Genomic DNA, 1,153,433 nt, shown 5'->3' on the forward strand with positions numbered 1-1,153,433 from the left:
TACATGGTCCTGAGTCTGTGGGTTCAGGAGACGCAGCTCCCGTGGATTTATGTGCTGGTGGCTTTATGAGCATGCACGCATCCAGTAACTTCATGAAAAAATTTGAATCACACCAAGTCAGCTAAGCTGCTACTGAATTCATGACCCACAGAAATAATGAAATAATTAATATTTGCTGTTTCAAGCTGGGTGGGGTGGGGGGGGAACCTCCTTGCAAACAAAAATCCAGGACTGGGGAATTCTACCAAACATACAAAACAAACAAACAAACATACTCTCAAACTCTCGAAAAAGGTTAAAGAGGAAGGAACACTCTCAAAGTCATTGTATGAAGCTACCAAAACCCTGATAACAAAACCAGACAAAGATACTACCAAAAAAGAAAATTACAGGTCCATATCACTAAGTATTTTTTTAAAAAGTAAGATTATAGCATCCAGCCCTATTATTTCATGGCAAATAGAAGAGGAAAATGTGTAACTAGTGACAGATTTCCTCTTTTTGGGCTCTAAAATCACCACAGATGGTGACTAGAGTCATGAAATCAGAAGACAATTACTTCTTGGCAGGAAAGCTATGACAAACCTAGACACTGTGTTGAAAAGCAGAAACATTACTCTGCCAACAAAGGTCATATAGTCAAGGCTATGGTCTTCCCAGTGGTCACATATGACTGTGAGAGCTGGAACATAAAGAAGGCAGAATGTCAAAGAATTGATGCCTTTGTACTGCGGTGCTGGAGAAGACTCCTGAAAGTCCCTTGGACAGCAAGAAGATTAAACCAGTCAATCTTAAGGGAAATCAACCCTGAATACTCATTGGAAGAACTGATGCTGAAGCTCCAGTATTGTGGTTATCTGATGCAAATAGCCAACTCATTGGAAAAGTCCCTGATGCTGGGAAAAACGGAGGGCAGAAGGAGAAGAGGATATCAGGGGATGAGATAGCTGGGTCGCACCACTGATGCAATGGACATGAACTTGGGCAAACTCTGGGAGATGCTGAGGGACAGGGAGGCTTAGGATGCTGCAGTCCATGGGGTCTCAAAGAGTCAGACGTGACTGGGCAACTGAACAACAACATCACTGATGAATATAGATGCAAAAATTCTCAACAAAATATTAGTAAACTGAATTTAACAACACATAAAAAGGATCATATGCCATGATGAAATTAGATTTACTCCAGGGTCACAGGATGGTTCAACATATGCAAATCTATGTGATATAGATCAGCAAAAGACAGATCAGCAAAAGACAAAAGCCATGTGATCATTTCAACAGAAGCAGAAAAAGCATTTGATAAAATTCAACATCCATTCATGATAAAAACTCTTACCAAAGTGAGAGTAGAGGAAACATATCTCAACATAATACAAGTCACTTAGGACAAACCGCAGCCAACATAATACTCAATGGTGAAAAGCTGAGAGCCTTTTCACTAAAAATCTAGAACAAGACAAAGATGGCATTTTACCACCTCTATTTAACAAAGTATGAGAAATCCAAGCCACAGTAATCAGACAAGAAAAAAAAAGTATCCAAACTGGGAGGGAAGAGGTAAAATTTTCATTATATGAGATGACCAGTACTCTATGTAGAAAACCCTAAAGACTCCACACACAGAAAATTATTAGAACTGATAAGTAAATTCAGCATGGTAGCAAGATACAAGGTTAATATACAGAAATTTGTAGAATTTCTCTATACTAACAATGAGATACAGAAAGAGAACATTAAAAAAAACCCTTTTAAAATCACATCAAAAAAAAATACTAGGAATAAACCTAACCAATGAGGTGAAAGACTTACATGCTGAGAACTATAAAACACTGATAAAGGAAACGGAAGGTTATTTAAGGAAATGGAAATATATCCCATGCTCTTGGTTTAGAAGACTTAATATAGTTAAAATTGACATACTACCCAAGGCAATCTATAGATTTAATGTGGTTTCTATCAAATTACCATGACATTTTCCACATAACTAGAATATATAATCCTAAAGTTTATACAGAACCGCAAAAGACCCAGAACTGTCAAAGCAATCCTGAGGAAAAAGAACAAAGCTAGAGGTATCACCCTTCCAGACTTCAAACAATACTATAAAGCTACAGTAATCAAAACAGCATGGTATTGGCACAAAAACAGACGTGCAGATCAATGGAACAGAATAGAGAGCTCAGAAATAAACCCACACATCTTCAGTTAAAGGAGGCAAGAATATATAATGGGGAAATGGCAATCTCTTGAGCAAGTGGTGTTGGAAAAGCTGGACAGCCAAATGTGTTAGAACACACCCTCACATCATACATAAAAATAAACTCAAAATGGCTTAAAGACTTAACTATAAGACACAACACCATAAAACTTCTAGAAGAGAACATAGGCAAAATATTCTCTGATATAAATTGTAGCAACGTTTTCTTATATCAGTCTCCCAAGGCAATAGAAATAAAAGAAAAAATAAACAAATGGGAATTAAAACTTACAAAACGTTTGCACAGCAAAGGAAACCATAAACAAAACGAAAGGACCACCAATGGATTTGTAGAAAATATGTGCAAATGATGTGACCAACGCAGGATTAATTTCCAAAATATACAAACAGCTCATACAACTAAATAACAAAAAATAAACAACCCAATCAAAAAATGGGCAGAAGACCTAAACAGACATTTCTCCAAGGAAGACATATAGATGGCCAATAGGCACATAAAGAGATGCTCAACACAGTAATTACTAAAGAAATGCAAATCAGTGCTACAATCATATACCAACTCACATCTGTCAGAACGGTCATCTCAAAATGTCCATAAATAATAAATGTTGGAGAGGGTGTGGAGAAAAGGAAAAGTGAGCTCTCCTACATTGTTGGTGGAAATGTAACTTGGTGCAATTGCTTTGGTGCAAACACTTTGGAAAACAGTATGGAAGTTCCTTAAAAAACTAAAAATGGAATTACTATATGACCCAACAATCTGACTTCTGGGCATATATCCAGAAAAGACAAAAGATCTAGTTTGAAAAGATAGAAGCACCCCCAGTGTTCATGAAGGTGTTATTTATAATAGCCAAGACATGAAAGTAACCTACGTATCTATCAGCAGAGGAATGGATAAAGAAAATGTGGTACATATATATAACAGAATTCTACTCAGCCAAAAAAAAGAATGAAATAATGCCATTTGTAGCAGCATGGATGGAACTAGAGATTATCATACTAAGTGAAGGACACAAAGACAAATACTATATGGTTTCACTTATACATGGAATCTAAAAAAATAGTACAAAGGAACTTATTTACAAGAGAGAAACAGGATCACAGGCACAGTACACAAATTAATAGCTAGGAATGCAACAGAAGGATAAATTAAGAGTGGAGAATTATTAAAGACAATCTCTTTAACAAGTGGTGCTGGGAAATCTGGTCAACCACTTGTAAAAGAATGAAACTAGAACACTTTCTAACACCATATACAAAAATAAACTCAAAATGGATTAAAGATCTCAACCTAAGACCAGAAACTATAAAACTCCTAGAGGAGAACATAGGCAAAACACTCTCTGACATACATCACAGCAAGATCCTCTATGACCCACCTCCCAGAATATTGGAAATAAAAGCAAAAATAAACAAATGGGACCTAATTAAACTTAAAAGCTTCTGCACATCAAAGGAAACTATTAGCAAGGTGAAAAGACAGCCTTCAGAATGGGAGAAAATAATAGCAAATGAAGCAACCGACAAACAACTAATCTCAAAAATATACAAGCAACACCTACAGCTCAACTCCAGAAAAATAAATGACCCAATCAAAAAATGGGCCAAAGATCTAAATAGACATTTCTCCAAAGAAGACATACAGATGGCTAACAAACACATGAAAAGATGCTCAACATCACTCATTATCAGAGAAATGCAAATCAAAACCACTATGAGGTACCATTTCACACCAGTCAGAATGGCTGCGATCCAAAAGTCTACAAATAATAAATGCTGGAGAGGGTGTGGAGAAAAGGGAACCCTCTTACACTGTTGGTGGGAATGCAAACTAGTACAGCCACTATGGAGAACAGTGTGGAGATTCCTTAAAAAACTGGAAATAGAACTGCCTTATGATCCAGCAATCCCACTGCTGGGCATACACACTGAGGAAACCAGAAGGGAAAGAGACACGTGTACCCCAATGTTCATCGCAGCACTGTTTATAATAGCCAGGACATGGAAGCAACCTAGATGTCCATCAGCAGATGAATGGATAAGAAAGCTGTGGTACATATACACAATGGAGTATTACTCAGCCATTAAAAAGAATACATTTGAATCAGTTCTAATGAGGTGGATGAAACTGGAGCCTATTATACAGAGTGAAGTAAGCCAGAAAGGAAAACACCAATACAGTATACTAACGCATATATATGGAATTTAGAAAGATGGTAATGATAACCCTGTATACGAGACAGCAAAAGAGACACTGATGTATAGAACAGTCTTATGGACTCTGTGGGAGAGGGAGAGAGTGGGAAGATTTGGGGGAAAAAAAAAAGAAAAAAAAAAAGAGTGGAGAATTAACAGATGCTCACTACAATATACAAAATAAACAACAAAAATTCATTGTAGAGAATTATGTACAAATATTCTGTAATAAACTATAAATGAAATAGAATTTTAAAATGAAGAAAATAGATATATACATAAATATGTATAACCAAATCACTTTCCTGTACACCTGAAACTAACATAGCGTTGTAAATTAACTATGCTACAATTTAAAAAATCATTATTAAGTTATTAGTTAACTTATGGAAAATTGATACCTTTATTTTTGATGTTGAATGTTCTATCCCAAAACAAGTTATATTTTCCTAGTAGTTAAAAAAATTTTACTTGCTCCTCTTAAAGGATTTTAAAGTTTTACTTATAAAGATTTTATATATTGTTAATTGCAGCATGAAATTAAAAGACGCTTACTCCTTAGAAGGAAAGTTATGACCAACCTAGATAGCATATTCAAAAGCAGAGACATTACTTTGCCAACAAAGGTCCGTCTAGTCAAGGCTATGGTTTTTCCAGTGGTCATATATGGATGCAAGAGTTGGACTGTGAAGAAAGCTGAGTGCCGAAGAATTAATGCTTTTGAACTGTGGTGATGGAGAAGACTCCTGAGAGTCCCTTGGACTGCAGGGAGATCCAACCAGTCCATTCGAAGGAGATCAGTCCTGGGTGTTCTTTGGAAGGAATGATGCTAAAGCTGAAACTCCAGTACTTTGGCCACCTCATGCGAAGAGTTGACTCATTGGAAAAGACTCTGATGCTGGGAGGGATTGGGGGCAAGAGGAAGAGGGGACGACAGAGGATGAGATGGCTGGATGGCATCACCGACTCGATGGATGTGAGTTTGAATGAACTCCGGGAGTTGGTGATGGACAGGGAGGCCTGGTGTGCTGCAATTCATGGGGTGGCAAAGAGTCAGACATGACTGAGTGACTGAACTAAACTGAACTGAATGTCCCTTCTAATTATTAACTTTACACCTATCATTTTTGTGTTTAATTTTAATGTTCAATTTTCAGTTTAAATTATAAAATGGGATCTTTACTTCCATTATATTTTCTACCTAGTTCTTGTTTATATTCTGAAGACTGTTAACTTCTGTATATTAATTTTATGGTCAGAAATCTTATTGAAATCCTCATTGTTTGTAGGCAATTTTAAGTTTATTCTCTTATATATGTCAGGTATAAATTATACCATGTATATTTAGTTTTATCCCTTACTGCCTAGTTTATATATATATATATATATATATATATGGTTTATTTTTCATCTCTAATTTTTTAATATATGCAAAAAATTTTAAATTATAGTGATGATAATGAAAATATTTGTTTTATCTCTAAATTTAATGGGGATGATTTTAGCATTTCTGATGGCCTAATGATAGACATATTTTAACTAGTGAAGGAAACAGCCATCTATTTCTAGTTGATTAAGATTCTTCAGCATCGCAAATGGACTTTGAAACTTAAAAAATGCATTTCCAGAAAGGCTAGAGGTGTTTATATGATTTAGCCACTCTTAGATCTATTACTATGGGGCTTCCCAGTAGCACTAGTGGTAAAGAACCCACCTTCCAATGCAAGAGACATAAGAGATACCAGTTCCATCCCTGGGCCAGGAAGATCCCCTGGCAACCCATTCCAGTATTCTTGCCTGGAGAATCCCATGGACAGAGGAGCCTGGTGGGCTACAGTCCACAGAGTTGCAAAGAGCTGGACACAACTGAAGTGACTTAGCATGCACACACGTGGATCTATTACTATAGCCAATTACTTAAATAGCTTTCCTAATATTGAAAATTCCTACATTACTGGAAAAATCTTAGTTGGTTAGTGTGTCATTTTCTTATAATATGGTGATTAGGTCTGCTATTATTTTATTTGAAAGTATTTTGCATTGATAATCATAGGAGACATTGCCCTATAGAAATTTTATCTTTGGAAATTTTTGTTAAATATTGGTATTAATTCCTGCATCATAAAAGAAACCACTAAAGTTTTTCTTTTCCTTTACTATAGAATTGTTTTGTCAAAATTTATTAGAAATCTATCACAAAATCATTTGATTTTGGTCTTTTGGGGAGTAAGATAGGGATGGCTCTTTGAAAATTTTTTCTATTTCTTCTATTTAATTGATATGTTTATATAGTTTATCTGTACTTGAATTTGTTTTGATATAAAACTTACATTTACTTAGCAGAGTATTTGCTTTATTTGGATTTTTTAATTTAGTTGACTATAATTAATACTGTTTTATGATGCCTGTAATTATTTCTGTAAATATAACTCCTTCCCACTTATTCCATACTGTCTGTATTTGTACTTCCTCCTACTTTTGATTACATTTGTTATGAGCATACCTACTTTATAGCTCCCAAAACTGGATTTTGTATTTGTATTATTGTTTGTTTAACTTACTACTTTCTATGTTTACCTTTATTGTTCTGTTCTGCTTTCCTTTGATTTATCTTGTTGCTCCTTTTTTAAACTCTTCTGTTGGATATTTAGTGGATTTGTTTTTATTCTACTTTTATTAATAACTACTGAAGTCCTTGTATTTTCTTCTGAGTGCTGCTTTATCCAATCACATGAAGTCTGACGTGTAGTATTTTTATTATTTTTTTTCCCAGATACCTTAGAAAGCATTACTATGAACAAAGCTAATGGAAGTGATGGAATTCCAGCTGAGCTATTTCAAATTCTAAAAGATGATGCTGTGAAAGTGCTACACTCAATATACCAGCAAATTTGGAAAACTCAGCAGGGTCACAGGACTGGAAAAGGTCAGTTTTCATTCCAATCTCAAAGAATGGCAATGCCAAAGAATGTTCAAACTACCACACAATTGCACTCATCTCACACGCTAGCAAAGTAATGCTCAAAATTCTTTAAGTTAGGCTTCAACAGTACGTGAACCGAGAACTTCAGATGTTTAAGCTGGATTTAGAAAAGGCAGAGGAACCAGAGATCAAATTGTCAACATCCTCTGGATCATTGAAAAAGCAAGAGAGTTCCAGAAAAACATTTACTTTTGCTTTATTGACTAAGCCAAAGCCTCTGACTGTCTCGATCACAACAAACTGTTGAAAATTCTTAAAGAGATGGGAATGCCAGACCACCTTCCCTATCTCCTGAGAAATCTGTATGCAGGTCAAGAAGCAAGTTAGAACTGGACATGGAACAACTGACTGGTTCCAAACTGGGAAAGGAATATGTCAAGGTTGTATATTGTCACCCTGCCTATTTAACTTATATGCACAGTACATCATGTGAAATGCTGGGCTGGACGAAACACAAACTGGAATAAAGATTGCAGGGAGAAATATCAATCACCTCAGATATGGCAGATGACACCACCCTTATGGCAGAAAGTGAAGAGGAGCTAAAGAGTCTCATGATGAAAGTGAAACTGGAGAGTGAAAAAGCTTGCCTAAAGCTCAACATTCAAGAAACTAAGATCATGGCATCCAGTCCCATCACTTCATGACAAAAAGATGGGGAAACAATAGAAAGTCATGTATGGGTGTGAGAGTTGGACGGTAAAGAAAGCTGAGTGCTGAAGAATTGATGCTTTTGAATTGTGGTGTTGGAGAAGACTCTTGAGAGTCCCCTGGACTACAAGGATATCTAACCAGTCCATCCTAAAGGAAATCAGTCCTGACTATTCATTGGAAGGACTGATGCTGAAGCTCCAAATACTTTGGCCACTTCATGTGAAGAACTGACTCCTGGAAAAGACACTGATACTGGGAAAGATTGAAGGCAGGAGAAGAAGGGGATGACAGAGGATGAGATGGTTGGATGGCATCACCAACTTGATGGACGTGAGTTTGAGCAAGCTCTGGGAGTTGGTGATGGACAGGGAAGCCTGGCATGCTGCAGTCCATGGGGTCACAAAGAATTGGACACAACTGAGTGACTAAACTGAACTATATATTAAAATCCTATTGAATAAAAATACTAAATGACTTAACAAAATGTTTAAAATATATTTTATATGCTTTATATTTTCTGACAAAACAAATTACCAAATAGATTGTATAGTCTGATCTTAACAAATATTAATTTCCATATTTCTTTAATCATTCTTATATATCTATACAATATAGTTATATGAAGACTGGACAATGTATATAAAATATTAAGTTATTGTATCTAGGTAGTAGTAGTAATGGGTTTAATTTTCTTCTTTATGCTTTTCTATATTTTCTGATTATTTACATTTTATTTTATAATCTCTAAATACATAATTATTTTTTCTAAAAATGAAAAAATTTAAAGTTCATTATCTAATAATTTGACACTAAATAGTTCAGTGTCAAGTTTTCTTCTTTAATTTTCCTCTTTATGCTTTTCTATATTTTATTATTTACATTATATTTTTTTAATCTCTAAATTTATTATTTTTTCTAAAAATGAAAAAAAATTTAAGTCCATTGTCTAGTAAATTGACACTAAAAACCTGGCAACAGTTAATGATAGGTCTCCTTATTACCTGTCTTATACCCCCAGCGTTCTGAGTAGAGTTCTAGAAAGTATTTGGTTTTATCCCCTGGAGAAGGAAATGGCAACCCACTCCAGTATTCTTGCCTGGAAAATCCCATGGACCGAGGAGCCTGGTAGGCTACAATCCATGGGGTCGCAAAGAGTCGGACACGGTTGAGGGACTTCACTTAAGACTTTGGAAAGGAAACTCAATCACTGTTCTCTCTTTGTCTCTCTCTCTCTCCCTCCAGGCTTCCCTCTGCCTGCCCGGAACAGGGAGGGCTGGCTTTTTCCTAGGGTTCCCTCTGGCCTCAAGGCCCAGTGCACGTAGATTTCTTTGACCTACGAATTTCTGTAGCTGCTAAGAATTCCTCACAGAATAGCTCCCCGAGGAACCGGGTGTTCTTTTTCTTCCTTTCATTCACTCCCTAGTCTTTGTTTACTTGGGAGACATGAACATTCCTTTGACTAAAAACCTGTCAATTTTGCTTTTCAGCTCCTTCAATAGGTAATTTAACTGTCTCATTAGTGTTTTTAGTGTGGATTTTACTAGAATCCCTTTTGAGTTTTTGTTGTCCTTTTACCAGTTGATGTGGAGACACAAGCTGTCATTATAAAGCCTCTTAAGAAATTAAAACCATTTCTCTGAAACAATCTCCATAACAAACTCCCAGGATTTGTGTTTTACATCTCAGGCAGAACTTCTCTATGATTAAATTCTTCATTTGTCAGCTTCTGAGGCTGAAATGAAGTTTCTTAAAGCTTCGGTTTTATCTCCAATTTGAAGAGGGGTGTCATGAAAGTACTTGCAGTGTGTGGTTTTTGTTTTTTAGATTGATTTTAGCTTCTTCTTTTTTTTTCTTTTTTTAAAGATGTGGCTATTTCCACAATGGTTTGGGCAATTACATAATCACTGAAGGAGAAGAATAGTCTAAAAACAAAACTAGGCAAAACAAAATGCAGTCTCTCAAACCATTAATTTCAACTTCTCGCAATATAATTTGAGGCTGAGGTGATATTCAGAGTAAAAAACTATAATTTTGTTGTAAGTGTATTATACTCCTTTCTCTTGTTAAATTTCTATATTCCATTTCTCAGTGAGTTCTTAAGGCAAGTACTATATTGATTAGGTTTTCGTATCAAATCTACTGCTACACTGAGATAAAGCTGACCTAGCTGATAAAACCAAAGACTTCCTTCTTTTTATCTCATAACCAGAGTCAATCCTAGGAGAAAATGTCAAGTAGGCACAGAATGCCACTGTCTCTCCTCCTATTTTGGTCCTTACCAGAGGTCTTCAGCAATAAACTCCAAGTGTCTGTGTTGACATGGATAACCCCTAAAGAAAACACTGCCCACAGGCTGCATTTGCCTGGCAGATACATATTTTATGAGGCCTACTCAGAGTTATTGAGTGCAGCACTTTTACCGCATCATCTTTCAGGATTTGAAATAGCTCAACTGGAATTCCATCACCTCCACTAGCTTTGTTCGTGTGATATTTTCTAAGGCCCACTTCACTTCACATTCCAGGATGTCTGGCTCTAGGACAGTGATCACACCATCATGATTATCTGGGTCGTGAAGATCTTTTTTGTACAGTTCTTCTGTGTATTCTTGCCACCACTTCTTAATCTCTTCTGCTTCTGTTAGGTCCATACCATTTCTGTCCTTTATCGAGCCCATCTTTGCATGAAATGTTCCTTTGGTATCTCTAATGTTCTTGAAGAGATCTCTAGTCTTTCCCATTCTGTTGCTTTCCTCTATTTCTTTGCATTCATCGCTGAGGAAGGCTTTCTTATCTCTTCTTGCTATTCTTTGGAACTCTGCATTCAGATGCTTATATCTTTCCTTTTCTCCTTTGCTTTTTGCTTCTCTTCTTTTCACAGCTATATGTAAGTCCTACGCAGACAGCCATTTTGCTTTTTTGCATTTCTTTTCCATGGGGATGGTCTTGATTCCTGTCTTCTGTACAATGTCACAAACCTCATTCCATAGTTCATCAGGCACTCTATCTATCAGATCTAGTCCCTTTAATCTATTTCTCACTTCCACTGTATAATCATAAGGGATTTGATTTAGGTCATACCTGAATGGCCTAGTGGTTTTCCCTACTTTCTTCAATTTCAGTCTGAATTTGGCAATAAGGAGTTCATGATCTGAGCCACAGTCAGCCCCTGGTCTTGTTTTTGCTGACTGTATAGAGCTTCTCCATCTTTGGCTGCAAAGAATATAATCAATCTGATTTTGGTGTTGACCATCTGGTGATGTCCATGTGTAGAGTCTTGTCTTGTGTTGTTGGAAGAGGGTGTTTGCTATGACCAGTGCATTTTCTTGGCAAAACTCTATAAGGCAATGCCAAAGAATGCTCAAACTACCACATAATTGCACTCATCTCACACGCTAGTAAAGGAATGCTCAAAATTCTCCAAGCCAGGTTTCAGCAATATGTGAACCATGAACTTCCAGATGTTCAAGCTGGTTTTAGAAAAGGCAGAGGAACCAGAGACCAAATTGCCAACATCTGCTGGATCATCGAAAAAGCAAGAAAGTGCCAGAAAAACATCTATTTCTGCTTTATTGACTATGCCAAAGCCTTTGACTGTGTGGATCACAATCAACCGTGGAAAATTCTGAAAGAGATGGGAATACCAGACCACCTGACCTGCTTCTTGAGAAATCTGTATGCAGGTCAGGAAGCAACAGTTAGAACTGGACATGGAACAACTGACTGGTTCCAAACAGGAAAAGGAGTACGTCAAGGCTGTATATTGTCACCCTGCTTATTTAACTTCTATGCAGAGTACATCATGAGAAACGCTGGGCTGCAAGAAGCACAAGCTGGAATCAAGATTGCCGGGAGAAATATCAATAACCTCAGATATGCAGATGACACCACCCTTATGGCAGAAAGTGAAGAGGAACTAAAAAGCCTCTTGTTGAAGGTGAAAGAGGAGAGTGAAAAAGTTGGCTTAAAACTCAACATTCAGAAAATGAAGATCATGGCAACTGGTCCCATCACTTCATGGGAAACAGATGGGGAAACAGTGGAAACAGTGTCAGACTTTATTTTTTGGGGCTCCAAAATCACTGCAGATGATGACCGCAGCCATGAAATTAAAAGACGCTTACTCCTTAGAAGGAAAGTTATGACCAACCTAGATAGCATATTGAAAAGCTGAGGCATTACTTTGCCAACAAAGGTCCATCTAGTCAAGGCTATGATTTTTCCTGTGGTCATGTATGGATGTGAGAGTTGGACTGTGAAGAACTGACTGACACAGAATTAACAATTGCAAAATGTCATATAAAAATTCAAGTATCAGAATCTCTTAGAAAACTAAAAAATGTGGTATACAGAACCTTGAGTCTTGCAAAATAGCAGCTCACTTCTTTTTCATTTTTAAAATTTTTATATATTTGGACAAACAAAAGTTTCATATATTTAGGCTATACAGTGTGATGTTTTCATAGAAGCATACATTGTAAAATGATTACCATAATGGAGCCTGTGCAGGGAGATCAGCCACCGCCGGCACTACCTTCCCAACGAGTAATGAAACGAACATATCCATCATCTCTTACATATATGTTTTGTGTGTTGTGTGTGTCTGGTAAGAACCTTTGAGATCTATTTTATTTTTTCTCAATATAAGCATTTATCTATACACTTTCCTCTTGGAACTGCATCTGTTGCATCTCATAAGTTTTGGTATGTTGTGTCATCATTGTTCTTTGTCCAGAGATATTTTTTGTCATTTTCAGCATCTTTGACTCACTCTTCAGAGGCATGTTGTTCAACCTACACATATTTGTGAACTTCCCGTGTTTTCTCCTGTTATTGATTTCCAGTTTCAGACCATCGTGATCCCTTGGACTGCAAGGATATCAAACCAGTCAGTCCTAAAGGAAATCAACCCTGAATATTCATTGGAAGGATTAATGTTGAAGCTGAAGTTTTAAAACTTTGGCTACCTGATATGAAGAGCTGACTCACTGGAACAGACCCAGATGCTGGGAAAGATCGAAGGCAAAAGGAGAAGGGGGCAGCAGAGGATGAGATGGCTAGATAGCATCACTGATTCAATGGACATTAATTTGAGCAAACTCCAGGAGACAGCAGAGGACAGAGGAGCCTGGTGTGCTATAGTCCATGGGGTTGCAAAGAGTTGGGCATGAAACAGTAACTGAACAACAGCAACTATTGTGATGGGAAAAGATACATAATATGATTTTAATCAATTTTCCTAAATGTGTTAACTTGTTTTGTGTCCTATTATTTACCTTGGAGAATGTTTCGTGTGCACTTGAGAAGAAAGTGTATTCTGCCACCAGTCTGTAAGGTGTGTGCTGAGAAACCTGCTGATACACTCATGGGGGGTTCTCTTGTATGTGATGAGCTTCTTTTCTCTTTCTGCTTTCAAGATTCCATCTTTATTTTTCGCAGTTTTATAATAAAGTGCCTCAGTGAAGTCTTCAGGCTGAACCTGATTAGAGACTTTTGAGCATCATACACCTGGATATCGATTTCATTTCCCAGATTTGGGAAGTTTTCAGCCATTATTTCCTTAAATAAGCTTGTAAACTGTTTCTCTCTGTGCACCATCTAGGACTTCCATATTGTGAACCTTGTTTTGCTTGATTTTGTCCCACACGTTCTATGGGCCTTCATTCTTTCTGCCTTTTACTCCTCTGGGTATTCTCAAATTACCTGTTTTCAAGCTCACTGATTCTGTCTTCTACTTGATGGAGTCTCCTATTGAAACTCTTGCATTTTTTAGCTCAATCATTGTATTCTTCAGTTCTAAAGCGTTTGGTGATTTTTTATGTTTTCTCTTTATTGAACTTCTGATTTGTTTTTGTATTTTGTTCCTAATTTTGTCAAATTGTTTATCTGTGTCTCTTGTAGCTCTGAGCTTCTTTAGGACAATTATTTTGTTCTTTGTTGGGAAATCTGTGGATATCTATTTTCTGTGGTCGGTTACTGAACATGCATCGTTTTCCTCTGGTGGTATCATGTTCCCCTGACTCTTTGTGGCCTTGTGTAGTTGTTTGCACATGGAAGAAGCACTCACCTCTTTTAGACTTTATGGGCTGACTCTGATCAGAAAAAACCTTCCCTGGTCGGTGGGGCCATGCTGGAGTGTGCTGTCACCCTGGGTCTGGTTGTGAAGGGTGCGAAGTGGATGAGTGAGTGGTGGCACAGGGTGCAGAGGACTGTGCTGTCTTGTCGGCTCAAGTCGCTGGGGTCTCCAACGTCAATAACTGCTTGATTCTTGTCAGCAAGAGCTGCACGGCTTCCTCCATGGCTGCAAGGACTGCTAGGATCCTAAATGGTGCCTCCAGGTTCTGTGTGGTGGGAATGGGGAGGCTGCAGGGGTGGCTGGAGCCCATGGTGTGCATGCATTCAGCTGCAGGGGTGGCTGTGGTGCCTGGACGGTGGCAGGGCTGACAGCAGACACACTCACAGTGGCAAGGGCAGACCACCGGCAGGGCCTGAGGTCAACCACAGACGCAACAGGGGCCGGGCTGTCGGTGTACACTTGTGGGGCTACAAAGGCCAGAGCATGCAGGCCAGTGACAGGGTCTGGGGCTGGAGGCATGCAGGTGTGGGTGGCTTCAGGTGTTACCTGTGGGCACTGGTAGTGCAGGCCAGTGACAGGTCTGGCTCTGAGCCCTGAAGCAAGTGCATAGTCATGGACTGGCACTGCACATGCCAAGAGCTGCAGAAACAGGCTGGCTGCGGGTGGAGAGGTTGTGCCAGATCCCAGGTCTCAGCTCTCATACAGTGGGTAGGGAGGAATTCCGGCAGCTGGAGTCTGTGAATGCTAAAATCTGGGGGTCCTTCAGCAGTGAAAGCTGCAGGGGCATCTGCATCGGCTGTGCTGGCTGTCAGCTTTCTCAGTGGCAGAGCTGTTGTGTTCCTCTGCAGAGCAGTTTCCTGAGCTCCATGTCAAGATCCTTGGTGGTAAAAGCTGTGGGGGTCCATAGCATCCACCAAGGTTGTTGAGATTCTCAGTGATGAAGGCTGATGGGGTCCTCCTCTGCACAGGCGGCCACTGGGAACTCCCAGCAAGCGGCTGATACTTACAGCCTGCCCTCTTTTGTTCATAGCTATCTCCAGATGTCTCAGTATGCTTGTCTCTGGGCGGCAGTGCCCCAGTAGTCTGAGGAAGCTGGCCACTGCCCCCACTTTTCTTTTTTCAGGGAGAGTTCTTTTTTCAGGGAGGGGCTGATGGGGGAGGGATACAGGCAGAATGAAACTCTTCTTCCTACCCATTCTGTGTAGTTATTCCCTGGTTGTTGCCCCACTGTGTTGTTGCCCCACTTAAGAAGTGAACCCTGTGCTCTCTTTATTTTTTTTTCTGTGCTCTCTTTATGAATGAACTATCTTCATTCATGGATGTGCTTATGTGCTCAGTCGTGGCTGACTCTTTGCAACCCCATGGACTTTGGAACCTGCCAGGTTCCTCTGACCATGGAATTTTCCAGGCAAGAATACTGGAGTGGGTTGCTGTTTCCTTCTCCATCCTTCCTGGATAGCTGACTGCTGTTCTTTGCGGGGGGACCAGAGTGGGGTCTCCTATTCTGCCATCTTGGTGATGTCACTCACAGACCTCTTCCTAGGCTGGCCATTTGTTCTCGCTGTCTATGTTGGTACAGTCCCCACCACTCTTTGTTGTTTTATACCTGTTCCCTCTGTCATCTGTTTACACAACTTTTCATTATTCCTGTATGCATTTGAGTCTGTGTCCCCTCCCCTGAAGCAGAAACTGATTAAAACTTAACTTTAAGGTTGTGGTTCTTAAACTGTAACACATATCAAAATCATCTGAAAGATTTGTTAAAGCATTGATGGCTGGGCTCATTTAGTAGGTCTGAGAATGTGCATTCTGACAAATTCTAGGATGATAGAGATAGTGCTCTTCCAGGGATAATACTTGGAGAACCACTGCTTCAAGGTATTACTTAGACTTTCATTCACTCACTCATTCATTCAGTTCAGTTCAGTCGCTCAGTCATGTCCAACTCTTTGCGACCCCATGAATCGCAGCACGCCAGGCCTCCCTGTCCATCACCAACTCCCAGAGTTCACTCAAACTCACATCCATTGAGTCGGTGATGCCATCCAGGAATCTCACCCTCTGTCGTCCCCTTCTCCTCCTGCCCCCAATCCCTCCCAGCATCAGAGTCTTTTCCAATGAGTCAACTCTTCGCATGAGGTGGCCAAAGTACTGGAGTTTCAGCTTTAGCATCATTCCTTCCAAAGAACACCCAGGACTGATCTCCTTTTGAATGGACTGGTTGGATCTCCCTGCAGTCCAAGGGACTCTCAAGAGTCTTCTCCAACACCACAGTTCAAAAGCATCAATTCTTCAGTGCTCAGCTTTCTTCACAGTCCAACTCTCACATCCATACATGACCACAGGAAAAACCATAGCCTTGACTAGACGGATCTTTGTTGGCAAAGTAATGTCTCTGCTTTTGAATATGCTATCCAGGTTGGTCATAACTTTCCTTCCAAGGAGTAAGAGTCTTTTAATTTCATGGCTGCAATCACCATCTGCTTTATATTTATTACAGAATACTTTGTATTGAAGATTCATTACTGATGAAATATATATGATTCTTGATAATCAGGCAAAATTTTAAACTTTATTATCTATATGTGCATGCTAAGTCACTTCAGTCATGTATGACTCTTTGAAACCCTATAGACTGTAGCCCACTAGGCTCCTCTGTCGGGATTCTCCAGGCAAGAATACTGGAGTGGGTTGACATAACCTCCTCCAGTGGATATTCTCACGCCAAGGATCAAACTTACGTCTCTTACATCTCCTGCATTAGCAGGCAGACAGGCTCTTTACCACTAGTGCTACCTCCACCTGGGAAGCCCCCTATTATGTATACATATATATATGTGTATGTATAATATATATATATATATATATATATATATATATATGTATGTATGTATGTATATTTCTAGCTGTGACAGTGCTGTGAAGAGTATATAGTGTGGTTTCTTTGAAGAATGACATTAAGCTAACTTATACCAGTCTTAAGGAGGCTTGGTCTTAAGGAGCCAGTCTTAAGGAGGGCTTGGTCAGGTTAGAGGGGACCTTCTTAAATCACAGGAAGAATATCTGTGAAGGAAGGCAAAGCAGTCTCTTGGATCTAAATGATGAATCTCTGATGGGGATTTGAGAGACTATGGGAGATATTTCAGGTTGGGATACTGCCCAATCATCATTCCAAGGAGCCAGGTGCCTATTCTGTTGACTTCTGAGGCTGAACGTTTCTAAAATTTCAGGGAACAGAGCCAGGAGAGAAGGAACCATCAGTCCTGGCAACCTGATCCATCAGTCCTAATGAAGTGGGTTACACAAGGAGCAGTGGCCAAATTATTTTGAGATCCTCCTGTTCTGTTGGAAATCCCAGTGGCATGTTAGTAACTCGACCCAATTTCTCTCTACTCCAGTTTCTGGAGCTCAGAGCATTTCCAGGGGGTGGGGGAGATAACTTGCAAGATCAGATCATTATAATTTCAGGCTCAGCTCACCTGAGCCTCTGCCCTGGCTCATCATGGAAGCCATTGATGCCAGTTTCTCCTCACATATCCAGTCTCATCCCCTTCCTCCCACCTGGGCTTGGTGGCCTCCCATGCCATCTGTAGATTCTCCTTCTGTGCCATCTGAAAGCTTTATTATTTTTTTTATCTTATAGCCCTTTTTTCTTATTCTCAGATGTCTAAAACTCTTTTTCTTTGCCTTCTGTCTTTCCTTTTCCCTTTTGCTAAATCTATAAACAAGAATACCTTCTACTTCAAAAACACTCTTCTATATTTCTTCTTGAATTTCTTCATCTATTTTTTTCTATTTATACATATAAAATTTATTCGCAAATAAGAATATCTAATTCTGATCTCTAAGCCTTTGTTTTTACTCTTTGAGAAGACAGAATGATTTTGACACTGTTGGCTCTTTTTGAGACTGATTTGTTTTCTGTCCTTTCATTATTCCTTATACATTATCTGATGCCTTTATTTTCTAATACGGCAGTCATATGAAATTTTTTAAGGTCATTTTTAGTTCTGAAATAGGAATATAATAAATTTGCTCCTCTTCTACATAAATTTTTATTGAATCCCCAGCTTTAATTGTGGTTGCTTTCATAGCATCATCACACTCACATAAAAAGACATGTCTTCGCTTTACATTTTACAAACTCTCTTTCTACCTTGCAAATCAACTGTATTGGTGCTACCAGTCAACTTCTTTTTGTGTGTGATTTTATTCTGGACTCTTAAAGTGAATTCCTAAAAATGAGTCCTCTCCTAAAAGTGTGTCTTACATGCTTTAAAAAAAAACATTTAACTTTAGAGGTTATTTTTATACCCATTCAGATTTTTTCTGAGGTGATAGAATCCTTATGCAATTTTTCTTGTATGAAGAAAACACAGCAGGGCCTTAAATAATTTTCTTCTTGCATTTCTTTTCTGGGTACATGCATTTCACAGGTCTGATCTTGTGTCCTTCCCAATTCGTATCCATGCATTCTCTTTCCAAGACAGATATCATGGATCTTCCTGTATCTGACTGATAATGTAAAACTTCACCCAGAAATAAGCTTCCGTGGTTCTTGAAGAGGTGCAAGTCCCAGTTCTTAGTCCTCTTGTATCTGGTAAAATTTTCTGTCTCTTTTCTCAAATATGATATTTGCCATTTTCTTTTCTCAAGGTCTAATAGCACTGACAGTTTTGAGTTTTGTTTCCTTATTTTTCCAATTTAGGTAATTTTTATTTGTTTGGTTAAGATTTCCATTAACTGCACTCTTTTAACTCCTTCAGTTGTAACTCTTTGCCTTACTGAAAGTACTGTGTCGTTTCCTGCTCCTGTGTTTGAATTTCTATTATAGCCTGTCCGATTAGCTCTATTTTCTTTTTTTTTGTTGTTGTTTTTTAATGATTTTATTTATGGTTGTGCACGGTCTTCATGCTGCGTGGGCTTTTCTCTAGCTGTGGCTCCTCTTGTTGCGGAGCATGGGCTCTGGTGCCCACAGACCTCAGTTCTGCGGCTCCTGGGCTCGAGAGCCCCAGCCCAGTGGCTGTGATGCATGGGCTCAGCTGCTCTGCCACGTGTGGTCTTCCCAGACCAGGGGTGGAACTCACGTCCCCTGCTTTGGCAGGGGGGCGATTCTTTACCACTGAGCCGCCAGGAAAGCCCTCAGGCGTATTTTAGACTAGTTTTCCACGCTCCTATCTGGTGAGAGAGGCCTGGGAGCCAGGAGTCCTCAGCCACAGTGCTGGCTCTGCCATCAAAAGCTCTGGGGCCTCTAGCGAGCGCCTGCCCCTCCCTCAGTGTCTGACTCTTTGCCCACCAGGTTCCTCTGTCCATGGGATTTCCCAGGCAAGATTACTGGAGTGGGTTGCCATTTCCTTCTCCTCTATTTTCTTTGATAATTTTCTCAGTGTTCTTAACTTTTCTTTCTCCTCCATAAATTTCGAGTGGAGATACATCATTATTCTCTGATAACTTGTAATGCATTCATATAATCTTAAATTATATTACTGCTAATCTTTATGTTGACATGTTTTCATTTACATTTCTTAAACTGTCAAAAACAAGAAAAACATAAGGACTTTTGACTCTTGTCTACATACACTAAGTAATTTAGCAAATTCTTAGTTCTCATCTTTTAAAAAATACACTCTTGTATTTGCTATAATATCTGAACTCTTTAATTCAGATTATTTTCAAATCACTATTTAGTATCATGTGTCTTAATTTCTATTTTTGAAATATGTGTTTAGTCCTGTAGTCATATTATAACAATTATTTTATTTAATATTTTTTAAACATATCCAGTGCTTACCATCAAGACTTTAAAATCATGAATTCAGTATTTTATTCATCTCTAGAACAACTAGAATATATCTTTATCAAGGAACTTTAGTCAAAATACCTGGGAATCTCTTACTGTTAATTTCTAAGAAAGATAACTTGCATATGAATAAATTTTTCACCTTGAAATCTCTACTAGGTGGAAAGAGTCTAGATGTTTATCAGCATGGAGTTAGTTAACTATACACTGGTCCATCAATACAACAAAATACTATGACTATGATACTATTTTTCTTTCTTTTTTTTTTTTCTGCAACAGAGTCCATAAGACTGTTCTATACATCAGTGTCTCTTTTGCTGTCTCGTACACAGGGTTATTGTTAGCATCTTTCTAAATTCCATATATATGCGTTAGTATACTGTATTGGTGTTTTTCTTTCTGGCTTACTTCACTCTGTATAATAGGCTCCAGTTTCATCCACCTCATTAGAACTGATTCAAATCTATTCTTTTTAATGGCTGAGTAATACTCCATTGTGTATATGTACCACAGCTTTCTTATCCATTCATCTGCTGATGGACATCTAGGTTGATTCCATGTCCTGGCTATTATAAACAGTGCTGCGATGAACATTGGGGTACACGTGTCTCTTTCCCTTCTGGTTTCCTCAGTGTGTATGCCCAGCAGTGGGATTGCTGGATCATAAGGCAGTTCTTATTTCCAGTTTTTTAAGGAATCTCTACACTGTTCTCCATAGTGGCTGTACTAGTTTGCATTCCCACCAACAGTGTAAGAGGGTTCCCTTTTCTCCACACCCTCTCCAGCATTTATTGCTTGTAGACTTTTGGATCGCAGCCATTCTGACTGGTGTGAAATGGTACCTCATAGTGGTTTTGATTTGCATTTCTCTGATAATGAGTGATGTTGAGCATCTTTTCATGTGTTTGTTAGCCATCTGTATGTCTTCTTTGGAGAAATGTCTATTTAGTTCTTTGGCCCATTTTTTGATTGGGTCATTTATTTTTCTGGAGTTGAGCTGTAGGAGTTGCATGTATATTTTTGAGATTAGTTGTTTGTCAGTTGCTTCATTTGCTATTATTTTCTCCCATTCTGAAGGCTGCCTTTTCACCTTGCTAATAGTTTCCTTTGATGTGCAGAAGCTTTTAAGTTTAATTAGGTCCCATTTGTTTATTTTTGCTTTTATTTCCGATATTCTGGGAGGTGGGTCATAGAGGATCCTGCTGTGATGTATGTCAGAGAGTGTTTTGCCTATGTTCTCCTCTAGGAGTTTTATAGTTTCTGGTCTTACATTTAGATCTTTAATCCATTTTGAGTTTATTTTTGTGTATGGTGTTAGAAAGTGTTCTAGTTTCATTCTTTTACAAGTGGTTGACCAGATTTCCCAGCACCACTTGTTAAATAGATTGTCTTTAATCCATTGTATATTCTTGCCTCCTTTGTCAAAGATAAGGTGTCCATATGTGTGTGGATTTATCTCTGGGCTTTCTATTTTGTTCCATTGATCTATATTTCTGTCTTTGTGCCAGTACCATACTGTCTTGATAACTGTGGCTTTGTAGTAGAGCCTGAAGGATACTATTTTTCAGAAAAAGAAAGAAAAGCTCTCTGCACATACTATGGAAAGATCTCAAAGTTCTAACAATGATGAAATGAAAACATTATGGCACACTGCATATCCGTGTTCATGGCAGCACAATTCACAATAGCTAAGAGGTGGAAGCAACCCCAAAATCCATCCATGGATGAATTAACAAAATGTAATAGAATATTATTCAGCCTTTAACGGAAGGAAATTCTTATACATGCAGCAACATGGAGGAATCTTGATGATATTAGGCTAAATGAAATAAGCTTGTCACAAAATGATGCTGTATGATTCCACTTATATGAGGTATCAAAAGTAGTGAAATTCATGGAAGTAGAGACTGAATGATAGTTGTCTGGTGCTTGAGGGTGGAGAGAGGAGGAAGTTGTTTAATAGCTATAGAGTTCAGCTTTGCAATGAAAAAATTCTGGGGATTGGCTCCATAATAATGTCAATTCAGTTTTCATTCCAAACTCAAAGGCAGGCAATGCCAAAAAAAGTTCAAGCTACCATACAACTGCACTCATTTCACATGCTAGCAAGGTAATGCTCAAACTCCTTCAAGCTAGGCTTCAGCAGTATGTGAACTGAGAACTTTCAGATGTACAAGCTGGTATTTAGAAAAGGCAGAGGAACCAGAGATCAAACTGCCAACAATCATTGAATCACAGGCAAAACAAGAGAATGCCAAGAAAACATTTACTTCTGCCTCATTGACTACACTAAAGCCTTTGACTGTGTGGATCACAACAAACTATGGAAAATTCTTCAAGAGATGGGAATATCAGACCACCTTACCTGTCTCCTAAGAAACCTGCATGTAGGTCAAGAAACACAGTTAGAACCAGACATGAACAACAGACTGGTTCAAAATTGGGAAAGGAATACATCAAGGCTGTATTCTGTCATCCTGCTTATTTATGTTTATATGCAGAGTACATACATCATGTGAAATGCTGGGCTGGATGACTCACAAGCCAGAGTCAAGATTGCCAGTAGAAATATCAACCATCTCAGGTATGCAGATGATATCACTCTAATGGCAGAAAGCAAAGAGGAACTGAAGAGCCCCTTGATGAGGGTGAAGAAGGAAAGTGAAAAATCTGCCCTAAAACTCAACATTCAAAAAACTATGATCATGGCTTCTGGTCCCATCACTTCATGGCAAATAGATTTCTTGGGTTCCAAAGTCACTGCAGATGGTGACTGCAGTTATGAAATTAAAAGACACTTGCTCCTTGGAAGAAAAGCTATGACAAACCTAGACAGCCTTATCAAAAAGCAGAGATATCACTTTGCTAACAAAGGTCCATATAGTCAAAGCTATGGTTTTTTCAGTAGTCATGTACAGATGTGAGAGCTGGACCATAAAGAAGGCTGAGAGCCAAAGAATTGATGCTTTTGAATCATGGTTCTGGAGAGACTCTTGAGAGCCCCTTGGATAGCAAGGAGATCAAATGAGTCAATCCTAAAGGACATCAACCCTAAATATTCATTGGAAAGACTGATACTGAAACTCTAACACTTTGGCCACCTGATGTGAAGAGCCAACTCACTGGAAAAGACCCTGATGCTGGGAAAGATTGAGGGCAGGAGGAGAAGGGGACGACAGAGGATGAAATGGCTGGATGGCATCACCGACTCAATGGACATGAGTTTGAGAAAGCTCAGGAGATAGTGGAGGACAGAGGACGCTGGTGTGCTGCAGTTTATGGGGTCACAAAGAGTTGGACGTGACTTAGCGACTGAACAGCAACAGCATTACTAAACTGTACACTAAAAATGGTTAAGATGGTAAATGTCATGTTGTGTTTTTTCCACAATAAAATCATCATAGTATAGAGTATGAAAACTTCAAGGTAAAAATGCTGCTGCTGCTTCTAAGTCACTTCAGTTGTGTCTGACTCTGCGCAACCCCATAGACGGCAGCCCATCAGGCTCCCTCATCCCTGGGATTCTCCAGGCAAGAACACTGGAGTGGGTTGCTATTTCCTTCTGCAATGAATGAAAGTGAAAAGTGAAATTGAAGTTGCTCAATCATGTCTGACTCTTAGCAACCCCATGGACTGCAGCCTACCAGGCTCCTCCATCCATGGGATTTTCCAGGCAAGAGTACTGGAGTGGGGTGCCATTGCTTTCTCCAAGGTAAAAATAAATGGGTTCAAAATATAGATGGATTTGTAGTTACTTGAATTTGCACAAATGGTATGATATACATAGGAATATATCAATAGTGTGCGTACTCAGTCACTCAGTCATGTCTGACTCTTTGCAATCCCATGGACTCCAGGCTCTGCTGTCCATAGAATTTTCCAGGCAAGAATACTGGAGTGGGTAGCCATTTCCTTCTCCAGGGGATCTTTCCAACCCAGGGATCAAATCTGTATCTCTCACATCTCTTGCATTGGCAGGTGGATTCTTTTACTACCAGCACCATCTGGGAAGCCCCATACCAATAGTAGTCCTAAGTGGGTGGAATTTGGAAACCGTAGATGTGGGAATCAGCACTGGGAGGGAGATTTTACACTGGAGAGTTGTTTTATATTCCATTTTTTAAACCATGAGGCTGTACTACTAATTCATTAAAAATAAAATGAAGAAACTCAAACAGTGAATAGATGGTGTTTATCCTCCCCAGAATCCATCTCACATTTCTCAGTAAGAGAGGTTATGTGTCTGATAGAGTCCAAAATATTTCTTTTTACCAATAGAACCTATTTACTGACTTATACGCAGAATAATGACTGCCTCCTCATCCTAGAACCTGTGACTATGTTTCTTTCCAAGACAAGCGGGAATTAATTGTGGATGGAATTAAGGTGACTTAAGATAAGGAGGTTATTCTGGATTATCCAGTGGGCTTAATATCATCACAAGTTCTCTTACAAGGGGAAGAGAGGCAGGAGAGGGAGACAGAGGGACATGATGGAAGACTCTACCTGCTGTTGCTGGCTTTGAAGATGGAGGAAGGGGCCACAATCCAAGGGATGGGGAGGCCTCCAGAAGCTGGAAAATGAGAAGGAATGGAGTCTTCTCTAGAATTTCTGGAAGGAACCCAGACCTGCCAACACCTTGATTTTAGACCAGTGAGACCTGGGTAGGACTTCTGACCTACAGGGGTACAAGATAAAAAACTTGCTTTTTGTTTTTGAAGTTTGAACTTCTAAAAATTTATTTATTTATTACTGAAGTATAATTGATTTACAGTGTTCTTTGAGTTTCAGTTGCACAGCAGTGATTCAGATATGGGTATGTGTGTGTACGTGTATACATACATATATATATATATGCTTTTTCAGATTCTTTTCCCATATAGGTTATTACAAAATATTGAGTATAGTTCCCTGTGCTATACAATAGGTCCTTTTGTGTATCCATTTTATATATACTTGTGTATCTGTTACTTTTAAGTCATGAAGTCTATAGTCTTTTGTTACAGCTCTCACAGGACACAGTGACTGTGGAGTGGTTTGATGGCACAAAATTACAACTCTGATTAGTCTCTCTAGAAATTTAAGTGTTTATTCATTTTATTCCAATTAAATTTGGACAAAGATGAATAGAAAAAAATTCCATGGATATTGGCACATCGTCATCTATTCTTGCCTGGAAAATCCCATGGATGGAGGAGCCTGGAAGGCTGCAGTCCATGGGGTCGCTAGGAGTCAGACACGACTGAGTGACTTCACTTTTACTTTTCACTTTCATGCATTGGAGAAGGAAATGGCAACCCACTCCAGTGTTCTTGCCTGGAGAATCCCAGGGACGGGGGAGCCTGGTGGGCTTCCGTCTATGGGGTCGCACAGAGTCAGACACGACTGAAGCGACTTAGCAGCAGCAGCAGCAGCAGCATCTATTCTTTAATTTAGGAAAGAAAACTGAAATCAGAGTGATTCTATCCCTTTGAAAATAACATCACATTTTCCTATTTTCCTAATTGTGTGATTTTACCTCTTTCTTAATCCTTGGGTGGGGGTGGGGGAAATGTGTCACTACTCAATCAACAAATAGAAAATACAAAGGAACAAGAATCACCTTGAAATTAAATACAAATCAGGACATGTCTAGGTTGGAACCTTTTTTCACAAATTGAGCTAATTTGTAGTTTTTCCTTGGTGTCAGACACAATGCTTTAATTCCGAAAACCTTATCAAATAGGAATGATAGTATCCCCACTTTATTGATGATAAACCCAAAGCTTAAAACAGCTGAATAATTTTTCTGAGATACTCAGGTTTAAACCCATGTCTGTTGACTCAGAGCCCATGTTCTTAAGCACCGAGGTTCCCTGCTCTTGCGCCCTACTTCCTTTCCTCCTGGCTGTCCCCAGAAGCTCTGCCATTCCCATCTTGCTTCTCTAACACCTGGCCTCTCCCTATGATGTATTTCTCACCATAAATTTTATCACGTTATCTTTTTCCATCACATTTAGTCTCTGAAATCGTTGATCCCTATTTTGCTAATATCACCTCTACTCTTTACTGCTTTCAACATAGATTTAATATACTATTGTACTTTCAGTGTTCGTGAGTGAGTGATCGTGCTTTGCTTTTTTTGTTTGTTTGCTTGTTTTTAAGTCTGATCATTTAAAATAATTCTATATTGAAGCTTATTTGCCCTTTCATCTCGATTCATAGAAACATAGGAAAACACAAAGTAAATACTTTCTAATTTTTTCCTGTTTTCTGTGTCAGATTCCCTCCCTCACTCAAATTCATGGCATCTTTTGAAGTCTCTTGGGTTCTACATTCCACAGAAGAGAAGATAGCTCTATTAGTACAAAATGTTAAGAACTAACAATTCCCCAACTTCCACATGGAGAGTGGAGGCATCTCCCCAGTGGATCCTGACTTACAAGGACCACCCAGGTCTGAGTCTAACCAGCATGATCTAATGAAGCTTTCCTGAACTAAAAAAAGGACTGTGTACTGCTTCCTGCTCTTCTGATTCAGTGCAAAGCAATTTGTCCTTTCATATTAGTTGTTTGCACTTTTTCCTCTTTAATTTTGTCAAAATTTTAGCAGAAGCATGAAAAATACAGTTGCCAGAGTGCATTAATTACTGAAGCTTTCTGTTTATATGCCTTCTTGAAGCCTACTTCACATACAGCAATTTCATTGACCGTCTGTCTGCTTTCAGCCGTTGCCTCATTGCCCAACAGGACATCTTTAAGGACATGGGGAAAGAAGGAGTGATGAAGTTTCTATAAATGGATGCACACTGTGTGTGTATGCTCTACTCTGTCTTAGCATTTACTAATATACCGTTGAGGTAAGGATCCACGTAGGACAAAGGGCCCGGGTAGGTGTCTCTTACTCCCCCTCCTCCCCTCCACTCCTCTCTCCTGCAGGGCCAGGCTCTTCTGACTCACAGGGTGCAGTCTTCACTTGCCACTGTTATTTTTACCACATGCTCTTGTCTGGGCTTGGTTTCTAGACAAATTCAGACTATCAAAACGTTGATAGTTCTTCTTGCTTTTTCGTGCTCTCATTACCTTTTAATTCACTGTAACCTTTCATTGTTCTTGCAATGAAAGTGAGAAGAGGGAATGAGGACCACTCACAAAAACCAGAAGTCAGCTCCAGGAAGATAATTTTGCTACATAAGTGTTTCTTGTTTGCATCCTTCTCATCTTCAGCAGGAGCTGCCATCTCTGAACACCACTTTTCCATCCCTAGCTACTTGCTCTATTTTCTCTTATCTTCCTCTTCACTTCTTTTTCCATTTCCATTTCTTCCTCTTCTTTACTCCTTGTCCATTTCTTTCTGAAGCCCACGTAGGCTCTGTCCTCACAGCAACAAAGATTTTCTGTGTTTAGGTGGCAATTCTGTTCTGTTCCCTATTGCTTGTCATCTTGAATTGCAGGCCTCTGAAACTGGCACTGGTTGCCTGTCTCCCATTCAGCACCGTGAGCACTCTGCTTATATGTAACCCCCTTTCATCCTAAAGGCTGCACATGGTGTTCCTTCCAGGAGGTCCTGCTGTACTCTTTTCTCCATCCTACTGGGCTTTTCCCGACTGTAGGTTATACTCAGATGATTTACTGAGCCTCATCTGTAACCTATGATTTCTATATACTCGCTGAGAACCTTCTGTACCCCTAAATGAAAAGCACTTGGCAAGGAGTTAACCTTATCTTTCCTTTGCCACATTTCTATTTCATGCCTGTGTCAATGAAACCAACTCCTCAACTGTCTGCTCCTTTTACTGAACCATCCCATATGTCACAATTTCTTCTTAAGATATCATAGAATCTCTGATCCTTAGGATTGAAAAGGATCTTAAACTAATTTAGTTATATATAATGACATGAGGATAAAATGACATAAAGGTAAACAATTATGATGTGAAATTAAATATACAATATGACCTTGTGAGTGTTTATATGTGTGTGTGTGTGTCCTGAAGGACGCAGACATCACAATGGTAACAGGGTTGTCTCCGGGTGGTACAGTTACTGTCGTTATTAATCTTCTTTCCTACACTCACTCACATTTTCTTTAATAAGTAATACAAGAAATAATAGGAAACACTGGAGAATCATTTTTAAAATTCCAAGGGGACATTTTTCCGCCTAGAATTCTATACCAATCAAATTAATTATCAATAGCACACTAGAATGCAGACGTGTCAGACATGAAACCACTGAAAAATTTATCTTCAATTTGTCCTTTTAGGAAGCTCGGTGAAAATGATTACAAAACAAGGGCGTAAGCCAATGAAACAGAAGACATAGGATGTAGGAAACAAACAAACAAACAAAAAAAACAAACTGAAAAAGTCTTTGAAAAAATAACTATTAATAGGAAAGGGGACATGAAAATAGTCATGGAAAGAAATCACCTTAGAAAGAAGGAAAGCCTGAAAGGGAGAGCTTTTGTTTTGCTTTTTCCTTTGGAAGAAATAATTAAGAAGAAATTAGTTCTGTGTCCCTAGATGTCATTTTCAATGGATAGAGTCAGTCACATGCTTAGTCATGCAGCATGTATTATGTGTCACAGCACTTGCTGCTCAGAACAGAGAACTAAAAAAAAATCTGTTTTTATGTAGCATAAGAAGATAATGGCTATTATCTCCTTTAACTGCCCCCACAGCCCATTTTACAAGTGAAATCTTTTCTAATTCAGAGGGTTTGCTCAAGGTTGCCAATCAACAAGTGCCAGGGGCTGACACTGAAGCATGGACTTAAAGCCTGTATTGTCTTTCCTCTGTTCAAAGTTTTTTGTTTCTTCTTTGGGTGGGGGTGGGAGAAAAGTCTTTGCTAGGAAATCTGCTTTCTTAGAATTGTATACTTAGCAAAAAGGGTGAGGAAAAGAATTTTTAAATCTCTCCTGGCTGGCCATTTTGCAGACGACGTGTCTGGATAAATCTGCACCTGATCGTCTATGACAACCCGCTCTTGTACAGATGGGACGCCCAGCAGATGATGCTGTGGCCCACAGCCTGAATTACTGCCCCACTTCCCAAAGTGTCTGCTCAGCACAACTGCAAGTGGGAAATAAACTTGTAAACCATTGTCAGTGATGTAGCTCAAAGACTTTATATACTGAAATATCTTTAAAGTTGTTTTTCATTGCAGTCTGCCCTTTTTCAATGGGCAGAATTCATTTTCTCTTTAAGTGTGCTCGGTGAGGGCAAGACAGAGGGTGAAAGGAAGATGAGGGTCTGATTTCCTGGTGTCCTGTGTGAAATATTCAATACACTCTCTTCTTCAAAGTAAGGATCACTCTTTTTTCCTTTCTTCACCTCACATGACCTCACCTCACCACACCACACAAAGCACCTTCTCCAATAGTCTGTCACTCTCAGGCAAGCCACTCCAAGGTACCAAAACTCTGTATCCAACTGGGAAAGATTTGCTGGGTGTGGACAGGTGTGTGGCCTCACTGGTGTTAAGTTTGGCACAAGCCCCCAGCCAACCTCAGGTTAGGTTAGCACAGGAGTTTCGGGTTTCAACTCTGCAAACCAGGAACTGCCTGGGTTCTAACCCCCAGCTGCATCTCCACGAAGCTCTGTGACTCTAAACAAGCTATGTAATTTCTCTGTGCCTTGACTTTCTCTAAAGTAGGAATGATAACAATAGCCCTTTCTTTGTAGGATTTTCAGTTCAGTCCAGTTCAGTGACTCAGTCGTGTCCGACTCTTTGTGGTCCCATGGACTGCATCCCGCCAGGCTTCCCTGTCCACCACCAACTCCCAGAGCTTACTCAAACTTGTGTGTCCATTGAGTTGGTGATGCCATCCAACCATCTCATCCTCTGTCATCCCCTTCTCCTCCTGCCTTCAGCCATTCCCAGCAGCAGGGTCTTTTCAAATGAGTTGGTTCTTTGCATCAGGTGGCCAAAGTATTGGAGTTTCAGCTTCAGCATCTATTGATTTCCTTTAGGATAGACTGGTTGGATCTCCTTGCTGTCCAAGGGACTCTCAAGAGTCTTCTGCAACACCACAGTTCAAAAGTATCAATTCTTCATCACTCAGCCTTCTTTAGAGTCCAACTCTAACATCCATACATGACTACTGGAAAACCACAGTTTTGACTATATGGACATTTGTTGGCAAAGTAATGTCTCTGCTTTTTAATATGCTGTCTAAATTGGTCATAACTTTTCTTCCAAGGAGCAAGGATCTTTTAATTTCATGGCTGCAGTCACCATCTGCAGTGATTCTGGAGCCCCCCCCCCCAAAAATAAAGTCTGTCACTGTTTCCACTGTTTCCTCATCTATTTGCCATGAAGTGATGGGACAGAGAGTGTAACAGGCAGGAAGGCCAGGGGGGTCTCCAAAGGGACGAAATAGGCTTCTAGACATTTTTCTCTCTCCCTTAAGTGGCAGGAGGAAACAAGTATTAGATTTTTCCCCCCTTTCTCTATACAAATTTAAAAAGAGGGTTCTCTTAAAATTCTATGTTGCCATGATGACACCTGGCTCCAGCTGAACTTAACTTTTCTCAAACCTTGAGCTAACCAATGCATTTTTTTAATGGAAACGTTTATCTTAAGCTTTGTTAATGAACTATGTATTTATCCTAGACTCTGTCTTTCTTCAAGTCAGTTCCACCTAAAACTCAGAACCCACTTGACAAATCTGTATGTTTTACTCACACATTGTTCTCCTAATCTATGTTAATGAAACTATATATTTACTTGGAAACCTGCCTTTCTTCAAGATTCATGTCAATCAATTCATGGCCCGGGATGACTCACCTGGTGCCAATGTTCTCTTAAAATGCATGTTGTAGGTGTTGGGCCTGGTGCCAGTCTCTGAGTTGTGAAACATTTCCTTTCTCTAATTAGCAGAATCCTATATAACATCTGGCTAAAGACTAGCAGTGGGGCACTCTTTATGCCCCCTTCTGATGTCTATGTCAGAAGTCTTCTCTATTTCTTTTATACTTTAATAAAACTTTATTACAAAAAAGCTCTGAGCAATCAAGGCTTGTCACTGGCCCCGGATTGAATTCTTCTCCTCCAGAGGCCAAGAATCCCAGCATATTTCGTGGTTGAGCAATAACCTTTCAGGACCAGATGCCATGATCTTAGTTTTCTGAATGTTGAGTTTTAATCCAACATTTTCACTCTCCTCTTTCACTTTCATCAGGTTCCCCAGGTGGCACAGTGGTAAAAAATCCACCTGCCAATGCAGGCGCTGCAGGAGACTTGGGCTCAATCCCTGGGTTGGGAAGATCCCCTGGAGGAGGGCATGGTAACCCACTCCAGTATTCTCATCCGGATAATCCCATGAACAGAGGAGCTTGGCTCAGCTACCGTCCATGAAGTCGCAAAGAGACACGACTGAGCCGCTAAGGACACGTGCACAGACGCAAAGTGAGGTCGTATATGTAGAGTACTACTGTTAAAGCATGTGGGTGATGGTGGGGGGGGGGGGGGTAGCAGTTAATCAACTTTCTTTTCTCCTGCCATCCTAGCCTCAAAATAACATGCCCTAGGATTTCAACAGATTCCCAGAGTATGATCTGTCTCCATGTAATTGACTCTGGATTTGATAAGCAATCAGTTTTCATTCTTAACTCTTCTCCCTGATCAGACACCATGTCCTCTTTAGAAACACACTCAGCTCTAAGGCCTCAGGTCAAGTCCCCTGACCCTGCTGGCACTAAACCAGCAGACTCCAAACACTTCTTTCCTGTCCAAGAATGAGCACCTTTTTCATTCTATAGCTGTTCCTCCCCTGGTACTTCACAAAACTGCTAACTTGGAAATCTGTGGCAGGATGCTGGCAAAAATTTGTTTGGTAACTTCCTCAAACTTATACATTATTAAGAGTTTTGAAATGGCCAAATGAGGTTTCCAAAAGGAAAATACTTTCTCTTCAAAGCCAGAAAATTGCAACTATTGTTCTATGTCAGCTGTCTGGGCTACTGTATCTTCAGCTTGAACACAATAGATGATTCCCCGATTTACAAACCTCCTCCGTGGGCCTCCAGGGCAGTCTGAATCCTCTGGGTTTGCTAATTGGGGATTAGGAGGTAAACCGGTGTCCAAACTGCTTTTAACCTACAAGGACTCCGAAAACCAAAACCAACAATACCTGTGAAGGAAAAGAAAACCTACCTTTTCTTTAAAGATTGGGGCTCTGCCAGAATCCAGCCTAGGCCTGTCTCTATCTTCCTCCGTTTCTCTTTCCTCTACTCTTCTCTCCTCACTTTACACACATTCACGGCTTAATAACCAACTCTAAACGCACAGACCTGTGGGAGAAAGGTAGCCCCCACCCTCTCCTTCCTTTCCAAGGAAGAGGAACGCTCACCTCAAGAATGGCGCCCCGCCGTGAGTAAGCAGAATAATGGCGTCTGCAAAGACCAGTTCCCTGGGAGACTCATGGTTTCTTTCTTTCTCTTGGCTTAACTGTTAAAGACCAATTGGCCGTCACTGGGGAGGAGAGGCTTGGAGCTTTGGCCCCTTGCTCTGCCTCTCCTCTCCGTGCAGCTGACCTGGTCCGTTGCTCCAAGGCCTGCCACTTTAAAGTAGCCCAGGCCTCGCCCTGCTGCTGCTGTTGACTTCCGTCTTCCGCCGGAATTCCACCTTTCTCTTCACTCTGATTGGCCCCAGGTGTAGATACTTAATGGCAACCCACTCCAGTACTCTTCCCTGGAAAATCCCATGGACAGAGGAGCCTGGTAGGCTACAGTTCATGGGGTTGAAAAGAGTTGGATACAACTGAGCGACTTCACTTTCACTTTCTCTCTGAGCTTCTCTCCTTTTCTCTTTCTGCCATAGGGCACCTGAGCTATGGCAGCTACTAAAGTTGGGTCCTTGTTTGGTTAAGCAAAAGGACTTGGGGACAAACACCATTTAAAATATTTTTCTTTAAAGTTTGATTTTCAAATGTCCTTTTTACTGCTCGTTCTTTCTCCCTCTGGATCTGATGGATGTTTTCTACTTGTATTTTGCATGAAACAAATGGAAAATTATTAGCTTAAAAGAATATGGTTGCAGTGGAAACCTCTGAGATTTTTACTTCCTAGCACCCATTCGCTTTTTTCCAGGAAAGAGTTATCTAGTTTATCTCTGGGAAGCTACCCTCTTTTCTACCCTCCTATTCTTGGGGTGGGGCTCCTGTTTGCTGGAGCAAATGGCTCAGTCCTAGGTGATGAGTATTGCCCAGCCCTGGCCTCAGTGTTTCAGGGAGCACAAACCAATGAGACTTTTTTCTGAAACTGTTAGAAAATGGCTCTTTTCCACTGGACTTGAGATGGGAAGATACGATGTTAGAACTTTGATAGCCATCATCAATCACAAGGAAACAGACCGCCTGAGAGTGGAGCCAGTACACAGGATTATGTTAAGATATGGATGGAAAGGTACCTTGAGATTGAGCTACAGGACAGAGCATCCCTGCAGACAGCTCCACCTTTGAGTTTTTCATTTACAACCCATTAAATTCTTTCTTCTTAGGCCAGTTTGGATGAGATCACCCATCACTTAGAGCTTCCCTGGTGGCTCAGATGATAAAGAATCTGCCTGCAATGTGGGAGACCTGGGTTCGCTCCCTGGGTTGGGAAGATCTCCTGGAGGAAGAAATGGCAATCCACTCCAGTATTCTTGCTTGGAGAATTTCATGTACAGAGGAGCCTGGCAGGCTACAGTCCATAGGGTCGAAAAGAGTTGGACAGGATTGAGTGACTAATACCTTTTCACTTTTACTTTCTTTTCACCCAAAACTTAACAAGGGAGACTGCCAATTAAATAAGAGGGGTTCAATTCTAGTGTCTCTTGTTCAGTTTCCCAGTCTTCATCATTTAGTTTTGGGGTCCATGTCCACTTTAATCACAAGGGGGGCTGTGATTTTCTTTGGCCACTGTTTCTTGGGCTTTCATCTTTCCCACGTACTGTGAATGAAGCAGGGTCTGAGTATTCCTGGATTGCCTGGTGACAGTATCTTCTGGATACAACCAAAACGCCATTCCAACTTGATAATTCTTAGATTCACTTTTTCAGACCAGTCTTTCAGCTCTTACATTAAGATCTGTGATCCATTTTGAACTAATTCTTGTGTGTGGTGTGAGATATCAAGTAAAACCTTTTTGTTGCTGAAGATATCTTAGTGTTGCAGATCATTTTTTTAAAAACAGGATTTTTCTTTCCCTATTCAATTGTCTTAGTGAAACCATTTACCACAGATTGGGACCTGAACCCATGTGCTGGGACTTGAATCCAGCCAAAACCCAGTTTGGGACTTGAACTCACATGGCTGGGACTTGAACACAGCCAAAACTCTGCCTGGGACTTGAACCCATGTGGCTGGAACTCAAACTCAGCCAAAACCTTATTTGGGACTCAAATCCACATAGCTGGAACTCAAATCCAGCCAAAACCCTGCTTGGGACATGAACCCACATGACTGGGACTCAAACCAGAACTCATGGTACCTGGTTTTAGGACCTAATGAAGCTCAGGTTCTTGATGTCTCATCACAGAAAGAGTTCAGTGAGAGACAAAGTGATAGGTAAGAAGTAGATTTATTCAGATTCAAAGAGAAGCACACTCCATAGAGTGTGGGCCATTGCAGAAGATGAATGCAGCTGTGAAATGTGGTGTGGTTAGTTTTAACAGGCCGGGTAATTTCATATGTTAATGAGTGGGAGGATTATTTCAACTATTTTGGGGAAGGGACTGAGATTTCCAGGATTTGGAGCACCGCCCACTCCTTGGTCTTTTAATAGTGCCTTGGAACTGTCATGGCACCTTTGGGTGTGTCATTTCACTTGCTGATTGAAGATCAAGGTCTACTCTTGTCTGGTCCCATTTGATTCTAATCAGTTTATGTTGTATCCTTGGGCTATGTCATTCTTTCAAAAGTTGTGCCCTGCCCCTCTTCCTCCTGTTACATTAGCACCTTTGTTGAACATCACTGAATCATAAGTGTGAGCCTTTATTTCTGAACCCTCAATTCTACACTACTGATCTATAGTTCTATCCTTAATGTCAGTGACAAATTGACACTTGCCAAGGGCATTTGCCAGGCTTCTCAGATGGTGCTAGTGGTAAAGAACCCACCTGCCAATGCAGGAGACATAAGAGATGTGGATTTAATCCCTGGGTTGGGAAGATCTCCTGGAGGAGATGGTTGCATGGCAACCCACTCCAGCATCCTTGCCTGAAGAATCTCAGAGGAGATTCTTCCTCTGAGGAATCTCAGAGGAGCCTGGTGGGCTACAGTCCATAGGGCCGGCCATGAAGAGTTGGACATAACTGAAGTGAGAGACTTTATTTTTGGGGGCTCTAAAATCACTGCAGATGGTGACTGCAGTCATGAAATTGAAAGATGCTTGCTCCTTGAAGAAAAGCTATGACCAACCTAGACAGCATATTAAAAAGCAGAGACATTAGTTTGCCAACAAAGGTCCATATAGTCAAAGCTATGGTTTTTTCCAGTAGTCATGTATGGATGTGAGAATTGGACTCTAAAGAAAGCTGAGTGCCAAAGAATTGATGCTTTTAAACTGTGGTGTTGGAGAAGACTCTTGAGAGTCCCTTGGACTGCATGGGAATCAAACCAGTCAATCCTAAAGGAAATCAGTCCTGAATATTCATTGGAAGGACTGATGCTGAAGCTGAAACTCCAATACTTTGGCCACCTGATGCAAAGAACTGACTCACTGGAAAAGACCCTGATGCTCAGAAAGACTGAAGGCAGCAGAAGTGGGCGTCAGAGGATGAGATGGTTGGATGGCATCACTGACTGGATGGATATGAGTTTGAGTAAGCTCTGGGAGTTGGTGATGGACAGGGAAGCCTGGCATGCTGCAGTCAATGGGGTCGCAAAGAGTCAGACATGACTGAGCAATTGAACTGAAGTGACTTAGCAGCAGCAACAAGAGCATTTGCCATCTGCCTCAGTAGGGATTGAATCCTGTGCTACTGCAGCTCTTGACCTTTGACACACCCTGTAGGGAGTCCAGGGTGGAGAATGAGGCACATTGTGCTCCAGGAAAACTGGTGGAATGAGTCTTTAGATAGTTAGATGCTTTCAGTAACTGATTTCATGATCCCAACCCTTGTATCTTTCCACTTCTAGAAAAACAGTAAATTCCTTTGTGGTGACATCAGCTTCTTGTGACTAGCAGAAAAGAAAACCTTTCATAAGATGAGAGCTTGATTGCATGAATTCCCCCTTCAACAAAATCACATATTGACCTTTCCCTCCTACCTCTTTGGAGCAGTTTCTCAGGGCTATCTGAGGTGTTGTCTCCTGGGCTGCAGTCCTCATTTTTCCCCAAATAAAACTTATCTTGCAACTCTCACGTTGTGAATCTTTTTTAAATTGACATGACACAAGTACCCCACCATATTGATTTACTTTGTATTAAGTTTTGGAATTGGGTGATGTAAACCTCATTGGAAGGATTGATATTGAAGCTGAAACTCCAATACCCTGGCCACCTGATGCAAAGAGTTGACTCATTTGAAAAGACCCTGATGCTGGGAAAGATTGAGGGCAGGAGAAGAAGGGGACAACAGAGGATGAGATGGTTGGATGGCATCACCGATTCAATCGACATGAGTTTGGGTGAACTCCGGGAGTTGGTGATAGACAGGGAGGCCTGGAGTGCTGTTGTTCATGGGGTCTCAGAGAGTTGGACACAATTGAGAGATTGAACTGAACTGACTGAAACCTTTCAGGTTTTTCCTTTTTTTTTCTCCTTCAAAATTGTCTTCGCTATTCTGGGTTCTTTGCATTTCTGTGTAAATCTTAGGGCCAGGTTGTCAAGTGAAAAAAAATGCCTGCTGGAATTTTTGAATATTGAATCTTCTAATTCATGTACATGAAATGTCTCTTTGTTTTTAAAGATCTTGATTTATTTCAGTAATTCATTGTAATTCTGTTTACAGATCTTGCACTACTTTTGTTAAATTTATTCCAAGTCTTTTTGATGCTATCATAAATGTTTTTCTTAATTCCAATTTTGAATTGTTCCAACTTTATATCTTTTAAAGTCATCAAGAGACAAACAAATACTTATATAGGCTGTTACTAGTTTCCATTTCTTTCTGTAGAACCTCCTCAACATCTGATGCCATTTTCTATCCTTGAGAAAGACTTTAGTATTCTTGGAAGAAAAGACTGCCAGAAAAGTATCTTGGTTTTCATTCATCTAGGCATGTTTTTATTTCATCTTTATTTCTGAAGGATAGTTTTGCTGAATATTGATATATTCACTGACTTTTTTTGTTTTTTTTTTTTAAGAATTTTGAATGTCATTGCATTGCCTTTTGGTCTCCACTGTTTCAGATGAGAAGTCAGCCATTCATAATACTGTTGTTCTGAGATCTCTCTATTAAAGTCCTGCATCGACTATTGTGACTATGGTCACTCTATTCTCACCAACTGGAACTGCAACTTCAGGCGAGCAGAGCAACTAACTTTACTTGCAGAAATGCCAGTTAACAATAATGTTACTTCTGAAATAGTCTGGTGAAACGTGGATTTTCACATTTTACTCCAAATAAAGCTAGCACCCTCCAGCAACAAAGCTCTCACTTTTCATGACTAGCCTTACCCTGCAAAATTACATTGACTGAGCCATCCCAGGAATGAAAGCCACAAATGCCCTCTGTTCTTATATACAGTTCTAGCAGATTTTTGTGAAGCAACTTTCCTCAATTTGTTGTTTGCCTTTAGTCAATTTCCAGAACCCTGAAATGGGTGTTTACAAGAATTAAGTTGACTTTTATAGTTGTTTTTTGAGAAAAGGATTTGCCAACCTCTCCACTCTACCATAAGCACTGGTTGTCTGATTTGAACTGCTATTATTTTATCCACTTATGAATATACTCATATCCTTAATTTTCTTTGAATCAATAGGAAATAACTGTTGGCCAAAATCATTCCTTTGAACTGTTGCTGCTGCTAAGTCACTTCAGTTGTGTCTGACTCTGTGAGACCCCATAGATGGCAGCCTACCAGGCTCCCCTGTCCCTGGGATTCTCCAGGCAAGAACACTGGAATGGGTTGCCATTTCCTTTTCCAATGCATGAAAGTGAAAATGAAAGTGAAGTCGCTCAGTCGTGTCTGACTCTTAGCAACTCCACATACTGCAGCCCACCAGGCTCCTCCATCCATGGGATTTTCCAGGCAAGAGTACTAGAATGGGGTGCCATTGCTTTCTCCATCGTAACTATATAAAGGCTTTAAAGATTTGGAAACTCCCAGACAATCTGCTTGTCATAACACCCACCATACTCAACAGCAAACTATCTGTTTAATTATCCTTAACCCTCACTAAACTGTAAGCTCTGTTACAATAGGGAGTATGTGTCTTTTGTTAATGAGCTATATGCCTAGCACAATCTGATGTATTAAGAGGTGCTTAGACTTAAAATATTTGTTAAATAAACAAGTAAATTTCCCCTACCCTGTTGAGGTAATAGGGAAGAGCCGAGGCAATGTAAAAAGCATTTTAACTACAATTCTATGCTTAAATAATTAGTCACTGGGGGTCTTCTTTGTTTATAGGAAAACAAAATGCTTTGTTCTCAAAATAAGTGATCTTTAGTTTTTTAGAACTTTATTCCATGAGCCCTCAGTTGGTATTTGAAAGTACTTAGCCCATAGTTGGGGCTTCCCTGGTGGCTCAGATGGTGAACAGTCTGCCTGCAATGCAGGAGACCTGGGTTCAATCCTTTGGTTGGGAGGGTCCAGACCCGGGTTTGATCCTTGGGTGGGGAAGATCCCCTAGAGAAGGGAATGGCTACCCACTCCAGTGTTCTTGCCTAGAAAATTCCATGGGCAGAGGAGCCTGGTGGGCTACAGTCCACGGGATCGCAAAGAGTTGGACACGACTGAGCGACTAGCGCGTTTACTTTTCACAGCCTGTAGTTACAGTTTTAGGAAGACAGTGTAACAGCATGTAAAAACTAGGATGGGGAATTTTGATTTGCCTTTGTCAATGGCTGCCTGACAAATAAGTGACTGAATGTTATTCTCTCTGGGCCTTCATTTTCTCATTTAAAAATGGGTTGCAAACATGACCAAATAGAAGTATCACTCATCAATATTGTTCCACTGTTAGAATCCCCAGAGTTGAGAGGTGATAACCTATACTATTAAAAGCTCCAGTGGTAAGATTTTTGTAGTCAGCTAGACTGGTAAATGGATGGCCTTTGAGAATTGCTGAACTAGATGCTCTCAAAGGCCCCTTTCAGTCCTGAACTTATTTGCTTCCATTCCTCTCAACACAAGTGAAACTCTCTTTGGGTTATACACCTGCATCACCCCAGACCTCTGAGTGAAAAGGTAAGTCTTTGAAGATGTAGTTTATTCAGGCCAAAGCAAAGACAGTCTCTGACTTGTTTCTGTGTAGTTACTCAAAATGTTGGTGCATATGAAACAGGAATTGGGGAAAGGAAACTTACACCTCCTTTGGCTGACGGACAATTGATACAGGAGGAGAACTGCTAATTGTCTAATAATGGAGGCTGGTAGGGTATTTTGCTCATTTCATTCTTTCTGAACCTGCAAGTGAGCAGCTGCTACTGTCTCTTGCATTTCACAACTTTTAGAAAAGCAGCCCTTCCCAGCATGAGCTTATTTCAAAATAAATTGAATAAGGCTTCACATGTAAAAAGGCTGTTCTGGGTACTGTGAATAGGACTCTTCTCAACCAACTCCACAGACTGTTTTCCTGGGAATAGAATAAAGTAAACTTTGAGGAAAGGGTGGCAAATAGCTGCCCAGACCATGAAAATGTTCCTGCTCAAACACAGGCATTTCATCTCTTTTGGTCTGTGAGAAATAAAGGCCCACCTAGGTCCCTAAGAAGGAAGTTGAGAACCCTGTGATGATCTGAAGAGGCTGGTGCTCTCTGTTTCTAGAGGAGTGCTTCCGCTAGACGCCAAAACCCAGTATTCCCCCTTTCATGGGGAAAGCTTAAGTGCATGGAAGAATGACTACTCCCAAAGCACCAGAGATGTGCTCTGATCTGCAAGAGAACCACAGCCTGCGCCTTCCTCACAGATCCCAGTGAACTTACTGCTTGCTCTGATAGATAACAATGCTAGGTAGCAATTCAATTTAGAAATTGAAAAAAATAATTTTCACATATCAATTTATAATACTAAGTCTGTGATTCTCAGTCTTCTTACAATGATGTCACTTTGTTTGACAGAAACGTCTGACAGTAGCAGACATTTTAACTAAATTATAATATGTTCCTCTGCAGAAATGCAATGTATCCACTGAAAATAGAGCAGAACAAGACAAATGTTTGTAACTTTAAGTAACAAAGATAAGATTCCAGATAGCATGGCAAATATTACTAACATGTAAAAATAAACACAGGAGAACTATTTGAAGGAAACATAGAATAATAATAATTGCATTAGAATGGTGTGATTAATAGCTGATTTTTTTCAAACTTTCAGATAATTTTTAAAAACTAAAATATCACGGTGATTAATGAAGAATAAATGCTGTTGAATGAAGATCATCCATTGATCTAAGCAGCCACCTACACTTCCCTGTTTTCCTCTTCCCCATAAAATCCTTTAGTCATAGTGACAAAGGAAGGGACATGAGTTCATATAGGGAAAAAGAGTGATGGTGTGAGTGATTGGTGGTGTGAGTCGATTGCAGGCTTAGAGTGAGCCTGCAATCCCAAGCTTAGGTGATTTAGGGATGCTGGACTACGGTCTAGCATCTGTAAACCTAGACTATGGTACTGAGTATAAGAGCGTCTGTTTCAAACAATATTGACAAACTGTATTGACAAGGAGGAACTCTGATAAATGAATGCTGAAAGTGTTACTCCACCTGCTCCCTCCATCTTACACTTAAGTGGTCATCTATACCTGTTCTATTTGAATCCAAACGTGGCTCTTCACTCTAATCCAATCCCCACTGCCTTGAATATTCCACTGCCACTAGCTATCTGCTTTAAAACCTTTTCAGCTATTCCCTATATTCCACAGAAGCCACCTTCTAACATGCTTCAGCTATACCTAGCACAATAATTTTTGATGTATGTTAAATAACAATAAATATTTGTTGAATGAAAAAGCATTCCTTTATCAGTAACTATGTGAGTGACAGAATGAATCTATGAACTGCCAGTAATCGTTTTCCAGAATAGTAGAATAAGGACCTCCGAAAATCTGCTCCTCCATGAAAAGAATGTAACTATTGGGGGGAAAAAAAAACTCTGTCAAACTTTATCAGAGCTCCATAAATAAAGTCTTGCAACAATCTGAGGAGTGTTTATTTAAGAAATATGGCTGGACCTTTACCAGAACAGCAAGTTCTGTGGGTTTTTAATTTTAATCTTATCCACCTCCCCCTAGCTTTGCAATAGTCTTGAAAACAGCTATGGAAAACTGGAAACCAGCAGCCCAAAAGCTGCTAGAAGAAGCATGATGGGTTTGGAACTCCTTAAATACCCTGCTAACTGGAGGGCTGTCACTATTTGATATTTGTCACTATCACTCCCTAGATAGCTCTAGGTTGTACCTGCCTTCTAAGGCAGAGAATGAGTATCTAACTATCTCTTTCTCCACTGAAAATGGTAGGTAGGTATTTCACTTATTAATTAATCCAGGCCCGTGGAAATCCCAGGGTCTAATCTTTGGGGTCCAGGCCGTAGTAATCCTATAAAACTTAATGCAAAAGAAAGTAGCATTTCCGGCGTGGGTATCAGAACCAACTGAGAATAATTTTAAAGCAAAAGTAAGCAAAGCAAAACAAACAAACAAGCAAAAATCAAGCTGATACACAAGAGAATGTGAATTGACAAACACATTACCTTAGAAAAAAGCACGACTGACAACTGCCTCTGGGGAGCCTCCCCGCTCTCTCCTTTTTCTGTACGCTCAGCTGCAAGAGAATTTGCTGGAAAATGGACTGAAATCCATAACACTTACTTTGCACAGTAGCAGCAAATGCAGACACATCGGTCAACATAAAATGAAAACAGGTGTGACCCTTCCCTCACCTTCCACCTGACCTGAGTGGCTGCTTTCTCTTCTCTTCCCTTTCTTCCTGCTCTTTGCTCCTCATTTCCTTTTAAAGTTTTCATCGTCTCTGTTTCTGACTCTTCTCTTTTGTCACCTTGGAGTCATTTTCTCCTCCCTCCGTTTGACTTGGAAATAAAAAAGCACATGCAAAGCCTTTGCAAAGTGTGCTGTGTGTTCCTATTGAAAAACATTTATTTGATTTGTGGCTACATCTGATCTAGGTTGCTTCCAGATGCAAAGTAGAGGTACAGCCCACCCTCCAAGCCAACCCAGGATATAGCAGTTAAAAATATTGCTGGATGAGAGTTTCTGCCTGAAAAATCTGGTTCTCTTTATTTTTTTGCCACTTAATATTAAGTAATTCTGATGGATGTTCTGAACCTATTTCTTTGACTCTGTCACAGATTCAAAGACTGATTCCCCAGGTATCTCCATACTCTTTGGGCTGCATGTTCTGGACTCTGGAATTTTTTTTTTCCCCTATGCTGACTTTTAAGCACTTTTAGCACTGACTACCCTTTTGGTCTTGGATATAACGTTACTTGTAACCTTTAAAACCAGCATTTTCCCCTCCTTTGTTTCCAAAATTCCAAATGGAATCGAGAAGACTATAATATAATGGAAAAAAACATTTGGACTCCAGTCAAAAGACATAGAGTTTGAATACTATATTTCTGGTTATCAATCTTTGACACTGGACAAGTCACTTACTTTGACTCTTGGATTCTTGGTCTCCAAAGTGGTACCCATAATAAATACCAGATTCCTCATTTAGGGGGGACCACCTAGTTTCTGATTTCATGCCAAAAAACTTCCTTTCTCCCACACTACACATTGTTCCTCCTCAGATTACTAATCTGAATGGCCATATTCCAAGTTTAGGCTACATTTATGCCGGTTTGGGGTCACTGGTGGCAAATGTTTCTCTGATGCTTTCCTTCTGCTCCTGTTGTCTCCATACTTCATAACAGGAGACCTGTAGCCTGGTTGTTCCAAGGACAAGCAGCATCAGCACTGAGAGCTTGCAAGAAAATAAGAACCTTGGGTTATACCCCGAGCTATTAGCCTGCACTTTAGCAAGACTCCCAGGTAATCACAGGCACGTCACAGCCTGAGAAGCACCGCTGTAGACCACGCACGTCCCCCATGCTGGTCTTGCTCCAGCCTGCTGTTTCTCTCCCACAGCTATGCTGCCTTTAGCTTGAATGGTGTCGCAGATGGAGGGGCACAGTGTTATCAATACCATGCTTTGCAAGTTAGCTCAGATATTTCTGTCGATAAAGTTTGAAGAGAAGCTTACAGTGGTGAAGTTACCTTTTCCTAAAGGAAATGTGAACTAACATACGTTGAAGAAAACCATAGAAAGGAATCACAGTCAGGTACTACTAGTAGTGGAGTTCATGAGGGTGGTTGGAGACAAGTCCCAGAGGGCAGAGAGGGCTTGCCTTTTTAATGAGCTTGCGAGTGATGGATGCCTCTCCAGAGGATCCTCTACTTCTAAAAGGGAAAAAGGATAATTGAACTTATAGATCGTTCTCTCCACTTCACAGAAATGTGTGTGAGCTCTGAAGGAGAGAAGCTCTATTAAAGTTCCCGGTGAGTTGGGCTAGATCAGAGTGAGTGGGGTTATAGATTTTTGACTTGCACTTCTTATTAATATTCATTAGATTTGGGTATTATCGAATCAATGGTGGTTTATTTCAAAAATTTCTGGATCTTTTACCTGTACTTTCATGTTGTTTAACTATTATCTTAAGATCTTTTTGTCTTTTTCTATTCTCTTCCTCTACAGATTTCTCCTTGTCTTTATACTAAGTTGTCATAATGGGTTACTCAAAGAACATTTTTCTAAAGCAAAAAAGTAAGCAAAGCAAAACAAACAAGAAAATCAAGTTGACACAGAAGAGAATGTGAACTGACAAGCATGTTACTTTGGAAAAAAGCGTGATTGGAAACAAACAGTAAACATATATATGGTGGCTACTGAATTAAATGCAAATCTCATGTAAAATGGAAGTTTGCAAACAGACCAGTGATAGACACAGGGTAGAGAAGGGTACTGATCACAAAGAGCTGTGAGAGAATTTAGGGGGCAAGTGGTGATTGCAGCCATGAAATTAAAAGACGCTTACTCCTTGGAAGGAAAGTTATGACTAATCTAGACTGCATATTTAAGAGCAGAGACATTACTCTGCCAACAAAGGTCCGTCTAGTCAAGGTTATGGTTTTTCCAGTGGTCATGTATGGATGTGAGGGTTGGACTGTGAAGAAAGCTGAGCGCCGAAGAATTGATGCTTTTGAACTGTGGTGTTGGAGAAGACTCTTGAGAGTCCCTTGGACTGCAAGGAGATCCAACCAGTCCATTCTAAAGGAGATCAGTCCTGGATGTTCTTTGGAAGGAATGATGCTAAAGCTGAAACTCCAATACTTTGGCCACCTCATGTAAAGAGTTGACTCATTAGAAAAGACTCTGATGCTGGGAGGGATTGGGGGCAGGAGGAGAAGGGGACGACAGAGGATGAGATGGCTGGATGGCATCACTGACTCGATGGACATGAGTCTGAGTGAACTCTGGGAGTTGGTGATGGACAGGAAAGCCTGGCGTGCTGCGATTCATGGGGTCACAAAGAGTCGGACATGACTGAGATACTGAACTGAACTGAATGAACAGTCCTGTATCTTGACTATGATAGTCGTTACTGGAATATGTGCAGTTATCAAAATTTATAGAACTGTATACTTTAAAAGGGTAAGTATGTAAATTATATACTTCCCTCACAATAAGAATGTGGGGGAAGTTACAATCTGAAAACAAATTTAAAAATTAAAATAATGACAGCGTGTCGCATAGGACGTGGGTGGGCGTGGTTGTATATGTTCTTACCTGCGAGGGGCAGCTGTATTGGTTAAGAACATGGCCTGAGAGCCAGAGGACCTGAGTTCACCCTGGAACTTTATAACCCTGGAAGTTATAAAATTCTCTGTTGTCTCAGTTTCCTAACCTGTCAGCTGAGCCAGCATCTACCTCATGGGGGTTACTGTTAGGAATAAACAACAACAAAGATAATGACAAAACAGGAATGGGAACTGAAAATTTAAGGCTTCGCAATGGGAGAAAGTCTCTAATGTTTTCTTTTTCCTCACCTCACGCTTGGTGGGGTCATCCTTGTCTCTGCTGAAAAATAGTCTTCATCACAAAACCCCCACACGTAAGTCTGCCCAGCCTGCCATATCAGGCAGCCACTGCTGAGGAAATGCTCTGGAATAAACCTCAGAGAGAGAATAAATCACCTCTCATGCCACGCTCCCTCCAGGTGAGGACTGAGGTCATTGCAAAAGGCATAACAAATAGTCAACATAATGTACCAAACTAATAGATTCTATAAGGAAAACTAAACGGAAAATTTTTCTTGAGCGCTAGGCACCTCTGGCTGAAGAGACAGTGGAGCCTGTGTTATTATAGATGTAGTTGAATCAATAATACTTTTTCATTCATTTCTTTTTCATTTCACAAAAAAGCCTCTTTTAACCAAAGAGGTAAGGAGATATTATCGAGGGCAATTTTTCATGCTCACCATGGATTATATTCCGAGATACCTCATTTTTCTAAAGAGCCTCATTTCTGGTTTTTCCTTTGTTTCAGAGATGTATTCAATTCTCTTCCAGCAGCATGAATTCATCTGGAAAGCTATGACAATCAATTAAGTAAATGAGAAAATAGAATGCTTGTAATTATGATAATCGAGCTATATGAAACCCATGCTCTTAGGCCTACTACCCACACATCTTTAAGCAATATATTAATTAAGCTTTGGATAATTGTTACAATTAGGATCAAGCTTTTATCAGTTTTAAAAATCACTTTGAGAAAAATGAAATATTTTAAAAATACATGCAGCTGTCGGTTTTTAATGCAATTCATTATTACGACTCCATTGTCATTTCCCTGGCTGCATGGAGACAATTCCAGGATGCTTTTCTGATGTGACTTTTCATTGACAAGTGGAGGAATTTCATATGTTGCACCTTTTTCAGATGTTTTTCTCTTTCTCTAAGCCAGAGGTTGGCAAACTTTTCCTGTAAAGAGCCAGATAATAAATATTTTAAGCTTTGCAAACCAAGAGGCAAAGTTGAAGATACAGGAAAGTACTTATATAACAAGCAACACATTTTTTTCAGTTTGTGTATTGATGGTTTGAAAACATAATAAAATAATGATTGAGTATATTTTTAATTTTTTTGTAATACACATCTACTAATGAGAAAAGTGGAAATCTTCCTGTTGAGATATTTTGCTTAGTTGGGGTTCAATGTTAGTTTCTCCTATTGATGAGTCATTGCAAATGTTTACTGTGAATCCATTCTTAGCCAGCTGTGGTTCACAGAGTGTAGCTTGCCAATCTCTACTCCTGATCAATGTTCTCAACTATAGGGTGCAAGAGAATCACCTAAAGGGCTTATTAAAACATAATGCTGAGACACAAGCCCGCTTTTCTGGGGGAGCCCAAGAACTGGCATTTCTAACAAATCGTTATTTGTCACTGATGCTCCCAATCTGAGTCCATACTTTCAGAGCACTGTTCTTGATGTTGGTCCTTGTAACAAGTCACATTGGTTCCACATATATTTGCTAACATACGGTATTTGTTTTTCTGACTTCACTCTGTGTGACAGATGCTAGGTCTGTCTACATCACCACACATGATCCAATTTCATTCCTTTTTATGGCTGAATAATAGTTCACTGTATATATGTGCCACTCTTTGCACGGCAGAACAGAGATGCAAATGTGGGGACATGGGGACACAGAGTGGGAAGAGGAGGGTGGGATGGATTGAGAGAGTAGCACGGACATATGTATAAATATATGTTACCATGTGTAAAACAGATAGCTGATGAGAAGCTCCTGTACAGCACAGGAAGCAGCTTGGTGCTCTGTGATGACCTGGAGGGGTGGGGGGGAGGTTCAAGAGGAAAGGGATATATGTACACATATAGCTGATTTACTTTGTTGTACAGCAGAAACGAACACAGCACTGTAAAGCAATTATACTCCAATTATAAAATTTTTTAAAAGTCACATTGAATACAAGTCTTATTTCATGTTTTTATGTTCTACTCACATTCCAACTCACCTGATAGACTTTCCCTTTTGAGCTATCAGTCTCTTGCTTGCAAAGTCAGGTATCAGCAATCAGCACCTACTTGTTAGCTGCAAAGAATGCCTGACTGATATTTGTCCAGTCTCATCAAACTTTTAAGAGTATGCAATATTCCAAAGGATACATGTGTGTGAAATGTAAGGATGACACTTTAGCCTTGGATTTGACATGTCCTGATTCACTGCACATTATCAACATAATGCTCTTTGGATTTGAATTTGTTGGCATGTTTAACCATTACATTTAACAGAGACTTATGTAAAGTTGCCAAAGGGCAAGGAAGATAGTAGTTTCCTAAATCCTGGAGTAGTCCATAGCCTACTAAACCAAGTCATCTCTGAGTTGACTATCAAGTTGCTATGGGCTCTTGTGCACAAGCTCCAAGTGATTTGAACTGTCACTGATATTGAGGTTGTGAGGAAGGTTAACGAGACAACAGGACATCAGCTAATCCCAATAATCACATCTCGCCAAAGAGATTCTTTCAGAAAAGAAGCCAAGTGGAAAGTCTGTTCTGCTTCTGTTTATTTGTCCCCATGGTTTAAAAAATCAGCTTTATGGAGCCATAATCTTCCTCATGACAGATGGGCTTATACATTAGCATCGTGCTTTCAATCAACACTTTACATTTCATAAGGAAGGTGAAGAAACTGAATGTAAAGACATTTTCAGCATCTATTTTTCAGTTTTATAACACTGATACAAAAAATAGTATTCTGATTAGCAGCTCGATTGGCAACCCATGTAACCCTAAGTTGTACTACAAAACTGGAGAGTGCACTTTTACAGACAATTACATTTGGTGAAACAGTATGTACAATTTTGACAAATAAATACATAAATACAATCATTCATATATAACGACATACCTAAATGTCAATTATCATCAACAAGCGTTTCTAGTAAATTGCTTCTTTCATTCACAAGTTACTTTGTTGCTTATAAAAACTATCTTCACCTTTACAGAAGAAATTACATAATCAATTCCCCCCTAAACCCACATATTAGGAAAGGTAGAAAATGAATCCCAGATGTTTTATGGAAATATTTCAGTCTTTTAATAGAAGAGATTTGATTGAAAAACTCCTTCCTTAGCTTCTCTGTAAAGAGTTTCTTTTCCCCATGTCATGTCACACAAAGGGGTTTTGTTCTTCTGAATTTATTTCAAATTGAAAACGATCTTCATTTTTTGATTTTGGTTTTTAAAAATACAATAATATATATTGAAACTGACATTTGCTCCAATATAAGAAGACACAAAGCCACACAAACTAGCCACCAAAGACAGATTCCCCCCCCAAAAAAATTTTTTAATGAAAATTTAAGAGTATAGACATGAAGTATTGATATCTTTTGTTATCTGATGCATAATGAACAAAACAAGTTGGGGGACAGTGAGAAGGTTTTCCTAAAATTGTCTGAATTGACTTCTGGTAAAATGCTGTCTGAAACACTATTTTATGTCAAAGAAATAATAATAAGTTTAAAAATGGCTTAACAAATCACTGATTTGTTAACTAATACTAATTTGGCCAGTGTCATAAAATTAGCAAAAGTAGAAAATTAGAGCTTTTTCCTGATCACTTGATTTAAACATTTTTGGAACATTCAAAAAACAAAGGGCAACCATGCTTTAGGCTATTGAAACTGGACAAATGACCTTGCCTCACCAAGTTCCATGCAGAAGGAAATGTACATAGCAAGCAGATTCTAGCAATACATACAGCTGGGAAGAAGAAAAAAGTGCCTTTAAAAATATATACATATGGTTTTTGATGAATATTTACATGTTTGTCACATGGGTACTACTTAGCATAAAAAAGTTAGGAAATAGTTCTTTAAGACATGATTCTCGATTTTTGCTCCTTTTCAAGACTAGGGCTCTATTCATAATGTACTCACACACACTTATAAGTGACCCACAGATGTATACATGTGATGTTTATAATGTGCAGTTCCTTAACACTGAAGGTGGCTCGACTGAGCACAAGGTAAACGCAAGACGTTGGCATAAGACTGGGCCTTGATTCGACTACATGATGGACAGGCAAACTAAGTTCAGAGTTGTGAGACTTTTCCAGTGATTGGAACTCACAGCAGTTGCGACTTGGGGGTTTGAGGGTGGCTCGCCTTGTGCTGATCCATCTTTCTCCAGGCTACCTAATGTTATTATCTAATCAAACTCAGTGGTCCTGCTGACTTGAGATGAAGATGTATTAAGGGACAGGAAGGTCTGTCTCCTATTAGGTTCTCTTGGGCTGGAGATGAGAGATTCAGTGTTTTCAAGAAATAAGCCTTGATTTCCATTTGTACATTTCATCTGCTTATTTGCTATGAACTCCCAGAGGGGCTTGCAAAGGGCAGGTTTAAAAAAAAGGTATACTCTTTCAGTTGTGGTGCTTTCTTTGAACAGAAGCAAACAGAAGTTTTCTAATGAGTGCTGGAAATGTGCAATGTGTGGGTTTGCTGAGTGTCTATTCTTCTGCCAGAGGTGGACTACCTCTGCCAGGCTTCAAAGTTCTTACTGAGAACCCAGACCAAATGTTTCCTGAGATCTAACTGGATGTGATACATTTTGCAAAGCGTGTGCTTCAGTGACTATAATGTACCTGCAGCCAGAGGCTCCTCCCTCAAGAAAGGCAGCTGCCTTTCCTGTCAGCATCTTGGGATATCAAGGCAATGCACTGAAGTAATAACTTATTCATTGAAACCAGAAGAACTGACAGAGAAATCGAAGCCTTCCCAAACACCTAACATATTCAAGGAAATGTCAGTCTTAGAAGAATCAGGTGCACTAATTGTTATATTTGATCTGTATTTTGGCAGATATTATACTACAATGATGTTACTACTACTGATGACCATCATGGCAATTATGTAGTTATTTTAACATTTAGCATAATGCATGATACACTGCTTTAAAGTAGCACCTTTAAAACTAAGGATCCCCAAATATTTAGCAAATGCAATTTGCTCTCACAGCACCTGTAAGGTAGGTGTTTTTTCCAGCTGTTTTATAAATGAGTGTATGGAAGCACAGCAAAGTGAGGCTGCAGGCTTACATGATTCACATGATGGCAGCCATAGAACCTGAACTCAAGCTTCCCCACCCTTCCTTCCCATAATCCTCAATCACAGAGCTTCCAGAATACCCCTGAACAGCATTGCTGTTAGAGATACTTGAATGTATCGGATGTTAAAGAGATTGCATCTATCAACAGTAGACCTAAATCCTTCAGTAACATTGCTCCCTCCTCAAATATTTTTTCATGAGCTTTGTAAATGTATGGAAGGGGCATTTGACACCAGTGCTAAGCTCATGCTAATTATAATGCACATGTAAATTTCTATTTTTTCTCCATGTCATTTATCATCCTTCTGGCCTCCTACCGACATTTCTACACATGTGCCTGTCTGAACCAGAAACTGTAAAAGGTATTTAGTGACATTGTACGGAAGGAAACAGGTGAAATTACATTTGGCAAAGTCTCCTTGGAGGCACCAGGTAATGTTTGTTCTGAAAGAGCAAAAACAAATCTCCTGTTTATTTTTTAAGAAGCATTTTATATACATTCCACCTGCTGACCAGGTTTAACCCTTGGATGAGCAAGCAGAGTTGTCTTCCAAACAGAGAGAATATTTGATGCTCAAGTATAAATTTCCATTTTACTTAACTGCAGCCTCCCTACCAGTACTAAGTTCATTTCTTGGTGGTACTGGAAATACTGTACACATTCCATGGCAATATATGTAAAAGTTCAATGTAACATCACATGCAGTATGAATCATCACATCCAGTGTGTCTCCCTGACTGTGCTGTTTCTGAATTGTTTTTGATAAAGTGTTATTTACTTTTGCAGAAAGAATATGAAGACATTACAATGAGTTCCAGTTTCCCAGAACCAGATTTTTTTTTTAATCTCAGATGCACAGTATGTAAATCCTAGCCTTCGTTAGGAAGTTGCTTTTTGAGATAAATGCAGTACCTTAGGACCTGAGAATGAAATCTGGCCTTGGAAACCCATGTATTATTTCTATGAGCATAGCTTAACGTGTGGAAATTGGCGATTCAAAAAAGGAACTAGGATTGGGAAGAAAAATACTTTTTATAAACCCCTTCACCAGTTCATTTCCCTTGGTGACACCTGTAAAATACCTACACCCTAAGCCTCATCTCTTAAAAAAGAAAAGAAACACATATTTACATTGGTAAAAATCCTAACATCTGAGATGTTTCTTGCTTGACATGTCATTCCAGATTCTGTGCATTTCTTCTGGAGAGATCTGATGCACGGTGATCACTCGGCGGTACCTACACAAACTATAGGCCATTTTCCAGTGATTGAAGCCACTGTTCTGGAAAGGATGGATGCCCAGCTTTCGAAGACACAGTCCCACATACACATCCTCCAGGTGAAGCAGCCTGGTGTGGAGTGAGGTCTTGTAAATGAGCTCAGCCACATCAGCTGAAAAGATATAGCCGGTCCCCGAGCAGAAGGGCGGGTAGTTGCTGTCAGGGTACAAATCCCTGGGCATATACCACTTACTGCGGACATCTCGGATGGGCCCTCCGTTGATGACATAGCCAGTAAAATACCTTCTTCGTGGCTTGGTGGAGGGTTTTAAGAGTTTGTAAATAAGGTTGTCCATGTTGACAAAAATGTCGCTGTCTGTTTTCATGACATACTTGGCTTTCGCACAAAAAGTGGCCACCCATCTCATCCCCATCAAGGTTTTGAGGGTAAGGTTATGGTAGGAATCAATGAAGTCCTCCACGATGATGTCGTGAAAGATTTGGCTCTCTTGCTCCACCATCTGGTTGAGAACGGGATCGGCGTTCTTGCCCAGGAGGAACAGGGTGGCTATCTTGATCCCTTTGAAGTTGTTCTCGTCGCCCCAGGTCTCTCGGATCGCCTGGCGGGCATCGAACTCTTTATGGGTGGTGCTGATGAGGATGACAAGGAAAGGAATGTTTTTCTCACATTTGGTGGGCTCGTTTATCAGAAATTCAAAAGAATGGGGGTTTATAGGTCGAGTTCTTATGTTGCCAAAGGTGAAGTTTTTCCTTGCAACCGTCAGATGGCTGAATGGCTTGGAGCCCGTGTAGGAGGAAGTGGGGCGAGTTACGCTCAAGTACCAGAGAGCGCTGGCCCAGCACACCACGGTCAACACGTACAAACAGGAGACCTTCGAAGCCATTGTCCCGAGAGCACGTCTATTCCCAGTATTGAAGAGTATGCCTTCTCGGCATCAGTTTCTTTTCGTTTGGCAAAGGTTGCATAGTACTAGGAACTTTTAAAGTTCGACAGATCAGCGTGAGTGCAGGACTGTCCATGGGCCTCAGTGGCTGTCTGGCATCTCTGTATTTAGTCTACTTTCCTCCAAACCTGAAGCAAGGGTCCATGCCTCATCAATCTTCCTCTAAACTCTGCAAAATCAATAAAGTACAGTTGTCGTTCAGATTTATTTAGTCATTTCACATCCTCAGATAAACATAATGAGCCTGTAAGAATGACCCATGCTGATTAAAATAAACATAGGCATGCATTTCCATCAGTATTGAAAACTCCCTGACACAAGCATTCTACCTTTCTTTCCTTGCTGGAAGGTGTTTATGGATATTCATACCTCCGTGGCATTAGCAAATATACTATAAAGATGAATGTGAAGGAAACAGAATATTCGTAATTGTCATAAAAGATTCCCTCTTCACAAGAGGCCTTCTTTGCAGTTAAATACTTTTTGATGATAAAGTCTTCTTCTAACCAGGGAAGTCTCACACACAGTCTCATATTTTCTCAAGTCTAAGTTATTGTTTGTTTGACTCTGATGAAGTAATCATTCTGATGAGGTTAATCTCAACATCTCCTGGCTCTCTCTAGCTCCATTCTTGAAAATGGATTGCCAGTAGAAAATCTCTGCTGATAGTATCTCCCTTGCCTTTTGCCTTTTAGAAGTCATTCCCAACTTCTCCTCACCTTCCCCTTTCTTTGGGTCTCACAAATATTACTTCCTCATTCTTTCCATGACACTTCATACGGAGAATATCCTTACTCCTCATGCACGGAGACCGTGGCTCTAGTGACCTCCAGACAGTGAGCAACATTCATTTTGGAGCTGATCTAAATGGTACCGCTTTTTGTGGTTTTTAACAATTCACCCTTACGTCTCCTTGGTGAAATTATACCGTCTCCTTTGTAATTCTTTTTACTTAGTTACACTTGCCTATAAACACAGTGGGAGTGTAGTAAGAGAGACCATGGAGCCTGGGGGCCAGAAATTCAGTGATGTGGCAGAACTCTTTAACTGGTGTTCAAATTAAAATGTTGCCCTTCAGAAGCCTAATCCCTTCTAGACCTTCAGCTGCTAGCACGTCAGTTATAAATATATGCCAGGTTACAACACCCATTCATGTAAATAATCATCTCTTCCTTCTTGGTTAGAGCAAAATGTGTCTTGGAAGACAGAGACAGCAAATAATGGAAATCAGTTTCACCAAAGTCTGCTTCAAAGCAAACTGTGCTCTTGGATGTATAGACTGTATTGAAAGAACTCAGGAGGAGGAGAAGGGGACAACAGAGGATGAGATGACTGGATGGCATCACCGACTTGATGGATGTGAGTTTGAGTGAACTCCAGGAGTTGGTGATGGACAGGGAGCCCTGGCATGCTGCAATTCATGGGGTCACAAAGAGTCGGACATGACTGAGCAACTGAACTGAACTGGGATTATAGACTGAAAATCATTTTTCCAAGCACAATAGTGATAATGAAATGAAAAGACCTGATGGGCAACAGTGGAGGCAACACACACCTTCTTGTCTATGCCAAGCACTGCTGTGAGTATATGATACATATGAGGCCAGCAATAACTCAGTGTAGTTATGGTTCTAACTAAATGAACATCAGAATGGCTTCAAGCAGCATGACTCCAGGCACAGTCAGGCCTCCATCCAACCCATATTAAACACTCTGTAAACATAGGCTCCAGTATCCCTGGCCTTCTGGAGGGAATTTCTGCTCTAAGTTGCACTGAAGGTGATTAAAAAAAAAAAAAGGTGAGAAGTACAACAAGCTTTGAAACTTTAAGCAGTAAGTCAAAGGAAGTGAGAGAAATCAGCAATAGAGAATTTAGTAAAGGACTTCTCACCTTGGGATATACAGACATCGCCTCCATTTGAATGCCACAGGGATGTGAGTGAGTCTCAAGATGGGACTAGAAACCAAACTTTCTCCACCACTGTCCTAGCCTAGGATCTGATTCTTAGGAGCTTGCCTTTATCATCATATATGATGATATAAGCCCTTGTCACCTTTCATACTTTTCTATTAAACTGTGAGCCACCTATCATTGAGCTGTTAAGGGACTACCCAAAAGCATCAACTGGAAGAGGCTTCTATCCAGTTCTCTTCTGGAGTCACTAATCAAGCTATCAATGGAGCGGTGGGTTAAGAATGGGGCGTGTGACATGCTGGAGAAACAGAAATAGAACCCAAATGCCTCCTCAAGGAACTCATAATCCAGGAGGAAAGACTTCAAGTAAATGATTAGAACAGTGGGATAAACATTTTCATCATAAGGCTAATGGAATACACAGGACAGCTGGGCTGACGGACAGGGCCTGGGAGACCTAGGGATGGTCCTGCAGAATGTGCAGAGTTCTGCTCCAAAGGGCACCATTCTCCTTACACTGCAAAATCAATCCCACTCCTCCATCTCCTCCCAGAGTTTAACAAAGAGGTTGCCTTGCGGACAATGGCAAGGAAAGCTCAGAAAAGCTATCCAGTCTGAATCTTCAAGGACATCTAGGAATTATCTGGATGAGGGTTGGCCATTTTAGGCAGAGGGAACAGCATATGCCAAGTCAAAAAGTGAGAGAGCCTGTCACATGCCAGGACTGGAAAGGAAGAGGAGACGGTGATGGAGGTGGTACTTACAGAGACAGGCAGGGGGCAGGTGGTGAGTGGCACTCAGAAACTGTTTGAGCTGAGGAGCTGGTTACCCATCTTTGCAGTCTAAAGGGTGTAAAGGAGGATTTTTACCTTCCCCAAATCCTGTGCACTGATCTTCAAGAGCAATTCATTCCTCCACATAAAGGATATCTATCTCCCATAGTTCTATGCCCCAGAAGAATTAGTGAAAATTCATTTTATCTGGTAACTTTCTGCTAAGATTTTCTAGCAGAAGAGACTCCATAAATATAGATACCTGAGCAGTTTAAAAAGAGCTAACAGAGGGAGAAACAGAAGAGGAATAGGCGAGAACATGAATTGAGTACATGTATTTACATACATTTTCATAGAAGAATGAGCATTCTTCCCTATTCAGCTAACGAACATGATGCTTCTTACCACTTATTGTAGGTCTCATTTAAAAATGTATAGAGTGCACCAGGGGCCTCTCTGGTGGCTTCTCAAGATGGTGAAGAATCTGCCCGCAATGTGGGAGACCTGGGTTTGATTTCCTGGGTCAGGAACATCCACTGGAGAAGGGAACAGCTACCCACTCTGGTATTCTTGCTTGAAGAATTCATTAGACGGAGGAGCCAGGGGGTTGCAAAGAGCCAGACTCGACCCAGCGACTAACAATTTCACTTACTTTGGTCTTCCCTGGTAGCTCAGCTGGTAAAGGATCTGCCTGCAATGTAGGAGACCCCAGTTTGATTCCCCGGTCAGGTAGATCCCCTGGAGAGGAGTTAGGCTACCCACTTCAGTATTCTTGGGCTTCCCCAGTGGCTCAGATGGTAAAGAATCCACCTGCCATGTGGGAGACCTGGGTTCAGTCTCTGGGTTGGGAAGATCCGCTGGAGGAGGGCATGACAACCCACTCCAGTATTCTTGCCTGGAGAATCCAATGGTCAGAGGAGCCTGGTGGGCTACAATCCATAGGGTTGCAAAGGGCTGGACACGACTGAGTGACTAAGCACAGCGCACAGTACACCAGGCACTGTGCTGTGTGCTGCATTTGATGTCATGGATTTCATAGAACTTTCTTGCTCACAGTGTTCCAAGAGAGGGATTTTCTCCATTTTATAGATGAGGGGATGGCAACTCAGAGATACTAAGTAGCTTGTTCAAGACCACACATCAGGTGAGTAACCAGGCAAGTAGTCTCCCCAAGCTTCCTGAGGCCTGTTAGGACAACAGGCAAAATCCTTGGCACAGGAAAGCCCAGGGTGGAAGGGAGCATCTTGGGCTGCTGTCCTCCCAGAGACACAGGTTTATTTTCTTAGATGTGTGTCCATCGCTTGAATTTTTTTTTCTTAATTCATTTTGGTTTGCTACACATCACACCATATCAGTTCTGTGGGGCTCCCCAATCAACAAAAAAATTCTGATTTGCAAAGAGCAGATTGAAGGTGAAGATGCTGGGGGTAGGGGTACCAGCTGTAGATGTTGAAGAGGTTCAGAAATACTGTAGTTTCTTTTCTCTGAAGTCCTGCAAAAACACACACACTGAAAGAATCACTCTTTCTATTGACTTTTTGTTTTTTTCAGACAAGAACAGAAGTAGGCACAGTGCTACATCTCGGTCCCCCATAAAAGAGAGGCTTTGAAATGGGAAAAGAAATCAGCCAGAATCTAAGGAGTAGCCAAGGATACTGTGGACCCACAGCAAGGGGTGCTCAAAAATGTCCTTTTTGCTCATAACCAAACAGATTTCCCAGGTGGTCAAGCAAGCACAGAGATATGCCTCTGGACCAGAAAGAGTAATATAAGTAAAGAGAGGAGAGAGTAGCCTGGTGCATTGAAGTCTAAAGGGTAATTTCCTGTATGTTGGATGAAGTTGCTGGTAACAGGCCAGATGCTCTTGTTTTACTCCTTGAGTAACTTGCTCTGTAGTTTACTGTGTCTCAGTGGCCTTGGGTGTAAAATAAGGGCAAAAATAGCATCTGCTTTGCTTCCAAATCCATTATAGGTATTGAATTGCTGGGGAGAGAATGCTAGGCAAGCAGATGATATTGGGATACAAACAGCATGTTCCAATGGGGCGAGGGGCTTCTGTCAGTCCATGGGTTCAGGATTTGGGATCCAAGCACATGTATTGATCGATTCTTCTAAATACGTAGGATTGCCTGTAAAGATTTTCCTGCTAGAGAACTCTATTTTCTTCCTGGAAAACTCAAGGCTGAAAGTCCACTGAAAAGTTAAGAAAATTCATCAGCTTAATAGTTCTGGGGAAGGAGTGAGTGGAATCCTCCAGACAGCAGAATCCTCCAGAGAGCTCCTTCAGTTTTACAAAATTGAAACAAAACAAAACAAAGCAAATCCCTGTTTAACAGACACCTTAATGGTATAAGTAAAATAGCAAGTGGCACAGATAATATTTGTTACTCCTTTTAAGCATCCTTCCTTCGTGGCTCCGATGGTACAGAATCTGCCTGCAATGCAAGAGACCTGGATTCAATCCCTGAGTCGGGAGGATCCTCTGGAGAAGAGAACGGCTACCCACTCCAGTACTCTTGCCTGGAAAATCCCATGGATAGAGGAGCCTGGTGGGCTACAGTCCCTGGGGTCACAGAGAGTTGGACATGACTGAGCAAAGAGTCGGACACGACTGAGCTACTAAACTGAACTGAACTGAACTGAGTGACTAACACAGACTATAAGGACTGACTACACATTAACTTGTCATCCATTAAATGCAAATCCCTCCATGTAGAAACATTCAAGTACAATATTTAAAAGATTCCCACCCACCCCCACCCCGGGGCCTTTCTGTATCACAGGTTACCTTCATTCACAGAACTTCTGTAACCATCCACCTTCACATTTCAGGAAGTTAATGGGGCAGAATTTTCAATTTGAGAGGCACATGTTTCTCCTAGAAATTGCATCTTGGATAGTCTGTTATTTTGAATAACTTATTGTTTTTAAGTCTCTGAATTTGTGAAAAGTTCTGTTGTATAGCTAGAGGTCAGTCCTAATAACAAGTGGGTAGTGTCCCTTGGGTGATGTATGCATGGTTTGGGTGCCACGTTCATGTCCTCCATCATAGTTCAAGCAGGCACAAGTCAACTCTGACTTCCTAAACCTCAGTTAGCACTGAGCTGGTTTCACAATTATTTTGGCTGCCCTGCACCCACGGGTAAGCTGCTAAGTCACTTCAGTCGTGTCTGACTCTGTGCGACCCCATGGACTGCAGCCTACCAGGCTCCTCCATCCATGGGATTTTCCAGGCAACAGTACTGGAGTGGGGTGCCATTGCCACAGGTAAGGGGTCCCAGCAAATGGCCTGCTTTCATGTCCTCTGTCTTAAGGAATATAACAGCTCCTTCACTGGCTCAGCAGAGATGTACTGAACACCTGCTGATGCCAGGCTCTGTTTTCTAAGATGGTAAGATGGATGGAGAGCTTACTTTCTAGGAGAGGTAGGCAGATATTAAACACATGATAAATGAAGGAAAAAATACGTTCAGATAGAGATACATGCTGTGATACAAATAAAGTGATGCGGCGGGGGATGGAGACTGAACAGCGCTGCAAGGGGACAGGGCTACTTTGGTTAAACTGGTCAGTCTCTAAGAGGGGGACAGTGGAGTTGAGAATAGAAGGTCTCAAGTATTTCTGATTTAGTTCTTGAGTCTTTTACTAAGTTTTTGTTTCTTTGCTTGGCTCTTTGGGAAATATGCTTTCTTAGGAATGTCTTTTTGGTTTTTGATCTCTGCCCTTCTCTTGTTTTTTTGGCTTCATGTTCCTCAGCTATGGCCTTTCCACACACTCTTGCAAATGTCCTACATGCCTAGAGATGTAGGTTAGCTACTGTATTCATTGGCTAGGGATTCTGTGACAAATAAACACAGAGTAGGAACTTAAATGAGGTACGTTTATTGCTTCACAGTCCTAAAGGCTGGAAGTCTGAACAGATGTTGGCTGGGTTCACTTCTTCCAAGGGCTCTGAGGGAAAATCTGTCCCATGGCTCTCTCCTAGCTTTGGGCATATTGTTGGCCATCTTTGGTGCCCCAGGGTTGTAAATGCATCACCCAGATCTTTGCCTTCATCTTTCCTTGGCGTTCTGCTTGTTTGTGTCTCTGTGTCCAAATTTCTCCTTTTTATAAGGATTGTCTGTGCTCATACTCAGTCGTGTCTTGGCAACCCTTTGGACTGTAGCCCACTAGGCTCCTCTATCCATGAGATTCTCCAGGCAAGGACACTGGAGTGGGTTGCCATTTCCTCAGGCAGGGGATCTTCCTGACCCAGGGATTGAACCTGTGTCTCCTGCATTGCTGGCGGATTCTTTACCCACTGAGCCATCAGGGAAGCCCCTTTATAAGGACACTAGTCGTATTAAATTAGGGTTCACCCTCATAACTTCATTTAAAAACTCTGTTAAAAACCTTAAAAACAAGGTCACCTTCTGAGGCCCTGGGCTAGGACTTCAGTGTGTCTATTTGGAGAGACATAATCCCATTCATAACTACTTTCCTGGGTAGCAAGAAAATGAAATATTTTGCTCCACAAGAATTCACTACTCCACACATTTTATTTTCTTGATTTAAGCACAGAAATTCTTGGGGTTTGGTAAATTAACTTTAAAAGGATGAACGATTTGTAACTGTTACAGCATTCAAAGGACGATGGAACATGCGTGTGTAACGGGACACAAACTTTGGTTTGCTTTTACATTAGAAACAAAGCTAGCTCAGATTATACGTTAAGAGCACGTGAAGAATATGACACAATTTGTTTATCTTACTTAAGCAGCCTTTTGTTCCTGCCACTTCTCTTTCCCTGGAACCTTCCTTAAAAACTAATTAGTTGAGAAAGCTAAGTCAGGGCTGTGGCGAATTTTCCAAAAGCTTGGGGGTCAACAGTTCTTGAAATACTGATCTGGCTTCTAGAAAATAAGGACAATTCTCCAGTGTCACCTCAAATTAACAGCATTTTTATTCTTCAGAACAAATTTTGAATATTTAGAGGCCATGGAGGAGTACAAAAATGGTCTTAATGTTAAAATCTACATAGTAACTTTAAATTCATGGTGCAGAAAGATAAACCAGTTGAAAAGAAAAAAAGCCCACTTGTAATTAGTTAAAATAGAGGAATGAAAACAAGACAAATTGAGAGAGAGAGAGAGAAGGCTAAATACTAGTGCTTATAAAATGCTCTTGAAATGAATGCGAAGCTGGCTGTACAATGCATCACGGTAGTGAGTAGGTAAGAGATTCGTTCTGAAAAGTGTTTTGATCTCAGATAACTTTGCTCACAGCCAGTGAATCAGTGAAATCAAAGAATCTTCGCTCTGTGGGGAAATTCAAGAATTCAGACCGCAACAGAACTAATTGATAAACGAGCCCCAAAAGCCAGAGAGTCGACTCAGCTGCATTAATTTAGCGAATGGTTATCTTGATGCCATGCTCCCTCCCTTCCTCTCGTTCTTATAATTATGCTCTAAATAAGCACAGGAGAGGAAGAAATAAAGCACTATTAACACCAGATAATGGTCCTTGAAGGCAGAATTTCATAAACCATTATGTTATACAGCTTGCTAACTTATTATCTTTCCAAATCACAGAGGGCTGGCTTTCTCTCCTGGCCTTTTCTCTCAAGTAAGCCTCCTTGGCCGTGGAAGGCAGCATAGCCACACAAGCTGAAATCCCTGAACACTCGTAGTAACTGTAACTGTTCTGACTCTTCTGCCTCAGGAAGACAAAGAGCTAATTTGTTCCTTAAAAAAAAAATTAATTATGAAGCCTTTCAAGGAGACCCCATAATTGAACTTAGCCAACAGATCATTTGCAACAAGGATGTGGCAGAAAGCAAAAGGTAATATTCATCATGACTTGGCAGTTGAAAATCATTTCTCTCTCAAATCTGGAAGAAATTATTTGAACCTTTCTTTCTTCAGTTCAATATACCTTGAAATTTATTGCAAAGGGCCTTTATAAATCCCTGCACTGAGAAGAATGGGGCCAGCTTGAAAGAGGAGTACTTGGGATGAGGGTGCCTTTGTGTGGGCTTAGGGCTCTTGCTATTCTGAAAGCTACACTCTATTTCACTGCAGAGAAAGTACACTTCAAATTAGAAGGGAAGATTATAGCTTTCTTCAAATCAATGTGTTGCCCTAGTTCTAGAATTCAGGAAAATTTTAAACATTGCTACAATCCTCTCAGGGAAAAATGAAAATGAGGATATCTCATTATTTTAAATAAATGCTTGGCTTTCCTTTGCAGTGATGGATATTCTGTCTCGGCTGCCTCATATGAGACACATTTTTAAAGATGGGCAGAGCGATCACTTATTTAATCACAGGAGCCTGGGAGGCCGGTAATGCGGTTGGGCCTCAGATAGGGCGTCTCTACTGGGAGAGGAAACGCTGGGATGTTTTATTACAGATTTGGAAGAGCACACGAGGAAAGACATCCTGCTAATATAAACAGCAGCTGGGAGAATTTAAAAATGATGAGCTATGTGATACCAAAAAGAGTTTTCACTTGGCCCATTATTTTGGGGGGAAGCTGACAAAAATGGGTATTTTTAGAAGCTAGAAAGATGTTAGTGTACTGCCATCTAAAATTTACAAAGTCTAAAGAGCAATATTTCTTAGATAGCTCATGACAGACAGACGATATTATTTTAGGTCATATTTCAAAGAAAGATATAAGTACCATAGCCACTGATAATATGTGGATGAGAATTTGCAATTTTTATTTTCCTTTCCCCCCTTTTCTAAACTGAATGCCCCTTTATGCCATATCACTTCACTGGAATACATAATAGCCCCACATAATCTCATGTAGACGCCGTCAATGGAGATTATTCTCCAGGCAGTCAGTCTTATGGCGCTAGAGGTGCTGGATTCGACTCCCAGGTTTTAGTCATTGCTTCTGAACTCAGTGCATCTCTCTGCCTTGTTTCCTCATCTGTTCAGTGAGAATGATAATATCTGGATATTCTTTTCAGGGTCAGTGTTAAGGATCAAATTTCAAAAATTATTTGAAAGTAATTTGTAAGCTGAAGACTGCTACATGAATTACAAGTATCATCACTGTTAATATAAACATGATAAAGACGAATCCTGAGAGGACTGTCTAGAAAAGGTTTCCTGAGCAATGATCGGTCAGTGCATCTTGAGTATGTGGTGCAAAACCAATTTTCTTACTTGGCTGTTGCCCTCAAAAGCTTGGTGTTTCCAGATGATTCTTTTCATAAGAAGTTTCAATGTCATTTTATAATACCTACATTAAAAAGGTCTTGCACTTTTGAAAAAAAAAGAGAGGGAGAGGAAGTTTGCAAGTTGGAGGGAATGTCATTATCGGTATTACTATTGGCACTAATGTGAGATAGAATTAAATGTTATCAAATAGGACTTGAGAATATGAAAAATCTACCAGATTTTACTAGCCCTTTGAGTAGCATTTACATAGCCATAATTAATATTCTATGTACATGAAGATAGGCTGAAATGACTATGTCGTGATTCTTTTCCAGATGCTTAAGCCAAAGTCAATACAAAATTCATGATTTTTTTCTTTATTGGGTTGTCAAGGTTTTTACTAGAACTTAATGGAAAGATGAAGAAGGTCTATACAGTCAGTCAAAACAAGACCCAGAGCTGACTGTGGCTCAGATCATGAGCTCCTTATTGCAAAACTCAGTCTTAAATAGGAAAAACCACTAGGCCATTCAGGTATGACCTAGATCAAATCCCTTATGATCATACAGTGGAGGTGATGAATAGATTCAAGGGATTAGAAACGGTAGAGAGTGCCTGAAGAACTATGGACAGAGGTTTGTAACATTGTATAGGAGGCGGTGACCAAATCATCCCCAAGAAAAAGAAAAATAAGACAGCAAAGTGGTTGTCTGGGAAGGCTTTACTAATAGCTGAGAAAAGCAGAGAAGTGAAAGGCAGGGGAGAAAGGGAAAGATATACCCAGCTAACTGCGGAGATACAGAGAATAGCAAGGAGAAAAGAACAATGCAAACAAATAGAGAAAAATAACAGAATGGAAAGACTAGAGATCTCCTCAAGAAAACTGCAGATATCAAGGGAATAATTCAGGCAAGGATGGGCACAATAAAGGACAGAAATGGTATGGACCTAACCGAAGCAGAAGAGATCAAGAAGAGGTGGCAAGAATACACAGAAGAACTATACAAAAAAGATCTTCATGATCCCGATAATCACGATGGTGTGGCTACTCACCTACAGCCAGACATCCTAGAGTGTGAAGTCAAATGGGCCTTAGGAAGCATTACAATGAACAAAGCTAGTGGAGGTGATAGAATTCCAGCTGAGCTATTAGAATTCTTAAAGATGATACTGTGAAAGTGCTGCAGTCAGTGTCAGCAAATTTGGAAAACTCAGCAGTGGCCACAGAACTGGAAAAGGTCAGTTTTCATTCCAATTCCAAAGAAGTTCAATGCCAAAGAATGCTTCAACTACTGCACGACTGTACTCATTTCACATGCTATCAAGGTAATCTCAAAATCCTTCAAATTGGGCTTCAGCAGTAGGTGAACTGAGAACTTCCAGATGTACAAGCTGGGTTTCGAAGAGGCAGAGAAAACGGAGATCAAATTGCCAATATCCGTTGGATCATGGAGAAAGTAAGGTAGAAAAATACCGAGCTCTGCTTCATTGATTACGTGAAAGCCTCTGTGTGGATCACAATAAACTTTGGACAGTTCTTAAAGAGATGAGTGTACTAGACCATCTTGCCTGTCTCCTGAGAAACCTCTATGGAGGTCAAGAAACAACAGTTAGAACCAGATATGGAGCAATGGACGGCTCCAAATTGGGAAAGGAGTACGTCAAGGCTGTATACTGTCACCCTGCTTATTTAACTTCTATGTAGAGTACATCATGCAGAATGCCAGGCTAGATGAGCCGGCCACAAACTGAAAATATCAACAACCTCAGATACGGGCTTCCCTGGTGTCTCAGATGGTAAAGAATCTGCAGCTGCATTGCCTGCATTGCAGGCAGCTGCAATGCAGGAGACCCAGGTTCAATCCCAGGGTCAGGTCGAGAAGATCCCCTGGAGAAGGGAATGGCAGCCCACTCCAGTATTCTTGCCTGGAGAATTCCATGGACAGAGGAGCCTGGCAGGCTACAGTCCATGCTTTCAGATATGTAGATGCTATCATTCTAATAGCAGAAAGTGAAGAGGAACTAAAGAGCCTTTTGATAAAGGTGAAAAAGGAGAGTGACAAAGCTGGTTTAAAACTCAACACTGAAAAAACTAAGATCATGGCTTGTGGTCCCATTACTTCATGGCAAATACAAGGAGGAAAAGTGGAAGCAGTGACAGATTTTATTTTCTTTGGCTCCAAAATCACTGCAAATGATGACTGCAGCCATGAAATTAACAGATGCTTGCTCCTTGGAAGGAAAGCTATGACAAATCTTGACAGCATATTAAGAAGCAGAGACATCACTTTGCTGACAAAGGTTTGTACGGTCAAAGCTATGGTTTTTCCAGTAGTCATGTGAGAACTGGATCATAAAGAAGGCTAAGTGCTGAAGAATTAACTGATGCTTTTGAACTGTGGTATTGGAGAAGACTCTTGAGAGTCCCTTGGACTGCAGGGAGATCAAACCAGTCAATCCTAAAGGAAATCAACCCTGAATATTCAGTGGAAGGGCTGATGCTGAATCTGAAGCTCCAATATTTTGACCATCTGATGTGAATAGCCAACTCATTGGAAAAGACCTTGATGCTAGGAGAGATGGAAGGTAAAAGGAGAAAGGGGTAGCAGAGGATGAAATGGTTAGATAGCATCACCAACTCAATGGACATTAATTTGAGCAAACTCCAGGAGATAGTGGAGGACAGAGGAGACTAGCGTGCTACAGTACATGCGGTTGCAAAGAGTTGGACACAACTTAGCAACTGAAAAACAACACTGGAAATGTACTATTACACAGTAAGTCATCACTGTGACACAACTAAGAGACAACCAGTTTTCATCATCAAAATCAGCTTTATGAATTGTTCCATCGTCACCCAAAGGAACCTCTGGGTGACAATGATGCTTTTTTTTGGCAGAGTAGCTTTTTAACTATGTGCTTCAGTCCCTGGGTTGGGAAGATTCCCTGGAGAAGGGAACAGCTACCCACTCCAGTATTCTGGCCTGGAGAATTCCATGGACTGTGTAGTCCATAGGGTTGCAGAGTGTTGGACATGATTGACTTTCACTTCTGTTTCTGAAATCCTGTTTTGTGTACAATATTCTTATTGTTTAATTTAGTTTTGTCTGCATTGGGTCTTCGATGCTGTGAGCTTGCTTTCTCTAGTCCCGGCAAGTGGGAGTTATTCTCTAGTTGCTTCTCATTACCGTGGTTTCCCTTGCGGAGAATGGGCTCTAGAGTGTGTGGGCTCAGGTTGAGGTGCGCAGGCCTCGTCGCTCTGCAGCCTGTGGGATCTTCCTGGGACAGGATCAAACCTGTGTCCCCTGCATTGGCAGGCAGACTCCCAACTACTGGACTACCAGGGAAGCCCTATAATATTCTTAATTTAGTACCGACTGGCCAATCAGATGGAAGTGCTGATGTTTCTTTCATTCTCCTTCTCAGTCAACTGCCTTGGTCCTTCACAGTCCTTGCCTCTGCCAATCCTCAGCCTTGCTTCTCACAGTTCGTTCACCAAACCCTTGCTCAGCTTCATCCTCACCAGACACTCTTTTATGCCTGAGATTTCCATTTCTACACATTTTCTTCTGTTTACAAGTTCCTTTTCGCTGAAGATTCTTATTTCCCCAACGGTTAGACACCCAGCCTGCTGATATTCATTCTACTGCCCTGTTGATCTCTTCACCACAATCAGCCTTACCTACATAGCTCTACAATCTGTTTGACTCCTCTAGTTTGGATTCCATAGGCAGGGTTTAGAATATTTATCTTCCCCATGGGCTTTTGGTTCAGTTCTCACTTGAGTATCATTTCTCTTTTCTCTCTCCCTATTGCATAAATCTCCCACTGTTGCCTGTCATCTTTCTTCTGACTCCTGTGCCTTTAAATATTGTGGGGTAAGGTCTGATTATCAAAGAGACTGAGACAGTTTGTCTCACAGTCGACATGAAAAGATTCTAACTGTAGCTCTGCCATGAAATCTCTTTGGAAACCTACCCCCATCCCCTGGACAACTCTCTCTTAATTTAAAAACTGCATTATCCTGGAACTTCCATGGTGGTCCAGTAGCTAAGACTTTGAGCTCCTAATGCTAGGGAACTGGGTTTGATCCCTGGGTGGGGAACTAGATCCCACATGTTGTAACACAGAAGGTCCTGTATGTCATGGGCAGCCAAATTTAAAAAAAAAAAAAAAAATAGTGTTTAAAAAAATTTGCATTAATCCTCAGTGATTGGAAATCCTGACACTAGTCCATGTTTTCTCAGCCCATTTGGTGAAGGACTCTTCCAGATTTGGTGTTTTCAGCCTCTCCATTCCCACTGGCTCCTCTTTTGTTTTCAGAAGTGCTTATCTGCCTTTGCTTAAAAAAATGACAAGAGTGAGAGCAAAACCTTCTCCGACATCACATTAAATTAGCAGTACATTTTTCTCCTTCATGTCATATCCAGAGCCCCTAAATGAGTGCTCTTGCCTGTTTTCCTCGATTTCCTCATCTGTTCAAGTCTTGCAATTTATCAGCATGCCCGGTGCCACCCTCCCCGCTCTCAGCTGCCTTTGACATTCTTGGTCCCTCTCTACTTTCAGCTTTTGTCTCGGCTTCCTTCTTATTCATTCCTTCCTTCTCGCTGCTCAGCTTTCTGGTGGTCCTCTGTGTTTTTTCCTCTGCACCTCTCCTCTGTCTGCTCTTTACACTCTGCAAACCAGTCCCTGGGCCTCCCTTTAGTCTCCTCAGCATGGGGAGCTCATTCGTTTGAGAAAAGGCTTCTGCTGTCAACCTTCCAGGAGTGCTCTCACCAGAAAGGTGAACCAACTTTATCTGTCTTCCCATTTTCAGAACTGTTTTATTTGTAGCAAAGCAGGGAGACATGTGCTTTCCATCTGCCTTTTGCTTCCCCCTACCCCCACTGAAGACAATTTATTTCAGAATGTAAGTGTCCGAGTCCAAGTTCTTAAACAGGGAAGTCTGTACCACAGACAAACTCAACAGGCTAGGATAGGTTTTGCTAATGACAACAAGAAGTAAAAAATGATTCTGTGCTTCCTGTCCACCTACATATATGAGAGGTTTTACTTTTCATTATATTTGAGATGTCAGGCTGTTTCTGAAACTGTTAAAATGTTGTAAAGTCCTATTCAAAGCGTGTTTTTACTTGGCCCATTAAAGATGACTTTTCATGAAATTCTGAGGCTATTTTTTGTTTAAGGACTGCATTTTAATAGTCATTTTTTCAGTAAGTCATAGACAGATGGCACCGGCGACTTTTCTAAGAGATTTCAAGCTATTTGCTTTCCTTTTCCTTTATTATATAATTTGAAAACCCATCAGACAGTTTGAAAGTTTTACAAAAGTAGGATTTAGGAAAGGTCTTTACGTATAATTGGAAACAGTCATTTGTGAGAGAAAATAGTCTTGGAAAAAAATTTCACTTGCCATTGAACATTATGTTTCTTCAGTCAAAACTAATACCATTTTCATGAGTGGGTAGATTCTCAGAGCACATCATTATTAAGATTTGTTAAATCAAAATTATCACTTTAAGTAATTATTTTGAAATAACATTTTAAACAGTAGTCATTGCTTAGCAGTTTCTAGGACTATACTAAGTGCTTTACAAATAACTATTTGTTCATCTAGTTGACGTATTTAGAAGACACACCATTGCTTCCCCACCTCTACTCACATCATGTTCTCTACAGTTTACATAAAACCTTCCTAACAATTTTCAGTAGCGAAGACTCCATGCTTCCCATGCAGGGAGCCTGGGTTCAATCGTAGGTCAGGAAGCTAGATTTCACTTGCTACAACAAAGACTTCACATGCTGCAACTAAGGATCCATGTGCCACGAGTAAGATCTGGCACACATAAATCAATGAATATTTTTTTAAAAAAAGAAATGGGTATTCTTGTTCCTATCTTATACAAGAGGAAAAATACCCAAAGAGATTAAGCTTGCTCCACCAGCATCTTATAGCTAGTGATTAAACCTGGATTTAAACACAAGTCTATTAAACTGTCATGTGGGGGTCCATACAGTGTATTCTGCATTTTACTTTTTACATGGTAGTCAGATTTTAAAAGTTTGTTTTCATATTTTCTGTAATATAAAAATTATCCATGGACTAATGTGAGAAATAGGGAAAACTGATTCAGAAGTGCTACAAATCTTAACATGGCTTTAAGGGTTTTTCTGGCCCTGAGATCCTTAATTTTATAATGTAGATGTGTAGTTATTATTTTTTTTAATGAGAACTGGAGAAAGGATGAAGGACTCATCCCCATTTACAAGGCTACTCCCTTTACAATATTTAGATATCTAGAAAACTAAACCAATAACGATGCTTAGAGCGCATGCAATTCAATGTCAAAAGGAAATAGTTGCTCTTAAGGGATATTTTAATTAAGCTCTGAAGGCCAGATGAGCTACTTACTCATCTCTACCATAACGAAGCAGTCATTTTTATCTCATGGAGAGTGTAAGATCTGGCATCTGAAGCTCTGTTACTTACTAGCTATATGACTATAATCAAGTCAAGTCTCCACTTACGGCAGATTTGGTAGATTAGCTAACTGATTTCCCATTCCAATCCCCCTTTAGCTTTTCTTCCAGGAAATAGGTCATCTGTAATAGAAGATGAAGTCCAGACTACATTTCCCAGGTCCCTTTACAACTAGGAAAAACGCATATGACTTAAACTCCACCAATCAGAAGCCTCTGGGCAAGACAAAGCTGCAGGAGTGAGCACCATAAGATGGCAACTGCTTTCTAGTTATTTGGATTGACTGGAAAGCACATGGAGTGACAAAGTTGTTTCTTCTGGATCACTGTGATGGAATTTCCTCCAAATGTGAACATCGTAGGAGTGGGCAGAGGCAGGGGCAGCCTTGCTGCATCCCCTAAAAGCGCTCCAAATAACTGTCAGGCACTGTATGGGCTGTGTTGTTCATGCCCTGCTGTCTGGCTGGTTAGGAGCCAAACCTGAGTCTTGCCCTCCCGGAGATTCCACGAACTACCTAATACTCTTTGACGAGTTCCCTTCTTTTTAACCTGGTTAGAGTGGACTCTGTTGTCCGTTACAAAGAACTCCAGACATCATTCAACTTCTTTAAGTATAAAATGAGATAATGATAATCTAATTTTGATTAGAGGTACATGGTTGTGAGATACGGTAAGCTTTAAAATGGCATATACATTTTAATTTCTGTTATTATTAATTGTTGGCCACTCACGTTTTGCTGGAGAGAACTACCAACCACCACAAAATAAATCAGTCCCTGCTGTATTCATCTGGAGAAATGCTACAGAGCTTTGCCCATGTGAGGTGCAGCCTTTTGAATTAAGGAATATATTTGAAAACTCTATTTTCCCTCTCTATGCTGTCTAAGAATGTATAGTATGTGTCTTTGTGGACTAGATGTCACCTGGCCCTCTTATTGTGATATTGCTTAGGAAAAAATATCCTGGATGACAACTGATTATTTCTTTATTTCTCTTGTGCCCCTTTCTCCAGGGTCAATTCACAAAACTACACAGCCTTCATTTAAAAACAGGACTCCAAAAATGTACTGTCAAAAATTGCTGAAAATTCATTTGGGTCTTTTTTTGTGATGTGTTAATTTTACTTATATAATTATACATGGCATCATACATGTGTCTACTTTCGAGTCTGGAGATGTGCTGACAACTTATTTTCTGTCCTTTTTTTTTTCTTTCTTTTTTTGGTACTAAAAAGGACCATTGTATTTTTGTTTGCACTTATTCATTATATGTGACAATTCCATGATTAAAATGTATAAATGTTACATTAAGTATACAAATTGAAATGAAAATCCCCTACCTTTAAGGAGCTTATAGCTATATTAATTATAATCTAGAAGAAATAAATAATTAGTTATGCTACCTTAACTGAAATAGTTAACTGTTGATGAGGCTGACTGGGTTAAATTAATGGAAGAGACAACATTTTACTTAGATTAAAATTTTTTTAAATGGACTCTCAATAGAAGAAACACTGGTTGTGGGGCAGAGGCATTCAATGATAAGACGAAAGCACTTGCAAAGAAACAAAGGTGTTAAATTGTTTGGTTTGTTTGGAGAACAGGGAGCTCTCCAGTATGGCACATTCTTGGATTCATGATAGAGTGTAGTTAAAATTAAGAATGCAGAGGAAGTCATTGCTCAGGAGTATATTTCTTCCCCACCATACCTTTTATCATTTCTTCCTCTTCAATATACTTTCCTAACTTCACTGTTGATTGTATTTTAGGTTGACTGTTTCATATGGCTGCTGCTGCTGCTAAGTCGCTTCAGTTGTGTCCAACTCTGTGCGACCCCATAGATGGCAGCCCACAAGGCTCCTCCGTCCCTGGGATTCTCCAGGCAAGAACACTGGAGTGGGTTGCCATCTCCCTCTCCAATGCATGAAAGTGAAAAGGGAAAGTGAGGTCACTCAGTCGTGCCTGACTCTTAGCGACCCCATGGACTGGAGCCCACCAGGCTCCTCTGTCCATGGGATTTTCCAGGCAAGAGTACTGGAGTGGGGTGCCATTGCCTTCTCCGCTGTTTCATATGGAAAACCCCCTTAATCCAAAGACCAGTTTCTTTGATTGTTTTTTAACTGCGTCTCTTTGATAAACTGTAACTTCTATGAGGGCAAAGATTTTATCTGGCTTTATCACTATTTTTATTACTCTCATTATTATCATACTCTCTATCACTATGCCTAAGCATAAAAGCACAGTGCAAGAAATACTATAGTTGATAAGTAAATAACTGCTGAGTAAATGGCTTCTAGACAGCCATAAACAGTAATCTATCAGCCAACAGGAGCATCAACAAGAGCCCTTTGCTGAGGTGTCATAGATAAGTGGACCATATTCAATAGCAAGTATTTATGTGATGTGTAAAGATACAGAAGAAGGTGTTTTGTAGTCTGAGTGTTAACTTTCCCATGGTAGACCTTTTCATTATGCCATTCAAGGCAAATTTTTGCTTCTGACTGAATTCTTGCACTCATGGCTTAGTTATAATGATTCTAGATTAAATTTCTGGATAAAAGATAAAGTTTCTGTAGGTGACAATAAAATATATACAGACAGTAATTCTGCATTAAGAGAAATTCAGGAAACAAAGAATTTGCAGCTTTTCTGGGTGAATATTTTGCAAAGTTTTCCACAAGTTGTCAACTGTCAAATCCTTGAATTATTCTTTCTGGAATGTCTTTCTGAACTGATTTTTTATAAATTATCTGGCTTGCTGTGGTGGTGGGTCATTTGTGATTACATCTATCTTGTTCAGTTACAGCAGTAACATGTGTAAATTGGATCTCTAAGGAGTGATAAAGTGATGCAAATAGTGCTTTTCACCTTGGGTTACCATAGCCACAGTCATTATTTGCAATCGCTACTGTGCTGTGTTCTTCTATGAAATCCCTTAACAAGATGCTTCACCTCATGTCACATCCAAGCTACTGATAAGAATATATTCATTGAAAAGTTTGGAGCTGACATCATTACACTGACAAAATTCCCCTTCCACAAAATTATTTTCAGAGCTATTGTTAGGTTGATTTTAATATGCTTGGAAATTCTTGATAGAGACCATATGTTGCCAGATTCAAGAGGATAAGTTTCACTCTGAGTAACAGGAGTGGGGTGAAGAATAACCCTCTAATGACTGGAAGGTTTTCAAGGCATGAAGCACAATAGCAGCAATGTGCTCCCCCGTTCCCTGGGCATATGTCAGTCTCAGAAAACTAGCAAAGAAGCGTTAGTCTCTGGGGAGCTCCAGGGCATGGTTATTGTGGCAGTTGTTAGAAATCAAGATGATTTATTTTCCATTTGGCTCAGAGAGCTAATCGAATAAGTAAATTTCTGCTATGAGTAATGCATTCTCCTAAACGGAGGAGGTTTTTCAAAGTACTGCCTTATAACGAGAGGTATTCCAATATATTACTGTTAGGGTTGTATGATGCTAAAGGGTGGGAAACACTGCGTTAGATGAGGTTATTCAGATTGATTCACTGCAGGACGGCTCACGGCCTTCACTACATTCTATTTCTTTGGGAATCTCAATACAGAGACATAACATGACTCACTGAATTCTGTTATTACTAGGAGCTTCTTGGCACAGTTAGGGATGCTATGGTCTACTGGACAGTTAAGATGCTCCATGACTTCCTTTTTGGCATGGTAAATGTCTATCACCATTTTTTGATACAGTATTTCTTGTTTCTTAGAAAAAAAGTTGTCTATAAAAAGGCAGACTGGTCACAGCCTTTTGGTTACTTTATGGGGTGAACATAATCCTATTAGAATTTCTATTTTTTTTTTTAAATCTTGTTAGCCTAATGCCTTATTACTCTTAATTTTCTTAGCTTTTCTCTTTCTAATAGTGTATTTTAAAGCTTTATTGCTTTGGAGAAAGCTTTTGTTTTCAGAAGCAAAAAAAAAAAAAAAAAAGATGCATACTCAAGACAGACAATTTAAAGGCTCAAACTAAACAAAAAGAAGAAAATGAAACTCACCCATAATACTATCAAGCAGATATGAGCACTGTTGACAAGCAGATGTAGATCTTTTCTTTATTTGCATTTTATGTATTTTCATTTATAAATATAGAAAGATGTTATGTGGACATTTTCATATGCTTTTCTCCACTTGGCAAGCAGCAGCAACACTTTTGCATGCTATTACCTGCTCTCACACCACTTCATTTTCAATGACTGCCATATTTCATTTATGAAATCACTTTTCTGCTGTTGGATGTTTAGTCTTAACAAGCTTCCTGTTCTTCCCTAGTTCACTCTGCTAGCATTCACAGAAATTGCAGTGATGTGAATATCAGAACAGATGACAGTGTTCTCAGTTCTTTAAAGCCTTGTCCTAGAAACTTCACATGTCTTAATTGCCATGTCAGAGGATAAGGCACCGACAATGATCTGCCACCTGGAGTCCCTGAAATCATACTCACGGTGCTATTGATGGTCATAACTTCCCAACCTGGCTCATCAATCTTCAATTACAGCTTATTCCCGGGCCACTAATATTTCAGAGGAACAATACAAGCAGTTTATGGGTCAAATCCACAGAAAAGCACTAAGTCAATTCCTGTGGCTCTTGGGATGAGAACTGTATGGATCTAAGGGTCCTTACGATGGTAGCATGAGACAGTTTCCCCTGTTTTGTTTGAAGTCTTCCAGGTTACTTATAACAGAGCTTGATCTGGAATGAATGCCCAAATCACTTATACCATAGATAATACCTTCAGTACCACAGAAACAATTATTCAAAGGCTAAAATCATCATATCCCAGTAGTCTGTTCAGTAAGCCAACTTCAATAGTGATTTGAATTAACTGTTAAGTGCGGGAGACCTGGGTTCAATCCCTAGGTTGGGACAATCCCCTGGAGAAGGGAAAGGCTACCCACCCCAGTATTCTGGTCTGGAGAATTTGATGGACTAACCCAAGTAAGACGGTAGGTGTTGCAAGAGGGCATCAGAGGGCAAACACATTGAAACCATACTCACAGAAAACTAGTCAATCTAATCACACTAGGACCACAGCCTTGTCTAACTCAACGAAACTAAGCCATGCCTGTGGGGCAACCCAAGATGGGCGGGGCATGGTGGAGAGATCTGACAGAATGTGGTCCACTGGAGAAGGGAATGGCAAACCACTTCAGTATTCTTGCCTTGAGAACCCCATGAACAGTATGAAAAGGCAAAATGATAGGATACTGAAAGAGGAACTCCCCAGGTCAGTAGGTGCCCAATATGCTACTGGAGATCAGTGGAGAAATAACTCCAGAAAGAATGAAGGGATGGAGCCAAAGCAAAAACAATACCCAGCTGTGGATGTGACTGGTGATAGAAGCAAGGTCTGATGCTGTAAAGAGCAATATTGCATAGGAACCTGGGATGTCAGGTCCATGAATCAAGGCAAATTGGAAGTGGTCAAACAAGAGATGGCAAGAGTGAATGTCAACATTCTAGGAATCAGCGAACTGAAATGGACTGGAATGGGTGAATTTAACTCAGATGACCATTATATCTACTACTGCAGGCAGGAATCCCTCAGAAGAAATGGAGTATCCATCATGGTCAACAAAAGAGTCCAAAATGCAGTACTTGGATGCAATATCAAAAATGACAGAATGATCTCTGTTCGTTTCCAAGGCAAACCATTCAATATCAGAGTAATCCAAGTCTATGCTCCAACCAGTAACGCTGACGAAGCTGAAGTTGAACAGTTCTATGAAGACCTACAAGACCTTTTAGAACTAACACCCAACAAAGATGTCCTTTTCATTATAGGGGACTGGAAAGCAAAAGTAGGAAGTCAAGAAACACCTGAAGTAACAGGCAAATTTGGCCTTGGAATACGGAATGAAGCAGGGCAAAGACTAATAGAGTTTTGCCAAGAAAATGCACTGGTCATAACAAACACCCTCTTCCAACAACACAAGAGAAGACTCTATACATGGTCAATACTGAAATCAGATTGATTATATTCTTTGCAGCCCAAGATGGAGAAGCTCTATACAGTCAGCAAAAACAAGACCAGGAGCTGACTGTGGCTCAGATGATGAACTACTTATTACCAAATTCAGACTTAAATTGAAGAAAGTAGGGAAAACCACTAGACCATTCAGGTATGACCTAAATCAAATCCTTTGTGATTATACAGTGGAAGTGAGAAATAGATTTAAGGGCCTAGATCTGATAGATAGAGTGCCTGATGAACTATGGAATGAGGTTCGGGACATTGTACAGGAGTCAGGGATCAAGACCATCCCCATGGAAAAGAAATGCAAAAAAGCAAAATGGCTGTCTGGGGAGGCCTTACAAATAGCTGTGAAAAGAAGAGAAGCGAAAAGCAAAGGAGAAAAGGAAAGATATAAACATCTAAATGCAGAGTTCCAAAGAATAGCAAGAAGAAATAAGAAAGCCTTCTTCAGCGACCAATACAAAGAAATAGAGGAAAGCAACAGAATGGAAAAGACTAGGGATCTCTTCAAGAAAATCAGAGATACCAAAGGAACATTTCATGCAAAGATGGGCTCAATAAAGGACAGAAATGGTATGGACCTAACAGAAGCAGAAGATATAAAGAAGAGATGGCAAGAATACACAGAAGAACTGTACAAAGAAGATCTTCACGACCCAGATAATCACAATGGTGTGATCACTGACCTAGAGCCAGACATCCTGGAATGTGATGTCAAGTGGGACTTAGAAAGCATCACTACGAACAAAGCTAGTGGAGGTGATGGAATTCCAGTTGAGCTATTCCAAGTCCTGAAAGATGATGCTATGAAAGTGCTGCACTCAATATGCCAGCAAATTTGGAAAACTCAGCAGTGGCCACAGGACTGGAAAAGGCCAGTTTTCATTCCAATCCCAAAGAAAGGCAATGCCAAACAATGCTCAAACTACCACACGATTGCACTCATCTCACACGCTAGTAAAGTAATGCTCAAAATTCTCCAAGCCAGGCTTCAGCAATATGTGAACTGTGAACTTCCTGATGTTTAAGCTGGTTTTAGAAAAGGCAGAGGAACCAGAGATCAAATTGCAAACATCCACTGGATCATGGAAAAAGCAAGAGAGTTCCAGAAAAGCATCTATTTCTGCTTTATTGACTATGCCAAAGCCTTTGACTGTGTGGATCACAATAAACTGTGGAAAATTCTGAAAGAGATGGAATACCAGACCACCTGATCTGCCTCTTGAGAAATCTGTATGCAGGTCAGGAGGCAACAGTTAGAACTGGACATGGAACAACAGACTGGTTCCAAATAGTGATAGGAGTTTGTCAAGGCTGTATATTGCCACCCTGTTTATTTAACTTATATGCAGAGTACATCATGAGAAACGCTGGACTGGAAGAAACACAAGCTGGAATCAAGATTGCCGGGAGAAATATCAATAACCTCAGATATGCAGATGACACCACCCTTTTGGCAGAAAGTGAAGAGGAACTAAAAAGCCTCTTGACAAAAGTGAAAGTGGAGAGTGAAAAAGTTGGCTTAAAGCTCAACATTCAGAAAACGAAGATCATGGCATCTGGTCCCATCACTTCATGGCAAATAGATGGGGAAACAGTGGAAACAGTGTCAGACTTTATTTTTCTGGGCTCCAAAATCACTACAGATGGTGACTGCAGCCATGAAATTAAAAGACGCTTACTCCTTGGAAGGAAAGTTATGACCAACCTAGATAGCATATTCAAAAGCAGAGACATTACTTTGCCAACAAAGGTTCGTCTAGTCAAGGCTATGGTTTTTCCTGTGGTCATGTATGAATGTGAGAGTTGGACTGTGAAGAAGGCTGAGGGCTGAAGAATTGATGCTTTTGAACCGTGGTGTTGGAGAAGACTCTTGAGAGTCCCTTGGACTGCAAGGAGATCCAACTGGTCCATTCTGAAGGAGATCAGCCCTGGGATTTCTTCGGAAGGAATGATGCTAAAGCTGAAACTGCAGTACTTTGGCCACCTCATGCGAAGAGTTGACTCATTGGAAAAGACTCTGATGCTGGGAGGGATTAGGGGCAGGAGGAGAAGGGGGCGACAAAGGATGAGATGGCTGGATGGCATCACCGACTCAATGGATGCGAGTCTGAGTGAACTCTGGGAGTTGGTGATGGACAGGGAGGCCTGGCGTGCTGCGATTCATGGTGTTGCAAAGAGTCAGACATGACTGAGCGACATTCACTGAGAATTCATATCTGTAGACTGACCATATAAGTTCTTGTCAGGAATGCCATGAGGGAGCCCGGTGATTGAATTTCACTGATCTAAATGGAACTCTTATACTATGCATGTTATTTTCGGAGGATAAGATCCTGACTGCCTTTCATCCTATTTTCTCTAAGAAGCACCTTGAAGTAATCTTTCACATAAAGGAGGTCAAATTGGACTAGGAAAAACCTTGGCTCTTTCTACAAGTCAAATGTTGATGAAAAAATGCAGCAACAAACTTTTAGTTTTTAATTCCCAGGATTTTGGAATTTGCCAGTAATTCTGAAAAACATTTGTTAAGGGATTTGTCTCAGGAGGCAGTATTGTGAAATGTTAAAACTACAGATCATATAGTCAGATAACTTGAGTTCAAATTCTGCCATTTACTAGCTGTATCACCATTCTGCAAACATTTCTTCAGCTGGAATATACGAAAAGTATATCGACACCAGATTCATGAAAATTAAATGAAATAAACATGAGGAAAACACTCAGTATCTGTCTTGGCACACAGAAATGCTTAACAGATACTATTACTAGTTATAATATTGAGAGAAAATTACAAATATATTTAAGTATTTTAATAGAATTTATTATCAGTAAGGATGTTATTATTGTCTCTTTTATGTGTGGGTGCTGCGCTAATTCTGGGGGATAAAGCACTAATAACATACTGTCCTCTAAGAAAATAAAGTCTAGAGAGTAGCCACCTGCAGTTTATTTCAATATAGTGTTGTAAGCAATGAAATGAATGGTGTAGAAGTAGGTATAAGATGTGGAGATGCATTGTTCAGTGTAGACAGATATAGGGAAGACCTAGTGGAGTCACAGGGGGCTTCCCAGGTGGCTCAGTGGTCAAGAACCCACCTGCCAATGCAGGAGATGTGGGTTCGATCCTTGGGTCGGGTAGATCCTCTGCGGAAGGAAATGGGAACCTATCTATGGACAGAGAGGAGCCTGGTGGTCTCCAGCCCATGGGGTGGCAAAAGAGTCAGACTTGACTTAGTGACTAAAACAACAATGATGACAAAGTGGAGTCACGTGGCATAAGCGGTGAAATTTTACTTGTGGGGCATCAGCATGAGTCACTGAAATATTTCGTTTGCTGCTTCCCGCTGGAGCTTTCAACCTGGGCTTAAATCACAGGAAATGAAGAGCGCTCAAATATTCTTGTTTTATTTGTTTTAACTCTGAGCTTTCATTGTCTGACAGAAGATGTGAGAAAACAATGCTATTCTCTGTACAAAACAACTTTTGAAATATTATATATCTTTAGATAGCCTAGTACAGGGAATACATCTTAATTCATTTTTTTTTTTTCCAGCTTCTTTAACATGTACCACAAACCACATTCTATTCAAGTGTTTAAAACCCTAGACCAAATCAAGTTAATAGTTTCTGGTGTTTAATTAAGCAAAAACAAGCAAAGAAAAAAAAAGTTATATTTTAAAGGAAACATATTAGGTTAAGGAAAATTACTTAAATACATTAGCTGTTCATCCTTATTTCCTGTGGCTTCCCATGTTTTTCTTTCTCCCTGAGATATTCTCTTGGCAGCAAATACAGAATTTCAAGATCTATACTCACTGTAGACATCTGGATTTCTTATACCTTTGTCAGGGGCATTTTACTCTCCTAATTAGGACTAGGGCTTCAGTGGCTGCGGGCTAAAAATCAAGCCCAGTATAGCTTCTCACACAGTGTGAGGAAAAGGGGGAGGGTGAAATGGGCCTCCAGTCCTCATTAGATGCCTGATGTATTTTATTTGTACATTTTGCAGAAACTGCTTGGCAAGTGTGGCAATGCCACTGTGGCCACATCTGCTACCTGGAGAATGTGAAAGGGTAGTCCTATAAATGCAGGGTCTCTGGGGGATTTGCCAAATTGGAGGTTTAATCCCATTGTCTTTCTAATCCGAAAGGCATAAAAAGACACTGTCTCAAACTGTGGTCTCCTGATACCACTGTGGCTTATAACGATTAAATGTCAGATGTGAATGAACCACAAAAGCCAACCTTGTCTTAAAGATGAAGACCTTGAGTGGATCCATATTGTGTTCTAACCCTGGACAGAGGAGATTGCTGCACAGTAACTTTTTTGAAATGCTTTAAAAAAAAGCTGTTCAAGAAGGTTCTGAGTATTACAAAGGTATAGAGTTGACCCTTGAAAAATTCAAGGGTGAGGGGTGCTAACCCTTGGGTAAAACCCAAAATCAATGTATTGCTATCTCTGCCTCAAAAACAAAGAAAATGTTAAAAACAGTTTGATTCGATGAATCAGGATTCAAACCCTAGTGCTTGTGATTTCAAATATAATGCTCTCTAATTGAATACAAACTTTTCTACACAGTTCAAGATCTATAAAATGAAAATATACTATATTTGCTGAAAAATACCCACATGTAAGTGAACCCATGCAGTTCAAACCCTTGTTGCTCAAGGCTCAAATGTATTGATATATCAAGTTGCCATTCTTGGTAAATAAATGACAGAATTCAGGTAGTGGCAGAGTTTCTTAACCTGCATAAAAAAGAGATTTCAATGTTGAGTCACTTCATCACTAGATTTTATAGGGAGAAAGTCTGTAGAGAGACGAACCACTGTGACTCAAGCAAAAGAACCAGTGATATCTACAACTAGAACTCAGGTTTCTGACTGTATCAAGAGCCTTCTCATTTTCTAGAAAAGAGACCACATTATGCCTTTCAAGGATGGACAAGTCAGGGTAAGTCAGTCTTCTTCTGTCTTCCTGCCTTACGCACTTCAAAGGATGTTCACTACGAAGATAACATCATTATTCAGACAGGGCTGACTCTCTCTAGAAAAAAAAAAATCTAGGCTTCACCTGAGTGGTATCTATTTGTTTTTAAGTTTTCCACTGTGGGCACAAATGTTTATATGAAAGATCATTACACTTACTAAGTCATTATACAAAATGGCGGCTTCTTGTAGTCTGAGAAGTTATAACGATTGATCCTATGGCCACAAGAACACCATTGCCCTGAAATGATTTCCGCCCTCTCTTTTTTTTTTTTTTTTTCAGTTCTGACCGGTATTAGAGGGTATTTTTGAAATGGTGACCAGCCCAGCACACCCTAATTTGTCTGGCAAAGTTCTCATTTTAGTTAATAATCCACTCTACAATCGAGTTCAGCTCTTCACTGATATAGAAGTCCAACATTGAACTTGTTTTGTTAAAAATTCTGATTTCATCCTTATAGTCTAAATTTCAATGTTGGAAGTAGTCTTAAAAGATGATTTAAGACAATCATCTACCCCAGGGATAAATCACATATTAGATATGAATATATCTTAGGAACTCCAGGAAGACCTTCCAGAATCCCTTGGGAATTTGTACTAAAATCTGATCATGTTCATTTAAAGATGTCATATTTCATGTACAGACTAGCTGTTTCTATAATTCCAGCACGTGTCTTCTAGTTTTACACCAGGACTTCTCTGGGGGAAGGCGGTGTTGTGGGAGAGTCAAATCAATTCTCTTTTAGAGTATTTATATGAGGGTAAATCAGTAACTGTCAGCTTTCCTTTCCCCAGATTAGACATGGTCTTTTCAGTGGTGGGGAGAAAGAAGAGCTTACATCACACATAGCTGTTCCATCATTGCCCAGAATTACTTTTCCATGAGCAAATCAGGAAATAGCTCCTTTTGGGTAGCAGTTTTCTTCTGACTCATTGGTATTGAAACATCTGCAGTATCTTTCTAAATGTAGTGTGTGTGTGTGTGTGTGTGTGTGTGTGTGTGTGTGTGCGCGTGCGCGCGCCCCCGCACGTGCCACTCTTAGTCACGTACAATTCTTTGCAACCCCATGGACTATAGCCCACCAGGTGCCTCTGTCCACAGGATTCTCCAGGCAGGAACACTGGAGTGGATTGCCCTTTCCTTCTCCAGGGGTTCTTCCTGACCCAGCGATCAACCCTGCATAATTTAAGGACCTGGATTTCCTTGGCAGCTTCTCTGTATGATCTACAACAGTCACTGGCACCTCTGTTCTTGCTTTTGTGAAATTAATTTCCAAGTATGGGAGTTTTGAGCTCACCACCTTGCAAGGAGAGATGGCCACTGCCATGCAGTTTAGGCTCTGAGCTGCAGGCTTGGAGAAAGCTGTACTTCACAAGGACAAAGAAGCCAAGGAGGGGAAGGGGGGCATGTTTATTTTCACTTTTCTCAGACAACAGTGGGAATGAATCTAGACTCTGGAAGGAGACCATTAGGTGCCAAACTGCCACTGTCATTTGCATAATGTGTAATCTAAGGTGTTGATTCATCTCAGATAGACAGGCATGTTCAATGAGGGGAGGTGCAATTACCCATCACTCCTCTGTCTGCCCTTTAAGAAACCAATCACATTGCTTCTCTCCATCAATTCCACAGAGGCAAGGACCTTTCTGCGCCACTGAACTTGCTTCCTGTCTCTACTGAGCACACTGACTAATGCTGCTAGCTATTTCCTGCGGCTGCCTCTGATGCCGTGAGTGCTCTGCTGCTCCCATGCAAACGAAAGGAACAAAACCGTCATTAGCACAACTGGGTGTTTGGTGTGCATTTTGGTTTTTTACTTTATTTTGTAAAATTGCATCCCATCTCTAAATGGGACTTACCTTTTGAAAACTGAAGTATACACATTTAGAAAGTGTTGTGCTGTTAAAATGGAACCACTTAATGTTAATATAATTACAGAATAACTGATTCTAATAGACTGTTGCAGTGGGCATTTGGCATAGAATTTGGTTTTAGAGATGAGATATACCCACTCCATATTCTTGCCTGGAGAATCCTATAGACAGAGGAGCCTGGCGGGCTATAGTCCATAGGGCCACAAAGAGTCGGACACGACTGAAGTGACTTAGCATATGTGTGTTTTTTCATGTTTATGTATTAGCAAATGCCTTTGTTTTAACAAATGAATCCTCTCATTTTTATAAAATTCCTTTCATTAACTATTTAGTGAGACTTGTATTTTTAAACATACAGTGGTCAAAAGGGAGACTTTTATAGCTCTGACTTTTGCAACACTGTCTTAACTTGTCTGTCCTATTTCCACTACACAGTAATGATGTTTAGTGCCCTTGGTGACCAAGGGTAAGATGCTTCTATATCCCTTCCACCATAAACAAGCTCTAAACATTTATACAAACATTATAAATATTTTATAAATACGTTTTATAATCCTCAAACTTTTAAGAGGCATTTCTAATTCCTTTTGGTTGAATCGTATAAAATTGCCAGGTACATAGCTTAAAAATGATTGAACATCAGCAGCTTCATATGGCTCAGTTCCACAGCTCATGATTCAAACTCAAGTCAGGAAGGATCTCAAGCTAGCCTTTCTTCCACTATGCCATGCTGCTGCCTTATTTATTTATATTCCAGGTTGCTTCAAGCATGTAGTCTAATACATATTTCATATTCCATATAACATGTGGATGATAAACATTTGTTGACTGACTTTTCAAAAACAGATTTAGAGGAAGCATAGATCTATGTTTTACAACCATTCAGCAAAGTCTTAAGTCTCAGTTTTTAGCCACTGTAAAGCTGGTAGTTATTAAGAACTATTAGATATGATCTCTTAAATCATTAATTCTCTACTTTCTACATATGGTACAGTTTCCCAGAGTCCAAATAGCTATCACTAGTAATGGGCTCTTCATGAAGCAGGAGAAATCCTGCATCACTGATCTCTCCTCTTGTGTTTTCTTCTGCCAGCAAGGCTTAGCAATTTCACAGGTTTTACGAAATAACTGAGAAAGACTTAGATACTCTTCAAAATATCCTTCCCCTTTCTTTCTCACTCTATTAACATCTCCTTTCCACACTTTCATTTTCTTCCTTCTCTAACACTCTCTTTCTTCTAGAGATAATCCTTTAATTTTTTGGCCACAGGTGTTCAGCTCACATCCTTATATTGACCATTTTAAGAACAGATCTGCACATCTTAGAAGAACCCAAGTGGCTGTCATAGTGAATATGTCCGAAAGATGAATTTTGAGAGCAAATCATTGACTGCACAATTTATACTGTAATTACATAGTAATTACTCAATTTGCTGTGAATACTGAATCCTCTCCATTGGTTTTAAACAGATGTCACAGCAGATGCACCACACTGAAAGGAGAATTTCTATTAACTGCAGCAGTAGTTGGGCAGATTATTTTCAATGGTGCTGCATTAAATTGGTAGCAGAGGGTACTGTTAGGAAGGAGGATTCAGACTTCAGACAGGAGAGGGACAAAAGCTGCCAAACATGAGAAAGTTTCTATGAGTAAGTGTGTCAAATATAGCAGCAGCATTTCAAAGGACTGATGGATACGTGGCTTTGGGATTAACAGTTATTGATAGTAGTGATGGAATTTTGGAGAGAACGTCTCAGTGTGCAAAATTATTTCTACCTATGTTACCTCATTTGATTATCACCAGAATCCAGGATGTAGGTAAGGTGTCCTGGGGCTCAGAGGTCACCCAGGTTCTTACAAGGGATGTGAAATGGAACCCAAACCGGAGCACAGACTGCCTGACTCCCAAGCTACTTCTCTTAGAATCACACCACTGCTTCTTCAAGCGTATAGTTCAGTCAGTCAATCAACTGGACTGTGCACGTGTTTATAACCAAACTGGCTGACTTTTTGATTTGTGAATTTAAAGTCAAAGTGATTAAATCAGTTGTTTGTGAAAATACAGATTAAGAAGCCCTTGTTTATTTTTATATCAGTCTCTTGGTTTTGGTAGTATTTATTTTCAAACAGCTAGTTTGAAATCAATTCTTTGTGCAATACAGGAGATTGCCAGGCATCCATTCTTCTTTTCAACTGATTCCATAGTCATCCAGGAGAATCACCACTGGTAGCATCATCTTCAAATACTGTATGGAGAACAGTGCACTATCCTGATACTGATGCTTTTAAATTGTGGGTGAGTTTGAAATAAAAGAACGTACAAACTCCTCAGTGATAACATTTCACTGACAGATAGGATAAACTTGAATATGTCCCTGAGTTTCCTCTCTGACCAACACTTTTATGTTTTTTAAGCATGAACTGATCCCTGTTCCATCTCATTCCAGCTGAATATCTTTCCTCATTCAAATCCGGACAACAGAATGTTTGCTCAACAGCCTGCCCACTACTGACCCCCGCTCCCTGGTGTGTGAAAAGGTCTCATTAAGTTTCTTAGTAAGGCTCAGCATTCAGGAGGCGGCTCAAGGGGGGAGGGCTCCAGAGCATTTACTTTTCTGAGTCCTTGAAGGCATCTCCCTGGGGCAAGACTTCCAGACACAGGTGGTGACGGGTGACAGTGACAGGGAAATGATCTGATTGTCTGTCAATAGGACTCCCACACACATGTCAGCTCTGGGCTGGGAAAAGCTGCTGCTTCTCTTTCTCCTTCATAAAAAAAAATTGTCAGTGCTCTCCAGAGATCTCTTTCCCTTTTTCTCGCCTCCCAAAGACTCTGTGGCGCTTGCAGCCCCTTCTTCTGCCTCCTCCATTTTCTCACCGGAATGATGGCTGCCCCACCCTCACTGTGCTGTCTCCCAGCTCACCTCTCTCCCCACTCTCCTCTCTTCTGCTGGGGATTTATACCCACCTTTGGAACACTTTCCCTCCTAGGGATCCTCTTGCCAACATTTTCTGTCCTGTTCTCTCACCTTCCTCCTGAAACGAAGTAGGACCCTGTGGGGCTCCTGGCCACAGAGGCTTTTCTGCCCTCCTCCCCTGCTGTTTCTTGTCTATAGGGAATAGACTCCAGCCTCCATGACCTTCCATGAATCCCAAAGGAAGATTTAAAGAACTGCTGTTAATCAGAGAAGGGACGGGATGCTGAGACAAGGGAGGAGCAGCCAAGAAACAATACTGCAGCCTTGGGACAAGGTCCTGGTTCCACCTCCAGTTCAGCTCAGTTCAGTCGCTCAGTCGTGTCTGACTCTTTGCGACCCCATGGACTGCAGCACGCCAGGCCTCCCTGTCCATCACCAACTCCACCTCAAGGGATACACATAAAATACCCAACAAATGGAAGATGTTAGCATTCCAGAGAAGATCGAAATTTGGTAATCTCAAGAAGCTCATCAGGAGATCACCTGAGGCAAGATTAAAGGAACCAGAGCAGCTCCTAAAGAAACCACCTGAAGCTACAGAAACAGAAGATATTAAGAAGAGGTGGCAACAATACACAGAAGAACTATATAAAAAAGACCTTCACGACCCAGACAACCACGATGGTGTGATCATTCACCTAGAGCCAGACATCCTGGAATTCGAAGTCAAGTAGGCCTTATGAAGCATCACTATGAACAAAGCTAGTGGAGGTGATGGAATTCCAGTTGAGCTATTTCAAATCCTAAAAGATGATGCTGTGAAAGTGCTGCACTCGATATGCCAGCAAATTTGGAAAACTCAGCAGTGGCCACAGAACTGAAAAGGTAAGTTTTCATTCCAATCCCAAAGAAAGGCAATGCCAAGGAATGCTCAAACTACTGCACAATTGCACTCATCTCACATGCTAGTAAAGTAATGCTTAAAATTCTCCAAGCCAGGTTTCAACAGTACGTGAACTGTGAAATTCCAGATATTCAAGCTGGTTTTAGAAAAGGCAGAGGAAACCAGAGATCAAATTGTCAACATTCACTGGATGACTGAAAAAGCAAGAGAGTTCCAGAAAAACATCTACTTCTGCTTTACTGACTACGCCAAAGCCTTTGACTGTGTGCATCACAACAAACTGTGGAAAATTCTTTAAGAGATGGGAATACCACACCACCTTACCTGCTTCCTGAGAAATCTATATGCAGGTCAAAAAGCAACAGTTAGAACCTGACATGAAACAACAGACTGGTTCCAAATTGGGAAAGGAGTACATCAAGGCTGTATATTGTCACCCTGCTTATTTAAGTTCTATGCAGAGTACATCATGAGAAATGCTGGGCTGCATGAAGCATGAACTGGAATCAAGATTGCCAGGAGAAATATCAATAACCTCTGATATGCAGATGATACCACCCTTATGGCAGAAAGCAAAGAGGAACTTAAGAGCCTCTTGATGAAAGTGAAAGAGGAGAGTGAAAAAGTTGACTTAAAACTCAATATTGAGAAGACAAAGATCATGGCATCTGCTCCCATCACTTCATGGCAAATAGATGGGGAAACAATGGGAACAGTGAGAAACTTTATTTTTGGGGGGCTCCAAAATCATTGCAGATGGTGACTGCAGCCATGAAATTAAAAGACGCTTGCTCCTTGGAAGAAAAGTTATGACAAATCTAGACAATATATTAAAAAGCAGAGACATTACTTTGCTGACCAAGGTCCATCTAATCAAAGCTATGGTTTTTCCAGTAGTCATGTATGCATGTGAGAGTTGGATTGTGAAGAAAGCTGAGTGCCAAAGAATTGATGCTTTTGAACTGTGGTGTTGGAGAAGACTTTTGAGAGTCCCTTGGACTGCAAGGAGATCCAACCAGTCCATCCTTAAGGAAGTTAGTCCTGAATATTCATAGGAGGGACTGATGCTGAAGCTGAAAGTCCAATACTTTGGCCACCTAATATGAAGAATTGAGTCATTGGAAAAGACCCTGATACTGAGAAAGATAGAGGCAGGAGGAAAAGGGGACGACAGAGGATGAGATGGTTGGATGGCATCACCAACTCTATGGATATGAGTTTCAGTAAGCTCCAGGAGTTGGTGATGGACAGGGAAGCCTGGTGTGCTGCAGTCCATGGGGTCACGAAGAGTCTGACATGAATGAATGAATGAACTGAACTGAACAAAATAAAAGAGACTCAATAAAAGATGGTTATTATCTTGCTGATTTTTAAGATACAAACTGACTCCAATAATTGAATTGAGTTCAACCCAGGGAGCAAAATCCAGTTTTGATAGAAGCAGCACTCTATTTTTGGTAAAAAAGGTTCTTCATGTCATCATATACAGATTGTGGCAGTCATTTGTGAGGGATGTCACAGGAAATTTATAATAATAGTCACCAGGTGCTGAAATTTGGGGATGATGATTTTGGACAGGCAAGTGTAAATGTAAAGACTTGGATTTCAGTCCTAGCCATGTATTAGTCTTAGAAACACTGTATAACCTCCATCAGTTCATTTTGTAATCTGCAAGATGAAGATGCTATAGAACCCACTGTGCAGGGTTGTTCCTAGCTCAATTAAGATCATGTATGCAAAGCTCATGGCACAGGATTTAGCATGCAGTAAGCACTCAATGAAGGCTGCCCATTACCGGGGTTCCACTTTTCAAATTAGAGCAGATTCAAATGCATTCTTACAAAAATATTGATTTCACTGCCTTGCCGTCTGATTTACTTTCCTGCAAGGGGTGTGGGTCTGGATGGGAGTGGAGTCTAAGGGAGAATGGATATGTGTATATGTATAGCTGAGTCCCTTTTCAGTTCACCTAAAATCATAACAACATTGTTAGTCAGCTACACCCCAATACAAAATAGAAAGTGTTTTTTTTTTCAAATGAAGAAAGAGGTGTGGCTGGACTACCTTGTTGGGAGTATGTGATGCATGAGAGGTTCATCTCCTATGTGGACTGTGATAGGAAGTATATCAGGAACCACTGTGGTGGCTTTCACATCAACTATATGACGACTGCCTATCATATTTCTGGCCATTGCCAATGCCTGTAGACCACCTGGTTTACAGGGTGGTGTTCATTAATTTATAAGGCAGTTCGTCTTGTGCTAGACTTATTTCACTAGGGTCCAATGGATATTTTGTGCTATTAGGAAAGACATGAAAAGCCATTTGTTGGATCTCAGGTAGCTTGTATTGGTGAAGGAGGATTTGTTGACCATTTCATGTTATAGGGTCTTTTTCAAATCCTGGAAGTAAATGGTTTATGCTAATTTATTTGTCTAACATCTATAGAGGAGTACTTTTTGGCTCTGGGCTGGGTGCCAGGGAGCCAGAGATATGCTGGACATGTCAGAGGCTGTGAGAAAGTAGGGGGCCTTGCACACAGCAAATCAATATTGAGGTGACTAGGAAAGAAGTTCTTCATCATAAATGTAGCAGAGAGTTAAGAGTAAGCTACCCTAGGAGGCAGGGGAAGGAGCATCCACTCTGGGCTGTGACACCTTTGCTGCCTGGAGAAGTCTTTTCTGTCCTCAGGGATCCCTTTGTGCTGTGTCTCCAGGGCTCAGTGAAATCCACCAGGAATACCTGTCACAAAGTCTCAGGATGGGGCAACTTTGTGATGTGGCCAGTCCTAAGCCAACTTCCACCCTTGGGGACTTCTTTTTTCTCCCTTATTTTTTAACCTAGGAATTGTGTAATTTCCTGATTTCCATTCCAGTGTGTTCAGTGGCTAAGGCACAGCTTGAGAAGGACTCTGGTTACAGCGCATCCAGAGCCATCAACAAACACAGCATCAGCAAAGCCAACTCCTGCACAGCAGCCCTGCAGAGAAGAGGAAGGGTCAGGTCTGTGGCCAGAGAGAGGGCAGGGCGAGTGTTATTTGCACCGCACAAGCCTGGCTCCCTGCTCCTTAGCCCCGCTCTGTGTATGGGTGGGTGGGTAGGCATTGCCTGCTTCCTGTTGTTCTTCACTCTCACTGAAGTATCTTCTAGGCCAATCCAGCTAGCAGGTCAGGGGGCACTGAGAGGGCCTGGTCCAGGAGCACAGTGGCTGAGGAGCTTGTCAGATTCTCCACAGACTCTGTGTCAGCCTTTAGGAGTGGAAGCACTGCATTGTGACTAAATGAACCATCTCAGTTCCTGCTTCCTCAAAGACTCATCTGTGCTAGTCCACGTACCTCACTCTGGCAGGTGAATGAGCAAACACCTACCTGCAGGGCCATCTTGAGCAATGAATGAGAACACCTGTGAGGCACCGGGCCTGGGGAAGGTGTACACACCGCGCTGGTGTCTGAGCCTTGGCCTCTGTGCAGTTTATCACATTGGTGTCCCTGGGGCCTGGGGTTGTGCCTCTGAAGGTGAAGTGTGATGGTTATGGTGGGGAGGACACTTGGTAGACCACGGTACAAAACTGTGTGCTTTACTGCCCAATATTCCTGTGCACTACTGGCATCCCTGACTCTCACCCTATCCCTGAACTTCATCCTTTCTCTGGGCTCATTTAGTACCAGACCAGCACCTCATTCCTCACCTTTACCTCACTCCTGACAGGGCATCTCCTAATCCGTTTCCTTAAGGTTCTGTGAGGGTTTGGGACTCAGAGACCTCCATAGGGGCAGAGAGAGGTGACAGCCACTCAGCTGAAGTGTAGGTACCCAGTGTCTCCTGGGTCTCCTCTCCTTCACCTCTGGCTCAGCTGCCTGCGGAGTTGTTCTGGAAGACATCCATCAGAAGCCAAAGGACACTGGCTCCTGCCCTTGCTATCAGTTCCTCTTCCTGGGGCTTGAGAGGCCTGAGGGGAAACCTTACTGGTTTTCAGGCATAAGCAGAGTGTGCCGTGAGCCCTGGAGGGCGGAGTGGTAGAGTGGAGAGAGTATGGGCCTGGGAGTTGAGGGACAACCCATTCCCAGCTGTGTGCCCAAGGCCATTCTACACAAGGCACGTAACTGAGACATGGAACCAGATGCAGATGGACCTGCAACTCTGCCCAGATTAAGAATGTTCAAAAAAGCCCATCTTGAGGGAAATTGCAGGGCCCCCATCTTTAAGTAAAAAGAAGCGCCTAAATTAATGCCTTAGCTTGCAGGACTGAAAGAGAAGGAATCATCGGGTAATAAACACTCGAGTTTAGCTCTGAGTTAGTCACGGTCCAAGATCTTTATCAGTATTTCATTTAAAAAGAAAAATAAAACAAACGCCAACCTCACAGTGAACACTGAATTGTTGTTTAGTTGCTCAGTCATGTCCAACTCTTTGCAACCCCATGGACGGTAGCCTACCAGGTACCTCTGTCCATGGGATTTTCCAGGCAAGAACATTGGAGTGGGTTATCGTTTCCTTCTCCAGTGGATCCTTCCTGACCCATGGACTGGACTGAATCTACTGCATTGGCAGGCAGATTCTTTACTGATAAGCCACTAAGGAAGCCCTGGATACTAAATTACAAGCTGGATAATACATCAAACAACTTAGCAATGTCTACAGAGGTTAGAGAGTGGATCCAAGTGCTACTGCACAGACCCTCTGCACAAGCCCAGGGCAAAGACAGAGGAGCAAATGCACAGTCAGCATTTCTCCAGTTGATATAGGTCAAGGGCACTGTACTTCCTGAACTACTGCCCTGAGTCAGGCAAAGAAAAGGGGTAGACTGTCATTCAGAAGCAGAAATGAAAAGGATGTCCCAAGGGAAAAATTATTATGGTGTACTCTGAATATGATGACATAGAATTAGCAAGAGATTTGTCTTCTACTGGCAGCCTGTCTCTAGAAAACTACTTTGACTCATAGAAGAGACAAAAAATAGAACACAAACCTTAAAATTAATACTTATTTATGAGCTTCCCTGGTGGCTCAGTGGTAAAGAATCTGCCTGCCAATGCAGGAGATACAGGTTCGATCCCTGATCTGGGAAGATCCTACATGATGTGGACAGACTAAGCCTGTGAGCCACAACTACTGAGCCTGTGCTCTAGAGCCCGGGAGCCACAACTCCCGAAGCCCATGCGCCCTAGAGCCCTTGCTCTGCAATAAGAGAAGCCACTGCAGTGAGAAGCCTGTGCACCGCAACCAGAGAGTAACCTGCACTTGCTGAAACAGAGGAAAGCCTGCGTAGCAACGAAGACCCAGAACAGCCAAAAACAATTAATTATTTAAAAAATTAATACTTATTTAAAGCAAGGAGATGAAGGATTTGGGACAATATTTTAAGGGTCCCAGGCATGAGTAGGCACAAGGTCTCGAGGAGAGTGAACACCAGGGGAACCCCAGGTGTGAGTAACAAGAAGGGCCCTGCTGTCCTTTCTCCTCCCCCTTGATCCTTCCCTCCCCTGGCCTTCCCATTTGCCATCTTTAATTTTCCCAACTCCTTCCTAGCTTCCAGGGGCCTCCTCAGTCCTGCCTCAATCAAATGAAGACAACCTCCCATTAGAACCTGAGTAGTTTATCTGAGAAGGAATCTACCTTAAGCTAATGGGGGCTGATACTGACAGTGCTTTTGGTAACATTTACATTTCAACAGGAAGTTCTTTAGGGTCTTATTTGAAAAGAGTGAGTTAGTTCAGTTCAGTTCAGTCCCTCAGTCCTGTCCGACTCTTTGTAACCCCATGAATCGCAGCATGCCAGGCCTCCCTGTCCATCACCAACTCCTGGAGTTCACTCAAACTCATGTCCATTGAGTCGGTGATGCCATCCAGCCATCTCATCCTCTGTCGTCCCCTTCTCCTCCTGCCCCCAATCCCTCCCAGCATCAGAGGCTTTTCCAATGAGTCAACTCTTCACATGAGGTGGCCAAAGTACTGGAGTTTCAGCTTCAGCATCATTCCTTCCAAAGAACACCCAGGACTGATCTCCTTCAGAATGGACTGGTTGGATCTCTTTGCAGTCCAAGGGACTCTCAAGAGTCTTCTCCAACACCACAGTTCAAAAGCATCAATTCTTCGGCACTCAGCCTTCTTCACAGTCCAACTCTCACATCCATACATGACCACTGGAAAAACCATAGCCTTGACGATACGGACCTTTGTTGGCAAAGTAATGTCTCTGCTTTTGAATATGCTATCTAGGTTGGTCATAACTTTCCTTCCAAGGACTAAGTGTCTTTTAATTTCATGGCTGCAATCACCACCTGCAGTGATTTTGGAGCCCAAAAAAAGTCTGACACTGTTTCCACTGTTTCCCCATCTATTTCCCATGAAGTGATGGGACCGGATGCCATGATCTTCGTTTTCTGAATGTTGAGCTTTAAGCCCACTTTTTCACTCTCCACTTTCACTTTCATCAAGAGGCTTTTTAATTCCTCTTCACTTTCTGCCATAAGGGTGGTGTCATCTGCATATCTGAGGTTATTGATATTTCTCCCAGCAATTTTGATTCCAGCTTGTGCTTCTTCCAGCACAGCGTTTCTCATGATGTGCTCTACATATAAGTTAAATAAGCAGGATGACAATATACAGCCTTGACATACTCCTTTTCCTGTTTGGAACCAGTCTGTTGTTCCATGTCCAGTTCTAACTACTGCTTCCTGACCTGCATATATGTTTCTCAAGAGGCAGGTCAGGTGGTCTGGTATTCCCATCTCTTTCAGAATTTTCCACAGTTTATAGTGATCCACACAGTCAAAGGCTTTGGCATAGTCAAGAAAGCAGAAATAGATATTTTTCTGGAACTCTCTTGCTTTTTCGATGACCCATTGGATGTTGGCAATTTGATCTCTGGTTCCTCTGCCTTTCCTAAAACCAGCTTGAACCTCTGGAAGTTCATGGTTCACGTATTGCTGAAGCCTGGCTTAGAGAATTTTGAGCATTACTTTACTAGCGTGTGAGATGACTGCAATTGTGCAGTAGTTTGAGCATTCTTTGGAATTGCCTTTCTTTGGGATTGGGATGAAAACTGACCTTTTCCAGTCCTGTGGCCACTGCTGAGTTTTCCAAATTTGCTGGCATATTGAGTGCAGCACTTTCACAGCATCATCTTTCAGGATTTGAAATAGCTCAACTGGAATTCCATCACCTCCACTAGCTCTGTTCATAGTGATGCTTTCTAAGGCCCACTTGACTTCACATTCCAGGATGTCTGGCTCTAGGTCAGTGATCACACCACTGTGATTATCTGGGTCGTGAAGATCTTTTTTGTATAGTTCTTCTGTGTATTCTTGCCACCTCTTCTTAATATCTTCTACTTCTGTTAGGTCCATACCATTTCTGTCCTTTATTAAGCCCATCTTTGCATAAAATGTTCCCTTGGTATCTCTAATTTTCTTGAAGAGATCTCTAGTGTTTCCCATTCTGTAGTTTTCCTCTATATCTTTGCATTCATCGCTGAGGAAGGCTTTCTTATCTCTCCTTGCTATACTTTGGAACTCTGCATTCAGATGCTTATATCTTTCTTTTTCTACTTTGCTTTTTGCTTCTCTTTTTTTCACAGCTATTTGTAAGGCTTCTTCAGACAGCCATTTTGCTTTTTTGCATTTCTTTTCCATGGGGATGGTCAACATTTTTTGCATTTCTTTTCCATGGGGATGGTCCAAAGAGTGAAGGGGATGCTTATTTCACAAGTTCACATGCCATTCAAATGCCTGGTATCTTCACAGGGAGGAGAAAGGATGGTTAAGTTCCAGATTTCCCAAAGCACTGCAGGGGGCCTGCTGCCTCTTCCCGCTGTAGATCAGGCCCTCATCTAAGATGAGGTCATGTATTTCTATCGCCTTCCTTGACACTGTTGTCTGCTCATGATGCTTTCTGTCACTTTGTGGGGAAAAGACCAGGTCTGCCTTAAACATAAGAGCAAATGTTTATCTAGCTCTCACCATGTTCAATCAGTTTTTTAATGCCTTTATGTTTATTACCTGATCTAGTTTTTACAATCAACACAGGTGGGTTATTCTGTGCCCATTTTAAAGATCAGGCATTGAGTGATTTGCCTAAGGTCTCAGGGTAAGTAAAAGGCAAAGTTAGGTTTCAAACTCAGCTGTCTGGCCCCTGGGCTCAGACTCTAAACCATGATGTAGATTGTATTCCCAGCAACTAGTATAAAGCCTGGAAATCAATCACTATTTCTGCTTGTCTTTGTATATCCCTATGATGATTAATTTTATGGTTCAACTTGGCTGGACTGTGGTGCCAGATACTTGGTGAAACATTATTCTGGATGTTCCCATGAGGGCATTTGGATGTGATTTACATTTAAATCAGTGGACTTTGAGTAAAACAGAATGTTGGCCATAACAGGGGTGTTGGTAGGTGGGGGTGGGGGAGAGGTTCATTCAATTTGATGGAAGTCCTGAACAGAATAAAAGGCTGATCTTCCTGAAGCCAGAGGGAATTCTCCAGCGCTGCTTTTGGACTTCATCTGCACTGTTGACTGATCCTGGTTTTCCTGATTTTTCAGACTCAAACTGCAAATCTTTCTTGAGTTTCTATCCTGCTGGCCTCCTCTATCAGATTTTTGGACTTAGAAAGCTTCCACAATCACTTAAGCCAATACCTAATAATGCTTTTCTAATACACACACATCTCTGCTTAATCTGATAACTAGTTCCTTCAGGCTAGGTCCCAGGCCCTCTTTTATTCTCAGTTTAAGTTTTGCCCATTCTTTAAGCAAGTTCTCTACTCCTTGGTCTCAGTTCAGTTCAGTTCAGTCACTCAGTCATGTCTGACTCTTTGTGACCCCATGAACCACAGCACACCAGGCCTCCCTGTCCATCACCAACTCCCAGAGTCCACCCAAACCCATGTCCATTGAGTTGGTGATGCCATCCAAACATCTCATCCTCTGTTATCCCCTCCTCCTCCTGCCCCCAATCCCTCCCCTCATCAGGGTCTTTTCAAATGAGTCAGCTCTTGGCATCAGGTGGCCAAAGTATTGGAGCTTCAGCGTGGTCTCAGTTGCTATCTATATTTATTCCAATAACTTTTATATTCACACTCTAGCTCAGATGTATCCATGGAGCTCCAGACCAATATACCCAACTGTGTTGCTGCTACTGCTGCTAAGTCACTTCAGTCGTGTCCGACTCTGTGCAACCCCATAGATGGCAGCCCACCAGGCTCCCCCGTCCCTGGAATTCTCCAGGCAAGAACACTGGAGTGGATTGCCATTTCCTTCTCCAATGCATGAAAGTGAAAAGTGAAGTCACTCAGTCGTGTCCGACTCTGTGCGATCCCATAGATGGCAGCCTACCAGGCTCTCCCATCCATGGGATTTTCCAGGCAAGAACACTGGAGTGGGGTGCCATTGCCTTCTCCATCCAACTGTGTATTTGACCTATTTTCTTGGCTATCTGGGCAGCACCTGAATGCAGCATGGACAAAGGTAAATTCATACCCTAGCAAGGCTCATTCTCTTTTAGGGTTCCCTATTTCTATGAAATGTGCTTGTAGATACCCAAAACAACAGGAGCCATTGTTAACAGCTCTCTTCCTTTCATTTCTGTATTTAATCATCACCGTGTCCTGCCAATGTCACTTCAGACATTTCTCATATTTTATGACTTCTCTCCATCTCCACTACCACCACCATATCCAAACTTACAGGTATTTCTTATCTTGACTCTCCTATGGTAACTTTTTAAGTGGTTTGCCTATGCATTCCAGCCATAGTGATTTTTCTAAAAAAAAAACAAAGATGATCATATTCGTTGCCACTACGTGTTTGAGACCATTCAGTGACTTTCTCTTGCACTAGGAAGAAGGCCAAATTCTTAGCATGGCTACATGGCGGTCCCAAGGCTCTGCATGGTCTCATCCTGCCGCATTTTCCTCCTTGATCTCTCTACTCCTCTATTCTTACTTTCTCAGTTCCCAAAAAATGCTTCCTCATATCACTGGTCCTTTGCATATACTGTTTGTTTGTTTGTTTTAATGTGGGACATTATTCCCAATCCCTCAACTCTCATATCAGAAGTCACTACAAAGGGGAAATTATATTCCACGTAGTCTCTTTCAGGCAGATTTTTTGTTGTTGTTGTACAATCTTATGAAATTAATTTAAATTAATAAGAATAATAATAGCTAGGATTTACTGAGTGCTGATCAAGTTCCAAGTGTGAAGCACAGTGCTAAAAATTTTATAATCATTATATTTAGATCATTATCTCATTAAAAATACAACACAATTGTGAAGTAGATAATATTATTCTTTACTTTTATAGATGAAGAACCTGAAAACCTGGGTGAGAAGCTGAATGTACCTTTGGTAGTCTGATGACTTGCTGGATAGGTGGAGTATATATTTGGAGTGAGCTGGGACTAGATCTGTGATTGATCAGTACTGTTATCGGACTGCCTGGCATGTAGAATATGTCCAATATCTACTTGCTGATTGAAAGAATGATGAATTTTTGAATGAGTAATGAACTAGGACACATTTTAATATGGAAACTAACTGGGTATCCCTTTCATTCTCTACCCTAAGTTAGTTGCCTATGAGATTATTTTCAAAATTCTAGTCGGTTGCTTGCCAATGAGAAAATGGCATTCCCAATACTAGATATGATTTAGAGACCCTCCATTCTTCATTTTGATGACCATCTGCTTCATTTCCAAATAAGACTCCCAGTAAGGGGTGATTTTTTGGTTGTTGTTGTTCCCATCATTTGGGGGCTTCTGAAATAGAGGGAGTCACAAAGATATGCACAAACGTGCACACACTGTATTAGGTATGTCCACACCAGCTGCTATAACAAACTCTAAATTTCCAGCCTTAACACAATAGGTGGTTATTTCTTGTTCAACCTAGTGACGCTATTTCTGTTTGGCCAGCTTTCTACCTAGTGATCTAGGAGCTCTTACTCGCTCCATCCTTGAGGGCATCAGACTTTTCTCATGCAGATGTAAACAGGGGAGGGCAGGCATGGAGCAACCTACCTCCTAAAAATTCTGGCCCCAAAAGGAAACATGTCACTTCATTTGTTTTCCATTGTGAGAAATTCATCATCTGATCACACCCAACTCTAAGGTAGGCAAGGACATACTGCTGAGTTATATGCCCAAGAAAAAGAGAGGAAATATATGTGAGTAAGTTACCAGCCATCTCTGCCCTATTTCTATCCCTATAATACAAAACAGAGAGATTCTATAGGATTAGTATCCTAGAGTATGGAAGACGAAGCTTAATTTTAATGATGGATATCTGGAAAGACCTGCAAAGAAGGGGATTTTGGGTAGATCTTGAAGAAGAGGTAACTTTTTAATAGAAGGAGATCCTAACAGGCATAACTGACTCTGGTACCAAAAATGATGAGGTTTGAAGTCAGGAGGGAGTAGGCAATGAGAAAAAATCTCAGAGTCAAGTAGAAATTATTTTAATAATCTCTTTTTCCTGAACTCCTCTATAACTAATTAAATAAGAAACAGAATTACCCCCTCCACCACAAGTATCTTAGTCCCTAATGTGAAGATATGAAATAATTAGAGGGTGTGCTGTGTAAGAATTTTAATGTCATGGAAAACTTCTATTTTCAAGACGGCACTAATTATACAGGATAAGGTGAAACAAAGGGAAGATGTACAATTAGCGGAGCACAGCTTATTACAACCAGCTCTGTTTAGATATGTAAACATAAGAAATAAACCAAGGCTCTTCCAGATATGTAATAAGTTGAGAGTGATCTGTATTTATCTTTTAGAGGACAACTCTGGAGATTACAGAAATGCAGGACATGGCCATTTTATATTTAACCATGGTGATGGTATAGGGAGACTTTTGCATTCTAGACTTTTCCTCTCTAGTGGCAGAGATAAATAGAAGGGCCTTGGGAGGGAGAAGACTGTCCCTTCTTTGGTCTGCCAGTCACTGGCTGGGTGATCACAACCTTTCTAGGTTACTTCCTCCACGGTATGGGGATAGTAATACTATATATGAAAGCAATCGGCACTGAGATTGGACTATATTAAGGACCCTGTTTTTATTCTAGATCCATTTCCCTTCCCTCCTCTGATTTTTTCTTAAGCAGGATTTCATTCACCTCAATAAAAAATCCTTAAGACTGTAAGGACTGTATAAGAATGACTGTAATATAAGATGGATGTACTTCCTCTAAATCGACCAAACTTCAATAAAGGCAGTTATAATGTCAGTGGCTCTATCTGAGCAGTGTCAAGGATAAAGAAATACCTTAGTTGTCAAACCCCAGGAGGGTTGACTCAGCTCGTCTTTTCTTCCAAGGAAGATAAACTGCATCTCATGCAATTTGCTTTTTGCTAAGGAGTTCTCGTTTTGGTTTCAAACAAGCTCTTCAGTGCAAAAGACAATCTCTCCTACATATACATTAAATGGGCTATGACGAGGCACCTGAAAATGTGGGCTTTTCCCTAGATTCTGTTGCTGGAATATTAGAAATGGATATGAAAACTGAGACCTTAAAAACTGTACGATATTACACATTATTCAAATGCAGAGTGCTGTGGGCTGCCCATCCCAAGTTACAGCTCAGTTTTGAATGGCCTACACACCCAAGTGCATCTCAGCACTGACTGAAAGGGTAGAGGCCCTCAGCTTCAGGGACTGCATTAGGACTGTACTATCATATCAATCACCCACATGCCAAGTTCTTGATAAAAATGATCATAATCCAGAAGTGAGAGATAAAGTATGAGAGTTTGATTTGTGTAAGCAAATCAAAAGCATTTAGACTCAAGCTACTTGATCTATCTTAAAGCCTTGCCAGGGATATAAATACAAGAACAGCCTTAGAACCAGAACAGGCAAGAGTTGAGAGAGTAGAAACTAAAGATTATTTGCTATTTTTTCCTATTTACTCTAATCCAGCCATACTGGCTTTCATTCAATTCTGTGAACCAGCCAAGTTCAAGGCCTTCTGTCTTAAAGCATCTGTAAATCATCCCTCTGGCTCTTCAGAGATGCCATTTGTAATAGGCAGGATTGTTTTCCTTAAGCTGTGCTAACAAACGGCTTCCACATCTCAGTGGCTTAAGACAATACAGTCAGTTGTTTCCTCACGCTACATGCTACACGGCCAGTGTGAGTTGGTTGAAGGACCTCTGTTCCTTGAAGTCACACAAGATCCAGGCTAAGGGAGCAACCACATCTTGGAACACAACACTTATTAGACTGCCTCAGGGAAAGGGGTCTACAGAAGCAACACTTAGATGCTCCGATATGGAAGTGACACATATTTCTGTGCACAACTGATGATCCAGACCAGATCCCATGGTCCACGGAACCGCGGGCAGACTAAGGCGATGCAGTCCTATCGTGTGCCTGGAGAGGGAGGGGAACCGCTCTCTTGACTTACACCCTCTGTGACTACTCCATGAAGCAGTTTCTCACTCTCCACTGCCTTAGCATCCCTTTTGTTGTCCATAATGCTTCCCCAATTTGTAACTGTATTATTTATTTACTTTCTGTTTTAGTTTTAGATGTTTTACCTCCATTGAACTATAAGATCTCTAAGAGGGGGACTTCCCTGGCGGCCCAGTGGTGGACTCCGTGCTCCCAATGCAGAGGGCCTGGGTTTGATCCCTGGTCAGGAAACTAGATCCCACATGCCACAAAAAAGAGTTTGAATGCTGCAACTAAAGATGTCACAATGCCATAACTAAGACTGGCACAGATGAGTAAATGAATGAATAAATACATCATACATCCCTACATCCCTAAGGGGAAGGACCATGTCAACAGGCTAATTCCATGAAACAGTTTCAAAAACAGTTAATCAACCTAATATATTTAAATACTGAATCTAACATTTGTCTTCAACTAGGAGAATCCTTGTGATACCGTCACGTCTCTGTTGCCATCCTTTGTGGCTGTGGACTATCACCTCTCCATCGCCCCTTATCACGGGATACTCCCTCTGTACAATGGTGGGGGCCAAGACAAAGACAAACGGGGTGTTCTTTCAAATGCTGTTAGCGATTGGAAAACTCTCAGCTAAATCCTTACAGGAATCTTCAAAAGTGGCGAAAACCAGCACATTCAGTACACACTGCTGTAAACTTTGTAAATACTGAAAAGAAGAAAGGAATGTGGTGAATGTGCACTGTGTTGAATTTACTTTCGGCAAATTATCTCGTAGAGAATTAGTTCAGAGCTGTCACCTTGCCCTCCGCTCACAGTTGTGCTTCGCTGTCAAACTCAATCAGTATTTAAAAGGCATTTCGAAATAACTCTTCACTTCAGGTGCCAGGAAACAGTTTGTTTAGAGAGATTAAGTTACCGGCCCACATCATAGAGGTGATGGTGGGAAAGGTAAAATTATGGTTCAAGTTACCTCTTGCCAGTGTGGTGCTGTGGTCCTTCTTTTTCTGAGTCATACTCCAGGAAGGCTGCAATCATTTTTATAAACTTAGCATGTTATTTACCACAAAAAGTTAGTGTATAAAGAAATATTCTGAGCATTTATCTTTGCTTTTTATCTTTTAAATAAAAACATTGTTATGATTACCTATTTTAGACACTTTTTATAACTATACCATCATTTTCTATATGAAATTCTATTATTGTCAAGCGAAATGAGAAATAATTGAAGTACAATTGCCTGTGGGACAAGGTTACCTCAGCAAAGAAAATTTAAGAATCAGTTAGCTATGACCTTGGAGAAATGGATTTTTAAATAGGCATTGTCTCAGGTCACCTAAGGCATCTCTTTATAGTTCCCTACAATTTCATCTTAAAAGAGGCCATCACTAAAATCAGTCAAAGGTTTCATAGACACTTGTGAATATGAACTTTTAAAAAAGGATACTTTTTTGAGCTATCAATTTTTTCCTCCTGCAGATATTTATGGCAAGGTTATTTTACAAACCATAATAGGTAAACATTAATAAAAAAATGAAATTTTTTCTGTACCCATTAGTTCTTAGATGTTGATTTCTGATTGTACAGAATTGCTATTATTTTTCCACAGTGATGGGCTACCTAACTGAGCAGTGTATCCTCCTACCTGTTGGACCAACCTTGCTGTGTTCTCCTTACTCCAAGTGCAGGGCACACAGGATAGTCTCAGCCCGTCTGATGAGAAGATCTGCAGTGGCTCATGCCAGGAGAAGCTGCTGCTTAGCAAACTGAAGTCACCTAGGTGGATAAGAAGAAGAAAGAACACTTTAGGAACACTGGAAATTAATCAGGCTCAGGGGAATGAAGGCAGAATGCTATCATATAAAAAGAAAACTTTATATTTAGGCTATAAATACAGTACATAGAAAGGCAAGTAAGTAAGCACTGAATAGATGTTGATCAAATAAAAAATAATAATAAACAAATGATCAAATAAACATCAGAGCTGGTCTTTGGATTGCAAACCTATATGCCTACAAGACCAGACTAGTAGGGTAAGTGAGGGAGCAGACTGGGTTTGAGACATCAGGGAGAGGTAGAGCCATGCTCAGCTGGTGAACACACATCCCATCTGAGGCCACAGCCATGGCTCAGGTCTGCCTGGTATCTTCCATTGATGCCATAAGGAAAACTAGGCTCAATAATGCCATGACTTCAGGTTCTCAAGGGAAGACAGAAACACAGAGTTTTATGTGAAACCTTTGGAATTTATATTTTAAAATTCAATTAAACAAAACAAAACTTTGTGCAGTTCAAAGAAGGCTAAAGCCAAAGCCCACAGGAAGCTTAGGATTAGCTCCTGAGTAGCCATGAGATCTAAGATGTAAGGCAACATCTTTAATTTCCAATGATGAAGAAGGATCCAGAGGGTTGAAGCCACTGTGCAATGACATTCAGCTAATTAGTGGCAGAGCTGGGCTTTCTAGGTATGAGTATTCTCCCTTTTATTTATGACTCATGACCACTCTAAGACTGGCTGAATCTGATCAGACTTTTTTACATAACAGACTAGGAGCCAACCAGAAGTTGCCTTTAGGGTATCTGACCCTTGGGTCTCAATCTGTATTTCTATAAACCTTCATAATGAGAGGTACAATTTTCTCTCCTCACCATTCACATTATGGAAGGATTTCTGGGTAAAGTCAAGTGACTAAAATACAGTGGTCCCTCAGTGTAGCCGGATGTGAAGAGTGGGAGAGAGTTATGGGCACAGGCACCACTGGGTCCCATTGGATCCATCTACTGGTTCCAGTTTCTGCTAAAAGCCACTGTTTATATGATACGTGGTATTGTGTGATGGTTAAGAGCAAGAGATGGGTTTAAATATGGACTTAGCTGCTTATTGTGATATAAGCTCTCAAAGTTCCATGTGTAAAAACAGTGATAACAACAGTACCTGAATCATAGAATTGTACTGAGGTTTAAATGAAGCAGTGCATAGAAAGTGCTTAGGATGGTACTGAGATAAGGTACATACTCAGTAAATGTTTGCTACGATTTGTATTTAATGTCAGTATTTACTGAATGCCTACTGTATGTTAATTTACTTCCGTTTATTATCTGTAATCATCACCCCAACTCTCTGTTTCATGTTGTCACCTTTTCAAAAAGGAAAATCAGGACTTAGGGAGAGTCAGCTTCTTGTGTAATGACACCCGGGTAGGAGTGGAGCCAAGTGTTTGAACGTAGGTCTACTGAGCCTAGCTACTTTTTAATGCACTACTCTAGTGCCTTCTCCGGAGAAGGCAATGGCACCCCACTCCAGTACTCTTGCCTGGAGAATCCCATGGATGGAGGAGCCTGGAAGGCTGCAGTCCATGGGGTCACTGAGGGTCAGACACGACTGAGCGACTTCACTTTCACTTTTCACTTTCATGCATTGGAGAAGGAAATGGCACCCCACTCCAGTGTTCTTGCCTGGAGAATCCCAGGGACGGGGGAGCCTGGTGGGCTGCCGTCTGTGGGGTCACACAGAGTCGGACACGACTGAAGTGACTTAGCAGCAGCAGTACCAGTAGTGCCTTCTCAGTGTTCCATTGAAGATACTATTCAGATCTTTAAAGAACAGATAACTAACTCTGCTCAAACATCAAATACTTATCAAGTCAGGTACCAAAGCAAAGGAGTCTCAAAGCAAACAATGAAAACACTGCAATGTGTAGTAACTTGCTGCCTTATGTGAAAATGTATAGTTCTAGATTAGAAGCGTTCCACATGACTATGAATAAGACATGAGACCATGTGGTCCATTTTCAGCCTGCACCAGCCCTCATTTTTATCCTTTAAAATGTTAGGGCTCTTAATAGATTATATGCTTATTATTGATAAATCTAGTTCCATGGAGGTAGCTTTTAGGAAACACATATTGAATGTCAACATAGGGAAAATAAGACCTGGAAGATTTCATTCTAGCCCATTAAAAAAAATCCTTGCTTCTACAGATTTTTTTTTTATACATAGTGCAATAAGATATAAACATTTATTAAAGTATATGGAGCATTAATATGAAGCATCTTATATAAAATATTGAGTGAAGAAAAGGAAGGAAGCAAGAAATATAGGGAACAAGCAGCTACCGACTGCTAACATGTGCCAGATCCTATACCAGGTTATTTATATATTAGTATTTAATGAACACAAATTAATAAAGGTAGGGCCAAAATACATGTGAAAAATGTATATACAGCCAATTCAACTTTTTAGGGTCAGATATTTCAATTTAAACCTTAAGTCTTACTTAGATATAACTCTTTCTAATTTTTTTTTAACAGAAAATGTTTTAAAAATAATTTTAGCCAAACAAGGACAGGAAAGGAGGGTATCTTTTAAATTAAAATCAGTTCTGGGAAAATAAAAGCTAGGAAACACACAGAGACAAATTTTCTCTGCTTTCAGAAAAAGTTAACATTATCCTAAGAGTTGACATCTATTCTCAGCAATAATACAGAAAATAGAAATGCATTACACAAAGTCAGATGAAAAATATAAGCCACTTTCTTTCTTTAGTCTGATTTCTAAAGTACAATTTCAGTATATAAGTTAGAGTCAACACAACTTTCCAGAATATAAAATGCATCCACATTCAAATGTTTTTAGAATACAAAACAATATTTCAAAGTCTGATAGAAATGTATTTGTTCATTATCTACTCTTTTGGATAACTGCCATTATTACTATTTCTCCTTGGGCAGATAATTGAAAATTACTATATAAATTGTTGTGTTTTTCTGGGAAAATAGCCTAGACTCAAAATTTGTCACCCACATTTTAATCTAAGTTATAATTTTACCAGGCCTAAAAATTATAGTTACTCTAGTACATTATTCTATTACACCTCATTAATATCTTTTCTTCCTTTTATATTCACATGGCAAAAAGGAATTTTGCCAATGCCATTTATTCCAAAGAGTCCATTCATTTTGTTTTGTCTCCACATCAAAGTTAGCTATGAAGTATTTTAGTGACAGAATAGTACAAATAAGATAATAAAATATTTGGACATGAGATTTAGTTCCTCCAGTTTTGCTACAGTCCTCTTTATGGCAGCAAAGTAATTTACAGTGTGAATTTCTAATGGCAGCATCTGGTCACAATTTGATCCTGGTTTGTATGAGGTCTGTCTGCAATCAAGGACTTAAAAAAAGACCCACAGAGCAAAAGAGAAAGCACCACTGAGCTGCCCATTTATTAGCTTATCAAGATATATTCTGTGATTCATGAGGAAACCAAGAAGAGGTAATAGTTGATGTACTTTGTTAATGAATTTAAAAGAAAGAACAGAGGGTTTTCGTTCTCTACTCTCAACAATAATGAGCCTAATTTTCCTTTTCTCTTGTCACAGGTAGAATCCTTGGGAAACAGACTTTGAGACACTCATGTGGGAAGCTGATCAGAACATGTTCTCAGAAGCCACACCTGTTTTGGGATAAGAGGAAAAGGAGGAAGGGGAGGGAGAGGTTTACTGTGATGTAGTCACAGCAGAAGCCTGAGACCAGCTCACAGGGAGCTCGGGAACCAGGGGGTTAGCCAGCACATGTCCACTGTCCTGGAGGTGGCTCCCCTGGGCTTGGGCAGAGCGGGCTCCACACAGCTTTTCCCAATTGCGTGGTAAATGACATCATATTGATACTTTGAAATTGGAGGTATGTGTGTGAACTATTTACAACACAGTACCTGGCTAATGCAAACAATCAGAGCTCTGTCACTTCCCATTCCCAAATCTTCAACCTCCGTTAAGAAAGACTGAGGTACACATTTCAGTACTCAAATCCATGTGATAAGTTCTTAATTGCACATGATGCTACATAGAGGGAATGACGGCTATATTTGGATGGCTAGGTTCTGGATGGCTATAACTTCTCTAGGCTAGGTCTCCTCTGTTCTACCCAGAGTATCATTCTAATCCCAGGATTTCAAGTCTCACTGCATTATCAGGGTCTTTACTGTTGCCTTCTGGAGAGAGGCAACTAGCTCCCATAGAAATGGAATCATTCCTATGAGATAGAACGTGGCGATATGACTGCCAAGGCCCAAGTGACAGACTTATCAGAGGAGTAAGTTCTGACAATGATCAAAGAACATCCTAAGTCTAATACTTAGAAAAAAGGTCAATGGAAATGACTTTATTTAAAAATACTTGGGAAATTCCCTGGCAGTCCACTGAGTAAGACACCACACTTTCACAGCAGGGGGCACATGTTCAATTCCTAGTCAGGGAACTAATCCTGCATGCCTTGCAGTGCAGTGAAAGAAATAAATAAAATAGACATAATTTTAAAGTACTGCCATTTCTTTACTTGCAATTATGTCAACCCTGCCAGTAGAGAGATAATCACTACACCATGTCTTTGTTTAATGCAGTCACAAAATTTTTCTAAACCCAGTTTAGCATGTATACCAATAAGGTGGGAGAATGTTTTTAAATATATGAGCCAAGCCACACAAAGATTTTGGGATAAAATCATTCCAGTTTTTTAAAAATGGAATTCCACACAAAATGAACTAAGACAATTTCTGTTTGCAAATAACAGTGTTTCTCAGAAATTCAGAGAATTGGTATGAGAGAATTCACCATTAGCTGGGGTAGCAGAAAAATGTAAAGGAACCATCCTGAACAAAGCTACACATCTATCAAAGTTCTTTCTTCTTTTGAGCCCTTTACTCAACAGAGAAAGACCATAACGGAAGATTCAGAATTTGACAGATTACAGAGAAACTCCTCTTCTCAGCTTTGCCCCTTACATTTTACACCCACACTAATTCTTAGCACTTTGGCAATTGCAAAAACACCCCTTAGGCATCCAATTCAGGGAAAAAACAAAACACTAGCCATCAAATGGAGAAGAACTTGTCATGATTTTAGTACATGAGGTTAGACTTAAGGAGACACAGTCAGAAAAGTGTGGATGATCCTGAAATTCAGTGATTAAAAAGTAACTCAGTATTGACTGTATCTATTTTCCAGCACTGATCACATTTCTGTAACAGGCATCAAAGCAGTCAGGATGTGAGGTTTCCAACAAATGCCCTGCTGCTACTGCTAAGTCGCTTCAGTCATGTCCGACTCTGTGCGACCCCATAGACAGCAGCCCACCAGGCTCCCCCGTCCCTGGGATTCTCCAGGCAAGAACACTGGAGTGGATTGCCATTTCCTTCTCCAATGCAGGAAAGTGAAAAGTGAAAGGGAAGTCGCTCAGTCGTGTCTGACTCTTCACGACCCCATAGACTGCAGCCCACCAGGCTTCTCCGTCCATGGGATTTTCCAGGCAAGAGTGCTGGAGTGGGGTGCCATTGCCTTCTCCGAACAAATGCCCTATGATGACATAGAATCACTGGTTGCAAACTCAGTCTTATACATCACAACTCAGTACAGGGCCTACCACAGGGTAGGAACTTAGCCTCTCTCAGCAACTTGGACAGGGGAGCCTGGTGGGCTGCAGTTCATGGGGTAGCCAAGAGTTGGACATGACTGAAGCGACTGAGTGCACACAACACCTTGCTCGAAGATGAAAGACAGCCTAGTCACGTTTGGATTCTCTAATCAGCTACTTAATTCCTCTCCTATAGTATCCATTGTTTCATTCAACAAAACTATGTTGAATGTTTTCTATATTGTGGTATTCTAGGAGAAGCTGAAAATATAGAGGAACTCATATTCTTCTTGAGACAGATAAAATTCAGACAGTAAAGTATAGTAATGGAGCTACTAAAGCACAGAGGAGAGACCTTGAACTGTAACTGCCTTTGTCTTTTGTGTGATCAAATGTCTTTTTCTCTCAATAGGTGTTCAGACTATTAATAAATAAGAACAATAACTTCTCTTGACTGAAGAATATGAATGCAACTAATGTTTCAGTGTTCAAAAAACTAAGATCATGGTATCAGGACTCATCACTTCATGGCAAATAGAGGGGGGGGGGGGAATGGAAACGGTGACAGATTTTCTTGGGCTCCAAAATCATGGCAGATGGTGACTACAGCCATGAAATTAAAAGACGCTTGCTCCTTGGAAGAAACGCTATGACAAACCTAGACAGTGTATTAAGAAGCAGAGACATCGCTTTGCTGACAAAGATCTGTATAGTCAGAGCTATGGTTTTCCCAGTAGTCATGTATAGATGTGAGATTTGGACCATAAAGAAGGCTGAGCACTGAAGAATTGATGCTGTAGAACTGCGGTGTTGGAGAAGACTATTGAGAGTCTCTTGAATAGCAAAAAGATTAAACCAGTCAATCCTAAGAGGAATCAACCCTGAATATCCATTGGAAGGACTTATGCTGAAGCTGAAGCACCAATACTTTGGCCACCTGATGCTGGAGAAGACTGAGGGCAAGAGGAGAAAAGAGTGACAGAGGATGAGATGGTTGGATGCTATCACCAACTCAACAGGCATGAGTTTGAGTAAAATCTGGGAGATAGCGAAGGACAGGGTAGCTTGGCATGCTACAGTCCATGGGGTCACAAAGATTCAGACATGACTTAGCGACTAAACAACATCGTTTCTGTTAAATAAACGGGAGACTGTGAGGCTGAAGGAATGTAGTATGGAGCCTTAAAAACAATCCAATCTTTCCCTGATTTTAAGCTGGAATGCATCTGAGTTAGTCTTTCAGTAGTTCAACAATATTTTCATTATCCTTTTATGTACAATTCACAGACTAGGTCCTGGGGATATGAAGAGCAATGAAGAAAATTCAAGTGGCTTTCCCAAAAATCTGATATGTTATGACCCTTTCAAAAGTTTGATATAATTTCATGATACTTTTCAAGAATATAAATGCTCTAATTTATGTCTATTTATGAAATGTTAGTCTATATAAATGAGTTACTTCACAAATGATTTCGGTAGAAAGTGAATTTGTAACAGGCAAAACAAAGCAATGGGATGGATCCCTGTTTGAATTTGGTGTCAAGCTTTTTAGCTACAATTTTAGGTCTTTAATTTATGGATAGAAAAAGCTGGTTCTGAAAATTAAGAACAGTCCAGGGCATATGTGCAAAGGAATTCAGCAAAGTTTGCATATTGACTGAACCAACTACTGCCTTAGCTGGACTTTTCCGGCCATGCACTGCATATCTTGCAAATACTGTTATAGTAAATCATTCCATATAAGCTCATGGAATTTGAACATGTCTTCTGGTTTTGACACAGACTGTCTACAGCCGGTTAACAACAATGCGCCTTGAATATGACCCATCTGTGGGCAATAGCTTTGCTTTTTTTTCCTTCTTCTTTTTCTATAGGCGTTTTATTCTAGATCAGTATTTTTAGCAATGGGTATGGCGTCTGCCACTAGAGACAATGGATGAGACAGTAGGCCAGCATCTGTACAAATATTTCACCACCATTAAAAACCAGCAAAACAGAGCCAACAGCTTAAAGTATATGCCCTGCAGACGGTTGAAGCAGCAACAGCATCCTTTAATTCAAAGGGTAGCATCTTGACCTGACATGCACCTGGAGAATGATCCTCCTCCTCACTTCAGTGGTTCTCCATCATCCCTGGGCACATGTGGGGCAGACACTCACAGCCATATGGACCAGGAAGAGGCATGATGGAGGTTCTGCAGCAGCACCTGCAGAGGGTGGGAGGTGGGAAGTTCCCTTTGCCCTGATTGAATCATACTCAGTGGGGGTTTCTATATTCCATGATCAATATGACTTAAAGTTGTGGCCTGGCAAGCAACAGGCCCAGTATGGAAAAGTGCATCTTTCCCTCGGAAGTATAAAGCTTCACCCTAGGTTTTCACACCAGGTTTTTATTGATGGATACTTAGATGTGAAAGGAAAATGCACATCTGTTACTTCCAAACTGGGCACATTTTCCTCACTAGACCTTTGAAAGGAATGGGGAGCTAGGCCTGACACTGTGAAAGTGTTTTCCACGCCTTGGCTAAGCTGTGAAAGAAATCCACTTAGAAATGTTTTGAATAAACAGGGTATCAGTTAGGACACTTGTTAAAAAAACCCACAAGTTCTTTTTGGAAAACAAAGATGGGGGAAGCCTATAGATTGATGATGTCATAGAAAGACTAAACACAAACATCAGACACTCAAGAAATAGGTTCATAAGAAGCGGCTTTGTAACTGGGCAGGGTCCTATGGGGGCATTCCTGGACAGACACCTCTTCCAGATCCTTTGCTTTAGTTACTCTCTGATGTACCTAGATAATAAGTGTCCACTGCACACTTCCTGAATTGTTTTATGGATGCTAAAACTTCCACCAAGGAGAAGAGATTAACTACTTGATCACCATAAGCATGTGGCCCCCAGACCTACTGGTACCTAAGTATTTATAATGTTAACTCCTATTACACTACCCTGTTACCTCATCATGAACCAATTAGAACTGTGTCTGAGCTGATCACATACCCTTGGGTACCCCTTGCCTAACCTGGCCTTTACAAATGCTTTAAAAAAATTTTTTTTTTAGATTACACATTTAAGCAACATCATATGATATCTGTCTTTCTCTGTCTGGCTTACTTCATTTAGTATGATAATCGCTAAGACCAACCATGTTGTTGCAACTGGCATTACTTCATTCTTTTTTATGGCTGAGTAATATTCTGTTTTAATCTTTTAAAATGATACAAATGAGCTTATATGCAAAACAGAAATAGACCCAGAGACATAGAAAACAAACTTATTTTATTCAAAATAGAAGAGAGAAATCAGAAGAAGGGGAAATAAATTTAGAGTTTGGGATTAACATATACATACTATTATATATAAAATAGGTAACCAAACAAAGACCTACTGTATAGTACAAAGAATTATACATAATACTTTTTAACCTAAAAGGGAGAAGAATCTGAAAAATGGTACGTATATATACAACTGAATCATTTTGTTGTACATCTGAAACTAACATGTTATAAATCAACTATATTTCAATGAGGGGGGAAAAAAGCTTTGCTAAAACTAATAGGGGAGTTTGGGTTTTTTGAGTCCTAGCTATCCCAGACTCCTTGTATGATGCCCTACAGTAAAAGCTGCGCTTGACTTCACCACACTTGGTGTCAGTAGACTGGATTTACTGTGTGCAGGCGAGAGGGCCCAAGTTTGGCTCAGCAACGGTTTCCAACCTGGTATTCTAATACTCTGATTAATGCTATTACTTTTCAAGTTAAAAAAAATACTTTATACAATAACAGCTTTTTATACTTCTTTTTAAAATTATTTTAAATTCTATCTATTTGTTTATTTTTGTCTGTGCTGGGTTTCTGTTGCTCTGCAGACTTTTCTCTAGCTGTGGTAGAACTAGGGAAACGCTCTAGGTGTGGTGCGGAGGCCTCTCTTTGAGGTGGCTCCTCTTGTCGTGGAGCTCCGGCAAGGGCTCTAAGCTGGGTGTGCCTCAGTAGCCGTGGCGCGTGGGCTCAGTGACCGGGGCTCACGGGCTCTAGAGCACTGGCTCAGTAGTTGTGGTACATGGGTTCAGCTGCTTTGTGGCATGTGGAATCTTTCTGGACTAGGGATTCAACCTGTGTCTCCTGTATTGGTAGGTGAATTCTTTACCACTGAGCTGCCAGGGAAGCCCTATTTTTCAAGTTTTGAGATCTCGACTCTCCCGCTCACCAAGGGTCCTGGAAGCCACTTAACGCCTCACTCCTTTAACAACAATATCACCTGGACTGCTTGCTGTTCTCTGTTGCTGGGACCTTGTCCAAGGTTTAGGTAGCCCACCCTAGCACTGAGAATAGGATGAGTGAGCTACATCCTCATGTTTTCTCCCTGTGTTGTTATTTTTTTGCCTGATTTCTTCCCAGGAGGAAGTTGCACATTTTAACCAGATAGATATGAGGAAAAGAAACTGTTTTTCTCCCAAGATAGCAATCAAGGACCTTGGGCAATATGTGCAGAATTTTCTGGAATTCTATTAAAAATTATCTGATAAACTGCCTTTGGGTCTCTGCATTGTTTCCTTTGTGTGGGGTGGGATGTGGGACCAACTAGGCTTAGCAAGCTTAGCTGGATGTTACTTAAACTTTAGGCAGTAAACAAAGACGTGCTCTGTAGTGCACAGATGGCTGGAATGATCAATTTGAGAGCTGAAACTTACCATAAGAATTACCTGGTTCTACCTACATTCATTAAACTCGGTGTAATAGTAGCCCCAAAGATATGGTACCTTAAGTAGTCCATCTGTTCCCTCTATTAAAACCTTCTTGGTCTAGCTTCTAAAAACCAATCAGTCTACTTTTCTCTTTGAGCGAAAAATAAAACAGATATTTTGAGAAAAGTCACAAATCATCACCACTGTATATATACTCTTTGTAATATTACATTTTTTTCCTGGGAAAAAAATGATAATAAATACAAAAGGGATCTGTGAAATATGCCTCCATTAAAGTAAAATACAACTCTTTTATCAGGCTAAATGCATACCTATAACGGCGTACTTCTCCATGGAACTGTGATACATGTGACGGAATGAGAGTGGAAATGGGTCACACAGAGTATACTTTATTATTATTATTTTTTTAAAGTGTATCCCTTGGGGGAGTTTTGGATAAATGGACTGAGTGTTATTTCATTTCCAAGGTCTTTGCTCAGGAAGCCAATGAAGCCAAGTATGCAGAGCAAAAGACATCTGCTCAAGGTCAAAGAGATGGGTGAGCTGCTGTGAGATCTCACTTCATTCCCCACCCCCAGACAAGGCCCTGCCAGGTCCACAGACTCCAGCTCATTTCCTCTTGTTTGTTACCTGGCAAACTGAAGATATCTGCAATCATGCAGAATCAAACAGCGTATTTTACCAATCAACAGAGCTCAGTACACTGTGAAATCTCTAGGATGAGAGAAGACACCACACATGCCCACACTATACCACCACCACAGCAACAGTTTTTATTTTTGTAAAGCAATTATCAACTTATGTATAAATGATTACAGTATCTGAGATCCAAGATCTCTGGAAAAAATCAGATGTTGCAATCAAAACATAATTGAGCTATTTTGGAACAGAAAGCCTACTTGCTCTTCAAAACATATAAATATCTAAAAATTAAACAATGACCCACTTAGAGCAGAACTGCTTCACTGAGATTTTTTAAGGATACATTTTATGTGAACTTCCCTCCTTGATGAAAAGTTTCTATAGTTTAATACTGGAATTTCCCAACCTGGGATGAATGTGTATCTCTGGGTGTATGTGTCTCTATGTGTATGCTGGGGGGTGGGTGGATGTGGTCAGCAACGATGAGTTAATTTCCTCAAGTGATCTGATCTGAAAATCCATCTGTGATCATTTACAGCCTAAAAGAATAATGTCCTGTACATGTAGGCACTATTATTTTTTCAAATGTGGACATATGCTTTCATAAGAAAAATGCTAATTCATTTTAAAGTGTTGTCAACTTCTTTGTAAATTTTTGTTATTACTATTTTTTAATTTCATGGAATAAAAACATAGCAATTACCTATAGGTAGCTGCAACATTTTAAATGTTAAGAAGGAGTTCTTCTGGAGTAGATGTGCTGAGATAATGTATTTCAAGAGTTACTGATAAAAATACTTACAATAAGGACTTACTAGAGATATAAAGTAATGGTGATATGATAGATACAATGGATTTTCAATTATGTATAAGTCACATTAGAAGAATCACTAAGCCATTTGGTTATATTAAGTCTAAATATTTAAATCTAGCCTCAAAATTAAACACTCAGAAAACAATTAACAGCCATTGCCACTGGGAAAAGGAATGAGCTTGTGAGCAGCTGGTGCAAAGGTCCCTCTTTTTATTCTCTACACATCTATACTGTTCAAATTGTTTACAACAACCATAAATTCAAGTCTTCCTTTTATATTTTGAAAAATAATTAAAAGGTATAATTGAATCACTCTGCTGTACAGCAGAAACTTAATACAACATTGTAAATCAACTATACTTCAATAAAAAATATAATAAATTTAAAACAAACACGAAAGCAATTAAAAGGAAAGCAACCACATAAAATGAGATCAACAGTCTCTTTGAAGACCAGTGAGGTGCTGGCTCCGTCCCCTAAACACCCATTCTCTTGCACCAGGCTTGCATTAGGAACAGAGAATTGCTTCTCATTCCCTGTAACTTTGGAGGCTGGTCCCAAGTTGACAAACATCTTTACCAGATGCTGCGCCCTGGGCTGCAGGCTTCACATGGAGTCTAAGAGCTCCCAGGGAAGACTGTGAGCAAGCTCCATAACACCATGTCCGTATGTTTGGGGGTCACAGGACTACAGTATATTCCCACCCAGCTGGATTTGATTGTGCAGCTGCCTATGGGTGCAGAGAGGAAGATTGAGTCTTGCCTCCTCCGACCAAACAAGTGCTGGCATACCCCAGGGAGCATGTGTGAAATCCTAGTCTGTCGTACACCAAGAGGAGATTATAGCTGCCTGATCCATGGTGACTTCTGCCCTTAATAACTCTACGAGAGCTGGTATTCAGTGTTAGGGATGCATGCAATCATGCAATACTTAATGCGTTTAGATTCAAAAAGCTGTAGCAAATTCCATGCAACACTTGCTAATATGGTAAGTTAATCTAAAATATTTTCAATTCTGTCCAAAAAAATACTGCCACGCTAAATTACCTCAAGTTAAGTAATGTCATGTTGTATTATGGCATGACATTCAGGTAGCTCACTGTAGCAAATAAAAACATTTATATCCTTTAGGGAGATTTCATGGAAAGCAGATGCACTCTATTTTTTCCCTAAGGAATTTAGTTCAATTTTAGTAATGCATATGTGAAGTGGATAAAACACTACAAATAAAATATTCTGGCTTTTATTTTATGTATAAATTAAACCTTGATATTTTAAGAATAGTACAGGGGAAGTGAATTATTTAAACCTAAAGCTCACATTTTCATTTCTATCTGTCATATCTACATAGATTTTCCTTATTCATTCAACGGGAGGAAAACAAAATGGGGTGATTTTGATTGATTTTTTTAAAAATTTAGGACCAATATATACTAACTGGCTTTGTTTTCACACACACACACATGCATATACATATATACACACAGACTATATATATATATACACATATACATATATAGGTATGAGAAATATATCTATATTGGAGAAGGAAATGGAAACCCATTCCAGTACTCCTTCCTGCATGGAAAACCCCATGGACAGAGGAGCCTCGTGGGCTACAGACCAGGGAGTCGCAGAGTCAGACCCGACATAGCGACTAAACCCCACCACCATGTATACACACACACATAGTTTTTATTACTTTACTCTTTCAATTCTTTCTCTCCCCCACAACACCCCCCAACTCATATATATATTCAGATCCGATTTTGACTATATAATCTAGCCAAGCATGTGTGGACCAAGAATGCCGCCTGTCACTTCAGTGAACAAAGAACATCGTGGCCATCAAACCTCCAGCTATTGCAGCCACCTCTGATGGTGCACCTTGGGGAGAACACAGGAGGGAGTGAAACTGGGTGTTGGTCCTAGATACTTAAGGTGCATATCAAAGGAACACTTTAATGAAGCCCAAGCTCTTAGATTTTTCCATACATAGAAAATCACTAAATTCATTGACTTGAGATATTTGTTTTTTCTTTAATTAGCAGTAATCTTTTGATCTTCAACTTCCCCCCACCCCCAGAAAGTTTCTGTATATCTTAGCTCCTCCCTAATCTCTTCAGAACAGTCCCTCAGAGCTATCTGAGAAGCTGGATCCCCGGCTACAGTCCTCAGTAAAGTCCTCAAATAAAACATAATTCTCAACTCTCAGGTTGTGCATTTTTTCCAGTCTTTGTCAAGTATCCAGTGCATAAACGCACTGTTCATATGGTTAAGTGGCTGTTTCACCTTTTTTCTCCTTTATGGATTTTTGTCACATAGAAACAACCCTCAATGAATATCAGTGAGTGGCTCTTCTGTGCTAGTTTTTCATGTATGGTTTCTAAATTCAGGTCCAGAACATGCCTCCTTTACACAAAGGCTTTCTCTAGACTCCATCTCTCGAAGCTAAATGAGCTGAGGGCCGCTAGCTAGTTTAGGGCATAAAAGCTGTGCATCTAAGCTCTTCCTGGTCTAGAAGGACTTGTCAAGATTAGGTCTCCTTCATAGAACTGCCCACTCTCAAGCACAAAGACAAGGATCAACAGACTCCTTCCTTTTGGTAACTCAACATAAACTTCTCTTTTTTGAGGGTGAAAAAATAAGCTTAAATGTTTCCAGAAAAAATTTCAATACTAAGGAATAATTTCAAAGTCTCAACGATCTATGTTAGGTAAGGAAGCTGAGTTGCTGATAATATTTTTAGTGTATTTACTACTTGCATTTTAGTTTGGAACTTGTAAATATACATCTTTATGTTTTGCTGTGTTGTGGAGGAGGATTTAGCAGGAGGCTTGTGAATAAGGTGTAGTGATAATGAGTCATGGGGAAGGAAGGTACAAGTGGCTTTTTTCCCTTCCTAAGCATCTGATGTAATGGTAAGAAAAGACTCCAGAGGTTGTTTGATCATGGGAATAGATAATCTTGAGGTTCCAAAGTTTAAAAGGCATCAAACAAGAATGCTTAGCACCAACCACCCTCGAAACTGCTTTAATGCCCAGTGCTTTACCTTCTGGACTTCCTGTCTCAATGATTTTATGTCCATGAAATAAAATAATGGGAAAAAATTCAACAGGATGGAAATAGAGTTAATCATGAAATGGTATCATTCCCTCAGCATGAACTTTTTCTCTTCATTCAACAAATGTCTAATGAGAAAAGATTTGTATTGGGCCTATGGGCTTCCCTGGTGGATTAGATGGTAAAGAATCCACCTGCAATGCAGGAGATGTGGGTTCAATCCCAGGGCTGGGAAAATCCCCTGGAGAAGGGAATGGCCACCTTCCAGTATTCTTGCCTGGAGAATTCCATGGTTAGAGGAACACGGCGGAATATAGTCCACGAGGTTGCAAAGAGCTGGATATGACTAACTAACACTATTCTAGGCACTTGGGAACACATTAGTGCACAAAACAGATGAAAATCTCTGCTCTGGTGAAACGTATGTTCTAGGGCAAGAAACTACACATGCACACCATGTGTATATACATAATGGGTTAATAGAACTTTCACTGAAGTCAAACAGAAATTGTATTGAAACTAAGAGCCACTGTCTGCGGGTCTCGTACACACTTTAGATTTCATAAGGTAATTAAATTGCCCTTTAACATTCGCTTTAAACTCCCCCCCCCCACCCAATTCTTAATGAGATTACAATCTCTTCATAGTTTGACAAGAGCAGGAACCAAGCACAAGGAATAGAGCCATAAAGAGTCATTTAGAGTGTTCTACAAAGCGAGACTTCTCCAAACTCAAAATTGGGTTTAATGATGTGGATGGAAACAATTGTTCAAACTCTCTCTTTACATTTGCTGGATAATCACTTTTAGCAAAAGTTAGTAAATTAAAAAGAAATCTTCCCAATATATTTGGCAATTTTCCTTTATTTCTGCAAATGATGGTCTGCTTTTGAGAGTTTTGATACATTTCATCATCAGTGAGACAAATGCTAGGATGTTTCATTCACAATGAAAATTATTACAGAATCAAGAGGCTGCATCAAGTGCCATATTAGGGAAAAGATGTCTATGGCAATGGAAATGAGAGTGCATTCATTGAAATCATAGAAATGGAAAGCCCTTTGAAATTTTTCTTTACATAAGAGTGCCTCTAAATAGATAAAAACTCATGTGGCATTAAAAAAATATTTGTTGAAGCCTGACTATGAGTTGGGCTTCCCTGGTTGTTCAGCTGGTTAGAATACACCTGTAATGTGGGAGACCTGGGTTTGATCCCTGGTTTGGGAAGATCCCCTGGAGAAGGGAAAGGCTGCCCACTCCAGTATTCTGGCCTGGAGAATTTCATGGACTGTATAGCCCAAGGGGTTGCAAAGAGCAGGACACGACTGAGCGACTTTCACTTCATTACTATGAGTCAGGTATCGTCTTACGTATTGGGAACAACTAAGTCATAGGTCATATTCTCAAGAAGCCAATTGCAAATAAGGGAGTCAGAAATATAGACAATCTAACCATAAATCAATTTTATAATGATGGCATATTTAAGGTGATGTAAAAAAATTGCCAAGATAATCCTATTCCATGGCCTCTTGAAAATGCTCCTTCAACTCCTTTATCAACCATGCTCACTAGAGAAAAAGCTTTATTTTTACTAATTTCTGCTTAATGTTTGGCACAATCCATAAGGTTCTTCTGTTTTACATATTCTCAAGAGACAAAGATAAAATATCTGGTTACCAAAAAAAAAAAAAAAAAGAGTCTGACAATAATTTCTTTATAAGACCCTTCATGTATTTTAGAATAAATTATTTTTTGAAAACTATTTTAATTGTTAAATTTACTTAAATACCATCACTTTCCAGCAAAGGTTTTAGGGGTATAAAGTAAAAGATATAATCATAAGACAAATAAAAAAGAAATAGAAAAATGGACCCATGTTATAAGAAATCAGATAAGTTAACCATAAGAGTTACTGTTATTAATAGTTGGAGGCTTATTTAGATTTGCATTTGAGCTTCCTGGCAGACAGTGCAAAGATGAGAAATGTGACAAATTAGTTACATAATTTAAATAATGGAAAGAATAATCACGCCAATTTTTCAGGGGAGATCAAGTTATTTTGACATTAAAATCTAGAATAGTTTTTACATGGAGAGAGAAGATTAAATTATAAAATGGCCACTATCCAAATACTGAAGCATATTTCATACAACCAGTCCAATAAAATCCAAGGACAAATATTAAAACAAATTTAGTGATGGCAGTTCCAGAAGGAAGCGGATCATTATGATATAAACACATGGCTCAGGATATGAATACATGGATAGATCAATTGCCCTCCATTTTCCCCCAGAGCACTCTTTCATCTGGCATTGGAAATATCTGCATCGCCAACAAGTCAAGGTTAATTCTTTGGAAAAAAACCTTGGAGAGCTGGCTTCCTATAATGCTGCTTCATGGTAGATGGATGGTCTATAAGCTTTGAAATTTAGTTAGGACTGTTAGTTTACTGTGAACGATGAGAGAACAAGCCAGCCTGGATCTTTGCTTGTACAGGATATAGAAGCCCTTCCATCTTAACACAGAAATGAGCTGACAGAAATCAGGATTCTCCGGAGACATAATGTGGACTGATTCTAAGATTTGAATAAAGATCCCAAATGTTAACATAGAGCACAGAAAAAAATGCTTTTATGGGGGAATTCTTTTTAAGATGGATATAAGAAATTATTTCAGTTAATTCAGGCAACTAAATGGGCAATGGAGCCTTAAAAAGCAAAATGACTCTAAGAAGGACAAAAAGAAAGCAATGCACACGCAAAATAGAGTTCTTCAAAGGCTCCCTCCCCACCCTAACTGAAATTTTCAAAAGGGAGCCTTGGTTTTTTCTTCTTATTTCTGTTCTATAGCACTATAGCATCAAACTCTTTCTTTCTTTCCTAATAATCTTAGATCTCTTTGGATAATCTTTTAATTCTCTTTACCATCTATCTGCTACACAGGTTCTTAGGAAAATGCAAATTACATTTTGTCAGTGGAATTTCAACCCCAATACTCAGAAAAACGAAGGAGAGCTGAGTTTGATGGTAGAAACCTGGCTCTGCTTATCCCAGTGCTCACTGAGGCTGCCTCTGAACCGGGTTACCCTTCCACTTCCCACGTTTATTTGTTCTTGTTCAGAACCCATTGTTTGCAATCAGAGAGCAAGCAAGTACTTGAGGCTCTGAAAGCTATTTTACATCAATCCATAGATAATTTTAAAGGTGGGAAAGGAAAGTCATCTCCTCTTTATCTTGATATTCGTAATTGGAGCTCTGTGAGACTGTTTACCTTCCATCTTCCCCGGAAGCCATGAGATGAAAGCAAGGTGCGAAACAGCAGAGTCTTTGATCATTTTGACTTTGTGGAACTGGGTGGCCAGGATGAAAGTCCACAGTTGATCACATTAGTGAATTCCCTCTTAAACTTTTTAAAAGAGAGAAATAAAAAGGATTTGTCCAACAAATAGCATGTTAGAAAAACAGTGGCAATGAAGTTGACCTTTCTGTTATATCAAAGGGGGCTTACTAAGTGCCTTATGGATAAACGTCAAGGTTGAGGAAAATAACTGCTACACAAGAAAGCTTTTTGCTTATTTATTTTTTCTGTTGGCTTATTTAGAGAAGCTCAAAATCTTAAACTACCAGTTAAATTGGGTGCCTGCTAATGAGAAAATTTGCAACATATAGTTTATTAAACGCTCTGGTTCATGTTACACAAGGTATAACAAAGGAGCTGGTACTCCTACTAGTTTTCTTTTTTTTTTTAATGCAATGGTAAATCAACAGAAAAAAAAAGTTTTCTTTAACTTTATTAACTGAGGCAATGTATTCTAGCATGTATGTTTGTTTATTAAAAACATCAAATTCAACCAGATTTATCTGAATAAGACACATTCATTAGGTTCACTGCAAAGTTTTAGTTTATTCAGTGATAATAGAGCTGAAAAAAGTCATTGAGATGGATGAGTAACAAACACAGGAGAACAAATTTCTGTTTCAAGAAGATTAGAAATATTTCTCAGCAGTTAGAGACAGACCTCCAGAATACGAGGAGGATGGGCATTTGACGCAGCAAAAATTGCATAACATGCCCACTGAGGCTCCATCTTCCTACTGAAATATCTATGGCGGAGAATTTTCAAATTTGGGGAAAATCTCACTTGAAAAACAGGCTGGTTTTGAAGTAAAAAGGGAAACAGCTAAGAGGTAAAGTCTAAGGCTGATTTCTTCATCTTTCCCCTAGTGGGATGAGAGTGAAGAAACCGTACTTAAAAGAGGAAAGAAGTTCAAGGAATTGAGAGAGACAGAGACAGTTTGTAGCCTATAAAGTACTAACATTAAAAAAAAAAGATGAATGAATATCCATCATTCAGATGTCTGTCAACTTGATGCCATGCAGGTCAAACATCAGGTTGGGAGTTAAATTCTTCATTTCTAAAAATAAATGATAGAGGATATCTGCTTTATCCTTGGAGTCTTCAAAACATTGATCATTTAGGTTATTTACACTGGAGAAATTTTACTTACCACCTTACTTTTATAGTTTGTCTTTTCCCTATACATCTTGCCTCTACAACTAGATTGGAAGAAAAGCCAAACTAATCATCTTCTTAGCAGCAATGTTAGTTCCACCTGGTCCCCATTCTTTCCGGACTTTTCCTTAGTAAAAGGATTTTGCTCCCTTCTGTACCCTTCACATACTAGAAGCTAGAAAGGCAGATTCTAGCTTCAAATGAGTCACTGAACTGAGCTGCTCCATGGTGGCCTCATTTCCTCTGTCAGTGATTAGGTTAGGCAGGCACACTTGATTTAATCCTGACTGTGAGACTTGAAAGAAGATCCGCTGAGGGTTTCTGGGAATGGGGTGTCTTCACCCTGAGAAGGAGGCATTCTGAGTATCAGTTCAGTTCAGTTCATTTCAGTCACTCAGTCGTGTCCGACTCTTTGCAACACCATGAATCGCAGCACACCAGGCCTCCCTGTCCATCACCAACTCCCAGAGTTCACTCAGACTCACACCATCGAGTCAGTGATGCCATCCAGCCATCTCATCCTCTGTCGTCCCTTTCTCCTCCTGCCCCCAATCCCTCCCAGCATCAGAGTCTTTTCCAATGAGTCAACTCTTCGCATTAGGTGGCCAAAGTACTGGAGTTTCAGCTTTAGCATCATTCCTTCCAAAGAAATCCCAGGGCTGATCTCCTTCAGAACAGACTGGTTGGATCTCCTTGCAGCCCAAGGGACTCTCAAGAGTCTTCTCCAACACCACAGTTCAAAAGCATCAATTCTTCGGCGCTCAGCCTTCTTCACAGTCCAACTCTCACATCCATACATGACCACAGGACGAACCTTTGTTGGCAAAGTAATGTCTCTGCTTTTGAATATGCTATCTAGGTTGGTCATAACTTTCCTTCCAAGGACTAAGCGTCTTTTAATTTCACGGCTGCAGTCACCATCTGCAGTGATTTTGGAGCCCAAAAAAAGAAAGTCTGACACTGTTCCACTGTTTCCCCATCTATTTCCCATGAAGTGATGGGACCGGATGCCATGATCTTCGTTTTCTGAATGTTGAGCTTTAAGCCAACTTTCTCACTCTCCTCTTTCACTTTCATCAAGAGGCTTTTTAGTTCTTCTTCACTTTCTGCCATAAGGTGGTGTCATCTGCATATCTGAGGTTATTGATATTTCTCCCGCAATCTTGATTCCAGCTTGTGCTTCCTCCAGCCCAGCATTTCTCATGATGTACTCTGCATAGAAGTTAAATAAGCAGGGTGACAATATACAGCCTTGATGAACTCCTTTTCCTATTTGGAACCAGTCAGTTGTTCCATGTCTGGTTCTAACTGTTGCTTCCTGACCTGCATACCGATTTCTCAAGAGGCAGGTCAGGTGGTCTGGTATTCCCATCTCTTTCAGAATTTTCCACAGTTTATGGTGATCCACATAGTGAAAGGCTTTGGCATAGTCAATACAGCAGAAATAGATGTTTTTCTGGAACTCTCTTGCTTTTTCCATGATCCAGCGGATGTTGGCAATTTGGTCTCTGGTTCCTCTGCCTTTTCTAAAACCAGCTTGAACATCTGGAAGTTCACGGTTCACGTATTGCTGAAGCCTGGCTTGGAGAATTTTGAGCATTCCTTTACTAGCATGTGAAATGAGTGCAATTGTGCAGTAGTTTGAGCATTCTTTGTCATTGCCTTTCTTTGGGATTGGAATGAAAACTGACCTTTTCTAGTCCTGTGGCCACTGCTGAGTTTTCCAAATTTGCTGGTATATTGAGCGCAGCACGTTCACAGCATCATCTTTAAGGATTTGAAATAGCTCCATTGGAATTCCATCACCTCCACTAGCTTTGTTCGTAGTGATGCTTTCTAACACCCATTTGATTTCACATTCCAGGATGTCTGACTCTAGGTCAGTGATCACACCATCGTGATTATCTGGATCGTGAAGATCTTTTTTGTACAGTTCTTCTGTGTATTCTTGCCACCTCTTCTTAATCTCTTCTGCTTCTGTTAGGTCCATACCATTTCTGTCCTTTATCGAGCCCATCTTTGCATGAAGTGTTCCCTTGGTATCTCTAATTTTCTTGAAGAGATCTCTAGTCTTTCCCATTCTGTTGTTTTCCTCTATTTCTTTGCATTGATCACTGAGGAAGGCTTTCTTATCTCTTCTTGCTATGCTTTGGAACTCTGCATTCAGATGCTTATATCTTTCCTTTTCTCCTTTGCTTTTCACTTCTCTTCTTTTCACAGCTATTTGTAAGACCTCCCCAGACAGCCATTGTGATTTTTTGCATTTCTTTTCCTTGGGAATGGTCTTGATCCCTGTCTCCTGTACAGTGTCATGAACCTCATTCCATAGTTCATCAGGCCCTTAAAGATCTAGGCCCCTAGATCTTATCTATCAGATCTAGGCCCTTAAATCTATTTCTCACTTCCACTGTATAATCATAAGGGATTTGATTTAGGTCATACCTGAATGGTCTAGTGGTTTACCCTACTTTATTCAATTTAAGTCTGAAGTTGGCAATAAGGAGTGCATGATCTGAGCCACAGTCAGCTCCTGGTCTTGTTTTTATTGACTGTATAGAGCTTCTCCATCTTTGGCTGCAAAGAACATAATCAATCTGATTTCAGTGTTGACCATCTGGTGATGTCCATGTGTAGAGTCTTCTCTTGTGTTGTTGGAAGAGGGTGTTTGCTATGACCAGTGCATTTTCTTGGCAAAACTCTATTAGTCTTTGCCCTACTTCATTCCATACTCCAAGGCCAAATTTGCCTGTTACTCCAGGTGTTTCTTGACTTCCTACTTTTGCATTCCAGTCCCCTATAATGAAAAGGACATCTTTGTTGGGTGTTAGTTCTAAAAGGTCTTGTAGGTCTTCATAGAACCATTCAACTTCAGCTTCTTCAGCGTTACTGTTGGGGCATAGACTTGGATTACTGTGATACTGAATGGTTTGCCTAGGAAAGAAACAGAGATCATTTTGTCATTTTTGAGATTGCATCCAAGTACTGCATTTTGGACTCTTTTGTTGACCATGATGGCCACTCCATCTCTTCTGAGGGATTCCTGCCCGCAGTAGTAGATATAATGGTCATCTGAGTTAAATTCACCCATTCCAGTCCATTTCAGTTCGCTGATTCCTAGAATGTCGACATTCACTCTTGCCATCTCTTGTTTGACCACTTCTGAGTACACATCCTCTCTTTTACGCTGTCACCTGTTGATGTGTCTGTAAGCAATGCCTGCAACCACGAGCAGGGAAAATGGAAAGATGCAACAAATAGGAATCACAGTTCCAATGGATGTGGATGAATTGACCAATCCTGGGCTTACTTAACTTCCACAGGTGTGGTTATCAGAGATAATAAATTCCCTGAAAGCACCTTAACTGATCAGTTTCTAGTCCCTTCAACTACACTAGTGAGTATGCAGCTTCCACTTCTTTTTCTTCCTCATCCTCCAACTCTACCTACCTATCATTTATTTATCATCAATCTATAATTCTGTTCTCCTGTCTTAGTTTCATTTCTGGAAGTCTTTCTTTTCAGCTCTTAAAATAATTTCTAATTAATCTCCCTGTCTGTAGCACTGGTCTCTGACTACATCCAGCAGACTGCAACCATCCTGCCTCTTCTAGAAGGGAAATTAAATCACATTATCCTTTCACTTAAATTCTCAAATAGTGTCTTATTATTGGGAGATAAGAAAGCCTTCCTCAGCAAGCAATGTAAAGAAATAGAGGAAAACAATAGAATGGGAAAGACTAGAGATCTCTTCAAGAAAATTAGAGATACTAGGGGAACAAACATATCATGAAAAAATGAGCACAATAAAGGACAGAAACGGTATGGACCTAACAGAAGCAGAAAATATTAAGAAGAGGTAGCAAGAATACACAGAAGAATTATACAAAAAAGACCTTCATGACCCAGATAACAACGGTGGTGTGATCACTCACCTAGAGCCAGACATCCTGGGATGCCAAGTCAAGTGGGCCTTAGGAAGCATCACTACGAACAGAGTTAGTGGAGGTGATGGAATTCCAGTTGAGCTATTTCAAATCCTGAAAGATGATGCTGTGAAAGTGTGGTACTCAACATGCCAGCAAATTTGAAAAACTCAGCAGTGGCCACAGGACTAGAAAAGGTCAGTTTTCATTCCAATCCCAAAGAAAGGCAATGACAAAGAATGCTCAAACTACTGCACAATTGTACCCATCTCACACACTAGCAACCTAATGATCAAAATTCTCCATGCCAGGCTTCAACAGTATGTGAACTGTGAACTTCCAGATGTTCAAGCTGGATTTAGAAAAGGCAGAGGAACCAGAGATCAAATGGCCAACATCCGTTGGATCATTGAAAAAGCAAGAGAGTTCCCGAAAAACATCTACTTTTGCTTTATCGACTATGCCAAAGCCTTTGACTGTGTGGATCACCATAAACTGTGTAAAATTTTTCAAGAGATGGGAATACCAGACTACCTGACCTGCCTCCTGAGAAATCTGTATGCAGGTCGAGAAGCAACAGTTAAAACTGGACGTGGAGCAACAGAGTGGTTCTAAATCAGGAAAGGAGTACGTCAAGGCTGTATACTGTCACCCTGCTTATTTAACTTCTATGCAGAGTACATCATGAGACATGCTGGGCTGGATGAAGCACAAGCTGGAATCGAGATTGCTGGGACAAATATCAATAACCTCAGATATGCAGATGACACCACCCTTATGGCAGAAAGGAAAGAACTAAAGAGCCTCTTGATGAAAGTGAAAAAGGAGAGTGAAAAAGTTGACTTAAAACTTAACATTCAAAAAACAAAATTCATGGCATCTGGTCCCATCACTTCATGGTAAATAGAGGGGTAAACAATGGAAACAGTGACAGACTTTATTTTTTGGGGCTCCAAAATCACTGTAGATGGTGATTGCAGCCATGAAATTAAAAGACGGTTACTCCTTGGAAGAAACATAGACAACCTAGATAGCATATTAAAAAGCAGAGACATTACTTTACCAACAAAGGTCCATCTAGTCGAGGCTATGGTTTTTCCAGTAGTCATGTATGGATGTGAGAGTTGGACTATAAAGAAAGCTGAGTGCTGAAGAACTGATGCTTTTGAACTGTGGTTTGGAGAAGACTCTTGACAGTCCCTTGGACTGCAAGGAGATCCAACCAGTCCCTTCTAAAGGAAATCAGGCCTGAATATTCGTTGGAAGGACTGATGTTGAAGCTGAAACTCCAATCCTTTGGCCACCTGATGCGAAGAACTGACTCACTGGAAAAGACCCTGATGCTGGGAAAGATTGAAGGCGGGAGGAGAAGGGGATGGCAGAGGATGAGATGGTTGGATGACATCACTGACGTGAAGGACATGAGTTTGAGTAAGCTCCAGGAGTTGGTGATGGACAGGGAAGCCTGGCATGCTGCAGTCCATGGGGTTGCAAAGAGTTGGACACAAATGAGCAACTGACTGAACTGATTACTGGGAATGGTGACTATAAGTCCAAACTATTTTCATGTTTACAGGGTATTCTATAATCTGGTTCTTCCCAAGTTTTCTATCCTGGAGTACTCTTTTTTAGGTATTGTTTAGCTGGCTCCTATTCATCCTTCAAGACCCAGTTTAAAAGCAAGAAGTCCACTCTGCAGTACAGCTGATCCATTATGGTCAGTGATCACTCCCTCTCTGTGCCACCTCAGTATCTTGTACATAATTTCATCAGAACTTTCATTACTATGATATTGTAATTGTTTATAAACCTAACTTCTTCAATAAACCACAAACTCTTGAAGCCAGAGACCATGCCTTATTTACTTCTGAATCTTTAGAGCTCAATCCAGTGATTTGCTCATAGTAGCTGTTTAAGAAATATATTGTGATTGATTCTAGAGGGAGGCCTTCAGTGCAAAGGTGGGACATTTTAACTCAAGAGAGCTTAACTATCAGCCTGAGAAATGTATATAGCATCTCTTCTATCTTTACCTTGAACTGATAATGCCTACGTCATAATATGGGGGAGATCAATGTCATAATCACCAGGATCCTGTCAATGAGATTAGAATAAATTATTTTTTTTTATTTGCATTTTTTGGGAAAATGATTCAGGAGTTCTTGATAAACACTCTCTCAGAAGTAAAAAAAAAATTGCTTTAAATAATGACCTAAGTATGACCTGTTCAACAGATCAATACATAAAGAAGTAGTTACTGCGTGTATAAGATCCAGTGATCCAAAGGGGAAAACAATGTGATTTTTATCCCCATTCACAAGGAAAAATACAAATTTGGCTTAGGGTATATCATATTGTTCATAGAAATAAGGCAGCCTGATCCATGCTCACTTCATGTGGAGGTAATTTATGGCTTTCTGCACAAAATGTATGAAATGGATTTATTACACGACCCTCTGGGCATATGTGCTTTATATTAAAGGACTGATCAAATGATCATATTGACAGCAAAGTGAACCAAGGAATAAAATTCTACAGCAAAAATTCCTCATAATCATTCTTCAGAGACTACTCAAGTAGTCCCAGTTCAAGCAGAAGTCAGTATATACTGAAACCAGATTTTAAATTTAGAAGACTTCTTTGATTTTAGAATCTGCCTAATTTTGACCTGGAAAAGCCTACAGGTTAAAGCATAGTCCCCCGAGGAAGGTCACCCAGGTAGGAATCCTACTACTCACTGGCTGTGTACCCTTGATAGAGTTCCCTGAGCTTTCATTTCCCCAAGTGTAAGAGGGGGTGATGGTAATGCCTATCTATAGAATTGTCAAGAGGATTTAAATGCATTAATGTGTGTAAAACACACTTAGAACACTGGCTGGCACATAGGAAGTGTTAGGCAAGTGTTTGATGGATAAACAAGAATTTGTATTCATCTCCTGACACAGCTCCAGCAAATAATCTAAAGTGGGGATCTTTGCATTTATGCTACATTTACACAAAAGGGCAACTAGAAAAAAAATAATGTAGCTAGGAAAAGGGGGAGGCACTTAAGAATTTAGTTAGGTCAATACCAATTGTAATCTCAAAGCTCTGGTTAGGCATTTCTGTAATTAAGGGAAAGGTAGAAAAACTGCTATTTAAAACATCTCCTTATAGAATAAGGATTTGCACAATCTGACAGAAAAAGGAAGAACACAGGGCTGATGGAAGGAGCTAACCAGGATTTGCTCAAGAATGTGGACACCAACCCTATTCGGGGAGGGGTTGAGAGAGATGGGGTCTTTCTACTGGAGATATACTTTTCCTCCTCTGTATCAGTTTTAAATCCTTGCCTCTGATGTTGTCCTTGAGAAGTGTGTGGTTGTATGGGTCAGGGAGCAATGGGAATGGGGGGTAGGAATGGGTGGTTCAACAACAGTCTGTTAGAGATTTAAGAATAGGAAAGCTTCAAGGAGGGAGAGGGGAGATGGGATGAATGGGGAGATTGGGATTGACATATAGATACTATTGATACTATATAAAATAGTATATAAATACTATATAAAATAGTATATAAATACTATATAAAATAGATAACTAATGAGAACCCACTGTATAGCTCAGGGAACTCAGTGCCCTGTGGTGACCTACATAAGAAGAACAATTCAAAAAGAGAGAGGATATATGTATATGGATAGTTTATTCATTTTGCTGCAGCAGTAGAAACTAACACAACATTGTAAAGCGACTATACTTCAATAACAATTAAAAAAAAAAAACATAAAAAAAGGAAAGCTTGCCCATAGCTTATCCAAGTGGTGACATCTTAGATGGAACCAGACTCACAGTGCTCATCCTGGCCTCGTAGTACCAGTGGGCAGAGGCATTCAAGTTCACTCCCATCGCCCTAGTTGACCCCAAGTGGGGTGTTAGTCTAGACTGAACATCTCAGCTTAGGAGAAATAGTTTTTCAGGAAAAAAAGGTGCTACAATCTCAGCTGAGACCAACTCACTGGGTGGAATTGGATTTCCCAATCGGTAGGTTAAAATGGTCTTATCAGATGTGCAAAAGGAGCAGGAGTCAAACCTGAGTGCCAGGGAGCAAGCCTGGGACTAAGCGTGCCTTCAAGGGGATACCCCTGAAAGGACTGACTTTCTTCTAGTGATTTATTGTACTAGGTGATGGTCTGATGAAGTACAGAGTTAAAAAGAAATCCCTACCTCTTTCGGAATTCTCTTTAGTTATTGCTAACTCCAGAGAAGTCTGAACCACTCGTCCATCCTTCCATGGTGGTGGTTGTACAGAAAACAGAGGAGGAATGCAAAGGGAAGTGGGCCCCACCTTCACCCTTCTGTTTGCATCTGTGTAGATTGTAGCTGTGTAGATTCGATACCATCTGTGTCTATAATTTCCACACTGTAACCACTTGGCACAGAGTGATTCTTGATTCATGGTGAAGCTGGGAATTACAGGAGCAACAGGGAATTTGGAGAAGCAGAGGTGGAAAGCTCTGAAGGGATTTACAATGACATTCACCTTCCTCAATGTATACTACAAGAAAGGGTCTTTTTGATGTTGTGGTAATAATATGTTTTATTACCCAATAATAAAATAGCTGTTTTCTTTGAAAAAACCTTTTCAATAGTATTGGTTATTATTACCATCACCATCATTATTATTTGGACTCTATCATTACTGAGCACTTATGTGGCAGGTACGGTGCCAAAGGCTTTATTTACACCCTTCCATTTTATCCTTAAAATATTATGCCCATTTTGTTGGTGAGAAAATCAAGGCCAGAGAGGTTAAGAAACACAATAGCATTGCAAAGTTAGTGACAGAGTCAGGATTAAAACCCAGATCAGTCTGACTTGAACAAGGGTAGTAAGAATGCAGCCAACATAGAAAATGAACACATTAACTACCAAACATCGTTTATTTAAAGAGAATCAAATAATGCTGTAGAGCTTCATTATCATTTCCCCATATTTATTTAATTTGACCTTATAACCTCCCTGTAAGGCAAGTGATGTATAACTCCTGTGTAGCAGACGAGGAGCCCAAGACATTGTGTGTGAACAACTAACCTAAGGTGAAACTGACAGGTAGGCTTCCTGGCTGAAAATCCTCCTCTTCCCACTCGTCTGCACTAATAGGAACGATCTAGATTCAACAGATCTTTTATGATGTCGAAGCCCATCCAAATTCAGAGTAAGAGGCAGACCTGCCATTGCATCTGTGTTGATTTAATAGCTATAGTGATTCAGAAAAGCTGACTAGTGGGAATGATTGGAAATGAGCAGGGGAAATTGCTTTCAATGTATCACTCATGAATCAATGGTTCTTGCTGATTTGAACAGTTGGAAAAAACTTTACTGATATGAAATTGGAAAAGCAGTTGTGGAGAAGCCCTGAGGCTGAACAGAGCTTTGTCAGCCTTCACAGAGGGCTTTTATCTTCTTATTTGACTTCATGAACAGTGAGCACAATGAAAACGGATGCTACCTTCTAAATGAGAACTCAGCAGCAAGAGGGAATCTGAAGTTTGGCCCCTGAATTCATAAGGAAATCTTTACATGATTCCTTTACATGGTAAGGAAATCTTTACATAAACAATTCTAGATCCAAGCACTTCTGTTAAATGCTCAGTGAAGCATGACATTCAAGGATTTTATACATTTGTTCCAATTAGCTAGTTGATTTACTCCAGCAATAGGAAATAAAATATTTCTAATAATATGATATAGAGCAGTGCACTGTGGTATCGATTAATGAAAATTATACTGCATTCTCATAGCTTCTTAACTACAACACAGTGAAGAACCTGACTGGAATGGCATGTGAACTCTTTCTAGATGACCAAAGAGAAGTTCTGTCCCGGCAGAGCTGTGTCACTATCAGCTGAAATCTGAAAACAAGGACTAAGGAAAATAAAAGCTGCTCGGGAATGATAACCTGGTACACAAAGCCCTTTTTGGAATCTGCTTCTTTGTTGATAATCACAGGCTGTGTGGCTAGTGGTTTTCACTCTGTTCGGCACTGCTGTGACCATGACCACTTCCCCCAGATCCTTCATTTCTGCTATTAACAGATTTGGTCCTCTGGCTCAGATTCTCCCTTTATTATTCAGCTATGGAAATTTTGACCTTGACGTATACCAAATGGCAATCATTACCTAAAACAAAGTACTTACTTTTGGGTGAAAGTGAAAGTGTTAGTCACTTAAGTCATGTCTAACTCTTTGTGATCCCACGGAGTGTAGCCCACCAGGCTCCTCTGTCCATGGAATTCTCCAGGCAAGAATACTGGAGTGGGTTGCCATTTCCATCTCCAGGGGATCTTCCCACCCAGGGACTGAATCCAGGGTTCCTGCATTGCAGACAGCTTCTTTTACTGTCTAAGCCACCAGGATAAGGCCAATTATATATTGTTTTAACACACGAACTTCCTCAGGGCCACAGATTATGTTGACCATGTGGTATAAGTCAGAAGTGCACAGGAAATGAATGGGCAGACTAATACATGTTGATGATTCAATGCTTCTTACACCACGGTAATAAATATTGTCTTTAAATACTGCATTTTAAAACAGCTTAAACAAAACAAAACAAAACCTTAAACTGCCATAAAAACACTAAGTCCTCATTCACTCAAAGCACTAGTTAGATACAAGAGGGTGACCACTTCTGTTATCACTATTCACATGTGGTTTTCACATTGTCATACTATCAATAACACTGTGTCCTACTGTGCTTGAAATGCTCTGTAGTCTCCTTTTTATACATCATTGTACATAGGCTTTCTAAATATTTACACAGTCCAGGGAGCCATAATTTTTATTGTCAGAGATTTATCACTGTATTAACTTTCCAAACTTTGTCTCACCACTCTTAATTGTTGAGCATTCGGGTTGTTTCCAGTTGTGTGCTTTTACAAATAAGGTAGTTATAAACATCTTTGAACAAGTAGGCTTAAAAGCTACTTTCTTTAGATAATTCCCCAGGGTGGGGATACCAGCTCAAAGGTCATGATCATCTCATTTAGCTCTTGCAGCTCCGAATGCTCTCTAAAAATAACGTGCTAATTAGCATGGCACCTGGGCAACAAAATCCTATTTTCACCTTCATGAATGTTTATACCGTCATGAAAAAAAGGATATAGCTTCAGAGCTCTCCAAAAGCAACAGGCTATGAACACTGTCTGAAGCTATGCATGCCCACAGGACTCCTCAGAGGCACATATTAATACGTCTCCTTGTGGTTGGCCATCAATCTGTGGGCCCAGCGACAGGGGCCACCCTGTATGACAATGGGCTCCATGCGTTTGAGCTGGGCTGCTGGAATTCAGTACTTGGGCATCCTGGGGAACAGAGTCAGGGAGCAACAGAGTTTAAGAAGGAAACTGGCTAGATAAGGTGGCTTGGATTACTCTCAGCTAGGAATTCCTCATGTCATCTTTTTCATGCCGATTTACATCTACCATTGCTGGTTACTCCTAAGACCGACCCTCTCCTGTTGCCACTGCTAATGGTCATGCTTATTTCTGCTCTATGCAGTCATCAGCCCCGGCTTCTGCCAGAGGTTATTAGCCTGGAAAAACTGCTTTTAAATCTAATGAGATGGGTGGTGTCCTTAAGTCAGAGGAAGTTAATGACCACAGAAACTTTGCTGAATTTCATTTCCTCTGACTGCAGGACTTGGCATTTGAAACCAAGATTAGCTAGAAGGGCATATTGTCTCTTTGACCTCTATTCCTGACCTCGCCAGAGTCTCTGTGCAGCCATCTGGGCGGGATCAGACAGTTTCTTCTCCATCCCCACCCCATGCTAAGCAGTCACCTCACCCTTAGTGATTATTTGCTCTTAAAGGCATCAGTTTTGTTGGGGATAAGAAGATGAATTCCCAACTAGCTTCACAGTAAGAAAATGTGTGGCAAATGATTAAACTTTCTTCTTTCAGATTCCAGAAAAATAACTCCCACTCTGCTGGTGGAGGCATCACATAATGACTCAGAGGCAGGCGTTAGCGGGAGGTGGGAAGGGAGTATAATGGATCTCACACCTCACTTGGCTCCAGCGAATAACAATTGCATGGACTCTCAGCTTTTACCATCTTCTCTCTCATCATCATCAGATGCAGTTGACACAAAGATAAATAGAGAAATGGCCCCTGGTGGACCACTAACGTTTGGGATTTTTTTCCTCTGTTGAGTTCAATGATTAAACCTCATTGAAAAAGGTATTACATTTTTTGGACCCTCTTTATTCTTTCTAATCACTTTTCTTTTTCTTTCAAACTTAACTTGTTTAGTATGAGATGGGGAGGAGGGTGGGTATAACTGAAGATAGAAATGGTAAACTGAAAACTCTACCATATTTCCCCATGAGTGCCAACCTACAACACACAGCCTGCTCCTGTTTCATGTTCTCTGCCATCCACTATAAATTACACGTCCCACCAGCCTCTGCCCATAGCTTAGGGGGAACTCTCCAGTAATCAGAGGAGTCACACAGTCAAAAGCTCTGTTATTTAACCTAAAATGTTTCTTTCTTTAATGTATTCTTATTATTCTCTCTTTATGGTTACTGTTAAGATAATTTCATGATCTTGTAAACAGAGCTTTTAAAGGGACTTGGAAAGGTACCATAATTAGATTCGCCTATTTAGGAAGGCTTCACAGACAATTTAAGTTTTTAGAAATATATTTAGAAAAATACTTGCATACTTTTCTACTGAAAATCTTTAAGTGCATGCTCTGTTAAAATAACTTTCCCTCCAGGAGTGGGGAAGGGTTTATAATTACTTATTTATGGAATAATTAAGATAACATACTACATTCATTTGGATGAGCAGATCCTTTCATAGTGCTGTTGTATCATCTAATATTGCAATTCTTTGATTCTGAACGTGTGTACATTTTTAATTTTTCTTAATTGTTCTGAAATTCACATGAGAGACTACTAACCATTTTTAATGGAACAATGCAGTGTCATTTAGTATATTTACCATGTTATACACCATGACCTCTACTGACTTTGGAAATCTTTTCATTATCCCAAAAGGAAACCTTTTACCCATTAAGCAGTCACTCTCTGTTCTCCTCTCTCTTCAGCCCTTGGAACCACCAAGGGCTTTCTGTTTCTCTGGATTTATCTATTCTAGAAATTACATATAAATGGAATCAAACAGTATGTGGCCATCTAAGTCAGGCTTCTTTCACTCAGCATAATGATGTCAAGGTTGGTCCACGTTGTAGCATGTATCACTACTTCATTCCCACGTATTTTCTTTTTTAATATTTATTTATTTATTTTTGGCTATGCTGGGTCTTTGCTGATGTGGGTTTTCCTCTAACTGTGGCCAGCAGGGACTATTCTCTAGCTGCGGCGTGTGGGCTTCTTCTGTTGCACAGCATAGGCTCTAGGGCATGCGGGCTTCAGTAGCTGCAGCTCCTGGGCACGAGCGCACAGGCTCAGTAGTTGCAGCACACGTGGTTAGTTGCTCTGTAGCATGTGGGATCCTCCCGGACCAGACATCAAACCCATGTTTCCTGCATTGGCAGGTGGACTCTTCACCACTGAGCCGCTAGGGAAGCCACCCTTGTGTGCTTTTCACAGCATCTGACTCGTACATTTCCAGACTCTAATGCTTTCAAGCTAATGTTGGCTTGAAAAATAAATGCAAAGGTAAGCAACCCATGGGGTCATACTTCATAATCAGGTTCTAGAAAACCAAAGTGTTATAGAACACACAGGTTTACCCAAGAGCTACAGGATGCCTCCCTCCATCACACGGCATCACATTTATCGAGCCACTCTGCTGTTACTAAAAGAAATGAAGAGCCTATACTCTTTTAGAGATCTTCAACTCTGAAATGCTTTTTTTTTAATTTGAAAGAAGTTTCTTCCATAGTCTTCAGTTGTGTCATTTACATACAAGAGCACAATTTTTTTAAAAATAATTTTTAATTGAAGAATAATTACAATGTTGTGTGTCTACTGAATATACATATGGGAAAAACCAACACAGCAGCTTTTGTGGTTGACTCTGAAAAGCGCTGGTGCATCCTGTCAATGACCATAAGGCTGACACGTCCATTCTAACCCAGGCTGCCTGTCAGGTCAATAACACCTGTAGAGCTAAAATAGAGTGTAAGCCCATCACTGAAACTTCAGCATGGATCACTTTTCTGGTTTCAGAAAAGTGGCATTTTGTAGTGGCAGGAAACAATTCCAGGGGACAACTAAGCTTCCAAACTACAGCAATTTAGTCAATAAGTCAGGCTTTATCAATGAAGTGTGCATCTGTAAGAAAATGTCAAGATGTACTAACAAAAAGATGTGAAAGAGTCCCTGGGAGCTTTATGGGCGTAGAATTGTTGTTGGAATTGACTATTTACTTGAAAGTGTTTGACAATGGAGAGCTGCATAGAGATGTCATCATGATAGATGTCTCCTCTTTGTTAGTGAGTTCTTACAATTTTAGTGAGCCTTGCAGAGTACAGAATACACTCTTTAGAACATGATTACTAAAGTTGATTGTTAAAAGCAGTGCTCTCAACTTTTTGTACACACAGGAAAAGATTTTAGCGCAGCACGTTAGGGTCAACGGTCAAAGCTCATCGTGACTGAAGGTGACTGGAACAGAGATTCTGGTCACTCTGGATCTCATGAGTCATCCCTTGGGCTCAGAGCTCAATATTTCAGCACACCAGCTTGGAGGCACTTGTATGTAATGTGATATTATCCATAAACATTTTTCATTCAAGATTCTTTTAGTCACAGGTAGTCTGTGTTAGGAAAAACTGTTTTGAAAACTAGCTTGCCTTTCTTGAGGTACTGTCTTAAATATAGTGGACGAAACATGGCAAAGATAACAAATGAACTCTTTCGTGATGTTTTCCTGAGTCACTTTGCAACTTGTCTGAGATCTGTGATCCACATAGTGAGACAGACCTTGGTAGTTAGCAAGCAAATACTTTTCCTAACATTTGCGTTGACATTTTGATATACATTTTAAAAAGCTGAATGTTTTAAGATGTGTGATATTAAGTGGAAGGGATTACATATGTGGTAAATTCTTTTAATAGCTTCCATAATTCTCTGAACAGATGGATCCAACTCTCTCATCCAGTGATTACTCTGAAATTAATAACAGTTATGAGTTTGAGTGGCACTGTGAGAACAATACAATATGTGATGCTCTGGTTCTTACTGTTCTTTTTGATGGTTGTTTTCATAAACAGACATTCATATTTGGCCCTGCCTGCTGGGCACTAAACCACAGAGTCCCTGGACACATGAAATGACCAGTACCTACAAATGAGGAGAGGTTCTAACAGCTTCTCTGAGCATGCAAACCAAGGGACTTGTATTTCAACAATGCTCCATGTAGTAGCTCTGATCAATAAATACTAAACAAAGAAAAAATGCACACTGATCAGGACTAACTGCATCAGAAAAACAGGAAATCACTGTGAATATATTCTGTGCAAGCTGAGGAGCCTTTCCACAATAGAAAGAAAATGGAACTCTCATAGCAGGTAACTTAAATAAATCTGTTGGTCTTAAAATATTTACCAGCCTGAAATAGTTCTACTACCTTCCTGAGTCTGCCATTCCCTTCTCATCATGCAGATCATTAAATTCAGATAATCTACATATGGCAAGCAATTCCAAATGGCTCCAAATGTCTTTCTTCTGCTATGTAGCTTGTTTAAAAAGATTGAAAAAAATGTGTGGAGAGAAAGAAAAAAAAACCTGAACATGATGGCCAAATACTTCACTTATGTCTGACATCTAGTAACATTCAATGAATGAATGAAGAAAAGATGCATTTCTGCTGGGTAAATCTCTCTTAATGTTCCTCTGGACTCTCAGGTGAGAGTATACCTGCACAGATCTAGCCGCCTCCCAATTCTGTGACCAAAATCCTTTCATTAGATGTCACTGTTAATTGGTAAGTGTCTCCTAAGGAGATAAACAAAGATGGGTATAAGAATCAGCCCAAGTACCCTCACTTTCCAAGGAGGTAGCACAGACTTGCTCTGGTAGGCCCACCCCTCAGTCTAGCAGAAAGGGATAAATTAGAGAAAATAGTTTAACATTTTAATCAATCCCTAGAGAATTTCACTCAAAAGGATTTGCCACCCCACTCATTTGACACTCCTTTATAAGCGTTCTTTTCCTTATGCGATCCATAAGAAACCATAAGATTCTGCTTATTAGAAGGACACAAATTACTTTAATGCCGAAGTTCTCTCCAAATCCTAAGACAAGGAGAGAAAAGACAAAATACTGAAGTAGCTGTTGGGTCTCTATTTTACCTGCTAATGGAAGAAGGATACAGACTCTTTCCCTTGTATCCAGTATAAATACAACTTAGTTCTGTTTTTCCACACAATTTATGTATTGATAAGGAAGAATGTTCAAACACTTCAATCTTAGAGCAAAAAAAAAAAGACAGGAAGGTGAAAAGTATAGTGTGGGTCATAGGGAAACAAGACAATGGACACAGAGGAGTTGATAGAAGGGAGAAGCAGGGAAAGGAAAAGGAGAAAAAATGCAGAGGAGAAAAGTAGAGAGAAGTAAAGTAGAACACAAGCAAGTAAAGCAAGTAAATGGTGAACTGATTTAAAGAGGAACACCTGTTTCATTTATCCTTCAACTACAAATATTCATCCACCAAATGCCTACGTTTTTCGGGGTCCCTAGCTTTGGTATTTAAAACATATGGATTGGATGAATGGACAGATTATCCCCACATTCATGCTTATTCTAGACCAGTGGTTCTCAGCCTCAGAACTACTGACAATTTGGGTCAGATGATTTTTCTGATGTGGAGCCTGACTTATGCATCACAGGACGCTTAGCAGCATCTCTGGTCTTCACCCACTACATGCATGCATGCATGCTAAGTTGCTTCAGTCGTGTCCAACTCTTTGCGACCGTATGGACTGCAGCCCAGCAGGCTCCTCTTTCCATGGGATACTCCAGGCAAGAATACTGGAGTGAACTGCCATGCCCTCCTCCAGGGGATCTTCCTGAACCAGGCATCTAACCTATGTCTCTTGCACTGCAGGCGGGTTCTTTACCACTGAGCCACCAGGGAAGCCCTCACCCACTACATGCTCCCAGTCAATTGTGACAAAAAAAGTATCTTTGTTTATTGCCAAATGTCTCCTAAGGCAAAACTGCCCCCGGTTAAGAACCACTGTTCTAGGCTTATGGACCCACTCAGTGCTGGAAATATACTTGGTAATTAATGACAATATACTGGATAGACATCACAATAAAATGTCTTTTTAAAAATTGTTCTTAGGAAATTATAAATGTCCTCTTTTGGAGGAATGCTATAACAGTTTCATACAAGGTTTTATTTTCTCTAAGGAAAATAGTTTTGTTGGTAGATACAATGATTCATAATGATCATCAGCATTAATAGATGATATACTACTGAATGTCATCAAGTTTCATGTTCATATTATATATGTAGTTTACCTGTTCATTTTAATTTCTGTTATTACAAAAACTATTATAAACTCTGTATTCCCCCAACTCAACTCTACTGTATTTTCCAAATTAGATCCGGTATGTGCCCGAAATTCAGAAAAATTCAATGTGATTTTAATTCTCTCTTACTCTTCTTCTCTCCAGCAGCTTCTGGGAAGTTACTATGATCAACTTTTATTCCATATAAGAAGACAAGTTGATGTATGGCAAAACCAATACAATATTGTAAAGTAATTAACCTCCAATTAAAATAAATTTTTATTAAAAAATTAAAAAAATAAAATAATAATAATAAAAAAAATAATTGTCTCAGCTGAGGCCCAAGGCTCAGAAGGCTTTATCTGAGTCTCTTTCTGTTTTTTTTTTTTTTTTTAAAGATCACTGCTGCTGCTACTGCTGCTAAGTCGCTTCAGTCATGTCCAACTGTGCGACCCCAGAGACAGCAGCCCCCCAGGCTCCCCTGTCCCTGGGATTCTCCAGGCAAGAACACTGGAGTGGGTTGCCATTTCCTTCTCCAGTGCATGAAATTGAAAAGTGAAAGTGAAGTTGCTCAGTTGTGTCCGACTCTTAGTGACCCCATAGACTGCAGCCTATCAGGCTCCTCCGTCCATGGGATTTTCCAGGCAAGAGTACTGGAGTGGGGTGCCATTGCCTTCTCAGTTTTCAAAGACAAAAACAAGCCAAACAATACCAGACTTAAGGTGCAGAGGCAGAAGATATTAAGAAGAGGTGGCAAGAATACACAGAAGAACTGTACAAAAAAGATCTTCATGACCGAGATAATCACAATGGTGTGATCACTCACCTAGAGCCAGCCATCTTGGAATATGAAGTCAAGTGGGCCTTAGGAAGCATCACTACAAAGAAAGCTAGTGGAGGTGATGAAATTCCAGTGGAGCTATTTCAAATCCTAAAAGATGATGCTGTTAAAGTGCTGCACTCATTATGCCAGCAAATCTGGAAAACTCAGCAGTGGCCACGGGACTGGAAAAGTTCTATTTTCATTCCAATCCCAAAGAAAGGCAATGCCAAAGAATGCTGAAACTACCGCACACCTGCACTCATCTCACATGCTAGTAAAGTAATGCTCAAAATTCTCCAAGCCAGGATTCAACAGTACGTGAACCATGAACTTTCAGATGTTCAAGCTGGATTTAGAAAAGGCAGAGGAACAAGAGATCAAATTGCCAACATCCATTGGATCATTGAAAAAGCAAGAGTTCCAGAAAAACATCTACTTCTGCTTGATTGACTATGCCAAAGCCTTTGACTGTGTGGATCACAATAAACCGTGGAAAATTCTTCAAGAGATGGGAATACCAGACCACTTGATCTGCCTCTTGAGAAACCTATATGCAGGTCAGGAGGCAACAGAATGGACATGGAACAACAGACTGGTTCCAAACAGAAAAAGGAGTACGTCAAGGCTGTATATTGTCACCCTGCTTATTTAACTTATATGCAGAGTACATCATGAGAAATGCTGGGCTGGATGAAGCACAAGCTGGAATCAAGATTTCCAGGAGAAATATCAATAACCTCAGAGATGCAGATGACACTACCCTTATGGCAGAAAGTGAAGAGGAACTAAAGAGCATCTTGATGAAAGTGAAAGAAGAGAGTGAGGAAGTTGGCTTAAAGCTCAACATTCAGAAAACTAAGATCATGGCATCCGGTCCCATCACTTCCTGGCAAATAGATGGCGAAACAGTGGAAACGGTGACAGACTTTATTTTTTAGGCTCCAAAATCACTGCAGATGGTGATTGCAGCCCTGAAATTAAAAGATGCTTACTCCTTGGAAGAAAAGTTATGACCAATGTAGACAGCATATTAAAAAGCAGAGACATTACTTTGCCAACAAAGGTCCGGAGAGTCAAAGCTATGGTTTTTCCAGTAGTCATGTATGTATGTGAGAGTTGGACTCTAAAGAAAGCTGAGCGCCGAAGAATTGATGCTTTTGAACTATGGTGTTGGAGAAGACTCCTGAGAGTCCCCTGGACTGCAAGGAGATCCAACCAGTCCATCCTAAAGGAAATCAGTCCTGAATATTCATTGGAAGGACTGATGCTGAAGCTGAAACTCCAATACTTTGGCCACCTGATGTGAAGAGCTGACTCATTTGAAAAGACCCTGATGCTGGGAAAGATTGAAGGAGTAAGGAGAAGGGGACAGCAGAGGAAGAGATGGTTGGATGGCATCACCAACTCAATGGGCAGGAGTTTGAGTAAGCTCTGGGAGTTGGTGATGGACAGGGAGGCCTGGCTTGCTGCAGTCCATGGGGTCGCAAAGAGTCGGACACGACTGAGTAACTGAACTGAACTGAATTAAGGTGCACAATGGCAAGAGGAATTCAAAAAATTCTCCTAAATATTACTCCTAATTGTCTTAAGATTTAAATCATGTTTGTCACTGTAGACTCTCAGATATTTAGAAAGGAGAAATTGAAGTTGCATAGTGTCCCATTTCACAGACCAGGAAACCAAGGAGGGAGTTGATGAAAAGTAATTCATGTGTTTGTCAAGGAGTATGTTGGATATAGAAAAGCACTGCTGCTTAATCCACACGCAGGCTCTGACCCAATTTCCACTGAGCTTATCCAGTGCCTCTGATGGGGTCAGTGATGCACTGGCTCATTCACCCGTGTTCTCTAATCTACTGCTCAGAAAGCTGTGTGTCATCAGTTCTGTCATTCACACTTCAGAGGAGAGAGGTTTCGTAAGGTAATGTAATTTTCACAGGTTCGAGAAAGTCAGTATCAGGATTGGGATGTGGACAGGGTCTTCTAATTCTAGGATTACGGCTTTTCCTCTATACTGTGTTAATTTCCATGAACGGATGGTTGGGGCAAAAAGGGGTGGAATTTTCCCCACAAAACACCCCCCAACATGCTTTTCATGTCCAGAATCCCCCATCATTCACATCTATGTTCTCATCATGTGAATGACATAAACTTGCAAAGATGGGAGAGATAACATCTGGGTCTGGAGGTTCTGAAGGTAACTACAGAGGTCAGAAACATCTCTCTGGAGGTGGGAAGCGTCTGAGATACCTGTAATTGTGTTTGTGTGTGTCCAGAGTTACATAGCCATCTCTTTGTACAGCTGCTTAATACATTTTCTGATGTTCTTTTTGTACTCTGGTTTCTTTCATTTGATTACAGACACCTAAAGGATAAGGACTCTGTTGATGGTTTCTCTTGAGTCTTTTAACAGTACCTAGAGCAAAGCTGCGGAGAAGGCAATGGCACCCCACTCCAGTACTCTTGCCCGGAAAATCCCAAGGATGGAGGAGCCTGGAAGGCTGTAGTCCATGGGGTCGCTGAAGGTCTGACACTACTGAGCAACTTCATTTTCACTTTTCACGTTCATGCATTGGAGAAGGAAATGCAAACCCACTCCAGTGTTCCTGCTTGGAGAATCCCAGGGATGGGGGAGCCTGGTGGGCTGCCGTCTATGGGGTCGCACAGAGTCAGACACGACTGAAGTGACTTAGCAGCAGCAGCAGCAGAGCAAAGCTGTTTTAAGTTTCCTAAGATTCCTGTGAATACTACTAAATTATAAAAAAATCCAACGTTGCATGATCTTACTTATAGTCTAAATAGCAGGGAACTTGGGGAATGCTCGAAATAGACTATTTAAAAACTCCTTTGGTAAAACAGTGCTTGAACCAGAGGAAAGGAGACCTTAAAAATTAGAATTCTGCTTAACACTGTACCTCACAGCCTTCCTTTGAATTGATTCTCCTCCTATTTTTGTGTTTTGGTAATCTTATATTCCATGTCATTCATTTATAGCATGCTGGAGTCTCATGCATACATGCACGCTCAGTCGTGTCCGACTCTTTGTGACCCCATGGACTGTAGCCCGCTAGGCTCCTGTGTCCATGGGATTCTCCAGGCAAGAATACTGGAATGGGTTGCCATTTCCTCCTCCAGGGGTGTCTCATGAGCTAATTAAAAATAAATGTTTTGCAAGTATGTATGTTATAAGTTGATGGTAGGAAATCTAGAAATTATAGAAAAGTATAAGAAAGAGAAGAATATCATCCATAGCTCAGGGATAACTACTATATCCCTGGTTTTGGGTACTCTAACTTTGAGTTTAGTTTCCATATGTATATGCATATATAATCCCTCTTTCTTCAACTGTGTGTGTGTCTCTTTCTCTCTTTATATGTGTTTACTTTAAAAAATTGCACTCATCTCACACGCTAGTAAAGTAATGCTCAAAATTCTCCAAGCCAGGCTTCAGGAATATGTGAACCGGGGACTTCCTGATGTTCAAGCTGGTTTTAGAAAAGGGAGAGGAACCAGAGATCAAATTGCCAACATCTGCTGGATCATGGAAAAAGCAAGAGAGTTCCAGAAAAACATCTATTTCCACTTTATGGACTATGCCAAAGCCTTTGACTGTGTGGATCACAATAAACTGTGGAAAATTCTGAAAGAAATGGGAATACCAGACCACCTGACCTGCCTCTTGAGAAATCTGTATGCAGGTCAGGAGGCAACAGTTAGAACTGGACATGGAACAACAGACTGGTTCCAAACAGAAAAAGGGGTATGTCAAGGCTGTATATTGTCACCCTGCTTATTTAACTGATATGCAGAGTACATCATGAGAAATGCTGGACTGGAAGAAACACAAGCTGGAATCAAGATTGCCGGGAGAAATATCAATAACCTCAGATATGCAGATGACACCACCCTTATGGCAGAAAGTGAAGAGGAACTAAAAAGCCTCTTGATGAAAGTGAAAGTGGAGAGTGAAAAAGTTGGCTTAAAGCTCAACATTCAGAAAACTAAGAACATGGCATCTGGTCCCATCACTTCATGGGAAATAGATGGGGAGACAGTGGAAACAGTGTCAGACTTTCTTTTTTTGGGCTCCAAAATCACTGCAGATGGTGACTGCAGCCGTGAAATTAAAAGATGCTTACTCCTTGGAAGGAAAGTTATGACCAACCTAGATAGCATATTGAAAAGCAGAGACATTACTTTGCCAACAAAGGTTCGTCTAGTCAAGGCTATGGTTTTTCCAGTGGTCATGTATGGATGTGAGAGTTGGACTGTGAAGAAAGCTGAGCACCAAAGAATTGATGCTTTTGAACTGTGGTGTTGGAGAAGACTCTTGAGAGTCCCTTGGACTGCAAGGAGATCCAACCAGTCCATTCTGAAGGATATCAGCCCTGGGATTTCTTTGGAAGGACTGATGCTAAAGCTGAAACTCCAGTACTTTGGCCACCTCATGCGAAGAGTTGACTCATTGGAAAAGACCCCGATGCTGGGAGGGATTGGGGGCAGGAGGAGAAGGGGATGACAGAGGATGAGATGGCTGGATGGCATCACTGACTCGATGGACGTGAGTCTGGGTGAACTCCGGGAGTTGGTGATGGACAGGGAGGCCTGGCATGCTGCGATTCATGGGGTCGCAAAGAGTCAGACATGACTGAGCGACTGAACTGAACTTTAAAAGATGAACTGGAATTATATTCTTTACAGTTTATACTTTTATGCAACATTATATCATGAACATTTGAGCATTTTTTTGTAAACATACCTTTTACTGGATAGAAAATATACCATCATTTGTACATAGTATAATTTAACTGATTTCATACTGCAAATATTTAACTGGTTTAAATTTTTTGTCTCAAGTAACAGCATAAAGAATTTCCTTATTTCCAAATCTTAATCTGTACCTATATTTATCTTCCTTCTTACAGAGTTCCAGAACTCACATTACTGGTTATAAAGGCAGAAACATTTTAGGTTTTCCGGGAAGGTTAAATTTCCTACTACAAATTACACATGGGAATGGTTATCTAAAGGAACCTCATCAGCATTAAACTGTATCATTTAAAAATTAGTGCTTCTGCTCTGAGAGGCAAATGATAATATCCTATTACTACTTTAATTTGCAATTTTGATTGTTAGTGAGTTTGGGTTTTAATAAATTTATTAATGTAATTAAGGAAACCTACTTCATTAGCTTCAGTTCAGTCTTAAGAATAAACAGAGAGCTACAGAAGCAAATATCCAAAGGCCAATGATTTCTTCAGTTTCATATAGAAAAATAAAATTCTGAGAATGACAACAGCAAGGAAAACTGTTCTTCATTTTTTCCGTAATATTCTTATTTTAATATGGGTTATAGGTGCTTGCTGGGATCAGGGTATAAAAAAGGTAGGGGACTTTGGCTCTTTAATCCATGTTTATTGTAATGCTAATATTCAAATGATGATTATAAGAATGATTGTTAGAAAGTCTGAACATACTAGCTCACATAGTTTACTGTAACATGGGATTCTTTTCTTCAATTTTTAAATTATTTTTTGTTTTACAGTGTTGTGTTGGTTTCTACCACACAACATGAATCAGCCATAATTATGCATATATCCCCTCCCTCCATCCTACCCCTCTAGGCCATCATACAGCACCAGACTGGGCTCCCTGTATTATACAGCAACTTCTCACCAACTATCCATTTTACACACAACAGTGTGTATATGTTATGCTACTCTCTCCATTGGTCCTGCTCGCTCCCTCTCCCACTGAGCCCACAAGTCCATTCTCTATGTCAGCAGCTCCATTCCTCCCCTGCAAATAGGTTCATCAACACTACTTTTCTAGATTCCATATATGTGTGTTAATGTATTTGTTTTTCTCTTTCTGACTTACTTTTCTCTGTATAACAGCTCTAGGTCCATCCACCTCACTAGAACTGACTCAAATTTGTTCTTTTTTGTGGCTGAGTAATATTCCATTGTATATATGCAACACATCTTCTTTATCCATTCATCTGTCGATGGACATCTACGTTGCTTCCATGTCCTGGCTATTGTAAATAATGCTGCAATGAACATTGGGTACAAGTGTCTTGGAATGTGGTTTTCTCAGGGTATATGCCCAGTAGTGGGGTTGCTTGGTCATTTGGTAGATTTATTCCTAGTTTTTAAAGGACTCTCCATGAGAAATTACTTTTTCAGTGATTTTATTATTACCCTGCTTAAACAGTCACATGGTGGTTCAACAAAAGAACAACTGAACACTGCTGCTGCTAAGTCGCTTCAGTCGTGTCTGACTCTGTGCGACCCCATAGACGGCAGCCCACCAGGCTCCCCCATCCCTGGGACTCTCCAGGCAAGAACACTGGAGTGGGTTGCCATTTCCTTCTCCAATGCATGAAAGTGAAAAGTGCACGTGAAGTCGCTCAGTCCTGTAAGTCTAGGCATAAGTAATAGTCTTTCAATAGTTCAAAAAATAGGACACTATTTCAATTTCAATCTGAAGCATGGATCTTTCAACTGAGTATTCGGAATAGCTAGCTATCAGTTTAAGGGGAAGGCAATGGTACCCCCCCTCCATGGACGGAGGAGCCTGGTAGGCTGCAGTCCTTGGAGTCGCTAGGAGTCGGACACAGCTGAGCGACTTCACTTTCACTTTTCACTTTCATGCACTGGAGAAGGAAATGGCAACCCACTCCAGTGTTCTTGCCTGGAGAATCCCAGGGATGGGGGAGCCTGGTGAGCTGCCGTCTCTGGGGTTACACAGAGTCGGACATGACTGAAGCGACTTAGCAGCAGCAGCAGCAGCTATCAGTTTAACCATACTTTCTGGTGTGGATTGGGACCTTTTTATGTCAGAAGAATAAATCTCCTCCAAGTTACTAGATTGATAAGAATAAATGACCACCTGGACTTGGGTATGGTTTCCCCAAGTTGTTTTACTTTGGAATCAGCTAACAAGTATGCAAAAGAGTGGTAAGAGATAAAAAAAATAAATAAATAAAACAAACACATGATTGGATATGGTTCCCACTGCTTTTGAAATTCTTTCTAGAAATACTGAAGTATAGTACTTTAGCAGCCTATGAGGAGTGATGAATCTGCTAAAGGAGCCTAGAATTTTGTGCTCACTGAATTTTGTAACCTTTGCTTAGGAAAGTTCATGCAGAATTGGAGAGTCTGACCACTACCATATAGGCAACACCTTGTTTTTCTGCAGTTAATTTCTTCTTCCTTCTATTTTTCACTTATCATTTGGCCTAAATAAGGATCCAAACCTAACATGCCTCTGCTGCATGTGACTTCCATTATTTCATGCATCTTCTTATGCAATTCTTTGTAGAGTTTATGGTAAATCATTTTAAAGTGCCAGTTATGGAAACATATCCATGAACTATAAATTTAATATCATGAAAATTCACAGTAAATTAGGGCAAGTAAACTTGATACTAATGTTTTCCTTATAAATAACACACACACACACATATATGTACCATACATATATATGTAAATATTATATGGTTGAATTATACCTTCAAATATAATGTTTTATATATATATAAACCACTTTAGTCATCTTTGCTACAAATTCATGCATACATGAAAAAATATATTCAAATGACAGCTAAGGAGTATATTTATTCACAGCATGTTGGAGATATCAGTTACTCAGAACCAGAGCTATTTGACTGTAAAAAACAGACATATTTAGGATTGTATGGAAAAAGGGAGAAAATAAGTCTTTATGGTATTTCCAGTATAGATAGGTACTACAAAGACACTTCCACGAGTTATCACATTTAGTTCTCACAAAGATCCTGGAATGTATTATTAGTCCATATTTTTAAGTCAGGAAACAAAGAACTGAAATAAAATGCTTTCCCAAGATTGTAAAGCCAACAAGGCGTGGAACTATAATTTGAACACAGAGCTAATTGCAAAACCTATTCTTATTGCACTACTCAATGCAGAAAACAGCTTGCTTCTCCAAAAGGACTTATCAGTTCTTAATAAATGTTTACTGGACCCCTCTAGCTGCTGTCAAGGATGGGGCTGGGGAGAGGCACAGTGAAGGCCCTGGGAGATCGAGCTTTTGACTTAAGGAACTAAACATCTAATTGGGCATTTATAAATTTCTCTGACATCCTAAATTTTCTATGTCCATTTACAATACTCAGAATTCACAGAGTACTTCATGGCCTAATTAAAAGGGGCCCTGATATAAAAAATGATACACTTTTAGCATAAAACTTAAGAGAAAATCTTTGTGACTCTGGCTTAGGTAAAGATTCTAGACTTAGTACTAATAGCGTGATCCTTGAAAGATGAAAGTTGGTAAATTGGATTTTATCAGGATAAAAACTTTGCTCTGAGAAAGACACTGAGAGAATGAAAAGACCAGCCACACATAGAAGGGGAATATTTTCAAACCACAATGCCAACAAAAAACTGATATCCAGACTATATAAAGAACTCTCAAAACTCAGCAAGGAAAAACCCAATTAGAAATGAAACAAAGATTTGAATGGACATTTGGCCAAAAAGGATAGGATATACAAGTGGAAAATAAGTACATGAAAAAATATATAATCTCATTAGTCTTTCAGTTCAGTTCAGTCGCTCAGTCGTGTCCGAGTCTTTGTGACACCATGAATTGCAGCACGCCAGGCCTCCCTGTCCATCACCAACTCCCGAAGTTCACCCAAACTCACGTCCATCGAGTCGGTGATGCCATCCAGCCATCTCATCCTCTGTCGTCCCCTTCTCCTCCTGCCCCCAATCCCTCCCAGCATCAGGGTCTTTTCCAATGAGTCAACTCTTCACATATTAGTCTTTAGAGAAATGCAAATTAAACCTACAATGAGATATTATTGTATCCCTATTAGAGTAGCTAAAACAAAAACTAAACAAGCAAGCAAAGAAAGAAAGAAACCCTGACAACAGCACTTGTAGAGGAAGATGTAGACCAACTGGAACATTCATGCACTGCTGGTGGAAATGTCAAATGGTAGTCATTCTGCAAAACAGTTTAGCAGTTTCCCACAAAGTTAAACTTATACTTATCATATGACCAGGAAATTCTACTTCTAGGTATTTCAGATGAAACGAAAATTCATGTTAACACAAAACTCTGAATGCATTGTTCGTATCTGCCCAAACCTGGTAACAAGCCAGGTTCCTCAAACAAGTCCCTCAACTGAGGAATAGATTAACTATGGTATATCCATATAGTAGAATACTACTCAGGAATAAAAATAAATAAACTATTGATATCTGCAAGAGTATTTACCTGCCTGCCTATCTATTTACCATATGTACTGCATTTGGATGAATCTCCAATGCATTATGCTAAGGCAAAGAAGGCAGACTCAAGGCTACTGTATGATTCCATTCATACCATATTATGGAAATAACAAAACTACAGAGATAGAAAATAGTTCTGTTCTCTGTTATGGATGGGGAAAGAGTTAAATTACAAAGGGGCAGCAATGGATTTTGGGGAGTATAATGATGGAACTACTTCGTATGTTAATTGTGGTGGTGCATTTGTCAAAACTCATAAGAAATACATGCCACAGAGTGAATCTTATTGTACACAACTTTTTAAAAGATGATAATTAAATTTCAAAATAGTGAAAAAAGAAGGCATTGAGATTTAGGAAACTCGGCAACAGGCTCTACTCTTCCCTAGTTAGCTTTGGAGGAAAGCAGAAAGCATCTGCAGGGACTGGGGTCTCACTGTAGGCTTATTTCTCGCGTCTGTCACATCTGTACTCTCCAGAGCTGTGCAGACCAAAGTGACAGTTTACAAGGTCTGGGAGTTCAGAGGCTTCTTTTGTGTCTAGTGGGGTTGGCCTGGGATCTCAGAGCTGCTAGATTGCCTGTCCATGGGCACCAGGTACCCTCAGGAGAACCCAAGTAATTCAATGCAATTCCAAATACAATCTTTTTTTTTTTTTTTTTTGCTGCCACTTAGCTCTTTAAAGATAGATTTAATAGAAAAAGTTCTTATAATAGCTAATCCTTTAAAGGTGAGAAAATTAGGCAATTTTGGAAGTATATTACCTTTCTAAGCTGACTAGGATCCTGTTAAGCAATAATTTTCTAAATGGAATAGCAAATGTAACAAGACTCTAATTTATGATTAAGACATTAGTAAAAGCAAACAGGATCCAAAGGCACCTTGGCTATTGTTAGAATCTCCCCACACTCACTACCAAGTGCTACCAAACTTTGCAATTTCCAAATGCCTTTCATGTACTCCAGGGAACTTTAAGTGCATTTTCAAGGTAGGGAGATTTGAGGGGTCTGAGAGAGTCGCTGGTGACACCACCAAGGAAAAGATGAATTTATGAACTTTTCGGAGGCAAATATCTACTATACACACTGGGAATAACCTTTATTTTTCCAAGTGTCAGTCTGAGTAGCTAACATTTTAATTTATGGCCTGATATCTTTGAGAATAAATGTGTTCCTGTCATCAAAATAACTGCCTCTCCTGTGAGTGGAATTTGCAATTGCACCGTCATTCCACATCCTCTAACCCAGAGAGGATATGTCTTACAAGTTAGCAGGCTTTCCTCAGAAGGCGATGTTGTAGACACTGAGAGCGGAAGTCTTTTTACCCACCAGTTTTCAGACCACGATGGCTAATTTCATTTAAGGAAAACAAAACACCACCAGTCAGAAGCAAAGGTTCGTAATCCTACCATTCAGGGTAAAGATTTTAGTTTCTGGGAACCACGGAGTGAATAAATTATTACAATGTTTAGAAACTTCTTCATATACTTAACAAATGCCTTTCTCATTAGAACTGTAAAGATTAATAAAACTTTCTCATATAATTCTCCTTTTGAAAAGATTCTAAATTTACCCCATTTAGCTGGAGAAGGGAATGGCTGCCCACTCCAGTATTCTTGCCTGGAGAATTCCATGGATAGAGGAGCCTGGCGGGCTACAGTCCACGGGGTTGCAAAGAGTTGGACAGGACTGAGTAACTAACACTTTCATTTTCACCTCATTAAGGCCAAGTGTAACTGAAATGCTCATTTTTCTCCTTAACCTGGCAAGCTGGCAAATACCCAAAGACAGTCATATGACTACATCCTTGTTTGCTTTCTCTGGTCTTTGTAAGGCTCAGACTACCCAGGCTTCCCTGGGGGACACCCAAGCAGCTGGTCTTCTGGTGTGGATCAAGATTCAGTGTAGAAAGCCATTACTTATTTTCACATCTTCATGTTCTAATAAATCTGGGGCTGAAGGAAAGCAATATGTGGAGTCTTTCCTTATTTGCATTCATTATTTGCTCTACTATGTTTTGGGGCCTTTAGCTAATTTGGAATGAATTGAGGAATAATTATTTTTCTTTTTTTTTCTTAAAAGTATGTTTATCTAGGAATAAAATTATAAAACTCATTAAACTCTCAAAGTGTGTTCACTTTACATATTTATAAAAGCATACTCAAGATGCATAAATAAAAATGAGTGTTTTTTGTATTTATGCCAACCTAATTTAGACCTTTATAAAACAATAACAGGGTAAGGTTATTTCTGAGACTAACCCAATCATGTCTTTGGGTTTCACTATGCATCTGCATGCCTACACCTGGGTATGCACTTCCTTCTCAGCTGTGTAGGCAACTGCTACATATTTAATGTAGATTACAGCACTATTTGGAGCTCTTACACCTGAAAAAAGAAAATGTTTATACTGTTAATAATTCTAGTGAAAAGTACAAACTATACTATAGAATTAAGAGGGAAAATGAGAAGTCAACTTTGGAATACTGTAATCTATTTAGGATTAATTTATAAATATGATAATGGGGATTAATGCTGGAACCCTAATGATTCTTTGGAATTCAGTGACGAAATAGAGCAGAGGAGTTTTGTGAAGGAAAGGAGCACTGGATATTTAATGTGGACTACAGTGCTACTTGGAGCTCTGACACCTGCAAAAAGGAAAGTTTTCTATTGAAACAAATCTTGCTATTGAAATGAGGTAACTGTATGCATGAATACAAGGTATCTCTTCCCATAACACTCAAAAATGGAGTGTTTTATATTCCGTAACTTTTAAGCTAGAGTGATTTCATTTTCAAAAGCATCTCCTCTACTTCCATGTAAATGACTCTTGGCTGCATTCTATCCCAAACCTTTGGCCTTCATGAAAACTCATCAGGACTAGGATCCTTTGTCTTCAAGGATGTGGGTGCAGCTTCTATTTTCCTTTGTTCCTCTTAAAACTATTTAGTACTTTTCTTTAGGGGCTAATAAGGAATCCAGTAATCAAAAGACTTTCTTTCTTTAAACATAGATACACTATGTTTCTATTTTCACACCTGAATAGTTTTCAAAATACTAGAGTTCTCAAAATGCCTCTGTTGGACACAGACTACTGAGAAGGAGGGGCATACCACAATTTATCTTCTCTCTTGTCTCAACAGATGCTGTCCACTTTGTTTAAAACATGCAGTTGTTATGTTCATTCCAAATGGTTTATTTACTCTTTTATTGATAAGCTTATTAAACCAAGTTGTTCCTTTTGCCCTTCCTATCACTAATAATAGAAAAAGGCAACTAAAAGTGGAAAGGAAATATTAGTTTCCCCCATCTTTACTTTCATGAATATTTTCAGCACTTATTTTATTTCAAGATAAGAGTCTGCTGACTTATCCACTTATGGCATTTTCGTAACAGCTAGTATCATTCTGTAAACCTAGGTACTTGGTAAACATTTGTTGTTTTTAATTATTTTAACCACAAATGCAGCTTAATTATTATGAAACCTAGAGGTGACTTTCCGAATATATAGTAGTAGTTTCTATGAAGAAAATAATGTATTTTATTAACAGATTTAATTTCACTACATGGCTGTTGAGTTTTTATTCACCCTGTGGGCAAGAATGATAGCAATTGTTTTAAAGTCACAACTCCAAGAGTTCTTTTTGGGCTCGAAAGCAAACATTTCTTGGCAAAAGATGAATTCTTACAGAAGAAAGAATTTTGCCTTTGGGATCTTATTGGTTTTCTCACTATTTCAACTTTAAGCTAGCTAAATTGAGCCACTTCTGAAATCCTTCACACAAAATGTTCAACCTAAATTCCTCTCTTGCCTCTCAGGTAAAATTTGGTGGAGTTCATTCTTCACAAAGGAGCCTGGATACATCTCAAACTCTGTACGCGAAGGCTCATCAGCCCAATTAGCACATAAATCATTAAGCAAGAAATAGGCACCCCACTCCAGTACTCTTGCCTGGAAAATCCCATGGATGGAGGAGCCTGGTAGGCTGCAGTCCATGGGGTCGCTAGGAGTCGGACACGACTGAGCGACTTCCCTTTCATTTTTCACTTTCATGCATTGGAGAAGGAAATGGCAACCCACTCCAGTGTTCTTGCCTGGAGAATCCCAGGAACGGGGGAGACTGGTGTGCTGCAGTCCATGGGGTCGCTAAGAGTCAGACACGACTGAGCAACTTTCCTTTCATTTTTCACTTTCATGCATTGGAGAAGGAAATGGCAACCCACTCCAGTGTTCTTGCCTGGAGAATCCCAGGGATGGGGGAGACTGGTGGGCTGCCATCTCTGGGGTCGCACAGAGTCGGACACGACTGGAGCGACTTAGCAGCAGCAGCTGTCTTAAATTTTACCTTTTCACTAGATAGTTTTTCAGTTCAGACTTCCTTTATAGTCACAAAGCCATTTCTTTCTTTAAAAATGTCTCAAGATTCCTAGGGCATTTGATTGACCCGAGAGGCAGGAGAAGTGGTCTGCCCCAGAGGAAAAAGATCCATTTCCATCTTTTTGAAAATTTTTGAAGTTACAATCTCAGCATTGTCACGAGGATGTACATTTTCTTTCAAAAGATAATTGCAACTACAAAGGAATGGAGTAGAAGAAGGAGTAGTTCTTTTTAGAAACGCCTATTCATGACATGCTGCTGCTAAGTTGCTTCAGTTGTGTCTGACTCTGTGCGACCCCATAGATGGCAGCCCACCAGGCCCCCCCGTCCCTGGGATTCTCCAGGCAAGAACACTGGAGTGGGGTGCCATTTCCTTCTCCAATGCATGAAAGTGAAAAGTGAAAGGGAAGTCGCTCAGTCGTGTCCGACTCTTAGTGACCCCATAGACTGCAGCCCACCAGGCTCCTGAATCCATGGGATTTTCCAGGCAAGAGTACTGGAGTGGGGTTCCATTGCCTTCTCCGATTCATGACCTAGTAATGTGAATTTCACTGATACTCTTTTAATGGATTTATATGAAAATATTTTAAGTCACAATTTTCACTTAAATATCAGTTGACACATTATTGTGCTAAGAACTATAGGGGGAAAAATGAAACATTTTGAATCCAGAACAAAGGGGGTGAAAACTACTGAGTGGGGATTACTGAGGTGTTTGCTTTTTAATTACCTGCTAACCTGTGCCTTTCTTTACTACATGTATATTTTTTAGACTATTAATAGTAAAAAGGAAAAGTTGAATCTGATAATTCCCCTCCATCTGGGCTTCTCCACGCCCTCAAAATTCCAAGTTGATTCACTAACTAACATGTATTGTGTACCTGCTGTGTGCTAGACATTGTGGTGGTGAGTCAACAATGGACAAGGGGCAGATTGATTAGAACTTGGTATTCAACAGACATGAGAGCCCATGAGATCTGACCCCATTCTTAAATCTGTGTAGAATAAATGTCTTGGTTGAACGCATTTGTAGGAATCAGAGACTTTTTAACCTGTGATGTTGGGTGTAGAGAGAATCAATTTCTTATCTTTATTTACAGATGTTGAACTTCCTTGTTTGGAAAAGACTTTAACCTCTGAACAAAGAGCCAAAAAGATGCTTGTGAAATGACAGAGGTTTGTTTCGCTTACCCTAGCTAGTTACAAAGCTATGAAGCACTTGTTCACGGCCTTGGGTTACCATACAAGATCTCTTTCAAGCATCTCTTCTTTCTGTTGCTTCTACTTCCCCTTGAACATCCAGTGGACAATGGAGAAAAACACTCTGATTTATAGTATTACCAAACAACACCATGAGAATGAATAAATTTAAATTAATACATACAAAGAGAAAAGGAAGATATAGTGAATCCACTGACTTGAAATGCATTCTTCCTAGCAACACACGTTCAACCTGTAACTGTATTTCTTTGATAAATGTGTCCTTTAAAACAAAAACAAAAACAAAAAACACATGCTGTTTCCCCAAGGCAGAAGGACCTGATAATGACAATAGTAACGCTGTTCTGATGGAAATGGTGCTTTGTATCAATCCAGCATCATATGAAAATCTATCTTTTGCTGCAGAAGAAAAAAAACTGCTTCTGAACTTTTAACTTGAACTTTTTTTTTTTTTTTTTAATTACAGAGAAGGTGCTGAAAACAGGCTAAACGACCACTAGATGACCACTGTTTCACTATTCTGTATTATTTTCTGTTACGTTTTCATCCGGAAAAGTTATCTAGAGCCCTGGAACAATGTCGCTGAGGAATGCACAAGCAACCAGAGGTTGTTCTCAGGGAACTCGGCCAAATCGGCACACATAACATCGAACTGTAAAGCTCTTGGCACTCCAGTTCAAATACACTGCATCCCAAACCCTTTCTTGAGTGCGTGGAGTGAACTCTTTATACAGCGTTCACACAGTTAAATTAAAGACAGTGTATTATGAAAGTCAAATGGTGACATCGTTCTCTCTTTTTTCCTTCTGTAGAACATTAAATGATCATATGAGACTTATTAAGCATCCTAATTTACAGATGGTAAGACATAAGACTAGAAATAAGGTAGCTTAAGAAACTACTGGAGATGTCAAAGGCTTAAGTGTCACCTGCTATTCTTTAGATTGGCTTACTTACAAGAGGCTTAATACATGTATAAGGCAAAATTAACCTGCCAATAGAAGATAATTTCCAAATGACTGAAAAGGAAGATGCCAAGAACTGAAAAAAATCCAGCAGTTCATTTTAATCTCAGAAAAAAGGGTGACTGTGGCATCATGGGCCTGATTTCTAGCAGGTCCTTCCTGGCCCTTTAATGCACAGCAATGTCCTGATTTCCTCTGTGTTCATCATGTTACAGGCAGTAGGCCGGCATGATGATTACTACCGTGAGACCCAGCTTCTGGCATTGGCGCCAACAATTCGCCTTCCTGTACCCGGGGTCCTTATCCTCTCAGAGACTCACAAAACTGCCACTGTCATCATAATTCTGGGCATGTTAATATTATAAATTGTGACCTCTAGACCAAAAATAGTTCTCTTCATTTATTATGAAAGAGGATCTTTTACTTTCATTAGAAGCTTAAATAAGTGTAAGTCTCCCCTCTCTAGTCTAGGACGAACACAGCAAAAACAAATCTTTGAGGCTATTAATTTTGTGTTTAATTTTTCATGTGACAAACTAAGGATGGCTATAGCCTTAAATGAATTCTCGAGTCCTTCTCAAATGACCTTCTTGGCTGTTAATCAGACTTTCAAACTAGTACCCTGGGTTCAGACTCAGTGATGAGAGAAAAAGTTGGGCAAAATAAATCCAAGAGCACAATCATGTATTTTTCATTCTGTGCTTTCCCAGGAGCAGTTCAACTTAAGTAAACAAACCCTCAAAATGGTGCCTCAGCTATAATAACATCCTAATAGCCCTAGATGGACACAAAATCAATGCAGATCTATAGACATTTTGAGTTCTCCCTTTATAATAGGATATGCACTTTGTAAGGTAAAGGAGTAGCTTATTACAGATGGGGCTGCGGATGTCCTGAGCACGTTAGCATGCTTCAGTGTTTCCCCATGTGGTTGCCTCTTGTTTCCTGTCAGGTTGGAAAGAAATGCCAGCAGCTCAGGACAGCACAGTGGAAAAAAGAAGCACTTTGGTCCTGGGATTCAGCCTTGACCCTGCCAACTACTGGCTTGCTCCAAACAACCAGCTCTCAGTAGGGGCTTCTTTGACCTCCATTTTCTCCTTTTTTCCTTTCTATGATACCTTATGGATGCTTCCATTTTAACATTTGCATGACATTAGAAAAACATGGACTTCCCTGGCAGCTCAGTGGTAAAGAATTCACTGGCCAAGCAGGAGACCCAGGTTTAGCCCTGGATCAGGAACCCACTCCAGTATTCTTGCCTGGGAAATCCCATGGACAGAGGGGCCCGGTGGGCTACAGTGACTTAACAACTACAAAACAAGAAAAATAGATGACTATCCTTCAGTAAGATTTCCCTGTGTTCCAAATGAAGTGATTTATGTACAAATTTATATATTAGAACTTCATGCAGGTAAGTAATACTATCCTCATATTCCAGTTTTTCACAAAGCACCAGGCTGTGTGCTGGGCATTCTTTCCTCCTTGTATAGTCACAGTACAAGGCTGTACATTATAAATGAGGAAACAGAGGAAACTGCAACCCAGGAAAGTTAAGGTCACTCAGCTAGTAGACAGACAACATGTGATCTGAACCGGTATCCAAAGCCCGTACTCTAGCCATGGTCATACTCTCCTGCTCCCAGAGACTTACATATCTGTCTTTTGCTACTAGTCTGTGGGCTCTTTGAAAATGGGGACAACATTTGAGTCACTCATTCTCTGTGTGCCTTACACAACGTTGGGATTGAGCAGTTATATACAGTTATATTGCGCTCATCTTTTCAAAAAAGCTTTTACTTTCTCTGCCTAAAGCAAAAAGCCCAGCCTCCAGCATCAGTTGGCCATTAAGGAAACATTTCAGGAGGGCATCTTTCCTGGAGGAAAAATGCTGCAAGGCTGAGAGCCTACCACACCTACCGCTTCTCTCTGTACAGAGTGGCCACCCACAGACGCCCTGGGCCCAGGTGGACATGTTTGTCTCAGGCAACACAATTTTCCTCCCACTCGGCTGACTAGGTCAGAGATCTAGGCCTGACCATCTCTAGACTGGCTTGTGGCACCAGAGATAACTTGCCTGAGAGCCTGTGTAGTAACTAATCAAATCCTCTCCCTGAGAGATTACATGTGAGGCACACAGAGAAGCAAGGGGCTGGAGTCACTGACTGGCCCGGCAGAGGTGCTGGTGCACCGCCCACGACAGGCCTACAAGGCAGCTGAGCCCACCTCCTCGGCTTCCTCCCTTCTTTTGCATCTCTACCACTGAGAGCATCTCAGAATATCTCAGAGCCAGTTGCTGAGGCAGGGTGGAGGAGGGGCCAAGGGTTAAAAAACTGATGAAAACACATGATCCCAAGCTTTAAGGAGCTATGATCTAATGAGGCAGACAGAGATGTTCATAGGTGATTATAATCCAAGAGTAGATAGCTTGGCTGGACTGGACTCTGCATCCAAGGGCTCTCTAAAAGGGGGTCCTGGGATATCACTACCCACCTTCATTACAGGTCTACTTGACAGCTGGGAGTGGAGGGAAAGAAGAGGAAGGGAAAAGGGTGGAATCTGGGAAGATGGAAAAGAGAAAACCCATTATAATTCTGCTCCCATTTGAATTCATATATTTCAGTAATTGCCTGCAGTGCTTATTAATGTCATGTTTAATAAAAACTCTGAGTATATTTTGAGTGAGTTTGGTGCTGAGGGACAATTAGTAGATGAGTTACAGGACTGCATCAGGAAGTGGGGACCGAGGATGACTTCTTCAAGCCTGAGCTGAGACATCTGCTCCTCTCCTTCCTCTGAGGGGGGTGAAATCACACCCTGAATTATGAGCTGGCTTTAACGCACCCTGGATGTCCCAGTGCTGGACCTGCCCCACAGTTAGAAAGTAAATAGGGAACCAAATCAAATCAACCAGACTGACCTTTGTACATGTACAAGGCCTGGGTAAGGGGACCCTTTTTTTCAGATTATGATGGAGAAGGCCATATCCTTCCAGAAACTTAACTGATCATTCTTTTCTAGTCTGTGACCAAGCTACCTAAACAAAAACTTGAGTTTGCTGAAGGGCAGCTTTGAGAAACAGTGGCTCTTGCTCCTCTAGTCTCCCAGGGTGATGGGGGTTGCTCAGCTGGGCCGTAGTATAATGGTTTTGACTGGATGGGTAGACTAGGGTTTTATTTCACACAGCTCATTATTATACTGAACTGAATGGCCACAAAGGCAAATTATGTCCTTCAGCCTAATAACAGCTGACTCTCTGTGAATGTTTATGGAGTAGCAGGCCCCTTAAAGCTATGCTTCTTCTTTATCATCTCCTCTGAGGTTGTGAACTATGCCTATTATTTAGTCTGATATTGCAGATGAGGAGGGAGATACTTAAGGAAATAACTAACTTGACCCAAACAACGTGGTGGTTAGTGGTGAAGACATGGGATTTGAACCCACTCCTTTGGACATAAGAAATCCTTCTATTTATTGCCCCAATATTCTGCTTCCCAACATTCAAATGAAGCATTTCATGTGCTTACAAAGAGAATGGGAGTGAAAACAATACATGTCGTGTTTCTGGAATAAATGCCAGTAAATTGGTCAGCCCTTCTGACTGATTTCTGTTCAAGCACCAAGATTTTCTTGGATATCTACATGGTTGCTTTCTCTTCCCACTTCTGGAATTCTCTTATAGTGATTTTTTTTTTTCATCTCTGCAGAAATTTTCTAGTTGAAACACAACAGTGGAGAGGAGTGATGTGAAATAATTTCTTACGCTGCCCCAGCTTAGCTATTCACTAGTTTAGTCCACAAGTAAAGCAATGCATATTTCAAATGCCATCCCCTGAGTAGCCACAGTCTTCAGCTTCAGCCTGCTGAGCCAAAATTAATTAAGAGATGAATATCATAATAGAACAGTATGGATCATAGCATATTACTAAGAAGTGTTGGTCTGTGTTAATTTACATGATTCACCATCAGCACTTGGTATGTTTACATACAGTTAGCACAGGTATTTTGTCTGCATAGACCGATATATTTTTGAGTGGTGGCAGAACTCACCTCAGAAATGATCCATATATTCAATTGCTTGTGCCTTTTGTCTCTACCCACACCCTGCCCACCACACACACACACACACACACACACACACACACACACACACAAATACACACACTGCTGGCCTCACCGCTTCCATATTGGCTACTTGAAAACATGTATAGCCTTTGAAAATATGAATATTTGGAAGAAACAGAAATGTTGGCATAAATGTAGGAAGCATCCTGGGGAACAGACTTAGGGTGGATGCCTGGGCAAATCCAACCTTCCTGTAAACTCCCTTTCTCCACAATGATCTGAGTATTTCTCTTTTATTTTCGTGCAGGCTAATATGCTACACTGCCTGCCATTTCAACAATCAGAAATTCATTAAAAAATAAACAGCCTCTTTTAAAAGACAAATTATCTCTTTGAAAGTTAGGGGGCTGTTGGTCATTTATCTACTTAATCATATTTTCTCAAATTTCTTTTTATACCATTTATTTCAGACAAATTGAGTTTAAGAATGTGAGTTTTGACTGAGCACTGGGGAGGGAGGAAGTATATTTTCTATCCCAGGCTCATCCTTGACTCCAGGAAAGGGAAAAAATTCTTTGTCTTCCGTCCTCCTTCAGAGGGCTTTATGGGGACATTCAACTTGCACAACTCAACTGGCTGATTTTTTCTATTCCATATCTTAGATATGTTAAGGATTAAAGAGCCTTCTGTGGACTGGCTTGGCAGTTAACCCCTGTGTGTGTGACACACGGTTTCCAGAGGGAACCATGCTCTGAAAATCGAACATCTAAGCTGCAAACCGATCTTTGGGACAGAACTGTTTGAAATTGGGGACTGTGTGTGCATGGCTTCAGGCTGTCTCTCCCCTCCACCCCACAGTACATTCATCAGACACTGACTGTTCAAGCATGGAAATGCTTATCAAAACAGACGGCTCGAATGCAGAGCATGGCTCTGTACACAAAGCTGAAACATCTGGATGAACTGTAGACTAAGCATGCTACTCCAGATGTCTTAAAATAATTAGTAGGGCAGGCTATACATTTCTATGATTGATTTTGTTTTCTTTTTGGTACTGAGCAGCCCTAGTCTTTGTAACTGCAATGTTCCTTACTAAAACCCACATTTATTCCAGAGAGGCAGGGTGCATTGAACTCAGTGGGTGCATTAGAGACTGGGGGGAGATTAGTTCTGGGTTCTCTTGTAAGATGCAGACTTGGTGTAGATCAGGAAAAGGGGAACGAGGTGAATGGCCCGTCTGTATAAATTCCTTTTTATCTTTTTCCTCCCTTTTGGCACTCTACTCTGAACCAGAGGCTTGATCTCAGTTCGATTCCAGCTATTTTAAGCCTCTTAACTTTCTGTCCTCTTTCTAATGTGTGTCCTGTGAAGCCTGATTCAAAAGCAGGATGTACTCTATTGCAGTTTTTCTCAAAATGAGATCAAGAGCCTCCAGCAGAGAAGCACATTGGCTGTTTAGTGTGAATGCTGATTTCTAGGTCCCACTTGATCTTCCAACTCAAAGTCTCTGGAAGACCTGTCCTGGGAATCTGTCTTTTAAATAAACTGTCCAGGTAAGTCTAGTGCAGGCTTAAGAGAACTACTGCATTATAGCCTTGTTCTGATTGCTTCAACTAATGAAACTTTCATTTCAATGGTATTAACCTAGAGAATTTAGATATCAAAGCAATGAAAGAAAAGTTATAAGTCAAAATATCAGGGTGCTTCTAAAAATGTAATGCAAGCAAGTTAGGAACTTGGTCATTTATCACAGATACTTGCTTTAGAATCTATTTTGAAGTATGTCGGGCATTCTTCTCTCTGAAATCTGATTTCCATCTAAGATCAATAAGGGAATATTTATATTGCCAATATGGTGACCATTTATTATTTGATTTTTAGAAAATCCTTGCCTCTAAGCAATTGACATTCAAAACAAATCATTCCTTCATTAGCCATAATAATGCTTTATTGCCTTTGTTCTGAAGTATTCATTTTATTTCCATTATCCCTATTGCATAAAGCAGGCACAAAACCAGCAGAGCCCAGTTTATCACAGGCAAATTGAACAGAGAGACTAAGTGAATATGATTTGCTGGGTTTCCCTTTCAGATTAGCAACCAGAAGAGTTCATCTTCTCTAAGAGCCCTCAGTTGGTCTGTGGGAAGCAGTTTGAATGAAGAAGGTCTGCAATATAGAGCTACAACTCTTCCAAAATCATTGTTCAGCTGATTTATTGCAGTCGAACCAATTACCAAGTGAGTTGTTTGGCGTCGAGGCAAACCACTTGGTGAGGAAGGAGCTTTTCCACGTTTTCAGGGGAAGGGCAAAGGGAGAATTACAGAAACAGTGAGGACAGAGTGCATTTCAAAACCTCCTCAAGAGAGCTGGCTCTGAGGAGGTTCTGAAATACAGACAGACACAGGTGTTCCTAGAGATGGGAAAAGCTTCACCAGGCCATTTCTGGCATCCAAACTCATCTGTCTACATGGAGAATGGGAGGTTAAATGAGTGGCTTACAAACCTGGAACCTCACAGCCAGAGCCGAGGTTTCACATCTCAGCAGCTTGTGTGGTCGGGTTTCCTCTGCTGGTGGTGACTCTCCTAGCCTCAGAGGGCTGTAGGTCAGTGGCTGGAACACACTGAGGGACAGGTTCAGGGTATTCCTCAACTCTGGACAACTGTGAGTGGCCTCTGCTATCACCGTAGTTTTCCTGTTTTTTTTTTTTTCCCTCCTGATTTAAAATGAGTGCTATTTTTTCTTATTGGAAATGTAAATTTCATAAAGAGCTGGCCATATCGTGGAAACTCAATATATCAATCAACTTCAAAATAAAATAAGTGCCACTCACATTCCTGTTTCAAATTCAAGTATTTAGTTGCATTTGGATTCCATGAAATGGCTCTTGTCTATAATGCAATAGGATCTCCACTGATGCTGATGGGCTGCCTGGCACAAGGTTCTTTTCCAGAATCAGCCTTGGGCCCACAGTTAGGTAGATTTCCTAATATTTACCCTGAGAGTCAGGAGTGCTGAGGACAGTCAGTCTGCTTGCCTTCAATGACCTCCTCTCTCCTGGCTCCCTCAGGAAGCATCTCAGTTCCGTTTATCTCAAATTAAGCTCCTCTGCTTCCGTTGGTCACAGCAGCTCCCCGAATGTGAGTGCCGAAGAGCCGCGTGACAGAGCCATCAGGCCCGCTGTTTCCAGCTCTTGTGGGGCTCTAAGATGAAGTCTGTTTGGTATTCAATTTAGAGCTTTGTTCACCTAGGCGATATTAATTTCTCTGAACTGGAATGCATTTATCCTTTCAGGCCAATCTTATCTTAGAGAGAAGCCACTAATTGTGAAATTAAAGGGTGGTTATTATTCTCCACCAGTGGCAAAACCCACACTTTATTAAAGAACAAACAGAATATTGCTTTATGGGAAATGTACAATAAACCTACCCAAATGGTATATATGGGTTGACGCATGGCTATAAAAGCAATGTGCTTTATATATTTACACTGCCTTTATATAATTAACACCAGGCATTCTTCTTCCGTTTGTAAGTACATCAAAATTTTTGTCACAAAAAGTAGAAATGTTTTATGAGTGTTTAAATATACACATAAAGGTTAAAAACATTGTTCTCTGTATTTTAAAAATGCCTGCAATAACTCATCTTAAAATGTCTACCGAACATAATACCTATTATGCTGTTCTTTGTTTCCACTCTTTATCTTGAAAATGCTTCCATTTTCAAGTTAAACTCTCACTGCATCTTTAAAAATCTTTTTTACAATGTAAAAGTTCTTTATGTGTCAGAAAAAAAAGGGTTAGACAATATGACTTTCAGTAGCTAAGACTCTCATGGAACAATGCAGTGTTAGGCATAAGTGTCTGATTTTTCTGCCGAGGTATAAATGAGACTTTATAAAGACAGAGTTCATTTTTGGCCTCGCAGTTTTTGTCCTATGGAAGCATAATACATGCAACCCTAATTCTGTCAGCTGCTGCCTGGTTCCTGGGTCTTGATTATCTCCTTCCCTAGTCTTTGCTGTGCTATCTGTAGACATCTACCCAACCTGTAGGTCAGAAACTCGTCACATGTTTCAGTGGTCCCTTAATTAAAACTTGTGATATTCCAGGAATTAGGTTGTTCGGGGGAAAACTTGAGTGTCTAAGTTAACTTCTGAAAACAGAAGTTTCCATTTTTTGAACATCTCATTAACTACTCTCTGCTTCCTCCCACGCCCTCGCTTCCATCAGCTCCCCCAAAACAGATAGCTTCTCATAGTCCAGAATGGTGCCTACCAAGCAGTCCAGTGTTCTTACGAGAATTTACTCTTGTTTCTGAATTGTCCACAAGGTTAGGGCCCCATTATATTATTATTATTTGGTCATACGGTGTAACATGTGGGATCTTAGTTCCCCGACCATGGATCAAACCCGTGCCCCCTGCATTGAAAGCACAGTCTTAACCACTGGACTGCCAGAGAAGTCCCAGGGCCCCAATATCTTGGTAATTCCTACTTCCTTAAGGTTTGGATGGATTCTGATTTGGAACAGACATACTAGCAAGTTCCTGGTCCAAACTTCTCCTACAACCAGACTCCTTCCTCTATTCTCACTTCAATGCACCCCACCCCACGTTACCAGCACCTGGGAAAACATACTGGGTGGATCTGACTCTCTGCTGCCTCTGCCTGGTCTCACCTGGTCCTTTTTTGGTCATTTACTCAAGCACTTGTTACCTTGCATCCTGCAAGCCTAGAGAAAGGGTTTGCTGGTATTAAGATACAATTTTAAATAACTCATCAGTGTCTAAAAGAACCCCAACACTTTTCCCACATGAATGTGTAAAGAAAGTTTCTGTGATCGCTATTTTTTAGTACTGTGCCAAAACATGATCCCAGGAAGCTGATTTACACTAGGGCAATCCTTGTTTTGAATGAAGTTTTATTTGAACACTACCATGATCTCTGCTCATTCAGTTATATGTGGTTTATATCTGTTTTTGTGCTACACTGGCAGACTTGAGTAGTCATGACAGAAACTGTACGGCTCACAAAGCCATAAATAATTACTACCTGACCCTATATGTAAAAAGCTTACCAAACTCCACCTTATACTCATCCATAACTTCATCTGTTTGTTTGTATCCTAAATAGACTCCTACCTGAAGGACTAGTACCTAGATACCAAGATGTCTACTTTGTTGAACTCCAAATTATTTTCACCAAAAGGGACAAAACCTATTTCAAATTTGTGACATCTAACTAAAGACACTGGCACACATGGGGAGAAAACCTCCAAAGCTAATCAGCTCAAAGACTCCTAGAGGAAATTTAAAAATGCAGACTAGGATGGAGGCAAACTTGAGATAAATTATTTACAATTATTGTAGTCCATAGGAATTCAGAAATACCAATTCCACTTCTCAGTTAGTGTTCTCTTTGCAGTTCATTTATTCTGACCACACCCTACTGCAAGAAAAATTCAGCCTCACTGGAGTGGAGAGAAAATTGACATTGATTTTCTCCCATTAAATAAAATATTACTTAGGCATACTTATAAATGGTTATATCACCAAGGCTTGCAAATAGAGAAGATATTTTTTTTTCTTAACCTCATTTGCTACACTGAACCTGATAGAAGGAAAGTAAAAATTTCTCATGTAAATCAAATGACTAGATATGCTGGCATTTTGTTGCACAAAGTTGTCCTACAAGGTTACACATAAAACTACTACATTGCAAATGGCAGAAGGAAGGGGTTTTACACCCCACTGTGCCAAGTTTTACTTTTTTTCTCTGCACTGATTAAAATAAAGGAGCCATCACTGTCAATAGGCAGACTCTGCTACCTTGCTTTTATCAAATGCAAGGAGGTGTAAATACAAATGTAAAGTACAAGTAAAGATCACGACTCACTGTCTGACAGCAAAACTATTAAACATAATCAAAGACTCAGATGAACTCACATTGCCTTTCAACACATTGCTAAAGAATCCTTTTCACTGTAAAATTAGCATAAAATGTCACAGTTCTGACACTGCTGTTGAAGAAACTTGGTTTAAGGCATTTAAAACAACTTTAAGACTTCAAATGAAGAGGAGTTACTCACCAGAGAATAAGTCACATGGCATTTGGCCTGGACACAAGGCTCCTCAAATTGTAATCAGTAACTGATTAAAAGTTGATCTCTCAGGGTGTTAAAATCCAAAATTTTAGGGCACTTGTTGATTAAAATATATAGTTTGTTGAATGAATGCAGGCTCATACATACTAACAACAAAATCAATGTTTGTTGCTGCTTATGAAATACAAAGACAATGATTTATTCTCAGGAAGTCAGTTGGACCATGAGGTAAGGTACATGGGTTCTATATTGAGAAGTGAAAATCCTGCCCATGGTGTAGGATTCCATCATCAGAAGTGAAAGGAACAGATGGGAAGGAGGATGGGACCTGCAGGTACAATGGAACAGATATGAAATCCCAAAGTTTCCTGAGTGTCAAGAGCTTTCCTATTTTCTGCTAATCAGTCCTTTAAAGGCATGTGTCTTCAAGGTCAGTGTTACAGTATATTAAGCTATGAAAAGGCTGTGATCCAAAGGATTTTTATGATTAATAATATGAGTTCTGTGAAAAGCTTCATCTTGACTATTTACATGTTGAAGCTAGACTTCTAAAACCAGCTCTTGGCCAGCCTCACAAAAATACAAGCAACTTAGTTCTGTCTGGCTTGGGGGTGTTTTATACATGCCCTCTGGACTCTACATTCTTTTTTTTTTTTTTAATGTTTCATCAGAGAAGATTTATTTTTGCCTCTGAGAGTACAGCTGGGTGTTTTAACATGTCAGGATAACCTTATTTTAATCAGAGATGAAGTTGATTTGAAGCTTGGTTTTACTTTATGAAGAACTTATCTCTCTAGGTTCTCTTTTAAAAAAAAAAAAACAAAAAACATTTTTAATTGAAGGATAGTGGCTTTACCCCTCTGGACTCTAGGTTCTGAAGCATCAGCTATGTTCACTCGCCTCTCCATGTATACTAGCATAGAACCTGGAACACAGCTGCTGCTTAATAAATGCTTGAGGCACACTGAAGACAGCAAGAGTGATTCTCATCACTTATTATTAAGTAGTGTGAGATCACAAGGATAGAGATGCTGATCTGTCCAAGGAAGACTGGCTTTGGCTGGCAATATTCACTCAGCCCCAGCCCAGTAAGTTTGACCTCAGGCTTTTCTCCCATGCACTTCAAAAAAGCAAGCCACAAAACGCTGTCACTTACTGTGGGATCCAGTGTGACTAACTGATAGAATTCTGGCCTCATATCCTGATTTCTGTATTTTCCTCCGGCTCCTTCAAATTTGTGGTCCATTAAGTTTCTCCTTCCGAAATTCCAGGCCATAGTTGTCCAACTTCCCCACAGTCGTCCACTTTTCACCTTCCCTTAGCTGTGGTGCTTTCTGCGACCTCAGCTTAAGAAGACCCTGTTCTAACCTCTAACACTTGGGCGTCTCCCAAACCCTAATCATACTCGACTATACCAAGGAGGAATTCTGATCTCAGAAAAAGCCTCAGGGAAACACTTTACTTTTTGTTTCCTTCCCTAAAATCCTTACGGATCTTTGAGAATTTCTAGCAAAGGTGGGAGTGGGCGCTCTTTTCCTCTATGATAAATTCCCAGGATTTCAACCCTCATCTCAGTGGATAACTGAAGGCTTGCCTTGGGTGATCTGCATGCAAGTACTTCTCACCCCCCAACTGCCAATCTTTAGAGCAAAGGCTGAACAGGTTATTTATAACTTAAAGGGGTACTGAGTATTATTTAACACCCTCTGTATACCACATTGTGCTTCCTCTGCTCTTCCTAAAGAAATCATATCATGGTACTATATTTATTGCTTAATTTTCTTTTTTGTAACACTTTGATAGCTACTTGGGAGCAGCTTTTTTGTTTTCCTTATTCATTGTATTCCCCAGAATATTAACAATAAAATATGTATACAAAAGGACACCAGGAATGCTTAGTAAATGTAGGAAGAGAAAAAGTACGCATTTGCAGCTATATCAAATCTAGTTTGGTAAAACAAATATTAAACTATTAGACTGAAATGAGACTTCTGACCAGTTTTTGTGTCTAGTTTTAATAGTCATTATCAGAATTACGTATGTATTCTAAAATCCTGTAAATGCAAAATAAATAACCTCTTTCTACCACTTTTTCATGCTTTGATCATCTACAATTTATTTTCTATTGATGCTTCCCAGTCTCCATGACTCTTGCCTCTTGTGATCCCAAATGAAATTACACAAGAAACTATGTCCCTTGCTCTAAGTTTCTAAGATGTTTGTGTGGATGTTTTTATTTCATTCATTTAAAAAATATTCACACTTAGGAGTAAGAATGGGTAAAATGGAAGTCAGAGGAGCCTCTCTTCAACCTCTTCAGCCTCTGGTTGTTCTTTCTCTCTGCTTGCAGTGGTCTACTGTTCTTTAGATGTTTGGTGACCTCATCTAGTTCTGACTCTCTCTCAGACTCTAGTTCTCCTTACAAAATCTGCTCTCAGCCTAGTTTTGTTGGAAATATCCCAATCTATGAATTAGTCATATGATGTTAATGGATCACAGCAGCTTATGGCATTTTCTGGCTCAGAGGGATTTGCATCTTGATAAGGGGCAGTGCCCTAACCCTGAGGATCAAATTGCTAATGGCAGAATTGAAGTCTTTGGGAACGGCATCAAGGGTCAGAAAGCCTTCCAACCCTTTCAGATTGGCTGCCGGCTCTAAAAGTGCAGAGAACTTCTACTCCCACAGCGCCATCTCCCTTTATTACCATAAATAATGAAGAAGTTATTTTCTATATAAGTCCAAATGCTGACACTGACCCTGCTGAACTCATTATAAAGGGGAAAAATGTCCACATAGTGACTCCAAATAATTTTGGATTTGGTGGAGGGGAAATGAGAAGCAAGGAAAGCAGGAAGGAAGAGGGAAAGACCGGAAAGGAGGACTGTCAACACAGGGAATGAAAGAAAAATCTCTTTAATTTGTATGCTGTTATATTATCAGATATGCAGTAGGCATGCATTTTAATGCCACTTCTGAAATCAATTGTGTGTGCTAATTTTTTCATACAATAAAAAAGGAGATTGATTTACGATCTGTGGGAAAGAAGACTTAAAAGACATAACAAATTTAGGGGCCACTAAATGTAATGTGTAAAAACTGAACAACAAATTTCATAATTGAAGCTCAGTATCTTAAATTAGTATGTAACAAGGAATACTAATTTTGGTACACCGAGGCCTCAGTGCTATCTACAAGTTATTATTAATCGAAGTGTATGACCAAGATGTTACTGCTAAGAATAGTGGGAAAGCAGTTCTATAGTCACATATTTTTGAAGAAAATCAATAGGAAATGGATTTGTTCAACTGCAGGAGAATTCAGCTGCATTCATTGAACTCATGACTCTTTTTGATCTTTTTGAAAAACAATAAATCACACACTCACAGAATACAGTGCTGGCCTTGCGTTAGGTCACGCATATCCTCTTAGAGACATGGTCAAAAGGCTTGAGAGGGCTTGGAAGATGATCCCATACCAAATAAATCAATACAGTGAGTTTGCAAATGCATGTTACTGCACTGACTCTTAAGTTTCTTAGTGAAACTTTGAAACTTAATAAGGTCTCATTTTATTTGTCTTTTAAAAAGAAAAATTAATGCAACAATTGGAAAGATGAGTTAAAATTTCTTTTAAAGTGAAAATTTCAGTTGATTGTATATCATGAGTTTTATAGATAGTCTAAATCAAACAGAACAATAATGTTCATTAATATGAACTACTTAGGAAAGGAATTAATCTGTCCCTTCTATCTTTGAAATGACTGCCACTTACTAAATCATCTTTTACTCTACTTCTCTATCTCTTCAAACAACTGATAAGATTTAGCAGATAAGATACAGATTAAGACTGTGATTAGATACAGTTAGGAAGACATAGTTAGATGTAAGTTATTAGAGAAAAAAAGACATAGAGGGTAATATGAGAACATATATATGCACAATTATTGTCCACTGTGAAAGACTAGAATAATAGAGGGGAAAAATATTTAAATCACTAATTAATAAACAGAAAACTCAAGAAAATAGTTGGGAATCCAGAACAGGAATTTCTCACACCCTACAGCCCAACAGTAAAAAGGAAAACCCTCTCTTCTTGCTGGGCAGGAGGTCAGCTAATGAGAGCGTCACAACTCAGCCAATGAAAAGCCACACTATACTTCACACTTTCAACTCCTCCAATGGACTCTTTGTTTACCACAGTCCTCCCAACTTCCTCTCCCCTCCTCTAAAAAAGTTCTCCTTTCCTTGCTGTGCGGAGACTCACACGTGGCTAGTCAAGGTTGCATACTTCAAACTGCAATATTCTGCTGATCCCAAATAAATCCATTTCTGCATTTCTGCGGGAGAAATAACTGGCAGTCTATCTGTTTTAGGTCAACACAGTGCAATCTGTACCCATTAGGTAGGAAATAGCCAAGCCCTAATGCTGAAGTCAACTGTCTTTCATACTACAGTGGATAAAGACTACTATTAAAGCTATTTTGGAGCAACCATTCATTGGACAGTGAGGTCCAGAGCACCGATCCAGTGAGCTCTTGATAGGAACTAGATCACAGCAAGAATGGGAGATGCACAGAACAGGACTGATGGATTAAATTACCTTAGTAGAAACTTCCAGAGTCCTTTCTGAGTCTGTTCTCTTTGCCTCACCTGGCTGAGAGATATCAATTTCTCAGTAAGGACAATTGGAAGTATATATCAGCTCTCCACTCTTTAGCATTAATATTTTGTGGGCATATAATTTTCCTTACCACATTATGGTACTCATATAGCTTCAATAAGTTCCTGAGTTGCCTTCACACAATACTGAAATACTCCCTGTTGCCAACCTTGTTATAGTTTGATACCTCTTCTCCATTATTGCAATCAAGATTTTTGGTTGCCATATAATCAAAGAACAGATTTCTTTAGAAGTCTTCTTTCTGAAAGAGTGAACTTTGAGCTACAAAGATGATTTAGTGTGATTTAAGAGGTAGTCATTTAACAATGATGCCCCAGGTCTGGAGGCCTGAGGCAGTGGGTATGGTCCATCCTGACAGGGAGAAATATTCTATCACTGTATCAGCATTATTTAAAATTGACCATGTGTGGTCATAATTAAAAAAAACACTTTTAGTCAATTTTATAGTTTTTAAAATTGTCTTTAAACTCTGAACCCCCCTATTGCCTGCATCTATGATGGACATTCTCAGTATATCACCACCGACCTGGGTATTCACTTTCTGTTTCTCTTACCAGATTGCAACTTCTTTGAGGGCACGAAAGAGATGTAAATTACCTTTGGATAATAGAGCCTAAAATTTAATGGATTCTTAGTATAGGTTTGTTGAAGAAAGGAATTTCACTTATTATGATGCGTTTGGTGACACACAACCAAACATCCAGTTTACACTGATATTAACAACACTGCAGATACACTGAATCACAAGAGAAATTTGGTTCACTGACCCAACAATGTTCTCAAATACCCACTCTCTTTTTCCTCTCCACTCTGCTTTCTGGGGTGTCACATCACCCACACAGACAAAAACTGGCTTCTGGTAACTCTAAAGATGACAAAAGTCTTCCTCCATGACTGGAGAAACCCAGGAGTAATTCTAGAAACATTTTCATAAAGGCAAGGAGGCTTGATTTCCAAATCTTGCTCTCCATTCTCATTGTTCTGGCCTGGGTCACATGCTTACCCCTGAATCAATGGCTCCTAGAGCCAGGGAAGAAGCGAGCTCCTCCCAGAAACTGGAAGGAAGGCTGGAGTGTGTACCAGGGGAAGTGGGCATGGAGGTTGAGAAGGCCTGACAGTGCCTACCCAAGGGATAAAGTATAATAGGTTGTATATTGGGGGATGAATGCAGGCTTTCACCTGGAACAGAGGTTATGATATTGGGCAAAATCTAAAAATAATCAGCTGCATATGAACCATTTCTAAACAAATTTTTATTATTTACATATTTGATTATTTGTATTGCTAGTATTTTATTTTCAGGGTATTTGCATGAAACTGATCTTATCTACTCCTTGTTATCATTCAGAGGGCTAGCCAGGTAAGATATTTCTACTCCGTACCCTTCTTATTCTAATTTATCATATGGGCTATTCTTGTAAAGTATTTGCAAAGTATTGAAAAAATAATAAAGCTATTTATTAGCATGCTATAGTAATATTGTTTTACCTGCCACATTTGACTCTGACTAAAAGGAAGTCCACCAGAGTTTTATTGACGATTATTTTGCATCCAAGTGACAAAAGTAATTTTCATATATTGAGGTGTGGGAAAGACATTCTGGCTCATATATGAGTTATCTTGAATTTTATGCTGACTAAAACAGCCTATTTGTGGACTTTCAAACATACACTGTACATCTGCCTTAATTATTAAAGAAAAGGACGCACTGACCAGAAGTAAAGAAAATCCATATTAAAAATAAAGAGTAAACACCTCCCTCCCTGGAACAGCCATGCGGGTTCTCCTCCAGTGATAAGACTCCCTTCCCAGGTGCCAAGACCACACTGACTCACTGGTAAGTGTTGGTCTGTTTTTGCTGAAACCTTGAAGAAATATATCCATGACTTGTTTAATGTTCTTTGTTCTGACAAGATATAAAACCATGTTGAAAACCATGCTTCCCTGGAGCAGTTTCTTAGAGTAACCTGGGAAGCTGTCTTCCAGACTATAATCCTCAGTTTGGCTCAAATAAAACTCTTCTCTACTTTTACTATCGATAGTTTAATATTTTTGTTGACAGAAGTTAAGAATGCCAAAGAAGCCAAAGACATCTCACTACAAGGTGTTTTCACTGCTGTTCAAGAGCAGTATGTACTAACATTTCGGGAAAAAAAATTAGGTCAAAGAACTCAGGAAATTCTACATTTATACATTAAAATACATATTCCACTGTCAAGCATGAAGTTAGGAAGACTGGACCTGACATCCATCTTTACTGTTGGCAAAAAGTGGATCCCTCAGAGAAGCTATTAAATGTGTTCCATTTACCCAATCTGACTAGCCCAAAATACATTGATTTACAAGGTTTCCCAATGGAATCACTTTTAATACAATGTGGACTATAATAAAAAGGCTGTTTCACTGTTCATTCATTCCTTCAGTTCACAAATATTTATTGAACTCTTACTAAAGGGTTAATCTTTGGAATGACAAGGCGCTTATAGTCTAGTTATATGGAGGCTGATAATAAACACAAATATATAATGTGAAGTGGAGAAAAGCACTTAACATATTCTATATATGAAGAAAATAAGGTAGGTTAGAACCAGAAGGGAGAAAATGCTAAATACCTGGAAAGGATGTAGTTGAAGGGAACACAAATCATGTCCCTACATTTTTCTTAACATGGGAAATAAAGCCATTTGGACCACAATCCTTTCAGCAGTAGCTTTCAGGAAGAATTCTTAGCTTTGGCACTATGGACAAATGTTTTCTAATTCCTATCTCTGCCATCTGACCCCATGCTTTCTTTATTTGGATTAAGGAAGCTACTACCTCTTATGGATGACTCTTTGATTTTTTATCTTAGGGAATTATTTAAATTTTCATCACTATATCAAGCTGTCCTGTAAGTTACATCACAACTATATGTGAATCATAAATTTAGAAATTACAGTTGTTTAGTAAAGTCGGGAACAACTTAATTTAAAAATCTCCCCATTTGCTAGGATCCAATTTAGAATCAGAGCTATTTTATCCTTCATTGCACACCCCTAATTGTTATAGCTTAGGCAGCTGAAAGAAAAAAAAAATCAATCCAACCTTGAGTAAGAGGGCAGGAGGAATAAAATCTGGACTGGAATTAACCATCAAGAAACTTAAAAATATAGAATAGGTTGAGCTTAGGGAGACACACTATTTCACATCTAAGCATAAAGGAAGGGCTACTTATAATACTGTCTTAATAGTTATACATTTCAATCCAAGAGCTATCACGGGAAACCTGGAAAGATAGTGAATGTCAGAAAATGGAAGATGTCAAGGATACACAGAGTTCAAAGGCAACTGTCTCTTCGTTTCAAATATGGATAAGAGTGGGTCCCACAATGGAAAATACACAGACAACAAGGCAATCAGAAGGGAGAGTTTGACTTTTCTCTGAAACTTCTAGCTATTCTGAAAGGCTAAGAAATCTTGAGGTGTTATATGAAATCTCTCTTTTCAGAGGTCTGAATTATAACCCTGTTTGTCTAGACAGGGATTCTTAAGTATTTTTTGGTGTATCCATATTACGCGTGTTTCACATAGAAGATATTAGGGGTATTTGAGGCTGAAAGAAAAAAAAAAAAGTGCATCACTGTAGTACCTTCTTTTCTAGGAAAATATCACTTGAGAAAAGCCAAACATGAAATTGACCCTAGCTTCAGGGATTTGCAGAGTAGGTCCAGTCATTCTCTTTGTGTCCATCATGATGTCTGAGTTTACTGCATTTTAAAAATGAATTTGATCTTACCACCTAATTTGAATTTTTCACTCATTAACCCATACCCATATATATTTAACCAAGGAATCACGCAATATTTGTGATTGGTTTATTTCTCTTAGCCTAATGTCCTCAAGGTTCATTCATGCTGTAGCATATGTTAAGATTCCATTCTTTTTTAATGCTGAATAATATACCATTATATATTCACCATGTTTTGTTTATCCATTCATCTGTTGATGGATATGAAGGTTGCTTTCACCCCTTGACTACTGTGAATAATTTCACAGATTTTCTTACCACCTGGTATATGTCATTTTAGAACTCAAGTGCAAGAGCTGAAAGCTGATGCTACTGTCATTATAAATTCTTCTCTGTAGTTTTCCCTTTCTACTGAAGGCTTCTTGAGGTGAGCACAGGAAACATGGGATCCCACACTCAGGAATCTTAGCTCAATGATTTAGGGGTTTGTAATCATGAAGCCTTTATGTGTTAATTCACGGCCTCTCTCGTCTAAGAAAGACAACTCATTTAATCAATCACCTTATGTTTAAATTGCCTTTCCAAAATTCCTGATGAGTATTTTTCTGACCCATACTGGTAACTGCAATGATGGATGAAGTCTGAAGCACAACTGCCATCTTTCGACTGCTCTAGCAGAGAATTCTTTTTCGAGCTAAACTGACATGCAACTTGGATTGGCTCTACTCTGCTATGTAATGAGTGTTTGTGTCTCCCCTCAATCCCAAATTCATATGCTGAAACTCTAATGAGATGGCATTCAGAGATGGGGCTTTTGGGAGGTGATTAGGTCTTGAGGGTAGAATTCTCATGGTGGGAAAAGAGAGCTGGCCCTCTCTGCTCTCTGCCATGTGAAGATACAGGGAGAAGATGACCAACAGTAAACCAAGAAGAGTGTCTTCACCAGACATCAGATCTGCTGGCATCTTGATCTTGGACTTCCCAGCCTCCAATACCATGAGAGATAAATTCTTGTTCTTTAAGCCCCTAGTCTATGGTGCTATGTTGTAACTGCCTGAATGAACACATACTCTTTGGATTCATGAAGAACGTATCATAGAATCACAGAATGTCAAACAACCTGGAAACAGTTTCTTCCAGGCACCTCTGAATTATAGGCTCATTTCACTTCCTTGAGGGAAACTCTTCAAATCTCTGAAGATTGGACAATATTATGTCTTCCCTTCTTCTGGCTAAACACTGCTGGCTCCTAAGATCCCTTTTCAACTGAAGGGGTTGTGGACCCTCTGCCCTTCAAGTTGTTCTTTTCTAAGCCTACTCCAAGTGACCTGTATTTCATTTAAACTGTAAGACCCAGAAATGGAACTTATATAGCTCTTTATGCTAACAATCATCTATTGATCTACACCTTTTGAATATGATCATTTGTCCAGCTATGAATTCAATGACTACTGATGAAGAGCTCAGGCTCTATGGTCAAGAAGATCTAGATTTAAAGCCAAGCTCTTTTCAGTTATGTGATACAGGGAAATTAATCTCATTAAGCCATTGCTTCCTCATCCATTTAACAGAGATTACCTAGTATGTATCTCACATAGAATGCAAGCTAAAGTACTTAGGACAATGCCTGGCACACAGTAAATTCTGAATTAATCTAAGTTTCTGTAAGCCCATACTTTCCCATCTATTCAAATTGCCATTATAAGAGGCAAGGAGATCTAAATAAAGGGGAAAATAATGATTGGAATAATAGATCTTTTCATTTGCATTACTTATAATGATACTTTTATCAAAGCAAAGAGTTGCTTATCATTAGTTGCTTCAGCCCTGTAAAAAAGATTTGTTAGAATGAGTTACTAGGTTTTGTTCAGTTTGGAATCCTAAAATCTGAAATTTATTCTAGCTGAATTCATGCACTCTTTGAATTTATTAATCCAGTTCAACAGCAATCTGGTAATTCTTTCTGAGCAGTACAGTTTAACTGAGTTTTAGACTGCTCTCTCCTCATACCATCAATACTACCTTGAACCTCCAATGCCTTTTGAAGGAGGAGTCCTACATGTATTGCAGTGACAACAAGGGTTGACAAATATTTTACAGACATGCTGAATTATCTTTTGAGATAATCCTTTTAGCACTTGGCTACACTGTCGTGCTAGTCACATTTTGAATGATACAGAATTTTATTTGTCTTAAACATGGCACTAAAATATATTTTGGGGGTTGAATTTTCATATCATGTGTCTCAAAAGACATGGTTGGATATGAAAAGCACGTGGATGATATGAAGGCAGTCAGTCGGCTACGGGTCAAGTTCTGGAGCTTTTACCCATGGATTCTGCGACTTGGACAAAGTATTCTCCTTATGCTACTCTTTGGTCTCTCATAACTAAATGGAAGTACTGATACTAGCTACTTCAGAGAGTTGCTGTAAATGAAAGAATATATATGAAATACTTAGGGCTTCTCTGGTCGTCCAGTGGGCAAGACTTTTCCTTGCAAATTAGGGAATGCTGGTTTGATCCCTGGTGAGGGAACTAAGATCCCACATGCCACAAAGCGACTAAACTCCTGTGCTGCAACCACTGAGCCTGAGCCACAACTAATGGGCCCACACTCTGGAGACTGACAGCTACTGAGCCCATGTGCCCCGACCACTGAGGCCCGCACACCCCGGAGCCTGTGCTTGCAACAGGAGAAGCCACTGCAGTGAGAGGCCCTGGAACTGCAACTAGAGGGTAGCCCCTACTTGCCACAACCAGAGAAAGCCTGCACACAGCAGCGAAGACCCAGCACAGCCAAAAAATAACCGTCTTATTCCTACATTTTCTTTTTCAAAAGGCATAGCTTGTAAATACTTCATAGGATAATTGTAAGATGAAATGGGATAATACAACCAAAGCACTTGGGACAGAGTAGAAGCTCAGTGAATGGTCATTACTTTTTTCCCCTTCTGTCCTCAACTCTTTTTTCATCCTTCACTAATACGTACCTTTATCTATCCATACCTGTAGGAATATATGTAGGAGAGATGTATTTATTTTTGCACAACTAGCTTTGAGCCAGTGAAAATGCTTCTGCAATATTATGCTGTGCTGCATGCTCAGTCGCTACAGTTACGTCTGACTCTTTTTGAGACCCAGTGGACCACAGCCCTCCAGTCGTCTGTCCATAGGACTCTCCAGGCAAGAATAGTGGAATGAGCTGCCATGCCCTCCTCCAGGAAATATTATGCTACATATTATGGAATATAAGCAGTCCCTGCTAAGACAGCAAGGGTAGAGACAGATCGAAACTCACACTCTCATTACTCTTGCTCTGTGGTTGGCCCTTTGATATGTTCAGCTGCTACTGGGCCAGAGGTCTCTAGACAGTCTATTGGAATTTCATTTGCTAAATCCTGGAGATAGCAGAGACCAAGGAAATATAATAAAAAAGGCATGGCTCCTAGAATTTATTGGCAAATCCAAAGAAACAAAAAAGCAAAATTTGATATAACCAGGGGCTCTTCATACTCCTGTTTTCCACCTTTGCCACATGCTGTCTAGCTAACCTAAGCTATTTTTCAGTGTAGTTTTGGAAATCAGAGGGGGGATTTAATGCCTTGCTTGAGCATGCTTTCGTTTGGCTCAGACTGATTTATATTTAAGACTGTATTCCTTTCTTCAAAGAACTTTGTTAGAATGAGTGTTTAAAAATATAAAACCTTGTGCAAACTCAGTCACTTGAAAAGAGAGTGAGAAGATGATGGCAGCATAAGCAGAAATGGAAGAGAAATAAAACACTTCACATATTAAAAATAGAAGAGGCAGAAGTGGCCACTGTTAATGAGGTATTTGAAAAAAATCAAGCAAAGAAAGATGGATGGAAAAACACACACACACACACACACACAAAATGGGAAGAATCAAAGATGCAGACACAACACAATAAAAAGAAGTCAACTCACTTTGAGTATATTGTCTGTTTTCTTCTTTTCTATTATCTGCTTGATTTAATAGCAAAGAGGTCCAGCAGTGAAACTGGAGGAACTGGCTTGTTAAAGAAGGAGATTTTAAAAGAGAGCCTTTCATAATTCATATTCCATTCTCTAAGATCCATATTTGAATGCTTCTAAAGAGGAATCACTGTGGTTGTTAGGGCAGCCTGTGTTACTTTCCATGACCTCAGGAATAAATGGATTGTGCCTTCCAGACCAAGGACTCACATGGTTCATGGAACTCTCACTCAAATAATTAGTTTTTTGCTGATGTCTGAGTAATCTCTGAAGTTTTCCCATACATACAGGCCATGATGACAGCAACTGAAAAGTTGCTTTGCCTCAGAGCAATAATGGCCTGGAAACTGGGTTAACTTGATGTTACAGTCACAGCCACAAGCAAATAAACTTGTAAATTGGTAGAAAATGAGATCAAAGACTACTGTTCCTTTTTTTTCCTTTCATCCCTGTTTGGGTAAATAATGACTGGGCCAACATATGTTTGCTTTTTTTACTGACTGGGCTCCAAAAAATATTTACAGGGGAGTTTATTCTGTAGAACAGTCCCTGGATTCATGTTTCTGAATCTCTGTAGTCAACAATAATTCTTGTAGACCCACGAATATGACTCTTGGATGTCAACAAACCAAAGTGTGAAATGTCCTGTCTGTGCACAAGAAGAAGTGATGTTGCTTAAGAACTGGCACAGCCTGGGCTCTTTTTTGATTCCCTCTATGACCTTGAACTTGCACTGCCTGCCTTTTACTTTCCTGGACTGGCGAGCTGGGTAATACGACTTACTTTAAACCAGGAAATGGCAATATGCCAGGTGCCCTCAGGTGAATTTAGTCCAATAACATCACCATGTCAGTGGCCTTTGCCCAGCACACGGGGAGAAGAGGGGAGGACAGAGTCTCCTGGATCCTTTCAATTACCACAGAAGCTCCCCTCACACCCATCAGAGAGATGATGTAGCACACCATTAGCTGCGTTTGTGGGAACCTGAGCCAAAGATTAATGGGTTCTAAAGATTGTTGAGCTCCAGAGTAGCATGCTGTTCCTTCGTTCTCATATTTTTTCACTAGCAACTAGCTTTGCAGTCTTGGCAAATCATTTGAAATCTCTCTGTGCCTCTGCTGTTAGTCTACAATGAAGCTAGTATGTCTTACAGGACTGTGGCAACCAAACTGTATTGGATTGAAAGTGTTTTTGAAACTTAGGAACTATTTAAGCAAATGAGACACTAAGAGGTAGGTTACTATGAAGGTTAAGAGCACACTGCAGCCAAAATTCCTGGATGAGAAACAGGCAGGGTGTCATCCATGTAAGTGAATGTGTAAGTGCCCCATTCACAGACTCTCCTAATAAGAATCTCAGGTTTTCTTCCCACTCTTGCCCAACAACTCTCTTAAAGCTGCCCTCATCGGGGTCACAGATAAGCCTCCTCATGGCTAGATTCAGCAGACCTTTTCCAATCATCTGGTATAAAATGGGAACGAATAGTTCCTAATAATAGTAGGTGCATATCTTTATACATTTGTCCAAACCCACAGAATGCACATCAGGAATGAACCCTAATGTAAACCATGGATTTTGGGTGATAACTCTGTATCGCTGTGAGTTCATCAACTGTAACAAATGTACCACTCTGGTGGCAATACTGATAGTGGGAGAGGCTGTGCATGTGCAGGGGCAGGGGATATGTGGGAAATCTCTGCACTTTCTGGTCAGTTTTGCCATGGATCTGACACTGCCTAAAAAATAAAGTCTACTAAAAAAGAAAAGAAAAACAGTATCTATCTCACAGGGTGTTATGAGGATTAAAAATCTATAAAAAAAGCATATATTATACCCAGACAGCTTATATTACTCAACCAGCTTGTATCCAACCAGTCCATCCTAAAGGAAATCAGTCTGAATATTCATTGGAAAGAATGATGCTGAAGCTGAAACTCCAATACTTTGGCCACCTGATGCGAAGAACTGACTCATTTGAAAAGACCCTGATGCTGGGAAAGGCTGAAGGGAGGAGGAGAAGGGGATGACAGAGGATGAGATGGTTGAATGGCATCACCGACTCGATGGACATGAGTTTGAATAAGCTCCAGGAGTTGGTAATGGACAGGGAAGCCTGGCGTGCTGTGGTCCATGGGGTCGCCAAGAGTCGGACACAACTGACCGCCTGAACTGAATATTATACCCAACATAAACATTCAAAAAAGGTCAGAAGAGTTTTCATGAATCTCTCAAAGAATATTCTTTTCTTCCTCTTTTTGCTTTCATTTAATTATCTTCAATGGAGGGCTATTAATTAATCATCTTCAATGATGACAGAGAGATCATTATGTTAACTGAGTTCCAATGCTACATGAACAACAGCAATATACTGTGTTGTGCTTAGTCGCTCAGTCGTGTCAGACTCTTTGTGACCCTATGAACTGTAGCCTGCCAGTCCATGGGATTCTCCAGGCAAGAATACTGGAGTGGGTTGTCACGCCCTCCTTCAGGGAATCTTCCCAACCCAGGGACTGAACCCAGGTCTCCCACACTGCAGGCAGATTCTTTACCATCTGAGCCAACAGGGAAGCCCGAGTAAGAGCAATACCTTCTATTAAAGAACATTAGGTTTTGCTCACATAAAGTAAATGATGAATGAACTGATTCATTTGCCTTCCCCCTTTTCTATCTGTTTCTCCCTACTTCATTCAATTATGGGTGTCCCACCAAACTGACCACATTTTAGTTCTACACAAAAACATTAGGGATTTATAAAGGAAGCAGCTGTTTTGCTAAAGTTACAGCCACACTATTATCAGATTCAGCAGTTTCCACACCGGCAGCTTATTTCCAGGTGAAGCTAAACCCTTGCCAATGGCAGATCTTCCTATGTGTCAGCTTCACTGCTGTGGGAAGGCTCTGCTGCTGCTGCTGCTGCTGCTGCTGCTAAGTCGCTTCAGTCGTGTCCGACTCTGTGCAACCCATAGACAGCAGCCTACCAGGCTTCCCGTCCCTGGGATTCTCCAGGCTTGCCAGGACTTAATTCAAGCCACCTGCTGAAGGTTGAACACCAAGTGTCTGGAGTAAGCGCTATGAATCCAAAGAGAGTCCGTGTCAATTATGTCAGTATTACTCACAACTCTCACTGTTTTATTATTATTATTTTAATATTGTGTGACAAAATGAGATTTGACAAAAAGTTTTACCATGACATTTTATAATATCAATAAACCTCATCCACATGAGCAATTTACAATTTTATGCCTCACTGTATTCTACTTTTGGCTACATGGGCTGTGTGGTCTGAATTTACATAAATATTCAGATAATAAAACATCTGTTCCAATTAAAGGCATTTTGCATTTGTCTTATCACAATCGTATCAGGTCTGACATTGAACTTAAAGAGTTTTTGTTCTTGGCCTTATAAGAAGAGCATTATGTAAGCTACAATTCTATGTATAAAAACACTGCCCTTCCTGCTGAGCACAGTGAGACTGAACAAGTGTTTTTACCAAATCCTTGCAGGTCAAAAGGAAAATGAAAGTTTGCTAAGTAAGTTTTAAGGGCTGAGGAAGGGGGAAAACAAAAATCTTAGGGAAAGACAATTGACAGTCAGGGCTAAGGGGCCTGGGAACAAATCCACTTAAGGGTAGAGAAGCAACCAACAATCACCCTTCTGACTCTGAGGCATTAATCAGCCCATGGTTTTCTATAAGCAGAAAAGAAAGAGAGAAGGGCCTCAAGATGGAAGCTTTTGGTTTTAAATCATGTTTTGTAAATGGGGGATGTCTGCAGTGAAACAGACTGATGTTCCTCAGAGAGGGTGTACTCAATTATCCCTGGAAAATAGTCATAGGAATTCCAATGATTTTAAGAAGGAGCATTAGGCAGAGATACAATGTTGCAAAACAAAAGATGATGGAGTTACCAACTCATTCTCAACAACAGCAATGACAGGAAGCTACAAGTGAGTAACCTGACTCCATATGGTGAGAGGATCCTTCAAACAGCAAGAAGGAAGGGAAAGCGCCTGGTTAACCTTGGGTGTGCTGATCTTGGGGGTACTGAGGAGATGGAACTTGTAAACAATGAATGTGCAAAGGAAGTCTGATACACACGGCAGGTGTTCAGTATGTAGTTCAGAAATAAAGGAAGCTGTGTGTAGCATCAGTAGAACAATACTAGCTCCCACTTATTGACTCCTAATTAGCCGTCAATTTTTGTTAACTTATTGAGTCATTTGACAGATGAAAAAAAAAAAACAAAAAACACACCAGCTTTCAGAGAGATTAAATATTCACCCAATTTAATACAGCCAGTTGCCTGTGCAGCTAAAACTCTAACCTAAGCTTGATTATAGAACCAGACATCTTAATCCTTATGGTTTAGTGAAGACTCTGCTCATAGGAGCCATTTTTTCATGGGTTCAAGTTCCCAGCCTACTACTTACTAGCTTGAGTGACTTACACAATCTCTTACAACTCATTTGCTTGTCTACAAAATGAGGATAATCCTGGTTGCTATGGTCTGTTCACATTCTTCTTTCAAATTCATATGCTGAAGCTGTAACCCTTAAATGTAATAGTATTTTTGAAATGTAAGGTTTGGGAGGTGGTTAGGTAATAGGGTCATTAAGGTGAAGCCCCAATGATGGGACTAATGTCCTCATAAGAAGAAGAAGGGACCTCTTTCTGCCATGTGAGAATACAGGGAGAAGGCAGCTTCTCTGCCAGGAAGAGGGTTTGCAACAAGAACTCAATCATTCTGGCACATCTGTGATCTTGGAATTCCTCCAGAATTGTGGGGATAAAATGTTTAAACTATCTCCTTGGTCTGTAGGATTCTGTTAGAGAAGCCTGAGCTAAGACCCTAGTGCTTCCTTTCATGGGTGTGTGTGAGTATTAACTGAAATAGTATTTGGAAAGTTCTGAGCGACTGAACTGAATTGAACTGAACTGAGTGTATGCTAAGTATGGTGTATGGTAACTACTCTGTAAATGTGAACTATTAATATCTTTAAAAGCATCAGCTACTGCTTATGTATGATTTTCATGTGAACAAGAGCAAAATGACCCATTTTTGACCGAAACTAATATTTGGAACATCTTTCTAGGTGCTGAGATTTATTCTCTTGTTGTTGTTTAGACACTCAATTGTATCCAACTCTTTGCGACTCTATGGACTGCGGCATGGAAGGCTTCCCTGTCTTTGACTGTCTCTCAGAGCTTGCTCAAATTCATGTCTACTGAGTTGGTGAAGTCATCTAACCACCTTGTCCTCTGTCATCCCCTTCTCCTCCTGCCTTCAATCTTTCTCAGCATCAGAGTCTTTTCTAATGAGTCTGCTCTTAATATCAGGTGCCCCAAGTACTGGAGCTTCAGCTTCAGCATCAGTCTTTCTAATGAATATCCAGGACTGATTTCCTTTAGATTGGACTGGTTGGATCTCCTTGCTGTCCAAGGGACTCTCAAGAGTCTTCTCCAACAACACAGTTCAAAAGCATCAATTCTTCGGTGCTCAGCCTTCTCTATGGTCCAACTCTCACATTCATACACGATTACTGGAAAAACCCATAGCTTTGACTATATGGACCTTTGTATTCTCTTACATGTTAAATAATAACACTTACATTTTCTATGTATGATGTCTCATGTGGAAACCCATGGACAGACACTAGGGAGGCAGTGCTATGTGATATGAAGGGCATGACATTTGGAGCCAGAAGACCTGCTTCAATCTCAGCTCTGAGTGGCTGTGTACCCTTCAACAAACCAGTTGTATCTTTAAGCCTCACTCTGCCTTGGTAAAAGAGTTCAGAATAATACTCCCTGTCAGACGATGATAGGTTTTAAAGTATTTCATAAACTGTAAAGCACTGTACAAATATTAGTTATTATGTTAACACCATGAGAATGTCTGAAAAAAAGAGAGAAAACAGCACGTTGCTAGTGAAATCTGAAGAGCTTTTTAATTTGGGAATTGTTGCCAACACCATTAAGAACTTAGACACACTGTACTAAATTTAGCTTAAAACAAACAAAAAAATGAAATGTGATTCAACCCCCAAAAAGATGTATCTCATTATACATGAAGAAAGGACTCTGAAATAGAGTCAGAGAAACCTAGAGAGGAACATTGTGGACACATAACCCAGAAGTTATAGTAAATTAGAAGACAAGAGTTGCGTTTTTCCAATGTCATGCAGCATTGAAAAGGGGAGTTCTATTTTAGGCTTTTATCAAGGGACAATGGACTCCTTTCTTCTTTTTGGAGCCTGAACAATGCGGGTCTAGCACCCTTCTGGGTACTGCAGGTCAGATACAAGAGCCAGAATGCCTCACATACACCATACATACACAGGAGTCTGTCTTTGAAGAAGAAATTGGTCTAATTAGAGGCCTCAGTGAGGGCACTCAGCCACCACCCACAGCTTCGTCAAACCAGTGGATGCCCCTCCGCTCTTCTCATGCTTTTTTTCCTCAAAGGGATTTTGCCTGCTTCACTTCTGTACGTGACTTTTTTGGATCAGCTTGAATCTGATCTGAATCTAAGTATACAGGAAGCAGACTGGACAAAGAGACCATTGAGAATACATTGGAAACGATGGAGGAACATGGTGACTGATCAAAATGAATCGTAGTATTTGGTAAAGCAACGTGTTGAAAAAATAAACCCGGACCTATAGTTCCCAAGGAGTGGGAGTAAAGGAGGGAAAGATTGGGAGTTTGGGATTAGCAGATGCAAACTACTATATATAGAATGGATAAACAACAAGATCCTACTATATAGCATAGGGAAAACTATATGCACTATCCTGTGATAAGCCATAATAGAAAAGAAAATGAAAAAGAAAATATACATGTAACTGAATCACTTTTCTGTATAGCAGAATTTAATACAACATTGTATATCAACTATTTCAATTAAAAAAAAAACCCTAAAAAAAAGCTTGAGATAATAGGGAGAGGGGAAAATATATGGATCAAATGATTGTTACTCTCAGAGGAAGTTTCCATGGCTGCCCCTGGTGAGGTGCGTCCCTACACACAATTCCAGGCTGTCACCCTCCTCTTCTACTAATGAATACAAACACTGAGCCTGTGACTCAGGGGCCCACACACCCCTACTTTCCAGAGCTCTTCCCTCTCTGGCATCATCCTTTTGTCCACTATTTGCACCTGCCATCTTACAGCAGAGAAAGGGTAGTGGTGAGGGTGTAAAATTACGTGTCTTAATCAGTTGAATCCCTGGTGTATATTAAGACAACATCCTCTATCATTCTTTTCAGCATGTGTCACCACCTGCCCATTCAACAGGTATATTCTCTACTGATTCTTATATGGCCCTCTAAGTGGGCAGGACTGGACTTCAGTGACCCTGTCTCATGGTCCAGGCCTTTCCCTTTAAGCTCTCTTTTCTCATAGCCACCAAGTCCAAGCCTCTTTCCTTGGGTCTTTCTAGTGCATGCAGCCATGAAATTAAAAGATGCTTGCTCCTTGGAAGAAAAGCTATGACCAACCTAGATAGCAGAGACATTACTTTGCAGACAGAGGTCCCTATAGCCAAAGCTATGGTTTTCCCAGTAGTCATGTATGGAGGTGAGAGTTGGACCATAAAGAAGGCTGAGCACTGAAGAATTGATTCTTTCTGACTGTGTTGTTGGAGAAGATTCTTGAGAGTCCATTGCACTGTAAGGAGATCAAACTAGTCAATGCTAAAGGAAATCAACCCTGAATACACTTTCGAAGGACTGATGCTAAAGCTGAAGCTCCAATACTTTGGCCACCTGATGCGAAGAGCTGACTCATTGGAAAAGACCCTGATGCTGGGAAAGATTGAAGGCAGGAGGAGAAGGGGTGACAGGATGAGGTGGTTGGATGGCATCATTGACTCAATGGACATGAGTTTGGGCAAACTCCAGGAGATAGTGAAGGACAGGGAAGCCTGGCATGCTGCAGCCCAAGGAGCTGAAGAGTTGGACACAACTGAGCAACTGAACAACAAGTATAAGGATAAGGTATGAGTAACTGATGAACTACCTAGTTAATTTCTCCAAAGAACACACTGGTAAGTTAAAATGAGAGTAATGAAGAAAAACAAATAAGGAATTGAGATAAAAATGGTATTTTTTTTTTAGCATACTAATCCAGAATACTTAATTCCCATTAAGATATTTTCTGGAATAAATGTTAAATATCTGAGCTCCATTTCAGTGCCAGGATAATTACTACAAACTTCAGTAATAGAAAGATTGAAAACAAACTACTTAATAAGAGATGAGTTGTATGCATCCAAACAGTAAAAGAATATGCAGCCATTAAAAATGATACTATAAAAATATTAAATTATATGGGAATACCATATCCTAAAGTCTAAGATACACATAGTTTGCTGTTTGACATTTCTGAAATTGGGAAGTATCTCACAGTCAATCTTGAGACAATTCAACAGGTACTAAGCAGATGAGTAAGTTGTCACTTATTTTCCCTGGGCATGCAAGTGTGTGTGCGTGCATATTCAATTGCTAAGTTGTACCCAACACTGTGACCTCATGGACTGTAGCCTGCCAGGCTCCTCTGTTTATAGGATTTCCTAGGCAAGAATACTGGAGTGGATTGCTATTCCCTTTTCCAGAGGATCCTCCCAACCCAGGGATCAAACCTGGGATCAAATCCACATTGGCAGGCGGATTCTTTACCACTGAGCTACCAGGGAAGCCTTAGCTGTATGTTATCTGTTTCTGTTATCTGTGTGCCACTTCAGTTGAGCTATTTGTAATAGTACCACCATATATGTTTCATTTTTAACATTTGCACTTCTAATTGTAATTTTAGTTGTCATTTTAATTGTCTACAAATACACTTTGATACTACTTTGACATGTAAAATATTGTGTGCACAGAAGATTGTGTCTGGCTGCATATCAGATGATACAATTAAAGGCACTAAAAATAGTCAAATCTTAGGAATACAGGACAGAATTTTCCAAGCCAGGAGAAGCTAGTCTGGCTGATTCATACAGCATGGAGGACCCTCACTCAAGCACTAATTTATCAAAAGCTTCTGACTGACTTTCAAGAGAAGCTGTTTAACTTTCATTTATTTATAATATAAGTAAGAAAACAACAAAACTAAATAGAGCAAAAAGAAAACCTATATGGCTTTTGGGGTCTTTTGATTTGCCTCAAAAATTTAATATCAACCCTAAGAGTGGGGAAACGTCAAGATAAAGATCCCATGTTATGAGAAGTGTCATGTCACTGGGAAAAAATGCAGAACTATTGATGGCCAGCAAAAATGTATGACTATGAATGATGGACACCACATTCTTTCATTTTTTCCCTTACGGAATGGAAATGTCCCTAAGGTTATTCTATGCCTGTCCCACCACTGTAATTTGGAAGTAAATAACTTTACTTATAGTTTAGTAGGTCCACAGATAGAAAAGAAGTCTGCCCCACAATGAAACATACCCAGCTCACATCTACTTGATTTAGGTGATTTACACAATGAGACTTAGGACTTCTGAGCCAATAATCCTTAGATGTAAGTTTTAGGCTTACACTGATGGTATGATAAGTTGAGACTTGGGAGGATATTGGGATAGGATATAGGCTGGATGTGAATTTTGGGGGGCAAGAAGATGGACTGTGGTAAGCTGAAAAAAGATGCCACTCCCCCCAAATGTGTATTTTCTTTCTAATCCTCAGAACCTGTGAATAATACCTCATGTGGCAAAACAGTGATTATTACCTTAGATGGCAAAAAATGTGATTAAATAAAGGATCTTGAGACTAGGTGTTTAGCTTGGGTTATTGTAGTGGGCCCTAAAATTTTCACAACTATGCTTATTCAGGAGGGGCAGAGGGAATTTTGAGACAGACACACACATACAGTGGAGAATGCACTGTGAAGATGAAGGCAGAGTTTTGCAAGTGACATAGCAAAAATCCAATGAACAGCTGCATCCTCCACAGGCTAGAGGAGGCAAGGAACAGTTTCTGCCTAGAATCTCAGGGGACAGTTCAGTCCTGTCAAAAGACTTGATTTTAGACTTCTGGCCTCCAGAACTGTGATGTAATAAATTTCTATTGTTTTAAATTATCAAGTTTGTGGTAATTTGTTTCAGTAGCCAGCCCCAGGAAATTAATGCAAAAGACAGGGACATATAATAGTATGGTATGGTATCATCAGGAGTTATGAAGGAGAAATTGTTAAAAAAAAAAAACCATGTAGCACAAATGTGATTTTAATTTTAAAGTAGAATGAATGAATAAATAAACAAAGAAATGCATATGGAAGATAATATGTGTTGGTTTGCTTGGGTTGCCCTAACAGAGTACTATAGAATAGGAAGCTTGAAAAACAGAATTTTTTTTCTCAGAGCTCTGGAGACTTGAAGTTCAAAATCAGAGTGCAGCATGGTTGGCTTCTGGTGAGGGCTCTTTTCTTGACCTGCAGTTTTCTTCCTGTGTCCTCACAAGGGGAAGAGACAGACAGCTCTGATTGCTTCCTCTTCTTACAGAGACACTAATCCTGATAGGAGGGCCCCACCCTCAAGACCCCATCTAAAACTAATTAACTCCCAAAGACCCTACTTCCCAACCTCATCACATTGAGGGTGGGGTGTGATTAGAGCTTCAATTCTGGGGAGATGTAAACATTCATTCTGCAACACCATATAACATGGTGTTCTAGGAAACTGAGAATTTAGGTGATATTTAATCACATTCTTTCATATGTATAAAGTGTGGTATAAACATTTAACCCTTTGCTGATATGAAAGGAGCCCTTAACCTTGAATTGATAATTAGACCTATTCAGGGTGGGGAATATAGTACTCTCTAGGAAAGAACACAGGCAATTCTCTTGCTTTATAGGGATTAAAGGGTGTGTTCTGAAAGAAAGAGTTCACTGCCATTCAGAAGTGAAACATTCTTTTTTCGTTGTTAATGGTGTCAACTTTGGATTTAAGAAAATTTTTTAAAATTTCCAGATAATCCAAGAATCACTAATGATAAGGAAATATGGCTTTGATGGGAAGGGATTAAAGGAATGAAAGAGAAACAGAAGGGGAGGCTGAGGAAGAAGGGTAAAGACAGGAGTCCCAGCGGGGCCAGTGGTATGATAAGGTCCACTGCCAGGGGACAAGGCTGAGCCAGCGTGCTAAAGGCATGACCACTACCTACAAAGAGGCACTTAGATCCCAGGAACACTTTGGAGCAGGTCTGGAGAGCAGGCTTAAAGGTCTCTGGGTGGGTACTCGACCATCATGCCTAGCAGTTACCAAAAGTCCTTGTCCCACCACCATGAAGTGACTTTGGGACATGCCTGGGTACTTTAAAACTAAAGAGGACCTTTGGGCCTTGCGGGAATGGTGAAGACAACCTTTGACTGCTGTACCGCACAGTTAAAATGAAGTCCTCAACTTGGAATAAAACAGGATGAATGTTCTTTTTCATGTTTTATTTTGACAGTAAATATGTAATACTGTAAACAGTACAAAAAAAGAAAAAGTAAAGTCCTATGAAATGACATAAAAGAGGAGTCTATATATCTACCAAAAGTCATCTGTCGAGTATCTTAAAAGAAGGATGAGGTAAACTCATCAATGGCATCACATCATAGGTAAAAGACTAGTTGGCTGGTCAACTAAGTGCTTAGCCCAGCGTTAGTTCTCTGAGCCCTGGGACTTTGAAATTAGGAGAGGCTGAAGATTAAGTGAAAACAGAAAATGAACTGGAAAAGTGTGAAAAGCTGATGGGGATAATCACCTCTACCTCCCAAAGAACAAAGCTTAACTCCATCACTTACAAAATTTCCCTTCACATTGGCTTTGGGGCTTTGTGTTGTTAATGATATCTCTTAAGCTCAAAAAAAGTATAGATGCCTTGTGATGGTCAGTGAGCTTCTGGCCTAGAGCAAATCACTGTGACTTAATTGTCTGTTACATGGTATAGAGAGACGGGTTAGATGTTTATGATGACACAGCTTTATACCTGCACTCAATCAGTTGGTTTGTAAAGAACATACATCTTCTCTAACCTTAGTTAGAGAAGGGTGAATGAACATGTGACACAGAAATGATGGAGTGACTAAATCAAAGAGATATTAAAGATCAAATGTCAATTACATGTAAATAACAATGAATTTAAAGATACCTGCAATTCTTGTAGACTGCATTCAGCCTTGCAGAATGCACTGGGTGCAGTCAGATAGAATGAAAGACAAAACTGCCTCTGCCACATACTAGTTCTGCTAAGTTACACATGTTATTAACCTCTTGGAGTCTTGGTTCTTTTGACCATAAATTGGGGGATAATGATATTTATCTCAAGGGGATGTTGTGAATGTTAATTAGATAAAGTATCCAAAGTGTTTAACCCAGTGCCTTTGTAAATCCAGTCCCTGTTGTTCTTTGATTCTGCATCGCCAAATATGAGCTTTGTCAAATTGCAAGTCTACAAGGGAAAAAGGCTCTGGGGCAAGGTGGTTTCTCCTGTCATCATTAAATCATGCTTACTGTTTACTCTTAAGATGAGTCTTGGCTGCTGCTTTGTCTCAGGCAGGGCAATGTGCCTGGACTAGTGGAGACCAAGCCAGGAGCAATAGCGGGGCTGAAAATTCATGAAAAGATAAAACTGCCACAAAGAAAGAGAGGAACAGGTAGGGAACAGGGATGACGTTATTAACTTGCAGCACAAGGCCTCTGGGTATGACAAACATAGGTGCTGCTTCAAGCAATAATCACAAGACTCACAAAGGAGCTTGAAATTCTAGAACTACTTGGAAGTAGTGGACCTAAGCTGGCAAAGCAGGCGGAAAAAATGATGTCCTGAGATGAGCACCATGGATAGCTCCCAGGGAAGTCATTTTTTTTCCTCCCTGAGGAGGAGGCAACTAAGAAGTACTCAAACCTGTTTCATGGAGAAGCCAACATCTCTGCCTTAAAGAATCAAGATCTATTAAGGCATATTTGATCCCTAATATTAGAAGAACTTTTTACCCATTCGATATTCCTAAATATAAGTCAATTCAGTTCAGTCGCTCAGTCGTGTCCAACTCTTTGCGAACCCATGGACTGCAGCACGCCAGGCCTCCCTGTCCATCACCAACCCCCGGAGTTCACCCAAACTCACGTCCATCGAGTCGGTGATGCCATCCAGCCATCTCATCTTCTGTCGACCCCTTCTCCTCCTGCCCCCAATCCCTCCCAGCATCAGGGTCTTTTCCAATGAGTCAACTCTTCACATGAGGTGGCCAAACAAAGTACTGGAGTTACAGCTTCAGCATCATTCCTTCCAAAGAACACCCAGGACTGATCTCCTTTAGGATGCACTGGTTAGATCTCCTTGCAGTCCAAGGGACTCACAAGAGTCTTCTCCAACACCACAGTTCAAAGCATCAATTCTTTGGCACTCAACTTTCTTCACAGTCCAACTCTCACATCCATACATGACCACTGGAAAAACCATAGCCTTGACTATATGGACCTTTGTTGGTAAAGTAACGTCTCTGCTTTTTAATATGCTATCTAGGTTGGTCATAACTTTCCTTCCAAGGAGTAAGCGTCTTTTAATTTCATGGCTGCAATCACCACCTGCAGTGATTTTGGAGCCCAAAAAGATGAAGTCTGACACTGTTTCAACTGTTTCCCCATCTATTTCCCATGAAGTGATGGGACCAGATGCCATGATCTTAATTTTCTGAATGTTGAGCTTTAAGCCAACTTTTTCACTCTCCTCTCTCTCTTTCATCAAGAGGCTTTTTAGTTCCTCTTCATTTTCTGCCATAAGGGTGGTATCATCTGCATATCTGAGGTGATTGATATTTCTCCCGGCAATCTTGATTCCAGCTTGTGCTTTTTCCAGCACAGCGTTTCTCATGATGTACTCTGCATATAAGTTAAATAAGCTGGGTGATAGTATATAGCCTTGACGTACTCCTTTTCCTATTTGGAACCAGTCTGTTGTTCCATGTCCAGTTCTAACTGTTGCTTCCTGACCTGCATATAGGTTTCTCAAGAGGCAGGTCAGGTGGTCTGGTATTCCCATCTCTTTCAGAATTTTCCACAGTTTATTGTGACCCACACAGTCAAAGGCTTTGGCATAGTCAATAAAGCAGAAATAGATGTTTTTCTGGAACTCTCTTGCTTTTTCCATGATCCAGTGGATGTTGGCAATTTGACCTCTGGTTCCTCTGCCTTTTCTAAAACCAGCTTGAACATCTGGAAATTCATGGTTCACGTATTGCTGAAGCCTGGCTTGGAGAATTTTGAGCATTACTTTACTAGCGTGTGAGATGAGTACAATTGTGCGGTAGTTTGAGCATTCTTTGGCATTGCCTTTCTTTGGGATTGGAATGAAAACTGACCTTTTCCAGTTCTGTGGCCACTGCTGAGTTTTCCAAATTTGCTGGCATATTGAGTGCAGTGCTTTCACAGCATCATCTTTCAGGATTTGAAATAGCTCAACTGGAATTCCATCACCTCCACTAGCTTTGTTCGTAGTGATGCTTTCTAAGGCCCACTTGACTTCACATTCCAGGATGTTTGGCTCTAGGTGAGTGATCATACCATCGTGATTATCTGGGTCATGAAGATCTTTTTTGTACAGTTCTTCTGTGTATTCTTGCCACTTCTTCTTAATATCTTTTGCTTCTCTTAGGTCCATACCATTTCTGTCCTTTTTCGAGCCCATCTTTGCATGAAATGTTCCCTTGGTATCTCTAATTTTCTTGAAGAGATCTCTAGTCTTTCCCATTTTGTTGTTTTCCTCTATTTCTTTGCATTGATCACTGAAGAAGGCTTTCTTATCTTTCCTTGCTATTCTTTGGAACTCTGCATTCAGCTGCTTATATCTTTCCTTTTTGCTTCTCTTCTTTTTACAGCTATTTGTAAGGCCTCCTCAGATAGCCATTTTGCTTTTTTGCATTTCTTTTCCATGGGGATGGTCTTGATCCCTGTCTCCTGTACAATGTCACAAAGGACGGCCAAGAGGAGCTACCCCACGCCCAAGGTGAGGGGCTGTGACCGAGAATGCCAGGCTGCAATGGTGCAGGAGCGGCCAAGAGGAGCTACCCCATGTCCTAGGACAGAGGTGGCGCCTGATAGGAGCTACCCCACATCTGAGGTCAGGGGTGGCGGTGGAGAGGAGCAAACCCACAACCAAGGAGTGGCGGCTGCTCAGGCGCAGGAGGGCCGAGAGGAGCTACACCACTTTCAAGGTCAGGAGGGGTGACTTGTCCAAGGTAAGGAGCAGCGGCTGCGCTTTGCTGGAGTGCCATGAAGAGATACCCCACGTCCAAGGTAAGAGGAACCCAAGTAAGACGGTAGGTGTTGCGAGATGGCATCAGAGGGCAGACACACTGAAATCATAATCACAGAAAACTAGCTAATCTGATCACACGGACCAGCCTGGTCTAACTCAATGAAACTAAGCCATGTTGTGAGGGGCCACCCAAGAGGGAAGGGTCATGGTGGAGAAGTCTGACAGAATGTGGTCCACTGGAGAAGGGAATGGCAAACCACTTTGATATTCTTGAGAACCCATGAATAGTATGAAAAGGCAAAATGAGAGGATACTGAAAGAGGAACTCCCCAGGTCAGTAGGTGCCCAATATGCTACTGGAGATCAGTGGAGAAATAACTCCAGAAAGAATGAAGGGAGGGAGCCAAAGCAAAAACAATACCCAGCTGTGGATGTGACTGGTGATAGAAGCAAGGTCCAATGCTGTAAAGAGCAATATTGCATAGGAACCTGGAACCTTAGGTCCATGAATCAAGACAAATTGGAAGTGGTCAAACAGGAGATGGCAAGAGTGAATGTCGACATTCTAGGAATAAGTGAACTAAAATGGACTGGAATGGGTGAATTTAACTCAGATGACCATTATATCTACTACTGCGGGCAGGAATCCCTCAGAAGAAATGGAGTGGCCATCATGGTCAACAAAAGAGTCTGAAATGCAGTACTTGGATGCAATCTCAAAAATGACAGAATGATCTCTGTTCGTTTCCAAGGCAAACCATTCAATATCACGGTAATCCAAGCCTATGCCCCAACCAGTAATGCTGAAGAAGCTGAAGTTGAATGGTTCTATGAAAACCTACAAGACCTTTTAGAACTAACACCCAAAAAAGATGTCCTTTTAATTCTAGGGGACTGGAATGCAAAAGTAGGAAGTCAAGAAACACCTGGAGTAACAGGCAAATTTGGCCTTGGAGTACGGAATGAAGCAGAGCAAAGGCTAATAGAGTTTTGCCAAAAAAATTCCCTGGTCATAGCAAACACCCTCTTCCAACAACACAAGAGAAGACTCTACACTTGGACATCACCAGATGGTCAACACCGAAATCAGATTGATTATATTCTTTGCAGCCAAAGATGGAGAAGCTCTATATAGTCAGCAAAAACAAGACTGGGAGCTGACTGTGGCTCAGATCATGAACTCCTTATTGTCAAATTCAGACTTAAATTGAAGAAAGTAGGGAAAACTACTAGACCATTCAGGTATGACCTAAATCAAATCCCTTATGATTATTAAATATAAGTCAGCAATATCATAATAACTGGACATAACTTTTCAGAACTGCTTCTTCCTTGGAGAGATCTACTCTGACCTTAATTGGTTTGACTCAGGGTTGCCCTTCATTCTTAGAGATCCTGAACAATTTATGGATCTAAAAGGAAGGTCCCCACCTCCCTTAACACTAATACAATGTTGGCCTTTAGGGTTAGTGGTGGGGCAATTATAGAATGTTTCAACTCTGGGAGGTCATGAGCGTGGCTCCCATTATAGGGCCATATTTAGTTTAGTCCACTAGAAAGTCTAGCCACGCTATTGTTAAGAGTTCATAAAGGGATAGATATAAATTCTGTTCTACTCTCTGTGTACCCTAGGGAAAGTCATTTGGTCCTTCTTAGTGTCATCTCAAAGATAAAGGAATTGAACTGTAACATCTTAAGGGAGATAAGAAGTTCCATTATGAAGAAGTAATTTGGTTTACAATGATTTGTTCAGAGACTCCAGAGATGCAAAATATATCCCCGAGGAAAAAGACAACAGCTGAAAAGGTATATATATATAGGATCAGGAGTCAACCAAGCACTTTCAGAACCACAAAAAATTAAGGTATTTATCATTGGCAAGGGAATGAAAGAACCATACCCATAATGTGTTTGGTTGCAAAGTACTATGGTGTCTCAGAACTGGGACACGTCTTCTCAGATATTTTATACCAGAAATTGGTAGAAATATCAAGGCTTTACATAAGAGGTTTGAACTGACTATTGTCCTTCAAGTTTCAAGGCATCTAGATGTCAGAATGTAGGGTTTTATGAACTTTAAAATGTCTGAAGGGCAGCGTATCAGAATATAGGAGACGGCTGTGGGCTAAAATGACTCTGCTGGGCCACACAAGCTTTGAATTACAAGAACACGTCTCACAAAGCAGTGTTTGCTGATGGACTTTTGTGATTCTTGGAACAAAGAGTCTCATTGTAATTTCTGAATGCTGAAACTGGGGCTCTTCAATTGTTAGTTTCTCCAACCACTGGATGAAATAAGACCTTGTATTTTCTGGAGCAGAGATTCTCTAAGTGAGGTCCTTGGATCCCTGTATGTCTCTGATATAATTTTAGGAGGTCAATAAGATCCTTTCCTTTCCAACTACTTGTTTCTGTGGGGCTTGATTTTCTTCTAAAACTTCAAACAAAATAATCGATCACAATAAATTGATTGCAAGAGCAGATATGAGAATCCAGTTCTTTTCTATTAGGCCAGACAGTATTGAGATTTGCTAAAATATAAAACTATGCCATCACCTCATTAACTTGTTTAGGAAAATGTAATTATTTTCTTTTAAAAGGAAACTATTTCTTTTTAATATATAATGACTTTATTCCTCCTAAAACTAAACAAAAATGTTATACATCTTTCAATTTTAATATCTAATATGAAAAAATTCATAAATACAATTCACACAATAAAAAGCCCTTTGGGAGGCTTCGATAATTTTTAAGAGGGTAAAGAGATAAAAATGTCTGACAGCCACTGTCTCAGAGGCATCAGAATTCAAGTGTTTCTGAATAAGTAATCAGTCTTTTAATAACAGAGTAAAAGTGATCAAAGATTCTTGGTTTCTAAGTTTCTATGAGATGTTGTCTGGGAGATATGGGGGTTTAGATATTTACTTGGTTTGATGTACAGTGACCCATCTGGCACGTGAGGGTCTCCCTTCAGGGTCTGGACTCTCCCCACCCTGGATTGGCTTTGAGCTTAGGAGTAAACCTTGAGAGAGAACACTAGTGAGGATCATACTGTTCACCTACATTTCCACCTCTAGAATAACCCAGTGATGAAAGTGCCCTATGCTAAAGTCTTTGACTGTGTGGATCACAACAAACTGTGGGAAATTCTTTAAGAGACGGGAGTAACAGATAATCTTACCTATCTCCTGAGAAATCTTTATATGGGTCAAGAAGCAACAGTTAGAACCGGACTTGGAACAACTAACTGGTTCAAAATTGGGAAAGGAATACATAAAGGCTATAAATTGTCACCCTGCTTATTTAACTTCTATGCAGAGTACATCATGTGAAATGCCAGGCTGGATGAAGCACAAGCTGGAATCAAGATTGCCGGGAGAAATATCAACAACTTCAGATATGCAGGTGATACCATCCTAATGGCAGAAAGAGAAGAGGAACTAAAGAGCCTCTTGATAAGGGTGAAAGAGGAGAATGTAAAGACTGGCTTGAAACTCAATATCAGAAAAGATCATGGCATCTAGCCCCATCACTTCCTGGCAAATACAAGGGGAAAAGTGGAAGCAGTGACAGATTTTATTTTCTTGGATTCCAAAATCACTGTGGATGGTGATTGCAGCCATGAAATTAAAAGATGCTTGCTCATTGGAAGAAAAGCTGTGACCAACATAGACAGCATATTATAAAGCAGAGATACACTTTGCCAATGAAGGTCCGTATAGTCAAGGCTAAGGTTTTTCCAGTAGTCATGTACAGATGTGAGAGTTGGACCATAAAGAAGGCTGAGCACCAAAGAATAGATGCTTTCGAACTGTGGTGTTGGAGAAGACTCCCGAACATCCCTTGGACTTCAAGGAGATCAAACTAGTCAATCCTAAAGGAAATCAACCCTGAATATTCATTGGAAGGACTGACATTGAAGTTAAAGCTTCAGTACTTTGGCCACCTGATGTGAAGAGCTGACTCACTGGAAAAGACCCTGATGCTGGAAAACATCGAAGGCAAAAGGAGAAGCGGGTGGCAGAGGATGAGCTGATTGGATGGCATCACTGACTCAATGGACATGAATTTAAGCAAATTCCTGGAGATAGTGGAGGACAGAGGAGGCTAGCATGCTGAAGTCCATGGGGTCGCAGAGAGTTGGACATGACTAAGCATCTGAACAACAAGAGCAACAACAGAAGTGCCCTGCAGCAGGCATGATCGGATTAAATGAAAAACTTAGGATAAATGCAAGGAAAATCTGTTGATATTAGTGAGAAATATTACATTTTAAAATATTATCTTTAGGTAACTGATTGAAGCTTTATCACTTAATGTATCAAATACAAACATTCTCTGTCAATATTTCACTGGTCTGCAGTTTACAGGAAACAATAAACAATACTGTTAAGCTTTATCTTTGGAGCAAAAAGATTTATGAGGATGGAAAATCTCAGTATAAGTTTGGCTAATTGCGATGAATTCCAACTAAATGTATGAAAATAAATTTAGAATGGAAATACTTTCAAATAAAATATTAAAAGATGAAATTTTAATGCTTTGGAATATACTTCATATTTCCAGCTAACCCATAATGGACTTTTATATATATATATATATATATATTACTGGACTTACTAAATGAAAGCAAAACTCTTGCTTTGCAATTTTGAACAAGTTGTTTAGTTTTCTAGTTAACACTACTATCAAATAAGGAGAGTACATCAATAATCATCAGTTTTAACATAAGTAGGTTTCTTAAGTATATTTTGTTCTCAGGTAATAAAACATGTCACCCGCTGCCTTATAATTCTTTTTGTTTACCCTTTAAACTATTTTTACTATAAGGTTCAAAGGCAAGATTCATCACAATCTTAGATCAATCATCACAAAATGGTGAATGGTGACATCAGTTCAGTGACATTTTATAGAAGACCTCAACAATATTATAGAAAACTACAGTATTTCAGGCAAGAGTAGAATTTTTACCTTTAAAGAATTTAGATTTTTTAGTAAAAAAATTTTTTGACTCACTAGCTCATTGAGTATGTTCTTCTCCACATTGTGCTGGGCTCTCTTGGGGGTGGTGGGGGTGGAGTAGAGATGGAGGTGAGGGATAGAGGTAATTCTTGGGCCAGTTCAATTTTTACTTATCTGGTTCACTAATATTTGTGTCACATGGTTTAAGAACTCGTTTTTTGCTACTTCTGGGTTTTATACAATTTTAAACAACTCTTTCTTAAATTTTCTGGTTCCCAAAGCAGTGGGATAAAAACTTTGTCAAAGAGCATGCTAATTCAAAGCCATAGACTTATAGCTTATCTACCATGGTACTATATTTTAAGTAACCAATTATTATTTAAAATTACGGTTTCAGTGGCATTAAGGAAGCATAGGAGTCACGAACTCTGTATGATTACAAAGAACTGGGATTCTCATTAAAGGACATAGAAAGTTAATTAAAAGCTAATTAAATGAAAAATTTCAAATATCTGATATTCTCTACTTATTCAGTACATCTGGAGAATTGTAAACTGTGATCAATGACAAGTAAAAGACACAAGTCTTTCTCTTGGAATAATCTCAGCCTCTTTGAGAAAAAGGGTCAAATGTTTATATAATATAATCCACTCACATCACATCAAAAAGAGGAAGAAATACTCAGTCTGTGATGTATTGTACAGATTCATTAACTTCAGAGAAGCTGTGCAGGGAATTCTCTAATACAAATGGAATTTATATTTACATTACAGTACATCAATACTGTAGCATACATCAAAGCTTGTGATTATTATGCAAAGATTCCAAGTAAATAAGTACTGGTAATACAATTAACATCTGAGAAGAGTAATTAGTAAACTTCTTTTTCTCTTTTACACAAAACAGATTTCTTATTTTCAATAAAAGCAACATAGAATACTGGGCTTCTCTGACAGCTCAGTTGGTAAAGAATCCGCCGGAATTGCAGGAGACCCTGGTTCGATTCCTGGGTTAGGAAGATCCCCTGGAGAAGGGATAGGCTACGCATTCTAGTATTCTTGGGCTTCCTCTGTGGCTCAGCTGCTAAAGAATCTGCCTGAAATGAGGGAGACCTGGGTTTGATCCCTGGGTTTGGAAGATCCCCTGGAGAAGGGAAAGGTTACCCACTCCAGTATTCTGGCCTGGGGAATTCCATGGACTATACAGTCCATGGGGTTGCAAAGAGTCAGACACGACTGAGCAACTTTCACTCACTCAGAATACTACATCCAACGGTAATATCCATGAAGAAGGCAATCAAAGTATCAAAAAAGAATTCACCATTATCAAAAGATGAGGCATAGAAGTCTACCCCCAAAGGGATGAGAAGTTGAAAATAATGTAACTCATATGACAAACCCACCCTGGCCTGCTCTCAGCTACGCTGCTGGCTCAGCTAGTAAAGAATGCACCTGTGATGCAGGAGACCCCAGTTGGATTCCTGAGTCAGGAAGATCCACTGGAGAAGAGATAGGCTACCCATTCCAGTATTCTTGGGCTTCCCCGGTGGCCCAGATGGTAAAGAATTTGCCTGCAATGTGGGAGACCTGGGTTTGATCCTTGTGTTGGGAAGATTGCCGGGAGAAGGGAACAGCTACCCACTCTAGTATTCTGGCCTGGAGAATTCCATGGACTATACAGTCCCTGGTGTCACAAAGAACCTCTATTTTACTATAGGACTGAATTTCATCTGTCTACAGGACCAGGGAAGGGTGTGTGTGTGTGTGGTTGTCTCTCCCTGGAAGCTGTCAGCCCTGAGATGTGTCAGTCACCAGTAGATCTCTGAGAATGTACTGATTCCCTCTTCTGTCCTGAGTAGGATCTTTCAAGTCTTGAAACCTTGGCTTGGGCCCTGGCACTATGCAAAGCTTTCCCCGATTTTCTCCTCCCTCCCCCATTTTGACTTCTGATTCTTGTCCTACCAATTCCCAGCTGCCTCCTAGATTCTAGTTCCCATAGGTTGTTGCTCAGGCAGAAAACACACACTGTTATACTTCCCTTAAGATACACCTGTCGCTTTCTGACAAGGGATGAATTCTAATTTATACTGTCGTTTTCTGCTTCTGCCTTTGTCTGTCCACAAAAATAATTTCTACAATGGAGAATGATCAAAGGCAGTACAGACAGTAAGAGACACAAACTCTCCCTTTTCTGCAACGCTTCAGCTGCTCACAAACTGTCTCCCTTTCTTTTGCTTTAACTGTACATAAACCTGCTGAATCCTTTTCTGTTGTCCTTAGCTCCTCCAAGTAGGAGCTATGATCCTATACGAAAACTTCCTGGTTGCATGAAATAAATTGTCTGTAACTCTGCATTTGCTCCAGCACATAAACTAAATTGTCTGTAACAAGAGTGTATTTTCAATGATGAATCACACCTGCAGAGCACTTTGTGATTGAAATGACAGTGAGAAGAGGGAGAAGGAGAGAGAGGGCAAGGTGTGGGGGGAGGGGGGAGGGGGGAGAGAGAGAGAGAGACAGAGAATGCTCAACAATAACAATGTATGCTCAGTTGCTCAGTCATGTCTGACTCTGCGACCCAATGGATTGCAGCTCACCAGGCTTGGACTGCAGCCCATCAGGCTTCTTTGTGCATGGAATTTTCTAGGCAGGAATACTGGAGCGGGTTGCCATTTCCTCTTCCAGTGGATCTTCCTCACCCAGGGATTGAACCAGAGTCTCTTGTGTCTCCTGCATTATCAGCAGGCAGATTCTTTACCACTGAGCCACGTGAGAAGCCCCAACAATAACAAGGCACAAACAGAAAGTTAATCTCACAGGATGGCTCCAGTGAGGATGGCTCTTCAACACATCCTCCAAGTGGATGGTGTATTCTTCACTCCCCCTCTCTAGGGTAACTTTTAGAATAATGTGCTCCCAGTACACAAAAGGCAGGGACTGCCATTTCAGAAAGCCCCATACAATACACTCGGTCAAAAATAGCCAAACCAAAAGTTTAAGAATGGCAATATGGAGGGTAAATGGGTAGCAGAGAAATTTTCTCTAGAAGGAAATTTAAATACTACTACTCCAGTGCATCATTTCCAAAACCAAAGTGTGTCTGTAACAGCACTGCATATACTTATTGGGTAAGTGAGAGAATGAGTAAGTGAGCAAGTGAATGGGCTGAGAGCCAAGAATTCCCAGGAATTCTGTGTACTGTCCTTGGAATTCTTCCTTAGTGACTATGCCACTGTGTATAACAGCCTTTTTATTTTTGTTGTTGAACTGCACAACAGGGATTCACTTCATGGATACCCTGCAAGTGGAATGACCTGAGTTGTTTTAATGCAAGTGGTGTCTGAGAGTGATTGAGTTTAGTATCACTTCAGTTCAGTTCAGTTGCTCAGTCATGTCCGACCCCATGAACCTCAGCACGCCAGGCCTCCCTGTCCATCACCAACTCCTGGAGTTCACCCAAACTCACGTCCATCGAGTCGGTGATGCCATCCAGCCATCCCATCCTCTCGTCCCCTTCTCCTCCTGCCCCCAATCCCTCCCTGCATCAGGGTCTTTTCCAATGAGTCACCTCTTCGCATGAGGTGGCCAAAGTATTGGAGTTTCAGGCTCAGCATCAGTCCTTCCAATGAACACCCAGGGTTGGTCTCCTTTAGGATGGACTGGTTGGATCTCCTTGCAGTCCAAGGGACTCTCAAGAATCTTCTCCAACACCACAGTTCAAAAGCATCAATTCTTCAGCACTCAGCTTTCTTCACAGTCCAACTCTCACATCCATACATGACTACTGGAAAAACCATACCCTTGACTAGACAGACCTTTGTTGGCAAAGTAATATCTCTGCTTTTTAATATGCTATCTAGGTTGGTCATAACTTTCCTATAGTATCACTTATAGTCATCCAAATAGAAATTGAGAATAATTTCCAGTATCCAGATGTCAGGCATGATGTAGGTGAACTATTCAGATAATTGCATTGTTTATTCAGATGTTTTAGCTAGTTATCTCCATAATGTACCCTCTACCAGCAAAAAACAAATAAGTGAGTAAATTAATAAGTAGCTCATATAAAACCACAAAAATAAACAAAAAGTAATTTTACCACTAAAAAGCTAATTCCTAAATAGCAAATGTTGAGATAAAACAAGTACTATTTTTATCAAAATGGCCTATCCTGATATATCATCAGAGTTGCATTCATAATTTAAAAAACTCATTAAAAAATCACATTTTAACCACAATGTCAGAATGGAAAAGGAAAATAGGTGCTAGAAGTTTAGGCTTGGAGAAATACTGTTGGTTTTCATTCATGAGTTTCAGTATGCAGTTGTATTGACAGTACAATTCATCTGGCAAAGCGAGAGCAGAAGTACAGCTCACTTTGGCCAAGCACTGTGGCTACTTCCCATTCACCAAGGAAACTGTCAAGCAGACACCTTACACGTTCTCATCACCTTTATCACTCACTATTCTGATAAGAACCAGGTCTCTCAAACAGAGCGGATTTGCACAGTGTTCCTTTATAGGTAAGAGGTAGGGAATAGGATTCTAACAAATAGTGATCACAGAAATGAATCTCATTCTTTTAGATTCAATAAGTTTATATTAAATTAATTATGTGACATGAACTTGAGTGCAAAAAACATATTTGTAATCACGTAGCATTTAAGGAAATGGCAACCCACTCCAGTGTTCTTGCCTGGAGAATCCCAGGGATGGGGGAGCCTGGTGGGCTGCCGTCTATAGGGTCGCACAGAGTCGTACATGACTGAAGTGACTTAGCAGCAGCAGCAGCGTTTAATATTACTCTTATAGTACACCAAGAAGAAATTCACTGGATCTGCCTGTATATCAAATGTTACATTATTTGATAAAATAACTAAAGTAGCAAAACATATGTCATTTAAAAAAATACCTCAAAATGGTGCAACTAGAGATTAATATACTAAGTGAAGTCATAAAGAGACAAATACCATATGATATTACTTATATGTGCAATCTAAAAATGAACCAATCTATGAAACAGAAACAGAGAACAGAGATTCACAGACACAGAGAACAGACTTCTAGTTGCTAAGAAGGAAAGGATTAGGGAAGGGATGCAGTGGAAGGCTGGGGTTAGCACGTGCAAACTACTATATACAGAATGGATAAACAATAGGTCCTACTATGTAGCACAAAGAACTATATTCAATATCCTGTGATAAACCATCATGGACAAGAATTTAAAAGTGTGTGTGTGTGTGTGTATATACATACATACATATATATATATATTTGAATTGCTTTGCTATACAGCATAAATTAACACAACACTGTAAAGCAACCATACTTCTATTTAAAAAAAAAATCCCCAAACCAACATATACACACACACACAGGATGTGGGTCACACACACACAAACACACACACAGATGAGGTCACTCCCAACAGGAAGTGATACTTTTTTCTAGAGTTTGAAATGGAGACCACCTTACCCTTCAACCAAAAAACATTAGTTAAAGCAAAGTTATGGAGCCTGGTATAATTTCAGACTTCCTCTGAGTAGGGATGCTTTGACAGTGAAAATCTATATATGTATACATGTGAAAACATGCTTGAAAGATGTATAACACAGATAACAGATTTGTTGGGATGATGAAATTGTGTTTTCTGATGTATTTTCCACACACTATACAATTTTTATGTCATAACAATAATTAATTATAAAATGAATTGGAATTCATTTTTAACTTCCCAGTTCAATTAGTCCTCTTTCCAAGAAAACTTTCATAATATCTTATTTATATCTTATTTTTGGAATTTGTGCATGTTCTAGAGTTACAGTTTCCAGTTTGCTTATAATAAGCTAATAAGCTGTGCATTAATTTGGTCCTAGATTTTGGGGATGGGTATAAGAATTTGTAAGTAAATTCTGGATGTTGTTAATAATAAGTCTTTTAACTAAAATTTGGGAATGCAAATACTTGTTTTACTATCCTGCTCAGAAAGGATAACAATTGCCATGTGCATACGTGCAAAAATCATGGAGCTTCCTTCTCCAATGACTAACTTTTATCTAATATTTTCACATGGGCATTCTTTATTCTAAATGGTCACTAATTTCACCCTTTGATGTGGTATTTTTTTTTTTGACAGAAAATTATCAATTTGTTATTTAAACAAATTTAACTCTGAATCTACTACTTTCTTAAATCTTTGTTACTAGAGATGGGTCATTCCCATCAGGAAGTACTACTTTCTTCTAGAGTTTGAAATGGAGACAACCTTACCCTTCAACCATGCAATCTTCATGGCTCAAAGAAACCCATCTGCAATAGAAACCACAACAGGATCTGGAAGAACAACAAAAGGGAAGGGACCTTGATGCAAGTCCAAGTTTTTCCAAGTAAGCACAGAGTAATCTAATTTGCTAGAGATTATTTTGATGTAGCTAGTGAGCTTGTACACAGCCACATTCAGGTTAAAAGTTATACACAACGACCACGTGCTTCAACATTTGAAAATCAGTTAATATAATTATCAACAGCCTAAAATAGAAAAATCATATCATCATATCAATAGATTTAGAAAAAATCATTTGATAAAATGCATGTTCCATTCATGATTAAAACTCTCAGGAAACAAGGATTAGAGGGGAATTTCCTTAACTTATAAACAATACCCACAAAAATCCTACATCTAAATATTATATTTAATGGTGAGAAACTTGAAGTTTTCTCACTAACATCAGGTACAAGACAGGGTGCCCGCTTTTACCTCTCCTCTTCAACACTGTATTAGAAGTTCTAGGGAGAAGGCAATGGCACTCCACTCCAGTACTCTTGCCTGGAAAATCCCATGGACGGAGGAGCCTGGTGGGCTGCAGTCCATGGGGTCGCTAAGAGTCGGACACGACTGAGTGACTTCCCTTTCACTTTTCACTTTCATGCATTGGAGAAGGAAATGGCAACCCACTCCAGTGTTCTTGCCTGGAGAATCCCAGGGACGGGGAGCCTGGTGGGCTGCCGTCTATAGGGTCGCACATTGCACAGAGTCGTACATGACTGAAGCGACTTAGTAGCAGTAGTAGTAGTAGCTAATGCAATAAGATAAGTAAAGGAAATAAAAGGTATACATATTTGAATAGAATAAAAATGTCTTTGTTGTCAGATGACATCAACTATACAGATAATTTAAAAGAACTGACAAAAAATCTCCCAGAACTAATAATGATTATAGCAAGTTTGTAGGATAGGATGTGATTACATAAAAAGTAATTTCATTCCTATATACCAACAGTGAACAAGTGGAATTTGAAAGAGGCCAGATGATACAAAAGGCTAAATACAATCTGATTGAATTTCTATAATATTCTGGAAAAGGTAAAACAATAGAGAGAGAAATTAAATCTGTGTTTGTCAGAGGCTGAGAATGGAAGAAGAAGATTGAGTACAAAGGGACAAGGAACCTACTGGCATGATGGACATATTCTGGGTCTTGATTTTGGTGGTGATTAGTTTGATACATCAGTATCAATCAAATTTAACATTTGAAAGGAGTGAATATATCATGTTTCAATAAACATTCCTTAAAAAACAGTACTGTTTACATTAGCACTACAAATATGAAATATTTAGGAATTTGTAACAAAATATATGCAAGATCTAAGTGAGGAAAACAATAATACTCTGATTAACAAAGTCAAAGAACTAAATTCATGGAGAGGTAATACATGTTCATACTTAATATCATCAAAATATCAGCCCTTCCCAAATTTATCTATAAATTCAATTGCAATCCCAATCAAAATTGCAGAAAATTATTCTATAGGTATTAACAAACTGATTCTTAACTTATATGAGATGCAAAAGACCCAGAATAGCTAACACAATATTCAAGGGAAGAACCAAGTCAGAAGGCTGATATTACTTGATTTCAAGACTTAAGACAAAGCTGCAATAATTAAGACAGTGTGGTGTTAGCAAAAGAATAGACAAATAGATACATGGAACAGAAGAGACAGCCCAGACCCCCATACAGATCTTTGACAAAGAAGCAAAGGAAATACAATGACGCTGCTGCTGCTGCTGCTGCTGCTAAGTCACTTCAGTCGTGTCTGACTCTGTGTGACCCCATATAGTCGGCAGACCACCAGGCTTCCCCATCCCTGGGATTCTCCAGGCAAGAACACTGGAGTGGGTTGCCATTTCCTTCTCCAATGCAAGAAAGTGAAAAGTGAAAGTGAAGTCAGTCAGTTGTGTCCGACCCTCAGCGACCCCATGGACTGCAGCTAGTTTTTTTCAACAAATGTTGATTGAACAACTGGACATCCACATGCAAAAACACAAATCTAGACACAGATATTATACCCTTCACAAAAGTTAATTCAAAATGGATCACAGACCTCAATGTAATACATAAAATTATCAAACTCCTAGAAGGTAACTCCTAACATATTTTAAGGTGAAAATCTAAATGACCTTGTGTATACTGATGACTTTTTAGATATATCACCAGAGGTATGATCCATGAAAGAAATAATTGATAAGCTGGGCTTCATAAAAATTAAAAACTTCTGCTCTGCAAAAAGACACTGCCAGGAGATTGAGAAGACAAGTCACAGACAGTGAGAAAATATTTGACAAAGTCTATCAGATAAAGGTCTATTATCCAAAATACATAAAGAAATCCTAAAACACTCTAAAATAAGAATAAACATCCTGACTTTAAAAAAAATAGTCCAAAGACCTTAACAGACACCTCACCAAAGAAGAAATATGGATGGAAACTAAACATATGAAAAGATGCTCTGCATCATATGTCATCTGGGAAATGTAAGTTAAAACAACAGTCAGGATTCACTAAGACGTATTAGAATGGCCAAAATCCAGAACACCAACATCACCGAATCCTGGTGAAGATGGGGAGCAATGGTAACTGTCATTAACTGCTGATGGAAATGTAAAATTTCCAGAGACTTTGGAAGACTCTTTGGTACAGAGACCTTGGAAGACAACTCAGCAGTTTCTAAACAAGTTCTTACCATATGGTTCAGCAATCACACTCCTTGTTATTTACCCAAAAGTAGTTGAAAAATTTGTGCATGAAAAACTTGCACAAAGATGTTTACAGCACCTTTATTCATAATTGCCCAAACTTGGAAGCAACCAAGACATCTGTCAGTTGGTGAATGGATCAATAAACTATGGTACATCCAGACAATGAAATACTATTTAGCATTAAAAAACAAATTAGCAACCAAGCAGTGAAAAGTCACAGAAAAGCATTACATGGATATTAATTAAGAGAAAGAAGCCAACCTGAAAAGGCTGCATGCTGTATAATTCAAACTATATGACATTCTAGAAAAGGCAAAACTATGGAGATAGTGTCAGACTTTATTTTTTTGGGCTCCAAAATCACTGCAGATGGTGACTGCAGCCAGGAAATTAAAAGATGCTTACTCCTTGGAAGGAGGGTTATGACCAACCTAGATAGCATATTAAAAAGCAGAGACATTACTTTGCCATGGTTTTTCCTGTGGTTATGTATGAATGTGACAGTTGGACTGTGAAGAAGGCTGAGTGCCAAAGAATTGATGCTTTTGAACTGTGGTGTTTGAGAAGACTCTTGAGAGTCCCTTGGACTGCAAGGAGATCCAACCAGTCCATTCTGAAGGAGATCAGCCCTGGGATTTCTTTGGAAGGCATGATGCTAAAGCTGCAACTCCAGTACTTTGGCCACCTCATGTGAAGAGTTGACTCATTGGAAAAGACTCTGATGCTGGGAGGGATTGAGGGCAGGAGGAGAAGGGGACGACAGAGGATGAGATGGCTGGATGGTATCACCGACTCAATGGACGTGAGTCTGAGTGAACTCTGGGAGTTGGTGATGGACAGGGAGGCCTGGCTGTGATTCATGGGGTCGCGAAGAGTCGGACACGACTGAGCGACTGAACTGAACTGATGGAGACAATAAAATCAGTGGTTGCCGGAAGTGGAGTTAGTAGCAGAGCAGAGAGTTTTTAGGGCAGTGAAACTAGGTCTGCATGATACTGTCATAGCATCATACTGTCACAAGCATTAACACACTTGTTTAAACCCATAGAAGGTACAACAACAGGAGCGAAGCATAGTTTAAACTACATACTTGATTATGAGGTATCAATCTAGGTTCATCAGTGGTAACAACTGTATCACTGATGGCAGATGCTGATGACGGAACACACTATGCACGTATTGGGGTGGGGAACATGTGGGAAATCTCTGTACGCTCCTCTCCATTTTCCTGTGAACCTAAAACTGCTCATAAAGTCTTTTTAAAATTTTGTTAAAATTTTTTTTTTTTTTTTATAAAATAGCAGAAAGAAAGCACAAAATGTAAGACTAAGGAAGGATTATTCAAGCTAAAGTTTAGGTTTCTAAGGGAACGTGCTTCCAAGGCTGTTGGTTGGCTGCGGTCTATGATAGGGCTGGTTGTTGTGCGATTCTGAACGTGAGGTGCTAGTTGCAGGCAGGTGGACTCACTGGATTCCACATTATTTTTATTCTCGTTTCTTCATCTCACTTCTTAATCACATGTGTTGGCTTTACTTTGAAACCATCTCTTAGATATCATTTCATTCTGCAGCATATTTGGAGGTTTAAAATACAAACAGTAGATCACCTCAAGTAGGTGAATCCAGGTTTGGGTTTCTATTTCCTTGATCTCTTTCTGTTTTCCCACTGACCCATTACCAAAATTTTGATTAAAAGTTGGAAATTGACCCACCATTAAAAGCCATAAATGTTCAGAAAGGAATGTTTATGAAAGGCTTAAAAGAAGTAAGAGATGAAAGCCAAAAAACATAAAGTGAACACTGCAAAAATGTTTGTATGGATGCAACTAATAAGCTTTACATTTCTGAGGGAATGTTGAATATTTTTAAAAATTATGATTTTTATTAGTAATGTTTAGGCTACTTCTCTAAAACTGGTGGTGAGGAAAATTCTTACCACTTGGAAATCTCTTACCACTTTCTAAGCCTAAACCTGCTACCAACTGTCAGCAGGATTAGGCTTAGGAAAAAACAAAACAAAACAGTAATTTTATTTTAACCCTTAAATCAACAAAATCCTTCGGTAACTAAGAATACTTACCTGTATCGCCCTTTTCTACCTGTACTGCCATTCATTCATTCACTCGCTCATTTTCTCATTACAACGTTTACTGAACATCTGCTACTGCCAGATACTGAAGTAGGTGCTGGGAGTATAAATGATAATCCAAACAAATAAAATATCAAGTTATCAAATGCTACCATGAAAATAAAAGAGGGATGTGACAGAGTGTGATTAGGGTTCTGTTGGACTGGATAGTTGGCATCTCTGCGGAGATGACGTGTAAATGGAGATGTGACTGACAAGTAATTAGTTATGGGACACTTGGATGGAACAGCACTCCAAGCAGGAGCAATACAGTGCTAGGGCTGTAAAGGTGGGAAGAAACTGGGGATGCTCAAGGAAGAGAATAAAGGCAAGCTTGGCTGAAGCACAGGACCAAGTAGAAGATGTGGAAGAGATGAGTTTGAGGGAGACAGGGCTACATCACATGGGGTCTCGTAGGCAGTGCGAGGCCTTTGGATATGATTCTAAAAGCTGTGGGAAACACAGAGGGCTCCACTCAGCAGGACCCCTACAATCTCATCTGCAGTTAGAAGACTGGAGACATCAGGTGGCTGGGAGGCGACTGTCTTAGTGCGGCTGAGAGATGATGGTGTCTGACGTGGGTGGCTGATGCCTGAGGAGATGGGTATGGAGTGGATGAGTTTGCTGTGTGTATTAAAGACAGATTCAGTGGGGACTGATGGTGGATTTGATGGGGTGAAGGATACTGGGAAGAGAGGAGGAAAGGGTAATCATGTTAAATAAACATTGAGTGTCAGCAAAGTATTCCCAACTTTCCAAAACTAATGGGCAACAGAGAGCTGCACCTGCTTGAACTCCAATGAAGTGATATCTGGATTGCATTAGGTACATGCATTTTATACTGGACATTAATGCCCAGGAGGTTGGTCTACCACCTGCTGAGAAGGACCCACAGACAAAGTTTTGCATAGTTCTAAGAAGCAGGCAGGGCCAGGTCCTGACAAACTCCCTCAGGGCCTTTGCCGCCCCGTGGGTTGCTCTGGGGCACACCTAGGGGTTTCACTGCTGAAGAGCCACAGTGTCTCTGCCAGCAAACAAGTTTTAAATTAGATGTTCTCTTTGGCCGCTTCCAATTTTAAAATTCTCTGTCTTAAAGCCCCACTGGGTCTATTCTAGGAATCTTGAATATATAAGTCCTAAGCAAGATATAGTCATAAAAATTCTTCAGGTGATTTTTACTGTTTCATTCCTACACTTAATTCTGGAATTAAAAAAAAAATGTGTTTTGGTTTAGTATTTACAGTTCTTTTGAAGTGAGAGCAAGTAAGTACTTTTGCTTGAATTTTAAGTCTACCATTTATACCTGGGACAAAACTATTTTCTTTAGAGGTACATAAGCACTAGTTGGAAAGCCCTAGTTCCCTTTATTCTAATAAGCAAAACGTTTTTTTCTTGCAGGATCACCCCTCCTGGGTGGAAAACACATTTTACCTACACTTACTTACATAGGCCATTACTGAACATGTGCTGTGGGTCACATACTGCATTATGATAAGTGATCTTCACATATAAATGTATTTAATTCTCAGAAGTAGAAGCAGTTGATATATTTGTCCCACTTCACAAATGAGGTAACTGAACCCTAGTGGGTGACAGAGCTTGGATTTCAGGTCACTTCAGGCCCCTCCTCAGCCCAGGCTCACCCCCAAGCCCCAGGTGGACTCCTCCAGCTGTTCCCAGCTGTGACCTCATGTGCAAGCTCACCACACTTTTTATACTATCGGAGGCTACAATCTAAAATTTTCAAATTATTCATAACTCTGCCTCATTAAAATTGGCTATCAAAGCTGGATATATCTTCCTAAATAAATATTAACACAATTTTCACATATGCCAACCCCCAGGGATTTTCTGAGCCCTCGGGCACCAGTTAGAAGAACAGTTCCTACTCTACCTGTGGCCTCTATGAAAGGCTGGTTTCTTTTCCTGGTCACCCTTCCTTCTCTCACTTTCTCACCGTATCCAAAATTCAGCAGAAGTCCACAGGGCACAGAGCTCAGAATGTATTATCTGGCTACCAGTTTTTAATTTTCCTTGGAAAGTCTGAAGAGCTCCTGCGACTCTGGGTTACATCTAGGCTTGTTAGCCTTCCTGCCGGTGGCACCATACAGCTCTGGGCTGAAGCCAGCTTCTGGCAAGAATGTCTCCTTTTGTTTCTCAAACACACATTACCATATACTTTGCTGTGTTGATGAGCAACCTCGTTACTTGCTCCTGCTTTTTGGTCTCCAGGTCACTGAAGGGTAGGAGATGATCAGGAGGAAAAAACCCAGAAAAACATTTATCCTGAGGTCCCTGGATCCCTGAATTCACAGAATTTACTAAACATCAGTGTTACATAAATATTTTCTTAAGGTTCATATTACTGAATGGAGAAGAGTTGATGCTTTTGAACTGTGGTGTTGGAAAAGACTCTTGAGGGTCCCTTGGACTGCAAGGAGATCCAATCAGTCCAGCCTAAAGGAAATCAGTCCTGAGTATTCATTGGAAGGACTGATGTTGAAGCTGAAATTCCAATACTTTGGCCACCTGATGCGAAGAGCTGACTCTGAGAAGAAGCTGAAAGACTAAAGGCAGGAGGAGAAGGGGACGACAGAGGATGAGATGGCTGGATGGGATCACCAACTCAATGGACACAAGTTTGAGTAAACTCTGGGAATTGGTGATGGACAGGGAGGCCTGGCATGCTGCAGTCCATGGGGTCACAAAGAGTCGGACATGACTGAGCGACTGAACTGAACTGCTGAACTGAATGGAGGAGAACATACATTTTAAGGCAAAACAGACAGTAACCTTTGCTGCCTTCTAAGAGGTTAGAGGGAAGTGGTGATATTGTTTCTATTACTTTGGATATAAATCCCTATTTCTCTCTCTCTTTCTCAAAGATATTGATGAGGGAAGGAGACATGAGAGTGGGGCACAGCAATGAATTTTGTGTTTATAATGCGAGTCTTGAACCTAGCTTGGGTCAGTGGCTGCAGGGAGTTGCCCTGTTCTGCATGAGTCAATTAAGATGACCCGGTGTTGTTTTGTTTTCCTCCAGAAGAGGGAGCTGTGCCACGGGGTAGGGGGAGGCTGATCTGACTTGGCAGAACTCGCATTTGACCAAATGTCTGAATTATCACTTTAAATTTCTCTTGTGATGGGCACCCTTTCCATCTCCTCACACTTTTATATTTAAAAAAAAAAACTTTTTATATTTTAAAATCTTTCTATGTGCTTTATTGTTTGTCATATTTAGTTTGATTTGATTTGCTCTTTTGTGGCAATCCAGGAAAGGAGGGATATTATATCTAAGATACAGTATAGACCAAGGACACTGCGTGTGGGATGGTGAGAAAATTCACAAACTTAACAAATTTAGGAGATGTGGGAGTATAAAAATAAAGGTGACTAAGAACAATGTAAGCCATCCTCTCTCCACCAGCGTTCCTGGCATGACTGGGAAGAATGCGAAGACTTCACTAAATATGATGTTTGAACCAAATGCACTTAAGTCTCAATAGATGGGGTGCTCAGCTGATACCTAGAAGTCATTTTAACCAAAGTAACTACTATCTTAAAACTATAATTCAGATTTCATTGATTCATGTTCATACTTGTTGTGGTAGCAGAGTAACAGCCTTCCAAAGATGCTCACACTCTAAACTCTGGAACCTGGGAAACGCTGGGTTAGAGGATGAGGGAGATTTCAGGTTGCAGTGGAATTAAGGGTGCTAATCAGCTGATTCAACTTGAAAATAGGGAGATTATTTTGGATTATCTGGGTGAGCCCATTGTAATCACAAGGGTCTTTAAAAGTGGGAGAGAGGGGCAGAAGCAAGGGTCAGGTGACGTTATGAGAGAAGGACTCCACAGCATTTCTGGTTTCCAAGGTGGAGAAAGGGAACATGAACCAAGGCATGCAGGTAGCCTCTAGAAGCTGGAAAAAGCAAGAGAATGGATTCTGCCCTAGAGATTCCAGAAAGGAACCCAATCCTGCCACCATCCTGATTTTAGCCCATGAGACTCATGTTGAATTTCTAACCTACAGAATAGTGTAAGATAACAGATTTGTGTTGTTGTAAGCCACTCATATGGCAGCAAAAGTATATCTGTATCAGTTATCTATTACCACATAATAAACTACCTGAAAATGTAGTGATCTAAATAACAATAATCATTTAGTTTGCTTCTGAACCTACAATTTGGCCAGGATGCAGGAGGGGCAGTTTTTGTCTCCGTTCTACACACCACAGGGCAGGAGTGTGCTCTCAAGATGGCTCACTCTCATGGGTGAGTAAGTGGTAGCTGTTAACTGGGAAGCTGGCTGGGAGCTCAGGTGAGGCTGCAGGCTTGGGGACTCATTCCCTTCTAGCATGCACCTCTCCACAGGCTGCCTGGGCTTCTTCACAGCACGATGCAAGATGATTGTGAGATCAAGCAAATTTAGAAAACAAGGGAGAAGAACAAGGCAGAAGAGCAGGATATCTTTACGACTGAGCTTGGGAAGTAACACAGTTTCACTATGTCATATACTACTGGCCTGTTCAAGCTCAAGGGGAGGGGACCCAGATTCACCTCTTGATAGGAAGTAGCACATTTCTAGTGGAGTATGAAGGCAGGAGATATTAATGAGGCCATCTTAGAAAGCTGCACTCTGCAAACCTCATGCGTGAAATCTCAACCTTGTGCAATACCTTCCAAAATTATTTCTGGAAGCCCACAGTATGTATCTCTGTGTGCCTGTGTGTCCACTTGTGTTTGACTCTTTGTGACCCCATGGACTGTAGCCTGCCAGGCTCCTCTGTTCATGGGATTTCTCAGGCAAGAATACTGGAGTGGGTTGCCATTTCATCCTCCAGGGAATCTTCCTGACCCAAACATCGAACCCACATCTCCTGTGTCTCCAGCATTGCAGGGGGATTCTTTACTGCTGAGCCATCAGGGAAAAAGTGTATATCTCATGAGTATTTAAAAATAAGCTACGTATTTACCACTGAATATATGCAGTTTTATTTCTTTTGCTCTGACGCTGATTTCTGAGTACAGCTATGTCTTCTGGATAATGGAAGGGCTGTTGTTCCTTTTTTCCCACTGCACCATCACTCTTAGGAACCCAATGCACAGGATGTGCACTGTGCTCAGTCACTCAGTTGTGTCTGACTCTTTGCGACCCCATGGACTGTAGCCTGCCAGGCTCCTCTGTTCATAGGGATTCTCCAGGCAAGAATACTGAAATGGGCTGCCATGCCCTCCTCCAGGGGATCTTCCCAACCCAGGGATCGAACCCAGGTCTCCCGCATTGCAGGTGGATTCTTTACCATCTGAACCACCGGGGAAGCCCAAGAACCAAATGCACAGGATAGGCTATACAAAAGAACGGCAGCTTTGGTCCCTCTGCTTTTGGTGTTACACTGTTAAGGAACACCCACGTGGACAGTATTTCTTTAAGAAGCTCTTCAGTCCCTTATGCAAATGAAATCTAGCAAATCAAGACCTAATTGAACGCCAAAGTAAATATATTAGCTTCAGAATAACAGAATTAAAATTGAGATAGCCTTTGCCAATTTTTATTACTGGAGGTACATAATCCCACATAGCCTTAGTTGATTGGCAATTATAGTAACTAAGGTCTCATCTGCCCTCTTTGCACAATATCTTAATTTCTATCTTTTTTATCTGTAAGAAAAAGATTGGTTGAACAACAGATATAATAGGTTAAATGGTATATCCCATGATTTATAATTGCCCCTTCTTTGGGGATTTTTCTTTTCAAAACAAGGGCCTACAACATTTTGGACCCAATACCAAATGGCTTCAGCCTTCAGACTATAGAAGATGACTAATGAATGGGTCCTCTTGCCTGAAGTCAATGCTGTCCAATAGAAATTGTCTTCAATGAGAATGTGCTGTATATCTGAGCTGTCCAGTATGGTGGCCATTAGCCACATATGGCTATTAATATCATATGTGGTATTTGAAATGTGGTTACTATAACTAAGGAATTGAATTTTTAATTTGATTTCATTTAATTTAAAGGTAAACAGCCAGATGTGGTTAGTAGCTACCATACTGGAAAAGTATAACTCTAAGTGATGGAATCTTAGTGTGGCTCTCAGGTCTTCAGTTTCTGAAAGCGCCTTCATAGCCAAGGAAGGTGCTCTGAAGCAATCAGAGCCCTATGAGATATGGGGGACTATAAGGCTTTTATATGTGGCTATAATTCTAGTTGTGCTGCTGGATTTAAAGGCATGAGAAGTTCGACAGGACTCTGGCTTTGTTTCTGAACAGTTTTATTTTGTAAGAAAACAAAGACATAGCTATGTCAATTATCTTGTATACATGGATCTCATAGACGCTTTTATTAGAAAGAGCATCTAAATTCCTCTCCCAAGGCTCCCCAAATCTTGCTTTGATATTGGCAAAGTCTGCCGCATGCCTATATCACCTTTCTCTCAATTTTTCAAACATGATAAATAGCTCAGCAGAGTCCAAAAGAAGAGTTCTTCAGGGCTTAAAGCTGAGACAAGTTCTTATTTTGGGTCAGTTATAGTTACCAATAAGTCAGCAATTGCAACAACAATGCTATGTAACAATCAACCTCCCAAACGCAGTGGCTTACAACAGAAACAAGTACAGGTTGGCTAGGTTCAGCTGATCTAGGCTGAGTATAGCTGAGTGTGCCTCCAGGCTACAGGATAGGTTCAGGTCCATGTACTCCAGACCTGTATTCATAAATATGGGAGAAGCTCAAGAGAGAAAACACATTCTTACACGCACATTTCAAGGTTTTCCTCAGATCACATAGACTGACATCCCATTGGCCAAAGCAAGTCAATAGCCAAGCAAAGCCTCAAAGGGTGGGAGGTACACTCTTCCCACGATGAGGGCCTGGAGAAGATTTTGATGTAGAATATTACTATGAGAGAGTGAAGAATTAGAGCCAGAAATTTAATTTATCACACGTACATCAGACTCAATCTTTCCATCTCCCTTCTCTATGTTTCTGTCTGTCTGTGTCTCCCTGTCTCTCAAACATGCACACACACACACATTTTTGGTAGAGATACCAACATCAACATTAAAAAAAAAACCCAAAAGCCCTTTCTATACCTGGAATGCTTTCACTCCTCTTTTTCACTTCCATCTTTGGGCAAGTTTTTTTCAATCATTTTTATAATGGTAAGTACCTCAACAAATTTAGTTATCTGGAAAACTATTAATAGCTTACTGTGATCTTTAATAACTTTTTGATGGTCTAACTGTGATGTGATAGAAGACGTCTTGATGCATCAGTGTTGTTACTTTTTACTTTTTCTTAAAGCCACTGATGTTTAGTTAAAAACAAACCAACTAATTTAGTCCCCAATCTCTCTGAAATTATTCCACTTAGAGCTCTATGGCATCTGTCTAGAATAATTCTGGTTTAGTATAAACCAGTAAAAAATTTTAGGGGCCAACTTTTTAATATGAAAATATATTGCTATTTTTAAAAGTAGATTAAAGAATAAGATAGAACATACTATTTATATAAGTAAATATGTGTGTTTATATGTCCTTAGAAGGGCTAAGGAAGGCAAGATTACCTCTAGGGATAGGTACTAATTTCTCATTTTCACTGTATCCTTCATATACTATCATATCATTAGATCATTATTAAGCAAGAATTATTTTTATGACAAAAATTGTTAAAAATAAAACCCATATCATTATATCTTGAATATTTTGACAGGCTGTCATAGCTGGCAGTATAGAAATAAACTTCATATTTCCATGATTTATGATCTTCTTAACAGAGGTGAGAAAAAAATGTGGGTGCTTTTGAGGGGTCAGGAGGTGTCTTCTGGGTTCAGTTGGGGTGTTCATTTGCTCTGCTCTAGTTTCAACTGTATTTATCTTTAGTCCTTGATTTCTAAATATCTCTTCCTCTAAAAGGATCTGCTCTGGTAACCATTTCTAACTGCTCCAGATTGAGTTCAGCTTCCCATACAGAAGTCACTTAGAGAAAAAATGACCAGGAGTTTCTGTTTTCTTATGAAAATGCATTGTAGTCTCTGTAGCATCATTTTGTGTCACTGTAAAATGAATTGTAGCCAGGAAACAGATGTTACCTATTCTAACAGCAAAAGCTTCTCTTTGCATCATTCATATAGTTCTCTTTTTACTTTAACATAATCTCAACCTTCAAAACCAACTCTCAAAGAGAAAATATTATAAGACACAAATAACCCAGGACCAGGCTCCTCCTGGGTCACTCTGGGACATGTCAAGGTTTCACAAATCAAGGTCAGAATGATTCACAGAAGGCAGTCCCCTCACTCTGGCCATTTGTATCCTTTCTGGGCATCTTATTTTAAGGACAGTGGTCCAGAAGTTAGAGCAGGTCCTTTGATTTCTGAGTTTGAAACTTGGCTCTCTCCATTACAATACTGTATAATCTCTCACAAGCAACTAAAGCCTTACTGAGCTTCATTTTGCCCTGTTGCAAAGTACAGATAAAAGTGACATTTCCTCACTGGGTCCTGTGAGTTTGCAATAAAGGGGCATGTGAAAGCACTTAGGACAGTACTTGGATGGTAGGGGGCCCGCAATAAAGCTTTATCTTCTAACGCTTCTCTCAAAGAATTAGTACAAATCTACCATGTGAATCTTTGCTCTCTAAAAATGAATAGGAACAAGTATAGCATTTTACTTTATGACAAAACCTATGAGTGTCTGGGATCTAAGCCAGATCCACTTCTGTAAGTTACATGAGTATCTCACAACCACAGGAGAGAAGCAAGAGCAAACTTCATGACACATCTGTTTTATAATGCTTATTTTGTAGATTTTTCAGATGTCATAGAATATATACATGATTGAGTAAAAAGGGGCTAGGATCCCTGTTTCTGACATGAAAATCACTTTTAAAGGTCAGATTTAAAACACTATAAATCATGTAACATCGTTTCAATTTTATTATAATGTACTTCAGGGAATTAATCTGATTTTCTGAAATATTTTGTCGGGAATAGCATCATTTTTCACCTTCCAGGGTTCTCGCTATATTGAATTACACATCATCACATAATGTTACCAAATTTTATTTTCATATTATATATTATACTTCTAAAATCAGTATCTGGAACATTTAATTCCTGTAAGTGGGAATTTGCTCATTAAAAATGCATAGAATGTAAAACAAACCGATGACTATTTCATCTATATTGCACAATACCTTCGTTTGCCCTTCAACATATATGCACATTATTTTAATCACTCTTTCCTGGAAATTGAAAATAGAATATTGCTTCACTGAGCAAAACATTTCTCAGAAAAGGTAATATACTGCAGAGATACAATACACAATATTTGATGGATACAGGAATGGATATGAATTAGACATTAAAAATGGAAATATTTTCTCTTTTGCTCTGGTTGCTTTTTCATGGAGTCTTTGGTGAGGGATAAAAGGAAGACTTTTGGCTTATGGCACATTGGGTTAGTAAGTAGCCTAAGGATTCTCAGGGAGCCACTAAAAGGGAACTTCCTATAGAGAGATGACTATATCACAGTGATTCCTACAAGTCACTGCTATGGAGTTTAGTTCAAAGAACTGCAGGTCCTAATTATGAATGCACAACTTTTATTCTGCACAAATTCTGAAAAGCCTCAACTCCTTTAAAAATAATAACTCAGGTTGGTAGTTGACAGGCCACATTTTAGTGGGCATAATTTGAAAAGGATGAGAAATTATCACAAGTGTTAACAGGTTCAAATGCAGTGCAACAGTAGAGCGCCAAAGCTCTAACAAAGGACCTGAAAGAGGTTTGATACAATGTGTTGATGTCTGCCAAATAGCATCTCTGCTCAAAATGTCTGGCCAGAAAACTTTTATGTGAAATAAAAAGCATAACTGAATGTGAGTCCAAGAAAAAGACAGCCTTGTACACTGCAAGTAATTTGTAATTACCAAAACCCACAGATTTTTATTGTAACTAATTAATCTTTGATCGAGGATAACTGCTTCAGAAAAAATAAAGGAACACAATGAAGTCAGAAGCTCTGAAAGCTTTTTTCAATTTAACAACTCCTAGGGGGAAAAAAAAAACAGATTCACAAACTAACTTATTTTTATGATTATGAAACCCAGCATTCATTACTATGTCAATACACTTAGAAAGGAAACTTTATGACTGTCATAGGTATCTTCAAGGGAACTCTTCATATTCTTACCATGCTGATGGCTTTGGCTACTACAAACATGATTATCTGTGGCCTCTTTCCCTACCGGATGCTACACCAGAGACCCTCAGTTAGTCACTCTACCACAGGGAGTGCAAAGCTATTCCTGATGAATTCCTTCCCATTCACAATCTCTGGTGGCCCAACTCCTCATCCTCTAGAGCAAGGGTAAGGAATCAGTGCTTTAGTATCTGCTACCTCCATGCCCCTCCCGCCCCAGACACTTAAGAATCTCCATCCACCCAGAGTCCTGGTAGGACTCACGGTACTCTGGGGGCCTTGCCGAACTGTGTGAGCTTTGCTTGTCCTTTTCCTAACAAGGCTTCCTTTTCTTTTTGGTTTGTTTTCTGTCATCTATAAGATGAAGACAAACATAGTGTTTATCTCATAAAGCTGTGAATATTAAAGTCGCTGGGCACAATCCATGATACAGGCTAAAATTTCAAGGAATTATGATGATGATAAAAGCAGATATAGAATCTTGATTCTGAGAAAGGATAACCTATTGAATCACGGTGCTCATGTTTTGGTTTTTTTAGGGTCATTTTTCAGAATACTTTTTACTACTGCAGTCACTATTTTTTTAATTTTACTTTTTTAACACCAAAAACATTTTGTTTTGAGTTGTAGCTAATTAACAATATTGTGATATTTTCAGGTGAACAGAGTCACTGTTACTTTTAACATTTACGATCATCTCAAAAAAGACTGCTGTAATGAGTAGACAACCTAATTTGAATCAATTATTTTGCATAATGTATGTAATCAAAAAGCTTTAAGGGTCTATTTACCAATAAATACTTTTTTTTACATTGAAGAAACAAAGCATTGCCTCTGTGACTACAAATGCCATGCTTTCTTGGAGATACTTTCTTTTGAACCCCTCTTTCTTTTCACCTCTACCCCTTGATAAACCTTTGGGATATCAGTGACAACTGGAAATCAGGCTGGTTCCTGATTTAGCCCATGGGTCCTTTTCCACACTCTACTGAGAATCCAAAATGCTTTTTGAATCTATGTGAGTTATGACAGTAAACAAAAGTTCCATTACTTTATTATTTCTTTTGTTTTGTTTTGATTACATTTTTGACTAAAATAAAGTTTAGAAATGCATCCATTGAGAGTTAAATGTTAAGTCTCAGAAAAATACACATTTTTCTAGGCATATCAGTTCTCAAAATTGTTATTTCAAAAGGGGATTATATTTTTTACATGAGCAACAATGAAGATAATACTTTTGAATGAAGAGAAATTATTTTTTCAGATTATTTCTTTAGCAATGACAAACTATGCAGAAAAAAATCAAGATGTTCCAGAAAAGCTGACATTTCCCCTACTGGTTTTTACACTAGCTAATGTGATATTTGATAAAACCTTCTGTGACAAAAGCCGTATTAAACTTTAATTAAAATTTTGTCTAAAATACAGTTTTATAACTTGCCTTTCTAAATTAAGTGTACTCAACGTTCCCTAATATTTTTTGATAGTCTAGATGCTACAGTGGTTACAAATAATTTTTTTGTGAATTTAATCTTACTTTTAAAGATTTGGGCAAAGAAATTACAGCAGATTACATATGTCCTTGTGATGGTATATTTGAGAGATTTACTTCAAGTTTTGTAAACATTGCCTATTCACCTTTTTAGGTCATTTACCTTTTCACTCAAAACCACTGTAGATCACATGCTGGTTAATTATAGTTTTAGCTTTAGTTAAAAGATGTTTTTAAAAATCAGGTATAGTGGCAAAAATAATCAACAACAAAACACAGGTTTTAAGTCCATCAGCAACTTTGCTGCGTGCTGTGCATAGCTGCTCAGTTATGTCTGACTCTTTGCGACCCCATGGACTGTAGCCCACCAAGCTGCTCTGTCCGTGGGGATTCTCCAGGCAAGAATACTGGAGTGGGTTGCCATGCCCTCCTCCAGGGGATCTTCCCAACTCAGGGATAGAACCCAGGTCTCCAGCATTGCAGGTGGATTCTTTACTGTCTGAGCCGCCCGGGAAGCCGAGCAGCAAATTTAGCAAGCTGATATTCTGTAAATGATGCTTTACAGATCTATCCTTATAAAGATCTACTTCTATTAAACAGTCATTATTTTTTAATTTTGTGAAAAATAAAAGTTATTACTATTATAAGCACAGTAAAGGCTTACATCTAAATGAGAAAAAAAAAATCCAGATCTTGGCACCATCATAGTAACTCTATGGTATATTATTTCCCCCATAACTACAAATGTTAGAAATACCATTTGGCTTCTGATAAATACCTAAATATAGAATAAAATAATTTCAAAGTTATTTTAAAGCTAAGAAGAATCTTTTTTAAAGATCTCTTTACTCTCTCTTCATTTTCATTCTTAATATTAAAGATGGATTCTCTCTGGGGTTTGAAATTCCACAAATAATATCCTTAGAAGATTCATTGTGTATTCAAAGATAAGCAGAGAAAAATACAGCTCTATTGAATAGACCCCAGTTCTTGTCTTTGACCATGTTATGGGCCTACAGAATCAAAAATACAAATGGTAAAGGCCAAAGACTTACTGACAAAAGCTTTGTTAGTTTGTTTTATGTGTGTGAATGATCATCCTCTAAAATTTATTTCAATAAGATTTTCTTAGAGTGGTTTACCCTGAATGAACTTATCAAAGTCCTACCCTTCATGTAACTTTCAGAAGCTCTAAAATAAAAGCCAATGAGTCCATTTTACTTTTCTTTCCTCCCTAATACAGGAAGGCAATGATCTTGGGGGCTCATCCCGTCTCTTCCTGCATTAACTTTGAATTTGTAAAATAAGGGACTTAGAGGAACATAATCTCTAATGCCCTATTTTTTCATATCTTTATGAAATCTAAATCCATTTACACACTAATGGATTGCAGAATAGAAAGCAGATGACCTGAAATAAGTGCTTTAAAAATCATTTTCTATTTTTTCCTAAGTTTATTTTTCAGAACTTTTTTGAACCCAAAAGTATGGCTTAATGAGCCATAAATAAAATTCAAACCACAAAACTTTGTGTTGCTTGTAAACAAATCCACAGTGACCAAGATGTTTCAAAGCACTTTCCTTATTTCCATAAAAACTACTAATTTGCAAAACCATATGACTAAATAACATCACTAAAGCCCTTTGAAACTGTAAAGCTTTCTAAGACCAGCCCAGGAAAAACAAAGCAGGAAGAAATAAACATGGTCTTTAAAAATTTCAGTAAAGAAATGTGATCATGATATCCAGGAAACAAACATATTTCAATGCTACATAATTTAGTAATTTTAAAGCTTTTACCTAGAAGATAAAGCAAGACTGAAATCACATAACTTAAATGTTTCTGAAGCAAAGTTAATGATATTTATAGGTGAAATATCAATTCAATTGGTAAAATGATGTCTTCCTATGTTCAATTTGATTTAATCCACAACAACTTGCCAGTATTTTGGAATCTCACACCTGAACCATCCTACTGAAGCAGTATCTCTTATGAGAGCAATGCATGAAGACTGCTACCAGCAGCAATGATTGCTCAATATTATTAAGACCTTAACTGTGTTCAAGGCACTATACAAAGTGATTTATGTGCACTGTCTCATTTAATCCTCCCAATAACCCAATATATTATGAAGCACTATGCCTGATTTCGGGGAAGGCAATGGCACCCCACTCCAGTACTCTTGCCTAGAAAATCCCATGTATGGAGGAGCCTGGTAGGCTGCAGTCCATGGGGTCCCTAGAGTCGGACACGACTAAGTGACTTCACTTTCACTTTCATGCATTGGAGAAGGAAATGGCAACCCACTCCAGTATTCTTGCCTGGAGAATCCCAGGGATGGGGGAGCCTGGTGGGCTGCCATCTATGGGGTCACACAGACTCGGACACGACTGAAGTGACTTAGCAGTGGCAGTATGCCTGATTTTATAGATTACAAAACAGAGGCCCAGAGATATTAATTCAATCCCTATTATTATACATACTAACTAAACTCAGATTAAGCAAATCAAAGATCACTGTTGTCAACATTTTTTAATCTCCTAGTAAAAGATATTAACACTTTCTCCTTCAAAGTGTTAATATTTATAAAACCCTGCTGTACAACACTGTTCATACTTATATTCCCATTTATATCAAGAGGTCAACATGTGTCTCAGTATACTATGGAAAACCTATAAATGTGGATGATATTCTTATCTTTTGATCCCAGCTTAAAGTTGCTCTACATTGACCTTGATTATGAATTCACTGGACCAATTATTTCAATGAGGGGTGGGCAATAGGGAGAACCTCTAGAACAAAAACATAACATGGTTTCTATTTTCAGAGACAAACACAACATAGGAAAGAAGGACGAATCTGATGGCATGGAGCTAATTGTTATATGTGTGAAACAGGATGTAAAGACAAGGGGTTGAGGCAGTCAGAGAGCTTTAATGAAGGAAGTAGAACAACATAATCAGCATGGGAACTATCATTTATTGAGCACCTTCTACATGTAAAACACAGTGGTAGGTGTCTTATATTCACATTCCTCCCACTAACCTTCAGAGAGATGTACTATTTTCTACACATGCCAGTGAGACTAGAAAGGTTAATAATTTGCCTAAGACCACATGATCAACAAGAGGTAAAGCTGGGATTTGAACATTGCTCTGTCCAATTCCAGAACATAGGTCAGGTTTTGAAATATGGAAATAAGAATGTGGCAGAGACAACTTTTTTTTGTTAATTAATTAATTTTTTATTGAAGGATAACTGCTTTACAGAATTTTGCTGTTTTCTGTCAAATCTCAACATGACTCAGCCATAGGTATCCCATTGTTCATTGCAGCTCTATTTACAATAGCTAGAACATGGAAGCAACCTAGATGTCTTCTGACAGATGAATGATAGAAAAGTTGTGGTATACATACACAATGGAATACTACTCAGCCATAAAAAAGGAACGCATTTGAGTCAGTTCTAATGAGATGGATGAACCTAGAACCTATCATACAGAGCGAAGTAAGTCAGAAAGAGAAAGATAAATACTGTATTCTAACACATATATATGGAATCTAGAAAAATGATACTGAAAAATTTATTTACAGGGCAACAATGGAGAGACAACTTTTTATTTGCAATGTCCATTCTCTCCTTCTTTAGAAACAGAATCCTCAAATTGTCGCTGGGGACATGGATGCCAGTTAACACCTACTTTCCTTCCTCTCTCTTTGTAGGCACGATGTGGTCATGTTCTGGTACTTCAATCAGTGGAACATCAGCTAAAAGATGGAGGCAACTTCCTAAAAGAGAATGTACACAAGCTTCACTTCCCCTGGCTCCTTTCCCTCTGGGTGGAATGTGGACTTAGTGGTGGGAGCCAGGAACCCATCTAAGGTCATGAGATGAAAGTTGCATGTGGAGAATGGGTTGGGGGGAGAGAGAGGTTTCTAACACCATGGGGTTGTGATATCAGCCCTGTAATCATTATATTTTGTTATTACATAAGAAAGAAATAGTTTTTGACTTAAGTCACTGTCATTTCATACTGGTATTCCTCAGGGCTTTGTATCTGAGATAATTCATTGTATACAGCTACACAGGATAAGAGGCAGAAGCAGTATAAACATAAATGTATTTGGTAAAAAAAATTAAGGCCAAGGGTATATTTGATAAATAGCAGGAAATATTCTTAGATTTATAGAAAGGTCAGGTTGTGAAGGGTTTCCTTGATCAGACTATGGATGTACCTTTCAGTAAACAAGAACAACTGAAGATTTTGAGCAAGGGTTTGTAGATTGATTCATTACCTCCTCCATTCAGCAAATATATGTTGATTTTCTATCCTGTGTGATATAGGAAGAACCGATTTTAAAGAGTAACCATTGATTAAAGATAACCAAGAATTAACCATTTGGATAATGACTGGTAAGAAATAGCCAGAAAATAGAAAAGAAGGTTAGGAGAACCTGAATACAAAGGATATCTGCTAGGGAATGCTGATCTACAAATTAGAAACTTTTACCACTGAGAATCGAATTCAGGAATAAGAGAGAAGATGGAAGGTTACTGGAGTGCATAGGACACAGCTTAACTCTGACTTGGATGATTAGAGAACACATTCTAGAAGTGAGGCTTAATTTAAGACCTACAGAGAGATTAGGGGTAAATCAGATGAGGAAAGAGAAGTGACAAGGTAGGAAATCTTCTGAGCAGAGGTCAGGTCAGACAGCACAGCTCATTCTGTCAAATGAACAAAAGCAATCAGTAGGGTCAAAACATAGAAAGTGTCAGGGGATAGTTGAAGGACTTCCAGATGAAGTTTTCTAAAAAAAGAAAATTTAAAAGACAGAAGCAGAGCGTTAAGGTCCAAATCTTCAGCAATAGAAACACTAATTGGCTGAAAAGAAAAAGAATAGATGGATGTGCTATATTAATGAGGGCTGCAAATTCTTTGTCATTCTTTTCATTAAATGATAGAGTCTATGGTCCCTTACCCGGCATCTTGGCTGCCCCTTGAACTGATAACTTGCTTTTACCAACTAAATGTAGTAGAAATGACGCTGGAGCATTTTCAGACCTAGACCTTGGCAAGTCTTGCAGTTTCTATTTTTGTCATCTTACAGGCTACACCACCATTCCTGATACTTTGATGGAAAGAAAGGCCCAGCAAATCTTAACCAGTTCCAGTCACCACAGATGAGACTCAAAGATGTAAATGAGGTCAACTTGAATATTTCAGTCCCAGTTCAAAGTGTAGTGGAGCAGTCGTGTCCGACTCTTTGCAACCCCATAGACTATACAGCCCGCCAGCTCCTCTGTTCATGGGATTCTCCACACAAGAATAAGGGAGGGGATTACCCTGCCATTCTCCAGGGGATCTTCCCAATCCAGGGACTGAACCCAGGTCTCCTGCATTGCAGGCAGATTCTTTACCATCTAAGCCACCATGTTAAAGCAGTCCCAGCTGAGCTCCTAGTAAATACAGCTACATAAGCAACCCCGGAGAAGGCAATGGCAAGCCACTCCAGTCCTCTTGCCTGGAAAATCCCATTGTCGGAGGAGCCTGGTAGGCTCCACACGACTGAGCAACTTCACTTTCACTTTTCACTTTCACGCATTGGAGAAGGAAATGGCAACCCACTCCAGTGTTCTTGCCTGGAGAATCCCAGGGATGGGGGAGCCTGGTGGGCTGCTGTCTATGGGTTCACAGAGTCGGACACAACTGAAGTGACTTAGCAGCAGCAGCAGCAGCAACTCCAGCCATTATCACATGGAAAAGAAGAATCACCCAGCTTAGACCCGCTGACCAAAAGTATTGTGAATAAATTGTTGTTTTAAGCCCCTGTGTTTCGGGGTAGTGTGCTGCACAGCAAGAGCTAACTAACGCAGTGGAGGAAACAGAAATCTAGGAAGGCTGGGAATAGACTGGTCATGCGGTGCTATGAAAGCAGAGGAAAGAGACATCTCAGTTAGGGGACAAGCTACATCACCAAACACTGTAAAGAAACCAGACAGCATCTTACGTTTAGAAAGTATAGGCATTATCCATACTGCCAATTGTTGCTGTTCAGTTGCTAAGTTGTGTCCAACTCTTTGGGACCCTATGGATTGCAGCACACTGAGCCTCCCTGTCCCTCACTATCTCCCAGAGTTTGCTCAAGTTCACGTACATTGAATGGGTGATGCTATCCAACCACTGCCAATTAGCAAGCTGGAATATCTGAACTTGTTATTAATGTATTCAGTCTATGGTGGTGATTTTGTCTCTCAGTTGGGTCTGACTTTTGCAATCCTGTGGACCGTAGCCCGCCAGGCTTCTCTGTCCATGGGATTTCTAATGCAAGAATCCTGGAGTGGGTTGCCATTTCCTTCTCCAGAAAATCTTCCTTACCCAGGGATTGAAACTGCATCTCCTGCATTGCAAGCAGTCTCCTGCATTGCAGGCAGACTCTACCACTGAGCCAACAGGGATTCCATCTATAAAACGGGCATTTCTTTTTGTTACCTACTGAATGAAGCATCACTGTGAGAATTCCTTTTCTCCAAATTACGCCACTGCTTTCAGAGGGGAATATATATAGATAGAGCACACTGAAGAACAGTCCTTTTCATTATTTGCCACTCTTTTTTAAAAAGAAATATTTTAGTATTGAAGTATAGTTGATATACAATGGTGTGTTAATTTCTTATGTAGAACAAAGTAATCCATTTAACATACATGAATTCATTTTCATATTCTTTTCCATTATGGTTTATCACAGGTTACTGAATATAGTTCCCTGTGCTATAGATTTGGACTTTGTCGTTTATTCATTCTATCAGTGTATATAATAGTTAGCATCTGCTAATCCCAAACTCCCAATCCATCCCTCCCTCTTTCTCCCTCAGTAACCACAGGTCTGTTCTCTATGTCTGTGAGTCTGCTTCTGTTTCATAGATAAGTTCATATGTGTCATATTTTACATTCATTTATAAATAATATCATATGGTACTTGTCCTTCTCTTTCTAACATTATTTGCCACTCTTCATAAAGCTGCTGCTGCTGCTAAGTCCTTTAGTTGTGTCCGAAAGCTGGATGAAGCCCAATGTTCTACTGATTTATCTTTTCAAGGTCACTCAAGTTCATTCATAATTTTTCACTAAGGGGATTAAAGAACAGATGAGCCCAAGGGTTTGGGTCTTTTAAATATTTGGTGGCTCAGACGGTAAAGCACCTGTCTACAATGCGGGAGACCCGGGTTCGATCCCTGGGTCGGGAAGATCCCCTGCAGAAGGAAATAGCAATCCACTCCAGTACTCTTGCCTGGAAAATCCCATGGACAGACGAGCCTGGTAGGCTACAGTCCATGGGGTCGCAAAGAGTTGGACACGACTGAGCGACTTCACTTTCACTTTCCCTTTCCCTTTCTTATGCTTAGAGAGACTACCATGCTCATTAGCATCTAGTACAACATCTATGAATATCTTTTTTGTCTGTCTCCCACTTATTTTCAAGTCAGTGTTCAATTGGGAGTCTGACTCTCTAAAAATAAAGCCTTTGGAAATGACTGGGATTAAATAACCATTTAGTCAAACTCTCTGCAGGGTTTTGCACCAGGACCTTGGACATTCTTGGGCTGTGAATTCTCATTTGGTTTACCAGTATCTCAGTGCTCCCAATGAGAGCCTCAGATAATTCAGCTGCAAGTTCAGCAACTCCTTATGGGACTCTTGCTTCCTTAAGAGCTGTAATTCCACTTATCAGGCTGTTAGTCTGCACTCCTGAAGACTTTCTTCTTTTTCTTGGCTCATCAAACTTCTTGAAAATTGGCCTGAATTGCATATCTTAGGGGACTTGAAAGAAGAGCCCATCTCATGAGTTTTCTCCTGGCTTACCCACAGGCTATGATGTCTTCACTGAGTTAAAATGATTTAAAAAAAATAAAGATATCTTATTTTAGAATCATTTATTTATAGTTATCAACCAGATGACACTTGGTATTCGATTTTATGATCTGGGATAATTTTAAAACTCTTGAAAATTTCTATTATTTTAAAATTATTATTAATTAGAAATACATCCAAATCCATTAAAGTGAAAATATCTGTTAAAGTGCAAAGAAAGACACACACTTTATACTATGGGGCACTTACAAAGCTTATACCACCTATATTAATAATAAGCAAACTTTGATTTTCAAACCAACTCAAAGAGGGAAAAAAGTGGGAATTGTGCTGAGTTCTAGATTTTTAAAAATGAGTATGCATGCCCTTTTTCTTATAAAGCAATATATTCACATATACTGATGTTACAAAAGTTATGCCATATGGATATGATGCAAGGTAGACTCTAAGTGCATGATTAAGCAAATTACCCCGAAGGCTAGGGAACAGAAAGGCTCACAGACCAAATTAAGATATTTGAATTACTTGGTTCATTAAATGAATTTAAATACATAGCAAGAAGAAAGAGGCAAAACATGTGACAAGAACAGTGCAAGCTGAGCAGGAATTTTGGGATATAGTTAAAGGGTTAGCCTGATGAGCAGCAATATGTTTTATCTGCCAGGGTGTATGTCATTAAACAATGGTCAACTTAATGACCTGCATATGGAGCATCCCATACACTTCACATGTACTTAGCATATGATACAGAAGAGGTGCTTAGTACATACATGCTTTACTTACTTTATTCATGACCAATTTGTCGGATTGGTAACTAACATCTACATCTATATCCATGTCTACAGGCCTTACAGTTCTGCCTATTTTACATGCTGTATGCTGTGCTTAGTCTCTCAGTTGTGTCCAGCTCTTTGTGACCCCATGGACTGTAGCCCTCCAGCCTCCTCTGTCTATGGGGATTCTCCAGGCAAGAATACTGGAGTGGGTTGCCATGCCTGGAGGGTTGTTCCCTCCAGGGGATCTTCCCAACCCAGTGATCGAAGCCAGGTCTCCTGCATTGCAGGTGGATTCTTTACCATCTGAGCCACCAGAGAAGCCCATGTTTCGTATACTACTATCTTATTCGTTATCTTTAGCTAACACAATTTATAAATTTTGCCTACACCTTATAAATACATTAAGTTACTCATATCCATCTCATTTTCTTGTATTCCATAACAGAATTAAATATTCTCAAATACATAGAACTCATATTACACATTTTTTAGTAAATATGTATTGAACATCAACTATGTACTAGGCAAAATTCAAGTGCTGATGATATAGCAGGGAATGAAAGAGCTTTTCTAAAGAAGACATACAGATAGCCAAAAGCACATGAGAAGATGCTCAATATCATTAATTGTGAGAGAAATGAAAATCAAAACTACAACGTGGTATCACCTCACACCAGTCAGAATGGCCATCATCAAAACTCTACAAATAATCACTGCTGCAGAGGGTGTGGACAACAGTGAACACTCCTACATTGTTGGTGGGAATGTAAACTAGAACAACCATTATGGAGAACAACATGGAATTTCCTTAAAAAAAACAGTATAGAATTATCACAGGATCCAGCAGTTTCATTCCTGGGCATATATCTGGAGAAAACCATATATCTGGAGAAAACAATAATTCGAAAAGATACACGCATCCCAGTGTTCACTGCAGCACTATTTATAATAGCCAAGACACGGAAGCAACCTAAATGTCTATCAACAGAAGAATGGATAAAGATGTGTTCAGTTCAGTTCAGTCGCTCAGTTGTGTCCGACTGTTTGCACCCCATGAATCGCAGCACGCCAGGCCTCCCTGTCCATCACCAACTCCCGGAGTTCACCCAAACTCATGTCCATCGAGTCGGTGATGCCATCCAGCCATCTCATCCTCTGTGGTTATATATATACAATAGAAGATTACTTAGCCATTAAAAACAGAATGAAATAATGCCATTTGCAGCAACATGGATGAACCTAGAGATTGTCATTCTGAGTGAAGCAGGCCAGGTATAGAAAGATAATAATCATATGATTTTACTTACATGTGTAATCTAAAAACAGGTACAAATTAACTTATTTACAAAACAGAAACAGAGATGTAGATAAAGCAAACTCATAGTTACCAGGGGGGAAAAGGCGAGAGGGAAAAATTGGAAAACTGGGATTGACATATATATGCATATATTAATATATACTCATATATTATACTCATATATTAATATAAAGTAGATAACTAATAAGGACATCCTGTATAGCAGAGGGGAATGTACTCAATACTCTGTAATGATCTATACGGGAAAAGACTCTAAAAAACAGTGGATATATGTATAACTGATTCTCTTTGCTGTACACTTGAAACTATTGGCAGGCAGATTCCTTACAGTGGAGCCACCAAGGAAACCCCAAATCAACTGTACTCCAATAAAAATTATTTTTAAAATTTACATTTCCCTAAACAAAAATATGTATTGAACAAAGAAAATCTTCTAATGTATTCTAAGTGGTCAAACCTTTTTATTTATGGCAATGCTAGGAGGAGGGCATGGCAACCCATTCTAGTATTCTTGCCTGGAGAATCCCCATGGACAGAGGGAGCCTGGTGGGCTACAGTCCATGTGGTTGCAAAGAGTCAGACATGACTGAAGTAACTTAGCACACAGCACATACAATCTATTAAAATTTTTTTTTCATAAAATGACCTTTATTTTATTCGTGTTAACTTTACTGAATGTGGAAAAATAAAAGTTAACCCATTTTGAGTAGGTTTTCATGGCAAAAACAAAGTGAATACACAGTTAAAAGAAAATATAACTTTTCAATTGGACCGGTAGGCAATATAGAGAAACATAACACTTGTAGATGGGATGTTTAGGAAAGAGCCCCCATTCCCTGTGGGAAGGATTAAGTGGGCCAAAGTCAATTTTGCATTCAGTGCACTTTGAAACAAAGTTATATTGATGCAAATATAAAGCTAAGTTCTAACTAGTTCTGAAGAGCAAAAAAAAAAAAAAAAAAAACCAACAACCGAATAAGACCTTAAACTACTTGTGAGAATTCTAGGCTTTTTAGAATGTAGCTATAATTACTTAAAAAGATACTAGAACAAAGTTATTTACTAGTGAATTTATATATAGATTTCTTTCTGTGTTCGGCTCTTCTGGCATTTTATGCCATTTAAAATAACTGAAATGGTGATATTTAGGTATTCTTATTGTTATTTCAGTTCTTTGAAAAAATCTGAAATTTGAATAGTTTTCATGTGACAATTTAGTTAGAAAGTGCTAAACTTTTATATAAACAAAGGTACATCTGCTGAGAAAGCTTTCTTCCATATGTAAATCATTCATTTCCAAAAGGAAGAAAACAATGGAAATCAACAGAGCACAGCTTCTAGTGCCCAAATAATTCTTACTTTAGTTCAAAGCCTTTCTGAAAAGTAAAATCTCCATCTGTAGATGATGAACCTAAACAAAGATAAGTTGGTAATATATTCTTTGAAACACAAATTGCAGCTTTCACTCAATAAAAACATTTCAGCTCTTGCAAATAACAAAAACTTGTTAAAACAATCTCTAAAGGTATCAAATAAGGCACACAGTTGTTTCAAAATGTGAGTGGAAGGAAAGTACTTGGGGTTGGTTTATAATTATGTTCTCACTCGTGCCTAAACCCTTTTAGATTCAAAGGGTTTTATGCAAGAACTAGAAATTGTGCACCAAAAATATACTTGAAACTCTAATCATTAATACTCCTTGCTTTTTAAAGATTTCACTTTGAAAAACATTATTTCATTTTCTTTAAACATCTTCAATGACATAAATCAAAGTAAGATCCTCTATGACCCACCTCCTAGAGTAATGGAAATGAAAACAAAAGTAAAAAAAAAAAGTGGGACTTGATTAAACTTAAAAGCTTTTGCACAGCAAAGGAAACTATAAGCAAGGTGAAAGAAAACCCTCAGAATGGGAGAAAACAATAGCAAATGAAAATAACTGACAAAGGATTAATTTCCTAAATATACAAGCAGCTCATACAACTCAACACCAGAAGAACAAACAACCCAATCAAAAAGTGGCAAAAAGACCTAAACAGACATTTCTCCAAAGAAGACGTACAGATGGCTAACAAACACATGAAAAGATGCTCAACATCGCTCATTATTAGAGAAATGTGAATCAAAACTACAATGAGATATCACCTCATACTGGCCAGAATGACCCTCATCAAAAAGTCTGCAAACAATAAATGCTGGAGAGGGTGTGGAAAAACAGGAACACTCTCGCACTGTTGGTGGGAATGTAAATTGATACAGCCACTATGGAAGACGGTATGCAGATTCCTTTAAAAACTAGGAATAAAACCACCATATGACCCAGCAATCCCACACCTAGGCATACATGCTGAGGAAACCAAAATTGAAAGAGACACATGTATTCCATTGTTCACTGCAGCATTATTCACAATAGCTGGAACATGGAAGTAACCTAGATATCCATCGACAGATGAATGGATAGAGAAGTTGTGGTATATACACATAATGGAATATTACTCAGCCATAAAAAGGAATGCATTTGAGTAAGTTTAATGAGGTGGATGAACCTAGAACTTATTATAAAGAGTGAAGTGAGTCAGAAAGAAAAGATAAACACCGTATTCTAACACATATATATGGAATCTAGAAAAATGGTCCTGTAGAATTTATTTATAGGGCAGCAATGGAGAAACAGACATAGAGAACAGACTTATGGACATGGAGAGAGGGGAGGAGAGGGTGAGATGTATGGAAAGAGTAACATGGAAACTTACATTACCATGTGTAAAATAGATAGCCAACAGGAATTTGCTCTATGGCTAAGGAAACTCAAACAGGGGCTCTGTATCAACCTAGAGGGGTGGAATGGGGAGGGAGATGAGAAGGAGTTTCAAAAGGGAGGGGATATATGTATACCTATGGCTGATTCATGTTGAAGTTTAACAGAAAACAACAAAATTCTGTAAAGCAATTATCCTTCAATAAAAAATAAATTAATTAAAAAACATCCTATTGGTTATTTTTTTTTTCATTTTTATACTATAAATAGTTTGTTAAATTTGAACATTATAATTAATTTTACCTAGTAATTATATTCATTGGAATATTAAGGTATGCTTATTCATATTTTATAGTTAATTTTTATTTGGCATTTTATAATGTTTACATATTTTCATGTTAAATATTTATTTTCACTTTTTTATATCATGGATTTTTAACATTCAGCTATAATTTTTGTCATTTTCCTCTTGTATTGCATCATTGGGTATATTTCACTCAAGTCATAGTTAATGGCTTTGAATATTTCCAAATCTCCAAATTTGAGAGTAGAATTAATATGCAAGTAGAGTAGTGTGGTTCTTTGGATGTTTGTGTGAGAAGATAATCAGGGAATTCAAATATTCTCAAATTTTAACTCTCATTGGCTTATTACTAAACTCATGATCTTCCCCCATTGTCTGTTCCACCAGCAGTCTTTTCCATTAGCTGCTAGCAATGCTTCCAGTGGTTGTAAACAAAAATCCTGGCATTGTCCTTCATGAACTTGCTCTTTTCTCTTGTTTTTCAATAATTGACAGCAAATCCTGTTTACACTAACTTCAAAATGTATCCAGAAATAGGTCACTTCTTATCACCTTTATTGCAAATACCCTGGTCCAGGTCTCCATCATTCACTCTGGATTACCACGTCCTGGACTCCCTGCTTTCACTCTGGCATCCCTACAGCAGCAGAATGTTCCTCTTAAATGTCAGAGCAGATCTCATCACTCCTCTGTACCAGGTCTCCAATGAATCTCCATGTCTTTTGGAGACTGGAAGTCCTTATAAGGAAATTAGCCTTCATCCCTTTCTGAAGACTCAGTAAGAAAAGTAAAGTTTACTATATTTACCCATATTTTCGCTTACCATGTTCTTTCTCCCTCCCTGCTGCTGCTGCTAAGTCGCTTCAGTCGTGTCTGACTCTGTACCACCCCATAGACGGCAGCCCACCAGGCCCCCCCATCCCTGGGATTCTCCAGTCAAGAATACTGGAGTGGGTTGCCATTTCCTTCTCCAATGCATGAAAGTGAAAAGTGAAAGTGAAGTCGCTCAGTCGGGTCTGACTCTTAGTGACCCCATGGACTGCAGCCTACCAGGCTCCTCCGTCCACGGGATTTTCTCCTTTTATTGTCTTCTTTCTGATTAGAGAAATTTCTGTAGCTATTCTTTTAATGTAGGTCTGTGGTCACAAGTTTTCTTGGTTTCCCTCATCTGAGAATGTCTTGATTTTCCCTTCATTTCTGAAGGATACGTTTTGCTTAATACAGGATTTGGGGTTGGTAGTTCTTTTTTTCCCCGAGCATTTAAAAATGCTGCACTATTTTTTTCTGGCCTCCATGGTTAAATAAGGTCATTTTCCTTGGTGCTTTCAAGATTTGGGCGGGGGGGTTGTGTGGGGAGGGTGTCTTTATATTTGAGAAGGTTTAATGTTCCTTGGTGTGGATTTCTTTAGACTTTGTTTGGGGGTTGATCTGCTTCTTGAATTTATAGGTTTACTTTTTTGAGGTCAAATTTGGGAACATTTCAGCCATTATTCTTTTGAATATTTTTTCAGTACTACCTACTTTCTCCTCTCCTTTTAGGAATCTAATGATATGGATATCAGATCTTTTACCTTAATTATAGGTCCCTAAGACCCTATTTTTTTTTTTTTTTTAGTCAATTTCTCTTCTATTGTTCAGATTGAGTAATTTCTGTTGTTCCATCTTTCATTTCACTGATATTTTTTTCTCCACTGCCCGCTTCGTTCTAGTCTTGGGCCTATCTTCTTAGTTTTAAAATTTTCAGTTATTGTATTTTTTCAGTTCTAAAATTTCCATCTGGTTTTTCTTTACATTTTCTATTTCTTCACTGAGATTCTGCCTTTTTTTTTTTTTTTTTCATTTAAGTGTGGTTCATAATTGTTTGTTGAAGTATTTTCATCATGGCTGCATTACAATTTTTGGCAGAAAATTCTAATATTCGGTCAATCTATTTTAGCATCTATTGATTGTCTTTTTTTAGATATCTCCTGGTCTGAAAATGGTCCTTTGCTAGAGGTGCTTTTATTCTGTTCTTTTTTCACTTAAGGGAGTGGAAGCTCAGACAGGCTTCAAAATACACCTTTGGAAATAGGACTGAGAGGGGAAACTAGAATCCAAGTGTGTCCGACATAAAAGCCAGGCTCTTAGGCTTTCAAATTGCAGACAAATAAGTACAATGCAGTTCTATTTTCACAAGACAAAATGTACAGCTAGATATTTCCAGCATAGAAAAAGTTTAAGAGTAGACCTCAAAATGCTGGCTTGTATTTTTTATGAATATAGTATTTGGGTGATTCACATTTTTGTCTTCTGTGTCTTTAATTATCTACAATAATCACAATTTAATCACCTGATTTTGAATGAAGCTCTGAATATCTCATGTTTGTTTAAACTTATTTAAAGTTGTATTTCTGAGGTTTTATTTCTCATATGAATAGTCACAAATTAGGTGCTCTAAAAGCAACTCACTTAAATCTTAAAAATATGAAATTACTTTTCCCTTCTAAAAGCTTACTTGCAGGAAGTAGATTTAATACATTTTTGTCAAGCAGCAGATTTGATATCTGTTTATTTTCTCATAGTCTTTATTTTTAATATCAACTTTGCAGCTAAATTTATTTAGAATTTAGATCACATTATTTTCAAGCTAGCATTCTTGTAACAAAAAAATTAAAATATTTCATGGCTCATCTATTCTTTCATCTTCTTTTCTTTTTTCTTCTACAGTCAGTATTTAAAGTAGCAACAAAAACCTTTGCAATGATAATGTTTTTTTCTAATAGACTTGAATGACATGGTATATTTTCATATCATGTTGCCATGACTACCAAACCCTTTAGCTCATCTTCATTTAAATATGTTCACTGTTAAATTAGAGATGGAGCTTAAGCAATTCAGGATACTCTGTAATTTTGTTTAAAACACTGGTTATATAATAAGTCTCAAGTTCACTCTTTCAAAAGAATAATGCAACAGAGTTGCTGACTATAGAACATCTATTCTGTTTCCTAATTCCTCCAGAGGCAGTTTGGAAAAAAGAAAAAAGGCCAACACTTATCTAAGAGAGCTTTTCAAGTTCTGTATAGGAATTTGACACTCAGATACAGAGCAAAATTTATGAATATCATTAAATAAATCTGAAGGCTTTTTCTAAATTCCAAGATGTCTGAGTTGACATCAAGACCTCTTAAGCACACCCACATCAGAATACTGAAAAATGCTCAAATGGTAACAAATGTGTCTTCCTGACTGATTTAAAAATGTCTGTCTAGACGAGGCACCCCTTCATCCTTTCTCTGTGTGAAGATGAGATTGCTGCACACTGCAGGAAGCCCAGGCTGACTTGCTTAGAGGTGAGCTTTGCAGAGAGACGACGCAGCAGCCCTAAATGAAGAATAGTCAGCATCCCAAAATTTATACTTGGTCACCACTTTTCTAGGAGCCCCATGTATTAGGGAATGAAGATAATTTACTTGTGTGTGTGTGTGTGTGTGCGCGCGCGCGTGTGTGTGTGCATGTCTTAATGTGTGCAGCCATGTTGGAATGAGCCATTACAGGACCAACATAAGAATTTGTACACTCTGGATTGCATAAATACTATTTTTTAAAGACATTAAGCTTTGAGGAGGAGCTTGATTTTATTCAAATATTGTTCTTTCCAATTAAAAATAAAAGCAAAATCTTTAAATAACAATATACCAAGGAGAAAGAATTGATTTGACCCTGATAACTTCGGTTTGACTTTAAAGTCATATTCATTAAAAATTTTATGGAATTAAAGCACAAAAATATAGATTCTTCTAATGGCTAATCAAATAGAAATACACATGAATTAATAAAGCTTTACTGAATTTTCTAATATCATGTTTCATTTATTATTATTAAAATTTTAAATGCAATTTTGCCTAGTGCTGTGGCAAACAGATGGGGAAATAATGGAAACAGTGACAGACTTTATTTTCTTGGGCTCCAAAATCACTTCAGATGGTGATGCAACCATGAAATTAAAAGACACTCCTTGGAAGAAAAGCTATGACCGACCTACACAGTGTATTAAAAAGCAGAGACATTACATTGCTGACAAAGGTCCATCTAGTCAAAGCTATGGTTTTTCCAGTAGTCACGCATGGATGTGTGAGTTGGACCATAAAGAAGTCTGAGTGCTGAAGAACTAATGCTTTTGAACTGTGATGTTGGAGAAGACTCTTGAGAGTCCCTTGTACTGCAAGATGATCCAACCAGTCCATCCTAAAGGAAATCAGTCCTGAATATTCATTTGGAAGGACTGATGCTGAATCTGAGACTCCAATACTTTGGCCACCTGTTGCGAAGAGCTGACTCATTTGAAAAGACCCTGATGCTGGGAAAGATTGAAGGCAGTAGGAAAAGGGGACGACAGAGGACGAGATAGTTGGATGGCATCATCGACTCAGTGGACATGAGTTTGAGCAAGCTCTGGAAGACGGTGAAGGACAGAGAAGCCTGGCGTGCTACAGTCCATGGGGTCACAAAGAGTGGTCATGACTGAGTGATTGAACAACAAAGTGTATAGCACAGGGAACTATATTCAATATCTTGGGATAAACCATAATGGAAAAGAATATAAAAATGTATATATGTGTATAACAGAGTCACTTTGCTGTACAGCAGAAATTAACACATTATAGATCAACTACACTTCAATAAAAAATTTTTAATTAAAATTTTAAATAGATGAGGTTTTTGCTTGAATTAAAACTGTAAGATGAGATTCTAAATAAAATATAGAATAGAAGGCACATGGCATGCAGAATATGTTTTTATTAGTAAACCTAATTTTGCATAAAGTCTTTAAATATTTTTATTAAAATGGGCTTTTCATAAATCCTAATGCACTGTTTAATCTTCCTGCCTCAGATTTCTCTCAAAACAGAATATTAAAAATAATTAACAAGTCAAAGCAGGGAAAGAATTCTAATAATCCTCCACTTTACATTCCAGGATCACAAACTGATGGTCACTACTTATTGCAAACGACTCCTGATCTTATTTTGATTTTCAGTAAAGCAAATCAATAATAAAATAATTAAAAGTGACTTTTTCATTTAAGTGAAGCAGGCAGAATAAAATATTTAACTGGTTTTAGAAAGCAAACAAAACAGTATGCATTCTTATTTGGTTTAATTTTGCTGGAGAGACTGCATAAAATAAAACCCAAACTCTTTTCCTTGGCCCCTTCCTCGCTCTGTGCATCTTCTCTAATTTTCTAGCTTCAGCAGCCTATTCCACTCTTTAAACATGACAAGCTCATTCCTGCCTCTGGGGCTTTGTACCTGCTGAGGGGGAACTTCCTCAGATCTGAACAGCTCTCACCTCAAATGATATCTTTTAGGTCTTTCCTTGAGAGTCTTGCTGCCCTCTCCAGATGCTCTAAAAATTATTTTAATAATTTTCTAATTTGTTTGTCTGCTTATTTATTTTTCTGTTTATTTTCTGTTTATACTACATAGAATAATGGATAAGTTTCTTTTAGCACCATGCCTAGCATTGTATCTGACACACATTATGTGCTCAATAAATATTTATAGACCGTCTGACTCTCAGGGTGTTACAAGGAAGGCTCTGTGACAGTCTGATTTTGGGTAAGAATATTTGCATAGTCATTTTACAACTTATCAAGATTTCCATGTACCTTATCTTGTGATGTTCTTAGACATGTACATAAATTGAGAGGAAATGAAGGTCAGGTGTTGTTATCCTAATTTCTACAGTTTAGAGAAGGAAGTGGCTCTGTTGTGACTCCTCTCCAGTGGTGTGGTTGATGGTGAGTTCATGCTTTTCATTGTCATTTGTCCACTGTTCACTTTTCATGAGCCCCAAATGGCTATGATGAAGCTGATGGGGCGGCAACACATGTACCACAGATGGCTTTGCGGACTCTGTTAACAGATCCACCCGCATCTGGCACCAGTGCTACCTGATCTGACCACCAAGCTGCTGCCGCCACCATCAGGCACACTCACCTTTTCCTTTTCACATTAATTCTGCTTAGAATAAGGAAAAAAAAGGCTATGGGCTTAAAGCCACTGGATCTTTGTTAGTATTACAAACTACTATTGAGAAAACTTCTCAAGCATGACTGGAAAACCATCAAGGCTTAGGCTGAAAATTGGGAGTAGGTATTTTGCCTGAAAAATGATTTACTTTATTGGACTAATGGAATCTTCAGGCTAGAAATCAGCTCTTCTAAGTGAGAAATCAGCTCTTCTAAGCTCTTTCTAAAATAAAAGAATAGAAAGACCCAGTGATCCAAAGAGATCACTTCACGAGTTGGTGGGAGACAGGGCTGAAGGCAGACTGTTGCCCTCTTAGACGCAGTCTATACAATTTATGCCTCTTTTGAAATTAAATCTGACACTGGCTAATTTTTAAGGGCCTGGAAGTATGAAAACAAGAACAAGATAAAAACCGAAATAAGTTTTTTAAGCCATGATGATACTAATAAATCTAACAAATATATATAAATCAATGATTCACTTGACAATTGTTTACTTCATGACTATTTTGTGGGGTTACAACAGAGAGTATAACAGCCTTTCTTTCTCATGGTCAAATGGTGAGGCCAAGCAAGTGTTTAATTTCAACGTATGTTACTAAATGCTATGATAAAGACCAGTACCAGGGAATGCAGAAAGATAGCATTCAGGAAGGGTTATCAACCCATGTGGTGGTGGCAAGGAAGGGTTCCTGGGAAATACTGCATCTGAGCTGATATCTAAAAGATGAGCAAGAAATAGTTGTGTAAAGATGCAAAATGTTCCAGGCAGAGAGAAGAACATGCATAACAATGTGGATGCATTAATGTATCTTCCCATTCACCATGGCCAAAACACAAAGTAAAATAGCAATTATTTTTATTCTTCTGTGATTTTTCAAATCACAGTTCCCTGTGTGGAATCACACATGGCACTTCAGTATGTGGATCACCTAAGATGTATTTCTATCAGCACCATCACTTTACAACAGATTCAACACCCTGGAAAAGTGGGTTACAGGGAGATTCCCCTGACTAGAACTATACAGGAGCAGGGCTTTATAAACGCCTTTGAAGAAGGCCAGGTTCACATTCATCTGGATCACCCCACACCTTCCTCAGAAAGTCTTTGGTGCCTACCACATCTATGTATGGGCTTCCCTGGTGGCTCAGCTGGTAAAGAGTCCGCCTACAATGAGGGAGACCTGGGTTCTATCTCTGGGTTGGGAAGATCCCCTGGAGAAGGGAAAGGCTACTCACTCCAATACTCTGGCCTGGACAATTCCATGGACTGTATAGTCGATGGGGTCGCAAAGAGTTGGACACGAGTGAGCGACTTTCACTTTCATCACTATGTAATTAAAAATAAGCACGTTAAGAAGATACTGTGCCTGATAACATGAATACACTGTCACAAATGAACAATACAATTTTATTCTCGCTCTAACTGCCTTAAAGCATTCAGGGCATCTTTGTAAATTACCCACCCTGAATATCAAAAGCAAGTAAATTGTTTTTCCCCAAATCTGCATGTTTATAAATCATCTTCACAATAATCACAATCGTCATAAATTAGAATTTTCCCCCAAGAACAATCAGGAATAGATGTTAATTAAAACCAATGTTGAATGCTCTGTAAGTTTTCTTTCAGTCTTTGATCAATTGATGCATTCATTTCAGATATTTGTCAAAATCTCACATTTCCAGCTTTATCAAATCAGGCAGAATAATTTTGAGTCTATATATTGCTTCTTTCTTTCATTTAAAAGTAATTATGGAAAGCCATCAATTTCCTGAGCCATCCATTTTCTGCTAGGTACAGGGACACACTAGGTTCCTATCCGCAAGGAATTTACAGGAAGGGGAGAGTAGAGGTGGAGGAGATGTCAGGGAAGAGGGCCCTTGTGCCACAGCGGAGGGGATCCTTTAGGCTCTGCATCCCAGAACTACTAAATTAGCACCTCAGGAGGGTTTAGCCTTGAGACTCAGTATAAAAAAAGCAAAACAAAACGACTCATTAGGTTAACTCCACACATGTTCAAGTTTGAAAACCTTTTCTTTGGCAGTATCAGATGTCATTGAGTTTCAAGCAAACAAGCAGGATGAGGGGGTTAAGTTTTTCAGGAGAAGTGCCCTGGTAGACATGTGGAGGGAGACAGGACATTTTAACTTTCCAACGCAAAGTGGATCATTTTGATCAATTAAGGGCTGAAGGATGGGCTGATTCACAGAGATGAAATTACATTTAGAACTCAGATGAAGAATTAGCTTCATATCTTATTTGATAATTTTAACTAGTTGAAAGTTCAACATTTTATCTTTTTGTGAAGGCTTGTTGATTGGGTCAAATAGTTAAAATATCAGGTAACAAAAGCGATAATGAATTGGAGCCAGGTAAGCACAGACAGGGAGGGCATAATAGTCAAAGCAAGAGATAAGGAGAACGAAATCTTGGGCAACAGGAACTGCATGGTAAGACGGGAGTATTAACAACAAGGGAAATGCTAAAGGACTTGGTCCTCAATCGGATGGAAAAGATAGGTAGCACAAGAGCTGTGACTTTTTTACATGAAAATTCATTATTCTGGAATTATTCAAATATAGGACCGATTCAAAATTATTTACCTTAATGAGATCACTTTACAGAATGCTTCAATGGAAAACAGAAAAAAGAAAGCACAGTTCAGTGTCATCCTTCACTGCTCTGAAAACCAGCTGTACCGATGACAGAGTTTCTGCATTGGCCGTGGATTCAGGGCTGGCTCCTCTTCTCTGGGCCCCTCCACGCTGTGTGGCAGTTGTATGCTGTGCACCTGCCTCTTACACAGTGCTGTGAGCGTATGACAGTAAGACCCACGCTCTTCCTCTGTGATGCGCAGAGAGTAGGCCCCCCAGTTTTGGTTTTAGAAAACACAAACTGATTAACTGTGGTGCTGACTGGAAGTAGCACTTTCCAGCCTAAAATAACTGCCAGAGAAGCCCTACTGCATGCCTTTGCTTTCCACGAGGGCATCCCTAAATACACTGTCCTCTGGCAGTATCCTTGTCCCCGGAAATCCGCGTGAAAGGTACTTGAGGCAGTCACACAGTTTCTTAGGATACTGAATGTCCTGTCAGGGAATACATTGGATGTGAGAGCCCCTGTGTGAACTGCACCAGATGGCTTTCCAGATGTTTTTCTTGGTCAACAGCCACCATCAGTTTGACTTTGGAGACATGACCTGGGTTTGCCCTTGGTCCTTCAGACTGCATTCTACAAAGCTTTTGCATAAGAGAGTGAAAGGACTGCAGGCTGGAAAGATTCCCGTTACATTTGCTTCATAGAATTTAAAGACAGAGGAATTTGGAAAGCTTTGTATTTGCTTTTAAGATGCAAGTTGCTAACATTCTCCAGTTTAAAACAGTTCTAGAATATTAGCCCTGAATGGGACCTGGAAGACAACTCAGTTCAGTCCTTATATTATAAATGAGGAAACTCGGTCCCACACAAGCTGAGTGAGGTGTCTAAGGTCTGTAGCTCAGGACTGGACTGCAGAGTTTGAGAATCAAGCTCTTGGAGTAATTTGTCTAACATGCAAGGATTCTCCTTTAGACTTATTTTGATGAAGTGCATAGTTTCCCTTCTCATTTATACCTATTGTACATTTCTTCTCAAATTCCTTCTATTTCTTTGCTGCTCACCTCTATTTTCTCAGTGATTTACGGTTAATAAAGCTCAGTAAATGGAATGACTCTACCATAAACCAGCCAAAATCATTATTGGTTATTTGGAGAACACCAAGTCCATTTCTATGTAAATCAATTATGTCCATAATGTGTACAGTGAAATTGAGAAAGACATTTCTATGGTCCATAATGTGTAAAGAGAAACTGAGAAACTTCCATGGTTCAATGAAAATGACTACTCAGTGGGACTGATCTTGAGTTGGTGGAGAACATTTGTAGCTACCACTTGTTTAAATGTCAGGACGGTGCTAAGCCTTTCACATGTTATCTTCATATTTAATCCTGATGGTGAGCATACGAGGTAAGATTATCCTGCATATGAGGTAAGATTATCCTCATTGTACAAGTTAATAAACTGAAGATCAGAAATTTAACTTGCCACGGTCATATCATTAAAAAGTCAGAGAGCTTGGATGATGATCTGGGACTCGAATCTTTGTGACTTTGTAGACCAGCCCCCTCCCCATAAGCATCATGGAAACTCCTGAGAAGCCCAGGAGTTTTCTCAATGGTTTCATGAAGAGTGCGAGGGTTCAGAAATATTTCACAATGGAAATGGTTTCAGACTCTTGGGGGTCATTAAAACAAAGAGGAAAGAATAATTTGACTCAAACTCTGCTTGATCCAGGAGAAAATACCTACTATTTAAAGCAGATTTGGGGGATGGATGGAAAAATACTGTATCCAGAGGTGGCAACTTCACTCCTTGAAAGCGAAACAGTGTGATCGGGTTACATCACGTGGCCCTCTCCCGAGCTGTGTGCTAACCACAGTGGAGTCCGCTGGATCTCTCCTCCTCACTCTCATTCCATCCCCTAACTTTCTGGTAATGTCTGGTAATGCCGCGCTCCTTGTCATAGCCTTTGTTGTCATGTTTTATGTCTTCAGGTTAGACAACAACAGCAAAAACCTTGCAATTATAAATTTTAAAAATAATTACTTAGCTTTAGGATTTTTAAATGGCTGAAAACATGCATAGAAAAATCATAAAAGTAGTTTATTTCCATGCATTATATCAGACTTCTGCAACTATGTGCAACTTTGTATTATATTCATTTGATTTTTTATATTTTATTTCATCAGAAATGTAATGAGATTTTCTTAATGCTCTCAGTTATTTGAAAAAAGTAAATTCTTCACCAGTAAACAGAGAAGATATGATAAAGTTCTCCAAGTCCAGATTCTAACTCTGCCCCTGACATTTTCTGTTTTGGCTCAGTCTTGGCTGAGACAAATCTGAACTTCTTAAGATACCTGTTTCACTCACTAAAACCTACATGAATCCTAAATATCTAGCTCTTTCAGAATCAGTGAACTAGAGGATACTGGAAAAACATTTAAACTACATAATAACACAGGACAAAAAAAAAGAGGAAAAAGGTTTAATTCCCACATCCCCTTTAAAAAGCCCTCATCCAGTGACCTGAATGCTTTGGAAACCTGGTCATTTACTTATTCAGTCATTAAAAAGGTTGCCTGCCCATCTGCCCCTGTGTACCATGCAAACCACTCACAGATGTTGATGTGTGCTTATGAGGGCAGGCAAAGCACTGAGTGTATGTGGGGGAATGGGGGGCGAGAGAGAGACATGAAGAGGGATCAGATCTTCATTCTTTTTCTGGATTTTAACAACAACAACAAAAACCATCTAAACAAATTGACTTGTGAATGTCTTTTTACATATCAGCCTTTTTACATACAAGGGCTTCCCTTGTGGCTCAGCTGGGAAAGGATCCGCCTGCAACGCAAGAGACCTGGGTTCGATCCCTAGGTTGGGAAGATCCCTGGAGAAGGCAAAGGCTACCCACTCCAGTATTCTGGCCTGGAAAATTCCATGGACTGTATAGTCCATGGGGTCGCCAAGAACTGGACACAACTGAATAGCTTTCACTTTACTCCTGAACTGTAGAAACAGAAACTCCCTCTTCTTGAGTTTTGAACAATATGGTGACTCTAAATCCGATGTGTATTTATAAATCTTCCCTACATCCAGAATAAAGGTTTAACTTTTTATGTGATATTTTTTCATTCACAAAGTATTTATACAGAACTAATCCTTCATCGAAAGTGTGTGCTGGGATGAATTACCAGAGTAAGGAAAGAAAGCAATTAGCATTTAGAAAATGCCAGGCTCCAAGGTTTCACCAAAGAACAATTAAAAAAAAAAACACTGTAATTTAGGCACTAACATGGTTTATGAAGTAGAAAGAGCTCATATGCTTATGAATTAGTAAGACCAACAGGAGATAACACATTCTATCCATAAAGGGGAACTAAGAAAGAAGTCTGTGCTAGTTGTCACAAGGAAATTAACAGGGGTACTTGGTCTAGAGAAAGTTGAAACACTTATTTTTAAAAGAACAGCCTCTCCCCCCAAGATAAACATGAAAGCTAAAAACAACTAACATTTATTGAACATATAGTATGAGTCATTCATTGAGGTAAGCGTTTTAGAGACAGAGACACTGAGCAGGAACAAGTATGATCCAGTTTTACAGATGAGAAAGCTGATGCTCAGAGATGATGAGTAATTTTGCTCAGTGTCATCCAGCTAGTAAAAGGCAGAGCCAAGAATGATAGATTCTGAGACCCACAGTCTTAACTACTAGAAGCTCTGAAATCTCAAGATCAGGAAAATTCTTAGTTCTATGAAGGCCTGAATTAAGACAATATGCTGGGGAAAAAGAAATATAATTGCATAAGCGAATGAATAAAAGAATAGGTATAAAAAGGTTGGAAATACTTGAAATTACATATAATTAATATAAATAAAAATAAAGATGAGTCTTTGGAAAAACAGAAATAGAAATACATGCATTCCTATGAATATATTCCTATGAATTATTATGGGCTAAGGTGATCAAAAGGCATAAGGTTCCAGTTCTAAAATAAGTCACAGGGGTGTGAGGCACAGCATGGTGACCATACTTCATACCATGTATTGCACATCTGGGAGCTGCTAAGAGAGTAAATCTTCAAAGTTCTCATCACAAGAAAAAAATTGTAACGATATGTGACGATGGATGTTAACTCGACTTACTGTGGTGATCATTTTGTAATATGCACATATTGAACATTATGCTGTACACCTGAGACTAATATAATGCTACATGTCATTTATATCTCAATTTAAAAACTAAAAAAAGATAGAAAGCTCACCTCTGTCAAAAGAAGTATATTTATTGCTTATTTTGCGACAGGAAACAAATCTATTTAATATAGCAACACAAAAACTATGTATTACATGAAATAGATTCCTGATTCAATAAGCATATTTAATATATTAGTGGAAAGTTTATTCAGAAAACAGTTATAAATCTATAAATTAAGGTTTCTTTTAAACATTTCCAGTTTCTATTACCATTTGAGCTACATGCTGCTTGGTGCACTGTGATTGAACACTGTTCGCTTTATCAGCTTATAAGAAGGTAATGAAAGCGAGAAAAGGAAAAGTCATTATAAGAAGCCCAGTAAACATTTTATGAATTTTTGAGTTAAAATATCTCACTGTGCTGAGTCTATGAAGAAAGCACTCATTTGATTCTCTGAAAGTAATTTTTTTTTTTTTTTTTGGAGGCTTATTGAGTGCTGAGTACCGGAAGATGAGTAAGATGTGGTTGATGTTTTAAGGAATTCCCAGTGTAGAAGATGAAAGTGGAAGTGTCAGTCGCTCAGTCATGTCTGACTCTTTACAATCCCTGTAGTCTGCCAGTCCCTGTAGTCTGCCAGGCTCCTCTGTCCATGGAACTTTCCAGGAAAGAATACAGGAATGAGTTGCCATTCCCTTCTCTAGAGGATCTTCCTGATCCAGAGATCAAACCCAGGTCTCCCACATTACAGGCAGATTCATTACCATCTGGCCACTAGTAGAAGAAGATAAGGGGTGAAAAATAAAGGGAGGTATGATAATCAGATCACATAGATAACCTAAATTCAGATTGTGGTTCCTCTACTTTCTAGTCATGCACAACCTTGGGAAACTTATTTAGCTTTTCTGGGTCTCAGTTTTCTCATCCATAAAATGGGGACAACTGTCAACCATTTCCAGCTGCTGTTATTAGACCCATGATGGATAGAGAACAGAGCAGGAAGGAAACACAAAAAATAAATAGCCTGATTATCTAGCTGTGTGAAGGAAAACATCCCAGAGAAATGAGAGCTGAGAGAATATGGACAAGCTTGGTGTTAAGATGAATTCAGGGGAGAAGGAGCAGTGAAAACAAAGGTAAAGGGCAGGAGACCATTTGGAGGCATTTAGCAAACAGCCCCAAGCAGGTATGTCTGGATGCTATAGTATGAAGAATGTCTGCAGTGACAGAGGGGTTCTGAGGCCAGAGCCTGGCAATCTTATAGAGCCACACTAATAGTCTGAATCCTGTAAGTCAGTGCCTTCCAAACAGTGCTCCCTAGAGCCTTAAGGTGAAAGGTTTTGTGAGACTGCCCCAGGCATTGTAAGGAGAGCCTCGGGTGGGTATGGTGTTGGGTTCCCTCCCAAGCAGAGCAAAACTGCTTTTATCTCTTTTATATGCCATGCTTTCATGTGCAACTTTTGTTTGAATACAAAGATCTGCTCCTTAAAAAGTATTTGAATTTAAAAAATGATCAAGGATGGATAAATAAGGTTCTACTGTACAGCATGGGAACTATATTCAATAACTGTGGATAAACTATAATGAAAAAGAATATGAAAAATAATGTAACTATGTATAATTTTACATCTTAAAGAGATGGGAATACCAGACCACCTGACCTGCCTCTTGAGAAATTGGTATGCAGGTCAGGAAGCAACAGTTAGAACTGGACATGGAACAACAGACTGGTTCCAAATCGGAAAAGGAGTACGTCAAGGCTGTATATTGTCACCCTGCTTATTTAACTTCTATGCAAAGTACATCATGAGAAACGCTGGGCTAGAAGAAGCACAAGCTGGAATCAAGATTGCCAGGAGAAATATCAATAACCTCAGATATGCAGATGACATCACCCTTATGGCAGAAAGAAAAAAAGAACTAAAGAGCCTCTTAATGAAAGTGAAAGAGGAGAGTGAAAAAGTTGGCTTAAAACTCAACATTCAGAAAACTAAGATCATGGCATCCAGTCCCATCACTTCATGGCAAATAGATGGGGAAACAGTTGCTGATTTTATTTTTTGGGGCTCCATAATCACTGCAGATGGTGATTGCAGCCATGAAATTAAAAGATGCTTACTCCTTGGAAAGAAAGTTATGACCAACCTATACAGCATATTAAAAAACAGAGACACTACTTTGCCAACAAAGGTCCATCTAGTCAAAGCTATGGTTTTTTCAGTAGTCATGTATGGATGGATATGAGAGTTGGACTATAAAGAAAGCTGAGCACCAAAGAATTCATGCTTTTGAACTGTGGTGTTGGAGAATCAGTTCTGAATATCCATTGGAAGGACTGATACTGAAGCTGAAACTCTAATAGTTTGGCCATCTGATGCAAAGAACTGACTCATTTGAAGAATCTGATGCTGGGAAAGACTGAAGGCAGGAGGAGAAGGGGATGACAGAAGATGAGATGATTGGATGGCATCACCGACTCAGTGGACATGAGTTTGAATAAACTCCGGGAGTTGGTGATGGCAGGGAAGCCAGGCGTGCTGCAGTCCATGGGGTTGCAAAGAGTCAGATACGACTGAGCGACTGAACTGAAGTGAACTGACTGACTGATATATAACTGAGTCACTTTGCTCTATGGCAGAAATTAACACAACATTCTAAATCAAATATAAAACAAACAAACAAACAAATAAATATCCACTGACAGTTTGACCAAGGAAGAAATATGATCAGGCGAAGAAACACAAACTGGAATCAAGATTGTGGGGAGAAATATCAATCACCTCAGATATGCAGATGACACCACCCTTATGGCAGAAAGTAAAGAGGAACTAAAAAGCCTCTTGATGAAAGTGAAAGTGGAGAGTGAAAAAGTTGGCTTAAAGCTCAACATTCAGAAAACGAAGATCATGGCATCCGGTCCCACCACTTCATGGGAAATAGATAGGGAAACACTGGAAACAGTGTCAGACTTTATTTTCCTGGGCTCCAAAATCACTACAGATGGTGACGGCAGCCATGAAATTAAAAGACACTTACTCCTTGGAAGGAAAGTTATGACCAACCTAGATAGCATATTCAAAAGCAGAGACATTACTTTGCCAACAAAGGTTTGTCTAGTCAAGGCTATGGTTTTTCCTGTGGTCATGTATGGATGTGAGAGTTGGACTGTGAGGAAGGCTGAGGGCCGAAGAATTGATGCTTTTGAACTGTGGCGTTGGAGAAGACTCTTGAGAGTCCCTTGGACTGCAAGGAGATCCAACCAGTCCATTCTGAAGGAGATCAGCCCTGGGATTTCTTTGGAAGGAATGATGCTAAAGCTGAAACTCCAGTACTTTGGCCACCTCATGCGAAGAGTTGACTCATTGGAAAAGACTCTGATGCTGGGAGGGATTGGGGGCAGGAGGAGAAGGGGACGACAGAGGATGAGATGGCTGGATGGCATCACTTCGATGGACGTGAGTCTGAGTGAAGTCTGGGAGTTGGTGATGGACAGGGAGGCCTGGCGTGCTGAGATTCATGGGGTCGCAAAGAGTCGGACACGACTGAGCGACTGATCTGATCTGATCTAATTTCTTTAGGAAAGAGTATAAAATCACTTGGTAAGGAAGTCAGTAGGGCTATGCTCTAGATTTTAACAGTACTGGGGTTGGTAGAAGTTATGAGTGATTACATGCCATGCTGAGAACCAGGCAAAGCTCTCAACAGCATAGGTACTGCCCTTTGGGGTTGCCCTATTAATCTCTGCAGATGGTTTTGGTTGTTTTGGAGAGGGTGCTACTGGCATACTGGCAACTAGTAGGTGGAGACCATGGATAATAGACACCCTGCAATGTATATAGTAGTCCCTATCTGACCTGGCTTTCACATATGCATGAAGGTAAAATATCTGGGTATAATTAACAGAAGCCTGTAACTTAACTCTTTTATACAAAGTAAAACACAAAGTATTTCTGGCATGGTTTTAGTATATGCTGAAATTTATCAAGAATGGATTTGCTGTGTGAATGGAGTAAATATTGTATTTTATTCAGTTTTTAAGAATTTGCCAGGAGCTGTTCATTATTTGAAAAATAACTTCACAAGGCATTTGAGTTCCCAAGATACTCACCCTTAATAGCCAGGCTTTGGAGCTCCAGACTCACTATGAGCTTCCACTGAGTCTAGTGCTGGATAGATGCAAGTGTCTGATTACTTCATCATGTCACCTATGCAGTTGTGCTCCAGGGTATTTATATATATTCCCCTTACACTACATGCAGGTTCCCCTGGTGGCTCAGACACTAAAGAATCTGCCTGCAATGCAGAACACCAGGGTTCTATTCTTGGATTGGGAAGATTCCCTGGAGAATGGAACAGCCACCCACTCCAGTATTCTGGCCTGGAGAAATCCATGGACTGTATAGTCCATGGGGTCACGAAGAGTCAGACATGACTGAGTGACTTTCAGGACACTAGATTCAGGGCATTATGTCTGTTCTTTAGTCTGTGCAGGTAGTTTATCTTGGGAGTTTCTTTGAGGCAAATCAAGACGTCTCATAAAATATTTGCAATAAAAATGGGGCTTGGAGTACGACACAGTTGAGAGTCAACGGGTCAAAGTAACACAAAAGCATTTTTCAAGCCACTCAGTCTCTTATACTATGGTAGATTGGGAATCAAGTTCATTTCTTGATTTGACTTTAACCTTTCCAAGCAGAGGAAAGGTTTATTCACATGCTGTAGAAAATAATGGTGGGTATAACACACTTCAAAGGCAAGAAGATCTTTGTGTGCATTAACACAAGGGCCGGACCAGAAAGGCGAATAGAGGCTCTTTTGGGCAAGATGCTTCAGGTCATTGCATGTCTACGGTCTGGGAAAATATACTTCTAGTATCAAGTCCCACCCCAGCGGCTTGTCTTGACAGCAGTCAAAAATAATTTCAGGAAGTGATGTATTAAACTTTTCTTTTTTGTTTTGGAGGCAAGTAACTTTCAATAATCTATTCACATATGTTGTAGACATTTAATCACAAAGATGCAACTATTCATTACAGGCCAAATTGCCCAGCATTTAAAAAGAGATAAAATATAAATTCTTTCAGAAAACTACATCTTAAAAACCAGACAAATCTTGATTTTCTTCTTCAGTCCTTCCTCTCTTTGAACTAACATTTTCATCAAGTTGTGCCAGTTCACCAATAATGTATCTGCCAGCATATTATTTATATATGTTCAATGGATGTTGTGGGCTTCTTTGCATCCACCTGGGCCTGTAAACAGCTGAACAAACTGAGATCAGGATGGACTAGTTGGTAATGTCATATGTTTGTTATTCTTTGACACAAGGTTCTCAGGCAGCTGCATCAAAATGCTTTTTAGTCCAGACACGGCCCCACACTTACTAACTGGGAATTTTTATATTACAAATGTATTTCTAAGTGTTAGTCTTTTGCTTACATAAAATAAACTGGAACACAATTTTTGTTTTTCCAAAGAAAATGAAGATGTGGATCTATAATGGGATAGGAGGCAGGAGAAGGAGAGATAGAGACCATGCTTTCTACTCATTAAGTTTCCATTAATAAACTAAAATAAATTCTTGCTTTATAGCTCTAATGGGTATTTCTGAACAGCTGGTTGGCAGGCACCATCTTAATAATAAGTAAAAAATATTTGATTCACAGTCCTAGAGGCCTTGAATACAAATGTAAATTTCTGTCCTCTTAATACCAATATTAGTTGTGTCTAATTTATATGCAATCCTGTTATTGGTAGATTATGTAGGTCCTGAGACCACTTACTACTGTTCACTGTGGTGGTGTCTTTAATTAAAACAATAATTTCCATGGATAAATAAAATAGCAAAGCTTAATTTAGAACTAGTTAATATCCTACTTCCAATTTATCTATTAGGATTAATTGTACAAAGTAAATGTTATAATAATCAGTCATTACTTTTTAATCTTTCTTCAGTAATGTAATGTAATGAGGGGAACAATTCTTCTGATTATTTAAAGGTCCTTAAAACTGGTTTACCCCAAAAGGCTTTTCTAGATAACTAACTATATCATAATATCTAACTATATTCTAATTACAATATAAATATCTAATGAAATAATTCTGAAGTAGACAACTCTTGGGACTTTTAAGAATTCAAATTAGGCAATTTGGTATTTTGAAAAAATGCATGTTAGACCTTTTTTGAGCTCTCAATATAAGGATTTTAGTCTTAACTTATAAATATGTATTTGAAAAACATTCATTCTGAGCAAGACATTGCACAAGGTGTTAATCTTGTACAAGTGTATCTCTCAGTGCTGGGTTTACTGGGAGTCCTTGGGAAGAACTACAGAATCTAACCTGATTAACAGCACTTACTCTTTTCAGAGGATCACAGATTCTAACAAGCATCACCTGAATCCTTTACAAGTGTCAGTTTCTCTTCTATCAAGGTGTAACTAATTTCTGCCTGGGAGAGCATTTTTTCTGTCTTTCAGCATTCTCCACACCTCATGTTAGTAAGCACAGTGCCTTAGTTTACCATTTATGGCTCACAATAAGATGATCCAAACGCTGCCTTTTCATTCATTTTCCCTCCTCTTCTCTCATATTCTGTGCCATCACCTTCGCCATGAAGCCTTCTCTGAGGTCTCTTAGTACAAAGGGATCTTTTCTCTCTTGATCCTCTGTAACATTCTCCTATGTCCCCTGTTCAGTTCAGTTCAGTCGCTCAGTTGTGTCCGACTCTTTGTGACCCCATGAATCTCAGCACGCCAGGCCTCCTTGTCCATCACCAACTCCCGGAGTTCACTGACTCACGTCCATTGAGTCTGTGATGCCATCCAGCCATCTCATCCTCTGTCATCCCCTTCTCCTCCTGCCCCCAATCCCTCCCAGCATCAGGGTCTTTTCCAATGAGTCAACTCTTTGCATGAGGTGGCCAAAGTACTGGAGTTTCAGCTTTAGCATCATTCCTTCCAAAGAAATCCCAGGGCTAATCTCCTTCAGAATGGACTGGTTGGATCTCCTTGCAGTCCAAGGGACTCTCAAGTCCCTTTCTCAGTCCCCTTCTTAGGAACCCCTATTTTTGATCTAGTTTTCTAATGCTTCATGTGTCCATATTTCCCAATTTCTATCTGTTTCTGGAGGGCTACACTTTTTCTGTGTGTACCCTTATTAGACATCCCCTCCAAGCATGCACACACACATACTTCCTCTTTCTTTCCTGGCCCATTCTCAATAAAAAACTGATGTTTTAAAGAAGTTCTCTAAGAAATTTAATTTTCAGATGCATTATTTAGTATCGAATATTTTCTTAAAATCTCAATTTCCATGATGACAGTGCCAGCATCATACTGAAACTATTACATCCTCATCAAGCTTTAGGGCCTTTAGAGTTTGAAATTAAAAAATGAGACAACATACCAAAGTGTAACAGATGTGTGAAAGTGAAGTCGCTCAGTCATGTCTGACTCTTTGTGACGCCATGGACTATATGCCAGAATACTGGAGTGGGTAGCCTTTCCCTTCTCCAGAGGATCTTCCCAACCCAGGGATCGAACCCAGGTCTCCCGCCTTGCGGGCAGATTCTTTACCAGCTGAGCCACAAGGGAAGCCCAACAGAGGTCTACTGCTGCTGCTGCTGCTGAGTCACTTCAGTCATGTCCGACTCTGTGCGACCTATAGACGGCAGCCCACCAGGCTTCCCGTCCCTGGGATTCTCAAGACAAGAACACTGGAGTGGGTTGCCATTTCCTTCTCCAATGCATGAAAGTGAACAGTGAAAGTGAAGTTGCTCAGTCGTGTCCGACTCTAGCAACCCCATGGACTGCAGCCTACCAGGCTCCTCCGTCCATGGGATTTTCTAGGCAAGAGTACTGGAGTAGGGTGCCATTGCCTTCTCCAACAGAGGTCTAGGTATGATTAAATTAGTAAACATTTTTAAATGTTACAATAGTTTCCAAAATTCCACTGACAACTTTAGGCATGTTCCATTTAGTGACATTTATAGCATGTGTTCTGACTGACTGCTACTCATGCCTCACCATTTGCTAAGTATTTGGAACACAGCCCCATACCGACCAACGTTTGCTTCAGTTTCAAGTCACAGGCTCACTTTTCCCCACTCTGATGTTTGCTTGAGCAGATTACTGGGCAATACAGAGAAGAAAATGAGCACCCAGTTGTCTCTGTAGGGTTAACGGAGCTTATAGTTGACTCTAAGATCAAGGCATTTTATGAAAAAAAACAAAACAAAACTGTATCAACTAAACAAACAGAACGAACACTGAAGATAATATGCTTATAGGTGAAGTTAAACTTTGTGTAATTCTGAAGTTGTGAGAATGTATTTGTCTTGGGGCCACTGAAATCATTCACATATTTCACTGTCACTACTTTAAAAAAGTAGTTCTAAAATTTGTTTCATTTTGTTTCTATCATTGTCTAAAACATGAAATAAAAGAGACACACCCCCCAAAAAGAAGTGTTACTTATACTGCTTTCACAGGGAAATAGAAATGTACTCTTGAAGTTGTTATAATCCTTCACCTCAGAATCTGCATTCTTCTTTAAAGGGAGGGTTTCAGTAGAAAATTCATAAGAGATTTTAAAAAATACAAGTTTTTGACATTATGTTGGATAGTTTTTGAAATATTCATTTCTCTCACATAACCAATTCTCTCACATATTAAACTACTACATATAAAATAAATGACAACGTATCACTGCATAGCACAGAGAACTATATTCAATATCCTGTAATAAATCATAATGGAAAAGAATATGAAAAAGTATATATCTCTAACTGAATCACTTTGCTGTACAGCAGAAACTAATACAACACTGTAAATCAAATATAATTTAATAAACCCCCCTCCCCTCAAACTGTATTGCCTTTATTTTTGAAGACAATGAAGATATATACTTTTATCCTAAAGTCATTTTGAGGAAAAATATTTAGTACTTAGGACATTCGGAACACAAGGCGATGTTATATTTTATGTGCCAAACTAAATGGATCACAGGGTGTTCAGATATTTAGTTAAACACTATGGGTGAGTCTGTTAGGTGTTTTTGGATGAGAATAACAAAATCTGCAGACTGAGTAAAGCAGATTGCCCTCTGTAATGTGGGTGGGCCTCATCCAATCAGCTGAAAGCTTAATGAAACAAAAAGTCTGGCTACCTCTCAAGTAGGAGGGAAGTCCTCCTGCCAGACTGTAGCTAATACATTGATCTTTATCTTTTCCTGCTTTTGGATTTGAACTGAAAATGATGTCTTTTCTTTTTTTTCACTTTTAGTCCTCTGGTTTGTTTTTCTTTTTTTTTTTTAAAGAATTTTTATTGGAGTTGATTTACAATGTTATGTCAATTTCCAGTGAACAGCAAAGTGAATCAATTATACATATACGTTTATCCACTCTTTTCTATTTTTAGATTCTTTTCCCACATAGGCCGTTACATATTAAGTAGAGTTCCCTGCGCTATATGGCAGGTTCTTATTAGTTATTTATTCTATATATACTAGCATGTGTGTGTGTGTATATATATATAATTTTATCAATCCCAACTTCCCAATTTATCCCTCCCTCCTTATGCTCTGGTAACCATAAGTTTGCTTTCTATATCCATAACTCTACTTCTGTTTTGTAAATAAGTTCATTTGTATCCTATTTTTAGATTCTACATATATCATATACTTGTCTTTCTGTCTGATATTTGACTTACTTCACTCAGTATGACAATCTCTGGGTCCATCTATGTTGCTGAAAATGGCATTATGTTGTTATTTTTTATGGTCAAGTAGGGCTTCCCAGTGGAGAAGGTGATGGCACCCCACTCCAGTACTTTTGCCTAGAAAATCCCATGGATGGAGGAGCTGGTAGGCTGCAGTCCATGGGGTCACTAGAGTCGGATATGACTGAATGACTTCACTTTCGCTTTTCACTTTCATGCATTGGAGGAGGAAATGGCAACCCACTCCAGTGCTCTTGCCTGGAGAATCCCAGGGACGGGGAAGCCTGGTGGGCAGCCGTCTATGGGGTTGCACAGAGTCGGACACGACTGAAGTGACTCAGCAGCAGCAGCAGCAGCAGGGTTTCCCAGGAGGAGCTAGTGGTAAAGAATCTGCCTGTCAAGGCAAGAGACACTAGAGATGCAGGTTAGATCCCTAGGTTGGGAAGATCCCCTGGAGTAGGGAATGGCAACTCACTCTAGTATTCTAGTCTGGAAAACTCTCTGGAAAAAGGAGCCTAGCAGGCTACAATCCACGGGGTTGCAAAGAGCTGGACACGACTGAGAACTGAGCACAATACTCCACTGTGTCAAACTGATTTTTCTTGAGCCTCCAGCCTGCTGGCTTTCTAACCAGAAGTTTGTTTGTTTTTTTTTTTTTTTGAAGTTTGAAGTATAATTTTATTTAATTTTTTTAAAAATTTTATTTTATTTTTAAACTTTACATAATTGTATTAGTTGGCTCTCCTGGGTTTCCAGTTTGCTGACTGTAGCTCTTGAGATTTCTCAGCCTCTGTAATTACATGAGCCAACTCCCTAAGATAAATCTTTTTATAATAGTAAATATAAATGTCACTGTGGGGGGACATATACATATGTGTACCTCCCGTTGGCTCTGTTTCTCTGGAGAACCTTAATATACACAATGAAAACTGAAACGTGGAAACACTGACAGAAGATCCCTTGTTACTATCTAACTTGATTTTTAAAAAGTCATTTGATTAAATACATATATATATATCCTGAAAAGTAGTGAAAGTGAGTCCCTCAGTCATGTCCAACTCTTTGCAACCCCATGGACTATACTGTCCATGGAATTCTCTAGGCCAGAACACTGGAGTAGGTAGCCTTTCCCTTCTCCAGGGGATCTTCCTAACCCAGGAGTCAAACCCAGGTCTCCCTCATTGCAGGCAGATTCTTTACCAGCTAAGCCACCAGGGAAGCCCTAGACAGAATCAACTGTTGATCATCCTCATAATGTGTTTTTCAAAACATAAAACAGTTAAATTATAGATCCATCCCCTTTTCCTTAACTTGACTCAAGGCAAATTACAATAATCTAGTCATTGACATTTCCCCACAAAATTTATACACACTTCAAAATCAAGACGTTTAAAAGTTAATAGATTTCATATTTCATAATGAGAAATTCTTTGACTTGTAGATTAAACTTCACAGGTAACTGCTTTGTATTTGCAGGGAATAGCGATTTTAAAGAGACCACATCCTATATATGTATACATACACACACATATACAATGGAATATTTCTTGTTTAGTCACTAAGCTGTGCCCCATTATTTTGCAATCCCATAGACTGTAGCCCTCCAGGTTCCCCTGTCCATGGGACTTCCCAGGCAAGAATACTGAAGTGGGTTGTCCTTTCCTTCTCCAGGGGATCTTCCCAATGGACTATTACTCAGACATAAAAAAGAACAAAATGCTGCCATTTTCAGTAATGTGGATGGACCCAGAGGATAGTATGCTTAGTGAAATAAGTCTGACAGCAAAAAACGAACACTCTACATAAATCACTTGTATGTGGAATCTAAAAAATAAAGGGATGTATACAACAAAACAGACTCACAGATACAGAGAACAAACTATTAGTTACTAGGGTGTAGAAGCAAGCAGGGGCATAAGATAGGAGTGTGGATTTAAGAAACACAAACTGCTATGTATAAAATAAGCAAAAAGACATGTTAACAGCAGAGGGAAATATAGCCATTATTTTGCAATAACTTTAAATGAAGTATAATCTATAAAAATATTGGATCACTATGTTGCACAGCTGAAACTAATTTGTAAATCAACTATACTTCATTTTTTTAAAAGTTAAAAGCTATATTCAATAACATCTGAAACTTCATTCTTCAAAAAAAATCAAGTATCAAGCTAATCTTGAAATGATCTTTCAATTTATACTTTGAAAATAAATTTTGCTTATAATACCTTTTACTTACTTTCATGATTATAGATCCTTTCAATAGACAGTTATATCACCAGCCCTTATTAGAATCTTGTGACAGAGGATTAAACAGTAAAAATTCCTTGTCTTCACTGAATTTTTGTTCTTTCAAGGAGTGGAGAATACAGACCAAAATGAAAAGGAATTAGTATATTAGAGAGAGAGATATCATGATAGTACACAAAAAGCAGCAGCAGGAGAAGGGCAGTGGCAGGGCAATGTGGGTGAGATAGCAAACTTAAACAGTTAGAGGAGGCCTCTTGGAAGAGTTGCCATGAAAGCAGACTTGAAGGAGATGAGGGAGTGATGCATGTATATATCCTTGGAGAGCATCTCAGGCAAAGGAACTGCAGGTACAAAATTTCTGAGCTAGAGCTGGTGAGTCCTCAGGCCATCGAGGAGGCTGATGAAGCTGTGGTGAGGTGCACAATGGAGAGAAAAAGAGATGAAACCAGAGGTAGGGCCTTGCAGACCATTTTTACAGTCTTTAGCTTTTACTCTAAGCAACATGGGGAGCCACTAAAGGGCTTTGAGTAAAGGATTTACACGATCTCAATGATGCTTACCAGGACTGCTCTATTTGCTACAGTAGAGAGAAGAAGACATTAAGTAGCAAGGCGGAAGCAAGGAGACTACTAAATGGGCTACTGCAATAAGCTACGTGAGACAGATGCCTTTCCATATTGGTGCCAAGTGAGCACTGATCTTTGCAGATGATGTACTTGGTTTTTCCCATTAAGGCACTGGGGAGAGAGCACTGCCTACTTTTCTGAAGCCAACTCTCAGAGACTTTTCCTGAATGTGTAAAATAACAGTGTACTTTTTGTTTTGACATACTTTTAAAATAATTGCTTTAAAAAGAAGCCACAACCACTCATGGCTCAATTACTAAAGAATACTAAAAAATAAGCCATTTATATACAAAAGGATGTACTTCTGGGCAAGCATGGAGGTGATAAATATTTTCAAGGGGATGAGCCATGCACTAATGAGGTGGGAGGAGTGATTATAATAACAGTTTCATTTGAACTGTACCACAGAGTTTGTTTTTCTTTGTTTTCATTATGATGTTTATAAAAAACTTAGAGGTTTTTTTTTTTCACTAGAAAAAATATAGGACCAAGTCTACACTGAACAGAGCTGATTTTGTGTGCTTTTGCAGTTTCCTTACACTTCCGAAAACTTGAAATTTTCCATTACAGACAATGTTTGAGAGGGAGAGAGGTATATGTCATCCTTTCTATCTTCAAACTCACCCTGACACTAAATTATCTCACAATGTAGCTTCATATTACAGTATTGAGCCCATACGTTGAAAGCTGCTGATTTCTTTCTTTTGTGGCTTTTATATAACCTGTGGCTAATTCATCCTTTGGTTTCACATTTGAACATCATAATAACATGGATGAGAACTAATTCTTGAAGCATCTGATCCCTGTCTTTCCAGAGTCTCTGTGGCTTGAAAGAGAATTCGAGAACAATAGTTCTCTACCAGGGTGGCTTTGTGCCCCAGGGGACACTGGGCAGTGTCTGGAAACATTTTAAATTATCAGTTTTGGGGAGAGGATGTTTTTGGCACCTGGTGACTAGGAATTCTGCCAAACATCCTACAGGGCACTGCACAGGTCCTTTGGACATAGAATTATCTAATCCCAAACATCCATAGTAGTGAAATTGAGAAACCCTCTTCTAGAAAAAAAAGCCAAGAAACACGTGAATGAGGTGGATGGCATTCTCAGTGGATAGAACTTCTTCATCAGTTTGAAGACATCAAACTGTACAGGCCAGTCCTCCTGGGGATAGAGTGAGTTAATGCTCCTCCACAAGGGGCTTTTCCATAGAATAACTCAAGCAGCACTTCAGCACCTGCCACAGTATATATTACAGAAACTGCTCTGTGCTTTAATGAAATACAATATCTAAATAGCATCTTAAATAAAATACTAATGAGATTTCACACACTGTAATTGAGGGATCAAGGGCGATGACATGGCTTCCCAGATTTAAAGGAATATTTCACCACTTACTCAATTAATTTCTTTTGTAGCCTGAGTGATGATGGTAAGCATGCATCCTGGCTGGAGGACTTAAGTACCAATACACAGTGAAGAAAATACAGAGATTATGACATATCCTTCTTTCTTTTCATTCTAGTTGATCACACACACACCTGAAAGCTACAAATTGCATTAACAATGACAAAATATCAGGAATAATTCTTCAAAGGTTATTTCAGTTCAGTCGCTCAATCGTGTCCAGCACTTCGCAATCCCGTGGACTGCAGCACGCCAGGCCTCCCTGTCCTCACAAACTCCAGGAGTTTACTCAAACTCATGTCCATTGAGATGGTGATGCCATCCAACCATCTCATCCTCTGTCGTCCCCTTCTCCTGCCTTCAATCTTTCCCAGCATCAGGGTCTTTTCAAATGAGTCAGCTCTTCACATCAGGTGGCCAAAGGATTGGAGTTTCAGCATCAACATCAGTCCTTCCAATGAACACTCAGGACTAATCTCCTTTAGGCTGGACTGGTTGGATCTCCTTGCAGTCCAAAGGACCCCCTAGAGTCTTCTCCAGCACCATAGTTTATTTTATTTTTTAATATAAATTTATTTATTATAATTGGAGGCTAATTACTTTACAATATTGTATTGGTTTTGCCATACATCGACATGAATCTGCCACAGGTATACACCTGTTCCCCATCCTGACCCCACCCCCCCACCTCCCTCCCCATACCATCCCTCTGGGTTATCCCAGTGTACCATCCCCAAGCATCCGGTATCATGCATGGAACCTAGACTGGCAATTCGTTTCACATATGATATTATACATGTTTCAGTGCCATTCTCCCATATCATCCCACCTTTGCCCTCTCCCACAGAGTCCAAAAGACTGTTCTATACATCTGTGTCTCTTTTGCTGTCTTGCATACAGGGTTATCGTTATCCTGTTTCTAAATTCCATATATATGTGCTAGTATACTGAATTGGTGTTTTCTTTCTGGCTTTCTTCACTCTGTAAAATAGGCTTCAGTTTCATCCACCTCATTAGAACTGATTCAAATGTATTCTTTTTAATGGCTGAGTAATATTCCATCGTGTATATATGTACCTTAGCTTTCTTATCCATTCATCTGCTGATGGACATCTACATTGCTTCCATGCCCTGGCTATTATAAACAGTGCTGCAATGAACATTGGGGTACATGAGTCTCTTTCAATTCTGGTTTCCTCGGTGTGTATGCCCAGCAGTGGGATTGCTGGGTCATAAGGCAGTTCTATTTCCAGTTTTTTAAGGAATCTCCACACTGTTCTCCATAGTGGCTGTACTAGTTTGCATTTCCACCAACAGTGTAAGAGGGTTCCCTTTTCTCCACACCCTCTCCAGCATTTATTGCTTGTAGACTTTTGGATCACAGCCATTCTGATAGGCGTGAAATGGTACCTCATTGTGGTTTTGATTTGCATTTCTCTGATAATGAGTGATGTTGAGCATCTTTTCATGTGTTTGTTAGCCATCCGTATGTCTTCTTTGGAGAAATGTCTGTTTATTCTTTGGCCCATTTTTTGACTGGGTTGTTTATTTTTCTGGAATTGAGCTGCAGGAGTTGCTTGCATATTTTTGAGATTAATCCTTTGTCAGTTGCTTCATTGGCTATTATTTTCTCCCATTCAGAAGGCTGTCTTTCACCTTGCTTATAATTTCCTTTGTTGTGCAGAAGCTTTTAATTTTAATTAGGTCCCATTTGTTTATTTTTGCTTTTATTTCCAATATTCTGGGAGGTGGGTCATAGAGGATCCTGCTGTAATATATGTCGGAGAGTGTTTTGCCTATGTTCTCCTCTAGGGGTTTTATAGTTTCTGGTCTTATGTTTAGATCTGTAATCCATTTTTAGTTTATTTTTGCAACACCATAGTTGAAAAGCATCAATTCTTCAGTACTCAGCTTTCTTTATAGTCCAACTCTCACATCCATACGTGACTACTAGAAAAACCATAGCTTTGACTAGACGGACATTTGTTGGCAAAGTAATGTCTCTGCTTTTTAATATGCTGTCTAGGTTGGTCATAACTTTTCTTCCAAGGAGCAAGTGTCTTTTAATTTCATGGCTGCAGCCATGGAGCCCAGGAAAATAAAAATCTCTCATTGTTTCCACTGTTTGCCCATCTATTTGCCATGAAGGGATGGGACCAGATGCCATGATCTTAGTTTTTTGAATGTTGACTCTTAAGCCAACTTTTTCACTCTCCTCCTTCACTTTCATCAAGAGGCTCTTTAGTTCTTCTTTTCTTTCTTCCATAAGGTGGTGTCATCTGCATATCTGAGGTTATTGATATTTCTCCCGGCAATCTTGATTCCAGCTTGTGCTTCCTCCAGCCCAGCATTTCTCATGATGAACTCTGCATATCAGTTAAATAAGCAGGGTGACAATATACAGCCTTGATGTACCCCTTTCCCTGTTTGGAACCAGTCTGTTGTTCCATGTCCAGTTTGCTGGATGGTTGCTCCCTGACCTGCATATAGGTTTCTCATGAGGCAGGTCAGATGGTCTGGTATTCCCATCTCTTGAAGAATTTTCCAGAGCTTGTTGTGGTCCTCACAGTCAAAGGCTTTGGCATAGTCAAGAAAGCAGAAATAGATATTTTTCTGGAACTCTTTTGCTTTTTTGATGACCCAACAGATGTTGGCAATTTGATCTCTGGTTCCTCTGCCTTTTCTAAAGCCAGCTTGAACATCTGGAAGTTCACGGTTCACGTATTGCTGAAGCCTGGCTTGGAGAATATTGAGCATTACTTGACTAGCATGTGAGATGAGTGCAACTGTGCAGTAGTTTGAGCATTCTTTGGCATTGCCTTTCTTTGAGATTGGAATGAAAACTGACCTTTTCCCGTCCTGTGGCCACTGCTGAGGTTATTTATCAAATTTGTAAATGGGATAAGGCAGTCCAGAAAATTCCCCCTCAACTACCTTATTTCATCAACTCTCAGGTACACTGTATTGTCACTTTTTAACCTTTCTGAAACAAGGTTTATCTTACAACGCAATGCATAATGCAGGCAGCCAGCCAGGGAGCAGTCATGCTGTAGCTATGTGAAAACCTTCTGACAAGATAAAGAAAATGTCATCATCCATGTATCATTCATTTGAGAAAACAAAGGTGGTTCCTTAGAAGTCAGTAAACAGAGGCATAGTCAATATTTTCTGGCCACAGTAAGACTTACATGAGTCCTGAAAGAAGGATCCAGACCCTCACAGATTGTGTTTTGCAAGATCCTTTATAGGTATTAATTCACATAGCCCCTTTATGAATTATTCTAGAAACAGTAGGCAAGTAATTAGAATATGGAAAGTAGTCAGGCCCCTGAGGCCTGAAAAGCCAAATCACAATAAGAGTCTTTTCTCAAGATACCTTGCCAACCTAGCAGAGAGAGCAAACTGTTCCTTCTACTAAATCTCCCTTTTACTGTTTGCATTAACATTCTTTTCTAACCTACTGGGCTGTTTCTGGCCCCTCAAAACATAGCTTCACACCACAGTACCCATCATTGTTCACATCCCCATAGAGCCACACAGTGGGAGGGAAGACAAAATAACAGCTAAATTTAATTTCTTCTAATAACTTCTAAGGTCTGCACCTTTGACTTAGGAACGGCTTAGAGGTAAAGAATCCTCCTGCATAGGAGACACAGGAGACATGGGTTCGATCCCTTGGTCCGGAAGATCCCCTGGAGAAGAAAATGGTAACCACTCCAGTATTCTTACCTGAACGAAGTCTCAGAGACAGAGGAACCTGGCAGGCTACAGTCCCAAGGGATGCAAAGAGTCGGATATGACTGGAGCGACTAAGCAAGCAAGCAAATGAGGAGTGCTCCAAATACTCAAGTGACAAAGCCCACTTCCCAAATATGCTGCATAAATTTAAAATTTCCCTGTCACAGAGTACTGCTATGTTTATGAAATCCCAGTTAGTTTACAAAATAAAAATACCATCTATCTGGAGCTGGGCCAATGATATGTGGGGCAGTAGTATGCCAAGGGCTTGTTGGAGCCCAGGGCAGACCTCCCTCCAAATATGCCTCAATGGCAAACTGATCATTTTGAAAGAAAGTTACTTAAACATCTGATGCAAGAGGGACACTCTGACTCTCCCATCTGTCTCCCTGAAGGCAGCAAATAAATCTCTCACGTGAAAGGTACACCTCCTGCATCTGGAGGTAGAAGGGACACTCTTCACCAGAGAGAGAAACTTTGGGGCCAAGTAGTCTGTATAAGCAAGCCTTGTTGATACTTAGTGCTCAGTCGTATCTGACTCTTTTGCAACCCCATGGTCTGTCCATGGAATTCCCTAGGCAAGCATACTGGAGTGGGGATCTTCCCGACCAAGGACTGAATCCTGGTCTCCCACATTGCGGCAGACTCCTTACTGTTTACGCTACTAGGGAAGCCCAAACAAACCTCATTACTTCTTTAGTTTACTACTCGAAGCCCAAATTCTAGATTCTTCACTCATTAAGCACCTGAAGCCTCTTTGTCTTGTTAATTCCTCACTTACTGTTTATTTGTCTTAAAAATATAAAATCTGTCTTCTCTGGTCACTTCTTAGGTCCCATTACCTTGCACATGAGTTAAAATGTATTTCTTTTTCTCTTGTTAATCTGTCTTGTGTCTATGTATTATGAGTCCAGCCACAAGAACTCAAGAGGGGTAGAAGGGGGAATTTCCCCCTCTCTGACAGGCTGTTTTCAGAAAATAACCTTCCTGGGGAAGACCAGACTCAGAGAAAGAAACAGGCTTCTGGGAACTGGGATAACAATTGGAATTAGGTACCACTCACTGCTGGAATTGGGGAACCATCATTACTGGTCATCATTCTCAAGCAGGAGCAGTTGAGGCTCTGGTTGCAGGGTAGAAGCGAAGCTGTTTTCCCTCCACTGTAGGAAGAAAGAAGGAGATTTTCTCTCTCTGAAATGCCCTAAGATTCAACTGTTGCTGATCTGACACATTTATCCACTCACTAGTGTCTCCCTGCAAAAGAGCATAAGTAATACACATCAGACTACAGAAATACTTTACAATAAAATGGTTGATACAATCTCTTCAGAAATGTCTCTCTGGCTTTATCATAGGCTGGTAATGGAGCAAGAAGAGAGAACCCAGCACAGGCAGACTTCCCTAAAATCCACCGAAAACAATATTTTCCTTTACATTTTTTCCTTCGGCATCTGTACAACTGATGCAAATGTCTGAGGAAACAAAGTCATCAAGAAAGTGACAGGGAAATAATAAGTAAAACAAATATTACACAACGTGGTAGGACAAACTTTGAATATGCATAGTGACAGTTTTTAAAGTTTCCCTTACTGTTTATTTTGATAAAATTTCAATGTTTTTATCTACTAAGAGTTCACAGTTGATGTTTTCATCTAACTGGTCAATGAAGAAATGGATAAATTTCTAGAAATATAATCTCCCAAGACTGAACCAGGAAGAAATAGAAAATATGAACAAACCAATTACCATCAATGAAACCAAATCAATTAAAAAAAACAACAAAATCTCCTAACAAAAGTTCAGGACCAGATGGCTTCCCAGGTGAACTCTATCAAACATTTGGAGAAGAGTTAACATCTATTCTTTTCAAAATTTCCAAAACATTTCAGAGGAAAAAATGCTTCCAAATTCACTTTATAAGGCCACCATCACCCTGATTCCAAAACTAGAAAAAGAAATAACAGATACAGAAAATCATAGGCCAATATCATTGATATTGATACAGATGCAAAAATTCTGAAAAATATTAGCAAACTAAATCCAACAGTACATTAAAAGGATCATACACTATGATGAAGTGGGATTTAATGCAGTGATATAAGGATATTTAATATCTGGAAATCAATGTGATACAGCATATTAACATATTAAAGAATGTAAATTATATGATCATTTCAATAGAAGCAGAAAATGCTTTTGTCAAACTTCAGCATCCATTTATGATAAAAATTTTCCAGAAACTGGGATTCAGGGAACATATCTCAACATAATAAAGGGCATATATGAAAGAAACAAACCTACAGAATGGGAAAAAATATTTGAAAATGACAGGGCAAAATAGGGTGTTAATATCCAAAATATATAAACAGCCCATACAAGTCAACATGAAACAAACAACTGGATTGAAAATGGGCAGAAGACCTGAATAGACATTTTTCCAAATGTCTGTTGAAAGATACATAGATGGTCAATAGGCACATGAAAACATGCTCAACATCATCAATCATCAGAGAAATGCAGATTAAAACCACAATCAGGTAACACCTTACATCTGTCAGAATGGCTGTGATCAAAAAGAATACAAAACAAATGTTGCCACACACCTACAGTCAATAACTCTTTGACAAAGCAGGCAAGAATACAACATGGAAAAAAAAAGACTCTTCTGCAAGTGGTGTTGGGAAGGCTGGAAAGTCACATGGAAATCAATGAAATTAGAACACTCCCTCACACAATACACAAAAATAAACTCTAAATGGCTTAAAGACTTAAATATAAGACATATGTATGTGTGTGTGCTAAGTCGCCTCAGTTGTATCTGACTCTTTGTGACCCTATGGACTATAACCTGACAGGCTTCTTTGTCCATAAGATTCTCCAGGCAAGAATACTGGAGTGGGTTTGCCCTCCTCTAAATATAAGGCATGACACGATAAAATTCTTAGAAAAGAACATAGGCAAAACATTCTCTGACATAAATCCTATCATTTTTTTCATAGGTCATTCTCCCAAGGCAATAGAAATGAAAACAAAAATAAACAAATAGGACCTAATCAAACTTATAAGATTCTGCATGGCAAGGAAAACTATAAACAAAATGAAAAGACCACCTAAAGACCTGGAGAAAATACTTCCAAATGATGTGACTGACAAGGGGTTAATTTCCAAAGCATACAAACAGCTTATAAACTCAATAACAGTAACAACAAAACACCCACCAATCATAAAATGGGCAGAAGATCTAAATAGATCTTTCTCCAAAGAAGACATGAAAAGGGCCAATAGGCATATAAAAAGATGTTCAACATCACTATTATTAGAGAAATGCAAATCAAAACTATAATGAAGTATGACCTCACACTTGTCAGAATGATCAGCAAAAAATCTACCAGCGATAAATGCTGGAGAGGGTGTGAAGAAAAGGGAACTCTCTTACCCTGTTGGTGGGAATGTAAATTGGTGCAGCCACTATGGAGAAAAGTATGAAGGCTCCCTAGAAATCTAAAAATAGAGTTACTGTATGGTCTAGCAATCTCACTCCTGAGCACATATCTGGAGAAAATTCTAATTTGAAAAGATACATGTAACACAATGTTCATAGTAGCACTATTCACAATATCCAAGACATGGAAGAAACCTAAAGGTCCACCAACAGATGAATTATTGAAGAAGATGAAGGATATACATACAGTGGAATATTACTCATCCATAAAAAATGAAATAATGCCACTTGCAGCAACATGAATGGACCTAGAGGCTACCATATTAAGTGAGGGAAGTCAGACAAAGATATATGATATCACACGCAGAATCTTAAGGAAACAATACAATGAACTTATCTACAGATTCACAGGCATAGAGAATAATGTATAGCTACCAAAGAGGAAAGTAGGGGAGGGGGATAAATTAGGAGTTTGGGATTAGCAGACACAAACTGCTATATATAAAATAGATAACAAGAAGGTCCTACTGTCAGTATCTTTTAATAAACCATAATGGAAAATAATAGGAAAAGAATATATGTATGTATAACTGAATCATTTTGCTATACATCAGAAACGAACACAACATTGTAAATCAGCTACAATTGAAAAAAATTAAGAAACAAATAACAAATGTTAGTGAGAATATAGAGAAAAGGGAATCCTAGAACACTGTTGGTCGGAATGTAAATTGGTTCAGCCACTGTGGAAAACAATATGCCAGTTTCTCAGGAAACTAAAACTAGAATTACCATACGATATAGCAATTCCATTTCTGGGGATATATATACCCCCCACATGAAAACACCAATTAAAAAAGATACATGCACCGGTGTCCACAGCAGCACTATTTATAATTGCCAAGATATGGAAGCATTCTAAGTGTTCATCAACAGATAAATGGATAAAGTAGATACGGTATACATAATGGAATACTGTTGCTGCTGCTGCTAAGTCGCTTCAGTCGTGTCTGACTCTGTGCGACCCCATAGACTGAGCCGCCCACCAGGCTCCCCCATCCCTGGGATTCTCCAGGCAAGAACACTGGAGTGGGTTGCTATTTCCTTCTCCAATGTGTGAAAGTGAAAAGTGAAAGTGAAGTCGCACAGTCGTGTCCGACTCTTAGCAGCCCCATGGACTGCAGCCTACCAGGCTCCTCCGTCCATGGGATTTTCCAGGCAAGCGTACTGGAGTGGGGTGTCATTGCCTTCTCCGAATGGAATACTACTCAGCTATAAATAAGAACAAAATTTTGTCATTTGCAATAACATGGATAGACTTCAAGGACATTATGCTAAGTGAAATAAGTCAGACAGGGACAATATTGTCTGATATCACTTGTACGTGGAATCTAAAAAATACAACTAGTAAATACAGCAACTTAGACTTACAGATTTAAAGGACAAACTAGTGGCTACCAGGGGGAGAGGGAAAGCAGAAGCAGCAAGATAGTGATAGGGGATCAAGAAGTACAAACTACTGTGTACAAACTAAGTAAGCTACAAGGATGTATCGTATAGCACAGAGAATGTCACCAATATTTTGTATTAACAATAAATGGAGTATCATTTTTAAAAATTTGTGAATCACTGTGTTGTCCATCTGAGACATACTGTTCAAATATACCCTCAATAAAAAATGTTTAAACAATTTTAGCCTTTCATGTAGTAAGATTTCAAAGTTGAAGTTTTCCTCTGACTGGTCACGTGTCAAAAGGCTTCTGTATAACCACACACACTGAACTACTCTATAGTACTTGTAGTACTTGCATTGCAACTCTGAGTCAAAGAAGCATAACAGAACAATGGTTGACAAGGCCAAAAATTAAAATATTATAAAATTATAAACAAATATTACATTAAATAGCCCACAATATTTTCTAATTAAAGCTCTTATACCAGCTCCACAATTTCATCCATTCAGATATACTTTTTGTCTCCATCTCTGATTTGGTTCTTTCATTTTTCCAAATTGCAATCAAATTCCAAACCACAGAACTCTGGACTTTTTAGAATGAAATAATGAACAGTAAATAGTACTGATAAAAATACCTCAAGAAGAAAAATGAAAAATGATTCCTATGTTCACAACTCTGGGCAAAAATCTGGAAAACTATCTTAAAAAGATAAAAGTAAATTAGAATTTGTTGCTTCTTAGCAACCAATTTTATAATATTATCATGTATTCTTAGGGTTGAGTGGGACTTTTGGGATTATCTAGATCAAACTCCAATCACTTAAATCCGTATAGCATCCAATGACAGCAGCCATTCAGATTTTCTTTAAACGCCTCAAATCTCCTATATACTATTCTGTTGATGAACAGGCTTCATACTTCATAGGAGTAAATAGCTATCATCAGGCAGGAAATGCCTTATCCTCCTATGATGAAATGCATCCACCTATTCATACACTTTGCCAGTGATGTGCTGGTAAAATGTTTCACAAACAGGAGGCATGAAAAATAAAAGCCTTGATTTGTATCATTTGCTGATTCCCATGGTGAAAATACCTATGTCAGGCTGTCTAGCAGTGTAGTTCAGAAGAGGTGCACATTATCTATTCTCATGAACAAATAGTCCTTCCCTTTTGTTACTTTGATAAAGATGTTCTGTCAAAGGCCACTCCCTCAACTTTAGCTCTGGATCCAATTCCCCCTTATTTTCTCAAAACTTCACGCACAGATAAACATCTCTCTTCTGAATCATCAATTTATTTATTAATATTCCTGGAGGAATTTTCCTCCCAGTGTCTATCATGATATGTACAGTACAGCATTCTCTTTTATTCTTTAAATAGCACTCATTGCAACTTGATAGTTCTTATATGTTTAAATTTTTAAATGTATTCATATTCTCCCTCAATTAGAGTATAAGTCTTACATGTTCTGGGACCTTTTCTGGTTTGCTCACAGCCGTATCTCCAGGACCTACAATAGTTCTAGGCACATAGTTCATATTCAACAAATAGTCACCAATTTATGGAAAGAATAGGAAACTTCATAGTACAGTTGTTGGGTTTTGTTAGAACTTACTGCTAGCAATGTCTTCTTTATGTTGATGGGGATGAGCCTTCGAATGTTACTGGCTTCAGATATGCTAATTAAGATAAATGAATAGAGTTCCCGTGTTGATTCTCTAAAGAGTAGGGAAAGGACAGTGTATGCATAAATCATCAAACACCTTCACCAGTTACTTGAGGGAATCATACAAGTTTGAAAGTAATGAAATACATGCTCATCTATCCTTATGTTATACATTCTTATAACATACACCATGTTAATTGAAATTGCTGTTTATTGATAAATGTCCTGAGCATTAATGTTAAGGAAGGGTAGAAAACCCTTATTACTTGTTCCTTGGTTATAACTCCTGGTAAATGAGTTATGAGATATCCAAATTTAATGTCATATATTTCACATTAGAAACTAAACTTAACTGATACGATTTTCTATGGATTCCAGGCAGATGGTCTGTCTTAAACATTTTGATAATGATTACAGAACTTACCAAAATGACCTCTACTCCCTTTTGCCCTGGACATATACATCTTTCAGCACTGATACTGCCCCTTACCAGACTGTTATGAAGGCTTCCCTGACCTATCCTTAGTATCCCTGGTGTTAAGTCCCTCATTGAGTCTGACTCTTTGTGACTCCATGAACTGTTGTGCACCAGGCTCCTCTCTCCATGGAATTCTCCAGGCAAGGATACTGGAGTGGATTGACATTCTCTTCTCCAGGAGGTCTTCCCAACCAAGGGACTGACCCTGGGTCCCGACCCCAGTCCAATCCTTAAATTTTGACCCTTAAGACTTCTTTCCTGGGCCCTCTGTTTTTTACTCTCTACACACCCTCTCCTGTAGATCTCAGCCAGTCCTGATGTTTCAATGAAAAAAAGTGGACAATTCCCCAGATCTCACTCTCCATTCCAAATCTTTCTTGAGATACAAAATTTGCAAAACCAAATGCCTATCAGATTTTGCCATTTGAATAAAACAGGTATCTCAAAGGAACAGGTTCCCAACTGAATATAACTTCTTTCAACTTCCCCTTCCAAGGTGGCCCTAGTGGTAAGGAACCCCCTTGCCAATGCAAGAGACATATGAGATGCTAGTTCCATCCATGGGGCAGGAAGATCCCCTGAAAGAGGGCACAGCAAACCACTCCAGTATTTTTGTCTAGAGGATTTCATGGATAGAGGAGCCTGGTGGGCTGCAGTCCATAAGGTTGCAAAGAGTCCGACACAACTGAAGCAATTTAGCACACCAACTCCCCCAAGTACTCTTCTAATCCTCCAACTCAGACTGTCTCAGAGAATGATACCATTCTCTACCCAGTTGTAAAGCCATTTTCTCCCCCATCGTAAACCTTTATCAACTCATTCTGAGTTGCCTCTTCTCTTCTTATCTACCTCACTAGAGGGTGAGCCCAATTTTCACTGAGGTGAAGCACCCAGCAGTATACTTAACAAACTTAAGTTCTCAGTAAGTATTTATTGAAACTTACTTTTCTCTAAGGTATTAGAGAAAAGACCCATGAATCCTTTGAGTATTTCATCCTTCTCTACAATCAAGACACTTATATCTATTTAGGCAAGTGCCAAATCGAGTATTTATTAAGTGAATGTGGTCAAGTTCTGTAGAGGTGATACACTATAATCAGTTTTCTCTTTGTGGCACCAACAATAAGCTTTAGGACGGCTAGTCCAGTGTAAGTCACAACTTTCAAATATGCCAGTTCAATGCCTGAATGCCTTGTCATTATTCTCATTTTTGATGCCTTTTTCTTTCCAATTACATGCTTGAAGCACAATACAATGAACTATAATTCTTATTCCTTAATATCATACTGGTTTAAATTTAGGTTCCTTAGAATTTTAAGGGAAATGCATACAGAAGACGATTGAAAGGTTATTAAAACTTCACAATAAAAGTCAACACTGCTAAGTGCAATTCTAAAAGAAAAAAGTCAGACCTTAGAGATTTCTCCATTCAGCAATGAGTTTTATAATTAAATTTGTTGTGGTTACTTCGCTTGTGTTTGCTCTTTGTTATAATTTCTCCTTGAATCCATCAAGTAATTAAACCCAAGTGTTGAACTTTAAGGAAAATTTTTGAATGATCAGCTTCTCAAACTGAAACTGGGCTCTATTCTAACCTGGACAGGGTGAGAGGATACCATTTGAGTGGGAAAATTGTGGCAGGAGGAAAAGTGTGAAGTGGTTTTCAGTCTGGAGATCTCTAGCACATTAGGAAGCCTAATGTTCTTCCCTTACATAAATCTGGAAGGTGTCTATGGAATGAGAATTGAAGACAACTGTAGTGTTATCTCGGAGAAGGCAATGGCACCCCACTCCAGCACTCTTGCCTGGAAAATCCCATGGATGGAGGAGCCTGGTGGGCTGCAGTCCATGTGGTCGCTGAGGGTTGGACACGACTGAGTGACTTCATTTTCACTTTTCACTTTCATGCATTGGAGAAGGAAATGGCAACCCACTCCAGTGTTCTTGCCTGGAGAATCCCAGGGATGGGGGAGCCTGGTGGGCTGCTGTCTATGGGGGTCACACAGAGTCGGACACGACTGAAGTGACTTAGCAGTAGTGTTATCTGAGTCCACTAGACTGTCTACATATACTAAGGTGAGACCACTGTCTGTGTTATCAAGGGAAGAGGAGCTCCAGGGTGGCTAGTCCAGTGGAGAAAATATTTTGACTCTTTCTAAACTAAGTACTGTATTTATGTGAAAGAAAATATTAATGGGTGAGCATGGATATTTATATATGCAGGCATTTGTATTAGTTCACTAGCATTTGATCAGGTATTTAAAAATCTTTTGTAGTGACTAACTCACAAACTACATTGTCAATTTTCATAAGTACTAGACAATATAAAATCAGTCCTAATAACAGCTTTGACAGGATTTAATAAAGCATACACAAGAGACTTGTAATTTGCACAGGCTAATTTACACATGTGTATAACTGAGAAATGAATTTGGAAGATGTTAGTTTCCCATCTGTACCACACAGAGAAAGATGGGAAAAAATGGTTTACCAACTATCAATAATCAGTTTTAAGTGTATTCTTATCCCAAAATAAAATTTCCAGTGTCCAAAATATATCTTCTAAACTCTCCTTGCAAAAGTGGTATTTTATTTCCATTTCTATATAAGTGTCACAATATATTGATTTTCAGGAGCTAAATTACTTTTTCTGGAGACTGCATAATCAAATTTAGTTAGTGCTGTTTGTGGTTAAGAAAGAAAAGACAGTGATTTGGTCAGGTCACAGGCATGGGGTATTTCTTTACTTTTATTTTTTACTGTGAATTCTTGAATACTCACCTTCTTCCACTGAGTTTCTAATTTCTACTCTCCTGAGTTATATTATGGATCGCAACATACACCACCTTGCCTTAGGCTTTAACAACTCTCAACACTGTTTAAGTTGAGAGTCTAGATTACACAGCTAAGTCATCTATTACTCTTCCTACTCTAACTTAAAATCATGTATGGTCAATCATTTCTGCCAGCATTCAAATGGGATTTGTGTAGCTCATTGGGTATGATCAAAATTGTTTAGAATTAAGTAGGCTTGAACAAGATATTAGTATAAATTTCTGGGTAATAAGTATAGTTCCAGATTTACATGATAGAATACTATTTTCAAGAATATTAATCAATTCCCTTGACTCCCTTTACTCATGGAATTTGTTCACTGATTCTGATACAGAGGCCCTCTCTACCTTGTTCCATTAGAGGCAATGATTGCTAATTTAGTAGGGAGTTACTTAGGGTAGGAAGAATATGAAAGGGGTCATTATAGAACCTGAGAGTCAAAATGACAAAACCTTAAGCTTAAAAAAAAGGGGGGAGTGGTGATCTAGGGATAGATAGAAGAGAGAAATTTTTGATGCAGATTTCCAGAGTTAAATTTTTAGCTTCCACTTCTAACTCATTCCTGAGCTGGGAGAAGCGGGAAGTAGAAAGGCTGGAAACATTTCACGGGGTCTGATGTCAGAGTTCAGCTTGACCAGCCAGCATCAGAACTGACCAATAGCAGAAATGGGTAATAAAGAGCTCTAATGTCTGTGCCTCTCAGTTCCAAGAGAAGGAGGTTGATAATATAGACAATACTCTTACTACGTATCCACTAAGTGCTATTCAGTCTAAGTGCATGATGAGTATCAATTCACTTAATCCTCACAGGAATCCTATAACAGGTACTATTATAATTATTTCAATTTTATAAAAGAGGAAATGGAGGGACAAAAAAATGACATGCCCACAATCACTCAACAAATAAGCACTGAAGCCACAATGTCAACTGGCCAACCTGACTCCGAAGGCCACACTCTTGACCACCACTCTACTGCCCTTTCAGAAGGGTCCATTAGTAACCAGCTCATGTGTCATCTGGCAGGAGTGGTACCCAAGACTGCTCACCAGCCCCACAGATGCACTGTGCCTTCAGAGCTCCCATTTCAGTGACCCAAGATAATCACTCATAAGCCCTCAAGAAAGCATTTTGGGACTCTGGATAACTGGGAGTGGTAATAAACTGGGTAAAGAGGGACTAGATGGAACCAACTGATGAACTGCCACCAGGGCAATGGCCTCAGTGACACACACAGCTTTTGCTTACTAAAATAGTTTTAGATCCCTTAATTCTCTGGGTTTTAAGGAGACTCGAACATAGATTCCTAACACTGGATGCAGGCACAGCTCAGCACATGGGAAAACCAATTAGGAGCCTGAGCCTGCAGCATCTCCTGTAAATTACCTGGCAGAGGATGTTGGAGCAGGGCAGGGAAGCTGAGCCTGCAGACTTCTAAAGCTCCTGCGTTTCAGAGGCCTGACGATTTCAGGGAGATACTGCTGCTCTTTCTGCAGTTTCTATCTTTTAATGTTGGCAGCTCAAACAGATTCTGGGATGCTGGAGTGAAGCTACTTATTAAAAAATAATTAACAGGGAGATCACACAGGCAAGGCTGAGTTTTAACAAAAGAGCTCACGAAATTTTCAGGGTTTCAAAACTGCTATATGTGAGCCTGAAGCCTAAAATTAACAATACATAGCAAATGAGGCAAAATGGTTAATGTCCACATTGGGCACAGATGGGTAACTGCCTGCTGTTTTGAATCCTAAAGTTTCTTAGACCTTCTTGTGTTAAATACTTTTTGAGAAATAAATATGCAAATAGTTACACAGATTAAATTGACTGGATTTTATTTTGGAAGTCTACCAGGGAGTCTTCTTCATATAATTTTACTATTGCTAACATTTATATATATACATTACATTTATTATATATATATATATAAACATTTTTTAAAGTCTCATTTGTAAGTTTTTCCCTCAATAAAAAGGAAAGACATTCTCCACAAATCCTTGGCAGGTGTAGACATCCAGCTATTAATGAAGGTGAGGTGGTTTCCCATTTTCTACACCCAGACATATATATACAAATATACATGCTCATACACATATACATGCTTATACACATATACATGCTCATACACATATACAATACTTCACTTTTCTTATGATCTGATTTTTGAAGCCAAAAATGAATGAAAATGTGGCACAAAGTGATGAAAGAGAGGCATACATAGGGTTAAATTTTCTTGTGCTGGGTGCTCAGTCTCTTCGGTCATGTCTGACTCTTTGTGACCCCAAGGACTATAGCCCGCCAGGCTCCTCTGTCCATGGGGATTCTCCAGGCAAGAATATTGGAGGCAAGAATACTTTGTTGCTGTACCCTCCTCCAGGGCATCTTCCCAACCCAGGGACTGAACCCACATCGTTTACATCTGCTGCATCGGCAGGGGGGTTCTTTACTACCAGCGCCATCTGGGAAGCCCCGATTTTATTGAGTACTTACCATATATAAAAACTATGACAGTCACTGAGGATTAATATGAACGAGGCATAGGTTTGACCCCAAAGAGCTTCTAGTATGGAGAGGACACAAGGCAAGTAATGCTAGGGAGACAGAGAAATAGATAAGGACTATGCGCTAAGGACAAAACCAGGTGTACCGCATTTAGGCACAGGTAAGCCATTTAAATGGGGAAGGCGATGGCATCCCACTCCAGTACTCTTGCCTGGAGAATCCCACGGATGGAGGAGCCTGGTGGGCTGCAGTCCACGGGGTCGTGAAGAGTCCGACACGACTGAGCGACTTCACTTTCACTTTTTACTTTCATGCATTGGAGAAGGCAATGGCAACCCACTCCAGTGTTCTTGCCTGGAGAATCCCAGGGACGCATCATCACCAAGGCAGGAACCTCATCTGACACCGGACTTTTAACAGCAAATGACATGCTGGAACTTTAAGAAGACTATCAAGGGATTCATTTTAATGACTGAATATACATTTCAAAACAAAAGTAGCTGCCATTTATTGAACGCCTACTTTACATTCAGTTTCTCTAATTCTCATAATCTTGGAAACTTGTTTTACAGGCAAAAAAAATCTAAGCTTCAGAGAGGTTCAGGGACTTACACAATGTCACAGCAGGATAGGGACAAGCTGGAATTGAATTCTAGGTCTAGCCACAATTCCACACTGCTAAAGTAAGAACGGGCCTGTCCGGCCTTGGCTATCCTGATCCTCTTTTCTGTAGCCAGGGCCACTTTTTTTCCCCAGGCTGTCTGTTTTGACATTGGCTGCTTTTTCATTTCTGAACTCTGAGCTGTTGGTAGATTATCTCACTCTTGGCTGTTGAAACGGTGCTGGATACAGCTTCGATCAATGGCTTCAAGGCTTTGCTTCCCCCCAATATGCTCAGCAAAGTGTTGGCTTCCTGCTTTCCTTGTTAACCCCTGGTGTGGCGCTTGTTGGGTTGGTCGACCCCACAGCCTTCTGTCTATTGTGAGCACTCAGCATTCTCTGCCGGATCAGTGGTGTGGGGGCGTGCTGGGGCAAAGGGAAGGGATTTATTCTACTCCCTTTGGCAAGAAGAATTGCTTCTTTGTCGAGGTTAGAGTTGCAAACAGATGCCCCTTTGTGCGGTGTCATGATACTTCCTGGGTAATGCCATTAAATGTGTCCCCGGGCAGCAGAAGCTTAGGGCTCCTTGCTGAATTACCATTTAGCTTCCACTGGTCTGTGAGCCTTCAACTGTTTTGTTCAACTGCACTATTGAACTCCGCACACGATAAAAGCAGGATTCTTATGAACTGGATCTTTGACAAAAAGAGTCAAAACTCGAATCCTTGACAAAAACATATCTGTTTTGTTCATACTGTGTACGTGAAGTCCAACATAACATATACCTGACACATAGTAGGTGCTCAATAAATACTTACGGAATAAACTCGGAGAAGCCATTGGTATGTGTTGGTCTGTGTTTGCAGATATCTCTTTTTTCCCCTCAATGAAAAAGCATAATTATTTATGCTGACAGCGTAGATTAAAAGATAATTTAAGTGATTCCAATTAAAAGAGGTATAAATGTATAGGGAAAGTAATGAAGATGTAGGTTCAATCAGAGGACATTTTGTGGTGTAGTTTACTATCCTGACTAATCTCTACTTCTTTTCAGAGAACTAATAATCATAAATAAAGTGGCCATTTTACCCTTTCTCTTAAACATATACACAGCCCTTTTTCGTTCTTCCAGGAATACATTTACTGCTACTACTGCTAAGTCATGTCAGTCGTGTCCAACTCTGTGCGACCCCATAGACGGCAGCCTACCAGGCTCCTCCGTCCCTTGGACATGCATATAAAGCTGATATGCAATTCCTAGAAGAAGCAACACAATAAGACAAAAACTAGAGAGCAACTTTATTGTGAGTTCCCTAGTAAAATTTCACTGCACAAAATACTAGAGTACTCTTTTCATTTAGAATCTCAGGACAAATCACCTTTTTGGAAAGAAAAAAATGGGTCTTACAAAGGCTTTGAGAAATCAAGCCTATCACTGGTTTTCCTTAGGAATTTTTTTCCAAAACACAGAAAAAATAGTAAGAGCCATTTATTACATGGAAGGTAGAGATATTTTTTTCTCTCGTTTAGTTAGTTTTGGTGAGGAAGCTGGCTTAACTCTAGTTAACGTATTTTCATTTAGACTTACTTTCAAAGGGAGAACGTCTTTCCACTGACTTCAGCTTGATTTAATCTCCAAAAATGGAAAGAAAAAGAAAATGTGCTTAAGGAAAGTAAGGGATCCAAGAAACATGGAAACTACCAACTTGGCTTAAGAAGAAATAAAAAATCTGAGCAGATATATCACAAGTAAACAAATTGAATCAGTTTTTGAAGGATTTCCAACAAATACAAGTCCAGGACCAGATGTCTTCACTGGTGAATAGAAGAGGGATGTATAGATCATTGTGGAATATGGACAGGTGAGATTATTTCATGTAATAATGAAATATACTTATTTCAGGTATATACTGAGGACTTATACTGTATCCTAAAAAGTGGGTAGAAATTGATCACAGATGGAAGGGGTAGAGATATTACTTGCAAGTAAGGATCAGAATGAGTGGACATGGAGAGAAGATAGATGAGACAGTGAGGACTTTATTAAGTGTAACACTTAAATTGTACATGGAAAGAAATTAAGATCATATATATATTTTAGAACCAAAGAAATGTAGTCCTTAAATGCTGATGTGGAAAGTTTGGACATTATCCCACATGCAGATGGGATCTATTAGAGGATTCAGAGTAAGGCTATACTATTATAAGAGCAGAATTTTAGAAGGTAAATTTAATTGTATTCAGGATAAACTGAAAATACAGGAGGTCACAAGAGGAAGATGATTGGTTAGGAGGTTTGACAGTAATCCAGGCAGGATTATCCTGAGGCTACAATGATTACACTGAGACTGAAAGGATTATATGGACATGAAATTTGGTGACTGATAACTATAAGGGATGAATGAGATTGAAAAAATCCTTAGATGATTTCAAGGTTTGTAAGATGGAAAGCTAGAAGGCCAGTGGAAACACTACAAACCATGGAGTAACTGGAAAGAAGAGTTAGATCTGCGGGCATGAATGTCCAATGGGACATTCAGAGTTTGAAATTCCAGAAACAAAGCAGCGTAGAGATTCCCTGCAGGGCAAACATTCTGGACAGAAAGTAAAAACAGAATCTGGGTCAGGATATGTAGATTTCTAAGCCATTGTATGGGACACTTGTAGTACTCTCTCAAGGCGTCTCAAGTTTTAGAGATACTCTGGATAAATGATTTAAAATAGTATATCACAGCACTATTTAATGAAGGGACTTTCTGCCTTGCCTGTTGATTTTGTGTATTCCATCTAAAATGATGAGGAAAAAGAGATGTATTATGAGATGAGAAGTGTGGTCACTGAGTACAGCCACATGGGTACACTGCTCCTCTTCTGAACGATTATTTTCACGGGCGTCCTTTCTTTACTTATCATGCCTGGCTCTGTTTGAAGACCTGGCAGAAGACGTAAGAAATACAAGCTAAGTAGGAAATATATATGCAAACGTGTGAAAATCTAGTTGGATTTTCAGGAAAACTTGAGAGTGTGTTTGGAGTCCCACTCAGCCCATCATGCCAGCTGCGTGGAGTGAATTCACAGGGAACATTGTCACTTCCTCTCTGAGGTGCACACTGTGGGTGGTTGAGACAGTTCACATCCAATTGCAACCTGGCTTACCTGGGAGTCTTCAGAACAATCTATTCTAATAAATGCAATTTTCTGGTTTAGAAAGTAAGTGAAGACACTGAGTATCAAAAGCAAATACAATAAGGCAAACTAAACTAGGATAAATAAACCTTACACTGATGCTTTCAAAGAAGAAATCTCTAGAATACGTTTGAGGATCCAATGACACAACGATGCCTATTGAGTGAATGAAGAGAAGACAAAACCTTAAACTTTTAGGTTAAGACCTTAGGGAGGATGCAAAACAAACCCACACAAATCTGTTAATAAAATCCCCTAGCTTTCAAAAGTCACTGCTGCAAAAATGTTACATACATTTAGCTAGCAAATTACCACTGACAACCCTACAGCTATTCCTTTCTTTCCTGGGCATTTTAACTTCTTTTTTCTTCTCACAAGGCTGAATGTGTCCTCACTCACTCTCAGTGAATGGATGGCTTCAGAACTGTGCCAACTCAGACTTGTTTGGTAAATGCATTTTTACAAGTATCTGATTTTTCATTGCTGCAGCTAGCGGTTTAAGTGGATCACGTAATGGTGGCTGAAGTCAAGGTGGAAAACAAAGCAAAAACAACAACCAGAAACTCACAGAAGGGTAGGTAGTCTCAGCTGTGTCAGCAGCTATACTGCAGGGTTAGACCAAGAGAATGCCAGGTAGGCAAGAGAAGGCAGGGGACAGGGAGGAATGGTGATAATAGTTCCCTTTTGCTCCCTGCACCCCAAGGAAGAGCCCCTTTCTGACTGACTTAGATTGAGGTAAGCCTGGCAGACACCACGGGTCATGCCCACGAGGAAGCGCAGGGTCTAAAACAAGAGTCTACAGCAAGGAGACTCTTCTGCTTCTTTACCCAACCTGTGTGGTCTACTTAGAACTGCTTTCAGATCATTATTAGGCCTAGGGTGACCCTCATTGGCTTTGCGGTAGCCTTTCACAATATATCTTTGAAAAATCTAATTCACTTTTTGCATCAAACCATTTCTTTTCACCAAGCCGCAGGTGCCTTTCTATAAAAATAAGGGATGAGAAGAGAGAATCTTTAAGCTTTCTTCCAACTGTAACCTTCCATGATTTCAGAAAAGCTACAGAAAACTGTTCATGAGGAAAGCCAGGTATAATTTACCTGTAAGTTACTTCTACAGCTTCATTCATGGTTTTTGAAGTCATTCTCCCAATGGTGAACTCACACAGATATTTCACAACTGTCGCAAGTCCCCAGTTATACATTTTTATTGGCAGTGGTCAAAGAGAGGACAAGTACAAACACTACTAAAACCCTGGAAGCATCGTGATACTTGTTGACAACTTAGTTTGCAGTGAAGCAGTGCTTCTTATTTCTGATAATGTCCACAGTTTTCTCCTGAGCTTATCATTGGGTATTTAAATTTTGTATCTTGCTTGCTTCACCCCGTTTCTCCAAAAAGCTATTAAGTGACTTTTTAGAGAAGAACTGCAAAATATTGTCAAGAATTTTCAACATGATGTTTCATTATAGCCATTCCTTTAAAGAAAAAAAAATTATTGGAAGATCTGGAAGAGCTTTGAAAAATAAATCAGGATGATAAGCATATGGTGGCCAGTTCAGCAGGCAGCTTTTCTTAAATAACTGTGGATGGCTGAGTTCAATTCAACTCAGCCCCTAAAGCCTTGCCTGCTTCAATAGGAGTTTTGCTTAAAGATAACAAGAGAAGAGAATTATGGTGAAAGATAAAGAAAGCTCTTGGCCTAGTACTCTCTGTAGGGCTGTACTCAGAATAAATGGGAAACATATTGGAAAATATTCTCAAAGTAAAGTTTCGAATATTCTCCATAAATATTCAGCTGCAATTAGGCACTTCAGGTAAACATGGCTCTGAGTCTGAATGGTGCTATAGCTTAGATAACAAAATCAATATGGTAAATTCAGGAAAGAAGACTCCTGTTTGGAAGGGCATAGAAAATCTATTAAGAATATATTAGTCAGAATAAAAGCCAGTAAAATATTTTTAAGATCAGTTCAATACCTTGAAAGAGATTTATTTTAGTTATCTTGTGTATAGCATCTATGGGGCTTTTTGTTGGAAACTGATGTAAGTCAAATCAATGACAGCACTCCTCTTAAGACCCCTAGAACTAGGATCCCCAACCCCCGGGTCACAGACTAGTCCTAGTCCATGGCCTGTTAGGAAGCAGGCTGCACATCAGGAGATGAGTAGCAGGCAAACAGCAAAGCTTCATCTGTATTTATAGCTGCTCCTCAAGGCTCACATTAGCACCTGAGCTCTGCCTCCTGTCAGATCAGTGATGGTGGCATCAGATTCTCATGGGCGTGAACCCTAAGTAATGTGCTTATTAAGTATTAGTCGCTCAGTTGCATCCGACTTTTTGCGACCCCGTGGACTGTAGCCCACCAGGTTCCTCTGCCCATGGGATAATGTGCTTGAATCATCCCAAATCATTCCCTCCCCCACCATCTGTGGAAAAATTGTCTTCCACGAAACCAGGCCCTGGTGCCAAAAAGATGGGGACAACTGCTCTTAGAAAATAGCCTTCTCCCCTTTTAAACCAGATAAGGATTTTTTTTGGTTCTTTTGGTTTGTTTAGGTTTGTATCCTACCAGTAAGAACCTGTTCTCCCTCATTTGAAACAGCTCGATTAAATTCATTTATAAACATTCTTACTTTAGGTTCAACTACTATCTGACTTTTGACCATTCACTCCAAAACTGGAATGCCAATGACTGTCCACTTCAGCCAGTATCAAAACAAATAGTGAAGATGATAGAAAATAATTATTGTAAACAGTTTTAAACCCAACCTGCACAACTGTGAACACTAGACTCCGGTGGTTATTTTGTGCTCTTTTATCTTCGGCTTTAATTTGTGTTTTGCTCCTTTCCTCTCTTTCTGCATAGATAATCCCACCCAGTTTAGAGACAATGACAATGTCTATACACAAAAGAGGGCTTCCCTGGTGGCTCAGCTGGTAAAGAATCCGCCTGTAATGCTGGAGACCTGCGTTTGATCCCTGGGCTGGGAAGATCCCCTGGAGAAGGGCACGGCTACCCACTCCAGTATTCTTGCCAGTATTCCATGGACTGTATAGTCCATGGGGTCGCAAAGAATCAGACACAACTGAGTGACTTTCACGCTATACATAAAAGAGCCGTGGAAGTGATGGCAAAACAGTTCCAAACAAGTGCTGCAGTTCTCGAATTCACTTTGCACAAAGAACTCTAACCATAAATAATTTCCACAATAATACAGAGCAGTGTGCATATGACACCTGAGATTCTCAATCTGTGTTGATCATACTGCCATACACCTGCATCTTACACATTTGTAAATAAAGTTCAGTTCAAATGAACCTCATGAGAGGGAGGCTGCATTACATTTGGAAGAATTAGGTATGTGTGGGAATCTCTTTCATTAGCATGACGACTGCAGGGAAAAGGATTATGGCATGTTTGTTTAAGTCTTGAGAAATCTGGCATTACTGCTTTTTTCTTTCCCTGTTTCTGTCATCAGGTTTCCTGGGTCACCATTCCAAATTTAGGTTTTGGTATGATCACCCCAATTTCTCCATAGACAACTTCAACATTTTTCTTTCTCTTGCCTCTATCATTCTCAGAGATAGAAGCATGAAGCTGCAAGTCATGCAGTGCATCTATACGGCCAGGAATGCCAATAAATGGACAATGATGTAACCATGGATGTCATGGATTTTGATTCAATCCCAATCTGTATGTCACTTACAAATGTAATTAGTGGCAGCAGAGATAAAAAGAATATATCAATAATATCTGGGTCATCAACAAGCAGTAAAAAGAACAACCTTTGAATTTCTCATTCTTAATGTAGACAAGTCACTTTCCCCTAAATTATCAAAGAGATTTAATGCATTCCCTGGTGGCTCAGATGGTAAAGAATCCACCTGCAATGCAGGAGACCCAGGTTCAACCCCTGGGTCAGGAAGATCCCCTGGGAAAGGAAATGGCAACCCATTTCAGTGTTCTTGCCTGGAGAATTCCATGGACAGAGGAGCCTGAAGGGCTACAGTCTACGGGGTCACAAAGAGTCGGATAGGGCTGAGTGAATAACACATGCTACATTAAACATTAGTTTTATATATGCTATTTATATATATATCTGAGAATTTTTGAAAAAGTATGTGCACAAAGCTCACTGCCTAAAGGTTCATTTTCTTGTAACTAACCCATTTCATGGTTATAAGATATGCCTTTAAAATACTATAAACTGAAGCTCCAACCACCTCTATAATGGGTAGATTCCTCATATCCTTACATATAACTATAACCTTAGATTCTTGTGTGGTGAAATGATACAGGATGAACCCTCTGAGAGCACTCCCTGGGTTATACATTTTACACATTAATAGTAATTATTCATTTGTACATTTTCACATTTGTCTATTGCATGCCTAATGTGAGCCAATATTTTAGGTATTAGAAATACAATAGGAGCACAAAATATGAAGCCCTTCTTCTTGTAGAGCTTCTATTCTTGAGGACTGAGTCAGATAAAACAACTGCCACAGCAACCACAATGACAACTCAACAAATAAAAATATATTGAAAGTCGCTTAGTCATGTCTGAATCTTTGCAACCCTCTGGACTGTAGCCTGCCAGGCTCCTCTGTCCATGGAATTCTCCAGGCAAGAATACTGGAGTGGGTGGCTGTTCCCTTCTCCAGGGGATATTCCCAACCCCAGGATCGAACCCAGGTCTCCTGTACAGCTGGTGAATTCTTTCCAACTGAGCCACCAGGGAAGTCCAAGAATACTGGAGTGGGTAGCCTATCCCTTATCCGGGGGATCTTCCTGATCCAGGAATTGAACCAGGGTCTCCTGCATTGCAGGCGGATTCTTTACCAGTTGAGCTACCAGGGACAAATAAAACAGAGAGAATGAGCATAGAGAGTGCCATTTGGTGCCATTTCCAATCAGGTGGATTGAGGGACAGCTTACCTAATAAGATGACATTTGAGTAGACAGTTGAATGAAGGGCTTAGAAAGAAGACCGATAATTAGGGAAAGAAGGTTTATCTTCTGATGGGCTGTATTTACACAACACTAATCCAACAACAAGGCCATCAAAAAATACGATTAAGTCAACTATCCGCCTAATACTGCTGTTGCTTAGTTACTCAGTTGTGTCCAATTCTTTGTGACCCCACAGTCGTCCAGGCTCCTCTGTCCATGGGATTTCCCAGGCAAGAATACTGGAGTGCACTGCCATTTCCTTCTCCAGGGGACTGAACCCGCATGTCTTGTGTCTCCTGCTTGGCAGGTGGATTCTTTACCACTGAGTCACCTGGGAAGCCCTAATAAACATGGACAAAACAAATAGTCTGTAGTCTGCGTATTTCACTCTATCAGTTATTTTTGTGGTACATAAATACAAAGTAAGATACAGCTTTAGATTCACTGGCTTTGAGCGCAAAATAAAATCCCTGGCTAGAGCTACTAATGGTAAATCATCTTTAATGATGATCATTCTTTTTTATTCTAGAATTCCAGCAGCAAGTGATAAGCCCAGGGGGTAGCTGGAAACAGTGACTGCTCTTGGATTCTGTCTCCCCAAGTGTGTAGTGAGAGTAAGCAGCTGTCACACACCAGGAGAGATGTCAGCAGACTAGGTGGGGCTCACAGCAGTCGCCAACTCACAGAGAATCATTGAGTGATGTGAAACTTAATAAATCATTCTGCTGCTTCATGGAGAATGGACCCTCCGGAAAAAGAGTTAAAATGGGAGGATCAGATGTGTGAAGGGAATCAGGAGTTCAAGTTGCAGATGCTTGATAAGTATGTTGAGAAGGCACTTGGATATCCATGCAAGACTAAAGTTTATGGAAAATGTCAGTTTGGAGATACAAATATTATAGCCATGAGAACATAAATGGCATCTAAAGCTACAGCTCAGATATGATTACCGTGAATAGAGAATAGATAGGAAAGAGAAGGAAGCCCACCACCACACTCTGGATGACTCTGATATCCGCAGATTTGACAAGAAGCAGCAGTCAGCAATGAAAACCAAGGCCAGTCACATTCCAGGGAAACCAGGAGAGTGTGACACAGGAAAGGCAAACCAAGGGAAGAAACTGTGACAAGAAGAAAGAAATGTCCATTTGTGTCGAGTACTGCTGCAAAAATGAGTAGTTATAATAGCAGGGTACTAATGATGGCAACGTAGTAATAGTTAGCATATATTACACCCTTATTATCTGTCAAACATTGCTTTGAGGGTTTATATAGATTATCCTGTATAATCCTCACAATACTCGTGTATAGTAGGTAGTTACTGTCATAATTTTACAGATGAGGAGACTATGGAATAGATTATTAATAACTTGCCCCTGATGCTGCAGTTTCACTAATGGATTTAGGAAGATGGAGACGGTTGATGACCTTAGAGCTGTTTCAGAAAAGCACCACAGAACCTGGAATGGTTTGCAGAACAACTGGGAAATGAGAAAGTAGAGGCTGTCGGTACAGACACGCACACAGTTACTACACTTGGCACCCAGAATATTCAACAACTGATGGCTATTATTAAAACAGTGCTGATAATATTATTTTTTTTTTTTTTGGCAATTATTCTTTCAGATAACTGTCTTTTCTGCTGAACTAAGCACTCTGAGGGCACACTCTATATTTTTTATCTCTGTTACTTAAGGCTTTACCATGGTTTCTCTCATCTGTTCGGTGTTCAATTAGTGTTAACCTGGGTTAGGATAAGGAAGAGGTTAATGGAGGAAATTAATTTGGGGATGGCTTTATAGATAGGTAGAGTCTGAAGAGATAGGAAGGTTAAGTATAATATCACCAAAGATGTTCAGACCACTACTGAGCTCAGTATGTAAAATTTTATGAAATGTTAAGTCAGTAATTTGTCCAAAATGTTCATTTATGGGATAGGTCTATCTGTCTGGATCAGAGATTCAAAGCTCAAAGGCCGACAGAGACCAGGCTGCAATGGAAATGAGTGAAATGAGCCAGTTGTAAGTTTTAGAAAAAGATGATGGGGGCATATTGGAGAGAAGCCAAAAATCAGGCTTTTTTTTCTTTTCCATAAAATCTCCCTTAGTTTCAAATGCTAGCATCTAATTTAACTTTTCAATAACTGTTCAGTGTAAACAGAACACACCTGTGGAGTGTACTGGCCCAAGGGGCACTCATTTATCATTTCTGGTCTGTACAATGTCAACCAGCTAATGAAAAGAATTGTTTTCAGAGGAAAAATCAGTCAAATTTTCAGTAAAACAAGTAAATTGAAAGACTTTTTGACATTTACCATAATTTTAAATAGCAGGACAGCTCAATGTTTAAAAATAAAATTCATAGGAGAAAATATATATTTCAAGGCCTTCAAAGAGATTAAAACAGAAGCATAGGTCTTAATTACTATCTAAAACAAATCTACCTGAAAAGTTGTATGATCCAAGGAAAACCCAATATATAGGCATGGTGCTGGGAATCACTGTATAGTGTATAATGTATTATACTCCTCCCCAGTTGAGGTGACAGCCTTAGGCACCATTCACAGAAATGGCAGGCATGAGGTCAACTTCTTACAAAAAAAAATCTACAGTCAGGTAAATATTTTATAACTGCTTGGCACTCCTCATAGTTCACTGTCTAGATCAAACGAATATATTTAGAGAGATTCATCTGGAATATCATTTTACACAAAGTTATGGTCTGTTGCAATGCTGACAAATAATAGTCTAATCTATATTTATTTTAAAAGATTTTTTTTTATCATCTTAAATTACAATGTATCCCAGGTAACCTCAAACAAAGTTTTCTTTCATCCACTTTCACATGTCACACAGTTTTCCTGATGGGGCTTTTGGCATTTGACATCAAGTAAGTGTGGAACTGAAGTGTTACATGCAGGAACCAGCTAATTTTTCTATGATTTGGATGTCAGCTAAATTATTTCTTTTGATCAGGTAGTAGAGTGCTTTGTTATCTGGAGCCATAGAATTATATATCATTTATATACAGACCAAAGAAAAAGATTATATATCCTAAAAAACCCAGCACTATTGAATTTTTCAAGTGTATTGGTGCTGCAAGGTTACTTCGTTTTCATGATAGGAAGCTAGTAAGAAGCTGATTAAACATACTATTGTCTGTTTATCCCTCTATCTAAGATTATAGTAACTGCTTAATACATAAGTCATGCATTAAATTGTCAATAATAGAACATAAACAAATAGAGAATTTCAACCTGCTTACAACTTTACTGTGAACAAGCAAGAAGTAGTTCCCAAAAGAATAGGCTTTCTTTCTTTAAGGTGTTTCTGTTTTGACTGAATAATGTTTATAGGTTTGTTACTTGATGTTTAAAAATAATTTCAATAAGACTCGAAATTCAAATTAAGGGTGCAAAATGACTACTAACATGCAGACTAAAAGTTCTCAAACCACAGATAAACGAAGTATCAGACATCTAGTACAGCACTGGGAAAACAGATGCAGGAAATGGTTTACAACGTGTAACTTTCTATCTTCTTCTCTCCCAGAGAGAATGTATGTCTTGGAAAGAGCTAATATATGTAGACTTCTTATTTGGGTTCCTTTTCACCTGAAATCATTTTTAACCACATGTAAAACGTGCCTTGTTTAGAAGTTCAGACTTGTGAAAATATTAACTAAGCACAGCTCCTTGCTCTCACCACAGGCAGGCCGATAGAATTAACAAAATATGATCAATGCCATAGAATGTTAGAACAGAATTATTAGACCAGGAAATTGAGAATTATATACCAAGGGAAATTTTTTAAACTACATTTTAACAGTGAAAATAATCATTCAAACAATCTGCATTTTTAATCCTAGAAAATAAAGAGCAAGTATGTGGCTATTTCTTCTATTCACATAAATGACAAGTATTTTGGCACCAATAGTTCCTTTTCTTCGGGTATTTGTGTCCTGATTAAATCTCCATATTTTTAATGATCAAATCAGTACCTTGGATGATACTTTCTACAAAAGCACTGGTTTCAGAATATGGTGCCCTGATATACTCTACAGAAGATCTAGTTCAGAGAAATACTAATAATTTTGGTTAAATAGTGAATGATAACACATATAAACTTTTGGCTATGAGTTTATTTTTCTGCAATATTTTAAAAAGTTAATACATAATAAAAATTCAAACAATTTTGAAAGAAAAATTCAAACTACTTTCCCTAATTTCAGTTGTCTTCTGAAAAAATATATTGTAATTTAAACTTTCTCGTTTATTCTTCTAGCATAAGGAAGGAAAAATAGAAAGAAGGAAGCAAAGAAGGAAGAAAAAAGATGCATAAAATTGAATTATTCTGTACAGTCCTTAGCATTTGGCTTTATTTGCTCTATAGTATATATTGGAACCCTTTCTCTATTTAGATCTTTTTTCTATAGTTTATTATGAGAATTCTTAAGTATGCAGAAAAGTATAAACTTTGATATACTAAGCAGCCATGTATTTCCATATTAACTACAACTCCTAATATTTTGCCCAATTCATTTCTTCCATCTTTCAATTATCTGTCTCACTTTTTTTTTTTTTTTTTTCTGAATCATTTCAAAATAAACTGCATGTATCATGACACTTCATTCCTGAATGCTTGCAGCTTAAGAACATTATCCGGTGCAGCCATTTTGGTATTTAACAAAATGAATAATTCCCAAGTATATTTTAATATCCACAACTACTAAAATGTCTGCAATTATTTTCTGAATATAATTAATAAATTCTTTGGTGGAAGGACTTGTATTTAATGAAGAATCCCACCTTGAATTTGATGTAAAATCTTTTAACTTGCTTATTGTCTAGAACAATGCTCCCCTACACCTTTTGTTCAAAATAAATTGCACTGGCTTCATGAAGAGATCAAACTGGTTGTTTCCTCAGAATGTTGCTCAATTTGTTTCACTACTCACCCGACTTCTTATGACTAACCAATGTGCCTGCATTCTGAAATTGAAAACCATGCATTTAATCTTGTTTGATTCTTAAAGCAGTCTTCAGTTTAGTTCAGTTCAGTAGCTCAGTTGTGTCCAACTCTTCTCAATCCCATGAATCACAGCACGCCAGGCCTCCCTGTCCATCACCAACTCCCGGAGTTCACCCAGACTCACGTCCATTGAGTCAGTGATGCCATCCAGCCATTTCATCCTCTGTCGTCCCCTTCTCCTCCTGACCCCAGTCCCTCCCAGCATCAGAGTCTTTTCCAATGACTCAACTCTTTCCATGAGGTGGCCAAAGTACTGGAGTTTCAGCTAGAGCATCATTCCTTCCAAAGAAATCCCAGAGCTGATCTCCTTCAGAATGGACTGGTTGGATCTCCTTGCAGTCCAAGGGACTCTCAAGAGTCTTCTGCAACACCACAGTTCAAAAGCATCAATTCTTCGGTGCTCAGCCTTCTTCACAGTCCAGCTCTCACATCCATACACGACCACTGGAAAAGCCATAGCCTTGACTAGACGGACCTTTGTTGGCAAAGTAATGTCTCTGCTTTTGAATATGCTATCTAGGTTGGTCATAACTTTCCTTCCAAGGAGTAAGCATCTTTTAATTTCATGGCTGCAGTCACCATCTGCAGTGATTTTGGAGCCCAGAAAAATAAAGTCTGACACTGTTTCCACTGTTTCCCCATCTATTTCCCATGAGTATAAAACAGTCTTAAGATATTAATAATACTAGTACATCTATTTTACTGATAAGAAAATGGAGGCAAAAGAAGTGAACTCAGTTCTCGATGGTCACATTTTGTCTTCCCTGTTCTTCATATGTGAATCACATATATGTCTCACATAATTTCATTGAGTATTATAACATTTAGGGTTGGAAAAGTCTTACTTTTACATAGAAGAAAAAGAGGTCCAGACAGACCAGTAGCATGATATGCCTTGCTGTTGTTGTTCCATTGCTAAGTCGTGTCTGACTCTTTGTGACCCATGGACTGCAGCACAGCAGGTTTCCCTATCCTCCACCATTTCCCAGAGTCTGCTCAAATTCACGTCCATTGAGTCAGTGATACCATCCAACCATCTCATCCTCTGTTGCCCCCTTCTTCTCCTGCCCTCAATCTTTCCCAGCATCAGGGTCTTTTCCAGTGAGTCTGCTCTTTGCATTAGGTGGCTAAAGTATTGCAGCTTCAGCTTCAGTCCTTCCAATGAATATTCAGGGTTGATTTCCTTAATGACTGACTAGTTTGATCTTGATGTCTAAGGGTCTCTCAAGAGTCTTCTCCAACATCACAATTTGAAAGCATCAATTTTCTTTGGCACGCAGCCTTTATGGTCCAACTCTCACATCCATACATGACTACAGCAAAAACCATAGCTTTGACTATACAGATCTTTGTTGGCAAAGTGATGTCTCCACTTCTTAATATGCTATGTAGGTTTATCATAGCTTTTGTACTCTTGTAATTATTTAGTACCTAATTTTCAAATGTAAAAAGCACTTAATGGGCTGGTGTCACTGGGGAAGGTCAGCTGGCTTTTCACAGGGTTGTACTCATATGTGTAAATCTGCCATGGTACAGAATACTTACAAAGTGTGATGTGCAAGGTCATTTTAGGTCACTGTACAAACAATTTTTTTGTAGTTATTTATTTTAATTCATGTTAGGGAAATAATATAACTAACCCCAGGTATTTTTCTTTAGCCAAAGGTTCAATTAAAAATAAAGATGAGTTATTTTAAAGTCAACTTAAAGAAAAATGTTAAGAAAATAATGGGGCAGAGGGTATATAGACCAAAAAAAAAAAAAAAAGAATCATGATGATGGAGGGGAATGACTCCATAAGTCATAGAGGAGTTCTGTCTTCTGGGGTGAGCTCATACTAACCTAATTCATGTACAAAACCAGAGTGCACATTTATTCATTTATGATGAGAAAAGAGTTGTATGCACAATAACTCTCTTATCTGTGTGACATGCAAATTATCTGCCTATAGGCAGACCTCAAAATAAAAACAAGAAAAGTTATTTAAATAATTCTTCAGTTTAATAACTTCAGGTCAAGTATGACTTGGGCTTCTTGGGTAGCTCAGCTGGTAAAGATTCTGCCTGCAATTCAGAAGACCCCAGTTTGATTCCTGGGTCAGGAAGATACCCTGGAGAAGGGAACGGCTACCCACACCAGTATTCTTGCCTGGAGAATTCCATGGACAGAGGAGTCTGGCAAGCTACAGTCCATTGGGGTCACAAAGAGTCAGACACAAATAAGTGACTTTCAATTTTACTGCACTTTCAAGTACGTCTAATTCATCCGTCTTCAGAACACTACTGGTCTTGGCAATGGGATCTTTACATCAAAGCTTCACTGTCCAAAATCTCCTATTGCTTACATAGCACAAAGACATGACAAGCTGACCAATTCTCTCTTCTGGTGGATTAGATATGTTCACATCTAATATGGTTACTGCAGAGTTGTGCCTGAGAAGATAGTTGTCTTTTTAAGGACTCATAACATATCTCTGTGCCAATCTACCATCTGTTGTATATACCATAAAACTCTGAGAAGTTATTTTTACTTCTTTTATGTCAATTCATGGTTGTCTCTAAACACAAACAATTGTTACTACTGATCTTGGTTTCAATTGTTGGCTTCCCATCTCCTTACTCTGTGCAATCTCTTCTATATCACTTAGCGCCATCCAAGTAATTTTCTCAGAATAAATTTTCCCACATTAAGGAATCTGATAGAAAAATACATAATAAGTAAAATATATTCCCTTACTGCTTAAGTAATACAGTGAAATTAAAACATAGTTAACTTCCTATCAAAGTTCCCCAAAGTTTGAATAATTCTCCCAGTTATCTTTGCTTCCTCTACTTTTTTCACTGTTGTTGCATTTACCTGGTTCAGTGGCATTAGAGATACAAGAGGATTTTGATTATTTATACTCATTCAATGGATTGAAAAGTGAGGACTGTCAAATCCATTAGCTAGTTTTTCTTTTATTTGCACCATTCTAGATATATCTTGCAGGTAGCTGTGGATCCGGGTTAAACCTGGGGGCCAGGTATGTCCACCTTCAAAGTTTCCGTCTTCAAAAGGTTGATCACATATTCAGTTATGTTTAGCGTACGGCTTACAGGTATAATCTGAGATTTGACTGAATGGCATTGCATGGCATTGCAAGCCAGATTTCCAAATTAAAAAGCAACTGTCTCAGCTGTCCTTCTAAAGTTTATTCTCACAGACTTAAAAGGTGCTAAAGTGGAATCAATTTGTGTAATGATGTACAAATGGCCACCTCCACTAAAATAGTTTTTGTTTATCATCTTCACTTTACAATAGGATACCATGTCAGGAAAATCATTTGGGGTCAAATACAATGCATACTGTTAGGAGAATGAAAAGATAATCCAGGACTGGAATAAAATATTTGGAAATCACATATATAATAAAAAAACTGTTCATCAGAATATGTAAAAGATTCTCAAATATCAATAATAAGAAAACAACCATTCCGATTTTTAAAAATGAGCCAATGAGATAAAATGAAACTTTACCAAAGAAAGAACAGATGCAGATGGAAAATAAGCACATGAAAAGTTACTCAAAATTACCAGTCACTAGAAGAATCTAAAATCAAATCACAACATACCACCACACACTTATTAGAAAGTCCCTCCCAAGTATTTGTGCAAGAGAAATGATACATAGATCCACAAAAACTAAAAATCTGACAATACCAAATGCTAACAAGGATGCAGAACAGCTAGAACTGTGCATTGCTAGTGGTAGGAAGACAAAGTGGTACAGCCACATTGGAAAATGGTTTGGTGGTTTATTTTTTAAAGTTCAGCATGCACTTATAAGACCCAGCCATTCCCTCCCAAGTATTTGTGCAAGAGAAATGAAGATACATACATCCACAAAAACTGGTATACAAATGTGAATACTAGCTGTATTCATAATTGCCTCAAACTAGAAACAATTCAAATGCCACAGCCGGTGAGGGTGTGGTGAAACCGTGGTATATTCATATGATGGTATACTACTCAGCACATGCTGATATATGCAGCCACACAGATCAATCTCAAGAGCATCATGCTAGAAGAAAGAAGTCAAACTCAAAAGGCTATATACTGCATGATTCCATTCACATGGCCATTCTGGAAAAGGTAAAACCACAGGTGCAGAAATCAGTTAGTGGTTGTTTGTCTGCAAGGGCAGGAAAAAACAATAAAAGAGCATGAGTGAACTTTGAGGGATGAAGGGAACAGTCTACATCTTGATTGGGGTGATAACTATACAACTTGATACGATTTGTCAAAACTCACACAACTATATATTATATAAAGGCAACTACAGTAGACCTTTGAACAATGGTGAAGTTGAGGGCATCAAACGTCCATGCTATCAAAAATACACATATAACTTTACAGGCAGACCTTCATATCTCCAGTTCCTCCATATCCAGGGATTCAACCAGATCTGGATTGTGTAGTACTGCCAGATGTATTTAGTGAAACAAACAAAAAAATCTGTGTATACATGGCCCCATGAAGTTCAAACCCATGTTGTTCAAGGGTCACATGTAGCATCTTAGATAAGTTATACCTGAAGACCATGACAAACACAAACAAACATAGAGATACACACACACATCACAGACAGATACACTTGTGTTATTGAGGCCTGAGCCTTACTGATCTGAAACTAGACCAAGAGCATTTACATCATTTTTGTCTGAGATTGGAATGTTTTCTGATCAATGGAAGAGCTACGACTTAGGAAAGGAACTGAGAGAATATTCCTAAATTTTAAGGTTCTTTTTCTTGCCAAATGAAAACTGAGGATATCTTTTTAATTAAACAAATATTTATTGAGGACCTAATATATGCCAGGTATGATTTAATGTTAGGTGGCAGAATGAACAAAACTTCTGTTCTCATGGGCACGGACTTTAGTTAGAGAAGATCAAAATAAATAATGACCTAGGTAATATGTATCTTATGTCAAATGGCCTTAACTACTATGGAAGACACACAAAAAGCAGAGGAGAAGGGTAGGGAGAGTCAGCAGGATGAAGGCAGGTGGGTATTGCAAAGCTGTATCAAGAAGCCATCAAAAGCCTATGTGCCTACAGTTGGTGGGAATGTAAACTCACACAGCCACTATGGAGAACACTTAATGTAAACTCATACAGCCACTATGGAGAACACTAGGGAGATTTCTTAAGAAACAAGAATAAAACTACCACATGACCCAGAAATCCCACTACTGTGCATATACACTGAGAAAAACCACAATTCTAAAAGACACATGTACCCCAATGTTCACTGCAGCACTATTTACAATGGTGAGAACATGGAAGCAACCTAGATGTTCATTGACAGATGAATAGATAAAAAGGTTGTGTTACATATATACAGGGATTCCCTGATAGCTCAGTTGCTAAAGAATCCACCTGCAATGCAGGAGACCCTGGTTCAATTACTGGGTCAGGAAGATCCCCTGGGGAAGGGATAGGCTACCCATTCCAGTATTCTTGGGCTTCTCTTATGGCTCAGCTGGCTCAGAATCCACCTGCAATGTGGGAGGACCTGGGTTCAGCCCCTGGATTGGGAAGATCCGCTGGAGAAGGGAAAGGCTACCCACTCCAGTATTCTGGCCTAGAGAATTCCAAGGACTGTATAGTCCATGGGGTCACAAAGAGTGGGACACAACTGAGTGACTTTCACTTTCACATACATACAATGGAATATTACTCAGCCATAAAAAGGAACAAATTTGAGTCAGTTCTAGTGAGGTGGATGAACCCAGAGACTGTTATACAGAGTGAAGTAGGTCAGAAAGAGAAAAACACATGTATGGATGTGAGAGTTGAACCGTAAAAAGGCTGAGTGCTGAAGAATTGATGCTTTCAAACTGTGGTGTTGGAGAACAATTTTGAGAGTCCCTTGGACAGGAAGGAGATCAAACCAGTCAATCCTAAAGGAAATCAGTCCTGAATATTTCTTGGAAGGATGCTGAAGCTGAAGCTCCAAGTCTTTGGCCACCTGATACAAAGAGCTGACTCACTGGAAATGACCCTGGGAAAGATTGAAGGCAGGAGAAGAGCGAGACAGAGGACAAGATGGTTGGATGGCATCACTGAATCAATAGACATGAGTTGGAGCAAACTCCAGGAGATGGTGAAGGACAGGGAAGCCTGGTGTGCTGCAGTCCATGGGGTCTCAAAGAGTTGGACATGACTGAGTGACTGAAAAACAACAACAAATATATGGAATCTAGAAAAATGGGACTGATGAACCTATTTTCAGGGCAGCAACAGAGATGCAGACATAGAGAACACACTTGTGGATGCAAAGGGGGAAGGAGAGAGTAGGACAAATTGACAGAGTAGCATCGAAGCATATACATTACCAGATGAAATAGACAGACAGTGGGAATTTGCTATATGACATAGGAAGCTCAACCCTGTGCTCTGTGACATCCTAGAGGTGGGGGGTGTGATGGGACGGAGGATCAAGAGGGAGGGAACATATGTATACCAGTGTACCTATGGTTGATTCATGTTGATGTATGCCAGAAACCAACACAGCATTGTAAAGCAATTATCCTCCAATTAATACATATATATATATACATATATACACACACACACATATTTAAAATACATGTGCTTAGCAATGGAAAGACAATGACAAGGAATAACAGATTTAGCTCTTGTCCTCCTGGAGCATTCACCCAGTAGAGGAGAGACATTAATTAAATAACTATATAAATGTGAAACCACACACTGTAACAACTGCTTTGTATTTTAAAGAAAATCATATGAGGAAACGGTTCTATGATCAGGTAAGTCTGGGAGACCTTGTACACTATATGCTCACCTTTCTGCTCCTCCTTATTAATATGTGAACACATTAAGAATCCCAAGAATCTCTACAGTGACTACAACAACATCTACTTGAATATTTACCAAACGTATTTGTCTGTGGAATAATTTGTCTATTAGCATTTCATAGAATACTAGATGTAAGGGACAAGCCTATATTTCCCCAGTTATTCTATTTTCTTTACTAAATTAATATTAATAGAAAGATAACAGGTAAGCTAAAACTACTGGGAAGGAAAAAATAAAGTTTCATTAAATATTTCTGTTTTTAGTCTTTGAATAAGCAAATGAATCAGGAATTAAAAAGAACTGTATGCTTTCTTTGGATCTGTTTCTGATGAAATCTGTTAAATGTCTGCCAATGTATTCAGACTCAAAATATAATATCCAGACACCAAACTTCTTGACATAGAACCATAAAGAAACCTTGACTTCTACCTAATAAGGTTGTCATGATATATTACAGGATGGACAAAATGATATCAAATACATTGATACGGTTGAATGAAAAGGTTCTTACTATAGGATAAAGAACATACAAATACTTAACAGAGGAGGCAAAGAAGATCCATGCAGGGGTGGGTTGAAATTGTAGTTATCATTATGAATTTTTTAAAATTTTATATTGAAGTATAGTTGATTAATTGGAGAAGGCAATGGCACCCCGCTCCAGTACTCTTGCCTGGAAAATCCCATGGACGGAGGGGCCTGGTGGGCTGCAGTCCATGGGGTCACACAGAGTCGGACACGACTGAAGCAACTTAGCAGCAGTAGCAGCATAGTCGATTAATAATGTTGTATTAACTTCATGTGTACAGCAAAGTGATTCAGTTTTATACACATATCTACTGTTTTTCAAATTATTTTCCCAGTCAGGCTATTATAGAATATTGAACAGACTTTTCTGCTCTACAGAGTAGGTCCTTGTCAGTTATTTATCATAAATATGGGAAGTCCAGATAATTCAGAGGTAAAGAGTCTGCCTACAATGCATGAGATGCGGGTTCGATCCCTAGGTCAGGAAGATCCCCTGGAGAAGGAAACAGCAACCCACTCCAGTATTTCTGCCTGGACAATCCCATGGAGAGAGAAGCCTGGCAGCCTACAGTCCATGGAGTCACAAAAGAGTCAGACACAACTAAATGACTAAACAGCAACATTAAATACAGCAGTGTGTAATGTCATTATCAATTTATAATTAAAAACAAATCCTGATATGGCTACAGAACACTCACTGTCACTTTAAAAAAAAGGGAACCCTCTTACACTCTTGGTGAGAATGCAAACTAGTACAGCCACTATGGAGAACAGTGTGGAGATTCCTTAAAAAACTGGAAATAGAACTGCCTTATGATTCAGCAATCCCACTGCTGGGCATACACACTGAGGAAACCAGAAGGGAAAGAGACACATGTACCCCAGTGTTCATCGAAGCACTGTTTACAATAGCCAGGACATGGAAGCAACCTAGATGTCCATCAGCAGATGAATGGATAAGAAAGCTGTGGTACATATACACAATGGAGTATTACTCAGCCATTAAAAAGAATACATTTGAATCAGTTCTAATGAGGTGGATGAAACTGAAGCCTATTATACAGAGTGAAGCAAGCCAGAAAGATAAACACCAATACATATACTAATGCATATATATGGAATTTAGAAAGATGGTAACAATAACCCTGTATACGAGACAGCAAAAGAGACACTGATGTATAGAACAGTCTTTTGGACTCTGTGGGAGAGGGAGAGGGTGGGATCATCTGGGAGAATGGCATTGAAATACGTATAATACCATATATGGAATGAGTCGCCAGTCCAGTTTCAATGCACAATACTGGATGCTTGGGGCTGGTGCACTGGGACGACCCAAAGGGATGGTATGGGGAGGGAGGAAGGAGGAGGGTTCAGGATGGGGAACACATGTATACCTGTGGTGGATTCATTTCGATATTTTACAAAACCAATACAATATTGTAAAGTTTAAAAATAAAATAAAATTAAAAAAAATAAAAAACTGCAAAATATATTTTCTAAAATATTTTTTATTCAACAATGAGCAACTTTGTGTCCTTTCTTTTTCCTAATCCCTCTGCTTCCATTTCACTTGAGCTGAAGATTGTTCCCTTCAAAGGGAAATTGCTTGGAGTTTACAGCAACCACTGCCATGGCTTAGATTTCTAAATTCCTGATGTGGAAAAAAAAAAAGGATCAAGGAGTCTAGAAGTTGATTTTTCTGTCATCCAGGTCATTTCTAATTTATATGATCTGGCTAAAAAGCAGGAAACAAACATTACAAATGTCTCTATACTTATTGATTTATACAGCCTCACGTTAATTTGTCACATTCAGAGATAATTTAGAAGTCAATAATTAGTTGTTACAGAAGATGGAGAAATTAAATGGGGGAAGGAAACAAAATCAGTTTCCAAAGATTAAAAAGACGAAAATTAATCACAAGCAAAGTACTATATTTTGGAATGAATCATGCCATACCATTATAACACTAAAGCTCTCTTTTGACATGGAAAATAAAGAGTCTTAGAGGATTTTCCTTCTGATGCGAAAATATAAATCAGCCTGTGGGTTGGGTTGGTCTGAAGTTTAATATCCAATTTCTTTCTCTGATATTTAGCCTTTTTATATTTTTATTTTATTGATCAAATAATCACAGTATATAAGCACAGATATCTGCTTTGTACTACCCTGTTAAATACTGATGTTTAGTTAAATGTTTTAGCCTATTATGTGATATTTAGAAAACACTTCAAACAAAGGAGTTACAAAGCTGTTATAAAAGGATCAAACTGGTGAAAGTCAGAATGACTGTGGCCAGGTTGGCATTGCCTCAAAGGTTAGCCATCCATTTTTATTTCTATGGCATTTTGTGGCCTTTCAACTTCCAGACTGGTCTGTACTTAAAAAAAATAAAAAGTACACGACTTGGATTTTAAGTTGTTTAAAAAGATGGACGGTTTTATACTTTTCTATTTTATTTGTACTTTAGTCTGCAGAACTCCAAAATTTTTCCAAAGTTCAAGGTACCTCCACGACAAGTTATTTATAGAAAAGAAAATAAAATCTATATTCCTCATGATGCATGTCTGAGATTTATTCTCCAATTAGGCTTGGCCCTCTGTTCCTTATGGAATGAAATTTGGCCCAAGGGAACGGTAAATACTTTATGCTGATAGAAAATCACTAGCTGGTTGATCAGTTGGGATTGACCAATCTTTAGATAGCTACTCAGTAATTTTTTAATGAAATAGGTAATTATAGGCTATTTCCTAGTAATAAATACTAAATGTTCCTCATCAACATTCTTCACACAGTTTACTGTAAATAGGACTTCACAAATGAAACAAACAGGACTCTGTAAGAACAAATAAACTAAAAGAAATAGAAAAATACCTCCAGACACTTAACTAAGAGAGAAAAATTCTTCCAAATCCCTTACCCAACATGGCAAACCAAAGAGTGAAGCATACCTATTTAAAGCCACACTTGAAAAAGAGACTGGAACACAATATAATATGTGGATATAAAATGTAAGTTTACATTTTAGAGTTAGACTGACTTGGAGTCAAATTCCAGCTCTTATTTAATCATTGTTTGACCTTTGCAAGGTACTGAGCCTCAATCTTCTCCCAATAAAATGAAGATCATATCTAAGTCACAAGGTTGTTTGGACATTAAAATTATATGCAGGGCTTTCCTGATGGTTCAGACAGTAAAGAATCTGCCTGCAATGCAGGAGACCCCAGTTCGGTGCCTGGGTTGGGAAGATCCCCTGGAGAAGAAAATGGCTAACCACTTTAAAATTCTTGCCTGGAGAATTCCATGGACAGAGGAGCCTGGTAGGCTACAGTCCCTGGGGTCTCACACAGTAGGACACGAATGCAAGACTTTCACTTTTCATAATTATATGTAAAATGTTAGCACAGAGCTGGCACGGAACACAAAAGAACTGGTGCTTTGTTTTCGTTTTACTTATAATTACGAGTGTTTACTTGCAATTTCTTTTTTAGTTCTGCACTGTCCTGTCTTGTTTCTTGAGAAAAATCATAAGGAAGTATATGATAAAAAGATGAAGATCCAGTTTTTGCTTTTGAAGGGAAGGTAGGAAAGGTCAGGGGTCAAAGGTTAGAATTTCATTACTCCACCTTTTTAGCAAATCTAGGAGAAAGAACTTGGTGGTGAGCAAACAATTATCCTCTGCCTATCTGTCAACTCTGTTGCCAATTATTCTAGTGTTATTATTTTAGTGTGAGGTTTCACTTTTCTTGGAAAAAAACTCTAGCAATTATAGGTTTTATAATTTTGTTTGGAGAGGTCTCTTTGTTTGAGGTATCCTTACCCCATTGCATCTTGACATGTCCAAATTACACACATACTTCAGAATAAAGCTCAAATGATTATTCTGCATGAATACTTCCCAATACCCTTGTAGAGTATCTATTTTTACGTCACTGGTGTTCTGACAGCAGTTAGTACTATCAGTGAAACACTGCTGTGTGTTATTGTTACTTGAGTGCATGTCTTATCTTCTCTAAAATGTTATGGGTGAGTAGACTTCATCCTCGTTGTTGTTGTTCAGATGCTAGGTCATGTCCAACTTTTTGCGACCCCATGAACAGCAGCATGCCAGGCTTTCCTGTCCTTTGCTATCTCCCATCATTAAATCAGTGATGCCATGCAACCATCTCATCCTCTGCTGCCACATTTTCCTCTTGTTCTCAATCTCTCCCAGCATCAGGGTCTTTTCTAATTAAGTCAGCTCTTCACCTCACATGGTCAAGGTATTGGAGCTTCAGCATCAGCTCTTCCAATGAATATTCAGAGTTGATTTCCCTTAGGATTGACTAGTTTGATCTCCTTGCTGTCCAAGGGATTCTCAAGAGTCTTCTCCAACATCACAGTTTGAAAGCATCAATTCTTTAATGCTCAGTCTTCTTTATGGTCCAACACTCACATCCATACATGACTACTGGAAAAAACATAGCTTTGATTATACGGACCTTTGTCAGCAAAGAGATGTCTCTTAATGTGCTGTCTAGGTTTGTCATAGCTATTCTTCCAAGGGGCAAGAGTCTTAATTTTGTGTCTGTAGTCACTATCTGCATTGATTTTGGAGCCCAAGAAAATGAAATCTGACACTGTTTCCACATTTCAATTTGCCATGAACTGATAGGATCAGATGCCATGATCTTTGTTTTTTGAATGTTGAGTTTTAAGCCAACTTTTTCACTCTCCTCTTTCACCTTCATCAAGAGGCTCTTTAGTTCCTCTTCTCTGTCATTAAAGTAGTATCATCTGCACATCTGAGATTGTTGTTATTTCCCCCAGCAATCTTGATTCCAGCTTGGGATTCTTCCAGCCTGGCACTTCACATGCCTAATATAAACTTACTGTTACATAACAGTCATAAATTGGTATTTATGAATTTATGATCTATTAATCGCAAATAGCAATGCCAAAAATGTTCAAATTACCACACAATTGCACTCATCTCACACGTTAGCAAAGTAATGCTCAAAATTCTCCAAGCTAGGCTTCAATGGTACGTGAACCGTGAACTTCTAGATGTTCAAGCTGGATTTAGAAAAGGCAGAGGAACCAGACATCAAACTGCCAACATCTGCTGAATCATTGAAAAAGCAAGAGAGTTTCAGAAAAACATCTACTTCTGCTTTACTGACTGCTCCAAAGCCTTTGACTGTGTAGATCACAACAAACTGGAAAATTCTTCAAAAGATGAGAATACCAGACCACCTTACCTGCCTCCTAAGAAATCTGTATGCATGTCAAGAACTAAGAGTTAGAACTAGACATAGAACAACAGACTGGTTCCAAATCAGGAAAGGAGTATGTCAGGCTATATATCGTCATCCTGCTTATCTAACTTATATGAAGATTACATCATGTGAAATGATGGGCTGGATGAAGCACAAGCTGGAATCAAGACTGCTGGGAGAAATATCAATAACCCCAGATATGCAGATGACACCACCCTTATGGCAGAAAGAAAAGAAGAACTTAAGAGCCTCTTGATGAAAGTGAAAGTGGAGAATGAAAAAGTTGGCTTAAAGCTTAACATTCAGAAAACTAAGATCTGGCCCCATCACTTCATGGCAAATAGATGGGGAAACAGTGCAAATAGTGTCAGACTTTATTTTTCTGGGCTCCAAAATCACTGCAGATGGTGCCTGCAACCATGAAATTGAAAGATGCTTGCTCCTTGGAAGAAAAGTTATGACTAACCTAGATAGCATATTAAAAAGTGGAGACATTAACTTTACCAACAAAGGCTCATCTAGTCAAAGCTATGATTTTTCCAGGAGTCATGTATGGATATGAGAGTTGGACTGTAAAGAAAGCTGAGCGCTGAAGATTTGATGCTTTTGAACTGTGGTGTTGGAGAAGATTCTTGAGAGTCCCTTGTACTGCAAGGAGATCTGACCAGTCTGTCCTAAAGGAAATTAGTCCTGAATATTCATTGGAAGGACTGATGCTGAAGATGAAACTCTAATACTCTGGCCACCTAATGCAAAGAACTGTCTCACTGGAAAAGACCCTGATGCTGGGAAAGATTGAGGGCAAGAGGAGACGGGGATGACAGAGGATGAGATGGTTGGATGGCATCACTGACTCAATGGACATGAATTTGAGTAAACTCCAGGAGTTGGTGATGGACAGGGAAGCCTGGTGTGCTGCAGTCCATGGGATTGCAAAGAGTCGGATGTGACTGAGCAACTGAACTGAACTGAACTGAATCAGAAATAACTTTGTATTTCCAAAACAAATAGCTACATATTTTTTCAATATAAGTAATGTTGTTTAAATATTAAAAATATATTTGGGAAGAATCAAAAGATATTATAGTCTTTGATTGCTTTATCTTGACTCCATTATTTTAGTTCATGCTCTACGGTCATATTATTTTTTAACTAATATAATGGATGGTGCATTATTTCATTTTGGATCAGAATAATATTGACTGCTTTAGATTCTATTAACACTAGATACCTTAAAATGTCACCAGAACACTATTCTTGAACACCATGCCTTTGTATATTTTAGTGTTGAATGTTTAATTTAGCAAAAAAAAAAAATCATTTAGTTCACTGAATCTGATACTGTCAATTTTAAAGATACATCTCTTTTCAGATATTAAAGTGTACAAATATGTGCATCTTACATCTATGAACTATAAAACAAAAAATGCTTAATAGTGGTCCATATTAGGATGCAAATTACAGAAGAGTCAAATCATGAAGCCCTAAACATAACAATAATAAATTATAGATAAAATTTCCTCTGTAGGTTTGGTTAATTAAATGTCTCAGCAGTGACATCACATACTCAGGCTTTTAGCATATTTCCCCAAGGCCTCAGCTTTTGTCCTCATGCTTGAGCTACTGTGGCTGTCAGATGGCCTGCCCAACTTCTGGCACCACTGGTTCATCTAGGCACACATTCAGAAACGTGTTGTCCATCCCTGTCTCTTTCTATCAGCAGAAAACCTTTCTCAGAAGTTACCCCCGCACACTCCTCCTCATAGTTCTTTGGACAGAATTGAATAAAGAAGGTTAAGTTTCAAACCTCCAGGGCTGAAGATAGCATCCTCTTTTTTGAGAACCTGGACATGCGGAGAAGATGGCATGCATAGTATTGAGACGGTTCTAACAAGAATGGAGGGGTATCTATCTGTGTAGATACCAATGTATTCACTATAGTTTATTTATATATCTGCTTATGTAGATATTTCTAAAGCCAATTGTTTGCTAAAGTAATATGTTTGCTTGAATTGTTTACCTTTATAACTTGAAGCTGTTGTATTTTATTTGAAATGAAAAGAGAGGTATCCTGGGGGAAGGATAAATTAGGAATATGGGATTAACAGATACAAAATACTACACGTAAAACAGATAAGGAACAAGAATTTACTGTATAGTATAGGAAATCAGATCTAATATCTTATAATTACCTATAATGGAATTTCATCAGAAAAAAGTAATTGACTATGTACCCCTAAAGTTAGTCCAATATTGTAAATCAACTAAACTTCAATTTTTTTAAAAAAAAGGAAGTCTCATGATTTGTAGGAGAAAGACTCATCACTGACTACTTTCATCTTAGAAACTGCTCTGGTCAAGTAAATTAAATTTAAAAGTAAAGTAAATTGATTTTTAATTTATAAAAATGTAAAAGACAGACACTATATAAATGTTACAACTGCAGCTAGCATTAACTAGTCTGCTTAATATGCCAATCCATTCACTATGGAAAGAAAATTCCCTTCAACTTGATGGTGAAAGGAGGTGAAACCTGGTTGAGGTTCTCTAGATGATGACAATGCAAAAATCTGTTTTTCTAGGCTGATTAATGTCAGTATTACAAGTTGATGAAGAAGACATTTCCTCAGAGAAATGAGTTGATAGCCCTTGAAAGCCTATTAAATATATGACAAAGAATAAATTAATTAAGATCACACTAATTAAAAAATAATATCAACCATAGTCTGGATGATATGGTGAATATCAGTATCATTCTTTGAAAAATTTTTAAAAGAATCATATTTAAATACTAACTTAAGTATTTAGCTAAGTTATAAGCATACATATCATTAGTTGAAAACATAACAAATACTAATATATAGTGGAGACCTTCTTTTAGACAGAAGGGGTTGATAGAATGATGTACCTTGGGTATCTGCAGCAGAGAAACTGCCCCAAAGAAACCTTACTCTGGGTCTTTACCCCGGTCAGTCCTAGTCTCTCAATGTCTCCTCATAAGCCATATTCTCCATATTCCCAGTACAGGCTGCTAGATCTCTCACATTTGCACTGAAATATTTCTATGGAACTTCCTACTTCTCCTTCTGTTCATTCTCCATATTCCATACTGCAGAACAGCAACCGTTTAAACTGATATAGTAGATTCATGATATTCATAGTAGTTAAGATCTATAAAGTTGCTGTACTGTGTGCTGTACTCACTCACTCAGTCACGTCTAACTCTTTGCAACCCCACGGACTATAACCCACCAGGCTTCTCTCTCCATGGAATTCTCCAGGCAATAACACTGGAGTGGGTTGCCATGCCCTCCTCCAGGGGATCTTCCCAACTCAGTGATCAAACCAGGTCTCCCGCATTGCTGGTGGATTCTTTACCGTCTGAGCCACCAGGCTACAAACAATGAATTAACAAATATGGAACAACTGCTCCTAGAGGACATATAGGGTTAGGTTCTTTCAATCCTCTGGTCAACTGATTGACACATGACCTTGTTTTGTGTGGGTTTCTGTTTCAGTTCAGTCACACAGTCATGTCCGACTCTTTGTGACCCCATGGACTGCAGCATGCCAGGCTTCCCTATTCAATACCAACTCCCGGAGCTCACTCAAATTCATGTCTATCGAGTTGGTGATGCCATCCAACCATATCATCTCTGGTGTCCCCTTCTCCTGCCTTCAATATTTCCCAGCATCGGGGTCTTTTCTAATGAGTCAGTTCTTCTGTTTTGAGTCAGTCAGTGCTTCTATTTAAAGATCCCTTATTTAATATGTGTTGTTGGTTCATTACTACCAAATTCATGGTTACAGCACGATCATTTATACCTGAATGAAGCTTATCTAATACATGGATTTTCTCCACAAGACATATCACAGCTTTCTTGCACTTGGAAAACCCAGACAGCACTTTAGTACCTTGATTTAGGGGTCATTTTAAGCAGCAAAATCACAAATAAAAAGCATAAAAATGAACAAAACGTGGTTCTAAATACACTGTGAAAAAGATACTTGTTTACATTATGAGAGCTACAACAGGAAAGCAGCATCACCTTGTTTGACCTCACCTGAGAACCTGTGTGTAGGGTAAATTGAATTTTTCACTATTCTGCACATTTCCGCTAATAACCATGAAGCTCCTCATATATTCATTTTGGGGTACAAATAAATGTTATTAGCAAGTAAGTGCAGAGAAGGCAGTGGCACCCCACTCCAGTACTCTTGCCTGGAAAATTCCATGGATAGAAGACCCTGGTAGGCTGCAGTCTATGGGGTCGCAAAGTGTCGGACACGACTGAGCGATTTCACTTTCACTTTTCACTTTCATGTATTGGAGAAGGAAATGGCAACCCACTCCAGTGTTCTCGCCTAGAAAATCCCAGGGACAGGGGAGCCTGGTGGGATGACGTCTATGGGGTCACACAGAGTCGGACACGACTGAAGCTACTTAGCAGCAGCAGCAAGTGAATCTGCAAATACAGAATCTGTGAATAATGAGTGACTATACTTTGAATCATGCAATGCCCTACTTCAAACTTTTAATGACTTCTCATTTGACTCAGAAAAAGAAAGAATCCCCAATCCTTACCACTATCTACAAGGACCTGACAGCTTGACCCCAGCCTCTGTCCAAGTCTTCTCCAGCCACTTCCTTCCTGCATACTGGAATTCAGCAACAGGGTTATTTAGCAGTCTTTGGACATCCCACTATTTCCCCAGCTGAGGCTCACACACACTTTTACATTTTACCTCCTCATTAGAAAGTTCTTCTTTTCTTCCTCTCCTCCTCATCCACACACACACATCCCTTTATCTCCTTCCACAATTTTTTCCTGTCCATCAGATCTCAGTTAACATCTCAAAAAGGATTTTTCTATCCATCCAATTTCAAGTAGGTCCCTCTGTTATTATCCCTTATAGCAGGGGTCACTAACCTCCAGGATCTAATGCCTAATGATCTGGGGTGGAGTGATGTAATAATAATAGAAATGAAATGTACAATGAATGTAATGTACTTGAATCATCCTGAAATCATTCCCCCACTTTTCGGTCTTCCAAGAAGATAAACTGTCTTCTACAAAACTGTTCCCTGGTGCCAAAAAGGTTGGAGACCACTACCTTATAACATTCTCCTTGATCTTTTCATTAGCTTAGTACAATTAGTAGCTAGCAATCTATTAGCTTAATGCCCATCACTCTTTTTGGATTGCAAGTTCCCTGAAGGCAGCCTATTTGATGACTGGTATTCTTAACATCTGTGTGATCACTGAAATCCCTGAATATTAATATTAGCTACCAACTGACTGACTTATTGAAATGAATAGTACTTTAAAGGATCAACTGTTTTTCACTACACACAAATTTGGCAATTGATGATGGTGGTGGGAAAAATTCACTTTTGTAAGACTTAAACCACTCACTGGGGCTTCCCTGGTACCTCAGCTGGCCAAGAATCCACCTGCAATGAAGGAGACTCCAGTTCAATTCCTGGGTTGGGAAGTTTCCCTGGAGAAGGGATAGGCTACCCACTCTAGTATTCCTGGGCTTCGCTAGTGGCACAGAGGGTAAAGAATCCACCTGCAATATGGGAGACCTGGGTTCGATCAATGGGGTGGGACGATCCCCTGGAGAAGGGAACGGCTACCCACTCCAGTATTCTTGCCTGGAGAATTCCATGGACCGAGGAGTCTGGTGGGCTATAGTTCATGGATCACAAAGAGTCAGACACGACTGAGAGACCAAGCACAGCACAGCACATACCATTCATCAAACCTAGACTTACTCCAGAATTTTGAGCTGGTGACATTTGTCTGCAATATATAACACTATGACACAACATATAACACGAAGCTAAATACTGTGGGCAGAAGCTTGCCATCACACAGGCAGCTAGCTCGCACTGCAACTGCACTGCTGTTATCAACAGTAAAGACCACGACTGCTATAGCTGGGGAATAGGGTGCACAGAACAGGATACAGTAAAAGTACCTGATATCAAATGCTTATTTTAAATGAAGACTTTCCTTCTCTACTTATCCAAAATGTTTTTCAGTCTCACACGCAAACTGAATCATTTAACAAATATTTACTGAGTATAATCCATCTCCAGACCCTGAGCCAAGCATTGAGGATAGAATACATTATCAATAATTCACTAATATCACCATGCAATATCACAAGAAACAATGTTATTTCTGTATATTGGGATCTCTGCACATAAGCGTACATAGGACAATATCCACAGAGTACCTGGAAGATTCTACATTATCACTTAGCTGGAACCAGTTAATTAATATTACCTCTTAATTCGTCTCTTTATCCTTCAGTCTATATGTTCTCAACAATAGTGTCAGTAATTCAAAAGCACAGTGCAATGTACATGTGGGTTTACCTTAAAATATTTTCAAGGACAGAAATGTTCTTCTAAAACACAACTGTCATGATTAGGCACTCCACCGGATGTTCAATGATTGAAATAGTTCTGGTCCCTGCCCTCATGCAACTTAGTATCTAGTGTAAGGATAGAGGCAGCTATTAGACAATGATTATACATAAATACATAACTGTAAACTCTGGTAAGTGCTAGAGAGTAAAGTCAAAATTCTATGGGGGCAGTCAGTGGGGAGGGGATAGAGGAAAACAAAAATATTTCTGAATCAGAGTGGTACTTATGTGTGCGCGCTAAGTTGCTTCAGTTGTGTCCAACTCTTTTCGACCCTATGGACCATAGTCCATCAGACTCCTCTCTCCATGGGATTCTCCAGGCAAGAATACTGGAGTGGATTGCCAGGCCCTCCTCCAGGGGATCTTGGTACCTGTGAGAATCATCAAAATCCAGGTGTGTTTTAAAGCCATGGGGGAGGGTACTTTCTCAGTAAATAAAGGTAGGACTCAACAGAACTAAGCCAAAAAATTCTCACCAGTACCCAAGGCATCCAAAACTGGACTGTAGTATTTCAACATCAATGGGTTTCTCTGGTGGCTCGGATGGTAAAGCATATGCCTGCAATACAGGAGACCCGGGTTTGATCCCTGGGTCAGGAAGATCTCTTGGAGAAGGGAATGGCAACCCACTCCAATAATCTTGCCTGGAGAATTACATGGATGAAGGAGCCTGATGGGCGATAGTCCATGAGGTCACACATTGACTTTCATTCCAGTATCATTTTGCTCTAAAACTCTGAAAACCTACAGCACCTGAAGAGGAAGAAAAAAATCAGCCTGCTCATCCTTAAGCTGATTTTTTTGTTAAGACCAGATCCATTTCTAGAAAAATATCCTTAGAAAATAGTAATAATGGAAATTGGTGAACATTTGCATTGAGCCAGGTTTAGCATCAACACTTTATACGTATTACCTCATGTGGCTGCACTATTTTGGTGAGATATTTTGACACACAGTGTTAGATTATACACCTTTGGGTCACTTTACCATTTGGAGAGGACTCTGAAGTTTAGAGACGTAAGTTACCCCCAGGTCATAGCCAGTAAAGGGTACAGTTGAGACAAGAATCCATCCCCTGCAGATTCCACAACCCAGAGTTTTCAGTAATTTCAATAAATCACCTGAAAGCTGAGATTTCCCTGCCATTTTCTTAAGGGGATATGTATACAGTATATATAGAATGTGTGTTTGTCTGTGTGTGTGTAAGAGAGACAGAAAGAGAAGGAGAGCATGCTGAATTACAGCTGTCAACATGTCATCAAGTGCTATGAAACTGAGGTTTCAATATAAAGCATTAAAAGGAATCACACTTAAAAAGCTACAGTTCAGTAGCTTGGGGTAAAGAATTTAAACAAAATTGCAATGCTGAGAACCCAAAAATTAGATCTAAAAGATATTATTCTAAAATTAATTCTAGAGAGGGGGTATCTATCTACATAAGGTTTTTTGACACAGATACAAGTGTCTCAAGTTTACATAAAATTTTTTTTTTCCTGACATTAAACAATAAATAATTAAAATATAAGTGTATTTCTACTAGCTTTGAAGTTAGAGCCTACTATATTTGAAATCATTACAGGATCATTTATTATAATGCAAAGCACAAAGAAATTTTTTATCTGAATCTCTGATGCATTTTAACACTAATGCCGTAAAAACAATTTTACTTATTCAATTTTTAGTAGTGAAAAGAAGCAATGAATTCTAAGCCAATACTGGGGAAGGAGGACAAAAGAAGGACATTAGGCTATTAGGGACATTATGAGTTTAATCCTCACATGCTGATGAAGGAAAGGGGAAGAAATGAAAAGTACCCTACTGGTTTAGAGCTTGAGAGTGGTAATAGAGTTTTAAAGCCAAATTCTATAAAACATTTATTGTCCCCCCTTTTGCCCTTCCATTCATTTGTCCTTCTACCTCTATCCCATGATTAGACTCTGTAAAATTTGTGGACTTCTAATTGTCATGTTATAAAAATTTGAATGCATAAAAGTTTTGTCATTTATTAAAGACTTTTTTCCCTGTGTACTTTAATTTAAATATATTAACTATTTTAAGAATCTCAGTTGGTTTTCCATCGGTGTATTATACTCTTAAGCTGTACATGAGTAATAATACCCAAGTAACACTGAATACATCTAGTGACTGGATACTGGTCTAAATACTACCATTCTCTCCTGAAAAGAACAAAGAACCTTGAAAAAAGGCTGATTTCAGAAAGGGGGTTGGAAGAGGAAGTGTTCAAAGAATGATTAGGACATATAGAAAGGACATAAAAGCCAACCTGAAAAAGATGATGCTGTGAAAGTGCTGCACTCAATATGTCAGCAAATTTGGAAAACTCAGCAGTGGCCACAGGACTGGAAAAGGTCAGTTTTCATTCCAATCCCAAAGAAAGGCAATGCCAAAGAATGCTCAAACTACCACACAATTGCACTCATCTCACACGCTAGTAAAGTAATGCTCAAAATTCTCCAAGCCAGGCTTCAGCAATATGTGAACCGTGGTTTTAGAAAAGGCAGAGGAACCAGAGATCAAATTGCCAACATCCGCTGGATCATAGAAAAAGCAAGAGAGTTCCAGAAAAACATCTATTTCTCCTTTATTGACTATGCCAAAGCCTTTGACTGTGTGGATCACAATAAACTGTGGGGAATTCTGAAAGAGATGGGAATACCAGACCACCTGATCTGCCTCTTGAGAAATTTGTATGCAGGTCAGGAAGCAACAGTTAGAACTGGACATGGAACAACAGACTGGTTCCAAATAGGAAAAGGAGTTCGTCAAGGCTGTATATTGTCACCCTGTTTATTTAACTTATATGCAGAGTACATCATGAGAAATGCTGGGCTGGAAGAAACACAAACTGGAATCAAGATTGCCGGGAGAAATATCAATAACCTCAGATATGCAGATGACACCACCCTTATGGCAGAAAGTGAAGAGGAACTCAAAAGCCTCTTGATGAAAGTGAAAGTGGAGAGTGAAAAGTTGGCTTAAAACTCAACATTCAGAAAACGAAGATCATGGCATCCGGTCCCATCACTTCATGGGAAATAGGTGGGGAAACAGTGGAAACAGTGTCAGACTTTATTTTTCTGGGCTCCAAAATCACTGCAGATGGTGACTGCAGCCATGAAATTAAAAGACGCTTACTCCTTGGAAGGAAAGTTATGACCAACCTAGATAGCATGTTCAAAAGCAGAGACATTACTTTGCTAACAAAGGTTCATCTAGTCAAGGCTATGGTTTTTCCTGTGGTCATGTATGGATGTGAGAGTTGGACTGTGAAGAAGGCTGAGCGCCGAAGAATTGATGCTTTTGAACTGTGGCGTTGGAGAAGACTCTTGAGAGTCCCTTGGACTGCAAGGAGATCCAACCAGTCCATTCTGAAGGAGATCAACCCTGGGATTTCTTTGGAAGGAATGATGCTAAAGCTGAAACTCCAGTACTTTGGCCACCTCATGCGAAGAGTTGACTCATTGGAAAAGACTCTGATGCTGGGAGGGATTGGGGGCAGGAGGAGAAGAGGATGACAGAGGATGAGATGGCTGGATGGCATCACTGACTCGACAGACGTGAGTCTGGGTGAACTCCGGGAGTTGGTGATGGACAGGGAGACCTGGCGTGCTGTGATTCATGGGGTCGCAAAGAGTCGGACACGACTGAGCGACTGATCTGATCTGATCTGATCTGATTATAGTAATAGCTTCAAGCAAAGGCAGAGGGTATTGCAATGAGAAACAGAATATTTACATAGTGTCAAAGCAGCTCCCCATAAGATGTTTATTAATTACAAAGGGGAAAGAAAGTAACTTTAGAGTCGAGAAATCTGGCATGACACCGCCTTCATTAAAGATCAACATTAACATCAACCATAAAGGAAAAAGTTGACACAATTTGCTTCCTGAAGCACCGAGAATGCTCACCTTGAATCTAATCATGAGTAACAAAGCAAACCAAATTGAGAGGGATTCTACAAAGGACCCATATGCTTCAAAAACACAAGCCATAAGGAAGCACTCTGGTGAAAAGAAGATTAAAAAGACATGACAACCAAATACATGTGATTCTGCAGTGCTTAGAACAGAAAATTTTCTTTTGTTATGAAGGAAAGTACAATACTGGTGAAATTTTAAAAAGATCTGTAGGTTAGAGAATGATGCTGTACCACTGTTATTTTTCTGATTTTGATAATTTTTTGTGTGTTTTACATTATGTAAGACAATGTCCATGTTTTAGGAAATACATGCCGGAGTATTTTGAAAATGGAGTATCATGCCTATAACTTACTTGCAAAAGGCTCAGGAAAGTTTATATATGCACACATATACATGCATAAAGCAAAGGGTAAGATAAAATGTTAATATTTTGGTATTATACATGAAAATTCCTTGTGCTACTTTGCAATCTTCCTACGAGTTTCAATTTTAAAAATTTATAAATATAGTGTAGTCCAATACACTTTTGGAAATTTTGTGTTAGAGAAAATTATGGAAGCATTAACTATGAGGAATCTGAAAAGGTGAAACAGAGGTTCAAAGAAGAGTTTTTCATGGTGGGACAGGTAATAGGAAGAAAAAACTTCCAAAGTATTTCAAACTAACAAACTAGCAAAGTATTTCATACCTTTGCTTCCATTTGTTTTTTTGTCATGGTAAAATGTGATGAGTTTTCACTTGGATTTAATAAAGAGTAAATAAGGGAAAGCCATGAACTAGTAAATTAAAAAAAAAATCTTAATTCAACAGCAAAAAAGCAGATAAAACACCATAAATGAAGAGAAATCCATTACAACACTGCTTTTAATTATGTAGGCTGAAGCATGCTAGAGGCCAACATGGGTGGTCCTGTCTTGAAGAGGAAATCAACAGGCTGGGCTGGCTCCCTAATCACAATGTGGTGAAGATTATGACCTGCTGGACTCCACTTACCTCATTAATTAAGTGAATTAGGCAGCACAATTCTTAACTTCTAGCTAAATTTCTATGATTTTGTATCTCCCAAATTACAAATGATAAATGAATGTGTTAATTCGAAATGTGGGCTACACTATTTCTCCAATAAAAGTCTGACAAAGGTTTTGCTGTGTTTCGCTTTACTGTATTAACAAGGATTCAGTTTTTAGTTTCAGTATATATGGCAGACACTCCTTTGGTCTACCTAACAGCCTGCACCCTTTTTTTCACTGCTAACGGAGCCCTAATTTTGTATAATTGAGGGAGGAGTAAAGGGATTCACCCTTTCATACAGTGAGAGTAGATTCTCTTCCAGCCCTAGAGGCTGAGGCATTTGTTCTAAGCAACCAAAGGGAACTCTGTGCCTCTTTGCCAATGATGGGTTTAAGGGCGGAAAGTGAAAGTCATTCAGTTGGACTCTTTGCAACCCTATGGACTATACAGTCCATGGAATTCTCCAGGCCAGAATACTGGAGTGGGTAGTCTTTCCCTTCTCCAGGGGATCTTCCCAACCTAGGAATCAAACCCCATGTCACTCCTGCCAAAACAATAAAGGTAAGTTTGCTGAGACAGAGAGACTCTTAAGTATTTTCTTTTCAGGTAAAAAGAGGGAAACACACAAGGTGAAAACATTCATGTCCCCTCCCCATTATTTTTCCTACTTTTAATGTGGTGGTGTGTGATGAATGTGATGGTTAGTGCCGAGTCAACCATCTTATGACCATGAGGCATTAAGTTTAAAATGGAAATGTCAGCATGTTGAGTGAGCAATAGAAAAACAGAAATAGAAAAATCCCTGATGTTATAGATTGAATGTTTGTGTCCTCTCAAGATTTATATGTTGAAATTCTACCACCCCCAATATGATGGTATTAAAGGGTGATTAGATTATGAGGGTGGGACCCTAGTCAATAGAACTAGTGTATTTATGAAAGGAACCTCAGAGAGCTCTCTTCCTCTTCTGCTGAGTAATGACTTAGCCAGAAGACAGTCACCTAAGAAGCAAGAAGAAAGCTCTCATCAGACACCAAATCTGCTAATGCCTTGGTCGTGGACTTCCCAGCCTCCAGCACTATGAGAAATGGATTTCTGATGTTTACAAACCACTCAGACTAGATATTTCCAATCATTTTATTGATGTACACTCACACACCCACAAGCAAACACTTGCTTAATAGATCCCTTAAGAACAGTTAGAACTGGACATGGAACAACAGACTGGTTCCAAATAGGAAAAGGAGTTCATCAAGGCTGTATATTGCCACCCTGTTTATTTAACTTATATGCAGAGTACATCATAAGATGCTAGACTGGAAGAAACACAAGCTGGAATCAAGATTGCCAGGATAAATAGCAATAACCTCAGATATGCAGATGATACCACCCTTATGGCAGAAAGTGAAGAGGAACTAAAAAGCCTCTTGATGAAAGTGAAAGTGGAGACTGAAAGTTGGCTTAAAGCTCAACATTCAGAAAACGAAGATCATGGCATCCAGTCCCACCACTTCATGGGAAATAGATGGGGAAACAGTGGAAACAGTGTCAGACTTTATTTTTCTGGGCTCCAAAATCACTGCAGATGGTGACTGTAGCCATGAAATTAAAAGACGCTTACTCCTTGGAAGGAAAGTTATGACCAACCTAGATAGCATATTCAAAAGCAGAGACATTACTTTGCTAACAAAGGTCCGTCTAGTCAAGGCTATGGTTTTTCCTGTGGTCATGTATGGATGTGAGAGTTGGACTGTGAAGAAGGCTGAGCGCCAAAGAATTGATGCTTTTGAACTGTGGTGTTGGAGAAGACTCTTGAGAGTCCCTTGGACTGCAAGGAGATCCAACCAGTCCATTCTGAAGGAGATCAGCCCTGGGATTTCTTTGGAAGGAATGATGCTAAAGCTGAAACTCCAGTACTTTGGCCACCTCATGTGAAGAGTTGACTCATTGGAAAAGACTCTGATGCTGGGAGGGATTGGGGGCAAGAGGAGAAGGGGACGACAGAGGATGAGATGGCTGGATGGCATCACTGACTTGATGGACATGAGTCTGGGTGAACTCCGGGAGCTGGTGATGGACAGGGAGGCCTAGCGTGCTGCGATTCATGGGGTGGCAAAGAGTCGGACATGACTGAGCGACTGATCTGATCTGATGTGATTAAAAAATTTTTGGATATAGTTTGCAAAATTGCCCTCTAGATCTGTCATCTTTCAACACATACAAGAGGTCTGTTTTTCCACACCTAATTCCTCAGCATATCCAATCAACATTGTAATCATTACTAGTAGGAAACACTAAATATTCAGTCCCCTTTTATTTTTCATTATCATTATCGTTTAACATTTTCAAGTGTTAACTATAGTATTTCTTTGGTAAATACCCGTTTGTCCATTATTCTATTTGAATGCTTAACTTTATCGTATTAATTGCAACTTTTAAGTGTTTAGTGCAAACAGAGCAGGAAGAGCACAACCTTCATATCCAGGAGACCTGGCTTCAAATTCTGGCTCTGCTATTTACTAACTGTTTAACTTTGTGACTAGTAAAAATTTTTCTAGATGTTAGTTTCATTGCTTATGAAATGAGGATAAAAAAATACCATTCTCGTGGATTTCTTAGAATTATTAGTTAATACATTTAAAGCACTTAGAATAGGGCCTAATATGCAATAAGCACATATGAGAGCTAAGAGTTATTATTACTAAAGATATTATTTTGTCCTAAATCTGACTAATATCTATTATTTGCTTTTTTAACTCTTTAAATTGTGTCATATGTGACACACAAAATTTTACATTTTGGGGTGAACAAATCAACAATCTCATTTATCATTTCTGGCTTTGGTACAATGCTTAGGAAGTTCATTCTCAGCCTGATACTTATTTTAAACTCTTATGTTTTCTTTCAGTATATGTATATTTTCATTTTCATATTCAAATTAATCTGGAACTTATTTAGGAGTAATCTGTGGGTACAACTATATGTCCATCCATCCATCATCTACCAACCTACCATTTGTTGGCCAATTATATCAGTTTAATATACTAAATATTTCATCCTTTTCTAATAGATTTAAAATATGTTTATGACATTCTCAATTTGCATTTGAACTTCATTCAGCTTTTGGATATTGCATTATGCCCCAATGAACTATATAAATTCCTTGAATACTTATTATTTCCACACCATTTTAATTATTAGAATTCTATAATATATTTTAACAAGCCCATATGCATCAATTTTGTTTTTAAAATTTTTAACTATTTTAATATTTATTTTGCTGCACAGATTTTTAGATTCACATTTTTCTCTAAGAATTCTGCAGTTCCCCACAATCCTTAGATGTCCATGAAGACTTTTTTACATTCACAAATAGATTCAGGGTAAACTGATAACTCTTAAATATTTGCATTTTCCATCCAGTTTTGCCTTTTAATGTCTGTCCTTGAGATTTTGTCATTTTCTTCACAGAGGCTGTGCCTTTCCTTTTAAGTATCTTGCTAGATTTTTCATGTGTATAATAGTTATTTTAAATGGGAGATCTTCTTTTTCCATTCTCTTTTACACTGATATTATGAATGATATATACAAAGAGGCACTGGATTTTCATGTAGTCAAGTATGGTCAACTTACTAAATCACTTTAGAAAGTGCTGGTTTTCTTAGGTTTTCCTCAGTGGATAATCATGTCATCTATAAATAACAATAATTATGACAATTTTGTCTCTTTATTTCCAACACTAATACATTTATCTATTCCTGTTTTATTTCATTTGCTAGAACTTCTAGAAAAATATAAAATGATAATAGAATTAGTGGGAGTTTGGTCTTATCCTTGCCTTTAGTGAACATGGTTTTTGACAGATTACAATTTCAAGAAAAGGCACATTTATTTTTAATTTACTAAGAAATTTCTTGGAAAAGAATGTTGATGTCCTCATAATTAATTAAAAATATCCTTAATGTTGAATTATTTTTTAAATTCTTAGATTTTTTGCATACAGTAAATACTTCTGAAAATAAAAACTGTATTGAAGCTCTGCAATATCTCAACCTATTTTGATTGCACCTCCCAAAAGATAAAAGTCCTGAGAGAAATAAGTTAATTGCCAATTACCAGTTCTGTCAAAACCTAGGCTACCCTCTAACATATCTGGACAGATATTCTCAGAGGAACACTGCTTAAGAATATTTTTTAAACATTTTTTCCACCTTTAGAGGTTTTATTTATTTTTATTTTTAAATTGGGGTATAGTTGTGTTACAATGTTGTGTTAGTTTCTGCTGGACAATGAAGTCAGTCAGTCATATGTATACATATATCCCCTCTTGGACTTTCCTCCCACCTGCCCCCATCTTTTTTCCTTGTGGAAGAAACACGTATCTATTATGTTTAAAAGTTAGAAATATAAACAAGACAAATAGAAGAACCAAAACTCTTATGGTAATAAATAGGAGACAGTTATCAGTCAATATGAGACAGGAAGGAAGGGGGGCAGGGCAGGAAGGAAGGGGGGCAGGGCACGAGCTCTAAGAACTGGACACAACAAAAACCAGTTAGAACCTACCAGGCTCAAGATGGTGGCAGATTTATTATACACTTATTATAACTCATTACCATGTTAAATTACACACCCACAGGTGCCATGACAGTTTTGCCTACCAGAAAGGCAAAAAGTTGGCAGTGGCCCACATCCTGGAAATCCCCAAAATAATTAGAACAATGAAATTACAAGCACATAAAAACTAACCATTACCACACCTTGGGACTGCTCTTGCCTTTGAGGCAGTTTGCATTCTGCCAATATATGTGAATAAAATACATTAAATAAAATTATGTATTTTATATCCTGCTTTCTAAATAGGATAAAAATAGCAGTTATTGTAGAAAGTATAAAAAGAGGGTTTAGAATTACTCAAGTTGGTAAATCATAAATTTTCCATGACGCTCTGTCAGAGTCTAACAATCAGTTCAGTCGCTCGGTCATGTCCGACTCTTTGCAACCCCAGCACACCAGGCTTCGCTGTTCATCACCAACTCCCAGAGCTTGCTCAAATTCATGTCCATTGAGTCAGTGATGTCATCCAACCATCTTACGCTTTGTCATCCCCTTTTCCTCCTGCCCTCAGTCTTTCCCAGCATCAGGGTCTTTTCCAATGAGTCAGTTCTTCACATCAGGTGGCCAAAATATTGGAGTTTCAGCTTCAGCATCAGTCCTTCCAATGACTATTCAGGATTGATTTCCCTTAGGATTGACTGGTTTGACCTCCTTGCAGTCCAAAAGACTCTCAAGAGTCTTCTCCAACACCACAGTGCCAAAGCATCAATTCTTCGGCGCTCAGCTTTCTTTATAGTCCAACTTTCACATCCATACATGACTACTGAAAAAACCATAGCTTTGACTAGACAGACCTTTGTCAGCAAAGTAATGTCTCTGCTTTTTAATATGCTTTCTAGGTTTGTCAGAGCTTTTCTTCCAAGGAGCAAGCATCTTTTAATTTCATGGCTGCAGTCACCATCTGCAGTGATTTTGGAGCCCCCCAAAATAAAGTCTGTCACTGTTTCCATTGTTTTCCATCTATTTGCCATGAAGTGACAAATACTGGACTGATATTTTTCTAGGGAAAAAGTATTTTTTTAATTTTCCCTTTATAAAATTCACATAAATACTACAGAATATCTGAAAGATAGCAAAAACATTCAATATTTTTGAAAAGCAAGTAGACAGGATGCAGGGTGCTTAAATATAAATATTAGACTTCAAGACACCTGCTCATTTACCCTATGTGAAACAAGTGTGGAGCCCAGTATATTCAAGGTTTTAATGGGAATTAGAGCATAGAGGATTATCAGAGAACAGGTTAGTTTGCAGTATGGAATTCTATGCTGATTCATAATGCAAAAGCACAGTGATCAAGCTCTAGGATAAAGTGTATTTTGTCACTACAAAAAAGGGCAGGGGGCAGTAATATCTATTAAAACCAGTTAACTCTAGGTTTCAAGCAAAGATTCTAAAAGGTTAATGTCTCATTAGGTCAACTATTCATAAATTAACTACCTAATGATAAAAGTTACAAGCTAGATCATTCACAGATTGGCAATTTTCTTAAGAGCCCTTTAACAATGAAAGATGGATTTGCATTTTGTTTTAGGATGAGGTGAGTTAATTCTTTTGTTTATCCACAGTCTATCAGCAACCACCTAGAAGAGTCTTATTGCTAATGATTATATAAGACATTTTTATCGGCCTTCTCCCAATAATGTCTGAAACTAAGGCAAAACGTCAACAGGCCACTTGTTCCCTTTTCTGAATTAAACAATCTGTTAGTCTTTTCCACCAGAGAAGAAATATGATGGATTCTACTTCTCAGACTGCAAATGATTTTTTTGAGTCTCCATGTCTGAAATGTTTCTGCTTAAATCTGACAAGGGGAAAAAAATAACTTTCATAAGGCAATGCCATGCTTAAGGTTAAAACAGATCTGCTGCAGGGGCACCAGCCCAATTTTCCCGCTGCAGCAGTGGAATATGAGAGCCAAGAGGCGGATATTAGATGCTCATTTTAGAAGTCATGGGTTTCAAACGTTAAAAGATTAGGCTTCACAAGGTAAAGAAAATTGCACTACGGGAAACTGCAGGCCTGTGAGCTTGTTTGGCGGAGGTGGAACTATGTAACCCCAGGGCACTCCTCTAAGTCAAATTTGCTTGATACGCTGAAATTCTCACAGATATTCCTCTTACTACAGGCCACCCCATTTCTTATCTACAACTCCCAGGCCATGTCTATGTACCACAAAAATAATCTTAACATATAAATATATAACAGATATATTTATATGTTAAGGTTATTATTATTTTTTTTTGATGAAAGTGAAAGAGGAAAGTGAAAAAATTGGCTTAAACTTTTGGTTTAAACATCTGGCCCCATCATTTCATGGGAAATAGATGGGGAAACAGTGGAAACAGTGGCTGACTTTATTTTTTGGGGCTCCAAAATCACTGCAGATGGTGATTGCAGCCATGAAATTAAGACACTTACTCCTTGGAAGGAAAAGTTATGACCAACCTAGATAGCATATTCAAAAGCAGAGACATTACTTTGCCCACAAAGGTCCATCTAGTCAAGGCTATGGTTTTTCCTGTGGTCATGTATGGATGTGAGAGTTGGACTGTGAAGAAAGCTGAGTGCCGAAGAATTGATGCTTTTGAACTGTGGTGTTGGAGAAGACTCTTGAGAGTCCCTTGGACTGCATGAGATCCAACCAGTCGATCCTAAAGGAGATCAGTCCTGAGTGTTCATTGGAAGGACTGATGCTGAAGTTGAAACTCCAATACTTTGGCCACCTAATGCGAAGAGCTGACTCATTTGAAAAGACCCTGATGCTGGGAAAGATTGAGGGCAGGAGAAGGGGATGACAGAGGATGAGATGGTTGGATGGCATCACCGACTCAATGGACATGAGTTTGAGTAAACTTCAGGAGGTGATGGACAGGGAGGCCTGGCGTGCTGCAGTCCATGGGGTCACAAAGAGTTGGACACAACTGAGCAACTGAACTGAACTGACCAGGTTTGGTTTTTATTTTCCACTTGAAATGCTATTAAAGGAAATCTTGTGGTTATAGATATTTAACCAGGCCTGCCTTAGTGACAGTTCCTCCTTGGAACAGGGGAACTTGTTAGTCCCCTAGGGCTATATATTGATACATTTGGATAGTGAACATTTCAGAGCTGGTACCTGCACGTAATTTTGATTATGAAACAGTAAATCTCTCTCTAGAAGCAGAAATCCAGGAAAGGATGTGGAGATAGGTTTTCTATAAAGAATATGCATGTTCCAGTGTACACCAGAGAAGTCACTACGACTTATCACAAAGACAAGCTCATTGACATTAAGTACAGTTGAATTTTTCATTATCTGTAGTCTTCCCACTTAAAACAAACCATCCAATATGTTGACATTTATATGGTTAAATCTCTCCATGCCAAAAAAAAAAAAAAAAAAATCCACAGAAATAGGATCAATAGGGTCTTTCTCATATACAACCCTTTCACAAGTTATGAGTTAACGTTAATTAAAAGAGCTATCTGTTGCCTTATTTTTCCTTTATATTTTTAAAATATATCATCATCTCAGAAAAATAAAGTACCTGTATGAATAATCATAAATTTTTGGAAAAAGTCTAGCACTCCATTTTTTCTTTCAAATGAAACAGTTCTTACTGATTTTTGATTTGAGCTTCTCTGGTGGCTCAGTGGTAAAGAACCTGCCTGCCAATGCAGGAGACACAGGTTCTCTCTTTGGGCCAGGAAGATCCCCTAGAGAAGGAAATGGCAACCCACTCTAGTATTCTTGCTTGGGAAATCCCAAGGACAGAGGAGCCTGGTGGGTTACAGTCCATGGGGTTGTAGAAGAGTCAGACACAACTTAGAGACTAAACAGCAACATTTTTGATTTGTCATTTCTCCTCTTTTATCTTCACTGTTTTGTTTGGCTTGTATTGTCTCTATTTCTGGCAAAAGAGTGGTCCTACTGGACCTCCAGTGCCTTCATTCCGCATCTATTTCTCTATCATCTCTCTCCTCATTTATCCCATTATTGTAAACATTGTGACTGGTCACTCAACATCCATTCCATTCCTTTCCTACAAGAGAAGAAGAAGTGCAATTGGGGAGATTAACATTATTGTGATTGGCCTTTGGGCATTCTATCCCCCTGGAAAGTAGTAAGTAAAAGAAAAGCATGTGATACAAAAACAGACAACGCACAAGCTTGTGACCTCTGAGAAAATCCTCTCTGACTCTTACTAAAGAACAGTTCAAGTTAATCTCTCTTTTGCCTTCTTGACTTGAACAAGGGAGTATGTAGCAGCCACTGAAAGTCATTCTAAATCCAAGAGAAATCAGCTTCAAGATGAAGACATTCTTGATGGAGAGGAGAGAGATACAAACTCTAGAATGTGAAAATATTACTGAGTTGTTATACCCATCCTATTTTATGCTCTGCTTTCTTATTGCTACAATCTGCTTGGATTGGTCTGTTATCGATAGTCCAAAGGATCCAAACTGCCACACTTCACCCTATATACTTCCAGTTAGACCAATAAAAGCTGTCACATTGATAAAGACTGTTGCCAGTGGGAGCTAAGTTTTTATTTCTTCAGTTTCCCTTTATGTCATGAAAACACAGATGAAAATAGATTCTTACTGGTTTCTATGTCTGCACAGCTATTTAGCTTGGATATAAATTTCCAAAAATATTTACACAATAACTGGTTGTATCAAAATAATCACACAGACAGTAGCCATGAGGTTATAAATATAGTATAGTAAGTCATGGGTCCTGTTTTCAATAAGCACATTTAGGATGGGAATGGGCAATAATATTTGTTCTCTAACCATAGATTACTCTAGGATTCTTAGAACTCAGTCCCATCACTAAGTCAATGAGGGTCATTCACCTGCCAGATATGACTGAATTCATCTAGAGGATATGTGTCACTTATATTAATGTGAGGGAGTGATTCTGGGATAATGATATTAGGAGGCAGTTATTAATCTCAAGATCATTATCCTTTAAATCTACTTCTATCATAGATAGGGGCTGTCTTCAGAATGGTTAACATTCTATCAGGGTTATTTCAATTCTAATATTCTGCCATTTCTCATCTATGGATCTGCACACATGTGTGCTCAGTCGTGTCCGACTCTTTGCCACTTCATAGACTGTAGCTCAGCCAGGCTCCTCTGTCCATGGAATTTTCCAGGCAAGAATACTCGAGTGGGTTGCCATTTCCTCCTCCAGGGAATCCTCCTGACTTAGGGGTGGAACCCAGATCTCTTGTGTCACCTGAATTGGTAGGCAGATTCTTTCCCAGCTGAGCCACTGGGGAAGCCAGCTGCCCTGTTCCTTGGGGAAGCTATGGATCTGAGCACTATCTAAAATTCTTAAGGGCCTGAAATTCAACGATAGTCATTTTTAGACCATTTGATTAAGATAAGCCTTCATTTAGCTAGTTATCTTTCCTATTTATCTACTTATATGTGTATATAATTACATTACAAATGCTAACTAAATAAATAATACAAAACTCTGAAGGCGATCAGAACATCCCCAAATCTGCCATCCCCAAATACTTTTTCATATGATTATTTTGAGCTCAAGGAGACTGAGATTCAGGAAGGGCTCCCTGACCTCCCCCTTTATATCAATAAGTAGGGCACACATTTCCCATGAGAAAGATGCCCTCTCTCTACAGGAAGAGGAGAAGATTCTTTTCACTGGGGACAGAAAGCTGACCCTAAGATGAATCTGTACAGATAAACCTACTAAAATAATCCTTATTTTCCATTAGTTTCCCTCATATATTTCCTGGTTGCTTTTCCACAATTTACTCCCCTTTTCCTTCACTTTGTCACATCTCTATAACTTATCATTCTTTATTAAAATGGTATATAAGTTCTCAAGCCTACCTGCTTATTTATTTCTTACATATGAAGGATTCTGTGTACATAAAATAATATTAACATTAAGTAAAATCTGTAAGTTTTTGTCTGTTTGTCTCTCTTTTGTCAGTTTAATTCCCAGGCCCAGTCATAGAACATAAGAGGACAGAGGAAAAAGCTTTTTCTCCCCAGACCTCTCAGCTTACCAAAAATATGACTCTACATGACTCTAACATTTTCTCTTGAAAACTCTGATTCAGATTTAAAATGGAAGCAACTAGAAATTTTACTTAAAATTAATTAAAAAGTCATTCTGATCATTTGAGGTCTAATGTGGCCCTTTAAATGTCTGATTTGATGATTTGTTTTCTATCACATATTTGCCATCATGTCAACAGGGTAAAGATGAGAAACAGAAGTGAACATGTACCTTAACAAATATTTAAGCATCACATCTTATACTTTTTCTTATCACTTAATAACAAATGAATGGTTTAATTGTAGAACTCAGTAAATTCAGGATGAGTGTTATACATACAACCACTTTGGAAAGGGATAGGTTATAGAATCACTGGCAGATTAAGCACATATACATAATAGTAAAATTCAGACCTTAATTTAAAAGATGAAGAATTCAACCTCAGATATAAGAATTTCAACTCTCTAAGGTAATCAAGGCATCTTATAACTCTAAAGACAAATTAATTTAAATCTCAACAAATATTAAGCTATGCTATAGGCCAGACGGATATACATTATGAAAAAAGCTTTAAATGCCTCCCATGGGGAAAAATAACTTCCTGGATCCCTATTAATGAAGCAACTTCTCCTATGAGTTATCCATTCATATTTGTTTAATTTTATTAATTTACAAGCCATGGTCGTTAATTTCTTTTTTTGTCTCAGGTACCAGGTAATCATAATATTAACAATTTATATATTTTGCTACACCTTATTTAATTTACATGGGCAGTTAGACATATCAGCATGTTGGAATGCCTTCTTTTCATAATTTTGTCTATGGGAACACTGTTGCATAAATCGTCTGCACTAGAAGTAGCCATGGGTGAAATGGCTTTTCTTATTAAATGTCACAAGATTTAATGTCACAGTATAATTGGGATGGAAGGATAACTGCACTAAGCTCAACATGTCTTTTTCTGCTAACACATTATTAACCCACAGGAGTGTTAAAATATGTTTAATAAAGGCTCCATTCACATGGAAATGGTTGGCACTTGCTAAAAGTTACACTATTTCACTGCTCAGCCCTAAGAATTTCTAATAGAATTCATAGCAAGTTTGATTTTTCAAGTGAAATTATATTAGAAGTCCACACTAAAAAATTCAACATTTTGTTCCTAAATTATAGTTTTAAATATAAAAATATTTATTTTGTGCTTGAAGCACTAGAGCATTCTAGTATTAATTGGCAGTTTCAAAGTTCATGCTTAAGAAGAACGCTGGTAGAACAAGTAACAAAGTAACAAAGCCAATAACAGTAACAAACAGTAACAAACTTTCTGATAGAAAGTCTTCTGGGTCTGTTATTGGCTTTGTTACTTGTTCGCTTGTCTGGACACACATACAAAAGTCCTGGGCACACAGCTAAGCTTACATGTACTAACCTCACTCTCAGTAAGATAGGGTCATATGACTGAGTTTGGACAAACGACTCATACAAACATGACCCATAACAACCTGCTCCACAAATCTGTATGTACTCTCTCCATTCTCTCTGCTTGAAACAGGAGAGGCCTCCAAACCCTGATGCTTGCTGAATATCCACACTGGACTATTAGTGAGCAAAAACAGGAAAATTATACCACCAAATTTCTGAGGATGTAAATGAAATGGCAACCCACTCCATTACTCCTGCCTGGAAAATCCTATGGACAGAGGAGCCTGGTGGGCTACAGTCCTTGATTGAGGTCACAGAAGAGTCGGACATGAATTAGCGACTAAACACCAAGAAGTGACTACATTTAATGCAGTTAGATCATTCTGATTTTCTCTTCTTTTTTCCTTCCTTCTTTCATTTTTTTTCCCTTCTATCATTCTACACAGGGTAGAATCTACCAACTGAAGAGAGAAGGAAGAAAACATCTAATAATGTTTTGTTATCATTGATACAGCCAATGACTTTGAGTAAGCTAGTTAATTTTGTTGGGCTTCTTATTCCCAATCATTAGCCTGAGGATACACACTCAAGCATTTCATAAAATCATAATCCACAGTGCCTTTTGCAAGAAAATTCCTCTGTCTCCATGTGTTCATGCAGAACCTGTTCCCTCAATGCTAGAGATTATAAGAGAACCTTTATTGTCTTTAAAGGTGCTAGTGCTAACCCACTCCAGTACTCTTGCCTGGAAAATCCCATGGATGGAGGAGCCTGGTGGGCTGCTGTCTATGGGGTCGCACAGAGTCGGACATGACTGAAGTGACTTAGCCGCAGCAGCAGCAGTGCTAACAGTCTACATCCTTATTTCAAAATCTAAGCCAGGAATTTACAATACTGTTCCTGGTGAAATTTACCTGTAAAGAAGTCTCACCACCCCACTGTAATTTCAGCACATTCACATCTGTCTTACTTTAAATAGAGTGCACAAGTTCTTATCACTGAGCCTACTTTTCCCAGTCTTTTCTTCTCAAGGCTAAACTACATCACACCAGTCTTTTAATCTTTCTTCACAAATGAGTTTCAAAACTTCAAACAGTTTCAACTTTTCTCTATCTCTTTTTCATAAGCCATAGTCGCATAATTGATCTATTTGGTGGAAAAGGAAACTGAAGCAGAAAAGAAATCCAACCAACCAACTGTTTACATAGACAAAACTACTTTTGATTGAAGGCTCCATTTTTCACACAGTTTTTATGGCCTTAAAAAGGATTCTGAAATATATAAAGGAAACTTGTAATGAGTGTGTTTAAGAGAATAATTTGTACAGGTTTAAAGTATTAGATATCTATGCATATTTTACAGTACAGTTAGTTTGGATTTAAATTAGTTATAATAGTAGATTTTTTCAATTCAACTAGGCACATGCCCCGCAGGTTTCTATCATTAAGTACACTTGATCAGACCACAACTGCACTTGATTGAAAAACTTAGAGGCATGAGATTTGCCCTAATTTCTCTTTGTAATTTTCTGCGTGGTGAGAACTCAACACACTCATTTATTTGGAAGAATCCCTGGTGACTCAGATGGTAAAGAATCTGCTTGCAATGCAGAAGGCCTGAGTTCAATCCCTGGGTCAGGAAGATCCCCTAGAGGAGGAAACGGCCACTCACTCAAGTATTCTTGCCTGGAGAATTAAATGGACAGAGGAGCCTGGTGGGCTAGTCCATGACGTTGCAAAGAGACAGATACAACTGAGTCACAACACTTTCACTTTCAGAAGAAGCAAAGTGAATTAGTATAGAAGATCGTATCTTGGAAATTTCTAGACAATTTAGTCTTATAGGCTTAAAAAAACAGTAAAACTTCATAATCTTAAAGGGAGTGGGGAAGGGGACTCAACCAGCAATTCAGGATCCACTAATAGAGCCATACAACTGACTTAACAAATGCACAAGCAGTTGTCACTCCTGTCCTCTTTCTCTATGGCTTACTGGGGCTGTGGAGACAAAGGCACTCGCATCCAGATCCCACTTCACTCATTTATTAACTCTATAATTGAATATCTCTGATCTCCAAATTTCCTCAATGACAAACTGAGGATAATGATGTTTAACCGGCTCTATGGTTCTGAGGTTTATATAATGTACAGTGGACAAAGCACTTACCAGAGTACTTGGCACATAGTAGGTAGTTGGAGTGAAATAAAGATGGTAGCACATTCTTTGCCACACCTCCCATCCAACAGTGGAGTCTACTTCTCCCCACCTGGAATCTGGGCCTCTCCTGAGACTTGCCCAGGTGAGAAGAATGCAGCAGCAATGCTGTGGTATAATCTCCAAGGCTGGGCCTTAAGAGATATGCAGCTTTCACGCACATGCTGGAAATTCAACTTCTTTGAGCCCAACCACTGAGCCACGACAAGCCAAGCCACATACAAAAGCCATGAGGGCGAAACGCAAAGAACTTGGTTTGACAGCCACATCTCCAGCACCAACCATGTAAGTGAGCCATTTGGATACTCCAGGTCACTCAAACTTCCAGAGAACTGCAGCCCTAATCAACCCTAAACACTAAAGGAGAATCACCCACTCACATATGCTTAGTCAATACGAGAGACAACAGTTTTGTTTTCCCAAGTCACAAAGTTTTAAATGGAGCCTTTAAGTTTGGGGTAGTTTCTTACACAGTAATAGCCAAAACAGGAGCAAAAATTGGAGCAATTATTATTTTTCTCCAATGATGACTGAAAATAGCATACACTGGAGCTTCTGTGCTCTACTTAGAGACCTTAGGGTCAATGTATCGTATACGGCAGCTCACTACCAAAATATTGGGGAAGTCATAAATAGGGGACTTGACCAAAAAAAAAGAAGAAAAAAAAAGAAAAAAATTTCACTTACATGAGACCTTTAAGAGAACTAGTGCTTTCTTTCCATTGCAATCTTGTTCTTGTTGTTCAGTCACTCAGTCATGTACGACTCTTTGTGACCCCATGGACTGCAGCACACCAGGTTTCCCTGTCCTTCACCATCTCCCGGAGCTTGCTCAAACTCATGTCCACTGAGTGAGTGATGTCATCCAGCCATCTTGTCCTCTGTCATCCCCTTCTCCTCCTGCCTTCAGTCTTTCCCAGCAATAGGGTCTTTTCTAATGAGTTGGCTCTTTGCATCAGGTGGCCAAAGTATTGGAACTTCTGCATCAGCCCTTTCAATGAGTATTCAGGGTTGACTTCCTTTAGGATTGACTGGTTTGATCTTGCAGTCCAAGGAACTCTCAAGAGTCTTCTCCAATACCACCGTTCAAAGCATCAATTCTTCAGCACTCAGTCTTCTGTACAGTCCAATTCCCACATCCATACATGACTACTGGAAAAATGATAGCTTTAACTAGACGGATCTTTGTCAGCAAAGTAATGTCTCTGATTTTTAATACACTGTCTAGGTTTGTCATAGCTTTTCTTCCAAGGAGCAAACGTCTTTTAATTTCATGGCTGCAGTCACCATCTGCAGTGATTTTGGAGCCCAAGAAAATAAAGTCTGTCACTGTTTCCATTGTTTACGCATCTATTTGCCATGAAGTGATGGGACCAGAGGCCATGATCTTTTTTGAATGTTTCTTGAATGTTGAGTTTTAAGCCAGCTTTTTCACTCTCCTCTTTCACTGTCATCAAGATGCTCTTTAGCTCTTTTCTTTCTGCCATAAGGGTGGTGTCATCTGCATATCTGAGATTATTGATATTTCTCTCTGCAATCTTCATTCCAATTTGTGCTTCATCCAGCCTGAAATTTTGCATGATTAACTCTGCATATAAATTAAATAAGCAGGGTGACAATATACAGCCTTGACGTACTCCTTTCCCAACTTGGAACCAGTCTATTGTTCCATGTCTGGTTCTAACTGTTGCTTCTTGACCCGCATACAGATTTCTCAGGAGGCAGGTAAGGTGGTCTGGTAATCCCATCTCTTGAAGAATTTTTCAGAGTTTGTTGCATCCACACAGTCAAAGGCTTTAGTGTAATCAGTGAAGCAGAAATAGATGTTTTTTCTGGAATTCCCTTGCTTTTTATATGAGCCAACAGATGCTGGTAATTTGATCTCTGAATGCTCTGCCTTTTCTAAATCCAATTCTAGATTGCAATCTTTACTGTACTGCATATCTGTTCATTATATCACATACCTGTGAGTTCTTATATGACTATAAATTGTAGGACCAAGGAATGTTTGCCCCCAAATCAGGTCTCATGGTCTCTGTAAAGGGTACAGTTCTTAAGACTCACTTGTTCTTCTTTGCTTACAGCCTTTGCAGATTTATACTCTCTTTTTGCCTCCCTGCTCCTTGTCCCATTTATTTTGGTGGCCATCATAGACCTAGCACCAAACTTATTTATCTGCCCTCATTTTCTTTGTAGGCTTCCTATGTCTTCCTTATGGTATTTTTTAAAACTTCTCCCCATGCTCACTGTCTCTCTCTCCCCCCCCATCCTTGACCTTGATTAGCTGTATCCCTAGAATCTATTAAATCTAATGAACATCACTTTTAGATTTTCAGTCTTGGCCCCACTGGGAATCATTGTTGCCATGCCCACTGTGGTAACAGATATGATATTATCTTAATTGCAGGTATATAAATGCAAAGTACCTTTTTTCCTTAGGGCACAAATGAAAGAAAATTATAGTAATTTACAAAAGAAAATGGTTATGTGTTTCTAGGTAAATTTCCTAATAGAGGTGACAATATAAAAATATATAACTGTATATTCAGTAACCAATCACACTCTTTGTTTTTGATATAAAGCCAAGCTCCTGAATCCTTTGAAAGTTCCTGCTTCCAGAGGAGCAAATTCTTGTCAGCCCTGGTGGAGTTTGTAATCAAATATAATAACATGGGAACTGCTAAGCAATTAATTACCACGGCATGCTTGGCATCAGTACATTCAAGTTGTTCTGCTATGGGGAGCTACCATTTCTTCACCAAAGAGGCCATACACAACCAATTTAGGAACAGAGCAGCTGCTGTGTATTTGTAATGTGAAGAAAATGATTACTGTATATTATATGATTTCAGATTTTTTGCATGAACAATATTCTCAATTTAGGAAATTTCCTCTTAAACATAGTAATTATTTTAATTATTTCTTCTCTGGCAATTTTTCTATTGAAATTTTCTCACTGTGTTTTTAATTGAGATAACTCAATTAAGCCATAGAAATGTTAAATTATTCAAAATTGTAGCAGTTTTTGTTCTACATGAGTTTGAAAAAAATTCTTTTCTTAAGTCTTCAGTTTGAAGAAATGTTTTTCATATTTATTCCTCAGCTGTTTCTCAGCTGTCTGGATCTACATGATGACACAGTGCAGTCTTTGCATTTCACCAGAGCACATTCTCAGTGAAGACAATTTAAACTGCAAAGAAAGGGGATTCAACCTGAGAAAACTAAGGAGGTAAGAATCACCTTTAGAGGCAACTGGCTGCAAATATAGATGTCAAGAAGGAGGCAAAGAAAGCAGTCCTAATAATTCATTAGTATCATGGGTAGACATATTTTGATAACTCGCCTGTGAGGATCAGAGGTATGAAGAAAGTGGCTGCCCAATGAAGTTCCTTTTATTTTTACATTAGTGCAGTTCAATTTATAAAGAATTTGCATACCTGTTATCGCATTCAGTTCCTACAACAACCCTGTGCTCATCGAGGCCAGTAATAATAATATTTTCCCTTTTCTACCTGTAAGAAAATTGAGATTCCAAAGTGATTTCTGACTTTCCTAATATTATTACTTTCACTAAGAGGAAACCTAATCCATGACTATTAAGACAGAGCTAGTAGTTATCTGGGTCTTCCATCTCTTGAGGGCTGATCCTTCTGCTACATTCTTCTGTGGCTTAAATTTTGAGACATATAAAGTTGTGAGTGTAGGTAAGTAAAGTTCAGAAATCACATGAAAGATTACATCTTTCCAATGCTAAAGAAGAACTAGAATTGGTTATCTTAATAGGTTGATTATGTAAATATTTCTTTATTAAAATCTTGATGACACATGCCCTGAAAACTACAGCTTATATGTAATCCCTATTTACTGTCAAGTGGAAAGTTGAGGAAGCTTTCCAAAGAGGAGATCTAGCAATAGTACCATTTTATATGACTGTGCTAATTATTGGTATAATAATAATTACTATAATTAATATAATATTACTATAACAATGTAAAGTATTATACTAATTATAATATAATTAATAACATTAATAATGTAGTGACTTTCCTCCCATGGATGTGAGGCGTAGCCAAACAAGAATAATTCTTGCTAAAGGAATATTATATCTGAGATGCTGCTTACCTTATCTGCCTACTTTGTGACAACCATTATTTGGGACCAACCCAACCAAAGAGTCATCCCTGAAAATATATTGATTTAAAAAAAAAAATTGTAAAGGCAACTATGGCAACTATGGGCTGAGAATTGCAGTGAAGAGTCAAAAATAATTGAGTCTATAACTAACTATAGGTAACATATATATGGTTAAAGTAATATTCTCCATAAAATTTATGGACATCTTTAAAAAATACCCAGTAGAAATATTTCTCAACAGATTAGTATCAGTATGATACTTTTATCCTTGATCATTGATCATTTCTGCTTGTTGTGACCCTAAACTGATATATATAGTTGAAGGTCATTTCCTAATAGCAAGGCCTATCCCATAAATTGCAGATTATCCAGCAATTCTTTAAGTCTGCAGTAGTTTACCATAAACTACATATTATTTTATAGTTCTTTGATTTTAAATTTGCACTTGTTTGAAAAGAAAGTCTTGGCCATATTTCTAAAGTGACTTTCTTTCCTTCAGTATGCTTTAGAAGTTGCTAATTATGTGCTGTTGATTACTCTGAAATTCTCCATTTGGGTACTATGGTCCTCTGTCTCTCTCTTCTCTTTGCTGGGTGCTCATTTATGCAAGCTGCAGCCTCTATAAACTACTGTGTCTCCAGTCGACCTGCCATCTTATGCTTGGCTGCTTCATGGCCCTATGGGAATGGGAAGGATTTTCATAGTTCCTGGCTATTTTCAAGAAAGAGGAGTAACTTTCAGATTAGTCTCTCATAAAAATTAGTCTGCCTCATTCCAGATAATCTATGCCAGTGTTTTTAAAATTGTGCTTGGAGACCTATGGGTCCTGAAACCTGTGAAGAATATGAATTCATGCTTGAAATTTTATATATAAGTGATAACTGGGTTTTGATATGAGACATGTTTCTTATTCTGTATCATGATAAAAAATTTTGAAACTACTCTTCAATATTGTTTAATGTATAATATATTAAGTTTAATGTATAATATATATATGTTAATGTATAATATATTAAATATTGGCAGATATTTGAGATTTTATTCATTTTTCATGCTGTTTACTGTGGGTATCTATGTTGAAGTGAATAGTTGAAACAACTTTATAAGAGCTGCAATAAAATTATTTTATTTGGTATTGTTGGTCAAAGACTTCTCAATATGGACAGCCTGTTATGTGAGAAGAACCCAGGCTTCTGGGCTGGATGGATGGCTTTTGGCTTCTAATATATTTCTATTACTTGCTTAACTGAAGGCCTTGGGTAAGTCACTTAATTTCTTTGAGTCTCAAGTTTCCTCAAATGTAATACTGTACATTTTCTCAAATGTAATACCGGAATAATAATATTTATCTCACATAGTTCATTTAAGAATTCCAGAAATGCACATACAGCAGTCAGCACAGTACCTGTACACAAAATGTAGTCAAAAAATCAAAACCTGTAGTTCTAAGCCTGGAAGCTATTTCAGTAATACTGGTTTATGAGAAGTATAAAACTGAGTAATGGAAATATTGGGGAATATTACATCAGTATCATGTTACAGTCAATGTGACTAACAGAACAGATTTTTAAAACACCTGAATTCAAATTGTCCTATATAGAATTGAGATAAAGCGTTAACTAATCTCTATAACTTAAGCATTAACCATAAAGGATCTAGTTTTCCTCCACAGAGGTCAAAACAACATAATCTGACAGTAAGATAATCTAGTTAGATAAGAAAATAAATGTTACTTTAAGTTACTAAATTCTTCCAATATATCTATCTATCTTGGAGAAGGAAATGGCAACCCAATCCAGTATTTGCCCCGAGAATCCCATGGACAGAGGAGCCTGGCGGGCTATAGTCCACGGAGTTGCAAGAGTTGGACATGACTTAGCCACTAAACCACCACCACCATCTATCTATCTAAACTCAATAGAAATGGAAATATAATTTCATGTAGAAATTTGTACATGAGTGTTCATAGCAGTGTTACTTATAAAAGGCAAAAGTTGGAAATAACACCTTTTGAATGGATGAACAATTGATTAGATAAACAAAATGTGGTATGGCCATAAAATAGAACATTGTCTAAAAAAAGGAATAAAACACTGATATACACTTATATGAATCCCCTTGAAAAAGTTATGCTAAGCAAAATAAGTAACTCACAAAAGATCATGTATTATATGATTCCATTGATATGAAATGCCCCAAATAGGCAAATCTCCAGAGATAAAAAGTAGAGTAGTGGTGGTTTAGGTATGGGAAAATTGGAGAAAGAGGGTATAATAATGAAAAAGTATAGGTGTATTTTTCAGGTGATGAAAAGGATTGAAAATTGTGGTGATTATTGTACCACTCTGCAACTATTATAAACCATTGAACTGTACACCTTAAAATGGTGAATTATCTGATTTGTGAATTATATCTCAATAAAGTTGCCACAAAAATAGGGGTTAAACATTGGGAAAGGCTACAAAAGCTATGAAACCATAATACTTTACAGCACTGGTCGCTCTCAGTATCACAGTGGCCTTGGACTCATAAAAAAGGGGTGATTGATTCTGAGATGTTGCCACATCGTGACTGTTTCTCAGGGTTTTGCGATATTTCATCCTACTTTGGTTTTGCAGATCATTTCACTCTGACCATACTTGTAGAATTTTTCTTAAGAATTCTTATTATCCTCATCTGGCTCTCTCCAAACAGAAAAGAAAGAAATAATGCATCAAGTAACACAAAACTAGATTGGTACCTTACAACATCAGATGCTTACAAGGACATACATCATGGAGACACATTTCTGCTATATACAGATACAAGTGAGATAAATGCTCCATTTTTGCCTATTGCTGTCTTTTCCATATCTATAATTAATGATCAAAAACCAAGTATTTAATATCCTGAATACAACTAACTTTTCCACAGGAGTAACCTGTCAGAAATGGGGAAAAAAAAAAAAAAAAAAAAACACGTGTGCAGTTATAGTGCATGAGAATTACTATCAATTTTGTGTAGCAATGATAATTTTAACAGTGAAGCAGGGTACATTGTGATAAAGAATATGATCTGACTTTGTTTAAGTTTTATGTAAGATGAAATGTTCTAATACAAACTGAAATATAGTTTGGTGTCATGTAACAAAAATATTTAATTTGGGGGTATTCTTATGCCATGTGGGAAAAAACACCCACAAAAATCACAGCTTTATCCAACACATCCATCAGGAAAAACTGCTCATCTTTGGCCACCTATGCAATATGAAGACTAATATATAACAAAACTTGTAATGGACTCTTAAATGTGTTGTACAGATGAAGATTTTGATAATATCATTGAAAACCAAAAGCAGAAATGTGATCTGCCTGTTTTTGATTTTGTTTTTTTTCATAAAATGGCATCTCATTATTTTTTACTTCTTTGATTATTCTATTTCTACTTATGGATGACTTATACTCTAGACCCTAAAAGTCACACAAATCATAATGAAAAAGCATGAAGTCTGTTCATCAAAAAATATTATTATAGTAATTTGCCTCCAATTAAAAAAAAGAAATAAAAAATTATTATAGTAATTTCTGAATCAGAAAGAATTGAGTATTTTTCAGCTAAGAACCAGTATCCAAAGCAAATGCAGAGGCAATTTCGGTTAAATTGAGACCTGGGAGCTGAGGAATCCTAATTCCACTTGCTGTTTGGCTCACTTTGAGCAAGTCATCACTCTCTGAGCCTCATTCTTCTCATTTGTTAAAAAAAAAAAAAAAAAAAAAAGAACAACTTTTGGAACAGATGGCCTCAATCCATATACAACAATTTTTAAAAGCTTTGGCAGTCTATGATTTTGTGATATGGCACTGGATAGTCCAATAGATTAACAGAATGTATGTCCTTTCTACCACATTTTAATTAAGTCATCTTTATAATAGTATCTTTTTACTCCTAACAATTTTAAACACTTATGATTTTAAGCCAACAAAAATGGAATAACTGAAGCCAGTTCAGGTATTGCTGCAATGAGGCCTATTATATATGTAATAAACACCCAAAGTTAATAAAGAAAACCGTATTATACAAAAGACTAATAGTGGACACATCACCTGAGAATGTGTTATAAAAACAACAGTTCACTACAGTTCTCCAGGATAGACTGAGTTAATGCTATGTGAGTCTATATGAGTCAATGACATTTTTTCAAATATTGCTTTTGAGGTGGGGTTTTGTTTTGCTATAATTTTCCTCTTCATTGTATGAGTACTGTTCTTTATTGGTGATGAAACAAAGTCTGTGTGACACCTAAATGAAGCAATTTACATTGAATCTACCTGCCAGTCACACTGGTTGTCTCTCCCTAACTTTGATGAGTTAATAATATGGACAGTTCCTTGGAATATTAAAATAAGTAAATATGTTCTATAATATATAGTATGATACACACACACACACATACATATATACTAGATACAGAGTATATATGAGGCTTCCTTGGTGGCTCAGCAGCAAAGAATCTGACTGCAATGTAGCAAACCACCTGCAATCCCAATCTGAGGGACGCGTGTTCAGTCCCTGTATCAGGAAGATCCCCTGGAGAAGCAAATGGCCTACCTATTACAATTTTCTTGCCTGAGAAATCCTAAGGACAGAGGAGCCTGGCAGGCTACAGTCTATGGTGTCACAAGGTCAGACACAATTTAGTGACTAAACCACCACCACCACAGATTATATGTATACAGTATATATGTACACACATATATACCTACATACATGTGTGTGTGTACATATGTGTGTGTGTGTGTGTGTGTATATATAGAGAGAGAGAGAGAGAGAGAGAGAGAGAGAAAGAACATATATGCAAAACTAGAACTGAGCATCTGAACATAAAGGTGGCTTACGTTGATTGATTTCATTTAGTTGGCCATCTATTTCAGCTTTGCTTCTGTTTTCCAATAACAGGATAAAAGTAATTCCATCTGTCATTCTACATCTAAATGCCATCTGTTAGAATTGTCTAGTTTGTATAGGCAGCTCTCAGTAAGCAGGCCTATCTGATATCCTAACTTCTTATCACTATTTACTCCTTCACATTAGTATCAAGAAATCCAGTGAGATTTAAGTTTCTGAGCACACCTCACAGATGCTAATTATTTAGGGAGACGAGAAGTTGTTCTTAATACTGAAAGAAGACACTACTGGACTTTCATTTTCATGCATTTTTGCCCTGGCAGCAGAGACAGTGATCTCGTGTATCGATCAAATAGCTGCTTCAATTTGGAATCAAATTTTTCTCCCAAATGAAACTGCAGAACCCTATGGCTTTAACTTCAGCAACACCTCATTCTGAAACAGTGCCAGATGACACATGGTAATGGCCTTGCAAACTGGAGTTGATTCAAGGAAGACAGGTGATGTGGCAAGATAGGGAAATCCCATAGCTCCCTCATTGTCTAAGACAGAACCAGATCTTCTTCGATGTCAGTTGGCAGTACTATATCATACTAATTTTACACATTTTACACATTCTGTACCTGAATGATAGCTATAACAATGGAGCATTAGAAAGCTGCTGCTGCTGCTGCTGCTGCTAAGTCGCTTCAGTCGTGTCCAACTCTATGCGACCCCATAGACGGCAGCCCACCAGGCTCCGGTTAGAAAACTAGAAGGATATTAAAGGCCCACTCAAACAGGACAATGAACACACATTATCAACATTAGTGGGTAATACTCTGGAACACTGGTCACTAAAGCTAGAGTTTTATTCTGCCACTCACTAATTATGTACCCTTGGATGAATCATACTTTCTCTAGTTCTCATTTTTATCATCCTTAAAACCAGGAGTTGGATGAACTCTAAAGTGCTTTTCAGGACCAGTGGACATTCACATAATTTTTTATAGCTTGCAGAATATTTCTACAAATCTTAGGCCATTTAATTCACACAACTCTGTTACTTATCAAATTACTATTTTATAAATAACAGCACTGAGGTCTACCCCAAGAGAACTTTGCAATAAATGTGTCACCCAAGTTTCCTTTAAAATTACTGATTGCTGTGGACAATAATGTGATCATTTTAACAAGTTACTAAAGTATATTATGTTCCTATAATATTTTCTGTTAAGTTTTAAATTATATATTAAAAGGGAAGAAAATGAAGGGGCAGAGAAATGAGGTAGATCTCGATAATATCAATCATAAAAATTCTATCATTTATTGAACATTTAAATGTGGAATACACTATACTAAGGATTATATACAGATTACTTCTAATTCAACTATCCTTCAAGGGTATAGTAATATTTTTCTTGTTTCGCAGATGAGAGGAATAAGAATCGGAACATTAAGTATGTCTTCAAAGGTTATGCAACTGCTAACAGGTAGTCATGCTTGGAACAGATACAAATAACTCCAAAGCTGGTGTTCTCTCAACTAGAACACACTGTCTCTCATTTTCAGTCAAATGAACACGTATGTAAAAATACAAGTATACGCACAGTCCACTGCTAAGTCCAACAGGTAAATCAGGCACCTAACACCTTAGGTACTTCTTGTTATAAATGGCGTACTCAGCAAATGGCTTGTCATTTTCTCTTGTTTCCATTCCATTCCCCTCAATAGATGCTTAAGGCAAGGCTGTAAAGTCTTAGTAAGATGAACACATTCACAGAATTCTATGCTCTTCTAGGTTAAAAGTAAGAAATGTAATTTCCCTCCTCAGGAGACCAAATTCCAAGTGCATACACTAATTAACCATTACCAAGTGATATATGTTACACGACTGAAGGAGACCAGGAGTTCTGCACAATTATCTCTTCTAGGAAGGCTCCTCAGAGCTTTTCCTTCTCTTACATAACAGCAGTATTAAAGTTAGAAAAATTGAAAAGCTTAAATCCCTCTCTAATGAATGAAAATAACCATTACAAGCATATGTAACACAGAAAGAGACAGATAGAAAGAGTTATCAGTCTCTCTGGAACAGGTCTTTGATATTTTCAAAAAGGTAAGCAAGTTTCGCTTTTATTTTGCCAAAATGCATAAGCTTATACGTATCTCAATTAACTAAGTACTGAATACTTTGGCCAGTGCTGATTCTTTGGAAAAGACCTTGATGCTGGGAAAGATTGAGGGCAAGAGGAGATGGGCACAGAGGATGGGATGATTGGATGGCATCACTGACTCAATGGACACGAGTATGAGCAGCTCCGGGAGATCATGATGGAAAGAGAAGCCTGGCGTGCTGCAGTTCATGGGGTTGCAAAGAGTCAGACACAACTTAGCGACTGAACAACAACAACATATTGGTGGGATTTATGTTGAAAATTATATTTCTAAATTGAACAATTTATTCTTTTTTCTTCTTCCCCATGGTGAAGTCATCAGTGAAAGACATTGACTATTGCTAGGAGTTTGCTAGGAGTTTTCACAATGTTTTAAGTTTGGGCTGCAGTGATTCTCCAGTTTACTTTTCTAAACATAAGAGAGAATAAAGAGTTGATGTACATACATGTGTGGATAAAGGTACAATATTTCAACATATTCTTGGGGAATCTGAAGGCTTTCCTTACCTATGAGTTAACAGGACCATCTTCACTGTGACTGGTTTTACTTCTAAGAAGAATTATTATGGCAAAACAGATAAATAAGATAAAACATGATACAGGTTTTATCTACAGTTTTAACTACAGCAGACAGCCATAATGACTAACTTTAGTATATTTTTGCCCTATAACCCTCAGAGACTTTTAAAATCAGCTTTGGCCCCCTGGTGTACCTTCCATTGTCATCTTTATCCACCCTGCTCCCCAACATGGGCACCTGCCCTATCTCCCTTGCTCTGCCTGGAACTCCCAGCCTGCTGCATCCTCCTTATGCATGACTTTCAGCCCCATCTTTAAAGTTCAGAGCAAGGAGCTGCCTACACCTATGTTCCTTATCCAAGTTTTAAATAACATTTGTAATGCAAGGCTGTGAAGGCATGAGATTAAATGACTATTTGATTTTTAGAAAGTTTAAGAACACCCCCCCAAAAAAATGTGTTTTGATGTGATAACAAATTGGGTTCAATCATACACATCAAATCATACTCTAGTCATGCCACATCAGGAAATATATGCATTATTTTACTCAGTCATGGAATTTTAGTCAATCAACTAATGCAGAATATTATTTACAACAATACTGTCTTGAATGAAAAGAGATGTATAGAAATTCACAATATACCCAGCAAAAGCAGACAACCTACAATTTATTGAGCACTATTCAGTAGCGACTTGTTTCACATCCAATCGTCTAATGCCACCCAAGCATGAAGTTGCAAAGTCTATCATTTTGATACCTATACTATATAGTGTCCTAAAGCAAAAGTTATCTTCACCCAAGTGAATCATGGGCTTCCCTGGTGGCTCAGAGGTTAAAGCGTCTGCCTGGAATGCGGGAGACCCGGGTTTGATCCCTGGGTCAGGAATATCCCCTGGAGAAGGAAATGGCACCCCACTCCAGTACTCTTGCCTGGAGAATCCCAAGGAGGAAGGACCCTGGTGGGCTACAGTCCATGGGGTCGCAAAGAGCGACCTCACTCACTTTAAGTTAATCATACTTAACTGAGTTCTTCTATCCTTCTACTCTTCTTCTGTTGTACATCTATAATTAGATGGATATTTTGGGGGCAGCTAGGTACATAATAAGTGCTCATTTTTATCTCAAATATGTGTAGATATAGTGCAAAATAGTAAGTGGAGAATTTCATTTGTTTGTTTCTTGCAATTTAATCCCTTGAGTGGTTCCTCCATTCTCATGGCTTCAGCCTATCTCCTCCTGGTAACTTCTCAATTTATATCTCTGATACTTTCTTCCCTCCGTTTCCTCAACTTCAGTTTTTCTCTATTGCTTTAAATTCATCATTCTTGTAAGCTTTCATGTCAAACTCCCATATCTGGCTTCTCCTCCTAAAGTCACTATGGTTGAACCACACCACCCATCATCCAGGCTGGGGACCCTGATGCTGCCCTTAGTGAATCCCCTGCTTCGTCCCTACCACCTCATGCTGCTGCATTTTATTTCAATTGCTTCTTCCACCTATTTATTCTTTTCTACTATCACCAATTCATGTTAATAGTTTTACTTCTGATTAATTTAAAAACACACAAGTGTACATATTTATTCCCTGATCTATTTAAAAATTTCAAATATATCAACAAAGTTGACCTATGGGTCAGATCAAGTGACTGCCCCACTTAATATCCTCCAGTGTTTCTCTAAAGGAAAAAGGGTTTATGATGGTGTTTGGTACCCCTCACTGTGTACTTATTAAGTCTTCCCTGGTGGCTCAGAGGTTAAAGCGTCTGCCTGCAATGAGGGAGACCTGGGTTCGATCCCTGGGTCAGGAAGATCCCTGGAGAAGGAAATGGCAACCCACTCCAGTATTCTTGCCTGGAGAATCCCACGGACGGAGGAGCCTGGTGGGCTATAGTCCGTGGGGTTGCAAAGAGTCGGACACGACTGAGTGACTTCGCTTTCACTTTCACTGTGTACTTAACCTCATCACCTAGTCCTCTGCCTCCTTACCTTATTTACTTCATCTAATTCACCTCCTCTGCATGTTACTGTGTTCCCAAATCAGAGCTTTTGGACAGCAAGTCTTAACTCAAAATACCACCCTCACAGTGAGACTTTCCAGTCTACTCTAATGTTTCTACCTTTTCATATATACTTCCTAGTAACTTCCTAATCTTCTATTGATATAGCAATATCTAACTTACTTATTCAATATCACGGTAATCCAGCCTATGCCCCAATCAGTAACACTGAAGAAGCTGAAGTGAATGGTTCTATGAAGATCTACAAGACCTTTTAGAACTAACACCCCAAAAAGATGTCCTTTTCATTATAGGGGCACCTGCTGCTGCTGCTAAGTTGCTTTAGTCGTGTCTGACTCTGTGCGACCCCAGAGATGGCAGCCCACCAGGCTCTGCCGTCCCTGGGATTCTCCAGGCAAGAACACTGGAGTGGGTTGCCATTTCCTTCTCCAATGCATGAAAGTGAAAAGTGAAAGGGAAGTCGCTCAGTCGTGTCCGACCCTTAGCGACTCCATGGACTGCAGCCCACCAGACTTCTCCATCCATGGGATTTTCCAGGCAAGAGTACTGGAGTGGGGTGCCATTGCCTTCTCCCATTATAGGGGACTGGAATACAAAAGTAGGAAGTCAAGAAACACCTGGGGTAACAGGCAAATTTGGCCTTGGAATACAGAATTAAGCAGGGCAAAGGTTAATAGAGTCTTGCCAAGAGAATGCACTGGTCATAGCAAATACTCTCTTCCAACAACATAAGAGAAGACTCTACACATAGACATCACCAGATGGTCAAAACCAAAAACAGATTGACTATATTCTTTGCAGCCAAAGATGAAGAAGGCCTATACAGTCAGCAAAAACAAGACCAGGAGCTGACTATGGCTCAGATCATGAACTCCTTATTGCCAAATTCAGACTTAAATTGAAGAAAGTAGAGAAAACCACTAGACCATTCAGGTATGACTTAAATCAAATCCCTTATGATTATATAGTGGAAGTCAGAAATAGATTTAAGGGACTAGATCTGATGACAGAGTGCCTGATGAACTATGGAATGAGGTGCATGACATTGTACAGGAGACAGGGATCAAGATTATCCCCACAGAAAAGAAATGCAAAAAAGCTAAATGGCTATCTGAGGAGGCCTTACAAATAGCTGTGAAAAGAAGAGAAGCAAAAAGCAAAGGAGAAGAGGAAAGATATAAGCATCTAAATGCAGAGTTCCAAAGAATAGCAAGAAGAGATAAGAAAGCCTTCCTCAGTGATCAATGCAAAGAAATAGAGGAAAACAACAGAATGGGAAACACTAGAGATCTCTTCAAGAAATTAGAGATACCAAGGGAACATTTCATGCAAAAATGGGCTCGATAAAGGACAGAAATGGTATGGACCTAACAGAAGCAGAAGATATTAAGAAGAGGTGGCAAGAATACACAGAACTGCACAAAAAAGATCTTCACGACCCAGAAAATCATGATGGTGTGATCACTGACCTAGAGCCAGACATCCTGGAATGTGAAGTCAAGTGGGCCTTAGAAAGCATCACTATGAACAAAGCTAGTGGAGGTGATGGCATTCCAGTTGAGCTATTTCAAATCCTGAAAGATGATGCTGTGAAAGTGCTGCACTCAATATGCCAGCAAATTTGGAAAACTCAGCAGTGGCCACAGGACTGGAAAAGGTCAGTTTTCATTCTAATCCCAAAAAAGGGGCAAGGCCAAAGAATGTTCAAACTACCACAAAATTGCACTCATTTCACTAGCAAAGTAATGCTCAAAATTCTCCAAGCCAGGCTTCAGCAATATGTGAACCATGAACTTCCAGACATTCAAGCTGGTTTTAGAAAAGGCAGAGGAACCAGAGATCAAATTGCCAACATCTGCTGGATCATGAAAAAAGCAAGAGAATTCCAGAAAAATATCCATTTCTGCTTTATTGACTATGCCAAAGCCTTTGACTGTGTGGATCACAATAAACTGTGGAAAATTCCTAAAGAGATGGGAATACCAGACTACCTGACCTGCCTCTTGAGAAATCTGTATGCAGGTCAGGAAGCAACAGTTAGAAGTGGACATGAAACAACAGACTGGTTCCAAATAGGAAAAGGAGTACGTCAAGGCTATATATTGTCACCCTACTTATTTAACTTATATGCAGAGTACATCATGAGAAACGCTGGGCTGGAATCAAGATTGCGGGAGAAATCTCAATAACCTCAGATATGCAGATGACACCACCCTTAAGGCAGAAAGTGAAGAGGAACTAAAAAAGCCTCTTGATGAAAGTGAAAGAGGAGAGTGAAAAAGTTGGCTTAAAGCTCAACATTCAGAAAACTAAGATCATGGCATCCGGTCCCATCACTTCATGGGAAATAGATGGGGAAACAGTGGAAACAGTGTCAGACTTTATTTTTTGGGGCTCCAAAATCACTGCAGATGGTGATTGCAGCCATGAAATTAAAAGACGCTTACTCCTTGGGAAGAAAGTTATGACCAACCTAGATACTTTGCCAACAAAGGCCCATCTAGTCAAGGCTATGGTCTTTCCAGTAGTCATGTATGGATGTGAGAGTTGGACTGTGAAGAAAGCTGAGCCCCGAAGAATTGATGCTTTTGAACTGTGGTGTTGGAAAAGACTCTTGAGAGTTCCTTGGACTGCAAGGAGATCCAACCAGTCCATCCTAAAGGAGATCAGTCCTGGGTGCTCATTGGAAGGACTGATGATGAGGCTGAAACTCCAGTACTTTGGCCACCTCATGGGAAGAGTTGACTCATTGGAAAAGACCCTGATGCTGGGAGGGATTGGAGGCAGGAGGAGAAGGGGACTAAAGAGGATGAGATGGCTGGATGGCATCACTGACTCGATGGACATGAGTTTGAGTGAACTCCGGGAGTTGGTAATGGAAAGGGAGGCCTGGCGTGCTGTGATTCATGGGGTCTCAAAGAGTCGGACATGACTGAGCGACTTCACTTTCAAAGTTTATGCAGGCACGAATGAATGAATAAATGAAGTCTGATCAACCAGATTATGGTATATATCTGGTATATACTAGATACCAATCTCTATTGTTTTACATTCTCTCTTTTTAAAGTTGAATAGTTTTTATTGCAGTTATCCTGAAACACAAGTGTTATGCTGTGGACTTTGTGGGTAGTACTTGATTTCAGCATCAGTCTTCTGGACATTAACAATTTAATTTCACATGTGCTTCTTCAAATAATGTCAGGATCATTTAGGTCAGGTTGATTTCATAAAATAGCATGGTATAAAGAAATTTGTAAAATTACATTCAATTTTGGCCATTAATGAGCCACTTTAAATGATCTAGAACTGTGGTTTTTAATGTTTATGGTCATGGATTTCTTTGATAATCTATTAAAAGCTTTTAGTTTTACTTCCAAATCACTTTAAAACTGGAGGAAGGTAGTTAGCAGTTGTAAACACAATGCAAAGATTTTACAAAAATAAATAATTAAATTAGTCAATGGAGACAGAATAGGAAAAAAAGATGGGGAAAAATTAAGCTCAGGATAGGGCTGATATACAAAATGTACACCTTCAAGCTCTGCAGAGTTGATTGGAGATGGATTCCAATTTTGTTGCTGAGCTTATCATTCAGAGGATTATGGTTTTCAATAATAAATGAAAGTAAAATTCTTTATCTTTTGCTATTAGAAAACTGTCAGTATTTTATATCTATAATAAAAATTTAAAGTAGGTTATGGCAACTTTTTCCAAAATAATATATTATTTTAATGCAATCCAATAAAAATCCCAATGAGTGGTACTAATGTCAGAATAGGAAGATAGATTAACGGAATGAAATAAAAGTTTAGAAATAGAACCAATTATATTAGAAGTGTTGTGATAAAATTGGGATATTAAATTTGTGGACAAAATGTAGATTATTTAAAAAATAATATTAAAATAATTACATCGTGTTTTTTTAAAGAATAACTTTTCAATCCCTACCTTACACCTTGTAACAAAATAAATTTTGATTAGGTTAATTTTGAAGTAAAATCACAAAACAGTTACAAGTAACGTGTACTTTTATTAACACTTGCGGTAGGGAAGGCTCTCTTAAACAAAACAATAAAGACCAAAACCATAAAAGAAAAGACTGAAAGGTCTAGTTACATTAAAGAAAATGACACCATATTTAGAAAATGGATATATATATATATTTATACATGTACCCATATATACACATAGATATAGATACATGTATAAATACATACATACACACACACAGGTGGAGGTGGGGAGAGTGAGAGTGAGCATGAAGTAAATGTGAGCTTACAAATTAATAAGAAAAGCTTGAATAGCAAAACAGGAAAAAAAATGACATAAACAATTCTAATTCTTCCCTGAAGAAATTCAAAGGCCAATAAATACACAGAAGCATTCAAGTTCCACAATTCTCAAGTGAAATAAACTACTGAGATGACATTTTATCTCATGAGATAATGATTAAAAAATAAGATGATGGTTAAAAAATAATAACCATTGTTGGTATAGCTATTGTTAACTGATGTTCTTATCAACTATTGTGGCCTCAGTGTCACCAGTTATTAGGAAATGCAGATCAAATCTACAATGAGATATCACCTCACACCAGTCAGAACGGTCGTTATCAAAAATCTATAAACATTAACTGCTAGAGAAGGTGTGGAGTACAGTTCTACACTGTTGGTGGGAATGTAAATTGGCACAACCACTATGAAGAACAGTATGGGAGTTCCTTAAAAAACTAAACACAGAACTACCATATGATCTAGCAATCCCACACTGCTGGGCATACATCTGGAGAAAACCATAATTTGAAAAGATACATGCACCCCAGTGTTCATAGCAGCACTATTTACAATAGCCAAGGCATGCAAACAAGCTAAATATCCATCAACAGAGGAATGGATAAAGAAGATGTGGTGTGTGTGTGTGTGTGTGTGTGTGTGTGTGTGTGTGTGTGTGTATAGATAGATAGATAGATATGCAATGGAATAATACTCAGCCATAAAAATGAAGCAAATAATGTTAATTTCAGCAACATGGATGGATCTAGGGATTATCATACTAAGTGAATTCACTCAGAGAAAGATAAATATATATCACTTATATGTGGAGTCTAATATAAAATGATATAAGTGAATTTATTTACAAAATAGAAACAGACTCACAATTCTTAAAATTAAACTTATCATTACCAAAGGGGAAACATATGGGGAAGTGATAAACTGGAAGACTAGGATTAACATATAGACACTAGTATACATAAAATACATAACTAATAAGGATCTGCTGTATAACATAGGGAACTTTACTCAATATTCTGTAATAACACATATGGGAAAAGAATCTGAAAAACAACGGACACACACATCCATATACACACACATACACATACATATATATATGGTTCACTTCTGCTGTTCACCTGAAACCTACACAGCATTGTAAATGATCTGTACTCCAATGTGTGTGCCAAGTTGTTTCAGTCGTGTCTGACTCTCTGGGACGCTACGGACTGTAGGCTGCCAGGCTCCTCTGTCCGTGGGATTACTCAGGAAAGAATACTGGAGTAGGTTGCCATGCCCTTCTCCAGGGGATCTTCCCAACCTAGGGATTAAATCCATGTCTCTTATGTGTCCTGCACTGGCAGGTGGGTTACCACTAGCACCACCTGGAAAGCCTATACTCCAATAAAAATTTTTTTAAAAAGGGAATGTAAACTGGTTCAAAATTTCAAGAAAGCAATTTATCAGTATGCATAAAAAGTCTAAAACTGCACTGGTTCTAGGGAGTTCTGCGGCATTTAATACATATAATTTGTCAGTTATGCAAATATAAGTGGATGATAGTATATAAGCAATGATAGTATTTTTTTTTCTTACAGTTTAATTAACATAAAGATTAACATTTATGTAGGAAAAGAAGACAGGAAGTATACTTCACAATGTTATCAATGCTAATTATGGGGTTTGGAGATCTCAGGTAATTTAGATTAGCTTTCTATTTGTGTGCCCATGTTTTGACTAGAAGCCCTACTTGGAAACAGTCATATCTTTGGATATAATCCTGGGAAGGGTATTTTCAGAAGCACAGTGGGTTTCCTAAGCACATTTAATATGTGGCAGTTAAGAAGAGCAAAGCATATTTAAAGAAGTGCAAGGACTTCATCGGTATCAGTGAGCACATACTCATTAGCGCCAGTCAATTTCTGGTCCTCCAAAGTTTAACAGTGAACCTAACTTTGATCTAATGAGCCTTTGTGATGTAACATGGCAGGTATTTCTCTCACTCCACAATGGGACTTGTTTACAAAGGACAGCAAAATAATTCATTAAGATTCTTTCTCCAATTATTCTCACAAGGCTGTGGAAATTTTGTTTTGAAGATAACATAAATACATTGAAATACTACAACAGAAAATCTGCAAATACAATAATTATTGGTGAACAGTTCAACATCAGCTGCAGAAATTCAGCCCTAAGTTTTAAGGATAGGATTCAAATAACTCTGTAAAGACCATACAAATTTAAAGACAATAGGTTTTATGTTAAGACAATTTTGCTTTAATTAAGAAAGTCAATACTCTGAAGAAAATGCTTTAGATTCTTGAAGCACCTTGGGAAGTTTCCTTCCCTACTCTACAATTACGAGGCCAAATCAGGTAGATTTAAGAATTTAGGCCCAGAGCTCCTACACTTACTGTGTGACATCCTGCAACCTACTCTGTGTGCCTCAGTTACCTGATTCATAAAATAAGGATACTAAGAATGGCAAGTTCATATCGGTTTTATGAGGACTAAAGAAGTGAATGGGAATTTGATATGTATCACCTAAGGAGAACAAACCATGTTTGAAAAAGTTGTGGCAAAAAATAAGCATTCAATAAATAACCAATAAAATGATAAATCTGATAAACTGCAAATTAAAATATATATCATATTTAATATTTAGTCAACATGACAAGCTTCCTTGGCATGCGGTAAAATATTTCAAAATAAAAATAACATGCATAAAGACATAACAACTCCGGCAGCCCAGCACATAATACAGTGAAGATCAATGAAGTGACAACAAATAATAATTGAGTAATTGGGAGTTTAGAGGCAAGAGTAGTAATTAAGACTCCTTAGAAAAGGTGTGGTTAAAATAAGCCCTACAAACAGAAATGGGATTCAATTTGCTCAAAAGAAAGTAGGAGTAAAAGATGTTTAAAATTTCTAGCTGAAGCAAATCCAATTTTGTATAGGATTTATTTTTCTGACTTCTCTTTTTCATCCTCTGTGGGATTCCATTTGTGACATTATTTTTTGCTATCAAAGAAGCAGCTCCTTGTGTTTTCTTTCTTTATAAAAAGTTATAAAAAATTTCAAACATATACACAAATGGAAAAATAATATCATGAACTCCCATCTTCCTTAACTCAGCTTCAAACTGGTTATCAACATTCTGTCATTTTTACTCCATGAAATGTATTGATTAGCATATAACTTCAAACACTGGACTCTTTGTTATGACCAACTTTCAATGTGTAGTTGAGAGGCATCCATAAAAATATGACTTTTTTTCATTACTGTGTTGCATGCCCCCAAGGGACTTCTGGACTTTGCTCACTGCTTCCTGAAATGAGGAAGGATTAAAGGAGTCTGTTCAAAAGACATAGTCTCCCATAAACTGGAAAAATATTTTCAAGCAAACATTTTAAAAATTGAAGTAGAATATGTACATACATACACACACACACTGAAAAATGCACAAGTCAAAAAGATACAGCTTCATTACTGAGGACTCCAAGACAATGTGCTATAAAAGTATCACCCACTTCAAGAAACAGTCCAAAACTGAGACCTTCCCTTGTGCTATGCTAGGTGTTACTCTTTGCCAAGTATAAAGTATCTTGGCCTCTCAACATAGACCAGCTTTGTCTGTTTTTGAGATCTTCATACATACATACACTACACATTCTTTTGGCTCTGAACAACAACTTCAGTTGGCTTAAAACTATGACCCTACTGGGTTGGGGGCACTGAGTATAGCAGTGCATGCCTGGGATCTTCTGAGGGAGGTCACCATTATCTTCATTACCTCCACCATAGTTTGGGCCCAGGTAAATAGCAGGGAGGGAACACAGCTCCACCCATCTACAGAAAATTGGATTAACAATTTACTGAACACGGCCCCATCAATCAGAACAAGACCCAGTTCCCCCCTCAGTCAGTCTCTCCCATCAGGAAGCTTCCATAAGCCTCTTATCCTTCTCCATCAGAGGGCAGACAGAATGAAAACCACAATCACAGAAAACTAACCAATCTAATCACATGGAACACAGACTTGTCTATCTCAGTGAAGCTATGAGCCATGCTGGGTGGGGCCACCCAAGACAGACGGGTCACGGTGGAGAGTTCTGATAGAATGTGGTCCACTGGAGAAGGGAATGGCAAACCACTTCAGTGTTCTTGCCTTGAGAGCCCCATGAACAGTATGAAAAGGCAGAAAGAGAAGACACTGAAGGATGAACTCTCTGGGTTGGTAGATGCCCAATATACTACTGGAGATCAGTGGGAAACTAACTCCAGAAAGAAGGAAGAGACAAAGCCAAAGCAAAAACAAAACCCAGTTGTGGATGTGACTGGTGATGGAAGCAAGGTCCAACAGCAATATCGCAAGGAACTTGGAATGCTAGGTCTATGAATCAAGGCAATTTGGAAGCGGTCAAACAGGAGATGGCAAGAGTGAACATTGACATTTTAGGAATCAGCAAATTAAAATGGACTGGAATGGGTGAATTTCACTCAGATGACCATTATATCTACTACTGTGGGCAAGAATCCCTTAGAAGAAATGGAGTAGCCATCACAGTAAACAAAAGAGTCCAAAATGCAGTTCTTGGATGCAGTCTCAACAATGACAGAAATCTGATATCTGTTCGTTTCCAAGACAAACCATTCAATATCATGGTAATCCAAGTCTATGCCCCGACCAGTAATGCTGAAGAAGTTGAAGTTAAATGGTTCTATGAAGACATACAAGACCTTCTAGAAATAACATCAAAAAAAGATGTCCTTTTCATTATAGGGGACTGTAATGCAAAAGTAGGAAGTCAAGAAATACCTGGAGTAACAGCCAAATTTGGCCTTGGAATACGGAATGAAGCAGGGCAAAGACTAATAGTTTTCCCAAGAGAATGTACTGGTCATAGCAAACACCCTCTTCCAAAAATATGAGAGAAGACTCTCTACATGGACATAACCAGATGGTAAACACTGAAAACAGACTGATTCTATTCTTTGCAGCCAAAGGTGGAGAAGGTCTATACAGTCAGCAAAAACAAGACTGGGAGCTGAATGTGGCTCAGATCATGAACTCCTTACTGCCAAATTCAGACTTAAACTGAAGAGAGTAGGAAAACCAATAGCCCAGTCAAGTATGACATAAATCAAATCCCTAACGACTATACAGTGAAAGTGAGACAGATTTAAGGGACTAGGTCTGATAGACAGAGCGCCTGATGAACTATGGACGGAGGTTTGTAACACAGAAAGACAGGGAGCAAGATCATCCTGAAGAAAAAGAGGTGCAAAAAAGGAAAATGGCTGTCTGAGGAGACCTTACAAATAGCTGTGAAAGAAGAGAAGTGAAAAGCAAAGGAGAAAAGGAAAGATATACCCATTTGAATGCAGAGTTCCAAAAAATAGCAAGGAGAGATAAGAAAGCCTTCCTCAGTCATCAGTGCAAAGAAATAGAAGAAAACAATACAATGGGAAAGACTAGAGATCTCTTCAAGAAAATTAGAGATACAAAGGGAACATTTCATGCAAAGATGGGTTCAATAAGACCTAACAAAAGCAGAAGATATTAGGAGGCGGCAAGAATACACAGAAGTGCACAAAAAAGATCATGATCTTCACGATGGTGTGACCACTCACCTAGAGCAAGACATCCTGGAATGAGAAGTCAGGTGGGCCTTAGGAAGCGTCACTACGAACAAAGCTAGAGGAGGTGATGGAATTCCAGTTGAGCTATTTCAAATCCTGAAAGATGATGCTGTGAAAGTGCTACACTCAACATGCCAGGAAATATGGAAAACTCAGCAGTGGCCACAGGACTGGAAAAGGACAGTTTTCATTCCAGTCCCTAAGAAACACAATGCCAAAGAATGCTGAGACCACCACACAATTGCACTCATCTCACATGCTAGTAAAGTAATGCTCAAAATTCTCCAAGCCAGGCTTCAGCAGTACATGAACCGTGAACTTCCTGATGTTCAAGCTGGTTTTAGAAAAGGCAGAGGTATCAGAGATCAAATTGCCAACATCTGCTGGATCATCAAAAAAGCAAGAGAGTTCCAGGTAAACATCGATTTCTGCTTTAGTGACTATGCCAAAGCTTTGACTGTGGGGATACCAAAAATTGTGGAAAATTCTGCAAGAGTTGGGAATGCCAGACCACCTGACCTGCCTCTTGAGAAATCTGTATGCAGATCAGGAAGCAAGAGTTAGAACTGGACATGGAACAACAGACTGGTTCCAAATAGGAAAGGAGTATGTCAAGGCTCTATATTGTCACCCTGCTTATTTAACTTATATGCAGAGTACATCATGAGAAATGCAGGGCCGGAAGAAGCACAAGCTGGAATCAAGATTGCTGGAAGAAATATCAATAATCTCATATATGCAGATGACACCACCCTTATGGCAGAAAGTGAAGAAGAACTAAAGAGCCTCTTCATGAAAGTGAAAAGAGGAGAGTGAAAAAGTTGGCTTAAAACTCAACATTCAGAAAACTAAGATCATGGCATCCAATCCCATCACTTTATGGCAAATAGATGGGGAAACAGTGGCAACAGTGGCTGATTTTATTTTCTTGGGCTCCAGTATCACTGCAGATGGTGACTGCAGCCATGCAATTAAAAGACGCTTACTACTTGGAAGGAAAGTTATGACCAACCTGCTGCTAAGTCACTTCAGTCGTGTCCGACTCTGTGTTACCCCATAGATGGCAGCCCACCAGGCTCCCCCATCCCTGGGATTCTCCAAGCAAGAATACTGGAATGGGTTGCCATTTCCTTCTCCAATGCATGAAAGTGGAAAGTGAAAGGGAAGTCGCTCAGTCGTGTCTGACTCTTTGCGACTCCATCAGCTGCAGCCCACCAGGCTCCTCCATCCATGGGATTTTACAGGCGAGAGTACTGGAGTGGGGTGCCATCACCTTCTCCAACCAACCTAGACAGCATATTAAAAAGCAGAGATGTTACTTTGCCAACAAAGGTCCATCTAGTCAAGGCTATGGTTTTTCCAGTAGTCATGTATGGATGTGAGAGTTGGACTATAAAGAAAGCTGAGCATGGAAGAATTGATGTTTTTGAACTGTGGTGTTGGAGAACCACTCTTGAGAGTCCCTTGGACTGCAAGCAGATCCAACCAGTCCATCCTGAAGGTAATCAGTCCTGAATATTCATTGGATGGATTGATGTTGATGCTGAAACTCCAATACTTTGGCCACCTGATGCGAAGAGCTGACTCATTTGAAAAGACTCTGATGCTGGGAAAGGTTGAAGGTGGGAGGAGAAGAGGATGACAGAGGATGAGATGGTTGGATGGTTCACTGAGTCAATGGACATGAGTTTAAGTAAACTCTGGGAGTTGGTGATGGACAGGGAGGCTCGTGTGTTGCAGTCCATGGGGTCGCAAAGAGTCAGACACAACTAAGTGACTGAACTGAAATGATGACACTACCAAGAGTTCTTTTAGCCTTTTACCTTCAATGGAAAAAGAGCTTGTGTTTCTGTGTTTACTTTTCCTAAGAAATCTTCATTCTATAAATTCCTGGAATCCTTGGTTCCATAAATTCTATTAGATTTCTTAGAAATCTTAATTCTAATTTTCATCTCCTTGGCCTCTTGAAACTTTTGAAAGCCCACATCACCACATTCTGCTCCACCCCTAAGCCTGTGGGACTTAAGAATCAGAAAGTATCTTGACCTGAAAAGTGGGGGGAAAAAACTCCAAGTTCACTTGAATGCATTTTCCATCTTCATAGGCTCTTAGTACCCCTGTCCCTGGATATCTTGGTTGCTCTGCAATGCCTTCAGACACTTGGCTATTTTTTTATTACATTATTTTGCTACTGCAGCTGTTCTTAGAGGGGAGGTTAGTTTAATAGAAACTATTATGTCATGGCTGGGAGCTGACTCTAGTCATAGAACTCACAATCTGGATTTATGTCTTAAATTTAAGCAGAATCATGTGAGTGTGAAAATATTTCAAGGGAGGAGCAGAAAAATCCATAATTTTTCATCAGTTTTAAAAACATATGATATAAAAAAATTAAGAATCACTGCTGTAATTTCTAGGAGCCCAAGAGAGTATAAAAAAATGTTGGCAGATTGGCAGGAGGTAAGGAAAAGAAATTACTGCTGTGGATACTTCAAGTGGCTCATTAAGGTCTCACAAATTGAATATATATGATCAATACTACAGATTTTCAGGGTATGCTATCCCAACATTTGCACTCTGACATCAGGATTATTTTGAGCTAAAGGCCACTGGAAAGAAGCAAATACACAAACTTTCTGTCCTCCTTCCTACCAGGAAGAACAGGATGATTCTTCATCATCTGAGGCAACTCTAGATTTTTATCAGCCCAGAGACAGTGATGAGAGGAATCTATGCAGCCAACATCACCAAAACAACCCTTATCTTCCACCTGCTTCCTATGTATTTATCTTTCCGCAGTTTGTCACCGTCCAAGAACCTAAACCCCTTTTCCTTTGTCTTGTCACTCCTCTAAAAATATTGTTCTTTGTCCATATACTATATAAACCCTAAGTTCTAACCACCTTTTGAGATTCTCAACATTAAAAGTTTTCCTGGGTGTATGTGTAATACGCATGTTAATAAACTGTGCTTGCTTATCTCTTGTTAAATTGTGTTCCATCAGCTTATTTTGAAGGCCCAGTCAGGGAACCTGAGGAAATAGAGGAATTTTTTTTCTCCCCTACTGTTTTGTTGACCCAGATAGGATGCTTGAGACATCCCACCTACCCCAGAGGTTACAACTAAATCTTAGAACTGACCAAACCAGCAAGAGGTAAGAATTCTTACCAAAATCAGCCTCTAAGATTTCAATCTGTAGAGTTTACCTGAAAACGGTAATAAAAACATCTGTTTTCCAAATTGAGATGAGCAGCAGAAAACTTTTCTGTGAACTACTTTGGTTGTATGTGGCTTTGGCCATTTGTTATTGACCCATTCTTGGGTAGCCACAATTTCCCTCTATCATTGTCTTTTGTCATAAGGTGGAGAATCATAGGCATAGGGTAAAATCTGAAAAGCTTGTTGTTTGAATCAGCCTCACAAACTGGCGAGTTCATAGTTCTCACCATAGGGGAGTCATTTTGGACAAAATTTTGTTGTGAGTCACCAATTACAAAAAGAAAAAAAAAAAAAAAAAACATGAGATCTTCCTTCTCTCTTGCTTTTTGTCTTGAGAGCTGGGCTAGTATCTAGGGCAAGTGCACTCTCCCTGACTTTTATGCTTGCTGGGCAGCAGAGGTTGTTGGGCATGCATCTGTAGGTGGCCATCTGTCAAGCTTGGGACCTAAGACATACCCCTACCATTAATGCCAGCTCTCAGAGGAATTTGTCTAAATAAGGGGGTCTCAATTCACAAGGGATATTTTCTGTCTTTTCCCTGCATTGCCTTGTCAGTACTAGGAAAATCTCATCTCTGTATATTCTACTAGCTACCATAGATTAATGGGTTGTGAGTGAAGTGTCCCATTTTTCTGGAAGCTCAGAGATTTCTAATTGCCTGTGGCAATGAAGTTTTTGCTTTTCTTTATCAATACTATCTTTGGGTGGGAGTGATGTTTTTGGATTATTGGATTATTGTATTTGGATTATTTGTATTCATTCTAGAGACAGCTCTATCCTCCATGGTGTTGACTTAAACAGTCACAATCAAGAAATTGAGTTACATTTCATTTGGCGGGAATGTTAAAGACTTCAAGCCTGGGAGACAGCTTCTCAGGCGACCCTGAGAAAAAGGATTCAAGGAGTCAGGTTATAAAGAAGTTTGTAACAAAGGGGTGAAACAAACCTTGTGTGCACCAGGACCCAGAGACCCCACAGAGACTGGCCAGAAGTATGTTTGAGTGTTTCTTGCGAAGGTATGTGTCAGCAGTGGCCTGGCGCAGGAGCAGGGGCTCTGGGTGCAGTAGACCTGGGTATGCCATAAGCCCTCTTGGAGAAGGTCACCATTAACCCCACCATAGAGCCACAAGAACTTACAGAGGACTGGGGAAACAGACTCTTGGAAGGCACAAATAGAACCTTGTATGCACCAGAACCCAGGAAAAAGGAGCAGTGACCCCATAAGAGACTGACCAGACTTGCACAGGAGTGTTCAGGAGTCTCCCACAGGGGCGTGGGTCAATGGTGGCCTGCTGCAAGGTCAGGGGCACTGGAGACAGCAGTGCTTGATCTTCATTACCTCTACCACAGTTTGGCCTCAGGTTGAACAACAGGGAGGGAACACAGCCCAGCCCAGCAACAGAAAATTGGATTAAAGATTTACTGAGAATGGTTCCACCTATCAGGACAAGATCCAGTTTGCCCCTCAGTCAGTCTCTCCCATCAGGAAGCTTCCATAAGCCTCTTATCCTTACCTATCAGACAGCAGACAGTCTGAAAACCACAATCACAGAAAACTAACCAAGCTTTTCACAAGGACCACAGCCTTGTCTAACTCAGTGAAACTGAGAGCTATGCCATATAGGGCCAACCAAGATGGATGTGTCGTGGTGAGGAGTTCTGACACAGCATGGTCCACTAGAGAAGGGAATGGCAAACCACTACAGTATTCTTGCCTTGAGAAACTCATAAACAGCATGAAAAGGCAAAAAGATAGGACACTGAAAGATGAACTCCCCAGGTCAGTAGGTGCCCAATATGCTATGGGAATTCAGGGGAGAAATAATACCAAAAAGAATAAAGAGATGGAGCCAAAGCAAAAACAATACCCAGTTGTGGATGTGACTGGTGATGGAAGGAATGTCTGATGCTGTAAAGAGCAATATTATATAGGAAACTGGAATGCTAGGTTCATGAATCAACACAAATTGGAAGTGGTCAAACAGGAGATGGCAAGATTGAACATCGACATTTTAGGAATCAGTGAAATAAAATGGACTGGAATGCGTGAATTTAACTCAGATGACCATTATATCTACTACTGTGGCAAGAATCCTTTAGAAGAAATGGAGTAGCCATCATAGTCAACAAAAGAGTTCAAAATGCAGCACTCGGGTGCAATCTCAAGAACGACAGAAAGATGTCTGTTCATTTCCAAGGCAAACCATTTAATATCATGGTAATCCAAGTCTATGCCCTGACCAGTAATGCTGAAGAAGCTGAAGTTGAACGGTTCGATGAACTAGAAATAACATGCAAAAAAGATGTCCTTTTCATTATAGGGGACTAGAATGCAAAAGTAGGAAGTCAAGAAACACCTGGAGTAAAGAAAGAGATGTTTATCTGGAACTCTCTTGCTTTTTCGATAATCCAGCAGACATTGGCAATTTGATCTCTGGTTCCTCTGCCTTTTCTAAAATCAGCTTGAACATCTGGAAGTTAACGGTTCACATATTGCTGGAGCCTGGCTTGGAGAATTTTGAGCATTACTTGACAAGCGTGTGAGATAACTGCAATTGTGCGGTGGTCTAAGCATTCTTTGGCATTGTGTTTCTTAGGGACTGGAATGAAAACTGTCCTTTTCCAGTCCTGTGGCCACTGCTGAGTTTTCCAAATTTACTGGCATATTGAGTGTAGCACTTTCACAGCATCATCTTTTAGGATTTGAAATAGCTCAACTGGAATTCCATCACCTCCAATAGCTTTGTTCATAGTGATGCTTCCTAAGGCCCACCTGACTTCTCATTCCAGGATGTCAGGCTCTAGGTGAGTGGTCATGAAGATCTTTTTTGTGCACTTCTTTTGTGTATTCTTGCTATCTCTTCTTAATATCTTCTGCTTTTGATAGGTCCATACCATTTCTGTCCTTTATTGAGCCCATTTTTGCATGAAATGTTCCCTTGGTATCTCTAATTCTCTTGAAGAGTTCTCTAGTGTTTCCCATTGTATTGTTTTCCTCTATTTCTTTGCTCTGATCATTGAGGAAGGCTTTCTTATCCCTCCTTGCTGTTCTTTGGAACTCTGCATTCAGATGTTTATATCATTCCTTTTCTCCTTTGCTTTTCTCTTCTCTTTTTTTCACAGCTATTTGTAAGTTCTCCTCAGACAGCCATTTTCCTTTTTTGCATTTCTTTTTCTTCAGGATGGTCTTGCTCCCTGTCTCCTGTACAATGTCACGAACCTCCATCCATAGTTCATCAGGCACTCTGTCTATCAGATCTAGTCCCTTAAATCTATTTCGCACTTTCACTGTATTATCGTTAGGGATTTGATTTAGGTCACACCTGAATGCTCCAGCACCGCACAGCCCCTAGACCATTCAGGTATGACCTAAATCAAATCCCTTATTATTACACAGTGGAAGTGAGGTGGCAAGAATGCACAGAACTCTACAGAAAGATCTTATGACCTAGATAACTACGATAGTGTGATCACTCACACAGTGTCAGACATCCTGGAATGCGAAGTCAAGTGGACCTTAGGAAGCATCACTATGAATAAAGGTACGTGAGGTGGTGGAGTTCCAGTTAAGCTATTTCAAATCCTAAAAGATAATGCTAGTCCTACACTCAATATGCCAGGAAATTTAGAAAACTCAGCAGTGGCCACAGGACTGGAAAAGGTCAGTTTTCATTCCAATTCCAAAGAAAGGCAATGCCAAATAATGTTCAAACTACCGTACAATTGCACTCATCTCACACACTAGTAAAGTAATGCTCAAAATTCTCCAAGGTAGGCTTCAACAGTAATTGAACCCTGAACTTCCAGATGTTCAAGCTGGATTTAGAAAAAGGCAGATGAACCAGAGATCCAATTGCCAACATCTGTTGGATCATCAAAAAAGCAATAGAGTTCCAGAAAAACATCTTCTTCTGCTTTAGTGACTACACCAAAGCCTTTGACTGTGTGGATCACAACGAAGTGTGGGAAATTCTTAAACAAATGGGAATACCAGACTACCTGGCCTGCCTCCTGAGAAATCTGTATGCAGGTCAAGAAGCAAGAGTTAGAACTGGGCGTGGAACAACAGATTGTTTACAAATTGGGAAAGGATTATGTCAAGCCTGTATACTGTCACCATGCTTATTTAACTTATATGCAGAGTACATCATGAGAAACGCTGGGCTGGATGAAGCACAAGCTGGAATCAAGATTGATGGGAGAAATATCAATAACCATACGAGATGACACCACCCTTATGCAGAGTACATCATGAGAAACGCTGGGCTGGATGAAGCACAAGCTGGAATCAAGATTGATGGGAGAAATATCAATAACCATACGCAGATGACATCACCCTTATGGCAGAAAGTGAAGAAGAATTAAAGAGTCTCTTGATGAAAGTGAAAAGAGGAGAGTGAAATTTGACTTTAAAGTCAATATTCAGAAAGCTAGGATCATGGCATCAATCCCATCATCTCATGGCAAACAGATGGGGAAACAACAGAAACAGTGACAGACTTTATTTTGGGGGGCTCCAGAATCACTGCAGATGGTGACTGTAGTCATGAAATTAAAAGACACTTGCTCCTTGGAAGAAAAGCTATGACCAATCTAGACAGAGAAGTAAAAAGCAGAGACATTACTTTGCCAACAAAGGTCCGTCTGGTCAAAGCTATGGTTTTTCCAGCAGTCATGTATGGATGTGAGAGTTGGACTACAAGGAAACCTGAGCACTGAAGAATTGATGCTTTTGAACTGGTCCTGGAGAACACTCTTAAGAGTCCCTTGGACTGCAAGGGGATCAAAGCAGTCCATCCTAAAGGAAATCATTCCTGAATATTCATTGCAAGGATTGATTCTGAAGCAAAAACTGATACTCTTTTCACCTGATGCAAAGAACTGGCTCATTGGAAAACACTCTGATGCTGGGAAAGGCTAAAGGCAGTAAGCTTAATGAGACAAGACTTAGTTGTAAGCAAATTAGTCCTACTTTGATTATTTTTGATAGAAAGGGGGAAGACTGATGGAAATTCAATGAAAAATTATAACCAATCTTTACAGATGTTCATTATCTTTGAGGTAATTTTATCTCTTTGTAAACTAATTTTGCATTTTGTGCATTTTGTCAATAATTGAGCTTTCAATTTTTCTCTCATCCCCTTGAAATGAAGTTCCCGAGAACTAAAACCTGACTCTCCAGATTTCTCCAATTGCTACTGCATGTTCTCACTCTACTATCTAAGTACATTTCAAGCCCAACATCTAGAAATCTTGACTGACTGCATTCTGGATTCAAAAACTGGGTTAATAGTTTGTTCCAACCATTAAACTCTGTTTTTCTTTCGTTTCCACAGAAATGAATCTCATAAAATGCCTGAATGCTCACACGATATAGAAACCTAACTTAGGCAGGTTTCCTATTTTCAGTTGCATCACTGCCTTCAGCAATGAGACATAACTGCTTATCTGGATGGACCTATTTCCTGAAATAAGAAACTGGTTTGGTAAGATATGGAATGGTGTGCCCCATTTGTTCTCTTCTGCTTTTTCCAATTCATGTTTTCTCACCCTTTGCAGATCCTTTATCTCACAGCTTCTTAATCAAACCTCTGATTTTTAATATACAAAACTTAAAATTTTGAATGGAGAGTGAAATCCACTGACCTAAGGATTGTTTTGGGCTCAGGGTACGTGAAACAGATACACACAAACAAACCCTTCCCTCTTCTCCCTCTCTACCAGGACGGGAAAGGTGATTCTTAATCATAAGAGAAAACTCTAGATTCTTACCAACCGAGAGACAGCATTGATAGGAATGTTCATATCAGTTCAGTTCAGTTGCTCAGTTGTGTCCGACTCTGCCACCCCGTGGACTGCAGCACACCAGGCCTCCACCAAACCTCACTAAAACAACTCTTACCTTCCATTGGCTTCTCTCTGAATTTATCCTTCCACAGTTTGTTGCCCATAAGAACCTAAACCCCTTTTGTCTTGTCATTTCTCTGAAACTTATTTTTTTTATTTTGTTCAGATGCTATATTAATCTCAAGTCCTAACTACCCCTTTGAGTTATTCATCACTGAGTTCTTCCACATGTATGCATATAACACACATTAATAAGCTCAGCTTTTCTCATATTAAGCTGTTTTTATCAGCCTAATTTCTTGAGCATTAGCTGAAGAACCTAGCTGGATAGAAAGAGAAATTTTTATTTCCTTATGATACCAAGTACATTTTTCCAAGTATACTGATATTATCCCAGATGATGTTCAAACTATCTGAAGAAATGCAGAATAGTTTGAGGAGTTAATATATTCAAATGGACCTTAAAAGTAAAGTAAGGTAAAAGTTATAATATTTCTAAAATTATACTAGGTGCATTGTAATCTACCCTTTAAAAAACATTTCCTCAGTCTTCTATTAACAACAGCCCAGAAAGGGGGGTACTTGATTGCTTTTAACAACAGAAAAATGACCTTGACAAGCAAGAGAGAGAGAGGAGAGAGGTGGGAAAAGGGAGCAGGCAGGTAGGGAGGAAGACAGAAGAGGAGAGAGAGAGAGAGAATTTCTTAAATTTCTTCTCAAGCATATCTAATCCTGAAAGTGATGGATAGATCATAGAATTTCCTCCTTAATGTAGAGAAGATTCTCCTTTTGCAACTATTACATGAAGCTTGCAGTCATATGGTAGAAAGAAGAAATGACATGGGAAAGCAAAGAAAAGCCTGCTTCTTGCCATGTTAGGGATAGTGGGGGCGGGGGTGGGAAGTAGGAAAAAACAATGATAAAGGCACTAGTGTCAGACTCCTGAGCCACTATCTTGCTCCTTTAGCCGATGATGCAGGCGTGTTACAGAAAATTAAGACAACACTAAGAGCAGTTATTTGGAGAAGGCGATGGCAATTGGAGAAGGCGATGACACCCCACTCCAGTACTCTTGCCTGGAAAATTCCATGGATGGAAGAGCCTGGTAGGCGAAGAGTCGGACACGACTGAGCGACTTTGCTTTCACTTTTCATTTTCATGCGTTGGAGAAGGAAATGGCAACCCACTCCAGCGTTCTTGCTTGGAGAATCCCAGGGACGGGGGAGCCTGGTGGGCTGCCGTCTATGGGGTCGCATAGAGTTGGACACGACTGAAGCAACTTAGCAGCAGCAGCAGCAAGAGCAGTTATTAGTCTTGACTCCCTGATGCAAAGAACATAGTGTGAGGGCTGCCTCAATCAAGTCATCAGGGTGAGATGGAATAGCCAAGAACAGAGTCCATTCTAGATTCCTGGCTCTTCCCACATGGCAGGGATGCTGACTGAGAGCCTCAAAGAACATGGTGAAACCACAACATGTATTTGAGAGCTGCCCAGGGATCATCCCCGGGCTTTGATACACACAGGAGAGATTAGAGAATGGACGTGCCATTCTCTAACTTCAGCACATGTCCCCGTAGAATGCCCAGAAAGGGCTTGGATGCATCATTCGTTTGTAGACTCCTGCCAGCACAAGCCTGAGGATCAGCAGGGGCCTGGAGGACCCCGGCTTGCCAAGGTACTAGATCACCTCCCATAGCTCACATACCATCTGAGGAAGAATCAGGAAAAAAGAAAATAGTGAAACTACACAAGTTTTCAAAAAACAGTTAAATTTAGAGAAACTAATTATTGGCTCAGGCTATGTTTCAGTTAATGTTACTATATCTCTACTTGCTACTCCTTGGAGGCTAGTGAAAAGAGATATGAGCCATTTTATAGAATAAAGGCACTGTATTTTTCTGGCACATCTGAGTACACTGTGAGTACATTTATGACCCCACTGCAGTATTAACCACAAAGTCAGTTGCATAATACTTATTACTACTGCTAAAACAATAGCATATCCAGTCTGAAGACCCATGGTAGGCAATGACACTCATTTTTCAGGACCATTTGAAAGGTTTTTTTTTGCTCTGGGGTGAGTTTGGAGAGAGTGAAATTCTCACGTTGGCTAAAAGAAGAGGATTTTAGCCAGGTTCCAAGATAATTACACTGGTCAACCAGCTCCAGGACATTAACAGCTGCTGTTTTAATCACCAATGAGATGGTTAGTTTCGACAATCTGGGAGGTGGACCAAAGGACGTGGCCTTGGTTCTCCTTTCACTTTTCATCAGTTCAGTGGAGAAAAGCTATCCTTCTGTCCTGATGCTCTCGCTCTGCAGGCTGCTGATAATCTGTGGCAGAGAGGGACCCCTGCACTGTCACCAGGAACACACTTGTCCAGGAGGAAGCACACAGGATTTAACGGTTATTAACAAACATTAACGTAACGTAGACCTAAGAAATTATTCCTGTCAATCTGATTCGTAGGGCCCACTTGACTCCCAAAGGACAAATTCTTCAATAGAAAGGGTAGCTACCTTCTTGATGGAACAGTAATTAAGAGGATATGACCTGTGCTTGACCCATGAGCTGGACCTGGGCAACTGGAGGCTCCCCAGCCCCTCCCCTGCCCTTGCAAGGTACACTTTGCCTAGTGTTCCCACAGGGGGAGCTGTTCCAAGGACACAGCCTTGAGAGTAAGGTGTGCTTGAGACCACCTGGTCTGAATGAATGCATCACTGAACCTAGTTAAGGTGTCTTTCAATCTTTTAAGATTCAGCTGGGCAAGTATGACAATTTACTCATTTTGCGACCACCCAGGAAAAACCTCACAATAAGTTTCTTTGCTTAATGAACCTGCCCCTACCCCTCTGAAGTGGCCTGCCTCTTTCTTCACTTTCTCTTTGCCCTCTGTGTACAGGGACCGGTTTGTAAACTAACACGCTTACGGAAATATTTGGAGTGTGGCTCCTCAAACAATTTGTAGCTCCCTTTATGGTTTTCCCAAAACCTCTGTGTTTCCGAAATTAATGTTCTGATTTAATAGATGTTACGTTGGTCCTGCAATATAGCTCAGTCATTACTTTGTTATTCATGATTTTCACTTGATATAATTGCATGAATGGCACAGGAGGCGTGGCAGGGCTGGAAGCAGAAAACACCCGGTTCACAAGAACTATGAGATTTAATGGTGTCCAAATGCATCTGCTTGAGAAATATTCTAAAGCAACAGAAAATCCAGCAGAGATATTTAGCCTCTTTCAGTGCATTCAAGGCAAATACATTTTCTGTGAGTTAAAAACCTCAGTGGAAGAATAAGAGAACGAGTATAAATTGCTGACTAAATTAATAACAGAGCAGTCAGTTGGGCAAGCATGATTCTAATGATTATTGGCAATTCATTCAAACATTTCGAAGGCATAATGAAATGCCCTTAAATATTTTGTATATACCTATACTACAGCACATAATATATTATATTTAAAGTATTTACTTATATAGTGGTTTCTATTGGTAAATGCAGGAAAGTTTTGGGCTGGACCTATTTTAAAATCCTATTACAGTGTTGGAATTCAATCAATATTATTAAAAGATAACAAATGATACTTTACTCTGTAGGAATGGAAAACCTTTAAGATGAATTAAATTGAAATACTATGGAATAAATTTAAATGTTTAGTAGGATGAAATGTTTTGTAATAAACATAATATATTTTCTATTGAGCCTAGAATGAGGTGAATGAGGAAGATGAGCATAATTTATAACAAGAGGTTTAAAAAGATCTTTCTGATGGTCTCCCCTCCCCCCCTTTTTAAATGTGAATATGTATCAGTGTCTCTACAGATCTCCCTCTTTAAACTTGAAGCCTCCTCTCATCACTGAAAGGCTGGAAGGCTCCTAGGTAAACCTCTTACTCTATCTTCATCTGGGACCATTAGTATATTCTTCAAACAAGATTACAGAGATTTGATGAACAAAATCCAATCTTTCCCTTCCCACCCAATAAGCTTTTAATCAGTTGAAATGAAACTAATATAATTGAAAAGCAATGACAATTGCAAAATCTTATTAATATAGTGATGTCTATTCAGGCCCAGTGAAGAGTAGTTTGCATTTCTATAGGTGGTTGGGTGGGGAGGGTGCTGGGGCTTCAGTCTCCTTGTAAAGGTAGATAATTTCTCACTAGGGTTAAAATGACCTTTTCCTCAGAGTCCCAAGGCTGGGGAATGACATCAGGAAGGATACCAATAGAGTTGGGCCTTCCCTTCTAAGATTAAGAGAAGGAAATAAGAAGGGGGCAGTTAAATGCTCATTAGACAAGAAAAGCCAGAGAAAGGAGACAGTGTTGGATGGATGGACTACTTTTAACGCCTTAGTTTTATTTGAAAGAAACTGAAACAAAGCATGATTCTAAAGGCGTATTTGTTTCAATTTCATCATCTAAAAAGATTACAGGGATTTCTCTGGTGGTCCAGTGGTTAAGAATCCACCTTGCAATGCAGGGGACACAAGTTCAATCCCTGGTGGGGGAACTAAGATCCCACATGCCATGGAGTAACTCAGCTCACATGCCGCCACTACCGAGCCCACACACCACAACCACAGAGTCCGTACACCACAGTGAGAGATTGTACATGATGCAACCAAGTTCCCACATGCCACAACTAAGACTGGAAGAAGCCAAATTAATAAATATTTAAAAAATGAAAAGATCACACATTTTACTGTCCTCTTACTGTTGTTCAGCCGCCCAGTCACGTCTGACTCTTTGCGACCGCATGAACTACAGCCCTCCAGGTCTCCCTGTCCCTTACCATCTTCTGGAGTTTGTCAGAGTTCACATCCCCTGCTTTGGAGATGCCATCCACCCATCCCATCCTCTGATGCTCTCTTCTCCTTCTGCCCTCAATCTTTCCAGCTATCAGGCTCTTTTCCAATGAGTTAGCTATTTGCATCAGGTGACCAAAACACTGGAGCTTCAGCATCAGCATCAGTCCTTCCAATGATTATTCAGGGTTGACTTCCCTTAAGATTGACAGGTTTAGCAATCCTACTGCTGGGCATACACACTGAGGAAACCAGAAGGGAAAGAGACACGTGTACCCCAATGTTCATCACAGCACTGTTTATAATAGCCAGGACATGGAAGCAACCTAGATGTCCATCAGCAGATGAATGGATAAGAAAGCTGTGGTTACATATACACAATGGAGTATTACTCAGCCATTAAAAAGAATACATTTGAATCAGTTCTAATGAGGTGGATGAAACTGGAGCCTATTATACACAGTGAAGTAAGCCAGAAAGAAAAACACCAATACTGTATACTAACACATATATATGGAATTTAGAAAGATGCTAACAATAATCCTGTGTACGAGACAGCAAAAGAGACACTGATGTATAGAACAGTCTTATGGACTATGTTGCAGAGGGAGAGGGTGGGAAGATTTGGGAGAATGGCATTGAAACATGTATAATATCATGTATGAAACGAGTTGCCAGTCCAGGTTCAATGCACGATACTGGATGCTTGGGGCTAGTGCACTGGGACGACCCAGAGGGATGGTATGGGGAGGGAGGAGGGTTCAGGATGGGGAACACATGTATACCTGTGGTGGATTCATTTTGATATTTGGCAAAACTAATACAATTTGTAAAGTTTAAAAATAAAAAAAAAATTAAAAAAAAAGAAAGAAAGAAAACTGCTTTAACACTAGTTGCACCTAAAAAAAAAAGATTGACAGGTTTGATCTTCCCATTGCCGTCCAAGGAACTCTCAGGAGTCTACTCCAGCACCATAGTTCAAAATCAGGTTGATTATATTCTTTGCAGCTGAAGATGGAGAAGCTCTATACAGTCAGCAAAAACAAGACCAGGAGCTGACTGTGGCTCAGATCATGACTCCTTACTGCCAAATTCAGACTTAAATTGAAGAAAGTAGGAAAAACCACTGAATGGTCATTCAGGTATGACCTAAATTAAATCCCTTACAATTATACAGTAGAAGTGAAAATATATTCAAGAGATTAGATCTGATAGACAGAGTGCCTGAAGAACTATGGATGGAGGTTCGTAACATAAATAGGAGGTGGTTATCAAAACCATCCCCAAGAAAAAGAAATGCAAAGAGGCAAAATGTTGTCTCAGAAGCGCTTACAAATAACTAAGAAAAGAAGAGATGTGAAAGGCAAATAAAAGGGAAGATATACCCATATGAATGCAGAGTTCCAAAGAAAACCAAGGAGAGATAAAGCCTTCCTCAGTGATCAGTGCAAAGAAATAGAGGAAAAGAAAAGAATGGGAAAAACTAGAGATCTCTTCAAGAAAATTAGAGATACCAAGGGAATATTTCATGCAAAGATGAGCCTAATAAGGACAGAAACAGTATAGACCTAACAGAAGCAGAAGGTTTTAACAGGTGGCAGGAATACATAGAACTAATATAAAAAAGATCTTAATGACCCAGATAACCACAATGGTGTGATCACTCACCTAGAGCTAGATATCCTGGAGTGAGATGTCAAGTGGGCCTTAGGAAGCATCACTACAAACAGAGCTAGTGGAGGTGATGGAATTACAGCTGAGCTATTTCAAATCCTAAAAGATGATGCTGTGAAAGTGCTGCATGCAATATGCCAGGAAATTTAGAAAACTCAATAGTGGCCACAGGACTGGAAAAGGTCAGTTTTCATTTGAGTTCCAATCCCAAAGAAAGGCAATGCCAAAGAATGTTCAAATTACTGCACAGTTGCACACATTTCACACGCTAGCAAAGCTAGGCTTCAGCAGTACATTAACTGAAGACTTCCAGATGTTCAAGGTGGATTTAGAAAAGGCAGAAGAACCAGAAATCAAATTGCTAACATCCATTGGGACGTAGAAAAAGGAAAAGAATTCCAGAAAAACATCTACTTTTGCTTCATTGACTATACTAAAGCCTTTGCCTGTGTGGATCACAAAAAAACTGTAGAAAATTCTTCAAGAGATGGGAATACCAGACCACCCTCACTGCCTCCTAAGAATTCTGTATGCAGGTCAGGAAGCAACAGTTAGAAGCAGACATGGAACAACGGACTGGTTCCAAATTGGGAAAGGAGTATGTCAAGGCTATTGTTACCTTGTTTATTTAACTTACATGCACAGTACACCATGTGAAATGTCGGGGTGAATGAAACACAAGCTGGAATCAAGATTGCAGAGAGAAATATCAATAACCTCAGATATGCAGATAACATCACCCTTATGAAAGAAAGTAAAGAGGAACTAAAGAGCCTCTTGATGAAAGTGAAAGAGGAGAGTGAAAAAGCTGTCTTAAAATTCAACATTCAAAAAATGAAGATCATGACATCCAGTCCCATCACTTCATGGCAATTAGATGTAGAAAGAATGGAAACAGTGACAGACTTTATTTTCTTGGGCTCCAAAATCACTGCTGATGGTGACCACTATCATGAAATTAAGCCATGAAATTAAAAGACACTTGCTCCTTGGAAGAAGAGCTATGACTAACCTAGATAGCATATTAAAAAGCAGAGACATTACTTTACCACCAAAGGTCCATATAGTGAAAGCTATGGTTTTTCCAGTGGTCATGTATGGATGTGAGAGTTGGACCATAAAGAAAGCTGAGCACCGAAGGATTGACGCTTTTGAACTGTGGTGTCAGAGAAGATTCTTGAAAGTCCCTTGGACTTCAAGGAGATCAAACCAGTCCATCCTAAATGAACTCAATCCTGAATATTCATTGGGAGGACTGATGCTGAAGTTGAAGTTCCAATATTTAGCCACCTGATGTGAAGAGCTGACTCAATGGAAAAGACCCTGATCCTGGGAAAGACTGAAGACAAGGGGAGAAGGTGATGACAGAGCATGAGGTGGTTGGATGGCCTCCCTGACTCAATGGACGTGAGTGTGACAAGCTTTGGGAGATGGTGAAGAATGGGGAAGCCTGGTGTGCTATGGTCTGTCAACACAACAACTGAACGACAGTTCATTGAACAACTGCTGAACAATATCAGCAGCAACTGAACAACAATAACAACAGTTTGAAGGCATCAATACTTTGGCACTCTGCCTTTTTTACGGTCCAGCTCTCATAACCACACGTGATCACTGGGAAGTCCATACCCTTGACTCTATGGACCTTTGTCGGCAGATTGATACCTCTGCTTTTCAACACACTGTCTAGGTTTGTCAGAGCTTTCCTCCTAAGAAGCAACTGTCTTCTGATTTCATGGCTGTAGTTACAACCTGCAGTGATTTTAGAGCCCAAGAAGAGAAAATCTATCATGCTTCCATCTTTTCCCCTTCTATTAGCCATGAAGTAATGAAGCCGGATACCATTATCTTAGTTTTTTTAATATTTAGTTTTATGTTTCTTAAGCCCATTTATGGCTTACCATAAGGCTTGACAGGCTGAGAAAGAATTTGCAATATAATACTGAGGAACTACATGAAAATATATTTCTTTTAGTCAACACCCTGTTTCCTCAAATTGTAAAGTTGACTCAAGAAGGTTTGAAAATTGTGAAGAACTGATCTAACTTGTTCCTTTTAACAATTTAAGTTCAGTTAAAACAATTCAGGTCCACTATTTTTCAATCATGTACTATCAGTCATTTATGTAAGGCTAGGAACTTGAAGGAAAAGAAACAATATATACAAAAAATTGCCTAGCCTTGCCCTTTAGGAGTTAGTTTTCAACAACATATTATGTAAAGGCTATAGGAACTTGAAAGATAGAGATATTAAATTCTAATCTCTGACCTCTATGAGTGGAAGAGACAAAGAAAGCAATCATTACGATAAAACAGGATAAGCACTATGATAAAAATAAGCCCAAGGTACTGTAGCACCAGGAAAAAAAGAATTTCCAATGCAAATAAATTCTTTCTTTTCTCAGCAGTACATCAAATGTCCAGCTACAACAGTTTGTATGAAAACCTCCCTATTTTTGAAGACTTTAACCCAGAGGTTATCAATTCTTACTGAGCAACAGCATCACTTGAGAACATTTTGAAAACATACCTATATATCTAGACTGTTCCAGCTAGAGAGATTTCTAGAGATTTAATTGCTTTTTAGGGTTAGAGACAGAACACCAATATTTAAAAGATAAGAACAAAATACAAGTCCCCAACTGATTCTGCTGCATGGTTAAGGCTGAGAACCACTTCTGTCCAGATTTCTCTGGTTATTATGCAAAATTTTAGAATAGTTCAGGGCAATGGTTGCTTTCTACAAAATTTCATTTTAAGACAAGAAAAGATTGAAAATAGGGTTCTGAAACCAAAATTGGGGTCACAGGGTTAAACAAATTCAGCATAGGCCATGTAACATTAGCAGAGGAAGGCAAAGTCGAGCTGCAAATTAAATTCATTCTTTGAAGACTTATTAGTAGGCAAAGAAAGTCAATGAGCAATGTAGAAAATGATTTAAGCCCGCCGCTGCCATTTTATCTAGGGGCAAGCTCTGTCAAAGACTATTTAGTGCTTCGCCCTATTACCACAAACTTATCACCATCTGTTCCTTTTGTACATCCCTCTCTTTTGGCTGAAAGGAAATGCTTCCCACTATATTATTAGGTTTCTTATTATACACATTCCATCCTGTGGCTTGAATATCATAGTTGTACAAGAAAAAAGCAGCATTTTTGCCCTCCAGATGTCCCCATAACTCTCAGTACTTGATTTTCAACTTCTGGGAATTCCTTGAAACATATTCAAATGAGAAAAAAGATTATGTTAAAGATTATGAGTATACCTACATGCTGACCTAGGCTATTTTGTTTCTCCACCTCCATCAGGATACCTGTTGTGATTTTAAGAGTAGTCTTATTAGAACATCTGATTTCAGTTGCTTTGTTTGCTGGAGAAAATATGTTTATTACCAAAGCTGAAGATATCTGTGCTTCATTTTCAAATATGAGCTTTTTTCTCCCTTGAAAAATGGCAAGGAAAATTTTGCTTGAATATACTGATACAAACAGGAAAAATCTTGACTTAATGCTTATTTAGACATCATTCTGGTGGCATTTTAAAATTCAATTTCTCATCAGAGAAATAATGGTAATGGAGAGAATGCAGATTCAGAGGACTCACATAGATATTACAACCTATTGCCACCATAGCATTTTAATTTGTCCTTGGATAAACTTAGAATTTTTCATTAACTAAGTTTTCACATCTGTAGTTGTATCAAATCTTCCTCTTATTTCATTGAGATAATTTGATTATGTTCTCTTTGCCAGGGAGGTAGGCCAAGTAATATCTGAATGGCCCCTTCCATAACTCAATGTTGTGCTTTATAAGCATACAGGACTGATTACTCACATGCTAATATAATGCTCAAAACTCATAAAAAGAGAAACAACTGATTCACTAGTATTTCTATTGCTTGAAATCTATAGCAGATAACATGACAAAATGGGCAGAAAGAGGAATATGTTTCAAACCAAAGAATAAGACAAATCTGGGAAAAATTTGTCGGGTTTGCTTAAAATTAAGATAAGCAACCTACCTAAAAAAGAGTTCAAAAGTTGTCCACTCAACAGGAAACAAATGGATAAACACAGTGAGAACTCTGAGATGGTCTTACTCATTTGAGATGTACCGAAGTACCACACAGAATTTATACTGAACTGAAAAATACACTTGCAGGATTCAACAGCAGAGTGGATGAAGTAGAAGAATGAATTAGTGAAGTGGAAGAAAAAGCAATGGAAATCACCTGGATAGAGCAAAACAGGTTTTTTTTTTTTAAAGTGATGATATCTTAAAGGAACTGTGGGACAACATGAAATGAAATAATTATTGCCTTATACTGGTCCCAGAAGGAAAAGAGAGAGAAGAGGCCAGAAAAATTATTTGAAGAAATAATGGTAGAAAACTTCCTTAATATGGGGAACGAAACAGATATCCAGATCCAGGAAGCACAGAAAACCCCAAACAAAATGAACTCCATGAGAACCAGATCAAAACACATTAAAAATTAAATGGCAAAAGTTAAGAAGATAGAATATTTTTTAAAATAGTACATCAGTATTTATTTATTTTTATTATAGTTTCTTTACAATACTGTGTTAGTTTCAGGTATACAATAAAGTGATTCAGTTATATAATATATAGAATACATTTGCATATATGTGTGTATGTGTGCATGCTCAGTCACGTCCAACTCTTTGTGACCCCATGGACTGTAGCCCACCAGGCTCCTCTGCCCATAGGATTTATCAGGCAGGAATACTGGAGTGGGTTACCATTTCCTTCTCCAGGGGATCTTCCTGACCCAGGGGTTGAACCCACATCTCCTGTGTCCCCTGTGTCTCCCATCATTAAACCAGCCTTAAAAAAAATGTTAAAGCAACTTCTCTAAACTGAAAAGAAGAGGCACTAATTAATAAGAAAATATACAAAAGTAAAACTCTTACTGGAAAAGGCAAATATACATTAAAAGTAGTGGATCAATCACTTATAAGCCAAGTATGAAGCTTGAAATTCAAAAATAGTAAATGAAACTAAAATTATATAGACTAGTTAAGAAAGCATAAAATAAAATATGTAAGAGCTGTTATCAAGAACATAAAATGTGGGTAGGGGAGTAAAAATGTAAATTTTAGTACATATTAAAAGTTAAGTTGTGATCAACTTGAAAGAGAACGCCATATACATAGGATGGTTATGTGAACCTCATGGTAACCACACACACACACAATCACACACACATACACACAAATTTATAGAAAATATATAGAAGAGAATGAAACAGAAATCTCAATATTACACTAAGGAAAGTCAGTAAACCACAAGAGAAGAGAGAAAGAGAAGGACTACAAAAACAGCTCCAAAAACAATGAACAAAATGGCAATAATTATATCCTTATTAATAATTACCTTAAATTTAAATGGAGTAAATTTACCAATCAAAAGATATACAGTGGCTGAATGTATGTTGCCTATATATTTAAGAGACAGAGGTCAGAAAAAGGACACACACAGACTAAATGGGAGAAGATGGGAAAATACATTCCATACCAATATAAATGAAAAGAAAGCTGGTACAGCTATGCTCATATTAGACAAAACAGACATTAAAACAAAGACTGTAATAAAGGACAAAAAAGGGTAGCATATAATGATAAAGCGGTCAATCCAGCAAGAAGCTTCATCATTTAAAAATGTATATGGAACCAACGTTTGAGCACCAAGATATATAAATCAAATATTAATGTACCTATTGGGAGAAATTAAAAGCAATACAATAATAGTAGGGGACTTCAAGCTCCCACTTAAAACAATACATAGATCATCCAGACAGAAAATCAATAAAGAAACATTGTCTTTACATGACACATTAAACTAGATGAACAAGAGACATATATATATATAGAACATTCTACGTAAAGGAGCAGGTTACACATTCTTCTCAACTTCACATGGAACATTCTGCAGGATGGATCACAAGTTAGACCCCAAAACATGTCTCAATAAATTCTAGTATCTTTTCCAATCACCATAGTGTAAAACTAGATATCAATTATAAAATGAAAACTGTAAAAACCATATAAACATGAAGATTAAACAACATGCTGCTGAACAACCAATAGGTCACCAAGGAAATCAAAGGAAGAGTCACAAAAAACCTACAGACGAATGAAAACCAAAAATACGACATTTCAAAATGTACAGAACGCAGTAAAAGCAATTCTAAGGGGAAAGTTCATAGTCATCAGGCCTACCTCAAGTAACAAGAAAAGTCTCATATAAGAAATCTAAATTTATGACTAAGAGAACTAGAAAAAGGAAAACAAAAGGAAATAATAAAGGTCAGAGTAGAAATAAGTAAAAGACTAAACAGACAGAAAATGAAAAATGAAACCAAGACCTGGTTCTTTGAGAATATAAATAAGACACAGCTACACTAACCAAGTTAAAGAAGATAGAGGGCTTAATAAACTTAAAAAACCTCAGAAATGAAAGAGGAGAAGTTACAACTCACACCACAGAAATGCAAAGGATCATAAGAGAATACTATGAACTAATATGTCAACGAATTAAGACAACCAAGAAGAAATTTCTAAAAACATGAAATCTGCCAAGACTGAATTCTGAAGAAATAGAAAACTCAAATAGCCTGATTACTAGTAAGGAGACTGAATCAGTGATCAGAAATCTTCCAACAAACAAAAGTCAAGGACCAAATGGCTTCACCAGTGAACTCTTGCACACATTCAAAGATGATTTGATATCTATTTCTCAAACTCTTCCAAAATAGAGAATAAAAATCATAAAACCATCTCAATAGATGCAGAAAAAGCACTTAACAAAATTCACCAACTATTTTTGCTAAAATGTCTCAACAATGGTGTACAGAAGGAATGTGCCTCAATGAAAAGCCATATATGACAACCCACAGCTAACATCATACTCAAGAGTGAAAAGCTTAAAGTTTTTTCTCTAAAATAGGAACACTACAAAGATGCTCACTCTTGCCACTTCTATTCAACATAGTACTGGAAGCCCTAGCCACAGCAATTAGCCGGGCACTCAAATTGGAAAGGAAGAAGTAAAACCATCACAATTAGCAAATGACATGATACTACATAAAGCAAACCTTACAGACTTTACCAAAAAAACTGTCAGAACTAGCAAATTCAGCAGAGTCATAGATACAAAATCAGTATGGCATTTTTATGCACTAATAATGAACTCTGAGAAAAGCATTTAAAAAAAATTTTCATTTACAACTTCATCAAAAAGAATAAAATACCTAGGAGTAAATTTAATCCAGGAAGTGAAAGATCTGTACATTAAAAACTATATGATGCTAATGAAAGAAACCGGACACACAAAAAAGTGGCAAGATATTCTGTGCTTGTGGATTTGAAGAATTAATATTAAAATGTCCATATTTTCTAAAGCAATCTACAGATTCAACATAATCCCTATAAATGCCAATGGCATATTTCACAAAAGCGGAATAAATAATTCTAAAATTTGTATAAAACCACAAAAGACTCCAAATAGCACCACCCCCAAAAAAAGTCTTAAGAAAGAACAAAGCTGGAGGTATCCTGCACTCTCATTTTAAACTATACTACAAGGATTTAGTAAACAATACAGTATGCTATGAACACATAGCCCAACATGGAATTAAGAGTCAGAAATAAACACACTCATATATAACAATTACTCTATGAAAAAGAAGTGAACAATGGAAAAATAACAGTCTCTCAATAAATAGTACTGGGAAAATTTGGACAGAAACATTAAAAAAAACAAAAAACAAAAAACTAGACCACTATCTTACATCACTTACAAAAACTAACCCAAAATGAATTAAAGACTTGAGTGTTAGACATGAAACAATAAAAAATTTCTAGATGAAGACATAGATGGTAACATTCATGACATCTGTGTTAGTTTTTATGGTTCTGACTCCAAAAGAAAGGGAAACAAAACCAAAAAATAACAGATGGGATTCCATCAAACTAAAAAGCTTCTGCACAGTAAACGAAACCATCATTAAAATGAAAAGGCAACTTACTGAATGGGAGAATATATTTGCCAACCCTATATCTGGTATGGAATTAATATCCAAAATATGTAAAGAACTTATACAACTCAACAACAACAAAACTAATCCAATTAAAAACCAGGCTGCTGCTGCTGCTAAGTCACTTCAGTCGTGTCCGACTCTGTGCGACCCCATAGATAGCAGCCCAGCAGGCTCCCCCGTACCTGGGATTCTCCAGTGAAGAATACTGGAGTGGGTTGCCATTTCCTTCTCCAATGCATGAAAGTGGAAAGTGAAAGTGAAGTCGCTCAGTCATGTCCGACTCTGTGCGACCCCATGGACTGCTGCCTACCAGGCTCCTCCGTCCATGGGATTTTCCAGGCAAGAGTACTGGAGAAAAACCAGGCAGAAAACCCAAATAGACAATTTTTAATAGGACATACACACAGCCAAGAGGCACATGAAAAGATGTTCAACATCTCAAATTACTAGGGAAATGTGAATCAAAATGAATGAGACATCACATTATACATATTAGAATGGCTGGTCAGGTCCATGAATCAAGGAAAATTGGAAGTGGTCAAACAAGAGATGGCAAGAGTGAATGTCGACATTCTAGGAATCAGCGAACTGAAATGGACTGGAATGGGTGAATTTAACTCAGATGACCATTATATCTACTACTGTCAGCAGGAATCCCTCAGAAGAAATGGAGTGGCCATCATGGTCAACAAAAGAGTCCGACATGCAGTACTTGGATGCAATCTCAAAAAAGACAGAATGATCTCTGTTCGTTTCCAAGGCAAACCATTCAATATCATAGTAATCCAAGTCTATGCCCCAACCAGTAACACTGAAGAAGCTGAAGTTGAACGGTTCTATGAAGACCTAACAAGACCTTTTAGAACTAACATCCCCAAAAGATGTCCTTTTCATTATAGGGGACTGGAATGCAAAAGTAGGAAGTCAAGAAACACCTGGAGTAACAGGCAAATTTGGCCTTGGAATACGGAATGAAGCAGGGCAAAGACTAATAGAGTTTTGCCAAGAAAATGCACTGGTCATAACAAACACCCTCTTCCAACAACACAAGAGAAGACTCTACACATGGACATCACCAGATGGTCAACACTGAAATCAGATTGATTATATTCTTTGCAGCCAAAGATGGAGAAGCTCTATACAGTCAATAAAAACAAGACCAGGAGCTGACTGTGGCTCAGATCATGAACTCCTTATTGCCAAATTCAGACTTAAATTGAAGAAAGTAGGGAAAACCACTAGACCATTCAGGTATGACCTAAATCAAATCCCTTATGATTATACAGTGGAAGTGAGAAATAGATTTAAGGGCCTAAATCTGATAGATAGAGTGCCTGATGAACTATGGAATGAGGTTCAGGACATTGTACAGGAGACAGGGATCAAGACCATCCCCATGGAAAAGAAATGCAAAAAAGCAAAATGGCTGTCTGGGGAGGCCGTACAAGTAGCTGTGAAAAGAAGAGAAGCGAAAAGCAAAGGAGAAAAGGAAAGATATAAACATCTGAATGCAGAGTTCCAAAGAATAGCAAAAAAAGATAAGAAAGCCTTCTTCAGCGACCAATGCAAAGAAATAGAGGAAAACAACAGAATGGGAAAGACTAGGGATGTCTTCAAGAAAATCAGAGATACCAAGGGAACATTTCATACAAAGATGAGCTCGATAAAGGACAGAAATGGTATGGACCTAAAAGAAGTAGAAGATATTAAGAAGAGATGGCAAGAATACACAGAAGAACTGTACAAAAAAGATCTTCATGACCCAGATAATCACGATGGTGTGATCACTGACCTAGAGCTAGACATCCTGGAATGTGAAGTCAAGTGGGCCTTAGAAAGCATCACTACGAACAAAGCTGGTGGAGGTGATGGAATTCCAGTTGAGCTATTCCAAATCCTGAAGGATGATGCTGTGAAAGTGCTGCACTCAATATGCCAGCAAATTTGGAAAACTCAGCAGTGGCCACAGGACTGGAAAAGGTCAGTTTTCATTCCAATCCCAAAGAAAGGCAATGCCAAAGAATGCTCAAACTACTGCACAATTGCACTCATCTCACACGCTAGTAAAGTAATGCTCAAAATTCTCCAAGCCAGGCTTCAGCAATACGTGAACCGTGAACTTCCTGATGTTTAAGCTGGTTTTAGAAAAGGCAGAGGAACCAGAGATCAAATTGCCAACATCCGCTGGATCATGGAAAAAGCAAGAGAGTTCCAGAAAAACATCAATTTCTGCTTTATTGACTATGCCAAAGCCTTTGACCGTGTGGATCACCATAAACTGTGGAAAATTCTGAAAGAGATGGGAATACCAGACCATCTGATCTGCCTCTTGAGAAATTTGTATGCAGGTCAGGAAGCAACCGTTAGAACTGGACATGGAACAACAGACTGGTTCCAAATAGGAAAGGGAGTTCGTCAAGGCTGTATATTGTCACCCTGTTTATTTAACTTATATGCAGAGTACATCATGAGAAACACTGGACTGGAAGAAACACAAACTGGAATCAAGATTGCCAGGAGAAATATCAATCACCTCAGATATGCAGATGACACCACCCTTATGACAGAAAGTGAAGAGGAACTCAAAAGCCTCCTGATGAAAGTGAAAGTGGAGAGTGAAAAAGTTGGCTAAGAGCTCAACATTCAGAAAACGAAGATCATGGCATCCGGTCCCACCACTTCATGGGAAATAGATGGGAAAAGAGTGGAAACAGTGTCAGACTTTATTTTTCTGGGCTCCAAAATCACTACAGATGGTGACTGCAGCCATGAAATTAAAAGACGCTTACTCCTTGGAAGGAAAGTTATGACCAACCTAGACAGCATATTCAAAAGCAGAGACATTACCTGGCCAACAAAGGTCCGTCTAGTGAAGGCTATGGTTTTTCCTGTGGTCATGTATGGCTGTGAGAGTTGGACTGTGAAGAAAGCTGAGCGCCGAAGAATTGATGCTTTTGAACTGTGGTGTTGGAGAAGACTCTTGAGAGTCCTTTGGACTACCAGGAGATCCAACCAGTTCATTCTGAAGGAGATCAGCCCTGGGATTTCTTTGGAAGGAATGATGCTAAAGCTGAAACTCCAGTACTTTGGCCACCTCATGCGAAGAGTTGACTCATTGGACAAGACTCTGATGCTGGGAGGGATTGGGGGCAGGAGGAGAAGGGGACAACAGAGGATGAGATGGCTGGATGGCATCACTGACTCGATGGACATGAGTCTCCATGAACTCCGGGAGTTGGTGATGGACAGGGCGGCCTGGCATGCTGCGATTCATTGGGTCGCAAAGAGTCGGACACAACTGAGCGACTGATCTGATCTGATTATCAAAAGACCAATAACAAGAGTTGGAAAGGATATGGAAGAGAATGCCCACACTGCTGGTGGGACTGTAATTCATGCAAAATATGTAGGACCTATAGGAAATTCATTTTAATGACTGCAATCCCTGAAGCCATATTCCATATGAAGAAATACTGCTATGCTATGTACAAATCAGATAAATGATTGAGCTTTTAAAGAAGTACAGGTGAGTAAGGAAAAGGAACATATTTCTTAGGAAAGATACCATGAAGCACAGTTAAGTGAATAACATATATGGATTGATTACTGAAAGCAATGCCTTATTGGTCCACCATTTTCAAGCTTCAGAACATGGTTCTGGCACTTTATACTGATGTTGATGGTGAAAATAAAAACAAGGGTGCTTGTTTTAATTAATATATCACTATTAATTTAGTCTGAGCTTTCCATTTTGTAAATAAGTATCCTGAGACACAAAGAAGGACCTTTTTCAATGTAACTGACATTCTTTTGCTATTGTATAGTCACTAAGTTGTATCCTTCTCTTTGCGACCTCATGGATGGTAGACCACAGGCTCCTCTGTCCATGGGATTTCCCAGGCAAGAATACTGGAGTGGGTTGTCATTTCCTCCTCCAGGGAATTTCTTGACTCAGGGATCAAACCCTCATCTCCTGTGTCTCCTGCATTGGCAGATGGATTTTCTTTTTACCACTGCATCACCTGGGAAGGATAGGTATCATCATACAAATTCAGGAAGAGGATTTTCATTTATGGTGTTTATTACAAGTACAAGATTATGTAGAGATAATTACAGAAGATTGCAGGGGTAACTGAAAGACAGAGATACACAAATATATATTTCATGTGTATCCTAGAAATTAAAAACATGAACTCCTGTTTTTGAAATATCTGGGAAGCCATGAAAGTTATAATAATGATAATAAAATTATTTATTACATTGGTTTACCCATCTTTGTTCTTTGTATGTGGCAGATATATATGAGTGAGATAATTGAGTAAGCCTAGAGATGAGCCCTGGGTGTTCTTTGGAAGGACTGATGCTAAAGCTGAAAGTCCAGTACTTTGGCCACCTCATGCGAAGAGTTGACTCATTGGAAAAGACTCTGATGCTGGGAGGGATTGGGGGCAGGAGGGGAAGGGGATGACAGAGGATGAGATGGCTGGATGGCATCATCAACTCGATGGATGTGAGTCTGAGTGAACTCCAGGAGTTGGTGATGGACAGGGAGGCCTGGCATGCTGCGATTCATGGGGTAGCAAAGAGTCAGACATGACTGAGCGACTAAACTGAACTGAACTGAACAGACTGTCTATTTAAAACTTCAATTAAGAGGTGATTTGGAGAAAGGCATTGTTAGTTTTGTGTTTCAGAAAGTCATTTCATAGTATCTGTCATGATATTCTCATATACAAGATAGAGATGTATGAGCAGAATAATAATCTGGTTAAGCAGATGTAAAGCTGGTTGAACCACTGTATGAAGAGTGTGAGATTAGTGGCTCAGTTTTACGTTGGCAAGAAGACCTCTGTTGGTGTGCCAAAGAGCTCTGTACTCGGCTATGTCTCACTGAACACTATTATGAATGACTTGTATGAAGACATAAAGGCAATACTGTCATATTTGCAGATCTCACATATCTAAAAACTGTAAAACAACCAAGATCTAAGTAAACTGACAGGCTGGCGTGATGGGCTGCCAATGACAGAAGTGCATCGGCTTCTCAGAGAGACCATATTCAAGCTTAAACCAAGAAAGCAGTCAGCTTTTAACAATCTAATCTGTGATGTAAAAAGAATAAAAGCAATGCTAACAATGCCAATTTTTATTTAAGCCCTTATTATGTACAGGTACACTTCTACATGTTTTCCTGTACGTTTAGTCCTTAAAAAAGGGCAGTGAGAGAGTTTCATTCCTACTTTACAGATGACAAAACCAAGGTCAAGGGAAGGAAAGTTACTTTCTGTAAGTCACAGAGCTTACAGAGTTCTACTCTAAGTAGATAAGAGGCAAGGATACAGCCTGGGGCATCTAATTCAAGAAGCACCATGTCACAAATCCTATACTTCGCTTTCAAAAAAAAAAAGAAAAAAGAAAACTTAGCACAGGTTGCTAAGGGTGACATTTTTAACAGCCCATAAGTGAAAATTTTCTTTGACAGAGAGTTCAACATGAGGCATCAGTATTGCCAGAATGGTTAATGGCATCTCCAGCAGCATATATCTAGAACAAGACAGATAACATTCTTGTTCTTCCATATGGTGTCATCCTGCTTCAAACTCACTCATGATCTAACTTTATGTGCCCTGAATTTCCTGCTTTTATATTGACACAGATAAAGAAACTTAACACATTAACAAACAATAATATAAAACAAAATATAGCATAATTTGAGCTCAAAATATATACTTTTAAAAATTGAGCAATATTTCAATAAATCACATTGATAATAAAGTGAAATCGAAACCTGTAAATAGTCCATTTATTTATTTTTTCAATCACATTAACGTACAAATACCACATAGTCTATTGAGCCAAAGTCATTTGGGTGAACTGGAACAATTTTCATGTTTCTCAAACAGCCAGACTTTCCTTTGACAATTATTTCATTTGATTATACAGTTTCTAATTTTCCTTTTTAATTGAATGCTACCAGTTCACTGATACTAAGAAAAAAGGAGTTGGACCTACATTTAGTGGATTTCAATCCACTCTGAATAGCTCTTAATAATTTTAATAGATTTTAGTTTTGAATTTAAATTTATGGTTAGATTGCTTAATTCTCCACCATCTACTTTTTGAAGCTTTATTTAAATGCTAAATACCGTATATATTGTTAATACAGTATTACTACATAAATTAAAAGCTTATATTTTATGGCACCAATATAGAAATTTATATGTTTTCTCTAATATTCTGAGGACTGATGAAATTCAAGTTTTTATTCTATAAGTAAAATAATGTTTGGAAGCAAATTCATAAAGATTCTAGAAGCAAAATAAAATTCAAGTAATCCTTTCAACTAGGAAGTTGTACTACATTCCACTTTGCTTCTCTTATATATGTCCATTTTTTTCTCACTTATAAACAACAGAAATATATTTTTAACAATTCTGTGGACTGAGAAGTCCAAGATAAAGGAAGTGACTCATTAGTGTAGGATATAATTACTTGAGATATATCCTTATTTTTATAAACTTGTAGGTCAAATAATTTATACAAATAGAAAATGAACTCTAGCAGAGAGTTCAGACTACACACAGGATGCACAGAAGCTTCAATTCTTGATATGTACCTTGTCAGCTTGTGTTTACCTTCAATTTTTTTTTTCCCCTCACTAATCAACCAATAGTCATGCTCCACAAACTTCCAAATTATTGGAATGGGTTATTTTTGAATCCCATTCCCTTATACGATGAACTTCAGAAACTATACATTAAGTGGAAAATTAAGTACAATTGTCTATTTTTAAACATGAAGACAATGCTAATTACAATTCTCCAGATAAACATACATAATTATAGTAATTACAATTCAACAATAACTCACTGGTACTTACTATTATAAACTCATAAACTATTATTCAGTACCCTATAAAATTCAAATTTAATTGAAAGTGCTAGTTTAGCATAATTCCCACAAGCCATCATCTTTAATATTCTGGAATGAATGAGGTTTTGGTTGAGCTATTAATTGATACTGACAAGCAATAACCACTGGAATGAAACTGCAATTATGAGTGGCAATTAATCACATTTGCTGTCATCTCTAGTGTCAAACAAAATTCAATAATATTCTAAATAGTTTTTAAAAGTTTATATCTTTTATGTTTCAATTCACTAACTGGAAACCAAAAGCAGTTTTCTGAGATAATCAAATAACATCCAAAATATGTCAAACATGTAAAATATGAACACTGTATTTCTTACCTCTAAAAGCTTTTCTTTTTTTCCCCCCAAATTATTTTCAGGATAAATCTTTGTCTTTGCAGACTAGTAAAAGCACCTCATTTCACCTTCCACTTGCCTTAATTCAGTACATCATTTTGACTCATAGATCACCCTCAGACACAGCAAAAATTGCACATGCAGAAGAAGTTCCTGAGAGCAGGAACTTCAGTAAGCATCGTTAAGGACTTGAGATAATTTGACAGCGAATTTTTAGAAGCTTCAATTGATCAATGTCTCTTTGAATCGGGGCAAGGAGGTAGCAGGATTTAATTTCTTTTCCCCTCATTATTTCTAATTAACAGGACAACCAGTGATGTTCTTTGCTGTAACCTAAGGCACGCATACCCCAGCATCCTTCACCAATTGACCAAGTCTGTTCAAAAGCCGCCGGAAGTTTCCTTTTGCTACCAAGGTTATGACCTCAAGAGTGAAACGAATGAATGTATTTGCTGTAAACTGAGCTAGGCCATCTACCAGATGATCACACAAACGGCAGTGTTAACAACACAAGATCTAATCCCAGACAAATGAAAACTTGATGCAAGGTGGAGGCTGTGACCTCACTAAGTGGATGTGTACCAAATATTCAAGCAAGCACAGAGCCACAACTTAAATATTCATAAATCCCAATCCTTGGTTGGTTGGTGAGATATAACTATAATGTCCTGTTTCCTTTTATATGCTTAGAGTTTATGGCAAGTTTATTGTACTGGGACAGTTAATCCTCAACAACGAAGAAAGGAAGTAAAGCATCTATTTGCTCTAAACTCTGAATCTGAAACATGTTTTCTGGAAGGGTTTTTCATAAAGCTGAAAATGTCAACAACTTAAAAATGGATATGCCCTATAATTAAAAATCTTGAATAGGTATAGCAAACTTACCTAATTAGAAATATTTCTAAATGCATAGCATTTGTATATTTTTCATAGAATATTATTAAAATGAAGAGACTTACTGCAAGCAGACACTTAAAGAAGGAAGGAACATTATACTAATTGCATATACTGATTAATAATGTTCATGGAATGACCTTCATTTTAATTATTCTCTTTTTACTTCTGTTTCAATGAATTGTATTTATGCTCATTATTGACTTACAATAACATAATGAGTGGTCAAGGCTAGATTTCATACTGTTTTCAAACTGCATCAATGTAATTTGACCTTTTCTGCTTCGTTATTTATGGTTCTGACACAGTAGGTTATGATATCTTTCTGTCTATGTCTTTCAAAAGTTAAGTTTACTCTGATTTTGGATTCATCTCTTTCTCTTTGTCTCCTATTGTGCTGCCAGGGAAGCCCATTCATAACTGCAGTTTTATAAGTCTCTGAGTTACTCTATTAGCAGGTCAATTATTTTCAGTTGTCTGGAGTTACAAGTTTTGCCTAACCCATGTTGGCCGGTATACTACAAAGAAAGCTTGCTTAAATTCAGAGTAGTGCCACAGGAGTAGTACTGAAAGTCTTATGGTTGGTTACAACTGCTAGTTACTACTGACCTTCAAAGAATCCAGGTGAAAAAGCCTGTTCCATAGCTTGGAAGTTGGGGACTTGGTAGTCTCTTAGTCATGTCCAACGCTTTGCAACTCCGTGGATCCGCCAGGCGCCTCTGTCCATGGAATTCTCCAGGTGAGAATACTGGAGTGGGTTTTCTTTGGGGACTTAACTGAATCCTAATCCATGCACCAGATCAGACCCCATGAGCTCCTAGAGGAAACTTTGCAGCACATCTCTGTGTGAGGTGCTCTGGGTAAGGTTCAACTGAGCTTTATCTTCTTTTCTAATTAGGTACCAATCCTGCCTTTGTTTTCCTATTGCCCTTCCATCAGAAATACAGAAGACTCACGGAATATGTCTTTACCATTCGCTAGTGGTAAAGACGGAGAAGGCAATGGCACCCCACTCCAGTACTCTTGCCTGGAAAATCTCATGGACAGAGGAGCCTGGAAGGCTGCAGTCCACGGAGTTGCTGAGGGTCGGACACAACTGAGTGACTTCACTTTCACTTTTCACTTTCATGCATTGGAGAAGGAAATGGCAACCCACTCCAGTGTTCTTGCCTGGAGAATCCCAGGGACGGGGAAGCCTGGTGGGCTGCCGTCTAGGGGGTCGCACAGAGTCGGACACGACTGAAGCGACTTAGCAGCAGCAGCAGCAGCAACAGCAGTGGTAAAGAACCCAGGTGGCGCTAGTGGTAAAGAACCGGTGTGCCCATGCAGGAGAAGTAAGAGATGCAGGTTTGATCCCTGAGTAGGGAAGATCCCCTGGAGGAGGGCATGGCAACCCATTCCAGAATTCTTGCATGGAGAATCTCATGGACAGAGGAGCCCGGTGGGCTATGGTTCACTGGGTCGCAAACAGTCAGACAAGACTGAAGTGACTTAGCACTCACACACATGCACAGAGTATAAATTTCTCTTTGCTGTCTCCAAGCCTATCAAACTCCAGGCTATCAGAAGTGATATTTAATAAAGAGACTTAAGGGAAGTCCTGTTCCTAGGTGGTCTAAGCTCCAGTCAAGTGTCAAGTTACATGTTTGGGAAGGTGCATGTCTAAATGATGTGAGATTCCTCCACCACAAAACCGTGGATATGGATTTATACATTCGTGTTCATGCAGAAACATTCACAGAGTGCAGATATAAGACATGATTACACAAAGAATTCTTCTGTGCTTTCTGCTTAAGTTCCTATTTGCTGTGTTAATGCCTCGCATAGAAATCTCCTTGCCTGCCATGGTGAATTTCTTTTACAGTGTCTTGGAGAAATATACCGCTTGAAGAGATAGAATACTTCCCTTCACCAGAATGAGAATTATGTAACTGAACAGATTCCAAAATAGTTTTAAAAGAAAATTATTGTGGAGGATGTTATTATGTGTGAAAAGAGAAAGTCTCTACCTGTGAAATTAAATTTAACAATTGAACCAAGATTCAAAAATTGAACAGGTTTCTTTGTAAGATTTTCTTAAGACTTTGACTTGCTAATGTGTACTGAGTGTCCAAGAAGGAGATTTAACAGCCACATTTCCCAAGCTCACTAGAAGACAGAATTCTTGTTTTCAAAACACTATTAAAATCTCTCTAAATAATTAAAGAAGCAAAGAAAAATATAAAGAACATAGTTTTGAATGCTAGGATGTAGTTTTTTGCATTCCTTTTTTGACTTAACTGCTAAGAAGCACAAAGCTAAATAAACCACTCAGAGTATCCAAAGTATCTCTTTAGTTAATATAATTATATTGCATTAAAGAGCATCATACTCTTATTGTTATCTACTATAATATCTTGGAAGCAAATAAAGCACAAATGCATGAAACTTTAAAAACACAGGTGTATTGAAAACACTAAAAAACATGCATTGTAAGAGAGTTTTTTTCCCAAAAATCAATTTACTCATCATTGTCACTATCATTTTACTTTATTTCAAATACAAAACTTCAAGAATGATCCCTTTGTGTTCAAATGATTCAGGCTGCTTAATACATCCTTGAGATGGCCTTGGATTTATCAAAATCAAATAAAAATTGCATGCATAATAAAAGGCAACTTCTATATTCAAATCAAGGGATTACATTCATTTGAACACTATTTGAAAAAATAATCAGGTCTTATTACCTACAGTCTTACAGATTAATTATATTTCTTATTTTTTAAGTTTTAAAATAAAGCTTCCTAATCGCCAAAGTCACTGTCCAAATATCAATTTTATATAACCACATTCTCTCCAGTATATATATATATATATATATATATATATATGTATTCAGATCCCATTCAGGGAAGGGAAAATCAATTCACTTTAATTCAGTTTCTTCACAAGTGCTTTCTCAAACCTGTGTCCATATAAATCACCTAAGAGTTTGTTTAAAATGTAGATTTGCTGGGCCAGTTCCCAGAGATCCTGACTCAGGAAGACTGCCTGAGGTCCTGGAATCTCCATCTCTGAGAAGTAACCCCAGGTGATTCAGACAGTGGCGCCTGGTCTAGTACTAAAAAACTGCTGTTGAAGAGCATGTGGCCAATGGAGATCAATTTTAGTTGTATTTAAACTCAATTGCCCTCCCACTCCAAGAGGGCATAGCCACTGGCAGTGTTCGGGAAAGGACTTAATGGGTCACTTAGAAATTCAGCATAGAAATGCCCACCTTTCCTTATTTCATAAACCTCTCTAGCTCCTATTTCATCTACACTTGAGCTTGCTTTGTTCAGCCACTACAAATGTGGCTTCTAGTCCCAGTAATGCTATTAAATTGTATGGCCAATTAGCAAATCTCATAACTTGTTATTCAAATAGTAGATGGTATTATATTATTTCAAAATTCACAATCCCCTTTATAAATTAGTGAATTAGGGGTAAACCTCAATTTTTCTTTTTATTTTCTAGGTTATTTTATCTAAGCCACAGGTTTTCAAAATGAGCTTCAATTCAATTTTTTGTGATAACCTAACACCTGTGTCTTTCACAGTAGACCACAAATTGCCTCCATTTCTTTCAGAAATAAGAAGAAACAATAAACATTAAAACAAAAAAGTGACTGAATGCACTGAGGGTATTTCACCCCTTTTCCTTGAATGGATAAAGTAACTGAAGGTAGGTGCAACTCTTAGTTTGCAAAAGATTTAGACTGAATAGTATACAGACTCTTGAGAGTCCTTTGGACTGCAAGGAGATCCAACCAGTCCATTCTGAAGGAGATCAGCCCTGGGATTTCTTTGGAGGGAATGATGCTGAAGCTGAACTCCAGTACTTTGGCCACCTCATGTGAAGAGTTGACTCACTGGAAAAGACTCTGATGCTGGGAGGGATTGAGGGCAGAAGGAGAAGGGGACGACAGAGGATGAGATGGTTGGATGGCATCACTGACTTGATGGATGTGAGTCTGAGTGAACTCCAGGAGTTGGTGATGGACAGGGAGGCCTGGTGTGCTGTGATTCATGGGGTTGCAAAGAGTTGGACACGACTGAGTGACTAAACTGAACTGTGAAAATGATGCCAGGAAATAGCTTTGATACTTTCTTTCCAAGGCTGAAATTTCAATACACTCTTCTTGGCTTCTAGTCAAGCCTGTGAGGTCTGTTTACATGGAATATAAGAGTAGTCAGCGTTGGTTTGTTTGGGGTAAGTTAAAGAAACCAACACGTGCCTTTTGTCTCCTACAGGAGCCACCAAGGAAAAATAAGAGGCATCTGTGAGTGGGGGATGGAGTATGGTCCCTGATCAGCTTCACTGTCAGAGTCACAGCAAGGGCTAAAACACAGGTTCTCAGCTCCTATATTCTGCCCTCTGAAAAGGAAGGAAAAAACCGGTTGCCCTGTGTTTGCCAAATATTTGTTTGTTCTTAAAATCCAAGATAAAGTGTTTCTCTGTTCTACTGGAACTTTTAGAGCTGAACAATTTAGATATTAAATAATAAAATAAACATAAATTTTCAACCAGGTAGAGTAAGTCTATTCTGTAGCCAAGAATTTTATTACTGTGCATTAAGATGATACAGTTTTAGTGGAGAAGGTAAAAAAATACCCATAACTTTTTATTAGGAAAGGTGAAGTCCTTGGCAATCAAGGCTACTTGGTTTGTATTTGCAATTAATAAAAATATACAGATAAAGTATTTAGATGAAAATGTCATCGATCACATAATCCATTTTTAATCTCACCTTAAAATTTACTTTGTGGTATATGAACAGAATTTTTAATTGTGTGTGTTATGTAGATAACTAGCTTATATCATCAGTAATTCTGGCAGTAGGTACATATTATTATTCTACAATGTAAAAGCAATCTACAATGTGTAGCCAAATGGCTTATTTTACAGGATAGACTCTAGAATTATAGTTCGGCTCTGGCCCGACCCCAGGGCACATTTCTTTATTTCTCCAGTCCTTTTCACCTCCCCAAGCATCAACTATAAAACAGGCATAAGATTACCCACAGGAATATTGTACTTAGTAAGAGATAAATCAGTTTTTCCACAAGAGAGTTATTATTCCTAAATGGCACCCTGAAGAGAGAAGCATACCTAGAATATTCACACTTTATTGAAGTTGCAGTGAAGGGAAATTTCACAACCAAGGGCACCACCGACTAGTGACAAGGAGAGACAAATAGTCTACTCACTACGTCTGTTTTGGTCATGCTTTGGTGAATATTCCCTCACTGTCTTAGCTCCAGACTTTAATAAAACAGATTCTTGAGTTTACATATTTTGGTCAAAGTAAAATCATTTTTTAAAAGAGTAGAATTTGAGAAAAACTCTGAAAAGACCTCGTTAGTTTACTTTAATCTCCCTGTAGTGTCCTTCAATAATTATATTTTTAATACTTCAGCTTGATGCTTGACAGTAATTGTTTCCAAGAAATTGTACATTCCCACTACATGCATTATTGATAAATACAGATAAACAGAGTGTTTTCACATTACAAAATTTTCAGTGCTTTGTTCGATTCCAACAAGAGCGTTTGGTCTCTTCTATTCCACTGCAGTTGGCGTAATGGTAAAGAATTTGCCTGCCAATGCAGGAGACACAGGAGATGCAGGTTTGATCCCTGAGTCAGAAAGATCCAATGGAGAAGCAAATGGCAACCTGCTCCAGTGTTCTTGCCTAGGAAATCCCATGGACAGTGGAACCTGGTGGGTTATAGTCCATGGGATTGCAGAGTCAGACACGACTGAACACACACACACACACACACACACACACACACTCCATTTCCTTCTCTGTACTAAATTTTACACATGATGATTAAATCAGTGTTCTTTCCATCTAACCTCTGAGTAGATGAATATCCCATAATTATGATTTTAATATATTCTTGACAATGTTGCTGATTCCTTTCATATGGAAAGAGATTTCTATTCATTACTTGTCCCTCTGACTATAGATAAAAATGTGAAGCTTTAGGAGTTATAATTATAAAAACAGCAATTCACAAACAAGTGGCATTTGACATTGGGCTCTTCCACATTGTCCCTGGGATCCATGGAATAATCCTTGGAAATTCCATCTTGTTGAAATAATTCATATATGAGTGATGTCAATAGCTGCAGAATGGTGCAACATGTATTTAAAGAGCCTGGTATTTCATTATCCTCATGGAGTCGTTGTGCATGGTGGTATCATCAAAATCCATTCAGACTCAGCTGATTATTCAATACACTTTCGAAGGATCTCTTTCTCCTTTCATCCTCAATGCACTCCCCAAGGAAACAGGATATATCAACACACCATATGGTAAGTGAAATCAATCACAGCATCATATTGTATTTTCTATCACATGCTATTTGACAATATGACATGCTCAAGTTCTTTGCTGACGAACACTGTAACTCTTAATATAGGTCTGTTAATATTGCTTCCTTCTCTTCCCCTCTCACAGTCATTGCTATTAGCCTATTTTTATGTCTGAATAAAATCCTGGGTTTCTTCCTGATGCAGCCTTTTTTTTTTTTTTTTTTTTATAACAGTGTATAAAAGTAAAATGTAAGCAAAAAGATGAAATAGCTCCAGATGTGGTAATTAAGTGACAAGCAGTTGAGCTATACACGGGTATGAAGTAAATGGCCATAAAATATTGAATTTTGCTGTATCCTAGACACATGGTGGAACAGAAACAACAGGGGCCCTGCCATTCTTTCTCAGCTTATGACTGTTAGTGAGACCAAGGGGGAAGTGATTTCTGCACTCAGAGAGATAAGCACCCTCACTTCATGATACTGTGGTGAGATTTACGTAAGGTAACATGCGTAAGGTTCCCAGAGCTGGTGCCATGACAAAACATTACACAATATCTGAGACCTGTCTGTTCCCACATTCTCCACCCCGCTAAAGCTCCCCTGAGATTTCCCAGACATCAGATAGAAATTGTAACTTTAAACATTGAACCGTACACATACTAGAAGCTTTTTATGCATCATATTGGCATAGTTCAGTTAACTGAAATGTAAGTCTATCATACAAACTTGTATTTGTATATCACTCAACACATAATGGCATTTCTGCATTATTTATTTTATGATGGAAAACTCAGAAAGGAGGCCTATGGTTGTTACTGTGTGTTTCACTGCCTTTTATCTTATATGCTATTAATTAATAAAAGTTATGTGATGAATTGCATGATCATTTTTATGATCACCAAATGGTAAGATATAAAGGAATATTATGAAAGAATACAAGAAATTAGCTCAGTTGGCTAAAGTTACTAAGTACCTTGCAAGCAGCAAAAGATAATTTTACTGGTAGTATAGTTTTATACTTTGGTAAGGGAAAATAAAGAATAGGTTTAAAATAATTTTTAGGCAAAAGGCAAAAAGTCTTTTATTGAAGATTTGCTCTGAGTTTTAGGGATTAGCAATGAAAATCAAGTATGAAATCTAAATTTATAAAATAGTATACATCCTCATTTCACATACTTATTTTTCTTCACACCAGCCCTGTAATAAGAGGCAAAGGAAAAGAAGAAAACCACAAGGCTCGATAAAGGACAGAAATGGTATGGACCTAACAGAAGCAGAAGATATTAAGAAGAGATGGCAAGAATACACAGAACTATACAAAAAAGATCTTCATGCCAGATAATCACGATGGTGTGATCACTCACCTAGAGCCAGACATCCTGGAATGTGAAGTCAAGTGGGCCTGAGAAAGCATCACTACGAACAAAGCTAGTGGAGGTGATGGCATTCCAGTTGAGCTATTTCAAATCCTGAAAGATGATGCTGTGAAAGTGCTGCACTCAATATGCCAGCAAATTTGGAAAACTCAGCAGTGGCCACAGGACTGGAAAAGGTCAGTTTTCATTCCAATCCCAAAGAAAGGCAATGCCAAAGAATGCTCAAACTACTGCACAATTGCACTCATCTCACACGCTAGTAAAGTAATGCTCAAAATTCTCCAAGCCAGGCTTCAGCAATACGTGAACCATGAACTTCCTGATGTTTAAGCTGGTTTTAGAAAAGGCAGAGGAACCAGAGATCAAATTGCCAACATCCGCTGGATCACGGAAAAAGCAAGAGAGTTCCAGAAAAACATCAATTTCTGCTTTATTGACTATGCCAAAGCCTTTGACTGTGTGGATCACAATAAACTGTGGGAAATTCTGAAAGAGATGGGAATACCAGACCACCTGATCTGCCTCTTGAGAAATTTGTATGCAGGTCAGGAAGCAACAGTCAGAACTGGACATGGAACAACAGACTGGTTCCAAATAGGAAAAGGAGTACGTCAAGGCTATATATTGTCACCCTGTTTATTTAACTTAAATGCAGAGTACATCATGAGAAACACTGGACTGGAAGAAACACAAGCTGGAATCAAGATTGCTGGGAGAAATCTCAATAACCTCAGATATGCAGATGACACCACCCTTATGGCAGAAAGTGAAGAGGAACTCAAAAGCCTCTTGATGAAGGTGAAAGTGGAGAGTGTAAAAGTTGGCTTAAAGCTCAACATTCAGAAAACGAAGATCATGGCATCCGGTCCCATCACTTCATGGGAAATAGATGGGGAAACAGTGGAAACAGTGTCAGACTTTATTTTTCTGGGCTCCAAAATCACTGCAGATGGTAACTGCAGCCATGAAATTAAAAGACGCTTACTCCTTGGAAGGAAAGTTATGACCAACCTAGATAGCATATTCAAAAGCAGAGACATTACTTTGCCAACAAAGGCCTGTCTAGTCAAGGCTATGGTTTTTCCTGTGGTCGTGTATGGATGGGAGAGTTGGACTGTGAAGAAGGCTGAGCGCCGAAGAATTGATGCTTTTGAACTGTGGTGTTGGAGAAGACTCTTGAGAGTCCCTTGGACTGCAAGGAGATGCAACCAGTCCATTCTGAAGGAGATCAGCCCTGGGATTTCTTTGGAGGGAATGATGTTAAAGCTGAAACTCCAGTACTTTGGCCACCTCGTGTGAAGAGTTGACTCATTGGACAAGACTCTGACGCTGGGAGGGATTGGGGGCAGGAGGAGAAGGGGATGACAGAGGATGAGATGGCTGGATGGCATCACTGACTCGATGGACGTGAGTCTGAGTGAACTCCGGGAGTTGGTGATGGACAGGGAGGCCTGGCGTGCTGTGATTCATGGGGTCGCAAAGAGTCAGACACGACTGAGCGACTGATCTGATCTGATCTGACAAGCATAAAGAAAACTACAAGTATATATATATTTTGTGTGTGTGTGTGTGTGTGTGTGTGTGTGTGTGTGTGTGTATGTATAAGGAGGAAGACAATAGGCAGATTATCTGTGTAACACTGGTTCCTAAAAGAGCACTGATTTTGAAACAATCCTTTAGGGTTACCTTGGTCTGTTTATCGGGCTATTGAACATGGGTTCATCCAGTCACTACCTACCAAGCACATCCTCAATGAGCTCGCACCAGACCAAGTACTTCTCTGCTTGGTAATGCTGTCTTTCTTCCCAGTCCCTCCTCATTACAGACTGGGAGCAATGTTTAAATTATTTAACAACTTGTACAGCATAGGAACTAACTATTCAGAAAGAATACGTTGTGTTTACTACCTTAAATATGTTGCCAAATTTCATATACATTATTGCCATTTATTTACTTAACCACTATGCAGGGAGTACCATTCTTATTCCCATTTCACAGCATGAGAAAATTGAGATTAAGAGACATCATTTCCTCAAAGTCTTATTATTTGTAGGTAGAAAGGCCAGGATTAGAATCTGGGCCAGTGATGGGAGGTCCTAATAAACAAAATTCAAAAAAAGAAAAAAATCCATAACATGGGGAGTCAGGGTACCATTAAAATGCCTGATAGAGGCCCTTACTTTTTGACATTTTATCTGCACAGTTGTTGACTAAATGTACCATGTAATTATGTCTCTCCTATCTGTCCTTTTGCCTTCTTTTCAATCATTGGGAAAACTGATTGCAAAATTTGTTTTCTGCATTTCTGAAAATTGCATCAGCTTAAGTGTTTAGAAAAAATGCCTTGATGATTAAGAGCTTCATATCCATAGTTATAGTTCTGAAATTGTAAGTTTAAATTGTGCCAGAGAAAACGATCTGGTTTATACTGAAAAATGAACCATGGCAGGAAAGCAGAGCAATCTGGGGCTAACAGGGATCTTATCTCTTGTCTGGTCCAACCTTGCCATTTTATAGATGAGGAAGGAAGGCCCAGAGGGTTCCTGACTTTCCAGGTCCCTCTGTCAGGCGCAGCTGGGAGTGGATCGTGGCCCTAGGATTCTGCATACTTTCTCGGAGGTACATAAAATAGAACGCCTGACAAGGTCAGGCTCAGGGGACAAGGGTCCCCTGAGTCCAGGTTTTGACACTAAACAGCTATGTTCTCTTTAGAAGGTCATTTATGCTCTCTGAGTCTCATTTTCCTGGTGTGAAAAGAAAAGTTTCTTACTATGTAATCTTTTTCTTTGCTTTTAGCTTGAATATTTTTTTACCCTGCATTTCATTACATCATAGCTCATCGGGTGATGTTAGCTAGACATCGTTACTCATCACCTATGCTTCACCCACCACCATTCTGATTCACAATGCAAATACTGCCCTCATTTGCTTTCCTGAGATGAGCAGTTTTTATGCTAAGATCTAAGTTTTGTTGTGGAGTTGGTTAGCCTTGAAACCTTTCAAAAAATCTATTAGGGTAGCTTAAAAATTCTCTGTATAGGGATTATATATCTTAATAATGATTATACAATAAATATTTGATGATATGTTTTGGTCATGTAATCAGGGATAAGACAGTAACCCCCTTAAAGATGTTTAACAACACAATCAATTATTGAAGGCTTGATTAGGACTGTTATTAAGGAATAAGAAATGAGAGATAGAGGTGACCAGTAAAGAGATTCAAGGACTTGAAGCACGTATCTGAAAACAGCAAATATATATGGTACGACTAAAACATAAACAGACTATCTTTCCTGGAAACCCATGCTGTTTTAATATTCTTTGTCATTCTAAATGGTTTTTCCAAAGGGAAGATTTCAGTAAGGGCTCACTAATGCTCTTGTAGAAGGTCAAATCCATATCTGGATGAAGAAATACATTCCAAACTCCACTAAGAGTCTTGACAAATTTTTTTTTATTACAGTTGGAGTGCTTATATTGTAATATTGGTCCCACTGAGGAAAGAGCATTAATAATAGTAGTAGTAATAATAACAATAGTGGTATATACGTATACTGTGCTTACTGTATGATAGGCACTGTTTTAATATATATTGTATATATACACACACATATATTCACAGACGAAACTTTATGTTGTATATTTATTTCATTTTATCTGCTTATAATCATGCTAAGTAGTTTACATAAGTTTTACAAAGGTATTTTATTTTTGTATTCTAAATAGGTTGTTTTATTTATTTTCATTAAAACTTACACATGCAAAGTTGTATGCTTATGGGTTTCCTAAGTTTTTATATGAAAATATCTTTGTCTAAACTGCTGTGCTTGCTATATCCCCAGAATCTAGAAATGTCAGAACTGAAGGGGACATTGGTAATCATATTCTCAAGGAACCGTCAGCACTAACAAAATGAGAGTCGAGGCAAAGCAGGGTCCAAGACGCGCAAAGACTCTCAAGGTCACCCGGGTAGGGACAAAGTTGGATCTGCCTCTTTATTTTTTGACTTGGAGGAAAATTGATTTACAACTTTGTGCTTGGTTCCTGCTGCACAGCAACATGAATCAGTCATAACTGTCCTGGCCCTCTTGAGTCTCCCTCTCTTCCCTCATCCCACTCCTCTAGGTCATCGCAGAGATCTACTTCTATTCACTTCCAGCACTAAAAATGTTCCATTACTAGCAAAATCCGTGTGGCTACGAGATCCTAGCAGTAACTAGCAATGAAGGCAAGGTTTTAAGAAAAACAAACAGCCTCCTCACAATAAGTCTATAAAACCTTGGAACATGACAGAATTGTTCCACAGTCTGACTATAATACTGGGAAAAGGAATAACTCAAATAAAATAGCAAAGCTATAATGTAAGGACCCAGATCTGACAACATGATGACCCTTCTCCAGTGTTCCTTCCAGAATGTTCCCAGACCCCCATACAGGGGAGGCATGCTTCCATAAATCTGTATAAGTCTGCATAGGTCACCCCTAATTTTGAATGGGGACACTGTTAACCCATATGGTACCTTTGTGTGAATTTAGGAAAAGGTGCCTTCTCTCCAGGTGAGTGGTAGCCCCTCAGGCAAAAGGAAATGGCAACCCACTCCAGTATTCTTGCCTAGAGAATTCAGTGGACAGAGGAACCTGGTGGGCTGCTGTCCATGGGGTCACACAGAGTCAGACACAACTGAAGAGACTTAGCATGCATGCATGCATCAGAGAAGGAAATGGCAACCCACTCCAGTGTTCTTGCCTGGAGAATCCCAGGGACGGCAGAGCCTGGTGGGCTGCCGTCTATGAGGTCGCACAGAGTTGGACACGACTGAAGCAACTTAGCAGCAGCAGCAACAGGCACAAGAAGAGTTTGTGCTGAGGAAAATGCACCCCTCTTCCAGGAGGATGCAGACACCCCCAGGGCACACAGTTTAGAGATCTGACCAATAGCTGACTCTCATCCCTTCCTGCATTCTTGACAGGATGCCTTTATGCAACACACAAACTCCACTCCATTTGGTGATCTTGCTTTTGGATCTGCTGTCTGTTTCATGACTTCCTCTGGAGATTAGAATAAAATGTTGTGGTTGTGGAGTCCTCCATAAAGTGCCCATTAAAACGTATATGACCTCTCTCTAGTCCCAGAGGATGTGATCCTTTCCTCTTTATTTAAAGGCAACACCTCCATCAATGCCTTCTTACCTTACCTCCTACTGTCTTACTGAGCCCATTTTTTGCTTATTTATTATACCTTTACCTTTTCCTCCTTTTCTGTATCCTGACTCCTTCCCTGCTCTTAAGTATCCTGGCAAGCTGTTCACCAAAACTCTTCTTTTCTTACCTCCTAGGCTCATAAGTAGAGCACATTTTCTATCCTTCCTTATAGTTAGGTGTGTGTTATGACTAAAGTCTGGCAAATGGGCAGGTGGACAGAACAGATAATCCATGTGTGTGTCTAGCCTACAAACTCCCTGTACAATCATCCATGTTCTCCATCTTTTCTTTTCTTGAAGCATTAGAAGAGCCCTATACACCATGGGCAATGGTAGGGTCAGTAGATCAAAGATACATGGGTTCCTGTTCAACTGTAGAGCTGAACCTCACTCCAGTCCTCACAGGACTATAACAGAGGTGAGAGAGTTTCAGGTGGTAAGTCACTAAGACGTTGCAATTGTTTGCCACAATAGGTCACCAGGGCCTGACTTGGTAGGGTTTGGTGAAGAGTCAATAACCCCTAAATTCAACAACATCATATCTTCTCACTCTATGACCAAAGACATCAAGACTTCAGGATAATGAAAAATAGCTTCAGCTTTTCAAACTTCAGGAGATAACCATGCAATCTCTACTCTTCCACACTGATAATATATAATTGACTCAGCTATTTGGGTTTGAAATACCATCCCGATTACTGTACAAGAATACTTGGAATTAGTTTTGTGTTCTTGGTCATACTGGTACTGTTTACTATTAAAAGAAAAGTAAGTTTCCAGAGATATACTGCATTTCAGATCACAAAATTCAGTATGCATGCTTTGAACTCCATGACACTTCCCTTTCCCTCAGGACTCAGACTTTCATCTAAGGATAATAAATGTATTTAATAATTTTTTTTCAGAAAGTGTATGCACTGCACAAAATTACTGCATTATCTGAGATTATCTTGCCTATTTCATCTGCTTTCTCCCACTTCCTCCATGATTAGAACCATCTTCTGTGATTAATTTTGAGTAGATGGTAAGATATGTAGATTCATAATAAAGAAGAAAACACTACTATAGATAATTCAAGACTCGAGTTGAAAATTGAGACTCAGAAACCCAAAACCTTAAAAACTATTGAAAACATATCCAATGGAAAGGAAGGTCTGATAGATCATTCATCAGCACAAAGATGAGGAGTATTGAAGAGTATTTTTCAGATATTTTTCTTTTGGAACCACTTCTGTTCTGAAATAGCTTAATATAAACACTAAAACAAAAAAATGAAATTATGAGCTTTAATGCTAGTAATATATGAGGATATAATTAGGTAGGGAGAAGAAGTACATTTCTATAAGGTTTTCAAATCACCTAGATTCACAATCTCTGACTATATAACATAGTCACTGCTTGGCATTAATGTCTACTGTGAGTGGACCCCAGACCACTTAAGTGTGAGAATGATGGTATCACAGGCAAGGAGAGAAGCTGGTCGTCACTTTCTAGTGATAGGTTCATGCTAGGGGTGGGGGAAGCGCGTGTGCTGTGTTTGGCTAACTCACTCCGCCACCATGTCTAGGAATGAAGCTGAGAGCGAAAGACAGTAAGGGGAGGGGATAATTATTTGCTAATATGAAGGAGTGATCACATCAGTGTTTTTAATGTTTAGATCCGACAGTAGGGACCACATCTGAGAATACATAAAACATTATTTGTAAATTTAAGGCAGCAGGGTGCCGTGGAAAAATCTGAGTGTCATAAATGCTGGGGTTTGCTTCTAGTTCTCTCTCTTTCAGAGCATCCTAGGAAAGCTATTTGCAGATTATGAACTTCTCTGATTCTGTTTCCTCCTATGTAAAATAGGGATATTTAATAACCTGCCTCGACTTCGTGAGCAGCACATACTTACACATACATGACTGGTTTTAACTACTATGAATAACTTACATTGATAACAAGCATTACTGATTCATTTAATACAACTCTCTGAAGGACAGGAAAGCCTGGCAAGCTGCAGTCCATGGGGTCACAAAGATTTGGACATGACTTAACTGAACAATACAATGCTCTAAATATTTACTGACAGGTTTATGCCGTAGTATTGAGTTAGAAACTATAAATAACTCTAAGAAGCAGCTGGATCTTGAAATCAAGGAGATTACAACTATTGGTGGATTTATACCTTTGGGAAACAAATACTAATATAAAAATCATAAATTATTCAGTGTGAACATGGGTTGTAGATGATGAATAACACAAAATGAGAGGTAGGACTGAACTGGATGAAATAGATTTCTGAACAGGAGATACTAAATGTTACTTAGGAAACAAAAGACAAATAACAATGATAATAATAATAAAGCCCATTTAAGTTTTAGATACACCTTGCCTTTTAGATTTACCTTAATCCTAGAAATTTAGTTGGATAGGTTTGGCTATGTGTAACAGAAAACCTAAATAAGAGTAAGTTAATTTCAGATTAGCTTCCCTGATGGCTCAGTTGGTAAAGAATCCGCCTGCAATGCGGGTGACCTTGATTTGATCCCTGGGTTGGGAAGATCCCCTGGAGAAGGGAAAGGCTTCCTACTCCAGTATTCTGGCCTGGAGGATTTCATGGACTTTACAGTCCGTGGGTCTCAAAGAGTCGGATACAACTGAGTGACTTCCAAAAATTCAATTTCAGATTTAAGATGAAAATTTCTCTCTCTCTCTCTCTCTCTCTCACACACACACACACACACACACACACACACACACAAGGTATGGCATCTTCTCAGTGTCAGACCCCAGCTTCTTCCTGTCTGATGCTATCTATTTCCCAGGACACTAATGGCTACTACAGCTTCAATCATACATCTACATTACAGGTAACAAAAAGGAGGAAAGGACCAAAAAGGGCCTGCTCCACTTAAAAAAACTGGAGCCTATTATACAGAGTGAAGTAAGCCAGAAGGAAAAACATAAATACAGTATACTAACGCATATATATGGAATTTAGAAAGATGGTAACAATAACCCGGTGTACGAGACAGCAAAAGAGACACTGATGTATAGAACAGTCTTATGGACTCTGTGGGAGAGGGAGAGGGTGGGAAGATTTGGGAGAATGGCAATGAAACATGTAAAGTATCATGTGGGAAACAAGTTGCCAGTCCAGGTTCGATGCATGATGCTGGATACTTGGGGCTGGTGCACTGGGACGGCCCAGAGGGATGGTATGGGGAGGGAGGAGGGAGGAGGGTTCGGGATGGGGAACACATGTATACCTGTGGCGGATTCATTTTGATATTTGGCAAAACTAATACAATTATGTAAAGTTTAAAAATAAAATAAAATTGGAGAAGAAAAAAAAAAAAAAGACATTCAAATTCTATTTAGTTCTCATTTTCAGAACTTAGTCATGTGGTCATAGGTTTCTTGGAACTGGAGTCTTTAAGCATTTGTTAGAGTGAAAAAAGAATGAATATTGGGTCGCTGGTGGGCATAGGAGGGATGAGGAGTCTCTGCTAAGCTTGATTTCTGTTTTCTTTCTCTTTCTCTAGGCAGAGGATTAAAAACATGCCCCTAGAACACAGTGGGCAGAGAGAAAGGGGATCTGGGCTCCCACTCCAGCTTTCTCACTAATTAGGTACAGTTGCTGTCTCTCTCTCCACTTCCTTTTCTCAGCTGTAAAATGAGAGCTAGCCCCTTTAACTGATCAAAAACTATAATTCTATCATGGGTAAAAGCAGACGGAGAGAGCCGGACCCAGTAACTTTATAAAATGGAAAGGGTTCAAGAGTTTAACACTTAAAAGATTAAATTAGATCACTGATCTAGAGAAAGGTTTACAGATCCAGAGTCATAAAGAGAGAGGTCTTCCTCTCTCTTCCTCAGGGATTTCTGACCTTGGTGCACACAGCCAGTGAAAACTGTCATTTAGAGGTTGTTGATTTGATGCTTCACGAGGCCCTGCCAGCAGAAAATTTCACCCAGCAAAGATGGCTGGATTCAACTTTTTGGCAGGCAGCCTAGGGAAAGCTGGCAAAGAAGTCATAGTACTTTGACTCCTCTTCTGGTATGGCCACTCACCCCTCTGGGGCTTTCACTCAATCACTTAATTCTTTGGGTCTCAGTTTTATTAAATGCAAACTTTTGTTTGTTTGTAGGAATCACAAGAAAATAACGTAGAGAAACAGAGGTCTCTCTTCTTCCTACTTAGGGATTTGACAAAGATTTCAATGTGTCGATGGACCAGACAAAATGACCACTGAATAATCTGGTAAGACATCTGGCAGCTCCCCAGGTGGAGGTTTTTGTAATAGCAAGAAAAGAGCATCAACAGCAGGATGACATCTGAGGCAGAGCAACGCTGTATGGCACTGACAAGAGCCAACACAGCTATAGCCCAGCTGTCCAGGTTAGTAAGAGATCATTGCCAGCAGCCTGTGTGCTCAGTTCACGGAGTCTTAGTCCCAGAGTCCAGGACTAATGCTGAATGCTGGGGCATGGCCAGATGAATGAGGATTCATCTTCACCTTTAGCAGGCATGGCCCAATGCAGAAATGCTCTGGAGAATTGACCGTTGTTTTCGGGTGCTAAGAATGCTTTACACTCCTCTACGCTGGTGATGTTGGAAGATGCTTGATTGCGCCACAGGGGAAGATGTGAGTGGTAGAAAAAGTTCAAGGTCAAAAAAAAAATTATAGCAGTGTCATGGAGAGGGCTGTTCTAAATTAAGCAGGAACCTAACACTATAAATTGGTGGAGTATCTGAATGCCAGAATTATATATGAGAGTTGCGTCAGACCTACATTTCAATCCCCTCTGTGTACTGAAGGATTTGGCTTCCCTGGTGGCTCAGCAGTAAAGAATCTGCCTGCCAATGCAGGAGACATGGGTTCGATCTCTGGGTCAGGAAGACCCCCTGGAGAAGGAAATGACAACCCACTCCAGTATTCTTGCCTGAGAAATCCCATGTACAGAGGAGCCTAGTGGGCTACAGTCCATGGAGTTGCAAGAGAGTCAGACATGACTTAGTGACTGAACAACAATCAGTTCAATTCAGTCACTCAGTCGTGTCCAACTCTTTGCGACCCCATGAATCACAGCACGCCAGGCCTCCCTGTCCATCACAACTCCCGGAGTTCACTCAGACTCACGTCCATCGAGTCAGTGATGCCATCCAGCCATCTCATCCTCTGTCATCCCCTTCTCTTCCTGCCCCCAATCCCTCCCAGCATCAGAGTCTTTTCCAACGCATCAACTCTTCACATGAGGTGGCCAAAGTACTAGAACAACAATAGTGAAGGATTAATTTAACCCAAGAGTGGTCCTTCCCTTACCCTTTGCTACTGGGAAGTTATCTCTGCCTGATAGGAGTATCTGTTTGCCTAGGAGCTTTGGTCACCAGATAGTCTAACAATGTGATACATTGGGCTTAGGAATCACAATCTCTCCCTCTGGAGGAATTAGAAACTAAAAGCATTATCCATAATCTCCAGGAGGGGTTAGAGACTAAAAGTTACCATGTGTGGCAGTATATGATTGAACCTTAACAAAAACTCCAGGCATCAAGTCCAAAGTAAGCTTTCCTGATTGGCAATACTATAAGTTGAGTTATGAAGTCTCACAGAGTAAGTAGGAGGAGGGAATAGCTTCCAATACTCCAGCGGGGAAGATGAGTGGAATCCTGGGTTTGGACCCCTCCCTGACTTTGCCTTATGTTTCTTCCTTAGACTGGTTCTAGTTTATATCCTTTTACTGTAATAAAATAGTAATTTTAGCTATAGCACTTATTTGAATTCTAAGTTATTCTAGTGAATTTCTGAACCCACGGGAATCTGTGGGGACTCTGAATTTGTAGCCAGCTGATCTGAAATGAGATGGTCCTAAAGACCTCTAAACTTGTGTCCAGTTTTGAAATGAGAGCAGTCTTGTGAAGCAATGTTCCCTTTGACTTGCTGTTTGGCCCCCTCATTTCAGTTGGTATCAGATGCCTATAGACTGGGAGGCCTGTGCCCGTGAGTGTGAATAACTCTGGCTGGGTACCTCTCATTTACAATCCCCAGGTCAGGGTCTACTGGACCAACTATAAGGATGGTTGGTCATCCATAAGGTCAACCAACCATAAGGATGGTTGACAATGTTAATTGGCCATTTAAAAGCCACTGTTCTTTTCTTGACATTTGTAAGGGCAGACAATGTACCCATCTGGCCAGGCGTTAGACCAAATCTGGTCAAAGTCAATCACAACAATTCTGTTTTCTGCTAGTGTACTACAGACACTTTTGAGGCACTGCATTAGCCTTGAGATATTTGAGGACGTTCTTTCTAGGTAAGAAAAACAAACTTGCATTTGCTTATAGCAAGCTCTCCATTGCTTGTATCCAAATACACTTATAATAAGTACAGTCCCTACAGAAAGAAGAAAGTGGTGAAGCACCATGTTCAAAGTCACAGGTTGGACTGATACTGTATGCTATTTTCCTGACTCCCAGTCAGCACCTTTTCTAGTACTCCTTTTTTTCCCTAGTCTGTCTCTTATCCTATGAATGATGATAAGTTAAATGGTCAGCTTCCCATTTTGTACAGAAAATGAAACAATCTTTCAGGTACAGGAACCCTCAAAAAAACATAAATGATCAATTTTCTTTTCCATAATTTTTATTTTCTTATTTTTTAAATATACATTTTTATCTTTTTCTCTCTTTGTTGTTGCTGTTCGGATGCCAAGTCGTGTCGGACTCTTTGAGACCCCCATGGACTGCATCATGCCAGGCTTCCCTATCCTTCACAATTTCCCTGAGTTTGCTCAAACTCACATCTATTGAGTCAGTGATGCCATCCAACCATCTCATCCTCTGTCACCTCCTCCTCCTTTGGCCCTCAATCTTTCCCAGCATCAGGCTCTTTTCTAACGAGTCAGCTCTTTGCATCAGGTAGCCAAATTATTGGAGCTTCAGCTTTAGCATCAGTCCTTCCAATGAGTATTCAGGATTGATTTCCTTTAAGATTGACTGGTTTGATCTCCTTGCCGTCCAAGGTACTCTCAAGAGTGCTCTCCAGCGCCACAGCTTGAAAGCATCAATTCTTTCACACTATGCCTTCTTTATGGAGCAACACTCACATCCGTACATGACTATTGGAAACACATAGCCTTGACTATATGAACTTTTATCACCAAAGTGATGTCTTTGCTTATTAACACACTGTCTAGGTTTGTCATAGCTTTCCTGCGAAGGAGCAACTGTCTTCTAATTTCATGGCTGCAGTCACTATCTGCAGTAATTTTAGAGCCCAAGAAGAGAAAATCTGGCACTACTTCCACCTTTTCTCCTTCTATTTGCCATGAAGTACTGGGGCTGTATGCCATGATCTCAGTTTTTTGAATACTGAGTTTTAAGCTGGCTTTTTCACTCTCTTCCTTCACCCTCATCAAGAGGCTCTTTAGTTCCTTTTTCTAAAAGTCTTTTTAGTTTCTTTTTCCTCTTTGCCCAATTTCCATCTCATCACAACCACATGTGTATTCATATGTGGTTCCTAAATAAGCCAATACCATTCATACTGAAATCACTTTATCTCACCCACCAAAACATTAACACTTTTAAAGAACTTCAAGTTTGTTAATCTGATCATACAGCTTTCGCTCAAAATGAATCTAGGTAGGCCTTGATACATGTCCATGTATCCCTTGCTCAAAATTAATTTTTCTTATTTGATTTAAATAGTAAATTTACTGCATTTATAAATAATTATTACACAGATTTCCTTGACCATGATCGCAGTTCAGTTCAGTTGCTCAGTCGTGTCCAACTCTTTGTGATGCCATGAATTGCAGCACGCCAGGCCTCCCTGTCCATCACCAACTCCCGAAGTTCACTCAAACTCATGTCCATAGAGTCGGTGATGCCATCCAACCATCCCATCCGCTGTCGTCCCCTTCTCCTCGTGCCCCCAATCCTTCCAGGCATCAGGGTCTTTTCCAATGAGTCAGTTCTTCAATGGAGGTGGCCAAAGTACTGGAGTTTCAGCTTTAGCATCAGTCCTTCCAATGAACACCCAGGACTGATCTCCTTTAGAATGGACTGGTTGGATCTTCTCGCAGTCCAAGGGACTCTCAAGAGTCTTCTCCAACACCTCAGTTCAAAAGCATCAATTCTTCAGCGCTCAGCTTTCTTCACAGTCCAACTCTCACATCCATACATGACCACAGGAAAAACCATAGCCTTGACTAGACGGACCTTTGTTGGCAAAGTAATGTCTCTGCTTTTCAATATGCTATCTAGGTTGGTCATAACTTTCCTTCCAAGGAGTAAGCGTCTTTTAATTTCATGGCTGCAGTCACCATCTGCAGTGATTTTGGAGCCCAAAAAAATAAAGTCTGACACTGTTTCCACTGTTTCCCCATCTATTTCCCATACAGTGATGGGACCAGATGCCATGATCTATTTATTTAGAAAAACAGACACCCCTATTCTAGAGGATAAATCCCACAAATTAAAACATCTCTTACTGACCTTGCTGAGAGCATAATTAGTATATAGTTTTCTTCCAAAAATGTCTGAATTAAATAACTAATAAATCAATTACTTTTCAGTCTAATTTTTTAATAGCAAAAGCTTAATTTAAAAATCTCCTATGGGATTTTTTATAGCTCTATTTCCACACCAAGAACTTTGAACTCTCACTTAAAATGTTCTGTTCTGCTGTATGTTTTAAATGTAGAGTGTAACATTAAGAGTCAGTATGCATGTAAAACATGTCACCGTCAGTATTAGAACCTATCTTTCTGTCGTTTCATGTTAAAAAAAAAGAAAAAGCCTAAAGACCAACTTATACACAGATCTCTAGGACGTTACAGTACTGAAAGGATTCCACCTACCCTATGTAAGCCATGCCTTTCAAAAACAAGATAGAAGAAGCAGAATTCTACTTTGTGGTTGTAATTTTCCATCAACATCCTGGTGACATCTTTGAGAATAAATTGCATTTACATAAGCAGACCAGTGATTACTAAAGTCATTCCAAATACTCTTCTTTTATAAAAGCATTCTGCTGAATTTACAACTCATTTTACTGGCATAAAAATAAGTAAAGCTTCTAAGTCACTATATATAGTTTTGTCCATAACAAGAAACTGTGCCAGTGCTTTTTCCTTCTTCCAAATACAGATATTTTCAGGTGGAAAAGACAGACTGACTTGCCCACATTTTAACAGAACACGCATACAGCCAAACCACCATCTGGGTTCCCCATCGCAGAGCTGCATACGTTCCCTAGGGTAACACCTAGCAGAATCACGTCTTAAGCCTTGTTTTAAATCTTGAAACTTGTGTTAGCAAAGGAAACTGAATACCATTGAAACTGTTGAAAATACCAATAGAATACAGATAAATTATGAAAGGGCCAATCCTTCCTTCCTCTTTTATCACAGCAGTCAGGAATAGCATCTTACAACAATTACACAAGACGGCAAGTGAAACATGTTTCTCTCACATTTCAAAAGGGTAGAAAGGAAAATGGGAAGCAATAAAAGCAGCAAAAACGGTTAATAGTCTGGATTAATTCAAACACTGATTCAGAAGAACTTATAAAAAAGCATTTGATGTCTTTTCAAAATATCTCTCAAAGTTTAGTATCAGTGTTAACATGGCCATAAAAATAATGGAGCTTGAGTGGTTCCTTCCAGGACATCAATCACTGAATTGCAGATTCAGGACCAAAAGCCTCGTGTTATGACCTCTGAACCCAATTCTATTTCCACAAGATCACTTGTATTTTAAGGGAATGAGTCATATTAAAGAGATTCACTACTATGGAAATTCAATCATAGGTTAATTAGAAATAATGAGTTAAAGAACTGCAGTCTTATTGTAGCCACAATAAGAATTTGGTGAACTGGGAAATATTCATGGAGGGTGATACAATCATTACATGGAAAAGTCTAAGAGGCCTTGTATAAATGTTCTGCAGGTCTACTGCAGTTATTATAGAAGAATCTGTCAGTAAGGATAAAAAGGGAGCCGGGGATTTGAGGTGATTTCTAAATATTTCAAACTTTTCCAGATGTCAAACTGAAATACTCATATTACTCTAGAAAAATCTAAATTACTTCAAATCTGCATCGATTTCAGTGTGTACAGATAGTTTAAGTCTTGTGTGAGACATATTCAAATACCTACAAAAAGACGTGGGACAGGGAAAAAGCCAACACACAACTTTCACAACTTCAAGTTACCCAGAAAAAAATTAAAATTTTCCTCTGATATTGTTTAAATATAAGTTGGTTGCTATAAAATAAACTAATACTTGGGGATGAGAAGGAGAATACAAACGAGAGAAGCATGGCTTGGACAGGCAGCAGTGCCTTCCATCAGAATGGGTCAGAAAGGCTAAAGCTGACAGTGCATCCTTCTGATCGTATAATCAAAGCAAAGGCACAAAGGGGAGTATGAATTTTTCTACCTTAAAGGAGGGATACAGGTTAAGAAAGCAAAATAAGTAGTATATTTGAAAACTGAGGCCTCAGAACACAAGCTTCAGTTTAAAAAAAAAAAAAGCACATATCTGAAGAAACTATTAAAAAATAAGAACTATTAACTATAAAAAATGGTAGTGCTCAGCAAAAATGAATAATCCTGTTTTAAAGTAAGTTCAGAATTTCACGCAAACAGAACATGACTAATGCTTTTATTTGGAGTTGTTTTAATAATTGATTTATAAGTGCCAAGACTGAAGACTGATCATTTCAATGACTTAATATTAACATCCATTGCTGCCATTTGGTTGGTAGTCTTGTTTGAATGAAGACACTTCCTATTGCCAGTATACCTGCTTCCTCTTTCTCAAGGTTTAATAGAGAAAATAAATTAATTCTTCAGAATTAGATTTAATGGGAAATGATAAAAAGTAAAACTAGGTTTATGCACTTTAGAAATAACAGACACATGTCAGGTAAAACACACTTGTCCACTGAATAGAGCTAATGACATAAAAACAAGAAAAAACCCACAAAAATCAGATAGTGATACCAACTGATATTAATCTAACCTAAGACATAACAGAATACAAAGAACTATACAAAAAAGATCTTCATGACCCAGATAACCACAATGATGTTATCACTCACCTAGAGCCAGACATCCTGGAATGTGAAGTCAAGTGGGGCTTATGAAGCATCACTATGAACAAAGCTAGTGGAGGTGATGGAATTCCAGTGGAGCTATTTCAAATCCTAAAAGATGATGCTGTTAAAGTGCTACACTCAGTACGCCAGCAAATTCGGAAAACTCAGCAGTGGCCACAGGACTGGAAAAGGTCAGTTTCCATTCCAATCCCAAAGAAAGGCAATGCAAAAGAAGATTCAAACTACCGCACAATTGCACTCATCTCACATGCTAGCAAAGTAATGCTCAAAATTCTCCAAGTCAGGCTTCAACAGTACATGAACTGTGAACTTACAGATGTTCAAGCTGGATTTAGAAAAGGCAGAGGAACCAGAGATCAAATTGCCAACATCTGTTGGATCATAGAAAAAGCAAGAGAATTCCAGAAAAACATCTACTTCTGCTTTATTGATTACTCCAAAGCCTTTGACTGTGTGGATCACCATAAACTGTGGAAAATTCTGAAAGAGATGGGAATACCAGACCACCTGACCTGCCTCCTGAGAAATCTGTATGCAGGTCAAGAAGCAACAGTTAGAAACAGACATGGAACAATGGACTGGTTCCAAATTAGGAAAGGAGTAGGTCAAGGCTATATATTGTCACCATGCTTATTTAACTTCTATGCAGAGTACATCATGTGAAATGCTGGGATGGATGAAGCACAAACTGTAATCAAGATTGCTGGGAGAAATATCAATAACGTCAGATATGCAGATGACACCACCCTCATGGCAGAAAGTGAAGAGGAACTAAAGAGCCTCTTGATGAAAGTGAAAGAGGACAGTGAAAAAGTTGGCTTAAAACTCAACGTTCAAAAAATTAAGATCATGGCATATGGCCCCATCACTTCATGGCAAATAGATGGGGAAACAATGGAAACAGTGACAGACTTTATTTCGGGGGGCTCCAAAATCACTGACGATGGTGACTGCAGCCAGGAAATTAAAAGATGCTTGCTCCTTGGAAGAAAAGCTATGACCAACCTAGACATGTAATAGAAAGCAGAGACATTACTTTATAAGAAATGTCTGTCTAGTCAAAGATATGGTTTTTCCAGTAGTCATGTATGGATGTGAGAGTTGGACTATAAAGAAAGCTTAGTGCTGAAAAAAAAAATTGATGCTTTTGAACTGTGGTGTTGGAGAAGACTCTTGAGAGTCTCTTGGATTGCAAAGAGATCAAACCAGTCAATCCTAAAGAAAATCAGTCCTGAATATTCACTGGAAGGACTGATGCTAAAGCTGAAACTCCAATACTTTGGCCACCTGATGCGAAGAACTGACTCATTGGTAAAGTCCCTGATGCTGGGAAAGATGAAGAAGGGGACGACAGAGAATGAGATGGTTGAATGGCATCACTGACCTGATGGACATGAGTTTGGGCAAGCTCTGGGAGCTGGTGATAGACAGGGAAGCCTGGCGTGCTGCGGTCCATGAGGTCACAAAGAGTTAGACACAACTGAACAACTGAACTGAAGACATAACAGAAAGTGAGGATGTGGATTTTGCATAATTGAGATTAGAAGAGCATGATCCATAGCTTTAATACTTAAAGCGAATAAACATGAGAGTTATTACAGGAAGAATGCTAAGGCACTACATAAATAGCCTCGAGCATGCCCATGTATGCTAAGTTGCTTCAGCCGTGTCTGACTCTTTGCTACCTAAGAGGAGCCACTAGGATCCTCCATCCATGGGATTCTCCAGGAAAGAACACTGGAGTGGGTTGCCTACTCCAGGGGATCTTCCCAACCCAGGGATTGAACCTGTGTCTCCTACACTGGCAGGCAGATTCTTTACCACTAGCACTAAATAGCTTCCAGCAGCACCTCTCAGACAATGTACACATGAATCAGTTCGGGATTTTTTGAAAATGCAGATTCACCTTCCATAGGTCTAGAGTGGGGTCTGAGATTTCTCTGTCTCCATCAAGCTTCCTCCAGGACAGAAGTCTGCTGCTAGTCTGGCATTCACTTTTAGCAGCAGGGCACTATTACATGGAGGAGGCACAGGTGGAAGTGCTTTTCTGGCCCGTGCGTTCAATGAGCTAACTCAGGATTGAGATAACCTCAGCAATTTCTGTTCTAAATGGTTCTCTTGTTTACTGATTTCACCCTAGGGTGCTCGTGCCCCCAGGAAAGAGAGTAAGGGGACTTTTAGGACATAGGAAAGCCGAGTAGGGTTCTACAAACACCAGACCGGAGAAATGACTGTTTTGTGACCTTTTTAATGTGTTCTAATAGATTCTACTTGTTCCTAATAAATGAAACCTGAATCATATTCAATACATCCTTTCTCCTTTAAGAGATACAGTTGATTTCTAACAGTTGGAGAAAGAGAAATTCCTTATTGATTTGATTATTAGACAAGGTTCAGAAAACAGAAAATAATGACTTTCCCCAAAGCTATTTGACTTAAATTTAGTTTGAAATTATATCAGATTACTTACCATTTTCATTTATATTTTATGTAAACCAAATGATGTTATCTGTGCTTCAACTCACCTTCTGATCATCTCAAAAATAAAGCTGTAAAAATAGAATGAAGGCTATTTTTTGCTTAACTACAAACAGCTATGCAAGAGGAGCATGGATATGGCTCTGCAAATCATTCAATTTCTGCATATTTAAATGATCTACAGTTTATGCTGTAATGTCAGGGAATAGCCAGCGCTATTCTGTCCTCTCACAGAGTATATTAGTACCATAAATCATATCAGGTTGAGGTTCAAAATACATCATTTTTTAAAAAGAGGGCAATCTGTTTATGAAAAGTAATGCATTGTTCTGGTTTACTTGAGATAATGAATAATTTTTGTTTAACCTTTACTTGAAGTGTATACCTGTACCACTCTGGGAAATTATAATATTTGCATATTTGGATTTTTGTTTTGTCCTTGGAGGTTTCATTTGGCTGCTCTGAATTGAATTATATAAAGTTTTTTTCACCGATAAAGCTAACTCGGATCTAGTCCAGATCTTTTTTAAACAGAAAAAGAAATGACTATATTCTATTTAAGCTCTTTTTGTGAATTCTAATCATGTTTATAGTATTGGGAAAAGACTAGAGACTGATTAATTCATATGAGCGTCAGGACATTAACCTACGTTTGTTACTCTTCTTGGACAGCTTTCATTTGTCATTGATTCTTAGCATGGTATCTTTAACAATTACCAAAAAAAAAAGCAGTATACTTATCTTTATGCCACTTTTAGATTAACTATTATTTTTTACTTTATTTATTTATTTTTGGCTGAGCTGTCTTTGTTGCTGGGCAGGCTCTCCTCCAGCTGCAGTGAGCCGGGGCTATTCTTCGCCGTGGTGCGCAGGCTTCTCATTGCCATGGCTTCTCTGGCTGTAGTGCACAGACTCTAGGGAGCATGGGCTTCAGCAGTTGCGGCACGTGGGCTCAGTATTTGTGGCTCCATGGCATGTGGAATCTTCTTGGACCAGGGATCGAACCTGTGTCCCCTGCATTGGCTGGCAGATTGTTTACCACTGAACCATAGGGAAAGCCCTATATATTAAGATAGAATATTTCTATACAGAAAGTATAATCAATGTTGCCTGTGGATTCCTTTTTTCCCAGTAATAATAGTTTGGAATACAAGAAATATTTGTCACATAGATTTTGAGGTACTGTTAGACCTGATGAATAAATTACACTTACATTCTTTCATCTAGCATCAACCATTTTACCTATCAGGGCTCTAAAAGCAGGGTGTAGAATTTTTGTGAAAGCTGAAAAGCCTCAGTTAAGTATTTTAAGAAGTTTCTGCTAGAAATCTCTTCAGTTTCATATTTAATTCAGCAGTTTCTATGATTAACATAATGTTCTAAAATACTATTTGAATTATACACGGATGAACTGAAGTTATTTTCTTTCTAAATTTTTCATACTGGTGAGCAAAGCAAACCCAGCCTGGAGAATGACCAAAGCTGCCTTCTGCAAACAATGTGATAAAATCAGGGCTCCACCTGATGGGGGTGGGGGTGTGGAACTCTGGGGATGTGCTCACTAATGAGTTAAAGTCTTAAGTAGTCAACTCAGTAACAGAACAAAGAGTGGAAGAGCATTGAGATAAGCCTACAATAACACCCTTCATGTATTTTCACCAGTACTACAGGTTTTATATACTCAAAAATGTTACAATTTGCAAGACTTAAATATATATATATGTACAAATATATATATGAGAATACATATATATGGATGCACACTTTAAAAACACATACGGACAGATACATGTGCTGTGCACTTAGTCGCTCAGTCATGTCTGACTCTTTGTGAACCCATGAATTGCAGCCTGACAGACTCCTCTGTCCATGGGGATTCTCCAGGCAAGAATACTGGAGTGGGTTGCCACACCCTTCTCCAGGATTCTTCCCAACTCAGGAATCAAGCCCAGGCCTCCTGCTTTGCAGGCAGATTCTTTACCATCTGAGCCCCCAGGGAAGCCCACAAATACTGGAGTGGGTAGCCTATCCCCTCTCCAGGGGATCTTCCCTGACCCAGGAATCAAACCAGGATCTCCTGCATTGTAAGGCAGATGCTTTACCAGCTAAGCTACCAGGGAAGCTCTAGCACAGATACATACATATGTATATATATGCACACATATGTAGTTTCCTCAGTTGTGTTTTTTTTTTTTTTTTAGTTCTAAAAATCTTTTCTTACTTCTCCAGTATCGAGACACAGCATTAAGTCTTGGCATATCTGCATTAATATGAAGTAGATAAGAGAAGCAAGAAGCTGGATACACAGGTAACTTCAGAACATGTATCCAGGAATTTAAAGAAAAGTTTGGAAAGGGTTTCTGATTCCTAGATATCACAGATTTGATTACTTTGGACCATCAATAGAAGTAGAAGGAGGGAAACAATTTAGACAGGTGACAAGTAAAGGTCGTTAAGGTTTTGAGGTAGAGTGGAAAGAATCTGTTGATGTTTGGTAATGGGGTAGGGGAGGGGCTTGGAGACAGGGAAGGAGAGGAATTAGAATGCTCCTATATTTTGGCTTGAGCGACTGGGTGGGCCATTGTTCCATTTATAGAAATAAGGGAAGAGAGAATTGATGGGAAAACATGTATAGGTAATTAGCCACTGTCTCATCTAATCCTGAAGCTCCAATACTTTGGCCACTTGATACAAAGAACTGACTCACTGGAAAAGACCCTGATGCTGAGAAGATTGAAGGCAGGAGGAGAAGGGGATGACAGAGGATGAGATGGTTGGATGGCATCACCAATTTGATGGACATGAGTTTGAGCAAGCCCCAGGAGTTGGTGATGGACAGGGATGCCTGGTGTGCTGCAGTCCATGGGGTCGCAGAGTCAGACACAACTGAGTGACTGAACTGAACATTTGATTTTAAGTTCTTTTCTTTATTATATCTCTTCCTGCTAACACTTCATTTGGTTCTCTCAGAGACACACTGCATATATAGATACTAATTTTTTTTTTTCCCCTCTATCTTCTGGTTGACCATGTCAGCCTTCAATTACTTCCATTAGTGATCTGAGATTCTTGGTAGGCTTTTAGAAACTCAGGTTCATCCAGAAGTAAGTAAATCAAAACTACCTTCCAAAATAGGGTGTTGACAGTACTGAAGGAAAAGGGCAGCTAAAATTTTCACGTTTTCTGCACCTTTGCTGGGTGGACTCCCAATTCTTTAGTCCCTGCAGTCAGGGCAGTAGGGAGCAAAAGCTTGGGTGTGGTGGGTCTCACAGGATTCTTAACACTCCTGGAGTCCTCCTCGTGCAAAAGGGACCAGAAATGTTTTATTTTTCTTGCATATTTTCCTTTCACATCTCCTTACTTTCAACACAGAAACAAATCCTTTTCTCTTAACACTAGAGCTGTTTTCTTTAAGGGCTGCAGGAAGGCAGGAAAGGAAGGGAAATGAGTGACCCTGAAGGATGATTCAAATGCAGTTCAGGAGATTTTATGGAGCAACATTAATGATGATGAGACTACCTATCTTTCTTTTTACACACTTACCACTTTAGGACAAATATACTCTTTTGCAGTCTACTTTACAAAAAATAAATTATGTCTTTTTTAATAACAAACATCTCAGTTGACTTGATACCACTTAAAAATTCTTTGATTATCATATTACTCTTCCTTTTTCTTTTATCCTCTTTCCTTCCCTAATTTCCTTCTTTCTTGTTCTCATTCTCCTTCCTTTTATCTTCTGTCTCCCCTCCTTCCTTCCTCTTTCTTTCTCCTTTTCTCTCTTCCTGGCATTTTAGAAACTGCATATATGGCATGAATTGCAGGATCTAATTGTACTGCTGCTACACTGAACAAGTTTTGTTGAGCAAGACATTTTCAAAATTGGACTTTTTGACCTTGCATCATACTTAAATGCAAAATACACTTTGACCCTTGCCCTTATTATTGTATTCTATAATAATAAGTATTATCTAACAGAAATGGTGTAGACATTATCCTTTTTTAAAATACAGACAAAAAATTCCCTAATCTAATTGTTTTGAAAACACACAGCGCTGGCTAAATTTGGGGGGATGAAAAGGTATGCCTCTCCTTCATATCTCTGCATTTTTGTGTTTTTTGTTTTCTTCCCAGACTGAACAATTTCAAAGCACTAAGCTGCTTCTATGACAAGAGCTGGCCAGTACAATGATGAAGCACCAAATTAACTTTGTCAGCTGACCAAACTTGATTTTCCCTGAGATTCAGTCTCCCAGCTCTAATGCATTTCTGAAATTACATTACAGGTTGCACCTCAGAGCCAGGAAGACCAGATGGCCATGGTTTTTCCATAATGGGATGCTGCACTGTTTAAGTTATAGACTGGAGAACTCAAGGGACAAGCAATTACATCACATCCCTATGGATGTACAAAGTTCACCCTTTGCTCCATGGCCTTACTGCCAATTTATGCCTCTCCTAAGTGGAAGTCTCCTCTCATACAAAAACCAAACCAAACCAAACCTGTAATTCTATGATTTACTTTGATTCTTTATACTCTTCAGCTGCTTACTTTAGGATAATAGGATAATCTCTCTTTTTTTTGCTTTCCTTTTTCCTCTGTTTCCTTGATGACTTGTATGATAGAATAGGACTTATGATAAAAACACCTCAGGTTTGTTAAGGACCATGATCCTTGGGGTCGGATCTGGGTATGAATCTGGATCCACCCATTGCTAGATTTGTAATCCTCTGTAAGGGGTTAAGTATTTGCAGTCCTTAATCGAGAACATCATAACTGATTCATAAAATTGATATCCTTCTTTCTTTATTTGCCAGTCTAGATTTGATTACTAAATCTGTAGGAAAGGAAATGCTAAGGTAAATATAAGATATCAATTTCTTCACACACATGTATTTTCTTTTTGCATTTGTGTTCATAGTTGACAGAGAAACTGGGGGTCCCACAGGTAGGTCATGAGTTGCTGTTATTCTCTAGGGGTTTCTCTTGATGATTCTCTATGGTACTCATTGTATCTGTACATTCCTAATTTAGAACAAGATTTTTAATTTTACCATAGTTCAAAGAGGATTTTCTATTAAAAATGCTTAGTCACAGAAATATTTGCAACTTATATATTTAACATATAGGAACAAGACAAAAACTCTCTATTCTCTAATTCTCCAAAATTTCAACATCCTCACCTTTATTCACTCTTCTTTCAAAATATCACATCCCTTCATTTAAAAGAGAGAAGCAAACACATAAATTTTATATTAAGCATAACATTTATATCATTATTATTTTAATTTTTATCCTTTTCCAAAAAGTACAATAAGTAAATAAATGGGAAATTTGTGTGTATGTGTGTGTGACCAAGGTGTGAATTAAGAAAATATATAAAGTATGAACTGAGAACCATGTTTCACTTGATTTCAAACAACAAATACAAAAAGATTTATCTTATAAAATAAATCTAGGTTATAAAGAATTGCCTATAAAAAGATTCTTAGTATTTTATAGAAAATGTTTGAATAGGGCTTAAAAAAAGAATATTTTTAAAGCCATTGTATGCTACATGGACTTGACCATTTCTTTACCATTCTGTAGTACTGAGTTAAACTGATAAACAAGAAAATAAATGGATGGTGAACCAGACAGTCTTATCTTGACTGGAAAAACTATTTATGGAGGAATATAAATACTAAAAGCCAAATAAACTGACATATTATATGAAAACGTCTCCAAAGAAGTAATACAAACGCTAGTAAACACGAGAAAATGTTCAACACTGGTAGTAAGCAAAGTTAAATGAATCACAAAAATAATAAGATTCAAATAGCAATTTATATATTCAAATTGGCAATCTAAAATAAAATTACAAAGACTGCATGAGACCAAAATATTCACTACTTTTAAGAAGACGGGTGTTCAGAACATTTGCTTTACATTCTTCCTTTTAAAAAAGAAACTTCTTCTCCCAAATAATTTAAAGGTTTTATGCAAAAAAGTTTAACATTAAACGTTAAAAGTAACCAAAATATTCACAATAAGTAAATGGCTAGGCAAATTAATATACCTTGATAAATTATAAGATATTATGTGATTATTAAAATTAGGCATTTTTAAGGACTGAGTGCATATAGTAATAGTAACCAAAAGTCATGATCCATAATTATAGAGGATAATACTACTTTCATTATTATGTTAAAATATGCATAGAAGAAAGACAGGAAGAAGTACAAAGACAGTAACAATTCTATCTAGATGGTGGCATCACGGTGTTTTAGTTTCTTTTTTACAAAACCCACATTTTTACTTTTTTACAACATGTATTATTTTTATTTTAGTGTATTTATTACTTATTAAAAGTAAGCCACACACCATTCAAAGAAAAATACTGGAGTAGACTTTCCTATCCTGGAAGTAGGCCTCTGTGACTGACTTTAGCAATGCAATCCCCAAACGGTAGCCCTACTCTCACCGTTATGGCTGATCATTTATTTGGGTTCATCTTAACACATTATAAAAAAATGAGTTATAGAGAGGTACCATCATCCCCTTAATCTTTTCCAAGGTGACAAACATACATAGAAATGACCATCAATTTCCAGACATGATTTTTCTCCTGTGTTCCTCTTCCATTTTCCCTGTCATCTTCATTCTAACCCATCCTCAAATAGATTTATGTTGAGGGTCTCCAGAGCCAACCAGAAAAGCTATTATCTAAAACTATAACATGACACTGAGAAGATCTATTACTTTGCCATGCAAAGCTTTGGATTATTATTTTAAAGTTAATGTTCATTTTCTATGTGAACATTTGATGTCTGTGTTTGGTAGGAAAAAGCACATAAAGCAAAAATAATTAAATGAACAGAAAGAAATGATAAAAACTTATGATAAAAAAATCTAAAATACATGAAATGGTTAAAAAATCCTTTCTTGTTTACATATGATTCAATCAACAACATTCAACAAGCATTAGTATTCCTACTATGTACCCCTGTACTGAATATTCAGGTTAATCTACCTAAGCATTTTGTACACAAAATTAATTTTCTATTTATCAGAAGATCTCCAAAAAGAATTAAGCTTAAAATGTAGTGATTAAATCTGATTTGCCTTTAAAAAAAAATAGATGCTCAATTGACAGAATAATTAAATATTGGAAAAGATGTCCTGTCAAGGTGGTGAAATGTTGAGAGTTGTAAAAATAAGACAAATCTTCAATAAAGATGGACGTTCCCTAAGTGCAGTGTAGGCTAGAAGGTGATAGCTGATGCAGATGAACTTTTATTTTCTCTTCCATCATTGATTCTCACATTTTTTAGTAGCTATTTCACAGCCTAACTTAAAACTAATATCAAATATCAAAGAAAACTAGTCATTCAGTCCAATCCAAAAAGAGTATTACAATTTTATTTTAGAAATGATTATAGCAGCATGTATTATAGTGCATTTGTACAAAGCCCCTTCATTCTTTCTTTCCTTTAGATGTTTAGTAATCACCTTTTGGATTCTAAGCATTGATCTAGGACTCAGGAAATTAGAGAAAAGCTATGTCCTCATGACATGTATGTTCTAGTTGGGAAAACAGACTAGAAAAGAGATAAAAATTCATAACAATCAGGCACTGTGAGTATAAGAAATAAAAATAAAGCCAGGTAAGAGATGGAGGGAGACAAGGTACTATTGCAATTGCACTATCAATAGTCAGCAGTGAGAGGTAGTATCTATTTGAGAAGGTGAAATTTGAGCAGAGGTCTAAACAAAATGAGTGAGCAAGGTACGCAAATATCTGAAGGAAGACAGTTCTAAGCAGAGACAATAGCACGATGGACATCAGAGATCAAATGGGCTTTCATGTTCAAGGAAGGAATGGACAAAGGAGAGGCTGGCAGGAACTAAGCTCATAGAAGAAAACAGGGGCTAAATCAAGGGAAGACTCACAGGCCATAGAGTAAAGATTCTGGATATTATATTATTTTAAGGACTCCACTAGAGAGGTAAGAGGAGAGTGACATGATATGATGGACAATTTAACAGAATTGCCTTAGCCACTATATGAAGAATAAACTTGACGGCAAGGGTGGAAAGAGGGAGACCCCATGAGAGGCTATGGAAATGATGCAGGTGGGGACTTATCTCAGTGGTTGCAACAAAATGTGACAGTAGGAGCAAAAAAGTGGATGAGAGGTACTTAGATTCTAGATATATTTTAAGATATACCCAAGAGAATTTATTTAATGACTGGATGAGAAAAAGAGAGGGGGCAAAGATTATTTCAAAATAATTTGGCTTGAGCTGCCAGACTAATGGAGTTGCTATCAACTGAGATGGGGATAACGATTGGTGTTCCCCATGCGGGAGGATATGGAATGAAGTTTTAGATATGCTGACTTTGAGACTTCTATTAGATGTCCTACTGGAGATGTCAAGAGATAAATGTCAAGAATGTGGCATCAACACTTCCCTGGTGGTCCAGTGGTTGAGAATCCAGCTGCCAAAGCAAGGGACATGCGTTTGATCCCTGGTCTGGAAATATTCCACATACCATTAGAAAATTAAGCCCATGTGTCACAACTAATGAGCCATTTCTCCCCAACCAGACAGTCACTGCAATTAGAAGTCTGTGTGCCTCAACAAGAGAGGTGCTCACAACAACTAAAGAAAGCCTGAGTCCAACAACGAAGACACAGCACAGCCAAAAACAAATCAATTAATTTAAACAAACCAACCAACAAACAAAAGAATGTCGCATTGGTGTAGAAGTTTGGTCTGGACACATTAATTTGGAGGCTGCCACTGCATAGACTTTTGTTTGTGCCCTCCAAGAGTCTGTTACCCCAGTCCTGTGTAAGGTCTGGCGGCTCTAGGGTGGGTTTAATGATGACCTCCTCCAAGAGGGCTTAAGCCATACCCAGGGCTATTACACCCAGAGTCCCTACCGCTGTAGCAGTCCATGGCTGACCCATACCTCCGGAGGAGACACTCAAACACAGTTCTGGTTCAGTCTATGGGGGTCTCTGGGTTCTGGTGAGCACAAGGTTTGTTTGAACCCTCCAAGTGTCTCTGGTGGGTACAGGGTTTGACTCTAAATGAAATTTAGCCCCTCCTTCCATCTTCCTGGGGCTTCTCCTTTGCCCTTGGATGTAGGGTATCTTTTTTTGGTGGCATTCAAGATTTTCCTGTCGATGGTTATTCAACAGTCAGTTGTAATTTTGGAGTTATCACAGGAGAAGATGAGGGCACATCCTTCTACTCTGCCATTCTGGAGTCAAACCAGTCAAACTTTTCCCTTAGGAAGGATGAATTCACTCACTGGCCCTAGAGATCACTTCTCAGCTCTCCTGGCAATTCACTCAATGTCACAGTAACCTCAGTCTATGCCCTAACCAGTAATGCTGAAGAAGCTGAACATGAACGATTTTTATGAAGACGTACAAGACCTTCTAGAACTAACACCCCAAGATGTCCTTTTCATTATAGGGGACTGGAATACAAAAGTAGGAAGTCAAGAAATACCTCGAGTAACAGGAAAATTTTGCCTTGGAGTACAAAACAAACCAGGTCAAAGGCTAACAAAATTTTGCCAAGAGAATGGACTGGTCACAGAAAACACCTCTTCAAATAACACAAGAGAAGACTACACATGGACATCACCAGATGGTCAATAGGAAAATCAGACTGATTAGACTGTTTGCAACCAAACATGGAGCTCCTCGATACAGTTAGCAAAACCAAGACTGGGAGCTGACTGTAGCACAGATCATGAACTACTTATTGTCAAATTCAAACTTAAATTGAAAACAGTAGGGAAAACCACTAGACCATTCAGCTCATTCAGTTCATTACAGTCGCTCAGTTGTGTCCAATCCTTTGCGACCCGAAGGACTGCAGCATGTCAGGCTTTCCAGTCAATTACCAACTCCCAGAGCTTACTCAAACTCTTGTCCATCGCATCAGTGATGCCATCCAACCATCTCATCCACTGTCGTCCCTTCTTCTCCTGTCTTCAATCTCTCCCAGCTTCAGGGTCTTTTCCAGTGAGTTGGTTATTCGCATCAGGTGGCCAAAGTATTGCAGTTTCAGTTTCAATATCAGTCCTTCCAATGAATATTCAGGACTGACTTCCTTTAGGATTTACTGGTTGGGTCTCCTTGAAGTCCAAGGGACTCTCAAGAGTCTTCTCCAACACCACAGTTCAAAAGCATTAATTCTTCAGTGCTCAGCTTTATAGTCCAGCTCTCACATCCATACATGACTACTGGAAAAACGATAGCTTTGACCAGATGGACCTTTGTTGGCAAAGTAATGTATCTGCTTTTTAATATACTATCTAGGTTGGTCATAACTTTTCTTCCAAGGAGCAAGTGTCTTTTAATTTCATGGCTGCAGTCACCATCTGCAATGATTTTGGAGCCCAAGGAAAGAAAGTCTCTCACTGTTTCCATTTTTTCCCCATCTATTTTCCATGAAGTGATGGGACCGGATGTCATGATCTTAAATTATCTGAATGTTGAGTTTTAAGCCAACTTTTTCACTCTCCTCTTTCACTTTCATCAAGAGGCTCTTTAGTTCTTCATTGTCTGCCATAAGGGTGGTGTCTTCTGTGTATCTGAGCTTACTGATATTTCTCCCAGCAGTCTTGATTCCAGCTTGCGTTTCCTCCAGCCCGTCATTTCACACAATCTACTCTGCATATAAGTTAAATAAGTAGGGTAACAATATACAGCCTGGACGTACTCCTTTATTGATCTGGAACCAGTTTGTTGTTCCATGTCCAGTTCTAAATGTTCCCTCTTGACCCGCATACAGATTTCTCAGGAGATAGGTCAGGTGGTCTGGTATACCCATCTCTTGAAGAATTTTGCATAGTTTTTTGTGAGCCACAGGGTCAAAGGCTTTGGCATAGTCAGTAAAGCAGAAGTAGATGTTTTTCTTCAACTCTCTTGCTTTTTCGAAGATCTAGCGGATGTTGGCAACATGATCTCTGGTTCCTCTGCCTTTCCTAAATCCGGCTTGAACTTCCAGAAGTTCATTGTTCATGTGATGTTGAAGCCTGGCCTGGAGGATTTTGAGCATTACTTTGATAGCATGTCAGATGAGTACAATTGTGCAGTAGTTTGAGCATTCTTTAGTATTGCCTTTCTTTGGGATTGGAATGAAAGCTGACCATTTCTAATAATGTGGCCACTGCTGAGTTTTCCAGATTTGCTGGCATATTGACTGCAGCACTTGCTTTTGGAAATAGAAAAATCATCTTTTCAGATTTGAAATAGCATCAGCTTTTCGGATTTGAAATAGCTTAACTGGAACTCCATCACCTCCACTAGCTTTGTTTGTAGTGATGCTTCCTAAGGCCCACTTGACTTAGCATTCCAGGATGTCTGGCTCTAGGTGAGTGACCATACCATCATGGTTTTCTGGGTCACGAAGATCTTTTTTGTATGGTTCTTTTGTGTATTCTTGCGACCTCTTCTTAATATCTTCCGCTTCTGTTAGGTCCATACCATTTCTGTCCTTTATCGAGCCCATCTTTGCATTAAATGTTCCCTTGGTATCTCTAATTTTCTTGAAGAGATCTCTAGTCTTTCCCATTCTATTGTTTTCCTCTATTTCTTTGCGTTGATCACTGAGGAAGGTTGTCTTATCTCTCCTTGGTTTTCTCTGGAACTCTGCATTCAAAAGACTATATCTTTCCTTTTCTCCTGTGCCTTTAGCTTCTCTTCTTTTCTCAGCTTTTTGTAAGGCCTCCTCAGACAACCACTGTGCCCTTTGCATTTCTTTTTATTGAGGATGGTCTTTATCACTGCCTCCTGTACAACGTCAGGAACCTCTGTCTATAGTTCTTCAGGCACTCTGTCTGTGAGATCTAATCCCATTAATCTATTCGTCACATTCATGTATAATCATAAGAGATTTGATTTAGGACATACCTGAATGATCTACTGGTTTTTCCTACTTTCTTCAACTTAAGTCTGAATTTGGCAATAAGGACTTCATGACCTGAGCCACAGTCAGCTCCTGGCCTTGTTTTTGCTGACTGTGTAGGGCTTCTCCATTTTAGGTTTCAAAGAATATAATGAATATGATTTCAGTATTGACCATTTGGTGATGTCCATGTGCTGACTCTTCTCTTGTGTTGTTGCAAGAGGGTGTTTCCTATGACCAGTGTGTTCCCTTGGCAAAGCTCTGTTAGCCTTTGTCCTGCTTCATTTTGTACTCCAAAGCCAAATTTGCCTGTTACTCAAGGTATCTCTTGACTTCCTACTTTTGCATTCCAGTCCCCTATAACAAAAAGGATATCCTTTTTGGGTGTTATTTCTGGAAGATCTTGTAGGTATTCATAGAACCGTTCAACTTCGGCTTTTTTCAGCATTACTGGTCAGAGCCGTAGACCTGGATTACTGTGATAATGAATGGTTTACCTTGGAAACGAACAGAGATCATTCTGTCATTTTTGAGATTGCATCCAAGTGCTGTATTTTGGACTCTTTGGTTGACTATGATGGCTACTCCATTTCTTCTAAGGGATTCCTGTCCACAGTAGTAGATATAATGGTCATCTGAGTTAAATTCCCCCAGTCCAGTCCATTTGAGTTCGCTGATTCCTCAAATGTCGATGTTCACTCTTGCCATCTCCCTTTTCACCATTTCCAATTTGCCTTGATTCATGGACCTAAAATTCCACGTTCCTATGCAATATTGCTCTTTACAGCATTATACTTTACTTCTACTGCCTTGTCACATCCACAACTGGGTGTTGTTTTTGCTTTGGCTCCAACTCTTCATTCCTTCTGGAGTTATCTCTCCACTCTTCTCCAGTAGCATATTGGGCACCTACTGACCTGCGAAGTTCATCTTTTAGCGTCATACCTTTTTGCCTTTTCATACTGTTCATGGGGATCTCAGTGCAAGAATACTGAAGTGGTTTGCCATTCAGGTATGACGTAAATCAAATCCGTTATACAGTGGAAGTGACAAACAGATCCAAGGGATTAGATCTGATAGAGTGCCTGAAGTACTATGGACAGAGGTTCGTGACACTGTACAAGAGGCAGTGATCAAGACCATCCCCAAGAAAAAGAAATGCAAAAGGGGAAAATAGGTGTCTGAGGAGGCCTTACAAATAGCTGAGAAAACAAAAGACGCAAAAGGCACAGGAGAAAAGAAAAGATATACCCATTTGAATGCAGAGTTCCAAAGAAGAGCAAGGAGAGATAAGAAAGCCTTCCTCAGTGATCAGTACAAATAAATAGAGGAAACGATACAATGGGAAAGACTAGAGATCTCTTCAAGAAAATTAGAGATATCAAGGGAACACTTCATGCAAAGATGGGCATAATAAAGGATAGAAATGGTATGGACCTAACAGAAGCAGAAGATATTAAGAAGAGGTGGCAAGAATATATGGAAGAACTATATGAAAAATATCTTCATGACCCAGAAAACCATGATGGTGTGATCACTCACCTAGAGCCAGACATCCTGGAATGCAAAGTTAAATGAGCCTTAGGAAACATCACTTATGAACAAAGCTAGTGGCGGTAAAGAAATTCCAGTTAAGCTATTTCAAATCCTAAAAAATGATGCTGTGAAAGAGCTACACTCAATATGCCAGATCTGGAAAACTCAGCAGTGGCCAAATTATTGGAAAAGGACAGTTTGCATTCCAATCCCAAAGAAAGGCAATACCAAAGAATGCTCAAACTACTGCACAATTGTACTCATCTGACATGCTAACAAAGTAATGCTCAAAATCCTCCAGGCCAGGCTTCAACATCACATGAACAATGAACTTCTGGAAGTTCAAGCCGGATTTAGGAAAGGCAGAGGAACCAGAGATCATGTTGCCAACATCCGCTAGATCTTCGAAAAAGCAAGAGAGTCGAAGAAAAACATCTACTTCTGCTTTACTGACTATGCTAAAACCTTTGACCCTGTGGCTCACAAAAAACTGTGCAAAGTTCTTCAAGAGATGGGTATACCAGACCACCTGACCTATCTCCTGAGAAAACTGTATGCGGGTCAAGAGGGAACATTTAGAACTGGACATGGAACAACAAACTGGTTCCAGATCAATAAAGGAGTACGTCCAGGCTGTATATTGTTACCCTACTTATTTAACTTATATGCAGAGTAGATTGTGTGAAATGACGGGCTGGAGGAAACGCAAGCTGGAATCAAGACTGCTGGGAGAAATATCAGTAAGCTCAGATACACAGAAGACATCACCCTTATGGCAGACAATGAAGAACTAAAGAGCCTCTTGATGAAAGTGAAAGAGGAGAGTGAAAAAGTTGGCTTAAAACTCAACATTCAGATAACTTAAGATCATGACATCCGGTCCCATCACTTCATGGAAAATAGATGGGGAAAAAATGGAAACAGTGAGAGACTTTCTTTCCTTGGGCTCCAAAATCATTGCAGATGGTGACTGCAGCCATGAAATTAAAAGACACTTGCTCCTTGGAAGAAAAGTTATGACCAACCTAGATAGTATATTAAAAAGTAGATACATTACTTTGCCAACAAAGGTCCATCTGGTCAAAGCTATCGTTTTTCCAGTAGTCATGTATAGATGTGAGAGCTGGACTATAAAATAAGCTGAGCACCGAAGAATTAATGCTTTTGAACTGTGGTGTTGGAGAAGACTCTTGAGAGTCCCTTGGACTTCAAGGAGACCCAACCAGTAAATCCTAAAGGAAGTCAGTCCTGAATATTCATTGGAAGGACTGATATTGAAACTGAAACTGCAATACTTTGGCCACCTGATGCGAAGAACCAACTCACTGGAAAAGACCCTGATGCTGGGAGAGATTGAAGACAGGAGAAGAAGGGACGACAGTGGATGAGATGGTTGGATGGCATCACTGATGCGATGGACAAGAGTTTGAGTAAGCTCTGGGAGTTGGTGATGGACAGGGAAGCCTGGCTTGCTACAGTTCATGGTTTGCAAAGAGTCAGACATATCTGAGCAACTGAATGGAACTGCATAGACAGTATTTTATGACATATGACAAAGAAATTACCCACCAATGAATGCAGATATAAATGGAATCAACGATCTACCCTTCAGGTATGACAGCATTTAGGGTTAGAGAGATGAGGAGAAACAAGCAATAAAAACTAAAAAGCCAACAAGCATTGAAATAGCAAGAAAACCAAGTAGTATACATAAGCATTGAAATAGCAAGAAAACCAAGTAGTATACATCCTGGGGGCTAGGTGAAGGATTTGTTCAATAAATACCATATAATCTATGTGCTAAATCCTCTCGACAGGTCAAGTACAATGAAAACTGGGAAGTGACATGGATTTCAATGAGGTGGAGACCACTGGAGACATGGACTAGAGCAGTTTCAGTGGAGTGGTAGCAAAGAAAATCCAGTCAAAATGGGATCAGGACACAAAAGCAGATGAACAGGGAGTATAGGCAATCCTTTGGAAGAGTTTATTGAGGAGAGAAGCAGATTGAGAATCAAGAGCACAAAGCTAGAAAACAAGATACCTAGGAATTCTATAACTTTTTATGCTTAGAAAACAAAACAAAAAGCTGATAGCAACAATTATTGGAATAACAATGGAATAAGGTTTCTCGTCTGTACTTTCCCATTCCACAGACCTGCAGTGACTGTAGAAGAATGAGCCAGAAAATCTGCATAGTTCATAGTTCTATTTCACAGGGGTTCATGCAAGAGTATTAGTTAAGGACATTCTATATGTTAGAAGATCCAGGCACAGAGACAGTAAGTGACTTGCCTAATGCCATACAAACACAAACAGCAAAGTAGGATTCAATCTGTGTTGTCTGGCAACAGGGTATACACTCTTGACATTAATCAATATCGCCTCACTCATGGAGTAACATGGTTCCTCCCCAACTGATCATGGCAAGTGCTGAGAAGGAAGTAAGCAGGGGAATAAGACAGTGAACTAATGGTGGATGGGCCACCTTGCATAGCCTGTTTTTTTCCTCCAGGCACCACATAAACATAAAGATAAAGAGGAGCCAGATTTACAGAGGCCTTAGGATTGAGTCTGTCTAGTGAAGGCTATGGTTTTTCCAGTAGTCATGTATGGATGTGAGAGTTGGACTGTGAAGAAAGCTGAGCACCAAAGAATTGATGCTTTTGAACTGTGGTGCTGGAGAAGACTCTTGAGAGTCCCTTGGACTGCAAGGAGATCCAACCAGTTCATCCTAAAGGAAACAAGTTCAATATTCATTGGAAGGACTGATGTTTAAGCTGAAACTCTAATACTTTGGCCACCTGATGTGAAGAATTGACTCATTTGAAAAGACCCTGAAGCTGTGAAAGATTGTAGGTGGGAGGAGAAGGGGACAACAGAGGATGAGATGGTTGGATGGCAACACCAACTCAATGGACATGAGTTTGAGTAAGCTCTGGGAGTTGGTGATGGACAGGGAGGCCTGGTGTGCCGCAGTCCATGGGGTTGCAAAAAGTCGGACATGACTGAGCAACTGAACTGACTGGCTGACTGAGGATAGAGTTCCCCAGATAAAAGAAATGCAAAGTTCCACCTGTAAAAAAAAAAAAAAAAAAAAAAGCAGAGCTTTGCTTGAAATAGAGCAGAGGCCAGCTCAGGCAGCTTGGAGAACAAAGAAAGTTCAAGGAGAGACTATAGCAAATGGGTTTGAGAGACAGGCAGGGGCTAGATCCTGACACCCTATGGATCACAGAAAGCAGTGTGGCTTATATTCTCAGTACAGGGTGAAAGATCATGTTTACTTCAAAGCTGAGAACAAATATATGGCCCATCTCTCTACTGCAGATGGTGTATTTTGCAGCATGCTATTTCTTTCCTAACCTTATAGCTGATTTAATCCTATCTTTCTTACTCAATTCTTCCTTAACCTAAAGTTTAAAAAGGACATCAATTTCTCAAATTGCTTTCTTTTTAAAAAACAATTCTGAGAATACCTTCATACAAACATATTTTTAAAACTGTTTTGTGTTTGTGTGGTGGGAGTCTGCAGATTCTAAATTCGAAATGCGCTGCAGGCAGTTAATCCTAAAAGCCACTTGACCATGGAATGCCTCAATTTCTTCAATTTTTAGAAATGAAAAGTACAAAGCTGTAGGGAACAGAATAGTATCATGAGTGAAAACTACTTTTTAAACTATATACAAATGTACACTATTATAATTACTATTGTGCTATAAAGTATCATCTAATATGGGGTCAGCACCAAAGAACTGATGTTTTGAACTGTGTTACTGGAGAAGACTCTTGAGAGTCCCTTGGACTGCAGGGAGATCAAACCAGTCAATATTAAAGGAAATAAACTCTGAATACTCTTTGGAAGGACTAATGCTGAAGCTGAAGCTCCAATAATTTGGCCTCCTGATGCAAACAGCTGACTCACTGAAAAGATCCTGATCCTGGGAAAGATTGAGGGCAGGAGGAGAAGGGGGCAAAAGAAGATGAGATACTTGGATGGCATCACTGATTCAACAAATATGAACTTGGGCAAACTCTGGGAGATGATGATGATTAAGAAAGCATGATGTGCTACTGTCCACGGGATCACAAAGAGTGAGACACAACTTGGCTACTGACAACAACAACAAATATAGGGTCAAATCAATATTTTTTAAGAACACACTTGTGTTTGAAAATAAAGGTCAATTATTTGTGGTTTTCTAAAAAGTAATTGACTAGTCAAAGTCATCGGAATAAATGAATCTTTTATAACTAAATGACAAAATATGATCTTCACTTTTAGTGTGGCAAAGTAACCATAAATTTATTACCCTTTTTACATTCCTGTAAAATAAAGGTATACATCATGAAATAAGGAAACTTATTTATAACAAATTCAGATGACCAATAATTCAGATGACCATTACATCTACTACTGTGGGCAAGAATCCCTTAGAAGAATTGGAGCAGCCATCATAATCAACAAGAGAGTCCAAAATGTACTACTTGGGTGCAATCTCAAAAACGACAGAATGATCTCTGTTCGTTTCCAAGGCAAACCATTCAATATCACAGTAATCCAAGTCTATACCCCAACCAGTAATGCTGAAGAAGCTGAAGTTGAATGGTTCTATAAGGACCTACAAGACCTTCTAGAACTAACACCCAGAAAAGATGTTCTTTTCATCATAGGGGACTGGAATGCAAAAGGAGGAAGTCAAGAGATACCTGGAGTATCAGGCAAGTTTGGCCTGGGAAACACATGAAGCAGGGCAAAAGCTAACAGAGTTTTGCCAAGAGAACGCACTGGTCATAGCAAACATCCTCTTCCAACAACACAGGAGATGAATCTACACATGTACGTCACCAGATGGTCAATACTGAAATCATATTCATTATATTCTTTGCAGACTAAGATGGAGAAGCTGTATACAGTCAGCAAAAACAAGACTATGAGCTGACTGTGGCTCAGGTCATGAACTTCTTATTGCCAAATTCAGACTTAAACTGAAGAAAGTAGGGAAAACCACTAGACCATTCAGGTATAACCTAAATAAAATCCTTTACTATTTTACAGTGGAAGTGAAAATAGATTCAAGGGATTAGATCTGACAGACAAAGTGCCTGAAGAACTATGGACAAAGGTACATAACATTGTACAGGAGCCAGTGATCAAGACCATCCCCAAGAAAAAGAAATGCAAAAAGGCAAAATGGTTGTCTGAGGAGGCCTTACAAATAGCTGAGAACAGAAGAGAAGCTAAAGGCACAGGAGAAAAGGAAAGATATACGCATTTAAATGCAGAATTCCAAAGAAAATCAAGGAGAGATAAGACAGTGTTCCTCAGTGATCAATGCAAAGAAAGAGAGGAAAACAATAGAATGGGAAAGACTAGAGATCTCTTCAAGAAAACCAGAGATACTAAGGGAACATTTCATGCAAAGATGGGCACAATAAAGGACAGAAATGGTATGGACCTACCAGAAGCAGAAGATATTGAGATGAGGTGGCAAGAATATATGGAAGAACTATACCAAAAAGATCTTCATGACCCAGACAACCATGATGGTGTGACTACTCACCTAGAACCAGGCATCCTGGAACTTGAAGTCAAGGGGGCCTTAGGAAGTATCACTACAAACAAAGCTAGTGGAGGTGATGGAATTCCAGTAGGGCTATTTCACTTCCTGCAAGATGATACTGTAAAAGTGCTACACTCAATATGCCAAATCTAGAACAAATCTGGAAAATTCAGCTGTGGCCACAAGACTGGAAAAGGTCAGTTTTCATTCCAATGCCAAAGAAAGGCAATGCAAAAGAATGTTCCAACTACTGCAAAACTGTAGTCATCTCACACACTAGCAAAGTAATGCTCAAAATTCTCCAAGCCAGATTTCAACAGTAAATAAACTGAGAACTTTCTGATTTTCAAGCTGAATTTAGAAAAGCAGAGGAACCAGAGATCAAATTGGATCCAACATCCATTGGATCACAGAAAAAGCAAGAGTTTCAGAAAAACATCTACTTCTCCTTCACTGACTATGCCAACAGCTTTGACTGTGTGGATCATAACAAACAATGGAAAATTCTGAAAGAAATGGGAATACCAGACCACCTGACCTGCCTCCTGAGAAATCTGTGTGCAGGTCAGGAAGCAACAGTTAAAACCAAACATGGAATAACAGACTAGTTCCAAACTGGGGAAGGAGTACATCAAGGCTGTATATTGTACCCTGCTTATTTAGCTTATATGCAGAGTACATCATGCGAAATGCCAGGATGGATGAAGCACAAACTCGAATCAAGATTGCTGAGAGAAATATTAATAACCTCAGATATGCAGATGACACCACCCTCCTGGCAAAAAGCAAAGAGGAACTGAGGAGCGTCTTCATGAAAATGAAAGAAGAGAGTGAAAAAGCTGGTTTAAAATTCAACATTTAAAAAATGGAAGATCATGGCCTCCTGTCCCGTCACTTCATGGCAAATAGTTGGGGAAACAATGGAACAGTGACAGACTTTATTTTCTTGGGTTCCAAAATCACTGCAGATGGTGACTGCAGCCATGAAATTAATAGACACTTGCTCCTTGGAAGAAAAGCTATCACAACCTAGACAGTATGTTAAAAAGCAAACACATTACTTTGCCAACAAAGGTCCATCCAGTCAAAGCTTTGGTTTTTCCAGTAGTCATGTACAGATGTGAGAGTTGGACTATAAAGAAAACTTAGCACCGAAGAACTGATGCCTCTGAACTGTGGTGTTGGAGAAGACTCTTTAGAGTCCCTTGGACTGCAAGGAGATCCTGTCCATCCTAAAGGAGATGAGTCCTGAATATTCACTGGAAGGACTGATGCTGAGGCTGAAACTCCAATACTTTGGCCACCTGATGCAAAGAGCTGGCTCATTTAAAAAGACCCTGATGCTGGGAAAGATTGAAGGCGGGAGGAGAAGGGGATGACAGAGGATGAGATGGTTGGATGGCATCATCTACACTTCGGACATGAGTTTGAGTACGTTCGGGATTTGGTCATGGACAGGGAGGCCTGGTGTACTGCAGTCCATGGGGTCGCAGAGAGTCAGACGTGACTGAGCGTCTGAACGGGACTGACAAATGAATAGCTGAATAGTAAATAATTAGTTTAGAGAATTAAATGACTCCATAGTAGTTAATTAACTGGCTTTATTCTTGAGCAGAAATAAAGAAATTTAAATTAAGTGTCTATATTGGAACCCTTTAAGGACTGTGTACTGCATAAGTTCGTGCTAACAAAAGAAGACAAGGTGGAAAAAAGATAAATCATAACTCACAATGAGCAATTAATTTTGTAATTATTTGCCTGATTCACAGTTCAGTATGAAGGTCATACATGAACACCTGACAGAAGCATAGCTTTGTTGTCTAAGGTAAAAAAGCCTATATATTTTGTGTGTAAGAATAGGGATTTTCTTATTTTATATAAACAAAATTTTAAAACCCATTATAGTGACAGGAATGCTAAACATAGAAGAGATATCCATAATCTTAACATACTTGACAAACAAGAAATCTCCCGCTGTTTCACCACAGCTTAGTCCCCCACTGTAATAAAATCAGCACCACAGCAGGGTAGCGCCTGAGCTCTAAAGTACAGTAACTGCAGTACTCATTGAGGAGCAACAGCTTACAGAAGATGCTGTGGCTGGCCCTGAGAATTCAGCAATTATGTGTAGAAGAAAACTTGCAAATAAAGACTGTCAGAAGTTCTCCCCCTAGAGACGGAAACTATCTCATTACATGCCTTAAGTCAATTATAACATTGGTTGAACATTTCCCTAAAACAATTTTGTAGTAATTTTTACTATTACTGGGACATATGCTAGGAACAAAGTCAAAAGAAACCAAAATACTGTACGTGAACACTGCTCCTCATTTACACAAGTGGGATTTTTTAACACACACGTGAAAACATGGAAAACATAGAAGCCACCTTGTGGCTCAGGCGGTAAAGAGTCTGCTTGCAATGCAGGAGACCCGGGTTCGATCCCTGGGTTGGGACAATCCCCTGAAGAAGGAAATGGCACCCCACTCCAGTAATCTTGCCTGGAAAATCCCATGGAGAGAGGAGTCTGGCAGGTACAGTCCATGGGGTCGCCAAGAGTCGGACACGACTGAGTGACTTCCCTTTCACTTTTGAAAATGTAAGATTTAGGCATAAACAAGAGGTAAAATTATTGTTTTATATTATTTGATTTTGAAATCAAATTATTATACACAGCAGTTTCATGCAACCATTCAGAGGATTGCTATTATTGATATTATTATTGTATATAATATCTTTCAAGTAGAAAAAAATGAGTTGAATTTTTAAAAAAATATAGAGATATATATAAACCATATATGTATATATATGTAAACCGTATATATATATATATAAGCTGTATATATATGCATATATAAACTATATATATATGAAAATATGGACAAATGACAAACTGAAAAAAGTTTGCAATTCACATTATGAATCAAAGGCTAATTTCCTTAATGTAAAAGATACTTACAAATGAATAAGAAAAGGCTAATAACTCAATTTTCAGTGCTTCAAGAATATAATAAACATTTCTTAGGAAAAAGTCAAATATTTCTTAAACATATGAAAATAAATTCAGTCTCATGGATAATACAAAAGGCAAATTAGAACTACAACCAAAAATTTAGTTGGCAAATTTGTTTCTCATATGGATACAGGTTACTAATTTTGAAACTGCTTCACATCAAACAAATAGCTAAATAGATGGTGGATGGTAGCAGCCTGGTTATTGGAGAGAGAAGTTACAGATAAATAAGAAAGGAAGACTAGAATAAACCCTTCACTATTTCATTTAAGTCTGAGACATGAACACAAACACACATTTACATTCATATATGTATGCTGCTGCTGCTAAGTCTCTTCAGTCGTGTCTGACTGTGCGACCCCATAGACGGCAGCCCACCAGGCTCGCCCATCCCTGGGATTCTCCAGGCAAGAACACTGGAGTGGGTTGCCATTTCCTTCTCCAATGCATGAAAGTGAAAAGTGAAAGTGAAGTCGCCCAGTCGTGTCCGACTCTTTGTGACCCCATGAACTGCAGCCTACCAGGCTCCTCTGTCCATGGGATTTTCCAGGCAAGAGTACTGGAGTGGGTTGCCATTGCCTTCTCCCATATATGTATGAGGGAGAGATAAATAATTATAGATACATTACTCAATTCTGTACACAGAAAGGGCACCATTAACCCTTGAAAAGCAACAAACTTACTCAATGCCTCAATCTTCATTTCTAAATCCTATTCTCCACTGAGGAAACCAAGAGTTCTTGGAGAAATGACTGATTCTAGGTCTAGGCAGGGAAAATATGAGATAAGCCTAAAGCATTTTATACTAAAACACAGGATATACTCAACTAACAAAAGCTTAGGGCTGTGTCTAAGGGACATGGGAGTCAACTTGAAAAAGCTCTCAATGACTAAGTCTGGAAGAATCTGAATAAGAAAATAAATAAACAACATACTGTTATGTTCTTGTTCAGTTAAGTCATATCTGAACTTGTGACTCACCAAGCTCCTCTGTAGGAGCTGTAATCCACCAGGCTCCTCTGTCCATGGGATTTCCCAGGCAAGAATACTGGAATGGGTTTGCCATTTCCTTCTCCAGGGGATCTTCCCCACTCAGGGATCAAACCCATGTTTCCTGCATCAGCAGGCAGATTCTTTATTACTGAGCCACCTGGGAAGCCCCATTATTAGATAACACCCCAAAGCATAAAATGTACATGAATCCATACTGATATGGATGTGACTGAAAAAATAAATGATGAATAAAAGAACAATATAGTATCTTTGCAATGTTCCTATAAATTTAAAATTATTTCACAATCTTAAATTTATAACAAATAATGTTTATAAAGATATTTCATAAATAGAAATGTTCTCAACATTTTGCTAAGTATGCTGAAAAACTGAATAAACAATATAATTCCTATTTAGAAAATGTAAAGGAAAATATATCAAATTAAACCCCTCAAATCTACAGCAAACATTTTTTTTTTCTCTAAGAATGACAAATGTTAAAATATTGGTAATCCTGAGTTGTTCAGATTACAAAGAGGCAGTTTCACAGAGACACATGGAGGTAGAGGTGCAATTGGCATGAAGTATCTCTTGGAGGGCAATTTGGCAACATATAACAACTGAAAATGCACTTATTATTTTACTTAGAGGGTTTCCTAATAATTTTTCCTACAGAAATCTTTGTACATATGGAGAATGCCCTATGCACATGAAAACTCACTACAGCAACTTTCTAATATCCAGTGTTTGCAAATAATCTAAATGTCCACCATGATGACTAGAGTATATCCACCCAATAGAGTACGACATCAGAGAAGGCAATGGCACCCCACTCCAGTACTCTTGCCTGGAAAATCCCATGGACAGAAGGGCCTGGTGGGCTATAGTCCATGGGGCTGCTAGGAGTCGGACACGACTGAGCAACTTCACTTTCATTTTTCACTTTTATGCATTAGCAGCAGCAGCAGAGTACTACATAGCTGTTAAAGAGGTTGATTGTTGTTGTTGACCGGATGCCATGATCTTAGTTTCTTAAAGGCTTTATATACACCGATATGAAAATTCCTCCAAAATACATTGTTTAGGGGAACAGCAGTAAGTTGCTAATGGTCTATTTGGCTTGATTACGATATATGTGTACGCACGCTCGCTCTCTCTCTCTCTCGCTCGCTCTCTCTCTCTCTCTCTCTCTCTCTCGCTCTCTCTCTCTCACATACAAAAACACAGACACTCGCACACATGTATAAGAAACTGGTTAAAAGTGTCTTCTGGAAGAATAACTGACTGATGGGGATTGAGAACTATAGGTGAGTTAATTTTACTGCACATAGTTTTGCACTTAAATTTTGTGCATAGAGTATCTACTTTCAGTTCAGTTCAGTCACTCAGTCGTGTCCAACTCTTTGCGACTCTATGAATTGCAGCACGCCAGGCCTCCCTGTCCATCACCAACTCCCGGAGTTCACTCAAACTCACATCTATCGAGTCGGTGATGCCACCCAGCCATCTCATCCTCTGTCGTCCCCTTCTCCTCCTGCCCCCAATCCCTCCCAGCAGCAGAGTCTTTTCCAATGAGTCAACTCTTTGCATGAGGTGGCCAAAGTACTGGAGTTTCAGCTTTAGCATCATTCCTTCCAAAGAACACCCAGGACTGATCTCCTTTAGAATGGACTGGTTGGATCTTCTTGCAGTCCAAGGGACTCTCAAGAGTCTTCTCCAACACCACACTTCAAAAGCATCAATTCTTTGGTGCTCAGCTTTCTTCACAGTCCAACTCTCTCATCCATACATGAATACCAGAAAAACCATAGCCTTGACTAGATGGACCTTTGTTGGCAAAGTAATGTCTCTGCTTTCGAATATGCTATCTAGGTTGGTCATAACTTTCCTTCCAAGGAGTAAGCGTCTTTTAATTTCATGGCTGCAGTCACCATTTGTGATTTTGGAGCCCCCCAAAATAAAGTCTGACACTTTTTGCACTGTTTCCCCATCTATTTGCCATGAAGTGATGGGACCAGATGCCACGATCTTAGTTTTCTAAATATTGAGCTTTAAGCCAACTTTTTCACTCTGCAGGTCAGGAAGCAACAGTTAGAACTGGACATGGAACAACAGACTGGTTCCAAATAGGAAAAGAAGTACGTCAAGGCTGTATATTGTCACTCTGTTTATTTAACTTATATGCAGAGTACATCATGAGAAACGCTGGGCCGGAAGAAGCACAAGCTGGAATCAAGATTGCTGGGAGAAATCTCAATAACCTCAGATATGCAGATGACACCACCCTTATGGCAGAAAGTGAAGAGGAACTCAAAGGCCTCTTGATGAAAGTGAAAGTGGAGAGTGAAAAAGTTGGCTTAAAGCTCAACATTCAGAAAACTAAAAACTGAAAAACTCAACATGATCTTTCCCAAAATGTAATTAAATTATTTCATAAAGTAAATAAAGTTTTAATTAGTACACTGCCAATAACTGAGGAGACATTTTTTACATGTTAGAGGTTTTAACAGCCTTAACTAATTAATTAGCTATAAACTGAATAAAGTTAGCAGTTTATAGTCATTGGGAAAGATATTACATCTATCCCGGATTAGAAAATGTTGACCCAGCATTTTCATGTTATACAGAAATCACTAAACAGTGGTTACCCTGCTATGCACAATAGATCTGCATCCTTTCTACGGTGGTTAATGGGTATGTGGATTGCAAAAAAGGTCATGGAATTTTCTCCTTAAGGGGGAAGGGAATAAGTTTAGTTTAGTGTTGTGATTTGAAGTGGAAAAATGATATAAATTTGTCCAACCTTTCCATCTATGTCAGAAGTTTTACACTTGGTCATCTACAGGGTACTACAAGCTGGACTAGCTTCAGGAAAGTCAGTGTATTCCACGAATTGGGTCAGGTTCTACACCACTGAGAGGGTGGGTGGTATAACATATAATTACATAATACAATATATATGATCTATAGTAAGCATATATATCACATTAGATATATTTAAATATATAAGATATATATATTTTATATAAACCTAGATAGCATATTGAAAAGCAGAGACATTACTTTGCCAACAAAGGTCCATCTAGTCAAGGCTATGGTTTTTCCTGTGGTCATGTATGGATGTGAGAGTTGGACTATGAAGAAAGCTGAGCGCCGAAGAACTGATGCTTTTGAACTGTGGTGTTGGAGAAGACTCTTGAGAGTCCCTTGGACTGCAAGAAGATCCAACCAGTCCATTCTAAAGGAGATCAGTCCTGGGTGTTCTTTGGAAGGAATGATGCTAAAGCTGAAACTCCAGTACTTTGGCCACCTCATGCGAAGAGTTGACTCATTGGAAAAGACTCTGCTGCTGGGAGGGATTGGGGGCAGGAGGAGAAGGGGACGACAGAGGATAAGATGGCTGGATGGCATCACCAACTCGATGGACGTGAGTTTGAGTGAATTCCGGGAGTTGGTGACAGGACAGGGAGGCCTGGCGTGCTGCAATTCATGGGTCACAAAGAGTCGGACACGACTGAGTCACTGAACTGAACTGAACTGAAAGATATAATTTTAGCTTGTCACTGGAAAAAATCACATTTGATATGCTGAGTTGGTGAGGGTAAAGACAAATGTTGGTGACCTACTGGTACAATCTCTATGGAGGGCAATTAACATTGCATAGTAAAAGTTTTTAAAATGTTCACATCCTATTATCCAGAAAATCCTACATATATATTAAGAGCGGTCATTGCAGTATTGTTCATAAAAGTCTGAAAATACCTTTAAAATTCTCTGTAATAGTGACTGACTAAATAAATGATGCTACACCCATCCAATGGACCATGGGGTCATGACAAAAAATGAGATAGCTCCAGAAGCAACAAAATAAAATATATTCATGATAGCTACATTTCTAAATAAGAAAGTATAGGTCATTTTGTATATAGGGCTAATTTATGTAAAAGTAAAAGGAATTCACATAAATGCTTACAGATGAGTGGATATTTCTGGAAGTACACAAGTGAAACTTCTAACAGTGGTTGTTCTTAGAGAAACTGAGTGACTGAAGACAAGAGTGAGAGAGAGAGTTACTTTTCACTCTTTGGTAACCGGAGTGATATGTCTTCAAGTATGAGATTATCATTCCCACCAAAGAAGTCATTCTTCTGGGGTTGGGACATTCTTTCTAAAAATCTAACACAATCTTAGTTTTAATAGTAGGAAGCAAATGAGATTAAATTGGGACTACATTTAAGCCTAGAGACAAACAGAAGAGGTTTGCTGTATAGATGTTCGTGGAACAGTAGGTGTTTTCTAGGGAGTCACAGTGACTTGATGGCATGTGAAGGGAGGAAGGGTTAAGGAATCACCAACACGAATATCCCTGGTTTACTGTGCTTTAGGTTAATTCTAGACTGAAAATGTCTCTAACGGGCATACAGAGTTTTTCCTACAGGAAAGTGCTATCTTGATTTATAGTATCTACCTACCATATGTCCTGTGGGATGCAAAGGCACACCTGAGGGACTCCAGAGAACTCTACTGTTGATAATTTGAAAAACAGTGAAAACCATTTAAAATCTCATGTCAATAACAACTGGTAAATACATTTTATTTTGAACTCAGGGAGATCAAATGAGACTTAATCTGTTCTTTTCCATATGCACTGTTTTTCTACTTCAAATTCTAAAACAAACAAACTGCTTAGGTTTCATCAGAAAGAAAATTTTAAAAACTGCTAATTGGTAATGTACTTTAATTTGTTAATTTAGTACACAAAAAACAGTGGAAAACATATTACTAGGTAATCTTTCTCCCTTCTAATCAAATATGTCTCTGGATAGCAACAAATTAGCTCAACATTGAAATTTGTATGAAAATCTTAGGGCCTGGCTATGGAAAATTCTAGAGAACAGAAAATTTGCCAGCCTGCTAATTAAGCATTTTTAATGAATAATGCTTTTAATTGCAAGTGAACACATCTGGGAAACAAGGCAAACCAGAGGAACATATGATTGATCAAATCTGGAGAAGAATTTATATATTTAGCTTTCCCCCTCAGACCTGTCCTCCAAGAGGCTAGGTACTGAATTACTCTTTAGAAAAAATGCCAAAACCTTATCTCATAAAAGTTAGATTGCCATTTCCTTTCTAGAATCTTATGGCAGAATTCAACTGTAATCTGTCATTATGGTGGTACAATGGTCATATTAATAACACTTATTTAATTTTGGCCAACATTTAAGTAACTTTACCATTCAAATCTCATGTATATGAGTTAGGAAACAAACAAAACTACTGATGATCTGTTTCTATTCATCAATTTACAAGACCTAACGTTGCTTGGTGGCTAGAATAGACCTAAATAACACGTTTGATTTTGTTGTAATAAAATAAACATACATGAGTTATATGTCTTTTAAGACATAAATTGGTCTAAAAATAAAGGGAGTTATGAAAAGCAAATTCTAGGAATTACATAAGATTGTAGCAATTAAGACTTCAATGTGATAACAGCAGATGTAGGGAAACTGAAGGATTGAGTGCCCTCGTAACCTGATGGTGGCAGCATAAATCGGGGCAATGTGCTAGGAGACGAGAAGATATTTGGCTATTTGTGGTAGCTGACTTAAAAATATTCAAATCTTTTTACTCAACAACCTCAGTTCTAAGACTATTTAAAGAACCAAGATAGACTATCCTGTCTTACAAACTGGCCAGAATGCAGACAAAGATGCTCACTGCAGCATTATTTCTAATAGTGAAAAAACAGAAATAACCATAAATTCTAAGATTTGGATAATAGTTAAATTATAGCATATATCTAAGAGGAAATCTATACAGTCATAAGAGTACTGCTTCTGAAGCACAACTGATGGGAAAGTTGAAAAAAATAGGCTACAATTTTGGATGTATTTGATTCCATTTTTCATATTAATTCTTTTTTTTAATAAAAGGAAAAGCATCATAAAAGGAAATATAATGACATGATTATGTTCATTGGCTGGAATTATGAATACTTCATGTGTTTATTTTACTTGAAATTTTATACATTTTCCAAATATTCTAAATGACCATTTCTATTAAAATAAAACTACTGAGTTTTCAAAGTAAAAAATTTCAATGACTAAAAAGTAACTTACTATATTCAACAAGCCTAAAATTAGGTTGGATTTTTCAATTTTACTTTTAATATACCAACATCTGGCTAATATGTGGAAAACATATGGTACATATAAAATACCCTTACAGTATCTATGTTGATTAGCTAAGATTTTCCATATCAGAAACAAGAGTAAAATGACAGTTAATATAATTGCGTATCTTAGTATATGTATCTAATGAAAATACAAATATTTTTCAAATTGGTATTATTCAGCTTGATAGAACAGTTACAGCAATTATAGAATAACTTTTAATAACTTTTCTAGCAGGGGGCTATGTCTCAATTTCTCTGTGCATTCTGCAACTCTGATCTATGCTCAGTCCCACTGTTTCTAACTGATTTTCAATGGTGTGGAGCTAAAGGAGAAATGAGCTGAGTCCATACTCCGTTTAAGTGCCCATTTACATGATGATTTGTAGCCTCATATAAAATGATGATGCTCTTGGCCACTTGACATGCTACATGCTCTAAATTATATTAAGTATTTGTATCTGTCATTTTTCACCCAAGGAGGAAAGCCTGCTTTGCCACAAGTCCTTTACAACTCATTACGTGGTCTTCCTTTCATAAGAACTCCACTGGGGATCAAAATTATGGCCTTTGAATAGCTTTCTTCCACATAAGACTAATTACCTTATACAGGAATCAAACCTGTAATTTTAATTTCATTAACACTATATTCTAGCTGATTTAGCTGACTCCTATTACTTATTAAAAAACCAGCAAATGGAAAATTATTTTCTTAAGCTAAATGTAAATTCACACCACTCATTTTATTATTTTCAGTAAAAGGTTTACAATAATGAAAGATATTGAAGTTATTAGACCCTCTCTCATGCAGTTTGGACTCTTACAAGGCATAAATGTAAAAATTGACTTTAGAAAACAACTGAATAAGAAAAAAAATCTTTAGGATGTTAGCGTAAAATGTGATAGAGGTAAAATAAGTACTGAATACTGAATATTCCTTCAATCTATATAGGTAATAGAGTGCAAATTATTGGTAAGAAATCAGCATTCTATAGCTGATATAAATGTATCAACTTGGGAACTAGTTTCATAGTGTTTTATCTCTATCCGAATAATGGGTGTCTGTGTTACACTAAGTGAAAATATAGAACAAAATCTCATGATTTGTAGTCAGTCAGCCAGTTCCTCACTTTTCATTTGTTAAGGTTTCCTCGGTGTGCGGAGAAGGCAATGGCACCCCAGTCCAGTACTCTTGCCTGGAAAATCCCATGGACGGAGGAGCCTGGTAGGCTGCAGTCCATGGGGTCGCTAAGAGTCGGGCAAGACTGAGTGCCTTCACTTTCACTTTTCACTTTCATGCATTGGAGAAGGAAATGGCAACCCACCCCAGTGTTCTTGCCTGGAGAATCCCAGGGACGGGGGAGCCTGGTGGGCTGCCGTCTATGGGGTCGCACAGAGTCGGACACGACTGAAGCCACTTAGCAGCAGTAGCAGCAGGGTGTGCTAACTTGCTATAATGTACTTGAAGGAAAACAGTTAATGCCTGATCTCTTCTGTTCTTACAGCCTTAACCTTTCTCCTTGCCCCAGGAACTTATCTTTTCCCAGAAAGCCACATATGATCAAAGTCCTATTGATAGAGGCACACTGCATCCTCTGACCAGGAAACCGCATGGCAAGGAGAATTCACAGATACTTGGATCAAATGGGATTATATTGGTACAATAAAATAGCTTTTATAGACTTGAGCGCCACACAATCAGAGGTATGGTTCACAAAATTGGAGAAAATGATTTTCTTCTAGGACTGCTTGGGACTGAGCAGTAGGCTAACATCTGGAAACACCTGCTTTGCTTATGTAAATCAAGCATTGGGATATCTGTGCAATTATTCATAAACTCCTGTCAAGGAACGTAAGAGTGCATAATGATAGTAAATGACAGAAGCTTATGTCCACTACAAAGCTATTTTAAAGTTTCATTTTTAGTTGTCTGGTGACTGTTGAATCTTTTGAGAAACTGCCAGTTCACCTTAATTACATTAGATAATGCAATTCATGGGTTGTTTCTAGGCTACTGGTCTCCTCACTATAATGGGAATCAATGCAAAAATAAAAAGCTTACTTATAAAATAGGAAATAAACAGTGCATAAAAATTTCAGAAAAGTAGTTCTTGATTACATGGGCAGCACACTAGCTGGCTAGAATTGGTTAACAGTAAAATTTACTTAAATAACATTTGCAATATTTTAACTCTTTCTAGACTGAAAAACGCTTTGAGAATATTTTCTTATCACTCTTATAAATGAACAGTGTCTCCATTAGAAAAGACAAAAGCTTGCTTTTTAGATGATCCAGCGTGGCTGCTATTGTTAACCCTGAAAGGATAAGGCAGCTTCTGCATATTGGGTTATTTCTCATAAAATGCACAGAATAAAGCCATCAATAATAACATCTTAATGAAGAAAATAATTTTCCTCATGTTTTAAAAAAAGAGAAGAAAATTCAAGGAGAACATTCCTCTTTGTCTCCATTTCACAAAAACAATTATTCAATTATTTATCACATAACTATTATATGCTGCTCTCTGTTCTGTCAGATACATAGATTTTTTAAAAAATATCAAAACAACGAATTCTTGTCTTTAGAGTGTTTACGGTCTTACAGTAAAGCTAGTCAAGAAAGCTAATGTGAAAAGGAATATTTGGATGACATACAGGATGAGTGGGTAACCTATATAGAGTTGTCACAGTATTGAAAAATGAAGTAGGTTATGAGAGCAAGTAGAAGCTAAGTTCTCAGTGTGTACTGTGGACAAAGAATGTTGACTTTCATATCAGTAAACAAAGGATACTGCAGTCATCAAGCTATCGGCCTGTGTGTGTGTGTGTGTGTGTGTGTGTATGTATGGGGGTGGGGGTGTCCCTACTGTGTACCTTGAAGGAATTCAGGATGGAGAAAAGCAAGATACTGACCCTAGATAGTTAAGGTGCATATCAAAGGAATGATTTCTATGAGCCAAGACCCTTGCATCTTTCCATACATTGAAAACCTTACTAAATACATTAATTTGAGATGCCTTGTTTTCTTTAATTAATGTTAATCTTTTAATGCTCCAACAACGTGTTTTGGTTTTTTGTTCCCCCAAAATTCCTATCTATCCTGGCTCATCCCTTATCTCTTGGGAATGGTCCCTCAGGGCTGAGAAGCTGTCTACCAGGCTTAAGTCCTCAGTGTAAGAAAGTGAAGTCGCTCAGTCATGTCTGACTCTTTGCGACCCCATGGACAGTAGCCTACCAGGCTCCAAGATCCATGGGATTTTCCAGGCAAGAATACTGGAGTGGGCTCCCATTTCCTTCTCCAGGGGATCTTCCCAACCCAGGGATCAAACCTGGGTCTTCTGCATTGCAGACAGACGATTTATCATCTGAGCCACGAAGTCCTCAGTAAGTTCCCCAAATAAAACGTACTTTTTAACTTTAAGGCTGTGCATTTTTTTCAGTCCACAGAACAATTAGATCATTATGGGTACAGCATAAGAGGTGTTTGTACATGAGTTTGACAGGGCTGTGATAGGGGAAAAAAAAAAAAACAAGCTACAATAGGTTAAAAGTAAGAGCTGAAGTGATATAATTATTACTTTGTGCTGTGAACATTCTTAACATTTCACATGTACGCAGTCATTAAATCTTTTCAAAAATAATACCTTCTCAGTAATAATATTATTTCAAACATTTTACAGTTGAGAAACTAAAGGCGCAGAGATGACATGACTTGTTAAAGGTGATGCAGCTAACCACTGAAACTCGAATTTAAGTTCCCTTTGACACTTTCTTCAGAGTTCAAGGTTAGAGTGGCAAACATGGCCTTCTCTATCACAATAAAGTTTGGAATTAATACTGAGGTTGATATGCCAACACTGAAAATATTTAAGCTAAAAATAATTTCAAATCTGTATTTTAGAGAACTTTCGTAGGCAGAAATAGTAATGATGTTTGGAAGGAGAGAAGACACTGGCAGGGCCATCATTAAAGAAGTTTTTGTATCAGTCCAAACAAGAAATAATAAGGGCCTGATAGAAGGGAGAAGGCAGCTGACAAATGTCCCTTGGCAGAAAAAAAATTCTCTTGAATTTTTCCGCATATTGAACAGATTCTTCTCATTATGTATAGTATTTCAAATATTTAAATGGGGGAGAATAGAAAGGATATAAACTTGGCAAAAGGGAAAAACCACAAATGGCAACTACTATTAAAATTAATTGTAAGTAGAAGGTCAAGGGCATTCAGCCAAATCTTTGCTTCAGGATAGGTATTGCTAGAACATGTTGAATACATAGGCACATCTGGAAAATGTATGTAGTTTGTTTTTTTGTTAAAAAGCTGGTTTTTAAAAGTCAGTTTTCTATTAGAATATCATTTAACCATATAATATAAAGGTCTACTGCTGCTGCTGCTAAGTCGCTTCAGTCGTGTCCGACTCTGTGCGACCCCACAGACGGCAGCCCACCAGGCTCCCCCGTCCCTGGGATTCTCCGGGCAAGAACACTGGAGTGGGTTGCCATTTCCTTCTCCAATGCATGAAAGTGAAAAGTGAAAGTGAAGTCGCTCAGTCATGTCCGACTCTTAGCGAGCCCATGGACTGCAGCCCACCAGGCTCCTCCATCCATGGGATTTTCCAGGCAAGAGTACTGGAGTGGGGTGCCATTGCCTTCTCTGATATAAAGGTCATTTAATATTAAATATTATTTAATTATTATTTTCTAATTTTAAATGTACTACTCTTAAAAGTGATAACTTAAAAAAAAAATGCTTGTTCAGGAAGGTTCAAGAGATTCAGTAGATAAATATACCTTGAGGAAAGTACAAAATTTAAGTCATCATGCATGTTATACTAAAATTTTTAGATGAACCTGCTTCGTGATAGATTTACTTTCTCTAGGGGAATAAAATCAGTGAAAGTAGTAAGACCAAAAACAAAACCAACATAAATATCCCATCCTAATAAAGAGTAATGGAGGTGGTCTTATATTCATTGTAATAAAAAACAGGGAGTACACATCATCCTTGAAGCAATCATCTGTTCACAGAGGCACTCCTCAGCACTTTGACTTACGCTTCACTGTACCTGTGTAGGTACAAGCTCAGCGGATGCTTGATCTCTGTGACTACACGGACCATCACTAATCAGTGGCCCATCATAAGAACTGCTTTGTAAGCTCCAACCTAAATTTGAGGACAATTTGAAGTGAGCACTTTCGGCATTTCTTCAAGGATGCTTGATTAGCGTTAAACATACTGAATGAAATAACATTTGCAGTGGATGTGTACCTCAAACCTAGAGCCATCTAGCTGAATCAATGGATCTCCTTACATCCAAAGGAAAATCGCTCATGCATTTCTGTATTATCAGAGCTATAATAGGTTAGCTGAGGCTGAAGACATTAATCACTTTTGCTCCTAAGTATTATTTTGAATATTAAATATAATGTCCTTGAAGGTGGTAATGTGTAAAATGAACATATGAATGACAATATTGAAAATACTCTAATTGGCTACTAAATTATCAAAATATTTATGTTCTTGTATTTTTCACTAAATTTTTAATGCATTTTTAAGTTAAAAAACAGAAATCCCAATGATGATAATGATTGAAAGATGATAATTATAAAAGAAATATAGCAGTTTATACTTATTAACCAGGTACTATGTGCCCAGGCTACTCATTTTACATTTTATCTTTTCTTCACAACAACTTTACGAAGTAGATTTCATTATTAGTCCCATATTAAGCTGAAACTCCAGTACTTTGGCCAACTCATGCGAAGAGTTGACTCACTGGAAAAAACTCTGATGCTGGGAGGGATTGGGGGCAGGAGGAGAGTGGGACAACAGAGGATGAGATGGCTGGATGGCATCACTGACTCGATGGACGTGAGTCTGAGTGAACTCTGGGTGTTGGTGATGGACAGGGAGGCCTGGCGTGCTGCGATTCATGGGGTCACAAAGAGTCAGACATGACTGAGCGACTGAACTGAACTGAACTGAACTGATGGGTGAAAAGACTATGGTGTGTAGAATTTCAGTACTTTATCCATATATATCCACAAGTAGGAATCAGGATTTATCTACTTAAAAAAAAACAAAGTCTACCTTGATCAGTCATCATTCTATGCAATTTACATTATTTGACTATAAACAAACAAACATAATACTAAACTTCAGTATTCAAAGCAACAGATATTCTGCTTGTCAGTTATTGGTGTTATGTCTTGGTCTTAAATGTACTCATTTATATTCAGCTCTGTGACTATGAACTTTATTTCTCCTTCCCACATGACTCCCAGTTATATTCTTTCAATAGAGGACATTAAAGAGAGATTCAAAAGCATCATGAAGAGAGAAAATACAATCCTTGTCCTGTTTCCTGCAGCAAACTGTCGCTGGTTGACTACCATGTTCATAAAAAACATATGTTTAAAAACTGCTGTGATTCTTCTCATTAAATTCCAAACTTTTACAAAACTGGGACAACTGATATCCTCTTTTATATATGATTAAAATATCTATAAAAGGTAGTCAGTAAAATACATATCAACATTGAAAATTTTCTCAAAGTTTAATAGAAACCATGTATGATAGGGAAGAACAAGGAGTATTAGTTTACAGCAACAGTAGAAATTAGACTGAAGCAGATGTGTACATTTATTAGCTAACAATATCTTTCTGTTTTTCTTTTATAAACAATTAACTCTTTACTATAGACATTTTCAATATGCACAAAAAGAAAAAAAAAACAGTGGTATAATTACCCTACACATTACACATAACCTAGTTTCAACAATGCTAATTTTGACTCATCTATTTCACTTTTACTTTTTTTTTCACTTTATTTAATTTTTTCTGAAGTTTTCCTTATCCCAGAAATCATATAAGTTAACTTGAAATCCTTCAATATGTGTCTCTAAAAGATAATCATTTAAAAAAATAATGGTCCCTTTAAAATAGGGCTTCCTAGGTGACATAGTGGTACAGAGCCTGCCTGCCAATGCAGGAGACACAAGTTTGATCCCTGTGTTGGCAAGATTCCTTGTAGTAGGAAACGGCAAAACACTCCAGTATTTTGCCTGGGATATCCCATGGACAGAGGAGCCTGGTGGGCTACAGGCATGGCATTGCAAAGAGTTGGACATGACTGAACAACTAAGCATGGACCTTTAGAATACCTAATAATATTAAACATAATTTATTCATGTCTTCTAATACTCAGTTGATGTTTAAGTGTCTACTTTGCTTCAGAATGGTTTCTGCTATTGATTTGTTCAAGTTAAAACCCACATACGGTCACACTTCCACTTGTAACTAACTATTCCTCCTTTCCTCTGCTTTATTGACTATGCCAAAGCCTTTGACTATGTGGATCACAATAAACTGTGGAAAATTCTGAAAGAGATGGGAATACCAGACCACCTGACCTGTATGCAGGTAAGGAAGCAACAGTTAGAACTGGACATGGAACAACAGACTGGTTCCAATAGGAAAAGGAGTACGTCAAGACTGTATATTGTCACCGTGCTTATTTAACTTATATGCAGAGTACATCATGAGAAACACAGGGCTGGAGGAAGCACAAGCTGGAATCAAGACTGCCAGGAGAAATATCAATAACCTCCAATATGCAGATGACACCACCCTTATGGCAGAAAGTAAAGAAAAACTGAAGAGCCTCGTGATGAAAGTGAAAGAGGAGAGTGAAAGTGTTGGCTTTAAGCTCAACATTTACAAAACTAAGATCATGGCATCCGGTCCCATCACTTCATGGGAAACAGATGGGGAAACAGTGCAAACAATAGCTGAATTTATTTTTGGGGGGCTCCAAAATCACTGTGGATGGTGACTGCAGCCATGAAATTAAAAGACACTTATTCCTTGGAAGGAACGTTATGACCAATCCAGGCAGCATATTAAAAAGCAGAGACATTACTTTGCCAACAAAAGTCCATCTAATCAAGGCTATGGTTTCTCCAGAAGTCATGTATGGATGTGAAAGTTGTACTGTAAAGAAAGCTGAGTGCCAAAGAATTGATGCTTTTGAACTCCAGTGTTGGAGAAGGCTCTTGGGAATCCCTTGGACTGCAAGGAGATCCAACCAGTCCATCCTAAAGGAGTTCAGTCCTGGGTGTTCACTGGAAGGACTGATATTGAATCTTAAACTCCAATCCTTTGGCCACCTGATGCAAAGAGCTGACTCATTTGAAAAGACCCTGATGCTGGGAAAGATTGAGGGCAGGCGGAGAAGGGGACGACAGAGGATGAGATGGTTGGATGGCATCACTGACTCAATGGACATGAATCTGGGTAGACTCCCAAGAGTTGGTGATGGACAGGGAGGACTGGCGTGCTGCAGTCCATGGGGTCGTAAAGAGTCAGACACGACTGAGCAACTAAACTGAAACCGATTCCTCCTTTCATGTTCCTTTTTGTACCAGGGGGCAGAAATTACAATTTGAAAAAAAAGCTGTGATACCAATATTTCTAGTGCTGCGATTCATGGGGTTGCAAAGAGTCAGACACAACTGAGCGACTGATCTGATCTGATCTGATCATTAAATATGATGAAGAAATCAGGTCATTTATCCTGTAAAATTGCTTTATTTTATACATGGTTAATTGCTTCTTCATGTGTCATTTAACTTGTCCTGTGCACTACTGCTGCTGCTAAGTCACGTCAGTTGTGTCCAACTCTGTGCGACCCCATAGACAGCAGCCTACAAGGCTCTGCTGTCTATGGGATTCTTCAGGCAAGAACACTTGAGTGGGTTGCCATTTCCTTCTCCAATGCATGAAAGTGAAAAGTGAAAGTGAAGTCACTCAGTCATGTCTAACTCAGCAACCCAATGGATTGTAGCCTACCAGGCTCCTCTGTCCATGGGATTTTCTAGGCAAGGGTACTGGAGTGGGTTGCCATTGCCTTCAGATTTTTTTTGAACTGGTCATTTTTTAATTTTTTTTTTATTTTGTTTTTTGTAAGAGAGTCGGACACGACTGAGCGACTTCACTTTCACACATTGGAGAAGGGAATGGCACCCCACTCCAGTGTTCTTGCCTGGAGAGTCCCAGGGAAGGGGGAGCCTGTGGGGCTGCAGTCCATGGGGTCTGGAAGAGTCAGACACGACTGAGCGACTTCACTTTTACTTTTCACTTTCATGCACTGGGGAAGGAAATGGCAACCCACTGCAGTGTTCTTGCCTGGAGAATCCCAGGGACGGGGGAGCCTGGTGGGCTGCCGTCTCTGGGGTCGCACAGAGTCGGACATGACTGATGCGACTTAGCAGCAGTAGCAGCAGCCATACACAGTACTGTGAAATCTTCCAAACAGTTAAGAAAGAACAATAGCAATTGTACTCAATTTTTTGCACTGAATATAAATATATTAATTAAAATATGAACATGTGTATTTGTATAGTTATTTATTTACAATATAAACATACACAAAACATTATATAAATTTATAAATACAACAAAGGCAGGTTTTTTCATAAATGTATTGTTGCTTTAATATTTATTAATTAATTAATTTATTTTTCCTTATGAACAACAGAAATTTATTTTTCACAGTTTTGGAGGCTAGAGGTACAAAATCAGGGTAGCAGCATGGCCAGATGAGGGCCCTTTTCTGAGTTGCAGACTTCTGTCCTCTAGAAAGTCTCCTTAATATATATTAAGGCCCTTAACTAACATTTTGGCCCTCTCTCTTTTATTGATTCTAATATTGCTATTTTAAGTTTTAGTTTTTCATCCACTCTCATTCTTCAGATGATCACATGTTATTTCAGGGCTTTAAATACTGTCAACATACTATTGATTCCAAAATTTGTATCTATATTCCTGATTTCTCCCTGAATGCCAGATTCATATAGCTAATTAACATTTCTACCTAAAATGCCAAATTCATACCTTAACCTTAGAAGGTGCAAAACTGAGCTATTACAGTTTTACTCCATAGGACTTCTCTTCTCACTGTCTTCCCAATCACAGTTAACAACTCAGTCCTTGGTGTTCAGGACAAATTCCTGTACACCATATTTGACTCTCTTTGCTCCTAGAAAGCAAAAGTTAGTAACAGACTTGCAATCTGTTTGTTACCTTAATCCATCTGAGAAAGAAATGGATGACCTGGTTGACCTTTCATATTATGTAATTAACAAGACCTAATAAGAAGATGCTTCACAAATGAAATGACTCCTGTGCAAGCACTGTATCACCTACAGTATTTAAACTTCTCCTGTTAAATCTGAACCAGAGTATTATGTCCTCAGGCATGAAAAGATCATTTTATGGAGAGCTGTACTCATGGCTTCATACCTTTCCAATGGAAAAATGCTTGGCTTATGTTTAGCTATGACCTGTAACCAAGAATTACTAGTAAACTTGATAGTGGATAAGATCTGTAACTCATCTTGAGTCTGCTTTGACAATCTGACCCTTAATTTTATCACACTGTCCACAACTGACAGTCAACACCTTCTACTGAATCTACTATCAAAATTTACCTTCTATTCTCCTACTTCTCTCTATTTCCCAGTGTATCTACATCTTCTGTCTCCTGGACTATTTCATTCATTTTCCCAGTAGCATCCTTACCTCTGCTCTTGAGTTCTTTCATGTAGTTTTATACGTAACAGTCAGAGTCATAATTCTTAAAAAATGCAAATGGATCATGTCAATCCTTTGTTCTAAACCTTCCAAGCCTTCAGTATTGGAACCAAGTTCCTTTCAAAGAACAAAGCCCTATGTGATTTACTTATTTCCTCCCCCTTTTCTGACCTCATTTTCTGTTGCTCTTTCCCAGACTCACTCTGCTCCAGCCATACTGGTTCATTGACCAAACCAGGTACTGACTCATATTAAGGTCTATGCAAATGCTAATGCTTTCTGCATGAATTGCTAACTGTCTCATTTCCTTAAGGACTTAAAAGAAACGTCTCCTACTCTAAAAGGCCTTCTCTGGTCATCTTAGTAAAACTGTAACTTCACCTTCAATATTTCCTATCCAATCTCCCTTTTGTTTTTTTAATCCTTAACAATCAGCATTGCATTATATATAAATGTATATATATATACACACAGACACACACACACATATGTAGAGTATATATATGTATACTTTATATATATGTATATATAAAGTATATCAGCATACGTTAATATAACATATATTCTCCTTAAATATAAATTATCTCTTTCCTATAACACTGTAAGCTTCTTGAAAGCAGGGATTTTTGTTATCTGTTGTACGCCATATTATTTGTTATTTTCAGATTCCTAAAAAGTGCCTAATACATAGAAGTGTTCAACACTCTTGACTCTAAAGCGCATTCTTGGGAGCGGGGAGTGGATGAGTTCAGGGTAGCTGTGGATCAAGCCTCGATTGTGTGCTCAAAGTCCAAGCTGACTGAACACCTCATGACCAAATACACTGGCTCTGTAACTGGTCCTTTCCATCTTAGGGAGTCCTACGATTTTACTCTATTTCCCTCTTGAAATTCCTAATCCTATTTCTTGAGTTTGACACTGGAGCATCTGTGAGTGTTAACAAAATCAAAAAGAGGAGTTTGGAAGGCGTTTTTCAGATGCTTACAGGCTTAATATAAGTCTATTGTTTTCAGATAACTTTCATTAGCTCTGTCATGTTTAAGAAAATTATTTTTCCTCTTGTGTTTCCATTCTAAAATTTAAAATATTTATTTTTAACAGTTAATACAGTCACATGGCTCCACATTTAAAAAATACAAAATGCATTCAGTGAAATGTTTCCCTCTCATTTCTTCATTTTAATCATCTCCTTTCTCTTCCAAAGTCACTGGCATAATCAGCACACTGTATAATCTTCTTGATATATCTTTTACACACACACATAGGTCCACCATATCCTTTTTTATTTATATTTATACAAATGATAGCATATCACACACACTGACCTGCACCTTGCTTTGTTCACTTCATGTATTTCGGAGATCTCTTTGTTTTAGTGCATAGAGAAACATACATTCTTTTTTTATGGCTGTATGCATTACATTGCATAGATGTACCTTCCTTTAGTTAATTAGCCAGCTATCAATGAAAACTGACTGGCTAGTGCTTATTTCCATGGTTAATGTATAATAGGATATAATATCTAGTTCTAAGCAACTTATAACATAGTAGGATATGGACTATAGGCTAGAATTGTATCCATTCCAATTCAGTGATCTGAACAGTCTCCAGGAAACAAGTATCACTAAATAAATAAGGCCAGCTAAATAACTGTAGATACTCCATCTACAGGCTTGGCACAAAATTAGGAAACTTCATTATGATTCTAGTACAGCTTCTAAATACAGAGAGTATTTTAACTTCTTCATGATGGGTAGCAATTAATCTGTTATGGAATTGTACCCACAGCATATTAATCCACGGAGCCAGAAAGTTCCTGGTGATGACACAGCACTTCTTCTGCTTGGTGGTATTGCTAAATCTGTTCTTTTTCATCAACCCACCAATGTGCATTTATTGAACATTGAATATAGGCAGAGTACCCTGACTTCAAGGCTTTAAAGATAAGCTAGAAAGATGAATTTAAACTATGAAAAGGATCCCTGGAATTTAGGACAATACATAGATCTGTTTCATAAATAGAAGCTATGAACAAAATAAACAAAGTGCACTAAACAATTTAACACAATTTTATAAGTGTTACCAAGCAAACAGGCACCCAGGAATATGGCAAGAGAGAGCTTATATGATTTTTAAAATTGGAATTCAGATTTAAAAAAGTACTCTGGAGCAATGATGACATTGATGAGTGATGATATTATGAAGATTGAATGGGCTTTTGAAGAAAATAAATGGTGGGGGGGGGGGTGTGTTTTGGTTGCCATGAATTTCTTCGAAGTGAAATAAGTTACATTAGGAGAAAAGTAAATGAACTGCTTTGGCCAAATCATACAATCTGTGTCAGGAAGCAGTAGGTGATGATGCTGGAAATGTAGGCTGGAGATCACGTTGACTTGAAAGAGTTTTTAGTGCCAAGCTACTATTTTTGACATTATCACATAAAATGCATCAGCTATTGGAAGTTTTAAAGAGTGTAATGCAATAAAGACTCAATAGTAAGCTTTTTCATTTTTTGCAAGTGTTGAGGAACCAATAGTAGCCTGGGTGATAGTCAAGTGAAGGGAAGCTTCAAGGCAGCCAGAAACTCTACAGACCTTGACTTGAAGAACATGTGCCCTTGAATTTTCTACAAATAATCACTTATGAATACCCATCAAATCTATTCACTATTTGCAAACACTTTTAATAGTGGAATCAAGCCATAAGACTGGAAAAATGAAAGATGATGCAGAGAATTTTTAATAAGAAGTTTAGTGGACAGTGTGGCTTCCTAGGTGGCTCATTGGTAAAGAATACACCTGTCAATGCAGGAGATGCTGGACATGTGGGGCCAATCTCTGGGTTGGGAAGACCCCCAAGAGTAGGGAATGGCAAACACTCCAGTATTCTCGACTGGAAAATGCCATGGACAGAGGACCCTGGCGGGATAAGACTGAGCTAGTGACTGAGCATGGATGTCAACAGCATCTTTCAAAGTATCCTGAGATAAACTACATGTTGTTGTTGTTTACTCGGTCACGTCTGACTCTTTGCAACCCCATGAACCGTAGCACACCAGCCTTCCTTGTCTTCACCATCTCCTGGAGCTTGCTCAAACTCATGTCTATTGAGTAGGTGATGCCATTCTACCATCTCATTCTCTGTCGTCCCCTTCTCCTCCTGCCTTCAATCTTTCCCAGGATCAGGGTCTTTTCTAATGAGTTAGTTCCTCGAATCAGGTGGCCAAAGTATTCACTTCAGCATCAGTCCTTCCAATGATTATTCAGGATTGATTTCTTTTACGACTGCCTGGCTTGATCTCCTTGTGTTCACTTAGCCTTCCTAAGTGAACAATGCAAAGAAACAGAGGAAAACAATACAATGGGAAACGCTAGAAATCTCTTCAAGAAATCTAGAGATACTGAGGGAACATTTCATGCAAAGATGGGCACAATAAAGGACAGAAATAGTATGGACCTAACAGAAGCAGAAGATCTTAAGAAGAGGTGGCAAGAATACACAGAACTATACAAAAAAGATCTTCATGACCTAGATAATCACAATGGTGTGATCACTCACCTAGAGCCCGACATCCTGGAATGTGAAGTCAAGTGGGCCATATGAAGCACCACTACAAACGACTAGTGGAGGTGATGGAATTCCAGCCAAGCTATTTCAAATCCTGAAAGATGATGCTGTGAAAGTGCTGCACTCAATATGCCAGCAAAGTTGGAAAATGCAGCAGTGGCCACAGGACTGGAAAAGGTCAGTCTTCATCCCAATCCCAAGGAAAGGCAATGCCAAAGAATGCTCAAACTACTGCACAATTGAACTCATCTCACATGCTAGCAAAGTAATGCTCAAAGTTCTCCAAGCCAGGTTTTAAGTGAACCGTGAACTTCCAGATTCAATCCAGTCCAAGCTGGATTTAGAAAAGGCAGAGAAACCAGAGATCAAATTGCCAACATCTGTTGGATCATAGAAAAAGCAAGAGAATTCCAAAAAAACAACTACTTCTGCTTCATTGACTATGCCAAAACATTTGACTGTGTGGATCACAACAAACTGGAAAATTCTTAAAGTAGACAGGGATACCAGAACACCTTACTTGCCTCCTGAGAAACCTGTATGCAAGTCAAGAAGCAACAGTTAGAACCAGACATGAACACCACACTGGCTCCAAATTGGGAAAGGAGAATGTCAAGGCTGTATATTGTCATCCTTAATATTTAACTTCTGTGCAGAGTACATCATGCAAAATGTCAGGCTGGATGAAACACAAGCTGAAATAAAGATTGCCTGGAGAAATAGCAATAAGCTCAGACGTGCAGATGACACCACCCTTATGGCAGAAGGTGAAGAGGAACTAAAGAGCCTGTTGATTAAAGTGAAAGAGAAGAGTGAAAAAGCTGGTGTAAAACTCAACATTCAAAAGACTAAGATCATGTCATCCGGCCCCATCACTTCATGGCAAATAGATGGGGAAACAGTGGAAAACAGTGTCAGACTTTATTTTCTTGGGCTTCAAAATCACTGCAGACGGTGACTGCAGCCATGAAATTAAAAGATGCTTGCTCCTTGGAAGAAAAGTTATGACAAACCTTGATAGCATATCAAAAACCAGAGACATTGCTTTGCCAACAAAGGTCCATATAGTCAAAGCTATGGTTTTTCCAGTAGCCATGTATGGATATGAGAATCTATATGTTATAAAGTACTAATTAAAATTCTAAGTCATTACATTTTTGTTGTTGTAGTTTTATCCAGGAAATATCCTGATCATTATAATATATCCCTAGAATACTCTGGTTGCTTTTCCTGAGATGTTCCCCTTCTCTTCACTTGTTTTTCCCCTGGAGATTCGTGATCCCTCTGACTACAATAAGGCATTGTAGTCATCCAGTTTTCTTTATGGCATTTCTCATAATTGTACCTATGGATATACTTGGCTTTTTAGGTGGCGCTAGTGGTAAAGAACTCTCCTGCCAATGCAGGAGATGCTGGAGATACAGGTTCAATCCATGTGTCAGGAAGATCCCCTGTAGAAGGGAATGGCTACCCACTCCAGTATTCTTGCCTGGCGAATTCCATGGACAGAGTAGCCTAGCAGGCTACAGTCCATGGGGTCACCAACAGTTGGACACAACTGATCGACCAACAGACACACATACTCAGAAATAGTTGTCAAATATTTTGTTTAGTGTATATCTCCCTCCAGCCATAAAATTCAAAGATGGTTGCTCCTTGGATGAAAAGCTATGGCAAACCTAGTTGGCATATTAAAAAGCTGAGACATCACTTTGCCAACAAAGGTCTGTATAGTCAAAACTATGGTTTTTCTAGTAGTCATATATAGATATGAGAGTTGGACCAAAAAGAAGGCTGAGCACCAAAAGAATTGATGCTTTTGAATTGTGGTGCTGGAGAAGATTCTTGAGAGCCCTTGGACAGCAAGAAGATCAAACCAATCAATCTTAAAGGAAATTAACCCTGAATAATCATTGGAAGGACTGATATTAAAGCTAAAGTTCTAATACAAAGGCATCTAATGTGAAAAGTCAACTCATTGGAAAGGCCATGATGCTAGGAAAGATTGAGGGCAAAAGGAGAAGGGGGTGAGAGAGTATGAGATGGTTGGATAGCATAACTGACTCAATGGACATGAGCTTGGGCAAACTCTGGGAGAGGGTGAAGGATAGGGAAGCCTGGTGTACACCAGTCCATGGGGTTGCAAAGAGTTGGACATGACTTAGCGACTGAAAACATCTCCACTACTAGAATGTAAGCCTTCACCACCTTATTCACTACCTAACACAAAGGAGACTTTTAGTAAATGCTCCTAAAATAAATGAATGAATGAATGAGTGAACCATCCAGAATCCTTTGTCTATTCCTTTTATTGTAAGAAAAATGAAATACAGAAGTGATATTAGACAAGTTTATTTCACTAGGATGCTTATAACTTCAAAGGGATCAACACTATAGAATTCAGAGTGGAAATGAGCCTCTAGAGTCTTGCTATAAATGTCACGTGTAATTCATTCATGTACTCATCTCAAACATAACACTACTTTGAAGGCTAAATGCCAAGAAATAAGCAGTCACTGCAAGGTAAAGTCCAAGGTATTTAATTACTCCAAAAGCAGTCCAGTGGTGGCCCAAACTCATTGACATTCTTTTGCTGTTGCGGATGAGTGAATTAACATTTCTGAGAGCTGCCTTTAGGGGCAAAATGGTTTCCAAATATTGAAAAGTTCTAATTGATTTTATATTTAAGAGGCAACTATAAACTATAATGTTTGAAACACTGGTTTGATCTTGAATATAAAATGTATTGCTATTTCTTATTTTGGTTCATTGTTGTCTTTTAAATTTTAACTTCAAGCTAAAATCAAGGGAAAAATTTTTAATAAACTCAAATGCTTAAGTAGAAAAAACTGAAAATTTCAGATTTGAAAACTAGAAATACTTATATTAGTTACCTAATGTATTCAGTTCAGTTCAGTCACTCAGTCATGTACGACTCTTTGCGACCCCATGAATCGCAGCACACCAGGCCTCCCTGTCCATCACCAACTCCCAGGATTCACCAAAACTCATGTCCATCGAGTCGGTGATGCCATCCAGCCATCTCATCCTCTGTCGTCCCCTTCTCCTCCTGCCCCCAATCCCTCCCAGCATCAGAGTCTTTTCAGTTTTACTAAAATATTACAATATAATTATAATGCTATATTAATATAAATGTTTTTATATTTAGTTAACATACATTTTTCTATTTGATTTCTTTTATTATTTAATAGATATGTTATCAGAAAGAAAAAACAAATTAGCTCAAAATATCCACTTTAAAAAGGTCTTTTCTAGTTTTGTAAATTCAAAGTCCTTTTCCATTTGCTATCACCATATAATATGTCATGAAGTTAGTTAAAAGGACAATAATTTTATAATTACTGTACTTTATTAAAATATATCATGTAATTAACATCACTGACTCCTTACATGTCAATTTTTAAAGGATATCCTATTATTCTATGTTAGGAATTCATCAGCAAACCAATGAAACAATCTTATTCAATTTAGAGTTGAAAGTTTCACTATCCCAGATAGCATGATAGACCAACCATCAATTAAGGGTTGCAGTTCAAACAATTATCAAAGAGGCTATAATCACCTTTTGGGGAAAATCTATTCCTACAAATCATTCTTCAAAAGATTCTTCTATTGCCGCCCCAGGAATAAGTTACAATCAACAAGTCAGTTGAAAGCTCCAAAAACATTAGCCAAGATGATGAGCCATATTCTTCTTTTAGATCTATGTATTAGCAATGTATTCAAGAATTACTATGCTCACACATAAAAAACGTAGCCATGGGTAAGCACTCTTACCTTTACAGGAAGCACAATATGGGCATTTTTTTCCCCTCCTATGTCAAGGTCTGTCTGGGATCCAAGTGTGGCATAGAATCTCTAGATGTTTGTAGCTACTCTAGAGATGTATATAGCCAGATAACCCAGTTAAGGTCAAATCAAGAGAAGATCCCAAAAAACAAAAACAGAAAAAGATAATTTTCTCCAAAGATCATATCAATGGCATTCCAAAGGAATTTTTCCTGATTACTTATCACTTAAAGTGATGAAATAAAACTAGGCATATTAAAGCCATGTTTTGGAAGTGCCACTGAAGAAGGTTAACTTGTCATTTTCTGGTCATTATTTAACTAGCATTTTAACAAGTCCTAAAATAAAAGTATTCTTGCTTTTTATTCTCTACAACTGATAGTTTGGTAAATAAACCCATCAAGTTCTCAATTTGTTAAGACTGACAGAGGCTGAGAACACCTTTGTAAAAAGGCATCTTCTATGCCAAGAGTTCTTAAAGGCTTTTAGCAGAAATTATTAAATTGTTCCTGTGAGGCTATTGTGACATTAAGTGGATGTTTTTCTTCAAAAAATTCAGATGCGAGACGGTGAAATGATGTTTCCAAAGCAACAAAAAGCCATTTTTCGAGTGTCAAATCAAAAACTTGAAAGATAGTCGAATATTTCCTTCAGCTGGGAGTTTAAACTCTTCCTTCTGAGCTTCTGCTCTAGGTCTATCTTGTGCTGCCTCTCTTTCACACACACACACACACACACACACACACACACACACACACTCTTGACCTCTCCTCACCATCTCGAAGCCAGCCATGTATTCTCATTTGCTTCACTCATCTCCTCCACCCAACTTGCTGCTTTTTCTTGGCTAAAAGTAAACATAATTTCTTTCATCCTTTAAGAGCTTTGAGATGTTTTGACAAAGGGTTATTTTCTATCTCTGTTTCTATAAAGTTTATGTCTTGTGCATTTTTGAATATTGAAGGATTAAAAAATGATGCATACTTCTGTGCTTATAACAACTAAGAATGGTTTTTGATGCAATTATAATGACTAATTCAAATAAAAAGCTTCAGAAAAGCTTTTATTTCTAAGCAATCACTTCCAGTGTTGTCAGATTCACAGTCAAATATAACAACTCAACTCTCTTCCTCTTAGCAAAATGTGCCAATTTTTTCTTCTGAAAAGATTTCCTTCTACTGCTAAATCCTTTAGTCTCATAATACTAAATATACCAAGATTACTATCTAATTATTCTGACTGACATATTTCTCCCTTCTGGGAAATGAGACAAATAGTACTACCTTTTAAAAACTCATTTCTGACACAATGCCTTCAAGGAACATGTGGTGATGTTTATCACAGAATATAAGATCTAGATTTCATTTAAGATTGTTCCCATTTGAAACATAATGATGGCAGTATCAAAGAATAAACGGTAAAAGCAACAGGCAGCTACAAATTTTTGTTTGCTAACAAATTTATCCAAATTGTGGAGTTGACAAAGAAAAAGGCAGGTAAATAAAAAGCCATGAGGATATCATCATGTTGCAATTATGAGAGCTACATAGTTCCTTTAATATAAAATGGAAGCAAAAATAAATACAAAAGTGCAATCACCAAGTCAAAATTCCCTTAAAATTCCCCACATCTTACATGCAGACTGAGTAGACTGATTTGTAATTTTTTTAAATGGAGACACAACCTTCCTTTCCTTTTTAAAATGTATACACACTTGCGAGAAGTAATACATTGATTTAAATTCACATGAAGTTATAGAAGACTGACAGTAGATCCCTTCCTGAGACCAGGTTTTAAAAGAGGCAAGATGATGGAAATCTGAAAAGAAAAGGGAGAAAGAGATCAAGGAGCAAGAGGCTGGCCTTAAATAGGAATCTGATCTCCTTCAGAAAGTTCTTTACAATCAATCCTGAAATTCCATGTAACTGCCACCATCTATCACATCAACTTTAACACTCTTTCCTTATTTGTCTCCCAGGATAACAACCCATCCCTTTTCTTAGATTAGGATGTTTTTCCATTCTTTGAATGTCTAACCTCCCATTGCTTTAAAAGCACTTTTTCTGATATGCTCACTACATAACCTAAAAAAGATACTTTAAAAAACAAATTCTAGGTCATAGCAGAGGGAGCAGGAACCAGAGCTGAAAGCACTGATTTTATAAATCCCTGACTTCCGTGTACCTTTTTATTAACATTTTAACAGACGTGTATTGAATCACTACTTATGCTACGTTTTAATTCTTGCAAACTTTAAAAAGAAAAAATCCATTAAGGGAGCTATTGAAGAGGCTATCAAATATTGACAGGCTCCACTCTTCACCCTAGGATAACCCTGCGTTTCTGCTGGCCTTTTGAGAGCCGAACGTCACTGTGCCCCAGAAAAAGGCTTGACGCATTAATAAAATACAAGCTTTGGTGATGTCCTGAAGAAAACTTGATTCTTCTACATGTCAAAGCTGGGCCTCGTTTTGAAATCAGAGCAGATGGAGGAGCAAAGAGGAAGGAGAAGTTGCGTACTCCTGAAGTGAAGCCACACACACTGAATCTGAGTCTTTGAAGCTTGTCAGCAGTTCTTAACAAAGACAGATTTCAAAACATTATTCAAGTACCTTTAATGCTGAGCTGAAAAACTCAACTTGTCTAGGATACTAATTCTTAACAGCACAGACGGTCACTGTACCTGGTGGAGGAAACAGAAATACCTGGATACACCATAATCCTATGCTTTCTTTCTCAGTCAATTGAAACTGTTTTCTGGAGTCATTAGTGGCCGTGGTAATCCAATGCCTCCTCTCCCAACCCCATCAGGGTTTTGTCCCTACAGTCTTTTAGTCTCCTTAATTTTTTTTTTTTTCCCTGCATGTGGCACCAGGGGGCCTCCTTTTCTTAGCCAAACCCTCTTTACAAAGCTTTTTTTTTTTTTTTTTTCTGTGTAACTATGTGTTTTATTTTATTTTTTTTGTGTGTGTGTTTTTTATTTTTTATTTTTTTTTTCTTCCAATTTTATTTTATTTTTAAACTTTACGTAATTGTATTAGTTTTGCCAAATATCAAAATGAATCCGCCACAGGTATACATGCGCTCCCCATCCCGAACCCTCCTCCCTCCTCCCTCCCCATACCATCCCTCTGGGCCGTCCCAGTGCACCAGCCCCAAGCATCCAGCATCGTGCATCGAACCTGGACTGGCAACTCGTTTCCTACATGATATTTTATATGTTTCATTGCCATTCTCCCAAATCTTCCCACCCTCTCCCTCTCCCACAGAGTCCATAAGACTGTTCTATACATCAGTGTCTCTTCAGCTGTCTCGTACCCCAGGTTATTGTTACCATCTTTCTAAATTCCATATATATGCGTTAGTATACTGTATTTATGTTTTTCCACAAAGCTTTAAGGATAGACTCCATCCGGGTTTTCCTCTGACTTCACTTTCTCTCATTTTAACTATAGGCATGGCCTGAGGCTGACTCCTCAATTCACACTGCTTCTTTCCTTCTCTTTTGTCCCTTAGAAATTAAATCCAATCTGGCCTGCAGCAGAACTACAAAGGAGGAAGACTGTTTCCAGCAGCCAAATCCTCCATCTCAGTAGTCAGTGATGGGTGCCTTTTAGCATCTTGCTTGAAACAGATTTTAAATTCAAAATGTAGCTTTTCTTGGAATACCATAGGCACCCTCAAACTGAGGGCCTTTGCTCTGTCTCTTTCTTTGGCCTGGAATGCTATTCCCTCTGGGGACTGGCTCACTCTTTGACCTCCCTCAAATCTTCAGCCTCCCCTGACCATCCTCTGTAATATCACGATCTGCTACCCTTCTCCCTCTTGGCTGTCCTTACTGTGCTCAAATTGGTGTTTTCCTATAACAGCTGCAACTTCTGACATGTATATACCTTACTGATTATATTTATTAGTTTTTTTAAAATTATTGTTTTATCCTTATAAAATATATGCTCTATTTTGTTCACTGATTGGTCCAGAACAGTGACCAGCACTTAGTAGGTGATTAATCAGTATTACTCTAATTGAGTTGAGAAACTTCCCTATGCTATCCACTTCTTTTTTTCTTTTTACTGCCAACAGCCTCATCCAGGTTTCCTCTCATGGTAATTAGCTAATTAGCATGCTAATTACATTTCCTATTCCCCTCTCTTTAATCCATCTCCTTTACTGTTGGCTGATTTTCTTCTTCAAAACTCACATTTATCTTCTCATTATCCTTCTCAGAAACCTTGACTGTATGACCAAGTCCACATTCTTCTGGGACTTGAGGCCCTGCCCACATGAGAACCAACCCCATCCAAACTCATCTATGCCCACACCTCAAATGACTCTAGTCAAGCTGGTATTGGTTTTGTTCATTAAAGAAACATTCGTGGACCTCCGACTCCTAGACCCTATGTTGCATAAAACAAAGTTCAGTCAGTTCAGGCAACTGAGCTAGAAGAATATAAGTTTAAACAAAAGCATTTATGCTGCAGGAAGCCAGTTCTGGCTCCAAGTTGAACTGTTTCTTTGACTTTCTTTTCTTTACTTTTATTATAATCATACAGAATGGCCTGCCTCGGAGAATCCTGCCCCTCGGCCTGACTGTTAAACTAAAGTGCCTTTGTTCAGAACCCTGTCCACCCCACCTGTGGATGGCAGGAAGGAAGAAATGAACACATTCCCTGCCTGAGGTATGCCATTCTCAGAGACATTTGCAAGATTAACGGCCTTTTTACTTGGCTTCCTTACCTCCCCTCATCTCTAATTTCTAAAAGAATCTGACATCCAGACTCCAAGAAGATGGTTATTTTCATGGGCTAAGCCTGCTTATCTTCTCGGTCTGCTGGCTCCCTGGTTAAAATCTCTTCCTTGCCTCAGCACCTCATCTCTCGGATTCACTGACCTGTCATAGGGCGAGCAGAGTGAGCTTGGACTCACTAACATTTGCGTTAAAGAAGAAACTGAGTCCTCAGAAGACACACATGTGGCCGACATCAGTACACGATGTCCCCATCACTGAAATGCCTCTCCTCTGCCTTTCCTGATTTGGGGAAACCAGTCATACCTATTCGTAAAGATTTAATTTCAATGTACTCTGTGATGGATGCCTTTTAAATGCCATCATATCTTTGACTAAACACACTCTATAAATGCTTTGTCCTTCCACAAATATTCTCAAGTTTCTTTCCTTGCCTTTCTTCTCATCTAAAGAAAACACTAATTTAGACTCACAGACTTCAAGAAATAGCTTTTATGGTTGCTGGGGGGAAGGATGAGGGGAAGGAATAGTTAGGGATGGGCATGTACACACTGCTCTATTTAAATGGATAACCAACCAACAAGGACCTACTGTATAGCACAGGAACTCTGCTCAATGTTATGTGATAGCCTGGATGGGAGAGGAGTCTGGGGGAGAATGGATACATGTATATGCACGGCTGAGTTCCTTTGTGGATCACCTGAAACTATCACAACCCTGACTGTTAATCAGCTCTGCTGCTGCTGCTGCTAAGTTGCTTCAGTCGTGTCCGACTCTGTGCGACCCCATAGACGGCAGCCCAGCAGGCTTCCCTGTCCCTGGGATTCTCCAGGCAAGAATACTGGAGTGGGTTGCCATTTCCTTCTCCAATACCTCAATACAAAATAAAAAGTCTAACAAAAAGAAACACTGATTTCTAGACTCCATAAGACTCTCCCATCCCAAAGTGCTTCTCCCATGAGTGCTTCTCTGTGCCTCAGAACCTGGATCCAAAATGGGAAGAGAAGCTTGGAAAGGGATCTGAACCTCTAGGGAAGGGGTGAAGGGCTTGCACTGTGGATTGCTGAGAAAGCTGCTGTCCCCAAATGGTGCAATCTTTTTACAGCCATCTCTAAGCACTTCAAGGTCTCACCACTTCTCCTCTTGACATGAAGGTTGTTAAGATGATGAAGTTTGTGGTTTCTGCAGCACTATGCTACCCCACTGTTAGGGGAAGCACACTGACTGAAACCGCCCACCCTGGTCAGGCACCATAGAAACCATCTGCATGAATTGTTTTACGACAGGAGGTCCTGGTAAGGAATACGGAACTAATAAGCCACCACCAACCAGAAGAGTTCAGGAAGAGTCAAAAGGAGACACCACATGCCCAACCACCTCCCAGAATCCTCCTCTCTGGCATCCATCTTGGCTGAACAAGGTGTGCACCACCAGGAAGGACTCTGAGTCAGAATGATTGGCTAAAGACAACCCAGAAACTAACCCCATCACCATAAAACCTGAGACTGTGAGCCATGTGGCAGAGCTGTTCTCCTGGCTTCCCTTACCCTACTGCTCTCCACCTGTGTGCCCTTTCCCAATAAAATCTCTTGCTTTGTCAGCACATGTGTCTCCTCGGACAATTCATTTCCGAGTGTTAAACAAGAGCCCATTTCGGGTTCTGGAAGGGGTCCCCCTTCCTGTCACACTGCCACTAATGCTTCTGAGGTTCTTGATCCAGAATGCTCTCCTAAATTATCCTCCTCATGTTACTCCTTCCTGCTTCTGAATGTCTACGCTATTTACTATGATATATATATACATTAAACAGTCTAGAATTTGACATTATTTGTCTAGAGTTTTGGGAGTTTTGGGGGGGAAGGGTGCCATATATTGATCATTGTGGAAATTCTTAAAGGCATAAATTATCTTTCCCACAATAGTAGTTGCCAAACTTTGCTAATCAGTAAGGCCATCAATAGCATATTCTTTTAAAAATCAGATTCCAAGACCCAGACTCCAATCTGCAAAAATTGCAGCACTTGTCTAGATTCTAAGGAATTCATATTTTCAGAAAGCTCCCCAAATAACTGTTATAATCAGCCAGCTATGGGTATCCCTGTTATATATATATATATAAATTTTCCTTGGGATAGATAGTAGCATAATCTCAAAGCACCTTGTGACCTGAAAATTATTTACTCTTTAACTATTAAAAATTCATGACCAAAGCCTCTGATTTCTACATAGTATTGTTTCACCTAGGTTTCAGATTCTAGTACTGATTTTGTGAGCACCATGTAATATTTTAAAAATTTTAGAATTCAAAACACCTAAAATTTCATCACATATACATACATATTTTATATGGGAACAGCCATTCCAAGCACATATTTGTAGATTCTAAGTTTTCTTTAACATAATATTATGTTAAATACTTTGTAAATGTCATCATTCTTCAAAGTAGTAAAAATAATATTCCACTGAGATAAAGGCACTAATTAACTTAATACCCCACTTTTGGTTTTCGTTATTTATCATTCCCCTATAATTTTAAATATTTTTTAATTGATACCTGTGAAATAAACAATTCATTGATATAATTGAATTATATTTTATCTATTTAGAAATACTTACTATATTAACAAAATATACATATCACTCTTTTTTAAAATGTTCTAATACTTGAAAAGTTTTTGTCCAGGTTGTTTTCTTATTTTTGAACTTTTAAGACAATCCTTCATAAATGACACTACTGAAAGTCAGTCTCTGTAAGAGACTGACTCTGTAAAGTCAGAATCCGTACATTCTTGGGGTTCCTATATTTTTGCCCTAATTTCCCTATTATCCTGTTTTCAGGGGGTACTTTCTAACATCAGCCACACTACAGGGAGGAAAACTGTAAATATTATAGTACAGATTCAGTGTTTTTAAAAACAGGGCTTATAGGTCCCTTATTGAAGAAGACTCTTGAGATTCCCTGGAAAGCAAGGAGATCAAACCAGTCAATCATAAAGAAAATCAATCCTGAATATTCACTGAAGGACTGATGCTGAAGCTCCAATACTTTGGTCACCTGATGAGAAGAGCAGACTCATTAGAAAAGACTCTGATGCTGGGAAAGATTGAAGGCAAGAGGAGAAGGGGATGACAGAGGACAAGATGCTTGGGTGGCATCACTGACTCAATGGACGTGAGTTTGAGCAAGCTCTGGAAGATGGTGAAGGACAGGGAAGCCTGGCCTGCCACAGTCCATGGGATCACAAAAAGTCGGACATGACTGAGCAACTGAATGACAATGATAATAGAGTATCCTGGAATACTTGTTAAAAGTGAGGAATCCTGGACGCATCAAATTACTCAGACATTTAGGTTTGGAGTCTGAGAGAAAGAAATTTAAATAAGAACTCCACGTTATTTTTATGCACACTAAAGTTTGAAAAAAGTCTTCTATACACCACTATATCAATGACTTTTCCATCTAGATTTAAGATATACCCAGTGCCAACAGACCTCTTATTCTACTTCTTTATGAAATTTGTGTGTGTGTATTATATATATATATATATATATAAATTCTGTGATCACTAACACAAAATAGTTCTCTTTCCTTCCCACCTGGAGCCTCCTGTAGTAGAGTGCGCCTTTTTATATCTTCACATTTCTGTCACTGTTCAGATTCTGTTTTGTACATAAAAGCTGCTCATACCTATTAGTTCTTTAACTTTTAAACCAGATCTATACTCCATTAAATAGGTTAGTCTTGAATATTACAGAAAACTATTTACATGATCTAAAGTAATTTCCTTATTTTTTTCCTTAAATTAGAATCCTCATTTAAGTGTCTTCAAGACTTTGTTAATAGATTCCTACAGTATTTAATATAGGGCTATCTACATAATAACAATATAGGGTCACTGAAATTCTGTAATATGTCAGATGACAAAGACTCTCTTCCTTGACCAAATCTGGGTGAGGATTCTCTGAATCCTCTTCTCAACTAGGCTCTGACCTTGGGGTCTCTCCTTGGTCTGCTTAGTTCAATTCTAGCAAGAATTCTGCTGAGTCAGTTTAGGGACTCTTCCTATGGTATCTTTCATATTAGATCAGCTTCCACACACACACACACACACAAACACACACATACACACACCCATATCTTCTCTCCCTGACCTGCCTTCAGCAAGAATCCTGTTGAGTCAGCCTAGCAAGAATTCTTCTGGCCTTGGTAATTTTCCATCCATCCACTGATCCCCACTTTGCTCCTAGGCTATAAATCTCCCACTGTCCATGTTGTATTTGAAGGTGAGCCATTTCTCTTTCTCTTGCAGCAAAACTTCATTGCTATAGTCCCTCCTGAATAAAGTCTTCCCTACTGTCTTTAACAAGTGTCATGCATTTCTGTCCTTCACCCAGGCACCGTGCCATATTTCAGACAGAAAAATGAAAGGAGTAGTATTTACACAGGAGAAAGTCACATCCTAGTATGGAAGTCCATCTCACCAGAAATGTTTACCAAGTAGTACAATCAAATCTAAAGCATGCACTTGGCATACAGAAAAAAAAAAAAAACAAACAAACTGTAACTTAAAAGGACTAAAAAGAATCTTTCTTGTGGCTATATCTGCATGGCTGAATTTAACAGGATAGAAAAATTAAGAGTGCCTAATTTGATGTGGCCTGTATAAACACTGTTATTCATGTCAAAAAACTAGCTATAAATAACATCAAGCATGGCCTATTTTCATGTTGGATCCATAGAATACTCATATTTCATTTTTTGAAACAAAAATCTCTTTGATATACTCTGTATATGTTCATTTTGATGGTGTATTTTTAGAAAAGTCTTTGCCCACTATGACCTCTTTCTATCATGGAGAATAAAAGGTATACACAGACACAGGTGCATAAACCCTTAGGTGTACACACACGCTTATCTCATAAAAATGCATGACCACAGTGGATATTGCCAGGGGGAAGTTCAGATTCTTAATCAATGTCATTACCAAGTAAATGCCAAAGAAATTTCTAGTGGCTAAATATCCAGAGTTTTCTGGGCAGTCACAATTTCCTTATAAATTAATTAAATTAAAAAAACCTAAGACAATGAGAAAACACTACATAATCACTTGAATGGCTAAAATTTTAACACTGACAACACCATATGCTGGTAAGGATGTGGAGCAACAGGAACCCTCCTGCATACTGAATGCAAAATTATACAGCCACTTTGGAAGGCAGTTTAGAGATTTCTTATAGAACAAAACATACTTAAACCATATGATGTAGGACTCACACGTCTTGGCATATACCCAAATCAACTGAAAACTTATGTCCACATAGAACTTTGCAGATAAATGTTCATAGGAGCTTTTTTTCATAACTGTCAAACTTGGAAATAACCAAGATGTCCTTTAGCAAGCTACGGAAAACCAAACTGTGGTACATCTGTACAATGAATATTACTCAGCAATATAGAGAAATGAGCTGTCCAGCTACAAATAGACATGGAGGGGCCATAAAGCATATTGCTAAGAGAAAGAAGCCAGTCTGAAAAGGCTGTCTGCTGTATGGCATTCCTGAAAAGGCAAAGCTGTGGAGGCAGTAAACCAAAGGCGGCCAGGATTTCAGTGAGGGGAGAGAAGGGCCAAGACGGGAAGCACATGGAATTTTCAGAGTAGTGAAGATATTCTATGTGATACACTAACAATGAAAATGTGTCATTATGCATTTTTCAAACCCACAGAATGCACAATACAGAGAGTGAGCCTTTATGCAACACGTTAAAAGAAAAATGTATCAATATTGGTTCATATCAATTGCAGAAATTGTACCATACCAATAAAAGATGTTAATAATGGAACAAATTATGTGTGCTTTTCAGGGAGGATATGTAGGAGGAGCTCATTGCAGTTTTCAATTAATTTTTCTGTAAAACTAAAACTGCTCTAATAAAAATCTGTTAATCACTTAAAAAAAGAGCAAACTCTAAGACACAGAGGTTATAAAACCAAAGCAAAGCAAACCAAAGGTCCTGCTTCTACTGACAGAATTGTGACCAAAGGGTATTTATGCCCATCATTCATGGAAATAACACTGGACATCTCAGCTGTTACCTCTTAACCTTGAGGTGGTAACTGTGGTGGTACATGCGACAACACTGGCATAAGGCATAAAAGCAGCACCAGAGTAGCCGAGTCCCATCAGCCTGTATCCTCTAATTCTGCAATATTCGGTCTGGGTTTGAGTCAGGCCCCAAATCCGTCAAATGCTTACTCAGTTTCTTTTGAATGAGATAACCTAATTTTACCCAGACCAGACCAAATACGGAAGGGAGGACTAAAACTGTACAGTTACCTCAGGCTGCAGGGGCTCCTTCTATCCCTGGAGGAATATTTTGTCTTCTGTAAACTTGCCCAGATCCCTAGGATAACAAGGAGTTCTGTGAAAACTGATGTGCCTATGTGGGTCCTCCAAAAGAGGACTTCTTTATCATTGTACAGATGGACATGGAAGGAAAACACTTGTTCAAGTGTCGTGATATAAAACACTGGGCAATCTTTAGGGAAAATGAACTTCATAGGAAAATTTAGAATGCAAAGTATCATTTTTTTTCCCTCTATGAAAAGCTTCTCTAAATCCACATTCTGATCACGGGGACATATAAAAAGCTGGGGATACACTTCAGAGTTTTCAAAAAAGCAGCATCTGTTGCTCCCCAGCAGAGCTCTTCTACACAGTGGTTTACAGATCTACTGAGATTCCATCCCTTCAGATGCTCCGGGGCTCAGCACCAGTTGTCTCTGGGAATGAGCAGCCTCTGCAGAGTACCACAGGGACATTACCATTTTCTGTGTGCCTGCAAGAAGGAAAAGGCCAAGAAGCACCACAAGAGAGAATCTTTGCTAACGATATTTTAATCCAAAGTGGCCAGATTGGTGCTTTGCAATTCCCACTGTGTCTACGTATCATCCAACTTCAAACATGAAGATAATATCTGCCAAGGAATTATTTCTGCACATACTCCACATGAAAGGTATAAAGCATGACCGACAACAAAGCTATAAATAAATTAGGAGCATCTTTAATACTTCTGATAATATAGCCGAATTTTACACCACGGTTTCATTAATTTTCGAAGGTTACAAAAACCAAAAGTAGAAATTAGTTATTACCTTATAATGGAAACTTCTGCACTCGCCTCAAGGTAAAGCGACGGTGTCCTCAGGCAATCCCTCCTCCCCAGGACTCAGCAGTTCTTGAAGTGTCTCTACCAGGTCTAAAGGGAAAGAAAAATAGATAAATAATCTTCTAGGTGCACTTCAGCTAACACTCATACTCTGTTTCAGGTTATTCAGATTCTCTTTTTGCCATTTCATGAAATTTCCACATATCTTGCATCAAACTCTCTTGTACAAAATCGCACCCTTTACAGAAGACATAATTTGACTGTGGGAATTTTCTTCCTTTGAATCAATAATCTCATCCATCTTTGAAAGGATGCCTTCTTTACCGAATGTAATACCGTATTAACTCTTTTTCAGCAACTACTAGACTTACTTTCCCTAGATCACAATTTTATACTTTTTGGTCTCCTTAGTAACAGCAAATGTTTCTACAAGAGAAGTTGAAAATTGTTAGACTTCTACAAGTCCTGTCTGTGGCTTTGCTAAGGCTGTTTTATTGCTTTACTCTGCTGTGAAATAAACTAACACATTTTGCTCCCTAATCTCCTACGTCTAATTTTTTTTTCTGACCTAAAAATCCTTACCAGAGCCTTAAGTATCCCATCAAGTCTATAATAATACTGACTTGAGCCAGTGAAAAAGTATGCTCTGCCAGCATGTTCTATAAGATAGCCTTCCATCACCACAAAGTTTCAGACATTCTTTTTTGGAACCAGCAAAGAAAATAAGCTGGCTTTGGCAGTCAATCATGGACTGCTCTAATTCGATGAATCCATTTTCTACAGGCTTTACTTGGCAAGCTCTTCCCACTGCCTGCAAAGTGACTAGTTCTTCGTAAACCTCCTTTGCAATTCTACATACCTTCTATATCCCCAAATGCTATATGTTATTGAAAATATATTTTAAAGAAGAACTTTTAGAGGAAATATCTACTTTTGGAGATTTTTTCCTTTTTTTCACTTAAAAGTTTATTGAAATATAGTTGATTTACAATATTGTGTTAATTTCTGCTGTACAGCAGAGTGAATCAGTTATACATACATACATATATATATATATATATATATTCTTTTTCATATTATTTTCCTTCTACAACCTGTCACACACATGTTGGTTACTCACAGAACTGTCTTGAAGATAAGGGAAACCAATGGTTACTGCTGTGTAGAGCGTAGAGGAGTCAGGAAGAAGGGCTATGTTCCTAGCTCTGAAAATTAGGATTATTTAGGTTATTTATTATAATATAATAAGTTCCATGTTATTTATTAGTATATTGTAATAGTTTATATTACATACATATATTATTTACATAATAGATTATTAACATTGGAGTTATTTAGATTATTACTGATGGGTTTCACTTTTCAAATGGAGGTTCATAGTACAAAGTTATAAATTGAGTGGTACTTCTGAACTCTACATGTAAGAATCTTGTTCTCTATATTTTTGGAATTCTTAAGAGCAAATGGTTAGAGACTGGGGAAGATAGGGCCAGTAAAACCTCCAAGAAGAGACACAGAATAGTTTTTTAAATAATATTGTCCTTCCTTATTACTCTTATTATCACAGACACAAAAAAAGCACATACTTCATGGTTACATTTAAATGAAGTTCTAGAAAGGACAGAAAAGAGGCTGTAGTAATAATAAGAACAGTGGTTATGAGAGATTAACTGGAAAGTAGCAGGAGGGAACTTTCTAGAATAATGTGAAATCTATATATTTGGTTGAGATAGTGATTATATGAGTAAATAGATGTGAAAAAAAAGAAAAACAACTATGAAGCCATGTCTATAAAATCTACATTTTATTATAAGTAAATTATACCTCCATTTAAAAATTGGACTCAAAGAGATCTCTAGATTTTGCAGTGATTTTGAATCAGAGAGTTTTTAAGAAGGAATCACTACCTCTTTCCTGGTCAGCAAAAAACATTACATCCTTTCTTTCACTCAAGTATCCACTCAACAAAGATTTATTAAGCACAAATATATCCAGAGCTAACACAATGGCAGTGAGTTAGAGAAAAGAATGGCTAGCAAAATAGACACTGCTCCTATTATGGAGTTTAAAAGTCTGTCACCAGAAAACAGAAAATTAAAATGCACAAAAACAAGCAGTTATGGCTGTGGCATTGAGGGAAAGCCCCATGTTTTAACAAAGGACTTGCATCAAAACAGAATGAAGTATTTTATGTTAAATCCCAAGCTAATCTGAGCTGAAAATATTGGTGTGCGCTGAGTCATTAAAAGCTGTTAGAGCAATCAGACCAAAGCAAACCAACTAACATTTTTTTCTATTAATCCAACTCTATATATTCTTAAAGCTACTGAATCAAAACATCAAAACACTTTTCACATCAAATTTCATTTTGACATTCAATGTTTTTTTTAACAAACAAAATTTAGGTCTTGCACACCCTAGGGCATCTTATATATACAGCTGTCCATGAGGATAACATGGTGTTAAATAACTCTCTTTCCCATGAGCAAATCCCAGCTGGGAAGACAGGTGCATCTACTTCTGGTGACTATTGCCAGTGAGGGATTTACAAGCTCTCCTAACAAGGAGTATTATGCATATTCACACGAAACCCAAGCTTGTGACCGGTGCGGTACTTGATATACAAAGTACAACCAAGAATAGATCAGCATTCCAATATAAAATGTTATCAGGTCAACACAGCTCCCTCCCCAAACAATTTTAAATGAAGTCCCTTTATGGGCAATCCAATTTTTGAATCATACAAAAATTTTCCTTAGCCTAACTGGTATAAAAAAATCTCCTCGTTCCTTTTTATTAAAGGTTTTCTAACCTGTTTGTCCCAAATTCTTTCCAAAATGGGAGGAGCTGTTTATAAGATGAAAAGATACAATTAAAAAGTGGGAAAAAAAAAAAAAAAAACCATGAACCATATAAGTTACTGAATTTCTAAGCTTCTAAGGAGGCTATACTACTTATTGTATGAAACCGTCTAGAAGAAAATCAACGTGATTTTTTTCCCAAAGACTGCTTTAAGAGAAAACAAAGCCTCCCAGGTGGCTCAGTGGTAAAGAATGCGCCTGCCAATTCAAGAAGACACAGGTTAGATCCCCGGGTCAGGAAGATACCCTGAAGAAAGTGACCATTAAAACCCTACGGTAACCGGGACACTGGATAACTATCTCAATCGTGATAGCCATGTCACGTATCTTCAGAAAATATTGCCAGATTGCTGTCGAAACTGTGGATAGACACTTTAATTACTTCCTTACTCTCATCGGTGATAAACTAAAAAGAAATGCTCTACTGCTGAAAAGGAACAACAGTTCCTGTTTCTGTAAGTTTAGCCTATTTAATATTTAAGAACTGTGTATATTTTGCCCAATAATACATTGTTTTTAAATCCTACATTTCATTTTTATTCCTCAAACAGTTGATAGCACAATGAAGCGTTTTCCTAGCATTTTAGTGTAGTTTTTTCCCTCCACTTTTCTAATTTTCAGTCTCCAATCTCCCTTGAGTTTTGGTTTCTATGCCTTGTTTTTGCCAGGGGGAATATCAGCTCTCTGTGTTCCCACTTTCTTAATAGTTCTTTGGTATTCACTCTTACTCTAAGAAACACTTTAGGGTAAAATGTGGTATGTGAGCATGGGAGGTTTGAAGGAAACAAAATTCTGGCATTTAAGACTTTCTTATTCTCCATTCATTGGATACATAACTGTGGTGCAAAATCCTAGATGATGTCTAATGGTTTTTGCATTGCCACAGCTTCCTTCACTCTCAAAGATGTCACATAATGACATTTAGTCTGCAAGCCTGTATCCAGTGATAAGACAAGGTTTTCCTGTGTCCCCAGAGCAAATTTTAACAGCTCCACATTTAACAAATCTATTAAACCCTAAAATCTATCTAGCAGTAGTGAAACATCTTGAGAGAGGAAGTAAAATCTTTAGAACTAGTGACTTAGGACAGAATTTTTCCAGAGGTTCAATTTTAGGCATTAGCTCTACTGTGTATGTGTACTTCAGATAAGCTCCAAAGTAAGTAATCAGCTCCCAGTATGTGCCTGTCACTGTGCAAGGAACCAAGGACACATGAATAAAACATGGCTCTTTTGCTAAAGAGGCTTGTAGCCTAGCCAAGGAAGGTAAGGGGGCATAAACACATTACAAGGTAAGTTAGTGCCATTTAGGCTTCCCCTGGTGGCTCAGATGGTAAAGAATCTGCCTGCAATGCATAGCCCGGGGTTCGATCCCAGGGTCGGGAAAATCCCCTGGAGAAGGGAATGGCAACCCACTCTACTATTTTTGCCTAGTTTTGTCCATGGAGAATTCCATGGACAGAGAAGCCTGGTAGACTACAGCCCATGGAGTTGCAGAGAGTTGGATACGACTAAGTGAATAACACACACACACATGTGCCAAATGGAAACACACGACTAGGGGAAAAAAAATGTAGGTTGGACACTCAATTTCCCAGATTAGGTGGGAAGTACTATGATGTGTAAATCTTTTTTTTAATATTTGTGCTGAGTATAATATTCAGGTTGAATTTTCTCAAAAATGCACATGCCAAGAGGCTTATTATGATATTTTATGAAATAACATATATAACATTCTCAGTGCAGTATCTGATATGGAACAATTGTGAAGGAAGGGAGGGAGGGAGGGAGGGAATATTAAACACTCCTACTGTGAATTTGACTTATCATTATAACTCTTTTGGGTAAATCTTTCATGTGTAAAACATCTGGGATTAGTTATCACAGTTCTCATTCCCCTAGAAGACATCTAACTCATTCAAACAGGTTGCTGGGTGTTATATCTGAGGGAAAGCTGTATATTCCGCTAAGACTAATGCTCACGTGGCTCACCTATCAGCCATTTGAGGGAGTGCTCAAGAGACAGATGAGCAGAGGAGAACTTCAGGCTTTTTAGCAAGGTCCATGAATAGGTCTGCATATCTGTCTTAGATATATGGGGTGGACGAATTGTGAAAGACTCAAATGAATCAAAAGAAGACCGGGTATCTTTAATGCAAAGGAGGCATTTACCAAGTATATCCTTTTTGGTTATCTGATTTTTTAAATGGCAATTTGAACTAGTTTACAACGATGTAAATTACAGATAACTCATAGAAGTTAAAGCAGCACTTATGCAAGGATATGCAAATTCCTTCTACTGGAGGGAAAATTCCTCTCCTCATACCAACTCTATGTAAAAATGCCAGTTTTGGATCTATCTGTAGATTCATTTCAACACTCCTGACCCAACTATGCACCTCTGGTGTTCTGAACTCTCTGCTGAATCAGTTGATAACATCTTATTAGTTTCCTCATTAATAATGGAGTCAAATAAAATTTTCAAGTTATTTTCATATTTGTATAAAAATCTTGAGTTTGCTTTTAAACATTACATTTTAATAATATATTTATAATATTTGTATTTTGATTTTCCATAATAATAAAAGAAATAATGCAAGTGCTTTCTGGGTCTTCTGGACCACACTACCTTATCACCATGTGCTCTCATATGAACCTAGTGTTCATGTCTGTAAACACAATCATTTGGGCATCAAGAAGTATTAATAGGAACACAGACAAAAAAGGACAATGATGACACTGCACGGAATTTCCACAAAATAGGGAGAATGGTCACTAAATAGGGAGAACTGTCACTATACTACACTGGATTGTACACGAGAATCTGTACATTAGCAAGCCCATGTCTTCTTCACATGGTGAACAGACATTTCATGTCCACAAAACGCCACCTCTACATTAAAAAACAATATTGTGACATTGAATTTCTCATATTTAGAAATTTGTTTGCATTCATTTGTAACTATGTTTTGTAAGAAGTATAAGCATAAGGTATTTATGCCTGGCTTTATGTTTGCATATTTTTAAGTAACACTGAAAAAAAAATGATTTAATGCCAGGGTTCACATAGAAGATTTTTGTGCTTCTTTTTGTTTTTCCTTAAAAAAGACTTTATAGGTTATATAAGTTTAAGAAACACTGGCCGACAACATTGTGGAAAATGTATATTTCAAATTTTGCATTTGTGGAAATTTAGTATAAAGCTTTGGTGTCCTGAAAGAGATTATTTCAATCTCATGATCAACTTTAATTCTTCCTGACTTTCCATCAGACCATATACTATAAGAATAAAGAACGCTCAAAATAAATGTCATTATTTTTTAAATCTAGTCCTAATGAAACTTTCAAAGTTCCCCTGTGTAGGTGTAAAATATCATTACCTCTTTGGATTTTGATGTATTATTAATTTGAGCTTAGTAATATTAGAATCAGACTATGATATTATTTTATTAGAAAAGACTGTAAGGAGCGGCAGATTTATGCTGTATCTATTTTAAACCCAAGAAGAAAGGAAATATACCAAATATGCATTGTGTAAACTATGGAATCATTTTCTACTCTTCTAAAAAACAGAAGAAATCTTGGGAAATTATAGCTAGGAAGGAAGTATTTTTTTTTTCTATTTAAATAAAAAAAAATTTTTATTTACAATATTGTGTTCATTTCTGCCATACAACAATGCAAATCAACCATAATTATACATACATCGCCTCCTTCCCTAGCTGCCCTCCACCCCACTCCCCATACCATCCCATCCCTACAGGCCATACCTATTTGCAGGGAAGGAGATGCAGATGTAGAGAATGGACTTGTGAACACAGCAGGGGAGGGACAGGGTGAGACAAATGGAGAGGGCAGCATCAAAACACACACACACACACACACACACACACACACACACTATCAGGTGTGAGCTGGACAGTTGGTGAGAAGTTGCTGCATGCATTCTGTGATGATCTGGAAGTATGCTTCAATTATTTTAAAAAACTTTTCTTTATGATATTATTCATTAACCGTTTATAGAACTCAGCCCCACCAGGGAAACCCTTAAAAGTCATGTATCCTGGGTTACTTCTGAGGATCTATCGGAGTGTTCTCTTGAGAGGTAGAGAAAGAAATGCCAAATACGCAGTTAACTCTTCCATGAGACAGCACAAGTGCAGATTTCTAGATGTGGCTTTAAACTTGGAAAGGTAGGGTTCCGGTCCCACTACATGGGGTGGGAGCTTGCGGATTTTTATAGTTACTTTAGTGACTAAGGAAAATTCTCAGCATTTAGTAGATTAGGGGCATGTCCATTGTTTGCTTACTTATCCCTAGTTCCCAGCATACAGTAGACATTCAATAAATGAACCAATGATGTTTGTAGGTAAGAGGATTCAACTGAAACAGCAAGTTCACATTAGATTTTCAAAAACAGACTCAATTATAGCATGTGTTGCTCTATTATAGCAAAAACATCTTAGTGTTAACTGTATTTTAACTGGAGAACATTACTTCAGTTCAGTTCAGTCACTCAGTGGTGTCCAACTCTTTGTGGCCCCATGAATCGCAGCATGCCAGGCCTCCCTGTCCATCACCAACTCCCAGAGTTCACCCAGACTCACGTGCATCACGTCGGTGATGCCATCCAGCCATCTCATCCTCTGTCGTTCCCTTCTCCTCCTGCCCCCAATCCCTCCCAGCAGCAGAGTCTTTTCCAATGAGTCAACTCTTCGCATGAGGTGGCCAAAGTATGGAGTTTCAGCTTTAGCATCATTCCCTCCAAAGAACACCCAGGGCTGATCTCCTTTAGAATGGACTTGTTAGATCTCCTTGCAGTCCAAGGGACTCTCAAGAGTCTTCTCCAACACCACAGTTCAAAAGCATCAATTCTTTGGTGCTCAGCTTTCTTCACAGTCCAACTCTCACATCCATACATGACCACTGGAAAAACCATAGCCTTGACTAGATGGGCCTTTGTTGGCAAAGTAATGTCTCTGCTTTTGAATATGCTATCTAGGTTGGTCATAACTTTCCTTCCAAGGAGTAAGCGTCTTTTAATTTCATGGCTGCAGTCACCATCTGCAGTGATTTTGGAGTCCAAAAAAACAAAGTCTGACCCTGTTTCCACTGTTTCCCCATCTATTTGCCATGAAGTGATGGGACCAGATGCCATGATCTTCGTTTTCTGAATGTTGAGCTTTAAGCCAACACTTTCACTCTCCTCTTTCATCAAGAGGCTTTTTAGTTCCTCTTCACTTTCTGCCATAAGGGTGGTATAATCTGCATATCTGAGGTTATTGATATTTCTCCCGGCAATCTTGATTCCAGCTTATGCTTCTTCCAGCCCACTGTTTCTCATGATGTACCCTGCATATAAGTTAAATAAGCAGGGTGACAATATACAGGCTTGACTGACGTACTTCTTTTCCTATTTGGAACCAGTCTGTTGGTCCATGTCCAGTTCTAACTGTTGCTTCCTGACCTGCATATAAGTTTCTCAAAAGGCAGGTCAGGTGGCCTGGTATCCCCATGTCTTTCAGAATTTTCCACAGTTTATTGTGATCCACACAGTCAAAGGCTTTGGCATAGTCAATAAAGCAGAAATAGATGTTTTTCTGGAACCCTCTTGCTTTTTCAATGATCCAGCAGGTGTTGGCAATTGGATCTCTGGTTCCTCTGCCTTTTCTAAAACCAGCTTGCACATCTGGAAGTTCACGGTTCACGTACTGCTGAAGCCTGGCTTGGAGAATTTTACTAGCGTGTGAGATGAGTGCAATTGTGCAGTAGTATGAGCATTCTTTGGCATTACCTTTGGGATTAAAATGAGAACTGACCTTTTCCAGCCCTGTGGCCACTGCTGAGTTTTCCAAATTTGCTGGTATATTGAGTGCAGCACTTTCACAGCATCATCTTTCAGGATTTGAAATAGCTCAGCTGGAATGCCATCACCTCCACTAGCTTTGCTCATAGTGATGCTTACTAAAGCCCACTTGACTTCACATTCCAGGATGTCTGGCTCTAGGTGAGTGATCACACCATCGTGATTATCTGGGTCATGAAGATCTTTTTTTGTATATTTCTTGTTGTATAGTGTATTTTTGCCATCTCTTCTTAATATCTTCTGCTTCTGTTAGGTCCATACATTTTTGTCCTTTATGGAGCCCATCTTTGCATGAAATGTTCCCTTGGTATCTCTAATTTTCTTGAAGAGATCTCTAGTCTTTCCCATTTAGAATAAATACAAAGACATGTAACTGGGACATTTATTATTCTTTGTTTTAGCTTGTGGAGATAAGTAAACATCAATAAATATACAGTACACCTATCATTATATTCCACTGTGGATTTCCTTCATAGTGGAGTATTTTGCTATTAAACTAAGTGCTGATTTTTTTCAATTTCCTTTAGTTACATTATTCCACCATATTTAGGTAGCGAAGAGGACTTTCTCCATGCTTCAGGGTATGGTGATTCAGAGAGAACAAAGAATCATTATTTTGACCTTTGAGCAATTAATTTGACCTTTGTAAGTCAACAGTGCAGACAGTAGTCATTAAAACCATGGCTTTGAATTACAAGTAGCAGCAGCCAGAGAGGAAAAAAATTCCAAAAGCTTGGATTTAAATATCAAGAAGCAAATCCTAGGGGACTTGGAGCAAGGGTTTACATCATAGAGCGGTGAAAAGCAAAAAAAACTGAGAGATGCCAGAAGAGCAGTTTTCCCTACAAAACAGAGAGGTGATAAAAATACAGATCATTTCTAGACTAGAAAAGGAGAAAGAAATAGAAAAAGGAGAACAAAGAGAGCACAGACAATATGGTGGCTCTATTTCCTGAACCTACTTTGGGGTTGAAATTCATGAGTGGGATGACATAAAATACCGCAGATATTTAGTAAATATCGTACTAGTGACTTACACCACATCTACTCTGGACCTTGAGAAGAAAATAACCTTGCGGGTTACCCTTCAACAAACTAGTCAGCTTCAGTAGATAGAAAAGTCAGCCAGGCAGATCTAGGTAACGTGTCTGAGATGGACACCTGTCCTATCCAAGTTTTATTCACCTCTCACAACATGTGGAAGAAATAGCAGAAATTCTCAAGATTATGACTACTGAACTAAGAAATAATAATAGCTAAGAATCAGAGAGCCTAAAGGGTTTGGCACAAGGTAATTCCACAACAGAACAAAATTTGCAAGATGGGCAGCTCCAGTTAGGGATCAGATGGAGGTTGCTGCTAAATCTCAGAGGACCAGGCAATCAGTAAAAGCCGAACCGAGTTAAAGCCAAACCCAGCTGTAGGGCTGCAGGGGCAGAACTTAATGTTTCAACAGAACAACTTCCATGTTGTCAATGCCTGCAATTGTTGTTTAGTTGCTAAGTCATGTCCGGTTCTTTTGTGACCCTAGGAACTGAAGCCCACCAGGCTCCTCTGTCCATGGGATTTCCCAGGCAAGCATACTGGAGTGGGTTGCCATTTCCTTCTCCAGGGGATCTTCCCAACCCAGGATTTGAACTGGTATCTCCTGCTTGGCAGGCAGATTATTTACCACTGAGCCACCTGGGAAGCACCACTGTCTATAGGGCAGGCATTAAATACAACCAAGAGCACAGATGACAGAGACACAATCATAGATGAGACAATTTTGACTCTGACACAATTTTGATTCTAGGACAATATCTCCAAGGTGTGCCTACAGTACTGTAAATAATATCTAAGGCTGTGCTTCTAAAGAGCTTGTTACATCTGCCCATTGTAAAGAAATTCTTTATAATGGCATGAAAACTACTATCCCAGACCTCTAATGTTTTATTGCAAAGCAGTTTTTTGCTATTTTAAAGTTCTGTTTTATATATGTTCTATTGTAATGTTCTGGGCCAACTTGCACAATACTCAAAATGTAACCAAACATCAATTCCGTTTGAAACAGTAAATAGACCTTCCAAATGCCATTCACAGTTATTAGTATCTTCTATCCTTTCACAATTTGTTTTTGTTGTTTACTTTTCCATCAGCTTACTGAAAAGGCATGGGTGGACAAATAGATGTACTCGAAACTGATGATTCAATGGAATGTGTATAAGGAGAAATAATAACTTTAAAATGTTGAATAGTTTTCACAATCACTCATTCTTGAAAACTACTATTAGACACCAAGGTACATTGACAAATGGTCTAATAGTTTCTCAGCAGTGGTCATCATAGAAGAATTGGTAATGCACTCTATTATTTTGTTAGACATTCACTTCTAGTGCCATTACAGTGCCCATAAAATGCTCTGATAACTTACAATCAGGATGCAACTAAAGTAATATATTACAGGCTTCATAAAAATGTTTCTTTGGAACTCGCTTCCACATTATTATAGCATCTCACTTATCAACCTGCTTCTTTTGTCTAATCGTCTCCTCTCGTTTATTCTTAAGACCCTTAAACAGTTTGGGCAGCTAGTTTTTATTTGAAGATTCTGGTTCTATCACTGTATATGGTTGATTATCACTTGGGCTGGAGCAACAGATGTGTGGCTGGGCCAAGGATGTGGGTGCAATGGGGAAAGACAGAGTGGGTCACATAATGTCAAGGACGTCATTTCATCCTACACCTCTACTCTACTTGCTGACTTTTTAAGCATCTTTATGTCCTTCTTCCTCTTTTTCCAAAGACTAAACTATCACCCTCCTCTCCACGAACAGGGTTTAAATCAGATCAACACTCAAAAGCACATGTGCTCATAAGTGGGCAAAATCTCAAACATAAAAAGAATTTGCCCATGTCTTCGCTTTTGCTCCTCCTATTGAGTTATGCATTAGGATTCTTTGATGACTCTTAAAACTTGAATAATTAACAAAAACATGGATGTGATCAAACAGTTTGAAGGTAATTGGCCAATCTGCTCCTTTTATCTTCTCTAGACAGAATTATTTACAAAATGACAGTACTTACTTAAGAAAGACTTTCTGAAAAGTTAGATGAAGGTCTTTTTTCTTCTTTTCTTCACATTCGGTCACCCGCTTTTCTCTCTTTTTCCCTCTTTGCCTCCTCTTAATTTCTTTTTGATGATTCCATTTTTCAATTAAAATTAAATATGAATCACAGGTGATAAAATCAATCGCTCAACTTTGCTCAAAAATTTAAGGAAGCCACTATTTCAGTGAGAGGTATAGAGGATAAAATTTCAAATTTTTATTTTGAATGCAGTACCTATATTTTTATATGAGGAAATACCCTTTAGAATAGAATGTTTTATTAAGATACTAAGACCCTAAATGGTCAAAAGAATTTCAAAAGTGTCAACGGTATTCCCCCTTAAAGGCAAACGCCAAAAGCTGTCAAGGTTTAGCAAGAAGGATCATTTTTTGTGTCTTCCAATACCAGTTGCTTTAAAGATGCAGGCCCCAGAACTGAATGTAACTTGAAGCCACAACCTAGGGGGCAAGATATGATGTTTTCTGAACTCCTGATCATAGCAATAATAAATACCTATAACTATTGTCCACTGACATTAGAAAAAAGCTCAATACATTTAGCTGTCCTGGCTGGCTGTGCTATTGCAGATAAATAACTTAGATCTGCTAACCTGAATTCTAAGCACTGTCCACAATAGAAGCAGGCCAACTGCATGAAGGTCATATACTGTTCTTTCTGATCATAATTTGCTATCACGTGTTGTTACTGGTCCCCCAGGATTCCTATGCTGAAGTCTTACCTCCCAGGACCTCAGAATGTGACCTTATTGGGAATACGGCTATTGTCCATGTAAGAAATTAAGATGAGGTCATACTGGAGTAGGATGGGTCCCTAATCCAATATGACTGCTGACTTTGTAAAATGGGGAAATTTGGACACAGGCACACACACAAGGAGAACACCAGGTGAAGAGGAAGGCAGAGATCAGGGTGATGCAGCAGAAGCCAAGGAACAACAGAGAATGCCAGCAAAAGCCTAGAAGTTAGGAGAGAGGCATCAAACAGACTCTTCCTCACAGCCTGCAGAAGAAACCGAACCTGCTAGAACCTTCTCACACTTCTAGACTCTCATATATGGTGAGACAATAAACTCCTGTTGTTCGAGCCACTCAAACTATGGTACTTTCTTACGGCAGCCTTACCAAACTCATACAGCTGTTTAGTAAGAAGACACATAAAATCTGATGTGATATTTACAATGCATAGCACGTATATTTATTTGTTACTATGGGGAGATAAAATCTTCAATCATCCAGTAATTATATCTGAATTGGCAATTCAAAATTTTTAGAATCACTCTAGAATCACATTTATGTACTCCCTTTGGAGAGCAAACCACATGATGCATAATTTACATTTTAACATCTAGGTCAAAACCACATCAAATTTTAGGAGTCTACCAAATACTGAGCATAAGAACTTACAATGTAGCTTCAAGAGCCAATTCAATTACTGTTGACTGCCATTTCAACCTGTGTCATGTCATTTGTATCTGAGATAACTATAAGAGTAGATCCAGGTTTTATGTGGCCTGAATCTTATACAAGTTTAGGATCCCTATTAAAAAGAAAAGGAGATAAGACTAAAAGTCCAAAATTAGATTTGTATGTAATAGACTCACAGAAGTGACAGGCCTTGAAGCTTAGCTTCGGTTAACCTCACTTTATATACACCTCTGGAGATAAGACATTGACAACACAGCCAAGAGACAATACAACCAGTTTCACAGGGATGAAGTGATGCTTATATCAACACAATTTTGTTAGATTATAACTGTGAAATAAACAGAAGTGAAACACAAGAGAAAAGAAAGACGACGATGACAAAAGATACTGCAAATGTTGTTAGACAGATAAATCCAGTGGAATCGCATGTCAGCATTTCTCAGAAAGCCACTGTGCTATACAAAGAATAAGACTGTGTCAAATGAGAAGGCAAACTGGGGGCCAGTTTGGCAACTTAATGCAAACAGTCAAAACAGCTATTGAAGTATGAACTAACTGACTGATGAGAAGTTTTTCATATTCCAGAGATATATCCCATATCCTCATTCTGTCACATTCCCATTTCCTTTGTAAAGTATTCAGTACCAAGCTTTTCAAGAGCCATCAACTTTTGCAATTTCATGTGTTTATGAAAGAAACAGAGACACATGCCTCTGTCCATTATAGTTGATCTGATCCAATGTCATCCCTCTCTGACTTCCTAGTAAATATCTACTTTCCATTCTGTGTCCCATATGGTTCAGTCCCAGACCTTACAATAATGAGTTGAGCATCCGTTAGTTTGCACTACCCTGCATTATGCCAGGATATTATACTCTTGAACCCATAAATATGTTACATAGTCTGAGAAAAGGAATGTCTCAAAGCATCCACTTTCCCCCGTTCCTTTTTTCTTTTTTTTTTTTTCGTTTCTTTTCCTTACGTACAATAGCCTCTACTTATTTTTCTTCTAAATGATCCCTAAACTCCTCCCTAAGTTCTGGTTCTCTCCCATAGTCCCTTCTTCCTTTGATTTGCATAACTGAAGAACTAATCAAACAGAGTGAAGAGAAGGAAACTAAGAAAACTACCTTTACCTCCAGGTAGAAAGGAAAGGCTGGGGATACTCTATGCTGGTAATGTGTTTCTTCCCTTTTCAAAACTCAGATACTCTCAGATATTCCAGGAAAACCTCCCTAGTGACCACTGCCACTTCTCTCATCACTGACTGACTACCCCATCTTCCTTTTCTTTTCTTTTACTACCACTATGCCTTTAACATGTTTATGTTACTATACTTATGATGGAATATACTGAATTCTTTTCAAAGTCTGCTTCTGTCAGTGTCCAAACATCTTGAAATCAGAGATTTTATATTCTCAGCACCAAGCACAATAATAGGTACAGAATACATTCTCATGCTTGCAGGAAAACGAACTATTTTTACTGGTTGTTCCCAAAGTGTCTATTGATTTGGTTCATGTTTCTTTACAATCTACATGATAACTGAACATGTGGTGTACTAACTTTTAGAGTGATTGGCATATAGTAGCTGCTCCATATTTATTGAAAAAATGAATTTATAAGATTTGAGTTTGTGGATAATTAACTTCTACAAAAACACTTTAAAGCCTTAAGTAAAAACCCTTTTGGCCTTCTAAATACAAAATGTGCCAATATACATTTCTTAATTAATTATATAATTAAGTTGCCAAATTCAGGCTAAATTATTTTCTGGTAATGTTAATGTTCCACATAGAAAAGGATTTAACATTCCTCCCCCTTTTTTTTTTCATGAAAACATATGAAGGACATTTAGATCATACGTATATGGCCATTTGTCATAAAGAATTCTGAAAATACTGAAATTTCAACATCACTGCAGGTTGTTGCCATTTTTCACCATTCCACTTAACAGCTGACAGATTTGCTCTTTTGATGCTGCCAAATAAAGACTATACTTCCATTACAAAAATGAAGAGTGAGGAAGAGCACAGCAAGCAACAGGAAGAACAAGGCAAAGCCTTTGACACAGGAGGAACTTGGATAGTTCAGAGCAAGGTTACCTGAGTGCTTCCTAGACAACAGTGAAGGCTTGGTGGACAGGGGAAAATCTGTGTAGGATCCTTTAGACTATGATTAGAGGTTTGCATTTTATTCTAACATCTCTTGGGATGTCACTGAATGTTCAGCAGGTGCAAATCACCGATCTGGATCCACTGGACCCAAGGGGTAGAGCCTACAGTGAGACTGGATTTTATGAGAAACACTGGATTAGACTCATGAGTTGGGAAGGTGCTGAGATGGTCTGGAAAGGCATGGTATACTTGGGAACTACAATATTTTGCAAAGAGATTCCTGCTTCTTCTTGTTAACACTTCTTATATCTACTTTTATTCCATACCCTTCCAAACACACATATTAAGAAAGTAGGACTCAATAACTGAAAAATGTGTATGGATGAATTCTGACTTGAAGTACCATGACAACATTTTATCAGCATCAACACATAAAGATTGCCTAATCTGTATATTCTGTAAAGCTACAACCAGGTGTGCCGGAATTGCATAGTCAAATAGGTACTAATTAAATTTGAAACATTGTAAACATACTGAAACATACCAAAATACACACTAAAACACTCAACACATGAAATTAGTTAGTTTGTATATAGCTCATCAGATCAAGAACCAGCAGGAGAACCCATTACAGAAAGAGTTCCCTATTACAGAGTACAAGAACTCTGAGCTTTCATGGTCAGCTAGCACTTTCTCCTACTATCCTTCTGGTTTTCTAACCTTTGGCTGAGGGCTCTGGGCCTCTCACTGAGAGTCCTTTAACTGGAGAGAATGCACAGGCTTGGCATAAATAGCCACCATGAAGGAAAGGCCATCCATAGTTTTATGGTGGCTAATGGACCATGTAAGGCATGCACCAAGAGTTTAAGGTATGCACAGTACACTTTTACTCCTGCTTCAAAAGAAGTGTGTGTGTGGTATATTTATTAAGAGGAATGTAAATTCTGAACATATTGAATGATACCACCTTAGGTAGCTTTTTGTGATAAAGAGCAATCCTATAAGGAATTTGGAAAGGCTACCTCTGGTCAGTTTCCATGTGCCACCTTGAAGCCAGTTCACTGTAGGCATTCAACAACCTATAGTTTTGACTGTAATCTACCCGAACTCCATTATCAGCTGGATTTTCCCAAAGCTCATTAGTTTCTGACTGAGCCTGCCAAAATCTCTGTTTCTACATCTGCTCTTTCAAATTTTCAACTGCAAAACCCATGTTTCATTTTCAATGGGAGTAATTTAGAAGATGGAGTTTGGTATATTGATTTTGTTTTGCATCTTAGCTAACTTTGAAGCGATGAAACTATCCCATCTATGAAAGGATAATTTGTATATAGGAACGTGTCTTCCCACAAAGTCTTAGTTCTATTTATGTGGCATAAATGAACCAAATGTCAATTTTTGTTTTCAAAATGCACATATATTTAATATGTGCTAATTAATTAGCAGGTCATGTTCAGAAAGAACATTTCCCACAGGCTTTTTCAAGAAAGGAACCTAAATAAGAAAGGGTCTCTTCATTTTGTTTACCCAGAATTCTGCTTATCTATTTTTAGCAGGTTCTTCTTTACTTTTTCTCATTGGACAGGATCAAGGAGCTGAAACTACATTATAATGAATCTCTTCAATCAGCCTGCTCTTTCCTACCCGTATAAAGGATAACAAAACAGCAGGCTGCCTAAAGTCATAAAGCCTATTTTCTATGTAGAAAAAAAATGAACCCTTAGGCCAGAGGCTCTGAATGCTTCTTTAACAATAGGTATATGAAACTGATCAAGCTACATGGAAAAGTAAATACATATTTTATTTCTAATTTTAGATTTACTCAATACTTTTCATAGTTCTTTAAATAGAAATTAGGTCCCAGAAACTGATGATTATCTCTCACAAAAGTAATATTTAAACAACTGGTGAATATAATCATAAGTAACTCTGTAAAATTTTCCACGTGAGTTGAATGGATTATGATAAGTAAGTCAGTAGACTAGGAGTGGGCTGTAGAGATTTTGAGGATGGTGGCAACTTCAACTCATAAAGATGATTTTCAATCCCTCTCCAGCTCCTTCTGGTACCAACTGCAATTTAGATAACATGTTTTTTACAGCAGAAGACTCAATAACTATTATAGTTTTTTAAATAACCTCACATCACTCTAGGAAGTATTATTTAAAATCCAAATCGCTAACAATATTTTGATGAATTGGTTTACAAATATAGCTATGTATCTATATTGAATTAAAAATCTATTAATCTATATACAACTAAAATTAAGATACCCAGATTAAAATCTATCTTTGAATAAAAGAAAAAGAACATGTTCAAACTACTACTTCTATTTATATTTGAGTGTCAGAACCCTGAAAAATAAGTTAACCAATTTTTAGTATTTTCTGAATTGATCTGACAGCAGAAAATGATTAATGGTCCCATTTTCAAGGATGATTATACCAGTGAACTCAGTGAATCTTCTCGGTATTGTGAAATTAATGGCATCAAATAAACTCGCTTTGGGATAGAGCAGGAATCAGGTAGATGGACACTGAGTTTGAGATGTATTGCCGAGCCCTTGGTCCTGGAACTCATGAATACACATCAGCATTATAGTTCGGAGGAAAGCTACTATGATGGGAGTTTATTTTTGAAAGTGGGCAAAATGAGTGTTCAGAAAAAAAATAACAACTCTACTCTTAAGACTCAACATTGTGGAAAGACAGTCTTTCATTGCAAATCCTACAGAAATAATTTTACACAATTTGCTATTAATAAGAAAATAGAGAATACTTGACAATTTGCAAAGGTGTTGGAGATTTAAAGGTTGCCATGTTGTGCTTAGTCGTTCAGTTGTATCCAACTCTTTGGGACTCCGTGGACTGTAGCCCGCCAGGTTCTTCTGTCCATGGGGATTCTCCAGGCAAGAATACTGGAGTGGGTTGCCATGCCTTCCTCCAGGGGATCTTCTCAACTCAGGGATGGAACTCTGGTTTCCCACATTGCAGGCGGATTCTTTACCTCCTGAGCCACCAGGGAAGCCCAAGAATACTGCAGTGAGTAGCCTATCCCTTTTCTAGGGGATCTTCCTGACCCATGAATGGAACCAGGCTCTCCTGCACTGCAGGCAGATTCTTTACCAGTTGAGCTACCATGGAAGCCTATCTAAAGGCTAACAGTTTTTAAATACTAGCAATAGTTCTTGCTTACCTGTTTTAAATTTTTAATAATTAGGTATATTAATTAAACTCATGCATTCATGTCTAAAAATGTGAATGATAATTAGAAACTGCTTTCAATACAGTTTCATCTTTTAAGGGAAATAACTATAGTTTAACAGTATGTTATCCAAGTCTCAACTCCATACAGATAATATTTTTAGCTGTTTTATTCTATAATGATTGCAAATGTCTCTTTAGATCACATTTTCAATACTATTAATAGTGATTTAAGATGCATTTAATTAAGATTTAGAATGTGCTCTTATCATGAACATATCTGCTCACATGTACTGCTTAATGCTTAAGTGTACTCACATACTGGGCTTCCCTGGTGGCTCAGATGGTAAAGAAGCTGCCTGAAGCGCAGGAAACACAGATTCGATCCCAGGTTGGGCAGATCCCCTGGAGAAGGGCATGGCAACCCACTCCAGTATTCCTGCCTGGAGAATTCCATGGACAGAGGAGACTGGTGGGCTACAGTCCACAGGGTCACAAAGAGTCGGATACGACTGAGTGACTAACACTTCACTAATGTACTACTTACTAGTTTGTACAGACTTAGCATAAATGGATAAAAACAATCTAATTCTAAACATGAGATTTCAAAATTACTTTGGCCACCTCATGAGAAGAGTTGACTCATTGGAAAAGACTCTGATGCTGGGAGGGATTGGGGGCAGGAGGAGAAGGGGACGACAGAGGATGAGATGGCTGGATGGCATCACCGACTCGATGGACATGAGTTTGAGTGAACTCCGGGAGTTGGTGATGGACAGGGAGGCCTGGCGTGCTGTGATTCATGGGGTTGCAAAGAGTCGGACACGACTGAGTGACTGAACTGAACTGAAATATGCAATAAAGATATAATACATACTAAATATAATAAATATATAAATTTAATTACATAAATTAAATATATAATATAAATACATTTAATAAATATATACTAAGAAATGCATATTAAATATTTAGGTATTATTCTAAATGTTTTAGAAGCTTTAATTTATTATATCCTTAAAACAATCTCCTAAAATAGATAACGTTGTTTCTATTTCATAGATAAGAAACTGAAACCTGAGAAGTAACTTACCTAGATTAACTTAGTAGCAAGTTGTGGGGCTGGCTTTTAAACTTCAGTAGGCTGGCTAGAGAGTTCACAATTTTTCTTAATGTATTTATTTTTAATTGGGGGATAACTGCTTTACAATATTGTGTTAGTTTCTGCTATGCATCAACATGAATCAGCCATAGGTATTCTTACGTCCCCTCCCTCTTGAACCTCCCACAATACTACGTGGTTCTCAGGATACCACGAAGTAGCTTATCTTACAATTTGGCTTCTGCAATTCTCTGGGTTGTAGAATGAGTGTTTCAGGTCATTTCAGCAACAGCAACACCAAGAGGACCTCTTTATGCCCAAACAAGTAATAATTATTCTGATCTAACACCAGGGAGTTGAACTAATTTTTACTTTATGCATGGACCTATCATAACTATCTACCTATCATCTACCTATCTGTATCTGTAGCAGTATTCTATTTATTTTTATTCTGACTCCAGTGCATGAATACATCTATTCCAGTATGTGAACATACCACCTTAAAAAAAAAAGTTCATGGTACTGTTGATGGATATTTGGGTTGTTTTCAAATATTTTAACACAACAAATAATGTTGATATGAACTGTATTAGTTTCCTAGGGCTACTGTAACAAAGTTACCAAAAACAGGGAGGTTTGAAACAGAAATTTATTATCTCACAGTTCTAAAGGCCATCAGTAGGTTCATACGCCTCTTGAAACCTTTAAGAAAATTCTTCCTTGACTCTTCCTGCTTCTGGTGGATTGCTGGCAATCTTTGACTTTCCATGGCGTGCAGCTGCATGACTCCTAACACACAGTCGTCTTCTTCCGTGTGTACTCATATTTTCCTTCTGTGAGTGTCATCAGTTATATCAGTTGGGTCCATGATAGTGACCTCCCTTTGACTCCCATGCAAATTTATTATTTATTTATTTCCAAATAAAATCACATTCTGAGGTACTAGAGATTAGGAGTCCAACATTTAATTGTTAAGTGATATAATTCAACCCATAACGAAATGTTTATACATGTCACATGTGTATCCATACATATATCTCCCCTCTCTCTCTCTCGCTCTCTCTCTCTATATATGTATGTATGTATATGGTGACCATCTTTTTAAACCCATTACCATGTTATATAAAATGGTGATATTAATCTAATAATATATAATTATTAATATTAGATACTAATCTAATAATTTTGTTATAGATATTTTATCCTCTCTTCATATACAACATAGTAATCTTTTATTCTAATCCCTTGACATTTGTTCCTTTTCATTTTATTCACTGGGTAGACCCTTCAGTGCAATGCTGGATAGAAGTGGCTATAGATGTATTCTTGCCTTGTTTCTGATCTTATAGAGTGAGTATTAAGAAACTGGAGCCTATTATACAGAGTGAAGTAAGCCAGAAAGAAAAACACCAATACAGTATACTAATGCATATATATGGAATTTAGAAAGATGGTAATGATAACCCTGTATGCGAGACAGCAAAAGAGACACAGATGTATAGAACAGTCTTTTGGACTCTGTGGGAGAGGGAGAGGGTGGGATGATTTGGGAGAATGGCATTGAAACATGTATAATATCATATATGAAATGAATCACCAGTCCAGGTTCGATGCATGATACTGGATGTTTGGGGCTGGTGCACTGGGATGACCCAAAGAGATGGTACGGGGAGGGAGGTGGGAGGGGGGTTCCGGATGGGGAACGCGTGTACACCCGTGGCAGATGCATGTTGATGTATGGCAAATCCAATACCATATTGTAACCAGCCTCCAATTAAAATAAATAAATTTATATTAAAAAAAAGAATTCTATCTTTAAGAATAATGTCAGAAATATTCTGTCAGATGGGAAAAATCATTCCTATTAGTAATATAACAGTTTTATTTTTTAATTCTGAAGAAATGTTAAATGTTATCAAGTTATTTTTCTGTATTTATTCAGAACATCTCATTTATTTTTTTAAATGTGATATAATATTGATTTAATTTTTGAATCTTTCATCATTGGAATAAGTCCAACTTGAGCAATATGTATTATAATTTTTATATATCATAGAATTTGGCCTGCTTATATTTGGATTAAGATTTTTGCATTTATGAGAAAGAGTAGTTTATAATCACCTCTTCGTATAATGCCCTTGTTAGATTTTGATTAGATTTGATTAGAAGACCATTTTGCAGTCTACTCTCAAAAGTAATCTATACAGAAAATTGCTTACCATAAACCTAAAGTCATGAAATATCTGTCTATAACATTATAGTCCTCAGACTGTGCAAATCAGTAGTCTACAGAATTTTCCCAAGATTGTCGTCCTTCTGGAAAGCTACACTCTTAAGAGTGCCACTGAGCAATAAACGGCATCGCTATCTTCCCTTTTTACCCCCTTTTGCTGTTGTTCAGTCGCTAAATTGTGTCTGACTCTTTGCAACCCCCTGGACCACAGCCTGACAGGCTCCTCTGTCCATGGGATTTCCCAGGCAAGAGTTCTGGAGTGAGTTGCCATTTCCTTCTCCAGGGGACCTTCCTGACCCAGCAATTGAACCTGCATCTCCTGCACTGGCAGGGGAATTCTTTACCCCTGAGACACCAGGGAAGCCCTTCTACCCCCTTACCACACTCTGTATATCTTCCCATTATCCCCAACTAACCATGTGTATTTGTTTGGGTGTTTATTATCTATTTTGTTCTACCAGAATGTAAACAGCATAAAACACGGTCTTTACCTTACAGCAGTACCGTAAACAATGTCTGTTATATACCACACATTAAATGTTGAATGAATGAATACATTAATCTCAGACTATACAGTCTAGATATTCTCTATGCATGTGTATTATATCAAGTTTAAAAGTATATGCTGAATTAATTTGCTTAATCGATTGCTTTTTTCGCGCTGTGAAAAACAATACTTTTGACTAACAAGATACAAGTGCCACACAAGATGGCATTGGGAGTTAGGAGTCAACGTATTTATCTGCTCATTATCTATACCACAGAATGGCCTTCTGCTCCCATCCTCTATAAGGAACACAGCCCTGCCAGTCATATGTCATCATGTCCAAACTCAGCTGACAGGACAAAACAAAGAAAAACTAGCCAACTGTTTATGATACAGGATTTACAAACGTGGGAATAATCACTCAAAGAAACAGGTAGTCATCTCTTGAGAAATCTTAATGGAACATTTTTGTTCTTTACTGTTTGTACTACTGAGTAATCCTATAGGGCTCAACATGGTTACTGAAGACTATGTATCTGTTATCAAAAGCAAGACCTGGGGGAGACTCTGCATCAGTAATAAGCCAAGGCAATACCTAGGTTACTGTATCTATTATTTTTTTTCCCCAAGAGAACAAAGACTAGTCATAGATTACTTCTGATAAAGATGTATGCTATTAATGTGAACCTGAGTGGGCCAATCAGCTTTATTCTTTTCCTTGCTAAGCATGCCTCCCTTCCATTCAGCTCTGCTTCCCCCCAACCCCCCCCCCGCCCCCAGAATGCGAAAGTCTCCTATCCCTCCCTGTTGGTCATTAGATGGACAAAAGGAAAGAGTAGCTGATTTTGCATCCATCAAAAAGTCTACAGCTACAGCATGATGGTATCATGTTTTAATATCAAGGAATATTATAGTAGGTAATAATTATACAAATAAGGTACACAGCTTACTGAGGTCAAGTTAATAGCCTTTTTTTCCAAGACATTCTGCTTAAAATATTCATAAATAACATGCAAATTTTTCTTAATATATGCTAATATATCTATATTTGATTTTCAAATTTATTGCTTCCTTTTTTTGATAACTGAGCATCTTCTTTTCTTAAAAAAGTACATATCATGAAACTGGGCCATAGGTAATACCTCCTTTGAGTATTTCATTGAAATATTTCTATCTGTCTGTAAGAGGTGGGGCTGCATTTAGAGGAGGGTGAAGCTTTCTGAAAATGGTGCACTTAGGTATGATTGGGAGCAATGTGTTTCTTGCCTTGAAGCAAAACCTGTGACTGACTTAGAAGCAGCAGATAATTTCTGCAGGCAATGTCATTGAGCTTCTCTTTCAGAGGTCATTGTGAGAAAAGCCCTTGGAGATGGAAAGAAATAACCTTACTGAAGGGAAGAGAAAAAAACTTCAGTCACATCTTCATTAAATTTGCCATTTCCCTTTAGGTGATACGAAGTAGGTTTTTTTTTTAAACCACTTAGCACTATTCCTTTTTACAGTTCAATCTCAATTACTGAACAAATAATTAAAAATAATTTATACTTGCTTTTTGGAATTCTTTTTGAAATACATTTGAATATATAGATCTTTGATCCTGTCATAAACAAATACTTTGTCATATTAAAAACATATACACGCAAACAAGTTCAGTGGAATTACTTTTTTCACTTAAGTATTTTACTCTTTATTAATATATAAGTACTTCTTAAATATTTTCCTTTTCATATTCCAAAACGGAAAGAAAATCTTATATTCATACAAGTGACTGAAATAGAGAAGTTAACAGGTATCTCCAATATAACTACTGGAATGTCTTGTCTTGAAAAAATGAGGTATTTATATATGTGTGTGTATGAATCTATTTGTTTATTTATATTGAAAAGACCCTCCCTCTCAAGAACCATTTGAATATTTTAAAGTAGTAACTTATTTATGTTAACACGTAAAGAACTGAGAAGAATAGACCATAATGCCAATACAAATTTGAAAAATGTTCCTGTGATCAATTATGCAGTGAGCAATACGTGAATGAAATGCAGTGTCGAGTTTACATCACAACACTGTAACTACCATTTATTGCACTTGACATGTCACATCTATTAGACCATCAATTTCCCAAATGATCCTTTAACTCAATATTTCCATTCATATCCATGTCTGAGATTTGGAAGTGGAATTTAGGGAAAATTATGGCAACCCACTTCAGTACTCTTGCCTGGAAAATCCCATGGATGGAGGAGCCTAGTAGGCTGCAGTCCATGGGGTGCTAGAGTCGGACACGACTGAGCGACTTCACTTTCACTTTTCACTTTCATGCATTGGAGAAGGCAATGGCAACCCACTCCAGTGTTCTTGCCTGGAGAATCCCAGGGACGAGGGAGCCTGGTGGGCTGCCGTCTATGGGGTCGCACAGAGTCGGACACGACTGAAGCGACTTAGCAGCAGCAGCAGGTAACTTAAAGTCACTCAACTAACACTCAGAAAAGCTACATTTCTAATTTAGTATTATCTGACTTCAACCCTGCCCTGCTCATAGCCACTATCCTAAGTGGCCTTACTCATGTTTCCATGGGATGGATTCTGATTCTGCTAAATGAATAAGGGCTGGCCACCATTAGCACTCTCAATTTTTTTTTTTTCTATAATGAGGTTAGATTATATTTTTCCTCTTAATTGGAATGCCTTGGAACTTTCTGATGGCCAAATAAAATCTGCTGCAGGAAAGAATATTTTTATCTTCTTACAAGGAAAAAAAAAAAAGCCCAGTCTAAATATTATGTTTTATCCTTGTCTGAAAAGAATGATTATTTCATTGAGGCCAAAAATTTGCATTTCAATTGTCTTTATTTTCAAGTTATCTCCTTTAAGAAACAGCTGAAGCAGTGCAATAAAGGCATAATATGATTGTCCTCCTGATAGTCTAGGTTTTTCAAATAATTATTTCAAATGAAAAGAGATCCTTTTAAAAAAATCACATAGGACTCAGCTTCTAGTAATGAATTCCTCATATAAATCTTTTAAGGTAACTATGTTTCAGAAAGCCCATTTTTTTTTCAGTTTGACTTTTTCTTAGAAATAAAGATTAAAGATGGAATAATTACATTTCTCAGACCAGAGTAAGGCAGAGCTTTGAAAGGATGGCCCAGTCCCAAGCTTAGTTCGTCTTTGCTCTTGCTCAAGGCCTCTTGGTTAGACCGAGCTTGCCAAAGACATGAACTATAGTTCTAAAGTGTCAGTCTTATCTTATAAATGCTGTCTTGATAGTATGCTTTCAGTGGATTACCATACCCATCTTGTTTCTCATTCAAATCAAATGTCTATATTACTGTCTATTTTTATGCCTTCTATTTGCCACTTCCACATCTTTCACTGCATTAGCCTTAGAGAACTTCCCAAAATCTTAAATCCACTTTTTTATATAATCTTAAAAGCACTGAAATTCATCAGTGCTGGACATTTGAAACAGGCTATTACTGCTTAATCATATCTGGATGTAAAGGATGTGATCGTGGAATTTTCTTTCCCCCTTTTACTTAGAGGTTGTGGTAAGAATTATATGAATAATTCATGAAAAATATTTGAATACTGTTAAGAATTGTTAAGTACTAATTATTACTATTAATTGTTGTTGCTGTTGTTCAGTCACTAAGTCGTGTCTGACTCTTTTGCGATCCCATGGACTGCAACTCATCAGGTTCCTCTGTCCATGGAATCTCCCAGATAAGAATACGGGAGTGGGTTGCCATTTCCTTCTCTAGAGGATCTATCCAACTCAGGGATTAAACCTGTGTCTCCTGAATTGGCAGGAAAATTCTTTAGCACTGAGTCATTATATATTAATAATAAACTATTAGGGAGACAAAACTGTATGGACTTAGGTGCAAAACTTCACAATTCTTTCTAATAAACTTTAAAAGGTATTGCCTACTACTATGTTTCTAATGCTAGTAAGGGGCAAAAATCACAAAATTTAGGGAAAGTCTACACCTACCTTTTGATATCAGATAGTTTTCAGCTCCTTTCTTCCCTTCAGTGCTCAAATCCAATTCATCAGTGTCTAAGGACAAAGATGGATTTAAAATCCTAAAAGATGATGCTGTTAAAGTGCTATACTCAATAGGCCAGCAAATTTTAAAAACTCAATAGTGGCCACAGGACTGGAAAAGGTCACTTTTCATTCCAATCCCAAAGAAGGGTAATGCTAAAGAATGTTCAGTTGCACAATTGTACTCATTTCCATGTTAGCAAGGCAATGTTCGAAATCCTTCAAGCTAGGCTTCAACAGTACATGAACTGAGAACTTCCAGATATACAGCTGGATTTAGAAAAGCCAGAGGAACCACATATCAATTGCCAACGTCTGCTGGATCATAGAAAAAGAGAATTCCAGAAAAACATCCACTTCCGCTTCACTGACTACGCTAAAGTCTTTGTATGTATTACAACAAATTGTGGAAAATTCATAGAGATGGGAATACCAGACCACCTTATCTGCCTCCTAAGAAATCTATATGCAGGTCAAGAAGCAACAGTTAGAACTGGACATGGAAGGATGGATTGGTTCTAAATTGGGAAAGGAGTACATCAAGGCTGTATATTGTCACCCTGCTTATTTAACTTATATGCAGAGTACATCATGCAAAATGCCAGGCTGAATGAATCACAAGCTGGAATCAAGATTGCAGGCTGAAAACTCAGTAACATGTGGCACCACCTTATGGCAGACAGTGAAGAGGAACTAAAGAGCCTCTTGATGAAGGTGAAAGAGGAGAGTGAAACAGCTGGCTTAAAACTCAACATTCAGAAAACTAAGATCATGACATCTGGTCCCATCACTTCATGCCAACCAGACAGCTTGTTGTTAAGGATGTTATGTTACAACCTAGTAGCACATACATATGTAAACATGTAGATATAAATTTGAATCACAATTTCACATTGCTACATTCTATTTTCTATTCTATTCTATACAGTAAATCTACACATTAAAAAAATCTGGTCACTACTAAATAAATTGTATAATCACCTAAATGCATCACAATCTAGAGTATGAAAAATCAACCAATCCAAATAAATGACAGTTTACCTCATTTAAAAGATTCCAAAATAGAACACTATACAACTTTAATTAACTAAACATAATAAAACATGCTTCGTATATTTTGTGTGTAGTTGGCTTTATGGCTATATCTATAATACATCTCACACCTTTCCAATTAATCAGTAGCTGTTTGAGTGTTTGGCTCCAGTTCTAGATGTGGTCTCTGATCAGTCAAAAAGTGGTATTCAAATGTAAGCATGTGAGCTTACATCTGTGGTGCTCCCAGAGATCTGGACAAAATACAGATGGCCAGAGCTCTCCCTCAGAGTTTCTAATTCAACTGATCTAGAATGAAGACCAGGGAACTATATTTAAAGCAAATTCTCAGATGCTACTGATGCTGTCATTCCAAAGTTCACACTTTAAGAAATGTTGGGGGGGGAGGAGCCAAGATGGCGGAGGAGTAGGACGGGGAGAACACTTTCTCCCCCACAAATTCATCAAAAGAGCATTTAAACGTCGAGTAAATTCCACAAAACAACTTCTGAATGCCGGCAGAGGACATCAGGCACCCAGAAAAGCAACCCAACTCTTCGAAAGGAGGTAGGAGAAAATATTAAAAACAAAAAAAAAGAGACAAAAGAGGGAGGGACGGAGTTCCGTCCCGGGAAGGGAATCTTAAAAAGAGAGAAGTTTCCAAACATCAGGAAACCTTCTCACTGCCGAATCTGTGCCGAGCTTTGTAAGCACAGAGGGCAACATAACAGGGAGAAAAAATAAATAAACAATTTAAAACTCGCACATTGCGAGCCCTACAGTAACTCCCCCAGCAGAGAAGCAGCGCAGACGCCTGCATCCGCCATTAGCAAACCGGGGCTGGGCAGGGAGGCGCGGCGTGGGCTGCATCGCTGAGAGTAAGAATCTGGCCTGAATACCCTGAGCGCTATCTGAGCGAAATAATTTGGGCTAGCAAACCAGACTGTGGGATACCTACCACGCGAAAAGCCAGCCCTAACCTAAGACCGCCAGGCCCGCGCACGGAACAAAGGACTGAACAGAGACAGCCGGCTGCAGACCTTCCCCCTCCGGTGACAGGCAGCCAGAGCCGGAAGGGGGCAATCGCAGCCCCAGAGAGACATTATCTATAAAATTGTAAGCAGGCTTCTTTACTAACTAAAACTTCTTGGGGGTCTGGACGGTCAACATCTGCCTGAGAAGGTGCGCCGGTTTTACATCCAGATAACCGAGTGGCGGGGAGGCGATAAGTCGCAGCATTGGCGCTCGCCTGGGAAGAGCAAATTGGCGCTCGGACCTGGGAAGAGCACAAAACGCAGGCCCAACTGAGTCTGTGCCTCTGAGGACTACCCGAGTGCCTGAACCTGAGCGGCTTGGACCTGGGAGGTGCATGCAGCCCAGGGCCAGCCTCGGATTGTTCCCGGCAGAACAACCTAGAGTCCGAGCAGTGTGGACAGGGAGGCTACACGCGCCGTGAGCAGGGGCAGACCCAGGGTGGCTGAGGCACTGCGAGCCCACGCCAGTGTTATTTGTTTGCAGCATCCCTCCCTCCCTCCCCACAGCGCGACTGAACAAGTAAGCCTAAAAAAAAAAAAAAAAAAGTGTCCTCCACCGTGCCCTTTGAGTCAGGGCGGAAACCAGATACTGAAGAGACTAGCAAACAGAAGAAGATATAACAGAGGGAAACGCCTTGGAAGCTACAGGCAATAGATCAAAACCCTGTGGTTACTACGGACTACATAGGAAGGGGCCTATAGATCTTGAGAAATATAAATCTGACCAAGGAACTAGCCAAAAATGAACTGAACCCACAACACCCAAAAAAAAAAAAAAAAAAAGTCCTAGATATATTTTTATTATTTTTACGATCATTCTTTCTTTTTTTTTTTAATTAAAAAAAAAAATTTTAAGTCCTCTATTGTTCCTTTAATTTTCACTTTTATAACCTATTACTTTGCAAAAAAAAAAAAAAAAAGACCCTATTTTTTTTCTTCTTCAGCAAACTTCATATATATATATTTTATAATTTTTTGACCTTGTTTTTTTTGTTTGTTTGTTTTTGTTTTTTTCTTCTTTTCTTTAACATTGTACTTTTGAAATCCCAAACTCTACTCTAGATTTTTAATTTTCGCTTTTTGGTATATGTTATCAATTTTGTACCTATAGTTTTTTTTTATATAATTTCTGTGACTTTTTTTTTTTTTTTCTTCTTCTCTGTTTCTTTCTCTTCTTCTTTTATATAACATTGTATATCTGAAATTCCAAACTTTACTCTAGATTTTTAATTTATGCTTTTTGGTATTTGATATCAATTTTGTACCTGTATTTTCTTTATAATTTTTGTGACATTGTTCGTATTTGTTTGTTTGTTTTCTCTCTTTATTTTTCTTCTTCTTCTTTTTTTTTTTTTTTAACATTGTATTTTTGAAATTCCAAACTCTACTCTAGATTTTTAATTTTTGCTTTCTGGTATTAGTTATCAATTTTGTACCTGTACTGTCTTTATAATTTTCGCGACCTTGTTTGTTTTCGTTTGTTCGTTCTTTCTCTCTTTCTTTTCCTTCTTCTTTTCTTTAACATCGTATTTTTGAAATTCCAAACTCTACTCTAGATTTTTAATTTTTGCTTTTATGTATTTGTTACCAATTTTGTACCTTTAAGGACCCAATCTTCAGGACCCATTTTTCACTAGGGAGTGAGATTACTGGCTTGACTGCTCTCTCTCCCTTTGGACCCTCCTTTTTCTCCACCAGGTCGCCTGTGTCTCCTCCCTAACCCCTCTCTACTCTACCCAACTCTGTGAATTTCTGTGTGTTCCAGACGGTGGAGAACACTTAGGGAACTGATTACTGGCTGGATCTGTCTCCCTCCTTTTCATTCCCCCCTTTTATCCTTCTGGCCACCTCTGTTACCTTCCTCCTTCTTCTCTTCTCTGTATAACCCCGTGAACATCTCTGAGTGGTCCAGTTGTGGAGTGCACATAAGGAAGTGACTACTGGCTAGCCCACTCTCTCCACTATTGATTCACCTCATCTCATTTGGGTCACCTCTAACTCCCTCCTCCCTCTTCTCTTCTCCATGTAACCCTGTGAACCTCTCTGAGTGACCCTCACTGTAGAGAAACTTATCATCTTTAATGTAGATGTTTTATCAATGGTGCTGTATAGAAGGAGAAGTTTTGAAACTACTGTAAAAATAAGACCGATAATCAGAAGCAGGAGACTTAAGTCCAAACCCTGACTCCAGGGAACTCCTGACTCCAAGGAACATTCATTCACAGGAGCTCATCAAATGCCTCCATACCGACACTGAAACCAAGCACCACACAAGGGCCAATAAGTTCCAGGGCAAGACATACCAAGCAAATTCTCCAGCAACAAAGGAACACAGCCCTGAGCTTCAAGATACAGGCTGCCCAAAGTCACCCCAAAACTATAGACATCTCATAACTCATTACTGGACATTTCATTGCACTCCAGAGAGAAGAAATACAGCTCCACCCACCAGAACACCGACACAAGCTTCCCTAACCAGGAAACCTTGACAAGCCACCTGTACAAACCCACACACAGCGAGGAAACACCACAATAAAGAGAACTCCACAAACTGCCAGAATACAGAAAGGACACCCCAAACTCAGCAATTTAAACAAGATGAAGAGACAGAGGAATACTCAGCAGATAAAGGAACAGGATAAATGCCCACCAAACCAAACAAAAGAGGAAGAGATAGGGAATCTACCTGATAAAGAATTCCGAATAATGATAGTGAAATTGATCCAAAATCTTGAAACTAAAATGGAATCACAGATAAATAGCCTGGAGACAAGGATTGAGAAGATGCAAGAAAGGTTTAACAAGGACCTAGAAGAAATAAAAAAGAGTCAATATATAATGAATAATGCAATAAGTGAAATTAAAAACACTCTGGAGGCAACAAATAGTAGAATAACAGAGGCAGAAGACAGGATTAGTGAATTAGAAGATAGAATGGTAGAAATAAATGAATCAGAGAGGATAAAAGAAAAACGAATTAAAAGAAATGAGGACAATCTCAGAGACCTCCAGGACAATATTAAACGCTACAACATTCGAATCATAGGGGTTCCAGAAGAAGAAGACAAAAAGAAAGACCATGAGAAAATACTTGAGGAGATAATAGTGGAAAACTTCCCTAAAATGGGGAAGGAAATAATCACCCAAGTCCAAGAAACCCAGAGAGTACCAAACAGGATAAACCCAAGGCGAAACACCCCAAGACACATATTAATCAAATTAACAAAGATCAAACACAAAGAACAAATATTAAAAGCAGCAAGGGAAAAACAACAAATAACACACAAGGGAATTCCCATAAGGATAACAGCTGATCTTTCAATAGAAACTCTTCAAGCCAGGAGGGAATGGCAAGACATACTTAAAATGATGAAAGAAAATAACCTACAGCCCAGATTATTGTACCCAGCAAGGATCTCATTCAAGTATGAAGGAGAAATCAAAAGCTTTTCAGACAAGCAAAAGCTGAGAGAATTCTGCACCACCAAACCAGCTCTCCAACAAATACTAAAGGATATTCTCTAGACAGGAAACACAAAAACGGTGTATAAACTCGAACCCAAAACAATAAAGTAAATGGCAACGGGAACATACTTATCAGTAATTACCTTAAACGTAAATGGGTTGAATGCCCCAACCAAAAGACAAAGACTGGCTGAATGGATACAAAAACAAGACCCCTACATATGTTGTCTACAAGAGACCCACCTCAAAACAGGGGACACATACAGACTGAAAGTGAAGGGCTGGAAAAAGATTTTCCATGCAAATAGGGACCAAAAGAAAGCAGGAGTAGCAATACTCATATCAGATAAAATAGACTTTAAAACAAAGGCTGTGAAAAGAGACAAAGAAGGTCACTACATAATGATCAAAGGATCAATCCAAGAAGAAGATATAACAATTATAAATATATATGCACCCAACACGGGAGCACCACAGTACGTAAGACAACTGCTAATAAGTATGAAAGGAGAAATTAACAATAACACAATAATAGTGGGAGACCTTAATACCCCACTTACACCTATGGATAGATCAACTAAACAGAAAATTAACAAGGAAACACAAACTTTAAATGATACAATAGACCAGTTAGACCTAATTGATATCTATAGGTCATTTCATCCCAAAACAATGAATTTCACCTTTTTCTCAAGCGCACATGGAACCTTCTCCAGGATAGATCACATCCTGGGCCATAAAGCTAGCCTTGGTAAATTCAAAAAGATAGAAATCATTCCAAGCATTTTTTCTGACCACAATGCAGTAAGATTAGATCTCAATTACAGGAGAAAAACTATTAAAAATTCCAACATATGGAGGATGAACAACACCCTGCTGAATAACCAACAAATCACAGAAGAAATCAAAAAAGAAATCAAAATTTGCATAGAAACGAATGAAAATGAAAACACAACAACCCAAAACCTGTGGGACACGGTAAAAGCAGTCCTAAGGGGAAAGTTCATAGCAATACAGGCACACCTCAAGAAACAAGAAAAAAGTCAAATAAATAACCTAACTCTACACCTAAAGCAACTAGAAAAGGAAGAAATGAAGAACCCCAGGGTTAGTAGAAGGAAAGAAATCTTAAAAATTAGAGCAGAAATAAATGCAAAAGAAACAAAAGAGACCATAGCAAAAATCAACAAAACCAAAAGCTGGTTCTTTGAAAGGATAAATAAAATTGACAAACCATTAGCCAGACTCATCAAGAAACAAAGGGAGAAAAATCAAATCAACAAAATTAGAAACGAAAATGGAGAGATCACAACAGACAACACAGAAATACAAAGGATCATAAGAGACTACTATCAACAATTATATGCCAATAAAATGGACAACGTGGAAGAAATGGACAAATTCTTAGAAAAGTACAACTTTCCAAAACTGGACCAGGAAGAAATAGAAAATCTTAACAGACCCATCACAAGCATGGAAATTGAAACTGTAATCAAAAATCTTCAGCAAACAAAAGCCCCGGTCCAGACGGCTTCACAGCTGAATTCTACCAAAAATTTAGAGAAGAGCTAACACCTATCCTGCTCAAACTCTTCCAGAAAATTGCAGAGGAAGGTAAACTTCCAAACTCATTCTATGAGGCCACCATCACCCTAATACCAAAACCTGACAAAGATCCCACAAAAAAAGAAAACTACAGGCCAATATCACTGATGAACATAGATGCAAAAATCCTTAACAAAATTCTAGCAATCAGAATCCAACAACACATTAAAAAGATCATACACCATGATCAAGTGGGCTTTATCCCAGGGATGCAAGGATTCTTCAACATCCGCAAATCAGTCAATGTAATACACCACATTAACAAATTGAAAAATAAAAACCATATGATTATCTCAATAGATGCAGAGAAAGCCTTTGACAAAATTCAACATCCATTTATGATAAAAACTCTCCAGAAAGCAGGAATAGAAGGAACATACCTCAACATAATAAAAGCTATATATGACAAACCCACTGCAAACATTATCCTCAATGGTGAAAAATTGAAAGCATTTCCTCTAAAGTCAGGAACAAGACAAGGGTGCCCACTTTCACCATTACTATTCAACATAGTTTTGGAAGTTTTGGCCACAGCAATCAGAACAGAAAAAGAAATCAAAGGAATCCAAATTGGAAAAGAAGAAGTAAAACTCTCACTATTTGCAGATGACATGATCCTCTACATAGAAAACCCTAAAGAGTCCACCAGAAAATTACTAGAAATAATCAATGACTACAGTAAAGTTGCAGGATATAAAATCAACACACAGAAATCCCTTGCATTCCTATACACTAATAATGAGAAAACAGAAAGAGAAATTAAGGAAACAATTCCATTCACCATTGCAACGGAAAGAATAAAATACTTAGGAATATATCTACCTAAAGAAACTAAAGACTTATATATAGAAAACTATAAAACACTGGTGAAAGAAATCAAAGAGGACACTAATAGATGGAGAAATATACCATGTTCATGGATTGGAAGAATCAATATAGTGAAAATGAGTATACTACCCAAAGCAATTTATAGATTCAACGCAATCCCTATCAAGCTACCAACAGTATTCTTCACAGAGCTAGAACAAATAATTTCACAATTTGTATGGAAATACAAAAAAACCTCGAATAGCCAAAGCGATCTTGAGAAAGAAGAATGGAACTGGAGGAATCAACCTACCTGACTTCAGGCTCTACTACAAAGCCACAGTTATCAAGACAGTATGGTACTGGCACAAAGACAGAAATATTGATCAATGGAATAAAATAGAAAGCCCAGAGATAAATCCACGCACATATGGACACCTTATCTTCGACAAAGGAGGCAAGAATATACAATGGATTAAAGACAATCTCTTTAACAAGTGGTGCTGGGAAATCTGGTCAACCACTTGTAAAAGAATGAAACTGGACCACTTTCTAACACCATACACAAAAATAAACTCAAAATGGATTAAAGATCTAAACGTAAGACCAGAAACTATAAAACTCCTAGAGGAGAACATAGGCAAAACACTCTCCGACATACATCACAGCAGGATCCTCTATGACCCACCTCCCAGAATATTGGAAATAAAAACAAAAATAAACAAATGGGACCTAATTAACCTTAAAAGCTTCTGCACATCAAAGGAAACTATTAGCAAGGTGAAAAGACAGCCTTCAGAATGGGAGAAAATAATAGCAAATGAAGCAACCGACAAACAACTAATCTCAAAAATATACAAGCAACTCCTACAGCTCAACTCCAGAAAAATAAACGACCCAATCAAAAAATGGGCCAAAGAACTAAATAGACATTTCTCCAAAAAAGACATACAGATGGCTAACAAACACATGAAAAGATGCTCAACATCACTCATTATCAGAGAAATGCAAATCAAAACCACTATGAGGTACCATTTCACACCAGTCAGAATGGCTGCGATCCAAAAGTCTACAAATAATAAATGCTGGAGAGGGTGTGGAGAAAAGGGAACCCTCTTACACTGTTGGTGGGAATGCAAACTAGTACAGCCACTATGGAGAACAGTGTGGAGATTCCTTAAAAAACTGGAAATAGAACTGCCTTATGATCCAGCAACCCCACTGCTGGGCATACACACTGAGGAAACCAGAAGGGAAAGAGACACGTGTACCCCAATGTTCATCGCAGCACTGTTTATAATAGCCAAGACATGGAAGCAACCTAGATGTCCATCAGCAGATGAATGGATAAGAAAGCTGTGGTACATATACACAATGGAGTATTACTCAGCCATTAAAAAGAATACATTTGAATCAGTTCTAATGAGGTGGATGAAACTGGAGCCTATTATACAGAGTGAAGTAAGCCAGAAGGAAAAACATAAATACAGTATTCTAACGCATATATATGGAATTTAGAAAGATGGTAACAATAACCCTGTGTACGAGACAGCAAAAGAGACACTGATGTATAGAACAGTCTTATGGACTCGGTGGGAGAGGGAGAGGGTGGGAAGATTTGGGAGAATGACATTGTAACATGTAAAATATCATGTAAGAAACGAGTTGCCAGTCCAGGTTCGATCCACGATACTGGATGCTTGGGGCTGGTGCACTGGGACGACCCAGAGGGATGGTATGGGGAGGGAGGAGGGAGGAGGGTTCAGGATGGGAAACACATGTATACCTGTGGTGGATTCATTTTGATATTTGTCAAAACTAATACAATTATGTAAAGTTTAAAAATAAAATAAAATTTAAAAAATAAAAAATTAAAAAATTAAAAAAAAAAAAGAAAGAAAAGAAAGAAAAAAAAAAAAAAGAAATGTTGGGCTAAGTTACTCAGGGTAACTCCAGGCCACGTGTCCCAGCGATTCATTCAAGATGGGCAGCTTAAGTTCAGGCCCATTCAGTAACAAACATTTGCTCAAGAAATGGGTGTGCAATAGATTTCAGACCAAAGACAGGTAAGGGCAGGGATGAGAATAGGTTCTGGAAAAGCAGCTCCAATCATGGGCCAAATGTGAGAGCCACTGTCCCTGCCTTTGATCTACTTACACATGGGGAACTAGGAGTAGAGTGACGATCTCGTAAAGCACCTGACGAGGACACTGACACACAGAGGAAGCAGAACCACGAAACAGAGAAATGGACTTGCTTTCTGAAGCACTTCTGAGTGTATTCAGTTAATAACACAGCCCCCTAGAACTCCCAACATTGTTTAAGCTAGTTCGAGTTGAATTTTCTTTTCCTTAGACCAAAAATGCATTGTAGCTAATATACCTATATCCTTGATGGAGCAAAGTATTTAAAATTCCTTGGAAGTATATTTTAAATCTTTATGCCTTTTACAATAATCTCTCTGAACTGAAATGTTGCTGTGGGAAATCATCACAAGTAGATCCAAAATTGATATTTTACCCTGCTGCCATTAAGGCGAAGGGTGCACATCACATTCCAATCAGGAGTCAGCACTTTGCATTCCAAGAAAAAAAAAAATCATGGTTGCCCTGAATAATTGAAATCTCCCAAATAAATAAAAACTTAAGCATTACATACTCTAATAACCTGTGACTTTTGCAAATATATTCTGCCAGTGTGCTTTGCCTTTTCATTCTCCTTATCAGTATATTTTGATGAACTGATGTTTTTAGTCTTAATATGGTCCTATTTATCTTTTTCTAAAATTCCTTTATTATTGGGATTTTTCTGTTTTCCTATTTAAGAAATCATTGCCTATTTCATGGTCAGGAAGACTTTTTGTATATTTTCTTCTCAGAGGTCTATTGTTTCTTTTATCACATACAGATCTGAAATTAACTTTCAGTTAATTTCAGTTGACTTGTATGTATGGTTTGAGTTAGGCATCAAATTTATTTCTCATATAGCCAACTAACAGTTTTTTGAAAAGATCATCTTCCTCCATTGCTCTGTATGGTCTCTTTGCTTTAAATTAGGTGATCATATATGTGTTGGCTGGACCTCATTTTCAAGAGAATGAGATGTGCTGTACTCCACAATTTTACAGATATTTATTAACAGTGTAGCATTTAGAGCGATCTATTACGAATTAAGAACTGAATTCTTCAAAATGAAGGAGCAATGGCATTTTTATTTTACTTCTCTATCTTGAAGTTCACCAAAATCAACTAAAAATCATATACATATATATATGAAATATATATCACATACTCATGTGAATATGAATAAGGAACTTGCTATTTCCCCCAAATGATATTAGGTATATTTTTCCAAATCTGGTGAAACTTGGGTTTAAGTCTGCATAAACACTAAAAAATAACCTTGATTCAGTTAGAATTTTCCCTAAAAGTAAATGTCAGCATTCTGACAAGTCTATTGCATGAACATATTTTTTAGAAGTTTTCAATCTAGGGCAATCATAGGACACAGGAAAGTATGGAATGTCCCATGCATGGAGACCCATGAGTGGATAAATTTTGATTTAGAAATGCTTAACTTAGGTACATGAAATTCTTGCAAATGGAATTAGTAAGTTGCAATAAGGCTTAGTATTTTAAAACTGGTTCTCTAGGGGGAGATTTCCCTGACTTATTCATGCTCTTTCTTTGATCTTAGGTACAGGAATGTATAACCTGCAGGCTCCTGTACATGCCTGTGGATCCTCAGGTGTGGATGAGGCCTGAACACTTCCTGGAAAGTGTAGGTATTCAATACATCTATGCTAACTTGATTGTTTTTAGCACAGTAAAAATTAACATTTATTGACTCTGATTTTATCATAGTAAAAACTGTCATCTCATTTCAGAGGGATGTTCTTAGTCGCAAATGAGATAACAGATGGGACTTTTGTTTATTACTGCAAAATCCTATTCAAAGGGGTTATCATTTCTAACATTGCTTTCCCCTCTTAACATATTCAGTTTTCCAACAAGGCTGACAATTAAATAAGCAGATGATATTTACAAGAGGCGTATGTCTAAGCATCTCTCCTACACTATCAATTGTATTTGAGAAATTGGCTTCTGAAATTTTAAAGCATTTTTCCTTCCACAGAGCTCCCCAGATTCCTCTTTGTTTTTAATGACAAGGTTGATTTTTTGTGTTTCAGTGTCACCAGGTAACCGAGTGCAAAGACACAGGGGAGGCTGGGATGGAAGTGGTGGCTATGATGGTTAATGTCATGCGTCAACTTGACCAGGTCATGGGGTACCCAGATATTTGGGTGAACATGATTTCTGGGTGTGTCTGTGAGGTTATTTCCAGATGAGACTGGCATTTGAGTCAGACTGAGTAAAGCTGACTGCCCTCCCTAACATGGGTGGGCAACATCCAATCCACTGGGGGCCTGCAGAACAAAAAGGTGAAGGAGGGGACAGTGTGGTCCCTCCAAGTGTTTGAGCTGTGTCATGAGTCTCTTCCTGACCTCTCACTGGGATCTTGTGCCATCTGTTCCCTGGTTCTCAAGTCTTCAGATTTGGACTGAACTATATACCACGGCTCTCCTGGATCTCCAGCTTGCAAACAACAGATCATGGAACTTTTCAGCCTCTGCAAACATCATGCGAGTCAACTCCTATACACACACACACACGTGTGTGTGTGTGTGTGTACAATGTTTACTGTGCTAAAATCAATTCAGCATACATATATTGAATGCCTACTACTATCTAGGCAATGTTCAAACCTCCCCCGCCCCCACGGAGCCATATATTTTAGCTTTGTTGATTGTGGTGGGCTTCAAGATAACAGAGCAAAACAACACTATTGCCCCATTATATGTATTTGTTACTGGTTGTGTTCTCTAGAGAAATCTGATTTCCGTCCCAGACTCTATGACTATTTGATATGGCTTTTCCAGAAGATTAGTCCTGATATTCCAAGCTAAGCTAACACTCCACTTGCAGGCTGTTGACTTGTTGGTGGTTTATACACACAAACACACACACAATATTACTGTCATTACTGTATACAATTACTGTGGCTCATCTGCAGTTGTAGGTTAAGAATATACAAATATAACTTAGACATGGTTATAACTTAATAAAAATTCAGTGCACATTTACAAAAATCTTAGATAATTTTGGATAAGCCTCTGGTGTAGATAAATAAAACTCTAACGTGCAAGATTCTAGTCTAGATTACTTTAAAAAATTGCAATTTGTATGCCAAAAAAGTAGACGCTGAAGCTCATTTAAAGTCAAGGTAAATTACATCTGTTACTTCAACTGATATATCAGTCCTATCATTCTGACAGAGAGGAAAATTCAATTAGTCTGACAGAAGTTCACAAAGAATTCCTGATTACTACCTCCTTCTTTTCACATGTTCTCAAAATGATCTGTTGTTAAAACTTCCACTGAGTTTAATAATAGCAAAAGTTTACCCCCTCACAAAAAATGGTTCCGAGGTCAACTGTTCTCCCACTTAAAAGAGAAAGTCAGTTAAACACTCAGTTGGCACTTCTCCAGTTTGCAGGCTGAAATGGTTTTGTATGAAAGTGACTTTGTATCATTTCAATTTTATACTGAACAGTTTTTCCTAAGTGACAAATGAAGTCTTGTTCTATGAACCGAAACTATGTGCTACTCATTTTCATTTCATCTTTGTCTTAAAATAATATAACTCTTGCATTAAAAAACTAGTGGAATATAAATGCAATAAAACACTGCATTTCATATATTCATCTAATTGATACTGAACAAATAATTTAGCAATTATAAAATTGGAGGGGCTGTCTAGAATTTGGAACTGAGGCTCACACTCAAAGAAAGAAGCTAAAAAGCAGGATATATATAATAGGAAATATCAGAACTATATAAAGAAAATCTACCCTAAGGCATGAATGATAAAGTGAACCACAGAGGCAATGTTGGGACAAACACTTTCAATCAAGGGGAGTAAGAATTTTGCTAGAAAGAGAGGATTAAAATAAACAGGAATAAATGAATACAGCAAAAATCTGTCTTACATAAAGCATTTGAAATATCTTTTAAAGAATGAAGGAAAAAAACAGAGGTAGGATAGTCTTAGTATAGACTCAGTACAGAAAATGAAAATTAGATGGAAATACAGTGTAAGATTGTATCAATGGGAGAAGGGCACTGAAGGGTTTACTGCACACCCTCAACCATGGCAAGCATACCCAATGATAAAGGTGCACCTATCAAGCTTGCTGAGGCTCACATCACTCTACTTCTTCCCTGTGAGTCTACATTCCCCAGGCAAGCAACCAACCTAATCCTGGCTCCCTATGTAGACTTTTCTTCAAGAAACAGGATGTGATGGTCAACTACCATTGGTTGATCTACTGGCATTATAAATCTCAATGTAAACAGGGATCCTCACTGTGGCTGCATATCAAAATCAGCTGGAAAGTTTTAACTATGTATTTCAGGACCATTCCAGACCAATTAAATCAGAATTGTGTCTAAGCATTGGCATTCTCTGCGTTATTCTCATGGCACTCAGGGCTAAGAAGCCATGCCATAATTAAACTGGTAATTTGGCTTGAACATCAGCCTCCTGTCTCTTTGGTTATTGTTGTGTTGTCTCTTCATGATCAAATTCAATATGAACTGGAAAAATTGAGACTTCTGTATTTGCAAAGTTGGAGACTGCTCTCAACTTGCTACGTGAAGCGTGGTTTCTCTGAATCAGCAGCATGGGCACTACCTACAAGTCTTTCAGAAATTCAGAATCTCAGGGCAGCCCCAAGACTTACTGAATCAGACTTTGTATTTTAACAAGATTTTTGGTTGATTCTTTTTCCTATTAAAGTTTGAGAAGTACTGTGCACTGATGTTTCTCAAAGTACAGTTCTTACACCTGTGTATCTGAATGATGCTAGAGACGCACATTACTAAACTTCACCCAGACTGAACACACTGTGAGCCCGACTCCTCTGTCACATCTTTCCATTTCATCATCATAATTTTTCCAAATACTCCTGAGAGACACAGATAATTATGATCATGAACTGTTTACAAAAGATGAACTTTTTTTATAATTAATCAAAATAGTAAAAAAAAAAAATACTAGAAGAGTGTTAATCTTTGATGAATCCATGCCACTTAGAAGTCAGAATGACAATAAAAGTCATTACTAAAAAGGAAGAGAAAAATATTTTTAAAATATATTTTCCATTAAAAATTTTGTCATGGAGTTACAGTTATGCATGCAGCTGGCAGAGGCTCTATTTAGAAGAAAATAAACCATCTAGTATTCATATGGAATTGGTCATTCTACCACAGCATTCTGAATAATGTATGAGGAATCCAGGGAAGATTAATTTGAATGAAGGAATATTCTGAATAACTTTCACTTTTTAACTCACATCAAAACTGAAAACAATATTACTGCTAACTCATTCATTCATTTTTGTTTATGTTCTGAAGGTTGCATGGTTGGGAGTCTTTCCCAGGAAAGGATGACAAGCCTTAGAAATTATCCAGTGCACATTCATTTTTCTTTCTTCTTTGATAGATAACAATTCCCTAAATACTCTTTTTTTTTTTTTTTTACAGCAAGGAAATAATAGATTCTCTCATTATTTAAGGGAGATGCTAAAGGCCAAAAAATATCTGGTCATTAATAAGAGCTCATGATCCTGACCCAGGAAGTGCTTCAGGAAAAGAGAGCTATCACTGTAGAATGATTTGATAACAAGCTTTGAAGGTATGATTCCCCCAAACATATTGTTTGATAGAATAACTGTGTTGAGGTTGCCATACCATGACCATTTTCCAGGAGAGTTCCTACTTTAAATCATATCTTTAATGTTTGTTTGCCTTAATGGATTACAAGATGCAGCTATGAGGAGGGGTCACTGCCATTATTTGCTAGAAGTATCAAAAGAAGCATGACTCTCTCCACCTTATACACTCGCAATCTCCCTTGTTTGAGCAGGATGAAAGCGTCTGACTGCTATTTTGATCTGAATTCAGGAAGCAAGGCAATGCAGCTCATGTTCTTCCTCAGTATCTCTGCTTCTGAATGTGTTTTCCTGGCAGATTTTCAATGTCTCTCTCCAATAAAAGTTAACAAATGTAAGAAAGAGAAGCCATAAATAGCAAAACATCCAATTTCAACAATATATAAGTAAAACAATTTATAGAGAACTAGATATCAGAATCAGAATTGTTCCAAATGGTCATTTTGTAAATATTACAAGACACCTTACAATAAAAAAAAAAACAAAACAGAAGTACTTTTTTTAAATAATCAGACATCTAAATCCAATAGTCTGGGCCATTAAAACTAGAAAAGCATCTGGCTATATTCATTCATAGATCCTAAACCACAATGAGACATTAAAATAAGTAAGAATAAATCCAGTATACTAAATAACTAATAAGAAAGGGTGCCATCAAATCAAATCTTGAAGATTTCTAGATGATAACATATGTATAAGATTGGTAGAAAAAAGCATGTAAAATGTAAGAATTCACAAAACTGCCAGTGACTTTTTCAGAAGACCTATTAACAAACCAGTACTTGGGGCAAGCAAGACTGAATGATGGGCAGTGTAAGTGGGCCCGTCAACAACAAAGGATGTACTAACAAGTCTAATTCACTTGCTTTCAGAATGGCTGGTTCCAGAGTTTGAGCTAAAAATGAAAGAACAGTCCTTTAAAGCCAACCTGCCACCAGAGATTCAGACTATGGGTGAAGACAAAAGCCAAAAGTGGGGTCATGGGCCAGGAAAGTTCTCAATCTCTTCATGAGGCTGGGAATTCAACTACTCACAGCATATAATGCAAGAGTCCACGTGACCAATCACATGCACAACCTACTCATACAGCTAGGGAGCCTACAGTTAGACTTCAGATTGCTGGTTCCTGAGAGCCAGTAGAGAGAAATTAATACAGTTTGGCAACTAGTACAGATCAATCCAGACTCTATCCTTTATATCAATGACCAACTTTGTTTAATTAGCATTCTCAAAAATTAATCATGATCATTATTTTTAAAGGCTCAATTAGAAGGTTAAATAAAACAATGGCTGTGACTGGAGGGAAAAAATAGAGAAAACAAATTTTTAAAAACAAACCGAAAAAGATCAAGGTTAAAGGTCTGAAAAGCTCAATCAGGAAAGTATCTCAGAATACAATGCAAAGGGAAAGAAAAAATACAAAAGAAACGCTGTAAGACACAGAGGATCAATTAAAAATAGCTAGCAACTAGCAAAATGGTAATTCCAGAACAGAGCTATGAAAAAGATAAAGGAAAAAAATAAAGGCCAATATTAAAAAAATAAAATAAATTACCAGGGCACAACTAAATTAAGAACCAAATAAAGAAAAAAAAAAGCCATATAGGAACAATAAAAAAGTTATTTCCATAGACAAAAGAATCTCATATCAAACTTTTAACCTGGAAAATGAAATTTTAGGGAAATCATAGTGCAAATTCATAAGGCACAGGAGTGATGAATGAAAACGTCAACTCTTGTGCCCAGTTAAATCAGTATTTTGAATTCATGTTCATAATGTATTAAAAAATCTCAAACTGTTACAATGTATTGGCCTTAAATTTTTTCTTAGTGATGTCTGAGAAAATAAAACAAAATCCAAGATTCTAGAATACAAAAGATAAAAGAAAGGTATGCCAAGAGCTCAGGAAAATGTGTATTTAATTTCAAATAATTGTTTATATTGTAGTTGTAAAATATACTGCTTTTATTACATAAGGATTCATGAAAGAGGTATAATGGAAAAACATAATATAACTATTTCAATTTGGGAACTAAAATTGTAAACAATTACCGCAAAATCTGAAAAGCAATTAGTAAGGGAGAAGAAATAGGTAAAATTTTTGCTAAGCATCTTTTCTCATTCACAAGTGAGGTTATAGATTTAGGTTAGATGTTTCCATTAATAGCAGAACGTATGTTTAAATATTATCTGTGGAAAATTAGGGGTAATTTTTACTAGTCAAAATAAAACTAGACTATGATGAAATCAATAAGATCAAAATATAGCTGTAACTTTAAATACTAATTCTAACATTACAGAGAGGGAAAAAGTTGGGCTTAAAGCTCAACATTCAGAAAACTAAGATCATGGCATTTGGTCCCATCACTTCATGGGAAATAGATGGGGAAACAGTGGAAACAGTGCCTAACTTTATTTTTGGGGGCTCCAAAATCACTGCAGATGGTGATTTCAGCCATGAAATTAAAAGATGCTTACTCCTTGGAAGGAAAGTTATGACCAACCTAGACAGCATATTAAAAAGCAGAGACAGCATCTTAAAAATGCCAACAAAGGTCCGTCTAGTCAAGGCTATGGTTTTTCCAGTGGTCATGTATGGATGTGAGAGTTGGACTATCAAGAAAACTGAGCATAGAAGAATTGGTGCTTTTCAACTGTGGTGTTGGAGAAGACACTTGAGAGTCCTTTGGCCTGTGAGGAGATCCAACTAGTCCATCCTAAAGGAGATCAGTCCTAGGTGTTCATTGGAAGGACTGATGCTGAAGCTGAAACTCCAATCCTTTGGCCACCTGATGTGAAGAGCTGACTCATTTGAAAAGACCCTGATGCTGGGAAAGATTGAAGGTGGGAGGAAAAGGGGATGACAGAGGATGAGATGGCTGGATGCTATCACCGACTCAATGGACAAGGGTTTGGGTGGACTCTGGGAGTTGGTGACGGACAGGGAGGCCGGGCGAGCTGCGGGTTCAGGGGTTGCAAAGATTAGGACACGACTGAGCGACTGAACTGAACTGAACATTACAGAAAGTATATACGTATAACCCAAATCCAACAACCTAAAACAAAGTAATATATAAACTTGAAAATAAGAAAATTTAAAATGATATATGAGGAAAATATCTGTAGAAAGCAAGCAGAGTTGATAATACTGGTATGAAAATTAGGATTCAAAGGAATTTAATCAGTGTGAGTGAAGTGCTAGTCAGTCATTCGTGTCAGACTCTTTGCAACACCGTGGACTGTAGTCCGCCAAGCTTCCCTGTCTATGGAATTCTCCAGACAAGAATGCTAGAGTGGGTTGCCATTTCCTTCTCCAGGGGATCTTCCCAACCCAGGGATCAAATAAACCAAACTCTCCTGCATGGCAGGCAGATCCTTTACTGTCTGAGCCACCAGGGAAGCCCTAAGGTTGTCTAAGAAGATATAACTACAAGACTTCATGCAATATAGCTTTCAAGTACAGAAGCAAAACCTGAGTACAAGAAAGATGACCAAAAAAATAATCATATTGAATACTACGAATGTTAATCATTAACACAACTATCTCAGGTATCCATATATGAAGGTAAAACCCTATTCAAAGTTTAAAGAATTTGAATAACAAAAATGAATGACATTGATACATACATCAACATTATATACATATACATTATATGTATATATACTATATGTATAATACATATGCTATGGAGTCCATAATGTATACATAGTATATAGTATGTATGTATATGAGATATGTGATATCATAATATCAAAGGGCAGAAGAAAGGGGCAAAACAAGGCAATTTTTTTTTTTTCCATGACTGCTTTTGAAAATTCACTCTGTGGGTCTTGGTCTTCCCTTGTCCTTAGATAAAATCTTAGGCAGATCTCCACCTTCTCTGGCCACTTTATGATAATATAAAGTCCTTCTGTTTCCTATAGATGGAAACACTGCAAGGGGAAAGGGTGACATAGTTAGTTTTTCTCTCTTGACCCCACCTGAAGATACTGTCTCTCTTCCCTATATTAACTCAGTAGACTCCCAAGGCTCTTTGAATGTGGTGGGCAGAAGAAAGAAGCAGAGACTAGCTTCCTAAAGTTATAAGCTAGAATCAATAATTCCTTAGCTTCAGTTCAGTCACTCAGCCATGTCCAACTCTTTGTGATACCATGGACTGCAGCACACCAGGCCTCCCTGTCCATCACCAACTCCCGGAGCTTGCTCAAACTCATGTCCATTGAGTCGGTGATGCCATCCAACCATCTCATCCTCTGTCATCCCCTTTTCCTCCCACCTTCAATCTTTCCCAGCATCAGGGTCTTTTCCAATGAGTCAATTCTTTGCATCAGGCAGCAAAAGTACTGGAGTTTCAGCTTCAGCATCAGTCTTCCCAATGAATATTCAGAACGAATTTCCTTTAGGATTGACTGGGTGGATCTCCTTGCAGTCCAATGGACTCTCAATGTCTTCTCCAACACCACAGTTCAAAAGCAGCAATTCTTCGGCACTCAGCTTTCCTTACAGTCCAACTCTCACATCCATATATGACTACTGGAAAAAACATAGGTTTGACTAGACAGACCATTGTCGGCAAAGTAATGACTCTGCTTTTTAATATGCTGTCTAGGTTGGTCATAGCTTTTCTTCAAAGGAGCAAGCGTGTTTTAATTTCATGGCTGCAGTCATCATCTGTAGTGATTTTGGAGCCCAAGGAAATAAAGTCTGTCACTGCTTCCATTGTTTCCCCATCTATTTGCCATGAATTGATGGGACCGGATCCCATGATCTTAGTTTGGTTAAGTGCTGAATTTCACTTCTGAGTGTGCTTTGTGGGTTTTGTGAAGAGTATTCACTGCTTAGAATCTTTCTCTGAAATCCTCTGGTGCACTTTCCGGCTGCACGCTTAGGATGACCTCTCCCCACTCCCAATTCGGATTTTAGTTCTCAACAGTCTAAGCCTAGCCAACCCCTCAGAATTCCACCAAATCTCCAGGTTTCACTCCTAGAAATAATCCCAATGAGACAACCCCAGGGAACTCTCTGTGTATATCCAAAGGAAACATGCATTTCTTAATCAATCTTTGAGAAAGCAGTTATTCTCCAAATTATAGTCTTCTACTGGGCTGCCACAAGCAACTTCCATTTCTTGCAATTTGGTTCTCTCAGGCATATCAGTCACTAATTGATATGCATTGTTTGAACCTCCAGAGAAAACACCACACTTTCTCAGGTTTCTTTGAAACCTCCATCAATCTACTGAAGATTGGAGGAAAAGCACCTCCCTTTCTTAGTCATGTTGTATGTGGGGGTATGCCACAGCACTGCAACAAGTTTTTACAAAGAAATTCTCTCTCCAATCTTCAATTCCTTACCTATCCTCTTTTATAGCTAGAGGTTGACAATCTGCTCTGTAAGGCATGTGTAGGTGGTCTAACACCTTACTTTAGAACATGACAGAAGTTGTAACCTACTGTTTTCTGTCATTTTGATTCACTAGAAACTAAACTCATATCCCATTTAACATCTTGTTACACAAGAGGTTGGCATTGGAGGTAACAGGTCTACCCATGCAGACTATACTTTTCCAGTGTCTATCACAGGTCAGACATCAGCATGAAGATGTGAATTTCTTCAGCTCAGGTCAAGGAAACTGTTTCCCATGAGAGTCAAAGAAATCTGGGACAACAGTGGCATATGATACTCTTAAAGAAGGAACAGCTGAGTATTTGAGATTTAACTGTGGTCAAGAAGGCTGACTGCCAAAGAACTGATGCTTTCAAATTGTGGTGCTAGAGAAGACTCTTGAGAGTACCTTGGACTGCAAGGAAATCAACTCTGAATATTCCTTGGAATAACTGATGCTGAAGCTGAAGCTCCAATACTTTGTTCACTTGATGTGAAGAACCAATTCATTGGGAAAGACCCTGATGCTGGCAAAGATTGAGGGCAGTAGGAGAAGAGGGCGACAGAGGATGAGCTGGTTGGATGGCAACACCAAATCAATGCACATGAGTTTGAGCAAACTCCAGGAGATAGTGAAGGACAGGGAAGCCTGGTGTGCTACAGTCCACGGGGTCACAAAGAGTCGAACACAACTTAGCGACTGAATAACAACCAAGATATATGTGACACTGGGAAAATCGCCATTGCCTCCATTACTTCAGGCAATAAAGAGAAAAGCAAAAATTCTTTCAGCACGTGGATCAAGACCACTTCCAAGGCTTAAAATACAAGCTGAGTAGTAAATTCATAAATAAGGTGTGATCTTTTCAGTTTAAGGTCAGAGGATACAATTAGCCTTACTCCATGAGTATCTCCTTGACAAATATCATTTTGAATATGTGATTAGGGACAGAAATTTAAAAACTAAACTAGGCAGTGATTCCTCTCCCCTCCCAAACTGGAGAAGTTATCAGATCCAAATGGAAAACGTGTGCCTGCTGCTTCCAGCAGAATGTTCAACCCATTAAGTCTTCTTAACATGAAGACTGTTCAGATAGGAAGCACTGGAATTAAGTGTTCAGAGCTCTTCATGTTTAACCAGAGAATATATCTGTAGTGGCTAAACACTTCACCCAACTTATCTCATTCAAGATTAGAAGGCACAAACAAATGCTCATTTATCCTAGCAGACTATAAGACAGCTTCAGACTCAGGGGAAGATTTCTAGAACCCTGTGTGTGGAATGTGCTCCACCTAGTGGGAGTTCAAAAATCTAGAACCTTCCATCCCTCAACAAGAGAGCCCTTCAAGCAGAGGAATTTAATGAAAATCTACTAAATATAACAGGGATACAATATAGACTGCTGTTTCATAATGCTATCAGGACAATCATACTGGTTTTCTTTTTTTCACACTGGGAAACGTATCTCAGTTGCATTATCTCTGTATTTAGTGTGAGTGATGGAGATTATATATCCAGAAGCCAGGATGCAGTTAACTGCAGGGACAAATTTCAGGTATAATACTTCTAAGTATCAAGATAAGAGTCAGGCTAATCATCAATGGTAACAAACTGGAGTGAATGTTCCCAAATCAGGGACTGCAGGATAAAAGCGAAATGGATGACTCTCAGAAGCCCACACCATGTCTAATACGGTGGTGCAGATTTTACCTGTATGTAAAGTGAGAGATGAAAATGGGTTGCATTCATTAACCAACTATTTATTGGGTAAAGGCGCTGTTCTAGGACCTTGGGACACAGCAATGCAGTTTATGATTCAGTGGAAGGAGACAGATATTGAGCAAATATATTAAATAAATAATACATATGAAAGAAAATGAAAGTTATAATCTATATACCAATACAAAAATGTAGATTATAAATAAATATGTGGTGTTCTGAGTGGTTTTTAAGAGAAATGAAGTAAATTAAATCCAAGTAAGGGAATGGTTAGGGGTTATTTTTATTTGGTTGGTCCAAGAAAGATCCCTGAATAAGGACACAGATTAACGGAGACCTGGAAGTAAAGAGAGAACAAGTCATATACACGTCTGAGGAAGAGCGTAGTAGAGAGGGGAAGCCACACGTAAAACATGTGCCTGAGGGAAGACTATTCTTGGTGGGTGGAAGGATGGGCAAGGAGGCTAACCTGAGTGTAAAAAGGAGAAAAAAGGAGAAAAGTAAGGAGGAGTGGCCAGAGGCCAGATGGTGTAAGGAATTTCAGGCTTTGGTTGAGCACTGTGAATTTTGAATGAGTTGAAGGTTTTGAGCAGTGAAGTCACAGGAGTCATCTTCTAAAGGACTGTTCTAACAATGTAGAATACAGAGGGGCAAGTGCTGGGTAGAGAGATTAGTTGAAGTATTATTGTAGTAGTCATAATGGGGCATAATGATACTTGAACTGAGTGTGAGTATGTGTGTGTGTATAGAGATGGAGAGAAACAGAGACCAAGGCAGAGAACAGAACTCACATCCATCAAACAGAGACTATAGAATATTTTTCAAGGAATTACAAAACATTTTTAAAAATGAATCATTTATTAGGATATCAATTAGAACTCAACCAATTCTAACAAGCAGAATAGAAACAGACAGCATCTTTCAATCACAATGAAACTATACTCAACAGACTAGAGTGATAGACTAGAACACAAAAGTAACGCACTGGAAAATCTTCAAAGTCCTTTATATAACATTTTGCTTATAGCCTGATAGTCCTTACTAAACCAGGGTCAATCTGTAGCCAGTCTTCTTGTTTGCCCAGGTATACAGGAAAACTGAGAGGCTTACATTTCTCAGATATACATCTCAGAATAATTTTTCTCCAAGTCCAGGGCTTCTTGTGATTTCTCCCCACACTCTATCTCTGACAATTTTTTAAATTATACATCTTTAATTGCAAGCATGTATTTTTTAAATGTATGTCTCTTGGTAAAGCCTCTCCTGCTTCTTTCCTATTGTGTCACTCCAAGTCTGACTTGCCCTGTGCATACAAGGGCTGGAGTTGCACTGAAGGCCCCTTCACTGTGACTACAGAACGGGCTGCTGTCCAGTGGGAGTCTGCTCACATTAATTTTTAAAGGATAAACTATCAACAAAGGCCTTTCCACAATGACTACAGACATAATTTTTCCATCATGTATTCTCCGTGTGAATACAGGTTAGCTCTCTCACTGACATCTTTCCCACATCCATTATATTCAGTTTTTCCTAGTGTGAATTCTCCGGTGTCTGATACACACTCTGGAAGAAGACACTTCCATATTCATTTATAGGGTTTCTCTCCAGTGTAGTTTGTGATATTGATAGGAGCAGAGTATGAGTCAAGGCTTTCCCACATAGAGACGTGTATGGTTTTCCTCAGTATGAATTCACTTTAGGTATTTGAAGGATGAAAAATTACTGAAAGCTCTATTGTGTTGCTCATAGACATCAACTTTCTCTCCCATGTGAGTTCTCTTTACCAGGAGAGGGAATTGTCTTGGGGAACACCCTGTAATTCATGCTGGGAAGCAACTGAGTGAAGTAAATGTTGAATATCTAGTATTCAGACAACAACTCTTGTAAAACATGTGAGGATTCATGTCATGAATGAAGGGTATAAAATAGTATGTCACAAATGAAGGGATGTCTTAAATGATCATTTGACCTCTGGAGGTTGGTGGTTAGTCACTCAGTTGTGTCCAGCTCTTGCAACCCCATGGACTGTGGCCTGCCAGGCTCCTCTGTCCATGGAATTTTCCAGGCAAGAAGAGTGGACTGGGTTGCCACTTCCTTCTCTAGGGGATCTTCCCAACCCAGGGATTGAACTCGGGTCTCTTTCATTGCAGATGGTCTCTTGTATTGCAGGTGGATTCTTTACCAACTGAGCCACTAGGGAAGACTCTAGTCCACATTAAAGATCTCACATTAGTGATATCAATTCTAAAGGAAAAGGAGAAAAGTGCAGCTGGACTTCATATCAGAATATTCATATTGGGAAGATACACAAGAAAAAACTCTTTAGCACCCAAATGAGCAAGAGCATTAGACTTTCGCTGGATGACCTATTATAGAAAATATGCACAGAAGATAAAGATTTAGTACTCTTAAAAAGGTTGAGCCCAGAATTTGGCAACAAGTAATAAAACAACTAGATAAATCTTCTTCAGTAAATTTGTATTTGCAATTAAAATTAAGAAAAAGTTGTTGAAAGAACTAAAAGGAAAGTATATCTCTCTACAAACTTGTTTTCAGTTTCTTAAATTTTGCTTTTCTAATTATACACTTAAAGCATTAAAAAAAAAAGTGTGTTGATCACCCACTATCAAAGTAAAAATTAATTTAAAATGGTTTTATTGAAATCATCGAAGAGGAAAGACTCATACATTATGTATCTTTGCTTTTGAGAATTAGTCACAATGTTTTCATTCTATTTTATAACGTAGACTTGTAATTTTAAGACCTACTCCTATTTTCATTACCAGTTCTATATCACAACATTTCCATTTGAAGAGTCCTTATTTTCACAGATTTTGTTGTTTGCTTACATTTAAGGAAAGGTACAAGGATGAAACATTTTTTAATCTCATAGACAAATAAGTGACTAGTTGAATAAATTTAGAACTTAATTAGAATTTAGAATCACAGTGCTTTCCCTCAGACTCTGTAGAACAGAAAAATAAATATCACTTCAATGAATTAAGTACAAGGAAAAAGAATGGGAGGAGATATTTACAGATTAAATTACATTTTAAAGATTTATTAACCAAACAATTTGTAAATGCAAATCCTATCCCAAATAGGATCCTGATTTGAATAAATCAAAAGTAAATGTATGAAGTTGGGATGACTGGTACACTGACTGGCTATTGAATGATATTACAGAAATACAGTTTTTTAGGTAGGGCAATGGACTGCAGTTAAGCTTTCAAAAAAGAGACTTTGTATTTTAGAGACATATATTGAAATATTTATGAAAGAAGTGATATGATATCTTAGAACTGCTTCTAAGCTCAGAGGGATGGTGGCTGGAGATACGAATGAAATCAGGTTGGCAATGAGTTGATAAATATTGAGCTGGGGAATGGGTACATATGGGTTTATTATACAACTTTTCTCTAGTTATATATGTATTTGAAAGTTTTCATAATAGAACAAGAATGGGGAAAAGGCTAATTATAATTTATTCTTTTCTATAGTTGTGGAATAAAGATCTAAAAATACAGTTTCTTTGTCAAGAAAGGTGTTTTTTATTCATGATTTTCAGCCAGAATGCTTGTTGAATAGCTTTTCCTTAAATTCCAATATCCTTACTATTTCCACATCTTTATCTTTTAAAATTAACTCTATGAATTTTGTTAAATATCAAATTATATCTTTACCTATGAAATGATATTTATGTGTTTTAACATCATTTTAATATGTTTTTATTTCTCTGCCAATTCTATGTTGCTTTCCACATCATTTATCTTTTTTTCTGCTCAGTTAAATGTTTGTTATTATTACATTCTGAGCTCTATAACATTTGCTCAGTTTCCTCTTGTATACTTTCTGCTCTTAATTGGTTTTAAAACATTTAAAATTTTTTCCATAACTTTACATTCATTTATTGCTGATCTCTCTTCAAACTTTGATTTGCCACTTGGATAGCTCCATTTTTTATAACCTCTTTTCTTTTATTTTTTATCTCTCTTCTTATACAGTCTATGATTTCCTCTTTTGTCAAAAAGGACAGAACAAATAGAATCTGAAATTTCTTGCTGCATATATAAAATATTTTTCAAGAAAATATATTTGTACTGATGGCCAATAGGCATTTGAAAAGATGCTCATCACTGCTAATTATTAGAGAAATGCAAATAAAAACCACAATGAAATACCACTTCACACCAGTCAGAAAGGCCATCATCAAAAAGTCGACGAATGATAAACTCTGGAGAGGATGTGGAGAAAAGAGATCCCTCTTACACCATTAGGAATGTAAACCGGTGCAGCCACTATGGAAAACAGTATGGAGGTTCCCCAAAGCACTACAAATAGTTACCATATGATCCAGCAATCTCACTCCTAGGCACATATCCAGACAAAACTATAATTCAAAAAGATATACACACTGCTGTGCTCATAACAGCACCATTTACAACAGCCAAGGCATAGAAGCAACCTAAGTGTCCATCAACAGATGGATAAAGATGATGTGGTATAGATTAATATACAATTAATCAAAGTACAGTGAATAAGTACTCAGTCTTAAAAATAAATGAAACAATGCTACTTTCAGCAACATGGACGGATGTAGAGATTATCATACTAAGTAAATGAGAGAAAGACAAATAACCATATGATATCACTTATATGTGGAATCCAAATAACAACACAAATGAACATATCTACTAAACTGAAGCAGACTCACAGACACGGCCAAGCGGGGAGTGAGGTGGGGGAGGGAAGGATTGGGAGTCGGCACTAGTAGATGCAAACTATTATATACAGGATGGATAAACCACAAGATCCTACTGTACAGCATAGGGAACCATATTTGATATCAATGTTCATAGTTAATGTGATTTAAGCCAAATAAATTGATACATATTTTAACTAAATCACTTTATCATATAGCAGAAATCAACACAACACTGTAAATCAACTATACCTCACCAAAAGTTAAAAGAAAAATTAAGTCAGCAGATTAACAATAACAGAAAGAATATGGTTTTAGATGCTTTGGGGATCTTTATTCATAACTGCCAGAACTTGGAAGCAATCAAGATGAACTTCAACAGGTGAATGGATTAATCTGTGGTACATCTAGACCATGAGTATTATTCAGCACTAAAAGAAAATGAGCTATCAAGTGTCAAAAAGACACGGAGAAAACTTAAACACATATTAGTAAGTGGAAAAGCCAATCTAAAAGGACTACAAACTATGTGATTCCAACTTGAAAAGGCAAAACTATGAAAATAATGAAAAAGATCAGTGATTGCCAGAGGTTGAAGAAGAGGCCGAGGATGAACAGGCAGGAAGTGGAGGATTTTTAGAGCAGTTAAAATCCTCTGGTGCACGTCATACATTTCTCCACACCCACAGAATGCACACCACCAAGAGTGAACTGGGATGGATTAATCAACTACATACTTTGGGTGATAATAATGTGTAAGTGTAGGGCTTCCCAGGTGGCTCCAGTGCTAAAGAATCCTTTTGTGTCACTGCAGGACACACAAGGGATCGCTGGTTTGATCCCTGGGTTGGGAAGATCCCCTGGGGAACGAATGGCAACCCGCTCCAGTATTCTTGCCTGAAAAGTTCCATGGACAGAGGAGCCTGATTGGAAACAGTCCATGAGGGTCGCAAAGAGTTGAACACGACTGAGCGCACACACACAATGTGTAAGTGTAGACTCCTGGGTTGGGACCAATGACTCTGGTGCAGGGTGTTGATGATGGGGGAGTCTATATATGTGGGAGGGCAGGACAACTATGGGAAATCTTCACCTTCTGCTCCATTTTGCTGCTCTAAAAATAAAAGTCTATTTCTTAAAAAATGATTTCCCTCTGCCCCTTGAATACTTCATTTTTTCATAAGCCCTCTTGAATTTTTTTTTTCATTCTTCAAAAGTGGCAAGGCTCTCTATGCCTGGTATTTCCCAACAAAGCCAAAGGCTTTCTCATTTTCTACTTGCATACTGTAAGAGAAATTCTTTTAAAGCTCAGTCCAGAGGGCTTACTGCTCATACGCAGACATCCATGTATAAGAGTAGTGGGGCCACTGAGGCTGTGAATGATCCCAGCAGACCAATTTTACCTCTGCCTGCTTCCTCTCTGTTTGCAGAAGCTTCTTTGTCAGGAGTTAGATCGGGTGATACCCAGCTTTCTTCCAGGTGCAGCAACAGTTGTCTTTCTTTGGACCAATCTCACTAACTTCCCAGTCAACAGAACCTCCCACTCAGTATCAAGATACTATGATTCCAGATCCATAGTTCCTGAAATTGAATTCCCCAATTCAATTTCATCATGGAAGTCACTAAAGTGCTAAGCCAAAATCACAGCTGTCGTCATTACCGCACATTTTCTGTTTCCTTTACTTTTCTTTTTTTTTCTGATTCTTTTTTTTTTTCTAATTTTATTTTATTTTTAAAACTTTACATAATTGTATTAGTTTTGCCAAATATCAAAATGAATCCGCCACAGGTATACATGTGTCTATTTCCCAGGTTTCGCACAACTACAACTTACAGGAATTCTGCTGATCCATGACAGTCCATAGGGTTGCAAAGAGTCTGACACAACTGAGCACACTTATACACAGTATGACTCATGAGGGCCCTCTGGGAGTTGCCAGATCAGTCTCTCAGGGCTTATATCTGCATACTTCCTATATGACAATCCATCTCTTCTGGGCCAGTGACTTATGAGTAATTCCTTCTTTATTCATGCCGCATCTACCGTCATTCTAGCAGAAAGTATTTCAAGTCAGTGGAAGACTTACAGCTTATTCTCTAGTTTCCACTGTTGTTGCAGATTCCCCCCTATTATTATATTTCCTGGAAATTTTTCTTAGTACATGAATTACTCCTTTCCTAAAAATTCTCTAGCCGTCATCTTTTCTGGAGAGATTGACCACATTTCAGATGATAATTCTGAATTGCCTGAAACAGCAGTGTGCTTTGTCTGTCTTTTCTCAACAGGTGTCCTAATGACTTTAAACTGCTTCTGGTTGATCTGGAGACCCTTACCTCCACCATGGGCTTCCCTAGTGGTTCAGCTGGTAAAGAATCCACCTGCAATGTGGGAGACCTGGGTTCTATTCCTGCTTTGGGAAGATCCCTTGGAGAAGGGCACGGCAACCCACTCCAGTATTCTTGCCTGGGAAACCCCATGAACAGAGGAGCCTGGTGGGCTGCAGTCTATGGGGTCGCAAAGAGTCAGACACAACTAAGTGACTTTTACTTTTACCTCTAACACAGTAAACAGACAGTTGTCAGTGATGTATTTTTATCACCTCAAATAAGAGAAGTCTCAATAAACAACAGAACGTGAGGTCCAACTACTGTCAAGACAAATGATTTAAGGACTGATATCCTACAAGCAAAAATCTCTATGAAGGAGATATTCTCAAACAATTGCTCTGCAATCATAACCTCTTACAGGCTAACCCACTTAGCTGCTCAGAGATGCATTTTTGCAACTTAATTAGTCCTGTTGAATTCATCAAAAAGTTATATTATTTTAAAATAAAAACTCTCAAGGGTCCATTAATGAAATTTTTCTATAGTAGGTGTTAGGTAATATTGTGATGAAATTTTACTAGGTTACAGTTATTAGAGAGATGCTCCATGGAAAAGAATCAAGGACTGGGAGCTTTATTTTCTAAGTGCTGTTCTCTGAGGAAAGTATTTATCCCTGACCATTTTCCCCCTCAACTTCTGCTATGTGAAGGGGAGATGATTCTCTCTTCAATTGTAACTCTTTCTGTCTCATCTTAGATAATTAATTATGCTAGCCACTCAGTTGACCATCAAAGCACATGGATTTTCTCCAGGCAGTAGCACAATGAACATGACAGTTTCATATGAAAGAATTCTCTGTTGTCCAAATATTACCAGCATTTCAGTTGTAAGAAATGACATGGCAGGATGTCTGAAGGATAAGCAATGCATTAAGTCCTCTAATACCCTAAATTTTATGCTTGCTTTAGTTAGATCCTCAAAAAGCTGCACGTTTACTCAACTTTCCTTCAGATCCCCACTTAAGTGCCTCCTCTGAATTATAATCTGGTGAAAGTCATCACTTTGCTCTGAGAAAGAGAGTAATACTATTAAAAGTAGCAATGATAATGTTGATACTGGCATTATTCTTCCTGAAGCTGGCTATTCCCATAACCTTCCCTCAATCCCTTTCTGACCTGAGCCAGTTAATGTCAATTCCATCCTTTCATCGGCTCAGACCAAAAGCTCTGCAGCCTTCACGGTCTCCTCTTTCCCTCTGATACGCCACCTGCAACCCTTCACATCTTGCTGCCTCTCACTTCAAAAGGTTATAGATGTCTCTACTTTTCACCACCTCCACTGCTTCCATCCTGACGCTAGCTTCTATTGCTACTCCCTCACCTGGCTAAGTCCAAAAGCCTCCCGACAGAGGAATCAGATGACTCTTTACAAATGTAGGTTAGATTATATCCATCTTCGACCTGGATTCTCCAGTAGCCTCATCACATTCAGAAGGCAACAGGGGTCGCAAAGTCCCAATGACACTGCTCCCTCATAAGCTCCCTGACTGTTGTTGTTGTTTTTCAGTTGCTCAGTTGTGTCCAACTCTTTGTGACCCCATGGACTGCAGCATGCCAGGCTTCCCTGGCCTTCACCATTTCCCGGAATGTATCTTCTCCTCATTACCTTGTTTCTCCCAACTGGTTTCCTTGTTCCTCAAACACTCATGAACAGCCATCTGCTTTCCCTGCCTGGCCTTCCCTCCTCCAGATACACTCACGCCTTCTCTCCAACTCTTCCAGGGAGGCCACTCCAACTATATTATTTAGAACTGAGACAACCCACACTCACTGTTGGCATTATTTAACCTCATTCCTATTTTATCCACAGATTCATGGTTTCATATCATACTATTCATTTTACTTAAATACTTTGATCATTGCCTGCCTCCTCCTAGTGTAATTCAAGCTCTCTGAAGGCAGGGATTTTGATCTGCATCTCCAGTGTTTAGAATGGTACCTTGCAAATAGCAAGCATTAAATAAAGACAATGCTTCAATACATATGATACATTATTATGAAAAAAGATTACAGGCTAATATCAATTGCCTTTTTGTATTGGCCAGGCATCATCTTTATAGGAATTACTTATGTTCACAATTTTATGAAGTCAGTGCTTTTCCCTCCATGGGAGGAAACTGAGGTTCTCCACAGGAAAAATTTAACTAAGGTTACATAGGTATCAATGGCAGAGCTGAAAGCCAAACCCAGTGTCTTTGTCCTTTAAGTCTCCACTTTCAAATCACAACATTGTACTTGCTTTCATCAGAAACTCATTTGATACGTGTGTGTGTGTTTTAAGCAGAGAATACTGTTCACTACTTTGAGAAAGTTTCTCCCTAATGTATATCAATAGAAGAAATTTCTCTCAGTTCTCAAGAACAGACAAGCTATGTTTCTCAAGATACTTGGCTCATTTTTATCTTTTGGACACTATTAATTATGTAAATGTTTGTGTTTCCATCTGGGTTGTTCATTAGGTAACTCAGAAAGAAAATGTAAGCTAAGTTTTACCATGTAACGTTGGGTGCTAATCTTAACCATGGCTTTATATTACCTTCCCAAAAGTCCCCATTCCCAAACACGTTTCAACTTCCCTTATTATGTATTTTATCTTTGTTGTATATGGTATTTATGTAAACATCCCATATACCTTTACAATGAAATGCCATGAAGATACATATATCTATTTAGAAATCAAATCAAAGAGTTGTGTTCTGGGCTGGGTAGATCCCCTGAAGAAGGAAACAGCAACCCACTCCAGTATTCTTGCCTAGCAAATCCCATGGACAGATGAGCCTCGTGGGTTACAGTTCATGAGGTCGCAAAAGAGTCAGACATGACTTAGCAACTAAACAACAAATAAACAACAACAAACATCTCCCTAAAAGAACATAAAGGTGTCTGTGGAAGACAGCAAAGAAAGAGAGGAGGCTTTTGTGGATGGAGAGGAGAGGATGGGGGAACCAGAGAGACCCAGGACAGCAGAGATGGACCCTACCTCTGTCAGCAACTCTGAAAAGTAACCCTTGTGAGGCTATGGGGAGCATCCATAGGCTAGATCTTAGGCAGCTGCAGAGAGAACACCAGGGTCCCCAGGTTTGCCCATAAGTGGTAAAGAACCGAGGGATTATGCAGCAGGGGAAATGGAGTTTCCCCAAAGCCATCTATTTAGACAATGATCTGGAAAAGAATGGCCACAGCACTCTGAAAGACAACAGAGCTGTGTAACCATCCTAGGGAAAGTAAGAATGCTGAAAGCAAAGAGGCTAAATTTTCCACCAGATCCTGAGGATCTGGGGTCAGAAACTGATTTAAATGAGAGAAAATAAATTTTTTTAAAGTGACATCCTTGCAAACCTTAGTTTGTGGACCTAAACATAATAAGCTACTTCAACTTCCTTTTGGAACGAAGCACAGTCAAACTAATCAATCAACCCAATGACAAATCAATACATAAACCAAGAAGAAAACATGCAAATACAGTGATATGAATTACAGATAAAAGAATTTGGAGTTCGAATGATATCATGTTCAAGGTTTGAAGTATAATCTCTAAATGATATTTAAATGATCTTGCTGTTGAGTACCCTGAAGGCTGAATTAAAAATCTGTTCTGTCAAATTTCTCTTTCCTACAAGATCTACAGTTTTGTTATATGTCTTAATGTAGGAACAACCAATAATTTTTCCAGCTTTATTGGGAAATAATTGATATGCATCGCTGTATAATTTTAAGGCATGCAGCATGACTGCTGATTTATACATGTAGTGAAATGAATGCAACAGGCTCAACTAACGATCATCTTCCTACAGATACAATGAAAAGAAAAGAAAGGGGGAAAAGAGGGGAAAAAACACAAATTTTTCTTGTGGTGAGAATTCCTCAGATTCACTCTCTTAAAACTTTTCCTATATATGAAATGGCAGCATTGGCTACAGTTGCAACCCAACTACTTATACCTTTTGACCACAGTTTTCCAGCTCTCCCTCACCCCATCCTCTAGTAACTGCAAGTCTGATCTTCTTTTCTACGAATTTGGTAGGTTTCCCTTTTTTTTTAGATTCCACATATAAGTCAGACAGTATGTGTCTTTCTCTGGTTTATTTTACTTCGCATAATGCCTTCAGGGTGCATCTATGTTGTTGCAAATGGAAGGATTTCCACATATTTTATACTGAATAATATTCTTGTGTGCATGTTGTGTGGGTACACATGTACGCCACATCTTTATCCATTTACCTATTGAGAGCTGGTTAAGCTGCTTCCATGTTTTGGCTATTCTAAACAATGCTGCTATAAACATGAGGGTACATGTTATCTTTTTTGAAAAGATATCTTTGAAGAGATCTCTCTTCAAGTTAATGTTTTCGCTTCCTTTGGATACATTCCCAGAAGTGGAATTACTGGATCATATGCTGGTTCTATTTTTAATTTTTGAGGATCCTCCACTGCTTTTCCATAACAGCTATACCAATCACAATTCCACCAACAATGTATAATGGTTCCCTTTTCCCCACATCCATGCCAACATTTGTTATCTCCTAACCTTGTGATGATGGACAATCCGAGAGGCCTGAGGTAATATATCATCGTAGGTTTAATTTGCATTTCCCCAATGACTAATATTCAGCATCTTTTCATACATCTATTGGCCTTCTGTATATCTCCTTTGGAGAAATGTCTATTCAGACCCTTTGCCCATTGCTACAATTATTTTGCTACTGAATTCTTTATATAGTCATCCCTTATCAAATACATGGCTTGTAATTTTTTTTTCTAATCCTATAGGCTTTCTTTTCACTTTGCTGATTATTTCTTTGCTGTGCAAAAGCTTTTTAGTTTGAAAAACTCCCATTTGCTTATTTTAAATTTTGTTGCCTATGCCTTGGGTGTCATATCCAAAAAATCATTAGATCCCAGACCCACGTCAAGGAGATTTATTTCTCATACCATTACTGTTATTGTTGACATTTTTATGTTTTTATGATGTTAATTAGTGTTCTTTCACTCCCACACTAAGAGCCCCCTTCAGCATTTCTCATTAGGCAGGTCTGGAGCTAATAAACTCCCTCAGTTTTTGTTTGTTCAAGCAAGCCTTTGTCCTCCTCCATTTCTGAAGGACAGCTTTACCATGTATAGAATTCTTGGCTTAAATTACCTTCTTTCAGTATTTTGAGTATGTCATCCTCATTCTCTCTTTGCCTGAAAAGTTTCTGTTGAGAAATCTGCCCATAGTCTTATGGGGACTCCTGTGTCCCATAGTCTTACAGGGACTCCCTTATGGGGACAACTCTTAAAATTGTCTCTGACTTCTGATGATTTAACCTTAAAGGGTCTCAGTGTAGCTGTATTCAGGTTCAAACTATCTGGGTTTTTTTTTTTTTTTTTTTTTTTGAGCCTTATGGATCTGGATGTCCATTTCTCTCTCTAGGTTTGGGATGTTTACAGCCATTGTTGCTTTAAATATACTTTCTGTTCCTTTCTATTCTCCTTCCAGAATTCCTACAATGTAAATATGCTTTTTTTCATTCTGTCTCACAACCCTCTTGGGCTGTTTTCACTCTTTTTCATTCTTTTTGTTTTTGCTCTTCTAACGAAATAGTTTCCAATGTTCTATTGTCCAGGTTTGATCTGCAAGGAGGTCAAACCAGTCAATCCTAAAGGAAATCAATCCTGAATACTCATTAGAAGGAATGATGCTGAAGCTACAATATTTTGGCCACCCTGTGCAAAGAGCCAATTCATTAGAAAAGACTTTGATGCTGGGAAAGATTGAAGGCAGGAGGAAAAGGGGATGACAGAGAATGAGATGGTTGGATGGCATCACCGACTCAATGGACATGAGTTTGAGCAAGCTCCAGGAAATGGTGAAGGACACGGAAGCCCGGCATGCTGCAGTCCATGGGTTCGCAGAGACGGACACGACTGAGCAACTGAACAATAACAATCTTCCAGGTGGCTAATTCTTCTGATAGTCTAGTCTATTTTTGAAACTATTAATTACTCAGTTCAGTTACTGTGTGTTCAAATCTTGAATCTTTTTTTTTATGGTTGCTATTTCCTTGTTGAACTTTTATTTTCATCTTTGTTTTCCTACTTCCTTTTAGTTGTCTCTGTGTTTTCTTGTAGTTTGCTAAACTTTTTAAAGAGGATTATTCTGAATTATTTGTCTAACAGCTCCTAGATCTCCATTTCTTTAGGGTCATGACTCCAGCTTTATCAGTTTTCTTTGGTGGTGTCATGTTTACCTGAATTTTCGTGATCCTTGGTTCCTTCCATCAATATCTGCACATTTGAATGATCAGTCTCTTCTTCCAAACTTTTCAGGTTTTCTTTGGCAGAAACAACTCTTAACCAGTCAGCTCAGTTTGGGTTTCTGGGTGAGTCTGTTGATCATGTCTTGGGTAGGGTGGGGGGGCAGCTGTTAACATTATGGCCTATTTTTTTGATGAGGCAACTGTTCAAGTTCTAAGGACAGGGAAAGGTGGGGGAGGGTGCCACTGGATGAGAACAGTTTGACAGGGCTGTTGGCATGGCTGCCTATCCAAGGCTGAGGATGGTTTCTCCATTTGTCTGGATTCTCTGGTCAGGCTTACTACATGGTTGGGACTGGGTACTACATTCAGTAGTAGGTGGAGTTTGGAATTAGCTTGCCTGTCCTGGCGGGGCAGCAAGACAGGACACAGTGCCTGAACAGCTCATCATTTGGGAACTTGTATCCAGCCAGAGTGTGCATGGAATCCCTGATCAGACACGGCCACTAATTTTGCTCTGCAGACAAGGGAAGTCACAAGCTGTGCTCTCTCCTCAAATGCCACTCTACAGAGGACTGCTGAATGGGCTGTGCAGCTTTGGGTAGTTTTCCTGCTTGGACACACTAAGGCTTATATTCTTTGGTGAGCAGGGCTATGAATTAGATTCCTTGCCCAGAGGGAGAAGTAGCCTAAAGCTGGTAAAGCTTTGCTGTCTTAACTCAAGCTGACCCACACCTCAAGTTTCCTGCTTAAACAGAGGCCCTGGTTTTACTCTGCAAACTGTCAGCTCTGCCTGCCCCTCTCTTGGCTTATCCACTGCTGGGCCAAACAGCTTCCAGGAGCTATTGTCTGCCTTTCTGGTCAGATGGAGCCAAAACTCACTCTTCACAGTAGATGAGGTTAAGTCACAGTTTCCTTAGCAAGGTGTGCGGGCAGAAGGGTGGGGACGGGCTCTCCAGGCTACTACCAATTTCTCAAGCTCCGCAGCTGGGAGTGGCCAAGGTCTATCCTCAGCCTTGGCCATGAATTAATGGCCAAGCATGGGACCATTCCTCACCCAGGACCTGCAGTACTGGCTCTACTCTGGGGCTGATCAGCTCTTCTCACTTGCTCACTCATCCTACTGCTCAAGCACTGGTGGGCTGCGAAGCTTCCAGGATTTGTTGTCAACCCTGCTGTTCAGATATGGAAACACTCTCCACAGTGCGTGGTTTTGTGAGGAGCTGGGGTAGGAGCGGAGGAGTGGTTCTAGTCGACTCTCAATTCCCCACACAGTCTCTTCACAACCAATAATTTAATGTGAAATATTTTATTAGTTTAAGTCTTTGGTAAATAGTGTTACTATTATTAATTATGTATTTTCATGTCTGTATTCTGAATTTTCAAACATGATCACAGGCACTATTTCCCTTCATTTGTTAATGCAAAAAACTTAAATCATGGTTATAGCACATGGGGAACTGAATGACGATCACATCATGTTCTAAGTTAAAGTACATTTTACCATTAAAATAATCACATAAATGGCCTCCTGTATGTACAGAATAAACATTTTGCAAACTCATGACAGACTCTAGGGCCCTTCCAACTCCACTTCCAGTGTAATTCTGAGATATTATGTCTAAAATCTGGAGCAATTCCATTATTAAGCAGGAAGAGAACATTCTCAGAATGGAGGGTCACAAATAATAACTGCTTTTCCCACTGTTTTTTTCTTTCCCCCCCGCTAAGGACAATCTGCCTTTGTTCCTTGTTTCTCTTAGGGACGTGGGATTGGAAAATGTAGCTATCATGGTACTGTCTTTTTTACCAGTGTTTCAAACTCTTTTTAAAGAAAATTGAGATCCATTGTCTTATATAGTACTTCTGAAATGCCCTATATTGATTTCCAGTTTACAAAAAGTATTGGCAAAAATAGTCTTTTAGGCAGAGTTCATTGTGACATTTCAAAGTTTAGTTTTAATTAAACAGCTGAACCAAAAATTATTAATGTTATAGAAAGGCTTTATAAAAATATCCCAAGTGATTAAAGTTTCAGGCCTAAAAACTTTTACTTATTCATTTATAGAAATTCTAAAGGAACTATGGCAGTGTAAAATGGCATTTTTGCTTTTAGTTTCTATGGTATGTGCCTTTTATAAATGTTAACATTTGTAATGTCATATTATAAATATTTCTGATATTCAAAAATAACTCAGAATTCATGTTAAAAAAGAAAAAGCTAAATTCTTCATTTTAAGGTCATTCTGTAACCTCATAAAAGTTTATGCTGAAATCTTCAATAATTCAGGGACAGACAAACTTTTTGTTCATGGTGGGTTCTTCAGCCCACTGTGTTTCATACCAGCTAAATCTAATCTGTTTCCTCTGGGCCAGAGCATCAGAATCCTACGGATATTTGTTCAGAAGCAAGGCTGCAGGATGGAATGTCAATGTACTCACTGCAACGTTTGGATTTTTGTCTAATGGACTTCTCAATGTTGAAGAACTCCTGCATCGATCTTAATCTTTCATAACAATCTCTATCTGAACCTCTTCTGTACAAAAACACTCACGATTATTTGGCACACAATTCAGCTCATCCTATCCATCCTACTGCAGCTAGACTACAAAGAGAAGCCAGTGAGGAAACAAAAATCAAAAGTTTAATGAAATGAATAGCCCACATGGCTTCAAAGAGAAGAAGCCTGGACTTAAACGGAAAAGGATGGATACATAATTTTTCCTTAACTTTATTGATAGGAGAGAAATTTCAGAATAACATGCCTTGGTATTGGAAAGAGTTAAGATTGGCACTTCTGGCCTTTAACAGTTGGATTTATCTAAACTTAGCCAATTCTTTTTGGCCTCAATGACATCATCTGAATCGTGACATAAAGGGTTGGACTACTGCTGACATTAATGGTTTATGATTCTAACAGTAAAAGTGATCATAATAACTTGGTGAGTATTAGTTATCATGAGAAAGTTATTAGTGATTTGTTGTTAGTGATCTACTATAGTTAACTATTCATGCTGTATTGTATATTTAGGCAAGTCCTTAAAAGTTCTCATCATAAAAAATATTGTAACTATGTGATGTGTTCACTAAACTTATTCTGGAAAACATATTATTTATACATATGGCTATACCTAATATATATGTATATAAAATCATGTTACATACCTGAAACATATCCACTGTTATATGTTGATTATATCTCAGCAAAGCTGGGGAAAAATGCTACTTTTTGCCAACAGTGCCTTGTGGGGAGAGCTCATAATCAATATACTGTCCCACTATTTTAAATAGACTCTGGTAATATAAGTTGAATTAAACTTTCTACCGGTTTTATCTTTTTTTACTGTGAGGTATACTTACAGAGAATACACGGAGCCTTCATAGAGTCTAATCAATAATTATTCAGTGACCACTAGTGTAATAATCAGGTTAGAAACAAAACATCACTGACACCCAGATCCCCACCCACATATCCTATTCCAATCACATCTCTTTCATCCTCATACAGGTAGTCATCACCCTGAACTTATAGTAGTAATTTTCATGTTATCTTAATCATATCTTAATCATATCTTAATCATATCCCTGCATACTTGATCTAAACAATACAGCTTAGTTTTACTTATTTTTGAAATTTGGATAAATGAAACTATTTTCTGTTCCTTTCTGCTATACAATTTGATAAAGTATAATACTTGGAAAACTGACCCACAGCGGATCTTTCATTTTAATTGCCATTTCATATTCTACAACATGACTATATCACACTTATTTATCCATTCTGCGACTGAGGAACATTCAGGTTGAATCCAATTTGGGGATATATGAAACAATGATGTTATGAACTTATTTTCCCTTACAGCCTGCAGCACACAGCCATACATTTCTCTGGAACATATATTTCACGGTGGAATGCGGGGTCATAGATTAGGCGTACCTTAGCTGGTAATACCGTACCATTTTGCAAGGTGGTTTTGCCAATTTCTACACTTATCAATGGTACATGCACATTCCTGAGAGCTCTGTCACTACCTAACTGTATATTACTTAGGCTATCATACTCATTTGCTCTTCCATCAGTCCACTCATTCATTTGATAACTTCTAAGATTATCTATGCCCCAGTTTGCTAGGAACAAGGAATAGAAAGATGAATACATGAGACACTCTTTCACCGTGTCCATTATAAAATGAAATAATGATAAACAAATCCTTCATGCACGTCAGGATTTAAATTTCTATCAGCACCCTGGCTGGCGATAAACTAGGAATATGATTTTTCAGGAAAGAATCTTATTGCAGAGGTAAAGAATCTAAGGCATCATCATGATCATGATTAACATCATACTCAGCCTGGAGACGGAGAAGGCGATGGCACCCCACTCCAGTACTCTTGCCTGGAAAATCCTATGGACGGAGGAACCTGGTAGGCTGCAGTCCATGGGGTTGCGAAGAGTCAGACACAACTGAGTGACTTCACTTTCACTTTTCACTTTCATGCATTGGAGAAGGAAATGGCAACCCACTCCAGTGTTCTTGCCTGAAGAATCCCAGGGACGGGGGAGCCTGGTGGGCTGCCGTCTATGGGGTCCCACAGAGTCAGACACTACTGAAGCAACTTAGCATCAGCATCAGCCTGGAGAAATATCAACAACCTCAGATATGCAGATGATACCACCTTAATGGCAGAAAGTGAAGAGGAACTAAAGAGCCTCTTGATGAAGCTGAAAGAGGTGAGTGAAAAGCTGGTTTAAAACTCAACATTCAAAAAATGATTCTGGCATCTGGTCCCATCACTTCATGGCAAATAGAAGGGGAAAAAAAGTAGAAACAGTGGGGATTTTACTTTCTTGAGCTCCAAAATCACTGTGGATGGTGACTGCAGCCATGAAATTAAAAGATGCTTGCTCCTTGGAAGGAAAGCTATGGCAAACCTAGACAGCATATTAAAAAACAGAGACATTACTTTGCCAACAAAGGTCCATATAGTCAAAGCTATGGCTATTTTCAGGAGTCATATATGGAGGTGAGAGTTGGGCCACAAAGAAGGCTAAGCACGGAAGAATTGATGCTTTAGAACTGTGGTGCTGAAGAAGATGCTTAAGAGTCCCTTGGACAGCAAGGATATCAAACCAGTCAATCCTAAAGGAAATCAACCCTAACTATTCATTCATTGGAAGGACTGATACTGAAGCTCCAATACTTTGGCCACCTGATGCAAAGAGCCGACTCATTGGAAAAGACCCCCATGCTGGGAAAGATTGAAGGCAAAAGGAGAAGAAGGCAGCAGAGGATGAGATGGTGAGATAACATCACCAACTGAATAGACATGAATTTGAGCAAACTCTAGGAAACAGTGAAAGACAGGGAAGCCTGGCGTGCTGCAGTCCACAGGGTCGTAAAGAGTCGGACACAGCTTAGCAACTGACAACAACAGCACCAGTTCAAGCTGCTTCACTTCTGTTATGTTGATTTGGGATGTACATATTATATGGGGAATAATATGCTTCTTCAATGTCACAGGAAACAACTCCTAGATAGTTGCTTTGCAGGGTGAAGGTGAAAGAGGAGAGTGAAAAGCTGGTTTAAAACTCAACATTCAAAAAACGAAGATTATGGCATCTGGTCCCATCTGGTCCCATCCCAGGTTGCATGTCTTACCCTGACAAATCACAAATCAAATGAATAAAAGGTACCTCAAAGAAGCAATAAATGGTATATTACACTTCATGTCAGAATAATATTTAATCGGTTCAGTTTTTAAGTAGTCTTTAATTCTGATTTCATTTAAATTCAATGGACACACTTTTCTGAGTGCTTCTGTTTTTACACATGCATCTAATTTGTGCACATAATTACAAAATTAGTGCATATAAGTCATGTACAAAAGCATTGAATCATTATAGCTTTGGTACTCAGATACAAATATACATTTGTGTGAATAAATGCAGAATGAAAAATGAAGAAGAACCAAAGAAAATCTGGTGCTGAATATCAAATAAAAGACCATGCAGCAGAGCAAATTCTCTTATTCCCACACTAATTTGCCAGAGGAGTTAATTCTGATAACCCACTTCTGGCAGTAGTCTGCACAGCATGCAACTGGAAAATTATATATCATCTTAAGATGTATGAGAAAGTGAATTTTTCTCAACCTTATTACTACATTGTTCTTAATCCTTTAAAACCCATATTATCTGAGATGAATGCTTCCTTTAAATAGGTGGCTTTTTTTCCCCTTTGGTGGGATTCATCCAATAGTCCATGGTGGGCCTTTGAACCTGGGCAGACTCTCTTGGTTATTCTGTGTAACTCATCACTGCATTACATCAAGAAAAAAATGAAAAAAGTCTGAATCACATACAAAATAACAACTAAAGCAGTTGCTGCCTTCAAATTTAGTTGAAAGTGGTAAATGGCAACTGCCAACGGAATGTATAAAGCTCCCAGTTTTGGATCTGCACTCAATACAGGGCACAAACAGCAGGGTTCTGTCTGCCAGGGACAAATAAAGACTCTGCAGGCTTTGTCAAGTGCCTATCATCCACAGAGGTTGCCAGCGCTGTTTACAGTCACAAATACAAATTATTTACTAAAGCATATTAAGTAATAGGGTAGATTTATTGTAGCAGGAAAGGCTGATAAAACCACTGGCAAGATGTAGCTTTCAGAAGTAAACAAATTAACCAGAAGGAGCAGCTGGGTAAAGAAGTGCAGGCATATGTGTGTGCATTTGGTGAAAACGCAATGCTGACTTCAAAATGATGGGCAAAGAATTCTCTTCCTTCTTCTCTGCTCACCCCAAGGCACAGATTCTTAACAGGATACGTTCAAATTTCATTGTCTCTCTGCTGTTGGAAACTAGGTGTAATATATGTAAGTCTTCTATTACCACTCGTAAGTCCACTATCCTTCACAAAGACCCTCTTGGCTATAAAGGAGACTGGCTGTTACAGAAGTGTATATTTTCATTGTCAGCTATAGAAAAATGAGCAGGGGATGAAAAGAGCCCTAGTACTTCCAGACTGGCTTGTCTCAATCTAAATATGGCTTGCAAAATATTTTTGCTTCATCATTTTGGAAATCACTACACACACAACACACATTCTGTAGACAACACTTTTGAAAGTTTTAGGTTGGAAAAAAAAGACTCTTCCTCGGATTACATAATTTTAATTATGTCTTCCTTCTGGCATTTTAGCAGGTGGCATTTCAGTGATCAATGAATCTCTGGCATCTGGGCTTCCCTGTATATTTTGCTAGTCTGCCAGTCCACTGTTCTAGAATTACATTATTGTCACCATCATTTTTAGATGCCTATAAAAACCAGGTCTTCTGGCACATTTATTCATTTTGTAGCATGAGCATTATCCCAAATTCTCTTATATCTTATTCTTAGGGAACAAAATAGGAAATTCTGTTCCAAAATTTTTTTCTTTTCCTATTTGATTCCACTTAAGACCCTCTCACTTACAGCATGTGTGGTACTCAAGACAGACTGGAATAGACACATCAAAGCAAAAAACTAAAGGTGTTAGACACCAATAAATTGTCACGGAATGATTAGAGATGCCAAATGTACCTGGGAAAAGGTGACACCTGGATATTTCAAACCATTCCCATCCTGCACACCGATACTTGGTGTATACCTTTGGCTTCTGTCTTGCTTGAAACATGTTGTCATGTCTACCACCTCATCTGATCTTCACAGTATTCTTGTGAGTTTGGCAGGAAAGCCACTCATTCGATGTTTATTATCTCTTATGTGCCAGGCACTGTTCTTGGCACTAGGAACACAGAGAGAAACAAATTAGATGCTCCTATTTTAAGGGAAGGGGTTTATATTCTAGACATTATCACTGCCAATCTGCAAATGTGGAAACAGCAGTGCCAAGAATGAAAGGTCCAAGGAAGCAGCTCTAGGGATATAACTAGTAATCAAGTTTTTTGGGTCTTGTTTGTGGTTCACAGGTTACTCATAATCCTCTTTGAATTAGTACTAATTGCTGCAAAGAATAACAGTCACAAGCCTTGGGCAGAAATATTCAGTTTGTTTATCTGAAAGGAAACCTTCAGACTTGCTTAACAATGTATCATGTACACTTTTAAAGGCTCTTTCAGTTCATTTCAGTCGCTCATTTGTGTCTGACTCTTTGCAACCCCATGAATCGCAGCATGCCAGGCCTCCCTGTCCATCACCAACTCCCGGAGTTCACTCAGACTCACGTCCATCGAGTCAGTGATGCCATCCAGCCATCTCATCCTCTGTCGTCCCCTTCTCCTCCTGCCCCCAATCCCTCCCAGCATCAGAGTCTTTTCCAATGAGTCAACTCTTCGCATGAGGTGGCCAAAGTACTGGAGTTTCAGCTTTAGCATCGTTCCTTCCAAAGAACACCCAGGGCTGATCTCCTTTAGAATGGACTGGTTGGATCTCCTTGCAGTCCAAGGGACTCTCAAGAGTCTTCTCCAACACCACAGTTCAAAAGTATCAATTCTTTGGCACTCAGCTTTCTTCACATCTTTACAAAGATTTTAAATGATTCATTTTACTGGAGAGAAATTTGTATTTGGTTTAATGCACAAACTAGTCTCAACTGGTTGAAAGCAGAAAGAAAATTATTTTGCACCAAGTCCCCTTCATAAATCTCTACATATCGTCCTTCCTTTCTGGTTGCTTTCTGGTATTGCAGAGATCAGTCTGGTTTAATGTAATCACTCAGCCAGTTAAAAATTTCTGTCCTTCGTTCAGCTGAAGCTTGGACTCAACGCCCCCTTGTGAACAGGGGTGCCATCAACTTCTTTACTCCCCACCCTTGGCTATTCTAGGCTTTTTACCCATTAACAGAGCTGCCTCTGGATTCCTCAGGTTGGACTAGAGAAACAAAGAAGCAAAAATCCAATAGATATCACTTGACTGATAGATGAATAGCCTAATATCTTTTGATTTTAGATTGGTCTATATCAAATCTATTGATATTTAGATTTTGATATCTGAATGCTGCTTTTCCTCTTCTAGAATGCTTTTGGGATTTTTAGATTGCTGTTGGTGGGGTTTTTCCAGCTATAATTCTCTGACATAAGTTGTCTCCTCTGGCTTATGCTTCTGTGCTTTTCCTCAGGCCCATCTTGCAATAATTTATCCCACATCACTTTCTCAGTATACCTCACCCCTAAACTCTTGGGTGGGGATCACTTCAAGATGACCTAAACCTGGCTCTCTTCTGTAGAGTCCACATCAGGCTCACGGGGGAAGCACATCTTTGCCCTGCCATTCAGTGGAAGGGGAGACCATCCCAGAAGCAGAGCTCCCGACTCTACCACACGTGCTTAGTACCCACATACCAGACAGTGCACTGCCACACCATTAGGAGCTCCATCTCTAATTTTTTCCTTTGTGCACCAGTACCCAGAATGATGCTCTACTTGTAGTCCATTATATCATTCTACTCAAGAAGTACTGAATGACTTATTTTCACATTATCAAAGATTAGCACTTAACTATGTCTAGTAGGTGATATTACTATAAGTCATTTTTGATAATATTCTAACACCAAATGACATCCCTTTCTATTTCCTACCATAACTCTGCCTATGCCCTTCTTCTACTTTATGTATAAAGTAGTTGTGGAAGCTAGGACTTAACCCAGTGTGCATCATTTGTCCTTCAAAGAAGGTTTAGAGCAATGACTACACGTATTCTGAGACTGAGTCTATGTGTAACTACTAAGATGGACCCAGCTAAGACAGTTCATGTGATTTGCAAAGCCAGTCATCATGGAAGATATGGACTGCAATGGCCATGCTGGGCATGAGGTAATTTATATGTATTTCAAAATACTTTAGAGATGCAAAGGACATATCTGAGTTAGGCAGCACTCACTAGTCTTCACTGGGGCTAACCCCAGAATATAGTGAATTTTTTCTAGTATTTGGATCTGTCCTTGTTTTTTAGAAACGCACTATGTCTTCATACAAACAACCTGTATCATCTCTGATAACTCTAGGTTGAACTAGACATTTCTGAACTTAACTATTAGCCCCGCATTACTTTCAGTTCATCTAGTAAATTTACACTATTTCTGCTTTTTTGTTAATTTTTGTGGTTACCATTCATTAGTTGGCCAAATCATCTATCCATTATTCACCAGTTTAAGTGGAAAATCATTGACACTGACCTTTAGTGAGTATGCTAAGGGCACATTCTAGGATTTCATCAGATACTAATTTTGTCATTTCAAACAATGGATAGCACACAAGAAATACTGATGCTGATTCATGGAACACTTACATGAATTTTGGATCAATTCTCAATCTGTTATATATATATTTATATATATGTATTTATACATATATAATATACGTATTTATATAAATATATATGTATTTATATAAATACATATATATATATATATATTTTTTTTTTTAAACACTGCTACAAAAACCTTCAGTTTGCTCTAGAGTTTCACTTGGAGTTATGTTCTAAGGGACAGATGAAACCCAGGTATCAGTTTGCTGGGAATAATCTTATAGGAAGTATTCTATTAGGGCTTCCCTGGTAGCTCAGACGGTAAAAGCGTCTGCCTGAAATGCTGGAGACCCAGGTTTGATCCCTGGGTAAGGAAGATCCCCTGGAGAAGTAAATGGCAAGCCACTCTGGTACTCTTGCCTGGAAATTCATTGGACTGGAGCCTGGTGGGCTTCAGTCCCTGGGGGCGCAGAGTCGGACACAACTGAGTGACTTCACTTTCACTTTAAATCCTCAGAACAAATCCCACAGGAAAACAAAAAACAATATGTTTTGTTTAACTACTATGGTTTTAGAATTGTTTTAGTTCACTCTGATAATCTCAGGTGATGTATGTAGCATTGTTGGAATCTGCTGGGAAATAACATTATTATCAGACTCATTGGTTTTGACACAGTCAGGCCCACGGGACTGTTTCTGATTAAAGGTGGTGAACAAGGTCAACAGTCAGTGAAAACAGGAAGTACAATCTTCATTGTGTGTTTCCAGAGCTGAAGAGACTACAACAGATTAACTCAGGTATGATTTAAAATTTTTCATTCTTTGAGTATGAATGATAATATGAATAAAGGTATTCTGTCCCAACATCCCCCTGCTGATCATCCCAGATGTTTCACCTCATATCAGTCCTCCACATTTTCTAAATTCCTATGGTACTTGCTTCTATTACACATTTTAGCAATTTAATGATATCTATTATTATCTTACACACAGACTCTGCTTATGGGCAGAGGAATATGTCTCATACATTTTCTGTATTTTTCATGGTGCCTAGTTTCATGCTAGACAACTAGAAGGCATCTAATAAATACTTGCTTATCAGTAGTATGTACAATACCAAACATTCTTAGGAAGAAGAAACTGGATTTAAATATTGTCTTTTGCAGGCAAAGACTAAGCACTAACATCAAGTAGGTGCTCCATGCTTTAAATAATTTTCCCAATTTTTCTGTGTGATCATATTTGAAAGCACAGTAGCTCCTAATACATTATATTCTAGGTCTTATTTAGTTCTTTATTTGATAAGATTATAGCTCTCCTTTTCATTTAGATACATTGCCCTGAACTGTGGTTAAGCTTTTTTTTTTTTCCTTCTAGAATTCTTAAACCAGAGTCCACTGAGTCACTTTCCTAATGATTTTTTTATCCTGGAAAGGTAAGAAAACTGTTAAACACATAGAATCATCTCATTCCTGCAGTAGGACACTGACAGCAACCACAGCACCCAGGGGCTGGGTGGTATCTGCCACTCACCAAAAGCAAACACATAATGTTCGCCAATGGAGTAACAGCCACCACGGCAACTGCACTTTTCAATCAAATAACCTGCATCTCCAAGCTCAGATGGGCAGAAAAGAGAGGAGGAGGAGGAAGAAAAAGTGGGAAAGTAGCCTCAGCTCTAGCCCTTGGTAAAGTCACAGCCTTGTTTATGAGAGAAAGTCAGGAACCACTACCAAGTAAAATTCCATTCTACAACTCACTTTGAGGTCACTGGGCTCTATGGAAGCTCTGCAGTATCACTTAAGGCAATGGAAAATTGGTTTTCTCTGGCTCTGAGGTGACTAGCTTCTCCCCTGCTAAGTTTTCTTTAACCACCATAGGAAAGACATTTGGTCTTCTTTCTTATCATTCTTTCCCTTCACTTCAGCCCTACATCTCTACGTCTTGTTGCCCTCAAGGTTTTAAAGACAACGTTAGACTTTGCATCAAGTTGTTTTCCTTTTAAGTCACGGCTTCCACACCTACACTGAAGGAGAGAAAGTAAAAGAAAGGAGGAGTAGTCAGACAGCTAATTCACACATTTCTAGAGATCTGAACTTTCCAGAAGCACTTGAAAAGCACAGGGCCTCAGAGCTGTGTGCCACTTACGGCATCAGTGGCATGATGGAGACAAATGTGATTCCTGAAAATGTCTTCAACCAAAAGAGCACAGTGGCCACAAGGTGGAGGTCCAAAATGGAAATAAATCATACGCAAATTCTAAGTGAATACGAAACTATGACCCAAATCTGCCATTTTCAGGAGCTAAAAACTCTTCTGCTGAACGGCAAAACACACGGACTTTTGTAACCACAATAAATAGTGTTTACCATCAAGAGAGTATCAGAAGCTGCTACTGCGATATACTGATCATGCCATGGAATTCATATCTTACACTTATTAGACCAAGGTCTACACAATGTTCATTAGAGCACTGAGTCACCACTGCAATAGGAAAACCGTCATTTTGCCAGAGAACTTAGTATTTGTTTGAGCAGTTAATACTTTGAATAATCATGACCATGAATTTTTGTGATTCACTGGGCCTAATGGGTTAACTAAAATCATGTAGCTATTCACCATGATTAGACTAACTAATAATGGTAAGACTAACCATTATTCTTAACGCCCTCCTTCAATGGTGGGCCAATGAGTCCTAGAAATTTCAAGGAAAACCCTAAATAATACTATTTTCCTCTAATTACTTCTTAAGAGATCACAGATGCTAACTTCACAGTTGATTGACTATGTAAGTCTGGCCACATGATGCAACCACTCTCAGATGCAGTTTCTAATCTGTAAAAGGAATGGGGGGGTGGGAGTGTAAAATATATCTATCTCATTGGGTTGATACAAAATTAAACAAGATAATTCATGTAAGACATGTAATGAACACTCAGGAAGTGTGGATTTCCTTCTCACTTGAAAAGCATTAAATGTATCAGTTCAGTTGCTCGGTAATGTCCGACTCTTTGCGACCCCATGAATCCCAGCACGCCAGGCCTCCCTGTCCATCACCAACTACCAGAGTTCACTCAGACTCACGTCCATTGAGTCAGTGATGCCATCCAGCCATCTCATCCTCTGTCATCACCTTCTCCTCCTGCCCCCAATCCCTCCCAGCATCAGAGTCTTTTCCAATGAGTCAACTCTTCGCATGAGGTGGGCAAAGTACAGCTTTAGCATCATTCCTTCCAAAGAAACCCCAGGGCTGATCTCTTTCAGAATGGACTGGTTGGATCTCCTTGCAGTCCAAGGAACTCTCAAGAGTCTTCTCCAACACCACAGTTCAAAAGCATCAATTCTTCGGCGCTCAGCCTTCTTCACAGTCCAACTCTCACATCCATACATGACCACTGGAAAAACCATAGCCTTGACTAGACGAACCTTTGTTGGCAAAGTAATATCTCTGCTTTTGAATAAGCTATCTAGGTTGGTCATAACTTTCCTTCAAAGGAGTAAGTGTCTTTTAATTTCATGGCTGCAGTCACCATCTGCAGTGATTTTGGAGCCCAGAAAAATAAAGTCTGACACTGTTTCCACAGTTTCCCCATCTATTTCCCATGAAGTGATAGGACCAGATGTCATGATCTTCGTTTTCTGAATGTTGAGCTTTAAGCCAACTTTTTCACTCTCCTCTTTCACTTTCATCAAGAGGCTTTTGAGTTCCTCTTCACTTTCTGCCATAAGGGTGGTGTCATCTGAATATCTGAGGTTATTGATATTTCTCTCGGCATACTTGATTCCAGCTTGTGCTTCTTCCAGCCCAGCATTTCTCATGATGTACTCTGCATATAAGTTAAATAAACAGGGTGACAATATACAGGCTTGACGTACTCCTTTTTCTATTTGGAACCAGTCTGTTGTTCCATGTCCAGTTCTAACTGTTGCTTCCTGACCTGCATACAAATTTCTCAAGAGGCAGGTCAGGTGGTCTGGTATTCCCATCTCTTTCAGAATTTTCCACAGTTTATTGTGATCCACATAGTCAAAGGCTTTGGCATAGTCAATAAAGCAGAAATAGATGTTTTTCTGGAACTCTCTTGCTGTTTCCATGATCCAGTGGATATTGGCAATTTGATCTCTGGTTCCTCTGCCTTTTCTAAAACCAGCTTGAACATCTGGAAGTTCACGGTTCACATATTGCTGAAGCCTGGCTTGGAGAATTTTGAGCATTACTTTACTAGCGTGTGAGATGAGTGCAATTGTGCGGTAGTTTGAGCATTCTTTGGCATTGCCCTTCTTTGGGATTGGAATGAAAACTGACCTTTTCCAGTCCTGTGGCCACTGCTGAGTTTTCCAAATTTGCTGGCATATTGAGTGCAGCACTTTCACAGCATCATCTTTCAGGATTTGAAACAGTTCAACTGGAATGCCATCACCTCCACTAGCTTTGTTCGTAGTGACGCTTTCTAAGGCCCACTTGACTTCACATTCCAGGATGTCTGGCTCTAGGTCAGTGATCACACCATCGTGATTATCTGGGTCATGAAGATCTTTTTTGTACAGTTCTTCTGTGTATTCTTTCCATCTCTTCTTAATATCTTCTGCTTCTGTTAGGTCCATACCATTTCTGTCCTTTATCAAGCCCATCTTTGCATGAAATGTTCCCTTGGTATCTCTAATTTTCTTGAAGAGATCCCTAGTCTTTCCCATTCTGTTGTTTTCCTCAATTTTTTGCATTGATCGCTGAAGAAGGCTTTCTTATCTCTTCTTGCTATTCTTTGGAACTCCGCATTCAGATGCTTATATCTTTCCTTTTCTCCCTTGCTTTTCGCTTCTCTTCTTTTCACAGCTATTTGTAAGGCCTCCCCAGACAGCCATTTTGCTTTTTTGCATTTCTTTTCCATGGGGATGGTCTTGATCCCTGTCTCCTGTACAACGTCACGAAGCTCATTCCATAGTTCACCAGGCACTCTATCTATCAGATCCAGGCCCTTAAATCTATTTCTCACTTCCACTGTATAATCATAAGGGATTTGTCATACCTGAATGGTCTAGTGGTTTTCCCTACTTTCTTCAATTTAAGTCTGAATTTGGCAATAAGGAGTTCATGATCTGAGCCACAGTCAGTTCCCAGTCTTGTTTTTGCTGACTGTATAGAGCTTCTCCATCTTTGGCTGCAAAGAATATAATCAATCTGATTTCGGTGTTGACCATCTGGTGATGTCCATGTATAGAGTCTTCTCTTGTGTTGTTGGAAGAGGGTGTTTGTTTTGACCAGTGCATTTTCTTGGCAAAACTCTATTAGTCTTTGCCCTGCTTCTTGAACAATGTCTGTTAAAAATTAAAACAGCAGTTTGGGCCATGCATTAAGGGAATATACCTCACACTCCTCACACCTGTGGCTGCCAAGATTGTTAATACAGTATTTGTGAAAGCCTGGTGAGAGATGAAAGCATATTTGAATGAACCCATAGCACCGTTAACTTCCTAGTGGCATTAAAGTGAGCTTCTGATTGATGGTTTCCAGCAGTGTTTACTGTGGGCATTACCCGAGGTTCCTAAGAGTGAGTATGTATTCATTCAAATGTAATAAATCTTTAACATAACTTATCTTTTTAAGATTCCACAGTTCATATAAATGGCTTTTACGGAGAACGCCCACTTTGCTTATCTGCACTGACATCTATGATTTGGCATCTTTAATTTACTGTGGTTCTTATAAAAAGCACTGAAACAAGAAGAGGACACATGGTTAATTATATGCCACTTGAAGAGAAATGTAACACACACGGAACAAAAATGACTTCCATAAAGGAAACATTATAATCTAATTGGTTCCTTGGACCTTATAAATTAGAGCTAATTAGCAAAAAGAAATTTTTGCATCTCAGAACTCTTATGTTGCCTGGCCAGAATTACATGGTCAGTCAATTGGCAAGTCAAGATTTAAGCTTAAGTCTTCTAGTTTAGAAGTTAATATTCAATATATCTGCTGTTCTCTCCAGATGCAATAAGAAGAAAACTAGAGGTGTTCTGGGTTTTCATGGAAATTGCCACAACTTAATGACCCAAGACTGGACAAAAAGAAATTGTCTTCACTGTTTGCATTATCTATAAGAAAAGCAAGGCTGTTCTTTGAAAACTTGAATCTTTCTCTTTTTCTTCAGTTCCTTTATTTAGTAAAAGAGTTTTATAATTTAACCTATATGAGGTGGTATTGTGAAATTAATCTGTAGAGCCAACTTGGAAACATTCATGTTAATAAAGATACCTTAAAACATGTACAACAGAAATATTCACATTTCAAAACAGATATTGGGAGTACATAATTAAGCACTAGAGTGAACAAGATTACCTTCAATAAAAACTTGTTCTAATTTTTAATTAATGCTACCAATTCCTAAAGTCAGTGAATTACATGTAGTGCAAAACCTGTTATGCAGATAAAGATAAGATTTTAAAATCATATTTCAAAATGAAAAAAATCAATGTAAGCATAATGCTCAGGCATCAAAAGTAAGTTTTTCTCATTCCTCTTTCATAGAAATTGTCCTCTAACCTGAATGGTGTCTTATTTCCATTAACAATTACTGATTAGACAGGAAGAGGTTGGCTATATCTTTCCTACTCTATCAGATCATTAATACAGAGAGACTCTTTTTTCTCAAAAGAAACATAAGAAGTAAAACCATTTTAATTTTTAATAACTCTTCCTTTTCTGTCTCTTTTGAAAACATTTCCCAAGATTAAAATAACTTGTCATATGCTTGGAATGTCTAGAGCACAGTTAAAGAAATACAACAGATTGATGATTGAGACATTCCTATTATAAGTTTTATACCTGAATGCTCTTTAATCATTCTGAGAACAACTCCCTGCTGGATGTGTGCTGCAGTAAATACCTGAATAAAAATGATTTTGGTAATGTGCTGGGGCAGAGAAATAAACTGAAGACCTAAAAAAATATGCTGACCTTTTTAAAAAAGGTCTACAGAAGAGACTCACAGCTTTCAATGTTTCTAAGTGTCAGCCACAAAAGAAATACATCTCACATTTAGATCCAATACACACATACGTCAATATTACATCATCAAAGAATACTTCCCTTAACTACTGAAGTGCTGTTCTTATTAGGGAGAGAAAGTACTATGTTAAATGCAACAAGGGTAAATAAACTGAATATGGTTCTTCAGTTTAATCAACTACAAAAATAAATGAAATTAGAAAGAATGAGTCATCAGGAAAAAAACCAACAACTTTAGCTGTTCTAAGAAAGCAAAAATATATTAAAACAAAACAGAATAATACTACAGAGAGTTGATGTGGACAAGAAGACAAAGCAAAGTCCTAGTAAAAGAGCAACTTACATATAAATGACATAAAACAAAAAGACATAAGAACTATAACATTAATAGACTCAAAAAGATATGTCAGACAAATACAAAACTCCCCCAAATCTCCAGTAATATTAATATTTGAAAATACAGAATTTAAGGCAAAAAATACAGTACAAACATGTTATGTATTTTAAAAATGAGCAACAGATAAATAAGATGCATTCATCACAAATACATATGCATCTAACAATACAACTTCAAAATACAAAAGACTAGTAAAACAAAAAAAAGCAGAGATAAATAAAAAAAATTTGGATTGAAAATTTTATCATGCTGCTCTCAGAAAATGTCATGCAAAAAAAAAAAAAAAAATTCAGTGATACAGACAACCTCAAATAGCTTTGCAGCCATTGCTAGTCTAGCCAGAAGACATATATGAAATTCTGTCAAATCAGAATGCACAATCTATTAAAACAAACATAAAATTTACAATATTGGCCATTTATTAGGTCAAAAAATGCCTTAGAAATTCCAAAGGATGAATATAAAGCTGATAGTATTCTCCATTTTTTTTTCCATTTTCATCTATTCCTTCTCTCTCTTTCTCTTTCTGTCCCTCCAGCCCTCTCACACTCATTCCATCTGTAAGTTTTATTGTGGCAAAATCTACATACAGAAAAGAAGACAAATCATAACTGTACACTCAATTAATGTCCAAAACATGAACAAATAGTGTAACCAGTCTTCCAAACAAGAAATAGGATATTACCAGAATCCAAGAAGCCCTTTTCTTGTCTGTTTCTAGATGTTAGCCTTCTATGAGGAATATTCTGATTTCTCATACAATAGATGAGTCATATAATACATACTTTTTTGTATGATGTGTTTTGCTCAATATTATGCTAGAAGACCCATCCAGCTTGTAGCGTTCTCATTTCTTTCATTTTCTTCTCATATTCGAAAAATACTTCAATATACCACAATATACTAATGAGCATTTGAGTTCTTTATAACAATTTTCAGATCCAATGTTACAGAAAATATACATGCCTTTTGGTGAGGAGATGTACACATGTTCTTTGGCTATATATTAGGAATGTTATTGCTGGGTTATGAGGGACGCCTCTAATGGTAGAAAGCAAAGAGGATCTAAAGAGTATCTTGATAAGGGTGAAAGAGGAGAGTGAAAAGAATGGCTTAAAACTCAACATTCAAAAGATTAAGATCATGGCATCCAGTCCCATCACTTCATGGAAAATAGATTGGGAAAAAGTCGAAGCAGTGAGATTTTATTTTCTTGGGCTCCAAAATTAGTGTGGATGGTGACTGCAACCATGAAATGAAAAGACTCTTGCTCCTTGGAAAAGCTTGAAATCTATGACAAACATATGGAGCATATTAAAAAGCACAGACATCACTTTGCTGACAAAGGTCTATATAGTCAAAGCTATGGTTTTTCCAGTAGTCACATACAGATGTGAGAGTTGGACTATAAAGAAGGTTGAGTGCCAAAGAATTGATGCTTTCGAACTATGGTATTGGAGAAGACTCTAGAGTTCCTTGGACAGCATGGAGATCAAACCAGTCAATCCTAAAGGAAATCAACCCTAAATATTCAGTGGAAGGACTGATGCTGAAGCTGCAACTCCAGTGCTGTGGCCACCTGATATGAAGAGCTGACTCACTGGAAAACATCCTGATGCTGGGGAAGATTGAGGGCAGGAGAAGGGGGTTGACAGAGGATGAGATGGTTGGATGGCATCATCAACTCAATAGACATGAGTTTGAGCAAACTCCAGGAGAGAGCGAGGGACAGGGAAGCTTAGCATGCTGCAGTCCATAAGGTCACAAAGAGCTGGACAAGATTGAGCAACTGATCAACAGCAGTAACAAGGGATGATAAAAGTATGGAGAAGAAAATGGCAACCCATTCCAGTACTCTTGCCTGGGAAATCACATGGACAGAGGAGCCTGGCAGAATATAGTCCACAGGTTAACAAAGAGTCAGACACAATTTAGCAACTAAACAACAAGAGATGGTAAACTTAAGTAAATAATTCTAAACAATTTTCCAAAGTGCTTACACCAGTTCATATACTCTTACTGATGTATGAGGGTTTCATTTGCTTCACAGCCTTGCCAACACTTAGTGTGGTTTTCTTTTTATAGGAATCATTTGGTAAGTATGCATGGTGTTCTGTTGCAAATTAAATTTTTGTTTTTGTTATCAATTTATTAGTTGAACATATATTTAAAATATTGCTTACTTGGATTGTTCTCCTTTTTTGCAAAGTGCTTATTTAAGACTTTTGCCCACTTCTATATTTGATTGTCTGTGTTTTGAGTATTAATTTGTAGAAATTCATCACATATTCTGGATATAAATCCCTAACTAATTAAGAGATATTGCAAATATGTTTTGCAATTCTATGAGTAGGTTTTTTTAACCACTTAGAAGCCATTTGATAAACAAAAACTTGTAGTTAAAATGTAATTTAGTTTATTTTACTTCTTTTTCATTTTTTCTAAACGGTTAGTGCTTTTTATATGCTATTTAAGTAACCTCTGCCAATAACATGTCATGAAAAGTTTCCTCTATGCTTTCTTTTTTAAAGCCTTATTCTTCTGCCTTTCATATTTATTTCTAAAATCCATCTGGAGTCAATTCACCTCTTTTTTGTAACTTAAATTTTCTGAAGTTGGAGTATAGTTTTAGGTATTACCTTCAGTTGCAAAGTAAATATTGCATGGTGCCACCAATATAAAATAAAAACATAGATGAAACCTAGAAATCGTTTTTTAAACTTCAGTATTCTTTGAACAATGACATGCTGTACTGTGTGGGACTGGAAATCAGGTGATCTGTAATCTACCACAGCTGTCAAATGGAAGCAACTCAATTTCTGGATATCATTCTCCTCAGCCAAAATGTATACTTTTTTTGATCCAAAGTCCCTGCTAGATCTTTTCTTCCAGTTCTCGTTCTTTCTTCCCTCTTGAATACTTTTATGCCATCCTGCTAAAGGAAAGAAATTGCCCTAGGTGCTCTCTGTGATTATTTTCAAATATTTAAATTATGCTCATGCTTAACAAAAACGATTTCCCCAAATACCATCATTTCTTACTCAACAGCTTTTTTATTTCCCAGTGTTTCCTTGTATTCTTTTTCTTCCTTTCTGTACAGTCATTCCCCTTGGTATTCACTGGGATTGGCGCCAGGTCCCCATCAGATCAGAAAATCAAAGTGTGCTCATGTGTCTGAAATAAACTGGTGTAGTATTGATATTTGCATATAATCTATGTACATCCTCGCATGTATTTAAATCATCTCTAGATTACTTACAATACTTAATACAGTGTAAATGGCATTCTAATTACAATATAAATGCTATGTAAATGATTGCCTCTGCACCAAACTCAAGTTTTACTTTTTCAAAGTTTTCACAATTTTTTCCCCAGATATATTTGACCTGAGCCTAGCTGAAACTGTGGATGTGAAATCTGCGAATACAATGGGCTGACCATACTTAACCAAACATGTTTATGTACTTCATTTATTCAACAATAATTTTTGAATACACGCCTAACTTGTTTTATTGTATTTTGTTCTGTGCATTTTACAAATTGAAGATCATTCACTTTATGTTGAATTTATAAAATTTGTATGACTCATTTTATTGTGATAGTCCCTTTACTGGGTGGTTTGGAAAGGAACCTGCAATATGTCTAAGGTATGCCTGTATGATACTACCCTTTGGGCATTAAAATGTTTAATTTACTATGGATTATTAGAGCTTTTCTGGAAAAGAGATTTAGTTCATGATTCTTCATGGGGAAGTTCCATTTAAATCACATTTAAAATAAAGTTTAAAATGAGACTGAATTGAACTATGTAATATATATATTATACATTTTACATAAAATGGGAAAGCACAAGTAATCCAATAATTAAGTATTCCTGTAACTGTATTTATGTGAAGTAAATCCTTTAATAATATAACAAATTCGGTAAAGATTATCTGGTAAGAGCTCATCTTGCCTTTCACATGAACTTTTAAATGATTTCCTTATAAGGAACAACAACACCTCAGCTTCTGACCCTTTCTGACCCAACAGTAACATCCCAAGAAATTGGGCTTATTATAATTTAAAAAATTATTGCTTAACAATAGAATTTGGAAAATAATTATTGCACTGTGATAGTTAACATTAATGACCCTCAGAAACTCAACATCCTCTAAGCATTCCTAATGTAATAAATTGGCTATATTTCAGAAAACTAAAGGAATCTGGTTCTATCACTTCATGGGAAATAGATGGGGAAACAGTGTCAGACTTTATTTTTTTTTGGCTCCAAAATCACTGCAGATGGTGACTGCAGCCATGAAATTAAAAGACGCTGACTCCTTGGAAGAAAAGTTATGACCAACCTAAATAGCATATTGAAAAGCAGAGACATTATTTTGCCAACAAAGGTCCATCTAGTCAAGGCTATGGTTTTTCCAGTGGTCATGTATGAATGTGAGAGTTGGACTGTGAAGAAAGCTGAGCATGGAAGAATTGATGCTTTTGAGCTGTGGTGCTGGAGAAGACTTTTGAGAGTCCCTTGGACTTCAAGGAGATCCAACCAGTCCACTCTGAAGGAGATCAGCCCTGGGATTTCTTTGGAAGGTATGATGCTAAAGCTGAAACTCCGGTGTTTTGGCCACGTCATGCAACGAGTTGACTCATTGGAAAAGACTCTGATGCTGGGAGGGATTGGGGGCAAGAGGAGAAGGGGACGACAGAGGATGAGATGGCTGGATGGCATCACTGACTCGATGGACGTGAGTCTGGGTGAACTCAGGTAGTTGGTGATGGACAGGGAGGCCTGGCGTGCTGCGATTCATGGGGTCACAAATAGTCGGACAGGACTGAGTGACTGAACTGAACTGAAAGGAATTATTAAAATATAATCCTTTTACTTGATAATAATTATTTAATAATACTGAATAGGATAAAATATCTGCCCCTGATGTAATTGAAAGCTACTTTATAACTTACAGATATTTTCATATTTGCATTTGAAAGCTGGTTGCACCCATAATACATCTCAAGAGTTATTACTGTATAAAAATTATTATAGTGGTAGAATGCTTACTTATCATGGTCAAAGGGACACAGGCATGAAATGCCGTCACTCAAAGGAATCCTTTCTAAGAAGAGGGCCAAATGTACCTTTAGTAACAGCTGGCACAAAATTAATAAAAGAGTGACTTACTGACATTCAGGATGATTTACATGTACTCGTAACAGCAAAAATGAGTTTATAAATTACCTGTGCATGGTTTGAAATCTGCTCTTTACCTGCCACAATCCAGTGGAAATAAAAGGACAGCAATTAAACAAGCATCCTAATTATCATAAACTCTGAGGAATACATGAACTGAGCGTCAGGAGGCATTCGTTTATTTTCAGGCCAGGATGTGCTTTCTTTAAGCACAGTACAAGTCACCGCAGCATTTTGGTAAGACATTCTTGGTTAATGGAGAGGTCTTTGAGCAAACTGCACTGAGTGAACAATGAGTATGCCACCCAACATCAATTCTCACTGCAAAAAGAGGACTTCCATCACAGCGAACATGTTGATAAAGAATGTAATGCATTTTCACAATTCAAAATCAGTCAAGATCGGCATATTGGCCAAAAGCATCCAGCCAGAAAAACAGCGCAAACAAGTTGTATTGAACAGAGAAGAAACAGAACGATAAAACCGAACAACCTGCTAATTACCAGAAATTTCTCCAGTTTAATACTTAAACAATCGCTAATCTCAAAGTTGGGTTTCCCAGGTGGTGCTAGTTGTCAAGAACACGTCTGCCAACGCAGGAGATAAGAGACGTGGGTTATATCCCTGGGTCAGGAAGAACCCCTGGAGGAGGGCATGGCAACCCACTCCAGTGTTCTGGCCTGGAGAATCCCATCGACAGAGAAGCCTAGCGGGTCACAGTCCATATGGTCGCAAAGAGGCAGACACGACTGAAGTGACTTAGCATAGCACAGCACAATCTCAAAGTAGTCTGTTCCACACCTTCTATTTCTATCCATCTCTCCTTACCTCTTGGGACGAAGCAGAAAATAAAAAAAAATTCTAATCACTTTTCATGAATAGAAGTTAACCTTTACATTAAAAAATAAATAAATAAAAACCTCATGTTCTCTCTTCTTCCCAAGGTAATAGTCAACTGTTCTTCACCAACCTGGTTTCTAATTCTCTTTATTATACACTGAGCTGTCTCCCTCATGAACATGTTCGGTTTGTCCATAACTGTGCAGTGTTCTAGCCTGGTCATTCCAGCATAGGTGTGGTGGGGTGTCTATTCCCTGATCCCAGTCACTCTTCTTACACTCATCTTCAGAAGTTCACTGGCCACATCATAATATTGATCACATAACTCTCTGGCCTGACTCAACCAAAGCCATATCTGTGCAAACCAGTATCTGAGTCTTCTAAATTTTTTTTTCTATTTAACCAAATCTCACTCATTATTTACAGGCAAATGCAATGGGTGGGAGGTCTTGCCATTATTCCATGTTGGGCTTTTCAGAAAAAAATTTAATTTAAATTATACCATGAGAGCTGCACTGCTAAGTGCTTCCTAATACCTTTCAATCATATTCCAAAATCTCATGCCATGGAAATGTGACTAACTCTGGGACTTCAGAAATCCATCTTAATGAACCCAATCAAATATCATGAAAATATCAAGAAATTGGGCTTATTTCTGCCCATTCTGTTTTTTCCCCCTGTCCCTGAATTGCCAACTCAAATATAATGAAAATTTTAACAGTTCACAAGGGTCCGGTCACTTCCACCAGCACAATGATTAAGAGTCCTGCCACTAGATGTCTTGATCCATAATTCAAGTTTTGTGTTCTTGAAGCCATATTGACACAATAGAAATGATAAAGTAACAACACTATCCCCTCACAGGTTTTACTTATGAGGTTTCATTTAATTAAAATATATTAGTTACTAAGAAAGCATCTAGTAGGTCCAGTTACACATTCCTTCAGATAGTGGATTTCAGAATATATAATGCTTATCAATGGCTTTGCTTAGACGCATATTTCCAGGCTCCACCTGATTTGTTTTTTGACATTTTATTTTGAAAGTAGGCTATTTATTGTTCAGTTGCCAGGTTGTGTCCGACTTTCTGCCACCCCATAAACTGCAACACACCATGCTTCCCTGTCCTTCACTATCTCCCAGAGTTTGCTCAAACTCTTGTCCATTGCATTGGTGATGCCATCCAACCATCTTATCCTCCAAAGCCCCCTTCTCCTCTTGCCCTCAATCTTTCCCAGTATCAGGGTCTTTTCCAATAAGTCAGCTCTTCGCATGAGGTAGCTAAAGTAATAGAGGTTCAGCTTCAGATTCAGTCCTTCCAATGAATATTAAGGGTTGACTTCCTTTAGGATTGCCTGGGTTGATTTCCTTGGTCTCCATGGGACTCTCAAGAGTCAGCTCCAGCACCACAATCAATAGAAATTTGTTGTAGTTACTAAATTCAGAATTATAAAGCTTCTGAATTATTTAGGCTAATATTTCATCATTCGTAAATGTGGTAATCAAGCATAGTTCATAATTTTTTCTAGAAATTACAATTATCATATTAGTGGAAAAATTAATTGTAGATATTTTAACAATTCCTTCCATTTAGCTCTCCTAATGAAATTGTTTATATTTTCATCATGTAATTAAACTTTGAGCCAATTCTTACTCAAATATATGCTGTCTGAATTTCTTAAAAGCCAGTCCAGTTTCAGCTTTGTCTGAGAACCTTTTATATCCGAATTAGTGACAATCTCAAATCATTTATTGGTAACAACTCATTGATTTCCACTCAATTTCTTGCTTTTTATGAGATTCTACTCCAGTTGCAGAATTCAAGCCTAAAGTTCATAGAGTTTTAAAGAATCATTCAAACTTTTTAGTCAATGCTGTGTTCAATTAACCTGTGCCTAACAGGGTTTTAAGACATGCCTTTTCCTGTCTCAGTTTTAGTTAAGGTGTGAAGGCCATAGATGATGTTGGCCAAGGAGAATTTTGAGAGTAGTAAGCGCCTCGTGTCTGCTAAAATTAGGGAGGAGGATTTTTTTTAAGAGAACAGGTCTGGGAGTCATTTCCCTGAGGCAGAAGGGGCAAGGAGGGGCCACACTCTAACTCCAAGCAAAAGTAACCAAGAATTCTAAGAGAGCACTCAGAGAAATTGATGTGTATTCCCTGCAGTTATGGACACAGTGAATTGGTGAAAAGATCCTTCTGAAAAGGATCTTGCCAAAGAAGATAGCCTGCCAAGACAAGAGGACCCCGATTGTAAAAGTTTGTGGATGACACAGTGGAGACTGAAGCTGGGAGCTCAGGAGAAGCTGGGCAAAGAAGGGGTGATGTCCACCTCAAGGGAGCTGCAGAGAGAAAACCCACTACAAAATTATTCACAGAATTCACAAAAGTCCCCATGAGAGAGCCAGTTTTAAACATTGGTTAAACTCAGAAAACACATAAACATCCTTCCCTTTGCTTTCTTTAAACTCCAGTTGTTGATTAATCAACTGAAATTATCAAACTGAAGATTAATAAAATTGATATCATCCTGCTGAGAACATAGGAGCAAGAAAGGATGGCAGACTAATCTTACATAAAGTTTAAAAATATTAAATACTATCTGGGACCAAGTAGTTATAATTATTTAATCAAGATTACTTTGGTAATTTAAAGTGACTTTTGGTTCAGCCAGGACTGTTCCAGTGGCAGGAACATAAAGTCACTCACCTAGCAGATTTAAAGAAAGAGTGGAAGACAAAAACAATGATGATATCTAAATATATCCTATGAGATCTGCCTACTCAAATTGATTACATATATGTCCATGAAAAAACGGAACTAAAAAAGTAGACAAGCAAAATAAAATTCTCACCCTGTATTAGTCACTAGCAAGTCTGCTAGAAGTTCCAGTTATTGAAATTCTTATTTAATTCAGTTCTGTGAAGTTTAGGTTGTAGTCACTATTTCCTATCTGTGACAGTGATCTTTTTGGATAGATTTCTTACCAAAAGCCAGGTATTCTAGTTGGCTCTTTGTCCAGTTAAGCTATTGAAAATGTGTATCCTGTTCGGTTCAAAATGGCCAAATTGCTACAGACTTTTTTCCCTCTAACCCTTTCCAAATCCCACTAAATTGACAGAAAAAGTGTACAAGAGTATAAATCTGCATTAGTGACGGAAACAGAACTGAGAGAGGAGATCTTCAGTGAATGAGCTTACAACAACTTTCTGAAAATTATGTATCTCTAGGGTGTATTCAGGGTGCAGGAACCCACAGCTGTCCCCCAACTTACGCCACTGAAAAATCCTAGAAACCTGTTGCATTTATTTATACCAACAGTGAAATATCAGAAAGGAAAAGTAAAAAAAAAAAAAAAAAAAAAAACCCTCTTAAAATCATATCAAAATAAGTTAAAAAAAATTTAGGAATAAACATGATCAAGGTGAAAGACTTATTTGCTGCTACTGCTACTGCTAAGTCACTTCAGTTGTGTCCGACTCTGCACAACCCCATAGACGGCAGCCCACCAGGCTTCCCCGTCCCTGGGATTCTCCAGGCAAGAACACTGGAGTGGGTTGCCATTTCCTTCTCCAATGCATGAAAGTGAAAAGTGAAAGTGAAGTTGCTCAGTCGCGTCCGACTCTTTGTGACCCCATGGACTGCAGCCTACCAGGCTCCTCCACCCATGGGATTTTCCAGGCAAGAGTACTGGAGTGGGGACTTATTTGCTAAGAACTATAAAACACTGATAAAAGAAATTAAAGAAAATTGAAAGAAATGGAAAGATATACCATTCTCTTGGACTGGAAGAATTAATTTTGTTCAATGGGCATACTACCCAAAGCAATCTACAGATTTAACATTATCCCTATCAAATTACCTATGACATTTTTTACAGAACTGGAACAAACAATCTTAAACTTTATATGGAACCATAAAAGACCCAGAATTGCCAAAGCGATCCTGAGGAAAGAGAACAAAGTAGGTGATATAACCCTCTCAGACTTCAGATAATACTACAAAGCTACAGTACTCAAAACATCAAACAGCATGATATTGGCACAGACAGACACATGGATCAACGGAACAGAATAGAGAGCCAGAATAAACTCCCACACTGCGGTCAATTAATCTTCAACAATGGAGACAAGAATATACAATGGAGAAAAGACAGTTTCTTCAGCAAGTGGTGCTGGCAAAGCTGGACAGCTGCATGTAAATCAATGAAGTTACAACACTCCCCTATACCACACAGGAAAGTAAATTCAAAAATGGTTTAAAGACTTAAATATAAGACATGAAACCACAAAACTCCTAGAAGAAAAACATAAGCAAAATATTTTGTGGTATAAACCATACCAAGGTTTTCTAAGGCTAGTGTCCCAAAAGCAAAAATAGACAAATGGGATCTAATCCAAATTAAAACTTTTGCACAGAAAAGGAAACCATAAACAAAATAAAAAGACCACCTACAGACTGGTAGAAAATATTTACAAACCATGAGACCAACAAGGGCTTAATTTCCAAAATACAGAAATATAGCTCATACATCTCGATAACAAAAAACTAAACAACCCAATAAAAAATAGGCAGAAGACCTAAACAAACATTTCTCCAAAGACATACAGATGGCCAATAGGTACAAGAAAAGACGCTCATCATTACTATTAGAGAAATGCAAATCAAAGGTATCACCTCACACTGGTAGGAATAACCATCATCAAAGAGTTCACAAGTAACAAACACTGGAGAAAATGTGGATAAAAGGGAACCCTCCTACACTGTTGGTGATAATGTAAATTGGGACAGCCACTATTGAAAACGGTATTCCTAAAAAACCTAAAAATAGAGTTGTTATATGATCCAACAATCTCACTCCCTAGCATAAATTCAGGGAAAACCATATTTTGAAAAGATACTGCACCACATGTGTGGTGAAGCACTATTTACAATAGCCAAGACACGGAAGCAACCTGATTGGCCAATGACAGATGAATGGATAAAGAAGATGTGGTACATATTTACACAAAGGAATAGTACTCGGCCATAAAAGAATGAACCACTGCCATTTGCAGCAACATAGATGGGCTTAGAGATTATCACATTAAGTAAGTCAGAAAAAGACAAAGACCATATGATATCACTTGCATGTGGAATCTAAAATAGGACTCAGATGAATTTATTTATAAAACAGAAGCAGCTTCACAGACATAGAAAGCAAACTTACATTTATGAAAGGAGAAAAGGGTGGGGGATGGATAATATTAGGGAAGTTAGATAATACTAAAATGAGGTGTTAATTTTTAAAGAAAATGCTTTTGTATTTGTAATTTTATGTCCAAGTTATTAATAAAGGTAACATAATAACACTTTCTGACATGAAACTATGTTTTACTTCTTTGCTCTTCACTTCATACTTCTAAGAAACTAACTAGAGGGTGTGTATGTGAGTATATGTTATATATATATTTTTTCCTAGCAAAGTGAGAGCTAAACAAGATAGAAGACGGTATAAAATTTCAGAAAGCAATGTCTGTAACCTAAAAGAAATCCCATAATGACAACTATGAAGTACGCCTAAAAAAATCAAACAACTCATTGTAAAGCAGTAGATCAAGGACTATGGGAGAGATCTCACTGGGAGGAAAGAGAATTACCTATATAATTGAAAAAATAAACAATTCTGAAGAATAAAGGAATACGCTTTTCCTATGAACCAGCAAACATATAATGGCAATAAAAAATGCAGGGAAAACTGAAAGCAGAACAATGAGTATTAGAATATGAAACAAGTATATCACGATTTTAAACAGTTAAAAGAAAACTAGAATGAGAGAAAGAGAATGAGGATGAGCCATCTGGCCTCAATACTAGAAATATGGCACAGGTGTTACTATATTATTTATACTTTAGAGAAAAAAGAGCTGCTTAAATTTTGTTTTATCTAATTTATTTCTATCCATGCTATAAATTAACACATATTCTGACCTCTAAGAAACAGAAGACATTTGATACATTCTAAGAGACCCTTGTTGCTTGTTTTGAAGATGACCCTTGATGGGGTGCAGGGTGGGGGAAGTGTTCAACTCAATTATTAATTTGTGCTACTACTGCTGGCCCCTGTGTTTCTAGAATTTCAGAGGGCTGTGGCTGACTGCACTCTGTAAAACTCAACTAACGAAGCCACCTGCATCATATTTACCTAATGCATCTCAATTAAATGAGAAGTCTGCCCTGTAACAACTATAAAAAAGTTTCTGCCAGACATGGTCATGGCAGTCTGCCACATTTACAGTAGCTCAAAATTATGGGGATCTGTGAATGTTGATGACTGGAGTCAATAATGTAGCATATGAACGTCTGTGTTGTCAGATGTCACCTTGGTTTTTAGATATACTGGTGTTAGAACAGAGATCTCTTGAGACAGAGTTCAGCAAGGAATTGCAAAACCCACTATAGGACATAGGTTGCGATGGATGAAAACTAAGTTTCCTTTGTTCTGTAGCTACACTCATTAGCATAAATCTTGATATACTAATAGTAAGCACCTAAGATACGTTTGCTGAATGAAGAGAGGACGGATAAATTAAATAAAACTAAGCAAATGATATTCTGACCACTTAGTTTCATCAGACATATAATCTTAGTGGACATTTCTCTCATGAATATCCTTAGTGGGTATTCCTCTCATAAAACAGTCTTTTGGACTCTGTGGGAGAAGAGAGGGTGGGATGATTTGGGAGAATGGCATTGAAACGTGTATAATATCATATATGAAACTAATCGCCAGTCCAGGCTCGATACATGATAATGGTTGCTTGAGGCTGGTGCACTGGGACGACCCAGAGGGATGGCACGGGGACAGAGGAAAGAGGGGGGTTCGGGATGGGGAACACATGTATACCTGTGGCGGATTCATGTTGATGTATGGCAAAACCAATACAATATTGTAAAGTAATTAACCTCCAATTAAAATAAATAAACTAAAAAAAATGAAATGCATAGTGAAGTTTATTTTTCATAACTTTTCAATGTAAAACAATTGCTTTGTTTTCCATTTTATCATCCCTTCAAATCTAAATAAAATTCATGTAGATTTATAACTGGAACATGTTAAATACTCATTAAAGATTAGCTATTATTTCTTAAGAGTTGGGCAATAATAGAGATAGAAACAGAGAAGGCAATGGCAACCCACTCCAGTAGTCTTGCCTGGAAAATCCCATGGACGGAGGAGCCTGGTAGGCTGCAGTCCATGGGATCGCGAAGAGTAGGACACGACTGAGCGACTTCACTTTCATTTTCACTTTCATGCATTGGAGAAGGAAATGGCAACCCACTCCAGTGTTCTTGCCAGGAAAATCCCAAGGACAGGGGAGACTGGTGGGCTGCCGTCTATGGGGTCGCACAGAGTCGGACACGACTGAAGCGACTTAGCAGCAGCAACAGCAGAGATAGAAAGCAACACAGAAGTAGAGATAGAGAGGCATAGCTCTAGCAATAGAGGAAAGAAGGGAGACAGAAGAGAGACGACGAGAAAGGCAAAATAAATGTTTCTCTCATTACCTAATGGAATTTGTAACTGCCAGGTCTGGACTAACAAGTGAGGATCTAAGACTTTTGGTCATTCCTTGGAACCTGATCCATTCAACCTAATCCATTGGACTGACTCTGATTATAACCTCAAAGACTGAACCATAAACTGTGTTCAAGTTACTAAATCAGTTCAGTTGCTCAGTTGTGTCCGACTCTTTGTGACCCCATGGACTGCAGCATGCCAGGCTTCCCTGTCCATCACGAACTCCCAGAGCTCAAGTCCATAGAGTCGGTGATGCCATCTAACCATCTTATCTTCTGTCATTTAGTAAATAAAACACACTATTTTTAGCTATTAACTAGTGAATTACATTTCAAATACAGGTGCATATCAAAAAGTTCCCTGTCATTATTTTGTGTGGGCAAAAAAGATTAACTGCTACATAACACTCGAGGTATAAGAAATGCCACACTATTTTGTGAGTCAAAGCTAATGCTGAAGCTGTTCAACCAACTGAATAAGAAGTACAATCTCAGAGTCTTTTGCCTTCTTTCTTAGATTGTAACAGAATGAGGACTACCCTCCCTTGAGAAAGAGGGAGAGAATATTTTGCTCACTGATACGCCTTCTTTAACTGATGAAGATGTTCTTGGATGGAATGAAGGTAAATTCCATTCACCCATGGGACAGCAAAATCCAGAAATGGAGAACCCAAACTGAAGAACATAAAGGCATACAGGGGAAAATAAATGTTCATGTTTTAGGTGACAAGTCTATAATATCAAGAAGACAAGACACCATTTCTGCATTATTCACTAGTTACTCGTGCAGTATGGAACATTTGAGTAGAAAACGATCACTCCCCCTTCATTCTCTTTCATTCCCTTTCTTAACTGTCCAAGAATCTGTATGCATTGAGGGATGGGTAGTGCAATCAGGGAGCCAGTGACAACAGGATGTTCTAAGATATTTTCAAAATATATAAATGACATTCCAATACACTGCCTTCTGAGTTAAGAGGAAAATGTTTTTCCCTCACGTCTTCAATAACTTGAGAGATATTTAAAAAGTTTGCTCCATATTTGTCCAGAAAACAGGCTCAGCATTTTAGATTCAACTTTGACCAGTTAGGTACAGTAAAAGGAAGGAGGGATGGAAGAAAGGAAAAAAAGGATGAAGCGAGGGAAGGAGAGAAGGGAAGAATGAAGTAAAAAGAGAAAGGGAAGATGGAAAAGGAAGATTTTTAAAAATGGAAAAAAGAAGGGAGGGAAGAAAGAGAAATGAGGCAGGGAATGAAAAATCTTCATTCTAAATAAAAGATGATGAATAAACCAAAAATCAGATTTCACCTAGTAAAGAAACAAATTCAAATCCTATTCTAAACATTATATTGCCTTTAAAGAGATCCAATTCCTTTTAGGAAGACTTGAATTTGAAGACCTGGCATATTCTCATTAATAAGACAATTTTATTCAAACTTTACTCTGACTTTCTGCCATTAACCAATAAAGCCAATATAAAGGCTATTTATTTAAACAAACCTTAGAAAATCATTGGAATAATAATCCTAAGGATGCTGTTGAGGCCTTTGCAGACTGCATTAAAACATGACATTTTAATGAAAACCTTCTAAGGGAATATAAGATAAGTCATATTTTTTATTCATACACACTAAATCATATCACCTTTGTTTCCACTACTTTTTAGAAAGATCACACTCATACTTGTGACCCTATGTGGGCATATTCTGGACCTCATATAGACTCATGTTTTGCACATCTCAACAAGCTTATTCTTGTGTTCTTGAGCTTTGGTCCAGAAAAATAGTCTTATGGCTAATACAGTATCACTCAGGAAAAGTTCATTTGTATTTCATGTTATCTAAAAATCACAAATATATATATATGATTTTATATATTGTAAGAGTTTCCTTATAAATTGTTAAAGTCAAAAAATAAGCATATATATATAAATATATATCCATGAAGTACACACAAATATATATGACTTTTTGCTTAAAAGGAAAAATTCCATCCAAAAAATGTTTCAGTCTGAAACAACTTATTTGCTTGAGAGTTCCAGGTAGTAAAAGCTTTCCAAAGGCTCACTCTACTTAGTAAGCATTCCAAAACAGTACATCAAAACAGGAAATGTTCTGCAGAATAAAATTAATAAGTGATATATTGGCTTTTAGCATGATTAATCTTCAGATGAAGAAACTTTTGGATTCATAATAATCAACTCTGTTACCATTCAACTGTTTTCCATGAGAAATTCAAATCAAATTATGCTAAATAGCAATTAGTTATAAAGTCTTCAGAGGAATTATTTGGTTTTATTTCCAGTAAAAAGTCAAGTCTTCATAAAAGCCATTAATTAGTGTATCTTTTGTCTCAGCAGGGAAACTAAGAATGGAAGCCCTTGAACTCCATTTAACCTTCAAAAGGGTCCCTGCAGGTCTAACTTGAAATACTCTGGAGGAGTGGGGGTGGGTGACACAGAAGAGAAAATATCCAGGAAAACCAAATGAAAAGGGGTTTCAATGCAGGTTTTTTGGATACTAGACAAAATAGTCCTGTCAACCTGTAAAACTCCTCTTCTAATTGTTAGCCAGTAAGACACACAGTGAATATTCATGACCTTTACTTCTCCAACTCCCACCACCTTTACACAGAGTTATCTTCTGTATTTGTTTTTTTCAAGAAGTATAAAATTAATTATTTGGCCCATTTTTTGATTGGGCTCCTTATTTTTTTGCAATTGAGCTGCAGGAGTTGCTTGTATGCTTTTGAGATTAGTTCTGTCAGTTGCTTCATTTGCCATTATTCTCTCCCATTCTGAAGGCTGTCTTTTCACCTTGCTTATAGTTTCCTTCATTGTGCAAAAGCTTTTAAGTTTAATTAGGTACCATTTGTTTATTTTTGCTTTTATTTCCATTACTCTGGGAGGTGGGTCATAGAGGATCCTGGGCCAAAGAACTAAACAGACATTTCTCCAAAGAAGACAGATGGCTAACAAACATATGAAAAGATGCTCAACATCACTCATTATCAGAGAAATGCAAATCCAAACCACAATGAGGTACCATCTCATGCAGGTCAGAATGGCTACTACCAAAAGTCTACAAACAATAAATGCTGGAGAGGGTGTGGAGAAAAAGGAACCCTTTTACACTGTTGGTGGGAATGCAAACTAGTACAGCCACTATGGAGAATAGTGTGGAGATTCCTTAAAAAACTGGAAATAGAACCACCATATGACCCAGCAACCCCACTGCTGGGCATACACACCAAGGAAACCAGAATTAAAAGAGACACGTGTACCCCAATGTTCATTGCAGCACTGTTTACAACAGCCAGGACATGGAAGCAACCTAGATGTCCATCAGCAGATGAATGGATAAGAAAGCTGTGGTACATATACATAATGGAGTATTACTCAGCTATTAAAAAGAATGGATTTGAATCAGTTCTAATGAGGTAGATGAAACTGGAGCCTATTATACAGAGTGAAGTAAGTCAGAAAGAAAAACACCAATAATGTATATTTATGGAATTTAGAAAGACGGTAACAATGACCCTATATGTGAGACAGCAAAAGAGACACCGACATAAAGAACAGTCTTTTGGACTCTGAAGGAGAAGGCGAGGGTGGGAAGATTTGAGAGAACAGCATTGAAACATCTATATTATCATATGTGAAATAGATCGCCAGTCCAGGTTCGATGCATGAGACAAGGCGCTCAGGTCTGGTGCACTGGGATGACCCTGAGGGATAGGATGGGGAAAGAGGTGGGAGGGAGGGTCAGGATGGGGAACACATGTACATCCATGGCTGATTAATGTGAACGTATGGCAAAAACCACCGCAATATTGTAAAGTAATTAGCCTTCAATTAAAATTAAACCCCCCCCCACACACACAAAAAGAAAAAGTGATATCTAAAAAAATAAAATTAAAATTAATAAAATTAATATCCAAGGAATATCACTTTTCTGCCAGAATCCATTATAAAGCAGTTTCATATGGACCCTCTGTCTTAGGTTCCTATTGCTGTTGTACCAAATCATTAAAAACTGAGAGGTGTTAAACAACATGAATTTATTATGTTTGAATTCTGGAAGTCAGAGGAAGTCTGCAATCAGTTTCACTGAGCTGAAGTTAAACTGTCAGCAGGGCCGCATTCTTTCTGGAAGTTCTAGGGGGTAACTGGTTTCCTTGCCTTTTCCAGCTTCTTGTTGCCACTTGCATCCCTTGGTTTGTAGCCTCTTCTTCCATCTTCAAAACGTATTATTCACATTTCTGCCACAATCACCACATCACGTTTCCCTCTAACTCTGACTCCTCTTCTGACCCTTTTATATGAACCCTTGTCATTATACCAGACCCATCTAGATAATCTAGGATAATCTCCCAATCTCTAAATCCTTAATTTGATTGCTTCCCAAAGTTCTGTTTGCCTTATAAACCAGCCTTCATAAGTTTTAGGGACTAGGACATGGAGGATACAGCCTACTACAGTCCCCTTCTGGCCCCCAGAGATTCAGATCCATCCCACATATAAGGAACTTTCATCCCATCCCAGTATTCCCCAACTCATTACAGCATCAACTCAAAGTGAAAGCTCATCTAAATATCATCAGCTCAGAAACCCCAAACCTCATCATCTAAACCAGATGTGGCTGAGACTCTGGGGATGAGCTATTCTGAGGCAAAATTCTGCTTTATCTGAAGACTTGTGAGATTAGAGGATAAATGATCTGCTCCCAAATACAACAGCGGAACAGCATAGGACAAAAGCCATAGACAAGTCCATTCCAACGAGAAGAAAATACAAAGAAGAAAGGATTTGCTGGTCCTCAACAATGTGCCAGGATTCCCTGGTGGCTCGGTCAGTAAAGAATCTGCCTGCAATGCAGGAGATACACGTTCAATCCCTGGGTCGGGAAGATCCCCTGGAGAAGGAAATGGCAACCCACTCCAATATTCTTGCCTGGGAAATCCCAAGGACAGAGAAGCCTGGCGGGCCACAATCCATGGGGTCACAAGAGTCGGACATGACTAAGCAACTAAACCACCACCACCAAACAATGTTCTATCCAACTAGGTAAACTCCATTAGGTTTCCATTCCTGGGAATAATTCTCTGCAGTTCAGCCCTGTAGGACATTTCTCTATCCCTAAACTACCTCATTTGCAATTTCCATGGTTGGGGAGTAGAACATATTTGGTGAAACGTGTATCAGAATGAAAGGAAAATATATTGCATTCTGTAATGAAATGCTGAAAATAATGTATATGTTTATATACATATATATAATATATATGTGTATATATATATATATATATATACACACACATATGCTGAAAATATGTATATATTAAATGTATAACATATAAAAAATGTCCTCATACCAAACTGCTTTTAGCTAAAAGACCACTTCAAAGCATACCCCTCCTTAAAAAATAAAAAAGGTTCTCTCCTCAGTAGGACTGCATCAAAGCTGCAGTATCAAAATATCATGCACGCATCTGGAGTAATATATTTTAAAGAACCTCTTTGCTACAATTACCTATTCAGTTCAGTTGCTCAGTCATGTCCGACTCTGCGACACCATGGACTGCAGTACATCAAGCTTCCCTGTCCATCACCAAGTCCTGGAACCTACTGAAACTCATGTCCATTGAGTCAGTGATGCCATCCAACCATCTCATCCTCTGTCATCCCCTTCTTATCCTGCCTTCAATCATTCCCAGCATAAGGGTCTTTTCAAATGAGTCTATAGTCTATTTCTATACTGCTCCAGAAATACAGCAGAGCACATCTTCGATTCAGTTCAGTCGCTAAGTCGTGTCCGACTCTTTGCGACACCATGAACCAGAGTGCACCAGGCCTCCCTGTCCATCACCAACTGCCAGAGTCCACCCAAACCCATGTCCATCGAGTCGGTGATGCCATCCAAGCATCTCATCCTCTGTTGTCCCCTTCTCCTCCTGCTCTCAATCTTTCCCAGCATCAGGGTCTTTTCAAATGAGTCAGCTCTTTGCATCAGGTGGCCAAAGTATTGGAGTTTCACCTTCAACATCAGTCCTTCCAGTGAACACCCAGGACTGATCTCCTTTAGGATGGACTGGTTGGATCTCCTTGCAGTACAAGGGACTCTCAAGAGTCTTCTCCAACACCACAGTTCAAAAGCATCAATTCTTCAGCCTTCAACTTTCATTGTAGTCCAACTCTCACACCCATATATTACCACTGGAAAAACCATAGCCTTGACTAGACGGACCTTTGTTGGCAAAGCAATGTCTCTGCTTTTGAATATGCTATCTAGGTTGGTCATAACTTTCCTTCCAAGGAGTAAGCATCCTTTATTTTTTTTTTCTAATTTTATTTTATTTTTAAACTTTACATAATTGTATTAGTTTTGCCAAATATCAAAATGAATCCGCCACAGGTATACATGTGTTCCCCATCCCGAACTGTCCTCCCTCCTCCCTCCCCATACCATCCCTCTGGGTCGTCCCAGTGCACCAGCCCCAAGCATCCAGTATCGTGCATCGAACCTGGACTGGCAACTCGTTTCTTACATGATATTTTACATGTTTCATTGCCATTCTCCCAAATCTTCCCACCCTCTCCCTCTCCCACAGAGTCCATAAGACTGTTCTATACATCAGTGTCTCTTTTGCTGTCTCGTACACAGGGTTATTGTTACCATCTTTCTAAATTCCATATATATGCGTTAGTATACTGTATTTATGTTTTTCCTTCTGGCTTACTTCACTCTGTATAATAGGCTCCAGTTTCATCCACCTCATTAGAACTGATTCAAATGTATTCTTTTTAATGGCTGAGTAATACTCCATTGTGAATATGTACCACTGCTTTCTTATCCATTCATCTGCTGATGGACATCTAGGTTGCTTCCATGTCTTGGCTATTATAAACAGTGATGCGATGAACATTGGGGTACACGTGTCTCTTTCCCTTCTGGTTTCCTCAGTGTGTATGCCCAGCAGTGGGATTGCTGGATCATAAGGCAGTTCTATTTCCAGTTTTTTAAGGAATCTCCACACTGTTCTCCATAGTGGCTGTACTAGTTTGCATTCCCACCAACAGTGTAAGAGGGTTCCCTTTTCTCCACACCCTCTCCAGCATTTATTATTTGTAGACTTTTGGATCGCAGCCATTCTGACTGGTGTGAAATGGTACCTCATAGTGGTTTTGATTTGCATTTCTCTGATAATGAGTGATGTTGAGCATCTTTTCATGTGTTTGTTAGCCATCTGTATGTCTTCTTTGGAGAAATGTCTTTTTAGTTCTTTGGCCCATTTTTTGATTGGGTCGTTTATTTTTCTGGAGTTGAACTGTAGGAGTTGCTTGTATATTTTTGAGATAGTTGTTTGTCGGTTGCTTCATTTGCTATTATTTTCTCCCATTCTGAAGGCTGTCTTTTCACCTTGCTAATAGTTTCCTTTGATGTGCAGAAGCTTTTAAGTTTAATTAGGTCCCATTTGTTTATTTTTGCTTTTATTTCCAATATTCTGGGAGGTGGATCATAGAGGATCCTGCTGTGATGTATGTCGGAGAGTGTTTTGCCTATGTTCTCCTCTAGGAGTTTTATAGTTTCTGGTCTTACGTTTAGATCTTTAATCCATTTTGAGTTTATTTTTGTGTATGGTGTTAAAAAGTGGTCTAGTTTCATTCTTTTACAAGTGGTTGACCAGATTTCCCAGCACCACTTATTAAAGAGATTGTCTTTAATCCATTGTATATTCTTGCCTCCAAGGAGTAAGCATCCTTTAATTTCATGGCTGCAATCGCCATCTGCAGTGATTTTGTAGCCCCCCAAAAATAGTCAGCCACTGTTTCCACTCTTTCCCCATCTATTTGCCATGAAGTGATGGGACCGGATGCCATGATCTTCGTTTTCTGAATGTTGAGCTTTAAGCCAACTTTTCCACTCTCCTCTTTCACTTTCATCAAGAGGCTTTTGAGTTCCTCTTCACTTTTGCCTAAGGGTGGTGTCATCTGCATGTCTGAGGTTATTGATATTTCTCCCTGCAATCTTGATTCTAGCTTGTGCTTCTTCCAGCCCAGCATTTCTCATGACGTACTCTGCCTTTAAGTTAAATAAGCAGGGTGACAATATACAGCCTTGATGTACTCCTTTTCCTATTTGGAACCAGTCTGTTGTTTCATGTCCAGTTCTAACTGTTGCTTCCTGACCTGCATACAGATTCCACAAGAGGCAGGTCAGGTGGTCTGCTATTCCCATCTCTTTCAGGATTTTCCACAGTTTATTGCGATCCACACATCTTGCATAATGAAAATCTGGCTATGGTACTTTTGTGTTGAAACTAAATGCGATGATTACTTCAGGATAATCTGGCTTTCGTAATGACAAATGAAATTTAGAAGAACTGCCAAATCTCTTCTGCATAGAGAAAACAATGCATGTCTGACCTGAAATCATGTGTGTTTAAATCAGCAGAAGGAATGGTTAGTTTTTAACTTTTTTCCTGACCCCAAACTTTTGTTGGATACAACAGCATTAGAAATTCAGAGCATTTATTGTTAACAGGTACATACAAAGGCTGCAATTTATTTTTATAATTGTGTTTAGTCGCTCAGTCATGTCCGACACTTTAGGACCTCAGGGACTATAGCCTTCCAGGCTCCTCTGTCCATGGGGATTCTCCAGGCAAGAATACTGGAGTCAGTTGCTGTGCCCTCCTCCAGGGGATCTTCCCAACCCAGGGATTGAACCCAGTTTTCATGTTTACTTTGGATTAATTTCACAACTAAATTGAATATGACGAATGGCATGTTTATTTTAGATAAGAATTCTAAGCAAAAAAAAGTTGTGATGTCTCTGTAATGTTAGCCATTTCTGCCTTTAACAAACTAGCTCCAATAAAGGAAGGGGACATTTGGTAGTACGATAGATGCAGATTAATAAGCTATAAAAAGTTCTTATATTTAAGTATAATGATAAAGGACAATATTGTTTACTCCATGTCCAATTTAGAATAATTTGGAGCAAAGACAAATAGATGGTCTCTAAAACATAAGGCATGTCTGTTCCATTTATGGCCTTAAAGTCCTGCCCTATGTAATGAGAATTCAGATCAGATCAGATCAGTCGCTCAGTCGTGTCCGACTCTTTGCAACCCCATGAATTGCAGCACGCCAGGCCTCCCTGTCCATCACCAACTCCCAGAGTTCACTCAGACTCACGTCCATCAGTCAGTGATGCCATCCAGCCATCTCATCCTCTGTCATCCCCTTCTCCTCCTGCCTCCAATCCCTCCCAGTAATGAGAATTAAGAGTGACATTTGGAGGCCTACCACTGAAAAAAATACCACATTATGTTGAAAATTTTTTCGAGATGATCTCCAAAATATTACACAATAGATTTGTGTCTCATTGAAAGCAGGGCATCTTTACTGACACAGATAGAATAATTCCTAATTTCAAAAAGAGAAATGTATGAAGTTAAATTGTTTTCACAATTGTTTACTTTTAAAAAATACTGTGCAGTTGCATTTATTTTTAAGAAAAGAAGGCAAATGGCTATGCAGACTGATGTTTGGTTGTTTTGTTTTCTATGTGCAGTTGTTTCATGCAGGGCTTCTGTTAGGAGAGAGACACAATGTGAAACAGATCCCTGTCACCTCCAACTACTCTTAGCATGAAACTCTCCCTCCCCTTGAACACCTTGATTTTGCCCAAATCTGTTAAAATGAATCTCAGTTCTTCCACCAGATCACAGATTATAAAACAAACAAAATTAAAAAATAAATAAATATTTTGTAATGGCTCATTTTCAGCCCAGAAAATGTATGGATTTTTTAGAAGTGTTTATTCTAAAGGAGAGCATGTTATGGTCTATCCATCAATATCATATGCATTATAAATTACTTTTGGCAAGGCTGATGAAATAGAATTTTGAAAATATACTGAGTTAAATGTATTAAAATAGTGTCTCTGTTATTATCTTAAGTTTTAATATTCTTTTATGCTGTTTCACGCCATCTTTCAAAAAACTACAGTTGTCTAAGACAGAGTAGCTACTTTAAAAGATTTACTGACCAAGTGATTTAAATTACATCTTTTAATCGTTGTTGTTTAGTTTAAGTCAGTTCAGGTCAGTCGCTCAGTCATGTCCGACTCTCTGTGACCACATGAACTGCAGCTCGCCAGGCCTCCCTGTCCATCACCAACTCCTGGAGTTTACCCAAACCCATGTCCATTGAGTCAGTGATGCCATCCAACCATCTCATCCTCTGCCATCCCCTTCTCCTCTTGCCCTCAATCTTTCCCAGCATCAGGGGCTTTTCAAATGAGTCAGCTCTTCACATCAGGTGGCCAAAGAATTGGAATTTCAGCCTCAATATCAGTCCTTCCAATGAACACCCAGAACTGATCTCCTTTAGGATGGACTGGTTGGATCTCCTTGCAGTCCAAGGGACTCTCAAGAGTCTTCTCCAACACCACAGTGCAAAAGCTTTAATTCTTCAGCACTCAGCTTTCTTTAGAGTCCAACTCTCACACCCATATATGACCACTGGAAAAACCATCGCCTTGACTAGACAGACCTTTGTTTACAAAGTAATATCTCTGCTTTTTAATATGCTGTCTAGGTTGGTCATAACTTTCCTTCCAAGGAGGAACTGTCTTTTAATTGCATGGCTGCAGTTGCCATCTACACTGATTTTGGAGCCCAAAAAGTAAAGTCAGCCACTGTTTCTGCTCTTTCCCCATCTATTTGCCATGAAGTGATGGGACCAGATGCCATGATCTTAGTTTTCTGAATGTTGAGCTTTAAGCCAACTTTTTCACTCTATTCTTTCACTGTCATCAAGAGGTTCTTTAGTTCTTCTTTTTCTGCCATAAGGGTGATATCATCTGCATTTCTGAGGTTATCCATATTTCTCCCGGCACTCTTGATTCCAGCTTGTACTTCTTCCAGCCCAGCATTTCTCACTAAGTCATATGCGACTCTTTTGCAAACCCATGGATTGCAGCCTGCCAGGCTCCTCTGTCCATGGGATTTCCTAGGTAAGAATACTGACATTTCCTTCTTCAGGGAATTTTCCCAACCCAGGCAGATTCTTTACCACTGAGCCATTAGAGAAGCCAAATTATATACTATTTGATTTTTAAAATAATTCATCTTTAAAACAGTGATGATACATCTCAAGATATAACTGATGAAGACTCTGGAGCTCCAGAGACTAAAAAGTCAAGTCTGAAAATGCTGCAGGAGAGGTCAACATTTAGTCACTTTAAAAATGTGTGCACTTTCTAATCAGATTCACCCTCACTTTATTCAAAGTGGGACAGTAGTTAAAGTTACATCATTCAATGGTATTTAATTCAACAGGTGTTTATTGCATGCTTTCCTTGTCTTACGCTCTGCTTTAGGTACCAGAGATCCAAAGTTGAGACACAATAGACATTCTACCTCCTTATAGAAATTATAGCCCACTTACAATGGGATGGAAAATAAATCACAAAAACTCAAATTAAAGGCAGAAATGAAAATTAAGTTTTCATCGACAAAGAACCAAAAAATATAATGGTAGTTGGGAAGACAATGCTCAGACATTATTGATTCTCTAAAAACAAGAAAATGGAAAACTCACGTTTGCCATAAAAATCTACTCACTCAGGTTAATCTAGATTGAGCTTTCGCAAAATTACACCTACTAATGAAAGTTACCATTAAAGCAACCAGCAGTGGGTGTAATAGCATTCATTATTCTTTCATCAGTTATTCCCATGATTCATCAAAGTGTTCTTCATCAACCAATTTATTAGGCTTAACATCCAGTATTATGAGGTAATTCTAAGTCTTATCAAAGCACGAAGCTGTTATATAAGAGTTTCTGAATAATAAGTGAGCTATAATAAAGGAGTGAAAAACAAGTTCCAGGGAGCTCACAGAATCAAAATATAATCATGATATAGTACCCATAGACTATAATTAAAATTGCCACATAAATATACTGTTATCCAGTGCATTCACTCATCTGTATAGTACTGCTTGTTTTGAGGAAACAGAATTTCTCTCATACAATAAAACTAGATGATAGTGGATCATAGAACCAAAGGAATCACCTCCATCTTTGGGAAGCCAATCCACCGGATTCTTTTCCATAGCATTCATGTTCTTCTCCCTTGAAGAATTCGAGGTGACAGCGATGAGAAATTTTGTCTCATAGCAAGTTTCATACTGTATTTCAGAATGAATATAGACCTGTCCCAACCTTCTATATCTATATCATCATCTCATCTAAAATAAGAAAGGAGGTTAAGAGGGAATATAACTTAAAAAAAAGAAAAAAAAAAACTGTAAATGTTCTCTATCTTGTGGTTCTTTAGCAGGTAGGACGATGAATGTGTTGAATTAAAATAGATAAGTAAGTGGATTCACTCACTCCCCCAATTTGAATATTGACCAAATGCTTTCTCTACTTCAGGCAGGGATTCTTCCCCTCATAGAAATCAGCAGCATGGCTCACATCCTCGCAGAAAATATGATAAACATCAATACATAGTCACAAATGTCATGAATGATGTGGAAGAGGACCTTAAGGAAGATTTCTGCCTTGTGTACAGAATCTGGGGGTGGAGGAGCAGAGGGATGGAGAGAGAGGATATAAACAGAATTTCCAGCAAAGTATGGAGATAAAGAGCAGGTTTAGTTTGGAAAAGATCCAGAGATAAGGCTACTATGTGTACTCCCAGGGACAGCCTCCACTTGGAGCCTAGGTCAAAGTCTAGGCAAAACTAATACAATTATGTAAAGTTTAAAAATAAAATAAAATTAAAAAAAAAAATAAATAAAGTGAATCTTCTCCCAATATACCCAGTGTTCCACCTCCATCAGCAGTGAGGAAAATAGGAGAGGAAAGAAGTAAGTTATTAATATTAAGAATGAGTTCATTTTCTTTAAAGAAATGTGGTGACCACTGTAGGCAATTTCTGGAAATGGCATGATCAGGATCCCGTACACTGGGAATAACTCTATCAGCTGCCTAATTTTTCCTACATCTCTGTAGTCCTTCTACCTCAAACTTGAATCAACTATTTTGCCCCACCAGCACACCAGTCTAGCTCTAGTTCCCAACATAAATTCTGGCTGGAACAGCAAATATTGGAACAACCTTAGTCTTCCCTTCTATTGAGGGTTGGAGGCCAGCAATGGAGTGTAGTAATGATTTGGTTCAGGGCCCTACATAGCTATTACTTTACCCTTTCTCCTCCACAATGGCCTGGTTTATAGGTCTGAGCTTCTGCCTTGATCCCTCCTCAATATGGCTGAGGTCTCTCACAGACTGGGGTCATTACCAGGATCTCTTCTCATGGTCTATTCTCTTGATAACTCATCTGGCCATTGCCTTTTTCTGTAGGTGACTAGCCTTTGCTTCTCATACCACTGGTTTCTGACTGGGGTCCTTTGGTAACTAAGCAAATTTCCTACAACCACCATGCAGCTCTAGCTCACTGTACAACCACCCAGACTTTCCCTTTTCAGTGCTCTATTCATGTACAACCCATTCATGCCGCACTCTGTTAGGCCTTGAAGTATTCGGTTGTCCTCAAGGTAGCCTCAGCAAGCTGATTTAATTCACACAGTCTAGAGCAAATGCTCTTGGTGGTGGCTCCTCCTCTCCTCTTTTTTTTTAATATTTATTTATGTGTTTTTGGCTGCTCTGCATCTTCATTGCTGTGTGTGGGCTTTTCCAGTTGTGGCGCACAGGCTTCTCATTGTGGTGGCTTCTCATGCTGTGGAGCACGGCTCTAGCTTTTGCTGGCTTTAGCAGTTGCAGCACGTGGGCTTCACTGCCCCGGGGCATGTGGAATCTTCCTGCACAGGGGTCGAACCCATGTCCCTGCATTGGCAGGCAGATTCCTAACCACTGGACCACCAGAAAAATCTCCTCTTATTCTTAATATAGTTGTTTCCTACAGACATGTCAGTTACTCCAGCTGACACTGGAGTAATAAAATGGCACCAAATCACTGAAAATCATCTCGGTCCCATGATTGGTTGGTTGGTTCATTGGATTTTTATTTTCTCTGCTTTCATCTAAATGAAACTACTAAGGTCTATACATCTGAATTTTCTCTCTGACTTGCAAACAAAAGAACCAGAATGCTTAACATAGACAAAACCTCAAATTCCTCGTATCCCATGCTTATATGCTGAGAACAAATAAGACTTGTCTTCCTCATCAGAAATATTCACGGGCACACCAGAATCACAGAATCAAGTCTATGACAAGATGTTCTTCTTATATAACATACTGGCTCTCTCTGTTACCAGATTGTGACTTCTTGCCAGCCAAAAGCTGATATATTCTTGGAAATGTCTCTGCCAGAATTTTTCAAAAAGATAATTTACACTCTAGGAAATTATTTTGTCCACAAAAGAAACAGATGCATTTGCCCTTAAGGGACAAGACTTCCCTGTCCTGCTGTTGTATTTACAAAAGTCAAATTTGCCAAATATCAGCATATGGTTTTATCAGGGAGATGACTCCTGGTTTCTACTGCTATTGTCTTCTTACTACACAGAAAGGAAGTTCTCAAGGCTGTCTGCATGTTAAATCACCTCCCCAGTTTTTAACAAATCCTTCTGATGTGCGTTTCATCCCCCAGGGGCCTTGATTTAACTGACCCAAGACGGGGCCCAGGCATTGGGATTTCTTTCTAAACTCTGCAGGCAATTTTGCTGTGCAGTCAGGGTGGAAAATCATAGCTGCAAGGTCAGTGTATGCATATTTCCTCGTTACTGTGCACCAAAATCCTGGATATCTGGGTAGAATATTAATCTCACGTGGTTTCACTTTTTAATTCCCAGGTAGCATCTCCTAGTCTGGTGAGGTTGGGATCAATAATGAACTTGAGTGAGGCTCAGAGGAGTATAAGCTCTGTGTGACTATTCCACTCCTAAATCCACAAGCCTTCTGGAGATTTCCCCAGCCTCTCTCTTTCTGCTGCTCTGGAACAGATGGTTTGTCTTAACAAAACATTTTGCTATTTTTAATTTGTTTGATGATTTAAGGCCAGATTCTTCCCTCAGACAGCACAGAAGCCTTCAGTGGTTGCAAGGCAATCTTAAATCCTACCCGGTAAAGGTTATTCTATCCTCCAGCGTGAGTTGCAAGGAAGCAAGTCCATTCTCCCTTGATTTTGTGATATCTACTTATTTCATCATCTTGCATCTCCCAATAAACAAAGGATTTAGTATTCTAATGCCTTAGTCTCCTCCATCTAGAAAGCTCCCTTACAAAATTATGTTTAATGCTGCTGAAAGGAAAGCTATCTTTCAGCCCAATGTCACCTGCTATTTAAAAATATTCAATATTTGTTTTACATTTTTATCCAAGTTTTGTTCTTTAGAAAATGCCACTAGTGATGTAATGGATGGCATTAAGTTACATATGTTCCTTTCAAACATGCTTCAATGCTACCATGAAATAAAGAAAATTGAATTCTGAAATGCAATATTCTGTATTCTGCCAGTACCAAAAAAATAAGGCATTATTAGCTTTTGGGGAGACATTAGGCAGCAGAGGTTTATGTTATCTTTTTTTCCTTTTCCAAATAAAATATCTACAGAATTATATAGAGTTATTCAACCTAAAGTAAATGCATGTATATCAACATATTCTATGATTTAACTAGTAAACAGGAGTACTGAAAAATGAAATGTGCAAGTTTAGTAACAAACTGAAGCAGCCTCTCTTTGGGAGCTTTCAAGGTAAGCCTGCTGCTGCTAAGTCACTTCAGTCGTGCCAACTCTTTGTGACCCATGGACTGTAGCCCGCCAGGCTCTTCGGTCCAAGGGATTATTCTCCAGACAAGAATACTGGAGTGGACCGCCATGCCCTCCTCGTAGGGGTCTTTCTGACCCAGGGACTGAACCCACATCTCTTACATTTCCTGCATCACCAGGCACCAAGGTAAGCCTGCTGCTGCTAAGTCACTTCAGTCGTGTCCGACTCTGTGTGACCCCATAGACGGCAGCCCACCAGGCTCCCATGTCCCTGGGATTCTCCAGGCAAGAACACTGGAGAGGGTTGCCATTTCCTTCTCCAATGCATGAAAGTGAAAAGTGAAAGTGAAGTCTCTCAGTCGTGTCCGACACTTTGCAACCCCATGGACTGCAGCCCACCAGGCTCCTCCATCCATGGGATTTTCCAGGCAAGAGTACTGGAGTGGGTTGCCATTGCCTTCTCCTAAGGTAAGCCTAGTAGTTGCTACAGTAAGGAGTTAACATTGAGTTAAATGATTTGCTTTTCTTTATCTTCATAATTTCCATTGGCAATGCCTATTAGTCTTTTTTTGACAGGAGTCAAAGGGATTCAACTAATTCCTACATTTTTCAGTTGAATGTATGCAAGAGGAAACCACCCCCCACCCCCCGCCCCAAGACTTCCTATAATGAGATAACATACCACCTCCACTACAGGGCCCTATCAGGATCCAATTTTACAATTTTGAAGCCTCATTATATTACGCTACTTAATTAATATCATGTTTGATTTTACAGTATTTTTCCCAACTGACAAAATCAAATGATTCCTTTAATGGGATAGTAAATCTAATTTAACTTTTGATATATTTTTCCATTTATTTTAGCAATCATAAATTTGAGTTTAGGAATGGCATATTGTCAGTAAAAATGTTAGTAATGCTAGTAAGGACAATGGCAGCCTACATCTTTTAATGCCCTCTCTTAGGCAGAGTGAAGAAAAGTAATAATGTAGTGTGTTAGACTGACAGCGAGGACCCCCACGTTCTAACACTGGTTTTCACATCAAGTTGTTTCCACTAAGCCTCAGTCTCCTTATCTGTGAAATGGGACAAGTAGACTACCAGTGGTTAAAACTGTGGATCCCTAAAGGAATCAAGAAGGTCACACCAGTTCTAAAGGAAAGAGGAGGCTGTTATGCAGCCCCTACTTCATTCAACTGGTCTTCTCATTCATCTATTATATAGTTAGGGCTGCTTTTGTTAGAGGGAAAAAAGATTTCATTTTTCTAAAACTAGTTTGAAACACTATTAAAATAAACATTGGCCAAGGTCTTGTCCAATTTAACGAATGGAAGAACACTTTGGGTAGGATTTAAGCTCCTCAGTCATGTGTCCTAAGCCTCTCACTAGAAATTTGAATTTGCATCTCAGTCATACTATACTGCTGCTGCTGCTGCTAAGTCACTTCAGTCGTGTCCGACTCTTAGCGACCCCATGGACTGCAGCCTACCAGGCTCCTCCATCCGTGGGATTTTCCCAGGCAAGACTACTGGAGTGGGGTGCCATTGCCTTCTCTGCATACTATACTAGACTTTGATATTAGAAGATGAAATCCAGTTGCTATGTAAGGCTATAACATGGTTTGAGACTAGCATTCCTGTTTATAGTTCAGTATATTACATCAAAATGATTAAAAAAGCTTTTGGGAAAAAATTCAACATGTGACAGTATCCCATGTTTACTGAGTCAAAATCTGGAGAAAAGGCGAGATGGTTGTGTTGGTATGCATTTTGAAAACACGTTCCCAAGTTCTTCTGCTGCTCACCTTATATTAAAAAATATTATTTATATGATTGTTTTGTGTGTTTTTATTCCTTAGTTTTCTCTTTGGCTCCCCATCATAAAATTAATACCCCCATGTGTACCAATTTAATCAACTAGGTTTGGGAAGCAGAATTTTCATTTTACACTAAAGGACTTTCTTAAGAGGGAGCAATGCCATCTTCAAATGGCCTACCAGGGCACCCAGAAAGCTCTCAAAACCAAACTGAACTTTATTAGCATCTTCTAAGGAACAACAGTGGTAGGGTTCTGCTCAAGAAGAGATAACGGGATGAAGATATAACAGGATTTCCCACTGTGCATCTATTTCAATTCTAGACTATGCCAATTAGCAAAATTCTCCAAAGATTTACAGTCTCATAGTAGGGAACCAATCTGCTTTGGCTTAACAGCTGTAGCCTGCAAAACAAATAAGAAAGGGAAGAAGAGACCCAAGAAACTGCAGATTATTTCCTTTACCTGGAATATGGTTCCCAAAAACATGAACAAAGGTTTATAAACAGTCTTCCTTTCAAACATTACTGTATTTGCAAGATGGAAAATCTGGGAAATGGTTTGACAGAACTCTTAATGCTCATCCTCCAAGGAGTGCGAGATTAGGCTACCAAGTGAAATACTATGGTAGTCAACAAGTTGTCTTGAGTAGATTTTCAAACCTGGGCTAGTGGTGTCCATCAAAGTAACTATTTTGATGAAAGGAAAGCTATAGTCATGTTGTCTCATAATCTCAGTCATGTTATTTCCTCTCAGTGTGGCCCCTGGAATCTTCCATGACCCCTCTGCCAAGAGGAAGGTAGAATTTGGGCAGCATCTCCCAGGATGAGTTCAAGGTTGACAGGTAAGGGAGAGGAAAGAACATTTGTGGCAGAAGGGACAACGTGGATGGACAGCATTGGGGGAGAGTGCCTGCTTCTGGGAGGCAAGGAAGTAGTGGTTTCAAAGCTCTGGCTTCATGCTGCTGATTGCTAAAAAAGTGTAAAAAGGATCAATCACCTTTTGGGGGGGAACTGCTGGTCTGGATAGAGAAGAATGGGCTTTTAGCCCATGGAAACTAGTAAGACGGAGTTTTATATCTGGAGGAGGGGTAAAGCACAGTTAATGGTTTAGATAATAGAAAGGAAAAGCCAGATCCTTAGAGAAATACTGAGCTGGGGCTATGGCAATAATGCAGGAAAGAGATGCAGGCGGCTGGCCAGAGGCAGAGGTGGTGAGCGTGACAAGGCTGAGATAGTATGACAGACATTTTGGAGAAACCAGGGGACTGGCAGTCTGTGGGGAGGGAGGAGACACAAGTCAGAGGTGTCTAGATAGGGCAGCTCACTGGATAACGATTCTGGCCAAGTGAATCAGGGAATACAGGAGTGTGTACGAGGAGATGAGTAGGTGGGGGCCTAGAGAGGGCTTTAAAATAAGAGTCTAGACTTTAAAGTGCCCAAGCCTGCCACAGGACCCCTGGAGCATCTCCTGGAGAACACACATGTTCACAACATATGCTAGTTTCTTGGAGGAAAACTGCAGCGTGTCCGTCGTCAAGCTCATCAAGCATGTATATGCACCATCCAAGGAGGGAGTTGCTTTCTAGTTCTGTTCCAAATCTCTGAGAATCTAAGAGAGATAATCAGCTGCATTTTACCAAGTGGTGTGACCTTCATGGTTTTCAAATTCTTCTAGATTCATTTCTCTCATTCAAGTTGCACAATCTCCCATCATTAAAGGGATAAGATTTTGTTGCTACTATTTCAAAACTGAAATGGAAAGATTTGCTAGAGTCCCAATAGCTGATTACCTAAGGAGCTGGTCCTCTTTACACTAACTCCTACTAACCATAGCTTTATATTTAACATGTAGGCAAGGATGTATATATAAACATTACACATTTTGAAAGTAAAATACCTATATTAAAAAGGGTTATAATGTTATACTATATTTCAAACAATAAAAGCTCTAGCCATAAAAGGCAGAACTTTAACCATTACACTTGAAACCTGAGAGAAGTCTGTATTAGAAAAATGTTAAGAAAAACTTTGCCATTGTCAATAACTGAAGGATTATACTGTAAAGGGCTATGAAGTGCTTGGTTCACCGTGCTGAAGTGAACTGTGAACTGTGAACTGTACAGAAGGGAACTGTGGACAGTTCTACCACCAGACAGAACATCTGCATACTCAGGCATTTGCTTTAAAAAAATTTATTTTACATTTACAGTACATATCATACCATACTATATTCTGGTGTTTCAGCACTGAAAAATAAGATCCCCGATCCCATTCCAGTGGAGCAGTCAGAAACGCACACAGAAATTATTACTGTAATACCATGTGTTACAGAGAAGCAGTTCCTAACCTGGGCTCTTCAGCGAAGGCAGGCACTGAATCAAAGGATGTGTAAGAGTTACTGTTGGTGGGAGTGTAAACTGGTGCAGCCACTATGGAGAAGAGTATGGTGGTTCATTAAAAAACTAAAAACAAAGCTACCATATGACCCTGAAATCCCTGAAAGCACATATGCAGAGATAGACAAAGTCCAAAAGGATATATGCACCCCAATGTTCATTGCAGAGCTGTTTACAACAGCCAAGACATGGAAACCACCTGAATGTCCATCAACAGAGCAGTGGATAAAGAAGATGTGGCCCATATCTACAATGGAATATTACCCAGCCGTTATAAAGAATGAAATCATGCCATTTGCAGCAGCGTGGATGCACCCAGAGATTGTCATACTGAGTGAAGTCAGAAAGAAGAAATATTTTATAACATCCCTTACATGCGGAACCTAAAAAGTAATGATACAAATGAACTCCTCTACAAAACAGAAACAGACTCACAGACTTAGAACAAACTTATGGTTGCCAGCGGGAAGGATGGGGTGAAGGGCATAGTTAGGGAGTCTGAGATTGACATGTATACACTGTTATAGTTAAAATGGATAACCAACAAGGTCCCGCTATATAGCACAGGGGACCCTGATCAACATCATGCGGCAGCCTGGATGGGAGGGGAGTTTGGAGAAGAATGGGTACATGTATATGCATGCCTGAGTCCCTCTGCTGTTCACCTGAAACGATCACAACACTGTCCATTGGCTGTACGCCAATATAAAATAATGTTAAAAAGATACCTAAGAGTGAACCAGGATAAAAGCTGGGCAAGTGCATTGTTCTGGGAACAGTCTGGCCTCCTTCCCATTCTTCAGAAACTTCCTGCTTCCCAGAAAGATCTCTGATTTAGACCCTGCATATTGAATGACTCTGGAGCTTCTTTTTTGAACAGTTGTTTCTCCTAAGACTAGAAATTACTCAGAGTTGAATCCTAGTTGCCCCTGGCCTTTGTAGTAAACACGCGTTGAGTCAAAATAAGGCACTGCACACTATAATATTACAAAATGCTAGAGCTGGGAGGGAATTGACTCCAACTCCTTCAGTGAATATATAAGGAACCAAGGAATGTAAGGGTGTTTATAAACAAGGTGTAGAATATAGCATCTAACTTAATGTAGATGCAATCCTCCCCGGTGGTTTTTAAAGCAACATTTGGAACTTAGGCAAATTCAGGTATGATTTGCGCCCCCGCCTCCACCTGCCACCCCTGTTCTTCCTTCATTTCACCTGCAAAGGGTGGCTAGGCTTCCATACACCCTATTCACCAAGTTTAATTTCTCGATGCAGATTACTGCAGTGTCTTCTGCCTATTGTATTTCTAACAAGTGATTGTTTTTAGAACTACTGGTTTCAATTTTAAGGTAAAACCCTTACCACTCCTTGAATAATTCTCATAGAGGAGTTCTTAATAAATACACACAGTGATGGAGAAAAGGAGGGAGGGAGAGGCAGGAACTCAGCTCAAAGACAAGTTTTAGCTGTAAGTGGCATCCTTAAGTAAAGAAAAAAGTAATGCAAAGGTAGTAAGGATGAGAGAGTTAATTAAAAATTTTTACGGAAATAAAAACTCAGAAGAGAGAAAGAAACTCATGCAGAAGGGCAGAATGAAAATATGAAAAAGCTTGCATTCCAAAATTATGTTTGGATCACCAAACCTAAATTACACCAATGAAGTGTTACAAATGAGCGAAAATTATTAAATGGTGGAATCACTGATGCTAAATAACTGGGACTTAAAGGTAACTTGATAATGGAGATATGGAAAAATGACATCCTGCAACTATAAAATGAATAGCCTCAATTTAAGCCCAATAACTTATTCCTGCTACTATTGTTGGAACTAGCCACCTTTGGTTCATACCCTCAACCTCCAACAAAACACATTTGGCAACACTGGTTACTGAAGTAATAGGCTATGCCCAATATATCTGATACACATTTAAAAGGATCCCGCTGTCTACATCATCAGAGTTAAGAAAGATAAATTGATCAAAACTGTAGGTAAATAAACCATTACATGAAATGCTGGCTGCCAGTTCTACAGCCTCAATACCACAAAGGCTTTTATATGATCCTTAAAACAACAGTCCCTGTCTGGTAAACAGTTGGTATTACTTGCTCCCCATCGGTTTCATTGAGTAATGCTCAATATATCTTCAACATGTTGGCAATGGTAAATCAGGTTTTCATGACACAAGTGCAACACAGTCTATGTAAACTTCTCTCAATCCTCCAGTCAGCAGCATACAAATATGTGTGCGTGTATATATTAGTTACAGAGAACTGGTTCTTTACTCTGACTACATATTACAATCACCAAAAGCTTGCAAATCATAACCAACATCCCCAGCAACTTAACCCCAATGGTTCTGGTCTGGGATGGAGCCTTGGCAGTGCTTTCAAAGGCTCCCAAGTGACTCTAACATACAGTCAGCATTGAAAATCACTGGCCTAGACATTTCTGATGTCAATACAATTAGGGGAAAAAATTACATTAAAACAAAAGCATTTACAAGGCAGCACTTGAATACTGATTTTATTATCACTTTTCTTTCTCAAATCATGATATTAAGCTTCTCTTATAATGTATCTTTCAAGTCCTTTACTCTTTTTTTTGGCCTGTTTGTTTTCCTAGTGATTTTATAGGAATTATTTGTTAATTATGGAAACTGGTCTTGTCTTTGTCATATATATTGAGTTCTTTCTCTCAGAATATTTTCTGCCAGCCTGTGACTTTTTTTTTCCTTTCATTTCTTCCTTAATGGTACCTTTTAAAATGCAGACATTTTAAGTTTAGATGAAGTTCATTTATAAATTATGTTCTTGTATGGCTTGGGCTTTGTGTCCTGTCTATCCCAAAGGTTTTAAATATAGTCTATATTTTCTAGTAGAAGCTTCAAATTAGCTTTTAAATTTAGGTTTATCATCTATCTTAAATTAGTTTTTGCATATGATGTGTAGCAGAGCTGAAGCCCAATATTTTTCCCCCATAAACTTATTGGATTGTTTCAAAACTATGTTTTGAAAAGCTATTCTTTCAAAATGGAATTATCTTGGACTCTTATTAACTGGTCATGTATGAGTAGGTAGCTATTTCTGGATTCGATATTCTACTCAGTTGATGTACTTTCCTACTGTTAATGCTAATGCCACTCTGACTTTATTATTGTACCTTTAAATAAATCTTGAAATCAGGTACTATGAGTCCTATAACTTCTTTTGCAAAATTGTTTTGGCTATTTTAGATCATATCATTTATATTTCATTTGCAGTTGTATAAATCTTACATATCTTATACATTTTTACAAACAAACCTGCTGGGATTATGGTTGGGATTGTGTTGAATCTACAAATCACTTTAGAAAGAACTGACATCTTAACAATATTGAGTGCTCTTGTTGCATCAGTCACTAATTCGTGTTTGACTCTTTGCAGCCCCATAGACTGTAGCCCACCAGGCTCCCCTGTCCATGATTCTCCAGGCGAGAACTCTGGAGTGGGTTGCCAATTTCCTTTTCCAGGGGATCTTCCCGACCCAGGGATCAAACATGGGGTCTCCTATACTGCAAGCAGATTCTTAACTGAGCCACCAAGGCAGCCCTAATCCCAAATATGATACAGCTCTCCATTTACTTAGGTTTTCCGTAATTTCTTTCAGCAATGTATTCTAGTTTTTAGTTTATAGGCTTATGTTTTTTGTTAAGTGTTTACTAGGTATGTTTTTACTTTGATATTATTGTAAAGGACTTCTAAATTTTTCATTCTCCTTTATTTGATTTTGATGTATAAAAATATAACTGATATTCATATATTTACTTGTTGAACTGTACTCTCACTAAATTAACTTTAGGAATTATTCTTTAGGTTCTTTAGAATATTCTAAATAAACAATCATGCTTTTCTTACTTTATTTCCAATCTATTGGCCTTTTATTATGATTTCTCCCCTTACTATAGTGGCTTGTGCCTCCACAAAAGTTAGGACAGCTCAATACGCTTGTTTGTTCTGGCCCCAGTGTTAGGAAAATCATTTAATATTTCACCATTTAGTATAATGTTAGTTATAGGCTTTTAATAGATTACATTTATAAGATTGAGGACACATTCATCCTCAGTTTTCTGACATCTTTTTAAAACAATAAATAGGTGTTAATTTGGTCAAATTCTTTTTCTGCATGTATCAAAATAATAATATTTTTTTCTTTTATTCTGTAAATATAGTAAACTATAAAAGTTATTTTTGAATGTTATTTTAGCCTCTCATTTCTAGGATAAACCCAATTTGGTCATGATGTTTTACCTTTTTATGCATTGTTGGATTCAATTTGCTAGCATTCTGTTATGGATTTTTTCCATCTATGTTCATGAGAAATACTGGTTTATAATTTTCCTTTCATTTAATGACTTGGTCATGGTTTGTTATGAAACTTATGTTGTCCTCATTAAAGAGTGATAGAGCTTATGCAAAAATAGTATTTCTTCTCTAAGTACATGAAGAATTACCAATGAAACTACCCAAACTATGTGGGAATAGTTTTTATTATAAAAGTAATTACTTCAGTTGATATAAATTTTATCAAAGTTTTCCTGAACTTTATAATTTTAATACCTTTAAACCATTTTAGTGGTAGACTACCAATTTTTTAAATATATTAGTATATATATAAAACTTAATGATCAAATTCACTTTATGTCAGCAAGTGCTTTAAAGCCTCTAATATTACAAAACTTTTCAACTGATTAAAAATTTTAGAATGGATATAGCAATAATATTGGTTAAATATTTCTCTTACTAGAGATTCAGAATTAACTCATAAGAAATTATAAAAAGCAATTAACTGATTTCTCTTAAGAATATATGTAATTTGGACAATTTATAATTTCTACCCTCATTCTTAGCTTCCTAATTTATGAAATGAAGGAACTGGATTTGATACTTTCTAAGAATTCATCCAGCTACAGCAGCCCATTACTTTCAATTTATGCTATTATATTCTTTAGATAAAGTATTAAGTGTTTTACTTAGAGTCTGAATAAATTTAGCCTGCCAATAATCTTAATTAAATCTATTTTTGAGAATTTCTAAAGTACGTCACAGGAACATTTTTGGACCTTATCGTTAAAAATGGGGTGGAGTATCTGTATTTTCTATTTAAACACATTGTTATTAAAAGGCAAACAAGAGCTTTAAGATCTAAACATTGCTCTTTTGTAAGTATGTATTCTTTGTTAGGAATATATGTGTTAAATTTTGAAAATGAGACAACAGGTTTGACTTATAAAGACTAAAGGATTTTGTGACATGCTGGGTAAACAGCTGAGAAAAATTTAAGTACATACTATGCGCAAAGCACCCAAGATATAGCAGTAAACAAAAATACACTAAAAAAACCCAGCCTTCATAGAGCAAATATTTTTGTAATGCAAATGAGAAGAATGACATCACTGAATTGGCTTGGATGTTTCAAACTCACAGCAGAAATTTTGCAGAGCTCTTGGCATTGTCTGCTGCTGTATCTTCTTTTTCCTTCTATCTCTGCTACATCACTGCTGCCCTACTTCCCGCTTAGGCTATTTGGTGCACAGAATGGAAATTTTGTAAATCATGGTTGATGATTTTAACCAATGCATCACTGTTTCATGCAATTAATCAATTAGGTATTTTAACAAATAATGAACACTATGGAAACAGAACCTAACCCCAACAGTTAGAATATTGCTGGTCTTAGCTACCTATGTGTCCCACTCCCTTTCCCCACATCAGTGCACCTCCACCAACAGCAGCCATCTTAAACTCTCTAATTCTTCTAGTAGACTAATCTTCCCATCTTAGAAGCACCAAAACCTGAGTGTGTGCGCTCTACTGCAGGGCTAGCTATATCTTTATTTCTTCTCCACAGGGCCTAGCACTAAGCCAGTCAAGAGTATTTGTTTAGTTAATGTTTGTGGAGAGAAAGTACTACAGGAACTCCTGGTTCTGTCATTCAGTGCCTGCAGACACTGCCATTAGGTACAATATATGCCTGTGTGGGACTTATGTTTAACAAAATGAACTATCATGTACACAGACTTATCAGTTAAAGGGATACAACTGTGGCCATTACTTTGGAAAACTAAGCAGTGGCTACAGGACTGGAAAAGGTCAGTTTTCAGTGCAGTCTCAAAAAAGGGCAATGCCAAAGAATGTTCAAACTACTGCACAATTGCACTCATTTCACATTCTAGCAAAGTAATGCTCAAAATCCTCCAAGCTAGGCTTCAACAGTACGTGAACCAAGAACTTCCAGATGTTCAAGCTTCATTTAAAAAAGGCAGAGGAACCAGAGATCAAATTGCAACATCCACTGAATCAAAAAAGCAAGAGAATTCCAGAAAAACATCTACTTCTGCTTCATTGAATATACCAAAGCCTTTGACAGTGTGGATCACAACAAACTGGAAAATCCTCAAGAGATGGGAATACCAGACCACCTGACCTGCCTCCTGAAAAATCTGTATGCAGGTCAAGAAGCAACAGTTCGAACCAGACATGGAACAATGGACTGGATCCAAATTGGGAAAGGAGTACATCAAGGCTGTTTACTGTCACTGTGCTTATTTAACTTAAATGCAGACATCGTGAGAAATGCCAGGCTGAATGAAGCACAAGATGGAATCTAGATTGCAGGGGAAATGTCAATAACCTTAAATTTGCAGATGACATTACCCTTATGGCAGAAAGTGAAGAGGAACTAAAGAATCCTTTGATGAAGTTGAAAGAGGAGAGTCAAAAAGCTGGCTTAAAACTCAACATCCAAAAAACTAAGGTCATGGCATCCGGTCCCATCATTTCAAGGCAAATAGATGGGGAAATCCTGGAAACAGTGACATACTTTATTTTCTTGGGCTCCAATATCACTGCAGATGATGACTGCAGCCATGAAATTAAAAGGCACTTGCTCCATGGAAGAAAAGCTATGGCCAACCTAAACAGCATATTAAAAAGCAGAGACATCATTTTGCCAACAAAGTCTGTATACTCAAAGCTATGATTTTTCCAGTAGTCACGTATAGATGTGACAGTTGGACCATAAAGAAGGCTGAGAGCCCAAGAACTGATGCTTTTGAACTGTGGTGTTGGAGAAGACTCTTGAGACACCCTTGGACTGCAAGGAGATCAAACCAGTCAATCCTAAAGAAATCAATCCTGAATATTGACTGGAAGGACTGATGCTGAAGCCGTAATTCCAATACTTTGGCCACCTGATGGGAAGAACTGGTTCGTTGGAAAAGACCCTGATGCTGGGAAAGATTGAAGGCGGGAGGAGAAAGGGGCAGCAGGGGATGATATGGTTGGATGGCACCACTTACTTAATGGTCATGAGTTTGAACAAGCTCCGGGAGATGGTGAAGGACAGGGAAGCCTGGTGTGCATAGAGTTGCAAAGAGTCGGACATGACTGAGTGACTGAACACCAAGAAACTGGGATCTAAACTAAACATCTATGTATATACACTAATGAGGTATTCACATAAGCATTCTAAAGCATATTAAAATCTCATAATACAAGCAATGGAAATTTGCTAACATTTGTACACAGATAAAAACTTTAAGAAAACAAATACTAACTTTCTTTGCACTTACAGTTAATTTCAACCATCACTGCTTCCATTATTAAAACAAACAAAAACCAATAGAGGATTACGAAGTATCGGTAATGGAACTAAAGCTTCTGTTTTGTTTTGTTTTGTTAATCGAACTGGTACAATAAAAAACATTCAATATCTTCCGAAAATAAATCAATAAAATTTAAAAACTGTTAAGAAGGACAATATTTTTTAACCTGCACTATGCTGAATTTCACTTTGTTCCTTGGTCCCCTGTTACCCTGCTAAGATACTCTATAAAACACAGCTTTTGTCTAATCACAACCACTTTTATCCTTCATATCATACATTCCTTTCCTTGCTGGCTCGGCAGACAAAGCTAAAAGCAATCCTGCTCCAGACCTATGAAATCACCCTAGCCTCATTTGCTCCACTTAATGTACTCCAATCTATGCTTCGATAGTTAAAATCAAATTAAGTATTACTATCACTACCTTTGTAAGGCATATACTTTTACTCAACTGTTTCACAGCTCAGTCAATTTGGTGGTGAGTTGATGTCAAATATTTTCCAATCCCTAGCTTACTCAAGTCAATACTTCAAACTTTAATCTTATCTGATATCACTCAAAACAAAACATCTTTATACAGCCCTTTCCTGAAAAACCTCTCCCATCTTTTACACAATTAGTAAATACAAAATACTGCAAACACTACCATTCTTAGCAATTTTTGATGTGATTCTCCCACACTGGGGTTCCAATTCATAGAATCCCATCCCTCACTCTTTCCCACTATTCTGAATATAGAGCTAGCAAAAGGCAAGAGCTTCAAAACAACTTCACTATATTGTGTCACACCCATATCAGCACAAAGGACCCACTGGGTGCAAAGCTAGGTCCATCTAAAAACAGACTAATCTCTCCCCTATTCAAAGATACTCAATACACACACACGTATACACACACACACACACACAAGATATGAATAGTATATATCCAATACAAAACATCTTACTACTTTGGATTTAAAAAGTAAATCTTTTAAGAAAAAACAGTGTAGCTGATTCCTTATAAATAATCGCTTCAATGATTTAATTCCTCATTTTAAACTGGCTGCTTTACATCCTCATATATTAACCTGGTAATACTGACATAATACTGTAAAATGTGTATATTACTAAAAAAAATGAAGACATTTACCCATAGCTTGAATAATCAAACAGTTGCAGCAAACTGTAACAGAAATAGTTTGGAAGACCACACAAATCATTTACTAATAATCAGCACAAAACTTATCAAATAGAAAATATGAATGAAAAGCTACAGAATTTAGAGAATCAATTAATAAATATAAACCTTTTCCATAGGAATTTAAGCAGAAAGAAAAGTAAATGTGAAAAGGTATGAACAATTCTAAGAAATGTTACTGGAAAATACTATGTAACTGAAGAAATATATATATATATACATAAAATTAAAGAGTCCACCAAGTGCCAAGCAAAACAGACCAAACAATCCCCATTGATGGCTTCTGGGAAGAAAAAAGAAACATGTGTGAATAAGAATCGCACAACTAATTATTAAATCATATGCTAAAAATCAGTAGAATATCTATGCTGAGGGAAAATAACCCTAAACTAAGATATGTCCACATAGCATAAGACTTACAGAAAGTTAAAGTGGTTAAAGATATTCTCAATCATTTTCAGACTCTCAAATTTCACAGAAATTTTACAAAATGAATTGTTTGCATACAGAGGACATCAGCAAGGAGAAAATAAACAGGATACTGATTAGATGGAGTGGGGAAGAGAAGCAGTAAATAACGAGCACACTAAAATAACATTTTGTCCTGGGGCAGAAGGAGACAGGTTCCCAAGATTCAAGAGCATTAATTCACAAGCAGTCCTCTCAACAGGAAGGCAAGACAGCAAGGGTAACATTTATTTAGACATACACGATGTTAAATTTAGAGACTTAATTGTGAATCACATAAAGCCTTAATTAACACTTCCTAATCAGATGTTTCAGGGGAACGTGATTCCTCTTTGTAAACTGCCTAAGTAACAAAAGTGCCAGACCTTTGCAGACACAGAAAATGAGAGTTGTCAGAGTCATGTGCAGCAAATGGTGGCTGAGAATTTTATTTTACTTATATGGTTTCTGCATAAACATGAAGTGGTCACAGCAGTTTTACCTACACCTGTCATCTAGGGAACCAGGTTTAAAGCAGAGGGGCAAAGTGCAATGGAAATCATGGGGTGGGGACAGTAAGATTTAACGCTCCTAAAAGGCAAATATAACCCTCAGGATTTCTGCATCAGCACAAATAACAACTCTTTTTTTTCCCCCTAATAGTGTCTGGAATTAAGCTACATGTCTCCTATATTGCTAGGTAAAACAATAAAAGTAAAAAGGACAAAACTTCAAGACACTCAAGGATGAAACATGTGAACATGAGCAGTCTGGTCACACACTCCCGAAGACAATTTTTCTCTCAAATTAGTTTCTTGGCTCCCATTTAACTGTTCTGAGAATCTTCACATTTCCTGGTCTACAGATTACTTGAGACGAAGGTGTCATACTTTTCTCATTCTTAGAGAAAAGTGTTCCTCATAGCTATTTGGTCCTCTTGCTTCTTAGCCTGGCTGCTAAAGGAAGGAGCATTTGCAGCAGAGAGTTTAGTTTAGTGTCAATTCTTTTCCTGCTCACAAGATTGGTAGAAGAATAAATGGGAAAATTCTTACTTTTCAAGTTCTGTTATATTTGATTTGCTCTGCCTTGAAACACTCCAGAGATTCTTATTTATGATTTAAAGAATGACTAGACCACTGTAAGGCGATGTTAGCAAGGGAGCCATAGCATTTGATAAATATCCCATGAAGGAGGCCAGTCTTACTCAGGGAGCAGTAGGGTATTTTTTTATTTAGTTGGCAAATAAGTATTCAAATTCTTGATCAAACTCCTTCAGGGCCAGCCTATGTATTTAACTGGAAAGAACTCCACTATCTTTCCCAGCTGCAAAGTTGGTGACAATAGTTGATTTTTCAATTCTTAATAGAACTGCAGGTTCCACTTGCTGAATAGAGTTAAATACATAACACACAAACCAACATCTCATCTTTGAGGTATCTTCTTGGCTCTTCTTCAAAAACGTGTTTATGAAATATAAGTGATTTCTTTAGGGTGACATAGAAATGTGAATGAGAGGCTGTACTCAGGACTCTATGTCCAGTAAGAATGCTAGAAAACATTGGACACTCACAAAGATCCAACACTAAGCAATGGGTGATCCATCACATCTTCACTGAAAAGCTCTATCCGAAATCAGATAACAAACTGCTAAAAGGAAAAAATAGTTAAGATAGATTATTTTAGAACCCTTTTCAAATTACAGTGGATTCTTTTACCTGGCTCGTTGGAGGAAGTAACAAATATTTTCCATTAACTAAAGTTTATTTTTGTAAATACCTGACTCTCTAGCAACCTTTCTAAACGGTCTACTACATCTGTCCTTCTTAATCTGAATACTCTAAACTGTATGTGATGTAACAGTCAGTTACATCAGTGGTCCTCAAGAGACTGCAACCCCCCACCCTCAATTTATTTGTGCACTTGTGGAGTCTCCTCCTCTTGAGTCTGGAAGTCTGGACTAGCTCTGTGATCGGCTTTAACCAGAAGAATGCCGCAAACGTGATATTCTGCTAGCTCTAGGCCTAACACTTAAGAAGGCCTAGCAGCTTCTGCTTTTGTGCTGCATAGGAAGCCAGGAACCCCCATGAGGCACCTTGCATCTCATGGGGAGCCAACAAGGAGGTCTGAGGTCCCTGACTGACAGGCCTAGATGACCTTCCAGTCAACAGCCAAAATCTACTTGTCACACCTAAGAGTGAAGCACCTTATGAATGGATTCTCCAGTCTCAATTTAGTGGAGCCAGCTGACATTCTGTGGATATTCCGGGATATTCACCGTGGATATTCCCCAGGGACATTGCGGGGCTCAGAGATGAGCCGCCTCCAGGGTCATGCCCAGATTGCAAAGTATCATATGAGCAAATGACTGCTTGCTGCTGTTCTAAGCCACTGTGTTTTGGGATAACGAACACCTGAAACACTGTACTTGATCTTTTCTTGATGGCTCATGGTCATCAAATTTTTTGAAGAACACAACAGAAGATATCAGAGGATCTGGATTCTTATTCCAGGTCCACCACTTATGGTCTGGTCATTTAGCTGTTCATATTTCCAATTTCCACATGTATAAATTCTGATTATTCCATAAGACTGTTTGTAAAATGTGACCAAAAAACACCCTGCAGTGCTTTCAAAACTATTCCATACTTCTGAATCTATTCCATGTTAATATATTACCTTTAACTCCCTATTCTAATTTTTATCTATTACTCCCAATACAAAAGTAAAGTTTTGGAGCCAAAGAGGTAATACGTATTTTGCAACAGAATACTTGATTTTGCACATGAGTTCCAGTTGGTGAACCCCAGCTGTCAGCAGGCTGAATACCTCATAAACAAGATGTTGCCATACTCGTACACATAGTGGGCCAACTTTCACTTTAGAGAAGAAATTACAGTGTTTCAAAATCATCATTAGTCTCTCAAATTCTTTTCTGCAAACTTTACAATGTGTCTTTGATAAGACATTTCCCAATAATGTTCTCTGCAAGCATTGCGCTCTTTCTTCTGATGTTTTCCAAATTGCTTCACAAAAGGAACACAGGAATCTCACATGTGTGAAGCCTTCAGCCAGTCACTTAATCATTTGGAGATGCAGTTTCGTTCTACATAAATTCAGGATAACTACTTCTGCCTTGCTGTTTTGCGTGAGTACTTATTGTTAGGGGCATTACAAAAGCATTCAATAAATTCTGGTCGATAATTATTGTCACTATTATCATCCTCGTTTCTTTCATGTGCCGCAGTAGTATACATGACTTCATTTTTATGGTTTAGAGATTTTAGGGCAATCTACTTTTATATCCTCACTCAGAAGAAATAAAATGAAAGAAAACAAAGATGCAAAAATAATAAAAATAAAGCAGTTTTTTTTCTTCTTGAGAATTTGGCAAAAGGCAATTTAGAGTGAGTGTGTGTTCATCTAATATTATGAATATGAGAGAAATATGATTTTCTTATATCTTTTGTTCAACATCCTGCAAACTAGGGGTGATTAAGAAAGATATTATCATGACAGCAGCAAAAGCAAGAAGAGATATGCAAGAGCCAGTATCTCTGATCCCTCCAAAGTAGAATAAGTTTTGGGGAATTTAGTAAGAATAATTGAAACATAACCTGAAGACTTCTGGCTAGCTTTGGAAGCCAAATTTCCAAATAGCTTTACCAACTGCTCCAGGCTGAAAGAGCAGGAAGAACGTAATTCTTTCTGATCCCACTCGGAGACTGTTCTTAGACTTCAGTTCCTTCTCTGCAAAGGGAGGTGAGCCAAGAAAGATCCTTGATGCAAGTCTCTCATTTTAATCCCTCAACTGTAATTCATTATCTGAAGCCCCAGAAACTACCTGTAGTCAAGAAATTCCACAACTGTTTTGGAGTCTGTTCTTGAGCTAATATAAAAAATAGTGTATAATGCCCATCAGGAAACCATTCCCATATAGCTCACATTTGATTGCTCCTGTTGTTACATTTCAGGCATTTCAAGTCCATCTAGATTGTTCATCAAATAATACCCAATGCTCCAAGAAATAGTGGGCTTTAAGAGGATCTCATGTATGTTTTGATTCTGCCTCGTCTAACGATACACATGGGATGCAAACTGGAAAGGACAAAGTAAAGAAAATGAAGATACAAGCTAACATCTTCCTGACCCAGGGGACGAACTGGGGTCTCCTGCACTGCAGGCAGATTCTATAGCAACTTGGCCACCAAGGAAACCCAACATCAACATTTATGCTAAATATAAAGCACAGTGATGTCCAAGTATATGTGTATATATGAGAACTGAAAGAGAACATTCAGCTATAAATGGATTCCAGTCTTCAGGCTGATGCAAACCACACCTCAGCTTCCCTCCCAGACCCCAGGGTGAAAATGTGCAGAATGGCAAAAGTGCCAGAGGTGGAGTTGGGTAGATATTCCTTCAGTTTTCATAGCAGGCAAAATAAGAGACTCACTCATTGGCTGTTATTTAGCAAAACTGTTTGAGAACTTCTGCTACATACTAGGTACTAAGATGTTAGGAGTCAGAGATGGAAAGCCTGCCCTCAAAAACCAAGGAAAAGAACAGCTGAGTACATGACAACTTGGCAATAATCGGTGCATGAGACATACAGGATGGGAGGAAATGCTACAGACAATATGGATGGGGAAAAGGTACTTTAATTTGGTTTCACAAACATTTTTTAAATTCCTCTTGTGACCCAGGCACTGGGCATTAAAAAAAAAAAAAAAAAACACACACAAGTATGATCCAGGAAAGCAGGTAGGTCACTCCTGGCAAAACAACAGAAAATGGAGTAGGAACGCAACCAGATTTCAGGGCACTTGAAGGTTTACCAGGTGAGGGAGAGTCGAAAAATTGAGAAAACGTTATGACCAGTGGTGTCTCTTTGTAAATCTGGAGGCAACGCTACCCTCCAACACTGGAAAACGCTGAGACAGGGCTTGAGGGAAGACAAGAAAATAAGACCAAGTGTGAAAATGCCACAAGTAAGAATGAGTAAAATCATTACCACCAAGTACTGAGGGCCGAGCTGACAACCGACAAGACACGTTTTAGAGGCCTGAGTCAAAGCCATTGTGAATATTGTCTTCTTTGTGAGCAAGAACCATGACTATTCATCTTCCTATGAAGAGTAGATATTTCAAGCTTTGCAGATGCTATGCATTTTTATCAGCGCATTAACTATTTTACTGAAAATGAGTGGAGAAGGGAGAGGGAAGAAAAAAACACACAGAAGGTTCTGCGAAGGGCGAGATCAAAAGACAGTTAAGTAAGACCCAGCTGAAAGAGCACAGACAACCAGCCAGGAGAAAGGCATGAAGATGAAGGAACAGGGACATGAAGAGATAATGAATATGTGAATGAGGGAATGAGACAATGCAGCAAAAAAGAACTGGGAAAAATGCTCATTTTAAAACAGAAAAGTTGAAAAAGGGGGAGAAACAAAGAACATGAGATAATGGTGTGAAAACTAAAGATAATATCCCCAGAGTTACAAGAAGTAAGCATGTGTGAACAAGAGAAAGGAAGAATGTGAGAAAAGAGAATAAAGGAAAGTACAGAAAAAGAGGGGAAAACAGTAACTTATTTTACAGTGCTAACTACATTCCATTCACACTCCCCTGTATCACTACATTTTTGTCAGTTTAAAAGTCTTTTAGATAATGCATAAATCAAAAGTGGAAAAACAATCCTTGATTCAGAGGATTTGCAATATATTATACAGCTTTGAATTGTGGAATATGTATTTATTTTTTAAAACATCTCTGCTATGGTGACAGGTAATTTTCTTAGAACCTGAAACTCTGATTTGGGATAAAGAAGGTTTTAGAATGAAAAACAAAAGAGAGAGAAAAAACAAGGAAACAGGAATAAGTGTTGATGGGTGCTGGTTGTCAACATGTTGACAAGAAGGAAACAGATGAATAGTTACCAAGAATGCTAAGCAGTAAGATGCTCTGAGAAAGGAAAAGCAGAGAGGATTTTTCTTTCAATTTGCCCTTTTGGATTTTTGCTCATGGATCACAACCTGCTGTGTTTACAGAGGCACTAAAACCCGTCCCCTGCTCACCACCTGACTTGAATTTCTGCTCCCTTTGACTTTGGTGGTTCACACACTGCCATGTGGAAGCCTTCGCCTTTCCAATCCCTTTCTTCAATTTTGGCTGGATCACTGGACTTTTTTTCCTGAATGAAGAATTTTCTCTGCATCATTTAGGAGAGATGAGCCACTGAGAATTTTCTTGCTTTCATTTTTTTTTATTCATTTATTTCACCATTTTGTGTATATATATATTTTTTTTATTTTACAATATTATATGGGTTTTGTCATACATCAACATGAATCCACCACGGGTGTACAAGTGTTCCCCCTCCTGAACCCCTCTCCCACCTCCCTCCCCGTACCATCCCTCTGGGTCATGCGAGTGCACCAGCCCCGAGCATCCTGTATCATGCTTCGAAACTGGACTGGCGATTCGTTTCACATATGATATTATACATGTTTCAATGTCATTCTCCCGAATCATCCCACAGAGCCCTCACAGAGTCCAAAAGACTGTTCTATACAGCTGTGTCTCTTTTGCTGTCTCGCATATAGGGTTATCGTTACCATCTTTCTAAATTCCATATATATGCGTTAGTATACTGTATTGGTGTTTTTCTTTCTGGCTTACTTCACTCTGTATAATAGGCTCCAGTTTCATCCACCTCATTAGAACTGATTCAAATCTATTCTTTTTAATGGCTGAGTAATACTCCATTGTGTATATGTACCACAGCTCTCTTATCCATTTGTCTGCTGATGGACATCTAGGTTGCTTCCATGTCCTGGCTATTATAAACAGTGCTGCAATGAACACTGGGGTACACGTGTCTCTTTCAGTTCTGGTTTCCTTGGTGTGTATGCCCAGCAGTGGGATTGCTGGGTCGTATGGCAGTTCTATTTCCAGTTTTTTAAGGAATCTCCACACTGTTCTCCATAGTGGCTGTACTAATTTGCATTCCCACCAACAGTGTAAGAGGGTTCCCTTTTCTCCACACCCTCTCCAGCATTTATTGCTTGTAGACTTTTGGATAGCAGCCATTCTGACTGGCGTGAAATGGTACCTCATTGTGGTTTTGATTTGCATTTCTCTGATAATGAGTGATGTTGAGCATCTTTTCATGTGTTTGTTAGCCATCTGTATGTCTTCTTTGGAGAAATGTCTGTTTTGTTCTTTGGCCCATTTTTTTGATTGGGTCGTTTATTTTTCTGGAATTGAGCTGCAGGAGTTGCTTGTATATTTTTGAGATTAGTTGTTTGTCACTTGCTTCATTGGCTATTATTTTCTCCCATTCCAAAGGCTGTCTTTTTACCTTGCTTCTAGTTTCCTTTGTTGTGCAGAAGCTTTTAATTTTAATTAGGTCCCATTTGTTTATTTTTGCTTTTATTTCCAATATTCTGGGAGGTGGGTCATAGAGGATCCTGCTGTGATTTATGTCAGAGAGTATTTTGCCTATGTTCTCCTCTAGGAGTTTTATAGTTTCTGGCCTTACGTTTAGATCTTTAATCCATCTTGAGTTTATTTTTGTGTATGGTATTAGAAAGTGTTCTAGTTTCATTCTTTTACAAGTGGTTGATCAGTTTTCCCAGAACCACTTGTTAAAGAGATTGTCTTTTCTCCTTTGTATATTCTTGCCTCCTTTGTCAAAGATAAGGTGTCCATAGGTGTGTGGATTTATCTCTGGGCTTTCTTATGTCATAATTGGTCCCACGCGCCCTTTCATAGATAAGGTCTCCATTTATGCAGATCAATGGTTCACAGACTTAAATATACATCAGAGTTACCAGGTCTCCACTGCAGTTACTGACCCAGTAGGTAGCAAGAGGGACCTAGGAATCTGCATTTCTAAGACATTCCAAGGTGATGCTGATGCTACTAGTCTAGGGACCCACACTGTGGGAATCATTGATAAAGATCCTTCCTACTACTAGATCGTCTCAGAAGACTTAGTCTTATATGGTAAATGACAGCAAGTGAAAACTTAAGGTCCCTTGATTAGCAACAATGTTCTTTATTCCTAACATTAATTGAACACAATGATTAGAATATTCCTCACCACTAATGTGGAGAAGGCAATGGCACCCCACTCCAGTACTCTTGCCTGGAAAATCCCATGGATGGAGGAGCCTGGTAGGCTGCAGTCCATGGGGTCGCTAAGAGTCGGACACGACTGAACGACTTCACTTTCACTTTCATGCATTGGAGAAGGAAATGGCAACCCACTCCGGTATTCTTGCCTGGAGAATCCCAGGGGCGGGGGAGCCTGGTGGGCTGCAGTCTATGGGGTCGCACGAGTCCCATAGAGTCGGACACGACTGAAGCGACTTAGCAGCAGCAGCAGCACCACTAATGACAGCAATATAGTTGCTTACATACCTATCTGTATCTGCCAGAATATGGCAGTTCCTAACCTAACTACAAATTCTATACATTAAAGTCTGTAAAACTCAACATGTATAGTTAAAATCTATGAAAATCCCATCTCATAATAGTGAACAGTGTTAATGATTCAGATATCACATCAAAATAAAGACTGTGAATGTATTAGTTAACGAATTTCAAGTTTGACAATTTCAAATTGAGCCTTTTGCAAAATTCTCAAGTTATTACTGAAAAGATGTTTACCAACATGCTCTACAAAATTGGATAGTTTTTCTTAGCTTTACTAATAATTAGAAATGAAAAAAATTTTATGTATATTGCCTGAACAAAACAAGATCTACCAAACAGAATAATGCCTGAGGTTTTACCATTATGATAACTTAATCCATCCACGCACCTCTAACCAGTAGCCCATAAAGATAAGTCCTAAACTTTGATGCCATTCTTTAACCCAGAATCTTTTTCCCGAATTCCTTTTAAAAATTGTGCCTGCTGCTCACACATGCTTTTATTTCTGACTTTGCATGTATGAACTTACCTTGGTTCCCCTGTCTTGACCTTGGCTCTTTGTAAAGTGATGGCTCAGACTCAATTTTTGACCATCTTGGCTCTGGTTCCCATCAATCATCCAAGTCATCAGCACATCTAAAGATTTTGTTTTATCTCTTGCAAAAAAAAAAAAAATAGCAGATAGTAATTTTGTTATCAAATAAGTGGGCTTTAAAAACAGGTGTCTACATGTTAAAACCTATTAAAAATAGCTAGAGTTTGATGATACAAGGAAACCAAACAAAAATTCACTTTATCATACATTAAAAATGTTTTTAGTTTGATATCCTATAATTTTGGCAAGTGTTAAAAGTGAATCTTGAATTTAAGTTAGTTAATGGTTTTACCTATCATTTATATTACAGTTTAAAAAGAGGAAGGTGCAATGTTTTATTAAAAAGCTATGAACTGTGTCCAAACAGATATAAAAAAAATGTTCAAATAGGTTCCATGTAGAAGAGTGTACGACTGTTATTATCCGAACAGCAACTTCAATAAATTAAAGCACTCAATATTGTACCAGCTGGCTGTCAGAAATGAATAGTGAACCTGCCAGCAGAAATGTTTCCAATTTCTTAACCACCATCCTGGTCCCTGACAAAACTAACTGGCATTTTGACACAAAGTTGTCGTGGCAGGGATTAAAAAAAAGAATAAAATTTCTCTTTAACTACTCAAATGATGAATTATAGCCAAATGTAACTCAATACACCAAACATTCTATTTTAGGGTGAAGCTAAAATAAATGCCAGCACTGTTAAATATTGGCATTCAAAATAATAATAACATTGAAGTGAATTTCCAAGAGAAAAATACATTTAAAAATTAATTAAATGTTTGGTTTTCTTTTTAAAATGAAAAGTTTTTCTCCTGAATTTGCAACAAGAATTCAGTAAATATTTTATACTTAGTCTATTTCAAAAATTTTTTTTAAATAAAGAAATGCAAGTTAACTGCAGAGAGCTGTGAAATACAAAGAACTCAAGATAAATATTAAAATACATATTTTCAGTTCAGTTCAGTTGCTCAGTCACGTCTGACTCTGCGATCCCATGAATCACAGCACGCCAGGCCTCCCTGTCCATCACCAACTCCCAGAGTTCACTCAGACTCACGTCCATCGAGTCAGTGATGCCATCCAGCCATCTCATCCTCTGTCGTCCCCTTCTCCTCTTGCCCCCAATCCCTCCCAGCATCAGAGTCTTTTCCAATGAGTCAACTCTTCGCATGAGGTGGCCAAAGTACTGGAGTTTCAGCTTTAGCATCATTCCCTCCAAAGAAATCCCAGGGCTGATCTCCTTCAGAATGGACTGGTTGGATCTCCTTGCAGTCCAAGGGACTCTCAAAAGTCTTCTCCAACACCACAGTGCAAAAGCATCAATTCTTCCGCGCTCAGCTTTCTTCACAGACCAACTCTCGCATCCATACATGACCACAGGAAAAACCATAGCCTTGACTAGACGGACCTTTGTTGGCAAAGTCATGTCTCTGCTTTTGAATATGCTATCTAGGTTGGTCATAACTTTCCTTCCAAGGAGTAAGCGTCTTTTAATTTCATGGCTGCAGTCACCATCTGCAGTGATTTTGGAGACCAAAAAAATAAAGTCTGACACTGTTTCCACTGTTTCCCCATCTATTTCCCATGAAGTGATGGGACCGGATGCCATGATCTTCGTTTTCTGAATGTTGAGCTTTAAGCCAACTTTTTCACTCTCCTCTTTCACTTTCATCAAGAGGCTTTTTAGTTCCTCTTCACTCTCTGCCACAAGGGTGGTATCACCTGCATATCTGAGGTTATTGAGATTTTTTCCAGCAATCTTGATTCCAGCTTGTGCTTCTCCCAGCCCAGAGTTTCTTATGATGTATTCTGCACATAAGTTATTTTAAATGGTGTTAAATATATATACAGTTGTGTATTCATTATCCACATTTTATATAATTTGCCTGTAATGCAAAGTTCCAGAAAGCACTAGAAAAGTAATTCTGTATACATGTATATTCACAAGTATATGTTTATGGTCATGCATCTGTGTATATATGCACACAACTTAAACTTGGGAAATTATCTGCAATAGTCATGTCAAGGTTAATGGTGTATCTATTTTCTGTTTAGTATTTTTATGATTTCTTCACTTAAATTTAAATTATGAACCCATTGAGAATTTGAGAGCATTATCAGTGTACTGAAATGCCACCCTAATGATGCTTGACTCATACAAGTTATTCTTTGGAAACTAGCAATATGTTATGTCATTATATATGTGACTATGTAAATTTTATTAAAATTAACCTTTAGCAATTACCTTAGAGCCAAGGTTTACACAAATCTATTAGAGAAGTCTGAAGTTCTAGGGTATATTAAATACAATATTTTTAGATTACCAAAAATTTCACTTTATAAAAGGATTCATAAGTAGCTTTCTTTAAATGTAGGACTCCCAACAGTATGTAGCATTTGTTTATACAGCACTATCTACTTAGTGTTGCAAACACAGAAATTTACCATTAGAATGATAGAAGCAAGAGATGCAATTTAGTACAATTATACAGTGTCTACCATGAAAAGTAGTACACCTTATATTACAGTTTTACGACAACAATGTGTGTGTGCTTAGCCACTCAGTCATGTCCAACTCTTTGTGACCCCATGCTAGTAGGCTCCTCTGTCCATGGGGATTGTCCAGGCAAGAATGCTGGAGTGACAACAGTACTTATTAACAAAAAAACCCAAATGCATCACTCTAGTCTACATACTCCTCCAACTTTCATTCTCCAAATTTTGGCCAAGGACACACGTGTGTGTTGAGGGTCTATTTCACTTTCCTTAGTTGATACAGTCTGTATTAAAGAAAAGCAGCAACAGGTACAGAAATACATGCTCAAAATCCCCCTTTCAAACGCCACCGTTTATAATGTATCATACATGAAGCAGCAACCTTACCACCAAGTGGACAGCAGTTTCTGCAGGGAGCAGGGGAGAGGAGTTAGGGTAGTAACTCTTGTTGGAGGAGATTTAACCCAGTTTGGTCTTCACACTCCATCAGTTGTGCTTAGTTTCCCTGGAAAACTTGATATACTCAGTTGCTGTAAATAAAACTAGGTCGCACTTGGCAACTCTGCTCTACATGAGTCATTCTTAGCACTAATCATTCTTAGACCTCTTTTTTCATATTGAAAACAAAAACATTTTCCTACCCTTATCACCCCAGCTGCATGTTTCAGTCTACTTACCATGAATTAGCCTTTTCGAAGAAAAGGAAGGCTATGAATATTCATCTTTCTACATCTTAGTACATCAAAAATGTACAGGGATTTCAGTACAATGTTCAAACTAACTGCACACAGTTTAAGCTTTGTCGTTAAGAAAAATCATTTGTTCTAAAAAACACAATAAAAAACTCAAAGAAAATATAGTCTGAATTTCAAAAATATTAAAACCAAGGACAGAAACTAATTTTAATAGAAATTTTTACAGAACACAAACTACTACTAGGCTAATACTGAACAACAAAACCAAGACTGTTATAATGACACCCTGTTCAGACATTATTGATAGCTCAGACTGCATGAAAGCAAAAGACTGATAATTCTAGCTAATACTCTATTTATTGACCTGTTAAAGTTTTTAAATATAATACACAAGAATGTATTTGGCATCAAATTCAACTTTAAAGGTTAGGATTACCCAGGATATCCCAAGAGAGCACTGAGTCCACTCAGCCCTCACTCACTTCCTCACCAGTGTAATGCAATTTTAATCAATTAGGTTTCCACTTTTAGACTAACTGTAATTGGTAAATTACTTCTAGGTCTCTAAGCCTTTAAAAGTCCTTGAGATAGTTACCTAGAAGGTTAAACGAGAAGTGCATTATCATTCTGGGACATATGTTGGAAAGAGAGGAGTGAAAAAATACATGTTTATTAGTCACTCTCCATGTAACAAATTCACCTAGTCTCCCATCCTATTGTATTAAAGCCTACTATGAACGAAACTTTTGTTGGGCCACTACTGATGGATTTTGCAAGACTTTATGGAAGAGATAAGACTTGAGGTTAGCCACTGAAAATGGGGGAAATTAAAATATATTTTAAAAGAGGAGCAGAAGGTATTGAATGACTAAAAGCATGGTGATAGTCCAGACTCCATATGGCATGTTTCAGCAAACCAATTTTGGGGGAATCAATGATTGATGTAATGATATTTTGAGAGAAAAAGATGGCAAAGTACATTAGACTGGGCAAGTAGGTAGTAAATGTGGTACAAGCGATATAAGACAATTGAAGGATGGTGAAGCAGGGAATAACTTGCATGGAATACTGTCATGGACTGAAGCATAAAGTCCTGTCAATGGGCTCTTAATAAACTGTGAATGACGTTGTAACAATCTTAGACCAAGCAGGGGCAAAGTAGAAAGAAAAGGACAGACACAAAAGATTTAAGGGAGAAACAACCATACTTGTGATGTACTACTATGAGAGGGAAGGAAATAAAAGTTGGCAATAACGTGAAGAGGCTTTGGCTGTTTTAGAGAGAGGATGGCACTATGGCATGGTGTAAGTCAGGAAATATATATACACACACACACACCCCCACACAATTGAGAGCTATGATACAACCTGGCAGCTGGGGAAGGGTACTGTTGTAGAACATGCCTATCAGACAAAGGAGCTGACATACCATAGGTGGTGGACGATTTCTCACAACTTACAGCATCCTCAGATGGTGTGTCAAAATGGTACTATATTTCCCAAAGAAGAAAAAAACTAAAACCTGTATTAGCATCCACATATCATGTTTTATGAATTGAATTAGCTCTGTAAGATTTCATTATTGTCACTGATGAATAGTTATATCATTTATTATCACAATAAATAAAAGGAGGCTTGAAATTTCATCCTTCAATACTGCAACACTAAATTCCTTCCCCAAACTTCTACGAGGTATCAGATAACCAACAAACACAGCACTTATTAGGCAGGTATTAGGTATTCCAAGTGACACACGTGGCCACAGTACAGTAAAAACACAAGCAATTGAAAAGTCATACGTCTTCTATACTGACATATTTCAATAAGGTTTTAGAATTTAATAAAGATTTTTATGTTATTAATTATTTATCTGATGTATTTGGATTTTGCAATGATACAAGGTATAGCAATAAAAAGTAAATCCTTCATGAAACTCTTATTTGCAGTTAGCTGCACTGCATACATACACTGATTGGATAAGATGCTCTAAGGCCTTGAATAATATCCTACCTAGCAACCTTTGAGCAGTGCTTATACAAAAATTGCTGAACATCACAAAACAGGGGTATTTGTCTACCTGAAAAACATCTCACTGGAAAAAATACCAGTAAGGTTCAACTTCAAGTAATCTTTGAGAGAGCTGTGAAGCAGCAAGTCACAGGTCACCTAAACCTGCAGAACAGCCTGAGTTTTAGTGAACACTACTGAACAAACTGTTGACTCTTCCAATAGTCGACAGTAATCCTGGCCAATAACCTTGCACCTAAAACACATCACCTCAAGACTTCAAATCACAGGTTCAAATTAAAATTCTAGGAAATAACTGTTTCCAAGTCATTTCATATGCAACCAGTTTTCATCCCCCAATTGAGAGAGGAAATAAAGGAGGAACTACTTTTACTTTAATACCATTGAGTGAAACCCTAGCCTCAAAAAGAAACCCTTTTATTGAACTAGCTCAATCAAGATAGATAAACCAATAGATAGATAAACCTGGCATACTTACAATATGGAGATCCAGTCTCTGTCATTTTGCTTTCTCATCCTTAATTTCTCCCCACAGGGCTTCTTTTTTCATCTCCATTATAAATAAACCCTTGGCACACAAAATCCCACTGGGTTTACTAGTTATGATATTATGCCTCATTATCAGAATATTATAATTATTCTTATTATCCTAACATTCACTCTCCCAGAAGAAGAGAGATGTCTGCTCAACAGCAAATTCTCCTCTTGAGACTGTTGGGTAATCCATCGCTTTTCTATTGAAACCTCTATGCCAGGTTATTAAATGTGACTCCTGATGTTTGTTATGCAATTAGTTCTTCCTCTTCTTGGTACAGTTTCTACAGTTCCTGAACTATCTTTAATACTCCCAATCTACTCACATAGACAAACTCTATAGATATGTCTATGCCAAACAGAGAGCAAGCAACTCATCCATCTCTTCATAAATCAATGGTGTAGAGAAGCAACTAGCAATGGGCTGTTAAAATAATTCACAAGGAGCCTTCTTGTTGGGAGATTCTGTCACTTACCCCCAGTCATAGCTATTATTCACAACCACATCAACTTATCACTATCTTGAAGTAAAAATCAAATAGAGCAGTGATTGTGTGTTTTTGTACCCATGTTACTCAACATAGATAATGTTTTTAAGCAACCCAGGGAGGTATGAAAATGAAGAAAGCAAAGTGGGTCATTTCATATTCCTCCAACTTTTCAGTCCCCTTGACCTTCATCTTGTTTTACTCATATGTCACTCATTACACAGGCAAAATTCAGAAATACAAAACTATTCCTGAACACCAAACAAACCTCATATCTCACCGTTCCTCCACACATATCCTTTGGTTTGGCAAACCAAACCTCTTTTCACTAAGCCAAGTCTGCTTTCAGAAGCAAAACTGCCATTTCTCTCTCTTGTCATCAGTAGGAATTAATGCAAAACTACAAAGGGTGGTTTTTATCAAAATGAGATAGGATTTATTTTTGCTCCCCCCAAAAATTACTTGAATATCTACTTTATCTGCAACAATACAGAGAAGTTGTAGCACAGACTGTACAAAAATACCTCCAGAATGATGATAAATAAAATGCTGTAGTTTCACAGAGTGGTCAGGTTGTGCCCCAGGACAGAACATAACAAGTGCAGCCCGGGTTGAAAGGCAGAGAAGTGCCATCTGGGGAAGAGACAAGTGTACGAAGGCCCCAGAGTCAAACAGCAGTGCACCAGGCCTCAGTAGATCAGCGTTTATTTGCAGAAAGAGGAGAGAGAACACACAGTATCTGGCCTCCAGCAACGCGCTGGTCCCCCAGGGGCACCAGCTCCACGGTGTAGCAGAGTGTGGCCAGTGAAGCTGCACGAGCCTTGCTTCCCGCCCCAGTGAAAGAACTCCAACCTTGACCCTTTGGGGCCTGAAAACCAGAAAGCTGGAGGTGTGACCAACGGCCACTGCTTAGCTAAACAGTTCCGAGAAAAGTTTGCCTGCACTGGATACAGATGGACCAGGAAAGTATACACAAGGTCAGTGCTGAGCTTTTTTCCTGAAATGCAATTTGTGAGCTTGACAGCACGTCACTTATTGAGTACAAGGTTTACAGAACTGGAGGAACACAGAAGACATGTCCAGTTGCACTGGGACCCTTCCCACACCGATATAAAGCTTTCTTTCAAAAGACTGAAATGTGAATTATAATCAATGATGCTATTTATATACACAAGCAATGCAAGATTTTACAAATTCCATTGCATATATAATCATGGTTGATCTTCTCAACAACCTACTGAGTAGGCAGGCTGTGTGCTATTATCCTCATTTTCAAATGAAAAATGAAAAAAAATGAAAAACTAACAACCAAAGAGATATAGGACTCTACCAAAAAGTCCACTCTAACAATGAGTGGTAGAATTACTTGAAGTTATGATTCTGGTCAGTTTACCTGCATTTAAAATCTTTTTTCAATTACCATGTTTTCCTTAAGGTTTAAAAGACTGGAAACAATAATGTTTTGCTGTCTCTGTGAAAATGCTGAGTAGTCATTATTGGCAATTACAAATGTGAAGCTGTAAGTTTAAGGTTTAACTTAAAGTTCTTTACATTGATATCAGATCTTTTATTAAAAAAAAAACTTTTAAAAATGGAGTTCTATTTTTGTATTCCATATATGAAATTCATTGATTGAAGTTATAGCTTAACTGCAAACTTTAAGTTCTTCAATATTATTTGTACAGGAAGTGAGGTGAATGAACCTAGAGACTGTTATACAGAGTGAAGTAAGTCAAAAAGAGAAAAATATCATATATTAAGACACATATGGGCTTCCCTGGTAGCTTGGCTGGTAAAGAATCCACCTGCAATGCAGGAGATCCCAGGTGGATACCTGGGTCGGGAAGATCCCCTGGAGGAGGGGCATGGCAACCCACTCCCGTATTCTTGCCTGGAAAATTCCATGGACAGAGGAGCCTGGCAGGCTAAAGGCCATAGGATTGCAAAGAGTCGGACACGACTGAACTGATGAAGCACAGCAACACATATGTATGGAATCTAGAAAAACGGTACTGAAGAACCTACTTCAGGGCAGGAGTAGAGACGCAAACATAGAGAACAGACTTGTGAACACAGTGGGGGAAGGAGAGGGTGGGATGGAATGAGAGAGGTAGCACTGAAACATATATATATATGATATATATATAAAGCATATATGTTATATAACATATATATTACCATATGTAAAACAGATAGCTAGTAGGAAGTTGCTGAAAAACACAGGGAGCTCAATCTGGTACTCTGTGACAACTTAGAAGGGAGGGATGGCGTGGGGGTGGGAGGGGGTTCAAGAGAGGGGGGGCATATGTACACTTATGGCTGATCCACATTTTTGTATGGCAAAAACCAACACAACATTGTAAAGCCATTATCCTCCAATTAAAAATAAATTAAAAAAAAACTGTAACAGATATAAGTAATGCTCCATTAAAAATGTACACAAGAAGTTACAGCCTGTGTCTTTAAGGAATACTGGACACTGATACCATGAAAGACTGAAAGCAACAGAAGAGGGTGGCAGAGGATGGGATAGTTACATAGCATGACCGACTCAAAGGACATTAATTTGAGCAAACTTCAGGGGATAGTGGAGGACAGAGGAGCCTGACATGCTGCAGTCCACAGTGTCACTAAGAGTCAGACACAACTTAGTTACTGAACAAGTATAAATAATTATCTATCTCATCACTTAACAATTAGTACAACATCTCAATACCTATATCCTGACCTGAAAAATGTGAATTATGACCAGTTCAGCAAATATGGATGGTTGGCTTACTAGGTATAACATCTCTGCTCACTATTGCAGGGACACAAAGATTAATTGAGCATGGATAGTACTTTCATGAGACTTTTAAAATAACAGGAAAGATAAGATATAGGGAATATGATTACATTACAATGCAGAAAGATAGATACTATAAAACCTCTGTAGAAAATAATAATAGGGGTTAGAGAAACAGCACATACTTTTAGTAAGTGAATCTGGAATAGAAAGACTTTGATAGAAGTCTTTTAGAACAAATGAAATGAGAACATAATGAGTTTGGTGGAAAGGCTTTACATTTTGAGTGAATAAAAAATCATTTATAATTCCAGAAAGTGAAATTCAGTGTATGTAATAAGAAGTGGATTCGTAGAAGGTAGGTTTGAAGATGAAAGGAGCAGTTTATAGTAGGCTTCGAATGACTAACCAAGAAGTTTGAATTTAGGTCATTTTATGTGATTAAGCATACCAAGTTCTATCAATTTCCTCAATTCTCTGGCAGATCTTAAGCCCTAAGACCTTCATCAAATAAAATTTGCTTTCTTGAGTTCTATTCATGAAGATATTCTATGCAATTAAAGGTAGTAGTGTCTATCAAGAGTATAAAGAAATGAATTTATTTCCAAATCACTGCAGTCTCATATTTCGTACAACATAGAATACTTTTAAATTTATTTAAAAAGCATCAGGAAAAATACTGGTTATGCTTATGAATGTATGCCAATATGACTTAAAACTTTCATTAAATTTACTGAACTTTTTGCCTTAAAAATCTATCACTGTTTCTAATAATGAGTCAACCTTTTCTAAATATATATTACATGCCAGTTGCTATGTAAAATTTAGATTTCACACACTATCTTGGATCATCACACCAGGTTTGTAATTTGAGGATTACTAATACTATTTTATAGAAGATAAAATTAAGGTTCAGAAATGCCCAAGATCACACAGTAAAATAAGTTTGGGAGATGGGATGATTATCCAGGTCAGCCAAGCTTCAAAACTAGTGTCACTTCTTTCTGCTATCTGAAACACCAAACCAATATCTCTAAAGGTAAACCCGATCTCTGAAGATATTAATACATGTGGTTTTCCATATACTAATACAACTTTTCCAGGATAAAAGAATAAATGATTTTATATTTTCTTCTTTTACCTAGTCACAGGGAAAAAAAAAGTTATCTTTAAAAAGAAAAAAAACAGCAAATTCATGGATTCTAAAGCAAAGACGAGACAGGATTATAGATTCTGTAAGAAACCATTCTATCCACACTTTTATATAAACTCCACTGGCACTGATACTGATGTTAAAAAATATCAAGCCATTTTCCAGTATAATCAGTTCTTGTGAATCTCATCTCACATGGAGCTTGAAGAGTGCTACAGTACACATAAATTAAAATTTCCTATATTAAAAAAGAAAACGATAAACCCTGCTGATGCAGAACTTCAAATACAATTCCTAGGACCCAGTTGGGAAGATGATCTGATAATCAGAGAGAGAACACTGGTGAGAAGGCCCCCATGGCAAAGGACATTTATTGCAGAACTTAATTTGTTTCAGGGATTCCTAATGGTCATTGGAAAAGGCCCTGATGCTGGGAAAGATTGAGGGCAAAAGTAGAAGAGGGCATCAGAGGATGAGATGGCTGGACAGCATCACCAATGTAATGAACATGAACTTGGGCAAACTCCAGGAGATGATGAGGGACAGGGAGGCCTGGCGTTCTGCAGTCCATGGGGTCACAAAGAGTCGGACATGACTGGGTGACTGAACAACAACGGTCATTAGGTAAAAGAGGTCTTATGTAATTTTACCAATCAGGCTCACCCTCTTCATCTCTAAGCTCTTAATCTATTAGTGATGGTATTTGGAAGCCTTTGGAAGCTACTTATGAGGGTGGACCCCTCATGAATGGAATTAGTGCTTTTACAAGAAGAGAGCCCCTTCATCCTCCCACCTCATGAGGACACAGCAACAGTCCGGCTGTCTAGGAACCAGGAAATAGGCTCTCATCAGACACTGAATCTGGCAGCTCCTTGATTTTGGACCTCTCAGCTTCCAGAGCTGTAAGAAATACATTTCTATTGTACTTAAGCCACTCAGTCTGTGGAATTTTGGTTTATAGCAGCCCAAATGAACTAAGACCCAGGACAAATCACAGTCAGGGTGGCCACATTATTGAAATGACAACTGGAGGGTCTCAAAGGACTCTGAGTTAACAACTTACTCCTGGCTGGGATTTAAATATGAAGACATCACCCAACTAGCATTTTTACTGCAAAAAATGCATAATTAATGATACTTATGTCTACAATGCATTTTTTTTACAATAGAAGAAAGTGACTTAGAATTTTATTTTAGATAACTTAGAAGGTTTATTTTAAATCATCTCAGTGTTTCAGCAAAGGTCTTTTGCTTAAATCCTGAAATATGATGGGAATTTGTTTATGTTATTTCACTCCTTCCTTATAAAAACTGACAAATACCTTACTAGTTAAATTGATGTAGATATTTCACTGAAGTTAAGCTTCAGATTATAGCTTAATCTTTTGAAGATCTTCCAAGTAAAACACTGAGGTTTTTATTCTTTTTCCACTCACATTTATCACATAATTTTCTAAAGAATCCTATAAAGTTCTTTAACAAATCTTCATCATGTGTTCTTTGTAATCAATTTTTATACAATATTTCTATGTCCTCTACTGAGGTTTCACTACAAAGATTATATAGTTAATCCAGCTCAAAAGGAAATAATAACTCCACCTAACGCAGTTGAAGAGTCAAGCATTTAACGTGACCCAAAAATCTTCTTTTATCTAATACTGGGGTCCATTCCTTTTTAAATTCGGTATAGTATCCAAAAGGATCAAAATATTTCTTTTTTTCTGTTTAGCTCATTGCTCTGCACCAAGATAGATTAATATCCCTAAGGAGACTCTGTCAATTGTCATTCATCTACCCAAAGCCCCAGGTTTATTTCAGAGTGTTTGATTAGTATGAGGAGAGCAAAAAAAAGATGCTGATTATAAGCACATGAGGAAAATTAAATATCAGCACAAGAAGATGTCAAATGGATTTAAATAACACAAAACAGTTTTTCAATTATGCTGCTTTTCTTGTCCATTCTCTTCACTTTTGGAAACGAGGTGAGTTTGTTTTGGGACTGAGTGGACAAAGTTCTTTTTTCCAGCTTTATTCAGAAATAATTGACACATAACTCTGTGTAAGTTTAAGGTATACAACATGCTGATTTGATACTGCAAAATGATTACCAGCCAAGGTTCTTTTTGATGACACAAGAGTAAATTGTGACTCTATAGCTCATCTTATTTTTCCATCTTTTTAAATTTATTTTTACATTCTTGCTTTATTACAATTATAGTCACAGATCACATCCTCTGTCATATTGTTATTTATTCATCATATTCATTAATTATAATTTTTATGTATAATGCTTGTAATGATTTTTAAAAATGAAGAGATGGAAATACACTATAAACTGACCACCCCAAAGCCATCCAATACTTTCTTCTCCCTCATATTTTTCTATTACAGAGACAGGATTTAGAAATGTGTTTCAGTTTTGGCTAATTTTACCCAGTAGAAATCTGGGGTATACGAGAAGACATAGAGAAGCACTTTTGAAAGCATACCCTATTTTATCCTCTGCTTTTTAGCTTCTTCCATCCCTCTCCCCTTCTAACAAAGTCTGAAAAAGAACTGAAACCTGAAAACAGAGAAGTCATCTTACAATCATTCTGAGAAGGCCAGAAGGTGGACCACATACTCATAATCCATGCCTCCTTTTCTCCTTCTTTCATTACTAATAAAGTGCACTGAATGGAAACTTGGGGTTCTGGGGAGATGACTGGAGTGTTAATTGACAAGTTTCCTTTTGTGTGATACCATACAGCAAGTCGGCTTTCCCTCCTTCTTTGGATACTGATTTTTCTTTTTCACTCAACCTGCTCCACACCTAGGGTGTTATGATTCAAACACTATCAGAGAAAAGGTGAAACAAAAATATGAAGCTACTTCTTACCACTATGAAAGTGAAAGTGAAGTCACTCAGTCGTGTCCAACTCTTTGCGACTCCGTGGACTGTAGCCCACCAGGCTCCTCTGTCCATGGGATTCTCCAGGCATTTTCTTCTCCAGGGGATCTTACTGACCCAGAGATTGAACCCAGGTCTCCCGCATTGCAGGCAGAGGCTTTAACCTCTGAGCCACCAGGGAAGCCTAGAATCTTCCAATTTATAATATTCACAGACACTTGACCCAGTGAGCAGGATAAGGAATTTCTTTCAAGAAGGAAAAGTGAATAAATTCTAAATGCCCCTTTGAGGTGACAGGTATGTGGACCACCTTAGGAGCTCATTTTGCTGTGGTTATTCTTTCTCCTTTGAGCAAATTCTTAGGACCCCAGAAGCATAATTAAAGATAATTTCAAGATAATGAAAAAGAAAGCAGTGAAAACATGTGTCAAACACTAACAACAGCCACCAAAAATGACGTCACCACGACCACTCAAACCCTTTATGTTCAGTACACATATCAGGCTATGTACTAGAATGGGAACTGTAGTTAAAAGAGCAGGAAACTCAAAAAATGGATTAAAGGGGAGGAAAAAAAATTTTTTAAGTACTAAATAGCCAGAGAAGCAATATAGACTCTTTTCCAGTATTTTACAATTTTTTTTCAAATTGAAAAACTCCATCTCTATTAAGAAATATCGATCCCAAGACCTTTTGTCTTTTCTTAGACATTTTCAAAATGTCTCTTTTTTATTGTTAATATTTATTTCATGTTGCATGTTTTATTTCTCCTTGGAGACTTATATCTTGGATAAGTGGTGATCTTATAAAGGTCACATTCAAGTAACAACAGGGTTGACTGACAACCTTCTAAAAATAGTGAGTTTGATGAAGGACATTTTCAGGGTTGAGTGAAGAATACATATTCAGAACCACAGCTCAACTGTTCACTACAAGAGAGAAAGGAGTGAGCAGTGATCCTCTTGTTTGCCTTTTCTTGAATATCAGCCTCTCTTCTAAATAAATGGTAAACTAACACTTGAAGTGAACCAGACTTTAAATCATAACTCTGATCAGAACTTCCTCACATCTCAGTGAAGCATTCAACCAAAACCAAACCAAAACCTCAACACTAAAACAAAACAAAAACCCCAAACAAAAACTACAGCCAAAAAAAAAACACTATTCCTTTGCCTTGGTTAAGTTGTTTTGGGGGTCTTTTAGTTGTCTCTGTGTTTCAGAATTGTTTCTGTTTATCCCTTTTATCTCTTTTATTCAGCTTGGACATCTTCTAATGTCCTGTCTTAAGTTCTGTGATCCTATGTTCTGTTATTTGTTGTTAAATACATCAGTTCTTAATGTCAGTTTTCAATTGCTGAGTTTCTATTTGATTTTACTGAGAGATTCCTGTTTTGCTATAGTTCTCCATATTTTTCTTATTTTCCTCTACTATCATAACATATTAAACATAGCTATTTTCAAGTGAATACCTGCCAACACAAGTAACTGACTTGTTATTGTGTTTCATGATCAATTTCACAGGTCTATCTTTTCTTTCCAAGCCCATAGTAATTTTTGTTTGAATACAAGATACTGCACATTTTCAAGAAAACAGTAGAGGGTCCAGATGATGATATCTTCAATTAGAGAAGATTTATTCTTTCTTCTGCTAGTCAGAAACAGTGGGGTGGGGTAGAGTGATGCTATTAACCTTAAACACAGTCATGCAGGGGAGGGCAGCTACTTTGCTAAGACTCAGGCTCCACTTTGGTTTCCTTTCTTCTTACAAGATAGTCCTTCATGATTCTCCTTGGAATTTCCTATGAATCTTTGTCTCCTCAGCACTAAAAGACAGCAAAAAATTCACCTTTAAAAAAAAAAAAAAGATCTTTAGGATCTAGTTTTTTGGCTCCTGACTGTGCAGCTTCATATTTTGACAAATGTCCTGAGGTGGAGACTGCATGATGATGTTTTCTATGCTACTTTAAGTCACTTCAGTCGTGTCTGACTCTTTGCGACCCTACGGACTGTAGCCCACCAGACGCCTCAGTCCATGGGATTCTCCAGGCAATACTGTTGTGGATTGCCATTCCCTTCTCCAGGGCATCTTCCCGACCCTGGGATCGAATCCACGTCTCTTACGTCTTCTGAATTGGCAGGCAGGCTATCACTACAACTACCTGGGAATCCCCTTGATGTTTTGAGACCTCTTAAGTCCTTGATTTTGTAACATCAGCCCTGCTCCACTGTCACTATTTTTGTTAGCTTTCTGTCCCACTTAAGTGGTTCTCCCTTTAGGTAGAACCTAGATTATTATGAACCTCTATGCAGGATTTTTAAAAGACTCTAGGCATTATGTGGTTGAAGAGATCATCAAAGTCCATCTGACACCCCTTCAAGTCCTTCCAGCTTTCACCTGTTGTTCTCATACACCTCTCCTTGCCTCCACCTACAGCAGGTCTTTATTTCCCAAACATGGATGCAAGGAACTCAGGTTGCTTTTATAAAAGTTCTGCTCAAAGCTTAAGCAGCTTCAGAACTCACTAAACGTCACAGTTGGAAACTACATGTGTTTGAGATGCCTCACGTTCCATTTCTGTTACTCTAGCCCAATGAGGATGTAAAAAGTTCTGCTAGATTCTTTGCTTCTAGGAGAGATCTTCTGTTTGGGTCTAGCTGATATCTACGATTTATAACTAGTGTGAAGGTTTAGTAACTGTCTCCAGAGGACTACTGCAGATCCTCGGCTCACTTCTGAAGGGTTCTCCATCTGTAATTTTACTTTTAAATTCTCACTGCTTTCATTGATCCCTAATGCCTTTACGTAGATCATTTTGTAATTCACTGGCTTGCTTGTTTTCAGTGAGAAGCTTGGCCCACTGTGAACCATTTCATTCTTTTTGAAAATGGAAGGCTCCCATTGTTTTGAATTTCTATTCTTCAACTGAAAACTTCATTTACTTGTAAAGTATTTTAAGACTAGCAAAAGGCATATAGAGAATAATGTATATCAAACACCAGTGTATCCTCTACTCAGCTTAAGAAGTAAATATTTGCAAATCAGCCCACTTTCCAACATCATAAACCACAGCAAGTACAATAGAAAAGCCCTATAAAATTCCCTCCCAAAAATGATCTTGAATTTAAACTTTATGATTCTGACAGACATCTTCATGCCCTTTATTTACACCCATTCATCACCATCACACATTTTCAAACCTCTACACATGTGCATTCAAATTCATAACGTACTACTTAGTAGTTTTTATGTATTTCTAAACTTTGTATTAAAGGTATCATGCATTCTATTTCCTTGTGCAACTTGCTTTTAAAAATTCAACTTACTTTTAAATTTGTGTTAATACTTGCAGTTCTTGTTATACACTCTCACTGAGCATTTCAATTTTTTCTTTCTTTTGCCATTGCAATCAAAACCACTATGAATATCCTTAAACAGTTTCTCCCTTCACAAGTATGAGAATTTCTATAGAATATATACCTAGAAGGAGAGTTGCTGGGTCATAGGTTATGCACATCTTTAAAGTGAGCAAGTTGCTCACCAATGAGACAATACTGATTTAAATGTATCCACATTTTATGGGAGTTTCTGCTCCTCTACATTCTCACTAGTACTTATTTAGCCTTTATAATTTTGACAATCTGATGGTATGAACTGGTATCTCCTTTTGTTATTTTTTTTGAGTTATGTTTTCTTATCTACTGAAGGAATTTTCATATATGCTAAATATTAATGTTTATTATACATTTTGCAAAACTTTTTCTTAGCCTGTGGTCTTTCTTTTTCACTTTGTTTTTTGGGTCTTTTAATGTACAGGCATTTACAACTTCAAAGTACTCATTTATAACACTTCTTTTTCTGTTCTTTTTTTCCATTTCTTAAAATTTTTATTTTAATTTGTTGATTCTTTAATTGAAGGGTAATTGCTTTACAGAATTTTGTTGTTTTCTGTCAAACCTCAACATGAATCAGCCATAGGTATACATATATCCCCCCACTTTTGAACCTCCCTCCCATCTCTCTCCCCACCCCACCCCTCTAGAGGTTGATACAGAGCCCTGTTTGGCTTCCTGAGACATACAGGAAATTCCCATTGGCTATCTAATTTACATATGGTAATGTGAGTTTCCATGTTACTCTCTCCATACTTCTCACCCTCTCCTCCCCTCTTCTGTCCATAAGTGTATTCTCTATGTCTGTTTCTCCATTGCTACCTATAACACTTCTTTTTCATTTTAGCTTATATATTTTTTCTTGACTAAGAAAGAAATTCTTTGTCTAAACTTTCTCCTAAATGTCTTAAATTCTTACTGTACACACTTTAGTTTTAAATCCATCTACAATTAATATTTGATTAAGGTATGAGGTAAGTATCAATTTTTTTTTTCACGTATGTAGCCAATGGACTCAGCATTCCTTCAGTGATTTACAATGCTACCTATATTATCTACTAAGTTTCAGGTATGCTTGTGTTGCTTTTTGAATCTCTGTTCAATGTCATTCATCTATCGGTTCTCTCACCTTATATTTATTGGTCTTCAAAATTAGCTACCTATTCCTGACATTTTTCTGCTTCATATAAATTTTCATTCATTCAGTCAGTTCAGTTGCTCAGTCGTGTCCGACTCTTTGCGACCCCATGAATCGCAGCACGCCAGGCCTCCCTGTCCATCACCAACTCCCGGAGTTCACTCAGACTCACGTCCATCAAGTCAGTGATGCCATCCAGCCATCTCATCCTCTGTCATTAGTAGCTGTATTAATCAAGATAGGTAAGGCCATGCTTTATAAGTAAAAAAAAAAAAAAAAAGTTCACACAAAATTTTAATGGCTTTAAAAAAAGTGCCTCTCCACCAAGTAATGAATGAGAGGTTTAGGTTACTTCATCTGTGACCTCATGGTCACTCTCAGTGACCTGAAGCTCACCCATGACGCCTATCATTTTCTATAATGTTCTACTGGCCAGTGCTAATCATTTAGTTAAAATAACTACATGGGAAGCTGGAAAATGTAGAGGTGTACAGCTTCTGCTATACATATAAACATTCATGTAAAACCCATTGCAACTTTAAATCTATTTCAATGAAGTCAGATAAAGTTTAAGAGAATTGATTTTTTTTAATGACAACTGTAATTATTTAGAGTGGTTTTAGGTGCACAGCAAAAATTGAGGGGAAGGTATACTTTCCCTAAACCTCCTGCCCCCGACATGTATTGCCTCACCTGTGACAGATCATCAACTGCTGCTGCTGCTAAGTCACTTCAGTCGTGTCTGACTCTGTGCGACCCCAGAGACGGCAGACCACCAGGCTCCCCCGTCCCTGGGATTCTCCAGGCAAGAACACTGGAGTGGGTTGCCATTTCCTTCTCCAATGCATGAAAGTGAAAAGTGAAAGTGAAGTCGCTCAGTCGTGTCCAATTCTTAGCGACCCCATGGACTGCAGCCTACCAGGCTCCTCCGTCCATGGGATTTTCCAGGCAAGAGTACTGGAGTGGGGTGCCATTGCCTTCTCCATAGATTATCAACATTTCCTACCAAAAGAGTATATTTGTTACAATTGATGAACCCACACTGACACATCATAATCATCTGAAGACCATAGTTTACCTTATAGTTCACTCTTGGTACTATACATTCTATGTATAACAGCATGTATTAATCACAGACTCTCTTCACTGTTCTAAAAATCCTCTGTGATCTGCCTGCTCACCATCTCAACAACCTAATCCCTACAAACTACTGATAGTTTTTATTGTCTCCGGGATGGCATATACTTGAATTCAAACTGTATGCAGCCTCTTTCAGACTGACTTCTTTCACGCAGTAATATGCATTTAAGGCTCTTCTGTGTCTTTTTATGGCTTTATAACTCATTTATTTTCGGTGCTGAATAATATTCCATCACTTACCCTCTGAAAAGCATCTTGGTTGCTTCCAAGTTTTGGCAGTTTATGAACCAACTTGCTATAAACATTGGTATGCAGGTTCTGGAGTGCATGTAAGTTTTCAACTCTTCTGAGTAAATACTAAGAAGCCTGACTGCTGGATTATATGCTTAGAGAATGTTTAATTCTGTTAAAAACCAACCAACCGTCTTCCAAAATGGTTTCCCCATTTTCATTACCACCAGCAATGAATGAGAGTTCCTGTTGCTCCACATTCTCATCAGCATTTAGTACTGTCAGTGTTTTCAATCTTGGTTATTCTAATAGATGTGTAGTGCTATCTCATTGTTACTTTAATTTGTACTTCCCTGATGACATACAGTGTGGAAAATCTTCTCACATGTTGATTTGCAACCTGTAAATTTGTTTTGGTGAGATATCTGTTAAGGTCTTTGGTACATTTTTAATCAAGTTGCTTGCTCCTTTATTGTTGAGTTTTAGGAGTTCTTTGTATAGTTTTGGATAACTGGGCTTTATCAGATGTATCCTTTGTAAACATTTTCTTCCAATCTATGGCTGGTCTACTCATTTTCCTGACATTTTCTTTCTTATAACAGATGTTTTTAATTTTAATGAAGTATATATACATTATTATTTCCTTCATGATCATGTCTTTGGTGCTAAAAAGTCATCACCAAACCCAACGTCATCTATGTTTGCTCCTATATTAACTTCTGGGAGTTTTGTGTTTTACATTTAGTTCTACAACCCATTCACAGTCCATTTTTGTGAAGAGTTTAAAGTCTGTGTCTAGATTGATTCTGACACCATCTGCATTGTCAAAGATCAGCTGGCCATTTTGACATGAGTCTACTTCTGGGCTTTCTATTTTGTCTGTTCTTTTGCTAATACCACACTGTCTCAACTACTATACTTTTATAGTAAGTCTTGAAGTCAGGTAGTGTCAGTCTTCCCACTTTGTTCTTCTCCTTCAATTTTAGGTGTTGTCTGTTCTGAGTTTTTTGCCTCTCTATATAAAGCTTAAAACCAGTCTGCTGATGACCGTAAAATAATTTGCTGGGATATTGATCGGAATTGCTTTGAATATACAGATCATGTTTGGCATAACTGAATACTGGTCTTCCTATCTTAGGACATGAATTACTCTCCATCTATTTAGGTCGTTGATTTCATTCATCAGTGTTTTATAGCTTTTACATATTTTGTTAGATTTATATCTAAGTACTAATATTTCATTTTGGGGGTTGTTAATATACATGATGTTATGTTTTTAATTTCAAGCTTCATTTGTTCATTGCTGGTATATAGGAAAGCAAGTGACCTTTGAACATCAACCTTGTATTTTGTGGCCTTAATATAATCCTTACTGGTTCCAGGTACTTTTGGTCAATTTTTTTGGATCTTCTACACAGATTATCAGGTGATCTGAGAACACAGAGAGTTTTATCTCTTCCTTACCAATCTGTACACATTTTATTTCTTTTTCTTATCTTACTGCACTAGCCAGAACTTCTAGTGTAACACTGAAAAAGAATGGTGAAAAGGGACTTAACTGATATCTTCCTAATATTGAATATTTATGCTTATAAATATAGTATATCTTTCTAACTTATTTAAACTTCTTTATAAAACCCCTCACTTCAGAGAAATGGAATTGATTACAGAGCTATAGAGCCATGTGAGGATGCAATGACTTAATTTTGCACACTGAGGCATTCCTTCTAAATACTTTGATAATCTATTTATTATCTGCCAAGCATGCCAAGACCAAGAACTAAGATTACTAACATTCTGTTTACTCTAGCTTAACATTTTGATAATCTCTGTACACTTTAACATATGATCTAAGAAATAATAGATTCTGTCCACTGTGTATAATCATTTTTACCTTATTCATTTTTCCTAAAATGAGAAAGTAGGTCACTTCCTCCAAAAATATATTGAAAATATGCAATCTTACCATCATTTCATCCAAAATGTTCAGTATTTACCTTACACAGGAGAATGCAACAAGAGTTGTTAGACCCATTGTGTCTTGGGCTTCAGAGTTTTTCCAATTTAGCAAAATAAGGCAAAATATACTTGAAAAGCCTTCTGTAATGGATTTATGGGAATACAGAGAATTGGTCCAATGAGAGAAAGAACACTGATATTTCTTGTTAGTAACTTGAGAAAAACAAATGCATATCAATAATTGTTTAATAGATTACGTTTCATGCTTTTTTTCATAGTAAGTGCTAAAAAGTCATCAAATACAAAGGCATATTAGTTTTCCATGGCTATTATTAGCTAAAGTTCAAATTTAAATACCGACATCCCATGCAGCAACTATGCACTGACAACATTGTCTCTAGTAATAACTTACTCAAAGTAGAGGACATTTGAAACTAAAGGAGGTACATTCTTTGTTATTTTTTAAATTGTTAGGATCACAGCTACCAAATGAATACTCAAGTCTATTGCGGCAGCCTGAAAGAATTAATTATATACCCCACATGCTAAAGTTATTACAAGAAAATAAATTATACAGGAAACCCAGCTGGTCAGATATTTCTTCACAAAAGGAAATGTATTTTGGGAAAGGTTTTTATTGCAGAGTGTGTGTGTGTGTGCATGTACGCATATGTGAGTGAGTGTGGTGTGCATGTGGGTGTATGTGTATACATGGGTGTTTAAAAAGTGTAGCAAAGGAATGGATGAGAGAGAGGGACTCTCTAGAAATGACTTTATAAACTCCAATCCTCACAGCATATTACCTATATCCCCTGGTAAGACCTGCATTATAGGAAGCCACAGAAATGATATCCTATGACTTTCCTGTATTGAAGGTATTTTTCAGTTAAAATTAAAGGACAAGTTCACCTTCAACTAGAGTTTTATACCAGCCCTCATGTAACGCTGCTGCTGTTCAACATGCTGATCCTGTTCTAACCAGCCCTGGCTTCTCTGCATCCTAATCCTACCTGTGGCAGAAGGACAGGGAGCCAAGGAGGGAAGAAAACCGAGAGAGCTGGAGGGGAACTGTGCCCACCTAGCCCTACTGGATGACGAAGGGATTTCCAGGCAGAATTCGACCCTCAATTGTGGCTACAAGCTGAGGTTACAATTGGCTATGGATCCTTGAGAGAAAAGGCTTAAATCCTTTAAAATTATTGTATATCACTAAGTGATTTAAGACAAATAAAATAAAAATTATTACAGAGCCTATATCTTCCAGGTTACAGACGTTATGGTAGACTGGTAAAGAGCTAACAACAACAACAACAACAAAAACGTTTTAAAAGAAATTACCAAAAAGCATCTGTATTTTAAAGGAGACAAAGAAAGGGCCCAGGAAATGGAGTCATCTAGCTTAACTTCCGCACCTGTAAAAAGAACTGGACAAAATAATCCACAATCAACTGTCAAGTACCTAACAAGGAACTGAATGGAGAAAAATCATCAGCTTGCCTTGCTAAACTAACCTACTTTTATGTAAGAATGCCCTAGTGGACTGAACACTGAGCTCAAATTACCACAGTAGCAACATCTTTCAGAGATTAATTTGAATGCCAAGTAATTATTTAGAATGATCAGTACCTTTGTTGATGAGTATTAGAGCAAGTGCCTTCTCAGTGGTAAACATGTTTTTTGGAAAAAATCCTAACCTCCTTACCAAGCATGAATCCCAATTTCCACCCTTTAAAAGGAGGAGGAAAATGTATGTAATGTTTAAGACTCTACTTCAAGATGCTTACTTGAATAGATCTTAGATGGTCTAAAACCGTGGATCCAAGTTGACATGCAGAAAACTACTTCAATCTGTAAGTCACTAGAGCCGTAAATTTGTGGAAGCAGAATAAACTCCATCAGGTTTTCCTCTGGGGTTCCTATCAACAAGATACAGTAGGCCCTCCATATCTGTGGGTTCAACTTCTATAGATTAAACCAAAGGCAGATAGAAAATATTTGAGAAAAAATAGTTCAGAAAGTTTCAAAATACAAAACTTGAATTTGCCACATGATGGTAACTATCTACACAGCATTTTTATTGTGTTAACTATTATAATCTAGAAATGATTTTAAAGTATATGGGGACACATGCATAGGTTATATGCAAATACTACTGCATTTATAAAAGGGACTTAAGGATCTTCAGGTTCTGGTATACCCTGGGAAGGTTGAGGCGGTGGCCCTGGAACCAATCCTTTTGCTGATACCAAGGGATGACTGATTAATAAACAGTCCATTACCTGGCAAACATAACTGAGATAAGGCGAGAATTAGCAATAAAGCAGGAAGAATATCTAGGTGTTTTTTTTTGTTTTTTTTTATTTAACCAAAGCATTTTTATTTTTCTCCCAACAATGTAATCACCAAAAAACTAACAAATAAATTAAAATTTGCAACCATCTAGCTGGGAAACTTGGATAAAATTCCAAGTACCCTAGGTCTTTTATTTTCTCATCTCTAAAATGAATGTGTTAAATCATTAGATGATTTCTAAAAATCAATGTAGCACTGAACTATACTTATTGAAAACAAACCAGAATTGTATGCTTTCTTTTATACCTATATTTTACAACATATAAATTACTGTAGGCAAAGTTGAAAATGTTTATCTATGGACACTTCTCAGATGTCAAGATGGGGAAGGTGGATAGTATATTAAGAAGTGGTTATCCTTAAACAAATCAGACTTCTTAATTAAGTGAATAGATGGTCAAAAATATACCTGTGGTCACTGGAAGAACAGATAAGCCAGTGTACTTTGTTAGAATAAAGTATGCTGCTATTTTTTCCTTTTGAGAACATTTTGAAGAAAGCAGGCCAAGAACTAAAACATAAAAGGAAGTATTTTAAGCTTCTAAAGAGAATGGAGCTTAACCTAGAGACCCAACCATGTAAGCAAAGCCAAAAATTACACCTCAAGTTGAAATATAAAGGAGGAGAGCTTCAGCAGAAAATCTGAGAAATGAAGCAAGACTATGAACAAAGGACAAATATTAAGAAAGAAAGGAAAAAATAAAATTACAGAATACAAGTACTTGGAAATTCAGGGAAAACTGACCTCAGAAAAGAACTTTGCCACCATCAAAGTACAGCAATCTTATGTCTATGACATAAATTCTTAAAACATGATTCCAGATGAATCTGTACAAATAAACTATTGGTTATGCTAAAGTATTCTCAATTGTTAAAATATCTCTGTAGTCACCTTATCCACCATATTTCATCTGTATTATAAAGTTTAAAATTCCTCATAAAGAATAGCACCCTAAAATACCATCCTTTTCCTTAAAGAAGAGAAGCTATACTATCATCTTTAACTGAAGGACTGCAAACTTCTTTTTATTGCTGTTTAACATCCTCTTCCTTCAATAAGTATCCAAATAATAGTAGAAAATATTTCTATGTTAGTGTGTATATGTGTGTGTGTGTGTATCTGTAGCTATAGAAATATATCTTCAAATATCTTTGGCTCAAAGATGGTTTCAGAGGGAATTACAAACCTGAATGAATCAGCTCGTGACCTCTTTTAAAACTACAGAAATGACTGCTTCATGCTTCATGAACTGTCTTTAATATAATGAATAATAAAGCATGGTGAAATCACCTTGCAGGGACTATTTAAAAGCGAATAGAGTCCCTTTACTTTCCACCATATTATTCCTCTTTGAGGAAGATTAGGAGGAGATACCAGATGGTTAGTTATCCATCCACACTAATCATAAAGACAGTCAATATCAAATGATCCACATTATCATTAAGTTCTTTAGTACATAGTGTATATGTCATTTTTGAGTATCACTAGTAGACTAATCATAGTAAGTAGGTATAATACTTGTTGAATTGCACTGTATTATGTTTATTATCCAATATAAATAGGGTCATGTTCTCAACTGTAGTCAATTATAATATAATAACTAATGCTAACTGATGTAGTAATAAAATAAAAATAAGCACCTGAATAAAAGTTTTAGTAAGCTGTTATCTGGAAACTAAGAAAATGATGAGACAAAAGTACAATGACCTTACACTATAAAGATAAAATAAAAAGCTCCTTAAACCTAAAGAGGAAGATTTCCCAATGCCATGAAACACAACCCTATGAAGGGAGGTCGTTTTTATATCTTTTCAATATGTCCTCAAACTTCCATTCCCAGTAACTTCACTACAGTTTGGGCCAGCCTAGTCCACTTCTTCCCTGAAATACTACAATAATGTAAGTGATTTCTCTTCTTGCCTTCTAAATCTAAACTAGTGCATTCTACAAACCACCAATACATTATTTCTCACATGGTCTGGTTCCATATCTTGAGTTGTATATCCTGTTAACCAGAGGATATACCTATTGATCCAAAGCATTCTCTTGCAGAATCATTTGGGGTTAGCAAGTAGTTTCAATGTAGATAGCAAGAAATTCAGAACCTAGTTCTAATAAAGCCACGGTTATTAACTAGCTATTTGAGATCGAGGAAGGCCCCTTGGGCTCATGATTCAAACTCCAATCTAACAGTGACTTTCAGATTATAAAATTCTAAATCTACAGCACTGTGGAAGACAGAAAGCAATAGGAGATCTGAAGATTGAACTTAAACAGAAATGCAATTAGTTCTCCTGGTTTTAGCTCTGCTTCACACTTCCCAGCCTATATATTATCTCGGCTTCCCTGGTGGCTCAGAGGTTAAAGCATCAGCCTCCAATGCGGGAGACCCGGGTTCAATCCCTGGGTCGGGAAGATCCCCTGGAGAAGGAAATGGCAACCCACTCCAGTGTTCTTACCTGGAGAATCCCATGGACGGAGGAGCCTGGTGGGCTACAGTCCACGGGGTCGCAAACAGTCAGACACGACTGAGAAACTTCACTTTTCACTTTCACACTTATTTCCAGGAGTACCTCTTAGCACCAATTGAAGCCTTTTGGAGATCTATAAAATTAGCTATGTAGTTTCTTGGCTTTCTGTGCAATTACTTTAGGACTGAATGTTTTTAGGACTGCTAGGTCAGCTACCACCTGCCCATCCACGTTTTTGGTTTCCAAAATTACATTACTGTTGTCTCTTTTTTTTTGGTCCTTGTGGGTTTATACCTTTAAAGAACAGTTACTATAATTTTAACAAGATTTCAGAAAGAGTGAAAGTCAGTGCACATGTTCAACCTGCCATCATTACTTAGAATTAGTTTTTCTTAAACTTGTTTCAAAAACGATATGCTGTGAGGACTAATTCCAACAGACCTGGAATGGGCCTCAGCTCTGCTACTAAAATTAGAGAAGACCCTACAGAACTGACACCTGGTGAAGGCATGACATGGACTGATTCACAGTGCTGCTTTATAACCACGGGTTCAAAGAGTTTGGGGAGGTTTGGTCTATTATGTCAAGATTGTTTCTTGGTAACAGTGAAATTGATGATCTGCATCTGGTCTCCATGAGACACTTCTTAGGACATTGATTATAGAGCAAAAAATCTGTCTCCATGACCAGCAGACTCATCTGGGCTCAGACTCCATTTGTGGCTTCCTGGCTCCAAGGAATTTTGTGCACTGTTTGTGGTTCCTTTTCTGAGAGAAGTGCATTTAGTATGGCCATTACTAAGGAAGGCAATCAGAGCTGGCACCTGCCCTCTCTTGAGCCAACAGTCTTTGGATGTGATGCATGTCCTTGATTAAATCCTGCTGCAGTATTTCACCACTTTTTCCTGCAATAAATTGCAGGTTTGCATGCATTGCCATTTTGGATCTTGTGACTCTTTCTAAGCAATTTAACACTATTTAACTGCCCCTATTAGTACAATAGGTAACCATATAATTTTAAATTTTTATAATACTGCTTCAGTAATTTCTGTACAACAAATTAGTGTATTATATTAACTAGGTTAAAAACCATTTTCCTTGGTTTAAGGTCCTCATAATATAAAACCCTCAGGAATGAGTAAATTAAAGTTTATCACAGGGAAATCTCAAAACAAACAGAAGCTTTATAAACAGTAACAAACAAGCCAGCACCAGGCAACAAATTTAGGCACATTTTTGGTGCCATGTGGACCAACTGATAATGATAAATAACTGATAACTCATGATTACCATCCTGACACTCCATCATTTATCATAAAGGAATGTGCCTCAAATTGTGAACTGAATGTCATGAACTGATGCAGTCAAAACAGAGAATCCCAGAACTACAGATTTTTCATCTATATACCTAGAAATCTTTACAGAACAGCTGCTGTTAATTTCATCTATTAGGTTCACATAAAGGAAAAAGAATCATAAGTAGGGTAATTCTGGCCCATATCCTCTAGGAACGTCAAAACCCAACAGTGATCACTTGAATTGCATTTTGAATCAACATTAGTACTCATTCTGAAGCAGGGCACTAGTGCATTTCCAGCCAAAAGAGTGTAGCCAAATTCTGCACCTGCTGAAACCCTACTCATCAATCAGAGTTACATGTGAGCCAAGAAGCAATAAGCCACCATGGGGATTGTTGGTGGCCTGGATTGTTTCTATCAAACTCCCACAAGCAAGACAATATCACTGGCTGTATTTCAAAAAGAAATCAGGAAACTGAGCCAATGTTAACTTTTGAACTTGCAGAGTAACTTTGGAGCACTAGGTCCTAGACGTCAGAAGCAAAAACAAGTACGAGTTCTCAAATGAAATTTTTCTTAAAAACTTGAATTTCTGAGCAGTTACCAAATGTGAAGCTCTGATCTAGGTTTATACACAAAACCTAGTGAGAAAAACAAAACTATTCCCATTTTACAAATGAGAAAACTAAGGTTCAGTTTGACAAATGAGAAAAGCATATACATAACTGACACTCTCAATGCTTCAAATGTCATAAAACAGGATCGAATACAGATGTGCATCGCTGCAACATGCTCTTTCTAATACACCCAATTCTCTCCTAAAAAACCTCTATTACCCGTCTATACTCCGTCTGTACATACTCAGTTATAATTCCCTTTGCATTTTCTAAATTTAACATGGCTGCCTATCTTACTAAGTTATTGAGTGTCCTAATAACCTGGCATTTCAGCAAAGTAGCCAACCATTCAGTCATTCATTCACTCATTCATTTAATAAGACATATGAAAATCAACACTAAATATTCATTGGAAGGACTGATGTTGAAGCTGAAGCTCCAGTAGTTTGGCCACCTAATGTGAAGAGGCAACTCATTGGAAAAAGACCCTGATGCCGGGAAAGACTGAAGACAGGAGGAGAAGGGGATGACAAAGCATGAGCTGTCTGGATGGCATCACTAATACAATGGACATGACTTTGAACAAACTCCAGGAGATAGTGAAGGACAGGGAAGCCTAGCGTGTTGCAGCCCATGGGGTCACAAAGAGTCAGACACGACTGAGCAACTGAACAATCACATCAAATAAACATTCTGAGCACCAATCTATTCAAAGTCATATGTACAGAAAAGAAGACAGAGGCCCTTAACCAAAGATCTTCTAAAACAGAAATCAATTTGCATCTATGATATATACTTTACCACCTAAAATGAACTTTTCACATATCCAACACGCATGCCACATACAACCTTACACATGCACACTCTTAAATTTTCTCTCCTTTGCTAAATTATGACCTATATATCACAGGCTGGCGAACAAATACTTCAAGCTATTGAACAATGGGGCTATCTGCCTCCTTGCTTTGCATGGCTGTAGTCTCACAAACAATATACCTTGTCTATGCTGCGATAATAGAGCAATCGTAATAATGTGTGATTGTGCTTTGCCTTTACTTCATAAAAAAATGACCAGAAAATAGAAAATGAAGGTATTGTTTTGGAGATAACTGAGACAAAAATGGAAATGGTGAGTCATGCCACAAGTGATGAATCCTAAGCTTGACTGGCTGTGTTTCCAATCGCGAGGAAAAATAACACAATCCAAAATCATGAAGAAGAACCACCCTATTTCTATCAGCGAGGATTCTGTCTGAAAGCTTCCATTCAGTGACAGATGAAATAAATAAGCATTTTAGTTTATAAGTTTAAAAATCAAGGTTCAAAAGCTTGCCAGTAATTTGGATTCAGAGAGGGTTTTACCACCCTCAGACGGTAGCTACACAGCTGGTACAGGCCCCTTCACCAAGACAGGAAAACCTGGGAGTTCATATTTCTTATGAGAAATTCTTCAAGGAAGTTGATAAGAAGCCATCAAAGTGAACAGCAGAATTTTTTATTCTTTTCCTTGCATAATCATCATAAAATGCTTCTCAACAGTCAAATCACTTATTTTAATTTTCCTAAAAGTCATGCAAGTAATGTGAACTTATCTAGCATGTTATAGGGAAAATATGGCACATTCAGGCATTCAGAGAGGTATATCAGGTAAATTTTTTTTTATATTTGGTGTTTAATTCAGTTTTTAATTTTTAAGAATATTAAAGCTATAAATCATAAAATTTCCCTATTTATAGACTAATTATCAATTTTATCACTTTTTAACTTCCTGGGAGTTGAATCTCATTAGTGAGATTCTACTGTTTTTCCTCAAGACATTCAACTATTAAATGCTTTAACTGGAAGGTAGGGGACAGCTTGCATCAGGATAATCACTGTAAAAATATACTGGGGAAGAACTTTTCATTAAAAATTAGGTAACAATTTGATAAGTTGTATTTCTATTCACAGAAATTAAATAATACATTTAGAAAGTAGAGAAAGAAAGCGTTAGTCGCTCAGTTGTGTCTGACTCTTTGCGACCCCATGGACTATAGCCCACCAGGTTCCTCTGTCCATGGAATTCTCCAGGCAGAGTACTGCAGTGCGTTGCCATGCCCTTCTCCAGGGGATCTTTCTGACCCAGGGATCGAACTCAGGCCTCCTGCATTGCAAGCAGATTCTTTACTGTCTGAGACACCAGGGAATTTGTATTTCTCTCCATAAAACTAAATAATACATTTAACCACCATATTAATTTGTTTGGATGTTCAAAATAAGCAGATTCTAACTTTCCTGAGAATGTGTGTCTTTATTTTATGTAAGTAGTACACGAGAGTCTCACCTTGAGAAAAGTGATCATTGGCTGGATTCTTGGAACCATTCAAAATTTTAATATTTTAAAAATTAGTCTCCTCTTATCTCAGATATAGCTCATTTCTCAAATGAAATATCCTTATATTTTTTCTCTCAATATTAGTTCTTTTTTGTTAAAAAGCTTATAACTATTAGATACCACACATTTTTTTAACTCATTAAATATATTAAGTTATCCCTGGGTAGCTCATTCTAGTGGAATTTATTATAAGTCTTTGTTATATTGAAGTCTTTGAAAGACATGCCTATGTCTTTATGGAGTGTTCTATGTAACCATCTCTGTTTTTAAGAGCAAACATCTCAAGATACTGAGTGTATTTCTGCTTATGGCGGGGGCATTGGTAGAGTTAATAAATAATTTTTAATACATTAAAAATTTTAATTTAAAATAGTTCACCTTAGTTTTTGAAAGATAGAAATAACCAATTCCTCAATATTTTATTCTAAAAGTGTGCTTCTTTTATTGTTTTTAAGACCATTAAAATAAAATAGCTTAATAGCTTTGCATATCAGTCCTTTTCTAGAAAATGCAGTCTTTTAAAATAGCATTTTATCATCTTTTAACAATGTAAATACCTGTCCTAAAACTATGGAAGAAGCAAAAATATATATATATCCTTAGAGGCACAAGGATATAACTTTAGTTTTTCCACTTTGGGGCTGCTATTTCTTCAAACATCTACCACCTTGCCAATGTTAATATGTATATAAAAGCTCTGAAATAATACATCACATTACAGGAAAAATATAGTACACTGAGGTACTTACATAATCCTGAATGTCAGATTTTAAGTCAGTTACTTTAGGCAGACTGTCAGGTGAGAGAGAAAAAAAATAATAATAATAAAGGAAGGAAGGAAGAGGGAAGGGAGAGAGGTGGGGAAGTGAGAAGAAAAGACAGAGGGAAGGAAGGTGGGAGAGAGGGATAAATTGTTCTGACACTTTAAGAATTTATATACCAGACAGCCTGGAAAATTGCTTACTAGGTAGATATTTAAATATTAGTAGAAAGAAAAAATAACTAAAGAATGCAAATATCACTTCATTCATTAAAGAGATTGAGATTGAACAACCATATCCTACAAAGAGTATTAAGAAATTGCAGTGTCTTAAACACCAAGGACGGAGAAGGAAATAGCAACCCACTCCAGTGTTCTTGCCTAGAGAATCCTGTGGATGGAGGAGCCTGGTGGGCTGCCGTCTATGGGGTCGCACAGAGTCAGACCCGAATGAAGCAACCTAGCATGCATGCATGCATTGGAGAAGGAAATAACAACCTACTCCAGGATTCTTGCCTGGAGAGTCCTGTGGACAGAGGAGCCTGATGGGCTGCTTATCCATGGGGTCGCACAGAGTCAGACACGACTGAAGCAACTTAGCATGCATGCATGCATTAGAGAAGGAAATAACAACCCACTCCAGTATTCTTGCCTGGAGAATCCCATGGACAGAGGAGCCTGATGGGGTGCTTGTCTATAGGGTCGCACAGAGTTGGACACGACTGAAGTGACTTAGCTGAAGCGACTTAGCAGCAGCAAACACCAAAGAAGAGTTTCTAGACTAAGGAAGGAGTGGCCAAAGGTACTGAATGACGTCAAGATTTTAAACAAGAAAGGAACCAACAACTTCCCTGTATATTTTGCCCTTGGATTTAATGGTTAAAAGCTTCCAAGTGACTGGTAACTTCAAAAATTGGCATAAAATTGGCTGAGGAGTAAATGGAAATTGGGAAAATGGATCCCAATTTAGATTACCACCTGCACAAATTTATAAGCTGAGGTAGCAGTTAAAATAGGATGTGGGATAGCTACTTTGTTTCTGTTATTGTTTTCAAGATAGAAAGTCTTTAAATGCACCTAGAGAAGTACCATTAGAGAGGGAGGTAAGATTTTTAAGAAAATGGGAAGAAAAATTATTGACAGCCAAACGGAGGGATGCTTTTTCCATCTTGACCTGGTTAAAGGATCAATGAATTGGTGAGAATGTAGGTGTTTCACTAAATGTGGTGTCTGAATATTGAGGGTTTAGATATCAGTCTGTTCCTGACCATGGTTTTCTTTGTGAACTGACATATGTTAGAAGCTGAGAAGGTGTGGGAAGGTGGAATTTAAAGCTGTGCTAAGTAGATGGTACAAGAGAAAAAATAAACATCATATATAGTAAGTATTCAGCTTAGTGGTTTAAGACAATCTTAAACCACTAGTTAATATGCTAAAACTAATCATTTTACATATACTAGAACAATTTTTTCTAAGACTACTCTGTCTGTAAAATGAAAATGCTCAGAGATGTATTTTCTTTAATAGGTTTGTAAGATTCATGCTGATATTTGGTAGAAACCAATGCAATACTGTAAAGCAATTATCCTTCAATTAAAAATAAATAAATTTTAAAAAGAATAGTGACACACTCCCAAAACAGAAGAAAATACTCAGATATATTTTCTTTAACAGGTTTGTAAGTATTGACATTCAGCATTTATTTATTTCACTGAATAAATACCCTTTTCAACTTTTTAAGTATACATTAATAGATTTTGTGGGTTACACTATATTAACAGAGAATCCACTATTTTAAAAGGATGCATCCAAAAACAATATTAAGGATAAATTTAACCAAGGAGGGGAAAGATTTGTACGCTGAAAATTACAAGACTCTGATAAAACAGTTAAAGAGAAACAAAAAAATGGAAAGATACCCAATACTCATAGCTCATAGAACATTATTAAAATAGCCATACCACCCAAACTGTTGGTTGCTCAGTCATGTCTGACTCTTTACAACCCCATTAACTATATCCCACCAGGCTCCTCTGTCCATAGGATACTACCCAAAGTCATCTATAAATTTAATGCAATCCTTAACAAAATTCCAATGGTATTTTTTACAGAAACAGAAAAAAATAATCCTAATACTTGTATGGTACCATACCCCTGAATAGCTAAAGCAATCCTGAGAAAGATGAACAAAGCTGGAGACATTACATTTCCTGATGCGAAAGCACACTATGAAGCTACAGTAACCAGAACTGTATGGCACTGGCATTAAAACAGAGATTAATGGAACAGAATTAAGAGCAAAGAAATAAATACTCACATATATGGTCAACCAATATTTTACAAGGGATTCTTTACCAGCTGAGCCACAAGAGAAGCCCTTGACAAGGGAACTCTTCAACAAATGCCATCTGTGATAGTCTCTTCATTAATGATGTTCAGTTCATTTCAGTTCTCAGTCATGTCCGACTTTTTGCAACCCCATGAACCGCAGCATGCCAGGCCTCCCTGTCCATCACCAACTGCCAGAGTCTACCCAAACACATGTCCATTGAGTCAGAGATGCCATCCAACCATCTCATCCTCTGTCGTCCTCTTCTCCTCCTGCCCTCAATCTTTCCCAGCATCAGGGTCTTTTTAAATGAGTCAGCTTTTCACATCAGGTGGCCAAAGGATTGGAGTTTCAGCTTCAACATCAGTCCTTCCAATGCACACCCAGGACTGATCTCCTTTAGGATGGACTGGTTGGATCTCCTTGCAATCCAAGGGACTCTCAACAGTCTTCTCCAAAACCACAGTTCAAAAGCATCAATTCTTCGGTGCTCAGCTTTCTTCACAGACCAACTCTCACATCCATACATGACTACAGGAAAAACCATAGCCTTGACTAGATGGACCTTTGTTGGCAAAGTAATGTCTCTGCTTTTTAATATGCTGTCTGCTGCTGCTGCTAAGTTGCTTCAGTCATGTCTGACTCTGTGCGACCCCATAGACAGCAGCCCACGAGGTTGCCCATAACTTCCCTTCCAAGGAGTAAGTGCCTTTTAATTTCATGGCTGCAAAATCACCATCTGCAGTGATTTTGGAGCTCCCAAAAATAAAGTCAGCCACTGTTTCCACTGTTTCCCCATCTATTTGCCATGAAGTGATGGGACTGGATGCCATGATCTTCATTTTCTTAATGTTGAGCTTTAAGCCAGCTTTTTCACTCTCCTCTTTCACCGTCATCAAGAGGCTCTTTAGTTCCTCTTCACTTTCTGCCATAAGGGTGGTGTCATCTGAATATCTGAGGTTATTGATATTTCTCCTGGCAATCTTGATTCCAGCTTGGGCTTCTTCCAGTCCAGAGTTTCTCATGATGTACTCTTTATATAAGTTAAATAATCAGGGTGACAATATGTAGCCTTGACGTACTCCTTTTCCTATTTGTAACCAGTCTGTTGTTCCATGTCCAGTTCTAACTGTTGCCTCCTGACCTGCATATAAGTTTCTCAAGAGGCAGGTCAGGTGGTCTGGTATTCCCATCTCCTGAAGAATTTTCCACAGTTTATTGTGATCCACACAGTCAAAGGCTCTAGCATAGTCAATAAAGCAGAAACAGATGTTTTTCTGGAACTTTCTCGGTTTTTCGATGATCCAGAGGATGTTGGCAATTTGATCTCTGGTTCCTCTGCCTTTTCTAAAACCGGCTTAAACATCTGGAAGTTCACAGTTCACATATTGCTGAAGACTGGCTTGGAGAATTTTGAGCATTACTTTACTAGCGTGTGAGATGAGTGCAATTGTGCAGTAGTTTGAGCATTCTTTGGCATTGCCTTTCTTAGGGACTGGAATGAAAACTGACCTTTTCTAGTCCTGTGGCCACTGCTGAGTTTTCCAAATTTGTTGACATATTGAATGCAGCACTTTCACAGCATCATCTTTTAGGATTTGAAATAGCTCAACTGGAATTCCATCACCTCCACTAGCTTTGTTCGTAGTGCTGCTTCCTAAGGCCCACTTGACTTCACATTCCAGGAGCTACCCCGCGTCCAAGGTCAGGGGTGGCAGCTGAGAGGAGCTACCCCAGGTCCAAGGTAAATGATGTCAGGAACCTGGGTAATCACATGTAGAAAAATGAAACTGGACTCTATTATATATTGCTCAGAATGAATTAAAGACATAAACAAGAGACCTGGAGAAGGCAATGGCAACCCACTCCAGTACTCTTGCCTGGAAAATCCCATGGACAGGGGAGGCTGGTAGGCTGCAGTCCATGGGGTCACTAGGAGTCAATCACGACAGAGCGACTTCACTTTCACTTTTCACTTTCATGAATTGGAGAAGGAAATGGCAACCCACTCCAGTGTTCTCGCCTGGAGAATCCCAGGGACAGGGGAGCCTGGTGGGCTGCCGTCTATGGGGTTGCATAGGGTCAGACACGACTGAAGTGCCTTAGCAGCAAGAGACCTGAAACCATAGAACTCCTAAAAGAAAACAGGGAAATATCTCATTGACACAGTTTTTGGCAATGACTGTTTAGGTATGACACCAAAAGCACAAGGAAAAAGGCAGCACGTGGGATTACATTAAGTTAGAAAACTTGTGTACAGCAAAAGAAACAGAGGAATTGCAAACCATATATCTGATAAGGGTCTAATATCTAAAATAAAAAGAACTAATAGAAACCAATAACAAAAAACAAACAATCTGATTTTTAAATAGGCAGAGGAACTGAATAGACATTTTAACTTAGGAGACATACAAATGACCAAAACATACATGATTAGATGTGCAACATCACTAATCACCAAGAAAATGCAAATGAAAACTAAAAGGAAATATCATTTCACACCTGTGTGGAGGTTCCTGAAACAATTAAAAATAGGACTATCATATTATTCAGCAATCCCACTTCTGGGTATGTATCCAAAGGAAGTGAAAATAGAATATCCAAGAGTTACCTGCACTCTCATGTTTATTGCAACATTACTCAAGATAGCTAAGATATGGATACAACTACCTACCAATGAGTGAATGGATAGAGAAAATGTGATATGATATCATATGTATCATATAACATAATAATGGAATATTATTCAGCCATGAGAAAGATGGGATTTGGGACAGTATGGGTAGTCTTAAGGCTGTTACAGTAAGTGAAATAAGTCAAAGATGAATACTGTTTGTAACACTTATATGTGGAATCTACAAAAAGCATAGCAACAAAAAGAATGGTGGTTAGCAGGGGCTGGAGTGGAAAAAATTAGGAGATGATGGTCAAAGGGTACAAACTTCCAGTGAAAAGATAAATAAATTTTGATGTACAACATTGTGATTAGAGATGACAATACTGTGCAATAAAATTTAGAGTTGCTACGAAACCAGATCTTGAGTGTTCTTACCACAAAAACAGAAGTGATAATTATGTGATATGATGGAGGTGTTAGCTAACACTCTGGCGGTGGTCATAATGAAATATATAAGTGTATCAAATTAACACGTGTACACCTTGTATGCTGTGTATGTGTTACTCACTCAGTTGCATCTGACTCTTTGCAACCCCATGGACTGTAGTCCACCAGGCTCCTCTGTCCATGGGATTCTCCAGGCAAAAAAACTGAAGTGGGTAGCCATTCCCTTCTCCAGGAAATCTTCCCAACCCAGGGATCAAACCTGGGTCCCTTCAAGGCAGGCAGATTCTTTATCATCTGAGCCACCAGGGAAGCCCATGTGTACACCTTAAAATTACACAATGTTGTATGTCAATTATATCTCAATAAAGTTGGAAGGAAAAAAATAATGATAAGGTAAATTAAAAGACAAGCTACAGACTGGAAGAAAATATTTGCAAAAGACACATCCAACAGAGTACAGTTACTCAAAATATACAAAGAACCCAGAACTCAACAACAAGAAAACAAACAACTCAAAAAAATGACCCAAAGAGCTTAACAGGTATCTCTCCAGAGAAGATACACACATCGCAAATAAGCCAAAAGATGCCCCACATCATATGACATCAGGGAAAACACAAATTAAAATATCATTAGGGAAATGCAAAAACAACAATGAGGTTCTACCACATACCTATCTGACTAGTCAAAATCCAGAACACTGACACCAAATGCTGGCAAGGATATGAAGCAACAGATCTCATTCATTGCTGGTGAGAATGTAAAAATGTACAGCCAACTGGGAAGAAAACTTAGCAGTTTTTTACAAAACTAAACATAATGCCTACCACATGATCATGCTCTGTATTATTTACCCAAAGAACCTGAAAACTTATGTTTAAAAAAAAAAAAAAAGCCTGCACATGGATGTTTACAGCATTTACTTCCTAAGTACCAAATCTTTGAAGCAAATTAAGATATCCTTTAGTAGGTGAACAGAGAAACTGTGGTCTATCCAGATAATGGAATATTATTCAGCCTGGAAAAGAAATGGCGTATTAAGCCATGGAAAAAACATAGAAGAATCTCAAATTCATATGGCTAAGTGAAAGAAGCCTATCTGAAAAAGCTGTTTGCTTTCAACTATATGTCATTTTGGAAAAGAAAACTATGGTGACATAAAAGAGATCCATGGGGAGTTGGGGGTAAGAGAGAAATAGGCAGAGCACAAGGATTCTCAGAGAAAATATTTTGCATGCTTTTATAATGCTGGATATATGTCTTTACAAGTAAACCATAATATATTCTGTGAACTGTGGATGGTCATGATGTGTTGATGTAGTTTCACTGTTGGTAAAAAAAAAAAAGGAATGGACCATTTTGGTGAATGATGTTGATAATGGAGGAGGGGTACATTTGTAGGGACAGGGGTACATGGGAAATCTCTTTACCATACTCTCAATTTTGTTGTAAACCTAAACTGCTCTAAAAAACTGAGTTCTTTCCCTGGAGGAAGAAATGGCAACCCACTCCAGTATTCTTGCCTGGGACATCCCATGGACAGAGGAGCCTGGCAGGTTATAGTCCATGCGGTCACAGAGTTGAACACAACTTAGAGCCTAAACAACAACAAACCGAGACTCAGAGATGTGCAGTCACTCAGCTCCTTCGACCCCAGATGGGTCGAATTCTGAGAAGTAGTTCAAAAAAGTAAAGTAAATCTTCTAAAACATGCTTCTAAAAAGAAACAGATATAAGACTTTCGGGAAAAAAAAAAGTGACACGAAGGCTTTGGCTTAACTTTATTCTTCTACTTTAGGTTTTTCTCTATTTTTAATATATACTAGATTTTCAGCCTAGGTTCATTTTTCTCTTCAATCACCTAATGATTTTCTTTCTGCCACAATTACCAAAACTCATTATAAAGATGTGACTCCATATTTTCCATTGTTTAGAATATTTGAGAGTAGGGGTTCTGTTTTATGGTGATTAATGTATTTCAACTTGGAAATCTTCCTTTCAACCTAAAAAGCAGACCTTAGGTGAACATTTTTCTTCAAGAGCTATTATACAATTACAATGCCCACTCCTGAATGGCTTGATTCCCATTTATCCACTTAAGTGTTTTCCATCGATTTTTAAAAAACATGTTGTTTTCTAAAAATACAGCTAAATGATATGCTTATAATCTATACAGGAAACACTAGTTAAACTGCTATGAAAAGGTTTTTATGCTCATATGTATATACTCAGAATGAGGATATTTTGAAGAGAGAGAAGAGGTGAAGAGTGGAAAGTGGATTTCACTGTTTTAACACAAACATGGCAATATCCAGCTGTGTGATGAACTTTGAAACCTAGATGTACAGGAGTCTTGAAATATAGTCCAGAATGTTGAATTGTAAAAATAGATAAACACTTAAAAGTTCTTAAAATCAAAACATTATTCAAACTAACCGGAAAAGGTAGGTTTTACAGCATTTCAAAAAGAATATAAGCCAAAATTTACCAATTTACAGTTATAATATGAGTAAGTTCCAGGCATCTAATTTACTGCATGGTAACAATAGTTAATAATATGGTATATGCATGAATATGCTGAGACTAGATCTTAAGTGTTCTCACCACAAACACAAAAATGGTATCAATATGACAGTGATAAATGTATTAATTAATTTGATTGTGGTAACCACTTCTTATCCTTATCCATCAGAGGGCAAATAGAATGAAAACCACAATCACAGAAAACTAATCAAACTGATCACATGGACCACAGCCCTGTCTAACTCAATGAAACTATGAGCCGATGCCATGGTTGCCCAAGACAGACAGGTCACGGTCGAGAGTTGTGACTAAACGTGGTCCACTGGAGAAGGGAATGGCAAACCACTTCAGTATCCTTGCCTTGAGAACCCCATGAACAGTATGAGGAGGCAAAAAGATATGACACAGAAGGATAAACTCCCCAGGTCAGTAGGTGCCCAATATGCTACTGGAGAAGACTGGAGAAGTAACTCCAGAAAGAATGAAGAGACAGAGCCAAAGCGAAAACCAACGCCCAGTTGTGGATGTGACTGGTGATGGAAGTAAAGTTTGATGCCATAAAAAACAATATTGGATAGGCCATAAATCAACTCATTGGAAAAGATCCTGATGCTGGGAAAGACTGAAGGTGGGAGGAGAAGGGGATGACAGAGGATGAGATGGTTGGATGGCATCACCGACTCAATGGACATGAGTTTGAGTAAACTCTGGGAATTGGTGATGGGCAGGGAGGCCTGGCGTGCAGCAGTCCATGGGGGTCACAAAGAGTCAGAAATGACTGACCGACTGAACTGAACTGAATCATTTCATAGTGTGAGTATATACACACACATACACATACTTATGTATAAAACCATCATATTGAAAATCTTAAAAAAATAGAAGGCAAGAAATGTAAGATAGTGAATGATTAATCAAGCCAACACATGATTCTAACAGATCTGGGCTCAAACCCTAACTTGATCAATCCTAAGTTGTAGAACTGAAGGTGTGTGAGTAACTACATCACTTAACTACTGGGCCACAGTGTTTTCATCTGAAAATGAAATTAATGCATTTTCATCCAAGCCTGTTGGGATCCAATTGGTACCTATAACAGAGGACTTAGCACAGGGCCTTGGCACACAGAAAATACTCAGTGATCCTGGTCATTATTATTCGTCGTTAATAGACATTTTCTGTATGATTAGGTACCCATGTCTGAGGAATTACAAAAATCACATGTGTTATGATTCTGCACACCCCTCTTCTAAAGAAGGAGATAAATTTCTTCATTTGAGTTCCAACAAAATAGAGTGTGTTCTTTTTTGTTCTTTGTGTCAAACAATAAGCAGGACAACGGGGTAATTCTTGAAAGAGAATTCTTAAAACATCCAAATGAGTGACATCCAGAGATTCTCCATGCTCTTCTACTTTTGAATTACAGTGACCTCAGTTTACAGAAATGCTATCACTTGCATCAATGCAGAGGTATTTGATAACTGAAAATCATTTCCAGTTTTTGCTGTATTTATGCATGAGTACCATCTTCAGTCCAACAGGTGATGGAATTCCAGTTGAGCTATTTCAAATATGAAAAAGATGATGCTGTTAAAGTGCTGCACTCAGTATGGCAGCAAATTTGGAAAACTCAGCAGTGGCCACAGGACTGGAAAAAGTCAGTTTTCATTCCAATCCCAAAGAAGGGCAATGCCAAAGAATGTTCAAACTACCGCACAATTGCACTCATCTCACTTGCTAGCAAAGTAATGCTCAAAATTCTCCAAGTCAGGGTTCAACAGTACATGTACCGTGAATTCCAGATATTCAAGCTGGATTTAGAAAAGGCAGAGGAACCAGAGATCATATTACCAGCATCCACTGGATCATGGAAAAAGCAAAAGAATTCCAGAAACACAACTACTTCTGCTTATTGATTATGCCAAAGCCTTTGACTGTGTAGATCACAACAAACTGTGGAAAATTATTCAGGAGATGGGAATACCAGACCACCTTGACCTGCCTTCTGAGAAATCTGTATGCAGGTCAAGAAGCAACAGTTAGAACTAGACATGGAACAACAGACTGATTCCAGATTGAGAAAGGAATACGTCAAGGCTGTATATTGTCACTCTGTCTATTTAACTTACATGCAGAGTACATCATGCGAAATGCCAGCCTGGATGAAGCACAAGCTGGGATCAAGATTACCGAGAGAAATGTCAATAACCTCAGATACACAGATGATACCACCTTTCACTTCACTGGCAGACAGTGAAGTGGAACTAAAGAGCCTCTTGATGAAACTGAAAGAGGAGAGTGAAAAAGCTGGCTTAAAACTCAACATTCAAAAATGAAGATCATAGCATCCAGTCCCATCACTTCATGGCAAATAGATGGGGAAACAATGGAAACAGTGGCAGAGTTTATTTTCTTGGGCTCCAAAATTACTATAGATGGTAACTGCAGCCATGAAATTAAAAGACGCTTGCTCCTTGAAAGAAAAGCTATGACCAACCTTGACAAAATATTAAAAAACAGAGACATTACTTTGCCAACAAAGGTCCATCTAGTCAAAGATAAGTTTTTTCCAGTGGTCATGTATGGATGTGAGAGTTGGACTATAAAGAAAGCTGAGCACTGAAGAATTGATGCTTTTGAACTGTGGTGTTGGAGAAGACTCTTTAGAGTCCCTTGGACTGCAAGGAGATCCAACCAGTCCATCCTAAAGGAGATCAGTCCTGAATCTTCACTGGAAGGACTGATGCTGAAGGTGAAACTCCAGTACTTTGGCCACTTGACACGAAGAACCAACTCATTGGAAAAAGCCCCTGATGCTGGGAAAGACTGAAAGCTGGAGGACAAGGGGATGACAGAGGATGAGCCAGTGGAGGGCATCACTGACTCGACGGACATGAGTTTGAGTGAGCTCCATGAGTTGGCAGTGGAAGCGAAGCCTGGCCTGCTGCAGTCCATGTGGCCGCAAAGTTGACCATGACTGAGCAACTGAACTGAACTGACCATGTTCAGACCAACAGGTCAGAAGCTACCATCTTAGGCTTCCTGAAAAGGAACTTTGCCTTCAGGGAAAAAATTACAAAAGGTAAACTAAAGTGAGGTAAAGATGAAAGGTTTAGAAGAGCCCTCTTAAAAGTTCAGGGATATTTGAACACACAGTTTCCTATTGCAGAAATGAGATCAAGGACATGGAGATTAACGGCAGCTTTGTTCCTAATGTGCTCCAGACATCATGAGCCTAAAGGGGTCAGTTTCCAGTTTGCCCTAAGCATTATTATTCCTCACAGAGAGTCCTAAAGTCCATCACAAGCAAGGAAATGGTGTCTCCTGCTGAATTCTCCAAGTCATCCTTCTTCACAGCTATAAATAGAAGCAGCTCAAACTCCTCTAAGAGCAAAGGTGATGAGAAAGGTGTTCTTGACAAAGAATGGCAGGCACCCTGCAGTCTCCAAAGGGCCAGATGTTTCCAAGGACCCCGCTATCCTGTTTGCAGCTGGCTCTCTGTGGCTGATTTTCATTTGGTCAGAAAGACTTTTTGCAGCCTCTGTGCAGACAGGGGTCTCCCCGCCACAGCAGTTGAATATGTCTCTCAGAGAGGCTGGGTGAAAGCCCAGGCACCTCAGGGAATCCAGGAGGTTGGAGAAGGTATTAATATTTTTCCCTCTCCTTAGCTTGCATTTCTGAACCCAAATTGGATAATTAAGATCAACAAGCGTTACACTTAAATATTTATGAAATCTTAATGAACTTTTAAAAAAATAAACTTTCTAACAGAAAATAATTACAGAAAACACAAGTTGGATTTTTTTGCTTATATCACAGTTCTTCACAGGATAAGGGCCTAGTTGGAAAGAGGAACTAAGGGTAGAAACCTAGGTCACTCATTTGTCTCATAAAAATAATCATTAGGACGAGCCTGGTGGGCTGCAGTCCATGGGGTCACTAAGAGTTGGACACAACTGAGCCACTTCACTTTTACTTTTCCCTTTCATGCATTGGAGAAGGAAATGGCAACCCACTCTGGTGTTCTTGCCTGGAGAATCCCAGGGATGGGGGAGCCTGGTGGGCTGCTGTCTATGGGGTCGCACAGAGTCGGACAGGACTGAAGCGACTTAGCAGCAGCAGCAAGCCCTATTTTATACCTAGACTTGCACAGGTAATGAAACTTGGGTAAATGTCTGCTACTAGGTTGGTGAAAAAGTAATTGCGATTTCGGACCATGAATTTTAAATCATCATAACTAGGCTCAAACACATCTTTATCAATCAAAATAGGTACTATTACAATTAACATATTTTTGCTAATGAGAAAGAAGTTTGTTTATCCATGTAGCATAAAAATCCATGCTTCAGGATTCAACTAACTCTTGGAAAGCATTTTCTGTCTCCTGGCAGTTGTGGAAGTGTGTTCCCTACAAAAAGTTGTTGAGATACTTGAAGAAGCGGTAGTTGACTGGCGCGAGGTCAGGTGAATATGGTGGATGAGGCAAAAGTTTGTGGCCCAGTTTGTTCAACTTGTGAAGCACTGGTGGTAAAACATGCAGTCAGGCATTGTCATGGAGAAGAACTGGGCCCTTTCTGTTGACCTATCCTAAGTGCAGACATTGCAGTTTTTGGTGTATCTCATCAATTTTCTGAGCATTTCTCAGATGTCATGGTTTCAACAGGATTCAGAAAGCTGTAGTGGATCAGAGCAGCAGCAGATCACCAAACAGTGACCATCACCTTTTTTTGGTGCAAGTTTGGCTTTGGGACATGCTTTGAAGCTGCTCCTCAGTCCAACCACCGAGCTGGTAGTCTCTGGTTGTCATATAAAATCCACTTTTTGTCACGTGTCACAATCTGATTGAGAAATGATTTGCTGTTGTGAAGAATAAAAGAAGATGACACTTCAAAATAATGATTTTTTTTGTTTTGATTTGCAGTCAGCTCATGGGGCAACCACTTATCCAGCTTCTTCACCTTTTCAATTTGCTTCAAATTCAGTATGACAGTAGAATGGTCAATGTTGAGTCTTTTGACAACTTCTCATGTAGTTTTAAGAGGCTCAGCTTTGATGATGGCTCTCAGTTAGTCACTGTCAACTTCCGATGGCCCACCATTTCTGCTGGCTCCTCATCATCAAGGCTCTCTGTCTCCCTGGCAAAACTTGAACCACCCCTGCACTGTACATTCATTAGAAGTTTCTGGGCCAAATGTGTTGTTGATGTTGTGAGTTGTGTCTGCTTTCTGACCCATTTTGAATTCAAATAATAAAATCACTTGAATTTGCTTTTTTTGTCTAACATCATTTCCCTAGTCTAAAATAAATGTAAAATACACAGCAAGTAATACGTTATTAGCAAAAAAACAAAGCACAAAATGTGCATTAAAATGATGTATAACATAACCACATTTATTTAGGGATGTATTTCAGTATTAAACAACAAAGTTCAATAATGCAAAACCACAATTACTTTTGCACCAACCTAATACTACTCGGCCCCTTCAGGGATCACTGCCTCTTCATGGTGAAGGGTCTTGTGTAACTCAGTGAAGCTATGAGCCATACTGTGTAAAGCCACCCAAGACGGATGGGTCACAGTGGAGAGTTCTGACAAAATGTGATTCATTGGAGGAGGGAATGGCAAACCACCCAAGTGTACTTGCCATGAGAACCTCATGAACTGTATAAAAGAACAAAAAGATATGACACCAAAAGATAAGTCCCCTGGGTCTGAAGGTGTCCAATATGCTACTGGGTAAGAGTGGAAGAGAACTAGTAATGTCCAAGTTGGATTTAGAAAAGGCAGAAGAACCAGAGATCAAACTTCCTAATTTGCTGGGTCACAGAGAAAGCAAGGGAATTCCAGAAAAAAATCTACTTCTGTTTCATCAGCTACCCTAAAGCCTTTGACTGTGTGGATCATAACAAGCTGTGGAAAGCTCTTAAAGAGATGGGAATATCAGACCACCTTACCTGTCTCCTATGAAACCTGTATGCAGGTCAAAAAGCAACTGTTAGAACCCTATATGGAACAACTGATTGGTTGAAGATTGAGAAAGGAATACGACAGGGCTGTCTGCTGTCACCATGTTTGTTTAATCAATATGCTGAGCACATCATGAGAAATGCCAGGCTGGATGAGTTACAACGTGGAATCAAGATAGGCAGAAGAAATATCAACAACCTTAGATATGCGGATGATACCACTCTAACGGCAGAAAGCGAAAAGGAACTAAAGAGTCTCTTGATGAGAGTGAAGAAGGAGTGTGAAAGAGCCAGCTTAAAACTAAATATTAAAAAAACTAAGATCATGGCATCTGGCCCCATCACTGCATAGCAAATAGAGTAGGCAAAGGTGGAAGTAGTGACAGATTTCCTCTTCTTGGGCTCTAAGATCACTGAAGATGGTGACTGCAAGCCATGAAATCAGAAGACAACTGCTTCTTGGTATGAAAGTTATGACAAACCTAGAGAGCGTTGGTGAAAAGCGGAAACATTACTTTGCCGACAAAGGTCCATATAGTCAAGGCTATGGTCTTCTCAGTGGTCATGTATGGTTGTGAGAACTAGACCGTAAAGAGGGCAGAACACCAAAGAATTGATGCCTTCAAACTGTGGTGCTGGAGAAGACTCCTGAAAGTCCCTCGGACAGCAAGATCAAACCAGTCAATCTTAAGGGAGATCAACCCTGAATACTCGTTGGAAGGACTGATGCTAAAGCTGAAGCTCCAGTATTTTGGTTATCTGATATGAACAGTCGACTCCTTGGTAAAGTCCCTGATGCTGGGAAAGACTGAGGGCAGGAGAAGAGGGCATCAGAGGATGAGATGGCTGGCTGGCATCACCAATGCAACGGACATGAACTTCGGTAAACTTCGGGAGATGGTGAGGGACAGGGAGCCCTGGTGTGCTGCAGTCCATGGGGTTGCAAAGAGTTGGACATGACTGGGTGACTGAACAACAAAAAGAAATACTATTTGGATTTCACAGAATTTCTTTTAAAATGTAAGCATCAGAATATTAAAGTTACAAAAAGGTCAAATAGAGTAATAATTTTGGTATTGGGTATAACCAACTGCTTTTGAATATATGTACTCACAAAACTCTTGTCAAGTTTGATTCGAGCTTTTAATAATGAATTTTAGATCTTCATGTTTGGATCTGGTCTATCTGCAATGTGAAAACTAACCTTTTAGAAATTCTGAAAAGAAATTTGCCATTTTTAGATAAAATAATCTCAGGATTTAAATTCTGCCATTTGTTTAGAAAACAAATTCTGTCATTCTCTTTATATACAAGCAGCAGCAAAGATTTTTGCATAAAAATCAAATGATACAGTGATTCCTTTTAATATAATTGCTGTAATGGAAGTTATCCTTAATTATTAGACTTTTGATTTTTTTAAAGAAATTGCAAATATGCTGGATTGCAAATATGAAATATATATCCAACCAAACATGTGATGTCATCACTCAAGGAGAATGTAAAAGTTTCTGTTTTGTGTTTTCACACACAAACATTTGAAAATTCAAAGAATAGGGTAGGCTTCTTACTTATAGCTCTAAGAAGTCTACTGGACCATCTTGGTCTGGGCATTCGTGAGGTTCGTAGTTCACATGCTTCTAAATGTGTCCTCAAGTCACTCCCAGGAAGAATGCGACTGTACTGTGTTGGCAGAGCTGAAGCAGTTTGGCTTTTCCTTATCCACACGTGGAAGGCTCTGGAGGTGGACTGAGTCCTATTAGCACAAGCTGGGATGTATTAAGAGAGTATCACTGACGTCTATACACTGCCATGTGTAAAACAGATAGCTAGTGCGAAGCTGCTGGTGGGAGCTGAGCTAGTGGGAGCTGAGCTGGTAGGAGCTGAGCTCAGCTCGGTGCTGTGATGACCTAGAGGAATGGAATGAGGGCAGGAGGCAGGCTCAAGAGGGAATGGTTATATGTATATATATAGCTGGTTCACTTTGTTGTACAACAGAAACCAACACAACATTGTAAAACGATTATACTCCAATTAAAAAAAAAAAAGCTTGTTTGTACACTCATTTCTCGTTCCACTGCCATCCCAGGTAGCTGAGCTGATTATCTGGATTCTCTAACATCGTCTGCAATATTCATTTATGTTTTGATCAATAGTGGAAACGCCTGCATATTTCAGTCTATCCTCTGACACAAACACATTATTTATGTAGCCTTCTAATGCCTCCAGTGCTTCACAGTGAAATAATTAGAGCTGTTCTCCTTGTTTCTTTATTCCTCTCATCCTAAAATATCCAACCCACTTAATCCTAGGAGCCTGGGAAAATGAAATAGTTACATTAAGTCTCAGAGGATCGACACAACTTGAAAATTAGTAAAAGAAACAAACAAAAAATTTAACTAGTGTATGTCTTTAGTATCTGTGCTGTATTTACCTTGCTAGCGTCCTCAGAATGTTTTGGAAGGTGCGTATGTTAGTTTGGATGTCCCCAGAATCAGATCTTATGAGGAAGATTTGAATGCAAGTAGTTTATTTGGGAGCTCATCTCAGGAAGTATCAATGAGGGAAGACAGGTGCCAGATAAAGAAGCCAATACAGGGTGTATGGTTCATATGTAGAAAACAAACCTATGGTTACCAGGGGAAACAGGGGGAGGGACAAGTTGGGAGATGAGGATAGATATATACACACCACTATACAGAAACTGGATAAGTAATAAGGACCTACTGTGTAGCATAGGGAACTCTACTCAGTACTCTGTAATAACCTATATGAGAATAGAATATAAAAGAGTGGATATACGTATAACTGATTCATTTTGTTGTACAAGTGAAACAAACACAACATTGTGAATCAACTACACACCAATAAAAGTTAATTTTATAAAAAAGGGTGTGTGGTTGAGTAGGTTCCTGCTTTATCCAATGGTCCTGCAGGGAATGCCAGGAGACAAGACAGAATATATCTCAGACTTAGCCCACATGGGGAGCGAAGAGGTGTGTACGTACCTCCAACTTCAAGATGCTATTAGTTAAGAATGTTCCTGGGAGCAGTAACCTGTGCTCTTGTCCAGCCTGCCTTGTCTGAGGTCTGAAAGCCCTCAGCTGGAGATTACCAAGATTGGCAGCAAATGTTGTCAGTATACTTAATGGTGAGCTTGCAGTATACTAATGCTGAGCTTGAAACAAGCAAGACCCTAAGGTCTCCCCAGCTCCATGTCTTCTGCCTACTTTTGTCTGCAGAAAAACTTTAGCCAAAGAATAAGTTTAATCAGAGAAGTAAGAAAATGCAGAAACAAAGGAAGTAGTCAAACTGGACAAAATAAACAGTTGTGTCCTTCAAAGTCAGTAATAAACAAAGTCAAGGACATTTAGTTCCTTCTCAAGGGCTACAGATAAAACTGAGCCATATCCGGCAAGCTGTCTTATAGAGACTAACACCCCCACCAGCTGTAAGAACTTAACTACATGATGACCAGACTGTATCCATGACATGCAACCATATTAAGTCACTTCAGCTGTGTCCGACTCTGTGCGACCCCATGGACTGTAGCCCACCATGCTCCTCTGTACATAGGGTCCTCCAGGCAAGACACGGGAGTGGGTTGCCATGCCCTCCTCCAGGGGATCTTCCTGACCCAGCGATCGAATCTGTCTCTCTTAGGTCTCCTGAACTGGCAGGCAGGTTCTTTACCACTAGGGCCACCCGGGAAGCCATGACACAAGCTGCCATAATTCCTAGAAATGGCCTCAAAGAAATGGGAACAGATCAAGCCTGGAACTGAAGATTAACTGTACTCAAAACAATCAAGATGATGGCTGATCACACCACTGATGACCAGTTTCAAGATGACTGTCAGAGCTGAAGGTGTTGTTTCTGCGTTTAACCCCTCCCTCCACATATATATACCCATGAAACTCCCCTTTAAAAGCTCTTGCCCACTGATCATCAGTGGGGAGTTGCCATTTGAACATGAGCCCACCATCTCCCCTAGTTGCCAGCCTCTGAAATAAACCAAACTTTCCTTTCTACCTGGCGCTTTCCAGGTGGCTCAGTGCTAAAGACCAACCTTGCCGCTTGAGTACTGGCTTCCCAGCAGTGAACAGCCGGATCCAAACTTTCAGTAATGAGCAGGTTATGAGCAGAAATAAAATAAAGGGTGGATGCAAATTTTCTTTACACAACAGGAGTGATGCTTGAAATATTCTGTCATACTGTAAAAGATAATTAGCAAAACTGAGAGTTACACAATAATTATTTTTCAACAGCTTACTACAGGGCAGGAAGTACTGTGCTATGCAAGAATCCCAAGGTAAAAGTTTTTGTGAATCAGATGCCCATCCCCATTTAGACTTTGTTGCTCTTGTTATACACGCATTTTTCATATCTTCACTGTGCATAAACCATTCCTTACCATTTCCTCCCAAGAAACTTTAAGAAAAAGTTCTTAAGAGGCTGGTGTGGTATCCTCTGCACCAAATACTCGAGCTTCCCCACTCTCCCATTTATGTCTGGTCAGATCAGATCAGATCAGTCGCTCAGTCGTGTCTGACTCTTTGCGACCCCATGAATCGCAGCACACCAGGCCTCCCTGTCCATCACCAACTCCCGGAGTTCACTGAGACTCACGTCCATCGAGTCAGTGATGCCATACAGCCATCTCATCTTCTGTCGTCCCCTTCTCCTCTTGCCCCCAATCCCTCCCAGCATCAGAGTCTTTTCCAATGAGTCAACTCTTTGCATGAGGTGGCCAAAGTACTGGAGTTTCAGCTTTAGCATCATTCCTTGCAAAGAAATCCCAGGGCTGATCTCCTTCAGAATGGACTGGTTGGATCTCCTTGCAGTTCAAGGGACTCTCAAGAGTCTTCTCCAACACCACAGTTCAAAAGCATCAATTCTTCGGCACTCAGCCTTCTTCACAGTCCAACTCTCACATCCATACATGACCAAAGGAAAAACCATAGCCTTGACTAGATGAACCTTTGTTAGCAAAGTAATGTCTCTGCTTTTGAATATGCTATTATGTCTGGTAGCTCTCACAATTGCAACAGAAGTACAACTATGCTAGAAATTCAGCAGGACTTTTTTTATTTCTATTTCCAAGGCCTGAATAAATGTGAAAAAAAAAATCTTGATCACTTGTTTAATATTTCTTCTCACATTATAAGGAATTATATAAATATGTAAAGGACCAGGTATGTAAACACTTGCACTTTATTAATAAGTAAAATATATAAAATATACTTATAAATTTGATAAAATGGACAGAAATGCTTCAAAACATATCCTATCAAATCAAGCCAAGTAGAACACTTTCTCTACCTCTGTGGCAACAAAACTCACTTCACTTTCAAAAGATCTCTCAGCATAAAACTGTTGCCTAAGAAACAGAAAGGCTGTGAAGTCAGGTCAGCAGAGAAGTTAATTCTGCTCAACTAAGCTAAAATGGGATTGTGTTTGGCAATGAAGGGCAAGACAGGGGAGAAAAGACATTTTGAATTTTATAGTAATTATAAAGTATTATGTCCATCTAAGCTTTCAAGGCACAAATACCTCATTTTATCCTCATATAACTTTTCTGAGATGGGTAAGGTGCTACTTCCCTCTGTTTTCCAGAAAATGATGAGCAGTGAAGATCTGTCTTCCTGACAGTCCTGAAAATAGGAAGCAGAAAGAAGCAGAAGGTAGGGGATGACGGAGGTGGTAGTAGCAGCTATTGCTCCTTTGTCACAAGAAAACACATATCATGCCAGAGTCCAGTGGGTAATGCACTCTGAAAAAATCCCATCCAAGACTGAAAAAAGTTCAGAACATAAGAAGTCTTTATGAAAAAATTCTCTCTTTATTTTGTATCTAGATTGGCAACTATTCTAGGAGCCTCTTCATAGTAGGTGGATTTATACTTAGTCACGATGATATTAAACTGGGATTTTAAATATGGATTGGCATGGAGCAAAAGACAAGGTGTATTATTCTCTGCCTTGTATTTTATTATGTAGAACATGCTCTTCGTTTTTAAAAGTTTCTACTAATACTTCAATTATGTTTCAAGAATCAATGGATGTATATCATTATCACCACTTTTATAGAGCTTTTACTAAATATGCATGATTTATTTTAATAATGCTTAAGCGATATAATTTATTAAGCATTCCTGTTCTGGAGCTATCTGGTAGTCTAATGGACACACTGAACTGAATCAGGAAACAGCTCTCTAATTAGAAATGGATAGTCAATATGTAACAATTCATTTATGTAAATTTGAGAATTTTCCTAGGATATAAGCTTATGTATCCATATAATTTATGCAAAATATCACTTATGATCTTTTTTGTGAGAAATGGGAGGTCCAGAATCTTGAAGGGCTTTAAAATACAAAATATAAATATTATTTTAGTCAATATAAATGTACCAAACCTTTCAGCAACCCATGTTAACAGCCTTATCACACTCAGAAAAATAAATGTGTTCATATAAAAATGTGTCCTGTTTGTATACCAGCCAAGATAAAGTACAGATTCATAATGAAAATGACAATTTAAAGTGATACACAAATCACTATTAGTAGTGTTGAATATTTTACATTTAAAAACAACAAAATAAACCTATGGTTTGATTCCACACAAACAACTAATTTGGTAAAACCACAAATGACACATCAACTCTTGGCACAAACTATATCTTTATTAGAAGAGCTGGTGAACACACACAATCAGAGGAACACTTGTTAGTGTTGGCAAAATGTCAAATAGCTTATAGCGTTCCTACAATTGAAGTAAAATTGTACATGCTAGTCAAGTGACAGACCAACTCTGGTGCCGATAAGTAGCCAGCTTACATTATTACAGGACAAAGACAATATTTGAGCAATTTACTCTCCCCTCCCAAGGGACTCAGATACCTCAGTATCTAGGCCGGTTTTCCCCAACATCCTTTTGAAAAAAATTTGATCCCTCCTCATTTTAAGTCTGGAAACCAATGCCAAGCAGCATGTAAACATACATGATTAGAAAATATTTTAAAAAGTTCACTAAGCTCAGTTCAAAAGCACATACGGCTAATATTGTTGACAACAATTTTTTGTGTGAAGGATCAAGACCCTCTCATCTCCCAGCAGTGATGTTAATACCATATGATCTTCATCAGGATATAACCTAATGGCAAAGCCGTTACTCCTAGTGATTGCAACATGAGAAGAGGTACTCTTAATATGCTTTAAGACTTCAGAAATGCAATTTAAAAATATAAAGGTCCTTTCCTTTCAAAGGGAAACAGTGGTAATGAAAACTAAGTGACTACAAGTGACATGGACTTTCAAAGTCTGAAAAGAAAGGATATTTTTATTAGGTATATTAAATTGCTGTGCATCCATCAGATGCAGAATTATCATGTGATATTTATCAATAAATCAATTATCTTCTCAATAACTGACTGGCAGAAATAGGACTGAAGACCACCTTTCAGAGTCCCAAATCAAGAAATTCCCTATGACAGCATCTGAATGCTGGACTAAAAAGAGAACCGTTTTCTCTCCTTGCCTTGAAAGTGAAAGTTAGTTGCACAGTCCTGTCCGACTCTTTGCAATCCCATGGACTGCAGCCCGCCCTGCTCCTCTGTCCATGGAATTCTCCAGGCAGGAGTACTGGACTGGGTTGCCATTTCCTTCTCCAGAGGATCTTCACAACCCAGGTCTCCTTCATTGCATGTAGATTCTTTACCAACTGAGCCACTAGGGAAGCCCCTCTTTGCCTTAACCATGTCAAAAAACAAACTGAATGCTTTGCATGAGAGAACTTTATCTGACCTCTGGTCACCAAAGGACCAGAGTACTTGTTTAAACTGCCCTGGATTGGGAGATCTGGCCTGGATTTAGATCCTAAAAATGCCCTTAAGTCTTCTATATACAGTTATCTATTTATGTTTAAATTAAAGTTGTTATATTCAGTCATTTAACACATTGATCACAGTTAAGAATAGTCTGTTGATTTTTTAGGTAAGGTAATTTAAATCACAGTGAATCACTTACTAAAAGATGATTTAGGAACTAGGATATGAACTTCAAAATATTCCCTATGCTTTTCTCTATCAAAAGCAGAGAAAAGGCAGGCAAAAATATACAGCAAGTTATCCTGATAGGAGGGGTTTCCCAGGTGGCGCTAGTGGTAAAGAATCCACCTGCCAAAGCAAGAGACATAATAGACATGGGGAAGAAAAGAGCGAGTGACATAACTGCATCAGGAAGATCCCTGAGAGGAGGGCATGGCAACCTGCTCCAGTATTCTTGCCTGGAGAATCCCATGGACAGAGGAGCCTGGCAGGCTACAGTCCATAGAGTCGCAGAGTCAGACACAACTGAAGTGACTTAGCACATATGCATACATCCTGAGAGAGAGTTAGTTTAGTAAGATCCTCGTAGAAAAAAGGCAAAAGTGACAGCACACTGGCTTTTCCAGGAATAAAGAAGAAAATCGGGACTTAATAAAGCCAAGATACTGTACATTTAGCAAGATAATTACTCTGTTAGGCCACTATATTGGGACACTTCTTGACTTAGTTCACTGTACTTTGAGGGGCTGAAGGAGAAAGAAAAGTCGTCTCAGGAAAATAGAATAAAACTAGAACAGAAATATAGTAATAATTTAATGGCACATATTTATGACTGCTCTTTATACTATTTTTAAACTAACCACTTTATATAAAGTGTTAGCCATGTCTGACTCTATGCAACCCCATGAACTGTAGCCCACCAGGCTCCTCTATCCATGGGATTTTCCAGGCAAGAATACTGGAGTGGGTAGCCATTCCCTTCTCCAGAAAATCTTCCAGACACAGGGATCTAACCCAGGTCTCCTTCAAGTGCAGGTGAATTCTTTACCATCTGAGCCACCACTAAAGCCCAGTTAATGTAAACACACACACGCATATATATGTCAGTGTGTGTATGCATGTGTGTGCACATACATGTATACATAGACGCTGTTGTTATTCAGTCGCTCGGCTGTGTACAACTCTGTGACCGCAGCACGTCAGGCTTCCCTGTCCTTCACCATCTCCTGGAATTTGCTCAGACTCATCTCCATTGAGTCAGTGATGCCATCCAACCATCTCATCCTCTGTCACCCTCTTCTTCTCCCGCCTTCAATCTTTCCCAGCCATCAGGGTCTTTTCCAATGAATCAATTCTTCTCATCAGATGGTCAAAGCTTGGAGCTTCAGCATCAGCCAGCCCTTCCAATGAGTATTCAGTGTTGATTTCCTTTAGGATTGACTGGTTTGATCTTCTTGCTGTCCAAGGGACTCTCAAGAGCGTTCTTCAACACCACAGTTTGAAAGCATCAATTCTTTGGTGCTCAGCTTTCTTTATGGTCCGATTCTCACATCCATATATGACTACTGAAAAAACCATAGCTTTGATTTATACAGACCTTTGTCAACAAAGTAACGTCTCTGCTTTTTAACATGCTGCCTAGGTTTGTCATAGCTTTTCTTCCAAAAGGTGTCTTTTAATTTCATGGCTGCAGTCACCATCCTCAGTGATTTTGGAGCCCAAGAAAATAAAGTCTCTCTCTTTTTTTTTTTTTCTCCTGTTTCTATTGTTTCCCCACCTATTTTCCATGAAGTGTTGGGACCAGATGCCAGGATCTTTGTTTTTCGAATGTTCAGTTTTAAGCGAGCTTCTTCTTTCACTTTCATCAAGAGGCTTTTTATTTAGTTCATCTTCGCTTTCTGCCATTAGGGTGGTTTCATCTGCATATCCGAGGCAATCTTGATTCTAGCTTGTGTTTCATCCAGCCTGGCACTTCGCATGATGTACTCTGCATAGAAGTTAAATAAGACATTTCTCCAAAGAAGACATATAGATGGCTAACAAACACATGAAAAGATGCTCAACATCACTCATTATCAGAGAAATGCAACTCAAAACCACTATGAGGTACCATTTCACACCAGTCAGAATGGCTGCTATCCAAAAGTCTACAAATAATAAATGCTGGAGAGGGTGTGGAGAAAAGGGAACTCTCTTACACTGTTGGTGGGAATGCAAACTAGTACAGCCACTATGGAGAACAGTGTGGAGATTCCTTAAAAAACTGGAAATAGAACTGCCTTATGATCCAGCAATCCCACTGCTGGGCATACACACTGAGGAAACCAGAAGGGAAAGAGACACGTGTACCCCAATGTTCATCGCAGCACTGTTTATAATAGCCAGGACATGGAAGCAACCTAGATGCCCATCAGCAGATGAATGGATAAGAAAGCTGTGGTACATATACACAATAGAGTATTACTCTGCCATTAAAAAGAATACATTTGAATCAGTTCTAATGAGATGGATGAAACTGGAACCTATTATACAGAGTGAAGTAAGCCAGAAGGAAAAACATCAATACAGTATACTAATGCATATATATGGAATTTAGAAAGATGGTAACAATAACCCTGTGTACGAGACAGCAAAAGAGACACTGATGTATAGAACAGTCTTATGGACTCTGTGAGAGAGGGAGAGGGTGGGAAGATTTGGGAGAATGACATTGAAACACGTAAAATATCATGTAAGAAACGAGATGCCAGTCCAGGTTCGATGCACGATACTGGATGCTTGGGGCTAGTGCACTGGGACGACCCAGAGGGATGGTATGGGGAGGGAGGAGGGAGGAGGGTCTAGGATGGGAAACACATGTATACCTGTGGTGGATTCATTTTGATATTTGGCAAAACTAATACAATTATATAAAGTTTAAAAATAAAATAAAATTTAAAAAAAGAAGAAGTTAAATAAGCAAAATGACAATATACAGCCTTGACGTACTCCCTTCCCAATTTTGAATCAATTCATGTTCCATATCCGGTTCTAAACGTTGCTTCTTCACCTGCATACAGGTTTCTCAGGAGTCAGGTAAGGTGGTCCGGCATTCCCATCTCCTGAAGAATTTTCCACAGTTTGTTGTGATCCACACAGTCAAAGGCTTTAGTGCAGTCAATGAGGCAGGTGTTTTACTGGAATTCCCTTGCTTTTTCCTATGATCCAATGCATGTTATCAATATGATTTCTGCTATCTCTGCCTTTTCTAAATCCAGCTTGTACATTTGTAAGCTCTCAGTTCACATACTGCTAAAGCCTACCTTGAAGCATTTTGAGCATTACCTTTCTACATGTGAAATGAGTGCAATTGTGTGGCAGTTTGAACATTGTTTGGCATTGCCCTTCTTTAAGATTGGAATGAAAACTGACCCTTTTCAGTCCTGTGGCATATATATATATATATATATATATATGTGTGTGTGTGTGTGTGTGTGTACATTTATATATATCACGTGAATGAAATCTTATGCTTTATAATATTTTTCTAGTTTTATTGAAGTTTTATTGTGTAAATCTATTGTGTATAAAGTGATGATCTGATACATGTATATACTGCAGAATGATTACAACAATAGGGTTAGTTAAAACCTCCATCACCTTACATAACTGCCTTTTTTGTGTGTGGTGAGAACATTTAAGTCTATTTTCTAAGCGACTTTCAAATATATAATACAGTATTGTTAACTACTATTATCATGCTGGACATTACATCCTAGAACTTAATCATCTTATAAATGGAAGTGTGTATGCTGTGACCACCATCTCCCCATTTTCCTGATCCCCAGTGCTTAGCAATCAGCATCCTACTTTGTTTGTATGAGTTCGGTTTTTTTAGATTCCACATGTAAATAAGATCATATATATTTTTCTCTGATTTATTTCGCTTAGCATAATGTCTTCAAGATCCATCCATGTTGTTGCAAATGGCAGAATTTCCTTTTTTACGGATGAATAATATCCATTATTATTCATATCCATCCATGTATATCCCACATTTCCTTTAGCCATTCATCCACTGATGACACTTCGGTTGTTTAATTATCTTGGCTACTGTCAATAATGACATAATGAATAGTGGGTATAGATACCTCTTCAACACCCTGTTTCATTTCCTTTGTGTATATATACAGAATTGCTGGATCATATGGTGGTTCTATTTTTAATTTTCTTGACAAGCCTCCATACCATTTTCCATAGTGACGATACCAATTTATGTTCCCACCAGTAGTGCACAAGGGTTCCCTTTTCTCCACATCCTCACCAATACTTGTTATCTCTTGTCTTTTTTATTACAGTCATTCTAGTAAGCTTGAGGTGGTATCTCATTGTAGTTTTGAAATGTATTTCCCTGATGATTATTTATAAAGCGATCACCACCAAAAAGAATTAATGAATAGTGATAGCTTTTCCAGTCCTGCGTAATTCAAATTCCACATCCTAAAGTTTCAAGTACTCCTTTGAAAATAGTTTTAATACAGTCTAATAACCTTGAGATTGAGATCATTTAATCAATTTACATTTTCTATCATTACAAAATATCCATTATGACTTCACCACCTATGTTTTTCTATTTTTCCTGGTTGTGTCATTACAGTTTCTTTCATTTTTTGGTATCTTTTCTACTGAATATTCCTTTAATTAGAATTTCACTTTTCTATTATATACATTTTTCAATTCTCCTAGATTTACTCTAGAATTTACAGCACATCATCAATTTATTAAAGTCTTATATCCCTCTTCAGACAATTAAAGGACCAAAATAACCAATTTATCTTCATTTAACTTTCCCTTGACTGATATGATACTGTTGTTGTTATCAGGTATTTTAATTCTCTCAGTTCAATTTATGCAATTTCATAATTATTTTATAAAATCAAATCTCATTTAGATTTATCTTCAGATTTATCATTCTCTTTGATCTTTTGGTTTCCTGTACCTGTGAGATCACTTTCCTTATACACAAAATAACTCTTTGAGTGCAGGTTTGCTGGTGATAAACTCAGTTTTTGTTTGGCTTACTTTATCTGAAAATCTAGTTTTATTCCACATTTTATTCACTTTAAGAATATTTCCATTAAGTACATTTTTAGAGCTAAGTAGCTATTTTTAGTCAATTTATTAAATATAACATCTTACTGTCCTGCCTTCCACTAGGGTTCTGGATGTTGTTCTAATCTAACTATGGAAAGATATGTTTTTCTTCTGTATTATTATTTTTGCAACTCCATTATGAAGTGTCTAAGTATGGTTTCCTTTTTTTTTTTAATTTCCTTTGGATTCCTTGGATTAAAATTCATGGTCACTTCTGGAAAAGGTTTAGGCATTGTCTCATCAAGAATGGCTTCTGTCTCCTCCTTTCCTTCCCTTCTAGAACTCCAACTAGATGCATGTAAAGACTACCCACTGTCTTTCTCATACCTTCATATCTTCATCTTATAATCATCATCGTTTCTTCTGCCCTTTCTTCTAGCTAGTTAAGTCTCTCTTCTTTATGTCTAATTTACTGTTAAACTTATTCCAGTAAATCCTTAGCTTCAGTTATTGTTATTTTCAAATCATGATTTCAAAATGATTCTTTTTCAAAGCTTCTATGTCATCCCTGTGTAAATTTTCAAGTTTGGTTTTTTCACATCAATAAAGATAATAAATACATATGATTTTTTTATTTAGTTAAGATATTATAGGTTATGTCTGATAATTTACATATTAGGTCTTGGTGGGCCTAATTTTTCTTTTACCTTTCGTTTGGAAATAACTTGAAAATTATATGGAATTTCTAAGAATAAAAGCAATACATAGCATACCCAAATAACCTTTTCTTGATTCAAATATTTTTAATATTTTGCCCCTTTGCTTTATCATTTTATCCATAAGTAAATATATATACAAGTCTATAATATATTTCTATAAGTTTTCTCTTAATCATTTGAGGATAAGTTGCATACATGACTGCTTACTGATATTTAATAAAACCTCTTAAGTTTAGTTTCTAAGATAAGGATATTACCTTACATAACTACAAGATAGTTATGAACTTCGGTTAATTTAACATTGTTATAACACTGCAGTGCACTGAATGCTTGTGTCCTTATGTCTGTATCCTTATAAAATTCCTATGTTGAAACCGTAATCCCAAGTGAAGGTATTTGTAGGGCCTTTGGGAAATAATTAGGTCATGAGGATAGAGCCCCCATGAAGGGGATTAGTGTCCTTAAGAGGCCTGAGAACTGGCTAGCTCTTCCTGCCACAGGAGAGAACACCAGGAGAAGGCAGCCATCAGCAATCCAGAAGGGGTCTCTCACCAGAATGTGACAATGTGGCACCCTGATCTCAGACTTCTGGTCATCAGAACTGTGAGAAAGAGATTTCTGTTCTCTATAAACCACTCAGACTATGATACTTTGTTGTAGCCGTGCAAACTAATACAAATATTTTTATCTAGCCTTTCATCCAATATCCTATTTTGTGAACTGAGTCAATAACATCATTTTTTAGCATATTTTCCCCTCCGGTACAGAGTTCAACATAGGACAATGTGTAGGATTTAGCTGTCATGTCCCTTTGATCTCTTTTAATTTAGAACATTACTACATCTTTTCTCCTGTTTTCCCTCTTTTAAATAAAATGACCTCATTAATGTGTTGTCTCCCAAAGATTAGATTCACATTATATAATCTCAATCATAATATTATATAAATGATACTGTCTCATTCTCAGGATATTATATCTAGAGGCACATGATTACCATCTGCCCTGCATTGAAAAGTGTTCATTTTGATTCCCTGGTGAATGTATGTTTGGTTTAAATGTATACTGGCTATTATACATGAAAAATTATATGTTAAAGCATTTCAAACTTAGAATGATGATATTTCTTCTAGACAGGCTTTTCATTTTCTTCTTCCAGGCACTTGAGATTCCAGCCAGTTTGAGCCAATTTAATCTGATTTCAAGGCTTGTGGTTTTCCAGGCCACCCATATAACACAGAGTTGGGTTGCAAGTTGTGCAAAGACTGGTTTGCTTTCCATAAACTTACTCCTAAGCAGCCCCAGGTGGAGGATGGTAAGACAGTGAATCCCCCTGGGAAAGTTCTAGGGATTCTACCCAGACCAAGAGCACCAAGAGTTCAACTCACCCCTCAGACACTTCTTCCTGATGATAAAAATATTCTTTTTTTATTTTATTTTATTTTTAAACTTTACAATATTGTATTAGTTTTGCCAAATATCGAAATGAATCCGCCACAGGTATACATGTGTTCCCCATGCTGAACCCTCCTCCCTCCCCATACCCTCCCTCTGGGTCGTCCCAGTGCACCAGCCCCAAGCATCCAGCATCGTGCATCGAACCTGGACTGGCGACTCGTTTCATACATGATATTATACATGTTTCAATGCCATTCTCCCAAATCTCCCCACCCTCTTCCTCTCCCACAGAGTTCATAAGACTGATCTATACATCAGTGTCTCTTTTGCTGTCTCGTACACAGGGTTATTGTTACCATCTTTCTAAATTCCATATATATGCATTAGTATACTGTATTGGTGTTTTTCTTTCTGGCTTACTTTACTCTGTATAATAGGTTCCAGTTTCATCCATCTCATTAGAACTGATTCAAATGTATTCTTTTTAATGGCTGAGTAATACTCCATTGTGTATATGTACCACAGCTTTCTTATCCATTCATCTGCTGATGGGCATCTAGGTTGCTTCCATGTCCTGGCTATTATAAACAGTGCTGCGATGAACATTGGGGTACACGTGTCTCTTTCCCTTCTGGTTTCCTCAGTGTGTATGCCCAGCAGTGGGATTGCTGGATCATAAGGCAGTTCTATTTCCAGTTTTTTAAGGAATCTCCACACTGTTCTCCATAGTGGCTGTACTAGTTTGCATTCCCACCAACAGTGTAAGAGAGAGAAAAATATTCTTAAAGGCTGAACTCACTTCTATTGGTTCTTCCTTCTCCATATTTCAGCACTATAATTCCTCACACACTTGGTTGCATTTAAGAAAGTTTTGCTTTTCTTTTACATTCCATCCAACAACTTTTCTTGCTGCTCTTGGTGGAAAGGGTGGTTCAAATGAATGTTTGTATCATAACTGGAAGCAATGTTTAACAGACAATGATCCAATCATTATCTCATGGCCATTGGGCAACTTTTGCATTCACCCAAATATCAACGAAGTTTGTTCTGTTACCTCAGACTATTAAAAAACCTTTTCTCACATAAATTAACCCAAAAAACGTAGATTCTGGATTTCTTGGAAGCTGTTAAACCCTGAAGTATATTTGAAGTCAATCAACCAAAGTCAATGTAATTACTCTTTGTCTCCCCATCAACTCTCCTTAGGGTCATGATTAGCCCTTATAAGAGGTTTCAGAAAAGCAAGGTGCAGACAAGTGCCGGCACTCACTCCTCCTGGTCACATGTGACTATCCTCAGCAAAGAAAATCAGTTCTTCCTTTCTGTCATCTTTCATTCAGAGATAACTAGTTTAGGTGGGACAGAAGGGAGGGTGATGTTGGAGAAAGAGAAAAAAAGACAGGAATCACTTGAGAATGAAGCCAAGCAGAAGTTAGCAGCACACAATGATGCTGGGTTAAAGAATGTCCCATATCATTGGCTGAAATCTCTGATTCTGATATATCTGAATTTTCCCCCTTGGACTGTTCAGTTATGGAAGCCAATAAATTATCCTGAGCTATTTTGAATTGGGTTTCTGTCTTGCAACTCAGAGTCCAGATAAGTTAAAAAGTTTTAGAAGCTATGCACACAATAAAATGATGTATGTAACTATAGAATATCTCTCCTCTCATCCAGGTCAGTGAGCAATAATCAATTGAGAAGGAGAAGGTGCGTTAAATGATAAATAGTGTAGTAGGAATTAAACCTAAAGAAGAGAGAAGATGGAAATGCTAATTAGCACATTTAATTTACATGTCATCAAATCTCTTAGGGTTTTTATTATTGAAAAGTTGCCTTAGAACAGATAAGATGCACAAAGATGGTAAGGGAAGAATACAGCTCCCAAATGAGTGTGCAGCACCTTGGTTTCCTCCATTATCCTTATATAATGTGTATAATCATAAGTGAGACATTAGCAAACAAAGATGAATCATTTTCAGAGGTTGGTGAATGCAGCTGGGGTGTTTCGATTCCATGCCTCCCGGGCCACCATTATTTCTCAACTACTACTCTAAAATAGCCTCTAACTCATTTCCTAGCAGGCTCTTTTTCTCCTGTTGGCAATTCTACACATGAGCAGCCAGAAAAGACATCATCTTACCTTTCCAATCAAAACCCTGCCATCACTGATATTTCAAACCTATTCTATGATCTTTCTTCAAGCCTCCAGGGGGCTCATTGGCAGGCTCTGGAACCTCTCCATCTTCACCTCCTGGCCTACTCCTCACTGACTTTTTGCAGTAGCACTGGGTTGCGTGAGGTGTCTCAGCACACCTGGTTCGTTCCTCCTGCAGCATCTCTGCCTGGAGAATTCATCCCCAGAGAGTGTCAAATGGCATGGTCCTTCTTTTTATTCAGGTCTTTACTCATATATCAAATATTGGAAAAGATCCTGATGCTGGCGAAAACTGAAAGCAGGAGGAGAAGGGGACGACGGGAGATGAGATTGTTGGATGGCATCACCGACTCGATGAACATGAGTTTGAGCAAGCTCAGGGAGCTTGTGATGGACAGGGAAGCCTGGTGTGCTGCAGTCCATGAGGTCGCAAAGAGTCGGACATGACTGAGCCACTGAACTGAACTCAAATATTGCAAGTTTTGAGAAACTGTTCTTAACAACCCAATCTAAAGCATGCCGTCCACTCTTCTTTCTGGCTTTACGCCCTCCTGTGCCTTGTTCTTATTCATAGCACTCACACTCCCTGACACGTTACCTTACATTATCTGGTTTTTTGCTGCTCTCCCCCTCCTATACTCTCATCCCTCTTCCTTTCCTACTGCCTATTAACTCTCTCTTTTACAAGTTATTTTTGTTATTTCACCCTTTAGTATCAATAAATACTATTGCACTCTTGGAATTATAATGTGATTTGACAGGCATAAGACATCCGGACGCTAAGTATTTTTTACATCACCAGAGGACAGATTAAAAAACAGCCAAGAACTTTTAAGAGGTAGGGCAATGTAGCAATAGAGTTCTACTAAAACAAGTAATCATGTGCACCACATACATTAATTCTGCCACACACAAATAGTGGTTCACAAATATGAAGCAACAGCCAAAAAGTGGGTATACCTAAGGGATCAGCAGATAAAGAACCTGCCCGCAATGCAGGAGACATAGGCGATGCAGATTGGATCCCTGGGTCGGGAAGATCCCTGGAGAAGGAAATGGCAACCCACTCCAGGATTCTTGCCTGGGAAATCCCATGGACAAAGGAGCCTTGTGGGTACAGTCCACAGGGTCACATAGAGTAGGACACCACTGAGTGACTAAGCACAGCATACATATAATTTTAAAGTATACAAACTCTAAGTTTCCATCTTTCCAACATTCATGCATTATCTATTTTCTCATTCTCAGAAATTTTGAATTCTGCTATTTGGGGTTTTATAGTACATTAGTTTTGAGATAGCATGAAATGTATAAAAAGTAACTGAAAAGAAAGCAAAGCAAAAGTAAGAAAAAGAAAAACTGAATAATGGGGATTAATGCCAGATCTAACCCTTCTGCTCTGGAGCATCTAGCATCAATACAGACCAAGGTACATTTATGAGTCTTCTTCAATCATAATCTATGAGAATTCAGTTTCTTGAAATATAATATTAATATATTTAATGAAAAAAAATTTCATGATTGTGATTCATGGCCTCTTGGCTATTAAGCCAAGTCCTGCTGGGAAAATTACTTTTGCAACTGGTAAATAGATATAAATATGATAATGAATATGACTTTAAAATAGCTAGGAAACAAGGCTTCAGGTGTAAGTCCCCAGTTCAAACAGGAGTTAATGATTGAGTTGCTGTGAATTGAAATCACTGCTTTAGCTATTTTGGGCTATTTTTCAGGATTTTACATAGATGAAAAAGATCATCCATCATAAGTATCTGTCAAGCCTCTAATGGCATAAAATAGTTCTCACATCCTATCTGAGTTATAAGGGAAAATTAAGTATAGGATCCTGTTTTCCCATTACCAACCAAGAAAGAGAAATAACTATCAACTTAAAATAAGCTTTAAAAAAAAGTGATACAAACGTATTCAACTCTCAGCTCCCATACCCATCTCACAAAAAAAGCTTTGGTTAGAAGCCAAATATCTTGATTTCATTTTTAAACTTGACTACACAAAGGGGATCTTACAAATTTGATTTTAAAATATCACTTACTGCATTTCACAACTTTTAAATTGAGATGTGAAGTAATAAAACAGCATTGTAAATACATGACAGAGGACATGAATAATATAGACAGAAATTATAGCCAATGTCTGAGGAAGACGGGATGGTTTTCCCAGTTACTAGACCACCTTGGGCCTGTTCCCTTTTACTAACAAATATAGATATAAACATGCATATGTATAAATGCATGTGTGTACATCTAGGCGTGAGAATTGCGGGCTCAGTCGTGTCTCTTTGCGATGCCATGCACTATAGCCCACCAGACTCTGTCCATGGGATTCTCCTTGCAAGAACACTGGAGTGGGTTGCCATTTCCTTCTCAAGGGACTTTCCTGACCCAGGGATTGAACCTGCATCTCCTGCATTGGTAGGCAAATTTTTTACCACTGAGCCACCTGGAAGCCCATGTACATGTATAGATATATGTATATTTGAAATTTCACCTCCGTTATTGACTTTCTTCAGGAAGGAAAAGTTGAAAATTCACTCTACAACAAAAGCCAGTAAACAAAAGTAGTTCACTTTTTGTTTGAGGTTCTGGAGTTAGATTCTTGACTCCATCAGAAAAAAATCATTTTTGAGTCTTGGAAATGTTATTTAACTCAATATCGTGTTCTTAATTTCAACATCTATAAAATATATTAATAACAACTACTTCCTCAGGTTTTGCTAAGTTATAAAAGATAAAATTCCTATAAAAGGATAAGCAATCCTATATCCAACACATGGTAACACTCTAAAAATTATATATTATTACTATTTCTATTATTCTCAATGAAAAGCTTAATGAGATAGGAACTATTGTACCATTTACTAAAATTATATTTTAACTTCATTTTCAAATTTCATCATATCATCCCTACTCCTAATCATGGGATAGACATTGAAATGGATATGTTTTTAGAGCTTGAGAAGTTGCTGAAGGACTTTTTTTGTTTTATATTGGAGTATAGTTGGTTAACAATGTTGTATTAGTCCCAGGTGTATAGCAAAGTAATTTGATTATACATGCATCTATTCTTTTTCAAATTCTTTTTCAATTTAGGTTATTAAAAATATTGAGCAGAGTTCCCTGTGCCATATGGTAGGTTCTTGTTGGATATCAATTTTAAATACAGTAGTGTGTATATTTGAAGGTCTTTTTAAGGAAGACACACACAATTTTTTTAAATTATCAACTGTGGATGGTGGTGAGTGGAGGGGACTTTGGAATAGGTAAGAGTAAAATATCTGAGTTTAACTAGGAAGATTTAAAAAAGGATGACCGTGGCAGTGATATCCCTAACAGGTCTAGAGAAGGAGGATTTTTAGTACTCCATGAGTGAAACAGCTGTGAAAAGAAGAGAAGCAAAAGACAAAAGAGAAAAGGAAAGATACACCCATTTGAATGCAGAGTTCCAAAGAATAACAAGGAGAGATAAGAAAGCCTTCCTCAGCGATCAATGCAAAGAAATAGAGGAAAACAATAGAATGGGAAAGACTAGAGATCTCTTCAAGAAAATGAGATACCAAGGGAACACTTTATGTAAAGATGGGCTCGATAAAGGACAGAAATGGTAGGGACCTAACAGAAGCAGAAGGGTGGCAAGAATACATAGAAGAACTGTACAAAAAAGATCTTCACAACCCAGATAATCACGATGGTATGATCACTCACCTAGACATTCTACAATGTGAAGTCAAGTGGGCCTTAGGAAGCAGCGCTACGAACAAAGCTAGTGGAGGTGATGGCATTCCAGTTGAGCTATTTCAAATCCTGAAAGATGATGCTGTGAAAGTGCTGCACTCAATATGCCAGCAAATTTGGAAAACTCAGCAGTGGCCGCAGGACTGGAAAAGGTCAGTTTTCATTTCAATCCCAAAGAAAGGCAACGCCGAAGAATGCTCAAACTACTGCATAATTGCACTCATCTCACACGCTAGTAAAGTAATACTCAAAATTCTCCAAGCCAGGCTTCAGCAATATGTGAACCGTGAACTTCCAGATGTTCAAGCTGGTTTTAGAAAAGGCAGAGGAACCAGAGATCAAATCGCCAACATCTGGTGGATCATCAAAAAAGCAAGAGTGTTCCAGAAAAACATCTATTTCTGGTTTATTGACTATGCCAAAGCCTTTGACTGTGTGGATGACAGCAAACTGGAAAATTCTGAAAGAGGTGGGAATACCAGACCACCTGACCTGCCTCTTGAGAAATCTGTATGGAGGTCAGGAAGCAACAGTTAGAACTGGACATGGAACAACAGACTGGTTCCAAATAAGAAAAGGAGTATGTCAAGGCTGTATACTGTCACCCTGCTTATTTAACTTATATGCAGAGTACATCATGAGAAACGCTGGGCTGGAGGAAGCATAAACTGAAATCAAAACTGCCCAGAGAAATATCAATAACCTTAGATATGCAAATGACACCACCCTTATGGCAGTAAGCGAAGAACTAAAGAACCTCTTGATGACAGTAAAAGAGGAGAGTGAAAAAGTTGGCTTAAAACTCAGCATTCAGAAAACTAAGATCATGGCATCTGGTCCCATCACTTCATGGCAAATAGATGGGGAAGCAGTGGAAAGAGTGACAGACATTATTTTGGGGGGCTCCAAAATAATTGCAGATGGTGACTGCAGCCATGAAATTAAGAGAGGCTTTGGAAGAAAAGTTATAACCAATCTAGGCATCATATTAAAAAGCAGAGACATTACTTTGCCAACAAAGGTCCATCTAGTTAAAGCTATGTTTTTTCCAGTAGTCATATATGGATGTGAGAGTTGGACTATAAAGAAAGCTGTGCGCCAAAGAATTGATGCTTTTGAACTGTGGTGTTGGAGAAGACTCTTGAGAGTCCCTTGTACTGCAAGGAGATCCAACCAGTCCATCCTAAAGGAAATCAGTCCTGAATATTCATTGGAAGGACTGAGGCTGAAGCTGAAACTCCAATACTTTGGCCACGTGATATGAAGAACTGACTCATTTGAAAAGACCCTGATGCTGGAAAAGATTGAAGGCGAATGAGAAGGGGACGACAGAGATGAGATGGTTGGAAGGCATCTTTGACTCAATGGACATGAATTTGAGTAAACTCTGGGAGTTGGTGATAGACAGGGAGGCCTGGCGTGCTGCAGTCCATGGAGTTGCAAAGAGTTGGGACACGACTGAGCGACTGAACTAAACTGAAGTGAAACAGACAGATTCTTTAAAATCCGACCCAATCTCAGATGACAGTCCTGGCAGACCACTGATGGGACTTGACCAAAACAAATTCTTTAGGCAGCAACACCACTGCCTTTCACTGTGGCTTCAAAATGATCCTGTCTAGTCACTGGTGCATTGTCTCAGAAATTAACATCTTTACTATTAAGATATTCAAAATCAGTTCTCTTGACAGGAGAGATAAGTAGATGGAATTGTAAAATATAGTGCTTCCAACATGAGATGACACTCTTCTCGTTGCTATCTCTTTGAAATTAACAGTGAGCTGAACACTTTGAAGATAACATGATAATCAACTGGGCAAAGATAACAAGATAGGCTATGATAAAACTCATTTCAATAAAGAGAGATAATGCCACTGCATCCATTTCCCAAGGAGTTAGTGGGGTAAAATGCATACCTCATGCTGTTTCCTAATTCACTGCAAGTTAACAAATTAACTCACATGTACAAATGTACTTACATGTACTCATATGTAACAAATTAACTCATACCATAAAAAGGGTATTTTTCTCACTATACTTTAGTTATTTGCTTTTTCATAAAAATATACAACTATCATGGGCAATCTTATCTAATGTCCATCTATTGCACAGGGTAAGTACATTGAAAGCATGATACCTGTGCTATGTTATTAGCCTTCCCTAAGTGTACTTTAATGAAATATTTAAAATTTAACAAAAATTAGGAAACAGTCTGATTTGGCCTAGAGTGTCGGAGACAGAAAAAGATCAACACGGTAAGAGCTTAGTGAGCACAGGAGAGGATCGTAGGAGGTTAAATCTAAAAAGAAGTAAAAAGCAAACTCAGTACTGCTTGAATTTTGGGTATTTGAATTTGTTGCCTAAGAAAAAAATTATCTAGCATGAGAATGAGTGAAAGAAAGTTGAGTAAAATGTCTTTTGATACACAGATGGGATTGAGCCAAGAATCTCTGAAGATGGTAAGCGCTACATTCACCTGTGCAAAAAACAGAGGATGAAAAGCTCCTGTCACTGAATGGTAGCAAAGAATCATCAAAAGCTGTAACTCACGTTCAATACAAAATATTAAAAAGAAAAGGGGAAATCTAGTGTGTTTTCATTTTAAATGTAAAATGTGGTAAAACATTCTAGGAAAATGGAGATTAAAAAGTTAACTAAGGAAAAAAAAATAAAAAGTTAACTAAGGGATCACCACTTTTCCCACCATTGTGTAATACATTTATAATTTTAATGTTCACAGGCATAGGTTTTTATCTAGCTATGGTTGAACCTGTACCTTGTTTTATCCAAGAAACATTATAGCATAGGCATTTCTATTATAATCCTCATATTTAGTTTTAATGGCTACATATTATCCTCAAATACATGCATCTAAGTGTATTATTGGGCATTTGAGTTGCTTCTGAGTTTTTTATTTCACAAAATATATCCATCAACATCTTCAAATATATGACCTTTTCCATATTTTATACTATTTTCTTAGGAGAGATTCCCAGAACTAATATTAGTGGGTAAGACTTGCCAACACGGGACATGATTATTTTTAATAGTATCATTTAGTAGATGAAGAACATGTCCTCCCATTGCTCATATAATTGGCTTAGTCTAGTAGACCAAAGGATAGGAGAGGAGACGATCTGAAATTAAGGAATAACTTGACAAAGTCTGCCTATTCTAGTGACTATTATTGTGGTCAAGATGGTAGAGCAGATGCAGGCAGATCACCCAGCAAGATAAGTTCACAGTAAATTGCATAAACACAAAGCACACTGGTAGACCGTGGCAAACCTGGGGGAGGGTCTCTAGGAAAATTTCATGAATCCTAGTTTTTGGTCCAGTTCAATTCCGCACTATTAATCACGGGATGAAAAATAAGGAAAGCAAGGTAATCAAACGTAATATAAACAAAGACCCATACATTTTCAAAGTAAATAAATACACATACATTTTAATCCAGAGACTCCACTTCTATGTCTTAAAGATTCTTGCACACATGAAATAATGCTTACAAGATTTTGCATGACAGTATTGGTTGCGTTGGCTAAAAGATATGAAAACCACAATCGTTCATCAGGAGGCGACTGTCTGATAATAAATTATGGTACTTTCAATAAATGTAATACCATGAAGTTTAAAAATGAATGAAGAAACGATCAACTTTGACAGTCCTTCCAACATTGCTGAGTTTAAAAAGCAGGAAGCAAAACACATATACATACACAAACAACAATGTTAGCATCTGTATAAAAATTGGAAGAAAAAAGAAAACGTTGGAAAGCTTACTGTTTGTTTGCATGCACTTGGCAAGCTCTGAAAAGACACCAAGAAACTAGTAAGAGTAATTACCTCTTTGGGAAAGATGAATACTGGGTGTAAGGAGAAGGGATATGAAATGGAGAATTTTTACCATGTGTTTTCTGCCATGTGCGTACTATCCATTCAAAAAGTACATACATTAACAAAGGAAAATGACAACGAAATGGTCCTAGCCTGTGCCCTGGAAGGCACTAGCTGCTAGACTGCCCATCCCCACGAGCTACAAGGCAGCAGTGATTATTAGAGGAAACCAAAGATCAACCAATTTTCTTTTTCTTCTGTTCTTTTCCAGTAATTGTATTATTTGTTCAAGTATAATTCACAAGATCATCCCATACAAAGCTCCACCAATACACCACAGTAAACTGCCAGAGGAAAAATCTATGACAATAGAAACACATTGCTTTTTTAGGAAAATTCCACCCATTATTATATCCAGACCCCTTTGTTCTTCTTTGGAAACTATAATTTCTGAGCTGCAGGTATGAACAAGAGGAAAATAATATTAAAAATAGTCAGCTATGCGTGCTTTCTGATTTATATAAGGAAGCATGGGTTTCTGCTTTATTACCATCAAATTGTATAGTATCTTTAATTTTATTTAATGAACAACCAAGCCAAACTATAGTTTATCTTAAGATATAATGTCTAAATTTAAGTATGAGCTTATGGGAATGAGCAAGGTAAACAATGAAATACACATATCAATATAAGTAATTATTTTTATCCTAACTTCCTATGCTAGTAAGAATTCTTCATTTGAACCATAAAATGAAAACACATTTTAAATTCTATTACATTCAGCTAAAGATTTAAAAAGCAAAGTCCATGATTGCTCCTGAAAAGTCACTCAGATGGGAATCTAGCCAAATTTCACTTGATATAGTGACTAACTTAATGTGGAAAAGGTAATGTTGTATTATACAAAGCTCCTTTCCTTCCAAAATTAAGAATATCCAATGTTTTGCATCCAATACAGCTGTTAAGAAGCTCAAAGCCACTGTCATTTCTCCAGTTATTTTTTGTCTTTTTGTTTTAGTATTGATTTTCATATGATTATTGAAGTAGTGCTTGTTCCTGCCAAAACTATTTTCATAGGCTTAAACACAAAATTCCCATAATCCTAATATCCCCCAAAACAAACATTAATATTTAAGCCTTTTTGTATATGTGAATGCAAGCTTCTCCTTCATATTAAATTTTGTATTCTTTTCCACTATGATTTCATCAGCATTTTTCAATGTTACTACCAAGCTTTCAAAACCATAATTTAATAATATATGCCATAATTTCATTACTCTGATGTTATTGGCCAAGTCGATTATATTTTACTACCAAACTACTACAAATGGCATTTTAATGAAATTGTGTGTTATTTCTAATTACATGGAATTAACTGCTAGAAGTGGTATTACTGAAACAAAGGCGATACCTTTAAGGCTTTTGATACACACACTATGGATACCTGTTGTTTTACACAACCAGCTCCTCAGTTAAGAGTCCCTTGATTTTCTTTTGAATGTGGTCTTGACAGCAGGGCAATCAAGGTGTCTGGTGATCTGCTGACCAAAGCCTAGGTATGAAACTGGAGCTAGGTCAGTCATGTTTCTCATTCCAGGAATTCGGGCTTGGAGCAAATTGACACAGGGACAGAAAAGGCCTGATGCTGAGTCATCCCAGTGACGGTTCCTGGCAAAGGCTTCAGCAGTTTCGCCCATCATCTCTGTAGCGATTGTATTTCCTCTCCTCTTCTTTTGATTCTGTGAGCTACAAAATACTTTCTTTTCGTTGTGGATCTTATTCCTTAAGTTAGTCATAATCAATTTCTGTAGCATGCAACAAAAGATTTCTGTAACATCAACGAAGAGCTTTACCAAAAATGTAGGGGAATCTGCAGTTTGCCCCATCTTCATCTCCATCAAAGTTGTAAATGAATCAACCTTCACTTATGGTCTTTGCTACTTTGATAAGTTAGAAAATGTATCTAATTTTTTTCCTTTACTTTTTATCATTAAGTTAAAATCTTGGATGCTTATTGGTCTTATATATGTCCAGCTTTTATAGATTATCAATTTATTTCTTAGTTCACTTTTCTACTGGTATACTTGGAGAACTTTCAGTAGTCAATGACAATGTCTACTGTCCCTGATTATGTTGAAAGTACTAGGGATAAAATGATGATAATCACTTTCTTTAAGAGGTTTTCAATCTAGTGAGTAAGATGGATATAAGCTGTGAATCCCAATATTTTGAGGTAAGTCCTCTAATAGAAAACATTGAAAGATTATTATTAGAGTAATATTAAACTGTTATTCATAATGTGCTAAAAATATTCTCTTGCTTTACGTATGGCACTTTAAGTCTGTTAAAATTTATGAGGTCAAATCTGTATATTTTCCCCATTATACTGTGTTTATGAAGTCTATTTTCTTCTAACTTGATTTAGGGTTTCTTCATCTGACATTTATTTCTAAATGCAATGTGAGATACAGAATGTACCTTTTTTGCAAATAATTACTCAATTTTCCCAGAACCACATATTGATCATTTTTTGTTTTCCCACAGATTCGTGCTTATTGCATGTTATGCTTTATTTTCTGTATTTTAGAGCTTGTATATTGAGGTTCTTTTCATTTCTTCTTCAGGTCTGTCTGCATGTTAATATACTGTGTTAATTACAGCCATTTTCAATATCATTAGTTGACAGTCCAACTTTGTCTCAATGTTGTGTTATTTTTTTTTTATTTAAACATTCTTTGGCAATTAAAACTTATTTGCTGAGACTTCCCTGGTGGTTCAGTGGCTAGGACTCTATGCTTCCAATGCAGGGGCCTGGGTTTGATCCCTGGTCCAGGAACTACATTCCACATGCCACATGTAGCTCTCCTGCCACAACTAAAGGCCCCCAGGTGCTGCAACTAAGACTTGTCACAGCCAAATAAATATTTGTTTAATATTCAAAAAACCTTATTTGCTATTCTGTGTGAACTTTCGAATCTCTAAATTTCCCAACAGTCTCCTTCTATTTTAATTTGGATTGTCTACATATGTATGTGTGTATATACACACACATACACATTCAACATTTCTATTTCAGAAAACCCTCTACCTTTTCTCAGTTCTTGTCAATATCCATTAGTAAAGGTTTGAGTTTTAATTTCTTCTGAGTCTTAACTTACTATAACAAAAAGTCAGTAGAAAATTTCAGGCAGCTCTGAAATAATTCCTTGCAACATTTAGAATATAAAATATCTATCTGTTGAGACAGACAAAGGGACAGAGAGACACAGAAGAAACCAATAAAGATGGAGGAAAAAAAAAGACTACTTCAGCTGCCTTCAAGACATTTCAGGATTGGCCTACTTTTTAAATTTTAATCAGCATGGTTAGAAACCAAAGATCATCTTTTTCTTTGAATAAAGAATTAAGTCAAAATCCCCACTTAAAATGACTTTATCAGTGTAATTCATTATTTTTTAGTCTTGCTTATCAAATATAGCACTTCTCCTGTCTGTAATTAGATGGCTGTGTTCACTCAGAGAAATCAATATGTATTACTCACATTCAATTCATCTAACTCCTCAAAAATCGCAATTCAAGTAATCAGCAATGCTATTGTCATTTAATAGACATAGAAATAAAGAAGTGATAGACTGTGGTGGGAACTCACCAGCAACGGAGGGAGTTTATATTAGTTCACGTGCCGTATCCATGCAGTCACAGTGCAAACGTGCACATTTAGTGCAATTTTTCTTGTCTGCTAAGTCACGTCAGTTGTGTCTGACTCTGTGAGACCCCATAGACGGCAGCCCACCAGGCTCCGTAATCCCTGGGATTCTCCAGGCAAGAACACTGGAGTGGGTTGCCATTTCCTTCTCCAATGCATGAAAGTGAAAAGTGAAAGTGAAGTCGCTCAGTCATGTCCGACTCTTAGCGACCCCATGGACTGCAGCCTACTAGGCTCCTCCGTCCATGGGATTTTCCAGGCAAGAGTACTGGAGTGGGGTGCCATTGCCTTCTCCGGATTTCTTGTCTAGTAGCACTTAAATTTATAGCCAACCCAACTATACCTCTGGCAATTGTCTTTGACTGAGTACTAAAGCCCTAGTGAAGTCACCCACAAATTTTGTTGTTCAGTGAGGAATTGATTCAGTTCTGATATCATCTATATAGGTCATGAAAACATTTCTTAGTCAAAGAAGAAACAATGCTAACTGCAAACTCAGAACCAAGTGCAGTATATCAGTAACAAGCCATCTGATCAGTTGCAAATCTGCATCTTAGAAATTTGCAACTCATTGTCTCTTCAAACCACTGCCCTGGTTGTTTTCTGATAAAATCTAGCAACAGCGTTTTGTTTTTTTTTTTTCTTTCCCTTTTCCTTGAGTAATAAGAGAGGCACTAGTCCTTTAAAGGGCTTCCCTGGTGGCTCAGAGGTTAAAGTGTCTGCCTGAAATATGAGATACCTGGGTTCCATCCCTGGGTCGGGAAGATCCCCTGGAGAAGGAAACCGCGACCCACTCCAGTACTCTTGCCTGGAGAATCCCATGGAGGGAGAAGCCTGGTAGGCTACAGTCCATGGGGTCGCAAAGAGTCAGACACGACTGAGCAACTTCACTTTTACTTTCAGTCCTTTAAAATCCTCTCCTTATCCACACATGTTCCCTCCCTCTGTTGTGTTGTTTTGGTTTATGCTAATTGTCCAAGGAGCAGTGGCTGCACAGGCACAGGAGGGCCGAGAGGAGCTATTCCATGTTCAAAGTCGCCACCAGGAGGGGTGGCGGTGAGGAGATACCCCTCGTCCAAGGTAAGGAGCAGCAGCTGTGCTTTGCTGGAGCAGCCATGAAGAGATACCCCACATCCAAGGTAAGAGAAACCCAAGTAAGACGGTAGCTGTTACGAGAGGGCATCAGAGGGCAGACACACTAAAACCATAATCACAGAAAACTAGCCAATCTAATCACATGGACAACAGCCTTGTCTAACTCAATGAAACTAAGCCACCCAAGTTTTGGGTGGGGCCACCCAAAATGGGCAGGTCATGGTGGACAGGTCTAACAGAATGTGGTCCACTGGAGAAGGGAATGGCAAACCGCTTCAGTATTCTTGCCTTGAGAACCTCATGAACAGTATGAAAAGGCAAAATGATAGGATACTGAAAGAGAAACTCCCCAGGTCAGTAGGTGCCCAATATGCTACTGGAGATCAGTGGAGAAATAACTCCAGAAAGAATGAAGGGATGGAGCCAAAGCAAAAACAATACCCAGCTGTGGATGTGACTGGTGATAGAAGCAAGGTCCGATGCTATAAAGAGCAATATTGCATAGGAACCTGGAACCTTAGGTCCATGAATCAAGGCAAATTGGAAGTGGTCAAGGAGATGGCAAGAGTGAACGTCGACATTCTAGGAATCAGCGAACTAAAATGGACTGGAATGGGTGAATTTAACTCAGATGACCATTATATCTACTACTGCGGGCACGAATCCCTCAGAAGAAATGGAGTAGCCATCATGGTCAACAAGAGAGTCCAAAATGCAGTACTTAGATGCAATCTCAAAAACGACAGAATGATCTCTGTTCGTTTCCAAGGCAAACCATTCAATATCACAGTAATCCAAGTCTATGCCCCAACCATTAACACTGAAGAAGCTGAACGGTTCTATGAATACCTAGAAGACCTTTTAAAACTAACCCCCACAAAAGATGTCCTTTTCATTATAGGGGACTGGAATGTCCCCTATATGTAGGAAGTCAAGAAACAACTGGAATAACAGGCAAATTTGGCCTTGGAATATGGAATGAAGCAGGGCGAAGACTAATCGAGTTTTGCCAAGAGAATGCACTGGTCATAGCAAACACCCTCTTCCAACAACACAAGAGAAGACTCTACACGTGGACATCACCAGATGGTCAACACCAAAATCAGATTGATTATATTCTTTGCAGCCAAAGATGGAGAAGCTCTATACAGTCAGCAAAAACAAGACCAGGAGCAGACTGTGACTCAGATCATGAACTGCTTATTGCCAAATTCAGACTTAATTTTTGAAGAAAGTAGAGAAAAACCACTAGACCATTCAGGTATGACCTAAATCAAATCCCTTATGACTTTACAGTGGAAGTGAGAAATAGATTTTAGGGACTAATCTGATAGACAGAGTGCCTGATGAACTATGGACAGAGATTTGTGACATTGTACAAGAGACAGGGTCAAGACCATCCCCAAGGAAAAGAAATTCAAAAAAGCAAAATGGCTGTCTGGGGAGGCCTTACAAATAGCTGTGAAAAAAAAAGAAGCAAAAAGCAAAGGAGAAAAGGAGAGATACAAGCATCTATATGCAGAGTTCCAAAGAATTGTAAGAAGAGACAAGAAAGCCTTCCTCAGTGATCAATGCAAAGAAATAGAGGAAAACAACAGAATGGGAAAGACTAGGGATCTCTTCAAGAAAATTAAAGATACCAAGGGAACATTTCATGCAAAGATGGGCTCAATAAAGGACAGAAATGGTATGGACCTAACAGAAGCAGAAGAGATTAAGAAGAGGTGGCAAGAATACACAGGAGAACTGTACAAAAAAGATCTTCACGACCCAGATAATCACAATAGTGTGATCACACACCTAGAGCCAGACATCCTGGAATGTGAAGTCAAGTGGGCCTTAGGAAGCATCACTACAAACAAAGCTAGTGGAGGTGATGGAATTCCAGTTGAGCTATTTCAAATCCTGAAAGATGATGCTGTGAAAGTGCTGCACTCAATATGTCAGCAAATTTGGAAAACTCAGCAGTGGCCACAGGACTGGAAAAGGTCAGTTTTCATTCCAATCCCAAAGAAAGGCAATGTCAAAGAATGCTCAAACTACCACACAATTGCACTCATCTCACATGCTAGTAAAGTAATGCTCAAAATTCTCCAAGCCAGACTTCAGCAATACGTGAACCATGAACTTCCAGATGTTCAAGCTGTTTTAGAAAAGGCAGAGGAACCAGAGATCAAATTGGCAACATCCTCTGGATCACTGAAAAGGCAAGAGAGTTCCAGAAAAATATCTATCTCTGATTTATTGACTATGCCAAAGCCTTTGACTGTGTGGATCACCACAAACTGTGGAAAATTCTGAAAGAGATGGGAATACCAGTCCACCTGACCTGCCTCTTGAGAAACTTATATGCAGGTCAGGAAGCAACAGTTAAAACTGGACATGGAACAACAGACTGGTTCCAAATCGGGAAAGGATTATGTCAAGGCTGTATACTGTCACCCTGCTTATTTAACTTATATGCAGAGTACATCATGAGAAACGCTGGGCTGGAAGAAGCACAAGCTGGAATCAAGATTGCCTGGAGAAATATCAATAACCTCAGATATGCAGATGACACCACCCTTATGGCAGAAAGTGAAGAGGAACTAAAAAGCCTCTTGATGACAGTGAAAGAGGAGAGTGAAAAAGTTGGCTTAAAGCTCAACATTCAGAAAACGAAGATCATGGCATCTGGTCCCATCACTTAATGGCAAATAGAGGGGGAAACAGTGTCAGACTTTATTTTTGGGGGCTTCAAAATCACTGCAGATGGTGACTGCAGCCATGAAATTAAAAGACGCTTACTCCTTGGAAGGAAAGTTATGACCAACCTAGACAGCATATTCAAAAGCAGAGACATGACTTTGCTAACAAAGGTCCATCTAGTCAAGGCTATGGTTTTTCCTGTGGTCATGTATGGATGTGAGAGTTGGACTGTGAAGAAAGCTGAGCGCTGAAGAATTGATGCTTTTGCACTGTGGTGTTGGAGAAGACTCTTGAGAGTCCCTTGGACTGCAAGGAGATCCAACCAGTCCATTCTGAAGGAGATCAGCCCTGGGATTTCTTTGGAGGGAATGATGCTAAAGCTGAAACTCCAGTACTTTGGCCACTTCATGCAAAGAGTTGACTCATTGGAAAAGACTCTGATGCTGGGAGGGACTGGGGGCAGGAGGAGAAGGGGATGACAGAGGATGAGATGGCTGGATGGCATCACCAACTCGATGGACATGAGTTTGAATGAACTCCGGGAATTGATGATGGACAGGGAGGCCTGGTGTGCTGCTATTCATGGGGTCACAAAGAGTAGGACACGACTGAGCGACTGAACTGAACTGAATGAATTTAGAGCAGTAGCTTTTAAGGTTTTCTTAACCATTTCCAACTAATTCGGAATATTCATGAATGGAAAGAACTTGCAAACCATGGTTATCTCCTGAAGTCCCTAATTCACCTATTGATCACTTTAAAGTCTATAGATTTCTGGAAGTAAGAAATCCTGTTTTAGAAATATTGGTAAATATTTTAAAGGAATCTTAGACAAAATGATTGTATTAAATACAAATATTTTACATGCAGACACATCTCTAGCCCTATAATCTTAGATGACATCTCTAAATGCCTCCCAATTTTTCATTTCCTTGATCCACCATAATATTAATGTGATATATTATTTCAGATATTACTAGAAAATATTCAGATGTACAAATTGGTAGATGTAGTCATTTCTGCTTACATTATTGTTAGGTAGGAAGTTAGGTATGAGCAAGGATGGGAGGCTAAGGAAAAGGTTGCAAGCTGATCTCTAAACCCCATTCAGACACACCCAGGAGAGTTCACAGATATGCTACAAAAATAACCACAGGGGCTTTTCCAATTCCTACACAGGCACCCTAGGCACCCAGTGGATACAAACTAACCACAGGGGCTTCCTCAAGGAATCCTAGAAAGCTAGGAGCCAATCAAGGGTTCATAAATATTCTAAGATGCTGCTAAGTCGCTTCAGTCGTGTCCGACTCTGGGCGACCCCATGGACTGCAGCCTACCAGGCTTCTCCGTCCATGGGATTGTCCAGGCAAGAACACTGGAGTGGGTTGCCATTTCCTTCTCCAATGCATGAAAGTGGAAAGTGAAAGGGAAGTCGCTCAGTCGTGTCTGACTCTTAGCGACACCATGGACTGCAGCGTACCAGGCTCCTCCATCCATGGGATTTTCCAGGCAACAGTACTGGAGTGGGGTGCCATTGCCTTCTCCAAAATATTCTATACATATACATATATTTGATTATAACAGACTGAATTATGGGAAGACAAATACAACTGTTCTGTAACTTGCAACTGTCAACTGGCCTTGGACATATACCTATTTGCATTCCCTTTCTTGATTGGTGGTGGGTACAAGCCCTATTTTGCACAGGGCACAACCAGGAGGAGTGTGAGCCGTGCTAAGTCCCTTCCACTGTGTCAGACTCTGTGCAACCCAATGAACTATAGCCCCCCAGACTCCTCTGTCCATGGGATTCTCCAGGCAAGACTACTGGAGTGGGTTGCCATGCCCTCCTCCAGGGAATCTTCCTGACCCTGGGATCAAACCCGTATCTCTTATGTCTCCTGCATCCGCAGGCAGGTTCTTTAATACTATCCTGGGTAAGAGACAGAAGTATAAAAAGCGGGAAGCCAAAAGGGAATGTTAGGTCAACTCCTTTCCGGCTGGTCTACTCCCATGTCTTGGGAGTGTCTATCTAATAAAAGATCTGTCTGCTTCAGCTGTAACTTGTCTGTTGTTTTAAACCCTTTAGTCTACTGTTCCAAATTTTTGTTGCTATAAGAACTGAGGGAGAAAAATAAACCAATCTGATGTTGCTGCTACTAAGTCGCTTCAGTCGTTTCCGACTCTGTGCGACCCCAGAGACAGCAGCCCGCCAGGCTCCCCCGTCCCTGGGATTCTCCAGGCAAGAACACTGGAGTGGGTTGCCATTTCCTTCTCCAATGCATGAAAGTGAAAAGTGAAAGTGAAGCCGCTCAGTTGTGTCCGACTCCTAGCGACCCCATGGACTGCAGCCCACCAGGCTCCTTCGTCCATGGGACTTGCCAGGCAAGAGTACTGGAGTGGGGTGCCATTGCCTTCTCCAATGTTACCACATTATAAATGCAAGGCTGTATAACGGGCAGCAGACATGGAGTCAACATGCCCACTTAGTAGATGACAAACAACGTTTCTAAACCTGGCTCTACTTTCAGTTGACCTTGGGCAATTATTAACTCCCTAAAGTTCTTTATTACACATAGGGGACCTTAGACTAATGACCTGGGTTTTCCCTGGGTCTAAATACCTGACTTCTGGTAAGTTTTCATCTGTTTCATAATCAGCCAGAGCTGACTTTGTGTGCCAGGCACAATAACTGTTGGTTGCTTTACTTGCGTTTTTAAACACTGTTTTCCTAAAGTTTTGTATTGGGCAGAATAGAGAAAAGCCAGGGCAATAAAAGGTAAAGGCTTAAATGGGTGGTACATGAATTTTTGAAACTAAGCATATAGTGAAACAGCAGTATCAGAAGACATTTCCTCATCTGCTAAAAATGAATTGCAGAGCAGTAATCTCAAAAGATTTTCCTTGAATGATGGAAATCAATTCAGAAATGACCATTATTAATATTGTGTGCCCTGCACTAATATTTGGTCATATTAAAACTTGTGAATAAGAAGGCATTAATTCATTATGTAACGTGGCTTCTTGAGACTACAATTTCAGTTTTCCTCTAATATAAAAATACTGTTCACAAACTAACTGTTGAAAGTCAAGCTAGGACCCATTCTTTACACGAAGGTAAACACACACACATTTATTTGGATATGTAAGCTAAAGACTCTAAAGAAAATAATGAAATGAAAAGCACGGAAAGTGAAACTGGAATCATAATTGCACACTTTCATGAGCAAGAGTAGAGAAAATACTGCAAGGTTTTATCTGTAATTGGACTGACTGGATAACCAAATCAATTTTGAATTAAAGATGAACTAATTTTGAAATTTTGAAGTGTTTTGTCATTTATTATTAGATGATCAGATTGTGAAGTTTTGGGGGTTTTTTTGGGGGGGGTGATGCATAAACTTTAGGAAAACTTTGACCTCAAACTCTAGGGGTTCTGATTGACTTTCACAGAGGTACATGAATACATTCCTTTCAATGTGGAAGAAGTAGAATGTTTCTCGTTAAAATTATGTAGCTGAGTGCTTTATTTCTACTTCAAATTCACTCATCTCCTTTAAATGGGTTTATGTAGAAGGACCGTGAATAGTCATAAACACCCTTTAAAATGTTGTTAGTTTGAATGAAATATGTTAGAAGAGTATTTGTTAGGGGAAGCACACTGATTGAAACAGTCCACCCTGGCCAGGCACCATAGTAATCATTTGCATGAGTTGTTTTATGACAGGAGATCCTGATAAGGAATACGGAACTAATAAGCCACCACCAACCGGAAGAGTTCGGGAAAAGTTGAAAGGAGACACCGCATGTCCATCCATTTTCCAGAATCTCTCTCGTTAGCATCCATCTTGGCTGAACGATGCGTGCGCCACCAGGAAAGACTCTGAATTAGAATGATTGGCCAAAGACCACCTGGAAACTAATCCCATCACCATAAAACCCAAGACTGCGAGCCACGCAGCAGAGCAGTTCCCCTGGGTTCCCTTATCCTACTGCTCTCCACCCGGGTGCCCTTTCCCAATAAAATCTCTTGCTTTGTCAACACATGTGTCTCCTCGGACAATTCATTTCCAAGTGTTAAGACAAGAGCCCAGTTTCGGGCCCTGGAAGGGGTCCCCCTTCCTGCAACAGTATTTCCCACTTCAGTTCCTCTGAAAAAAATGTTACTTGATTTTAAATAATTTTTAAAGACAGGTATCCTGTCATATTTTGTTTAATCATCTTTATGTTGACCATCTTTAAAGGTTTTTAAATAGTCTTAAACCGTCTTTAACTCCTTAATCATCTTTAACTGTCATCCTATGCAGTGTTTTCAGTTACACAGCTTCAGAAGTAACATGTATCAGATATTAACCATGATCACTTTCCAGTTCTTAGATTAATGTGAGTATATTTGTGTGGGTAGATGGGTATTGACGGGAGACAAAATGAGATGGAAAGAGACTGAGCCATGGATAGTGGATAGGCTGGTAGGTGATAAATCATTTATATACATATATAAATAAGTTAGAAAATATATAGAAAGTTACTACTTATATTTTTTATGATCTATTCTATTTTACCCCACAAAAATATAAGCTTTATGAGGGCAAGGGTTTTGATTTACTCTCTAATATTGTCAAAGCCAACTAGAACAATGTTTTGCACACAGCTGGAACACAGTTCAATTTGTTACAATTTACTTGAATAAACCAGTATCATTATTAATTAGTAAGACAGTACCTGAAAGGATGAGAATTATGCCTTATGAAGTATATTCATCACTTAGGCTGGGTTGGTGAATTTGTTTCAAATTCAGGAGTAGTTACAGTTTTCCTGAGAGCCTTTCCAGTATGTGTACATGCGTGTGTATTGTGTGTGTGTGTGTGTGTGTGTGTGTGAGAGAGAGAGAGAGAGAGAGAGAAAGACAGACTACGAGAGAATGCAAATGAATTTTGGGTTTACTGAACTGCTTGCAGTTTTTAATTCCCTGAAACATGTTAGTTTTCAAAAAACAAAATTATTTCACCATTAATTAAATGAATATAAATTACTATTAATTAAAATAAACTTCACTGTCTTACTTAACAATTTATTAATAGAAACTAATCATGACTATTTGACAAATTATGTTTCAAGAAGATCATGGTGTTTATTGTATTGCTATTCACAGTAAATCTGATCTTTTTACAAAAGTTATGCAGTATTGAAATTACAGTATAGGTCAGAAAGTGAATTTGGTGGCCTGGAGTCTTGACAACTTGACATTTACTTGAGTTACTAAATTCCATCTAGAAAATAAAGCAATCTGAGCTCATGGGCTGCCCTGCAGCAAAACAAGTCAAAGCTAAAGTGAATTTGCAGACTAGGTAGAACTTGAATTGCTTGTATAAACTTAAGTTGCTAACTTTATCTATTATCTCCCCTAAACCTGAGTGCCCCCCTTCCCACACACTCCCTGCATGGTTACCCTCAGTGACACACAGACCTTGCTGCTTTATCCTAATATTTCTGCTCATTGTCACATTTCTCTGCACTTTGTTACATTTTGGTCTGGTGGTTTTGAAAATGTATTTAATTACCTGAAAAATACTCCCAAATAAAAGTTTGTTCCCTCCAAAAAAACCTCAAAACCCCTTAAAATTAATACAAAAGCTCTGTTTCTGCTTAGAAAGTTGTGACTTGCCCTGATATATAATGCAGTGGATTTACAAGATGTTATTTGTTTGCAAAGTGAAAAACCACATTCTTAGCCAAGTATTTGAAAATTTCCTTAAAAGTTCCATTTTGATAACTAGATGCTTTTAGTAAGTGGCTTTACGCTTATTTGAAAACTATTGATTAGTAATGCAACAACACGTTTATTGTGTTTAATCACCTTAATAAAGTCCTAAAAGTTACAACCAAATATTGTAATACTATAGTACTCACCTGGCAACAGGTAAATTTTGTATTGAAATGTAACAATCACAAGCTATACTCTCCTTAATGATATCTAAAAACTAGCCTTTTAAACCAGACGTGATGACTACTAAGGGGAAAATACTCGCTGCCAATTTTGTACTAACCCAAATGCAATTATAAGTGTTCAAGTAAAATAGAACGAAAAATTCCATTTACAGTTCATGCATTAAGTGATGAAAAAAATGTGCAACCATTCTCAAACATAAAATTAACATCATTCCTAGTTCACCAGTAAATTATTCATCTGCTCCATAATTATTTTAAATTACTAAATAGGGGTGAAGTAATCTTTAAAATTTAAAAAAAAAAAAAACTTGTAAAAAATGCTGACATTTTGGACAGCTCCCTTCTGATTTCTACAACATTTCTATGAGGTGTTTTTACTTTTTTTTTTTAGCTTTGCCAAATCAGAAATGAGCCCCACCAAAGTCGTTTCCGCCGCTGGGGTTTGGGTTTTATTTTTGTTGTGTTTTGCTGCGTTGTGTTTAGGGGCAAAATATTCTTCCAGTGAAAGGGATTAAGGATCTACATAACTGGGGAAGTGTTGTTCTCAGCTTAATATCCGGCTCCCTGTACTGAGCTAATTTTTAAATGTTTTCCAAAGGTTCTAGCTGGTAAGAAGGGAGCTGCCCTCTCCACTTCCATTCCCCGCTACAATTCATTCGCTTCTGTAAAGGACCACCACAGCCTCTCCATCTATGCCAGGCAGGGACAGTTTGTCAGTGCCGAGGTATTTCAAGAACTTTCCAAGCAAAGACTCCTAGGAGACAAAAGACCACGTACAAAGCAATAGCCAAGAATAACTTTGTGCGTCCGGAAGAGGGATGGAGAAACCCCTGCACTGAGCTCCGGAGATCTGGACTTAGCCCGGTAGCACCATCCATTTGCAGCAGCGAAAAAAAAAAAACAAAACAAACAAAAAAACAACAGCCTTCTGCGGAAAAGGTTTACATCGCTGGTGGAACTCCCAGTGGCTTTACAAAATAAGTTAATCTAATATATAAAATAAAAAACAGTGTAGGTACTGGAGGCAGCTGGGTACGTAACCCTGGTTACACTTGGGAGGTTAACCTGCTTTAGGTCTAGTTGCCCAGACCCCAGCGGGCTGGAACTTTCTCCGAGGGCGGAGCCACCCTACAGTTCGCAGCGGCCACGCGCGCGCCCGGCCGTGTCCGGATCCCGAAGATATCTACTAAGGTAGCTTGATGAGGTAGGGGCTCCACCTGAACCGGCACTCGAGCCCCGCCCCGTTCCAGTGACGTGCGTGCCCCACACTGGCGCGGGCCAGGGACACCCTCAATCAGTCCCTCGAAGCTTGACTCTCTCCCTCCCCAATTCTGCATCCCCGAAAAGTGTAGCGAGCTCCTCTTCCTACGTGGGGCGTCCGACACACAAAAAAAGTCGCCACTCTCCAAGCCTAGCTCCATTCCCCAACCCTCGTTCTCTCCCCCCTCTCCGTCATCCTTTTTTCCAGCGAAGCGGACCAACCTTTACTTTCCTCTTTCATCTCCTCCCCTCCAAAGTCCTCGGCGCAAAGTGGGAGTTTTGGGAGCCTCGGTGAATGTGCCTGTCCCCTGGCGCACTGACAGCTCCCTCTTTTCATCAAGGCAATAAACTTCAATTTGCCAGGCTCTTAAATGAGCCACTGAGGACTTTCCCCGTGCGTTCTCGTGCGCTCTCCCTCCAGCTGAGCCAAGTGCATCCAATTCACTCTATCCCAGCCTGGAGCCCTGAAGGACGTAGGTTCACGCGAGAGGGGACCCACCGCGCTCCCAGCAAAGTGCCCTAAACCGCGCGCTCACACACGCAAATGCATACACAATGCCATCCCCGCGCTATCAAAGTCAGCCGGCGCAGAGGGGAAAACGCACGAGCAGGAGTGGCACCCGGGCGATCATCAGCCTAGCCGCGCGTCCGGACTCGCTGCCCGGGTCCCAAACACCTTTGTCTGAATGCCCCAGGAACAATGAGCCTGGAAACCCCCAAAGATAACATCAGTGGCCCCGGGGGCGGCGCGCGCACTGCCGGGCCAGACCTTACCCGTGGGGCGCGTGGTCTCCCGCCGCTTGGCTGGCCCGCGGGCCACAGGGACGCTGCAGCCGGGGTCCCGTAGATGCTGCTGCTCCGCTGCCGCTGCCCCATCCCCAACGGCAGCATCACTTCGCTGCCGCCTCCGCCTCCTCGTGCTCCGTTCTCTCGACCGCCCCTCCCCGGCGTCCGCCTGCAGGACCGGCAGCGCCTGCGGCGCTGCGGGGTGGGCAGCAGCGGAGGCGGTGGCGCCCGCGCGAGCTCGCCCAGCTGCACCGGCTAGAGCAGCCGCGGCGGCAGCCGGAGCACCCGAGCCAGGCTGCGCTTCCCCGGCGAAGGCTCTGGCCTCGGCGACTGACAACGCTGGCTAGCCAATCGCTGCGTCGCCCCGCACGGCGGGGGGAAACCAATCAGAGCGGAAGGCCCATGGTTTTCCTCCGCCTTTGCTCAGCAGGCTCGTTTCCGGGAGAGGCAGCGAGGCTGCTCGCGTTTGGGATGGGGGAGGCAAGGGAGGAGCGCGCGGCGGGACTCCTGGCTTTCGAGCCTTAGGTGAGGCTGAACGACCGGGCCCACTCAGGTGGGCCTGGCGCGGTTTTTGACGGTCCGGAGCCCGCGGCTTAGCAGAAAAGGGCGTGCTGGGGTGAGTCAGTCCCCAGAGCGTCGGATTGGAGGGTCAGCTTCTTGGCATCCCTGCGCCCCGGCCGTGGGACCCGAGTGGGACACGAACGGCAGTGCAGGAGAGCGCATCCCTGGAAGTGGTCGGCGCCTTGGAGAAATCATGCGAACAGTCACCAGACAGCGCCCCCGTCCTTCTCCCTTTGGTAGCTTTGGCATCTGAAAAGAGTGGTACTTCTGAGCCTCCGAACTGCTCCTTGCCATAGTAATCAGTCCAAAAGATTGCCCGAGCTATGAAAGAGGAATTTGGAGAAATGTTCTCAAAGTTGTAGGTGGAGGGTCCCTCCAGACCTTCCTTCCAAATGAACTTCCCCACCTCCACCCAGCAAAACAAAACACCTCAGGGAGCAAGGAGAAAGCTAATTTAAACAGGCAACGTAGTTGGTTTGTACCCCCCTTTTTAAACCTTTGGGGAATCACTTCTGAATGATTAAATGGGTGCTCTTTTGTTCGTGTGTGTGTGTGCGCGCGCGCGCGCGCGCCCACGCGCGCACTTGACACAAACACGAGAGAAATATTTAACAAAGAAAGAAAAAGAGAAAATGGCAAACTTTCCCCACATGACCATCTCCCAGAATTAATGATGAGCTTTCCTTATGCAGCATTATAAGTCCCTTCAGTGCAAATACGACTCAAAGGTCCAGAGTTCTAGTAAGTCTATAATCAATTGCAGTAAATTATTGTTGCAGTAAGACAAGCTTAAATTCTACAAGAAGATGTTAATGTGTGGGTCATTCTTCGAGTAACCTTCTCTATCTTACAAAGTTGTTGCGAAAGTCAAAAATCACGTGTATAAATTAGCAACATAGTGGTCTGATTAGTTGGAATTCAGAATGCTGCTGCTGCTGCTAATTCTAATTATATTTAAGTGATCTTTGTCTTCTTGCAACAATCACCTTTCTTCATTTGCCTTCCAAGATAATTCCGTGTAACCCATGATACCTTAAACAAACCCTGCGGAAATTTTGTGAGCACTCTAAGGAAAAATTTGATTGCAGAATAGACTTGTGTGTTGCAGTCTTCTAGTACTATAGAAAATGTATGTACATATCAGCACCATTCATCCAAATTTTCTTGTACTCCTCCCCCCCCCCCCCCCACCCCGCGTCATGAGTCATTTGACCAATCTAGTTTGGGAGATAGACCATCTCTGATTATGAAAACAACAGTGCAAATAAAACATATATTATTTATTTTTAAGCCTGAAAACATGTATGCACCACATCACTTTGAATTTTTAATCTAGAGGAGGGTTTTTGTTTGTTTAGCATTTTAAATTACTTCTGTAACTGTGTAACTTAAAATTAACACCCTCATTAACTACATGAAGTAATCAGTAGAGGAATGGAGTTTAAGTCTGGGAGAGAAAGGGAAAAAAGGTGCTTTATTCAAACTGGGGGGAAAAGGGAGTTATTTGTAATAACTAGAAATATTAAAAAGTATATCTTAAAATTAGAAAATTTAAATGCAATAACAGTTTAGAAATATTTGTGATAAAAAATAAAATGACATTCAATCAAAAGACTAATCCTGACTAAAGAAAGCATGTGTAATATGAAAATGTTACCAAACTTTAGAATGCTAAAAATTTTTAGAGAGGTGCACATAATATCTACATAATTTTTCTAACTACCCCTCTGTGCCCTGCCTAATACAGTCTTTTCTAGTATCCTGTAATCTTTTCTATTATATCTGGTATTTTGCAACAGTCAGTCCTGAAAATATTTGGGTCCTAATGTATTTGGTAGTGATTAAGATGATCAAACAACTTCTTACAGAAGCAAAAATATTAAAGAAAATTAACAGCATACAACATACAGATAAAACAGCAATACTGCGTACCGATAAGGCTGCAGTCCATGGGCTCGAAAGAGTCGGACACGACTGAGCGACTTCACTTTCACTTTTCACTTGTCCTGTGTTAGAGAAGGAAATGGCAACCCACTCCAGTGTTCTTGCCTGGAGAATCCCAGGGATGGGGAAGCCTGGTGGGCTGCCGTCTATGGGGTCGCACAGAGTCGGACACGACCGAAGTGACTTAGCAGCAGTAGCAGTGCTATGCATAAGCAGCTTTGAGCAAAAGAAACCTGTACACCATTAACAACTTACTAAGAATGAAAACCATTAAATATTTAAAATCGATTGAAAATTATTTTAAAAAAAAGATAGCTGAAAAGATTGCATGCTGATTCTAGTTTTATGCATGGCTGTGAATTTCATCATCTATATTGGTCAGAAAGTCCAGTGTTATTTAAATATGCGTATTTAATGAGCTAATTCCTCTTTGTGTGCGTTTTTAAGTATGTCTGTTTTTCTCCCCATGCGATGAGAGAACTCACACAACTTGTTAGAGGAGGAAGAAATTTGCTTGTGTGCACTCATGCTAAGTCGCTTCAGTCATGTCTGACTCTGAGATGCTATGGACTACAGCCTGCCAGACTCCTCTGTCCAAGGGATTCTCCAGGAAAGAATACTGGAGTGGGTTGCCACGCCCTCCTCCAGGGGATCTTCCTGACCCAGGGATAGAACTTGCATCTCTTGCATTGGCAGGTGGGCTCTTTATTGCTATTGTCATCTGGGAAGCCCAAACTTTAATATATATATAATAATTTTATATTAATTGATGCAAAAAAATCTATATTTATCAAGAATAGAAACTGAATACTTCATTGGAATCAATCCTGAATAAAAGCTACATCCAGCAGACACAAAACTGAATAAAAAGGAAAGAAATCAATCTAGTTCCAGCTCTGCTTATGACCAGGTGAAAAATCGCAGGTCAGTCACTTAAACTTACCCAGCATTTCTTATCTGTAAAATAGAGATTAAAAACAAAGTAAACCTATAGCTGATTTTCTTAGATGTGAGGATTAATTTATAATTGGAACTATAAGCCACAACGGGCTTTTTGCAGAAAAGATCTTCCAGAAAGGTAGCGCACTGGAATTTAATGATAATATTACCCTATTCCAAATGTGACTTAATATAACTCTCACAACAGCCCTGTTCATTGTGGATATGTATTGATAATACCTGTTTCTACAGATGAATGTAAGTTCAAAGAGGCTTTTTATTTTTTTTTTTACCAATTTTACAGTAAATTGACTGTCAGATTCATTTTATTTGTTGTCATCCAGAGACTGTTTTTCTCATGGTTCCTTCACTATGCCATTTCCAATATGGTTGAAATACGCACATTTAAAGGCTGGTTCCTTCATTTAAATGAGAGTCAACCCATTTCATTTAGTATTGGATGTCAGTTGCACCTGGAATAAAGGGATTTCACCCAGTAATGTAATTAATTAGATAACCTCAAATACATAAGTTTTCTTTTTTCATATTTAGAACTCTGAAACATCTATAACAATGGATGCCATGCTCATGTTAGAAGATTACTATGTAAGTTTCTTGTGTTAAAAGATTAAAGAATAATCGAGACAAGAAAACAAAACCACCAGAAAGAAACTGTATTCTATTCAGGTCATCATAACTAGTATTTTTTTTTTTTTTACAAACTTTATACCAGCACCCGCATGAACACACATGGATACAATAAAGTCACTCATCAAAATTTAATAGGGAACAGGTCTCCAAACCAAGCAAATATTACAACACCTACCTTTATACTATTCCCCCTCATCATACTTTTCTCCTGAGACTTGGGAGTTGTCAGGAGAAAGGGAATCATTGAAACTAAGAGAATGTAAGAGATATCCAAGGACAAAGTACAGACAGAGCAACAAACGTAGGAAATTACTTACAATTAAGAGAACATAAAGATGGCAGGGTCTCTTTGCAGGGGAGGTAATTTAATATGAAGTCCCAGAAGAAACTGAAAAGTAATTTGGCATTGTAGAATTCAAGGAAAGATAAAGTTGTTAAAGGACTGGAGGTTAAATATGCCAACTCTTGACTCTAAATGTTGACGAGAGATATTATGGTAGGCTGATTTGAATGAAAATCATCTGAGCCACACAGAATGGGAAGAGGAGTTCCAGTGGGCATGCTTCTATCATGCTGCAAGTGTGCTAAGACACTTCAGTGGTGTCCAACTCTTTGCAACCCTATGGACCATAGCCCTCCAGGCTCCTCTGCCCATGGGTTTCTCCAGGCAAGAATACGGGAAGCAGTTGTTGTGCTTTCCTCCAGGGGATCTTCCTGATCCAGGAATTGGAACTGCATCTCTTAGGTCTGCTGCAGGCGGGTTCTTTATCAATAGCACCACCTGGGAAGTCCCTACTATTATGTTAGAAAAGGGTTATGTTATTCATTCTAGGTTTAGTATTTTGAAATAAAGGTGGAGTTATGATTTATACAGAAGGCTGTATAATAATTTTAATTGACACAAAATCTCACAGAGTCTTAAAGTATGGACAGTCTTTATTGTTATCATTGAAACAAAACATTTGCAGATACACAATCCTTCAATGAGTGTGTATGTTACGGAAACCAAACCATTATCAAAATTGAAGAAAAAATCTTTCTTTAACTACCCTTTAGATTATCTTCAATTTTTATAATCTCGAATTAGGTTGTTTGCTTGACTAATAACTAATAATCCAATCTCTTGTAATAATGTCTCTTTTTTCCCTGTAACTTTAATCACTAAAGTTAATCTACTTTTCTATTTCATGCTGGACCTGCATGTTGCATTGATCCAGCCTCAAGCAGAAAAGTGGAAAGGAGATGAGGAGGCTTGTGGGGAAGGCTAGGCAAGTGAAGGAAGAGAAGTGGGGGACGGAAAGAGTAGGAAGGAGAGGTGTAGAGGTTTTTCTTAGTTATTTGTGAAGCAGTTTTCCATGGCTTCATAAATCAATACTTCTCTCAGAAGCCACTTAAAGTAAAGGACACTAAAAAATTAATTTTAAAAAATTATTGACTTCTATATTACCACAGTAGAATGCTGTTTAAGTGCCTAGCATAGTGCTAGGAGCTTAATAAATGTTTGATCAAGGAAAAAGGAATTTATAAATATTGCATGGGTTTTTGCAGGGGAGGGGGCAGGCTGCTGCTAAAAGTTAAAATCAACTGATAACATTTAACATGTCTTGTAATTATGACTATTTTACCTTTATGTAAATGAAATCTTAATATGCAATATTACTTTGCAAGTTTTCCCAAAATTGCTGGGCAGATCATATGATGGGATACGTTCTCTCCTCAGTCTGAATCTTTCTTTTTCCTTAGCTTCCCAGCCCCTCACCCAAGTCAGGTGTAACTCTTTCTCCAGGTGGTTTTGGATGATTAGGAAGTATGCCTGGAGAATGATCCTGCTTGCTAGGGAGAAAAGTGCGGGTAAAAGGTCAAAGCTGAGTTCCTAGGGACTGGGGCAGATGAAGCTAATAACATGAATCATCATTAGCTTTTACTGATGCCAAGTCATGCAAGTCTGTGGAGTTCATACAGAAAGAGAAATTTGGATCAATAGGACTTTATGCAACCATGCAGCTTGATACTAGAAATTAAGTTTGTAAAGGTTTTTTCTTCCTTAAAAATTTTTTCTCTGTTGTGAAAGCCTGCCTTAGTTTCTGTACCTGTAGATAAACCCATAGTATTTTCTTTCAGCCCCCTTTTTAAATTTTTTTGATGATGCATTACTTTGGAGGTAGGCTGGATATGTCCTTTATAGTCAGTAACCTTTGGTGTCTATTTAACAGTGTACTGATAATGCACAATAGGATTGATTTTTTAAATCCACTTCTCTGAATGTTTAAAAAACCAAGTCACAAACATAAACAGCCTTTGTTTTGTCATCAGCTAGTATTATGGCTGGCAATGCTAGGGGTAGGTAGGCGCCATTGTTTAGTTGGTAAGTGAAGTGTGCAAGCCACTGCTGTGCTGTGCTTAGTTGCTCAGTCATGTCCGACTCTACAAGCCGATGGCCTGTATGTAGCTGGCCAGGACCCTCTGTCCATGGTTATTCTTCAGGCAAGAATACTGGACTGTGTTGACATGCCTCCAGGGGATTTTCCCATCCCAGGGATTGAACCTGGTCTCCCACATTGCAGGCAGATTCTTTACCTTCTAACCACCAGGGAAGCCCACAAGCCATTGCTACTTCTGTTTCATTACAAGTTGACTTACAAAACCCAGTGAACACCATGGAACGCTTTTACATTCCCAGAGAAAACTATATAGACTTGCACATCTCAGTGTAGAAGGCCTTAAATAAAAATAGCCAACTAAATATTTTATGCCCTCACAATGTCAAAATTTTTGAGGCTTTAAAATAAACTGAGGAGTTGAGAGCATGTGTTTATAAGTGTAATACCACAGAATGTGAGTTTCTTTGCACATAGATTCATTCAAGCCCATCTACCTTTAGCTGCTAGTGGAGAGGACTTTTAGATAAGGTTAGAGAAAATTACTCAGTTCAGTCACTCAGTCGTGTCTGACTCTTTGTAACTCCATGGACTGCAGCATGCTCCGCCTCCCTGTTCATCACCAACTCCCAGAGTTTACTCAAACTCATTTCCATTGAGTCAGTAATGACATCCAACCATCCCAACCTCTGTCATCACCTTCTTCTCCTGCCTTCAATCATTCCCAGCATCAGGGTCTTTTTGGATGAGTCAGTTCTTCATATCAAGTGGCCAAAATATTGGAGCTTCAGCTTCAGCATCAGTCCTTCCAATGAATAATCAGGACTTATTTCCTTTACGATGGACTGGTTGGATCTCCTTGCAGTCCAAGGGACTGTCAAGAGGCTTCTCCAAAACCACAGTTCAAAAGCATCAATTTTTGGTGCTCAGCTTTCTTTATAGTCCGACTCTCATATCCTTATATGACTACGGGAAAAACCATAGCTTTGACTAGATGGACCTTTGTTGGTAAAGTAATCTCTCTGCTTTTTAATATGCTGTCTAGGTCGGTCATAACTTTTCTTCCAAGGAGTAAGCATCTTTTAATTTCATGGCTGTAGTCACCATCTGCAGTGATTTTGGAGCCCCCCAAAATAAAGTCTGTCACTGTTTCGCTATCTATTTGGCATGAAGTGATGGGACCAGATGCCATGATCTTCGTTTTCTGAATGTTGAGCTTTAAGCCAACGTTTTCACTCTCTTCTTTGACTTTCATTGAGAGGCTCTTTACTTCCTCTTTGCTCTTTGCAATAAGGGTGGTGTCATCTGCATATCTGAGGTTATGGATATTTCACCCTGCAATCTTGACTCCAGCTTGTACTTCAGCCCACCGTTTCTCATGATGTACTCTGCATATAAATAAGCAGGGTGACAATATACAGCTTTAACATAATCCTTTCCTGATTTGGAACCAGTCTGTTGTTCTATGTCCACTTCTAACTGTTGCTTCCTGACCTGCATACAGATTTCTCAAGAGGCAGGTCAGGTGGTCTGGTATTCCCATCTCTTTCAGAATTTTCTACAGTTTGTGGTGATCCACACAGTCAAAGGCTTTGGTGTAGTCAATAAAGCAGAAATAGATGTTTTTCTGGAACTCTCTTGCTTTTTCCATGATCCACTGGAAGTTAGCAATTTGATTTCTGGTTCCTCTGCCTTTTCTAAAACCAGCTTGGAAGTTCACAGTTTACGTACTGTTGAAGCCTGGCTTGGAGAATTTCGAGCGTTACTTTACTAGCATGTGAGATGAGTGCAATTTTGCAGTAGTTTGAACATTCTTTGGCATTGCCTTTCTTTGAGATTGGAATGAAAACTGACCTTTTCCAGTCTTGAGGCCACTGCTGAGTTTTCCAAATTTGCTGGCATATTGAGTACAACACTTTCACAGCATCATCCTTTAGGATTTGAAATAGCTCAACTGGAATTCCATCACCTCCACTAGCTTTGTTCATAGTGATGATTCCTAAGGCCCACTTAACTTCACATTCTATGATGTCTGGCTCTAGGTGTGTGATCACACCATTGTGATTATCTGGGTCATGAAGATCTTTTTTGTATAGTTCTTCTATGTATTCTTGCCACATCTTGTTAATATCTTCTGCTTCTGTTAGGTCCATACCATTTCTGTTCTTTATTGAGCCTATCTTTGCATGAAATGTTCCCTTGGTATCTCTATTTTTCTTGAAGAGATCTCTAGTCTTTTCCATTCTATTGTTTTTCCTCTATTTCTTTGCACTGATCAGTGAAGAAGGCTTTCTTATCTCTCTTTGCTATTCTTTGGAACTCTGCATTCAAATGGGTATATCTTTCCTTTTCTCCTTTGCTTTTTGCTTCTCTTCTTTTCACAGATATTTGTAAGGTCTCCTCAGTCAGCAATTTTGCTTTTTGCATTTGTTTTTCTTGGGGATGGTCTTGCTCCCTGTCTCCTGTACAATGTCATGAACCTCCATAGTTCATCAGGCACTCTATCAGATCTAGTCTCTTAAATTTATTTCCCACTTCCACTGTATAATTGTAAGAGATTTGACTTAGGTCATACCTGAATGGTCTAGTGGGTTTCCCCACTTTCTTCAATTTCAGTCTGAATTTGGCAATAAGGAGTTCATGATCTGAGTCATAGTCAGCTCCCAGTCTTGTTTTTGCTAACTGTATAGAGCGTCTCCATCTTTGGTTGCAAAGAATATAATCAATCTGATTTCAGTGTTGACCATCTGATGATGTCCAAGTGTAGAGTCTTCTCTTGTGTTGTTGGAATAGGATATTTGCTATGACCAGTGTGTTCTCTTGGAAAAACTCTATTAGCCTTTGCCCTGCTTCATTCTATACTCCAAGGCCAAATTTGGCTGTTACTCCACGTGTTTCTTGACTTCCTACTTTTGCATTCCAGTCCCCTATAAATGAAAAGGACATCTTTTTTGGATGTTAGTTCTAAAAGGTCTTGTAGGTCCATTCAACTTCAGCTTCTTCAGCATCACTGGTCAGGGCATAGACTTAGATTACTGTGAGATTGAATGGTTTGCCTTGGAAATGAACAAAGATCATTCTGTCATTTTTGAGATTGCATCCAATACTGCATTTCAGACTCTTTTGTTGACCATGATGGCTACTCCATTTCTTCTAAGGGATTCTTGCCCACAGTAGTAGACATAATGGTCATCTGAGTTAAATTCACCCATTCCAGCCCATTTAAGTTTGCTGATTCCTAAAATGTCGTCATTCAATCTTGCCATCTCCTGCTTGACCACTTCCAATTTGCCTTGATTCGTAGACCTAACATTCCAGGTTCCTATTCTCTGTACAGCATCAGACCTTGCTTCCATCACCAGTCACATCCACAACTGGGTGTTGTTTTTGCTTTGGCTTTGTCTCTTCATTCTTTCTGGAGTTACTTCTCCAGTGATCTCCAGTAGCATATTGGGCACCTACCAACCTGGGGAGTTCATCTTTCAGTGACCTATCTTTTTGCTTTTTCATGTTGTTCATGGGGTTCTCAAGGCAAGAATACAGAAAAGTGAAAGAAAGTGAAAGTGAAGTCTCTCAGTCATGTCCAACTCTTTGTGACCCCATGGACTGTAGCCCACCAGGCTCCTCTGTCCATGGGATTTTCCAGGCAAGAATATTGGAGTGGGTTGCCATTTCCTTCTCCAAGAGATCTTCCTGACCCAGGGATTGAACCCAGGTCTCCCGCATTGTAGGCAGACACTTTACAGTCTGAGCCACCAGGGAAGATTTAAGAATACTGAAGTGGTTTGCAATTCCTTTCTCCAGTGGACCACATTTTGTCAGAACTTTCCACCATGGCCTGTCTATCTTGGTTGCCCTACATGGCATGGGTCATAGCTTCATTGAGTTAGACAAGGCTGTGGTCCATATGATCAGATTGGTTAGTTTTCTGAGATTGCGGTTTTCAGTCTGTCTGCCCTCTGATGGAGAAGGATAAGAGGCTTATGGAAGCTTCCTGATGGGAAAGACTCACTGAGGGGGAAACTGGGTTTTGTTCTGATGGGCGGGGCCGTGCTCAGTAAACCTTTAACCCAATTTTCTGTGATGGGTGGAGCTGTGTTCCCTCCCTGCTATTTACCTGTTAAACAATGGTGGAGGTAATGAAGATAATAATGACCTCCTTCAAAAGATCCCCAGTGTAGCACTGAGTAAATGTTTTAAAGAGGTAGAAAAACCTACCTTTCTTAATAGCATTATTTTAATCACAAACTGAAAATCTGGTTTTACATTTCAAAATCTTAAAATGCAGCTTATGTAAACTAGAATATTAAAAATCTTATGTGTGAGTGTGTGTGAAGTCGCTCAGTTGTGTCCAACTCTTTGTGACCCCGTGGACTGTAGCCCGCCAGGCTCCTCTGCCCATGGGATTCTCTAGGCAAGAATACTGGAGTGGGTTGCCATTTCCTTCTCCAGAAGTCTTATAGTCTATATATTTATGCCCCTGGCTTACAATCCTTTCTAAATTCTTATAACTCTATTCTCATACTGACTTTTCTTTCCCAAAAGATGTGAATTCCTAACAGTTTATGTGAATATCTCTGGAAAAAAAAAAAACTCATTATTTCATTTAATTTTAAAGACTTGCAATAATAATGGCTTTTATGCTTTTTTGTATCCTTCAGTGTTTGCTTGAGATTTTACATGTATACACTGAATTCAGGTGTTTTTTTTTTTTTTCCTTAATTATACTCACCAGTTAGACCTATATAGTACTTGACTTGAGTACCTCATTCTTAGAGAAGAAATCCTGATTATTATCAAGCACTTATCAATTGAGACATTAATTATAAATATTTATAGCAAGGACATTGCAAAGCATAACTGCACATAGTTAGATAAGTCAGATTCCCAACACATTTGTAACATCCCTACCAGGTTTTAGGCACTCTATAAATAGGTTATATTAGAAATAACATTAATATGTATAAGGGAGATAGATGACAAGGTATTTTACCTTGCTTTTATTTAAATACCACCCCCTACTGCCTCCTGGATGGTCAGGTCTCATAAAGCCACTGCCCTGTGGATTTTAATTCTTTGGTGTAAATCTTCCTGAATCTATCCAGTCCTCAGCCACATGTCATCTCAAACCCTTCTAACAGCATCCCAGCATTATATCCCCTAGTCCAGTACACCAAAATATTCTACAGTACTACCCATTAGACAATGTATAAAGTCTCAAGCCATTGTAGCAACTTGGAAATCCCTTAACAGAACATTTAGATCAGGTACTTTAATGTAACTAATTCGTGTCTTTTCAATCTTTGAAATAAATGTTGTTTCTGGGGGTTGAACAGTAGACCCTAAAATCTAAAAGCAACAGATCGAATTTGAGCTGGAAGATAATTTCCAACAGCTGGCACTGGTACCAGAACGTAGATCTTCTTTGTTGGGCTTTTGCCTCTGTGGGGCAAGAGCACCATCATTTTCTGAAGAGTAATAGGATAATTACATGAAGCACAATTGCGAATCAACCACAAGAAGAAAACAAATGCAAGACCCCAAAATGTGCAAGTATTATTTTTTTTGCTTGACTTTTAATGAGAAGGTAATGAAAAGCAACCACTAAGTCATTAATGTGTCATGTCTATATTCATCGGAATGGAGAGGCTAGTATTCAGTGATACAAATACAAGAGAGGTATAATTTTATGTGATTTTCTGGGCATTGACTGAGTGACAGTGGAACAAAAAGATGAGTGCTGGTTTTGGTAATCAACTGAAAATGTACTTAAGAGAGACGCAGTTTGAGTCATTTTGGAAAACCCCACCATGGAACCTCAATCATCCCAAGCATATTTTTATTTACATGGAATGGGTAAAGCAGGAAAGTTTTAAAGTGCTTTGCTTTCTATGATATACAAAGAAGTAATTCATATTGGGGAGTGTGGGGATAGACCAATCTGAGTTAAAATTCTAGGTCTACCTCTTATGAGTCAGTTACTTATAACTCAATGCCTCAGTTTCCTCACTCGTGTAACATAGAGATAATAATGTCTAGTTCTCAGAGGGACTTTGAAATTTAAATGAGATAATGTGTTCTAAGTGCTTAGGTTAGTACCTGGAAGATAATTGCTCAATATATAGTAGCTATGTAGATCATTTTCATTGTTATTGATCAATATATTAGAGTGAAAATGAAGTCGCTCAGTCATGTCCGACTCTTTGCAACCCCGTGGACTGTAGCCTACCAGGCTCCTCCGTCCATGGGATTTTCCAGGCAAGAGTGCTGAAGAGGGGTGCCATTTCCTTCTTCAGGAGATCTTCCTGACCCAGGGATTGAACCCCGGGTCTCCCGCATTGTAGGCAGACTCTTTACAGTCTGATCCACCAGGGAAGATATATTAGAGTAGGAGTAACCAAAGTTGGGGTGGATGACTTTCCCCAACTTTCAAGTATTTTAAAGATCAATCTAGTCTTATAGTTTTTGCTCATGCTTTTCCCACTAAAGAGATATGTGTCTTCATTACAAATAAATTTCAGAGGCCATTTCACTTTTCTTTGTTTCTGGGAAACCTTTCCTAAAGCAGTTGTTGGGATACTACCCTGAAATGGATAAACCCCAATATATCCATGGCTTAACACAATAGACCTTTGTTTCCTACTCATTCTTGTTCTATTGGTGTAGTGAGAAGGAGAAGCGAAGGGCTTTGTTCCACAGGATTGTTCAGATGCTTTCATTGTCAACATAGTCTTCAGAATGACGCAGGGAATCATCATCCCTGAAGTAGATGACATGTGAGACCAGAAGGATTGTTCAGGGGCCACATGTCACTTCTGCTGACATGTCACTGTTCAAAACGCAGTGAAATGGCTATATCAGCTTCAAGGGGGGCTGGGAATGCCAGTCTAGTTGTTCACCAGGAGTAAAGAGACTCAAGATTTTGGTGAACAGCTCCTCCATTTCTACCACAGGCTACCTTTTGGGGGGAAGGAGAAGGTAAGATGAATTGAGAAAGTAGCATTGACATATATACACTATAGTGTGTGAAAAAGGTAACTAGTGGAAAGCTGCTGTATAGCAGAGGGAGACCACCCTGGTGTTCTGTGAAGACCTAGAGAGGTGGGATGGGAGTGGGGAGGAAGGCTCAAGAGGGAAATATATATACATGCGTATATATATATATACACACACACATATATATATGTATATGTATATGTGTGTGTGTGTGTTCATCACTCAGTCTTGTCGCACTCTTTGTGACCCCATAGTCTGAGCCCATCAGGCTCCTCTATCCATGGAATTCTCCAGGCAAGAATACTGAAGTGGGTAGCCATTCCCTTTCTCCAGGGGATCTTCCCAATGCAGGCAGATTCTTTACCATCTGAGTCACCAGCAAAGCCTATATATATATCACATATAATTATGGCTGATATGCATTATTGTACAGCAGAAACCAATACAACATTTTAAAGCAATTATCCTCCAATTACAAAATAGAAAAAAATAAATAAAATTTCACTTAACCACTACTTTGGTCAGAAAGATAAAACAATTCCCATCTACTGATAGATACCACATCTGGCTCACCCCTCTTGTCCTTCTGGTGTGCTTCCTCATAAAGTGTAAATTAAAAGACTAGTTATCTACACCTTCTTCCCAATGAACAATGGTAAACATAGTAGCAATTAAATGCTATCTTCTTAGGAATGAGAGGACTGGGAAATGTCAAGCAGACTGGTCCACAGCAAACAAGAAAACATTATTGTGGGCTTCTTGAAAGCCCCCAGTCTGCCTGATAAAAGTTTCTTAGTGAGGCCCTGTTTCTAATTTCTGGGAGGAAGTCTCTTGTGCATATTTCTCTCTGGCCCCACTTCTACCTGCAGGAAGGAGTCTCTCTTGTAAATTATTCTCCACGATTCCATTTGAAGCTAGTGATGGGACACATACTCTGCTTCTGCAGTCTGCTTCTTGCTGGTTCAAGTTCAGAAACATGATGGTTGCTTTATACCCTGGAGAGTTCAAGTTTTGTTGTTGCTGCAGTTGTTTTTAAAGCCTGGACTTCTGATGTCTTTGACAATACAATTCATCAAAAATTTAAAAGGCTCCATCCCTTTTGTTTCCAGATAGTACTGTATGCTCATAATCGCATACTCACAAGTTCTTCCTTGGACATAATTCTCAAGCCTAATGTATTTGTTTTTATCCCTGTCTCTTGCCCTTCAACTCAATGGAAGACTCTTTGAGGTAAATCAACAAAACTGGTGGGGTGGATATACTCATAAACCAATTTAATTGACCAGGTTTCTAAATCTATTTTTAAATTGTCTTTTCTAATATGCAATGGCCAGAGTCAAGTTTGTCAAAACTATAAGTCACCAATTTTTTAGTCTTCCGCTTTTCATTTCTACTTATGAAACAGTCAATTCATAACTTATTTTAGTACTTTGCTAAGTTTAGCTATAAGCAAATAATATACACTATTAAAACTGCATTTTCCAACTCTTCTTAGTTCTAAAGAAAACCTTAGTGGATGTTTGGTATTGTTTACTTGATTAATTACCAACAGCAATTTCCCCAAATATTCTGTCTGCAAATGGCATCGTTCTACATATTCAAACTCATAGTACTAATTTTTTGGTAACCTACCACCGAACTCTTGGAGGGCACAAACAAAACCCTGTGCACGCCAGGACCCAGGAGAAAGGAGCAGTGACCCCACGAGAGACTGACCCAGATGTCCCTGTGAGTGTCCAGGAGGCTCTGGCGGAGGCGTGGGTCTACACTGGCCTGCCATGGGGTCAGGGGCACTGAATATAAGAGTCTGGGCATAAGTCCTTTTGAAGAAGGTCACCATTACCACCATTACCCCTACCATAGTTTGGTTTCAGGCCAAACTACAGGGAGGGAACACAGCCCCACTCATCCACAGAAAATTGTATTAAAGATTTACCGAGCATGGCCCAGGCCATCAGAGCAAGATCCAGATTCCTCCACAGACAGTCCCTCCCATGAGGAAGCTTCCACAAGCCTCTTATCCTTATGCATCAGAGGGCAGACAGAGTGGAAACCACAATTATAGGAAACCAACCAAACTGATCACTTGGATCTCAGACTTGTCTAACTCAGTGAAAATATGAGCCATGCCGTGTAGGGTCACCCAAGATGGATGGGTCATGGTAGAGAGTACTGACAAAATGTGGTCCACTGGAGAAGGGAATGGCAGACCACTTCAGTATTCTTGCCTTGAGAACCCCATGAATAGTATGAAAAGGCAAAAAGATCTGACATTGAAAGATGAACTCCCCAGGTCAAACAGGAGCTGACAAGAGTGAATGTCACACTTTAGTAATCAGTGAACTAAAGTGGACCAGAATGGGCAAATTTAATTCAGATGACCATTATATCTACTACTGTGGGCAAAAATCTCTTAGAAGATATGGAGTTGCCCTCACAGTCAACAAGAGTCCAAAATGCAGTACTTGGGTGCAATCTCAAAAAAGACAGAATGATCTCTGTTCGTATCCAAGGAAAACCATTCAATATCACAGTAATCAAAGTCTATGCTTCAACCACTAGTGCCGAAGAAGCTGAAGTTGAATGGCTTTATGAAGACCTACAAGACTTTGTAGAACTAACACCAAACACACACACACACACACACACACACACACACACACACACACAGATGTCCTTTTCATCATAGGGGACTTAAATGCAAAAGTAAGAAGTCAAGAGATACCTGGAGTAACAGGCAAGCTTGGCCTTGGAGTACAAAATGAAGCAGGGCAAAGGCTAACAGTTTTGCCAAGAGAATGCACTGGTTATAGCAAACACCTTCTTCCAACAACACAAGAGACGACTCTACACATGGACATCACCAGATGGTCAATATTGAAATTAGATTGATTTTATTCTTTGAAGCAAAAGATGGAGAAGTTCTACAGTCAGCAAAAACAAGATCAGGAGCTGACTGTGGCTCAGATCATGAAGTCCTTATTGCAAAATTCAGATTTAAGTTCAAGAAAGTAGGGAAAGTCACTAGGCCATTCAAGTATGAACTAAATAAAATCCCTATGATTACACAGTGGAAGTGACAAATAGATTCAAGGGATTAGATCTGATAGAGTGCCTGAAAAACTATGGATGGAGGTTTATAATATTGTACAAGAGGCAGTGATGAAAAACTTCCCCAAGAAGAAGAAATGCAAAAAGGCAGAATGGTTGTCTGAGGAGGCCTTATAAATAGCTGAGAAAAGAAGATAAGCTAAGGGCAAAGGAGAAAAGGAAAGATATACCCATTTGAATGTAGAGTTCCAAAGAATAGTAAAGAGAGATAAGAAAGGCTTCCTCAGTTATCAGTGCAAAGAAATAGAGGAAAACAATAGAATGGAAAAGACTATAGATCTCTTCAAGAAAATTAGAGATAGCAAGGGAACATTTCAGGCAAAGATGGGCTCAATAAAGGACAGAGACGGTATGGACCTAACAGAAGCAGAAGATATTAAGAGACGTGGCAAGAATACATAGAACTATACAAAAAAGATCTTCACGACCCAGATAATCACGATGGTGTGATCACTTACCTAGAGCCAGACGTCCTGGAATGCAAAGTCAAGTGGGCCTTAGGAAGTATCACTACAAACAAAGCTAGTGGAGGTGACAGAATTCCAGTTGAGCTATTTCAAATCCTAAAAGATGATGCTGTGAAAGTGCTGCACTCAATATGCCAGCAAATTTGAAAAACTCAGCAGTGGCCACAGGACTGGAAAAGGTCAATTTTCATTCCAATCCCAAATAAAAGCAGTGCCAAAAAATGCTGAAACTGCAGTTGTACTCATCTCACACAGTAGCAAAGTAATGCTCAAAATTCTCCAAGTGAGGCTTCAACAGTACTTGAACTGAGAACTTCCAGATGTTCAAGCTGGATTTAGAAAAGACAGAGAAACCAAAGATCAAATTGCCGTCATCCGTTGGATCACAGAAGAAGCAAGAGAATTTCAGAAAAAAAATTTCCTTCTGCTTCTCTGACTATGCTGGTCTTTGACTGTGTGGATCACAAGAAACTGTGGAAAATTCTGAAAGAGATGGGAATACCAGACCACCTTACCTGCCTCCTGAGAAATCTGTATGCAGGTAAAGAAGTAACAGTTAGAAATGGACATGGAACAATGGACTAGTTCCAAGTTGGGTAAGGAGTACATCAAGGCTGTATATTGTCACCTGCTTGTTTAACTTGTATGCAGGGTACATAATGCAAAATACTGGACTGGATGAAGCACAAGTTGTAATCAAGATTGCATGGAGAAATATCAACAACCTCAGACATGTAGATGACACCACCCTTATAGCAGAAAGCAAAGAGGAACTAAAGAGCTTCTTGATCAAAGTGAAAAGGCTGACTTAAAACTTGATGTTCAAAAACTAAGATGATGGTATCTGGTCCCATCACTTCATGGCAAATAGATGGGGAAACAAAGGAAACAATGACAGGCCTTATTTTCTTGGGCTCCAAAATTACAGCAGATGGTGACTTCAGCCATGAAGTTAAAACATGCCTGCCCCTTGGAAGAGAAGCTATGACAAACCTAGATACCATATTAAAAAAAGAGACATTACTTTACCGGCAGAGGTCTGGGTAATCAAAGCTATGGTTTTTCCAGTAGTCATGTATGGGTGTAAGAGTTGGACCATCAAGAAAGATGATCACCAAAGAACTGATATTTTTGAACTGTGGTGTTGGAAAAGACTCTTGAGAGTCCTTTGGACTGCAAGGAGATCAAATCAGTCAATCCTAAAAGAAAGCAGTCCTGAATATTCATTGGAAGGACTGATGTTGAAGCTGAAACTCCAGTACTTTGGCCACCTGCTGTGAAAAACTGACTCATTGGAAAAGACCCTGATGCTGGGAAAGATTGAAGGCAGGCGGAGAAGGGGATGACAGAGGATGAGATGGTGGGATGGTATCACTGACTTTATGGACATGAGTTTGAACAAACTCTGGGACATGGTAATGGACAGGGAAGCCTGGCGTGCTGCAGTCCATGGAGTCGTAAAGAGTTGGACACAACTGTTTAAAGAGTCGGCTGAGTGACTGAACTGAACTGAACTGCCCAACTGCTAAGCCAGTGCCACATATTTTAAGTTTTTGCTTTGTAGCATCTGGTAAAGTAATGTCTCTTTTTTCTGACACCAGTTTCTGTGTTAGTCAAGGTAACACCAGTTGCTATGACAGATAAATCTAGAAATATCATTGGCTTAAATTAGTGGATGTGCATGTCCTGCTCACATAAAGTTAATTAGGTGTGGATTATGGTGGAAAAGGGCCAAGAAGGAAAGGAGTATATTAGAAAGGATATAGATGAGACACTGGGTGCTGTTGAGCATGGAAACTCCTAAGAAGAAACCAGACAGCTCCCGTGCAAAGAGGGCCAGGGTGACAGAGAGTGCTGCCACCAGCCTGCAGAAAGGAATGAAGTTGGCAATACTGAATCCATTCAAGAATTCAGACTGATAGAAACCCAGGGGAAAAAAGGGAAGGAGATTACATAGCTGATGTTTATGAGCAAGGCCTGGAAGTAATATATAGTCATGGCCTATAGCTCCGTTGGTAAAGAATCTGCCTGCAATGCAGGAGACCCTGGTTTGATTCCTGAGTTGGGATGATCTCTTGGAGAAGGGATGGATACCCACTCCAGTATTCTTTGACTTCCTTAGTGGCTCAGATGGTAAAGAATCTGCTTACAGTGCAGGAGACCTGGGTTCGATCCCTCAATTGGGAAGATTCCCTGGAGGAGGGCATGGCAACCCACTCCAGTATTCTTGCCTGGAGAATCCCCATGGACAGAGGAGCCTGCAGACTATATACAGTCCATGGGGTCGCAAAGAGTTGGACACAACTGAGCGACTAAGCACAGCACAGTCTGAGAAATGTGGTCAATCTGTCCAGAGGAAAGGGAGATGGGTTTCCTGAACAGCTTACTAGTTCCTCACCAGTTCACTTCAGTTCTTACTGATTTCTCATTACACTCACTGTGACACCATAGCAGATGATTTTTCATCACACCAGGATCTATATTTGTGTCAATTCTTCCACATCTCCATCCAAAAGAGAACTGTTTATATACAAACATAAAGCATATAGTTGGTTCCTATTTCTGTATTGATAGTTGAGAAAGCTTAGGCTCTTGAATCAGTTAGTCCTGTGTTCAAAATCCACCTACACCATAAATTAGCTGTGCCATTGGGTTACTGAACTTCCCAGAGTATCAGTTCTCATTTATACAAGGGAATAATAATAGCTACTTTGTAAGGAAATTGGGAAGATTAAAGGATATAATGGCAAAAGATAAGCCATATTTTTTCCCTAGGTGCAGAAAGTGAAAGTGAAATGGTTAGTCTCTCAGTCACGTCCAACTCTTTGCGACCCCATGGACTCTAGCCCACCAGGCTCCTCTGTCCTTGGAATTCTCCAGGCAAGAATACTGGAGTGGGTAGCCAGTCCATTCTCCAGGGATCTTCCCAACCCAGGGATCAAACCTGGGTCTCCTGCATTGTAGGCGGATTCTTTACTGTCTGAGCCACCAGTGAGGTACAGAGTACGTACTAATTTACTTGATTAAATTATAAGAATTGAAAGGCATTTTGCGTATGTGATCTAAAATGGAATAAAAAATGTAAACAAACCTTTAATTTACAGTATATCTTTGCCCTATTATCAATCAAGGGTAATCTAAGGAACTCAAAAGACCCATAACCTTGATCTTGCTTATAAATTTTACCTTTTAAAGATAAAAATAATTCAGTGATGCTATGAATGAATGATTCAAATTCATTCCCAATTTTTTTTTTTCTCTCTCTGAAGTTCCATTCTTAGATTTTTAAGCCTTCTATTTTATACCTCAAAGAACTAGGCTATACTTTTAGAAGCATAACCAAAGACATGTTGACATTCTGATAATCTTTAAGCACCCGGCTTGTCAGTGCCACAGTGGTAGCAGCGGAATAGAAATTAAATTAAGAAGAGATAATCAGGAAAATACAGAGACTATAATGGGAGTTGTGTGTCAGATGACACACTCATTTATTCATAAAACCAAAAACAATTTTTTGCACTAATTTTCTGTTTAATGATCTTAGAAAACATTTATTTAACACTCTTTTCTCTGTCTGAAAGTGTTTTGCTTTTTTACTCTGGATTTTCAAACTATAAGAGTATATTTATTAGCAAGGAATATGCTCAAAACATATTGTTAAATGAAAACAGCAGGTCAAAAACAAGCTTGATCCATGAAAGAGAAAAATTGATGTTGGAATGCATTAAAATTAAAAACTCTGCTCTGTGAAACACACAGGAAAAAGAATGAAAAGACAAGCCATACACTGGGACAAAACATTAGTCAAACACATATCTGATAAAAGACCTTTGTATGCAAAATATACAAAGAACTCTTAAACCTCAGCAATAAATTGATACCCCAATTTTTAAATGGACAAAGTTCTGAACAGATACCTCAAAGAAGATATACAAATAGCAAACAAACATTTGGAAATATCCTCAAGTCATTTGTAACTAAGGAATTATAAATTAAAATGATAAGGAGATGCCCGTACATGCATGTTACCAGTGATTAAAATCCAAAAACCAACTGCTGGTGAAGATGGGGCGCAACAGGAACTCTCATTCATTTCTGCTGGGAATGTGAAATAGTGCAAGCACTTTGGAAGGCAGTTTGGCAGTCTCTTACCAAACCCAACATTGCTGTGCTTTTATGGTACGGTAAACCCCCATATGATGTTTGTGCTTACATACTGTGCAAATGTTGATGCTGACTTTATTCAGAATCACAAACACTGAAGGCAACCAAGATGTCCTGCAATAGGTAAGTGGATAAACAACTGTAGTAATCCATAAATGGAATAGTATTCAGAGGGGAAAAGTAAAAACGATGAACTATGATGATACACAAAGACAAATGAATAATGCTAAGTGAAAAAAAAACCCAGTCTGCAAAGGTTACACACTGTGCTTTTCCGCTTATGTGACTTTCTAGAAAAGGCAAAACTGTAGAGATAGTAGACAGGTGAGTGGTTGCCTGGGGTTCAAGGTGGAGGGTGCTGAATAGTTGAGATACAGGGGGATTTTGGGGATGGTGAAACTATTCTGTATGATTTTATAATGATGGATATATGACATGATGCATTTCTCAAAACTCATGGAACTTTGTAGCAGAAAGAGTGAATATACTAAACTAAAAAAAAAAAAATCACTTTGGGGGTTGGCGGATCCCAGGATGAAAGGCATTTAAATATTTACCTAGAAACAGCAATGATTATCTCTTGACATTGACTTTTAAAGAAAGTTATTCTAATTATATCAAATGGGAGGAATGGACACCATTATAAAATTTCCAAATCTTGCTTCCTTGGCTTACACAACTTCTACCACTCAGAATGCAGACTTGAGGAGACTTCCCCAACCCCACATCCTTAGGTAAGTGTAACACATTTTACACCTTCCTCGCCAAGAACAACATGCTCCAAGTGAGTTTCCACAATCAGAGCCGCTGCACTCATTTCTGTCCACATCTTCAAGAACTGTAAACCAGGAAAAGGTCTTCCGCCTCTATGTTGCCAGCTCTCACCACCTGGGGTCATTGTCACGGAGCAAGTTCTGTCTAGGCTGCCAGTTAGCTTCTGCTGCATAGCAGCAAACAGCAGTTGCCAAGGTCATCCTTGCTTTCCTCGGTGCGTGAGCTGCTGGACTGCTCCCTACTCCGATCTGTCCTGACTGCCCTGCTGCTTTGGGCAGGAAGTCCTCACTTCGTTCAACATGTCCTCTTTACTCAAAGTGTATAGAATTTTCTTGACTTTTTCTGTTTCACTCTTATCTCTTAAAAATGACAGAGCTTTTTGGGTTGGAATGATAGAACACAGTCCCACTATTACTGAGAGTTCTTTGGCTTCAGAATTGTTCATCACATCTTTAAGACTAAAACCTTTTTCAGTGATTCTGTCAATTTTTTTGTGTGTGAATGTATTTATAGAAAACTCTCAAGGAAAACTTACGGAATAGTGGAGAGAAAGATTTATAGTTAGAAAACATGGTATTATATTTTAAATCTCGAATTCACTAGCTCGAATTCACTGTGCCTTGCAGCAAGCCACTAAACTCTTATAAACACATGCATAAACTCATCTATAAAATGGACATATCTCCCCTATCTCTTTCACAAGGCTATTTTAAGACTCAAGTATGATCATGAGTGTGAAAATGTTTTAAAGAGCGTGAAACTGTTAATGTAAGGGATTGTTTTTAAATGGAAAATAGACTCTCAAATGTTAATAAAGGAATGAAATTCAGATATTTGCCTAATTTTTATGGTCTTTCTACTATCTATGTTAGGCAGAATAATGTCCCCCCAAAGATATACACATCTTCATCCTCAGAGCCTGTGAATATGTTATTTACATGGCTAAATAATATTTACATTTACATTTGCAGATGAGATGAAGCTAAAGATACTGTGTTGGTGTGCTTATCCCGGATTGCTACTCTGCTGGCATGCATGAACCAAGGAATGTCAGAGGGCTATAGAGGCTGGGCAAGGCAAGGAAACTGCTTCCCAAAGTCGCTGGAAGGAACACAGTCCTGTTCATATCTTGATTTGGGGACTTGTGTCCTCCCGAAAGAAAAGATATAAATTGGTATTGTTTTAAGGCACTAAGTCTGCAATTATTTATTATAGCAGCAATAAGAAACTAACACATACTAATTCATTCAGAGTCTAAACTTAAAAAGTGAAAGGGAATCATCCCACAAACATTATATCCCTTATTGTATTATTTGGACATTTGATGACTGTTGTTTTAGTCCTAGTCCCCCATGTTTTAGACACTTATTTCAGCACCTTTATTCTTTATCTGATTATCCTACTCTGATTTTCATAATCAATATCCTATTGTTGGCATTCCCCACTCCAATACCTTATCCAAGTCTCCTCTTCTTGGTTTATCCAACTATTTCCTCAAACCTTGCTTTGTATTTTGTCAGAGTGAAACCAGAGTAGTAATCTCTACAAGACTTTGGGTGCCTCTCATTCTTTATGACTTATGTTACTCATCGAGCGTGTGTATTTTCACGCTCCTGTTTTATTTGGTTGTGGTTTATTAGTCTGTCAACACCCAGTGTTGTTTGCCTTAAATCTTGAGCTCGTAGGTACTACACATAAAGCTCAATCATTTACTTTTGCACACAAAACATATTGTCATGCTCATGCACGATTCTAATGTTTTCAATTCATCAGTCCTTATATATTCTGCCTAGGCAGTTTCATCCATACCCATATCCATTTTGTGTGGATGAATTCCAATTTGATGCCTCCAGTTTTCAAGCCCTGACTTACTTTATTCCTATCACTGAGAATACAGGCAGGATAAAGACACATTTTTCCAACCTCGAGATGGTTGACCGTTTGTTTTAAGTCCACATACAGAAACAACAGGCTACAGAGGATAGGCACCTAAATCAGTCTAGGGTGGTAAGGATGTTTTCAAGTTGAAGTGAAGCTTGAATTAATCTTGAGAGACATGTATGAGAGATGGGTTAACCTAGCATAAGGCAGAGAAAGGGCCTCCAGGGGGAAAGGACAGCATGAGGAAGACAGAGAGAGGGAGGCAGACAGACAGACAAGACAGAGAGACAGAGAGGAAGAAACAAAGGATGAGCACCAGCTGGCTTTGTCGACTGCTAGCCATGGTCATCTCCCTCAATTAACACACCATGAAACACAGACACATAATCACATACACTAGAGGTCAATGTCCGGGCAGAATATACTGTGTTGAATGTCTTTGTGGAAGACCAACCAATTAGAGACAAGGTGCCAGAGCTCAGGAGGAAGGTCTGGTCTCGAGAGCTGGAGACACAGCTGTAGGATCTACTCATTCAAGGTGAATATGGATGTGAATAGACTGGTCTGGGCAGAATGTATAATGGAGAAAGCTGAAAAGTCAAGTCTGGAGAATACACATTCCAATGAGAAATAGAGGAGGAGCTGGGGAAAAGGCAAAGGCTGAATACCAAGAGACTGGGAACAGAACCAGGAGAGATGTGTGTTAGGGAAACTAAAGTAGATGGTGGTTTCAAGGAGGGAGATGTATTCTTGCCTGGAAAACCCCATGGAAAGAGGAGCCTGGTGGGCTACAGTCCAGGGGGTTGCAAAGAGTCGGACATGACTGAGTGAGCTCCATCAGAACAGGACGAAGATTAGGTAGAAGTTCTGGGAGATAGGAAGTACCACTGATAGAACAAGATCCCTGGAGAAGCAGGAGGATGAAGACCAGAAGAGAGAAGGAAAGTTTAACCATAAATTAGCTTTTGAGATTTTTGATATGGGGCAAAAGAGAAAAACTTCATTTCCTCCACTTTTCCATAACAATGTTGAAATTAAGGAAAATATAAAAGCATAGTGTGAGAGCCTTGTCACAACCCTTAGAGAAGTTTATGCACAATATATTTTTACCTGTAGATACAGCGCAGCACGTTTTTCAAAAATTTAAGCTCATTCTATATGATAGATCAACAGTTTTAAAATCAGCACAAAGTCAACTTTCTAATAAGCTGACATCTGAATCTATTAATTATATTCTATTTCATGCATCCTGTCATATATTTACTTTATGGGGAAAAATAACTCCTCTTTCATGGCAAATTTATCCCTTTGTTTTTCCTAGATCCTTTCAACCTATTACTCACTGTGGGTGCAAGTAATTTCATATCCAATAGAACTGAATTAACTTGTTAGTTAACATGTTTGAAGTGTATTTCAGCAATGAGAATTCAAATAAGCTTTAGAAAACACCTGTGGCCTACTAGATATGAAAGCCAAGGATCTCTATAAACATAACTCCATTTAATACTTGAGAGGAAAGATAATGTATCCATGTACCTGTGGACACACACCCATACATACTCATATATATATAAGAAGAGTATGAATCTTTATTTGACACACACGAGGACCCGGATGGAAAGAAAAGATTACCCCTGCCAAAGTATTCCCAGGTTTTTGTAATCCATGAAGCTTAAGGAGGCACTGATTTGAATAACTGCCAGAAAAAAAAAATTATGAAGAAACACGCAAAACACAGAGAGAGAACTACAAGACTAAACTAAAGTGCCTCAGATGGCCAAATACCAAGAGGTTCCCAGGCAGGAGGAGGAGGCAACAGCGGTAACTTGGTCTGTGACCCATGGGCCTGTCGTTTGCCATTGACCGTGTTCCCAAAGTGTGGAATTACCCATCGTTTACCCCAGCAACAATGCAGAGGTCAAGATAATGCAAAGTAGTAGATAATGCCAGTGCCAAACCCGTTCATTTTGGGATTTAGAATGCCTTCTGCCTAGCACATCTATCTAGAAACACTAATGATTGACTTTGGAAATTCTCCCTTTTTCCCTCAGAGATTGGAGCTGGCGTTGTATCTTTGCCAACCCATCTGTAATCTTTAGTCTCATCATTTTTTTTGCCTTTTCCATTCTTGTAGGTTTAGCAGCAATCCTCCAGTCTCTGGCAGGGCGTCTTGAAAAATGCCTGCAAGCAAGGCTGAGAACAGTAGTCAGTGTTTCCCAGGGCTCACACCTGGGCTCTCAGGTTGTTCTGAGTGAGTGATATTCTGCTTTGGATCTTGGCCCTCAGAGTTGAGTCATTATTGTAGCGTCTGCCACGTGCCTCCCACTTGTGCAGCTTCTTAACCTTTCTATACTTGGGGGTGCTTTGAACTCTCAGATCTTCCAAAGACCCACAGTTGTTTGAAATGGGCCAGTCTGCATTCCTGCTTGAAGTTCTGTGCTGTAACTTGCCGGCTTGCCTGGTCTCCACTTTGCCTGCTCTTAACTCCTGAACCTGTGAGCTGCAAGCCTTTTGAGATGGCCCTGAGCCCAGTGCTCGACCTCCCAAAGGTGGTCTACTTGTCTGTTTTGACTTAGATTCATCCATCCATATCATTACTGAGCCATTAAAAAGAATACATTTGAATCAGTTCTAATGAGGTGGATGAAACTGGAGCCTATCATACAGAGTGAATTAAGTCAGAACGAAAAACACCAATACAGTATACTAACGCATATATACGGAATTTAGAAAGATGGTAACGATGATCCTATATGCAAGACAGCAAAAGAGACACAGATGTATAGAACAGTCTTTTGGACTCTGTGGGAGAAGGAGAGGATAAGATGATTTGAGAGAATAGCATTGAAACATGTATATTATCATATGTGCAACAGATCGCCAGTCCAGATTCGATGCATGAGACAGGGTGCTTGGGGCTGGTGCACTGTGATGACCCTGAGGGATGGGATGGGGACGGAGGTGGGAGGGGGGTTCAGGATAGGGAACACATGTACACCCATGGCTGATTCATGTCAATGTATGGCAAAATCCACTGCAATATTGTAAAGTAATTAGCCTCCAATTAAAATAAATAAATTAAAACCAAACAAAACAAAAAACCCCCAAAATATTTATGGTGGATTTCTAAATGAAAGGCTATAACCCATACAGGTACAAATTTTAAAGAATAACATTTAGTACAATGGTTCTGAAAAATAGATGTGATTGGGTGTCTGAAAGTCTGGACTTCCATTTATCTCATTGTGGCAGATGTTCAGACATAAGCATGTTTTTATTTTCTTCCTGGGCCCAAAGTTGAGTACATTTCCCAGGCTCCCTTACTAGCAGGTGTGGCTATAGCGTGGAGTTCTGGACAATGAAACGCAGGCAAAAGTGATGTGACCCACTTCCAGGCCTGGCTCATAGAAGCCTCCCACTGCTGAACTGCACTCCCCTTATGTCTCTGTCTGCCAGTTCACGACGTTCCAGGGCTGTGCAGGAGGGCAGAACCAGGACGCTAGGCTCCTGAAGGCCTGTTTAGAGCAGAGTTTCTTCCTCACCAGCTCACAGTGGATTGTGATAGAAGCAAGAATTAAACCGTTCTTACCTTACACCACTGAGATTTCAGGGTCTATCTGTTACACCTGGAGTCACTGACAGTAACCAATACGTTCCTCTAACTGCCTTCCTGGCTTCTGGGGTTTCAGTCCTAGAATCTGAACCAATCTGTTTTTACTGACTGGACCCCAGTTATGCTGCTAAACCTGTTATTTTTCTGTCATCTGTTCATGATCACCCACATTTAAGTGCAAAACAAATAAAAACATATATTTTTAAGTTTGTTTATTGAAGGATAATTGCTTTACAGAATTTTGTTGTCTTCTGTCAAACTTCAACATGAATCAGCCATAGATATACATATATCCCCTCCCTTTTGAAACTCCCTCTCATCTCCCCTCGCCCATCCCACCCATCCAGGTTGATACAGAGCTGCTGTTTGAGTTTCTTGGCCTAAATTCCCGTTGGCTGTCTATTTTACATATGGTAGTGTAAGTTTCCATGTTATTCTTTACATACATCTCACATACCCTGAGGAAACCAAAATACATATTTTTTAAGCTGTTTCCCTAAGTTTCTCTTTTATTATATACCTCTACTTCTCGGCTCTCCCAAATTAGGTTTAGGAATACTAATTTTTGGCCAGTGTTCCCAAGATCTTTCATCATTTATTGTGATCTGCCACTTTCTAGATGGGTGACCTTGAGAAAATAGTTTAATTTTCTTCAAGATGTAAGTTCTTTACATAGAGATAATAATTTCATCTCAGAAGTATGTTGTTAAAACTAAATGAACCTCAATTGGTTACCTCAAGTATAAAAACATGATACTAAAATATAGGCCAGATATTTTAACATAAGTATCACATGGATATTAACAGATACTTATTTTGGAAAAACTGAACTTTGGCAAAATGTAGACATCCACCTGAGTTTCTTCCCTCCTTTTCTTCTTCCTGCTCCCTTAACTCTCCATTATTAGCTACATTGGGGAACAAAGATCTGAAGGTGCTTTTGCAACGAGCTACCATTTGCTGTCCACAGGAACATATGCCATTCATTCATTCATTCTTCTATCAAGTATTCACTGAGCACTCATCCTGTGTTAGTATTAAGGGAGACAGAGACAGGGTGCCATGGTTAATGAAAAAAGCTAGGAAAAGTGGTGTGGAAGTAAATGGCTGCATGCCCTGGGGGCAGGAGATAGAGGGAAAGGAAGTCCATGGGGACTGTCTTAGCAGGATCTTGTGTAAGATTGCCATTGAAAGCAGAAGCAGCAGAAATCCAGCCTGTGTCATTTATGCTCACAATTCTCTTCCTTCTGCCTTGGAATAAAAATATCAGAGGAAATTATTCTGTAAATGCGGCCATTATGTTTTACTTCTGCTGATACTGAAGTGCGTTCTTGTTCCTGGAGGACACAAGTGAAGGTGGCAGGGAGCCAGTGGTCTGGGTAGGTTGGAGACGCCAGCCTGGAACTGAACATTTTCTGTAGGCGATCTCTTCATGGGTAATTGAAAGTGGGCTCTTTGAAATGCTAGTGATTTAATAACTTTCTTATGAATTAAAAAATAGGCACATGCTCTTCCTTTCTTCTTTATAAAGTAGCCATTTACACATCCTTCTGTGTTGGAAGTATTTCTAGCTTAAATATTTCAGAACTTTGAAAATTAAAAGGTTTGGGATTTAGGGTGAACAGTTCCTGTCCTGTTTCACATGGCCGAGGCTGAACCTTTTGCATCCTGACATTTCCTGGCACAGGAGAAAACGCTGCCATGTTTTACAGCCACACGGAGAGTGAGGTAATCAGTAGCAGCAGAGGCCTTGATGTCTTTCTCTAAGTTATTCAGTCTTCAGGTCCCGCATGTGCTGATTCCTACCTGACATCTCCTCTCTGCCACATGCAATTGCTTTTGTTAATTTCATCGATTTAAAAAGAGCAGTTCTGCTTGTTTCTCGCCTTTGAGGTAGACGGGCGAATTGATGTATTTCCTTCACTTTCATTCCCTGAGGTTGATGACATTTTCAGTAAGTAATCTTTTTTTCTCTACTTTGCATTATAAACATGTCTTTGGAATGTACAGGCATAAGTACCTGGTAGTAGGCATGTAATAATATGTGTGTGTGTATAAACACAAAATTGTACATAGATACATTTATACAAAAAAATGCAATGAGGATAACACATATGTATACTCATTGTAATATCTAAATATAGTTATAAACATAGTAGTTAGGCATACTTGTGCTTATAAGTATGTATGAGAACATTTGGTGCATATGTTTTACTCACACAATAAAGGGCTGAAAGGCCAGAAGAAGGCGACAAGGCACAGTTAATGGACTTTTTAGTCAGTTAGGACTAATTTCAATCTGTGCCTCTGTACTCACAAGCTGGATAACTTTGTAAAACTCAGTCAAGAAACTGGACCGTCTTAAGCCACAGATCCTTATTTCATATCATAATCATGGAACACTTGTGTGAATTAAATGAGATCAGGGACCATGGTGCTTGTCCTTGCTGTGAGGTTGGAGCACAGCAAAAGATGAATACTATCTGCAACTAATTTATATTATTTTTGTATGGACAAGCATAGCTGTTTATTTTCTAATTAATGGCAATTGCTTCTCTGCCTATCTCTAATTTCTGGTTAAATAATGGTTAGTCCATACTCTTTTCTTTTCAATGCTTGTTAAAATCTTCCAAAACGAATGTACTCCACAGATTATCTGAGTTCATTAAAATGATCAACACAGCAAAACCAATACAATATTGTAAAGTAATTAGCCTCCAATTAAAATAAATAAATTTATATTTTTTTAAAAAGTATAACTCAAAAAAGAAATTTCTAAATATATTGAAATTATGAGCATTTATATAAAAGCTAATACTTTATAGCCAAATCATGTGTAGGACCTTGTTTGAGCAATAGATGCTTCAGATTTGGTTCTAGAACATTAGTATGTGTGCATACACATGTATATGCACACATGGATGTACATGTATGCACAAGTCACACACATATTACATACATCACCAATTACATACAAAGATAAATGAAAGGGCAAAAACAAAGTCAGAGAATAAAAATTAAATGTTTGGTAGCAAAATCATCAGACTTTCAGAGACTGTTTCAATGGAAGAAAGGGTATGGAACTTCAAACAATAACCTTTTTTATGTCCTTAATGTAAGGTAATGAAAGTTGCTCAGTCGTGTCCAACTCTTTGCGACCCCAAGGACTATACAATCCATGGAATTCTTTGGGCCAGAACACTGGAGTGGGTAGCCTTTCCCCTCTCCAGGGGATCTTTCCAACACCAGGGATTGAACCCAGGTCTCTCGCATTGCGGGCGGATTCTTTACCAGCTGAGCCACCAGGGAAGCCCTTTTATGTTCTTACATTACAGTACTGAACACGTAATCTTAGGTGACTCAATATCTCTAAATCTTGTTTTTCTCAAATATAAATTAGGAATACTAAAATCTCTTTCTCTTCTAGTTTACTGGGTTGAGTGCCAAGTTACTTCAGTCATGCCCCACTCTTTGCGAGCCTATGGACTGTAGCCCCCAGGCTCCTCTGTCCACAGGGTTCTCTAGGCCTGAATACTGGAGTGAGTTGCCATTCCCTACTCCAGGGGATCTACCCAATCCAGGGATAGAACCCCATCTCCTGCATCTCTTGCATTTGCAGATGAATAATTTGCCACTGAACCACATGGGAAGCCCTGAATTTTGGGGGGATAAATACATAACCTCTCTGAGCTGTAGTTTCTTTATATGTCAAATGAAATAAAGATTTACATACAGTGTAGGATTTTGGGGAAAATTGAGATAAATCATATTGACGTGATTTACAAGTTACAAGAAACTATATAAACTTCTATAGTTAGTCAAAATAATAGAGATATTACCATATACATTCTTATACTTTAAATATGCTTTTTTAAATTCCATCTTTAACAGCATTTTATTTATATGTGGGTATTTTTTTGAAATGTGACCTCCAAATCAAGGACTTATCATCATTCCAGCCTTTAACTATCCAACCAGCATATTCTATACAAGGTGTTGTACAAAGTTAACTAGTAATACGTGGGAAAATTCATACCTTAAAGCTAATATAATGAATATTAATACAGACTTTAAATATATGTATTTATATGAATGATTTTGTCTATCCTTAGGTATTGGATTAATTTTGTCAGTCTTTAAGAAAATAAACACATTTTCCTGTAAAAAAAATCAGCCTAGCCTTATTTGCAATAATAAAGTTTACCCATTCAGCTGTTATTCTAGAAACATGCCCAATGGTGCCACTGACATTTGGATATACAGTCTGGGAGTACAACTGCAGTTCTCTCAGAAGTGTTGCTTTTACATTACTACCAACATGGTCTGTGATTGATACTTTGTGTTTAATCCAAAAGTGATCCCAGAAAATATCTTTATCCATTTCCATATGTTATTCTAAAACAGTATGTACAGTGGCTCAAGTTTTAGATTTACAATGGCTCTTTACATTTTTTTCTTCAAAATTTATTAAATGCCTGCTGCTGCTGCTGCTGCTAAGTCGCTTCAGTCGTGGCTGACTCTGTGCGTCCCCATAGATGGCAGCCCACCAGGCTCCCCCATCCCTGGGATTCTCCAGGCAAGAACACTGGAGTGGGTTGCCATTTCCTTCTCCAATGCATGAAAGTGGAAAGTGAAAGTGAAGTCGCTCAGTCGTGTCCGACTCTTAGCGACCCCATGGACTGCAGCCTACCAGGCTCCTCCGTCCATGGGATTTCCCAGGCAAGAGTACTGGAGTGGGGTGCCATTGACTTCTCCTATTAAATGCCTACCATAGGCCTAACTTATTGCTGGAATTTTAGGAAATGTGGAGAGTGAAATTAGACCTACTCCTGTCTTTGTAGAGCTTCCAGTCAGTGTGGGAGGCGTGAGTGGAGTGCCACCAGCATTCACCAAATAATTTATTAAAAACATGGAAAATGATCAACACAAATGTGATTTGTGCTAGGAAGAATAGATGAGTTTCCTAAGCAGTAAAAATCAATTGGATTTGGTGAAAGATTTTAATTGTGAATGGATTAAAAACTAAGAATATAAACTATGAGTCCTAGTTTTTTTTTTTTTTTTTTTAAAGTAACTGGATGTTATAATAGAGTCTGAGATAGGAAATAGCAAAAAAGACCCAAGTTTAAGGCTGGAGGTATGGAGGAGGTAATGCTGTGATTTGGACATGCTGGATTTAATGTGCCGTTGAAATACCCAAGAGAAACCATCAAACTGGCAGTTGTCTATGATTCCAGCATTCAGAGGAAAACTCAGGTAAGGTAATATAAATGTGGGAGTCACTGATACTAAGAAGATAATCAAAGCCTTGGGCATGGATAAAATTGCTAGGAATCATATAGGTGAAGAAATAAAATAAATTAGTAAAACATTTTGAGTAGCTATAGCATGGTTATACGAATTACATTAATAGACACACACTTGCTTACCAGTACTATATCTACATTAACAACAAACCACTGAAGGTATTAACAAAGAAGAGAAGAGTAAAATGCATCGCCTGAATGTTACAATTGGTAACATAAATGTTATCCAAGTGATAAATATTTATCCAAATAATGTTGTTACTAACTTCTAACAATGAAATATTCAGAGTTGGTGATTTTGACAGCTTTAAGATTGAATGATCTGGGTTGCTAAAAACAGGCTGAAGAGCATAGAAAAGTGCTGATATTGATGGTTTTGAAATTTGGATATTAACTATTAAACACATATTCAGAGAAATCTTGCAACATTTTGGTTACATCAGCCAACTTATCTCCAACCATGTTCTGAATTCCATTTTTTTCCAAACAAGTCCCTGACCTTGGCAAACCTTTAAGCTTTCATAGGGCCCAGGTACGCTTACAATTAAGCTACATTTAGCCTTTAATTGTTGATTGATAATTTCAGGTTTTTGTTAATTCCCCCACAGAATGACAGTGTTTAATAATGGCCACTCAGTTTCATTTTCATTTTGTAGTTGCTACTTTTCCTGCACATCTCAAATATCTGACATATGGTACCAGTTAAGCACTTACTTCAATTAATACAGCCATTCTAGATCAGCAATGCTGGAATTTTTAACAATTGCACTGCCATCTTGTGCCCAGTGTCAGGCAGCAAATATTTCAGCTCCAAAATATCATGCCAGTATCTGTGTTCTGGGGTCATTCCTAGTACCAGCTGGTCCAGGTGGGTTCTCAGAGACATCGATTCTGAGACAGAGATTGATGTGGTGATGGTTTATCAGGGTGTGCTCTTGGTACCAAGGGAAGGGAAGGGATGGGAAAGAATGGAGATTGGACAGAAGAAGGTGAGTTGTGATGCAGGCTCAGTGGAGAGCTCAGCCAGCTCTACAGGGAGATTCACACTGGAGTGGCCCTTCAGAATTGTGCCAAGTTGTCCTTGAATTCATCAGTTATTGAATACAGTCTGTGTTGAGGGAAGTGACTTTCTTTAGCTAAAGCAATCTTAGTATGGGACTGAAAGTGGAGGACTTTCTGTGGGCAGTATTTCCAGCTTTGGGGGAAATAAGTCCTCCTTCCTGTAGGGGGAATCTTGGCTGTGCATCATAGAGTCCACAACCATATAATTCCATCAAAATAAATTGTGATTATGGCAATATGAAGATAGTTTACCTTTCAAAGTCCCAAATTTCTCACGTTTATTTACTATTATTTTGAAGTACTCTAATTTAAGAGACTCTTTATGGTTATACATTTTCCTGGGTTGGTTCCCTCTACATCTAAAACATCAGCTATAATTAGTGTTTTTTTTTTTTTTTTAATTCAAATCTGAGACCTTATATGGAAGATACCATGAGTTCTTCTTTAAAAAGTCACTCTGACACCATATACTGAGTGTGCTTGGTCATTCAGTTGTGTCTGACAGCCCTCCAGGCTCCTCTGTGCATAGGGATTCTTCGGGCAAGAATACTGGAGTGGGTTGCCATGCCCTCCTCTGGGGATCTTCTCAACCCAGGGACGGAACCCAGGTCTCCTGCATTGCAGGCAGACTCTTTACCAGCTGAGCTACTAGGGAAGTCCCAACATATACTGAATGTTCTATGATATTTGCAGAATGGCTGTTGGCTGGTCCTGCCACAGTATGTACTAGTCAGGCTTTCTATCCATCAGTTTACTTTTACAAAGAAGTACTATATGAAAAGATAATGACCACATTGTAAACATTCTATGACTATTACTTTCCCTCTACCACTTCATTTGCATATAAATACTTACAGTTTTAAAATCTTAAAATTTCTCATGATATTTTAGGGGGGAAACATCCATGAAAAACGAACCTTGTTAGGGAGCTTAAATTAGCCTTTCCAAGTACTCTGTCAAAGTTGAGATTAAATTACCTGTGGCTCAGATGGTAAAGAGTCCACCTACCAATGCACAGATCCAGGTTCGATCTCTGGGTCAGGAAGATCCCCTGGAGGAGGGTATGGCAACCCACTCCAGTATTCTTGCCTGGAAAATCCCATAGACAGAGGAGCCCAGAGGGCTACAGTCCACAGGGTTGCAAAGAGTCAGACATGACTGAGTGACTAACACGCACACAAAGTACTCTATCAAAGTTGAGATTAAGTTACTTTTAGATTACATTTATCCAAAAATATTTCTTGTCTTTTATTAGAGATAATTTCCAGGACATTGAGACTAAACTCTTCAGCACTCTCATATACTCTTGGCTCTTGTTTTGAATCTGAGAATTACATTCATGGTCTACTTGTCATCCCCATGTAAAATTGATTTTTCTAAAGTAAGATTTTATATTACTGTTAATATGCAGATTTAAAAATTTTACATCAGATGTGGCAATAACTCTTGGTTCTCAATAGCATTTCCAGAGAGAAAAAAAAAATGCATTGTACTTTTCTTTCACTGCAACATCTATGATTATCTTTCTATAAATTCATTTTCTTAGAAATGGGGAAAGTTTTCTCCTCCTCCATTGGCTTATAACTAATAATTATTAAAATATAGCAGAGAAGGTATACTTTTTCTATCCTCAAGTTCCTTAAAAAATTAATGTCCCTTTAGAAATTACTCTAGAAATGTTTATAGAAAACTGTTAATCTAGGGGAAAGTATGGTGGATGGATGCACATGATTGTTGCACATCAGAGATGGGGTAGTGGGTGTACATTCTGAAGTTTCATTGCACTGTGGGAAAATAATTGTACCAAACCAAAGAATGTGCTGCCCAGAGTTCCAAATATGTCACAAGGATTGATTGTGTGGAAGTTGCAAAAGATAGATAGTTCAGCACAGTTTTCTGGGTAACATAACATTTTTATAATATTCATTAGAAGGTCCAGTCTTGAAAAATGATGCAAAACCCCTTATATACTAAGCTCTGCCATCATACAGACTCCTTTGGTAAAGCACTTGTCTATCATAAACCCATTTTGATTCCTTTGAAAGAGAATTATATTCCTGGAAACATTAATTTTTATAGCATAAATTTATGAACAGTTCTTTGAAGACCTACAAGGCATTTTAGAACTAACACCCAAAAAAGATGTTCTTTTCATTTTAGGGGACTGGAATGCAAATGCAGGAAGTCAAGAAACACCTGGAGTAACAGGCAAATTTGGCTTTGGAGTAGAGAATGAAGCAGGGCAAAGGCTAATAGAGTTTTGCCAAGACAAGGCACTGGTCATAGCAAACACCCTCTTCCAACAACACAAGAGAATACTCTACACATGGACATCACCAGATGGCCAATACCGGAATCAGATTGATTATATTCTTTGCAGCCAAAGATGGAGAAGCTCTATACAGTCAGCAAAAACAAGACGGGGAGCTGACTGGCTCAGATCATGAACTCCTTATTGCCAAATTCAGACTGAAATTGAAGAAAGTGGGGAAAACCACTAGACCATTCAGGTATGATCTAAACAAAATCTCTTATGATTATACAGTGGAAGTGAGAAATAGATTTAAGGGACTAGATCTGATAGACAGAGTGCCTGATGAACTATGGATGGAAGTTCATGACATTGTACAGGAGACAGGGAGCAAGACCATCCTCCAAAAAAAGAAATGGAAAAAAAGCAAAATGGCTGTCTGAGGAGGCCTTACAAATAGCTGTGGAAAGAAGAGAGGCAAAAAGCAAAGGAGAAAAGGAAAGATATACCCATTTGAATGCAGAGTTCCAAAGAACACCAAGGAGAGATAAGAAAGCCTTCCTCACTGATCAGTGCAAAGAAATACAGGAAAATAATAGAATGGGAAAGACTAGAGATCTCTTCAAGAAAATTAGAGATACCAAGGGAACATTTTATGCAAAGGTAGGCTCAATAAAGGACAGAAATGGTATGGACCTAACAGAAGCAGAAGATATTAAGAAGAAGTGGCAAAAATACACAGAAAAACTGTACAAAAAAAGATCTTCACGACCCAGATAATCATGATGGTGTGATCACTCACCTAGAGCCACACATCCTAGAATGTAAAGTCAAGTGGGCCTTATGAAGAATCACTACAAACAAAGCTAGTGGAGGTGATGGAATTCCAGTTGAGCTATTTCAAATCCTGAAAGATGATGTTGTGAAAGTGCTGCACTCAATATGCAAGCACATTTGGAAAACTCAGCAGTGGCCTCAGGACTGGAAAAGGTCAGTTTCATTCCAATCCCAAAGAAAGGCAATGCCTAAGAATGCTCAAACTACCACACAATTGCACTCATCTCACATGCTAGTAAAGTAATGCTCAAAATTCTCCAAGCCAGGATTCAGCAATATGTGAACCATGCACTTCCAGAAGTTCAAGATGGTTTTACAAAAGGCAGAGGAACCAGAGATCAAATTGCCAACATCCGCTGGATCATTGAAAAAGCAGGAGAGTTCCAGAAAAAACATCCATTTCTAATTATTGACTATGCCAGAGCCTTTGACTGTGTGGATCACAATAAACTATGGAAAACTCTGAAAGAGATAGGAATACCAGACCACCTGACCTACCTCTTGAGAAATCTATACACAGGTCAGGAAGCAACAGTTAGAATTAGACATGGAACAACATACTGGTTCCAAATAGGGAAAGGAGTATGTCAAAGCTGTGTATTGTCACCCTGCTTATTTAACTTATATGCAGAGTACATCATGAGAAATGCAGGGCTGGAGGAAGCACAAGCTGGAATCAAGATTGCTGGGAGAAATCTCAATAACCTCAAATATGCCGAGGACACCACCCTTATGGCAGAAAGTGAAGAACTAAAGAGCCTCTTGATGAAAGTGAAAGAGGAGAGTGAAAAAGTTGGCTTAAAGCTCAATATTCAGAAAATGAAGATCATGGCATCTGGTCCCATCACTTCATGGCAAATAGATGGTGAAACATTGAAAACAGTGGCTGACTTTATTTTTGGGGGCTCCAAATCACTACAGATGATGACTGCAGCCATGAAATTAAAAATGCTTGCTCCTTGGAAGAAAAGCTATGAGCAATCTAGATAGCATATTAAAAAGCAGAGACATTACTTTGCCAACAAAGGTCTGTCTATGCAAGGCTATGGTTTTTCCAGTAGTCATGTATGGATATGAGAGTTGGACTGTAAAGAAAGCTGAGTCCTGAAGAATTGATGCTTTTGAACTGTGGTGTTGGAGAAGCCTCTTGAGAGTCCCTTGGACTGCAAGGAGATCCAACCAGTCCATCCTAAAGGAGATCAGTCCTGAGTGTTCATTGGAAGGACTTTTGTTGAAGCTGAAACTCCAATACTTTGGTCACCTGATGCAAAGAGCTGACTCATTTGAAAAGACTCTGATGCTGGAAATATTGAGGGCAGGAGGAGAAGGGGACGACTGAGGGTAAGATGGTTTGATGGCATCACTGACTCAATGGACATGAGTTTGGGTGAACTCCGGGAGTTGGTGATGGACAGGGAGGCATGGTGTGTTGTAGTCTATGTGGTTGCAGAGAGTCAGACATGACTGAGCAACTGAACTGAACTGATAGCATAAATCTATATGTGACATAATTCTGTGATATAAATTAGAGAAAATTATTGGGAATTTTGAGTGAAAATTGAATGAAAAGTTATTGGGAATTCATAATATTCATAGACATATTAAAAAAAAGAATCAAGGTAAAATGTAATAACTGCTGTTATGGACTGAGTTGTGTCCCCTAAGGCAATATGTTGAAGTCCTAACACTCATTATCTGGAAAAGTGACTATATTTGGATGTTGGGTCTTTGAAGTGGTAATTAGTGTAAAATAGGTAATTAAGATGGACCCTACTACAGTATAAATGGAGTCATTACAAGAGGAAGAAATCTGGACCCAGATCTATACAAAAGAAAAACCATGACAGAGAGAAGATAACCATTTAAAGCTAAATAGAGAGGCCTCAGGAGAGGGCAATGGCACCCCACTCCAGTACTCTTGCCTGGAGAATTCCATGGATGGAGGAGCCTGGTAGACTGTGGTCCATGGGGTCTCGAAGAGTCGGACACGACTGAAGCGACTTAGCAGCAGCAGCAGCAGCAGCAGAGAGGCCTCAGAAAAAAAAATTGTTTCCAACTTTATCTTGGACTTCAGCTTCCAGAATTGTGAGATTTCTGTTATTTAAATGACTCCAGTCTGTGGTACTTAGTTATGGCAGCCCTAGCATACTAATACCCTGTTTGCAAAAATAAGAAAATTTATTGAATTTGGATTTGTGTGTTTATCTGTACTTTAGGTCCATTTATTTAGCTGAAACATTTTGTCATAATTAGAGTGAACCAATACTCATCACTAAACAAAGAAATATTTGGACTTCTTAAATATATCTGAATTAAAAAAATTTTTTGTGTGTGTTTCTTTTCTTTTTTTATTGAAGGATAATTGCTTTACAGAATTTTGTTGTTTTCTGTCAAACCTCAACATTAATCAGCCATAGGTATACATATATCCCTCCCTCTTTTGAAACTCCCTCCCATCTCCCTCACCATCCCACTCCTCTAGGTTGATACAGAGCCCCTGTTTGGGTTTCCTGAGACTACTGCAAATTTCTGTTGGCTATCTATTTTACATATGGTAATGTAAGTTTCCATGTTACTCTTTCCATACATCTCACCCTCTCCTCCCCTCTCTCCATGTTCATAAGTCTTTTCTCTGTGTCTGATTCTCCATTGCTGCCCTGCAAATAAGTTCTTCAGTACCATTCTTCTAGATTTCATATATGTGCATTAGAATACGATATTTATCTTTCTCTTTCTGACTCCCTTAACTCTGTATAATAGATTCTAGGTTCATCCAACCCCTTAAAACTGACTCAAATGCATTCCTTTTTATGGCTGAGTAATATTCCACTGTGTATATGTACCACAACTTCTTTATCCATTCATCTGTTGATGGACATCGAGGTTGCTTCCATGTTCTAGCTATTGTGAATAGTGCTGCAGTGAACAATGGGATACATGTGTCTTTTTCAATTTTGGTTTCCCTAGGGTGTATGCTTAGGAGCGGGATTGCTGGGTCACATGGTGGTTTTATTCCTAGTTTTTAAAGGAATCTCCATACCGTCTTCCATAGTGGCTGTATCAATTTACATTCCCACCAACAGTGCGAGAGTGTTCCCTTTTCTCCACACCCTCTCCAGCGTTTATTGTTTATAGACTTTTTGATGAGGGCCATTCTGACCGGTGTGAGATGATATCTCATTGTAGTTTTTTTTGATTTGCATTTCTCTAATAATGAGCAATGTTGAGCATCTTTTCATGTGTTTGTTAGCCATCTGTACATCTTCTTTGGAAAAATGTCTGTTTAGGTCTTTTTCCCACTTTTTGATTGCATTGTTTGTTTTTCTGACATTGAGTTGTATGAGCTGCTTGTATACTTTGGAAATTAATCCTTTGTCAGTTGCTTCATTTGCTATTATTTTCTCTCATTCTGAGGGTTTTCTTTTCACCTTGCTTATAGTTTACTTTGCTGTGCAAAAGCTTTTAAGTTTAATCAGACCACACTTTTTTTTACATTTGTTTTTATTTCCGTTACTCTAGGAGATGGGTCATAGAGAATCTTACTTTGATTTATGTCATCGAATGTTCTGCCTAAATTTTTCTCTAAGAGTTTTATAGTTTCTGGTCTTACATTTAGGTCTTTAAACCATTCTGAGTTTATCTTTGTGTATGGTGTTAGGAAGTGTTCTAATTTCATTCTTTTACATGTAGCTGTCCAGTTTTCCCAGCTCCATTTATTGAAGAGGCTGTTTTTGCCCCATTGTATATTCTTGCCTCCTTTGTCAAAAACAAGGTACCCATAGGTGCATGGGTTTATTTCTGGGCTTTTTATCTTGTTCAATTGGTCTATATTTCTGTTTTTGTGCCAGTACCATACTGTCTTGATGACTGTAGTTTGTAATATAATCTGAAGTCAGGAAGGTTGATTCCTCCAGCTCCATTCTTCTTTCTCAAGACTGCTTTCGCTTTTCAGGGAATTTTGTGTTTCCATATGAATTGTGAAATTTTTTGTTCCAGTTCTGTGAAAAATACCATTGGTAATTTGATGGGGATTGCATTGAATCTGGAGAAGGAAATGGCAACCCACTTCAGTGTTCTTGCCTGGAGAATAATGTGGACACAGGGGCCTGGTGGGCTGCTGTCCATGGGGTCACATAGAGTCGAACACGACTGAAGCGACTTAGCATGCGTGCATGCATTGGAGAAGGAAATGGCAACCCACTACAGTATTCTTGCCTGGAGAATTCCAGGGACAGAGGATCCTGGTGGGCTGCTGTCTATGGGGTAGCACAGAGTCAGGCACCACTGTAGTGACTTAGCAGCAGCAGCAGCAGCATTGAATCTGTAGATTGTATTTGGTAGTATAGTCATTTTCACAATATTGATTTTTCCTACCAAGAAACATGGAATATCTCTTCATCTGTTTGTGTTGTCTTTGATTTCTTTCATTAGTGTCTTATAATTTTCTGTGTACAGTCCTTTTTTCTCCTTACATAAGTTTATTCCTAGATATTTAATTCTTTTTGTTCCATTGGTGAATGGGATTGATTCCTTAATTTCTCTTTCTGATTTTTCATTGCTAGTATATAGAAATGCAAGCAATTTCTGTGTATCGATTTTGTATCCTGCAACTTTGCTAAATTCACTGATTTACTAGAGCTCTAGTAATTTTCTGATACTAACTTTAGGATTTTCTATGTACAGTATCATGTCATCTGCAAACAGTGAGAGTTTTACTTCTTTTTTGATCTGGATTCCTTTTATTTCTTTTTCTTCTCTGATTGCTGTAGCTAGGACTTACAAAACTATGTTGAATAACAGTGGTGAAAGTGGATATCCTTGTTATGTTCCTGATCTTAGGGAGAATGTTTTCAGTTTTTACCATTGAGGATAATGTTTGTTTAGGCTTATCATATATGGCCTTTACTGTGTTGAGGTAGGTTCCTTCTATGACCATTTTTTTGAAGAGTTTTAATCACAAAGCGGTGCTGAATTTTGTCAAAGGTTTTTTCTGCATCTATTGAGATTATCATATGATTTTTATCTTTCAGTTTGTTAATGTGGTGTATCACATTGATTGATTTGCATGTATTGAAGAATCCTTGCATTCCAGGAATAAACCCAACTTGATCATGGTATTTGAGCTTTTTGATGTGTTGCTAAATTCTGTTTGCTAAAATTTTGTTGAGGATTTTTGCATCTATGTTCATCAGTGATATTGGCCTGTAGTTTTCTTTTTGTGTGTTGTCTTTGTCTGGTTTTGATATCAGGGTGATGATGGCCCCATAGAATGAGTTTGGAAGTGTTTCTTCCTCTGCAATTTTTTAAAAGAGTTTTAGAAGGATAGGCATTAGCTCTTCTCTTCTCTAAATGTTTGATAGAATTCTCCTGTGAAACCATCTGGTCCTGGGCTTTTGTTTTTTGGGAAATTTTTGATCATAGTTTCAGTTTCAGTGCTTGTAATTGGGTTGTTTATAATTTCTATTTCTTCTTGGTTCAGTCTTGGAAGATTGAACTTTTCTAAGAATCTGTCCATTTCTTCCAGGTTATCCATTTTATTGCCATATAATTGTTCATAATAGTCTCTTATAATCCTTTCTATTTCTGCCTTGTCTGTTGTAATCTCTCCTTTTTCATTTCTAATTTTATTAATTTGATTCTTCTCTCTTTTTTCTTGATGAGTCTGGCTAAAGGTTTGTCAATTTTGTTTATCTTCTCAAATAACCAGCTTTTAGTTTTTATTAATCTTTACTATTGTTTCTTTCATTTCTTTTTGATTTATTTCTGCTCAGATCTTTATGATTTCTTTCCTTCTACTACTTTTGGGTTGTTTTTGGTTCTTTTTCCAGTTGTTTTAGGTGTAAAGTTAGGTTGTTTATTTGATGTTTTTCTTGTTTCTTGAGTTAGGATTATATTGCTATAAACTTCTCTCTTAGAACTGCTTTAGCTGCATCCCATAGGTTTTGAGTTGTCATGTTTTCATTGACATTTGTTTCTTGAAATTTTCTGATTTTCCTTTTGATTTCTTCAGTAACCTGTTGGCTATTTAGAAACATGTTGTTTAATCTCCATGTATTTGTGTTTCTTACAGTTTTTTTCTTGTGATTGTTATCTACTTTCATAGCATTGTTGCTGGAGATTTTACTGAGGTTTGATTTGTGAGCCAAGATGTGGTCATTCCTGGAGAATGTTCTACGTGTATTTGAGAAGAAGGTGTATTCTTCTGCATTTGCATGGAATGTCCTGAAGATATCAAGGAAATCCGTCTCATCTAAAGTATCATTAAAGACTTGTGTTTCCTTATTAATTTTTTGTTTTGATGTTCGTCCATGGGTGTGAGTAGGATGTTAAAGTCTCCTACTATTATTGTGTTGCTGTCAATCTCTCCTTTTATGTCTTTTAGCGTTTGTCTTATGTATTGAGGTACTCCTTTGTTGGGTGCATAGATATTTACAGCTGTTACATCTTCCTCTTGAAGTGATCCCTTGATCATTATGTAGTGTCCTTCCTTATCTCTTGTAATTTTTATTTTAAGGTCTATTTTGTCTGATATGAGGGTTGCTGCTCCAGCTTTCTTTTGCTTCCAATTTGCATGGAATATATTTTTCCATCCTCTCACTTTTAGTCTATACGTGTGTTTAGGTCTGAAGTGGGTTTCTTGTAGGCAGCATATATATGGGGCTTGTTTCTGTATCCATTCAGCCAGTCTGTGTCTTTTGGTTGGAGCATTTAATCCATTTACATTTAAAGTAATTATTGATATATATATTTCTCTTGCCATTTTCTTAATTGTTTGGGGTTGATTTTGTAGATCTTTATTCTTCTCTTTGTATTCTTGACTATATAAAAGTCCCTTTAACATTTTTTGCAAAACTGGTTTGAAGGCACTGAATTCTCTTAATTTTTGCTTGTCTGAAAAGGTTTTTATTTCTCCATCAATTTTGGATGAGATCCTTGCTGGGTACAGTAATCTTGGTTTAGATATTTCCCTTTCATTACTTCAAATATATCCTGCCAATCCCTTCTGGCCTGCAGAGTTTCTGTTGAAAGATCAGCTATTAAGCATATGGGGTTTCCCTTGTATGTTACTTGTTGCTTCTCCCGTGCTGCTTTTAATATTTTTTTCTTTGTGTTTAGTCTTTGTTAGTTTGATTAGTATGTGTCTTGGCATGTTTCTCCTTGAGTTTATCCTGTATGGGACTCTTTGTGCCTCTTGGACTTGACCGACTATTTCCTTTTCCAGGTTGACAAAATTTTCAAGTATAATCTCTTCAAAAATTTTCTCATACCCTGTCTTCTCTTCTTCTGGGATCCCTATAATTTGAATGTTGGTGCATTGACATTGTCCCAGAGGTCTCTGAGACTATCCTCAGTTCTTTTCCTTCCTTTTACTTTATTCTGCTCTTCAGAAGTTATTTCCACCATTTTACCTTTCAGCTCACTGATTTGTTCTTCTGCTTCAGATATTCTGTTATTGATTCCTTCTAGAGTATTTTTAACTTCAGTAATTGTGTTTTTTGTCTCTGTGTGTTTATTCTTTAATTCTTCTAGGTCTTTGTTAATTGATTTCTGCATTTTCTCCATTTTGTTTTCAAGGTTTTGATCATCTTTGCTATCATTATTCTGAATTATTTTTCAGGTAGTTTGCCTATTTCCTCTTCATTTATTTGGACTTCTGTGTTTCTAGTTTGTCCCTTCATTTATGTAGTATTTCTCTGCCTTTTCATTATTATTTTTTTAAAACTTATTGTGTTTGAGATCTCCTTTTCCCAGGCTTCAAGGTGGAATTTTTTCTTCCTTTTGGTTTCTGCCCTCCTAAGGTTGGTTCCTCCAGTATTCTTGCCTGGAAAATCCCATGGATGGAGGAGCCTGGTAGGCTGCAGTTCATGGGGTCGCTAAGAGTCGAACACGACTGAGTGACTTCACTTTCACGCATTGGAGAAGGAATTGGCAACCCACTCCACTGTTTTTGCCTGGAGAATCCCAGGGACAGGGGAGCCTGGTGGGCTGCCGTCTATGGGGTCGCACAGAGTCAGACAAGACTGAAGTGACTTAGCAGCAGCAGCAAGGTTGGTTCGGTGGTTTGTGTAAGCTTTGTATAGGGTGAGATTTGTGCTGAGTTTTTGTTTGTTTGTCTGTTTGTTTTTCCTCTGATGGGAAAGACTGAGTGAGGTGGTAATCCTGTCTACTGATGATTGGGTTTGTATTTTTGTTTAGTTGTTTAGATGAGGGGTCCTGCATAGAGTACTATTGGTCCTTGGATGATGCTGAGTCTTGTATTCAAATGGGTTCCTTTGTTTGTGTTCTCACTGTTTGGTACTCCCTAGGATTAGTTCTCTGGTAGTCTAGGGTCTTGGAGTCAGTGTTTCTACTCCAAAGGCTCAGGGCTTATCTCTGGTCAGGAACAAAGATTCCAGAAGTGGGTTTTTTTTTTTTATGGCATTAAGTGAGATTAAAACAAATATCCAAAAATGAGAAATCAAAGATGAACTCCAGACAAATGGCAGTTACAAAATCAGCAAATAATAATTAAAATAATGGAATATACACATATACATATACATTCATGAGCAAAGTCAAAACAGTCCAACAAAAATAAAGTACAGTAGCTTGGCCTGGTGAATAAAGGAAATCAGACATTATATTTATCAGTTAAGAACAAAACTAAAGCACAAACTGGAAAACAAAGCTAATGCAAGGTGCCAAGTGGGGAATAAAGCAGTGAAAACAAAACTAACAAATATATTGAGAGGAAAGGAAAGAAAGAAAGAATAGATATGCAAAGTTAAATAAAGGTAGATGAAGAAGATTGATATACATTTAAGATTAACTACAAGGGGAAAAGAACAGTAGGAAAGGCAAAGGAATAAATGTAGAAAAAATATAATAGATTTTTAAAAATTAAAATTATAAAAAAGAGAAAAGAAAAAAAAAACAGAAGAAAGAAAAAAAAAAAAGGGAAAAAAGGAGAACTTCACAGAACTGCTAAAGCCCAATGTAGAGGCAGAAGTTTATAACAACAATAAAAAGTGTGACTGAATATACACATATACCTATACACCCATAAGCAAAATCAAAACAGTCCAACAAAAATAAAGTACAATAGATTGGCCTGGCAAACAAAGGAAACCAAAAATTATATCTACCAGAACAAAACTAACTAAAGCAAAAACTGGAAAACAAAACTAAAGCAAGGTGCCAATTGGGGAATAAAGCAATGAAAATAAAATTAACAAACATGTTGAGAGGAAAGGAAAGAAAGATAGAATAGATATGCAAAGTTAAATAGAGGTAGATGAAGAAGATTTACATACACTAAAGATTGACTGCAAGGGGAAAATAACAGTAGGAAAAGCAAACAAATGAATAAATGTAGAGAAAATAATAATAGGTTAAAAAATTAAAAATTAAAATTAGAAAAAGAGAAAAGAACAATTAAAAAAAAAAAAAGGAAAACTCTACAGAACTGCAGAAGCTCAATGTAGAGGCAGAGGTTTATAACAACAATAACAAATGTGACTGAGGAAAAAAAAAGTTCAAAAGCTTAATTCGATTTCATAGTGCCAATAAAATCAACTACTACAATGGCGGGGCGGGGTGGCGGAGGTGGCGAAGGAAAAAAAAAAGTAACAAAATCCAAAAGAATCTACAGAAAAGTCAAAACATAAGAAAAATAGTTTTTCTTGAGTCGGTGCTTCAGAGTCCTTTCCCTCGCTGAGAGTCACAGTCCCCCTCACCTCCCTAGGATGCCCTCAAGCACTTGCTGATCTCTGGACCTGCTTTGGGGGGAGCTCAGATTCTAATCTGGTCCTACCCTCTGTGTTCTTGCCTCCAATGTCCACAGCTATCAGAACCAGTGCGTTTTCTTTTTGGGGAGCTCTCAATGACCTTTTTTATATTCTGTAAAATAGAATATAACAGAGTTTGCCTAGTTGATCGTGTGGATTTAATCTGCAGCTTGTACAGATGGTGGGAAGGTTTTGGGTCTTCTTCCTTAGCCACACTGCCCCTGGGTTTCAACTGTGGTTTTATTTCCACCTCCACATGTGGTTCGTCCACTGGGGTTTGCTCCTGAGGCTGCCCTGGAGGACTTGGGTTTGCCCCTGTGAGGGCCAGTTGTGGAGGTGCATCTGCTTGGGTCACAGGGCTTCTGGCAGCATCCAGTACTCAGGGGAGTTTGTGGCAAGGGAAGCAGGAAACATAGTTCTTTAGAAGGGTATAGGAACCAGTATTGGCCAATATGCTCCAGTATTCTTGCCTGGAGAACCCCATCCCTGACAGAGGAGCCGGGCAGGCCACAGTCTACAGGGTCACAAAGAGTCAAACACTACTCACTGTGTGCTTAGATGCAAGACTTTTGCTTGACTGTGGCAGCTCTGCCCCAGTGAGTGTTGAATGTGAAGGTAGCACAGCTGCTTGGCTTGTGGGGACCCTGGCTGCACCAAGTGTGCAGGGCCACAGATTGCCTCTGCCACAGGAGTTATGGCCCTATCAGATTTTTAAGCCTCTTGTAGCTGGCGATCAGAAAGCCTCTTTGGCCAGTCTTTCTCCATAGCTCTGCCCATCCAGGCACTTAGAGTGCTCCCTTGCCTGGAGTCCTTCTCTGTTGTTCAGCATGTCAGGCACATAGAGGGCCCCCTCCCCCTCCCCCCCAGCCCCCGGCTGGGGGCCTACTCTGTAGATCAGTGCATCAGGCACTTAAAGGGGCACCCTGGGTGGGGTCCTACTCTGTAGTTCAGTGTGTCAGGAGTTTGATGGGCCAGCCTCTCTATTGTCCAGCTGCTGATGCTGGCGCCTGGGGAGAGAGAGGCTATGGTGATGGCTTCACCCTTTATGTATGACTCAGCAGTACTGCCTTGCTTCCATGGCTGCCTGGCTTTCCTTAACTGGCATTTCCCACCACGATCTCCTCCCTCACATCCCATTGATCTGTCTTGTCTCAGTCAACAGCAGCCCCTGCACTGGGGTTGCTCCACAATCCCTAAAATCCAGCTCCCAGCTGCTGTGCCTTCCAGGGGACCTGTGTCCCTGTCTGGGGTAGGTATGGCTGCGGCAAGGACTGTCTGATTCTCATTCCATTTAGGCTGCCACAGATCAGCTGTTTCACTCTTGGCCTTAAATGTTTCTCCTCTGACTCAGACAGTTGCCCCAATGTGGGGATCAGATCCCTGTTTCAGTTCCTCCACCGGCCGAGGGCAGGTCCAGTCCTACTAACACTCCTGTTTTTCCCCCTAGTTCCTTTGTCCTACCGAATTTTGGGTGGTTCTATATACTCTTTCCCACTGGTCAGGTACTCCTGTCTGCTCTCAGCTGGTGTTCTGCATGCACTTCTGTGGCTGAAGGCATCTTCCTGATGTATCCATGGAGAGAGATGTACTCCACGTCCACCTACTCCTCTGCCATCTTGTTCTCTCCCCAAATATATCTGAATTTTTAAAAAATCTTACATGTTACCCAAGGAACGTGAGGCAGTCAATGATTATTTCTGATAAAGAAGGTTTTAAAACAATATGTTGTTGATTGAATGAAGGTTAAACAAAAGAACAATTCATATTTTTCTATTGTCTTCCCTGATATCTACATTAGCTAATTTTAATCCCAAGTTTTAATGTAACTGACAGTTATGTGGACTGGGATATCAAAATTAAATGCGCAGAATCCCAAGGTAGAAATTTTGTAAAGCAAACCACTTTTGTAAAAGTGCAACTGACATTAATAAACTAAATCTCAAGATATTGCCATGATCATTTATAAATTATTTTTTCTCTATGGAAACTTTTGTGTAATCTTAGCATATATTATCTCACAAGACGTAATTAAAGGTTGTGTGTGCCACAACTAAATCCCAGATGCCATAACTAAGGCCCAGAGCAGCCAAATGAATAATATGTGCATGCTCAGTGGCTCAGTCACGTCCAACTCTTTGTGACCCTATGGACTGTAGCTCACCAGGTTCCTCTGTCCATGGGATCTCTCAGGAAAGAATACTGGAGTGAGTTGTCATTTCCTTCCCTAGCGGATCTTTTTGACTCAGCGATTAAACTTGCATCTCCTGTGTCTCCTTTATTGGCAGGCAGATTTTTACCACTGAGCCAACTCAAAGCCAATAAATAAATAATAAAGATTCAAAGAGTAGATCTAAAGTGGAATAATTCAATTTAAACAGTAATTTTGCTATTGTAGTACCACAGTTAACGGTTTTCTTTGCAGATTTTCACAGTACTCCATTAAACTGGGTAAATATATTCCCACAAAATGTATATGTTGAAGCCATATCCCCAGTGTGACTATATATGGAGGTAGGGTTTGTATTAAAGATGATTAAGGTTAAATGAAGTTACTGGAGTGGGGCCCTAATCCAATAGGCCTAATATCTTTATAGGAAGAGGAAGAAACATCATCAGTACACCTGCATAGAGAAGAGGCCATGTGAGGACGCAGTGAGAGGGCAAGCTGTCTGCAAGTGAAGGAGAGAGGCCTTAGGAGAAACCAATCCTGCAGACACCTTGATCTTGAACATCTAGCCTTCAGAACTGTGAGAAAGTAAATTTCTGTTGTCTAAGCCATCCAGTATGTGGTTCTTTATATGGCAACCCTGGCAAATGAATAATGTCTTAGAAACCTGTTGAGAACATACTAATAAGAGAGAATTGTTATAATTCCTAAAAAGAATGAGTTTTCAACATTACATTTTGGTTTCATACTTGATAGAAAGACAATGGTCTGTGCTCATGTAGAAAAATACAGAATAAGGCCTATTTTATATATGTACATTTTACATCAAAATGCCTTTTCACATTCTTGACAACAAAGGACCTTTGCCAACAAAGGTCCGTCTAGTCAAAGCTATGGTTTTTCCAGCAGTCATGTATGGAGGTGAGAGTTGGACTATAAAGAAAGTTGAGCACCAAAGAACTGATGCTTTTGAACTGTGGTGTTGGAGAAGACTCTTGAGAGTCCCTTGGACTGCAAGGAGGTCCAATCAGTCCATCCTAAAGGAAATTAGTCCTGAATATTCACTGGAAGGACTGATGCTGAAGCTGAAACTCCAATACTTTGGCCACCTAATACAAAGAACTGATTTATTGGAAAAGACCCTGATTCTGGTAAAGATTGAAGGCAGGACGAGAAGGGGATGACAGAGGATGAGATGGTTGGATGGCCTCACACTTGATGGACGTGAGTTTGAGTAAGCTCCTGGAGTTAGTGATGGACAGGGAAGCCTGGCGTGCTGCAGTCCATGGGGTCTCAAAGAGTCGGACATGACTGAGCGACTGAACTAAACTTGAAGTTAACATGCAGTGGCTCATTTATATTCACATTATTTTTCTTCTCAGAATTATCACATGTATTTGAGGAAAGGAAAAGTCAGAAGTGAAATTTTCGAAAGACAGTGTTTTATAACAAAAAATTAACGTCCATTAAATAGGGTAAGAAAAAAATCTGACAAAATGTAATGATATCATTTATATGTCCACCAATTGCATATATAGTAAGCATTAAAAATGTGTGCCATAATTTTTTTAAGTAACTTCTAAAATCTTTCAAGTTCAGTTGATTTCTGAGTATGAACTTCACATTCACATTATTTTGATGCAAAGTGATATTTTTTTCATTAAATGTTTATAGGTATGTTCCATGATAGTTTAACATAGGTAAATAAACAACCATAATAGTTCTTGTATCTTTATAAAAAGAGGAAAAAAGAGGGTATTTATATTTTCTAATAATACTGTGGCTCTGGCTTAGTATTAAATTTTTCCAGGAGTGTGTGTTTACGTATTAAATGCTTGCTGCAAGACATATATTTCCTAATCATGATAACACACATGCTTAGAATGAAAATATACATGGAGAAAAGAGACACAAGTGTTTTGGTTTGCACCCCAGGTGATTCAATTTTATTTCAGCAGAAATTATAGAGAAAGTGTAAGAATGGTGATAAATATCAGAGTACAGAATGTCACCATGATGTTATCTGGCATGTTGAAAAAACAGAGCAATACACTTAAGTATCATTTGACAAGAAAACATTCAAGAATGTTTCATCTCTTGATTCCATTCAGACTAAAAGTAGATTCAAACCAATTATGAAAAACATCATCTAGTGTAATACAAGGAATTATTTTATCCATTGTGGATCCAATGGATATATTATATCCATTGTGATAGACATGAGATTTCTGAACGTTTACAAATTCAACAAGAGGTTACCAAAACCCGCAAAGTCTTCTTTAAGAACACTGATATTTCTCAGTGCCTGCTGTGGACTGCAAGTGGCCAGAGACACTTACTCAGTGTCACTGTAGTGTCTGTTCCTTTTAATTTGCTCTTCCACTGTGAGTTGTTCAGACTGGACTTCCACTCTGGGAAATGGAGGCTTGGCTGTAAATTCACAGCTCGGAGCATCAAGATCTGTGACGTGTGCTGCTCCTATTGTTTGCCCATGCCAATGTTTGATGTCCTTCCCCAATTCTCTTAAATACAAACAGGGCATATTTTTAATATGATCTACAGAATCTATTAAATTATGCGTAAAAATGTTCTCATTCCTTTTGGAAAAAGCAGCAATTTTCACCGTGTTCGAAAAGAAGAAATGTAGGTTTTTATTATTGGAGTGGTTTCCTTTGATGTTTAAAATGTTTGTCTCAGAAGAGGGCATTGAACTTTTCCCATCACCGAGGCCTGACCTGGAAACAGACTGCACAGGACTGCCAGCAGTAGCTCCGTCAGTCTGTTTATCTAGAGTCATAGGCAGCACGTTTCTTGAGTCAGTCTTTTCAGATTCAAATATACCAAGTAACTCCGAGAGTTTAGAAGCATTTTCTAAGTTTTCAATTTGATATTCATTTGCAGTGTAGTACACTTCACTTGACAGTGGCAATAGATTAGGAAATTCTAAAACAGATGTCTTCTGCCTGCAATTATTCAGATATGACGCTGCTACATAATTGTTATTATTATTCTTGTTCAAATTCTCTTTACGATTTTCTGGTACCACCTCATCATCAGTGTTAGTAACCTGTAAAACTTCTGCACCATCAGGTTCATTAGCTTTTTCATTTTTCTCTTTCTCAGCACTCTGCACAACCGCATTATTGTTGTCATTAAGATCCATTTCACTTTTCCTCTTCTTCTTCGTGTCTTCAGCCTCATTCACCTTATCTTGTACATCCTTATTTCCTTCCTTCTTCTCTTTTTTTGCTTCATATGCTTCCATTTCTTTGATTCCTGTAACATCTTCTTTCTGACACATGTGGATGGACTGCAGGCATGGCTGCAGGAAAGAAATGTTATCTCGTTCTTGTCCTTTGTTTTCCACAGTTTTCATGTGTTCTATCAGTGATCCACTTTTAAATTCAGCAGATGTAGGGGTTGTCATTTCCGGTGGCCATTTAGGTTTACTCATTTTGAGCTCTTCCTCAAGGGGGAAGGTTTTCTTAGGTATCTCCCTGGAAGGAGGCCAAATGATTTTTAATTTTCCCCTCTTTCCACATTTTTTCAAACCATCCCTTTGCCCTTCACTGTTATCAGCATCTAAATGTTTATTAAGTTCTCCAAGCATGGGGGTATTTTCCACATTGTTTTTACACATATTTGGGTCTTCATTAGGAGTAAAGTCAACTGAGCTGCTTTGATTTTTGCACTTCCATCGATCTTTATGCTGTTTGTGTCCAAAACCTTCATCGTAATTTCCTTTTGATTTGAAAAGTTGTTTAAAGTGAGGTTTACAATATATTTGTCCATGAAGTGAGGCATAATTTCCCAAACTGTCAAAAAGAAAAAACATTTTTAAACATTTTATATATACACTGCAAATTCTTACAGCGTTAGGGAATTGATTATTTCAAGCAATGAATCAGAGATTGAGTACAATTAACTTACTGGCAATAAGAACGTGCCTATTAATTGAACATTTCTGTTAGATAATATTCACCACTAATGCCCTCTATAATACTTGTCTTGCAGTAGTCAGAATTTCGTGCTGTATGTCAGGTACCGGTACAAAAGGTGCTATAGTGTAATGCATATGTAGTTATAGATGATGTAAAATGGTAGGACTAAATCTTTGCTAACTCGGAGAATTGTGAGGGGCTGCAGTTTTCAACAAATCCTGAATAGCATAAAAAATTAACTATTTGAACTTCCTAGTTAAGTGGACTTTGAATGAATGAATTGGAAAGCTTGTCTATGCAATTTTTTATCTTGTCTCTTTGGAAATATTAACAAATAGAAATGCCTGTTAAAATTAACATCAAATTTAGTCAAAGGCAGCAGCATAATTTTTTAATATTTCTGAATCACTACATAAAAATGGAGAGAAAAACTAAAAACCCAAGGATAAAATTACAACAAAACTAAGTGACAAGGTATCCTCATCAACCTCAAAATACAAGGAGGGAAGGACAAACCAATATCAGCTACAAGACTAGCATAATAGTTGCATGTGTGTGGATGACAACAGAGGGAGAAAGGAAGGTGTCTGATGGACCTGAAAAAATGAGACTACAAAATAATCAATATTTCCTGGAAAGTATCACATGCCAATTGGAGAGCAGCAGCTCAAATTGGGAGAGGTTTTGGCATTTCAATAGCCAGTGAGAGTGCAAAAGTCCTGTGGCAGGAAAGTCTGAAGAGGCTGGAGAAATTAAACTCAAAACTGACCCACTGGGATTGTTTAGATCCTACACTGTGAAAAATAAACATGGGAGTGGAATCAAAAGGGAGGAGAACAACGATGACAGAAATCAAAAGGTCCCAGTCAACATGAGGGAGAGAATTCAAGACAGGAAATCCCAGGAATCAAGGCACCACAGTTTTTTGAACAGTATAAGAAAATTAGAAAAGGTAGCCCTGTGAAGTTGGGAAAACCATCCTGAATTTTGCTTCCTTCCAAGATTTGTGTAAATTAACACCATATAAAAATAAGCAACAGCAAAGTATCAAGGCCAAACAGTATATAAAGTTATTATGAGAAGTGAAAGAATAAGGAGCATTATCACTGTAGGCAACGAAAACATGGTAGAAAAACATGTTCTTGAAACATCAAACTTTTAACCTACTATTTCAAAATGAGCTAAAAGACATTAAGAAAATGATAAAAGACCCAAAAGAACAGCATGAATTGTAATTAGAAAAAGTAATAAAGAAGGTGTCAGGTATCAAGAAGAAAACAGAAAAGGAAAAAGTCAAACATGTCAGCAATAAAAACCAAACTAAAAGAAAAACAAGAGCAAATCAATAGGAAACGTCTTAAGAAAAATATGGCTTTCCTGGTGGCTCAGATGGTAAATAACCTGCCTTCAGTGTGGGAGACCTGGTTTCAGTCCTTGGGTTGGAAAGATCCCTTGGAGAAGGGAATGGCAACCCACTCCAGTATTCTTGCCTGGAGAATTCCATGGACAGAGGAGCCAGGTAGGCTACATACAGCTCATGGGGTCACAAAGAGTCGGACACGACTGAAGGACTAACACTTTCACTAAAGAAAAATAGGAAAATTAAAAGATACAAAATTTATAATCATAAATGAAAAATATATAATAGGAGTTCCTGAATGAGAAAATAAAATTATGAAACAAGTTAAATACTAAAAAGCTATAATTTAAAGAGCATTTCCCAATATAAAAAAGAATGAAATTACATACTGAAAGATCACAAATTGTTATCAGTATGTAAGAACTAAAGGAATAAACTTTCCATGAGCCTTTTCTAAGGAATCTACTTGAAAATAAGCTTGAGCAACCATAATAACTAAGGAAATGTCAACATAAGGACTGTGGGTTAGATTAAATACATTGTTATATATTAACTGGGATGAAATGAGGGTATAGAGGGAGGTACTATAACATGTAACAGCTACATATGATGACACCAAAGACTCAGTACACTATTTTAACAAAATGGGGTGTGAGTGATCAGCGGAGCAAATTCAATTTTTAATGCTTTGATAATCAAATTAGTGGTGCTGATAGCTTTGTTTTTCTAAAACTGTTGTTCAAATGAATATGGGATAGTCTAACTCTGTTATCTCCTTTGTCTTTGAGAACCAGAAGCCCTGAAGTAGAAGAAGATACAGCTGTAACGGAGAAGAGGCTAAGCAAAAGCTATGAAATTCTGAATTCAATTTGGAAACATCCCTATGAATTCCTATTTTTTTCTGTATATATAAATATTTACTAGATCTTAACACTTAAAAGCTTAGAAATAGTGATCAACTCAGTAGAAAGAGTGTCAAGATTATAGTCTTGAAATATTTCACATTCTCACTAGAAGAAACCAAGGCTTAGAGAAATGACTGATTCTGCACCTGGGCCGGTAAATGTATAAGATGAGCGTGGGACATCTAGTCCTATCAGATAAAGAGGAGGTTATCACAGACAACTTGGGTTCTGTCAAAAGGACTCAGGAGACAACTTGAAGTGGCTTCCACTGGCCAGGTATAGAGTAACTGGAGTTTCAGTAATGATGATAATTGTTTGTGTAAACATGTGTAAATCTGTAAGTTTATAAAGACATTAAAATATCTTAAAAGTGGTTATCTCTAGGAGATAAGAAACTATTATATGAAATTGTTAAATAAAAAATTGATACATTGACAAAACTGATGAATAAAGGGAAAGAATTATGGACTTATTCTGCCTTTTTTTAAATTAACTGTATCACCGTGTAACCAAATACCAAATACAGGGAAGCATCTTCTGTGAAAGTATTCTAATAATAAAAAATAAAGAACAAAATTTGAGTATCGGCATTTTGCAGACATCATTGAATGGATAGAGGTATTACAAGCTTCAATATCTGCTATGTCACAAAATGAAAGAAAAGCTGACATAATGTATTAAGTATACTCTTGTCAATACTCCCTATGTTCTTCCAAAAGGAATCAAATCTTATTTTAAACTAGAATTAATCTAGAACCTGGATTCACCTGACAGTTTTTTAAAATACAGAGGATAAAGGAGCATATGAACTGCAGTATGAGTGTGTAATCAGCAATTCCAGACTGTGCAAAACTGCACAGGTCAAATGTCCTGGGTCTTTTCACAAGTAAGCAATAAGGAATGAAAGGAATGGATGGAAAGCCTAGAGATTATTTTTAAAAAAGACTTGAAAGACTTGAGAGAGTTTTTTAAAAAAGGATAAAACCAGAGTACAGAATTTAAGAAAGCACATTTGGGTAAATAAAACTATAAAATGCAAGGAAACAATTACTATAAAGGATATTTAGTCATAGGCAAGAGACTGGTTATGTTTGCAAAGGGCAAAGGGAGGAAGGAGCTTCTGGAATGGCTAACAATATTGTATTTCTTGATCTTGATAGTGTTTATGAAGTGTTCACTTTATAATTTAGTGAGCCACATATTTGCTTTGCTTGGTTTTCTGTATCTGTGGGTGTTATACGTGTTGTACTGTGTTTAATTGCTCAGTTGTGTCTGATTCTTTCTGAGCCCAAGAACTGTAGCCTACTAGGTTACCCTAGTCCATGGGGGTTCCCCAGCAAGAATAGTGGAGTGGGTTGCCATGCCCTCTCCAGGGGATCTTCCCAACCCAAGGATTGAACCCAGGTCTCCCGCATTGCAGACAGATTCTTTACCATCTGAGCCACTAGGAAAGCCTGGGTTTTATATAATGTTTTTTAAAAATAGCAGTCATTGAATAAATATTTTTGAGTCCTTATTGTATATTTGGGTTTACTTGGTACTGACAAGACAAACATTAACACATTTCCTACAGCCAGGGACAATTACACTAGACTGTGTTAGAATGGAGCGAACACAGGAGATGCTGTGATCCATATACAGGGGTAAAAGCAGGTCACTTCAAAGACATAAAGTCTCAGTTGAGGTCTGAGGAATGATATGGGGGTGAGGCATGGGAAAACTCCTCAAAGGAGCAGCAACAACATTTGGAATCAGCTAGATGAGCGAGAAAAAAAAAATGACTTCGAGGAACTGAAATTCAGTCTTCATGAAAAGCAACAGGCAACAGGAGGAAGGGGTGCTGGGAGATGAGAAGGGACAAGATATTGAATCGCTTTTTAATTCATATTTATATGTTAATTTTGGGAATAGAGGAAGCCATTATATGTTTAAAACTGGGAAGTGATCCCAGATTTGCATTTTTAGAAAGATCATTCTTCTTACGCAATGGAGCATGGCATTGGGAACGGTTGGTGGTAGTGAGAGTTATTTCTCTTATCTATGTGATCTTCATGCTTGGACTAAAGGGCCCCTTCTGAATTTTATTAAGAAAGCAAAATGTCAAAAGGAAAAAGGTAACAGCCATTCCGAGCAACACAGAAAATGACCACATTTCCATTTGTTGTTTTAACTGATGGAAACAGGATTTGGAAAAACTGACATTTTTGAAGAGACATGATGTAAGTATACTGCAAGCTCTTTGACTATTTGTGCCCCAGGCCACAAAACAGTTTTACCTCAGTTTACTGTTGCAATGGTGGCAGCGGAAACAGGATTTATGAAAACTCTGCCTGTCTGCTACTAGGCACTCCATTGGATAAACCGTCTTTTGACAAAGTATGCATATTTCCTTGTCTTGGAGTTGCAGTTTCTAAAAATAAAAATGTATAAGAGCTTATGTAATACTGTTTTCAGTCACATTGTAAAAACAAAACAAACAGCAACAGCATATTAACTGGCCATGCAGTTAGTGTAGAAAGTTCTAACACTACTGGTCTTGATGTTCCTTCCTGGATGTAGGGCATCTACCATTAGGCATAAGGTTCTGGTACAATCAACCTTATTCTGGTTTCTCTACTATTTATACATGGGACAAGTTAATTTTTATTATTTTAGGGAATATACATGAGTAAAATGTGTTCACTAACTTCAATACACTGAAAAGGATATATAGGAAAATCAGCCACGAGGAGACCTCCTGAGACCACTTATCATTCTAAATGACTGAACTTTCTATGTATATAAAAGTTTATACCTAACTTGGTCTAAAGTTTTAGTCTTTAAAGTATTCTGTAGAGATTTTTCTAAAATATATCCATATATCTTTTCAGCTGATATTTTATTTGTTTAGGTATTTTCTTGATGACTTAGTGTTGACTCTGTGACACTAATTCTTAACAATAAGACGAGACTCCTAAATACACTGAACTATTCAGAGCCATTTGTCCTCAGTCTAAATAGCTTAAGATTTCAGGGCTTCGGGGATTCTTATCTCTGCCTCTTATGATTTCCCTACCTCTACCAAAATTACATGTGAATGCCAGTTCCTATAAGTAGTTATATTACCAAGTGTTTGCATAGTTATATTACCAATGTTTGCCTAGTGGTTCAAAACTGACACAACTTTTGCCAGAGTATTGTTTTGATTCTCACAACTCATCTGTAAGAATAAGCTTTTGTAGTAGTTTTATATATGAGCATATAAGTGCATTGTTTTTTATATAAATAAATATTATATACACACACTTTAATGTTTTGATGCTCAATTTGGGCTACTAAGAAATCTCCTTTATTTATTTTGTTCTAATAGGAGACACACTTCTATATTTAACACCAGTTTCCTTGTATTTTTTATGTCTTTAGTTAACAGAAACTCAGCATTTGAAATTAGACAGCTTTGCTTAATTATGCCAGAAGCCAGTACATTAAGAAATCATATTAACCTGATAAAGTAGACACATATGTTGCAAATATGATAAGGGCAGAATTATTAGTTTCAGCAGTTTTTATTTTTAGGCTTGCTATTTCTTTCAATCTATCTAAAATAATGGGCTACATTAATTATGTCAAATCTTTTTATTGTGAAGCCTCATTAATTGTAAAAAGGAGGAAAATATAAAGAAATGAGCTGTTCTCTGATGTTAAAAAATCTGTACTAAGTTCATGTGTTTTAAATCTCTTTTCTTCCAAATATAATTATATTTTAAAATTATTGTCCACATTTATCTGTGAATGAGGCCAATTGAGCTATAATTTGGGGTTTAGGAAAGGCAAAAGAAAATCAATTACAAGGGGAAAAATAGCAGTGGCATTAGAGAGCCAATTCCATCCAACTCAACAACAATAATTAAATATACAAAAGGTCTAATTCCATACTACACTTTTGTCAGAGATCCCAATCAATGAAAATCCTTAAAGCACATATGCAGAGTGTAAATTGTTTCTTGGATTATTACCAGGTTGTATTGAATGCAAACTCAAACACCACTTAAGTCTGGTAGTTAAAAATCTATCAATAATAGGTCAAGAAATATTATCTCCTATTGTCTTTAACAAGTGTATAAAATAATATTTTAATAAGAAATACTCATAATGTACTAATGGTATACAATAATTAATAAATATAAAATCTATATAATAATTAATGCTATCACAATAGCAATTATTATTATACCTGCTGCTTTATCTAAAGCCTTATTTACCTTGACAAACACAGGTCTCAATAACCTATAGAGTAGTGTTTGTTACTCTCACACAGGGCTGGTGAATCATATTAAAAGCTTTTGTAAAGAGAAAGTAGTAAAAGCAAGCATGGTAAAGGGAAGGATAGCAACAACCAGGGAAAGCTGTTAGTTTTACGTTATGGTGTTTAGTTCTTTCCATGTACTCTTTTAATTGCAAATCGTCTTAGCTCTGTGCTTTTAAAGGGTTAATCTTACTTCACTCTTTGCAAGGTCATTTACCACGTATAAATGCAGATTCCTCTTGGAAGGTGGTTTCCATCTCAGTTGCAGAAGCATCTGAGGTTGCATATCCCAAGTTTTTAATAACTCTTTCACTCTCCTGCCAAGTCTGTTGAAAATTCCTCCTGAGTTCTTTAGGTGAATCAGAAACATCTAAAATGTGGCCGGCGATGACATCCTCATAGGTGGGTGGGGCGTGCTTGAAGTCAAAGCGAGATCTGCCAGCTTCTGAGCCATGTGACGAAGAGACTGTCGTCTTCGACCCAACAACCTGACTCTCAAATGCATCCACACCTGAGAAATGTTCACTGAGAGACCTTGTTTCAGAGCGTATGCTGGGCAGCTTAACGGGCATCATTTCTTGTAGCTCTCTAGGACGACTGTGAGAAAAACCCGTAAAGCTAGTGCTTTCTGAAGATGTTAATCCAAATTCCTCCTTAAATGAACGGCTTTCTTGCTTTATATTACGATTTGCTTCTCCATTTATATAAGCTCTTCTATTTGACTGTGTGTCAAAACTTAGGCCATCCTCAAATCCCCTGAACCACCTGTTTATTTCATGTTCATGGTCACTCATGAAATTTTCAGCCATTTCAACAGTCCTGTTGGCTGCTTCGTATCTCTGCGCGTGCTCTGACAGGCGAGGTCCTTCGACTTTGCGGATGATTTCCACTGCGTCAAAACTCTCAGTATCTGGCACTATGTCTGTAGCAGAATTTACTCCATCTTTGTGAACGTAAGTCGACCTATTCTCTACTTTCCTTACTTCCTCTTGAGCTTCCATGGATTCTTTGAAAGAACCACTGTCAGCATGATTTACAGTTATAGGTATTGTGATTGTAGGTGGAGAGTCCCTACCACGAGCCTCTATCTTAATTTGACGGCGAAGTGTTGCAGGAGATGTGATGATCTCAGACCTCTTCTCCACAATGGGAACCGGGGTTATTGATGAACATGGGATGATCCCTCTGGATAACTTCGCAGTGGTGTCTTTGAGTTTCACAAGTTGTTCAGAACGACTCTTGGGTGGCGAAGGGGAGGTATTTGCTTTGAGGATTCTAGTTGGTTGTGACGGCCTTGGTGATAGTTCAGCAAAACTGTCCTTTTTAGGGGACTGGGAAAGCTCATCCTTGGGAGAGGTTTGTGTTCGCCGGGCGGTAGACTCGATCGTTATGAAAGTTGGTGACGATGGGCGTGTTTTTAAAGATGGAGGAGGAACCTTGGCATCATCTAGTTTAATTTCCTGATGGGTTTTCACTTGATGATGAGCAGTAGTTTCTTGATGAGTTGCTACTTGGTGGTGCTCTGCTTTTTCCACAATTGTATTTTCTTTCTGCTGGGTATTTTTATTATAACTGACATTAGCATTAGACACTTTAGATAATGTTTCATTAAGACTGGTAGCTTTATTTCTCTGCTTTCCCGCTTTAGACGATATCATGGCCGTTTGAATTGTATTTTCACAGGACACAAGCATATCCTCTGCCTGAGTCTTAATGTGTGTTATTTCTTCTTTGATTTTTTCTATGTTATTCTCCATAGCAATGCGAACTCCATATTCTCTTTTTTCTTCACTTAATAGCCATACTGGAATAATTTTTAACAGCATCTGAAATGTCTTAAGGCCATTTTTATCTGGCTCTGCTTCAAACTCTTTTACCCTAGACAGAATCTGTTGTAGTTCTTCACGTTTTCTCAAGAATTCCAATACATTTACAGCACATTTTCCATCATCCTGCTGGGATTCTTTCGCAGAAGAGAATAAAGATTTGTTCTGTGTAATCTCTTGCTTTGACTCTTTAGTATTAGAAAAGACTTGTTTCTGTTGTATGCCCTTGACGCCAAGATATTTTTCTTCCTGAAGATTATTATTTGGCTGGGGCAATTTTTTATGTTCAACTTGACTTTCAAAAGACTGTGTATGTGTTTGCTGAAAATTCTGAGTCTGAGAATCAAGATGTGCCTCAGTAACCTTTTGTTCGACTACCTTCTGAGCTGATATATTCAAGTGTTCTTGTTTTGTTTCAGCTATTAGACTTTCTTTCTTTGGACCAATCATTGGTGGTCCCTGAATTGTTTCTTCACTTCCTAGAAGTTTCCCACTCTCAGATTCTCTAAATTCTCTTTGCTTCTCATGAACTATTTTGAGCTTACTTTCATGGCTTTTCCCTGTGGTTTCTGTAGGCAATTGTATTGTTGCTCTCTTCTCCTTCGCAGGTAATTGATAATGTTTTTCAGTCACTGAGTGCTTATAGCTACTACCTTCAGTCCTTGCTTCTGTTCTCCCGGTTTCCTGGTACTGTTGTTTGGTAATGGTTTGAATATCAACTTCAGATTGCTTTTTATGACTTTCATAGCTGTGGTTTGTTTCATCTAACTTATGACCTAGAATTGGAACCTTCATGGTTTTAACTTTGAAACTGGGGGAAACTGGCTGGCTTTTGGGCAAGTGCAGCTGCTCCAGATGCTTCTGTTGTGTTTGCTGGGTCCTATATTCTTGCTGACTCTGTTTAATTTCACAAGCTGATTTAGATTGGATCATACCCTTTGAGCTCTGCAAAACTTCCTTTTTCATCGTATCTTTGCCTTCCAAGGTTGCTGGAACATGTTGGAGCCTCTTGGCAGAGAATGTCACTGCCGGTGTTGTGGAAAGCTGGTTATCAGTACAGACCCTTAGATCTTGAGAAAGACTTTGAGAGACTGGGTTGGTTTGGGCTGCAGTCACCTCTGAATCCATTCCAGTTAGGGGGACCTCCTCCTTTGTTTTTTGTAACAGCACTTCCTTTTTCAACTCTGATATGTTTTGATTTTGGCTCTCTGTTCTAACTATGTTGTAGCCCGAACTCCCCTGTCTCTGTTTTTCAAGCTCTTCTCTTTGTTGTCTGTATTTTTCTTCAGCAATCATTAAAGGTGTTTTAAATTTTCTCATATAAGGTTTTGGACTTTGCTGCCCTGAACCTGCTGGAAATGAATGAGATTTTATGAGAGGTGCTATAGGTTTTTTCTTGGGTGGTGAACTTTCTGGAACTGCCTGTGAGAAAGACCTTGTAGAGTCCATAGATAGTTGTTTTCTTTTATCAAGACTTTTGCTAGATACATTCTGCATTGTCTCTATGTGTTCACTGCTAGTTGCCGTTATTACTCTTTTCTGATCCTTTGAGGGAGTCATTTTACATTCTGTATCTGGCAGAGAATTTTCCAAATCAACTTTTGGGGAACTATGATTCTTTATATCTTCTATCTGCTTGGGAAACTTGGGTTTGGGGAGTGTGGGAGGTGGCAAACGTCCTCCAGATTTTCCTGTTGTGATTTTAGCCTGAGAGCTTGAGGCTTCTTCTTGGGAGTATTGTATGAATGTTCCATTATGCTTTTCTTGAACAGAAGAGGAAAGGAGATGTGCTGGTTTTAGAGCTGGAGCTGGAGGAGGAGGGGGCGGTGGTGGAAACGTGGATAGACATTCTCTTTCAAATTTCTCATCTTCTGGTGGTGGAGGAAGAGGGAGGCCTGGAAAATTTTCAAATTCAGCCTGTATCTTCTCAGTGGACAGTGATGGAGGAAACACATTTTTTTCAGGCAACATCATTAAAGGAGGTGGAGGAGGAAGAGGAAATTCAATTTCAGATGATGCATTGGAAGGTAGAGGAGGAGGTGGAGATGGAGGTGGAAGAGGGAACTCATTTTCCTTTGCATTATTTTCAGGGTTAAATTTGATTGGATTAAAGGACATTTCCATTGCCATTTTTAAGTCTTTGGAGGTATTTGTCTTCATTAGAAAGTCCTGGCTCTTCAGATGAATATCAGTCTGCTTTTTGTCAATTGCCTTAAGTTGATTGTGGCTTTTTTGGGAGACTTTCACTTCTGTTACATTTGACATGTCTTGATTCACAGGCAAAGTCTGCCACCCTGGTTGAAGGGTCACATTCTTTTTCATTATATCTTTATTAGAATATTGCTTTTCTTGTTTTAACAGAGTCTGCTTCTGAAAGTCCTCTGAAACCTCACGTGTTTCTCCAACCATCCTGTTGACTGGACCCTGGGTTAAACCAGGCCTAGAGCTTTGTGTATCTGTTGATGTTTTAGTGTTTTTGGTATTTTTAGGACTCTTGACAGGGAAAGCCTCAATCTTCTGGTAGTCATTCTTCAGTTGGCCAGTTTCAGTCTGTTGCTTTCCAATTGTTTTGTCAATAGATTGCAAAAACACAGCCTCCTTCTTCTGTTCTCTCTCTGTCTCTGCTTCCTTGGTTTTTCGATGTTCCCTAACTGACAGGGTTGAAGTCAACTGTCCGCTTACATGTTCATCCCTAAGATGTTGCTCTGTCATGTTATCAGTCCAGATACCCACTTGGTGTGAATTAGATAGTTTTCTAAGGTTTTTCTCAAGAGCATCATTGTTTTGTTCACGATCTATGACAATCTTTACAGGGCCTTTGGGGGCTTTTGGAAGATTAACCTCAGTTCTTTCTTTCATTAAATCTCCATGACAAGATTTGTTTATAGTTTGATTGAGAATGTCTGCTCCCTCCTGCCACCTGGCTGCTGGCTCAAAGGGTCCTGGTCTTGGCTGCAGAATGCTTTTTTTGTCCCTCTGGACAGCCACCTGATGAGTCCCTGTTTTCTGCTCTTCTTTGGATCCTGCCATCACAGTCTGCACTTCATCTTTCACTGCACTTTTATTTACCTCTTTGAAAGCTGTTTGTGTTTCTTTTAGATTCCTTAATGATGCCTCGAGGTCATCTAGGATAAGCTCCTTTTTCAGTATTTCCGTCCTCGTACGTGCAGTCTTTTCAAGGCATTCAATAGCTTTCTCAATATCCCCAGGGACGACATCAGGCTGTTTAGAATCTTTCCATTTTTGACTTGATTCCTTAAGTGACTTGAGGGTGGTCAGCATGTCACCTTTTATAATTTCTTCTGTTTTAGCCACTGTTTTCTGACTTACGGCCTGGCTGAGGGAGTTTAGGGTTGACTTCACATCACCTTTAATAATTTCTTCTTTGGGTAACTTACAAGATGTATTCTGAGGCTCTGTCAGAAAAACCTTAACTGTATTATGCACATCTCCTGGGATGATGTCAGTTTCATTAACAGTACGTTCAACCTGAGATTGCCTTTTCTTTAATAACAGTTTTGTGCCTTCTACATCACCACCAATGATTTCTTCCTCTTTTTCTTGTTTCCTACCTGTTAGTATTTCATTTGAGCCTGTCTGGAGTTGTCTGAGATAATCCAAAGCTCCAGTTTCTATGCATGTTGTAAAAAACTGAACATTTCCTCTCTCAGAGGCATCAATTTTAGCCCTTTCAGATATTTTATTGTTTGATATGGAAGATAGCAAATTATGAATCGTACGTTTTACATCACCCCCTACTATTTCTTCACGCTTAATTGTATCACCAGCATTTTCATGAAGAAGACAATAGATAGTCATGTTAATATCGCCTCTTTCATCTTCCTGAATCAAAATACCTTTCTTTACAGATCTTTCCTCAGAGAACAGGTTTTTTATTGCTTGTTGGACATCACCACTCACTATCTCTTCTTTTTCAGCATGAAATTCTGTTGATCTGTTTAATAACTGAGTTTTGGTCAGATTAACATTTCCCTTCTCTTCTTCACTGACCAAAATCTCTCTTTTCTTACAGTCTCTTTTGGAAAGAAGGTTCACCATTATATTTCTGAGGTCAACCTTGATAATTTCTTCTTTCTGTATCTCAGGTGATGCTTGATTCATTAGCTTGTATTTTGCCATTCGAACATCCCCAACCTCATCAGCTTCAATGATGATTCCAGGAGCCTCGATAACTTTTTGAGAGTACAGTTCTCCTAAGGTTTCTTTAATGCTCTTGCCAATAATTTCCACCTTTTCTACCCTATTTTCAGTAAATCTGTGAAGGGGTGTGGTTTCAAAGAGCCATGTAGTTGTCTTGACATCAGCAGGAGGGATTTCTTCCTTGGTGATTTTTGTGATGCTTTCATCTGCTTCCTTAATAGAATCCAAAGTTTGATTTTCAAAGAGCCATACTGCCTGCTTCACATCACCTTTCTGCATATCTTCCTGGGTGACTGTTTTGATATTTTCATATTCTGACCCTTCTCCTCTCAGTTCATCTAGAGTATGGGTCTCAAACAGCCAGGTGGATGTTTTAACATTGCCCTTCTGTATTTCATTGACACTTACTGTTCTTACATAAGTATTCTTATCCAAATTTTCAGACTCAAAGAATTGTTTACTTTTCCTTACATCCCCACCTTGAATACAGTCCACAGTGGGCACAATATCACGTGATTCCTTTGCAATCTGATCCAGTGGCTGGGTTTCAAATCTGTATCTAACAGAACTAACATCCCCCTTCTGAATGTCTTCTTGTGTGACAGATTTAATCACATACACAGTCTCAGATTCATTAATTGAGTCTAATGGTTTTGTTTCAAAAAGCCACCTTGTCCCTCGTACATCACCGTGAATTACCTCTTCCTTTTTAACTGTAGTCACTTCATGATAAAACCCTTCTCGATCTTGAATTGCATAGAGTGGCTGGGTTTCAAAGAGCATTCTATAGCTTTTTACGTCACCCTTTATTACTTCTTCAGTAATTGTTTTCTTGGTGCTAATATAGTCCGATTCTTCTTTAATCTCATCTAAAGAAAAAGTCTCAAAAATAAAGCACCCCTTTCTTACATTTCCACCTTGTATGTCTGTCACTGTCTTAACTAATTCATCACCTTCTTGACTTTCTTTTATCATATCAATTGGTTGGTTTTCAAAGAGCCACCTACAATTTAAAACATTGCCTTTCTGAATATCTTCAGCCTTTAGGGTTTTGATCTTTCTCAAAACCTCCTCTGAACCGGAACTTATAGAATCTAAGGACTGACTTTCAAATTTATGCCGCATGCTGGAGACATCCCCAGCTTGGATATCCATTTCTATGGCTTTGATCTCCTTTCCTTCTTCTCCTTGTATGCTGTCCAAATTTTCTGTCTCAAAAAGGAAACATGTTGTACGAACATCCCCACCATGGATTTCCTCTTGTTTCACAGTTTGCAATTTGACTGTTGCTTCAGAGTCATCTTTTATGGTATCAAGTGGCTGAGTTTCAAAGAGCCAGGTACAGGCTTTGACATCTCCCTTATGAATTTCTTTACTGCCAGTCATTAGTGAAACTTTTTCATAAAGAGATTCCATTGGCTGGGTTTCAAAAAGCCATCTACAGGTTTTGACATCCCCTTTAACAATATCAGTGACTTGTTCAGTTTTCCTTTCTACTTCTTCCATATTGCTAAAATGTTTAATAGAATCAAGTGGTTGGGTTTCAAATAGCCACTTAGCAGATTTTACATTCCCAGTCTGTATTTCTTGAGCAGATATTCCTCTAATTATCTGATATTTATGAATGCTTTCATCAAACTGATCAATGGGCCTTGTTTCAAAAAGCCACCTACAGCTTCTTACATCACCTCTTAGGATTTCTTCTTGCTGGACTGTCTTTACTTGATGGTATTTTCCAAGGTGATCTTGAATGGCATATAATGGTGTTGTTTCAAAGAGTGATTTATTTAACTCTACAGCACCTCTTGTGACTCCTTCCACCTCTATTTTATGTGATGCATCAAATTTAATCAAGTTGTTTGATTCAAAGATATGTGTATAATTCCTTACATCTCCTCTGTCAACTTCTTCAAGTTTCACTGTTCGTATGTACTCTTTTTTATCTTCTCTAATCTCTTCCAGAGGTTGGGTTTCGAAAATCCATTTTTGGTGCCTGACATCCCCCTTTTCTTCTTCAGAAGCAGTAATTTTTTGAAGTTTTCCTACATCAGGGCTATCTTTTAAAGCCTCTATTGGAAGTGTTTCAAATAGTTGCTTAGTAGTTTGTACATCGCCCCCTATTATCTCTTCAGACTTTAGATGGTCTGCATCAGGAACTTCTTTCAGAATATCTAATGGCTGTGTTTCAAACATCCAACACTTTTTAGAGACATCTGTACCTATTACTGTTTCCTTTTCAACGATGACCTCTTCTGTCTCTTCTTTGATTTTCTCCAAAGGTTGAGTTTCAAACAACCACTTGGCCCTATGCACCCCACCTTTGACATTTTCTTCCATGGATATTCCTCTGACGACTTTAATTTCTGTTATATCTTTGTTAATTGTGTCTAGGGGCTGTGTTTCAAACATCCAACGTGCTGTTCTCACATCCCCCTTTTCAACATCTTCTCTGTGAACAGTTTTAATTTCTAGCATTTGACCTGAGCCATCTCTAATAACATATAATGGTTGCGTTTCAAAATATTTTATACTTCTCTTAACATTCCCCTTAATTTCTTTGAGCTCAGATCTGAGTTGCAGTAGGTGCATCTCATCTACTGAGTGAAGTTGTCCAAGTTGATCCAGATGTTGAGTTTCAAACATGTATCTCACAGTCTTGACATCCCCCCCAGTTATGTCCTTTATGGCAGTTGCTATTGATTCTTCTTGGCTTTGATGCAATTTATTCATCGAGTCTAATGGCTTTGTTTCAAACATCCACCGGGCTGTGTGGACATCTCCTCTGGCTAGCTCAGGAATTTTCTCAGCATGTTTCTCAGTGCCAGAAGAATGATCCCCCAGAGTATCGATGGGTTGGGTTTCAAACATCCATGTGGTATATTTCACATCACCACCAGCAATGATTTCTTGATCAGCAATGCCCTTGGAGATGTTGTCTTCATCTGGAGAGCCATTGTTGATGGAATCTAATGGCTGATTCTCGAAGATCCATCTCATGGACTGCACCTCCCCCTTCAGAATTTCATCCCACTCCACGTGTTCTCTTTCCGAGTTCAGACCTTTTTGAGAACTGTCATTCGTATTTTCAAAAACATACCGGGCTTGTTGCACATCTGCTGAAACTGAGCTCCCCGCATTCATTTGACGAGAAACAATCTCAGAAACCTCACTGATATAATCTTTTTCTAAGTTTTTCCTTAACTCAGGATGGATGTGTTTATATAAACGGTTTAATTCATACAAATTTCTTTGCTTGGAGTATAATTCTTTAGGGACTGGTGGTTTTCTAGGAGGGTTGGGGAGTTCAGGGGACTGGGAAAATGCTGTCACATCTACTGGAGGTTGAAGCATGTCGGGAGGGGGAGGAGGAAATTCTTCTGTCTTTTCCGAAGGAGTGGCATTAATTTGTGCCAGAGTTGAGGAAGTGGCACTGTGGTCACTGTATCTGGTGGTTGATGTTTCCTTCCTCTGGCTGGTTGAAGTGTAAGAAGTAGAAGAGGTACCCACAATTGATGATGGCTTTAAAGTCTCTTCAGATTCACTTTCCATCTTTAAGGGAGAGAAAATCAAATCTTATAAAGATGAGTATAGTGGTGGAGACTTTCTGGGCACTGCCTTTCACCTGCCCATGCTACAATATCTCCATTGGGAACAAGAGGTGATAGACTCCATTTAGAGACCTACTTCAAAGCAACATTCAGTATATGTTGCTATCTTTCCTATAATCCATTTGCACTTTTTAGAATGATATTCCCTATTCAATACATCAGGAACTCAGTATTTTAACATTTACCCATAATCTTGACTGTCTTTCCTTCTTTACTTAATGTGCTATGCAGAGTAATCTAGAGGGAAAAAATTAAAATCTTAAAGCACTTTTGAGGGTTGTTTTGTTTTCCTTGGAATTTTAAACACAACAGAGTAAGTAGATGACATTTAAAAACTGGCTTTATTACTTTATCTAATGTTAATTATTAAACTTAAGTACATACATAATTTTTTCTCCCCTAATTTGCTTTAGTGAGAAAAGTTTTAATTCTCTCTACTGCTTTTCTCATGTAGAATAATATTCTTTGTCTGGAACAGAATAAGTACTGGTTCAGGATATTTTTTTTGCTATTGGAAAACCTCTTCATTCAATAATTTGAAAATGTTATGTGTTTACATGTGGTTTTATACTTAACATGTCTCTGTGCAGAGACATTATCTTACCTGAATCTGCTTGGCTGGGGTCAATTCTTTGTCAGAATAAAGGACCTTTTCCTGGACAGACTTTTCAAATTGTTCTTTTAAAAACTTAGTCGAAACCTTTGGAATCTCTTCATCTTCAGGTGTATCTATGACTATAAACACAAAAGAACACCATGGATATTATGTAACTAATAAACATGATGTTTGAGAAGTCATTATAATACTATGGAAAACTTCTTATAATGTAAGTTAAGTAAAAGTATTCAGGATATAAGTGTATACATATGGCACTACTTCATTAGGTAAGTTAGTAATTGTCAAGAAATATAGGAAGAAAAATAATGGTGGTTACTGGATGGAAAGTCATAAGTTATGAAGCTGTTATTTATTTTAATTGCATATATTTTCCAAATTTTCTACAAGCATGTTTTACTGTTGTGCTCAAATAATAATAAAAGTTATAAAACAAGAAAAGAACAGCAGAAGAATAGAAAAGGATCTACTTCCTTAAGCAAAACTACAATAAAACAAAATTCAGATATAGTTAAGTAACATTTGGGTCACAGTTGGCTTAAATCTTCCCTTCTAGCACTTAGGAATAGCAAAACTCATTCCCCTTTTACAGGCAAGACACTCTGTACCCATTTTATGCAGATCCGCACAAGTTTGCCTGGAATCTAATCTCATATCTGGAGGTTGGAGAATTAGACTTAAACATGCTTGAATCTATCATTAAAAGTAATACAATCTAGAGAACTTTTCTGTTCCCAAGGAGCTTGATAAACATCAAGTTTATTCTAGATCCCTAAGGCAAAAACAATTCAGAGGTGACTGGCTTATCACCTTCTAGGCTTTTGGATACATCATAAGGTTGAAGGGCAATGAACTATTTTAGAAGCTTATTGCAGCTCTTAGCATAGACAGAACCTAATTATATATAGAAATACTGCCCTATCTCCATTAGAATCATGAGTAATAGTTACTAACTTTATTTAGTGGGAAGGCTTGTACTTTAGAAGTTCTCTATTCAAACACAGACGCATCAACAGTAAAAAGGTATATTCAGATCAAATAATATCAGATTCTTACCTGTTTCTTGAACATATTGATGGAGCTTAGAAGCTTGGTTTATTTCCTCAGTGTGTTTTTCAAGATGAGAGACCTATGTTTAAAGATAATTTTAAATAAATAATTGTTTTTAAGAAATCAGGTCATTTCAGGATTGTACATGTATTCTTGGACTTCCCTGGTGGCTCAGACGGTAAAGCGTATTCTACATTGCAGAGTGATTTTCATCCAAGACTTCAGTACACATAGAGAGATGCAAATTAAACACTGATCATTTATTTTAATGCATGAGCTCATGCTATAACAGAACATATATGAATGGACATCTAAAGTACCCTTATATTTTCAGGGTGCTCATTTTATATTTCAAAGACTTCAAAGTTGGGAAAGAGACACTGATGTGTATTGGTATTAAATACATAAAGGAATATAAAAGCAATTGTTTATAACAAGATCAGAATGTCCACACAGTTCTGGAAACTGTGTGGAAAGTGTTTTTTCTAAGTAGTTACCATTTCTGTTCCAAGAACATCAATTTTGTGTGCTTCGGAAATTTCTGGTTCATTTCTTTCCATTTCCTGGCTGCATCTTGAAATGTCGACCTGGCTGCTACGGATTACCTCCTGAAAATGAATGAATGAATAGACAATGCCTTAAGAGAATTGTGAAATTTTTAACTTTCATTTTATCAGTGCAATTTCAGTGAAAGAGACTTCTGAAAAAAATTGTTTCCTCGGTATATTGCTTTGCTTGACTGTTGTAACAAATGACCACAAACTTAGTATCTTGCAGTTGTATAGGTCAGAAATACTGAATGGGTCTTGCTGGGTGTTAGCAGGTGCCATTCCTTTCTCCAGGCTATAGGGGAGGATCCATTCTCTTGCCTCCAGCAGTTCTAGAGGCTGCCCACTTTCACTGGATCGTGGCCTCCTTCTTCTAGTTAAACTTTTTCTCACTCTGCCATCTTGCTGATTTTCTCTTCTGATCCCCCTTTCACTTTTATGGACCCTTGTGATTACATTGGACTAATCCACAGAATCCAGGATTATCTCCCTGTCAAAAGGTCAGTTACTTAGCAGCTGTAATTCCATCTTCAACCTTAATTCTTCTTTGTCACATAACTTAACATATCCACAAATTCTGAGGATTAAGATACAGGTATCTTCAGGAGCCAGTATTCTGTTTACCACCCTTAAAAAGCAACAAATGTTAACGAGGCAACTCATACCCTGTATGACAAGGATGACTCTCAAAGAGAAAATGAAAATCCTTGATGAAAAAGAAATATATTAATATTGTTGTTTATAAGCCAGATTTTCATGTTACAGAAAGACATTCCTGTGTTCAAGTTGACCTTCTGATTTGGTGGCAGATCTAGAGTCTAATTTAAGAGTATAATCATTACATAAAACCAATATAAACAGGCCATATTATGCTAGCATATCTCCATCATCACACATCAGGCTACTTTTGATTTTAGTTATGCCATTGCCTTCTCCAGTTAAGTTAGCATAGGTGATCCTGACTGAACTGGATGGTTGAAACTGCTACTAACTTTGGTGATCCATCCCTGCTGTTACTATGGGATGGGATCTGACAGAAATATATGATTGTTTGATTGATATGAAGCATTTGGCATACTGCTAAAAATCTTACCATCAAAAAATAGAATGTAGACAGATGACTCTCCAAGAATACATCTATTTGAACACCTTTGAAGCTGGGATTTCACTGTACTTTTGATAATTTACATGACTAGCAAGTGCTGTTTTTGATATGGGATTTCAGTAATAAAAACTTTGTCTTACTAAAGTATAGTCAAGTGAGCAAAGGTGAATTATTATTATTAATCAAATAGAAGCACTAAAGTTTTTCTTTTTAAACATGGAGTTAAATAGTTTTAAGTGATTAAATTCTAAACCTTTAAACCAAGAATAAATTTATATTAAAGCTAATTCATGAGATCTTGACTTGTGATTTTTTTTTTCTTCTTGCTAGTATACTTGCAGTGTTTGGCTTTTTTCCCCCAAGTCTATTTGGTATATAGGGTCAAAGTTAATAAAGTGGCAGTCATATATTTGCACACACACACACACACACACACACACACACACACACATATATATATATATATATATATATATATATATATATATATGGTTTAGTTGCTAAGTCATGTCCAACTCTTGTGACCCCTTGGACTGTAGCCTGAAAGGCTCCTCTATCCATGGAATTTTCCAGGCCAGAATACTGGAATGGGTATTTCCTTCTCCAGTGGATCTTCCTGACCCAGGGATCAAACTCTGGTCTCTTGCATTGCAAGCAGATTCTTTACCAACTGAGCCACTAGGGAAGTTGTATATATATATATACACACACACACACACACACACACACACACACATATGTATATAAAACATGACTTGATTTTATTACACTTCTCTGGGAAGGAGAATTAAGACAAAAAATTGATAACCTCTCAAATGTCCTACAGAGAATTGAAGCCAAAATCTAGGTTTGTACTTTAAAATGTAGATTATATTCCATTCACTTCAGTTCAGTTCAGTCGCTCAGTTGTGTCCAACTCCTTGCGACCCCATGAATCACAGCATGCCAGGCCATCCTGTCCATCACCAACTCCCAGAGTTTACCCAAATATTTTTGGGTAAACCTAATATTTACACCTAATATTCCATTAGGTGTGTTAATTAACTAGATGGGAGGAATCCTTTCACAGTGTATAAGTATACCAATTATCACTGTGTATGCTTTAAATATCTTATAATTTTTTCAATTATACTTCAATAAAGGTATAACTGAATATCTAAAAAAGGCATTTGAAAAGGTACCTGAAAAAATTTAAATTATACCTCATTAAATTAAAGACCAGTGTAATATTTTCCTAAGCAGAATGCGCTTCCAGCTCTAGTCATTTATCACATGATATTTATTAACATGCTTGATGCATAGTTTATGCTAAGGAAAAGTTTACTTAATGAATGAATGAATAAAACAAAATAAAACTTCCATTAACAAATTAATTTTATTCAACCTTCTATTTGCCTGAGAATGTCCTAGGACCTGGGGTTAGAACAATGAACAAATGTGTACTTTACTTTCTCAAGAGGGAGTATAGAAAGTAAATAATCCATATTCTTTCCTTTAAGTTCAGAGAATCATAATTCTATAATAAGAAGTTGTGCATAATCAAGTTTTATTTAAGGTTATTAATAACATTATGCTGGAGGAAATAATAAAAGTATTATCTTTTGTTGTCATCACCTAGGTTTCCCAGGTGGTGCTAGTGGTAAGAAACCCGCCTACTCAGTTCAGGAGACATAAGAACCTCGGGTTCAATCCCTGGGTCAGGAAGATCCCCTGGAGGGGGGCACGCCAACCCACTCCAGTATTCTGGCCTGGAGAACAACGCCATGGAGAGAGGAGCCTGGCAGGCTGCAGTCCATGGGGTTGAAAAGAGTCAGACACGACTGAAGCGACTTAGCATGCATGGAGAGAATTAAAACTGTCATTGAAGACCACAGAGAGAAAGGAATGCACGGGTACAAATAACATTTCTTTGTGTAAAAACTGTTTGCAACTATGGCAGATCTTTCTATCTATCGACATATAATGGGGATATTCTATGAGTTTCTTTTGACACACTGAGAAATAGGAAGTACTGATTAAACAGTGAAAGAGCAAAGGACATGGGAACTTGATCAGTGACAAGATCCTTACTGAAGGGCACTTTGATCATTACTACAGAATCACATCTCTGCCTAGAGGCGCATATGACAAGCTGTGATCCAGAGACCCATTTATTTGACCCACTCAATGATTTTAAGGTTTTGAGCTAGTTAACGCCTACAAAAAAAATCAAGAATCCTGCTTATGTTTGAAATTTTGAAGATCCGGCAACACTGGATTCACATTCCAGCATGGCAGTGGCTTGCTGGACAAAGTAGTGGCCACCCGTCTTAGTTGGGACATACACTTTTCAGTTGGTCCCTGTTCCCATCACTCACTAATGTTTCACACCAAACCTGCCTGGAACCATAGCAATTTGAGTTTCTGATACTTGCTGCTAACTGTCAGGCTGAAAGAATAAAGTCAGTAAGTTAACTTGGTATGTTGAGAAAGATAAATGCAAAATGTTGGGAGTAGAAAAACAGTAAATAAATATATTTCAACACATTTTTTAAAAAATTATTATTTTCTGGGGCAAACACTTTATACTTAATGTGTATCTATTTGGTTTAAAAAAATCCAGGCCTATCATCTCTAAATATATTTTCTTGTGGGAGATGACACAACATAAACACATAAACAGTACAAGGATACATAAATTTAGTTTAGAGGTATAAGCTTCTACTTCAGCACTTATGTGCTATTATGAAACAGAACTATAATTGTTACACTAGTTCGGTATGTTAGTGTCAATGCATCAATTTTACTGCCCCCTGTTTTCTGTAACTTACATAAAGCCTGTCTTAAATTATTCCAAGATTTTGTTTCCATTATTTACTGTGTTTCATATTTTGTAACTAGTGGAGTTGGATTTTAAATCTGACTTTCTTTCTTCCCAAGTGTTGGTGTCTATAGACTGAAGGGTTAGATAAAAGGATGGATCATCATAATGATCAGGAAGAAATCCAATTATACAAATAAATGCAATAAAGAATTCTGGCCAGAACACCATACATAAATTCACATGAAACAATTCATGAAATTGGTATTAATACTTAAAAAATTAAATTCAAATATAGATTGGCTGCAAGAATAAAAATACAATTTTGGGTTCACAGGTGGATCAACCAAAATCAGTACTCACGCCCTCCTTTATACTAGGTATGTCATAAGTTACTATGGGTAACTTACTAAATCACACCTAACTTTTTAAAAAAAATCTCATTCATCCCTGAAAAGAAACATATGATATATATGCTCTAATTTTGGAATCTAGACAACATCGGGCAAAATAAAAAAATGTTATAATGTTTGCATAACTCATGCCAATCTGGTATCAGCTCATAGATTAATCAAGTATATTACAAAGTTTCCATGGATATACATTTCTCCAAAAGGGATTTCTCCAGCACAGAAAAGATTCCACACTTTGCCTACTTAATTTGCCATTGTTCTTATCACTGTAAGAAAAGGCATTGTACATTTCCACTGATAAAAATGCAAACTCATGCTATCATAATGAGTAAGGGAAGAAAAAAGACAAGCTTTTTATGATGACTCACTATTATTGTGACTCTTAGAAGTACATCCATTAAAATAAAGTGTGATGTAACTGGCAGAAGAGTAGATAATAACTGCCTCACTAAAGTGGAAAAAATAGCTCATTTTCAATGCTAGTAATTCAGCAATTTTACCCATCACTAACCTCATTCTTAATAAAACCAGGAAGGATTTGTACCATTGTCAAACAGGCAGAAATAATACCCAAAATGTGCTTTTTATGTTAACAAAGATGTCAGTTGATTCAAGACTTGAAAGAATAATCAGTTCTTTAAGTGACGAACATAAAAATTTGTAGTTGATATATTGTGTTTGTCTAGATTTGGATATATTTGAATTAAAACATGTTTTATTTTTGCCCTAAGTTTTTTCTCTTCACTTTTTAAAAAATTTACTTTAAAATTTTACAGCATAAAATTTGATATCCCTGTAGTTTGAGCTTCATGTTAGGGTTTTTCCTCATTCACTACACACTTTTGAATCTTGGCTCAAAAATTGTTTTTTCTTTGAAACCTTTCCTGACTTTTCTATACAGAGGTACCTGTTCCTGCTTTTATTATCATATTCCTATATGGTCAGTACATATCTCTATTACCTACCTATCACATTTCTCATAACTGAACTCATGCATCTTCAAATCTTGATGTTTATCTTCCTGGTAGAGAGTAGATCCTCCCCTCTAAATGTCAAGAAGTGAATGCATGGATAAATAACTTTTTTCTTAGGAATGTGAAAACTTTATGATTTTATAAAAATCTAGTTTAAAAATTAAAGTTCTATAAAATCGTATGATTTCATTTTTTGATATTTCAGTTGATAATCTTTGATACTGAACATTTCATAATTGGTAGGCAGGGTTACTGAAGCTGATGCATATAGCAATAATATGTCAATCACTGACAAAGTATACTTAGCAGAGTTCTCCTGGTAACACTCAAATGGTTGGAACGTTTACGGAAGAGCATGGGCAGTGCTGTTATGCTATAAAGAGCAATTGAAATCATTAGAGGGAAGAAAAGCCTGTATCAAGAAACCAAAAGATACACAAAGGCAGCAAACACATACAGAAAGTAAAGAACCTTTCAAAATAGGAAAATTTATTTTCAAATGTTCTTTTTATAAAAGATCTTATTGGTGAGAAACTAATCTGTATGTTTTTTTTTCTTTCGTAAATTGTTATTATTCATTGGGTTGGTAAATCAATGCATTATCAAGCATTATGTAAAAACAACAGTAGAATGCTTTGGGCAGAATTACTACGACATCAACAAATTAAGTTGATATATTTGTGATGACAATAAAAGATACTATTTTATCCTTATTTTCACTATAAAGGGGAAAGAAGAGTCCAGGCAAATGTAAGTCATGATCCTTTGTATCCCTGTATATACTCGGAAGTGAAGACTCCAGTTTTACTTCATTTAGTACTAGGGCTGCCTGAAGCGATGAATGCTCCCTGAAGCTGGTTGGACTATTGGATCCTAAGAGACTGATGATGCAAAACATTTGTAAAAAAAAGTAAAGTAGCAACTTTTTCCTTTGAAATTACTGCATCTCTAAATGTGAGTGACCTCATATCACTTCACCTATATATTTATTTATTTTACCAACAGCTACTGAGCACCACCTATCTCTATAGCATTTTGCTAGGCATTGTCAGTATTGTTTTTTTTTTTTTTTATTGTCACCCTGTTTATTTAACTTATATGCAGAATACATCATGAGAAATGCTGGACTGGATGAAACACAAGCTGGAATCAAGATTGCCAGGAGAAATATCAATAACCTCAGATATGCAGATGATACCACCCTTATGGCAGAAACACTGAAGAAGAACTAAAGTGTCTCTTTTTTTTCCTAATTTTATTTTATTTTTAAACTTTACATAATTGTATTAGTTTTGCCACATATCAAAATGAATCCGCCACAGGTATACATGTGTTCCCCATCCTGAACCCTCCTCCCTCCTCCCTCCCCATACCATCCCTCTGGGTCGTCCCAGTGCACTAGCCCCAAGCATCCAGTATCGTGCATCGAACCTGGACTGGCAACTCGTTTCTTACATGATATTTTACATGTTTCAATGCCATTCTCCCAAATCTTCCCACCCTCTCCCTCTCCCACAGAGTCCATAAGACTGTTCTATACATCAGTGTCTCTTTTGCTGTCTCGTACACAGGGTTATTGTTACCATCTTTCTAAATTCCATATATATGCGTTAGTATACTGTATTGGTGTTTTTCCTTCTGGCTTACTTCACTCTGTATAATAGGCTCCAGTTTCATCCACCTCATTAGAACTGATTCAAATGTATTCTTTTTAATGGCTGAGTAATACTCCATTGTGTATATGTACCACAGCTTTCTTATCCATTCATCTGCTGATGGGCATCTAGGTTGCTTCCATGTCCTGGCTATTATAAACAGTGCTGCGATGAACATTGGGGTACACGTGTCTCTTTCCCTTCTGGTTTCCTCAGTGTGTATGCCCAGCAGTGGGATTGCTGGATCATAAGGCAGTTCTATTTCCAGTTTTTTAAGGAATCTCCACACTGTTCTCCATAGTGGCTGTACTAGTTTGCATTCCCACCAACAGTGTAAGAGGGTTCCCTTTTCTCCACACCCTCTCCAGCATTTATTATTTGTAGACTTTTGGATCGCAGCCATTCTGACTGGTGTGAAATGGTACCTCATAGTGGTTTTGATTTGCATTTCTCTGATAATGAGTGATGTTGAGCATCTTTTCATGTGTTTGTTAGCCATCTGTATGTCTGTCAGTATTGTTTTAATAAAAGTTTTATCTACCAACCTATCTACATATCAATAATCTGTCAGTCTATCTCTATATCTGTGCAATATATATAAATATGTACATATATATCTAATGGAATAAAAATGGCTCACTTAACTTGAAATTCTCTTAAGATCCGTAATATATAAAAATGCACAAATTATGTAGGATTGTTGTATAAGTCTCTGAGAGAATTGAATTCATACTTTATTGAATTCATACTAATTCATACTTTAATTGAATGCTATCATTCAATTAATATCAACTATTTCCTGACTCAAAAGAATTATGCTTTGGTCACATCTAGCTATAAAGAGCAAAACTTATCATTTTTAATAAAAATACTTAATTTAAAAGTAGAAATATTTGACTTCAAAGAGAGGTTTCTGAATAAGTAATGCCAGCTTTCACTGCTAAAATTCTGTCCTCTTCTTTCCCCAAAGTGTTATTTATAGAGTCATATCTCAGCGTCTAAAATGCTAAAGATTCATAAAAAGAACTTGTAAAAGATGTACTCTCAACTGAGCCATCAAACATATTAGTTATATAAATAGGATACTTATTTGATAAAGTAAAAAAACAGAATACATAAAACATTTGATTTTCAGTAAAAGACACCTAGAAGTATTATTTAGAAGTATAATATATATATATTATATATTAACACACACACACATATACATGTATACAACATTTCAGTCTAACATAGAAGTAAGGCATCTTAAAAACAAAAGGGCATTTGGATATAAATAAACATAAAAGTACAATAAAAGAGGCTAAAACATGGAGTCTCAAGGAGCAGTGAAATTGCAAGTAAAAAGCTTGCAAAAAGAATGAAAATAATTTAAAGAAAAAGAAAACCAGGGGTAACATGTATATTATGTTAATTAATTCAAACCAAAATAGATAAAAAGAAGAATTGTACCTTTTCATTACACAACTCCTCTTCACCAATATTCAGTTGATTTGACAGTGAAAGCCCTGCCAATTCTACCTTTAATTATCTTTTGAGTCGGTGTCCCCTTTATTCTAGAATTTCTGACCCATTTAAGCCCTCATATATTTAATCTGCTATTTCAGTAGTCTCTTAACTTACCTTCTTCAAACTAACTTTTATGTCAATCCTATACAGCTAGGAAAAACATTACTTAAATGCATATCTATTCTTCTTTCTCCCTTGTTTGTTTCTTCAATGGATTTTGATTGCCTTAGAATAAAATAAAAATTTTTTTTCTCTTATGCAGGCTTTGGCTACACTTCCAGCCCCACGACTCAATTATGTTTCACTATATTCATAAATATAAGAATTTACCTGTGGCATAAGCTGTTTCTTTCACCTACAATGTAGTTCTACATTTATAAAAAAAAAAAAAATTTAAGTCTCAGCTGAAGCACACTCCACTCTCAGATTCCCCTCAATTATCCCTCATCCAGAGTAAAGTTTATCACAACCTTTGTGTCCTAACAAACCTCATTTATATTTTCTATCATAGAATCTACCATATTGCACTTGTAATCATTTGTTATGTGTCTGTCTTTCTGATAGAGAGAGCTTCTTGAGGGCAAAGTAATATCACACTCATCACGGAATCTTTTGTGCTTGACATATGGTGCATGCTTAATGACTATCAGCAGAATAAAAAAATTACAAGGCACAGACTCTGGAATTAGCCTTCTTGAGTTTGGATCACATTTGCTCACTTTCTTTGGACAAATTACTTAGCTCTTCCATGAGTTCATTTCTTGTCCAAAAAAAGTGTGTGTGTGTGTGTGTGTGTGCGTGTAGGGGGCAGATGAAATAGTGCCTATCTTGGAAGGTTACTGCAAGGAGAATCAGAGTAACATTTGTGAAAACCTGGCTTATAAGTGCTACATGAATATTTGTTATTTGCTTAACAAATATTCATTGTACACTTACTCTGCATCAGCTATTTCCCAAGTAATTCAAGATATACAGTAAATAAGGCAAAAGAAAAAAAATAAAGATTGAAAGAAAGTAGATTGTCTCTGGTTATGTCAATATATTTTGCCATGAAATTTTTCATTATATAAATAAGTCAAGAAACAAAAGAAAAAACAAGTTTCAATATGTATATTCTTTATTCTACCAGAGAAGAAGTGGATTTGTGAGGTTTATTGAAAGAGAAGCAAAAAGGTGCCTGTGCATATTATAACCCTTCTAAATCATTCTGGCCCCCAGGACATAGAAATTTCTATAGAGTCATGGCCAGAGAGTAGCTTTCAGATCACTGATTTAGTTTTTCTCTGATTCATCTTTCATGAACTGATATCCAACGAAGAGTCAGTTCACAGGGATTTGATCTCAGTTCAGTTCAGTCGCTCAGTCGTGTCTGACTCTTTGCAACCCCATGAATCACAGCACTCCAGGCCTCCCTGTCCATCACCATCTCCCGCAGTTCACTCAGACTTATGTCCATCGAGTTGGTGATGCCATCCAGCCATCTCATCCTCTGTCGTCCCCTTCTGCTCCTGCCCCCAACCCCTCCCAGCATCAGAGTCTTTTCCAATGAGGCAACTCTTCGCATGAGGTGGCCAAAGTACTGGAGTTTCCAGCTTTAGCATCATTCCTTCCAAAGAACACCCAGGGCTGATCTCCTTTAGAATGGACTGGTTGGATCTCCTTGCAGTCCAAGGGACTCTCAAGAGTCTTCTCCAATACCACAGTTCAAAAGCATCAATTCTTCGGCACTCAGCTTTCTTCACAGTCCAACTCTCATATCCATACATGACCACAGGAAAAATGATAGCCTTGACTAGATGGACCTTTGTTGGCAAAGTAATGTCTCTGCTTTTGAATATGCTATCTAGGTTGGTAATAACTTTTCTTTCAAGGAGGAAGCATCTTTTAATTTCATGGCTGCAGTCATCATCTGCAGTGATTTTTGAGTCCAAAAAAATAAAGTCTGACACTATTTCCACTGTTTGCCCATCTATTTCCCATGAAGTGATGGGACCAGATGCCATGATCTTCGTTTTCTGAATGTTGAGCTTTAAGCCAACTTTTTCACTCTCCTCTTTCATTCTCTTTAAGAGGCCTTTTAGTTCCTCTTCACTTTCTGCCATAAGGGTGGTGTCATCTGCATATCTGAGCTTATTGATATTTCTCCTGGCAATCTTGATTCCAGCTTGTGCTTCTTCCAGCCCAGCGTTTCTCATGATGTGCTCTGCATATAAGTTAAATAAGCAGGGTGACAATATACAGCCTTGACGGACCCCTTTTCCTATTTGGAACCAGTCTGTTTTCCATGTCCAGTTCTAACTGTTGCTTCCTGACCTGCATATAGGTTTCTCAAGAGGCAGGTCAGGTGGACTGGTATTCCCATCTCTTTCAGAATTTTCCACAGTTTATTGTGATCTACACAGTCAAAGGCTTTGGCATAGTCAATAAATCAGAGATAGATGTTTATCTGGAACTCTCTTGTTTTTTCCATGATCCAGCGGATGTTGGTGAATTGATCTCTGGTTCCTCTACCTTTTCTAAAACCAGCTTGAACATCTGGAAGTTCACGGTTCACATACTGCTGAAGCCTGGCTTGGAGAATTTTGAGCATTACTTTACTAGCGTGTGAGATGAGTGCAATTGTGTGGTAGTTTGAGCATTACTTTGGCATTGCCTTTCTTTGCAATTGGAATGAAAACTGACCTTTTCCAGTCCTGTGGCCACTGCTGAGTTTTCCACATTTGCTGGCATATTGAGTGCAGCACTTTCATAGCATCATCTTTCAGGATTTGAAATAGCTCAACTGGAATTCCATCACCTCCACTAGCTTTGTTCGTAGTGATGCTTTCTAAGGCCCACTTGATTTCACATTCCAGGATGTCTGGCTCTAGGTGAGTGATCACACCATCTTGATTATCTTGGTCATGAAGATCTTTTTTGTACAGTTCTTCTGTGTTTTCTTGCCACCTCTTCTTAATATCTTCTGCTTCTGTTAGGTCCATACCACTTCTGTCCTTTATTGAGCCCATCTTTGCATAAAATATTCCCTTGGTATCTCTAATTTTCTTGAAGAGATCTCTAGTCTTTCCCATTCTTTTGTTTTCCTCTATTTCTTTGCATTGATCACTGAGGAAGGCTTTCTTATCTCTTCTTGCTATTCTTTGGAACTCTGTATTCTTATGCTTATATCTTTCCTTTTCTCCTTTGCTTTTGCTTCTCTTCTTTTCACTATTATACAATTCTTTTCACACTTAACTCTTCATTAAAAGGTCCTGTTTTTTGCCTCTCATGTAAATAACAAATTGAATGTTAAGATTTGTAATTTTCCCTCATAGTTCAGTTGGTAAAGAATCTGCCTGCAATTCAGGAGATTCGGGTTCAATTCCTGGGTCAGGAAGATCCCCTGGAGAAAGAAATGGCAACCCATTCCAGTATTCTTGCCTGGAGAAACCCATGGACAGAGGAGTCTGGTAGGCTGCAGTCCATGGGGTTGCAAGAGTCGGACACAACTTAGTGACTAACTGAAAGTTAATTCTTCAGTCATGTCCGACTCTTTGCAACCCCATAGACTTAGTCTGTTGACTGTAACCAGACTCCTCCGTCCTTGGGATTTTTTAGGCAAGAACACTGGAGTGGGTTGCCATTTCCTTCTCCAGAGGATCTTCGTGACCCAGGGGTTGAACCCAGGTCTCCTGCATTGTAGGCAGATGCTTTACCATCTGAGCCACCAGGGAAGTTCAAAATATAGTGACTAAACCACCACATATATATGTATATTATCAGTCACAGCTCCCAGTGCCAAGCATCAGAGTCTAACTGATATAAATAGGAAAGGTACTTTGTTAAAGAAACAATTCACAGTAGAAGTGTATTTCTCAGACTCACCAGGAATATGATTCCTGAAATATTCTCAGAGAATGAGACTTGGAGGTTTTATAGCGAGAAACCATGCTGAATAAAGCTGCAGAACCTTCTGGTGAATCCACCCTTGCGGTTGACACTGGACACACCCACTGCCAAAGTCATTGATACTATATCATGAACACTGTTTTTACAATGACTATTTCTTGAAACTTGATGTAGCTAATCTCCTGTTACTAGCTATCACCAAAACTGTTTCTACATAGTTTTTGCTTCTCATGTTGTTTCATTACTTCCTCATGCAAAGCTTGAATTGGAAATGTCTGATTGGTGCAGTCCAGTCGACAAGCTTGAATCCTACATACCAGGAAGGCCAGGTTAGTGAGTGTATGGTATTTACAGCTTCTGCTAGTGGAGACTGGTTCTGCCTCATGGGATGGTGAAGTCCCCAGGGGTAGACGGAGGTGCAGATGTCCAAAAGAATGAAAATAGGGCATTATCTCTTCTAAGAAAGTGTTATTTATCAACACTGCAGTCTTATTAATCAAACAGAAACCAGCTAAAAACACAAGAAAAGGGATGCCATTCATTGTAGAAAATACTATTCATGTCTTATGATGAAACTGAATTGGGCTTATTTCTTGGCAATATATGTTCCATTTGACTTTACAAATTCCTTTGGGAGGACTGAGACAGTAAAGTTTCTCTGCTAAAAGGATCACAAACAGCTCCTGTTATACAAACCTGCCTCCTCCTTTCACCATCCCTCTGAGTCTTTATGGTCATCAGTCTTACTCACTGGAGCGATACATTTTAATTCCTTATATAAAAATCCAAGCAGAAGAAAGTGCAATAAAACAGATTTAGCTCTGATGTAAGCACTCCAAGATAATCTGTGCAAACAAAGCCTTTCAGGGTAATTATTAATTATGATTACAAATTACTCTGATCACTTGGGTTTTCTTCAAAATGAGGGAAACTTCTGAAAAATAAAAGGGTAATTAGTTGCAGTTGCACTAGTGAATGTATCTACTAGTAACATCAGGAATGGAAAGATAATGAAGTGGAAATAGGAATGGTAGATTATGAGCTGGAGTTTGTCATCAATTCAAGTGAGAAATCAGGTAAGTAAATGACAGCTAATTTCAGTCGCAGTTAGAATCCTGATTCGTAATCTGCCGGGATAGAGTGTAGGGAAGCATTGAAGGAGACAGAAAGAAAGACCTACCACTGACTGTTGTAAATGTCAGGAAATACACAAGGCCCTTCACACTTTATAACATCTGATTTGTTAAGAATTTTCCCATTTTTAAATTCTACATGTTGATTACCCATGGACTTAATCAGTAAAAGGAGTTAAAGGGAAAATGCTGCACAAGATTTGAAAATTCCAAACATATACCATGGTACAGAGGTTAACAAGAATTCCATCAGTATAGAATCAATGCTTTAACACCTAAAAGCAGTAAGTTATGTGCTCAACATGCACTTGTAATGTACCAAAAGTGTGTTTAAACTAGGAACAAGAAAGGAGGGTCGTTATCCTTAAGTAGCTAAATATTTATGCTGAAGAACTGCACTGAAACACCTTCAAAGAATTAAAAAATTCATGTGCTGTAATTTTTATTGCATACTGATTTCAAAAATCACTGAGTCTTTTCCCCCTAATATGGTTTTCACTAGTCTATCAGGTAACTGCACAGTTTTATTTCTTTTAAGGTTGGTGATTCAGTGAAACATCTTTTCTATCAATATAATACTGGTAATCACGTGCAAAGATTTAAAAAATACAAAAGTTAGAGGGGTCTCAAAATTGAAAAGAGACTCTTACAAAAAAAGGACAAAGGACTATTTGCTTTAAGTAGATGTTTAAATAGTTTCATTTTGCCTAAAAGTATACATCTATCGAAAAAGCAAGAGAGTTCCAGAAAAACATCTATTTCTGCTTTATTGACTATGCCAAAGCCTTTGGCTGTGTGGATCACAATAAACTGTGGAAAATTCTGAAAGAGATGGGAATACCAGACCACCTGACCTGCCTCTTGAGAAACCTATATGCAGGTGAGGAAGCAACAGTTAGAACTGGACATGGAACAACAGACTGGTTACAAATAGGAAAAGGAGTACGTCAAGGCTGTACATTGTCACCCTGCTTATTTAACTTATATGCAGAGCACATCATGAGAAATGCTGGGCTGGAAGAAGCACAAGCTGGAATCAAGATTGCTGGGAGAAATATCAATAAGCTCAGATATGTAGATGGCACCACCCTTATGGCAGAAAGTGAAGAGGAACTAAAAGGCCTCTTAAAGAGAGTGAAAGAGGAGAGTGAAAAAGTTGGCTTAAAGCTCAACATTCAGAAAACGAAGATCATGGCATCCGGTCCCATCATTTCATGGCAAATAGATGGGGAAACAGTGTCAGACTTTATTTTTTGGGGCTCCAAAATCACTGCAGATGGTGACTGCAGCCATGAAATTAAAAGACACTTACTCCTTGGAAGAAAAGTTATGACCAACCTAGATAGCATATTCAAAAGCAGAGACATTAGTTTGCCAACAAAGGTCCGTCTGGTCAAGGCTATGGTTTTTACAGTGGTCATGTATGGATGTGAGAGTTGGACTGTGAAGAAAGCTGAGAGCCGAAGAATTGATGCTTTTGAACTGTGGTATTGGAGAAGACTCTTGAGAGTTCCTTGGACTGCAAGGAGATCCAACCAGTCCATTCTGAAGGAGATCAGCCCTGGGTGTTCCTTGGAAGGAATGATGCTAAAGCTGAAACTCCAGTACTTTGGCCACCTCATGCGAAGAGTTGACTCATTGGAAAAGACTCTGATGCTGGGAGGGATTGGGGGCAGGAGGAAAAGGTGGCAACAGAGGATGAGATGGCTGGATGGCATCACCAAGTCGATGGATGTGAGTTTGAGTGAACTCTGGGAGATGGTGATAGACAGGGAGGCCTGGCATGCTGAGGTTCATGAGGTTGCATATAGTTGGACACGACTGAGCGACTGAACTGAACTGAACTGATACATCTATAGCTTTTAAAAATTGAGTCATTTAACTCCTATACATATATAGAAACAAATCAGATGAATTGAAATTTAAGGACATAGCCTTTGACCTGTATTGGATTTTCCTCCAATTGTACTTATCAACTCCAGGGCAATGTAAAGGGTAGAACACCCACCCACTTGCTGGAGATTCATGACTGAAGATCAAATTAGTTCTGTAAGGAGGGGTCAGAGCAGATGAGATTCAAATAGACTTTGCTAAGAAGGGGTGATAGTCTTTAAAACTTCAAGTGTAGTGGTCTAGGAAACAGTAAAAGATAAATACTTGATTACATATCTCAGAATTATAAGAGAAATTATACTGAGCATAAGTGCTAAACACAGAGACAATGATCATTATATTTAAATAAGTTAACCTGTATTTGTCTGAAATGATATTGTTTGTCTCACCACTATTTTTACAGGAGGAAATCAACACAATATATCTGATTCTGATATAGAAAAAGTAGTTGTGTATGTAAGTATCTCTAATTCTCTCACCCATATTTCCTTGCATTCCCTCATCTCCATAAATTACTGCTTTTTCTTTCTCTATTTTCTGTACCTAGACTTGATGGTACACCTTGTCATTGTCATAATCCCCTCTTTAGTAATGAAAGGGCTGGAAACAATAAAGACAGCAAAGAAAAGAAATTGAGGGGAAGAAAGGAATACTCCTTTTTTAGATCCTCTAAGAAAAACAAAACAACGAAAATGTGATTGGGGGAATTTGTTGTTGATACTTTTAGAATAATGATAAAAAATGCTTATGATAACAGGTTCACAAACTGGACCCCAGCCTAAAGTCTTGACTTCACTGAAGCCTCACAAATCTCCCCCAAATATATTTCTATACACTGTGCAATATGATGAATTGCATAATTCAATGGAGGGATTTCAAATACCAAAGCAGAATGATGTCTCTAGAAGACCATGGCATATACCCGAGGATAAGGAAGATGGATTGAGTACTTGGCTCCCTACTTTTGGTGTCCACTTAGTGGGTGGTACCTGAAATGCTCTGTCCTCCTGACAGGGTTGAAAATGAAGGCTCCTTGGGAGTTGGTGATGGACAGGGAAGCCTGGAGTGCTGCAGTCCATGGGGTCACAAAGAGTCAGACACGACTGAGCAACTGAACTGAACTGAACTGAAAGAGCTGTCTATTGGACCATGCTGAGTAGATCACTCAGGACAGAGAGGGATAAAGAAGAAGCAGAAGAAAAGCCTGTTGGAAGGAGATGTAATCTTACTTTTGGGTTCTGTGATGTTACGATTTGCAAAGAAACTGAAAAAAAATCAAGAATTTCCTAAACATATCTCTGCAGAAGAATTTCCTCTTTATGCTGCTTCTTCTTTGCTCATGCCTTGTGTTCTTCCAGTTTTGTTTTTGTAGCAGGATAATTCATTTGTAATTATGCAAACTAATGAATAAATGAACATCCAAAAGAACAGACAGGCTTGACTCAATCCAATCATTTTCAGAGCCCCAAGAGGACAGGTTTATTTTAAGAAATATCAGATCCAGAAGCAGCAGAAAAAGCTAATACTATATCCTCTGATGTCAAGTGCCCATTTTCATAAAAGTAATTATATGGAAAAAACCACATTTTTGCAGATTTTACTAAGTTCTGAAAACATAATGATTGTATAATGTTAATGATTTCTATTGTTGTTATAATTTTCCTTGCTCTTCACAAACTAGCATAATCTCAGAACTTAAAATACTGTATCTTACCATTTTATTATTAAATTTAAAAAGAAAGTGTATTTAGTAAATATACTATATTGTCTACATACTTGAGAAGCTTTTTAGGTGTAATTATACAAAGAGCACAGTTATAATTTTAAACTAATAGGACACTTCAGATTGAAGAATGGGCTATACAAATATATATTCTTTTCCTATTCCAACTTTCCCTAAATGTCTACTGTCTCCCATAAAAGAAGACATACAACTTGATTATGTCTAAATAATCTTTACATCTTTATCAACATCAAAAGCTTTTTGAGATCATGTGTTGGAGCACCAAGAATATGAAATTCTGCTGTGATTTTGTGTCTTTGTGGAAAGGGTCCAGGTGACACTCCCTCAACAACCACAGGCCCTGTGATAAGCACAATGCCATTCCTTTCCTCCTGAGCAATCCTAACTCCTTTTACTTGAAAGAAGTGAAGGGTATATCTGTAAACACACTTGTCTTCTGTAAAAGAAATTGAAAATGGGTTCTATAAGAACAAAGAGGTTACAGAAATGGAAAACTCACAGTACCATTCAGAAGAAGAGGAACCATGGTCATAATATTCCAATAACTGGGATAAATCTTGTTCCTACAAATTTTGTTTTGGAGAATCAGTAAGATGATCATAGAAAGAAAAGCAACCAATTCAAGATATTTTGAAAGTGTTGAATCTATTCTTGTAACTTAGTCTTTTTTATGAGTATTCGTACTATCCCCCAAGGTCCTGCCTGCCTGAGAAACCAGGGGATAGGGGTGGGGCTTCATATGTTGATGCTTCTAAATCCGTCTAAGCCACCGGGAAGATTAGTTTCTTTGCTCATTTTCAGCACAGTAAAGGTTAACAGAGATTTGTCAAGAGAACACACTGATCATAACAAACATGCTCTTCCATCAACACAAGAGGTGACTTGACACATGGACATCATCAGATGGTCAATACTGAAACCAGATTGATTATATTCTTTGTAGCTGAAGATGGAGAAGCTCTATACAATCAGCAAAAACAAGACCGGGAGCAGACTGTGGCTTAGATCATGAAGTCCTTATTGCATAATTCAGAATTAAATTGAAGAAAGTAGGGAAAACCACTAGACCATAGAGGTATGACCTAAATCAAAGTCAGGAATAGATTCAAGGGATAAAATCTGTAGACAGAGTGCCTGAAGAAATATGGATGGAGTTTCGTAACACTGTTACGAGGTGGTAATCAAAACCATCCTAAAGAAAATGAAATGTAAGAAGTCAAAGTGGTTGTCTGAGGAGGCTTTACAAATAGCTGAGAAAAGAAGAGAGGCAAAAGGCAAAAAGGAAAGACATACCCAACTGAATGTAGAGTTCAAGAGAATAGCAAGGAGAAATAAGAAAGACTTCTTAAGTGAACAATGCAAAGAAATAGAGGAAAACAATGGAATGGGAAAGACCAGATTTCTTCAAAAAATTGGAGATACAAAGGGAACATTTCATGCAAAGATGGGCACAATAAAGCACAGAAATGGCAAGGACCTAACAGAAGCAGAAGAGATTAAGAAGAGGTAGTAAGAATACACAGAACTATACAAAAAAGGCCTTAATGACCTGGATAACCACAATGATGTGGTCACTTACCTAGAGCCAAACATTCTGGAGTGTGAAGTCAAGTGGGCCTTAGGAAGCATTATTATGAACAAAGCTATTGGAGGTGATAGAATTCCAGCTGAGTTATTTCAAATCCAAAAAACGATGCTGTTAAAGTGCTGCATGCAATATGCCAGCAAATTTGGAAAACTCAGTAGTAGCCACAGGACTAGAAAAAGTCAGTTTTCATTCTAATCCCAAAGAAGGGCAACACAAAACAATGTTCAGACTACCACACCATTGCACTCATTTCACATGCTAGCAAGGTAATGCTCAAAATCCTTCAAGCTAGGCTTCAACAGTACGTGAGCCAAGAAACTTCAGATGTACAAGCTGGATCTGGAAAAGGCAGAGGAACTAGAAATCAAATTGCCAACATTCACTGGATCATAGAGAAAGCAAGAGAATTCTGGAAAAACATCTACTTCTGTTTTACTGACTATGCCAAAGCTTTTGACTGTGGATCACAAAAACTGTGGATAATTCGTAAAGAGATGGGAATACCAGACCACCTTACCTGTCTTTGAGAAACCTGTGTGCAGGTCTAATCGCAACAGTTAGAACTGGACATGGTTTCACCAAGACATACAGAGCTATAGGAAGGTGGACATGAATAGGAAGAAAGGAGGCAGATGGAGACTGGGTAGCGGGACGTTACCAGTTGCAAAGCATATTCAGGGATGTTAATTTTAAACTAATCTCGAATTGCCTAATGAGCTTCTAGGAAATGATTCTGTCTCCCCAGGCCAAAAAGGCGAAAAGAAAGAAGGTGTGAGGCATAGAACAATGCCATCCTTCTTTGTCATTTTACTTATAAATAAAATAAGTTTATGAATCGTATTCTACTTTGAATGGCAAAGTAATGTCAATACTACTACTGATAGTAGCTGGTGTTACGGAACCGTTCATATCTGCTGGTCAGTTCTGGTAAGAATTTTACATGAACCACCTCATTTTATTCTTAACACATATGTTACTTAATCCTCATTTTATAGAGGAGGTTATGTGGTTAACTCAGGAGACTATAACCTGGGCTGTCTGATTCTGGAACTGATAGGCTTAACCATTCCTCTAAACTGCCTGTTTGATTGGGTTACTTTAGTTACAATAGTCATTTAAAAACCATGCACACAACTTAAAAAAAAATTTTTTTTTCAAGACATACTTTTGGTCACAATCCTGTGTGCTGATAGAGATATAGGTTAGGTTGGGGTTGTTAATAGCAATCCAGGCCCTTGAAAAATTATCTATGTGGCAGAAAGCTGAAGTCAGGCTTAAAACACTTTTTATGAGAAATGCTTTGCAATGTGGACATACAGTTGATAAAAATATGTTTAGCTTGCTAGAAAATAATTATGGGTCACCTTTAAAGAGTCTAAAACACACAGATGTCAGATATATCACAAGCTGTCAAAAATGTTTTCTATCAACCTAAAATTGTCTAGAGATTGCTTCAAATCCACATAATCTTAATAGAGTACGACTGTTTATGTGAGGCTTTTTGCAACAGCAGATGTGTGTGGAAAGATACACCCTGTCTTGCAGCTCCCTACTGGTCCACATCAGACTTGGCAGCAGGGAGTGGAGGTCAGGCATGCTTTAGACTCTTGACATAGATTCAGTGCAGCCGTTCTCATATGAAAGCAATTACCTAAGCACAGCATTGCACTGAGTACTTAGCAGATTTTTGGAGCTCCATCTGTTCTTCCCTATGTAGACCACTTAAAATGAGGAAAAAAAGAAGCAACTCCAGAAAAGAGCTGCTAGGACTTCACAATTAATACACAAAGAGCTACTCAGTACTGTGTAAATACAAGAGAAAGAAGAAGAGGAAATAAGCATGAGAGGATGAAGATCAAATCCTGAATGTGAGAATATGGCTCAGAGAAGGAAGGTCCTAAGATTGCTAATGGGTCCAAGGTTTGGTTTTTGGAGGAATGGGAAAGTTCTAAAATTAGATTGTGGCGACACCGCACAACTTTGTAAATATATTAAACAGCCATTGAACTGTATACTTAAAATGGGTGAACTTTATGGTATGGAAATTATCTCAATAAAGCTGTTAAAAATGAAGAAAGAGAGGATGAAAGTCTTTAAAAAGAACAACAACCCAGCAACCATACAATGGGTGAGTGAAAATAAACTCTGACAAGCAGAATGACATTTTCCTACCAACAACACATTTATCCTAATATCTGCTCCATGTACTTCAAGATCTCTTTTTAAAGATGAGGGGATGGATTATTCAGAATGTTTTCCCAAATGGAGCCTGTTGTAGTGAGTGGATTAAAAATATCCCTCTTAAGTGGTCCTTTCCATTCTAGTATTAAGAACCTACTGCTTTTCACTGGCATAGAATTCTGAGAATTCAGTCCTAAGACAAAATGAGAAACAATGCTAATGTGGTATTTCTAATCTAAATATCAACAGGACACATGCTGAATGGCTCATAATCCCTTAAGGAGGGTTGGATTTCATTCTTATCTACAGGAATAAGTAACGGATACTTTGAAAAACAGGCTCTAAATGGGTGATATTAAAAACAGTACTAACTACCAGAACCACCGATAACAATAAAGTTTTCCCCAACACATTCCTCTAAGAAGCTGAATTCCACACCCCTGTTACCCAGAGACCATGACTGTCCAGAGTGGCTTCTTTTTCTAATTTACATAAGGATATTCCCACAAGCTAGAAGTGATGTTGCTAACTGTTGCTGCTGCTGCTGCTGCTAAGTCGCTTCAGTTGTGTTCGACTCTGTGCAACCCCATAGACGGCAGCCCACCAGGCTCCTCTGTCCATGGAATTCTCCAGACAAGAATTCTGGGGTGGGTTGCCATTTCCTCCTCCAATGCATGAAAGTGAAAAGTGAAAGTGAAGTCGCTCAGTCGTGTCCGACTTGTAGCGACCCCATGGACTGCAGCCCACCAGGCTCCTCCATCCATGGGATTTTCCAGGCAAGAGTCCTGGAGTGGGGTGCCATTGCCTTCTCTGAAGTCGAAGTCTAGAATACATAAATAGGACATTATTCCCAGTTTAAAATGTTTGGCATAGTGAGTGTTCCTGTATCTAGTACCTGCTTTCCCCCCACTATTTAAACCTCTTTTTCAATAGGTATAATCAATTAAAAAAAGAGGGAACTTTACCCTCAGAGATAGCTTAATTTTCAAAACCTGTTTAGTCCTGTTGCCTGTCTTCTAGACAAACTGCTTCCAAATAGCTAATTACCTTGAAACATCTCACTTCAATACATTAGGAAAAAAAAAGAGGCAGATTGGAATTCATATTACACCTTATGAAATTATTGGAGGAGGAAATGGCAACCCACTCCAGTATTCTTGCCTGGAGAATTCCATGGACAGAGGAGCCTGGCAAGCTACAAGTGCATGGGGTCGCAAAGAGTTGGACACGACCGAGCGACTAACATTTTCACTTCACTATGAAGTTATTACTAATTGTGATGTTAAATATTGTCAGAAATCCAAAACAAATGTTCTTTCTTTTAACTCTAATTAAACTTGATTTCCAAGTTAATTTATATATGTGAGCAAACTAAATATTTTTCTGGCTATGGGCAGAACTTAGCAGAGAGATAAATCTCAAGTACTTTAAACAAAGAGACAGAAAACACTCTCAGGCATGACAACAATTTGGATAAAACAGAATTAACTGTTTGTCTACCAATAAATGTTTTGTCCTCAATCCCTGCTGATAAAAGAAGAGATTTTTAGAATGCATTCAGAACACTTTAAACATTTAAGTGAATATCTAAAACATGAGTTTTCTGCATTTTCTGCCCTATAACCAAATTTGATAGATATCTCAAATTTCCATTAAGAATTATAAGTCAGTAATTTGACTTTTAAGGACAGATGACTTGTTTCTTTTATTCCCTACAGATTTCTGTGTAAGAGTCAATAAATGGTATTTACTTGTTCATTCTCCCACGTTTCCTTTCTATTTTATTTATATTGCATTGCATTCCTTATGGAATTATGGGGTATTATTAGTATGTCTAAAGGCAGATAATGAAACTGAAGTTCAGAGAGGTCATTACAGGCTTAGAATCATGCAGCTATTCAGGTTTTTAGTGCATTTTTTTATTTACTCTTACACACTTTAGTATTTCATGTTCTCAGAGCAGGGATTACAGCCTATAATAGTACACTATATTTGCAAGGAGAAAAACACATCTGCAAAACACATACACACACATATTGCTTGACTGCTTTGATTTTTTTGATTGTTTTTTGATTTGATTGTTTTTACCCAGGTTTGATTTGTTTTTGATTGGTTGATTGTTTTGGTTTGATGGTTTTTACCCAGCCTCTATTTATTGTTTGTTCCTAAGGGGATGTGGAGGACATGCACAGAGGCTGCTCAGCCAATCAGCATCCTCTGGCTATAGTACTTTAGTTCTAGGGGAAGCACATGTATTCCATTTAGAGCCAATTAGATGTTATAAAGGCTTTTCCTGGGGCTTCTGGGAAAAGGATTCTCCTTTTTCTCCATCATTTTTAGTCTTTTCTGGGGAAAATTTGAGTGAAAATGGGGCCAACTCAGAGGAAGTAAGGCTGAGAGGTTAAAAAAGAAAAGAAATATGATCAAGGAGATATTCAGTTTTTAAAACAAACACTTGGAAAGTGTTTATAAGGTCCAAGCACAATCTTAAGTACTTTACAAAAACAGCTTTTTTAATGCTCTTAACAAACCTATCAGGTGGGTGCTATTCTAATCTTGGCTTTATAATTGAGGAAATTGAGACACAGAGATATTAAGAAACTTGCCGAATGTCACCAGCTAATATGTTAGGAAGGGTTTCCTTGGTGGCTTAGCAGTAAAGAATCCGCTTGCCAAAGCAGGAAATGTGGGTTTGATCCCAGGGTCAGGAAGATCGCCTGGAGAAGGAAATGGCAACCTACTTCCAGTATTCTTGCCTGGAGATCCCATGGACAGAGGAGCCTGGTGTGCTATGGTCTATGGGGTCCCAAAGAGTCGGACACGACTGAGTGACTAAACAACAACAACAATGAGTTAAGGAGCAGGGATATGGACCCAAGTGATCTGGCTCCATCCAAGTGCTCCTAGCTACTGTGCTAGAGACATACTGTGAATCCTTAGGTAAATCAATGGTAATGTAATACCTGCTTAACAATGGGTTCTCAAAGAAAAGACAGAAAGAGGAAAGGGAGGAAGAATAGAAGGGAAGGAAAGCAGGAAGGACGGGAGAAAAAATATTCCTGATTTGTTGCCAATTCCCTTGGTATTAATATTCATAATATGGCTGATGTCAAGCTATTAACATGATATTATCTGGTTTTCAAAATTCCTAAAAATTTAATAATGAAAGGGTTGGCACAAGCCAGCTGCTCTAGTATACCTCTGGAGATTACATCAAATCTCCCTTCTACAAGATTGCATTTTTATGAATCTGTGATATGCTTTTTAGTTTAAGACGTTTGTGGTTGGGTTTTTGGTCTTTTGCAAAATAAAGTGTCCTAATTGATATCAAATTTTACAGATGATGAAATGCTTTCACGGAAATGCCCGTTGTTATCTTTGACCACCACAATCACCTTGTGAAATAGACAAATCACTCATCGCTTTCTCCATCTTAACAGAAACTGACTTGAGGGGGTTATGAATTTGGACTATGTAGTACTGGCAACATAATTTGCGATACTCAGTGTAAAATGAAAATGTAATGTTCCTTGTTCAAAAATCATGAAGAATTTCAAGATAATAGCAGAGTATGAAACTAAATGCAGGGCCCTTCCATCCAAGGGGTCCTGTGTACCTGCTCCCCGTGAAGGCGGCCCTGGGTCTACGTGACTCAGCTGATAAACTTCAGAGGTGGCGCGTGAACTCATATCTACAAGTCTCATAGTTCTTACACTCTATCACACCGCTTTCCTGTAAGTTAAAGGATCTGTAAAACCTATACTTCTACATAGGATTTATTTAAATTATTAATAATGACTATATATCATGTAGTCGATCAATTTCAAGTAAATACACATACTTGATTCACTTAGATTCCTATGTTGTAAAAGCTATATTTTAGATCACAAGTATATCCAATCCCAGGTTTCCTTGGTGGCTCAGTGGTAAAGAATCCACCTGCAAGTTTGATCCCTAGGTCGGGAAGATAGCCCTGGAGAAGGAAATGTCAACCCACTCCAGTAATCTTGTCTGAAAAACTCCATGGGCAGTCCTTGAGGTCACAAAAGAGTTGGATATGCCTTAGCGACCAAAGGGCAACAATATCTTGTTGGTGGGAATGCAAACTAGTACAGCCACTATGGAGAACAGTGTGGAGATTCCTTAAAAAACTGGAAATAGAACTGCCTTATGATCCAGCAATCCCACTGCTGGGCATACACACTGAGGAAACCAGAAGGGAAAGAGACACATGTACCCCAGTGTTCATCGCAGCACTGTTTATAATAGCCAGGACATGGAAGCAACCTAGATGTCCATCAGCAGATGAATGGATAAGAAAGCAGTGGTACATATACACAATGGAGTATTACTCAGCCATTAAAAAGAATACCTTTGAATCAGTTCTAATGAGGTGGATGAAACTGGAGCCTATTATACAGAGTGAAGTAAGCCAGAAGGAAAAACACAAATACAGTATACTAACGCATATATATGGAATTTAGAAAGATGGTAACAATAACCCTGTGTACGAGACAGCAAAAGAGACACTGATGTATAGAACAGTCTTATGGACTCTGTGGGAGAGGGAGAGGGTGGGAAGATTTGGGAGAATTACATTGAAACATGTAAAATATCATGTAAGAAACGAGTTGCCAGTCCAGGTTTGATGCACGATACTGGATGCTTGGGGCTGGTGCACTGGGACAACCCAGAGGGATGGTATGGGGAGGGAGGAGGGAGGAGGGTTCAGGATGGGGAACACATGTATACCTGTGGCGGATTCATTTTGATATTTGGCAAAACTAATACAATTATGTAAAATTTAAAAATAAAATAAAATTAAAAAAAAAAGTCAAAAAATAAATAAATAAAACAGTAAAAAAAAAAAAACAATATCCAATCTTAATTTATTTACATTTCCTTTAGGAAAAATTAAAAGAAATCTTGCCTTAAACTTGAGCTACTTAATTTTTTTTTTTCAAAAAGCCAGAAAAAGAAAACAAATACTAATTCACATATCAGACTTTTAATTAATCTGATATACTTTCCCTGCTACCCTACCACCATACACACTCAACTGCCTTAATATTCAAAACTGAGACAACTCTAAATATCCTTGGGATTTTTCTGAAAAAAAAACAAAAAAACAAAAAATACTTTTATGTCCTATGACAACATTTCAGAACTATCCCAGTTACTTTCTTCCTCATAGAAAGGCTATTTATAGTGCAATTACTATTTTTCACAGTGCCAGGCTCAATCTAATGAGTTTTATTACTAATGTTTTCACAATCAAAAATCATTATAACCCATGATAATATTTGGTGATATATGACAATGGAGTAATGAAATGGGAAAATAAATCTTTCATGTAAGATAACATTTAGAGGTTGCATCAGTAAGTTTCATATAACATCTGGGTTCCACTACTCAATTTTTGATGATTTTAAGAAAGCAGAAAACTCATCAGAATAAGCAGCTGAATAATGCTTCAAATTTAATCTATGCAAACAAATAACAGGTAGTTTATCATGAGTTATAATGTAAAGACAGAGGTTCAATGTAAATATTGTTCTCAACATTTCTGTTTACCTGTTGACTTAGACTATTTAATTTTCATTTTTGAGACAATACAAGCTGAGAAAAAAATATACCAGTATGATTTTCTAGAAACATGTCAAAATGCTCTAGTAAGTCAATATGCTGATATGCTTTCAGGATGATTTTCAAAACATTTCAAAATTACCATTCTTGATGAGTAATGTAAACAAATATACCACCAAAGAGGGCGGGTATGTGTGTTTTATATTAGCACTGAAATAAGAGCATTTCAGCCCGACAGGATTTATCCTTTACTGATAGTAGTATTACCTGCTCAGATCTGTTCTGGTGTTGGTATTGGTACTGAGTGAAGGTATTAGAGGAAGAAGCAATTTTGTCCTTCTCAAACTGTTTCTTCACTCTGGCCAAACCACCAGGTACTGTGCACATTTCTGATTCTTCCAGCATCTAAGACAAATTAAGAAAAAGGAAAATTCAACTTTACATCATCTCAGGGTGGGATTCTCAAGCTGTTTAAAAAAAAATCATTGACAGTTATTAATGGGTGGTATAATAGGAAGACAGTAACATAAACAATTATTTCAGAAGGGCTTTATTACAGAAAACCTTAATAAAAATAATCTATCCATGTTGGATTTTCATGTGTCAGTCTTCTGATATAAAGTTAGAAGAATCTTCAAAGTATTGAGTTAATTTTCTTTATCTCAGATAGATTTTGATGTCTAGAGATTAGACCTATTAGAATGTATTTCTCTCATACTACACAAACTAGCCAGATATTAGATAATGGATTAAATTTTAATCCATAATAAAGTCATTATTAAAATTCCAAATGTCTAGATAGGTAACACATTATTAAGAATATTAAAAAACATTTGACTTATTCCAAAATGTACTTAAATCATTAAGGATAAATAAAATAGCTTTGGAGTTATTTTAGGGGAGCATATTTTTAATCATACGCAAAAATATTAAAGTTAATAAAAATAACCACTATTTAATACATAGTGCTGAGTGATTTTCTTCTATATGTTTACATATATTTTTTCATTTGATGCTTCTCCATATTCTGTGAGATATGAACATTTATCATCCTCACTTTAAAATGAGGAAATTGAGGTTTGGGGAAGTAAGACATCTTGTTAAATTCTTACAACTAGGGTGTGAGTGTGGGAGCTGGAGTTTGAACCCACATCTGCCTGTCTTAATCACAGCTGTCTGTCTTAACACTAGCCTTTAAAAACTAGGCAGAAAAACAGATACTCCGGGCTGGATGTACCCTAGGACTCAGCTCTTAGCCTTGGTATATGAGACTCTGGGTTTGGGGGGAGGGTCTAAGTTTAGAAAGATCCTGGTCTATGGCAGTTTACGGATGAGAAAGCTCATTCTAGTAGGAGTCACTTGGAGCAAGCTGAACAACTTTGAGAAGTTGTCTCAGATACTCTGCCCCTGTAAGAAGCAGTAGTAACTCGAAGGCTTTGGTTTTGACGATTCAGCATATTCCCCAGCCCAGCAGGCACTCAAGCCCAGGTGGGACGACAACTGTTAAGCAAACAGGCCCCAGGCCAACCCACTCTCCTCTAGGATGTGTCCCAGTATGAGACTGGGAGGAGATTCAGTGACACTTCATGCACAGAAGGTCTCCTGAGGTCTGGCCCAGTCCTGACATAACCCTGGAAGACTTGAGACCCGAGAGTAACTGGATACTTGTGAGCTGAGCTTCCCTGGACTGTGGATTCTTACGATCCTGAAATCTTGACTGAAATAGTTTCTCAAACAAGTACTAAAAGTACAACACTATATTGAGGTTTGCTGTACGCTAAAGTGGGTTTCCAGAGGTGGGAGTGGTAAAGAATCCACCTGCCAATGTAGGAGACACAAGAGACACAAGGGTTTGATCCCTGGGTCGGGAAAATCCCCTGGTGGAGTAAATGGCAGCCCACTCTAGTATTCTTGCCTGGGATATCCCATGGACAGAGAAGCCTGGCGGGCTGCAGTCCGTGGGGTCACAGAGTTGGACAGGACTGACCGTGCATGCATGCACACATGCACGCAATACTCTAAGATACCGGAGATGAAATTAACATTCAGGATTGTCTGAATTACTGGCAGATACTCAAGTGGTTGCTTTATCAAGTTTATAACCTTTCCCCAGTTATAGGGCCTGCCAAATATTTAAGAATAGCACATTAGCTCAATGGAAAGAAGGGATACTTTCTATCAAACTGTAACAAACTTCACGTATAAATCCTGGTCAATTACTATCACTTGATACATGTTAAAATCATAAGAAATTATGGCATCTCTTTTGAAATTTAAGATAAAGAAAGGGAAGGGCAAATTAAGGCTATAGTATTTCTCTTATCCCCATCATTTAATTTACATAAATGACCTTTTTCAATTGATCATGTATAGATAATATATAAATATCAAATTACAGAAATCAAGCCAAATTTTGTTAAGAAGAAAGTTACCTTTTCCAACAACTATAAACAATGTCCAAATGATGTGCAAATTAATCTGGTAGGTCTGATTAATTGTGCTAATGAATGGATACTTTCCTAGTATGTGTATTTGCACAAAAATATCAGTTCTTACACTGAATCAGATTGCCTCTTATCTACTAAACGAATTAGGGGAAAATGAATATATCCATTCATTTCCTTTAGCATTGTGCTTTGGAATTAGACCATGTTACACATGCAACGATGCATAGTTTGTTAATATCTTCTAGTAACACAACCCAGTACTCCTCATGCCACTTGCTGGCCTAAGGGGGAAAGCCCTTTGAGCTATAGTTTAGTTTGTAGGAGTGAAAAGGTTTTCTTGTTTACTTCAGTTTATAAGTGCAAGTTTACCTATGTAAGATGGCAGGACTTACTCAAGAAGCAGCCTGTGATTATGAGCTGGAGTGATGTTTCTTTGCTTAGACTGAAATCATTTTGCCTTGGTTACCACCATGTACTGACATCTCAACTACTCCATGTACTTGTCAATGACCATATAACTTAGATTGCTTTGCGTTGAACCTTTCAAAAAATGTTTATCCTTATTCTATGTTTCCTATTCTTGGACACAGCAACAAGATTTGGATTTTAATGGGTACACCAATAATAATTATTCTATTAACAAGTCAATTTAAATACCTAACACAAAATCTACCTAATGTTATTTTAATAGTAAGTTAATTTAAATATATAACACTTAAACCTAGGCAAGTATATTACATAGAGAATCAGCAATTTTGTTTACAAAGAACTGTTCTTGGTTTCTAGAGCATAATAGAAATAACATAATTTGGGGAGTAGGACAAACAGTGATTCTGATCCCATGTATGAGCCTTAAAACCTTGGGCTAGAGTTCCTTAACCTCAGTTTTCTTTCTTATAAACTCGGAGGAGTAGCAACATATTTCTCACAGATTTTTTGCAAGTGTTGAAAAAGAAGATAAAGGAAATGAAACTGCACAGCACAAAATGTATTGTTTTGTTGCTTAATAAATGTTACTTCTCCTTTCTCCTCCAGGGGGCTTCTGTGGACTGATGCTTTTTCACAGGCAGGCCTTTCCTTTGGTGGTGGTGGTGTAGTCCCTAAGTCGTGTCGGACTCTTGAGACCCCATGGACTGCAGCCCGCCAGGCTCCTCTGCCCATGGGATTCTCCAGGCAAGAATACTGGAGTGGGTTGCCATTTCCTTCTCCAGGGGATCTTCCTGACCCAGGGATTGAACCCTGGTCTCCTTCTTTGCAGGCAGATCCTCTACCAACTGAGCTCTGAGGGAAGCCCCAGCCTTTCCTTTATGTTCAACAAAATACCATCTGGCTGATTCTAGGACAAAGAGAAACTGATCTAGGACAAAGAAACTATCTCAGTGTGATTCAAATATAATGGATTCAGTTTGGGGCCAAATCAATGACTTCCGAATTCTGCACATAAAATATTGGTTTATTTATGTAGACAACACTTGGTTATAAGTAGTTTCCACGCTTTTTTGATTAAACAAACATTTGAAGCAATTGACCAAATGAGGCAGTTATTTTGCTGTATCTTAGATATTTATCAGGATTTCTCTGAGATAATATATGTGCTCATTTTTCTCAAAATATTAGCTTAGGGGCAAACCAAACAATAGGGCATTTTTTTTGGACCAAAGATGCTTTCCTGTATAAGAAGAGGCAGTTGAATATAGTTAAAAGAGTACTAGAGTCAAGAGACTTTGAATCTAGTCTGGCTTTTTTGCTATCTAATTACATGACCTCCCATAAATCGCTGTCCCTCAGTTTGTTTTATCTGTACATGGGCAGGAAAGACAGGGACTATTACATTCCTTTTATATAGACTTTCTTCAGAATAGCACTGAAATTAAAAAATTTTTATATGAAATAGTGAGAAATTTACTTTCTCATGTGCCCGATTTAAATGTTTTTCTTTTAACATACTATAAATACAAATCATGCCTTGTACACATTTGTTTTATGGTATAGTATCCTCGTGCCTAGCAAGATAAAAGTCTTCCTAGATAAAAGATAGCTTAGTAAATAGCTAGTCTTTATCTAGGTATTTTCAAAGTCAGCTTGTTTCCCCAAGAAACATTTTTCCAATTTATTATCTAACTTGTGGTGAAGTTGCTTAATGATCCAGCAGGGGGTGCTATGTAAGAAGGCTGGCAGGAGGTGCTGGAGGGATACTATTTGTTTTGGAAGTATTTAGATACTTATTTCTCTACATTCATTCAGCATCTATGCTGTGTCTCAAATGTATTTTAATTACGATGCAAAATCTGAAATGTCATCTAGAATTGCAGTATTGTTAATGAGTTTGGCACAGTCATTCTTGTCTCTGAATAATTTGTAAAGAAAAACGCCGCTTCACAGTAGCTATTTTAGAATACCACCCTTCTTGGCTATTCTTTCTCTCTTTTGGATAAATGAACATCTTTGCTAACTTGAAGATTATAATTGTAAAAGAATATCCTTACATTCCATTAAACTATAAAGCTTCTACTAATAAAATGACTTCTCAAATCCTGTGGCTCGAAGGCCACAGAATATGGAGCCCAACAAACTCTTTTGAATATGACTTTATTATGCACTGGCTCTAAAAATCGGTGGTCTTACTGAATCCTGCTGTTTCCTATAATCATAATTGGTTTAGCAGAGTGCCTACATTGCTAATCTCCCTCATTTCTATGTTGATTAAGCTACTCGTAATGGATTTAGTGCATACAGAGAAATGAAAAAAGCAAAAGAAATTATATTGCCAGTGAATTTAAATTAACTATACATGTGACCAAGGAGGATGGGAGGCAGACCCACATTATTAAGATTTTGAAATTAATTCCCAACCTTCCTGAGGAGAATAGCTATAGGTTAAATGATAATTGTGGCAATAATAACACATTTATACAGTGCCTTACGGCTTACATGTAAATTATCTCTTTGACTCTTCGCAGAGACCCTCTGCAGTAGGTGGTTTTTCCCATTTTTCAGTTAAGGAAACTGAAGTTCAGAGAGGGGTTAAGATAGTAGCCCAAGTTGATACAAATGGTAAGTGGCAGCGTGCATGCTAAGTGGCTTTAGTCATGTCTAACTTTTTGTGACCCTAGGGGCTGTAGCCTGACAGGCTCCTCTGTCCATGGGATTCTTCATGCAAAAATACTGGAGTGGATTGCCATGCCCTCTTCCAGGTTATCTGCCTGACCCAGTGATTAAACCTTAGTCCCTTATGTCTCCTGCATTGGCAGGCAGGTTCTTTACCACTAGTGCCACCTAGGAAGCCCCAGCAAGTGGCAGAGCTGAAGCTTAATTTCAGATACCCTGAATTTGATACATAGTATTTCTGTTTTCTTTACTTTATCCAATTTATCCAGTAGTATTCTTATATTGCCATGTAAAGAGGGCATGTGAAAGGCAGACAATCAGCCTGCCTAATGCAGAAGCACCAGGAGCAGCTTACATTGGCGGAGAAGCTGCGGCAGTCGCCCCTGGAAACAGCTGCCTGGTACTTCGCCATCCGTTCCTTCAAGGACACCACCTCTTGGAGGTCTGATGCACTCTTGCTCTGCACGGCAGTGTCTTCTGCAAATCCACTTGCAGGCTTATTAGGGCCAGTAGTCACTAAAAACAAACGTAGCATGCTCAGATATGATTCAGGTTTTGAAAAGAAAATAACATCATCTTAGGAACAGTGAAGGCAGTTAAAACATCTGGTTTTGGAAAGCAGACTGTAATATACCACAGTATTGCCCATGTTTCATGGTCACCTTCTTTTTTTAAACTTTCAAGCAAAGCTACAAGCCCATAGAGAAGCATCTGTTTATGCAAACAGCAAATGAAAGTACTGCCCCTCTTTCCTGCCATCATTCCAATAAACAGTAAGTATTTATTAAGAGACACATAATGTTAATGAAACTCCTGAAGTACTATGTGTTGGATTTATGCTAAATGCTATAAAAGCATAATCTCATTTACTTCTCTAACCACCTCATGAAGTATGTTCCATTATTTTCCAAAATTTACAGATAAAGAAAATGGAGAATCAGAGTAATTAAAAAACTTTCCCATGATCACACAATTAGTGTCAGATTTGGTGGTTTGACTAAATCTTTAGCAAGTCTAAAAATTGCTCTTTGCCTCTCACTTTACCTTTCAACCCTCAAGGAGATAGATCTAGAAAGATCTATTGAGATAGATCTAAAATATGTGAATGCTATGAGAATTATAGACTGGAGTTTTTCCTTTTATTTCATAGAGGCATGTGTTACATAAGACAGAATTAATAGTTCCCTTTAAAAAAAACTTTTACCAGTCATTCCAGATCACCTGATATTTTCCCATGAAAGCCATCTACCTGACAAAAATATAGGGCATTAGATATTACATATTTGCAAACAGAGCAAAAGCCTGATTGCATGACCACAGGATAACAGATGTTAGAAGCAGAAACATCTTAGAGATACTGTAGTCTCATTTGGTCTAATCGGTTCCTTTTAGGCATAAAGAAACACATCTAAAGGTTTCTTGATGTGAAAGGAATATAAGGACCCTCCCTGGTTAGTGTGATTCTCCATGTTTATTTAAATATTGGTGCCAGAGTTGATTTCACAACTAGTTTTTGTTATTTAATTCAGTGTTTCTTTGTTGCTATCACTCTGCTGGTTTACTATTCACTCTTTAAAAATTGTAATTCCAAAATCATTTCAAGGGCTCCTTCTGGGGCCAACCAGTGAAAGGTGTGTGTTTTGATGTCTATCACTCATTCATACACCCTGCCTTTCTCCTTAGGGCTTGTTGATTTTTGGACTCATAGGGTAGTGGTTTTTGGTGTACTTTGTTATTTGAATTGGTTTACTAACACTGACTCAAAGCCCCAGAAAACCCCAGTTAACAGACCACCAAGCTGTTTCCTCCCTGCCTTGTTCCCCTATCTTCTCACCTTGTCCCCACACTGAACCATCTTATTACATTGTTTTTTCCATCAGCTACTTCAAAGTTTATGTACACAGCAATTTGAGAATAATATGTGTGACCCAGGAGAGATTAAAAATCATTTGTAGTTTGACTCCGTGAGTATTTGGCTTTCCTTAAGGACTTATTATATTAAATTATGGATATATTTTAAGGTTTTAATTTTTTATATTTTATTTCACTCATATCAAAAAGAAACAAAATATAAAGGAATAAGACATTGTATTATATGCATGCTGTGATTGTATAACCTGATATATTCACAATAAATGTGAATTAGTTTTTAAAATTTACCTGTCTTCCGAAAACTCTATATATCCACACAAAAGTATAACTCCTCTAGATAATCCTGATAAAAAGAGATTCCCACAATCTACTGAAAGTCTTTCACATGCTGAGGAAAATATATCTTTATTTTTCTCTGTGCATTGTCTATTTGTACAGATGAATTCTGATCATGTTCAGCCATACTCCTCTTGTTGTAAATGGTCACTATATAAATTTTAGTGAACGTGAACCACTAAAGGTTTTCCACATTATGATATAAATTTCATTTTGTACATTATTCATAAAATATGTCATTCTTTTATCAGTCTTAATAGAAAGTCAGTAGTTTATTTTTGCAAAAATGTACAGAGTATTTACTTTCCAAATACTTCAATTTTTATCAATTTTTATCCTACTTACTGGGAAATGCCTAAGATTATTAATGGTCAGGAAATCAGTTGCCTGAGTATGAAAGAGATTTGGCTTCCATTGCCTTGTGGCTCTTTATTCTGATCACAGAAAAGACATTACATTTTAATCTCTCTGTTTTTCTCTCTCTCTCCCCCTCTCTTTTCCCCATCAGTGACTTTGCCTACACAGGCAGGGTAGTGGAGTAGAAAACCTACCTGGAGCAAATAAATTGTGTCCATGTTTTTTAACCTCCTAAGTCAATGTCTTTTAATTTCCTCATCTGAAAAACAAGGTGATGCTTCCTGTCGAATGTACTGTGAGGCAGCACACCCATCTGTTCCTATCCTGATGTTGATGACACCTGATGTACATTTGTAAGGTTCATAAAACAGCTTCTTTTTTTATTTTTAACTTATTTATTTGTTGAAGTATAATTGCTTTACAGAATTTTATTGTTTTCTGTCAAACCTCAACCTGAATCAGCCATAGATATACATGTATCCCCTCCCTTCTGAACCTCCCTCCCATCTCCCTCCCCATCCCACCCCTCTAGGTTGATACAGAGCCCCTGTTTGAGTTTTCTGAGCCATACAGCAAATTCCTGTTGGCTATCTATTTTATGCACCCCACTCCAGTACTCTTGCCTGGAAAATCCCATGGATGGAGGAGCCTGGTGGGCTTCCCTCTATGGGGTCGCACAGAGTCGGACGTGACTGCAGTGACTTAGCAGCAGCAGCAGCATATATTTTACACATGGTAATATAAGTTTCCATGTTACTCTTTCCATACATCTCACCCTCTCCTCCCCTCTCCCCATGTCCATAAGTCTATTCTCTATGTCTATTTCTCTATCGCTGCCCTGTAAATAAATTCTTCAGTACCATTTTTCTAGATTCTGTATGTGTGCGTTAGAATACAATATTATCTTTCTCTTTCTGACTCACTTCACTCTGTATCATAGGTTCTAGGTTCATCCACTACATCAGAACTGACTCAAAGGCGTTCCTTTTTATGGCTGAGTAATATTCCATTGTGTATATGTACCACAACATCTTTATCTATTCATCTGTTGATGGACATCTAGGTTGCTTCCATGTTCTAGCTATTGTAAATAGTGTTACAATGAACAATGGGCTACATGTGTCTTTTTAAATTTTGGTTTCCTCAGGGTATATGCCTAGGAGTGGGATTTCTGGGTCAAACGGTGGTTTTATTCCTAGTTTTTTAAGGAATCTCCATACTGTCTTCTATAATGGCTGTATCAATTTACATTCCCACCAACAGTGTGAGAGCGTTCTCTTTTCTCCACACCCTCTCCAGCATTTATTGTTTGTAGACTTTTTGATGAGGGCCATTCTGACTGGTGTGAGGTGATATCTCATTGTAGTTTTGATTTGCATTTTTCTAATAATAAGAAATGTTGAGCATCTTTTCATATATTTGTTAGCCATCTGTAAGGACAGTCCCTTTCTTAGTGATGTGTGGCAAAGAAGATAGGAACATTGGTTGCCTGACCTCATGATATGCTCTTTCAGAATACGACTGAGATTAGAAACAGTGTTAACTGAGTTTAGGGTTACTTTAAAGAGAAAGGCAATACAGAACAAAGTGAGTGTAAGACAGACTCAAAGATATCCTGTACAACACAGGGAATATAGCCAACATTTTGTAATAACGGTAAATGGAAGATAACCTTTAAAAATTAAATAATTTTAAAAAATTACTAATAATTGACTGAAAACTAAAGATGCTATTGTCATAAAATACGTGCAGAAAATAGGGAATAATAGGACCTGTAAGTGTTCTAATGGAAAACAGAGGGTGGAGTAACATGTTATAAGGCTACAGTGGTCTGTGAAAAAGAGGAAGGGAAAATAAAATTTTAGATGACTATTTCTGATAGGAAGCATTATAAATATTTACATCACAAAACCATTGTTCTAGAAGTTATTTGTCTCTGGGATTTAGAGGTAATTCACTGTGCAGATGAGTAAATAAACTTTTTTAAAAGTTCAATGAATTCTCTCAAATCTCCAGTTAATGAGTTTTCCAGCCCAGCCTAGACTCTATTGTAACCCTATATATAGAATGTTTTATTTGCTGATAAGAAAATAATTGCTAATCCACCCCAAAATTAATTCTTTCTGTAATAGAATATATCCTGTAAAGCAGAAAGAGCATATAGGGAAGCACTTGGAAAGAATATACACCACTAACAAATCTAAGCTGTTATTATGAGACTATTGGAAACCAAGGGTAAGAATGCCTTTTCAAAGAATTCTGAGATTCTTAGGGAAAAGATTTCTATTATTACCTTTTGTAATATAAGAAGTTACATACTCCAGTTAGACCCAATTGATGTCCACTTCCTATTTTCTTAAATCATGAGAGAGTCTGTGACTATTTTTCATGTCTCTATTTTCCATGAGCCCCAAACATGCGCTTTTCTTCTGCAGTTTTTAAAAACGAAGAAACTGACTAAACCAATTGATCAATCAAGCAAATTTACCTAGGTTGCAAAATTTATTATGCTTCCTTGAGTTTTACTTCCTGTGGAAAGTCCTTGTTTAGGGAATTTTAAAAAAAGCAAAGTAGTACAAGGTAAGGCAGAATGCCCTGATTTTGTTGAGCAATTATTCATCTGCATGTAATCAGTCACAGAAGGGTTTGCATAGTCAGCCTTCTGTGTTTTCTTGGAGGTGATAATAGTTTTAAGATATCAGATATACAAAATGATGAGGAATAGTCAATGTTTTGAATACACTTTGAAATTTTCTCCTAATTTCACAATTTCTGTTATCAGTGAAAGAATTCTTAGAAATATGCAGAGACTAATATCAAGAGGCATTTCAAAAGGGTCACTGAGACATTTGCTATGAACTAGTCTTTGAATTAGCTGTTCAGGAATTTTCAAAGATGCAATTCAGTATTTTTATTTTATAAATGATATGTTCCTAGAGCATGTCTAAAAAGTGAAATAACAAGTTATAAATATAATTCTAGGGTCTTTTTAGAGTAATGACTTGGAAATAAAGGTTAATGTCTATATACATAGTGGTAGGCTCAGTGTATTGCTTCAAAATACTGTCAAAGTCATAAAAGTATTTACTTAGAAAACACCTAATGTGGCAGGATTCACACGGCCAAGTGCTTTGTCATGATCTTATTTCTAAAGCAAGATTCAATCTCAGCACATTTTCTAAATTTAAATATGTCTTCTTATTTTCAAAATACAAGAGGCCCGTTCCCAAATCGTAGTTGTGGGTAAAGTTTTATGGAAAAGACGATATGTCAATGGATGTTATTGGATGAAAGACTGATATTGAACACCAGGAGCTTCAAAACTGGCTTGCACAAGGATGGTGTAAATTTTTGTGAGTCACCTCTTTACTTCTCCCTTTTGCCTGTGCAATACGAGCTATGTGAAATAAAGTAAAAAAATACTTTGACCTCTTTATTTCACTAAGAGACTGTTTGCTAGAGTCTGAGTTGTAAAGCTGATATTTGGTCTCTCTGATTTAGAGCACAGGTATAAGCAGAGGTGTGTCTGATTTCCTAGCTGTGGTGAAATCAGAAGGAAAGTTATCAAAGGTGGGAAAAGAACTAAAGGTATAAAACTTTTTTAGAAGACTTAAAGCACACATTGAAGGCAGTTAATAGAGTTACTATATGTTGCAGAGGGCTCCCCGGGTAGCTCAGATGGTAAAAAATCTGCCTGCAATGCAGGAGACCTGGGTTCCATCCCTGGGTCCAGAAGATCCCCTAGAGAAGGGAATGGCTTCCCACTCCAGTGTTCTTGCCTGGAGAATTCCATGGACAGAAAAGCCTGGTGAACTACAGTACGTGGTGTCACAAAGAGTTGGACATGACTGAGCGACTTTATTTTTCATATACTGCAGAAGAGAAAAACCAATAGCGAAATACTAATGACAATGTGAAAGAAGATGACAAAGATGGAGAAAAGACAGCAAAATTCAAAATGCTACTGCAAGATAGTAGCATTTCAGTGGGAAGGTGGAGGAATGAGCAGAACAAATGAAAAATAGAATTTTTGCTGAAAATAGAAGAAATATTTGCTGAAAATAAAAGTTGGGCATTGGTAGATTTAAAGTATTTACCATAATCCAGGATAAAAAGTAATTTTAAAACACTGATAGTAAATCCTGGTAAAACATTTCAGAATCAAGGAAAAGAAATTACCCAGACAGATGAAGGATTTCTGTGATGATGAGGCAAAATTCAGGATGTCTTCTTTTTAACACTGAACACTAAAAGCAGTTAGAGAACTGATTACTGAAATTTTAGTTTCCGTAGAGAACTAGAGTCTCTGTGAATTAGAGTCTATGTGAATTCAAGACTCTGAGAACTAGAGTCTACGTGAATTCAAGTTGGTACTCATGTGAAAAGTCAATAAAAATCAAGACACAATCCTTTGAACAAGTCAGCCAAAAAGAAAACACAGAGACTTAACAAAATCAAATGCAATAGTGTAAAACCAAATGTAAATAAACATGTGCCAAACTTCACCTAAAAGACAAAAGACAAATATTAATAAGTCCAGTCATACGCCACTTGCAAGACAAAATTTAAAAAGAAAATCTTGGGCAAGAAATTGCCAGGCAAAAATAAATGAAGAGGAGTTATCATGGCTATATTCCTTTCATGCAGTAGCATTAAAAACAAAAATATGTTCAATGAAATAGAGAGCTATTCTATAAATAGAAGATGCCATCCCACTATGAAGCCATAGCAACAATGGGCTTCTGGATGCTGACTAGCATAGAACAGAAACATATAAAGGTCATCTGTAACAAAAAGGAGAATTTTTATATAATTGTTGTAAACATAATTGCTGTGGATGACTTTAATGTTTTTCCATCTTTGCCATATGAAACTTCAAAAATAAATTAGCTGAATTATACTTTAATAAGGTTTATTTTAATGTCATTTATGTATTATTTATTATTAAACAAATACTGCTTATAATAAATATTCATTATGCTCCAGAACCTCCAGTCTAATTGGTAAGAGACACAGGCAATTTTAGTTTAGAGCGTTTATGGTTTTCCCTCAGGTTGAGTTGGGAGCCCCTGGGATGGGGAGAACCTAATCTACCTGGGTGTGTCATTGCGTTAGGTGTCAGGAAGGCATCCTGAGAAGTGGAATATCTGCCCTGAAACAAGAAAGAGTTGGCATGTGACCATGTGGAAGAGAAGAAGATGCAGAAGAGGAACGAAACAGCAGAATTACCAACAAATTGTGTTGGGAAAATTAGGCAATGCTTTTGAGGAAAACATTAAGAGTTTCTCACCACATGTCAAAGTCAGGAAAATATTTAGAAAACATCTAATATGACCAGATTCACACCACCAAGTGCTTTGTCTTGATCTTATTTCTAAAGCAAGACTTAACTGATTTTTAAAATGATGAAAATTCCTTAGAGAGATATAGCTAATTCATAAAATGAGTTCAGTTGGACTTTCTCAGCATAAAAATTCAAAGTGACAAAATCTTTCAAAATATGTATTGAGACAAAAGAAAACTGGAGGACAGACAAGTATAATAAATAGGCTGAAGTGTTAATTTTCTAATTTTCTGTAAAGAACACTGGTTGAAAAAAAAACCTAACATTATTGAAAAGACAAAAAAATGACTCAAAAGAATGATTCACAAGCAAAAAAACAATAGAAAATATGTATAAAGTGCTTTCTACATGTCAGACATTAGTCTTCCTAATGCTCTCAACTGCCTTATGAGGTAGAGACTATATTTATTTTTAATCTCCATTTTACAGATAAGGAAACAGAGACACAGAAAGACTGTCAAACTTGCTCAAGATCAGGTGGCTAGTAAGCTTCAGAGCTGGAAAGGAAGCTAGACAATCTGGCTCTGGGTTCTGTGACTTAAGTACAATTCTATGCTATATCTCAAGAAGTACAAATGTCCAAAAACCAAAAGACAAACCCAAACAATTACCTTCCCAAGGAAAGAGATGAAGTAAAATTCAAACAACAAAATGATGTTGTTTTTTTTTGCTAACTGACTCATTGCATATGCAATAAAAACATATAAAATAAACAGATAGACCTAGAATACTGATCTGAGGTATAATTATGACTCAAAAGAAATTCTAAGGTTTAATAGTAATTTGAACTCTCAGGCAGAAAAATAAGAATTTAAAGATTTTTTTTATTAGAAATTTTCTAAAATAAATTTAAAAAGCCTTTATTTAGTCCAAACTAAAAGCCAGGCAAAGAATGAGCTGGAGTGTCACAAAAGTCCACAAAGCTGATGCAAATACAGATGTCAGCTTCAAAAGGCAAGTGTAGTTCTGGAGACATATTAATAGCCTTGCTATTATATTCTGGATGCATTCTAAGGAAGTCAACTACTTAGTACTCAGAAAATTGACTTAGAACTAAATTGGGAGAATGATGAACTAAATTCCATAAAATCTAAATATATGATTTATAACCCAGCTCAAATTTGTGTACACCAGATCAAATCTATGGACATACCATAGACTCAGAGCCATTACCATGAATAAATTTTCTATAATTCTTAACATTTGCATATCCCTCAGCTAATAATAAAATTCATCTCTTTTAAGCATTCAGAATGCTGCTGCCAAGTCAAATTTGTACTCAATTTGAGTTTTATATATTTTACCCTTATTTGAATATTATAAAACCAAGAAATAGGTGGAGAATAAAATGAAAGAGCAAGTGTATAGCAAATCTTGCATTAATTTACAGTGTTTGAAAAAACATGGAGAAGAAGGGCAGAGAGTTAACTGAATAAAAGTGTTTGCCGTGATGGCATGAAAGGCATGCTGTGGCATATGCACCCAGTAAATCAGATTCCACCTTTTAAACCAACCTCCCTCTGGCCCCATTCCCCCCAGAAGCATTGTGTCGTGTGTACTCTAGTCACCTCTCCAAAATCCATTCATTCATGTGATTTGCATGATTTATACATTAACAAGAACAGATCATCTCTCAGGGTAATAAAAAGGATTAGTTCTTGCCTTCTTAGTAAGTCTTCCCTAACCACTCTTCTTCTTATTCAGGTACTGGAAGAGATCCTACACATCCAGTTGCCTTATAGAGGAGAAAGACAAGGTTTAGCAATGTGTTAAACAAAGTATAGGTTCTCAAAAGATGTGTACATCCTTATCCCCAAATCTGTGAGAGAGAGAGAGAGAGTGTGTGTGTGTGTGTGTGTATGTTCAGTTATGTCCTGACTCATTGAGACCCCATGGACTGTAGCCCGTCAGGCTCCTCTGTCCATGGGGTTCTCTAGGCATGAATATTGGAGTGGGTTGCCATTTCCTTCTTCAGGGGATCTCCCTGATCCAGGGCTTGAACCTGTGTCTTTTGCTTTTCTTTCATTGGCAAGTGGGTTCTTTACCACTGCACCACTGAGAGGCCCCATTATCTGTGAATATGATATTTTATTGGGTTGACCAAAAGTTCATTCAGATTTTCCTGCAAGATCTTACAGAAAATCTTGAATGTACTTTCTGGTCAACCCAATACATGACAAAGGGGACTTTGCAGATGTGATTAAGAATTTTAAGGTGGGAAGATTATCCAGGATTGTCCAGGTGGGTTCAATGTAGTCACAAGGTTTCACATGAGGGAAAGAGAGGCAGGAGAGTCAGAGTCAAAAAGGAGAGGTAATGACAGAGGTGAGAGAGGGGGAAGAAGGTGAAGAAGGAGAAGAAAAAGAGGAGAAAGAAGTGGAGGAGGAAGGAGAAGAGGAAGAGGAGTGAGAGGGAGGGGAGGAGGAGAAGGAGAAGAGTGGGGTGGGGGAGAGAGAGAGATGTAATACAAAATCTAAGCTACAGGCTTTGAAAGCAGAGGAAAGATTCCATGAGTCAAGGAATGCAGGTAGATTCTAAAAGCTTAAAAATGTAAGCTCCCCCATAGAACTTCTAGGAGGAAGGGGTGGGGGGCATCCCAGGCAACACTGTGATGTTGATCCAATGAAACTTGTTTTGGACCTCCAGAACTGTAATAGAATGGATTTGTGCTATTGTAAGCACAATTGTATGTATTAATAACTGTTTGCATTAATTTGTTACAGCAGCAATAGAAAACTAATACAAGCATCCACTATACATATATATACACCTCACCAAGTTGGAAATCACTACACAGTAAATTATTTTTATGGCATATTTCAGTTCTAGCTGCCCCAAATTTCATAGATTTATACACACAAACCATGCTCTGTTGGAAACATCTTTGAATTTCTTTGTGCCTCAAAGAATAAATGTTCACCTACTCATATATAAGACTTAGTATAAAAGTCCAATTAGATTCTAATCTCTCTGAGTAACAGAACTGCCATTTCTAACTGTAATAACAACTTCTTGTATAGATTTGTCTTCTCTTTTCTGCAGCCCCTAGCATCTCATAAGAAGTTCTCCTGGTACAAGAGCAGTTATAAATGTATAGAATTTAGATGGAAATTAAATAATCATTAGTGCTTACTATTGCTAGTTTGGACATATTTGAAAATTCAATCATATTGCTATTAAATATTTTAAATTGATTGCTTAAAGTATTGGCCAGTTAAAAAATCAATAATTGAATTAAATGACTTAAATTTCTTTGAAATGGTCAAATAAATTGAAACTATTAAATGCCTATAGATGATGCATACTTTTACAAAATAAGTCTTATTAGATATTTCCCTAACACAATGAGACTTATATTGCATTACAACAATAACTACTTGTTAATGAGTATCAATTATGTATTAGCCATAACCTACACATCATTTTATGTCTAATTCTTATAACAACTCTACCTGATGGGTGGTATTATTTCCAGTTTACTAATGGCAAAAGTAACATTTAAAAAGATAAAATCATACAATACATGGCTGAGCTTGAAAAAGTCCTGGTATTTCTGAGTACAAGGCTATTTAACTCTGCACAGTCTTTTATGTAAGTGTTTTTCATTAACATATAACATTATAAAGTAAACTTTTAATGAAGGGTATGAATCTCCCTTTCTGCTTCCTAAACATCTACACACACATCCTTTATTTCAGAGTATCTAGGGATAAATCAAAGGGAAACCAACAAAGTGAATTTTTGTGCCTCTAAGTGAATTCTTTTTTTGTCCTTATAAGCTTGAGTTTAGAACTGGAAATCAAGCAAATTCTTCATCTATATTTCTTCGGTCACTCATTGTGGAGCTCAAACTTGAGATAGGGTTAGGTATTGATCCAAGCCAGCAGGGACAGAGTCAAGCTTTTCTGTAAGGGAAGGAAATGCAAAGCCAGGACTACTCTCCTTGCTATTGATTTGTTTTGCCTCAGGGCATGGGAAGTGGTGGCATGATTCCATCAAAGTTTCTTCTTGTTTAAATCTGTATCCCAGGTATACAATAAGGGTATTTGATAAACTCTCCCCTTAAGGCTGTCAGCATACATTTGGTAAACATTTATTATTCATCTACTGTTGACCATAAAGAAGGCTGAGCCCCGAAGAACTTATGCTTTTGAATTGCAGTGCTGGGGAAGACTCTTGAGAGTCCCTTGGACAGTAAGGAGATCACATCAATCCTAAAGGAAGTCAGTCCTGAATATTTATCGGAAGGACTGATGGTGAAGCTGAAGCTCCAGTATTCTGGCCACCTGATGCTAAGAGCTGACTCATTGGAAAAGACCCTGATGCTGGAAAAGACTGAGGGCAGAGGGAGAAGGGGGCAACAGAGCATGAGACGGTTGGATGGCATCACCAACTGAATGGACATGAATTTGAGCAAACTCCAGGAGATAGTGAAAGGCAGGGAAGCCTGGTGTGCTGCCGTCCATGGGGTCACAGAAAGTCAGACATGACTTAAAGACTGAACACCAGCAACTGTTGACCACGCATAGTGCTCAGGGCAGGGCACAAAGTCATCACTGTTGTATTTAGTCCTGCTCTACTTGAAAAGAGAAGAAAAGAAAAACCCCAGAGTGATCCTCAAGAAACACAGTGTTCTAAGTGTTGATCTGGCCTTGTGTCTAAAAATAGAACTACAACAGCTTGCATCATTTCCACATGCTGACTTAGGAATAAAAAGTTCCCATATGGCTGGCCCTGCCAAGGAAGTTAGCTTTTGTGAATATGCAGCAGCTGGAGTCCTCCTGAGGTGGGGAATCCTAAAGGAACTTGGTGACACACATACCACATCCCCATCCCCCAAACCACATTCATTTATACTGAGATGAAACTGAAGTAAAATAGATCAAGACTAATCATATTGATGGGGTTGAAAAGTCCCTCACATGTATCCTCATAATGGCTTAATTTCTCTTCAGATTTTTCCCACTTAACCCAAGCAATGAGTAGCTCTCTTTACTGTGCTCTCCCAATGTTTGAAAATTACACTTCTGTTTGCATTATGTGTTACTTTTTATTGTATTGTTGAATCTCTCTGTCATCCCTACTCTTCTCCCCTTCCACCTGTATGCAAGTTCCTCCAGCACAGGGCTGGGTTAAGCTCATTTTGAAACCCGTTTTATATCCGTTCTACCTGGGTTTCATCCTGCATGAGGCAAACCCAAGGGAGATTAACCATCTACTCTGGACCCAGAAAGCCTGATATTTATTCTGTCTCTGACACTTACTTTTGACTTTAAGCAAATTTCTTAACCCCTGGAAGTCTTCTTCCCTATAACAAGAAAATGATACCAGAACCTGAATGCCTGTGAGGACTGAGGGATATCTGATTAAAGCAATGAGTTTTACATAGTATCTTGCACATAGTAAATAATATATGTTCACTAGCTTCCTGTCTCCTTAGGTGGTGTTATATATCCTAGGTATTATTATCCAGATAATTTGAGATGATACAAGTCTGAGAATAATAAAAGTTACAAAGTTCCCCAAATCTCAAAGCTAGTAAGTAGAAAGGATAGCACTGGACTGATCCATATGAATCTCAAGGCTATTCCATTCCTTTCTAAAGTCAAGTATCTGTCATGTCACTTGAAACAAGGAGAATACAATAGATCATGAAAGAGTAGGTAATTACCAGGAAAGATTGGGGCAAAGAAGGTGTACGGTCATGTTCATATGGCCACAGGAATGGAGAAAGTATTTAAAAGAGAAGAATGTCAATGAATGTGATATCCAAAGTGTTAGTCTGTCTGTGTTTTTGGCATTAGCCAATGAACCATCAATTTTTCACCAGGAAACAGGAGGGCAGTCCCCTAGAAAATGTGAAATGTGTGAAAATCACTCTAGTATATCACACTGTGGGGATGAATCTACTCCTTTTCTCCCTGCAAATGGTTCCTCACATTTCCCCCTTCCCTCTGTTTTTAGGTAAAATCATGAAATCATCACTCAAAGCTATTCACATGTTTTATTTCCCTGTAGTGTCTCTGAGCAGTGGGCTTAGCACAATGAACTCTGGCCTGGATCAGTTAGGTAGTGATGACTGGGCTGCTCCTTAAGATTCTGCCTTCCTTGTTTCTGCCTTCCAAAGGCAAAGAAAGAGAAGGATCCTGGATTCCATGTTTAATGATCCATTCCACTGCTGCTCTGGTAAGTACTTCTACATTGCTAGGTACCTCTGCTAAGTATCTCTTCTAAGTACCTTACTGAGATGTTTGATAACTGCTAAAGGAAGAGGGGTTTTTATATTTGGTTAGTTGGAATATAGGTATTCTTTCTATTTCATCTGTATATTCCTTTACTTAAATTGATTTCCATCCCCTTTTTCCCCTAAGGTCTTGGTCTAGAAACTCTCCAAAGTTGCTATGTTTCTGCATAATTCACCTCTCCCTAACTCATTTCTTCTTTGATGGAAGTTAACTTTTTCTCACCCATTATTTCCTAATGTATTCCTTTTATATTCCTACTGCATACTAGCTTAGAATATGTTCTTTCCCTAAAACAATCCATTTTTATTTTTCAGGCTTGGAAAAATTTCATGCAAAGCTAGTTCATGTGTACTAAACTATTTTATTTAGTTCCAAGTATGCTGTTGTATTGGAGAAGACTTTTGAGAGTCCCTTGGACTGCAAGGAGATCCAGCCAATCCATTCTGAAGGAGATCAGCCCTGGGATTTCTTTGGAGGGAATGATGCTAAAGCTGAAACTCCAGTACTTTGGCTACCTCATGCGAAGAGTTGACTCATTGGAAAAGACTCGGATGCTGGGAGGGATTGGGGGCAAGAGGAGAAGGGGACGACAGAGGATGAGACGGCTGGATGGCATCACTGACTCAATGGACATGAGTCTGAGTGAACTCCGGGAGTTGGTGATGGACAGGGAGGCCTGGCGTGCTGCGATTCATGGGGTCGCAAATAGTCAGACACGACTGAGCGACTGATCTGGTCTGATGCTGTTGTCACTCAACAGATCAAAAATAAGCAACAGTAATAAAATGCAGATGAACCTTTAATCATCTGCAGCTTTGAAAAACATCTTCCCAGTATGCCTACCTTTAAAACAAGCTTGGGCAGAGTAAGAAACTTATTTTCTACTTAAATCAGTCTATGCTAGCTGCAATCTGGAAAAGCCAGACATTTCCAGATCCATTTTTAGGAATTCCTCAATTCTTCATCCTCTAAATTTCCCCTCTCCATTAAGGTTAGCATCTGAGATTTATTCTGACAGAGGGCATTAAAAGAAAGCCTGAATCATTCAGTTCTGATTCTCACTGACTTAGACAATTGATGCTGTGGCAGCTTCTCTCCTACTGACCATACTTTTCCTTTGAAAAACAAAATGCATTTTTTTCAGTCTGCTTTTTGTCTTAGAGAAATTCAGTCTCTGAATTTACACAAACTCTTTTCAATGACCTTAAGTAAGTCTTTGTTTAAAATACTTTCTCTGCCTAAGTCCACAAATAACAGCATACTTTGATATGGTTTTCTTTTGAACTAAATGGCTAATAGACTTCATCAAAGAAAGGAAACCTCACAAACTCCACACAGTTTCCTTACCGAACATTATTTGGAAAGGCTAAGCAATCAAGGAGAAAAGTGAAAATGCTTAAGTAAGGCAACATTTTGCTTGCTAAATAACAGACTCCTCTGGAAATAAATTCACTCTTTCAGAGCAGTGATATGCTAGAAAAATTCTACCTAAAGAAACAAACACATTCCAAACAATGTGATCTTTAGTCATTTAAATGTTTCCTGGGTAGGAAAATAAAATTGTGAATGTTAAGCAGAAATAATAAGAATCCATCCAGTCTATGGGGTTGCAAAGAGTCAGACATGACTGAGCGACTAAACACAGCTCTTACCAAAGTTCTAGGTTCTCCTAATATGCGATAAAATGAAAGGTAATCAGCACTTGTCAAATGTTTGTACTGGCATGACTCCTTTCTGATTATTGTCCCCCATAATTGCAAAGGACACTTGATAATACTGTATACATTTTGAACGGTCTTTTAATTTAGAACAAGGATGTTTATAAATTAAAACTATAATAATTTTAATTATGTCAAAACTGAATCAGCCAGGTGCTGGGTTACTGTCCCTGTCACCATTAACATGCCCTAAATACCCTTTGCATATCAACACAGCCTGTAATTTCAAAAGAAAGAGATGATGTCAGTTTCCTAATGATATCCTGGTCCTAGAACAGTCCAAAGAGTGGAAGTAATTTAATAGTCTTCCCTGCTTAAGATACACATGAGACACATAGTCAGTCAGTCTCATCATCCCTTAATTTATTTATAGCTACTATCCTTGAAAATCTGGCATTGGCATTTGTTTCTTTTCTCTCAGATTCAAAACCTAATCCTATCAGGCCCCATAAGTGGGGGAACTCAGTTTATGCTGCCTATTTCACTCCTGTTTTTAAAGGGCAAAGTGTAAAAATCAGTCTCTAAGTGTTATTCGGATTGAAACTCGCTCTTGTCTATGCACGATAAGACAGTAACATCTGTGAACAATGAATTTAATTAAAGCTTGCAAACAAAAGTTTTGATAGGCCACTCAGGTGTGGTGGTAGGTAAGGGGAGGAAAGTTGTTGGGGGTGGGGGGGGGTGGGAAAGAAATGTAAAAAGAATTAAAAATTATATATTGTGCTTCTTTGTAAGATTCCACATGAAGCTAGGCTTTCACAGCTTTCAAACAGAATCACTTTCCAAGACTACTCCCGTTAGGCACCAAAAAACCTTAGGCAGCTGGACAAATCACTTCAACTTAGTGTAACCTTCCACTCTTTTAAGACAACTTACCTGAAAAGGAACTCAGACTATAAAGTTAAGTATGTCCTTGTTTATTTTTAAAGATTATTTAAAAATCTAGACACTTAACTACAGCTACAGATGGGAACTAACAATCACTAGTCAGGGACTCAGCATCAGTCTCCATCTCTTCAGTCTTCTAGTAGCATACATCACCATGCTTACCATTATTTCAGTCAAAGTATCTCTTAGCCTCATCAGTTTACAAAGTGGTCACACCCACAATGTGAATGTGAAAGTCTGGTCATCAAACAGTGGCCAGAAATGATCCCCATGGGCCTTTATATGGGGATAGAAGAAATACAATCCATTTGTAAGAATGATATTCTTGTGCTTTTCCTAACAATGAGTGCCAGAGCCTCTCCTAAAATTTTTTTTGTTTTTGGAAGAACCGGTTATATGCAATTTTTATTATTACCAGGAACTAAAATTCCTAGATTGCCAAGAAGCAAATTGACAGTTGAGATGAATATGGCCAGCTTCACAGGTATTTAACATATAACATTATAACTTGCCCAGTAAGCATTTATTGAATGAATTTGCCTTGCAACAATACTGCAAAATTCAGTGCACATCCTTTTAGGGTTTCTGTTGACAGATTTTAATTTTTCTCTTGTAGTTCTTTTTAAAGAGTAGAAAACAAGTTCCCAATTTTGTAACAGAAGTTATTTAAGCAGAGCAGTGATGTGAAATTTGGGATTAGAGCTTCCAGGAGGGAGGAGAAATAAACTTCTTGCCTGTGAACCTGTGAGTCTCCCACAATGAAATCCAGCTCATCTCCCAAAATGCTCAGCAAGACACCACATGAGCAGGTGAAAATTAAAACTGCATAAAATCGTGTGTTCGGAAAATGAAACAAGTCAACTTTGGGCTTTCTGCCCAGTTTCATTTCTGTCAGAAATTCTCTTGTTATTACCTATCTGCAGAAAGAAATTAGAAAAGTGTTATAGCTAAAAAATTTCAGATACATTCATATCTCCATCACAGTTTGGTCCAGAAGAAGATAACTAGCTTCCTCATTCCAGTGGGTAAGTACAAGACTACAGATAGAACATGCAAGTACTAATACACACACACACACGCACACACACACACTCTTCTTTGGGGGACTATTTAATCACAAGTAGTATCCTGTTTGCTTTATGAGATCGAGGAGGAAGCCCTTCCGAGGTTTTCAGACTGTCCCAGTGCAGCTCTGAGTTGGAAGCCTGCGAAGGAAAACATATGGGGCAGAAATCCCCAGGCCCCATTCACCAGCCGTGCAGGACCTGAGGAAAACATCACGAAACTCTCTGAGCCTAACATTTGCTATTACATGAAGTATCTCAGGAGAAGGAATTTAAAATGTTGATGCTTTGCAGCACTCTCAGCAGTGTGCTTTATTAAATCTTAAAACTGAGTGTGGAGTTGGTGAGTAGCTTAGACCAGACAGAAGTAATACTCATCTATCGTGACCAGTCTCCTGAAACACACACACACACACACACACACAATTCTTGACACCCAATCATGTACATTTTTCAGGGTTCCATCCCCAGTCTTGTGTTTTTGTCTCACCACACACATTCTATTAGCTCTCAGTTTCATCCATATTATATCAATGTATATCTCTAGTAACTATTTAAGACTTAATCTTAACCTTGCCATACTTTTGAAAATTCAGTGTGACTTTTAAAAAGAATATTACTCGCAAACTTCTTTTCATTTTCAAATTTTCCAGTTGTATATTACAATGGAGAACATCTGGGATTGTCAGGATAATGGTGAATGTGACATGCAGTCAATTAAAAGTGAATAAAATGATTGTTGGGTATTAGTATATATGCAAAACCACAAACCTTTAAATATATACACACACACACACACACACACAACCTGGGAATGGGGGCAAATATATCAGATGATGAGGAAAATGTCAAACTGGCTTCTGATAAGGTATATTTAGCTCAAGAATGTGGGGACAAATGAAATGGGAGATCAATGGAACTTCTAATCTTGCAGCTGACAATGGGCCCAGGCTGAGTGGGCATTGGGTCTGGCATGGGTCCTTTAAGCTTTAGCCCCATGCCTGAAGCCTGGAGTCAGGAGCGCTTAACACCAGGCCACCAACACTCCTGAACTGTTCTTGGCCTCAGTTGAAATGTGTGCCCTAATCCATCCTAGGTTCCATCCTGTCTTGTGCTTAGTTTTCCTTATTTCTGACCTTGTGATTTATTTTTCTGTTTATAGCTTAGCTTCATCCATCAAACCTGATACATTGTACCATTTCACTGGCTCATAAACTTTTGCTTTCTCTTCCATTACTGGATTCCTCTTGGCCTTTTCTGCTTTAGATTCTCCTGATGAACAGGTGCCCACAGCTGCATCTTTCAATGCTTTCCTCCCAAGTAAGAGTTCTCCCTGCATCTTTACTCAGACACTGAGTGGATTCAAAATACAGAGAGATGAGGCAAAAGAGCAGAGGGGCTGATGGGCAGGATGTGTTGAGGATGGGAACACTATACTGTGGGTCAAGAAGGTTAGTTGCAGCTAAAATAAAAAAGACTGTGATCTAAGAGTATTTTGAGAGTTAAGAACTAAGTCAAAATAATGAGGGGGTCCAGTGTGTGGCTATGAGCAGCTCCATCAGAAAGGAGACAGACTCATTATGGCTGAAGTGGTTCAAGAGTTCAGTTTCTTGAAGTAATGTGATATTGATATGACTGAAGATAACCAAAAAGTTATTAGTTTCAAGTGTTGGAATGATTATAATAGAAAAATGATATTTAATAGCTTTCTACAACTCCAAAGAGGACATAAATTTAATTTGAGCTCAAGAGTGCACCTTTGAAAAGGAAGGGTACCTTTAACAAGAGAAAGTGAAAGTAAAATCGCTCAGTCATGTCCGACTCTTAGCGACCCCATGGACTGCAGCCTACCAGGCTCCTCCGTCCATGGGATTTTCCAGGCAAGAGTACTGGAGTGGGAACAACCTATTAAATCGGGTAAATAATTTTCTCTCTTAAAAACGTTTTTATTTAGTATGGTGTTATTTTGAATTTGCAGTATCTAGGACAACTTGGTACTTTAAATTCTTAAGTTGTTCTCTGGGAAACACATAAATGTTATTATATGAACCCCATATATTAGACAGTAATAATAATGATAATAATAATAATAGCAAAAACTTATGTAACACTGTATACCAGGCACTGTTGTTTTAGTCATTTTACAAATATGAATTTATTTAATCCTCAAAACAGTAATGTATGAGATAGATTCTATTAGTATCTCCATTTTCAGATGAGGAAATAGGCACAGAGATGGATTAAGTAATTTGCCCAGGATCAACCAGTTGGTTAGGTTTAAGAGCCAGAATTCAAACCCATACTGTCTTGTTTCAAAGTCTGTGCTCAACTAGTTAGATTTTACGTGACACAGCATTTTCTGGTTTCCTAGTAAAGTGTTTGGAGAAGGCAATGGCACCCCACTCCAGTACTCTTGCCTGGAAAATCCCATGGATGGAGGATCCTGGTGGGTTGTACTCCATGGGTTCTTGAAGAGTCGGACACAACTCAGCGACTTCACTTTCACTTTTCATTTTCATGAATTGGAGAAGGAAATGGCAACCCACTCCAGTGTTCTTGTCTGGAGAATCCCAGGGACGGGGGAGCCTGGTGGGCTGCCGTCTACGGGGTCGCACAGAGTCGGACACGACTAAAGTGACTTAGCAGCAGCAGTAAAATGTTATGTGGGTTTCCTTTGAGATCTCTTCTGGCTCTAGAAGGTGATGTTCTTGTGATTTTGGTAAACTGAGGACACTCCATAAATCTTAAGGATAATGATAGCCCTAGGGTTAAGTAATATATTCCACAGGTCTTTAAGAGAAATGAAAAAAAAGAAGGAAGGAGAAAGGGAGAGAGAGAGAGAACAATGCATACCATTTCTGAAATCTTTCTAATATTGAAAAATTTTCAAAAAGTTTTCTAATTTCAAAATATAAAGATGATTATCAATAATGAAATTTTATATATCAACTCCTAGAACTCCTTTTATACAGCTATCTATGGGAGAATAATCTTATAGAAAATGTTTATTATTGTTATAGTTTTTATAAAAATATAGCTTTGTACTTTATCAGTACAAATGTTTACAAAACGGAAGTTTTTAAAGCAATGTTACACAAAAGGTAAAGTGTCACTATAGATGATATTGTGGTTATTGGTTATTGTTCGAAGGCTACTCATTTTTTTTTGAACATCTAAATGGACTTTGAGAACATAAAATAAAGGGAAAACAATATGGAGACATAGGTAACACTGTGCCTTGTGTATAATAATGTATAATATACATGTGCTCAGTTGCTCGGTCATGTCTGACTCTTTGCAACCTCATGGGCTATAGCCCACCAGGCTTCTTTGTTCATGGGCCTTTCCAGGCAAGAATTCTGGAGTGGGTTGCCATTTCCTCACCCAGGGGATATTCATGACTCAGGGATCAAACTCACACCAGCAGGCAGGTTCTTTACCATTAAGCCACTGGGGAGGCCCATGCAGATACATACACATACATATATATACACATACGTGTATATACATGATCATAATGGAACACAAATTAAAAGAGATGGTAACCGTATAACAAAATGACATAGTAGAGAAGCTGGGATCAGTTGGGTTGAATAATGAATTAAAAGAAAAGCAGTGAAAATTGAAATTTGAGGTAATTTGTTGCTTCTAGTTAAAGGGTGGACTATTAGAAACTTGGAGAAGGAAATGGCAACCCACTCCAGTACTCTTGCCTGGAGAATCCTGTGGATGGAGGACCCTGGTGGGCTGCCGTCTATGGGGTTGCACAGAGTCAGACACAACTGAAGCGACTTACCATGCATGCATAGCATTAGAAACTATAAATTGTAGTTTTGAGCCAACAATTGAAACAACTGAACTAGATCTTTACAGGAAAAAAAAAATAAAAAAGATTGCAACTTAAATACAAACACATGGCTTCCTTTCAAATTTCATTTCTCTGATACTTTATAGAATTAAACTTGTGGTTGTTGCCTAACTCTGGATGACGAAAGGATGATGAATCCTGAAATTATTCCCATTCCAGAACGAGTCAGTGACTGAAGCACACATGCATAACACAGTTATATTCCTCAAAATAAATACTTTTGAGTCCTCTGAGATCCAGAGGGCTAGTACAGTTTCCACTGAAGAAGGAAAAACAGGGCTGTAAAACAGGGTTCTGTTCTTACTCTGAGCAGTCTGGGTGGCACAGAGGACAGAGAGAGTGACCAAGCGGCTGATCGCCATCCACTGCTCTTCCTTGGCACCTCTAAATAATGTGAATGAACTCATTTTATTTTTGTCTCTTTCCAGGATTTTCCAACTTGATAATAAGACGCTTGTGTTGACAATAAAAAACTCTAACTTATATGACAAATAAATTAAAAGCTGATCCTTAGCTTTACAAAAAGATTTCTCCCTGTTTCTCTGGAACACTTATTTACTGTAGTTACTTCTGAAGTCTAATTACTTGACAAAAAGGCTTAGCGGTTAGATAAGATAAAGCTGAATTCTTGTTATGACTGTATGGACTGAAAACAGTCAACAACAGAGATAGTGATAAAGCACCTGTGGATTTTAATGCAATCCAGTGCAGTCCATCGGGTCGCTAGAGTCGTACACGACTGAGCGACTTCACTTTCAGTTTTCACTTTCATGCATTGGAGAAGGAAATGGCAACCCACTCCAGTGTTCTTGCCTGGAGAATCCCAGGGATGGTGGAGCCTGGTGGGCTGCCGGCTCCACCATCCCTGGGATTCTCCAGGCAAGAACACTGGAGTGGGTTGCCATTTCCTTCTCCAATGCATGAAAGTGAAAACTGAAAGTGAAGTCGCTCAGTCGTGTCTGACTCCTATCGACCCCATGGACTGCAGCCTACCAGGCTCCTCCATCCATGGGATTTGCCAGGCAAGAGTACTGGAGTGGGGTGCCATTGCCTTCTCCAAATGTGACTCTACTCATCAAAATGGCATATATATAGCTTTAAAAAAAAACCCCACCACTTAATAAAGTGAGATCTGCCTACACCTTACTTCAGTGGAATTAACTTCTTATGAATTAAGTAAGAAAATAAAATAATTATTATCTGAACATTATTTTATATTTATAGTTCCTGTTTGTGAAAGTTTACATGAAAAGCATTGACATGTTTTGAAACCATTTATAACACTGAACTTAGTTTTTAAAATTAACGGTGATGTGATTTTTGTTTTTTTTCTTTTAGCTTTTCCATGTTGCTGACTACCAAGTACATACACTTAGAAACACATACGATGATATATTCAGATTTTGGGGGAATTGGGTCTTTGATAAACAAAAATTTCCTAAAATAAATTATTTTAGTATTATATTCATTTTAAGTCATATGTATGCCTGGAGCAATTTGGCAATTATTTATTTTTGAACAGCCAGACATATCTAAAGTGTTCAGTTAATCAGGCAACAGGATATATCCTGCATGCAATTAGAAAAATGCAGAAGACACAAACCTACTTGAAGGTCTGCCAAAAAGAACAGTGAAAAATGATGTGTCCAATGACAAAGTGATGGTGGAGGGCGGGGGACATGGGGCGGAAGTGCTGGGGAAGAGGGGAAGAGTTCATCTAGCACAGATGACAAGCAAACTTAGATGATTAGTAAAGTTAAAAAATAAACCAAGGATCATTCATTAAGTTGTCAATAAATATGTGGATCAGGTCTCCTTTTCCATAATTTACCCTAAATTTGAGAGAAATATGAAATGAAAAATGAAAAGAAAAATAATAACCTGGGACAAAAAGACTTTATCAAGTTGTACTTTGAAATGTATTCCAAGTCGTGGGGGTGGAGTGGGGATGGAGTGATGATTGCATGAAGCTTTGCAGAATAAAATACAGTCAAGAGAGGAGGTTTCTACTTCTCTCTTTCTAAATCTTGTAAGTTACTAATTAATGTTCTGTGCCTCAGTTTTCTTATCTAGAACTTAAAAGTGTTAAGTCAAATGAGTCAGTGGGGCTCTTTGTGTTATCTATGTGACAACTTCCTTTTATCCTTTGTGACATTTTCAGAAGTACAGCCACTCTACCAGGAATTTGGATTACCTATTGCACTGCTCACCACCAGATTATTTTTACGCCATCATTTAGGCTCATGGAGTCCCAGGAGTCATTAAATATAGCCATGCTGTCATTTGTTATATCCAACGGACACAAATAACGCATTGAATTTGCTGACTCTCAACTCTTTTAAGAAAGCAAAATCTTTGTTCTTTACATTGACTGTCTGATTGTCACTGTTCTTTGTGCTTTTCTTGACTATAATGTACAAATAGAAAAATACTCAGGTTAGTTAAATTTGCAAAAGAAAGATTTCAGTGATTAGGAAAATAAATACTGTGAATATTTCACTCTGGAATTCATAGGTAGCACTTCACAGAGGAGTAATATTGTGGGACATATGTGAAATAATAAAAAAAAATATTTGGCCTGTTTCCCTGATTCCTGGCATAGTGCTCCTAAAACTCTTGGAATTTGATGGTGTCTTTGGTATGCGAGCTAATGAAGTAACTCCTGGCTTCATGTTGCTTGTGGGGGGGAAATATAGATAGTTTCAGGACAGGGTTTGCATTCAGAAAAACCAATTGAGTAATTAGAGAGTTGGAATATTCAGCTCTACTTTCTACTTTAAGAAAGGGGGAGAGGGATTAGGCATTGAATCCTATTACCAATGGCCATGATTCAGCCAATTTCCCCACATAATGAAATCTCAATTCTAAACAACAGCATGTAGTGAGCTTCCAGGCTGGTGGACACGTTGATTGATGGTCAGCCCAGAGAGGGCATGGAAGTTCTGTGCACCATCTCCACACAAACACTTTACTCTATGAATCTCTTCCATTTGACTGTTCTTGAGCTGTAACCCAAGTTCGAGGCTAAAGTGGGGTCAACCTGTGGGTTCTGCTCTAACTCTGGAAGTTAGTATGAGTATTGAAATGAATTGTTGTACACCCAGTTGCTATCAGAGAATTGGAGAACTGGTTGGTGTTAGAAAACATCAGTCATTTGGTATCAGGGAAGAAAACCAACAATATCATATCTTACACAGTCACATGAAAACCATTTACCTAGGGGAATTCCCTGGTGGTCCAGTGCAGGGGGTGTGGGTTTAACACCTGGTCGGGAGTTAAGATCCTACATGTCTCACAGCCAAAAAACACAAAACATAAAACAGAAACAATATTGTAACAAATTCAATAAAGACTTTAAAAAATGGCCCACATTTTAAAAAAACTTTAAAAAAAAGATTGAATAAATCAGTGTTCTCAAATAGCTATTCCTGAATCAGAAAAGTCTGAAGTTAACCACAGTCTGCAAAGGATGAAACTGTAATTTGAATGAGCAAGTGGTTGTTTCAGAAACAGGAAAAAACAAATTACAATTTAATTAAATTTCAAAGTGTAACTTGAATGCTTTTAAAGAGGAGGTGGAAAACAAAAAGGACAACGTATTGTCAATTAAGTACTGTTCCCCACAGACTGTTCAATCAGAAGTCTTGAAATTATACTGCCAGGCACTTATTAAGTTGCTGCCCTGGTCTATAAATTACTGAATTTAGACATGACTTTGAGCTAACAAATAAGTGTTACAAAATGGTCTCTTACTGCCCAGTTGCATATGTGCATGAGGAAGAAAGAGAGGAGAGAGATGGAGAAAAGTGAGAGAAGAACCAAGTATCAATTCCCTGTTCCAAGGTTATCCGGGAGTCCAACCCCAAATTGTCTCATCGTAAGTAATATTTTACCAGAAAAATAAAAAAGAATACTGATGTGCAGAAGCTTTTCAATTGTGGTAAACGTGAGAGGCAAAATGCTTGACTAGCAGACAGCTATCCATGGTAAACAACAATAAATTATATATGAACTTTGTGGTCTTTTTACCCAAAAGTCAACTTGAAGAAAGAGAACCAACCCTCTCTCCCTCTGTAATCACTGAAGACTTGAGGCTCGCCTGACGTTTTCTAAAGTGATGCTCTCTGTGATCATGAAACAGTGCCTCTCTATTTTTTAGGTGGTTACAGGCAGTTGTATCAAAGATGCCCAGTACTTCATGCAGAAACATTCATGCCAAACTCCAGACTACATTTTCCCCAAACAGCTGGCACTTTGCCATATTGTAGACATTTGAAATGCTGACTGACTTTAAAAAAAAAAGGTCTAGTTGTTTGTTTATATATTAACAGTAAAAAAGGTAAAAGAGTCAAAGATTAGGCAGAGAAGTAGAGAAATACTTAAGCATAGAATTCAAGACTTTCCCATTTTTGATCCGGTATTTTTGCTTCTAAAACTCAATGGTAATAGCTTCTAAAACTCAAAATAGGTGCTCTTTCATATTAAAATTCATGGCTCTGAAGGTAGCTGAGGTAAATATTTTACTCGTCCTTTGGCACTCTGTACATAAAATTTTAAAATAATTCAAACCAACACCAACATGTCAGTGAGCAAATAGAGCTTTGATAAAAATAAAATATCTTTCAGTTCAGCACCAGCTGGCTAAATTTAAACCCTGCATTATGTAATCTTAAAGTGTCCTTGCTTTTAGTTGGTGTCTTAATTTAAGAGAATCTGTTATAATGTCTCTTCCAAATCGCTTTAGTTTCTAACATTCTAAACATTTAAGGCACAACAGGACCAAATTAAGGTGTTCACAGGCAACTGAAGACAGAAAAAATTCATTTGAAACAGTATATAGGGCATGCTACTTTTAAAGTAAAATCTGTCTTCTCTCTTTAAGTTTGTAGTTACTATAATTAGGGCTGGCAGATCTGACTGGCTGTGCTTTTCTTAATTCTGGAAAACATGTAAGAACCTGATTCTTTAATCCTTACTCCAGTAATACTCCCAGAGGAGATGAAACTGTGGCTGGGGCAAGAAGTACAAAATCAAACTAAGGATGGATAAAGAATACATTTCATACATTTCCCTGAGTAAGCTGCAACAGTTGAGAATATTTTAAGTTCTCTTTTTCCCTCAGCAAATTTTAAGAAATATAGTTTAGAGTTTTAAACATATTCATTGTATAGATTATCAATTTATGCTCATAAAAGATGAACTAATTTTTTCAGTTTTCTCTTTTGGCTATAACCTGAAGTATAACTTCCACTCATGTCTGTTTATCAAATTTGGCTTATTATTCTTTAATACTAAAAATAAAAAAGGACTAACTATTGATCTATAAAGAGATTAATAGATGAAGCCCTAAATGTAATAATCTGAAGTAATGCTAAATATTGTCATAAAAACAAAATCTGACTGAATATTTCCTCTGCTAACAAGTACAGTTTGACCTGTGGTCTTCATTGATCTTAAGCAATCAGTAAGAACATATTACAGCTATGGAAGTAGACATTTATCAATGGCGACGTAACACATACCTTCTGCAATATTTAGACTTAACCCCAAGTTCGTGGAAATATCATATATCTTTACAGTTCTTCACAGACTAGTTTCCTCCTTTGTACAGCAAATTTCCCAGTCCCCTGAAAGCAATCGGTGGAGTGGAGGCCAGCTCCACTGAAGGGTCTATCAAGCAAGTAGATGGGACGGCTGAATTTATTTTAGCCCTGCGTCTAAAGGATGTAACTTAGCACCTATTTTTAGGAACTGAGCTCTGTATAGGTGGAGCCTGAGTCAACTACTCTTTTCAGAAGTGTGTCTCTGAGGGCACACTGCCTCGTAGTTCCTCAGTAATGTATGCATGGTATTAACACATGTGCAGTCAATCAAACCTCCTTCTGCAGCCAGGACCATCAAGCCAACTCTCCACTTCCGAACAAAGTCTAAAAAAGAACCAGCACTGATGAGGGAAAGGACTGACAGTCTTTGAATTAGTTTCATTTGTTAAATTTCAACCTTTTAAGAGTCAGGAATCTGAAAATAAAGCATAGAGGAAATGTTCCAATTTATTATGATGGAATTTGGGTTTTCAGGAAGCAGAAACACCATTTTTATTTACAAACAGCTCTTAGGTATTGAAAATATTGGATTGCTTTTTGCAGTTCACATACAAACAAAACACCGCTGTGGTATATTTGTAAGGAAGAAAGTGCTCTCTTGTTTAAAGAAAGTGAGAGAGGAAGGGGTGATAAGGCATTCTAGAGAGAATAAAGTGCACTTGGCAGAAGGAAGAGCAGGCCAGGAAAGGAGTCACCTCACATGCTCCTGAGAGAATCATATTCGGTGTCCTTTGCTGCCACTCTCCTTACTCAGCACAACCTGGAGACCTGACCCGGAAGGAAGTGGGAGAACTCGCCTAGAATTGCAATTTAGCTCCATAATGCCAACATCTAATACTGTCTAAGTAAACATAAACCAGGCAGCATCCTTATCTTTCCTCTCTTCTATTATTTGCCTCTGATAGGCTTACTGTGTACACTAATGGCCTCACAGGAAGCCCAAATAAAGAGAAAAATCAGCCTTAAAGAAATCACTTGACTCACATATTGTTTATTTCATACAAATGCTTACAAGTAAGCCATTCATATTGTTTACTAATAAAGACTAGTATATACATTACATTTTTCCATATACAATATTCCATATACATGTACTTTCTAATAAAAATAGGTCAAGGAGTGATATTCCAACTGATTAACTCTAGGAAAAAGCTTCAGAAACAGTGTTCTTGTACACCCAACAGATTTTTCAGGGCCAGGAGCCAATACAATCTAATTAGTTTACAATAGTGCTGTCCAGTGTGGGAGCTACTAGACACGTGATCAATCATTCAAAGTTTCAGTTTTAGTTTTGTCACTCAGTCATGTCTGACTCTTTGCAACCCCATGGGCTGCAGCAACGCCAGGCCTCCCTGTCCATCACCAACTCCCGGAGTCTACCCAAACTCATGTCCATTGAGTCAGTGATACCATCCAACCATCTCATCCTTTGTCATCCCCTTCTCTGCCTGCCCTCAATCTTTCCCAACATCAGGGTCTTTTAAAATGAGTCAGATGGCCAAAGTATTGGAGTTTCAGCTTCAACATCAGTCCCTCCAATGAACACCCAGGACTGAACTCCTTTAGGATAGACTGGTTGGATCTCCTTGCAGTCCAAGGGACTCTCAAGAGTCTTCTCCAACACCACAGTTCAAAAGCATCAATTCTTTGGTGACAGCTTTCTTCATAGTCCAACTCTCATATCTATACACGATTATTGGAAAAACCATAGCCTTGACTAGACAGACCTTTGTTGACAAAGTAATGTCTCTGCTTTTTAATATGTTGTCTAGGTTGGTCATAACTTTTCTTCCAAGGAGTAAGTGTCTTTTAATTTCATGGCTGCAGTCACCATCTGCAGTGATTTTGGAGCCCAAAAAATAAAGTCTGACACTGTTCCCACTGTTTCCCCATCTATTTGCCATCAAGTGATGGGACCAGATGCCATGATCTTCCTTTTCTGAATGCTGAGCTTTAAGCCAACTTTTTGACTCTCCTCTTTCACTTTCATCAAAAGGCTCTTTAGTTCTTCTTCACTTTCTGCCATAAGGGTGGTGTCATCTGCATATCTGAGGTTATTGATTTTCTCCTGGCAATCTTGATTCCAGTTTGTGCTTCATCCAGCCCAACGTTTCTCATGATGTACTCTGCAGATAAGTTAAATAAGCAGGGTGACGATATACAGCCTTGACGTACTCCTTTTCCTATTTGGAACCAGTGTGTTGTTCCATGTCCAGTTCTAACTGTTGCTTCCTTACTGCATATAGATTTCTCAAGAGGCAGGTCATGTGGTCTGGTATTCCCATCTCTTTCAGAATTTTCCGCAGTTTGTTGTGATCCACACAGTCAGAGGTTTTGGCATAGTCAATAATGCAGAAATAGATGTTTATCAGAAACTCTCTTGCTTTTTCGATGATCCAGCGGATGTTGGCAATTTCATCTCTGGTTCCTCTGCCTTTTCTAAAACCAGCTTGAACATCTGGAAGTTCACGGTTCACATATTGCTGAAGCCTGGCTTAGAGAATTCTGGGCATTACTTTGCTAGCATGTGACATGAGTGCAATTGTGCAGTAGTTGAGCATTCTTTCGCATTGCCTTTCTTTGGGATTAGAAAGACAACTGACCTTTGCCAGTTCCATGGCCACTGCTGCGTTTTCCAAATTTGCTAGCAAAAGTTTCCTTGATTAAAATGAAATAAAATTGAAAGTTCATTTCATCAGTTGCACTAGGCACATTTCAATACTTAATTTCTACATGTGGCTGGTGGCTATGTATTAGACATTGCAGTGATAGCACATTCCTATTATTGCAGACAATTCTATGCTGATTTAGAGCATGGGATTTTAACACAGCTTTGATGCCAACTAAACTCTGTGACCTGACAAATTTCATACATTGTTTATGTTTCACTTTACTTCTCTATAACTAAATGGGACTCAGTTTACCTACTTTAAATGGTGGTTGTGAAGATTAAATGACTGTGTGTGTGTGTGTGTGTGTGTGTGTATAATACTCAGGAGCTTCCTTAATGGCTAAGTGATAAAGAATTTGCCTACCAATGCAGGACATGCGGGTTCAGTCCCTGGGTTGGGAAGATCCCCTGGAATAGGAAAGGGCAACCCATCCAGTATTCTTGTCTAGGAAATCCCATGGATAGAGGAGCCTGGTGGGCTACGGTCCACTGGGTCGCAAAACAGTAGCACATGACTTAGCAACTAAATGACAACCATATATAATACACGTGAAGGTCCAAATCTAGGAAAAATATTTCTTTAAAAATTATCATTATTATTATTATGAATTTATCCTGCATATGGTTAAGAAAATGGCACTGGACCTATAATCACAACAGTTCAATTTTAGTCGTGAGGATATTGACCTACAAGGTAAATACAGTAATCTTTACTTTTTATTTGAATATAGAAGCTAATGATGCTATCATGGTTTTAGTCTTTCAAAATATTGTCAGTTACTCAAAGACAGGACTTGTAGCTTTGTATTTTCTCTTCTTACTCAAAACTGCCTGCTTTCTCTTTCCATTGTAGTGATAGGTTTCTTCACTTGTTTCTTTAAGTTTAATTCAAGAAAATATTTCTTCAAACTTTCACCTTTTGGCCCTTTCAGGAAAGAAATATATTTGATTTAAATACATAAATAAAATTATTTTTTCCATATTTTCTAGTGTTCGTTGTTGTTGTTTAATTGCTAAGTCATGTCTGACTGTTTTGCGATCCAAAGCACTGTAGCCCTCTAGGCTCCTCTGTCCATGGGATTCTCCAGGCAAGAATACTGGAGTGGGTTGCCGTTTCCTCCTCCAGGGGATCTTCCTGACCCAGAGGTCAAACCCGCATCTTCTGCATTAGCAGGTGGGTTCTTCACCATTGACCCATCTTGGAAGCCTTCCTTTAGGTTACTTGCTTTCAATGTGGCTACCAGAAAAGCTGAATTTGGTTTTGCATCTCCTTGCTTCTGTCATCGTTCCCTGTTATTGAATACTTTTGAAACAACACTTACTAGTTGAGAAGGATTCATTTCAAATACACAGTCTGACTTCTACATTTTTTAAATCTCTGGGGCACTTTGCATGATGAGGGTCATATTTATCATCGTTACATTCTCAGGGACCTCCAGGTCTGTTTGCATGTAGCACCTATAAGCATGTTGTGGATCACAGCAAACTGTGGAAAATTCTTCAAGAGATGGAAATATCAGACCACCTTACCTGCCTTCTGAGAAATCTGTATATAGGTCAAGAAGCAACAGTTAGAACTGGACATGAAACAATAGACTGGTTCCAAGTTGGGAAAGGAGTACATCAAGGCTGTATACTGTCACCTTGTTTATTTAACTTATATGCAGAGTATATCATGTAAATTGCCAGGCTGGATGAAGCACAAGTTGGAATCAAGATTCCCGGGAGAAATATAAATAACCTCAGATATGCAGATGACACCACATTTCTGGCAGAAAGCAAAGAGGAACTGAGGAGCCTCTTGATGAAAGTGAAAGAGGAGAGTGAAAAAGTTGGCTTAAAACTCAACATTCAAAAGACTAAGATCATGGCATCTAGTCCTATCACTTCATGAGAAATAGATGGGGAAACAGTGGAAACACTGACAGACTTTATTTTCCTGGGTTCCAAAACCACTGCAGATGGTGACTGCAGCCATGAAATTAAAAGATGTTTACCCCTTGGAAGAAAAGTTATGACCAACCTAGATGGCATATTAAAAAGCACAGACATTACTTTACCAACAAAGGTCCGTCTAGTCAAAGCTATGGTTTTTCCGTATGGTTGTAAGAGTAGGACCATAAAGAAAACTGAGGGCCGAAGAATTGACACTTTTGAACTGTGGTGCTGGAGAAGACTCTTGAGAGTCTCTTGGGCTGCAAGGAGATCCAACCAGTCCATCCTAAAGGAAATCAGTCCTGAACATTCATTGCAAGGACTGATGCTGAAGCTGAAGCTCCAATACTTAGGCCACTTGATGTGAAGAACTGACCCATTGGAAAACACCCTGATGCTGGGAAAGACTGAAAGCCGGAGGAGAAGGGGATGACAGAGGATGAGATTTTGGATGGCATCACCAACCCGATGGCCATGACTTTGAGTAAGCTCTGGGAGTTGGTGATGGACAGGGAAACCTGGCGTGCTGCAGTCCATGGGGTCACAGAGAGTCAGACATGACTGAGTGACTGAACTAAACTGAACTGAACTGAGCTGAACCTAAAAGCTTGATAAATTCTTTCCAGAAACTCTGATGGATCCTCAGTTGGTTTGTTTTTTCTCCTGAATTTTTAAAGCTCCTCTGTCTATGTATCCTTTGGGTTTTCATTCGACCTCCAGACCGTAATATGGTAGTTCTCTGACTCCTTTTGCTCCTGATGCGATAGCGTAAATGCTTCTATATATGGAATCGCATCTCTTTTCTCTGCTCTTTTGCAAAACACTTTTGTGAGATTGTATGATAGCTGAGTGGAGGTTGGGAAGATCCCCTGGAGAAGGAAATGGCAACCCACTCCTGTATTCTTGCCTGGAAAGTCCCACGGACAGAGAAGCCTGGCGGCTACAGTCCATAAGGGTCACAAAGAGTTGGACATGACTGAGCGACAGCATGCAATGTTCCCATTGAGAACAATTAGAAAAGTTGAATCAATTACAAAAAAAGTATATTAAAAGCATCAAGGATCAGCCAAACATAAGGACTAGAGGGAGTACCTTCCAAGAAATATGATTTTTCAAGTGTGAGCTAAGAATCTGAAGCTGTCCCTGGAGGTTATTTTTCATTTCTAGATGCAGATGAAGCTGACAATCCAGGCTAACTCAGGAAGAGCACTGAGGCTGAGGGACAAAAGAACAACAATAGTTTTGGCAGTTGCACGGGACTGGGATAACAAAACTGGAGAGGAGCAGGACCTCAGATTTATTTTGCTCCTCAAGACATTGGCTAAGTTTCAAAATTTCACAAGACAGCAGGCTATAGTCATAAGCCCAAACACAGAAAAGTGGGATAGCCTACATTTTCATGATCTACTAGGAGGGCAGGAGACAGCTCAAATCCTCAAAGGAAAGGGGAATTGACTTTTAAATAATCTTCAATAACTGCTTTGTCTCTGGGGGTGCTTGATAGTGCAGACTGAACTGGAGCTGAGTGAGGATCCTGTCTCAGCCCCTAGAAGACGGAAGACAGATGAAACAGCAAAGGAGGGACCAGTTTAGGCATAGGGTGAGAAAATTAATGACTTGAATTGACTTAACAAGAGCCAGTCTCTCTTCCTCAATTTACCAAACTCAGAAGCTTCACGGGGTGTGTCACTACATATCCAAGCTGAAGACCTTTGAAAAGTAGAGCAGAGATAGGATCTGACAGATTCTCCATAAAAACTTAAAGTAGTCAGCCTCTCTACTTCCTCTGCTCTGTCTGCCTAGCAGAGGAGAGGCTGACCTCTCTGATTAAAGTATATCATCTGGAGGTGTTTAAACCTTTGTTTTTTGAAAACACAATGCTTGACTTTCAACTAAAAAAAAGTACTTGGCATGAGAAGAGACAGAACATTGTCTCTACTTACAAAAGGGAAAAAAGCAGATATTAATAGATGGTTAATTACATAATAAGGACTTTAAAACAATCATGATTTCTATATTTAAGAAAATACAGGAAATATCACAAGATGTATATAAAAATATGGAGAATTTTGCAATAAAGTCAAAATTACAAAATAATAATGAAATGGACATTCCAGTGCTGAAAATACAGTATCAGAATTTAAAAACTTGAGGGATAGTTCAACACCAGATGGGAGACAGTGAAAGACAAGATTAATAATCTGGAAGACAGGTGAATAAAAAATAGAAAGGTTTTGTTTGGATATTTTATATTGAATATCAAAAAGTGTTCATGAGATTTTCTGTAGACATATGCTATTGTTGAATCATGTAACTACCGTTCATTAAAATGTAAGCCTTTTTTTTGCATATGTTACTGACAAGCCACATTACATTCTCTTATTTTTTAAAAATTTATGCCTAAGTGAATGGTAATGGCACCATCCCATTAGTCCAGCATGCTTCTGCCATTTACCATAGTTTTCTCTTCACAAACTGCAATATATGTTTTATCTAAGTGAATGATAAAGAATATTGAACAGAAAAGAACCACTGACATATTTAAAGTCATAGTGCTGCTAACGACCTCCTTCTGAGGGGAAACTGATGTATGAGTTTAGGTTCATTTATGTATATACAATTGTATTGTTCTTGGTGGTTTGATATAAAATGTATTGATTAGGAGATTTCAAAATTCTACGTGCTTCTTTACTGGGTCATCAGTTATCTTGAATTTATTCCCTTATTCTACTTTTCCTGGTACCATTTGTTGGTTGAAGACTATTATCCTTGACAAAAAGTATAGACACTCTCTGGGAATTCATTTGGCTCACTTTCTTTTCTTGTTCATTAATAGTACAAATTTCCAAGAAAAGCAGTGAATCTTTTTTTCTTTAATTTTCTCTTAATAAATATAGACTTTATGAAAAAGAATTGTATCAGAGTGATTTACATATATTTTCTTTTATTGTTACAAAAACACCAAGATTTTTGGTATTATTACAACTTCATATTAGGAAACTGGGGGTCAGTGAAGTTAAGGAACTCCTTCAAAGACAAAAGTTAATAATCAGCAGTATTGGAAATTAGATTCAGTTTTGTTGATTTCATATGTTTGGATCATTTGGGATATGTTATTTATCCTGACCATAATCTACACATTCTATCCAATCACTGTTATGTATGCTGGATGATATGCTTTGAGAGGGACACTTGTTCAGTTTAGTTCAGCAGCTTAGCAGTTGTGTCTGACTCTTTGTGACCCCATGGACTGCAGCACGCCAGGCTTCCCTGTCCTTCACCAACTCCCAGAGCTTACTCAAACTCATATCCATTGAGTCGGTAATGCCATCCAACCATTTCAACCTCTGTCGTCCCGTTCTCCTCTCACTTTCAATCTTTCCCAGCTTCAGGGTCTTTTCCAGTGAGTCAGTTCTTTGCATCTGGTGGCCAAAGTATTGGAGCTTCAGCTTCAGCATCAGTCCTTCCAATGAATGTTCAGGACTGATTTCCTTTAGGATGGACTGGTTGGATCTCCTTGCAGTCCAAGGGACTCTCAAGAGTCTTCTCCAACACCACAGTTCAAAAGCATCAATTCTTTGGCGCTCAGCTTCCTTTATAGTTCAACTCTCAAACCCATATATGACTACTGGAAAAACCATAGCTTTGACCAGAAAGACCTCAGTTGGTAAAGTAATGTCTCTGCTTTTTAATATGCTATCTAGGTTGGTCATAGCTTTTCTTCCAAGGAGCAAGCTACTTTTAATTTCATGGCTGCAGTCACCATCTGCAGTGATTTTGGAACCCAAGAAAATGAAGTCTGTCACTGTTTCCACTGTTTCCCCATCTATTTGCCATCAAGTGATGGGACCAGATGCCATGATCTTCGTTTTCTGAATGCTGAGTTTTAAATCAAGTTTTTCACTCTCCTCTTTCACTTTCATCAAGAGGCTTCTCAGTTCCTCTTTGCTTTCTGCCATAAGAGTGGTGTCATCTGTATATCTGAGGTTATTGATATTTCTCCTGGCAATCTTGATTCCAGTTTGTGCTTCATCCAGCCTGGCATTTCACATGATATACTCTGCATCTAAGTTAAATAAGCAAGGTGACAATATACAGCCTTTACATACTCCTTTCCTGATTTGGAACCAGTCTGTTGTTCCATGTCCAGTTCTAACTGTTGCTTCCTGACCTGAATACAGATTTCTCAGGAAGCAGGTAAGGTGTTCTGGTATTCCTATCTCTATGGGAATTTGTTGTGATCCACACAATCAAAGGCTTTGGCATAGTCAATAAAGTAGAAGTAGATGTTTTTCTGGAAATCTCTTGCTGTTTCGATGATCCAACAGATGTTGGCAATTTGATCTCTGGTTCCTCTGCCTTTTCTAAAACCAGCTTGAACATCTGGAAGTTCACAGTTCATGTAATGTTGAAGCCTGGCTTAGAGAATTTTGAGCATTACTTTACTAGCGTGTGAGATGAGCACAATTGTACGGTAGTTTGAGCATTGTTTGGCATGCCTTTCTTTGGGATTGGAAGGAAAACAGACCTTTTCCAGTCCTGTGGCTACTGCTGAGTTTCCAAATTTGTTGGCATATTGAGTGCAGCACTTTCATTGCATCATCTTTTAGGATTTGAAATAGTTCAACTGGAATTCCATCACCGCCACTAGCTTTTTCATAGTGATGTTTCCTAAGGTCCACTTCACATTCCAGGATTTCTGACTCTAGGTGAGTGACCACCTAACCATTGTGGTTATCTGGGTCATAAAGATCTTTTTTGTATAGTTCTTCTGTGTATTCTTGCCACCTCTTAATATCTTCTGCTTTTGTTAGGTCCCTACCATTTCTGTCCTTTATTGAGCCCATCTTTGCATGAAATGTTCTCATGGTATTTCTAATTTTTTTGAAGAGATCTCTAGTCTTTCCCTTCCTCTTGTTTTCCTTTATTTCTTTGCATTGATCATAGAGAAAGGCTTTCTTATCTTTCCTTGCTATTCTTCTGCCTTCAAATGGGTATATGTTTCCTTTTCTTCTTTGTCTTTAGCTTCTCGTCTTTTCTCAGCTATTTGTAAGGCCTCCTGAGACCACCATTTTGCCTTTTTGCATTTCTTTTTCTTGGAGATGGTCTTGATCACTGCCTGCAAAGTAGGTAGACTCTAGAAAGCTCCTTTGTGCATTGCAGCAAAGTTAACTAACAGTGGACACTCTAAAGACAAAAAGAGTGGATGAGTGAGAACTTTACAGCTGGGACATCTGCACTTCAGTCACCTGATGATAATCCCTGGACCAATGGGGCCAATCTAAGATTTTTAGAATTAACAACTAAATGTCTAGAATCTGCAGAATTAAAGAACTTGAATATTTAAAGCCCCAAATTCTGTGTTATTATCTAGCGTACATGAAGTACTAGTCCACCAGTTAGAGTTTAACAATCTGCTTTGAACATTGTTGATGACATGACCCATTCAGTTTTCATGCAAGCAGGATTAGGATATTAGTAACTAAATTGTAGCTCAATTTAATTAACAGCAATTTTCACCTGCTCAAGTTTAATTCCATTAAAATTACATCACAATATTAAGGAAGCATGAATAAGTCCTTCAAGGATATATAACTGACATTTAAATTGTATCTCATAGTGTCATATAGGATGATCATGAAATTTATCATGCAAACCAGAATGCTTTAGAGAGTGAACAGAACACTATAAATAATTATGATAACACAATAGCACAAGCTGTAACAGTCCAGGACAAACAGGATGGTGGAATGACATGACTAATAAGCCTAATGTGGACCCTCTTGACTCACCATCAGGGTCTGCATTCAAGAGACTGGTGACCTGGCTCCCAATATAAAATAGTCCTTTACTAGGTACTTCAGCATGTGAATCATCTCTACTCTTTAAATATAATTTGGATAAAACATGTTCCCTATAACAAAGATGGAGATGAATTAAAGAACTACAGGGACTCTATGAGATTTGATTCAGATAAAGTTAATATTAGGGTACAGTTTGGTTAAAAAATGACAGATGACTAGGTATTCCTAATAAGCCTCATATTAACTGTCAGTTAAAATAGTAAAAAAGAATAAAGCAGTCCAAAATATCATGGATTGCTAATAATGAGAGAGCTAGAATATTAAAGGGATGTTATGTTTGTGTAAGAGAGAAGATGAACAAAGAAGGCAATGAGAGAAAAGAAGAAAGAAGAGGAGAAAATATGCTGACTTTTGTATAGAATACCCAACAGTGGTTTCAGTCCGAGTGCATGAATCACGGTTTTGGATGACACATTGCATAGAGAACCCTCCGAATCAGAAGGCGACACATAATTCTCTCAAATAAGAGAGAAAGACTGACTCACTCCACAGTCTCATGTTGCTCTGACCAAGACTAGGAGGTCTTCTCTCAATATCATGTGAATACCTTCTGGCCCAAGCCGCACTATAGCCCTGACTCATCTCCACTCCTACCCCTCTGACAATACATCAGTACATACACTACATCTCTCAGAACAGAATGGAGAAGTGGGTGGGTTGTTAGGGTTCTAAAGCGGCACTTTAGACAGTAGATGGAGGAACTCTGTACAATTTGTCATGCTTTGCACTATGCAAAGGCAAGTTTATACACTATACCTGATAATCTCAGTTTAATTCTGTAAGGTAGAAGGTAGAAGCTTCAACCTCTACTCAGCAAATTTGGATAGGAGTAAAAATTAAAGCTTTTCAATGTAGTTCAAAGAGAAAATGGAAAAATTATGGTAAGAATGAAGATCCAAGTGTTCCATGATGGCAAAAAAAAAAAAAAAGAAAGAAAAAATTCACTCACCCTATGTGAAGGAAATGGCAAGCCTGAATCAATCTCAACACAGTGCAAGTAAAGTAAATAAGTCAAGATGTCATAAAGAGGCACTGCTGGAGGAAGGCAAAAGTGTATTGACTTGATGAGGCCAGTTGAAAGCATAATTCTGAGAATTAGTTTATTTTTTAAATAGCTGAAAAATTTACAGTTATATTCTTCATTTTAACATTTACATTCTTGATGTGCTCAAGCAGATTCATGAAGAAAAGCCTCTACAGAACTATAATACGTGTTATTAAGGAGAGAATAGGATGAAATAAAAAAATGGGAAAAGTGAAGGCTATAGTAGGTTGCAAGAAAATGCAAAATTCAATAGAAATTAAAGTAGCAGTTGAGATAGCAAAGAGCATGTAAGAAAAAGATGAATCCAATAGATGAAATGGGAAAAGATTTGAGAAATTTTTTGTAATGCAGGAATGAAATCACAGAGATGAAAATGATGGCCTAGATAATGATGGATATGAAGGACAGAGATATGATCAAAGAAAGAGAACTATTTAGGGGAAGAAAGAAAAAAATAGCAAGGACATAAATAATTAAGTTTAAAAGAAAAGAAAAAGTTTTCAAGCTGAAGAAAGATCTGAGAAGACAAAACCAAAGGCTCATCAAGATACCTGGATATGCCCTTATAAATTTTTGAATTTTAAAGATAAAAAATAATGAACAAGGAAAAAGACAAGCTAGTCTCAGAGTTCTCACTGAGACATTATGTACCATGATAGAGTGCGATATAGTGTATGAGGGGTTTTGCTTTTGTTTGTTTTTATGATGGACATAGACTGAATGGACAATTCTCTTTATAGACAAGTACCTGTTATTTATGTATGAGGCACATAGAGACATATTTTCAATAAATAAAAAATTTCTCAAAGCAAGTAGTTAATATATCCTCAGTAGGGAAGCTGCTAAAATATATCTGTAAGCCTACAAAAGATGATTCAAATCAAGAATTAAAGAATGAGAAATTTATTGTATAAAAGCTTTATTATTTGAGTTAAAAGCAGACAAATATTGTAAACACAGTTATAAAACTGAATGTAAGGACTTCCCTGGTACTCCAGTAGTTAAGACTCATCTGTTCCACTGCAGGGGAGAGGGCAGGTTTGACCCCTGGTCTGGGAACTACAATCCCACATGCCACACAGTGCAGCCAAAAAAAAAAAAAATTGAGTGTAAACTTCCCCCACATCCTTGAAAAAGCATATATGGAAAACAACATTTTAGTATTCGTAACACCTTATTTTAAAATATAATAATTCAGGGTTCTAATCACAGATTAAAATAAATTATGTGACATTAAATGTCAAGAGCAGAGAGAAAGCAGGGGAAATAAAATCGAGTGTGTATTTTTTTGGAATTTGATGAATTTATTCAAATCACTCACTCATACATTCATTCATTGAGTAGGTCAGTCATCAAATATTAATAGAGCAGCTGTATATCAAGCACAATAGATAGTGTTTATAGGATGAACAAAACATCCATGGGCCCTAGTAAATACACAAATAGATATACTATACAGGGATAAGTTGATGAAGGAGAAGAAATCAGCAGTATGAAGAAGAAAATACTTTGGGTTGAGTGGTCAAGGAACACACCTTAAGGTAGTGACCAAATTTCAAATTTTATCAGGAAAATAAATACAAAAATTAAAGAAAAAGAGTGAGTTAAAAAACATGATAAACCAATACGACACACTAGCCCCAACAAAAATTACAATTTACAAAGCTACATTAACTCAAATATAGTGAAATTGGCATTGAAATCAATATCCTTTTAGTGGAATAAAAATAATCATTCTGGTCAAGCATACAAAATGGAATTAGTTTTCTAGAGCATAGAAACTCAACTAAATAACTGGAAAAAAGAAAAAAAGAACATTTCAAAGTCACACCTTATATTTCAAATATATATTCTAAGCTCATAAAATACTTAAGCCTAAATGCAACAAACAACCATAAGAAATAGAGACACGTACGTATTTTTTCAAAGTCATATATAGTCAGCATTTCACACAAGAGAGTAAGAATAAAATTAAATCTTCCTGTAGTCCAGACACCCAAACCTTTTTTATGTGGACAACACATTGTTGTCAAGTTTTTCATGTCTCCTGAAATGTTCTTTGTACGTAAAAAGACATTATGTGAGCGATAATATATGCATAAATACATATCTATTTGTGTATGTATATATATACACTGGGTACAAAATTATCCCATTATTATAAAAAAGGAGGGTATGGAGATATATATATAGATTATATATCTATATCTATCTATATATATATCTCTATATCTATCTATCTATATATATATATATATCTCCATACTCTCCTTTTTTATAATAATGGGATAATTTTATACCCAGTGGTTTATATTTGCCTTATTTTTTGTGAAAAATGATGCAAATCCATTTATGTCTCCAAAGTGAAAAAAGTCAGTCATCATAATTGTAGACTAAAAATATTTTAAGTAATTTATCATTCCAATAACCAAGAACCAATTGGACAACATTCAATATGTGTTCATGATTAAAAACTTTTGATAAACTAAGAATAAAAAGATTTTTTACAGTTCATAAAAAGCATGTACATAAAATTTTGTTGCCTACATCACACTTAATGATGGAAAGTGAAGTTTTGTCTTTATTAAGATTGTGATGAGGATGTCTACTCTTATTCTCCACTTGGCATCATGCTGGAGGGTTTGCCAGTGTAATAAGGTAGGAAAAATAAATATGAGACAAATGATTAGGAAGAAGTAAACCAATCACTATTCAAATAGCATTACTATATACTTAAAAGTCTTCAAAAATTACTATAACTAATAAAAGCAAAACCAAATACCACCACACATCTAGTAGAATGTGGAATACCACTACACAGCTAGTAGAACACTAATTTCTAAAAATGTGTATTTCTACATGTTATGTTACATGTACATCCATTGAGAAAAAACTAGGAGGAAATACACCTGATTCTCCATGGTAGGAATATCAGTAATTTTAATTTTTTTAACTTTATCTCACAATGGAAAATCACATTATAACAATAACAAAACAATAAGCCTCATTAATGTTTTTTGAATAAACATGCTGTCATTTGCCATTGAAAATATAGAACTGCAAGAACTTTTGTAGCTAGAATTTTTTATGTCTTTTTGTGTGTGTGTGTGTGTGTGTGGTGCACCATGTGGCATGTGGGATCTTCCCTGACAAGGGAGCGAACCTGTGCCCCCTGCTTTGGGAACACGGAGTCTTAACCATTGGACCTCTAGGATTCTATTGCCTATATAGTCAAGATGTTAGAAACAACTAGATTGCTTATAGAATTATTTATTAATAATCTCTTCTCCCTCAAACCTGCATACATCATTCTACCGTTTTCTAGCAGAGCATAGGTTGGAGAAAAATTCAGGGCAGCTTGACAGTGTTACTTTGTATATGACTGATTTTCTTCTCAGGTTGCTTATAAGACTTATTTTTTATCCTACATATTTAAGATTTATAATGGAAGAAATAATAATAATATATGAAAGTAATAGCAGCAAATAATAATAACAGCAAGTGAGCATATGTATGTGCCAGTTGCATTCCAGATATATTGCAAACATCATCTAATATAATCTTCATAAGAAATATATGTAGTAAGTTCTGCTTTTTTTTAAAGCAAACAAACCAAAATATAGAGAGAGGTTAAATATTTTTCCCAACATATTTTGCTCAAAGTCTAACAGTCAGAAATTGGATCCAAACAGTCTGGTGCCCAATTCAATGCTTTTGATTACCAGGTTGTAAGTCTTACTCTTTATAGTAATGGTCAAAGTAATTTCAAAATTTTTTATCTTTTAGAAATAAATAGATGAAATATATTTAAAAATGATTTAATCCATCAGGGAAGAATAAAATATGTATCCCCTTAGTGAACTGTGACAAATAAATGATATTATGTAATTCATCTAAATGTTCTTGATATACCAACATGTCATTTATCATTTTATTCCTCTAAGCTCCAAATCTACCCTCGGTGGCTCTGCTTGCAATGCTGGAACATTTTTCTCTTGCCAGCTGGCAAGATGGTAAGCTTCATCAGTAGAGAACCCTGGAGGGATCCTGGAAGAGAAACAGCTCTTGGTTTCTGTGCATCCTTTCCTGGCAGGTTCCTATAATGCTTTGCGGCCAGGGCATATGGTACCTCTCCATGGTACCTCCCTCAGAGACCCAGAAGGTGATTCCCCAGTTTCCCAGTGCAGCCCCTCTATGAACCTCTCTGCCATCCGGTGGGCCTCAGTAGTGTGCTCTCCAGGGAGGTCTGGATCCCAGCCTTCCAGGGCAGAGGACCCTTTCTATATTCGTTAGTTTCTTGGGTGATCCGTGTTACCTCTAGAGGTTGTGGCTGCTTTCTGTATCTTCTATTTCTATATTCCTTAGAGTTTTCTTTACCCCTTTATGTATCATTCTCTTTTGCTCCTATCTCCTGTTATAGCTAATGATTCCCTATTTTAAACTTTCCCTGTTAAATTTACTGTATGTTTCTTGTCTCCTGATTGAAATCTTACTGGAAGAACCATTAAGTGCAATAAAATATAAATGGATGTATCAATTTACATTCTCAACAGTGTGAGAGGATTCCCTTTTCTCTACATCCTTTCCAGCATTTATTGTTTGTTGATTTTGTGATGATGGTGATTCTGACAGGTGTAAGGGGATACCTCATTGTAGTTTTGATTTGCATTTCTATAATAATAAGTGATGCTGAGCATCGTTTCAAGTATTTGTTGGCCATCTGTATGTCTTCTTTGGAGTAATGACTATTCAGGTCTTCTACTCATTTTTTTTTAATTGGGTTGTTTCTTTTTTTGATATTGAGCTGCATGAGCTGCTTGTACATTTTGTAGATTAGTCCCTTGTCAGATGCTTCATTTGCAAATATTTTCTCCCATTCTGAGGGTTACTTTTTTTGTCTTGTTTATGGCTTCCTTTGCTATGCAAAAGTTTTAAGTTTAATTAGGTCCCATTTGTTTATTTTTGTTTTTATTCTCATTATTCCAGGAGAGGCATCAAAAAAGATCTTGTTGTACTTTATGCCAGGAGCGTTCTGCCTATGTTTTCCTCTAAGAGTATTATAGTATCTAGCCTTACATTTAGGTGTTTAATCCATTCTGATTTTATGTTTGTGCATGATATTAGGGAGTGTTCTAATTTCATTCTTTTACATGTGGCTGTCCAGCCACTAGGTAGAATAACATGGAGTTTCCTTAAAAGAACTAAAAATACAACTACCATGCGACCTACCAATCCTGCTACTGGACATATACCTGGGCAAAACCATAATTTAAAAAGAAACATGTACTCCAATGTTCACTGCAGCAGTATGTACAATAAACGTGGATGCCAAGGGAGAAGGCGGGGTTGGGATGAATTGGAAGATTGGGATTGATGTATGCGCACTATTGATACTATTGAGAACCTACTGTATAGCAAAGGGAACTCTACTCAGTGCTCTGTGGTGACCTAAATGGGAAGGAAATTCAAAAAACGACAGGATATATGTATACATATAGCTTATTCACTTTGCTTTGCAGTGGACATTAATACAATATTGTAACCAATCATATGCCAATAAAAAGTTTTTAAAGATATATAAATGGCTATTTGTTGAGATTGAATATCCCCTATACATATCTGTAGTTATCTCTGAACCTCCCAACCTTAAAGTGTTCCAGTTTCAATAATCTCATTTACATGCTGGGAATAATAACATTTATCTCAAAGGATAAGAAGTAGGTGACACATATGTTTATAAAAATTCATTACATATTGTGAAAGCACAATAGAAATGTGAGTTATTATTACTACATGGTAAATGCTGTGAGGACAGGCGCATTTCTGTCCTGCAGTTACTGGATACCCAGTGCCTTCCACAGGGCTTGGTACACTGTGGGTGCTCCATAAATGCTGGTTTGGTGAACAGATGCATGAACACATCTCTATCATTCCATTTCATGTTTAAGTCCATTTGAGCTAAATTTTAAAAATGTCAGATAAAGACATTGAGCAAAAGGTAAATATTATACAACAAAAATTTACTTTGCATTCTTCAACAGCATCTCAAAATCTTCTCGACTCTTGACTCAAACACATTTGTAGTTATAAAAGAGATAGAAAACATGGGGAAAAAAAAACCTATGTAGACCCAGAGATAAAACTGTGATGTACTGTCTAATTAATGATTTTCAGGTGTATTTTGTAAGAACAGTTACTGTTTGTAACCTGCTTTGGCCACTTGATGCAAAGAGCTGACTCATTTGAAAAGACCCTGATGCTGGGAAAGATTGAAGGTAGGAGGAGAAGGGGACGACAGAGGATGAGATGGTGGGATGGCATCACCGACTCAATGGACATGAGTTTGAGTAAACTCCTGGGAGTTGGTGATGGACAGGGAGGCCTGGCGTGCTGCAGTCCATGGGGTCACAAAGAGTCAGACACGACTGAGTGACTGAACTGACTGAAAACATTTAATTGTGCATGAGTCTTCTTTTGTTATCTTTAAGCAAATTATAGGTTCTGATGCCAAACTGTTTATATTACAGCACAACTAGAACACTGTTTTAAGTTGTTATGTAGATAAATAACTTCACATTTGATGCCCTTTATTTTCAGGGAGAAAAGAAACAGCTTTCATAGATTTTTTTTCCCCACTCTTAATAGTCTCTCCTACAATAGTTTCACCCAAAAGACTAGACAGATATCAAGTTAAAATATGTCACTATGGCCAAGATGAAGCTCTATAATTGTTTTCTTCTTACATCTGTCCATGGGCTTGTACACACATATACTGTTTGTTCCTCCCATTGCAACACTTTTCATAATGATCTTCAGCTGCCTTGTCAAGGAAGTTTGTTGCTTTTTTCTAGAGTATGGAATTAGTAACATTTCACAAGCTGCTTTGATCACAGGGGTGGATGGGGAAAGACAGGCAAAAATTCTGGATTCACAAAATTTTTTCTTAAAGTAATGAAAATCACTTATTTTTTGGTGGCCTTCCTTCTCTGTGTGTCTGGTGTTTCACAAAAAATGAAGACATAGGATAGTCTCTGAGCTGTTATATATCTACATGTATACTGTATACAGCATATGTGTAAACTTCTTTCCTTTGCTTCCTGTAAATGAAGAGCAATGTCCATATAAAGTAGATACTGACTTTTTCACATAGGAACATCCCACTGAACACAGTAGGATGACATGTTATCCCAAGTATGTGCATGTGTGCTCAGTCATGTACCACTCTTTGTGACCCAGTGGACTGTAGTCAGCCAGTCTCCTCTGTCCATAGAATTTTCCAGGCATGAATACTGGAGTGGGTTGCCATTTCCTACTCCAGGGGATCTTCCTGACCCAGGGGTCAAACCTGTTTCTTTTGTGTCTCCTGCATTGGCAGGCAGGTTCTTCACCACTGCACCACTTGGGAAGCCCCCCAAAGATAATGAATTAAGTCAAAAGCACACTGAAAACATGTTTGTTTTATGACACACAGAATAAATAGATAAGGAATGAATGAATGAATCAAAGCTGAGAAGATGTGATGGAAGAATTTAGCAATAAAAACTAGGATCGCTGGGCTTTCTCATGAATCTAACACTTTTTTCAAGCATGCCCTTTGGATGTCATAAACTGCTTTGTGTGTCTTTTGAGAATGCTTGTCTCCATGACTTTATTGCACTCGATGCATTTTGTTGTTGTTGTAAATAACAAAATATTTCTGAGCAACATTTGATTTGTTTATATTGGGAATTGGGAGAATGTGTAAGGATGATTTAGCATGTGCATTTTTAGACTGTGAGTTGGAAAAAAAAAACATAAGTAAGATGAAAATAAAAATCTAAAAGAATATTCAGTGGAGCTTGGAAGAGGAAAATCATGAACAGTCAGTTTCATTGTCTTTGAAGTTTTAGACATTCATCTATTTTTATTTACTAACCAAAAAGCCATTTATGCTTTGCTTCAGATGTCATTTCAGGCTGATAGGTCAGTTTCTCTTACCCTTCAAGACTTAGTTATTAAAAAGTGTTTTTTCCTATTGACAGGTCATAAAACATGAACATAGCAGACTTTATTTGATACAAAGTTTTTTTTCAAAACTTATTATCTAAATTTATGCCTTAGAAGTGCAATCCATAGTCAACCACCTTGTCAAAAACTGGAAAATCATGTATTCACACAAATAAAATTCCTTGAACATCTATGTAGCACTGAGTACGCAAATACAACTTATCTTGCATTGATAAACTTACAATTGTTTATTGATGCAAAGAACTTGGAAACATCTTAGAGATATGTTTTAAATAATAATTCACTCTAATTATAAATATATCTTATAGAAGTTTTATGGACTGCACTTTCCTACTGCTGGACACTTTCCCTAGCTGGTAAACTATTTCTGTGCCATTTTGAGTGCTATGCAGAGTAATAGGTTATTTTCCTGTAATATTTTAGGCAATACTAACAATATGCCTAAGAGATACATATTATTAACTTTACTATTATTAACTTTACTATTTTAAAGAATAGGAAACTAGAGCTTAGAGCAGTGAGGTAACTTTCTCAAGGTTGCACAATTTGTAAGTGACCCAAATAGGATTTAACCCGAACTTGCCCATCACCAATCAGCATGTTCAACCACTTTATCATGAGTCCATATATGAAAGAGCATATTCTCATATGCTCACAATTTTAACTATGTTCAATGATTATTGGTATTTACAAATTAATTTATTCATTCAACAAGTATTTTGAGCATATAGTCCACACCAGGCATATATTGCTATGTACTTGTGAATAACACACACAAATAAATCATAACACAATGTAGAATCATCATATAGATACTTGTAAAGGTTGCGTGTGCAATTAGGAAGGGGTTGCATCTGAGGGAGCATCTGAAGAAAACATCCTGGGATCATTTTATCTGTTATTCTAATGCCAGTGGCTCAGAATACCAACTTCTCTTTAGGCTGTCTAGGTATTTCCTATTTTGTAGAATGTTGTACTTCTCAAAGTGATTACATAGGGGAGGGGCATCAATGTGGCAAACAATTTTCTATGGATCCATTTATTTACTTATTTTAAAAATAATTTTATTTATTTTTGGCTGTGCTAAGTCTTTGTTGCTGCTTGGACTTTTCTCTGTTTGTGGCAAGCAGGGGCTGCTCTCTAGCTGTGGGGCAAGGGCTTCTCATCACAGTGGTTTCTCTTGTTGCAGAGCATGGGCTCAGGGTGTGTGGGCTTTGGTAGTTGCTGCACCTGGGCTCAGTAGCTGCCGTTCCTGGGCTCCAGGGCACAGGCTCACTAGCTGTGGCACATGGGTTTAGTTGCTCTGTGGCATGTGGGAACTTCCCGGATCAGGGATTGAACCTGCATCTCTGGCATTGGCAAGCAGATTTACAACTGAGCCACCAGGGAAGCCCCAGCCCATTTATTCTTAATGAAATAGCTATTCACCTTATCTAGAGCGGAGATTTCTGTTACATTGCTTTTCTAGCTTTAATTAAATATGATTTGACTTGTCCTCTGGCTCCTCAGGCCCCGGTTGTGTTGGGCATGAAGACATATCAAATTCATTGCTGTGAGGACATAAGTGATTATGTATATATATATAAATAAAGACTAACAATGTAAGCAATAATAACCAGCTGGTCTAAAATAAAGTAAGCTTAACCTGAATGAAATGAAAGTACATGGTCAAAACATTTCTCTCACAGAACTGTCAGCCTCTGGTGCTCACTTTAGGACTAAGTTAATTTAAAAATACAACAGGAAAAGAGAGTTGATATCACCTTTATTAATACAATCATTTGACAGCCTACTGACACATAAATAGAAAATAACTTGTCAGACTTAGCTAATTCTTCTGAAATCTAGAGAGAAATTCAATTTTAAAGATTATGTGTAAATGGTTCCTTTGTCCCCAGTAATTTCACAGCCACCTCATACACCCAATTTTTCTTCCTTTACTCTCAGTTTGTCATTATTTATTTTGTTATCCCTTTATATACTTATTGTCTACTTTACTCACCAGCAGAAAAGATCCATATGGGCAGGAACCACATTTTTGTTCATCATGGTATATCTGGGGCCTGGTATCCAGTAGTCATTTTATTAATGTGTTGCTTGAATAAATTAATAATGACTTCTATAGCCCTACTGGGCTTCCCTGGTAGCTCAGATGGTAAAGAATCTGCCTGCAGTGTGGGAGACCTGGGTTGGGAAGATCCCCCTGGAGAAGGGGATGGCTACCCACCTTAGTATTCTTGCCTGGAATATTCCATGGGCAGATGAGCCTGGTGGGCTAGTCCCATGAGGGGTTGCATTTGTATCTCTATCCATCTTCTATAAATTCTGAGCTCCTTGAGAGCAAAATTATAGTCTTAATTCATATTGGTGTCTTCTGAGCCTAGTCTATAAGAGATGCTCAATCATAATTTGCTAAATAAATCAACTCAACCCAGATGTTGCAAAACTGTTCCACTCACACAAACAACTGCAACATATTTCCTTGATTTATGGAGAGAGGGGAGAGAGGTAGGATCCCAGGATCTGTTTGAGAATTTATTTCCCTGTTTCTCTCTGTCTAAAGAGAATTTTTGCTAATCTAAAATTTATGGTACTTTTAATTTGCATTCTTGTGTTCTATATTGTTAGTTATTTTCACATTGATTGGCCTGTGTCCAAAACTCAAACTTTGATCCCACTCCAGCCCAATTCCTGCCTCTCTCCAAATACAGGATCGGTCTTAGTACTGATGAGCTGCTAGAACTCAGTGCTATTTCCCTTAGCAAACAAAAATCCAAGATAATATTGTTTACCAAACTAGATCAGAGTGCAAAGAAATCACTTGGGAAGTTTATTAAAATGCATGGATATTCAGAGTCTAAATCAAAGAGGTAAGCTACATTTTACTGTAAGCTGTAGGTTGCACTGAGAAATCTGCATTTTATTTATTTATTTATTTTGGAAATCTGCATTTCAATAATCATGCTAGCAGGGTGATTTGAGAAACTCAAATTTTAAGACCAGAGTTGAGGGAGGATGTTTTATGCATCCTGGCATTGTCAGTGCCTGTGTCTGACACATAATTGGTATTAACATCCTTCCTCAAAATGTAGATGCCTGTGCTTCCTGGACCATCAGTTTTATTCATGATCTGTCTTCTTTTGTTAACCTTTTTCCTGCCCCAGAATCCATTTCCTATCACTTCTTATCCTATGTTATGGCCTAGTCTCAATAGAAATTTAGCCTATTGGTTTATATTTAATGAGAACCTTCTCTATGCCATTAACAATTTCCAATATCACTTAAGATAACTGAGTTGTTTACTAAGAGCAGGTTGAAATGCAAACAACATCCCATAGCCACTGGGACCCAATCCAGATTGCTTGGTGATAAATGATGAACACTGAATTCATTCTTCTTTAAACCTATAAAAGAATCTAGACCTTGTACTTCACACAATGTCATAGATTGAGTTGTGTCCTAAAAAAAGATTTTATTTAAAGTTACAAGATTTTCCATTAACCTCTTCTAAAATACTTTACTCACTAATATTTGTTAAACTTGTAAATCTCTAAAAAACTTCCACCAAAGTAGAAATTGAAATAACAATAGTCTTTTACAAAATGTGGAATCAAATAACAACAAAAAGGCCAGTTCCACTGTCTAAACAGCCATATTTTAACATAATAGTTTTTCATTTATATTGCTATTATAAAACTTAAACCTAACTCTTTACAGCTTTTTACAATTCTTTTTGCTGCTGCCGGTGGGGGGTGGGCCTGCTGCCATCGCCCCTCAGCTTTTTACAACTCTTAAGCATATAGACACGCCACTCACAGTACTGAAACCAAGCAGGACCCTATGGGGCCCTCCCAGATACAAAAGATTTCCGTGTCCACTGTTTCTTGTTTGCAGGAAAAGATTTCAACCTTCCAGACATTCCCAGAATTCTAAAGGGCAGATTCAAACAGTTACTAATTAGAAGGCTGAGGGAATGCAGAAAGAAAGGAAAGACTGTCAAGAAACAGTGCAGTGATGCAGCAGGGTTCTGGTTCCTCCTCAAGGGATATACATAACAATGTGATGTGTATCCTTGGGATCAACAAGTGTTATGGTTGTTCAGTCATCCTGTTGTGTTGACTCTTTGTGACCCCATGAACTGCAGTACCCAGGCCTCCCTGTCCCCCACCATCTTCTGGAGTTTGCCCAAGTTCATGTCCATTGCATCAGTGATTCTTCCAACCATCTAATCCTCTGTCACCCCCCTCTCCCGCTGCCCTCAATCTCGCCCAGTCTGTGTCTTTTCCAATGAGCTGACTCTTTGCATGAGGTGGCCAAAGTATTGGAGCTTCAGCATCAGTCCTTCCAGGGAACACTCAGCACTGATCTCCTTTAGGATGGACTGGTTTGATCTCCTTGCAGTCCAAGGGACTCTCAAGAGTTTTCTCGGGCACCACAGTTTGAAAGCATCAATTCTTTGGTGCTCTGCCTTCTTCATGGTCCAGCTCTCACAACTGTACATGACTACTGGAAAGACCATAGTCTTGCTTACACAGAACTTTGTCCACAAGGTTATGTCTTTGCTTTTTAACATACTATATAGGTTTGTCATAGCTTTTCTGCCAAGAAGTAACTGTCCTCTAATTTCATGAATGCAGTAAACATCCACAGTGATTTTAAAGCCCAAGAAAAAGGAAATCTGTCACTGCTTTCACCTTTTCCCCTTCTATTTGTCATGAAGTGATGGGAACAGATATCATGATCTTAGTTTTTTTAATATTTAGTTTAAAGCTGACTTTTTCACTCTCCTCCTTTATCCTCATCAAGTGGTTCTTAAGTTCCTCTTCTCTTTCTGCCCTTAGAATGGTATCATCTGCATTTCTGAGGTTCTTGATATTTCTCCTGGCAATCTTGATTTCAGCTTATAACTCATCCAGCCCAGCATTTCTCATGATGTACATACAAGTTAAATAAACAGGGTGACAATAAACAGCCTTGTCATTCTCCATTCTCAATCCTGAACCAGTTATTCCATAAAGGTTCTAACTGTTGCTTCTTGACCAGTATACAAGTTTCCAGGAGACAGTTAAGATGGTCTGGTATTCCTGTCTCTTTAAGAGTTTTCCAAAGCTTGTTATGATCTACACAGTCAAAGGCTTTAGCATAGTCAGTGAAACAGAGGTAGATGTTTTTCTGGTTTGATCTCTGGTTCCTCTGCCTTTTCTAAACCCAGCATGGACATCTACGTATTCTTGGTTCACATCATGCTGAAGCCTAGCATGCAGGACCTTACTAGCATGGGAGATGAGTGCAATTGTTCAGTGGTTTGAACATTCTTTAGTACTGTTCTTCTTGGGAATTGGGATGAGGATTGACCCTTTTCAGTCCTGTGGCCACTGCTGGGTTTTCCACATTTGCTGACATATTGAGTGCAGCATTTTGATAGTGTCATCTTTCAGGATTTAAATAACTCTGCTGGAATTCCATCACCTCCACTAGCTTTACAGACAGCAGTGCTTCCTAAGACCTAGGAGACTTCACACTCCAGAAGGCCTGGTTCTGGGTAAGTGACCACACTATTGTGGTTATCCAGGTCATTAAGATCCTTTTTTGTACAGTTTTTCTGTGTCTTCTTTCCATCTCTTCTTGACCTCTTCTGTTTCTATTAGGTCTTTACCATTTCTGTCCTTTATTGTGCCCATTTTTGGTACTTCCAATGTTCCATCTTTGATTCCAATGTTCCATCTTTGATATTTCCAATTTTCTGGAAGAGATCTCTAGTCTTTCCCCTTCTGTTGTTTTCCTCTACTTTTTTTTTTTTTGCATTGTTCATTGAAGAAGGCCTTCTTATCTCTCCTTGGTATTCTCTGTAATTCTGCATTTATTTGGGTGTATCTTTCCTATCTCCCTTGCCTTTCACTTCACTTCAGCTATTTGTAAAGCCTCCTCAGACAACCCCTTTGCCTTCTTGCTTTTCATTTTCTTTGGGATGGCTTTGTTTGCTGCCTCCTGTACAATATTATTTGGAGAAGGAAATGGTAACCCACTCCAGTGTTCTTGCCTGGAGAATCCCAGGGGCGGGGGAGCCTGGTGGGCTGCCGTCTATGGGGTCGCACAGAGTTGGACACGACTGATGCAACTTAGCAGCAGCAGTACAATATTATGGACATCTGTCCATAGTTCTTCAGGCACTCTGTTTACTAGATCTAATCCCTTGAATCTATTCATCACCTCCAATGTATATTCATCAGATCAGATCAGTCACTCAGTCGTGTCCTACTCTTTGCAACCCCATGAATCACAGCATGCCAGGCATCCCTGTCCATAAGCAAATCCTGGAGTTCACTCAAACTCACGTCCATCGAGTCAGTGATGCCATCCAGCCATCTCATCCTCTGTTGTCCCCTTTTCCTCCTGCTCCCAATCCCTCCCAGCATCAGAATCTTTTCCAATGAGTCAACTCTTCACATGAGGTGGCCAAAGTACCGGAGTTTCAGCTTTAGCATCATTCCTTCCAAAGAACACCCAGGGCTGATCTCCTTTAGAATGCACTGGTTGGATATCCTTGCAGCCCAAGGGACTCTCAAGAGTCTTCTCCAACACCACAGTTCAAAAGCATCAATTCTTCGGCGCTCAGCTTTCTTCACAGTCCAACTCTCACATCCATACATGACCACTGGAAAAACCATAGCCTTGACTAGATGGACCTTTGTTGGCAAAGTACTGTCACTGCTTTTCAATATGCTATCTAGGTTGGTCATAACTTTTCTTCCAAGGAGTAAGCGTCTTTTAATTTCATGGTTGCAGTTACCATCTGCAGTGATTTTGGAGCCCCCCAAAATAAAGTCTGATATTGTTTCCACTGTTTCCCCCTGTATTTGCCATGAAGTGATGGGACCAGATGCCATGATCTTCATTTTCTGAATGTTGAGCTTTAAGCCAACTTTTTCACTCTCCTCTTTCACTTTCATCAAGAGGCTTTTTAGTTCCTCTTCACATAGGGGATTTTATTTAAGTCTTACCTGGCTGGCCCAGTGGTTTTCCCCACTTTCTTTGGCTTAAGCCTGAATTTTGTTATGAGAAGCTTATGATACAATACTATAAAGATTTTAACAATATTTTAGCAAGATTTAAAAAAATTCAACAATAATATTATAAAGATTTTAGTAATCTTAATCAAAAATTTTTCTCTAGTAAACTCAATTCTTCAATATATATTCCCCATCATTGATGATTGTACTTACTTCTAGTGTTTCCTTTAGAAAAATAGATAAAAGTTGGTAAGAATTTTTAGATTGAAATCTTGAATTTGATTAACATTGTTAAATTGTCTCTCCAAGAAAGAATACTTTTTTTTTTTTTTTCCCCACCACCTCAACGTATGAGAGGGTCTATTTCTTTATAAAGCTTCCCTGGTGGCTCAGACAGTAAAGGATCTTCCTGCAAAGCAGGAGACTCAAGTTCATTTCCTGGGTCAGGAAGATCCCCTGGAGAAGGAAATGGCAACCCACTCCAGTATTCTTGCCTGGAGAATTCCATGAATAGAGGAGCCTGGCTATGGTCCATGGTCACAAAGAGCTGGACATGGCTGAGTAGATAACACACTTTCATTACCTAGTACATCCTACAAATGGAGGGGCTTCCCTTGTGGCTCAGCTGATAAAGAATCTGCCTACAAGGCAGGAAACCTGGGTTTGATCCCTGCTGGGGAAGATCCCTTGGAGAAGAAAGCAGCAACCCACTCCAGTACTCTTGCCTGGAAAATTCCATGGACAGAAGAGTGGGACAGGCTGCAGTCCATGGAATTGCAAAGAGTTGGACACAACTGTGTGAATAACTTTCACTTTTTCACAAATGGAAGTTTGTCGCAGAAAGTTTTTGCATTCTGATGGAAAATATTATGCCTAATTACTATGTCAATTTTATCAATAATTAATATTGCTGTTCACATTTTCATATGATCATTATAAATTATAGCTTTATTTTGGTTCCTACACACTTACTCCTTGGAAGGAAAGTTATGACCAAACTAGACAGCATATTAAAAAGCAGAGACATTACTTTGCCAACAAAGATCCATCTAGTCAAGGCTATGGTTTTTCCAGTAGTCAAGTATGGATGTGAGAGTTGGACTATAAAGAAAGCTGAGCGCCAAAGAATTGATACTTTTGAACTGTGGTGTTGTAGAAGACCCTTGATAGTCCCTTGGATTGCAAGGATATCCAACCAGTGCATTCTAAAGGAGATGAGTCCTGGGTGTTCATTGGAAGGTCTGATGTTGAAGTTGAAACTCCAAAACTTTGGCCATCTGATGCAAAGAGCTGACTCATTTGAAAAGACCCTGATGCTGGGAAAGATTGAAGGTGGGAGGAGAAGGGGACGACAAGGGGACGAGAAGAGGATGAGATGGTTGGATGGCATCATCGACTCAATGGACTGAGTTTGGGTAAACTCTGGGTGTTGGTGATGGACAGGGAGGCCTGGTGTGCTGCAGTCCATGGGGTCACAAAGAGTCGGACACGACTGAGTGACTGAACTGAAATGGAAACTGATACTTTTCCCAGTTTTAAATTTGGTTGTCTCTTTGATAGATGCTTCCCATATATCCTGGATATTAATGTTTTGTTGGTTATATGTCCTATAATATTTGCTATTTTTCTATTCTTTTATTTAGTTAATATATTGTTTTCAGAACCATAGACAAAAAATGTCACCTGCCATATAAGTAACCAAAGGACAATGGGGCTATCAAACTATCAGCCATCCTCGATGACAGTACACCCTAGGGGGGTTCAGGATGGCGAAAAACAGGACACTGGCCCTACTTAGTTAAGAAGCATATCAAAGGAATAATTTCATTAAGCCCAGATTTAAAAAAAGAGGAGACTTCCTTGATGGTCCAGTGGTTAAGACTCTGCACTTCCAAAGAAGGGGTACAGGTTTGATTCTTGATTGGGGAACTAAGATCCCACAGGCCCAGCAACATGATCCCCCTAAAAACACCCAGACTCGCATCTTCTCATACAGAGAAAAGTGCTAAATTCATTAACTTAGGATGTTTGCTTTTACTTTAATTAGCAGTAATCTTTTCATGTTCAACTCTTTTTTTTTGTTTGTTTGTTTTGCAAAAATTCCAATGTCCTGGCTCTTCCCTTACCTTTTTAGAACAGACTCCCAGAGATATCTAAAAGGCTATATTTTGGGCTTAGTATTCTGTATTCTAGATAAGTCTTCAGTAATGCCCCAACTAAAACATAATTCTCACCTTTTAGGCTGTGCAATTTTTTCATTCAACAGAAGTTTAAATATTTTTATGATACTGGGTCTCATACATTTTCTGTTTATTTTCCCTTCTCAAGTCATAAGCATATACTTATATTAATATAATTTTACACAGAGCTCTCTTTCTAAAACCTCTAATTCACATCTGATGTCTGTGTAGGTATAGTTCTGTCTTGTTACATATGTTGCCTCTTACATAGTATTGCTTCTTGCCTGTACTGTGATTTTTGATTGTGAGCTCAAGTTCATTGGAACTCTAACCCTGGACTTTATTAATGTTCTTAGTCAACTAAGAACATTCTGCCAGAGAGGATTTATATTTTGTCCCACCAACTGTTTACTAACCTGGATCCATTAAAAATTGATATTAAAATTCCTTAACAGTTTCCTATCCATAATATAACTAAAAGTAATGGGCTCCATGCTCTGACATCATCTTCCCACAGAGCACTTCATCATCACTAGGGATAGAGATTGAAGATACTTAAGCAATGAGTCGAAAGTATTGTTATATGATGATATAAAATAGGTTTGGCAAAACTAATACAATTTTGTAAAGTTTAAAAATAAAATAAAATTTAAAAAAAAAGAACAAAGTAAAATAAAATAGGTTTGGAGGTGGTGTATAAAATTCTTCCCTGATGTTTTTGAAAGGCAATGGTCTTAACAAGTCACTAGAGAGTGATTACGCATCCCCTAATAAATCTGGCAGGAGGAGAAGGGGATGACAGAGGATGAGATGGCTGGATGGCATCACTGACTTGATGGACGTGGGTCTGGGTGAACTCCGGGAGTTGGTGATGGACAGGGAGGCCTGGAGTGCTGCGATTCATGGGGTGGCAAAGAGTTGGACACGACTGAGCGACTGAACTGAACTGAACTGAACTGAATAAATCTGGAACTACCTAGAATGTTACGTGCTGAAATATTAGACCTAGTAAACCATTAAACAGGCTGCTTCCTATTGTGTTTGGCAAGAACTGATTATTATTTTTTTTAAATAGATGATCTTCAAAAAATTGAACAACTGGTCTTTTCTATTAGGCAATACAAAGTTATGTGTTATTCTTCAAGAATTCCTGAGACCCTCTAGCTGGGACTTTGTGTACTCTTCTAATTGAGGCCCCATATAGTGTTTCATCACTTTGGAAGTTGGAAATAAAGAATCATAACTATGACATGCAAAATTTATTCATAGAACATTATTTTAGCTCAATCCTCATATTTATAGATGTGCAAAAAAAGCCAAATATAGAAACATGTAACTCTTTGTAAATATAACTTCATATTCATGTGCTATTATTACTTGCTTTCATATTCCTTATTGATAAGTTTTTATTCTTCTAATTCACCATGGACACTAAATATTTTAAGGAGCATGTGAAGCTGCATTAAGCAGAAATAATAAGATATTATCTTTAAAAACATGCTTCTAATTAATTTTGATTTCAAATAAATGAGATATTTCTTATATTAGATTGTCTGGAAAAAAATACACATTTGTAATAAAAATATTTGGCTCAAAATCTGAAAATACAAATATATAAAAAACATATATACTTTGAAAACTGAATTTTTAAAGAACTGCTAATTAGCTAATATACTTGGCAGCTTTTTTTCCCCACTCCTCATATCTAGGATGTCTAGAGCTTAGGATTATCCCTAGAATGTTAGTTTTTTATTGTGGTAAAAAATAGATAAATACTCCACTCCTTCACTTTTATAAATTTTGTTAAAACATCTCAATCAACATTTTAATCAACCCTGAATGCATAAAAATTGCCTTCCTTTTTCATTGAAACCAGCTTTCTTAACCTGGCAACTGAGTCATATTAACCTCAACCTAAATTGTTTCATTTTGGAATTGAGATCCTACTCTGGCACCACCTCACTGGGTATAAAGACACTCATTGACATGAACTGCTAAGTATAAAATACATGGAAGCTTTCCTATTGCCCCCAAATTCCTTACTTTCAATTGATCTACCTGGAATTTTCCCCCTTTCTCATATTCCTCCCTTTCAAACATCTTTGAAAAAAACATCTTCTTTACAAATCCCAATCATATTTCACGATCAGCACCATTCCCCTCCGCAAAAAGACTTAAAAAAGAAAAAGAAGAAAATCAGCACTTCTACAAAGCATCTTGGGTCCAGGGACACATGACTTTCTCTATGTCCTTCTACTAAACAACTATTCATCCTTAAAAGACAATTTTTGCTTGTGGATGTGCTTCCTTTCTTAAAAGTGGCTCAGGGACAGAATATGCCTTCATATACCCCACTCCCCAATACCAAATACAGAAGCAGGTCCATAGTACATGTTCAGTAAATATTTGCTGAATGTATGGATGTTGCTATTGCTCTCCCTCTGTGTTTGTCTCTGACGCCAGTTATTTAGTAACTGGATTCTAGATATTTCTCAAAAATTGTTTTAGGACTGTTTTCCCCTGATGCCTTTTCCTGCCTTTCCGCCTCTATTCCTACTTCTGTTTTGTCACTTTCTCTCTCTCTCTCCTTTCTTCGTTCTCTCTTTCTTTTCCCTCAAAAATCACTGCCTCAAAGTAATGTGTTTTCTTAGTCATGCATTAATCCTTTGTGACTAGCTTTGTGCTTAAACCCAGCTATGATTGCATCTTCAACACCTGTCATCAAACTTGTCCAATGTGGACCTACCACATTCGTGAACCTCTAACGTTACCTTTATTTTGAAACACTGACAGCCATATGAACCGTGCCAACCTGGAGAGAACATGAACTCAGGTTAAGATGTGGGGTTCTTGTGTTTCACCTTTGTACTGACATTCTAATTTCAAACCTATTAGGTAACACAATTCTCATGTCCCTTTCCCTAGAATAACCACTTCTTGGTTTAGGTCCCATTGTGAGCTCCAAGTCTTTAGCTAGTCCTGTGATTCTGCCTGAATCATTTGTCTCTTATCTTAGCCTGTCTTCTGGAGACCAAAAGTGAGCAATAGATATGCCAAATGTATAAGATGTGTACTGAGGAACAAAGGGAGGAACAGTCACACACTTTGCATGGTGACACTGGTAAGGTATAAGGGTATGTGTGTGCTTAGTTGCTCAGTAACATCCGACTCTGTGGTCCCATGGACTGTAGCCTGCCAGGCTCCTCTGTCCATGGAATTTTCCAGGCAAGAATACTGGAGTAGGTTGCCATTCCCTTCTCCACGGATCTTCCTGACCCAGGGATCAAACCCATGTCTTTTGCATCTCCTGCATTGGCAGGTGGATTCTTTACCAGTAGCTCCATCTGTGAAAGCCCATAACGGTTTTACTGCCATGGTACCTGTGCGTCAAGTAAATTGCATAAATACCAACAATATAGTCTACTCAGATCATGGAGACTGTCATCTCTCAAGGAGGATTCTGCTTCAAACCTTCCTGAATATATCTGTTTTTAACACATTAAAAACTATAACTTTGTATACTCCTAGGGATGAAGAAAGAGAAAAAATCTTTTATTTGAGTCTTTGCTTAAATGTCATCTTTTTTGTTGTGGCTCATCCTGACTATCCTAATTAAAACTGCAAACCTTCACAGTACCCTATCCAATTTATCCTGATCTATATCTTCTATAGTACTTATTGCCTTCTGATATATAATTTACTTAACTATTTTTATTGTGCATTGTATGTTTCTCCCTGTTAGAATACAAGCTGCACGAAGGCAGATTTTTTTTTTCTTTTCCCTCATCTTAGTCTATTTTATTCATGGATGTTCCCAAGCATGTAGACTAGTACCTGGCTCAAATAAACAATCAAAAAATTTGATGAATGAATGAATGGACAAATTAAAACAGTGCATCAAAAATATTCTCCAGGAATAAATATGCATTTCTGATTCTATAATCAGAATACTTAAAAAATAATATTTAGTTCTTCTAATATACAAGATGAATGAATGGTTCTCAAGTGGGATATTTATATTTGTTGTTCTCTTTCTTTGATGGCATCATGTTTTAAAATTAAGTATGACCATGTCCCAGCTCAAAATGATTTCCTGGGATTTTGATTATTAACCAATGGAAATTTTCCAGCATTCCAAGGTGCTGATTTATAGCTACCATGTGAAAGACCTCATGAATAGATCCTTCACTACAGTTTCCTCAGAATAGCAAACCCCCAGCTGCCCCTTCCAGCAGAGTCCATGATTTAACTCTGGACTTTGTTTTGACTCACTGACTATAAAAGGGACTAAAAGGAACATATGGGAGTCATTGAAAAACTGCAGGTGAAACCCACTTTAAGAAAGAAAAAGAGCAACCTCAAACTGAGTAAAGAGATCAAACATAGCAAATCCTTTTGATATGACAAAAGGAGCCTTCACTTTTGTGAAGGACGTCACTGTGAGATTATTTTAAATGGTGATTCACTGACAATATTTTTCCTGATGACATGTCTCCTGTATGAATTAAAATAACATGGCTATTTTATAGGAGATTACCTGGGGGCATGAAAGAAGGTACAGCAGGTAAGGAAGCAGGTCTGGGAGTAGAAGCCGGTGTTGAGAGTCTTGGGTTCACCACGGTGTGCCCAGAGACTAGGTCTAAAAGCCTGTATTTTGAGTTTCATTAGAGAGAACACATCAGAGCAGAACAAATGGTGCTGATGGCTGTCGCTGGAACTGCTCTGTGACTAAATGTCTAATGTATTTATGAGCTTCCAAATGAAGCCCCTTTTTATTGAAGGAATGGTTCTGTTAATTTTAAGGCATCCTGTTACTGTATTTCATTTAACTTTGTTGACCTTAGGTATTTAGAGAATGGTTTGCTTCCTGACCTGAGCAGATTCATATTCCTAAGACAATTAAGCTCTAGAAAAGGTATTATAGGAAAATCGCATAGCCTCACAGTAGAAATGTCTGTTCCTATAATAGTACCATTGTTTTATAGTGCGTTGAGAAGGGGACACACGTGAAACTATGTTTCTCTTAATTTTGTCACTAGGAAATACTGCACAGAAGAGACAGTTACTAAACCTCGTAGACAACCTTTTTATTATGTGGATTATTGCTACTTGTTTATTTTGCTGACATAGACTTTCTTTATACTTACCCACTTATATTTTTAGAAGGGTAAATTTGCAGAGAAAGGGTAAGTTAAAATTGACTATCATCTGGATCCCTTCCTATGAGAAAGGTGGATGATGAGTTTCTTGAAGAAATGACATCTACTAAAACTATAATGTCCAAAATGGTAACTATTTGCATTTAAATTGATTAAAATTCAGTAAAATTCACAAATTGCTCAATCTCAGCAGGTACTTTTGAAGTACTTAATTGTCATTAGTGGTTATTTGCTACTGGTGTTACCACACTGAAGTGTACACATGTGGAACACTTTTACAAGAGACATGTGTACCCAAATGTTCATTGCAGCACTGTTTACAATAGTTAGGATATGGAAGCAACCTAGATGTCCATCGGCGGATGAGTGGATAAGAAAGTTGTGTTTCATATATACAATGGAATATTATTCAGCTATAAAAAAGAATGCATTTGAATCAGTTCTAATGAAGTGGATGAAACTAGAGCCTGTTATACAGAGTAAAGTAAGTCAGAAAGAAAACACCAATACAGTATACTAACGCATACATACAGAATTTAGAAAGATGGCAGCAACGACCCTATCTGTAAAACAGCAAAAGAGACACAGATATAAAGAACAGAGTTTTGGACTCTATGGGAGAAGGCGAGGGTGGGATAATTTGGGAGAATAGCATTGAAACATTTATATCACCATATGTGAAATAGATCACCAGTCCAAGTTTGACGCATGAAACAGGGCACTCAAAGCCAGTGCAGGACAACCCAGAGGGATGGGATGGGGAGGGATGCGGGAGAGGGGTTCAGGAAGGGGGACACATGTATACCTGTTGCTGATTCATGTCAATATATGGCAAAAACCACCACAATATTGTAAAGTAATTAGCCTACAATTAAACTAATTAAAAAACATTAAAACATCTAATTTTAAAGAACAAATGAGACATGTGGATAATAATCACACACAAGTATATGCAGTGCACATATATCAATATAGTAGAAACATTAATAACTGAAAGGATCCCACCACTTATAGACTAGTGGAAGATTTGAACAAACAGAACCCAGAACTCTATCAGGGAAGACGAATGGCCATTATGAGAAGAAAAATAAATTTAGCTTTAATTCGGCATAATAAAATGAGAAATATACCAGGTAATATCTTAAGGTTTATCACAAAAGCCCTTGAAAGAGTGCCTTTGAACGTATATTTTATCTGTTAGCATTTTACATGTTGATGATTTAAAAAATAAATATTAAAATGATGGTTTAGAGAATAAAAGTGAAAAGTAGGCATCTGTCATATAAGAAAATCCCAATTAATTTAAAATTTATGAACATTACCCAATCAACTGTGATATTTGAAGCATCTCTTGGTCCAGAAATTTTCAGCAGAAAAAGTAGATATTGTATACTATGTACATGTGGATCAAACTGAAGTAGATCAAACCATGTAAATCAGTATCTAGGACCCTCATTATTTACTTTCCAACTTAGTGGTTTTTAAATTTCTGAAGGAAATTCCATAAATCAGGTTTTTAATAGCACCGGAACACTTCAGTCAAAACCCATTTATATGAATTTGTCTTTTCTCACACCTATCATATCACCCAAATTTGTCAAATTATGGATTCGTCATGCTTGACATTAAATTTCAAATGAGCCAAGTCTTCCTAGAAGCATTGGAACAGCTAACTACTAGAGTACATTCCACAGAAAATATGAACACAATGCACTAACATGTACACACAGCACTATATGTTGTTTGACCCTAATCCATCCATGAGGAATCTCAGCAACCTAAGAAGGGGTGGTGAGGGCAATTAAACACAACCCGGGACGGATCATCAGACATGGAGAGGAGTCTGGGGAAACCCCAGTGCCCTTCTGTGCTGCTCCCTGTGACCTGCAGTTGAGGATGAGGGACAGGGATAATCCATTCGGCATTTTTGTTCCTGAGTGCCGAGATGGGACTATCAATTTACATCGATTTTACTAAATTCTAACAATGCAGGCCATTAGGTAACTACATGTTCATAATCTATTGTTAGTTTATTTTTAAAATGCTACTGTCTATAAAAGAGCTATAAGTAAATGCTACCTTCAAGTATGAAATGCTTGAGGCTACTTAAGAGGCTTAACTAATATGTGAGGCCATTACAGTCACTCACATAATTGTATAAACTCTGATATCTTTCAGTTATTACAATTATTCAGACACTTGTGTTTAGCTTCTTGGAATAAATTCTATCTCTGTGCAGCAGAACAATATGAATATATCCTTTGATTGTGTTGCCTTTGTCAAGATTATAAGTTAACTATAAGTATTAAAAGGGCTTATGAATATTCCATCAGAGAGAAAAATTTGGGGTACCATGGAAGAATTAAAAGGATCCTATAATGAAAGAAGTTTCTCTTAAAAAGTAGTGATGCAGAGGGATTAGGGTATTGTGCAAGGTACATATAAAATAAAAATTCAGTTAGTTGCTATGTTCGTCTTTAGTGCAATTTCTCCACTCTGGCTTTTGTTGTTGTTGTTGTTTTAGTTTAGTTGTTTGAGATTTTCAATATACCTAGAAATTTAAATCTGTGGTCACTCTAAAATTTAAGTCATACCTTGATAATAAAGAATACCCTTCAGTCTACCTTTTCTAAGCTTGTAAAGTTAAGAGGCTTTTGACAAGCTGTGCATGGAAATGAAAGAAAGCAAAAGAGAGAAGAAGTAAGGTGAGATGAGAGGAGCTGTTAGTTTGCCAGCCTCTCTGTGCTAAGATCTCCACAGGCCAGCATCATCAGAACATAAATCATTCACTAAAGCTTCTCTTTTTTTTTGGCTCTGCTAATCTAATTCTTAGCATTCAGCCAAGTGCACACAAAGTTTAATCACAAGGCCAGAAATATATGGAGTAAATTCTTCAAGACTAATACCAATCATATTAGGATATCTATTGGGCATACCAAAATGAGTTGAAAATGAAAAATAGAGATTGAGATCCTAATTTGAAGGTATTTTGAAATCCATCCCTGGCCCTCATTAGAAAACTACCCACCCCTACTCCCCTCTACCCCGCCAAAAAAAGAAAGAAAGCTCTCTTTTATTCTTCCCACATCATCTCCCACTCCAAATTACATACTTAAATCAATTGGAAACAGAATGGGCTAAATCATATGTAAATTATTCTGAGGTTCAGTTTGTACTGTCATAGACTATAGCTTATCAAACTTTAATGTGCACACGAATCATTTGAGGATCTTGTTAACATACGGATTCTAATTCAGTAAGACTGATGAGGGGCCCAAGGTTCTGCATTTGTAATATGCCTCCAAGGGATGCTCCTGGTCTGATTCACAGAAGATACTTTGAACACCAAAGTTTTAAAGTAGAGCATCATTTGCTTTCCCAAATTGTGACTTGTCTATCATATTCCAAAGAATATTCCACATTACTTTTGACTGGCATCTTGATGGTTGGCTATATATAAATATATATATCAAAAGTGTCCTAAAAGTTGTACTAATTGTGATTATTAACAAACATCACAAATGCTATAATATGCATTACTTGGCTAAAATAGAAAAACCCAGAATATGAGTAATCAGAAATGATAAATTATATCCATATTTTACAATAAATTATTTATATTTTGCAATTCTGTCATAGTTGAAATTATACTGATACTGTAATTTCTACCATATGAGCTATTAACTTTTTAATGACATTTGCAGAACACTGATCAAATTTATGAGGTTTTCCCTTAAATTATGACACTTTCATGTCACTTTTTATTCTGAATTCATTAAGCACATTTAGTTTAATTTTCTGAAAAAGAGATGTTGAAGGCTTTACATTCTTTTTTTTTTGCCATTGACAATTACTTATATTTTATTCTTTTATTTCCCACAGACAGGGAGACAAACATGTTTTTTCCTTTACAATAGGAAAAGTCAAGTGACGGTCAAATGCATGGCTCCAAAAGCCTAATACTGAAAACACGTATTGTACTGGCTTATAATCAATTAAAAGATCTTTTATTTTTAAAAATTAAAGCGAATATGATATATGCTGCTGCTGCTGCTGCTAAGTCGTTTCAGTCGTGTCCGACTCTGTGCGACCCCACAGACAGCAGCCCACCAGACTCCCCCGTCCCTGGGATTCTCCAGGCAAGAACACTGGAGTGGGTTGCCATTTCCTTCTCCAATGCGTGAAAGTGAAAAGTGAAAGTGAAGTTGCTCAGTCGTGTCTGACTCTTAGCGACCCCATGGACTGCAGCCCACTAGGCTCCTCCGTCCATGGGATTTTCCAGGCAAGAGTACTGGAGTGGGGTGCCATTGCCTTCTCCAGAATATGATACATAGAGAGAAGTATTTAAATATGCCATTTCTCCCCTGAATTGTGAGCTGTTCCTTCCCAATTTTTAAACAAAACTTTTAAAGATTTTACTTATTAACCACTCATGCTATACAATGTATAATCCCAAGAAATATAAAAAAAATTATGCTAACCTTCAACGATGTGACTGTGACCACTTTCAGATGAGATCTTGTCATAAGGTGTTTCCTTGTCTTTCTTGCCTGAATCTTTCACAGAATCGTCGGACTGGCTCCCAGGGTGACTCTTAAATGTTGGTGAACACAAATTTCTCTCAATTTCCACTTCCTGTTAGAAGACATTAAAGGGATATGTATTAAAAGCTATCAGTTGGAAACAGCTGTGGTTTTTAGGGGGTTTAAAAAGTGGGAGCGAGGGAGGGAGGAGGTTTCTACTAGTGATGCTTTCCAATATGCTTCAGGGAAAATGCTGATAACTTAGCCAAGCACTGTAAACGCATATCTGACGCTTACTTTACTTCTCTGGAAATAGTTCCACTTTCCAAATCAGCTTTGCTTTCATGTGGCTTGTTTTGCTCTCGTAAAAGAGAGAAAGTAGAAATAAGAATCAAAATATAACCTAATACATGTTAATAGATGCAACTTCCTAAGGCCTGAGAAATGTCCTTAAGGGATTTTTAAAAATAGCTATATGTATCAACGTCATATGCTTAAGACAGAAGGAAATGAGTTTTTCTTTAATAACATGCTCATCCTATAGTGATAATCTTAGTAATTATAGAGTTCCCAAATTACAAACCTATTCAACTCCATACAGTAAGTACAGTTTGGCCATTCATAGAGATTATGAAATTACTTCTTTGAGACAGTAATTCAAAATTGGAGAGATAAAAATTTCCCAAAGGAAAAATGTGTAAAGGATATTTCAAATACAGGGAGTCTACTGTTCCTTGTTTTATAGATTAACACAATCCAACCAAGCAAACCCCATCAATTAGACTAATTATTTTGAATAAAAAATTGTGAAATGTAAATGAGCCAAGACAGCTTGAGAAGCAAAGTGTATTTTTTTAAATCAAGTAATATGTTAAAAAAACTTTAATAGCTACTCACAGCTTTTATATTTTCGTACATGAAGTTGTATTTTCTAAACCATGACCATTCAGATAAAGAACTGATGAATTGCTCTTTACTTTTGTTACATTTTAAATACACTGGCATGAATGAGTCAAGTTTGAGAGACAGATAAAAACTCTAAAACATTTCTTAGAGTAGGTACATTTTCTGTGTCTATGATGTGGTTAGACAGGAAAGGCTTTCAGAAAAATAACCTTCTAACTTCTTAGCATATTTATGTTTTCTAATTTTCACACACACATTATATACACATACATATACTACATTTATAACATTTATATATATACACTGCTGCTGCTGCTAAGTCGCTTCAGTCATGTCCGACTCTGTGCGACCCCGTGGACTGCAGCCTACCAGGCTTCTCTGTCCATGGGATTCTCCAGGCAAGGACACTGGAGTGGGTTGCCATTTCCTTCTCCAATGCATGAAAGTGGAAAGTGAAAGTGAAGTGGCTCAGTCGTGTCTGACTCTTAGCAACCTCATGGACTGCAGCCTACCAGGCTCCTCCATCCATGGCATTTTCCAGGCAACAGTACTGGAGTGGGGTGCCATTGCCTTCTCCCATATATACACTACATATATATAATTAGAAAATAGTGGTATGTGATTAACCATCTCATCTTTCAGTACCCCTCCTTCCAATATATGATATATACTGTCTTCCTTACTGTGAATGTTTAACTGGAACTAAAAACATTTACAGGCATCAAACAATGGTGAAGAAGCTTATATTTTTAAAAAAGGCATTGCCTTTAACATTTCTGTTTCCAACTATTAGCAAAAACCCAAATGCTCATAACTGTAGTTTGCTTTATGTCATCAAGATACAGTGTCGGATAAGCCATGGCAGGTGGCTTGGTTGCCTTAGCTAGTAGAGTAGCACAGAATGCTCTCCTCAGTTCAGTTTGGTGTCTTCTCCTACTGCCACATGAAGTGACTGCTGTGAAATGGATGCAGCACATTTGTTTGCTCTTGTTTCAGCAATTTAATCCAGCTCCTTGCATTGGCAAAAACGAAGTAAGATAAGCAAAGAAAATATAAAAATGCCTTAAAAGTCATGATTCTTGTTCAGAAAATTTTTGTTTTGATAATGGCCAGAATGTTGAAAATGGTCCGCAAACTTGTTGTGCACGTGTGCTCAACCGTTCCGTCGTGTCCAACTCTTTGTGACCCCATGGACTGCAGTCCATCAGGCTCCTCTGTCCGTGGGATTCTCCAGGCAAGAATACTGGAGTGGGCTGCCATTTCCTTCTCCAGGAGATCTTCACAACCCAGGGATTGAACCCCTGTCTCTCATGTTTCCTAAAGGTGATGTGAAATTATCATCTCTCTGTTTCATATATAAAAACACAAAATGTGATTTGGTGAAATTGCTTAACCAAATTTCAGCCAGTGATAACTCTGATGTATATTACATTGGTATTTTCAACTCTGAATTCACAACTATCAAGAGTGCCTCATATACTGAGGCAGTAAAGGGCCCCACAGACAATTCAAATATGGACAAGTAGACACATTTCCAAGCCTCCATCATCAGATTCATGTCAGTGTGTGGCAACTTCCTTAGCACCCTGTCAAATGGTAAGAAGGGGCCTGTATAGAAAAGGACTTCTTAGATAAGGTTGAATTGAGTTGTCTGTAATCAATGATCTGCTGTAATCTCTTTTAATCTGTTTTATGCACTGTGGCCCAACAAAAGATTTACTGAGTAAAAATCCACAGGCTTAAATAAATGCACAGAACACCAGTTTAGAGGGGGAAAATACCCACAGCCTTTGATTATGAGAAACAGATTCAAGCCTTCCCTTCACTACTTATTAGCTGTGTGATCTTGTTCAGGTCACTTAATATATCTGGGACTAAGTTTTCTCATATATTATAGGAAAAGATTTAGTCACCAAACTTCTAATATCCAAACAATCAACTATTTGTAGTGCAATTTCATTTGAAATAAAATAAAACAAAATTTAAAAATGTGATTCATTTTTTGTAGCTTCCAGTCTAGTGAAGGAAACAAAGTGTGGTAAAGCACATAAATCAACATAAATATGCAACTGTATACAGGTAAGGAAGAAGAGATACATACACTCTGAGTGTCTGAAATAGAAGAATCCTCCTAGTGTGAGGAAAGTCACAAACAGTGTTCACCTCCACCCTTACCCCAGAAGAACTTTGGCTGATATTTGAAGGATAAACATCCTACTTTGACAAAACCTACTCTAGCTTTTCACATTGTAGCCCTGATTCTGTCATGTGTGCATATGTACACACACACATATGCAAACACACACACATTCATACATTGCTTAAACTTCTTCAGTAACTCAGCTAAGGTCATAATAGTTAGTATGGCCTTCCATTGGCATTGGCTCAGAGGTTAAAGCGTCTACCCCCAATGCGGGAGACCCAGGTTCGATCCCTAGGTCGGGAAGATCCCCTGGAGAAGGACATGGTAACCCACTCCAGTATTCTTGCCTGGAGAATCCCATGGACGGAGAAGCCTGGTAGGCTACAGTCCACGGGGTCACAAAGAGTCGGACACGACTGAGCGACTTCACTATTCACTATTCCATTGGCATTACTGGCATTTTGAACCAGGTAACTCTCTATTGTGAGGGGCCTATGCTGTGCACTGTGGGATGCTTAGCAAGTCTTCTTCCATTTTACCCATTAGATGCCAGTAGCATGGCCCCCTGGCTGTGACCATCAGAGGTGTATTCAGACATTGCCAAATACCCCATGGGGAGCAAAGACATCCCTGATTGAGAGCTGCTGCTTCAGGATAGGCTGGACCAGAAGAAGATCAATATTTATATGAGAAGATTAATTATGAGACTATGGTAGTGCTCCAGGCAAGTGATGACAAAGGGTGGTGATGGAAATAAAGATCAGAGAACTAAGTTGAACGCTATTTAGGATGTAAAATTGACAAGGCTAGATGATGGACTGTCTGAGGTTTGAGAGAGAGAGAATTTCATTTTTCTTCTTTCTGGTGTACATAACTAAATGAGTTGTGGTATGATTAAATAATGTGAAAGCACCAGAAGACTGGTTTGGCAGGAAAAAACAGACCATGAGTTGGGTACCAAGATATCCAAAGGGATTGCATTTGTAGCCCTGGAGCTTAGTGGAGAGGTCTTAATGAACAAGTAATCTGTGAGTCATCTGTCTTACGGTAATTGAAACAGCGGTTGTGCATGAACTTTCTTCAAGTGTGATGAGGAAAACATCCAGAATTGAGTCTTGAAAAATGCTGACATTTAATATTAGGGCAGAGAAGTAATATCAGGCAAGAAGAATGTTAGAAGAAAATTAGAAGGGAAGAGTATCTTTAACAATATTACATTCTTATTGGGAGTAAAATTAGGTAGAAACTTAAATACATACGTTGAGTGTAGCAACATGGATGTAAACTGTTGAGCAAAATTGTTTTGGTGAAAGTAAAAAGCTGGGAGGCAGATTGAAATGGGTGAAGAACTGACTGAGAGATAGTGGGTGAGGATAATTTCTTATATAGTTTAGTGTTAAAGTGAAGGGAAGAAATAGAGCAGTAACTTGAGAGACATGTTTTATTTTTGTGGTAAAGAGAGAGATGTGCATGTGTTGAAAAGTCAGCTGAATGGATTAAGTGAGATGGAGAAGATGGTTGGCTATGCTGCAGAGACAAGGAAAATCAATGATGTAAAATTTCTGAGAGGGGAAAGAGAATGGGACCCAAAACATGGGATCAAATATAACCCAAAGATACGAGAACATACGCATTCTGGTTGTCACTGAGGGGAAGGAAGGTGAATTTAATACAGATATAGATAATTTGTAGGCTTGGTAGCTCGAAGATAAGAACATCCCAATCTGAGATCGTCTGTTTTCACTGTTAGAATGAGGTCTGATGCAGGTGGGAAGAGCATCGAGAAGACAATGAAAGAAGTTTAATTTCATCGCTGTGGGATACAGAGAAGTGAGATGAGCAGACAGATGGCCAGGCCTAACGCAGCCCTGGGTGCCCATTTGAGGTTGATAATATCGAGTTTACAGGGATATTGTTAGATGCTGTTGAGTGACTTTGTCTGAAAATTCTCCATAGTTCTACTTTAGGCCATGAGAAAGTGGATAGTTGCTGACTTCAACCTGGCAGAGGTTATGTGAGGAAAAAATCAAAATAAAATGTGTATTGTAGGGTAGGCTAAGGTGTGAGAGGGGAGAGGTTTAAGGGTATTTTTAGGTTCCCATCAAGAGAAATAAGAAAGTGATTGAAATGAAACCATGGGAGGTAAGATGAATTGAAAGGGAAGAAAGTAAAGGAAGGGTGGATCGGAAGACAAAAAAAAAGATCAACAGACTAGAATCCTGGTGAATTTAAAGAACACATGTACTGTGAATATTTGGTGAAGCAAATTGGAAAGGAAGGTGAATGAGGTATTTGCTTCAGTGATTTAGAAAGTAAAACAGATACAGTTTCTAGGATCTAGTTGTGACCATGAATATGGAAGCTAAAGTAGAGTAGAGGAGAATCTTGTTAAAAAGGAGGAAAAGGAGCTCAGAGGCTATGCTTTCTCAGGTTAATGAGAGGGCTTGGAAGCTTGAGAATAACTAAGTTAAGTTTCAACATCCCTGGTAAACAAGGGAAACTTAACTGAAATTTAATATGTTTTATTAAATGAATGAAATGAAACGGGACAAGAGGGTACATCCTGAACCTCAGATGATCAGAATTTTAACAAGAGAGTGGGAAAGGAGTGGCCAGAAAGAGCAATGCCTCCAAGTACACAAGGAGGAGGATTCAGGGACGGTAGCTTTTCAGGGGAGAGTCATACTTCTGTCAAGGCAAGAAAGTAGAGAAAACACCGGTGGGCGAAGTTGAGGGTACAGAGGAGGTTGCCGATGATGGAGAGGTAGCTCCAGAAGTACTGGTGAAAGCTCTGGTTTAAATAATATCTAAATACATAAAACCTCTCCATAATGCTTACGTCTTCTAGCTTTAAAACACCTTGAAACCAGGAAACCGAAGGAAAATAGGAGGAATTTAAGCTTAAAAAATAATGAAGTTTTCTTTTGTTATTTATATAGATTTATGTATTAACATAATGAATAATTTATCTTAGAAGATGAAATATATGTGTTTTAAATATGAGAATGTAAAATGCCAACTTTTAATGACAATCTAGCCATCTAGTTCCCAAGAGACCACGGAGCTATATAAGATTGCCTAAAATAGTCAGAACATCTTCCCAGACATTTCAAAGGAAAGTGGTCTGCCTTATTATTTTTTCCTCTCAGTATGGATACATGAGTGAAAAGGTTGCTGAGGTGGGAGGGGGTGGAAGATGAGCATGGATTAATGAGAATGTTTATTTATTTATTTTTATTTTTTTAAATTTTATTTTATTTAACTTTACAATATTGTATTGGTTTTGCTATATATCAAAATGAATCTGCCACAGGTATACATGTGTTCCCCATCCTGAACCCTCCTCCCTCCTCCCTCCCCATACCATCCCTCTGGGTCATCCCAGTGCACCAGCCCCAAGCATCCAGTATCGTGCATTGAACCTGGATTGGTGACTCGTTTCATATATGATATTATACATATTTCAATGCCATTCTCCCAAATCATCCCACCTTCTCCCTCTCCCACAGAGTCCAAAAGACTGTTCTATATCAGTGTCTCTTTGCTGTCTTCTATACAGGGTTATTGTTACCATCTTTCTAAATTCCATATATATGCACTCAAACTGCTACACAATTGCACTCATCTCACACACTAGTAAAGTAACACTCAAAATTCTCCAAGCCAGGCTTCAGCAATATGTGAACCGTGAACTTTCAGATGTTCAAGCTGGTTTTAGAAAAGGCAGAAGAACCAGAGATCAAATTGCCAACATCCGCTGGATCATGGAAAAAGCAAGAGAGTTCCAGAAAAAACATCTATTTCTGCTTTATTGACTATGCCAAAGCCTTTGATTGTGTGGATCACAATAAACTGTGGAAAATTCTGAAAGAGATGGGAATACCAGACCACCTGATCTGCCTCTTGAGAAATTTGTATGCAGGTCAGGAAGCAACAGTTAGAACTGGACATGGAACAACAGACTGGTTCCAAATAGGAAAAGGAGTACGTCAAGGCTGTATATTGTCACCCTGCTTATTTAACTTAGATGCAGAGTACATCATGAGAAACGCTGGACTGGAAGAAACACAAGTTGGAATCAAGATTGCCGGGAGAAATATCAATAACCTCAGATATGCAGATGACACCACCCTTATGGCAGAAAGTGAAGAGGAACTAAAAAGCCTCTTGATGAAGGTGAAAGTGGAGAGTGAAAAAGTTGGCTTAAAACTCAACATTCAGAAAACGAAGATCATGGCATCCAGTCCCATCACTTCATGGGAAATAGATGGGGAAACAGCGGAAACATGGTCAGACTTTATTTTTTTGGGCTCCAAAATCACTGCAGATGGTGACTGCAGCCATGAAATTAAAAGACGCTTACTCCTTGGAAGGAAAGTTATGACCAACCTAGCTAGCATATTCAAAAGCAGAGACATTACTTTGCCAACAAAGGTCCGTCCAGTCAAGGCTATGGTTTTTCCTGTGGTCATGTATGGATGTGAGAGTTGGACTGTGAAGAAAGCTGAGTGCTGAAGAATTGATGCTTTTGAACTGTGGTGTTGGAGAAGACTCTTGAGAGTCCCTTGGACTGCAAGGAGATCCAACCAGTCCATTCTAAAGGAGATCAGCCCTGGGATTTCTTTGGAAGGAATGATACTAAAGCTGAAACTCCAGTACTTTGGTCACCTCATGTGAAGAGTTGACTCATTGGAAAAGACTCTGATGCTGGGAGGGATTGGGGGCAGGAGAAGAAGGGGACAACAGAGGATGAGATGACTGGATGGCATCACTGACTCGATGGACGTGAGTCTGGGTGAACTCCGGGAGTTGGTGATGGACAGGGAGGCCTGGCGTGCTGCAATTCATGGTGTCGCAGAGTCGGACATGACCTAGCGACTGATCTGATCTGATCTGATCTGATACTGTATTAGTGTTTTTCTTTCTGGCTTACTTCACTCTGTATAATAGGCTCCAGTTTCATCCACTGCAAGGGCACAAAATGAGAATGTTTAGACTTGCCAATATTTAAAATGCTGAGCTTGCTTAAGTACATTCCTAGACTCAATGGGTTCTTGCCTTTAGAGAAATTTTATTTTATTTATTTTTTTTAATTTTATTTTTTAACTTTACAATATTGTATTGGCTTTGCCATATATCAAAATGAGTCCGCCACAGGTATACATGTGTTCCCCATCCTGAACCCTCCACCCTCCTCGCTCCCCATACAAACAGGGAAGTTTTATGCCTTCACAAAGCAAAACTCAAAAAGAAACGGAAATCATCAAAATGCGAGAAATAGGAGAAGAAACCTCCTCACGATGAATATTGGTAATTTGAGAGAAAAAGAGAACTCTAATCATGGCTTGAAGACTTCGTGAGTGAACAATCCTCTTGAAAGTTTATAATCCCCTTTTCCTGGCCCATTTTTCTGGAAGCTTTTACCTTCTCCCTCTGTGTATTAAAAATATAATTTCCCTCATAACTCAGTGCAGCCTTCTGTATGAAGTTCCTTCAATCATTCCATTCCACAAGCATCTTTCGTTCATTCAAAATATTTTTGAACATTTAATATGTCTCAAGCATTGTTCTAGGCACTGTGAATCCAAAGATGATCAAGATGCAGCTTGGGTCCTCAAGATGCTTACAGTCTAGTGACAGATGAAATACATTTATTGACCCTTCTAACACAAACAGGAGTGTGTAATAATAAGGAAAATAATAAGGCATCCTGGACACACAGAGGGAGGATTCCTTTAACATGTGGTCAGAGAGAGCTTCCTAAAAAAGGTTATGTCAGAGCCAATTCATGGGCTGGAGTTGAACTCCATCCTGTAGGTAACAGGAATCCTTGAAAGTGAATGAAATAGGGGTGACAAGATTAGATTCATACTTTAGATAAACGTATCTGTCAGTTCTGTGAGAAATATACAATGGAATAAGATGATAGTATCTTACACAGTAAGTTTGTAAGGAAATCATGAAAATTTCCGTTTGGGGGACAGGACAAACCTACAACAGCATAGTGAAAAGGAAAGTAGAAAGAGAGCACATTAAACCATATTCATGAATAAAATTAGTAACTGGTAGGCTAAAGGAACAACAGACTGGTTCCAAATAGGAAAAGGAGTACGTCAAGGCTGTATATTGTTACCCTGCTTATTCAACTTCTATGCAGAGTACATCATGAGAAACACTGGGCTGGAAGAAGCACAAGCTGGAATCTAGATTGCCAGGAGAAATATCAATAACCTCAGATATGCATATGACAAAACCTTATGGCAGAAAGTGAAGAGGAACTGAAAAGCTTCTTGATGAAAGTGAAAGAGGAGAGTGAAAAAGTTGGCTTAAAGCTCAACATTCAGAAAACAAAGATCATGGCATCTGGTCCCATCACTTCATGGGAAATAGATGGGGAAACAGTGGAAACAGTGTCAGACTTTATTTTTTGGGGCTCCAAAATCACTGCAGATGGTGACTGCAGCCATGAAATTAAAAGACGCTTACTCCTTGGAAGGAAAGTTATGACCAACCTAGATAGCATATTGAAAAGCAGAGACATTACTTTGCCAACAAAGGTCCATCTAGTCAAGGCTATGGTTTTTCCAGTGGTCATGTATGGATGTGAGTGTTGGACTGTGAAGAAAGCTGAGTGCCGAAGAATTGATGCTTTTGAACTGTGGTGTTGGAGAAGACTCTTGAGAGTCCCTTGGACTGCAAGGAGATCCAACCAGTGCATTCTAAAGGAGATCAGCCCTGGGGTTTCTTTGGAAGGAATGATGCTAAAGCTGAAACTCCAGTACTTTGGCCACCTCATGTGAAGAGTTGACTCATTGGAAAAGACTCTTATGCTGGGAGGGATTGTAGGCAGGAGGAAAAGGGGATGACAGAGGATGAGATGGCTGGATGGCATCACCGACTCGATGGACGTGAGTCTGAGTGAACTCTGGGAGTTGGTGATGGACAGGGAGTCCTGGTGTGCTGCAATTCATGGTGTCGGAAAGAGTTGGACATGACTGAGCAACTGAACTGAACTGAACTGAGGCTAAAGGAAGTTGATGAGTAAACAAAGTCTAGCATAACTCACAGATATTCTAATATGGATTGTTCTCCGAAACTAATAAAACAGGATGAATCTCTTCTTTAAACCAATCAGTGCCCCAGAGAGCTTAGGCCAATTTCAGGTTTCCTTCTGGACCCACTACAGTGAGGTATCCCGGGAGGAATCCTGGGAGATGAAACATACACCACACCTTTGCAGTTTGGGCACAATATTACTCTGGATACAAGTTGCAGGGGCAATCCCACAAACATGCTCTTCTTTTTCTCCCAATATATATTTCACACATGAAAGTGAAATCGAACTTTTTCATTAAAATAGGGGTAATAAAACAGTTATTTTGCTTTAAAAGTGAAGTCTGGGTTTCATTCTTGAGGGGTTGGTAGGTGCAGCCTCCTCTGTGAATTACGTTTTGACATGCTGAATATTAGTTTTACATGAGACATCCAGATGAAGACATCCAGGAGGCAGCTAGATTTCTCAAAAGAGAAGTCTGTGCTAGAGTGAAAGATTTAGGACTCACCAGCAATAAGGTGATAGTTATTATACTAAAAGTATATTAAATTTCCCAATCAGAGTATGTAGACTAAGTCCAGACAGCTGAGAAAGATCCTCACTGACATTTAGGAGACGGGCAAAGGAAGCTTACCTAGGGAAGGCAGGAGAGGAAAAACAGTCAGAAGCAGGGCCACTCTGGTCCACACGGTACCTTGTGTGAATAAAAAAAAAAAAAAAAAAAAGCCTCCCCTTCAAGATACTATTCCATCTGTCAGAAACTTGTCATAATACATGGATTTTGTTAGATCAGAACATGTTACTGCCACCTGCTGGAAAATATCATAATAGATGACACCACTCTTGTTTTGGGTACCTCTTTCCCTAGATGTGTGACTTGAGCAGATTATAACCTGTACAACTCCATGTGGCTGCCAGAAGCACCCAGTGATGATTGAAAGCCATAAAAGTCCAGGATGTGGGCATTTTCAAAGCAGCAGAGAGTTTAGAGAAAATAAGCAACAGAATTATACATATCCTTATTCTTAAGGATTTGAGTAATAATAAAAATAACAGCAATGACAAGAATAGCTAGAAAGCCTTGAACATGTTACATTTTAAGCATTTCATGTATATTACTCTTGCAAGCCTAATCTCAATTTATGAGAAGGTAAATTTACCCGCATTTTAGAGATTATGAATCTGTGATTCATAGGAAGGAGGACAGGGAACAGATAAAGAAGATGAGGGTGATATATAGATGTGTGGTGAGATGAATGGCAAAGAGATTATAGCTTTGAGCCTTCATGATCTCTCCCATCTCTGCAGAGAATTCACAATGGGATGTGTGAGGAGAGACAGATGGTTGTTTTCCCAGAAGATGCAATTTGGATTCAGAAGGCCAAATCCACTGTCCAGTTCTTTCATAAAGAATAATGTTCTCCCTGCTAACTCTAAATATCCCTTAGCCTCGGCTTCCTCATCAGAGAAATAGAGACACCTCACTGTCTACCCTATTTTCACAGTACTTTTTCAAAGACTGTCACAAAGCAGCAACAGTTTTCCCCCTCTGCACATGTTATCTTCCCCTCCCTTGTCAATTTTGCCAAGACAAGTAAGGTCTATGTCTCTGCTTCTTTGAGTCAGGGCATACCTACTGGATATGGCAGGTGTGCTTACAACAGCGAACACCATGGAGCAAAAGGCCCTTGTGAATGAGATGGGGGAGAGAAGGGGAAAGGAGAAGGAGATCGCAAGCAGCGTGGGTGCTCAGAAATGCAACTGAAGAGTCTATACAGTTTCCGGCCAAGTCTCCCCGAATGGTTTCTTTCAGAAAGCATCCCTATGCTTTGGGGTGTCCAAGCCACTTGGACAGATCATTTGTACATGCTCCATTCTACAACCAGGCTGCATTTCCCAGGCCACAGGAGAATCAGCAGCTTGCAGTGTGTATGAGCCATCTTGGCTGTTGAGTGCTGTGGAATCTTCAGACACCTATAGCCTCAGACCATGTGTATAACCTCAGACCATGTGACATGAAAAATTCATGAAAGAGTCTGAGTAAGATCTGTTCAGTTGAATCAAACCAACCCACAGAACCATGACAGATAAAAATAAATCATATGAAGCCACCAGATTTGGGGACTGGCTTGTTATGCAGTAATAAACAACCAGAAAATGTATCTTCACCCATTGTTTCTCCTATTGTTCAGCTTCTGTGGCCCTCATTTTTCTATTCAAAAATAAGAAAGCTGGAGAAGAGAAACACTCTTTGAAGAAATCTTAAGGGCCAGGATTCCCTGAATATTATGTTATGCCATATGTTTTGCTCTACATGCACATTTTTATTTAATACTTTAATACTCTGAGGTAGCTATTTTTATTTTTTTTAATACTTAAAGTTAAAATAATACATTTTCATTGTTGCTGTTGTTTATTTCTTTTTTGGTCATGCCATTGGCATGCAGGAACTTAGTTCCAATTGGACCAAAGACGAAAACTGTGTCCCCTGCAGTGGAGGTATAAAGTCTTAATCACTGGATCACCAGGGAATTTCCACCAGTAACTTTTATTTTGTAGTAAAGAAAATAAAGTTAGAGAACTTAAGTAACTTAAGTGAGTTGCCCCATCCACATGGTAGAAAGTGCTAGATTTTCATCTCAAATGCTGGTGTCTTTGATTCTTAGCTGATATTTTTAATTGCTACATAAATCTGTCTTCCTAGTGTAACTTATTAATCAGTCCCCCAAACTGAAATAATATGGATTAGAATGGGATGACAGGCAAAATATCAAGTCCTTTACAGCTATAAATGGGTCTCATTCCTCCTTATGCCTTTGGTAGCATTATGCCTTATACACTGTAGGCATTTAACAAATGTTGAGTTGAATTTTTAAAATCTCATGATGTTTTATATTCACATGGTATCCAGAAACAGACATAAAGAAAATAAGCAAATTCAATAATTAGATGGGGAAAGCATGATGGACACTACTACAACATAATTTATACACTCTATTGCAAGCCATCACTCATGAAGGATCAAAAGAAACCATGGCTAACTCCCTCGTTTAACCACACTTGATTGATAATTTCAATGTTGGGTTTATCAGGTGAGTTAACTGAGCTGCATGATTTCCCAGTAACATCTCAGTAATTCTGCATCTAGAATCTTTCAATATGGCTCCACTAAATTCCATCTGCCCATGCTTGGCCATGTCTCTGGCTGTTCTCAAAGGTATTTCCTAAATCATCTCTGTACTTTCTGCTTCTTCACCTGTGTTCATACATGTTTCTCTAAAGAACACTCTCCCCCATGTCCCTACTTGCCATATTTACTATCGCAATTTCAACCGTCTTTTCACATGAAGGTTAAATGGCTCTTGCTTCAGGAAGCTTTCCCCTAAGACCATAGAGAGAAGCAATCCCTCTCACATCAGAACTCCTCCAGTATTTGCATCCTCCTTGATGCCTTTCATTCTGCTTTGCACTCTATTCATTTTTGATTCATCTTGTTTTCCCCATTACACCATCTGCTCATTAAGGATATGCTTTTTTCACCTTTAGAGCCCACATAGCATCTAACACACTGCTTTCCTTGAACATTGCAGATGCTTACTAAATGTTTGTTGAATGGATTCAAATAATTTTTGAATTTTATATTCAAATAAAAATTCAGAACTAAATACAATCTAGAAATGTCCAAAGAAGGTAAAGATGTGAGAGAGAGTGAAAGGAGCAGATGTTAAGAAAAACAAGCTAACTCCTTTGGGAAGAGAAGAAAAAACAAAATTTATACCCTACACGTGACAACCCAAAACTTTACTGCCAACACTTTAAAATTACTCCTTTAGATACAACTCAGTGGTCTAATGCAAAATGGTTTTTTCACAATTTAAAACAATTCTAAACTTAAAAAAAACCATGACATATGAGAGAAACAATTGGGGTACTAAAATTATTGTTTATAAGCAAGAATATATGCATTTTTGCTAAAGTGCTATAAAATAATTTCCTTTTAAAAAATGGATCATAAGTTATCATGGTATTTCTATTCATCCTTCCAGAATGAGTTTAAATACTAAACAACAAAATAGAAGCTACCACTTCCCAGGGAAAAAAATGCATCAATAATTTTTATAAATTTCAATTTGCTGTTATAAATCCTTATTGACTGTATGGCCATAAAATCAACATCATCCTAGTCACTCCTGTAGGTACTTTTATCCCGAGTAGTCCCTATAGTCCCCTGTTCTAGTACACTACATACAGATACCACACCCAGCCATGTTCATGAATTCATTTCACTTACTACTGAACTGCGCTGAACTGTGTGACTCTCCCCGCTCCCCGATTCATACACTGGAGCCTTAATGCCCTGTAGCTCAGAATGTGACTGTATTTGGAGATAAGGTCTTCAAAGAAGTGATTAAGTTAAAATGAGGCCTTTAGGGTAGGTCTTATCCAGTCGGACTGGCATCCTTATAAGAAGAAGAAGTCTGGGCTCACTAATAGACACCAGGCGTGCACACACAGAGGAATGACCGTGTGCAGAGGCAGCAAGTGGGTGGCCGTCTGCAGGCCAAGGAGAGAGAGAGGCCTCGGAGATAACCAACCCTGCAGTGAGTGGAGCTTGGAAGTCCACCTCCAGGATTGTGAGAAGATAAATTTCTGTTGTTTAAGCTAGGGATCCTCAACCTCTGGGATCCATTGCCTGATGATTTGAGGTAGACCGGATGTAATAATAATAGAAATAAGGTGCACAATAGATATAATGTGCTTGAATCATCCCCACACCATCCCCTCCTCACTCAATTTGTAGAAAAATTGTCTTTCATGAATCTGGTCCCTGGTGCCAAAAATGGCTGGGGACTGCTGGTTGAAGCTACCCAGTCTGTGTTATTGTAGTCCTGGCAAACTAATATAGTATACTTAGAGTAATAGGGATATAATTGATTATTGCATGCTAAGTCACTTCAGTCATGTCTAATTCTTTGCGATCCTAAGAACTGTGGCTCACCAGCCTCCTCTGTCCATGGGATTCTGCAGGCAAGAATACTGGAGTGGGTTGTCTCGCCCTCCTCCGGGGGATCTTCCTGACCCAGGGATCAAACCCAGGTCTCTTGTGTCTCCTGCACTGGCAGGTGGGTTCTTTACAACTAGCACCACCTGGGAAGCTCCATGTCTCTATAGCTAGACATAAAAGTCCTTACTACCACTAATGTGGTCTCTCAGTCACACTTACTGGATGCATTTAACAGGATAACTATCAAAGTAGTTGTAAGGCTCACATGTGATATAATGTATGCAGACCCTCTCTTCTGAGACAAAGCCACAGGCAAAAGTTTTCCTAGCTATTTTATAACCTCCTGACCAAACTGAGATTCATTCTTGAAATTCTGACTTTTGCAAATATGTTTCCTCTGTGGCTTCCTGGTGGCTTAGACGGTAAAGCGTCTGCCTGCAATGCGGGAGACCCGGGTTCGATTCCTGGGTCGGGAAGATCCCCTGGAGAAGGAAATGGCAATCCACTCCAGCACTCTTGCCTGGAAAATCCCACGGACGGAGGAGCCTGATAGGCTACAGTCCATGGGGTCGCGAAGAGTCGGACACGACTGAGTGACTTCACTTTCCTCTGTGACTCTGCCTGCATTCTAGTCAATGTCATTAAATTCTGGCAGATTTTTAGGTCCTCATTTAGGTTGAAATGAATGTAACCGTTACCCAGTTCTTGACAAGCCAGCACAACTGAAGGCACAAAGTCCCATAGAATTCTCTGGCAGAAAGATCTAAAGCAAAAAACTATAATTGCACAAACAGCATTGACCCTCAAGATCATTCTCCCTGTGTTTTATTTTACATAGTGTTTATTTTCTTTAATTCTAGGTTTACCACTGAAGGCCATTCTTCACCTTGATTTTAGTTCTAGAATGATATGAAGACATCTTGAATTTTATCTCCAAGCCTGTGATGTATACTAAAATTCTCCCCAAATTTTCTTCTTCAGGATTCCTGAAATAGATGCTGTGGCCCTCAGGAATAAGGGTCTGTTTCTTCTTTCATCTTTTCCTTTTAGTGTTCTCTACAGGTTAGGGTTGGAGAAGGCATTCAGTCAGAAATGTTCTCAAAATAAAAGGCAGTCTCTAGGATTTCTGTAGATTACCTAATGTAATGCACCTACCAATCTTCACTATATTATCAAAAAAATTAATGTGTTAATTCAAAAAGAGGCTTTTTGCTCATAAATGCAACTAGTGGGCAGTCACATAGCTGCAGGATTCAGCAGAGCTCAGCCACTGGGAACTTGGGTCTCCATGCAGCCACAGTCAGGTACTTTTCAGATGGTACTCTCTGGTGCCTGTGCTTGGCCAGAGAGGCTGGTGAGCCTGGACGGCTAAGTCAACACTGTTACAGTCTAGTCAGCACTGTCACCTATACTTCTGCAGCCTGGCATGTTGCAGTCCATGGGGTCGCAGAGAGTTGGACACGACTGGGTGACTGAACAACAACAAGCTTCTGGGGCTGGAAACAATGTCACTAGTAACTGTGGGTAGACCTTCAACCTTTCTCATGTCTGTTATGTTATTTCTCTGCAGAGTGAGTCCACTCCTCCTCTCCTCTACTAGAACACACTAATTCCCTTCTCCAGGGGATCTTCCCAACCCAGGAATCGAACCCAGGTCTCCTGGATTGCAGGCAGATTCTTTACCATCTGAATCCCCAGGGAAGCCCAGACCTTCAACCTTTCTCATGCCTGCTTTGTCATTTCTCTGGAGAATGAGTATGCTCCTCCTTGCCTCTCCTGCGGCTGCTGCTGCTGCTGCTAAGTCACTTCAGTTGTGTCAGACTCTGTGCGACTCCATAGATGGCAGCCCCCCAGGCTCCCCCGTCCCTGGGATTCTCCAGGCAAGAAAACTGGAGTGGGTTGCCATTTCCTTCTCGAATGCATGCAAGTGAAAAGTGAAAGTGAAGTCACAGTCGTGTCCGACTCCTAGCAACCCCATGGACTGCAGCCTACCAGGCTCCTCCATCCATGGGATTTGCCAGGCGAGAGTACTGGAATGGGGTGCCATTGCCTTCTCCCCTCGCCTCTCCTAGAACACACAAATGGGTATAAAAGAACTCAGCATATATTCACCTTCTTGGTGTGGAATCTTGTATTGTGCCCCATACAGAGAGTTAGATCTTGTCATCCCTGTTTTCTAAGTGGGAGAAATTAAGTATAATTATAATCCTGGTTCATAACCCCATTTTTGGTTGAGTCCAAAATGAATACTCCTATGTCCCAACTTTTTACTTTATTTTATTTTTTGCCCCAACTTTTTAAAGAAAATATTCAGTGTGCCATTATTTAATATTCTTAGAAGAAATATTCTTCAGGGAGGGGAAAAGATGATTCAGGTCTTGAATGCACATTTCCTTATTTCTTTAGTTTAACATATCTCATTTAGAAGCTGGACATGTACATGACTATTTTGCTGTTTGCTACTGACTGAACAGAAAGAATATCGTGAAATTGAAAGAAGTATGTTTCAAAGTCCACTGAAGTTCCCCACGTACAAAAATAAACCATGTCGTTATCTGAGCTTTGAGTGGCAGCGCGTATCATTATGTCCCTTTGTTTCTCACTTCCTTCAAGACCATGCTCATCTGACTTGCTGTGTGCCTAAGAGAGCCCGTGGCATTTTATGCTCCGGGAGAACTGAACACAAATTCCCAAAGATGCAGAATTTAGTGCTATGTACCCTTATTTTCATGCTGGTATCCCATTTAGGCAGTTAATTTTCCATAAAAAGCAGAAATACCGCCTTCTTTCTCTTCTCAGTCAAGAATAACAGCCTGCAGCTTGCCCCCAGTTGCTCTCATTTTGCTTAAATGGACCCCTGAAGTATTTTATGATTATCTTTATTAGTTGGAGACTATATCCAGGCTTGAAATAATTCTAATGAAAAGAAAACTTCTATTAAAATATTCTAACTAGTTTCAATTGGCCATATTACTGCAATGGAAAATTCCCTAATGGCCAAACCCTTTAAAGCTAATCTGCTTTAACATGTTTTAAAACTGATGTGCCTTTTGAGATTTAGGTGTTAGCATGCACAGTGTTTTCTTTTCCTAGTCTTATATTCACTCATTATTTCATTTTCCCTTAACTTTTTGAAAATGAGATAACCTAATGCTATTCCCTAGAGCTGCATGCTGAGTTAAGAGCAAATTTCTGTACTCAAACTATCATTCTAAAAAATGCATAAGAATAAAGTGGAGAAATGTGTAATTGTGTGGATGATGACCTAACAATGCTCCGAGTGAATCATGTATGTTTCCGAAGGAGTACAAAGTTCTTGACAGCTACAACAATTCACATGATTGTGTTGAGTTGGGGTGACAAGGTGGAAAATGGCCCAAAGCTAGTCACACCTGGGTTTAAATTTCAACTTCATTACTTTCTGGCTTAGTGAACTTGAGAAAATTAGTTCACCTCCATGAGCTTCCATTTCTTCCTCTGTAAAATTATGATACTATTGCTCATTTTGTGATGAATATGAAATATGGCATTGGATAGAACAGGCATTCAACACCTGATAGCTACTCCATAGGTAATTCAATACACAGTTTTAACAGTCATCAATGAAATGCTAAGGAAACCGAGTTTTTAAAGTCAAAGAAACACTTCAGAGAAGATTTCTTGGGGAGGGTATTTGATTTCTGGCTGCAAATTTTCTTCTAGACACTAAATTGAATATTCAGAAAAATATATGGTCCTCATAAGGTATAAATATTTATATCCATGAGCTAATTATGTCCCATTGAAATTTTGTTAAGAAGACAGCCTGAGATACATGCTCTTGTGAAGCTTCTGACTATCCATGTTTTATGAAAGAATCTTCTAATTATCAAAAGAGGTGAGCTTTTATCTTTTTCATCCCTTATGAGGTACAGGAACTTGATATATCATAAACTACCTATAACTCTTACTTTACCATAAATGGAAGGCAATGATAGCTCAGACTTGCTGTACTGATGATTAGAATAAGTACTGAAAATAATGCTTACAAAATACCTTCAATGCTTCAGAGGCACCGTGCTCTCATTCAAAGTTCGAATTGTTCAGAAGCAAAAGGTAGAAACACTGAGACTTGTGAAGGTATAACACACCCTGACACCATTATGTGCAATTCTTAGGGAATAAAACACTCAACACCATGGAGGAACAGATGGCAAAGAAAGCTTGTTCAAGTCTGTGCCTCCTTGGAGACTGCTCTCTGCTAGAAATAATACTGTGGAGCTCTAGGAAGCCAGACACGGCCCCAGAGAGAGGAAGTTCATGAAGTGCAGAAAGGACCTCATCTTTTCTAAAGCTTTTCCTGGGAGAGTTCTCATTTCTGCATTTCTGGACTATAGATGGTCAAAAAAATGTTAAGGGAAATCAGTCCCACTGTGACTGAGATAAATCCTTTCAAAGACTTAGGGAAAAGTAGAAAGTGTACAAGTACTCTAAGATTTCTTATCTCTTAGAAACTCATTTTATAAATCCCCATGAACAACACAACTATTTTAAATATAGTAGCACAGAAGGGGAGGCTCTAAGTGGATTATCCATATAACATTTTTACGATGCTGAAAGGGAAGAGAGAGCTCTTATAGGCCAATTAGATGAGCACTTTGCATGCGTGACAGACTGATGTTTAACATTTGCAGCAATGAAGGAGAGAAGCAGAAACAAAATTGTCCTATAAATAAACTGCTGAACTTTAGCATGTGCCATATTAAGAAATTTTCAATCTTAACTCACAAACTGTGTGGTTTGAATTATAATTATTTCTGTAGTCTTTGGAACAATTGTGGGCATCATAAGTAAATTATATTTATTCATTCAGCAAATATTATTAAGCACCTATCAAATGCCAAAAACGTTATCAAACACTGAAATTTTAAAAACACAAACAGTCAAGAGCCTGTCTTTAAGAGCTCCCAGTCTGGCAGAAGTAACTGTAGGCTGGTGCAATGGTGCTCAGAGGTAGTGAGTCCTGAGATGCTACCCAAGTGCTGAACTTTCCAAGTGAATTACACATATTGCCTCTTCGTCTTGTTCCTGGTGATCCCTACAGTATTTTATTCTTGTTCTGCATATCAAAGCATTATCTTAATTAAAAAGGGGGTGCAAGTCCAACCAGGGCAGTATAAAATGAGGAGTTTGTTAAGGAGAATGTGTCATTCCTATTATGGAGAACACCTAAGTTAAATTAAAGAGGGTGAATGTAACAACTAAAATTCCATAGAGACCATTAATTTTACTTTAAAATATTGTTTCTGTCGATGAACACAAGGAAACTACAAAGAGTGATGAATCCATTCAGCATGATTAAAACATTATTCCATTTCAAAGAAACTGTATCTGCTTTCTCACTAAATTGTCAGAACCAGGTAAATGAAACGGGCATATCTTTTTCCTCTAAATTTATGATTTTGCATCTCCAGTTCACCCTTGCTTCTTCTCTATAGACCAAGTGGTATCCTCCTTTTTCTAGGGTTAATTCTCTCACTTGTGCCCCTATTATTATACCTTCTGCTACAGTTCTCACCTCTGGATGCTGGTGGGGCCCCACTCTGCTTTAATTAAATTAGGTTCTCTCCGACTAGAGCTAGGACTTAAGTATTCTAAGATATTTTGCAGGAGATTTCAGTGTTCAGCCAGGATGAGAACACTTTCTTATCATCTTTGAGATCTTACTCAACAGTTATCCAGTGTCTCTAACGTACCATGTCAGAAAAATTATCTAAAATTTGAAAAAAAGGCCAAAAAAGTGATGGTACATTTCAATATCACGTTGGAGCTATGTGCATAAAGATTGTCTTGGGGAATGTACTTAATTCACATCATATCTTTACTACTGATTAGAAGTCAGAATTGGAGACTTAGAGAAGACACATTTTAATGTGCAAATTTTTATCCAATAGAGATGCAAATAATTTCTGACTGGTACAACCGATAACTTCAGTGACTTATGGCCTGTTGGACATGAACATGTTTTATGTCTAATCCAGTAATCCTATCGTAGCATATCTTTGTTAGATTGCCTTTAACAATCTCAGCTTCTCAGCTGCTATAGGAACAGGTCATAGTATCACACTGCTTCCTTCATTAATTAATGTTACATAAAATCTTTGACTTTATATTGCCGTTTGTTAAGATATTTTACCTTTTTGAAAATTATATTTTAAACACTTTCAATTTCTCCCCAGTTATTAGATTCCTCCTAAAAGATGTTAATGTTTATCTAATGTTAAAATTTTAAAAAGAAAAATTCTCCTGGTTCCCTTTCAAGAAGTCCTTATCTTCCTTCTCCTTTTTCAAAAACCTGGAAAGAATTGTTCACTGCTACTACTGCCATTCTATTACTTCTCACTTGCTCCTCAACTCACCCCAATGCAGATTCATGCTTCCACTGATTCACTGCATTGATTTTATAATGTGGTCAAGCTCATCCATATCCTCTTTGCTGCTGAAGTCAATGGACATGTCTCAGTCTTTAACTCACTTAACACTCTAGCCTCATTTGTCCCCTTGAAATCATCTCCTTCCCTGGGCTTCTACAACATTATACTCTCTTGATTTTCCTCTTGTTTCTCTGGCCACCCTTTTTATAAATTGCTTTCTTTTTCAATTGTAGTCCTCTTCTCTCATTCTCTCTCATTTATGTACATAAGTGCTCATAACAGCTTTACTTATAATAGCCCCAAGCTGCAATTGACACATGCCCTTCAGTGGGTGAGTCAATAAACTGATGCATCCATGTCATGGAATACTTTTCAGCAATATAAAAACCAAATTATTTACACATATTCTCAACTACTTGGATGAATCATCAGAAAATTAGGGTGGATGAAAAAAGCCAGTTCTAGAAGGTTACAAACTATATGATTCCATGTACAAAATATCCTTGAAATGACAAAATTACAGAAATGGAGAACAGATCAGTGGTAGCCAAGATCTGAGGAAGTGGTAGGGTTGGAAGAGAAGTGGATGTTACTCCAAATTGGAATAGAAAGGGTCTATGTAGTGATGGAAATATTCACTGTGGATATCCTGGTTGTGATACTGTGAGAGTTTTACAAGATGTTACAAGTTTTACAAGATGAAATTGGGTAAAGGGTGTAGAGGATCTCTATTATTTCTTACAACTTTGTGTAAGCCTATGTGAAAAAATGAAAGTGTTAGTTGCTCAGTTGTGTCCGACCCTTTGAGACCCTATGGACTGTAGCCCACTAGGTTCCTCTGTCCATGGGATCCTCCAGGCAAGAATACTAGAGTGAGTAGCCATTCCCTTCTACAGGGGATTTTTCTGACCAAGGGAACGAACCCAGATCACCTGCACTGCAGGCAAATTCTTTACTGTCTAAGCCACCAGGGAAGCCCCAAGAACACCAGAGTGGATAGCCATTCGCTTCTTTGGGGTTCTTCCTGACCCAGTGATTGAACCTGGGTCTCCTGCATTGCAGATGAATTCTTTACCATCTGAACCACCAGGGAAGCTTGGCTAAGACTGTAACTATCTCAAAATAAAACTTGATTAAAAAACTAATTTAGTTATGTAGTAATTAGTTATTAATCATAAGTAGATTTTGCTATTCAAATATATCAATTCAACACAATTCATAGATTGGTTTAGCAGAAAAATTGTGTTGAGGAGTTTGGTTTTACTTTTAGTAAATACTTATATTGGATGATTTCATCATCTGGACTAGTAATTTGAATGAGCTAACAGGTATGTGCAGAATAAGGATAACTGAATGTTATTATATACTGATATTGTGAATGATCAAGAAAGCAAATTGAAAGTAGCTTTGATGACATAAATCCATCATAACTATGTCTGTGGGTCAACTGATTTGAATCATAAATACATCTAATGCTACTAACGATGGCAAAAACTCAATTTCATATGGGAAGAAATAAATTAAGCAACACTAAAATAAAGCTATGAGAATACAATATTTACCAAGAGGTTACTAATTTGGCAACTACAACCATTAAGAATGAAGAAAGGCACATATAAACAAGTAAATATCTCTAAGAAGCCAATAAATGTCACTAAATTCACACAATAAAGCACAAGCATTTGGTTCAGGTCATTACTTTACTCATTTAATTTTACCTCAAAAAAATTTAAATAGCTTGGTTATTTGATATGTTAGAAGTAGAAAAATAGAATCTGTGAGAGTATCTAAATATAAATTGAGAATATTCTGCAAGGATAATGATTATTTTGGGGAGAGGAATCCAATTAATATGTTGGGTTGGTAAAAGTGGGAAGGGGAATTTTTAATTTTTATTCTATATGCATTGATATTTTTGAATATTTTACCAGTATGCATTTCTTTATTTACTAATTTTATAAGGAATAAAATGGAAAATAAAAATTGAACATGAAAAAAAACACAGATAAATTCTGTTGTAAGAAGTAAGAAAATTATTCCAATTAAGTAAAGATATATAAATCCTTCATGAGAAAAGCCAAGAGAATAAAAGACAGTAATTTCTTTTAAGGAGAATTAATCACCAAGGAATGTCAGCTCCTATCAGCTGGTGTGCTGGTAGCTTAGTTTCTGTTCTCATATAAAACCCAAGTGAACACTTTGTAAGAGAAATTTCTAAAGGAGTCCTAACAAAAACTATAATGTGCAAGGCGTCACTGAGGAAGTCAGCTGACTTTTGTTTTTTTTCCAACAGTAGGGAATACAGATTAGGGCAGAAAAAACAATCACTGTTTCTGGTAATAATGCAATAACTTAATAGAGCTTTGTGATAAGAGAAGCTACATTTTAAATTAGCTGCAGTTTGGCCTTGGCACTTCATTATTTTTTCTTTTCTTTTTTTAAAATAACGTGAAGTCATAAGAATGAGTTTTTACAAACCTGGGCAAGGATATAACCAGTGCTTGACTCCATTTAGCTAACGTGTTTTCTGATGAATGGATTTCTATATTTCCTTAGGTATAACTATTTTATAAGGTTTCTGTAGAATCCAAAACATAAAGAGTAATCTGTTTTTCTACTCTGTAATAACATCTGGTCAAATAACAGCTTTCCTGTAACCTAGAGCATTGCTATAATATTGGCTAAGTCTGTTGCTGACTTTGGGGAACAAATTCCTGGAAGCAGAGGTGCCTTCCCAAACCTCAAGATTTGTTAGAAAAGCCTGTTTGGGTAAGGAATAAAGAAAGAACTTACCGTGCAAACCCAGAAGACACCAATCTCAAAGAGCAACAACAAAGAGAAAAAAAGAGAGAGAGGAAAAAAAAGAACACACTGAAGCCAGTTTTATCTGTGATAGAACATTATCTTTTTCAAGTATCATAGCTGATGATTTTCAATTTGGACAAGAAAAAAAGCCAATGCTCCATGAATGTACCAAAATAGGACACAATTCTTTCTTTGAAATTATTAATCTGGTAGATCACAGTAGGCCAATTCCAAAGCGTTTTTAGTCTTTGTTATTTACAGCAATTAATCTTTTATCTGACAGGCCAGTTATAGAAAGAGGATATTGTAATAAAATAGCCCAAGAGATAAAGAAGAAGACCTGAATCTCAAAGGAAAATTTTTTTTCATTTGGAAACCAAATAGAAGTAGAACAAAAAATTTGCTGCCAACAAAGTCTGCTGTATCCTGGAGAGAAATAGGAAACAGTGAATACTTGTGAGACACAGAACTGATAAGACCACATTCTGGTGCAGAGGAGAGCAATGAAACCCGCACTGGTGGTCTCTTCAGTTTTCTGATCTTTCTAAAGATAGTACTTTTATGGAGATTAAAGGATAGCATATCTTACCATTTTTATTCTGTCAAAAAACAATGGTATTGTCACCATTTTAATGTTAGATTTACAATGAAACTCTTCCTAGCAATAAATCTAGGTTAATGATACAGTAAATGCAGTTTTCACACAGCCTGTTTTCAAGCTTTATACATAATTCTTGGTTGTCATGATGTTAATTGCTTCTTTACAATGTTTATTTGTATGTTGTTTATATGAATGCCAATATGCATACTTTTGCAGTTATTTTTCACAGAAAATGGTTCATAAATGGCCATGTTAATGTAATATAAAGATGGCTATTGAGAATGGCTGAGCTAGTCCTAAAGGAAATCAATCCTGAATATTCATTGGAAAGACATGCTAAAGCTGAAGCTCCAATACTTTGGCCACCTGATGCGAAGAGCTGACTCACTGGAAAAGACCCTGATGCTGGGAAAGATTGAGGGTAGGAGGAGAAGGGGACATCAGAGAATGAGATGGTTGGATGGCATCATTGACTTAATGGACATGAGTTTGAGCAAACTCTGGGAGATAGTAAAGGACAGGGAAGCCTGGTATGCTGCCATCTATAGGTCACAAGGAGATGAACATGACTGAGAAACTGAAAAATTTGAGAGTGGCTAAGAAAGGCAATGCCAAAGAATGCTCAAACTACTGCACAATTGCACTCATCTCAACACGCTAGTAAAGTAATGCTCAAAATTCTCTAAGCCAGGCTTCAGCAATATGTGAACCGTGAACTTCCAGATGTTCAAGCTGGTTTTAGAAAAGGCAGAGGAACCAGACACCGAATTGCCAACATCCGCTGGATCATGGAAAAAACAAGAGAGTTCCAGAAAAACATCTATTTCTGCTTTATTGACTATGCCAAAGCCTTTGACTGTGTGGATCACAGTAAACTGTGGAAAATTCTGAAAGACATGGGAATCCCAGACCACCTGACCTGCCTCTTGAGAAATTTGTATGCAGGTCAGGAAGCAACAGTTAGAACTGGACATGGAACAACAGACTGGTTCCAAATAGGAAAAGGAGTATGTCAAGGCTAAATACTGTCACCCTGCTTATTTAACTTCTATGCAGAGGACATCATGAGAAACACTGGGCTGGAAGAAGCACAAGCTGGTATCAAGATTTCCAGGAGTAATATCAATAAGCTCAGATATGCAGATGACAAAACCCTTATGGCAGAAAGTGAAGAGGAGCTCAAAAGCCTCTTGATGAAAGTGAAAGTGGAGAGTGAAAAAGTTGGCTTAAAGCTCAACATTCAGAAAACAAAGATCATGGCATCCGGTCCCATCACTTCATGGGAAATAGATGGGGAAACAGTGGAAACAGTGTCAGACTTTATTTTTTGGGGCTCCAAAATCACTGCAGATGGTGACTGCAGCCATGAAATTAAAAGACGCTTACTCCTTGGAAGAAAAGTTATGACCCACATAGACAGCATATTGAAAAGCAGAGACATTACTTTGCCAACAAAGGTCCGTCTAGTCAAGGCTATGGTTTTTCCAGTGGTCATGTATGGATGTGAGAGTTGGACTGTGAAGAAAGCTGAGCACCGAAGAATGGATGCTTTTGAACTGTGGTGTTGGAGAAGACTTGAGAGTCCCTTGGACTGCAAGGAGATCCAACCAGTCCATTCTGAAGGAGATTAGCCCTGGGATTTCTTTGGAAGGAATGATGCTAAAGCTGAAGCTCCAGTACTTTGGTCACCTCATGTGAAGAGTTGACTCATTGGAAAAGACTCTGATGCTGGGAGGGATTGGGGGCAGGAGGAAAAGGGGATGTCAGAGGATGAGATGGCTGGATGGCATCACTGACTCGATGGACGTGAGTCTGAGTGAACTCTGGGAGTTGGTGATGGACAGGGAGGCCTGGTGTGCTGCGATTCATGGGGTCGCAAAGAGTCGGACATGACTGAGTGACTGAACTGAAGCTTTAAAAGCTACCATACCAAAGGATTCCTTTTCTTTAGGATTTTGATTATTTCATCCTAGTGTTGATAGTTTTCAATGCCCCTCCAGGTATCTGATTTGGACACCTGTTTCCACAATCTCTAGATTTCTTCCTATTAATTGGTGTCCTAGCTAATCTAAATCAAGCTGTTATTATCAGGGTTCAATAGTTCTGTATGGGTAACCACTTACTGTAGGGGTAACCTACATGGGCAACTAAACCCTTCAGTAGAGACCTCTAATCTGCACTAAGCCCACCTGGACACAGAGTATGAAATTCATCTTGGCTGGATAACTGTTCATTTTTAATTTTCAGAAATGTCAATACCACCTATTCTACCTATTGTGTCCTGGAAGCACACTGACCACCCTATTCTCCACCTTCTTCCCCAACAACAAATCCAGTTTAATAGGCAGAACATTAAGGAGATTTCATAAATAGTTCTTAGATAAATGAATGAATAAATGCATTATAACTCTTGTTATAATGCATTATAAATGCAGCATACACTTGTTTGGAGAAATCTTGAATTGCGTCATTTTATTTTTAAAAATTGAAACTACCTGAAGCATTTCATAAAAATTTTGAATGGTACACAAGTGTGTATGAGTTAAAAAATAAGTTTACCTTCCATCAGGGAACTCAGAAACTGCTCTCTTCTGTATCTTTCCACTTACAATCAATGGACAGCAAAGTATGTATGTACATATCCAGACACTTTCACCATTTTTCACAAATAAGATTGTATTCTAAACACACTCCTACACCTTAATTTTTATTTAGTAATAAACCTTATGGATTACTTATAGCATTACATATAGATCTTCATTCTTTTTCATAACTAGATAGTATTCCAATGTATGAAGTATATTATTAGTATTTTTAAATTATACTTGTGGATTTAGAATACAGGGAATGTAAGGTAAACCATAGTTTTGCAAGATTATAAACTGAAAGGGTTCAATAGATTTTTTCTTAATGACCTTGAGCATCTGGGTAAAGATATTAGAGAAAAAGAATAAACAACAATTGCAAAAACAAACAGAAAGTAGAACAAAGGATCCTTTTATACTTGAACCTCTGAGAAATAAACATCTGCTTTATCTTTTCCATAACTTATTTTTCTGGTAAGAAATGAGATGAATTAAAACATGACTTTATTCAGAGCTTGGGAGCAGGGAATTAATAATGATGGAAGGAGGAAAGCTAGAGATAGAGGACTGAAGATCAAAGTAGCATGCACAGACCTGACAAGAAGCAGGTCTTTGATTTCATGTCAACCACTATTTCCTGAGTGATTACTGCAGTCAAGATGCTTACTCGCTTTTAATCTGCAAAGACAAATGACAATTCAGCACAACATATGTTCAGTCCCAGGTGAGTGATTATAGATTGTAATTGCTAAAAGAGTCTGCTGAAAATATTAACACTGCATGTAGCTTCCTTCTAGGCCAAAGGGAAGTACTGTTGTTTTTAATGGTCTGCTGCTATGGGGGAGAGTTTGGTGCTGCTAAATGAGAGATTGTCTCCTCAGAATAATAATCTAGATAGGCCAATATGTCACATGTGATTCAATAATTTCCATGCAATTTTTATATTATTTACTATTCATATAAACCCTGAGTTTTAGGTGTTTTATGTACTCTGATAAAATCAAATATTTGAAATAATTCTAAAGAAATAAATATTACTCAAACAACTGATTATTAATTAACCATCTTAGCCACAAACAGAAATCCTTGCACAATATTTCATAAATATTATATGTATGTCTGTGAACACTAGTATCATGTCTGATTTTGCATTTTTTTCTTCTACTTCATATGATACAGTGGGGAAAATATAATTTGGGGGATCAGATCAGCCGGTGCTCATATTTCAACTCAACTATTCAGCTACTAGTTGAGTCATTTCTGTGAAGGCTTTTGTGGTCCCAGTTTTTGGTGGTATTGTGGGGAGTAAATGAGGTAAACTGTGTAAGAGGTTTATTGAGCTAAAAATATAAAACAAAAATATGCATTGATATACATTTGTCAAATAATATACTTCATATTCTACTGTATTAAGTCATACATCTAATATTTATTAATATTTAATTTATTAATTTTATATTAACTAATATAACTATAATGTTATATTATTATTCCCAAAGCCTTAAATTAAAAATTTCTGGCACAAATTAAAGTTGGAATAGTAAAGCAGAGGAAAAGAAACAATTTTTACTTTTACAATTATTTTACTATTTGCACAAGTATGTTTTGCGTTAACATCTATTGAAAAATAATGTTATTATAAGAAGTTAATAAAGTGTTTAATTCTGGTTGCTTTCTTAGACACTATATAAACCAGTAGATTAAAAAATTTTTATGTGTGTATATATATATATATATCTTAAAAAATTCTGTTATAGTCTATTTACACTCCAGTTAAAGTTCTACCATTCTAGAGGCACTAGAGGTAAAGAACCTGCCTGCCAATGCAGGAGACTTAAGAGATGCAGGTTCAGTCCCTGGGTTGAAAGATCCCCTGGCAAAGGGCATGGCAACCCATTCCAGTATTCTTGCCTGAAGAATCCCATGGAGAGAGGAGCCTGGCAGGCTACAGTCCATAGGGTTGAAGAGAGTCAGACACAACTGAAGGGATTTAGCACACACACACACATCCTTCAGTATTGTGTCTCCCTTTCTAGATCAGTACCTGGCTTGTAGTTTGCTTAAATCTCTCCATAACTCATATATAATCATCATTTTCTATCACTAAGTATGCTTCTTCAAGTCAATTCCTAGATAACCACAGTGGAGCCATAGCACTTCATCATTAACTGTATAATCTGTACATGATATAAACAAGAAGTCAAGAAAGTTATTAAATATACTTGGTAATAGTTATTAGTCTCCAAGGCAAGAATATACAATGGGAAAAAGATAGTCTCTTCAGTAAGTGGTGTTGGCAGAACTGGATAACTACATGTAAAAGAATGAAATTAGAGCACTTCCTAACACCATACACAAAGATAAACTCAAAATGGATTAAAAACTTGAGACCAGAAACTATAAAATGCTTAGAAGAAAACACAGGCAGAACACTGTCTGACACAAATCATAGCAAGATCCTCTATGACCCACCTCCTATAATAATGAAAATGAAAACAAAAGTAAACAAGTTGGACCTAAGTAAACTTAGAAGCTTTTGCACAGAAAAGGAAAATATAAACAAGGTGAAAAGATAACCCTCAGAATAGGACAAAATAATAGCAAATGAAAGAACTGACAAAGGATTAATTTCCAAAATATACAAGCAGCTCATACAAGTCAGTACCAGAAGAACAAACAGCCCAATCAAAAAGTGCAAAAAAGACCTAAAGAGACATTTCTCCAAAGAGGACATATGGATGGCTAATAAACACATGAAGAGATGCTCAACATTGCTCATTATTAGAGAAATGCAAATCAAAACTACAGTGAGATATCACCTCATACTAGTCAGGATGGCCATCATCAAAAAATCCACAAACAATAAGTGTTAGAGAGGATGTGGAGTAAAAGGAACCCTCTTGCACCGCTGGTAGGAATGTAAATTGATACAGCCACTATGGAAGACAGTATGGAGATTCCTTAAAAAACTAGGAATAAAACCACCATACGACCCAGCAATACCACCTCTGGGCATATACCCTGAAGAAACTAAAATTGAAAAAGACACATGTACCACAATATTCATTGCAGCACTATTCACAATGGCTAGGACATGGAAGCAACCTAGATGTCCAACTACAGATGAATGCAGAAAGAAGCTGTGGTACATATATACAATGGAAAACTACTCAGCCATAAAAAGGAACACATTTAAGTCAGTTCTAATGAGGTGGATGAACCTAGAGCCTAATACACAGAGTGACGTAAGTCAGAAAGAGAAAAACAAATAAGGTACATTAACCTATATATATGAAATCTAGAAAGATGGTACTGATGAACCTATTTGCAGGGCAGCAGTGGAGATGCAGACACAGAATACACTTATGGACAAGGACGGGGGAGAGGAAGGGGAGGGTGAGATGAATGGAGAGAGTAGCATGGAAGCATGTATACTAACAGATGTAAAACAGATAGCCTGTGGAAATTTTCTATATGACTCAGAACTCAAACTGGGAATCTGTAACAACCTAGATGGGTGGGAAAGGGTGGTAGTGGAGGGAGGTTCAAGAGGAAAGGGGGCGTATCTGAAAATACCACTTGCAGATGGAGTGATTGAGAAAACTTATTTTTATTTAAATCTATAATATTAAACAGAGAAGGCAATGGCACCCCACTCCAGTACTCTTGCCTGGAAATCCCATGGACAGAGGAGCTTGGTAGGCTGCAGTCCATGGGGTTGCTGATTCGGACATGACTGAGTGACTTCACTTTCACTTTTCACTTTCCTGCATTGGAGAAGGAAATGGCAACCCACTCCTGTATTCTTGCTTGGAGAATCCCAGGGACAGAGGAGCCTGGTGGGCTGCCATCTATGGGGTCACACAGAGTTGGACACGACTGAAGTGACTTAGCAGCAGCAGCAGCAGCATGATATTAAAAAAAGTAAGCATCAAAATATTATGGGATATGAACTGTATAGTACTCAAAAGAAAGAATACAAAAGTTGAAATAATGAAATGACATGTAGAATAGGCTATGACAGAAGTGTACCAATCCAGAATTTACTCCCAATAAGGGTAGACTAGGTAATTTGGTTTTATCTGCCAAACTATAACAATTATCTGAAAAGCTGAGAAGCAAAATCATTAATAATTGTATGAAGACATTGAAAAGCTTTAAAAGTAGTATCAATTTTTATATCTAAAATCCGGAAGAATAACAGAACCCCAAAAGGTGAGCCTCATCTTTGGGCTTCTTTTCTTTTAGAGTTAGCTGCTGATCCCATAAAATGTGACAGATTTTAAGAGGTAGAGCAGGGCTGTTGACAAACTATGGAGGCTAGAGTGACAAATAATTAGTTTGGAGGCTCTAAGGAGGGATTATCTAGTATATGTCCTAAGCTTTGAGACTCAACCCCAAGGTACTACAAACTAACAGGAAGGATGAACTGACAATTGACTAGCACTAAAATGAAAGGAGAACCAGTGTTAAATGATCTCTGTTGGGATATAAGGATTTGGATGCCAAGTACTCATAGTAGCCTGCCAGATGTAATTATTAATTCCTACATATTTTCATATGCAATATTTAATTCAGAAGTAGTCAGGAACATAAGAATACAAACCCACAGGATCACAAAAGCAACAGACAATAAAAACAGAATGATCAGATACAGAATTAAAAGTATGATTTAATATGTTCAGGGAAATAAAAAGACAAATTTAAGAGTTTGAGGAGAGAAAAAGATACGTTTAAAAGAGCCTGCTGCTGCTTCTAAGTCGCTTCAGTTGTGTCTGACTGTGCGACCCCATAGACGGCAGCCCACCAGGCTCCCCGTCCCTGGGATTCTCCAGGCAGGAACACTGGAGTGGGTTGCCATTTCCTTCTCCAATGCATGGAAGTGAAAAGTGAAAGTGAAGTTGCTCAGTCATGTCCGACTCCTAGCAACCCCATGGACTGCAGCCTACCAAGCTCCTCCATCCATGGGATTTTCCAAGCAAGGGTACTGGAGTGGGGTGCCATAGCCTTCTCTGTTAAAAGAGCCTAATGGAGAGTATACGGGAAGATGCCAGAGGGATAGGATGGGGAGACCACTTTCTCTCCCACAAATTCATCAAAAGAACATCTAAACACTGAGTAAATTCCACAAAACAACTGAATGCTGGCAGAGGACATCAGGCACCCAGAAAAGCAGCCCATTGTCTTCAAAAGGAGGTAGGAAAAAATATAAAAGACAAAAAGAGAGACAAAAGCGGTAGGGATGGAGCTCCATCCAGAGAATAGAGTCTTAAAAAGAGAAGTTTCTAAACACCAGGAAACACTCTCACTGCCGAGTCTGTGGCGAGCCTCAGAACCACAGAGGGCAACATAACTGGGAGGAAAAATAAATAAATAATTAAAACCCACAGATTACGTGCCCAACGATAACTCCCCCAGTGGAGAAGCAGCGCAGATGCCTGCACCTACCACTAGCAAGTGGGGCTGGGCAGGGAGGCGCGGGCTGCATTGCTTAGAGTAAGGACTGGGCCTGAATGCCCCAGGGGCAATCTGAGGGAACTAAATTGGGATAGCAAACCAGACTGTGGGATAGCTACCATGTGAAAAGTCCTAACCTAAGACACCGCCAGGCCTGTGCACAGAACAAAGGACTGAGCAGAGCTAGCCGGCTGCAAACCATCCCCCTCCAGTGACAGGCAGCCAGAGCCAGAAGCAGGCAATTGTGGCCCCAGAGAGGCATTATCTACCAAACTGTAAGCAGGCTTTGTTGCTAAGACTTCTTGGGATTCTGGATGGTCAACATCCACCTGAGAAGGTGCGCCGGTTGTACACCCAGAAAACTGAGCACCAGGGACGGGGGAGGCGATAAGATGCAGCGACCGCGCTGGCCAAACACCTGATCACCTGAGCTGCTTGGACCTGGGAAGAGCACAAAACGCAGGCCCAACCGAGTCTGCACCTCTGAAGACTACCTGAGTGCCTAAACCTGAGCGGCTTAGACCTGGGAGGTGCATGCAGCCCAGGGCTGGCCTCGGATGGTTCCTGGCGAAGCAACCTAGAGCCTAAGCAGTGTAGACAGGGAAAGCACACACACCGTGAGTGGGGGCAAACCCAGTGTGGCCGAGACACTGCGAGCACTCGCCGGTGTTATTTGTTTGCAGCGTCCCTCCCTCCCCACAGCACCACTGAAAAAGTGAGCCTAAAAAAGTGTCCACCACCGCCCCCTTGTGTCAGGGAGGAAGTTAGACACTGAAGAGACCAGCAAACAGAAGAAGCTAAAACAGAGGGACCCTCCTTGGAAGTGACAGGTGCAATAGATTAAAATCCTGTAGTTAGAACCGACTACATACGAAGGTGCCTATAGATCTTGAGAAATATAAGCCAGATCAAGGAACTATCTGAAAACGAACTGACCCCACACTGCCCACAAAAACACCAGAGAAAGACTAGATATATTTTTACTATTTTTACTATCATTCTTTATTTTTTTTTAATTAAAAAAATTTTAAGTCCTCTATCACTCCTTTAATTTTCATTTTTATAACCTACTATTACTTTAAAAAAAAAAGAGAGAGACCCTATTTTTTTAAAGCAAACTTCATATATATATATATATTTTATAATTTTTGTGACTTCTTTTTCCCTTTTCTTTAATATAGTATTTTTGAAAATCCAACCTCTACTCTAGATTTTTAATCTTTGCTTTTTGGTATTTGTTATCAATTTTGTACCTTTAAGAACCCAATCTTCAGTGACCATTTTTACTTGGAAGTGAGATTACTGGCTTGACTGCTCTCTCCCCCTTTGGACTCTCCTTTTTCTCCACCAAGTCGCCTCTAGCTCCTTCCTCCCCCTTCTCTTCTCTACCCAACTCTGTGAATCTTTGTGTGTTCCAGACGGTGGAGAACACTTAGGGAACTGATTACTGGCTGGATCTGTCTCTTTCCTTTTCATTCCCCCCTTTATCCTCCTGGCCACCTCTGTCTCTTTCCTCCCTTTTCTCTTCTCTGTATAGCTCCGTGAACATCTCTGAGCAGTCTAGACTGTGGAGCATACATAAGGAAGTGATTACTGGCTAGCTTGCTCTCTCCTCTTTTGATTCCACCTCATCTCATTTGGGTCACCTCTATCTCCCTCCTCCCTCTTCTTTTCTCCTTGTAACTCTGTGAACCTCTCTGGGTGTCCCTCATTGTGGAGAAACTTTTCATCTTTAACCTAGATGTTTTATCAACGGTGCTGTATAGATGGAGAAGTCTCGAGGCTACTGTAAAAATAAGACTGAAAACCAGAAGCAGGAGGCTTAAGTCCAAATCCTGAGAACACCAGAGAACTCCTGACTCCAGGGAACATTAATCGACAGGAGCTCATCAAATGCCTCCATACCTACACTGAAACCAAGCACTACCCAAGGGCCAACAAGTTCCAGAGCAAGACATACCATGCAAATTCTCCAGCAACACAGGAACACAGCCCTGAGCTTCAATATACAGGCTGCCCAAAGTCACTCCAAACCCAATGACATCTCATAACTCATTACTGGACACTTCACTGCACTCCAGAGAGAAGAAATCCAGCTCCACCCACCAGAACACCGACACAAGCTTCCCAACCAGGAAACCTTGACAAGCCACCCATACAACCCCAACCACAGTGAGGAAACTCCACAATAAAGAGAACTCCATGAACTTCCAGAATACAGAAAGGCCACCCCAAACACAGCAATATAAACAAGATGAATAGACAGAGGAATACCCAACAGGTAAAGGAACAGGATAAATGCCCACCAAACCAAACAAAAGAGGAAAAGATAGGGAATCTACCTGATAAAGATTTCCAAATAATGATAGTTAAAATGATCTAAAATCTTGAAAACAAAATGGAATCACAGATAAATAGCCTGGAGACAAGGATTGAGAAGATGCAAGAAAGGTTTAACAAGGACCTAGAAGGAATAAAAAATAGTCAATATATAATGAATAATGCAATAAATGAGATAAAAAACACTCTAGAGGGAACAAATAGTAGAATAACAGAGGCATAAGATAGGATTAGTGAGGTAGAAGATAGAATGGTAGAAATAAATGAATCAGAGAGGAAAAAAGAAAAACAAATTAAAAGAAATGAGGACAATCTCAGAGACCTCTGGGACAATGTTAAATGCCTGAACATTCGAATCATAGGAGTCCCAGAAGAAGAAGACAAAAAGAAAGACCATGAGAAAATACTTGAGGAGATAATAGTTGAAAACTTCCCTAAAATGGGGAAGGAAATAATCATCCAAGTCCAAGAAACAGAGAGAGTCCCAAACAGGACAAACCCAAGGTGAAACACCCCAAGACACTTATTAATCAAATTAATAAAGATCAAACACAAAGAACAAATATTAAAAGCAGCAAGGGAAAAACAATAAATAACACACAAGAGGATTCCCATAAGGATAACAGCTGATCTTTCAATAGAAACTCTTCAGGCCAGGAGGGAATGGCAGGACATACTTAAAGTGATGAAAGCAAAATAACCTATAGCCCAGCTACTGCACCCAGCAAGGATCTCATTCAAATATGAAGGAGAAATCAAAAGCTTTACAGACAAGCAAAAGCTGAGAGAATTCAGCACCACCAAACCAGCTCTCCAACAAATGCTGAAGGATCTTCTCTAGACAGGAAACACAGAAAGGGTGTATAAACTCAAACCCAAAACAATAAAGTAAATGGTAATGGGATCATACTTATCAATAATTACCTTAAACATAAATGGGTTGAGTGCCCCAACCAAAAGACAAAGACTGGCTGAATGGATACAAAAATAGGACCCTTACATATGTTGTCTACAAGAGACCCACCTCAAAACAAGGGACACACACAGACTGAAAGTGAAGGGCTGGAAAAAGATATTCCATGCAAATAGAGACCAAAAGAAAGCAGGAGTAGCAACATTTATATCAGATAAAATAGACTTTAAAATAAAGGCTGTGAAAAGAGACAAAGAAGGACTATACATAATGATCAAAGGATCAATCCAAGAAGAAGATATACCAATTATAAATATATATGCACCCAACATAGGAGCACCACAATATGTAAGACAAATGCTAACAAGTATGTAAGGGGAAATTAACAATAATACAATAATAGTGGGAGACTTAAATACCCCACTCACACCTATGGATAGGTCAACTAAGCAGAAAATTAATAAAGAAACACAAACTTTAAATGATACAATAGGCCAGTTAGACCTAATTGATATCTATAGGACATTTCACCCCAAAACAATGAATTTCACCTTTTTGTCAAGCACACACGGAATCTTCTCCAGGATAGATCACATCCTGGGCCATAAATCTAGCCTTGGTAAATTCAAAAAAATAGAAATCATTCTGAGCATCTTTTCTGACCACAATGCAGTAAGATTAGATCTCAATTACAGGAGAAAAACTATTAAAAATTACAACATATGGAGGCTGAACAACACACTGCTGAATAACCAACAAATCACAGAAGAAATCAAAAAAGAAATAAAAATTTGCATAGAAACGAATGAAAATGAAAACACAACAACTCAAAACCTGTGGGACACTTTAAAAGCAGTCCTAAGGGGAAAGTTCATAGCAATACAGGCATACCACAGGAAACAAGAAAGAAGCCGAATAAACATCTAACTCTACACCTAAAGCAACTAGAAAAGGAAGAAATGAAGAACCCCAGGGTTAGTAGAAGGAAAGCAATCTTAAAAATTAGGGCAGAAATAAATGCAAAAGAAACAAAAGAGACCATAGGAAAAATCAACAATGCCAAAAGCTGGTTCTTTGAAAGGATAAATAAAATTGACAAACCATTAGCCAGACTCATCAAGAAACAAAGGGAGAAAAATCAAACCAATAAAATTAGAAATGAAAATGGAGAGATCACAACAGACAACACAGAAATACAAAGGATCATAAGAGACTACTATCAGCAATTATATGCCAATAAAATGAACAACTTGGAAGAAACGAACAAATTCTTAGAAAAGTACAACTTTCCAAAACTGAACCAGGAAGAAATAGAAAATCTTAACAGACCCATCACAAGCACAGAAATTGAAACTGTAATCAGAAATCTTCCAAAATACAAAAGCCCAGGTCCAGATGGCTTCAGCTGAATTCTACCAAAAATTTAGAGAAGAGCTAACACCTATCATACTCAAACTTGTCCAGAAAATTGCAGAGGAAGGTAAACTTCCAAACTCATTCTATGAGGCCACCATCACCCTAATACCAAAACCTGACAAAGATCCCACAAAAAAAGAAAACTACAGGCCAATATCACTGATGAACATAGATGCAAAAATCCTTAACAAAATTCTAGCAATCAGAATCCAACAACTCATTAAAAAGATCATACACCATGACCAAGTGGGCTTTATCCCAGGGATGCAAGGATTCTTCAATTCAGTTCAGTTCAGTTCAATTGCTCAGTCATGTCTGACTCTTTGCGACCCTATGAATCACAGCACGCCAGGCCTCCCTGTCCATCACCAACTCCCAGAGTTCACTCAGACTCACGTCCATCGAGTCAGTGATGTCATCCAGCCATCTCATCCTCTGTCATCCCCTTCTCCTCCTGCCCCCAATCCCTCCCAGCATCAGAGTCTTTTCCAATGAGTCAACTCTTCGCATGAGGTGGCCAAAGTACTGGAGCTTCAGCTTTAGCATCATTCCTTCCAAAGAAACCCCAGGGCTGATCTCCTTCAGAATGGACTGGTTGGCTCTCCTTGCAGTCCAAGGGACTCTCAAGAGTCTTCTCCAACACCACAGTTCAAAAGCATCAATTCTTTGGCACTCAGCTTTCTTCACAGTCCAACTCTTACATCCATACATGACCACAGGAAAAACCATAGCCTTGACTAGACAGACCTTTGTTGGCAAAGTAATGTCTCTGCTTTTGAATATGCTATCTAGTTTGGTCATAACTTTCTTTCCAAGGAATAAGGGTCTTTTAATTTCATGGCTGCAGTCACCACCTGCAGTGATTTTGGAGCCCCCCAAAATAAAGTCTAACACTGTTTCCACGGTTTCCCCATCTTCAATATCTGTAAATCAATTAATGTAATACACCACATTAAGAAACTGAAAAATAAAGGCTATATGATTATCTCAATAGATGCAGAGAAAGCCTTTGACAAAATTCAACATCCATTTATTATAAAAACTCTCCAGAAAGCAGGAATAGAAGGAACATACCTCAACATAATAAATAAAAGCTATATATGACAAACCCATAGCAAACATTATCCTCAGTGGTGAAAAATTGAAAGCATTTTCCCTAACGTCAGGAACAACACAAGGGTGCCCACTTTCACCACTACTATTCAACATAGTTTTGGAAGTTTTGGCCACAGCAATCAGAGCAGAAAAAGAAATAAAAGGAATCCAAATTGGAAAAGAAGTAAAACTCTCACTGTTTGCAGATGACATGATCCTTTACATAGAAAACCCTAAAGACTCCACCAGAAAATTACTAGAGCTAATCAATGAATATAGTAAAGCTGCAGGATATAAAATCAACACACAGTAATCCCTTGCATTCCTATACACTAATAATGAGAAAATAGAAAGAGAAATTAAGGAAACAATTCCATTCACCATTGCAATGAAAAGAATAAAATACTTAGGAATATGTCTACCTAAAGAAACTGCTGCTGCTGCTAAGTCACTTTAGTCGTGTCCGACTCTGTGTGACTCCATAGATGGCAGCCCACCAGGCTCCCCCGTCCCTGGGATTCTCCAGGCAAGAACACTGGAGTGGGTCGCCATTTCCTTCTCCAATGCATGAAAGTGAAAAGTGAAAGTGAAGTCGCTCAGTTGTGTCCGACTCTTAGCGACCCCATGGACTGCAGCCTACCAGGCTCCTCCGTTCATGGGATTTTCCAGGCAGGAGTATTGGAGTGGGGTGCCATTGCCTTCTCCGACCTAAAGAAACTAAAGACCTATATATAGAAAATTATAAAACACTGGTGAAAGAAATCAAAGAGGACACTAACAGATGGAGAAATATACTGTGTTCATGGATCGGAAGATTCAATATAGTGAAAATGAGTATACTACCCAAAGCAATCTATAGATTCAATGCAATCCCTAACAAACTACCAATGGTATTTTTCACAGAGCTAGAACAAATAATTTCACAATTTGTATGGAAATACAAAAAACCTTGAATAGCCAAAGCAATCTTGAGAAAGAAGAATGGAACTGGAGGAATCAACCTGCCTGACTTCAGGCTCTACTACAAAGTCACAGTCATCAAGACAGTATGGCACTGGCACAAAGACAGAAATATACATCAGTGGAACAAAACAGAGAGCCCAGAGATAAATCCACACACCTATGGACACCTTCCGGAGAAGGTGATGGCACTCCAGTACTCTTGCTTGGAAAATCCCATGGATGGAGGAGCCTGGTGGGCTGCAGTCCATGGGGTCGTGAAGAGTCGGACATAACTGAGCAACTTCACTTTCACTTTCACTTTTCACTTTCTTGCTTGGAGAAGGAAATGGCAACCCACCCCAGTGTTCTTGCCTGGAGAATCCCAGGGATGCGGGAGCCTGGTGGGCTGCCATCTATGGGGTTGCACAGAGTCGGACACGACTGAAGTGACTTAGCAGCATGGACACCTTATCTTTGACAAAGGAGGCAAGACTATACAATGGAGAAAAGACAATCTCTTTAACAAGTTGTGCTAGGAAAACTGGTCAACCACTTGTAAAAGAATGAAACTAGAACACTTTCTAACACCTTACACAAAAATAAACTCAAAATGGATTAAAGATCTAAACGTAAGACCAGAAACTATAAAACTCCTAGAGGAGAACATAGGCAAAACACTCTCCAACATAAATCACAGGAGGACCCTCTATGACCCACCTCCCAGAATATTGGAAATAAAAGCAAAAATAAATAAATGGGACCTAATTAAAATTAAAAGCTTCTGCACAACAAAGGAAACTCTAAGAAAGGTGAAAAGACAGCCTTCAGAATGGGAGAAAATAATAGCAAATGAAGCAACTGACAAACAACTAATCTCAAAAATATACAAGCAACTCCTGCAGCTCAATTCCAGAAAAATAAATGACCCAATCAAAAAATGGGCCAAAGAACTAAATAGATATTTCTCCAAAGAAGACATACAGATGGCTAACAAACACATGAAAAGATGCTCAACATCACTCATTATCAGAGAAATGCAAATCAAAACCACAATGAGGTACCATTTCACGCCAGTCAGAATGGCTGCGATCCAAAAGTCTACAAGCTATAAATGCTGGAGAGGGGGTGGAGAAAAGGGAACCCTCTTACACTGTTGGCGGGAATGCAAACTAGTACAGCCACTATGGAGAACAGTGTGGAGATTCCTTAAAAAACTGGAAATAGAACTGCCTTATGATCTAGCAATCCCACTGCTGGGCATACACACTGAGGAAACCAGAAGGGAAAGAGACATGTGTACCCCAGTGTTCATTGCAGCACTGTTTATAATAGCCAGGACATGGAAGCAACCTAGATGTCCATCAGCAGATGAATGGATAAGAAAGCAGTGGTACATATACACAATGGAGTATTACTCAGCCATTAAAAAGAATACATTTGAATCAGTTCTAATGAGGTGGATGAAACTGGAGCCTATTATACAGAGTGAAGTAAGCCAGAAATAAACACCAATAGAGTATACTAATGCATATATACCCTTGCCTGGAGAATCCCATGGATGGAGGAGCCTGGTGGGCTGCAGTCCATGGGGTTGCTAAGAGTCGGACACGACTGAGTGACTTCACTTTCACTTCTCACTTTCATGCATTGGAAAAGGAAATGGCAACCCACTCCAGTGTTCTTGCCTGGAGAATCCCAGGGACGGGGGAGCCTGGTGGGCTACCGTCTATGGGGTCGCACAGAGTCGGACACAACTGAAGCGACTTAGCAGCAGCAGCAATGCATATATATGGAATTTAGAAAGATGGTAACGATAACCCTGTATGCGAGACAGCAAAAGAGACACAGATGTATAGAACAGTCTTTTGGACTTGTGGGAGAGGGCAAGGGTGGGATGATTTGGGAGAATGGCACTGAAACATGTATAATATCATATATGAAATGAATCGCCAGTCCAGGTTTGATACAGGATGCTCGGGGCTGGTGCACTAGGATGACCCAGAGGGATGGTACGGGGAGGGAGATGGGAGGGTGGTTCTGGATGGGGAACACTTGTACACCTGTGGCAAATTCATGTTGATGTATGGCAAAATCAATACAATTTTGTAAAGTAATTAGCCTCCAATTAAAATAAATAAATTTATATTAAAAGAGCCTAATGGAGATTCTAAACAAAAGGAAGATACAATTCCTAAAATTAAGAGTATAATACAATGGTTTGAATTCTATTAGACAAAATTGAAAACGGAATTAGTGGAGAAGTCAGAAAAAATATACAAACTGAAATACAGATAAAAGTAAGGTTGCAAATACAGATAGGGCATAAAAGATAAAGGGGGTACTATGAAAAGTATATAATAAGTATAACTGGAGTCTTAGAAGGACTGGGAGAGGGAACATGATGGAAAAAAAGTTTAAAGAGATTAACTGACTAAAAATTTCCCAAGACTGATAAAGGCAGCAAACATTTCCACAAAGCAAAGAATTATAGATATAAGGAAAATGATACTCTTTAGAGTATCATCATAGAAAAATGACTAAAAAAAAAAAAGTCAAAAGCAAAGAAAGATCATTTTACAGGAACAAGACTGTCAGTTAATTCCTCATTGGAAACTATTTCAAACAACTAGCAATGGAATCATAGCTAGCATTAAGGTACTTCATTTCAGCATATTGAATATACTATGCCTTATTCAGCAAAACATCCTCCAATATGAAAGTGAAATACAGATATTTTCAAGCAAATAAAAATGTAGAGCATATACTACAACCAGCCACAGATCAAACAAGATACCCTACAGTGTTTTTCAGACGATTGGCCAGTGATCCATGAGAAAAGGTTGGAGATTTAGGAAGCAATATTTGAAAAGATATTTGAGTGATATTAACTTTTGCCTGCAATGCAGGAGACCTGGGTTCAATCCCTGAGTCAGGAAGATCCCCTGGAGAAGGGAATGGCTACCCACTCCAGTATTCTTGCCTGGAGAATTCAATGGACAGAGGAGCTTGGCAGGCTACAGACCGTGGTGTCACAAAGAGTCGAACATGACTGAGTGACTAACACTTCATTTCACTTCAACTGCTTAAAAACAATCATGTCTTATAGAGTTTAAATACAGAGAAAATCCCTATCACAATGACATAACAATTGTGAATGGAACAAATGGAATTAAAATATTCTAAAATTTTGCATTGTCTAAGAAGAGGTAAAACTACTAATTTATATTAGATTCTGATATGAATGCACATTGTAATCTGAGAATTATTCCAAAGTGTACTGTACTGGTCTAAGGGGTACCTAAGACCATTTAGTGTGTCCATGAGGATGGTTTGATTTTCATAATAAGATGCTATTTGCCCTTTTCACTGAGTTGGCATTTTATTTGACTGTGCGGAGGCCATGACAAGTAAAATTGCTAGATTCTTAGCCCCAAATAAGGCAGTGACACCAAACACTACTAGTTTTTGTTGTACTTTTTTGTGCTAAATGTCAGTTTTTTTTTTTTTTTTCCTGTAAGGTCCAGAAAGGAAAAGTTTTAGACTTTGTAGGCCATATAGTCTCTGTCTTAATTACTAAATCCTGAAATTTAAAAGCAAAACATCTGTAGACAATATATAAATAAATGGATATGGCTGTATTCCAAGAAATCATCATTTTTTAAAAAAAGTAGCTATGGGTTGCAATTGACCTATTGACCATCATTTGCTGACCTCTGGTCTATGATTCACATTTGCAGTAAGAACAAGTTAACACACATACACACACATATATACACATACACATAGACAGGTTTACTTAAAAATTTCCCTTGCTGAAGGAGTAGGAATTATTGATTTTTTAAAAGCTTAACTCTTGAGTACATGTATATTCTTTGTGACATAGTGGGAAGTAAGCATAAAGCATATTGTCTGCATGCTGAAGGAAACTGCGTATTGTCTTAAGGAAAGGTATTTACGTGACCCTATCATTTGTGTGCTGAACTAACTGCTTCCTTGTTGAAGACCACTGCTATTTGAAAGAACAATTAACACATCAACTATAGTTATTTAGATTTTGAAATTTGGTAGACCAGACAATGAGATGTGAAGGGAACTCTTATAAGGGGTTTTGGGAAAAAGCTGTTTTTGCTATCAAAAAAAAAAAAACAAAAAACAAAACAAAACACTCTAATAATTGCTTCTTCTCCACTGGGTATAATCCTTTCTGCATGTGATGCCCAGAAGTATGACAACCATCTTATAAGGTAGAAGGCCACTTACCTGAGGGCAAAGCCAACGGCATCTTAAGTGACACACTGCTGGCATACTAAGTGGACAGCATTGCAGTACAAGGGTTACTCTTCCAGTTTTGTCAGGTCATTAATCTATCCATTTATTTAACAAACATTTGTTACATGCTAATTATATGCCAAGTACAGGGGAAAATGGCAGAGTCCCTCAGATCCTAGATGCTAAATTCTAATAGGGAAGACGGAGAATACACTTGTAATTAAATGTGTGAGGAGAATTCAGAGGGCTATGGAAATGTGACCTGTCTGGGGTGCAGTGAATGGCTTTCTGAGTACAGTATAACCCAAACTTGAAAAATGAGTTACAGTTGGCTAGGATAAAGGATAGAGAGAAGGGGTTCCAGAAAGGAAACCAATGCATTTAAAGTATGAGAGAACAGGGAGCACATGGAAGGAAGTCAAGGGAGCCCAATATGCCTAGAACACAAAGAACAAGGCATGGCAGTCATGAGGGCTGGAGGAGTGCTTGGGCACTCTGCAATCTTAGAATGTATAGACCACATTAGAGATTTTAAACCTTATCCTAAAAAGTATGCCAGGGATACGAGGCTTTAAATCTGGGCTTTGGCATGCTCAAATTAGCATTTTAAAAGATCATTCTGGCTATGAGGTGGAGATAGATTAGATCAGGCCTGCATTGGAAGCCAGGGCCTCAGTAAAGAGGCACCCAGAGGAGACAGATGAAGCAGCTGGTGGTGGGGCAGTGGCAGTGGTGTTAAACAGGGAAATGTAACCTAGTCTGAGGTGCAGTGAAAGTGAGAATGTGAGGTTCAAGCAGGCACTTGAAGGATGCTTAAGAGTTGGCTAGAATAAAGGATGCAGTGAATTTTTCACAGTGCTTTTGGGGGTTGAGTCAGGGAAGGAGCATATATAAAATGTTATAGAATAAGTCCCAGATCAAAATTTTTATACTGTTTATCTAATTTTATAATATGTTGGATACTTTCATACACTCCAGATTTTGTCCATCTATAATTTATCTTCTTTCCAAAAGAAAAGTTTTAAGATCACTATTGTCAGAAATCCAGTAGTTCCTAATGAAATATTTTCACAGGACACATGATTTACAATCATACAGCCAGTTATCTGATTAAAGTACATGGTTAAGTTGATGTGATCTCCACCCCTCCTAGCTAGCTATGTTTTCTCACATAAGATATCAACCATAATATCTCCTGAATATATTTAAAATATTTAAAGGAAATAATATTTCAAAGCAGGCATATTTTTTTGTGTGCTTGAATAGCTTTACTCCAATCTTAAATTAAGGGACCTATATTTAAATAATTTCTGGCTTCTGATCTAGTAATTAGAGATCTCTTATTTTAGTCATCTTAGATAAATAACAGAAGATAACACTCAGATTCTCAGAATCTGAAAACTCTTTGTGCATGAAGAGTGTCCAATTCATCATCTGATTATTTTAACAATATAAGACTTTTTCTTACTGTAAGTAATAATTATTATGTATTCTGATTCCTTTTAACTTAAGAATGAAGGTTCTTTGGGTTCTTTCTGAAGCTATAACAGTACAAGGTGACCTAAGCAATTTAATTTAGAAATTAAAATTGACCATTGTGTACATTTAAAGGTAGAGTCAAAACAAAGTCCACATGATTTCTCAGTTAAGTTGCTTCATTTCTTCTCTCTCTTTTTTTTTTTTTTGAGTTCTTTTTTTTTTTTTTTTTATTTTTAAACTTTACAATATTGTATTAGTTTTGCCAAATATCGAAATGAATCTGCCACAGGTATACCTGTGTCCCCCATCCTGAACCCTCCTCCCTCCCCATACCCTCCCTCTGGGTCGTCCCAGTGCACCAGCCCGAAGCATCCAGTATCGTGCATTGAACCTGGACTGGCGACTCGTTTCATACATGATATTATACATGTTTCAATGCCATTCTCCCAAATCTCCCCACCCTCTCCCTCTCCCACAGAGTCCATAAGACTGATCTATATATCAGTGTCTCTTGCTGTCTCGTACACAGGGTTATTGTTACCATTTTTCTAAATTCCATATATATGCGTTAGTATACTGTATTGGTGTTTTTCTTTCTGGCTTACTTCACTCTGTATAATAGGTTCCAGTTTCATCCACCTCATTAGAACTGATTCAAATGTATTCTTTTTAATGGCTGAGTAATACTCCATTGTGTATATGTACCACTGCTTTCTTATCCATTCATCTGCTGGTGAACATCTAGGTTGATTCCATGTCCTGGCTATTATAAACAGTGCTGCGATGAACATTGGGGTACACGTGTCTCTTTCCCTTCTGGTTTCCTCAGTGTGTATGCCCAGCAGTGGGATTGCTGGATCATAAGGCAGTTCTATTTCCAGTTTTTTAAGGAATCTCCACACTGTTCTCCATAGTGGCTGCACTAGTTTGCAACACTTTCTAACATCATACACAAAAATAAACTCAAAATGGATTAAAGATCTCAACGTAAGACCAGAAACTATAAAACTCCTAGAGGAGAACATAGGCAAAACACTCGCCGACATACATCACAGCAGGATCCTCTATGACCCACCTCCCAGAATATTGGAAATAAAAGCAAAAATAAACAAATGGGACCTAATTAAACTTAAAAGCTTCTGCACATCAAAGGAAACTATTAGCAAGGTGAAAAGGCAGGCTTCAGAATGGGAGAAAATAATAGCAAATGAAGCAACTGACAAACAACTAATCTCAAAATTATACAAGCAACTCCTACAGCAACTGACAAACAACTAATCTCAAAAATATACAAGCAACTCCTACAGCTCAACTCCAGAAAAATAAATGACCCAATCAAAAAATGGGCCAAAAACTAAATAGACATTTCTCCAAAGAAGACATATAGATGGCTAACAAACACATGAAAAGATGCTTCATTTCTTTAAAAAAAAAAACTAAATTGAATATCATATATTCAGATCAAAAAGTTATAGCATATTATTGTCCTAAAGCGTTCAAAATCTTCACATTCAATGTTTTGGAAATTACTAAATATTTTATTAACACAATCATAAATATATTTATTAAAATTATATATAAATTGGGGATAAATAAAAAATCATGATCATGGAAATGGCTACATTTGTCTCCAGAAATGGTTCTTTCATGTAGGGAAAGGTTCCACTGTACTCCTAACTGAGAGAGAGAAATTATCTTATTCCAGAACTCCAAAGTATAAACTAACATTCATACAGTAAACACATTCATGAGTTAATTCATTTAGCCAAAAATATATATTTGGTTTTGAACTCGTCAAATGAGATTGGAATATTTCTGCTTTCCTTCCTTCCAACTCTTTGCTCAGTCCTCAGGGAGTGAAAAGGACTGATTTAACTTCTGGGTCATCTTTAGCATAATAGAATTCTTGTCTTTCAGGGTTCTACTTTATTATACATACTATTCCATACTATCCCATAATGCATACTATTAAGGGTTCTTGCTGTTAATACCCTCTGGCATTCATTTCTACTCCCTCTCCTTCAGAGTCCATCAGCTTATCAGCTAGCCTACAGTATAAGTAAATGCCCTTTGGGCCATTGCATCTTAAGTGTCCTGTTTTACCTTTCTGGGATTTTTGCTTTCTCTGATAATTGTTTATTCTGAAAGTCCTTGCTATATGCTCACTTCCTAAAAGCTTTCACAGAACCATTTTTATTTTGTCTCCTGCATCTCTGTTTCAGAGTTGGTCTCTAAATAACCAATATCATCATTAGAGCAAAGAGTGCCACGTTGTAGTTCAGTCCCTAAGTTGATTGTCTGACACTGCAAACCTGAGAACTGCAGCACGCCAGGCTTCCCTGTCCTTCACTATCTCCTGGAGTTTGCTCAAACTCATTCCATTGTGGCTCAGCTGGTAAAGAATCTACCTGAAATGTGGGAGACCTGGGTTAGATCCCTGGGTTGGGAAGATCCCCTGGAGAAGAGAAAGGCTACCTGCTCCAGTATTCTGGCCTGGAGAATCCCATGGACTAAGTCCATTGGGTCACAAAGAGTTGGACATGACTGAGTGACTTTCACTTTCACTTTGGGCTTCCCTCATACCTCAGTTGGTGAAGAATCTACCTGCAGTGCAGGAGACCCGGATTCGACCCCAGGGTGAGGAAGATCCCCTGGAGAAGAAAATGGCAACCCACTCCAGTATTCTTGCCTGGAGAATCCCATTGACAAGAGGAGCCTGGCAGGCTACAGTCCATGGGGTCACAAGAGTCGGACATGACTTAGCGACTAAAGAGAGAGAAAACTGTCCCCTGAGTTGGTGATGCTATCTAACAATTTCATCCTCTGCACCACCCCCCCACCCCTTCTCATTTTGCCTTCAATCTTTCCCAGCATCAGGGTCTTTTCTAACAAGTCAGCTCTTCATATCAGATAGCCAAAGTATTGGAGCTTCAGCTTCAGCATTAGTTCCTCCAATGAATATTCAGGGTTGATTTCCTTTAAGATTGACTGGTTGGATCTTCTTGCTGTCTAAGGTACTCTCAAGATTCTTCTCCAGCACCACAATTTGAAAGCATCAGTTCTTTGGAACTCAACCTTCTTTTTGGTCCAACTCTCACATCCATACATGACTACTGGAAAAACTATAGCTTTGATTACATAGACCTTTGTCTTCAAAGTGTTTTCTTTGCTTTTTAATATGCTAGGGTCTATGTTCATCACAGCTTTCTTCCAAGGAGTAAATGTCTTTAATTTCATTGCTGGAGTCACCATCCACGCTGATTTTAGAGCCCAAGAAAGCAAAATCTGTTACTGCTTCCACTTTTTCTCCAACTATGTGCCATGAAGTGATGGGACTGGATGCCACGATCTTAGTTTTTTGAATGTTGAATTTTAAGGCAGCTTTTTCACTCTTCTCTTTTACCCCCATCAAGAGAGTCTTTAGTTCCTCTTTACTTTCTGTCATTAGAGTGGTATCATGGGCATATCTGAGGTTGTTGATATTTGTCCTGGCAATCTTGATTCCAGCTTGTGATTCATCCAGCCTGGCATTCTGCATGATGTACTCTGCATATTGAAGTTAAACAACAGGGTATTTTAAAACAGTCATATTCTTTTCTCAATTTTGAAACACTCCATTGTTTCATGCCTGGTTTTAACTGTTGCTTCTCAACCTGTATACAGATTTCTCAGGAGACAGATAAGGTGGTCTGGTATTCCTATCTCTTTAAGGATTTTCCACAGTCAAAGGCTTTAGGATAGTCAATGAAGTAGATGTTTTCCTGGATTCTCTTGCTTTTTCTATCATCCAGTGAGTGCTGGCAATTTGATCTCTGGTTCCTCTGCCTTTTCTAAACCCAGCTTGTACATCTGAAGTTCTCGGTTCACATAATGCTGAAGCCTGTGTGTGGGCTAAGTCACTTCAGTTGTGTCCGACTCTTTGTGACCCTATGGACTGTAGCCCAACAGGCTTTTCTTTCCATGGGATTCTCCAGGCATGAATACTGGAGTGTGTTGCTATGTCCTCTTCCAGTGGAATTTCTCAACCCAGGGATTGAACTTATGTCTCTTATGTCTCCTGCATTGGCACATGGATTCTTTACCACAAGTGCCATCTGGGAAACTTAAGCCTAGCTTGAAGGACTTTGAGCGTAACTTTGCTAGCATGTGGAAATTAGCATGACTGTATGGTAGTTTGAACATTCTTTGGCATTGTCCTTCTTTGGGATTGGAATAAAAACTGACCTTTTCTAGTCCTGTGGCCACTGCTGAGTTTTCCAAATTTGCTGACATACTGTGTGCAACACTTTAATAGCATCATCTTTTAGGATTTTGAATAGCTCAGTTGGAATTCCATCACTTTCACGAGGCTTTGGTTGTGGCTATGCTTCCTAAGGCCCACTTGACTTCACACTCCAGGATGTCTGGCTTTAGGTGAGTGAGCATATCTTCATGGTTATCTGGGTTAGAAAGACTTTGCATAGTTCTGTGTATTCTTGCCACCTCTTCTTAACCTCCTCTGCTTCTATTGGGTCCTTACTGTGTCTGTCCTTTATCATGTCCATCCTTGCATGAAACGCTCCCTTGATATCTCCAATTCTCTTGAAGAGATCTCTAGTCTTTCCCGTTCTATTGTTTTCCTCCAATTATTTGCACTGTTCACTCAACTGTTCACTCAAGAAGGCTTTCTTATCTCTCCTTGCTATTCTCTGAAATTCTGCATTCAGTTGGGTATATCTTTCCCTTTCTCCCTGCCTTTCACTTCTTTTCTCAGCTACTTGTAAAGTTTCCTTGGACAACCACTTTGCCCTCTTGCATTTCTTTTTCTTTGGGATGGTTTTGGTCAGTGCCTCCTGTACAATGTTATGAACCTCCATCCATAGTACTTCAGGCACTCTGACTACCAGATCTAATCCCTTGAATCTATTCATCACCTCCACTGTATAAATGCTTATACAGTGGAGGATTTAATTATGTCATATCTGAATATCCTAGTGGTTTTCTGTACTTTCTTCAGCTTAAGCCTGAATTTTGCAATAATTAGCTCATGATCTGAGCCACATTCAGCTCCATATCTTATTTTTGTCTCTGTATAGAGCTTCTCCATCTTTGGCTGCAAAAAGCATAATCAATCTGATTTCAGTCTTGTACATCTGGTGATGTCCACGTAGAGAGTAGTCACTTCTGTTGTTGGAAGAGGAGGTTTGCTGTGACCAGTGTGTTCTTTTGATACAATCGTTAGCTTTTGTCCTGTGTTACACCAGGTACCTCTTGACTTCCTACTTTTGCATTCCAATCCCCTGTGATGTATAGGACCTTTTTTTGGTGTTAGTTCTAGAAAGTCTTGTAAGTCTTTATAGAACCATTGAACTTCAGCTTCTTCAGCATTAGCAGTTGGGGCACAGACTTGGTTTACTGTGGTTATGAATTGTTTGCCTTGGAAACAAACCAAGATCATTCTGTCATTTTTGAAGTTGCACACAAGTACTGCATTTTGGACTCTCGTTGAACATGAAGGCTACTCCATTTCTTTTAAGGGATTCTTGCCCACAGCAGTAGATATCATGGTCATCTGAATTTAATTCACCTATTCCCACCTATCTTAATTCATTGACTCCTAAGATGTCGATGTTCACTCTTGCCATCTCCTGCTTGACCATGTCCAATTTACCTCGACTCATGGACCTACTGTTCCAGGTTCCTATGCAATATTGTTCTTTAGAGAATCAGACTTTACTTTCACCACCAGACACATCCAGAACTGAGTGTGGTTTTTGCTTTGGCCAAGTCTCTTCATAATAGCTCTTTCTGGAGCTATTAGTAATTGCCCTCTACTCTTTACCAGTAGCATATTGGACACCTTTCAACCTGGAGGACTCATCTTCTGATGTCATATCTTTTGCCTTATCAATACGTTCTTAGGGCAAGAATACTGGGGTGGTTTGCCATTCCTTTCTCCCGTGGACCACGTTTTGTCAGAACTCTCCACTATGACCAGTCCATCTTGGGTGGCCCGGCATGTCATGGCTCATAGCTTCACTGAGTTACACAAGCCCCTTCACCATGACAAGGCTGTGATCCATGAAGGAGAAAGAGCACCATAGCCATTTTTTATCATGCTACCACTTTGGCGCATGCCACCATTATATTTTGTCTGGACTGTTCCAGTACTTCCTAACTGTTCACAATTTTTATTTTCCTTGGGCAACTACAGTTATTTCCCACAGAACTGCTAAAACAATCCTCTGAAAACTTAAAACTTATTATGTTATTTTTTGCTCAAAGCCTTCTACAGCTTCTCATCTTACTGTGTAATGGGCATATCCTATCAGTGGCATATAGGTCTTTTCTGTGATACTCCAAATATGCTCTTGACTTCAGGCCTTAGTACTTTATGTGTGTTAGGCTGATTCAATGCTTTCCCAGGTATTTTTATGACTAATTTCTTCATGCCTTTCAGATATTTACTTAGATGTATTTCAGTGACTTTCCTGGGTTGCACTATTTAAACCACAGTCCTGTCTCCATCTCTTTTAGTCCTATGCCCTTACCATTCATTATTTTCCTCTATAGCCCTTAGGGCAAGCTGTGTATATATTTTATTTTGTGTCTCCTTACCTAAAAATCAGCCTTTAAGTGGAGGTTATTTTGCAGTTTCTAAAACTCCTCCATCTTCGGTGTAGACTAGCACCTGCCACAAAATATGCTCTCAACAATGATTTATTGAGTAGTAGGTGATTCAATATATGGACACCAATATTAGAGAGCCAAACCATTAAAATGCTTGTACTACCAGTTTTCAAATGTCATTTTGCAAAGTTCATCTAACTACTCCATTTATACTGTCACAAAGGTTTTCCTTCATTGAATAATTGTTTTTCCCTCAAATAATTTAGGAAAAAAACAGAGCACAACTAAACAAATAAATAATCATAGTAACTGTCACCTTAGAATGGAAAGATACTTTCTCAGCTCTCCTGTTCACCACAAAGTCAGTATACATTTCATGCCTATGGATATAGTGAATCTTCCATTTCAAAAATAATTTTCTCTCTTTAAACATGTAATCAATTCACCTGGACCAGTCAACCTGAAGGGGCTAACAGACACTGCTAAAAGGCAAGAAAGAAGATTTCTGAAGCGTATTAACTGTAATGAAGAAAGAAGATTGTCTTTGTTTTTCTTGAACACATGTCTCTTCTCTCCCCAGTCTACATTCATTTTTCTGCATGTTGTCTTTTTTTCCCCCTCAACTCATCTTGCAAGTTCACTTTCTTCTCTTCAGTGTGTTTTCTCTTGCATATAATAGACACTGTTTTCTGAACATTCATCATGTCTTTGGTAACAGTTTATTCACCTATCTCCACTGTGTTATTTTAACTTCAATCGTAACTGAAAGCCTTCCAGCTTGAGGTGTCAGCATTAAAATAAAAAATTGAGTATACTCGAAGGCAGAAATTGCCTGGGTGCCATATAAATTGCTTCTAAATTTCTTTGGAAATGTTAGCTTAACTTTCACCTATGAGTTGAACACCTAATAATTTAAGATCATTTACATTTAAGAAAAATAAAAGCTAGACAAGTGAGCCACCATTTTCTATCATAATTAGCAAACATCTGTTGCCACTCTCACGATACCACCCTCTGCATGTTAAAGAAGGTTGTATTCTAGGGACCTATTCTCCTTTCGGTGAGAACTCAGTTAAGAACTGCCTACTCTGCAGGATTGGTGAAGTGAATACTCGTTGGTCCTTGTTGAAAGATAAATCTCAGTAAAAGAGATGAGACTAAAATTTATTTTAAAATAGTGGCCCTGAATGTGAATGAAGTTTAAAAAAATGGACAGAGAAAATAAAACCCAGAGACACTAAGAAGCAAAAACTGTTAACAAACTAACAACAGTGCTCCTTGCTAAGAAATGAAAACAGTACCTCGATGGAGCACCTGTGAAATTGTTAGAAATGCTGTGCCTCAAATGTGAGTGAATTGTTCCAGATGTTGGGGGGGGTGGCTAAATATAAAACAACAGCAAATATCTCCCCAAATCTTTCTGTGATATTGTTGCCTCGTGTTGAAGGGTCTACTTAATAGGCAGTCAGTTCAGTTTAGTTGCTCAGTCATGTCCGACTCTTTGCGACCCCATGGACTACAGTATGCCAGGCTTCCCCGTCCATCACCAATTCCAGAAGCGTACTTAAATTCATGTCCATTGAGTTGGTGATGCCATCCAACTATCTCATCCACTGTTGTCTCCTCCTCCCGACATCAATCATTCCAAGTATCAGGGTTTTTTCAAATGAGTTGGCTCTTCATATCAAGTGGCCAAAGTATTGGAGTTTCAGCTTCAGCATTGAATGAATGTTTAGGACTGATCTCCTTTAGGATGGACTGGTTGGATCTCCTTGCTGTTCAAGGGACTCTCAAGAATCTTCACAGTTCAAAAGCATCAATTCTTTGGTGCTCAGCTTTCTTTATAGACCAACTCTCACATCCATACATGACTAATGGAAAAACCAAAGCTTGACTAGATGGACCTTTGTTGGCAAAGTAATATCTCTGCTTTTTAATATGCTGTCTAGGTTGGTCATAGCTTTACTTCCAAGGACGAAGCATCTTTTAATTTCAAGGCTGCGACTGCAGTGATTTTGGAATCCAAAAAAATAAAGTCTGTCACTGTTTCCACTGTTTTCCAATCTATTTGCCATGAAGTGATGGACCAGATGCCATGATCTTAGTGTCCTGAATGTTGAGTTTTAAGCCAACTTTTTCACTCTCTCTTTCACTTTCAGCAAGAGGCTTTTTAGTTCTTCGTTTTCTGCCATAAGGGTGGTGTCATCTGTATATCTGAGGTTATTGATATTTCTCCTGGCAATCTTGATTCCATCTTGTGCTTCCTCCAGCCCAGCATTTCTCATGATGTATTCTGCATATAAGTTAAATAAGCAAGGTGACAATGTACAGCCTTGATGTATTCCTTTCCCAATTTTGAACCAGTCCATTATTACAAGTCCAGTTCTAACTGTTGCTTCTTGACCTGCATACAGATTTCTCAGGAGGCAGGTCAGGTAGTCTGGTATTCCCATCTCTTGAAGAATTTTCCATAGTTTGTTGTGACCCACACAGTCAAAGGCTTTGGCATAGTCAATAAAGCAGAAGTAGAAATAGTCTTTTTTAATTCCACATTTCTAAAAACACGTTTTTTCCTTCCCAACCACCATTGTACCTTTTGATCCTTACTACTTTTATGCCACAAACAAACAAACAAACAAACAAAAACAAACAAAACCAATACCCCTGGGGACCAAACAGTGTTCTTGGTTCTATGGATTCAAAAAATATTTACAGGCTGTATATTGTGCAACATACACCCCACACACAAACACAAACTCATTGTAGATGTTAAAGTTGGGAGTGCACATGAAGATAATTCATCCAATCCCCATTTTACAGCTGATGATTTGGGCCTCTTACGATTAGCTAAGATCACTCCTTCAATTAAATGGTGAAACTGTGGTAGTAGTACTGACAACTTCTGTTGCCTGGTTCAATTCATTTTCTCCTAAAGCTGCTGGCTTTCAAGGAGAACAAGCTCTTAACTAAGTAGCCAAATGAAAGTGTACAGTGAATAGAAGATTTAAAACATGCTAGGCTACACTATTAAAAAACTAAACTTACTTTGATATTCAAAGTTCTAAATCTAAGATGTTTACTGTTTAAGCTTTTTTGCTTTTGTCCTGCTCAATATAAAGATTATTATTTAAATAGTTTTACAAATAGGAAATGAAAAACTGACCCCTCTATTTAGGACCATATATTCTAATACATAGAAATAATCTATACTTATGAGAATAGAGAACTTTTGATTGAAACAGTCAAGAAAATCCTTTTTCTAAATTTCATTTATCTATTTGTTCCTTACTCAAACCTTTAATTTTACCAGTAGGTTTACATAGGTAGACATTTGCTACAAAAGAAGAACTGTATTATAATGCATTAAATCATGAATGGGATGACACTGATATGTGGTTGCCAGGACTTGAAAGCATACGATAAAGACTGAGATAAGGTTAAGTGACAGATCTTGTAAAGTAGGTGAAAGAACACAGTATATTATTGGACATATCAATAGCCTACTGTAGAACTCTCTTAAAAACAGGAACATGGATCCTACAAGAATAGAAGTTTATTTAATAGTTTTTACTACTTGATAAAAGAAAATAAATAATTGTTATTTACAAGCAGATTCATTTATTTTAAAAAAAGAAAAAATATATTTTAAATAACAATTCAAATTTGGAGGTTTAATTAATGATCATTTGACATGTGTTTAAAATAACTGTTGTAATGGTCTTCAATTCATTTTTAAAATAATTATTTTGTCCTACAGAAGGGCTTATGTTTTTAAAATTTTTTCTTTTATCTTTTTATTTTTGTTAATCAATAGAATAAAGCTAAACTGGAAAATGCAAAAGGCTTTTAAAAATTCATATTACAACTATGCTATGGGATTGACATGTACACACTGCTATATTTAAAATGAATAACCAACAAGGACCTACTGTACAGCACAGAGAACTCTGCTCAACATTATATAACAATCTAAATAGGGAAAGAATTTGAAAAAGAATAAATACATGTATGTGCATAACTGAATCACTCTGCTGTATACCTGAAACTATCAACATTGTTAAGCAATTATACTTCAATATAAAATAAACAGTTAGAGCAATGAAATTAAAACATTAAGAATAAAACTATGCCATGAGATGTAAATATACTCTATGTAGAGTATGTGACCCTTGATGTGGTCTGACTCAGGAGGTGATGGCAGTCTCTCTTGAATCCTCAAATATTTCCTATCTGCTTTGTAGGATGGAAAATTTTAAATTGTTTGTATATAAGTGTTTTTATTTAAGCAAGATATCCACAATGTAAATATGATTGGAAAGGTGGTCCAATAATACACTAGGTTAATGTATAAGTCATTGTTAGATATATGCATCTGAGAGAAACTTTTGATTTCGGAGAACATAGTTCACATGAAGTATTTCTGAATGCTTGTCACTCTACTTGGGTTGAGGATATAGAGTAACACACAATTAGCCCGTGTATGCTGAATACTATGACATAGGTATTGCTGTATTAAAGACAAAGGAAATCCGGGTACCAGAGAATTCTAAAACAAAAGGATTTGACCTAATGTGAAGAGTGAAGGTCATCTTATCATGTGAAGAAAAAGTATAGTGTATCAGGCAATCCAGTCAGGGTTACATATTTACTGATTTAATGTTGGTGATTTTTTGCCTGATATTGAGAAGGGGGTGGAAACCCACTCCAGTATTCCTGTCTGGAGAATTCCATGGACAGAGACATCTGGCAGGCTACAGTCCATGGGATCACAAAGAGTCGGACACTACTGAGTGACTAAACTGAACTGATATATTTAAAAAACATTTACCCCATGGCGCCATTATATTTAATGACCATTATTTTAAACACTGTACCATGTATGGCTCCAATATTCTTGTTGAGGAAATCTGATGGACAGAGGCTCCTAGAGGGCTACAGTCCATGGAATCACAAAAAGTCAGACATGACTTAGTGACTAAAGAGCAACCGCTGCCATGCGTGGCATACGGTATATCACTGATAGGCTCCTGTGAATTACTTCTGAGTATAACACCTCAAAGCGATTTATGAGCAAAGTCTCACCAAATGTGGGTTCAGTAGTGGCTGGATGTGTTCCTCATCTGGGCTCCTGATTCTTCACTCAATTATCTATGCCCACGGGGAGTGGCTGATGCTGATGATCTCATGGGAGGTGTCCAGCCTATGAGACACTGATACCAGCCACGCACCGCATTCTCAGAAGCTGGCCCACGTGGAGGCCAGCTGACTTTTAGCAGGAGTGGGGAAAAGACCCTTTCCCCTTTTTCTTATCTCTTATGTTTTTGTTGTGCTGCCTTACACAGTTCAATGGTTATTCTGATTTTTTTTTCCTTCTTACAGATAAATCAGTGAGGAAATGGACCAGGAGCTGAATCTCAGTGACAGTTCCTACCCTCTATTTGAAATTCCCTTTCCCTTCAGAAAATGATTATTTTAACATGCGATCAAGCTTCTCTTACGAGTTTACTCCATATGATATTTTTCGATCCAAAGTAAGACAGACTTCTGAAGAATCCTCTCCAGTTCCCCAGGCATGCTTACTTCAGATTTGTTACAGTCAACAGCAATGAATTCTTATATATGTGACATATATTATGTCTAAAACGGACATTTTTCAGGTATAGATAGCTTTAGGAAAATGTTTCAATTTTATTAATTCATGAACTTTTCTATGTAAAATGGGGCCATTCATATTAATTTATGGTCAAAATTAATTTATATTTTATTAACCCAATTCAGGTCAACACTTAATCACACATGTTCATGCTATAATATTTTAATTTGATTCCTTCCTTCATAAATCATTTTTGGTGACTTTCCATCTCTTGGTAGAAGGCCAGCAGCTTATACGTTAAGTGTACCGACTTTGGAATTCAGACAAAATTTGGTACAAGTCTCATTCTGGCACTTGTTAAATGTTTGGTTTTCGGCAAACTACTTAATTATTCCAAGACTCATTTACAATGGTTAGTGTATAATTATAAATGTATAATTACAACAGTTATAAGGGTACCCACCTTATGAAGTTATTTGAATTTTAAAGGAGATATAAACAGGAAAATTGCTTAGTACAGGGATGTCAACATAATAAACTTCTAAGAAACAATAGTTGTTGCCATTGTATATTGTTTCTTTAAGATATTTTTCCTTCTGAATCAGTTTAAAAAAAGGGTATCAAGATGAACTTGGTCTTTAAAGAAAAATGCTAAAACCATGTCATGGATAAAATAACTTTCTGTGAGTCTCATTTGCTCCAACTTAAATCTTTAAAAATATTAATGGCAGACTTTTCACCAGCAGACACACTGTCCATCCTTATAATAAAAACTCATAAAGGGAAAGAACAGATAAAAGTGTTAATAGGAAATTCTATTTTTATTAGCTGATAAGAAATAGCCATCTGGACTCCTATGGACATTTTAAAGAATAATGTATCTGAATTTAAATTCCAAACTATATTAGTCATTAAATTCAGAGTACGTCAAAGATAAAGATTTTAATTTCTCTGGTCTGTTCAGTTACTAAAATTCATTTAGATATCGTATTTTCTGTTTATTTGGTTCTATATGGCTAACCTGAAGGTCAATGAGCTCAAAATCTGAAGTTTCACCAGGAAAAATCATAGCTGATAAAAGACTTATCTGGAATTGAACTTTCCTAGATTAATGGGTCATAGAAGAAAGAGCAGAGGGTGTCAAAATACTATATAAAGGCTACTCAAATAAGATCATCAAATATTTATTGGGTTCCTGCCATGCTTATAGCTCTGAATGATGAGACACCAGAAAATGTAAACACAAGCATTACTCATTCTGTCTAACTTCAAGGAGCATTTGACTACGGAGAAGAGTTAAGCAGATCTTACTTCTACAAGCAGGGATTCAGAGAGGTTAGATTAAGAACTCTAACGAGTGATGTTGAGAGATTATTTGGAGCGCTTGCAAGTTAGAACCGAATCATGTCACTCGGGCATAGCTGAGATATGACTGGAATAAAGATAGAGGTCAGACTGTGGAAGGCTAAACTGATGGTTTTTTGCTTATTATTAGACCATCTTAAAGAGCTCTGCTACCAGGGGGATAGGGTAGCTCATGGCAGGGTAGCACTTCTAGAAAAACTAGGACAGCCAAACAGACTGTAGAAATCATCAGTTTGAAGGAGATGGAGAATAACAGAAGCCAATTAGAAACAGAATGGCTAACATGAAAAAGGGAATCACCCTAGAGAAGTGAGCCGAACTTTGCCAGCTTCTCCTAGGGAAATGCGCCCATTCTGGGCATGAGCAGGGAACTGAGGATTCAGACCAAATTTTCTGGGCATGCCGATGATGAGGATGGCCACTGTGGGGTGGAGGGCCACCGTGGACAGAGAGGCTTTGGTAGTTTCCAGCACAGAGCCAGTTTCTTCTCAGGATATTTTCCAAATACTGGGGATACCTGGTCTAGGAGACTACAAATCTAAGCAGAAAGCCCCTGGACAGCAGAGTAGAAATGTTGAAATTCTGACAAGACAATGACTAGAGTATAGGACACACCAGTAGGAGGGATATGCAGGTTATATACCATGCTCTTAATTAAAAATGCTGGAGGGCCAGGGGAATAGCAGAGATAAACAGAACGTTATCAGACTTCCCAGTTTAACTCTGCACAGTGCCTGTTTATATTAAGTGATCAACCACTGTTCTATCTACTGTTAGGCAGCGTGAACTCTCTATAATAGAAGATAAGGCTCTCCAGAGTGAAGAAACAAAATATTTTGCAATAGTATTCAATGTCAAGATGTTTTACCAGGAAAATAGCTAAATATTAATAATAACAACTTCTACATAAGAAAGGTAAGACTTTTTTCCTATATATATATTCAAGATTGGTTTAACAAATATCTATTTAAGCTGTTATAGATACTCATGCATTGGAGAAGGAAATGGCAACCCACTCCAGTGTTCTTGCCTGGAGAATCCCAGGGACGGGGGAGCCTGGTGGGCTGCCATCTATGGGGTCGCACAGAGTCGGACACGACTGAAGCTACTTAGCAGCAGCAGATACAGATCAAAGGATCATGGTTGGGAAGCTACAGTATTTAATCTATTGAAAATAATACTGTGTATCATATGAATGTGTTTATTAACTTTTGAGCATTATTATTTACTTACTAGTCTATGATGACATTGAATAATGTGCTATGTAAAAATATATTTAGTCATTTCAAAATTCATGTTATTATTTGATTGATTTTGTATCAAAATATGATATAAGAAGTGTTGTTTTTTCAGTGCTATTCTAAGGGCAAATCAGCAATTTACAAGTTTCAAATACACTTTTTACTAGTATTGCAGTTTGAAATTTTTTTTTACAAAATATACTTTGCTGCCTCAGTATAAACTCTGTAGAAGTTTTGTACAAATATATTTATCAAGAAAATAACAAACCTAATTCCTATTTTGTTCACTCTAGCTTTACCTTCGACCTTGCCCTAAACTGTCATCTTGAAAATTTCTAATCTTGACAATGGTTGATTGTTTAGTTGCCAACTCCTTTCTTGCTTCTCTTCTAATTCTGTTCTCAGAGAGATGTCTACATCTGTACCATTGGCATCCTATTTCTTAGTTCATCATTTCCACCACCTAACCCCCAGCCTTTCAGGATTTCACAGCACTGAACTATTTACCAACACACCGCCTATCACCATGAGCACTGGTGGACAGTTCTGACAAAATGCGATCCACTAGAGAAGGCAATGGCAAATCACTTCACTATTCAGGCCATGGACTTGGCAAGCCATGGCTGCTGAGACACACTTACTGCTTTGCCCACACAAACTAAACTGTTTCTAAAGGGTTGTTACCAAAAACAAAGAGAAAGAAAGATGAAACATATGAGATACAGATCATATATAGCCTTCAAAACCTAATATTTGCTATGCCTTTCTCTAGAACTTCTACAATTGTTCATACACACTCTTTATCATTCAATTAAGAAAATTATTCTTGTGAAAGAAGGGGACACATGACTCGAAATCAAGACTGAAAACAAAGAAATGGAACAGATATAAAGGTGACTTAGATGCAGGTATTAGCTGAGGAAGACTAAAATAACTATAGTACGAGGGAGGAGCCAAGATGGCGGAGGAGTAGGACGGGGAGAACACTTTCTCCCCCACAAATTCATCAAAAGAGCATTTAAACGTCGAGTAAATTCCACAAAACAACTTCTGAATGCCGGCAGAGGACATCAGGCACCCAGAAAAGCAACCCAACTCTTCGAAAGGAGGTAGGAGAAAATATTAAAAACAAAAAAAAAAAGAGACAAAAGAGGGAGGGACGGAGTTCCGTCCCGGGAAGGGAATCTTAAAAAGAGAGAAGTTTCCAAACATCAGGAAACCTTCTCACTGCCGAATCTGTGCCGAGCTTTGGAAGCACAGAGGGCAACATAACAGGGAGAAAAAATAAATAAACAATTTAAAACTCGCAGATTGCGAGCCCTACAGTAACTCCCCCAGCAGAGAAGCAGCGCAGACGCCTGCATCCGCCATTAGCAAACCGGGGCTGGGCAGGGAGGCGCGGCGTGGGCTGCATCGCTGAGAGTAAGAATCTGGCCTGAATACCCTGAGCGCTATCTGAGCGAAATAATTTGGGCTAGCAAAACAGACTGTGGGATACCTACCACGCGAAAAGCCAGCCCTAACCTAAGACCGCCAGGCCCGCGCACGAAACAAAGGACTGAACAGAGATAGCCGGCTGCAGACCTTCCCCCTCCGGTGACAGGCAGCCAGAGCCGGAAGGGGGCAATCGCAGCCCCAGAGAGACATTATCTATAAAATTGTAAGCAGGCTTCTTTGCTGACTAAAACTTCTTGGGGGTCTGGACGGTCAACATCTGCCTGAGAAGGTGCGCCGGTTTTACATCCAGATAACCGAGTGGCGGGGAGGCGATAAGTCGCAGCATTGGCGCTCGCCTGGGAAGAGCAAATTGGCGCTCGGACCTGGGAAGAGCACAAAACGCAGGCCCAACTGAGTCTGCGCCTCTGAGGACTACCCGAGTGCCTGAACCTGAGCGGCTTGGACCTGGGAGGTGCATGCAGCCCAGGGCCAGCCTCGGATTGTTCCCGGCGGAACAACCTAGAGTCCGAGCAGTGTGGACAGGGAGGCTGCACGCGCCGTGAGCAGGGGCAGACCCAGGGTGGCTGAGGCACTGCGAGCCCACGCCAGTGTTATTTGTTTGCAGCATCCCTCCCTCCCTCCCCACAGCGCGACTGAACAAGTAAGCCTAAAAAAAAAAAAAAAAAAAAAAAAAAGTGTCCTCCACCGTGCCCTTTGAGTCAGTGCGGAAACCAGATACTGAAGAGACTAGCAAACAGAAGAAGATATAACAGAGGGAAACGCCTTGGAAGCTACAGGCAATAGATCAAAACCCTGTGGTTACTACGGACTACATAGGAAGGGGCCTATAGATCTTGAGAAATATAAATCTGACCAAGGAACTAGCCAAAAATGAACTGAACCCACAACACCCAAAAAAAAAAAAAAAAAAGTCCTAGATATATTTTTATTATTTTTACGATCATTCTTTCTTTTTTTTTAATTAAAAAAAAAAATTTTTTTAAGTCCTCTATTGTTCCTTTAATTTTCACTTTTATAACCTATTACTTTGCAAAAAAAAAAAAAAAAAGACCCTATTTTTTTTCTTCTTCAGCAAACTTCATATATATATATTTTATAATTTTTTGACCTTGTTTTTTTTTGTTTGTTTGTTTTTGTTTTTTTCTTCTTTTCTTTAACATTGTATTTTTGAAATCCCAAACTCTACTCTAGATTTTTAATTTTCGCTTTTTGGTATATGTTATCAATTTTGTACCTATAGTTTTTTTTTATATAATTTCTCTGACTTTTTTTTTTTTTTTTTCTTCTTCTCTGTTTCTTTCTCTTCTTCTTTTATATAACATTGTATATCTGAAATTCCAAACTTTACTCTAGATTTTTAATTTATGCTTTTTGGTATTTGATATCAATTTTGTACCTGTATTTTCTTTATAATTTTTGTGACATTGTTCGTATTTGTTTGTTTGTTTTCTCTCTTTATTTTTCTTCTTCTTCTTTTTTTTTTTTTTAACATTGTATTTTTGAAATTCCAAACTCTACTCTAGATTTTTAATTTTTGCTTTCTGGTATTAGTTACCAATTTTGTACCTGTACTTTCTTTATAATTTTCGCGACCTTGTTTGTTTTTGTTTGTTCGTTTTTTCTCTCTTTCTTTTCCTTCTTCTTTTCTTTAACATCGTATTTTTGAAATTCCAAACTCTACTCTAGATTTTTAATTTTCGCTTTCTGGTATTAGTTATCAATTTTGTACCTGTACTTTCTTTATAATTTTCGCGACCTTGTTTGTTTTCGTTTGTTCGTTCTTTCTCTCTTTCTTTTCCTTCTTCTTTTCTTTAACATCGTATTTTTGAAATTCCAAACTCTACTCTAGATTTTTAATTTTTGCTTTTATGTATTTGTTACCAATTTTGTACCTTTAAGGACCCAATCTTCAGGACCCATTTTTCACTAGGGAGTGAGATTACTGGCTTGACTGCTCTCTCTCCCTTTGGACCCTCCTTTTTCTCCACCAGGTCGCCTGTGTCTCCTCCCTAACCCCTCTCTACTCTACCCAACTCTGTGAATTTCTGTGTGTTCCAGACGGTGGAGAACACTTAGGGAACTGATTACTGGCTGGATCTGTCTCCCTCCTTTTCATTCCCCCCTTTTATCCTTCTGGCCACCTCTGTTACCTTCCTCCTTCTTCTCTTCTCTGTATAACCCCGTGAACATCTCTGAGTGGTCCAGTTGTGGAGTGCACATAAGGAAGTGACTACTGGCTAGCCCACTCTCTCCACTATTGATTCACCTCATCTCATTTGGGTCACCTCTAACTCCCTCCTCCCTCTTCTCTTCTCCATGTAACCCTGTGAACCTCTCTGAGTGACCCTCACTGTAGAGAAACTTATCATCTTTAATGTAGATGTTTTATCAATGGTGCTGTATAGAAGGAGAAGTTTTGAAACTACTGTAAAAATAAGACTGATAATCGGAAGCAGGAGACTTAAGTCCAAACCCTGACTCCAGGGAACTCCTGACTCCAAGGAACATTCATTCACAGGAGCTCATCAAATGCCTCCATACCGACACTGAAACCAAGCACCACACAAGGGCCAATAAGTTCCAGGGCAAGACATACCAAGCAAATTCTCCAGCAACAAAGGAACACAGCCCTGAGCTTCAAGATACAGGCTGCCCAAAGTCACCCCAAAACTATAGACATCTCATAACTCATTACTGGACATTTCATTGCACTCCAGAGAGAAGAAATACAGCTCCACCCACCAGAACACCGACACAAGCTTCCCTAACCAGGAAACCTTGACAAGCCACCTGTACAAACCCACACACAGCGAGGAAACACCACAATAAAGAGAACTCCACAAACTGCCAGAATACAGAAAGGACACCCCAAACTCAGCAATTTAAACAAGATGAAGAGACAGAGGAATACTCAGCAGATAAAGGAACAGGATAAATGCCCACCAAACCAAACAAAAGAGGAAGAGATAGGGAATCTACCTGATAAAGAATTCCGAATAATGATAGTGAAATTGATCCAAAATCTTGAAACTAAAATGGAATCACAGATAAATAGCCTGGAGACAAGGATTGAGAAGATGCAAGAAAGGTTTAACAAGGACCTAGAAGAAATAAAAAAGAGTCAATATATAATGAATAATGCAATAAGTGAAATTAAAAACACTCTGGAGGCAACAAATAGTAGAATAACAGAGGCAGAAGACAGGATTAGTGAATTAGAAGATAGAATGGTAGAAATAAATGAATCAGAGAGGATAAAAGAAAAACGAATTAAAAGAAATGAGGACAATCTCAGAGACCTCCAGGACAATATTAAACGCTACAACATTCGAATCATAGGGGTTCCAGAAGAAGAAGACAAAAAGAAAGACCATGAGAAAATACTTGAGGAGATAATAGTGGAAAACTTCCCTAAAATGGGGAAGGAAATAATCACCCAAGTCCAAGAAACCCAGAGAGTCCCAAACAGGATAAACCCAAGGCGAAACACCCCAAGACACATATTAATCAAATTAACAAAGATCAAACACAAAGAACAAATATTAAAAGCAGCAAGGGAAAAACAACAAATAACACACAAGGGAATTCCCATAAGGATAACAGCTGATCTTTCAATAGAAACTCTTCAAGCCAGAAGGGAATGGCAAGACATACTTAAAATGATGAAAGAAAATAACCTACAGCCCAGATTATTGTACCCAGCAAGGATCTCATTCAAGTATGAAGGAGAAATCAAAAGCTTTTCAGACAAGCAAAAGCTGAGAGAATTCTGCACCACCAAACCAGCTCTCCAACAAATACTAAAGGATATTCTCTAGACAGGAAACACAAAAACGGTGTATAAACTCGAACCCAAAACAATAAAGTAAATGGCAATGGGAACATACTTATCAGTAATTACCTTAAACGTAAATGGGTTGAATGCCCCAACCAAAAGACAAAGACTGGCTGAATGGATACAAAAACAAGACCCCTACATATGTTGTCTACAAGAGACCCACCTCAAAACAGGGGACACATACAGACTGAAAGTGAAGGGCTGGAAAAAGATTTTCCATGCAAATAGGGACCAAAAGAAAGCAGGAGTAGCAATACTCATATCAGATAAAATAGACTTTAAAACAAAGGCTGTGAAAAGAGACAAAGAAGGTCACTACATAATGATCAAAGGATCAATCCAAGAAGAAGATATAACAATTATAAATATATATGCACCCAACACGGGAGCACCACAGTACGTAAGACAACTGCTAACAAGTATGAAAGGAGAAATTAACAATAACACAATAATAGTGGGAGACTTTAATACCCCACTTACACCTATGGATAGATCAACTAAACAGAAAATTAACAAGGAAACACAAACTTTAAACGATACAATAGACCAGTTAGACCTAATTGATATCTATAGGTCATTTCATCCCAAAACAATGAATTTCACCTTTTTCTCAAGCGCACATGGAACCTTCTCCAGGATAGATCACATCCTGGGCCATAAAGCTAGCCTTGGTAAATTCAAAAAGATAGAAATCATTCCAAGCATTTTTTCTGACCACAATGCAGTAAGATTAGATCTCAATTACAGGAGAAAAACTATTAAAAATTCCAACATATGGAGGCTGAACAACACGCTGCTGAATAACCAACAAATCACAGAAGAAATCAAAAAAGAAATCAAAATTTGCATAGAAACGAATGAAAATGAAAACACAACAGCCCAAAACCTGTGGGACACGGTAAAAGCAGTCCTAAGGGGAAAGTTCATAGCAATACAGGCACACCTCAAGAAACAAGAAAAAAGTCAAATAAATAACCTAACTCTACACCTAAAGCAACTAGAAAAGGAAGAAATGAAGAACCCCAGGGTTAGTAGAAGGAAAGAAATCTTAAAAATTAGAGCAGAAATAAATGCAAAAGAAACAAAAGAGACCATAGCAAAAATCAACAAAACCAAAAGCTGGTTCTTTGAAAGGATAAATAAAATTGACAAACCATTAGCCAGACTCATCAAGAAACAAAGGGAGAAAAATCAAATCAACAAAATTAGAAACGAAAATGGAGAGATCACAACAGACAACACAGAAATACAAAGGATCATAAGAGACTACTATCAACAATTATATGCCAATAAAATGGACAACGTGGAAGAAATGGACAAATTCTTAGAAAAGTACAACTTTCCAAAACTGGACCAGGAAGAAATAGAAAATCTTAACAGACCCATCACAAGCATGGAAATTGAAACTGTAATCAAAAATCTTCCAGCAAACAAAAGTCCCGGTCCAGACGGCTTCACAGCTGAATTCTACCAAAAATTTAGGGAAGAGCTAACACCTATCCTGCTCAAACTCTTCCAGAAAATTGCAGAGGAAGGTAAACTTCCAAACTCATTCTATGAGGCCACCATCACCCTAATACCAAAACCTGACAAAGATCCCACAAAAAAAGAAAACTACAGGCCAATATCACTGATGAACATAGATGCAAAAATCCTTAACAAAATTCTAGCAATCAGAATCCAACAACACATTAAAAAGATCATACACCATGATCAAGTGGGCTTTATCCCAGGGATGCAAGGATTCTTCAATATCCGCAAATCAGTCAATGTAATACACCACATTAACAAATTGAAAAATAAAAACCATATGATTATCTCAATAGATGCAGAGAAAGCCTTTGACAAAATTCAACATCCATTTATGATAAAAACTCTCCAGAAAGCAGGAATAGAAGGAACATACCTCAACATAATAAAAGCTATATATGACAAACCCACTGCAAACATTATCCTCAATGGTGAAAAATTGAAAGCATTTCCTCTAAAGTCAGGAACAAGACAAGGGTGCCCACTTTCACCATTACTATTCAACATAGTTTTGGAAGTTTTGGCCACAGCAATCAGAGCAGAAAAAGAAATCAAAGGAATCCAAATTGGAAAAGAAGAAGTAAAACTCTCACTATTTGCAGATGACATGATCCTCTACATAGAAAACCCTAAAGAGTCCACCAGAAAATTACTAGAAATAATCAATGACTACAGTAAAGTTGCAGGATATAAAATCAACACACAGAAATCCCTTGCATTCCTATACACTAATAATGAGAAAACAGAAAGAGAAATTAAGGAAACAATTCCATTCACCATTGCAACGGAAAGAATAAAATACTTAGGAATATATCTACCTAAAGAAACTAAAGACCTATATATAGAAAACTATAAAACACTGGTGAAAGAAATCAAAGAGGACACTAATAGATGGAGAAATATACCATGTTCATGGATTGGAAGAATCAATATAGTGAAAATGAGTATACTACCCAAAGCAATTTATAGATTCAACGCAATCCCTATCAAGCTACCAACAGTATTCTTCACAGAGCTAGAACAAATAATTTCACAATTTGTATGGAAATACAAAAAACCTCGAATAGCCAAAGCGATCTTGAGAAAGAAGAATGGAACTGGAGGAATCAACCTACCTGACTTCAGGCTCTACTACAAAGCCACAGTTATCAAGACAGTATGGTACTGGCACAAAGACAGAAATATTGATCAATGGAATAAAATAGAAAGCCCAGAGATAAATCCACGCACATATGGACACCTTATCTTCGACAAAGGAGGCAAGAATATACAATGGATTAAAGACAATCTCTTTAACAAGTGGTGCTGGGAAATCTGGTCAACCACTTGTAAAAGAATGAAACTGGACCACTTTCTAACACCATACACAAAAATAAACTCAAAATGGATTAAAGATCTAAACGTAAGACCAGAAACTATAAAACTCCTAGAGGAGAACATAGGCAAAACACTCTCCGACATACATCACAGCAGGATCCTCTATGACCCACCTCCCAGAATATTGGAAATAAAAACAAAAATAAACAAATGGGACCTAATTAACCTTAAAAGCTTCTGCACATCAAAGGAAACTATTAGCAAGGTGAAAAGACAGCCTTCAGAATGGGAGAAAATAATAGCAAATGAAGCAACCGACAAACAACTAATCTCAAAAATATACAAGCAACTCCTACAGCTCAACTCCAGAAAAATAAACGACCCAATCAAAAAATGGGCCAAAGAACTAAATAGACACTTCTCCAAAAAAGACATACAGATGGCTAACAAACACATGAAAAGATGCTCAACATCACTCATTATCAGAGAAATGCAAATCAAAACCACTATGAGGTACCATTTCACACCAGTCAGAATGGCTGCGATCCAAAAGTCTACAAATAATAAATGCTGGAGAGGGTGTGGAGAAAAGGGAACCCTCTTACACTGTTGGTGGGAATGCAAACTAGTACAGCCACTATGGAGAACAGTGTGGAGATTCCTTAAAAAACTGGAAATAGAACTGCCTTATGATCCAGCAACCCCACTGCTGGGCATACACACTGAGGAAACCAGAAGGGAAAGAGACACGTGTACCCCAATGTTCATCGCAGCACTGTTTATAATAGCCAAGACATGGAAGCAACCTAGATGTCCATCAGCAGATGAATGGATAAGAAAGCTGTGGTACATATACACAATGGAGTATTACTCAGCCATTAAAAAGAATACATTTGAATCAGTTCTAATGAGGTGGATGAAACTGGAGCCTATTATACAGAGTGAAGTAAGCCAGAAGGAAAAACATAAATACAGTATTCTAACGCATATATATGGAATTTAGAAAGATGGTAACAATAACCCTGTGTACGAGACAGCAAAAGAGACACTGATGTATAGAACAGTCTTATGGACTCTGTGGGAGAGGGAGAGGGTGGGAAGATTTGGGAGAATGACATTGTAACATGTAAAATATCATGTAAGAAATGAGTTGCCAGTCCAGGTTCGATCCACGATACTGGATGCTTGGGGCTAATGCACTGGGACGACCCAGAGGGATGGTATGGGGAGGGAGGAGGGAGGAGGGTTCAGGATGGGGAACACATGTATACCTGTGGTGGATTCATTTTGATATTTGTCAAAACTAATACAATTATGTAAAGTTTAAAAATAAAATAAAATTAAAAAAAAAAAATAAAATAAAATAAAATAACTATAGTAATAAGCCTCTTTAGTTCTTCTTTGCTTTCTGCCATAAAAGTGGTGTCATCTGAGGTTATTGATATCTCTCTTGGAAGGCTTGATTCCAGATTGTGCTACATCCAGCCCAACATTTTGCATGATGTACTCTGCATATAAGTTAAAAAAGCAAGCTGACAATATACAGCCTTGACATACTCCTTTTCCGATTTGGAATCAGTCTGTTGTTCCATGTCCCATTCTAACTGTATGTAGGTCTAACTTTTTGACCTACATACACATTTCTCAGGAGGCAGGTCAGGTGGTCTGGTATTCCCATCTCTTTCAGAATTTTCCACAGTTTGTTGTGATCCACACAATCAAAGGCTTTGGCATAATCAATAAAACAAAAGTAGATGAATTTCTGGTACTCTCTTGCTTTTTTGATAATCCAGTGGATGTTGGCAATTTGATCTCTGGTTCCTCTGCCTTTTCTAAATCCAGCTTGAACATCTGGATGCTCATGATTCACGTCCTGTTGAAGCCTAACTTGGAGAATTTTGAGCATTACTTTGCTAGTGTATGAGATGAGTACAATTGTGCAGTAGTTTGAAATTCTTTGGCATTGCCTTTCTTTGGGATTGGAATGAAAACTGACCTTTTCCAGTCCTGTGGCCACTGCTGAATTTTCCAGATTTGCTGGCATATTGAGTACAGTTCTTTCACAGCATTATCTTTTATGTTGATGAGGCCTTACAAATAGCTGAGAAAAGAGGAGAAGCTAAAGGCAAAGGAAAGATGCCCATTTGAATGCAGAGTTCCAAAGAATAGCAAGGAGAGATAAGAAAGCTTTCCTCAGCAATCAATGCAAATAAATAGAAGAAAACAATAGAATGGGAAAGACTAGAGATCTCTTTAAGAAAATTAGAGATACTAAGGGAATATTTCATGCAAAGATGAGCACGATAAAGGACAGAAATGGTATGGACCTAACAGAAGCAGTAGATATTAAGAAGAGGTGGCAAGAATACACAGAAGAACAACACAAAAAAGATCTTCATAACCCAGATAACCACAATGGTGTGGTCACTCACCTAGAGCCAGACATTCCGGAATGCAAAGTCAAGTGGGCCTTAGGAAGCGTGACTATTAGCAAAGCTAGTGGAGGTGATAGAATTCCAGTTGAGCTATTTCAAATCCTAAAAGATGATGCTATGAAAGTGCTGCACTCAAAGAATTGATGCTTTTGAACTGTGGTGTTGGAGAAGACTCTTGAGAGTCCCTTGGACTGCAGGGAGATTCAGCCAGTCAATCCTAAAGGAAATCAGTCCTTAATATTCATTGGAGGACTGATGCTGAAGCTGAAACTCCAATACTTTGGCCACCTGATGCAAAGAACTCATTGGAAAAGACCCTGATGCTGGGAAAGATTGAAGGCAGGAGGAGAAGGGGACAACTGAGGATGAGATGGTTGGGTGGCATCACTGACACAATGGACATGAGTTTGAGTAGACTTCAGGAATTGCTGATGGACAGAGATGCCTGGTGTGCTGCAGTCCATGGGGTTGCAAAGAGTCAGATACGACTGAGCGACTGAACTGAACTGAATAAGCCTCTTATCCTCATCCATCAGAGGGCAGACAGAAGAACCAAGAACTAAAATCCCACAACCTCCAAAACAAAAACCACATTCACAGAAAGCTAACCAAAATGATCACATGGATCACAATCTTGTGTAACTCAATGAAGCTATCAGACATGCCATGTAGGGCCACCCAAGACAGATGGGTCATGGTTGAGAGTTCTGACAAAATGTGGTCCACTGGAGAAGGCAATGGCAAATTACTTCAGTATTCTTGCCTTGAGAACCCCATGAATAGTGTGAAAAGACAAAAAGATATGGCACTGGAAGATGAGACCCCCAGGTCAGTAGGTGTCTATTATGCTACTGGGGAAGAGTGGAGAAATAACTCCAGAAAGAATGAAGTTGCTGGGCCAGTGTGGAAATGACACTCAGTTTTTAATGTGTCTAGTGGAAAAAACAAAGTCTGATGCTGTAAAGAGTCTTCTCTTTACAGGATATTTAATAGGAACCTGGAATGTTAGGTCCATTAATGTTAGGTCCATAGTCAAGCAGGAGATGGCAAGAGTGAGCATCAGTGAACTGAAATGGACGGGAATGAGTGAATTTAATTCAGATGACCATTATATCTACTACTATAGCCAAGAATCTGGAGAAGGAAACAGCCACCCACTCCAATATTCTTGCCTGTAGAATCCCATGGATGGAGGAGCCTGGCAAGCTATAGTCCATGGGGTTGCAAGAGTTGGACATGACTTAGTGACTAAACCAAAACCACCAGGCAAGAATCTCTTAGAAGAAATGGAGTAGCCCTCATAGTAAATAAAAGAGTCCAAAATGCAGTGCTTGGGTGCAGTCACAAAAATGACAGAATGATCCCAGTTTATTTCCAAGGCAAACAGTTCAACATCACAGTAACTGAAGTCTATGCCCCAACCACTAACGCCAAAGAAGATGAAGTTGAATGGTTCTATGAAGAACTACAAGACCTTCTAGAACTAACACCAAAAAATATGTCCTTTTCATTATAGGGGATTGGAATATAAAAGTAGGAAGTCAAGAGCTACCTGGAGTAACAGGCAAGTTTGGCCTTGGAGTAGAAAATGAAGCAGGGCAAAGGCCAACAGAGTTTTATCAAGAGAACACATTGGTCATAGCAAATACTCTCTTCCAACAACACAAGAGATGACTCTACATATAGATATCACCAGATGCACAATACCGAAATCATATTGATTATATTCTTTGCAGCCAAATATGGAGAAGCTCTATGCAGTCAGCAAAAATAAGACTGGGAGCTGACTGTGGCTCAGATCATGAGCTCCTTATTGCAAAACTCAGGCTTAAGCTGAAGAAAGTACGGAAAACTACTAGGACATTAAGCTATAAGAAAGAAAGTGAAAGTGAAGTCGCTCAGTTGTGTCTGACTCTTTGCGACCCCATGGACTGTAGCCCACCATGTTCCTCCATCCATGGGATTTTCCGGGCAGGAATACTGGAGTGGGTCGCTGTTTCCTTCTCCAGAGGATCTTTCTGACCCAGGGATTGAATCCAGGTCTCCCACATTGCAGGCAGACGCTTTACCGTCGAGCCACCAGACATTAAGGTATGACCTAAATCAAATCCCTTATGATTATACAGTGGAGGTGATGAATAGATTCAAGGGATTAGATCTGGTAGACAGAGTACCTGAAGAACTACAGATGGAGGTTCATAACATTGTACAGGGTAAAGTGACCAAAACCATCCCCAAGAAAAAGAAATGCAAGAGGACAAAGTGGTTGTCTGAGGAGGCTTTACAAATAGCTGAGAAAAGAGGAGAAAGGCAAAGGAGAAAGGAAAGATATACTTACTGAATGCAGAGTTCCAGAGAACAGCAAGGAGAGATAAGAAAATTTTCCTACGTGAACAATGCAAAGAAATGGAGGAAAATAATACAATGAAAAAGACTAGCTATCTCTTCAAGAAAATTGTAGATACCAAGGGAATATTTCATGCAAAGATGGATACAATAAAGGACAAAATTCGAAAGGACCTAACAGAAGTAGAAGAGATTAAGAAGAGGTGGCAAGAATACACAGAAGAACTATACAAAAAAGGTCACAAGGACCCAGATAATCACGATGGTATGGTCACTCATCTAGAGCCAGACATCCTGGAGTGTGAAGTCAATTGAGTCTTAGGATGCATTACAACAAACAAAGCTAGTGGAGGTGATGCAATCCAGCTGAGTTATTTAAAATCCTAAAAGATGCTGCTGCTAAAGTGCTACAGTCAACATGCCAGCAAATTTGGAAAACTCAGCAATGATCACAGGACTGCAAAAGATCAGCTTTCATTCTAATTCTAAAGAAAGGCAATGCCAAAGAATCTTAAAACTACCATACAATTGTAATCATTTCACATGCTAGCAAAGTAATGCTCAAAATGCTTCAAGCTAGGTTTCAACAGTACATTAACTGAGAACTTTCAAATGTACATGCTGGATTTAGATAAGGCAGGAGAATCAGAGATCAAATTGACAATATTTGTTGGATCATAGAAAAAGCAAGGAAATTTCAGAAAAACATCTACTTCTGCTTCATTGTCTATGCTAAAGCCTTTAACTGTGTGGATCACAACAAACTGAATCAAAGTAAAATACCCTTGCTCCTTGGAAGGAAAGGTATGACAAACCTAGTCAGTGTATTAAAAAGCAGAGACTACTTTGCTGACAAAGGTCGGTGTAGTCAAAGCTATGGTTTTTCCAGGAGTCATGTATGGCTGTGAGAGTTGGACCATAGAAAAGGATGGTTGCCAAAGAATTGATGCTTTCAAATTGTGGTGCTGGAGAAGACTCTTGAGATTCCATTGGACTGAAAGGAGATCAAACCAGTAAATTCTAAAGGAAACCAACCTTGAATATTCATTGGAAGGACTGATGCTGAGGCTAAATCTCCAATATTTTGGCCACTTGATGTGAAGAGCTGACTCACTGGAAAAGACCATGATGCTTGGAAAGACTGAGAGTGAGAAGAGAAGGGGGCAACAGAGGATGAGATGTTTGGAAGGTATCACCAATTCAAATGGAACTGAGTTTGGGTAAACTCTGGGAGATGGTGAAGGACAGGGAGCTGAGCATGCTGCAGTCCATGGGGTTGCAGGGAGTCAGACAACACTTGGTGACTGAACAATAATATATTAATAAGATCAAGAAGTCAGAGAAAAAGATGAAACCACAGAAGGTGAGTTTGGGATTTTCACCAGAGAAAAGAATCTAATGGAAATTCTATAGATGAAAAAATCTATCAAGGAAATTTAGGGGAAAGAGCATATTAGGGAAGGATTAGTGATGTGTAATATAGAATATATTGAGTTTCCCTTGTGGCTCAGCTAGTAAAGAATCTGCCCACAATGCGGGAGACCTGGGTTCGATCCTAGGGTTGGGAAGATTACCTGGAGAAGGGAAAGGGGAAATCAGTCCTGAATACTCATTGGAAGGACTGATGCTGAAGCTGAAACTCCAATACTTTGGCCACCTGATGCAAAGAACTGACTCTTTTGAAAAGACCCTGATGCTGGGAAGGATTGAAGGCAGGAGAAGAAGGTGATGACAGAGGATGAGATAGTTGGATGGCATCACTGACTCAATGGACATGAGTTTGAGTAAACTCCGGGTGGGAATTGGTGATGGACAGGGAGGCCTGGCGTGCTGCAGTCCATGGGGTCACAAAGAGTCGGAGACAACAAAGTGACTGAACTGAACTGAACTGAATATAGAATATTAGAATATATGCATATTGAGCCATAAAGGAAAACATGTGAAAAATATAAAAGTATCTGAGACCTGTAGAGCAGAATAAATATGATTAAATTAACTTAAATTGGGGTCTCTGACAGAGTAAAGAAAGACAATGAACAGAAGCACACTTCAAGAAATAATAGCTGAGCAATTTCCAAAACTTATAAAAGGAATGGAGCTCTGGAGAACACAATTAAGGAGAGTTGCAGAGAAATGCAGAAAGGTTCCTCAAGGTTTTGGCTGAGTTATGATCTAAGATGAATAAAGAGAACTAAAAACTACATTGAAGCCTGAGATAGAACCCTTGGAAAGGACATGTCAACAGTCATTATAACTATCTTCATAGCCTCAAAATATGTATTATGAAGATATCTATACTTTTAAGATGGTAGAGGAAAATGTGAGTACCAGATATAGAGAAAAAAATGGAAATGGTAGATATAAAACAAATTTAAATATGGAATTAAAAATGCGCTGGTTGGGATTAATAGAAAAGCATGGCAAAATAAAAGATCAGTGAAACCAAAGACAGCACTGGAAAATATTGAAAATAAAGCATGGATAGAAAAATAGACAAAAAAATCAATAAACAGGCTATCAGGGAACTGGGATATATTATCAAGTTGTCAAACATATACATATGTAACTGATGTCACAGGAAAAGAACACAGAGAAGGAAAGAAAACAGAGAAGGAATGCATATATTTGAAGAAATAATGACTGAAGAGTATCTAAGTTTACTGAATATATATACCCATAGATTCAATTCATGGAGTTCAATGACCCACAGATTTAATTCAAGGAGATCAATGACCCTTTGCAGAATAAAGATAAAATAAAACCACCCCAAAGTGTATCTTGGTGAAATTGCTTAAAGGTAGTAATTAAGCAATATAGCCAGATGAAAAAGACACATTATGTACAAGAGGCAAAGGTAAGAATTAGCATCAGAAACTATGCATGTGAGGATGGTCACCCATAACATACTGCAAGAAAACAAAATGCATAATCCATATAACATACACACAGAGATATACACACACACCCCTCTGTTGTTCCTGAATTCTTTAACCAGTGGAAGAAAACTCTTTCAAAAATGAAGAAAAATAATGAGTTGTTGAGTCAAACAAAGAAATCGTATCACTTGGAGACATGTATGACAAAAATTGTTATAGATTGATCTTTACAGAGGAAAAATAGCCCACAGAAATTTGAATCTTCATAAAGAATAAAAAATGAGCCAGAAGTGATAAACATGTAGGTTAACATAAAAACAAGTTTTCCTTTAAAATATTTTGAAAAATAATTTATATGACAATAGATTTGGCAATGATTTTTTTGGATATGTTACCAAAAGTACAGGCAATGAGAGAAAAATATTGATAAATCTGACTATATTAGAATAAAAAACTTATGTGCATCAAGGAATACAGTGAACAGAGTTCATGGAATGGGAGAAAATATTTGGAAATTATATGATAAGGGATTAATATCCAGTGTACATACCGAACTCCTAACACTCAACAACAAAAAGATAAATAACCCAATTTAAAAATGGGCATAGGGTTTGAATGGACATTTCTCCAAAGCAAATATACAAATAGCCAATAAGCACATAAAAAGATGCCCAACATCATAATCGTTAGGTAAATCTAAATCAAAACCACAATGAGATATTACTTCATACTGTTAGATTGGCTACTATTATAAAACCAGAAAATAAGTATTGGTTAGAATGTGGAGAAATTGAAATACTTGTAACACTGTTGGTGGAAATGTAAAATGAGCATCTGCTATGGAAAAATGTACAGTCATTCCTTAAAACAATTAACATATTATTGTCATATATTCCAGACATTCCTTTTCTGGGTTTATATCTCCCCAGATGAAATGAAGATATTTGTTCACCCATTATCACAGCAATAGGGCTTCCCAGGTAGCAGTAGTGGTAAAGAACCTGCCTGTCCATGCTGGAGACATAAAAGACATGGGCTCAATCCCTGGGTCAGGAAGATTCCCCAGAGGAGGGCATGGTAACCCACTCCAGTATTCTTGCCTGGAGAATCCCATGGACAGAGGAGCCTGGCAGGCTATGGTCCATAGGGACGCAAAGAGTTGGACATGACTGAAGTGACTTAGTACATTCACAGCAATGTGATTCAGTATAGCCAAAAGGTAGAAGCAACACCAGTGGCTATCAAAAGGTAAATAGATAAGCAAGATGTGGACTATATATACATGATAAGATATTATCCAACCTTGAAAGGAAATTCTGACACATGCTACAACATAGATAACTCTTTGAGAACATTGTGCTAAGTGAAAGAAGCCAATCACAAAAAGACAAATGCCGTATGGTACCATTTATATGAGATGCCTAGAGTAGTTAGACTTATAAAGCTAGGGAGCAGAATGGTAGTTGCCAGGAATGAGGGAAAAGAGAACGGGGATTTGCTGTTTAATGGGTACAGAGATTTAGCTTTGCAAGATGAAAGAGTTCCGGAGATGGGTTGCACAACACTGTGAATGTACTTAACACTATTGAGCTGTACACTTGAAAATGGCTAAGATGGTAAATTTTATGTTATGTATGTTATATCACAGCTACAAATGAAATTACAATTAGATTATACATGGAGATAATATGTGTAACAATTATATAAAGGACAGAAGGAAGTGAACTGACGTATACTGTTATAAGGACTTTATGCTACAAACAGTGTGTGTGTGTGTGTGTGTGTGTGTGTATTCAGTTGTATCTGACTCATTGCAACTCCATGGACTATAACCCACCAGGCTCCTCTGTTCATGGAATTTTCCAGGCAAGAATATGCAAGTGAGTTGCTATTTCCTACTCCAGGGGATTGTCCCAACCCAGGGATAGGACTCACGTCTCTTGCGCCTCTTGCATTGGCATATGGATTCTTTATTACTGAGCCCCTGAGAAGCCCAATGTGGTATAACTATTTGGAAACAAAGTGTGATAAATTGAAGACATATAACGTAAATCCTAAAGCAATCACTATAAAATAAAACAAAGAGGAATAGTAAGTGTGGAGCTAAAACAGAATCTTTTAAAAAGGCAAGGAAAAAAGAGAAAAAATAGGCTGATTGCAGATTTATCTAAACATATTGATATTTTGCAAAAGGTCAGTTGTTTACATACTCTATTTAAAAGTTAAAAAGTCAGATTGAATTAAAAAATGAAGACCTACTATAGATTATCTACAATGAGCCTATTTCAAATATAGACACAGAGATTAAAAGTGGGATGACGGAAAAATATAAACCTAGAAAATAAAAATTAAAAACTAAATAGGCTCTATTAACATCAAGACAAAGAACACTAAAACAGAATATTACTAGGAGTAAACAGAGACATTTCATAATAAAAGATGTCAATTTATTAAGACAGAACAATCTTGGGTGTGTATATCTTTCAAAAATACACGAAGCAAAACTGATAAAATTGAAAGAAGAAACAGATAAATTATATCACATACATCTATCCTACAACTACAGGTGGGGATTTCAACTGTTCTCTTTCTATAACTGTTAGAATGAAAACAAATAAACTCAATAAGGATACAAAAGTTTGGATAACACTATCAACCCATTTTGCTCCATTTTACCAAATTGAATTTTAGATTGCACTTCATTTCAAAGGAGGAGAATATACATTCTTTCAAGTGCATAAAAAACATTCTCCAACATAGACTACTTTATGAATCATTAATCAAATCTCAAAAAAATATGAGGATTAAAATCAGACAAAATACAGCCTCCAAACACAATAAAATTATAATTGAAATCAGTAACAAAAATATTTCTGGCAAATACTGAAATATTTGGAAGTTAACTTCTAAACAAAAAGGCATTCACAAGAAAAATTAGAAAATTTTATTTTATTTTATTTTTTAACTTTACAATATTGTATTGGTTTTGCAGATTGAAAATAAAAATGGCATTTGAAGAATGCAGCTAAAGCATTTCTTGGACGGAAATTTAGAGCAATGCTTCTAAAGCTTACATTAGAAAATAAGAAAAATCTCAAATCAATGTGGAAGCTTCCATCTAGAAACTAGAAAAATGAAGATAAAATGAAACTTAAAATTAGAAAATGATAAAGAACAGAAATCAACAAAATTAAAACCAGAAAGTTGATAAAAATCAATAAACCTAACAGTTGATTCTTCAGAAAAATCAATAAAGTTGATAAAATTCTGCTCAGACTGATGAAGAAGAAAAGAGAAGATGATATCAGAATGAAATGAGGGTATCACTTGTTTAGGCATCGTAAGCATTATACAGGAATTTTATAAACAACCTTATCACCACCAACTCAATAAGTTAGATAAAATGCATAGTTCATTGATGACATGTCATCTACAGCCAGAATCACCTAAGAGGAAAAGATAACCTGAATAACCCTGTAACATTGAGAGAGTTATTTCCTAGGCAGGTTGATAGGGAGTCTAGGGGTCCCCAAGGAGAGAAGGGTCTGGAATTCTCAAGGAGGAAGAAAGGACAAACTTTTTTCTTTCTCCACATTCCTTAGGATTATATAACAATAATGTATCCTGCCTAAGGACAGTCTTTGGATTCAACCTTCTGTTGTCTTAAAATGTAAATTATGGGAGTAGACCTGGTCTTTACAAGGATGTATCTTGCCTGAGGACAGTGTTATCTTAAAATGTAAATTATGGGAGTAGGTCTGATGAGGTCTTTACAACCTCCAGACATTCTTTGGATTATATAACCTCATTGTTAACACTAGCAAGCGGGTACTCTTTCTGCCCCCTTCTGATGCCTATGTCAGAAGCTTTCTCTATCTCCTTTATACTTTAATAAAACTCTATTACACAAAAGCTCTGAGTGATCAAGCCTCGTCTCTGGTCCCGGATTGAATTCTTCTCTTCCGGGGGCCAAGAATTCTGGTGTCTTCGCGTGATCCAACAACAACCTTTCAACATCATTGTAAAATATTTTCCACAAAGAAAACTTGAAGCCCTGGTGTCTTCACTAGTGAACTCCACCAAACATTTGTGGCTAAAATAATCAATTTTACACAATCTCTTTCTGAAATAGAAGAGAAGGGGATAATTCCCAACTCATATTATGATGCCTGTATTTGTTATCAAAACCAGATAATGACGTAACAAAAATATTATATTGCAGCAGCCCCGATGAACAGGGAAACAACCAAACAAAACAACATAATTTCAGCAAATCAATTCCAGAAAATATTAAAAAAAAAACCACATCATGAATAATAGATTTATCAGAAGACACTAAGTTGATTTAACAGAGTGGTCTGTTCATGTATTTGTAACAATAGGCTCCAGAAGGAGGAAAAAGAAAAACGAATAATTTGCAGCATTTGTCAATATTCCTGCTGCAATTCCCACAATGGACAATTTCTATCCAACTATCACTGTTATTTTACTGAATTCAGAGTTGGGAAAGATGCACACAATTGGCATTCTACTGATTTAATGTTTAAAAATCAATTCCAATAAATCATCGTATTAACATACTATAAAAGGAAAAAAAAACTATGCTCCTCTCAATAGATGTAGATAAATCATTTGCACATATCCAATACAAATTATGAAAACTGAGCATGTTAGTTTCTTAGGGCTTGCTATCACAAATTACTACACATTCAGTTCAGTTCAGTTCAGTTGCTCAGTTGTGTCCGACTCTTTGCAACCCCATGGATTGCAGCACGTCAGGCCTCCCTGTCCATCAACAACTCCTGGAGTTCACTCAGACTCACGTCCATCAAGTCAGTGATGCCATCCAGCCATCTCATCCTCTGTCGTCCCCTTCTCCTCCTGCCCCCAAACACTTCCAGCATCACAGTCTTTTCCAATGAGTCAACTCTGCATAAAGTGGCCAAAGTACTGGAGTTTCAGCTTTAGCATCATTCCTTCCAAAGAAATCCCAGGGCTGATCTCCTTTAGAATGGACTGGTTGGATCTCCTTGCAGTCCAAGGGACTCTCAAGAGTCTTCTCCAACACCACAGTTCAAAAGCATCAATTCTTCGGCACTCAGCTTTCTTCACAGTCCAACTCTCACATCCATACATGACCACTGGAAAAACCATAGCCTTGACTAAACGGACCTTTGTTGGCAAAGTAACGTCTCTGCTTTTGAATATGCTAGCTAGGTTGGTCAGAACTTTCCTTCCAAGGAGTAAGCGTCTTTTAATTTCATGGCTGCAATCAAAATCTGCAGTGATATGGAGCTCCCCAAAAATAAACTCTGACACTGTTTCCACTGTTTCCCCATCTATTTCCCATGAAGTGATGGGACCAGATGCCATGATCTTCGTTTTCTGAATGTTGACCTTTAAGCCAAGTTTTTCACTCTCCTCTCACTTTCATCAAGAGGCTTTTGAGTTCCTCTTCACTTTCTGCCATAAGGGTGGTGTCATCTGCATATCTGAGGTTATTCATATTTCTCCCTGCAATCTTGATACCAGCTTGTGCTTCTTCCAGCCCAGAGTCTCTCATGATGTACTCTGCATATAAGTTAAATAAGCAGGGTGACAATATACAGCCTTGATGTACTCCGTTTCCTATTTGGAACCAGTCTTTTGTTCCATGTCCAGTTCTAACTGTTGCTTCCTGACCTGCATATAGGTTTCTCAAGAGGCAGGTCAGGTGCTCTGGTATGCCCATCTCTCTCAGAATTTTCCATGGTTTATTGTGATCCACCCAGTAAAAGGCTTTGGAATCGTCAATAAAGCAGAAATAGATGTTTTTCTGGAACTCTCTTGCTTTTTCCAAGATCCAGCAGATGTTGGCAATTTGATCTCTGGTTCCTCTACCTTTTCTAAAACCAGCTTGAACATCTGGAAGTTCACGGTTCACGTATTGCTGAAGCCTGGCTTGGAGAATTTTGAGCATTACTTTACTAGCGTGTGAGATGAGTGCAATTGTGTGGTAGTTTGAGCGTTCTTTGGCATTGCCTTTCTTTGGGATTGGAATGAAAACTGACCTTTTCCAGTCCTGTGGCCACTGCTGAGTTTTCCAAATTTGTTGGCATATTGACTGCGGCACTTTCACAGGATCATCTTTCATTGGATAGCTTGAAACAACAAACATTTATTGCTTCACAGTGCTGAAGGCTAGAAATCCAAAATCAAGTTGTTGGTAGGGCCATATTTTCTCTGGTGCCTCTAAAGGAAACACTTCCTTGACTCTTAGATTTTGGTGCTTGCCAACAATCCTTTGTATTCCTTGGCTTGTAGATTACTCTGATCTCTGCCTCCCTCTTTAATGGTCTTCATGTGTCTATTTTCATCTTTCTTATCTTCTCATGAGGACAACCCTAACCTTGTATGATTTTATCTTAATTATATTTGTAAAGACCTTACTTTCCAATAAGGTCACATCTACAAGTATTAGGTGTTACAATTTAGGCATATCTTTTTGGGAGATGTAATACAATCCATAATACTGAAAAAACTTGAAAAAATGACATCTACAAAAAATCTACCACAACATTGCACTTAAAAGACCAAACACTTTCTCCTAGGATCAGAAAAAGACTAAAATAATAAAATGTAAAGATGAAAACTTAGGGAACAATATTTCCCCTTTGCGTAGGTTTAATTGTCAGTGGGGAGGACATATTGACAGGAGAATTTGCCTGAATTTTGAAAGAGAGGCATGGAAATACCACTCCCACTAAATTGCCACACTAAGGAGAGGCTGTGGGGATTTTAGTGTTCTTCTCCTGGTGGATGTGGTTGCCCTTTTTTCTTTCATTTATATGCCTTCCCTGAATCATGAGTGTTCTATACAAAAAGAATTACACACATTTCTGTACTTTTCTCCCCCAGTCATCTATTTTTCTCATTTACCTATTGCTGTATAACATGTCATTTGAAAATTTAATGGTTTATAAAACAAGCATCTATTTAACTTGAATTTTGCAATTTGGGTAAATGTGGTGGGATCTGGTTCTCATCTTCATGTAACATCAACTGGGATCACTCGTGGCAGCTCAACTTGGATGGAAATGTCCAAGATGACCATGATTCAAGATGTCCACTGTCTTTCCATGCGGTGTTTCTCTTATCATTAGAAACTTATAGCCAGAGTTCCTTAGAAGGCAGCAGGATGCTCTTAAAAGCTTCCCACATGGCTATACTTCACTGGGCAGGCTATTGTGAAGCTCCTGTATTACTCTTGCTGTCTCACGACCAGATTCAGTGTTGGCAGAGAGAACACAAGCTGTGTATCCTGGAGATGTGTTTCACAGGGGTCTCCAGAGTAACAGTCTGTCATGCACTGGGAACCCTGTCTACTAAGTAGGCAGCTCTTTTTAATCAGACTGCCACCACTGCCTACTGCTTGATATATTTGGATTTTATTTTGGTGGGAAGGGAGACATTTCCCTGAAAATTCCCCTCAAAATTAATCCTACTAATTCTATTTGCTCTCTCTTGAATTCTAGTTTTTTTCTGGAATGAATGTTTCCTCTGCAGAGATATTTCCCAAGCTTCCTTTGAGCACAGTTCTCTCAAGTCAATCTAATCCTACCTATGATCTAAATCTTCTAGTGATATCTACCAAATTTTAAACTCACACTTTTCATCTTTATGACAGATTTATTATTTTTGTCCCCAATTTTTTTTCTTTTTTTCCCCCCTGAGATTTATGCTTGAAAGTAGACGTGTAGACTCTGTGCACTATAATGTTTCATGGTGATGATAAGTGACTATGGTTGACTCTATCTTTCAATCCTTTCCATTAGAGCTGTCAGCATCTCCCATTCTCAATATATACACAAGTCACAACTCTCAGTATCTGTATCTTCCTGTGTTTCTCATATTGACTCCAGATGTTTATTCACATGACTTGCTTTCCTTAGTGGGGTATTAGCAACAATGACTCAAGCAGAGGCATATCTTTGTTTTTACATTGGGAGTAGCACTCTAGGCCATTTTGCTGGAGAGGGGTCACATGGAGAGAACCTGAGGTAGAGGAGACTTCATGTAATGAGAGAGAAAGATACGTCGAGGAGAATAAAGATACTTATGCCAGATTCCCCACTGAATGAAGCCACTTGAGTGACCCCAGTCAACACCTTGTGGATCAAAAGATCTGAGCACTTAATTCCAGAATGGCAAGAAGTAAAAATCCCTGTTTTAAGATACTGTTTGGGGGTATTTCCTTATGCATCAATAAATAACTGAATTGGGTACAAAGGAGAGACTTGTTCCCAGACAAACTGGACTACACACATTTTCCATAAATTCTTTCTCATTTTCCTCCTTTTATTGTTGGTTTTCTCATGTTTTTACTTCCTTCTAGAATGTATATGCCTGCCTATTGGAATCCTACACATCCTTCAAGATGTTGAAATATTAAGTATTGAGCAAAGTGATATAGGTATCCTGTATTTCTAATACGTTTTGACTTATCTTTCTTTACTTCTCACCGAGGAGAAAATCCCCCAGGATTTATGGTTGTCTCTATTTTCATTAACCAGGCTGAACTACAACACTATGTCATTATTTTAAACCCAAGTGATTGTAAACTGTCGACATGCCAAGAAAACCACTATTGTAGATGATTGAAGCTGTTTCAGGAGTTCATTTTCTTTTTCAGCTATCTGGCTGTTGCAGCGAGTGGAAAATGGACCCAATGATAATAATTATAGCAATCAGTTTTTTGAATGCTTACGGCACTGTGTTCAGGCCTTTGCGTGTGTAATCCAGGTGTCCTAAACTTCAGCATTCTGTGCTTACCAAAGAAGGTTCTCATCTGGAAGCTACCATGATATCTACTCCTGCTCTGGCTCCGCTTATTTCTGTCTCTGTCCACAAATACATTTGGTGAAATCTCATAATATCATTTCCCATCATGAAAATGCCAATCTACATGAGGAGTGTGGTCTCCCTATGTTCTCATAGTTTGGAACTACTTGGTTTGGAAGGTAAGAACACAGGTGGGAAAGTAGCTTCCTACCCAATTCTTTCCTATGCTTGTCATCTAGCTTCTGAAATAGGCTAGCTTGTATAGAGTCTCACAGATGATAAAAAAATAATAATAGATATTTATTAATCATTGGCCAAACACTGTACTTTTACAGTTCCATTTAATACAACCAGCACCTCTATGAAATAGTATTGTTATCATCACCGTTCCTCAGATAGGTATGCAGACTTCAAGAGGTGAAAGCGCCAAAGATCAAACAAGTTTCCAAGAAACTGCATCAGTTTTTGTCTGATCAACTTTACTCTAGTCACAAGAGCACAAACCCAGTTCGAGAAGCTTTTTGGTTGTCATGTCCCATTTCATGTGTTTAACCAAGTCTGACTGACACCAGGAACTTTCATCCCATCCCTTATTCCACTGCCTTATTTTATAACCAAAGCTCCTCTCTTATAAGAGAATGAAAAGAGATATGGAGGAAAGGCAGGTTTACCAGGGGAGCCGCCTGCATCGACAGGTGTATCCTACTCAATCAGCCAAACTGCCCCATTACACCTGCATTATCGTGCTATTCTGAACAACAAACACAATATGTAGGGTGGTTAGCCTTGTTCCTGTTTTATAGCTGAGGAAACCAGCACTCAGCACTGTTAAGCCTTCTGCCCACACTCACAAAAGGATCATGTGACTATGAGCACGGGTGATTAGGAGTGCAAGCCAAGTTCATAATGAGCCCATCATAATATTTCCCAGAGAAGGCCTTGCTGCTGCTGCTGCTAAGTCGCTTCAGTCGTGTCCGACTCTGTGCGACCCCATAGACGTCAGTCCACCAGGCTCCCCCATCCCTGGGATTCTCCAGGCAAGAATTCTGGAGTGAGTTGCCATTTCCTTCTCCGATGCATGAAAGTGAAAAGTGAAAGTGAAGTCGCTCAGTCGTATCCGACTCTTAGAGACCCCATGGACTGCAGCCCACGAGGCTCCTCCGTTCATGGGATTTTCCAGGCAAGAATACTGGAGTGGGGTGCCACTGCCTTCTCCGAGAGAAGGCCTTAGGAAAGTAAGAAAACAAAGTTTTCTTAATAAACTGGGAACTTCTAATATTTATTGAAGAGGAAACTTTTTTGGTATCACTTTGTACAAAGGGACTTCCAATAACTAGAGATGTGTGTTGAGACTCTCAATATAGAGAGAGAACATACAGACATGAACAAGTAACCACTTAAATCAATCAGATTTATATTCGTAAAAAAAGTAATTTCACATTTATGTTCTCACATTGATTTTTATAACTTCAGGTTTCTAGCAGGAAATGAGAGCAATGCCCTCTTTTTATTTTCCCCCAACGACATAGAAGCCTGCAAGTACTCAATCTCCTTAGTAAATGCCACCCTAGCTATTGCTTACTTATCATATTAAAATATTTCTAATACAGGTAAGGTTTATGCTTTCTCTAAGGAGAACTGGCTTTATTTTTATTATGTACTTAAGGAACATCTTAACTTTCCAGAAAATTAGTGAAGAAGGGAATATATTAAGATGAAATAGAAGGTATTTACTGAACCTGGTACATTTCTAAAGAAAAGTGTGTGGTATATCACATAATTATGAAATTAGGTCTTACTTAAAATGGCAAATGCTTAATGTGCTAATGTATTTCATATAAAATTGGACCCTAGAGCATACTGTCCAAGGCAGAAGATAAAACTTTTTTATCCCCCTAAAAATACATAAATAAAGATTCAGAAGAAGATGTTAGCAATCTAGTCTGAGATCAGGTTGCAATTTTATTATATCAATCAAATAGTTTTTTTAAAAAAAATTTTTAAAGCATCCCTTCCTCAATATATTTGGGGAATATTGTAAATCTATTCATTTTCCTGGGTTTCTTAATGTTAGGTATAATAAGCATATTCAGAGATGAGGCTATAGCATCATTTCATGTTTTTACCCAGGAGGGGTGCAACGGGCTGAATATTTGTGTCCCTTGCAAAATTCAAATGTTGAAATCGTAACTTCCAATGTGGCAGTATTAAGAGGCAGGGCCTTATGGGAGGTGCTTAGGTCAAGTAAAGAGTTGAGCTTTACTGAAAGGGATTAATGCCCTCATAAATGGGATCCTAGAGAGCTTTCCTGCCCTCTCTTCACCACCCTAGAATATGAGAAGTTGGCAATTTGAAACCAGAAGAGGGTTTTCATCTAACCCAACCATGATGCCACCCGATCTCAGTTTTCTAGCCTCCAACAATGTGTGAATAAATTTTTATTTATAACCCACTCAGGCTGTGGGTATGTTGTAACAGCAGCCTGAGATGAACTAAGACAAGGAGTATGATTCATTAGTCATCAAGGAGAAAGGCTTATATTTCTGATAAACTTTAGTAAATAAACCATAACATTTCTTATATTTACTCCTATAGCACTCAATTCATAGATTATAATCTTTATATAAAGTGACCCATACAATATTCCCAATAAAAAACACCTTGTGGAATCTCCTCCATCATTAAGATAAACACATAAAGTCTCAATGTTTCCCCCTAGAAGAATGATCTGTAGGTGGCAGGGAGCCGCTGGACTGAGTTACTCCACATCTGTTGCTCTTGAATTGTGCTTTCTCTACCTTCATTTAGTCCCCAGATAAAAGGTCCCCACTGCCTTTTTAAAAAACAAAACAATAATTCTTTTTCAAGCATTGATGCAGAGATTTCTCTTTGGTGTCCTTCTTGTGGTTGAAAAGGAAGAATTTTCAAAGATTTTATATAATACTGAGGTACAATAAAAATGACATTAAAATAGAAAGTATATGAAGCTTAAATGGGTTACTGATTCTACCATAACTAGTTTACCTGCAGGATTGTAAAGGCATGAGGAAGTACCACTGAGCTTAGACATCAGAGGAACCCTACAACTAGCTCAGATAAATTTTGATCCACAGAATTATAAGCTCAATGATTACTGATTTAAGACTAAGTTTTGGAGTTTTTTGTGTAATGACTAGGTAATGTATCATATTTCAACATAATCTATTCTGAAAGTAAATTCAAATATCAGTATCAATTTGGGGTTCTTATAGCACATGAATGAGAGAGAAAGAGAGAGACAGAAATAGACAAAGACAGAGACATAAAAAATTTTCAGTTGGCTCCAGAAAAATCACACACATTATCACACACAAGAGCTTCCCAGGTGGCTCAGTGGTAAATAATCTGCCTCCAATGCAGGAAATGCAAAAGTCACAAGCTGCGAAGATCTCCTGGAGAAGGAAATGGCAACCCACTCCAGTATTCTTGCTTGGAAAATCTCATGGACAGAGAAGCCTGGTGGATTACAGTCCGTAGAGTTGCAATGAGTCAGACACAACTGAGTGGCTGAGTGTGTGTGCACACACACACACATATCACACACAAAATTATGTTCACATACCAATAAAAGTTAAATCAAGTATGGTAAATTAACGCTAAGATAAAACTTGTTCCTGATCCCTTTAGATCTCAGAACACGTCAGCCATTAATAAGTCAATTTTAATATCTAATAATTATTTTTGCTAAAGCATTAAGCAAAGATGTTCAATGCCTTCTATTAAGGTATGGATCATTAATAATCGAAAATTACAAAGCATCTATTGTAGTTGATGTAAAAAAGCAACTCTGTTCAAAATAAAGGTGCAATAACAATACTTCTTTGGGCATTTTGCACTTGATTTTTTAGTAGCAATTGTGATAAAAACTATGCTGGTGAATTTCTGAAGGCAGTCATGCAAAATATGATGCTGGCCATCTGGTCAAATCTTAAGAAGTCATAAGATTACCGAATTTTAGTCTGTCAACTTTAATTGTGAAAACTACTGTAACTGTATTCTCAATGTTTAGGGAAATTTAAATCCAAAATCAAGGCAATTCTTCAACCATGATAAAGAACACTTCCCCGAAATATGACTTTAGGAAACTATTCAAAACATCACAATTATTGCTGTCACTTCAGTCAACAAACTCCTTATCAAGAACATCTGACTACGAAATTCTTATTATTGTGAACATGTCTGGAGCAATGTGATTTTGTTGTCTGATATTTTGAAACTAAGAAAAATATAAGATGCCAAAGGTCAGTAATTGGAAGTTTCAAATTAAATGTTTAATGACCCTGTTACCATACAGAATTACTTAGAGTAAAACATGATAAATGATCAAAATATGTATGAAATACCACAACAAAATGAAACAAGAAAGTGGGTACAAAACATTTTTTCCTTCCCACATTTTACATAACAATAATTAGATGCATACCCAAGGAAATAACTAGCACTCCCTTCTCTGATACAGAGAAGGCGTCTTCTCACTTTTTATCAGATATTCATGTCATAGTTGGCTCTTGCAAGATGCTTACATAAAGAGATCTATAAAATGATCTATTAGCCCCATCCTCACAAGGATTAGATTCTTAAAAATCATATCAATAATAATGAAAGATCCAGTGTTAAATAATGTATTGAAACACAATTGAACATCCTATTTTGTAAATGAAGAAAAGTTAAGCTTATATTTATATATATGTACCATACATATGTGGAAACAACAGAAACAGTGACAGACTTTGTTTTCTTGGGCTCCAAAATCACTGCAGATGGTGACTGCAGCCTTGAAATTAAAAGATACTTGCTCGTTGGAATAAAAGCTATGACAAACCTAGACAGCATATTAAAAAGCAGAGACATTACCGACAAAGGTCTATCTAGCCAAAGCTACAGTTTTTCCAGTAGTCATGTATGGATGTGAGAGTTGGACCATAAAGAAAGCTGAGCACCAAAGAATTGATGCTTTTTAACTGTGGTGTTGGAGAAGACTCTTGAGAATCCCTTGGAAAGCAAGAAAATCAAACTAGTCAATCCTAAAGAAAATCAGTCCTGAATATTCATTGGAAGAACTGATACTGATGCTCCAATACTTTGGCCACCTGATGCAAAGAACTGACCTGACTCAGTGCAAAAGACTCCAACGCTGGGAAAGATTGAAGGCAGAGGAGAAGGGGACACCAGAGGATGAGATGGTTGGATGGCATCACTGACTCAATGGACGTGAGTTTGAGCAAGCTCTGGGAGTTGGTGATGAACAGGGAAGCCTTGCGTGCTGCAGTTCATGGGGTCTCAGAGTTGGACATGACTAAGAGACTGAATTGAATTGAACTGAACTGTATGTATTTGTCTCTTATACATTCACATGCATAAGAGCAGTGAAGAAAGAACTAGATATATTCTAAAGGGGCTTCCCTGGTGGCTCAGATGGTGAAGCATCTGTCTAATGCAGCAGACTCAGGTTCAATCCCTGGGTTGGGAAGACCTCCTGGAGAATGGAATGGCAACCCACTCTAGTATTCTTGACAGAGGAGCCTGGTGGGCTGCAGTCCATGGGGTTGCAAAGAGTCAGACATGGCTGAGTGATTAACATATATATATATATATATACACTTATGTACTTGTTTAATAAGAACATATATATATATACACATATATGTGTGTGTGTATATATATACACATACTTATGTACTATTATAACACATTGGAGACATGGATCCTCTTAGGTATATCTATAAAATGGGAGTCATGATTTGGAAAAAGTTTAGAAAATAAAATAGAAATTCATGCATTTGCATGAAAAAATAGTGATAAGATAGTTTCTTAAATATTGTAGGCTCTTACGAATTGTTTCTGGCTAGTGTGAAATACAGAAGGCTTCATGAAATTCCTACATTAGCTGGTAGAAGAGGTGAGATTTTGCTTTGATATGTAATGGAAGTCTGGTTTGTACACATATGAGGATGAAGGGAAAAGAGGCAGTATGAATTACAACTCTAAGAGAAGAAGCATGAGGTGTTTTCCATAGACAGACAATATAGTGCAGTTTAATTGATGACAAGAATGCCTAAAGAGGACTAGTGAGAATTTAGAAAAACAACTTTGCGTATATATTGAGGAAGCTTGAATTCTAGGATGGATTACAGGAACACATTATGGTAGACAACAGAGTACTATTTCAGTTGTCTCAAACAACTCCTTTCAGTCTCTCCCCTTCTCTCAAACAAGGGAGTCAGCGTAATTATACAAGAAATGTGCTGGCAGATGCTCAATATTGATAGTGTCAGTCTTGACCCATTATTCTACTTTTCCACGATGTGAGCTTGCTGCTATTACCTTCTTTTTCAGCTTCATCTTCTGCTTAACTCTTTTGGTTTCACTAATAATTAACTTTAACCAGATTTTAATCTTTGGTTCAATTCTTCCAGTTTCCTAATGTTTTCTCTTTTCTGATATGACGTATATGGAACAGTCCTCAGGACTTCTCTCCCTAGGATTGTTCTCTTTAGCACTCCATGCTGGGTGCCATCAGGTCCTAAGTGTATTTCCATTTCAAAGATTCTAGGAAAAGCATCATTTAACTTAAATCCTTTTGTCTTCTAGTGAAGACATCTTTTGTCTTCTATTCATTCCAGGTACACAATTAACTTTCCATACTCTGAGTTAACTATCATTTTGGTTTCACTTGAAAAACACAAACAATGGAGCTAACTGTACTTATATTGCTTAAATTTCTCAAATGTATATTAAGTAGAGCCCCTGTGTTCACAGACCTCATATGACCATCATGTAAATCTGTGATAACAAAATATTCTGGAGCCACTTGTAGATTTAGATTGAATCACTGCTAAAATCACCCATCACCCATCTGTATCACTGTGTGTGTATCTGTGCTCAGTCACTCAGTTGTGTTCAACTCGTTGTGACCCCATTGGCTGTGGCCTGCAAGGCTCCAGTGTCCCTGGAATTTTCTAGGTCAGAATACTGGAGTGGGTTGCCATTTCCTACTACAGGGGATCCCCCGGATCCAGGGATCGAACCCATTTCTTGCATCTCTGGCAGTGAAAGGTGGATTTTGTACCACTGTGCAGGCTAGAAATCCCATCTATGTCACTGGAGTAAGCTTTCTCATATGTACCAGCTGAAAGATAGCTTCTACTTCTCAAGAACAGTACTGGTTTTAGCAGTTACTCCATCACCAGTCACACTGGAAACTATAAGAAAGCAAAATATCAAGGAAATTGGCAACTGGCTATCAATGAGAATAGTATACAGTTTCAGTTAGAATTCCCAGTATTGTAGTAGAAGAAAAGTACCATATAACCATAGTGTCAGAATCCCAAACTCATTCTTGAGATTGTTGTTGTTTAGTCACTAAGTCCTGTCCAACTCTTTGCAACTTCATGGACTGTAGCACGCCCGGCTCCCCTGTCTTTCACTATCTCCCAGAATTTGCTCAAACTCATGTCCTTTGAGTCAGTGATGCCATCCAACCATCTTATCCTCTCTAATCCCCTTCTCCTGATCTCAGTCTTTTCCAGCATCAGGGTCTTTTTAATGAGTCGGCTCTTCACATTAGGTGGCCAAAGTATTATAGCTTCAGCTTCAGCATCAGTCCTTCCAAAGAATATTCAGGACTGATTTCCTTTAGGATTGACTGGTTTGATCTCCTTGCTGTCCAAGAGACTCTCAAGAGTCTTCCCAGCACCACAATTTGAAAGCATTAATTCTTTGGTGCTCAGCCTTCTAACAGTCCAACTCTCACATCCATATATGACTACTGGAAAAACCATAGCTTTGACTATATGCATCTTTGTGGGCAAAGTGATGTCTCTGCTTTTTAAAATGCTGTCAATGTTTGTCATAGCTTTTCTTCCAAGGAGCAATGGTCTTTTAATTTCATGGCTGCAGTCACTGTCTACAGTGATTTTGGAGCCCAAGAAAGTAAAATTTGCCACTGTTTTCACTTTTTGCCCAGCTATGCGCCATGAAGTGATGGGACCAGATGCCATGATCTTTGTTTTTTGAATGTTGAGTTGTAAGGCAGGTTTTTCATTCTGCTATTTTACCCTCATAAAGAGGCTCTTTATTTCCTCTTCACTTTCTGCCATTGTAGTGGTATCATCTGCATATCTGAGGTTGTTTATCTTTATCCTGGCAATCTGGATTCCAGCCTGTGATTCAACCAGCCCGCAAAGAGTGGGACAGAACTGGGTGCCTGAACTGAATTGAACTGAAGACAATCAAAGCCCTACAGACTCAAGAGTTTTTTTTACCTCCCCATCCCTTAACTGCCTAAAAGAATGTACATAGGAACCCCTTATAAAGAAGAGAGCTTTTAGGAAAAGAATGTACTTTACATCAGAAAGACTTTAATCTCCATGTAACTTGTCTTCTTCCACTTTGAAATTCCAGACCCCTACCCCATTCTTCTCAGCTCAGGTTGGTGATGGGGTTTAGAACAGTGATTTTGGAGCCCAAGGAAATAAAGTCTGTCACTGTTTCCATTGTTCCCTCATCTATTTGCCATGAAGTGATGGGATCGGATGCCATGATATTAGTTTTTTGAATGCTGAGTTTTAAGCCAGTTTTTCACTCTTCTCTTTCACTTTCATCAAGAGACTTTTTAGTTCCTCTTTGCTTTCTGCCATAAGGATGGCATCATCTGCATATGTGAAGTTATTGATATTTCTCCCCAGAAATCTTGATTCTGGTGTACTTTAGTCTCACACTATTATTTTTCATTTATCTTCTAATTCTGGTTCTCTCCTCCTTTGAGATGAATTGATACTGTGAAGATAAGTAATTTTTCCAAAATATGTCCAGCAGAAATAAAAAGGCAAAAAGGGAAAAAAGTTAATCCAAACATTCTAGTTTTCTTTATTGTGAATGCGTAAAGATAATTTCCACACTAAGTATTTTCAAAAGATGTCCTACGAGGCTATAAATTTAGGGTTCGTGTAAGGGTTTTAATAGATTTTTGAGCTGAGGAAAGAACAAATTAAATTGTGCATTTCTTAATTATGTGCATTTTTCTGAGCAGAGTCTCCAGTATTTGAAAAAATATATATCTGTGAAACAAACAAAAGCTCTTAAGAAATACAAATGATGACAAAAGACCCAGTCAGAAAATGAGCAGAAGACCTAAACAGACATTTCTCTAAAGACAACATATAGATTGATCAATAAGCACATGAAAAAATACTCAGCGTCACTAACTGCCATAGAAATGCAAATCAAAATTATAGTGAGCTCATTCTGACTTCACACTTGTCAGAATGGTCATCATTAAAAAGTCTATATATAAGAAACAAATACTGTTGGGAAATTAAACTGGTGCAGTTGCTATGGAAAACAGTATAGAGGTTTCTTAATAGAGTTGCCATATGATCCGGCAAACTGCAGTTCTGAGTATATATCCAGATAAAGTATAATTAAAAAAGATACATGATCCCAGTGTTTATAGTAGTTATATTTAAAATGGCCTAGATAAAGAAGCAAATGTCCATTGACAGATGAATGGGTAAAGAAGATGTGGTAAGTATACAGAACAGAATACTACTCAGCCATAAAGAGAATGAAATTATGTCATTTGCAGCAACATGGATGCGCCTAGCATATCAAGTGAAGCAAGTCAGAAAGAGAAAGACAAATATCATATAACTGCTTATATGAGGAATCTAAAATATGACAAAATGAATTTATTTATGAAATAGACTCACAGACATAAAAAACAAACTTACAATTCCAAAAGGGGAAAGAGGGTGGAGGAGGGATAAAGTAGGAGCTTTCAATTGGAAAAGACCCCGATGCTGGGCAAGATTGAAGGCAGGCAGAGAAGGGGACAACAGAGGATGAGATGGTTGGATGGCATCACTGATTCGATGGACATGAGTTTGAGAAAGCTCCGGGATTTAGTGATGGACAGAGAAGCCTGGCGTACTGCAGCCCATGGGGTCGCAAACAGCTGGACATGACTGAGCAACTAAACTTTGAACTTTTGAGATTATCAGATACAGATTACTTTATACAAAACAGATAAATAACAGGGTCCAGCTGCATAGGACAGGAAAGTATATTCAATATCCTATAATAAACCATAATGGAAAAGAATGTAAAAAGAACATATATGCATGTATATGTATTATATATATATATATATTACTATACATATATATAGCTATACTTCAATAAAAAAAGAAATACAAAGTATGTTATTCTCTCCTGTTAACTATTTTTATAACACATAAGCAGCAAAGAATATCTTTATCTTCAGCTGAATATAATGTTGGTTTTTGTTTGCTAGTAAATTATAGACAAAGTTTTAAAATAAAAACAAATTTAAAAATAAAAAGGCACTACAATTTCTAGCCAAGATGGCAAAGCTTGGCCAGATCAGTAAAGGCACTAACAATAAACAAACTGATAAAGAAAAGTAAATCTGTTTGAAAACTTCTTAGAGATTACTAAGAGCCAGAAATGAAAAGAAAATTCTCAGGAAGAAAGAATGAGAAAAAAATAGCTCACTGAGGTAAGTTCAAATTTTTGCATACTACTTTACCCTTCAGGCATTGTCTGCTCTTAGTTTCAGACAAGGGGCCAAGAAGCTGGACAGAGGAAGCAGATAAGAAGCTGGGAGACCAGTAGGGCTTTCAGCAATCTTATAATCCTAGGGAGGAATAAAAAATTAAGGGATATGAAAGCAGTCAGATTTTCATGCCAAGACTGTGGGATCATGGGGGGAAAAAAAAAGGAAGGCACATAGAAACAAGATTGTTTTCCAGGTTTTACCTCAATATAAAAAATAGAATATAATCTAAATAGAGTGCAAAAAGTAAAAACAATCATGTGCAGAAAAAACACATAAGACATATTGATCAGAGTAAATAAGGATGTTGTTTGTATAATTGAGGCTCAGAAAGGGAGGAAAAAGGGAATGATACAGAAGCAATATTTGGAGAGAAAATATTTGAGAATTTTTCCAAGGTTGATAAAAGATGTAAAAATACAGATTTAAGAAATTCCAGAAACTCACATGGTATTAATAAAAGGAAAAACATATCTAGGAATATCACAATAAAACTACTTAAAAACAAAACCAAAGTTCTAAACTTGACCAGAAAAATAAAAGGTTAATTATGAAAGGCCATCATTAAGTTTTTTGCTGACATCTCAATAAAATAATGGAAAATGGATAGCAGTGGAACAGTACCATTAAAGTGCTGAAATGAAACAATATTGAATATAGAATTCAATATACAGGGAAAATATTATTCAGTAATAAAAACAAATCAAAACTATCTCTAGATATATTTCCTTACCCACAAAACTCTAAGAATTTATTACCATAAGTCAATTCCAAAAGTGATACCAAGACAAATTAACTGGGAAAAAATAAACTAACAAAACTATTTTAGACATAAGCATGAGAATGCAAAAAAAAAAAAAAAAAAATTTGGTTTATGCTTGAGAGAAAAAAAAAAGAATAATAAATGTTTAAGTCAATAAAAATAGTGACATGGGGTTAAAATAGAGCTTCTTAGGTGTCTCAGTGGTAAAGAATCTTACTGCCAACACAGGAGATGCAAGAGATGCAGGTTCAATCCCTGGGTCTGGAAGATCCCCTGGAGTAAAAAATGGCAAACCATTCTTGTGTTCTTGTCTGGAAAATTCCATGGACAAAGGAGCCTGGGGGGCTGCAGTCCACGGGGTTGCAAAGAGTCAGACATGACTGAGTGACTACTCAGGCACAGGGTTAAAATACATGTATATTAAAAACCATAATGTTAATAATAAACAGTTCATTAACAAAGGCTTACTCCAGGAATTAAATGGTGGTTTAGAATTCAAATATTAACCAGTGTATATTAATAAGATAAAAAGAGAAATAGTATGATTAAAAATTTTTATGATAAAAAAGTCACAAATAATCAGTGTGACGTTGTACAAGGCCCATCTAAGTTTACTGTAGCCTAGAAAAGTGACTTTCACCATTTTTCCTCCTCTCCTTTCCCACATTCTTTCTATACCACATTTTTCATAGCTTCTTTCATAATGCTCTATTTTCTTGGAATCCCCTTTCCATAACCATTTAGCTATAGGAATGAGAAGTCATCCTGGACTCCCTTTAGATAGACTTGATTGTTCTTTCCTCTACCGTTTACTCTTGACTTTGCGTCATAATTATTTGATTATTTGACCTTGCTTGCTATTAAGCCCAGAGAAGGCAATGGCACCCCACTCCAGTTCTCTTGCCTGGAGAATCCCATGGATGGAGGAGCCTGGTAGGCTGCAGTCCATGGGGTCGCGAAGAGTCGGACATGACTAAGCGACTTCACTTTCACTTTTCACTTTCATGCGTTGGAGAAGGAAATGGCAACCCACTCCAGTGTTCTTGCCTGGAGAATCCCAGGGACAGGGGAGCTGTCTATGGGGTCGCACAGAGTTGGACACGACTGAAGTGACTTAGCAGCAGCAGCAGCAGCTATTAAGCCTCTCAAACCTTTTTTCCACTTAAGTTCCTGTAGAAATTATAGGCTATATATTTTTTTAATGTGTGTTTTCACAGTAATGACCAGCAATGCCTGGCATATGGCAAATATTGTTAAATAAATGAGTGAATAACTGAATAAATGAATGAATCAGTAAAGGAAAATTTGAAGGCTTTATGTACAAAGAAAGTAGAATTACTGAGACAAATGTGTTTCTCATGCAAAAGTTGTGCCCTGCCAAAGCTAAATTCATTGTGGCTCTTTAGAATTATCTTAGACAGACAGACAGAGATTAGCTCAGTCATGTCCAACTCTGCAACCCCACAGACTGCAGCCCACCAGGCTTCTCTGTCCATGGGATTCTCCAAGCAAGAATACTGGAGTGGGTTGCTGTTCCCTTCTCCAGGGTATCTTCCTGACCCTGGGGTTGAACCTGGGTCTCCCATATTGTAGGCAGATTCTTTACCATCTGAGCCACCAGGGATTATTTTGTGACAAATCCCTCTTTTATAGAGGATAGGTAGATGTGTATATGTGTGCATCTTCTGAATTATATTTTTGTCAAGATAAAATCAAATAGCATAGTGAATTTTTTTGAAAAATATTATACAAAAGTAATTTAATGAATTTATATTTTTATGCTGAAAACAAGTTGAGGAAAATAATTGGTGCGTTCAGCTATTTTGATTTCATAAGGAGAAATTTGATTGTACACACCAGTACATTTATTACACATCAATGACTGCACACATTGTATAAATCAGTTTCTTTTTTTTTTTAGGCCTTAACTAAAATAGATATTTAAGTGGTCCTGTATGGATTTATTCTATGATTGTACACAATTTCATACACAATTTTCAAACTCTTTAATCTTCCTGGTTTTATAATCAGATTAGTCAAAATTAATATTTAGACTCATGAGACTCATGCCATAATAATTATCTATAAATCCCTTAGGTCACATTTTAGGATATTAGTATAAATGCAGTGAGGAATCCCTATATTAAAATTAAATAATGAATATTAGATTATATTATTCTAGCCTTAATATTTGCATGTGTGCATGCTCAGTCATGTCCAACTCTTTGTGACCCCTGGACTATAGCCTGCCAGGCTCCGCTGTCCGTGGGATTTCCCAGGCAAGAACACTGGACTGGGTTGCCATTTTCTTCTCTAGGGGATTTTCCTGACCTTGGGATCGAACCTATGTCTTGGTTACTATTTACATGGTAAAAAATGAAAGAAAAGAAGAATAGGATTTTTCCCACTGATTATTATATACTATTCCAATATTGAGGATAAAAATTCTAAAACTAAGATTGCTGTGAATAGAATTTATGGGTCAAGAGCTTAATCTCAATATGTAGGACAATGTTTATCTCCACTATTTATGGACTTAATGATTATATAATGATTAATAACTTTTATGGATATTGATTGGAAAAAGATACAAATAAAGTGCATTCTGAAGTTTGTACTTAACTTTAAGTAAAGCATATTTTATTAGTTTTTAGGGTTTCTTAGAGCTTCATTAACAATTAGAGATATGATAAGAATGACAGCTACTAAATTTACATTCCCTAATCAAGAAATTTATAAAAAACAACTTTGAACTATAAAGATAGCAAAGCAAGACATTTACAATTTTCATTTAAAAATTCATATAAAAGATACTGTCAAATATTACATGGCTTATTAATGATTTGAAATTTATTAAATGAAGAAAAACTTTTTTATTGAAAACGTCTACATACAAATTGAAAGTTTCTCAAATTGTGTTTTTCTATATGTTGCCAACATTAGGTTTAATTCAATTGAATATTTTAGTTTACCTTGCTATTTTCATGCCATGGAAAGGATAAATCTGATTGAAGGAAAACTTTTAAATGTAGAAACATATTATGAAAAATGAAAAATCATCAATGATTTCAACATTAGAAATAACAATGCTTAGTATTTTGAATAATTATAAATTTAGCTTATTACCATCATTATATATTTTTTGTGTGTATCATCAGTTGTGTCTGACTCTTTGCAACCCCATGCACTAGAGCCCGCCAGGCTTCTCTGTCCAAGAAATTTTCTAGGCAAGAATACTGGAGTGGGTTGCCATTTCTTTCTTCAGGGATCTTCCCGACCCAGGGATCGAACCCAGGTCTCCCGCATTGTAGACAGACGCTTTACCGTCTGAGCCACCAGGGAAGTCTTTGCAATTATGCTTATAGAAGTACAATTAATAAAAGATTTATGTATTTATGGTTTCCTGTGGCTCATATGGTAAAGAATTCACCTGCAAGGCAGGAAACATGGCTTCGGTCCCTGAGTCAGGAAGATCCCCTGGAGAAGTGAATGGCTACCCACTTTAGTATTCTTGCCTTGAGAATTCCATGGACAGAGGACCCTGGTGAGCTACCATCCATGAGGTCACAAAGAGTTGGACAATACTGAGCAACAATACATGTATGCTTATTTTTAGAGGATTATCTGTGATCCTTGGGTTATAGGATTGTGAAAAGTCGAAACATGTTGGTTCAAACTTCGGCTTTGTTAATGACAGCATGATACTATTTATTCCAATATTTTCAGAACTCAGTTTTCTGACTCATAAGAATGAATACATAATATTGTGTGATCAGTATGTTGTAGGGAAATGAAATGAATTAACAATTAGAATAATAACCAGCAACATGTACCTAATAAATATAAGGTGATATTGAAATAAACTATATCTACTTTTACATACATTGCAAAAATTACTCTCAAGTGAACCTGTATTTAAATATGATGTTGCTACTTGGAAAAATTTGATGCTGTCTTAGGAACACAGAGTACTGCTGACCCTCATAATTTCATATATTACTATTCTATTATCTATAAGAAAACTCTACCTTAACATTTGAAAATGTTATAAGAGAAAAATTAAAGGGCTATATTAAATATTGACTACAGAAATTTAGAACTGCTATGAAAAGTTCTTCAAGCATTGCAAACTACTATAGTGGTCATAAACACATTAGATGTGAATAAGTTAATATTTTATTTTTAATCCTATATTTTGGATCTTCCCTTTTGTAGGGATTATAACTTCCCCCAAAAAAGACATTAATATGATGATATATAGAAAATAAATCTAAAAATAATTAAGAAACGACACTAGTTTTACAGATTTATTCATTAATTAATTCTTTTTTAAATGGCAATTTTTAAAAATGAAAACTCCCAGTGAATTTTAGAAACCATCCATAGAAAGGGGAAAATTGAGCCTGAAAGTGGTATTCCAAAAGTAAAAGCTTTAGTAAAATTTAACATTATTAATAATAATTTTTAAGTATAACAATAAACTAATATATCATTTGGAAGTAGAAATATCAGAATATAATAAGCAGATAGTTGTATCATCATAAAATATTTTCTTGAAAAAATTATGCAAGTTACTGACAAAGGAACTACATTTCAAATAGAGCAATGAAGCATAGGATTCTATTTTTCTTTTTTTACAATAAGACCATTTTTTCAAACAAAATCTTATGAGTAATTATTCTAAAACACATCTGAAACCATGGCTCCTGTAGAATGATAGACTCCAAAATATTATATGTGAGAATTATCCAGAAAGTTTTAAAAGCATGCAGATTAGACCTCATCACAGATAATTAAAAATAATATGCCTCCCAAGTGATTCCAAAATAACTAGGGGTGAGAATCAGGTCTCTGGACCACTGCTGTCAACTGAAGAATCCAAGAAATAGATTTGGAAGACCACTAGAAGAGCAAGTTGTTTCTATTTGGCAACCCACTCCAGTGTTCTTGCCTGGAGAATCCCAGGGACAGAGGAGCCTAGTGGGCTGCCTGCCGTCTATGGGGTCGCACAGAGTCGGACAGGACTGAAGCGACTTAGCAGCAGCAGCAGCAAGTAAATTATATTTTGAAGTAAGTAAGATTTTAATAAAAGTAATTTATGAAATAAAAACAGTAAATGTTGCTTAGTCTTTTGATGAGTTTCTGGTCACATGAAATATACCACACAGTGATAAAGTAAATAATTATAAAACAGGAAAGGAAGCCATCTACTATTGAAAAATATCTCATCAATTGAGGCAGTCAGAATGAAACTGAAAAAAGCAACAGCCTGGCTAAAAAGCACATGAAAAGATTCTCAACATCATTAATTTTTAGAGAAATGCAAATCAAGACTACAATGAAGTATCACCCAACACTGAATATAATGGCCATGATCAAAAAAATCTATAAAGAGTACATGCTGGAGAGGGTGTAGAGAAAAGGGAATTCTCCCACAGTGTTGGTGAGAATGTACATTGTACAGTCACTATGGAGAACAGTCAGCAGCAGAGCTACCGTATGATCCAGCATTCCCACTGTTGAGCATACAGCTGAAAAGTGAAAGTGAAAGTCACTCAGTAGTGTCCAACTCTTTGCAACACCATGGACTGTACAGTCCATGGAAATCTCCCAGACAGAATACTGGAGTGGGTAGCTGTTCCATTCTCCAGGGGATCTTCCCAACCAGGGATCAAACCCAGGTCTCCCGCATTGCAGGGAGATTCTTTACCAGCTGAGCCACAAGGGAAGCCCAAGAATACTGGAGTGGGTAGTATATCCCTTCTCCAGGGGATCTTCCAAACCCAGGAATTGAACTGGGTTCTCCTGCATTGCAGGTGGATTCTTTATCAGTTGAGCTACCAGGGAAGCCCTGGAGAAATATATCCGGAAAAAACCATAATTTGAAAAGATACATGCAACCCAATGTTCACTGCAACTGTATTTACAATAGCCAGGATATGGATGCAGTCTGTCCATCAACAGAGGAATGGATAAAGAAGATGAGGTACATACATACATGTGATATTAATCAGCCATGAAAACTAGGAAATAATGGCATTTGCAGCAACAAGGATGGGCCTGTATGTAGTCTTACTGAGTAAAGTAAGTCAGACAGAGAAAGACAAATATATAATATTGCTTATATGTGGTATCCAGACAGGGTACAAATTAACTTATCTCCAAAACAGAAATAGGGTCATAGATGTAGAAAACAACCTTATGGTTACTAGGAGGTTAGAAGGGAAGGGATAAACTGGGAAATTGGAATTGACGTATACACACTACTATATATGAAATCAGTTCAGTTCAGTCGCTTAGTTGTGTCTGACTCTTTGCCACCCCATGGACTGCAGCATGCCAGGACTCCCTGTCCATCACCAACTCCCAGGGTTTCTCAAACTCATGTCCATTGATGTTGGTGATGCCATCCAACCATCTCATCCTCTGTCATCCCTTTCTCCTCCCGCCTTCAATCTTTCCCTGCATCAGGGTCTGTTTCAATGAGTCACTTCTTCGCATCAGGTGGCAAAACTATTGGAGTTACAGCTTTAGCATCAGTCCTTCCAATGAATATTCAGGACTGATTTCCTTTAAGATGGACTGGTTGGATCTCCTTGCAGTCCAAGGGACTCTCAAGAGTTTCCTCCAACACCACAGTTCAAAAGCATCAATTCTTCGGCGCTCAGCTTTCTTTATAGTCCAACTCTCATATCCATACATGACTACTGGAAAAATCAGAGCTTTGACTACATGGACCTTTGTTGGCAAAGTAATGTCTCTGCTTTTTAATATACTGTCTAGGTTGGTCATCGGAGAATGCAATGGCACCCCACTCCAGTACTCTTGCCTGGAAAATCCCATGGACGGAGGAGCCTGGTGGGCTGCAGTCCATGGGGTCGCTAAGAGTCGGACACGACTGAACGACTTCACTTTGACTTTTCACTTTCATGCATTGGAGAAGGAAATGGCAACCCACTCCGGTGTTCTTGCCTGGAGAATCCCAGGGACGGGGGAGCCTGGTGGGCTGCCTTCTATGGGGTCACACAGAGTTGGACATGACTGAAGTGACTTAGCAGAAGGTTGGTCATAAGTTTTCTTCCAAGGAGCAAGTGTCTTTTAATTTCATGGCTGCAGTCACCATCTGCAGTGATTTTGGAGTCCCCCAAAATAAAGTCTGTCACTGTTCCCCCATCTATTTGCCATGAAGTGATGGGACCAGATACCTAATAGTGACCTACTGTATAGCACAGGGAACATTACTCAATATTCTGTAATGGCTTATATGAGAAAAGGATCTAAAACATAGTGGATATGTGTATGTATAACTGATTCATTTTGCTGTACTCCTGAAACTAACACAACATTGTATGTAAAATATACTCCAATAATTTTTTAAAAAAAAAGCATCAGACAATGAATTAACAATTACTTTCATTCAGTATGAGACACTTGGAGCTATATATTTTAGAGTAGACTTGATTTCTACTCTCAAAAAACATAATAAAAAAGAAATTTCCAGTTAGAACATATACCCATTTTACATAATACATGGTGTTGTATATTATATGTAATATGTTGTATGCATAATACTGTATGTAATATGCTCTACACATATACATGCACGTAAGTCCATTCTGAAGGAGATCAGCCCTGGGATTTCTTTGGAAGGAATGATGCTAAAGCTGAAACTCCAGTACTTTGGCCACCTCATGCGAAGAGTTGACTCATTGGAAAAGACTCTGATGCTGGGAGGGATTGGGGGCAGGAGGAGAAGGGGACGACAGAGGATGAGATGGCTGGATGGCATCACTGACTCGATGGACGTGAGTCTGGGTGAACTCCGGGAGTTGGTGATGGACAGGGAGGCCTGGCGTGCTGCGATTCATGGGGTTGCAAAGAGTCGGACATGACTGAGTGACTGAACTGACTGACTAAACTGAAGTTCATTTTAAAAAGAGTAAATAATAATCTATGGTCTTTGTTGATGGTACAAGGAGATAGATTTAGAATATACTTTTAAAATCAGAATTGGTTATTTATATTTCATCATTATTTGAATATTGTTTAATATTATACAAACTTTTAAGCTACTATGTAAGTAACTAAAATATCTGTTAATAAATTTTAACCTGAAAGTTCCAGATAGATGAGATAACAGTGAAGTTCTTATTATCAATTTTTTGGATCATGTACACATTTCTTCAGCCTGATTATGACTCTATCTTTAATTTGGCTCCAAGAACATTGAAGCAAATGCTTTAATACAGATGAAGACAAGTTAATTAGTATACTTTCTTTTTAAAGTTAATCAGTGGTCTTCATTATGCCTGAAAGAATGTGTGACATTAATATCTATCCCCTAAATTAAATAATGCACTTGTGAACCACACAATAAGTATATTGAAAACTAGATTATTAAAATATATGATTTAAAAAAGTCATCTTGCTACAAACAGAAGCACTTAGAGTGGCAACACAAATGATTGCTATAAAATGTACCTGTTTCAATATATTAAAGAAAGTGATATTTTTCTCACTTGAGAAGTATAATAACTTTAGGGCTTCCCTGGTGGCTCAGAAGTTAAAGCATCTGTCTGCAATGCGGGAGACCCGGGTTGGATCCCTGGGTTGGGACGATCCCTTGGAGAAGGAAATGGCAACCCACTCCAGTATTCTTGCCTGGAGAATCCCATGGATGGAGGAGCCTGGTAGGCTACAGTCCGTGGGGTCGCAAAGAGTCAGACACGACTGAGTGACTTCACTTTACTTTTTAATAACTTTAGGAATTTATAATCCTTGAAGTATATAATTCATTTCCTGATACTTGGGCCAAATGTCTTAATAAAAATTCAAGGTTATGGAAATCATTTTAAAATTAAATTTTATTTAATCAATGGGAAATCTTCTGACCATATTGCTATTTCTCAGTAAAAAAAAAAAAGAATGAAAACACTGAAAATCTGAGTTTAAATTCAAGACTGTAGGTCTTAACCCTGGCTGGCTGATTGGGCATGTCTGACATTTGGTTTTTTTGCCTTGTTCTTTTTCACTTTGAATCTTTTCTTTAATGAAAGCAAAATTCTTGACAATCACACTGCCCTAGAGATTAGATTTGTAGCAAAGAAGTCAGTCCCTTTACATTTATATTTCTCCTAAATTCTCGTCCTTTTTAGTAACATTATCTATTTCTTTACCGTTTCGCAGTGACTTATTTCACCTGCTAATGTTTCTCATTCATGGTATTATTACTGTGATCATTATTGTTTGTAATCAGAACACACATCTTGCTGTTAGTTTAAAGCACAACTTTAAAAAAAAAAAAGCTGACACTCAGATTTTGATAACAGCAGGGACTGAATGGCACCTTGAGTCATTTACTTCTTAAATCACTTCAAAGTTTAAGTCTCCAAACCATTCCAGGCAATTGCAAATATTTCACTATTTACAGAGAGATTGTAGATAGGCACTTCCTTTTCATCACTGTTGAATATGGTTTTTGAACATCTAACCTGAAGAGAGCTCCTTTGTCTCTTGTGCATGCACTTATTCACTCAGCAAACAGTCACTCAGAATTTGCCACATCCTAAGAACTGTACGAGGCAGTAAAAAGTCAAAAATTAAAAAAAGAAAAAAGTCCCTGCCTTCCAGGTGCTCATATGAAAGATCAAAGCAAGCAGACATTTGGTATACAACTGGGATCTGGGGAATGGATTAAAGTTTTGCATGTTATAAGGACACGGAGAAAGGGAAGGGAAGAGAGAGGGAAGTTTTCCCAGTGGAAATAAACAGAAGCTAAATTTGAATTAACAGTAAATGTCAGCAAGTGGTGGGGGAATGGTACTTCAAGTCTCTGCTGGCCATGAAAATGCACCGCTCAGGTCTCCTACGGTAGAGCACAGTTGACTGACAGCCCCAGCTGGACTCAATGCTTTATGAATGTAGAAGCTATACTTCCCTTGGCTTGTTTCGGACCTAAAACTGAGATCTGTGGGGTACTTGTGCAGGCTGTTCCTGTGGGATGGGGGACTCTTCTAATGGATACCTTTGGTTCCATCCCTCTTTGCCTGATAAAGCATTCTTTTGTGCTAAAGTCTGAGAATTTTCCTTCCAAGTCCTCCTACCTCTTCCCTCTTATTTATTTTATTTATTTTTTTTTTCAGGTCAAGTTTCTAGGGACTGATTGGTTTTTCTCTCTATTTCTTTTTCTTCCTTTTTATCTTTCATATATGTTCCCTTCCCTCACCCTCAATCTCTCTTTCATGACTAACCTAGGTTTGTAGACTGCTTTTTATGCTCAGATGCTCAGTCGTGTCTGACTCTTTGCGAACCCATGGACTGTAGCCTGCCAGGCTCTGCTGTCCATGGGATTCCTCCAGCATGGGGTGCCATTTCCTCCTGCAGGGGATCATCTGGACCGAGGGATTGAACCCACATCTCCAGCATTGGCAGGTGGATTATTTACCAGAAGCTCCATGTAGAAATCCCCTGCTTCTTGGGAAACCTGAAATAACACAGTTGGTACCAAGAGTAGTCAAAAGAACATGGGGTTTTCTGACTGGTTCACTTGTTGCGTGGTGAGCAAGGAGGATACTATCTTTCGTGGTATCTGGGTATAGACAGCCCTGGGCAGTAAGTGGTAGCCTAACTGCTGAAGATTTTAATGGAGGTAACCTGGGAAAATGTCCTGGTATAGGGAAGCCCCATGAAGGTGCAAAGATTGAGAGATTTTATATTTCAAATGACATGACCAATAATGGGCTAACATTCAAATATACAAACAGTTTATACACATCAACATCTAAGAAACAAAAAACTTGATTAAAAAAAGGGGCATAAGACCTTAACAGACATTTTCCCAAAGAAGACATACAGATGGCCAACAGAAATGTTAAAAGATGCTCAATACTGCTAATTATTGCTGCTGCTGCTAAGTCGCTTCAGTCGTGTCCGACTCTGTGCGACCCCATAGACGGCAGCCCACCAGGCTCCCCCGTCCCTGGGATTTTCCAGGCAAGAATACTGGAGTGGGTTGCCATTTCCTTCTCCAATGCATGAAAGTGAAAAGTGAAAATGAAGTTGCTCAGTCGGGCCCGACTCTTAGCGATCCCATAGACTGCAGCCCACCAGGTTCCTCCGTCCATGGCATTTGCCAGGCAAGAGTACTAGAGAAATGCAAATCCGAACCACAAGGAGATATCACCTCACAGCTGTGAGAAGAGTAGTACAGTGTTAACCACTCAATGGCTGTTATCAAAAAGTCTACAAATAACACATTTTGGCAAGGTTGTGGAGAAAAGGGAACCCTAGGACACTGCTGGTGAGAATACAAATTGGTGCAGCCACTGTGGAAAATACATGGAGGTTCCCCAAAATACTAAAATCAGAATCACCATATGATCTAGCAGTTCCACACCTGGGTATATATCCAAAGAAATAAAACACTGATTCAAAAATACACGCACCTAAATGTTCATAAAGCATTGTTTATGAAAGCCACAATATGGAAGCAATCTAAGTGTCTATCAGCAGATGAATGAATAAACAAGAGGTGTGTATATATATATGTATACACAACAGAATATTACTCAACCATAAAAAAGAATGAAATGCTTCCATTTGCAATAACATGGGTGGACCTAGAGAGTATTATGCTTACTGAAATAATTCAGAGAAAGACAAATAATATATGTTATCACTTATATGTGGATTAAAAAAAATAAAACAAATGAATGAATATACCAAAACAGAAACAGACTCAGAAATACAGAGAAAAAGACACTGTTTGGCAGTGGGGAGAGGGGCATGGGAAGGGGCCAGATAGGGGCAGAGGATTAAGAGGCACAAAGTGCTATGTATGAAATAAATAAGCTACGAGGATATGTTGTACAACACAGGAGATATAGACAATATCTTATAATAACTTTAAATGGAGTACGCTGCTGCTAAGTCGCTTCAGTCATGTCCGACTCTGTGCGACCCCATAGACGGAAGCCCACCAGGCTCCCCCGTCCCTGGGATTCTCCAGGCAAGAACACTGGAGTGGGTTGCCATTGCCTTCTCCATTGTGTGAAAGTGAAAAGTGAAAGTGAAGTTGCTCAGTTGCGTCCGACTCGTAGCGACCCCATGGACTGAGCCTACCAGGCTCCCCGTCCATGGGATTTTCCAGGCAAGAGTACTGGAGTGGGGTGCCATTGCCTTCTCCATAAATGGAGTATAGTATACAAGAACACTGAATCACTATGTTGTACACCTGAAATTAATATAGTATTATAAATCAACTATGCTTCAAAAATATTTGTCTCATTAGTAAAAAAAACTAGATTCAGGAGTTTTAGAAATATGGGGTTAATGATTCCTACAAGGACCTCAGAGCTGGCTGGTTATTACTACTTTGAATTGACTTCTTGCCAGTGAGATAATGAGAAACTGAAGGATGTTAGCAAGCAGTAAAAGACAGTACTGTGAGGTGTCTTGAATGGTAAGCGCTATTTAGATATAACTTTTATTGTTATGATACAAAGAAGATTGACTCTAGAATATTAAAGATAGCTCAAAGTAAGGGAAATGGCATTCTTTACTGGGTTGTATTAACTGAGTAGCAATAATATGGACTTTTAACAATTCTGCAAAGATTTTAACACTATGGCTGTAAGTGTGTGCTAAGCTTCTTCAGTGGTGTCCAACTCTTTGCGAACCTATGGACTATAGCCTGACATACTCCTCTGTCCATGGGATTCTCCAGACAAGAACACTAGAGTGGGTTGCCATGCCCTCCTCCAGAGGATCTGCACAAACCAGGGATCGAACCCGTGTCTCTTATGTCTGCTGCATTGGCAGTCAGGTTCTTTATAACTACTGCCACCTGAGAAGCCCAGCACTATGCTTGTGCTGTGTGTGTGTAGTCGCTCAGTTATATCTGACTCTTTGCAACCCTGTGAACTGTAGCCTGCCAGGCTCCTCTCTCTATGGGATTCTCCTGGCAAGAATACTGGAATGGGTTGCCATGTCCTCCTCAAAGGGATTTTTCCAATTCAGGGATGAAACCAAGGTCTCCTGCTTTGCAGTCAGATTCTTTACAGTCTGAGCCACCAGGGAAGTCAACAATATGTATAATAAATTTCAAATGGTCATCAGCATCAACCAAAGAAAAAAAACATTTTGAATTTATGTTGAATTTATGTGGTAATGTCTGGTAGACTGTTTATGACCAACTTATATGTGGACTAGAGAAGGTGCAGTGAAAGCACTCATTTTCACAGAAAAAGAAACCAGTCATGCTGTGCTTAAACCAGCATGAATATTTTAGTCTTCTAAGAAAACTGGTGAATGTGCAAAATTATGGTTGATTGGACAATCTACCCAGTAGGTGAGATTAGGAGGCATAAAATATGTTCTATTTCTGTAGTGTTGAAGAGCAGGAGGTTTAGAGTGACATCTGAATCCATTAGGCGCTAGTCATGTAACAGTGAGCAAATAATTTAATTTCTACAGCCTCACTTTTCTGTAAAAAAGGAATAAATATTTGGCACAGAAAATCACACACAATAAACAGCCTAAGAAAACTAGTTATTGTTATGGTTACATCACTCATTCCTCTTAACATTATATGGGTCCTTTTATTCTGAAGATATTTCCACCCTTTGGCTCTGGGAAATTAACTTTTATCACATTCTTCCTCTTGCTTCCTGTTTAGTTTTTGACCTTCTTTCTATTGTTCTGATATGTATTTAACTGTTCTTTTTCATTTTTCTTTCATATTTTCACCTCTTGGTATGTTTGCTCTTTTCTTTGAAAAATTTCATCACATTCTATCCTCCAGTGCTTTTACAGATTTATAACACATACAGTCATATTTTAGATTTCAAGGCGCTATTTTCCCACGACCTTTCCTTTTTCAGAATTAAGTATTTTATTTTCAGAAACAATACATTTCTTGATTTTTTTCAGTGTTATATTTAGATCTTTTTATATGTACCAATCTAGTTTGCTATTTTCACATTCCCTGAAAAATCTGTTTATTCTCTGTTTAGATGTTATTTTGTTTATTTTATTCTAGAGGTTTTCCTCAGAGGCCTGGTGATCCTTGTCTGTCCCTCGTATTTTTTGTAATGTGGATTAGTCTGTTTCTTCTCTAAAATAGGAAGAATCACTGGATTAGCAGTGGACAGGAAGTGGTAAACAAATTAAAAAAAAAGGAGTGTGGAAGAGTTATTGTTTATATTACATCTCAACAGATAATTACCAAATTGACAATAAGTAAAAATTGTTACTGGTGGGTTAATTAAGAGTAAGACAGTTACGAAAGTGCTTAAATGTTGAATTCTAAACTGATTTTCATTCAATTTATTTCATAAATGTTAAGTTCTTATACTCTTTTAAAGAAAGTGAGACTCTATATTTAATTAATATCTTAGGATGTGGAACAGCAAGAAGGAGAAAGGAATACTCTAATTAATTCACTCAAAATAAAAACTTTGGAATTATGTGGAAAGATTGTGTCTGAATGTATATTCATAAGTTTAAAGCTACAATGAAATATTTAAGATCGACAGATATTATTTCTGGGGTTTCTTGTTATAAGTGACTTTTTTGATCTATTGACTAAATACTAATAGTTTCACAATAGAAGTGTGAACTAAAATGGCAAATAAATTTGTCTTTAACAAACATAATTATAGTGGAATAGCATATTCATCTATATTTTCACATGTATAGTCTTTATATTAATTTAAGGATCCCAATATAATCAGTGTATTAGTATACACTTTGTTATGAGGGAGAGCTTTGCTACACAAAGAGAGATCCAAGCTGGAATCAAGATTCCTGAGAGAAATATCAATAACCTCAGATATGCAGATGACACCAGCCTTATGGCAAAAAGTGAAGAAGAACTAAAGAGCCTCTTGATGAGTGTGAAAGAGGAGAGTGAAAAAGCTGGCTTAAAACTCAACATTCAAAAAATGAAGATTATGGCATCTAGTCCCATCACTTCATGGCATAGATGGGGATACAATGGAAACAGTGTCAGACTTTATTTTTGGGGGCTCCAAAATCACTACAGATGGTGACTGCAGCCATGAAATTAAAAGATGCTTACTCCTTGGAAGAAAAGCTATGACCAACCTAGACAGCATATTAAAAAGCAGAGACATTACTTTACCAACAAAGGTCTGTCTAATCAAAGCTGTGGTTTTTCCAGTAGTCATATATAGATGTGAGAGTTGGACTATAAAGAAAGCTGAGCACCAAAGAATGGATGCTTTTGAACTGTGGTGTTGGAGGAGACTCTTGAGAGTCCCTCAGACTGCATGGAGATCCAACCAGTCAGTCTTAAAGAAAATCAGTCCTGAATATTCATTGGATAGACTGATGCTAAAGCTGTAACTCCAGTACTTTGGCCACCTGATGTGAAGTACGAACTCATTGGAAAAGATTCTGATGCTGGGAAAGGTTGAAGGCAGGAGGAGAAGGGGACGACAGAAGATGAGATGGTTGGATGGCATCACCGACGTCATGGACATGAGTTTAAGCAGGCTCCAGGAGTTGGTGATGGACAGGGAGGCCTGGCATGCTGTTGCAGTCCATGGGGTGGCAAAGAGTTGGACACGTTTGAATGACTGAACAACTGAACTGAACTGAGGGAGTTTGTTAGAAATGAAGAATCTCAGCCCCTCCCAGACCTACTGAATCAAAATCTGCATTTTAACAAGGTCCCCAGCTCATTCTTATGCTCACTGAAGTCTGCAGTAGATAGGAAAGAGGATCAAGTTGAGGGTCTTTATTTCTTTTTCTAGAACTAGTTTTTCCTTAAAATGCATTTTACGTTGAAGACCTTATTTCAAAATCTTGGAAGCATTAGCATGATATATTTGGGGGGAGAGCTTAGAGAAGAACAATGAGCAGCATTTCACGTCAAAAATTTGCATGAAAATCCATGTACTTGGGAAAAGAAATATACTGAAAACCTCTGGCGAAAATAAAGGCAAAGAGAAAGTAACTGGCAAGGTCAAATTAGAGATGACCAGACTAAATTAGAGGTAAGATATGGTAACAGTGGACATTTTAGCTTGATAGACAGTTTCTGGATGATTCAGTGTAAAAGCAGGTTAGCAGATAAATTTTTCAATTTAATTGAGGACTTAATGTCGATTTTTCCACTGAGAAGAAAAAGCAAGTGACAAGAAGTTTTACCACCATTGTCCTACTTTTACCATCATGCACGAGCCAGTCGATGAACTGGAAATAATAGGAGGTTGGAGAATTGGAGTTAGCCATTTAAGATTCGGTGATAATGAAGAAATCTAGGAGAGCCAGTCTGACAGGCCAGATGATGGGAAGTTACATTTCAAAAGCTTGAAAAAATGTGTTGGTTATGATCCCATAGTCTGGGTCTCTAAAATAAAAATGGTTTAAAGGACATGCATCAAAAAAGAAGTCACTAACAATTCCAGAAAGAAAGCAGACAGCTGTAGCTTTAAGCACCATTGGAGCTGACCCAGCAAGTCTTATAAGATATGGATTGACAGAGACGAAGAGACATAGAGAATGAACATATGGTTTGGTTATGTCAGGATGACGACAGGAAAGTTTAAATCTAGAAAGACAAAGGCCCTTAAACGTAGATTATTATGTGGAGATTGTGATGTAAATTTAATAGTCATGAGAAGGAAACCAGACTACTCAACTCTCACTGGGTTTCTCTCTACTTGTATTATAATTGTTTGCTCACATCAGTTTCCCTTACTAAACTGAGGACAAAAATCCAATCTGGTTAACTTAGATATTACCAAATTATAATTTAAAGTACACTCATTTAACTCTGTTGAATGAATGAGAAATAAATATTGGTAATAGGGAGTTGTAAGAATGTCTGCTAAAAAGAGAAGTTATCTTTTAAAAATATTTTTATTTATAGTTTTAAAAACTGTTATTATGATGACTAAATAATCACTTCAGAATTTTATAAAATTCTATAGTTGGCAAAAGGAAGTTCTACTAAACTCAGGCAACAGGGACATTTAAGTACAGTATCCTGATCTGAAGTAAATAGATACAAAATGATTGAGGAAAACATGAAGAATATAACTCCAAATTGCCATTCCCCATACATGTTCTAATATTTGAATAGATTTTATATGAACGCAGCTAAAATACTGGAATTTACAAGGGATATAATTAAACGTGTTCTTTAATTTCATGTTGATGATTATGTTTAGTTTTCACAGTTGCATATATTAACAACTCATTTTTTACTTTTACTGATTTGTGTGATGTAAGTAAAATTAATACTATGTTTAAATTTACTACCCTGTCCTCTTCTGTAGCTAACCACTTCTAGGATTAGTTTTCTATGTCACTTTCCAGAGCTTCACTATATATCACTACAAGAATATGAATCTACATTTTTATTTCTCTTTCCTTGTATACAAATGGTAGCATAGTATACAAAATATTTTCCAACTAGGTATCTCCCAACTTTGTCGTATTTTGATAATCTTTCCATATGCATACATAAAGAGGTTTTTGGTTCTATTCTATTTTCAGTTTTTATTATGGAAACTGTTGAAACAAATAAAGGTAGAAAGAATAGTATGATTCCCGAAATAATTATCAATATTCTGCTATTCATGCTTCATCTGTTTCCTATTTTTATTTTTTCTTGGTTATTTTAAAACAAATCTCAGATATCTCATCAATAAATATTTTGTTTTGTACAGCTGACCATTGAAAAATATGGATTTGAACTGTGAAAGTTCAATTCAACTGAATTATTTTTCTAACAGTAGATACATGAGTTTGAGCAAACTCCTGGAGATGGTGAAGGACAGGAAATCCTTGTGTGCTGCAGTCCACGGGGTCACAAATAGTTGGACATAGCAACTGCACAACAGTACTAGAGGATCCAAGGTTAGTTGAATCCATGGGATGGGGCACCTCAGATACAGAGGACCCTTGTACAAGGAGGGCCAACTAAAAGTTATACACATATTTCAGTACAAAGAGTCAGCACCCTTAATTCCCACATTATTCAAGGGATGATTGTATTTCTAATAGCTAAAAACATAATTTACTTATTTGCATAAACACATTGCCACTATCACATTCAATTAAATTAACAACTCATTTATATAATCTAAAACTCAGATCATGTTCAAGTCACTCCTCAACTTTGCTCAAAATTAGTTTTGTACAATTGGTTTATTTGAATCACTATTCGGACAAGTCTATATACTGCTTTTGGTTGATGTGTCTCTTAAAGCCTCTTTTAATCTGTAACATTTCTCTTTCTCTTTTCTCTCCCTGGCCTGGATTTTTTCAATCTAAGGATCGTTTGTCGTGTAGAAGTTCCCACGTTCAGATTTAATTGACTGTGTCCTCCTACTATTTAACATGATCCTCTTCCCACTATACTTCCTATAAAAGGACAGTCAGAACTAGAGGGTTTATTGGAGTCAGGCGCTTTATTAAATTCAGGTGTAATTACTTACAAGCATCTTTCATAAGTGAGCCTATCTTCTTCCTGATGCATCTCAGCAGGATGCACATATTACGGGATAGCTCACTTGCAGTGATTAATCAGTGGGTCTAGGTGGCGTCAACCTGGTTTATTCAGCACAAAATTCTCCTTCACTGATCCCCTGATGCTTGTAGCAGCCACTGATGATTGTTGCCTAGATTCATTTTTCATAAGGAATTACAAAATGATGCTTGTATAATTCTATCATCCCTCTTGCTTTAATTTGCTGTAATTCTTTTGTAACAAACCTTTATTCATCAACTTTTGGGGTACTGTGAAATACCCATAGGAAAGATAGGATATTTGTCACTTCTTGGGGTAATGAATTAATGTCCCAGCATCCTATAAGAGTGACTCATGGAGGTACATTTTGAACTCATGATTTTATATATTTAATATATTTTAATTTGCTGTTATCATAATTTTTTTAAAGCTTTGATTGTTCTGTATTTCATCATTTGACTACATTGCCATTTTTAAAACAGAGGCATATAATTCTGTTGCATGAATGCACCATGATTTATTTAACCAGTCCTCTACTGATAGGCATCTAGATTATTTTTTGTCTTTTGGTACACTATGTAATAATGTAATAAATAATCTTATATGTAAGTTTTTCACACATATACAAACATATATGAAGGTAAATTTTCCAAAGTGAAATTGGTCATATGATAAATGCATGTATAATTTTGTTGAACATCACCCCATTGCCCACTGAGGATATCACTCACCAACAAACGCTGATTTTTTTCAGTTATTTTATGAATAGTATCTAAAGTGGGACAGCAGAAATACTATTTTATTATAACAATATTTTATGACTTTATTAAAAATTCATCATATCGTATCTTGCTTATTATGATCTTAGCAACGCTTTAAGAGTAACATGAAGCATAGACAGAAAAGAAAGATCAGTTTACTATTTCCATATAAAAAGTAACTGAGGAAACAGGATACTGTCTAGCAAAAATAAGACAGAGGTTAAACAGAATAATCACTTTAGTTTGGAAAAAAAAAATAAAGGTTGCTCTTTTTTGGTTTTTGAGGATTGAGTCTTGGTGTATAGGAAAAGACAAAGGTTGACAAGTTTGAGTCAACATGATAAAACAAGCTACATGCCTTATAATGGAATGGCATTTGAGATAAAGTATATTAAATTGAAGGATAGCGCCTGACTTTTTGGAACCTAAAGATTTTGCAATTTGGTGGCACTATCTTTGTGAAAGTAAACAAAAATACATAACTGCAATAGAGAAATAGGTACAGCAGCACATGCTTATTTAGAGTGAGAAAATATCCAACCACGTACACATTTTCAAAAGATGTCCAATACCACAAATTTTATAAAGTCTAAAAAAGAACCCAATATTTTAATTGAACTATCTGTTATATTTCTATAATACTCCCCCGCCCCACATATTTTTGACTGCATATACTTACACATCTTTTTTGGATACTATTTCTGTCATGGGTCTTCCTCGGTGGCTCAGAGGTAAAGAATCCACCTGCCAATGCAGAGATGCAGTTTTGATCTCTGGTTAGGGCAGATCCCCTGGAGAAGGAAATGGCAACCCACTCCAGTATTCTTGCCTGGGAAATCCTGTGGACAGAGGAGCCTGGCAGAGTACAGTCCATGGGATTGCAAAGAGTCAGGCGTGACTTAGCCACAAAACAACAACAGCAAAATCAAATTCTGTCATATCATTTTCTCTTGGGTATTGGAAAGATAACTCAGTCTTTTCTCTGGCAATGTTGATTAATGTATATGTTTTTAAAAATAATAATTTAGAAATGTTTCTTTTAGCTTCACAACTCATTACTGGCAATGGCTTGCTTTTTTGTTTAGTTGTTTGTTTGTTGTTTTTCCTAAATCTGAGATTTCTGAATCTGTGACTATGTAACTTCTAACTTCATTTTAGTTCCTAGTCCTAAGTGTGGTTTTCAAGTGTATCTTTAACTTATTTTACAAAAAAAGTCTTTTTTCTTTGTGATTATGTACATCCTATAGTAACATAGAAGTTATTGCCAACATCTTTGAAAAATCAAAAGAGCTTTAGAGAAATTAAATGTTGTTTTTTAATAAAACATTGCTCCTCATAAGTTGTTTCAGGTGATTTTCCTTTGGTGTGTTACATCTAGTTGTTCTAATTCTATACTCCATGAAAAATTATTGTTTCTATAGAGTTTCTTATTATTTTTCTATATTACTTTAGTGAACTATGAACGTACATAGTTCAAACACATTAAAGAAGGATGGGAAAAAAATGAAACTACAGGAAGGATGAGAAAGGTAAAACACTTAAAACTTAAATCTTTATGATGGTCAGACTTATTCAAAGAAAAAATATTACTAACAGAAGAAAACTCACTGACATGATAGAATTTTTAACAATGCTTTCAATTCATCCAAAGGTTTTTTTTGTCCAGCTACGGATATGAAAGTCATATGCATTTTTCTGGGATACTTGGTCTCCTTTGTATCTAAAAGATAGTACATATTTGGCTTTGGCTGTAAATAAAAACTGCTGTTTTTAACCTTAGAAGGGCCTGTCTTGCCTATCAGCTAGCTGAACACTCTCATGATAATATTATGCAGTACAGTTTAAAAGCAGAAAGGACACACTTTCTATTCCCAGAGAATATTCCGCCTCTGCAAATAGAGAAAAGGGTCTTTTAAAAATGCAGCAACTCATAGACAGTATTTTAGCTTTTCACAACGAGCAATACCACAATTTTTCCTACTGTTTCATCTAAGAATTTGAATCTTCTACAACCTTCATCCATTTTTTTCATGCAACTGTTGCCATCGACACTGTTCTTTATAACTCTCAGGAAAAGAAAATTCTAGACAGCTTATAACATCATACATAATTTGCAAAAAAAAAAGAAAAGTAGCAAGCTTATCAATATTTTTATTTCCAAATAACAGAAACATCTCCTCAAATGTTTTTTGTAACTTCTGTTTCAACCTCTCAATTCATTCATTCATTCATCAAAAATAACACTGAACATCTAAAACATGCCAGGCACAGCACTAGGTTCCGGAATACAGTGAGGAACAAAATTAACATAGTACATAGCCTCATGAATTTTACATTCTAAAGGGAAGACAGACATAATAGGCAGAGTTTCTTCCCCTTAAATTTATATGTTGAAGCTGTAATGTGAAAGTGAAAGTTGCTCAGTCCAGTCCGACTCTTTATGATTCCATGGACTATACAGTCCATAGAATTCTCCAGGCCAGAATACTGGAGTGGGTAGCCTTTCCCTTCTCCAGGGGGTCTTCCCAATGCAGGGATGGAACCCAGGTCTCCTGTATTGCAGGTGGATTCCTTACCAGCTGAGCCACAAGGGAAGCCCTGAAGCTGTAAGGAGGAGGAGATGAAGCTGCAAAAACCTCTAGTAACTCAGAACATTACCATGTTTGGATACAGGGCTTTTTAAATGAGTCAAAATGAGACCATTCTAATTGGTATCCTTAGAAGAAGAGGGAAGTAGACACACAGAGAGACACCAAGATTGTGCACATGGAGAGAAAAGACCATTTGAGAACACAGGGAGACAGTGGCCGTCTGAAAGCCAAGAAGAGATGCCCCACATGACACCAACCTGCCACCGCTTTGATCTTGGACTTCTGGCCACCAAAACTGAGAAAATAGATTGTGGTTTAAACTACTCAGTTTGGGGCATTTTGTTGCTTTTGTTGTTGTTCAGTCGCTAAGTTGTGTCCGACTCTGCATCCCCGTGCGCTACAGCATGTCAGGCATCCCTTTCCTTCACTATTTCACGGAATTTTCTCAGACTCACGTACATTGAATCAGTGATGTCATCCAACCGTCTAGTCCTCTGTCACCCCCTTCTCCTCCTGCCCTCAATCTTTGGCAGCATCAGGGTCATTTCCAGTGAGTCTGCTCTTTGCAACAGGTGGCCAAAGTATTTGAACTTCAGCATCAATTCTTCCAGTGAATATTCAGGATTGATTTCCTTTAGGATTCACTGGTTTGATCTCCTTGCTGTTTAGCAAACTATTTAAAAAATAATTTTATTATAATCAATTTTATTATATGCCTGAAAGTGAAAGTGAAGATGCTCAGTCATGTCTGACTCTATGCGATCCTGTGGACTGTAGCCCACCAGGCTCCTCCATCCATGGGATTCTCCAGGCAAGAACACTGGAGTGGGTTGCCATTTCCTTCTCCAGGGGATCTTCCCGACCCAGGGATCGAACCCAGGTCTCCTGCATTGCAGGCAGATGCTTTAACCTCTGAGCCACCAGGATGCCTAGCAAACTAATAAAATAAGCATTAAATTATCATATAAATACTTCTAAAGTTACAATTCTGACATGCATGCACCAGACCAAATAGATTTGGAACAACATTCTCACTCTCACATATATGCTAACTCAGAACTAGCAAGAAGTCAAGCTTTTTAAAGCTGATTCTAGTCCCTGGCTTAGCAAATAGCCAGTTGAATAACTGGTCAGTCCATTCAATAAAGAGATTCTTTTTGACGTACATAAAATTTGTCAAATACTTTGCAAATGCTCTTCTTTGTAGCCCCCACCCCCATCAAATTTAATTTCATCCTGTTCTGTTTTGTTCTAACCTATGGTTAAATTGAGAACAACTACAGAACTTCCCCTACTGAGTAATCCCTATAACTACAAATTACTTATGGGGTCATTCATTCTATAGTCTTCTATACTGTACTCTTAAACAGTTGCCAAACCTTTATAATTGTTCTAGAAATTTTGATTATTCTAAATAATTTTCCATGGTTCTAAATCTCAATGTTTTCATTATTCATTAACTCACTGGGTGACTTTAATCTCTTTACATCTCAGTTCCTTCATCTGTGCATGATAGGATTGATCTACAGTAGTATCTCAAAGGTTTCCTCCTGCAGGGCCATCCCTGATTGAAGACCTGTGGTGACTACACTTACAAACAAAATAGACAAAAGATAGTACCCATGCCCTAGGCTGATCTAGTCTCTGAAGAATGATATAAAAGTCAAGCTTGTTCCTTCTAAAGAGTAAAGGGGAAGAGTTTAGGATGAAAGTAACTCATTTCCTTATCATTTTATACATAGAATGACTCCCAGAAAAATTGGAAAATCTCCAAAATTGGTTCTAACTTGTTATCTACAAATGTACCACAACAAGAAATTATGATTAAAAAAATTTCCTTAAATGGTACCTTTTATTTTAAAATGTTAGTTGTTTTCATTTTTGAATTTATCATTTCTTCTACATAGGAACTCTATTATATCAATGCCAGGTAGTAATACAATGCACTTCACTTATGAAACAAATAGGTAGCTAGTTATAAATGGAGATTGTATTGCACATGGAGAGCTAGTTTCAGAAGCTTCAAGTCTCCTACTTCTGTGAGAATCCAGCTACACATTTTTTCTAGATAATGGACATATTGCTTTTACAAATTACACTGTGTTCCTATTCAGTGTGTGATCTAATATCTTGCAATAAAAAACTTTTTAGCTGCATATACATGTAGCAGATCAAGTTCAGTAATACTGTCTTGAAAATAAATACTAGTTAAAGACTACTTATTGGTATTTTTAAAAAGTTAAATAGCTGTGCCAATATTATTGTCATGAACTCAGGGAAAGTATTAAACTTCTCTGGAACTCTGCTCTCTGTGTCTGGAATTTCTTTCACTGCCTCTCTCCACACAGATTTGTCATTGTCTATTCACTAAGTCATGTTCAATTCTTTTGTGACCCCATGGGCTGTAGGCTGCCAGAACCTGTGCCCATAGGATTTTCCAGGAAAGAAGACTGGAGTGGGTTGCCATTTCCTTCTCCAGGGATCTTCTCAACCCCATGAATCCACATCTCCTGCATTGGCAGGCAGATTCGTTACCACTGAGCCAGCAGGGAAGCCCTCTCCATACAGATACTTATCAACAAAATGTGTCCTTTAACAACCAGTTCAAATGTCCCTCTTCTTCAAAGTTTCATGACCAGTTCTCAATTTATTTTTAGTTGTGGCATCCGTTCATGGCATTTGCTCCCATCACCTCATGGCAAATAGATGGGGAAATGTTCAGTAGATAGAATAGAGAAAAGGGGTCCAAAATGGCGGTGGCTAAAAGACAAGGAAGGGAAAAGTCTGCGAAAATAGAACAAAGGAAGGTCAAAGAAAGGTCTGAGGACCAGAGTGAGGACTGCAGGAAGAACAAACAGCACTCCTGGCTAAGCCCAATTTGCATAGGGCAGGCCCAGGGGGAGGAAAAAAACATATAAAAGGAGGAGCCAAGCATTCTCTGGCTCTCTCTCCCCCGCGTGCCTGTGCTCTTTCTTTCTCTCTTTCTCTCCCCCATGTGCCTGCTCTCTTTCTCTCTCTCTCTCTGACCCCCTGCCCCCCACCATGTGTGCTGGCACGCTCCTCCGCTCTTCTCTTCTTCGAGGATGGATTCTCCTGCTATCTTCTAAATAAAATAGAGCTGTAACACTGATTTATCTAAGAGCTATGACACGGTTTGTTCAAGACCCAAGAGCTGTGATGCGTGGAGGGCTTTAATGTCCGTCGCCCCAAATCATTGTTGTGACGAGACAAGAACTGAGAAACATACACTTGCCTGATAGAAACAATGGAAACAGTGAGAGACTTTATTTTCTTGCACTCCAAAATCACTGCAGATGGTGACTACAACCAGGAAATTAAAAGACTCTTGCTCCTGGAAAGAGAAGGTATGACAAACCTAGCAGCATATTAAAAAGGAGAGACATAACCGACAAAAGTCCATCTAATCAAAGCTATGGTTTTTCCAATAGTCATGTATGGATGTGAGAGTTGGACCATAAGAAAGCTGAGCACTGAAGAACTGATGCTTTTGAACTGTGGTGTTGGAGAAGACTCTTAAGAGTCTCTTGGACTACGAGGAGGTCAAACCAGTTAATCCTAAAGAAAATCAGTCCTGAATATTCACTGGAAGGACCGATGCTGAAACTGAAGCTTTAATACTTTGGCCACCTGATGCAAAGAGCGGACTCATTGGAAAAGACTCTGATGCTGGGAAAGACTGAAGGCGGGGGAAGAAGGGGACAACACAAGACAAGATGGTTGGATGGCATCACGGACTCAATGGACATGAGTTGGAGCAAGCTACGGGAGTTGGTTGTGGACAGGGAAGTCTGGCATGCTGTGGTCCATGGAGTTGCAAACAGTCAAATGTGACTGACTGAACTGAACTGATTGTACTTAATTTTTTATATTTCTATCTTCTAACTTAACGATGAGAATTCTTCAAGGGAAGTGTTTTCTTGATTCATCATTTCTTTCTTCCTATACCAATCTTTAAAGCCTGTTAAATCCTTAAAGGTAAGATTAGGCCACACCAGGTGACTGTTCTCTTGCTCTCTATACATCCCATGCAGGACCAGTGCCTGTTTCACCTACACTATATTCACATGACTGACCTTCCTGCATACTTGCTTCAGGCCTCAGCTACTAGTGAAGGGCATGCCCCCTCTGCTAGTTTCCCTGATAACCAGTGAGCTAACCTAACATCAATTTCCTCTGTATCCTGTAATCTCCCCATTCCCCTGGGAGCAAAGACTGATGTCATACCCTGCCCCGCCACTACCTCACAGGGTAGGGTATTGCACCAGGACCTTGCTTCAGACATGTAATTTCCCCCTATCCCTTAAACCACTGATGTCTGTGATGCTTACTCTGGGCTCTGTCTTTGGTCTTGAAGATAAGCAAGTTCAGGCCTTGCAGGTCTGTGGGGTGTATCCCAATACCTACAGAAGTGTCTGTTAACTAGATAAATGAGATTCATTTACATGTAATGCTCACCTGCAACTAATGAATATTACATATGTTTTTGACTGTCAAATTACATCTCTATTTTCTTCTCTTTAATGCAGACATATTTTATCTTTTCTTGGTATTTATATTTTAAAACTAACTTGGTTTATTTTATGAATTATTCACTAGGAGAAACACAAGAAATAATGATTTTCAGAAATACAGGCATACCTTGTTTTATTAAGCTTCACTTTACTGTGCTTCACAGATTTACAGTTTTTACAAATTGAAGGTTCGTGGCAACCCTAAGTTGAGCATCTATTGGTACTATTTTTCTAACAGCATTTTGTCAGTTTCTGTCTCACATTTTAGGAATTCTTGAAACATTATGGACTTTCCCACTATTATTTGATTTGTAAGTTGACCTGAGATTAGTGACTTTGATGTTACTTTTGTAATTGTTCTAGAGCACCCCAAACTGTGTCTGTATAAGACCATGAAGTTAATAGATGGATGTTGTGTGTGTTCTATCTAACTGCCCCACCAACTGGCAGTTCTCTCATCTTTCTCCCTCTCCTCCCAGCTCTCTATTCTCTGAGACACATCAATATTGAAATTTTGCCAATAACCCTACAACAGCCTTCAAGTGTTCAAGTGAGAAGTCTGTGTCTCACTTTAAGTCAAAACTAGGAATGATTAAGTGTAGTGAGGAAGCCATGTCAAAAGTTGAGACAGACCAAAAACTAGGTGTCTTGCACCAGTAAGTCACATTGTTACTGCAAAGGAAAGACTCTTGAAGGAAATTAAAAGTCCTACCCCAGTTAACACATGAATGACAAGAATGTGAAATGGCCTAATTGCTGATATAGAGAAAATTTAATGATCTGGGTAGAATATCAAACCAGCCACAATATTCCCTTAAACCAAAGCCTAATACAGAGCAAGGTCGTAACTCTCTTAGATTCCATGAAGACTGAGAGAGGTGAGGAAGCTGCAGAAAAAAGTATGAAGCTGGCAGAAGTTGTTTCATGAGATTTAACGAAAGAAGTTGCCTCCTTAAAATCAAAGTGCAAAGAGAACCAGCAAGTGCTGATATAGAAGTTGCAGCAGTTTTCCAGAAGATCTAGCTAAGATAATTAATGAAAGCATTTACACTAAACAGGAAATGGCAATCCACTCCAGGACTATTGCCTGGAAAATCCCATGGACAGAGGAGCCTGGTAGGCTACAGCCCAGGGGGTCGCAAAGAGTCGGACACGACTGAGCGACTTCACTTTACACTAAACCAATGGATTTTTAATGTAAACAAAACTTCCTTGAAAGAAAATGCCATCTAAGACATTCATAGCTAGAGAGAAGTCAATTCCTGGCTTCACAGGATAGACTGACTCACTTGTTAGGGGCTAATACAGGTGGAGACTTTAAGTGGAAGCTAATATTAATTGACCATTCTAAAAATCTTAGGGTCCTTGAGAATCATGCCAGATCTATTCTGCCTGTTCTCTACAAATAGAACAACAAAACCTGGCAGCAGTGCTTCTCTTTACAACACAGTTTACAGAATATTTTAAGCCCACTGTTAAGATCTACTGCTCAAAAAAAAAAAAAAAAAAAATTCCATTCAAAATATATCTGCTTCTTGACTTGGTACTTGGTCATTCAAGAACTCTGATGGAAATGTACAGTGAGATTTATGTTGTTTTAAAGACTGTTAATGAGGCTTCCATGGTGGCTCAGAGGTAAAGAAATCTTCCTACTAATGCAGGAGACATGGGTTTGATCCCTGGGCAAGGAGGATCCCCTGGAAAAGGAAATGGCAACCTGCTTCAGTATTCTTGCCTGTAAAATTCCATGGACAGAGAAGCCTGGCAGGCTACAGTCCATAGGGTTGCAAGGAGTCAGACATGACCTAGAGAGTAAACAATGGCAACATGACTTCTAACACAACACCCATTCAACAGCCCAAGAATCAGATAATAATGTAGACTTTCAAGTCTTATTATTTGAGAAACACATTTTGTAAGGCTATTGCTGCCACAGACAATTATTCTTCTGATGGATCTATGCAAAGTCAACTGAAAACCTTCTGGAAAGAATTCACCATTCTAAATGGCATTAAGAATATTTGTGATTCATGGGAAAATGCCAAAGTATCAACATCAACAGGAGTTTGGAAGAACTTGATTTCAATCCCCATGGATGACTTTGAGGGGTTCAAAACTTCAGTAGAGAAAGTAACTGAAGATATTGTAGAAATAGCAAGAGAACTAGAAGTGGAGCCTAAAGATGTGACTGTATTCTACAACCTTATGATAAAATTTTAATGGGTGAGGAGTTGATTTTTATGGATGAACAAAGAAAATGTTTTCTTAAGATAGAATCTACTCCAAGTGAAGGTGCTAGTATGGTTATTGAAATAAAAACAAAGGATATGGAACATTACATAAACCTAGCTGATAATGTCAGAGAAGGCAATTGCACCCCACCCCAGTACTCTTGCCTGGAAAATCCCATGGGCGGAGGAGCCTATTAGGCTGCAGTCCATGGGGTCGCTAAGAGTTGGACACGACTGAGCGACTTCACTTTCACTTTTCACTTTCACTTTTCACTTTCATGCATTGGAGAAGGAAATGGCAACCCACTCCAGTGTTCTTGCCTGGAGAATCCCAGGGACAGCGGAGCCTGGTGGGCTGCCGTCTATGGGGTCGCACAGAGTTGGACACGACTGAAGCGACTTAGCAGCAGCAGCAGCAGCTGATAATGTAGTGGCAGGGTTTGAGAGGACTAGTTCAATTTTGAAAAAAGTTCTACTGTGGATAAAATGCTATTAAATAGTACTGTGTGCTACAGACAAATTGTCTGTGAAAGACAATTGATGCAGCAAATTTCCTTGTTGTCTTATTGAAGAAATTGCCACTGCCACCCCAGTCTCCAGAAAAATTACCCAGTCAGTCAGCAGCCACTAGCATCAAGGCAAGATCCTTCACCAGCAAAAAGATTATAAAGAGCTGAAGGCTTAGATGATGGTTAGCATTTTTTAGCAATAAAGTATTTTTTTAGTTACAGAGTGTACATTGAGTTTTTAAACATAGTACTATGGCACAAGAAGCTATAATATAGTATAAGCATAATTTTTAAATGCATTGAAATACCAAAAAATTTGTGTGACTTTCTTTATTGCCATATTTGCTTCATTGTGGTGGTTCTGAACTGAAGCTGTCCATGATATCTCTGAGGTATGCCTGTATGCAAATACACTAGTGACTTTTCTTTCTCAAGCTTTATAAACTATAGGATTAATAAGCCATGAGCATCTGACAATCCAAACAGCAAATGGATGCAGATTATGCCCTAATGTTAATAGATTAAGACAGCACTGATACCACATTTGTATATTTAAAGAGCTATTTACCAGATAAAGATAACTTTATCATCTTTCCTTTCACTGATGCAATTCTATTATTTTTTCATTCATTCAACAAATATTTATTGAAAATCATTATGTGCAAGATACTAGACCTGATGCTCTGAGAAATAATTCTTATTCCCAGAGAATTTAAATTCTAGGAGGTAAGATAAGGCACGCACATGAAAAAGCCAGACATTGATAAATGACATGAATAATGAAATGCAATAAAAGTTCAAAATAAGGAAAGATAACTCCCTTTTAAAAATAGAAAAGAAAACTTTTGAGTTTTACCATAAGACATTAATAGGATATGGACATGTGATGATAGGAAATTATTCTCCTTTCAATTTTTCAGTATTTGTCCTTTTTTATTCTTGGTGAAGAAAAGTGCATAGATATTAAAAAAAACCTACCATAATCACTCTGGGCATGCTTAAATTACAATAAAATAACATGACATCATGAAGACAATAACATGTGAAGACTAGATATTAAGTCAAAGCCCAATTGATTTGTCTAATTGTGAATTATTGAAACTTGATTTTTAACAGATCTGTCCAAACTAAGTGAACTTAAAAAGTTTTTCTGAAAATTATTTGTATTGCTGTATAGGAAGTCATGTTATTTTGCCAAGACTAGAGTATAACATTAGTGAGCAAGTTTAGTAGCATTCTTTCAAATAATATTTTATTTCAAGTGAAAATAAAATATTTTAAGTAAAGTAGCTGGAATTAAAAATATTTTTACAATAGTTGATTGACATAAAGGTACAATGAAGAAAATAAAAAATGTCAACTAAAATGTTACATACTACTTTAGGAATATAAAGAAGAGTGTACACGTTCTCTACCAGTATCTCTTTCATGATTCTTTTAGCTAGTGCTACATTTCAAGAATGTAAAGTCTCAAGAAGAAGATAAGTATCACAAATATAATAAATCAAAGCTGAGTAAGCATATAGATACCTGAAAATCAAAAAATAAGTTTCAATACTAGGGGCACTTAGAATCTTAGGTTTTACAGCATGTATTTCCTTCATCTTTTAAACAGTTGACTAATAGGCTATTTTCAAAAGGACAAGTTTATTTTGGTAAAGATTTCATTGATAGTAATGATTAGATGACTGGTTGAGTGATGGTGTTATTTCCAAAATAGTATTTCTTTTCTAGTTTTATACTTTATCTAATACTATGATTTAACTTTATGTTCAGAGCTTAAGATTTATGGTATACTTGAAATAGCAATAAAAGACAGATTGATAATATTGTATATTATAGACATGATTCGGAGAGGGCAATGGCAACCCACTCCAGTACTCTTGCCTGGAAAATCCCATGGACGGAGGAGCCTGGTAGGCTGCAGAAGTGATTTCACTTTCACTTTTCACTCTCATGCATTGGAGAAGGAAATGGCAACCCACTCCAGCATTCTTGCCTGGAGAATCCTAGGGGCAGGGGAGCCTGGTGGGCTGCTGTCTATGGGGTCCCACAGAGTCCGACATGACTGAAGTGACTTAGCAGCAGTAGCAGCAGCATAGACATCATTTGAATTGAGATAATAACTGCTTGTTAAAGATGATTTCTAGCTCTTAACCAGTGCTTAGAATCTCTGAATCACTGAAGTTTCCATTCTTTATGGCCTGCCAGAAATGATTCAGGAAAGTGAGGTGAGTATTTGTTTTTCATGGGGAATATAGGTTCTTATGTTTGGGGAAGGGATGTGGAGTTCAACATAGAATTGATGTTATTCTTTTGGCACATATTCACTTTGTGTCAAAGTTATTTACCCAATAGGCTCAGAAAGCAAAGTTTAGTGTCTTTGCAAAACTAATTCATCCACCCCACTAAAACATTCTTGAAAGAATTCAGTATACAATATTTAAGAAAAAATTGAAGTGACCATTAGAAAAAACAATAAGAACTTGTCTAGACTCTCTTATATCCGTTTCATTGTTTACTACTTCTGTTATTTGAATATTATATAGGACTGAAATCATAATCTTTAAGTGCTAGATTATAAAAAAGAATAGGATAATGTCAAAATGGCACAGTGATCAATATGAAGGCACTCCCAATGTCCCACTTGAAGACAATTGGAACATAATTCAAGAAAATAACTGCAAATGACTGAAACACATAATATGTGTTTAAATTCACAAGCCCTTAGTGGTACTAAAAAAAATTAAAAAAAACAACAACTATGAGTTAGTTTATTTATTGCCACAAAAATTCAACATAAAATCACATATAAACTCAGTGGGTTAAAGCAATAATTATTTATTATTTCCTGCATATATGTGGGCTAGAGGGGATTGACTGATCTAGGCTGGATTCAGCTGATTTTAGCACTAAGCTTCAGGCTGGTTTAGGATTTTTCACATCTTCCTCAGCCTCCTTGGATTAGCTGGTTTCTTAGTGCATGCTCTTAAAATAATGACAAATGCCAAAAAAGAAGCCCAACTATGCCAAAAACAAGCCTCAGCTTGTTTCATTTTGTTAATATCCTATTGACCAAAAGAAATCCATGGTTAGAGTCCAAATCAAGGAGTCAGAAAATATGCTTTGCTTTTATTAAGAGAAACTGTAAAGTCACATGGCAAAAAGCATGGGTAATCTGAGATGGAGAAATTGTGGCCAATAATTATACTAGAGTTAAAATTAAAGATTGCTAAGGAAATGACTTATTGTTTGGAAAAATGATAAAGAGAAAGAACCAAGTTTTATTCAGATCTCTTGTAGAAACTATAGCTCTATGTAAACAAATAGATGAGATGCATTTCTTTATAACCAATATTTCAACCCTTAATGAATTTATGAAGCTGAACACACATGGCCACTGTGTGTGCTCAGTTGCTTCAGTCATGTCTGACTCTTTGCAACACTATGGACTGTAGCCTGCCAGCCTCCTCTTTCTGTGGAATTCTCTAGGCAAGAGTACTGGAGAGGGTTGCTGTGCCCTCATTCAGGGGATCTTCCCCACACAGGGATTGAACCCGAGTCTCTTATGTCTCCTGTATTGGCAGGGTGTTCTTTAGAGCCACCTGGGAAGCCCCATGGTCACTAACATACCAAAAGAGACACATGTTTCTCCTCTTAGAAGAACATAATCCACTGTTAAATTAGTCTTGGCCATAAAATAAACAAACCAACAAAAAGCCAAACTTGACTAAACCCTTGACTAAAGCCCAACTACAATTTTATAGGACTTTCAGAAATCAGAGGAACTCACATAATGCAAGAAAAGTATATGGAATAGGGAAAATCTACAGGAAAACTAAGTTTCTTCAACAAGCAATAAACAAACAAAAAAGATATTAAAGTGTCTTATGAAATCCATTAAATAATCACAAAATGTGGGGCTTTGTGGATCCTAAGTCAAGAAGAAACTGAAAATTTCCTTTTTTCCTTTAAAAAGAAGTATTATTTTTTAATAAATAATAAAGTAATAACTTAGCAAAGGCACAAAAACAATACTTCCAGTTTCATTAATGATGTTTCTCTAATGTTCTCTGGTATTCCTCATCAAATGTTATTTTTACCTTTTCATACTGGAGCACTCTCATATTTATGACAGAAAACCCAGTGGGCAACTTAAATTTTACACTACCATCAAGGTTAGGGTATTGTAAGCACACATTTCAAATGAGAATTAATTATCCAAGACATTTGCCTACTTTAGACCAAACATTCTAAGTTAGTGTAAAATTATTTATGGCTCTACTTGAGCTCTCTATACAATAAATATTCTTTTCTTAAAATAATATCCTTCTAGCTAACGGAAGGTAATAACAACTTGAAGAATGGCACTAAATTCTAATAGTCACTTTCATATATAACTTGAAATGCTCTTGGATTTTTAGTTGCCTGTGTTTGGAAGAATAAATGCTTATTACAATTTATTTATCCTTTACTCAAGTTTATCAATGCTGCGGATTTCCCTATGAATGTAGATTCAAAATTAAGTCATCTATTTTAAGTGAGAGGCAAATAAGGGGTTAATTTTAACTGAGAATCAAATAAGGGGTTAAAAATTGACAGTCTAAAATATTGGGTTAGTTAGAAACAGAAGTGTTCCTTGAATGATATAAGTGAAAGGATATAAAATATGTATCTTAAGATTTTTACAACATTAAATTTACAAGTAGAGTTTGATATAAGAATGTGGATATATATTGCATATACATTGGCAATGGTGTCTTTGCTTTTGGTCAAAATGACAAGAAAGCAGCACTTAAACACAGTCATACATGGGCTACTACTCTTCTTTTTCCCTTTAAACTTTTTTCTTCATTTCTTAGCTTAGAAAGGAAATATATATTTGGCTTAAAATTTTGAAAATTGCATGGCAACGCAAAACACCCAGAGTAGCCAAAGCTATCTTGAGAAAGAAAAAATGGAGCTTGTGCAGTCAGGTTCCCTGAGTCCAGACTATACTACAAAGCTGAAATAAAACCATATGGCACTGGTGACAAAATAGAAATATAGATTAATTAAACAGGATAAAAATTCAATAAATAAACATACATACATATGGTAAATTAATCTATGATAAAGGAATAAAGAACATAAAATGGAGGAAAGACAGTTTCTTCCATAAATGGTGCTGGGAAAACTGAACAATTACATCTAAATGAATGAAATTAGAACACTCTAACATCATACGCAAAAAACAAACTAAAAACGGATTAGAGACCTAAATGTAAAAACAGATGCTACAAAAATCCTTGAGGAAAACAAAGGCAGAATACTCTTTGACATACATCCTAGCAATATACTTTTGGGTCTGTCTCTTACAGTAATTAATGAAAATAAAAATAATCAAATGGGACCTGATCAAACTAAAAGCTTTTGTACAGCAAAGGAAACCATATACTGAGCAAAAATACAACCTATAGAATGGGAGAAAATATTTGCAAATGATGCAACCAACAAGAATTAATAACCAAAATATACAAACAGTGAATAGAGCTCAAAAAAAACAAAACAAAACAAAAAAAACACACAAAAACTCAGTTGAAAAATGGGCAAAAGACCTAAATAGATGTTTCTCCAAAGACGGCATACAAATGCCAAAAGGCACATGAAAAGATGCTCAGCATCACTAATTATTAGAGAAATGCAAATCACAACTTCAACGAGGTATCATTTTATACCAGTCAGAATGGCCATCATCAAAAAGTCTACAAATAATAAATGCTGGAGAGGGTATGGAGAAACAGGTACCTTTTATACTGTTGGGAAAGTCAATTGGTACAGCAACCATGGAGTAAGTGTGTGTGTGTGCTAAGTCGCTTCAGTCATGTCCGACTCTGTGTGACCACTGGACTGCACCCTGCCAGGCTCCTCCGTCCATGGGATTCTCTAAGCAAAATTACTGGAGTGGGTAGCCATTCCTTTTTCCAGGGAATCTTCCAGACCCAGGGATAGAACCTGGGTCTCATGCATTGCAGGCAGATTCTTTACCATCTGAGCCAGCAGGAATTATTATTATGCCCTTCTCCAGAAGAGCAGTATAGACATTTCTTAAAAATCTACAAATAGATGTATCGTATGATCCTGCAATCCCTCTCCTAGGCATAAATTTAGAGAAAAGCATACTTTGAAAAGCTGTGTGCATCTCAGTGTTCATTGTAACACTACTTACAATAGCCAAGACCTGGAAGTAACCTAAATTCCCATTGACAGATGAGTGGATAAAGAAGTGGAATAGTTACACAATGGAATATTACTCAGCCATAAAAGGAATGAAATAATGCCATCTACAACAACATGGATAGACCTAGTGATTATCTTACTAAGTGAGATTAAGCCAGACACAGGAAGACAAGTATCATATGATATCGCTTATATGTAGAAAAAATGATACAAATGAACTTACATTCAAGGCAGAAATAGCCCCCACAGACATAGAAAACAAACTTATGGTTACCAAAGGGGAAGGGGGAGGATAAATTCGGAGTTTGAGATTAACACTACACACTACTCCATATAAAAGAGACAACCAATAAGGAATACTATAGAGCACAGGAACTATACTCAATATTTCATAATAACCTATAAGGGAAAATTACCTATAAGGGAAAAATATATATATATATGATTATCTATTTCTGCATTTTTCTCCTTGAAAAAAAATATTTTCTACCTATGCTTAAGTGAAAATAAATTAGTATACATATTTTTACTTGCTTCCCAAATTTTATTCTTTTCATAATCTGATGCATTTTAAATTATTTTATTATTGTATATTGTTTGTATTATCATTAAAACAGTCTATGTTCGAAGCTATATTTACAATAATTACTAAAGTAATTTGATTCTTAATATAAGTTTCAGTACTAATACCATTTCATTATGTTAAAATTTCCTGCTAGGCTAGAGTTCCTCCTTAAGTAGTTTCTCAAGGGTGCAGTGTTACATAGTTCCTTGATAAGTTGGTATTTTAAAATTTATTTCTGTAATCTCTTGCTGTGAATGACTACTTGGCTGAGTTTATAAAAACCTCAGTTCAGTGCAGTTGCTCAGTCATGTCCGACTCTTTGTGACCCCATAAATTGCCGCACACCAGGCCTCCCTGTCCATCACCAATTCCCAGAGTTCACTCAAACTCTTGTCCATCGAGTCAGTGATGCCATCCAGCCATCTCATCCTCTGTCGTCCCCTTCTCCTCCTGCCCCCAATCCCTCCCAGCATCAGAGTCTTTTCCAATGAGGCAATTCTTCGCATGAGGTGGCCAAAGTATTGGAGTTTCAGCTTTAGCACCAGTCCTTCCACAGAAATCCCAGGACAGATCTCCTTTAGAATGGATTGGTTGGATCTCCTTGCAGTCCAAGGGACTCTCAAGAGTCTTCTCCAACACCACAGTTCAAAAGCATCAATTCTTCGGCGCTCAGCTTTCTTCACAGTCCAACTTTCACATCCATACATGACCACTGGAAAAACCATGCTGCTGCTGCTGCTAAGTCACTTCAGTTGTGTCCGACTCTGTGTGATCCCATAGACAGCAGCCCACTAGGCTCCTCTGTCCCTGGGATTCTCCAGGCAAGAGTACTAGAGTGGGTTGCCATTGCCTTCTCCACTGCATGAAAGTGAAAAGTGAAAGTGACGTTGCTCAGTCATGCCCAACTCTTAGCGACCCCATGTACTGCAGCCTACCAGGCTCCTCCGTCCATGGGATTTTCCAGGCAAGAGTACTGGAGTGGATTGCCATTTCTGTCTCTGGAAAAACCATAGCCTGACTAGACAGACCATTGTTGGCAAAATAATGTCTCTGCTTTTCAATATGCTATCTAGGTTGGTCATAACTTTCCTTCCAAGGAGTAAGCGTCTTTAAATTCATGGCTGCAGTCACCATCTGCAGTGACTTTGGAGCCCCCAAAAATAAAGTCTGACACTGTTTCCACTGTTTCCCCATCTATTTCCCATGAAGTAATGGGACCAGATGCCATGATCTTAGTTTTCTGAATTTTGAGCTTTAAGCCAACCTTTTCACTCTCCTCTCTCACTTTCATCAAGAGGCTTTTTAGTTCCTCTTTACTTTCTGCCATAAGGGTGGTGTCATCTGCATATATGAGGTTATTGATATTTCTCCTGGCAATCTTGATTCCAGCTTGTGCTTCTTCTAGCCCAGAGTCTCTCATGATGTACTCTGCATATAAGTTAAATAAGCAGGGTGACAATATACAGCCTTGACGTACTCCTTTTCCTATTTGGAACCAGTCTGTTGTTCCTTGTTCAGTTCTAACTGTTGCTTCCTGACCTGCATATAGTTTTCTCAAGAGGCAGGTCAGGTGGTCTGGTATTCCCATCTCTCAGAATTTTCCACAGTTTATTGTGATCCACACAGTCAAAGGCTTTGGCACAGTCAATAAAGCAGAAATAGATGATTTTTCTGGAACTCTCTTGCTTTTTGCATGATTCAACAGATGCTGGCAATTTGATCTCTGGTTCCTCTACCTTTTCTAAAACTAGCTTGAACATCTGGAAGTTCACGGTTCAAGTTTTTCATTTTCCCTTCTATTACATGTTTCAGAGAATACTAAGGCCAACTTAATTTTTCTTTATTTTTTTCAATTAGCCTGTTGCTTTAAATCCCTGCATGGATGCTGCAGATACCTTGGTGATTTAGAAGCTTTCCAACTGCTAACATTCTTCCTGTTTGGATGAAAGGAAAGGAAACCCACCTTTCGTGGTTTTTGTGGAAGACAAGTGTCCACCTCTCCGTATGAAACTGCATATCATTATCTTCCCTTTTTCTTCTCTTTAGTAGGTAGACCCCCTGCTCATTTTCTAAGATCGATTTTGCAGTATTTTTTCAATAAATTACCAGTCCAAAAACTCTGAGACTTATCTCTCAGCTAGAAAAAGTTTGTGTTGCATACAGCTAAGAGACTGACAAACCAAGAATTTGCTCCTTGTCCTTTATATATATATTTTTATATGTAAATTTATATTTCTATATCACATATATATTTGTTGTTTAGTTGCTAAGTTATATCTGACTCTCTATAATTCTATAGAGACTGTAGCGCATCAGGCTCCTCTGTCCATGGGATTTTCCAGGCAAGTATACTGGAGTGAGTTGCCATTATTTTTCTTCCCAATTGAAGATTTCTGCAGGAGATCTTCCCAATGCATGTTCAATTCCCAGGAATTGAACATGCATCTCCTTCATAGGCTGGAAAATTCTTTACTGCTGAGTCACCAGGGAAGGCCCGACATATATGTATATACATTTCTATGTTGAATATTGATTGATTGATTGATTTTGTTTTCAGATACCTCATCTTAATGTTACTAAAATGAGATTTTTTAAAGGTAGAGCTGTATTATAGTAATCGGGCATCCTTTCCTTCATTCTCCCCACCCCGCCCCACCCCTGCTTGCCACCATGTTCAGCAAAAGAGACACTGATGTATAGAACAGTATTTTGGACTCTGTGGGAAAGGGAGAGGGTGGGATGATTTGGGAGAATGGCATTGAAACATGTATAATATCATATATGAAACGAGTCGCCAGACCAGGTTCGATGCACGATACTGGATGCTTGGGGCTGGTGCACTGGGATGACCCAGAGGGATGGTATGGGGAGGGAGGTGGGAGGGGGGTTCAGGATGGGGGACATGTGTATACCTGTGGCAGATGCATGTTGATATATGGCAAAACCAATACAATATTGTAAAGTTAAAAAATAAAATAAAAATATATATTAAAAAATTGGTTTTAGAGACCTCTTAGCATCAAAGACTCATAGATATTTGCTTGTTCTGGGAGCATGCATTAGGCAGGTAATGAGCAACCCTTAAAAAATAAATTCATAACTATGGTCTCTATTCTTCAAAATGCCAAACATAATGTGACATATTTTTCATGCTTGAAAAGTAATAGCTTTTATATTTTGTCCAATGTACCCAGATTCACAGGAAAAAATAAGTTCAGTGTTTTAAGAGACTATGAAGGCACCTGCTATGTCTTGACCTAAGCAAAGAACAGGGCCAGCTGCCAGATATAGAGTGAAAATACAACCTGGTCTGTCCAGGAGTCCCCATGCCTGCTCACCTTGTCTAATAGTAAAACCACCTACTTTCACTCTTAAAAGTGCCCCAGTTTAGATGATACACTGGGTATAGACCTTGTGTGCACAGTGTCCAAGTCCAGTTTCAACAGCAGTATCACCAAAAACAAACAATTCCTGGAGATGGCACTCCTCCAGGGCTCCTGCCATCACAGCAGGCATCCAAAGCCCCCAGTTGCCATGAATACTGTATTCAGTCTTGGTTTCTACAGTCAGTTTCTCAGCAACTGGAACTTTTAAATCAAGCAGTCAATTGAATTATCAGAAATAATCGCACTATTTCAGGGAAAAATCCATTCTAAATCACTTTAATGGCCACTAGGTGTTCCGCTCATCAGTGTTTTTTTGGTTCCTGGCTTTGCTGTTGTCCTGGGACTAAAAAGATTTACAGTGACAAAAATGATTTAAATTGAACTTTCTCAGCCAGCCTTATGAACCACACCTATTCCAAATCTAGCTATTGATATTTCAAGTTCAGTGTTGTTCAAGAGGTCAGAGATTTCATTGATTTACTGCTGATATAGCAATGGTTTAACAGGAGACTTATAAATTGACCAGGCTCTTCTGTAATCTGGTGTTTATAGTATATCAAAGAGACATGTCTGAAATTTGTTGATATTTTTACAGCTATCTTCCTTAGATTAAAGGGAGAATGGAATTATTCCTTCTATATACCTATTCTGGACTAGTTCTATTGTAATTGTAGAAGTGGGGAAAGGTAGGAGAGTTGTGAATTTAAAGCAATATGGATTCACCCACTGCATTATCTTTAAGATATTTTAAATATTTAAAGCTTATATTTAAATATTTTCAAAACATTTTCCTGTGTCTAAGTCCTTCCAATTCAGTGAGGCATATATCTTTGGCTGAGCAAGCAAAAATAGCACTTGAGTGGGACTCATACTTCATATATATATGAAGTATATATATATATATATTTAAGGTCGCTATTACAAATCTGCTATGTCTAGAGTTGAATGAAATAATCCACAGGTTTTTACTTTGAGTTTGTATTTAAAATTAGCCTTGCTTCACTTATCACTTCTTTTTTTTTTTTCATTTGTATCTTTCTTTTTTATTTATTTTTTTTAAATTTTATTTTATTTTTAAACTTTACATAATTGTATTAGTTTTTGAAGTGAAGTGAAGTGAAAGTCATTCAGCCGTGTTAGACTCTTTGTTACCCCATGGACTGTAGAGTCCACGGAAATCTCCAGGCCACAATACTGGAGTGGGTAGCTGTTCCCTTCTCCAGGGGATCTTCCTAACTGAGGAATCAAACCCAGGTCTCCCATATTGCTGGTTGATTCTTTATCAGCTGAGCCACAAGGGGAGCCAAGAATACTGGAATGGGTAGCCTATCCCTTCTCCAGCAGATCTTCCTGATCGGAGAATCGAACCAGGGTCTTCGGCATTGCCGGCGGATTCTTTCGAAGGGAAAGGCTACCCACACCAGTATTCTGGCCTGGAGAATTCCAAGGAGTTGCAAAGAGTCTGACAGGACTGAGCAACTTTCACTTTCACTTTTTTAGTTAGTTAGGTATTATTATTTTTTAATCAGCTATTTAACTTAAAAATTTAGATGTCAATTTCTTAAAAATTCATTGAATGTTAAAAAACAACACTGAAAAATCTATTTTGAATAAAAGTTACAGATTTTAAAGTTGTTTTCTAGAGATAAACTAGGGACATACTTAAGTTTTGAGTTAATTCTAGAGGATAGGGTTCCGAGGCACATGCATTTGATGCTATGATTTATAAGGAATGTATGAAACCATTTATAACTTCATAATGAAACAATTTTATCTTTGCATATTTGTCAAGTTGGAACTCTTTAATATGACCTACAGAAATCAACATCTAAACCAAAAAGTCTTCCAAAAATTTTCAGGCATTTCAGCTGTATTTCATACAGAAATTCAATTTGTGCAAAGTCAAAGCACACATTTTATGCAAAAGTCACCTCAAAATGTCAATTCTGAGTAACTTACATTTATGGAGAGACAATGACTAGAAAAGAAATAAGTAGTTAAATGGGACTTACTCCCTATGTGACTGACATATTGAACTAGATTTTCTTGGCAACTAACCTACTTCCTGATTTAACCTTCTTTATGTAGCTTTTTAAAGCTACACAAGTTATTGATTTGCTCTCAGGGACTAAGTTAGGACCTGGAAAATATTGCACAATTATAAGAAGAGTATCTTTAGGTAAACAAAAATACAAAAACGCCTATAATGTACAAGACAGAATTCAAAAAAATATAAACAAAATTAGGTTAAAAATATAGTAAAAACAAATGGTGGTTTTGGAAAACTAGAAATTATTCAAAATCCTTTTAAAATAATTTTATGTTCTTGAAATATATCAGAGCTAAAAATATGTTCTGATCATCACCAAAGATGTACAGATAATCCTGTATTTAGGTTGAGTGATATCCTTCCTAGCACAAGTAAAACAAAGCAAACTTACTTTCATTCATTACTCTGTGATATCTATCTTAGGTATATTTATCTTAGGTATGTTTTTAATTATCACCTCTCGATTAATGTTTAAGTATTTCCTAGAAAGGACAAATATTACTTCTTCTTGAAGCAATTTAATTAGACTTTTGGGAATGGGCACAAGTGAGATTCATTTTAAAATGGAGATGGGATCTAGCCAGAATTACAGATTGGATGAATTCTTAAATTTAAGAGGTGAGTTTGTGTGTTTGTATGTGTGTTGGTGGGCAGTGGGGGCTTCCTGTAAATTTGGGTTGTGATAAAAAGGGGTACCAAACTGTGAACAACAGTGAATCATTTTGATTTAGGCTGATTATAATCTTCCTGCATTACATTAGATACTTGGAATTCTAAAATACACTCAAAAATATGTCCAAGGAGACATTTTAGAATTTTGCTTAGATTAACAAATTTTATGAGCTTTTAACCTGGACTTATTTATTCCTCCCTGAATTTGAATCATCAGTTTGTTTGTTTTTTCCTTCTCTATTTTCGGAGTGGGGGTGGGGGGGAGTAGATAGGTAGGGGGTCACTGCTTATATATAGCAGAATAGGTTTTTATTTCTTCCAGCTATTTATTGAGGTATAACTGACAAATAAAAATTCTATATATTTAAGGTAGACAATGTGATGATTTGATATATGCATACTTTGTGAAATGATTATCATAATCAAGCTAATCAACACATCTGTCACCTCACAGTTACCATTTGTCTTCTTTGCTCCTGGGTCATTTTATTGTTCATTCATTTCTCTGACAAATAATTCCTGCATATCTACTATGTATCAGGTACTCTCTTAAGAACTGTAGCTATGAAAAGAATAAGACTCAACCCTTGAATGAGATTCAAAGAGCTTACAACTTAGTGGGGGAACCTGAGACATGAAGTAATTATATTACACTATTCAGGAGCATATAAAGGTAGGGGGTGGGAGAGGAGAAGAGGAGAGATATTAATGAGATTTAATGAAGGAGATGTATTGGAAAGTAAGGGATGATTCAAATCAGTCAGGTGAGGACAGAAATAGAAACCTCAGAACAATGTAAGCATAGAATCTGAGACAGGAAGTACCATTTGATGGCTTGAGGGTTAATGCCAATCCTCTTAAAGGAATCATCCATGGGAAGAAATTTTCCAAAATTCTCAGTCTGCTACAAATTTTATACTAGTCCACAAAAGTTAGCAATATGTGACATCTACTGAGAAATTTATATTTGAAAATTACTTTCACAGCAAAACTGTTCTATAGTAATTGTTCTTATTGCTTCTTTTATCTTCATACTATAAGAGATGAAGAAATTGAAGTCTCTTTAATTTTACAGTCAACTCAGAAGACACCTTTCTTCAATCTCTTTAAGATTAAAGGCAATAAAACAAATATCAGGAATTTGATAGATGATGGGACAAATTTAACAGAAAAGTTATCTTTAAAGACATCACAATTGATTGCCATTGTCATTGTTCAGGCATTGTGTCCAACTCTTTGCCATGCCATGGACTGCAGTATGCCAGAATTCCCCATCCCTCACTCTCTCCTGGAGTTTGCTCAAACTCATGTCCACTGAGTCGGTGATGCGATCCAACAATCTCAACCTCTGCTGCCCCTTCTCCTCCTGCCCTTAATCTTTCCCAGTATCAGGGGCTTTTCCCATGAGTCGGCTTTTGGCATCAGGTGGCCAAAGTATTGGAGTTTCGGCTTCAGCATGAGTCCTTCCAATGAATATTCGGGGTTGATTTCCTTTAGGATTGACTGGTTTGATCTCTTTGCTGTCCAAGAAGTCTTCTTCAGCACCACAATTTGAAAGTATCAATTCTTTGGTGCTCAGCTTTCTTTATGATCCAACTCTCACATCCATACATGACTACTGGAAAAACCATAGCTTAGACTAGATGGACATTTGTCGGCAAGTAATGTCTCTGCTTTTTAATATGCTTTCTAGGTTTGTCACAGCTTTCTCCCAAGGAGCAAGTGTCTTTTAATTTCATGGCTGCAGTCAGCATCTGCAGTGGTTTTGGAGCCCAGGAAAATAAAGTCTGTCACTGTTTCCACTTTTTCCCATCTATTTGCCATGAAGTGACGGGACTGGATGCCATGATCTTAGTTTTTTGAATGTTGAATTTTAAGCCATCTTTTCACTCTCTTTCACCCTCATCAAAAGGCTCTTCAGTTCCCCTTCACTTTCTGTCATTAGAATGGTTATCATTTGTATATCTTAGGTGGTTGATATTTCTCCAGGAAATCTTGATTCCAACTTGTGATTCACCCAGCCTGGCATTTCGCATGATGTATTCTGCATATAAGTTAAATAAGCAGGGTGACAATATACAACCTTGACGTACTCCTTTCCCAATTTTAAACCAGCTTGTTGTTCCATGTTTGGTTCTGACTGTTGCTTTTTCAACTGCATACAGGTTTCTCAGGAGACAGGTAAAGTGGTCTGGTATTCCCACCTCTTTAAGAATTTTCCACAGCTGAAACAACACTCAGTTGCAGATATGTCTGGTAGTGAAAGTGAAGTCTGATGCTAGTTGCATAGGAAGCTGGAAAGTTAGGTCCATGAATCAAGGTAAATTCTACATGGTCAAGCAAGAGATGGCAGAATGAACATTGAAAATTTAGGAATCAGTGAATTAAAATGTACTGGAGTGGGCAAATTTAATTTATATGACCACTGTATCTGTTACTGTGGGCAATAATCCCTTAGAAGGAATGGAGTAGCACTCATAACAGAGTATCAATGCTAATTGATATCAATATCAATATCAATGCTAATTGATTCTGGCCAATATTTCTTGACTGTATAGCCAGTAATTTAGAAAGGCAATACTTGTAGTAAAGCATTAAGAAAAAAAAAAAGTCACTAATTCTTTTTCCTTAAAAATTTACTAAAACTTGATCATGCCAACAAGTCATATATCCAAATGCCAGATGGTCACTTCTACCTTGGTATTTATACTAACAATTTCCTAGAATCAATAAAAAGAATGTCTGTTAAAACAAAAAAAAATCAAAGTATACATTTTTCTTATGTTTAAACTTTTTATTTTGTAATATTTACAGACTTAAAAAAAGTAGAGTATATAGTACAAAATTTCTGTAAACACTTCAGCCAGTTTCCCCTAGTGACAGCATCATTTATATAATCATAGTGCAATGACTGAAACCAGAAAATTAACACTGATATTATACTAGCAACTAATCTACAAATTTTAATCACAGCTTCATGTTTTCTTGATTAAGGCTCTTTTTCTAGTGGAAGATCCAGCCTAGGATCTCATAGCAGTTAGCAGTCATATCTTCTTTGTCTCCTCCACTTAATGAGAGTTCCTCTGATTTTCCTTGTCACTTTTAAAGAATATTGGCAATTATTTTGCAGTTGTCCCTCAAGGTGGGTTAGTCTGATGTTTTCTCATCATTAAAATGAATTTCTATGTATCATTGGCAAGAGTACAACTATGGTGATGTTGTCTCCTTTTCAATGTTCCCGTAACTGGGGGCCCTTGATGTCAATACGTCTTAGTACTGCTGAAGCAAAGTTATTCCTTTTCCCTTTTGTTTTTCTTTGTAATCAAAAGAAATATCTTGTAGGAAGAGCCTCTGAGACTAAGCAAATGTAGTATTTCTCATCACATTGTTATTCCCAGGCTTTAGAACTCATCAGTGTTTCTTGGTCACCACAATTGCAGTAGAGTTTGCCTAAGAGTTGTCTTACATTTTCACCATGCCTTCCATATTAATTAATTAGAATTCTACTGTATGGAAGAATATATTTTTTCCATTTTTATATGTTCAATTCTTTATATTAATATGGATTCTTGGATGGATATTTGTTTTATTCTGTTGACTGAATTAGTTACTGTTTTTACTTATTTTGTTGTTCAAGTTGTCCTATATAGGGACATTGGGAGCTCCCTCAAATAGGATCCTTCATTCTTTATGTTCTCATCTTTTTTGCACACTTTACTTAATGGTACCTAAAAATGTTCCAGGTACATCTTGTATTTTCCTTTGCCAATCCCTGGAACCAAGCATTTCTATAAGAAACCCTGATTCCTTTAATCAGAGAATGGGTTTTAGAAATCATGATCTGGCTGTTAGTTGAATGTGTATTTTTAAAATCCTTTATTGAATAAAGATTTATAATTTTAAAATTCATTATATTATTCACTGGTGAGGTTGTCATTACTCACTGATGCCATGAATGGCTTGACCTTAATGAACATCTCATTATTAATAGTATTTGATTAATATTTAGTCCCAGATATTTCATTGTTTGTATAGATGTTGGTAATTGAAGACTTCTGTGCAGTGATGATCTATGCTATGATGGGGGAAGTTGGTGGCTCCCAGGTTGCTTGCTGTTGCCTTGGTCTTCCTGTTGTTGCCATCTACCTTTCCTGAGTCTTTTTATAAAGATTGGTCTCTTTGGGCTTTTTTCTTAATTTACTCCTTACATAACCCATCCCTTAGGCATACACTATCCTCTTGCTGCCTCTTGACTACTCAGAGCTAACATAAAGGTGATTCGGGCTAGCTTATATTGCTCACAGCCCTATATTAAACTACTCTTTCCTCTTCCTGCCTCAGTCAAAACTCCTGAATTCTCAGAATTGCTGACATAGGCTACATGTTGAGAGCAAAGCAATGGATTTTACCATGATTATACTGAATGTAAATGACATTCTTACTCTATTCAGATTTTCAAGTTTTATTTGATATCTAAATGAAGTCAACTACTAATTCCAGTGAATTTCAGACCTGTTGATATGATAAGGTAAAAGATTTTGGGAATCATGGGCAGTATTTGGCTAATAATTCCTATAAAATCCTTGAAATGAATAATACTAAATCCCAACAACCCTACTTGTTCTATAGTATGTGAAAAGAAAGGTCAGAATCCCAGTACAGCATATTTATGTAATACAGACTCCATAATGTTATTTATCTAAATGTGTGGTTTATGACACCATTTTTCAGTTAAAAAAAAAAAAAGTAATTCAATACGAAGACCTCAGATGAACATGTATAGAATAATCTCACAACTGGTGTCACAAATTTATACTCAGGATACCATAAAGTACCTTTTCATAAACTGATGTAAAGTCTGCAGTTTCTGCTATCTAGTAACTGTTTGGTGATATGAGCAACTCAAGAGGAAGCAGATGCTAAAGGCATGTGTGACTTGGTTGATGCTATTTACGCTGTGATGCTTTCCCCACTTTTGACATGTATCTATCTATCATGGATATGGGACTGCCAACAAAATGAATGCCATGCAATGAGTATTCCACACTGAATACTTCAGTTGAAGTGAGAATAGGTATTTTATGCTGTCTTAAAGGAACTACTAACATTTCATAAAAACCCTCTATCAGGTGGCAACAAGAAATCAGTTACATGAGGATTTGGAAGAATTGGTTATGAAGATTCCCAGGCTGTATTGATAAAGGTCTGAGGATACTGGGAAACATCTTCAAAACCACAGGGTCAGTTAGAATATCCTACCACAGGAGAGATCTCAAAGCACTCCTCTGGTCATTCCAAACAACCAAGTCAAATCAAATATATGAAGTTGTGTCTCTTATTCCCCCAAAACCTCTTTTACCTGATCCAGACATGACAGATGCAGCTGGGTGCCTTTATAAGGGCACATTCTCCCTCTGGAGCAGCCTGGTTCCCCACTCCTCTCCTCCCGCCCTTAAAGGAGAGATGTGTGTGACTTCCTAGCTCATCAGTGCCCTTCTCTCAACTTAGAGTCATGCTCTGCCAGCCTTTGCTGTCTTGCTTCTCCTTCCAGATGACTTATATCACTTGAACTTGAACCTGAAATATGATGCTTCCCTCTGGCATGGACTGAACCACGAGTGTATTATCACTGTTATTTTCAGAGTGGAGCAATCAGAAATTCCTAACATCTCTCCACAGACAGACAAACTCTAGGACTGTTAGAAAACCATTTTAGGTAAAGATATTGAAATACTATAATTATGTAATTAAAAGATTATTCATAGATTTTGGCAATTATTCACCAGAGAGTGAAAAACAACTACATGCTGGGCAGATACACATGGTTACAAGTTCTGATAACTGTATAGATTACTTTTCTATACTTTTCTTATCTCTCTCTCTGGCCTGCCTGCTAGCTAGGGTCACTTAGCTGCACTGGTAATTGCTTTAATTGCTCTTCTAACTGATTTCCATTTTTAATAAAGACAAAGGGCAAAAGGAGTTGTAACATGTGCTTAGTTATCAATCCAAGAACCAAGAATCAAACTTTGTACAAGCTGTTGTGAAAACAAAGGATCATATAATACACCTGGCAATAGGAGTTCTAATGGATACACATGGCAAATAAGCAAATAATTACAACTCTATGTAGTAAAACATAGTTAGAGTAAGTAAGACTACATGAGAACACTTGGTTTGTGGGTGGAGGCAAAGGTGCAGCAATTGGAACTGATTTCAAAAATAAGCGAATTTGAGTGAGTCTTACGATGTGAATAGCTCGCCAGTCTGTAAACACAGGAGTGACTTGGCCTTGTCTTAATTCTCTAAACTCATTGGCGGGACCCCTGTTGAGTGGCAGAAACCCAACACTGATATTTCATGAGACAATTTTATTCAAAACAAATTAACAATAGCAACAACAACAAAAAAACTAACTAAAGGCACCAGAGAATGAATCAAAATAGGCAAAAACTTGAGGTAAGTTGGCACTTAGTACAAAGGGATAGCCTTGGGTGAGCTTCACAGTTTAACAGCTATTAATAAGATGGAAATCCCCAGTCGGTGCCAATTCAGGAAAGACTACAACTCCAGTGGAAAATCTTGACTTGAAAAACCATAGCAGAGTCGTTGGAAAAGGAATAGAGAGATAATACACATGTGGAATTAGCAGGCAAGAATTTTAAAGTAGCTATTTTAACTAGGTTCAAAAACAAAGGGAAAGTAATCTTACAAAAAATTAAATGACAGCATATGAAAACTCAAATCTTGAAGGAGGAATGGAGAGGCTCAGAAATTATACATATGTGGGTATATAGAGATTATTTTTCTTCCCTTGAGTTCTTTACAAGGAAAATGAATATTTAAAAAAAAGAATAACACTATAAGATGGGGTCTTTGATATATGTAGAAACAAAAAACGTAAGACAACCATAGCACAAAGGATGGGAGGCCATGCATGGGATGACGTTATCAGGAGGCTCTGGTGTGTGTCAAGAGTGACTTATGAGGTGGGAGGTGGGACTTGTCAGGTGTTGGGTGGGACATGGAAAGTGGTACAATATGAATTTGAAGGATGTAACAATTTTAGGGTTGTCTTCATCCATTCAGTCTGTTACAACAAAGTGACATAGACAGGGTGGTTTATAACCAAAAGAAATTTACTTCTCACATTTCCAGAAGTCTGAGATCAGAAAGCCAGCATGGTCAGGTTCCAGTTAGAGTCTTTTTTTTCCAGATCACAGATTGCCAACTTTTCCTGTAACCTCACACAGAAAGATTTAGCTAGCACTCCAGCTATTCTCTTATAAAGTCTCTGATCCTATGCATGAGAGCTCCCCTCATGAACTAATTACATCCCAAAGGCCTCACCTCTGAATATATTCACATAGGGATTACAGTTTCAATATATGAATTTTAGGGGGGGACACAAACACTCAGTCCATTGCAAAGATGCATTTTGTAACCACTCCAGCAAACACTAAAAACACATTTAGAAGAGTGCAGCTAAAACTCTTATTGAAGAAAAAGCTAATAATAGAAAAGCTTTATTATCATCACCCTGCCAAAGAGGCAAAAAGCAGCAGCCAAATAATTCAGATACAATATAGATAAAAGAAATTTAAACTGCTAACACAGAGTGTGAGAGTGGAAGAAACACCACACAGCTGGAAAAGTTGGCCTTAGATAAAACAACTGACTTGCTTCTGAATATAATAGAAAAGAGGGGGAAAGAATAACTGGGAGATGTGGTTAATGACAGTATCAGGATACTGATTTGTCTTATGTGATAGAAAACAGCATATGGGCCCAGTGAGATTGGAAGGTAATTATACACTTAGATGAGTTGAAGCGGCCAACTAGTTGTTAATGGTAGATCAAGACAATGATAGTATTTGTATGATGATCTAGGAAAATTTCTCCATTATATTCACCAATGTCTTGATCAATATAAAGTGGTGCTTTCAAAGCAACAACTTAATTTTAGCAGGTCAAGAATATTGCTTCTCTCAGACAGGTTAAAGAAAGCAATGCTAAAAAACATTAAAAATTAAAAAAAAAAAAAAAAGAAAGCAGTGCTTTTGTGAAATTATATAAACTTCAATATAAACTTCAATACAAACTATTGACTTATTTTTCTCTATTTTATAAGAGAATTGAATATAAATGACTATGTTCACATGTGGCAAGGGACTTACTTCCCTTAGCCATTAGAAAGTTTATCTTTCAATTCCCATTTTCCAAATTACTGATGGTGATTATCAGAGGATATCTGTCTGAGGACATTTAAGGCTCTGTCTACAACAGTTGTGGAATGATATTCTTCAATATACACTGAAATGCACAGATAATAACTCACAGGATTTCCATAAGTATACACACTTGTGTAACAATCAATTATGATGTAGGACATTCCTATCACTCTACACAATTCATTGCTGCCCTCTTACAATCTATCCTTGTTCACAAATAAACAAAGGTCTTGATTTCTATCAATGTAGCTCTATTTGCCTTATTCTTAAAATTTATATAAAACCAATAATTGAATATGCATTCTTTATAACCTGTTTTACTTTGTTCAACATAATAATTACATGATTTATTCATGTTGTTATGTGTAGTAGTACTTCTGTTTTGTTTTGTTTTATTTTTGCTGAGTAGCATTCAATTATATGGCCCAATCACAATTTCTTTCCCCTTTGCATTTTGAACTCCAGGAGATGGTGAAGGACAGGGAGGCTTGGTGTGTTACAGTCCATGTGGTCGCAAAGTGTGGGACATGACCAGGCAACTGAAAATTACCAACAAATTTTTTTTTTTTTTTCTGTGTAGACATTGTACAGGAGACAGGGATCAAGACCATCCCTGTGGAAAAGAAATGCAAAAAAGCAAAATGGCTGTCTGGGGAGGCCTTACAAATAGCTGTGAAAAGAAGAGAAGCAAAAAGCAAAGGAGAAAAGGAAAGATATAAGCATCTGAATGCAGAGTTCCAAAGAATAGCAAGAAGAGATAAGAAAGCCTTCCTCAGTGATCAATGCAAAGAAATAGAGGAAAACAACAGAATGGGAAAGACTAGAGATCTCTTCGAGAAAATTAGAGATACCAAGGGAACATTTCATGCAAAGATGGGCTTGATAAAGGACAGAAATGGTATGGATCCAACAGAAGTAGAAGATATTAAGAAGAGGTGGCAAGAATACACAGAATTGTACAAAAAAGATCTTCATGACCAAGATAATGACAATGGTGTGATCACTGACCTAGAGCCAGACATCCTGGAATGTGAAGTCAAGTAGGCCTTAGAAAGCATCACTATGAACAAAGCTAATGGACGTGATGGAATTCCAGTTGAGCTATTTCAAATCCTGAAATATGATGCCGTGAAAGTGCTGCAAACAATATGCCAGCAAATTTGGAAAACTCAGCAGTGGCCACAGGACTGGAAAAGGTCAGTTTTCATTCCAGTCCCAAAGAAAGGCAATGCCAAAGAATGCTCAAACTACCACACAATTGCACTCATCTCACATGCTAGTAAAGTAATGCTCAAAAAACTCCAAGCCAGGCTACAGCAATACGTGAACCGTGAACTTCCAGATGTCGAAGCTGGTTTTAGAAAAGACAGAAGAACCAGAGATCAAATTGCCAACATCCGCTGGATCATCGAAATAGCAAGAGAGTTCCAGAAAAAATCTATTTCTGCTTTATTGACAATGCCAAAGCCTTTGACTGTGTGGATCACAATAAACTGTGGAAAATTCTGAAAGAGATGGGAATACCAGACCACCTGACCTGCCTCTTGAGAAATATGTATGCAGGTCAGGAAGCAACAGTTAGAACTGGACATGGAACAACAGACTGGTTCCAAATAGGAAAAGGAGTACGTCAAGGCTGTATATTGTCACCCTGCTTATTTAACTTATATGCAGAGTACATCATGAGAAACGCTGGCTGGAAGAATCACTAGCTGGAATCAAGATTGCCGGGACAAATATCAGTAACCTCAGATATGCAGATGACACCACCCTTATGGCAGAAAGTGAAAGGGAACTAAAAAGTCTCTTGATGAAAGTGAAAATGGAGAGTGAAAAAGTTGGCTTAAAGCTCAACATTCAGAAAATGAAGATCATGGCATCCGGTCCCATCACTTCATGGGAAACAGATGGGGAAAGAGTGGAAACAGTGTTAGATTATTTTTTTGGGCTCCAAAATCACTGCAGACGGTGACTGCAGCCATGAAATTAAAAGACACCTACTTCTTGGAAGGAAAGTTATGACCAACCTAGATAGCATATTCAAAAGCAGAGACGTTACTTTGCCAACAAAGGTCCGTCTAGTCAAGGCTATGGTTTTTCCTGCGGTCGTGTATGGATGTGAGAGTCGGACTGTGAAGAAGGCTGAGCGCCGAAGAATTGATGCTTTTGAACTGTGGTGTTGGAGAAAACTCTTGAGAGTCCCTTGGACTGCAAGGAGATCCAACCAGTCCATTCTGAAGGAGATCTGTGCTGGGATTTCTTTGGAAGGAATGATGCTAAAACTGAAACTCCAGTACTTTGGCTACCTCATGCGAAGAGTTGACTCATTGAAAAGACTCTGATGCTGGGAGGGATTGGAGGCAGGAGGAGAAGAGGATGACAGAGGATGAGATGGCTGGATGGCATCACTGACTAGATGGACGTGAGTCTGAGTGAACTCCGGGAGTTGGTGATGGACAGGGAGGCCTGGCATGCTGCGATTGATGTGGTCGCAAACAGTCTGAGATGACTGAGTGACTGAACTGAACTGAGCATTCAATTATATGTCTCTGTCATAATTTCTTTGTTCATTCAATTTTGAGGGTATTTGCATTATTCACATTTTGAATAAAACTTCCATTAATATCTTTGTTGTTATATACCATCTTTTATCTCAGATAAATACCTAGGGGTTGAATTTTGATTAACAGGGTACACATGTATTTAACTTTGTATATGTTACTGACCAACTTGCTATATATATTCACTAACATTTAGTATTATAAGTCAAAATAATTATAGATATTCTAGAAAGTATATAATTGTGTTTCAGTATTTTGGCATCTCATGATTTGGATATGGAGTTCTCTGATAAATAATGTTGAATACATTCTCATCTACTTTTTGGTCATTTATGTAACTTCTATAGTAAATATGTTTTCAAATCTTTTATCACATTTTAAAAAGAAAACATTTCACGCTAAGGTGGGCTCGATAAAGGACAGAAATAGTATGGACCTAACAGAAGCAGAAGATATTAAGAAGAGGTGGCAAGAATACACAGAACTGTACAAAAAAGATCATGATCCAGATAATCACAATGGTGTGATCACTCACCTAGAGCTAGACATCCTGGAATGTGAAGTCAAGTGGGCCTTAGAAAGTATCACTATGAACAAAGCTAGTGGAGGTGATGGAATTCCAGTTGAGCTCTTTCAAATCCTGAAAGATGATGCTGTGAAAGTACTGTATTCAATATGTCAGCAAATTTAGAAAACTCAGCAGTGGCCACAGGACTGGAAAAGGTCAGTTTTCATTCCAGTCCCAAAGAAAGGCAATGCCAAAGAATGCTTAAACTACCACACAATTGCACTCATCCCACAAGCTAGTAAAGTAATGCTCAAAAAACTCCAAGCCAGGCTACAGCAATACGGGAATCGTGAACTTCCAGATGTCGAAGCTGGTTTTAGAAAAGACAGAGGAACCAGAGATCAAATTGCCAACATCTGCTGGATCATCGAAAAAGCAAGAGAGTTCCGGAAAAACATCTATTTCTGCTTTATTGACTATGCCAAAGCCTTTGACTGTGTGGATCACATAAACTGTGGAAAATTCTGAAAGAGATGGGAATACCAGACCACCTGGCCTGCCTCTTGAGAAACCTGTATGCAGGTCAGAAAGCAACACTTAGAACTGGACATGGAATAACAGACTGGTTCCAAATAGGAAAAGGAGTACGTCAAGGCTGTATATTGTCACCCTGCTTATTTAACTTATATGCAGAGTCATCATGAGAAACGCTGGGCTGGAAGAAGCACAAGCTGGAATCAAGATTCCGGGGAGAAATATCAATAACCTCAGATATGCAGATGACACCACCCTTATGGCAGAAAGTGAAGAGGAACTCAAAAGCCTCTTGATGAAAGTGAAAGTGGAGAGTGAAAAAGTTGGCTTAAAGCTCAAAATTCAGAAAACTAATATCATGGCATCTGGTCCCATCACTTCATGGGATATAGATGGCGAAACAGTGGAAACAGTGTCAGACTTTATTTTTTTGGGCTCCAAAATCACTGCAGATGGTGATTGCAGCCATGAAATAAAAAGATGTTTGCTCCTTGTAAGGAAAGTTATAACCAACATATATAGCATATTAAAAAGCAGAGATATTACTTTGCCAAGAAAGGTCTGTGTAGTCAAGGCTATGGTTTTTCCAGTGGTCATGTATGGATGTGAGAGTCGGACTGTGTAGAAAGCTGAGCGTCAAAGAACGGATGCTTTTGAACTGTGGTATTGGAGAAGACTCTTGTGAGTCCCTTGGACTATAAGGAAATCCAACCAGTCCATCTGAAAGGAGACCAGTCCTGGGTGTTCATTGGCAAGACTGATGCTGAGGCTGAAACTCCAATACTTTGGCCTCCTCGTGGGAAGAGCTGACTCATTGGAAAAGACCCTGATGCTGGGAGGGATTGGGGGCAGGAGTAGAAGGGGATGACTGAGGATAAGATGGCTGGATGGCATCACTGACTCGATGCACATGAGTTTGGGTGAACTCCGGGAGTTGGTGATGGACAGGGAGGCCTGGCGTGCTGCGATTCATGGGGTCAAAAAGAGTCAGACATGACTGAGCGACTGAACAGACTGATAACATTTTAATGGTACTTTTTATTCAATTATTAATTTTCAGAAGTCTTTTTAATATTCTTTCTGTGAGTGTGTGTGTGTGTGTGTGTGTGTTCAGTTGTTCAGTCATGTCCAATTCTTTGTGACCCAACGAACTGTAGCCCACCAGGCTTCTCTGTCCATGTTTTTTTCCAGGCAAGAATACTGGAGTGAGTTGCCATTTCCTCCACCAGGGATCAAACCCACATCTCAGTCTCCTACATTGGCAGGTGTAATTTTTACCACTGAGCCACCTGGGAAGTCCTTTTAATACTCTTTATGCAAGACCCTTTGTACTTGAGTCTATTGTTTGACTTTCATTTTACCTAAACCAAGGTATGCAGGTGAAGCAGCATCAGTTAGAACTGGACATGGAACAACAGACTGGTTCCAAATTGGAAAAGGAGTACATCAAGGCTGTATATTATCACCCTGTTTATTTAACTTATATGCAGAGTACATCATGAGAAATGCCAGGATGGATGAAGCACAAGCTGGAATCAAGACTGCTGGGAGAAATATCAATAACCTCAGACATGCAGATGACACCACCCTTATGGCAGGAAGCAAAGAAGAACTAAAGAGCTTCCTAATGAAAGTGAAAGAGGAGAGTGAAAAAGCTGGATTAAAACTCAACATTCAAAAAACTAAGATCATGGAATCCTGCCCCATCACTTCCTGGAAAATATATGGGGAGACAATAGAAACAGGGAGAGTCTATTTTTTTGGGCTTCAAAATCAATGTGTATGGTGACTGCAGTCATGAAATTAAAAGACACTTGCTCCTTGGAAGGAAAGCTATGATCCACCTAGACATCATATTATTTTTTTTTAATTTTCATGTTTATTTCATTTCTTTCTTTCTTTTTTAAAATATAATTTATTTTAATTTGAGGTTAATTACTTTACAATATTGTATTGGTTTTGCCATACATCAACATGAATCCACCACAGGTATACACGTGTTCCCCATCCTGAACCCCTCTTCCTCCTCCCTCCCCATACCATCCCTCTGGGTTGTCTTTGCTGAAAAAAAGTCAGTCTAGTCAAAGCTATGGTTTTTCCAGTAGTCATGCATGGATGTGAGAGTTGGACTATAAAGAAAGCTGAGCAGCGAAGAATTGATGCTTTTGAACTGTGGGTGTTGGAGAAGACTCTTGAGAGTCTCTTGGACTGCAAGGAGATATAACCAGTCAATCCCCAAGGAAATTAGTCCTGAATATTCACTGGAAGTACTGGTGTTGAAACTGAAACTCCAATACTTTGGCCACCTGATGCAAAGAACTGATTCACTGGAAAAGACCCTGATGCTGGGAAAGATCTAAGGTGGGAGGAGATGGGGATAACAGAGGATGAGATGGTTGGATGGCATCACCGACTCAATAGATGTGAGTTTGAGCAAGTTCTGGGAGTTGGTGATGGACAGGGAAGTTTGGCATGCTGCAGTCCATGGGGTTGCAAAGAGTCTGACCTGACTGAGCAAGTGAAGTGAACTGAAACCAAGGTAGAGGGAAAAAAGTGAGCTTAGTCAAAATTAAAAACATTTGCTTTTCAAAAGGCACAATTAAAGGACCAAAACAGCAAGTCACAGACTGAGGAAAATATTTGCCAGTTATTTATCTGAAATAGATGTGTATCCAGAATATACAAAAAACTCTCAAAATTCAATAAGAAATCAACCAACTCAATTTAAATATGGACAAATGACATGACCAAACATTTTACCAAAGATGAAATATGGCAAATAAGCACATGAAAAGATGCTCAAGAATTTTAACCATCTAGGAAATTAGATCACTATATGACATTGATATTTTCAGTTAGTTCAATCACTCAGTTGTGTCCATCTCTTTGTGACCCTGTGGACTGCAGCAAGCCAGGCCTCCCTGTCCATCACCAACTCCCAGAGCTTGCTCAAACTCATGTCCATCAAGTCAGTGATGCCATCCAACATCTCATCCTCATTGTCCCCTTCTCCTCCTGCCTTCTAGTCTTTTCCAGAATCTGGGACTTTTCCAGTGAGTCAGTTCTTCACATCAGGTGGCAAAAGTATTGGAGTTTCAGTTTCAGCGCTAGTCCTTCCAATGAATATTCAGGACTGATTTCTTTGAGGATTGACTGGTTTGATCTCCTGCAGTCCAAGATACTCTCAAGAATCTTCTTCAATGCCACAGTTCAAAAGCATTAATTCTTCAGCACTCAGCTTTCTTTATAGTTCAACTCTCACATCAATACATGACTACTGGAAAACCATAGCTTTGACTATATGGACCTTTGTCAGCAAGGTAATGTCTCTGCTTTTTACTATGCTGTCTTGCTTGGCTATAGCTTTTCTTCCAAGGATCAAGTGTCTTTTAATTTCATGGTTGCAGTCACCATATGCAGTGATTTTGGAGCTCAAGAAAATAAAGTCTATCACTGTGTCCATACGTATTTTCCATGAAGTGATGGGATTGGATGCCATGATCTTAGTTTTTTGAATGTCGAGTTTTAATACTATTAGATACTATTGATACTGTTGATACTATTAGAATATCTAAAAGTAAAATGATTTAGAGGAAAACAAAGGCAAAATGCTTTGACATAAATTGGAGGAATATCTTTTTTGATTCACCCTATAGAGTAATGAAAACAAAACAAAACAAATGGGACCTAATTATACTTAAAGGCTTTTGTACGTCAAAGAAAATCATAAACAAAACAAGAAGACAACCCACAGAATAGAAGAAAATACTTGCAAATGATGCAACTGACAAGGGTTAAACTCTAAAATATGCAAACAGTTCGTGCATCTCTACATCAAAACAAAAACCAAACAACCCAATCAAAAAATGGGCAGAAGATTTTAATAGATATATCTCCAAAGAAGACATACAGATGCCCAAAAAGCACATGAAAAGATGCTCAACATCACTAATTATTAGAGAAATCCAAGTCAAAGCTACAGTGAAGTATCACCTCATACCAGTAAGACTGGCCATAATCAAAAAGTCTACAAACAATAGATACTGAAGAGGGAGTGGAGAAAGGGAACCCTCCTACACGGTTGGTGGGAATGTAAATTGGTACAACTACAATGTATAATCATATGGAGGTTCCTCAAAAACTAAAAATAGAACTATCATATGATCCAGTAATTTCACAGCATATATCCAAACAGCAGCACTATTTATAAGCTAAGACGGGAGACAAACTAAATGTCCATCAACAGAGAAGTGAATAAAGAAGATGTGGTACATATATACAATGAAATATTATTCAGCCATAAAAATTAATGAAATAATGCCATTTGCAACAACTTGGATGGGCCTAGAGGTTGTCATGATTGTCATACTAAGTGAAGTAAGTCAGACAGAAAAAGACAAATATCATTTATTACTCACATGTGGAATCTAATTTAAAAATGATCCAAATAACTAGTTTACAGAATAGAAACAGACTCACAAATTTCAAAAACAAATTTATGGTTACTAGAGTGGAAAAGGGGAGAGGAGGGATAAATAAGGAGTTTTGGGTTAACATGCACACTACTATCAATTCTTCACAGTCCAACTGTCGCATCCATACATGACCACTGGAAAAACCATAGCCTTGACTAGACGGACCTTTGTTGGCAAAGTAATGTCTCTGATTTTGAATATGCTATCTAGGTTGGTCATAACTTTCCTTCCAAGGAGTAAACATCTTTTAATTTCATGGCTGCAGTCACCATCTGCAGTGATTTTGGAGCCCAAAAAGATAAAGTCTGACACTGTTTCCACTATTTCCCCATCTGTTTCCCATGAAGTGATGGGACCAGATGCCATGATCTTCATTTTCTGAATGTTGAGCTTTAAGCCAACTTTTTCACTCTCCTCTTTCACTTTCATCAAGAGGCTTTTTAGTTCCTCTTCACTTATCCGTAAATAAAAATACATTGTAAAGGGTACTTACTTGAGAAATTGCTACATGATCCATCTTGCTTAAATGTTCATGGATTACAGGACAAACCATTTTCTCTCTCAGTCTTTGTTTCTTCTCTGTAGAGTAAGTTTCATGTCTAATAACCTAAGTATAAAGTTAGGCATACTGTGGAATTTTCATATTTTTTCCTACCTTGTGTATGGGAAATAACTGAGACACTGTATTATCTGGGCCAAGGTTTGTTTTCAGTGACACAACTGATCTAAAGCACTATGTCCTCGACTTTAATATAAAGTTATTACTAGAATGTAGATTCTGTTCAGTTGACTCAGATGAAGACTGAGATTCTGCAGTGTTCTGATGTGTCCATGTGAAACTGAAACTTCTGGTCTGTGGAACACACTTCAGTGAGAACCTACAATGCAGAGCAGCATGGCACAGATTTGGAATCTTTTAGCCAGACTGACCTGGGTACAGCACTCTGCCCTGTGATTTTGCAGCTGTGGGCGTGTGTGCTCAGTTGTGTTCAACTCTTTGAGTCCCCATGGACTGTAGCTCCTTAGGCTCCTTTGTCCATGGGGTTTTCTAGGCAAGAATATGGGAGAGGGTTGCCATTTCCTCTTCCATGGGATCTTCCTGAGCTGGGGATCAAACCCAGGTCTCCCACGTCTCCTGCACTGGCAGGCGGATTCTTTGCCACTGAGCCACCTGGGAAGCTGTGTGACTTTGGGCAAATAAATGCACTATTTTAGCTTTATATACTTGCCTTAGAAGATGGAGTAATTACACCATTTGGCAAAACTGTTGTCATACTTTAACCTTCAATATTGGTATAGGATTGGAACAAAGCCTGTAAGTTAGAGGATAATAAAAGAAGTTCTCACTGGTTGAGCAGAAAGTCTTAGCATGCTCTTCTAGTCAATGATATGAGGAAATATATTTTCTAAGATTTTCTAATAAACAATTCTAAATTAGCAGTTTATTCTTCACTTAATGCTTCCTTCTTAACATATTATATTCCCTGTAAAATTCACAATTACTTCTCTCTTTTCTGGAGAAATTTTCATTTGTCAAACTATCGCAAACTTTTAGAAATGGAAAATGGCCTATGAAATCCAAGTGGTGTGATATGCAGCAGTAATTCAAGTGAGATTCACTCAACTCTTTAGAGAATTTGATAGATAAAAGTAAACTAAGACAAGAAAGTTGTGCAAAATCTTCTTGGAACATTAAATGTGCCTTCAAAGTTCACATCTTGTCCAAAAAGTAATGACATATTTAGAAAGCATTATTAAAATATCTGGAACATGAAATAGTTGATTATAAAAATTGCCACTCTTTTGACAATTCCCCTATTAGTCTGGAATTTATCCTTCCCATTTATCATTAGCTACACCTTAAGTCTGAATGACAACCCTGTGAAATAGGGATTAAAACAGTCCCCTGGAGACAGCTGTTTCTTATGCTTCCCACTCCCCGTAAGGGTGCCAGAATTGTATATTTGAAAACATCTTCTGACTACATACATTCCTTTTGATATCTGTCAAGGAATAACTGTTTAATAGTTACATAAATTTTGGAATTGCCTTCATTTTACTACAATCTATGAGATATATATTTTTATTCAAATAAATATGCTATGCTGGGGGTTGCAGAACATGAACTGTGTTTTATTGCCTAATATACAGTGGCCAATTAGAATCCGTCACTTTGCTCTTCCTTCCTAGCAGAATCATTTTGCTAGCAAAACTGGGAAGGTGATCCAGTAAACAGGTATAAATAACAATTAGTTCAAGCCAGTGACCACCCACTCCAGTACTCTTGCCTGGAAAATTCCATGGACGGAGGAGCCTGGTGGGCTGCAGTCCGTGGCAAAGAGTCGGGTGCGGCTGAGCGACTTCACTTTCACTTTTCACTTTCATGCATTGGAGAAGGAAATGGCAACCCACTCCAGTGTTCTTGCCTGGAGAATCCCAGGGACAGCGGAGCCTGGTGGGCTGCCATCTATGGGGTCGCACAGAGTTGGACACGACTGAAGTGACTTAGCAGTCAGTAGCTACTAGCTCCTTCTGTGTTAACATCATTGAGCTGCTGATTGTTCATATCCATATGAAGATCATTCTATATGATATGTTGTACATAAGAAAGTGAGTGCTATATAAATACCATAGTAAAATACCATAGAATGGGTGACTTAAATAGCAAAAACAAATCTCATCTTGGAGGCTCTACCTTCATAACCTTACCTAAACTTAATCACTTCTCAAACGTCCCACCTGCAAATACCTTCATATTGGGGATTGGGGTTTCAACAGGTGAGTATGGGAGAACAAAAACATTCTGTACATAGCAAGTTGTCCTTTATGTTTGTATCCATCTACATTATGTATTTTTCTGTTACTATATTTAAAAGTCCCATGCAAATGTTAAGCTAATTATGGACACAACTTTATATAAAAGCAATGCCCTTCATCCAAGCTGTTAACTATTTCTATAATACTATATATGCCACGCTGTTCAAACATCCCTCCTCAGGGTTCAGTTCAGTTCAGTTCAGTCGCTCAGTCGTGTCTGACTCTTTGCGACCCCATGAATCACAGCACAGCAGGCCTCCCTGTCCATCACCAATTCCCAGAGTTCACTCAAACTCATGTCCGTCGAGTCGGTGATGCCATCCAGCCATCTCATCCTCTGGCGTCCCCTTCTCCTCCTGCCTCTAATCGCTCCCAGCATCAGGGTCTTCTCCAGGGAGTCAACTCTTCGCATGAGGTGGCCAAAGTACTGGAGTTTCAGCTTCAGCATGAGTCCTTCCAATGAACATCCAGAACTGATCTCCTTTAGGAAGGACTGGTTGGATCTCCTTGCAGTCCAAGGGACTCTCAAGTGTCTTCTCCAACACCACAGTTCAAAAGCATCAATTCTTCACAGTCCAACTCTCACATCCATACATGACCACTGGAAAAACCATAGCCTTGACTAGACGGACATACTTTAAAATCCTTTTCCTAAGGATAATTCACAAAATATTTTTCATTAGATTTTCTAATATAACCCTACATTCAGTCTTGTAAATCAATGCCTGATTTTGTAGAATGACTTTGAGAAGCCACTGCAAAATGGCCACTTTGGGGAAAAAAAATCATGGTATCAATATAATGTTGTACATTTAAAAGGGAACTGATTATGTTTGGCAAGTAAAATATTTTTCATTTATTACCTCATAAATCACAAGCTTGTGGAAGAGAGTGGCTGAACAGGGAGTGCAAATATCCGATGTAATTAATCTACTTTGTGCTCTAATGGACCAAAATACTTGAGTTTATAAAATCTCCTCAAATTAATGTCATCAGAGCCTGACAAATTACTTAAATTTGCACACTTTCTTCCTTCATGCTATCTCCTAGAAACAACTGGATTTTTTATATCAGTTTTCATTTATGCACAAACATTTAGTGATTTTCTACAGTGAATCAAGCAATATATTTAGATTCTTAAAAATAACAAATTAGCAAAAGTATCCACAGTTCCTGCCCTGATGTAGCTTATACTCTAGTAGAAGAAACTGAAAGAACTATTTAAAAATTAAAGTAAAATTGCAACTGTATTAAATGGCAAGAGGTAGAGCTTTTCTATTAAGAGAGTATGTGATGTGGGAAAATAATATCAATACACTTACCCCCTTTATTGTTCCTCTTAGTTCCTTGCTCAATCAGGTTACTGAATTTTTTAGATAGATATTATATTATTGGTAGAAAAGTTATGATCAACCTAGATAGCATATTCAAAGGCAGAGACATTACTTTGCCAACAAAAGTCCATCTAGTCAAGGCTATGGTTTTTCCTGTGGTGAGTATGGATGCAAGAGTTGGACTATGAAGAAGGTTGAGCGCCAAAACATTGATGCTTTTGAACTGTGGTGTTGGAGAAGACTCTTGAGAGTCCCTTGGACAGCAAGGAGATCCAACCAGTCCATTCTGAAGGAGATCTGTCCTGGAATTTCTTTGGAAGGAATGATGCTAAAGCTGAAACTCCAGTACTTGGGCCACCTCATGTGAAGAGTTGACTCATTGGAAAAGACTCTGATGCTGGGAGGGATTGGGGGCAGGAGGAGAAGGGGACGACAGAGGATGAGATGGCTGGATGGCATCACTGACTTGATGGACATGAGTTTGAGTGAACTCCGGGAGATGGTGATGGACAGGGAGGCCTGGCGTGCTGCGATTCATGGGGTCACAAAGAGTCGGACACGACTGAGTGACTGAACTGACTGAACTGATATTATCCAACAATTACATGATCCATCTTCCCTGAATGATATCTTACCATATATTTGATATATGTATTCGGTTCTATTCCTAGAGTTTTTATTTGTCTTCATTTCTCTATTTTGAACAGTTTCCATTTTTAAGGCCTTATAATATTTTAATAGTATAATAGCATATTTATTTTAAAATATGAACTTCAGAATCAGTTTTTTAAGCTATTGGAAAATACTGTTGATATTTTTATTGGGATCATTTTAAATTTATATGTTAACTTGGGGGAGATGACATCTCACCAAGGTTAAATATTCCTATCTGAGATCATGTCTCTTCATTTGCTCATGTCTTCCACGAGTCCCTCAGTTGCATTGAGAATGTAACTTATATGTGCTCCTTTAAGTTCAATTTAGTCTACAAATGGGATTTCACCACAATATTTGAGAAAAAAGTGGCTAGAGAATGAGAAACTAAGCCCAACCTGCCTTGTCAGTTACCAAGATTGAACTGAACTCAACTGGGAAAGCAACAACACAACAGCAACCCCAGAAAACATAGCAAGAAATCTTGGCGAGAACTCACATCATTTGAGAGATATATAAAATCAGGTAAAATTACAGTGATTTCTACACTCAGGCACAAAGTAAGGGTAGAAGAAATGCCGTGTTATAACCCTAAAAGGTAAATCAAACTATTTTACATTATTCATGTCTCCCTCATCAAGACCTTTCAGACCCTAAAGACTGTTGTCAAAAATTAAAAGTGAAAAAGTTAAGCCTGAAAGTATATATAGTACACAAGCAAATTTAAGTAAAATATAGATGCTCTAAGTTTCTAAAATCTGCCATTTACAGGACCCCCATGATATTCAGATTTATGTTTCCATGAACACCTAACATTATGTGGGCAGACTGTGTCCACTTCAATAACCTAGAACCTAAAATGAAAGACAAAATTATCCAAATGCTAACAGTTCATGAGACTGACCTATAGATTTTTTTTAGTTGCCTCTGCTTTTAATTTGCTGTCTTAAATGTATACAAATGTTTCTTGGAGAGTTTACAAGAGTAAAGGGGGAGTTGCTGCTTATTTAAACAATTTTAATGAAGGACTAACCTTTTACATTTAACATTTATTCCCTTCATTTGCTTTCTGGCAGCAGTTCATAGTTTTTTACCCCTCCCAAAGGACATAGCATAATGAACATACATGAGATCATTTAAATGAATGTTTTTAATGAGTTCTTTGAATAGATTCTTTAAAAAGCAAGCATGAAATTGCTTTCCCAGTTGGGATGCTCTAAAATATTTTTAGAAGATTCATATATAAAGCCTTAAAATTTGAACCAGTTTTTAAAGGAACAATGATTGAAAAGGTTTTTTTTCGGGGGGGAATATGATTTATTTTCACTCATACTGCAGAAGACATTACAAAACCCAGAAGGATTTTTGACTTATTTTAATGGATTATCACATTTCATATTAATAAGTAGTTATTTATCACATTTAAATCTATGAAAGTGAAAGTGAAGTTGCTCAGTTGTGTCCTACTCTTTGCGACCCCATGGACGGAGTCCATGGGATTTTCCAGGCAAGAATGCTGGAGTGGATTGCCATTTCCTTCTCCATAGGTCTTATATAATGCTTTCATATGTGGAAACATGTAATCTCTGTAGTTAGTGAATATTAGATGCAAATAAATTTACATTATATAATGAACATTGTTCCCGTAATCTCATTAAATACTTGCTCAAGGTGTCAGAGTTTTGAGTTTGGATGGAATTAACCCCATCCTCTCACCTCTGTGATTGTCTCAGTTGGGCAAATACTTTGTTTTTTCTCATCAAAGCCATGTTCAAAACTGCTGTTGACATACATCTCATTAGCTTTCATTAAAGAGATGTTCAAGACTTCTGTTTAATGATAGTATTCACTTCCTGGTGTGCAGTTGTTAGAACTGCACAGAAGAGGAACCAAAACTTGATAAGACTCTTGTTGACATGTGATATGGTCTCAGGCTTTTCTGTAATGTGAGAAAATGAGTTTTCTTTATTATTTAAGCTCCTCTGAAATTGAGTGATATTTATTACCTTTGGCAAGTATCATTCCCCTAATTTTGAAACCATTTATCCATTTGGTAGCATAGATTGTTTAACTGCCTCTGCTTAGATTCAAATTAACTGTCCTGATAGCTCAGACCCTTAAATCTGGCATTTTAAAAATTAAACCACCTTATAAATAACAAAAAGTTGGATGTTGATCAGTCTTGTGAATGTTGTTATTTTAACATCTTGTGTGTTTTGTTTCTGTCAGTTAAAAATATTCACACACATTATCCATCTTCTTTAGAAAAGAACGGAAATATTAAAATCAATTTTCTTATCTTTAAGAGTTAACTCAGTCCAATGTGATTTACATATACTTTTGAAAACAGAGCACATTTAGTATAAAGGAACATTGTGGCAAAATGCATCCAGATAATTCCTTATATGTGAAAAGATATTTCCTTATATGTGAAAAGACTCTGTAACAAATAACTAGAAAGTTTCTTTCAGGCCTTAATATCCTGTGATTATATGGTAAATGAGATATTGGGAGTCTGTGGGGAAGGTGGTTGAAGCACACAGCACATGGCCATCATAAGGAAAGCAAGCATTCTCTTGCCCTTTATAAGCTGGTTTATTGTTTAACTACTTCAAGATCTTAAAGGACAGATTTTGTGTCTGTTTTCTGCATTGTTTTTCACACAATTCTCTTCGATGATGTTTAAATTTGTCATGTTCATTTATTCTTTATTGTTTTACATATTCAATCATGTATATAAAAGAACATTGATTTGATGTTAAAGATTTTGAAAATTAAATCTAAAAGGTTCAGAACTAGGAATATTTCTTCACATGGGGAGGATATTTAAAGCATGTTTTCCAATCATGGTTGAGCCTCTTTGGAACTCCTTTGTTGGTAAAGAACTCATTAGTTCCTAAGTAGCTCATTTTATTTTCACATAGCTAATGCCTCCATCAATGTATTTAACCTTCATATATATACTCCTTGGATTCTAGAAACCCAATTGACATATTACTGTAAATGTCACTAAATATAACCTTTTGAGGAAAACTGCTATACTCATCTGACTGTATTTATTTTTGTCAGATTTTTTAAAAACATGCAATCATCAATTGGGATTGACATATACCAACTACTATATAAAAAATACAGTGAAATATAGCTATAGGACTGGAAAAGGTCAGTTTTTCACTCCAATCCCAAAGAAAGGCAATGCTAAAGAATGTTCAAACTACCACACAATTGCACTCATCTCACACACCAGCAAAATAACGCTCAAAATACTCCAGGCTAGGCTTCAATAACATGAACCAAGACCTTTCAGATGTTCAAGCTGGATTTAGAAAAGGCAGAGGAACCAGAGATCAAATTGCCAACATCCGCTGGATCACAGAAATAGTAAGAGAATTCCAGAACAACATCTACTTTGGCTTGATTGACTACGCTAAAGCCTTTGACGGTATGGATCACAACAAACTGTGGAAAATTCTTCAAGAGATTGAGAGAGTCCATTCTTAGGTAGGTTCATAAGTCCGGGGTCCCCAAGGAGGAAAAAGGGGTCTGGAGTTCTCACGAATGAGATAGGGGTCTGGAGTTCTCAAGGAGGAGAAAAGGACAAACATTTTTTCTTTAAGCCCAGAGCTAATGATTGCACAGAAAAAACACTCATCTTGCTCAAGGATATATTTTTCCTTACACTCTGTACCAATGACTATATAACAACAATATATCCTGCTTGAGGACTTGTTTATCCTTCTTGAGAAACTTCTGACTAATCCTGTCATCTTAAAATGTCTATTATGGGAGTGGGTCTGGTAAGACCTATACAACCTTGAGACATTCTTTTGATTTATTGTTAGTAACCAGTTGAAAAGTATATAACTTCCTTGCTAAGACTAGTGAGTGGGGCTCTCTCTGTGCCCCTTCTGATGTCTATGTCAGAAGCTTTCTCTGTCCCTTTTTCACTTTAATAAAACTCTGCTATGCAAAAGCTCTTAAGTGATCAAGCTAAATCTTGATCCTGAAGCTAAATCTTCTTCTTTGGAGATCATGAATCCAACACCATTCACCATAAGCTATCAAGATGGGAATACCAGACCACCTTACCTGCCTTCTGAGAAATCTGTATGCAGGTCAAGAAGCAACAGACATGGAATGAGACTGGTTGAAAATTGGGAAAGGAGTACGTCAAGGCTCTATATTGTCACCTTGTTTATTTAACTTACATGCAGAGTACATCACGCTAAATGCCGGGCTGGATGAAGCACAAAGTGAAAGTGAAGTCGCTCAGTCGTGTCCGTCTCTTTGCGACCCCCTGGACTAAAAGTCCATGGGATTTTCTGGGCAAGAATACTGGAGTGGGTTGCCATTTCTTTCTCCAGGGGATCTTCCCGACCCAGGGATCGAACCCTGGTCTCCCGCATTGTAGGCAGACACTTTACCGTCTGAGCTACCAGGGAAGCCCTAAGCACAAGTTGGAATCAAAATTGCTGGGAAAAAAATCAATAACCTCAGGTGTGCAGATGACATTACCCTTATGTCAGAAACCAAAAAGGAACCAAAGAACCTCTTGATGAAGGTGAAAGAGGAGAGTGAAAAAGATGGTTTAAAATTCAACATTCAAACACCAGATCATGGCATCTGGTCCCATCACTTCATGGAAAATAGATGGCGAAACAGTAACAGACTTTCTTTTCTTGGGCATGAATTTGAACAAGCTCTGGGAGTTGGTGATGGACAGGGAAGCTTGGCATGCTGCAGTCCATGGAGTCACAAAGAGTCGGACATGACTTAGCAACTGAACTGAACTATCATATAGCACAGGGAACTCAGATCAATACTCTGTAATGATCTGTATGGGAAAATAATCTAAAAAAGAGTGATGTAGGTATATGTATAACTTATTCATTTTGTGGTACACCTGAAACTAATATAACACTGTAAATAAACTATACTCCAATGGAGTATATTTATTGTTTAGTGGAAACCAGCAGCCTTATACATTATCTGTGACCCCTCTAACCAATGCATAGGATAGAGAGGCCTCCCTTAACCATGTAATTCTTCACATCAGCTTTCTGATCATGTAGTGCTGAATGTTGGAGAAGGCAATGGCACCCCACTCCAGTACTCTTGCCTGGAGAATCCAATGGGCGGAGGAGCCTGGAGGGCTGCAGTCCATGGGGTCACGAAGAGTCAGATACGACAGAGCGACTTGACTTTCACTTTTCACTTTCATTCATTGGAGAAGGAAATGGCAACGCACTCCAGTGTTCTTGCCTGGAGAATCCCAGGGACGGGGGAGCCTGGTGGGGTGCTGTCTTTGGGGTCGCACAGAGTCGGACACGACTGAAGCGACCTAGCAGCAGCAGCAGCAGTGCCCAATGTGCTTTCTGATCATGTAGTGCCCATTGTGTCCAGTGATACAAGCATCTCTCCAGTACTCCTTCAGAAGAGCCTAGACTACTTTGTGCTGAAAATCAGAATCAATAGATGCATCAATATGATTTAGCAATATGTACTTTGTGTTTTAAAGGCTCTATATGGAATAAATGGTTCATTAAAGATGCTTTGAGCCAATTTCATTTCACATAATTCAAGAAAATTTACCACCAAAGATGATTTCAAGTATGTGAAAGCAATCTGTTTTTCTTAAATCTGGGGAAAGTTTAACTCAACAGTGGGTCTGTCTTTCATGAAAATTTGCCAAAGGGCGTATGGAAACATTTCATTTTATTTATTTTAATGTTTTCTTAACAAAGATTATGAAATGGTTTTTCTCTTCCCACTGTTCTAGTTATCAGATGCTGGAAACTACCAATGGGAACTTCCCTGGTGGCTCAGATGGTAAAGCATCTGCCCGCAATGCAGGAGACCTGGGTTCAATCCCTGGGTCAGGAAGATCCCCTGGAGAAGGAAATGGCAACCCACTCTAGTACTCTTGTCTGAAAAATACCATGGATGGAGGAGCCTGGTAAGCTACAGTCTATGGGGTTGCAAAGGGTTGGACATGACTGAGCAACTTCACTTCACTTCTTCACAAATGGAAAGGTGAAGATGCTGAGATGTTCATATTAATGTATCTTATTTCTGAGTGAATCTAGAGTCAAAGATACAACCCTGAATCTCTGCTATGGTGTATATACTATATTATCTGACTTCTAAATAAAGAATTAACTGAATAATCTCATCAGCAAGAAGAGGGATCTTTCTCTTTAACAATGTACCTTATATCCCTTCCTTGAGTTCTACACACCTAAAGTTATTTATGCCAATTTAAAAATGTACTTTCAAAAATGTCAGATTTTAAACATCAAATATTAATAAATCAGAGACCTGTGATGCTATGTTAAGTCATTTTGTGTGGAATGCAAAATGATGAGATTTCTGGGGACACAGTAGCAATTTATATATATCCATCCTTGTTGAGTATCAATGAAGCCCTATACTGCCTTTTATTTTTGCTGTTGATATTTTCTAGAAAGCCTAATACAACCATTTCTGTCTATGTGAAATTACAAAACTGAATAAACCATAGGGCACATGTGAAGGACAGTCAAAGCTATGGTGTTTCTAGTAGTCACAAAGAAGGCTGAGTACTGAAGAATTGATGCTTTTGAACTGTGGATTTAGAGAAGACTCTTGGGAGTCCCTTGGACTGCATGGAGATCAAACCAGTCAATTCTAAAGGAAATCAATACTGAAGATTCATTGGAGGGACTGATGCTGAAGCTGAAGCCCCAGTACTTTGGCCACCTGATGTGAAGAGCTGACTCATTGGAAAAGACCCCAATGCTGGGAAGGATTGAAGGCATGAGGAGAAGGAGATGACAGGATGAGATGGCTGGATGGCATCACCAACTCAATGGACATGAGTTTAAGCAAGCTCTGAGAGATGGTGAAGGGCAGGGAAGCCTGGTGTGCTGTAGTCCATGGGGTCACAAAGAGTCAGACACTTTTTTTTTTTTTCAAGAGTGACTGGAACAACATGATGGCTGCCTAAGATAACTTACTCGAAAATACTGTCCAACACTTCTGAAATATATTTGAACACTAAATATATATACAAACACAGCTAAATAAGAGGTGACAAAAGATTCACTCAGTCCAATTGGCTTATGAAGGTGGACATGTGGAAAGAAGGCTGATAGTTTTAGAGTCACAGGTAGGTAGCCACTTAGGAGAAAAAATAGTAAAAGGAGATCAGGACCAAACTTCTCAACTAACTTGTTAATGAATTTTAGTATGTAAGCTTTACTCTTTATTAAAATTCTTTTAAAACCTAATTGTGGTAATCAAGATAAAAGTGTTTTAGTGTGACAGTATCAATACAGATATCCATATTTAAGCATACATCGCTGATGTTTCATTTTTAAAAAGTGTAGCTAAGATGGCCTTAATACTGTATCAAACAGAATTTCAACTCTAATTTTTACTGATTATTACATTCTTCTATATTACTATATGAGAAGTACAATCTGCCTATATGTTAACAGAATGACAAGTGACCGGTAATACAATTAAATATTTGAAAATGTTAACAATATAATTTTAGATGATACTGATCTAAAATAGCTGCTGTAGTAAAAATTAAAGCACCAATTAATTTTTATTCATATGTTTAGAGTCAGCATATGTGTAGAATCAAATTACAGTGGCTAATACTCCACCCTTACCCCAACCTACTTAAGTCCTCAGAACATAAACATGTCAGTCATCTTTATTTCTCTACTTCAGTTCCTACATCCACATCTGCAAGTTTTGTCAAATCTATTCTGAAAATCTTCCCTGGTGGCTCAGAGGTTAAAGCGTCTGCCTCCAATGTGGGAGACCCGGGTTTGATCCCTCGGTTGGGAAGATCCCCTGGAGAAGGAAATGGCAACCCACTCCAGTATTCTTGCCTGGAGAATCCCATGGACGGAGAAGCCTGGTGGGCTACAGTCCACGGGGTCGCAATGAGTCGGACACGACTGAGCGACTTCACTTACTTACTTATTCTGAAAATATATCCTGACCCTTCTCCCTAAGCCTCCCATCACTTTTGCTTCCAGGTATGCTGCAGTCCATGGGGTCTCAAAGAGTTAAACATGACTTAGAGACTGAACAACCAACTGTTGTTTCCATTTTCCTTAGAGTAGCCAGAATCATTGCAAATTAATTATCTCTGCTTAAAAGTCCTCAAGGACTTCCTGTTGATTTAAAAACACAGTAAAAACAAAAACAAAAACAAAAACTTTCCATCAGTTACAAAATCCTATATGACATAGGATCGACTTCTTTCTGGTTCCACATGTACTCTTCTTTGCTCTGCTTCAACCAAGCTGGCCTTTGTTCCATCAGGTTCCTAAATCCACCCTACATCTGCCTTAGGGCCTGTGCCATAACTTATACCTTTACCTGGAATTCTCTTAATCAAGACCTCTGTATGCATGACTCATTTATCTTAAGGAATCTGCTCACATATCTCTTCCTTAGACCTGCCATCTCTGACCACCCACTGGAAACATTTTCTCTTCCCTTCTTTATTCTTCATTAACGTTTACTTTATTGTCTTCATTAACATGTATTGCTTGCTGTCTACCTAAAATGATCTTATTTACTTGTTTTACTGTACTCTTCTCTAAACACATAACGCCAGAGAAATGACAGACCTGTGAATTCTACCGTCATCCGTGATAGAACTGTCGTCTGTGAATTCCCATCAGCTTTAGTGAAGGAACGAATGAATAAGTGAGAAGGGAAAAAAAAACTGTCAAATGAAATGTAAATAACAAAATAGGTATTCAGTGCTAGTATGGAGCTGTTTTGCTTATGACTTAAGAAATTTTATTGATTCTTTTTGTGTTTGTATCTTTGAGTGGTTGGCATTGTATTAGGATTTTATGTGAGAAAGAAAATTGGCACACACTGGTCCTGAAACAGGAATTTTGGAGTCATTCTAACTCACAAATTCTTCTAGAAAGTGACAAATATTTCTGATAAAGTGAATTTTTAATGTAATTTAATGAGATTAAGAACTACATTTAGAGTCACCTCTATTAAATTACTAACCTTGGATCATCCTTATGACAAGAAATGTTAACAAGACATTCTTTTATTGTATTGCCTTTTTTATTTATCTTGGCCAAGAAAATTCTTTTAATTGCTTTTTTATAGCTTTTTTTTTTAGATTTTGTGGCAGGTTCAAAATAAAATTTGAATATATGATTGTAATCAACTGTTTTAATAATTTCATGTTATAGATATGTACAGCAATGCTTCTGCCTCCCAAAATAATTCAGATTTAGCATTAACAAATCAGTGTTAATGAGGTAAAACTGCCCTCAATGAAGCCTACAGCAATACAATGTTCCCCCCATAAGCTTCTGTATGGATCACACATCATGCATACAATTTCTGTGGTTTTACTTAGATCTACATGGATTTTCCATCCCACTTTTAAATGCTGTGCTTAGTTGCTCAGTCATGTCTGACTCTTTGTGACCCCATGGATTGTAACCCACTAGGCTCCTCTGTCCCTGGGATTCTCCAGGCAAGAATACTGGATCCCCTTCTCCAGGAGATCTTCCCAACCCAGGGATCGAACCCAGGTCTCTGATATTGAAGGTGGATTCTTTACCATCTGAACCCTTTAAATGCTAAGAACATCTTCAGTCTAAGGTCTATTTCTTCTAAAAGATCTCCTTTAAATCTTCTAGAAATATTTTGTTTTCAATGAAGGCCAATTCAGGCTGTTTAGATGGCTTTTGGAAATGAGTGGATCAGTTCAGTTCAGATCAGTCAGTGGATACTTTTACTTTTTTAAGTTGTTATTAGACTGGTGGGTGACAGGATGTCAGGGATTCTTAACACAATATTATTCTGGTCAAGATGCTGATAGCATTCCCATTGAGAGACTGAAAAAATCGTTTCTTTCTATTTAAACTCCCATGGTCTTTGATTGTTCATTTTCATCCTCTGGTCACCATTCGGGGCATATTACAATCCTTTAACTAAATTAAAGATTCTTTGGCTGATAGACTTCAGCGTGATCCATCCTTACCTTTCCTACCAGGCAACTGTTCAATGATTTTTTTTTGTTTTTTAAGTAGATGATTAAATTGTATGTATTTTAATGTGTTCCATTAGCCATGACATATTTACATTTGCTAACTAATCAAAAAGCAGCAAAGTTAATAATAGAAATTTCAGGTATGTTGGATTAGAATCTGCTCTGTGGAGAAAAACTCTGTAAGATATTTTTAGGGGGATGGGAAGTGAAGATGGTCACCTGGTACATTTATAAACAGAGTCATCAGAAGGTAGATACAATGTCCCCTTTCCAACCCCTTACTTGTTAAACTTAGACAGAAAAATTCTCATATCTATTCCTGAAAAAATGGAAAAACATAGAAATGTAGTTGATCAAGGTTATTGTTACATTCCCTTGTTACACATAGCACATTTTATTTCATTTCCTTGTTTTCTAAATAGAATACAAAATAAGTAAATAGATATATTAGTTGTTTAAAGGATAATTGAACTGTCATATCTGAGGTTACTCCTATTTGCTTTTACTTTTCTTTTTTTAATTAACTGATAATGCAAACTCAAAGTGATTAAGATGATTTAAAGCAACCCCATGACCCTAAAATTTACTAGACATCAATTGAGGTCTCTAAGAAACATTCTGATGCTTTAATTAGATGCTGTTCTGATGAATTTAGATGAAACATGTTTAAATGCTCTCTGGCATACCTCCTTTTGATGCTGGATGGGTCACTTTGTGTCCAAGGGAAGAAACAAGCTCTAAATGACAATTAATTCAAAATGACTTAATCATCATTGTTAATGTCTCTGATCCTCTCACCCAGAAGTGAGGGTTAACTCTGCTCTATGCAAAATATTCTCCTCCTAATTGCAAGTTTGCTAACACTTCCATGGAATCCCACACAGAGCCCAGAGAGGGGGGCTGTGCCGTTATACTTTACATTAAAAGCAGTCTTCAAATTCATGTCATGCTAATTAAGCAAGTACAACCATCTAATGCAATGATGGTACTTAAACTAAGCTTTCTAATAGCAATAATGTGTCTCAAAGGGCACAAGTCAGTGTCCTGCCAATGAGTTTAATCCATGCCTGAAGAAGTTAAAGGTGGAGAATGGTTACAGCATGCCAGTAAATGCTTCAAAGTAGGAGGCTTGGAATAAAGCCAATCCTAGTCTCTCTAATAGAGTCCTTATAAAAGCTCCTGACTTGACTTTCATTATCGAGTATTTTGCAAATATTAATTACGCTTATGTCTCCTTCCATTGAGATAAGTGATATTGATCCAAATTCTCTGATTTATAGGTGCGCATAAACTACCTTAGAGTCAAAGGAAGCTAGGATTCATACTAAGCTTCCCCCAGTAATATATGCTGCTTTTAATCTGAGATTCATAAGGACATTTGAAGCCAATCCTCAGTCTTCATGAACTGGTCCTCTCAAGAGACTCACAAGTTCAAAATGAACGGGGCTCATTCCTTCCCAAGATTCACTGCAATTCTGAAAACATCCAATAATATGATCACCAGACCATGGGTCTGCAAAGTGGGTCCAATTTGATCTTGGTGGGAGGCCCATGATCCTTACTTTTGAAACATTCACATGCCCTTTTCATAAGTACAACTAGCTGAGCTGAAATGACACATTCACATATTTGACCTTTTCTCCCATCCCTCTCTTCTTTTTCCCATTTTGCTACTTGCTCTGTAAGCTCTAGGTTGGAAGGATTTTGTTGTTGGCATTTTCTTTTCCACTCATTGTTTCATTTCTTTTCTCTCATCATTCAGCTAACATATAGCATAAAGGGAATGCTAACATATTGCCTTTCCACCAACTACTGACTCCTCCAAGGTTGTGATTTCCTTAGTTAAAAAACAATTCCACTTTTAGCCTAGTGTCTCACAATGAATGGACATTCTGCAGAGTAAAATGGATTTCCCTCTTAATAACCTCAATTTTTAAACAGTAAGCCTTGCTACACTGAAACATTCTCAAATTACAGACCATGTGACATGCAACTGGCAGGATAAAAGTAAATGAAGCACTACTATAATTGTGATTTAAAATTATTTTTAATTTACTCAATTATGCTTTCCTATTTTCCTAAAGCTCAGCTACAATCCATCTCCATTTCCTTAAAGCAATTGTGTTTATCAGTTCCACTAGGTCAGCTGTGTGTTTAATAGACCTTGTTTGGAATCACAAAGACAGTCACTGGGATTGTATGCTCTGAAAAAGGAGATGTTTAACCTCAGAGCCTCATTCTCTTCAGTGCAATAACTTGTGGGCAAACTATCAAAAACACAATAAGAATGTCAAAATCCAATCCCAAGGAATGAACACCGAGAAATGAGCCCTCCTACATTGAAATTTCAGAGCAGTCAGGAGGATCTTTATATCCAAAAGCAAATCCAATCATCATAGATAGAGACTTTAAAACCCCCTGCCAGTAATTCTCCATAACTGGTTGCCTCTGCAGTTTTCCTTGCTTTTTCCTTTTTCATCCTGACTGAAGGAAACATTTAATCACTTTCCCTTTCCCCTGCATTTCTAAAACCAGACACATACTGTAAGTACACAGCTTCTGAGAAGCAATTAGAGTTAATGGGATTAAAAATCTAATCACACTGCTGCTCTTGGCTTGTACCTGCAAAACTGCATAGCAAAGCCTAAGCACTGCAAATGCACAAAAATGAGTTATTACACGGGTCCATGGAAGGTCTCTGTATCCCTTGTTTTATCTGGCTCTCTTCGGGGCAACTTTTCATGGTTTGATCAGAGAAAATGGCTTAGACTTAATTTTTATACCAGGGATATCCGCACTTTCTTGCTTTTTAAACTGATTTTGATATATGTTAAAGACAACAGTGAGAGAAGAAACAGGACAAAAAACAGCGCAAAAATACATTAAAAAATGGTTTCTCCTGAGTCCAGAGAGATGGCAATCACCAAAGAGATTCTCCCCTTTCTTTCAGGAATGTTTCTACTTTGAGAAATTGGAAGAAACTGAGATGTTCCTGCCAAAGCCTTAAGGGATGTGGAGCAGTCATTGTAAAAGGAGAAGAGGCCTGTGCTGGGGTCCTCCTGACCCTCTGTGACCAAGTGGAGACTGGAAGATAGGCCCTTTAAAATTCCCCTTGCCGCTGAAATTCTACGAGCATATGATGTGAATGAAAGGCTTGGAATACATTTATGTTGTAGATAATTTAAGACAACCAGGACAAGAAGATAGCAGGAAGCAACTTCACCATAGAAAGATGAAGTGCTTACTCTTGATGTTTTTTAATCCAATAAAATAAAAATTAATAATAGTGATAATAATTATAACACTTACTGACTACATCCAACTCCATGGCACTACTCTACATTCTGTAGAGTATTACATATATCAGGTATTATTCAATCCTCATAACCTTATGAGGCAGCTTCTATCATTAATCTTTTAATTTTTTGTACACAGAGAAACTAAGGCATAAATGATTTAATAATTCACCAAGGTCACAAACTTCAGTGCCAGGGCTGAGGCTGGAACACAGGCAATACGGCTCCAGACCCAGCTGTTAACAACTATATATAAACAAGAATATTTGCTTGAAAAATCACCAGTCTGATTTTGTTCACATGGAGAGAACCCTTAAAAGCCCTTCATAAAGAGATAAACATCATTTAACAAAGAAAAACAAAATCTGCCCTAGTTTCTCTATTAAATCTGATAACTAGTTTCCTTGTGTAATTGAGTCAGCTTAGGTATTGCTACATACTTATTTAATTCATATAATTATGCAAGCATTTTTGATGGTCACCCCCCCACTACTGTCCAGTATATATCTAGTTACCTAACTCACAGTCAGTGGGTCTTGTCTGTCAGTGCTTTTCAAGGGAATGCAGAGGTAGCAAACTGAAATTTGTCATGATTTTAATCTAAGAAACACATAATTTGCAATGTTTCATATTTTAAGGGCAAATATAAAAATGACTCAGATTTTGAGATTGCCAATCATATAGGATTCTTAAGATTTTCCCCACTTCATTATTTTGAAATTATTTTTAACTATTATCAACACTCAGCAAGTAGCCACCAATCACAGTGAGAAAAGGATATAAGTTAACATAGGAAGCTCCTAATACAGTTTCAAAAGGAAATTCACTGTATGTAATGCAGGATACTTTCCAAGGCAGTTGTACCTCACACAGGGTTAGGCTGTCACGTCAGTGATGAATGTGAAAATGACAAAAATTACCCTGGAAGATGTGCTAATCACTCATATGTGTTCGTCTACATGGTTTGTTTTAAATAGAGCTGTTTCTTGATAGAGTCTTCATGCTCAGTGTTCCCTCCATGCAGGAACAGACCACAGTTTCATACTCAGTTCAGTTCAGTTCAGTCACTCAGTCATGTCTGATTCTTTGCGACCCCATGGACTGCAACACGCCAGGCCTCCCTGTCCATCAGCAACTCCCAGAGTTTACTCAAACTCATGTCCATTGAGTCGGTGATGCCATCCAACCATCTCATCCTCTGTCGTCCCCTTCTCTCACATTGAATCTTTCCCAGCATCAGGGTCTTTTCAAATGAGTCAGCTCTTTGCAGCAGGTAGCCAAAGTATTGGAGTTTCAGCTTCAGCATTAGTCCTTCCAATGAATATTCAGGACTGATTTCCTTTAGAATGGACTGGTTGGATCTCCTTGCAGTCCAAGGGACTCTCAAGAGTCTTCTCCAACACCACAGTTCAGAAACATCAGTTCTTTGCAACTTAGCTTTCTTTAGAGTCCAACTCTCACATCTATACATGACCACTGGAAAAACCATAGACAGACCTTTGTTGGTAAAGTAATGTCTCTGAATGTTGAGCTTTAAGCCAACTTTTTCACTCTCCTCTTTCACTTTCATCAAGAGGCTCTTTAGTTCCTCTTTGCTTTTGCCATGAGAGTGGTGTCATCTGCATGTCTGAGGTTATTGATATTTCTCCTGAAAATTTTGATTCCAGCTTGTGCTTCATCCAGTACAACTGGAACAACAGACTGGTTCCAAATAGGAAAAGGAGTATGTCAAGGCTGTATATTGTCACCCTGCTTATTTAACTTATATGCAAAGTACATCATGAGAAATGTTGTACTAGCTTTGTTCGTAGTGATGCTTCCTAAAGCCCACTTGACTTCACATTCCAGGACGTCTGGCTCTAAGTGAGTGTTCACACCATCATGACTATCTGGGTTATGAAGATCTTTTTTGTACAGTTCTTCTGTGTATTCTTGCCACCTCTTAATATCTTTTGCTGCTATTAGGTCCATACCATTTATGTCCTTTATTGAGCCCATCTTTGCATGAAATGTTCCCTGGATATCTCTAGTTTTCTTGAAGAGATCTTTAGTCTTTCCCATTCTATTGTTTTCCTTGATTTCTTTGCACTGATCACTGAGGGAGGCTTTCTTACCTCTCCTTGCTATTCTTTGGAACTCTGCATTCAAATGGGTATCTCTTTCCTTTTCTCCTTTGCTTTTCACCTCTCTTATTTGCGCAGCTATTTGTAAGGCCTCCTCAGACAGCCATTTTCCTTTTTTGCATTTCTTTTTCTTGGGGATGGTCTTGCCCCCTGTCTCCTGTACAATGTCACAAATCTCCATCCATAGTTCATCAGGCACTCTATCAGATCTAGTCCCTTAAATCTATTTCTCATTTCCACTGTATAATCTTTAGGGATTTGATTTAGGTCATACCTGAATGGTCTAGTGGTTTTCTCTACTTTCTTCAATTTTAGTCTGAATTCATACTCATAAGGTGAACATAAAATGCAACACCTGATTTACATTTAGGGGCCCTACTGTATAAAAAAATTCTATACCCCCCATTCTTGGAAACTGTGTATAGCTAATTTTTTGCATATAGTCAATTTTGTGTAAAAAAGGGTTTATTTTATGTGGAATCCATAAAATCCATGAAAACAAAGAGAATTATTAGTGTTAAGCCCTAAGTTAGTCTTTTTATTGAATCATAAATGTAAATCATAAATGTATATTTGCCTAGGAAAATAGTATAAAAAGAATTTTTCCAAATTCTAGCAAGCAAAAACAATGAAATTAAAAAGTAATCAAATGATATTTTTATCTTAAATGACTATTGATGTTTGAAGAAAAATATTTTAATCAAAGGAGTAAGGAAAGTTAGATAGGAATTTTGGGAGGGACATTTTCCTACAAGTCCCTTGTAGAACTTGACTTTAATAAATAATGGTTTTTCCAAATTGACAATTATAAGAAGATCATAAAATGTCAATATCCTTTAAGCAGAAATTAAGAAAATTTCCAAATAAGGGGAAAAATAACCATAAACAAAGGGTACTCTACAAAATAAAAATATATATTATTAATGATTAATGAAATATATACAATTCCAGCACATTGCTTTTAAAAAAACAGCTAAATTGTAAAAATTCTTAATGATACAACAACAAAGTGAAACTACAAAATACTTATGTATTGTTACTTATCTATTCAATATCCATTCTACTTTCTTTTTCCTAATAGAATTCCAGTTTCTAAAGAGTAACCATATATAGTCAAAATAAATTCAGAGTCCTGGAGAATAGGAAGATCTCCTGGAGAAGGGAACGGGCTACACACTCCAGTATTCTGGCCTGGAGAATTCCATGGACTATATTGTCCACGGGGTCGCAAGGAGTCAGACACAACTGAGCGACTTTGACTTACACTTACTTTTAGACTGCTGTGAGGCCAGAGCTGGTCGTGTGACACATTTCTGGTTGTTGAGATACAAGTGGAAGTCAATAGGAGGATTTTACAGGGAAGCTCATTTAAAAAGGGACACACACACACACACACACACACACACACACACACACAGAAGTCGCTCAGTTGTGTCCAACTCTTTGCGACCCCATGGGTTATAGCCCCCCAGGTTCCTCAGTCCATGGGATTTTCCAGGCATGAATACTGGAGTGGGTTGCCATTTCCTTCTCCAGGGGATCTTCCTGACCCAGGGATCAAACCCAGGTCTCCCGCATTGTAGGCAGACGCTTTATCATCTGAGCTACCAGGGAAGTCCATCAAAAACACAGAAGAGTAGTAGTAAGTTTCAAAAGGATGTCAGTTGAGATCTTTTATAGATGAAATCTACGTCTTAGAAGTCAACTCGCCAATTATATGCACAGCTGGTGACAAGAGGCTGCAAAAAAATGCCCAACTGGAAAATATATCAGGTACCAAGGGACAGAATCTGTAAATACTCGGCCTTTGGCCTTTCCCTTTCTTCCCACCCCAGTGTCATGCTACACACGGAGCAGCCATCTTGAATCCATGAGCTAGTGTCTGACAATAAAATGCTCCTTGGGAAGGATAGTGGACTATAAAGAGAAAGATCCTGGAAACCTAATCACTATCTACCCTGGACTTCTTTTATATGTGGGAAAAAATTACTATGTTTAAAACACTTTTTCTCAGGCTTTGCTTACTTCAATCTGAATGCATTTGACAACTGACATAACAAATTATATGAAATTGATCACACAGGCACATGGACCCCTCTCCAAACACACAGAAATTCAGGCAGTCCTTGCTATGTACAATCTTGACATAAATATATTTTAGTAACCATAAGTTAGTTAAATGACACAAGTTCCCCAAAACTACAGTTCAAATTTCAGTCACTATAGAACATTAGCAGTGGATTATTACATTAAGTTAAAAACTCCACTGCTATCTGTTTGTTTTAGAAATGACTACACACAAAAAACACTCATTGTAATCAATAACCAATCATACCACTTCTTCAAAAGTCTGTTGGTGATTAGTCGATGCACATCTGTTTTTCATTCCACACAGGCAGCGAAGCATATGGTGGCATTGCCTTCCAGTGATAAATTCATGTGCATTTTTAAAAAATGAGTACAGAAAGACAAAGCTGGTCAATAAAGATGAAAATGCAGCACACACAGAAATGAAGAGAGAAATGCTGAAAGTAAAACTCCAGTCAAATGTGATGAAGTTATAGAAAAAAATAGCAGAAGATGGGAGTGTTAACACTACTCACTTGAGACAGCCTAGGTATGTAGCCATAGGAACTTAGTAAAAAGAAAGTTAATAACATATATGAGGAAAATGATTGTAAGGAAAAGGATTGAGAGAGCCCAGAGGAAACGAAGATGGCAACCACTGGCCTCTCCCTCCCTCCAAAACCTTCACATTAAGTGAATGCTCAGAAATATTTCACAGTACTGATAGTGGATAAATTCCTGGGCAACCTATTCAGACTTAGAATGGAAAATGAATGACAATTTACAAAGGCATAGAAAAGATGATTACTCTATACAGGATATGGATAAGAAGAAGGCAAATGATACTCAAACTGCTCTTGACATTGCTTTTAAATATACCACTTTATTGAAGCATATTTTAAAATATCATATCATATCATGTAATTTGTTCATTTCAAGTGTATAATTCAATCATTTTTTAAAAAGTAAATTTACTAATTTTGGAACCATCACCATTTTGAATTTTAAGAACATTTCCCCTCGTCCCCAAAAGACCTTCATGTTCATTTATTATAATCCTGTTACCCTCAATCTCTACTCTAGGCAACCAATAATTATCTGTCTCCATAGATTTGCCTTTTCTGGATATTTTTAATAAATCAGTCAGTCAGTTCAGTTGCTCAGTTGTGTCCGACTCTTTGCGACCCCATGAATTGCAGCACACCAGGCCTCCCTGTCCATCACCAACTCCTGGTGTCTACTCAAACTCATGCCATAGACTTGGTGATGCCATCCAGCCATCTCATCTTTTGTCGTCCCCTTCTCCTTCCCCCAATCCTTCCCAGCATCAGGGTCTTTTCCAATGAGTCAATTCTTCACAGGAGGTGACCAAAGTATTGGAATTTCAGCTTTAGCATCAGTCCTTCCAATGAATACCCAGGACTGATCTCCTTTAGAATGGATTGGTTGGACCTCCTTGCAGTCCAAGGGACTCTCAAGAGTCTTCTCCAACACCACAGTTCAAAAGCATCAATTCTTCAGCGCTCAGCTTTCTTCACAGTCCAACTTTCACATCCATACATGACTACTGGAAAAACCATAGCCTTGACTAGATGGACCTTTGTTGGCAAAGTAATGTCTCTGCTTTTGAATATGCTATCTAGGTTGGTCATAACTTTTCTTCCAAGGACTAAATGTCTTTTAATTTCATGGCTGCAATCACCATCTGCAGTGATTTTGGAACCCAAGAAAATAAAATCTGTCAGTGTTTCCATTGTTTCCCAATCTATTTGCCATGAAGTGATGGGACCAGATGCCTTGATCTTCATTTTCTGAATGTTGAGCTTTAAGCCAACTTTTCCATTCGTCTCTTATTCACTTTCATCAAGAGGCTTTTGAGTTCCTCTTCACTTTCTGCCATAAGGGTGGTGTCATCTGCGTATCTGAGGTTATTGATATTTCTCCACGCAATCTTGATTCCAGCTTGTGCTTCTTCCAGCCCAGCATTTCTCATGATGTACTCTGCATAGAAGTTAAATAAGCAGGGTGACAAAATAAAGCCTTGACGTACTCCTTTTCCTATTTGGAAGCAGTCTGTTATTCCATGTCCAGTTCTAACTGTTGCTTCCTGACCTGCATATAAGTTTCTCAAGAGGCAGGTCAGGCGGTCTGGTATTCCCATCTCTTTCAGAATTTTCCACAGTTTGTTGTGACCCACACAGTCAAAGGCTTTGGCATAGTCAATAAAGGAGAAATACATGTTTTCCTAGAACTCTCTTGCTTTTTCGATGATTCAGCAGATGTTGGCAATTTGATGTCTGGTTCCTCTGCCTTTTCTAAAACCAGCTTGTGATTTCTTGTCTTTGCCTTCTTTGAGTTAGCACAATGGTTTTGAGGTTTATCCATATTATAGCATGTATCAGTAATTCATTCTTTTGCATTCCTAAATAATATTCCATTGTATGGATATACCACATTATCTATACACCCACCAGTTGATGGATATTTAAGTTGCTTCAGTTTTTGGCACTTTTTAAATAACACCACCATGAGCATTCATGTTTAATTCTCAATATTTCTAAAGTTTTAAATTACAGTTTACTAAATACATATATATGGGTTTCCCTGATGGCTCAGCAGTAAGAATCCACCTTCAGTGCAGGAGACATAGGTTTGATCCCTGGGTCAGGAAGATCCCTTGGTGAAGTAAATAGCAACCTATTCCAGTATGCTTGCCTGGGAAATCCCATGGACAGAGGAGCCTGGCAGGCTACAGTCCATGGGGTCACAAAAGTCAGGCACGAGTTAACAACTAAACAAACAGAACACATATATAGTTCCTCTTTTAATTTCTTCATTTATTTATAATTGATAGCAGGAGATTTTATAATATTTTGATAAAAATTTTATAGACTGTGGAACATTTGTAAATTTCCCCATTGATCATTAAGATTTTTATGCATGACTTAGCTCGAATGGCCATGTCTATGATCCCTCACTACCATGAAAAGTGAGATCTGTCTGTACACATACACACACACACACACACAGGATTAACAGGGTCACTCAAAAATATATTAGTTGCCTAGGATGATGGGCTTTTAGATCATATTTCTAATCTTCTTAATATTTTATCCTTTTACAATAAAAAATTAAAATGTAAAAATAAATTAAAGGGGAATATTCTTAAAATTTCAATATATCTCAATATAGGGGTAATACTCATCATACTTTTATTCATAGTGCCATAACTGAAATTATGTTTGTCTTTTAAAAAAAAGTAAAGGCAGGATAAGAGAGAGAGGGAGGCTGATTTACTGACTTACGATCAGCACAAAAGAATTAGGACAGAAGAAAGGAAGGCGGATATTAGAGAAACAGTAAGAATGCCATGAGAATGTCCTAGAGTAGAATAAAGCTGTGTGTGGAGTAAAGGGTCTCTTGTGGTGGTGCAGTTGAGAGTTATCCTGAGTCCTCAGCCTTAGAACCTATACTGGTTTCTAAACTGGTGGAACATTATAATTCCTTTCAAAAAGCAAGGCCAAACTAATGAAACCTTAGCAACAATTGCAACCTACTGCTGTTCCTGTAATTTTGATTAAATCCAAAAATTCAGATATGTTTACATGCCTGATAACAGTCAGGCATCCTCAATATGACCATGTCTCCAAAGAATCTTCTAGATCAATGCTTAAGATGATATGAATAATTTCCTTTGAGGAGGCAATAGTATTAGCCTAGGCTCTGTAAGTGACAATACAATGTACACCGTGTGTTTGCCATTAAGAGCATGTAACGTGTGTTACATCTAAATGACAGGACAGGAACATTACAGTACACTAGGGATATCCTGGCTTGCTCCTGAAGCAATAGTATATTTTAAGGAACAGAAAAATTAATCCCTTTAAAGTTATGTACATATTCCTTGACATATCTCTATCAACATCTGTAATAATAATAGTGTCTATGAAAATATTTAATTTTTAAATTGAATCTGACATTATCCACATCAATATAGTATAATTAAGTTAGACATGATAAAATCTGAGACTTTCTTAATCATTTGTTTTTATTGCAGTCTACCCTGGCTGTGAAGATAGTTGAGAGTACAAAATTATTGTCCTTTATAATATTCGTTGAAACATGGCTATGGTCTAAAATTCAAGTTTTACTTGAAATGAGACTTTTATAACCAAAATCAAGGATAATCTGAATAAAAAACACAGGATAAAGTTGATTATAAATTGTTCTTTCATATTTAAAGATATGATTGATTAAAGTTGTGACAGAAAGAAACTAAACCTTTGGAAGACTAATATCAATTATATTATTTTAGGATTCATACAGGAAGTCTAGGATTAATCACCAAAGAGACCTAGTATTCATGGTGATAAAAACTACTCTCTGAATGTAGAGAGATGTGAAATTTGTATAATTCTAGACATGTTTGTCTTAACTGCAGAAGTCCCAGAAGAATAGATTTTCTCACGTCTCCATGGGGTGTTTCTTAAATCTATTACTTTATGAAATTAAATATTGGCATATGAAAACCTCAGCAGCTCACTTATTACCTAAATTAAAATGTGTTATAATTTGAATTTTGTTCATTTTAAATTGAGTGAAGATTAACAGCATAAAGGAGGTTTGGTAATGGAAGGTAAGAATGTAAAAAGATAAGGAATTGGCAGGATATGCGATTTTGTAAATGGTTCAGTGATTTACTCTTTTTGTCCCTTTTGTATAACAGTGAATTGTAAACAGCAAATGATACTTAACTATTTTTTAGAGTTAGTTCTCCATAAGATTAGGTGTGAAAGCCCATTTCCTTCACACTGTAGGTACCACCTCAGAAACAGCTTAGTTTCAAAACGTTACTGTTCCAAGGTTAAAAAAATAAAATAAAACCTAAGAAAATTTAACTTCTGATATCCTATAAATGCCAGAAAACATGTTTCAAGTTTTAGAGAAAAAAATCAACAGTTTTGTCTCTGTGGGAGATATTATTTCATAAAACCACTTTCTACCACCTACACCTCTCTCTCTACCAAATTGTGGAGAGATTCAGGGCAACCTGAGGCTTGGAACATTCTATAGGGCCAGGCAGGAAAGGCATAGAGGTGGTCTCTTGTTGCTGGAGTGCCCAAGGCCTGGAAATCAGGTGCTGGAATAATTCAGCTACAGCAGAATATCAGCTGCTACAATTTCCTAGAAACACAGCAGGGGGTGAGAATCTTGTACAAGTGAAAAATGTTAGTAATGATGTCTCTGAACAACAATGTTGGTGCTTTGTGTCTTAAACATTTTTTATTTTATCCTCATAACAATTTGAGAGCATTAATTCCATTTTATGAATAATAATAACAACTTTATTATGTGCTATTTTGTCTGCATATATGGCTGTCTACATTTTCTCCTGTGCCAGTATGGTATAGATAAGCAAATGAAATGTACTGAGGCTAAATGATTTTCCAAAAATCACATTGATAACTGGTGGAGCCTGAGGATAAAGCATGGTATATTATGATCATCTCCTGCCTCTTATTTGAGAGGCTGTGAAATCAGATCTCAAGTCCATGCATTATATAGCAAGTACTTTTTGGGGGGCGGGTACAACAAGTGGTTCAGTGTAGCTAAAACTTAAAATTCCTGGGTAAAAATTTCAGGAAGTGTTAATCGCCTAGTCATGTGTAACTCTTTGCAATCCCATGGGCTATGGCCTGCCAGGCTCCATTGTCCATGGAATTCTCCAGGCAAGAATATTGGAGTGGGTTGCCATTCCCTTCTCCAGGGAATCTTTCCAAACCAGGGATGGAACCTCAGGTCTCCTGCATTGAGGGCAGATACTTTATCATCGAACCACCATGGGAGCTCTATGAAAAGTCCATGCATTATATTTTAACCTCTGGTTCAGGGATTCTTAAACCTTAATCAGTAATGGGGTTTTGACTAATCTATGGCAAAAGACAAAAAGAATAAAAAATTATACTATATTCAATACAAGGCATTCAGATTCCCAACTCATTTTCCCCCTTGCAAGTGCATGCAATTATCTGCAGGAAACTGGCATTGACAGGAACCCCCCACCCCTTTCTTGTCAATTTAGCAAAGCTATGTTGTAACTAACTTTAAATCAGGTGCCCCCTCTACTCATAACCATTCGTAGCACACCCATTACATCTTTTGATTACATAGTACCTTGCCTAATCTGTATGCAGGTCAAGACGCAACAGTTAGAACTGGACATGGAACAACGACTGGTTCCAAATAGGAAAAGGAGTACGTCAGGGCTGTCACCCTGCTTATTTAACTTATATGCAGAGTACATCATGAGAAACGCTGGGCTGGATGAAGCACAAGCTGGAATCAAGATTGCTGGGAGAAATATCAAAACCTCGGATATGCAGATGACACCACCCTTATGGCAGAAAGCAAAGAAGAACTAAGGAGCCTCTTGATGAACGTGAAAGAGGAGAGTGAAAAAGTTGGCTTAAAACTCAACATTCAGAAAACTAAGATCAAGGCATCTGGTCCCATCACTTCATGGCAAATAGATTGGGAAACAATGGAAACACTGACAGATTTTATTTTCTTGGGTTCCAAAATCACTGCAGATGGTGATTGCAGCCATGAAATTAAAAGACATTTAGTCCTTGGAAGAAAAGTTATGACCAACCTAGATAGCATATTCAAAAGCAGAGACATTACTTTGCCAACAAAGGTCCGTCTAGTCAAGGCTATGGTTTTTCCAGTAGTCATGTATGGATGTGAAAGTTGGACTGTGAAGAAAGCTGAGCGCTGAAGAATTGATGCTTTTGAACTGTGGTGTTGGAGAAGACTCTTGAGAGTCCTTTGGACTGCAAGGAGGTCCAACCAGTCCATTCTAAAGGAGATCAGTCCTGGGTATTCATTGGAAGGACTGATGCTAAAGCTGAAATTCCAATACTTTAGCCACCTGATGTGAAGAACTGATTCACTGGAAAAGCCCCTGATGCTGGGAAAGACTGAAGGCAGGAGGAGAAGGGGACGACAAAAGATGAGATGGCTGGATGGCATCACCAAGTCTATGGCATGAGTTTGAGTAGACACCAGGAGTTGGTGATGGACAGGGAAGCCTGGTATGCTGCAGTCCATGGGCTTGCAAAGAGTCAGACACGGCTGAGTGACTGAACAGACTAACCTACTGGTGAAATGGGAATCCGAGTTCTGTTCACAGAGTCGAAGAATGAACTTCACAAACATGCAAACCTTCATGGTAGCAAGTGAATAGGATTTACTGAAGAGAAGGAAAGTACAAAGTTCTCAGCATGGACAGTGAGAGGGGTTAAAGAATTCCCAAAGGCAACACTCACAGCAGTTTATATCCTCACCAGTACTAAATCTGAATGTTTTTGGTTGGCTCTTGTCCTTAAAATACATCATTCGTAACCAATCAGTTTAAAGGTCAAAATGTTTAAGTTAACATCTTTATGGCTTCTCTTGATCTTTGAATTAAGTCACCACCCTTCTTCATGCCCCCTGAACATTTTACCCTGGACCAGATGTATGGGCTCAAGATTAATGATCACTAATTCTTTCTCCCTCAGGCATATGGAACTGAAGTTAATTACTGCCCTTCCTTGGATCTGAGTGCTGATAATTTATCAGACCAAGGACACATTGCAGGAATTCAGGACAAAGTGTAGAACTTTAGGTTAATGGAATGAGATGTTTATTGAAAACAACCAAGGTCTCAGAATCCAACACTGACTGTCTAGCAATTTCTACCTCACTGGTTCTTTCTGTAGATCAAAGAGGTAGAAATGAAGAATAAGTAATTAACAGATGATTAGATATCTTCCTATCTTACCTTTCAGTAAACTCCAGAACAACCTGTGTGAAGGAGATGGCATCTAAAGAAAGACCACCAGGAGTGGCTAAGCCTATACAGAATGGTATATGGCAACAACTCTGACCCCCATCTCAGAGATTAATTCAGAATACTTCCCTTTAAACGTTTTCATGGCTAAGCAGAATCTTCTTTGGAGTCAGGTTTTTTGTTTTTGTTTTTTTTTCCATTCACTTAATCCACCATCTCCCCAGATTATCAGTATTCTGATTAAAAGCAACTTTCCTTTAACAACTGTCCCTTAGGTATTGATTTTTAAGCAGCAAGCAGCTGGACCTGAGTTAGGTGATGAAAGGACTCTCCCTTCATTTGCAATGATATCCTTTCTAAATTTAAAAAATACATTTATTTTGTAAAATAGAGAATAGAGTTGTAGTTTTCTTTCTTCTTCTAAGCTACTATTTGGCAAAATAATATATATATGTATATAGATATATATATGCATATATATGTATATAGATATATATATGCATATATATGTATATAAAAATGTTTATTTCTATCTATTAACATACACTCGTACATACATATATTGGAGAAGGAAAAAATGGCTGCCATTTCTTCCTTCTCCAATATATGTATGTGCAAGTGTGGATAGAAATAAACATTTTTTACTGTCTTATGAAATCTAAAAATCTAGGAGGCTCAACGCAGACCTGAATCTCTGGAAGCTAACATATTTTTATTTTTTAATCAAACTTAATTCATTATTATATCATGACTATTTAAATATATAGATATTTGTGTTTAAAATTATAAAGTAATAATAACTCACAATTTTTGGTTTTCTTTCATTCATTATTCAGTTTTTATGGTCACATCCCTGCTTAGTCATGACTATTCGCAGATTATTTGGGAACAAATAAAGAAGAGAAAAAAATCCTAAGCATTTTTAGCTCTTCTAAGCATCTTTGGTTATACCAACCATAATACTGAGTGCCTATTCTGTTCTGTGAAAGTATATAATAATTGCTCAGTTATTGATCAAATAAATGATTGAATAACTTCTTAAGGAGAGCTTTGTTATAGTTATACTTTTATAAAATCATCGTTATCCCTAGCCTTGAAAATGACTAGACAGCTTTCATCATACACATTAGGAGGAAATAATATTACTGCTCTAAAAATGCCTTAGGATATCATTCTAAACTGAAGTAAACAAAACGAATTGTAGTAACAAGCTTTTATTTTAGTACTCAGTTTTAATCTATGAAATGCAATGATGGGTAGTAATTTAGAGAAATTGCTTGTAGTGTAAAGCATGCTTTTTCCATCTTCAGTTGAAAAAATATTTTAATACAATTTAGACTGTATTCTACAATAACTCTCTGTAACTATGCTTCCGCTAATTAAGGCTTTTATAGTTTGAGTTTAATTCTGCCTTCAACCTATTTTCCATCATTTTTTAAAAATGTATAAGCTGTCAAAAGTAACAGCTCTACTCTCATTTTTTCTTGTATAAAAGTCAAATACTACTCCCAAGATCTCACCACAATTAAATACACACGACGGAAAGGCAGATATTATAATGGGAAGCAAATTAGTTTTTTGCCTCAGTGACAACAAGTACTTGAGATTCTATGAAGATTCTTCAAATAGCAAAACAACCATGGAGGGCACTTAAATTGCTGCATAAACAAATACTACATGCAGATATTCTAATCAAGAGCATTGCCGAATGCTACCTTTAGCATTTGGTTTGCATTTCTAATTTAAATTATTCAGCATGGAGTAATTTCTTAGAATTTTAAGGGAGTGCAAGCCATCACATTTGTAAAACTATTTGTATGTAATTAACTATCATTTGTACTGATGGCATATCCTTTATATCCAAATGTGAAGTCTGCTGCTCAGTTTCTACTCCTTAAAGGACAGAAAGTTGAAAATGGCAAGTAAAATGAAAAAGAAAAAGAAAAAACATGGATTTAAGATAGAGTCATCCAGATTTTTAAAGTACATACTTCATATGAAGTACGTTTACAGTTTTAAGGTCAACAAAGAAACTACAGAATTATCTTAGTTATAAACACAATGTGTGGCACATTTTAATCCGAAATTCAAGGAATTTTGTACTATGTTAATGCATTGGTTCTAAAACCAATCATATAATCTTTTATGACCTGGTCCTGGAATCATGAATATGCTTATCTCATGTGTAGTGATATTACATTAATCACACTTGCTGATTGACTGTCTGACATGAAGGTAAATACTTAGAAATTTAACCAACTGGAAACACAGTTCATAAAATTTAATAGCATTAAGTGCAAAGTGGTATTGACATAGAGAAATAAAAACAAGGTAATGAAAGAATGTCCAGAAGTGAACAAGTGAAACTGATACACAAAACCAAGTAATCCCCTCCTCCCACCCTGCAAAATTCTGACTGCTGAAGCCTCTTCTCAGGGCTACAATGAAAAAGGCCAAAATGAACTCAGCCTTGAATTATCAACCATGACTGGCTAGTTATTTGCAATGCACAAAGCTCCCTTAATTCCTATAACACTCTATAAAAGGTAAACTCCGTTATTATTTTTCCTCATTTTAAAAATTAGGAACTAAAGGCACAGAGAATTTAAATCAGTTGCTTAATGACACAGAAGTAGGGGGAGGACATAGCATTTAAACCAAACCAGTTTGTGTCAGAGGCTACAATCTTGTCACTATATTCTGTAAAAAACATTTCAAAATGGGAAATAAACAAAAAATGCTATCTTTGATTTTTTAATATCATGCTAGACCATTGGCTAATAAATCTTTTTCACTCTCATCTAACTATTTGTAGGGTATAGTTCTGTTTTACTAACAAAAGCCCAACTGTTTATGTGCCTAAACAGAGGTTAACCTGCATAGGAAAAAGAAAAAAAAAAAAGCTTATAAGGTATGATTTCCGGGGTGGAGGACTAGTAGGAAAGATAACTTCAAAAGTTATCATTTTATTCCCTAGCAGGGAATAACCAATTTTGTATTTAAGAATCTCAAGTTGATATTTCTTTCCTTACTGATCACACACAAGTGTGCTTTTCAAATACTCTTGGAATCAGCTCTCTTGTCTTTCTGTTGGTTACCTAATTAATTAATGAAATTTTGACAGATGGCCACTATCTATCTTTACATTTTTAGTGTTTTTTTTTTAACTTTCTCTTTGCAGATTAGAGAATAGAAAGTTTGAAATATAGAGGCATCATAGTGAAGTGTACAGCTTATTAGAGTTAGATGAACCTAGGAACAAGTACAGATACAGGCAACTATGTAACTCCTCTGAGCCTCAGTATGCTGCTGCTGCTAAGTCACATCAGTCCTGTCCAACTCAGTGAGACCCCATAGACGGCAGCCCACCAGGCTCCCCAGGCCTGGGATTCTTCAGACAAGAACACTGGAGTGGGTTGTCATTTCCTTCTCCAATGCATGAAAGTGAAAAGCCAAAGTGAAGTTGCTCAGTCGTGTCGGACTCCTCGAGACTCCATGGACTGTAGCCCACCAGGCTCCTCCGTCCATGGGATTTTCCAGGCAAGAGTACTGGAGTGGGTTGCCATTGCCTTCTCCAAGCCTCAGTATCAGTATCCATAAAATGATAATAATTTTTAGCACATAAGAATTATTGAAATGATTACAAAAAACATTCCTGAGGTAACTAAACTGGGCTTGACACATCATCCTCTCAAATTCTTGACTCCTTTTCCTCTCATTTTTTTAAGCTGAGACAAATGAATATTGTTAATTTTCTGCCACTTCACAACAGACCTTTGAACACCATACTTAAGTAAGCATGTGCTGTGAGGAGGTGGTGGGAGGGGAATTTGAGACTAATAAAAACAACAGAAAGGTAACCAAAATGAACACAAATGTCAAAACTAAACAGTATGAGGAAATATTAAAGAAATTTTTTTCTTTCTTTTTGAAAACAAGATTCAGTCTTTAAGCACATGAAGAAACCTTAGACCAAGGAAGTGAATACTATGTGTTCTCCAGTTAAGGAAGTACTTGAATGAATGAGTTCATGTTACAGAATTCTCTTTCAATGTGCTCCCTAAAGAACTGGCTTCAAACCACTATGTATCAAACACTGTTTTAGATTTTGATGAAAGCAACCGTTTTCTTCCTACTGAGAATATAAATGCTGGTCATGTACCCTGGGTTAGAACCCTTATTTTAAAAGAACTATGAAAAATGAGGCAATAATCATGGCTAAAGTCAGAAATGCTTTAGATGTCACCTATTTTATAATTAAAATGAATATGATATTAGCATTTGTCATTTTACTTTAAAGTATATCTATTCCTTTATATATCTACTTAGGTTTTTTTCAATAAAAATTATCAAAGACTTGCAATGGGCCATTGAAAACTAAAAGTCTAGCAAACCCTTCAGTGTTATCAGATTCCATGGGGGTGCTATGTCTTTCATTGTTTTGAAGCTATTTCACAACTCTGTCATGAAAAGTCCTGAGATTAAAAAAAAATTTGATTAAAAATTGTTTTAAAAAAATCAGGATTATATATATAAAATATATATATATAAATATCTTGATATAAAATATCTTGATATAAAAATCAAGAAATATATATTTAATTATATATATGTGTATACATATAATTAAATTTTTACAAAAGTAACATCTGGAAAGATAACTGTGACTCAACTCCACTCATAAACAGATAAATTTTAATAGGTTTGGTATAAGAATGACTAAGTTCCCCAGAAGAATGAGAATCCTTGAGCCTCTGGAGGTCTGAAGAAGGCATAGTTCCACTAATATAGCTCTTGGAGGACCACAGTACCCAGAGGGATAAGACAAAAAGTCGCACATTGTCACCATTCAGTGAAGTTCACTTGCCATCTTTGATCCATGTCACCTCTAAACAAATGGAGCTGCTTAAGCTTTGGTTACCTTTTCCAAGTTTCTGCCAAAGTTCTCACAAATAAGAAATTCTCATCCTGTGTTTGCTCACAGAGTATAAAGATGATATTGATGGTTTCTCGAGCGGTTAAATATATTTATATTTTTAAACAAGTGATACTGATCTAAATGCAAATTACCCTGATTATTGCAGTTAAATTCGGAATTATAGTATGTACTGTTTAAGTAGAACATAATATTGAAAGTGATGAATTATTCTTTAGCTGTTGGATTAAGTTATGTTATAATAGTGCTCTTTCCTTGGGCCACCAACCAAGCAAGCTATCTCTTTGCTTATCCTTTTCATATTTCACATAGACAAAGGAGAATGTGCTTTTGTTTTTATTGTGATGTTTTATTGTATTATTTTGACTGTTGCAGAGTTTTTAAGTGTAGGCTGGTTAGGCCCTATTTAACCAATATTTCTCCTTTTCAGTGGAGTATAAGTACATATATTTAGCAGTGATGTGTGAAGTGACATGGCATATTTGCCAATCTTCATAGAACATAATTTTGCCCAAAGATTTGGGGATATTTTTTATAAATATACAAACTCGTAAATATATACGGAGATAGATCAACTGACAGGTAAAGGATGATTTTCCAAAAAGAGTAAAACCATGATTCTCATACATATAAAAGGCATATATGCCAAATATTTTGTTTGACTCATTAATTAAAAGGGGAATCAGTAAGATGTTACTAATCAAAGAAGGACTCACAATATCATACATCGATAGATTAAAAATGGCTTAAATTAATTTATACATAGGTACACAACTTGTCAGTATTCAGGAGACAATGCCAGATTCCACTGATACAATTTGGACCTCTATGGGGGAAATATTATCTTCATTACTATCCCTTATCTAAAACTGACAGAGTTGGATGAACCAAGAAAGTCTTGCTGTCAAGTCTGTGTTTGCAGTTCCCACTGCATTTCCATTTCTGGGAACTACCTCGGCAGCAGAAGCATGAGTCACTCTAGACTGGGAAGTCAGTGCATGGCCTCTGCAACTGAGCTGCATGAGATCACATCCCAGCTCTGCTGCTTTTTAGCTCTTGTGTCCTGTTCACATTAGCTAATATATGTGTGAATTGAATTCTTCAAAACTAAAAGGAGAGTGATTATAATAATGCTAATAACACCTAGGCCACAGGGATATTTGTAAAGATAAAATGAAGTAAAGCATATAAAGCACTTAGAACCCTGCCTAGTTTATAGTGAATGGTATGTTAATTATTATATTTGATCACAGTGACATGAACAAATATACTGTTTTCCTTAGGGTAGTTTAAATAGGTTCCTGTAACAAACAATATAGCCATGATTATTAAAGGCAGGTCATGGTTCCTCCTCTCGTATGACATGGATGTTAGTTCCCACTACCTCTCTGGAAAGTTACCAGTTTCTAAGTAGGAATGTAATGTAGTAATTATTTGAGATTTCAGAAAAGCTATGGTGTTGGCAGCTCTTATCACTGACCCAAGCATGAAATATTCTTTTTTAAAATTACCAGACAACCTCATATTAACTTATCCCACATAATTTATAAACAGAAGGTAAAATTATTTGCTTTAGAGATCTGTCCAAATATACAACAAATCATAATTGGTCTTTATTTTTTATGGAAATATGAATGAACTAGTGACAGTGTAAAAAACACATATATTTAAGTAAAATAATCATTAGTATTACACATTAATTTGAACTAAAAGAGAAAGTAAAAACAAATAAAAACCAATAAACTAGAAGATACCAGTAAAGAAAAATGAAGGATTAAAATGTGGTTTAAAAATATCAGTAAGCTTCATACCAGCTTTAATTGTACCAATTATTCATTTTTTGGTTGGAAAAAAATTCAGAGGGTCAGGGAGAAAAGGCTGCCATCATATATATTTCACTTCTCATTATTTGCCACTTTATCCAATTATATGCATCAGAACATTTTGTGTGTGAGGATTCCTGCTGAGGAGTATTTCTGAACTGGAAATAATTGAACTGGACATGAAATCAAACCCACTATGGAACAAGAGTCTGTACTCCAGAGGAAAATCATCTTGATAAAAAAGTCCAGGCTAAAGGTCACATCAATGACCCCAGCTCATCTCTTGGAGTAGCAGCTGGAGAAAAGGTGAAAAACAGGAGAGTCAAATGAGACTTTACAAATTTGAATTTGGGTTGAAAATACACAGGTACGGAACATGCACCATTCTGATTGGCCTGAGGAGGCAGTCATATGCCTACCACTAGCCAGTTTCTGTGACATGGGACAACCATGCTCTTTTTTGGCCAGAGTCACATGCTCTACCTCAGAAGCTATCTACTATCCTCATGTGAACTGAAAAAGAAGGGTATTTCTTGCTATAAGGAGTCAAGTATACATCAGGACAAATAGGTATATAATGACCAAAATCTCTACAGGTCCACCACCATTACAAATAGTCAGTACTCTGTCTGATTCTATGAAAGCAGTAGCATTTTGAAACAGCTTTAAAGTAAAGAACAAAAGAATCCTTTGAGCAGAGCAAGTACAGAGTAAAGGGAGAGCAAAGTTATTTCACGAGGGTCTCCATTAAGTGTTTCATCTTTGAACGTTTGGCTAACTTTTAAATTTTTATGTATTGTTACTATTTTTTAAATTAAAAATGAATTAAGAGTCAACGGATTATTTTTCTTCTATGTTTTAAAAAATAAAAAGTGATATATTATCTAAATTATTAGTCCTATGGCAAAGATCTGTAGCTGGTATGGTTTTGTTACTTTTCTCCTGTGAATCCTGAAGAGAAAATGCTTTTACTTTAAGTAACAAAGGAAACAATGTTTCCTACAGAAATATTTCAATTAAAAACATTGAATTATTCCATCTAGTAGCCATTTATTTGTATATAATGGTGTTGAATTCAAATTTAATGGAACCATGTTTTACATTACTCATTTTCCTTAGATATTACTCCTGATGATTCATGTATATTTTGATGTTTTCATTGCTAACATAAAAGATGCCATTTGAGAATTTCTATTTAATTGGTAATATTTTGATGTTGTTAATTATTTTTAATACTTATGTCAGCAATTTGGTTGATGCTACAGAGCTGAATATTCAAAACAGCCTCTCTTCAAAGCATTTATTTTGCATTTAAAAAATACCTGAAACTGAATATCTTTTTTAATACAAGTGAAATATAAAACTTTTCAATGAAAAGATCATATTTTTAAAATAATGATTATAACATTTTCTGTCTCCTCTTAGGAACTGTTTATCAGCACCAGTTTATAAAATATGCATAATCACAATGCTCCTTAAATAATACATAGAATTTGATGCTTGTGGCTATATTGGACAATATTTTTATAGAAAGAGCATAATGAACAATCTTGAACTCGGCAGTTGATTTGAGTTCTAGCTCTCTCACTTACTAAGTGTGTATCCTGAGACTGACTATAGCTGCAAAGGACCTTTTGCTTATATGAGATGAAGATCCCCTGAAGAAGGAAACAGCAACCCACTCCTTTTGCCTAGAGAATTCCATGGACAGAGGAGCCTGGAGGGCTACACAGTCCATGGGATTGCAAAGATTCAGACATGACTGTGTGACTATATTCAGTTCAGAGACGGAAAGAATGATATTCAGCAATGCAATTCTGTGCTTTTGATGTTTTTCATAAATATAGTGAGCCAGTCTCTGTGAAAGCATACTATATATTCTTAAGGGCTACATAAATTAAAGACAGTATTGTTTCAGGGGTCTATGCATGACCCCTAAAGCAATATTTGTCCTGGGATTGCAAAATACCCAAGAGGGTCAGGGATTTTTAAAGCCTGAACTGAGTCAGGGGAGTTTCATGTAGTAGAGAAGTAATATGAAGAGGGATTTGACTGCATTGCTATGGAACTTTCTGGCAGCTTTGGAAGCTTTGCTAGGGCATGGGTGCTTGTGACAGCTTTATAGCAGAACAAATGCAGAAAGCTGAGAAACTACTAACTATTGAGGAGAATATATTGTCCTGGAGAATTTCTGTATTAACTGGGACAAACTTGAAGTGTTAGAATTTTCAGAGAAGACATAAAACAGAGTCAGAGGAATATGTTTAATTACTGCTCCTTTATTATATCTTTATTACCAGACTCAGTTCAGTTCAGTCCTCAGTCGTGTCCAACTCTTTGCAACCCCATGAACCACAGCATGCCAGACCTCCCTGTCCATCACCAACTCCCGGAGTCCACCCAAACCCATGTCCATTGAGTCAGTGATGAAATCCAACCATCTCATCCTCTGTTGTCCCCTTCAGCTCCTGCCCTCAATCTTTCCCAGCATCAGAGTCTTTTCAAGGGAGTCAACTCTTCACATGAGGTGGCCAAAGTACTGGAGTTTCAGCTTCAGCATTGGTCCTTCCAATGAATATTCAGGACTGATTACCTTTAGGACAGACTGGTTGGATCTCCTCCCAGTCCAAGGGACTCTCAAGAGTCTTCTCCAACACCATAGTTCAGAAACATCAGTTCTTTGGTGCTCAGCTTTCTTTATAGTCCAACTCTCACATCCATACATGACCACTGGAAAAACAATAGCCCTGACTAGACAGACCTTTGTTGACAAAGTACTGTCTCTGCTTTTCAATATGCTGTCTAGATTGGTCATAACTTTCCTTCCAAGGAGTAAGTGTCTTTTAATTGCATGGCTGCAATCACCATCTGCAGTGATTTTGGAGCCCAGAAAAATAAAGTCTGACACTGTTTCCACCATTTCCCCATCTATTTGCCATGAAGTGATGGGACCGGATGCCATGATCTTAGTTTTCTGAATGTTGAACTTCAAGCCAACTTTTTCACTCTCCTCTGTCACCTTCATCAAGAGGCTCTTTAGTTCTTCTTCACTTTCTGCAATAAGGATGGTGTCATCTGCATATCTGAGGTTACTGATATTTCTCCTAGCAATCGTGATTCCAGCTTCTGCTTCTTCCAGTCCAGTCTTTCTCCTGATGTACTCTGCATATAAGTTAAATAAACAGGGTGACAATATACAGCCTTGACATACTCCTTTTCCTATATGGAACCAGTCTGTTGTTCTATGTCCAGTTCTAACTGTTGCTTCCTGACCTGCCTACAGGTTTCTCAAAAGGCAGGTCAGGTGGTGCCATGTAATTAGTAGTAACTTCTACTAAAGATTGGTATCAAAGGTGAAAATACTTTGCAAGATTCTCTGCTCAAAGTCAGACATGTAAATTCCTGAAATAACTTAAATTAGCATGTTTTTATGATTTCTTCTATTAATAGAATACACGTTCTATTGTTATTTTTCTTTTCCAAATAATTTTTATTTGGGGACATAAGAAAAATATTTCAGTGCTGACCATCTGGTCATGTCCATGAGTAGAGTCTTCTCTTGTGTTGTTGGAAGAGGGTGTTTGCTATGACCAGTGCATTTTCTTGGCAAAACTCTATTAGTCTTTGCCCTGTTTCATTCCGTATTCCAAGGCCAAATTTGCTTGTTACTCCAGGTGTTTCTTGACTCCCTACTTTTGCATTCCAGTCCCCTATAATGAAAAGGACATCTTTTTTGGGTGTTAGTTCTAAAAGGTCTTGTAGGTCTTCATAGAACCATTCAACTTCAGCTTCTTCAGCATTACTGGTTGGGGCATAGACTTGGATTACTGTGATATTGAATGGTTTGCCTTGGAAACAAACAGAGATCATTCTGTCATTTTTGAGATCGCATCCAAGTACTGCATTTCGGACTCTTTTGTTGACCATGATGGCTACTCCATTTCTTCTAAGGGATTCTTGCCCATAGTAGTAGATATAATGGTCATCGGAGTTATATTCACCCATTCCGTCCATTTTAGTTCTCTGATTCCTAGAATGTCGACATTCACTCTTGCCATCTCCTGTTTGACCACTTCCAATTTGCCTTGATTCATGGACCTGACACTCCAGGTTCCTATGCAATATTGCTCTTTACAGCATTGGACCTTGCTTCTATCACCAGTCACATCCACAACTGGGTATTGTTTTTGGTTTGTCTCCATCCCTTCATTCTTTCTGGAAAAAAGCAGAATGGCTGTCTGAGGAGGCCTTACAAATAGCTGTGAAAACAAGAGAAGCAAAAAGCAAAGGAGAAAAGGAAAGATATAAGTATCTGAATGCAGACTTCCAAAGAATAGCAAGAAGAGATTAAAAAAAGCCTTCCTCAGCGATCAGTGCAAAGAAATAGAGGAAAACAACAGAATGGGAAAGACTAGAGATCTCTTCAAGAAAATTAGAGATAACAAGGGAACATTTCATGCAAAGATGGGCTTGATAAAGGACAGAAATGGTATGGACCTAACAGAAGCAGAAGATATGAAGAAGAGGTGGCAAGAATATACAGAAGAACTGTACAAAAAAGATCTTCATGACCCAGATAATCACCATGGTGTGAAAACTGACCTAGAGCCAGACATCCAGGAATGTGAAGTCAAGTGGGCCTTAGAAAGCATCACTACGAACAAAGCTAGTGGAGGTGACGGAATTCCAGTTGAGCTCTTTCAAATCCTGAAAGATGATACTGTGAAAGTGCTGCACTCAATATGCCAGCAAATTTGGAAAACTCAGCAGTGGCCACAGGACTAGAAAAGGTCAGTTTTAATTCCAATCCCAAAGAAAGGCAATGCCAAAGAATGTTCAAACTACCTCACAGTTACACTCATCTCACACGCTAGTAAAGTAATGCTCAAAATTCTCCAAGCCAGTCTTCAGCAGTACATGAACCGTGAATTTCCAGATGTTCAAGCTGGTTTTAGAAAAGGCAGAGGAACCAGAGATCAAATTGCCAACATCTGCTGGATCATGGATAAAGCAAGAGAGTTCCAGAAAAACATCTATTTCTGCTTTACTGACTATGCCAAACCCTTTGACTGTGTGGACCACAATAAACTGTGGAAAATTCTGAAAGAGATCGGAATCCCAGACCACCTGACCTGCCTCTTGAGAAATCTGTATACAGGTCAGGAAGCAAGAGTTAGAACTGGACATGGAACAAAAGACTGGCTCCAAATAGGAAAAGGAGTACGTCAAGGCTGTATATTGTCACCCTGCTTATTTAACTTGCATGCAGAGTACATCACGAGAAACTCTGGGCTGGATGAAGCACAAGCTGGAATCAAGATTGCCGGGAGAAATATCAATCCCCTCAGATATGCAGATGACACCACCCTTATGGCAGAAAGTGAAGAGGAACTAAAAAGCTTCTTGATGAAAGTGAAAGAGGAGAGCAGAAAAGTTGGCTTAAGGCTCAACATTCAGAAGATGAAGATCATGGCATCTGGTCCCATCACTTCATGGGAAATAGATGGGGAAACAGTGGAAACAGTGTCAGACTTTATTTTTTGGGGTCCAAAATCACTGCTGATGGTGACTGCAGTCATGAAATTAAAAGGTGCTTACTCCTTGGAAGGAAAGTTATGACCAACCTAGATAGCATATTCAAAGGCAGAGACATTACTTTGCCAACAAAGGTCCATCTAGTCAAGGCTATGGTTTTTCCAGTGGTCATGTATGGAAGATGAGAGTTGGACTGTGTAGAAAGCTGAGCGCCAAAGAATTGATGCTTTTGAACTGTGGTGTTGGAGAAGACTCTTGAGAGTCCTTTGGACTGCAAGGAGTTCCAACCAGTCCATTCTGAAGATCAGCCCTGGGATTTCTTTGGAAGGAATGATGCTAAAGCTGAAACTGGTACTTTGGCCACCTCATGCGAAGAGTTGACTCATTGGAAAAGACTCTGATGCTGGGAGGGACTGGGGGCAGGAGGAGAAGGGCATGACAGAGGATAGATGGCTGGATGGCATCACTGACTCGATGACGTGAGTCTGAGTCAACTCCGGGAGTTGGTAATGGACAGGGAGGCCTGGCGTGCTGCGATTCATGGGGTCACAAACAGTCAGACACAACTGAGCGACTGAAGTTAACTGAACTGAACTGAAGAAAAATATGTAGAAAATTTTAAAGAAAGACAGCATAAAGCATAATATAAAAATCACTAAAAAATCCCAAAGACTTAGACATGAATATGGTAGCAGGTTGATTGTATTCCTTTCAGCCCCTCTCTCCAGCTATCTGTACTTGCACATGCTATTTATCTGATGACCTATTATTTTGCATATTTGCAAATATACTTTACATGTGGTTTTATCAATTGCATTATACATTATATAATCATCGTTTCCCCACATAACAGACTCATTTACTAACTAGAATAGTTGCTATTACCACCTATTAGAGATTTCTTAACTTCTTGAAACAAATTTAAAAAACTTTATTATTGTCTCATATATCATAGTTTGGGGTCATTCATGTCTTCAATTATAAATGGGAATCCTCTGCAAGTATTTTAAGATAAGATTTCATAATTTAGGAAAAATGTCTCTGAAGACACATTCTCACTCAAGAAGATGCTTATGTATTACCTCATATTCAACAAATGCTCACTATTGAAGTATTCAGACACAATTCATGCGTTTTTTAAGATGTGGAAAAAGAAAGTGGAAGAAGCTGTGGCCATAGGTAAGAAAGCTATAAGGGACCATTGACTTTACTTTCTTTTTATGTTCTTTGTGTTCATTTTTCGATTGCCAGGTAACAAATTATTGTTAAAATTTCAGCTTAAAGCAGCACGCATTTAATTATCTCACAGATTCTATAGGTCAGAAGTCTGGACAGGAATTAACAGGAATTAACTGCTTCAAGGTCTCATCTGGCTATAATCGGTGTCAGTCACGACTGCGTTCTCATCAGAGGTTTCAACTGGGGAAAAGATTTATTTCCAAGATCCTTCAGTTTCTTGGCTAAATTCATTCACTTGAAGCTGAAGAACTGAAGGTTTTAGTTTTTTGCTGGCAGACACCCTCCCTTTTGAGACTGCCTATAATTTCTTACCATACAGCCTTCTCTAATATGATCACTTACATCATGGTGGCTTTCTTTTTCAAAGCAAGCAAAGAGAGACTAGCAAGATAGAGTCTTACGTAATGTTTAATATAGTCATGGGAATGATATCTTTGACTTTTGCCACATTCTGTTGATTAGAAGCAAATCACAGGTCCTACTCCCACTCAAGGGTTTGAACACTAGAAGACAGAGATTATTGGGGCCATCTTAAGAGCTGTCCCCATAAATGATTTTTAAAATTTTAAGTGATTTTCAAAATTCTACAATAAATATGTATTATGTTTGCAACATGAAAAAGAATAAAAATAAAAAAGCAAAAAAAAGAGCCCACATACAAAAATAAACAAAGGAACTTATATCTTTAACACAACAATGAAATAATTTATAAGATGATAATGATATTAAAAAGTACCATTTACAAATAGCTTAAGAAATATCAAACACATAGGAATAAATCTAACAAATGGTATGATAGATAGCTACATTGAAAAATACAAAATATTACTCAGAGCAATTTTAAAAGACCTCAGTAACTAAAGATGTTTTACGTAACAGAATGGAAAAATTCAACATTTATATGTATAAATCTCTCTAAACTGACACATAGTTTTAATGCATATCAATTAAAATTCCAGAAGCAATATGCATGTATATGTGTATGAGTCTGTAAGTTAACAAACTGATTCTATAAACTTAAATGCAAGCATAAATAAATTGGTATAGCCAAGACAATCTTGAAGCAGAAGAACTAGATTGAGGAAGTTCACTAGACTCTAATATTTACTATAAAGATACAACAATGAAGGTAATGTGGTATTGGTGTGTAGGTAAACAAACAGGTCAAAGGAATGAAATCATGAGTCCAGAAATAGATTTGTATGTGGAAGATAACTTGATTTGTATCAAATGCACCACAACACTTCACTGAATGTTGGGGGGTGGGAGTGGTCTTTTCAAGCCATGGTGCTGAAACAAATAGATAGATACTCACATGGAAAAATAAATGTCTTGACCTCTACCTTATTCCATACACAAAAAGTAATTCAAATTGAACCATATATCTAAAAGTGATGCTAATTAAGCTTTTAGAAGAAAACATTAGAATATATATCATAATATTGAGGAAGATGGAACAGAACATTAAAGTAAGAATTTACAGATTAGACTTCATTAAAATAAAGCAGTTCTGATGAGTAAAAGACATTATTAGGAAAGCAAATACACAAAGCACAAATAGGGAGATGAGAGATGGAAATCTGATAAATGACTTAAATACCTAGTGTGTGTGTGTGTGTGTGTGTGTGTGTGTGTGTATGAAAAGTGAAGTCGCTCAGTCGTGTCCGACTCTTTGTGACCCCGTAGACTGTAGCCTACCAGGCTCCTCCGTCCATGGGATTCTTCAGGCAAGAATACTGGAGTGGGTTGCCATTTCCTTCTCCAGGGGATCTTCCCGACCCAGGGATTGAACCCAGATCTCTCACATCGTGGGCAGACACTTTAACCTCTGAGCCACCCCAGGGAATCCTTAAAATTCCACCAGGGAATCATACATATATATATAAATGCTACAAATACAAAATTTCAAAACCTAACATAAAATGATAGGCAGCAGGCTTGAACTGACATCACACAAAATAAGATCTCCATATGGCTAATCAACATTGACAAGGTGGTCAACATTGTTAGTCACCAGGGGATTGCAAATAAAAGCATAATTAGAGCAGTATACATCCACTTGAATGGCTAACATTAAAAATACTGAAAGACATAAATAATGGCAAGTTACTAAGTAATTAGAACTCTCACACATTTATAGTGGAAATGTAAATTCAATCACTTTGAAGAGCTCTTTGGTTGACTCTATGAAAGCTAAACATATATCATCAAACGTATCAAAATTTCTAGTCCTATCTGAGATAAATGTGCCTATGTCTACCAAAATTCATGTGTAAAAATATTCCTCACAGGGTTATTAAAAAATCTTTAAAAAGCAGTCACAAAATGCAAACAACTCAAATGTACACCAAGAGGAGAATGGATAAACGAGTTGCAGAATACTTATACAATGGAAATTCAACTCGGCAAGAAAAACATACACACCACTATTATACACAGCAACGTGGACAAAGCTTAGAAACATTGTTAAGGGAAAAAGACCAAACACAAAAGAATACACACTGCGGTATTCCATTTATATGAAGTTTAAGAACACAGACAATCTATATGATAGAACTCATAATAGTGTTAATTCTGGGGAGGGTATCATTGACTGCTAAGGAGCATGAGGCAAACTTTTGAGGTGAAATCTTGGTCTGAGTAATGCTTAAATGAGTGAGTGGAAATAATCAAAAATCAACCAAGATGCACAGTTGAAACCTGTATACTTTACTGTATGTAAATGAACCACTTCAAAGTAAGAGACAAAACTGTCCATTCACATCAGTCTCCAGACATCACTGCATTACAAGTACCAGGGCCATTCCTCAGTCTTCACATTAATTTGTAATCTTATTTGACCTTCAACAGTCCTAATTCTTTTTTGAAAAGTCATAGTTTTCAATATTTTGCTAATTTCTGAACTTTAAGTTATCCTCTATGAATAAGACAATACTATGATTTGTTTTTCATCCTGGTGAAGAAAAATTGCATTGTATTTTCATCCTGGCTGTGCCCTACTGCTCAAATCCTTCCTGGCTTCTGAAATTAGTAATCATCTTCTCCATTCTTTCTACTCAACAGCTAAGATATCTGAGGTCTAAAAGCTTACACAATCAGTACAGACTAATAAGACAAATAAATTACAGGCAGGAAATAGGTATAGAATCCTGGTTAATCGAACTTTTGTGACCGATATGAAGCAAATCACATTTATTGAATGAATGGCAAGGCAGATGTATTTTAGAAATATATTATTTACATTTTGAATATTTTTTTAAAATGTCAGGAATATATATTAGCATCCATTACTTTTAGGTCAACTGTAAATCAGAAGTGGGATTTCCCTGGTGACTCAATGGTAAAGAATCTGCCTGCCAATGTGGGAGACATGGGTTTGATCCTTAGGTCAGGAAGATTCCCTGGAGAAGGAAATTGCAACCGACTCCAGTATTTTTGCCTAGGAAATTCTATGATCAGAGGGGCCTGATGTGCTACAGTCCATGGGGTTGCAAAAGAATGTGACACGATTGAGCAACTAAACAACAATACGACTAAGTACTCTCAAAATGTTTACAGAACACATAGCTCATTTTTTCAACAGGAAGGTCCTGAGATAATACAACTCTGCCTATAAAGTCTGGAGTAGAAGAAAAGAGAGCAGCAGAAGTACAAGAAAAGTAGAAGGGCTTCTACTATAATTTTAAGAGATGATCATTTTAGAGAGATGAAGCCTGGCATTTAGAAATTAAAATGAATTACTAATTTATCATCAGTAAACTATATTAATGTCAATCAAAGAGTATGTTCAAACACTAATTCTCCATGTTTCTAATTCAAACGTATCTATCTGAACAATACAAATAAATTATATTTATGCAGTTTAATTTCTTTATCTCAAAACATTTTCCATACTGACATATATCAATTGTTAAATTACTCATTCAATAATTGATTATGTACCTATCGTCTGTCTTCCATGAATTTATAGAAATAAGCTGCTATAAATAGAAATCTAAGATGTCTACAAGTGACTTCCATTCTTGGCAGCTAACGCAATATCAGCAATGACAATTAAAAAGAGTTCTTTGGTGTTCCCTTGTTTCAAGGAGGGAATCTGGACAGTTAATCAGTGAAGACTGGTGGTAAGTGGTGCGTTTCACCAAGGGTTAGATTACCCTTACTTCTGTAATATGCCCCATGGCAAACTAACAGGTGTCATTGTGTATCAAGTTAAAAATAAATGGAGGTGCCTTATGTTAAACATAATCTAGATATTACCCATGTTGCTGATGTCCTGTTCAAATCTAAAAAATTTCCATTATCAACACACAAAAAAGGTTAGAATCTAGTACGAAAGTGAAAGTCGCTCAGTTGTGTCTGACTCTGTGATCATATGGACTGTATAGTCCATGGAAATCTCCAGGCCAGAATACTGGAGTGGGTAGCCTTTCCCTTCTCCAGGGGATCTTCCCAACCCAGAGGTCAAACTCAGGTCTCCCTCATTGCAGGCGGACTTTTTACCAGCTGAGCCACAAGGGAAGCCCAGAATCTAGTATCATACCTCTGAAATTATACTCGGAGGAACTTGGACCCAAAGGAAAATCCATATCAGTGGGTCTCAAACTTAGCTATCCATTGTCATTATTTGGGCATTATTAAATTATAATAAGTCTTTGTATCTCAACCATTAATTGTTTCAATTTAATTTGGTCTTGGATGAGGATCACACATCGATCTCTATTTTTATAATATTCCCATGCCAGGCCTGAGAATCATTTTTCCATGTGAAGAAAATGAAGTTAAAAGATTATTTAAACGGTTTGACTCAGGATGTCATATCAAGTAAGAAATCAAAAGTAACAAGGGCAGAAGAAACAAAGAAGTACATCTCCAATCAGGTCCAAATCACCCTTTCTTTCTGGAAATCAGCAAAAACAATAGAAGAAATTAAGTAACAGATATGCTGGTGAGTTTTTATTTTAAAAACATCAAACATAGAGCAAAGCAATAAATAAAAATGAAAAAGAGCACTGGTTTAAAGAAATATGTAGTCAGAAACACTCTAGTAATTTTTTACAGTGCTATAACCACCATAATCTAATCATACTACAATACTATGTGAAAGTCACTCAGTCATGTCCAACTCTTTGTGACTCCATGCACTATATGGAATTCTCCGGGCCAGAATACTGGAGTGGGTAGCTGTTCCCTTCTCCAGGGGATCTTCCCAACCCAGGGATCGAACTCAGGGCTCCCACATTGCAGGCAGACTCTTTACCAGCTGAACCACTAGGGAAGCCCAAGAATACGGGAGTGGGTAGCCTATTCCTTCTCCAGAAGATCTGCTCGACCCAGAAATCGAACCTGGGTCTCCTGCATTGCAGGTGATTCTTTACCAGCTGAACTACCAGGGAAACTCACGATACAATAAAGACTTAATTACAATAATATTCCCATAATAACACAATCTCCTCTAATGGGTATCTGTCAATCTAAAAAGAGAAGCAAGTAAAGCTAATTAAGGTTTTGACTAGAGCCTTCAAGAAGTACCATGGAAAGTTAAATTTAAATCCCTGAGGTGATCTTTTGACCTTTGGTTTTCAGAATTCTTATCAGTGTAATTGGAAGCAGGGTTTTGTGGACAGCAGATAAATTAGGAAGGATCCCCAAAGTGCTATATTACTAAGGACTGCAGTCTGCACTTAACAAGGAGACATATCCAAGTGAAAATATGTCCTAACTGGCCTAACTATAAGTGTATTGTAGAGCAGGGGTTCTTATATTTTAACATGCATCAGAATCACCTGGAAGGTTTGCTAAAATGCAGATTGCTAACTCCAGAGTTTCTGACTTAGTAGGCACTGGTTAGACCCCACAATCTGTATTTCTGAAACATCCATGTGTGACACTATAGCTGCTTATTGGGAGATCACTCTGACAGAGAGCATTTACAAAGGCTTTAAGCTGATCTCTGGTACTTGAGAACTAGAGCAACTTAATCCACTTTCTGTTTATGCTGAATCATGGAAATTCTAAGGAACTTCCACTATTCTAATTCCACAGTTCTAAGGAACTTGTGGCAAGATAACGTCTCCCATGGATGACTCCCCCTACAGACCCTCTGCTTATCCAGAAGATTATCCAGAAGAGCTCTAATTCATGATTAGCCCTACTGACCTGTACTCATATTTGCCTAGAGGATGAAAAGTGAGGAGTGTTCACTAGCATTGTATTCCATCAGTTGTTTCTATTTCTTGTGTAAACAGAATAAGTTAAACATTTGGGAGAGAAAAAATTTCAGAAGGTCATTTTAATTCTATGAAGGAAATGTAACCAATGGCACCCAGATTCTTTAATGAGGGCGATGATCTTGGGTTAACCTTTCTCACAGTGATCTCCTCTTCTCTGGGAACAGCCCCACATTAAAGAGGAATGGATCCCAAATAGCCATACTTTTACCTGATCCTCCCCCTAGCTATATCTGATTAGTGCTGCACTGAGCAGTTATATATCTATCAGTAGATAGTTTCTAGATTTTTAAATGGAACTGTGAGTCAATCTTTCTTTGAAGGAAAATGATGAAAGCTGTAAAACTCAGATGCTGAGTGAAGGAGGTTGTGTTTCCCAGCATGATGATCATGATGAACAGGATAGATGCCATATTCCCCAGCATGTGGTGGAAGATGGTTCACACTGATAAAAAACTGAACTGACAATATTGGGAAGGAAAACTATCCAGATAGGGAGGGAGAGGAAATGAGAGAGGAGGAGATCCAGCAGACTTCAATCATCTATTTACAGTAGTTCATGATGTTCAATTACATAATTTCCCAGACTATCAGCTGATGATTTAACCCTTTTCTGAGCATCAGATTGTATTAGGTTTTTGTTTGTTTGTTTGTTTTTGAGTTGGTTGTTCTTACTTGCAATTTAATTCAAGAGATCCTTCATGTTATTAAGCTTAAGTCAAGAGGGCTTCCCCAAGCTTCCCTTATGGCTCAGATGGTAAAGATTCCACCTGCAATGCAGGAGACCTGGGTTTGATCCCTGGGTTGGGAAGATCCCCTGGAGGAGGGCATGGCAACGCACTTCAGTATTTTTGCCTGGAGAATCCTCATGGACAGAGGAACCTGGTGGGCTACAGTCAATGGGGTCACAGAGAGTCGGACATGACTGAGCGACTAAGCACACAAGAGGTTGCTGCTTAAAAAAAGAAAGTCATTTAAGTTAAAGTTCTTAGAGTCAGTGGGGAAAGAAGAAAGAAAATAGAGGAAAATGGAGTAGTAGATCTGTGTTTGCTACATCTAGAAAAAAATCCTATAGATGAGTGTGAGACAAATGGAAAAATTCAAGAGCAGAAGGCCCTTTCTTGTTCCATAATTGATATTTTATAGAAGATTCTTTGTAGTGCATTGTGCATCAACTTGTTATGTGTGAAACAGGCTAAGGAGCAAGCAGCATGGCCAGGGATAGAAGGACTTTAGTTAGTCCTTCTGAACTTGATGTAGTTCTAGTGGGATATGGATAGTTAGTTGAAAGCCAGCAGACTTACCATAGATCTACTGCAATGAGAAAAACATGACCCTTTCCTAGATACTAGAGTTCCAGTCACACAGTCTGGATGGAAATAGAGATTCAGGTTAACAGACTGTGAAGAGTGAGCAGTCTCAAAAAGAGAATCATGACTATTGCTACCTTGAGCACTGTTTTAGCCAAAAGTATGGACTGCAAAGTAACCAGGCAAAGCCTATGGCATCAGAGGCCAGTAGAGCACCCACAGGCAATCAAGGAAGACATGGTTGTTCACTGGGGAACAGAGCAGCAAGCCTGATAAGTTGTTCCTCTCCCTCTAGAACAGACATATTCTTGAAAATAAGCTAAGAAGGGCACTGGAGTATTAAGAAATGAGAGCACTCGAGAGAGACTGCTTACATGATCAGAGCAGGATATGTTTTAACAAATATGTCTAAAATTAAATTGTCCCCTCCTCTGTCTACCTCTCTTCCCAATAACCAAGAGAAAGGAACTTGGGATAAAGTTTACATCATTTATATCATTCTACTTTGCATATGGAAATGTGGTGTGACCAAAAATCAAGTTGTTTTGTCTCTAATTTGATGTTTGTGATTGACTACACTGCATGTTCTTATAGCAGTGTTTAATTTAAAACTGTCTGTTATGATAATCCAATATATCTTTTGTGTAACACTCAGTCTCTTTTGGATAAAATGTACAGTCTCCTTGGCATTCTTTTCCTCTGGTCTTTCTACATTGATGGCATTAACTTTGCAGGGGAGGATGTATCTTACAAGTTTTCTGTCAGAACAGAATCCATAGGCACAGTGTGCCCTGGCTGCTCTTGTCACTAGGTCATGTCCCCTGACCACCTGGGGTTGATGCCACTCAAATTCTTGCCCTCCCCAAAGCTTTTTCAGAGTTTGGTGGTGATTGCTAGATGACAACGTTTGACTTGACTCCCTACAGCCCTCTCTGACTTACCTGCCACCTTCTTGCCACCCTTTTACATCCTATCTTTTCCTTTTATCTTTTCAGTCTCACCTGGGTCTGGGGAAGGGCTAACTTTTCTATACTCCCATTGTATATACGTCTACCCTATAACAACACACCTCATGACTTTTCTGCCATAGGGGTAAAGAATATCTTCTTTAGCGTGATAGACCTCTTCAAGCTGGTTCTTTGAGCCGTGGACATTGATATATTAAAGTCAGAGCCAAAATATATTTTAAATTCTTTTAAACAGTTCCGTTTTTGAATGTCAGAAGCTGAGTTTCTAAAAAGTCCTTCTTTGACATTCTTTAAAATTTGTAGTTTCCTTTGTAGCTAGATGAATGCTAGGGGCCAAATAGTAAAAAAATAATATAAGAAAAGGTAAAAGCAAAAGGCACATTCATGATTTGAAATATTATATTTATTATATTATTGTGGTGGCAGAATAAAAGACTCCAAGGATGTTTTTGTTCCAATCCCTAGAACTTGTGAATATGTTAGGTTACATGGCAAAGGAGAATCAAGGTCTCAAGTGGAATCAAGGTTGCTAATCAGATGACCTGAAAACAGGGAGACTATCCTGGATTATTTGGGTTATCCCAGTGTAAGAGTTCTTAAAAGTGGAAGGGGGAAGCAGAAGCTGAGGTCAAAGTGATGCTACGTGAGGAAGACTCAACCTACTACTGCTGGTTTTAAAGGCGGAGAAAGGGGCCATGAGCCAAGGGATATCGGCTGTCTTTCAAGGCTGGAAAAGACAAAGAAATGGGTTCTTCTCTAAGGCCACCAGTAAGGCATGTAGCCCTGTTAATACTTTGATTTTATCCCAATGAGATTCATGTAGGACTTCTGAACTGTAGAGCTGAACAGTAATAAGCTCCTGTTGAAGCCACAAAGTTCAAGATAATTTGATACAGCAAAAATAGAAAAGCAATATTGTTACTTAAACTGGAAACTGGACTGATAAGCCTAAAGTAGCTCTTATCCTACCTCTCAGTTACTTTGTATCCCCTGTTGCTTCTATTCTGACCATTTCTTTAATAATTAATTGTAACTCCTAGATTTAAAGCCTATAGTAGTGAGGAGGAACACAAAGACTAAAATATTAGTTTTCTTGTTTGAAAGTAACTCCAAACAATAACACAGGGAAGAAAATATTTTAAACTGATAGTACACATGAGTCTTTTAAAATTACATCCTCAACTAAATGAGCCATGCCCATCTTTGTCTTCTGTTACCAGGAACAACTGAGAGCTGACATGGTTTAAAATAAACCATGTTCCCAGGCTTCTGAGCTACTGCTGACTATATTATGGCTGGTGTGCTGCTCCTGCTGGGTCAATGGACAGCTGCTATTTTATTATTTGCAGACTCCTGGGCTACATTTTAAGCATGAAAAACACTGTGCAGGGCTGATATTTTCTGTGCTCTATGATCTGTTCACTGAGTAAATTCTTAGACAATGAGATTGTATTTCTTTGGCAGAAAGTAAACATTCACGATAACTCATGTCAGGGAAAAATTCTGTACAAAGCTTGAATAGGAAAATGGTGGCAAATGAAAATGTGAGTCTGTCCTGCCAAATACAACACCAGTGTTAATGTGGATATAGAAGACAGCATTGCTACTGACTAAGTGGGCTTTATAGTGTAAGGCAGACTAATCTAGGTATTTGTTATAAAAGCAGAGATTATTGTGGTTGGCCTCTTATGCTCTTTGAATGCCGCAATAAAGTAGAGACTAGTGCTTAATGATTCTTTATAATGGCAATGACGAAAGTGACAGGTGGCAGCAAATTGGAATAGTAGCTATTTTAGATCAAGATGGATAGCTTTCTACATTTAGGTGGGAATGGATGTATAGATTATTGGTTTGGCCAGATTTCAATGATTATAGATTATTTTACAGTTGTTGTGATAATGAAAGAAGATAGGTAGGCAGGAAACAGTTTACAAATTTGAGAATTGTTTCAATGTGAAATGAGCAAATATATAACCCACGAAATAAACTGAATAGTAGAAAAGGCTTCAGAAAACCAAATAAACTCAGGCAATCATCCTTCAAATTTTATATAAGTAACTGTCAAAGGCACAGAATTGCTTCAAGATGGATTTATTTACTCAACAAATATGAATTACACACTTGTCCTGTGCCTATCCCCCTGCTAAACACTGGGGATACTAAGATGAATTCTGACAGGGACCTTCCCTATGAGAACAATGGGGAGGGATCAGACATATACATAAGTACTTTTTGGTATGGACATTGGGATATGCATTTATGCAAAGACAGTTGCATCAAGTGAGTTGAGATGACTATGGTGCATAGGGCACCTATGAAGTCACAACAGATGAGAAATTAAAACTAGGCTATAAACAAAGGAGGAATATAAATCTGGTGGTCTTTTTGATCAAAATTCCAAGAACATAGCTAAAAATGGGAAAGATAATATTCCTAAATGCACGTTCAATCATCAGCAATTATAGGAGTTTGATGAATTTTTGGCCTCAGAAGGTAAAATTCTACCTTAGAAATTGAATTAAATGGCTCAATGAAAACTGTATAAACCTTTGACACAAAGTATTTAAATGCATAATATTGAGCCTCCCTCAGATATTTCACAAAACAATACTGAATGCAGACTGACAGCTCTCTAACTGCAGCGTTGACAAGATTTTTGACAAATATAGCTACTACCTATTATGTGTGAAAGTACAGCCTGCAATCCTTTCAGTACAGAGAAAAATATATGTAGTGAGGCAGGCCTGGAACAAGGTGTTGGGGAGTGGGAAAAGCGGGAGAGAAAGGCCTGGTAAGACTTAATATTAAAAATCAGATTGAAAGATTCATTTTCTGATCAAAACAAGATAAACTATCCTGTTCAATCAGGAAAAAGATGTCAACGTTTAAATGTCAGCTCTATGGAAACCTCAGTATTTTTAAAATTTAAATGGTTCATTTAAATCTTGCAGTACTATTATTCTCCTATCACTCTTTAACCTGGAATCATAAACCATGATTAATATCAAAAGCTATCTACAGACTCAAAGCAATCCCTACCAAAATTCCAATGGCATTTTTCACAAAAATAGAAAAAAATCTGAAAATTTTCATGGAACCACAAAAGACCCCAAGTAGCTAAATTCTCAGAAAGGAGAACAAAACTGGAGGCATCAAATTTTCTGATTTCAAACCATATTATAAAGCTATAGAACTAAAAACAGGAATAGTATTGGCATAAAAGCAGACAAACAGATCAATGGAGCAGAACAGACAGCTCAGAAATAATCCTATGTATATACGGTTAATTAACTTTTGACAAAGGAGCCAAGAATATACAATTGGGAAAGGACAATCTCTTCAATAAACGGTACTGGGAAAATGGGACAAGCACATGCAAAAGAATGAAACCGCACTACTAGCTTATACCATACACAAAATCCAACTCAAAATAGATTCAAGATTGAATCTAAGACCTGAAGCCATAATACTCCTTGAAGAAAATCTATGGAGTAAGCTCTTTGCCATTAGTTTTGGCAATTACATTTTGGATTTGACACCAAAAGCAAAAATAAGCAAGAGAGACCACAAACTAAAAGGCTTCTGCTCAACAAAATGAACAGGCAGCCCATGGGATGGGAGAAAATATTTGCAAACCACATATTAGGTTGATTAAGAAGTAACTGCAATTTTGGACTGTGACTTTTAAATCACTATAACCAGGCTCAAACACATCTTTATTAATCAAAATAGGAACCATACAATCAACATATTTTTGCCAACAAGAAATAAATTTGCTTCTTCCTGTAGCAAAAAATCCATGTTCTGAGATTCGATGAGCTCTCAGTAAGCTTTTTCTGCTTCCTGCTGATGTCGAAGCATTTTCCCTGCAAAAAGTTGTCAAGATGCTTAAAGAAGTGGTTGTCCATTAGTGAGAGGTCAGGTGAAATGGCAGCTGAAGCAAAACTTTGTGGCCCAATTCATTCAACTTTTGAAGCAAGGGTTGTGTGATGTGTGATCAGGCGTTTTCGTGGAGAAGAATTAGGCCCATTCTGTTGACCAATGCCAGCTGTCGGTATAGTAGTTTTCAGTATGTCTCATTGATTTGCTGAACATACTTCTCATATGTAATGGGTTTGCTGGAATTCAGAAAGCTATAGTGGATCTGACAAGCAGCAGATCACCAAACAGGGACCATGACTTTTTTTTTAGGTGCAAGTTTGACTTTAGGAAGTGCTTTGGAGCTTCTCGGTCCAACCACTGAACTTGATGTTGCTGGTTGCTGTATAAAATGCACTTTTCTTTGCATGTCACAATCCCAACAAGAAATTGTTCATTGCATAAAATAAGAGAAGATGCCACTTCAAAATGATGATTTTTTTTGTTTGTTTGTTTTGATTTAGGGTCAGCTCATGAGACACCACTTAACGAGTCTTTTCATCTTTTCAATTTGCTTCCAATGCTGAATGATCACAGAATGGTCAATGTTGAGTTCTTGGGCAACTTCTCATGTAGTTCTTAGAGAAGCAGTTTTGATGATCCTCTCAACTGGTCATTGTCAACTTCTGATGGCTAGCCACTGCAGTCCTCATCTTCAAGGTTCTCATCTCCTTAGCAAAACTTTTTGAACCACTGCTACACTGTACATTCGTTACCAACTCCTGCACCAAATGCATTGTCGATGTTGTGAGTTGTCTCCATTGCTCTACAACCCATTTGAACTTGAATAAAAAATCACTGGAATTTGCTTTTTTGTCTAACATCATTTCTATAGTCTAGATAAACAGCAAGTAATGTCATTAGCAAAAAAGCATAAAGTGAGAAATATGTACTAAAATGATCTATAACATAACCACGTTTATTTAAGAATGTGTTCCCATATCAAACTGCAAATTTCAAAAATGCAAAACTGCAATTACTTTTGCAGCAGTCTAATATCTGATGAGGGGTTAATATCTCAAATATACAATGAACTCATATAATTCAATAGCAGAAAACCCAATGACCTAATTTAAAAATGGGCAAAGGATTTAAGTAGACATTTTCCCAAAGAAAACATAAAAGTGGCCAATAGGTTTATGGAAAGGTATTCTATTTCACTATCATCAGATCAGATCAGATCAGATCAGTCGCTCAGTCGTGTCCGACTCTTTGCGACCCCATGAATCGCAGCACGCCAGGCCTCCCTGTCCCTCACCAACTTCCAGAGTTCACTCAGACTCATGTCCATCGAGTCAGTGATGCCATCCAGCCATCTCATCCTCTGTCGTCCCCTTCTCCTCCTGTCCCCAATCCCTCCCAGCATCAGAGTCTTTTCCAATGAGTCAACTCTTGGGAAATGCAAATCAAAACCACAATGAGATATCGCTCACAACTGTTAGGATGGCTACTGTCTAAAAGACAAGAGATAACAAATACTAATGAGAATGTAGAGAAAAGGGAACTCCTACCTTTTGTACCTTGTAAAGGGAACTTTCTACAAGGTACAAAGTGTAACTTGTACACAGTTGGCAGAAATGTAAACTGGTTCAGCCATTACAAAAAATATTATGGAGGTTTCTCAAGAAATTTAAAATAGAACTACCATTGATCTAGAAATTTCACTTCTGGGTATACATTCAAAGGAAATAAAACCATTATCCTAAAGAGGTATCAGTACTCTCATGTTCATTACTGCAATGGTCACAATAGTCAAAATACAGAAACAATCTAAGTGTCCATCAATAGATGAAAAGATCAAGAAAATGTGGTGTGTGTGTACTGCTGCTGCTAAGTCGCTTCAGTCGTGTCCGACTCTGCGACCCCATAGACGGCAGCCCACCAGGCTCCCCCCGTCCCTGGGATTCTCCAGGCAAGAACACTGGAGTGAGCTGCCATTTCCTTCTCCAGGTGTGTGTGTACATTCAGCCTTAAAAATAGAAGGAAATCCTGTCATTTTTGACAACATGAATGAAACTTGGAGGGCATTATCCTAAGTGAAATAAGCCAAACAGAGAAAGACAAATATTCCATGATACCACTTCATGTGGAAGTTTTTTTTTTAAAGGTAAATAGAAACAGAGGAGAGAAAGGTGTTTGTCTAAAATGGAAAAAATATGGAGAGATTAATAAAAGATTACAAACCTGCAGTTATAAATGAATAAGGTCAGAGGATATAATATATGACATGGTGACCACAGTTGATAGCACTGTATTGTATAATTAAAATTTGCTAAGCATGTAAGCAAACAAAAGAGTAAATATGAGGTGATGGATGTGTAACTTAACTCAGTGAGGGGAATTCTTTCACAATACATACGTATATCAAATCATCACATCACATAATTTAAATGTTACAACTTTATTTGTTATTTATACCTCAATAAAACTGAGGCTTCCTTGGTGGTTCAGGGTAAAAATTCTACCTGCCAATGCAGGAGATGCAAATTTGATACCTGAGTCAGGAAGATCTCTTGAAGGAGGAAATGGCAACCCACTCCAGTATTCTTGCCTGGGAAATCCCATGGATGGAGGATCCTGGCGGGTTACAGTCCAAGGGGTCACAAAGAGTCAGACACAACTTAGCAACTGAGCATGCACACACACAAACTGGAAAAAAAGAGACACAGAGCTGGATGCTGAGAGACAGAGTTGGCAGTGTATGAGCTGGCTAGAGTGAATTGGAGGATTTATGTTTTGTTATTGGGCATCTATAGAAGAGGATTCTAGTTGCAGAAGCACGTAGGGAACCTCTTTTTCAACTCTGGTCCTTAACTTGCTTGCAATTACAAAGGAGATAACTATCAGAGGAAGAAGAGGATGTACACAGCATAATCAGTCAAAAATAGTTAGCATATATATATATTTGTGACTGAAGTCACTATTTTGAAGAAATTTTTTTCAATATAAAAATACAACAGTAAAGAAGATGAAAAGAACATATTTGGTATCTATCTATACAAATAAAAGGTGGCAGAGTGGTAAAACAGTCCACCTGCCAATGCAGAAGATGCAGGAGACACAGGTACAGTCCCTGGATTGGGAAGATCCCCTGGAGAAGGAAATGGCAACCCACTCTAGTAGTCTTGCCTGGGAAATCCCATGGACAGAGGAGAATGGCAGGCTTTAGTCCATGGGGTCACAACACATTGGGCACAACTGAGCAACTGAGTACACATGGATACAAATAAAACTGCTACATGTCCTTGGTTTGAAGCCTAGCCAGAAAAAGCAAAGCCTCAAAAGGGACACAGTATGTCAGCACCACAGGGTACTAACAGCTTGGAGGAATATTAACTACACTCAAGAAAAATAATAAAAATGCTGGATGAACCCCATAGTGTCAAATTCTCTACTTTCCTTACCCAAGTGCTTGTTACATAACACTCAGACCAAAAAAAAAAAAAAAAATGACATCAGTTATCCACTAAGAAATAAGCATAAAATTCTCAAACATTAAAAAAATACCTTTGAAGCAAGATGCCCAATATATTGGCTGACCTCTGCAGTACAGATTCCTTAATTAATGTCCAAACTTTGTGTGATGTTGTTTTCGGGCATCTGTCTTTGCTTAGTCTGAACCTGCTGAGTCTTATCATGCCCTTGTCATGCACTGGTTTGGCCATGACTCTTCCTAAATCACTCAGGAGAATCTGAACCTCACCTCCTATTGCTAAGCAATGTCCTGATACCCCAAGGTTAGACATAGCCTGTCATTTCCCACAGTGACAAATGCAGAATATTATGTTGCTTCAAAGGGCAAAACTTTATTCAAAACGTGGATGTTCCCAGGAGACATTCTACTCAACATGAGGATTGACCTTCTATGAAAGAAAGTCATCTGACAGTTGAAAGAAATGCTTTGCAAAAGCATGAACTCCTTGAAACTGGAAGTATATAAAGGGAAGCTGGGTTGCCATCTGTCCAGGATATAATATGAATTCCAACCTTGGGAGGGAGTTTGACTCAAAGACATCTGAGTGCAGCTTTCTCCTTTAATAATTTTATCATTCTAATTCAATCACTTTAATTGCCATGTCTTTATGAAATCTGGATCATCTCTTATTTTTAATGATTATCTACTTTGGAACTGCACTTGCTAGTTAAAAGACAGTATAATCTCTTCACACTGGGAGAGGACTTATTAGTAACGTTCATATTGAAACTGGAATAATTTCTTGGGAAGAATTTATAGTTTTTAATTTCTACATTTGGAAAAGCATCTCTCAGTATAAAATGATGAATGGGCAAGATTTCATTAGATATACTTGGTTGAGGCAACTCTGAGCAATATGCCAAAAAACTCCAGGGAGAACACTGGCAAATACATCACTACAGAGATGGTGTTTGTAGTAAACTGATTTTAACTTTGCAGTTACTTTTTCCTTTCAAACATTAAAAACCATTTAATATAGGTTTATTTTTGCTTATACAGCATCTATACCCTAACCACCACTCTGAAGTTATTATTAGTGGCATTACAAGAAAATAGGATCTGTGCTTTTTAAAAGCAGCACGTTCTTCCTTCAGTTCCACCCCTTCATTTTCTCTGAAGTGATAGGAATGCTACCTATATTTTTTTTCTTTCAGCAGCAAAGAATTTCAGCTGCTGAACACCCTTAGGGCCCAAAACATTGTTTTTATTCACCGATTAAGAATAAGAAAGAAAATATGATTCAGCACAACTGTATCTATGAACACTTCGCTTCGAGTACTAGAAAACATTTCGCTTAGGTATATGTGCTATAGACTTCTGGTTACCTTTCTTTAAAAAAGAAAGAGAAAAACGGATTTTTCTAGTTGGTTCATTGTTGTATATGCATATGTATGTGTGTAGAGCAGTATATTTTTATTATGTATTCTCAGTTCTGCATCTGCTGAATTTATTTTCTCCTGTTTTATGTTGAAATCTTCAAATATTATGCAAAAAGGGAATTTAGATATTAGCATAAATATAAAGCTGCTTTCTAGCCAAAAATATCTTTCAATGCCATGTGGTGTATACTTACAGGATCCTAGTACTTGAGAGCTTTATATGCTCAGCACTATACTTCTGATGTACAACTGCAAGAAGATGCAGAATACAGTTTTTTACTTATCTCTTTGGCTGAAATACTTCATAATTTAAAAGAGAAAGTAATAATTGATTATTACTTAACATTCTCTAGAACAGGAAAAAAACATGAAAAAAAATAAGCCAAAGTACATTATGAGAAGCTTCCTGAGCTGGCAATGGCAGTGGGATTGGGTGTAGGTTAGCAGTCATGAGGTAGACTCTACCAAGAGAATCTATGCAATGCAGAGATGGGAATTCTCTCTGATATTAGCTGCATATTCTAGGTCACTGTTAATAACACAGGGCAAAATGGAATAAATATGAATCAGGAAGGAAATGTATCCTTTGATAGGCTGGTAGATATAACCTGATGTCAAAGTAACCTCAGAGTTCAGAAATAAAAAAGGCTATAAAACAAGCATTAATTCCTTTATGTCCATTTCTTGCACAATTTCACTATAGATATGTCATCCATAGGGCATAGAGAATAATAACATAGGGTGTCCAACCCAGAGAAGCTGGCATGCAACCACTGAAAAGATTGCTTTGGCTGGGATGACCATATGCAAGGGACAAGTGACATCAGGTTATCAAAGACCTGCTGTCAAATGAACAGAAGGTGTGCAGCTATAGGCAGCGCAGGCTGAAGAATTCCTATAAGGTTAGGTTGAAGCTGAGTCCTATGGTTGAAATGCTAGAGCACCTGACCTGGAAAGTAGAGCTTAAAAGAGCCAGCTCATTTTCACGAGGGCCTTCCAAACACCTATTCCCACGGCACTTAGTAAACACACCCAACATACTCCACACTCTGTTAAAAACAATGGAGGGAAGGAAAAGGAAGAAAAGATATGTTTTTGCCTTATGATCCAGGTGGATATTCAAATAGAATAATAATATAATTTACCACCCAAACTGGGACAAAGGAAAGGATTCTATTAATAACTGTGTTGGGGCAATACATGTAAACCAGGACCGTTCCTACATGGCAGGACATATGTTGCCATATAGATCAAACAAGTAAAATCCAGTCTGCAATGACAAAACATCTGGGGAACTGAACATGAAACGGTACAGAGTAAAATTAAATGTAAAATAAGACTAAAAGAGCATCCTGTCATAAATAAAGAAAACACACTTATGCCTCAAAGTTGGAAACACCCAAGAATAGTGAAAAATTAAAGTCATTTTAGCATTAGTGGGCGCAAGCAAGACATAATAGACAAAAAGCCAAACCATTCACTATATATTGATTAAAAAGTCTAAAGTTCAAAATACTGAGAACTCCAAATGCTGGCGATATATGGGCTTTAGTTAATAATGTATCAATAATGGCTCATCAATTTAAATAAATGTACCACACTAATGCAAGATGTTCATAATAGAGGAAAACTGGGGGTTAGAGGGAGAGGAGATATGGGAATTTTTTTCTCTAAACTTTCTTTTCTATAAAAATAAAGTCTATTATTTAAGAAAGTGAATATCAATATTTGGAATATTATCATGACCTGGAGGTGGCAGGAAATCAAAGAACCCTACTACAGGCATAAAGGGGCCCAAGGCAGCACCACAAGACAGGTGCTTGCATGGAATGAAGAGCTGGAAGAAAGGAAATAGATTATTTTTTAAAAGTTTTGTTAAATAAGACAATCCATCCAGGCATGACTGAGAAGATTCTTTTGGGTCCTATATAGGCTTATAATTAGTCCTAATATCATGCTCAGCATTCATGATAAATAAATTACTGTAAGCAGATTCACGTTGGACTGGCTTCTCCTTCCCTTGGGATTGCTCCTTGGACAGGCTCCAAAAATACAGTGTGTTGAGAATCCAGGGGAACGATCAAAAAGAAAACGTTAGACAAAGTTCACCTGAGGCATTAGTATGAAGTAGAAATGCAGAGATATAGACTGGAATACACCAGAAGAACTCTAGAACACATACACCACTAGGAACATCTTTAATGGGGAAGTTGAAATTCTCTATGGGAGAACTAGAGTCCAATAGAACTTTCAGAGGTGATGAGACTCCTTTGCATACATGATGTCCAATACAGCAAACATTAGTCACATGTAGTCATTGAGAACTTGCAATATGGCTAGAGTGACTAAGGAAATAAATAAGTCATGTCCCCATGGACTACACAGTCCATGGAATTCTCCAGGCCAGAATACTGGAGTGGGTATCCTTTTTCTTCTCCAGGGGATCTTTCCAACCCAAGGATCCAACCCAGGTCTCCCACATTGCCTGTGGATTCTTTACCAGCTGAGCCACAAAGGAAGCCCCCAAGAACACTGGAGTGGGTAGCCTATTTTTCTCCAGCAGATCTTTCCGACCCAGGAATCGAACTGGGGTCTTCCGCATTGTAGGTGGATTCTTTACCAACTGAGCTATGAGGGAAGCCCTAATCTAATTTTAATTAATTGCAGTTAAATTAACCACAGGTGGCTAGTGACTTTGACAATGCAATACAGTTAAATAGAATGCATACAGATGGCACATGTGAGTATATGATATGGCACACAAGTCCATGGCTGTGGGAATTAGAGCTATGATTGTATCACTGAGATCAAGCCTGGACAAAAAAAGATTTGGTCTAGAAGGATTAAGATACTAGACATGAAGGTATGTAATGAAATAGGTAACAAGTGACAAAGGCCAGGTGATAAATGAAAAGTAGAAAGAGACATTGAGAAATGTGGAGTTGAAGGCGAATAAGCAGGATAAATTAAATTATCAGAGAGAACTCTTGGTCACTGGACACTGGTGTTGTCACTGAAAACAAATGGACTTTGGGTAAGAAATTGATTTACATGGAGAATAATGAGCTCAGAGTGAGGCATTCTGAGGTAGCTGAGGAATATTCAGAATGACTTAAAAATATGGGGAGAGAACTTAGGTAACAAGGTAGGCGTGAGATAAATATGTCAGCATTATTTACATAGGGTAAGAAATTGAAATCACAGAAAGAGAAGAATGAATCTGAGTGACTATCCACAGTAAGTAATTCAGAAAATTAAAAAGAAGCACCAAAACTGGAAAAAGCAGACTATATTCCTGTTCATTAAATTTTAAAAATTTTATCTGTCTTGACCTACTGTCTTCCTCCCCTCTGGTTGCCCTCTCCAGCAGCTTTTAGGCTTCTAAAATTCTTACAGTTAGACTTTTCCCCTAGATTTTGGCTTTATTTATCTGAGAATTTGCCTTATAATGAATATTAAATAAACTTCAAAGATTTTTTTCTTAAAATAATCTCTCAGAAGGGAACCCTCATACACTGTTGGTGGGAGTTAAACTGGTACAATCATTTAAAAAGATACATGGACCTCAATGTTCATAGCAACATTATTTACAATTGCCAAGACATGAAAGCAATCTAAGTATCTATCTATCAACAGATGAATGGATAAAGAAGACATATATGTATTATGCTGGGTGAAATAAATCAGAAAAAGAAAAATGCTGCATGATATAACTTATATGTGAAATCTCAAAAATAAAACTAGTGGAATATGACAAAAAGGAAAAAAAAATCTCTCTTTTCCTTCAAATATCTCTAAATACCTTTCTCTGTGTCAAGTTACACTAAATTCATCTCTGCTTCTATTCCCAGCCCCTGAAAGAGAAAGAAGTCAAATAAAATGCTTATTCTTCCTGCCAAATAAGCTACTGTTGATTGCTTTCACATCTTTATTAAGCTTCTTGTTAGTGTGTAAGTTATTTTGCACAGGGTTTCTTGTTCATTAGACTAGAAAATTTTAGCTTGCTCTAAACTCTACTAGCCAAATAAGCATAATACAAAAACTAGCCTTTAAGAATAAAGCCTCTGGACTCAGCCTGTTTGCACAATTCCTTTTTCAACCATTTCTACACAGAAGGACCTTAGAACAAAAGGTCTTATTTTTACTAAGCCTCTATTTTCTCATTCACATAATGATAGTGTTGTATAAGCTTAATCTATAGGGTAGCTATGAAAATTAAAAAAAGAAAATATATTTCAAGTGCTTAGTATATTCCTGGCACACAATGAATGGTTATTGACTTTTTAACTGCATTTATTCACTTTCAACTTTCGATTCAAAATACAAAGTTTATTTATGATATCAAAGGAAAGTGATATTATTTTATGTACCTCTAAGAAAAGGGGAAAATTCTGGCAAACTATAAAATGCCATTGACTACCAGAAGCATGTCAATTTCAAAGGTTTAACATGTGAAGAAATATGTGTCTTAGAATTGAGTATGTCTAGTGGCATGGCTGAGTGACTTCACTTTCACTTTTCGCTTTCATGCATTGGAGAAGGAAATGGCAACCGACTCCAGTGTTCTTGCCTGGAGAATCCCAGGGACGGGGGAGCCTGGTGGGCTGCTGTGTATGGGGTCGCACAGAGTCGGACACGACTGAAGTGACTTAGCAGCAGCAGTGGCATTTGTGGCTTTCAAAGTTTAGCAGTTGCTGTGATTTCTACGACTGACTAGGATCCATTTATACCAAAAACACAGCTGTAAGAGCCTGTATGAAAATGGACAATATGAATCCAGAGAATACCCATAGGTTTCTAGATTTAGATAGATGTGGGTTCAAACCCCTGCTCTATTAACTTACCAATGGTTTATGTACCCTTCCATAAGTTATTTGTCTACCCTGTAGCTGTAAAATGGGAATAATGATAGCTCTGAATTTCTAAGATGACTCTGAGTATTAAATAGGCAGCAATACCCATGATGCCTTCAACAAAGTACCTGGGAAATACTCAGTGTTTAAAGAATTAGTACTTGCTAGCCATTAGCAGCCAGAGAAGGCAATGGCACCCCACTCCAGTACTCTTGCCTGGAAAACCACATGGACGGAGGAGCCTGGTGGGCTGCAGTCCGTGGGGTCGATAAGTCAGACACGATTAAGCAACCTCACTTTCACTTTTCACTTTCATGCATTGGAGAAGGAAATGGCAACCCACTCCAGTGTTCTTGCTTGGAGAATCCCAGGGACGGGGGAGCCTGGTGGGCTGCCGTCTATGGGGTCGCACAGAGTCGGACACGACTGAAGCGACTTAGCAGCAGTGGCAGCAGCAGCCATTGGCAGCAGCACAGTGCCTTATCCTCCAGGGTCTAGGGGCAGACCAATGCTGGGATGAGGGGAGGAATTCAGGGATAACCTCAAATATCTGTGGGACCTGCAAAAAAGACTATGCCTATAAATCAAAGAGAACTTTAAACATATCTCAGAAAAAACATACTTGCTGGTTCTGGAAAAATAAGTCATTTTTAGAGACACTGACACAACGTCCTACAGTCTCTCAATTTTACTTTTAAACATAAAATACTTTTTAAAAGCCAATGTATTTGTGTGTGTGTGTGTGTGTGTGTGTGTGTGTGTGTGTACGTTTGGGATGAGGCTGGGGGAAAAAGAAAATTTGTCTGTGGAAGTCGGTTTTTGTTTGTTGTTTTTTTTTTATACCTTGAATTTCCTTTCCTATAAGAATTTCAATCATATTTCAAAACAAGGAAAAATTGCTCCTAACACTCAAAAACAAAGGTAAATGGGAAAAAGATTAAATTATAAAATCATTATGAGCAGAAATGGATATATTTTATATCATCTTTATCATTAATAAAAGATTCTGACATCTAATCAAGGTTGAAATCAGAACAGTCTGATTAATTTAAATGTATGCTCCTGATATGGCTCCACAAAAGGTGCTGAGGGGAGAAATGCATACATTATGATGCATTAGCATGCTTTAGAGTGATTTGTCTCATGGTACCCAATAAATGACTTTACATTGACATAAAAACAAGTTAGTGTACTATTAAGTACCATAAATCATCATATTTGGTAGTGGGAGTAGATGAGAAACATTAATGGAGCTTGAATTTGTTTCAGGTGTTTGAAACTCAATGCATTCACTCACTGCTACACATTAAACAGATAAAGAAATATCTTTCCAAGTAGGAAAACGGGTTAACCATTTGTTTGCCACACACAATATAGTGAGTGCTAAACAGCTGCTAAAATAAGGGCACAGTTTAGTGTCTAAAGGCTGGCTGGTGTCCAGGAAAAGAATACCAGGATGACTATACCTGTTGTAATAGCCACATTCATTCTGAACTGTCACTGCCTCCAGTGCTCTCTATGCTAAATATATTTAATTTCAAACCTGTCCAAAAATTCCAGACTTCTAAGTTCAGATAAAGGACTTCATTTGAGGAATAAAAAGAACAACTACATAAAGAAGGCTTTACTATAACAACACTCAGGCTTGGTACTCAGCAAGAAGAAGTAAACAAGGAGCCTAAGAAGTTAAGAAAGTTTGCATCAGAGGGGCTAGTTCCAAAGAGATGGCAGAAATTATAGGAGCATCTATCAAAAGACAATGTATTATAACTACCAAAAATAGGGTGAGGACTTTGGAGGGGCTGACAATGTATTTGAGAGATTAAAGTTTGCTGTCCAATCAGCATCAGAAGGGCAATAGAGAGTTATAGTTCATGGAATTTGAGTCTGAGACCAGAGGTAATTTGAGTTTCTTGAATTTGAGCCAATGACTTAGGATTGTAATCAACACAGAACCAATGGCTTAAATAACAGTAACAACTACTACAACTACGAAAAAGAGAAAAAAAGACAAGCAATTTACTTCTGAAAATGTAGTAAAACTCAGTGAGTGGAACTAGGGTATAAATTTAAAGCTGATCTAACTGAAGAGCTGGGGCTTCCCTGGTGGCTCAGTGGTAAAGAACCCATCTGCCAAGCAGGAGACACAGGTTTGATCCGTGGGTTGGGAAGATACCCTGGAGAAGGAAATGGCAACCCACTTCAGTATTCTTGCCTGGGAAATGCCATGAATAGAGAGGTCTGGCAGGCTACAGTCCATGGGGTTACAAAAGAGTTGGACACGACTTAGCAACCAAATAACAATAAACTGTAGAGCTGTCCATTTATTCAACTTCTGAACTACTGACTAGGCTCCTTAAATTTCCTTGCTAAAAAACAATTAATTGCAGAGAAACTGAAATTATATGCAGAGGTTAAACGGCTGAAACTTCCAAAAGTTTAGAAATATAGGAGTAGGGAGCTAGGAATCACATTCTACAAAGGGATATAAAAATAACAAATCGGTGAGGTATGGAAAAATCAGAATAAAAGGGACCATAATCCTTCACTCCACAGTGCTAAAGTCTCAAGATTGATCATAAATATTAAAATTTTTATTTTGAAATAATATTACTTATTGAACAGTTGCAAGAAAAATATGGAGATTCCCATATACCATTTGTTCAGCTTTCTCTAATCTTAAAATTTTATTTAGTCACAGTATGATTGTGAAACCAAAAAAATATTTAGACCTTATTAGAATTTCACCAATTTTCCCATTAATGCTCTCTTTTCTGGCCCAAGATTCAACAGACAATCCCATCCTCAATTTAGTTATCATGTCTCTAGTCTCCAGTCTGGGGCAGTTTTTTAGTATTTGTCCAAAATGACCCTACCAGTTTTGAAGAGTAATGGCCAGCTGCTTTATAACGTCCCTGTATATGTGGGTTTAAATGATGGTCCTCATGATTAAACTGAGATTATGTATTTTGGTAAGAATACCACAAGGGTGGTGTTTTGTCCATTCAGGGGATGCATGATATCAGTATATTTTACTACTGGTGATATTAACTTTGATTTAGCTTTTTTTTTCTCCTGAGCTTCTCCACAATAAATAGAAATTTATCTGTCAGAGTGTTTTGGAAGGTATTCCTGTGTTGTTAGAGAGAAAGAGAGGCAATGCCCTGAGGCTGTTCTTCAGGGCAAACCCTCCAGGAACAGACATCACTGGTCTCCTGTGACAAATTCTAAACACACTGCAGATGCTGAGAGGAATAACTGGCCCCAAGGATAAGGAGTGGAATGATGCATTCAGGTTGCTGTAGACTTGGACCATAATAGACATCAGGTTGGGGCCCCAGGGTTCCGTGTTTAAAGCCCCAGTTGCTACCCTGGGGTCTTTCTTTTCCTGGAAAGCTATAGATTTTGAGCCCACACATATGCAGTTCACTGCTCTGTTTTAGCTTAGGGTAATCTCTCCTCTACACAGACTTTGGGCCACATCCAGTTTTTCGATATCTGGTTGGAAGCCTGGGATGAGACGCCATGGCAATATAACTCTGACTGAGGGACTGGGCTTAGTGATGATAAAGCCTGGGGTTTTGCTTGATAAATAGCTTGAGCCAGACTTTTCACCTCATCTGAAAAGAGGCACCCAAATGCCTTGTGGACCAGCTGTCTGTCAGGCACAGTCCAGCACTCTGCTTTGTGCTTTGAGATGCCAGATCAAGTGTGCATCCATTAACTCAGTTCTGATGAAATTGCTTTGGCATAAGTCTCTAGAGGTGGCCAGATGTGGGCTAGGGCAAAGGAGAAGGCAAGGATGAGATGGTTTTCAAATTGCTGATTAAGAAACTGGACTGTCATTTTCAAGGCCTTTGGTGGAGTTAAGGGCCCTGAATAAAAAACAAAATTCTATTTAATTCTCCCTTCCGAGGTAATGTTTTCTTTATTTTTCCTCTTAGCTTATCCTGATGGTGAGGTAAAATAACCTGCTAGCATATGAAAAGCAGGCATGGGAGGACAGGAAAGAGGAAAAAGAATCATGTATGAGGCTCAAAGAATTAATTTAATCAGTAAATAGATATGTTGACCAAGCATCTGGGGAAGACAGAGTGGGTGAAAGAAGGTGGGTTTGCAGTAGAGGCAGCAGAGCTGGTATCAATATTCTTATAACACAAGGGTGAAAACCTTCACTAGCCTTTCAAGTAAAATATCAAAGAATGCCAATCCATGAACCGACAGCAGTTTTCCCAGCTGAAGGTGAGTCAATATTGCTTAACATTTTTCTGTGGTTACTGGCACTACGTTCTCTACAGTCATATTGGGACTGCATATGTCACTGCAATACCCAAATGAGACAAGATGGCAGTTTCCTCAGAAAGTCTTTAAGAGCATGCAGATGAGTTCATGCTCAAGTTGGGAACGTTATCATCAGATCACAGAACTATTTTTCCTTCAGCTAACATAAAACACTGGGCAGGAGGCAGCAAAATAACAAAGATATAAATGGAGAAAGAACAATCAAAGAACACTAACAATAATTGAAAAGCAAATTATATCACTAAGAAAGCGGCATAAAATGAAGCAAACCATCACAGCCCATCCTTGTGGTACCTTTGAAGTCGAAGTTTAATTTATTCTCTTTCTGTGTGTGAATACAATAAACACTTTCATACAATGTAAATCTCATCGTTTTTTGGATTTGGATTTGACTAAGTGCCAGTTACTTCTGTTAATCAGGACAATGAAGGTGCAAACATATCTCTGTCTAGGGCCTTAATAAAACTTTGAAAACTGTAGTTTAACAAACTGTCTTTTCATCTCAAAATGGGATTATAACTCATGGTGGAAAATTTCATTAGCATTTGCTCTACTTGGTGAGAGTGTAGGCTTCTGCCTTTATAGATGAGAAAACATAAGCTCATTGAGATTAAATATTTTCCCCCAAGGACATCTACTGAGTTATACAAATGATACTGGAGAAGAGAAAATAGAAGAAAAATTCATTCAGTTCTAGTTTAGTACTATTTCTTAAATTTCATTTGGTGCTACCTCTTAAATACCTCTTCCCCTTCAGGTGTTATATAACTTTATCTTCACAAAAATCCTGTGCTATATTAATATACTCATTTTATAGGTGTGGAAATTAAGGATTAATGAGGTGAAATAATTCATTTAAGTTCACTCACTGAGAAAGTAGCTGAGCAAAGGTTTCCAACTGATCCTTTGTCACCAAATATTATGCTCTTATATTCTATGCTGAAATGAAAATTACAATTCTGTCTAACATATCCTCTAACAAAAATAAAGGAGTCATCTTTCTCATTATTTACTTCAGCTCTCCAAAATCTACTTGCTCACTTTCAGGCAAAGAAAAAAATATTTTCTTTCTTCAAAGATCCTTAAAACTTTTCCTATAGGGGAAGTACTTGAGAGTTTGGTGAACAAATTTTTCAGCAATGATTTTCAAGACTGTAATAACCTCCATCTCTTTAAATGCTTTTATAAAATACGTCACGCTCGACAGAAATTATCTCAGAAACACTGATGTAATGGAGGGTGGGAGATAGAGAATCAGAGGCTCTGACCGGGCAACTGCCTGTGAAGAGTAGTGCTTCCTGCTCCTTGAGATTAGAGATAAATTAATCCCTGAGTCCCTAGGTGCCCAAGTATAGGAAAAAATGTAAGTGTGTGTAGCTAATGAAGTGATTTTGTAGTGGAAGCAAATTGGAAGCCATGATTCACCTGTGCCTTTAAAAGTTTGATTTTATGCAGAACTAAAATGTAGGAGATGAAAAATTGGTCATTAAATGAAAAACCAGAGGCTTTGATTATTGGAGGGAATGAAAATAATATTCTGGAAACTAGCCCATATTTAATTGTTTATATCCTATTCAATCACTGATGCACACATAGGTCCACAGTCTGTTAGCCTGTGTCTTCATGTCCTTCTTTGAGCCTCCAATCATACAATCAGATCAGATCAGATCAGTCGCTCAGTCATGTCCGACTCTTTGCGACCCCATGAATCACAGCACACCAGGCCTCCCTGTCCATCACCAGCTCCCGGAGTTCACCGAGAATCACAACCATCGAGTCAGTGATGCCACCCAGCCACATACAATAGATGGAATCAGTGCATTCTGAGGCCACACAACTAGCTACAATAGGGTGACTGCGCCTCCTGAGATTGATCGAGTTCAGCTCAGGCCTGAATGCTCTGTGTCAATCTATAGCCTAAGTAAATGACAGAAACAGTTTCTGTTGGAGTGTTGGGTAAATTAAACGGATTGCGCAAGTGAGTGGAGTTTATGGCAAAGATCATATCTGTGCAATGAAAACAAGTAAATCATTAAGTAATCCACTGTGAAAATAAAATCATTTAATATTTGGAATCTAAAGATATGAATGGAATAGATGAAAATTTAATTATTAATTGAATCAAGAAACCCTTTATTCACACTAGGATCATAGGGAAGGCTGAAGTGATCCTTCAGCGGCCCTTGCTTAGTGGTCTCACTGTTCTAGTGCTATGGATACCAACCGAGGACTGGGAAAAAAGACTAAAGAACTTGAACAAGCTTGCTTTGCTCCAAATTAGTCTAAACACTGCTGCTATTCAAAATCTAATACCCAGAGTTGTTTGTGTTGTTCAGTCGCTAAGTTGTGTCTGATTCTTTGCAGCCCCATGGACTGCAGTACTCCAAGCTTCCCTGTCCTTCACCATCTCCTGGAATTTTGCTCAAGCTCATGGTCCATTGAGTCAGTGATGCCATCCAACTATCTCATCCTCTGTTGTCCCCTTCTCTTCCTGCCTTCAATATTTTCCAGCATCAGGGTCTTTTCCAATAAGTTGGCTCTTCGCATCAGGTGGCCAATCCAGAGTTAAGTTTAAAATTGCATGTATATTCCACCTAAATATATATTTACTCATACAAGAAACATGATTTGAAGCAAGTGTATCTCACAATGCTTTGTGTTTACTCGTTCTTTATAATATTCTTCCTTTTCTTTTTCTTTTGTTATTATTCCTTTGCCAAACTTCCTCTCCTAATAAATTCACCCTTTTAGGTGACTATGTGTTGCATATCAAACACAGATCATCCAAACCTAAATTTATTAATGTTTCTTGGTTACCTAAAGTTACAAACACGCATATCAACTACATATAGAAAAGAGTCAAAAACATGATTTTAAAATATGGGAATACGTTCATCAGGGAAGAGCAGAGGAAAACTCCAAAATCATATACTACCTACCATTTTTTAACAGATTTTGAAAAGTCTACAATATAACTGTATTAGTCTCTGTATAGCTGCTGAAACAAATTACCATAAGCTTAGTGGCTTAAAACAACACAAATTTATGACCTTATAGTATTGGGGATCAAAGTCCGAAGTTAGTTTCACTGGTCTAAAGTCAAGATGTCTTTAGGAAAACATGCCTTCTGGATGCTGTGGGCAGGGGATGGGGTGGAGGCGGGGGGCCTGGTTTCCTCGCCTCTGTTTCCAGAGGCTGCCCACATTCCTTGGGTCATGGCCCTGTACCATTCCCATCTCTGGTTCTGTCATCATATCTTCTTTGATTATCTCTGACTCTGACATTCCTGCCTTCTTTTTACAAACACCCTGTTTTCACCTGGTATACTTCAGGAAAACTTTTCCATCTCAAGATCCTTAACCACATTTAAATGTCCCCTTTGCCTTATTAGTAACATATTCACAAGTTCTGGGGATCAGGATGTGGACATCTTTGGGAGGCTATTATTCTGCCTCTGTTTTATCATCAGTGTAGTCAATTAATTGAATCTAAGAGAAGAATAAGAAAAGAGCTTTGTCCACAAATAGCTAAAATTATGTATCCTTTGTGTAAAGTCCTCTTCCTGATTTTGCATTTATTCATGATACATTAAACCATTCTGATTCTTGAATGTGTTTAGAAACTTGCTTGTGGTAGATTGTTTATAGAGTAGCTCCAATTATTCATCTCCTTGACTGTTTACCCTTGCAAATCAGTTCAGTGCAGTTCAGTCACTCAGTTGTGTCCGACTCTTTGCAACCCCATGGACTGCAGTATCCCAGGTCTCCCTGTCCATCACCAACTCCCAGAGTTAACTCAAACTCATGTCCATTGAGTCGGTGATGCCATCCAGCCATCTCATCCTCTGTCATCCCCTTCTCCTCCTGCCCTCAATCTTTCCCATCATCAGGGTCTTTTCAAATGAGTCAGTTATTCACATCAGGTAGCCAAAGTAATGGAATTTCAGTTTCAGCTTCAGTCCTTCCAATGAATATTCAGGACTGATTTCCTTTAGGATGGACTGGTTGGATCTCCTTGCAGTCCAAGGGACTCTCAACAATCTTCCCCAACATCACAGTTCAAAAACATCAATTCTTCGGCACTCAGCTTTCTTTATAAACCAACTCTCACATCCATACATGACTACTGGAAGAACCATAGCCTTGACTAGACAGACCTTTTTTGGTAAAGTAATGTCTCTGCTTTTTAACATGCCATCTAGGTTGGTCATAACTTTTCTTCTAAGGACTAAATGTCTTTTAATTTCATGGCTGCAGTCACCATCTGCAGTGATTTTAGAGTCCTCAAAATAGTCTGTCACTGTTTTCACTGTTTCCCTATCTATTTGCCTTCAAGTGATGGGGCCAGATGCCATGATCTTAGTTTTCTAAATGTTGAGCTTTAAGCCAACTTTTTCACTCTCCTCTTTCACTTTCATCAAGAGGCTCTTTAGTTCTTCTTTGCTTTCTGCCATGAGGGTAGTATCATCTGCATATCTGAGGTTATTGATATTTCTCTCCTGGAAATCTTGATTCCAGCTTGTTCTTCATCCAGCCCAGTGTTTCTCAAGATGTACTCTGCATATAAGTTAAATAAGCAGGGTGACAATACACAGCCTTGACGTACTCCTTTTCCTATTTGGAACCAGTCTGTTGTTCCATGTCCAGTTCTAACTCTTGCTTCCTGACAGATTTCTCAAGAGGCAGATCAGGTGGTCTGGTATTTCCATCCTTTAATAATTTTCTATAGTTTTTGGTGATCCACACAGTCGAAGGCTTTGGCATAGTCAATAAAGCAGAAATAGATGTTTTTCTGAAACTCTCTTGCTTTTTTGATAATTCAACAGATGTTGGCAATTTGATCTCTTGTTCCTCTGCCTTTTCTAAAATCAGCTTGTACATCTGTAAGTTCACTGTTCATGTACTGTTCAAGTCTGGCTTGGAGAATTTTGAGCATTACCTTACTAACGTGTGAAATGAGTACAATTGTGTGGTAGTTTGAGCATTCTTTGGCATTGCCTTTCTTCGGGACTGGAATGAAAACTGACCTTTTCCAGTCCTGTGGCCACTGCTGAATTTTCCAAATTTGCTGGCATATTGAGTGCAGCACTTTAACAGCATCATCTTTTAAGATTTGAAATAGCTCAACTGGAATTCTGTCACCTCCACTAGCTTTGTTTGTAGTGATGCTTCCTAAGGCCCACTTGACTTGGCATTCCAGGATGTGAGTGATCATATCATTGTGATTATCTGTGTCATGAAGATCTTTGCAAATGTGAGTCTGCAATTCCTCCCATCAAGAGGTGAAGTATATCTTAGCACATTATAATCTGGCTTATTTTGTGATGATTTTCACCAATACAATATGGAGACGAGATGGGCAAGCTCTGAGAGGAGACCTCCAGAGCCCTCAGGAAGTTCTACTGTCTTTCTTGATACTTCTATGACCTGAGCATAAATCTGGGCAACCCACTGGAGGAGGAAAGACCACATGGGGCAGAACAGAGTTGTCCTAGCCTTGGAACCATCCCAGAGTAGCCAGACTCCTGCTCACTTGGCAACTGACCATAGATATATGTGCAAAGCCAGAAAACACTAGATAAACTTCCCAGCTCACTAGAGAATTGTAAGCAATCACAGATGTATATTGCTTAAAGATTCTAATTTCAAGGTGGTTTGTTATGCAGCAAATGCTAATGGATACATCGCATGACATAATAACAATTTCTTATTGTTACAAGTGGATATGGCATTTTCTCTGAAATTTATAATCTTAGATTCTTATAAGTTCTTAAAAACTCTATTAAAATCATGTTCCATTTCATTTATTTGGGATAATGCCTGTTTGAATTTATGTCTTTGAATTATTGTCTGCCTCATGAGCATAAAAATCCTCAGTGTAAAAGTTCATTCTATGTTCCTTTTATAAGGAGTTTACAGTTGATAATAATAGGCTGTGTCTCTTTTGAAGTTATAAAGTGCCAGCAGGTAAATTATTTTAAGATTTTCTTATTAAGTTTCTATTACAATTATATTAGGGTAAATTGTTTTAACAAAATCTCTGAAATACAGTGACTACTTTTAGGGGTTAAGATCATCTCTATTTTATGAGCTTATATTCTTATAGAAACAATACTGGCTCATATAATTCCTTTTACCCATTAACAAATATTTTCTAAACTATCTGTTAATGGACACTTTTTAATAAAGACATGTTTCTCCTATGTTGACTTTAAATGTTTTAAACAAATATATTTGTGTGCATATCTGTAAATATGTGTACATATATATAAAAGATTCCATGCCTTTAAAAAGTTTACAAACTTACACTGAACCTCAATAATTTTATGAAATTTTTCTTAACAAGTGCCTATTGCTGAAGCGTTCCCCTCTACAACAAAACGAAAATGCAGTTCTTGTTTATTATTGTTGAGATGAATTCCTATTGTAATAACCTTTTTTTATCTGAAATTATTTTTTTGTCTTTACTTTATTTTTTTTTAAATTTTATTTTATTTTTAAACTTTACAATATTGTATTAGTTTTGCCAAATATCTAAATGAATCCACCACGGGTATACCTGCGTTCCCCATCCTGAACCCTCCTCCCTCCTCCCTCCCCTACCCTCCCTCTGGGTCGTCCCAGTGCACCAGCCCCAAGCATCCAGTACCGTGCATCGAACCTGGACTGGCGACTCGTTTCATACATGATATTATACATGTTTCAATGCTATTCTCCCAAATCTCCCCACCCTCTCCCTCTCCCACAGAGTCCATAAGACTGATCTATACATTGGTGTCTCTTTTGCTGTCTCGTACACTGGGTTATTGTTACCATCTTTCTAAATTCCATATATATGCGTTAGTATACTGTATTGGTGTTTTTCTTTCTGGCTTACTTCACTCTGTATAATAGGTTCCAGTTTCATCCATCTCATTAGAACTGATTCAAATATATTCTTTTTAATGGCTGAGTAATACTCCATTGTGTATATGTACCACTGCTTTCTTATCCATTCATCTGCTGATGGACATCTAGGTTGCTTCCATGTCCTGGCTATTATAAACAGTGCTGCGATGAACATTGGGGTACACGTGTCTCTTTCCCTTCTGGTTTCCTCAGTGTGTATGCCCAGCAGTGGGATTGCTGGATCATAAGGCAGTTCTATTTCCAGTTTTTTAAGGAATCTCCACACTGTTCTCCATAGTGGCTGTACTAGTTTGCATTCCCACCAACAGTGTAAGAGGGTTCCCTTTTCTCCACACCCTCTCCAGCATTTATTGCTTGTAGACTCTTGGAGCGCAGCCATTCTGACTGGCGTGAAATGGTACCTCATAGTGGTTTTGATTTGCATTTCTCTGATAATGAGTGATGTTGAGCATCTTTTCATGTGTTTGTTAGCCATCTGTATGTCCTCTTTGGAGAAATGTCTATTTAGTTCTTTGGCCCATTTTTTGATTGGGTCATTTATTTTTCTGGAGTTGAGCTGTAGGAGTTGCTTGTATATTTTTGAGATTAGTTGTTTGTCCGTTGCTTCATTTGCTATTATTTTCTCCCATTCTGAAGGCTGCCTTTTCACCTTGCTAATAGTTTCCTTTGTTGTGCAGAAGCTTTTAAGTTTAATTAGGTCCCATTTTTTTATTTTTGCTTTTATTTCCAATATTCTGGGAGGTGGGTCATAGAGGATCCTGCTGTGATGTATGTCGGAGAGTGTTTTGCCTATGTTCTCCTCTAGGAGTTTTATAGTTTCTGGTCTTACGTTGAGATCTTTAATCCATTTTGAGTTTATTTTTGTGTAAGGTGTTAGAAAGTGTTCTAGTTTCATTCTTTTACAAGTGGTTGACCAGTTTTCCCAGCACCACTTGTTAAAGAGATTGTCTTTAATCCATTGTATATTCTTGCCTCCTTTGTCAAAGATAAGGTGTCCATATGTGTGTGGATTTATCTCTGGGCTTTCTATTTTGTTCCATTGATCTATATTTCTGTCTTTGTGCCAGTACCATACTGTCTTGATAACTGTGGCTTTGTAATAGAGCCTGAAGTCAGGTAGGTTGATTCCTCCAGTTCCATTCTTCTTTCTCAAGATCGCTTTGGATTCGAGGTTTTTTGTATTTCCATACAAATTGTGAAATTATTTGTTCTAGCTCTGTGAAGAATACCGTTGGTAGCTTGATAGGGATTGCATTGAATCTATAAATTGCTTTGGGTAGTATACTCATTTTCACTATATTGATTCTTCCAATCCATGAACATGGTATATTTCTCCATCTATTAGTGTCCTCTTTGATTTCTTTCACCAGTGTTTTATAGTTTTCTATATATAGGTCTTTAGTTTCTTTAGGCAGATATATTCCTAAGTATTTTATTCTTTCCGTTGTAATGGTGAATGGAATTGTTTCCTTAATTTCTCTTTCAGTTTTCTCATTATTAGTGTATAGGAATGCAAGGGATTTCTGTGTGTTGATTTTATATCCTGCAACTTTACTATAATCATTGATTAGTTCTAGTAATTTTCTGGTGGAGTCTTTAGGGTTTTCTATGTAAAGGATCATGTCATCTGCAAACAGTGAGAGTTTTACTTCTTCTTTTCCAATTTGGATTCCTTTTATTTCTTTTTCTGCTCTGATTGCTGTGGCCAAAACTTCCAAAACTATGTTGAATAGTAATGGTGAAAGTGGGCACCCTTGTCTTGTTCCTGACTTTAGAGGAAATGCTTTCAATTTTTCACCATTGAGGATAATGTTTGCTGTGGGTTTGTCATATATAGCTTTTATTATGTTGAGGTATGTTCCTTCTATTCCTGCTTTCTGGAGAGTTCTTATCATAAATGGATATTGAATTTTGGCAAAGGCTTTCTCTGTATCTATTGAGATAATCATATGGTTTTTGTTTTTCAATTTGTTAATGTGGTGTATTACATTGATTGATTTGCGGATATTGAAGAATCCTTGCATCCCTGGGATAAAGCCCACTTGGTCATGGTGTATGATCTTTTTAATGTGTTGTTGGATTCTGATTGCTAGAATTTTGTTAAGGATTTTTGCATCTATGTTCATCAGTGATATTGGCCTGTAGTTTTCTTTTTTTGTGGGATCTTTGTCAGGTTTTGGTATTAGGGTGATGGTGGCCTCATAGAATGAGTTTGGAAGTTTACCTTCCTCTGCAATTTTCTGGAAGAGTTTGAGCAGGATAGGTGTTAGCTCTTCTCTAAATTTTTGGTAGAATTCAGCTGTGAAGCCGTCTGGACCTGGGCTTTTGTTTGCTGGAAGATTTTTGATTACAGTTTCAATTTCCGTGCTTGTGATGGGTCTGTTAAGATTTTCTATTTCTTCCTGGTCGAGTTTTGGAAAGTTGTACTTTTCTAAGAATTTGTCCATTTCTTCCACGTTGTCCATTTTATTGGCATATAATTGTTGATAGTAGTCTCTTATGATCCTTTGTATTTCTGTGTTGTCTGTTGTGATCTCTCCATTTTCATTTCTAATTTTATTGATTTGATTTTTCTCCCTTTGTTTCTTGATGAGTCTGGCTAATGGTTTGTCAATTTTATTTATCCTTTCAAAGAACCAGCTTTTGGTTTTGTTGATTTTTGCTATGGTCTCTTTTGTTTCTTTTGCATTTATTTCTGCCCTAATTTTTAAGATTGCTTTCCTTCTACTAACCCTGGGGTTCTTCATTTCTTCCTTTTCTAGTTGCTTTAGGTGTAGGGTTAGGTTATTTATTTGACTTTTTTCTTGTTTCTTGAGGTATGCCTGTATTGCTATGAACTTTCCCCTTAGGACTGCTTTTAAAGTGTCCCACAGGTTTTGAGTTGTTGTGTTTTCATTTTCATTCGTTTCTATGCAAATTTTGATTTCTTTTTTGATTTCTTCTGTGATTTGTTGGTTATTCAGCAGCGTGTTGTTCAGCCTCCATATGTTGGAATTTTTAATAGTTTTTCTCCTGTAATTGAGATCTAATCTTACTGCATTGTGGTCAGAAAAGATGCTTGGAATGATTTCTATTTTTTTGAATTTACCAAGGCTAGATTTATGGCCCAGGATGTGATCTATCCTGGAGAAGGTTCCATGTGCGCTTGAGAAAAAGGTGAAATTCATTGTTTTGGGGTGAAATGTCCTATAGATATCAATTAGGTCTAACTGGTCTATTGTATCGTTTAACGTTTGTGTTTCCTTGTTAATTTTCTGTTTAGTTGATCTATCCATAGGTGTGAGTGGGGTATTAAAGTCTCCCACTATTATTGTGTTATTGTTAATTTCTCCTTTCATACTTGTTAGCATTTGTCTTACATATTGCGGCACTCCCGTGTTGGGTGCATATATATTTATAATTGTTATATCTTCTTCTTGGATTGATCCTTTGATCATTAGGTAGTGACCATCTTTGTCTCTTTTCACAGCCTTTGTTTTAAAGTCTATTTTATCTGATATAAGTATTGCTACTCCTGCTTTCTTTTGGTCCCTATTTGCATGGAAAATCTTTTTCCAGCACTTCACTTTCAGTCTGTATGTGTCCCCTGTTTTGAGGTGGGTCTCTTGTAGACAACATATGTAGGGGTCTTGTTTTTGTATCCATTCAGCCAGTCTTTGTCTTTTGGTTGGGGCATTCAACCCATTTACATTTAAGGTAATTACTGATAAGTATGATCCCGTTGCCATTTACTTTATTGATTTGGGTTCGAGTTTATACACTGTTTTTGTGTTTCCTGTCTAGAGAATATCCTTTAGTATTTGTTGGAGAGCTGGTTTGGTGGTGCTGAATTCTCTCAGCTTTTGCTTGTCTGAGAAGCTTTTGATTTCTCCTTCATATTTGAATGAGATCCTTGCTGGGTACAATAATCTGGGCTGTAGGTTATTTTCTTTCATCACTTTAAGTATGTCTTGCCATTCCCTCCTGGCTTGAAGAGTTTCTATTGAAAGATCAGCTGTTATCCTAATGGGATTTCCCTTGTGTGTTATTTGTTGTTTTTCCCTTGTTGCTTTTAATATTTGTTCTTTGTGTTTGATCTTTGTTAATTTGATTAATATGTGTCTTGGGGTGTTTTGCCTTGGGTTTATCCTGTTTGGGACTCTCTGGGATTCTTGGGCTTGGGTGATTATTTCCTTCCCCATTTTAGGGAAGTTTTCAACTATTATCTCCTCAAGTATTTTCTCATGGTCTTTCTTTTTGTCTTCTTCTTCTGGGACCCCTATGATTCGAATGTTGTAGCGTTTAATATTGTCCTGGAGGTCTCTGAGATTGTCCTCATATCTTTTAATTTGTTTTTGTTTTATCCTCTCTGATTCATTTATTTCTACCATTCTATCTTCTAATTCACTAATCCTATCTTCTGCCTCTGTTATTCTACTATTTGTTGCCTCCAGAGTGTTTTTGATCTCATTTATTGCATTATGCATTATATATTGACTCTCTTTTATTTCTTCTAGGTCCTTGTTAAACCTTTCTTGCATCTTCTCAATCTTTGTCTCCAAGCTATTTATCTGTGATTCCATTTTGATTTCAAGATTTTGGATCAATTTTACTATCATTATTCGGAATTCTTTATCAGGTAGATTCCCTATCTCTTCCTCTTTTGTTTGGCTTGGTGGGCTTTTATCCTGTTCCTTTATCTGCTGGGTATTCCTCTGTCTCTTCATCTTGTTTAAATTGCTGAGTTTGGGGTGTCCTTTCTGTAATCTGGCAGTTTGTGGAGTTCTCTTTATTGTGGCATTTCCTCGCTCTGTGTGGGTTTGTACAGGTGGTTTGCCAAGGTTTCTTGGTTAGGGAAGCTTGTGTCAGTGTTCTGGTGAGTGGAGCTGTATTTCTTCTCTCTCCTTTCGAAGACTTGGGTTGCTTTTCTGGGTGCCTGATGTCCTCTGCCGGCTTTCAGAAGTTGTTTGTGGAATTTACTCGGTGTTTAAATGTTCTTTTGATGAATTTGTGGGGGAGAAAGTGTTCTCCCCGTCCTACTCCTCCGCCATCTTAGCTCCTCCTCCCCTGTCTTTACTTTAAATATCATAAACATTGAATACCTTTCCCCACATCACCAATATCTCAATAGAGGGTCTCCATTAATATAAATGTCAGTTATAAAGTAGTTAGTATATTTTGGATAACTTATGCAAATCATATTATGCCATTAACTTATAATAATAACAAAGTATTGATATAAGAAAGAAGAAAGAGATCTATCGAAACAAAGGGTTAAATGCTAAGTTGTATAAAATTGCTAGCTAAGCTTTTGCATGAAATACATAATTTTAAGTTGAACTAGGACTCTTTTTGCATGCCTAGTAACAGAAAATGATTCATTGGAAGAAAGAAGTTAATTTCTCATTGGATTCTCATTTTTCTTTTCGTTTTTTCCTCCTTGTTTTAGAAGTCATATGGAATTTATATAGAGAGTTCTGCAACCATTACTAACATTCATTCATAAGAACTTATTCTAAAATTCATGTTCATTTCTACAGATGAAAACTTTCTAAACAGACAATCCATGTTTTATACATTTAGGGAAATATCATGTTATGGCATAGTACCTTAGAATAGCTAGAACACAGTATATTAAAGATGTTAATCAAATTTCATTTTTGAAAACCAAGAGATGTTTTCACATCTGATTTTTTTCCATAATTATTTTTATGGGCACCAGATCCAAAAATCACATACCATACCAAATGTGAGTAGTAATCTCATATTTCAACCAGAAACTATTATTAAAGTTTTGTTTTTTAAAAATATTGTATTTAAGCAGCTACATCTGTTCCAGATGAGGATAGGTTCTATTACATAATTTATAAGAATGGTGTTTTCTATTTTTAGCCAATTCTTTAATCAATTATCTTGGGTAAATATTCAGAATTATAATACTAAAGTCAACAGAGATGAAACTCTTTTCTGTGACTTTACTTAATTCATTAAGGTAAGAATAAATGACATTGTAAGGATCTATGTTAAGTGTTCCCCAATCCCTAGACATCCAACTGTGTGTGTGTTGTGTGTGTGTTAGTCACTCAGTCACGTCCAAGTCTTTGCGACCCCATGGACTTCAGCCCAACCAGGGTCCTCTGTCCAGGGGATTCTCCAGGCAAGAATACTGGAGTGGGTTGCCATTTCCTTCTCCGGGGCATCTTCCTGACCCAGGGATCAAACCAAAAGAAATTATAAAGCCATAAACAAAAAATTTGCACCTATAGAGTAAAAAGGAGGGAAACAAAGTCCTCACATTAGAGATTGGCAAGTATCAACAGTTTGATTTTTTTTGAGACATTCTCTAGCTTCAACATAACCTCATACATATAACTTTATATCCCTTATTCTCATTAAACCAAGTTGAGTTACTTGATATATAATGGTTTCATCATAACCACAATATGTCCCAATAAATACTTGAGAGCAAATATTAGCAAAATAATTTATTTTGAAATTTTTTATATTTCTGTGAAGCCTTCAACAAAGGCTAATTATCCATTAACAAGAATAGGACTGTGCCTCCCTGATAACTGTCACTAAGCTTAAAAAAAAGAAAAAAAAACAGAGCATGGAGTTTGCTTCCCAATGGAAAACCTGAGATTATTTATTAATTATTTATGAAATTCAACTATAATCTCTTTTATAGGGACTTTATTGAGTGTGATACATTCAAGCAATTTCAGTTTAAGCAGTAGTTGCTTTTAACTGACAAGAGAAATATAAATGCGGTATTTGTTAACAATGCTGCTAATCCTATTTCCTGTATTTGAATAAATGTCCCCTTTAGCTAATAGACATATTTTATAGGTGACATTACAGTACACCATGATCACTGAGACATAATCATCCTTTACCACAAAATAATCCAGACTGTATATAATATCAATAATTCTTACAAGATGCCCGAGAAGTAGCAGATTAAGACACACATTCACAATGTTAAGCTTCACACAGCTAGAAGTAAATGGCAGGTGTCAGGATTAAAATCTAGGTCACAGTTGGTTCCAGAGCCTTCCCTTGTTCCACTTCACCATCATTACTGATAAATCCTGATAAATCCTCATGGAGCTAAATGCAGCATCATTTCTTAGATGTTTGAAGTACAAAGATTGATGAGAAATTGTCCTTACCTCTAAGGAACTTACAACCTAGCTGCAGAAATAAGGCATATACGTAAAGAAACATCTACATTAAGGGCCTATCAGAGCTGTTTTTATGGGAGTGAAAGGAGATCAAGTTCCCAAAGGAACAGACCATAGAGGAAGTCAGTAACAGTGGATGCCACATTTCACACTGTATTACATGGTTGCTTCAGGATATCTGTCTAGAATAGTGGAGAGGGGGAAAAGAAAAAAAACAAAACCATATGCTTAGAAATGGAAGGCTAGGCAAGCTGCCTATCTTGTCTATTATAAATGTGGACTCTCAATCAATGGCTCCTTACCTTCCGGCTGTACTCAGCTGGTCCAGCTTGTCTGTTTCCACTCCGTGGAGCTTCAAACACACTCCTCAGCTCATCAAGGGCAATGGAGAACCGTTCAATCCTGTGCCGACCACTCAGGGAATCCTCCTTCAGCACTTCCAGCTGACCATAGTCCCTAGAGTAATCACTCTTGTCCTCAGGGCACTTCTCTTCAGGCTCTACACTCAATATCTCTTCTCTGACACTTCGGAGCAGACTTGGAGGATCTGGAGGTCCAGGTGTTGATGCTACCTCTCCTTCAGGTTCAAGCAATTTGTTTTCTTGAGGCTGGAAAAGCCTGCAACGACTGCCCCTGGGACTGTACTCGCTTTTCTGGTAATCGCTGGATTCCCATTTCTGCCGCAGGAGGTTCAAAGAGCCCTTCTGCATTGGGAACATGGATGATTCCAGGTTGTCCTGCAATATCAAAAGTCCTTTCATTAAAGATATGTGTGAATAATTTTCTAAACATTGTTTAGGCGTGCCAGATCTTGGATTTGTGTTCCAGTGTAGAAATCCAGCTTTGCTATATAATTTCTGGCTCATGACTTGACCCTTCAAAGTTATGTCAGTTAACTGAGAATTAGATTATGGAGAGGACTGATTTGTACAGCCATGGAGAGTTGTGTCCAACTCTTTGCAACTCCATGGACTATAGAGTCCATTGAATTCCATAGAATTCTCCAGGCCATAATACTGGAGTGGGTGGCCTTTCCATTCTCCAGGGGATCTTTCCAACCCAGGGATCCAACCCAGGTCTCCTGCATTGTGGGTGGATTCTTCACCAGCTGAGCCACAAGGGAAGCCCAAGAATACTGGAGTGGGTAGCCTATCCCTTCTCCAGAGAATCTTCCTGACCCAGGAAATGAACCAGGGTCTCCTGCATTGCAGGCGGATTCTTTACCAACTGAGCTATCAGGGAAGCCCTAAGTCATGAACATTTGACTATAAGTGTTGATTTATAGGCAAAACTATAGAATCATACATATATATCAAAACCATATATAGACAAAACTAGGAAAACATTATTTTCTTCCCTTTTTTTATGTTAAATCAGCCAATAATTACTTACAAAGTAAAATTTAAGCAATATTCTCTCATCATTTAGTATATTCTGTTAGTCATCCAGTCATGTATGTTCTGAGGAAAAAGCAATTTAACAAGTCCAATAGGAATGTCATTCCCAGGCGGTGCTAGGGCTAAAAAAAATCCATATGCCAATTCAGGAGACTCAAGAGACATGGGTTTGATCCCTGGGTAGGAAAGATCCCCTGAAAAAGGAAATGGCAACCCACTCCAGTATTCTTGCCCGGGAAATCCCATGAACAGAGCAGCCTAGCATGCTACAGTCCATGGGGTCACAAAAAGTCAGACACGACTGGGTGATTTAATAACAGGGAAAAAGGGGGGTTATTTTCTGCCTGTAACCATTCAGGACTTCTTTTGTAATTCTTGGTTTCTGCAAATGTATTAACTTAAAAGATTTGGACTAATAGCTAAAAGCTATTACACTTTTGCTATGAGAAAAATACTTTGATAATAATTTATATGTATACCTCATTTTAATTCCAACATTCTCAAAATGAGTTAGTTGCTACTAGGAATACTATTTCAGGTAAGGAAGTTGAGAATGAATTTGCCTAAGGTTCTGTATGACAGAGCCTGGATTTAAAATACAACTGTGTGACTGCAGAACCTTCCCTTTTAGCCACTGGAGTGTAATGTCTTCTTTGTACTTCAAGTGTCTAATTCATATCTCATTACGAAACTGATTAAATTTTAACTTTGATACAGAGTTTTGTGGTGAGTAGGAAAAAATCAAGTTGTAAAATGTACTTTTACCAGAAACAAATATATATACACACATAAATGAATCATAGGCATCAAGAGCTACACATTAGCATGAATTCTTGTCATAGAAACAGCAACTTTCTGCTGTAACCCAGAGATTCTACACAGTACATTTGGGGCTTCAAAAAATATATTTTGCTCTTAAAGGATGATGCTTTTTCTTGGAAAAGTATTAGCACAGTGGGTATCATAAACAATCTCACTTAGATTAAGTGAGAGTATCTCAAAAGGTCACCTAATAAAATGGCTCCAGACTTCTCTGTCCGCCAACCACATTATAAAAAATGTTTTTATGCACTGGGATTCAGTGCACATATATTAATAAATTTATTTATAGGTATACATACATATATGTATATGAAGTGAACTTGTTTTCATTAAATAATTTTTCACTTTACTATGTGAAATGTCTGACGATATTTTCTAATATCCTTTACTTAAGAAAATGTTTTCTAGCCACTAACTGATTAATGGTTGACTAATGGTTCATAGACCGCTGGCTAGCTCTGTATGTGCAGTAGGAGCTCAATCCCAGGTTGGGTTTTACCAACTGTGTGACCTTGCAAAAGCTTCATTGGTAAAATGGACTTATATACATTAAGGGTTTATTTTGAGAAACGCACTAGATAATATGTAAAATGTCTAGTGTGAATTAGATCTTCTAGTAGCTGTTAGTTCCATTCCCAGATCCATCTCTGGCAAATCATTTTAATCACTCAATCATTTATGCTAAGTGGGAGTCTCCTAGATAAGAAAGCTTTACAGAAAGAGGTTATTTTAAACCACAGATCCATAGGCTGAACAGACTGGAAATTTTGGTTTTAATGATATTGCTAATTAATAAGTTTGGATTAGCCTCTTATTATAGAAAGTCTCAATAAAACAGTAGCACCCAACAAGACCTGAATATCTGTTTTGGAGAATGATCAACATATGGTGAGAGTCTGATCAACATATGCTGAAAATGTCTGTGTCTTATGTGTAGATGGACTTCAGAGAAAATCTTACTAGCAAAGGAAAGAATGGTGGAAACATTCACAGCTGGTAATAGTGACCTCATGAGGTTATTTAATGAAAAAATTGTTTCTGAGTCAATCTTGCATAATTAGGAATGGAAAGCTGGGAGGGAAAAAAACTCGAAGGTGGAGAAGGAAAACCACTGTTCTCATGTAGGAAAGGTGATCCTAATATTCAAAACTGACTTGGAAATTCTATCTCTAGATGAAGATGGAATAGGCACATTTTCTCAATTCCTCTCTCTAAATATAGCTAAAAATCCTGGAAATAATACGTACAATGAAACATAAGAGGGCTTTGAAAGAGAAGGCAGACAGTCCAGGAACTTTTGCACTTGAGGAACAAAATGGTGGTGAATTCCTTGAGTTTTCTTTTAGTCATATATCCAGAACATGTTGCTCAAAGAGCCAGTAACCTAAAGACTCCAATAGGAACAAACAGCCTGCTGTCTCTTGCAAAAGAAGTAGGAAAGGGGAAAGTTAGCAAAACTTTTAGACAATAATTGCCATACCTCTCTGGACTCCAATGGGGATTGCTACAATTCAGTTTAACTATCTGGCATTAGCACAGATTCCAAAGGTTAAGGCTTCAGTGCCACAAGACTTCCCCTACTTCAGAGGCCAGTTATAAGTCCCTGGTTGCCATGTGTACCTTGGACAAACTGCTTATAAGTTGGGGGTTCTCATGATTCCCTACTCAGGTTTGTTAATTTTCTAGAAGGGTGTATAGAACTCAGAAAGTTACATTACTTAAATGTACCTGTTTATTATAAAGGATACAACCCATGGACAGTCAAATCTAAAAGATGCATAGGCCAAGTATGGGAGGGGTTGTGGAGCCTCCATGCCTTCTCCAGGCGTGCTATTCTCCAAGCACTTTGATGTAGTCACCAACCCAGAAGCCCTCCAAATCCACCATTTAAAGAGCTTTTACACAGGTATCATTATGTCAGGGGAGTTTGTAATTTCCTCAGTTCTGTCTCACTGCAGCAAAAATTTGAAGTGATGGATGGATCGGTAATACAGCTCAGTTTTAATCGGCAAGCAGAAGGAAAAGACATCCTAGAGGTGTGAGGGTAGGCCGGCCCAAAAGATGTGAAGAGAAGAAGAGCTCCTGACTCAATTTTGGCTCCTCTTTTTGTATGTTTTTTCTCCTCCCCCTGAGCTTGCCCTCTGTAAATTGGGCTAGTCAGGAGGGCTGTTTTACCTGAGATTCTCACTCTGGTCCTTGGACCTTCCTTTGTTCTGTTTTCAGGGGCTTTTTCCTTTCTTTGTCTTTTAGCCACCGCCATTATGGACTCCTTTTTCCTATTCTAACTATCTAACAATTACATAGGCATGATTGATTAAATCATGGGTGATTGATGATTAACTCAATCTCTAGCCCTATTCCCCTCATTGGAGGTCAGGGTGTGTGGTTAAAATTTCCATCTTTTAATCACACTTTGGTGTTTCTGGTGAGGAACCCTCATTTTGAAGCTATCTTGGGCCCCCGGCCATCAGTCACCTCATCATCATACGAAACACAGTCAGTCATCACTTCAGAGATTCTAAAAGCTTTAGGAGCGGTGTGCCAGGAGCGAGAGACAAAGATCAAATATATATTTATCACAAATCCCTCACTGACTTCCCTCGCCTACCACTATAACCATGGTATCAGAGAAAACTGGGTGAAGGGCCAGGATTTTCACACCCATTCAACGGTAATAAAGTCTTCCTCCAAGATACCATTGGTGGCCATGTAAGGATCATGGATTTCCCTGTAGCTCAAATGGTAAAGAATCTGCCTGCGATGCAGGAGACCTGGGTTTGATCCCTGGGTTGGGAAGTTCCTCTGGAGAAGGGAATGGCAATCCACTCTAGTATTCTTGCCTGGAGAATTCCATAGACTGAGAAGCCTGGCGGGCTATGGGGTCCACGGGGTCTCAAAGAGTTGGACATGACTGAATGACTAACACACACACACACACACACACACACACACACACAAGGATCATGTACTTTTGCACCACCTAGTGGCAATGAAACATTTTTCCTCTTCCCTGACTGTATCAGAGGATGCTGGAGTTTGCAGCTACAACTTTCACCAACATTCACTGTTGGTAGGGGTTCTCTTTTAGCAGTGGTATCAGTGGAGGCTACAGGGGGAGCCATAAAAGGGAGCAATCCCCTCCCCAGCCTGGCAGGATGATATCAGTGAATCCCACCACCACATAACAGTAGTGGATTCCCTTCTCCAAGAAGTCAAAGAACACTAACTGGGGAAACTGGACTTCTACCTCAACTTAGCAATAATGAGGCAACTCCTCCCTTCATCTTCTGAAACAGATTTAGGTAAGATCCAAAGTTCATAACATAGTTACCCAAGTATCCAGATACTGAAATGCCATGAAAACCTAAAAACTGAAGGAGAAAAACAATCAATGGGCAATAACATTGAGGTCACTCAGACATTTGGAATTATCTGACAATAATTTTAAAGTAGTCATCATAAAATTGCTAAATGAACAATTACAAACTGCTTTAAACATGTTCAAATGGAAAAGGCTTAGCAAACAGAAGATTAAAAGAAACAAATTGAAATTTTAGAAATGAGATATAAATAAAGCAAAAGAAAAGGAAACTTCACTGAATAGTCTCAGCAGAATGGAAAGGACAAAATAAGGGGTCAATGAACTCAAATACAGAATGATAGAAATTACCTGATGTAAACACACAAAGAAAATATAGTAAAAAAAAAGTAGAACATCAGAGACCAGTGAGACCATAAGAAAGATCCAGCATTCATGCCATTGGGATCCCAGAAGAAGAGGAGAAAGATGGTGGTGCTGAAAAATATTATTAGACAACATGGATAAAAATGTTCTAACTTTTTAAATAACAAAAGATATGAAAAGACATAGTAAGATATAGTAAAAAAAAAAAAAAAAAAAGACAGTAAAAAAAAGTTGAGTGAATCCCTGCGACACATCAAAATAAAATTTCAGAAAAACAAAATTTTGAAAAAAACAGAAATATTGAAATCAGTAAGAAATATATGAAACCTTACCTATCGAAGAAAAACAATTTGAATGACAGTGAATATCTCATCGGAAACCATGAAGTTCAGGAGGAAGTGACAAATATTTTTCAAGTGCTAATAGAAAATGACCGTCAACCCCAAATTATGTCTCTACCAAAATTAACCTTCAGAAATGAAGGCAAAGTGACAATATTCTTGAAGAAAAACTAAGAGAATTCATTACCATCAAACTTACCCTAAGAGAATGACTAAGGGAGTTCTTGAAATACAAGAGAAACAATGCAAAGAGCAAAATCATAGATAAATGCATTAGACTGTCTCCTCTTGAATATTCTAAAATATGTTGATGGTTGATACAATAAGTATATCACTATCTGATATGGTACTCAGTATATGGAGATGATTTATTTGAGACAATTATATTATGGACTAGCAATAGTGAAGGGATAAAGAAGGTGAAGTTTCTACATTTCACTCAAGCTGGGAGATTGTTGAGGCCAATAGATTGTGTTAAGTTATATGTGTATAATGTGAGACCTACAGAAAGCACTTAAAAAATACATCACATATGAGATATATTAAAATGCACTATAGATAAATCAAAATACATTCCAAGAGCTATTCAAATAACTCACAGATGGCATGAAAAAGTAAAGAGAGAAACGAAAAGCAGAGGGAATAAGATAAAACAAAATAAAATGGTGGGCTCAGTAATATTATTATATAAAATATAAATGGTCTAAAAAACTAATTAAAAGACAGAGATTGCAGAGTACATAAAAATTATTAGCTAACTAACTATATATATATGGACATTATACTGAGTGAAAAATCCAATCTCAAAAAATTCACATAGTGTATGATTATATTTATATAACATTCATGAAATTGAAAAATTATAGATATGTGGAACAGATTAGTGGCTGCCAGAGGTTATGAATATAGGGGTCAGGTGGGTTGAGTGAAGTAAAAGATTTGTGAGAGGATGAACATTCCACATCTTTCTTGCTTTGGTTGTAAAGAATGAACAGCTATAACAAAAGTACAAAAGTCTACACGTGATAAAATGGCATGAAAATATATATGTATATATATACACACATTGTGTCTATATTGATTTCCTGCTTTTGAGAATATTCTATAGTAATGAGGTTCATAAGCTCATTTTGCATTATGTTTGCAACTTCCTGTGAACCTAGAATAATTTCAAAATAAAATAGTAAACTCTGGGAGCTGGTGATGGACAGGGAAGCCTGGCATGCTGCAGTCCATGCAGTAGCAAAGAGTCGGACACAACTGAGCAACTGAACTGAGCTGAAGATGTTGAAAACCAAAAATAAATAAATAAAACAGTGATTTGGTAGTAATTCCTCCTGATTTTATTTTACTTGGGAAGGATTAGAAACATAGAAATAGCATTTCACCTTGTGCAGTGACATAGAGTGGTAAGGTACTCTGCTACATAGGTCACTAATATGAATGGTAAGCTACATGCCTATGTCAGTTGTCAATTTATTGCCTCTCACCTCAAGGTGTACCATTCAATATATGCACCATGATAAATGCACCATCACCATCACCGACTCAATGGACACGAGTTTGAGCAAGCTCCAGGAGATGGCGAATGACGGGGAAGCTTGGCGTGCTACAGTCCGTGCAGTTGCAAAGAGTCGGAGAGGACTGAGCCACTAAACAACAACGAATGACTAAACCCCTTTAAGCGTTTCTTCTTTATAACGTTTAGCTTTCTCAGTAGAGGGCGCCAGAGGGACACTGTAGGAAGAAGAGCTTATATAGCAAGTTCTTGCATGGCTGCTGTGTTAGGGGTTAGGAGAATGTGAGAACACCCAGTGGAGCTTGTCCAGTCACAGTCATGGAACGCCACCACTCATGATCTTATAGCCTTAGCCTGGGGATAATCTTTCCACAGTCCTCTCAGGATGGAAACAAATCCCATAGCTGCCTGTGTCCTGGAGGGTCACACAGGGAGCAGCTGTTGATTCTAGGAGGCCTTGAGCAGCCTGCGTGCAGCTGGTCCATAACACAGGAGATAACACCCATCTGCTGTTTCCTCTGCCAGCTCCTGCACAGTTTCTGTCCTCTGAAGTCCCTAGCCCAGATAGGCACACTGATTACCACTGCATTTCCTTGCTACCAATTGTTGATCACCCATTCAGGCTGTACCCCGAAGGCCTATTGCTTGTTTAGAAACTCCAGAGCAGCTCCAGCCTAGCTAAACCAGCAAGCCTCTCCACTCTGCTTTTCTAGGGCTGAGCCACACCTTCTCCAAGGGGGTCTGAACTCTTTTTGAGTTTGTCCTTCCTTGGTTACTCTCCCTCAGCCCTAGGGTACCATATAGTATTTCCTTATATATTATGGTTACACTTTTATTGTGGCTGTTAATTCTTCATATTAAACTTTTGCTGTTTAACCTGTATTTGGTTTGTATTTGCTGATTACACACCAGCATAATACTCTTGCTCAATAAGAGATGCTGCTGTGTAGTTGCTGTCATGTTTGACCCTTTGAAACCCCACGGACTGTAGCGTGCCAGGCTCCTCTGTCCATGGGATTTCCCAGGCAAGAATACTGGAGTGGGTTGACATTTCCTTCTCCAGGGAATATTCCTGACCCAGGGATAGAAACTGTGTCTCCTTCTTGGTAGGCAGATTCTTTACCACTGAGCCATCTGGGAAGTCCTCAGTAAGAAATATCTACTATCTAACTCCAACAAGTAGGTCACGAGCCCACATGTTTTCAGTATTGTCATGATGATGCATGCCACTGTTCCCCTTATGACTAAGTGTGCTGGGATGTGGTATGGCTGAGAATAACTCTTCTTCCTATATTCCCTGGTTAGGAAATGACAGTCAACATGGCAGATGGAGGCATTGCCCTTAAAGTGTCCTATTGAACTCTATAGTCTTCCATGACATTTTACAGAAAACATTACAGCAAGTATTATCTAGATAAATAAGTTTAAGAAACTTAATATTCATACTGTTCTGAGAGAGCTATAATGTGAACTTTTAAATTAAAGGCTGTTGAAAAATCTTTGAGACAAAAAGAAGCCTAAGCAATTCAGGGGTGTTCTACGCTTATTTAAGCAAAGGACCTTTTATCATAAACTGCTCCTAACATCCTTAAGTGTTATCTTTCATCAGAGCCATTTTGGAAAGTGTTGACATAAGGCAAAAATCACTAACTAGAAAAAGTAAGCCTCAGATTTCTTCTTAGTGTGTGTGTGTGTGTGTGTGTGTGTGTGTGTGTGTGTTTGCGCGCGCGCACGTCTGTGCATGCGCACGCTCAGTTGCTCAGTCATGTCCAATTCTTTGTAACCCTGTGGACTGTAGCCCACTAGGCTCTTCTGTCCATGGGGTTTTTCAGGCAAGATTACTGGAGTGGGTTGCCATTTAATAAACTGATTAGTTATTCATCTAAGTTATGATTTCAACAAGTTTTTTAAAAGTGTTTCTGTTAATTACTATATTTAACCAATACCTTTTTGTATTTTTGTTTTATTAGTAAACAGCTGGCATCTGTTAAAAACCACATGACAAACTGCAATATTTAGGTATAAAAAGGAGAGAATTTCCCCAAATTGAGGAATCTGGGATGTGTGAACTGAGGAAGATAACTGCATATTTTGTAACAACCAAAATCCACAGGACTGGAAAAGGTCAGTTTTCATTCCAATCCCAAAGAAAGGCAATGCCAAAGAATGCTCAAACTACCGCACAATTGCACTCATCTCACACACTAGTAAAGTAATGCTCAAAATTCTCCAAGCCAGGCTTCAGCAATATGTGAACCGTGAACTTCCTGATGTTCAAGCTGGTTTTAGAAAAGGCAGAGGAACCAGAGATCAAATTGCCAACATCTGCTGGATCATGGAAAAAGCAAAAGAGTTCCAGAAAAGCATCTATTTCTGCTTTATTGACTATGCCAAAGCCTTTGACTGTGTGGATCACAATAAACTGTGGAAAATTCTGAAAGAGATGGGAATCCCAGACCACCTGACCTGCCTCTTGAGAAATCTGTATGCAGGTCAGGAAGCAACAGTTAGAACTGGACATGCAACAACAGACTGGTTCCAAATAGGAAAAGGAGTAAGTCAAGGCTGTATATTGTCATCCTGCTTATTTAACTTATATGCAGAGTACATCATGAGAAACGCTGGACTGGAAGAAGCACAAGCTGGAATCAAGATTGCTGGGAGAAATATCAATAACCTCAGATATGCAGATGACACCACCTTATGGCAGAAAGTGAAGAGGAACTAAAAAGCCTCTTGATGAAAGTGAAAGTGGAGAGTGAAAAAGTTGGCTTAAAGCTCAACGTTCAGAAAACGAAGATCATGGCATCCGGTCCCATCACTTCATGGGAAATAGATGGGGAAACAGTGGAAACAGTGTCAGACTTTATTTTTTTGGGCTCCAAAATCACTGCAGATGGTGACTGCAGCCATGAAATTAAAAGACGCTTACTCCTTGGAAGGAAAGTTATGACCAACCTAGATAGCATCTTCAAAAGCAGAGACATTACTTTGCCAACAAATGTTCGTCTAGTCAAGGCTATGGTTTTTCCTGTGGTCATGTATGGATGTGAGAGTTGGACTGTGAAGAAGGCTGAGTGCCGAAGAATTGATGCTTTTGAACTGTGGTGTTGGAGAAGACTCTTGAGAGTCCCTTGGACTGCAAGGAGATCCAACCAGTCCATCCTGAAAGAGATCAGCCCTGGGATTTCTTTGGAGGGAATGATGCTAAAGCTGAAACTCCAGTACTTGGGCCACCTCATGCGAAGAGTTGACTCATTGGAAAAGACTGATGCTGGGAGGGATTGGGGGCAGGAGGAGAAGGGGACAGCAGAGGATGAGATGGCTGGATGGCATCATTGACTCGATGGAAGTGAGTCTGGGTGAACTCCGGAAGTTGGTGATGGACAGGGAGGTGTGCTGCGATTCATGGAGTCGCAAAGAGTCGGACACAACTGAGTGACTGAACTGAACTGAAAATCACTGAATTAAAATGTAGTTAAAATCAAAGAAAATTTTAACTTAAAAACCTGGGTTGAAATAAAGATCCCCAGGAACTGTGTAAGTGATCTACCTGTGACTGTACTGCAAAGGGGCCCATTGGTTATACATCCTCTTCTTTCACATTCAGTAAGACAAGACTGGACTCACACAGGACCTACTTGTGTTCATGTATCCAGAGGCTTGTTTCTGGATATGGTAGAATCCAGACCCCCAGGTGAGCAATGCTCAAGAACAACTTGAGTTTAGGAATTTTGGACTTTGGTTTTCAGTGTTGAGTGGATGTCTTGCCCAAGTTAGGCATAACTACATTGAGTCAGTTGAGACAGAGGTTTTAGCTAAGCAGACTGAGGTAGAGTAAAACTCAAAAATGTCCACAGGAGCAGGATTAACTGAAAAAAAAAAAGAGAGAGAGAGAGAAAGCACTAGGCATAATACATCCAATGTTGGCATAGAAATCATGCTGTCTTGCATTGTCACATGTGACACAGAGTGTTTTGATCTAACTTCAGTAAATGGACTGTGCATTTTTCCTTGTTTAGGGGATTGTGTTAATGATTTAATAGATTTTCAAGCAATATTCTTCTCTATCATCCTCTTTCTCTGGGATTTCAACACCATGTTCTTACAGTCTCATATATTCCTTATTTTCTCTCCTTCCAGAAGACTTTTGCAAATGCTGTTCTTTCTGCCTCCATTCTCTTCCCCCTTATGTTCTGATACCTCATAATTATGCTTCTGGTCTCAATTTAAGGCATGACTCTCTTGAAGAACAATTCCTGACTTATCAAAGATGCTGTGGTTCACTATTTAATAAGCATCTGAGGTCATTTTAAGGAAGGTGATCTGAAGTCCACACTTTTCGGATCTGTTGTGAAACAATAATAAAAAGAGTAATAGTTTGTATGGACTGACAGAGATAAAATCTGCCAAGGTTTAGTGTATTATATAAATGAGCCAACATTCACATGAGGATTCCAAAGTCTTTAGTTCTTGTTGCTACCCAGTGATCTGCTTGCTACCTTATATAAAAGAGTATCAGGTGTATAGAGGGAGAATTTTTAAGCAAGGAAAGGAAAACCTTAACCAAGATTAAGTCATCAAGGCATTAACAACTGAACACTTACAAAAATGTTCTTATACCTTGTGATCTCTGTAAGAATTATCTCCTGCCTCTATTATTGTTACATTGAGTTCATTTATAAATATAATTATAGTATATAGCTATAATAATATATAACATAATATGTAATTATAACACTATGTGATATATAAGGTATGTGGCACATGTCACGAACAACAATGATTTTTGCCTGTCAAGCACACCAATCTGCTCAAAGAAAAATTAAGTCTCTGAGCAACTCTTGGTGAGAAGAAAAATTACCAAATGCTTTCCCGTTCTACTGAAATTCCCTGAAGTCAAATTTTAAATAAGCTTTGTAAATAGTCTTATATGGTTGATTTACTAGCACTTGTAAATCATTACTCTTGTTTCTTGTATTTAGAAACATGCTTTGGTGTGATTTTGTTCTAAGAGTGTTTCAGGTTTAAAGCAGAGTTATTTATCAATTGGAAACACACTTCCAGATCTAAAAGATATATGATTATTATTAAAGAATCATAGTAAGTGAAAACTTTTGAACAGCAAGGGAGACAAAAGTGCTGATAATTTTGGCTTATGTTTCCAAAAGGGAACATTTATCCTGAAGTAATAATTTAATAGAAGAACCCTCTTTATATGCAAATGTCCCTTCCAGCGTTTTTATAGTCATTATAAAAGAAAATCCTAAAGTGCAAAGCATGAGGAATGTTTTAATTATAGTTCAGCTACACACTGAAATTATGTGACCATCTGAACTAGTAAATAGGAAGGTAGCATCAAAATATTGAAATAAATTTACAGTATAACATTAAGCAAATAAACACATGAAAGTAAATGTATTTCATTAATTCAAAATACATCCATATGTTCAAGAACTGAAAGCATTTTAAAAAGTAAAAATAATTGTGTTAGTGTATTGAGATTTGAGGAAGTTGGCTTTCCCACACTTAAAAAACAATAGTCTTTAGCAACTTTAAATTGTCTACCCCCTTCCTTGGGAGAGAAAAAAAAAATGATGCCTTTTGAAACAATTATAGATTTTTATGAAATATTTAAAAATATCCCACCTATTTACTCTAATATTTATAGCATCAAATTCCAATATTCTCAGTTTTCACGCAACAGAGAAAAGCCATTGAAGGTAATTCAAACCCAAGAGTCAGTTTACTGCAGTCATCTCTGTTTTAAATTACAACACTACCAAAGCCTCCCTAGAATCAGCATGCGATCATTCCTTTTTCCCTCTGTGGTTATGTATATATATTTATATTGTTTCTATGAAATGATGCTTGAGTCTGACTGCAAGTGATGTCATTTCCATTGCTCAAAATTCATGGCATGTCACATCAAGTAACCAGCCAAACATTATGATGGATACAAACTCGACTTCAGGAACTCAGGAAGCCTCTTCAACATATTTCCTGTGGGGACCTGGATGGGAAGCCTTTTGCCAGATACAGGAAGGTGGAGTTCTTCAGGGGATTATTTAACCCTGTTTACTGTATCCAGTCATTTAATGTTTATTTTGAAGTTCTGAACACAGCATGCTGCAGAGGGTTTGGATTGCATGACAAAGCTGTTTCATACAAGAATTTTTACATAAATCAACTTGCTTTTTAAAAATAAATGCCTGTTTGCATGCAATTATTTCTACTGGTTTCTAAATCTTTTATTTTCCCAACACACAGCACCCTCTAAACACTGCATTTCAGGGATCAGAGTAGAATCTGGGCTTCTCCTGAAGCCCTAAAATATGACTACAGTATAAAAATATGTTTTCACATACATTTTAGCTATTTTCATACCAAACAAATTTAGAAAACTCTGTCAATCAAATGAAGTCTCTACCAATTTAATAATAAAAAAATATCAGATTAGAATAAAAATGTATTATATGGTAGAACTCTTCGTAGTGGGTGTCTCGTCTTTGGTAACTACAGCTATATGCCTGGAAGGGGAAAATATTTTGCAATATAATACTAGCCTCCTTTAACACAGTAGCTAATGAGCCCAACAAGATGACAGAACATAAAATTGTGAGGCATATCAACATCAGCAAACTGTAGTTTCAAAGTACAAAACTAAAGTTTTCTAAGAACATGCCAAATTTCTGCTGTCACTGAGCCAGATTCTCTGGCAAGGAAATCCTCAGTCTTGCAACTGTAGAAAGCAAGTTAAGATTAGGGAAATATTTTAAACTAGCATCTTCCAAAAATGTGTAAGAATCCCTAGCATTAGGTTTATAGTACTAATATTAGTGTAATTTATTTTTCTCTTTTGGTTATATTTCTTTTATCCAGCATTCAGTATTTTTGTTCTGACTTTGAAATATTCTCAGACAGTACTCATTTTTTCAGAGAAAAAAATCTTAAAAGCAATGACAAAAAATATTTGTCAAAAAATTAATTGAGCTATTTTGGGGAGGAAACTTTTAATTAGTTTTGGCAAATAGTTGCTGAACATCTCCCTGATAAGAATTTGAAAGAAATGAATCAAGAGTTTCAAAGACTATTAAAAAAAAATCTGACTAAAGCTTTAATATTAGATGTTGCCGATTCCATTATTTTTTTTTTGGTATTCTAACTTCATCAAAACAGATTTTCAATTAGTTTTCCTTCTGAAAATGTACCTAAAATTAGTACTTTACTTAATTTGTCACTAACAAGATACATGCATAATTCATATACATGAAGAAAAAGATAGGAATAATGCATTTGTTTATTATTCTTTCTTTTACCTCCTCATTCACATTTATTAAAAGAACTGGCAAAGCACCTAGCTAAGACAAGTTATTAAAAGAATTTGTGAAGTTGTATATTTGCAATAAGCTTATCTTACCGCCATGTCCTTCTCTGCCAAGTTCCTGTCCTGTGACTCGGCTACCACAGTTACATATCCATTAAAGGAAAATACAAATTTAACAGTTCTTTAACTCACTGATCTCATCTAACTAATGAACATCAAGCATGATGGACATACGTCGCTAGATAGCGGTTACAAGACACCAAATCTCTCATAGCTAGCTCTGGCAGCTACATTATTTAGTAAGTCATGGAAGAGAGAAGTGCACTTTCGACCATAACCCCTGCTTGTGCTGGGTACTCAGCTTACAAGGTTTGCCAGGTAAAGGCTGATTGAAGCAGCTTTTGTTTTCAAATTCTATAGAACAAAAACCCATCCACAGTCAAAGGACCGACCTCCCAGCATCCCGGAAACTGTCTGCAGGATGTAGATAACTGGTATTTAATAAAAGAAGATATTATTAAATGTTTCATGGATTATCCCAAGCAGGCTGGGTACCAGACAATACCTGTTATTTAGCACAAAGCTCATGTTCTGTCACAGGCAGGCTTCTATGACTCTCACATACAGAATCCATGGGTAGAAAAACAACCATCCAAAAATAGCTCTTGTGAGGTTTAAAAGACATGTAAATACATATCTCAGTGTTCATAATATAAAGGAAAACAGTTTTAGAGTTTACTGTGGGAAGCTGCCTAAGGGTTAGAAAGGATCAGTCCCATGTTCTAGGGTTTACAATCTGGCCAAATGCACTGATTCCTACTTTTATCATGCATCAAAATCATCTGAGATGCTGTTAAAATTGCAGAGTCCTAAAACCCCAACTGGTGTGGAATGTGGCCTTGGGAATCTGCTTTCTTACAAACTACCACAAGTGATTCTGATGCCCATGGATGCTGGATTTAAAAAATACCTTGCTATGAGGAAGGAAGTATCAATGAACAGAAGATATAACATCATTCACTAATTCAATAAATGCTTGTGGAAGCCTACTAGAGGAAAGGCATAATGCTATATAGTTATAAAGCATTTATAAAACAACTTTAATATAAAAACAGAAAATATCAAGTGCTCGTGAAAGTATGGAAGAATTGGAATGTTTGCACATTGCTGGAGGGTACTTAAAATGGTGCAGCTTCTCTGGAAGACAGTATGGTGGTTCCCCACAAAATTACATGTGCATTTATCATGTGATTCAAAACTTTCATGTCAGAGTACATACCTAAAAGAAGTGAAAGCAGAAACTCAGACTTTTGCCCACCTGTTTTCATAGCAGCATATTCACAATATTCACAATAGTCAAAGGGTAGAGGTAAACAAGGTATCCATCAACATATGAATGGATAAGCAAAAGGTAGCACATACATACAATAGAATATTATTCTGCCTTTAAAAGGAAGGAAATTCTGATATATGCTGTTACATGGATGAACCTGAACCCTATACTGTGAAAGTCAGTTACAAAAGAACAGATACTGTACAGTTCTACTTATATGAGGTACTTGATGCAAGTGGTTTAGTCGCTAAGTTGTGTGTGACTCTTGAGACCCCATGGACTAGTGGGTTGCCATTTCCTTCTGCAACATATAAAGTACTTAGAATAGTCAAATTCATAGACATAGACTATTGAATAGTTGTTACCAGGGCTGACAGGAGAAGAGTTTGAAGAGTTACGGTTTAAGGGGTACAGAGTTTCAGTTTGGGATGATGAAAAATTTCTGGAGATGGATGATGGTGATGGTTACATAATAATGTGAATGCAATTAATGCCACAAAATGTAAACTTATAAAATGGCTGAAATGGTAAATACATACATAAATGGTATATCAGATCAGATCAGTCACTCAGTCGTGTCCGACTGTTTGCGACCCCATGAATCGCAGCACGCCAGGCCTCCCTACCATCACCAACTCCTGGAGTTCACCCAGACTCACATCCATCGAGTCAGTGATGCCATCCAGCCATCTCATCCTCTGTCGTCCCTTTCTCCTCCTGCCCCCAATCCCTCCCAGCATCAGAGTCTTTTCCAATGAGTCAAATCTTCGCATGAGGTGGCCAAAGTACTGGAGTTTCAGCTTTAGCATCATTCCTTCCAAAGAAATCCCAGGGCTGATCTCCTTCAGAATGGACTGGTTGGATCTGCTTGCAGTCCAAGGGACTCTCAAGAGTCTTCTCCAACACCACAGTTCTAAAGCATCAATTCTTTGGTACTCAGCCTTCTTCACAGTCCAACTCTCACATCATACATGACCACAGGAAAAACTATAGCCTTGACTAGACGAACATTTGTTGGCAAAGTAATGTCTCTGCTTTTGAAGATGCTATCTACGTTGGTCATAACTTTCCTTCCAAGGAGTAAGCGTCTTTTAATTTCATGGCTGCAGTCACCACCTGTAGTGATTTTGGAGCCCAGAGAAATAAAGTCTGACACTGTTTCCACTGTTTCCCCATCTATTTCCCATGAAGTGGTGGGACCGGATGCCATGATCTTCGTTTTCTGAATGTTGAGCTTTAAGCCAACTTTTTCACTCTCCACTTTCACTTTCATCAAGAGGCTCTTTAGTTCCTCTTCACTTTCTGCCATAAGGGTGGTGTCATCTGCATATCTGAGGTTATTGATATTTCTCCCGGCAATCTTGATTCCAGCTTGTGCTTCTTCCAGTCCAGTGTTTCTCATGATGTACTCTGCATATAAGTTAAATAAACAGGGTGACAATATACAGCCTTGATGAACTCCTTTTCCTATTTGGAACCAGTCTATATACATACATATGCATACATATATATACATATATATATATATATATACACGTGTATATATATATACATATATTTATATAAACACACACACACACATACATATATATATATACACACACAGTTCAGTTCAGTCGCTCAGTCATGTCCAACTCTTTGTGACCCCATGAATTGCAGCACCCCAGGCCTCCCAGTCCATCATCAACTCCCGGAGTTTACTCAAACTCATGGCCATCAAGTTGGTGATGCCATTCATCCATCTCATCCTCTGCTGTCCCCTTCTTCTCTTGCCCTCAGTCCCTCCCAGCATCAGGGTCTTTTCCAATGAGTCAACTCTTCATATGAGGTGGTCAAAGTATTGGAGTTTCAGCTTTAGCATCAGTCCTTCAAATAACACCCAGGACTGATCTCCTTTAGGATGGACTGGTTGGATTTCCTTGCAGTCCAAGGGACTCTCAAGAGTCTTCTCCAACACCACAGTTCAAAAGCATCAATTCTTCTGCACTCAGCTTTCTTCACAGTCCAACTCTCACATCCATACATGACCACTGGAAAAACCATAGCCTTGACTAGATGGACCTTTGTTGGCAAAGTAATGTCTCTGCTTTGGAATATGTTATCTAGGTTGGTCATAACTTTCCTTCCAAGGAGTAAGCATCTTTAATTTCATGGCTGCAGTCACCATCTGCAGTGATTAAAATCTGACACCGTTTCCACTGTTTCCCCATCTATTTCCCATGAAGTGATGGGACCAGACACCATGATCTTAGCTTTCTGAATGTTGAGCTTTAGGCCAACTTTTTCGCTCTTCTCTTTCACTTTCATCAAGAGGCTTTTTAGTTCCTCTTCCCTTTCTGCCATAAGGGTTGTATTATCTGCATATCTGAAGTTATTGATATTTCTCCCTGCAATCTTGATTCCAGCTTGTGCTTCCTCCAATCCAGCATTTCTCATGATGTGCTCTGCATATAAGTTAAATTAGCAGGGTGACAATATAAAGCCTTGATGTACTTCTTTTCCTATTTGGAACCAGTCTGTTGTTCCATGTCCAGTTCTAACTCTTGTTTCCTGATCTGCATACAGGATTTTCAAGAGACAGGTCAGGTGGTCTGGTATTCTCATCTCTTTCAGAATTTTCCACAGTTTATTGTGATCCACACAGTCAAAGGCTTTGGCATAGTCAATAAAGCAGAAATAGATGTTTTTCTTGAACTCTCTTGCCTTTTCGATGATGCAGTGGATGTTGGCATTCTGGTTCCTCTGCCTTTTCTAAAACCAGCTTGAACATCTGGAAGTTCATGGTTCACGTACTGCTGAAGCCCGGCTTAGAGAATTTTGAGCATTACTTTACTACTGTGTGCTGCTGCTGCTAAGTCACTTCAGTCATGTCTGACTCTGTGCGACCCCATAGACGGCAGCCCACCAGGCTCCGCCATCCCTGGGATTCTCCAGGCAAGAACACTGGAGCAAGTTGCCATTTCCTTCTCCAATGCATGAAAGTGAAAAGTGAAAGTGAAGTCGCTCAGTCGTGTCTGACTCTTAGCGATCCCATGGACTGCAGCCTACCAGGCTCCTCCATCCATGGGATTTTCCAGGCAAGAGTACTGGAGTGGGGTGCCATTGCCTTCTCCGTACTAGTGTGTGAAATGAGTGCAATTGTGCAGTAGTTTGAGCATTCTTTGGCATTGCCTTTCTTTGGGGTTGGAATGAAAACTGATCTTTTCCAGTCCTGTGGCCACTGCTGAGTTTTCCAAATTTGCTGGCATATTGAGTGCAGCACTTTCACGGCATCATTTTTCAGGCTTTGAAATAGCTCAACTGGAATCCCATCACGTCCACTAGCTTTGTTCGTAGTGATGCTCTCTAATGCCCACTTGACTTCACATTCCAGGATGTCTGGCTCCAGGTGAGTGATCACACCATGGTGATTATCTGGGTCATGAAGATCTTTTTTGTACAGTTCTTCTGTGTATTCTTGCCACCTCTTCTTAATATCTTCTACTTCTGTTAGGTCACTACCATTTCTGTCCTTTATTGAGCCTATGTTTGCATGAAATGTTCCCTTGGTATCTCTAATTTTCTTGAAGAGATCTCTAGTCTTTCTCATTCTGTTGTCTTCCTCTATTTATTTGTATTGATCGCTGTTTTCCTCTATTTCTTTGCACTGAAGAGTGGCGGCTGTGACTGACTGCGCAGAAGCAAGGCCAAGAGGAGCTACCCCTAACCCAAAGTCAGGGACAGCGGCCAAGAGGAGCAACCCCAAGTCCAAGGATCAGCAGCTGCGCGGGTGCAGAAGGGCCCGAGGAGCTTCTCCACGTTCAAGGTAAGGAGGGGCGGCAGTGAGGAGATATCCCTCGTCCAAGGTAAGGAGAAGATGCTGCACTTTGCTGGAGCAGCCATGAAGAGATACCCCATGTCCAAGGTAAGAGAAACCCAAGTAAGACGGTAGGTGTTGGGAGAGGGCATCAGAGGGCAGACACACTGAAACCATAATCACAGAAAACTAGTCAATCTGATCACACAGACCACAGCCTTGACTAACTCAATGAAACTAAGCCATGCCCGTGGGGCTACCCAAGACAGACAGGTCATGGTGGAGAGGTCTGACAGAATGTAGTCCACTGGACAAGGGAATGGCAAACCACTTCATTATTCTTGCCTTGAGAACCCCATGAACAGTAAGAAAGGGCAAAATGATAGGATACTGAAAGAGGAACTCCCCAGGTCGGTATGTCCCCAATATGCTACTGGAGATCAGTGGAGAATTAACTCCAGAAAGAATGAAGGGATGGAGCCAAAGCAAAAACAATATCTAGCTGTGGATGTGACTGGTGATAGAAGCAAGGTCCGATGCTGTAAAAAGCAATATTGCATAGGAACCTGAGATGTTAGGTCCATGAATCAAGGCAAATTGGAAGCGGTCAAACAGGAGATGGCAAGAGTAAACATTGACATTCTAGGAATCAGCAAACTAAAATGGACTGGAATGGGTGAATTTAACTCAGATGACCATTATATCTACTACTGTGGGCAGGAATCCCTTAGAAGAAATGGAGTAGCCACCATGGTCAACAAAAGAGTCCGAAGTGCAGTATTTGGATGAAGTCTCAAAAACGACAGAATGATCTCTTCTTTTCCAAGGCAAACCATTCAATGTCACAGTAATCCAAGCCTATGCCCCAACCAGTAATGCTGAAGAAGCTGAAGTTGAACGGTTCTATGAAGACCTACAAGACCTTTTAGAACTAACACCCAAAAAAGATGTCCTTTCATTGTAGGGGACTGGAATGCAAAAGTAGGAAGTCAAGAAACACCTGGAGTAACAGGCAAATTTGGCCTTGGAGTACAGAATGAAGCAGGGCAAAGGCTAATAGAGTGTTGCCAAGAGAATGCACTGGTCATAGCAAACATCCTTTTCCAGCAACACAAGAGAAGACTCTACACATAGACATCACCAGATGGTCAACACCGATATCAGATTGATTATATTCTTTGCAGCCAAAGATGGAGAGGCTCTATATAGTTAGCAAAAACAAGACTTGGAGCTGACTGTGGCTCACTTATTGCCAAATTCAGACTTAAATTGAAGAAAGTAGGGAAAACCACTAGACCATTCAGGTATGACCTAAATCAAATACCTTATGACTATACAGTGAAGTGAGAAATAGATTTAAGGGACTAGATCTGATAGACAGAGTGCTTGATGAACTATGGACAGAGGTTTGTGCCATTGTACAGGAGACAGGGATCAAGACCATCCCCATGGAAAAGAAATGCAAAAAAGCAAAATTGCTGTCTGACGAGGCCTTACAAATAGCTGTGAAAAGAAGAGAAGCGAAAAGCAAAGGAGCAAAGAAAAGATATAAGTATCTGAATGCAGAGTCCAAAGAATAGCAAGGAGAGATAAGAAAGCCTTCCTCAGTGATCAATGCAAAGAAAAAATATATACACACACATATGCATATATACAGGCTTCCCTGGTGGCTCAGTCGTAAAGAACCCACTTGCCAATGCAGGACATGGGTTCAATCTCTGGGTTGGGAAGATTCCTGGAGAAGCAAATAGCACTCCATTATTCTTGCCTAGGAAATTCCATGGACAGAGTGGCCTGGCAGGGCTACAGTCCCATGGGATTGCAAAAGGGTCGGACAGGACTGGAGTGATTTAGCACACACACAAAATAAAAAATGCAGAAAAGCATGTCATTGAAAATGACATGAAGTAATAATCAGAAAGTGTAGAAAGTACACTGGTAAATAAATAACTATTTTGATAAAATAAATTATCAAAAGGGAATTTCCACATGTGATACTAAAGGCAAGAGCACTCGATCTCTGCTGCTTCCACCCTCTGTTCACTCCCACCCCACAAACATTTGCAAATCAAGGGGAAATGGAAACTTGGTAATTAATACAACACAAAGATCAGCCCAGCTGAGACTTGAAGGTAGACACTGCTTAAATTCTGTCATTAAATAGGCAAGTGTATGTATAGATTTTTTTTCCCCTTAGGCAATGACAGAAAACAACAATAACAAAATCACCTTCTTATTCAGTAAGTGAACATGATGGAGCAGGAACAGTGTAGTAAGAATGGGTGTGAGAGTGTGGACATGCTTGCAGTATAGTAGCAAAGAATATAGATCTGGAACCAACTTCATGGACATTGTCGCCCTTGATTTTCTATTCAGCCACCACACGGTCTTGAGCTTCAGTGTCTTAGGAATGAAATGGAACTCGAATGCTTTCTGTGACCTGAGAGAGTTACACAGATCGTGTGTTAGAGGAATATGTGGAACTCTGAGAGTATTTCAGTGTCAGAAAAATCTCTTCATGTGGTACAAGAGATAGCATTCAGTAGACTTATTTCTTTTGAGTACTGTACTAAAACCAATCAAGATACATTTAAAAATTTCCTCAAAGATTGTCAATTAATTTTGAATTTATAAAACTGAATTAATATTGGATTTTTAGTGGAGACAAATTATCTGTTAAGGATGGATTTGCCTTTCAGAAATAAAGTCAGTGTAAGTCAAAGGATTAAAATGGTATTATGCTCTGTCATCTCAAATACTGAGATGATAGCCAGCTGTGCAGAGAGGCAAATGTGTACCTAAAGATATTCAGTTAAGTCACTTGGTCTCTCAGGGCCTTGGTTTCTTTACATTTATATGAACTGGGTGGTCTTTTAATAGTTTTGGGTTCAAAGAATATGCCTAGCTCATTCCCTGAATGCCACGGCAAAATTAGAAAGTTTCTAAATTCTCCACCCTTACATTTTCAAGAAGCCCTCAGTCAGAATGAGAGGTGAGTCCAAGCACTCTACATGCCACTGTGGGGAGCTGACCCAGGTGATGACGGTCTACAATCAAGTATCTCTTGTGGAAGTCATGAAGCTGCTCAGGATGAGGTTGCCGTTAGTTAGAAAAAGATGCACTTGTCAGAAAAGGGCATCTCTTCTGTTCCTGTGGGCAAAGCTGACCACAGTGATTTGACAAAGACCCCATGCCTAGTATAGAACCTCTGCTCTGGTGCACATGCAATCCAGGGTCATGCCCACTGACAGCAATACTTTGGAGGAAGTTCATTCCCAAGAGTAAGTCTCATTTAAGCAGGGCCCTCAGAACAACTTTGTTCATACACAGAGCCACTTCCCACAGTGAAACAGCCTACAGGTGTTGGGTAAAGACTGGTTTCAGTAAAATTATTCTAGGAATTTAGAAACTCTGTTTCCCTTCCCCCCCTGAGACTCCCGTTTTCTAGAGATGTGGAGTTTTTCTTTTTTTAAAAATATCTTCAAATCATAAATGGGACTCTGCATTTCTCATTCCAGATTCTACAGACACATCCCTCAGACATTCCCAGGGTTTTTATTTACTGAGGGAGGTTGCTCTTAGTGAGCTCTTCACCTACCCTGTGATGAAACTTAGTACTTGTCTAGTCAACAAGAATAGGTTTAACCTGTGGCAGGATACCCGCTCTAGTAAGATTTGTCATGACTTGGTAAAGCAGAGGCAATAATCTACAATCATATTCTGTAGGGACTTGAGTGCCCTGTGGAGGTACCTGTGAGATCTGCATAAAGGACAACAGTGATGAGATTAGTCTCTCCGTAATAACACAGAGCTCCATGTCAGCAGTTAAAGATCAAAGGAGTCTTCACAAATGAATGAGCCCTTAATGTTTTGTTGGACAAACACAAAGACCATTTTCAAATGCACCTTATTAGAACCTCTTTTGGCCCTGTTGAAGTTCGCAAACTTGAACTGTAAGGTAACTTTTCCCTTTGGTACGCAGTGTCTGGAGCTCTCATCTGTCCTACATGGGTTTCTTCAGGACTTTCCTCCCCCAGAGAGCCACAAGGCTGTCTTCATCTATAGAGCAAAGCTGAAATTCTGATGTAAGTGTGTAGTGGTCTTTAGCCTCTGGCTAATGAGCATTCCACTCCTTCTGATTGCAAATCAAACTTTAATAAACACAAAGTCTTATTTTACTTTGAGTCTCTTAATTTTTTTCCAAAAAAGGATAGTCAGGGGGTGCTTAGAATGGAAGCCCACAATTCATACCCTTCCCTCAACCTAGAAACAATGAGTTAACTATTCTATGTTTAAGGTATATATATATGAAGTAACTTAAATAAACTGCATTATGACTAAAATAATTTTGGGGAATCACTGCACATCTTTTAGAACTCCATTAATAAATCATATTTCATATGACTATAAATTACAGAAATCCCTGGCACAGTGGCTTAAACAGACAACCATACCACGTTATTTTCTATTCAGAAGTAGGCCAAGATAGGTTATATAATCAGTCTTTCTTCATCATTGTTAGAATGTAGCTTTTATCTTCAAGTTTACAAGAAAACTGCCATACTCAAAAAAAAAAAAAAAAAGCCAACAACAACTGCATCTGTGTTCTCAGAAGAATGCAGAAATACCAAATGCTCTTCTCTTGGTGAGACTCTTTTTCCTTAGTTTCCTCCCCAGGACTCCCTGGCTACCTCTCAGTAGCCAGAATTGCACCCTATAGCCAGCTGTATCTGTGACGGAGCCTGGTAGAGCAATAATTTCTCTTGGGTATGCTGACATCTCAAAGTTTTATTTCTCTTAGTGAGAAAGACAAACAAATAACTGGAGAGTCTAGAAGCAGTCTGTTACCATGTTCGAGCCCAAATATATCTATCATGCCATGATTCTATGCTAGTTTTATGAGCTATTTAAAAGAACAGAGAGAAAATAAAAGTGTCCTGTCATAAGAATCTAAAGGGAACCGTGTATGTGTAAAAAATTATGAATGATCTTAGAAAAGATCTTACTCCTCTCCAGACATTCCAGTCCCTATAGGATGCTCCCTCTTGGCTGCCTAGGGACATGCTCAATGACTCCAAAGAGTTCTGACTTCCTGGGTACACCCACATGTAGACACTTTGAGTTACAGAAGAATTTGTCTGCCTTATGCCTCATCAGAACCAAATTCTTTTCACTATTTTGAAACAGGTTAATTTGTTCCAGATAAATTAATGGTTACTTATCATTTTTTCCTGTAGATCTCTAGAGATATAGGGTATGAATTTGAATCCAGGTGGAATTTTTGAACTATATATGACTAAACTATGTGTTAACCATCACTTGAGACTTGAGTTCCTTATGTATAAAAATGAATATATTATCTAACTCCAGAGTTATTTGTGAGAGTTTGGAACATTTGGCAATGTTATGAAGTGGTCAGGTACATGGAGTCCACATTAAGAACAACTGGTTTCAAATACTCAACCACCAGTATTTATATGACTTTAAATGCATTATTTACATGTCTAAATATTAGTTACTTCACCTAAAAATTGAAATGATAATATTTCCCAGTAGAACCCTTGTGAGATGAATATGGTAAGTGAAATCATTTTTACTAAGAACTTAATATAGTTCCTACTATGGAGTAAGTGTTCAATGGATATTGGCTTTTATTAGCAGTATTTAAGTGTAATGACTGGCATCCCAAAAGTGCTTAAAAAATCAGTTAATCTCTACAACCATGGAATACCACAGTTTTGAGATAATTTGATTTTATTTTATATATTTTAAAGTATATATTATTTCAGTTGAACTTATTAAAAGTCCTTCTCCTTAGAGGCTGTAATCACAAAGTCTAATTAGCCGTCTGATTTTTATTTGGTCCTTCTAATAGATATTATTCCAGTCTGGAGGTTTTCATATATAAATTGTTGCTGCTGCTAAGTCGCTTCAGTTGTGTCCGACCCTGTGTGACCCCACTGACGGTAGTCCACCAGGCTCCCCTAATCCCTGGGATTCTCCAGGCAAGAACACTGGAGTGGGTTGCCATTTCCTTCTCTGATGCATGAAAGTGAAAAGTGAAAGTGAAGTCGCTCAGTCGTGTCCGACTCTTCGCTACCCCATGGACTGTAGCCCGCCAGGCTCCTCCACCCGTGGGATATTCCAGGCAAGAGTATTGGAGTGGGGTGCCATTGCCTTCTCCTATATAATTGTTAGGGTGATATATTATTTAGGGCAATATTGCCTACTTTTTTTGGATAAACGAATCCAATGGCAGAAATATATTTCAGTGTAAATCAAATCTTACATGTTTAACTAATGAGTTTTTTACATGATTTATAAATCATATAAATAGTTGCAGAGTTTAGCCAATCTTCAAATTATGTTTCCTAAATTTATTTGAAAATTTGAAATATACAGCAGCTATGATATTTGGATGTGATATAAAGTTTCTTATGTAAGGCTAATCTCATAAACTGTGACATACTGAACTGCAAGTTCTGGTGACTTACAACATTTTTTTCAGGAGTTTGCCAAAGTCAATGAACAATTAATCCAACATCATTTAATTTGAAAAGGACTTTGGGAGTCAACTATATTGAAAAGAATAAATGCAGTACTTATCTCAGTGTGTTTCTTTTTCCTACTCTGTGATGATTTAAAAAATAAAGATAACCCTAAAAATTATAGGTCTGTCATCATCACTACTTATATGTTGGAAACTTATTGAAAGATATAAAAAAATCAATTTGCAAGCACCTAGAAAATCATGGGTTACTGGGTAAAATCTGCCTGGCATCGTGAAAAGTAAATCCTATCAAATCAACTTAATTTCCATCTATGACAGAAGTGACAAGAATGGTAGACACAGAGAACTTGATAGACAAAATATATCCTGACTTTGGTAGCAGCAGCTCCATATAATAACAAGAGAAAATACAGTTTGGTGCCATTTTATTAAGAGCTCCTATTAATGACTATGCTTAGTATATCTGGAAATAATACTTATTTGGAATATTAGATGAGAAATTAGATATAAAGATGCTCAAATCCTAAAAGGTGACAGGGATGATTCTGGTAATTTTCTCATGAAAATTTGAAAGGTATTAGTAGATTTAAAACCAAGCAGGAATCACCAGTATTTCCCTTTGTTGAAAGTCACTCAGATGCTGTTATGTCTGACTCTTTGCAACCCCATGGACTGTGGCATGCCAGGCTTCCCTGTCCTTCACCATACCCGGAGATGCTCAAACTCATGTCCATCAAGTCGGTGATGTCCTCCAACTATCTCATCCTCTGTTGTCATCTTCTCCTGCCTTCAATCTTTCTCAGCATCAGGGTCTTTTCTAATGAGTCAGCTCTTTACATCAGGTGGCAAAAGTATTGCAGCTTCAGCATCAGTCCTTCCGATGAATATTCAGGGTGGATGTCCTTTAAGACTGACTGGTTTGATATCCTTCCAGTCCAAAGGACTCTCAAGAGTCTTCTCCAACACCAGGTCTATCATGCCTCTTTCCTCGACTTTATTCATGCCTTTGTTAAATTATGAATGTCAAGCTAAAGATTAGCCACTAGAAAGGGTATCAGTTCAGTTCAGTTCAGTTCAGTCGCTCAGTCATGTCCGACTCTTTGCGACCCCATGAATCACAGCATGCTAGGCCTCCCTGTCCATCACCAACTCCCGGAGTTCACTCAAACTCATGCCCATCGAGTCAGTGATGCCATTCAGCCATCTCATCCTCTATCATCCCCTTCTCCTCCTGCCCCCAATCCCTCCCAGCAGGCTATAGAGAATCATAATGTCCATGTAATGTTGCAATGGGATCATTCTCTGAGCTTTTGGAGTTTGGAGGCACAGGAGAATAGAGTAAATTAATGGTGGGAAATCAGATGTACCATTGAATCACTGCTTCTGCCCTGTGAGGGATATATTTTTATGTATGACCACAAGGATTTCTTTCCACAAGAAGAGTTTAATGTATCCCTCTCATTTCTGAACACTCAAGACATTTAACAAAATGAAGTTTCCTCAAACCAGAGAAAAAGTTCTATTTTTATGAAACACTACTAGTTCCTAAGCAGTAACTCAGATACCTGAATACATAATAAAATAGCAAACCACTGGGTAAAAGAAAATTATTAATTTTAAAGTGAATTTTGAGGAATCATATTAGCAGAGACTTATTTAGAAATAGTGTTAAAAGACCTGATTTCAGTACACTGTATCCCAGCGTAGACAATTTAAGTTCATTAGAGGCTCAGTTGGTAAAGAATGTGCCTGCAATGCAGGAGACCTGAGTTTGATCCCTGGGTCAGGGAGATCCCCTGGAGAAGGAAATGGCAACCACTCCAGTATTCTTGCCTAGAGAATCCCATGAAGAGAGGAGCCTGGTGGGCTAGGAGTCGCAGTAAGTCTGACACGACTTAGCAACTAAACCACCATCAGAATAGGAGACAGATTCAGACTTAAAGTGAAGAAAGTGGGGAAAACCACTGACTATTCAGGTATGACCTAAATCAAATCCCTTATGATTATACACTGGAAGTGAGAAATAGATTTAAGGGACTAGATCTGATAGACAGAGTGCCTGATGAACTATGGATGGAGGTTCGTGACATTGTACAGGAGATAGGTATCAAGACCATCCCCATGAGAAAGAAATGCAAAAAGGTAAAATGGCTGTCTGAGGAGGTCTTACAAATAGCTCTGAAAAGAAAAGAAGTGAAAAGCAAATGAGAAAAGGAAAGATATAAGCATCTGAATGCAGAGTTCCATAGAATACAAGGAGAGATAAGAAAGCCTTTCTTCAGTGATCAATATAAAGAAATAGAGGGAAACAATAGAATGGGAAAAACTAGAGATCTCCTCAAAAAAATTAGAGATACCAAGGGAACATTTCATGCAAAGATGATGCAATAAAGGAAAGAAATGGTATGGACCTAACAGAAGTAGAAGATATTAAGAAGAGGTGGCAAGAATACACAGAAGAACTGTACAAAAAAGATCTTCATGACCCAGATAATCACCATGGTGTGATCATTCACCTAGAGCCAGACATCCTGGATTGTGAAGTCAAGTGGGCCTTAGAGAGCATCACTACAAACAAAGCTAGTGGATGTGATGGAATTCCAGTTGAGCTATTTCAAACCCTGAAAGATGATGCTGTGAAAGTGCTGCACTCAATATGTCAGCAAATTTGGAAAACTCAGCAGTGGCCACAGTTTTCATTCCAATTCCAAAGAAAGGCAATGTCAAAGAATGCTCAAACTACTGCACAATTGCACTCATCTCACACGGTAGGAAAGTAATGCTCAAAATTCTCCAAGCCAGGCTTCAGCAATATGTGAACTGTGAACATCCAGATGTTCAAGCTGGTTTTTGAAAAGGCAGAGGAACCAGAGACCAAATTGCCAACATCCACTGGATCATCGAAAAAGCAAGAGAGTTCCAGAAAAACATCTATTTCTCCTTTATTGATTATGCCAAAGCCTTGACTGTGTGGATCACAATAAACTGTGGAAAATTCTTCAAGAGATGGGAATACCAGACCACCTGACCTGCCTCTTGAGAAACCTGCATGCAGGTCAGGAAGCAAGAGTTAGAACTGGACATGGAACAACAGACTGGTTCCAAATAGGAAAAGGAGTATATCAAGGCTGTATACTGTCACCCTGCTTATTTAACTTATATGCAGAGTACATCATGAGAAACGCTGGGCTGGAAGAAGCACAAGCTGCAATCAAGATTGCTGGGAGAAATATCAATAATCTCAGATATGCAGATGATACCACCCTTATGGCAGAAAGTGAAGAAGAACTAAAGAGCCTCTTGATGAAAATGAAAGAGGAGGGTGAAAAAGTTGGCTTAAAGCTCAACATTCAGAAAGCTAAGATCATGGCATCCAGTCCCATCACTTCATGGCAAATAGATGGGGAAACAGTGTCAGACTTTAGTTTTTTGGGCTCCAAAATCACTGCAGATGGTGACTGCAGCTATGAAATTAAAAGATACTTACTCCTTGGAAGGAAATTTATGTCCAACCTAGACAGCATATTAAAAAGCAGAGAAATTACTTTGTCAACAAAGGTCTGTCTAGTCAAGGCTATGGTTTTTCCAATGGTCAGGTATGTATGTGAGAGTTGAACTATAAAGAAAACTGAGCACCGAAGAATTGATGCCTTTAAACTGTGGTATTAGAAAAGACTCTTGAGAGTCCCTTGGACTGCGAGGAGATCCAACCAGTACATCCTAAAGGAGATCAATCCTGGTTGTTCATTGGAAGGACTGATGTTGAAACTGAAACTCCAATACTTTGGCCACCTGATGCAAGGAGCTGACTCATTTGAAAAGACCCTGATGCTGGGAAAGATTGATGGCGGGAGAAGAGGGCATGACAGAGGATGAGATGGTTGGATGGCATCACCGACTCAATGGACATGGGTTTGGGTGGACTCTGGGAGTTGGTGATGGACAGGAAGGCCTGGTGTGCTGTGGTTCATGGAATTGCAAAGAGTCGCACAAGACTGAACGACTCAACTGAACTGAAACATTGCAAGACGTAAAACACAATAGACCACCCCCGTCCCCCCAAAAAAGTGCTTTCTTAGACCAGGAATATTCATCTTACATACCAGCTTTAACACATTTGCAGTGGCTAGGCTTACTGTCGGAAAAGGCAATGGCACCCCACTCCAGTACCCTTGCCTGGAAAATCCCATGGAAGCAGGAGCCTGGTAGGCTGCAGTCCATGGGGTCGCTAAGAATCGGACACGACTGAGCGACTTCACTTTCACTCTTCACTTTCATGCATTGGAAAAGGAAATGGCAACCCACTCCAGTGTTCCTGCCTGGAGAATCCCAGGGACGGGGAAGCCTGGTGGGCTGCCGTGTATGGGGTCGCACAGAGTCGGACACAACTGAAGCAACTTAGCAGCTGCAGCAGCAGCAGCAGCAGACTTACTGTAAAGAGTGACATGATCAGCAAGTGAACCATAAGTGTCCTGACCATTCATTTGATGGACATGGAAGACATTCTCCTTTTCCCATAATGACAAAAACTGGAAGTTTATATCATAGATTAACTGTAGTATTTATATTTGATTGTACAATTAATCCAGATGGAGTAATTATTCTTGAATATCCATTTATTCAGGCTCAACTAGGCGCTAGTATCTTTGTTAGGATTTGAATTAAGACTTCCAAGTGTTTATAAATACACTCAATCTATATAAACCTACCTGGCTGCTAAAGTCCAGAATCTAATGCACAGAATGTGTAACTTGGACCTTTTAAGGAATTTTAGCAAGACTTATTCTGCTGGACAGTGATAATTCATCCAATCTAAAATTATTTGATGCCTGGATTTCTCTTACAATACATCTATGAATGGGCACTCCAGAATGGGCTGGAACATCTTTTTTTTTAATTAATCATTTACTTGAGACACACTAACTGATATTCAATATGTGCTGGAAAAAGGCATCAGATATTGGATAAACCCAACGACCCCATGCTATCTTTGCCTAGGATTTTATAGTCTGATAAGAGATTCCAAGTCAGAATTTATCTCTGACTTCATTAATTCTTGAAAAGGTACTGGTAGTGGTGCTGTGCAAGTTCAGAACAGGGCACTTGCATTAACTTTGATTTTTAAAAACTATTTCTTGCATTAACCTCAGATATCCTTGTAATGTCCCCTCCCACCCACCATGAGCCTATTCTAAACTTGGGGCTATACAGAACAAGTCTAATCCTTCCTCCACAGGGAAAAAAGGGCTTTAAAATTCTGAAAAAAAAAAATTCTACTTGGTCCCATAAATCAACTTCTATCCAAATGGACCTTACCAGAAATAGTCTTAATTTTCTCAAACATCTCAGCTCTAACCCATCACCTACAACCAGAATTAATCACATATCCTCTTAGTGCCTTGTAGATAAGTCATGTATCTTTTTCCCTTTAGTAGATGGAAAAATCTAAACGTTAGTGTTTTGATTCATTTGCAAGCTTCTGCACATTTTACACAGAACAAAATTGAATAGATTTTAATTGAATATAAAAGAGAAAAACATTTTAGCTCCTAGAAAATAAATATCAAGGGCTTGTAGAGAATATAGAGAAATTACAATGGCTGGTATAGATTCTCAGAGAAATATGACATATTTAATCTTAAGAATTCCTTTTTTGATAATGCTATGTTTTCATTAGAGTCATTTTCTGACTGAGTGTAAACTGTTACATAAAGAAGTGATAAAAACACTTAACAAATAATATCTGATGGACATGGCCCTAGTATTGAAGTAGGGTTCAAAAAGCATTGCTTTTAGGTTGGGAAGGTCTGGGAGTCTCAGGGAAAGACCAGAGGCTATTTGAAAACAATTTCAAAACTGTTTTTGACAATAATAGTTCATAACAGCTAAATAACAACAGCCTTTGAAACATAGATTTCTTGCATTAGACATTGTAGTAGACACCCTGCAATCAAACAACCTCATTGTCCTGGTCATAAGAGACTCTGCTTGTTCAAATTCACAGTTAGTGACAGAGACAGTAGTAAATATGATGGACAACAGCCTTAACATATCTTTTGGTTAGACTAAACATTAGATTTCTTATTGACTCTAGGTCCCTATCCTCCCGTTTCTTAGAGTATTTACTTTAGATAACTTGCAACTGTAATTTATTTCTTTGTCCTTTGCCATGTAAATCTTCTTCCAGTATCCTGTCAATTTTCCAACCCAGGAATGTTGGTTTTTCAAGAAACTGGGACCATCCCTTTGAAATGTAACCATTAAGAAAGATAGTTCCCTTGTGTCTTGAGAGACTAGAAGTCCAAATTCAATAATTGCCAATTGGTAAACACAGATGGTTCAATCATATTGACCAAACTCCCCACCAAGGTCCTAAGCACCATTCAACTACCTCATGCCAGTGCCTAATATTCTCCTACCTATTCCCCCCAATAAAGCTGAATGCATGTTGCAATGTTCTTGTATTCAATTTTCCTTGATTATTTAACTTGCCCATGCTTCTTTGACAGAATGCATGTCTTCAGACTTGACCTATTTCTATGCTGCCATATTCTTTCTAGTTGGTAACTGGTGTTACCACTTAACAGAAAAAAGAAAGACAGCTACCAGTTTCTTGGGCCACTATAAAACAAATCATACTCCAAAGAAACTCCTTTGTAAACTGTGGAGTACTGATGTCAAACTTTAGTATGCTTAAGAATTTCTCACAATGCTTTTTGAAAATGTACATTCCCAAGTTTCATTATCAGCGATTCTGATTAAGTATATCTATGGTTGGTTCGGAAATACATATTTTAATATGAATCAAATGACCCCTGCTACAGGTTCTGATTTACATCATAAACTTAATAAGGGAAAAATTCAAATCTATCTTGTTCTCAATTTTATCCCCAGCACAGGACCCTGCTGCTGTTGTTGAGTTGCTAAGTCATATCTGACTCTTTTGTGACTCCATGGAGTATAACCCACCAGGCCCCTCTGTCCATGGGATTTCCCAGGCAAGAATACTGGAGTAGGTTGCCATTTCCTTCTCCAGGGGATTTCCCTGACCCAGGAATCTTCTGCTTGACATGGGAATTCTTTACCACTGAGTCATCAGATAAGCCCAGTATAGCACCTAGCATTCCATAAATATTGTGGAGATGACTGTTTTTGCTAGACATTTCTCCAATACATATGTTTTTCCTTTATGGAAATTTAATGCTTATAACTAGAATTTTAAATATAATCTATTTCATAAATTTATAAATACTTCAAGAAGTTTTCTTTTCTTGAAGAAATAATAAGTGCTCTAATAACAGTCATATCTTAAGTTTCATTACAATATTTAAATGTGTTTCTCTCACATTTTCTTATTAGGTCCTCATAGCAGTCCTTCTAAGAAAACATATTATCTTCCCATTTTGCAGATGAGAACACTGAATTTCAGAGAGAATTAGTGACTTCTAATTACAACAAATTCATCATAGGGGGCTGGAATGCAAAGCTAGGAAATCAGAGATAGATACCTGGAGTACCAGGCAAGTTTGGCCTTGGAGCACAAAATGAAGCAGGGCAAAGGCTAACAAGGGTTTTGCCAAGAAAACACATTGGTCATAGCAAACACTCTTGTCCAACAACACAAGAGAAGACACTACACATGGACATCACAGGATGGTGAATACCAAAAACAGATTGATTATATTCTTTGCAGTCGAAGATGGAGAAGATCTATACAGTCAGCAAAAACAAGACCAAGAACTGATTGTGATCAGATCGTGAACTCCTTATTGCAAATTTCAGACTTAAATTGAAGAATGTAGGGAAAATCACTAGGTCATTCAGGTATGACCTAAATCATATCCCTTGTAATTACATAGTGGAAGTGACAAATGGATTCAAGGGATTAGATCTTATAGACAGAGTGCCAGAAAAACTATGGACAGAGGTTCGTAACATTCCACAGGAGGCAGTGAACAAAATGATCCCCAAGGAAAAGAAATGCAAAAAGGCAAAATGGTTGTCTGAGGATGTTTTGCAAACAGCTGAGAAAAGAAGAGAAGCAAAAGACAAAGAAGAAAAGAAAAGATACACCCACCTGAATGCAGAGTTTCAAAGAATAGCAAGGAGAGATAAGAAAGACTTCTTAAGTGAATAATGCAAAGAAATAGAGGAAAACAAAAGAATGGGAAAGACTAAAGATCTCTTTAAGAAAATCAGAGCTACCAAGGGAACATTCCATGCAAAGATGGGCACAATAAAGGACAGAAATGGTATGGACCTAACAGAAGCAGAAGATATTAAGAGGAGGTGGCAGGAATACACAGAAGAACTATACAAAAAATAGTTTTAATGATATGGATAACCACAATGATGTGAACACTTGTTGAGTGGTTATCAGACATCCTGGAGTGTGAAGTCAAGTGTGCCTTAGAAAGCATTACAACAAACAAAGCTAGTAGAGGAGATGGAATTCCAGCTGAGATATTTCAAATCCTAAAAGATGATGCTATTAAAGTGCTGCACTCAATATGCCAGCAAATTTGGAAATCTCAGCAGTGGCCACATGACTGGAAAATGTCATTTTTAATTCCAATATCAAAGAAGGGTAATGCCAAAGAATGTTCAAACTACTATAGAATTGTACTCATTTCATATGCTAGCAAGGTAGTGCTCAAAATCCTACAAGCTAGGCTTCAACAGTATATGAAATGAGAACTTCCAGATGTAATAGCTGGATTTAGATAAGGCAGAGGAATCAGAGATCAAATTGCCAACATCTGTTTGATGACAGAAAAATAAGTGAATTCCAAAAAAACAACTGCTTCATTGACTACACAAAAACCTTTGACTGTGTGGATCACAATAAACTGTGGAAAATTCTTAAAGAGATGAGAATAGATCACCTTACCTGTCTCCTGAGAAATCTGCATGCAGGTCAAGAAGCAGCAGTTAGAACTGGACATGGAACAACAGACTGGTTCCAAATTGGGAAAGAGTATGTCAATACTGTATATTGTCACCCTGCTAATCAAGATTGCCAGAAAATTATCAGTAACCTTAGATATGCAGATGACACCACCCTTATGGCAGAAAGTGGAGAGGAACTAAAGAGCCTCTTGATAAAGCTGGAAGAGGAGAGTGAAAAATCTGGCTTAAAACTCAAGATTCAAAAAACTAAGATCATGGCATCCAGTTCTATCACGTCACGGCAAATAAATGGGGAAATAATGGGCACAGAGACAGTTTAAATTCTTGGGCTCCAAAATCACTGCAGATAGTGACTACAGCCATGAAATTAAAATATGCTTGCTGCTTGGAAGAAAAGCTATGACAAAACTAGACAGTGTATTAAAAAAGCAGAGACATCACTTTGCCAACAAAGTTTTGCATAGTCAAAGCTATGATTTTTCCAGTAGTCATGTACAGATGTGAGAGTTGGACTAATAAGAAGGCTGAGCACTGAAGAATTGATGCTTTTGAACTGTGGTGTTGGCGAAGACTCTTGAGAGTCCCTTGGACTGCAAGGATATCAAAGCACTCAATTCTAAATATTCATTGGAAGGACTGATGTTGAAGCTGAAGCTCCAATACTTTGGCCACCTGATGCTAAGGGTCTACTCATTGGAAAAAAAACCCTACTGGGAAAGACTGAAGGCAGGAGGAGAAGGGGACAACAAAGGATGAGATGGTTGAACGGTATCACTGATTCAATGGATGTGAGTTTGAGGAAACTTAGGGAGATTGAAAGGACAGGGAATTCTGTCTTGCTGCAGTACCTAGGGTCACAGAGAGTTGGACATGACTGAGTGACTGAACAACAACAATGCAACACAATGCATGATAGACAACATGTGTTGTCTTTTGGCTGTAAGTTTAAGGCCATGGAGAAAGTTTGGTAAATGCTTTTAAATTATGTGTTACATTACTTTAAACAGATCTATAGATGTTTAAAAATAAAAAGCATGTATTTTTGATGGTTTATTAATAGGGTTATATTTTACATTGTAGTCTTTAGATTAATGTTGTAAATTTAAATTCTTCTTAAAAATAAGCTTTGCTTAAACAAAATAAAGGAATGTAGCATATTTTTTCTAAGTTTCCAATATCCTTAAAAGTTTGAGCAACAACTACTCTTTACAATTTTATTTTTATTGGTATCTCTTTGTTATCTTTAAACCAAACATCAAGGAAAAAAATTTTAAAATATAATTTTCCATTGCCTTGTGTACTATAAGAAATTTTTAAAGCTTAAAAATATACATAGTTAAATCCAACTGATGCTGAGTGTTGAATAAAATAAAAGAATCTACTTTTTTCCAACTGAGAGGACAGAAGTTTTTTAGAAACTCTCAAGTTATACTTTATTGCTCCTTTCATTTGTTGTAGGTCCATTGGGGATTTATACGCTTATTAATAAGTTCATTTTCTAATAAGTAACCTTCAGTGCTGTATAAAATTTTATGTTTGGATACAAAGTTCATCTATTAAGTGAATCTATATTTTAGTGGAGGTGAGGTGATTGGAGGTATATATGACACTTTGATTTTTGTTAACTCTAATTCCATAGACTAGTCAAATATATTTCTGAGATTCTAACATGAATGTTCTCTGGAGGGTGTGGATATCTTCTCTGTTCAGTCCCAAATGTATCACATTTTTTATAAATATTTTTCATAATTTCCAAAGCACAAGGATATTGTACCTAACATTGCTGAAATATGTATAAAATCAGGCCTCAAGGAAAACATGAACGCTCTTAATGAAAGGAGAAAAGAACCTGTCCCCAAACTGCAATCAAGGATAGTCTTCCCAGCATCTCAGTCAAACCTAATACACAGCAAGATCTTAATTAATAATCTGCCCCTTTAAACTGCTCCTTCTACCTAAAATATGCTGAAGTCTGATAACAAATGTCTTTTCATCTCTTCCTTCTCCTGCCATTTCTTGCTAAGCTCACTGAAAAAGTAATGTGTCTCACTGTCTACAACTACTTGTTGGCATTTTCTCATTAGCCCTCCATAATTTGGATTCCAGCTCTGCCATACTGCTGAACTGATTCTCACAAATTGAAACTAACATCAGTATCATAGTATTCTATAGACACTTTGCAGTCTTTACCATATTGAAGCTTGCAGTCCTTAAAGTTTTCTACTTCTTTGTTTCTTGTAGAACTATGAAATCATCTTTGTGATAAGACCTACTTACTTTTATTTTGAAAACACTTTTGAGAAATGATCTGTAAGTTGCCAAGCATGTAAATTATTCTCACTAATTACTAAGTATCTGGAAAAGACTCTGATACTGGGAGGGATTGGGGGCAGGAGGTGAAGGGGACGACAGAGGATGAGATGGCTGGATGGCATCACTGATTTGATGGATCTGAGTCTGAGTGAACTCCGGGAGTTGGTGATGGACAGGGAGGCCTGGCGTGCTGCGATTCATGGGGTCGCAAAGAGTTGGACAGGACTGAGTGACTGAATTGAACTGAACTGAATGCTTAAGATATCTATGCAAAGTATCTATGCTTAAGAATCTATGCAAAGTATCTATGCTTAAGATAAATGCATTAACACATAGTCCTGATGTAAAGAACATGAAGGTCTCTACTGATTTCTTTGTGGCTTCTCTGCATTAGGAGGGTTAACAACTAGTTGGCACAGCTTTGCAACAGATCAACATTTCCTCCTAAATTTTTGGCAATTTACTCAACTTTACTTCTTCATCATATTCATACTATATATCCTTACTCTAAAAAACTGCTTTTGATTGGCTGTGGATAAGGGTAAAAGGTCTTGCTTAAAACATTTTATAGAACAATCATCAGGCATTTTTCTAGTTTCTGTATGTACCAGATAAGGTATGTCAGTAAATACATGTTTAGTATGAGAAAATGTAATCTTGAAAATACATCACAAAGAGATTAATGCCTATTAGTGACAAATCAGCTAACCCTCGAAGACTGGTCTCTCACTTTCTATGTCTTTGGTATTTCCACAGAAAATTACTATGTTTTATAATTATTTGAGGATATACAGCAACATTCAATAAGTTATTTATATGGCTCAGTCCTATCCTAGGGAATGCACTTTCTGCCCCAGAGGCTCTCCTTATCAGTGCTGTTTACAGTTGAACCCTGAACTTTCCAAGTTGCCTGCAAAGCAATAGGCACTGTGCCTCTAGAAAGTCAAACTAGTAAACTGAGGGGTAATCTGCAGTTCAGGTGTAACTGAACATCATTTTTTTTTTTTTTTTTTGGCCGAAAAGCACCGTGTCTTTAAACAAATTTTAAAAAGGAGTTATATTTATGTGAATTTAACTTTTTAAAATTAACCATATCAAGGAAACAATAATTAAAACAGAAATCATAAATTATAATGTGCTCCATGTCCAAAATAGTGTGTTTGAGGATTTTTCTTCCTTTCTAATAGGCGTTTAATTTACTTCCTTCCAAGTTACTTATGTTATAACTTGCCAATTCATTAAGCTTCCCTAAATTTATGGCCATCTGTTCTATTTTTGCTTGAGCAGAAGAATGCAAAAATGCATTAAACTACATGGTGATTCATTTTCTACCTTACTCAACACTGGCAGTTTCACAATTAAAATGAAACTGTTTTTTTGACAGATGGAAAGATAGTCAATGGAGCATCACTGTGTCTTCTGTTGACTCCAGAAGATCTGAAATTAACCTGACTAGAGCTACCTAATTTGGCCAGTCATGGAGAGTTGCTGGAGGAAGTTGGTGGGTGAGGGGTGTCATTTCTTTTTCCCATTAAGTAGAAAAGAGAAGAAAAGATAAAAGAAGACAACAGAAAGAGAAAATGAAGGAAACTGAATCTTTTCATTATGGCCTATATAGGAATCACTGAATTCCAAAATTAAGTTCAATAGGTGCTTTGTTCCAAATGAAATGCAAAGAAAAGCAACACAATCAGCCTTAACAGTAATCTCTACCTAAAGCTCTGCATAAAGGAAACCAGGCAAATACATAAGTCCTTTGGGTTTCCAAGACACAGACAGTAAGACTAGGACCATGAAATACCAGCATTACAATAGTGAACTGCGTGACAGATCCTACTCCTAAAGTTCATTAACAACAAAAAAAATGACGAGCCATCAGAGGCCATGTGTGGAGAAAGAAATGCATCAGACCATTAGATGTGGAGTTCCTAAAATTAGGAAGTCAGGAAGCTATTTATGACCTAAAGGAATCATAAAGGGGAATTAGATATATCAAACCTTGTTTCTTCTCACCTGCCTATTTCTTACTATATGAAATCTGATCCATGTCTTGGCTGTTAGACTGAAGTAGAGATCATATAACTGAATATTTATGAGAGATATTCCACAAGCTATTCTTTGAGTTCCTTCTCTCACCTTCTAAGAATTTTTTTTTTTAATAATCAAATTTATTTTTTAATTTTTTTTAAAATTTTATTTTATTTTAAAACTTTACATAATTGTATTATTTTTGCCAAATATCAAAATGAATCCGCCACAGGTATACATGTGTTCCCCATCCTGAACCCTCCTTCCTCCTCCCTCCCCATACCATCCCTCTGGGTCGTCTCAGTGCACTAGCCCCAAGCATCCAGTATCGTGCATTGAACCTGGACTGGCAAATCGTTTCTTACATGATCTTTTACATGTTTTAATGTCATTCTCCCAAATCTTCCCACCCTCTCCCTCTCCCACAGAGTCCATAAGACTGTTCTATACATCAGTGTCTCTTTTGCTGTCTCGTACACTGGGTTATTGTTACCATCTTTCTAAATTCCATATATATATTGGAAATAAAAGCAAAAATAAACAAATGGGACCTAATTAAACTTAAAAGCTTCTGCACAACAAAGGAAACTATTAGCAAGGTGAAAAGGCAGCCTTCAGAATGGGAGAAAATAATAGCAAATGAAGCAACTGACAAACAACTAATCTCAAAAATATACAAGCAACTCCTACAGCTCAACTCCAGAAAAATAAATGACCCAATCAAAAAATGGGCCAAAGAACTAAATAGACATTTCTGCAAAGAAGACATACAGATGGCTAACAAACACATGAAAAGATGCTCAACATCACTCATTATCAGAGAAATGCAAATCAAAACCACTATGAGGTACCATTTCACACCAGTCAGAATGGCTGCGATCCAAAAGTCTACAAATAATAAATGCTGGAGAGGGTGTGGAGAAAAGGGAACCCTCTTACACTGTTGGTGGGAATGCAAACTTGTACAGCCACTATGGAGAACAGCGTGGAGATTCCTTAAAAAACTGGAAATAGAACTGCCTTATGATCCAGCAATCCCACTGCTGGGCATACACACTAAGGAAACCAGAAGGGAAAGAGACACGTGTACCCCAATGTTCATCACAGCACTGTTTATAATAGCCAGGACATGGAAGCAACCTAGATGCCCATCAGCAGATGAATGGATAAGAAAGCTGTGGTACATATACACAATGGAGTATTACTCAGCCATTAAAAAGAATTTTTAAACCTTTGTGTTTTTATTCTAGGACAGTTCATCTGTAGTCAGACATATATCCATCCGTGGCCTCAAGTTAGTCATCAAAGTATCAGTATTATTCATCAAAATATTAATATCAGATTTCTAAGTTTGTACTGGATCCTTCATGCAGAAATGAAGTCATAGCTTTTTTAATCCTCCCCACCATAATTTTTTTGTTATCAGTTCTGCCAACAGCACTATCCTTCTAGTCTTCCATTTTCATCATTGTTATTTTAAATTTTTTACCTTTATGCCCAGTTACTCGACCCAGGAGTTGCCATCATAATAACTCCTATTTTGGAGAATTCCATTTAACCATTATTTTTTCTCTTTCATGTTTTCTCTATACCCATCTAAATCCTTATCATGTCACACATGGATTCACCCAGGTATCCAACGAAATGTCCATGATCATTTTCTTTTACCTTCTGCTCTCAGAAAAATATGTCCTAGATCACTCTTTAGCTAGTTAATTTTCCATGTAAAAACTGTTATTGCTCCTATATGATTCACAGAATAAGATCTAGAGTCCTTGGGCTAGCAAAATTCTAGATGAGTATTACTCAACCCCCCAATATTCCATATAATCAAATCTTGTTTTAAGTTTTCCACAGTATGAACCCCTATGCTAGGAGTAAGATGGGTGTATTAGAATTACTGCTGGAACAAATTACCATAAATTTAGTGGCTTAAAATGACAGGAATTTATTATTTTATGGTGTGCAGACCAGAAGTACAAAATGAATTTTAGGGAGCTAAAAGCAAAGTGTCAACAGACTCCTCTCCCCTAAGAGGTTCTTAGAGAGAAAACGTTTCCTTGAATTTCCTAGCTTCTATCGCTGCATTTCTTCCATTCCTCCATCTTCCTGGCCAGCAATGTATCTTCAAGCCTATTCTCCAGCTTCACTTTGGCTTTTCCTTCTTATAAAATCTCCTTGTGCTTCCCTCTTACAAGATACTTGTGCTTGGATTTTGGACCCATTTAGTAATCTAAAAAAAAAAAAAATCTTACCAATCTCAGGATTCTTAACTATTACATTGAGGTTATGCTGACAAATTATAGAAAGTTGGAGGTAGTTATCTGTAGAAGCCTTTATTTAGCCTAGGACAGCAGGTAATACTCTCTACACCGTCTTCAAAGTAAATTTTATGTATCTTGTACAAGTTCCCCTACCACACCTTTAAGCAGACCTTTGAAAGCTCTTCTCTCCACCAACTGGAGACATGAGACATGCTCATTTTTCTGAGCAAAAAATCATAAAACATTTTATTTAACAAATATAAGAAACAGATAATACCTATACTATTCAAATGAATTCATTAGGCACTATGAGGAATATAAATATGTGATCCTGCCCTCACTGAATTTACTGAAGAAAAGAAACAGGCATTGAATAAATATGAGTGGGAAGAAGCTATTTATAGTCACCATTCCCATTCACTCATCTTCATTTTTCCCTTCAACCCTCACTAATCAAGCTAATACTCTTACCAGTACTGCTCTTACCAAGGACCACAGTGACATCTATGTCAGCCAAAAGTGATAAGATCATTTTTGTGTTATTTTACTTGATTTTCTTCAACAGAACTCAAAAAAGTTTCCTTTTTACCTGGAAGGTGTTAGTATTAGCATTAATATTAGTCAGAGTTCTTTGGAGAAATAGAACCAATACAAAATTGGAAATATATACCTGGAGAGAGAGAACTATATAGACACACACGCAACTATGTGTATTTAGCCATAGTGTGTATATATAGATTGATATATGACATCAGGTTTGGTAATGCATTACCCGAGGCATTGTAATATTATTCTTATTTAAAAAATCTTTATCATATATGTAATTCTTTAGGGTTCTTAGATTAAATTCCATAATGTGGAGAGGGGAAATTTCCCCAACACCAAGTAATTCTTTAATTGTGATAGTTTCAAGTGGACACAAAGGGGGCTCAGCCAGACACATACATGTAACCATTCTCCTCAAATTCCCCTCCCATCTAGGCTGCCACAGTTCATAAAAATGACGTTAATATTAAAAAGAAAACTACTAAATGAAGTTCAAGGTTTCCCATATAGACCTTTCTGCTTGTAGTATGCATCCTAACAGACATATGTATACAATTTACTTTGTTTTAGAATCACTCACAACTCATCTCACATGACTATAGCACTATTTACTTGTATCATTTATGGCAGTTTAGTTAAATTTGAAGGTGTTATTACAGCAGATAACAGTTCCATGTTCTTCAAAAGTTTCATTTTTAGGTGTTAATATTTAGCTTATGACATGGAGTGGTGGAAATAAGCTCTACTGGTCTACTTTAGGAGATGTGGAAAGAAAAAAAAAAAATCAGCAATTTAAACTCTGAATCCCTATACAAAGTGTTTCATTTAGCCACCATCTGGTCTAGCCGCCATGGTTAAATGCATAGTTATATGTGTAAGATTCACATGTATGACTTTAGCCTGTGCAAAACAATTCTGTCTTCTATGTTAACTTTCAAACAATATTAAAATCTACATGTTTTCACATATGCACAATTTTTACTCTGTAAATTCCTGTTGTGATATATTTTATTTATCCTACTCATTTTAAAAAGCTTAGAGTCATTTTCTTTTTATAAAATATAGTATTCTCTTATAACCTTAATCTATTTTGCTGTTCACTGTTATGCCAAAGCTTACATATGTATATATTCAATTCCTGTTAATATTATCACTTAGTATTACTTAATTATTTATTTCATTCCAGGAAGATTTTGAGAAAAATGTCTAGAATCTTGGATGCCATCTTATTGCTAAGTTAGTATACATAAAATAAGTGTTATGAAAATCCATCTGAGTTCCTCTCCCACCTCAAAATTCTGAATATATAAAACTGGGATCTTTCTGAATTATAGAAAATTCTAATGAAGAATTCCAATGTATCTATTACTAAAATACTATATGAATTTAAATTTCTTAAAGTGAATTAAAATACTAGAAAAATAGAATTTATCAAGAACAAAGTAATTAGATAACTAACGTAGCGTGACAAAAAAGTATGAGACTTGTACCTTGAAACCTTCCTAAATATTTCCTAAATAAATTTTTCTTTAGAACCATAGACATGTAAATTACTGGTGCATTAAAACATTAATGGAAAATACTAAATTTTATAATTGTTACACAATTTAATAGTCACACTTTCTCTTACAAATACTATGTTCTACTTCATATTTCTATAAAAGCTCAGCAATTAAGTTCAGTACAGAAATTAAAATTACTCAGAAAGGAAGAATGCCAGGCCACAAACTGATAATTTTATGCTCAGTAGTAACTGCATTTATCAGTAAAGAATACAATTATAGAATTATTATTTTAAAATCAATGTTAAACTACACTTTCTCTGTTTAACTCATAATGCTTTACCTCTTTTAAAGACTTAACACACATTTTTCCTTATAAACCTTTAAACAAAACTCTGTTTTTAAGAAAAAAGTTGGCAAACATTGAAATAACCAAATAATTTTTATAGACATCTAGCTTTATGCAAGTAAGACTCTTATTTCCTACCTATGTTCTATCGTGAATACAAAATTTGGATTTCTTTATGAGCTGGACACTATCTAAAAAGAAATTATCACTGGTTTACAAATAGGTAATGCTCAGGATTTTTAGCTGCATATAGTATGTTCTCAGAGTCATTTTGTCCTTTTAGCTAGGAACATACCCTTCAGTAAATTATTGTTACAATTTTTTATACCTTTTTGCAATAAAATAAGTGCTTATAATCAAATATTTTATGTTTTTGTTTTATTCATAGATACAACCCTGAATAATCATTTTTGAGACCCTAAGACATTTGAATACATTTTAAGATTGAATACATTATCATAATGTGGTTATAAAAATCATAGTAGCCAGAGCGCCTTTACAAGAGAGGAAATCTTTTTTGTCTCCAAAGCAATGATTATATAATCTGTGCAAACAGAGCTGCTTACATGTTTACATATTGAAACCTTAGGATCCACTCAATGTCACTTGCTAGACTTGGGTCCCTAACTTAAAGCATGTGTCCTCTGCTGTGTGCTGTCTAGGCTTACTGTGAGTAGAGAATCATTCCCTTTTAATCAACTTCCGCTGCTCAAATGTGTTGCCTTTAACAGCTAAGTGTTCTTGTGGGTGTTCTGAATCCTTTAGTTTGAGAGACAGCATATCACAAAGGTCAAGAATTTTGTAACTTCTTTGGAGTATTTGAGTGGTAAAATTCATTTCCCACATGTACCATTATATTAATTGGTTAAAATGGATTTCTATCAGGTTGCAGGATTTATTAGATGACTCAGGATATCTGGTCTCTGGAACCATCGAGAGGAAATGGTCATTTGAAGCATCTCTGCTATATCGATATACAATTATATAGATCAAGAACTGTAACCATCTACTCTTTTCTGAATAGGAGTAGAATGTTCCTAAAGTAGAGGCACATGTGATATATTGATCTGAACTTGAGACAAATACAGGGCACCTGGTAATTCATGGAATCTTTTAGGAAAAATTAAGAGGTATAGACATATGACACAGAAGCTAAACAAATATTTGGTTATTATCCCTGACTAAAACAACAAAAGTCTTCTGAATTGAAACAAGGCAGGGAAGAGGGACCAAAAAAAAAAAAAAAAAGAAAATGATTTTCCTACAGCTGGTCTTCATCCTGCTCACTCATTCCACCATGTTGGGCTCTGTGCCAAGTTAATAAACATTATTAAATGCTAAATACTAGATTGTTGTAGAAAATAAAATCATAGATTCAGAATTTAAAATAAGACTTTGTCATTAATTATTTTTAAAAATTTAATGCAGAAAGAAAAAAATGGCTATTTTATCTATTGTTGCATAACAATACTACCACAAAGTTAGCAACTTAAACGAGACATGTTTATGGTGTCATTTCCTGTGGACACTGCGTAGTTGAGTACTCTGCAGTTGGGTTGCAAAGAGCTACAATCAACGTATCAGACAGGGTTGCTAGTGCCAAGCATTGTATTAGGTACTGCTGCTGCTGCTGCTGTTGCTAAGTTGCTTCAGTCATGTCCGACTCTGTGCGACCCCCATAGATGGCAGCCCACCAGGCTCCTCCATCCATGGGATTTTCCAAGCAAGAGTACTGGAGTGGGTTGCCATTGCCTTCTCCATATTAGGTACTAGAGATACAAATATGAAAAATCTGAACACAATCCATTCCTCCGTGGATTTTATCATGTAATGGGAGATTTTCACCCATAGATAGATGATTTCAGCATAATGTGTTATTTAGGATACAGATGAGCTAGGATTTGGATACGTGTGGTAAGTTAAGGGGGCCAGTCAATATGAACACTTGGCTTTTAACTTAAGCATCCATGTAGCTTGTGAGCTATGCATTGATGTTGAATATGAAGAATTGTTAACAGCTCACCATTAAATATACCTCCATAGAATAAGATAATGACACTTTACTAATATCCATAAAGTTTGTTTTCTATTATACATTTACATATAAATAAATATATACAGGCATTGTAAAAATCTCTGCTATAGAAAGATCTTGTTTCCTTTTCCTTTGTCTTAATTAGCAATGCCATTCCCCTGACATGGTTCATTGAGCCAAGAGTAGCTATCCGACCCCAGAGGAACTAATCCATAAACCAATCTGAATTAATCAGGTTCCCTTTTGAGAATATGAACTAAGATATGTGGAAACCTAATAAGCTGCTAGCTGAGGTAATGGCAGATCATTAGAGTAAAGGTCCATGAACTTCTACAGATGAGCTCCCTGGAGCTTCATGTTTTCCAGTAGTACTGAAATCCGGTTGTTCTGTTTTTCTTTAAACTTTAAAAATATGAGTTTTTACAATAAATATCTTTAACTTGGGTTAAGTTAAGCAGGTCTTTATTGTCTTCAAACAATTTTTCCTGCCTAAAATATTTTGAAGACATTGATGTCTATTAGAAAAACCAAGGAGCAAATCCTATGACTCAATTCTGATAGCATGGGATTTGTTGCTACCTGAATTTCAAAACAGAGAAACTATCTAGATTAAGGAACCATATTTTCCAGATCCAATTTCTTCTTTTATGGGTCTTTTGTATATCCCAGTATTTTCATTAGCAATGTAAATTTATATTTTTTGGTTTTCCAAAAATACGGTAGAATACTAAAGGAAGAGGATCAAGGTCCTTTGGTGATCCCAGAGTACCTAGGGAATAGGAATTTAATACTTGTCGGCTTTTTAATTAGCTTATGGTATTATTAAATTCCATGGACAGAGGAGCCCGGTGGGCTACAGTCCATAGAGCCACAGAGTTGGACACAACAGACCGGCTACATGCACACATACACATTATTTTCATAGAGAAAAAAATTGTGTTCCACTGAATGCAGAAGAAACCAAGTCTTCACTCATAACATAAAGCAAGGATCATATTTATAATTACATGTCATTCAAGGAGGAAGGTGACTGAATTCTGAATGGATTATTTCAAATTATTATGAGGGGGCTAGGATATTTTTTTTAACCTTTATCATTTCCTCAGGGGTTTTACAAAATTAAGGCAATTTTTGTTCAGCAAGTGTGATGTATCTGTTAAATGAACTATATTGAGATTTTAGGGAATACTCTAGAGAACCTAGTTAAATACGGTTATGTACTGAGAGTTAACTTAGGCAGGGAGTCCAGGGCCCTTTAAGGAGGAGGTGAACCTTTTTGCTCATGCCTTCCTTAAGCCTTATGCAACAAGGTATCTTGCCCAATAACTGGCCTTTCTTTAGGTCCTGGAGCTGAAAATTACACTGCAAGACCATGTCTTACTTAAGGAAATGCTTCTCTTAGGCTCTATGTTATTGATTTTAATTGTAACAAATCTTGCCTGGGAACCTGTTTCCCAAGAATTGTACCCCTGATTACATAGCAACAGTATATCTCACAGAGAGACATTGCCAGGAATTTGCTCCTTCTGGCTAACATTGTACTGAAGTTATCTCAGGATATATGACTTGGGAAAGGGTCTATGGAACTCTTACAACCTTGAGCTATTCTTTTTACCTATTCTCAGCAGCCATTTGAGAAGTATATAAGGCCCTGCTTAAACTAGTGAGGGTGAGCTCTCTTTCTACCGATTTCCAATGTCTATGTCAGAAGCGTTCTCTGTCCTGTCACTTTAAATTTTGCTGCACAGAGCTCTAAGTGACTGAGACCCATTTTTGAGTTAAATCTCCTTCAGAGATCACAAACTCTGCAACAACCTCTCTAAGCTGTCAGTAACTTGTCCATACATCTTCATATCTAATCAATATAATAGAATTAAAAACTGGCTATTTAAGATTATATGTTTACTGATCCAAAATTCATTTTTTTCTTCCAAATATTACTGTGAATTTATTCAGGACATATTTAGGATCATGTTCTAACTATGAGGCATTGTGCTAGGAATAGGTCTACTGTGGGAGACAAGACACAGAATCTGACTTCAAGGATCTTACAACCCACTGTAAGTTTATATATACACTTATAATAAATTTAAATACAAAAGACAAAACAATCTATGCGGACAATATTTTAAATGATTTGTGTTGTCACTGACTCCACTTCTTCTGATATTTTTATGATAAACGATGGCACCCAGAACAAATAAATCTTCCCCTTCCACCCTTAAAAGCTCTTTTTCTTGTTGTCTGCTTTTATGTTAACTAAGCCATTTGACTTAAATATAACATTTGAAGGTATAAATATATGTAGAAAGTTTAAATCCATTGACAACTAATTTCATAATTTAGAATCTGATTACTTTCTCCATAGTGAAGATATTACTTTCATGGTGGCAAATGTACTGGAAGATGTATGGAAAGGTGCTTTGGGAGTGTTTGAGATTGAGACATTTCAGGGCATTATTTCATCAGATAATGTTATTCAGCTAACAAGCAAGAGAAAATCTGGACTGGCAGATTAAAGAATCGATCAACCAGATTAACAGAGGAGAGTTGCCTTTGAAAATCATCTTTGTCATGAAAATATTACCAGAAATAAAAAACAACAGTAAGGCTAAATTCAACTACACCATCAGGTATCAGAATTTCTCTAAATGTCACATTTTTCTCCCAGTTTTGCTTTGCATGAAGTCATTTTCACCACTTATTTAAAATAGTTGTTTTCAATTTATATTCAGATATTAAAATGTAGGCATTGAATACATTAAAATTGTTTTTCTCTTCATTATTCATAATATCAAATCCCTAGAGAAGCTCATAAAATCTTTGAATTTTAGGTCAACTTCCTGGACACTTCTGAGACAGATCAATTGACTTCTTTCCTCCTTCTGAGCCACCTTCCAAAGGAGACACTAACAATATGACTTATGATTTCAGCCCCACTTAATTCCTTCTACCTGAACTGTTCCTTTTATCTGAAACATTTTCTTCATCTGAAATACTTCTTCATTAGTTGAGTCATTTAAACTACACCTGCTATCCTTTTCCCCTTCACCCAGCTTTATAACAGAACATTCTTCATTCATTTTCTTTAATTCTACACTAAAAAATAAGACTTTCCAATTTTAAATGTCACTTCATTCATACATAATGAATCTGTCCCCAAAAAACTTTTTACAGTATCAGATATGAAAGAATTTTTCTTGTTAGCTTTTTCACTCAATAAAACGATTTTCATAGGACAACTAGAAACACATTGTTCAGAATATCTCAAGTTAAAAATCACAAACCTTAAAACTTCAGCCAAATGTCACCTTTCCAAATGTTTTACATATTTTTAGTTGCTGAAACTACATTGGCCAAAAGAGTGAGTTATTTCTAAAGCAGCAAATGGAATAGTGAATCTATGTTTAAAAAAAAATCTGTTTCCTAAGAGGTTTCTTAGCTTAGTGAAAACACAGAACTTGAAAACAACACTAAGTGAAACAACTTATTTTATTAGTTTTTTTTCCTTTTTACCAAATACTGAGAATTGGTATAATGTCAAACAAAAAGAGTGACCATATATAAAATCATCCTGTGAGTGCGAACATATGTTTAATTACCAGGATCACTGCTCTTTTTAAAAATCTTGCTCACTTGAGCTAGAATGTTTGGGCTTGCCACCTCATCTTGTTAAGAAACAGAAATTTGATATAAATGATGTGTTGCCACCTGTGTCTCTAAATAAGTTTCATGGTTTCTAATTATTTATACAAGCTTCTTGTGATTCTTTGCTAAATCTAAATTCATAAAGAAACATTACACTTCAGTTAATTACAGAAGCCATATGCAGTTTACAGTTTGCCAATGTTGTTTGTAGTTTGGTTGCTTGAAAATGCCTATTTAGCTGAAGACTTTAGGCTTATAACTAGAAAAGAAAAAAAGAAAAACCATGATTGTCTATTTAATGTTCCAACTTATGTGGTCTCTTTCTAGAGATGACATATCTACCTTAATTAGTCCAATCATGTAAACCATATCTGTTATCTTGATCACACATACATTTATCTGCTTTCTCTTAGGTACTCATTTTTCTCATTAACATACTTCACATGCTAATTCCAACAGTTTGGTTCTTTACCTTAATCCAATGCCAGGCTTTCTCTTCCTCTAAAAAGGATGTTTTTCTCCTCTTACAGGTCAAAATTATGAATATTTGCAGTTCCTCTCAAGTGTAAAGTGTTGTTACAGTTTTTCAGGTACTATACTTTGGGTCATAAATGAATTTGGTAATTAAGTTTTTTTGTTTACTATTTATTTTCTAACATAAAATGGAAGAGGTAAGTAAGATTAGGTTTAAGAATTGGTGAAGCTTTGGGCAAATCCCAGCTATAGACACTTGATATGTTTGTGTGTCTTATTTTTTCTTAATGGTAATTTTCACTCCTTTAAATAAGAAATCTTTCTTAGGTTATTATGGGAACCAACTTATTCTATTTTCTTACATCAAGTTCAGTTCACACATTTATAGCCTGCCTGGTCCCTGTAGGCATCTAAGTTTACAATTCTGAGATAGAAGAGATCTAACGTTCCATAGAGCCATAGCAAGGTAATAAACTGAAGAGATTTTTTTTTCTTACAGTACATTCAATTCCATTACTGATTTGTTATTAAACATTAGACCATGAAACTGAGATATTAGGACATTAAATGTGGACAAACAATATAAGTCCCATTAGCCTACAGGGGAAGCAATGAATGATCCCATTTAATTTGTGGAAAGTTGAATAGCTGCAACTCTGCAAATGAAATTAAGTGCTATGCCTCATTGAATGAGCTCAGAGCTCTCCAAGGGGAGATCTGAGTTCCAGGATACAACAAATAACAGGCAATGTCTTTAACTTAGCTGTAATTTTGGAATTGTTAGTTGGCGGAAGATATAAAGAAGAAGGATGTAAATGATCTAGCCCTACAGGAGGCTTGAAGTGCCCATGTCAATGAAGCTCTCAAGGTTCTAAAGTGAAATAAAAATGTTAGATTTTTATTTTTACTGTCCATTGATTGCATAATTTCTAATTTGCCTACTTATTTCTGTATCTCTTCCAAAAAAGCTAGGTTTAAATTTTGGTGAGATTCTTAATCAGACCTTTCCTCTCAAGAGGTTCAATGATCCTTTCTTTTTTATAACTACTTTAATCATTTTTGACACTTTCTGCTCTACCATCACTTTGGCACATTTGCTGATTTCCATGAATCATAAATTCTGGGATATACTGAAGTATCTGACACTTCCACTCAGCTTACTTTGACAATTTATCTTAAAAATATATGCAGGTGAAAGTAAGGTTGTTATGTAGAGGTTATAAATGGGGCAAAGTGCAGGCAGCTTATGGTTCTGCAATGAAAACTGTATAATTTTGCATGCAACCTTTGGCATAACTACTCTCTGTCTAGTTCAACCATTATAGATAGTAGACATTTAAACAATTTTATTTTGTACAGACTTTTTTTCAGAGTCATGTAAAAGTTTCTTCCAATGGTTGTTTAGTCTATAATTTCAGACATGGCAACTATCCCACCCTTATAGCAGTAGAGATTTTCTTATTTCTTTTCTTGTTTTTATGAATTTGTTAAGAAATACCCTTGTTTTCATCCACCTGTCAGATCTGGTTTATTGGATGGAGCACTAAGGATGGAAATAGAAGATATGACTTTGAGTCTAAACTCTGATATTTGATAGCTTGACAGTTTCTTAGAGGAATTCCTTAACTTCAATGATGGCTCATTTTGAAATTACATTGAGATTTAGCAAAAGTTTAAATGGCAATTGACTCTGTGAATTGGGCTCATTCATATTGGCTTGAATGTTCCAGTTAATTATAAGGCAATAAATAAAGTTACTCTGCTACTTTCAAATAACCATGAAATAACTTGTCTAGACAGGCTGATGGTGGGGCTATGTAAAGCTCTTCTAGTAATCTCATTGTATCCAAGTTCCAAGGAAATGGCTACTGGTCTTAAAATTAACTTTTAAAACAAATTGAAGGTTAATAATATTCTGATAGAAATTTCTCTATATAATTTTAAGGTAAGCTTCTTTTAAAAGCTTATAAATAACATGACAACAAAGTAAAATGATGTGACTCATTCAGCCCTCCTAGAAAACCCTAATAGCATGTTTTTCATTGAAATATAATTCACAATGCAATGAATTACACAGATCTGAACAGTGAAACTTGATGAGATTAACATATGTATAAGTATGTAACCTGCATCTTAGAAAAATATAGAATATTTCTATTATTTCAGAAAGTTCCCCATGCCTTATTCCAGTTAATATCCCCATATGTAACCACTGTGATTATCCTTAATAGATGATTTCACTTATTTAAACTTCATAAAAATGGAATACCACATGTACTTTTTTTGTGTCTGTCTTCAAAATATTTTAGTTGTTCATCAATATAGACTTGCTTATTTATTTTTGTTTATTGCTAAGCAGAATTCTACTGATTGAATATACAATAATGTTATTTCACTTTCATGTTAATTGGATATCTGTGTTGTATTTAGTCTTTGGACAATAAAAAATAAAACTGTTTTTTAATAGACATATATTTCCTTTCTTTCTAGAAGTGGTGTCGCTGGGTCATAGGATACACATGTGCTGTGCTGTGCTGTGCTGAGTTGCTCAGTTATGTCTGACTCTTTGTGACCCCATGAACTATAGCCCACCAGGCTCCTCTGTCCATGGGATTCTCCATGCAAGAATACTGGAGTGGGTTGCCATGCCCTCCACCAGGGGATTTTCCTGACCCAGGGATCGAACCCAGGTCTCCCACATTGCAGGTGGCCTATTTATCATCTGAGCCACGAGGGAAGTCCAAGAATGCTGGAGTACGTATTTAATTTTAAAAGAAACTGCCAAAATATTATTCAAAATAGTTGCAGTATTTTACACTTCCACCTGTAATGAATGCTTCAGGTGCTCTGAGCCCTCGTCAAACTTTTATATAGTCTTAGCCATTTTACTTTTAGCCATTTTATTTAGTGCATGTGATATAGTATCTCATACTGGTTTTAATCTGATATTTACTGATGACTAAAGATTTTGAACACATTTTTATGTGTTTGTTAGCCATCTGTATGTCTTCTTTGGAGAAATGTCTATTTAGTTCTTTGGCCCATTTTTTGATTGGGTCATTTATTTTTCTGGAGTTGAGCTGTAGGAGTTGCTTGTATATTTTTGAGATTAGTTGTTTGTCAGTTGCTTCATTTGCTATTATTTTCTCCCATTCTGAAGGCTGTCTTTTCACCTTGCTTGGCCACTCATATATCTTCTTCTCTGAAGCTTTTCCATTTATCCATTTTTAAAGTTAATCTGTTTGTTTTCTTAGTACAGATTTGTAGAGTTTTTTTTTTACTCTAAATCAAGGGCCTTTATCAAATAGATGTACCAATAACACTTTCTCCCAGTTTGTACTGCTTTTTCATTCTCTTACTGATGTATACTAACAAGCTGTATATTTAATTTTGATGGAATCCTGTTTATGGCATTTAATTTTACAGTTGGTATTTTTATTGTCACCTCTGAAAATATTTTGCCTGTCTCAGGTCTTAAAGGTATCCTCCGACATATTTCTCTAATAAGCATCATAGTTTCAATGCTTACTTTTTTTTAATTGTATTTTATTTTTAAAGTTTACATAATTGTATTAGTTTTGCCAAATATCAAAATGAATCCGCCACAGGTATACAGGTGTTACCCATCCTGAACCTTCCTCCCTCCTCCCTCCCCATACCATCCCTCTGGGTCGTCCCAGTGCACTAAGCCCCAAGCATCCAGTATTGTGCATCGAACCTGGACTGGCATCTCATTTCATACATGATATTTTACATGTTTCAATGCCCTTCTCCCAAATCTTCCCACCCTCTCCCTCTCCCATAGAGTCCATAAGACTGTTCTATACATCAGTGTCTCTTTTGCTGTCTCGTACACCGGGTTATTGTTACATTATATGATCTATCTCAAACTGAAGTAGGAGTGAAAATCCTTTTTTCCCCCTATTCAACCAATGTATCCACCATGATTTGTTGAAAAGACTATCTTGTTTTTTGAATTGTCTTGGTATCTTTGTTTACAGTCATCTATGTCTGGTTTTGTTTCTAGATCCTCTTTTCCCTCTATTAGTCTTTTTGTTTGTGCTTATGCCTACGCCACATTATTTGAGATAGTAGCTTTATACTAAATTGGAAATCAGGTAGTGTGAAGCCTTCAAATAACTTTTTTTCATGATTGTTTTACTATTCTCAGTCTTTTGCTCATCAATAGAACTTTAAAATAAACTTGCCTAATTCAACTAAAAATGATTCTGTTAAGATTTTAATCGGAAATAATAGACTAATTTTGAGGGGATCAACATTTTAATTTTAATTCCCCAAATTCAGGACCAGGGTATTTATATAGGTAGCACTGGTTTTTTCACTCTAATTTCTCTTAACAATACTTGGTTGCTATTGGTTTAGCGGTCATGCATCTCTTCTGTTAACAGTATTTTCAACTAGTTGTTTATGCTATTAAAAAATTGAATGCTTTTTTTTCTTAATCTCATTCTCTAATTATTTACTTTTAATATATAGAATCATGGCATACTTTTACATTGCATTAATTATCTTCTGCTGTGCTAGAAACTACCACAAACTTAGTGGTTTTAAACAACATCCATTTAAAACTCTCATTTCTGTAGGTAACCAGGCATCACATAACCTGATTCCTTTTATCAGGGCTTTCTAAGATTGAAATCAAGGTGCCCACAATACCAATTTCTCATCTGAAGACTCAAGGGAAGCATCAACTTTCAAGATCATTCAGGTTGCTGGCATAATTCAGTTCTTGCATTTCTGTAAGACTGAGGCTTGGTTTTCCTACTGGCTTCCGTTGGGCATGGCTCCATGTTCTTAGAAGATAGCCACATTCCTTGCTGCGTGGACTCAGCCATTTTCAAAATGAAGAATCTCCACGTCAAACCACTCTTCTGTTTTGAATCTCTCTCATCAGCAAAAAGTTCTATCCCATTTAAGAGTTCACCAGATCCACTAAGGATAACCTCTTTAACTAATTTGGGATCTCAATTACATCTGCAAAACTTCTTCTTAAGAGATTAAGGTTTCAGTTAATGACTGGGAGAAAGTACGTGTATACCAAATGGATGGGAATCTTGGGATCATCTTAGAATTTGGCCTACTGTAGAATTGACCTTGTATTCAAGAATTTCACTACATCTACTCATTGGTTCTAATATTTGCTTTGTAGAATTATTTATGTAAACAATCAAACTTTGATCATTTTACTTCTTTCTTACCAATCCGTATATCCTTTATTTATCTCTCTCATTTTATTGTTCAGGACTTTAGTTCATTTTTGATAAAAGTGGTGAAAACATATATCCATCTCTATTCTACTTTGTTGAGTGTATTTATCATGAATATATGTAACATATGGTCAAACTTTTTTTAATGCCAGTTTATAATTACATATTACATTTCTTTAACAGCTAGTGGGTAGTCAGATTTTCTTTCTCCTATCTTGTTAATTCTGCCAGTGATCGGCTAAAACTTTGCAATATTTTACTTTTATTAATAAAAAATGCATGAAGACTTACTTTACGGCCTACTATATGTTCTATATTTGATAACTAGTCTATATGCCTTTTAAAATGATGTCTATTCTTTTCTGCAGGATGTCTATTGTTGGTCATATGCGTGTTAAGCAGCTTCAGTCGTGTCCGACTCTTTGTGATGCTATGGAAGTAGCCCTCCAGGTTCCTCTGTCCATGGAATTCTCCGGGCAAGAATACTGGAGTGTGTTGCCATTTCCTCCTCCAGGGGATCTTCCCAAAACAGGGATCAAACCCATGTCTCTTGCACTGGGAGGTGGGTTCTTTATCACCAGCACCACATAAATATCAAAAGGGTCAAAATAGTTGATCAGATCAGATCAGATCAGTCGCTCAGTCGTGTCCTACTCTTTGCGACCCCATGAATCGCAGCACGCCAGGCTTCCCTGTCCATCACCAACTCCGGGAGTTCACTCAGACTCACGTCCATCGAGTCAGTGATGCCATCCAGCAATCTCATCTTCTGTCGTCCCCTTCTCCTCCTGCCCCCAATCCCTCCCAGCATCAGAGTCTTTACCAATGAGTCAACTTTTCGCATGAGGTGGCCAAAGTACTGGAGTTTCAGCTTTAGCATCATTCCTTCCAAAGAAATCCCAGGGCTGATCTCCTTCAGAATGGACTGGTTGGATCTCCTTGCAGTCCAAGGGACTCTCAAGAGTCTTCTCCAACACCACAGTTCAAAAGCATCAATTCTTCGGCACTCAGCCTTCTTCACAGTCCAACTGTCACATCCATAATGACCACAGGAAAAACCATAGCCTTGACTAGACGAACATTTGTTGGCAATGTCTCTGCTTTTGAATATGCTGTCTAGGTTGGCCATAACTTTCCTTCCAAGGAGTAAGCATCTTTTAATTTCATGGCTGCAGTCACCATCTGCAGTGATTTTGGAGCCCAGAAAAACAAAGTCTGACACTGTTTCCACTGTTTCCCCATCTATTTCCCATGAAGTGATGGAACCGGATACCATGATCTTTGTTTTCTGAATGCTGAGCTTTAAGCCAACTTTTTCACTCTCTTTCATTTTCATCAAGAGGCTTTTGAGTTCCTCTTCACTTTCTGCCATAAAGGTGGTGTCATCTGCATATCTGTGGTTATTGATATTTCTCCTGGCAATCTGGATTCCAGCTTGTGTTTCTTCCAGTCCAGCATTTCTTATGATGTACTCTGCATATAAATTAAATAAACGGATGACAATATACAGCCTTGACGTACTCTTTTTCCTATTTGGAACCAGTCTGTTGTTCCATGTCCAGTTCTAACTATTGCTTACTGACCTGCATACAAATTTCTCAAGAGGCAGATCAGGTGGTCTGGTATTCCCATCTCTTTCAGAATTTTCCACAGTTTATTGTGATCAACATAGTCAAAGGCTTTGGCATAGTCAATAAAGCAGAAATAGATGTTTTTCTGGAACTCTCTTGCTTTTTGCATGATCCAGCAGATGTTGGCAATTTGATCTCTGGTTCCTCTGCCTTTTCTAAAACCAGCCTGAACATCAGGAAGTTCACGGTTCACATATTGCTGAAGCCTGGCTTGGAGAATTTTGAGCATTACTTTACTAGCGTGTGAGATGAGTGTAACTGTGCAGTAGTTTGAGCATTCTTTGGCATTGCCGTTCTTTGGGATTGGAATGAAAACTGACCTCTTCCAGTCCTGTGGCCACTGCTGAGTTTTCCAAATTTGCTGACATATTGAGCGCAGCACTTTCACAGCATCATCTTTCAGGATTTGAAAGAGCTCAACTGGAATTCCATCACCTCCACTAGCTTTGTTTGTAGTAATGCTTTCTAAGGCCGACTTGACTACACATTCCAGAATGTCTAGCTCTAGGTCAGTGATCACACTATCGTGATTATCTTGGTCATGAAGATCTTTTTTGTACAGTTCTTCTGTGTATTCTTGCCATCTCTTCTTAATATCTTCTGCTTCTGTTAGGTCCATACCATTTCTGTCCTTTATCAAGCCCATCTTTGCATGAAACATTCCTTTGGTATCTCTGATTTTCTTGAAGAGATCTCTAGTCTTTCCCATTCTGTTGTTTTCCTCTTTCTTTGTATTGATTGCTGAAGAAGGCTTTCTTATCTCTTTGCTATTCTTTGGGACTCTGCATTCAGATGCTTATATCTTTCCTTTTCTCCTTTGCTTTTCGCTTCTCTTCTTTTCACAGCTATTTGTAAGGCCTCCCCAGACAGCCATTTTGCTTTTTTGCATTTCTTTCCATGGGGATGGTCTTGATCCCTGTCTCCTGTACAATGCCACGAACCTCATTCCATAGTTCATCAGGCACTCTATCTATCAGATCTAAGCCCTTAAATCTATTTCTTACTTCCACTGTATAATCATAAGGGATTTGATTTAGGTCATACTTGAATGGTCTAGTGGTTTTCCCTACTTTCTTCAATTTAAGTCTGAATTTGGCAATAAGGAGTTCATGGTCTGAGCCACAGTCAGCTCCTGGTCTTGTTTTTGCTGACTGTATAGAGCTTCTCCATCTTTGGCTGCAAAGAATATAATCAATCTGATTTTGGTGTTGACCATCTGGTGATGTCTATGTATAGAATCTTCTCTTGTGTTGTTGGAAGAGGGTGTTTGTTATGACCAGTGCATTTTCTTGGCAAAACTCTATTAATCTTTGCCCTGCTTCATTCCATATTCCAAGGCCAAATTTGTCTGTTACTCCAGATGTTTCTTGACTTCCTACTTTTGCATCCAGTCCCAAATAGTTGATAACATCATTTAAATCTTATATTCACTTATTGAATTTGTGTTTAGTCATTCTTTCAGTTGTTTGATAAAGGGGCATAAATATCTCCAGGTATCACAAGTAATTGTTCTTTTTCTACCTTTCAATCCTGATAGTTTCTGTCTTATATATTTTGAATATTTTCTATTTAAGTATATAAACATGTATGATTATATTATCTTTCTGATTAATCTTATATCATCATCAAATAACGTTATTTATTGTTGGGAATACAATTTGTGTCTTAAAGTCTACTTTATTTGATATTACCACAGCCACACTTTCTTTCTCATGCTGCTTTCATGGCATATATCTTTTCATACTTTCGTTTCAACGTCTCTAAATCTTTAAAGTGCATTTCATGCATGTGGCATTAATTCAGTCTTGTTTTTAATATATTTCCCTCTGCATATTTCTATAACCCTCCCACCTGCCCATTTTTGTACTATTAGTTTTACATGTTTTATATCTACATTTTACAAACCCTACAGTCCAATGTTACACATTTTATGTTAAGCAACAACTTTATATTTTAACATTTCCTTTTGGTGAAAATTACTACTTTTGTTCTGCTTATTAAATATTAAACATTAGATATAATCTTAATAAATAAATTTGGTCCTTTTCTTTTTAAAAAATCTGAATGGACTTTAACATTTGCCTTTTCCTTTAGCCACCAGGATATTCTAACTTCTGGTGGCTGTTTACTTATAGATTTAAAAAAAGAATCTGGAAAGACATCTGGTTATATTTAAATAGCATGTGTGCAAGCTAAGTTACTTCAGTAGGCTTTGTGGCACTATGGGCTGTAGCCCACCACCCTCCTCTGTCCATGGGAATTCTCCAGACAAGACTACTGCAGTAGGTTGCCATGCCCTCTTCCAGGGTATCTTCCCAATCCAGGCATTGAAATTGTGTCTCTTAAGTCTCCTGCATTTGCAGGTGGATTCTT

The 1,153,433-nt window shown here is 38.2% G+C and overlaps 2 protein-coding genes across 14 annotated transcripts; both read right to left on the reverse strand.

Moving 5' to 3' along the window:
* Positions 1-47,634: 47,634 nt before the first annotated feature.
* B3GALT1 (beta-1,3-galactosyltransferase 1) lies at positions 47,635-686,106 on the reverse strand. 11 transcript variants are annotated; one of them, XM_027558623.1, is made up of 7 exons: positions 685,755-686,010; positions 468,705-468,808; positions 467,887-467,953; positions 203,082-203,144; positions 100,473-100,590; positions 99,788-99,842; positions 47,635-52,555 (listed from the first exon to the last, which is right to left on the reverse strand). In XM_027558623.1, exon 7 carries the CDS (start codon positions 52,324-52,326, stop codon positions 51,346-51,348), a length of 981 nt encoding a protein of 326 aa, XP_027414424.1. In that variant the 5' UTR covers positions 52,327-52,555; positions 99,788-99,842; positions 100,473-100,590; positions 203,082-203,144; positions 467,887-467,953; positions 468,705-468,808; positions 685,755-686,010; the 3' UTR covers positions 47,635-51,345. The 11 variants fall into 11 exon arrangements, with proteins under 11 accessions (XP_027414424.1, XP_027414396.1, XP_027414405.1 ...); XM_027558595.1 differs by having other exon boundaries at positions 100,460-100,590; XM_027558604.1 differs by lacking the exon at positions 467,887-467,953 and having other exon boundaries at positions 100,460-100,590; positions 685,755-686,078.
* Positions 686,107-736,552: 50,446 nt separating this feature from the next.
* XIRP2 (xin actin binding repeat containing 2) lies at positions 736,553-816,339 on the reverse strand. 3 transcript variants are annotated; one of them, XM_027558660.1, is made up of 9 exons: positions 816,174-816,339; positions 789,315-789,475; positions 783,672-783,809; positions 756,885-756,995; positions 756,394-756,466; positions 755,326-755,456; positions 745,344-754,662; positions 743,118-743,251; positions 737,962-738,450 (listed from the first exon to the last, which is right to left on the reverse strand). In XM_027558660.1, exons 2-8 carry the CDS (start codon positions 789,369-789,371, stop codon positions 743,157-743,159), a joined length of 9,924 nt encoding a protein of 3,307 aa, XP_027414461.1. In that variant the 5' UTR covers positions 789,372-789,475; positions 816,174-816,339; the 3' UTR covers positions 737,962-738,450; positions 743,118-743,156. The 3 variants fall into 3 exon arrangements, with proteins under 3 accessions (XP_027414481.1, XP_027414461.1, XP_027414470.1); XM_027558669.1 differs by lacking the exon at positions 756,885-756,995; XM_027558680.1 differs by lacking the exons at positions 745,344-754,662; positions 816,174-816,339 and having other exon boundaries at positions 736,553-738,450; positions 789,315-789,471.
* Between the last annotated feature and the right edge of the window lie 337,094 nt (positions 816,340-1,153,433).

The sequence above is a fragment of the Bos indicus x Bos taurus genome, chromosome 2 (genome assembly GCF_003369695.1).
Source record: "Bos indicus x Bos taurus breed Angus x Brahman F1 hybrid chromosome 2, Bos_hybrid_MaternalHap_v2.0, whole genome shotgun sequence".
NCBI classification, from domain to species: Eukaryota; Metazoa; Chordata; class Mammalia; order Artiodactyla; family Bovidae; genus Bos; species Bos indicus x Bos taurus.

Excerpts from the sequence above, each read along its gene's own strand:
- B3GALT1 (XM_027558587.1), bottom strand. The coding sequence starts at position 52,326 with ATGGCTTCGAAGGTCTCCTGTTTGTACGTGTTGACCGTGGTGTGCTGG.
- XIRP2 (XM_027558660.1), bottom strand. The coding sequence starts at position 789,371 with ATGGCGAAGTACCAGGCAGCTGTTTCCAGGGGCGACTGCCGCAGCTTC. Across the intron at positions 755,457-756,393 it reads TCAATATGTTCAAGAAACAG|TCATAGATACACCTGAAGAT; the intron begins GTAAGAATCTGA and ends TTGTGTTTATAG. Across the intron at positions 743,252-745,343 it reads GGAATCTGCATTTATACGTG|AAACTGCAACTCCAAGACAA; the intron begins GTAAATGACCTT and ends TTTTATTTTTAG.